The 992,123-nt window shown below is 42.2% G+C and overlaps 2 protein-coding genes, 1 non-coding gene and 1 pseudogene across 5 annotated transcripts; 3 read left to right on the forward strand and 1 right to left on the reverse strand.

Moving 5' to 3' along the window:
* The first annotated feature begins 366,420 nt into the window (after window positions 1–366,420).
* On the forward strand, window positions 366,421–851,596 carry LOC135550802 (cell adhesion molecule 1-like). Its single transcript, XM_064981924.1, has 11 exons — window positions 366,421–366,499; window positions 704,379–704,396; window positions 729,066–729,212; window positions 736,082–736,234; window positions 740,282–740,419; window positions 754,904–755,062; window positions 769,017–769,113; window positions 773,784–773,956; window positions 798,247–798,330; window positions 848,811–848,939; window positions 851,253–851,596. Exons 1-11 carry the CDS (start codon window positions 366,427–366,429, stop codon window positions 851,369–851,371), a joined length of 1,290 nt encoding a protein of 429 aa, XP_064837996.1. The 5' UTR covers window positions 366,421–366,426; the 3' UTR covers window positions 851,372–851,596.
* LOC135551165 (U7 small nuclear RNA) lies at window positions 518,968–519,025 on the forward strand (annotated as a pseudogene).
* Window positions 577,215–577,288, forward strand: trnaa-ugc (transfer RNA alanine (anticodon UGC)). The gene has a single exon. It is a non-coding gene; the product is annotated as a tRNA-Ala (tRNA).
* LOC135549221 (uncharacterized) lies at window positions 691,396–700,663 on the reverse strand. Of its 3 annotated transcripts, XM_064979248.1 has the most exons (5): window positions 700,503–700,663; window positions 700,380–700,419; window positions 692,832–693,100; window positions 692,196–692,478; window positions 691,396–692,076 (listed from the first exon to the last, which is right to left on the reverse strand). In XM_064979248.1, exons 3-5 carry the CDS (start codon window positions 693,043–693,045, stop codon window positions 691,848–691,850), a joined length of 726 nt encoding a protein of 241 aa, XP_064835320.1. In that variant the 5' UTR covers window positions 693,046–693,100; window positions 700,380–700,419; window positions 700,503–700,663; the 3' UTR covers window positions 691,396–691,847. The 3 variants fall into 3 exon arrangements, 2 of the variants coding, with proteins under 2 accessions (XP_064835320.1, XP_064835321.1); XM_064979249.1 differs by lacking the exon at window positions 700,380–700,419; XR_010456965.1 differs by lacking the exons at window positions 691,396–692,076; window positions 692,196–692,478 and adding an exon at window positions 692,540–692,733 and having other exon boundaries at window positions 700,380–700,663.
* Window positions 851,597–992,123: the final 140,527 nt, after the last annotated feature.

A 992,123-nucleotide genomic window follows, 5' to 3' on the forward strand; every position in this document is an offset into this window, starting at 1 on the left:
GTCATGAATTAAATTTTTGAGAATGGATGACACTTTTTTTAAATTCACAATGTACAATTCTGGAGACTGTTGTACTGGGGGGTATAGGAAATCAGAAAAGCTATTTTCTCTCTGTTGGTGAAGCAAGCTGCCCAGTGTATGATTTGTTTGTATAATGTCTTGAAGATAGTAGTGACATGTATTGAGCATACTCCACATACACCCACACGATACCCCAAAACACCCACAGGCGTATTATTGTGGAGTATCGAAGAGTGAAAGCCTTGTTGATTGTTCAAAGGGATTTCATAAATCCACTCAAAGGTTTTGATAACTGAAACTGATAACCATGTAAGAGTATTATAATTGACTGATTTCAGTGCATCGTCTTAACAGCTAATTAAGAACACATTTACCATAGCCAGCATTTCAATGGCACATGAAAAGAGGCATTTATAACAAAGGCAAAAGGCAGCAAAGACTTAAATCTCTGGAGTTTCTTCCCAACTTAATGACAGTTCTGACGTATTCCATGTGTCTTTGTTCTTTTGATTTCCATTAATGCACTCTAAGTCATTATGTCTAATTGGTGGTGAAAGGTAGCCTTGAGGGGAACAATAGGAGCTTGGATGTGGTCCCAATTAATATGGCATCGGCAGATTTGTTAGAATAAGTGCACGAGGCACATCAATTTGGTTATTGATTAGTTTTTTTGTGGGGCAAAAAAAACTTTGCCAGCGTCATACGGGACTTTTCCTTGTGCTATGCTGTTATCGGGAGGACCAATGGACCATACTCAATCAAAAGCGGACTAGTAAGAGATTAAGAAATTATGCATTTTTAGACAACTACCCCTAAGCATGTTTGAATTTATCTCATAGTGCAGTAATGACAATAACTTGGTGACTACTTGGGTAGTTTACTGCAACTTATGTAAGCTCTTAGACATAAATGTAGCTATATCCTTTATGAAATTGAATAATACCTTGAGACCAGAGAGTGGAATATATTTTGGCTCCAGAACCAACTATTTCCGTTGGGGGCTATTGATCTCAAACATTCAGGAATCCATTGTGTGTGACTTTCAGACACCTGAAAGAAGTTTCTAACTTCCCACTACTACACTCTTAGGTTCTAGATAGAAAAATAATTGCTATCTTCTGCTGTCCCCATAGGATAATCCTCTGAAGAACCCTTTCTGGTTGGATAGAACCCTTTTGGATAGAACCCAAAAGGGCTCTACCTGGAACCAAAAATAGTTATTCTATGGGGGCAACCGAAGAACCCTTTTGGAACTATTATTTTCTAGGACTGTCGGTGTGATTTTCTCACTAATTCAAGGTGGGAAAAACTCCTAAATCACAGTAAGTATTTTCCAGGTGTGATCACTGTGCTATAACAGCGGAGCTGGAAACGACTTGGGGAAAATTCTTCTTCCCTGCACATGGACCTGGTCTAACGCCATCATAGTCCCATTAATCTGCTAGAGCTATCCAGACTGACGATTTAAAGTGCACTGGGCTGATTACTAAAACATTTCCCCTCAAACACTCATAGGTCAAGCATGAGTCACTATCAGCAACAAATAATACATCTCATTCAATTAGACGTCCGAAACCTCTGATTCATTCATTCATATGCAGATATGAATGACAGGGCTTTCTGTAAGTTTTTGGCCTTCTGCTCCTTGGAATATTCAAGAATGGACCTACAACTTTCTTCCTGTCATTATAAATGAAATGTAAATTATAAACGGCTATGATCTGATAAGGTAAAGGCAACTTATAAATAATTTAGAAATTCCTGGCATTTCTCGCTATAAAATATGTGTATCTATGGTGGAATGAAAAGGAAAAGGGATTTGAACACAGTTCTGTTTTTGGCCAGCACCAGAGAGTGTGTTGGTTTGTTTGTATGTGCCAAATTGTCACTATTAACTCCAAAATTATGATAAGCTCTGAATGACCATCGTTGATGAGGGGAGAACACAATCTGTCTCTCATTTCACAATAAATTATGCTCAACCAAGGACAAACAGCACTGGCTGGAGTGTAATGGCAGTTTGCACACAAGGCAAAGACTATCATTAGCACTAAAACGGCAAACTGCATTTGCTTTTAAAACAGACAGCTCCAAAATGTGGTCTCAGCAGTCATGTTTGATGCAAAAATGCCCAAACCTCATTTGGGAAGTCTGTTTTTGTGGGAAGAAGAAACTCTCCTTATGAAGCACACATTCTAACCAGTTTATGTGCAGTCCAAAATGAGTGGTGTTTAGAAATGAGCACATTCAAATCCTTATACACTCAGTGAGTTATCACAAAGCAACCTTGACAGTTATGCAATCCACAAACCACCTTTGATTTGAGCCCTGTCCATCTCAAACTCAAACACCCCTTAAAACTGCACAGCAATGACAAAAGTATATTTACTTGTACATAGTTGTGAGTTTTATGTGAATAGTGAGGGTGTGTGTGATCGACATGACTCACTTCTACTGACAAGAAGTTGTTGGAATGGGGAATAGATCTAATTAAGGACATATAATGTTTGAATGGGGCGTAATGTATGACATGCCGCTTATCGATAAAGCTAACTGACACCAGCCCTTCTGGCTAACACATCTCAGCCCTGGTATTTATTTTACCAAAGTAAATGACTGAGACGAGCCCAAACGCTGAGCCATGGGTTACTAAAAGGCAGCTCAACACTAGCTGCTCTACCTGTTACCCCAGGAAATATTAAGTCTTATTACATACAGCCGGGAGGAACTATTGTATATAAGAGCAATGTCAATTTACCAACATTACGACAAGGAATACGACTTTCCTGAAATGGATCCTCTGTTTGGTCCACCACCCAGGACTATGGATCGGATCCCAGCAGGCGACCCAAAACAACGGAGCCGCAGATGGGGCAGACGGAGCGGTCTTCTGGTCTGGCTCCATAGATGGGCACATCGCCCACCGATCCCAAGTATACTACTAGCCAATGTTCGGTCTCTTGACAACAAGGTAAACAAAATCTGAGCAAGGGCTGCCTTCCAGAGAGACATCAGAGCTTGTAACATTCTGTTTCACTCGGGATACTTTATCAGTTGGTACAGCCACCTGGTTTCTTCACACATCGCGCCGACAGAAAAAACATCTCTCTGGTAAGAAGGGCGAGGGTGTATATGCCTTATGATTAACGAGTCGTGGTGTGATCATAACAACATACAGGAACTGAAGTCCTTTTGTTCACCTGACCTAGAATGCCGAATGCATTACCAAGAGAATTCTCTTTGATTATAATCACAGTCGTGTACATCGCCCCCCCCTCCCCCCCCCCCAAGCAGACACCTCGACAGCCCTGAAAGAACTTCATTGGACTCTATGTAAATTGGAAACCACATTTCCTGAGGCTGCATTTATTGTAGCTGGGGATCTTAACAAGGCTAATCTGAAAACAAGGCTCCCTAAATTCTATCAGCATATCGAATGTGTGAACCGGGCTGGAAAAAAAACTGGATCATTGTTACTCTAACTTTCGCAACACACACAAAGCCCTTCTTCGCCCTCCTTTTGGCAAATCTGACCACGACTCAATTTTGTTGCTCCCAGCCTATAAACAGAAACTGAAACAGAAAACGCCCATGCTCAGGTCTGTTCAACGCTGGTCCGACAAATCTGATTCCACGCTTCAAGATTGCTTCGATCACGTGGACTGGGATATGTTCCGGATAGCGTCGAACAACAACATTGATGTATACTCTGATTCGGTGAGTGAGTTTATTAGCAAATGCATCGGTGATGTTGTACCCACGGCGACAATTAAAACCTTCCCAACCAGAAACAGTGGATTGATGGCTGCATTCGTGCAAAACTGAAAGTGCGAACCACTGTTTTAATCAGGGCTAGGCAACCGGAAACATGACAAAATACAAACAGTGGAGCTATTCCCTCCGCAAGGCAATCAAACAAGCTAGGGGTCAGTATAGAGACATAGTAGAGTCGCAATTCAACGGCTCAGACACGAGGCATGTGGCAGGGTCTACAGTCAATCACGGACTACAAAAAGAGAAATCAAGAACCGTCGCAGACCCCGATGTCGTGCTCCCAGACAAACTCACTTTGAGAACAATACAGTGCCACCGACACGGCCCACTACCAACACCTGCAGACTCTCCTTTCACCGCAGCCAACGTGAGTAAAACATCTTTGTGTGTCAACCCTCACAAGGCTGCCGGCCCAGACGGCATCCCCAGCCGCGTCCTCAGAGCATGCACAGACCAGCTGGCTGGTGTGTTTACGGACATATTCAATCAATCCCTATCCCAGTCTGCTGTTCCCACATGCTTCAAGAGGGCCACCATTGTTCCTGTTCCCAAGAAAGTTAAGGTAACTGAGCTAAACGACTATTACCCCATAGCACTCTTCCGTCATGAAGTGTTTTGCGAGACTAGTCAAGGATCATATCACCTCCACCCTACCTGATACCCTAGACCCACTGCAATTTGCTTACCACCCCAATAGGTCCACAGACGACGCAATCGCACTGCACACTGCCCTAACCCATCTGGACAAGAGGAATACCTATGTAAAAATACTGTTCATCGACTACAGCTCAGCATTTAACGCCATAGTACCCACCAAACTTGTCATTAAGCTTGAGACCCTGGGTCTCGATCTGCCCTGTGCATGGGGTCCTGATGTGCCGCCCCCAGGTGGTGAGGGTAGGAAACATCCCCACCCTGCTGATCCTCAACACTGGGGCCTCACAAGGGTGCATTCTCAGCCCTCTCCTGTACTCCCTGTTCAAGTTTGCAGATGACACTACAGTGGTAGGCTTGATTACCAACAACGACGAGATGGCCTACAGGGAGGAGGAGAGTGCACTCGGAGTGTGGTGTCAGGAAAATAACCTCACACTCAACGTCAACAAAACAAAGGAGATGATCGTGGACTTCAGGAAACAGCAGAGGGAGCACCCCACTATGCACTTCGACGGGACAGTAGTGGAGAGGGTGGAAAGTTTTAAGTTCCTCGGCTTACAAGTCACGGACCTCAGGAGGCTGAAGAAATTTAGCTTGGCACCAAAAACACGCACAAACTTTTACAGATGCACAATCGAGAGCATCCTGTATCAACGCCTTGTACGGCAACTGCTCCGCCCACTCCCGCAAGGCTCTCTAGAGGGTGGTGAGGTCTTCAAGGACAACAGCCACCCGAGCCACTGCCTGTTCACCCTGCAGTCATCCAGAAGGCAAGGTTAGTACGGGTGCATCAAAGCAGGGGCCGAGAGACTGAAAAACAGCTTCTATCTCAAGGCCTTCAGACTGTTAAACAGCCATCACTAACATTGAATGGTTGCTGCCAACATATTGACTCAAATCTCTAGCCAATTTAAAAATAAATGTATCACTAGTCACTTTAAACAATGCCGCTTTGTATACTGTTTACATACCCTACATTACTCATCTCATATGTATATAACGTACCTTATACCATCTACTGCATCTTGCCTATGCCATTTGGCCATCGCTCATCCATATATTTATATGTACATATTCGTATTCATTCCTTTACACTTGTGTGTATAAGGTAGTTGTTGTGAAATTGTTAGATTACTTGTTAGATATCACTACATGGCCGGAACTAGAAGCACAAGCATTTCGCTACACTCACATTAACATCTGCTTACCATGTGTATGTGACCAATAAAATTTGATTTGATTTGGTAAATCATGTATTGTGTCATTTTGGTCACTTTTATTGTCAATAAACAAACCATATGATTTTGAAACCTTTATACATTAATATGAATGCTACAATGATTGGATAATCATGAATGAATCGTGAATAATGAGTGAGAATGTTACAGATGCAGAAAGGTCATGCCTCCAAAACATCCTAATCTCTCATAACCTCCCCTGTCATTGGTAATTATCATATTTATATCTCTAACTTTCACATTCAGCAGTATTCATATTATTTTCTGGTTTACAATTAAAATGACTCCAAAATTACACAATACATTATCTACCATTCATTTCAATTGGACACAACATTTTTCTGAAACACAACCAAAACAAACTTCAAATGCATCTAACAAGAGCTAGGAATATGGGACAAAATATTAAACTCCTGACTAAATTGAATATACTGTTGCAGGTGGCAGGGAGAGGTAAGGGGAGTGGTGATTGAAGGGAGATATCTTGCAGCCCGCTGGCTCCACCCCGAGCCTTATATGAACTTTCTACACCAACAATGCAAGCCTGTGGATCATTAGGCCATGAAGTGCTAGGTAACAAAAGAGGAAGTGGGTTGCACAAACAGGAAGAAGACAGAGGGAAATAAGTGTGAGAAGAGTGTGAGAGAGAATTAGCTGTGTGATTACCCTTTGTGACCCGGACTATCTGATTACCCCTACTGTGTACCGAACCAGTTTGGCTAAGGACCTGAGTTTTAGGATTACCCTTGCAGAACGGAACGGACAGCGAGAACGGATTGTGGACTGTGAACTGGTTGCTGAATTCCCCCCTTTCCCACCGTTTGCAAATCTCCCTAATAAATAACCTATTTGTATTCTAGTTGTGGTTCGTGTGCGTGTTTGGTTATTGAACTTGGTGACGTGGAAACCCCACCCCTTGAGCCTGCTACAAGACTATAAGTGAATACCTATGACACCTTAAAATGGGTGGACTAGATACATTAAGGGATTTCATTTCTAAATGGCGAAACAGATATGTATCAAAATACCCTCAAATAAAAGGTGATATTCTGCACTATGCCCTCATAAAACATTTTTATCTCAAATCTAAAATGCTGGAGTATAGAGCCAAATTAAACATGTGAGCTTCCCTGTCCAAATAAAGATGTAGGGGAGTGTATAAATACAAGGGTTATGTCACTATTTTTTACATATTCTAAAGATACCATATTGAGGGTGGATAACTTAACCAGTACAGCTCAGTTAAGCTCAGTAGTGTGACAGAAGTATAAGTGGTGTCAGGGTTTTGGCACACACCGCAGGCATCACCTGCTGGGCTCTTTTCAACCAAAGCGGAAGGCAGGTAGAGGATGGAAGACTGTACTGCTGAGTGGTGAATTATACTCTTTAGGAGCCTTTCAACTCAAGAAAGACATGAAAAAACAGATGAGAGCAGGACTGACTGAGAAAAGGGATTTGAAAAGTGAGAGATAATGGACTTATTCACGAACAAATTCAATATCACTTTGATTTGATCGTGCACTAGGGCTAGCTCTTCTTACTTCCTGCCATTCCCTCCCCCGACCCCATGCTTTCAAAATGACTCCAAAGCCAAGAATTTAGTTTCACTCTCTACCAATGGCTTTTGTTCCTGCCATGTAGTTTTTCACCGTTTGCACAGCAAGGCCAGTGCTCCAGTCCAAACTGTTCACTTTTTGAGTCTGAGGTGATGCCTCAGAGCCCACAGAAGAACAATGAAACACATTCATATGCGATAGCTATAGAATGCATTCTCAAGTGTAACATTAACGTTTAAGTGCTCAATCCTTTATAAATCTTTTTAAGGGTTCAGACAGCATTCACGAACGCTTATAGTGTCAATGAAAGTGTTTTTACATTCTATTACAATAACTGTTATTACAGTTATTACATTCAAAGCCAAGAGAGAGATGTGTGGGTTTGTTTTGATATTTCATATCCTTGTGAGGCATGTTCTCTCCAGGTAGCGCCACAGTGGTCATTCAATGCCTTCTCTTACATGTGTATTGCATTAGAATAAGGTTTCGGGATGTTTACCAAATGTATTATCGTCGCAACCTGGTGATAGGGTGGACTACTATGGGCACTGTTTCTAGAATCTCTGGTTAAATTGTGCATGAGCATTTTTTACTTTCTAAATGGTGAAACTAGTCAGAAATAAATGTGATTATTGTAAACATCTGTGAGTTTGCCTCATTTACTATCATCCTAAATTAAAATCAATAATTATTTTGCTATATTTAATCATGTATATGATGCTACTTTCCTTGCAGTGAACAGTATGTGTAACTGCATTTCACAAGATGACATTTTGACCACATCGAATTGGGGGCAATTACACAGCAGATTGATGATTTTTGTACAAAAGTTTGTCAGCACGATGACACCATATCATTTGGTTTTGTACTGTTGATTTTGTCATATGCACTGGGGTCGCAGAACTCTGCAATCATTTTCTAACTCAAATGGTACAGAGAATTTGGGGCGCTCTCTCTATCAAAGTCACTGGCCTCACACCAATATACTGATTCAAACTATTACTCCAATAACATCTAACCCTTGTCAGTGTTGATATTCTATGTCTGGTCGTGATAAAGCAACTGATTTGTTTCTTCCCAGAATCTCCATCTGACAAAATGTAGACAACTGTCTTAAGCAAATCCTCTTCTAGCCAGTGATATAAAACATTTGATCAGATTCAGTGTGGCCTTTGAATACTGTTAGTTTAAACAATGCATACAACCCAAACATTTGATCAGATTGAGTGTGGCCTTTGAATACCGTTAGTTTAAACAATGCATACAACCCAAACATTTGCCCCCGTTCTACTGATTTCAACATGACAATGATATCAGTGATTAACAAAATTGTGTTGCGTTTACTTTTGTGCGTTGGTGACCTAGTTGAAACAAAATGCAACAATCCAAAATGAAGCTGGCTCTCTTCTAAAAGTTATCCTCTTACCAATGATATACATATTATTCCCAGATTCTGTGTTTTTTTCAGTAGAGTTTGTTTGAACAGCATGTGTAACCTGACCCTCTTGTTCTATTGATTTCAACGTGATATCGATATGAGTGATTGACAAATAAGTGTTGCGTTTCTCTTTTGGTGACCCCCCCCTCTCTAAATCAAAATGGATCACTCCAAAATGTAACCGACTATTTTGAGCAGATTGTCCTTTAACCAGTGATGTAAACAATATTTCCAGTTCATGTGAGGTTTCTTAGTTGTGTCCTAATCAATATGAGTGATTCATTGTCACTTGTCAAACCAACAGTGTTTTTGGGACATATTCATATGCAGTTTTATAGGGTGCTTGTAAATAAAAATACAAGAAATATAAATATGATGAAAAGCCAATCAAAACAAACCTATTTCAGTCTGAGAGGGAGGAAAATCACAACAATAACTTGTATACGTTGTTGGCACAGAGTGGCTTCGATCACATCCAAGTCTCTTGGTTATTGTTAATCATAGACATTTTGTATGCATGGCAGGGGCCTAGTCGATGAGAGTTGGCCGATGTGCGGCGTACATATTTAAAGTTCCGAGCTAAAGAAGCGAAAAATAAGCAAGGCTATCACTATGAATATGCATTAAAACACTAGCGCTAACCCACCCAATGCTTTCTCTCCCTTTACTTTAGAAGGAACGCTTCCCAAATAATGCAATGCAACAAAGGTGAACTGGACTTGGACCCTACTCTTGCTGGGAGGCTGGGAGCGTGTGGATACAGATGGGGGTTATGCTGTACTGATCTCAGCTTTGGAGGATATTGCTGAGCTGAGTTGCAGTAAGCCTGGCATATCAAACATAGGATTCTGTTTACCGGAAAGCTCTGAATGCTGCCTGCCATATGCACGGTGCCCAGGGGCATGGAAATAACACTGACAGATCCAAATGCTCAGCCCTCTCATACTCTTTGCCTCATCATACAGAGAGATGCTGCTGTACATCATATGTTATATATATCACATTTAGGCCTGGGCTGCTGAAGAATAATTGAGCATATTAAGTTAAGCCAAGTCTGGAGCTAAACTCTTCTTATTTGGTGCTCTGTGTATGCGCTGCAGTCTGAGAATTCAAAAGCCAATTTTGAGTTATTTCACCTACAGTGAGTGAAAAAAGTATTTGATCCCCTGCTGATTTTGTATGTTTGCCCTGTAACGACGTTCTTCTTTTGTCGAAAGAGAGTCGGACCGAAATGCAGGGTGTAGGTTACTCATGTTTAATAGTGAAACAAACAAAACGAACTATACATGAATAACAAATAAATACAAAACAACAAACGGAACGTGAAACCTATTACAGCCTGACTGGTGAAACTAACACAGAGACAGGAACAATCACCCACGAAATGTAAAGCGAAACCCAGGCTACCTAAATACGGTTCCCAATCAGAGGCAACGAGAATCACCTGACTCTGATTGAGAACCGCCTCAGGCAGCCAAACCTATTAAACACACACACCCCTAATCAGCTACAATCCCAACTACTTCAAACCCCAATATGAAACTACAATACATAATAACCCCATGTCACACCCTGGTCTGACTAACTAATAAACTAAAACACAAAATACTAAGACCAAGGCGTGACAGAACCCCCCCCCCCTAAGGTGCGGACTCCCGAACGCACCTCAAAAACCATAGGGAGGGGCCGGGTGGGCGTCTGTCCATGGTGGCGGTTCCGGCTCCGGACGTGGACCCCACTTCATAAATGTCATTATTCCTCCCCTTCGCGTCCTGGGATAATTCACCCTCACCGCCGACCATGGCCGAATAGTCCTCACCCAGAACCCTACATAACAGAGGAGCAGCTCGTGACTGAGGGGCAGCTCGGGACTGAGGCAGCTCGGGACTGAGGGGCAACTCGGGACTGAGGGACAGCTCGGGACTGAGGGGCAGCTCGGGACTGAGGGGCAGCTCGGGACTGAGAAGAAGCCCAGTACTGAGAAGAAGCCCAGTACTGAGAAGAAGCCCAGTACTGAGATGAAGACCAGCCAGGCAGTTGAATCCGGCAGATCCTGGCTGACTGGCAGATCCTGGCCGACTGGCGGATCCTGGCTGACTAGCAGATCTGGCAGATCCTGGCTGACTGTCGGATCCTGGCTGACTAACAGATCTGGCAGATCCTGGCTGACTGGCGGATCTTGGCTGACTGGCAGATCCTGGCCGACTGGCGGATCCTGGCTGACTAGCAGATCTGGCAGATCCTGGCTGACTGGCGGATCTTGGCTGACTGGCAGATCCTGGCTGACTAGCAGATCTGGAAGAGTCTGGTTGACTGGCAGATCTGGAAGAGTCTGGTTGACTGGCAGATCTGGAAGAGTCTGGCTGACCGGCAGATCCGGAAGAGTCTGGCCGACCGGCAGATCTGGAAGAGTCTGGCTGACTGGCAGATCTGGAAGAGCCTGGCTGACTGGCAGATCTGGAAGAGCCTGGCTGACTGGCAGATCTGGAAGAGTCTGGTTGACTGGCAGATCTGGAAGAGTCTGGTTGGCTGGCAGATCTGGAAGAGTCTGGTTGACTGGCAGATCTGGAAGAGTCTGGCTGTCTGGCGGATCTGGAAGAGTCTGGCTGACTGGCAGATCTGGAAGAGTCTGCCTGACTGGCAGATCTGGAAGAGTCTGGTTGACTGGCAGATCTGGAAGAGTCTGGCTGTCTGGCGGATCTGGAAGAGTCTGGCTGACTGGCAGATCTGGAAGAGTCTGGCTGACTGGCGGCTCTGGCTGCTCCATACTGACTGGCGGCTCTGGCTGCTCCATGCTGACTGGCGGCTCTGGCTGCTCCATGCAGATTGACAGCTCTGGCGGCTCCTTGCAGACTGGCAGCTCCTTGCAGACTGGCAGCTCCTTGCAGACTGGCAACTCCTTGCAGACTGGCAGCTCCTTGCAGACTGGCAACTCCATGCAGACTGGCAACTCCATGCAGACTGGCAACTCCTTGCAGACTGGCAGCTCTGGCTGCTTCATGCAGACTGACAGCTCTGGCTGCTCTATACAGACAGGCAGCTCCTTGCAGACTGGCAGCTCCATGCAGACTGGCAACTCCATGTAGACTGACAACTCCATGCAGACTGGCAACTCCATGCAGACTGGCAACTCCATGCAGACTGGCAACTCCTTGCAGACTGGCAGCTCTGGCTGCTTCATGCAGACTGGCAGCTCTGGCTGCTCCATGCAGACTAGCTGCTCCATGCAGACTGGCAGCTCTGGCTGCTCTATGCAGACTGACAGCTCTGGCTGCTCCATGTAGACTGGCAGCTCAGGCTGCTCTATACAGGCAGGAGGCTCCGGCAGCGCTGTAGAGGAGGAAGGCTCTAGAACCGCTGAACAGGCGGGAGACTCCGACAGCGCAGGAGAGGGAGAAAGCGCTGGCTGCGCTGAACAGGTGAGGCGCACTGAAGGCCTGATGCGTGGTGCTGGCACTGGTGGTATTTGGCCGAGGACACGCACAGGAAGCCTAGTGCGGGGAGCTGCTACTGGAGGGCTGGGGTGTGGAGGTGGTACTGGATAAATGACAGGCACAGGAAGCCTGGTGCGGGAAGCTACTACCGGAGGACTGGTGTGTGAAGGTGGCACAGGATGGACTGGACCGTGAAGGTGTACTGGAGAACCTGAGTGCATGACTGGCACAGGACGTACAAGGCTAGGTAGGTACACAGGAGGCTTAGTGCGTGAGGCTGGCACACTTTTCACCAGCCGACTAACACGCACCTCAGGACTAGTATGGAGTGCTGACCCAGGTGCCATTAAATCCCCGACACGCTCCGTCTGACGAATATTGTACCTAAAGCACCAAACTAGCAACTCCCCATTAAACTCTCCTCCAATTTCCCCATTAACTCCTTCACAGTCTCTGCTTCGCTCACCTCCAACACTGGTTCTGGCCTCCTCCTTGGCTCTTCACAATAAACAGGGAGAGTTGGCTCAGGTCTGTCTCCTGACTCAGCCACTCCCCCTGATAGCCCCCCCCCCAATACATTTTTGGAGCTGCTTTTCGGGTTTCGCTCTGCGCCGCCGTGTCTTTCTTTTCAACTCCATTCTTCTATAGCCCTCTTCGCACTGTTCCAGCGAATCCCAGGCGGGCTCCGGCACTCTCTCTGGGTCGGCCGCCCACCTGTCTATTTCTTCCCACGTCGTTATATCCATACTGTACTCCATTCTGGGCTGCTCCTGTTTCCATCCACGTCGCCGTGCTGCCTCCTCATACCAGCGCCTCTCCGCTTCAGCCGCTTCTAATTCCTCCTTAGGGCAGCGATATTCACCAGGCTGAGCCCGGGGTCCCTTTCCTTCCAGCTCCTGTTTCCTCTTCGCCTGCTGCACCTTTGGGCGGCTACACTCCTTTGGTTTAGCCCAGGGTCCTCTTCCGTCAAGGATTTCCTCCCATGTCCAGAAATCCTTAATACGCGGCTCCTCTTTGGGCTGCACCTGCCTGTTGACACGCTGCTCGGTCCGTGTGTGGTGGGTGATTCTGTAACGAAGTTCTTCTTTTGTCGAAAGAGAGTCGGACCGAAATGCAGCGTGTAGGTTACTCATGTTTAATAGTGAAACAAACAAAACGAACTATACTTCAATAACAAATAAATACAAAACAACAAACGGAACATGAAACCTATTACAGCCTGACTGGTGAAACTAACACAGAGACAGGAACAATCACCCACGAAATGTAATGCGAAACCCAGGCTACCTAAATACGGTTCCCAATCAGAGACAACGAGAATCACCTGACTCTGATTGAGAACCGCCTCAGGCAGCCAAACCTATTAAACACACACACCCCTAATCAGCTACAATCCCAACTACTACAAACCCCAATATGAAACTACAATACATAATAACCCCATGTCACACCCTGGTCTGACTAACTAATAAACTAAAACACAAAATACTAAGACCAAGGCGTGACATGCCCACTGACAAAGAAATGATCCGTCTATAATTTTAATGGTAGGTTTATTTGAACAGTGAGAGACAGAATAACAACAAGAAAATCCAGAAAAACGCATGTCAAAAATGTTATAAATTGATTTGCATTTTAATGAGGGAAATAAGTATTTGATCCCTCTGCAAAACATGACTTAGTACTTGGTGGCAAAACCCTTGTTGGCAATCACAGAGGTCAGACGTTTCTCATAGTTGGCCACCAGGTTTGCACACAGATCAGGAGGGATTTTGCCCCACTCCTCTTTGCAGATCTTCAAGTCATTAAGGTTTCGAGGCTGACGTTTGGCAACTCGAACCTTCAGCTCCCTCCACAGATTTTCTATGGGATTAAAGTCTGGAGACTGGCTAGGCCACTCCAGGACCTTAATGTGCTTCTTCTTGAGCCACTCCTTTGTTTTCTTGGCCGTGTTTTGGGTCATTGTCATGCTGGAATACCCATCCACAACCCATTTTCAATGCCCTGGCTGAGGGAAGGAGGTACATGGCCCCGTCCATTGTCCTTTTGATGCAGTGAAGTTGTCCTGTCCCCTTAGCAGAAGAACACCCCCAAAGCATAATGTTTCCACCTCCATGTTTGACGGTAGGGATGGTGTTCTTTGGGTCATAGGCAGCATTCCTCCTCCTCCAAACCCGGCGAGTTGAGTTAATGCCAAAGAGCTCCATTTTGGTCTCATCTGACCACAACACTTTCACCCAGTTGTCCTCTGAATCATTCAGATGTTCATTGGCAAACTTCAGACGGGCAGGTATATGTGCTTTCTTGAGCAGGGGAACCTTGCGGGCACTGCAGGATTTCAGTCCTTCACGGCGCAGTGTGTTACTAATTGTTTTCTTGGTGACTATGGTCCCAGCTGCTTTGAAATCATTGACAAGATCCTCCCGTGTAGTACTGGGCTGATTCCTCACCGTTCTCATGATCATTGCAACTCCACGAGGTGAGATCTTGCATGGAGCCCCAGGGCGAGGGAGATTAACAGTTATTTTGTGTTTCTTCCATTTGCGAATAATCGCACCAACTGTTGTCACCTTCTCACCAAGCTGCTTGGCGATGGTCTTGTAGCCCATTCCAGCCTTGTGTAGGTCTACAATCTTGTCCCTGACATTCTTGGAGAGATATTTGGTCTTGGCCATGGTGGAGAGTTTAGAATCTGATTGATTGCTTCTGTGGACAGGTGTCTTTTATACAGGTAACAAACTGAGATTAGGAGCACTCCCTTTAAGAGTGTGCTCCAAATCGACGGTTTGTTACCTGTATAAAAGACACCTGGGGGCCAGAGATCATTCTGATTGAGAGGGGGTCAAATTCTTATTTCCCTCATTAAAATGCAAATCAATTTATAACATTTTTGACATGTTTTTTTCTGGATTTTTTTGTTGTTCTGTCTCTCACTGTTCAAATAAACCTACCATTAAAATTATAGACTGATCATTTCTTTGTCAGTGGGCAAACGTACAAGATCAGCAGGCGATCAAATCCTTTATTCCCTCACTGTTTAACTTGAAGAAGAACAGTTGGCAAGATACTAGAGACGATACCCTGCTTTCTGTAATATACACTATCAACTGTACTGACCCTTCATTTCCCTTTCTGACCATTGACCCTGCCTTCAGTCCAGTTTCCCTCCAGCACTTGTTTATGTTTTTGTTGACAATGTGTTTATTTACTGCCGTTTCCTACTGACATTCCACTCTGAGCATTTTCCCCCAATGAGACGACTTAAAGTGAAAGCTCGTATTTCATGGTCAATGGTTTAACGATATAATTACAGTTAGGGCCAAGTAAGTACACTCATGTCCTAGGTTTTGGCCTTCCAGTCTCGTGGTATTTTGGTTGATTGTACAGTGAATCAGCCACGGATAGTCTGGTGTATCTCCCTTCTCAGGCTACCAATTTGAAGGAGTATTTTTCCATTCTAACCCTGGCTAAGTATGTTGACAGATTTTTTTTTAGCTGTTCCTGCACCATTATCAATCATGTTAACTATGTGACTACCTACCTTCTGTTATGGGAAACAACATCACAAATATAGTCTATCCACTGGGGTCACTGCCAAAATACCATTACAAAATAAGACAACCGGGCTCTGCATGGACATACTTTATAGTTCATCACGCTCCCTCTGTTTTCAATCAGAGTTAAAGGAGAGAGTGGGCAGCTCCTTATACTGAGTTCTCTTTTTTCTCCCGTCCTCTCTGTCAGAGCACGTCAGCACAAATCCCAAAAAATGTACGTCTTTCTTGTTCCACTAATCAAGGCTAATGTGTTTACCATAATTCATATTACTGTGGTGTCCCAGCGAGAAAAGCAAGCGGTTCTGCTGAGCATTTTCATAATGCATTAGATATCATATCAATTTAAAAACTATCAGTGGCGGTACATGCTGTGTCGGCTGTAGAAGCCACAGGCTCAGCACACAACCCCTCCTGAGGGGAATGGCTTCACATCCAGTTAGTTCACTCTCTGCCTTGTACTCCTGCCCCCTTCCTTCTCCTCTCCTCTTCCTAGCTCCGAGCTATCCGGGGATGTGATGAGACTTGAGGCCTATATTCTGTCTGTCACCATATTTACTGCACAGTCCCTGCAGACTCAGCCGGTTAAAGTTCGGCAAGCCGCAGTAAACAACCTGTTCACTCGCTGAAGCTCTGAGGCAGGGAGGGACGGCGGGAGGGAGGGGTGATGAAACACACAGAGATGAAGGTTGGGAAGTGTGTAAGTGTGTGTCTTCATGTGACTGGTGTGATAGGGAATAGTGTGTGAGGCCGAGGGGAAGTGTGTCAGAAATTGTATCGCATTATGGTGTGTGCATGTGTGTGTGTGCGCATACATGTGTGTGTGTCTGTTAGTGTGATGTTGTTACAGTAGGTGTGAGAGATACAGCAGGGTATACAGACAGAAGAGTATGTCGCAGTATACAGTATGTGACAAATAATAAGGGTGACATGGAATAAACAAGGTGCTAGCTGCTGTGCAGCAGTCAGAAGCGCGAGGAGGATGGGGGTTGGGAGGGAGTCATTGCTAGTAGAGAGGGTTGGCTGTAACAGTGAGCCCCTGGATTGTGGTGTAAAGTTGGGATTAAGGGGAGGTGATTGGAGTGCAGCCGCAGCTCACACCATTACACAGAAGGGCCTTAGCCAAAAAAGACAAGGGAGAGGATGAGAGAAAGAAATCAGGAGAGAGAGACAGAGAGGGGGAGGAGGGGAAATAAAGCAAGAGAGAGAGGAAAGACAGGTACTCTGTCAATCTGAGGAAAGCCAGGTCCATTGATATCTTGAAGAGGCTCATTGTGTCAGCAACTCTCACCTTCCGCCTGTCACTTATAGAGCTTGGAAACAGTCGGGCAAGTTTGCATACAGGGAAAAGGTCAAATACAGGTTCCTCAAAATCAATGGCCAGATGCTGGACTGAAAGCAATGTGTGTGGCGCACTGGAATGACAATCATTGCGATCTCTCAGAGCTCCCTGGTACATTAAGCGAATTGTGAATTATTGCACCACACTTTAGTGATCAACCAGTAATTTGACAGTATTTGTGAACTGGGAAAAAAGTGAGATTTATTCTGTTTGGGTCCATTGTTGTTGACGTTGTCGCATTGCTAAATGACTTGGGGTCTTATAATCTGCTCCACCTGCTATTAGTTTCGTTGAATAGGGCTGGCAGGCTGAATAGAGCTGCTGTAATTTCCCATAAATGTTCCCAAGTTAGACATATTCTGAATGAAATCCGTTACCATTCACTGTCTGTGGCTCTCTTTGGGGATTCAACATAAGCGGGCCTTTTAAGCCGGCATCCAAATCCAATCTGTTCTCAATGCAGATATGGCTTTTGAGATTTTTTGGGGGGATATGTTATTCTCCATGATCTAGTGTCTCGTTCCATTGAGAGGATGCTGTTTTCTTCTTCTCCAGCATTGACTGCTGAATATTTGAACTGATATAATGACACCACAGTGGGCTCACGAGTAGAAATTCCTTCTTTCCCCTGAACCATTATTTTATATTATTATTTTTTACTTCCTGACGTTCTGTATCAGTAATTCTGAAGTCACATTATAAAAGTCTTCCGTCTTTATTCACTTTGGAAATTACATATGAACTGAACTCAAAGTTCATGGAAATTAAGCTACAGAATGTGCTGATTGAAGTAATAGCATGTGACTCATTGTTTGTTTAATATTACCTTTTTTAAATAATTAAAGTGAGGGAGCGATGGAGGTTATGTTGAAATTGAAAAGTGTTATTAAATGTAAATGTAATTTCATGACTTTGTACTGTAAAATTTTTAATTTTAATTATGTTACGGGGGTTAAGACCAAACAAGAAATGTATATTTGACAGCCAGCCGTTTTAGTGTTGGAAGTTGGAGAGGGACTGAATGAGAAGTAGATGAGGAAGAGAGCGATTCATTAATCCAAGCTGTGAAACTTCGCAACGTTGGCTCCAAAAGTGCACTCAACTCTTTTTTTCCCCTCCAAGTCCATCTTAGGACTTTAAAGACCAACATTTTACATCTGTAAACCATTAAGTATATCGGACCATGCCTTCCATTACAGAGGATCTCTCAGCCTAAGCAATTTATTACTGCACCTAATAACCTGAGTATTCATTTCACAGGAACGGGAAGTACGCTAGCTGAGATAAATCTCAGGGACATAGTAAGTGTTGTCTGTTAAAAATCCATCTGGAGCAGAGGTAGGGCTGACGGTATCACAGTAGCATATATCATTAATATGGGTTTAGGAGCCTAAAAGTGCCCCTATGTTTTGAAAGGTGATCCCCAGAGAAAGGCAATACTGATGAATAATGGTCAGGCGTAACCCCAAGTTTGTATCTTTTAGATGACACTTTGAATAACGGTATGCTACTTTAATTGACTCAAGTGATTGGTGGCTGATCTTTTTATTGACTGAGGTATCTCCACAAGCACCAAGTGTATTTAGCATACACTTATTAACTCTATTAAAGTGTTGCATCATGTTTTATCTGAGACAACTGGGAAAAAAACAGTAATGGAAACATTGATTCCCAGTGTCAGGCATGTGAAGACCCGTGGTTAATAGTAAATCAATGATATACAATATGGCCTTGGAGTATGCTCTCTCCTGCCCTTTTCTAATCATTGTCTCTGGTGACTCTCTGTAGCATGTGGCCTATGAACCATTACAGCATCCAGGACGGTATATCGTCCTAGAGTTTGACAGGAACCTCCCCAAGCCCTCCTGGGGTGCTTTGTGCTAGGGGCTATCCCACTCGGCACAAACTGGTTCAATCAATGTTTCAAAGTAATTTGTCAATTTATTGTTATGTGTAATCAATGTGGAAAATACATTAGATTTCAAAAAGTTTATTTTTTCATCTACTTTCAACCAGCATTGTAAACATTTAAAATGGGGTGAAACAAACTTAAATACATTGACTTAACCTAACTAATTTCAGTATAATCAACTATGATCAACTAATGCTTTCGGAAAGTATTCAGACCCCTTGATTTTATCAACATTTTGATCCGTTAAAGTCTTATCCTAAAATTGATTAAATTGTTTTTCCCCCTCATCGATCTACACACAATAAGCCATAATGACAAAGTCAAAACAGTTTTTTAGTCACCTTAGCTAATTAAAAAAAAAAAAACTGATATCACATTTACATAAGTATTCAGACCTTTACTCAGTACTTTATACATATTCTTATTCATTCTTTTACACTTGTGTGTAAAGGTAGTTGTTGTAAAATTGTTAGATTACTTGTTGGATATTACTGCATGGTCAGAACTCGAAGCACAAGCATTTCGCTACACTCGCATTAACATCTGCTAACCATGTGTATGTGACCAATACATTTTGATTTGATTTGTTGACACACCTTTGGCAGCGATTACAGCCTTGAGTCTTTTTGGGTATAACGCTACAAGCTTGCCACACCTGTATTTGGGGAGTTTCTCCCATTCTTCTCTGCAGATCCACTCAAGCATTGTTAGGTTGGATGGGGAGCATCACTGCACAGTTATTTTCAGGTCTCCTCAGAGATGTTCGATCGGGTCCAAGTCTGGACTCTGGCAGACCATTCAAGGACATTCAGAGACGTGTCCTCCGTTGTCTTGGCTGTGTGCTTGGAGTTGTTGTCCTGTTGGAAGGTGAACATTCTTCCCAGTCTGAGGTCCTGAGCACTCTGGAGCAGGGTTTCATCAATGATCTCTCTGTACTTTGCTCCATTCATCTTTCCCTTGAATCTGACTAGTCTCCCAGTCCCGGCTGCTGAAAAACATCCACATAGCATGATCCTGCCACCCCCATGTTTCGCCGTAGGATGGTGCAAGGTTTCCTCCAGACGTGACGCTTGGCATTCAGGCCAAGGAGTCCAAGAATCTTGTTTGTCATGGTCTGAGAGTCCTTTTGGTGCCTTTTGGCAAACTCCATGCGGCTGCTCAAACTCCATGCGGCTGCTCAAACTCCATGAGGCTGCTCAAACTCCATGCGGCTGCTCAAACTCCATGCGGCTGCTCAAACTCCATGAGGCTGCTCAAACTCCATGCGGCTGCTCAAACTCCATGAGGCTGCTCAAACTCCATGCGGCTGCTCAAACTCCATGAGGCTGCTCAAACTCCATGAGGCTGCTCAAACTCCATGAGGCTGCTCAAACTCCATGAGGCTGCTCAAACTCCATGAGGCTGCTCAAACTCCATGAGGCTGCTCAAACTCCATGAGGCTGCTCAAACTCCATGCGGCTGCTCAAACTCCATGAGGCTGCTCAAACTCCATGCGGCTGCTCAAACTCCATGCGGCTGCTCAAACTCCATGCGGCTGCTCAAACTCCGGGCGGCTAGCTCTAGGAAGAGTCTTGGTGGTTCAAAACGTATTCAATTTAAGAATGATGGAGGCCACTGTGTTCTTGGGGACCTTCAATGCTGCAGAAATGTTTTGATTACCTTCCCCAAATCTGTGCCTCGACACAATCCTGTCTCGGAACTCTACAGACAATTCCTTTGACCTCATTGCTTGTATTTGCTCTGACATGCACTGTTAACTGTGGGACCTTATATAGACAGGTGTGTGCCTTTCCAAATCATGTCCCAATCAATTTAATCAAGTTATAGAAACATCTCAAGGATGATCAATGGAAAAAGGATGCACCTGAGCACAATTTCGAGTCCTGATGACATGTTGCAATGCCAAGAGTGTGGGTTCAATTCCCGCTGGGGTCACTGCACGTATGACTCAAAGTCACTTTGGATTAAAGCATCAGCTAAATGGCGCATCTTCCTAATGAACACCTTCCTAATATTGAGTTGCACCCCCCCTTTTGCCCTCAGAATAGCCTCAATTTGTCGGGGCATGGACTACAAGGTGTTAAAAGCGTTCAACAGGGATGCTGGCTCATGTTGACGCCAATGCTTCCCACAGTTGTGTCAACTTGGCTGATGGACCATTCTTGATACACACGGGAAACTGTTGAGCGTGAAAAACACAGCAGTGTGCAGTTCTTGAAACAAACCGGTACGCCAGGCACCCACTACCATACTCCGTTCAAAGGGCTAAGATTTTCTCACATTTGAGATATTACCTCGCATGCTGCTCACAAGCAGGAGCTACTATTCTGAAATCAATTTAATCACTTTACAAACAAACACTTAAGATTTTTGATAACAAACCAAACAGTTACCACCATTGTCATATAATTTACAAACATAATTTAGCTTTAAGGAGTGTGTAGATGCAAGCCTTGTCTTTAAGATCCTGCATGGTATTTTCCCCTCCACCTCATGCTCAAGGAAGGCACCTCCAGGATAACAAGGGCAGTAACTAGAGGGGATTGCGGCCCTTTTTGACATAGTATAATCGGCCAAGAGGGCCTTCTCTGTTAGAGCTATAATATACTGGAATGCAATGCCCATGGACTTGAGAAGCTGCACTGATTATTGTACTTTTAAATTTGAATTGAAAACATGACTAAAATCTATCCAAACCTGTGCACATGAGTTATTTGTGGTTCCGCATATGTAAGACGAGAGTTTATGACAGTGTTGTTGTTGTTGATATATTATTGGATGTAATGTAAATGAGCTTTCGGCTAACCCCGGCACATTTACATGGATGTTGCATTATTGTTATATTGATGTTGATTAATGTGCCTTGTCCCCTATAAATAAATAAAGGCACTTAATTATTTTATCTTGCCCATTCACCTTCTGAATGGCAGACATACACAATCCATGTCTCAATTGTCTCAAAGCTTAACAATCCTTCTTTAACCCGTCTCCCCCCCTTCATCTACACTGATTGAAGTGGATTTAAGAAGTGACATCAATAAAGGATCATAGCTTTCACCTGGATTCATCTGGTCAGTCTGTCATGGAAAGATGTTTTGTACACTCAGTGTATGTACTGTATATATGTAGTATATTATCATGAACTGTCGAAACAACAAGAAAATAAAACTTGTATAGCCCCCTATAGGCTACACAGTGCTGGATCTCTGTGTTATGAATATCAGGACAACTTGTGACAGACACCGTAGGGGGATGAGTAGTTTCAAGTGCCACTGTGGAATAAATTGCAACCTCCCTAATGAGCTCCTCTGGAACAAAACAACAACCACATCAGACATATTGTGTGATTCAGTGACAGAGATAGACACCAAAGCACTTGGCAAATATCTTACAAATACTATACTTCTGGGATGGGGAAAGCAAATAATAATATAGAAAAAATATGTTGTACTGTGCAATCAAGGTATTATAACCATGGCTTGTGTGCAGACCACAATCAATTTACCCTGTGCCTCGATGTCTGGAGGCAAAACACTAAGGTTTGTTTGAAGTGCGGCTGTTCAGCGACCACAAACTACATGTACAGAATAGGTCGTTTAGAAACTATTTTATCCGTGCATAATTTTCACAGCTAAATCCCATAAAGCACAAGGTGAAAAGGTAGAATATGAAAACAGTGGACCCTGTGGTGGAAATCATAATTTTAATGCCAGCAAAGTGGGATCTATCTTTAATTCATATCAATTGATTAACTCGATCAGAGAGTAGCCACTGTGGGCATGTTTATGATTCACAGCTCATCATTTCCCAAAAAATTCAATTAAGTCAATTACAATACACCTCAGATTCCTACTAATGGGAGTTTAATTTCATAACTATATAATGTAGCCTATTGACATTTCCTTAAATAGGAGATGTGAGTCTTCTCTAATTAGTTGGTACAGTATGCCTTGTTATTCACCATCTCATTTTCTCACTCTTCTGACCAGCAATCCGCACACTCAGTTTTATTTGTAATAATTGGATGTTACTGCATAGTACTTTTAGATTTTACATGACGTTTTATGGTTGTCATTAATGTAACATTTCAAGTAGTGATGTCAACAGTGGATAGTAAGAAGCAAGGCTTCCTATTGGTTGACATAGCATGCCATGATACATTTGAATATGTACTGTGCAATCAAATTACTTCAACTTATGCCATGTTCTAATTGTTTGTATTTTGTCGTCTGAAGTAATTCCCTCATGCAGGGCTTTAATCTGAGTTTCAAATCTTCTAGTATAACGAAATACTGAAAGTGTAGTACGTTTATTTTTGAAGCACAATATTAATAAGTATTACAGTTCATCATCATAAACAGCCCGGGAGACTTCCTATTCACAATAAAATAATTCCAAACTTACTGCCACTATTGGCTCTTCCTAATGTGGACATGCCTCAAGGAAGGGCACAAATACACATGGAAAGTAAATGGAAGGTGCGTCACAATATCTTATTAAACAACTGGAGACACCTTGTTATTATGGGAGACAGGTGTTTGGCACAACAGTGCCATGATACATTTTGTTGTTATTATTATTAAGAAAGCTATGGCACCCTATATCAGCTTTAGTATTGCAAATAGATTGTTACTTCAATCAATGCAATTGTCTGCATCATTTCCAATCCCCAAAATATTTTTGGTGTTAAATATACATATTATTTCATATATATGTGTTTGTGTGTGTGTGTGTGTGTGTGTGTGTGTATATACACTGCTCAAAAAAATAAAGGGAACACTTAAACAACACAATGTAACTCCAAGTCAATCACACTTCTGTGAAATCAAACTGTCCACTAAGGAAGCAACACTGATTGACAATAAATGTCACATGCTGTTGTGCAAATGGAATAGACAACAGGTGGAAATTATAGGCAATTAGCAAGACACCCCAAATAAAGGAGTGGTTCTGCAGGTGGGGACCACAGATCACTTCTCAGTTCCTATGCTTCCTGGCTGAATGCTGGCGGTGCTTTCACTCTAGTGGTAGCATGAGACGGAGTCTAATACCCACACATGTGGCTCTGGTAGTGCAGCTCATCCAGGATGGCACATCAATGCGAGCTGTGGCAAGAAGGTTTGCTGTGTCTGTCAGTGTAGTGTTCAGAGCATGGAGGCGCTACCAGGAGACAGGCCAATACATCAGGAGACGTGGAGGAGGCAGTAGGAGGGCAACAACCCTGCAGCAGTACCGCTACCTCCGACCTTTGTGCAAGGAGGAGCAGGAGGCGCACTGCCAGAGCCCTGCAAAATGACCTCCAGCAGGCCACAAATGTGCATGTGTCTGCTCAAACGGTCAGAAACAGACTCCATGGGGGTGGTATGACAGCCCAACACCATGCAGGACGTTTGGCATTTGCCAGAGAACACCAAGATCGGCAAATTCACCACTAGCGCCCTGTGCTCTTCACCGATGAAAGCAAGTTCACACTGAGCACATATATTTATTTATTTATTTATTTAACCTTTATTTAACCAGGTAGGCAAGTTTAGAACAAGTTCTCATTTACAATTGCTACCTGGCCAGGATAAAGCAAAGCAGTTTGACACATACAACGACACAGAGTTACACATGGAGTAAAACAAACATACAGTCAATAATGCAGTATAAACAAGACTATATTCGATGTGAGCAAATGAGGTGAGATAAGGGAGGTAAAGGCAAAAAAGGCCATGGTGGCAAAGTAAATACAGTATAGCAAGTAAAACACTGGAATGGTAGATTTGCAATGGAAGAATGTGCAAAGTAGAAATAAAAATAATGGGGTGCAAAGGAGCAAAATAAATAAATAAATAAAATACAGTAGGGAAAGAGGTAGTTGTTTGGGCAAAAATATAGGTGGGCTATGTACAGGTGCAGTAATCTGTGAGCTGCTCTGACAGTTGCTTAAAGCTAGTGAGGGAGATAGGTGTTTCCAGTTTCAGAGATTTTTGTGGTTCGTTCCAGTCATTGGCAGCAGAGAACTGGAAGGAGAGGCGGCCAAAGAAAGAATTGGTTTTGGGGGTGACTAGAGAGATATACCTGCTGGAGCGTGTGCTACAGGTGGGAGATGCTATGGTGACCAGCGAGCTGAGATAAGGGGGGACTTTACCTAGCAGGGTCTTGTAGATGACATGGAGCAAGTGGGTTTGGCGACGAGTATGAAGCGAGGGCCAGCCAACGAGAGCGTACAGGTCGCAATGGTGGGTAGTATATGGGGCTTTGGTGACAAAACGGATTGCACTGTGATAGACGGCATCCAATTTGTTGAGTAGGGTATTGGAGTCTATTTTGTAAATGACATCGCCAAAGTCGAGGATTGGTAGGATGGTCAGTTTTACAAGGGTATGTTTGGCAGCATGAGTGAAGGATGCTTTGTTGTCTCTGGTAAATAGGAAGCCAATTCTAGATTTAACTTTGGATTGGAGATATTTGATATGGGTCTGGAAGGAGAGTTTACAGTCTAACCAGACACCTAAGTATTTGTAGTTGTCCACGTATTCTAAGTCAGAGCCGTCCAGAGTAGTGATGTTGGACAGGCGAGCAGGTGCGGGTAGCAATCGGTTGAAGAGCATGCATTTAGTTTAACTTGTATTTAAGAGCAATTGGAGGCCACGGAAGGAGAGTTGTATGGCATTGAAGCTTGCCTGGAGAGTTGTTAACACAGTGTCCAAAGAAGGGCCAGAAGTATACAGAATGGTGTCGTCTGCGTAGAGGTGGATCAGAGACCAGCAGCAAGAGCGACCTCATTGATGTATACAGAGAAGAGAGTCGGTCCAATAATTGAACCCTGTGGCACCCCCATTGAGACTGCCAGAGGTCCGGACAGCAGACCCTCCGATTTGACACACTGAACTCTATCAGAGAAGTAGTTGGTGAACCAGGCGAGGCAATCATTTGAGAAACCAAGGCTGTCGAGTCTGCCGATGAGGATGTGGTGAATGACAGAGTCGAAAGCCTTGGCCAGATCAATGAACACGGCTGCACAGTAATGTTTCTTATCGATGGTGGTTAAGATATCATTTAGGACCTTGAGCGTGACTGAGGTGCACCCATGATCAGCTCTGAAACCAGATTGCATAGCAGAGAAGGTATCGTGAGATTCGAAATGGTCGGTAATCTGTTTGTTGACTTGGCTTTCGAAGACCTTAGAAAGGCATGGTAGGATAGATATAGGTCTGTAGCAGTTTGAGTCAAGAGTGTCCCCCCCTTTGAAGAGGGGGATGACCGCAGCTGCTTTCCAATCTTTGGGAATCTCAGACGACACGAAAGAGAGGTTGAACAGGCTAGTAATAGGGGTGGCAACAATTTCGGCAGATAATTTTAGAAAGAAAGGGTCCAGATTGTCTTGCCCGGCTGATTTGTAGGGGTCCAGATTTTGCAGCTCTTTGAGAACATCAGCTGAACGGATTTGGGAGAAGGAGACATGGGGAAGGCTTGGGCGAGTTGCTGTGGGGGGTGCAGTGCTGTTGACCAGGGTAGGAGTAGCCATGTGGAAAACATGGCCAGCCGTAGAAAAATGCTTCTTGAAATTCTCAATTATGGTGGATTTATCAGTGGTGACAGTGTTTCCTATCTTCAGTGCAGTGGGCAGCTGGGAGGAGGTGTTCTTATTCTCCGTGGACTTTACAGTGTCCCAGAACTTTTTTGAGTTAGTGTTGCAGGAGGCAAATTTCTGCTTGAAAAAGCTAGCCTTGGCTTTTCTAACTGCCTGTGTATAATGGTTTCTAGCTTCCCTGAACAGCTGCATATCACGGGGACTGTTCGATGCTAATGCAGAACGCCATAGGATGTTTTTGTGTTGGTTAAGGGCAGTCAGGTCTGGGGAGAACCAAGGGCTATATCTGTTCCTGGTTCTAAATTTCTTGAATGGGGCATGTTTATTTAAGATGGTTCCGGAAGGCATTTAAAAAAAATTATCCAGGCATTCAGTCTACTGACGGGATGAGATCAATATCCTTCCAGGATACCCCGGTCAGGTCGATTAGAAAGGCCTGCTCGCTGAAGTGTTTCAGGGAGCGTTTTACAGTGATGAGTGGAGGTCGTTTGACCGCTGACCCATTACGGATGCAGGCAATGAGGCAGTGATCGCTGAGATCTTGGTTGAAGACAGCAGAGGTGTATTTAGAGGGCAAGTTGGTTAGGATGATATCTATGAGGGTGCCCGTGTTTAAGGCTTTGGGGAGGTACCTGGTAGGTTCATTGATAATTTGTGTGAGATTGAGGGCATCAAGTTTAGATTGTAGGATGGCTGGGGAGTTAAGCATGTTCCAGTTTAGGTCGCCTAGCAGCAAAAGCTCTGAAGATAGATGGGGAGCAATCAGTTCACATATGGTGTCCAGAGCACAGCTGGGGGCAGAGGGTGGTCTATAGTAGGCGGCAACGGTGAGAGACTTGTTTTTAGAGAGGTGGATTTTTAAAAGTAGAAGTTCAAATTGTTTGGGTACAGACCTGGATAGTAGCCTGCAGAGTTCTGTCCTATCTTTGCAGTAGATTGCAACACTGCCCCCTTTGGCAGTTCTATCTTGTCTGAAAATGTTGTAGTTTGGAATTAAAATGTCAGAATTTTTGGTAGTCTTCCTAAGCCAGGATTCAGACACAGCTTGAACATACGGGTTGGCAGAGTGTGCTAAAGCAGTGAATAGAAGAAACTTAGGGAGGAGGCTTCTAATGTTTACATGCATGAAACCAAGGCTATTACGGTTACAGAAGTCGTCAAAAGAGAGGGCCTGGGGAATAGGAGTGGAGCTAGGCACTGTAGGGCCTGGATTCACCTCTACATCGCCAGAGGAACAGAGGAAGAGTAGAATAAGGGTGCGGCTAAAAGCAATAAGAATTTGTCGTCTAGAACGTCTGGAACATCTGGAATAGGTACTTCCGGCGCCAACAGAGATGGCCGCCTCGCTTTGCGTTCCTAGGAAACTATGCAGTTTTTTGTTTTTTTACGTGTTATTTCTTACATTAGTACCCCAGGTCATCTTAGGTTTCATTACATACAGCCGAGAAGAACTACTGAATATAAGATCAGCGTCAACTCACCATCAGTACGACCAAGAATATGACTTTCGCAGCAGGATCCTGTGTTCTGCCTTTCAACCAGGACAATGGAATGGATCCCAGCCAGCGAAAAAACGCCGTAAAAGAGGGAAACGAGGCGGTCTTCTGGTCAGACTACGTGAGACGGGCACATCGTGCCCCACTTCCTAGCATTCTTCTCGCCAATGTCCAGTCTCTTGACAACAAGGTTGATGAAATCCGAGCAAGGGTAGCATTCCAGAGGGACATCAGAGACTGTAACGTTCTTTGCTTCACGGAAACATGGCTCACTGGAGAGACGCTCTCGGTGGCGGTGCAGCCATCGCGCCATGCAGTGAAGGATGACAGAAACAAACACCTTTCTGGTAAGAAGAGGGTCTGGGGGCGTATGCCTTATGGCTAACGAGACGTGGTGTGATCACAGAAACATACAGGAACTCAAATCCTTCTGTTCACTTGATTTAGAATTCCTCACAATCAAATGCAGACCGCATTATCTACCAAGAGAATTCTCTTCGATTATAATCACAGCCGTATATATTCCCCCCAAGCAGACACATCGATGGCTCTGAACGAAGTCTTTATTTGACTCTTTGCAAACTGGAATCCATACATCCTGAGGCTGCATTCATTGTAGCTGGGGATTTTAACAAGGCTAATCTGAAAACAAGACTCCCTAAAATGTATCAGCATATCGATTGCGCCACCAGGGCTGGCAAAACCTTGGATCACTGTTATTCTAACTTCCGCGACGCATATAAGGCCCTGCCCCGTCCCCCTTTCGGAAAAGCTGACCACAACTCCATTTTGCTGATCCTTGCCTACAGACAGAAACTGAAACAAGAAGCTCCCACGCTGAGGTCTGTCCAACAGTGGTCCGACCAAGCTGATTCCACACTCCAAGACTGCTTCCATCACGTGGACTGGGACATGTTTTGTATTGCATCAGGCAACAACATTGACGAATACGCTGATTCGGTGTGCGAGTTCATTAGAACGTGCGTTGAAGATGTCGTTCCCATAGCAATGATTAAAACATTCCCTAAACAGAGACCGTGGATTGATGGCAGCATTCGCGTGAAACTGAAAGCGCGAACCACTGCTTTTAATCAGGGCAAGGTGACTGGTAATATGACTGAATACAAACAGTGCAGCTATTCCCTCCGTAAGGCTATCAAACAAGCTAAGTGTCAGTATAGAGACAAAGTAGAATCTCAATTCAATGGCTTAGACACAAGAGGTATGTGGCAGTGTCTACAGTCAATCACGGACTATAAGAATAAATCCAGCTCAGTCACAGACCAGGATGTCTTGCTCCCAGGCAGACTAAATAACTTTTTTGCCCGCTTTGAGGACAATACAGTGCCACTGACACGGCCTGCAACGGAAACATGCGGTCTCTCCTTCACTGCAGCCGAGGTGAGTAAAACATTTAAACGTGTTAACCCTCGCAAGGCTGCAGGCCCAGACGGCATCCCCAGCCGTGCCCTCAGAGCATGCGCAGACCAGCTGGCTGGTGTGTTTACGGACATATTCAATCAATCCCTATACCAGTCTGCTGTTCCCACATGCTTCAAGAGGGCCACCATTGTTCCTGTTCCCAAGAAAGCTAAGGTAACTGAGCTAAACGACTACCGCCCCGTAGCACTCACTTCCGTCATCATGAAGTGCTTTGAGAGACTAGTCAAGGACCATATCACCTCCACCCTACCTGACACCCTAGACCCACTCCAATTTGCTTACTGCCCAAATAGGTCCACAGACGACGCAATCTCAACCATACTGCACACTGCCCTAACCCATCTGGACAAGAGGAATACCTATGTGAGAATGCTGTTCATCGACTACAGCTCGGCATTTAACACCATAGTACCCTCCAAGCTCGTCATCAAGCTCGAGACCCTGGGTCTAGACCCTGCCCTGTGCAACTGGGTACTGGACTTCCTGACGGACCGCCCCCAGGTGGTGAGGGTAGGCAACAATATCTCCACCCCGCTGATCCTCAACACTGGGGCCCCACAAGGGTGCGTTCTGAGCCCTCTCCTGTACTCCCTGTTCACCCACGACTGCGCGGCAACGCACGCCTCCAACTCAATCATCAAGTTTGCGGACGACACAACAGTGGTAGGCTTGATTACCAACAACGACGAGACGGCCTACAGGGAGGAGGTGAGGGCCCTGGAGTGTGGTGTCAGGACAATAACCTCACACTCAACGTCAACAAAACTAAGGAGATGATTGTGGACTTCAGCAAACAGCAGAGGGAACACCCCCTATCCACATCGATGGAACAGAAGTGTAGAGGGTAGAACGTTTTAAGTTCCTCGGCATACACATCACAGACAAACTGAATTGGTCCACTCACACAGACAGCATCGTGAAGAAGGCGCAGCAGCGCCTCTTCATCCTCAGGAGGCTGAAGAAATTCGGCTTGTCACCAAAAGCACTCACAAACTTCTACAGATGCACAATCGAGAGCATCCTGGCGGGCTGTATCACTGCCTGGTACGGCAACTGCTCCGCCCTCAACCGTAAGGCTCTCCAGAGGGTAGTGAGGTCTGCACAACGTATCACCGGGGGCAAACTACTTGCCCTCCAGGACACCTACACCATCCGATGTTACAGGAAGGCCACAAAGATCATCAAGGACAACACCCACCCGAGCCACTGCCTGTTCACCCCGCTATCATCCAGAAGGCGAGGTCAGTACAGGTGCATCAAAGCTAGGACCGAGAGACTGAAAAACAGCTTCTATCTCAAGGCCATCAGACTGTTAAACAGCAACCACTAACATTGAGTGGCTGCTGCCAACACACTGACTCAACTCCAGCCACTTCAATAATGGGAATTGATGGGAAAGGATGTAAAATATATCACTAGCCACTTTAAACAATGCTACCTAATATAATGTTTACATACCCTACATTATTCATCTCATATGTATATGTATATACTGTACTCTATCATCTACTGCATCCTTATGTAATACATATATCACTAGCCACTTTAACTATGCCACTTTGTTTACATACTCATCTCATATGTATATACTGTACTCGATACCATCTACTGTATCTTGCCTATGCTGCTCTGCACCATCACTCATTCATATCTTTATGTACATATTCTTTATCCCCTACACTGTGTATAAGAAATTAGTTTTGGAATTGTTAGTTAGATTACTTGTTGGTTATTACTGCATTGTCGGAACTGGAAGCACAAGCATTTCGCTACACTCACATTAACATCTACTAACCATGTGTATGTGACAAATAAAATTTGATTTGATTTGAACAGAGAGTAAAATGAGGTTTCTGGGGGCGATAAAATAGCATCAAGGTATAATGTACAGACAAAGGTATGGTAGGATGTGAATACAGTGGAGGTAAACCTAGGTATTGAGTGATGAAGAGAGAGATATTGTCTCTAGAAACATCATTGAAACCAGGAGATGTCATTGCATGTGTGGGTGGTGGAACTAACAGGTTGGATAAGGTATAGTGAGCAGGACTAGAGGCTCTACACTGAAATAAGCCAATAAACACTAACCAGGACAGCAATGGACAAGGCATATTGACATTAAGGAGAGGCATGCTTAGTCGAGTGATCAAAAGGGTCCAGTGAGTGGAGAGGTTGATTGGGGGTCACGGTGATTTAGACAGCTAGCCAGGCCATCGGTAGCAAGCTAGCATAGGATGGAGGTCTGTTATTAGCCACCTCTTGCGTTCCGTCAGTAGATTAGTGGGGTTCCGTGTGGTAGAGGGGATTAATCCAAATCACACAACAACAACAAAAATAAAAACAATAGATATAGTTTGAGGCCCAAGAAAAAAATAAAATAAATAATAATAATAATAAAAATAAATTGTCCGATTGTCTATTCAGATAGCAGCCGATAAGACAGCTAACGGTTAGCAGGCCGCAGATGGGCGTTCAGGTAACGTCGCGACGGAGTAGCCAGCCGGATAACTCCTTCGGGTAGATAACGTTGGCGTTCCAGTTGTGAAGGCCCGGTGTGGCTCCGCGAAGGCAGTAAAACGGGTCCGGATAGGTGACTGCAGCCCAGGAATGATTGATGAAACTCTTCAGCTGGCTAGCTCCGGAATAATTGATGTTTGCTCCGGAATCGACAAAAGCTTTAACTAGCTTCTGACCTAGCTTCTGATTAGCTTCTGGATTAGCTTCTGGCTAGCTCCTGGCTAGCTCCCGGCTAGCTTCTGGCTAGCTTCTGACCTAGCTTCTGATTAGCTTCTGGATTAGCTTCTGGCTAGCTCCTGGCTAGCTCCTGGCTAGCTTCTGGCTAGCTTCTTGGAGTTTCTGGCTAGCTTCTTGGAGGATTACAGATTTGAGGTAAATAATACTTTTTTATAAATATAAATTGGTGAGGCGGGTTGCAGGAGAGTGTTTTGAAGATGAGTTTATGGAAAATGGAAAAAAAATGTATGAAAAAAGTTGTAAATATATATATATATACGGGACACGACAAGACGAGGACAAAAGACGTCTGAACTGCTATGCCATCTTGGGGGCCGCACAGCCCTCCATGTGCTCGCCAGAGGTAGCCTGACTGCCATTAGGTACCGAGATGAGATCCTCAGACCCCTTGTGAGACCATATGCTGGTGCGGTTTGCTCTGGGTTCCTCCTAATGCAAGACAATGCTAGACCTCATGTGGCTGGAGTGTCAGCATTGATGCTATGGACTGGCCCGCCCGTTACCCAGACCTGAATCCAATTGAGCACATCTGGGATATCATGTCTCACTCCATCCACCAACGCCACATTGCACCACAGACTGTCGAGGAGTTGGCAGATGCTTTAGTCCAGGTCTGGGAGGAGATCCCTCAGGAGACCATCCGCCACCTCATCAGTAGCATGCCCAGGCGTTGTAGGGAGGTCATACAGGCACGTGGAGGCCACACACAGTACTGAGCCTCATTTTGACTTGTTTTAAGGACACTACATCAATGTTGGATCAGCCTGTAGGAGTGGTTTTCCACTTTAATTTTGAGTGTGACTCCAAATCCAGACCTCCATGGGTTGATAAATTTGATTTCCATTGATCATTTTTGTGTGATTTTGTTGTCAGCACATTCAACTATGTAAAGAAAAAAGTATTTAATAAGAATATTTCATTCATTCAGATCTAGGATGTGTTATTTTAGTGTTCCCTTTATTTTTTTGAGAAGTGTGTATATATATTAGTTTATTCCAATTAGGGCAGTGGTGGTCGGGTTATGGGAAAATGATAAAGGTGGGGAACTTTTTAAATAAATATATATATAATAAAATCCCCCCCCTTATTTTTTTCCCATAACCCGACCACCACTGCTCTAATTGGAATAGACTAATGGACAACAACACTTAAGCTTCTACTTCCAGCTTATACATATACTTTATACATTTTACGGACACAGTATATTTTACATTAGTTATCTTTTGTTTGTGTTTAGTCCCATACTTCAGCTACCCTCAACCCCTCCCATCTATCTCTGAACACCATCTACTTTTGATTTCTAAATTTTTCAACTGTGCTGTGATGTTAAACAAAAGTTCTGAGCCTTTTTATACTCCTAGTTCGAAATTGTAAATTAAATATAAAAAACATTTGCAGAGAGTTTTACTATATTATTGACCAATTGGCTGACTTTTCAGATCAACAAGGAGTGCTATTTGGAGAGTGAACTCCAGGTAAATGTCACAATTCTTCAAGAATTCCTGAACATGCGTCTCAAAAACAAGCTACATATGGACAGCACCAAAGCAAATGATCTAATGATTCTGTCTCTTCGCAGCAAAATCTGCAGAGCTTGTATCCCCCATATATATATATATATATATATATATATATATATATATATATATATATATATATATATTAAAAATGTTATAATAATTTCAATTGAAAAACTCTTAAGTTTTGAATCTGGCGTCGTTTTGCGTATCATTTCATAAACCATGTGCCATGGAATCGGTACATCGCAAATCTCTTTACAACTATTTTGCAATCTGTATGGCACAGATGTCAATTTTTTGTCCTTAAATGAAACTGGTCTACTTTTTTATTTATTACAAAAAAAAAATTCTTTAACCAATTTTGGTCTTCAATGCAGGGCCAACTGACAAGTTCCTTACTTTCTCACCCTTCGACATTCCTCTTCCATTTTTGCGGTAATGCTGAAATTAGCTGGTTCTATTTTTGTTAGCTGCATGTGTGACAACTCCACCAGTCATATTTATGATATCATTTACAAAGGTTATACCATTATATTATTGTATTTTAGTTGAACAATAATATTTGTTGTAATGTGTGTTCTGTCTTTTCTGGTGAATTAATCTGAAATTGCAACCAACTTTCTATGGCTTGTTTAAAAAAAGTGATATTTTGGAGATTATTTCATTTTCAAATAACGAAAGTGAGAGGTTGTAATCTGAATAAAGGGAAAAGGCCATTGTTGAACACGGGGTGAGCCATTCTTGCTAATCTGCTAGAGAACCAGTTTGGATTGAAGTATAGCTTTTGTGTGAAGTCTTTAGTGAGAGTGTTGCGATAGCTAGCAAAAGACTGTATGAGCGATTTGCTAACTACACTTCGAGATATGTACTGTATTTGGACATTGAAGCTACATGTTTTATTTGTCTCTATACTCCATCATGTTGTATTTGAGCTCAAATGTTTCATATAAGGCAACAGCACATAATGTCCCCTTTTTTAGGGTACTTTCATACATATCTGTTTTACTGTTTAGAAATGAAAGCACTTCAAATAATGTAAGTCATTTTATTTCTGAATACTTCGAAATTAATCCTGAAAATGTAAGCAAAAAGTTAAAGAAAAATCAGAAAGGAATTATGAATAATGATGTTGTTACAGGGACTACATCAAATCTGCAAACTCTCACCATTACCGAGGTTAGGATTTTTGGGATTGTTTAACCTTGGTAACACTTTGCTTGACACCCAGTGTCATTTAAGTGATAATGCCCAAGTGGCTGGTGTGTAGGCATGGGTGTTGTTCGGCCCTTGACAAAGTCGAGGGTCGACAAACCGTGCCAATATATCCTCCAAACACCGGCTTCGATGGCATTATCACTAAAATTACACTGGGTGTCATGCAAAGTGTTCGCAAGATTTTTCTGAGAAGTCTCATTTCACTGCAAAGTGGCAAATACTGGTAGCCTAGTCAAATTAACATCCAATCACAAAAACCGTTACTGTCACACCCTGACCTTAGTTATCTTTGTTTTCTTTTGTTATTTTGGTTAGGTCAGGGTGTGATGAGGGTGGTATGTGTGTTTTTGTCTTGTCTAGTGGTTTTCGTAATTCTATGGGGTTTTGGTATGTCTAGGTCTATGGTGGCCTGATACCCACAAATAAAAGCTATTTGTCACCTAATGTAAAATTTTTCTTAAATGCTGGAGTATTATCACATTTTAAGGTTTTGCCCAGATGCAGACAGTGTTGAAGAAACAAACGACAGGCCAAGGCAGGCAGGGGTCACTAACCCAGAGAGGGTGTAAGAAGGTACAGGACAGCAAGTGGGCTCAGGGTCAGGTCAGGCAGAGGTTGGTTAACCAGAGTAGTGGGGAAAAGATACAGGATGATAGGCAGGCTTAGGGTCAGTGCAGGCTGAACGGTCAGAACCGGGAAACTATAAAACAGGAGCAGGGAAACAAAACGCTGGTAGGGTGTATGAACAAAATAAACTGGTTACAGACAAACAGAGAACACAGGTATAAATACACAGGGGAGAATGGGGAAGATGGGCGACACCTGGAGGGGGGTGGAGACAAAGACAGGTGAAACAGATCAGGGCATGACAAGTATAGAGCCACGTTTTATGTTAGCTTCACTGTCCAAATAGATATGGAGGGGAGTGTATATTTAAACAACCTTTTATAGATAGCATAGATAGCTAACCATCTTGGCTAACTGAGAGGCAAAAAAATCTAGCTATTTACCATTAATTAGCTGCTCACCACTCTTTGCTAGCAAGCAAAGTCTATCTCCTAAACAGACAAAGTTTTGTTTACATTATTGTGGTTTGTGACATCTTCACATTCCAAATGTATTGCAAATTTTTTGGGGGGCAGATTTAAATTATGTTATTCATGTCTGTGAGCAGGAAGTCACCCTGCTGTCTATGATGATGTCATATTGCTAATGCTGTCATATCTACCTTCAAAAGTGGCCAACCTACAACAAATGATGTGGAATGATAATTGTCAACCCAGCATAACTTGAGTCAGGGAAAATGATTTGCCCCTTAGGGCTATCATACCGAGCCATGCAAATGAAACAAATAAAACTCTTCATCTCTTGCAGACTACCTTTGATTCTCTTTGAGATCCTCAAGTTTTACAATCAATCATCATGTAGTAACCTTTGGATTGCCTATCCCATTTTTAGTTAGCTGATATCTTAATAGATGTATGCAAGGAGTGGGTAATTTGTAGTTTCTTAATTAACTAGGATGACTCATCTTGAGGTAGGACTGGCATGAACCTGTTTAATTTCATTCTGAGGGAATAACATTCCACTAACCTTCACAATAACAGATGCTTAGTTGAAAGGTGAAATTGTGAGGAACCACATACAGTCTTCAAACCTCAATAAAAGGACAGGTCACCCAAATTACAAAATTACATTGGTTTCTTTACCCTGTAAGCAGTAAACCAGCATAAGGAAAACCAGCACACTGGAAATTGTTGCTTGTTTGTTGACACATTGTACAGTCTTTTGGCAGCTGTTATGATACCATTTATGTTAAATCGTTTGTAAATGAGAGATAAGCAGTCGCCGGAGGAACCGGACCGTGGATCGTCGATGGAGGAACCGGACCGTGGATCGTCGATGGAGGAACCGGACCGTGGATTGTCGCCGGAGGCTCCGGACTGGGAACCCTCACAGGAGGCTCCGGACTGGGAACCCTCGCTGGAGGCTCCAGACTGGGAACCCTCGCTGGAGGCTTCGGACTGGGAACCCTCGCTGGAGGCTACGGACTGGGAACCCTCGCTGGAGGCTCCGGACTGGGAACCCTCGCTGGAGGCTCCGGACTGGGAACCCTCGCTGGAGGCTCCGTACTGGGAACCCTCGCTGGAGGCTCTACGCTGCAGACCGTCGCTGGAGACTCTGGACTGCAGACCGTCGCTGGAGACTGGACTGCAGACTGTCGCTGGAGGCCATGGATCATCACTGGAGGCTCCGGGCCATGGATCACACTGGAGGCTCCGGGCCATGGATCATCACTGGAGGCTTCGGGCCATGGATCATCACTGGAGGCTTCGTGCCACGGATCATCACTGGAGGCTTTGTGTCAAGGATCATCACTGGAGGCTTCGGGCCATGGATCAACACTGGAGGCTTTGTGCGTGGAGCAGGCACAGGACGTACAGGGCTGGAGACACGCACTGGAGGCCGGGTGCATGGAGCTGGCACAGTATATACTGGACCGTGGAGGCGCACTGGAGGTCTGGAGCGTAGAGCTGGCACAACGCGTCCTGGCTGGATGCTCACTTTAGCCAGGCAAGTGCGGGACGCTGGCACAGGACGCACTGGGCTGCGAAGGCGCACTGGCGACACAGTGCGTAGAGCCGATGCAGGATATCCTGGACCGAGGAGGCGCACTGGAGGTCTGGAGCGTAGAGCTGGCACAACGTGTCCTGGCTGGATACTCACTTTCGCCCGGCAAGTGCGGGGCGCTGGCACAGGACGCACTGAGCTGTGAAGGTGCACTGGCGACACAGTGCGTATCATCGCATAACATGCCTGAAGGGTCACACGCTCCTTTAAGCGATTGCGGAGAGTAGGCTCTGGCTCCTCCAACCACCCCGTGTGCCTCTCGTGTTTGCGTCATGGTTGCGACCCCCGGAATCTTCGTTGATGGTCCTTCGCTGCTTCCGCCTGCTTCCCCGGGCAGGCTTTCATATCTCTCCAATTCTTCCTCCCAAGTCCAGGCTATTCTCTCCTCAACCTCCTCTATAGACCAGGATGCCATCTCCTCCCGGGCACGTTGCTTGGTCCAGTTGAGGTGGGATCTTCTGTCACGATCATTGAAAGATGGATTGGACCAAGGTGCAGCATGGTAGGCGTACATCATACATTTATTCAATGAACACCCAAAAACAAGAAAGATAAACGACATGTAAAGTTTTGTAGCGCTAACACAGCAACTATACAAAAACAAGATCCCACAAACTAAAGGTGGAAAAAAGGCTGCCTAAGTATGATCCCCAATCAGAGACAACGATAGATAGCTGCTTCTGATTGGGGACCATACCCGGCCAACAAAGAAATAGAAAAACTAGAATGCCCACCCAAATCACACCCCGACCTAACCAAATAGAAAAGTAAATAGGCTCTCTAAGGTCAGGGTGTGACACAAACAACTTGGATTTCAGTTGAGATTACATTAAAAGTACATGGTGCAAGTGATCAATGCTGTTCGAGATTATTACAGCAATTGTGAAGATCTCCACAGACCTGCGACGACCTGCGACGACCTATCTTGAACATGCATGCCTATAATTACATAAAAATACATGGATGTGTTACTCCTTTTAAGGTTGAATGTGACATTAGTTTGTAAGATAGCCTTGTGGATATTTCTTGTATTACAAAAGTAATATTGAATTGTGTTTGGTTGACAATGCAACCAAATATTAACATTTTAAAGGATATTTTACATTTACATTTGAGTAATTTAGCAGCCACATGTAGCAGTCATAGTAAGTAAAATTTTCCTCAAGCTAGTAAGTGTGAGTAAAGTGAGGGGCCAGTGTTAGTTCATGAAAAGATTTTGGGGTGAGGAGGCTGTGGGATTATTTAACATACTCTTTGAAGAGGTAGGATTTCAGATGTTTTCAGAAGATGGGCAGGGACTCTGCTGTCCTAGCTTCAGGGGGAAGAGGGTTCCACTATTGGAGTGCCAGGACAGAGAAGAGCTTGTACTGGGCTGAGTGGGAGCTGCCCTCCCATAGGAGTGGGAGGGCCAATAGACCAGAAGTGGCAGAACGGTGTGCTCGGGTTGGGGTGTAGGGTTTGAGCATTGCCTGAAGGTAGGAAGGGGCAGTTCCTCTTGCTGCTCCGTAGGCAAGCACCAAGGTCTTGTACTGAATGTCAGCTTCTACTGCAAGCCAGTGTAGTGTGCGGAGGAGCGGTGTGACATGGAAGAACTTGGGAAAGTTGAACACCATGTATCTACTGCTTGGATAGTTCCATTTGAGAAACTGGCTTATGTCCATTCTTTTACTTTTGGTTGAGTTGGAGACGTGAATATGACAAGTTAATAAGCTATTTATTGTATTCCAAAGGTGATATTGAGTTATATTGTGTTTGGTTGTCATCGCATCCAAATATCAACATTTGAAGGAGATTTATCTTCCGCTTGCCACTGTCTGGCTTTAATTCCAGTTTGTCTACAAATTCAAAATCAATATGCTGGGTTCACGTATCAAAATAAAAAAATGTGACTAAATCAAATCAATATTTGTTATTTAGCCCTTTTCTTTAACTTAGAATTCTGGTTGAGATGGAGACATGAATCCAACATATAAATGATTAATTTGTCTACAAACTGGACTTAAAGCCAAACTAAGTCAGTGGCACAGATGGAACTATCCAAGCAGAAGATACATCTCCTTCAAATGTTGATATTTGGTTGTGTTGACAACCAAACACAATTCAATATGACTAAATATTGTTACATTTTAAATCAACCAGAGCTTAAAACCCTAGGACTATGTGAATCCTGGGTTGAATTGATCAACAGCTGATGATTACTTTGCAAATGGCTATATAGTCCTAAATAGCATCATTGATAATATATAAATGATAGAGTATGGTTACATTTCATTTGCTCGGTTAAACCTACCCTTTGGAATTACATCAATAGCAACAGTAAAAAAATTGTACTTTTTAATGATAGCACATCTCACGATAGCACGTTGGTAATAGTCAGTAACATATATCATAGCTGTGCAGGGATGGGCTTGGTTAAAATACTGGATGGGAGACCAAATGGTATCTGTAGATAGATCAATTCTCCAGTGGTATGTGCTGCCCAGCCAAAATATTTCTTATAGAAGATATAATAACAGTTAACATTGATAACTATTTTAAATGTAGATTCCACATCACAATATGTGGACAAATTATGTTGAAACAACGTTGACTCAACCATATTTGTGCCGAGTGGGGTCCCTCTTAATGTGATATATGCTTCGGTCAATTGTGTATCATACATACATTTCCAAACCATTTGCTACAGCGTTCTCCACTGAACATAAACAGAATGCTGATGGAAGTTGACGCCTTAAAAAAGGGTCACATGTTTTCATCCAACCTATTTGTCATACTAAACTGTCCCAGTGGGATTTGACCCGAGTCATTGTACCACTCCACATCAGCATCTGTTTTATCGCTCCTATATTGCACCGCATTCATTATTTTAACTCGCTCTGAACTGATGACACCCAAAACTGACACTACCATTTGAAATATGTACCTCTAGTGCCTTTCTCAAGTGCTTATTTACAATCTATCACATGTGAATTGTGTGTGCACTGTGCAGGCAGCTATGTAGGCCTACCATCCATCTCTCAACAGATTCAGCTGCTATTGTGCAAGAACATTGGATGAGCTATTCAAGTTCCAGAATTTTCTTTCTAGCAATTTACAAAATATTTACACGTTATTGAATAATAGTGTAAGCAAGAAAACAAGCTTAATCCCTCCACAATTAATATTCTTTTTAGTCTTTTTGCTGGATGAAACAAACAATTAATTTAGTGCATGCACTAGGGACACTGACACATCAATAATTGTATTTGGGGAGTTTCTCCCATTCTTCTCTGCAGATCCCCTCAACCTCTGTCAGGTCTGTGGAGAGATGTTCGATCGGGTTCAAGTCTGGGCTCTAGCTGGGCCCCTCAAAGACATTCAGAGACTTGTCCCACAGCCACTCCTGCGCTGTTTTGGCTGTGTGCTTTCGGTCGTTGTCCTGTTGGAAGGTGAACCTTTACCCCAGTCTGAGGTCCTGAGCGCTCTGGAGCAGGTTCATCAAGGACCTCTCTGTACTTTGCTCTGTTCATCTTTCCATCGATCCTGACTAGTCCCCCAGTCCGCGCCACTAAAAAAAAACAATCCCACAGCATGATGCTGCCACCATTTCAGTGTAGGAAAGGATGAAACAGCGTCTGTGCCACCAGTAAGTACAGATAGTAACGTTAGTATAAATCCCCTCGCACGGTCCCCGCAGCTGGACAACTTTCTCACTGTTTCTGGAAGGAAATGCTGTAGGAATGCTCAACCGGTGTCACTCATTCAGCTGACAGAAACTTTCAACCGGTTTTCCCCATTAAGCAGCGAGTCGTGTCAGAGGCCGAGCCTTCTCTTGTCTCTACTCCTCCCGTTACGGGGTCTGAGGCGCCGAAGCTTCCCACCATTAGCTCTGACAAATTGAAAACTCTAGTCATTACCCGCAGTATTAGACTTAAAACGAATCATCCAGCGATCATACACTGTTTACCAGGGGGCAGGGCTACCGACGTTAAGGCTAATCTGAAGATGGTGCTGGCTAAAGCTAAAACTGGCGAGTGTAGAGAGTATAGAGATATTGTTATCCACGTCGGCACCAACGATGTTAGGATGAAACAATCAGAGGTCACCAAGCGCAACATAGCTTCAGCGTGTAAATCAGCTAGAAAGATGTGTCGGCATCGAGTAATTGTCTCTGGCCCCCTCCCAGTTAGGGTGAGTGATGAGCTCTACAGCAGAGTCTCACAACTCAATCGCTGGTTGAAAACTGTTTTCTGCCCCTCCCAAAAGATAGAATTTGTAGATAATTGGCCCTCTTTCTGGGACTCACCCACAAACAGGACCAAGCCTGACCTGCTGAGGAGAGACAGACTCCATCCTAGCTGGAGGGGTGCTCTCATCTTATCTACCAACATAGACAGGGCTCTAACTCCTCAAGCTCCACAATGAAATAGGGTGCAGGCCAGGCAGCAGGCTGTTAGCCAGCCTGCCAGCATAGTGGAGTCTGCCACTTGCACAGTCAGTGTAGTCAGCTCAGCTATCCCCATTGAGACCGTGTCTGTGCCTCGACCTAAGCAAAACTAAACATGGCGGTGTTCGCCTTAGCAATCTCACTAGGATAAAGACCTCCTCCATTCCTGTCATTATTGAAAGAGATCATGATACCTCACATCTCAAAATAGGGCTACTTAATGTTAGATCCCTTACTTCAAAGGCAATTATAGTCAATGAACTAATCACTGATCATAATCTTGATGTGATTGGCCTGACTGAAACACGGCTTAAGCCTGATGAATTTACTGTGTTAAATGAGGCCTCACCTCCTGGCTACACTAATGACCATATCCCCCGTGCATCCCGCAAAGGCGGAGGTGTTGCTAACATTTACGATAGCAGATTTCAATTTACAAAAAAAAATACATTTTCGTCTTTTCAGCTTCTAGTCATGAAATCTATGCAGCCTACTCAATCACTTTTTATAGCTACTGTTTACAGGCCTCTTGGGCCATATACAGCATTCCACATTGAGTTCCCTGAATTCCTATCGGACCTTGTAGTCATATCAGATAATATTCTAATCTTTGGTGACTTTAATATTCACATGGAAAAGTCCACCGACCCACTCCAAAAGGCTTTCGGAGCCATCATCGACTCAGTGGGTTTTGTCCAACATGTCTCTGGACCCACTCACAGTCACAGTCATACTCTGGGCCTAGTTTTGTCCCATGGAATAAATGTTGTGGATCTTAATGTTTTTCCTCATAATCCTGGACTATCGGACCACCATTTTATTACGTTTGCAATTGCAACAAATAATCTGCTCAGACCCCAACCAAGGAACATCAAAAGTCGTGCTATAAATTCACAGACAACACAAAGAGTCCTTGATGTCCTTCCAGATTCCCTCTGTCTACTCAAGGACGCCAGAGGACAAAAATGAGTTAACCACCTAACTGAGGAACTCAATTTAATCTTGCGCAATACCCTAGATGCAATTGTACCCCTAAAAACTAAAAACATTTCTCATGAGAAACTACCTCCCTGGTACACAGAAAATATCCGAGCTCTGAAGCAAGCTTCCAGAAAATTGGGACGGAAATGGCGCCACAACAAACTGGAAGTCTTCCGACTAGCTTGGAAAGACAGTACCGTGGAGTACCGAAGAGCCCTCACTGCTGCTCGATCATCCTATTTTTTACAACTTAATTGAGGAAAATAAGTACAATCCGAAATTCCTTTTTGATACTGTTGCAAAGCTAACGAAAAAGCATCATTCCCCAAGAGAGGATGGCTTTCTCTTCAGCAGTGATAAATTCATGAACTTCTTTGAGGAAAAGATCATGATTATTAGAAAGCAAATTACGGACACCTCTTTAAATCTGCGTATTCCTTCAAAGCTCAGTTGTCCTGAGTCTGCTCAACTCTGCCAGGACCTAGAATCAAGAGAGACGCTCAAGTGTTTTAGTACTATATCTCTTGACACAATGATGAAAATAATCATGGCCTCTAAACCTTCAAGCTGCATACTGGACCCTATTCCAACTAAACTACTGAAAGAGCTGCTTCCTGTGCTTGGCCCTCCTATGTTGAAAATAATAAACGGCTCTCTAGCCACCGGATGTGTACCAAACTCACTAAAAGTGGCAGTAATAAAGCCTCTCTTGACCCAGAAAATATAAAAAACTATCGGCCTATATCGAATCTTCCATTCCTCTCAAAATTTTTAGAAAAGGCTGTTGCGCAGCAACTCACTGCCTTCCTGAAGACAAACAATGTACACAAAATGCTTCAATCTGGTTTTAGACCCCATCATAGCACTGAGACTGCACTTGTGAAGGTGGTAAATGACCTTTTAATGGCATCAGACCGAGGCATTCATCGATCACCACATTCTTTTGGAGAGATTGGAAACCCAAATTGGTCTACATGGACAAGTTCTGGCCTGGTTTAGATCTTATCTGTCAGAAGGATATCAGTTTGTCTCTGTGAATGGTTTGTCCTCTGATAAATAAACTTGTAAATTCCGGTGTTCCTCAAGTTTCTGTTTTAGGACCACTATTGTTTTCACTATATATTTACCTCTTGGGGATGTCATTCGAAAACATAATGTTAACTTTCACTGCTATGTGGATGACACACAGCTGTACATTTCAATGAAACATGGTGAAGCCCCAAAATTGCCCTCGCTAGAAGCATGTGTTTCAGACATAAGGAAGTGGATGGCTGCAAACTTTCTACTTTTAAACTCGGACAAAACAGAGATGCTTGTTCTCGGTCCCAAGAAACAAAGAGATCTTCTGTTGAATCTGACAATTAATCTTAATGGTTGTACAGTCGTCTCAAATAAAACTGTGAAGGACCTCGTCGTTACTCTGGACCCTGATCTCTCTTTTGAAGAACATATCAAGAACATTTCAAGGACAGCTTTTTTCCATCTACGTAACATTGCAAAAATCAGAAACTTTCTGTCCAAAAATGTATCCATGCTTTTGTCACTTCTAGGTTAGACTACTGCAATACTCTACTTTCTGGCTACCCGGATAAACTTCAGTTAGTGCCAAATACGGCTGCTAGAATCCTGACTAGAACCCAAAAATTTGATCATATTACTCCAGTGTTTGCCTCCCTACACTGGCTTCCTGTCAAGGCAAGGGCTGGTTTCAAGGTTTTACTGCTAACCTACAAAGCATTACATGGGCTTGCTCCTACCTATCTCTCTGATTTGGTCCTGCCGTACATACCTACACGTACGCTACGGTCACAAGACGCAGGCCTCCTAATTGTCTCTAGAATTTCTAAGCAAATAGCTGGAGACAGGGCTTTCTCCTATAGAGCTCCATTTTTATACCCATGTAAGAGACGCAAACTCGGTCTCAACCTTTAAGTCTTTACTGAAGACTCATCTCTTCAGTGGGTCATATGATTGAGTGTAGTCTGGCCCAGGAGTGGGAAGGTGAATGGAAAGGCTCTGGAGCAATGAACCGCCCTTGCTGTCTCTGCCTGGCCGGTTCTCCTCTTTCCACTGGGATTCTCTGCCTCTAACCCTATTACAGGGGCTGAGTCACTGGCTTACTGGGGCTCTTTCATACCGTCCCTAGGAGGGGTGCGTCACCTGAGTGGGTTGAGTCACTGATGTGATCTTCCTGTCTGGGTTGGCGCCCCCCCTTGGGTTGTGCCGTGCCGATCTTTGTGGGCTATACTCGGCCTTGTCTCAGGATGGTAAGTTGGTGGTTGAAGATATCCCTCTAGTGGTGTGGGGGCTGTGCTTTGGCAAAGTGGGTGGGGTTATATCCTTCCTGTTTGGCCCTGTCTGGGGTGTCCTCGGATGGGGCCACAGTGTCTCCTGACCCCTCCTGTCTCAGCCTTCAGTATTTATGCTGCAGTAGTTTATGTCGGGGGCTCGGGTCAGTTTGTTATATCTGGAGTACTTCTCCTGTCCTATCCGGTGTCCGGTGTGAATTTAAGTGTGCCCTCTCTAATTCTCTCTTTCTCTCTTTCTTTCTCTCTGTCGGAGGACCTGAGCTCTAGGACCATGCCTCAGGACTACCTGACATGATGACTCCTTGCTGTCCCCAGTCCACCTGGCCATGCTGCTGCTCCAGTTTCAACTGTTCTGCCTGTGATTTTTATTATTTGACCATGCTGGTCATTTATGAACATTTGAACATCTTGGCCATGTTCTGTTATAATCTCCACCCGGCACAGCCAGAAGAGGACTGGCCACCTCATATAGCCTGGTTCCTCTCTCGGTTTCTTCCTAGGTTTTGGCCTTTCTAGGGAGTTTTTCATAGCCACCGTGCTTCTACACCTGCATTGCTTGCTGTTTGGGGTTTTAGGATGGGTTTCTGTACAGCACTTTGAGATATCAGCTGATGTACGAAGGGCTATATAAATACATTTGATTTGATTTGATTTTGATTTGACCACCATTCTTCACCGTAGGGATGGTGCCATGTTTCCTCCTGACATGACACTTGGCTTTCAGGACAAAGAGTTCAATCTTTGTTTCATCAGACCAGAGAATCTTGCTTCTCATGGTCTGACAGTCCTTTGGCAAACTTTAAGTGGGTTGTCATGTGCTTTTTACTGATCAGTGGCTTCTGTCTGGCCACTCCACCATAAAGGCCTGATTGGTGGAGTGCGGCAGAGATAGTTGTCCATCTGGAATGTTCCCCCATCTCCACACATCTCCACATAGCTCTGTCAGACTGACCATTGGGTTCTTGGTCCCCCCCCCAAGAGAGGTACTGTATGTCCTAGTTGCTGTGATACCGTATGCAGGGAAAGATGAACCCAGCCTTCAGAGTCTTGGTCAATTCAACACTTAATGAAATCCTCATAAAAAATAAAGGCCCATTGAATTTTAATTGACCCCCCAACCCGGTGCACAAGTATGAGGACCTTATGAACAGGACATTTCAATTTTTGGAATCAAGGCTATAACTTGCACTGTCTGCTTGGATTTCATGCAAAGTTAAAAGGATTACAGTGATAAACTTTTCAGATTTAATTGGCATGTAGGCTACTCTGAAAGTCCCTAGCAATTGTGCCACTCAACATTTTTGAGGTGAACATCAGTTCTATTTACACTTGAATGCCATGCAGAAATTATTTGGAATTGGCTCACATACTGGATACAAGGCAAACCTGGTATAGAAAAGCTGACAGTTCAGCAAGAGGGTTAAATGGAGCAGACTGCCTTATTTTTGTTCAAAACATATTGAATATGACTCTAAGGAGACTCACCCCTCTAAGGAAAATCTCATGGTTTCACATCTCTGACTGCAATTTAGAAAAAACATCTGACCCTCTCAAAGACCTTGACCTCACAACCTACTTAACCATGGTAACATTATACTGCAGGATATTGTACCCTCACAGCTGGAGGTCATATAGGGTTATCGTCATTAATGTCTGAGATTTATCGGTCATGAACTCATCATGGCCCTGGCCTCTTCCCGAAACCTGCCACTATAATGGGTGGGCCATGGCAGGGTTTCACATTCTTCAGTGAAGTAATTTACCATACGTAATACAGTGAAGACCCACCTTACGTTACCAGTGAATTGCTACGGTTGGGAATGATATACGGCCTAAACCTCTGTGGACGTTCAGACGGTTCAGAGCTAAAACCTGCTACAGGGCTCGTGATGAGAGCGAGAGAATTAACATCATCTTAATTCTCATTATCTCAAAACCTTATGGCTGCCAAGATAATAATCGAGCCACCAACTGTTGTTGGACAGACCTGTTTACTGTGTGACTGGTGGTAGGGCTCCAGGGGATAACACAATGATAACAGCGAAAGCACAGCATGGACATATCCCAAAGCAGAATTTGAAATGCAGGTTGTGTGCCAGTCATCACAGTGAATACTGATTTAATAAAAAAATCCTGACAGACACACATCTATCGCTTTTTTGGCTTCCCATTGGTAAAAACCAGTAGCTGTTTACCCTCCCATTATTGTTTGAATATTTAATTTAAGAGATTTATTTGCCTCCAGCTGAGGTAGAATATTGTGAATCTTGGAGACAATATTTAGCTTTGTGTCCTTTTAAATCTCTGAGATGTCTCAAATAACTGACCTCATTTCACCAGCTAAATACACTTCCCTTTCCAAATGGTTTATTTATTTATTTTTACCCCTTTTTCTCCTCAATTTCGTAGTATCCAATTGGTAGTTTACAGTCTTATCCCATCGCTGCAACTCCCATGTGGACTCGGGAGAGGCAAAGGTCAATTGTGCGCCACTCCATGGATCTCCCGGTCGCGGCCGGCTGCGACAGAGCCTGGACTCAAACCCAGATACTCTAGTGGCACATGTACTCGGGAGAAATTTATAAAAACTGATAATGTTGAAGAAGGGGCAAACTAAGGGAGAAAATCACCCATTTGTTTCAAAGACTGTCTCGCTAAAGTAGTTCACTACTATCTTCTAAAACCGTAGTGAAACCTATTGTTCGAGAGTTTGATAGAGAGTCAGCGTGAGTCCACTAGTGCTCCAATCCCAGTATCATATTGTTGAGCCAAAGAGTCTAGACTGGACCTAAATATACGACAGGTGGCAAACTGATTTTTTTTTGTAGTTGAAGATTTAAGTCTCAGATTTTGTTACCTCTCTACAAGAAATCTTCGCTCAGTAATTATATCCCCAACTCCCTGGGCATTTGAGCCTTTGTTATTCTCAAATTACAGTTACAATGGCAAACATCCTCATTGAAATATCTATCTGTTATTGCAAGTTTATTCGTCAGTGGCATAATGGATTATTTGTAATGACCCCCTCAGCTGTGATGTGGATCTTGGAGGCAATAAAACCTTGAATAGGCTGTGAAACGCAGAAGAATAAAATACGCATTTGATCACTGTGGAATTTATGACGGACCCTCTGATCAGACAGCAAAAATGAGTGCCTCAAGGTGACATCTGACTTGGAATCGAGTGTATTTGGTCTTTCTCTAACATTTTATTTAGTGTGCTTGCGAAATGCCATAAGAAAGTAGCACATTGCTCAAATATTGAAATGAGCTACAAACTAAGTTACACCCCCTCGGGGTATTGATTGGACAAAACAGCCCAACCCCATCGCCGAAGAGTCAAAGGTTAAAATCTTCATTCAATTGAAACCAGTCCCCCAATTAACCCTCTATGCATTGGTGGTGCTGATCCCACTTCTGACACATGTTTCAGGGGTGGCAGGTAGCCTAGTGGTTAGAGTGTAGGGCCAGTAACCAAAAGGCTGCTGGATCAAATCCCCAAACTGAATCTATCATTCTGTCCCTGAACAAGGCAGTTAACCCACTGTTCCCACGTAGGCTGTCATTGTAAATAAGTTTTTGTTCTTAACTGACTTGCCTAGTTAAATAAAGTTTAAATACAATGTTTTATTGCAGCCACTGATGTTTGCTGTATTGTTATTATGGGCCACATTGCGGGATGTCCACTTCAATTTAAGATGTCTGATAAGCAGGGGCTGGAACCTAAATGATTTTCCAATCAGTTCATTTTGAACAGAACCATTATTTTATTTTGCTGTTCCAACCAGCAAAATAAAGTTCTGAACCGATTCAAACCTACAAAATGTTAGGGTTTATAACGTTCCTTTCTGTTCCTTTTTAAACCTCTGAAATCCTTTAAAAAAATATATTTAGCGCAACATTAAATTACTTCATAGAGCAGCTTGATCTTGCTATGGAGCGGGCAAGCTATAGTTGTTTAGCCTACATGAATTGGACAGACAAGTGTAGGGCGTGAGATGCTACTGAAATTTTGCAGGAGGGGAGAGAGAGCGAGAGAGGGTAGGGGAGGAGGCTTGGCTTGAAGCACTGGGTAACTTCTTATGACATGCATTATCTGAATTTGGCTCACAGAATTATACCTACGGAGGAGCGGCTTCTATGATGGAACTTTGAGTGTATTTAAACTTCAGAGAGTGGGCTGAACGTTGGACCAGCTAGCGAACAAGCTTGCATGTGCAGAGTGGCACCAGAATAAAAATAAATACAGGTTTTATCTGTTTGTAGTTAATAAATCCAATGTGAAATGTAATAACTATAGTATCCTTAACTAACATTGAAAAAGTGAATCCATTGTTCTCTAATTAAAAATCTCTCCCTAATTTCTGAATCATGCTTCGGAGGGGGAGGTGCAGGTAGCCTACACATGCACACTGTAAAAGATTTTCAGCTAGCAGGCAGACACTGGAATAAGTTTGACAGAGTAAGGGCTTTGCATTGGTGCTTTATTGCGTTTTTTTGTGGGACTGGGGAAAAAATGTCAGGAATGTAGAAGAACATTATTAACTGGTTCTCATGCTTTAAAAATAACGGTTCTGTTCCACAACAGTATACATGTAGATCACTTTAGTTCTCAGTTCTGATTCTGATTCTGTTCCTCAAAAAATTGTGATATTGTCCAGTTTTCGGTTCTGTTCCCTGAACTGGTTCAACCTCTGCTGATAAGTGATGCTTCCATGGAAATCAAGGGACCTGCTGAAAATGCTATATATCCTCCTCACTCTCAGATAAAGAGTTTTGCAAAAAAAAACATTAATTCACATCTAAACTCTGTGAATTAAAAATCTGAAAACAGTCATATTTTACACACACACGAAGGCACTCATAATCAATAATTTCTGATGAAAAAAAAAATATGTGAAAAATTGGTGGATCTAGCATTTTGGAAATAAACTCTTGAAACACATTTAAATGTAGGTATATAATTATGTTCACATGTTGAACAACTTCTAATGATAAAGAAAAAAGGCACTCATAAGGTTATACAGTTGTCACAGAAACATATTAGACATTTATTTCCTTTAAAAAGAAAAGCCAGTCATGAGGGCAGATTGTTTTCAGTAAAAGCTGTGTTGGGGACCTCAGAAATGTCAGTTGCTCAATACAACACATTGTCTCATTAAGAGACCTTTCCTAAACCATTTGCCTCTAAAAGAGTAGTCAGATGTGGGCAAAGAAAATGCCAGAATTATATATTTTTTCTCTCAAAGCGTATTTTACAAAAACAAACTATTAATTGTTTCAGATATCGCTTAGTGGTGGAATAAGGAATTCTAACATGCATATTTTAAACATGGTAAACAGAATGTAAGTTGTGAGTCTGCATAAGTTCTCACAGTGGTTGATGGAGCAGAGCTGACAGGCAATGCATCTAATCATCCGTGGGAGCATCGACTGGAAATACATTAAAGTGAGATAGTAGATGACTCAAAGACAGTGTGATAAAGCTGAAACCTGTCAAACGCTAGGAGGTTTGGAGAAAATGCAATGCTGGAAAGGGTTAGGAAAGGGAAATTGCTGCCAATTGGGCACAAACGGGTTAGATCAACGTTGTTTCAACGTAATCTGTGAAAAATTCATTGGATTTAAAAAAAAGTAATCAACTCTTGTTTTGAGGGTTAAAATTTAAACCACAGGATGTCATAATGGTAACCAATTTTATAACATAGATAAACCTTGTGTAAAATGTTGAATTTGTACCTTTAAAACAATGTCAGATCTTCAATTTATTAGACTCAGTGGCAGATGGACCTATCCAAGCAAAAGATACTCCTTCAAACATTGATATTTGGTTGCGTTGACAACCAAACTGTCACGTCTGCTCCCTCTCTTCCCCCCGCGCTCGAGTGCGCGATTCCTGCCATCTATTATGCACACCTGCCTTCCCTCGTCACGCGCATTAGCGATATTCGACTCACCTGGACTCACTCATCACCTGTTAATTACCTCCCCTATATTTGTCACTTCCCTTGCTCTGTTCTCCACTGCATTAATTGTTTTTTTTGTCTGTATTACTCGTTTGCTGACGCTGTTCCTGTCTCGTTCTATACTAAATGTTTGACTCCCCAGCGTCATCCATGTGACACAAACACAATTAAGTATCAGTTTTGCAATATGGTAAGTAGCCTAATGTTAAAGTTATCTTACAAACTAAAGGCATCCGCATGTTTCCCAGCCGAAAGAGTTTGCGCATACAGTACCAGTCAAAAGTTTGGACACACCTACTAATTCAAGGGTTTTTCTTTATTTCTTTTACTATTTTCTACTGTGACTTGTGCTCACTCTCCGGCCTCTAGGTCACCAGGCTGATCGTTAGGCGTGCAACTGTCACCATCGTTATGCACACACACATACACACGCGTTGTCAGACTCACCTGGACTCCATCACCTCCTTGATTACCTTCCCTATGTATGTCACTCCCGTTGGTTCCTTCCCCAGGCGTCATTGTTTCTGTGTCATGTCTGTGTGCTGTTCGTGGTTTCTTGTTTTGTATTATGTTACATTTATTTATTAAAACACTCACTCCCCAAACTTGCTTCCCGACTCTCGCACTTGTTACATCTACATTGTAGAATAATAGTGAAGACATCAAAACTATGAAATAACCGGTGGCAATCCGTCATTCAGGGCAGGTGGGGCTGAGACACATTTTTAGCAAATAAAACATATATATACACTACGGTTCAAGAGTTTGGGATCACTTAGACATTTCCTTGTTCTTCAAAGAAAAGCACATTTTTTTCCCATTAAAATAACATAAAATTGATCCGAAACGTTGTGTTAGCTAATCCAAGTTAATCATTTTAAAATGCTAATTGATCATTAGAAAACCTTTTTGCTATTATGTTAGCACAGCTGAAAACGGTTGTTTTGATTAAATAAGCATAAAACTGTCCTTCTTTAGACTAGTTGAGTATCTGGAACATCAGCATTTGTGGGTTCAATTCCAGGCTCAAAATGTCCATGAACAAATAACTTTCTTCTGAAACTCATCAGTCTATTCTTGTTCTGAGAAATGAAGGCTATTCCATGCAAGAAATTGCCAAGAAACTGAATACTACTGTGTACTAGTCCCTTCATATAACAGTGCAAAGTGGCTCTAACCAGAATAGAAAGAGGAGTGGGAGGCCCCAGTGCACAACTGAGCAAGAGGACAAGTACATTAGTGTCAAGTTTGAGAAACATACGTCTCACAAGTCCTCAACTGGCAGCTTCATTAAATATTAAATAGCGTCCTTTAGTAGTAGTTTCTTTTAAGCAATTTGACCATGGCAGCTTCATTAAATGGTACCCACAAAACACCAGTCTCAACGTCAACAGTGAAGAGGCGACTCCAGGATGCTGGCCTTCTAGGCAGAATTCCTCTGTCCAGTGTCTGTGTTCTTTTGCCCATCTTAATCTTTTCTTCTTATTGGCCAGTCTGAGATAAGATATGGCTTTTTCTTTGCAACTCTGCCTAGAGTCACATCCAAGACCACATTTTGAGTTTACTGTAACAATAAATGTCTTCTTATGTAATCATAGAAAGTGTGCATGTTCAGGGCCGCAGGTCTGTGGAAATCTTCACTATTTCTATAATCAGCTGCACAGGTAATTTGGTTGTGCTATTAGATTAAGCACAGTGATAACACATTAAGTTGTCGTATAAAGAAACAAAATATCTGACATTGTATTCCCAATTTAACTTTTGTGTGCTTTTAAATGGATGAAAGCTCAGTGATAAATCCTTTAGGTGACAACTACACCAAAAATAAAACATTGGTTTTCCATTGGGATTTGGCTGTGCTTTTAGATGGTTGAAAGACTAGTGATAATAACAAACTATTGTCTGTGTTTTTGAACGGGTGAAAAAAGGTTCTCATTGATCAACATATCTACCAAATATTACTCAATTCTCCACATTACATGGTGTGCCCAGTGGGTGTCTACTGGCAAGTAATTTGTTTTAGATTGCCGGGACACAAGCACACACTTCTCCTGCAGAGAAAAAAGATTCAAGCTCACACCTGCTGGCTACCTGAAAGACCAGTGGTGCATTCAAAACTAGCCAGCGGTATGTAGATTGGTTGTGGGGAATTCCATCGTAATGACAACTTAATTCACACTCAAAATCAAGTATTAAATAGGATGCCATTAAGTAACGGACAAATCAGAGAAAATCCTGATACTACTCTTTGTTAATGAATATCCCTTGCTGGTTTTCAGTATATCCATCAAAAAAGGATTAGCCATTTCATGACAGATTGCATTCAATCTAGGGAAAAGTGGCTAAAGGCTGTATTTACAGAAATATTACCCAAGGGGACTGTTTTTGTTTATTTGGATATTTATATTTTATATATGGGTGTCACAACTTCGGCCCCTCTCCTTGTTCGGGCGGCGTTCGGCGTCACTGGCTTTCTAGCCATCGCCGCTCCATTTTTATATTTTCATTGGTTTTGTCTTGCTCCATACACACCTGGTTTTCATTCCCTATCACACTGAATGTATTTAGTCCTCTGTTCCCCTACATGTCTTTGTGTGAAATTGTTTTATGGTATGTGGGTACTGTCACGCACCAGACTTTTGTTCATGTTTTGTGTTTTGGGCACGTTTATGTACTTATGTGCTTCTGTTTGGACCGGGATAAAAAGTGCACCTGTTAACTACTGTCGTGTCTTTGGCTATGCCGGATTAAGTGATATGACATGCTATTCTATAAAATCCTTTCTCTGTAATTAATATTACCTGATTGAGCTAATCATATAAATGTAATTAACTAGAAAGTCGGGGCACCACAAAATAATATTTATAGAGCTGTTATCTTCCGAATAAACTCTTAAAGACCTGGTAATATTTTACATCAATAGCAGTCAATATTAATCGTCACTTTATTTCAGTCTCATCTGAATTCTTGGTTATCTTCACGGACCCTGGCTAACAAGTTGAATCAGCAATACAAAATTGGGTTTAATTATTTATTTACTAAATACCTAACTAATCACACAGAATGAATCATACCTTGATTACAAATTATGTCATAAAGGAAAATGTCCCTAGCAGACGGAACAGATATGACAGCTGGTTACACAAAGACAAGGGGGCTGGGTTTGAGTGAAAGAGTGGGAAAACTGAAGAACAAAGGGAGAAGTGATGTCTCTATCGGGCCGTAGGCAGCTACTCTATTGTAAAAACAATATCCTATGCATTCTAAATTACCACCCATTTGGAAAAGGAAAATGCAATAAATATTTACTCTGAGCTGCGCTTCAATAGGTGGGTGGTAGATGGATGGCCGTGTTGCCCAACAGAGTCCTTTGTCCTTTGAAGAGTGTCTCTGGTGGTGAACAGGAAACGTTGTAGTGTCGTCATTGGGTGGTAGATGGGATACTCTGTCTGTCCTCTCCTAGCCCACGTTTACAGAGGCTGCTGCTAACTCAACGGCTAGGAGGAATCACTTCTGTAGCGAATAAGAGTTCAAAGTTCATACCATTCGCAACCAAAGCTCACACAGAGGTTGGCTTTGTTCTGTTCTGTAGTTATTATCTGAATCATTCTGACATCGGGCCGTCATCCTAATGTACCCAGAACAGGAGGTTACATTTTTGTCAAGGGCTTTTATATAGTGGAGGGAGAAGGGTGTGTTTCATAGTTTATAGCCCATGTCTCTTCACAGGGGCAGGCCACTGATTGAGCAAAGCCAAATCTCTCATTTGGAAGCTAAAATTACATTTAATCTTTCCACCAATAATTGTATATATAAACATTTGAATTGCACAACAATTCCATGTGAATCTGATATATATAATGTGTAGACTTTCCCAGATACAGTTTAGGTCGTCCTGTCATCAGTCATAATGTCTCAGATGACAACCGAACTGACATCATATTCATGAAGTACCAACGCATATTTTCAACTGGTTCTATCACCGAAATATCGTTCCGTTCCCTCCACTTGTTTGATATTCCCAGACTCTCTGTTTAACAAAGGCTATTCAAGAGTCCCTCTGTAGAGTCAAGAGAGAGGGAAGCGAGAAAGGTATTTATGGGGAGGGGGCATAAACCTTACCCACAGGCCAACGTCATGACACTACACTCTGCTCTCCTGCACCTGACTTCGCCTCCAGTACACACCCGTAACAATGGGCCAAGATGAAGAAAACTGGTGACACCTAGAATATATAAACTCAGCAAAAAAAGTAACGTCCTCTCACTGTCAATTGTGTTTATTTTCAGCAAACTTAACATGTGTAAATATTTGTATGAACATAACAAGATTCAACAACTGAGACATAAACTGAACAAGTTCCACAGACATGCGACTAACAGAAATTGAATAATGTGTCCCTGAACAAAGGGACAAAATCAAAAGTAAGAGTCAGTATCTGGTGTGGCCACCATCTGCATTAAGTACTGCAGTGCAACTCCTCCTCATGGACTGCACCAGAATGGCCAGTTCTTGCTGTGAGATGTTATCCTACTCTTCCACCAAGGCACCTGGAAGTTCCCGGACATTTCTGAGGGGAGCACCTGGAAGTACCAGGACATTTCTACAGATCTTGGGAATGGACTATCACCCCTGATAAGACAAAAAGCCATCAGTCACAGGCCTCCAGTGATCCAACAGGGCCCAGTCCACAGTGCTGAACAATGGGATTCGGGCAGTTGTTGTTGATCCTGGGCTCTTGCTGATCCTGCAGGGCCATGGCAGAATCACTGACATTCCTGTCTTGCAGGAAATCACGCACAGAACGAGCAGAATAGCTGGTGGCATTGTCATGCTGGAGGGTCATGACAGCACTTTTAGTCTATTCACTTTAAAGAGTGGGTACAGCACTTTTAGTCTATTCACTTTAAAGAGTGTGGTACAGCACTTTTAGTCTATTCACTTTAAAGAGTGGGTACAGCAGGTACTATTATTTTTAAAATCTTGTTTTCTTTGTATTGTGGCTAAACCAACTAGGCTCGTATTGAACAGTTTTTAACAAACTATTCACTTTAAAGAGTGGTGAGCACTAATCTGCTAGGAGAACCAGTTTGAGTCTATTCACTTTTTAAAGAGTGGGTACAGCACTTTTTTAGTCTATTCACTTTAAAGAGTGGGTACAGCACTTTTAGTCTATTCACTTTAAAGATGGGTCACAGCACTTTGAGTCTATTCACTTTAAAGAGTGGGTACAGCACTTTGCCTCTTCCAGTCTATTCACTTTAAAGAGTGGGTACAGCACTTTTAGTCTATTCACTTTAAAGAGTGGGTACAGCACTTTTAGTCTATTCACTTTAAAGAGTGGGTACAGCACTTTGAGTCTATTCACTTTAAAGAGTGGGTACAGCACTTTTAGTCTATTCACTTTAAAGAAATCACTTTATATAAAGTGGGTACAGCACTTTTAGTCTATTCACTTTAAAGAGTGGGTACAGCACTTTTAGTCTATTCACTTTAAAGAGTGGGTACAGCACTTTGAGTCTATTCACTTTAAAGAGTGGGTACAGCACTTTTAGTCTATTCACTTTAAAGAGTGGGTACAGCACTTTTAGTCTATTCACTTTAAAGAGTGGGTACAGCACTTTTAGTCTATTCACTTTAAAGAGTGGGTACACCCCCACTTTAAAGAGTGGGTACAGCACTTTTAGTCTAAAGATGGGTACAGCACTTTGACTTTAAAGAGTGGGTATTCACTTTAAAGAGTGGGTACAGCTTGAGTCTATTCACTTTAAAGAGTGGGTACAGCACTTTGAGTCTATTCACTTTAAAGAGTGGGTACAGCACTTTTAGTCTATTCACTTTAAAGAGTGGGTACAGCACTTTTAGTCTATTCACTTTAAAGAGTGGGTACAGCACTTTTAGTCTATTCACTTTAAAGAGTGGGTACAGCACTATTAAAGAGTGGGTTTTAGTCTATTCACTTTAAAGAGTGGGTACAGCACTTTTAGTCTATTCACTTTAAAGAGTGGGTACAGCACTTTTAGTCTATTCACTTTAAAGAGTGGGTACAGCACTTTGAGTCTATTCACTTTAAAGAGTGGGTACAGCACTTTTAGTCTATTCACTTTAAAGAGTGGGTACAGCACTTTTAGTCTATTCACTTTAAGGAGTGGGTCCAGCACTTTGAGTCTATTCACTTTAAAGAGTGGGTACAGCACTTTGAGTCTATTCACTTTAAAGAGTGGGTACAGCACTTTGAGTCTATTCACTTTAAAGAGTGGGTACAGCACTTTTAGTCTATTCAGTCTATTCACTTTAAAGAGTGGGTCTATTCACAGCACTTTGAGTCTATTCACTTTAAAGAGTGGGTACAGCACTTTTAGTCTATTCACTTTAAAGAGTGGGTACAGCACTTTTAGTCTATTCACTTTAAAGAGTGGGTACAGCACTTTTAGTCTATTCACTTTAAAGAGTGGGTACAGCACTTTTAGTCTATTCACTTTAAAGAGTGGGTACAGCACTTTGCGCCGTTCTGGATCTTCACCCTCATTCTCTTTAATACCAGTACGTCCCAGATTTTAGTTTATATAGATCTAGTCTGTATTTCAAGTAAGGCTTCTCTCAGAAACATGTTCTCTTTTTTAAGTTCTTTCAACATCCGTTTCTATAGTAATTACTGTAGCTTTCAGCTTGTTTGTTTCTTTCTCCATTGTGGCAGCTTTTTGTCATTCATCTCGAGGCTCGCCTTCAACTCCTTAATAGCTTTACCGATTAGTTCAAGTATTCCCAATTGATAATTTATCGACTTTAGCAAGTCGGTTTCTACACTTACCATACCAGGTGGTGAAAAGCACCGTCCGTGTCAGGCGAGGAGTCTCATTTTCATTTTGGGATTGGTTCTCCATGCTTACTCTCAAACATGTTTTGGTGTTGACTGTGTTGGTAATATTGGTAGATACATTTCTCTAGCCTCATAATTTGTTTTGTGTTGTTATCCAGTATCCAGTTATCGAGTATGTGTAGTGCAGTGTTAATATTTAGTCAGATTTATAGATATTGAATATACATTTTTTGTCTTGAGTCATTCTGCACCGCTGTCTTCAGACCGCCATCGTCCAAGAAGAACTTGCCATAAACCGAGCGAGTGAGATGTAGGGCATCCGAGCCAAGGGCTGGAGTGAAGTCAAGACGGAGAAATGTTTAGCCCTGCCATTTTGATTTGCAGATGTGATTATTTTCTCCAGTGGCGGATTTAGTTATAGGCAACATGGGCAGCCGCCCAGGGCGGCATCTTGTCGGCGGCGGCACGGGGTGTCCGCACAAACAATTTGTAATAGTGACATTTGCGCAATTAGTTTTCTATCGCTCATTTGCACATCAACATCAATATGATATCATGTTCTCCCCACTGGAAGCCCGAGGTAGGGGGAGTGGGGAATCTATCAAATAGCGCACCTCTAACTTTATACAGTACTAATGAAATTAGTCAAATCAGTCACACTACAAAATGCTACCAAATAAACCAGAATTCATTCATAAAACTGTGAATATATAGTTTCACAGACATATTGTTGCATTTTTTTCTGGTTTGTGCGAAATCGTTCAGAATAATATAAAACCAGTCTGCACACCACCAAGGTGAATTGGTTTGGTCTTGACTCTTGGTTGACAGTGTTGGGGGATGGGTAATGAATTGATGCTTGAGTGTCAAATCAACATTTGTCTTTGTTACTTTTTTTTGATATTTACAAGTATTATTTTTGTATATATTTGATATTTATATAGTTTTACAGGTTATGATTATTTATTTGGGTGGGGGCTGAAGGTGGGGTTCGCCCAGGGAGGCTGAAGGTGGGGTTCGCCCAGGGAGGCTGAAGGTGGGGTTCGCCCAGAGAGATTGAAGATGGGGTTCGCCCAGGGAGGCTGAAGGTGGGGTTCGCCCAGGGAGGCTGAAGGTGGGGTTCGCCCAAGGAGACTGAAGATGGGGTTTGCCCAGGGAGGCTGAAGGTGGGGTTCGCCCAGGGAGGCTGAAGGTGGGGTTCGCCCAGGGAGGCTGAAGGTGGGGTTCGCCCAGGGAGGCTGAAGGTGGGGTTCGCCCAGGGAGGCTGAAGGTGGGGTTCGCCCAGGGAGGCTGAAGGTGGGGTTCGCCCAGGGAGGCTGAAGGTGGGGTTCGCCCAGGGAGGCTGAAGGTGGGGTTCGCCCAGGGGGGCTGGAGGTGGGGTTCGCCCAGGGGGGCTGAAGGTGGGCTTCGCCCAGGGGGGCTGAAGGTGGGCTTCGCCCAGGGAGGCTGAAGGTGGGGTTCGCCCAGGGGGGCTGAAGGTGGGCTTCGCCCAGGGAGGCTGAAGGTGGGGTTCGCCCAGGGAGCCATACAAGCTGGAACCGCCACTGATTTGATCTATTTATGTAGTTCTTACCTCTCACCTCTCAATAAACACAATGCATTTCATGACATAAGAAAAGAACACTTGATACTTATTTGGTATTATTTCAAACAGGAATAAAACACCAAAAAGCCCCTTTCTAATCTGTATAAACTGAAAGTAACAAAACTTTCACCCCACTATCTTGACAGGCTTCCTGTCTTCCGACTTCCAGAAGAAGGAACACGCATGCTGAGGATGGTAGAAATATAGCAGGCCCATATGAAGTTATTTTTCAAAAAAGAGACACCCAAGGGTTAGGGTTCACTTCATCATCCACTTATTCACAGTCCACACACAAGTTCAAACCCTGAAACCTGAGTCCCCCATGCCAAAAGACCTAGCTAGTGGAAATAATCAGTGGCTTTCGGTGAACCTTGGTAGAAACATATAATGAGGATGGTTGAAAGAGAAAAAGGCCAGATACAAAAAAAATGATGAGAACCCAGACAGAGATTAAGAGGAACCAGACACTATAAAATGCATAACCAAACCTCGCCAGTGTGCCAGACATGTAATTTTCAGCAGGTTGTTTCCAATTTAAAGGCAAAACTGTCAGCACAAATCTAAATAAAGTAACCTTGAATTAAAAGTGATATCTAGTGAAAAAGCCACAATCACCTCATTCTGACTCGACGAGAAATAATCCTAATAAGAGGTCAAATGATGAGACACACATAATGACAAATGTCCGTGGCATTTATTTGTCAAAAAATACAATTTCCATACAGATGTATTTTTAAAAAAAACACACAATGTGAAGGGATTGAAGAAGACTGAAATCCTGGATGTCCTTGAGCAATATGTTATTAAAATAGTTTGGTGCAAATACCTTAGACATTTCAGCTACCATAGGAGGCTGCTGAGGGGAGGATGGCTCATAATAATGGCTGGAATGTAGCAAATGGAATGCATCAAACACATGGAAACCATATCTTTGATGTATTTCATACTATTCCACTCCAGCGATTACCATGGGCCTGTCCTCCCCAATTAAGGTTCCACAAACCTTCTGTTTCAGCTACATGGTAGAGCCAGTATCCCAGAACCCAACCAACATGAAATGTAACCTCAAAGTCAATGGCACTGTGAATCAAAAATGGTCAATTTGGGAGGTAGCTTTTGAGGGGATGAATTGTGGGTCTGTAGTTCTCTGAGAGAGAAAACGACATCCAGATGGATAGAGGCAAAGGCTTTGCATACTTCAAAACCAGCATAACTGGACATCAGACTGGAATATATGCCAGAAAAGTGTTTTGCATATCTTGAGGTGTAATTCCTTTCAAGCATTTTTCAGAACACAGTTTTATATTTCAGAAACTGTCCAGTAGTTGTAAGTAAACATATTTCAAGGAAATGTCCCGACATAAGGGCTGGAGTGGGGTTGGGTGGTGGGCTACGAAAGGGACCACTGACCATTGTATTGTCAAAAGAGTACAACTGCAAAAATAACTTTTTCAGTTACACATAATGATATCTGAGGAAAGATACCGCTCATGTGTATTCATGATAATGACCACATATTCAACACTTATTTTGTTAGGGGAACATCTGAGCACTTCACAGGGGCTCAGACATACACTGAGTGTACAAAACATTAGGAACACCTGCTCTTTCCATGACATAGACTGACCAGGTGAATCCAGGTGTAGCCTATGATCCCTTATTGATGTCACTTGTTAAATCCACGTCAATCAGTGTAGATGAAGAGGAGACAGGTTAAAGAAGGATTGTTAAGCCTTGAGACAATTGAGTCATGGATTGTGTATGTGTGCCATTCAGAGGGTGAATGGGCAAGACAACATATTTAAGTGCCTTTGAACGGGATATGGTAGTAGGTGCCAGGTGCACTGGTTAGAGTGTGTCAAGAACTACACTGCTGTTTTTCACGATCAGCAGTTTCCCACGTGTATCAAAAATGATCCACCACCCGAAGGACATCCAGCCAACTTGACACAACTGTGGGAAGCATTTGAGTCAACATGTGCCAGCATCCCTGTGGAACGCTTTTGACACCTTGTAGAGTACATGCCCCAATGAATTGAGGCTGTTCTGAGGGCAAAAGGCGGTGCAAATCAATACTAGGAAGTTGTTCTTAATGTTTTGTACACTCAGTGTATACATCACCCTGTGAGATAAGGCCTAAGCTCTTTGCTGAGTAAATGTTTTAATCACTGTGTTGATTGAATTGTTTCACAGATTGTCCCCAGTGTTTCCTCCTCACCAGTTTTCCCACACACAAGTCTTTTCTTGTACCTTCTATTTTTGAAAGTTCACATCAAATGTGTCCTTAACTTGAGAAATATGACTGCTTGGATATTCTTGTTAGCAAGTTCAATTAGATGCATGATATTTCAATTACTGTTATTATTGATGCTTACTCTTTGAAATTACTTGAAACCCCTTTGTGGATGAAAAATAATGTCTTCCCTATGATGAGGATAGCCATTTTTTGACATTTGAAAACAAGGATGGGAAAGAGAACGAACAAAAAACCTTTGAGGGGCAGTGATTAACAATATAAAAAGATTATCATAAGCTACCTGCCACAAACCAACTAGACTAGCTACTACTCTATGCCGTAAACAAGTATGTGAGGATATAATTATTGTCAGAATAATCTTTGAAATGGATTGCATGGCTCAAACTCTGAAACTTTAGATATGATTGAAGCATATTACTATTATTATTATTAGTTTTTTTTAACCAGATAGGCTAGTTGAGAACATGTTCTCATTTGCAACTGTGACCTGGCCAAGATAAAGCAAAGCAGTGTGACAGAGACAACAACACAGAGTTACACATGGAGTAAACAATAAACAAGCCAATAACACAAACACGTCAATGACACAGAAGAAAAAAAGAAAGTCTATATACAGTGTGTGCAAAAGGCATGAGGAGGTAGGCAATAAACAGGCCGTAAGAGCGAATAATTACAATTTAGCAGATTAACACTGGAGGGATAACCGAGCAGATGATGATGTGCAAATAGAGATACTGGTGTGCAAAAGAGCAGAAAAGTAAATAAAATAAAAACAGTATGGGGATGAGGTAGGTAGATTGGGTGGGCTATTTACAGATGGACTATGTACAGCTGCAGTGATCGGTAAGCTGCTCAGATAGTTGATGCTTAAAGTTATCATGACCAGTGAACTGAGATAAGGCGGAGCTTTACCTAGCATAGACTTATAGATGACCTGGAGCCAGTGGGTCTGGCGACGAATATGTAGCGAGGGCCAGCCGACAAGAGCATACAGGTCGCAGTGGTGGGTGGTATAAGGTGATTTGGAAACAAAACGGATGGCACTGTGATAGACTGCATCCAGTTTGCTGAGTAGAGTGTTGGAGACTATTTTGTAGATGACATCGCTGAAGTCGAGGATCGGTAGGATAGTCAGTTTTAATAGGGTAAGTTTGGCGAGTGAGTGAAGGAGGCTTTGTTGCAAAATAGAAAGCCGATTCTAGATTTGATATCGGATTGGAGATGTTCTTTTAATTTGACCTTTTATTTAACTAGGCAAGTCAGTTAAGAAGAAATTCTTATTTTCAATGACGGCCTAGGAACAGTGGGGTAACTGCCTGTTCAGGGGCAGAACTACAGCTTTGTACCTTGTCAGCTCGGGGATATGAACTTGCAACCTTTTGGTTACTAGTCCAACTCTCTAACCACTAGGCTACCCTGCCACCCCATGTTTAATATAAGTCTGGAAGGAGAGTTTACAGTCTAGCCAGACACCTCGGTATTTATAGTTGTCCACATATTCTAGGTCGGAACCGTCCAGGGTGGTGATGCTAGTTGGGCAGGCGGGTGTGGGCAGTGAACGGTTGAAAAGCAAGCATTTGGTTTTACTGGCGTTTAAGAGCAGTTGGAGGCCAATGAAGGAGTGTTGTATGGCATTGAAGCTCGTTTGGAGGTTAGTTAGCACAGTGTCCAAGGAAGGGCCAGAAGTATACAGAAATTAATTACTTAAAAAGTGCTGCGGGTGATTCCCTGATCCACCTCTACGCAGACGACACCAGATTGTCTAGCCCAGCTGGTTTGTACTGGTCCAGGTTTTGCAGCTCTTTCAGAACATCTGCTGTCCGGATATGGGTGAAGGAGAAGCTGGAGAGGCTTGGGTGAGTAGCTGTTGGCGGGGTTGGAGTAGCCAGGAGTAAGGCATGACCAGCCGTTGAGAAGTGCTTATTGAAATGTTCAATTATCATGGATGTATCATTGGTGGCTGTGTTACCTAGCCTCAGTGCAGTGGGCAGCTGGTAGGAGGTGCTCTTGTTCTCCATGGACTTTACAGTGTCCCAAAACTTTTTGGAGTTAGAGCTACAGGCGAATTTCTGCTTGAAAAAGCTAGCCTTTGCGTGTATTGGTTCCTGACTTCCCTGAACAGTTGCATATCGTGGGGACTATTCGATGCTCGTGCAGTCCGCCACAGGATGTTTTTGTGCTGGTCAAGGGCAGTCAGGTCTGGAGTGAACCAAGGGCTATATTTGTTCTTAGTTCTGTATTTTTTGAACGGGGCATGCTTATCTAAGATGGTGAGGAAATTACTTTTAAAGAATTACCAGCCATCCTCGACTGATTGGATGAGGTCAATATCCTTCCAGGATACCCGGGCCAGGTCAAATAGAAAGGCCTGCTCACAGAAGTGTTTTAGGAAGCATTTGACAGTGATGAGGGGTGATCGTTTGACCGTGGACCCATAGCGGATACAGGCAATGAGGCAGTGATCGCTGAGATCCTGATTAAAAACAGCAGATGTGTATTTGGAGGGCAAGTTGGTCAGGATAATGTCTATGAGGGTGCCCATGTTTATGGATTTATGGTTGTACCTGGTGGGTTCCTTGATGATTTGTGTGAGATTGAGGGAATTTTGCTTAGATTGTAGGACTGCCGGGGTGTTAAGCATATCCCAGTTCAGGTCACCGAACAGAACGAACTCTGAAGCTAGATGGGGGGCGCTTAATTCACAAATGGTGTTCAGGGCACAGCTGGGAGAGGAGGGGGGTCGATAGCGGGCAGCAACAGTGAGAGACTTATTTCTGGAGAGGTTAATTTTTAAAATTAGAAGTTCAAACTGTTTGGGTATAGACCTGGAAAGTTTTACAGAACTTTGCAGGCTATCTCTGCAGTAGATTGCAACTCCTCCCCCTTTGGCAGTTCTATCTTGACGGAAAATGTTGTAGCTGGGTTCGGAAATCTCAGAATTGTTGGTGGCCTTCCTAAGCCAGGATTCAGACATAGCAAGGACATCTGGGTTGGCGGAGTGTGCTAAAGCAGTGAGTAAAACAAACTTAGGGAGGAGGCTTCTGACATTGACATGCATGAAAACCAAGGTTTTTTCAATCACAGCAGTCAACAAATGAGGGTGCCTGGAGACACGCGGGGCCTGGGTTTACCTCCACATCACCCGAGGAACAGAGGAGGAGTAGGATGAGGGTACAGCTAAAGGCTATCAAAACTAGTCGCCTAGAGCGTACAATTAATAAAAGGAGCGGATTTCTGGGCGTGGTAGAATAGATTCAGGGCATAATGTGCAGACAGGGGTATGGTGGGGTGCGGACAATGAATAAAAGGAGCGGATTTCTGGGCGTGGTAGAATAGATTCAGGGCATAATGTGCAGACAGGGGTATGGTGGGGTGCGGGTACAGCGGGGGTAAGCCCAGTCACTGAGCAATGATAAGAGAGGTTGTATCTCTGGACAAGCTGGTTATACTGGGAGCGGTCACTGCATGTGTGGGAGGTGGGACAAAGGAGGCGTCAGAGATATAATGAGTGGAACTAGGGGCTCCATTGTAAACTAAAACAATGATAACTAACCTAAACAACAGTATACAAGGCATATTGACATATGAGAGAGACATACAGCGAGGCATAAAGTAATCACAGGTGTTGATTTGGAGAGCTCGCTAAGACAACAACAGCTAATCAGCTAAAACAACAACAGGTAAAATGGAGATGAATGGGCAGAGGGTTGGTTAACTACACACAGAGCCTGAGTTCGCAGCTGGGGCCGGCAGATAAAAAAATTAAAAAATAAATAAATAAAACAGAATGGAGTACCGTGATTAATGGACAGTCCAGCGGGCATCAACTATGTAGCCAAGTGATCATAGGGTCCATGGGGGCAGCAATAGATGGAACAGGGAGGCCGCGGAGTAGTCGTTACTACGCGAGCAACGTGGGCGACACAGCGTTAACTATAACTTGGGGACCTTGAGTTACATGTGTTTTTAGTATTAGCAGTTGGTGGCAGTGGCTAATTTAAGAAAACAAAAGTGTGGATTATACTCTCTCCCTGTCCATAAACTGCTTTCAAGGTAAATAAACAAATATATCAATTTGTAATTTAGCTGAACTTACCCTGTAATTTACTCTGTTGTCAATGCTGAACAGGCCTTTGATATAACTCATTTGGTTTATGGTGATTTTGTCTGTATAATATGCATGCTGAAAAATGAATTGCTTCATTGAGGACATGAAAGGTTTCTTTTCCAAATTTTTTTTTTAAATACAGTACCTTAATAGTATCAGTATTGACCACCATAGCCAAGAAAATATCTATTAGCACTATCGGCCTAGAAATTTCACATCAGTGCCTCCCTGACAGTTAATGAGGAACTGAAACAGATTTAACACCAATAAATATTATCAATCACCCTCAGGCAGGATATGACAAAACAATGTTTTATTTTTTACAATAATATTTGGAAATGACATTGAGTTGGGTATTTGCTAAAATGCTATCGTAATATGAATCGGAAGGCATATGTTCGTTCGGGCAATTGATAGACACTGCAGTAAATAAAACAATTACATAAACTTGGTTCCCAATTGTCCCCATGTTGGGAAATAAGAGATTTAGATGTATCTTAGTCCTAGTTGGCAGTCAAAATTGCATTGATGCCATGGGGAACATTTGCCTGCTTCTGTCATCATTACTCACATTTGTCTTTACAACTGAATGGGATTTACCAGCTTGCTTGCTTGCCCATTTGATCGTTGCCAAATAGATTTTATTGACAACAAAGAGATATGTGCTAATTGTGGATAACAGTCATTCAAGGTCAGCATATCTAGCTAAATGAGTCTTATTTCTTGTTAGTTAACCAAATCACATATGCAACTTGTTGCCACTGAATCTGCATAAAATGTTTTGGAGAAAAAAGTCTGTCACTCACCAACTCATCCAAGCTTGTATTACATGACATCCCATCCCGCAACTAGCTAGCAACAAGGCTCTGTGTTTTTAGCTTGCTAAATAAATACATAAATAGATGTTAGCATATTAGCCATGACGTCATCGCACTTAACTTTTATCCGTTTTTGTCCAAAATATTGAGTAAGGGAAACTCAAACAGTTCATCACCCGATCGGCTGCAGGCAGCAAACAATGTACAAGCTGTGATTTACAACCTGATAGCAATGTTTATTGGAATTTCAAGAAATGTATTGGTGAATTGTATGTTGATTGTTTCCATCTAGTCTGCCAACAATGCCTGACTACATACTAGAAGTTTGAGTCAAATAGAACCTACTGTATTTTTAAAGCCTCTTATAAAGTTGGTTTTGTAGCATAAACTGTGAATTTTATATTTTGACTGATATTATCATTGTCTGTTTGTTTCATATCTACAAAGTAGTTAAAATGTTGTCAGTTCCACTTTAAGTGACAATGCATTATTCATACATTCACATAATATTTAGCAGGAAGACATTGCTAACTCATGGGGTATTACTAGGCCAAACAGTAAGAGATACCCAAACAGCGTGCAATGAAGTCAAGCATAAACTCCAATGAAGCTCCATAAATGCCAATCAAACTTTATATGCAAAATCATTACCTATAAAGCAGGGTTGATTACTGTGGAAATGTAGCTCAATCTATCACTAACCTGCTATTCAGAAATGTTTTAATTCACTACAGTACCTGATTACGCTCTGATTTAAAAAAACAAACAAAAACTTCTGAGATAGCTCTTTCAATCAATAATAAGACTGTAGGAATCCATACATTGAAGAACTGTACATGTGTGCGGGCATAAATTGGGGACATGAGTGTCATTTTACCATCTGAAGCTTAAGTTGACACCCTCAAATGACTCGCTATGAAAATAATATTTCACAGATAGTAAGTTGTCTTTTCCAAATGACTTACAGTGGGGCAAAAAAAGTATTTAGTCAGCCACCAATTGCGCAAGTTCTCCCACTTAAAAAGATGAGAGAGGCCTGTAATTTTCATCATAGGTACACTTCAACTATGACAGACAAAATGAGAAAGAAAATCCAGAAAATCACATTGTCGGATTCTTTATGAATTTATTTGCAAATTATGGTGGAAAATAAGTATTTGGTCACCTACAAACAAGCAAGATTTCTGGCTCTCACAGACCTGTAACTTCTTCTTTAAGAGGCTCCTCTGTCCTCCACTCGTTACTTGTATTAATGGCACCTGTTTGAACTTGTTATCAGTATAAAAGACACCTGTCCACAACCTCAAACAGTCACACTCCAAACTCCACTATGGCCAAGACCAAAGAGCTGTCAAAGGACACCAGAAACCAACATTGTAGACCTGCACCAGGCTGGGAAGACTGAATCTGCAATAGGTAAGCAGCTTGGTTTGAAGAAATCAACTGTGGGAGCATTTATTAGGAAATAAAAGACATACAATACCACTGATAATATCCCTCGATCTGGGACTCCACGCAAGATCTCACCCCGTGGGGTCAAAATGATCACAAGAACGGTGAGCAAAATTCCCAGAACCACACGGGGGGACCTAGTGAATGACCTGCGGAGAGCTGGGACCAAAGTAACAAAGCCTACCATCAGTAACACACTACGCCGCCAGGGACTCAAATCCTGCAGTGCCAGACGTGTCCCCCTGCCCCCTGCTTAAGCCAGTACATGTCCAGGCCCGTCTGAAGTTTGCTAGAGAGCATTTGGATGATACAGAAGAAGATTGGGAGAATGTCATATGGTCAGATGAAACCAAAATATAACTTTTTGGTAAAAACTCAACTCGTCTTGTTTGGAGGACAAAGAATGCTGAGTTGCATCCAAAGAACACCATACCAACTGTGAAGCATGGGGGTGGAAACATCATGCTTTGGGGCTGTTTTTCTGCAAAGGGACCAGGACGACTGAACCGTGTAAAGGAAAGAATGAATGGGGCCATGTATTGTGAGATTTTGAGTGAAAACCTCCTTCCATCAGCAAGGGCATTGAAGATGCCGCCCGGGCATCGAAGGAGTGGCTTCGTAATAAGCATTTCAAGGTCCTGGAGTGGCCTAGCCAGTCTCCAGATCTCAACCCCATGGACAATCTTTGGAGGGAGTTGAAAGTCCGTGTTGCCCAGCAACAGCCCCAAAACATCACTGCTCTAGAGGAGATCTGCATGGAGAAATGGGCCAAAATACCAGCAACAGTGTGTGAAAACCTTGTCAAGACTTAAGGGTAAAGTATTGAGATAAACTTTTGTTATTTAACAAATACTTATTTTCCACCATAATTTGCAAATAAATTCATTAAAAATCCTACAATGTGATTTTCTGGATTTTTTTCTCTCATTTTGTCTGTCATAGTTGAAGTGTAACTATGATGAAAATTACAGGCCTCTCTCATCTTTTTAAGTGGGAGAACTTGCACAATTGGTGGCTGACTAAATACTTTTTTTGCCCACTGTATTTGTGTCTGCATCAAATGCAAATGGCCTCCTCTGTAAGTTAGAAATGATTTATTAAACATTTTATTCCCTTTCATGCATCAATTGTACCTACAATTTCCAGACCTTCCTCTTACATGTATTTACTGGTGTCCCACCACTTCTGTTCACATACACTGTATCCCACACAAAAACGCTTGGCTCCACCCTGCTTCTACCAGCCTATAAGCAGAAATAAAAGCAGGAAGCACCTTAATCTCTGTGGCCGACGTGACTAAGACCTTCAAGCCTTTAAATACTCACTAAGCAGCCGGCCCAGATGGTATCCCCGGACGCCAGTGGTGGTCGGTGACGTTCAAGACGAGGGGGGGGTGATTTTATTTTTTATGAGCATGGCCTTATTTCTATTACAGCATATTGGATGACTGTCATTCATATTTCATTCACTCAGCTCAAATAAAATAAAATAAAACGTTATTGGTCACATACACATATTTAGCAGATGTTATTGCGGGTGTAGCGCAATATGTTTGTGTTCCGAGCTCCAACAGTGCAGTAGAATCTAACAATTCACAACAATACACACACATCTAAAAGTAAAATAATGGAATTAAGAAATATATAAATATTAGGATGGCAATGTGGTGGCATTGACTAAAATACAGTAGAATAGAATCCAGTATACATAAGAAATGAGTAAAGCAGTATGTAAACGTTTTTTTAAAGTGACAAGTGTTTATTCCATGTCTATGGGCAGGGTTGAGTAACTGGGTGGTAGCCGGCTAGTGATTGAGATAGATGCTGCCTTGAGATAGATACTGTTTTTCAGTCTCTCAGTCCCAGCATTGATGCACCTGTACTGAACTCGCCTTCTGGATGATAGAGGGGTGGACAGGCCGTGGCTCGGGTGGTTGATGTCCTTGGTTATCTTTTTGGCCTTTCTGTGACATTGGGTGCTGTAGGTGTCCTGGAGGGCAGGCAGTGTGCCCTCGGTAATGTGTTGGGCAGACCTCACTACCCTCTGGAAAGCCCTGCTGTTGCGGATGGTGCAGTTTCCAGACCAGGCAATGATACAGCCCGACAGGATGGTCTCAATTGTGCATGTGTAAAAGTTTGTGAGGGTCTTAGGGGCCAGGCCTAATTTCTTCAGCCTCCTGAGGTTGAAGAGGTGCTGTTCCGCCTTCTTCACCACACTGTCTGTGTGGGTGGACCATTTCAAATTGTCAGTGATGTGTACGCCGAGGAACTTGAAGCTTTTCACCTTCGCCACTGCAGTCCAGTCAATGTCTCCAAAAGTCCACAATCAGCTCCTTTGTTTTGTTGAGAGGGATGTAACATCGATAGGTTTATGCTACTACTGTATGTGATCTCTACTACTGTACATGATATCACGAGGTTGCTACAACATACCCTATGAATGACAGTTTACAATGTAGGTGCACAGGTCGAGATAAACATTTAATCAAGGTGATAGACAGTGATACATTCAATACCAATTTGCACACTCTTGCCAGCATCGAGCTGGTCTAGGGTGTAATCACTAGTCCAACAGTTGCAAACGAGAATTTCTATTGGACAAATTCAGGTATGTTTATCCCCGTTTCGTTACATTTCCTTCCATTTAACTTCTTATAGGACGGTAAGCGTTCCACCTGGCCAACATCCGGTGAAATTGCAGAGCTCGAAATTCAAACTACAGAATTATAAATATTTAACTTTCATAAAATCACAAGTGTAATACATTAAAATAAAGCTTAAATTCTTGTTAATCCAGCCGCTTTGTCAGATTTCAAAAAGGCTTTACGGCGAAAGCACACCATGCAAGGACAGCTCCCCGCATTCAAAAGCAAGGAAAACATATTTCAACCAGGCAGGTGCACCACGAGAGTCAGAAATAGCGATATAATAATTGCCTTACCTTTGATGATCTTCTTCTGTTGGCACTCCAAAAGGTCCCAAATACATCACAAATGGTCCTTTTGTTTGATAATGTCCTTCTTTATATCCATAAAACTCAGTTTAGCTGGCGCACTTCAGTCAATAATCCACACAATTTCCCTCCATTAAAAAGCATACAAAATGATTCCCAAACACTACTAATAAACTTTTCCAAACAAGTCAAACGATGTTTATAATCAAACCTTAGGTATCCTAATACATAAATAAATGATACAATTTAAGACGGAGAATTGTTATTGTCTTTACAGGAGAAAAATATCTACGTGCTCTATTCCACACGCTTGGAAACACCACAGCCAAAATGGGAGCCACCTCGACAAACTACCATTTCTGGCTCATTTTTCCAAAAATCAGCATGAATCTCTTTCTAAAGACATCTAGTGGAAGCCCTAGGAACTGCAATCTGGGAGGATTGCACCTTATAATAAAAGTGACAGCCATTGAAAACAGTGGTAGGCTGAAAAATGTTTCTTTTTGGGATGGTTTGTCCTCAGGGTTTTGCCTGCCATATCAGTTCTGTTATACTCACAGACATTATTTTAACAGTTTTAGAAACTTTAGAGTGTTGTCTATCCAAATCTAACAATTATCTGCTGATCCTAGCTTCTGGGCCTGAGTAACACACAGTTTACTTTGGGCACGCTTTTCATCCGGACGTGGAAATACTGCCCCCCTACCCAAGAGAGGTTAAGAAACGTTTTTCAACCGAATCTGCGGAATGTATACACCCCTGATTACACGCAAACACAGTTCACTTTCATAGCAGCCAAACAAACAAACAGCATGTAAATTTGGCTTGTTTTAGAACTCGCATCTACGCGCTCTCCTCCTCTCACCTTTTCCCTTCACTTGTGGGCTTCAGTGCACAACACACCAGCTGTCTGTGACCAGGTGAAAAAACCTTTCCAAGTCAAACCTTCATATCATAACTGCTACACACAGCCTACATTGTTGTCACCATATTATCTAACGTCATGCACTACAGTGTACAGTTAGCAAGCAGTTAAGCAGTTACACTGGCGTGCCCCGGTGGCAATAATTTAATAAAACCAAAAGCTTACCTTGACTTGGAAGAGTTCCAGTATTGGATAGCTATAACAAACTAGCTAACATAGTATCCCTCTCTATTTCAGCCGGATGTTTGAGTAGGCTTCACTAGCTAAGTAAAAGTGATTTAAAAAAATGATATTTTTTTCTGTTGCTTCTCCATGTTTAAATAAATGTATTTGCTCAAAACTGTTCAACTATTGGCTTTCACTCTCTTTGAGCCAACTACTCACCGCATTTCATGCACTGCAGTGCTAGCTAACTGTAGGTTATGCTTTCAGTAGTAGATTCATTCTCTGATCCTTTGATTGGGTGGACAACATGTCAGTTCATGCTGCAAGAGCTCTGATAGGTTGGAGGACGTCATCTGGAAGCTGTCATAATTACTGTGTAAGTTTATGGAAGGGGGTGAGAACCACGAACCTCCTAAGTTTTGACTTGAAGTCAATGTACCCAGAGGAGGACGGAAACTATCTGTCCTCCGGCTCCACCATGGTGCTATTCTACAGAGTGCTGTTGAGGCTACTGTAGGTTTTCATTGCAAATCAGTGTGCTTTAATCAATTATTTAGTGATATGTGAATATATTTTGTATAGTTTTATCTAAAAAGGACAATTGTTTCAATATGACATTTTTACTGAGGAGCATGGTCCTCACCTTCCTCATCTGCGGAGTCTCCACTGCTTGACACGTCCTCAGAGCATGCACAGACCAGCTGGCTGGAATGTTCATGGGCATATTCAACCTTTCCCTGTCCCAGTCTGTGATCTCCACATGCTTTTTTTATTTAACTCGGCAAGTCAGTTAAAAACAAATTCCTATTTACAATGACGGCCAAACCCGGACGATGTTGGGCCAATTGTGGACTGCCCTATGGGACTCCAAATCACGGCTGGATGTGATATAGCTTCCATCATTGCTCCTGTACCCAAGCAATTTAAGGTAACTGGTAATAACTGATAATCATCTTGTAGCTCTCACTTCTGTCATCATGTCGTGCTTCGAGAGGACCAGATCAGCTTCACCTTACCTGACACTATGGACCCATTTACAACATGCATACGACCCAACAAGTACATGGGTGATGCAATCGCCATTGCTCTACACACTGCCCACCTGGACAAGTGGAACACTTATGTGAGAATACTGTTCATCGATTACAGCTCAGTGTTCAACACCGTAGTCCCCTCCACACTAAGCCTACAGGGAGGAGGTTAGAGCCCTGGCAGAGTGGTGCCAGGCAAACAGCCTCTCCGATAAAGTCAGCAAAACCGAGGAGCCAAAGCCGTGGGACGTCAGGGTGTTGAGGGTGCTGCAGCACCCCCTTAAAAAATAAAATAAAGGGTAACACTTAATTTTAAGGGGTCCTTATTACAGTGTAGTTACATGTATAGTCACGCTGTGATTTTTTTATTTTTATAACTTGTAAATGGTGGTAATTGCAGTCTGTAACTACAGACGTGTAACAATTCATGCTTGTTTCAAATGGGCAAGTTTCCACTGAATTTACCAATTTAGTTTTTCATTTCTTCTCACCTGCAGCCAATTCAGTAATAACTATCACAAGGTTGTAACCTCTTGTGGACAGATGCGCTGGATTTCCCGAGATTTCATAGGCTCTAATTACCTACCTGTGAATGCACACAACTCAATGTTGTCGCTAGCATGCCAAAACGTGCACCATCTGGGTTAACTTGGTTGAGTTTACAAAACCAGATAAGATGTAGGTCAAATTCACTGACTGGGGTCTACCATACAGGTGTCATCCTCAAGTGATTATCAACCTCAAGTTGGAGGATAAACACACACGTAGACCACAGAGTACATCTAAAATCTGCATAAGTACAATGTAATTACTAATTAATTAATGTGTACTTATAAGTATATTACCCATCTTGACAACCTGACCCTAATTGCAAAGCTTCTGAAAGCACCACTCAAGTAAGAAAACACACTAGTACACCCACAGGGTGCATGTGATATCTGCATAAGTACAATTTAATTACTAGCTGTTATACAGGATTAAGCTAGTCAAAATTAAGTGTATTTTGAGGGGTACTTAATTATTATTATGTAATTAGAAAGTATTTGACCCACTCTGACAAGCTAATCATCAGCTTCTGAAAGCGCCATCCAAGTGAGAAAATAAACATACGAATACACCACAGAGTACATATCTGTAATATCTGAATAAGTTCAAGGTCATAGCTAGTTGTAAACACAGGATTTAGCCATTTAAGTGTGACTTTAAAGTTACCTATATAATGACTTACTACACATTACCAAATGAAAATACCTACAAACAAAAGATGAGCTTCTCCTTTAGTTAACTATATTGCAACATGTAAAAATATGTTATATATCTTAGAAAATTACAAAAAAATGTATTGTTAGATTAATTAGATGAAACAAAGATTTAGGCCTAACTCAATAAGTGGTGAGTAGTAGTATAGATAGCTAATTTAGAAAAACTGGATTGTCTTTTTCTTCCCTTTTTAACATTACAATTAACAACGAGTCTGAGACCTTGTGGGAATCTGTGTTAGAGAAGAAAAATGCAGCTGTGACATTTTACATTACTCTTAACTAGTTATTATCATCATGATTTCTATAGTTTAGACCTGCTACCAAGCTAGTTGCTGCATTATCCACCTAGCAATAATAGTGCTTGCTAACACTAAGCTGTTTAGCTACATTGAAAATAACACTAAGCTGTTTAGCTACATTGAAAATAATTAACATTACTCATATTGTGTTGACACAAGTGACTAGTTAGCTAGCTAACCTGCATGGAAAGTCTATTCTGTAGATGGCTAGCTAGCTAGTTGGTAGGCTTAACAAAAACACCAGTGAAGCTAGCTAGTCAACACTGCTGTACAATGCTAGCTAGCTGGTAAATGCTAGCTAGTTAACTACCTATGCTAAATCATCAAGCAGAATACATGTATACAAAAAGCTGAATAAATTGCTTGGAAAATGTACTTTCTATCTCCTGTGTTGCATGTTGCGCAGATGGGTAGATGAGATTAAAAGTATCCCTTAATTTCTGGGATAAATAAATAATTGCACCACAGCATCCCATCCAAACTGAGAATGTTCCTCAACAGTGAACCCCTTGCAAGGTTACATGACCGAATATTAGTTTGTCTTATCAACATTTTAAGTGCCCCACCACGTGTCATCGACAGTGCTGCAGTGGAGAGGACCCGACATGGACCAATCACACCACCACTTTGGAGAAGAGGTCGCAACAGCACCTCTTCAACCTCAGGCGACAAAATAAATATGGCATGGGGCCCTCGGATCCTCAGGAAGTTCTACAACATTTTGACCAGCTGCATCACTGCCGAGTACGGCAATTTCACTGCCCTCAACCGGAAGGCTCTACAGAGGGTGGCGTGGACGACCCAATACATCACATCTACGCCAGGCAGTGTTTGAGGAAGGCCCAGAAGATCATCAAGGAATCCAGTCACCCGAGCCCCGGACTGTTCATACTGTTACTATCTGGCAAGTGGTATCAGAGCATCACGTCACGGACCAACAGACTCTGAGACAGCTTCTACCATCAGGCCATAAGACTGTTGAACAGCTAACCCTAGCTGTCTACCAGCATAGACCGGCACCCTAGAGACTATTTGCACCTTAGATACTAACTGCACCGTAGAGATTATTTGCACTGACTCTCTAAACAGCCAACCCTAACACACATATGTACACACACAAGCAAACACACAAACTCAGACATACAAACACGCGGTCAGCGTTACTGTTCTATTACTGTATATACTATTTATTCTACTGTACAGCCACTTTACTCTTTTATTGTTACTATATAGTATATTGGTTCATGTAGTGATGAATGCACTGAATTATTGAGGGAACTAGCATACAAGCATTTCACTGCACCTTTTATACTTGCTGTAAATTGTGTATGTGACAAATATTAGATTTTTACTGCAGAAACCATGCACTCTTTCACAGGAATTGTTACAAAATCATCAGGAAAACTAGTAAATCTGTATGTTAAATGCTGGTGGTGCTTTGGTGTGCCTTCTACAGTATTATAGGAAATTATTTTATAGGAAACATGACTTGTTACTTGTTGCTGCCTTAAATCTTAGCTTCAAAGATTAGCTTTGTATCACCCTGTAAACATTGCATAATTAACCAAATGATTAAAAACACTGGTTTGCCGGCATTTAATTATGCGCAGGATGGGTTGAATTCTGGCTTTAGTGTGTCTCTTTCCCATTCACTATGGTTCAGTCATGTATGTATCAAAGCAAAGCTATTACCCCACATGCAATAATCACTTTCTGTGAATTGTCTATTGGAATAATTTAACTGTGGCTGCTCCTTTGACACTGAGGAAATGGGACTTGATATTGAAATGATGAAGCGCCAATGACAGAACATATCCACTGGAGATTTTGCCTGACTTTTGTTCCTCATTGTCAACACTTCATCATCATCATAATGATGCCAACATGTGAAGGAACTAATGTAAATGTCATGTGCACGGTTAGCCACTGGTAGTTCCCTTGCGCTTTGCATCAACGAGCTTTCAATAGGCTAACATTTGATGATTGATAGCACATGGAAAACCTCCAAATGTCATATCCTTACTTCTTACACATGAATGATTATCAAATAATTTTCAGCACTGTACAATTTATGGAATAGCGGTGTACAGGTATGTTGTATTATGTAACAATATTTGATTTACCCTGATTATAAGGAGAGGCTATTAAACATACAGCCTATGGGATATTCAGAATCATAGGTATTTTTTGTTTCAACATCTCCAGTGGGTCAGGCACGCATACTAAATGTGTTTCACGACTTTACACGCATGCCTGTAATAGTCAATACCTTGGAATAATGAGCAAACCACTGTAGCTAACTTCTTTCATTTCCATCCTGACAACCACTTCACTTGGCTCTTTGTGAGTGCCCCCCTCTCTGCGCTGTATGATTTGAGGTCTATTACCCTTGAAGGCGAGTAGAGCTTTATAAAGTTTGTGTGTGTGCAGTGCACTCGTTATGCTGGGTGCAACTGCAGTGTGCCTCTCCTTTGTTTTTGTCATAAATCAAAGCAGAGAGTTTGGTGGCGAGATCAATATGACAAATCATGCCGCTACATTAGGTTCTGTAATACAAGACTTCGACCAGTAATGTTTGAGCTGTGCAGGTTGAATCATGAGAATTAATTATCTGGTTTATGGCTAAATATTAAGTTTGGAGTTTTTGCGCTCGGCTTGGAACTATGTAGCAATATTTGCACTTGGGGCAAAGGTGCAATCGCCTGACAAATGATATGGATTGCTCTCTCTTTTGATGTCTCCATATTATACCTTGTACCTTATACAAATGCATTTGGTTTACAACGCAATGTAGTGCTTTTTAATATTGCAGATAGAAATGGAATAAATGCATAGAGGAGATTTCATATTCAAGATTCACCAGACTGTCACGCCCTGGTCTATATTTATTATGTTTATCTTCATTTATTGGGTCAAGCGAGGGTGTGACATGGGTTTATTTGTGGTGTGTTTCGTCTTGGGGTTGTGTGGGGTCTATAGCATAGTCATTGGCTGCCTGAGGCGGTTCTCAATCAGAGTCAGGTGATTATCGTTGTCTCTGATTGGGAACCATATTTAGGTAGCCATATTCTTTGTGTGTTTTGTGGGTGATTGTCCTTAGTGTCCTTGTTCCTGTCTCTCTGTTAGTTTACACTACTATAGGCTGTTTCGGTGTTCGTTACGTTCTTTTTGTTTTGTAGTATTTGTATTGATTCGTGTTTAACGTTTTCATTAAACATGGATCGCAATCTACACGCTGCATTTTGGTCCGACTCTCCTTCGCCTACAGAAAACCGCTACACAGACTCTATATTCACTTTATAAACATTGTGTAATGCTGCACCTAATGCAATTTGTTATGATCCAAAACAGAGATGTACAGTACTTAAAGGACCACTTCAATATATAATCACTTGTTCAAGCCATCAAGTAAAACTATTCTAATAGAAAAAAAATAGATGGAACACTGTAAACCAATGAAACCTTTTCAAATAAACATTAAAAAAACCTGTCACTTGCATCATCTGACAGCTTTTACATGCTAGGGGAAGCCTATAAGCACATACCATTAATTAGAGAACATGTGTGCATGGCTTGTACAACAGTGTTTGGAATATGCTCTGAGCTGTAAGGGTCAGGGGAAGTAATGGGTGTGTATTCTGTGGCTAAAGCTTTTCTCCCCCTCTCACAATTCCCTTTGAGCATCCAATACGCTTACAGTTCACTGTGTCAAGCCACGAACCTGCAGCCAAGCTATCCGTTCAGTTTATCGATGACTACAGTGGGTAATCTGGGTGCAGTGTGGGGGGGGGCATTGGTGTGAGGCCAATATCCACCCCCCACAGTATCGTTTATTACAGCCAAGACGTGCCACATTGATCTCTGCATTGCAAATAAATTCTGTTGATTATTCCCTGCTGATGATGTGGAATGGAGTGAACCATGCTTTCTCAGGAGCCAGGGGATGAGGGGTTCTGTGATAGGCTACAGCCCAATGCTATGTAACAGTGGATCATAGAAAAAGGTGCTGATTAGAACATAAAAGGGTTCTTCAGCTGTCCCCATAGGAATAACCTTTGTTGGTTCCAGGTAGAACCATTTTGGTTCCAAGTTGAAATATTCTACTGTAAAAGTGGTTAAATGATATATATCGTAGACCACCCCTAACCTAAAAAAGTGTAAAAAAGAATAATCCCTGGCTATTTTAAGCTCTGATATTGCTAAAATGTTGAATACAAGTAGGCAATTGGTTACCCTACATAAACAAAAAAACATAATTACGATATCTTAATGCATCTTGGAAATATAGACCTGTAAACACAGTACTTTTTGGTAGCTGGTTAATAGACAACTTTCCAAGTCAAATGTACTCTCTTTCAGTGTTGTATGGTCCTGCCTAACAAAAATACATTAAGTTACATGGTTTTTGATGTTATGGCTATTATAATCTAATCAGCTCTAAGGACACAAGTGGGCTGAGTGAAAATAGTGATTTATTTCAGTCAAATGTTCCTCTGTGGATTTTATATGTTCACCCTACGGACATTTATTTGTTCAGCCCCATATATTTGGAGATTTGACTCCAAATACATTATGTATGAGTTATGAGTTGTTTTCTGTTTTGTGTCTTTCTGCACCAGACAGAACTGTTTTGGTTTCGTTCGTTCTCTTTGTTTTTTTTGTTAATCAGTGTTCAGTTCAAATAATAAAGATGAACACGTACCACGCTGCACCTTGGTGCTCCCCTCCTTCCAACAGCTGTTACAGCTGGTCCATCGATCAACTCTCCCAGCTTCGGCACACGCCTTATATACAGTTTTCATCCTTACATCACATACATGGTTACTCCTCTTTATGTTAATGATCAACTCTTTTTGGTTTCACACCACTATTGTTTTCCCACCCCAAGTTCTTCTTTGAGGCGGGCTTTTTCCCGAATCTACAAATCATTTAACACTACAAATTACTGGACCGATTATATTTGTGGCACAACTGTGACAGTTAGGGGCCTCTACCAGGCTGCAGTCACAAGTGCATTCATTATATAGATTATATCAGCACCCACCAGACTATAGTTACAAGTACATTCATTATATTGATTAAGACATTTCTTATCTATGCATGCATCTGGATTACAATGTGTGTCTATTTTTTATTTTGTTTTTTCCTATGCTTTTCAGGTGTCGTTAAAGCTTTTAATGATTCTGTTTCATTGCATTATTACTTCACAATATGCTACTGAAAAATCCCCATAGTGGATGGAACCAAGCACACAAGCGCATAAGGCAAGTGTCCACAACAATACACCAACACAACCTGAAACTCATTGACAAGAAATGCTATCAACTTAGTTGGCCTTAACACGTCATAGGAATTGTGTCTATCCGATGTCAATGCCATCTTGAATCTGCCGTGGAGTTGCCATATAGGTTGACTTGGTGACATTATGGTGTATGGGGAGGATGCAACCACATATGATAACAAGCTCATAAGACAGGTGTTCACTACATTGAACCAACCTCTCCACTTTCAATGCAATCCTGAATCTCAGAGGAACTGTCCTCGATAGGCCCACTCCACCATCAGTCCACCTCTGACTGTTAATAAAGACAGAGACGCCATGTAACTGGACTGCCACATGCCAGGAGGCCATTCAACAGCCAAAATGCCATCTGGAAAGTGCTGGTGTGCATTGCCCTCATATGTACCTATTTTGCTACCACCCATGGCTTTCCAGCCCATCTGACACCTGAGATGGACTCGTATGTGAAAATGAGCTCTCATGCAGTGGTGATTCATGCATTAGTTTGGGAAACTGTTCAGTAATCCCATAAGGACATCCCTATAAGGACATAATGTCATCAATGTCAAAGAAGGGGCCCCTTAGGATAGTCAAACTTAAACACAGATGCTGTATGTGATCGTGTATGGTGGCTGGGGACTGACTGAGATATTTAGTATTTTAGTATTTAGTATTTATTGGGATCCCCATTAGCTGCTGCCAAGATAGTGGTCTTTGCGCACCATGCTTGATCAGTTCTACCACCTCTGCAACCCCTTTACTTTCCTCAAAGCCCAGGGATCATCTTAAAATATATATATATAGATATGCGTGGAGCTGTGCTACTTCCCTCATAACCAACAATTCCTAGTTGGAGTCTATGACCTACACTCTAAGCAATCCCTAGGTAACCTGAGGTCACTCTCACAACTTCTGTCACTCTCCCAGTGGCGGTTCACTCTCCTTGTTGCCCCTGTGACAACAATTTTGGACCCCCTTGTGGCCCCCCTAAATGTGGAGTATGAAATAATTTTTACATAAGTAATTTTTGCTATCGTTCTTTTTTTACATCCGTTATTAGACAGTGGCAACGATGATGATTATGAACATGGTCTTTTGCCTGCTAATGCCTGCTAATGCCTGCAATGCAGTGAAGAAAACGATGACAACAATAACGTCTAATTTAACTGGCCTGTCTAACAGTACAACTGGCCCCAGCTTGCCCCCCCCCAGTTGAAATGGTCTAGAACCGCCACTGCACTCACCTCATCTCCTGCTGGACCTGCCCCAAACCATAATCAAAAGCAACTACCCACAGTAAATATCTGCCAAATATTCCTCCGACCCGACTTCCAAATATTTCCAATATGCATTAACATACCTAATATTGTTTGTTTGTGTATGTACATCAGATAACTGACAACTTGTATTCCACAATTTAGCAATTTCAGAGCTTGCAATATTGCGCTACAAGACTTTATATGGCCCATTCCCCCTCCAGCGAGGCATTATTCTGCACTTTCAGGTTTAGGGGGGGTGTCTCAATGTCTATAAATGTAACCGCTTTTGCAGTCAAATATTCTTACACAACCTTCCATTTCATAAATGAAAATGCGAAAAGAGAAAAAATTATAAAGATCAAAGGAAATCTGGATACACAGCCAGCGAACACGATGCACTCGTCACCTGAAATGGGTCTTTCTTTTGCTCCACAGTTCATATAGATTAATAATATAAGGTAATAATGGTACTAAAAGTCAAAAGTAGATGTCACAATACATTATGTCAAACATTGTTTGTTCAGCCTGTGCACCCGCATGAATATAAAACTTATTTGAACTAAGATTGCGTGCTTAGTGCTGTATTTTTTTATTATTATTAGCTATTCTATTAACCTTGCTGTAACCAGTCACTCAAATGGGAGGAAATAAGTCACTATGCTGTGAACATGGTTTTCCTCACTTCTTCCAACCAGTAAACGTCTTCACCTTAGTACCAAATCAACGGAAGTGCATGCTCTCGCCTTTCGCATGTACTTAATACAGTTTACCTTAATTCAGTTTACCATCACTTTCAAGAAACAAAAGAGGTAAAGTGCGTTAAGTAAGTGATCCTGGTTGATTCGATGTGCTAATTTCCAACGTTATGACATACAGTAAGGCAGCCTCGGATGCCAAACACAGTGAATTCCTACTAAACACTTAGTTGTACTCTCAGCAAGGTTTTCCTTTTTCTTGAAAATCCATCTGCGGGTAGGGGGAGGAGAGAGCGAGACAGACACTCCAACCCCTGTCTTAACAATCAGTATTGACAGGGCTTGACCTTGGACATGAGACAGCATCGGCTTGTCTCCCTCCAGTGATCAAATAAATCTTGTCAGAAAATCAGTTATACTGGAGGCACCGAGAACCGGCCAAAAGCCTAAGGAAGCTGATTCTGACTGAAAATACAGTCCCTTCTGTCAAGCTTTTTTATATGCTGGATTAGAAATTCCATACATTATGCAATAAACAGACAAGGCCATACTCTCCTGAGTAGAGTGATGCTTTTGACAAAAAGGCAGAGGAAAAAAACTGCCATTGCTATTCATGATATGCATCTACTGCACAGAGAAACAGTACTGCAAGCTTAAAATGCAATATTAAGAATGGGATTTCTTTTCAATGACCCTTAGAGATAGATGGTGCATACAAAAGGAGTATGAAACTTAGGGCTGGGAATTAACAAGGACATCACGATACAATATTAGCACGGTACTTATGCTAGGTGCCGATACAATATGTATTGTGATTCTACACTGAGTGTACAAAACTTTAGGAACACCTTCCTAATATGAAGTTGCACCACCCCCCCCCCCCCCTTGCCCTCAGAACAGCCTCAATTTGTCTTGGCATGAACTCTACAAGGTGTCGGAAGCGTTCCACAGAGCTGCTGGCCCATGTTGACACCAATGCTTCCCACATTTGTGTCAAGTTGGATGGATGTCCTTTAGGCACTGGAACATTACTGATACACACATGGAACCTCCTTGCCACCGTGCTTCTACACCTGCATTGCTTGCTGTTTGGGGTTTTAGGCTGGGTTTCTGTACAACACTTTGAGATATCAGCTGATGTACAAAGGGCTATATAAATAAATATGATTTGATTTGAGCGTGAAAAACCCAGCAGCGCTGCAGTTCTTGACGCTCAAACCGGTGCACCTGGCACCTACTACCATACCCCTTTCAAAGGCACATAAATATTCTGTTGTGCCTATTCACCCTCAATGGCACAAATACACAATCCATGTGTCAATCATCTCAAGGCTTAAACATCCTTCTTTAACCTGTCTCGTCCCCTTCATCTCCACTGATTGAAGTATATTTAACAGATGACATCAGTAAGGGATCATAGCTTACACTTACGTATCACGATTCTATATGTATTAACATTCAATACTGCGATTTTATTGTGATTTGATGTTCCAAACAATATGCTCACTATTTGTCTGCTGCAGTGACAAGAGAAAGACAGTCATGGATATGAAAGTGCTGGAAACATGTCGACTCACCATTTTAAAAGATATAGGACCATTTAAAAAGCTATAGGATGAGAAATACCAGAGTTTTGGCGCAGGTACAGCTGACTAGCTAACTACCGAGTCAGAATATCTATATAATATCGTCAAAGAGAATATCGCTATACTCAACTGTATCAATTTTTCACCCATCACTAATTAAACTGATCAACAATCTGGCCTTAATGGCAATGTACTCTTACCTCCACATGGCACAGCCAGAAGAGGACTGGCCACCCCAGTTCCTGCCTTTCTAGGGAGTTTTTCCTAGCCACCATGCTTCTACATCTTTGGGGTTTTCGGCTCGGTTTCTGTATAAGCACTTTTGTGACAACAGTTGATGTAAAAAGGGCTTTATAAATGTATTTGATTGCTAATGATCAATCAATCTTAGAAAAGTATTTACAAACATTAAGGACGTGTGTGAGGAATAATGTACAGTATTTGGTGTTCTACAGTGCCTTTAGAAAGTATTCACACCCCTTGACTTTTTTCAAATTTTGTTGAATTTAAAATTAGATTTTGAGTCACTGGCCTTCACACAATAGCCCATAATGTCTAAGTATTCAACCCCTTTGTTATGGCAAGCCTGAATAAGTGAAAATTTGCTTAACAAGTCAAGACTCCTGCCACCCCAGTCATAGAATGTTCTCTCTGCAACCACACTGCAAGTGGTACCGGAGTGCCAAGTCTAGGTCCAAGAGGCTTCTAACCAGCTTCTACCCCCAAGCCATAAGACTCCTGAACATCTCGTCAAATGGCTACCCAGACTATTTGCATTGCCCCCCCCCTCCCCACACCACTGCCACTCTATGTTGTCATCTATGCATAGTCACTTTAATAACTCTACCTACACGTACATACTACCTCAACTAAGCGGTGCCCCCGCACATTGTACCGGCATCCCCCTGTATATATTGTTATTTTTTACTGCTGCTCTTTAATTACTTGTTACTTTTATGTCTTATTCTTATCTGTTGGTTAGGGGCTCGTAGGTAAGCATTTCACTGATTACCACCTGCTGTATTCGGCGCATGTGACTAACAACATTTGATTTGATTTTTGATTTGATTTGACATAATACGTTGAATGGCCTTACTCTGTGTGTAATAATAGTGTTTAACATGACTACCTCACCTCTGTACCCTACACATGCAATTATCTGTAAGGTCCCTCAGTCGAGCAGTGAATTTCAAACACAGATTCAACCACAAAGACCAGGGAGGTTTTCTATTGCAAAGAAGGGCGCTTATGGGTACAAATAAAAAAAGCAGACATTGAATATCCCTTTGAGCATTGTGAAGTTATTAATTACACTTTGGATGGTGTATCAATACACCCAGTCACTACAAAGAGACAGGCGTCCTTCCTAACTCAGTTGCCTGAGAGGAACACTCAGGGATTTCACCATGAGGCCAATGGTTACTTTAAAACTGTTAAGAGTTTAAAGGGAAACTCCAGGATTTTGGGAATGAGGCCCTTTACATACTTCCCCAGAGGCATGCTAGCAGATACCCATAGACCTCCAGCCATTATGCTAACTACCTCTGACTTTCTTCATACTGGACACAGAGACATTAAATAGGTATTCATGAGTTCATCTGATATTGAAGAACTAGACAAAAGGCCTCATAGCCAAAATCCTGAAGTATCCCTTTAATGGCTGTGATATGAAAAAACTGAGGAGAGATCAACAACATTGTAGTTACTCCACAATATTAACCTAAATGACTAAGTGAAAGGTGAAAAGTGAATTCCAAGAAAGAAGCATGTTCAGAATTTTTTTAAATCAAAATAATGCATCCTGTTTGGAAAGGGGGGTACCTAGTCAGTTGTCCAACTGAAATGTGTCTTCCGCATTTAACCTAACCCCTCTGAGTCAGAGAGGTGCGGGGGATGCCTTAATCTTCGGTGCCCGGGGAACAGTGCGTTAACTGCCTTGCTCAGGGGCTGGACAACAGATTTTTACCTTGTCAGCTTGGGATTCAATCCAGCAAACTTCTGGTTACTGGTCGAACGCTCTAAGCATTAGGCTACTTGCAATAAGGCAATAAAGTAGAAATGTGGCAAAGAAATTTACTTTATGTCCTGAATAAAAAGTGTTATGTTTGGGACAAATCCAACACAACACATCACTGATTACCACTCTTCATATTTTCAAGCATGGTGGTGTCTGCATCATGTTATGGGTATGCATGTCATCGGCAAGGACTAGAGAGTATTTTAAGATAAAAATAAACTGAATAAAACTAAACAAAGGCATAATCCTAGAGGAAAACCTGGTTAATTCTACTTTCCTTTCCTTTCAGCAGGACAATAACCTAAAGGCCAAATATACACATAAGTTGCTTCCGAAGACGACATTGACTGTTCCCGAGTGGATTAGTTACAGGGCCACTGGTTTGTGTCAAGAACTGCACGCTGCTGGGTTTTTCACCCTCAACAGTTTCCCATGTGTAACAAGAATGGTCTACCACCAAAAGGACACCCAGCCAACTTGATACAATTGTTGGAAGCATTGGAGTCAACATGGGCCAGCATCACCTTGGAATGCTTTCGACACCTTGTAGAGTCGATGTCATAACTTAATCAATTTGTAAGTCGCTCTGGATAAGAGCGTCTGCTAAATGACGTAAATGTAAATGTAATCTGATTACTTTCACTTACAGTTGAAGACAGAAGTTTACATACACCTTAGCAAATACATTTAAACTCAGTTTTTCACAATTCCTAACATTAAATCCCAGTAAAAAATGCCCTGTCCTAGGTCAGTTAGGACCACCACTTTATTTTAAGAATGTGAAATGTCAGAATAATAGTAGAGAGAATGATTTATTTCAGCTTTTATTTTTTTCATCACATTCCCAGTGGGGCAGATGTTTACATACACTCAATTAGTATTTGTTAGCATTGCCTTTAAATTGTTTAACTTGGGTCAAATGTTTTGGGTAGCCTTCCACAAGCTTCCCACAATAAGTTGGGTGAATTTTGGCACATTCCTTCTGACAGAGCTGGTGTAACTGAGTCAGGTGTGTAGGCCTCCTTGCTCGCACACGCTTATTCAGTTCTACCCACAAATTTTCTATGGGATTGAGGTCAGGGCTTTGTGATGGCCACTCCAGGGCTTTGTGATGGCCACTTTGTTGTCCTAAAGCCAATTTTCCACAACTATGGAAGTATGCTTGGGGTCATTGTCCCTTGAAGACTAATTTGCGACCAAGCTTTAACTTCCTGATTGATGTCTTGAGATGTTGCTTCAATATATCCACATAATTTTCCTACCTCATGATGCCATCCATTTTGTGAAGTGCACCAGTCTCTCTTGCAGCAAAGCACCCCCACAACATGATGCTGCCACCCCCGTGCTTCACGGTTGGGATGGTGTTCTTCGGCTTGCAAGCCTCCCCTTTTTCCTCAAAAACACAACGATGGTCATCATAACAGTTCTATTTTAGTTTCATCAGACCAGAGGACATTTCTCCAAAAATACGATCCTTGTCCCCATGTGCAGTTGCAAACTGTAGTCTGGCTTTTTTACGGCAATTTTTGAGCAGTGTCTTCTTCCTTGCTGAACGGCATTTCATAACGCGTCTCCTTCCTGAGCGGTATGACGGCTGCGTGGTCCCATGGTGTTTATACAGATGAAGGTGGTACCTTCAGGCGTTTGGAAATTGCTACCAAGGATGAACCAGATTTGTGGAGGGCTACAATTTTTTTGGAGGTCTTGGCTGATTTGTTTGGATTTTCCTTGATGTCAAGCAATGAGGCACTGAGTTTGAAAGTAGGCCTTGAAATACATCCACAGATATACCTCCAATTGACTCAAATGATGTCAATTAGCCTATCAGAAGCTTCTAAAGCATGACATAATTTTCTGGAATTTTCCAAACCTTTTAAAGGCACAGTCAATGTAATGTTTGTAAACTCTTCTCCCACTGGAATTGTGATACAGTGAATTATAAGTGAAATAATCTGTCTGTAAACAATTGTTGGAAAGATTACTTGTGTCATGCACAAAGTAAGTGTCCTAACCGACTTGCCAAAACTATAGTTTGTTAACAAGAAATTTGTGAAGTGGTTGAAAAACAAGTTTTAATGACTCCAACCTAAGTGTATGTAAACTTCTGACTTCAACTGGACCTTGCCTCGCTGGCTTGCTAGGTAATCAATCCTCTGATGACATCTGTAATGTTGTAGGCAATAACCATTTAACTACGTGTTTGTTAACTTGCACGAGCTGTATTTGAAGTTGCATGTGATCGTATCCACTGCTAGGTTAACAAAGAGTTTTCTGATTCCAAACGGCATGCCCAACTTTTCATAACATCTCCCGGAAATGGGTCTATATGCCATGTGAATTTGACAATAATCTCCTCTCTTACAGTGACATGATCTTGGCCACACTTGAGACAAACATAAGCTACCAAAAAGACACCTTGTAAAGTTAATCATATTTCGCTTTAGAGTATTTTAACACATGTTTTGTGTCATTTATTATCTTATGACACTGTATGGAGAAGTTCTATTCATCAGGTCTAAGAAAAGTATTGATCTTTCAAATGGGAGGGATGTCCCACAGTACCTTATAAAAGCACACAGCTAAAATATTTAAACCTTCTACCTTTGTCAGCCTGCTGTTCTGTGGCCCAAAAATGAAACAGTACCATAGGCACAGTGGGTGACTACACCACATTATAACATGCTACAGCTGCACCCTTCTTAATCACCCCCATAATTCTTCATCAAGTGCCTTTTGAGGTGTTGTAATAACTGGCAACAGCATTGCTGTCACCACATCTGAGTGGGTGATGCTGCTGCCAGCGGTACGGTATCTAGTGCTGCCTTGGACAGAGGCCACCATTTTCTCAGACAGGGAGTGTTTAGAGTCTGGGGAGGTCGTAAATCAATCATAGTAACTGAGTCGCTGTACAAGGCTGCTGAGTGGCGATGGAGGTCACAAACCCCTGGGCCCTGTGTCTCCATAGAAATGAAGGCCATGGCTGTGACACTGACATGTGCATGGACTGTGCCCATCTCTGGCTGCCTCTGTGTAGACCATCAGTATCATTCATAAGAAGAAAATATCTGTGTAAGATGGTTCAACTTTGTCAAAGATGCGGTAACATGCTTTTCTCCCCATGTGCATAGACCACTGAGGAAATTGTATAATATGACCAATAAAGTAAACATAAGAGATGGGAGGATATAAAAGGTATAAACTGGAAATACATTTTTATCTCACAACCACTATTTAGGTGTATAAATGTTGATGTATTAATAATACATATTCAAAGAATGACTCTTTCTAAGATTTTTGAGCATTAGAGACAGACAAAATGAACAGGTGGATCATGCCTCCTCCTCCTCCCTTCTAGAACCCTGTCCTTGAGTCCTTCTTTACCTTAAGGGTCACCGTGCTAACAGGCTTCTGTGCCAGTACCTAACTGAACCATTGAGTTCCATTAACATTCAATTAGCAACACTTTATCCACTCTCTCCAGTACCTCAGGATTTAACAATTTACAGGGCACTAGTGAACATGCTGCTGGGTAATGGCCCTCAAGTGTCTAAATCGAGTAGTATGTGCCATCTCCACACTCAATTCATAGGCTACAGTGAAAGCTATGCAGTGAAAGCTATGTAAAAACTTTAAGAGGATTTGTCTGAACTAATAGGATGTGACAGTGTGATAGGTCAATAGGTGGCATGTTCAATAGCGCAATGCTTCCTGGCAGGCAAATGGGCTCTCAACATTATTGCAAAGCAGCAAATCTACGTATCTTTCCTGACTACCTTATCTACACTACAATCCGCCTCAACGTGGCGAATATTTCAAACAAGGTCCTTTCAGGAAGAGAGATTTCTCTGAAGATATTCCAATTTGTGATCAGGCGATATTCCTCTAGATAACTTCAGGACACAAAAATACATTTTGCAGTGAATTTTTGCCAAGCCAAGAGCTGATATCTGGGTGTAGAAACGCCATCTGACTAACGACTTGATTCCACCAGAGTTTGACAGGACTGCTGTCTCACAGGAGCTGCATGCCAAGCGTTTTACACTGTCCCTCACATACAGCGTAAAGTTCCAGCAGATCATCCTGGCCATCAGAACTGATCCACTTGGCCATGATGACATATAAATGACTGGTGACTGGGACAACGACTCATCACATTACATAATATACCATATGATATCCCTCAACACAGCATGATTTCCACACTTCCTTGACAACTCTACAGTTTAATTATTATATTGTTCAGTACAGTGCAAGGCTAGTGAGACAAACAATAGCTTTGGGAAATTATCACTCTGTTGTTTAGTCTAAAACTTCCGTTCAGCATCCAAAGCTGTAAAAAGCTGAGTCAGATGTTGGTGTAAATCATTAAATGGGGAAATGAAATAAGGGGCATTAACAAAATGTATTCACTTCACAGGTTGATATAAGATATGGGAGCGTCAGCAGTTATCAAATCAAAATCAAATTTATTTGTATAGCCCTTCGTACATCAGCTGATATCTCAAAGTGCTGTACAGAAACCCAGCCTAAAACCCCAAACAGCAAGCAATGCAGGTGTAGAAGCACGGTGGCTAGGAAAAACTCCCTAGAAAGGCCAAAACCTAGGAAGAAACCTAGAGAGGAACCAGGCTATGTGGGGTGGCCAGTCCTCTTCTGGCTGTGCCGGGTGGAGATTATAACAGAACATGGCCAAGATGTTCAAATGTTCATAAATGACCAGCATGGTCCAATAATAATAAGGCAGAACAGTTGAAACTGGAGCAGCAGCACGGCCAGGTGGACTGGGGACAGCAAGGAGTCATCATGTCAGGTAGTCCTGAGGCATGGTCCAAGAGCTCAGGTCCTCCGAGAGAGAGAAAGAAAGAAAGAATTAGAGAGAGCACACTTAAATTCACACATAACACCAAATAGGACAGGAGAAGTACTCCAGATATAACAAACTGACCCTAGCCCCCCGACACATAAACTACTGCAGCATAAATACTGGAGGCTGAGATAGGAGGGGTCAGGAGACACTGTGGCCCCATCCGAGGACATCCCCGGACAGGGCCAAACAGGAAGGATATAACCTATAAGTTATGACAGCATTGCTAAATCACAATAAATGTTAGTCACAAAACATTGGTCCAGCCATGTTCTCGTATATTTGGATGATGGCACATACAATTTTACCACTTAAAGATTCATCTCAATCAATCTATTCGTCTTGACTTCTTTCTTATGTTATTCTCGTTGGCACCAAAAGTGAAAAAAGTGTTGATAGGGGAACAAAATGTGATCAGACCATCAGATAATTGGCATACACATTACTCTTGGGTGAGGTCGAGGATATTGTAAATTTAATCAAAGCCTATTTGATGATAACTTGTTTTTAACTAGGACAAAGGACTATATAACTGAAATTTTCCGACATAACATACAGTAAGTACAGCAAATCCACTTATTGTATGGACATTTTTTATGTGCCTTTAGAGGCCATGCAATTCAGTACTCAACTTTTTTTAAAGCAATTTAGGAGTCCATACTAACAAAGGAAATAGAAGATCTAACAGAACAGATAGAATAATGGAGGCACAGAATAAGTTAGAGGGAAAACAAAATGAAAAGGGGGAACTTATTCAACAAAGATAAAGTGTAATATATTACTATAATAAAGCAAACTGGATGGAATATGGGGAAAAATGCACCAAATTATGTTTTAATCTTCAACATAGAAATGTTACCAAAATTAATTTAGTGAAACTTCTTACAAATGACGGAGTCACCTATGATTCACAAAGTTATATTTTGAAAGGCCACTTACACTTCAGTGTTGTGATGCAAAATTCTAGAAAAATGTATAGCGCATAGAATTTAAAAGGTATTGCCGAACATTATTAATTCTAATCAGACAGGTTTTTTACATGGCCGATATATTTGAGATAATACAAGGCAAGTACTGGAAACAATAGAACACTATTCATAGAGTTTAAATATTAATGCCTGGAACATTTCAATTTTGGAGAATCTCTTATAATGGCTACTTCTCAGAAAATGTAACTGCCAAGAGGAGTAAAACAAGGTTGTCCAATATAAAATATTCCATTTTATTTGGAACGGCAAGCCAGACAAAATTAAACGGGCCTATTTATATCATGAATTCGGAGGGCAGAAACGATTAAATATTAAGGCATTAGACCTCTCACTGAAGGCTTCAATCATACAAAAGTTATACTTAAATCTGAATTAGCTAATTAGTAAGAATATCTCACCCTACAGTATGTTCAAGAAAGGACTTTTTCCCTTTATGTAGATTACAACCTCTCACTTTCAGTTATTTGAAAAGGAAATCATCTCCCAAATATCACTATTCTTAAAACAAGCCATAGAAAGATGGTTGCAATTTCAATTTAATTCACCAAAAATACAGAACAAATAATACAACAAATATTGTGGTTCAATTCAAATATACTAATTGATAAAAAATGACAAAATTACAAAGGGGATTATCTTCATTAATGATATCATAAATTACAACCAACTAATTGCAGCAGTATTGCAAAAATGGAAGAGGGAGGTGGAATGGGGTAAAAAGAAAGGAGCTTGTCTGTCAGCCCTGCATTAAAGACCATAATTGTTTAAAGAAAAGTGTGATACATAAAAAAGTATACCAGTTTCATTTAAAGACCAAAGAATTTACAGCCATGCCATATAGATTGAAAAATAGAGATTTTCGATGTACCGATTCCATGGCATATGGTTAATGAACTGATACGCAAAACAACGCCGGATTCAAAACATTGAATTTTTCAATCTAAATTAATATACTGAATTCTTGCATACAACATAATGTTATTTATATGGGGCATACAACTTCCCAGCTCTGCAGATTTTGCTGTGAAGAGGCAGAATCATTAAACTTCCTAACCCTGCAGATTGCACTACTGGGCGATCTGAAAAGTCATAGTCAATCAATCAATAATATAATAATATTTATATATAAAAATGTATTTACAAACTGTTGAAACCATGAGAATAGAAACGTTCAGACCTTTTGTGAAACATGACATCTATTTGCCATATTGAAAAATATATGGCAAATAGATATCCAATATGGATTGTGTTAAGAGATAGACAGGAGGGGTTGAATGGTGCTGAAGTTTGGGACTAATAACAACAAGATAACCTATGTATGCTTTACATTAGTTAAGAACCAAGTTGATCATTAGAAAACCCTTTTACAATTATGTTAGCACAGCTGAAAACTGTTGTCCTGATTAAAGAAGCAATAAAACTGGCCTTCTTTAGACTAGTTGAGTATCTGGAGCATCAGCTTTTGTGGGTTCGATTACAGGCTCAACACCAGTCTCAACGTCAACAGTGAAGAGGCAACTCTGTGATGCTGGCCTTCTAGTGTCTGTGTTCTTTTGCCCCTCTTAATCTTGTCTTCTTTTTGGCCAGTCTGAGATATGGCTTTTTTCTTTGCAACTCTGCCTAGAAGGCCAGCATCCTGAAGTAGCCTCTTCACTGTTGACTTTGAGACTGGTGCTCCATACCAACAGTGCTCCATAACAACAGCGTCACCTTCATAATTATCACGATGCTTCCATAAGCACATTAATACACAACATTTTTCACATAACCTAGAGAAGGCTGGAGTATACAATTGCTAGCCCAAGAAGAATTCACAATTGTCAGACAATTTTCTATCCATACTCCTTATGGAGGCATTTTGCTAATAAAGACAGCCATTATACAGCACCCTTTCAACAAAAGTGCTATTCAGTCAAAATACTGCCCCATACATTTCAGGGCCAATTTAAATAGTGTTTGTTATTTTGGCGAAGACCGTGATTGAGGCTGGGTGAGATTGGCCCTTAGGGGCACCTCTGAAGGTAGCCTGAGAAGAGATAAGCTGAACTGATGAGCCACACTGTTTCATATCGCACTAATCCCTGTTTTCTCCGCTCAACCTTTGAAACAGAAATATATATTTAAGCTGCAAATCCCAGTGTTAAACAGCGCACAGGGAGACCTTGCGAAATCAGGGTCTTGTAGAGAACAATAACATTTGTAAAAGGATGTCTGCTGAGATAACCTGGGGTTAACATCGCAGAACAACCACACGTATTACAGAGAGTGCTTACATCACAGCCTATGTAGTTCTGCACAATGGAGGAACAAAAACACTATTTCCTTTTGTGCTCCACTAACTAAAGAGAATGAGAGTCCTCTCTTAATGACTGACGTACTGTACATTTTCGCTGTCTCCGATTGTCGAAAGGGAATGAGAAAAACCTAAATACGTATCAGTCAAAAGTATGGGCACACCTACTCATTCAAAGGTTTTTCTTGATTTTTACTATTTTCTACACTGTAGAATAATAGTGATGTCACGCCTTGGTCTTAGTATTTTGTGTTTTAGTTAATTAGTTGGTCAGGCCAGGGTGTGACATGGGTTTATTGTTTGTTTTATTTAGTAGGGTTTTTTAGTTATTGGGATTGTAGCTGATTAGGGGTGTGTGTTTCATAGGTTTGGCTGCCTGAGGCGGTTCTCAATCAGAGTCAGGTGATTCTCGTTGTCTCTGATTGGGAACCGTATTTAGGTAGCCTGGGTTTCGCTTTGTATTTCGTGGCTGATTGTTCCTGTCTCTGTGTTAGTTTCACCAGTCAGGCTGTAATAGGTTTCACGTTCCGTTTTGTTGTTTTGTATTTATTCGTTATTTCATGTATAGTTTCGTTATTTGTTTTCACTAATAAACATGAGTAACAAACACGCTGCATTTCGGTCCGACTCTCTTTCGACCAACGAAGAACGTCGTTACAAGTGAAGACATCAACACTATTAAATAACACATAAGGAATGTAACCAAAAAAGTTTTAAACAAATCAAAATATATTTTAGATTTTTTTAAAGTAGCCACCCTTTGCCTTGATGACAGCTTTGCACACTCTTGGCATTGTCTCAACCAGCTTCACCAGAAATGATTTTCCAACAGTCTTGAAGGAGTTCCCACATCTGCTGAGAACTTGTTGGATGCTTTTCCTTCACTCTGCGGTCCAACTCATCCCAAACCATCTCAATTGGGTTGAGGTCGGGTGATTGTGGAGGCCAGGTCATCCGATGAAGCACACCATCACTCTCCTTATTGGTCAAATATCCATTTTCACAGCCTGGAGTTGTGTTGGATCATTGTCCTGTTTAAAAACAAATAATAGTCCCACTAAATGCAAACCAGATGGGATGGCGTACCGCTGCAGAATGCTGTGGTAGTGTCGTGGAAATTATAATCAAGTAAGGGAGAAGAGACTTTCAATTTCTTCAAACAATCACCTATATTTAATATTGATTCATCATTGCAATAATACCAGAAAAACTGAGGTATTTTAACTTTTTATGGCTGCTGTCCCTGTACAGGGATCAACATCAGGGGAAATTTCAGAGTGACAAGTAATAGTACTAGATAAAACTCAAACTTTCATTAAAACACACATGCAGGGTACTTAATTAAAGCTACACTCGTTGTGAATCTCGCCAACATGTCAGATTTTTAAAATGCTTTTCGGCGAAAGCATGAGAAGCTATTATCTGATAGCATGCAACCCCCGAAATACACGAAGGGGACGTAAACAAAATAATTTGCGTAGCCGGCGCTACACAAAACGCAGAAATAAAATATTAAACATTCATTACCTTTGACGAGCTTCTTTGTTGGCACTCCTAAATGTCCCATAAACATCACAATTGGGTCTTTTTTTCGATTAAATCGGACAATGTATACCCAAAATGTCCATTTATGAAGACCGTCTGATCCAGGAAAAAACACCGTTTCAAAACGCAACGTCATTTAAAAAAAGAAGTTGCCTATAAACTTTGACAAAACACTTCAAACTAGTTTTGTAATCTAACTTTAGGTATTAGTAAATGTTAATAATCGATCAAATTGATCACGGAGCGATCTGTATTCAATAGCAGCAAGTCTTGAAATCGTGGTCCACATTTTCTCTTCCATAACTTCCTCCGGTGTACTCGATGACAGGAAGTGCCTATTTCTCATTTCACCAAGGATTAACTTCAACCCAATTCCCAACACTGGTGATTGTCCTCATGAGAGCCAGTTTCATCATAGGGCTTGATGGTTTTTGCAAGTGCATGAAGAAAGTTCTTGAAATTTTCCGCATTGACTGACCTTCATGTCTCTTATTTGAGCTGTTCTTGCTATAATATGGACTTGGTCTTTTACCAAATAGAGCTATCTTCTGTATACCACCCCTACCTTGTCACAACACAACTGATTGGCTCAAACATTAAGGAAAGAGATTCCACAAATGAACTTTTATCAAAGCACAACTGCTAATTTAAACGCATTCCAGGAGACTACCTCATAAATCTGGTTGAAAGAATGCCAAGAGTGTGCAAAGCTGTCATCAAGGTAATGGATGGCTACTTTGAAGCATCTCAAATATAAAACATGTTAAATGAGTAGATGTACTGTGTATATATACACTACCGTTCAAAAGATTGGGGGTCACATAGAAATGTCCTTGTTTATAAAATAACATCAAATTGGTCATAAATACTGTGTAGACATTGTTAATGTTGTAAATGACTATTGTAGCTGGAAGCAGCGGATTTTTTGAATTAATATCTACATAGGTGTACGGAGGCCCATTGTCAGCAACCATCACTCCTGTGTTCCAATGACACGTTGTGTTAGCTAATCCAAGTTTATAATTTTAAAAGGCAAATCGATCATTAGAAAACCATTTTGCAATTATCTTATCACAGCTGAAAACTGTTGTCCTGCTTAAAACCTCTTACAGCTACCCCCCTACTTTTTTCAATTTCCGCCTGAAGACATACCCGAATCTAACTGCCTGTAGCTCAGAACCAAGGATATTCATATTCTTCATTTAATTTGAAAGAAAACACTCTGAGGTTTGTGTAAATGTGAATTGAATGTAGGAGAATATAACACAATAGATCTGGTTCAGAAAATACAATGAAAAAACATAATTTTTTTTCATTTTATTGTTGTATCATCTTAAAAATGAACAAGACAAAACAAACATTCAGATAGGATGATGGGGACAATTTCAGTGAAAAACAAGAGGGCAACAGTACTTGTGCAAAGTTTCAGAATGACAACTTCCAAATTGAGTGTGCTTCATGACATTTATTTTATCTCCATTTAACTATGCAAGTCAGTTAAGAACAAATTCTTATTTTCAATGACAGCCTAGGAACAGTGGGTCAACTGCCTGTTCAGGGGCAGAACAACAGACTTGTACCTTGTCAGCTCGGGAATTTGAACTTGCAACCTTCCGGTTACAGTCCAACGCTCTAACCACTAGGCTTCCCTGCCGACCTATGAAGTCACCCAGGTGTCCCACACAAGTAGCCCAAATGTACCCATGTGGCCAAATTGGTGAAGTTATACATTTGGAATGGAATAATTATATACAAAATACCAAAATGGTATACTAACACCCCCCCCCCCCAAAAAATGGAGAAAAAACATGAGATTTTTTTTTATACACTTACAAAATAACACTTTCAACATTTGGAAGACCCTCAGTCCTCTACAATTTGCAAATAAATTCATTAAAAATCCTACAATGTGATTATCTGGAGAAAGAAAATCTCATAGTTGAAGTGTACCTATGATGAAAATTACAGGCCTCTCATCTTTTTAAGGGAAAGAACTTGCACAGTTGGTGGCTGACTAAATACTTTTATGCCCCACTGTATATAGAGTACAGGGAACATAAGGTTGAATATGTTATTATAGACCTGCTAGATCTACTGTCTTATTTATATTATGACTGACCAGCTAGATCTGTCTATTTTATATTATGACAGACCAGCTAGATCTACTGTCTCTATTATATTATGACAGACCAGCTGTATCTACTGTCTCCATTTCACTTCAAATAGGCTATTTCATGTGGGGTGGGATGGGGCGGCAGACACATGCATCTCACATTTCATTACATTACATTTTTAAATATTGCTACTAAAATTGAAAAAAAAATCAAATAATATTTTATATTATTAATTTCAAACAACAGCATTAGCATGAGAAGAACTTACCAGTCCAAAACAATGTCCTCTCCGTTCAAAAAATATTCCTCCATTTGGGAATCGCTAAATTAATCGTCCTCCAACAATCTCTGTATCACTTTCCCGATCAATTTCCTCTAAAATTGTGTGTACATCTGTATATTTAGACTTAGATTTAGCTTTCCCTGACTTAGTCACCATACTGATTGATGTATAAAGTGCTGAATCTGCGCCTTTACCAAAACAATGCTGTGCTTAATATGCGTTGCTCCTTCCGGTATGAAACTTCAATAGTGAATTACTCTCTTTATGCTGGAGTTTACTACATGGGTTGGTCTTCCAACACATAAACATTACATATTGCCGTTTACCTCAGCTCATTGGCTATCAACCAAGCTAGATTTCAAGACGATCCGTGGTCATTGGGTTAAAATACAGTCAATCAACGAAACAGCGGTCATATCATTGGTGCACAATGATGTCATTACTTGTTGTCTTCAAATCGGTTTCTTTCAGTCAATACGTCCTGCGAAATGACCCATCACATTTGGTTGTGTTAAAAACAAACCAGTTGATTGCAATGAAACCAAACATGACTAGAAAAGTCCCGTTTAGTGTGTGTATTTACATTGAATGTGTCATCGAAAATGGAATGAGACGGAATTCAAGACACAGGCGGTTCATAAAATGTTTCGTGTTAGGCTATAAAAATGGATTTTATCAAACAAAAAAACATTCATTGTGTAACAATGAGCATTGGGATTGCAAACAGAGGAAGATCGTCAAAGGTAAACAATTTACTTTATTGCAGTTTGTGCCGTTTGAAATAGATGTTTTTTATGGGGCTCTATCCTCGGATAATCGCATCGTATTCTTTTGCAGTAAATCCTTTTTTAAATCTGACAACGCAGTTGGATTAGCAAGATTCTAGGCTTTTGAAACATGTGAGACACTTGTATTTTCATGAATGTTTAATATGACTATTTATGTAGCGATCACCGTATGTTGTCGAATTTCATCACGGGTTTGGTGCGCAGAGGTTAAAAAGTATTTTGACGAGGTCTGCCACAATTCAGCCAATGACACCCATTGGCTTGGTCTGAATTTATTTCCTGTGTCACAGGAGCACACTGAATTCTCTGCATGGCTGTTCTCTATCCATCAAACTAAGTAACTGATGAATTCAGTCCTTTTAATGAGTCAATGTGGCTTGCACAGAATGGTTGAAACAACATTAGGCCGGGTCCCTGGGAAGTGGCTGTGTGAGCGTCTGTCTGAGTGGGTGGGGACGGGAACAAAGTGGGGACCGCCATTCCAAATGGACACTGATAGAAAGTGATTAAGCAGCCAGCATAGACTAACAGAACATTTCAGCGTAATTAGGGAAAATGAAATATGCATTAGCTCCACAGAACAGAGGTCTGTGTGGCTCAGTCGGTAGAGCATGGCGCTTGCAACGCCAAGCGTCGTGGGTTCGATTCCCACTGGGACCACCCATATGTAAAAGTAGTGGCCCCAGCCGACTTGTAAGTCGCTTTGGACAAAAGCGTCTGCTAAATGGGATATATTATTATTATATTAGGTCTCTTTTTGCATGACTGTTTGGAGCCATACATTACTGAGCGTGGGCCTCCAAACCCCAATCAGACAAACCCTCTTCCAGCTGTTCTTAAACAGTTCACATTCGTTCGAACAATTGGCCATGTCGCTCCTTTTCAATTTTCTGAGCCCACCAGACAAAACGGCAACATGGTGGGGAATTCATCATTGTGCAAGTTTCGGTCTTAATATGGTAACACTGAATAGGACTGAGGAACAAATATGCTATAAACTATTATTTTTTAGATGAGGGGTTATAAGAAATGAAACTGTGATGGACTGATGTGGGGAAGCCCAGAAGCAAAGCCATTCCAGCTTACCACCCCAGAGGGATTTATTTGTCGGAAGCCTAAGATGTAAGATATTTTGATTGGGATAATTAAAGTGATAATTAAGCATTTAATTGAAACAGACAATGGGGATAATAATTACAAATATATATTTTAATTGAATTAAACAGTGCATGCTTATTTGTTCTCTTGCAATATTTTAAAACCAAGTAAATGTGTTCACTTCTTTTGTTCTAATCCATTTTTCACTGCACTAAAATAACCCTTCAATCACATGATGATGAGCACAAGCATTCAGTGCAGAGGAGAAATGTTGTCCTAATTTACTCTAGCAGCCTTTTAGAGACCTCATACACTCCACCACAACAGGTGTCAGTGCTACAGTGCTTTCAGTAGACGAGAGCAGGAGATTTTGCTATTCAAATTTAATTATGCTTTCTTATTGAAATACAATAAAGCCATTTCTGCTGGAGCTAACCCCAAACTGTGTATTAAAAGGAGTCCACCGTGCTGTTGTTAGAAATCAATAAACCCCTGCCTCTAAGCAATTACAATTCATTCCTTCTCCTAGCCAAAATATGAATCCACATAATGAACTAGAAATAAATACAAAATGCACACAGTGCCAAACGTAATACTCAAGGGTGCATTTGTATGACTCTACACATTAATTAATAGTACGAAGGTGCTTCAAAACATTGAAAAGTCTCCTAAAGTTCAACAATAACAACTACAAGTAATGCACCCTCTTTTTAAACAGTGGCTTATTCATATTTGCTTCATTTGTTTCTTTAACCTGTTGACATTTAAGTCCTTTGTCAGACATAGTCATATTCAATATTAATGAGTAATCTGTATTCCTCAGCATAGGTGAGCAAAGATGTGTTTTTCTGTTTCATTGAAGACGCCAAGGTCATCTACTTCAAAACACCAACAAGCTGACAAACTCATAAGAGATCCATGCCACCATTTATGTGATGTACGACACCCTCAAATGTGAGTAGTCTGTGTTATAGGATACAAGAAAGCAACTGCTGCTTTCAGGTTGCTGTCGCTGTATTGACGCAGATTATTTGTAGGGCTGTACAGAGAGAGGAATGAGAAGTATCATTGCTGCGAGTACACAGTGTTGCTGAAACCCACCAGGTTGGTGACACAACCTGTTTCTTTGTTGTTGAGCACCCTGTGTCCAAGCCACTGGGCATGACGTACAGCTTGTCCAAGGCTAGACAACCCACAGTCCTCCAAAAATCACTAAGCAGTGGGGACTAACCATATTTCAGATTGGCTGTATGTCTTTATTGTATCGAGGTGTATGTATCACAAGCACTATGCTTTTCTGTCATCACCATGATCATCATCATTACGCACCACCTCAGCCGTACTTCATCATCTCCATCGTCATCAATATTATCATGTTCAGCAATGTTGTCATTATCATCCCCATCTTCAGCACGTTTCTGAACAACAACTTCCAATCATTACATGCTGAATAGGGAGATCACTCTGAGCATCATGGCTTGTGTGATACTCCTGACAGGGCTTGATTAATATGTCTGACCTTCAGGGAAACTGTCTCATCTCAGGGGGAGGGGCCTACTAAGATTCAAACTCAACCAAACCAAAGAGTATACTGACAAGATATATGCTGCAATGCGGAATAAATATCTGCAATGGCAGAAGGCAGGCAAGAGAAGGCGTGATCAGGTGAGAACATTCTAGCCAGAATTTTTCTCACAGTTACCCGAATGCCACTAGTCCACTTATAACAGTATGGTCGTAACACCCTAAACATTCTGAAACTTTTATTCAATCAAAAAGACAGGGAGTGGGAGATTCAGAAATATGGACACTAGGTGCAAGACTCTGGACCATTACTTGGGCTTTTGCAAGTTTCATGCTTTCTGTTGCTTTCTCCTTCTTCGTATGATAGACTCCACTTTGAGTACATTGCAAATGCTGAGGACATCCAGCCCCCCATCTCATTGTTTTAGGCTATCTGGAAAACAACGTTTTTAAGTTAAATTTTCAATGTTGTATATTATAAATACATTTTGAATTTGAATTGAGGACTTGACATGGAAATACAATTTTATAAATACCATGTAGGCCGTCATTGTAAATAAGAATTTGTTCTTAACTAACTTGCCTAGTTAAATAAAGGTTAAATCAACTTTAAAAATAAGTCTCACGTAGCAAATTAGCAATTTGAATGTTATGTTGACCACATTCGACGTTTTCTCATTGACCTCCATACAAAAATATAAACTTTCACTGGTTAATGTCTTTTTGCGCAGACAGATGTGGGGGCAGAGTCAAACCTCTCACTTCACCTCTTCTTCTCTGACCAAGCCCACCAATTCTCATTGATCTTTAAAAGCATTGTATGGCATAGGCATAATAACACACACAACAATTCTTAATAACTGCCCCATATTGAGCTATGCATGTGTTTGAATGTGCTGAAAGTTGCAAAAGGATAAGTTTGTGAGCTAACATAGTAACGTCATGATGGATTCATATTATAAATGCTGAAATTATCCATACGCATGAGATTCTGTCATTAAACATTTTATATGATACAAAATAGCAACATTAAGTACATAATAGTTCAGGAAACTAGGAATGTTTAACACAAGTCCAAGTGCAATTAGCAGTAATACCCACATATTAGGACGAGATCTGCTGCTTTTCTAAGTCATTAAAAATCCCCCAAAACATCAGGTAATTTGTTCAATTCAAATTAAGAGTGGCAAGCTTCCTTGGCTCCAATCTACCCATATGGCAAGATGAGAATGACTTTTTCAACATGGGGTCTTCAAACTTTTCTTGCAGAGGGATCCCCGCCCAGGATCCCTAACATTCTTGTGCTCTTTTAACAAACTGAACACAATGGTAAATCTAAACGCTGGTGGTAGAGCTATAGTTCTGGGGGTGTGTCAGAAATATTTTGTCTTTTTTTCACAGCCAGAATAAGAAAGACACCAGATGCACTGATAAGCGTTCGTTAAAGTAGGGTAAGGATAGCCTACTAAGGGCTTGTTTTTTAATCAGATGAAATGGAAAACAAGCAATTGTTACAGGAAAATAACTAAAATGTTTCTAAATTATCTCATCTCTCTTTCCATGATGGGCATATAGAGACATGGAGGGGTTTTACGCACATACCATATAACAGGAGCTGGATATATTAATGTACAATAGCCTACAGTAATAAAAAGGAGATGACTGCTCACTGTTTTGCTGCTCCCAAACATGATGTTTGAATAAAGCATTGGTGATTAAGATTTATTTCCAAGTGGTCTCACGAGACAAACCCTTCATCGATAGTCTTGACTACTTGACTAATGCATTGGGCAGGACAAAAAAACTGCCTTCATTGAGAGGAGGGAGGCTATGTTTTTTATCAAATGGGAAAAAACTATAGTTATGGGTACTAAAATCTCTTGTTCCATGTGCATATGGGCACTGTGTGTCACGGCTGGTTAGGCTGTGCTACCGGTGTCAAAGTCCATGCCTTAACCAACCACGTTACCTCGAAGACCAGCTTTTGGTTGGTCTGAAATATCCCCACTAGTGCATACTAAAATTGGCACTTTGGCACATGTTTTTTCAAGGACACACATCAGATATTGCCACATTTCCCACATTCAGCACAAGCGAGCACATATAAAACAGATAAATTACCAATCCTGGCGTCATGGTTTGAAAATAGAATAGTGGCGGCTTTAACAGGTTGAAATTGCAAACCAGTGTGCGTTTGACAATTGCGTTGGCTTAACGCCAGCCGAAAATAGAGCCCCTTGTCTTGAAAATGGACAAGAGAAGTAATCAACATTTTAATGAGTAGATTTGTTGGATAGTTTTTCATTATTTTGACCTTCCTAAAGTTTCACCACTAACATAGCCTATTAGCTGTAACGTCAAACACATTTTTGCTAGTAGCAGCTGTTTAGCTGGTAAACAAAGGTTAGCCATGTGCTGGCAAAAATGTAAGTCCATGTCAAGAAAGCTTATTGCTGGTGCTTTTTCAAAGTCTACAGTAATTCGCTCCATATTAAGAGTTCACATAATTAGAAATAAGATATTCTGCTCTTTTCTACCGTACGTCATTAAAAATGTGCTTATTCTGTTGTTGCTTTTGATATTCATAAAACTATTGAAATCCCAAAAATAAATCCACTTTTTCTTTAAATGAAACAATTTGTGGACCCCTGAAGTGGACAGACCCATTGCACTCAAAAAACACTGTTTACTCAGTCCCTGATCTCAACTCTCTTAAAGAGCATGACCAGGAAATTGCTTTCACCAAAATGATGTGTATTGATTATTTTATTTAACCTTTATTTATCTTCTTGATGCACCCATCCCGTCAAATCGCTTACCTTTGATGATCTTCGGATGTTTGCACTCACGAGACTCCCAGTTACACAATAAATGTTCCTTTTGTTCCATAAAGATTATTTTTTATCCAAAATACCTCCATTTGTTTGGCGCGTTATGTTCAGAAATCCACAGGCACGAGTGGTCACGACATCGGCAGACGATGTTTGTTTTCTAATCAATCCTTAGGTTGTTTTTTCAATATATAATCGATAATATATCAACCGGGACTTTAGCTTCATCAATAGGAGAGAGAGACACGATGGCTGCTCCAAACTGTTGTGCAAGCAAAATTCTGGAGACACCCAGCTATACACTGACGAGATGTGATCTTTCTCGCTCATTTTTCAAAATAAAAGCCTGAATCTATGTTTAAATACTGTTCACAACATGGGGAAGCCATAGGAAAATGAATCTGGTTGATATCCCTTTAAATGGAGGGAAGGCATTCAATGGAACATGGAGCTTTCAAAATAGAGACCACTTCCTGGTTGAATTTTCTTCAGGTTTTTGCCTGCAATATCAGTTCTGTTATACTCACAGACAATATTTTGACAGTTTTGGAAACTTTAGAGTCTTTCCTATCCTGATCTGACAATTATATGCATATTCTAGATTCTAGGCCTGAGAAATAGGCAGTTAAATCTGGGTACGTTTTTCATCCAAAAATCAAAATACTGCCCCCTACACTCAACAGGTTAACAGTTAAGAACCAATTCTTATTTAAAATGACGGCCTACCCCGGCAAAATCCTAACCCCAGACGACGCTGGGCCAATTGTGCGCTGCCCTATGGGACTCCCAATCACGTATAGTTGTGATACAGCCTGGTATCAAACCAGGTCTGTAGTGACACCTCTAGCACTGAGATGCAGTGCCTTAGACCGCTGCACCACTCAGGAGCCCATTTGAGCCTATTACTGTGTCATTTGCTGCCTGCAAAATGTGATCATTCCACTCCAGCTTCCAGCTCCCTCTTCACAGCCACAGGGCGTGACAGTTTTGAAAGAGACATCGGACTAAATAATATGGATTACCAATTAATTTCATGTTGATGGCAGTGTAGGTGAAATAAATGACCTTGTTAGCTACAGTGTTTAGTCTTCCAGTCAGGTTAAAGTGCATGCATGATCAAGTCATATTTAAGTGAGTTAATATTAAAATCAATCGTCGACTAGAAAATTAATACATTTACAGTGCAAGTATCAGGCTGAGGGATATTACAAGCTTTCCAGCATTTTCGAGTTTCATGTCCTTTTCATTACATTCTCCTCTGGCCTTTAAGCACTGACATCAACCTGCAATGAGGTTCATAACATGTAGCATAAGAACGTCTTCATCCAGTCATCCCAGTATCCTCTGAACTTTTGATTTGTCCTGGGCTGTCTCGTCGTTGCTGATGATCAGGCCTACTACTGTCATATCGTCAGTGAACTTGATCATGGAGTTGGAACTGTGTGAGGCCACACAGTCATGGGTATACAGAGAATACAGGAGGGGACTGAGGACACACCGTTGTGGGGCCCCTGTGTTGAGGATCAGAGTGGAGGAGGTAATGTTACCTACTTTCACCACCTGGGGGCAGCCCGTCAGGAAGTCCAGGACACAGTTGCATAATGAGGAGTTCAGACCCAGGGCTGTGAGCTTTGTAATGACCTTATAGGGCACTATGGTATTGAAGGCCAAGCTGTAGATGAACAGCACATATGCATATCCTCACATATGCATTCCTTTTGTCCAGGTGGATAAGGGCAGTGTGCAGTGCAATGGTGATTGCGTCGCTTGTGGATCTGTAAGGGCGGAAGGCGAATTGGAAAGGGTTCGAGTGTGACGGGGAGGGAGAAGATGATTTGGTCTTTGACTAGCCTCTCAAAGCACTTCATGATGATGAAAGTGAGTGCTACTGGTCGGGAGTCATTTAGTTCAGTTACTTTCTCTTTCTTGGGCACAGGGATGATAGTGGACATCTTGAAGCAGATGGGTATAGAGGCCTGAGCTAGGGAGTGATTGAAAATGTTAGAGAACACAACAGCCAGCTGATCTGTACATGTTCTGATAGCACGGCTTTTTGTTATCTGGGCCAGTAGCCTTGCGAGGGTTAACACGTTTGAATGACTTACATACATCCTCAGTGGAGACTGTGTGTGTAGCCCACGTTGTCATCGGGGGCTCTCCTCAGCAGCTCAGTCATTGTGCTCGAATCTTTAGAAAAAGGTGTACAGTGTCTGACCTTGTTTCACCATTTCCCACAGATGCACGCCGCAGTGGCTCTGTTGGTAAAACCACAGCTTGACACTTTAATTGTGAATCTCACAGACACTTTTTGAAATGAATGTACCCTTGTGCTCCTGCGTCACAGTCTGCCATGTGTGAAAGTGTGAGGCGCCACCATTAAAAGGAGCCCGAGATGGAATGAATCGTATTAGCAAGACAATTAATTTGTGATTAATACTCTTTTATTCAAAGGCCCAAAGGGATTAGGGGAAATTATACCATTATGCTGGGGGAAAATGTCTCAATTTTAACAAATGGGCAGATAGGAGATTTCCCTTCCAGCAACACTCAGGACAGTCGGCTGCAGGCAACATGGGGGATTCACCACAGGTTCTCACATTTTTCCTGGAGGTCCTGGTTTATTGTTGTTAATGGAAAGCCAAAGTAATGATACATGTTTGTGTTTATTGTCAGCTGGCTCATATAAAAAAATGTGCTACACAGTAAAACTATGGTAGTTATTACTGGAGTGAGGGACAATGCATGAGCAAGCAAGGGGGGTGCAGCAACATGGTGCTTGTGGACTGCTAAAATATGAGAGGGAACTTTGTGTTAATATTTTTATTTGTAATTATCAGTGGATTAAGTGTGTTAAATAGCAGCCCAATCGGCTACCTTCACTTTTACTAAACTGCACAGGTGTCCAGTTCAGAAGGACATTATGAGAAGGGGTGAAGTAGAGAGATTCTACATTACATAATTTAGCAGACACTCTTATCCAGAGCGGCTTACAGGAGCAATTAGGGTTAAGTGTCTTGCTGAAGGGCACATAAAAAAAATGTCACCTCGGGGATTCGAACCAGCAACCTTTTCAATTACTGGCACAATGTTTTTAAGCGTTACCTCAAGACTTACCTTTCCATTTCCTATATAAGCTGTATTACCCAAGTGTACAGTATTTCCACTTAAGATTAATTCTCAAAAACAAAATCAGTTTATTCAAACAAATGGCTATGGTTTCATGTGCCGTTCACATGCTCCGTCGCTCCATTAAGCAAATTAAATAAAGGTCATCTCTCTATTCACTGAGCGATGATTGAATGCTCGATAAAAATTATATTAGGTCGGCATAAATTGTGAAGGTTCTTAAGTAAGTAGGGAAGCATTCACACTGCCATTAATAAAGGTCAGTTAATTTGATGGAAAGTACTAATGTCACCCTAACTCTCAGCGTGGAGTCATGGCTCTGCGTTTGCTAGGCCTAAGTGTCTGTGCCCACTCAGATGTAGATCTACTGAGAATTTCAAATGCTGTTTTGGTGCGCATTAAGATAAGAAGTCAGAGATCGAGAACGAATGTGATGTTTCAAATGTTAAGAATTGGCTACAATGGAGACTATCAGGGTTAATGTGCACCTGAGCAACAGCAGGTGGTGAAATGTATACTGTACAAAAATATAAAATGCAACATGCAACAATTTCAACAATTTAACTGAGTTATAATTAATGTAAGGAAATCAGTCAATTGAAATAAATTCATTAGACCCTAATCTATGGAAGTGGAGGGCCTGGGATGGCGTAGTCATATGTGGTCTGCGGTTGTGAGGCCGGTTGGACATACTGCCAAGTTCTCGAAAACAATTTTGGGGGACGGTTTATGGTAGAGAAAATAACATTCAATTCTCTGGCAGTTCTGGTGGACATTCCTGCAATCAGCATGCCAATTGCATCTGTCACATTGTTCTGTGTGACAAAACTGCACATTTTAGAGTGGCCTTTTATTGTCCCCAGCACAAGGTGCACCTGTGTAATGATCATGCTGTGTAAATCAGCTTAATCAGGTTTCAGGTAAGACCCAAGTGCAGACTGTTGAAGTAACAATGTTTAGTGCAACAACAGGGGCAGGCAAACGACAGGTCAAGGCAGGCAGGAGTTGATCATCCAGAGTAGCGGCAAAGGTACAGGACGGCAGGCAGGCTCAGGTCAGGCAGAGGTTGGTAATCCGGAGGTGGAGCAAAGGTACAGGACGGCAGGCAGGCTCAGGTCAGGCAGAGGTTGGTAATCCGGAGGTGGAGCAAAGGTACAGGACGGCAGGCAGGCTCAGGTCAGGCAGAGGTTGGTAATCCGGAGGTGAAGCAAAGGTACAGGACGGCAGGCAGGCTCAGGTCAGGCAGAGGTTGGTAATCCGGAGGTGGAGCAAAGGTACAGGACGGCAGGCAGGCTCAGGTCAGGCAGAGGTTGGTAATCCGGAAGTGGAGCAAAGGTACAGGACGGCAGGCAGGCTCAGGTCAGGCAGAGGTTGGTAATCCAGAGGTGGAGCAAAGGTACAGGACGGCAGGCAGGCTCAGGTCAGGCAGAGGTTGGTAATCCGGAGGTGGAGCAAAGGTACAGGACGGCAGGCAGGCTCAGGTCAGGCAGAGGTTGGTAATCCGGAGGTGGAGCAAAGGTACAGGACGGCAGGTAGGTTCAGAGACAGGCAGTGGTCAGGCGGGCGGGTACAGGGTCAGGACAGGTACATGTCAAAAACCAGGAGGATGAGGAAAAAGAGCGACTAGGGAAACCCAGGCGCTGAGACAAACTGCTGGTAAACTTGAACAAACCAGAAAACACAGGTATACATACCCAGGGGATAATGGGGAGGATGGGTGACACCTGGAGGGGGTGGAGACAAGCACAAGACAGGGGAAACAGATCATGGCGTGACAAGCTTCTTGATATGCCACACCGGTCAGGTGGATGGATTATCTTCGCAAAAAAGAAATGCTCACTAACAGGGATGTAAACAAATTTGTGAATTTTAGAGAAATAAGCTTTTTGTGTGAATGGAACATTTTTGGGATCTTTTATTTCAGATCATGAAACCTGGGACAAACACTTTACATGTTGCGTTTATATTTTGGTTTAGTGTATAATTGGCAGTGCTTGTCAGGACCCGGTTACGAACCTGGGTCTCCGGAGTGAGAAACAGTCACTTAACCAACTGAGCCACAAATAGTCAGCAGAACCCAGAAGATGAGGCAGACACAGCAGTACTTAAGACGGTGTATTTAATAAAGTAAAAAGGAGAAGTCCTTAAATACAAAAATGGCAAATCCAAAAGGTGGTAGGAATAGCACAAAAAAGCCTCAAGAGACACTCAAAAACAAAAACAGAATTCCACAAGAGCATCCACCGGAATCGACAGGAAAACACAGAACACTAGGGCTGGGTGCTAACATACAAACACAGAGCACAGAACTGAGGGAAACTAAGGGTTTAAATACAATCAGGGGAAACGAGGTACAGGTGCAAATAATAATGGGGAACAAGGGAAAAAACATAAGGTCAAAAAGCACAATGGGGGCATCTAGTGACCAAAACCCGGAACAACCCTGGCCAAATCCTGACAGTGCTCTTCGAGGGTCATGTGGTGAAACCACTCAAGTGGTTAATACCACAGGTAAATATTTTTTATGAACTGAAGAAGAAAAAACGTTCCTTACCAATGTTTTCAGGGCAAATGAGTGTGTTAGGAAATTGTAAAGTTCTACATTTAAAAGCAGCAGTGGAGAAATTATAGTTAGAAGTTTTAGACCAATTCAAAATACTCTGTTGAAACTGGGAACTCGGTTGACCGTTCATGGATAAGATCTCGAGACATTTTTGGAGATTAATCTTTCCTCAATCTCTTTCGAGATGCATGTTTCATATCGCTGGGTCTACCTTTAACCCGCACATAGTCTGTGGTAATAGTTCAGTCAAAAGGAAATTCAGAAAGACCTTGGATTATTTCTAAACAGACGCCTCACAGGTCCTCAACCGTCAGCTTCATTAAATAATACCCACAAAACACCAGTATCAACGTCAACAGTGAAGAGGCAACTCCGGGATGCTGGCCTTCTAGGCAGAGTTCCTCTGTCCAGTGTCTGTGTTCTTTTGCCATCTTAATCTTTTCTTTTTATTTGCAACTCACTCTAGAAGGCCAGCATCCCGGAGTCGCCTCTTCACCGTTGATGTGGAGACTGGTTTTTTGTGGGTACTATTTAAGGAAGCTGCCAGTTGAGGACTTGTGAGGCATCTTTTTCTCAAACTAGACAATGTAATGTACTTGTCCTCTTGCTCAGTTGTGCACCGGGGCCTCCCACTTCTCTTTCTATTCTGGTTAGAGCCAGTTTGCGCTGTTCTGTTAAGGAACTAGTACGAGATCTTCAGTTTCTTGGCAATTTCTCGCATTGAATAGCCTGACGATTTTCAGAAGAAAGTCCTTTGTTTCTGGCCATGTCGAGCCTGTAATCGAACCCACAAATGCAGATGCTCCAGATACTCAACAAGTCTAAAGAAGAACAGTTTTATTGCTCCTATAACTAAGCGTGCTGTGCTCAACAATACACTGCTCTCCTCTGATACACAGAATGTAAACCACAAGTTTCTCTATAAAACTACCACCCATCACTGCCAATTCAATTTGATTATATTTTAAAGAGCCTACCCACACTATGTAATTATGAAAAAAAGACACAACAGATCCACATTCTCTCCCTGTGAGAAATAACATTTCATGCTGTTGCTCTCTTTTGCAAAATTATGTTTAAGCCAACCAACGTTCAAACAAAGGCCCTGAAACCACAAATTGAACAACAGCAGACTGAGTACACCCATGTAGTAACCAAAAAAGTGTTAAACAAATGAAAATATATTTTAGATTTGACATTCTTCAAAGTAGCCACCCTTTGCCTTGATGACAGCTTTGCACACTCTTGGCATTCTCTCAACCAGTTTCACCTGGAATGCTTTTCCAACAGTCTTGATATATGCTGAGCACTTGTTGGCTGCTTTTTCTTCGCTCTACGGTCCAACTCATGCCAAACCATCTCAATTGGATTGAGGTAGGGTGATTGTGGAGGCCAGGTCATCTGACGCAGCACTCCATTTCTCTCCTTCTTGGTCAAATAGCCCTTACAAAGCCTGGAGGTGTGTTGGGTCATTGTCCTGTTGAAAAACAAATGATAGTCCCACTAAGTGCAAACCAGATGGGACGGCCTATCGCTGTAGAATGCTGTGGTAGCTATGCTGGTTAAGTGTGCCTTGAATTCTAAGTAAATCATTGACAGTGTCACCAGCAAAGCATCCCCACATGATCACACCTCCTCCTCCATGTTTCACGGTGGGAACCACACATGTAGAGATCATCCGTTCACCTGCGCTGCGTCTCACAAAGACACAGCGGTTGGAACCCAAAATCTCAGATTTGGACTCAGACTAAAAGGACAGATTACCACTGGTCTAATGCCCACTGCTCGTGGTTCTTGGCCCAAGCAAGTCTCTTATTATTGCTCTCCTTTAGTAGTGGTTTCTTTGAGGAAATTTGGCCATTAAGGCCTGATTCACGCAGTCTCCTCTGAACAGTGGATGTTGAGATGTTTTTGTTACTTGAACTCTGTGAAGCATTTATTTAGGCTGCAATCTGAGATGCAATTAACTCTAATGAACGTGTCCTCTGCAGCAGAGGTAACTCTGGGTATTCCTTTCCTGTGACGGTCCTCATGAGATCCAGTTTCATCATAGCGCTTGATGGTTTTTGCAGCTGCACTTTAAGAAACGTTCAAAGTTCTTTCAATTTTCCGGAATGACTGACCTTCATGTCTTACTGTCATTTCTCTTTGCATATTTGAGATGTCTTTTAACAAATTAACTTTTAACAAGGCACATCTGTTAATTGAAATGCATTGCAGGTGACTACCTCATGAAGCTGGTTGAGAGAATGCCAAGAGTTTGCAAATCTGCCATCAAGGCAAAGGGTTGCTACTTTGCTACTACATGATTCCATATGGGTTATTTCATAGTTTTGATGTCTTCACTATTATTGTACAATGTAGAAAATAGTAAAAATAAAGAAAAACCCTTGAATGAGCAGGTGCAACCAAACTTTTGACTGGTACATAAATATGAAATTCGGTGTGCAGGATAATTGTCACGTAAACACATTTACGTGAGACAATCGAGAGCTGGGGAACCCAAACAATTTTGCTAAATGTAATTTATTTCACGCAAAATTGGGTATTTTCCGTCTTTCTGTGGCTTGACGAGAATTTTGGTATTTTTTAGATAATGAAAATGTTCACTTTCCACCTATAGTAAGCTTAGAAGGTCCCATTTTAAAGGTCTCTAAAAGGCACATGGCCAGTAAACTAATACGGGCAATGTAATAGGATTATTACACCGTTATGCAGCCGCACGTGGAAGGAAAGAGGAGGAAAGATAATCACCTGTTAGCAAAGTGGTTTCCTCCCCTCTAAATTAAATAATTGGATTTGTTTGGAGAGCTCAATATCAGTCAGAGGACCTTGCCCACCTTGAACACGGCTATCAAGAAATAATATGAAAATGAAATGGCTCAAAACTTTCCTAATAGCCAAATGATATTGTAATTGGGCTGTACAAAGACATCTCATACATCAGATTCATTATATTTTCATTTTTCATTGTTTTTGTAGCACAACTCAGTTCCTGGTGCATATGGTATGCACATATTATTATCTATACAGTTGAAGTCGGAAGTTTACATACACTTAGGTTGGAGTCATTCAAACTCGTTTTTCAACCACTTCACAAATTTCTTGTTAACAAACTATAGTTTTGGCAAGTCAGTTAGGATACCTTCTTTGTGCATGACACAAGTTATTTTTCCAACAATTGTTTACAGGCAGATTATTTCACTGATACGTCACTGTGTGACAATTTCAGTGGGCCAGAAGTTTACATACACTAAGTTGACTGTGCCTTTCAACAGCTTGGAAAATTCCAGAAAATGTCATGGCTTTAGAAGCTTCTGATAGGCGAATTGACATCATTTTTTCTGTGGAAGCCAGGAGGCTGGTATCAGCTACATTTATACCTTTACTAGACTTTGGGGATATTTTATATATGAATGCTTCTGCTCAGTGGTTGAGATCAATTGACTCCCTTTACCATGGCACTTTGAGATTTATTTTGAACTGCAAAACCCTTACGCACCGCACCACTGCACTTTGTATACCAGGGTTGGCTGGCCTTCTAGTCATTTATAGGCTCAGTCACTGGTATACTTTTATTTACAAAGCCATTTTGGGTTTACTACCTTTTTATTTGGGCATTTTATTGTTCAGAAATGTGGTGGGTACTCTCTTCGTTCGCTGGAATTTATCCTGCTAACTGTTCCAAATGTCTGAACTGAATTTGGTAAAAGGCCTTTCATGTACTCTGCGCCATTGTCTTGGAACGCCTAACAAAATACTTTTAAACTGGAAGAACTTGTCCCGATTGGTATTGTCCCGATTGGTATGAATGATCTTGAGACTGATTCACTGACCTGTCAATGTTTTTCATTTGCTGTTTTTGATTTTGTTTTACTCTTGTGAATTCTATGGTTTTTAGTAGATTACTTGTAGTTTTTCTTGTTGTTTGTCTGTAATTTTTGTAATGACTTGGTGCTGCCTATCTTGGTCAGGAAGCTCTTGAAAAAGAGATTTTAAATCTCAATGAGCCCTTCCTGGTTAAACAAAGGTTTAAGATTTTTTTTTTTTGAGTCAATTGGAGGTGTACCTGTGTATGTATTTCAAGGCCTACCTTCAAACTTAGTGCCTCTTTGCTTGACATCATGGGAAAATCAGCCAAGAAATTGGAGATCTCCACAAGTCTGGTTCAACATTGTGAGCAATTTCAAAATGCCTAAAGAAACCACGTTCATCTGTACAAACAATAGTATGCAAGTATAAACACCATGGGACCATGAAGCCGTCATACCGCTCATGAAGAAGACACGTTCTGTCTCCTAGAGATGAACGTACTTTGGTGCGAAAAGTACAAATCAATCCCAGAACAACAGCTAAGGACCTTGTGACGATGCTGGAGGAAACAGGTACGAAAATATCTATATCCACAGTAAAACAAGTCGTATATCGACATAAATGGCATCATGAGGAGGGGAAATTATGTGTATATATTGAAGCAACATCTCAAGTCATCAGTTAGGAAGTTAAAGCTTGGTTGCAAATGGGTCTTCCAAATGGACAATGAACGCAAGCGTACTTCCAAAGTTGTGGCAAAATGGCTTTTGGACAACTGAGTCAAGGTATTGGAGTGACCATCACAAGGCCCTGACCTCAATCCCATAGAAAATGTGTGGGCAGAACTGAAAAAGCGTGTGTGAGCAAGGAGGCCTACAATCCTGACCCAGTTACACCAGCTCTGTCAGAAGGAATGGCCCAAAATTCACCCAATTTATTGTGGGAAGCTTGTGGAAGGCTACCCAAATCTTTGACCCAAGTTAAACAATTTAAAGACAATGCTACCAAATACTAATTGAGTGTATGTTTTATTTTATTTATTTTTTATTTCACCTTTATTTAACCAGGTAGGCTAGTTGAGAACAAGTTCTCATTTGCAACTGCGACCTGGCCAAGATAAAGCTTAGCAGTGTGAACAGACAACACAGAGTTACACATGGAGTAAACAATTAACAAGTCAATAACACAGTACAAAAAAAGGGGAGTCTATATACATTGTGTGCAAAAGGCATGAGGAGGTAGGCGAATAATTACAATTTTGCAGATTAGCACTGGAGTGATAAATGATCAGATGGTCATGTACAGGTAGAGATACTGGTGTGCAAAAGAGCAGAAAAGTAAATAAATAAAAACAGTGTGGGGATGAGGTAGGTGAAAATGGGTGGGCTATTTACCAATAGACTATGTACAGCTGCAGCGATCGGTTAGCTGCTCAGAGTTGGTGAGGGAGATAAAAGTCTCCAACTTCAGGGATTTTTGCAATTCGTTCCAGTCACAGGCAGCAGAGTACTGGAACGAAAGGCGGCCAAATGGGGTGTTGGCTTTAGGGATGAGAAGTGAGATACACCTGCTGGAGCGCGTGCTACGGATGGGTGTTGCCATCGTGACCAGTGAACTGAGATAAGGCGGAGCTTTACCTAGCATGGACTTGTAGATGACCTGGAGCCAGTGGGTCTGGCGACGAATATGTAGCGAGGGCCAGCCGACTAGAGCATACAAGTCGCAGTGGTGGGTGGTATAAGGTGCTTTAGTGACAAAACGGATGGCACTGTGATAAACTGCATCCAGTTTGCTGAGTAGAGTGTTGGAGGCAATTTTGTAGATGACATCGCCGATGACATCGCCGAAACTTCTGACCCACTGGGAATTTGATGAAATAAATAAAAGCTAAAATAAATCATTCTCTACTCTTATTCTGGCATTTCACATTCTTAAAATATCCTGTGATATTGTGATCCTAACTGACCTAAGACAGAGAATTATTCCTCTGATAAAATGTCAGGAATTGTGAATAACAGAGTTTAAATGTATTTGGCTAAGGTGTATGTAAATGTTCAACTGTATATATGTTTTTATCTTAATGCAACTAGGCAAGTCAGTTTAGAACAAATTCTTATTTACAATGACAGCCTAGGAACAGTGGGTTAACTGCCTTGCTCAGGGGCAGAATGACAGATTTTTATCTTGTCAGCTCAGGGACTTAATCTAGCAAACCTTTCAGTTACTGGCCCAACGCTCTAACCACTAGGCTACCTGCTGCATAGGAGACTGCATGAATTATTTTACTGGGTGACATTCACTTTTAATTTAGTCATTTTCAATTAAGGTATCTTTACTCTTAATTAAGTGCGGCAATTGGGTACTTTTTCCACCACTGCTCACCACCATATTGCAAATCTAAGGATTTGGTGCATCACAATGGGAGAATGTCCACTGTGAAACAGAACAGACACACTGGGGGTTTCCTTCAAGTTAGCTAGGTTGTACCGTATCCCTTCGATCTGGTAGGCTTGAAGGTAAGACCCAGGTGCAGACAATGTCAAAGTAACAAAAGTTTAATAATTCAAACATGGACAGGCAAAGGTACAGGACGGCAGGCAGGCTCGTGGTCAGGTCAGGCAGTGGTCGTTAATCCAGAGTAGTGGGACAAAGGTACAGGATTGTAGGCAGGCTAGAGTCAGGGCACGCAGAAAAGTTAAAACCGGGAAAACAGGCACTATAAACAGGACAGGAGCAAGGGGAAAACGGTGGTAGGTCTGAATGAATAAAACAAACAGACAAACTGAGAACACAGGTATAACTACACAGGGGAAGATGGGTGACACCTGTAGGGGGGTGGAGACAATCACAAAGACAGGTGAAACAAGATCAGTCATCAGATATGCTATAATGTTCACATAGCTGTTACGGTGCATTTAGTGAGACAAGGAATTGTGGCAGACGAATCCAGTTGGATCATTACTTTGCCCAGACCAGACTGCCTCGCTCATGGATCAAGTTCCTTTAAATTGAAAGGTTGAAGTGCACTGCCAGGGAATCTATCACTAAACATTAGTCTCAATCGGCACTTCACTTTTTACTTATAAAATGCGGTTAAATGCAGTATATGTAGTAGCTGACTACTTGTCCATGCATGGTTTGAGAATTGGCAAAGACACATTAACACTACATGAGTGACTGGTTTACAGTAGCTATTCTTCAGATTCAATTCTCTTGGATGTCGGTGGGTGTGCCCGAGTCAGTCAATTAAACTGCTAACGGAACAGACAAGACATCTCTGAAAGTGATGATGGTACATGGAAACACTGAAAGGATCCACTTCAGTGAAGGAAAAACAGTATGTTCCACAATGTTACAGTACAGAGGGAAGACTGCTCCCTACTGGCCACAAACACACACAGCATCTGGTTGGAGAATTTTCCTGTTTCCAACCTTCTCCATCTCTGCTTATCAATGTACAGGAGGAGAAATACAGTACAACGTGGCATAGCAGTAAGGGGATGCAAATGGCTGAAGGAGTGAGCGTATACGTTGGTATCATGCCGTTTCCATGACTTGGTTATCCATCCATGGAAAGATGGAGTCACAGCTCTATGTGTCTGTCTGAAGTGTTTCGACATAGTATGACACTGCTGGGGGATTCTTCGACACATTCCTATCACGCGCTTCTGACATATGTCTCATACGCACATTAGGAAGTATTTAGAAGGCTCTCCACTGAGGCATGTTACCCCAGGAGTTTATACTTTCCAGATGTCGCAATAGAAGACTGGAGGCACGTTGCGGTATTACTGTACACTCTGGAAAATAGAGTTGAATGCCAGATTTTGGTTTTAAATAACTCATACATATACGTCACATACCCGTTTAGTCAGTTTTAATTTATTCACAAATGCCTTTGTTTAAGAGTGCGTCTTCTTACTTAAAAAGTGAAAATGCTAACTTTGAAGTTAAGATATAATTTCCTGAAAAAGCTAAACTCAACAGCAACATCCAGGGAACAGTGTTTGTGTGGTACTTTAGCCTTATCGAAATACGGAGTTAATAAAATGTCTCAAGTATAGTACATTTTCTCCTTGAGAGTGAAGGGTATATTTGACCTTTTTGCTCTCAGGGAAAAGCTCAAAGGGATACTTCTTCACCTTTGCAGAGTGTAAACACAGCGCCGTGCTCCCTGGCTGTCATCTTGTCTACAGACAGTGTGCTTTCCCCTAACTGAATTCAGATCCTGTTGTGCATGGCTGCCTGATGAAATACTGATGCTCTCTTCTCTTTCCAATACCCTGCAGTGTCAGGTACAGGATGGCTGGGGCTGGAGGTGTAGAATACACTGTTTTTGAAATTCAGAGCAGTGTGGTGTCTTCATATATGTTGTGTCTGCCTCAAAGGCCAGGTTTAAAGAATAACCTAGTTCCACAGAGAAACCTTGCCACATACTATTACAGTATTATCAGCCCAGTTTCCTCTCCAACCCCATATTCACCAGTCTATGACCTTCATTGTCCTCCACAAAAGACAAATGCATTACATCAGTGGTGTTATTTCAGGTTAACTACAGGAGAATTACTTATGTAATCACCATGTACCTGTTATAAAAGCACACGACCACTGGCAGTTCTAATATCTTTGCCAAATATGTGCGGTATTCAGAAGCTAATAGAAAATATACTTCTCTCTTGATCTTCTCTGACAAGTTTAGCGCCCAATCCATTGTTAGGGGGCGTGGCCATATGATGAGAGTGACAGATCGAAGTCCCAGCTCGCCGACACTTCAGAAGTGTATCACAGTATGACAAGATCCTATTGTCTCTGTGCTAATTGAAGGTACACTATGTCCTTTGACAATGAACAGTTGAGAGAGACGTTAATGATAACATGTTTCATAGTATTGCATATCACTGTTATAGCATCAAGTGCCCCATACTGTACCTATTGTGAACTGACAACATCAAGATGATTCTTATAAACATTTAGGCATTATGTTTTTTTCCCAATAACTTCTGTTATTAGTTTGTATGCAAAGATGTTCCAAGTTTTTCTTCTGCTTCTGAAATAATTAATTGTTCCCTATAGTTCCATTATGTGTAAATTAATATAATTGAATTCATTAATTACTATCTATGCATGCGGATAGACCAAAGCAGCTATGGAAGAGAACGCCGCTGTTTGTTGTTAGGGGTTGTGTAATGGTTGTCGTCGGGAGAAAGAGGGGACCAAGGTGCAGCGTGGTAAGAGTTTTCTTTGGACAAAATTTAACTAAGTACTAAGGATATTCAATTGTCAATATCAAAATCGTACATGCGTGACTGGACAGATGAATGAAACTGGCATTAATGGCACAGTCAACCACTGAAATTTCAAACAGGGAGTGGGGAAAAACGGCCTCTTATGCATTTAAGACCATAACACAGTATGGGAGGTTGGGAACCTTTTGAGCTACTGTGGTGAATTTAGGAGGATAACTGGGAAAAGGGCTCAAACCACTTACAGTTCAAGTCACACACCCCTTGTAGGACAAATCCACTTAGTATGTAAGCTATAGCATATCACAAGATCACTACTTCACAACTTGTTATCGTTCACAGATACTGGGGTGCTTTAGTTTCAAGTTCAATAGCTTTACATCCTACCGTCTCATCTACAAATAGAGCACCACGAATCAATTCCAAATGGCTGGCTGCATATCAGCAAATGTAGCGCTAACTAAATAAAATTTTGTGAAATGTCTTCACATCGTGGAAGTGCTAATTTAAGCAAATAATCCCACTATGTAATTTATAGAGGCTCGATCTGAAATAATGCAATCACATATAGTTTGAAGACATTTGAAATGCAATGCTTGGCGCAATGATTAGCACACAGTGCTTCTGCAATGGGACTGTTCATACCCTCTCCCTGGTTTCATCACTAGGTTTGATATGCTGTCACTTTAAGACTGCACATGTCTCACTGACAAATTGATATTTTGGGGGGAGCAAGCAACAGTGAGATGGGCTGGCCAGCAGTAGATGTGACCGAGCAATAAGAGGTAATTTGGCAGTGCACAAAGGGTCTGAGAACCTTGTCAGCAAATCGAATGCAATGGATCATTTTCAGTAATATAGCCATCAAGAGCCGGCCAGGTGGAACCTTGTCTTGGCTGAGTTATTTTCCAGTTGAGGACAATTCTGGCGAGGAGCTCAAGATACTGTACGTAGTTGGAAACGCCTCTCTTTACGTATCTAGGTTACAAAAGCCATGCAGACTGATGGAATTTCCAACTTTGGTATCCAGCCATTTCAGTGTTGTCATAAGAATGACAATTGGTAATCTTCAATTTCTAGTTCACATGATTTAAAATAGTATCCTGCACAGATCCATGCAATCATCTAACCAATAGAAACCCATAACATTCTCCAGTCTTTCAAAAATGTGGAACACTTATTGAAAATTCATTATTTAAGAGAGATAAATCTGTTAACTATGGAGCAGATCTCTTTGGCAGTGAAGCACGATCCCAACCATGAAGCACTGTGGTGGCTGCATCATGTTGTGGGGGCAGGAGGGACTGGTGCACTTCACAAAATAGATGGCATCATGAGGTAGGAAAATTATGTGTATATATTGAAGCAGCATCTCAAGACATCAGTCAGCAAGTTAAAGCTTGGTCGCAAATGGGTCTTCCAAATGGACAATGACCACAAGAATACTATCCAAGTTGTGGCAAAATGGCTTAAGGACAACAAAGGTATTGGAGTGGCCATCACAAAGCCCTGATCTCAATCCTATAGAAAATGTGTGGGCAGAACTGAAAAACTGTGCGAACAAGGAGGCCTACAAACCTGACCCAGTCACACCAGCTCTGTCAGGAGGAATGGGCCAGAATTCTTATTGTGGGAAACTTGTGGAAGGCTACCTCAAACTTTTGACCCAAGTTAAACAATTTAAAGGCAATGCTACCAAATACTAATTGAGTGTATGTAAACTTCGGACCCACTGGGAATGTGTTGAAAAAAAAGAAGTTGAAATGTATCATTCTCTTTACTATTATTCTGACATTTCACATTCTCAAAATAAAGTGGTGATCCTAATTTACCTAAAACGGGGAATTTTTACTAGGATTAAATGTCAGAAATTGTGAAAAACTGAGTTTAAATGTATTTGCTAAGGTGTATGTAAACTTCCGTCTTCAACTGTAATTGAAAGTAATCAGATTAAGTTACTGAGTTTTTGTAATCCAAAATTACGTTACTGAATTTGTAAAGATAACTAGTAAATGTAATGGAATACATTTAGAAAGTAACCTACCCAACCCTGTTGGTTATGACATATGAATAGTGACACCAAACTGTATTCCCTTTGTCTGAAATATATAAAGAAAAAAGCACAAAGACAGGGCTTAATCTACCACCTATTTCCCACAATAATTCAAATGTATTGTTAAATTAAAAGACGCATAGCATTTATTAGACTATGAATATGATCTTAGACCTCCATTATCAATTTCAAATACATTCTTCATTTCCAATTAAATATCATACCCATACCCATATCATACCCACCTCACACTCAAACACAATCCTCTCCAGTTTCTCACAGCAGGAAAATTATCTTGCAGAAACAGGAAATGTGAACTATTATAATTCATGGACATGAACCAACTGAAGCCATTTGCCTTTGGTTTTAGTCCTACTCATGTTTACATCATCTTAATGTGGATTACCAGTCAGTCCTTGTTTTTATTTTGTGTTGTGATAACTATTGGCACCCAACTAAAATCTCTGAAAATGTACAAATATGTTGCTTGTCCCTTGAAAATGAATCATGTGCATATATTGTGCTTATTTTATCACAAGGAACACATTCTAATGAAGCAGCAAACAGCCTGCTCTTCCCTGAGTCAGTACAGTATCGAGTCTACTGCTGCGCTGTGCATTTAGCTGACCCAACGTAACAATGTAGCGATTGGTGCTTTGGAAACATGCTGAAGTACAGCAAGCTAAATCAGCTGATTGAATCACTGGCGACCAATATATTTGCTCAAGATTTGTGCAGGAGTAGAGAGATGTCTTTTTGTTTTTACAACTTTCTCACTGTCTATCGGAGTATACAGTACCAGTCAAAAGTCAAGATGACTACCTCATGAAGCTGGTTGAGAGAATGCCAAGAGTGTGCAAAACTGTCATCAAGGCAAAGGGTGGCTACATTGAAGAATATAAAATCAAAAACATATTTTGATTTGTTTTACTACATGATTCCATTTGTGTTATTTCATAGTTTTGATGTCTTCACTATTATTGTACAATGTAGAAAATAGTAAAAATAAAGAAAAACCCTGGAATGAGTAGGTGTGTCCAAACTTTTTACTCGTACTGTAGTGTCTGTTAGTGTCTGCCTGAGTGCCGGTGTTTCATAGAGAGTCATGCTACAAGACAGGTCTTGAGAGGGAGGCAATGCTTGCAAATTCATTTTGAATTTTGGAATATTGACAAATGGCAGTTGGGACGTCGAGTGCACATCATCTCAATTCTTATTTTGCCTAAAACAGATTGAGTGATCAATATTAAACACATAAGCAAATGGCAACTAGATACAAGGCTTAGGGGACAAATGTTCGGTTTGAGATTTAGCCATGAATTCAAAACCCAGAGTTCAGGTGAGTTCGTGAGAGGCTTTGCTGGCAGCTCCTATTAATGTGAGACCGTGGGCTGCAGTTGTGCCATCCTTTAATATGGAGCATTGGAGAAACCAATGCAGTCTTTATCTGGCTCAAGCTGGTGCCCCGAAAAGTCCATTGAAATGCATAGACTGAGGAAATATGGCATTGCATTGCATTCTGTATGCGCTGCGAGAGCATCACTATCGCATTAATGCACAGGACAATGTGAGAATTCAATTGGTATTTCACTGGGTCCAATCTTGAGTACATACATACAGTAGATAAGGCAGATACTGTAATTCTATCCCTTTTCCAGGCCAACTTAATTTCCTGAGTGTTACCGCTGGCACCACATGCAGATATAGCCCAAAGTCGGCGTTCATTGTATGATATCGATGGTTAATTACAGAGGAGAATAATGTGAATCCAAATGTCTGGGCTTTGCAGCATATTTGAATATGTGTTGAATTATTCATTTTTTTTGTTATTGTTGCTATGTTCATCCTTGCTCCTGAAAATGTTGATAATTGAATCAATGATGATTGCAAGGTCAATTTTCCCGAAATGCCAGATTTCCAGTCTGCCCTTGGCCAGAGGGCGGATTGCATTATTTTCTTCCATACAAAAGCTACTTCAAATTGAGCAAGACACAAGACGCAAGACGTCTAATTGGTTACTTCAGAGCTAAAAGCAAAACAGAATACACCCTTGTAGGTTGGAGAAAGTTTCATGGTATGTTTGAACTGTCACTGATATGGATGTCTGATACTGTATTTTGATATCCCTGACCAAAAATGTATACATAACTAAATTATACTATAGCACCACCCTCACAGCCTGAGCTGTGTGCTCTTGCCCTAGGTTTGGGATTTCTGAGACTGAGATAATGGAACCTGCCAGTATCCTTTTGATCTCAAATGATGATCTATTGTGCTCTCTCCATAGTAATCATATTGAAATGTATAATAATGTACAGTGCATTCGGAAAGTATTCTGACCCCTTGACTTTTTTCACATTTTGTAACGTTACAGCCTTACTCTTGCCACGTTCTGACCTTAGTTCTTTTACTATGTCTTTGTTTGAGTATGGTCAGGGCGTGAGTTGGGTGGGTTGTCTATTTTCCTTTTTCTATGTTTTGGGATTTCTGTGTTTGGCCTGATATGGTCCTCAATCAGAGGCAGCTGTTTATCGTTGTCCCTGATTGAGAACCATATTTAGGTAGCCTGGTTTCACTTTTGAGTTGTGTGTGATTATTTTCTGTGTTAGTGTTTGTTACCACACGGGACTGTTTCGTTTGTTTCACTTTGTTACTTTGTATTTTTGTAGTGTTCAGTATGTCTTATTAAAATGGACACTTACCACGCTGCAAATTGGCCACCAAAGGACCAAGCACCACCAAAGGACCAAGCAGTGTGGTAACGGGCAGCAGCAGCAGCAGCAGCAGCGATCTCAGGACTCCTGGACATGGGAGGAGATCCTGGACGGCAAAGGACCCTGGGCACAGGCTGGGGAATATCGCCGGCCCAAGGCAGAGCTAGAGGCAGCGAAAGCTGAGAGGCGGCGGTATGAGGAGGCAGAACGGCAGCGCAGCTGGAAGCCCGAGAGACAGCCCCCCAAAAATGATTGGCGGGGGCACACGGGGAGTGTGGCAAAGTCAGGTAGGAGACCTGCGCCAAGTCCCCGTACTTACCGTGGAGAGAGAGTGCTTACTGTGGAGAGAGAGTGACCGGGCAGGCACCGGGTTATGCCGTGAAGCGCACGGTGTCCCCGGTGCGCAGGCATAGCCCGGTGCGATACATAGCAGCGCGTGCGTCTCCTTGGACCGGGGTAAATGGCACCAGCCTTACGCATGGGGTCCCCGGTTCGCCGCACTGGCCTGGTATTCAACCAGGTTAGGTTGGACAGGCTTGGTGCTCGAGAGCTCCAGTGCGCCTTCACGGTCCGGTCTATCCGGTGCCACCTCCACGCACCAGCCCTCCGGTGGCAGCCACCTGCACCAGGCTGTCTCTCCGTCTCCTTCCTACAGGTGCTCCCGACCTGCTCAGCGCTGTCAGTCTTCCTCCTGCCCAGCGCTGCCAGAGTCGCCCGTCTGTCCTGAGCTGCCAGAGTCGCCCGTCTGTCCTGAGCTGCCAGAGTCGCCCGTCTGTCCTGAGCTGCCAGAGTCGCCCGTCTGTCCTGAGCTGCCAGAGTCGCCCGTCTGTCCTGAGCTGCCAGAGTCGCCCGTCTGTCCTGAGATGCCAGAGTCGCCCGTCTGTCCTGAGCTGCCAGAGTCGCCCGTCTGTCCTGAGCTGCCAGAGTCGCCCGTCTGTCCTGAGATGCCAGAGTCGCCCGTCTGTCCTGAGATGCCAGAGTCGCCCGTCTGTCCTGAGATGCCAGAGTCGCCCGTCTGTCCTCAACTGCCAGAATCGCCCGTCTGTCCTGAGCTGCCAGAGTCGCCCGTCTGTCCTGAGCTGACAGAGTCGCCCGTCTGTCCTGAGCTGCCAGAGCTGCCAGAGCCGCCAGTCAGCTTGGATATGACTCTACAAGCTTGGCACACCTGTATTTGGGGAGTTTCTACCATTCTTTTCAAGCTCTGTCAGGTTGGATGGGGAGCGTCACTGCACAGCTACAGTGACTTCGGAAAGTATGATGTTTTCCACAATTTGTCAAGTGACAGCCTGATTCTAAAATGGATTAAATTAATACAAATCCTCAGCAATCTACACACAATACCAGATAATGGGTTTAGAATTTAGAATTTGTTTTAAATGTATTACAAATAAAAAACAGAAATAACTTATTTACATAAGTATTCAGACCGTTTGCAATGTGACTCGGAATTGAATTCAGGTGCCTCCTGTTTCCATTGATCTTCCTTGAGATGTTTCTACAACTTGATTGGAGTCCTCCTGTGGTAAATTCAATTGATTGGACATGATTTGGAAAGGCACACACCGTCTATATAAGGTCCCACAGTTCACAGCGCATGTCTGAGCGAAAACCAAGCCATGTTGAAGGAATTGTCCTTAGATTCTGTCGAGAAACAGACCTGGGGAATGGTACCAAAATATTTCTGCAGCATTGAAGGTCCCCAAGAACACAGTGCCAGGGCCTCCCAGGTGGCGCTGTGCCATCAGAGACTCTGGGTTCGCGCCCAGGCTCTTTCGTAACCGGCCGCGACCGGGAGGTCTGGTATGGTATAGAAATGTAATCAAGGTTTAAAATGATTATGTTTTATTCAAACAATATATCTGTTTGGGTTTCTTGCGGTCAATTTACATTCGGCAAATTATTTGTAATTATGTTCCCTGCCCTGCGACCATCCGCTCCAGAAAAATGTTGGCCCGCCACTGAATCTAATTGATGACCCCTGCTGTGTAGGCTATGTCAGATTTGTCGTATCATAATAATTCTAATGAAAAAATATATTTAGGCTTCGAGGCGAAATTAAAGATTTTCAAAGACCTTCAGAATACATTCAACTGTTGAAGAGCCACATTTGAACAACATTTGAGCAATGACAATGAAAGCTGTGTTAACTTTACAACAACATAAACCTTTTTAGTCCGTATAAAAGTTAGTTGTATTTGTTGCATCAGAGTAATACCCACTCTAATAGACGATTTAGTGGGTATTTATTCAACCTCGCAGCCAACAGACCCTCATGAGAGCAATTTATATGCATATATTCATTGGAGGCAACATAATTATATTACAGAGTGGGATAATGATATTTTCTGCACATCAGCCAGTAGGAGAGTTGATTCAGTCTTCCCAGGGCTGTCAAATGCAATGACCACATGTTCTCTTTTTCAGCCATCCTTGTCATTATTTCCTGTCTTTCCCAGACTCCCTTTGTTTGATCTGATAAATAAGGACCTCTATCACTTCTTAACATGCTCACATGGGGCAAGCACTCAACTTTCCCCCGTGGCTCGGCTTGTCGCACATCTTAAGCCTGGGCCGTGTTTGAAAACTCTTTATAGGCAGGCAACAGTGAAAGACTCCTCTGCTGCCTTGCTGCCTTACCCCCGTGTTTGGATTCTGGTCATATATCCCATTAGTGGCAGGGACCTCTGTGGGAGACCTGTGAAATAGCACCTGCTGCACTTGGACAGGCAGACTGTGGCACCACCATAGCCAGAGGATATGGAGACGGGCAGCATTTTAATAGCAGCACCTGCTCTATACTCTTCACTCTGTGGCCCTGACTGCCAGAGAACATGCAAGCTCTGGTTAGCACAAGTGCTGTGTGATGTAACACAAGTGCCTGTGCTGCGTAAAAGGCCATGTAAAATTCCATCCACTCACCAAACATGTATGTAGATTAGGGAGAGTACCCAACTTCAGCATGCATTCATTCTTTTAACAGTGCATTTATTTTTTAACCTTTATTTAACTAGGCAAGTCAGTTATGAACAAATTCTGATTTAAAATGACGGCCTAGGAACAGTGGGTTAAGATGCATTGTTCAGGGGCAGAACGACAGATTTTTAAATGTCAGCTCGGGGATTTGACCTAGCAACCTTTCTGAGTACTGGCCCAATGCTCTCACCACTCGACTTTTCTCCAACCCCCTCTTAAAAAAAATCACAAAAATGTTGGGAGTGTCCCATTCATGTCTTTACTAAGTGAGTAATCATGCTGATCACCAACGACAATTAGACAGCCTATTGGGAGGAGGTCAGAGACCTGGCAGTGTGGTATCAGGACAACAACCTCTTCTTCAACGCGGGCAAGAGAAAGGAGGTTATTGTGAACTACAGGAAATGGAGGGCTGTAGTGGAACGGCTCGAGAGTTTCAAGTTCCTCGGTGTCCAGATCGCTAAGGACCTATCATGGTCCAAACCACCAACATAGTCATGAGGAGGGCATGACAATGCCTCTTCCCCCTCAGGAGGCTGAAAAGACATAGAATGGGTCCTCAGATCCTCACAAAGTTATACAGCTGCACCATTGAGAGCATCTTGACTGGTTGCATCAACGCTTGGTATGGCAACTGCTCGGCATCCGACCGCAAGGCACTACACAGGGTAGTTCTTACTGTAGCATCCCCAGCTGAATGAATGATCAACTCAAACTGATGGTTCATGAAAGTTTCATGTGGTACCATTTCCATAAACACACCGTAAGAGCTGATGGAGAAACAAACAAAAATGCTCTTACAAGATGAACAATGCATTCCACAAACAATACACTTTTACACAACTTTACATTAGTGTGCTTGATACATCAAAAGCATGAGAATTTCTACCAGAATAGTTGATTACATGCTAATAGCTTGCTAATGTGGCCCAAGATGAACTAATATTAGCCAGCACAAACAGTGGAGCTAGGTTACAGCTAATAACGTCAAATTGATTGGAGACTTTAGAACATCAATTACAACACAATATCCATTCAGTACACTTTAAAAATAATTAGAAAGATTTCTGAAACAAGACCAATATTGAAAGGCAGTAAATACCTTGTTCTCTTTTCAGGTAAGTGCTCAGTTTGATGCTGTTTCTTGGGTGCTTGAACAACCTTAACAACCTCAACCTTAACCTTTCTAGCGTGGAACCCCTCGACAACATTCCGCTGAAAAGGCAGTGCAAGATATTCAAAAATATTTTTAGAAATATGTAACTTTCACACATGAACAAGTCCAATACAGCAAATGAAAGATAAACATCTTGTTAATCGACCCATTGTGTCCGATTTAAAAAATGCTTTACAGCACAACATATAGGTATGTTAGGTCAGAGCCAAGTCATAAAAACACACAGCCATTTTTCCAGCCAAAGATAGGAGTCACAAAAAGCAGAAATATAGATAAAATTAATCACTAACCTTTTATGATCTTCATCAGATGACACTCATAGGACTTCATGTTACACAATACATGTATGTTTTGTTTGATAAAGTTTACAGTGGCGCGTTCCATTCACTAGTTCCAAAAACATCCAGTGATTTTGCATAGCCACATCGATTCAACAGAAATACTCATCATAAATGTAGATGATAATACGAATAAGTTATATACCTGTCCTTAATGCAACCGCTGCGTCAGATTTTTTTTTTAATTTACGGAAAAAGCAAACCATACAATAATCTGAGATGGTGCTCCGAACAATCAAGTCAAATTAGCCGTCATGTTGTAATCAACATAAACCATAAATGACATACTAAATATTCCCTTACCTTTGATGATCTTCATCGGAATGCACTCCCAGGAATCCCAGGTCCACAATAAATGCTTGATTTGTTCGATAATGTCCGTTATGTCCAATTAGCTACTTTTGTTAGCGCATTTGGTTTACATATCCAAACGCTCGTTCTGGTCAGCGTTACGTCGGACAAAAACTTCAAAAAGTTATATTACAGGTTGAAGAACCATTTCAAACTAAGTACAGAATCAATCATTAGGATTTTTTTATCATTAATCTTCAATAAAGTTCCAACCGGAGTATTCCTTTGTGTCTTGAGGAGCCATGGAACGCAGGTCGCAATCATGTGAAATGCGCATGACCAGGAAATGGCTGACTGCCAGACACCTGATTCATTCTTCTGTCATTCATTCCCACAACACAGTAGAAGCCTCAATTAAAATTTCTATAGACGGTTGACATCTAGTGGAAGCCCTAGGAAGTGCAACTTCATTAATATCTCAAGGGGATTTCAATGGGAACTGTGTTGAATACATACCAACCTCAGATTTCTCACTTCCGGTTTTGATTTCTCCTCAGGTTTTTGCCTGCCATATGAGTTCTGTTATACTCACAGACATCATTCAAACAGTTTTAGAAACATTAGAGTGTTTTCTATCCAATACTAAAAATAATATGCATATATTAGCAACTGAGACTGAGGAGCAGGCCATTTACTTTGGGCACCTTATTCATCCAAGCTACTCAATACTGCCCCCCAGCCATAAGAAGTTTTAACTAAATATGCAGGTTTAAAAATATATACTTCTGTGTACTGATTTTAAGAAAGGCATTGATGCATTGATGTTCCATATATGAAATAACATATATGGAACCCGTAATGGATCGCATGCAGCGACCCAAAAAAACAACTCCGAAAAAGAGGGAAACGAGGCGGTCTTCTGGTCAGACTACGGAGACGGGCACATCGAGCCCCACTTCCTAGCATTCTTCTTGCCAATGTCCAGTCTCTTGACAACAAGGTTGATGAAATCCGAGCAAGGGTAGCATTCCAGAGTGACATCAGAGACTGTAACGTTCTGTGCTTCACGGAAACATGGCTCACTGGAGAGACGCTATCCGAAGCGGTGCAGCCAACGGGTTTCTCCACGCATCGCGCCGACAGAAACAAACACCTTTCTGGTAAGAAGAGGGGTGGGGGCGTATGCCTTATGGCTAACGAGGCATGGTGCGATGAAAGAAACATACAGGAACTCAAATCCTTCTGTTCACCTGATTTAGAATTCCTCACAATCAAATGTAGACTGCATTATCTACCAAGAGAATTCTCTTCGATTATAATCACAGCCCAAGCAGACACATAGGTAGGTAACAACATCTCCTCCCCGCTCCTCCCCGCTCAACACTGGGGCCCCACAAGGGTGCGTTCTGAGCCCTCTCCTGTACTCCCTGTTCACCCACGACTGCGTGGCCACGCACGCCTCCAACTCAATCATCAAGTTTGCGGACGACACAACAGTGGTAGGCTTGATTACCAACAACGACGAGACGGCCTACAGGGAGGAGGTGAGAGCCCTCGGAGTGTGGTGTCAGGAAAATAACCTCACACTCAACGTCAACAAAACTAAGGAGATGATTGTGGACTTCAGGAAACAGCAGAGGGAACACCCCCCTATCCACATCGATGGAACAGCAGTGGAGAGAGTAGCAAGTTTTAAGTTCCTCGGCATACACATCACAGACAAACTGAATTGGTCCACTCACACAGACAGCATCATGAAATAGGCGCAGCAGCGCCTCTTCAACCTCAGGAGGCTGAAGAAATTCGGCTTGTCACCAAAAGCACTCACAAACTTCTACAGATGCACAATCGAGAGCATCCTGGCGGGCTGTATCACCGCCTGGTACGGCAACTGCTCCGCCCTCAACCGTAAGGCTCTCCAAAGGGTAGTGAGGTCTGCACAACGCATCACCGGGGGCAAACTACCTGCCCTCCAGGACACCTACACCACCCGATGTTACAGGAAGGCCATAAAGATCATCAAGGACAACAACCACCCGAGCCACTGCCTGTTCACCCCGCTATCATCCAGAAGGCGAGGTCAGTACAGGTGCATCAAAGCTGGGACCGAGAGACTGAAAAACAGCTTCTATCTCAAGGCCATCAGACTGTTAAACAGCCACCACTAACATTGGGTGGCTGCTGCCAACACACTGACACTGACTCAACTCCAGCCACTTTAATAATGGGAATTGATGGGAAATGATGTAAATATATCACTAGCCACTTTAAACAATGCTACCTTATATAATGTTACTTACCCTACATTATTCATCTCATATGCATATGTATATACTGTACTCTATATCATTGACTGCATCCTTATGTAATACATGTATCACTAGCCACTTTAACTATGCCACTTTGTTTACATACTCATCTCATATGTATATACTGTACTCGATACCATCTACTGTATCTTGCCTATGCTGCTCTGTACCATCACTCATTCATATATCCTTATGTACATATTCTTTATCCCCTTACACTGTGTATAAGACAGTAGTTTAGGAATTGTTAGTTAGATTACTTGTTGGTTATTACTGCATTGTCGGAACTAGAAGCACAAGCATTTCGCTACACTCGCATTAACATCTGCTAACCATGTGTATGTGACAAATAAAATTTGATTTGATTTGATTTTAGTAACATTTGTAAAACAAATGAAAATATATTTTGCCTTGATGACAGCTTTGCACACTCTCAACCAGCTTCATGAGGTAGTCACCTGGAATGCATTTCAATTAACAGGTGTGCCTGGTTCAAAGTTAGTTTGTGGAATTTCTTTCATTCTTAATGCGTTTGACAAGGTAGGTGAGGTATAAAGAAGATAGACCTATTTGGTAGAAGACCAAGTCCATATTATGACAAGAACGGCTCAAATAAGCAAAGAGAAACGACAGCTCATGATTAATTTAAGACCTGAAGGTCAGTCCATTTGGAACTTTGAAAGTTTCTTCAAGTGCAGTCACAAAAACCATGAAGCGCTATGAGGACCGACACAGGGAAAGAAGACCCAGAGTTACCTCTTCTGCAGAGGATAAGTTCATTAGAGTTAACTGCATCTCAGATTGCAGCCCAAATAAATGTATGTCAACATGTCAACATCAACTGTTCAGAGGAGACTGCATGAATCAGGCCTTCATGGTCGAATTGCTGCAAAGAAACCACTACTAAAGGACACCAATAATAAGAAGAGACTTGATTGGGCCAAGAAACACGAGCAATGGATATTAGACCAGTGGAAATCTGTCCTTTGGTCTGATGAGTCCAAATTTGAGATTTGTGGTTCCAACTGCCGTGTCTTTGTGAGACGCAGACTAGGTGAACGGATGATCTCCGCATGTGTGTTTACCACCGTGAACCATGGAGGAGGATGTGTGATTGTGTGGGGGTGCTTTGCTGGTGACTTATTTAGAATTCAAAGCACACTTAACTAGCATGACTACCACAGCATTCTGCAGTGATATGCCATCCCGTCAGGTTGGCGCTAAGTGGGACTATCATTTGTTTTTCAACTTGACAATGACTTAACACACCTCCAGGTTGTGTAAGGGCTATTTGACCAAGAAGGGGAGTGATGGAGTGCTGCATGGTTGAGAGAACGCCAAGAGTGTGCAAAGCTGTCATCAAGGCAAAGGGTGGCTACTTCGAAGAATCTAAATTCTAAAATATATTTTTTTGGTTACTACATGATTCCATATGTGTTATTTCATAGTTTTGATGTCTTCACTATTATTCAACGATGTAGAAAATAGTCAAATTAAAGAAAAACCTTGGAATGAGTACGTGTGTACAAACTTTTGACTGGTACTGTAAATTGTAGACATCCTTCCTGTCTCATACTCTTGGTCAGTCACTATTTCACAATAAGAAATTGTTTTCCTCAACTTCTGGCTTTAGTGAAATTGGGTGGCACGTTGGCCACAAATTGGGTGACACATTCGACACACACACACTTCCACACTCATCACATATGCTGCTACAGTCTATTATCTATCCTGTTGCCTAGTCACTTTACCCCTACCTATATGTACATACTGTATCTACAGTACTTACATTTCACATGGACTCTGTTGTGGTACTCCATGTATATAGCCAAGCTGTCATTGCTCATTGTGTATTTATTCCTTGTTTTACACATTATATTATATTTTTTATTGTATTCTGTATTGTTGGGAAGGGCCAGTAAGTAAGCATTATACAGGTTGAATGAAAAACCACATTGACATGGTCTATAATCAGCAAAGTTACAATACCAGAGCTAGTGTTATGTAAACAGTACTGCGAGGAGCAAGTTTTTCTTTACATGCAGGTTAGGGAAATGTGAAATGTATAGTGCCACTTTAAATTAATATAATGTGGTTGTTTGTCATTTTCTTGCCTTTTAATCATTATGCTATTTGTTTTTACCACTGAGGACCACTTTGTAAACAAGTGTTTTAATTAATACTTTTAAGTGCTATTCTGTATCCACATTGTGCATTTTGTTGTATTTCTTTTACCCAAATACATTCATTTCAATAATATTTCCACATTAAATCAGATATTATTTGTCACACACTTCGGAAACAACAGGTGTAGACTAACAGTGAAATGCTTAAACCACAGAGGCTAAATACATCTGATCTGAGTCATATGTCAAAACCATCTCTGCATTGAGCTTTGCTCCTTGAATGCCAATTGCTGAGAGAGCCCACTAGTCCTGTATTTGTGTGGTGGACCAGTGTGGTGGACCAACCATGCTCTGCATTGCTAGTGGGGAATGTCAAGTAAATTGCTTGCTAATTACAAACTCTCCAATGCATGTGGAGAGAATTCTATACCTACCCCTCTTTTAGGATGTGAAAGCCTACTCTGAAATACCTTAGGTTACAACTTCTGTTGTTTTCAAAATCCTTTGAATTATCATTCATTCTGACTCCATTAGTCGAGTTCTTTGACAACAAGGCTTGTAATTATTGTCCAGATGGGTTGAATAATAGATGGTCACACATGTCTATCACTGCCTCCATTTGGTAGCAATTGGTATTGAATGATTCAGTGGATGTCTGAAAATGCTGTGGTTTTGTAGACATTCGTCCTGACTCATGCTCTTGCTCAGTAATACTCAGTTAATACATTGTATTAACCAATGCAACATAAATATGTTATAGGATACGACATTATCTCATACAGTCCACGATAGTTAGAGAGGAAGGAAGCATATACATCTAAGCACTAAATAAAATACATTTTGAATATCCTATTTTGATGGTCCACATGTTGACGTGCATACAGAGATCACAGGAGAAGGAAGGTGTTGTATTTCCAGGAGGAAGGAGGAAATGATTTCTGATTTGCACAGGGAGATGATAATGCAGACGGACATTTTAATATTTCTGCAGAGAGCCATGATCTCTGTATTCATATGGGCATCAGTTACAGTCATGTAACCACATAATAAATGTATCCAGCACACAGCTCTGTATCAAAGGTAGTGGTACATAAAACATATGAATCAAGACATTTGTTGAATATTTTCACCTTCACATGGCTACTCAAAAGTAGAAATATGTGCAGGAATACATCCAAAGGCACAATCTAATTAAATTAATCTTTCTAACTTTTGGAGCAGGCATATCCTTGGAATTGATGTGATTTGCATGCCTTGGACATAATGCTGAGATTATTGTGGATTCTATTTGAAGTTTGTTGTTGTTGTTTTCTTTTCAGCAGTGATTTCTGAGAAGTCCACATTTAAGGTGTACTGGACATTGGCTAACTTATGTGACATAATAAATATGTATACTGCCATAACAGCACAACTGTTATAGGATACTACATTATCCAACAGCTACTCTACATATTCCAATATTTTAGTTGTAATGAATGTCGAGTTACTTTGCACTAACTTTTCATATTTCATATCAGCCAGCCACGACCAACATGTTTTTAGAACGTAATCATCTTGCCTGGGACATAACGAGGACAATTAACAGGGATAAAAAAAAATGCAGATGTGCTTCACCTGCATTGACTCCGCATTTGTCAGTGACAAAGTCACTATATTACAATTTCATAAAAACATCAATTTGCTCTATATGGGGAGGTGGGCTCAAAATAGATTCCATTAGAAACAGTGTTTGTGAGGCTTCAACCAGCCGCATTGAGGGCTGCATAATGAAAAATGAGTGATATGTCGATCAAATCCTCACACTGCAAAATGAGCCGAGGAAAAGTTCACCGTCTTTACTCATCACACTAAGGCATCATCTGCGCCCTACTCCAAGGCATAATGGCAGTTTGAAAAATGAAAAGCAATTTATTGATGCTACACAATGTGATTGGATTCAATGTCTCCATTACTAGCGACAAAGTGTGTTGCAGGTAACATATTTATCATGTCATAAATGCAGGGGGAGGGGAGTTTACAGAATTGTCAGGCACTAAGGGCAAAGTAGAACTGGTGGGAAGAGCCCTTGCATATGGGTGGTACATCTCCATTTATTATTTCACAGGTCTTATGTACAGTACAGTGGTTATCATAAGTATTCACCCCCTTGGATTTTGTCAAATGTTTTTGCGTTAGAAAGTGGGATTGAAATGGATTGAATTGATCTACACAAAGTACTCAATAATGTCAAAGTGAAATGAAATTTCTACAAATGTTTACAAATTTAATAAAATAAAAGTACTAAAATATAGTTGTTGCGTAAATATTCAACACCTTTGTTTAGGGAAGCCTAAATTAGTTCAGGAGTAAAATGTAATGTAAATGTAAAATGTAACAAAGCACATGCTGAAGGCTACTTGGGCTCACTGTGTGAAATAATAGGGATTGACATTATTTTTGAAAGACTACCGTTAACTCTGTCCCCCATACATAAACATTTGTAAGGTCCCTCAGTCAAAAACTGAATTTCAAGCAAAGATTCAACTACAAAGAACAGGGAGCTTTTCGAAAGTCTCATAAAGGGCAGAGTAGTAGATTTGTAACAATAACAAATTAGACATTGAATATCTCTTTATGCATGGTAAAAGTAAAAAAAAATGATGCTGTGGATGATGTATTAAACCACCCAGACACAACAAAGATACAGTTGTCTTTCTGAACTGAGCTGCAGGACAGGAAGGAAACTGCTCAGGTACAGTATGTTGCCATGAGGCCAATGGTGATTTTAAAACAGCTACAGAATTAAATGGCTGTGATGCGAGAAAACTGAGGTTGGAACAACAACATTGTAGTTACTCCACAATAATGACATACATTACAATAAAATATACAGAATAAAATTATTCCAAAACATGCATCCTGTATGCAACAAGGCACTGCAAGAAAACACAACAAAGGAATACACTTTTTGGCCTAAATGCAAAGCACTATATTTGGGCCAATCCAACACAACACATCACTGAGTAAACTGCTTCCTTATTTTCAAGCATGGTGGTGGCTACATCATGGTTTGAGTAAATACTGGGGAGTTTTTCCAGGATAGAAATAAACGGAATGGAGCTACAGTAAGCATAGGAAACAACCTAGAAGAAAACCTTCCTCAGTCTGCTTTCCACCAGACACAGAGAGGAATTCACCTTTCAGCAGGACAATAACCTGCAACAAAAGGCCAAATCTACATTGTTGATTACAAAGAAGAGAGTGAATATTCCTGAATGGCCAAGTTAAAGTTCTGACATACATTTTCTTGAAAATCTATGGCAAGACTTGATAATTGCTTTCTAGCCCCCAAACACCTTAATTAACAGGGCTTGAATAAAAACAAACATTTTTTAAGGTAAATATTGCACAATCCAGGTGTGTAAAACTCTTAGAGATTTACCCAAGAAGACTCACAGTTACGGTTGGTTCCAAATGTGAAGAAATCCAAGTGTGTGTATGTCTGCACATTTGCCATTCTTTGTTTAAGATCGGAATAGAAAAGGCCATGTGCAGGTGGACCGTAAACACATTTCTATTTACTGACCAACAAATCAGAACCTGTGATAAACTGTGTAAATTAATTCCATTTGACTTATCCTTACATACCTACACTTTCAAATAAGTCAATAGAGGTATATTATTTACACATGTAAAACCATAGCTACAAAAACCACAGCACCCCACAAATAATAATGACCATTTCATGACCTGAACTTAATTTCCATTCCTTTCGCCTACTTCTTTGTTTTATTTCACGTATGCTTAATTATGATGTTCCCTCTGCTCGCCTGGGAATCTCAATCTCTTTCCCGTCTGGATATGATTGTCTTCAAACAAGTTTAACACAAATGAACAAGTCACTTCTGCATTCATGATCATTACATTCCTCATTGCATGATGCGTTGACAATCGTAATGTGGTCCATAGCCATGGTGGAGTAAGTCTAATATGTCAGTGAAACCCCAGAAGTTAATGATAGTTTAGAATAACGAGGACTACAGTATACTAAACAGGCCCAAGCAGGAAAAAGAGAGCAGAATTGTAGCTTTCCTTTGCGGCCACTGGTGGACATAATATACCCTTGCGGTATTGATATATTTGGGTTATCAGGCACCACCAGAAAACATGCAAAGCTGCAATACTCAACTTTAGAATTCCTTTGACTGTTGGTGTTGAATACTTATCCTGACCTTTGCTTCTCTGGGATGAATTGTCGTAAACTACGGTGCCAAGCTGGAGGAGAGAAGACAATGCACTCAATCTTCAACAGACACTGTTAAATCCTTCATTATGCTTTCTCTGGGCTTTTCTATTATCAAGTCCTTGTTTCAAGAATAAAGCCTGCCTACTAAGCCTTTGCCAGAGGCATTGTGTCTCAAACCCTGCCATATTCGGGTTTGAAATAAGTACGGAAGTATGTCCTTCACAAGTTGTTGCAAATTTTCTTCTCAACCATTTATCAATGTAGTGAATTAATTTGCATATTGTTGGAGCAGAATGTCACATTTCACCACAGTGCATAATTTGCATATCAATTGTACACAAGCTATGTAAGCTACAAAATCAAACAGGAAGCAACAAGCAACAAAAACAAACAGGATCCAATAGTGTTTTGAGGCCAATGTAAGAAAAGAACAAAGTAAAATGCAGACCAATGTTTGCTGAGGTCAAGGTAAATTACACCTGAAAAATTATATACAGTATTTCAGTTCATGTATTCAATATATGTCCAAATTTGCATATCACCATTTTAAGTTGGAGTTCCTCTAAAAGGGTAACAGCAACTTACATCTCAGAGAATGGGAATCATATCTATGTGTATGGATGGAGGAAATGGCCCTTGAAAGGCAAGAGAAATGCTGCTAATTTACTAGAGCCCAACAAATCCTTTCATGCTCAAGTAAGTCCAAACCAAGGCGATGAAACTGCACCATCCTGATAGGGTAGCCTGCATTTTATGCAAGTTACACATGTCATTACCATTTAATGGTTTACTGACATTTATAGAGATGTGTATTTTATTGGGATAGTGGCGTCATGTTGAAATTCTGGTAAGCAATTTGTAAGGAAATCTATTTTGTGTTGTAAAAAACAAACACAAGCTAATTAGGGAACATAATGGAGCGATAACTACCAGACTGTGAAAACAACAAAGAATTCTCAGGAATAATTGCCATCTCTGATACTGTCAAATCTATACACAGCACTGCTCCAATCACTGCAACATTACTATTACAAAAAAGCATTGAATCGGGGGGCAAGTTTCCTGGAAGCGACATTCAAGGGCAAGTCCTTCGACGAGTGCCATACCCTTTGGCCTGGAGTGTAGACTGGAGCTGAGGAACAGCGATTGGGTCCTGGGATTGGGTCCTGGCGGAGGCACAGTGAAGGGCAGCCCGGGCCCTCCTCCAGGTGCGATGACAACAGCGCATGTGGTCATGGACTGAGGGCACTGCTACCTCAACCTCTTGGGCAGGGAACAAGGGGGGTTGGTAGCCCAGAGCACACTCAAAGGGTGACATACCTGATGAGGCGTTGATGAGGGTGTTGTGGGCATATTCCATCCAGGGTAGCTGAGCACACCAGGAGGAAGGGTTAGCCAAAGTCACACAGCGTAGGGCAGTCTCCAGCTCCTGGTTGGCCCGTTTTGTCTGGGGGTGATATCCAGATGAAAGACTAACATTAATACCAAGAGCTGAACAGAGGATCTCCATACCTGGGATGTAAACTAGGGTCCCGCCGGAAACGATGTCAGTGCGAATGCCATGCAGTCGAAACACATGGGATACCAGCAGGTCCGCAGTCTCCCTGGAGGATGGAAGCTTGGAGAGGGGAATGAAGTGAGCCGCTTTGGAAAATCTGTCGATAATGGTGAGGATGAGTGAGTTACCATTAGATGGGGGAAGGCCATTGACGAAGTCCAGAGCTGTGTGTGACCAGGGACGACTGGGTATGGGAAGAGGGCGAAGCAGACCGGAAGAGGGTTTGATTGAGGTTTTGTTCCGGGCAAAGACCGAGCAGACTGAGACAAACTCCCGGACGTCTCTCTCCATGGTGGGCCACCAAAAGCGCTGATGCAGGAAGGCGACAGTCCGGTTCATGCCAGGGTGACAGGTGAGGTGAGTAGAATGGGCCCACTGAAGAACTTCAGAGCAAACTGAATCTGGAACAAACAGAGCCTTTCTATGACTTACCTGGGTCAAGCTGGTTCTGCTGAGCCTGGCGAATACGGGACTCGATCTCCCAGGAGACAGTGGCAACGATGCAGGTGGATGGCATAATGGTCTCTGGCTCGGAACCTGTGTTGTCGGTGGTGAACTGATGGGAGATGGTGTCAAATCAAATTACATTTTATTTGGTCACATACACATGGTAAGCAGATGTTAATGCGAGTGTAGCGAAATGCTTGTGCTTCTAGTTCCGACAATGCAGTAATAACCAACGAGTAATCTAACCTACAATTCCACAACTACTAGCTTATACACACAAGTGTAAAGGGATAAGAATATGTACATAAAGATATATGAATGAGTGATGGTACAGAATGACATAGGCAAGATGCAGTAGATGGTATCGAGTACAGTATATACATATAGGATGAGTAATGTAGGGTATGTAAACATTATATTAAGTGGCATTGTTTAAAGTGGCTAGTGATACATTTTTTACATCAATTCCCATTATTAAAGTGGCTGGAGTTGAGTCCGTATGTTGGCAGCAGCCACTCAATGTCAGGCTCGATGTTCTTAGATCCGGTGCGATAAGTGAGTGTGAAGTTGAATCTTGCAAAGAACAATGCCCACCTGGCCTACCGGGAGTTCAGACATTTGGCGGTCTGGATGTAGGACAGGTTTTTGTGGTCCGTCCACACAATTAAGGGAATGACCTGACCCTCTAACCAGTGACAGTGACGCCACAGTTCCTGGTTACCCATGTGGAAATTTCTTTCTGCAGGTGAGAGCTTGCGTGACAAGAAAACACATGGGTGGAGCTTCTGATCAGAGGGGGAACATTGAGACAGAACAGCACCTACCCCGGTGTCGGAGGCATCCACCGTGACGATGAACTGGAGTTCTGGGTATGGCTAAGTGAGGATCAGAGCAGAAGTGAAGCGGCGCTTGAGTTCAGTTCAGTTCCTCAGGGGACCAGTGGAACGGGGTAGGGGTGGAGGTGAGAGGGGCTGCCAAATGGCTGTAGTCATGGATGAAACGTCTGTAAAAATTGGCAAACCCCAGGCAACGCCCTAGCTGCTTCAGATTTGAGGGCACAGGCCACTCTGTGACTGCTCTGACATTGGCAGGGTCCATCCATAACTGTCCTTTTGCAATGATGTAACCCAGGAAGGACACAGAGGAAGCATGAAACTCATGCCTTAACAAAAATCTTATTCTCCAACAGCCATTGGCGAACTTGTTGCTGGTGAGCCTCAGGGTCCTTAGAAAAAAATAGAATGTCATCCACATAGACAAAAACTAAGCATCTAATTACATCCTTCAGAACGTCATCAACCAGGCTCTGGAAAACAGCAGAAGCGTTAGTGAGACCAAACAGCATGACCAAATACTCAGTGTCCAAGTGGTGTGTTGAACACCGTTTTCCACTCGTCCCCCTCTCTGATGCAGACAAGGTGGTAAGCATTCCAGAGGTCCTGCAGCCAGGGAATCCTGGATGTACCCCTCCATAACCTCTTGCTCAGGGAGTGAGAGGTCATACAACCAGCTACAGGGGAGAGGAGCTCCAGGCTGGAGGCCAATAGGGCAGTTGTACGGCCGATGAGGCGGCAGAGACAGGGTGTGGTGCTTACTGAACACAGGAGCTAGATCGTGATACTCTGGAGGAACTGATGACAGGTCCGGGGGTTCTGGAATGGACTGGGCACAGACAAGGCAGGAGGAAGGGCAGAATGTGGACAATTACAGTGACAAAATGTACTCCAAGTGGTGAACCTTCCAGCGGTTCAGTTTATCTGTGGGTTGTGCAGCTTTAGCCAAGGATGGCCAAGAACCAGGGGAGAGCGAGGGCAGTCGATTATGTGGAAACTGATCCTTTCCTGGTGATACCCAGAGAGATGCAGGATGACCGACACAGAAGGTGGCATTGAGGTGTGAATCGAGTGGAACAGTGTCCAGACCCAATTGGGTAACAACACCTCGGTCCAGGAAACTCTCGCCGGCACCCGAGTCGATGAGGGCAGGTAGAGAAAAATCCTGGCTTTGCTATACAAGAGTGCCATCTAGCAAGGGTCTGGGGGAAGATGGTCCAGCGCTTCGACTCAACAGTATATCCCCCACATCTAATCATCTAAGCTTAGTCTAATACAGTGATTACTAAATGATACCAAAAACGATTTAGTACAATCAAAGTAAGTTAATATGATGTGGCTGTCCATGGTACTGATTTATGTGGGTGTGTAAAACATACATGTTCACTCATCCTATTTGTAGAGAAACACCAATACCACCATCATCATTCATGTTGCCTAAACAGTCTGACTCTGTCATACAGTACACGCTTTTAGTTTTTGTTGTCCTATGCTACCTGGCTAAAATGTTTGCTAACTAGCCTAACATCATGGGCAACGATGGGCCAGGCCAGCTAGTTAACATTAGCCTACTACATGTAGCTACATGTTGAACTTCCATCCTCTTAGGACAGGGGAACAATGTACAGTGCATTTGGAAAGTATTCAGACACCTTCACTTTGTCCACATTTTGTTACGTTACAGCCTTATTCTAAAATCAATTCAATAGTTTTTTCCCTTCATCAATCTACACACAATGACAAAGCAAAACAGGTTTTTAGAAATTTTATATAATTATTCAGACCCTTTACTCAGTACTTTGTTGAAGCACCTTTGGCAGCAATTACAGCCCTTCTTCTTTGGTGTGAGGCTACAAGCTTGGCACACCTGTATTTGAGTTGTTTCTCCCATTATTCTCTGTAGATCATCTCAAGCTCTGTCAGGTTGGATGGGGAGCATTGCTGCACAGCTATTTTCAGATCTCTCCAGAGATGTTCGATCAGGTTCAAGTCTGGGCTCTGGCTGGGCCACACAAGTACATTCAGAGACTTGTCCCAAAGCCAATTTTGCATTCTCTTGGCTGTATTTAGGGTCGTTGTCCTGTTGGACGGAGAATCTTCACCCAATCTGAGTTCCTGATCCCTCTGACGAATCATCAAACAGGCAAAGCATCATTACAGGACTAAGATTGAATCATACGACACTGGCTCCGATGCTCATCAGATGTGGCAGTGTTTGCAAACGATTATAGACTACAAAGGGAAGCACAGCCATGAACTGCCCAGTGACACGAGCCAACCGGCGAGCTAAATTACTCCTATACTCGCTTTGAGGCAAGTAACACTGAAACATGTATGAGAGCATCAGATGTACCAAACGACTGTGTGATCACGCTCTCCGTAGGAGATGTGAGTAAGACCTTTAAACAGATCAACATTCACAAGGCCACAGGGCCAAGCGGATTACCAGAGTACTGTGAGCTCACGGAGTACTGTGAGCATGCGCTGACCAACTGGCAAGTGTCTTCACTGACATTTTCAACCTCTCCCAGTCCGATTCTGTAATACCAACATTTAAGCAGACCACCATAGTGCCTGTGCCCAAGAACACTAAGGTAACCTCCCTAAACGACTACCGACCAGTAGCACTCACGTCTGTAGCCATGAAGTGCTTTGAAAGGCTGGTCATGGCTCACATCAACACCATTATCCCAGAAACCTGAGACCCACTGGTACAGCAACTGCTCCGCCCACAACCGTAAGGCTCTCCAGAGGGTATTGAGGTCTGCACAACGCATCACTGGGGGCAAACTACCTGCCCTCCAGGACACCTACACTACCAATGTCACAGGAAGACCAAAAAGATTATCAAGGACAACAACCACCCGAGCCACTGCCTGTTCACCCCACTATCATCCAGAAGGCGAGGTCAGTACAGGTGCATCAAAGCTGGGACCGAGAGACTGAAAAACAGCTTCTATCTCAAGGCCATCAGACTGTTAAACAGCCATCACTGAGTGGCTGCTGCCAACATATTGAATAAAATCTCTAGCCACTTTAACAATTAACAATTGGATGTAATAAATGTATCACTAGTCACTTTAAAAAATGCTACTTTATATAATATTTACATACCCTACCCTACCATCTACTGCATCTTGCCTATGCCGTTCGTCCATCGCTCACCCATATATTTATATGTACATATTCTTATTAATTCCTTTACACTTGTATGTATAAGGTTGTTGTTGTGAAATTGTTAGATTACTTGTTAGATATTACTGCATGGCTGGAACTAGAAGCACAAGCATTTCACTACACTTGCATTAACATCTGCTAACCATGTGTATGTGACCAATACAATTTGATTTGAATTTGCATAGGTCCCCAACAGATGATGCAATCTCTATTGCACTCCCCACTGCCCTTTCCCACCTGGACAAAATAAACACCTATGTGAGGATGCTATTCATTGACTACAACTCAGCATTCAACACAATAGTGCCCTCAAAGCTCATCTATAAGTTAAAGAACCTGGGACTAAACACCTCCCTCTGCAACTGGATCCTGGACTTCCTGACGGGCCGCCCCCAGGTGGTAAGGGTAGGTAATAATACATCCGCCACGCAAATCCTCAACACAGGGGCCCCCTCGGGGGTGCGTGCTCAGTCCCCTCCTGTACACTCATGACTGCAAGGTAAGGCACGACTCCAACACCGATGACACAACAGTGGTAGGCCTGATCACAGACAACGACGAGACAGCCTATAGGGAGGAGGTCAGAGACCTGATGCCAGGACAACAACCTCTCCCTCAACGTGATGAAGACAAAGGAGATGATTGTGGACTACAGGAAAAAGAGGACCAAGCACGCCCCCATTCTCATCAACGGGGCTGCAGTGGAGAGCTTCAAGTTCCTCGGGGTCCACATCCTCAACATGGTCCATGCACACCAAGACAGTCGCGAAGAAGGCACGACAATACCTATTCCCCCTCAGAAGACTGAAAAGATTTGGCATGGGTCCTCAGATCCTCAAAAGGTTTTATAGCTGCACCATCGAAAGCATCCTGACTGGTTGCATCACTGCCTGATATGGCCACTGCTCAGCCTCCGACCACAAGTCACCACAGAGGGTAGTGCAAGCGGCCCAGTACATCACTGGGGCCAAGCTTCCTGCCATCCAGGAACTCTATATCAGGCTGTGTCAGAGGAAGGCCCTCCTGTATATAGTCTCGCTATTGTTTTTTTACTGCTGCTCTTTAATTACTTGTTACTTTTATTTCTTATTCTTAGCTGTATTTTTTAAAACTGCATTGTTGGTTAGAGACTCATAAGTATTCGGCGAGTGTAACTAATACAATTTGATTTGATTAGTGTGAAGCCAAATACAACATTTTTTTCCTTGAAACCTTCTTTGGTGCACCAGGACAATTCACAGCTAAGCTCATTCAGTTTAACTCAATACTGATTGGCGGTTGGCACAACGATTTCACATTATTTTTGATCAGACTCCGTCAGACAGATGGGCAACACATACTGAGACAGAGGGGCACTGTTTTGTTTGCTCGGATGCTTTCTCGGATGCTCACTAGGTAGCCTAGTGGTTAGAGTGTTGGGCCAATAACTGAAAGGTGGCTGGTTTGAATCCTTGACCTGACAAAGTAAAAATCTGTTGTTCAAACCCCTGAATATGGTAGTTAACCCACTGTTCCCTGGTAGGCTGTCATTGTAAATAAGAATTTGTTCTTAACTGACTTGCCTAGTTAAAGAACCTTTTGAAGGACATTTATTGAACACAAAGAGACGAAAGCTAAATTAGTTGGTATGTTTTTCTCATTTTTTTGGTACATTTTTGGGGGAAGCCTGGCTTCCCTTGGCATCTATGAATACACATCACTGCTCTTTAGCCCTATAGAGAACATTGGATTTTGTCCTCCGTGGGATACAGTGGCAAAACTCATATACCTTGAAGATGTAATCCTGGGTAGAACGTGTGGTCCCGAGTTCAATTCCCAAGGGGGATCAGTAAGAAATGTATGCACTCACTACTGTAATCTAATTGTCAAATGTACAGTGCCTTCAGAAAGTATTCATATCCCTTGAGTTATTCCACATTTTGTTTTGTTACAGCCTGAATTCAGAATTGACTAAATATATGTTTTTCTCAGTCATTTACACACAATACCCTATAATGACAGTGAAAACATGTTCTTTGAAATTGTATCGAATGTATTGAAAATGAAATACAGAAATATCTAATTTACATAAGTCTTAGGTCGCACTCTGAAGCAGGTTCTCATCAAGGATTTTCTTGTATTTGACTTATTCATTGTTCCCTCTATCCTTACCAGTCTCCCATTCCCTGCCGCTGAAAATCATCCCCATAACATGATGCTGCCACCACCATGCTTCACGGTAGAGATGTTGTTAGATGGGTGATGAGCTGTGCTTGATTTTCTCCAGGCATAGCGCTTTGCATTCAGGCCAACGAGTTCAATGTTTCTTATCAGACCACAGAATCCTTTGCCTTATGCTCTCAGAGTCTTTCACGTGCCTTTTTGCAAACTCCGGGCTTCCGTCTGGCCACTCTCTCATAAAGCCCAATTGGTGAAGTGCTGTAGAGAGTGTTGTCCTTCTGGCAGTTTCTCCCATCTCATCCAAGGAACTCTGTAATTCTATCAGAGTGGTCATTGGGTTCTTGGTCACCTCCCTGAACAAGGTCCTTCTTGCCCGGTTGCTTAGTTTGGTCGGATGGCCAGCTCTAGGCAGTCTAGGCAGTTCCATATTTTTTCAATTTCCCAATGATAGATACCCCTGTGCTCTTGGACACGTTCAACACTTTAGAAGTAGTTTTATCCCCTTCCCCAGATATATGCCTCATTACAATTCTATCTCAGTGATCTACGGACAGTTCCTTGGACTTCATGGTATAGTGTCTACTCTGAGATGCAGTTGAATTGGCCACAGGTACACTCCCATCAAGTTGTAGTGACATCTCAATGATGATCAAAGGAAATTGGATGCACCTGAAATTGGATGCACCTGAGCTCAAGGGGTGTGAATACTTATTTAAACCAGTTATTTCTGTATGTCATTTTCAAAAAAACATTTCGAAAAACATGTTTACACTTTGTCAATATGCGGTATTCTGAGTAGATGGGTGATAAAAAATGTTTAATCCATTTTGAATTCAGGCTGTAACACAACAAAATGTTGAATAAGTCAAGGGGTATGAAGACTTTCTGAAGGAACTGTAAGTGGAAATAGGATACAGCTCACAGTAGGGCTGGGTGGTATATCATATTTGACTATATATGGGTATTGTTCCACGCACCATGTGGATTTGTACTGTACCTTATTTAATGGTATTTTAATGTTTGATTTGTTACATTTTATAAATGAGTAATGACTCAAAAAGATTATGGCAACCATCTGTTTTTATAGACAATTGCTAGCTAACTTGCTACCACAACAAGTCAAAACTTTGGGAGTGCGAGTTTGTCATAAATCAATCAGTGTTGAAAGTTAGAACAACAATTGAACTCCAAAATACATGGTCACTGAGGAAAATTGATTTTTGGGACAAAATAGATGCATACTAAGACAAAAGAAATGTGATGTAGTGTGTGAACGATAACAAATTAGTTCAGGAAATGTAGACATTTATGAAAAAGCTGGAAATTAAGGAATAGAGATAAATGTTGGAATTGAACAAATACAGTGGTCATCTTAAATATTCACCCCCTTAGATTTCTTCACATTGTATTGTGTTACAAAGTGGGATTAAAGGTTAGTGTTAGGACATAGACACACACATTATCCAGGATACACTTCCACATTCCATTCCCCCAGGCGGGGAGCCTGGCTAATAAGCACATCAGCTGCTGCCAATTGAGGTGATCGTCAGTCAGTGTTCCAACTTGCAAGCTGCTGGTTGGTTTGATGGCCATTAGGCCTTTCGCTTGGTTTAAGATCTTTACTTTGGGCATACCTGTTTGTAGTTTCCTTTTTGTATGCATTTATTTTTGTCATCATCTGAACAAATAATAATTCGCTTGGACTGGATGACCAAAAGAGACAGAGTTGGCCCTGGACCAAGTTAAGATTACTGTCTCCCTAGGCAAATGTGCATCCAACACAGTCCACAAACACTGATTTCTCACAAATGCACACATTCATTCAGATTACAGACCATGTAACTAGGCCTAGAACCTCTAGACAAAGCGAGTGCAACAATGTCCATAGGCTAGTTATTGGGTTCGTTACAATCCTCAGTTTTCTCCCATCACAGCCATTTCCATTTAACTCCGCAGCTGTTTTAAAATCACCAATGGCCTCATAGTGACAACCCTGAGCAATGTCCTTTTTGTACTGCAGTTCAGTTCAGAAGGGCAACTGTATCTTTATTGTGTCTTGGTGGTTTAATACAAAAAGCCAGGAGTATGTTGAATTCCCAATGTGTTATCACTATGCTTTCAACCATCTAAAAGCACAACCAAAATTCCAAACAATGTCAGATTTTTGGTTTAGTTGTCATCTAAATGTGTTATCACTACACTTTTAACCATTCAAAAGCACAAGATGGGAATACAATGTCATATGTTGTCTTTATACAACACCTTAGTTTAAGGTTAAATAAATACTCTTTTTTATTTATTTTTTTATAAATACTCTTACATTTGTTTGTAAGAGCCTTAACACTAGGCTATTTACAAAAGTAATATTGAATTGTTTGGTTGACAACACAACCAAATATCAACATTTAAATGACATGTAGGCCTATCTAACGCTTGGATAGTTTAATCTTAGCCACTGGCTTGGTCCTATTCTTTAACTTTTTTTTTGGTTTAGTTGGAGACATGAATCTAACATATAATTTGATAACTTGTCGACAAGTTAAAAGGCTATTTACTGCATTGCAAACGGGATACTGAGTTGTGTTTGGTTGTCAACGAAACCAAATATCAACATTTGAAGGAGATGTATCTTCTGCTTGGACAGTTCCATCAATGCCACTAACTTAGTTTGAATTTAACTCCAGTTTGTCTACAAATTAATCATTTATATGTTGGATTCATGTCTCCGTCTCAACCAAAAATCTAGGTTAAAGAAAAGGACTAAAGTAAATCAAACTTTAAATGCACTTTAAATAAAGTTTGATTTGATTTAGTCCTACTGTTTAACTTAGATTTTTGGTTGAGACACAGTATGAATTATTAACAGACTACATTTGAAATCAACCAAAGCTTGAAACCATAGGTCCAAATGTATTGTCTATTTAAGTGATAACGCCCTCGAATCCGGTGTTTGGAGGATATTGGCACAGGTGTTGTTAGGCCTGAGACAAAGACAATTTTGGCATGGACAAACCGTGCCAATATCCTCAACACCGGCTTCAAGGATATTATCACTTTTATACAACAGGTTACCAAATAAGGATTTACATATTTTGGAGTTATAATGGATTATGGTCGGCTACTATAGCAGGTTAGAGTGAGTACTATATAATCATAAGCCAAATAATGTTTTTTAATGTCACGCCCTGACCATAGAGAGCTGTTTATTCTCTGTTGGTTGGGGTGTGATGGTGACTAGAGTGGGTCATCTAGGTGATTAGTGATTTATGTTGGCCTGGTATGGTTCCCAATCAGAGACAACTGTTTATCGTTGTCTCTGATTGGGGATCATATTTAGGTAGACATTTCCCCATTGTGATTTGTGTGTAGTTTCTTTCTGCACTGCATGTAGCTTCACGTTTCGTTGATTCGCTTTATTGTTTTTGTGCTTTAGGTTTCTCTTCTAAATAAAAGGATGGAAACATACCACACTGCATCTTGGTCCACTCATTATGATGAACATGACATTTAAGCTCTCAGAATGTTTTAATTTGAACATTATAAGTTTTGTGGCTGTGATTTTGCGTTACATCAAATAAGTTCATAAAAATCCTACAATGTGATTTTCTGGATTTTTTTTCTCATTTTGTCTGACATAGTTGAAGTGTACCTATGATGAAAATTACAGGCTTTTCTCATCTTTTTAAGTGGGAGACCTTGCACAATTGGTGGCTGACTAAATACTTTTTTGCCCCACTGTATATAGTTGTACTGTATAAAAAGTAGAAATAGTGTCAAATTCTTTTTTTCTCAAGCAACAGTACCAATGACAGTAAGTAGTTTGTATGGTTTAGTTTTGGAGTTGGTAGCTTTAACAGTTCAAGAGCAGTGGTGAATCAAAATGCTTCTAAAGCTTTTATGAACATTTAAAACGGTTACAGCTCAAAGTATAAATGGTATCAAAAAGCTGTATACAAGCAACCTATTCCACACCGGTCTGCACATTTTAAAGTTTGGATGGTGTTCCCTGCTTAAACAGTAGAATTTAATTTATTTTGGGCTAGTTACGACCAGAATCTTCCCTATTTGAGTCTATGGCCATTGAAATGCATTGTGATTTGTGTAAATATGGTTGCAGTGTTAAAAGTATTAGTAATGCAAAAAAAATCCAAGCACACTGTGGACGGTCAGCATGCACAATTTAAACCTGTTTTGGTGTCCATAGTTTTTACGGTTCTGTCCCTACAGTTGGCAGCATAAGAATAAATGTAGCATAAGTAGCATGCTTTGCTTTCAGCAAACACACCTGAAAAAGGTTTTCCCCATTCAGTTTCACACTTGCAACCCCCCGAAAACCTTCTCACTGAGCAGGCTCACCTGACCTGTGTTGATTGACAGTTTGCTGGTCCAATGAGAGGGCAGAGTGTGATACTGTCTCTGGCTGCATGGAGAGTAATCCACAGAGACTGTGCCACAAAATGAGTGACAAAACATTACAAAACCTGGCTAGATAATTTAGTAGTCATCAGTCTCAATTCAAGTTTTTTATGAAGTCGAGTCTGAAGTCTTCAAAAGTCATGTGACTCGAGTCCATTCCTCTGTTATTACCCATCTACCAATCAATACCTTTCTTTATGAGGCTTCAAAAAGCTACCTGGTCTTTGTCGTTGAGTCTCTGTTTGAAATTCTATATTTGACTGAGAGATCTTACATGTGTTGTATGTAAGGGGGACAGAGGAATGGGTAGTTATTAAAAAATCATGTCAATCATTTTTATACTGAACAAAAATATAAACACAACATGTAAAGAAATAAAAGATCCCAGATGCCATACGCACAAAAAGCATATTTCTCTGTTTTGAGAGAATTGCTCCCTGTTAATGAGCATTTCTCCTTTGCCAAGATAATCCATCCATATCAAGAAGATGATTAAACAGCATGATCATTACACAGGTGCACCTTGTGCTGAGGACAATAAAAAGCCATTCTAAAATGTGCAATTTTGTCACACAACACAACGCCACAGATGTCTCAAGTTTTGATGGAGTGTGGAATTGGCATGCTGACTGGAGGAATATCCACCAAAGCAGTTTCCAGATAATTTAATGTTAATTGTCCCTACCATAAGCCGCCTCCAGCGGTGTTTTAGATAATTTGGCATTACTTCCAACCTGCCTTACAACCGCAGACCACGTGTAACCACGCCAGCCCAGGACCTCCACATCCGGCTTCTTCACATGCTGGATCGTCTGAGACCAGCCACCCGGACAGCTGATGAAGCTGTGGGTTTGGAAACCAAAGAATTTCTGACTGCAGTTTGGCGTCATAACCAACTTCAGTGGGCAAATGCTCACCTTCCATGGCCATTGGCATGCTGGATAAATGTGCTCTTCATGGATGAGTCCCAGTTTCAACTGTACTGGCAGATGGCAGACAATGTGTATAGTGTCGTGTGGGTGAGCAATTAGCTGATGTCAACGTTGTGGCAGTAGGGTTATGGTAAGGGCAGGTATAAGCTACGGACAATGACAATTTGAATACCGTGACAAGATCCTGAGGCCCATTTGTCATGCCATTCATCCATCACCTCATCTGTCAGCATGATAATGCACAGCCCCATGTCGCAAGGATATGTACACAATTCCTGGGTGTCCCAGTTCTTCCATGGCCTCCACACTCACCAGACATGTCACCCATTGAGCATATTTGGGATTCTCTGTGTACGACAGCGTGTTTCAGTTCCCACCAATATCCAGCAACTTCGCACAGCCATTGAAGAGGAGTGGGACAACATTTAACAGCCTGATCTGAAGTTGATGTGTCGTGCTGCATGAGGCAAATGGTGATCACACCAAATACAGATACCTTTTTTTAAGGTACCTGAGGTCAATAGATACTTTATTCATAGTCGTGAAATCCATAGATTATGCTCTAATGAATATCTTTACTGTCTGATTTCCTTATGAACTATGACTTATTAAAATCTTTGAAATTGTTGTGTTTATATTTTCACACAGTGAATCCATGTAACTTATAGTGTGATTTGTTAAGTCAAATTTTACTCGTCAACTAAGTTAGGCTTGCCTAAACGAAGGGGGTGAATACTTATGCAACGACTATATTGTAGTTATAAAATTAGTATTAATTTGTAAACATTTGTGTAATTTTCTTTTCACTTTGACATTATGAAGTATTTTGTGTCGACCAACGACAGATCAATTAAATCCACTTCAATCTCACTTTGTAACAACAAAATATGAAACTCCAAGGGGGTGAATACATGAGGAATTAGATTCCTATGAAATGTTTTACAACTACTTCTGTCAGTTTTGTCCTACTATTATGTTGGGTTGAACAGTATACAAATATCAGAATGGAGAAAGACCATTAAATACACTTACAATTCATTTGTTGCCCTCCTGGTCATGCACTAACCATAAAGCATATTATGAACTTTTATCATTGAGAAACATAAATTACCGTTATTTTTGATGCTATTTGAAAAATACTGTGATATTATATTTTGAAACCCTCCAAGTATCAACTAATAAAGGAATAGATGCCACTGCTTGGGCTTGTTATGAGTGGAAATGACAGTGGATGGACACACTCGGCCTACATTGCAGAGATATTATTATACAGTACAGACAGTGTTACAACGGAAAGACAGTCTGACAGAGTCTCTCTTGGGAATGAATCCTTCAGGAACACCTGCTTATAAGAATAAGCAAACATTTTTTTGAAAGGCATCCAGAATATAGCAACCTAAAGCATTTTAAAGCAGTCTGAGTCGATATTGAATAATTGGAGCTTGCCAGCTTATTAGCTTCACTCTGGAAACTTCACTCTTATCAAGCTTTAATTATCCGACTCAAGGACAAATCCTGCACTTTACCAGGTGTTCAAAAATGCACACCTTAACCACTAATATGACTTTAAAAGGAAAAACCTGACTGCATGTAAGGCTTGACCTGCAAGGCCATCTCATTTTCACGTAGAAGTGGACCATAAACATCAGTGCTCACATTTGTATGAAAAAAATTGCCCCAATGGCTGTTACAATCTAGCTGTAGTTATGATGTGAGGTAAAACAAAATATATATGAAATGACATTTTATTTAAACTTTGTAGCAAACCTAAACTGAAGGGAATAATTGTCTGTGGAACGTCCAGGGAGCACATATTGTTCACCCATGTCAACCAATTTAGTATGTCAGGTGTACCAACATACAGTATATCAACCAGGATGAACCAGCTGCTCAGTATTCACAGTGGCTGTAGGTCCAGTGTGTACCCCTGTCTGGCTTGGTCAGGACTACAGTACCACTGGGATATGAGTATGAATTCTAATAAAGACAGCCCCGGCAGCCATTCTACCCCTCCCTCCTTCCTTCTCCCGGGTTGTAATTAGCTGTCCCTACAGAGCCATTTGTACCTTATTACCAGACAGGTAGGTGGGCATGACACATCCATACAAAACATTAGATAGTGGAGAGCCTGCACAGAATGTGCTTTGGGGGCACTTTCACAAGCAAATAGAGAAAAACATTGGGCCTACCTTGGTGATTCAGGCTTGTGGCATCATTCTGAAAGGTTTAAAACATTCCCCTGTGGAGACTTTCAAAGTGCAGTAATGAACTATTCTTGTCCATGGTGTGGGATTCAATGTTCTGTGCCATGGGCTTATACACCAATAATTGCAGATGGTTATCTTTTCAAGTCCTGATAGAGTATCCTGCAAGTTGTGATACCAATATCCATTGCTGTGTTCCAGAGCACGTCATCCAGTAATCCACGGGTCCTTCAGGTCTGACAGCACACCTACAGTAGAGGAAAGAAATTATCAAGATTTCATAAATTGGGCAGAAATGTACAAAAAACATTTTCATCTCTATGTGCCCCAAGAGTTTGGTGGAAATGCTGGTCAACATGAAATAGTAGAAACTTAAAAAACCTATTTCCCATAATGAAAGAAAATGGAACAGTGGTGTAGGTAAATCTTGTGTATATAGTATGAAGTGGCTCTCCTTTTCTCCTTGAATTCATTCATTTGCACTGACGGGAAAGAAATTGGACAGGTGTACGGAATTCCAGGTAGGGATTGAACATGTTTTCATCTGCCCTGAAGATGGAGGGGAAGAGATTAAGTCACTTCATAGCCTAGGCTTAGTGCCTGAGATGTAGGCTTAGTGCCTGAGATTTAGGCTTAGTGCCTGAGATGTAGGCCTAGTGCCCTACTATTTAGATGTAGGCTTAGTGCCCTACTATTGAGATGTAGGCCTAGTGCCTGAGATGTAGGCATAGTGCCCTACTATTGAGATGTAGGCCTAGTGCCCTACTATTGAGATTTAGGCCTAGTGCCCTACTATTGAGATGTAGGCTTAGTGCCTGAGATGTAGGCCTAGTGCCCTACTATTTAGATGTAGGCTTAGTGCCCTACTATTGAGATGTAGGCCTAGTGCCTGAGATGTAGGCATAGTGCCCTACTATTGAGATGTAGGCTTAGTGCCTGAGATGTAGGCCTAGTGCCCTACTATTGAGATGTAGGCCTAGTGCCCTACTATTGAGACGTAGGCCTAGTGCCCTACTATTGAGATGTAGGCCTAGTGCCTGAGATGTAGGCCTAGTGCCCTACTATTGAGATGTAGGCTTAGTGCCTGAGATGTAGGCCTAGTGCCCTGCTATTGAGATGTAGGCTTAGTGCCTGAGATGTAGGCCTAGCGCCCTACTATTGAGATGTAGGCCTAGTGCCCTACTATTGAGATGTAGGCCTAGTGCCCTACTATTGAGATGTAGGCCTAGTGCCCTACTTTTGAGATGTAGGCCTAGTGCCCTACTATTGAGATGTAGGCCTAGTGCCCTACTATTGAGATGTAGGCCTAGTGCCCTACTATTGAGATGTAGGCCTAGTGCCTGAGATGTAGGCCTAGTGCCCTACTATTGAGATGTAGGCTTAGTGCCTGAGATGTAGGCCTAGTGCCCTACTATTGAGATGTAGGCCTAGTGCCCTACTATTGAGACGTAGGCCTAGTGCCCTACTATTGAGATGTAGGCCTAGTGCCTGAGATGTAGGCCTAGTGCCCTACTATTGAGATGTAGGCTTAGTGCCTGAGATGTAGGCCTAGTGCCCTGCTATTGAGATGTAGGCTTAGTGCCTGAGATGTAGGCCTAGCGCCCTACTATTGAGATGTAGGCCTAGTGCCCTACTATTGAGATGTAGGCCTAGTGCCCTACTATTGAGATGTAGGCCTAGTGCCCTACTATTGAGATGTAGGCCTAGTGCCCTACTATTGAGATGTAGGTCTAGTGCCCTACTATTGAGATGTAGCCCTAGTGCCCTACTTTTGAGATGTAGGCCTAGTGCCCTACTATTGAGATGTAGGCCTAGTGCCCTACTTTTGAGATGTAGGCCTAGTGCCCTACTATTGAGATGTAGGCCTAGTGCCCTACTATTGAAATGTAGACCTAGTTCCAAAACCAAAAGGTAAAATTACTAAACAACTTGTTTAACAGGAATCCCACGGCCATATTTCCATGTTACATCAACGCAAGAAACATTTCACAACTAAATAATACTGTTAGCTGCAGCTGTTGTAATACAGAGAGTATATTTAGCATTTGAACAACTATTTTTGATGTGATATGTAAGTATGTTTCTAGAACCGTATCACAATTGAGAATCGATTCATGTTTAGATGGAGTATAAGGCTGTTTTGGCTGCCAGAGCCAACATACCCCTGAATGCAATATATAGGCTAAGGCCCCTTGATTGTACTGGCAATAGCAACTAACAAATTCTTTCCTCTGTTCGCAAATGCCACCACCAATAAAATTATGAAATGGATCAATTCCATGAACACATGGTCAGAATGAATGTGCATAACACTCAAAATTGATTTAGTAACCTGCAGGATGTGGCAGACCGATGCTCAAGTATATTTCAATCCATTATTGTTTTCTCCTCATTTGGCAGCCAAACATGTTTGCCAGTGTTTGTTACGTTGATAGCGATTTCAAGCACATTCCGCTAGACATGACCCACATTTTAAAGGTGATTAGAGTAGACAAGTAACCATTATTTATTGGAGATTTTTTATGTTTAACTTTGTACTCACCTCCGCAGATTGTTTGTGGACTGATCAGTGCCCGAAAACTGCACAATTGTGTACTGCGTCATTCATTTCGTACAATATGTTGCAAAATTATAAGTGCTTAAGATCCCGGACTGCATCTTTAATCTTTATTTGTTGTTTATTGAAATCCATATTGTATTGGTCGTTCAGAACAGCACCATTTCCATTGAATCAAACATTGCACACCGTTCTATGCTCCAAGTTCTCAATATCGGGACATTTGAGTGTGCCTCGAATTCCAAATGATTGTGTGCTATTGCCTTCACAATGTATAATTTTTATATTTTCATTGCACTGAATTACTGCTTTATACATGGTGGATTCATGTAATTTTGCCTTGACTTTTTGTTTGAAAAATATTCATGTGTATTTTAACCTCCTGCTGATATTCAAACAGTTTCACATCCAAATAAAATTGTACTTTTTAATATTATTGCAGGAGTTGGTGCTCACAGAGGCCAGGTCATCTCCCTGGGCTTTCCGATGAACTGTAGTCACAGATCTGGCTTCAATACACATACTGGGATGATCAGATTCCAGGAATAGCTGCACTCTGGGTAAGTAAGAACTGTCATTTTGCAGTCAGTAAAAGCTGGACAGTTGACAACTTCACTTGGCAGCACACTCATGTAAAGTGTGCCCTGAAATGAGATACTGAATCCATACACTTGGAACTGATATGCATCTTGTGTCATACTCTCTATTGCCACAAAAAATGTCTCGCCGCTTTGTCCTTGTTTACTCCCACTCACAGATCTGACACTATACATGATAGGTATAGGAAAAACTCCATGTTGAGTTTCAGCAGCCATTTGTCTCACAAATGTAGTACTATCACATCCACGAAGGGAAGTGAACAAGGGCATGTGGATGGAGCAACACTGACCAGGTATGGTGCACAAAGATACATTTAGATGTAAGCATGATGGGGTAAAATTAGGATAAGCTTTAAGCACGACATAAAAGCAAAGATTATTTTATTGTCCTATTGTTCGTTTATGGGTTGTTTGAAAATGTCATACAGTATTTAGGTTTTGGTGTCACATCATTGGTTCTCATCCCTAAGGGAATTGGAAAATAGTATTGACATAAGTTGTTTTTGAATCAACTCTATATTGCCGAGTGTTAGCCCATGCATGGCTTGATTGTGCTTTCCTAATTGAAATATTAGAGATGACCAATGGTAAATAACATCATACAATAAATCAGCATGAATGCTTCAGTCAGGCACCCATCTCAGATGTTGGTATTGCTTTCCAAAATATGAATAGATAGAATGAGAGAGATGATTGTGTCCCGGTTTAAAAACTTTGCTCGCACTCGCTTCCACCCAGCCAGCATGTTTTGAATTTGACTTAAACATTTTTAAATGGAAACAGTAGAGAGAGACAGTGGGGTAGCCAACTGTGAAATTACTTGAATATCTCCATTTTACTTGTCGGCATTACTTATTTGTCTCTTGCTGTTGCTATGAAGCATTTTTACCGAGTATACCAGACATTTCAATCATGCCCATTTTACTATTTTTCAAAGCAATAAACGTGGGCATCATTTTTGGAGAGCTTTTTCTGTATTGGTGGAAGAATGCCAATTGAAGTCTCATTCACGTTCACATCTTTATTCTCTATTTGACAAATCCACACACTTGTGTGGTATTTATCTTTCTCACCTGCCTTAATTTGGTCCATTTAATTTCTTCATAGTGTTGTGGTGATGGATTGTGTTTGTACATGTTTTTTTCGGGGAATATGGACCAATTCAGGGTTGAATGACTTCACAAAAGGCCTTTTCACACGACTTACCTGAATTCAACCAGGTTGTTCTGAGATGGCCTCGTTACACGTCCTCCAAAGTTGCTGGAATGTGCTGAAATAAACATTTCCGGACCAGCATAGTTAGGTTTGTGTTGCCATGATAGTACATATGTCTCTAGCGAGGACCAAGTTAAAGCTGTCACTGAGAGCATGCTGTAATACTTTTGTGCAGTGTGAATTTCATGCTACATTACATATGCAGATACACATCCCACTGGTATGACATATTTGATAAGGAACAGGAAAAACAAAGGTGTTTATTTAGTCAGGATAACGGCGAGCAGGACGGTTCTGAGACGAAACCAAATATAACATTGACAGTTCTGTATGTTATTGAATGATATATTTTGTTTGAATATAACACTGACAAATTTGAGTGATACAGTAAATAACTGTATCCTACTTTGGTATACAGTAGTCTATTTAATGATATTTCAGCTCTTCTTTGAAAACTAGGTGGAGAACAGTTAAGTTCTCATTGCTTTATTTGACTCTATGACAACTGTGTCCCAGTTGACTCAGCATACCTCCCTCTCCCCCTGACTCGCTTCCAGACAGTGAGATATAACGAGGAGGGGGTAACAAATTCAACATGGCATTCGATTTGCTTCCGGCAGCCAGGTTTGTCACATGCTTTCCAGTCCCCTGCCTCCTGTATTCATTCACCCAATCATGTTGGAATGTTGTGTGCACCTTGTCTGGGATCGGCCAAGTGCTGATAAAACTGTGGCAGATTGATTTGGAGAAATGTCAGAGGCTGTCTCACATACACAATTGCTGGAATGCCAACCCTCTTAAAATGCAGATACTGTAGGATGTGTCACTCACCACGGGTCTCCATATACAGTACCAGTCAAAAGTTTGGACACACCTACTCATGGGTTTTTCTTTATTTTTACTACTTTTTACATTGTATAATAATAGTGAAGACATCAAAACTATGAAGTAACACATGGAATCATGTAGAAACCAAAAAAGTGTTAAACATATCAAAATATATTTTAAGATTCTTCAAAGCAGCCACCCTTTGCGTTGATGACAGCTATGCACACTCTTGTCATTCTCTCAACCAGCTCCACCTGGAATGCTTTTCCAACAGTATTGATGGAGTTCCCACATGCTGAGCACTTGTTGGCTGCTTTTCCTTCATTCTGCAGTCCAACTCATCCAAAACCATCTCAATTGGGTTGAGGTCGGGTGATTGTGGAGTCCAGGTCATCTGATGCAGCCCTCCATCACACTCCTTCTTGGTCAAATAGCCCTTAGGGTTAGGGTGTGTTGGGTCCTTGTCCTGTTATATTCCCACTAAGCGCAAACCAGATGGGATGGTGTATCGCTGCATAATTCTGTGGTAGCCATGCTGGTTGTGTGCCTTAAATTCTAAGTAAATCACTGACAGTGTCACCAGCAAATTACACCCACACCATCACAACACCTCCTCCATGCTTCATTGTGGGAACCACACATGCGGAGATCATCCATTCACTTACTGTGCATCTCACAAAGACACTGCGGTTGGAACTAAATATAAAACAAATTGACTCATCAGACCAAAAGGACAGATTTCCACTGGTCTAATGTCCATTGCTCGTGTTTGCTGGCCCAAGCGAGTCTCTTATTATTATTGGTGTCTTTTAGTAGTGGTTTCTTTGCAGCATTTTGACCATGAAGGCCTGATTCATGCAGTCTCCTCTGAACAGTTGATGTTGATGTGTCTGTTTCTTGAACTCCGTGAAGCATAAATTTGGGCTGCAATTTCTGAGGCTTGTTACTTAAATTAACTTATCCTCTGTAGCAGAGGTAACTCTGGGTCTTCCTTTCCTGTGGTGGTCCTCATGAGCCAGTTTGATGATAGCGCTTCATGGTTTTTGGGACTGCACTTAAAGAAAAGTTTGAAGTTCTTGAATTTTTCGCATTCACTGAATTTCATGTCTTAAATGATGGACTGTTTCTCTTTGCTCATTTGAGCTGTTCTTGCCATAATATGGACGTGGTCTTTTACCAAATACGTTTATCTTCTTTATACAACCTCTACCTTGTCACAACACAACTGATTGGCTCAAACACTTTAAGAAGGAAAGACATTCCAAATTAACTTAACAAGACACACCTGTTAATTTAAATGCATTCCAGGTGACTACCTCATGAAGCTGGTTGAGAGAATGCAAAGTGTGTGTGCAAAGCCGTTAAGGCAAAGGGTAGCTACTTTGAAGAATCTCAAATATAACATATTTTGACTTAACACTTTGTTTTCTACATGATTCCATGTTTTATTTCATAGTTTTGATGGCTTCACTATTATTCTGCAATGTAGAAAATAGTACAAATAAAACCCCTTGAATGTGTAGCTGTGGCCAAACTTTTGACTGGTTCTGTAGTACCATGTGTTCAATGTTTGAAACCCCAACCCCGTGCATTTCCAGTTGGTATTCATACTGTGGGTCTGAAGCAGCAGCAGGCTGGAGTGGATGAGAGATTTTGGAGATGCTCCCTTGTATGATTCATTAGAAACAAGACCAGGGGTACAATTCAATCAAACATGCAGTGCAGTATTTATGAAGTAAACCTTTTTTCCATGGGGTAAAACACAATTGAAGAAAAGTTGTGTTCTGACTCCAGTCAAGGGACAAGTAGACAGCGTCCTTATTTCAAGAACACTGCGTGTAAAGTGCTATATCAGGGTTGATTAAAGTCCTACATTAGAGGGGAACTGGTGACCAATGCACTCCTAGACTGCTATGACAATACAATTTTTGCCAAACAAATGACACAAAATACTGCATCTGACAGCCTATTTGTATTATGCACATAGGCCTACTTTCATCAGACTTATACATTAACTTGATTGGCCAAGGCAGGCATCATATCCTAGTTTAGTGTATCAACTCTGGCATGCATTATTGTTATAGCACCTCCAGAATGGTGCATTCTCTGCTGCCTTCTTATCCAGTAAGGTAACCTTTACATTGAATACGTTAACTCCAGTGAGCACAGCAAATGTAGATTGTAAACACTGCTTATAGATTTTCCAAGACTTCTGAAAACGAATACTTCTGATGTACAGTAAGGCTTGTTTCCCGAACACCAATTAAGCCTAGTCCCTGACCAAATAGCACTTAATGGAGATTATTTCTAGGAAACTTGGCCTGTAATATTTTAGTATCCACAGTCTAATAGTGTGCTCCAAGAGGTCCTATGCTAACATTAGTATTTTACCCAAAATTATCAAGGAACAAGTCGAGACCCAGATGCAGACACAGGAGGCAGATGGTTGGAGTCTTACCATGTTTAATAATCCAAAGGGGTAGGCAAGAGAATGGTCGTGGACAGGCAAAAAGGTCCAAACCAGATCAGAGGCCAGGAGGTACAGAGTGGCAGATAGGCACGTGGTCAAAAGGAGTATGGAGAAAAACACGATGGTTGACTGGACTAAACATACAAGACGAACTGGCACAGGGAGACGGGAAACACAGGAATAAATACACTGGGGAAAATAAGCCACACCTTGGGGGGTGGAGACAGTCACAGCAACAGGTCAAACAGATCAGGGCATGTTTACAAAATGTTGTATTTGAAAGATAGTCTATCAGCTAAATGGCTGAATATGGACTAATCTATGACTAATTATGACTGAAGGGGGATATCTCGTCAAGCATGATAAATACTGTAACAATTCCCTGTAGCGAAATGTTGTTCCTACCCATACACTGACTGCATAGGGCCGGCCTGTGCACTTAAATTAGTCAAAGTGCAGGTATTGGCATTTCCTATTGTATGCCTGCGCTGACATAAAGTATGCTCATCAAATGCATTCATCACATGCCATTCTTCAGTTCTCACTCCATCTTTTCTCCATTTCAGGTCATACAGTAGACGCAAAATGGAAATCGACTATTGGAGTAAAAGAAATGGACTTGCTGCCATCTAGTGATCATTTGTATGCAGTTAATTCTCCTCACGGAAAATGACCATGACACATTCATTGTTGAAATTCAGTCACAGTTCTATTATTGATGCTGCTATTGACTCAATGGTACCTTTGAAAACACAACTTGCTTTCCTGGTTAACCACGAACCTATTTATTTTGCTGATACATTATTGCAGTGACCGACACAAGCAATCTTGTGGGTTTGGTGGTTTAGTTTCCACCCTCTAGTGGTGTACAGTGGAATCTCACACATGAAAGAAGCATTGTCACATCATCAAATAATTGCCCCAAATGTATTTGATGTATGTATATGAGCAGAGCATAAGAGGAAAAGTAATTGAGCTCCTATGCGTGCAACCTCATTATCTGTATATCACATGGGATACACAGATACATGTCTATTGTAACTTTAAAACTGACATTGCCATAGATGGAGTTGGACATGACTGCAGGATCACCATTAATGCAAATGATATACAGATGAATACGATTAGTCTTAAAGACACAATCCTGAGTATGTGTTTACAAAAACTCAAACTATTAACAATGGAGTAATACACCCCTATAGTCAGGGTTGGGGAGTAACGAATTACATGTAATCCATTACAGTAACTGTAATCTGTTATATTACTAGCAAAAATATTGTAATCAGATTACATATACTTTTGAAAAACTAGGTGATTACTTCAAAGATTACTTTTATATTCAGAAAGGATGCTTGTGAAAAAACATCTGACACTTCTCTGTTTTCTCAATTTTAAGCTGCCTATCATTCATTGTTTTTGAAACCAGTGTACAGCCAGTGAAAAATGTGTTCTTGCAACAGCTGCACAGTGCAGATCCTATTGAATAAAAGTGAGGCTTTTATTGTTCAATCTAATTCATGCTGATAAAAAAAAATCTATAGGCCTATTGGACACATGCTCAAACTCGCACACTTTTGATAAACTTAAAGGGTAAGTCAGTAGTTGCTACATCATTTTTTGCATTATAAATTATATACACTACCAGTGAAAAGTTTGGATGAAACTACTCCAGATTTTTAATTTTTTTGTATTATTTTCTACATTGTAGAATAATAGTGAAGACATCAAAACCATGAAATAACACATGGAATCATGTAGTAACCAAAAAAGTGTTAAACAAATCAAAATATATTTTAGATTCTTCATAGTTGCCACCCTTTGCCTTGATGACAGCTTTGCACACTCTTGGCATTCTCTCAACCAGCTTCACCTGGAATGCTTTTTCAACATTCTTGAAGGAGTTCCCACATATGCTGAACTTGTTGGCTGCGTTTCCTTCACTCTGCGATCCAACTCATCCCAAACCATCTCAATTGGGTTGAGGTCGGGTGATTGTGGAGTCCAGGTCATCTGATGCATCACTCCATCACTCTCCTTCTTGGTCAAATAGCCCTTACACAGCCTGGAGGTGTTTTGGTTCATTGTCCTGTTGGAAAACAAATTATATTCCCACTAAGCGCAAACCAGATGGGATGGCGTATCACTGTAGAATGCTGTGGTAGCAATGCTGGTTAAGTGTGCCTTGAATTTTCAATAAATCACTGACAGTGTCACCAGCAAAGCACACCCACACCATCATACTGCCTCCTCCCTGCTTCACGGTGTGAACTACGCATGCAGAGATCATCCATTCACCTACTCTGCATCTCACAAAGACATGGCGGTAGGAACCAAAAATCTCAAATTTGGACTCATCCGACTAAATGACAGATTTCCACTGGTCTAATGTCCATTGCAAGTGTCTTCTTATTGGTGTCCTTTAATAGAGGTTTCTTTGCAGCAATTCGACCATGAAGGCCTGATTCACAAAGTCTCCTCTGAACAGTTGATGTTGAGATGTCTTTTACTTGAACTCTGAAGAGTTTATTTAGGCTGCAATTTCTGAGGCTGGTAACTCTAATGAACTTATCCTCTACAGCAGAGGTAACTCTATGTCTTCCTTTCCTGTAGCGGTCCTCATGAGAGCCAGTTTCATCATAGCGCTTTATGGTTTTTGCGACTGAAATTATCCGGATTGACTGACATGTTTTAAAGTAATTATACACTGTCGTTTTTCTTTGATTCTTTGAGCTTTTCTTTCCATAATATGGACTTGATATTTTACCAAATACGGCTATCTTCTGTATACCACCCCTACCTTGTCACAACACAACGTATTGGCTCAAACGCATTAAAAAGGAAAGAAATTCCACAAATTAACTTTTAACAAGGCACACCTGTTCATTGAAATGCATTCCAAGTGACTACCTCATGAAGCTGGTAGAGAGAATGCAAAGAGTGTGCAAAGCTGCCATCAAGGCAATGGGTGGCTACTTTGAAGAATCTCAAATATAAAATACATTTGGATTTGTTTAACACTTCTGCTCACTACATGATTCCATATGTGTTATTTCATAGTTTTGATGGCTTCGTTATTATTTACAATGTAGAATATAGTTAACTTTTGACAGGTACTGTACCTTTTTGTTGTCTTATGCCTCTTAAGGGGAAAATAATCTAAAAGTAACTGAATGTAATCAGATTACGTTACTGAGTTTGGGTAATCAAAAAGTTACGTTACTGATTACAATTTTGGACAGGTAACTGTAACGGATTACATTTAGAAAGTAACCTGACTATAGTTGGGGTTATGATGGGGCAAGGCAGTGCTCTAGACTTGCCTAGTTAGAAAAAGGTCATATAAAAAATATGTACAGCTCTGTACTAAGATAATGGGGCATTTAAATTCCATTTAAAAAGCAGAAAAACAGAAAGAAATACAAAAGAATGCGAAGTTACTGTGACATTTCTATGAGCAGTTTTTCATATCTTTGTGGTCAACCTTGGCAGGTCTGTATCATTTGCATGGAAACAAACATTTCACAAAAGGTTTTAAACCATTAGGATTAAGATGAAATCAAAAGGAAACAGGGACTCAGAAAAATAAAATTAAACTCAGATAAGCAATGTCACTACTCCTCAAAAGATGGCAGCAATGCACAAGCATCGAAAAACAGCTGAAGCCTATTTATCTGATCTGGAAATGGCACACAATGGACACATGGATACTGTACACATCGAATCAAAGTTTATCTGTTGCATAAACAAATGCTTGTCTTACTAGCTCCTAACATTGCAGAAAAATGTCAAACAAGTACACCATTTTTGTTTAGTAGAAACAAATGTCAGAACGCATCCAACAACCCCAATAACACTATCAGTAATCTAAAAGCAATCTATGCGTCTATATAAAGAAAAATATATACTAAGAATATGTACAGCAGTAGATGCAGTACCATTCAAAAGTTTGAACACACCTACTCATTCAAGGGTTTCTTTATTTTTATTATTTCCTACATTGTAGAATAATAGTGAAGACATCAAAACTATGAAATAAATCATATGGAATCATGTAGTAACCAAAAAAGTGTTAAACAAATGTAAATATTTGAGATCCTCCAAAGTAGCCACCCTTTGCCTTGATGACAGCTTTGCTGCGATGTTGTCCCTGTGATGTCTGGTGAGGACCTACCTTCCAACAGGCCTACAAGCCCTCAGTTCAGCCCCTCAGCCTATTGTGGACAGTCTGAGCACTGATGGAGGGATTGTGCTTCCTGGTGTAACTCGGGCATTTGTTGTTGCCATCCTGTACCTGTCCTGCAGGTGTGATATTCGGATTTACCGATCCCGTGCAGGTGTTACACGTGGTCTGCCACCACGAGGACGATCAGCTGTCAGTCCTGTCTCCCTGTAGCGCTGTATTAGGTGTCTCACAGTACAGATATTGCAATGTATTGCCCTGGCCAATTTATTGCCATTTGGCTAAGGTGTATGTGACCCTGGGCATCTTTCTTTTTGGTGTTTTTCAGAGTCAGTAGAAAGTCCTCTTTAGTGTCCTAAGTTTTCATAACTGTGTAATTGCCTACCGTCTGTAAGCTGTTAGTGTCTTAACAACCGTTCCACAGGTGCATGTTCATTAATTGTTTACTGTTCATTGAACAAGCATGGGAAACAGTGTTTAAACCCTTTACAATGAAGACAGATTATTTGACTTATAATTCACAATGGGGCGGCAGAGTAGCCTAGTGGTTAGAGAGTTGGACTTGTAACCAGAAGGTTGCAAGTTCAAACCCCCGAGCTGACAAGGTACAAACCTATCGTTCTGCCCCTGAACAGGCAGTTAACCCACTGTTCCTAGGCCATCATTGAAAATAAGAATTCGTTCTTAACTGACTTACCTAGTTAAATAAAGGTAAAAAAATAAAAATTCCAGTGAGTCAGAAGTTTGCGTACACTAAGTTAACTGTGCGAGGACTGTTGTGGGGGTGCTTTGCTGCAGGAGGGTCTGATGCACTTCACAAAATAGATGGCATAATGAGGGAGGAAAATTATGTGGCTATATTGAAGCAACATGGGTCTTCCAAATGGACAACGACCCCAAAACAACTTCCAAAGTTGTGGCAAAACAGTTGGACCAAGTCAAGGTATTGGAGTGGCCATCACAAAGCCCTGACCTCAATCTCATAGAAAATTTGTGGGCAGAACTGAAAATGCATGTGCGAGCAAGGAGGCCTACAAACCTGACTTAGTTACACCAGCTCTGTCAGGAGGAATGGGCCTAAATTCACCCAACTTATTGTGGGAAGCTTGTGGAAAGGTCCTTCAAACGTTTGACCCAAGTTAAACAATTTAAAGGCAGTGCTACCAAATACTAATTGGGTGTATGTAGACTTCTGACCCACTGGGAATGTGTTGAAAGAAATACAAGCTGAAATAAGTCATTTGTTCTACTATTATTCTGGTATTTCACATTCTTAAAATAATGGTGATGCTAACCGAACTAAGACAGGGAATTTTTACTCTGATTAAATGTCAGGAATTGTGAAAATCTGAGTTTAAATGTATTTGGCTAAGGTGTATGTAAACTTCTGACTATAACTGCATATATCAGTGGCTGTCAGTGCTGTATAAGATGAGGGAGGACAATTATTTTTTTCATGTGTCTGGCCATTTCTGTTACAGCATATTGGATGACTGTCATTCATATATTGAGGTGACAGACAGTGACACATTCAATACACTATTGCCTGCATCTAGCTGATCTATGGTGTTATTAATCCAACAGTTACACCGGTGAGCCCCAGTGGCAATAAATTAGTAAAAGCTTACTTGACTTGGAAGAGTCCCAGTGTTGTTGGATAGTCATAGCCAGTTTGTTAACGTAGCATCCCTCTGAGCAGGGTGTTTGAGTAGGCTAAACTAACTAGCTGCATTTGCTAGCTAAGAATGTGAAATTGAAAGAAAATGACACTCTCTCTAACTCTCCTGCTTCTCTTTCATTTTAGAAAAAATGTATTTGTTAACTGTTCAACTATTCTTTCTCTCTCTTTGAATCAACTACACACCCATATTTTATATATTTTACTGCAGTACTAGCCAGCCATATCTTATGTTTTCAATACTAGTTTCATTATCTGATCCTTTGATTGGGTAGACAACATGTCAGTTCATAATGCAAGAGCTCTGATAGGTTGGAGGACGTCCTCTGGAAGTTGTCATAATTACTGTGTAAGTCTATGGAAGGGGGTGAGAACCATGAGCTTCCTCGGTTTTGTATTGAAGTCAATGTACCCAGAGGAGAATGGAAGCTAGCTGTCCTCCAGCTACCCTACCCTAGTGCTGTTGAGGCTACTGTAGACCTTCATTGCAAAACGGTGTGTTTTAATAAATTATCTGGTGACGTGAATACATTTAGTATAGTTTTCTCTAAAAATAATAACATTTTTAGAGAAAACTATATATATATATATATATATATACAGTGCCTTCTGAAAATATTCACACCCCTTGACTTAATGACAAAGCGAAAAAAGGGTTTTAGAAATATTTGCTAATTCATTCAAATGAAATATATTTTTTACATAGGTATTCAGACCTTTTGCTGTGAGACTTGAAATTGAGCTCAGCTGCATCCTGTTTCCATTGACCATCCTTTAGATGTTTCCACAACTTGATTGGACATGATTTGGAAAGGCATATAACTGTCTATATATAAGGTCGCACAGTTGACAGAGCAAAAACCAAACCATGAGGTCAAAACAATTGTCCATAGAGGTTCGAGACAGAATTGTGTCTGGAGCTCCTGGATCCACTAAGACTCTTCCTAGAGCTTTCCGCCAGGCCAAACTGAGCAATCAGGGGAGAAGAGCCTTCGTCTGGGAGGTGACCAAGAACCCAATGGTCACTCTGACAGAGCTCTAGAGTTTCATTGTGGAGATGGAAGAACCACCATCACTACAGTCCTCCACCTATCATGCCTTTATGGTAGAGTGGCCAGACGGAAGCCACTCCTCAGTAAAAGGTACACAACAGCAAACAAGGAGTTTGCCAAAAGGCACCTTACCTCACCTAAGACCAAGCAAGATTCTCTGGTTTGATGAAACCAATATTGAACTCTTTTGTCTGAATGCCATGTGTCACGTCTGGAGGAAACCTGACACCATCACTGCTGTGAATCATGGTGGTGGCAGCATCATGCTGTCGGGATGTTTTTCAGCGGCAGGGACTGGGAGACTGGTCAGGATTGAGGGAAAGATGAACAGAGCTGTCCTGTGAAGATCTGAAGGATCAGGTTACAGTTGGTCCACTCAGTTGTCAGGTTTACATCCAAATGTGGATCTTATAGAATTAAATATGAAACTATTTGTGAGAAGATGAAATGTGATGTTATCCTTCTAAATGAGAACGTTTTTTTCGTGTAAAGTTTATCCAGTCAGTAACCACACCCATGTGAGCACAGACATTATGCCAAATTTAATGGAACACTCTTTTCCCCCAAGTATTTAAAATTACCCGCTGAAGAACTCTCTATAGACCAGCTCGAGCTGAATACATTACAAATGGTTAAGTAATTTAAATCTCTAGAGACCAGTACATTGCCGGGATGCTATGGGCGTGTAAAATGGTTCTAGCTCTACATTAGACCAGCGGGACTGACTGTGTGAGCTGAAAGGTATGACATGGTTAGAAACTCAAACTCTCTCTTGAAGATGTAGAAGACTACGCAGGAACATTCAGTCTGCAGCTATTGAAGTACTTTAGTCTAGTAAACTTGACCCGAGAACCACCAGGTGGTATGTTGAAAGATCCATTCTCATGAACACTTCCTCTGGAAGATCCGTTCTCAGACACTCTGAAACCAAGAAGCTATGTATACAAAAGACATGGTGATCTCTGGTGGACAACCAGAGACTTATACAACCAGAGACTTTCTGTCAAATTACTTCCCGTAGATGGATCAAGTGTTTTCAACAGAGAGAGCACAAAGACATGCACACGTAAATATGTACATTGCAATTCTTTCGAATGAGCGGCGGTTCATGTGCAAAGTATTCACATTTCCATGAGCACAGTTATCAGCTGTATGTGTGATAGTGGAAGTCCTTTGTCTCTCCCATTCTCTCTTTTGAATCCGCCATTTTGTGTAACAAGCCATCATATTGGTTTAGTCCACTTTTCCACTTTTTAGTCCACTTTTTTTAAGGACATTTCATTGCATTGTATAGTAATCAATGTGTAACCTATCCTGTTTGTGTGTTTATGGAATTCTGTGTGGTTACTTAGTAAATAAATAATTAATCCAATTTGAATATTGAATATTGATTCATAATTCAGGCTAGGGTTCATGCAGATATCCAAGAGTGAGACTGAAGGCAAATAAATATTAATGAATTGACTGTGACTGATGTAAGATATTTATATCTTTAGAGTTTAGTCGGGAGATAGTAACTCGTCAAATAACTTTCCTGTGGTGTCCAGATTACTACAATCACGTAATTATTTTATAAAATAACAGTCAAACATATTTATGATAAACAAGACAGCAGGGAAAGTACAAAGAATCCTTGATGAAAACCTGCTCGAGAGCACTCAGGACCTCAGACTGGGGTGAAGGTTCACCTTCCAATGAGACAACAACCCTAAGCACACTGTCACATCTGCTCCTGCTACGCCCTCTTGTGTTCTTCCTGTGTCTTCTTGACCTGCAGTTACTCCCACAGTACACATTCTCCCTCTCCCTTTGTGTGATTGTGTGGTTGGAGAAAGGTGTGCTGGTGTCAGAGCAGATCCCTACCAGCTGCAAATCCCAAATCCTTACCAGCTGTAATCTCTGCTCATTTACCGCTCTATCTCTGGCTCCTGTCTCCTATCTCCCGTTCCACATCCCACCACCCTACTACCCTGTTCTGGATTTGGCTCACCACCACTACCTTTTATTCCCCTCCGGATCTGTTTACCTGGTTCTACCCAAGTCACTCCAACCTCAGTCTCCACATCTGGTTTTCTGCAACTCATCCGAGCTTTCCCGGATCGGCACTCCATATCTCCCTGTGTTTCCTCGTCTGAGTCTGCTCTTGGGTTCCCCTGTGTTGCTCTGCCTAACACACACAGCCAAGACAACAGAGGAATGTCTTCAGGACAAGTCTCCGTGAGTGGCCTAGCCAGAGCCCATACTTGAGAGACCTGAAAATAGCTGTGCAGCAACACTCCTCATCCAACCTGACAGAACCTGAGAGGATCTCCAGAGAAGAATGGGAAAACTCCCCAATTACAGGTGTGCCAAGCTTGTAGCGTTATACTCACGAAGATTTCAAGGTGGTAATCTCTGCCAAAGGTGCTTCAACAAAGTACTGAGTGAAGGTCTGAATACTTATGTAAATGTAATGTTAGGTTCTAATTCGCAGAGTAAAAACTCAACAGACATTTATGAAATCTTAGCCAAGTTTATTCTGTCCAGAGGGTCAATACAGCTGTATCTGACCACACGTCTTTCCACCACAAGTATATCTACTCAAATTTAGACACTTCACCTTCTCTACAATCCATACGTATTTTATGGTCTGACAGGAAGACGAAGTGATAGGATAAAACAACCATTGTTTCTTCTTTAAGGGAATCTGACCTGACCTCAACCCCCTTGAGGCCTAATCCTCCACCTGTCTCCACCAACACATTCCACAGCCATCTGGCTCCTACAGATAACCATTAACTTCTGATGTAAAAAAAGACTCTTTCACTCTTTATATAGTATACTTCTGAGTATAACAATGTTCCAAGTTTAACCCAGAATCTAACAGTAATATTTCAGTTTTTATTTTTAATACATTTGCAACAATTTCAAAAAACCTGTTTTTGCTTTGTCTTTATGGGTTATTGTGTAGATTGATGAGAAAGATAAAAGTATAAGGCTGTAACGTAACAAAATGTGTGTGTATATACACCTCTGAGTTCCTGAGCGCTCTGGAGCAGGTTTTCATCAAGGATCTCTTTGTACATTGCTCCATTCATCTTTCCCTCGATCCTGAGTAGTCTCTCAGTTCCTGCCGCTGAAAAACATCCCCACAGCATGATACTGCCAACACCATGCTTTGCCATGAGGTCAAGGGAATTGTCCATAGAGGTTATAAAGTGCCTGGCTGGGCTGACGAGGTTGCGCAGTCTGATGGAACAGAGTATATTTAGTTGGTGTTAACTTGTGGAATAGACACCGGAATGCGATCTTAACCAATCAACATTCAGGATTAGACCCACCCGTTGTATAAATTTGTTTAATTGCAACATACATTCCACTAAAACATAGTCTCAACATCCAAGGAAGATAATTAAAATATTCAGAACTTTGTTACTTGATTTAGCAGTTAGAGCGAGTAATTAACAGTTGTGAAATCATATTTTTTTATTTTACTAGGCAAGTCAGTTAAGAACAAATTCTTATTTTCAATGATGGCCTAGGCACAGTGGGTTAACCTGTTGCGTCGCGCAATCCCGGATCCGGGATTCTATTTATAGCCTCAAGCTCATTAGCATAACGCAACGTTAACTATTCATGAAAATCGCAAATGAAATGAAATAAATATATTTGCTCTCAAGCTTAGACTTTTGTTAACAACACTGTCATCTCAGATTTTCAAAATATGCTTTTCAACCATAGCTAAACAAGCATTTGTGTAAGAGTATTGATTGCTAACATAGCTATAAGCCTAGAATTCAGCCAGCAACATTTTCACAAAAACAAGAAAATAATTCAAATAAAATCATTTACCTTTGAAGAACTTCAGATGTTTTCAATGAGGAGACTCTCAGTTAGATAGCGAATGTTCAGTTTTTCAAAAAAATATTATTTGTGTAGTACAAATCGCTCCGTTTTGTACATCACATTTGGCTACCGAAACGAACCGAAAATTCAGTCACCAACAACATCAAACTTTTTCCGAATTAACTCCATAATATCGACCGAAACATGGCAAACGTTGTTTGGAATCAATCCTCAAGGTGTTTTTTCACATATCTCTTCATTGATATGCAGTTCGTGGAAGCCTGCTTTCTTCTCTGAATTCCATGGAAAAATACTTGCAGCTGAGGTTTGCGCACCAACTTCGGTGCAGGATACCGGGCGGACACCTGGTAAATGTGTTCTCTTATGGTCAATCTTCCAATGATATGCCTACAAATACGTCACAATGCTGCAGACACCTTGGGGAAACGACAGAAAGGGCAGACTCATTCCTCTCGCATTCACAGCCATATAAGGAGACAATGGAAAACGGAGCCTCAAAAATCCTGCTCATTTCCTGGATGCCGTTTCTTCTTGGTTTTGCCTGTAGCTCACGTTCTAGGGCACGCACAGAAAATATCTTTGCAGTTCTGGAAACGTCAGAGTGTTTTATTTCCAAAGCTACCAATTATATGCATAGTCGAGCATCTTTTTGTGACAAAATATTGCGCTTAAAACGGGCACGTCTTTTTATCCAAAAATGATATAGCGCCCCTAGAGTTTCAAGAGGTTAACTGCCTGTTCAGGGGCAGAACAACAGATTTGTACCTTGTCAGCCCGGGGATTCGAACTTGCAACCTTGCGGTTACTAGTCCAACACTCTAACCACTAGGATACACTGCCGCCCCCTATAACTCGCTGTTGGATGCATTCACATGTTTTGAACTCATTGAGAAATGCCAATTGGCTAATGGCCGACAAGCTGTGTCAACCATAAACTAAAAGTACAGCAATCATGTAAACAAATGATAGTGTTTAAAAAATAATAATTCTAGTTTGACTTAAGAGGTCAGTGAGTGGGAGAAGTTGGAGCTCAGGAATGATAGAAAAGTTTCCCACTAGTAATTACCAGTTAGAAGGGCATTCAAGTGGATTTTTTCCAGTCATAGGTGGCAAATACCACCAACCCACTTGGTTATGAACACAGCATAACATCCATGGGGGTATGTTGTACGTTGTGGGTGGCATGAAATCAAAATGACTGTGGCACAGCAGAATATTTTAGCTTAAATTTGGTTGGTTGAATTGATCAGGCCAAATTGTTGTATTAACGTTTGAATTATTAACCAAAGTAATACATTCTGATTTCCTTGGGTAAACTCCACATGCCCTTAACTCTAAAAGCTGAGGTCACCTGTAAGTGAAATCCTCACAACTCAAATTGCTCACAACTGGTGAACGGAAATATAAATAAGACTTCCACTAACATTTTCTACTTCTGCAGAAAGGTCATCTTTCATGTCCCTAAGTTGATTGATTGCTCCAATAATGTCTGTACCAGAAAGTAGAAATATATCATATGAATGTGAAATGCTATTATTCCACTTTATCATAATATGTACTTTTGGCCTACCATAATTCATGCTCAGGGCCCTTCTCACTGCAGCCTGGAATAGAACTGCTGACAACTTTTTTTCCTGATGATAAATGTAGGATAAGCCATAGGATGTTCCCCTCCAGTAAGGCAAAAAAGTGTTCTGCAGGGCATCAGAGGGATAGGTTAGTGTTGAGAGGATAAAAAAAATAAAAAAAACTTTACCCATTTTCCTCCCCAATTGGTAGTTAGTCTTGTCCCATTGCTGCAACTCCCCTATGGACTCAGGAGAGGTGAAGGTCAAGAGCCATGCGACCTCCGAAACACAACCAAGCCACACTGCTTCTTGACACACTATTCGCTTAACCCAGAAGCCAGACAGCACCAATGTGTCGGAGGAAATACCATCCAGCTGGTGACCGAAATCAGCTTACAGGCACTGCCACAAGGAGTTTCTAAAGCGCGATGGGACAAAGAAGTCCCAGCTGGCCAAACCCTCCCCTGACCCAGACGATGCTGGGCCAATTATGTGCCACCTTATGAGTCTCCTGGTCACGGCAGGCTGTGACACAGCCTGGGATTGAACCCGAGTGCTTAGACCGCTGAGCCACTCAGGAGGACCTGTGAGGATTTTTAAGGTCTGTGTTTACTGTTCAGTTATTTGAATGCTTTAAAACGTTTTGCAATGGTATGTAAATGAGCGATTCTCCCAAAATTGGTGCACACCGTTTTCAACGTTTTTGGAGTAATCTTCTGTTTGGTGGTTGTGGTGGCAGTTCTATTACCTGTGGCAGATCCTTTGGTAATCAGTGTATTGGGGTGCTTCTGCTGTCCACATAGGAGAACCCTTTGAATAACAGTTGTTGATTGCAGTTAGAACCTTTTTGGCTCTAGGTAGAACCCTTCTGGGTTCCATGTAGAACCCTTTATACAGAGGGTTCTACATTGGAACCAAAAACAGTTCTCCTATGGGGACAGCCAAAGAACCCTTTTGGAAACCTTTTTTTCTATGAGTGTGGTTGACATGCTTCTGAGTAGCACATTTAATGCATATGCCTATAGTACTGCACATGCCTTATAATGCCTTTGTGAGTTGGCCAGTCAAGCACATACTTGAGTAAAAAAAACACATTTGGTTGGCAGCATGTCGGGTACCCTTACCATTTATCAATGCATAGTGTTGGAATAGGGTGACACTCCTCAGTCTGCACTGTCAACCTAACCCATTTTAAGGTCCATTTAGTGTGCACTCTCTGCCCCTTTCTTCCTGAAATTGAAATGTTGAGAAATGCGATGTATCCACTCTCCAGGCATACAGCTCATCTGTGTCGACGCCTGTTACCTGTGGAAAAAAACACACCCCTGAGTGTGACCAAGCATACACACCAAGCATTGCACATTTTGTATTACTCCTATGGACATACACATAATTCACTCGCACACTAATGTTTTTGATTGCACAGTGAAATTGCATTAGAGATAGCACTAAGCCTAAGGCATGATAATTACGAGTTTATAAAGCAATATGGAGAGGGGAAAAGGTTCTTTAATTATATTAGAGAGATGTAAATTATGGCTCCACGATCACCTTCACAAAACAGGATATTGGTATTGATTGACCTGTGGTCCCTGATAAAGGGTCCATGTTAAAAGGCAGAAATGAATTAATAGCATATTATAATCAAGTGACAGGGGTTTAACAGATGAACAGGCTTTAATAAGATGGACTCCTTTTTCATAAAGGTCAGGCTGCTGTATGACTGTCCATCATAAGAGGAAGGTTGGCGAGGCAAACAAATCATGCCTTTTTGCGGTTTAACCCTCATACTAGCGACTGGGGTCATTCTGACCCCAGGGACATTATTTTTTTATCATAGCCCAAAGGTGGTTCTTCAAATTTCAGTTCTTCAAATGTTTTATTTGAGAGAGAGGATCTTTACTTGAATCTTGATTTTTCTGAAGACATAATGACAATGTATCCATACCACCAGAGGTTGGTGGGTGACCTGTATCAATGATTTTGACCAGATGGACAGATCCTCTGCCGAGACATAGCACCCCATGTAATCGACTAAGATTGTACTTCTCAATACCACGTATCGTGTGACTGTGTACAAAAACCAAATAACAAAAAAAATTGTATACAAAGTCTACCTATGGTATAAATACTTAGAACTGAACTGCAATACAGAGCTCAGATACATTCTGAATCTAAATAGAGAGCTGTGTTGGTGTGTATTCTAGGGCAAATGTAAAACATGTATTTATTTCAATCCAGGTTTCTCTAGAGACTTGATATTAAGTTATATACAGTACCAGGCAAAAGTCTGGACACACCTACTCATTCAAGGGTTTTTCTTGAATTGTACTATTTTCTACATTGTAGAATAATAGTGAAGACATTAAAACTATGAAATAACACACATGGAATCATGTAGTAACCAAAAAAAAAAAAAAGTGTTAAACAAATCAAAATAGATTTTAGATTTGGCTACTACATGATTCCATATGTGTTATTTCATAGTTTTAGTGTCTTCACTATTATTCTACAATGTAGAAAATAATACAAATAAAGAAAAACCCTTGAATGAGTAGGTGTGCCCAAACTTTTGACTGGTACTATATATTCTCAGAGGGTGGAGGGGGACCTCTATTAGTGATTTTTACCAGATCACTTGCAAAGATGGAGCGCCTTATGTACTCGCCTATGGTTATAACTAGGTACTGTATAACCATGTTCAAAATGACATGCATATGCAAAAAACTATAAAATATTTTTTTTTCCTTGTCATTATGGGGCATTGTGTGTAGATTGATGAGGAAAAAATACAATTTAATACATTTTAGAAGAAGGCTGATTTATTGGGGTCAAAATTATTGGGGTCAAAATTACCCCAGATGGCCATGTATGTAAAATATGTTGGTATTTTGAGGGTTAAAAATACACTTTAAATAAAATCTTAAAGGATCACTGCGCTTTTATTCCCAATTATTGTTTTGGACGACTGAGGGGGATTTGCAAGTGAAAAATGTAAGAATAGCAATAGACGCAGTGACTGATCAAACATTTGTTGGTATGTGTTTTGTTTCAGCCCTGATTGTGTATATACTTTGTTGTTCACTCATAAGGGAGAGATAACTGTCGTGTACAAATAAGTGTTAGCCATATTAGCGTCAAACCTAGCTAGTCTAAGAATAAAAGTGTGCATACTATCACTACATTTTAAACGCTGCTTTGCCCTTTAGGGCCAATGTATATCTTGTTATAACCAAAGATTGGCCGTGTGGGAAGCACACAACAATGTCATTGGTATCTTAACCTTTCAAGTTAAGTCCTCCAATGAGATTTCATCGGTCTCTGCACCTTGGGACTTCTCAAAAGAAGCTGTAAAGTCATTTGTGCACCTCTGTTTTCAGTAAACTAAAGGTCAGGATCTTAATTGTGATTAAAGAAGGATAATTGCATCCTGTGCCAGTGGGGGAACAATAAGAAGCTGAGAATCACAGAGTAAATTCACCGTGATTAACTTTTAAAAGGGTCAGTGGAAAAGACCAACATTTATGTGTGCTCATGTTGAAGAAGCGAGGGAAATTTGGCCTGTCTCTCTTTCAAATGCAATGACATGGTTCGAGGCTTTGGGCACTTAACAGCCATTCATAATTGCTTGTTTTCTATCCATCTGTGCAAAATTCCATGCTTTTCAGTAACAATTGATATCCATATCTGAGACTGAGTGGGGGGGAAGCACTTGGTTCAGATGTTTTGTTTTCCATTAGTCCCGTAGATGATTGCCAAATATCTCTGAGCATTTTTGTTTGTACTGATATAATAATATATTTCAACAATTGGTTAAGCCACTTTTTCTCTGTGAATTCAGGTGTATTTTGTAAGACACATCCTTGTGTGCAGAGATGCTGAATTAGCATGCAATGTGCACCAGTTGCGCCATCCATAGCTCTGTTAACATTTTTTTCATCAGTTATATTGACCATAAAGGCACTGTGTGTCATCTCTCGAAGCCTATGCTATAAAATACAGTACACCGCATATTATTGTTCTAGGAATCTAATATGACCAGTTTATTCATAAGGATCAGACTCAGATTAATGTTAAGGTACAGGTTACCGGAGTGAGCAAAAACCTGACGTAAAAACTCAAATGCCAAATACTGTATATTAAAACAGAAGACAGGAGGAGGATATTCAGCAACTCTTGGAGGAAAATTGAAGTATCTTCGTCCCCATGACCTTACCTTTCATTTCTCCCCAATTGGTAGTTAGTCTTGTCCCATCGCTGCAACTCCCCTACGGACTCAGGAGAGGATGCTGTTAAAAAAACAAGTTCCCAGTTCCAATGAGCATTTCGGGCCACATTCCTGTCCTGCCTCACTCAAAGTTGTTAAGTGTTTTCACCAAGACTAAGTTGGTAATTAAGGTTGAGCATAGTGTAATTATATCGAAGGAATGTGCACAAGTTAATTGTCATCAAATATATTTTTTATGGGCTTTTGGAATCGAGAGGTGGACAAAGTTGAAAAGTGGCATCATCATTTTCAAAATGTCACGGTATATACAGTGCCTTGCGAAAGTATTCGGCCACCTTGAACTTTGTGACCTTTTGCCACATTTCAGGCTTCAAACATAAAGATATAAAACTGTATTTTTTTGTGAAGAATCAACAACAAGTGGGACACAATCATGAAGTGGAACGACATTTATTGGATATTTCAAACTTTTTAACAAATCAAAAACTGAAAAATTGGGCGTGCAAAATTATTCAGCCCCTTTACTTTCAGTGCAGCAAACTCTCTCCAGAAGTTCAGTGAGGATCTCTGAATGATCCAATGTTGACCTAAATGACTAATGATGATAAATACAATCCACCTGTGTGTAATCAAGTCTCCGTATAAATGCACCTGCACTGTGATAGTCTCAGAGGTCCGTTAAAAGCGCAGAGAGCATCATGAAGAACAAGGAACACACCAGGCAGGTCCGAGATAATGTTGTGAAGAAGTTTAAAGCTGGATTTGGGTACAAAAAGATTTCAGTAATATATCAGTAATATATTGCACAAATCTGGCCTTTATGGAAGAGTGGCAAGAAGAAAGCCATTTCTTAAAGATATCCATAAAAAGTGTAGTTTAAAGTTTGCCACAAGCCACCTGGGAGACACACCAAACATGTGGAAGAAGGTGCTCTGGTCAGATGAAACCAAAATTGAACTTTTGGCAACAATGCAAAACGTTATGTTTGGCGTAAAAGCAACACAGCTCATCACCCTGAATATACCATACCCACTGTCAAACATGGTGGTGGCAGCATCATGGTTTGGGCCTGCTTTTCTTCAGCAGGGACAGGGAAGATGGTTCAAATTGATGGGAAGATGGATGGAGCCAAATACAGGACCATTCTGGAAGAAAACCTGATGGAGTCTGCAAAAGACCTGAGACTGGGATGGAGATTTGTCTTCCAACAAGACAATGAGCCAAAACATAAAGCAAAATCTACAATGGAATGGTTCAAAAATAAACATATCCAGGTGTTAGAATGGCCAAGTCAAAGTCCAGACGTGAATCCAATCGAGAATCTGTGGAAAGAACTGAAAACTGCTGTTCACAAATGCTCTCCATCCAACCTCACTGAGCTCGAGCTGTTTTGCAAGGAGGAATGGGAAAAAATGTCAGTCTCTCGATGTGCAAAACTGATAGAGACAAACCCCAAGCGACTTACAGCTGTAATCGCAGCAAAAGGTGGCGCTACAAAGTATTAACTTTGGGGCTGAATAATTTTGCACGCCCAATTTTTCAGTTTTTGATTTGTTAAAAAAGTTTGAAATATCCTATAAATGTCGTTCCACTTCATGATTGTGTCCCACTTGTTGTTGATTCTTCACAAAAAAATACAGTTTTATATCTTTATGTTTGAAGCCTGAAATGTGGCAAAAGGTCGCAAAGTTCAAGGGGGCCGAATACTTTCGCAAGGCACTGTACATATGTATATATTTATAAATTGGGTGGTTCGAGCCCTAAATGATGATTGGCTGACAGCCGTGGTATATCAGACCGTATACTACGGGTATAACAAACCATGTATTTTTACTGCTGTAACTACGTTGGTAACCAGGCACGCCATGTTGCGTCATGCATAAGAAAAGCCCTTAGCCATGGTATATTGACCATATGCGTGTACCTCATCCCCTCATGCCTTACTGCTTATAAATATATATATATATAATATATATAGAGATATACAGTGCATTCTGAAAGTATTCAGACCATTCCACATTTTGTTACGTTACAGCCTTATTCTAAAATGGATTTTACATTTTTTTTTCCTGTCAATCTACACACAGCATCCCATAATGACCAAGTGAAAACAGGTTTTTAGAAGTGTTTGCAAATGTATTTCAAATAAACATACCTTATTTACATAAATATTCAGACCCTTTACTATGAGATTCAAAATTGAGCTCAGTTGCATACTGTTCCATTGATCATACTTAAGATATTTCAACTACTTAATTGGAGTCCACCAGTGGACAATTCAATTGATTGGACATTATTTGGAAAGGCACACACCTATCTACAGTTGACAGTGCATGTCAGAGCAAAAACCAAGGCATGAGGTCGAAGAAATTGTACATAGAGATCAGACAGTATTGTGGGAAGGATACCAAAACATTTCTGCAGCATTGAATGTCGCCAAGAACACAGTGGCCTCCATCCTTCTTAAATGGAAGAAGTTTGGAACCATCAAGACTCTTCTTAGAGCTGGCCGCCCGGCCAAACTGAGCAATCAGAGAAGGGCCTTGGTCAGGGAGGTGACCAAGAACCCGATGGCCACTCCGAGAGCTCCAGAGTTCCTCAGTGGAGCTGGGAGAACCTTCCAGAAGGACAACCGTCTCTGCAGCACTCCACCAATCAGGCATTTATGGTAGAGTGGCAGAAGAAAGTAACTCCTCAGTAAGAGGCACATGACAGCCTGCTTGGAGTTTGCCAAAAGGCACCTAAAGGACTATCAGACCATGAGAAACAAGATTATCTGGTCTGATGAAACCAAGACTGAATGCCAAGTGTCACGTCTGGAGGAAACCTGGCACCATCCCTGAACGGAGCAAAGTTGAGAGATTCTTGATGACAAAGACCAAGATTGGAGGACCTGCCACTGGTGACGAAATGCTTACTGTTTGTTTTGAGTTTTGGATGTCAGGAACGCTGCCGAAACGTGATAGTTAACCGGTTTAACACTTCACTTGGACTGGTGGTGTGTGTTTTATGTATAATGTAAACCCTGCCTTACAAAGATCTTGGCGCCGAAACCGCTACAATATAGAGTACCAGTCAAAAGTTGACACACCTACACGTTCAAGTTTTTTTTGTTTATTTGGACTATTTCCTACATTATAGAAAAGTAGTGAGCCAATTACTTGTGTTGTGACAAGGTAGGGGTGGTATACAGAAGGTAGCCCTATTAGGTAAAAGACCAAGTCCATATTATGGCAAGAACAGCTCAAATAAGCAAAGAGAAACGACAGTCCATCATTACTTTAAGACATGAAGGTCAGTCAATGCGGAAAATTTCAATAACTTTGATCTTTTCTTCAAGTGCAGTCGCAAAAACTATCAAGCACTATGATGAAACTGGCTCTCGTGAGGACCGTCACAGGAAGGGAAGACCCAGAGTTACCTCTGCTGCAGAGGATACGTTCATTAGAGTTACCAGCCTCAGAAATTCAAGTAACAGACACCTCTCAATATCAACTGTTCAGAGGAGACTTTGTGAATCATGCCTTCATCCCAGAACAATCCCAGAACAACAGCAAAGGACCTTGTGAAGATGCTGGGGGAAACGGGTACAAAAGTATCTATATTCGCAGTAAAACGAGTCCTATATCGACATAACCTGAAAGGCCGCTCAGCAAGGAAGAAGCCACTGCTCCAGAACCGCGATAAAAAAGCCAGACTACGGTTTGCAACTCCATATGGGGACAAAGATTGCACTTTTTGGAGAAATGTCCTCTGGTCTGATGAAACAAAAATAGAACTGTTTGGCCATAATGACCATCATTATGCTTGGAGGCAAAAGGGGGAGGATTGCAAGCCAAAGAACACCATTCCAACCATGAAGCACGGGGGTGGCAGCATCATGTGGGAGTGCCTTTGCTGCAGGAGGGTCTGGTGCACTTCACAAAATAGAGGGCATCGTGAGGGAGGAAAATTATGAGATGTTGCTTCAATATATCCACAAGACATTTGTCAGGAAGTTAAAACTTGGTCGCAAATGGGTCTTCCAAATGAACAATTACCCCAAGCATACTTCCAAAGTTGTGGCAAAAAGGCTTAAGGACAGCAAAGTCAAGGAATTGGAGTGACCGTCACAAAGCAATGACCTCAATCCTATAGAAAATTTGTGGGCAGAACTGAAAAAGTGTGTGCGAGCAAGGAGGCCTACAACCTGACTCAGTTACACCAGCTCTGTCAGGAGGAATGGCCCTAAATTCACCCAACTTATTGTGGGAAGCTTGACGAAGGCTACCCAAAACGTTTGACCCAACAATTTAAAGGCAGTGCTACCAAATACTAATTGAGTGTATGTAAACTTCTGACCCACTGGGAATGCGTTGAAAGAAACAAAAGCTGAAATAAATTGTTCTCTCTACTATTATTACATTTTACGTTCTTAAAATAAAGTGATCCTAACTGACCTAAGACGGGGAATTTTTACTAGGATTTAATGTCAGGAATTGTGAAAATCTGGGTTTAAATGTATTTGGCTTAGGTGTATGTAAACTTCTGACTTCAACTGTGAGTATGTGTGTAACTTCTGAGAATCAGTTATATTCTTCAAGAATCAATGGGTGTACTGTATATCATTAATTAAAAAAAATGCTAATAGAAATCACAGATTACTTTAACTATTAAACTTAACTACCGATATTAATGAGTAGCTTTATTGGTAGCCAACCATGCATAATTGTCAATATTAATTTAATTTAACATACTGTATTTTTGTTGTGCAAAATAGCCTTTTGCAAATATACATATGCCAACAAAACACCACAGTAAATGGATATGCAATTTAATATCCATTTTTCCAAGTTAGCTGATATCAAAATGGACATAGAATAAAGATAGACATTATGATTTCAAAGCAAATGCGATTTAAATAATTCCCTACCTGTCAATTTCTTGCATCCAATTATGCCATAGTTTGCTGAAATTATTTTCTGCTCTACAAGGGGTATTTATTGTTAACAATTTATCATTCCAGTGATTAAAAATCGAACAAAGATTGGCAGGAGGTTTTGGTCTTGGCAAAGGTCTTAGACTCCCTCCACTCCTGCCCCATCCTCCTCAATCATCTGGGGCTTTGCAGGGAGCATGGTGCCCTCCCTCACCTCCTGGAGAGGCAGCCCTGGCACTGATCATGCCTTACACAAACCCCAGATAAAACCCACTGTTTACTTGGAACAAGCTCCAATTCTGCAATCAAGTCTGATACATTCTAAACCCACCCCTGCTATGCTTTTAAAGGGCTGCTGTTCACATTCACAGCAACAGGCTGGCTTTCAGAAATATATGAAAATAGTGCTGCCATCTAAGGTAAACGGTAGGTTTCAGTGTAAAAGGCAAAAAATAAAAACTTTTACTACTTTACACACAAGTGACACAACACACTTTAAACCAAAAGATGAAGATATTTTTCGAGGAGCTGTTAATTAACAATGGAAATGCTAATGATTTTTACCTGCATAAAAACAGAGAGCCATTCTCACAGCCCCGTTACCTGTTTTTTTGGTTAGAGGTTCTGTGAAAATACAGGTTTAATGACTAGGTCTTGAGGTGGGTTTTATTCATGTTCCATGTTTGTTTGTTTTTACCCCTACGCATTTCAGACAGAAACAAAAGCTGCATTAAATAAGATGGTATGGGGGGAAAAAGTGTTATTGTTGTCTGTATATAAAAGGGGTAATGTAATTATAGACGTGGCGTTGCCAGATAAAAGACAGATATCCTTCTAAGGCAACAGCACCAAAAACGGTTGAGCCAGCAGCATATATAGGATGTATATGTAAATCCCTGTAAACCATACTGGGCTTGCCATTTAAAATATTGGAACGGCTTCCTTCAACATAACTTTGGCAGATTTAAGTGATTGAGCTTGTGCCTTGCCTTCACTCCACTACTTAGTATTCTAGTCTGTACATAGGGATCATAAAACCCTAAACAAGCTTAAACCTCTTGCAATTGTAAAAATGGGCCTGGATGACAAGCCACAGGTAGATGGGGTGCTGGGTTGTCATGGCGACTACCTCTGATTTCTGAAGCGTTCCTGTTCAGGAAACATATTGATTCTTTATTGGAGATGACATCTCATGGCATTCCCCCACCATGTAACATCCTATCAATTTACCACTGGAAGCGAAAAGAAGGCCACATGCTGTTTTGTGACATATTTGAAAGGGTGGCTAGTCAAAATGGGATCACTGTTAAGCTTGGCTCGCTGTTTTCCAATATTTTGTACAAGGTATATTTAATATGCAATGCAGCATCCAGTTTCCTGTGCAATTGAGGAGACCTGGAAAAAGAACACTATTGCAACAGGCAAACATAATTTACACTTCCATCATTCCATCAACGTGGTCTATTTCATGTGTATATGGTTCACCTTTGAGCCCCAGAAGTGTCCAATATGAACACATATAATCAAATTTGATTAGTTATTGGTCAGCGCATGCTCGCAGTAACGTCTTGGTAATCCGTCTGGCCCTGAGACCTTGTGAATGTTGACCTGTTTAAAGGTCTTACTCATATCGGAGAGGATGATCACACAGTCTTCCAGAACAGCTGGTGCTCTCATGCATGTTTCAGTGTTATTTGCCTCGAAGCAAGCATATAAGTAGGTTAGCTCATCTGGTAGGCTCATGTCACTGGGCAGCTCTCGGCTGTGCTTCCCTTTGTAGTCTGTAATGGTTTGCAAGCCCTGCCACATCAGACGAGCGTCAAAACTGGTGTTGTATGATTCAATCTTAGTCCTGTATTGACGCTTTGCCTGCTTGATGGTTCGTCGTTGGGCATAGCGGGATTTCTTATAAGCTTCCGGGTTAGAGTCCCGCTCCTTGAAAGTGGCAGGTGTATTCGTGGCTGAACGACGACACTATCAACATACAGCTGGCTGGTTATACATTGTACCGGCAGGATAAGACAGGAAGTGGAGAAAAAAGGGGCCTAGCCCTAAGAAGCTACTGCTCGCTTGAGGTAGAGTTTCTCATGATGAGCTGTAGACCACACTATCTACCTAGAGTGATTTAATCTGTATTTTTCATAGCGGTTTACACACCACCACAGACTGAGGCGGGCACTAAGACAGCATCCACTGAGCTGTATTACGCCATCAGCAAACAAGATAACGCTCACCAAGAGGAGGCGCTCCTCGTAGCCGGGGCTCCTCGTAGCCGGGGACTTTAATGCAGGGAAACTTAATTTTGGTAAAACGGATTTATGTCAGCATGTTAAAACCTCTAGTGACTCCCCACCCCGCATGCGGGAGCGTAATCATCGACTGACACTAATTAGCATAACGCAACGGACATAAATATTCCTAGAAAATATTCCTATTCATGAAAATCACAAGTGAAATATATTGAGATACAGCTTAGCCTTTTGTTAATCACCCTGTCATCTCAGATTTTCAAAATATGCTTTACAGCCAAAGCTAGACAAGCATTTGCGTAAGTTTATCGATAGCCTAGCATAGCATTTTGTCCAGCTAGCAGCAGGTAACTTGGTCACGGAAATCAGAAAAGCAATCAAATTAAATCGTTTACCTTTGATGAGCTTCGGATGTTTTCACTCACGAGACTCCCAGTTAGATAGCCAATGTTCCTTTTTTCCAAAAATATTATTTTTGTAGGCGAAATAGCTCCGTTTGTTCTTCACGTTTGGCTGAGAAATCACCCGGAAATTGTAGTCACGAAAATGCCGAATAATATTCCAAATTAGCTCCATAATATCGACAGAAACATGGCAGACGTTGTTTATAATCAAACCTCAAGGTGTTTTTCAAATATCTATTCGATAATATATCCACCGGGACAATTGGTTTTTCAGTAGGACCGATTGGAATAATGGCTACCTCTGTATTTTACGCGAGAATCACTCTGGGAGCCATCAGGTGACCAGTTGCGCAATGTAGCCGCTTACGGGTATTCTTCAACATAAATGCGTAAAACTATGTCACAATGCTGTAGACACCTTGGGGAATACGGAGAAAAAGTAATCTGGTTGATAGCCCATTCACTGCTCAATATGGATGCATTGTAACGCAGAGCTTTCAAAAGAGCAGTTACTTCCGGATTGGATTTTTCTCAGGCTTTCTCCTGCAATATCAGTTCTGTTATACTCACAGACAATATTTTTACAGTTTTGGAAACTTTAGAGTGTTTCCTATCTTAAGCTGTCAATTATATGCATATTCTAGCATCTTGTCCTGACAAAAATATCCCATTTACTACGGGAACGTTATTTTTCCAAAAATGAAAATACTGCCTCCTAATCACAAAAGGTTAAATGTACAACCAGAGGAAAAAAACAAACCTCTTCTTGGCCACTTGGCAAATCTGACCATAATTCTATCCTCCTGATACCTGCTGACAAACAAAAATTAAAGCAGGAAGCACCAGTGACTAGATCAATAAAAAATTGGTCAGATGAAGCAGATGCTAAGCTACAGGAATGTTTTTCTAGCACGGACTGGAATATGTTCTGGGATTCCTCCTCCAGCCTCAGTCTGTGGTGGTGTGTAAACCACTCTGAAAAATACTCTAGGTAGATAGTGTGGTCTACAGCTCATCATGAGAAACTCTACCTCAGGCGAGCAATAGCTTGAGACTTCCTTAGATATCGTGCACCAGCTGTTATTTACAAAAATACATAGTCCACGCCCCTTGTCTTACCAGACGCCGCTCTTCTATCCTGCCGGTACAGCGTATAACTTCTTAGGACTAGGCCCCTTTTTTGACCACTTCCTGTCTTATCCTGACGGTACAGTGTGTAACCAGCCAGCTGTATGTTGATAGTGTCGTCCTTCAGCCCGACTCCGTGAAGCATAAGATATTACAGTTTTGAATGTCCCGTTGGCAGTTTATTCTTCCGCGTAGGTCATTAATTTTATTCTCCAAGATTGCACGTTTGCTAGCAGAATAGAAGGAAGTGGGGTTTATCCGATCACCTACGAATTCTCCGAAGGCAGCCCGCCCTCTGGCCCCTTTTTCTCTACTTCCTCTTCACAGGGATCTGGGCCTGTTCCCGAAAAAGTCCGTGCCAGTCTGTGGTGAGTAATCACAGTCCGGATGTCCAGAAGTTATTTTCGGTCATAAGAGATGGTAGCAGCAAAATTATGTACAAAATAAGTTTTAAAAAGCAGTTACAAACAACGCAAGTAAATAAACAAAAAAAACACAATCGGTTGGGGACACATAGAATGTCAGTGTTACGGCTCTCGTTTGTGGAATGACTGGACCAAGGTGCAGCGTGGTTCGCGTACATCGTTCCTTTTATCGATGACACCAAAAGCAAAATAACGACAAAAACGAAAGTGCACAGTTCTGTAAGGCAAAATAAACTATACAGAAAACAAGATCCCACAAAACCCAAAAGGAAAATGACAACTTATATATGATCCCAAATCAGAGACAACGATAGACAGCTGCCTCTGATTGTGAACCACACTCAGCCAAAAACACAAAGAAATAGAAAACAGATTTTCCCACCCGAGTCACACCCTGACCTAACCAAACAGAGAATAATAAGGATCTCTAAGGTCAGGGCGTGACAGTCAGCCTTATTCTCCGCTGCCATTTTACAAGAGTACTGAATAATGTATGATGCTGAGGAAGCTACACATCTGAATATATTATGTGATTTATCAGCCAAACAATAGTATTGTGGAAACTATAAAATATATATTTTTTAATTATGTAATGAAATTGTGCTACATACTTCCATCCATATTTACATTGAGGAATAGACTGAGGCATAATAAGGGATTGATGTACAAATTGTTTAATATTCTAAACATGACTAGTCATGCAAAATCTATTAATCATTTAACAGTCGCTGTCATTTTTAAGGTACTTATTTTTTGACACACAATTTATTAGGGACATAATGTGATTTATTCTCAACCAAGACAAACCCAAATCCTATTGAGAGCATTTTTACTATTCCATTTACATGATGTTAAAGGACTAAAACAAATTGTGGCTAGACATGTTTCATCTCTGTTCGTAACAAGAAATTGTGTTGCCTGTCACAGCTGACATGCTATGTTTCGGAGTGAAATAATGTTTTTTTTTTCAGAATGCATTTCTTTAGGTTCACAGCAGTAAAGAGCCATTATGTTTTGAAATGTGTTGTCTGCACCCAATGACTACATCGTCATACAAAGGTTTCTTTGGAATAAGTGAGCACTAACTGCAGTTACTTTACTTGTGTGCCCACATGTCTCTGCTTACTGTACATTCAGATTGTATAATACTTGCACTTTCAACCTCAGCCCCCATTTTGTATGTATTGTGTGATATGTAAATTGACCTGTAGATGATTAAATCATCCACCCAGTCAGTGTGTTCATCAACGTCACACCGAGTTAATGACCCAACAGGATAGACGCAAATTAGCTCCTGAAGGAAATCCAACATGGCAACAACTTCTTCTTTGATTGCACTGTAATGCTTTAGTAGTGCAGCACTATCTGATCTTCAAAACTACAACATGATTAAGTCCAAGACACCCATGGCTCTAATTTAGCTGGACATGGAAGTCAGTGGAGATATTATGTAAATCGGGCGAGATTAGTTGCGATATATTTCCATGCAGTAAAGTATATTTTGGTTGGAAATTTCTCTGATACTGTAGGTTGGCCTTTAAACCTGCTGAACATTTTTCAATTGAGAGTTTAAGTTTGCTTGAGAGCTCAACAAATTCAACTAATGTAGTGTTCCACAAACACAATAGACCTTGAGCTGGAAACTAGGAATTATACATATTTAGTTATAGAATACTTTGGATGGTATTTGTTGATATGTTGCTATATGTTGAATTAGTCATGTTGCTTGCAAAGCATTTTATGGACAGTAAGCTGCTTGGATCCTCAATTCTCATGCAGGGGATTGCAGACAATCGGTTTGGAGAAGACCCCCAGTAGGTAACAGAAGGTTTCTACTCTGGCATTCCTTGGCCACAGAACAGATCTCCACCTTGACTGTGGTGGTGAATGTCTTAGTTGCTTTTTGCTTGTGCGGTTTGGATTGGAACGTTGATTGTAGCCCTCAATCTCAGAGTGGAACCCCAGACAGAACACACAGGTCATTGGCTGCTGCTGAAAGTGGGTATTGATTATTTAGAGGCAAGTCGAGACACTCCAGAGAGGCTAGATTTGTTATGTGTGACCTTGGGCCCCTCGGCACAAACTGTATACTCTGCTTAGAAGTGGCACGTGACTCAGGAGTATTGTCGGGGTGACAGTAGGGTGGTTACTTACTGTCAACATTGTCTTAAAATGCCCTTTATATGGTATTGTCTTCATATTGATAACATGCCATCCATGATGGGTAATTGTCATACAATATTTTCACAGTTTCAATATAGTAAATTTAACATGTCTCTGCTTTTAACAAAGCAGAGGTACCATTTTGTTACTGCTGTTACTTGATGTATCCATAAGAGCAACAGAGAGGAGGACTGAGGCAACGCATGACTCACCCAGTGTGTTCAATGCATTTGCCTGGAGTGATGACTATGATTAAGATAGTATTAACTTGTCATGGGGGCTATGGTGTTTTCTCTGCAAAGCAATTGGGAAAAGGTTTAAAGTTTTCATTGTCGGGACATAGCTGAGCAAACAGCCTTACAGGTAGGTGGATCATTTATGGTAGTGCTCTTAGCAGATCCAATTCACAGACAACACTAAGGACACTATCATGCTGTGTAGGGTTTTGATGGATTACCTGGCTCAAATGTTTGGTTCAGTTTGTTTGGAGGTATTCATGGGTTGCATGTTTCGTCCCAATATTGTTTTGAAATTATATTTTGGACTGAAGCCCAATTGAACATTCTACTCAAGGCATCAACAATGAGCGCTGATGAAGATTTCATCAAAAGTGCATTACAGTGGCTTGGAAATACAATGCCATTCAAAAGGAGGCAAATAATTAGTAGGAAAACCTTTATTAACTACACCTGTCCAGCGGCGCAATTTACCCCATACTCAGTGGTAAGTTGTGAAGAGACCACTTTATTTAGACAAGCTCGGTTTTCAAAACTAACGCTTGCATGAATTTTGATTATTTCCTGGGATACAGCACCCTGATATATATGTAGATATCTTTGTTAGAAAGAATACTATATTTCCCTTGACAGTGATGCTGAATGTAAAAAAATATTCTCCTTCTCCCCCTTATAGTAGAAAGCAGCAGGTATAGTCCAGGGTCAGATGTGAGGGAGCAGCTGCTAGTGTAGCAGTGACAGGCTTGGATGCAGGGTCATTTTTTTGGCAGTTGAGAGGACGACAAGGTGGAGAAAGAGTCACTGAGAGGGTTGCAAGAGCACACCTGAAAAGCTAAGTAAAGAAAAACAAAGTTAATTCCTTCTTTATCTCACTCTCTGGTAAATGTGTCTTTTACTTCAACTGCACTCCAAGCAGAATAAGGTGTTACTATGGTAAACATAAAAAGCCTAATGTGCAAAGAATGTAAAGGTGTATGTCGGCCGTTAAAAGAAGAGGAGCGTTGTGAGCGTACATTTTCTCTTTATTGTTTTGTTCAGTGTAATTTTTCCAAATATAAAGACTACAAAAACAAACCTTGAAGCTAAAGGCTATGTGCCCTAAACAAAGTCAACTTCGCATAAAGACAGGTGGAAAAAAAAGGGCTACCCAAGTATGGTTCTCAATCAGAGACAACGATAGACAGCTGTCCCTGATTGAGAACCCTACCCGGCCAAAACATAGAAATACAAATAATAGAGTATAGAATATGCCCCCCCACCCCCCCAACGCACACCCTGACCAAACCAAAATAGAGACATAAACAGGATATCTAAGGTCAGGGTGTGACAGTGTGTGCATATGTGCAGTGTTTATTGGTTTATCCCAAATCTGTGCTTTTAGATATATTTTCTCTTTTTACATCCTGCATTACCTTTAAAATGAAAGCTACTAGCTGCTGAATTTCTAGATGCAGAACAGATACTAGCTGCTGAACAGTATGGGATGGTTTATTGGACACAAATTAAGCCTATTCCAGGACTGAAAAGCCTAGTCAATGGCGAATCTCCATTGCAGTAGATTTATAGTCCAGGATTTGCCTTAATCTGTGTCTGGGAAACCACCTGTATGAGAACCAATCCAAAGAGGTGGATGTGTTCAATATCTTTCATATGATCAACAATTGACAGGTTTTACTTACAAAATAGTTTTCACATGTTGAGCTTAAATTTTACTTTCACATGTGGCATTGCATGTTCACATGTGGGGGTGAAATAGTATTATTTTCATCACATGTGAAAATGTGGTGTTAACATGTTGCAGTGGTAATTTTTCCACATATGGAATTGCTCATTCTCTAATGCCATTCTGTTAAAGGTAACAGCTGTTACATGTTTTGGTTTTTCCAATTGTGCTTTGAGGTTGGCATGTATATCTCGTTAGCACGTATGGCAACACCGATTTGTGTCACCTCGTTAGTCAGTATGTGTTACACATATGCTGGTTGCCATCTCGTTAGTGAGAAGGTGTTTCACCTGTGCTGGTCCAGGTGCTATGTAAGAATGGCTGGCCCAGTGTCCCTGTTGGATTGAGAAATGTTAACACCTTTAGTTGGCTCTCCCGATTTGATTTCTAAAAATCAATTTTCCCCATGCTTTCATTTTGCTCCACAATTTTGGTTTGCTTCTGTCTTTAAGTTTGTGTGTTTTTATTTAAACTTTTTGGGGTAGATCTGCTTTAATATTGTAGAAAGATTGTGGCTTCTATCAGCGTAATTGTATGCATCATTTCCAATCAACCATATATACACACTGCCTTCAGAAAGTAATCAGACCCCTTGATTGAACACATTTTGTTACATTAATTCTATTCTAAAATTGATTAAATAAAAACAACCCCTCAGCAATCTACACACAATGCCATAATGAAAAAATGTTTTTAGAAAATGTTGCAAATGTATGGTAAATGGAAACATTAATTGCATACATATTCAGACCCTTTGCTATGACATTTGAAATTGAGCTCAGATGCATCCTGTTTACATTGATCATCCTTGATGCTTCTATAACTTGATTGGACGTGATTTGGAAAGGCACACACCTGTCTATATAAGGTTCCACAGTTGACAATACATGTCAGAATAAAAACCAAGCCATGAGGCTGAAGGAATTGTCCGTAGAGCTCCAAGACAGGATTGTGTCGGCACAGATCTGGGGTGTACCAAAGTGTACCAAAACATTTCTGAAGCATTGAAGGTCCCCCAAAACACAGTGCCCCCCATTGTTCTTAAATCAAAGAAGTTTGGAACCAGCAAGACATCTTCTAGAGCTGGCCGCCCGGACAAACTGAGCAATCAGTAGAGAAGTCCTTGGTCAAGTAGGCCAAAAGGCACATGACAACCCACTTAGAGTTTGCCAAAGGACTCTCAGATCATAAGAAGCAAGATTCTCTGGACTGATGAAACCAAGATTGAACTATTTGGCCTGAAAGCTAAGCGTCATGTCTGGAAGAAACCTGGCACCATCCCTACAGTGAAGCATAATGGTGGCAGCATCATGCTGTGGGGATGTTTTTCAGCGGCAGGGACAGGGAGACTAGTCAGGATCCAGGGAAAGACGAACGGAGCAAAGAACGGAGAGATCCTTGATGAAAACCTGCTCAGGACCTCAGACTGGGGTGAAGGTTCAACTTCCAACAGGACAACGACCCTAAGCACACAGCCAAGACAACGCAGGAGTGGCTTAGGACAAGTCTCTGGATGTCATTGAGTGGCCCAGCCAGAGCCCGGACATGAACCTGATAGAACATTTCTGGAGAGCCCAGAAAATGGCTGTCCAGCAACACTCCCCATCCAACCTGACAGAGCTTGGGAGGATCTGCAGAGAAGAATGGGAGAAATTCCCCAAATACAGGTATACAAAGCTTGCAATGTCATACCCAAGAAGACTCTAGGTTGTAATGGCTGCCGAAGGTGATTCAACAAAGTATTTTATTTAACTAGGCACGTCAGTACTCCGTAAAGGGTCTGACTACTAATACAAATGTGATGTTTCCCCCAAAAAAATTCTTATACATTTCCAAACATTTTGAAAAACAATTTTGTTTAGATTGAATGGAAAAAAGCAATTGAATCAATTTTAGATGACGGTTTTAACATGACAAAATGTGGAAAAAATCAAGGTCTGAATATTTTTCAAACGCACTGTCAATAATTTATTGTATGACAAGTCATGTTGTGTAATTTAAAGCATTTCTTTAATTATACCTTTATTTAACCAGGTAGGCCAGTTGAGAACAAGTACTCATTTACAACTGCGACCTGGCCAAGATAAAGCAAAGCAACAAAAAACAACAGAGTTATACGTAGGATAAAACAAAAGTACAGTCAATAACGCAATAGAAAAATCTATATACGGTGTGTGCAAATGGAGTAAGGAGGAAACGCATTAAATAGGCCAAAGTAGCGAAGTAATTACAATTTAGCAAATTAACTCTGGAGTGATAGTTGTGCAGATGATGTGCAAGTATATATACTGGTGTGCAAAAGAGCCACAAAAAAAGTAAATAAAAACAATATAGCAATAAGGTATGTAGTTGGATGGGCTATTTACAGATTTACAGATGTGCATAGCTTTTGGGATGACCAGTGAAATATACCTGCTGGAGCGCGTGCTACGGGTGGGTGTTGCTATGGTGACCAATGAGCTGAGATAAGGCGGAGCCTTACCTAGCAAAGACTGGAGCCAGTGGGTTTGGCGACAAATATGTAGCGAGGGCCAGCCGAAGAGAGCATACAGGTCGCAGCGGTGGGTGGTGTATGGCCTTTGGCGACAAAACGGATGGCACTGTGATAGACTGCATCCAGTTTGCTGAGTAGTGTTGGAGGCTATTTTGTAAATGACATCACCGAAGTTAAGGATCAGTAGAATAGTTAGTTTTACGAGGGTATGTTTGGCAGCGTGAGTGAAGGAGGCTTTGTTGTGAAATAGGAAGCATATTCTAGATTTAATTGGATTTAACTGGATTGGAGATGCTTAATATGAGTCTGGAAGGAGAGTTCAGTCAAACCAGACACCAAGGTATTTGTAGTTGTCCACATAAGAGAGCAGTTGGAGGCCACAGAGGGAGTGTTGTATGGCATTGAAGCTCGTTTGGAGGTTTGTTTACACAGTGAAAGAAGAAGGGCCAGATGTTTACAGAAGGGTGTCGTCTGCCTAGAGGTCGATCAAGGAATCACCAGCAGCAAGAGCGACATCATTGACAGACGGACGGACGGACGGACGGAAGGTGTCGGCCCGAGAGTTGAAACCTGTGGCACCCACATAGAGACTGCCAGAGGTCCGGACAACAGGCCCCCCGATTTGACACACTGAACTCTATCTGAGAAGTAGTTGATGAGACAGTCATTTGAGAAACCAAGGCTGTTGAGTCTGTCGATAAGAATACGGTGATTAACAGAGTCAAAAATCTTGGCCAGGTAAATGAAGACGGCTGCACAGTACTGTCTTTTTTATCGATGGTGGTTATGATATCGTGTAGTACCTTGAAGTGGCTGAGTTGCACCCGTGACCAGCTCGGAAACCAGATTGCACAGTGGAGAAGGTACGGTGGGACTCAAAATGGTCAGTGATCTGTTTATGAACTTGGCTTTCAAAGACTTTAAATCAAATCAAATGTATTTATATAGCCCTTCGTACATCAGCTGATATCTCAAAGTGCTGTACAGAAACCCAGCCTAAAGCACCAAACAGTAAGCAATGCAGGTGTAGAAGCACGGTGGCTAGGAAAAACTCCCTAGAAAGGCCAAAACCTAGGAAGAAACCTAGAGAGGAACCAGGCTATGTGGGGTGGCCAGTCCTCTTCTGGCTGTGCCGGGTGGAGATTATAACAGAACATGGCCAAGATGTTCAAATGTTCATAAATGACCAGCATGGTCCAATAATAATAAGGCAGAACAGTTTAAACTGGAGCAGCAGCACGGCCAGGTGGACTGGGGAGAGCAAGGAGTCATCATGTCAGGTAGTCCTGAGGCATGGTCCTAGGGCTCAGGTCCTCCGAGAGAGAGAAAGAAAGAGAGAATTAGAGAGAGCACACTTAATTTCACACAGGACACCGAATAGGACATGAGAAGTACTCCAGATATAACAAACTGACCCTAGCCCCCCGACACAAACTACTGCAGCATAAATACTGGAGTCTGAGACAGGAGGGGTCAGGAGACACTGTGGCCCCATCCGAGGACACCCCCGGACAGGGCCAAACAGGAAGGATATAACCCCACCTACTTTGCCAAAGCACAGCCCCCACACCACTAGAGGGATATCTTCAACCACCAACTTACCATCCTTAGACAAGGCTGAGTATAGCCCACAAAGATCTCCGCCACGGCACAACCCAAGGGGGGGGGCACCAACCCAACTTTAGAGAGGCAGGGCAGGATGGATATAGGTATGTAACAGTCTGGGTCTCGAGTGTCACCCCCTTTGAAGAAGGGGATGACCGCGGCAGCTTTCCAATCTTTAGGAATCTCAGACAATACAATAGAGAAGTTGAACAGACTAGTAATAGGTGTTGCAACAATGGCGGCGGATAATTTTAGAAACAGAGGTCCAGATTATCAAGCCCAGCTGTTTTGTATGGCTCCAGGTTTTGCACCTCTTTCAGAACATCAGATATCTGGATTTGGGTGAAGAAGAAGCTGGAGAGGCTTGGGCAAGTAGCTGCGGGGGTGCGGAGCTGATGGCCGGGGTTGGGGTAGCCAGGAGGAAAGCATGGCCGCTGTAGAGAAATGCATATTGAAATTCTTGATTATTGTGGATTTATCGGTGGTGACAGTGTTTCCTAGCCTCAGAGCAGTGGGCAAATGGGAAGAGGTGCTCTTATTCTCCATGGACTTTAGTGTCCCAAAACTTTTTGGAGTTAGAGCTACAGGATGCAAATTTCTGTTTGAAAAAGCTAGCCTTTGTTTTCCTAACTGACTGTGTGTATTGGTTCATGACTTCCCTGAAAAGTTGCATATCACAGGGACTATTTGATGCTAGTGCAGTACGCCACAGGATGTTTTTGTGCTGGTCTGGGGTGAACCAAGGGTTATATCTGTTATTAGTATTACATTTTTTGAAAGGGGCATGCTTATTTAAATTGGTGAGGAAATTACTTTTAAAGAACAACCACGCATCCTCAGCTGACGGGATGAGGTCAATATCCTTCCAGGTCGATTAAAAAGGCCTGCTCGCAGAAGTGTTTTAGGGAGCGTTTGACAGTGATGAGGGGTGGTCGTTTGACCGCAGACCCATAACAGATGCAGGCAATGAAGCAGTGATTGTTGCGATCCTGATTGAAAACAGCAGAGGTGTATTTAGAGGGTAAGTTGGTCAGGGTAATATCTATGAGGGTGCCCGTGGTTATGGATTTAGAGTTTTACCTAGTGGGTTCCTTGATCATTTGTGTGAGATTGAGGGCATCTAGCTTAGACTGTAGGATGGCCGGGGTATTAAGCATATCCCAATTTAGGTCACATAACAGAACACAATCTGAAGATAGACGGGGGCAATTCAATGAGGGGGTCTATAACAGGCAGAATGGGTTGACCTGGTGGGTTCCTTGATAATTTGTGTGAGATTGAGGGCATCTATCTTAGATTATAGGATGGCTGGGGTGTTAAGAATATCCCAATTTAGGTCACCTAACAGAACAAACTCTGATGATTGATGGGGGGCTGTCACTTCACATATGGTGTCCAGGGCACAGCTAGGAGCTGATGGGGGTCTATAACAGGCAGAAGGGGTTGTACCTGGTGGGTTCCTTGATAATTTGTGTGAGATTGAGGGCATCTATCTTAGATTATAGGATGGCTGGGGTGTTAAGAATATCCCAATTTAGGTCACCTAACAGAACAAACTCTGATGATTGATGGGGGGCTGTCACTTCACATATGGTGTCCAGGACACAGCTGGGAGCTGAGGAGGTATATAACAGGCAGAATCAGTGAGAGATTTATTTCTGGAGAGACATTTTTTAAATTATAAACTCAATGTTTGGGCATAGACCTGGAGAGTATGAAAGAACTCTGCAGGCTATCTTTGCAGTAGATTGCAACTCCTCCCCCTTTGGCAGTTCTATCTTGATGGAAAATGTTGTAATTGGGGATGGAAATTTCAGAATTTTTGGTGGCCTTCCTAAGTCAGGATTCAGACATGGCTAGAACATCAGGGTTGGCGGAGTGTGCTAAAGCAGTGAATAAAACACATTTAGGGAGGAGGCTTCTGATGTTAACATGCATGAAACCAAGGCTTTTCCGGTTACAGAAGTCAACAAATTAGAGCACCTGGGGACACACAGGGCCTGGATTAACCTCTACATCACCTGAGAAACAGGATGCGGCTAAAGGCTATCAGAACTGGTTGTCTAGTGCGTTGGGAACAGAATAAAAGGAGCAGATTTCTGGGTGTGGTAGGATAGATTTGGGGCATAATGTACAGACGGGTAGGGTAGGGTGTGGATACAGTGGCGCTGAACCTAGGCATTGAGTTATAAGAGAGGTTGCAACTCTGGAGGCACTAGTTATGCTAGGTGAGATTACCGCATGGGTGGGAGGTGGGACAAAAGAGCTATCTGAGGCATGTTGAGTGGGACTAGGGGCTCCGCAGTAAAATAAAACAAGTATACAAAGTATTGGTTAGAGTGTTGGACTAGTAACCGGAAGGTTGCATGTTCAAATCCCCGAGCTGACAAGGTACAAATCTGTCATTCTGTCCCTGAACGGGCAGTTAACCCACTGTTCCTAGGCCGTCATTGAAAATAAGAATTTGTTCTTAACTGACTTGCCTAGTTAAATAAAGTTAAAAAATATATATATTAAAAAAAAATATTGACATTAGAGAGACATAAAGCGAGGCATAAAACAATTGCAGGTGTTGATTGGGAGAGCTAGCTAAGACAACGCGTAAGACAATAACAGCTAATCAGCTAAGACGACAACAACAGGTAAAATGGCGATGAATGGGCATAGAGGGTCAGTTAAGAGGCTGGCGCTGACAGATAAACAAAATGTTAGGCCAATTGGCAAAAGAGGTATTGTAGCTGGAGTAATTTAGTTTGCTAGCCAGGAGATGTGCCTGGCTCGATGCTAACTGGTGGTAGCTTCGGGACAAGGGCATTAGCCACTCAGTAGCAGCTAGCTGCGATGATCCGGTGCGGAGGTACAGAGCTTACGGCAGGAATCCGGTGATGTAGTGGCTTCTTGTCGTGTTAGTGAAGAGTCCGGTAAGAGTCCAGGAGGCATCAGCTGTGTAGCCGAGTGATCATGGCCGGGAGATGGGACTGGCTCAAGGCTAGTTTCAGGGCTGGGCCACTCGGTAGCAGCTAGCTGTGATGATCCGGTGTAGGTCCAGAGCTAATGGCAGGAATCCGGTGATGTAGTGGAGAAAAGCAGTCCAATATGCTCAGGGTTGATATCGTGCTGTGCAGACTGGCAGGTATTATGCAGTCTAAAAGCGGCTGGTGTGTGAGCAAAAGGTAAAGGCCCCTAGCAGTGGATAACAATGACTAAATAGCTAGTAGCTCAATTGCTGGCTAGCTTCTGATGAAGGTTCCAGCTATAAGGTCGAAAAGTAGCAGATCCATTTCACATTGGGTGAGGTGGGTTGCCGGAAGGTATATTTAATTTAAAAATGTAAAAAGAGATTGAAATGTATACAAAAAAAGACTAAAAAAAAACATAACATTTACACGTTACAACAACAAACATGTCCGCACTGCTACGCCATCTTGGCTCCAAGGTATTCATTAAAAAAAATATTGGTGTATGCTTTTAACATAACGTGTATTGCTACTTATATTTAGCTCTACCAGGTATAGACTACAAATGTTTTCAGTCATTTCCTTGTGTTTTCCATTTCCAAGGATATTATGTTTTCACACACATTTTGTGATATGTTTGGCTTTCATCAAACACTGGGCAATTAATCAGCATTTAGAAATAATGTGTGTGCAGATGTTACATGCACTACAACACATTTTTAATTGATATTGAGTCGTTTCACTCAAGCAACCTTAATGGTCTCATCTTGAGATTGTTTGTCAGAATTTGTCCTTGACAGATATATTAAACATCCCACGGGATGGTAATATTTTGAATATTTGTGTTTATCATCAAAAGCAGGGAGTAAAATCCAACTTTCTTAGGCACTTTCACCTTGCATACATTTTAGTAGCACTTCAGACAACACTTTAACCTCTACAATAAGGCCACACCTGGGTTCAAATATTATTTTAACAAATTTTTACACTACCACTTTAACTCTTTACAGACTTTGGTAGTTTAATCCTCTCCTTATCCTTTATATGATAGCACTTGAATGAGTAGGTGCTATGAAGCCAGACTAATTTTATGCATATGCTTCTTTGGCCACCACAGGTGTGTTTGGCCAAAGATACATTTTCATTTCATCTGACCATAGCACCGCCTGGAGTTTGCTAAATGGCGTTGTCACTTGGATTGGAACCCGGTTGCTGTGGTGGGTGTGGCATCGAAAAATGGAAGCATATGCAGAATAGTACCTCATACCCACTGAAAAATATGGTGGTGGAGAACACAATGGTAACCTGCCTAAATTACTATCGCCCCGTAGCACTCATATCCATAGCCATGAAATGCTTTGAAAGGCTTGTCATGGCTCACATCTACACCATCAGCCCACACACCCTGGACCCACTCCAATTTGCATACCGCCCCAACAAATCCACAGATGGTGCAATCTCTATTGCACTCCACACTGCCCTTTCCCACCTGGACAAAAATAATACACATGTAAGAATGCTGTTCAAATCCAATTGTTTTTGTCACATGCACCGAATACAACAGGCTGTTACTGGTGCAGAGTAAATGTGCGGGGGCACAGGTTAGTCGAGGTAATTGAGGTAATATGTACATGTAGGTAGAGGTGACTATGCATAGTGTGAAGGTGAATGGAAAGGCTCTGGAGCAACGCACCGCCCTTGCTGTCTCTGCCTGGCCGGTTCCCCTCTCTCCACTGGGATTCTCTGCCTCTAACCCTATTACAGGGGCTGAGTCACTAGCTTACTGGTGCTCTTCCATGCCATCCCTAGGAGGGGTGCGTCACTTGAGTGGGTTGAGTGGTGATCTTCCTGTCTGGGTTGGCGCACCCCCCCCACCCCCCCCCTTGGGTTGTGCCTTGGTGGAGATCTTTGTAGGCTATACTCGGCCTTGTCTCAGGATGGTAAGTGTGTTGATGATATCCCTCTAGTGGTGTGGGGGCTGTGCTTTGGCAAAGTGGGTGGGGTTATATCCTGCCTGTTAGGCCCTGTCCGGGGGTATCATCGGATGGGGCCACAGTGTCTCCTGACCCCTCCTGTCTCAGCCTCCAGTATTTATGCTGCAGTAGTTTGTGTCATGGGGCTAGGGTCAGTCTGTGTTATATCTGGAGTACTTCTCCTGTCTTATCCGGTGTCCTGTGTGAATTTAAGCATGCTCTCTCTAATTCTCTCTTTCTCTCTTGCTTTCTCTCTCAAAGCAAATCAGGGGGAGGAAAATAGGTGTATTCAAAGAGAACAAATCATTTGGGGAGGTAGATGTTCATTCTCCCCTGTCCTCAGTGATTCTCTCTTCAGTGACTCTCTCCACAGAACAAGTTTTATAACCCAGCCCTAGTCTGTGGTTGACCAGTTAGAAGTCCTTGCAATAAAAATGGGCAGATGGCCAAATAACAAGTATCCTATTTCAGGTTCAATGTGTAAACAAGTTGGAAGAATGAGAACTTGCCATGTAGCTATGAGTCCCAGACTGAAATTCCTCCCATGTCTCTGATCCATTGATCATTAACTTCTTATGGCTGGGGGGCAGTATTGAGTAGCTTGGATGAATAAGGTGCCCAGAATAAACTGCCTGCTACTCAGGACCAGAAGCTAAGATATGCATATCATTAGAAGATTAGGATGGAAAACACTCAGAAGTTTCTAAAACTGTTTGAATGATGTCTGTGAGTATAACAGAACTCATATGGCAGGCAAAAACCTGAGAAAAAATCCAACCAGGAAGTGTAAAATTTGGTCTGATTGCACTTCCTAAGGCTTTCACTATATCTCAACAGTTTTAGAACCTTGTTTCAGGCTTCTCCTGTGAAGGGGGGGGCGAATGAAAGCTGTTTGACTAAGAGGTCTGGCAGAATGCCATGAGCTAAGTCATGCGCGTGGCCGTGAGAGTGAGCTGTGTTCCTTTTCATTTCTAAAGACAAAGGAATTGTCCGGTTGGAATAAGATTTATGATAAAAACATCCTAAAGATTGATACTATACATTGTTTGACATGTTTCTACGAACTGTAATGGACTTTTTGACTCTTTGTCTGGACTAAGTGCCTGCGCCTCGTGAATTTGGATTTGTGAACTAAACACACAAACAAAAAGGAGGTAGTTGGACATAAATTATGGACTTTATCGAACAAAACAAACATTTATTGTTGAACTGGGATTCCTGGGAGTGCATTCCGATGAAGATCATCCAAGGTAAGTGAATATTTATTATGCTATTTCTGACTTCTGTTGACTCCACAACATGGCGGGTATCTGTATGGCTTGTTTTGGTGCCTGAGCACTGTACTCAGATTATTGCATGGTGTGCTTTTTCCGTAAAGCACACCATGCATTTTCCGGAGAGCGTGATCACACAGTCATCTGGAACAGCTGATGCTCTCATGCATAATTCAGTGTTGCTTGCCTCAAAGTGAGCATAGAAGTAATTTAGCCCGTTTGGTAGGCTCGTGTCACTGGATCGTTCGCGCAACTCCAACACCAAGTTTGCTTACAACCTTGACTGTGGTAGGCCTGATCACCGACAACGATGAGACGGCCTATAGAGAGGAGATCAGAGAGCTGGCAGTGTGGTGCCAAAACAACAAAACAAAACAAAAGAGCTGATCGAGGACTACAGGAAACCGAGGCAAGCAGGCCCCCATCCACATCGATGGAGCTGGAGTGGAGCGGATCAAAAGCGTAAAATTCCTCGGTGTCCACATCACTAAGGCTCTATCATGGTACAAACAGAACACAGTTGAGAAGAGGGCACGACAACACATTTTCCCCCCCAGGAGGCTGAAAAGATTTGGCATGGGCCTTCAGCTCCTCAAACATTTCTACTGCTGTACAATTGAGAGCATCTTGACTGGCTGCATCACCACTTGGTACGGCAACTGCAAGGCGCTATAGAGGGTGATGAGTACAGTACATCATTCTACGTGTCACTATTTCTATTTTTTATCTTTAACTTTGCATTGTTGGAAAAGGCCCTGTTGTAAGCGTTTCACTGTTTTTTTGCACCTGTTTTTTTTTAACAAAGTACGTGACAAATAACCTTTTTATTTGATTTGGATCTTTGCTGTTATGGGGATCTTTTGCTTCCACTGGTCCTGGGGCCCTTAAGGTCAACAGTACCAAGACATTTTAAAGAAAAACCTGCTTGCCTCTTCCAGGAGGCTGAAACTTGACTGCAAATGGATCTTCCAGCAAGACAATATCCCCAAGCACACATCAAAATCCACAAAGAAATTGTTAATTGAGAACAACATTTTGCAATGGCCATTTCAGTCTCTGAAATGTAGCCCCATTGAAAACCTATGATTTGAAGTGAAAGGGCAGTCCACAAGCACAGATTAAGGATATCAAGGATCTGGAAGATTATGTATGGAGAAATTGTTTAATAACTCCCCATCCCGGATCCGGGATCGTGACTAAAGCCTCAGGCTCATTAGCATAACGCAGCGTTAACGATTTCTGAAAATCGCAAATAAAATGAAAATAATGCGTCTGCTCTCAAGCTTAGCCTTTTCTTAACAACACTGTCATCTCAGATTTTCAAAATATGCTTTTGAACCATAGAAATTGACTAATTTGTGTAAGAGTATGCAAAGCTAGCATAGCATTTTGAGTAGCATTTAGCACGCAACATTTTCACAAAAACCAGATAACCAAATAAATAAAATCATTTACCTTTGAAGAGCTTCTGATGTTTTCAATGAGGAGACTCTCAGTTACATACCAAATGCGCAGTTTTTCCTGAAAGCGTCTGTGTGTAGGAGAAATCGTTCCGTTTTCTACATTGCGTCTGGCTACCGAAACGACCCGAAAATTAGTCACCTACAACGTAAAACTTTTTCCGGATTAACTACATAATATCGACCGAAACATGGCAAACGTTGTTTGGAATCAATCCTCAAGGTGTTTTTTCACATATCTCTTCATTGATATGCAGTTCGTGGAAGCTTGCTTTCCTCTCTGTATCCCATGGAAAAATACTGGCAGCTGAGTTTTGCGCACCAATTTCGGCGCAGGACACCGGGCGGACACCTGGTAAATGGGGTCTCTTATGGTCAATCTTTCAATGATCTGCCTACAAATACGTCACAATGCTGCAGACACCTTGGGGAAACGACAGAAAGGGCAGGCTCATTCCTCTCGCATTCACAGCCATATAAGGAGACAATGGAAAACAGAGCCTCAAAAATCCTGCTCATTTCCTGGATGCCGTCTCATCTTGGTTTTGCCTGAAGCTCACGTTCTAGGGCACGCACAGAAAATATCTTGGTAGTTCTGGACACGTCAGAGTGTTTTCTTTCGAAAGCTATCAATTATATGCATAGTCGAGCATCTTTTTGTGACAAAATATCTTGTTTAAAACGGGAACGTTTTTCATCCAAAAATGAAATAGCGCCCCCAGAGCATCAACAGGTTAAGATTCCTCCCAATGTGTTCTCCAATCTCATTAAATATTTTAGAAAAGTGCTTAGTGTCATTATCCTCGCAAGGGGAAGGTGCTGGAGTATTGAAAACCGGATCCAATCATTTTCACCGTTATCTTTTTATTACAAAATATATTTGAGTGATTGTATTAGTATAAAATAAATTATTTTTTTAAATGTTGAGCATACAATATAGCTCAGTATTTTATACATTTTTTTAATGCTAATCTTTATCAAGGAGTACAATAATTCCGGACCCCACTGTTGTAACGAGTGCGCAGAGAGTCAGGAAGCACGTACAGGGAGTCAGTGTTATAATAAATAAACACGAACCACAAACAACGAACCAACATGAAACAGAATCAATAACACCTGAGGAAAGAACCGAGGGGAGTGACAGATATAGGGAAGCTAATCAAGGAGGTGATGGAGTCCAGGTGAGTGTCATGAGGCGCTGGTGCGCTTGACGATGGTGACAGGTGTGCGGGCTAATCAGCAGCCTGATGACCTAGAGGCTGGAGAGGGAGTATACGTGACAACTATATGGCCATTATAGTCTAGATTTAAAGGAAACAGCACGGAAATGGGATGCACACGGTGTTATTGCGAGTTGCAGTAATATGAACTTGATTGAGATTAGCTGTCACATCTCACCTACTTACTTTTCCCACTAGCTATACTTCAGTTTTGTCCCAGCATTCAATCAATGGTTGTATTACACTGTACCTTAAATTTTACTTGTAGGACGTACCATTGATGTCATGCTGTTTCACAAACCTGTTGAAGCAATTTTATGGTACTGAATCATTCCTTTCCAAGCCACATCATTCAACAAGCTTACATTCAATTATACACTACCCAATAAAGTTAATTCATTCTGAGTCGAGCAATTCTAAGCATTAGCTTATTAATTTTCTTAACTAAAATATAAATAAAAATGTCATTATATGACAGCTATGAACTGAATTGCACTGCATCCAGGGTGACTGCAATAGAGGATAATGAGCAAATTACAAGAGCGACCATTGTGGAATGTGACTGGATAGTTTTTGTTCCTAATCTGGGATCCATTACCAAAATGGTAATGAAAGTGAGGCTGGTTAGTGACAAGCCAAGTCCCTAATTAACTAATTAACGAGGCGGGATTGTCAACACCGGGAGAAGACCGCAGACGCTAACACATATGAACAGCTCATTTCAGTAAGAGGAACTAACATATGGCACCATGGGATTTAGCACGAAGAGGAACTTAAAAATGTTATTGAACAAGCTCTTTTACATGATCTTTATTTTAGTGACCTTGATTGTATCTCAGCTATCCCTGAACCTGATTTAGCGTAAATGTCTTCAATACTATTCTAAACAATCATGCCCCCTTCAAAACTCAGAGTTAAAGGTAGAATAATGCTTGGTTCGCTCCTGAATTACCCAAAGTCATTCATAAGAGAAATGTTGCCTTGGTCAAGGCCAGTAACACAAGTTTAGGCCCGGATTGGCAATCTTTTAGGCAACTGAGACTGCTTCTGATTATTATGTAACCACTCTTCCTGATAGTAAGGAGAAATTCTGGAAAACTGTCAAATCTCTGAAGGGTTGCACTTTCTCCTCTCTGCCCCAACAAATTAATTTAGACTCTGGCCCCATTAAGGACAAAAATGCCATCACTAACCACGTTTCAATCAAACCTTTTTATGTGAGTAAATTACATGACAAATGTCATGACCAGCCTGATGGAAACATGCTTTTTTACAACAAAATAAGCTAGACAGGGTGGGACCTTTTTTGTGTTGGTAAAATTCATTAATTGAGAAATGTCGGAAATTCTTTTATGCGCAAATATTGATATAATAACCATCATATCGAAGTAAACTTGGCGTCACGTGATGACATGTTATGTGGTCCTCCCATCTTGACTCGGGAAGGCATGCAGTTTATTAGGCTACAGATTAAATAAATTATGATGAACTTCACAAGGTGTTGAAAGTGCAAGTTGATGAGCTTGATGCTCCTTTCCAATAAATATTGAGGGTCTTATTCTGGTGACATGACAATGGATGCTTGGCTGCCGTTTGACAATTACAAATATTCCTGCTCTTTTTTCCATAATAATCTCATCATGTAGGCTACGCGTGTGCTCTAGCCAACAGGGCACCTGCACGCCAATCCCAGAGTGGGCACACTCACTATATAATGCAACATTGTTTGTGACAAAATCATCAGTAGAGTTGAAAATGCGAATTTGCATGAAAATCTGACATCAATTGGATGGAAATCTAGCCTGGGGAAATATGCATTAGCTATCTTTATGAAAGAGCTTGTCACCCTAGAGTAGGATAAATGCTGATTCAAGAATTTTGAAGATTGACTCAGAAAATTGTAGTCAAGTTTTTGTATTTCGGGAATTCACAGAAGGAAAAAAGTCCTTGATACAGTACCTTACTTGCTATAGATACTGATAAATCCATAAGGGCTGACCAATTGTGCTCCCCCATCATTGCTTGCTCAGTAACCCATATCTTAAATCTAACATTGGTCTCAGGAAATATTCCAAAATATGGAAGACAGTTTATGCACTGCCACTCCATAAGGGCGGGGATAGTAGTGCTCTGGATCCTTATCGTCCAATCTCCAGGCTTCCATGTCTAGCTAAGATTCTTGAAGCTTTGGTAAATAAGCAACGTCGCTCTTTTTTTTATCTGAGCGTGGTATTTTGAATATAAATCAATCTGGGTTAAGGCCAGGGTACAGCACTATCACAGCAACCACATTAGTTGTGAATGACATAGTCAATGCTTTAGATGCTAAAATGAATTGTGCTGCCTTTGTGGACCTGTCAAAAGCGTTTGATACTGTTGATAATGCTATTTTATTGAACAAAGTTGTTTTGGATTGGCCTGGGCTCTGATGCCTGCTCTGATGCCTTCTCAGGCCATCATGATTGATGGGGTACAGTCCACCTTTCTTGAAGTACATGAATGTGTCCGAAGGGGTCGATACTAGGACCTGTTCTTTCCAATATTTATATAAATGCTATTGGTCAATCTGTTAATTCAAACTTCAGCTATATGTGAGTGATAATATTATGTACCTAATTGCCCCGACTGCTGACCTGGCTGTGAAGAGGCTACAGTCCAATTTGACTGATTTTAAAATGTGCTTATTACAGGCAAAACTAAATGCATGTTTTTTTCAAGTTCTTGTAAGATTGCCTCAGATGGATAATATCTTCACTCTTCAGATGGTTCTATAATCAATCTAGTCCCTGCTTACAAATGCTTTGGCAATCATTTGACAATATAATGTTTAAACATACGAATGAACTTATTAAGCTAAGATTTAAAGTGTGTTTTTTCTACAGAAACAAATATTGCCTCGAGTCAGCAGGAAGCCGATTGTGCAGTCATCCTTTCTACCTGTTCTTGTTTATGGTGATACTATTTATCAAAGTGCAGCTGCCACTATTCTTAAACCCCTGGATGCCATTTATCATGGCGCACTTTGTTTTATCACAAGAGAGTTTTATTACTCATCCCTGCATTCTTTAGAGGTCCAGCCAACATTTTGGTAAAGTCATGTAGATCACATCATTACGCTTTTTTTGTTTACAAAGCCCTGTTCCACAAGCGTCCGACTTACCTAACATCACTGTTAAGATTGCGAGTTATCAAACCTGTTCACAGGGTTGGTTAACTCTAGATACTCATTCTGTGTCTACAGAGTTATGCAAATCAGCCTTTCAGTTCCTTGCACCCTATGTTTGGAATAATCTCCAAAATATGTTTCGGTTGGATACTTCGGTGTCCCTAGGGCAATTCAGACAATTAACAGAGGATTTTTATATTGAAGAATGTTTATCTTCATGTGTATTCAATGTGTTTATTGTGTATATTTATGTTTATCAATACTTGCCGCCTATTTTTGTATTGTGCAGGGCTCATTTGTAAAAGAGACTTTATTCTCAATATGACTTCCCTGTTGAAATAAATGGAAATACGACTTGGTAAATCTGTCTAATGACTAAGTCTAATGACTTTAACCCTTGTTTATGCCGTGTAAAACATGACACTAATCCGTATATGTCAGTGGTCTGCTGGCTTCTTTTCCATAGCCATAGGCTACTCATCTCAGAATATCTGGATGGAGCGGTGAAACTGAATGCAAAAACAGAGCAGAGGGTGAGAACTGTAACTTGATCTATAATCCTGTCTTCAGTCGACAGTTTGACTTGGTGCCACCTACCGCAAATGGGAAGAATGACTGTGCCAGCCAACTCTCAAAGGGAAGGATGACATGCTCCTCAGCTCTTATGACTCCATCATTTCAAAGCCTGGAGGTGTAGCATTCCATCTTGAAATATATGCAGAGTTGAGAAAAATTATTCTTTAGTAATACATTTTTCTGCGGGATGTCAAAAGATCATAGAGTAAATTTTCTCAATTCCCTCTTGGTTTCTACCTGGAACACTGCTGGCTCTACTGTAGCTTGGGGTGGAGTGCTCACATTTTGAAAAATAACAACGGCCATAAGGAGTGAAAAAACACGTGCTCGTGTTGACTAATTTCATAGTTATCTTATGATTATGTAGTGTAGCCAATATGATTGCACAGTATACACTGGAAGAAGCATTTATATTGATAACTAGCCATATAGTTATTCATAATCAATTCAGGTGTCATGTTTAACCTATGTCTAGGAATGTCTCGGGGGCATGCCAGAGGCAATGTTGATTCTGTTCTCAACAGTTCACTGAGCTAATTTCACTGAGGGCTGTGTTTTTAATTCCTATTTAATTACTTTACAGAGGAACACATTGATTCGGCCTGATATAGTGGGTTATAATAATAATGAATACAACATAAAGGACAAATACAGGAGCCTTCTGAATGGAGTAAATCATAGGGGTGAATCCTAACTTGACTTTTCACTAAGGCATGCATTGATGTTAAGTGATACGATTAGCCCCTTAGTGAGTAGAGATGAGATGAACGAGTCTTACAAACAAGCCAACATGATTGCTTGTGAAACAGAGGACAGAAAGGGTCAAATGGTAAGTACAACAGAGTTGCATATGATGTGAGTCTTTGGTCTCCATTTTTGTGCCACCAATGAATGACAAAAACATCTGCTGGGTGTTTCAACTGATGTTGTAATTTCCTGGACACTTTTTCAGATCAGTGGTTTTCTGTATTTCACCCCAGGTAGGGGAAATTCATACATATTGTATGTCATATCAGAATTCTGTTCTCTCAGTTGGGAAACTAGGAGTTTATCTGCACAAAGCACACAAAAAAATAACTAAATATTTGTGCATTCAGCTGGTCATTTTGTTATTGTTCCTTGCCGCATGTTGTTGATAACAATGCTATATAAATTATTCAGATATGTATGGGGGAGTAGACGAACATGTGTTGTGGGAAAAACACATTTTACAGTATCGTAAACCAGAGGCCCTGCAGCTATTTTTCAGACTGAAAACATTCTGCACAATGCTACTAGATTAAGCGTGTTATATTTTACATGATTATTTAGAGCAACATCATGTGGCCTGTTTGTGACTCCAAATGATTTGTGTTGTGGATACCAAATTTGGTATATTGCTATGTGATACACTTTTTGAAGCGATACCGAAAAATAAGACCATTGTAACATCATAATAATGGGTCAACCACACGGCTATTATAAACCTTGGGGGTTGACATAAATACAATGATTAAATCAATAAGAGGTGAACCAGACCAGAAAATCAAACATGCATTGAGTTTCAGTGAATTTGTCTGTGAACTCCTGTAAAACAGAATCCTATTGAGTGAACCCGCATGCTGTTGTCCTTTATTCTGCAATTCATTTAATTGGGGCATGAAAGTGAGTGGTCAAAAGCTTAACTAGGTCTTCTCACCCTGTCGGCCTTGTTACGTTGGTTGTGGTCTTGTTAGTTTCATTCTGTAAAATAAATAATGCACACAATTTTGTGAGGTGCTGACTAATGAAGATATTTTTACTTCTGAAAAATAAAAATGGTTATTTGGTTGTCATGCCAAGGAACGGAAAACACAGGAAATACAATTGATTGTGCTCTTTTAAACTTGAACTTAAATTCTATGCGTAATTAACATTTCAGAACATTCATTGAATAGCAACTATGAATAAAAGTGAAAACTAGTCATATTTGTTCATGATTTGTACCTTCATTCTTCACATGTTTGTTTATTCTTCACGTCCTTCTGAGATAATGAATTCTTACTTGTCCAGTAAAAATAATTTTGTTTTCATTTCCACTTTTGTCTGTATAATTAGTCAACAAACCACAGTTTCACTCAATGATAACAAACAATGTCCTGAAACCTTGACTTCTCAAATCTCGAAGAATTCCTATAAAACTCAAAGAATGGCTTGTTGTGCTGATTAGTAACGGCAGTTCCAAATGCTCCGCAAACGCATATGTGTTGCATTCGTGCAACAGCTTATGTTCCTTTTTATATCAAATCCATTAAATCTAGTAATGTACACTATAGCATTGGAACATATGTTGTTATATTTAAATGTTATTGAAAGCAGCAGCTCTAGCCTTTAGCTCAGTGCACACGTTGCCTGTAATTCATGGCTTCTGGTTGGAATATGTACACTACTGTTCAAACGTTTGGGGTCACTTAGAAATGTTCTTGTTTTTGAAAGAAAAGCACATTTTTTGTCCATTTAAAATAACATCAAATTGATCAGAAATAGTGTACATTGTTAATTTTGTAATGACTATACCTGGAAATGGCAGATAATATATGGAATATATACATAGGTGGACAGAGGCCCATTGTCAACCATCACTCCTGTGTTCCAATGGGACGTTGTATTAGCTAATCCAAGTTTATCATTTTAGAAGGCTAATTGATCATGAGAAACCCTTTTGCAATTGTTAGCACAGCTGAAAACTGTTGTACTGATTTTAAAGAAGCAATAAAACTTGCCGCCTTTAGACTAGTTGAGTATCTGGAGCATCAACATTTTCTGGGTTCGATTCCAGGCTCAAAATGGCCAGAAACAAAGACCTTACTTCTGAAACTCGTCATTCTATTCTTGTTCTGAGAAATCAAGCCCATTCCATGCGAGAAATTGCCAAGAAACTGAAGATCTCGTACAACGCTGTGTACTACTCCCTTCACAGAACAGAGCAAACTGGCCCTAACCAGAATAGAAAGAGTGGGAGGCCCCAGTGCACAACTGAGCAAGAGGACAAGTACATTAGTGTGTCTAGTTTGAGAAACAGACGCCTCACAAGTCCTCAACTGACAGCTTCACTAAATAGTACCCGCAAAACACCAGTCTCCACATCAACAGTGAAGAGGTGTCTCCGGGATGCTGGCCTTCTAGACATAGTTCCTCTGTCCAGTGTCTGCGTTCTTTTGCCCATCTTAATCTTTTATTTTTATTGGCCAGTCTGAGATGTATTTTTCTTTCCAACTCTGCCTAGAAGGCCAGCATGTCAGTGCGTTGTTCGTGTTCTTTGTTTTCTGTTCTGTTTATTTATTAAACACTCACTCCCTGTACTTGCTTCCCAACTCTCAGTGCATTCGTTACAGAATAACACCTCAGTAAAGGGAAGCATCAGGGAGTGTTTTTGTATTGGTGACATTGGGTCTGGTTTCTGCTGCCAGAGCAATCGAGGATGCCTCAGGTAGCTTGTCAGGCTTTCGTACCTTAGCTAGCTCATCAGGTTCTCAAGACCGGGTGGGCTCGGCAGGCTCCCATGCCACAGCAGGCTCGCCAGGCTCCGGCACTTCAGACATCTCGTCAGGTTCCTGTGCCTCGGCAGAGGCGACTGGTCCGCTCCTGAACCCCGGGATCTTCCCTTTGGTCGGCGTCCTACGGCTGGAGTCGCGCTTCGGAGAGGGGGAACTCTTTCATCTGCTCCTCCTTTGGTGCTCTAGGTTGCCGGAATCCCACGCACCAGCAGGCTCGACAGGTTCCTGCGCTTCAGCAGAGGTGACGGTCTGCTCCTGATCCGCGTCAGGGAGGGAGTACTGTCACGTATACGCCCTCTCCGGCCTCTAAGTCACCAGGCTGCTGATTATTACGCACACTTGTCACCATCGGCACGCACACCAGTACCTCATGACACTCACCTGGACTCCATCACCTCCTTCATTACCTTCCCTATATTTGTCATTCCCCTTGTTTCTTTCCTCAGGTGTTATTGTTTGTGTTCCTTGTTTTCTGTTCCATTTATTTATAAAAACATTCACTCGCCGGAACATACTTCCCGACTCTCAGCACATTCGTTAGATACTTTCTGTTGAATCTTGCATCAATGCATGCTTATATGTACAAACGGAGTAGGCATTCAAGACGTGATCGCCGTGCTCCATTTCACATACTTTGATTTGGACTCACACTCCGAACCTCCCAGAGCACGGTAGTATGCATTTTGAGAAACACCCATTACATACAAAAAAAGATCAGCGCCAAAGAACAATCAAAATAGCAGAATTGGTCAGGAGCCCGTAAAATGGCAGCTATCCATTGCAGCACCATTCTAGCAATGTGTTAATGTGAGAATACTAATTACACAACGGAAAGAATCAGAGGCACACAGCTCTCCTCTTCCCTGTAGTTCTTTCTTCCATTCTTCCAGGGTTGAGATCAGGGTTCAGACTCAGGCCTCCCACCCTGCTCCCCTGAGGTTAATTTAGTTCACTTTACCAACTAGGACTTCCTCGCACTAAAGCTCAGAAAGCAATGCAATACTACCAGCAATGGCTACTCCAACACAGTTCATACATGATATATCACAGGCAAGGCCATTAATTAAAATGACTGACTGCACCCTGGAAGTCAACCAGCAGCTCGCCCGGGTCTGGGGCATGTTAAATGTTAAATCTGGGGAATACGCTCAGACTCCTCTTTTTGTTTTGGGTGCTTACTTAGCAAAGTCTGTAGAAAAACCTTCAGTCTATAGTTTGCCCCTCCATTCATAGCACTTATCCTTCTCGAAGTGTGGCATCCCCTGGGGATTGAGATTTCGTAAGCAATATGCTTCTTGATTAGTGCTTGAAGACACAACATGAGCCGCAATAACTAATCTCACTGTTCTTTACGGAAAGTTTGTTAAGAGCTCCCCCTCCCTCTCTGCTGACTGCATAAGTTATGGTCTGTGCAAAACGAAAGGTATGTTTTGGTTTTAATATGCCCTTGCAATGCTGTATTTTATCAATATTTTAAAGTCAACGGGGATTTTGTGATTTAATAGGATCTGAGGCAATAGCAAAGGTAAAATTAAACTTTGATCAGTCAGGAAAGTAGTTTCTCACTGATATAAGTTGGATTGTGCTGCATTAATGGCACCTGAAATGGTGTAAGTCACCTGTACAATATACTATATAATTGACCCACAACATCACCAGGCACTGGGCATTGGATGCCGTTGGATGCCGTTGCCATAGTGGGCATTGGATGCCGTTGCCAAAGAGTCCTACATGACTGTCATGGTAGTGCTATGACAGAGCACTTTAAAAGTTACCCCTTTTGGGTATGTATTCTCATCACTGGATATGGATCACAGTATGGATGGGTGGCTCATCACTGAAGCCCAGATAAGGAGAGAAGACACAATACAGAGAAACAACAATACAATACAAACAATTGTGTTTTCCATTTTCCTCTAGAGTCAGGCACCAGCTGGACAATGTTTATCCCAATTCCTGCTCTCTTTGCCTGGGAAACTCAATTACCTGCACATACAGTATGTGCCGCTCGGAGAGAAGTAAACCCATTATTGAAAACGCACATATGCAATTTAATACGGGAGATTACAAAAAACAAATTGCCTAAGAGGACTAGTTACTGTCACCCTATTTGCCTGGAAATTGTCAACGAGAAGATTCCATTCCATTTTTACATACATTTAAAGCTGAGTGGCATCTGCAATGCAAGAGTCTGTTCTCTTCCTTAGGAAAATGTTCCCTACAGTACAGGGGATACCTAGTCAGTTACACAACTGAATGCATTAAACAATTCCCTTTGAATCAGAGGTGCAGGGGGCTGCCTTAATCGACAGCTGGGGAGCAGTTGTTGGGGATTACCAGGCCCTTATCAAGATCAGAACGGCAGATTTTTCCACCTTGTTGGCTTGGGGATTTGAGCCAGTGATCTTTGGTTACTGGCCCAATGCTCTTAACCATTAGGCTACCCGATGCCCTCAGGGAAAGGTTGTTTTCCTCACATAATAATACTATATATTATAAGTTATAAGATGCTTACTATTAAATGCAGCCATGAAAGAGAATCCTCCAGCACCTGATGAAGGTGGTGTAAAATAACAACTGTTTCAAAAGCCTTTAAGTCAATTCACCCACAATGGCTGATAATGGGTTTCAGATTACACTGCATGCTTCTCCATGTTTTTTGTGAAGTATCTTTCTTGCCAATTATACTGATTTTTAATTACCTTCCATTATAATTAGCTACAATTACTATGCAGGCTTATTTATAGCTCTGCACCTATACTCTCATGTTCTATTCCCATGTTTGCACATATGGTTTCTGATGGAAGCCTTGACAACCCACTGGCAATATCCAGTCAGACAATAGAACATAGAAGACGTTTTGTTCGGGTGAAAATAATTGACATGACTTCTCCAAACACTGACAATTCAGAGCTGAGACATGTCCCAAACAAAATACAATATACAATACATAAAAGATCACAGAGATCCCACCTAAACATTTTTTGTTGTTGCAGTTTTGAGAATATGCCAATATAATACTTAGCCTCACCGCCAAATGTCATAGACATGTATCAATTGTGGCACAATGACAATTTGCCAGTTGCGAGGTTCATAGGACAAAAACTGTTAATTTATGATCCGCTTTTGAAAGATGGATTGCCACCAGATGGCGCAACTATGTGGAACTGCAACTGTCTGAAGAAAATGGCATCTCGTGTGTGTGTTCACCTCATTGCACAGCACAGATAGACCTCCAGGTCAATGGTTATCGAATGGCATTTGCTTTCTTTGAGACGTAATGACACGTTGGTGTGCGGCTGAAAATGATTGAGATTGGGATGGCTGAAACCACTTTTCGTGGACTGCAGCGAGTCAAGAACAAATGGCCCGTTCCCCTTCATCAAGCACCTGTATTTATTCTCCCACATCACAATAGCTAGTCATTGTTTGTTTAACCACGACAGTGATGGAGTATTATGTGTTATTAGTTTGACACTCCACAAAACATCACTCACATTGGTATGAATAGAGATTAGGAATCGATATCCAGCACGATTTACTATTACCCCTGTTTTTCACATAGAGACCTTAAAGCCCCCATGCGGTATTTTTTTTTTTCTATCATCACTGTATGTCTAAGAAATCACTACGTTTTAATTTGATGACAATGATTAAATATTTTGTTTATTTTCCTAAGCCTCCTTTTGACATTGAAATGCTCTGTCTGATTGTGTGGGCAAGTTTATACAAATATAAATATATTTACGTAAACAGCCCTGATTGGCGGAAAGAACCGTCTAGATTCTTGATCCTATCCCACTTACCTCTTCAAAGTATGAGGATAGATGTGCAAATAAAAGATGACTGGTCATTGGTCAGAATAATCAGATTGTGATGTCATGATCTGGGCGGACAACATCCCACCTGAACAGGCTCATACCCAAAAATGGCATTATATTTTTCACATTTTGAGTGTTATTTCGACCTCAGTGTGGAAAAAATCTAATTTTTGACTGAACTGCCTCTAACGAAACACAAACAATAAGGCCACTTGTCAGCGCAAATACCATATTGTTTTCTTTGAGTGCTGTTGACTTAAAACAACGAATCCAAAACACTATTCGATGTCCTTAGGATATTTTCAAATGGTGACATCAAAACCATAGTAAGAGCATAACTTGGCTAATTTATTTATTTATTTCACCTTTATTTAACCAGGTAATCTAGTTGAGAACAAGTTCTCATTTGCAACTGCGACCTGGCCAAGATAAAGCAAAGCAGTTCGACACATACAACAACACAGAGTTACACATGGAATAAACAAACACAGTCAATAATACAGTCGAAAAAGTCTATAAACAGCATGTGCAAATGAGGTAGGATAAGGGGGGAAAGGCAATAAATAGGCCATGGTGGCGAAGTAATTACAATATAGCAATTAAACACTGGAATGGTAGGATGTGCAGAAGATGAATGTGCAGGTAAGAGATACTGGGGTGCAAAGGAGCAAGATAAATAAATACAGTAAGGGGATGAGGTAGTTGGATGGGCTATGTACAGGTGCAGTGATTTGTAAACTGCTCTGGAGGTGGTGCTTAAAGCTAGTGAGGGAGATATGAGTCTCCAGCTTCAGTGATTTTTGCAGTTCGTTCCAGTAATTGGCAGCAGAGAACTGGAAGGAAAGGTTGCCAAAGTAAGAATAGGCTTTGGGGCTGACCAGTGAGATATACCTGCTGGAGGCTGTGCTATGGGTGGGTGCTGCTATGGTGACCAGTGAGCTGGGATAAGGCGGGACTTTACCTAGCAGAGACTTGTAGATGACCTGGAGCCAGTGGGTTTGGCGAGGAGTATGAAGCGAGGGCCAGCCAACGAGAGCGTACAGGTCGCAGTGGTGGGTAGTATATGGGGCTTATATGGCACTGTGATAGACTGCTTCCAATTTGTTGAGTAGAGTGTGGGAGGCTACTTTGTAAATGACATCGCTGAAGTCAATGACATCGGTTAAGTCATCGGTAGGATGGTCAGTTTTACGAGGATATGTTTGGCAGCATGAGTGAAGGATTCTTTGTTGCAAAATAGGAAGCTGATTCTAGATGTAATTTTGGATTGGAGATGCTTCATATTAGTCTGGAAGGAGAGTTTACAGTCTAACCATACACCTAGGTATTTGTAGTTGTCCTCATATTCTAAGTCAGAACCGTCCGGAGTAGGGATGCTGGACGGGCGGGCAGGTGCGGGCAGCGATCAGTTGAAGAGCATGCATTTAGTTTTACTTGAATTTAAGATCAGTTGGAGGCACGGAAGGAGAGTTGTATGGCATTGAAGCTCGTCTGGAGGTTAGTTAACACCGTGTCCAAAGAAGGGCCAGATGTATACAGAATGGTGTCGTCTGCGTAGAGGTGGATCAGAGAATCACCAGCAGCAAGAGCGACATCATTGATATATAGAGAGAAGAGATTTGGCCCGAGAATTGACCTCTATGGCACCCCCAAAGAGACTGCCAGAGGTCCGGACAACAGGCCCCCCGATTTGACACACTGAACTCTATCAGAGAAGTAGTGGGTGAACCAGACGAGGCAATCATTTGAGAAACCAAGACTGTTTAGTCTGCTGATAAGAATGTGGTGATTGACAGAGTCGAAAGCCTTGGCCAGGTCAATGAAGACGTCTGCACAGCAATGTCTCTTATCGATGGAGGTTATGATATCGTTTAGGACCTTGAGCATGGCTGAGGTGCACCCATGACCAGCTCTGAAACCAGATTGCATAGCGGAGAAGGTACGGTGTGATTCTTAATGGTCGGTAATCTGTTTGTTAACTTGGCTTTCGAAGACCTTAGAAAGGCAGGGTAGGATAGATATAGGTCTGTAGCAGTTTGGGTCTGGAGTGTCTCCCCCTTTGAAGAGGGGGATGACCATGGCAGCTTTCCAATCTATGGGAATCTCAGAAGATACGAAAGAGAGGTTGAACAGGCTAGTAATAGTTGCAACAATTTCGGCGGATAATTTTAGAATGATGGTCCAGATTGTCTAGCCCGGCTGATTTGCAGTGGTCCAGATTTTGCAGGTCTTTCAGAACATCAGCGATCTTGATTTGGGTGAAGGAAAAATGGGGTGGCTTGTGCGACTTGCTCTGGGGGCCGGAGGGCTGTTGATTGGGGTAGGGATAGCCAGGTGGAAAGCATGGCCAGCTGTAGAATTTAAAAAAAAAAATGAAATTCTCAATTATAGTGGATTTATTGGTGGTTACTGTGTTTCCTAGTCTCAGTGCAGTGGGCAGCTGGGAGGAAGTTCTCTTATTCTCGATGGACTTTACAGTGTCCCAGAACTTTTTTGAGTTTGTGCTACAGGAAGAAAAATTCTGCTTGAAAAAGCTATCCGTAGCTTTCCTATATTGGTTCCTAACTTCCCCAAAAAGTTGCATTTCACGGGGGATATTCAATGCTAATGCAGAACGCCACAGGAAGTTTTTGTGCAGTTCAAGGGCAGTCAGGTCTGGAGAGAACCAAGGGCTATATCTGTTCCTGGTTCTACATTTTTTGAATGGGGCATGCTTATTTAAGATGGTCAGGAAGGCACTTTTAAAGAACAACCAGGCATCTTCTACTGACGGGATGAGGTCAATATCCTTCCAGGATACCCGGGCCAGGTCGATTAGAAAGGCCTGCTCACTGAAGTGTTTTGGGGAGCGTTTGACAGTGATGAGGGGTTGTCGTTTGACCGCAGACCCATTACGGATGCAGGCAATGAGGCAGTGATCGCTGAGATCATGGTTGAAAACAGCAGAGGTGTATTTGGAGGGCAAGTTGGTTCGGATGCAATCTATGTCGGTGCCCGTGTTTATGGATTTGGGGTTGTACCTGGTGGATTCATTGATAATTTGTGTGAGATATAGGGCATCCATCTTAAATTGTAGGATGGCCAGGGTGTTAAGCATGTTCCAGTTTAGGTCACCTAGCAGCACAAGCTCGAAAGATAGATGGGGGGCAATCAATTCACATGATGTCCAGGGCACAGCTGGGGGCAGAGGGTGGTCTATAGCAAGCGGCAACAGTGCGAGACTTATTTCTGTAAAGGTGCATCTTTAAAAGTAGAAGCTCAAATTGTTTGGGTACAGACCTGGATAGTTAAGACAGAACTCTGCAGGCTATCTCTGCAGTGGATTGCAACACCGCCTTCTTTGGCAGTTCTATCTTTTTGGAAAATGTTATAGGGATGGAAATATCAGGGTTTTTGGTGGTCTTCCTAAACCAGGATTCCGACACGGCTAGGACATCCGGGTTGGCAGAGTGAATAAAACAAACTTAGGGTGGAGGCTTCTCATGTTAACATGCATGAAACCAAGGCTTTTACGGTTACAGAAGTCAACAAATGAGAGCACCTGGGAGTAGAAGTGGAGCTAGGCACTGCAGGGCCTGGATTAACCTCTACATCACCAGAGGAAAAGAGGAGTAGTAGGGTAAGGGTACGTCTAAAGGCTATCAGAACTGGTTTCCTGGTGCATTCAGAACAGAGAGTAAAAGGAGCAGGTTTCTGGGCACAATAGAATATATTCAAGGCATGTACAGACAAAGGTATGGTAGAATGTGAGTACATTGGAGGTAAACCTAGCCATTGAGTAATGATGAGAGAGATATCGTCTCTAGAGACGTTTAAACCAGGTGATATCACCGCATATGTGGGAAGTGGAACTAAATAGTTGGTTAAGGCATATTGAGCAGGGCTAGAAGCTCTACAGTGAATGCACAAGCATTTCGCTACACTCGCATTAACATCTGCTAACCATGTGTATGTGACAAATAAAATTTGATTTGATTTGAAATAAGTGCAGTGATGTCGATAGACCAGTCGTGATGGATTAGTAGGGTTCCGAGTAGCAGAGGGGTCCAAGTCCAATTGGCAAAATAGGTATAGTGGCATAAGAAAATGGTCAATGGGTCTATACAGCTAGCGGGCTGTGGATAGCAGCTAGCGGGCCGCGGCTAGCAGATGGGCATTTAGGGGACGTCGCAATGTAGGGGCCTGTTGAGTAACCCCTCAAGCAGATTACGTCATAGTCCATTCGTGAGGGATCAGCGGGGTTCTGTGCCCCGTACCGGCAGTAGAAGGGGTCCGGGTATTGTAGCCCAGGAGTGGCTGATGGGCCTCTTTAGCTAACCAGAAGAAAGGGCATAGCATTTGATAGCTCCAGGCTAATTGGTGCTTGCTTCGGGACCGAAGCAGCTAGCTAGCAGCTAGCTAGCTGCGATGATCCAGGTGAAAAGGTCCAGAGCATGCGGTAAGAGTCCAGGGATATGGAATAAAATAGTAGGTTCGGTATGCTCTGGTTTGAGTCGCGTTGTACAAACTGGCGGGAGCTTTCCGAGCTAAAGGTTTGCTGATGACCGCTAGCAGTGGTTAGCTGACTACTAGCTAGTCGCTAGTGAGCTGGCTAGCTTCTGTTGGGGTATTCAGGTTCTGAGGTAAATAAAAAATACTTTAGAAAAACAAATCCACACCACATTGGGTGAGGTGGGTTGCAGGAGAGTATTTTGAAGTTGAGGTTTAGAAAAATATATAAAATATATATACATGGGACACGGCATGAGGAAGGACAAAGACGCCATCTTGGTTAGAAAAAAGCCCAATAGTATTTTTGTTTCTGAGACGTTTGTTGCAATCATTTGTCATGGGCCCCTTGCTTTTCAAACAACCTCAAAATAGAATGTTGCTGTTTCTAGTCTTCTTGGCTGGGTGTGGAATAAAACGAAGTGCTCAATCTAAATAGCTTGAATTGATAATAGCTAGAGTGAAGTTTTACTGTATTATGTCCTGTATCACACTAAGCATATCCTTGATGTTTGTAGCTCAATCAGAGATTAAAAAGGTGAAGACATTGACATTCTGAGAACATATATCATGGTGTCTTTCTCAAAACACACAAACGAGAGGCTGCTTGGATCTTTAATTTAAAGACCCTTGCGCCCTTCGATCTCAACGTAGACTTTGATCTGATGCCATTCTTTTGATTATTGTGACTTTGCCATTGTAATTGTTTGTAAGCTTGTGTAGTCAAATTAATCTATGATTGTATGTTATCCATTTGTTTGTATGCTGTTCTTTGTATGACATTTTAATATGATTATTAACCAATGATATTAGGCCACTCTTGGCCATGATTACAGACACCATATAAACAAGTCATCCCGCAGTGTTTGTGATTATACCCTGATGAAGACAGCTTGGCTGTCGAAACGTTGGTAATTAAATTATTGCATATGAACTCCTAGAGTGTGCGGCTCTCTTTTATTTTATTTTCAAGTTTTCTACTCCGTGAGCCAGCACCTCGTCTTAATAGGTGTGCGTTTCTTTTTCTTCTAGGTCTTTCTCAAACACAACCTGCCATAAAGTATTCATGGCCTTAATAAAATAGCATGTTGCCAATGTCCTTGAATTCATTGACCACAGTCTCTCTGTGCTTCTGACGAAAATCTTACCAATTAATCTTTGAACGAGCTGAGGTGCTTGTGATTTTACATTAGGGTTGTGAAGCCTAAGACATATTAGCCACTGTGAGACTAAAGACGTTTGTACAGTATGTGTGCAGACTTTGAATAGTTGATTAAAATTATTCGTATTTATGTTCATATGCTACAAGTAAAAATGCACTTCCTCCATAAAATAGCCTGACCTTGGGAACCTATCAAAAACATGACCTTGTGCTGCATCCCTTGTAGTCATAAGCTAGGAAGAACTGGATGCATTGAACATGGACAGTGGTGGAGAAGTTTTCTTATCAAAAGTTGCTATGTGACCAAAAATCCCCAGTCAGAGCATGTCGGAAAGCAGCCCTGCAATACTACGATTTTTAGCCAAACACAGCAAAATAAGCTGTTTTTATTATGTTTGACCAAAGATACATACAGTAGATAGTTGGATGGAGGACAACTTCTGTGCAGCCGTCTTCATCGACCTGGCCAAGGCTTTCGACTCTGTCAATCACCGCATTATCGGCAGACTCCATAGCCTTGGCTTCTCAAATGACTGACTCGCCTGGTTCACCAACTTCTTCTCAGATAGAGTTCAGTGTGTCAAATCTGAGTGCCTGTTGTCCAGACCTCTAGCAGTCTCTATGGGGGTGCCACAGGGTTCAATTCTCGGCCGACTCTTTTCTCTGAAAATATCAACGATGTCGCTCTTGCTGCTGGTGATTTTCTGATCCATCTCTATGCAGACAACACCAGTCTGTATACCTCTGGTTGTAATCATTAAAACTCGCTTTTAACCACTCCACAAATTTCTTGTTAACAAAAGATAGTTTTGGCAGATCGGTTAGAACATGTACTTTGTGCATGACACAATTAATTTTTCCAACAATTGTTTACAGACAGATTGTATCACAATTCCAGTGGGCCAGAAGGTTACATACACTAAGTTGACTGTGCCTTTAAACAGCTTGGAAAATTCCAGAAAATGGTGTCATGGCTTTAGAAGCTTCTGATAGGCTAATTGAAAGTGTACGTGTGGATGTATTCCAAGGCCTAACTTCACACTCAGTACCTCTTTGCTTGACATCATGGGAAAATCAAAAGAAATCAGCCAAGACCTCAGAAAAAAATTGTAGACTTCCACAAGTCTGGTACATCCTTGGGAGCAATTTCCAAATGCCTGAAGTTACCACGTTCATCTGTACAAACAATAGTATGAAAGTATAAACACCATGGGACCACGCAGTCATAATGCTCAGGAAGGAGACGCATTCTGTCTCTTAGATATACTTTGGTGCGACTTGTGCGAAAAGTGGAAATCAATCCCAGAACAACAGCAAAGGACCTTGTGAAGATGCTGGAGGAAACAGGTACAAAAGTATCTATATCCACAGTAAAACGAGTCCTATATAGTCATAACCTGAAAGGCCGCTCAGCAAGGAAGAAGCCACTGCTCCAAAACCGCCATAAAACCATGCTTCTACACCTGCATTGCTTGCAGGTGTAGAATATCGTACATGTTAGAGAAATGTCCTCTGGTCTGATGAAAAAGAATAGAACTGTTTGGCCGTAATGACCATCGTTATGTTTGGAGGAAAAAGGGTTGTCTGGTTAGACTGTAAACTCAAATCAAATCAAATTTATTTATATAGCCCTTCGTACATCAGCTGATATCTCAAAGTGCTGTACAGAAACCCAGCCTAAAACCCCAAACAGCAAGCAATGCAGGTGTAGAAGCATGGTGGTTAGGAAAAACTCCCTAGAAAGGCCAAAACCTAGGAAGAAACCTAGAGAGGAACCAGGCTATGTGGGGTGGCCAGTCCTCTTCTGGCTGTGTCGGGTAGAGATTATAACAGAACATGGCCAAGATGTTCAAATGTTCATAAATGACTAGCATGGTCGAATAATAATAAGGCAGAACAGTTGAAACTGGAGCAGCAGCACGGCCAGGTGGACTGGGGACAGCAAGGAGTCATCATGTCAGGTAGTCCTGGGGCATGGTCCTAGGGCTCACGTCCTCTGAGAGAGAGAAGGAGAGAATTAGAGAACGCACACTTAGATTCACACAGGACACCGAATTGGACAGGAGAAGTACTCCAGATATAACAAACCCCAGCCCCCCGACACATAAACTACTGCAGCATAAATACTGGAGGCTGAGACAGGAGGGGTCAGGAGACACTGTGGCCCCATCCGAGGACACCCCCGGACAGGGCCAAACAGGAAGGATATAACCCCACCCACTTTGCCAAAGCACAGCCCCCACACCACTAGAGGGATATCTTCAACCACCAACTTACCATCCTGAGACAAAGCTGAGTATAGCCCGCAAAGATCTCCGCCATGGCACAACCCAATGGGGGGTGCCAACCCAGACAGGATGACCACATCAGTGAATCAACCCACTCAGTTGACGCACCCCTTCCAGGGACGGCATGAGAGAGCCCCAGTAAGCCAGTGACTCAGCCCCTGTAATAGGGTTAGAGGCAGAGAATCCCAGTGGAAAGAGGGGAACCAGCCAGGCAGAGACAGCAAGGGTGGTTCGTTGCTCCAGAGCCTTTCCGTTCACCTTCCCACTCCTGGGCCAGACTACACTCACTCATATGACCCACTGAAGAGATGAGTCTCCTTCCAGACTCACATTAAGCATCTCCAATCAAAATTAAATGTAGAATCGGCTTCCTATTTCGCAACAAAGCATCCTTCACTCATGCTGCCAAACTTACCCTCGTAAAACGGACTATTCTACTGATTCTTGACTTCGGCGATGTCATTTACAAAATAGCCTCCACTCTACTCAGCAAATTGGATGCAAATTGGATGTAGTCTGTCACCAAAGCCCCATATACTACCCACGACTGCAACGTGTATTCTCTCGTTGGCTGGCCATCGCTAATTATTTGTTGCCATACCCACTGGCTCCAGGTCATCTATAAGTCTCTACTAGGTAAAGCCCCGCCTTATCTCAGCTCACTGGTCACCATAGCAGCACGCACTCCAGCAGGTATATTTCACTGGTCATCCCCAAAGCCAATTCTTCCTTTGGCCGCCTTTCCTTCCAGTTCTCTGCTGCCAATGACTGGAACGAAGTGCAAATATCACTGAAGCTGGAGTCCTACACTGCTCAAAAAAATAAAGGGAACACTAAAATAACACATCCTAGATCTGACTGAATGAAATATTCTTATTAATACTTTTTTCTTTACATAGTTGAATGTGCTGACAACAAAATCACACAAAAATTATCAATGGAAATCAAATTTATCAACCCATGGAGGTCTGGATTTGGAGTCAATCTCAAAATTAAAGTGGAAAACCACACTACAGGCTGATCCAACTTTGTTGTAATGTCCTTAAAACAAGTCAAAATGAAGCTCAGTAGTGTGTGTGGCCTCCACGTGCCTGTATGACCTCCCTACAATGCCTGGTCATGCTCCTGATGAGGTGGTGAATGGTCTCCTGAGGGATTTCCTCCCAGACCTGGACTAAAGCATCCGCCAACTCCTGGACAGTCTGTGGTGCAACGTGGCGTTGGTGGATGTAGCGAGACATGATGTCCCAGATGTGCTCAATTAGATTCAGGTCTGGGGAACGGGCTGGCCAGTCCATAGCATCAATGCCTTCTGCTGACACACTCCAGCCACATGAGGTCTAGCATTGTCTTGCATTAGGAGGAACCCAGGGCCAACCGCACCAGAATATGGTCTCACAAGGGGTCGGAGGATCTCATCTCGGTACCTAATGGCAGTCAGGATACCTCTGGCGAGCACATGGAGGGCTGTGCGGCTCCCCAAAGAAATGCCACCCCACACAATGACTGACCCACCGCCAAACTGGTCATGCTTGAGGATGTTGCAGGCAGCAGAACATTCTCCACAGCGTCTCCAGACTCTGTCACATCTGTCACATGTGCTCAGTTTGAACCTGCTTTCATCTGTGAAGAGCACAGGGCGCCAGTGGCGAATTTCCAAATCTTGATGTTCTCTGGCAAATGTCAAACGTCCTGTACGGTGTTGGGCTGTAAGCACAACCCCCACCTGTGGACGTCGGGCCCTCATACCACCCTCATGGAGTCTGTTTCTGACCGTTTGAGCAGACACATGTACATTTGTGGCCTGCTGGAGGTCATTTTGCAGGGCTCTGGCAGTGCTCCTCCTGCTCCTCCTTGCTCAAAGGCGGAGGTAGCGGTCCTGCTGCTGGGTTGTTGCCCTCCTACGGCCTCCTCCACATCTCCTGATGTACTGGCCTGTCTCCTGGTAGCGCCTCCATGCTCTGGACACTAAGCTGACAGACACAGCAAACCTTCTTGCCACAGCTCGCATTGATGTGCCATCCTGGATGAGCTGCACTACCTGAGCCACTTGTGTGGGTTGTAGACTCCATCTCATGCTACCACTAGAGTGAAAGCACCGCCAGCATTCAAAAGTGACCAAAACATCAGCCAGGAAGCATAGGAACTGAGAAGTGGTCTGTGGTACCACCTGCAGAACCACTCCTTTATTGGGGTGTCTTGCTAATTGCCTATAATTTCCACCTGTTGTCTATTGCACAATCGAGAGCATCCTAGCGGGCTGTATCACCGGCTGGTACGGCAACTGCTCCGCCCTCAACCGTAAGGCTCTCCAGAGGGTAGTGAGGTCTGCACAACGCATCATCGGGGGCAAACTACCTGCCCTCCAGGACACCTACACGACCCGATGTTACAGGAAGGCCATAAAGATCATCAAGGACATCAACCACCCGACCCACTGCCTGTTCACCCCGCTATCATCCAGAAGGCGAAGTCAGTACAGGTGCATCAAAGCTGGGACCGAGAGACTGAAAAACAGCTTCTATCTCAAGGCCATCAGACTGTTAAACAGCCACCACTAACATTGAGTGGCTGCTGCCAACATACTGACACTGACTCAACTCCAGCCACTTTAATAATGGGAATTGATGGGAAATGATGTAAATATATCACTAGCCACTTTAAACAATGCTACCTTATATAATGTTACTTACCCTACATTATTCATCTCATATGCATACGTATATACTGTACTCTGTTATGTACTTGAGTGAAGACCCAAAAGCGGTTTTAACAGAAAACAGAGTTCTTTAATGAAAAACAGGAATGGCATAAATCCTCTTCCAACGTAGTCAATGGAACAAAAAGAACGTTAGTATAATGCAGGATGCACCTGCCAGGCAGACTCCGACAGGATAGGACAAGGTGGAAGCAAACGAGACGACAGCTTGCTTCTGGCATCAAAAACACAAACAAGAATCAGACACTGAAAGTAGCAGGAACAGAGAGAGAAATAGAGACCTAATCAGAGGGGGAAGAGAGAACAGGTGGGAAAGAGTGAATGAGCTAGTTAGGGGAGATGTAGAACAGCTGAAGAATGAGAGACAGAGAAGGTAACCTAAAAAGACCAGCAGAGAGAGACAGAGTGAAGAGAAAGGACAGGAACAGACATAACAAGACATGACAGTACCCCCCCACTCACCGAGCGCCTCCTGGCGCACTCGAGGAGGAAACCTGGCGGCAACGGAGGAAATCATCGATCAGCGAACGGTCCAGCACGTCCCGAGAGGGAACCCAACTCCTCTCCTCAGGACCGTACCCCTCCCAATCCACTAGGTACTGATGACCACGGCCCCGAGGGCGCATGTCCAAAATCTTACGAACCCTGTAGATGGGTGCGCCCTCGACAAGGATGGGGGGGGGAGGGACGAGCGGGGCGCGAAGAACGGGCTTAACACAGGAGACATGGAAGACCGGGTGAACGCGACGAAGATAGCTGGAGAAGAAGTCGACCACTGCGACAGGATTAATGACCTGAGAAATACGGAACGGACCAATGAACCGCGGGGCCAACTTGCGAGAAGCTGTCTTAAGGGGAAGGTTCTGAGTGGAGAGCCATACTCTCTGACCGCAACAATATCTAGGACTCTTGGTCCTACGCTTATTAGCGGCCCTCACAGTCTGCGCCCTATTACGGCAAAGTGCCGACCTGACCCCCTTCCAGGTGCGCTCGCAACGCTGGACAAAAGCCTGAGCGGAGGGGACGCAGGACTCGGCGAGCTGAGATGAGAACAGCGTAGGCTGGTACCCGAGGCTACTCTGAAAAGGAGATAGACCGGTAGCAGACGAGGGAAGCGAGTTGTGGGCGTACTCTGCCCAGGGGAGCTGTTCAGACCAAGACGCAGGGTTACGAAAAGAAAGACTGCGTAAAATGCGACCAACAGTCTGATTGGCCCGTTCGGCTTGACCGTTAGACTGGGGATGAAAGCCAGACGAGAGACTGACGGAAGCCCCAATCAAACGGCAAAACTCCCTCCAAAATTGAGACGTGAACTGCGGACCTCTGTCGGAAACGACGTCAGACGGAAGGCCATGAATTCGAAAAACATTCTCCGCCTTAGAGCCGCCTTAGAGAATCTATCGACAACCGTAAGAATAACTGTCTTCCCCGCTGATGAAGGCAGTCCGGTGATAAAATCTAAAGCGATGTGAGACCACGGTCGAGAGGGAATGGGAAGCGGTCTGAGACGGCCGGCAGGAGGAGAGTTCCCAGATTTAGTCTGCGCGCAGACCGAACAAGCGGCGACAAATCGACGCGCGTCACGTTCCCGAGTGGGCCACCAGAAACGCTGGCGAATGGAAGCGGCGTACCCCGAACGCCGGGGTGGCCGGCTAACTTGGCAGAGTGGGCCCACTGAAGAACGGCCGGACGAGTAGGAACGGGAACGAACAGAAGGTTCCTAGGACAAGCTCGCGGCGACGGAGTGTGAGCGAGCGCTTGCTTTACCTGCCTCTCAATTCCCCAGACAGTCAACCCGACAACACGCCCCTCAGGGAGAATCCCCTCGGGGTCGGAGGAGACCTCAGAAGAACTGAAGAGACGAGATAAAGCATCAGGCTTGGTGTTTTTGAGCCCGGACGATAAGAAATAACAAACTCGAAACGAGCGAAAAACAGAGCCCAACGAGCCTGACGCGCATTAAGTCGTTTGGCTGAACGGATGTACTCAAGGTTCCTATGGTCAGTCCAAACGACAAAAGGAACGGTCGCCCCCTCCAACCACTGTCGCCATTCGCCTAGGGCTAAGCGGATGGCGAGCAGTTCGCGATTACCAACATCATAGTTACGTTCTGATGGCGATAAGCGATGAGAGAAAAACGCGCAAGGATGGACCTTGCCGTCAGAGAGAGAGCGCTGAGAAAGAATGGCTCCCACGCCCACCTCTGACGCGTCAACCTCAACAACAAACTGTCTAGAGATGTCAGGTGTAACAAGAATAGGAGCGGATGTAAAACGATTCTTAAGAAGATCAAAAGCTCCCTGGGCGGAAACGGACCACTTAAAGCACGTCTTAACAGAAGTAAGGGCTGTGAGGGGAGCTGCCACCTGACCGAAATTACGGATGAAACGACGATAGAAATTAGCGAAGCCCAGAAAGCGCTGCAGCTCGACGCGTGACTTAGGAACGGGCCAATCAATGACAGCCTGGACCTTAGCGGGATCCATCTTAATGCCCTCAGCGGAAATAACGGAACCGAGAAAAGGGACAGAGGCGGCATGAAAAGTGCACTTCTCAGCCTTCACATAAAGACAGTTCTCCAAAAGGCGCTGGAGGACGCGTCGCACGTGCTGAACATGAATCGAGAGAGACGGTGAAAAAATCAGGATATCGTCCATGTAAACGAAAACAAAAATGTTCAGCATGTCTCTCAGGACGTCGTTAACTAGTGCCTGAAAGACAGCTGGAGCGTTAACGAGGCCGAAAGGAAGAACCCGGTATTCAAAGTGACCTAACGGAGTGTTAAACGCCGTCTTCCACTCGTCCCCCTCACTGATGCGCACGAGATGGTAGGCGTTACGAAGGTCCAATTTGGTGAAAAACCTGGCTCCCTGCAGGATCTCGAAGGCCGAAGACATAAGAGGAAGCGGATAACGATTCTTAACTGTTATGTCATTCAGCCCTCGATAATCCACGCATGGGCGCAGGGACCCGTCCTTCTTCTGAACAAAAAAAAACCCCGCTCCGGCGGGAGAGGAGGAGGAGACTATGGTACCGGCGTCGAGAGAAACCGACAAATAATCCTCGAGAGCCTTACGTTCGGGAGCCGACAGAGAGTATAATCTACCCCGGGGGGGAGTAGTTCCCGGAAGGAGATCAATACTACAGTCATACGACCGGTGTGGAGGGAGAGAAGTGGCCTTGGAACGACTGAACACCGTGCGCAGATCGTGATACTCCTCCGGCACCCCTGTCAAATCGCCAGGCTCCTCCTGTGAAGAAGAGACAGAGGAAACAGGAGGGATAGCAGACATTAAACAGGTTACATGACAAGAAACATTCCAGGATAGGATAGTATTACTAGACCAATTAATAGAAGGGTTATGGCGCACTAGCCAGGGATGACCCAAAACAACAGGTGTAAAAGGTGAACGAAAAATTAAAAAAGAAATGGTTTCGCTATGATTACCAGAGACAGTGAGGGTTAAAGGCAGCGTCTCACGCTGAATCTTGGGGAGAGAACTACCATCTAAAGCGAACAAGGCCGTGGGCTCCCTAACTGTCTGAGAGGAATGTCATGTTCCCGAGCCCAGGTCTCGTCCATAAAACAGCCCTCCGCCCCAGAGTCTATCAAGGCACTGCAGGAAGCAGATGAACCGGGCCAGCGGAGATGGACCGGAAAGGTAGTGCGTGATCCAGAAGGAGAGGCCTGAGTAGTTGCGCTCACCAGTAGCCCTCCTCTTACTGATGAGCTCTGGCTTTTACTGGACATGAGGTGACAAAATGACCAGCGGAGCCGCAGTAGAGACAGAGGCGATTGGTGATTCTCCGTTCCTTCTCCTTGGCCGAGATGCGGATACCCCCAGCTGCATAGGCTCAGCATCCGAGCCGGCGGAGGAGGGTGGCAGTGATGCGGCAGGTGGCAGTGATGTGGAGAGGGGAGCAACGGAGAACGCGAGCTCCTTTCCACGAGCTCGGCGACGAAGATCAAACCGTCGCTCTATGCGAATAGCGAGAGCTATTAAGGAGTCCAGACTGGAAGGAACCTCCCGGGAGAGGATCTCATCCTTAACCTCGACGAGGAGACCCTCCCTAAAACGAGCGAGCAAAGCCGGCTCGTTCCAGTCACTAGAGGCAGCGAGAGTGCGAAACTCAATAGAATAATCCGTTATCGATCGATTCCCCTGACATAGGGAAGACAGGGCCCTGGAAGCCTCCTCCCCAAAAACAGAACGGTCAAAAACCCGTATCATCTCCTCCTTAAAGTCCTGATACTGGTTAATACACTCAGCCCTCGCCTCCCAGATTGCCGTGCCCCACTCACGCGCCCGTCCGGTAAGGAGAGAAATGACGAGGCGATGCGGGCTGCGCTCCTGGAGTAAGTGTTGGGCTGGAGAGAGAACACCACATCACACTGAGTGAGGAATGATCAGTGGGCTCCCCAGAGTAACACGGCGGGTTGTTGATCCTGGGCTCCGGAGACTCGGAAACCCTGGAAGTGGGCGGTGGATCGAGGTGGAGTTGGTGAACCTGTCTTGTGAGGTCGGAGACTTGGACGGCCAGGGTCTCAACGGCATGTCGAGCAGCAGACAATTCCTCCTCGTGTCTGCCTAGCATCGCTCCCTGGATCTCGACGGCGGAGTGAAAAGGGTCCGGAGCCGCTGGGTCCATTCTTGGTCTGATTCTTCTGTTATGTACTTGAGTGAAGACCCAAAAGCGGTTTTAACAGAAAACAGAGTTCTTTAATGAAAAACAGGAATGGCATAAATCCTCTTCCAACGTAGTCAATGGAACAAAAAGAACGTTAGTATAATGCAGGATGCACCTGCCAGGCAGACTCCGACAGGATAGGACAAGGTGGAAGCAAACGAGACGACAGCTTGCTTCTGGCATCAAAAACACAAACAAGAATCAGACACTGAAAGTAGCAGGAACAGAGAGAGAAATAGAGACCTAATCAGAGGGGGAAGAGAGAACAGGTGGGAAAGAGTGAATGAGCTAGTTAGGGAAGATGTAGAACAGCTGAAGAATGAGAGACAGAGAAGGTAACCTAAAAAGACCAGCAGAGAGAGACAGAGTGAAGAGAAAGGACAGGAACAGACATAACAAGACATGACAGTACTCTATATCATCGACTGCATCCTTATGTAATACATGTACCACTAGCCACTTTAACTATGCCATTTTGTTTACATACTCATCTCATATGTATATACTGTACTCGATACCATCTACTGTATCTTGCCTATGCTGCTCTGTACCATCACTCATTCATATATCCTTATGTACATATTCTTTATCCCCTTACACTGTGTATAAGACAGTAGTTTAGGAATTGTTAGTTAGATTACTTGTTGGTTATTACTGCATTGTCGGAACTAGAAGCACAAGCATTTCGCTACACTCGCATTAACATCTGCTAACCATGTGTATTTGACTTATAAAATTTGATTTGATTTGATTTGCACAACAGCATGTGAAATGTATTGTCAATCAGTGTTGCTTCCTAAGTGGACAGTTTGATTTCACAGAAGTGTGAATGACTTGGAGTTACATTGTGTTGTTTAAGTGTTCCCTTTATTTTTTTGAGCAGTGTATATCTCCCTCTAACTTTAAGCATCAGCTGTCAGAGCAGCTTGCCAATCTGTAAATAGCACACCCATCTACCTCATCCCCATATTGTTATTTATCCTCTTGCTCTTTTGCACACCAGTATCTCTACTTGCACATCATCATCTGCACGTCTATCACTCCAGTGTTAATGCCAAATTGTAATTACTTTGGCCTATTTATTGACTTACCTCCGTACTCTTCTACATTTGCACATACATTTTTTCCTATTCTATTGTGTTGTTGACTACACGTTTGTTCATGTGTAACTCTGTTGTTTTTGTCACACTGCTTTGCTTTATCTTGGCCAGGTCACAGTTGTAAATGAGAACTTGTTCTCAACTGGCCTACCTGGTTAAAACGGTGAAATGAAAAAAAAATATATATATATATAATCAATTCCAGGAGCCCTACAAAATGGAAATTGAGAGCATGATAAATCCCAACTGCTTAATTATTCACAGAACTTCTCGCCAATTTTAATATTCAAAATGGAAAGTTGCTCACTCGTCTCATAATTACATAATCACCTTCTTGTTGTGAATAAGTAAATCCCAAATGTTTGTTGTAGTCAAGGTAAAATATGAAACAGTGATTACTGTCTGAGAAAGAGGGTCTCTGCGGTTTCCCAACAGTTCATTCAGATATGTTCATGGGCTTGGATGTATGTTTGAAACAACAATGTTTTAATCCACAAATCAGCTCAGTTTACTCAAGGCCTCACTCTGTTAGGAATTGCTTTCAAGCTAATCGTGTGCTCCAGTCAAATTAATACGGAGTGAAAGGAGGCTCCATTGGAGCCAATTAGTTTTAGGTCTCTATTCAACGATTAACACTACAATAACATATTTCAATGTTACGCTAACGATTGACACTGTGAAAAACAGAGGCTCCTGTTTTGAATCAGAGAAAAGAAAGACTTTCAAAGCAGTGCTGAGAATGAGGCCCAATGTTTCCTGAAGCAACAAAGATGAGAGTTCACTGACTGTTATTAGAGTCAAGAGGTATTTGGATTATAGAACTGTAATTGAAAGAGATGTGTTGGAGGGTCAAGGCCTCTAGTTTTTAATCCTTTACTTCGATCGGAAAACAGCCTTTGTTGGATTTTAGAGATAGGTACGAGTGTTACGTTATATCTCTTGTAACATGTATTTAAAAGCTTTGAGGGTAAATCCACTGATATACATGTTGTCTATTTCCATGACAATGGGTCTAGCATCACATAAATATAATCCTTCTAAACTGTTTTTACTGGCCATTTTAAAAGCAATGGGACCTTAAGAAAGTGGTTAGGCATGAAATGGTGTTAGCCATTATAAGGGCACAATAAGAGACCCAAATGCAGACACAGGAGGCAGATGGTTGAACTCTGATATTTATTATACCAAAAGGGGTAGGCAAAAGACAGGCGAGAGCTCATAAACCAGGTCAGAGTCTAAACAGTACCAGGGGATAGGCAGGCTCGAGGTCAGAACAGGCAGAGTGGTCAGGTCGGCGGATTCGGCGTCAGGACAGGCAAGGGTCACAACCAGGAGGGCTGAGAAAACTAGGAGCTTGGAGAAACGCTGGTTGTAATGGCAAAACAAGACAAACTGGCACAGAGAGACAGGAAACACAGGGATGAATACATCAGAGACTAATGGGGAAAACAGGAGACACCTGGAGGTGGGTGGAGACAATCACAAAGACAGGTGAAACAGATCAGGGCATGACAGTCATAACAGCTGGGTGAAATGAATGGTTACCCTATTCACAAATGTATTGCCCTCTAGATGGCAATCTCTCTCATAACTTCACTTAAAGGAGCAATCTTTGAGAAACCCATTTAATTCTGTCGTCCATAAAAACTCAGTTTGAGTTCACAAAGTATTCTCTTCAATGGTCCTCTTTGTATTCTATACAGCCCAGCATGATTATGATTATGAACGTAGTTCTATACAGGTTTAACAGGAGTTAGCTGTGTTATGAATGTACATGTATGTTTGGTTTTAATCTATAGTACAGAAATATTGGTGAATGTTCAATTATTATTCTGCATCAATCCAACCAGACTTCGTCTTATAAACACACCAAAAAAAGAAACGTCCTCTCACTGTCAACTGCGTTTCTTTTCAGCAAATTTAATGTGTAAATATTTGTATGAACATAAGATTCAACAACTGAGACACAAACTGAAGAAGTTCCACAGGCGTGTGACTAACAGAAATTGAATTATGTGTCCTTGAACAAAGGGGGGAATCAAAATAAAAAATAACAGTCAGTATCTGGTGTGGCCACCAGCTGCAATAAGTACTGCAGTGCATCTCCTCCTCATAGACTACACCAGATTTCCCAGTTCTTGATGTAAGATGTTACCCCACTCTTCCACCAAGCACCTGCAAATTCCCGGTCATTTCTGGGGGGAATGGCCCTTGCCCTCACCCTCCGATTCAACAGGTCCCAGACATGCTCAGTGGGATTGAGTTCCGGGCTCTTCGCTGGCCATGGCAGAAAACTGACATTCTTGCAGGAAATCATGCACAGAACGAGCAGTATGGCTGGTGGCATTGTCATGCTGGAGGGTCATGTCAGGATGAGCCTGCAAGAAGGGTACCACATGAGGGAGGAGGATGTCTTCCCTGTAACGCACAGCGTTGAGATTGCCTGCAATGACAACAAGCTCAGTCCGATGATGCTGTGACTCACCGCCCCAGACCATGACGGACCCTCCACCTCCAAATCGATCCCGCTCCAGAGTACAGGCCTTGGTGTAACGCTCATTCCTTCGACAATAAACGCAAATCCGACCATCACCCCTGGTGAGACAAAACCACGCCTCGTCAGTGAAGAGCACTTTTTGCCTGTCCTGTCTGGTCCAGCGAGGGTGGGTTTGTGCCCATTGGCGAAGATGTCTGGTGAGGACCTGCCTTACAACAGGCCTACAAGCCCTCAGTCCAGCCTCTCTCAGCCTACTACGGGCAGTCTGAGCACTGATGGAGGGATTGTGCTTTCCTGGTGTAACTCGGCAGTTGTTGTTGCCATCCTGTACCTGTCCCGCAGGTGTGATGTTCAGATGTACCAATCCTGTGAAGGTGTTACACGTGGTCTGCCACTGCGAGGACGATCAGCTGTCTGTCCCGTCTCCCTGTAGCACTGTCTTAGGCGTCTCACAGAATGGACATGGTAATGTATTGCCCTGGCCACATCTGTAGTCCTCATGCCTCCTTGCAGCATTCCTAAGGCATGTTCACGCAGATGAGCAGGGACCCTGGGCATCTTTATTTGTGTTTTTCAGAGTCAGTAGAAAGGCCACTTTAGTGTCCTAAGTTTTCATAACTGTGACCTTAATTGCCTACCGTCTGTAAGCTGTTATTGTCTTAACGGCCATTCCACAGGTGCATATTCATTAATTGTTTATGGTTCATTGAACAAGCATGGGAAACAGTGTTTAAACCCTTTACAATGAAGATCTGTGAAGTTATTTGGATTTTTACGAATTATCTTTGAAAGACAGGGTCCTGAAAATTGGACGTTTCTTTTTTTGCTGAGTTTAGTTAATTTTTCCCTGTGTTCCTTTATATCTTTGAGGTACTTTGTATAGTTTAGGCCTGTGTAACGTACTTTATCAGTCATTACTCCTCACAAACTCATAATTTAATTTTTGATGTGTAATCGTACGTAAAGACAACATGGTGCCAGCATGTATTCTCCATGTCTTTTTTTCCTAGTCATAGACAAAAAAAGTGTGTATCAATACTGCATACTGTACATACTCATTTGGGATATGACCATGCAGTTGACTTTGGTTGGCTTATCATGTGCATAATTCTTCATCATCTTTGCTCGGTGGCCTGATTAATTTGCAGCAGGACTCCATGTTGACCCAAAGAGTAAACAGTCTGGTAGTATCTGATTAAGGCATCTGAATTTTACTGGGTAATAGAGATCTGGGATTTGTCCAAATCACGACGTCTTAGGGCACTTGTGAGGTCAATGCGACCAGATAATGCAAATTTAATGAGTTCCCTTTCCTTGGCTTGTTGCTTACTCTACATGAACATCTAGGGAATATATATATATATATATAGCTCTCATGGAGTCCATTGCCTTATTTTGATGCTGTATCAGCAAATCGTTTGACTATGTATGGTTCCGGCTTTGCTTTTCATTTGTCCTCTATTTCCAAAAATATTTTCATTGTATAATTGGACATAATTGGCACGTTCCATATGTTACAGAGTTCAGTGCCATTGGTTGAACTAGTCTTAGCTAGACATAAGACAGTGTTCAATGAAACACCCCAGGTTATTGGATCGCCTGCTAATTAGGGATATATGCATTTCTAGACTCAGAGAATACCTACCATACTAAGAGCTTTGCAAAGGTCAGTCACATGTGTCGAGGCTGGTTATTCGAAGTGAAATATCATTCCATGTTTGAGCAAATTTTCCCTCAGAATCAATCAGAATTTACAGTAAATATGTACTGAAATAATTAAATATATACCTTTGTGCCATACATTTGTTTAACATGATACTTTCCCAAATTACTTAGGGATACAGAGCTGTAACAATTGTCTTCCTAGCCTGTACGAAGGCTGCAATCCATTCTCATACAATATCTAAATAAGATTACTCAACCATGGACAATACCTTTGCCACTCTGCCAGATTACAGTAACTGTTTGAATGTACTGTATGTGGTCATATATTTAAAGATGTCGACTGCTATGGATGTAGACCTATGATATAGACAAATTGAGCATAACGGTAGTCTTACTGTTGGTGCACACTAGATAAACATCCATTTATATCAACTTACCAAATGTGAGCCTGCTCCTGCGGTTGCTAACTTGGAGTTGGTTTGTTTGGTTTCTCGTTAGCCAATGTTAGCTTAGCATATTTTTATAGCTACTAGCTACTTATGTGGGGGCGGCAGGGTAGCCTAGTGGTTAGAGCGTTGGACTAGTAACCGAAAGGTTGCAAATTCAAATCCCCGAGCTGACAAGGTACAAATCTGTTGTTCTGCCCCTGAACAGTCTCTAGGCCATCATTGAAAATAAGAATTTGTTCTTAACTGACTTGCCTAGTAAAATCAAGGTAAAAATGTAGATGTTGAAATGTCTAATCTCAGGTTTGTCCATAACAAATAGCTGGAAATCATAATAAAAGTACATTGATGACAGGTAGCCTAGCTAGGTCGGGTAACTTTCCTATTTGACATAGGAAAGAGCAACCATGGGGAACATGTCAAATAGCTATCTGAATCCTACTTTTAAGTTGGCTCAGACTTACCTAGGCAGTATGAAAACAAATTAAAGACCCACACAGCCATAGTTGTCCATCGGGTGGGGATGCAGGAAGGAAATGAGAAGGAGCCGTTCTGCACTCTGTGCTTACTGCGATTGGCAGGTCGTGTGAGGAAAAAGCCTGTTTTGAAAGCTCTCTGGGGTATGAATTGGAACTGGTAACGTCCAAATTGCCTGAAGAGTGCAGTTCCGCGTTATGAGCTGTGAAGCTAATGTTCATCTGCCAACCAGGCACAGTCAGCAGTGTCTAATGAGCCATGCCACATTAAACGAGGGCCAGTCAAGAGTGGATATCTCCTCATTTAATACTGAAAGAAAACATACTACCTTAAACCTCTTTTCCCTCTTATTTTAATCCACTGCTAAAAACACAAACATTTGAAAAATGGACTTCAAATGTCCAAAAAAGTGTGGTTGTAGAAGCTCCACTCCTTACCTCTGTCTCTACAGATTATTGCAATAACCCACTCGAATACATTCTGCAGCATTTGTTAACGATCACTTGCTCAGTATGATCTAAACTGGCTTGTGTTTGTCTTAGAGTTCCTCACTGTTATAGGTGCATTGAGTCTGAGTGTTAGTACAATCACAAAAATACTAGTGACTGTGATCAAATTAAAATAGACCTGGAGATGCTTTCTTCTTTCACTTCTTCCCTTCTTTCTCAGGATTTAGTTACATGCTTCTATAGACACCTTCCAGACCTCTCAATGTGTCGGCTAAGGACAATACGTCAAAACAAATTTGAGCAAGGTCTTATATAAAAGGTCATATTTATATTGGTAAACTTTATTAAAATAATATGGTACACTTTCCAACCACAATAGGTAAGTGTGGGCAAACTACTTTCTTCAGTTTAAAAGAAAATCATAACACTATACAACACCTGGCCTTGGGATACAAACAAACCACTTTTGTTGAGCAAAGATTATAAAACTAACTTCTCAGCCTTGTTTCCTCTCAGAATAGCCCACTGGGCACACACAGGTTGAGTCGACGTGGAATAGACTTGGAATTGACGTCTGTGCCTAGTGGGAGGTTGCCTGAGAGGTCAAAGACAGTACAAAGCATGTGAGTGAATTTTGGGCTCAAAGTCTATAATTGTGTTCAGGCAAGATATTGAGATTCAATTTACATTTTGTTTTAGGGAACTGGTTCAGAGAGGTTTCCTCCCTCTGACTCAATAGTTTTATTTTTAAAGTGTTGCCGAAGCGAACTTCCTGTAACCATTGACCTGTACCTTCACTCTCTGACCTGTACATTCACTCTCACCCACTGGCAATTTTAGCATGTAAATATTGGTGGGGCAAACATTTTTTTTGATGCATGCCAGCAAAACACAACATAACACTAAACAACCCATTAATTGCACTATGACACATATTAATGCTGAAATAATAGGCAAATATATACAGTACCAGTCAAAAGACATACCTACTTATTCTTTATTTTTATTATTTTCTACATTGTAGAATAATAGTGAAGACATCAAACCTATGAAATAACACATATGGAATCATGTAATAACCAAAAAAAGTGTGAAACAAATCAAAATATATATTTTTTAGATTCTTAAAATTAACCACCCATTGTCTTGATGATAGCTTTGCACACTCTCGGTATTCTCTCAACCAGCTTCATGAAGAATGCTTTTCCAACAGTCTTCAGACATGTGCTGAGCACTTGTTGGCTGCTTTTCCTTCACTCTCAAGTCCAACTCATCCCAAACCATCTCAATTGGGTTGAGGTTGGGTGATTGTGGAGGCCAGATCATCTGATGCAGCACTCCAATACCCTCCTTGGTCAAATAGACCTTACACAGCTTGAAGTTGTGTTTTGGGTCATTATCCTGTTGAAAAACCAATGATTGTCCCACTAAGTGCAAACCAGATGGGATGGTGTATTGCTGCAGAATGCTGTGGTAGCCACGCTGGTTAATTTCGCCTTGAATTCTAAATCAATCCCACACAGTATCATCAGCAAAGCACCCCCACCCCATCACCCCTCCAAGCTTCACGGTGGAAACCACACATGCAGAGATCACCCGTTAACCTACTCTGCGTCTCACAAAGACATGCCAGTTGGAACCAAAAATCTCTCATTTGGACTCTGCAGACCTGTCACGCCCTGACCTTAGAGATCATTTTATCCTCTATTTGGTTAGGTCAGGGTGTGACTAGGGTGGGCAATCTATGTTGTCTATTTCTTTGTTGGCCGGGTATGGTTTCCAATCAGAGGCAGCTGTCTATCGTTGTCTCTGATTGGGGATCATACTTAGGCAGCCTTTTTCCACCTTAGTTTGTGGGATCTTGTTTTTGTGTAGTTGCTGTGTTAGCGCTACAAAACTTTACATGTTGTTTATCTTTCCTATTTTTTGGTGTTCATATAACCTCTCTAGGGTAGGGGGCAGCATTCTGAATTTTGGATGAAAAGCATGCCCAAATTAAACGGCCTGCTACTCGGGCCCAGACGATATGATATGCATATAACTGGTAGATTTGGATAGAAAACACTAAAGTTTCCAAAACTGTTAAAATAGTGTCTGTGAGTATAACAGAACTGATTTAGCAGGCGAAAACCTGAAGAAAAATCCATTCAGGAAGTAGTTTTGTATTCAATGCCACTACAGTATCCATTGACTTAGGACTCCATTTGCAGTTCCTATGCCTTCCACTAGATGTCAACAGTAGAAATCATTTCAAGCTTGTATTCTTATAAATGAGGGCGTAAGACCAGTCTGAACGAGTGTGCAAAGCTGTCAAGCCAAAGGGTGGCTACTTTGAAGAATCTAAACTATATGTCACGCCCTGCCAGTCTGCAAGGAGCTGCCAGTCTGCAAGGAGCTGCCAGAGCTACCAGTCTGCATGGAGCTGCCAGAGCTGCCAGTCTGCAAGAAGCCGCCAGAGCTGCCAGTCTGCAAGAAGCCGCCAGAGCTGCCAGTCTGCATGGAGCAGCCAGAGCCTTCAGTCAGTATGGAGCAGCCAGAGCCGCCAGTCAGCATGGAGCAGCCAGAGCCGCCAGTCAGCATGGAGCAGCCAGATCCGTCAGTCTGCCAGGATTTGCCAGTCAGCCAGACTCTTCCAGATCCGCCAGTCAGCCAGACTCTTCCAGATCCGCCAGTCAGCCAGGATCCGCCAGTCAGCCAGACTCTTCCAGATCTGACAGGCAGCCAGACCCGCCAGTCAGCCAGACTCTTCCAGATCCGCCAGTCAGCCAGACTCTTCCAGGTCCGCCAGTTAGCCAGCCTCTTCCAGATCCGCCAGTCAGCCAGGATCTGCCAGAACCGCCAGCCAGCCAGGATCTGCCAGATCCAACTACCTGCCTGAGCTTCCTCTCAGTGCTGAGCTTCCTCTCAGTGCTGAGCTTCCTCTCAGTGCTGAGCTTTCTCTCAGTCCCGAGCTACCCCTCAGTCCCGAGCTACCCCTCAGTCCTGAGCTGCCTCAGTCCCGAGCTGCCCCTCAGTCCCGAGCTGCCCCTCAGTCCAGTGGGGTTCTGGGTGAGGACTACTAGGCCATGGTCGGCGGCAAGGGTGGACTAACCAAGGACGCGAGGAGGAGGGACTAAGACTTTGATAGAGTGGGGTCCACGTCCCGCGCCGGAGCCGGACAGACGCCCACCCGGACCCTCCCCTATGGTTTTTGGTGTGCGTTCGGGAGTCCACGCCTTGGGGGGGGGTTCTGTCACGCCCTGGTCGAAGTATATTGTGTTTGTCTTCGTTTATTTGGTCAGGCCAGGGTTGTGGCATGGGTTTTTGTATGTGGTGTGTTTGTATTGGGATTGTAGCTTAGTGGGGTGTTCTAGATAAGTCTATGTTTGTCTGAAGTGGTTCTCAATCAGAGGCAGGTGTTTATCGTTGTCTCTGATTGGGAACCATATTTAGGCAGGCATATTCTTTGAGTGTTTCGTGGGTGATTGTCCTTCGTGTCCTTGTTCTGTGTTAGTTTACACAAGTATAGGCTGTTTCGGTTTTCGTTAAGTTTATTATTTTGTAGTGTTTGTGTTTAGTGTGTTTTGTCATTAAACTTGAATTGTAATCTACACGCCGCATTTTGGCATTTTGACTCTCCTCCCCATACAGAAAACTGTAACACTATATTTGATTTGTTTAACAATTATTACATGTTTCCATTTCTATTGTTTCCTAATTTTGAGTTCTTACTACTAGTCTACAATGTAGAAACTAGTAAAAATAAAATGAAACCCTTGATTGAGTTGGTGTCCAAACGTTAGACTGGTACTGTGTGTATATATATACATATATACACACACACACACACACACATACATACATACATACATACATACATACATACATACATGTACAGTTGAAGTCGGAAGTTTGCATACACCTTAGCCAACTACATTTAAACTCAATTCCTGACATTTAATCCTAGTAAAAATTCCCTGATTTAGTATGCTTGGGGTTATTGTCATTGTCCATTTGGAAGACCCATTGGCGACCAAGCTTTAATGTGTGAAAGTTACATATTTCTAAAAAATATTTTAGAATTTCGCTCGCTGCCTTTTCAGCGGAATGTTGTCGAGGGGTTCCGCAGGCGGAAAATAAGAACAAGGGATGCAGCCATAACTTCCTGCAATTTTTTCCTACCTCATGTTGCCATCTATTTTGTGAAGTGCACCAGTCCCTCCTGCAGCAAAGCACCCCCACATGATGCTGCCACCCCCGTGCTTCGCGGTTGGGATGATGCTCTTTCGCTTGCAAGCCTCCCCCTTTTTCCTCCTAACGTAATGATGGTCATTATGGCCAAACAGTTCTATTTTTCTTTCATCAGACCAGAGGACATTTCTCCAAAAAGTGCAATCGTTGTCCCCGTGTGCAGTTGAAAACTGTAGTCTGGGTTTTTCATGACAGTTCTGGAGCAGTGGCTTCTTCCGTGCTGATCAGCCTTTCAGGTTATGTCGAAGTAGGACTCGTTTTATTGTGGATAAAGATACTTTTGTACCTGTTTCCTCCAGCATCTTCACAAGGTCCTTTGCTGTTGTTCTGGGATTGATTTGCACTTTTCACACCAGAGTACGTTAATCTCTAGGAGACAGAATGCGTCTCCTTCCTGAGCAGTATGACAGCTGCGTAGTCCCATAGTGTTTAAACTTGCCTACTATTGTTTGTACAGATGAAGGTGGTACCTTCAGGCTTTTGGAAATTGCTCCCAAGGATGAACCAGACTGAATCAGAACCATCTAAAGCCATGACATAATTTCTGGAATTGTCCAAAGGGTTTAAAAGCACAGTCAACTTAGTGTATGTAAACTTCTGACCCACTGGAATTCTGATACAGTGAATTCTAAGTGAAATAATCTGTCTAAACAATTGTTGGAAAAAGTCCTTGTGTCATGCACAAAGTAGACATCCTAACCAACTTGCCAAAACTATAGTTTTTTAACAAGACATTTGTGGAGTGGTTGAAAAACCGAATTTTAATGACTCCAACCTAAGTGTATGTAAACTTCCAACTTCAACTATATATATATATATATATATATATATATATATATATATATATATATATATATATATATATATATATATATATATTTTTTTTTTTTTTTTTTTTGCTAAACAGATGGGGCTCATAACAAGTGGGACTCTGCCCCACCTTCCCTGAATGACGGGTCGCCACTGCTCTCACCCAAAAGCATTGTGCCAGGTAAGCAGTCCTTACCCTACGAGGCTATTCAATATGAAAGCAACATAATAATACTCAATTAAATTTGGTGACTAACAACATATTGATATATCATGCAGCGCTTTCTGCTCATCAAAGCACTGGTACCCCAATTATCCCTACAGTAAAATTTGAACACTAACGATATCCCTGGACATGTCTCAAGAGAATTACTGGTGTCTTAGGAAATTCCAGTTCTCTGAAATCACAGAAAAACGTTGGTAAAATAGTTACTTAATTGACTAGTGGAGTCGACACAGGGTCTTAATTAAAAAGAGAAGGAACATCGTTAAAGGGCATAAACTTGTCAAAGTTAATAATAAAGCAGCATTTGGAAATTGTATAACTTCTGTCTAATTATTTGATGTTTATTAAGACATTCTCTCAGTTGTAGCTTTCCCAGGTTTCCATAATTTATTTGTCATTCAACTCAGACTATGGTCTGCCGAGAGATGGTCCTCAAGATAAATTTAACTAAAGCAAGTGATGTCCGTTCATGTTGTTATTACTAAATTGCCTGTTCTCTAATCACGTCATTAAAATGTCCCTTATTTCAGTACATAGGAATTGTTCTATTTGAAGAGGCAATGTTCCTTAGCTCAAATTCAAGCACTGTAGACTGAAAAGGTCTAATAGGCAAGATACATTTGTAAACTGACAGCGGCATTTGGTACGCTTTTAAAAAGTGAACACTTAAAAAGTTATTTCCATCGCCAAAATTCTACCTATATCTTGGCATCAGAGACTGCCAAAACAAATAAACCAGTCATCTCTACATAACGATTGATTGGAATCAAAATCAAGAATATGTTTCATTGACTGAGTCAATTTTCTATTCGTCCCAAATGTTTAGTGGCAAGTTAGGCATGGCTTTGGGGAAATGTCCTCCTTGATTAAGCGCGCTATGTCAGGAGGATGTGTTGTTAATCGCTCAAGTATACTTCGTTTTGGATCGATGCAAGTGTAGTCGACAGATCTCTCCAGACGGCCAGCCTTTCCTTTTAATCTGGCTTGCAGGATAAACAAGGTGAAACTGGAAGCTCAGAGGAATTCTACTTAATCATCACTGCTCTTGCTGCAGGTAGGGGAGAGACACTCACTTTCATTTGTGTTTTCTTTTTTTTCTTGCTTTAAGGAACTATGTATTTGAAGTGCACTTTAATGCCTTTATGATGCTGTCACAAGGATGACAAACTGTTGCAGCATGTTATGAATGGCTTTGACAACTGACAGTCATGCCACTTTAACATGTAATGTTCTCTGTTGAATGAATTATTAAAGTGACACATAAGGTGTCATCAGTGAGAGCTGTTTTGTCATTAAAAATGTGATGTCAGATGGCATCATTGATGTTGTTTCGACAAGGTGTTTCCACATTAACTGTCCAGACAGAAGGTATGCCATTGATGTTACCATGACAGCATTATGAAGGCAGTGTAAAAGTGCACCTCAAGTGAAGTTGAACAGACCTATTTTGATTGACATTTCAAAACATCAAAGTTAGACAAATGTACATTAAATATGCAGAATGTCTCACAGAATATGGTGACAGAAGAACAGTGAATTGAGGCAATATTCTGGGACACTGTAAACAAAAAAGCCATAGTAATTTCAGGTGCCATTCAGACATGGCCTTGATTTTACGTGGCACAAAACTGTTAAGGAGGATCAAGAGGACAACAATCAAGATCTTTATGAAGGATTTAAAAATCATAATCTGTTTGTTGTACTGCATTTCTTACAGCAGACAAAACCAAAAACTTACAACATAGGCCTACTCAGTCTGGAAGACTTAGGAAGTATAGCCTCTCATTGAGTGATGTCATCAACTCAAAATCAACAAGTGATTTTAGTAGCATTAAGTATTTTTAGAATCAGTCAAATACTGTACAGTAAATCAACAAGTCTGGATGTGTCATGCCATATTCGTCGAAAAATGAAATATTGTAATATATTTCCTTCATTTTTTAGGAGAATCAAGTTGTTATAGGACCAATTTCCAATATTTTTAACTTGAGGAGTCGATAATTATTTTCGAAAAAAGTGAGTATTTATTTTCCAGGAGTGTTCCTCTTGTTTTTACCACCACCACCAAATCAAATATTTACATGTTTCTCTAGGGTTATTATACATTTCCTATATTTAAACTTTCCTCTTCTATTAAACCACATTTTTACTGCTCTCAAGCACTAAGTGTTTAAAAAGAAGTATACCTTTAAAATTACATACAGTATTTATCATAGCATCTGTTCACATCATCAATTAGTTCAAGTTGGTCATAAATATCCCAACTGCATAGTTGGCAGTGGTTGGTACACTACAGTCAGTTATGTACTGTATGTGGTGGAGTTCCTTTGTCTGGCTTTCAAAATGTCACTTTATTTGTGTATATACAGTACATTCAGTTGAGAATAAAGCTTTAGCGTTAAAGGAAAGAAAATAGAGAAGATTAAAGGACTAACTTATGTCAGAGTAATGGTTGTACAGGAGGAATGGGAAGCGTAGAGGGACCTTCTTTTAAAAGAACTCTGCATCCCAAATGCTACCCTATTCCCTTTATGGTGCACTAATTTTGACCAAAAACAGTGCACTATATAGGGAATAGGGTGCCATTTGAGATGCAGATATAATATCTGCAACTGCAATGACACAGATAGCAGATGCAGAGCAGTAAAAGCAACATGTTGCATATTTCAAATCAAAATCAAATTTATTTATATAGCCCTTCGTACATCAGCTGATATCTCAAAGTGCTAAAACCCCAAACAGCAAGCAATGCAGGTGTAGAAGCACGGTGGTTAGGAAAAACTCCCTAGAAAGGCCAAAACCTAGGAAGAAACCTAGAGAGGAACCAGGCTATGTGGGGTGGCCAGTCCTCTTCTGGCTGTGCCGGGTGGAGATTAGAACAGAACATGGCCAAGATGTTCAAATGTTCATAAATGACCAGCATGGTCGAATAATAATAAGGCAGAACAGTTGAAACTGGAGCAGCAGCACGGCCAGGTGGACTGGGGACAGCAAGGAGTCATCATGTCAGGTAATCCTGGGGCATGGTCCTAGGGCTCAGGTCCTCCGAGAGAGAGAAAAAAAGAGAATTAGAGAGAGCATATGTGGGGTGGCCAGTCCACTTCTGGCTGTGCCGGATGGAGATTATAACAGAACATGGCCAAGATGTTCAAATGTTCATAAATGACCAGCATGGTCGAATAATAATAAGGCAAAACAGTTGAAACTGGAGCAGCAGCACGGCCAGGTGGACTGGGGACAGCAAGGAGTCATCATGTCAGGTAGTCCTGGGGCATGGTCCTAGGGCTCAGGTTCTCCGAGAGAGAGAAAGAGAGAGAGAAGGAGAGAATTAGAGAACGTACACTTAGATTCACACAGGACACCGAATTGGACAGGAGAAGTACTCCAGATATAACAAACTGACCCAGCCCCCCGACATCTAAACTACTGCAGCATAAATACTGGAGGCTGAGACAGGAGGGGTCAGGAGACACTGTGGCCCCATCCGAGGACACCCCCGGACAGGGCCAAACAGGAAGGATATAACCCCACCCACTTTGCCAAAGTACAGCCCCCACACCACTAGAGGGATATCTTCAACCACCAACTTACCATCCTGAGACAAGGCTGAGTATAGCCCACAAAGATCTCCGCCATGGCACAACCCAAGGGGGGGCGCCAACCCAGACAGGATGACCACATCAGTGAATCAACCCACTCAGGTAGGTGAATCAACCCACTCCCCTAAATATATTAAGCAGGTGCATTCCAATGACTGACATTTTTCATTTAGCCTATGGTGACTCAAAGAAGGTGCTGCTTTAGAACAAGTGTTTTTGGCAGTAGCGTGCCGTGGTTCTGGGGCCTGGGCCTTCAGTGAAGTCCTACACAGTCCCACCCGAATTAATCCACCTCTTATTACCATCGTTATGATGCCATGGCTCTAGACACTATACATTTAGACAGAAACGCAGTATAACCAGGCATTGCGTCACCTTGAAATTAACATTTTTATTCAGAGAATCGCAGGGGAAGAGTACAATACCTTTTCATTGTGCAGCTTCGTTACCCTGCGCGCTTGTTCGTTGAGCTGTAGATCCACTCGGGTGTCCCCAAAAGTTTTCAAAAGCACCATTGTTTGTAAGTGCCCAGCTGTACTTTGGTGTCTCGTTGCTGCCTTGGTTAGACAACTCAGGTTTGCAAAGCCAGTGTGGCTCCAAACACCAAATCGATCACTTGCAAATAATAGGCATTCCCAGCAGTACAGTTTGCAGTGCTTCTCGGAGCCTGTCTTTGTAGCGTCGGCTTTGTAGTTTCGGCGTCTACCTCTCCTGACAATGTCTAACTTTTCTTGAAAAGTTTGTCTTGAGAATGGCGTTATAATTATATCCTCGACCAAATCGATATCTTCTCCTTCCGCCATTGTGGGTTGAAAAGTACGCAAATTAATTCGTTGATCAATTTCAGTTTCCTAGTTCTGAGACCTGCCCATATAGGACCTGCCTCTCAATATTGGTAATCCAATCAAAAGACGTGCAGGCACTACGCCTGCTAGCTGGCTCCTGTGTAACACTGGAGCCAGCCAGCAGGCGTACAATAGCCAACTCTAAAGCTGATTGGTTGACACTAAATTTTAATTTCCATTCACTTTAAGCTACAAGCGCCCGCACTGTTGATTCTGAAGGCCTGAGGGCAGATTTTAGACCCCTGGCAACACATGATGTGTCACGCCCTGGTCGAAATATATTATGTTTGTCTTCATTTATTTGGTCAGGCCAGGGTGTGACATGGGTTATTGTGGTGTGTTTTTGTCTTGGGGTTTTGTGGGGTGTATAGCATAGTCTATGGCTGCCTGAGGCAGTTCTCAATCAGAGTCAGGTGTTTATCGTTGTCTCTGATTGGGAACCATATTTAGACAGCCATATTCTTTGAGTATTTCGTGGGTGATTGTTCCTGTCTCTGTGTTTGTATTCACCAGATAGGCTGTATAGGTTTTCACGTTCCGTTTGTTGTTTTGTATAGTTAGTTTTTTCATGTCTCGTTCATTTACATTGAAGAACACGAGTAACCACCACGCTGCAATTTGGTCCGCTTCTCCTTCAACAGACGAACGGCGTTACAGAATCACCCACCACAACAGGACCAAGCGGCGTGGTAACAGGCAGGAGCAACAAAGAGAGGAATGGACATGGGAGGATGAATTGTTTGGAGGAAGGACCCTGGGATCAGCCTGGAGAATATCGCCGCCGAACTGGAGGCGGTGAGAGCTGAGAGGCGCTGGTATGAGGAGAAGCAACAGCGGCAGCAGGAGCAACAATATCGGGACTACAATACTTGGGAAGAAATAGACAGGTGGGCGGTCGACCCAGGGAGAGTGCCGGAGCCCGCCTGGGATTCGCTGGAGCAGTGCGAAGAGGGTTATAGGAGAATGGAGTTGGAGAGACAAGCACGGCGGCGCGGAAGGAAGCCTGAGAGTCAGCCCCAAAAATGTCTTGGGGGGGAGCTCACAGGGAGTACGGCTACGCCAGGTAGGAGACCTGCGCAAACTTCCTGTGCTTACCGGGGGGCTAAAGAGACCGGGCAGGCACCGTGTTATGCTGTGGAGCGCACAGTGTCTCCAGTGCGGGTGCATAGCCCGGTGCGGTACATACCAGCTCTTCGTATTGGCCGGGCTAGAGTGGGCATCGAGCCAGGTAAGGTTGGGCAGGCTCGGTGCTCAAGAGCTCCAGTGCACCTGCACGGTCCAGTCTATCCAGTGCCACCTCCACACACCAGTCCTCCGGTGGCAGCTCCCCGCACCAGGCTTCCTGTGTGTGTCCTCGGCCCAGTACCACCAGTGCCAGCACCACGCATCAGGCCTACAGTGCGCCTCGCCTCTCCAGCGCTGCCGGAGCCTTTCTCCTCTCCTGCGCTGCCGGAGTCTCCCGCCTGTTCAGCGCTGCCGGAGCCTTTCTCCTCTCCTGCGCTGCCAGTCTCCCGCCTGTTCAGCGCAGCCAGAGCCTTCCTCCTCTACAGCGCTGCTGGAGTCTCCTGCCTGTTCAGCGCAGCCAGAGCTTACAGTCTGCATGGAGCAGCCAGAGCCACCAGTCAGCATGGAGCAGCCAGATCTGTCTGTCTGCCAGGATCTGCCAGTCAGCCAGACTCTTCCAGACCTGCCAGTCAGCCAGACTCTTCCAGACCTGCCAGTTAGCCAGACTCTTCCAGATCTGCCAGTCAGCCAGACTCTTCCAGATCTGCCAGTCAGCCAGACTCTTCCAGATCTGCCAGACTCTTCCAGATCTGCCAGTCAGCCAGACTCTTCCAGATCTGCCAGTTAGCCAGACTCTTCCAGATCTGCCAGTCAACCAGACTCTTCCAGATCCGCCATGCTGCCAGGATCTGCCAGATCCAACTAGCTGCCTGAGCATCCTATCAGTGCTGGGCTTCCTATCAGTGCTGGGCTTCCTCTCAGTGCCGAGCTTCCCCTCAGTGCCGAGCTTCCCCTCAGTGCCGAGCTTCCCCTCAGTGCCGAGCTTCCCCTCAGTGCCGAGCTGCCCCTCAGTCCCGAGCTGCCCCTCAGTCCCGAGCTGCCCCTCAGTCCAGTGCTGCCCCTCAGTCCAGTGCTGCCCCTCAGTCCAGTGCTGCCCCTCAGTTCTGAGCTGCCCCTCAGTCCAGTGGGGTTCTGGGTGAGGACTACTAGGCCATGGTCGGCGGCGAGGGTGGACTATCCTAGGACGCGAGGTGGAGGAACTAAGACATTGATAGAGTGGGGTCCACGTCCCGCGCCGGAGCCACCACCATGGACAGACGCCCACCCGGACCCTCCCTTTTGTTTTGATGTGCGTCCGGGAGTCCGCACCTTGGGGGGGGGGGGGGTTCTGTCACGCCCTGGTCAAAATATATTATGGTTGTCTTCATTTATTTGGTCAGGTCAGGGTGTGACATGGATTATTGTGGTGTGTTTTTGTCTTGGGGTTTTGTGGTGTGTATAGCATAGTCTATGGCTGCCTGAGGCAGTTCTCAATCAGAGTCAGGTGATTATCGTTGTCTCTGATTGGGAACCATATTTAGACAGCCATATTCTTTGAGTATTTCGTGGGTGATTGTTCCTGTCTCTGTGTTTGTATTCACCAGATAGGCTGTATAGGTTTTCACGTTCCGTTTGTTGTTTTGTATAGTAAGTTTTTTCATGTCTCGTTCATTTACATTGAAGAACATGAGTAACCACCACGCTGCATTTTGGTCCGCTTCTCCTTCAACAGACGAACGCCGTTACATGATGGCTGAATATGATAAAATATCTAACATAAAGACCAGCCCTCCAAATCTCAACCTGGGGCTGGAAGCAGTGCAACCAAGAGGAACGCTATGAAATGAAGAGTGTAACTCTTACTCTGGGGAATAATTTAATACATATTTGTGGGAAAATATATTTAAAAAAAATATATATTCTGATGATGTTTAGGGCAGCAGAGAAGGCCTTGCTGGCCCTGACGGCCAACCACTGGTTTTTGGAAATGTAATAATCCATTCATGAGCAGTCAGGCCTCATGCTGTTGCTATGGAAACTCATTTCTAAAAACCATTTTTCTAATACATTCACATGCATGATGATCCATACCGTGGACGTGGATCTCTCAACCTCTATGAAATGACCAATGTGCCATTTCTAAATGAATTACTCAAATCTGTGATTATGTGATGCTAAATGATAAACAGCCTGCATGTGCTCAATGAAAATCTAATGAACCTCTGAGTGGTAGCTACTGTAAAACATTTGCAGGCTGTCACTTGGATGAAAGCTTAGCACACACATCTTAATTAAATAGACTGTTGGTTAAGGGCTTGTAAAGTAAGCATTTCCCGGTAAGGTCTACACTTGTTGTATTCGGCGCATGTGACAAATAAAGTTTGATTTGACACCTGATAGAAAATGGTGCTCTGGTCTGAGTCTGTTATAGCCCTAGGATGTCTGTCTCACAGTACCAGTAAGTGTCTCTATGTGAAAGTGTCAGGGAGTTCCAGAGAGTACTCTTTATTATACATCGTGGCAATCCGTGCAAAGCGAACGTTGATGTTAAAAAAGGGTGGTAAGAATGAGTTTGTCTTGCATATTCACCCTTTACAGTAATCTGTCTGCAAATACATTTGTCAATTAATTGAGAACTATAAAAGCTCTGTTTTCGTTCAAGGCAAAAGCAGACATTCAGGTGAATGTATTTTGGCTTCACCTACAAAGCAACAGCAAAATTGTCCTTGGGGATGAAATCTATCCCCACCTCTGGTATGGATTACATTCATTTAAAAAAATAAACTTGAGAGGTAGAGCAGCCTACAGATGTAGGATCTTAATTGGATCACAATTTTGTCATTGAATTATGCAGATGAGCTTTAATTTACGTAAATTCATTGAAAACCGATCACATGGTTAAATTAACAGTATTGCACTTTCATGGAGTTTACTTTTGCCCAACTAATAGCATAAACATCAACCAAGCAACACTATGGACTAAACGTTCAAATCAAATCCAAGTTTATTTGACACGTGCGCCGAATACAACAGGTGTAGACCTTACAGTGAAATGCTTACTTACAGGCACTAACCAATAGTGCATAAAATGTGTTAGGTGAACAATAGGTAAGTAAAGAAATAAACAACAGTAAAAAGACAAGCTATATACAGTTGCGAGGCTACATATAGACACCGGTTAGTCAGGCTGATTGAGGTAGTATGTACATGTAGATATGGTTAAAGTGACAATGCATATATGATGAACAGAGAGTAGCAGTAGCATAAAAGAGGGGTTGGCGGGTGGTGGGACACAATGCAGATAGCCCGGTTTGCCAATGTGCGGGAGCACTGGTTGGTCGGCCCAATTGAGGTAGTATGTACATGAATGTATAGTTAAAGTGACTATGCATATATGATAAACGGCGTAGCAGCAGCGTAAAAAGAGGGTTTGGGGAGGCACACAATGCAAATAGTCCAGGTAGCCATTTGATTTCCTGTTCAGGTGTCTTATGGCTTGGGGGTAAAAACTGTTGAAGCCTTTTTGTCCTAGACTTGGCACTCTGGTACCGCTTACCACGCGGTAGTAGAGAGAACAGTCTGACTAGGGTGGTTGGGGTCTTTGACCATTTTTAGGGCAATCCAATGACACCGCCTGGTGTAGAGGTCCTGGATGGCAGGAAGCTTAGCCCCAGTGCTGTCCTGGGCCGTACGCACTACACTCTGTAGTGCCTTGGGGTCAGAGGACGAGCAATTGTTGTACCAGGCAGTGATGCAACCAGATGCTCTCGATGTTGCAGCTATAAAACCTTTTGAGGATCTCAGGACCCATGCCAAATCTTTTTAGTTTCCTGAGGGGGAATAGGCTTTGTCGTGCCCTCTTCATGACGGTCTTGGTGTGTATGGACCTGTTGCTGCATGATTCTTTTGCTGTGGCAATATACTGTACACTACATTACCAAAATTATATGGACACCTGCTCGTCAAACATCTAATTCTAAAATTATCGGAAATTAAATGTCCTCCGCTTTGCTGCTATAACAGCCTCCACTCTTCTGGGAAGATGTTCCATTAGATGTTGTAACATTGCTGCGGGGACTTACTTGCTTCCATTTAGCCACAAGAGCATTAGTGAGGTCGGGCAGTGATGTTGAGTGATTAGGCCTGGCTTGCAGTCGGCGTTCCAATTCATCCCAAAGGTGTTTGATGGGGTTGAAGTCAGGGCTCTGTGAACGCCAGTCAAGTTCTTCCACACCGATCTCTACAAATCTTTTTTATATGGCCGTTGCTTAGTGCACGGGGGCATTGTCATGCTGAAACAGAAAAGGGCCTTCCCCAAACTGTTGGCACAAAGTTGGAAGCACATGTTAATGTTATTGCATGCTGTAGCGTTAAGATTTCCCTTCACTGGAACTAAGGGGCCGAGCCTGAACCATGTAAAACAGCCCCAGACCATTATTCCTCCACCAAACTTTGCAGGTGGAACAATGCAGTCGGGCAGGTAGCATTCTCCGGGCAGGTAGCGTTCTCCTGGCAGCCACCAAACCCAGATTTGTATGTTGGACTGCCAGATGGTGAAGCGTAATTCATCACTCCAGAGAGTGCATTTCCACTGCTCCAGAGTCCAATGGAGTTGAGCTTTACACCAATCCAGCTGACGCTTGGATTTGCGCATGGTGATCTTAGGCTTGTGTGTGTCTGCTCAGCCATTGAAACCCATTTCATGAAGCAAATGAACTGAATCCCAAAAACATTTCCACTGCATTTCAGCCCTGCCACAAAGGGACCAGCTGACATCATGTCAGGGATTCTCTCGTTAACACAGGTGTGAGTGTTGACGAGGACAAGGCTGGAGATCACTCTGTCATGCTGATTGAGTTTGAATAACAGACTGTAAGCTTCAAAAGGAGGGTGGTGCTTGGAATCATTGTTCTTCCTCTGTCAGCCATGGTTACCTGCAAAGAAACACGTACCGTCATCCTTGCTTTGCACAAAAAGGGCTTCACAGGCAAGGATATTGCTGCCAGTAAGATTGCACCTAAATCAACCATCAAGAACTTCAAGGAGAGTTTCAATTGTTGTGAAGGCGGCTTCAGGGTGCCCAAGAAAGTCCAGCAAGCGCCAGGACCGTCTCCTAAAGTTGATTCAGCTGCGGGATCCGGGCACAGAGCTTGCTCAGGAATGGCAGCAGGCAGGTGTGAGTGCATCTGCATGCACAGTGAGGCGAAAGACCTTTGGAGGATGGCCTGGTGTCCAGAATGGCAGCAAAGAAACCACTTCTCTTCAGGAAAAACATCAGGAACAGACTGATATTCTGCAAAAGGTACAGGGATTGGACTGCTAAGGACTGGGGTGAAGTCATTTTCTCTGATGAATCACCTTTCCGATTGTTTGGGGCATCTGGAAAAAAGCTTGTCCGGAGAAGACAAGGTGAGCGCTACCATCAGTCATGTGTCATGCCAACAGGAAAGCATCCTGAGACCATTCATGTGTGGGGTTGCTTCTCAGCCAAAGGAGTGGGCTCACTCACAATTTTGACTAAGAACACAACCATGAATAAAGAATAGTTCCAACACATCCTCCGAGAGCAACTTCTCCCAACCATCCAGGAACAGTTTGGGGGCGGACAATGACTTTTCCAGCATGATGGAGCACCTGGCCATAAACTAAGTGGATCGGGGAACAAACCATTGATATTTTGAGTCCATGGCCAGGAAACTCCCCAGACCTTAATCCCATTGAGAACTTTTTCGAAGTTTTTGTATATATATATATATTTCAATTTATTTTCGATATTTAATTCGATTATACCTTCCGGTAACCTGCCGCAACCAATGTGATATGGAATTGCTATTATTTTCAATTTTAGAACACATTCAGGAACCTCTAGAAGCTAACCAGCTAATTAGCTACAAGCTATTTAGTCATTGTTAGCGCCTTTTACCTTCTGTGCAGATACCAGCCCTGTTTTTAGCCTGGATAATACTTGCTAGTCTACCAGTATCGGACTGTCTCTCCACAACAACGCCGGATTCCTGACGTAATCCCTGGACCACTACTTCTGATCTTCACAGCTAGCTTGCTAGCTCACAGCGAGCTTGCACTCACCATGGCACTCAGTACCGAAGCTATCCCTGAGGCCCACCTCCCGGCCTACTCAGCTGTTCACCCGAACCCCACTCATACACGGTTAGAGCCCAAAACTCCACCGGATCCTTGCTGTAAACTCTGGACCTTGGCAACGGATCACCGCTGCTACCGATTGGAAATAGTGGCTAACGCCACTGCCACGAAGCCAGCACCAGTTAGTCGTGAGCCAGGCACATCTCCCGGCTAGCAAACTATATTTCAGAATACCTGTTTTCGTCATCTGGCTTGGATTCTCTGTCGACACGGCGCCCCGCCGCACCACCACGAATGGTCTGCCGATGAATACTCCATCCGCTGTGCCTTCATCCGGCTTCCGTCGGAGCAGACGCTCCTACTAGCCCAGGGCTACTAACTTTAAACACTGTGTTGCTAGCATAGTGGCGGCTCCCCTGTTCCATCTACTGCTGCCCCCTGGACACTATGATCACTAGGCTACATAGCTGATACCTGCTGGACTGTCCATTAATCACGGTACTCCATTCTGTTTATTTAAAAATATATATATCTGTCGGCCCCAGCCGCAAACTCAGGCTCTGTGTGTAGTTAATCCGACCCTCTCTGCCTAGTCATCGTCATTTTTCCTGCTGTTGTTGTGTTAGCTGATTAGCTGTTGTTGTCTCACCTGTTTTTTTAGCTTGCTCTCCCAATAAACACCTGCGACTACTTTATGCCTCGCTGTATGTCTCTCCCAAATGTCAATATGCCTTGTATACTGTTGTTCAGGTTAGTTATCGTTGTTTTAGTTTACAATGGAGCCCCTAGTTCCACTGTTCATATCTCTGATACCTCCTTTGTCCCATCTCCCACACATGCGGTGACCTCACCCATTACAACCAGCATGTCCAGAGATACAACCTCTCTTATCATCACCCAGTGCCTGGGCTTACCTCCGCTGTACCCGCAACCCACCATACCTGTCTGCGCATCATGCCCTGAATATATTCACCACGCCCAGAAATCTGCTCCTTTTATTCTTTGTCCCCAACGCTCGAGACGACCAGTTTTGATAGCCTTTAGCCGCACCCTCATCCTACTCTGTTTCGCGGGTGATGTGGAGGTAAACCCAGGCCCTGCATATCCCCAGGCACCCTCATTTGTTGACTTTGTGATCGAAAAAGTATTGGTTTCATGCATGTCAACATTAGAAGCCTCCTCCCTAAATTTGTTCTACTCACTGCTTTAGCACTCTCTGCCAACCCTGATGTCCTTGCTGTGTCTGAATCCTGGCTTAGGAAGGCCACCAAAAATTCTGAGATTTCCATACCCAACTATAACATTTTCCGTCAAAATAGAACTGCCAAACAGCCAAATAGAACTGCTACCGACCACCCTCAGCTCCCAGCTGTGCCCTGGACACCATTGGTGAATTGATCGCTCCCCATCTAGCTTCAGAGTTTGTTCTGTTAGGTGACCTAAAGTGGGATATGCTTAACACCCTGGCAGTCCTACAATCTAAGCTAGATACCCACAATCTCACACAATTCATCAAGGAACCCACCAGGTACAACCCTAAATCTGTAAACACGGGCACCCTCAGACGCTATCCTGACCAACTGGCCCTCCAAATACACCTCCGCTGCCTTCAATCAGGATCTCAGCGATCACTGCCTCATTGCCTGTATCCACTACTGGTCCGCAGTCAAACAACCACCCCTAATCACTGTCAAACGCTCCCAAAAATACTTCTGCGAGCAGGCCTTTCTAATCGACCTGGCCCGGGTATCATGGAAGGATATTGACCTCATCCCGTCAGTTGAGGATGTCTGGTCATTCTTTAAAAGTAACTTCCTCACCATCTTAGATAAGCAAGCAAACTAAGAACAGATATAGCCCCTGGTTCACTCCAGACCTGACTGCCCTCGACCAGCACAAAAACATTCTGTGGCGGACTGCAATAGCATCGAATAGTCCCCGCGATATACAACTGTTCAGGGAAGACAGGAACCAACACGCGCAGTCAGTCAGGAAAGAAAAGGCCAACTTTTTCAAGCAGAAATTTGTATCCTGTAGCTCTAACTCCAAAAAGTTCTGGGACGCTGTAAAGTCCATGGAGAAGAAGAGCACTTCCCCCAGCTGCCCACTGCACTGAGGATAGGTAACACGGTCACCACAGATAAATCCATGATAATCGAAAACTTCAACAAGCATTTCTCAACGGCTGGCCATGCCTTCCTCCTGGCTACTCCAACCTCAGCCAACAGCTCCACCCCCCCCCCCACCCGCAGCTACTCGCCCAAGCCTCCCCAGCTTCTCTTTTACCCAAATCCAGATAGCAGATGTTCTGAAAGAGCTGCAAAACCTGGACCCGTACAAATCAGCTGGGCTTGGCAATCAGGACCCTTTATTTCTGAAACTATCCGCTGCCATTGTCGCAACCCCTATTACCAGCCTGTTCAACCGCTCTTTCATATCGTCTGAGATCCCCTAGGGCTGGAAAGCTGCCGCGGTCATCCCCCTCTTCAAAGGGGGAGACACCCTGGATCCAAACTGTTACAGACCTATATTCATCCTGCCCTGCCTATCTAAGGTCTTCGAAAGCCAAGTCAACAAACCGATCACTGACCATCTCGAATTCCACCGTACCTTCTCCGCTGAGCAATCTGGTTTCCGAGCCGGTCAAGGTGTACCTCAGCCACGCTCAAGGTACTAATCGATATCATAACCACCATCGATAAAAGACAGTACTGTGCAGCCATCTTCATCGACCTGGCCAAGGCTTTCGACTCTGTCAATCACCATATTCACCTGCATGCCTGACTAGCATCACCACCCTGGATGGTTCTGACCTAGAATATGTGGACATCTATAAGTACCTAGGTGTCTGGCTAGACTGTAAACTCTCCTTCCAGACTCATATCAAACATCTCCAATCCAAAATCAAATCTAGAATCGGCTTTCTATTTCACAACAAAGCCTCCTTCACTCACGTTGCCAAACTTACCCTAGTAAAACTGACTATCCTACCGATCCTCGACTGTCATCTACAAAATAGCTTCCAATACTCTACTCAGCAAACTGGATGCAGTTTATCACAGTGCCATCCGTGTTGTTACTAAAGCACCTTATACCACCCACCACTGCGACCTGTATGCTCTCGTCGGCTGGCCCTCGCTACATATTCGTCGCCAGACCCACTGGCTGCAGGTCATCTACAAGTCCATGCTCCGCCTTATCTCAGTTCACTGGTCACGATGGCAACACCCACCCTCCTCATGCCTTTTGCACACAATGTTGTCACAGGCTGGCTCATAGCCTGTCGCAAAAAATGAGAGGATGCGAACAGGTATAGGTCAATTTAAAAAAAAAAATCTTTATTGTAAACAAAACTATTAACTTTAAACTAAGAAAAAGGAATGAGGTGTGGAAGTATCATAATGTAAGGTGTATGTAAAGTGCATGATGCGTGAATCTGTGTGTGTGAATGACTAAATGAAAACTATGCAAAACTACAAAAGAACAAACAAAACAGGTTCATACCTGGAGGAGTAGAGAGAGAGAGAGGTGATTAGTGACAGTTTAAATACTCTGATCCCAGGTGACTCCAATCACTAACGACCCTCCTCTGCCTGCAGAAGGAACCGCCCCTGCAATGCAGAGGAGGAGCCGTGTCACCCCCCTCCTTAAAATGAGAGTCCCACCCTCAACCAAACTTCCTCCACCATATTCAAAACAATTCAAATTTCCCCAAAAACAAAAAAAAAGATACCAGTCCCGGCTCCTAGTAATGGCCCCGTGTCCCCCAACTGACTGTCCGCCCCTCAAACTCGGCAGCCCTGGTACCTGGGGAGCAATTTAAGAGGAAAGAGGCTCAGACAGCCCGTAGGGGTCAGCAGGGAGAAGGTACAAACTAGGTTAAAGGGACAGAGCAGAAAAACAAGTGGGTTGTGGTCAGTGAACACAGTTAAAGGGGTCAAACCAGAACCAACACAGACCTCGAATTGCTGTAAAGCCCAAATGACCTAAAGCCTCCTTTTCAATTACAGAATAGTTTTTTTGATACTTATTACATTTCCGGGAGAAGAAACTGACTGGACACTCAACATTGTTATCATTCTCCTGGAGAAGCACAGCCCCAGGACCGATTTGACTGGCGTCTACCTGCAATTTGAAAGGTTTCCCAAGATTTGGTGCTGCCTATGCAGGTGCCAAACACAAAAGAGCCTTAACTGCATCAAATGCCTCTTGACACTGGGTGGACCAGATAAATTCAGCCTTGGCCTTCAACAGATTGGTCGGGGGGGGACACTACTACTGAAAAGTTTTTAAAGAAAGCACGGTAGTACCCCGCCATTCCCAGGAAGCGCATCAGTTCTTTCTTTGTGGACGGCTGTGGGAACTGCTTCACAACCTGGACCTTGGCTTCCACGGGACAGACAAAACCCTGACCAACAACCTTGCCTAGGTATGTGACTGTAGCTTTTCCAACCAAATTTAAATTGCTAACCAAATGTAGCTACCAAGCTAACTGAACCAAAACACATGGCTCTCAATGCTCTCTCCAATATTGGCCCAACCAAAACATCCCCTCAAAAAAAAATATGGCAATCTGAACTACACTAACCCAAGTTAACTACAAAACAATAAACAAATAAGTCAAATTACAAATAAACAAACGTATCAATAATAACACAGACAATCTAGACAAAACCTTAACCAACTATAACAAAATGTTAAAGTTAACTAAAATACTAAAGTAAGACTAAAGTACAATTAACTTTAACTTACGTATGAGCCCCCACTTGTCACAGGCCGGCTCATAGCCTGTGGCAAAAATGAGGGGACACGAACAACAGGTATAGGCCAATTAAAAAATGTTCTTTATTGTAAACAAAACTATTAACTTTAAACTAAGAAAAAGGAATGAGGTGTGGAAGTATGTTAATGTAAGGTGTATGTAAAGTGCATGGATGCGTGAATCTGTGTGTGTGAATAACTGCATGAAAACTATGCAAAACTACAAAATAACAAACAAACAGGTTCATACCTGGAGGAGCAGAGAGAGAGAGAGGTGATTAGTGACAGTTTAAATACTCTGATCCCAGGTGACTCCAATCACTAACGACCCTCCTCTGCCTGCAGGAGGAACCACCCTGCATTGCAGAGGAGGAGCTGTGACAATGTATATAGACTCTTTTTTTCCATCTTTTTTTTCTATTGTGTTATTGACTTGTTTATTGTTTACTCCATATGTAACTCTGTGTTGTTGTCTGTTCACACTGCTATGCTTTATCTTGGCCAGGTCGCAGTTGTAAATGAGAACTTGTTCGCAACTAGCCTACCTGGTTAAATAAAGGTGAAATCAATTTTAAAAAATTAAAAATTAAAAAAGAAGACCTTTCATCTCTACATGCTTTGAGAAACAAACAGTTTTTGAAATAATTCAGCATTTTCCTTGTGGCTAGTATTTAATGTACAGTTGATAATTTGATTTATGTTTAATTCCCAGAAAGGTCAAATACATAGCATTTTAATTGATTACTTGCATGCCGTCAAAGTGAATGACAGATACCGACATTCTGTAATATAGAGTTATGAATCGCAACATCTGAGCATGCTAATTCAGCTCTCCTCAAATGCACCATAACATCATTCATTTATTTCACTGGGGACGAAGTAAAAATTTTACAGTCTGTTGAATGACATTATGCTGGTTGGTTATGCAATAATATCCACAGCACTACTAAGCAAATGCTGTGTTTTTCCAACAGTTTGTTCCTTTGACCCTTTCAGGCACCTTGCTCTGACAACCTGCTCCCTAGGATATCAAATTGTATTGTCACTTATACAGTCTATTGCAGGTATAAAAGGTGCAGTGAAATGCTTATGCGCCATCTCCCTCAACATTGCAGTACAGTAACTATAACAGGTAATAAGGTAAAAAGGTAGTATGCAGAGTAATCTGATTTGTCCACAATAGGATATCTTGTTTGGGATAGGGGGCAGCATTTTACTTTTGGATGAATAGCGTGCCCAGAGTGAACTGCCTCCTACTCAGTCCCAGATGCTAATATATGCATATTATTAGTATTGGATTGTCACGAATATTACCGATGTTGGCTCCCCTTCTGGTTCGGGTGGCGCTCGGCAGTCGTCGTCGCCAGTCTACTAGCTGCCGCCGATCCTTTGTTCTGTGTTCGTTGGTTTTTGTCTAATTGGTTTCACCTGTTCCTTGTTTGGTTGTTAGGGTAGGGTTATTTAAGTTTGTTTAGCCTGCTTCTTTTTGTGCGGGCGTGTTCTACTGTAATTGTGAGAGGTGTTAGTATTTGTGTTGGGTTTTTTCGCTGTCCTAGTAGTTTACCAAAAGGGTACTATTTGTTTTATAGTTACGCCTGTGTTGGGTATATACTATTTTGATCTTTTGATTTTGGACATTAAAGCGTGTTTTTTTCCTGCATCCTTTGCTTTCTGCGCCTGACTCCACACACGCTCACTCATTGAGCGTTACATGGATAGAAAATACTGAAGTTTCTAAAACTATTTGAATGATGTCTGTGAGTAGCAAAGACCTGAGAAAGAATCCAAACAGGAAGTGGGAAATCTGAGGTTTGTAGTTTTTGAACTCACCCCTATCGAATACACAGTGGGTCTTCTACATTTTGATATATTACAGCCTTATTCTAAAATGTTTTTTTATGTCCTCAGCAATCTACACAATTTTTGCACATTTTTTTAACTAAAAAAAGCATACCTTATTTATACAAGTATTCAGACCCTTTTCTATGCGACTCAAAATTGAGCTCAGGTGCATCCTTTCCATTGATCATCATTGAGATATTTCTACAACTTGATTGGAGTCCACCTGTGGAAATTCAATTTATTGTACATGATTTCAAAAGGCACACACCTGTCTATAGAAAGGTCCCACAGTTGACAGTGCATGTCAGAGCAAAGACCAAGCCCTCAGGTGAAAGGAATTGTCCTGTAAAGCTCCAAGACAGGATTGTGTAGATGAACAGATCTGGGGAAAGGTACCAAAAATGGCTGCAGCTTTGAAGGTCCCCAAGAACACAGTGGCCTCCCATCACTTTTTGTGTTATTACATAAAGTCATAAAAATAACTTTGGGATATCAGAGTGGCGGTAACTCACAAGCATTACGACCAGGACAATTACTTTCCCGAATTGGATCCTTTGTTAGTACCACCCAAGGCAATTTAACTGATTCCAGAAGCTGATCCAAAACACCGCAGGCAGAGAAGAGGTATTAGGAGTGGACTTATAGTTCACTCAGAAGAAGTCAACACCATCCACCACTTCCGAGTATATTACTTGCTAATGTTCAGTCTCTTGATCATAAAGTAGACAAGCTCAAGGCTAGAATCTCCTTCCAGAGAGACATCAGGGATTGTAACATACTGTTTCACGAAAACAATGCTCTCTAGTGATATACTGTCTTTGTCCATACAGCAACCCATACTGGGTTCTCAGTGTATTGCGCAGACAGGAATAAAGAACTCTCCGGGAAGAAGAAAGGTGGGGGTGTTTCATGAACTTCTTAGGACTAGGGGGCAGTATCCTGAATTTCTGCCTGTCTGATGTGCCCAAAGTAAACTGTCTGTTACTCAGGCCCAGAAGCCAGTATAGGCATATATAGAATTGAAAACACTCTGACGTTTCTGAAACTGTTAAAATAATGTCTGTGGTTATAACAGAACTGATATGGCAGGCAAGAATAAGAAGAAAATCCAACCAGAATTTTTTGTTATAAACCTATTGGAAATGTCCATCACCCATATTGCAATTCCTATAGCTTACTCTAGATGTCAACAGTCTTCATTCAAGGTTTCAGGCCTATATTTGGAGTTTCTGTTGGGAGAGCACCTGGACCAAATCAGTCTTTCGAGGTGCGCTTACGAATTTTCCTTTCCTATTGAACATAGTGCTTTCCGTCTGAAATATTTTATTTACATTTTAGACTACCTGAGGATTATATAGAAACATTGTTTGACTTGTTTGGATGAAGTTTACTGGTAGCTTTTTGGACTCCTTTGTCTGAATGTTGAACGAGTGGATTCCTGAAATCAATGGCACCAACTAAACAGACTTTTTGGGTTATAAAAAAGGATTTTATTGAACAAAATGACCATGTTGTAGCTGGGATTGCAAACAGAGGAAGATCTTCAAAAAAGTAAGTGATTTATTTAATCGCTAATTGTGATTTTGTGAAGCCTATGCTGGTTGAAAAAATATGTTGATGTGGGGCGCTGTCCTCAGATAATCGCATGGTAAGCTTTCGCCGTAAATCCTTTTTGAAATCTGACAACGCAGTTGGATTAACAAGAGGTTAAGCTTTTACATGATATAAGACACGTGTATGTTCATGAATGTTTAATATTACGATTTCTTAATTTGAATTTGGTGCTCTCCAATTTCACTGGATGTTGTCAGCTTTATCCCGATAGCGGGACACCGAGCCCCAAGAGGTGTTTAACCACTCATGGTGTGATAGCATACAGTAACTCAAGTCCTTTTGTTCACCCGACCTACAATACCTCACAATCAAATGCTGACCTTATTACCTCCCAAGAGAAGTATCTTAGGTTATAGTCACAGCCATGTATATTCCCCTCAAGCCAATACCACGAAGGCCCTCAAAGAACTTCCCTGGACTTTATGCAAACTGGAAACCACATATCCTGAGGCTGCATTTATTGTAGCTGGGGATTTTAACCAGGCGAATTTGAGGAAAAGGCTACCGAAGTTCTATCAACACTGACTGTAGTACTCGCACTACTAAAACACTCGACCACTGCTACTCCAACATTTGGGATGCCTAAAAGGCTCGAATCTTAAGCGTGTTAAGCCTCGCAAGGCTGCCATAAAGACGTCATCATTAGCCGCACCCTCAGAGCATATACAGACCAGCTAGCTGGCGTGTTTACGGATATATTCAATCTCTCCCTATCCCTGTCTACTTTCCCCACTTGCTTCAAGATGTCCATCATTGTTCCTGAACCCAAGAAAGCAAAGGTAACTAAACAAAATTAAAATTGCCCCGTAACACTCACTTCGGTCATCATGAAGTGCTTTGAGAGGCTAGTTAAGGATCATATCACCTCCACCTTACCGGACACCCTACACCCACTTCAATTTGCTTAACGCTCAAATACATCCACAGATGATGGCATCGCACTGCACACTGCCCTATCCCATCTGGACAAGAGGAGTACCAATGTAAGAATGCTGTTCATTGACTAAAGCTCACCGTTCAACACCATAGTACCCTCCAAACTCATTAAGCTCAGGGCCCTGGGTCTGAACCCCACCCTGTGCAACTGGGACCTGGACTTCCTGACGGGACACCCCCAGGTGGTAAAGATAGGCAACAACACCTCCACTTTGATGATCCGCAACACAGGGGCCCCACAAGGGTACATACTCTGCTCCCTCCTGTATTTCCTGTTCACCCATGACTGGGTGGCCGCACACACCTCCAATTAAATCAAGTTTGCAGACGACCCAACAGTAGTAGGCCTGATTACCAACAATGACGAGACACCTCCTCCCTGTAGGCTGAGGACCCTGGTAGTGTGGTGCCAGAAATATAACCTTTCACTCAATATCCACAAAACAAAGGAGCGGATTGTGGACTTCAGGAAACACACGCTATCCATGTCAATGGAACCGCAGTGGAGAAGTTGGAGGCTTCAAGTTCCTCGACATACACATCACTGACAATCTGAAATGGTCCACCCACACAGACAGTGTGGTAGAGAAGGAGCAACAGCAGCTCTTCAACCTCAAGAAGCTGATGAAATGTGTCTTGGCACCTAAAACTCTCACAAACTTTTACAGATGCACAATTGAGAGCATCCTGTCTGGCTGTATCATCGCCTGCTACTGCAACTGCATCGCCCGAAAGCACAGGGCTCTCCAGAGGGAGCTGCGGTCTGCCCAACTTATCACTGGGGGCAAACTACCTGCCCTCCAGGACACCAACAGCACCAGATGTCACAAGAAGGCCAAGAAGATCATCAAGGACAAGAACCACCCGAGCTGCTGCCTGTTCACCCTGCTATCATCCAGAAGGTTGCCAGTCTGAGATATGGCTTTTCTTTGCAACTCTGCCTAGAAGGCCAGCATCCCGGAGTCGGATGTTTTGTGCTATTTAATAATGAAGCTGCCAGTTTAGAACTTGAGGCGTCTGTTTCTCAAACTAGACACTAATGTACTTGTCCTCTTGCTCATTTGTGCATCAGGGCCTCCCACTCCTCTTTCTTTTCTGGTTAGATTTAGTTTGCACTTTTCTTGAAGGGAGTAGTACACAGCGTTGTGCAAGATCTTCAGTTTCTTTTCAAATTCTTCCATGGAATAGCCTACATTTCTCGGAACAAGAATAGACTGATGAGTTTCAGAAGAAAGTTGTTTGTTTCTAGCCATTTTGAGACTGTAATCGAACCCTCAAATGCTGATGCTCCAGATACTGAAATAGTCTAAAGAACGCCAGTTCTATTGCTTCTTTAATCAGGACAACAGTTTTCAGCTGTGCAAACATAATTGAAAAAATGTTTTCAAATGATCAATTAGCCTTTTAAAATGATAAACTTGAATTAGCTAGCACAACATGCCATTGGAACACAGGAGTGATGGTTGCTTAGATTGGGCCTCTGTAAGCCTATGTAGATATTCCATTAAAAATCAGCCGTTTCCAGCTACAATAGTCATTTACATCATTAACAATGTCTACACTGTATTTCTGATCAATTTGATGTTATTTTAATGGACAAGGACATTTCCAAGTGACCCCAACCTTTTCAACGGTAGTGTGTGTATATATAAATATAGGACTAAACACACATTTCGCACACACTATATATAGATTTTTCTATTGTGTTACTGAGTGTACTGTTGTTTATCCCACGTGTAAGTCTGTTGTTTTTTGTCGCACTACTTTGCTTTATCTTGGCCAGGTCGCAGTTGAAAATGAGAACTTGTTCTCAACTGGCCTACCTGGTTAAATAATGTTGAAATAAAAGATACACGACAAGAGAGACAACACTACATAAAGAGACCTAAGACAACAACATAGCAAGGCAGCAACACATGACAACACAGCATGGTAGCAACATGACAACAACATGGTAGCAACACAACATGGTAGCAGCACAAAACATGGTACAAACATTTTTGGCGCAGGCAACAGCACAAAGGGCAAGAAGGTAGAGACAACAATACATCATGCAAAGCAGCCACAACCGTCAGTAAGAGTGTCCTGTTCATTGACAACAGCTTAGCGTTCAACATCATAGTCCCCTCCAAGCTCGTCACCAAACTTAGACTTTCTGACAGGCTGCCCCCAGGTGGTAAGGGTAGGCAGCAACACCTCAGCCACACTGACCCTCATCACGAGGGCCAACCAGGAGTGTGATTAGTCTCATCCTATACTCCCTGTTCACCCATGACTGCTTGACCATGCATGACTCCAACACCATCATTAAGTTTGCTGATGACACGACGGTGGTAGACCTGATCACCGACAGGGATGAGACAGCCTACAGGGAGGAGGTCAAAGACCTGGCAGTGTGGTGACACCGCCTAGAATGACAACTGCACCGCCCTCAACCACAAGACTGTACCCAAGCCATGGATTGTTCTCTGTGCTACCATCAGGCAAGTGTTACTGGAGCATCAGGTCTCAACAGGCTCCGAGACAGCTTTATTTGCCAATCAATTAGACTGTTGAATAGCTAACCAATGACACACACTATGTATACAAAAGTATGTGGACAACCCTTCAAATGAGTGGATTTGGCTATTTCTGCCACACCTGTTGCTGACAATCTCCATAGACAAACATTGGCAGTAGAATGGCCTTACTGAACAGCTCAGTGACTTAACGTGGCAGCATCATAAGGTGCCACCTATCCAACAAGTAGTTTGTCAAATTTCTGCCCTGCAAGAGCTGCCCAGATCAACTGTATGTGCTGTTATTGTATATTGAAGTAGAAATGTCTTCGAGCAAACAAAGGCTCAACTGTGAAGTGGTAGGTCACACAAGCTCACAGAACGAGACCGCTGAAATGCGTAACGCGTAAAAAAATAATTTATCCTTGGTTGCAACACTTACTACCGAGTTCCAAACTGCCTCTGGAAGCAACATCAGCACAATAACTGTTTGTCGGGAGCCTCATGAAATGGGTTTCCATGGCCGGCTGCACACAAGCCTAAGATCTTCATGCGCAATGCCAAGCTTCGGCTGGAGTGGTGTTAATCTCACGACCACTGGAGCAGTCGAAACACTTTCTCTGGAGTGATGAATGACGCTTTACCGTCTGGCAGGCCGACGGCCAAATCCTGGTTTGGCAGATGCCAGGATAACGCCGCCTGCACTAATGAATACAGCCAACTGCAAAGTTTGGTGGAGGAGGAATAATAGATTGGGACTGTTTTTCATGGTTCGGGCTAGACAATTCTGTGCTTCCAACTTTGTGGCAACAGTTTGGGGAAGGCCCTTTCCTGTTTCAGCGTAACGATGCCCCCATGCATAAAGCAAGGTCCATACAGAAATGGTTTGTTGAGATCGGTGTGGAAGAACTTGACTGGCCTGCACAGAGCCCTGACTTCAACCCCATCGGATTTTAATGCCGACTACGAGCCCGACCTCACTAATGGTCTTCTGGCTGAATGGAAGTCCCCACAGCAATGTTCCAACATCTAGTGGAAAGCTTTCCCAGAAGATTGGAGGCTGTTATAGCAGCAAAGTCAGGACCAACTCCATAGTAATGCCCATGATTTTGGAATGAGATGGTCGGCCAGCAGGTGTCGACATACTTTTGGTCATGTAGTGTATCTACTTAAATTACTACATACAGTCGCCTTAAATTGACACCCTTGATAAAGATGAGCAAAAAAAGACTAAAATAAATCATCCAAATACCGAGCTACTGTATGTATATTGTTTAATATTTTACACATACAATTTCTCAGAGATTTTGTTGAACAAGTTTAACAAAACTAATTCTAAACAAAGTGTGTGTCACACCCTGGCCATAGTTTACTTTGTATGTTTCTATGTTTTGGTTGGTCAGGGTGTGATCTGAGCGGGCATTCTATGTTGGATGTCTTGTTTGTCCATTTCTATGTCTGGCCTGATATGGTTCTCAATCAGAGGCAGGTGTTAGTCATTGTCTCTGATTGGGAACCATATTTAGATAGCCTGGGTTTCACTGTGTGTTTGTGGGTGATTTGTTCCTGTCTCTGTGTTTTGCACCAGATAGGGCTGTTTTAGGTTTTCGCATGTTTGTTATTTTGTTAGTTTGTGTAGTTTCTTTATTAAAATAAAATGAATAACAACCATGCTGCATTTTGGTCCGCTCCTCCTTCTACAGATGAAAGCCGTGACAGAATCACCCACCACAACAGGACCAAGCGGCATGGTAACAGGCAAAAGCAACAGTAGGAGCAACAAAAAAAGGAATGGACATGGGAGGACGAATTAGACGGAGAAGGACCCTGGGCTCAGCCTGGAAAATATCGCCGCCCCAAGGAAGAAAGTGGAGAGGCGCCGGTATGAGGAGGCAGCACGGCGACGCAGATGGAAGCCCGAGAGTCAGCCCCAAAAATGTCTTGGGGGGGGGGGGACTCAGGGAGAGTGTGGCAGAGTCAGGAGTCAGACCTGAGCCAACTCTCCCTGTTTATCCCGAGGAGCCAAGGAGGAGACCAGAACCAGAGCCGGTGTTGGAGGTGAGCGAAACAGAGACTGTGAAGGAGTTAATGGGGAAATTGGAGGAGAGAGTAATGAGGGAGTTGCTGTGTTGGTGCTTTAAGTATGGAATTCGCCCGACGGAGCGTGTCAGGGATTTGATGGCACCTGGGTCAGCACTCCATACTCGTCCTGAGGTGTGTGTTAGTCAGCTGGTGAAGTTGGTGCCAGCCTCACGCACCAGGCCTCCTGTGCACCTCCCTAGCCTTGCATGTCATGTGCCAGCACTGCTCTCAAGATCTCCAGTACGCCTTCACGGTCTAGCCCATCCTGTGCCACCTCCACACACCAGCCCTCCGATGGCAGCTCCCTGCAACAGGCTTCCTGTGCGTGTCCTCGGCCCAGTACCACCAGTGCCAGCACCACGCATCAGGCCTACAGTGCACCTCGCCTCTCCAGCGCTGCCGGAGCCTTCCTCTCCTGCGCTGCCGGAGTCTCCCGCCTGTTCAGCGCAGCCAGAGCCTTCCTCCTCTCCTGTGCTGCTGGAGTCTCCTGCCTGCTTGGAGCAGCCAGAGCTGTCAGCCTGCTTGGAGCAGCCAGAGCTGTCAGCCTGCATGGAGCAGCCAGAGCTGTCAGCCTGCATGGCGCAGCCAGAGCTGTCAGCCTGCATGGAGCAGCCAGAGCTGACAGTCTGCATGGAGCAGCCAGTCTGGAAGGAGATGCCAGTCTGCAAGGAGCTGCCAGTCTTCAAGGAGCAGCCAGAGCTGCCAGTCTGCAAGAAGCCGCCAGAGCTGCCAATCTGCAAGGAGCAGCCAGAGCCGCCAGTCAGCATGGAGCAGCCAGAGCCGCCAGTCAGCATGAAGCAGCCAGAGCCGTCAGTCTGCCAGGATCTGCCAGTCAGCCAGACTCTTCCAGATCTGCCAGTTTTTTTTTTTACCTTTATTTTACTAGGCAAGTCAGTTAAGAACAAATTCTTATTTTCAATGATGGCCTTGGAACAGTGGGTTAACTGCCTGTTCATCGGCAGAACAACAGATTTGTACCTAGTCAGCTCGGGGATTTGAACTTGCAACCTTTTGGTTACTAGTCCAACACTCTAACCACTAGGCTACCCAGATCTGCCAGTCTGTCAGACTCTTCCAGATCAGCCAGACTCTTCGAGATCTGCCAGTCAGCCAGACTCTTCCTGATCCGCCAGTCTGCCAGAGCCTTCCTCCTCTCCTGTGCCGCCGGAGTCTCCCGCCTGTCCGGCGCTGCCGCCGGAGTCTCCCGCCTGTCCGGCGCTGCCGCCGGAGTCTCCCGCCTGTCCGGCGCTGCCGCCGGAGTCTCCCGCCTGTCCCACGCTGCCCCTTTGTCCCGTGTTATTAAGTAGGTTGCCGTGGCTGTTTTAGGGCTGTTTTAGGTTTTCGCACGTTTGTTATTTTGTTAGTTTATTCGTGTATAGTTTCTTTATTAAAATAAAATGAATAACAACCACGCTGCATTTTGGTCCGCTCCTCCTTCTACAGACGAAAGCCGTGACAGTGTGAAAATGATTTCAGTACTAGATTCATTCTCTGATCCTTTGATTGGGTGGATAATATGTCAGTTCGTGTTGCAAGAGCCCTGATAGGTTGGAGGACATCCTCTGGAAGTTGTCATAATTACTGTGTAAGTCTATGGAAGGGGGTGAGAACCATGAACCTCCAGAAAAAGATGTGCCTGCGCAGAGAAGTACAAGATTCACCTTTGAGTTTTCCCCTTTAGTTAATAACGCTGTCAACATTCCGCTCTACTGTGGGAATTGTGATCAAATCAAAGCAATGTTAGCCAATTTCTATGTAACATACCGACACAAAACAAACTATGCAAGACTTATTATGCAAAACTAATTGTGCAAGAGATTTTTTTGAAGGCAGAGTGCATTGGAGTACGATTCTATTGCATTGACACAGACTGGTGCACCATAACCAATTAGAGCTGCAGTGGGCCTATATGCAAATAGCCATTGCCATTCACTTTGAACTGGACTCTGTTTTGGCTACAGCATGAGCAGTCACGTTTCTTTTGAGATAAAAGCGAGATCTACATGTAGCCACCTGTGCACATTTGTTCATATTCTTTGCTAGTTAATGAGTTATTAGTGCAGTTTTAGAAAATGTCTAGTGAACAGTGGAGGAGTGGTTGCTTCCTACAAGAGCCCAAAATGTGTCCATTTCTTAAAATGCCACACATTGGTTGCTAGTGTAAGCTTAATGATAGAACAGTTATTCCCTTAAAATGTTACGGGATGCATTTTTCTAAATTGTTTGATAGTAGGCCCGACATATTATGATCAAATAGCCACAGTAGCCTACTTGGCCAGTGTTAAAACTGTAAAAAGCTGAAAACAGCCTCAGTGTTCACAATAAATGAGCGCCAGAAGTTGCACAGAAATTTGCTCAGTGCAAAACACGTTGAGGGAACATTGGTCATCCCCTTTTTCCTCCGAGGAGCCTCCACTGTTCTCCAGTCATGAACACCACTGAAAACATGTGGTTTGAATTGAAGAGGGCAGTCCAGAAGCGCAAACTGAAGGATGTCAAGGATCTGAAAAGATTCTGTATGGAGGAGTGATCTATAATCTCATAAAACATTATAGAAAAAGGCTAAGTGCACAAAGTGAAGGGTGTACAACGTTTTATGAAAACGGGTCCCAATGATTTTGTAGAAAATATAATATCCCCATTTGTTTTTTGCATACAGGTAACTGCCAAAATAAAGGAAAAACTTGAGGGATGCAAAGTATATTGTTAATTAACATCCCATCATGCTAATGCTCATGTACAGTATAAAAATGCTGGGCAGGCCGTTATTTTGGCTACCATAGCTATTCCCCCATAGAATGACAATGTCCCCATCCACAGGGCACTAAATGTTTTGATGAGCATGAAAACGATGTAAACCATATTGCATGGTATTTGTGTTCATTTGAAAGTCTTGGATTTGGTATTGGTGGTACTTGTATATAGCTTCATTCTTGAGTGTGTATTTCTCATATTTTTTTCTTCAAAACTGCATCGTTGGGAAAAATCTTGTAAGAAAGCTATGTACAGCTGTTGAATTTGGCAAGTAAAATTGTATTTGATTTTGAACAGTCCATGGCTCGGGAGACTGGAGGCCTTGACAATCTTCCAGGCCTTCCTCAAACGCCTGGTGTAAATGTCATGGAGGGCAGGGAGCTTGCCCCTTGTGATGAATTGGGCTGCCCGCACCACCCTCTGTAGAGCCTTGTGGTTAAAGAGCGGTGCAGTTGCCATACCAGGCGGTGATACTGCCGGTCAAGGCACCTTCAATGGTGCAGCTGTAGAACTTCTTGAGGATCTGAGGGTCCATGCCAAAATTCTTCAGTTGCCTGAGGTTGAAGAGGCGCTGTTCCACATTCTTCTTCAACACAGTGTCGGGATCGGTATGATTGGTCCATTGAAGAAACCCAGGGTTTCCTTACACACACACACACACACACACACACACACTCCCCGCTTCCCTCCCAAGCCAAACAGATGGTGCAACAGGGTTTCCGCCACTGCTTGAGGACGACCAAAGCAGACCAGACCCATTGCCTCTTTATCCCACTCATCCCTTTGACAAACAATGCTGGCCCTGTCAATGAGGTTAACAGCAACATTCACATATTGCTGAAACAGGTGCTCAGCTCCCAGCTGATAATGCTGCACAACTTTCTCCTATTAGCATGATAGCACATTTGGAAGGGATCTTGGGCCTGTGTTGTGATGCTACATACAGAACCACACAAATCACAGGAGGTTATAATTGGGGAGAACGGGCTCGTGGTAATGGCTGGAGTGGAATGGTACCAAATACTTGGTTTCCATGTGTTTGATGCCATTCCATTTGCTCCTCTCCAGCCATAATTATGAGCCGTCCACCCCTCAGCAGCCTCCTAACAAACATTGCAGTGTATTAGAAGAATGCAATGCTTAACTGACTTGATCAGTGTCAAGTAGCCATCTGTTGTTTTAAATCTTATAAACTCAGCAAAAAAATAAATGTCCCTTTTTCAGGACCCTGTCTTTCAAAGATAATTCATAAAAATCCAAATAACTTCACAGATCTTAATTACAGCTCCCCCCCTACTTTGTGCAATTTCCGCCTGAAGACATACCCAAATCTAACAGCCTGTAGCTCAGGCACAGAACTAAGGATATGCATATTCTTGGTACCATTTGAAAGAAAACTCTGAAGTTTGTGAACATGTGAATTGAATGTAGGAGAATATAACACAATAGATCTGGTTTAGATAAAACAATGAAAAAAAAAACACATTTTTTACTTTTGTATCATCTTTAAAATGAACAAGATAAAAACAGACATTCAGATAGGATGATGGGAACAATTTCAGTGAAAAATATAAGAGTGCAACGGTACTTGTGCAAAGTTTCAGAACTTCCAAAATGAGTGTGCTACATCACATTTATCATGAAGTCACCCAGGTGTCCCACACAAGTAGTCCAAATGGCCAAATTAGTGAAGGTATACATTTTGAAACAAATAACTATATACAAAATACCAAAACTGTATTCTAACACACCCCCCCAAAAAATGTATAAAAAAATGGATTTTAAGTAAGTAAATCCTTTTTTAAATCTGACAACGCAGTTGGATTAGCAAGATTCTAGGCTTTCGATACGTGTGAGACACTTGTATTTTCATTAATGTTTAATATGACTATTTATGTAGCGATCACCGTATGTTGTGGAATTTCAGCCCGCTAGCGGGTTCCGTGCGCAGAGAGGTTAATTGTAAAGGGTTTTAACACTGTTTCCCATGCTTGTTCAATGAACCATAAACAATTAATGAACATGCACCTGTGGAGTGGTCATTAAGACACTATCAGCTTACAGATGTTAGGCAATTAAGGTCACAGTAATGAAAACTTAGGACACTAAAGAGGCCTTTCTACTGACTCTGAAAAACACCAAAAGAAAGATGCCCAGGGTCTCTGCTTATCTGTGTGATCATGCTTTAGGCATGAGGACTGCAGATGTGGCCAGGGCAAAAAATGGCAATATCCGTACTGTGAGACACCCATGACAGCGCTACAGGGAGACAGGCCCGACAGCCCTCGCAGTGGCAGACCACGTGTAACAACACCTGCACAGGATCAGTACATCTGAACATCACACCTGCAGGACGGGTACAGGATGGCAACAACAACTGCCCGAGTTACACCAGGAACGTACAATCCCTCCATCAGTGCTCAGACTGGCTAAGAGAGGCTGGACTGAGGGCTTGTAGACCTGTTGTATGGCAGGTCCTCACCAGACATCTCTGGCAACGACGTCACCGATGGGCACAAACCCACCGTCGCTGGACCAGACAGGACTGGCAAAAAGTGCTCTTCACTGAGGGGTGATGGTCGGATGGATTTGCATTTATTGTTGAAGGAATGAGTGTGCTATATACTCTGGAGCGGCATCAATTTGGAGGTGGAGGGTCTGAAAAGGGAATTTATATGTTTAAAGTAATGACTAAAGTATTCCACCCTGAAACGTATGACTATATTCTAATAATCCATGTGTGGGACAAGTTAAGAGGGAGAAATATGTGGAGAAAAGAGGCTGATAAGACTACACATGATAACTCTGAAAAAGCTGAGAACAGGAGGGCCCTTCCAAGGCCTCTCTAATCTAGGGAGGAGAGGAGAGAAACTGCCACGGCTGGTAGAAAAGTGATAAATCTGTGTGTGTGTGTGTGTGTGTGTGCGTAGAGGGGGTTATAAAGACTGTTCAAATTTTGGTTGACTTTAGAGCTCTCATGAATAAACTACAACGAACCTTTGCAGAATCTGAGTCTTTGCCTAATTCTTATTAACCCTAGCTTTACAACCTAGGGGGAATTGGTCAAAGATATAGTGATTGTTATCATCATTGGGATTGAAAATTCTCGTGACAGGGTCCGTCATGGTCTGGGGCGGTGTGTCACAGCATCTTTGGACTGAGCTTGTTGTCATTACAGGCAATCTCAACACTGTGCGTTACAGGAAAGACATCCTCCTCCCTCATGTGGTACCCTTCCTGCAGGCTCATCCTGACATGACCCTCCAGCATGACAATGCCACCAGAAATACTGCTCGTTCTGTGCGTGATTTCCTGCAAGACGGGAATGTCAGTGTTCTGCCTTGGCCAGCGAAGAGCACAGATCTCAAACCCATTGAGCACGTCTGGGACCTGTTGGATCAGAGGGTGAGGGCTAGGGCCATTTCCCCCAGAAATGTCCGGGAACTTGCAATTGCCTTGTTGGAAGAGCGGGGTAACATCTCACAGCAAGAACTGGCAAATCTGGTGCAGTCCATGAGCAGAAGATGCACTGCAGTACTTAATGCAGCTGTTAGCAACACCAGATACTGACTGTTACTTTTGATTTTCAAAAATCATTGTCATATGCCAATTTGCTGTACTGGTAAACAATGTGTGTACGCGACCAATAAAATATTATTTGATTTTGTTGTGCCATTTGAGTACTTCTGAAGTATTTATAAGTAGAATAAACAAAAACATACCTTAGCCGACACACACAAACCTCATTGAATGTGCAACCATGTCTGTGAACGTTTGAGTCATTTCCCTCTATGCAGGAGAAGATTGAATCTATCTAAACTGACTACAGTATATTCCAATGAGTGTTAGTCTACAGGTTACGCTGTTTTGAAGGCAATGCAAGAGATCCTGGGCATGATTGAAGAGGATGATATCCATTTTACCTGGGCTAGCGGTGGGAATATTGTAAAAGCTGCGACATATCCTCAGAGGTTATTATGGTAGCTGGAACAAGGTTATGCAATAATTTGAAAGTCAGAAGCAGAGCTTTATATTGAGTGTGGAGATTTATTAGCAGGCCCATAGGAGGCTGAGGCTCTAAGGTCCGGATGCTGTGGCCCCAGAGTTAGTTAGTGATATGCAGTTAACTGCCAAAATAGTGGAAACCCTTGAGTAAATGAGGGATACAAAGTACACTACTCAAAAAAATAAAGGGAACACTAAAATAACACATCCTAGATCTGAATGAATTAAATATTCTTAGTAAATACTTTTTTCTTTACATAGTTGAATGTGCTGACAACAAAATCACACAAAAATGATTAATGGAAATCAAATTTATCAACCCATTGAGGTCTGGATTTGGAGTGGAAAACCACCCTACAGGCTGATCCAACTTTGATGTAATGTCCTTAAAACAAGTCAAAATGAGGCTCAGTAGTGTGTGGCCTCCACGTGCCTGTATGACCTCCCTACAACGCCTGTGCATGCTCCTGATGAAGTGGCGGATGGTCTCCTGAGGGATCTCCTCCCAGACCTGGACTAAAGCATCCGCCAACTCCTGGACAGTCTGTGGTGCAACGTGACGTTGTTGGATGGAGCGAGACATGATGTCCTAGATGTGCTCAATTGGATTCAGGTCTGGGGAACGGGCGGGCCAGTCCATAGCATCAATGCCTTCCTCTTGCAGGAACTGCTGATCACTCCAGCCACATGAGGTCTGGCATTGTCTTGCATTAGGAGGAACACAGGGCCAACCGCACCAGCATATGGTCTCACAGGGGGTCTGAGGATCTCATCTCGGTACCTAATGGCAGTCAGGCTACCTCTGGCGAGCACATGGAGGGCTGTGCGGCCCCCCAAAGAAATGCCACCCCACACCATGACTGACCCACCGCCAAACCGGTCATGCTGGAGGATGTTGCAGGCAGCAGAACGTTCTCCACGGCGACTCCAGACTGTCACGTCTGTCACGTGCTCAGTGTGAACCTGCTTTCATCTGTGAAGAGCACAGGGCGCCAGTGGCGAATTTGCCAAACTTGGTGTTCTCTGGCAAATGCCAAACGTCCTGCATGGTGTTGGGCTGTAAGCACAACCCCCAACTGTGGACGTCGGGCCCTCATACCACCCTCATGGAGTCCGTTTCTGACCATTTGAGCAGACACATGCACATTTGTGGCCTGCTGGAGGTCATTTTGCAGGGCTCTGGCAGTGCTCCTCCTGCTCCTCCTTGCACAAAGGCGGAGGTAGCGGTCCTGTTACTGGGTTGTTGCCCTCCTACGTCCTCCTCCACGTCTCCTGATGTACTGGCCTGTCTCCTGGTAGCGCCTCCATGCTCTGGACACTACGCTGACAGACACAGCAAACCTTCTTGCCACAGCTCGCATTGATGTGCCATCCTGGATGAGCTGCACTACCTGAGCCACTTGTGTGGGTTGTAGACTCCGTCTCATGCTACCACTAGAGTGAAAGCACCGCCAGCATTCAAAAGTGACCAAAGCATCAGCCAGGAAGCATAGGAACTGAGAAGTGGTCTGTGGTACCACCTGCAGAACCACTCCTTTATTGGGGGTGTCTTGCTAATTGCCTATAATTTCCACCTGTTGTCTATTCCATTTGCACAACAGCATGTGAAATTTATTGTCAATCAGTGTTGCTTCCTAAGTGGACCGTTTGATTTCACAGAAGTGTGATTGACTTGGAGTTACATTGTGTTGTTTAAGTGTTCCCTTATTTTTTTGAGCAGTGTATATTGAAAGCAGATGCTTCCACAGAGGTGTGGTTGCTGAGCATGTATAAAAATGCTGGGCAGGCCATTATTTTGGCTACCATGGCTATGCCCAATAGGATGACTTCGCCCCCATCCACATGGCACAAGTGGTCTGAATGGTTTGATGAGCATAAAAATGATGTAAACCATTTACCATGGCCATCTCAGTCCCCAGATCTCAACCCAATTGAACACTTGATTCTGGGGCGGCGCCTATGTCTTCATTTTCCTCCACCATCAACAAAACACCAAATGATGGAATTTCTTGTCGAAGAATGGTGTTGCATCCCTCCAATAGCATTCCAGAGAGTTTCAGAATCTATGCCAAGGTGAATTAAAAGTGTTCTGGCTCGTGGTGGCTCAACTCCCTACTAAGACACTTTATGTTGGTGTTTCCTTTATTTTGGCAGTTACCTGTATGTTTCTCATCCTATACTCCTGGAATTCCTCAAACTCCAGTGCCCCAGTGATTTCAAACAGTTACAGTGCTGTCTCTTCTAAGAGTGTGCAAAACAATCATCAGAACTGCATCTTTCTGGACACCTGAGTGGTGCAGTGTTCTAAGGCACTACATTGCAGTGCTAGAGGCATCACTACAGACCCAGGTTGGATCCCAGGCTGAATCACAACCTGCTGTGATCGGAAGTCCCTAGGATGGCGCGCAATTGTCTGGGTTAGGGAGGGTTTGGCTGAGGGTGCATTACTTGGCTTGTTGCACTCTAACGACTCCTTATGGCGTGCCGGAGGCATACAGGCGGACTTTGGTCGTCAGTTGAACAGCGTTTCCTCCCACAAATTGTTGCGGTTGGGTGTTAAGAAGCTTGGTTTGGCAAGTCATGTTTCAGAGGACGCATGATTCGATCATAGCCTCCCGAGCCAGTTGGAGTTGCAGCGATGAGACAAGATCGAAATTGGGGAGAAAAATGGGGTAGAAAATTTAAAAAAAACTGCATCTTTCTGAGTACTGTAAAACATTGTAAATGAGGACAAACATGAATTCACGTACATAAAATCAGACACTGGACCGACACGTTCTCCTAACTTGAGCCTGTACTGATTCCAAGGCAGTCGGTTTCCTAATTATTTTTTAGTAAAGCCAACTTATTTGCTTTTACAGGATCCTTAATAGAAGCTGAGAGGATTTAATCAGAGAATTTGCAATAACCACAAAAGTAGTCCAGCCAAAATTTAATTTTAGGCTAATTACAGATCCATTTGCCCCCCGAATCATGGTGAATTAGCAACTCAAATTCTAAGGAACTATTAGGACAGTATTTTTCAAAAGGGTCTGCTGAATGGGGATAAGGTGCTTTCCGTGTTGCCCCATGGCGAACATTAGCTTTTTTTCCTCCCATGTCTTTTACATAATTGACATCTGTAGCCAAAATATTTTTACTGCATCTGCTTGTTTGGTCAGTGCCAAGTAGTCCATTTACTGCAGTGTGACTTTATAGGTTTCTGGTAGGATGTTGAGATGATGGGTAAGGGAAGGAGGGGCTTACTGGTGAAGACAGCTTGCAGATATAAAATAAAACATACAATACATGCATGATTGCATACACCCACAAATAATGCATATAGAGTTGAGACATTGTCATTCAATAACCCAAAATAGTTCCGTAGTTCCTGGTCTGATTCTCTACCATTCTCCCTGAAGAGTACACTTGTTCACTTGACCCTTTTGGATTTCAAATATCTGGATTTGGATTGGTGTAATCACATGTTGGAGTTTTTTCACTGCTTTTAAATACATGGAGGGGAGTGAACGAGTATTCACTTTGGTGGTAAGGGTAGAGAGAATCAGACACCCAGCCCAGGATTTAAATGCATTGGTTTTTAGTCTACAGAGAAAGGCAGGCAATTGATCAACTCCTTTTCTATTCCAGATCTGCACGTGACTCTACTATTCTAACAGCGCTGGGAATCTGGTTCTACCACTGGTGAACATAGATTATCCCAGTCATGCCTATGTTCCCACAGAGGAGGGAATGTCAGATATCTAGAGGCTACAGAACTGAATGGTCTGGCAGGTGTTAATGGTTTGATAGCCTGCAGGTAAAGGAATGAGCAATTCCTTTGGTTGCCCCCCAAGGCAAGCAACCAAGGGGCTTGGTTCTAACAAAAAATGCTTTGAAACATCTTATCTGGGGTTACTGGCTGAGCTCTATTTTTGGAAAAGAGATTAACTTCATTATGCCTTGTTGGGCATTTTAGACATACATATTTGATTCTTTTAGGTATTTGTTTGTCAAAATGACTATAGGAAAAGTGACTCTGAACACAAAACCAACTGTCCTTTTTTGTTGAATTTTTACTCCCCTTTTCTCCCCAATTTCGTGGTATCCAATTGTTAGAAGCTACTATCTTGTCTCATCGCTACAACTCCCGGACGGGCTCGGGAGAGACGAAAGTCGAAAGTCATGCGTCCTCCGATACACAACCACACTGCTTCTTAACACAGCGAGCATCCAACCAGCCGCACCAATGTGTTGGAGGAAACACCGTGCACCTGGCGACCTTGGTTAGCGCGCACTGCGCCGGCCCGCACAGGAGTCCGGGCACCACAGGAGCCCCCACAGGAGTCGCTGGTGCGCGATGAGACAAGGATATCCCTACCGGCCAAACCCTCCCTAACCCGGACGACGCTAGGCCAATTGTGCGTCGCCCCATGGACCTCCCGGTCGCGGCCAGTTGCGACAGAGCCTGGGCACGACCAACTGTCCTTGTTAACAAGCATCATATCATAAGCCAAGATGGGCAAATACACAGATGGATCATCTCAGATCTTTACTCAAGCTTGTAGACGCAATACTTTATAACATCTTGTGCAGCTATTCATGATGTTAATAACTGCCTTTGATGGATGTTAAAATGTGTTGTAGCTGTTATGTAGCCAAATGTAGTCTTATGTACAGTAGCTGCATACAAAAGGTGACAACAGTAAATTGTTACCCATTATATCTACAGACTGCAATTCGACTAATGTCGCTCAATGCATCTACAACAGCACATTGGCGTTTGAGAGCAAATCCTAAAAGCCCTTTATCAATTCTCCATTATACCATGCATCAATAAACAAGGCAACCATTTCAGTTGCGTTACAATGCACAACTCTGATATACATTTTTTAGATAAAGAGCTCCGCACAGTTGGCAGCAGCTGAAAGGTGATGTTATTGACTTTAACAACCAAAATAAAGCATAGAGACAGAGGCCTCGTCCCTCTTTGCACCAGAACACAGGTTGTCCAGCAGCTTGGACGCTATTGACTCCATGAAGCAATTGCAGCTTTTTAAGTGTATTGATCTAGGGCAGGGGTGGGCAATTCCAGTCCTTGAGGGCCTGATTGGTGTCACAGTTTTGCCATATCCCCAGCTAACACACCTGACTCCAATAATCACCTAATCATGAGCTTCAGTTTAGAATGTAATTTGATTAATCAGCTGTGTTTGCTAGGGATGGAGAAAAAGTGTGCCACCAATCAGGCCCTCGAGGAATGAAGTTGCCCACCCATGATCTAGGGGATGATTGCCTTTAGGGAAAAAAAATATTATATCATTATGGCAATGGTGCATCTGTATAATTGTAATGGTGTGAATGTCTGCCATAACTGTATTAACCTGTCATAACCTATAAATCCCATGTTAACTGTATGCTACGTCAACCTGAGCAAGACTATGAAGAGGAGTATGACTCCCTTCTGACACATCAAGCATATGGCGCATGAATCAATTAAGAATGAAGAGCTACTTAACACATGTAGACCTAAAACCTCCGCTGTTGAATCCAATGTCCCGGTGAAGTATAGCAGGTGTGTGCTTATGATTAGATCCTCTTTAATTATGATTTTAATTAAATGTCCTATCTCATATCAGATTCCATAAATCCTCAAGAGTGGCTGGAGGATTAAAGAGATAATAAGGGACAGACAGTGAGTGTGGGAGTTGGGGAGAGAAAGAAGCTGAGAAAAATGGTGGGGAAGAATAACAAAGCTTTGCAACAATGGCTGTGGTTTGGAGACAAAGCAGCACATTTCATGGCTAATGTCCAACAACTTCAAATGCCTCTGGTGTTAGTGGGAAACAAAACTCCTTTGCAATAACTCAACATGGAATAGCTACCCTCCCACATAAGATTGAAGTTGCCTTTTGTATGAAACCACACTTCCCTAGGCACTCATTGAAATGCACTTTGTTTGTGTAGGATTTGTCCCCTGCTTCTCTATACATAGTTGGATCTGTGCACACACACACATCAACTGTGCACACACACATCAACTGTGCACACACAAATCAACTTGAACTCAGGGGCAGACGTAACATAGCAAATGTAAATCCAGGACACTAGAATTAATATGATATGTTAAGCTTCGGATGGCATGTATTAATTTGTGGATGTCCATCATCCATTTCGTATGCTATGTTATGAATTCCAAGTTGTTGTCGCTAATGTTAGCTAGGTGGCTAATGTTAGGATACGTGTTAACATGTTACATAGGATGTTAACTGAAAAGTAGTAAGTTGCTAATTGGCAAAAATGCTAAAGGTGTCCGTGATGAGATTCGAATATGCAAACCTAGTCCTGCCCTCCCTGGTCCTGCCCTCCCTGACAACGTTTGACAGGGATCTCTTCACACTTTTCATTTGAGCCCAGAAGCAGTGTTATTCACAACAATGAGTTTAGTCTATGCACACCAATGTCCAAATAGAAATCTAATGCTAGAGGTAAAGACAATTAAGACCAAGGGCAGTGGTACCCAGGGCGGCAAGTAGCCTAGTGGTTAGAATGTTGCTGGTTCAAATACCTGAGCCGAGTTTGACAAATCTGTTGATGTGCCCTTGAGCAAGGCACTGAACCCTAATTTGTTCTACCACTATGACTGACCTTGAAAAGAACGTCTCTGCACCTATGTGATAACAAAAAAAATGTGGTCAATAGGCCACACTGTAGCAAATAGAAAACAAAAGTCTATGTATACTTATTGGACAAGATCTGGTAATACCTGAATAAAGGTTTTCCCCCTACACAACCAGGAGACAGCATACTTACCAAGGTCCAATACAAGCTCTAGGGACAGTCACACATCGTCCCCTAATCCATATGCACTTGTGGAGATGTGAGAGGATTTGATTGGTATGAGCAATATGGAAAACTTCCATCTAGAGGGCAAGGTGGAGCTATTACAAGTTTGGTTAATTGTCAATTCCTCTCAGATGTGCATAGGGCACATGGCTTAAGGGATGGTTTAGGATTTAGCCCTATTCTGAGTCCTGAGTCGGCCGGCCCAAGCAGGTTCCATTTGTTCATATGGTTACATACACACACAAGAAAGAGTTGAGGCTACTCAATACACCTCTCACTCACCAATTACCCTCAATCATCCACAGTTGTGAGCAATTACTAATTTGTCAAGCCTACCTGCCTGGTGTATTGCATTATTGGAAATGCATGCTGTTCTGCAGGCAGTCCTGTACAGCAGAAGTGACTTTTCATAGCAGGTTATCAAGGCTGGCCCTAGCGTTTTGGGGGACCTCAGTGAGAATTGTCTTCGCAGGCAATTGTTTTTACTGGCCCCCCTCTTGGTGTCGGAGAGAAACATTTGTTCAAGTTAATGTACTGCAATTCTACACATTTTGCCATGGGGTGTTGAGAAAATGTTGCAGTTTTAAGACTAATTTCATGTGATTATACACATTTTGCCATGGGGTGTTGAGCTTTCAAACCCCAACATTTTCTAATTTCCTGAAATTTTACACATGGTGCAATAGGGTTGAGATTTTTGGGCAGTTTTAAAGCTACTTTCCTTCAGTTCTACACATTCTGCCATGGAGGTCAGGGCCCCGGGGCACGTGCCTTGCCTGCCCGGTCAGTAATTCAGCCATGATTACCACAAGGTTTAAATAGCGGTCTAGATTCTAGACTAATTTATCTAGCAGTCTATAAAATGTTGGCTGTCATGGGCTAATTGAATGACTGTCAGTAACTGACATAACAAGAAAACTGACGATGCACTACCTAATTACAAAATTGCACGTTGTTTATTCTACTATCCTAACTCACAACAATAAGTTAAGACCATTAACTGACTTCCCAAAAAGCATATGTATTATTATTTTGGGCCGGTTATGTAACTTAGTGACTTGCTTATTTAACTTAGTGGCTTGAGCCAGCACTGCAGGTTAGGATCATTAACGTAACCTTATTCTCCTAACCTGTTAAGGTGAGTTCTCAGTGATAACCTCCAGGGGTGATTACCGACCAGCTTCATTACTGCAGTAATTAAATAATAAAGTTTGATTGTTTAAGTCTCTTTTGATTACAACAATTCCACCACAACTATGGGCACTGATTGCTAACGAGCAGCAATAGTTCCAGTGCTTTGGTTTTTTAGCACTGGTTATCTGGACAAATCATGATTTCACAAACGTGGGGGAACATTTGGCCCATAGAATTGGAGTTCCTCAGTCTAGCATCTCTTTATTAGAGCATCTGACCAATTACGTGAGACTTTAGTTCTGGGTTAACCAAGATTACCTGTGCCCTAAGCACAAAACTGTCTCCATTCCGAATGGTACAAAAGCCTGTCCATGTAACAAGTGCGCTGAGAGTCGGGAAGCAAGTTCAGGGAGTGAGTGTTTTTTATTAAATAAAAGGAACACAAACAATGCACCGACATGAAACAAAGTCAATAACACCTGAGGAAAGATCCAAGGGGAGTGACAGATATAGGGAAGATAATCACGGAGGTGATGGAGTCCAGGTGAGTGTCATGAGGTGCAGGTGTGCGAGACGATGGTGACAGGTGTGTGGGATAATCAGCAGCCTGATGACCTAGAGGCCGGAGAGGGAGGAGACATGACTGTCCATTTGCGGACAGCCTGCATTGTAATAGAAAAACAAACATACCTGTACATCTAAACTTTGCATGAGGTTCTCAGTCAAAACAATACACAAAAATAGTTTTCGACAAAGGAAACACCCAAGTCCATAACTTTGGTCTCTTCACTAGTCTATTTCCATGGGCCAGGAAGAAAGTAGACAAAAATACCCCAAATAAATTGTTGCACTAGGCTGCTTTACGACAATCTACATAGATCATGTTGGTTGCCCTTCAAATCAAATCTTATTTGTGATGTACACAGTTTACAGCAGGTATGAAAGGTACAGTAAAATAAAATTGGACTTTTCCACATTGTGTTGTACTTCACCCTGAATTCAAAATGATTTAATAGACTTTTTTCCCACCCATCTTTTTCTTTTTACATTTGCATTTTAGCAGACACTCTTACAGTAGTGTGTGCATACATTTTAACACTTTTTTTCATACTGGTCCCCCATCAGAATCGAATCCACAACCCTGGCATTGCAAGCAGAAAGCTCTACCAACTGAGCTACATGGGATCTTCACGCAATACCTCATAATGACAAAGTGAAAGCATGTTATAGAAATGTTTGCAAATGTATTGATAATGAAATAAAGAAATATATAATTTACATACTGTAAATATTCACACCCCTGAGTCAGCTGAGATTACAGCTGGGAGTCTTTCTGGGTAAGTCTCTAAGCGCTTTCCACACCTGGATTGTGCAACATTTTTCAAAATGATTCTAGCTCTGGCATATTGGATGTTGATCTTTGCCAGACAGCAATTTTCAGGTCTTTCCATAGATTTTCAAGTAGATTTAAGACAAAACTGTAACACGGCCACTCAGAGACATGCACTGTCTTCTTGGTAAGCAACTACAGTGTAGGTTTGGCCTTGTGTTTTAGGTTATTGTCCTGCTGAATTAATTTCCCAGTGTCTGGTGGAAAGCAGACTGAACCAGGTTTTCCTAGGATTTTGGCTGTGCTTAGGTTCAGTCAGGGTTTTGTATCCTGAAAAACTCCCCAGACCTTAAAAATTACAAGCATACCCATAACAGGATGCAGCTACCACTATGCTTGAACATATGGAGGTTGGAACTCAGTAATGTTAATTGCTTTGCCACATTTTCATCAGTATTACTTTATTGCCTTGTTGCAAACAGGATGCATGTTTTGGAGAAAAAAAATGATCACATGCGTCCTTCTCTTCCTGCTGTCAATTAGATAAGTATTAAGGAATAATTACAATGTCACAGCCATTATACTCAAACTGTTTTAAAGTCACCATGTTTTCCTTCCTCTCCAGCATCTGAGTTAGGAAGGACGCCTGTATCTTTAATGACTGGGTCTGTTGATACACCATCCAATGTGTAATTAATCATTTCACCATGCTCAAAAGGATATTCAAGGTCAGATTTTTTTTTACCCATCTACCAATAGATGCCCTTCTTTGTGAGGTGTTGGAAAATCTCCCTGGTCTTTGTAGTTGAATCCGGGTTCTGAAAATCACTGCTCAACTGCAGGACCTTACATATAATTGTATGTGCGGGGTACAGATATGAGGTAGTTATTAAAAAATGTTATTCACTACTATTGCACACAGAGTGATTCCATGCAACTTATGTGACTTGTTCAGCACATACTTCCTATTTATTAAGGCTTGCCATAACAAAGGGGTTGAATGCTTATTAATTCATTTGTAAACATTTAGAAAAACAGGATTGCACATTGATATTATGGGGTATTGTGTATAGGCCAGTGACAAAAAATAAAATAAATTGAATCCATTTTAAATTCATGCTGTACCACAACAAAATGTGGAAAAGGTCAAGGGTGTGACTATTTTCTGAAGGCACTGTATGTGCTAGCTCCATCGACATTGCAGAACCAGGACAAGAACTGAGGACCCCAGTCGGAGACCATGTCCACCGAGAGTCCATGGATCCGGAATGCATGCTGCCTCATGAGCTGGGCTGTCTCTTTGGCAGAGGACAGCTTGGGGAGAGGAATGAAATGGGCGGCCTTGGAAAACCGTTCTACTACTGTAAGGATGACGGTGTTGCCATCAGACCGGGGGAGACCAGTGACGAAGACCAGGGATGTGTGAGACCAGGGACGGTGAGGGACAGGAAGTGGTTGAAGGAGACCAGCCGGAGCTTGCCGAGGAGTCTTATTCTGCGCACAGATCCGTGAAGGCGGCGACGAACGCGGAGACGTCAGGGACCATGGTAGACCACCAAAATAGTTGTCACACAAAGGCCAGGGTCCGACGGGAGCCAGGATGGAAGGCAAGCCTAGAGGGGTGGGCCCACTCCAGGACTGAGTGGCGGACAGCGTCAGGAACAAACATCTGGTTATCTCGCCCCCCACCCCCGGGGTCCGGCTGGGAACACTGCGTCTCACGGACCTGATTCTCTATTCCCAAGCTGAGTGCCGCCGCCAAACACGAGGTGGGAAGGATGATCTGAGGGTCTGAGGGAATAGCTATAGCAGCGTGAAAGCGCATCTTGGATCCCAGGCAGTAGGAGGGGGAGAAGTTAATCCGGGTGAAAAACAGGGCCCACCAAGCTTGCCTGGAATTGAGATGCTTGGCGGTGTGGAGATATTCCTGGTTCTTGTGATCCGTCCACACAATGAAAGGATGTTCCGCCCCGTCCAACCAGTGCCTCCACTCCTCCAATGCCATTTACACCCCGAGAAGCTCACGATTCCCCACGTCGTAATTCCTCTCGGTGGCATTAAGACGATGGGAGAAGAAGGTGCAGGGGTGCAACTTGATGTCCAGGACAGAACGCTGGGACAGGACAGGCCCCACTCCGACATCTGAAGCATCAGCCTCCACCACGAACTGACGGGACGAGTCAGGATGAACTAAAATGGGAGTTGTAGTGAAGTGGTACTCTAGTTCCTGGAACACTCGGTCTGGGGACCACCTGAACGGAACCTTGGGAGAGGTGAGTGCAAACAGGGGGGAAGCCAGGGTGCTGTAACCCCCTTAGAAAGCAGTGATAAAAATGGCCAAATCCAAGGAAGCGTTGCAGCTGCATTCTGGACGTAGGTTGGGGCCAATCCACTACCTCTCTCACCTTTCCGGGATCTGTCTGTATATTCCCAGCAGCGATGATGTAACTGAGGAAGGGGATGATGGAGCACGGTCAAGACATCAGAGCTTAATAACATATATACATATCTCAAAACACTTCTATCTCAAGGCCATCAGACTGTTAAATAGCCATCACCAGCTGGCCTCCACACAGTACCCTGCCCTGAACTTAGTCACTGTCACTAGCCCGCTACCACCCGGTTACTCAACCCTGCACCTTAGTGGCTGCTGCCATTCCATTTGTACATAGACATGGAACACTGGTCACTTTAATGATGATTACATACATACTAATTTCATGTATATACTGTATTCTAGTCAATGCCACTCTGACGTTGCTCATCCTAATATTTATATATTTCTTAATTCCATTCTTTTACTTTGAGATTTGTGTGTATTGTTGTGAATGGTTAGATACTACTGCACTGTTGGAGATAGGAACACAAGCATTTTCCTACACTGGTAATAACATCTGCTAAATATGTGTATGTTACCAATAAAATATGATTTGATTTGATTCATAACCAAAGGCAAAAGGCTGCAAGAGGATTCAAGAAAACTGCAGTTTTTCTCACAGTTTCAGTCATTTGCCTCATCTCAATTTCCAGCCCATAACTTCTGTTTTATAACCCCACAAAGTTCCAGTTGAGGCATCAAGCTATCGAAAGTATATGGAGCAACTGAAGCCTACCAACAAGTCATGTATGAGAATGGTTGTTTCGCTGCTTGTTCTTACTCACCCCTATCCCCTGCCTAGCACAGCATCATCCTAATAGAACGTCAATGATACTACACATGGGACTGGTGGGGGGGATATCATATTTTAATCATCAGGAACCACTGCCTTTAGAAATCCTATTTTTCAAGCATTTTATCCACAGCCTGGGTATAAATAATGAATGTCATTGCTGTATGTGAAAATGTATGTTAACAGCTGCCTGAAGCAATGCAAAACTCCCCCATTGCTGGTAGAGGTGAGATAATGAAATGTAACTCTGTAATTCTTTGAGAAAATACTGCAGTATATTAATAAAGTACTGCTCTGGTATAAAGACCTGTGAAGGTGTGGAATTGTTAAGAACCACACATCACTTCTCTGTTTTGTACCATAATAAATACCCTTTATATTTGACTGTCAATGTGTCTGCATATGTAGTGGAGGTGGTTGTGAGAACCAGGTTTCTGTGATCAGTAACCTTGCCTCAAACCAGAAGACTTGTCATTACTCCCTTAGCTAATGCCTGGGCTTTAGTTTGAAGGACTAACACAACATTAGGGTGCACAGACAACCCGGGATTCAAACCCATTTGGTCACACAAAGAAGCTAGCACGAGCATTTTCTATCTCATTTTAACTACCCCGTAGAAGAGCAAAGAGATGGACAAGAACAGGTTGGACTAATCCCAATACCCGAATCAACCAAAATAATGAATTGTGCCTAATTTGCAGCTGTCTAAACAGAGATTGGATTCCTTTAATGTTAAACAGTCTAGTTCGGGAAATAAACACGTTCATAATTTAAAACCTCCCCAAAGTGTTTCTCTCCAGAAGTAATATATGTAAATGAGAACATTTAGGCATCATCCCTTGCCTTCAGAGTAAATGGTGAGAATTCCCTTGGAGAGTTGTAGTCTTGTGTGCTGGTGTCGTCAAAACTCTGCTTCGCCTACTTTCTGCCCTCATGGTGGGCTTGCAAATGGCAGAAAAAAATATGCATGAACTCTGTCATGAAAAGAGTAAGATGTGCTCCTCTCATGGCTTCTTCAATCTTGACTAAAGGCAGAAATAATGGGTGTTACTTGTCATTGGTCTATGTCCAGTAAGAATTTAAAAGGCTCCCTAAAGTCTACATTATAGTAATTACATTTTTTTTCCTGAAAAAACAGTATGGCGATATCTCAAACCCTGGCTGTCCATGTTCCATAATTGTTTCTGTTTCTGTTTGTTGTTGTCAAATGCTCCACATTCCAAGGATCTGCGGTTGTTATTTGATACTCAATTCTGACATTGCAAAAAAGCAGACTGAACTTTGTCAGTTTGTGTGCCATCAAAGTCTAGATCCAAAGTGCTCCAGATGACTGGCAATTTGAAATACAGTTTTTCTCAATTGCTGAAACACTAAATCCCATTGGCTGAACAAAGTTCTCAGTTGCCTGGACTCATTTAGCTAATTATGCAGTTTGTTGTCAATACTTTAAACAATTTCACATGGGAAAACACAATTTGCAGATCTCACTTTTCAGCAAAACTCTAAAACACATTCTGCACTCTAATGCACATCATCCATACTGGTAAACACAAGTGGCAACGATCAAATACAAATAGAGAACATATGTCATCGATTGAACACAACCACTCAAAATTGATTTAACCTGTTTCAAATGATGCGACACAAAAAATATAAGCCAGTTCAGAGACCAAACAGGTTGTTGAAGGTGGGAAGGAGAAAGTCTGAGAATGGATACTGTAGTACAGTGCATTGTAAGCTGTATACTGTACAATGGACAAATTGTATGGCCCTGAACATTGTGCTTTCCATTTATTACAGTTTTTCTCAATTGCTAAAACACCATTTCTGAAACCTTGCTCCATTTCCTGAAAACATTAAACACAAAACCTCATCTTCAAGCACTATTTACATAACCTCTGACTCCTCTTGCAAAATGAAACATTTGCCTCAAAATGTTGCCTTTACCTGTGTTCAAAATCAAACACTGCTCTCAAATCATAAACACAGTGATCAAAATGATATACACTCTCAAGCAGTCAGTAAACAAAAATAGAAAACACACCGAAAAATAGAAAACACATTGTTCAAAACATACAATTCTCAAGGAGAAGTACATTTTTAATCGAAAGAAAATATTCATATTTTTCCCTCATTGTCTTTTGATGAACAAAAACATTTTCTATCATAGTAGCTCAAAATTGATCAGAAATTACTACTCTGCTTTGCTCTTTGCAATTTAGTTTTTTGTTCTTCCTCCTTCTGACCCACTGGAATGTGATGAAATACATAAAAGCTGAAACAAATCATTCTCTACTATTATTCTGACATTTCACATTCTTAAAATAAAGTGGTGATCCTAACTGACCTAAAACAGGGAATTTTTACTTGGATTAAATTTCAGGAATTGTGAAAAACTGAGTTTAAATGTATTTGGCTAAGGTGTATGTAAACTTTCGACTTCAACTGTAGTATCCTTAAGTATATGCAGCATTAACATTCAGGGTTTGTGCAGACCCAGACTTTATTGATACTCTATGTAGTTCAGGCATTATTATTCTTCTAGGGTCCTTGAGTCGAGGAGACATTTACATTACATTTAAGTCATTTAGCAGACGCTCTTATCCAGAGCGACTTACAAATTGGACTTATAAGCATCTTATAAAAATTGGACTTATAAGCATCTTCTCCAAAAATCTTCATCTTCTCCAATTTATAAGCATCTTCTCCAAAAAAATTACACGTGTAAAATGTCAGATGTCAGTGTCAGATATTTAGGAGGGATTATAATCTGGTTTAAAGTAGATCTTCAAATTATATCACAGCGGAGAAAAAAGGAAAAACAAGAATTTGGCTAAAGATTTTTAGAAAAGATGAGAAATGGTCAACTTAATCAAAACATTTACATGTGTGCAATGTACAGTATATGCCCCCATCTGACTCTACATATTTTAACCAATATTGTTTTCAAACTCTCTATTCTGATATAAATTATTTTCAGTCAGTAGGCAAAGTTCTGTTAATTCTGGGATCTAAATGCTGGAACTGGTAAAGATACATACGACATAGATTTAGAGGGAAACACCCATGTACATGATACTGCATCCGTGTATGAATCAATACTGACTACACAGAGAGAGCTATGACAGTATTGTCAACAAAAATGGGAAACAAGTGCTCCAGCTCTGTAAAAGCCTGGGTCTGTACATTGTTAATGGCAAGACAAAGGGTGACTCTGGGTAGGTTTACTTATCGCACTGCCCGCTAGGAAACAGTGTAGTTGACTATGCCATAACATATATAGAGCAAGACAAAATCAATGCCTTTATGGTCATACCACAACTCCCCTTCTCAGACCACTGCCACATTAGAATTCATCTGAAAAAAACAAAAATACAGATAAACCACCCCTAAATTTAAAACCCAACCATAACTCTACCCTCTCCCACCCACATACAAGTGGACAAAAATGAACCATGAATATGAGGTAGTCTATGAGGCAGAATGAAATAACATTGAAAACTTGATTTACAGTTTTCTTACCAAATGTAAAGAAAACAAAGATGGCACTAATTTAGCCACTGATAAATTTATTGACATATGAATCTAAAAAAGGTGAAAAATGTAACATCAAAAAATACAAAACTAGCAAAGGAAAAATGGTTTGACAAAGAATGTTCAACTGCAAGAAAAGGACAGACTATTGTGTCAAACCAGAAACACGTCTCATATAAACCAGGAGACACATCTCATATACTAACAAGCCCTAAGCCAATATAAGACATTATGAAGGGAAAATCCCTCTATATGATCAATTAGCTTGATAAAATAGAGGAGGAAATCAATCAAAATTAATTTAGGGAATTATGGAGGAAATTAGATACCATTGTTAAAAAGAAAGACCTGTCAATCAAGTATGGGAATACCTGAAAACAGCATTTTTAAATAACTTAACTCCACCCAAACATCAGTAATGGAACAATTAAAATAACTACAATTAACAGTAAAATACTAACAAAACCAAATGGTTTTGTCTGAGCTAAATGATCAAATAAAACCCCTAAAACACTGTAAATACTGTGTGCCAGACAGCATTCGAGCAGAGATGCTGACACACAGCAGCCCTAAGCTGGAAGAGGCTATTCTCAAACTGTTTAACCTAGTGTTGAGGGTAGGCTACTTTCTTGAGATCTGGAACCAAGGCTTTATCAAACCTATACTAAAATAAATGGACAAATGAACAACTATAGAGGCATCTCTGTTAGTAGTAACTTCGGAAATGTTTTCTGTAGCATAACGAATGCCAGAATTCAGGCCATTCTAAGTGAACACATGTAAAAGTCCAATTGGATTCCTCCCTAAACACCAAACAGTAGATCACATACAGTGTATGCGGGAAAGTATTCAGACCCCTTCACTTTTTCCACATTTTGTTATGTTACAGACTTATTCTTAAAATGTATTAAATAAAAATGTTCCTCATCAATCTACACACAATACCCAATAATGACCAATGCAAAACAGGTCTTTCATTTTTGGGGTAAATTTTTTGGGGTATAAAAACTACAGGAATACCTTATTTATGTAAGAATTCAAACCCTTTGCTATGAGACTTGAAATAGAGCTGAGGTGCATCCTGTTTCTATTGATCATCCTTGAGATGTTTCTACAAACAGTGTCCGATTAACCCCTGGATGCACAGTTAATAGCGGAACATAAAGTCTGTTAGTGGGACCCCCGCCGGAGTCAGGTTCTCGTGTCTGGGCTTGTCGGGCAGTGGTCTGAATACTCACAAGGTCCACAATGTGGAAGCTGGGGATGATGGGCTCAGAGTCCCTCTCCTCATTAGAGACATTGTGTTGGTGGGACAGGATGGTTGCCTACATCGTAGTTCTGTTCCGCTGGCGAGAACCGTTTGGAGAGAAAGGCATATATATGGGTGCAGTTTTTTGTCCCCCTCGTTCCGCTGTGGAAGGACCGCCCCTGCTCCGGTGTCTGAGGCTTGCACCTCTACCATGAAGGAACGGGTAGGATCAGGATGGATGAGGATGGGTCTGGAGGTGAAACGTCCCTTGAGATCCACAAATTCACTCTCAGCCTTGGTCCAGCAAAAATGGTTCTGGGACTTGCAGGTTAGGGCCATGAGAGGTGTTGCCACTGCACCAAAGTTGCGTATAAAATGCCTGTAAAAATTGTCACACGTGAGGAACCGCTGGACTTTTTTGAGTGAGGCGGGATGGGGCCAGTCGTTGACCGCTTCACCTTTACAGGGTACATTTCGATGTCAAGAAACTTGGGCTACATGGAACTCACCCTTCTCTATCTTGACTTATAGTTGACTCTGCAGGAGGCGTCTCAGGACTTGGTGGATGTGCAGGATGTGTTCCGGAAGGGTCTTGGAGAAGATCAGGATGTCGCCGAGGTAAACAAAGCCAAACCGATTCAATACATCCCTAAGCGCATCCCAAGTGACGCAGTTGTCTAAGGCACTGCTTCACTGTGCTAGCTGTGCCACTAGAGATCCGGGTTCGAGTACATGCTCTGTCGCAGCCATGAGGCTGCGCACAATTGGCCCAGCGTCGTCCGGATTAGGGGAGGGTTTGGCCGGCGGGGATGATCTTGTCACATCGTGCTCTAGCGACTCCTGTGGCGGGCAGGGTACAATGTACGCAGGTAACCATGCCGAGCGGCAAACCACAAGGTTCATACAAACCTGTGCTGTTGCAAACTAAATGCTAGCTAGAAGAAAGAGGAAATCATTTGTTTCATAAAAGCAGACACTCTTAGATTAACATTTTTAAAAAGGGTAGTATATAGGAAGTCAAAAGTTTGGACACACCTTCTCATTCAAGGATTATTTATTTTTTTAGTGAAGACATCAAAACTATTAAATAACACAATATCAAAAAAGTGTAAAACAAATCAACATTTATTTTATTTTTTAGATTCTTCAAAGTAGCCATTCTCTCAGCCAGCTTCACCTGGAATGCTTTTCCAACACAACTTAAAGGAGTTCCAACACATGATGAGCACTTGTTGGCTGCTTTTCCTTCACTTTCCAGTCCAACTCATCCCAAACCATCTCAATTGGGTTGAGGTCGGGTGATTGGGGAGGCCAGGTCATCTGATGCAACACTCCATCACTCTCCTTCTTGGTCAAATAGCCCTTACACAGCCTGGAGGTGTGTTGGATCATTGTCCTTGAAAGATTAGTGGAATCTGTGTGGGTAGCTAGACAGGTAGGATGACTGACAGTGAATGTGAACAGGTGGTCACGTGTCAGGTGACAGAGAAATGGATGAGACTGAGGCAGGAATTCCTTTAACCATAAAGTGGTATATTTACAGAGTAGTCTGTGCTGCACCACAAAGGAAACAAATAACAAGTATCCAATCAAATTCATAACCAAAGATCAAATCATATCATTCATTATTAACATAATTTATGGAGTTCAACAGTCCAGTTCATTAAGAAGTCAATAGTAATCATCCGTGAGTCATTTAGGCTCGTAACTATTTATCATAAATCATGAAAGAATACAAACAGTGAATGGTTATTCAATCTATAATCCCCATTATCAAAGTCGATCAGTTAGCAAACAATGACGTTTCTCATTTCACTCTTTCAATTGTCTTCATGTGTACATATAATTAATTTCAATACATATGAACCATATCGATTGCATAATTGGCCTATGAGGATCCGTAGGGCCGTGATCATTGACAATTCATATTACACAATATGTTTGAAGCATGCGCTCCAACCCGCGCTCCGCGGTAATAACTATAAACAGTAACTGAATGGCCCACTCTCCCGATCGCCACAAATAATTCAGATGAAAGGTAACAGAGTCGATGGACTTACGTGGATTCATGGACGCACAGAACTTCTGGATCAGATGGAGTTAAGGAAGAGAAAGCAGCGAGATCAGGCGATGGCAATTTCCTTCTTTTATGGAGTTGAGATCTGTCGGACATTTCCACCTGACCTAATTAAAGGGCCCCTGGCCCAGGTGAGTAAATGGCAATGAATTAAAGGATTATTCCACCAACTCCATGGGCCTTTTCTACAGTCCTGTTTAAAAGCAAGTGATAGTCCCACTACGTGCAAACCAGATGGGATGGCATATCGTATCACTGCAGAATGCTGTGGTAGCCATGCTGGTTAAGTGTGCCTTGAATTCTAAATAAATCACAGACAGTGTCACCAGCAAAGCACCATCACACCTCCTCCATGCTTCACGGTGGGAAACACACATGCAAGATCATCCATTCACCTACTCTGCGTCTCACAAAGACACAGCGGTTGGAACCAAAAATCTCAAATTTGGACCAAAGGACAGATTTCCACCGGTCTAATGCCCATTGCTCGTGTTTCTTGGCCCAAGCAAGTCTCTTCTTATTATTGGTGTCCTTTAGTAGTTGTTTCTTTGCAGCAATTCGACCATGAAAGCCTGATCACGCAGTCTCCTCTGAACAGTTGATGTTAAGATGTGTCTGTTACTTGAACTCTGTGGAGCATTTATTTGGGCTGCAATTTCTGAGGCTAGTAACTATAATGAACTTATCCTCTACAGCAGAAGTAAATCTAGGTCTTCCTTTCCTGTGGCGGTCCTCATTAGAGCCAGTTTCATCATAGCACTTGATGGTTTTTGCGACTCCACTTGACGAAACTTTCAAAGTTCTTGAAGTGTTCAGTATTGACTGACCTTCATGTCTTTAAGTAATGATGGACTGTCATTTCTCTTTTCTTATTTGAGCTGTTCTTGCCATAATATAGACTTGGTCTTTACCAAATATGTCTATCTTCTGTATACCACCCCTACCTTGACACAACTGATTAGCTCAAAGCATTGAGAAGGAAAGAAATTCCACAGATTCACATTTAACAAGGTACACATGTTATTAATTGAAATACATTCCAAGTGACTACCTCATGAAGCTGGTTGAGAGAATGCCAAAAATGTGCAAAGCTGTCATCAAGGCAAAGGGTGGCTATTTTAAAGAATCTCAAATGTGAAATATAGTTTGATATGTTTAACACTTTTTTTGGTAACAACATGATTCCATATGTGTTATTTCATAGTTTTGATGTCATCACCATTATTCTACAATATGGAAAAACCCTGGAATGAAGCCGTTAGAATACTGTTGCTGACTGGTATGTATAAATGATTTATAATAAATTATGCATAATAAGTCTTCATGATTCGATAGCCTAGTTAATCATTACATTACTTTTAACCTCTACGGTATCGGTGTCCCTATACCGAGATGGTTGAGTTAACGTGCCCTAATGTGATTAGCATAACGTTGTAAGTAACCGTAAACTTTCCAGTACATAGACATGCCTGATATGGGCAGAAAGCTAAAATTCTAACTGCACTGTCCAATTTACAGTAGATTTAACAGCTATTACAGCTGTTGTTTGAGGAGAGTGCACAACAACAAAAAACTTTTATCACGGCATGATGGCGCTGGCAGTATTTTGTTTTTATGTATTATTTCTTACATTTTTAGCCCAGAAAATCTTAAGTGTTATTACATACAGCCGGGAAGAACTATTGGATATCAACTTGCCAGCACTATGACCAAGAATGCGACTTTCCTGAAGCGAGTCCTTTGTCCGAACATCCAGGGAATTTGAACTGATTCCAGAGGCTGACCCAAAACAACGTCGCCGCAGAAGAGGTAGACAGAGCGGCCTTCTGGTCAGACTTCGGAGGCGCACACACCACCCACCGCTTCCGAGTATATTACTCGCTAATGTCCAGTCTCTAGATAACAAGGTAGACAAAATAAGGGCAAGGGTTGCTTTTCAGAGAGACATAAGGGATTGAAAAATGGCTGTAAGAGGATATGCTGTCAGAGTCGGATTGGCCACCGGGATTCTTTGTGCGTCGCGCCGACAGAAATAACATCGCTCCTGGGAGAAGAAGGGCGTGGGTGTATGTTTCATGATTAACGACTCATGGTGTAATTGTACCAACATACAGGAATTCAAGTCCTTTTGTTCAACTGACCTAAAATTCCTCACAATCAAATCCCGACCTATATTATGTCCAAAGAGAATTCTCATCGGTTATTGTCACAGCCGTGAATATCACTGGACTTTATGCAAACTGAAAACCATATCTTGAGGATGCATTTACTGTAGCTGGGGATTTGAACAAAGCAAATTTGAGAACAAGGCTACCAAAATTCTATCAGCATATTGATTGTAGCACATTGTAGTCATCCAGGCAAAACGCTGGATGACTACTACTCTAACTTCCACGATGCATACACGGCCCTCCTCCGCCCTCCCTTTGGCAAATCTGACCACGACTCCATTTTGCTCCTCCCTTCCGATAGGCAGAAACTTAATCAGGATGTACCCTTGACAAGGACTATACAATTCTGGTGCGACCAAACAGAATACACGCCTCAAGATTGTTTTTATCACGCGGACTGGGATGTTCCGGGTAGCCTCAGAGAATAATATTGATTTATACGCTGATTCAGTGAGTGAGTTTATAAGGAAGTGCATAGGAAATCTTGTACCCACTGTGTCTATTAAAACCTATCCTAACCAGAAACCGTGGATAGATGGCGGCATTCATGCAAAACTGAAAGCGTGAATCATCACATTTAACCATGGAAAGCTGACTAGTAATATGGCTGAATACAAACAGTGTAGTTATTCCCTCCACAAGGCAATCAAACAAGCAAAATGTCAGTATAGAGATAAAGTGGAGTCACAATTCAACAGCTCAGACACGAGATGTATGTGGACAATCACGGACTACAAAAAGAAAACCGGCCACGTCACAGACAACGACGTCTTGCTTCCAGACAAACTAAACACCTTCTTTGCCCACTTTGAGGATAATACAGTGTCACCGACGCGCCCCGCTATCAAGGACGATGGGTTCTCCTTCTCCGGGGCCAGCATGAGTAAGACATTTAAACGTGTTAACCCTCGCAAGGCTGCCAGCCCAGACGGCATCCCTAGCCGCTTCCTCAGAGCATGCACAGACCAGCTGGCTGGTGTGTTTACGGACATATTCAATCTCTCCCTATACCAGTCTGCTGTCACCACATGCTTCAAGATGGCCACCATTGTTCCTTTATCCAAGAAGGCAAAGGTACTAACTAAATAACTATGAGTAGCACTCACTTCTGTCATCATGAAGTGCTTTGAGAGACTAGTCAAGGATCATATCACCTCCACCTTACTTGTCACCCTAAACCCACTTTAATTTGCATACTGCCCCGATAGGGTCACAGACGATGCAATCTCAATTACACTGCACAATGTCCTATCCCATCTGGACAAGAGGAATGCCTATGTAAGAATGCTGTTCATTGACTACAGCTCAGCATTCAACACCATAGTACCCTAAAAGCTCATCATTAAGCTTGAGGCCCTGGGTCTCAACCCCGTCCTGTGCAATTGGGTACCGGACTTCCTGACGGGCCGCCCCCAGGTGGTGAAGGTAGGAAACAACATCTCCACTTCGCTGATTCTCAACACTGGGGCCCCACAAAGGTGTGTACTCAGCCCACCCCTGTATTCCCTGTTCATCCATGACTGCATGGCCATGCACACCTCCATCTCAATCATCAAGTTTGCAGACAACATAACAGTAGTAGGCTTGATTACCAACAACAACGAGACAGCCTATAGGGAGGATGCGAGGGCACTCGGAGTGTGATGTCAGGAACACAACCTCTCACTCAATGTCAACAAACAAAGGAGATGATTGTGGACTTCAGGAAACAGCAGAGGGAGCACCCCCCTACCCACATCGAAGGGACAGCAGTGGAGAAGGTGGGAAGTTTTAAGTTCCTCTACGTACACATCACAAACTAAATGAAATGGTCCACCCACACAGATAGTGGGATGAAGAAGGTGGAACAGCGCCTCTTGAACTTCAGGAGGCTGAAGGAATTTGGCTTGTCACCTAAAACCCTCACAAACTCTTACAGATGCACAATTGAGAGCATCCTGTCGGGCTGCATCACAGCCTGGTACGGCAACTGCCCCGCCCATAACCGCAGGGCTCTCCAGAGGGTGGTGGAGTCTGTACAATGCATCACCAGGGGAAAACTACCTGCCCTCCAGGATACCTACAGCACCTGATGTCACAGGAAGGCCAGATCATCAAGGACAACAACCACCCGAGCAACTGCCTGTTTACCCCGCTACCATCCAGAAGGTGAGGTCAGTACAGGTGCATCAAATCTGGGAGCCTCACTAACACAGTGAGGCTACTGCCTACATACAGCCTTGAAATCATTGGCCACTTTAATAAATTGATCACTAGTCACTTTAATAATGGCACTTTAATAATGTTTACATATCTTGCATTACTCATCTCATATGTATATACTGTATTTTGCGGCCCACTTTTTGGAAGAAAACCACTCGATTTCGTCTCTACGTTATATTGGCATCGAACATGTCACCCTCCCTAGGAGAGGGGTTGACCTCGACAATTTATTGTTAAAACGAGAGGCTGCCTGGACTTTTAATTTAAAGACCTTTGCTCCCTTTGGTCTTAACGTAGACATTGATCTGAAGCCATTCTTGTGATTATTGTGATTTTTGCTATTGTAAATGTGTGTAGGCTTATGTAGCCAAATTGTATCTATGATCGTACGCTATCCATTTCTGTTTTTTGTATGCTATTTTAATATATGAGAATTAACCAATGATATCAGGCCACACCCAGTCATGACTACAGACACCTGTGTCTTTTGACACTATATAAATGAGTCATCCCGCAGTGCTTGTCATTATACCATGTCGAAACGTTGGACATAAATATTTTTGCATTTGAGCTCCTAGAGTGTGCGGCTCGACTTTTATTTTTTAAGTGTTCCACCCCCCTAGCCAGAACCTCGCCTAAATAGGTGTGTGTTTCATTCGCCTCTAGAATATACTGGATTTTATACCATCTATTGCATCTTGCCTATGCCGCTCGGTCATTGCTCATCCATATATGTATATATTCGTATTCCATTCCTTTACTTAGATTTGTGTGTATTAGGTAGTTGTTGTGGAATTGTTAGATTAATTATTAGATATTGGTGCAGAATAAGAGCACCTCCTCCCAGCTGCCCACTACACTGAGGCTAGGAAACACGGTCACCACCGGTAAATCCACTATAATTGAGAATTTGAATAAGCATTTTTCTACTGCTGGCTATGCTTTCCACCTGGTTACCCCAACCCCGGTCAACAGCCCTGCACCCCCAACAGCAACTCGTCCAAGCCTCCCCATTTCTCCTTCACCCATATCCAGAAAGCTGATGTTCTGAAAGAGCTGCAAAATCTGGACCCCTACAAATCAGCCGGGCTAGATAATCTGGACCCTCCCTTTCTAAAATGATCTGCCAAAATTCTTGCAACCCCTATTACTAGCCTGTTCAACCCCTCTTTCTTATCGTCTGAGATTCCCAAAGATTGGAAAGCTGCCACGGTCATCCCCCTCTTCAAAGCGGAAGACACTCTAGACCCAAACTGCAACAGACCTATATCTATCCTACCCTGCCATTCTGAGATCTTCGAAAGCCAAGTTAACAAACAGATTCCCTACCATTTCGAATCCCACCGTACCTTCTCCGCTATGCAATCTGGTTCCAGAGCTAGTCATGGGTGCACCTCAGTCGCGCTCAAGGTCCTAAACGATATCATAACCACCATCGATAAGAGACATTACTGTGCAGCCGCATTTATAGACCTGGCCAAGGCTTTCAACTCTGTCAATCACCACATTCTTATCGCAGACTCAACAGCCTTGATTTCTCAAATGATTGCCTCGCCTGGTTCACCAACTACTTCTCTGATAGAGTTCAGTGTGTCAAATCGGAGGGCCTGTTGTCCGGACCTCTGGCAGTCTCTATGGGGGTGCCACGGGGTTAAATTCTTAGGCCGACTCTCTTCACATCAGTGATGTCGGTCTTGCTGGTGGTGATTCTCTGATCCACCTCTACGCAGATGACACCATTCTGAATAGCTCTGGCCCTTCTTAACTAACCTCCAGATAAGCTTCAATGCCATACAACTCTCCTTCAGTGGCCTCCAACTGCTCTTAAATGCAAATAAAACTAAATGCATGCTCTTCAACCGATCGTTGCCCACACCTGCCCACATATTCTGTCAGAACCGTCCAGAGTAGTGATGCTGGACGGTTCTGACTTCGAATATGTGGACAACTACAAATACCTAGGTGTCTGGTTAGACTGTAAACTCTCCTTCCAGACTCACATTATGCATCTCCAATCCAAAATTAAATCTAGAATCGGCTTCCTATTTCGCAACAAAGACTCATTCACTCATGCTGCCAAACATACCCTCGTAAAACTGACCATCCCACCTATCCTCGACTTCGGAGATGTCATTTACAAAATAGCCTCCAACACTCTACTCAACAAATTGGATGCAGTCTATCACAGTGCCATCCGTTTTGTCTCCACAGCCCCATATACTACCCACCACTGCGACCTGTATGCTCTCGTTGGCTGGCCCTCGCTTCATACTTGTTGCCAAACCCACTGGCTACAGGTCATCTACAAGTCTCTGCTAGGTAAAGCCCCGCCTTATCTCAGCTCACTGGTCTACATAGCAATACCCATCTGTAGCACGCGCTCCAGCAGGTATATCTCACTGGTCACCCCCAAAGCCAATTCTTCCTTTGGCCACCTTTCATTCCAGTTCTCTGCTGCCAATGACTGGAAGGAATTGCAAAAATCACTGAAGCTGGAGACTCATATCTCCCTCAACAGCTTTAAGCACCAGCTGTCAGAGCAGCTCACAGATCACTGCACCTGTACATAGCCCGTCTGTAAATAGCCCATCCAACTACCTCATCGCCATACTGTATTTATTTATTTATTTATTTATTTATTTATCTTGCTCCTTTGCACCCCAGTATCTCTACTTGCACATTCACCTTCTGCACATCTACCATTCCAGTGTTGAATTGCTATATTGTAATTACTTCGCCACCGTGGCCTATTTATTGCCTTACCTCCCTTATCCTACCTCATTTGCACACACTATATATAGACTTTTTGTACTGCATTGGACTGTACGCTTGTTTATTCCATGTGTAACTCTGTGTTGGTGTATGTGTCGAACTGCTTTGCTTTATCTTGGCCAGGTCGCAGTTGTAAATGTGAACTTGTTCTCAATTAGCCGTCCTGGTTAAATAAAATAAAAAATAAAAAATGTACTTGAAAATGTATCAATTTACCAATTTGGCACATTTGGGCAGACTTGATACAAAATATTGTCCAGTATTGCAATGCTTCACTGGATCAATCTGAAATTGTGTGCACACACTGTTCCCATCTGGCCCAAAAATCTAAATTTAAAGTATTTTACCAGATCTAATGTGTTATATTCTCCTACATTAATTCCACATTTCCACAAACTTCAACAACTGCATGTAAGTTATTCTTCTACATGATAATAATTGTCTGCATAGCATTTTGTCTTCATTTTGGAAGATTAACTCATGCTTATTTCTGAAGATGAACTCATCTCATGTTTTTGTTCCTTTTTTCTTTTTCTCTGTAAGCAGTCAAGCAGATAGCCCAGCAGCTAAGGAGTTGGACCTGTGGCTGAAAGGTGGCCAGTTCAAATCCCAGGCCAAAATCAAACCATTCCCCTACTAATGGGCCCTTGATCAAGGCCCTTAACCCCACAACATGCTCTCCTTCCAGGGAAGCTGCTTGAACCTGTGCTTATCTCAACTGAGTGTGTGAGTTTTGAGGGGGTTGAGAACGGAGTAGAAGACACGTTTATGCTGCTCACTATAACTAATGGACAAAGTATATTGTATTGTATTACACTGCGCGAAAAGGGACAATATCAAGGGATATCTTTATCTATATATTTCCCGATATCTGACATTTTATATGATATAAGGAGTAGACATGCTCCAGATACACATGTCATTAATTTCATATATGGAGCTAGGATATTCTCCGTAAAGGCACAGTTTCTACATGCATCCAATCTGAACCTCAGATATCTCCATGGACTCAAACGGTAGCAGGGAGATTTCTGAGGTTTAGATTGGAGATTCCCTCAAGGCACCTGATGCGTGTGCACCTGCTTACATACTTGTAGAATATTTTTACTCCAGAAAGGGTATGTGTCAAAATGCTGACAAATCAAAGCCTTTATAATTAGGCATGAACGAATCCATGTATTTTCAGAAATGTATCATATTTGTCATTACCTGATCATTTATGGATCCATATTTTTTTTAAATGCATAATTTCAACAGATATTGCTACATGATATGTAATATTCATCCTCATATGTCTGATCAAAAATGGGCTAAATCCAAATCAGGATCAATGTCCAGCAGGCAAATTATTTTACGTTCAGCCGCCGAAATCATTGTGCTTCTTCACATGAAGGTGACATATCTGAGGAAACGGGGAGTTTGCACCATATTCAGTAGTAGGATACAAGGCATGGAAAGGCAAACATCATATTTAATCCAAAGTACTACTCTGCTATTTCTGTTTTAAAAAATCAAGAGCTCCAATCACAACACATGTTTCCTGTAAAGATGCAAAAATATATTTATTTCATTTATTTAACAGGAAAGTAAAGTTGCACACCCTCAATACACCTACCTGCCTGTTCCGTTTGTTATGGATGAAATGGGTGCAGATTGGTTAGTCAGCGGCGCAGGCGGTTCCTCACAGTTCAGACCCAATGTGGTGGTAGTGTTGGTCTGTGATCCACTACAAATTGTCAATACATAAATAATGAATAAATATGGTGTTGATATTGCAAGAAAATATTGTAATTTCACAGAACCATACAACAAGGTACCAACTCTACCAACTCATTCATGTTCAGAAATATAGCTAACTGGAACAAGGTAGGTATCTAACTACCTTATGTTAACCAGTAATACATTTGCCTAAGCGTTTTAAAACGTTAGCTGTCACCTTGAGGCTTGATAGGGGGTAAACGACCTTATCCGTTAGCTAGCTAGGCTACTCGTTAGCTTTAACCCCCCCTCTCCCCATCAAATCCAATCACATTTTAATTGTCACATGTGCCAAATACAACAAGCCTAGCTAGTGGCTGCTGACCAAATTATCTAACGTTCTTGAATCTAGTTACTAAGATAAATAAAACATCAAATTATCTACTCACCTCAGCATTAACTTCTTTGAGGTATTTTCTGAACAGCTCCTCAATTCTTTGTTTCTCCACTTGTCAGTTCGACCACACATCAATTACAAACTAATTTGTGACACCCGAATAAATAAATGACAGTTGGAACTCCACAGCAGAAAATAAATGATTCTAATTTCTAGGCTACCAGTTGGTGTTTTTAGCTTGAGGTTTGCACACATAATTCTTCCAACAATTGTTTACAGACAGATTATTTCACTTATAATTCACTGTTTCACAATTCCAGTGGGTCAGAAGTTTACATACACTAAGTTGACTGTGCCTTTAAACAGCTTGGTAAATTCCAGAAAATGATGTCATGGCTTTAGAAGCTTCTGATAGGCTAATTGACATAATTTAAGTACATTGGAGGTGTACTTGTGGATGTATTACAAGGCCTACCTTCATACTCAGTGCCTCTTTGCTTGACTTCATGGAAAAATCAAAAGAAATCAGCCAAGACCTCCAAAAAATTGTAGACCTCCACAAGTCTGGTTCATCCTTGGGAGCAATTTCCAAACACCCGAAGGTACCACGTTCATCTGTACAAATAATAGTACGCAGGTATAAACACCACAGGACCACTCAGCCATCATACCACTCAGGAAGGAGACGCGTTCTGTCTCCTAGAGATGAACATACTTTGGTGCGAAAAGTGCAAATTAATCTCAGAACAACAGCAAAGGACCTTGTGAAGATGCTGGAGGAAACAGGTACAAAAGTATCTGTATCCACAGTAAAACAAGTAATTTGTCGACATAACCTGAAAGGCCGTTTAGCAAGGAAGAAGCTACTGCTCCAAAACTGCCATAAAAAAGCCAGACTACGGTTTGCAACTGCACATGGGGACAAAGATTGTACTTTTTGGAGAAACGTCCTCTGGTCTGATGAAACAAATTAGAACTGTTTGGCCATAATGACCATCAATATGTTTGGAGGAAAAAGGGGGAGGCTTGCAAGCCGAAGAACACCATCCCAACCGTGAAGCACGGGGGTGGCAGCATCATGTTGTGGGGGTGCTTTTCTGCAGGAGGGACTGGTGCCCTTCACAAAACAGATGGCATCATGAGGGAGGGAAATTATGTGGATATATTGAAGCAACATCTCAAGACATATGTCAGGAAATTAAAGCTTGGTCGCAAATGGGTCTTCCAAATGGACAGTGACCCCAAGCAAACTTCCAAAGTTGTGGCAAAATGGCTTAAGGACAACAACGTCAAGCTATTGGAGTGGCCATCACAAAGCCCTGACCTCAATCCTATAGAAAATGTGTGGGCAGAACTGAAAAAGAGTGTGCGAGCAAGGAGGCCTACAATCCTGATTCAGTTACACCAGCTCTGTCAGGAGTAATGGCCCAAAATGTACCCAACTTATTGTGGGAAGCTGGTGGAAGGCTACCTGAAACGTTTGACCCAAGTTAAACTATTTAAAGGCAAAGCAACCAAATACTAATTGAGTGTATGTAAACTTCTGACCCACTGGGAATGTGATGAAAGAAATACAAGCTGAAATAAATAATTATCTCTACTATTATTCTTGCATTTCATATTCTTAAAATAATGGTGATCCTAACTGACCTAAAACAGGGAATTTTTACTAGGATTAAATGTCAGGAATTGTGAAAAACTGAGTTTAAATGTATTTGGCTAAATTGTATGTAAACTTCTGACTTCAACTGTAAAGTTTAACTAGTGTCTGAAAGAATTTTTGGATTTAATATTTGTCAAATTATTGAGCATGTCCTCAAAACTAAAATAATCATCAGAAATGGTCCTTATTTAGCATATCAAAAGCATATCAAGATCCAGGTATGGACCTCAGTCAAGAGCATATGCATTGTATTTGCTGAGAAAATATACTATGTAGGCCTACTGTCAGTATTTGTCATCATAGAGAAAATAAGATGTCCACATAGGCCTATCTCAGGATATCTAATGAGTCAATATCCGGCCATACCATGTGTGATATAAGGAGAGAATCGCAAAATTATTTGTGACTGAAAGAAAAATATGGATTTCATATTTTGTCAAAATATTGAGCATGTGCTTAAAAGTTGGAAATGCATCAGAAATTGTCCTTATTTTCAGTATATAAAAGGCATATCACGAACTGGATATGGACCTCAGCCAAGAAAAGCTTATCTTTTCAATATAGCTTAATTGTCACGTTCTGACCTTAGTTCTGTTATTATATCTTTGTTTTAGTATGGTCAGGGCGTGAGTTGGGTGGGTTGTCTATGTTCGTTTTTCTATAATTTGGGATTTCTGTGTTCGGCCTAGTATGGTTCTCAATCAGTGGCAGCTGTCAATCGTTTATTTTCCGTGTTTGTGTTTGTGCCACACGGGACTGGTTTGTTTGTTTCACGTTGATTGTTTTGTATTTTGTAGTGTTCAGTTTTTCTTATTAAATTATGGACACTTACCACGCTGCAAATTGGTCCAATCTATCTTACTCCTCATCAGAGGAAGACGACGAACATTACAGAAACACCCACCAACCAAGGACCAAGCAGAGTGTTAACAGGCAGCAGCAGCAGTGGCTAAAAACACAGGACTCCTGAACATGGGAGGAGATTCTGGATGGCAAGGGACCATGGAAACAGGCTGTAGAATATCGCCGCCCCAAGGCTGAGCTGGATGCAGCGGAAGCGGAGAGGCGGCGGTATGAAGAGGCAGCACGGCAGCGCGGCTGGAAGCCCGAGAGGCAGCCCCAAAGATTTCTTGGGGGGGCACACGGGGAGTGTAGCTAAGTCAGGTAGGAGACACCCCGTGCTTACCGGAGAGCGAGATGGAGAGCGACATCATTGATGTATACAGAGAAGAGAGTCGGTCCAAGAATTGAACCCTGTGGCACCCCCATAGAGACTGCCAGAGTTCCGGACAACAAACCCTCCGATTTGACACACTGAACTCTCTATCAGAGAAGTAACTACTTCTCTGATAGAGTTCATTGTGTCAAATCGGAGGGTCTGTTGTCCGGACCTCTGGCAGTGAACCAGGCGAGGCAATCATTTGAGAAACCAAGGCTGTCGAGTCTGCCGATGAGGATGTGGTGATTGACAGAGTCGAAAGTCTTGGCCAGATCACTGAATACGGCTGCACAGTGATGTTTCTTATCGATGACGGTTAAGATATCGTTTAGGACCTTGAGCGTGGCTGAGGTGCACCCATGACCAGCTCTGAAAGCAGGTTGCATAGCAGACAGGGTATGGTGAGATTCGAAATGATCGGTAATCTGTTTGTTGACTTGGCTTTCGAAGACCTTAGAAAGGCAGGGTAGGATAGATATAGGTCTGTAGCAGTTTGGGTCAATCTTTTTTTCCAATCTTTGGGAATCTCAGACGACACGAAAGAGAGGTTGAACAGGCTAGTATAGGTGTGGCAACAATTTTGGCAGATAATTTTAGAAAGAAAGGGTCCAGATTGTCTAGCCCGGCTGATTTGTAGGGGTCCAGATTTTGCAGCTCTTTCAGAACATCAGCTGACTGGATTTGGGAGAAGGAGAAATGGGGAAGGCTTGGGCGAGTTGCTGTTGGGGTTGCAGTGCTGTTGACCGGGGTAGGGGTAGCCAGGTGGAAAACATGTCCAGCCGTAGAAAAATGCTTATTGAAATTCTCAATTATAGTAGATTTATCAGTGGTGACAGTATTTCCTATTTTCAGTGCAGTGGGCAGCTGGGAAGAGGTGTTCCTATGCTCCATGGACCTTACAGTGTCCCAGAACTTTTTTGAGTTAGTGTTGCAGGAAGCAAATTTCTGCTTGAAAAAGCTCGCCTTGGCTTTTCTAACTGCCTGTGTATAATGGTTTCTAGCTTTCCTGAAAAGCTGCATATCACGGGGGCTGTTTGATGCTAATGCAGAATGCCATAGGATGTTTTTGTGTTGGTTAAGGGCAGTCAGGTCTGGGGAGAACCAAGAGCTATATCTGTGCCTGGTTCTAAATTTCTTGAATGGGGCATGCTTATTTAAGATGGTTAGGAAGGCTTTTTTTTATTACCAGGCATCCTCTACTGATGGGATGAGATCAATATCCTTCCAGGAAACCCCGGCCAGGTCAATTAGAAAGGCCTGCTCGCTGAAGTGTTTCAGGGAGCGTTTGACAGTGAGGAGTGGAGGTAGTTTGACCGCTGACCCATTACGGATGCAGGCAATGAGGCAGTGATCGCTGAGATCTTGGTTGAAGACAGCAGAGGTGTATTTATAGGGCAAATTGGTTAGGATGATATCTATATCTATGATATGCTTAACACCCCGGCAGTCCTACAATCTAAGCTAGATGCCCTCAATCTCACACAAATCATCAAGGAACCCACCAGGTACAACCCTAACTCTGTAAACAAAGGGCACCCTCATAGACGTCATCCTGACCAACTGGCCCTCCAAATACACCTCCGCTGTCTTCAACCAGGATCTCAGCGATCACTGCCTCATTGCCTGTATCCGCTACGGAGCCGCAGTCAAACGACCACCCCTCATCACTGTCAAACGCTCCCTAAAACACTTCTGTGAACAGGCCTTCCTAATCGACCTGGTCCGGGTATCCTGGAAGGACATTGACCTCATCCCGTCAGTTGAGGATGCCTGGTCATTCTTTAAAAGTAACTTCCTCACCATTTTAGATAAGCATGCTCTGTTCAAAAAATGCAGAACTAAGAACAGATACAGCCCTTGGTTCACTCCAGACCTGACTGCCCTCGACCAGCACAAAAACATCCTGTCAGGAACCAATACACGCAGTCAGTCAGGAAAGCTAAGGCCAGCTTCTTCAGGCAGAAGGTTGCATCCTGTAGCTCCAACTCCAAAAAGTTCTGGGACACTGTGAAGTCCATGGAGAACAAGAGCACCTCCTCCCAGCTGCCCACTGCACTGAGGCTAAGTAACACGGTCACCACCGATAAATCCATGATCATCGAAAACTTCAACAAGCATTTCTCAACGGCTGGCCATGCCTTCCGCCTGGCTACTCCAACCTCAGCCAACAGCTCCGCCCCCACCGCAGCTTCTCGCCCAAGCCCTTCCAGGTTCTCCTTTACCCAAATCCAGATAGCAGATGTTCTGAAAGAGCTGCAAAACCTGGACCCATACAAATCAGCTGGGCTTGACAATCTGGACCCTCTATTACTGAAACTATCCGCCGCCATTGTCGCAACCCCTATTACCAGCCTGTTCAACCTCTCTTTCATATCGTCTGAGATCCCCAAGGATTGGAAAGCTGCCGCAGTCATCCCCCTCTTCAAAGGGGGAGACACCCTGGACCCAAACTGTTACAGACCTATATCCATCCTGCCCTGCCTATCTAAGGTCTTCGAAAGCCAAGTCAACAAACAGGTCACTGACCATCTCGAATCCCACCGTACCTTCTCCGCTGTGCAATCTGGTTTCCGAGCCGGTCACGGGTGCACTTCAGCCACACTCAAGGTACTAAACGATATCATAACCGCCATCGATAAAAGACAGTACTGTGCAGCCGTCTTCATCGACCTTGCCAAGGCTTTCGACTCTGTCAATCACCATATTCTTATCGGCAGACTCAGTAGCCTCGGTTTTTCGGATGACTGCCTTGCCTGGTTCACCAATTACTTTGCAGACAGAGTTCAGTGTGTCAAATCGGAGGGCATGCTGTCCGGTCCTCTGGCAGTCTCTATGGGGGTGCCACAGGGTTCAATTCTCGGGCCGACTCTTTTCTCTGTATATATCAATGATGTTGCTCTTGCTGCGGGCGATTCCCTGATCCACCTCTACGCAGACGACACCATTCTATATACTTCCGGCCCGTCCTTGGACACTGTGCTATCTAACCTCCAAACGAGCTTCAATGCCATACAACACTCCTTCCGTGGCCTCCAACTGCTCTTAAACGCCAGTAAAACCAAATGCATGCTTCTCAACCGATCGCTGCCTGCACCCGCATGCCCGACGAGCATCACCACCCTGGATGGTTCCGACCTTGAATATGTGGACACCTATAAGTACCTAGGTGTCTGGCTAGACTGTAAACTCTCCTTCCAGACTCATATCAAACATCTCCAATCGAAAATCAAATCAAGAGTCGGCTTTCTATTCCGCAACAAAGCCTCCTTCACTCACGCTGCCAAACTTACCCTAGTAAAACTGACTATCCTACCGATCCTCGACTTCGGCGATGTCATCTACAAAATTGCCTCCAACACTCTTCTCAGCAAACTGGATGCAGTTTATCACAGTGCCATCCGTTTTGTCACTAAAGCACCTTATACCACCCACCACTGCGACTTGTATGCTCTAGTCGGCTGGCCCTCGCTACATATTCGTCGCCAGATCCACTGGCTCCAGGTCATCTACAAGTCCATGCTAGGTAAAGCTCCGCCTTATCTCAGTTCACTGGTCACGATGGCAACACCCATCCGTAGCACGCGCTCCAGCAGGTGTATCTCACTGATCATCCCTAAAGCCAACACCTCATTTGGCCGCCTTTCATTCCAGTACTCTGCTGCCTGTGACTGGAACGAATTGCAAAAATCCCTGAAGTTGGAGACTTTTATCTCCCTCACCAACTTCAAACATGTGCTATCTGAGCAGCTAACCGATCGCTGCATCTGTACATAGTCTATTGGTAAATAGCCCACCCATTTTCACCTACCTCATCCCCATACTGTTTTTATTTATTTACTTTTCTGCTCTTTTGCACACCAATATCTCTACCTGTACATGACCATCTGATCATTTATCACTTCAGTGCTAATCTGCAAAATTGTAATTATTCGCCTACCTCCTCATGCCTTTTGCACAGAATGTATATAGACTCCCCTTTTTTTGTACTGTGTTATTGACTTGTTAATTGTTTACTCCATGTGTAACTCTGTGTTGTCTGTTCACACTGCTAAGCTTTATCTTGGCCAGGTCGCAGTTGCAAATGAGAACTTGTTCTCAACTAGCCTACCTGGTTAAATAAAGGTGAAATAAAAAAATAAAAAAATGAGGGTACCCGTGTTTACGGCTTTGGGGAGGTACCTGGTAGGTTCATTGATCATTTGTGTGAGATTGAGGGTATCAAGCTTAGATTGTAGGATGGCTGGGGTGTTAAGCATGTTCCAGTTTAGGTCGCCAAGCAGCACGAGCTCTGAAGATAGATGAGGGGCAATCAGTTCACATATGGTGTCCAGTGCTCAGCTGGGGGCAGAGGGTGGTCTATAGCAGGCGGCAACGGTGAGAGACTTGTTTTTAGAGATGTGGATTTTTAAAAGTAGAAGTTCAAATTATTTGGGTACAGACCTGGATAGTAGGACAGAACTCTGCAGGCTATCTTTGCAGTAGATTGCAACACCGCACCGTTTGGTAGTTCTGTCTTGTCTGAAAATGTTGTAGTTACGAATTAAAATTTCAGAATTTTTGGTGGTCTTCCTAAGCCAGGATTCAGACACAGCTAGCACATCCGGGTTGGTAGAGTGTGCTAAAGCAGTGAATGAAACAAACTTAGGGAGTACAGCCTGCGCAAAAAAACAAAGCAGAACTCATGCCTTTCAAGCAACTTTTTTCAAATAATCATAAGAGTCGCAGCATACAATGTATTAAAATAAAAACATATAGCCCAACGTTTGTAGAACAACTAAAGTTACATTAAGAACTCTAAATGTAGCATATTTCTTTGTGAACCCCTCAACACAGAATAGCCGCATGTGCGCACTCCCTCAAATCGTTTGGAGAAAGTATACTTTCTATTTTATTAAGTTTTGTTCAATTCTATTCTTTATACTATAAAATAATATAAAATAATGCCACGGGATTCTTTCCTAATCTTGTCTGCTAAATGAACTAGTGTAGCCTTCAGCCATATGGCATAGCCAGACCAGGACCTAACATTAGGACAACTCAGAGTATGCTATTCTGTTCTTCTGAATGTGTGGAAGCCAGAAGATGCTAAATGTGTTTATGTTAATTAACAGTCAATTACCTTGAGACTGACAGTTCTTAGCTTGACCGGCTGACAAGATTTTGTGACTGCCACAGCTCTAGTCACAGATAACTTATTTTTTAATGTAGGGGCGTGGATCTGAAAACCAGTCCGTGTCTGGTGTGACCACCATTTGACTCATGCAGCGCCACACATCTGTGAAATGTTGTCCCATTCCTCCTCAATGGCTGTGCAAAGTTGCTGGATAGTGGGCAGGAGCTGGAACACGCTGCCGTACACATCCATCAAGAGCATCCCAGACATGCTCAATGGGTGACATGTCTGGTGAGTATGCAGGCCATAGAATAACTGGGACATTTTCAGCCTCAAGGAATTATGTACAGATTATTGTGACATGGGGCCATGCATTATCATGCTGAAACATGAGGTGATGAATGGCACGACAATGGGTCTCAGGATCTTGTCACAGTATCTCTGTGCATTCAAATTGCCATAGATAAAATGTAATTGTGTTAATTTCCCTTAGCTTATGCCTGCCCATACCATAACCCCACCGCCACCATGGGGCACTCTGTTCACAATGTTGATATCAGCAAACCGCTCGCCTACACGACACCATAGTCTGCCATCTTACCCGGAACAGTTGAAACAGGGATTAATCCGTGAAGAACACACTCACCAGCGTGCCAGTTGCCATCAAGGGTGAGCATCTGCCCACTGCAGTCAGGTCAAGACCCTGGTGAGGACGACAAGCATGCAGATGAGCTTCCCTGAGACGGATTCTGACCATTTGTGCAGAAAATTCTTAGGTTGAAGCATTAGAAGAGACAAAAATTAACAATTGAACGACATCCATAGCAAGATAAATACATGTTACAGTTTACATAGTTTACATCGGTTGGTTATGTAGACTTCTTCTAACCCATTATTTTTCTACTACAGATAATACAATTAGGCTATATTAATACAATAAAAATCAAAGTTTGTCAGATTTCCAGTCATTCTAGTTAATTTAATACCCCTTGATCTTCAAGAATAGGACATGGAAACACAATACATTCAGAAAGTATTCAGACTTTTTCCAGATTTTGTTAAATTACAGGATTAAATCATTTTTTCCTCATCACTCTACACACAATAGCCCAAAGCAAAATCAGGTTTTTAGATATTTTTAGAACATTTTTTTTAAATATCACATTTACATAAGTATTCAGACCCTTTACTCAGTACTTGTTGAAGTAGCTTTGGAAGGAATTACAGCCTCAAGACTTATTGGGTATGACTCTACAAGCTTGGCATACGTGTATTTGGGGAGTTTCTCCCATTCTTCTCTGCAGATCCTCTCAAGCTCTGTTAGGTTGGATAGATAGTTTTGCTGAACAGCTATTTTCAGGTCTCTCCAGAGATGTTCAATCGAGATCAAGTCCGGGCTCTGGCTGGGCCATTCAAGGACATTCAGAGACTTGTCCCGAAGCCACTCCTGCATTGTCTTGGCTGTGTGCTTAGGGTTGCTGTCCTGTTGGAAGATGAACCTTCGCCCAATCTTAGCGCTCTGGAGCAGATTTTCGTCAAGGATCTCTCTGTACTTTGCTCCGTTCATCTTTGCCTTGATCCTGACTAGTCTCCCAGTCCCTGACGCTGAAAAACTTCCCACAGCATGATGCTGCCACCCCCATGCCTCACCCTAAGGATGGTGCCAGGTTTCCTCCCGACATGACGCTTGGCATTCAGGCCAAAGGGTTCAATCTTGGTTTCATCAGACCAGAGAATCCTGTTTCTAATGGTCTGAGAGTCCTTTAGGTGCCTTTTGGCAGACGTCATGTGCCTTTTACTGAGGATCGGCTTCCGTCTGGCCACTCTACCATAAAGGCCTGATTGGTGGCATGCTGCAGAGATAGTTGTCCTTCTAGAAGATTCTCCCATCTCCACAGAGGAACTGGAGCTCTGACAGAGCGACAATCAGGTTCTTGGTCACCTGCCTGACCAAAGCCCTTCTCCACTGATTGCTCAGTTTGTTCAGAATGTATTAAAAAAGAAAGTTCTCTTTCTGCTCACGGAAGAGTATTGGTGGTTCCAAACTTCTTCTATTTAAGAATGATGGAGGCCAATGTGTTCTTGGGGACCTTCAATGCAGCAGAAATGTTTTGGTACCCTTCCCCTACGGACAATTCCTTCGACCTGTTCGGTTGGTTTTTGCGCTGACATGCACTGTCAACTGTGGGACCTTATATTGCCAAATCATGTCCAATCAACTGAATTGACCAGAGGTGGACTCCAATCAAGTTATAGAAACATCTCAAGGATGATCAATGGAAACAGGATGTACCTGAGCTCAATTTCGAGTCTCATAGCAAAGGGTCTGAATACTTATGGAAATTAGGTATTTCTGTTTGTTTTTTTCTACAAACCCTTTGCTATATCATTATAGAGTATTGTGTGTAGATTGCTGAGGATTTTTATTTATTTAATCCATTTTAAAATGAGGCTGTAACGTAACAGAATGTGGATAAAGGGGTCTGAATACTTTCCCAGTGCACTGTATATATTAGCCAAATTGTCTTACCTGAGCATAACCCAAAACCTGCACATGGTGGAAGTAAAACATGTGGTTGTGCATAAGCAGTTTTTCTTTAGTTTAGCCAGGTACTTGCTAGCCAGCTATCTAAACTTGTTGTAATGATAGTCAAATACCAACCGGGCATGCAGGGCACGTGCCCAAGAAATCCCGCTATGCCCTCAGACGAACCATCAAACAAGCAAAGCATCAATACAGGATTATGATCGAATCCTACACCGGCTCTGACGATCGTCAGATGTGGCAGGGCGAGAAAACTATTACGGACTACAAAGGGAAACCCAGTACCGAGCTGCCAAGTGACACGTGCCTACCAGACGAGCAAAATGCCTTTTATACTCGCAAGCAACACTGAAACATGAGAGCACCAGCTGTTCTGGATGACTGTGTGATAATGCTCTCGGTAGCCGATGTGAGCAAGACCTTTAAACAGTCAACATTTACAAAGCCGCAGGGCCAGATGCATTACCAGGACGTGTACTCAATGTATGCACGGACCAACTTGCAAGTGTCTTCACTGACACGGCAATAATTACCAGGGCGTTAAGTCTAGGACCAAAAGGCTCCTTAACAACTTCTACCCCCAAGCCATAAGATTGCTGAACAACTAATCAAATCGAATATTACACTGACCCCCCCCCCATCCATTTGTTTTGTACACTGCTTCTACTTGCTGTTTATTATATATGCACAGTCCCTTCACCCCTACCTACATGTAGAAATTACCTCAACTAACCGCACACTGACTCGGTACTGGAACCCCCTGTATATAATGGTAACATTTTGTCTACGCCACATGCCAAAATGTGTAGGATTGCAGGAAATTAACTTTAAAATGTACATTTTTCTCTCCACAATTGTAAGGTTCTGCTTTTCTTTTCTTAGTCAACATTGTGTTATTTTTCTTTGTGTTCTGGAACGTAGCCCTGCCTTTCATTTTTGTTCATTGATTCATTGATTCATTGTTTCTCACCTGGTCTCATCAGCTCCCTATTTAGTTCAGTTCTTTCGGTTTGTATGGTTGTGAGGTATTGTGTGTTTTTGACTGCCTACCTGTGTTTGACTATTGCCTGTGACCACGATTCCTGAATTCTGTGAAGGCTGTATAAACATATGCAGCGCTCTGCGTGTGAATCTACACCTTTTTCTCCCTGAGTATTCTTTACAGACGTCAATGGGGGGGCCCCCCAAAAAAATCCCACTTTTTTCCCACTTTTCCCACTTGATGCATGTGAAAAATGTATGCCGTATGCTGCATTTACTATAGGGCTATTGTTTATGGATTTGTTGGTGACACTTTGATATCTCAGTAATTTGCAGCTGTTTTTAATTTGATTTATTTAACCTTTATTTAATTAAATCAAATCAAATGTATTTATATAGCCCTTCGTACATCAGCTGATATCTCAAAGTGCTGTACTGAAACCCGGCCTAAAACCCCAAACAGCAAGCAATGCAGGTGTAGGCAAGTCAATTAAGAACAAATTCTTATTTACAATGATGGCCTACACCGGCCAAGCGCTGACGATGCTGGCCAATCGCCCTATGGTTCTCCCAATCACTGCCGGTTGTGATACAGCCTGGATTTGTCTGTGGTGACTTCTTTAGCACTGAGCTGCAGTGCCTTAGACCGCTGCGCCACTAAATTAAACTTGTTTTTGACAGTATGGGGCGCAATACCACTGAGGAGTACCACTTTTATTCCATAGGCTGGGATCTGCGCAATCCAGCTGTTGGAAAAGCACATTTTTCACTAGCTTTCGACTGGTCACAAAACACAATGATTGATAGGCAGCTTAAACTTCTTCAATTCAACCATTATTAGGTTAAAATACACATACATTTGTGAATACTCATCCACAACAACCACAATCCGTAAGTTGTAAATAGCTAAATGAGAGCTCATTAGTGTGATTCACATCAATGCTCGATGTCAATATAAATAATACAGTAAGTGATATCCGTATCACCGTAGGCTATACCACTGCTGTCGTCCTTACCTCCAAACGTCTATTAACGTTAAATTATCTTTGGATGCCGACAGCAGTCGCTCCATTGGAAGACATAGCTTGAACTGTAGCCTACAAAAGCCATTGAATGCATTTGTGGTCTCTGACTTGTAGTCAGACTTGCAATGCTGACTTGAATGTCATTGAGATAACAGAAAGGTGTCAAATAATTAGTTTCATTATTTATTTGTATTTTTTTCATAAACATCCTTTCTGAGTTAAAAAAGAATCCTACAAGTTATCATCTTGTTTTTTCAAAATGTATATGTAAACTGATAGTAATATAACGGATTACAGTAATTGTTTTTTGCAATGTAGCCTCCCAAACCTGTGTGTGTGTGTGTGTGTGTGTGTGTGTGTGTGTGTGTGTGTGTGTGTGTGTGTGTGTGTGTGTGTGTGTGTGTGTGTGTGTGTGTGTGTGTGTGTGTGTGTGTGTGTGTGTGTGTGTGTGTGCTAATAGTGTTACTGTGTGTGGAGCTTGTTAGAGGGTTGTTTGTCTTGATTTCCAACCACTTCCAACCCCCCCCATCCCCTCAGCACCTAGAATTGCAGCAGGCACTCCTGGGCAGATTGTGTATGGAGGCTGGTTATACGGGAGCCTTATGGCTTTGTCATAATTGCCCCCTCATAAACTCGCCACCACTGTTATTTTGCACGCTGAACCCTATTAGCAGATGAATACGCTTCCATGCTGCCTTCTTTTAGTCCAGGCATTGAATGCTAGCGTTAATTAGCTTCGTTTACCATCGCTTTTCCTGGGGTAATTTCTAAGTGCTGCTTTGGGTGTCTCTTTGGAATCAAGCCTCATTATTTCATTTGTTTGCCCATGCATGATTTTTTTTGTTATTAATCGGTGAGGTCACACAATTCCAACATTTTTAATTTTGTTTAGTAATTTTCAGATTAGTTCCAAAGGAGGTGGCTCAACCCCCACAACATAGACACTGCACTCTGCCTCATCAAATCAGAAAAGTGACTTCTTAGTTCAAGACCTGTGCTACTGCAGGGCTACCTTATATTACTCAGAAGACCACGGAGAGACATCAACGGTCACATGATTAGCGCACCCCCAACTGGAAAGATCCCACAGTAACATCCACAATCAAGTCCCTGAGGACGTTGGTTAAATGCAGAGAAAATGGGAACACAGCAGCATAAATTTGACTAATAGGGGAAAGGTTGCCTGCTTATTCTAATCTGAACCTGTAAACATTGTGCAGTGCTGCCTGTTAGCGTCACTGAGGGCTGTACAAGGTCTCCTGGGAAGGTGTATGCTCCTTTGGCGTGCTGTACAGTTCTTTGCTGACGAGTTGATGTACCAGGCCCATTGATCATAAGTACGAGAGAGAGCAGTGATCTGGTTGGTTGGTTACCACTCAGACCCTGCTTGGCTGTATGAGCCTATCCCAGTCCAGCTCTGACACATATGCTCCGGCACATATGCTGTCATTAAACGCACTGGGAGTTTGAGTTGCAGCGACAGCTGTAGCTCAGGGGAATCACTCTCCATATTCAGTCTGATCCCAGTCCAGCAGTCTGCCTCAGGGACGTAGGCACCTTAGGACACCTCCTAGGGGTTTCCCCCTCCTCAGGCAACCAATAAGATTGCAACCGTTTGCTTCTTCCCCCTCACCAAGGGAAAGGTCACCTGAGTGTGGCGTGCTCTGTGGGACTATTGTACTGCAGTGCTGCTGGATCCACAAAGGATTTTTTTCTAACAATGTAATTAATTGCCACCAAACTGGATTAAAATTACTAGATTATACCTGGGCATATTGGATGAACAACAGTGCAAAACACATACTGTATCATCAGACATGTTCTATTTATCTGCTGAATGATCTGACAATCCATGAAGTTACTTCGGATGATAATGTCACCTTGAGGACATTCCAATTTTGTCGATCTCAGTACCGTAGCAGACTGACAATGAAGTTGTTGTGTTTGCATCATAAATAGAGTTTGTGTGAGGAATTGAGAAGACATGTCGACAGCAGGTGGCCCAGTATGTGGGAAACAGTGAGAGTGTAAAGTGAGAAGACAGAATATGGTGAGAACTGTCCTGCTATATTCCATCTGCTTTATGTATTGAAATAATTTTAGTTATTTCTAAGCAAATATGCCACAATACACAATACACAATACTTAAGATTCCAAAACTGAGATCAGACTATATTCAAATCAGTTGTGCGCTCTGAAATTTAGAAAAATGCAATTCAATACACGCGGGAACTCCAAACTGTATTATGATGCGTGGGCTCCATTCTGGTCTTACTTTAAACAGTCCACCCTCTGATGGCATTCTTATTAAAATAAATCTGTATTTGGCACCTCTGTGATTTACTGGTTGGAGGAGCATTTCTTTGTGTTTTTGGGGGGAGGACAATGAGGTGATGTGCCTATTGATTCTTATTGAATGTGACTTGTGGATGCCTTATTCCTCTTTCCCTGTCGGAACCTAAAATGTGAGCTGTTTTGCCCTGGGTTTTTTCGTTTACACTTACATAACATTTTTTTTTTCAGTATTGTAAACTTTAATTTAGAACTTTATGAGGATCTGAGGACCCATGACAAATCTTTTCAGTCTCCTGAGGGGGAATAGGTTTTGTAATGTCCTCTTCAAAACTGTCTTGGTGTGCTTGGACCATGATAGTTTGTTGGTGATGCGGACAACAAGGAACTTGAAGCTCTCAACCCGCTCCAATACAGCACCGTCGATGAGAATGGGGATGTGCTTGGGAGGAGGCACACGGGGGGTGTTGCTAAGTCAGGTAGGAGATGTGCGCCAACTCCCCGTGCTTACCGTGGAGAGAGGTGGACCGGGCAGGCACCTTGTTATGCCTTTAGGCACACAGTGTCCCCAGTGCGCAGGCATAGCCCGGTGCGTTACAGCGCAGCACCTCATATCGGCCGGGCTAGAGTGGGCATCGAGCCAGGTGCCATGAAGCCAGCTCGGCGCATCTGGACTCCAGTGCGTCTCCTCAGCCGATGTACATGGCACCAGCCCTACGCATGGTGTCCCCAGATCACCAGCACAGCCAAGTGCGGTCTTTTCCACCTCGCCGCACTGGCCTGGCTACGGGGAGTATCCAACCAGGTAGGGTTGTGCAGGCTCGGTGCTCGAGACCTCCAGTGCTCCTCCACGGTCCGGTTTATCCGGTGCCTCCTCCACACACCAGCCCTCCGGTGGCAGCCCCCCGCACCAGGCTGTCTCTCGTCTCCTCCCTACAGGTGCTCCCGCCTGTCCAGCGCTGCCAGAGTCTCCCTCCTGTCCAGCGCTGCCAGAGTCTCCCTCCTGTCCAGAGCTGCCAGAGTCTCCCGTCTGTCCTGAGCTGCCGGAATCTCCTGTCCATTCGGGACCCGTTGCTAGTGGCGAGGGTCGCCACTCCTATGGTGCCACATAAGTGGGCCGAGACTATGGTGGAGTGGGGTCCACCTCCCGCTCCAGAGCCGCCACCGCGGTAAATGCCCACCCAGACCCTCCCCTATAGGTTCAGGTTTTGCGGCCGGAGTCCGCACCTTTGGGGAGGGGGTACTGTCACGTTCTGACCTTAGTTCCTTTTTTATGTCTTTATTTTAGTTGGTCAGGGCGTGAGTTTGGGTGGGCATTCTATGTTGTTTTTCTATGTTTTGTTCTGTTGTTATATTTCTATGTGTTTGGCCTAGTATGGTTCTCAATCAGAGGCAGGTGTCAGTCGTTGGGAGCCATTGGGAGCCATATTTAGGTAGCCTGTTTTCTATTATGTTTTGTGGGTGGTTGTATCCTGTGTTAGTGTTTTCACCATACGGGACTGTTTCGGTAGTTTGGTTGTACTTTTGTTATTTTGTTCAGTGTTCTGTTGATTTATTAAATATATCATTATGGACACTTACCACGCTGCACATTGGTCTGATCCTTGCTACTCCTCCTCTGAAGAAGAGGAATTCCGTTACATCATCAGTGCTTCAGAAGTCAAAGATGCTGCATGAAAACAAGCTCTTTTCAGTACTTCACCGCACAAAAAAACTTTCCCTACGAGAGACATTTGTTTTGGCAAGCTGAACAAGCGCAGGGGGAATCAGTGGACACGTTTGTGAGCAGACTGAAACAGTTTGCTGCTTAATGTGATTATGGAGATTTCAAAGACAATTTCATAAGGGACCAAGTGATTGACAAGTGTCACTTAAATGTGTTGCGCAAATGGCTTCTGTGCAAGAGGGACCTCACTCTCACCGGTCTAATGGATATGAACTCAGCAAAAGAAGAAACGTCCTCTCACTGTCAACTGCATTTATTTTCAGCAAACTTAACATGTGTAAATATTTGTATGAACATAACAAGATTCAACAACAGACATAAACTGAACAAATTCCACAGACATGTCCAAACAAAGGGGGGGGGGAATCAAAAGTAACAGTCAGTATCTGGTGTGGCATTAAGTACTGCAGTGCATCTCCTCCTCATGGACTGCACCAGATTTGCCAGTTCTTGCTGTGAGATGTTACACCACTCTTCCACCAAAGCACCTGCATGTTCCCTGACATTTCTGGGGGGAATGGCCCTAGCCCTCACCCTCCGATCCAACAGGTCCCAGATGTGCTCAATGGGATTGAGATCCGGGCTCTTTGCTGGTCAAGGCAGAATACTGACATTGCTGTCTGCAGGAAATCACGCACAGAATGAAAAAGTGGGAATATCATCAGATCGAACTGAAACCTGAGTCTCGTTCCCTGACCACATCTGTGACTCACAAAGGTTTATGGCACGACAAGAGACTAATGTTCGGTGTCATATCAGCACATCATCCGCCAAGTCCTACAAGGCATCGAGGGGGTCCACAACATCTCAGGTGATATCATTGTGTTTGGGAAGAACACACAAGAACACAACAAACAACAACACCAAGTTTTGAGACGCTGCAGGAGAGTGGGTTCACCCTCAACAGTGACAAATGTGAATTCTGTCTGACGGAGAGGGAGTTCATGGACCATGTTTTCTCCAAGAATGGAATCGTAGCATCACAGTCAAAGGTGGAAGCGGTGCAGAACACACTCAGACCAACAAATGCTGCTGAAGTGAGGATTTTTTTAGGGCTAGTAAACTACTGTTGTAGATTTAACCCTAATCTGGCAACCACATCCAAACCACACAAAACCATCATGCAAATGGACATGGGGAGATGAACTAGAATCACTGGCCAGTTCACACAACACTGGCCTACTTCAATCAAGATGCAGAGACACATGATTGTGGATGCTATTCCAGTGGGGCTAGGGGCAATCTTGAGTCAGAAGCAAAAAGATGGTTCACACAGGCCAGTGTACTTCGCTGTAGAGCGATGTTATTCTCAGACTGAAAGAGAGGCACTCGCCATAGTCTGGGCATGCAAGAAGTTTTATGTTTCTCTATGGCAAAGACTTTGTAATGGTAACTGACCACAATCCTTTAGAGACTCTCCAAAATCCAAACCACCAGCAAGTATCAAGAGATGAGCACTGAGAATACAGCCTTACAGATTCAAGATTGTATAAAAGCCTGGGCCTCAGAATGCAGCCGACTCACTGTCACGGATTACTCTGAACCCTCCAGCATCTCTACACTACAGGGACGACCACATCTACTACGTAGCCAAACACGCAGTGCGATGTGCATTCACCACACGAGAGCTGGAAGAAATGTCAACAAATGACCCAGTTTTAGCTACTCTACAAACAAGTATCAGACAGGGTGATTGGAGCACATGCGACACTGCGACACCAAAAAGCCTTGGTTTCATGCATGTCAACATCAGAAGCCTTCTCCCTAAGTTTGTTTTACTCACTGCTTTAGCACACTCTGCTAACCCTGATGTCCTTGCCGTGTCTGAATCCTGGCTCAGGAAGGCCACCAAAAATTCAGAGATTTCCATACCCAACTATAACATCTTCCGTCAAGATAGAACTGCCAAAGGGGGAAGAGTTGCAGTCTACTGCAGAGATGGCCTGCAAAGTAATGTCATACATTCCAGGTCCATACCCAAACAGTTCGAAGTACTAATTCTGAAAATTACTCTCGCCAGAAATAAGTCGCTCACTGTTGCCGACTGCTACCGACCCCCCTCAGCTCCCAGCTGTGCCCTGGACACCATTTGTGAATTGATTGCCCCCCATCTAGCTTCAGAGTTTGTTCTGTTAGGTGTCCTAAACTGGGATATGCTTAACACCCCGGCAGTCCTACAATCTAAGCTAGATGCCCTCAATCTCACACAAATCATCAAGGAACCCACCAGGTACAACCCTAACTCTGTAAGCAAGGGCACCCTCATAGACGTCATCCTGACCAACTGGCCCTCCAAATACACCTCCGCTGTCTTCAATCAGGATCTCAGCGACCACTGACTCATTGCCTGTATCCGCTACGGTGCCGCAGTCAAACGACCACCCCTCATCACTGTCAAACGCTCCCTAAAACACTTCTGTGAGCAGGCCTTTCTAACCGACCTGGCCCGGGTACCCTGGAAGGACATTGACCTCATCCCGTCAGTTGAGGATGCCTGGTCATTCTTTAAGAGTAACTTCCTCACCATTTTAGATAAGCATGCTCCGTTCAAAAAATGCAGAACTAAGAACAGATACAGCCCTTGGTTCACTCCAGACCTGACTCCCCTCGACCAGCACAAAAACATCCTGTGGCGGACTGCAATAGCATCGAACAGTCCCCGCGATATGCAACTGTTCATGGAAGTCAGGAACCAATACACGCAGTCAGTCAGGAAAGCTAAGGCCAGCTTCTTCAGGCAGAAGTTTGCATCCTGTAGCTCCAACTCCAAAAAGTTCTGGGACACTGTGAAGTCCATGGAGAACAAGAGCACCTCCTCCCAGCTGCCCACTGCACTGAGGCTAGGGAACACGGTCACCACCGACAAATCCATGATTATTGAAAACTTCAACAAGCATTTCTCAAGGGCTGGCCATGCCTTCCGCCTGGCTACTCCAACCTCGACCAACAGCTCCGGCCCCCCCGCAGCTCCTCGCCCAAGCCTCTCCAGGTTCTCCTTTACCCAAATCCAGATAGCAGATGTTCTGAAAGAGCTGCAAAACCTGGACCCGTATAAATCAGCTGGGCTTGACAATCTGGACCCTCTATTTCTGAAACTATCCGCCGCCATTATCGCAACCCCTATTACCAGCCTGTTCAATCTCTCTTTCATATCGTCTGAGATCCCCAAGGATTGGAAAGCTGCCACAGTCATCCCCCTCTTCAAAGGGGGAGACACCCTGGACCCAAACTGTTACAGACCTATATCCATTCTGCCTTGCCTATCTAAGGTCTTCGAAAGCCAAGTCAACAAACAGGTCACTGACCATCTCGAATCCCACCGTACCTTCTCCGCTATGCAATCTGGTTTCCGAGCCGGTCACGGGTGCACCTCAGCCACACTCAAGGTACTAAACGACATCATAACCGCCATCGATAAAAGACAGTACTGTGCAGCCGTCTTCATCGACCTTGCCAAGGCTTTCGACTCTGTCAATCACCATATTCTTATCGGCAGACTCAGTAGCCTCGGTTTTTCGGATGACTGCCTTGCCTGGTTCACCAATTACTTTGCAGACAGAGTTCAGTGTGTCAAATCGGAGGGCATGCTGTCCGGTCCTCTGGCAGTCTCTATGGGGGTGCCACAGGGTTCAATTCTCGGGCCGACTCTTTTCTCTGTATATATCAATGATGTTGCTCTTGCTGCGGGCGATTCCCTGATCCACCTCTACGCAGACGACACCATTCTATATACTTTCGGCCCGTCATTGGACACCGTGCTATCTAACCTCCAAACGAGCTTCAATGCCATACAACACTCCTTCCGTGGCCTCCAACTGCTCTTAAACGCTAGTAAAACCAAATGCATGCTTTTCAACTGATCGCTGCCTGCACCCGCATGCCCGACTAGCATCACCACACTGGATGGTTCCGACCTTGAATATGTGGACACCTATAAGTACCTAGGTGTCTGGCTAGACTGTAAACTCTCCTTCCAGACCCATATCAAACATCTCCAATCGAAAATCAAATCAAGAGTCGGCTTTCTATTCCGTAACAAAGCCCCCTTCACTCACGCTGCCAAGCTTACCCTAGTAAAACTGACTATCCTACCGATCCTCGACTTCGGCGATGTCATCTACAAAATTGCCTCCAACACTCTTCTCAGCAAACTGGATGCAGTTTATCACAGTGCCATCCGTTTTGTCACTAAAGCACCTTATACCACCCACCACTGCGACTTGTATGCTCTAGTCGGCTGGCCCTCGCTACATATTCGTCGCCAGATCCACTGGCTCCAGGTCATCTACAAGTCCATGCTAGGTAAAGCTCCGCCTTATCTCAGTTCACTGGTCACGATGGCAACACCCATCCGTAGCACGCGCTCCAGCAGGTGTATCTCACTGATCATCCCTAAAGCCAACACCTCATTTGGCCGCCTTTCGTTCCAGTACTCTGCTGCCTGTGACTGGAACGAATTGCAAAAATCCCTGAAGTTGGAGACTTTTATCTCCCTCACCAACTTCAAACATGTGCTATCTGAGCAGCTAACCGATCGCTGCAGCTGTACATAGTCTATTGGTAAATAGCCCACCCATTTTCACCTACCTCATCCCCACAGTTTTTATTTATCTACTCTTCTGCTCTTTTGCACACCAATATCTCTACCTGTACATGATCATTTATCAATCCAGTGTTAATCTGCAATATTGTAATTATTCGCCTACCTCCTCATGCCTTTTGCACACATTGTATATAGACTCCCCTTTTTTTCTACTGTGTTATTGACTTGTTAATTGTTTACTCCATGTGTAACTCTGTGTTGTCTGTTCACACTGCTATGCTTTATCTTGGTCAGGTCGCAGTTGTAAATGAGAACTTGTTCTCAACTAGCCTACCTGGTTAAATAAAGGTGAAATAAAAATAAAAATAAAAAGTGTGCATACCGATGTGTTCAAGAAGAACTCTCTATTGTTGGACAGATAGTTCTGAGGCAACCACTTTATTATGCCACAAGCAGCTAAGAAACAGACTTTAATGTTAGCACAGGAAGGGCATCGGGGGATAGTAAAAACAGAGACTGAGAAACTGAGACTGAGAGACTAAACAGAGACTGAGCACAAAAGTGTGTTGGCCAAACACTGATAAAGAGGTTGAACTGCTCATGTCCAGCATGTCAAGTCAATGGCACACCACCAAATCAGGTCCACACAGTCAGAACAGAGCTACCAGCTAAACCATGGTAGATCCTAGCCATTGACATGTTTGGGCCGTTTCCAACAGGAGAACACCTCCTCGTAACAGACTACTACTCAACATGGGTTGATGTGAGTATCCTAAACTGCATCACCACTGCCAATATAATCAAAAGCCGAAGGCTGACGTTCTCAGTCCAGGGGTATCCTGAGTCTATTGTGACGGACAATGGCCTCTCTTGCACATCTACCATTCCAGTGTTTAATTGCCATATTGTAATTACTTCGCCACCGTGACCTATTTATTGCCTTAACTCCCTTATTTGACCTTATTTGCATTTACTATATATATACTTTGTTTTCTTCTGTATTATTGACTGTATATTTTGTTAATTCCATGTGTAACTCTGTGTTGTTGTATGTGTCGAACTGATATGCTTTATCTTGGCCAGGTCGCAGTTGCAAATGAGAACTTGTTCTCAACTAGCTTACCTGGTTGAATAAAGGTTAAATAAAATAAGCTAGTCTATCACAGTGCCATCCGTTTTGTCACCAAAGCACCATATACTACCCACCACTGTGACCTGTATGCTCTCGTTGGCGGCTCAATGTCATCTATAAGTCTATGCTAGGTGAAGCCCCGCCTTATCTCAGCTCACTCGTCACCCTAGTAACACCCACCCGTAGCATGCACTCCAGCAGGTATATTTCACTGGTCATCCCCAAAACCAACACTTAATTTGGCCGCCTTTCCTTCCAGTTCTCTGCTGCCAATGACTGGAACGAATTGCAAAAATCACTGAAGCTGGTGTCCTATATCTCCCTCAATAACTTTAAGCATCAGCTGTCAGAGCAGCTCACCGATCACTGTACCTGTATACAGCCAATCTGCAAATAGCACACCCAACTACCTCATCCCCATATTGTTACTTATCCTCTTGCTCTTTTGCACCCCAGTATCTCTACTTGCACATCATCATCTGCACATCTATCACTCCAGTCTTAATGCAAAAATTGTATTATTTCGGCTCTATGGCCTATTTATTGCCTTATACCGCCCTACTCTTCTACATTTGCACACACTGTACATATATTTTTCTATTGTGTTATTGACTGTACGTTTGTTTATGTGTAACTCTGTGTTTTTGTTTTTGTCGCATTGCTTTGCTTTATCTTGGCCAGATCGCAGTTGTAAATGAGAACTTGTTCTCAACTGGCCAACCTGGTTAAATAAAGGTGAAATTAAAATAAATACACTTTTTTTAATGTAGATGTTCCAAAGGTAGCGGTTTGTCTGTGTGGAGGCCACCATGGCCTATTTATTGCGTTACCTCCCTTATCTTAACTTATTTGCACACACTGTATATAGACTCCTTTTTTCTATTGTTTTATTGACTGTACGCTTGTCTGTGTTGTTGTTTGTGTCACACTGTTTTGCTTTATCTTGGCCAGGTCGCAGTTGTAAATGAGAACTTGTTCTCAACTAGCCTACCTGGTAAAATAAAGGTGAAATAAAACATTTTAAAATATATATTTGTTAGACCTGGGTTAATGCCTACACTCTTAGAAAAAAAGGTTCCAAAAGGGTTCTTGTGTTTCTCTACACCCTCAATAAAATCTGTAAAATATGTGTAAGCGACCAATAACATCTGATTTGATTTGACAATAAAGTGTTAGCCTGCAGAGCTAAAGCCTGAAGAGTTCTACATGGAACCCAAAAGGGTTCTACCTGGAACCAAAAGAATTCTACTGGCAACCAAAAGGGTATTTCTATGGGATCATCCGAAGAAACATTTTAGGTTCTAGATTGCACCTTTTTTATAAGAGTATAGGCTTTTGAAGTCGCCCAACTCTTTACCAAATTGAGGGAGAGCACTCAAACTGCAAACTGAGGGAAGTGTGAACAAAACCCCCAAAAACAAAACCAATTACAATAATTGTTGACAATAAAATTTTATACCCAATTGTCATTGTTCAGTATTTTTGTGTGTTCAAATCTCAGTACACTGAAAGCCTCCCCGATTTTATACTGCAAGCAGACAGATTTCAAACTTCAAAATCGAGTTTATCTGAAGGTCCCAGGTAAGAAACTTCAGGCCATATAGCCTTGTTTGGGAAATTGACTTTAACTTCACCTGAAGCATTGACCAACAATAGTATACCTTCAGCAAATGTAAACATACCTCACAGTACAATGTATAAAACAGCACAGCCTTTGTCAGAGGTGTTCGATAATCATTTGATAAGTGCTATCAAAATCATTATACTATGATAGCCTACAGTACAAATGTGGAATGGCAGAATTGAACTGCACACGGTAAGCTGTTTGCCCATCAAAGGTAGACAGTTGCCCTGAACGTGGTTCCCACTGACAGGGGCAGTCAGACTGTGATCCACACTATTCAAAAGGCAGTAGACTGTGATCCGCACTATTCAAAGGACAGTAGAATGTGATCCCCACTATACAAAGTGCAGTTAGACTGTGATCCCCACTATTTGAAAGCAAAAATACTTTTCATGTCTAGGAACTCATAGCTCCTACCAACAGCAACAGGACATTGGGTCAGTCAGGGACATGACATCAAATCAAATCAAATATAAAACCTTTAAATGTTGACACATGTACTATGTATTACCTACAACACACAACCACCTTTACTGTAAATGTAGCATTGAATACTGCATAGCGGATGGAATCACAGTTTTCCTTCTTGCCTCAAGGGATAGGCCTAAGGTTTATCAATCCAACTTGACAGGGATCTATTCCTCAGACTGACCACTGTGTACACTGACTCTTCAATTACAAATAGGTCAACCAGAACCTTCCCTTCAGACCAATGGCACATTGATTTGTCAATGCAGCTGTAAAAATGAATTGCTGCCTTTTTTTTGTTCCCCAATTTAGGCACTGTTTAAACTCTGCTCTGTTGTTGCAGAGAGAAAGGCTTAACACAACTCCATTTGTTACTTCAGAAGGGAGTACATCAACTCCCGTGTCGCCATTCATTTGTTAGGTGTAATACTTTCGAAACAATTTCCTCCAAGGACCCATGCTGTTTCCCCATAAGAGAGATAATGGATGCAAGGAAAGCGGCAGAAACGTTTCATTCCTGTCACAGATAGCTGTGGCGCTCCACACAGAAACTAGCCCTCCCTGTGGTAGCTAGCGACCGAACCGACCGGCATCATTTCCTCCTAGCTGATTGCCACATCAGAGAGATGAAGCACTAAGCTTAATCCCTCCCTGGAGGCTAGGGTGGAAGGCTCTCTACTTTGACTTCAGCCATCAGGGAGAATTAATACTGAAAAGACCCATAAATTGTCTCCATTGGATGCCCGGACATTTCCAATTTGTCTCTTCACCTTAGGGTGGACAGTAAAGCACAGTGAATGGCTGTCTCGCCGTCACTGTAATTATCCTTCAGAGACTGACAACTTGAAGCGTGAGACAACGGATCAGTGTCCAGTTATTTATTGTTTTCCTCCGCTCCGTAACAGCAACAGGCCTCCATTAATGTGTAGGTAATTGTTTAAAGTCGGTAAAACTATGAATGTGCTGTGGCACGTAATATATGGTTTAGTGAGGGGATGTTTTCAAGTTCATGCTTGGAAATGAGGAGTGAGCTGGGGAATGTTCCAGTAGGTGGGTTACATTTTCAGTTTTGCACTGGATTGTCTCATACATATGCAATGTTCTCATGATTGCCAACTATTTTTCCGTTTTTGCCAGAAAACAACTAATAGTTGTCATTTCCAGACACACATGAAATCAATAAATAAAACGTGTCAAGAAACCCAGCCATGCCAGTCAGCTTTTCAACCGCAGCAGCAGGGCTGGCTCTAACCTTTTGGGGGCCCTAGAAGCACAACTTTTTAGTGGCCCCCCTCTTGATGGTGGACAGAAAAAATGTATGGGGTTCCCTTGGAGGTCAAGGCCCCTGGGCATGTGCCCTGAGTGCCAGTGTAACACATGTCCCATGAAGACAAGAAGACTGGTCTCAGTCCAGTGTAACAAATGTGATTGTACTTCGTAACTCTCTTGCGTTATGTTTTTAAAGAAAGGACTGTCCAGCCAACATTCCCAGTTAATATTGTTTATTCTGACGATAGAGACAAGAAAGCACATTAGATGTGAAGAACAACAATATGTTGATGACTGTAGATTTGTGATTCTTCGCTTGCATATCAATATCAGTCTGGGAAGAATTTACATTTGAGATCTCCCCCTATCTGCAAGCGTAGCCAATGGCATTACACCTTATTGATATCCAATTTGAACCAACAAATTAGAATACATAAACATTTAATTGACATTTACACCTGGTAAATGGTGTAAATTGTTAATCCTGTTACACCTGGTCATAATTCAGCCAGGATTAATACAAATTTAGATAACTGGCTAGACTAACTAACAATCTAAAAAAAGTTAGCTGACATGGCTAATTGAGTGACTGTCATAACAGTAGAAAATCTGCCTATGCACAGCCAATTTTCAAAATTGTATACTACTATTCCTACATTCAATGGTAAGTTGAGCCCTGACTGAGTTCCTAAAAAAAGATGTTGCTTATGCCTGGAACTGGCCCGGACAGCAATGTGCTTTAAGGGAACACATGGTGATGATACCCTTTAAGCTCAAGAGCTAGCCTTGTGTCACCTCCACCTCTTCATTATAAACCCTGGGGGATGCTACATCGTCACTTAGAGAGATAATTTGACAGCACAGTATAAACAGGCGGATAAACAAAGCCTTAACTTCAAACACACATTCTCTCCCAAGTGAAGCTAAGCGAGAGGGAGAGAGAGTTATAGTGAGAGGGATATGGATAGATAGATAGATAGATAGATAGATAGATAGATAGATAGATAGATGGATAGATAGATAGATAGATAGATAGATAGATAGATAGATAGATAGAGGGAGGGAGGGAGGGAGGGAGGGAGGGAGGGGAGGGAGGGAGGGAGGGAGGGGGAGGGAGGGAGGGGGAGGGAGGGAGGGAGGGAGGGGGAGGGAGGGAGGGAGGGAGGGAGGGAGGGAGGGGGGAGGGCTCAGTATTGCCAGTTTATCTGCCAAATTTCTTCTACCAATGTTCTTCCAGATCAATGGCCATGAATTAGAGACTGATATGAAGTTTCCCATGACAACAGCATCAATAGCGAAACAAAAAATCATCCAATAAATGGAAAATTTCAATGTTATGAGTAATGCTTTAATAAACAAGCTAAGAAAACAATAGGCAACCATATCATGGCAAAGCCCCAGTGAGTGTTGTGCATCTCGAAAATCATAACCCTAATACTAAATCAGGCCAGATAATTCTAAAACTGTAATAATTGGTGTGTTCACTGATTAAGCTAATTGATGCAGTCTTATTAATGTATCTGTTCGTGTAGCTGTTACTGTTATGGCTACAGAGATATTCATTGTTGGTTTCAATTTCTTTCCTCAGCGTCAAAGGCATGTTCAGTGAAGGCTTTCCCCAGTTTTAAAGACCTTGCATTTAATCTGTGACTAGCTTAAAGCCTCTGTGCCTGCTGCCAAGGAGGTTTCAGGATAATTCATGAGAACATATCCTCAAGGAAATGAGCGGGCGGAATGGCGCAATGAGGAAATATGACATACTGTATAAACCACACTGGTCATGAAATCCCTCTAATGTAAATGTACATTCTTTCTCTGCAAAATCATTGTCATTCACTGCAAAGTTTTTTTGTGTTTTTTTTTATATATATCCAGTTGTACAACCGTCCATTTGATTTATGAATCTGGTTTATCTGCCAGTGCCAGTTGCAAATAGCAACCACTCTGGAGTCACACACATATGATTTAATGTATTGAAGCACGAGGCTGAGTCAATAGAATGGCTGGGAAAATAAGAGTTGTCTTAGACAAATGGGATTTGGATTCGAAATGAATTTTTAACATGTTTTACTGACAGGTTCCAACGGCGTTAGGAGGAGACTTGGGCTCCGCACTGCCACAGTTTATTATTAAAACATCCATTCAGCACTATCTCAGCATACCATAAAGAAACACTGGCCAGACCTTCCACTGTTTGTTTACTGTAATCCTGAACTTTGATGAGTGAGGATGAGTAGAAAATTCCTATCTATTGTTGCCCTTAGAATAAATGGGTTATTTCAGTGGGAGATTAGGACAATATTGACAACTACAAATTCCAGTTATGCTTGGTATTATTCATGATAATAAACATACTTGTCAAGGGACAATCAATTGTATGTGGTCTACTACTAATTGAGTGAGGAATGAGTAAAGAATGATGACTTTAAAAAGTATGATTTGCGAAGAATCAAAAGGAAAGTCTACTGTCACACGAGCAAAGCCACACGATCAGAAAGGAAATGTTACTCAAATTTGGATTGAAAGGGAAATAAAGTGTCCCCTTAAAGGTAATTCAACATATTGAATATTCAGTATTCCACTGAGGTTCAATTCCCTGATTTGTATCGCAGTTAAAAACTGATGGGGGAAAACAATTGGATACACTACATGGCCAAAGGTATGTGGACAACTGCTGGAACATCTCATTCCAAAATCATGGGCATTAATATGGAGTTGGTCCTCTCTAGACGTTTCCACTTCTCAATAATAGCACTTAGTTGACTGGGGCAGCTCTACCAGGGCAAAAATTTGACAAACTGACTTGTTGGAAAGAGGATATCCTATGACAGTGCCACGTTAAAAGTCACTGAACTATCCAGTGTCTTGGATGGTTGACATTTCCCATTGCTACTCCCTTAACTGGATAGAGTATAACATAAATGTAACAAAGATGTGGTTGATATGGCAGCAATTTGACAAACTGGCAGCCCATTGCTTTTAAAATATCCTATCTATCATTAAAAAATGATGTGAATCTATAAAATCAAGATGGATGAACACGTGTATGACATTATCTCTGAATGTATGGCATTGTCTTTCAGAGGTGCTCTTACAATGTTCCGGGGTAAGACCTCTCAATAGACTAAAAGCTCTTTACTGACCCTCCCCTGGTCATTTATAAATGGCCTTTATATGATGTCAAAGCCCCAATATTTCCTAGCAGGCAAGAGGGAGACGAAGAGGATTTAGTTAATGTGACTGTTAAATACACGCCGAAATAAACGATTCCATGAAGAAATAAACAAAGTCATAAAGCAACTAAGTCATGAACCGCAATATGTTTCAGCATTCATCATTTTGGAGTAATGATATTACTAACGCCACGGAATGAAAACATATGTGATTTTATATACACTTGATATACAGCAGAAAATGTTAATGCCCAGAGCCAAACAGTAGAATGAATGAAACGACAAATATCAGTGGATTCTGTATTACAAAAAATGTATTATATTTGATTAAGAATGTGCAATTTGATATCAAAAATTGAAAATAGTATCTTCTGTCCCTGCCTGTTTTGTACACCATACATATTGAGTATAGTAACAAATTAACTTCAGGTTGGTTATGTTTAAGGTGATAGGCAAAAATCTCCAAATTTCAACCAGTCTGTAATTACATTATTTCAAACAGTTTTCAACCTGTCTGTAATTATGTTATTTTAACCAGGTTGTTATACCATGTGGTCATGCTCCACTTAGAGTTATATTAAGGATACAGCCTTTACTCTGACCAAAATATTACTTCATATCATAATATGATGTATTTAGCTGTTGCAAATCGTTTGAAAAAAAACAGGGACGTCTTTGCTTATCACCTTTAATTGAACCCTTCATTCAATTTGTTGGGGTTGTAATGGGTTTACAAGCAACAACTTGCCTGTAGAAATATCTCATATTACACCCACTTACACCGGAGGAAAGACAAAGTCAAATATAAACATGTGGGTTGTATTCTTATGTTGAGTTAGGGTTGCACAATTCAAAACTTGCCCAAAATTACCAGGTTTTCCAGAAATCTCAGTTGGTAGATTTCCCAGATCTCCTGCATATTCCCTCCTGATTCCAGAAATCTTCCATTCAGGATTTTTGGAAAACGTGGTAATTTTGGTCAAGTTTGTGTAATTTTGCAACCCTATGTTGAACAAAGTTACTCCGCTTTTTACTTGTTGATAACTTACTGTGTTCAAATGCATTTTCTGTGTGGTTACTATCGAGATCAATCGCAAGCTGAAAGGCAAATCTAATGCACTGTTCCCTCTGATCTCATTTGTCCCAAAGTTGTAAAATAAATAAAACAAACATTGTGCTTTGTAAGTGATTTATGCTTTAGTCTCAAAGTAAATATGCATATTTTATTTCCACACCATTATTTTCCAAAAATGCGGTCAAAATACTTGTGAGATCGAACTTTTCATTAATGTCACGTTCAACTCCCAGCAAAAGAAGCCTAATGTTTGTCCGTCCCCTTTGGTCGCGGAGCAATCCCATTCAATGAGTACACATGGACCGTGTTTGATCGCTTGACTTGAACATCTTCAATGAAAGGGTGAGCACTAAAAAGAGGTGTGGCACAGCTTAGGAAGTGCATGAGGAAGCCAGCTGAAGAGATCAGCCATTTCAACATGAGGAGTAGGCCTATCGACTGCATTTCATAGTCTGTAAAACATTCAGGATTCTGTGTCATCTGTGCTGGAAAGCCTTCGTTCCAGCCTCACAATCCTTCCCCCCGAGCAAGCCCATATCTTAAACACTACCCACACCAGTTCTATTTGCGATTAAAAAATAAAATAGTAATAGTAATTACAGTATAGCACAGCTGTCAACAATAGTATCATCATATACACTACATGACCAAAAGTATGTGGACACATGCTCATCGAACATTTCAATTCAAAATCATGGACATTAACATGGAGTTAGTCCTACCTTTGTTGCTATAACAGCCACCACTCTTCTGGGAAGGCTTTCCACTAGAACATTGCTGCAGGGACTTCCTTCCATTCAACCACAAGCATTAGTGAGGTCAGGCAATGATGTTGAGCAATTAGGCCTGGCTCGCAGTCGGCGTTCCAATAATCCCAAGGTGTTCGATAGAGTTGAGGTCAGGGCACTGTGCAGCCCAGTCAAGTTCTTCGACTAACCATTTCTATAGTGTAAAAGCAGTGGTATGTCATGAATACCGAAACAGCTATCGAGCTGTTATCGTAGCAGTGGTAGTAGCGGTAGCAGCAACAACAATAGTATTAGTAGTATTAAAAGTGGAAATATTAGAACTAGTAGTAGTACTAGTAGTACAACTAGTTTTAATTACTCCTGTAGCAGCAGTAGTTAAAGTAGTAACAGTGCTAGTTGTAGAGGTGGTAGCAACAGCAGCATAGAAAGTACTAAGTCTGTAATAGCAGCAGTAAAATTGTCATAAATAGTCCTTGACAGAACGCGTGACACCTCAGTGAAAAGTTTTCACTAAAGCAAGTTCGAGGGCCCCACATGCTATTTAAAAGTAGTTGTCAAGATGACTGGCAATTTCCCAAAGCAGAGAACTGTGAACGTTATATGCATTAGCATTCAGTTCACAAAGAGAGTGGGAAGGAGAGTAAGCTTAGAGATTTAGCAATCAATTCAACTGAAAAAGAGAACAGTCAAACCAAATGGATAACAACGCTACAGTCTTTTGTACCATATCCAATTGGGCAGAAATAGTTTTGAGATAACCTCAATTGGTCCATGAATTCAATTGCATCAGCACATCACAGTGAATCTCAACATTATCAAGGCTGCATACAGAGGTTTGTAGCTTGCCTATTGTTAACTCCTTTGTGTATGAAGTATAGTAACATAATACTATAATTGGTGCAAATTGCTGTTGACAGTCCAAGGTCATCAATGGAGACAGGAGATGATTGTTTACTGTGAACAAAGAAAGTGTTAAAGTCATGGACATTAAAATGTTTGAGTGGATGCCGTGGTTAACATATACCATTTGGCCACACAGAGCGCATTTTAATGGCACCACATAACAAGGTCAGTAAGAACTATAGTTTGATTTGTTAGACATTTCTACCCCATGCACAGGATGATGGGGAACATGGCAAAAATATTGCCTGTTGTGATTGTATGAATTGTGATAAGCATTCACAGTCCCATTTAATATGTCCTCATAGTAATCCTCAGGTAAACCTTTACCTGTGTTGTATGGTACAGTGAAGTAAAATGACAAAAATGTCATATTTAAAGTGTTAAGAAAACACGACTAGAATACCTGTTTTGAAATGATAATACTTTCTAAAGGTTATGTTTTTCAATTTTGCTTTTGGACTGCTGTTGTGGGGGCTCATTTCTGCATTGCAACTTGTGTGTGATATAGTAGACAAAATTGAATTCAAAAGTTTGTTGTTTAGTTCTAATTTACAGTGACACAGGATGTAAAATATTCCATGCCTCTTATCTGTTCTACAACTGTCCAATAATATGGAAATAGAAAGCTTGGGAAAAAAGCATAGCTCTGTGGCATGCGATTTAACCGTGCACACACTAGGGGGTAAAATAATGTGTGTGCATTTTCCTGATGCTGGTGGTGGATAGCCTAGCTACTACAGGAATGTGGGCGGAGGCAGAGATAGGATGGGCAGTGAAGCCCAAGGATAAATCATCTCCAGCCTGTGCAGTAACCCAATGCCTTACTTGTCTGACACTGTCAAACTCGGCTGCAGAAACACTGCAGATGGCGAACAGATATCATCTGCAAGTATTGATGAGGCCTGCTGCCCATCTCATCGGAAAGGTCTTTGGATTCTCTGTCATTTCATTATTTCTTGCTCCCTGCCGAAGGGTTGACATCCACAGCAGCACCGGCGGCACGGCAGTATGTGTGTACTGTACGTCAAGCATAAGTGGGGCTCGTTTAAATTCAGAATTTCTGACTGTTGATGTTTGTGCGACAGTATGATTCCTGCGGATATGGCTGAAATGCAAACAACATTCAAGTGCTGCGTAGCGCAGTTTCATGGGCCCCCTGCAAGGTGCGAGCAAGCAGTTTTATACATAGAGATCCTATTAAATCATTATTATAATTATATTGTTTTTTATCTAATCTAATGCAATATTACACCCTTTACCTTGAGGCTGAGAGAAAATGTTGCAGTCTTTAAGCTAATTTCCTGCCATTCAAATCATGGCTTATGACGTATTCATATGCTATCTGGGGGGCCCAACCTCCGGGGGGACCCAAAGCTCGTGGGCCCCCCTGCCTTGTGCGGGGATTGCTGGTCCTGCAAATACAGAGGACATTAGAAAAATTAGACAGTGCCTTTTGAGGTTTACTGAATGAACAGAATGTTGTTTATTTTGTTAATTGTAAGAGACATGATCCGGTGACATTGTTTAAACATTTAAAATCCCCCAAAATCCTGGATTTGTGTGTGTGTAACAGTATAGCTTCCGTCGCTCTCCTTGCCGCGAACCAGGGACCCTCTGCACACAACGACAACTACCTCCCACGAAGCATCGTTACCCATCGCTCCACAAAAGCCGCGGCCCTTGCTGAGCAAGGGAAACAACTACTTCAAGGTCTCAGAGCGAGTGATGTCACCAATTGAAACGCTATTATCTCGCACCCCGCTAACTAGCTAGTCATTTCATGTCGGTCACACTCACCCCCTTTGGACCTCCTCGTTTTCCGCAGCAACCAGTGATCCGGGTCAACAGAATCAATGTAACAGTTTAGCTTCCGTCCCTCTCCTCACCCCGACCTGGGCTCAGTGGAGCCGATGTGAAATGACTAGCTAGTTAGTGGGGTGCTCGCTAATAGCGTTTCAATCGGTGACGTCACTCGCTCTGAGACCTTGAAGTAGTTGTTCCCGCGGCTTTTGTGGAGCGATGGGTAAAGATGTTTTGAGGGTGGCTGTTGTCAATGTGTGCAGAGGGTCCCTGGTTTGAGCCAAGGTAGGGGAGAGGAGAGGGAGGGCCGGAAACTAACTGTGTGTGTGTGTGTGTGTGTGTGTGTGTGTGTGTGTGTGTGTGTGTGTGTGTGTGTGTGTGTGTGTGTGTGTGTGTGTGTGTGTGTGTGTGTGTGTGTGTGTGTGTGTGTGTGTTTAAAAGAGAGAGAACGAGACACTCATGCTGCTGTTGCTATGTGTTGGCCGATTAGCGGAATACTAATTACTGTAAACACGTAAACAAAATAACAGAGAATAAGGTTATGAAAATGGAATTCCTCAATTTGTTTGCCAGTATCCAATGCATGGGGTATGCAAACTAGAATACAAGCTATTAGGACAATGGTCAGTAATGTGACCTGCAAAATTCATGACAATGGCCTCATTGTTGGTGCACTGAAAAATCCACTGCATGTAGCTAGGGACAGGATTTGATTGCATTCATCAGTAATGGCTCACCTCAGAAACAAACAGATTTCTGCTCCGATTACCAAAAACAGCCTTGATGCATCAGGGAAGAGGGGTTGTCCTGGGTAAAGGTAGTTGTAGGTATACACAGAAAAGATTAGGGAAGTTGAGACTTGGTCTCAAAATGAATAATATTGCACTCACAACAAACTTGCTTGACCACAAATCTGAGAAATAATCAGAGAAATAAACAAAGAGAGTATAAGAAAGCAATATGTCAGAATAATGGAAAACACAGGATGAGGACATTGATGACAGTATGTTTATTGTTCACATTGATATTTAGATTTTTTTTTTAGATGGTGTAAAATACTGATGAAAAAGATGGTGAGAAGTAAACAAGAAGAGTTTTGTTTAACTTTCAAAGCCTATCCAGAAGTCCATCTCAAATGTTACATCAATGTCACAGTCAGAGGAAAACTTGGACATGCTATCTAGCTATTTCGCCACAGTCTTTGAAAGCAGTGTCAAAATCATTACCCGCCCATCAAGCCAAACCTTTGATAAAGATGATAGATGCCGAGTAGGAAACGTACAATAACACTCCGGCTGTGTCCAGCTCACCACATATTCCAACTTGATTGGAAATGCTCTGATTTTGTCCTCGTCAATTTTGTCCTATGATGGCTGAACGCGTGCTCGGTGATGACAGATTGAGGTTGTTAAGGCTGTCAAAGATATCGACAAGGACGGTCAGAGGCCAGTCACAGCTGAAGAATGTCTTGTGCGGCTTCTCTTCCTCTTTTCACAGCAAAATATGAACCTATTTCCTGATGGACGTATGTGTGTTTCATCCTTTCCCTTGATGCATTAAGGGTTGTTCAGTGGGGAAAACCACAGCTTCACCGTCGACTCAACTGTTTCAGACTGCTAGATGTGCTGTTAGGAGGACGATATTCACATTTGCTAAGACATTTGAATGTTTAAAACTAGTTTAATGAACTACTTCTATGAAAGTGAGTATGATTCTTGTACAATATAGTTTATTTACATTACATTTGAATAATTTAGAAGATGCTCTTATCCAGAGCAACTTACAGGAGCAATTAGGGTTACGTGCCTTGCTCAAGGGCACATCGGCAGATTTTTCCCCAAGTCGGCTGGGAGATTCAAACCAGTGACGTTTCCGCTAGGCCACCTGCCGCCCAATTAGAACATTTGTTCCAATTAGTAGCTGTAACGTTAGCCATTTTTGTAGTTGCCAGTAGGGGGAACTGTAATTAAATGGCCATATATTGCAATTAATAGCTGGCCACCACAACTTGATACACAGACATCTGCATATCTGTTCAGTGTGCATATCCAGTCCTACTGTATGTCTCAATAATCTCACCTAATTTTACCTTGTCGATGCACAATGGCCACAGTGAAGACCTGTTGGCTCCAATGGAAAATAAATGAATGCTTACAGATTACACTACAACTAGAACTCACCCCACTGGAACTCACAACAGCAACTAAAATGCTTGACACATCCACAGAAGTGCTTCATTTCATGCTCAGGTGGCACAAACAGTAAACCAAAGACCTTAAAAAAGGTTTACCCTGTTAACACTGGATCCAGGGCCTACATTTATATAAAGACAGTTTGTGTGATCAAGAAGCACGTAATATGTTAATGAAATGTGAATCAAAATCACAATGATCAAGATATCCCTGGCAGATTCTGGGGCTGCCTCCTTAATGCTCAAATGTTTATTCATTACTGCGTAGTTACATCAGTCCATTCAGAATCAGATTACTGCACCCATAGCAGTCCTTTGTTGGGGTTAATGCTCCAATTCTACTGCATTATTAAGCTAACAGATGTGTATTTAACACTCATCTCAGCCAATTATACTCTTTTTGCCCTGGCAAAATGTTGAATTATACAATGGATTTACTCCTCCAGAATAGCAATATCTTCCTCTGCGCACAATATCAATACATATTTATAGGTGGCTGTACACTAGTAGTCAACACAGAGGCCTATGTGAGTTGAACTTCCAACTCCTCAATCTACACTGAACAAAAATATCAATGCAACAATCAAAGTGTTGGTCCCATGTTTCAAGAGCTGAAATTAAAGATCCCAGAAATGTTCCTTCGCAATAAAAGGTTATTTCTCTCAAATGTTGTTTACATCCCTGTTAGAGAGCATTTCTCCTTTGCCAAGGTAATCCATCCACCTGACAGGTGTGCCATATCAAGTAGCTGATTAAACAGCATGATCATTACACGGGTGCACCTTGTGCTGGGGACAATAAAAGGACACTCTAAAATGTGCAGTTTTGTCACACAACACAATTTCACAGATGTGTGAAGTTGAGGGAGTATCAAATCAAATCAAATGTTATTGGTCACATACACATAGTTAGCAGATGTTAATGCAAGTGTAGCAAAATGCTTGTGCTTCTAGTTCCGACAGTGCAGTAATATCTAAAGAGTGATCTAACAATTCCCCAACAACTACCAAATACACACAAATCTAAAGGGGTGAATGAGAATATGTACATATACAGTTGAAGTCAGAAGTTTACATACAGTGGGGAGAACAAGTATTTGACACACTGTCGATTTTGCAGGTTTTCCCACTTACAAAGCATATAGAGACCTGTCATTTTTATCATAGGTACACTTCAACTGTGAGAGACGGAATCTAAAACAAAAATCCAGAAGATCACATTGTATGATTTTTAAGTAATTCATTTTCATTTTATTGCATGACATAAGTATTTGATCACCTACCAACCAGTAAGAATTCTGGTTCTCACAGACCTGTTAGTTGTTCTTGAAGAAGCCCTCCTGTTTTCCACTCAATACCTGTATTGACTGCACCTTTTTGAACTCGTTACCTGTATAAAAGACAGCTGTCCACACACTCAATCAAACATACTCCAACCTCTCCACAATGGCCAAGACCAGAGAACTGTGTAAGGACATCAGGGATGAAATTGTAGATCTGCACAAGGCTGGGATGGGCTACAGGACAATAGGCAAGCAGCTTGGTGAGAAGGCAACAACTGTTGGCACAATTATTAGAAAATGGAAGAAGTTCAAGATGACGGTCAATCACCCTTGGTCTGGGGCTCCATGCAAGATCTCACCTCGTGGGGCATCAATGATGATGAGGAAGGTGAGGAATCAGCCCAGAACTACACGGCAGGACCTGGTCAATGACCTGAAGAGAGCTGGGACCACAGTCTCAAAGAAAACCATTAGTAACACACTACGCCGTCATGGATTAAAATCCTGCAGCGCACGCAAGGTCCTCCTGCTCAAGCCAGCGCATGTCCAGGCCCGTCTCTGAAGTTTGCCAATAACCATCTGAATGATCCAGAGGAGGAATGGGAGAAGGTCATGTGGTCTGATGAGACAAAAATAGAGCTTTTTGGTCAAAACTCCACTCGCCGTGTTTGGAGGAAGAAGAAGGATGAGTACAACCCCAAGAACACCATCCCAACCGTGAAGCATGGAGGTTGAAACATCATTCTTTGGGTAGGCTTTTCTGCAAAGGGGACAGGACGACTGCACTGTATTGAGGGGAGGATGGATGGGGCCATGTATCGTGAGATCTTGGCCAACAACCTCCTTCCCTCAGTAAGAGCATTGAAGATGGGTCGTGGCTGGGTCTTCCAGCATGACAACGACCCGAAACACACTTACGGAGTGGCTCCGTAAGAAGCATCTCAAGGTCCTGGAGTGGCCTAGCCAGTCTCCAGACCTGAACCCAATAGAACATCTTTGGAGGTAGCTGAATGTCCGTATTGCCCAGCGACAGCCCCGAAACCTGAAGGATCTGGAGAAGGTCTGTATGGAGGAGTGGGCCAAAATCCCTGCTGCAGTGTGTGCAAACCTGGTCAAGAACTACAGGAAACGTATGACCTCTGTAATTGCAAACAAAGGTTTCTGTACCAAATATAAAGTTCTGCTTTTCTGATGTATCAAATACTTATGTAATGCAATAAAATGCAAATTAATTACTTAAAAATCATACAATGTGATTTTTTATTTTTTTTATTTTAGATTCCGTCTCTCACAGTTGAAGTGTACCTATGATAAAAATGACAGACCTCTACATGCTTTGTAAGTAGGAAAACCTGCAAAATCGGCAGTGTATCAAATACTTGTTCTCCCCACTGTACACTTAGGTTGGAGCCATTACATTACATGGAGCCATTTTTCAACCACTCTACAAATTTCTTGTTAACAAACTATAGTTTTAGCAAGTCGGTTAGGACATCTACTTTGTCCATGACACAAGTAATCTTTCCAACAATTCTTTAGAGACAGATTATTTCACTTATAATTGTAATGGCTCTCGTCGGTGGAAGGAAGAGTGGACCAAAGCGCAGCGTGGAAAGTGTTCATGATATTTATTTTCAAGAAACACTCAAACCAAAATAACATATCCAAAAAAATGAAAGCGAACAGTTCCATCAGGCACAGACACTAAACAGAAAATAACACCTCACAAAACCCAAACGGAAAATCACAACTTATATATGATCCCCCAATCAGAGGCAACGGTAGACAGCTGCCTCTGATTGGGAACCACACTCGGCAAAACAACAAAGAAATAGAAAACATAGATCTTCCCACCCGAGTCACACCCTGACCTAACCAAACATTCGTGTCACCAAGATGGCATAGCAGTCAGACGTCCTTTGTCCTCGTTTTGTCGTGTCCTGTTTATATATATATATATATATATATTTACAACTTTCTTCGCATACCTTTTTACATATACAGTGCCTTGCGAAAGTATTCGGCCCCCTTGAACTTTGCAACCTTTTGCCACATTTCAGGCTTCAAACATAAAGATATAAAACTATATTTTTTTGGGAAGAATCAACAACAAGTGGGACACAATCATGAAGTGGAACGACATTATTGGATATTTCAAACTTTTTTAACAAATCAAAAACTGAAAAATTGGGCGTGCAAAATTATTCAGCCCCTTTACTTTCAGTGCAGCAAACTCTCTCCAGAAGTTCAGTGAGGATCTCTGAATGATCCAATGTTGACCTAAATGACTAATGATGATAAATACAATCCACCTGTGTGTAATCAAGTCTCCGTATAAATGCACCTGCACTGTGATAGTCTCAGAGGTCCGTTAAAAGCGTAGAGAGCATCATGAAGAACATGATCCGCCTCATCAATTTATAAAAAAAGAAAGTATTATTTACCTCAAATCTGTAATCCTCCATAGAAGCTAACCAGAAGCTAACCTGAAGCTAACCAGAAGCTAGCCAGAAACTAGTTAGCTTCTTTACTGGCTAATCGTTTAGTATTCAGCTAACTACGGTTTGTGGTCATCTGCTATCCTTTAGCTCGAAAATCTATCGCCAGTTTTGTGTGGCGCGGCTCGTACCGGAACATATCGGACCAATTTTTTCTCTCCATGTCCCCGGATTTCAACCGCAAGCTCTGGAAATTTATACCTGGATCTCGCAGCTAGCTAGCTGCTATCGTGTGACTATCGGCTTACGTCGATTCCGGAGAAAACATAAATTATTCCAGAGCTGGCCTGCTGAAGAGTTCCATCAGCCACTCCTGGGCTACAATCACCTATCCGGACCCATTTTACTGCCAACGCGGAGCCCCACCGGGCCTTCACAACTGGACTTCCGACATTATCTGCCTGAGGGAGTTATCCAGCTGGCTCCTCCGTCGCAACGTTACTTGAACGCCAGTCTGCGTCCCGCTAATCGTTAGCTGGCTTATCGGCTGCTATCTGAATAGATCTATCAGACTATTTATTTTAATTTTTTCTTGAGTGTCTATAACTATATCTATTTTTTTTTTTAAATTGGATTGATCCCCTCTACCACACTGAACCGCACTAATCCTACCGACGGAAACGCACGAGGTGGCTAAAAACAGACCTCCATCCTATGGTAGCTTGCTACCGATGGCCCAGCTAGCTGTCTGAATCGCCGTGACCCCAACCAACCTCACTACTCACTGGACCCTTTTGATCACTCAACTTAATGTCAATATGCCTTGTCCATTGCTGTTCTGGTTAGTGTTTATTGGCTTATTTCTCTGTAGAGCCTCTAGTCCTGCTCACTATACCTTATCTAGCCTATTAGTTCCACCACCCAGACATGCAATGACAACTCCTGGTTTCAATGATGTTTCTAGAGACAATATCTCTCTGATCATCACTCAATACCTAGGTTTACCTCCACTGTATTCACATCCTTTGTCTGTCCATTATACCTTGAAGCTATTTCAACGCCCCCAAAAACCTCCTTTTACTCTCTGTTCCAGACGTTTGAGATGACCAATTCTCATTGCTTTTAGCCGAACCCTTATCCTACTCTTATCCTACCCTACTCTTTTCCTCTGGTGATGTAGAGATGAATGCAGTGCCTAGCTCCACTCATATTCCCCAGGCGCTCTCTTTCGATGACTTCTGTAACCGTAATAGCTTTGGTTTCATGCATGTTAACATTAGAAGCCTCCTCCCTAAGTTTGTTTTATTCACTGCTTTAGCACACTCTGCCAACCCGGATGTTCTAGCTGTGTCTGAATCCTGGCTGAGGAAGACCACCAAAAATTCTGACATTTTCATTCCTAACTGCCAAAGGGTGCGGTGTTGCAATCTACTGCAAAGAGAGCCTGCAGAGGTCTGTCCTACTATCCAGGTCTGTACCCAAACAATTTGAACTTCTACTTTAAAAAATCCACCTCTCTAAAAACAAGTCTCTCACTGTTGCCGCCTGCTATAGACCACTCTCTGCCCCCAGCTGTGCTCTGGACACCATATGTGATACCTGATTGCCCCCCATCTATCTTCAGAGCTCATGCTGCTAGGTGACCTAAACTGGAACATGCTTAACACCCCAGCCATCCTACAATCTAAGCTTGATGCCCTCAATTTCACACAAATGATCAATGAACCTACCAGGTACCTCCCCAAAGCCGTAAACACGGGCACCCTCATAGATATCATCCTAACCAACTTGCCCTATAAATACACCTCTGCTGTCTTCAACCAAATTCTCAGCGATCACTGCCTCATTGCCTGCATCCGTAATGGGTCAGGGGTCAAACGACCTCCACTCATCACTGTCAAACGCTCCCTGAAACACTTCTGCGAGCAGGCCTTTCTAATCGACCTGGCCGGGGTATCCTGGAAGGATATTGATCATCCCGTCAGTAGAGGATGCCTGGTCATTTTTTTTAAATGCCTTCCTAACCATCTTAAATAAGCATGCCCCATTCAAGAAATTTAGAACCAGGAACAGATATAGCCCTCGGTTCTCCCCAGACCTGTCTGCCCTTAACCAACACAAAAACATCCTATGATGTTCTGCATTAGCATCGAACAGCCCCCGATATATGCAGCTTTTCAGGGAAGCTAGAAACCAATATACACAGGCAGTTAGAAAAGCCAAGGCTAGCTTTTTCAAGCAGAAATGTGCTTCCTGCAACACTAACCCAAAAAGTTCAGAGACACTGTAAAATCCATGGAGAATAAGAACACCTCCTCCCAGTTGCCCAATGCACTGAAGATAGGAAACGCTGTCACCACTGATAAATCCACTATAATTGAGAATTTCAATAAGCATTTTTCTATGGCTGGCCATGCTTTCCACCTGGCTACCCCTACCCCGGTCAACAGCATTGCACCCCCCACAGCAACTCGCCCAACCTTCCCCATTTTTGCTTCTCCCAAATCCAGTCAGCTGATGTTCTGAAAGAGCTGCAAAATCTGGACCCCTACAAAGCAGCCGGACTGGACAATCTGGACCCTTTCTTTCTAAAAATATCTTCCGAAATTGTTGCCACCCCTATTACTAGCCTATCCTACCCTGCCTTTCTATTACAACCACTCGTGTCGTCTGAGATTCCCAAAGATTGGAAAGCAGCTGCGGTCATCCCCCTCTTCAAAGGGCGGGACACCAAACTGCTACAGACCTATATCTATCCTACCCTGCCTTTCTCAGGTCTTCAAAAGCAGAGTCAACAAACAGATTACCGACCATTTCAAATCTCACCATACCCTCTCTGCTATGCAATCTGGTTTCAGAGCTGGTCCTGGGTGCACCTCAGCCACGTTCAAGGTCCTAAACGATATATTAACCACCATTGATAAAAAACAATAATGTGCAGCCGTATTCATTGATCTGGCCAAGGCTTTCGACTCTGTCAATCACCACATCCTCATCGGGAGACGCGACAGCCTTGGTTTCTCAAATGATTGCCTCGCCTGGTTCACCAACTACTTCTCTGATAGAGTTCAGTGTATCAAATCGGAGGGTCTGTTGTCCGAACCTCTGGCAGTCTCTATGGGGGTGCCACAGGGTTCAATTCTTGGATGACTCTCTTCTCTGTATACATCAATGATGTTGCTCTTGCTGCTGGTGAGTCTCTGATCCACCTCTACGCAGACAACACCATTCTGTATACTTCTGGCCCGTCTTTGGATACTGTGTTAACAACCCTCCAGGCAAGCTTCAATGCCATACAACACTCCTTCCGTGGCCTCCAATTGCTCTTAAATACAAGTAAAACTAAATGCATGCTCTTCAACCGATCGCTGCCTGCACCTGCCCGCCTGTCCAACATCACTACTCTGGACGGCTCTGGCTTAGAATACATGGACAACTACAAATACCTAGGTGTCTGGTTAGACTGTAAACTCTCCTTCCAGACCCACATCAAACATCTCCAATCCAAAGTTAAATCTAGAATTGGCTTCCTATTTTGCAACAAAGCATCCTTCACTCATGCTGCCAAACACACCCTTGTAAAACTGACCATCCTACCAATCCTCGACTTCGGCGATGTCATTTACAAAATAGCCTCCAATACCCTACTCAACAAATTGGATGCAGTGTATCACAGTGCCATTAGTTTTGTCACCAAAGCCCCATATATTACCCACCATTGCGACCTGTACGCTCTCGTTGGCTGGCCCTCGCTTCATACTCGTCGCCAAACCCACTGGCTCCATGTCATATACAAGACCCTGCTAGGTAAAGTCCCCCCTTATCTCAGCTCGCTGGTCACCATAGCATCACCCACCTGTAGCACGCGCTCCAGCAGGTATATCTCTCTGGTCACCACCAAAACCAATTCTTTCTTTGGCCGCCTCTCCTTCCAGTTCTCTGCTGCCAATGACTGGAACGAACTACAAAAATCTCTGAAACACTTACTGTCAGGACCCGGTTACGACCCTGGGTCTCCGGAGTGAGAAACAGTCACTTAACCAACTGATCCACGAATAGTCAGCAGAACCCAGAAGATGAGGCAGACACAGCAGTACTTAAGACGGTGTATTTAATAAAGTAAAAAGGAGAAGTCCTTCAATACAAAAATGGTAAATCCAAAAGGTGGTAGGAATAGCACAAAAAAGCCTTAAGAGATACTCAAAAACAAAAACAGAATTCCACAAGAGCATCCACCGGAATCGACAAGAATACACAGAACACTAGGGCTGGGTGCTAACATACAAACACAGAGCACAGAACTGAGGGAAACTAAGGGTTTAAATACAATCAGGGAAAACGAGGCACAGGTGCAAATAATAATGGGGAACAAGGGAAAAAACATAAGGTCAAAAAGCACAATGGGGGCATCTAGTGACCAAAACCCGGAACAACCCTGGCCAAATCCTGACACTTACCTCACTAGCTTGAAGCATCAGCTGTCAGAGCAGCTCACAGATTACTGCACCTGTACATAGCTCATCTATAATTTAGCCCAAACAACTACCTCTTTCCCTACTGTATTTATTTTATCTTATTTATTTATTTATTTATTTTGCTCCTTTGCAGCCCATTATTTCTACTTTGCACATTCTTCCACTGCAAATCTACCATTCCAGTGTTTTACTTGCTATATTGTATATACTTTACCTCCCTTATCTCACCTCATTTGCTCACATCGTATATAGACTTGTTTCTACTGTATTATTGACTGTATGTTTGTTTTACTCCATGTGTAACTCTGTGTTGTTGAATGTGTTGAACTGCTTTGCTTTATCTTGGCCAGGTTGCAATTGTAAATGAGAACTTGTTTTCATCTTGCCTACCTGGTTAAATAAAGGTTAAATAAAAACATTGAGAATTAATACGGATCTCTAAGGTCAGCATGACAATAATTCACTGTATCAAAATTCCAGTGGGTCAGAAGTTTACATACACTAAGTTGACTTTTAAGTTGAAATTCCAGAAAATTATGTCATGGCTTTTGAAGCTTCTTATAGACTAATTGACATAATTTGAGTCAATTGAAGGTGTACCTGTGGATGTATTTCAAGTCCTACCTTCAAACTCAGTGCCTCTTTGCTTGACTTCATGGGAAAATCAAAATAAATCAGCCAAGACCTCAGAAAAAGAATTGTAGACCTCCACAAGTCTGGTTCATCCTTGGGAATTTCCAAACACCTGAAGGTACCAAGTTCATCTGTACAAACAATTGTACACAAGTATAAATACCATGTGACCACGCAGCCATCCTCCCGCTCAGGAAGGAGACGCGTTCTGTGACCTAGAGATGAATGTACTTTGGTAAAAAAAGTGCAAATAAATTCCAGAACAACAGCAAAGGACCTTGTGAAGATGCTGGAGGAAAAAATTACAAAAGTAACTATATCCACAGTAAAACGAGTCCTACATCGACACAACCTGAAAGGTCGCTCAGCAAGGAAGAAGCCACTGCTCCAAATAAGCCAGACTACGGTTTGCAACTGCACATGGGGACAAAGATTGTACTTTTTGGAGAAATGTCCTCTGGTCTGATGAAACAAAAAATAGAATTGTTTGCCCATAATGACCATCGTTATGTTTGGAGGGAAAAGGGGGAGGCTCGTAAGCCTAAGAACACCATCCCAACCGTGAAGCACGGGTGTGGCAGCATCATATTGTGGGGGTGCTTTGCTGCAGGAGGGACTGGTGCACTTCACAAAACAGATGGCATCATGAGGCAGGAAAATTATGTGGATATATTGAAACAACATCTCAAGACATCAGTCAGGAAGTTAAAGCTTGGTCGCAAATGGGTCTTCCAAATGCACAATGACCTCAAGCATACTTCTAAAGTTGTGGCAAAATGGCATAAGGACAACAAAGTCAAGGTATTGGAGTGGCCATCTCAAAACCTCAATCCTATTGAAATTTTGTGGGCAGACCTGAAAAAGCGTGTGCGAGCAAGGAGGCCTAGAAACCTGACTCAGTTACACCAGCTCTGTCAGGAGGAATGGGCCAAAATTCACCCACCTTATTGTGGGAAGTTTGTGGAAGGCTACCTGAAACGTTTGACCCAAGTTAAACAATTTAATAGCAATGTTAACAAATACTAATTGAGTGTGTTAACTTCTGACCCACTGGGAATGTGATGAAATAAATAAAAGCTGAAATAAATCATTCTCTCTACGATTATTCTGACATTTCACATTCTCAGGAATTGTGAGAACCTGAGTTTAAATGTATTTGGCTAAGGTGTATATAAACCGACTTTAACTGTAAGTATATGGATGAGCGATGGCCGAGCGGCATAGGCAAGGTGCAGTAGATGGTATAAAATACAGTATATACATGTGATATGAGTAATGTAAGATATGCAAACATTATTAAAGTGGCATTATTTAAAGTGTAATTGTTTAAAGTGACTAGTGATACATTTATTAGTGTCCAGTGATTGGGTCTCAATGTAGGCAGCAGCCTCTCTGAATTTGTGATTGCTGTTAAGCAGTCTGATGGCCTTGAGATAGAAGCTGTTTTTCAATCTCTTGTCCCATCTTTGATGCACCTGTACTGACCATGCCTTCTGGATGACCTCGGTGTGAATAGGCAGTGGCTCGGGTGGTTATTGTCCTTGATTATCTTTTTGGCCTTCCTGTGACATCGGGTGCTGTAGGTGTCATGAAGAGCAGGTAGTTTGCCCCCGGTGATGATTTGTGCAGGCCGCACCGCCCTCTGGAGAGCCTTGTGGTTCAGGGCGGTGCAGTTGCAGTACCAGGCTGTGATACAGCCCGACAGGATGCTCTCAATTGTGCATCTGTAAAAGTTTGTCAGGGTTTTGTGTATCAAGACAAATTTCTTCAGCCTCCGGAGGTTGAAGAGGCACTGTTGCGACTTCTTCACCGCACTGTCGGTGTGGGTGGACCATTTCAGTTTGTCTGTGATGTGTACGCAGACGAACTTAAAACTTTACACCTTCTCCACTGCTGTCCCTTCGATGTGGATAGGGGGTGCTCCCTCTGCTGTTTCCTGAAGTCCACAATCTCCTTTGTTTTGTTGACGTTGAGTGAGAGGTTGTTTTCCTGGCACCACACTCCGAGTGCCCTCACCTCCTCGCTCGTCATTGTTGGTGATCAGGCCCACTACTGTTGTGTCGTCTGCAAACTCGATGATTGAGTTGGAGGCGTGCTTGGCTATGAACAGCATTCTTACATAGGTATTATTTTTGTCCAGATGGGATAGGGCAGTGTGCAGTGTGCAGTGTGATTGCGATTGCATCATCTGTGGAGCTGTTGGGGCGGTATGCAAACTGAAGTGGGTCTAGGGTGGCTGGTAAGGTTGCGGTGATATGATCCTTGACTAGCCTCTCAAAGCACTTCATGATGACAGAAGTAAGTGCTACGGGGCGATAGTCATTTAGGTCCATTATCTTTGCCTTCTTTCGTACAGGATCGATGGTAGCCATCTTGATGCATGTGGGGACAACAGACTGGGATAGGGAGCAATTGAATATATCCTTAAACACAGCAATTGGCATGCTAACTGCAGGGGTGTCCACCAGAGATGCTGCCAGAGAATTGAATGTGAATTTCTCTACCATAAGCCGCCTCGAGAACCGGCCTCACAACTGCAATCCAGGACCTCCACATCTGGTGTCTTCATCTGGTGGAGCCACCCAGAAAGCTGATGAAAATATGGGTTTGCACAACCTGAAGAATCTCTGCACAAACTGTCAGAAACCATCTCAGGAAAGCTTAATTGCGTGCTCGTCTTCCTCAACAGACCCCTGACTGCAGTTCGGCTTCGTAACCAACTCCAGGGGCAAATGCTCACCTTTAATGGCCACAGGCACACTGGAGAAGTGTGCTCTTCATGGATGAATCATGGATTTCAACATTTCCGAGCAGATGGCAGACAGTGTGTATGGCGTTGTGTGGGCGAGCGGTTTGCTAATGTCCATGTTGTGAACAGAGTGACCCATGGTGGCAGTGAGGTTATAGTATGGGCAAGCATAAGCTACGGACAGTGAATACATAAGCATTTTATCGATGGCAATTTGAATGCACAGAGATACCATGACGAGATACTGAGGCCCATTGATGTGCCATTCATACGCTGCCATCACCTCATGTTTCAGCATGATAATGCATATCGCAATGATCTGTACACCATTCCTAGAAGCTGAACATTTTCTAGTTTTTCCATGGCCTGCATACTCACCAGACATGTCATCAATTGAGCATGTTTGGGATGCTCTGGGTTAACATGTACGACAAAGAGTTCCCGCCAATATTCAGCAACTTCACACAGTCATTGAAGAGGAGTGGGACAACATTCTACACGCCATATCAACTCTATGTGAAGGAAATTGCATGAGGCGAATGGTGGTCACACCAGATACTGACTGGTTTTCTGATACACACCCCCACTTATCTGTGACTAACAGATGCATATATAGTGCATTCTGAAAGTATTCAGACACCTCCCCTTTTTCCGCATTGTGTTGTAGTCTTATTCAAAAATGTATTCAATTATTTTCCCTCATCAATCTACACACAATACCCCATAATGACAAAGTGAACACAGGTTTTTAGTTTTTTTCCACATTTATTACAAATGTCTTACTTATTTACAAAAGTAAGACCCTTTGCCATGAGACTCAAAATTGAGCTCAGGTGCATCCTGTTTCCATTGATCATCCTTGAGATGTTTCTACAACTTGATTGAATTCAATTTAAAAATTAAAAATTAAAAAAATTAAGCATTTGTTTTAGAAAAGGCTGTTGCGCAGCAACTCACTGCCTTCCTGAAGACAAACAATGTACACAAAATGCTTCAGTCTGGTTTTAGACCCCATAATAGCACTGAGACGGCACTTGTGAAGGTGGTAAATGACATTTTAATGGCATCGGACCGAGGCTCTGCATCTGTCCTCGTGCTCCTAGACCTTAGTGCTGCTTTTGATACCATCGATCACCACATTCTTTTGGAGAGATTGGAAACCCAAATTGGTCTACACGGACAAGTTCTGGCCTGGTTTAAATCTTATCTGTCGGAAAGATATCAGTTTGTCTCTGTGAAGGGTTTGTCCTCTGACAAATCAACTGTAAATTTCGGTGTTCCTCAAGGTTCCGTTTTAGGACCACTATTGTTTTCACTATATATTTTACCTCTTGGGAATGTTATTCGAAAACATAATGTTAACTTTCACTGCTATGCAGATGACACACAGCTGTACATTTCAATGAAACATGGTGAAGCCCCAAAATTGCCCTTGCTAGAAGCATGTGTTTCAGACATAAGGAAGTGGATGGCTGCAAACTTTCTACTTTTAAACTCGGACAAAACAGAGATGCTTGTTCTAGGTCCCAAGAAACAAAGAGATCTTCTGTTGAATCTGACAATTAATCTTAATGGTTGTACAGTCATCTCACATGAAACTGTGAAGGACCTCGGCGTTACTCTGGACCCTGATCTCTCTTTTGAAGAACATATCAAGACCATTTCAAAGACAGCATTTTTCCATCTATGTAACATTGCAAAAATCAGAAACTTTCTGTCCAAAAATGATGCAGAAAAATTAATCCATGCTTTGTCACTTCTAGGTTAGACTACTGCAATGCTCTACTTTCCGGCTACCCGGATAAAGCACTAAATAAACTTCAGTTAGTGCTAAATACGGCTGCTAGAATCCTGACTAGAACCAAAAAATTTGAGCATATTACTCCAGTGCTAGCCTCCGTACACTGGCTTCCTGTCAAAGCAAGGGCTGATTTCAAGGTTTTACTGCTAACCTACAAAGCATTACATGGGCTTGCTCCTACCTATCTCTCTGATTTGGTCCTGCCGTACATACCTACACGTACGCTGCGGTCACAAGACGCAGGCCTCCTAATTGTCCCTAGAATTTCTAAGCAAACAGCTGGAGGCAGGGCTTTCTCTTATAGAGCTCCATTTTTATGGAACGGTCTGCCTACCCATGTCAGAGACGCAAACTCGGTCTCAACCTTTAAGTCTTTACTGAAGACTCATCTCTTCAGTGGGTCATATGATTGAGTGTAGTCTGGCCCAGGAGTGGGAAGGTGAACGGAAAGGCTCTGGAGCAACGAACCGCCCTTGCTGTCTCTGCCTGGCCGGTTCCCCTCTCTCCACTGGGATTCTCTGCCTCTAACCCTATTACAGGGGCTGAGTCACTGGCTTACTGGGGCTCTCTCATGCCGTCCCTGGAAGGGGTGTGTCACCTGAGTGGGTTGATTCACTGATGTGGTCATCCTGTCTGGGTTGGCGCCCCCCTTGGGTTGTGCCATGGCGGAGATCTTTGTGGGCTATACTCAGCTTTGTCTCAGGATGGTAAGTTGGTGGTTGAATATATCCCTCTAGTGGTGTGGGGGCTGTGCTTTGGCAAAGTGGGTGGGGTTATATCCTTCCTGTTTGGCCCTGTCCGGGGGTGTACTCGGATGGGGCCACAGTGTCTCCTGACCCCTCCTGTCTCAGCCTCCAGTATTTATGCTGCAGTAGTTTATGTGTCGGGGGGCTGGGGTCAGTTTGTTATATCTGGAGTACTTCTCCTGTCCAATTCGGTGTCCTGTGTGAATCTAAGTGTGCGTTCTCTAATTCTCTCCTTCTCTCTCTCTTTCTCTCTCTCGGAGGACCTGAGCCCTAGGACCATGCCCCAGGACTACCTGACATGATGACTCCTTGTTGTCCCCAGTCCACCTTGCCGTGCTGCTGCTCCAGTTTCAACTGTTCTGCCTTATTATTATTCGACCATGCTGGTCATTTATGAACATTTGACCATCTTGGCCATGTTCTGTTATAATCTCCACCCGGCACAGCCGGAGAGGACTGGCCACAACACATATACTCTCTCTAATTCTCTTTCTTTCTCTCCCTCGGGGGACCTGAGCCCTAGGACCATGCCCCAGGACTACCTGACATGATGACTCCTTGCTATCCCCAGTCCACCTGGCCGTGCTGCTGCTCCAGTTTCAACTGTTCTGCCTTATTATTATTCGACCGTGCTGGTCATTTATAAACATTTGAACATCTTGTCCATGTTCTGTTATAATCTCTACCCGGCACAGCCAGAAGAGGACTGGCCACCCCACATAGCCTGGTTCCTCTCTATGTTTCTTCCTATGTTTTCGCCTTTCTAGGGAGTTTTTCCTAACCACCGTGCTTCTACACCTGCATTGCTTGCTGTTTGGGGTTTTAGGCTGGGTTTCTGTACAGCACTTTGAGATATCAGCTGATGTACGAAGGGCTATATAAATTTTTCGGATTTGATTTGAATTGAATGTACACGATTTAACCAAGATTGAACTCTTTGGCCTGAATGCCAAGCACCACGTCTGGAGGAAACCTGGCACCATCCCTATGATGAAGCATGGTGGGGGCAGCATCATGCTGTGGAGATGTTTTTCAGCAGCAGGGACTGTGAGACTAGTCAGGATCGAGGGAAAGATGAACAGAGCAAAGTACAGCGAGATCCTTGATGAAAACCTGCTCCAAAGTGCTCAGGGCCTCAGACAGGGGTGAAAGTTCACCTTCCAATAGAACAATGACCCTAAGCACACAGCCAAGACAACGCAGGAGTTGCTTCAGGATAAGTCTCTGAATGTCCTTGAGTGGTCCAGCCAGTGCCAGGACTCCCCATTAAACATCTCTGGAGAGACCTGAAAATAGCTGTGCAGCGACACTCCTCAACCCTCCAACCTGACAGAGTTTGAGCAAATCTGCAGAGAAGAATGGGAAAAACTACAGTACACAAATACAGGTGTGCCAAGTTTGCAGCATCATACCCAAGAGTACTTGAGGCTGTATTCGCTGCCTCAAGTACTCTTGCTTCAGGTGCTTCAACAAAGTACTGAATAAAGGGTCTGATTACTTATGTACATGTGATATTTCCATTTTTTATTTTGTTTTTAATTTTGTTGTTCTGTTTTTCTTTGTCATTATAGGTTATTGTGTGTAGCTTGATGAGGGGGGAAAATTATTTGATACATTTTAGAATAAGGCCGTAACACAATAAAATGTGGAAAAAGTCAAGGGGTCTCAATACGTTCCGAATGTGAAGTCCATAGACTAGGGCCTAATGAATTTACTTCAATTGACTGATTTCCTTAACTCAGTAAAATTGTTGCATGTTGTATTTATATTTTTGTTCAATGTGGTAACTGTAATGAATTACATTTAGAAAGTAACCTACCCAACCCTGCACACACACACACACACACACACACACACACACACACACACACACACACACACACACACACACACACACACGCACACACGCACACACGCACACACGCACACACGCACACACACACATAAACACATACAGTACACTATTCACACACACACAGACTTAATTGCCATACAATTCATGAATACTTTGTTTCCATACTGACTTGCATACAGGTAAAAAACACAAACCTAAGAAGCACAGACATGGCAATCACCAAAAACAAGGGGTCCTACTGAGTCCCTAAAGACTAGAGCAAGCACCTCCTGTGGGCAAACTAGGGATCTGACTGATCAAACTGTTGTCGACAAAGCTCCATAGACTCACCAACACCAACTAATTAATGAAGAGCTAGAGAAAATTACCAACTATGTCACCTTTTAATAGGATTTAATGATAATTACTTCACTAATGATTATCATTATCTTTACAGATGAACATCTCTCATTGCATTCTGTATTGAGGAGGGATAGTCTATCCGACAGAAAAAATGCTATCCTATCCAGTTGGAAGGTTGTGGTATGTGTGAGTTCTTTGGACATTGTCTCTGAATATTGCGCTTTTCATACCACATTCTTTTGCGGAAGAAGCTGAAATCAATGGGAAAATGGACACACAGCCTTTAATCTCATCCTCCAGTTAAAGGCAGTCCATTGCTTACCGCTTTCTAACCTTATTCCACCCCACACCCAACCTCGTTACTATTACCGTCAGACAGCCAGTTTGGGTGACATGCAAACTGTGAATGGGAAACGTTCAACCAGATAACGAGTTTTAAAAACTATGGGCTGTTTTAAAGGACAGCTGCCAGTTGACAGCTTGTACAGGTCTCCAACGGCTTTGAGAGAGGATGAAAGGGAAAGGAAATGGATGCGCTCGCATGGATAATGAGATCAAACCTGAGTTTCCTGCTTGAATTTCAATTCTCCGGGAAGTATGTTGATAACAATAGATTTGTGGAAAATAGACTGTACCAAAATATTGGTCTTCTGTCTGTATGCTGTCAGATGCAGTCACATGCAACATGCAAGCGTGCATGTAAACACACATGCACGTGTTCTCACATACTCTCGCACACACACAAGCACACATACATACACACACACACACACACACACACACACACACACACACACACACACACACACACACACACACACACACACACACACACACACACACACACACACACACACACACACACACACACACACACACACACACACTTTAGTACTGCAGGACTCCAAAGATATTTTTTGTTGATTAAAATGTTCACTTTGTGGGTTAGTTATTTTCACATTTGTCATTGGTTATTTCCACCTGTCAGTGTTTAGGATGTTACAAAAAGGAGATGACAGTTATAGAACATAATATCAATATAGTGCATAGTATAGTGTTTATCTTTGAAATGGGAAAAAACCCAGTTAATATGATTTTTGCTTTTGTCTTTCTTGTGCTTAATCTCATGACAGGTGGGCATAGCCTCTTGTCATATATTCTTTATTAAGCAATCACATGACACTCAACAGTCAGACACATCACGTAGCTAGTATTCAATGTTGAGATTCCATCTGCAATCAATTAGATGATACAATGGACAGCCAAAAGATAGTGTGCTTGGGTAAGCTCCAATGAACAACATGCACAGCAGAGGTCTTGAGCCACTCACGTGACGTGATCAATACAAAAAATGTAAGATTCCATCTTATACCAGCAATTATAAAGCACTACACATTTGTTCACTGAAGAGGGGAAAATCATATTCTGTGCATTTGTGCTGAACATTAGCCTGCATTGTGCCCACTTTACAGATAAAAGCCTACGCTTATGGATAAATCACTTCAGATGTTAGCAAATATGATTTCCATTTTGAGTTCTTATTAATCAGATTCGTGTGCTGTTGGAAACCTGCACTTTAAACAAATAATTACATGGAAGCAGACCTGGGTTCAAAAACATGTGTATTTGAGTATTTGTTATTTCAAATTCTGTGTTCTTGAGTATATTCAAATATACAGCCAAAAACAATTACTTTTATTTGAATGGTTATATGTAAAAACCAAATAGTCTACTAAATTGTATTTGAGATACCCTCAAATAATCTGCTATAAAATTTGGGTAAAAAGGCAAATGTTTATATACAATTCTATGAATACATGGTTGCTGCCTTCCTCTCAAAAGAGGTTACTGATGATGAAGCTGATGTCACACCCTGATCTATTTCACCTGTCTTTGTGATTGTCTCCACCCCCCTCCAGGTGTCACCCATCTTCCCCATTATCCCCTGTATATTTATACCTGTGTTCTCTGTTTGTCAAGTCAACCAGCGTTTTTGTGTCTCAGCTCCTGATTTTCCCAGTCTCGCTTTTTCTTGCCCTCCTGGTTTTGAACCTTGCCTGTCCTGACTCTGAGCCTGTCTGCCTGACCACTCTGCCTGCCCCTGACCCTGAGCCTGCCTGCCAACCTGTACCTTTTCCCCACCTCTGGATTATTGACCTCTGCGTACCCTGAGCCTGCCTGCCATCCGGTACCTCTGGTTTACTGACCCCTGCCTTGCCCTGTCTATTGCCTGCCCCTGTTGTATTATTAAACCCTTGTTAATTCGACATTGTCTGCATCTGGGTTTTACCTTCACATCTGATAGATGAGGAAGGTCTATAACCGGTAAATTCCACTAACCTTGATGAAGTTCACTTTCCACAGCATGAAAAATGCTTTGCTCACACACTAGAGCTCACCATAAAAGATGGCATTAAATCTGCAGATAACCTCAACAAAGCCATTTTCAAAGCCTCCAAACATTGTCTCCCACGACCGCAAGTCAACGTTTGCACAGGATCTCCTTGAAGGGGAGAATCGTCTGCAACCAGGCACTGTCACAAGGTGTAACTCTCAACTTGAACGCTCAGTTCTCAATGCGGATTAAGGAAAGCTTGACACACTGCCTGTCACCAAGCTTTCCAAGCACGTTGATGCTGTGGATATCCAAACCCCATTTGAGGTTGCCACAGATTTTGTGTGCAAGGATCTGACATTGTCACAGCTAGCTACATCATTCCATGCATCAGAGAGGACTGACTAAACATCTCACTTATAGCTCTACCAGGTACAATCGAAATCTTGGCAAAAACCTGAAAGAAGCAGTTGACAAGCACCTGACTGTTTATGAGTATTAGAAGCCAGACCAGATTGCCTCAGTCTTGGATTCACGCTTGGCATGGTGCAAATACAATCCAATATTCAACTACTTTTTTCAAATAAAGTTTATATATATTTTTTAAATGTACTGAAAAGTAATTGAAATACTTTAAATAGTATTTGAACCCAGATCTGCAGGGGAGGACAATCAAGGTACTGTGGGACAGAAGTGCACTGTAGCGTTTGGTCCAAATCAAATAACTTCTATTTGCAGACAAGAACAAAGAGCTTGAAGCTAATCAATAAATAACAGGACGATTTCATTAACTGAAGAGCCCTTATGGTGACTTTCCAGAAGAAAAGTGTTGATCCAACAAGCTACCAAAAGCTTGTAGTCTATTACGGCAGGATCTCAAAACATGAACAGTGGGTTCAAAGGTTACATTGTATTCCTGCTGTGGCCTCCTGTTAGGAGTTGCTTTAATCTGGGAGCAGCTGTGGATTTATTTTTAACTGAATGCATTTAGTTATATTTATTTTATCTTAATGCCTTGGGCAGATTTGTTAATCATATTAGTTACAATGGTCTGTTCATCTTATGTGGGCATGCATTTGACTGTATGTTGTTGATTAAATAAGTCTCTGAAATATTCATATACTGTACGTTACAAACAGACTTATTTGCCTAGAATTAGAATACCTTATGAGAGAGCAACTAACAGTGACATACTGTCTCACCATGTGGTAATCTGTGCTGCTTACTGCTCAGAAAAGGTTTACCATATAGTCTTAAAGTGCAGGGACCTGTTTATACAGGAAAGGGGTAGCTTGTAGATGCAGACCAAGTGCACTAGTTGTATGCCATGAAAGATGATTTGTCAACCAAAGTACAGTATCAGGGTGTCCCAAAGTCACACAAAGTAGGAAAAAAACATTCTGTATCCACTTTATTGGAGGGAGAAAAAAAAACTGCATTTAACTGTAGCTATTCCAGAAAGAACACTGCCAGAAGGAGACAATTGCCTCCACCCCTGATAAGTGCAGAATGGATTTGGCTGAGAGTTGTCTTTCCAGTTGTATAGGCATGGAGGGTTATCATTGAAATGTGATTCATGTATAAACATTACCTTAATTCCTCTTAATTTCCAGAAAATCAAAGCACTTACCCTGTGAGCCATCGCATAACATTTGCATAATGCACCATCAAGGGTAGGAGCTACCTGGATTACATTATCAATTTGCAACCCTTGCTCCAACTGCAAGTACGTTTGAGAAAGCAACCAATGAATTTACATTATAAAGCCAACATATTGTTGATGAGTCCTAATTCTTGGAGGGTGAGGTAAGGTTTGGACTGGGCATGAAATCTCCCTTAATCTGGTCTCTAAAATGTTTGTGTCCAGATCATTTTTGGCTTCAGTGGTCAGATTTGTTGTCGTTGGATTACGCTCAAATTATATTTTTTGAGTTAATATCCTACAAAAACTGCTGGATGTGCAATCATTAGGTGTCTGAGCATTCCACCTTGGTGTTGGTTGGCTTAAGCAGTTGTTTGACACTGCATACTAGTGAAAATGTCAATTGTGTGTCTTCTACTATTTCTGGTGGGTGGAAAAAAGTAGATGAATCAGGGTTGTCAGATTGCAAAATTGACAGGCTCTCGACAGACCAAAGCTATGGACCGTTTACAAACAGAATTTTTAACGCTTGCCATCATCAAAGGCATGATTTGGACCTCTCTGAAAATTATAATTAACTTCACAGAATGTCAATAAAGTGCATAATGAAAGTGTGACAACCATGGGATACCAGTAGAGAAAAAACCTGCATTGATAATGTATAGAATACTAGAACAGTAAAGTAATAGCTTAATATTGTAACAAAGACGCAGGGAGTCAGGGTGCAGATGGTGAGTTTAATAACGAAAATGGAGATAAACAAAACAAAACAAGCATCTGGGCATTAAAACAGAACCAATGCTGCCTTAAGAGTGATGCTAGGGAGTGCTAGATAAAGGTTAGGAGATCTGGAGAGACCAGGTCAGTCAAATCAAACAAAGTTTATTTGTCACGTGCACCGAAAACATCAGTTGTAGACCTTACAGTGAAATGCTTACTTACAGGCTCTAACCAATAGTGCAAAAAAGGTGCTAGGTGAACAATAGGTAAGTAAAGAAATAAAACAATAGTAAAGAGACAGCCTATATACAGTAGCGAGGCTATAAAAGTAGCAAGGCTACATACAGACACCGGTTAGTCAGGCTGATTGAGGTAGAATGTACATGTAGATATGGTTAAAGTGACTATGCATATTGGATGAACAGAGAGTAGCAGTAGCGTAAGAGGGGTTGGTGGGTGGTGGGTGGCGGGACACAATACAGATAGCCCAGTTAGCCAATGTGTGGGAGCACTGGTTGGTTGGCCCAATTGAGGCAGTATGTACATGAATGTATAGTTAAGGTGACTATGCATATGATAAACAGAGAGTAGCAGCAGCGTAAAAACAAGGGGTTGGGGGAGGCACACAATGCAAATAGTCCGGAGAGCCATTTGATTACCTGTTCAGGAGTCTTATGGCTTGGTGGTAAAAACGGAAGCCTTTTTGTCCTAGACTTGGCACGCCGGTACCGCTTGTCATGCGGTAGTAGAGAGAACAGTCTATGACTGGGGTGGCTGGGTTCTTTGACATTTTTTAGGGCCTTCCTCTGACACCGCCTGGTATAGAGGTCCTGAATGGCAGGCAGCTTAGCCCCAGTGATGTACTGGGCCGTACGCACTACCCTCTGTAGTGCCTTGCGGTCAGAGGACGAACAATTGCCGTACCAGGCAGTGATGCAACCAGCTCTCGATGTTGCAGCTGTAGAACCTTTTGAGGATCTCAGGACCCATGCCAAATTGTTTTAGTTTCCTGAGGGGGAATAGGCTTTGTTGTGCCCTCTTCACAACTGTCTTGTTGTTGATGTGGACACCAAGCTCACAACCTGCTCCACTACAGCCATGTCGATGAGAATGGGGGCGTGCTTGGTCCTCCTTTTCCTGTAGTCCACAATCATCCCCTTAGTCTTGGTTACGTTGAGGGATAGGTTGTTATTCGGGCACCACCCGGCCTGGTCTCTGACCTCCTCCCTATAGGCTGTCTTGTCAGTGATTAGGTCTACCACTGTTGTGTCGTCTGCAAACTTAATGATGGTGTTGGAGTCGTGCCTGGCCATGCAGTCGAGGGTGAACAGGGAGTACAGGAGGGGCCTGAGCACGCACCCTTGTTGCTCCAGTGTTAAAGAACATTGTGGCAGATGTGTTGCTACCTACCCTCACCACCTGGGGGCAGACGTCAGGAAGTCCAGGATCCAGTTGCAGAAGGAGATGTTTAGTCCCAGGATCCTTAGGATTCAATTACTAATACACTAATACTCTTAGGAAAAGTATTTATCTTCAACTCGCAATCTGTGGATTCTATTCAATAAGATAGATTGAAATTTTACGTTAAACATAAGAGCATAGAAAACCGAAGTCGGTGGCCAGCAGAGATAGATGGGATGGGCTGAGGGTTGGTATGTGGAATTGGAGAGAAGTGGGAGTGGAGTTGCTGTGTGGGAGAATGACGGTCAAAGACAAAAGTTTTAAAAATTAATTAAAAAATAAAAAGTCCAAATAAAACATAATAAAAGTACATTTGAATGACACTAAGGGGCAGTGTTTTTACAACTAATGCCGGTTTCCCGGAGGCTGATGCCATGCAGGTGTTTGTACCCATGCACACTCTCATTCAAATAAACACATACAAGAACACACATATGCATGTAATAGTGCCAGACATGCACACAAACATATACAGTTGGCATTGCTGTTATGATTTTAGTTGTCCTTAATGTCCTTTGTTTTAAATGTATTATTTTGTTTTGTCATTTTTTTGCATTGTTGATTGCTATTTTCTTTTGTCTTTTCCTTTTTTGGAATATTTGTATTTCTGTACAGGCTTCCTTCTTATCACTCTGTCATTTATGTTAGTGTTGTGGAGTATCTACAATGTAGTCATATTACAACCATTAAACTCTAGGCTTCATGGTATAGGCCTCATGGTGACACCCCTGAGCAGTTTCCTTCCTTTCTGGCAACTGAGTTAGGTAGGATGCCTGTATCTTTTTAGTGACTGGGTGTATTGATACACCATCCAAAGCCTAATTAATAACTCCACCAAGCTGATTAATAACTTCACCAAGCCGAAAGGAATATTCAGTATCTGCTTTTAAAATGTATTTTTTACAACAATCGGTGCCAATCTTTGCGAGGCAATGTGAACTTCCCTGGTCTTTGTGGTTGAATCTGTGCTTCAAATGCTCTACTTGATTGAGGAAACTTACAATTATCTGTATGTGTGGTGTACAGATGGGGTCGTTATTCAAAAAATTGTGTTAAACACTATTATTGAACACCAAATGAGTCCATGCAGCTTATTATGCGATTTGTTAAAAACATTTTAAAATTATTTAGGTTTGCCATAACAAAGGGGTTGAATACGTATTAACTCAAGACATTTCAGCTTAAATGTTTTTTAAAATTAATTTCTAGAAACAAAATTCCACTTTGATCTTACTGGGTATTGTATGTGAATCAGTAATCCATTTTAAATTCAGGCTGTAACACAATAAAATGTGGAAAAAGCAAATAGTTATTAATAATTTCAGAAGGCACTGTAAATGTCAAAAAGAAGGGACAACAAAGACAAGAGCATGATTCATATATGTAGGTAATGTGTCAATAGAGACCCTATAAGTTTGAAATAACAGGTGCAAACCTATCCCAACGACACATAAAATATGGCAAGACATCCTCATGTCTGCAATGATGAGGACTTTTTCTGTAACCTTCAAATATAGGCGAGGAAATATAAAACTTGAAAATCATGCGCTTCCAAAAAATAATGGTTGATTGGCCTAATCTCTGATTAGAGTTCTGAATGGGTGTAATTACAAATATAAATCAAACTAAAAAGTTCTCATTCACATTCCTCTCAAAGCTATCTGTCACATGTCATGGCCAGACAGACCCGTTGTTCCATTCTTTCTAGGCTCTTGTGTCTGCCATAATGGGAGGCTGTGTAATAAAATAAATGTTCACCCCCAAAATAATTGGAGGTTATGTAGCTTTTGGGCATTCATTAGCCTAGATAAGAAGGGTCTTTCTTAATGTGGAACTAATTGCATACATTGATTTAAAACCATAAACAACGCTTATCAGTATTACCTTTTAAATCTTTAAAAATATCTGCACTATCCCAACTACTTTTCTCTCGGACCAGTTATTTTCTGTTATACCATGCAATTAACAATTTGGTCATTAGTATCAGCACTAACCAATTAAGCAGTGGATGCATAACTTATGTATAACTAATTATTTAACCCTCCCATTGTCCCCCAACAATGCTTTAATTTAAATTATAACTGGGTGGTTCCAGCCCTGAATGCTGATTGTCTGACAGCCGTAGTATATCAGACCATATATCACGAGTATGACAACATTTATTTCTACTGCTCTAATTACATTGGTAACCAGTTTATAATAGCAATAAAGCACCTCGGGGGTTTGTGGTATATGGCCGTGTTGTGTCGTGCCAAAGAACAGCTCTTAGCCATGGTAAATTGTCCATATACCACACCCCCACGTGTCTTATTGCCTAATTAACCTTTCATGCTGAACATTTGAGTTCAGAACTATCATTCATATGTTGATTATTCTATAATTTTTTGGGGGGGAGGCTTAAAGCCAGTTTAAGTGACACAAAGTAACACATCAATGCAACATGTCGCTATACTTTAAGCGGATGAGCACAAGTACCTCAGCTTCTGAACTTAGGCTCCCGAGTGGCGCAGCGGTCTAAGGTGCTGCATCTCAGTGCAAGAGGTGTAACTACAGTCACTTGTTTGATTCCAGGCTGTATCACATCTGGCCGTGATTGGGAGTCCCATAAGGCGGCGCACAATTGGCCCAGCATCGTCCGCGTTTGGCAAGGGTAGGCCGTCATTGTAAATAAGAATTTGTTTTGACTTGCCTAGTTAAAAATGAATAACTTTAAAACGAGAGACTGTTGTTTGCAATGGGAAAAATGTGCCATAGTGGGCAGAACATGCAAGGACGGGGGCAGAGCCAAGCATTGACTTGTCTAGCTAAAGGTTCAATTTGTACAGTGGCTTGCGAAACTATTCAACCCCCTTGGCATTTTTCCTATTTTGTTGCCTTACAACCTGGAATTAAAATCTAATTTTTTTGGGGGGGGTTGTATCATTTGATTTACACAACATGCCTACCACTTTGAAGATACAAAATATGTTTTATTGTGAAACAAACAAGAAATAAGACAATACTTTCTAGAGCAACCTTTTGCAGCAATTACAGCTGCAAGTCTCTTAGTGTATGTCTCTATAAGCTTGGCATATCTAGACACTGGGATTTTTTCCCATTCTTCAAGGCAAAACTGCTCCAGCTCCTTCAAGTTGGATGGTTTCCGCTGGTATACAGCAATCTTTAAGTCATACCACAGATTCTCAATTGGATTGAGGTCTGGGCTTTGACTGGGCCATTCCAAGACATTTAAACGTTTCCCCTTAAACCACTCAAGTGTTGGTTTAGCAGTATGCTTAGGGTCATTGTCCTGCTGGAAGGTGAACCTCCGTCCCAGTCTCAAATCTCTGGAAGACAAACAGGTTTCCCTCAAGAATTTCCCTGTATTTAGCACCATCCATCATTCTTTCAATTCTGACCAGTTTCCCAGTCCCTGCTGATGAAAAACATCCACACAGCATGATGCTGCCACCCCCATGCTTCACTGTGGGGATAGTGTTCTCGGGGTGATGAGAGGTGTTGGGTTTGTGCCAGACATAGCGTTTTCCTTGATGGCCAAAAAGCTACATTTTTGTCTCATCTGACCAGAGTACCAGCTTCCATATGTTCGGGGAGTCTCCTACATGTCTTTTGGTGAACACCAAACGTGTTTGCTTATTTTTTGCTTTAAGCAATGGCTTTTTTTCTGGCCGCTCTTCCATAAAGCCCAGCTCTGTGGAGTGTGCAGCTTAAAGTGGTCTTATGGATAGATACTCAAATCTCCGCTGTGGAGCTTTGCAGCTCCTTCAGGGTTCTTTGGTCTCTTTGTTGCTTCTGATTAATGCCCTCCTTGCCTGGGTTTTGGTAGGCGGCCCACTCTTGGCACGTTTGTGGTGCCATATTCTTTCCATTTTTGAATAATGGATTTAATGGTGCTCCGTGGGATGTTCAAAGTTTCTGATATTTTTTTATAACCCAACCCTGATCTGTACTTCTCCACAACGTTGTCCCTTACTTGTTTGGAGAGCTCTTGGTCTTCATGGTGCCGCTTGCTTGGTGGTGCCCCTTCCTTAGTGGTTTTGACGACTATGGGGCCTTTCGGAACTAGTGTGTGTGTATATATACTGAGATCATGTGACACTTAGATTGCACACAGGTGGACTTTATTTAACTAATTATGGGACTTCTGAAGGTAATTGGTTGCACCAGATCCTATTTAGGGGCTTCATAGCAAAGGGGGTGAATACATATGCACGCACCACTTTTCTGTTTTCATTTTTTTATATTTTTTAAACAATATATATTTTTTTCACTTCACCAATTTGGACTATTTTGTGTATGTCCATTACATGAAATCCCCCCCCCCCCCAAACTATTTAAATGACAGGTTGTAATGCAAAAAAAATGAAAAATGCCAAGGGGGTGAAAACTTTTGCAAGGCACTGTATGTGTGTGGTTATTAAGACCAGGCACCACACCCTAATATGGCATTATTTTTTTTTACCAGTTCAATGTGGACACAAATATAATACTTTTTTTGTAAAATAAACATTTGACAACATAAAAACAATTTCCTATGTCTAAGTCTGGAGAAACGTCTAAGGATAACCACACAATATGTGGTGTATGTAGATGTTTCTGAGGGTGAGAAAAAGGATTTGGCGTGTGGGAAGAGTCTGACTCGTGAAAGTGCAGTTAAAGGCAAATACAATGAATTTAGACTTCCAAAGACCTATTTAGACCCAATCACCATCTCTTCAAAGTAAGTTACTACATATAGTCCAGTTTGTAACATGCTATATGAAATGGGATTTTAAATGGTGTGTGATTCAATGTACTGAGCGAAATTATGGATGTATGTCCATTTAAGTGGTTTAAGTGATGCCGGTAATATGATAAACGAACAAAAATAACATTTTCATAAACTTTTTGACATTTTCAAATACCAATATTAATGGACCAAAATACCAAACAATCTCTAAATTGATAAGCAGATGCAAAAAATGTAATTTTAGCCTGTGGTGCCTGACCTTAATTAGATAACGTCACAGGATGAGACCGGGCCTCAACTGGCCTCCAACACACAGGCGTGACTACATCAAACACAGCCGCAATACTTTAGTTCCACTCTCAGTGTGTGTCAATCTCTGCAGGGTACAGCTCAAATCAGAAAGGTATTATGCCATTCATCTGGTCCTGATTCACTGTGAAGATCATTCCTGAGCTTTCTTCGACTCAACCTTAAAATCCAATCCCAAACTTTTGTAAATCACAAGGAATGTTAAGACCCGGCAGGTACATTGCAATCTGATATTGAGGGAGAACAGAGAGGTCTGGTCATTTTTTGGTATGACATGACATAGAAGAATCCTTACGATTTCAGAGTGATGATTGCATTTGGGATTGCTTGTGTTTTACTACGAATTGGTATATTTTCAAGACAGTTAATATGTCATTGTGGCCTTCCCACTGGGACATTTCTAATCAGTACATGTCATTTATGCTATAGCCTCAAGATCATCTTTTTTCCTGCAAGAGATTCTGATAAAAAAAGATGTAACTTGGTACCACCACTAGAGGCACCACTCTGTAAGCTTCTTTTGTCAGAGAGCAGTCATTCTAATGAGCCCTCATTATATCAATGTCGTGTGGACATATAGGCTACTGCACTATCTTGCTGTACTGTGTTAAATAAAAAAAATATAACGGTGAAAATGATGTTCAACAAGATTCTCTATATTGAAAATGCAGTACGGACTGTATGCTTGTTTTTGAATTTTAGTTGCATGATGCCCAAAGTGGATGTAGCCTATTTACTTATCGGTGTTACTTGAATGTGTGTGCAGGCCATTTTTCTTCGCAAATGAACATGCCAGTGATGCAAAACATATTGTCATGTACAGCATCTTTGATAGCACATAAGGAATATATGGATGAAAAAGCTGCCACCTATATGATACTTCCCAGTTCATGTGACGAGCCATCTATGAGTAATCTAAGCACTGTTTGTCACAAAACAAATAATTAGGGAAGTTTTGAAAATTCACTGGATGTTTTGCCTTGAACCCTTCACACAAAAATGATTCAATGTTCTGGAATGGTTGAAAATAAAATAAACGATTTTCCCTCAGTTGTGCATTATTCAATAAGAACCCACCGTAACACTTGTATAACCTTTCTTAGTTGTTTCACCATCTTTAAAAAAAATGAATTTGAATTGTTCCCTCCCCACCATGCATATCATTAAAGTGATTCGCGTTGTCGCTCGGTGAAGTAGCTAGCTACTACTCGCGCAGCCAGATTGAAGCAGGTGTACAACATGGCGATCACAGGCAACGGATCTCTCGCTACACTTCTATTTTTGTTCGTGATTCCAGCAGCTCTTCACAAAGGTAGGATTTCGACGAAAAACTAAACAAACCTACGTCTTTTTAATGATTTTATATGGACATGGAGGAGTGGGCAAAAATGAGTCTGCATTCAGAGCGAGCTTTTTTCTGGATGTGCCCGTATAATTTTGAGTGATAGTTTATTAGTTAAGCATTGAGTGTAGCCTAACTGTTCTTCAAGTTGGAATACGATACTCCATGTGCCTAAAGAAGACTCAAATATTTGTTACATTCTTTAAATATTTAAATTTCACTCATAGCCGTTACAGATGTTTCTGTCTTCCATACCAACCCCTCAACACAAATCACTTTGGCTAGTTTTCCCTTAGTCTTGAGCCCTGTGCCACTGTAATACTCACAAAGCTGCAGCTGGGAGTTTAAATGAGCGAAATTGGATTTGAAAATAGTTTATTTTCCAAAGTATAAAGACCATAAAATCAACTTCAATGTACAAGTTTAATATTGTTAGTTATAATTAACCAGTCAGATGTTCTGAACACTTTTGTGTTGCGAATGTCCAGATTCTGTTGAACGCCGTAGCCTACAATGAATACTGAATATTTGTAGCGGGAGCTATTCTGAGCGCGTTACCATGCTGAAGTTTAGGCTAATTTACATTGCATCACTTTACCGAAAAAATGCCCAGCTTTATTACATGTATGTAGACATTTGATTTAGTTTGCTCAAACTATGATCCATAGGCTTACTGGTGATTGAATAGTCACTTTGTGTGTCGCATGTGAGACCTGGCAGACTGATACAGCTAGGTATATATGTTGCTAGGTAGGCTACTCTGAAGCTATACCTTACAGTTGAATGCCCAGTGAACGGTGTCAGTGGTGTACAGTACACCGATGGAGACATAAGTTGTTAGTGGTGCTGTTTTGATTTTGCTTGCTTCCTAAACACCTTTTAAAAGTCAAATCAGTGGCTTAAAATATAATATGAGTGTGTGCTGTTATAGACTAGTCAACTGGATAGGCTATTACACATTGTCAGCTGATTCAGTATTGCAAATACTGTTTAATGCCAGGAGCTCTAGCAAGAGATGCGTTGGGAATACAATTCATGATGAATGAAAATATGGCAATTCAGATGTGGCTAGCTGAACTCGATTGAATCTCTGCAATTTGTGTCATATATACTGTAATTCATGTTTGTTAAAAATTCAATGTGAACAAAGTTATTTATTGAATTATCATAGCCTAGTCTTGTGGAAACGAATCAATGTTTCTCTGAAAAACCTGGCATGCGGTTTTTCAGAGAACACACTTGTTTTTCGATGCACCCATCTCTTTTCTACAACGTGTTGATTTACAATGTTGGGTAAACTCTATCAATTATGCAAAATAATATGCCAGGCTACTCAGTCAATAGGGAGTTTAGTTTACTGTAATCATCAACAGGTTCATCCTAATTAAGCTACCAAGTACCAACACCTACTGTATATTCTATGACATAGCTGTCCACAATATGTGCACACAGCTTGGGTAGCCTTTATCTAGACAAAGCACTCACACTGCTAGGCTGAATATTTCATAGACATTAAAACCAGTAGATGGTGATAGTGCTGACTTCATCCACGTATTCCAATGGAAAACTCCCAATGGCGCATGAAGCCGGAAGTATTTGAATTTGAAGCATGCCATCAAAGATTTGCTCAAGTGGCACAGTGGTCTAAGGTACAGCATCTGTGCAAGAGGGGCCACTACAGTCCCTGGTTCGAATCCAGGCTGTATCACATCCAGCAGTGATTCGGAGTCCCTTAGGGCGGCGCACAATTGGTCCAGCGTCGTCCGGGTTTGGCCGGGGTAGGCCGTCATTGTAAATAAGTATTTGTTCTTACCCGACTTGCCTATTTAAATAAAGGAAAAAAAAATACAATTAAAACGAGAGACCATAGCCTATCGTTTCCAATGGGAAAACATGTGCCATAGTGGGCAGAACATGCAAGGACGGGGGCAGAGCCAAGCATGAGCAAGTGAGATCCTATTGGTGCGTTCTAGTATCATGCATATTTCCATTAGGGAATACCTACTCTGAAGTGCGCTTGTGCATCAACAATTTTCCCCTTTGCACTCCTTTGAAACAATGCAATTTTTTTTTTTTTTTGCAAAGGGTAAAGTCTACAAATCATCCACTTTGTTCATAACAGATTCTAGTTTTGGGAACAGAACTGTATTGAGGTCAAATTTTTCAGCAATGAGAAATCCATCTTCTCCCACTGCCCGCCAGTGGGCTTCCTCTCATAACCATATTTGATAGTGATTAGAAACGTCAAGTGTATTCTTCACATTTATACAGTTGAAGTCGGAAGTCTACAGTTTAAGTTGGAGTCATTAAAACTTGTTTTACAACCACTCCACAGATTTCTTGTTAACAAACTATAGTTTTGGCAAGTCAGGTAGGATGACACAAGTCACTTGTGCATGACACAAGTAATTTTTATAACAATTGTTTACAGACAGATTATTTCACGTATAATTCACTGTATCACAATTCCAGTAGGTCAGAAGTTTACATATACTAAGTTGACTGCGCCTTTAAACAGCTTGAAAAATTATGTCATGGATTTCGAAGCTTTTGATAGGCTAATTGACATCATTTGAGTCAATTGGAGGCGTACCTATGGATGTATTACAAGGCTTACCTTCAAACAATGCCCGACAGACGGGGGCGAAGGATACTGTCTACCATTGTGCACTAGTTAAAGCTAGCTACCGTTGTCGCCCCTGCCTCTTCTGTGGGATTTATCGGCGGTTGGCATCCAACATTATGGTGCATTATGGTGCGCCCAAGCCTCCCACCTACAGTTGAATTCGGAAGTTTACATACACTTAGGTTGGAGTCACTAGTTTTTAAACCACTCCACAAATTTCTTGTTAACGAACTATAGTTTTGGCAGGTCGGTTATGACATCTACTTTGTGCATGACACAAGTAATTTTCCCAACAATTCTTCAGACAGATACCTTCAAACTCAAACTGTGCTTTGCTTGACATCATGGGAAAATCAAAAGAAATCAGCGAAGACCTCAGAAAAAAATGTGTCTGGTTCATCCTTGGGAGCAATTTCCAAACGCCTTAATGTACCACGTTCATCTGTACAAACAATCGTACGCAAGTATAAACACCATGGGACCACGCAGCCGTCATACCACTCAGGAAGGAGACCTGTTTTGTCTCCTAGAGATGAACGTACTTTGGTGCGAAAAGTGCAAATGCATATTTATATAGAAAAATCTCATTTTACATTGGCTCGTTACGTTCAGTAGTTCCAAAACATCCAGTGATTTTTGCAGAGAGCCACATCAATTTACAGAAATACTTATAATAAACATTAATAAAATGGAATTATAGATACACTTCTCCTTAATGCAACAGCTGTGTCAGATTTTAAAAAAACTTTACGGAAAAAGCACACCATGCTAGAATCTGAGTACGGCGCTCAGAGACCAAAACAACCCAAACAGATATCCGCCATGTTGTGTAGTCACAGAAGTCAGAAATAGCATTATAAATATTCACTTACCTTCATCAGAATGCACTCCCAGGAATCCCAGTTCCACAATAAATGTTTGTTTTGTTTGATAATGTCAATAATTTATGTCCAAATACATCCTTTTTGTTAGCGCGTTCAGCCCAGTTACCCAAATTCAAGACGTGCGCTCACCAGGCGCAGACAAAGTCAAAAAGTTCCGTTACAGTCCGTAGAAACATGTCAAACGATGTATCAAATCAATCTTTAGGATGTTTTTAACATAAATCTTCAACCATGTTCCAACCGGAGAATTCCTTTATTTGTAGAAATGCAATGGAACTCAAGCTACCTCGCACGTGAACGCGCGTGTCCAGCTTGTGGCTCTCTGGCAGACCTCTGACTCAGTCCCCTCTCATTCTCACCCACTTCAAAGAAGAAGCCTCAAGCAAGGTTCTAAATACTGTTGACATTTAGTGGAAGCCTTAGGAAGTGCAATTTGACTCCATAGACAGTGTATTTGATAGGCCAAGAGTTGGAAAAACTACAAACCTCAGATTTCCCACTTCCTGGTTGGATTTTTTTCTCAGGTTTTTGCCTGCCATATGAGTTCTGTAATACTCAGACATCATGTTTTCTATCCAAATCTACTAATAATATGCATATATTAGCAACTGGGCCTGAGTAGCAGACGGTTTACTCTGGGCACCGTATTCATCCAAGCTTCTCAATACTGCCCCCAGCCCAAAGAATTTAAGGACAACAAAGTCAAGGTACTGGAGTGGCCATCACAAAGCCTTGACCTCAATCCTATAGAACATTTCTGGGCAGAACTGAAAAAGCGTGTGCGAGCAAGGAGGCCTACAAACCTGACTCAGTTATAGCAGCCCTGTCAGGGGGAATGGGCCAAAATTCACCCACCTTATTGTGGGAAGCTTGTGGAAGGCTACCCGAAACGTATGACCCAGGTTAACCTCTTGAAACTCCCCATCCCGGATTCGGGATCGTGACTAAAGCCTCAGGCTCATTAGCATAACGCAACGTTAACGATTTCTGAAAATCGCAAATAAAATGAAAATAATGCGCCTACTCTCAAGCTTAGCCTTTTCTTAACAACACTGTCATCTCAGATTTTCAAAATATGCTTTTGAACCATAGCAATTCACTAATTTGTGTAAGAGTATGCTAAGCTAGCTTAGCATTTTGAGTAGCATTTAGCACGCAACATTTTCACAAAAACCAGATAACCAAATAAATAAAATCATTTACCTTTGAAGAGCTTCGGATGTTTTCAATGAGGAGACTCTCAGTTACATAGCAAATGTGCAGTTTTTCCTGAAAGCGTCTTTGTGTAGGAGAAATCGCTCCGTTTTGTACATCACATTTGGCTACCGAAACGAACCGAACATTCAGTCACCTACAACGTCAAACTTTTTCCGAATTAACTCCATAATATCGACCGAAACATGGCAAACGTTGTTTGGAATCAATCCTCAAGGTGTTTTTTCACATATCTCTTCATTGATATATCGTTCGTGGAAGCCTGCTTTCTTCTCTGAATTACATGGAAAAATACTTGCAGCTGACTTTTGCGCACCAATTTCGGCGCAGGACACCGGGCGGACACCTGGTAAATGTGGTCTCTTATGGTCAATCTTCCAATGATATGCCTACAAATACGTCACAATGCTGCAGACACCTTGGGGAAACGACAGAAAGGGCAGACTCACTCCTCTCGCATTCACAGCCATATAAGGAGACAATGGAAAACGGAGCCTCAAAAATCCAAATTTCCTGGATGCCGTCTCATCTTGGTTTTGCCTGTAGCTCACGTTCTAGGGCACGCACAGAGAATATCTTTGCAGTTCTGGACACGTCAGAGTGTTTTCTTTCCAAAGCTACCAATTATATGCATAGTCGAGCATCTTTTTGTGACAAAATATTGCGCTTAAAACGGGCACGTCTTTTTATCCAAAAATGATATAGCGCCCCCAGAGTTTCAACAGGTTAAACAATTTAAAGGCAATGGTACCAAATAATAATTGAGTGTATGTAACTTTTAACCCACTGGGAATGTGAAGAAAGAAATAAAAGCTGAAATAAATCACTCTACTATTATTCTGACATTTCATTCTTAAAATAAAGTGGTGATCCTAACTGACCTAAGAACAGAATTTTTACTAGGATTAAATGTATTTGGCTGAGGTGTATGTGAACTTCCTACTTCAACTGTTCATGTGAGTTTTCGTGAGATTCAACTTTTCATAGATAGCTTTTAATCGTTTGTAGCTCTAACCATTCGGACTCCACAGATGTTTCTGTAAAAAGACTCGGCCCGGGCCCCTTCGGGATCTGCCCTTGTCTCACAAACGCCTCTCTAGCTCAGCCCCCGTTAATCACATAGACTAAAATTATGAGGAAGAAATAGACAAATCCAATGATGCAACCCAGAAGTCTGTTGCTCTGACACACTATTTAAAAGGGGTTCGAAGTCTAAAAGGTGGTGGCATTGCAGTGGGTTAACGCAATAGCAGTTGTTCCATTTGATTTTGCCCCTTGCCATTGTTTCCCAGCTAAACAGAATAACCATACAGTTTTCTTTATAGCGGGCTGGTTTCACAATCCCAACAGATTACTCCAAACATCAGAGGTCGACCGATTATGATTTTTCAACGCCGATACCGATTATTGGAGGACCAAAAAAAGCCTATACCTAATTTTATTTTATTATTTTTTAAATTATTTTACCCCTTTCTCCCCAATTCTGTGGTATCCAATTGGTTGTAGTTACGGTCTTGTCCCATCACTGCAACTCCCATACGGACTCGGGAGATGCGAAGGTTGAGAGCCGTGCGTCCTCCGAAACCCAACCAAGCCGCACTGCTTCTTGACACAATGCACATCCAACACGGAAGCCAGCTGCAACAATGTGTCAGAGGAAACACCGTACACCTGGCGATCCTGGTCAGCGTACACTGCACCCGGCCAAACACAGGAGTCGCTAGGGCGCGATGAGACAAGGATATCCCTGCCGGCCAAACCCTCCCCAACCTGGACGACGATGGGCCAATTGTGCTCCGCCCCACAGGCCTCCCGGTCACGGCCGGCTGGGACAGAGCCTGGGCTCAAACCCAGAATCTTTGGTGGCACAGCTAGCACTGCGATGCAGTGCCTTAGACCACTGCGCCATCCGGGAGGCCCTATACAGAGTAGAAAGTAAAAGTGCAATATTTGCCATGTAAAGAAGCAAACGTTTAAGTTCCTTGCTCAGAACATGAGATCATGTGAAAGCTGGTGGTCCCTTTAAACATGAGTCTTCAATATTCCCAGGTAAGAGGTTTTAGGTTGTAGTTATTATAGGACTATTTCTCTCTATACCATTTGTATTTCATATACCTTTTGACTATTGGATGTTCTAATAGGTACTTTAGTATTACCAGCCTAATCTCGGGAGTTGACATGCTTGAAGTCATACACAGCGCAAAGCTTGAAGCATTGCGAAGAGCTGCTGGCAAATGCAGGACAGTGCTGTTTGAATGAATGCTTACGAGCCCGCTGCTGCCTACCACCACTCAGTCAGACTGCTCTATCAAATCATAGACTTAATTATAATATAGTAACACACAGAAATACTAGCCGTAGGTCATTAATATGGTCAAATCCGGAAACTATAATTTTGAAAACAAAACGTTTATTCATTCAGTGAAATACGGGACCGTTCCGTATTTTATCTAACGGGTGGCATCCATGAGTCTAAATATTGCTTTTGCATTGCACTACCTTCAACGTTATGTCATAATTACGTAAAATTCTGGTAAATTAGTTCGCAACGTGCCAGGCGGACCAAACTGTTGCATATACCCTGACTCTGCGTGCAATGAGCGCTTGTTAATAACCTCTCTAGGGTATGTGGGACGCTAGCGTCCCACATGGCCAACATCCAGTGAGATTGCAGAGCACCAAATTCAAATACAGAAATACTCATTATAAAAATTCTGAAAACAAAACATATTTTACATAGGTTTAAAGATTAACTTCTTGTGAATCCAACCACTGTGTCAGATTTCAAAAATGCTTTATGGCGAAAGCATACCTTACGATTATTTGAGAACATAGCCCAGCAGACATCATTACAAACAGTAACCAGCCAAGTAGAAGAGTTACACAAGTCAGAAATAGAGAGAAAATGAATCCTTTACCTTTGATGATCTTCATATGGTGGCACTCAGAAGACATTCATTTACTCAATAAATGTTCCTTTTGTTTCGATAAAGTCTCTTTATATCCGAAAACAAAACGGAGGTTTTCTTCAGTAATCAACAGGCTCAAAGGTAGTCAAAACAGGCAGACAAAAAAATCCAAATTGTGTCCATAAAGTTCATAGAAACATGTTAAACAATGTTTATATTCAATCCTCAGGTGGTTTTTAGCCTAAATGATCTATAATAGTTCAACCGGACAATAACGTCGTCAATATCAAAGCTAAACAAGAAAGGCACTCTCTCGGGTTTGCGCATGAAAAAGCTCTGTGACACGACAAGAGTCCACTCATTCAGACAGGTCTTACTCCCTCATTTATCAGAATACAAGCCTGAAACAATTTCTAAAGCCTGTTGACATCTAGTGGAATGCATAGGAACTGCAAATGAGTCCTAAGTCAATGGATACTGTAATGGCATTGAATAGAAAACCTACGAAAAATCCATTCAGGAAGTAGGTTTTTGCCTGTCAGTTCTGTTATACTCAGACACTATTTTAACAGTTTCGGAAACATTAGTGTTTTCTATCCAAATCTACTAGTTATATGCACTTCATATCTTCTGGGCCTGAGTAGCAGGCTGTTTAATTTGGGCATGCTTTTCATCCAAAATTCCAAATGCTGCCCCCTGCCCTAGAGAAGTTAAATCACCCGTTTGGTGAAGTAGGCTGTGATTCAACGATAAATTAACAGGAACCGCATCGATTATATGCAACTCAGGACAAGCTAGATAAACTAGTAATATCATCAACCATGTGTAGTTAACTAGTGATTATGTTAAGATTGATTGTTTTTTTACAAGATAAGTTTAATGCTAGCTAGTACCTTACAGCGTCTTGCTGTTTCGCATAACAGGTAGTCAGCCTGCTGCGCAGTCTCCTCGTGGGGTGCAATGTAATCGGCCATGATCGGTGTCCAAAAATGCTGATTACCGATTGTTATGAAAACTTGAAATTGGCCATTCCGATTAATCAGTCGACCTCTAGTTTGGAGTATGGATATCCTTTTTAGTGAGATTGAATCCGTTAACCTCTTTAACTCTGTTTAGGTCATTTGAGCTCTCATTTCCTAACATAATTTGAATGCTTCCCTTCCTGTATCCTATATTGAGTTTGTCTAGTTGTCAAGACAGCAGCTCAGTGATTTGAAAGCTGGTGTGATGCACCGATATTACGATTTTGGCCAATATCCAATATTTTCCTTGCCAAAAATAACGATGCCGATATGAACCATTTTAGCTGCCTTTTAACTATTTAACTGCACTAGAATGCTCAAGCAGTGAAGTTTCTGCTCTGTCTGTTCGTTGCCTCTCACCCTCGGTGCGCACTGTCACTGTGTCCGTTTCCATCTTGTCCTGCTGTCTATGTAACATAAACCCTGTTTCTTGTCTGCATTGAAGTAGCGAAAGCGAAAATCACCCACGACAGAGAACGGTTGCTTGTCAAGGGCAATGAATTCCATTATCTTGGCGTTAATGATTTAACGCTGAAATGTTCTTACTCTTTCAAATGACTGCTCGACTTGTTGACTGCTCGATCCACACAGCATACATTGTGGGCTAGGGTAGGAATGCTCTGTTGTGGAGGTCGACCGATTAATCGGAATGGCCGATTTCAAGTTTTCATAACAATCGGAAATTGGTATATTTGGGTGCTGATTTTTATTTTATTTTTATTTTAATATTTTTTTTTTTTTTTACTAGGCAAGTCGGTTAAGAACACATTCTTATTTTCAATGATGGCCTAGGAATGGTGGGTTAATTAACTGCCTTGTTCAGGGGCAGAACGACAGATTTTCACCATGTAAGCTCGAGGGATCCTATCTTGCAATTTTACAGTTAAGTAGTACAACTCAATAACGACCTGCCTCTCTCGTTGCACTCCACAAGGAGACTGCCTGTTACGCGAATGCAGTAAGCCAAGGTAAGTTGCTAGCTAGCATTAAACTTATCTTATAAAAAACAATCATAATCACTAGTTAACAACACATGGTTGATATTACTAGATATTATCTAGCGTGTCCTGTGTTGCATATAATCTGACTGAGCATACAAGTATCTAGGTATCTGTCTGAGCGGTGGTAGGCAGAAGCAGGCGCGTAAACATTCATTCAAACAGCACTTTCGTACGTTTTGCCAGCAGCTCTTCGTTGTGCGTCAAGCATTGTGCTGTTTATGACTTCAAGCCTATCAACTCCCGAGATGAGGCTCGTGTAACCGAAGTGAAATGGCTAGCTAGTTAGCGTGCGCTAATTGTCGTTGTGTTGCTGGTACGAGCCCAGGGAGGAGCGATGAGAGGGACGGAAGCTATACTCTTACATTGGCAATACTAAAGTGCCTATAAGAACATCCAATAGTCAAAGGTTAATGAAATACAAATGGTAAAGAGGGAAATAGTACAATAATTACTATAATATCTACAACCTAAAACTTCTTACCTGGGAATATTGAAGACTCATGTTAAAAGGAACCACCAGCTTTCAAATGTTCCCATGTTCTGAGCAAGGAACTGAAACGTTAGCTTTCTTACATAGCACATATTGCAATTTTACTTTCTTCTCCAACACTTTTGTTTTTGCATTATTTAAACCAAATTGAACATGTTTCATTATTTATTTGAGGCTAAATTGATTTTATTGATCTATTATATTAAGTTAAAATAACTGTTCATTCAGTATTGTTGTAAATGTCATTATTACAAATACATGTTAAAAAAATTGTCTGATTAATCGGTATCGGCTTTTTTGGTCCTCCAATAATTCGGTATCGGCGTTAAAATCATAATCCGTCGACCTCTACTCTGTTGCATGTGTAGCGCAAAGTTTTACGTGTCGTCATTACATGTTATATAGGTATGCACGTCCAGCTTTGACATCGGTTTTGCACATCAGGGTTAAACTGTTTGCATTTTTAGCTAATATCGGCTGATTCCGATATATCGTGCATCCCTAGTGAAAATTGACCTTTATATTTGCTGCTGCTCTGTTTTTCTCTGCTGCCCTGAGAAGTAATGAAGAACAATGGCTTTATTGTGGGGGGAGGTGGGTTGCTGCTGTACCCCTCTGTCAACAGATGACTGGGCTTGGTCACATCTGGTGATGGTGCTCTTAGCCTTCTGTGTCTTTTTGATTATACTTAGTCTTTACTGAGGTGCCAACTGATTGAACAAGTAAAGCTACCAACACAATCCCTGATGAGGGATGTTGGATTAAAATCAGACATTTTGAAACTACTGCACATTATGCCACTGCATTGTGGGAAAAAAATAATATTCGACTTAGAAGATGTCGTCATAACAACGGTCCTAAGACTAGCCCACTGCTCTGAAAAGATTTGTACCAAAACAAATATTTTGATTAGGGCTAGATCTCCCCCCAGAGTTGTTAGGCCCCTAATAAGCTTGTTATAGCAAGCTGTCATTAAATCAGACTAGAATAGCTGCTGAATTATATAAGTGGGCAATTTTTTTTGCATTCATCCATGTAATGCTGGGTCCAACAATGAATTAAAAACATGTATGGAAGCATAAATAATATGCATGCATACCCCTGAACAAACAAATACTACTTCATCATTGTAAGGGAAATGCATCCTTTTAAAATACAGTACAGGTATCTATCAACTGGGCTTATTGGACTTGAGTGATCTGCATTCTCTTGTCTGACATTAGCATAACACTTGCTACTTTTCAGTGAATTTGGCTCTGACGAGACCCCCACTGTCTCCCACAGAATTGGATCCCTTGTAATCATTGTATTCAGATCCTGTCCATTTGTTTTCTACCTATTGCTGCAGTGTCTTGTCTGATGATAGCTTCTCGGCTGTTTTGTCTGCACAAATGCCAGATGCTACAGGATTATACAGTCTAAGGGCTCTATTCAATCTGCATTGCGGAAGGTCAGCTTTACAGTATGATTGAAATTTTAAAGGGAATGTTCCTGATTTTGCAGATACTGCAATCACGGTAGATGCTACATATGTCAATTCAATCTGAAATGACCTTTTACATTAATGTTGAGGAATCTGTAATGGTTCAGCTTTACAGATTGAATAGAACCCCAATTTTCTCTGTCAGAGCTGGGTAATGCAAGGGAAGTCTTGTGTGAAAATGCACACTAGGCCCTCCCTTGTGGTAAATCGTTTGAAGTAGGTAGTGTCCCTAAATAGCACTTATCTAATAACATTGTGTAGAGTTAGAGAATAAAATAAATATATACACACACTGTAATCTACTCTAGCGTGAATACCTTTTATTAGCAATCTATCAACGGGGGCAGCAGTAGGCACAGCCTAGGCCTAGCCTATGTTTTATCCTGAAAATAAAGATGAAAGGAAATGTTTGAACCACGTTGCTTTTCTTAGACAGTTTGCTGCTGCTTTGAAGTGTGTAGTATTGGATGGGCTCCACTTGGCTGTCAGACTAATACCTTCTAGACTGAAAATGAAATGGGTGAGGGAGAAACTAATCCGCATAATAATATTTTTGAGGATTATGGCTGGAGACTAGCAAACTGCCTTCCTATTGATTGGTCGCTTGGCCCTGCAGAAATGACAGAGCGAGACAAGATCCCTCTTAATTCTTACTTAGTTTGGACACTTAGACAGATTTCCTGCCTTATTCCTGATGCCTTCTGTCCTACAATATTGATTAATAATAATAGCAGCAACAGCAGCAGCCACAACAATAACAACTTAAGGGTTATAACAATGATGGCTCTGGGCATACTGAACTAAATGCTCACGGAAGGTAGGTGTTAACTTTTTAAAATCATTTTCAAAAAGCAGTGTTGATGGCATTCATACATAATTAACATTAATTCAGCAACTGATACAGATAAAAGTAGAAATCATCAATAGGCTAGTGGATAGAATAGTGTTTATGCAAAGGTTGAAGTTCATACATTATCACAAGCGGGGATTTGCTAATAGACAGAGTCCATGTGACTGTGTCCCCTCTTAGGTGCTATTACCTCGACTCCTCACTCATCTGAAAGGACAAGACAGGTTCAAGCAATATGGCGGATACTAACATGCTGCGTAGATGGAGTTGCTCTCAAAAGGCCACTTAACGCTGCGCTGATATTGCGCTGATGTCCACTTGACTACTGATGTTAAGCTCAATGTAGGCATAGCTTATTTTTACTAAATCTATTATGTAACATATTTTTCTTCATTTTTATGCAGCCTCTGTGAAATACATGACACTGTCATCAATCATAGGCCTTTGGTGGTTGATTTATGACGGTGCTACTCACATTCCTTCCAACATTTTCTCTCATGGGAAGAATGGATAGTCTTTCTCTTTGTTTTATTGGCACCATGTGCTATACAATATAGTGCCTCGTTCAACTTTGAAATTCTTGCCAGTGGTTGAAAATTCATATAGGTCAATGCCATTTGACAAAAGCTCTTATTCAAACCAATCATGTACATGATTACCCGAGTTTAAATGAATAATGCGCTCTTCTTGGGTATGACTCAAAACAGGCTTTTATGTCTTGACTGAAATTCTGTCATACCCCCCCCCCCCCACTTAAATTTCTATCAACAAAAGACCCTCTACCAAAATGTATGCTGACTAGCATCAGAATATTTTTTTGTAATTCTTTCAAAACTCCTCTTTGTTCAAATTAAAAGGAGGAAAACAGAGCTTTATTCAACACAGCCATTTAAGCTGAAGTGGTCTGATTTGTGTGCTGAATTTATGGAAGTTGTCTGTCCAAGGTTTTCCAACATTTTTGATATTATAGTTTTGTTTTTATTTCTATTCGTTTTTATATTTTCATTGAAATTCAGTTTTAGTTTCAGTTAATTTTCAGATGCACTTTACACGTTTTTATTTAGTTAAGTTTTTAAAATAACTTTTCTATTGTGTTTTATTTTAACAGTGGCAGGCTATACAGCACATACAGTGGGGCAAAAAAGTATTTAGTCAGCCACCAATTGTGCAAGTTCTCTCACTTAAAAAGATGAGAGGCCTGCAATTTTCATCATTCATCGTACACTTCAACTATGACAGACAAATAACCAGAAAATCACATTGTAGGATTTTTAATGAATTTATTTGCAAATTATGGTGGAAAATAAACTTTTGTTATTGACCAAAATACTTCTCAATACTTTGTTATATACCCTTTGTTGGCAATGACAGAGGTCAAACGTTTTCTGTAAGTCTTCACAAGGTTTTCACACACTGTTGCTGGTATTTTGGCCCATTCCTCCATGCAGATCTCCTATTGAGCAGTGATGTTTTGGGGATGTTGCTGGGCAACACAGACTTTCAACTCCCTCCAAAGATTTTCTATGGGGTTGAGATCTGGAGAGGACCTTAAAATGCTTCTTACGAAGCCACTCCTTTGTTGCCCGGGCGGTGTGTTTGGGATCATTGCCATGCTGAAAGACCCAGCCACGTTTCATCTTCAATGCCCTTGCTGATGGAAGGAGGTTTTCACTCAAAATCTCACGATACATGGCCTCATTCACTCTTTCCTTTACACCGATCAGTCGTCCTGGTCCCTTTGCAGAAAAACAGCCCCAAAGCATGATCTTTGCACCCCCATGCTTCACAGTAGGTATGGTGTTCTTTGGATGCAACTCAGCATTCTTTGTCCTCCAAACACGACAAGTTGAGTTTTTACCAAAAAGTTCTATTTTGGTTTCATCTGACCATATGACATTCTCCCAATCTTCTTCTGGATCATCCAAATGCTCTCTAGCAAACTTCAGACGGGCCTGTACATGTATTGGCTTAAGCAGGGGGACACGTCTGGCACTGCAGGATTTGAGTCCATAGTGGAGTTTGGAGTGTGACTGTTTGATGTTGTGGACAGGTGTCTTTTATAGTGATAACAAGTTCAAACAGGTGCCATTAATACAGGTAACGAGTGGAGGACAGAGGAGCCTCTTAAAGAAGAAGTTACAAGTCTGTGAGAGCCAGAAATCTTGCTTGTTTGTAGGTGACCAAATACTTATTTTCCACCATAATTTGCAAATAAATTCATAACAAATCCTACAATGTGATTTTCTGGATTTTTTTTCTTCTCATTTTGTCTGTCATAGTTGAAGTGTACCTATGATGAAAATTACAGGCCTCATCTTTTTAAGTGGGAGAACTTGCACAATTGGTGGCTGACTAAATACCTTTTTTGCCCCACTGTATGTGTTGTATAGTTTTTTGGGGATGACACCTTTTTGCCAGTATGGGGCAGTAATGCATGAGGTGATGTGTGTGTGTGTGTGTGTGTGTGTGTGTGTGTGGCCTCACACACACACTACTGAGCGGTATGACCTCCCTACAACGCCTGGGCATGCTCCTGATGAGGTGGCGGATGGTCTCCTGAGGGATCTCCCCCCAGACCTGGACTAAAGCATCCGCCAACTCCTGGACAGTGTGGTGCAACGTGGTGTTGGTGGATGGAGCGAGAAATGATGTCCCAGGTGTGCTCAATTGGCTTCAGGTCTGGGGAACGGGCGGGCCAGTCCACAGCATCAATGCCTTCCTCTTGCAGGAACTGCTGACACACTCTAGCCACATGAGGTCTAGCATTGTCTTGCATTAGGAGGAACCCAGGGCCAACTGCACCAGTATATGGTCTCACAAGGGTTCTGAGGATCTCGTCTTGGTACCTAATGGCAGTCAGGCTACCTCTGGCGAGCACATGGAGGGCTGTGCGGCCCCCCAAATAATGCCACCCCACACCATGACTGACCCACTGCCAAACCTGTCATGCTGGAGGATGTTGCAGGCAGCAGAACGTTCTCCACGGCGTCTCCAGACTCTGTCACGTCTGTCACATGTGCTCAGTGTGAACCTGCTTTCATCTGTGAAGAGCACAGGGCGCCAGTGGCAATTTTGCCAATCTTGGTGTTCTCTGGCAAATGCCAAACGTACTGCACGGTATTGGGCTGTAAGCGCAACCCCCACCTGTGGACGTCGGGCCCTCATACCACCCTCATGGAGTCTGTTTCTGACCGTTTGAGCAGACACATGCACATTTTTGGCCTGCTGGAGGTCATTTTGCAGGGCTCTTGCAGTGCTCCTCCTGCTCCTCCTTGCACAAAGGCGCAGGTAGCGGTCCTGCTGCTGGGTTGTTGCCCTCCTGCGGCCTCCTCCACGTCTCCTGATGTACTGGCCTGTCTCCTGGTAGCGCCTCCATGCTCTGGTCACTACGCTGACAGACACAGCAAACCTTCTTGCCACAGCTCGCATTGATGTGCCATCCTGGATGAGCTGCACGACCTGAGCCACTTGTGTGGGTTGTAGACTCCGTCTCATGCTACCACTAGAGTGAAAGCACCGCCAGCATTCAAAAGTGACAAACATCAGCCAGGAAGCATAGGAACTGAGAAGTGGTCTGTGGTCACCCCCTGCAGAACCACTCATTTTATTGGGGGTGTCTTGCTAATTGCCTATAATTTCCACTTGTTGTCTATTCCATTTGCACAACAGCATGTGAAATTTATTGTCAATCAGTGTTGCTTCCTTAGTGGACAGTTTGATTTCACAGAAGTGTGATTGACTTGGAGTTACATTGTTGTTTAAGTGTTAACTTAATTTTTTTGAGCAGTGTAGTTTGTCTTGGTCATTTACTCTCTGAATGGCACACATTCACAATAAATGTCTAAATGGCCTCAAGGCTTAAATCCTTCTTTAATCTCTCTGGGATATGCGGGACGCTTGCATCCCACTTGGCCAATAGCCTGGGAAAATGCAGAGCGCCAAATTCAAATAAATGACTATAAAAATCAAACTTTCATTAAATCACACATGTAAGATACCAAATTAAAGCTACACTCGTTGTGAATCCAGCCAACATGTCAGATTTCAAAAAGGCTTTTCTCCGAAAGCGTAAGATGCTATTATCTGATGATAGCACAACCGTAAACAAAGATACAGTAGCATATTTAAACCCTGCAGGCACGACACAAGACGCAGAAATAAAATATAAATCATGCCTTACCTTTGAGGAGCTTCTTTTGTTGGCACTCCAATATGTCCCATAAACATCACAAATGGTCCTTTTTTGTTCGATTAATTCCGTCTATACATTCAAAATATCTGTTTATTTGGCGTGCTTGATTCAGGAAAAGCAAAGTTTCCAATTTGCAAAAAAAAAGAGAATTGCTCAAAACATTTCAAACTACTTTTGTCATAAAACTTTAGGTATTTTTAAACGTTAATAATCAATCAAATTGAAGACGGGGACTGTGTTCAATACTGGAAGACCACAAACTGACGCTACTTTTCGAGTCGTGCGCCTCTCTCTCAAGATGTACACTTCAAATGACACTCATTCAAGATGGCCGAACTTCTTCATTACACAAAGGAATAACCTCAACCAATTTCGAAAGACTGGTGACATCCAGTGGAAGCGGTAGGAACTGCAAACAAGTCCCTTAAATCTGGTTTCCCAATGAAAAACTCATTGAATAGACAAAAATAAAAAAAATCTGAATAGTTTCTCCTCGGGGTTTTGCCTGCTACATAAGTTCTGTTATACTCAGACATGATTGAAACAGTTTTAGAAACTTCAGTGTTTCAGAGTGAATCATGGCTTTCAACTAGATTCACATGGTCAGTCTGTCATGGAAAGAGCAGATGACCTTAAATTTTTTGTACTCTCTGTGTATACAAATAAATGTGATATTTGAGGCTCTCTCACCAAGTGATTGTACAGTGTACACAGATAATATCATGATATCAGTTTGTTTCGACCATTATAAAGACAAACTTAAAAAAAAATAAACAATGGCATCACTGCCATGTATAGCCTATAATGTGTTTTTGTCTATGTGTATCTTTTATCATTTTATTTTAGTAAATAAATATTCAACTAAGATTGGTGTGGTATGAACATATTGGTGAGACCCGGGTCCGTGCAGATTCAGACTATACGACGTTCAGAACGAGATGGTAGAGGTAACTGGTTAATTAGCGGTTAATTTGGGAAATAGAAACTCAAAAACTATTTTTCCCATGGTGCCCCAGGTTAATGAGTTAATAATTGCTTGATTCAGTTCATCACGCAATTAGAAACTTTAATCATTCGATGAGCAACAGTCGTCACATTAACTAATACAACGTCACGACACCGGTTAGCCAATGTGCGGGAGCACTGGTTGGTCGGGCCAATTGAGGTAGTATGTACATGAATGTATAGTTAAAGTGACTATGCATATATGATAAACAAGTGGTTGAACCAGTGGTTGATATGCACAATACGACCACGAAGCATGTTTTTTGGTAAACATTAGGCGTACATTAAATCTCATTGATATCAATCAATCTTTAATATCATTAAGGGTTGCATCACGTCTACCACCGTGCCATAGCGTTGCGAATATGGCTATTTTGAACATTTAACATAAATTCTAATTATCCTGCACTAAAAATGAAAGTCATTTACACATCACCTATTTACAAGTTAACATTAACAGAATGTACCTTGGCGCTGGCAGGAAATTTGAACCGTCTTGTTAACGAATGGTTTGAATCTATTCAGCAGGTATTTAATGAGCGGTGGAATTGAATTCTGAGATGCATTCCCCCTCCTGCAATCCCATCCCTCCACCTTCCCACCTCAGCCATCCCTACCACCTGACTTGTGTGAAGCCATTGCAGCGGAAGAAACTGCTACCCCATACATCATATTGCCTCCTACACAAGAAATATCTCCCATTAAGTGTAGCTTATGAAGATCCATTAGCACTACTTTAAAACCCATACAACATCCTCATGTCTCATGTTTGAGGGCAATCACGCCATTTTTCAGAGTAAAGGTTTTCTTTTATTGAGACAAAAAATCCCTCTTGTGCTAATTCTACTCTGGAGGTGCTATCTACTGAGACCATAACCACTTAATCTATTCAGCGGGTGTGTGTGTGTGCTCTTATCACATGATTTGGTTTTTGTGTAATGTTTCGCAGTTATTTTCCATCGATTTATCTATGAGTGGTTGTACAACAAGAACATCCACAGTTGCTGCAAAGCCTCCGTCTTGGTTGGTTGCAAGAATTATGATAAGTTCTTATTGAAATTCATCAGTGTGAAATCAGGTTAACTACCACTGCAACCTCACACCACATAGTCATGGGTATATAGTCTAGCTCCACATTATGTTTAAAAACTGTAAGAGCAGCATTTTAGTTTAATCAGCACTAAAGCATTTTCAAAAGACATTTCCAATTAGAAAATACTAGTCTTTGTTATATAGCACCCTGCCATAGACAATTTTTTTCTGGATAAACCTCTGGACACTTTGATCAAGAGGCCCAACTTTGGTATGCTACAGGTTTTTGACCCTCAGTCAGTGTGCAGTTCGTATTGACTGGATGTTACCTGCTTTTGGAGTGAACTCATGCTGGATGGATTTCGGAAGTTCAATGACTTGGACGTTTTAGGCTCTCTTTGGATGACAATCCTTCCTTTGATGGCTTACATTGTTCAGTTTTGATTTGTTCCCAGTTACTTTTGTGGCTGAAGCCAAAGTTTCCTTGTAGACAGAAAAATATAATTGTGCATGTAGTCTTCGGTAGTTTGAGTTGATTCCTTAAAGATTGCTCAAGTGCCGTGTGAGCCTATTTTGGCTTTTTTCATTTGGTCGCGTTCTGATATTGATTCATTGAGTGCATTCTAATTTGTTTCCATTCCCCTGTTGCATTTCTGTTGTGGGTTTCTGTGTGCCAGAAAATAACACTTGTTGGTTTTGCTGCCCTCATATTATTTAGCCTAATTTTATAATGCCTTGTCCCTGTTGAAGTGCAAGCGCTGGAGAAATCGTATTTTTCGAGAGGAGAACAGTGGGTGACCATTTAGCGACAGTGTATGTGTCAAAGTTAGTGCAAAAAGGGTCAATGCAGATAGTTAACCAAATAACTACCTGGACTAACTATTTAGCAGTTTTATGGCTTGGGGGTAGAAGCTGTTCAGGGTTCTGTTGGTTCCAGACTTAGTGCATTGGTGTACCTCTTGCCTTGCGGTACATATTAAGTTGGTGATGCAGCCAGTCAAGATGCTCTTGATGGTGCTGCTGTATAGCTTTTTTAGAATCTTAGGGCCCAGGCCAAATCTTTTAAGCCTTCTGAGAGGGAAGTGGTGTTGTCGTGCCCTCTTCATGACTGTTTTGGTGTGTTTGAACTAGAGGTCGACCAATTGTGATTTTTTTTCAACGCCGATACCGATTTATTGGAGGACAAACAAAGCCGAAACCGTTTATTCGGACAATTTTTTTTAAATGTATTTGTAATAAGGACAATTACAACAATACTGAATGAACACTTATTTTAACATAATATAATACATCAATAAAATCAATTTAGCCTCAAATAAATAATGAAACATGTTCAATTTGGTTTAAATAATGCAAAAACAAAGTGTTGGAGGAGTAAAAGTGCATTTTTTCACCTCTAGTTGCATAGCTCACATGCTAGTAGAAATTAGGCATAAGACGTATTTCAGTTTTCCTGCATTAAAATCACCAGCCACTCTAGCAGCGCTGCTTCTGTATGAGCATTTTCTTGATTAATCATTTTTAGAATAAGGTTGTAATGAAACAAAATGTGGAAAAAATTAAGGTCTGAATACTTTCCGAATGCACTGTAGTTGAGTAGCTATATGGAGAGCTGTGATTGGGCTCAGATTGTAATCATGGCCAAGGAGCGCAAGCATTGACAGTATTCTCCAATTAACCAAAACTGTTCAGTCATTGTTCTCCTTTGAATACCTGATCCTGAGATTCAGTAATATTGTCATTCAGAGCAGATTACTGAACAAGCAGCAGTTAAAGATAGTAAGACTATTTTCATGTTTCTGTCATCAGCTGACACTGGAGTAATGTCAGACTTATGTCTGTGCAAGGGACTTATTGTCACAGCAACAAGTCCTATCCCTCTAGTCCAGGCCTGGGCAATGGCCGGCCCGGGGGAAGTAAGCGCCCCCCGAACTGATTCAATACGGCCCACGGAATCATGCTCAGATCACATAAAGAATTTGCGATCGTAAAGTTTTGAAAAACGTATTTGTTATTCAAATTAAAAGCCCAATGAATATTCTCCTTTGTGTAATGATTTAATTCCCACCGCTTGTGGGACATTTTTTTTGAAGACTTGTATAAATAACTGCACGAGGACAGACATTGACTGGCACGTTGAAAAATACGTCACAGTTACAAAATAGTAGGTAGCTTGAAATTGCTTAAATTCGTTTTTCAAAGAAAATGAATGTAGGCTGTTCCAGCAAGAGTGGACATCAAAGTAATTCTTTATTGAGGTATCAGGGAAAGCTGTGTGCAAAGAGAGCATCACTGTCTTGAAAGACTGGAACTTGTCCCGACACTTCCAGACAAAGCATGCAGAGAAATGTAGGAATTTGTCTTCTGAACAGAGGGCAAGTGCATTGAAAGAGTTGCTTTCTCAGTTTCAAAAGCAGCAAGGACTTTTCACAAAACCGTATTCAGGAAATTACAGAATTGCGAGCGCTAGCTATGTACTGTCCCACAAAATTGCTAAACATAGCAACCCGTTCGTTCACTGAGGGCAAATTCATTTAAATAATGTATAATTGACTCTGCAGTAATACTTTGCCCCGACAAGAAAGAGCTGATTAAAAATGTTTCCCTATCAAGACAAACAAGTGATATGGTGTGTTGAGGACATCGCAGAGAATATGGAACAACAGTTTGAAAGACAAGGTAAAGGATTTCACCGATTTCTCCGTGGCCCTGGATGAGAACAGTGATGCACGTAACACGGCACAGTTGTTGATATTCTTATGAGGCATAACCCCAGACGGAGGAGCTTGCTTCAGTCCAGTCAATGAAGAGCACAACCATAGGTAAATATTTATTGGAGGTTAATAAGTGTTATCCAGTGTGACCACAGATGGTGCCCAAACTTGACAGAAAAAAAGTTTGGCCCTTTGAAAAGGATACAAGATCAAGTAGTTGAGCTGAACCCAGATCAGAAAATTATTTTCCAGCATTGCATTATTAATCAGGAGGTGCGCTGTAAATGTGTTCTGAAAATGAGCCATGTTGTGGATACAATCACTAAAGTGGTAAACTTCATAAGAGCAAAATCTTTAAACCACAGGCAGTTTGTCTCACTGTTGTAAGAGTCGAATCGGGTCATGCAGATCTTCCATCCCACTCAAACGTGAGATGGCTGAGTTTGGGGAAGGTGCCTAAAAGGGTGTGGGACCTGAAGTCGGAGGTTGCTGAGTTCTTGCAAATGAAAGGAAAATATGTTAATTTCTCTCAGCTGCAAGATAAAGAATGTTTGGCTGATTTTTGCCTTCACCGTGGACACGATGGCCCTCATGAATTAACTGAATTCAAAACTACAAGGAAAGGGCTTTTTTGCACATCAGATATCAAAGCCTTCAAGGGAAATTACTCCTCCTGACCCGCCAAGTAGAAGCCAACAATCTCACCCACCTTCTGACACTTCTAGCCTGTTGCCTATAAGATGACCAGCAGGAGAAGTATACATCGCTGCTGCATGCTTTGAACAGTGAGTTTTTTTAAAGGATTTCGTCATTTTGAGGATAAACTGACGAGGTTCTATGCATCTCTCGATAAACAGAACTTTCCAAAGATTAGGAGTCATGCACAGAAGATGTTTGGGTCAACATATGGATGTAAACAGACATTTATACGGACTCTCAGCAATCCTGCGCATAGCGACGTCAACCTAAATCTGACTTCACTGCACTAGTCAATGCCTGTCAGACTTCACTCCTCACACTGAGTAGTTTAAGTGTAATGTTGAGCTCTCGTGTTTTTGTGCATACCCGTTAAGAATTCTCTCCGTGGTGCTAAATGCAGTGTACTTTTCCCTCAGTGTAGTTCATTGCATGGTTAATAATGAAAATACAGATGTGTTTTTGTTTCTGTGAATGTTAAAGTTAAATAAGTAGCATATCTGGATGTGATTGACTGTAGATATATCTGTCAACACAGTCAGACACATGTATAATCCTGTAATATGATTCTGACATGCGATGGCAAACATATATTCTAATGTGGCCCTCTTAGGAAAATAATTGGCCAGGCCTGTTATAGACAGAAGCGTGCTACATGGCAAACCAATCCGAACATTTTACGGAAAAACATTTTAACGTTCAAATGCCTCTCCTGTGAAGGAGTGATGCACGACATATGCCTAGTTTCCTGAAACTAGTCACAAATGTCACAGGACATCCTAAACAGATGTCCAGTATGCAGAATGTAGATGAACATATTTTAGTAATACTAGTTTTACAAGTCTTTGTTTCTAGCCGTGTTCAGATACTTAAAGGGCTTCATTGCCAAAATCCCTTTATCTACTTTTTCAGAGTCTGATGAATTTGTGGATACCATTTTTGTGTGTCTGCATGCAGTTGCTAACTAGGAAGTTGCTAACTACCATTAGTGCAGTGACGAAGTCGATGTTAACTGCTAGCATGCTAGTAGATATCATAGACTTTATCGCTGCGCTTATGCTAGTTAGAGGTAGTTTTGCAAGACAACACTAACATCCTTCATACTGGATGCAGAGACATAAAATGGTATCCATGACTTAATCTGTAGATAAAGAGCTTCATTGCCAAAATCCGGAAGTATCCCTTTAAGCAACAAACCAATGAATTATGAACACCAGCCATAATGGAATGTGGTAATATATTATGGATTGGGCAAAACCCTTTATGGCATATAAACACATGTTATGGTTGCTGTTTTCCAGAGGACTTCAGTGGCCTATTTTTATGCTTTGCCGCAGATTTTATTCAGAGCAGAGATGAATAGGAACGGTGAGTTGTAGAAGATGGAGAGAAAAAATAAACAAAAATAATGACATGCAGTAGCTAGACATTGCTAGGATATTATCATGGGCAAACTATATTTACCGATCTCGGTTGTGCTCCAGTCCGACCACCTTAACCTAAGAGAACCCTTTGTCTACCAAGACCGCCTTAGCAATTATCTCCCTGTTTTTCAGTGGCAGATCTTCTTGCTCAACCTCCAAGTTCCTTGATAATATCCATTGCTAAGTGCGTCCAACTTTAAGACCATTAGTAGCTTCGGAGATTCTTAAGCGGGAGCAGAAGTTCTCAAATCTGCTCAATCTGGATTTCCTAATCCCTTTATCATGGGGGTTTCTGCCTGCTCTTCACCACCTACTATGCTCAGACCAGACATGTTTGGGCTTCAGACACGTGCACAGATGCAGTGGCCATCTGGATGTGCTTTTTTTTTTTTAGGTCATAGGGATTTACCCTTGCATGGTAACAAGACAGAAGGCACAGATAGGATGGCTCCCCCATTCTGGGTCAAGAGAAGAGGAAATTGCTGTAGTTTGAGAAGATTACAGTACAGGACATGGTATGAGAGCGCCATGCAGAATGAACATTAATAGTAGGCTCTCCTATTCCCGCTCCCAAAATGTCTGCTTGCTCAGTAATGAGGTCTGGTCAATTTTGTAACATCAAAGGAATAAGTACTTTTAAATGAAAGATAATTTTATCATTCCACCAGGTCAAGAGAAAGGTCATTAAGAGTACATTCTGTCCCAAAATGTGTAGTCCTAGGCTATGTTATGAGTTGTTTGTATACAGGACGAAGAGACATCCTAACCTTTTCTAAACTGTCTTCAAGTTAATCCAATGAGTCTACCTATCACACAGAGCATGCTAAAGGGGACCCACTCCTGGGTCAGCCCAGTTTGAGCTAATATACAGTGCTGTTAAAAAGTATTTGAAGCCTTCTTTTTACACTGCATGTTATATCTTCAACCAAAACCTAATATTAGAGGGATCCTGAGTGAACAAATAACACAAATATTCAATACTTATTTAGTTTATTTGATAAACAATGCAACATACAATGACTCTGTGATAAAGTATTTCACCCTTTACACTCTAACTGGTTTTGACATATTAAGCTGCAATGACTGTAACATCTCTAACATCACTGTGGAGGAATTTTGGCCCACTCTTCCATGCAGAACTGCTGCATGACCCATCTGCGCTTCATCTTACAGATGGCCTGACATTCTCCAGTAAAATGTTCTGATACAAAACAGAAATCATGGTTCCTTCAGTGATGGATGGCAAGTCGTCTAGATCCTGAGGCAGCAAAGCATCCTCAAACCATCACAATATCACCACCACCATGCTTGACCGTTGGTATGGGGTTCTTACTATGAATGCACAGGACCCAGTTTCTTCCAGGGGCATTTTGGCAAACTTTTTGGACGACGTGGGTCCTGTTGTGTAAAAACAAAACACAGCATCTCACAGTAAAAACTTCATACCGACGGTCAAGCATAGTGGTGGCAATGTGATGGGTTTTGGATGCTTTGCTGCCTTAGGATCTGAACAACTTGCCATCATTGAAGCAACCATTAATTCTGCTCTGTATCAGAGAATTCTACAGGAAAATGTAAGGCCATCGGTCCATGAGCTGAAGCGCTGTTGGGTCATGCAGCAAGACAATGATCCAAAACGCACACGCAAGTCTACATCAGAATGGCTACAAAGCAACACACGTACGGTTTTTGGAATGGATTAATCAAAGTCCAGACCTAAACCCGATTTGAGATGTTGTAGCAGGACCTGAAACGAGCAGTTCATGCTCGAAAACCCACATTCCGTTAAAGCAGTTCTGCATGGAAGAGTGGGCTAAAATTCCTCCACAATGATGTGAGCGACGGCTCAACAACTACAGGAATCATTTGGTTGCAGTCATTGCAGCTAAAGGTGGCACAACCGGTTATTGAAAGTGAGGGGCAATTACTTTTTCATAAAGGGGCATTGGGTGTTGCATAACTTTGTTTATTATATATAATCTCAGCAAAAAAAGAAACGTCCTCTCACTGTCAACTTAACTTGTAAATATTTGTATGAACATAAGATTCAAACACTGAGACATAAACTGAACAAGTTCCACAGACATGTAACCTAACAGAAATGGAATAATGTGTCCCTGAACAAAACGGGGGTCAAAAGTAAGTCCCAGCTGCATTAAGTACTGCAGTAGATCTCTTCCTCCTCATGGACTGCACCTGATTTGCCAGTTCTTGCTGTGATATGTTACCCCACTCTTCCACCAAGGCACCTGCAAGTTCCCGGACATTTCTGGAGGGAATGGCCCTAGCCCTCACCCTCAGACCATTGCTGAATCTTTTAACCATACCACGTTGTTAAACTCTTAGACTATCGATACCAACAGAATAAAAACAAGTCTTTGATATTAATTACTAGTCTGCAGCTAGGAATTCGGTATCATTGAATGCGAAGAACGACAACCGCCGAAACATCCATTCTATAACGATACTAATGAATGTCACTCTGAAGTATCCACTATAAACACGACAGAGAGGGAGAGAGATGGACAATTCTACAAAAGAAACCAACTTTTCACCAGCGATCAAGACGACACACTGAGCGTAAGTGTGTGTGTGTGTATGTATGTATGTATGTATGTATATATATATGTGTATGTATGTGTGTGTATGTGTATATGTATATATATATGTATGTATGTATATATATATATACATACACACACACACACACACAGTGCCTTGCAAAAGTATTCGGCCCCCTTGAACATTGCGACCTTTTGCCACTATTCAGGCTTCAAACATAAAGATATAAAACTGTATTTTTTTGTGAAGAATCAACAACAAGTGGGACACAATCATGAAGTGGAACGACATTTATTGGATATTTTAAACTTTTTTAACAAATCAAAAACTGAAAAATTGGGCGTGCAAAATTATTCAGCCCCTTTACTTTCAGTGCAGCAAACTCTCTCCAGAAGTTCAGTGAGGATCTCTGAATGATCCAATGTTGACCTAAATGACTAATGATGATAAATACAATCCACCTGTGTGTAATCAAGTCTCCGTATAAATGCACCTGCACTGTGATAGTCTCAGAGGTCCGTTAAAAGCGCAGAGAGCATCATGAAGAACAAGGAACACACCAGGCAGGTCCGAGATACTGTTGTGAAGAAGTTTAAAGCCGTATTTGGATACAAAAAGATTTCCCAAGCTTTAAACATCCCAAGGAGCACTGTGCAAGCGATAATATTGAAATGGAAGGAGTATCAGACCACTGCAAATCTACCAAGACCTGGCCGTCCCTCTAAACTTTCAGCTCATACAAGGAGAAGACTGATCAGAGATGCAGCCAAGAGGCCCATGATCACTCTGGATGAACTGCAGAGATCTACAGCTGAGGTGGGAGACTCTGTCCATAGGACAACAATCAGTCGTATATTGCACAAATCTGGCCTTTATGGAAGAGTGGCAAGAAGAAAGCCATTTCTTAAAGATATCCATAAAAAGCCACCTGGGAGACACACCAAACATGTGGAAGAAGGTGCTCTGGTCAGATGAAACCAAAATTGAACTTTTTGGCAACAATGCAAAACGTTATGTTTGGCGTAAAAGCAACACAGCTCATCAACCTGAACACACCATCCCCACTGTCAAACATGGTGGTGGCAGCATCATGGTTTGGGCCGGCCTGCTTTTCTTCAGCAGGGGCAGGGAAGATGGTTAAAATTGATGGGAAGATGGATGGAGCCAAATACAGGACCATTCTGGAAGAAAACCTGATGGAGTCTGCAAAAGACCTGAGACTGGGACAGAGATTTGTCTTCCAACAAAACATAAAGCAAAATCTACAATGGAATGGTTCATCAATAAACATATCCAGGTGTTAGAATGGCCAAGTCAAAGTCCAGACCTGAATCCAATCGAGAATCTGTGGAAAGAACTGAAAACTGCTGTTCACAAATGCTCTCCATCCAACCTCACTGAGCTCGAGCTGTTTTGCAAGGAGGAATGGGAAAAAATTTCAGTCTCTCTATGTGCATAACTGATAGACATACCCCAAGCGACTTACAGCTGTAATCGCAGCATAAAGTGGCGCTACAAAGTATTAATTTAAGGGGGCTGAATAATTTTGCACGCCCAATTTGTCAGTTTTTGATTTGTTAAAAAACGTTGAAATATCCAATAAATGTCGTTCCACTTCATGATTGTGTCCCACTTGTTGTTGATTCTTCACAAAAAAATACAGTTTTATATCTTTATGTTTGAACTCTGAAATGTGGCAAAAGGTCGCAAAGTTCAAGGGGGCCGAATACTTTCGCAAGGCACTGTGTGTGTGTGTATGTATGTATATATAGATATATATAGATATAGATATAATATATAGATATATATATTGGTTGCAATTATTCCTGAATGAGTGACAACAGGCCCTCCGATTTGACACGCTGAACTCTGAGAAGTGGTTGAACCAGGCGAGGCAGTCATTTGAGACAAAATGCTATTAAGAATGCCGTGACTAAGAGTCAATACCCTTGGCCAGGTTGATGAAGACGGCTGCACAGTACTGTCTTTTATCGATGAGGTTTATGATATTGTTTAAGACCTTGAGCGTGGCTGATGTGCACCTATGACCAGCTCGGAAACCAGATTGCATAGTGGAGAAGGTATGGTGGGACTCAATGGTCAGTGATCTGTTTATGAACTTGACTTTAGAAGATTTTAGAAATGCAGGGCAGGATCGATACAGGTCTGTAGTAGTTTGGGTCTAGAGTGTCTCCCTCTTTGAAGAGGGGGATGGCCGCAGCACCTTTCCAATCTTTGGGTATCTCAGACGATACGAAGGAGGTTGAACAGACTAGTAATGGGGTTTGCAAACATTTGGTGGATAATTTTAGAGCGAGAGGGTCCAGATTGTCTAGCCCAACTGATTTGTAGATTTCCAGATTTTGCAGCGGTTTCAGAAAATCAGCGGTCTTTGTTTGGGTGAAGGAGAGTGTGGGGGCTTTGGGCAAGTTGCTGCAAGGTGTGTGGAGCTGTTGGTAGGGGTAGCCAGGTGGAAAGCATGGCTAGCCGTATTAAAATGTTTATTGAAATTATCGTAGATTTATCGGTGGTGAGTGTTTCCTAGCTTCAGTGCAGTGGGCAGCTGGGAGGAGGTGCTCTTATTCTCCGTGGACTTTATAGTGTCCCATTTTTTTTTGGGGGGGGGGGGGGTGAATTAGTGCTACAGGATGCAAGTTTCTGTTAGCTTTCCTAAGGCTTGCTATTCAAACTGACTGTATATTGGACTGATTACGGGGGCCATTCGATGCTTATGCAGAACGCCACAGCATGTTTTTGTGCTGTTCAAGGGCAGTCAAGTCTGGTGTGAACCAAGGGCTATATCTGTTTTTAGTTCTACATTTTATGAATGGGGCATCCTTATGTAGATGGTGAGGAAAGCACTTTTAACCTCTGGGATATGTGGGACCTTAGCGTCCCAACCCGCCAACATCCAGTGAAAGTGCAGGGTGCCAAATTCAAAACAAAAATCTCATATTTAAAATTCCTCAAGCATACAAGTATTTTCCACCATTTTAAAGATTAAAAGTCTTGTTAATCCAGCCACAGTGTCTGATTTCAAAAAGGCTTTACAGCGAAAGCACCACAAACAATTGTTTGGTCACCACCAAGTCACAGAAAAACAGCCATTTTTCCAGCCAAAGAGAGGAGTCACAAAAAGCACAAATAGAGAGAAAATTAATCACTAACCTTTGATATTCATAGGACTTCATGTTGCACAATACATGTATGTTTTGTTCGATGAAGTGCATATTTATATCAAAAAATCAAATTTCACAGTGGCACGTTACGTTCAGTCGTTCTAAAACATACGGTGATCTTGCAGAGAGCCACATAAAAAAATACAAGTGTTATACATGGAATTAGAGAGATACTTCTCCTTAATGCAACCGCTGTGTCAGATTACAAAAAAAAACTTTACGGAAAAAGCAAACCATACAATAATCTGAGTAGAGCGTTCAGACAACAAAGCAGCCAAAAAGATATCCGCCATATTGGGTAGTCAGAAATAGCATTATAAATATTCACTTACCTTTGATGATCTTCATCAGAATGCACTCCCAGAAATCCCAGTTCCACCATAAATGTTTGATTTGTTCGAGTTATTAGAGTTAACGATTTATGTCCAAATAGCATCTTTTGTTAGGGCGTTTGGTAAACGCATCCAAAAGCACGTTCAGGTCCAGCCGAACGTCGGACAAAAAGTTAAAAAAGTTATGTAACAGGTCATAGAAACATGTCAAACTAAGTATAGAATCAATATTTAGGATGTTTTTTATCATAAATCTTTAATGTTCCAACCGGAGAATTCTTATGTCTGTAGAAAAGCAATGGAACGAGAGCTGGCTCTCTCGTGACCGCTCGTCACGAGCCTGTGGCGCTCTGCCAGACACCTGGCTCAATCCCCTCTCATTCTCTCCCCCTTCATAGTAGAAGCCTCAAACAAAGTTCTAAAGACTGTTGACATCTAGTGGAAGCCTTAGGAAGTGCAACAACCAATATCCCACCCTATCTACAATAGGGGCTGATTTGAAAAACTACAAGCCTCAGGTTTTCGCCTGCCATATGAGTTCTGTTATACTCACAGACATCATTCAAACCGTTTTAGAAAATTCAGCGTGTTTTCTACCCAAATCTACTCATAATATGCATATATTAGCAACTGTGCCTGAGTAGCAGACAGTTTACTCTGGGCACCTTATTCATCTAAGGTACTCAATACTGCCCCCCCTGTTACCAAGAAGTCAAAGAGCAACCAGGCATCCTCTACTGACAGGATGAGGTCAATATCCGTCCAGGATATCCTGGCCAGGTCAATTAGAAAGGCCTGCTCGCTGAAGTGTTTTAGGGAGCGTTTGACAGTGATGGGGCGGCACGGTAGCCTAGTGGTTATAGCATTGGACTAGTAACCCCAAGGTTGCAAGTTCAAACCCCGAGCTGACAAGGTACAAATCTGTCGTTCTGCCCCTGACCAGGCAGTTAACCCACTGTTCCCAGGCCGTCATTGAAAATAAGAATTTGTTCTTAACTGACTTGCCTGGTTAAATAAAGGTAAAAAAAAACGAGGGGTTGTCATTTGACCACAGACGACCCATTACGGATGCAAGCAATAAGGCAGTGATCGCTGAGATCTTTGTTGAAGACAGCAGGCAGAGGTGTATTTGGAGGGCAAGTTGGTCAGGATATCTATGAGAGTGCCTGTGGTTATGGATTTAGGGCTGTGTCTTGTAGGTTCCTTGATCATTTGTGAGATTTTGCTTGCTTAGATTGGAGGATGGCTGGGTTGTTAAGCGTATCCCAGTTTCGGTCACCTAGCAGTACGTACTCTGCCCTCATCGATCTTCAATCTATTCACATATGGTGTCCAGGGCACAGCTGGGGGTAGGGGGTCTATATCAAGCGGTAACAGGGAGAGACTTGTTTCTGGAAAGGTGGATTTTTAAAAGTAGAAGGTCGAATTGTTAGGGCACAGACCTGGATAGTATGACAGAACTCCGCCCCCTTTGGCAGTTCCCACTCATCGGAAAATGTTGTAGTTGGGGATGGAAATTTAAGGATTTTTTTTGGCCTTCCTAAGCCAGGATACAGACACGGCTAGGACATCAGGGTTGGCGGAGCAGTGAATAAAACAAACTTTGGGAGGAGGCGTCTGATGTTAACATGCATGAAACCAAGGCTTTTACAGTTACATAAATCAACTAATGAGAGTGCCTGGGGAATGGGAGTGGTGCTGGGGGCTGCAGGGCCTGGGTTTACCACTTCATCACCAGAGGAACAGAGGAGGAGTAGGATAAGGGTACGTCTAAAGGCTATAAAAACTGGTCGTCTAGTGCGTTCGGAACAGAGTAAAAGGAGCAGATTTCTGGGCTTGGAAGAATAGATTCAAGGCATAATGTACAGACGAGTGTGGTTGGATGTGAGTACAGTGGAGGAAAACTTAGGCATTGAGTGACGATGAGAGAGGTTTTGTTTCTAGAGGCACCAGTTAAGCCAGCGGAGGTCACTGCATGTGTAGGGAGCCGATTCAGTAGTCTACTACTCTAAGCGAGCTGGAGACATGGCGATTCAGACAGCTCGCGGGCCGGGCATAGCAGATGGGCCTTCGCATCATCTCAATGGACAGGACTGCTGAAACCACTTCGGACGATTACGTCGCCAGACCAGTTGTGATGGATTGGGGGGGGTTCCGCGTCAGCAGTAAAGGGTCTAGATCGAGGCTATCTGGTGCCTGCTTCGGGACAGAGACATTAGCCAGGAGTAGCCACTCGGTTTGCAGCTAGCTAGCTGAGATGATCTGGTGTAAAGGTTCAGCACTTGAGGTAGGAATCTGGAGATGTGGTATAGGAAAAGCAGTCCAATATGCTCTTGGTTGATATCGCACTGTGCAGACTGGCTGGTATTGACCGGGCTGATGCTGGCTGGTGTCCGAGTTGACGGTAAAGGCCGCTAGTAGTGGCTACCTGACTACCAGCTAGTAGCTAGTTAGCTGCTGATGGGGGTTCTGATTCTAAAGTATAAAAATAGCAGATCTGTACCACATTTGGTGAGGCGGGTTGCAGGAGAGTATGTTCAGTCCGTAGATGAAAATTGAGATTAAAATATACTAAATGTATAAGGACAAAAACGAGGAAAACTATACTGACACGGGACTAGACAAAACACACGTCTGACTGCTACGCCATCTTGGATAATTTTGGCTGACCTTCATGTCTTAAAGTAATGATGGTCTGTCGTTTCTCTTTGCTTATTTAAGATGTTTTTGCCATAATATGGACTTAGCCCCATTTGGTAAAATACCATCTTCTGTATACCACCCCTACCTTGTCACAACACAACTGATTGGCTCAAACGCATTAAGAAGGAAAGAAATTCCACAAATTACCTTTTTTTAACAAGTATGCCAAGCTGTCATCGTGGCAAAGGGTGGCTACTTTGAAGACTCTCAAATATAAAATATATTTTGATTTGTTTTAACACTTTTTTTGGTTACGACATAATTTCATGTGTGTTATTTCGTAGTTTTGATGTCTTCAATACTATTCTACAATGAAGATAGTAGTGAAAATAATGAAAAACCCTTTGAGTCAGCCTTGATTGGCCGTCTCATCCTTATGTCCAATAGAGCCTCTCTATTTTCTCTCAGACATAGGTGGAGTGTACACAGGCTAGCAGGTCAGAAAACATCCCTTGACTACTAATGCAGGGTGTTTTTCTGTATTTTCTAAAACAGAATAAAAAATGGTTTTGTATCTATTACATTTTAATGGGCATGTATCAGCACAGTTGACCTGTGTATGAGTGTATTTAGTGCCGGCCAGCATGCATGCACCTGATGCAATGTGTGTAATGTTACGCATTCTAATCCAGCTCATGGTGAATTATGGATCATTTACAAAATGTGGAGTTTTGGGGCTGGGGACAGAAGCCCTTTACTCATTATGCATTCATTTTCCACCAGAATTATTTGATAACGTTTCACTGGTATGTCTGTTTTCAATGTCAAAAGAGGACCTGTGCTTGAATATCAAGCAGCCCCATAGATAATGCATGTTTAATTTCCCCTAACCCACAATCCCTAGAGCCTAGGCACCTAACCTCGCCAGTTTCTTTTGAAGTTTGTGTTATCAAAGTTCCTGGACGGCGGTAAAATCCTCCCCTGTTGGAAACAAGGGGACTACAGTGCGCCTGGGCTACTCTTTGAGAATAATCAGTCAAGCCTATGGAGAGGTAGGCCTGTGATCTTCCCTCCAAACACAGCCAACAATATGGAATCAACATGGTCGTCGTGCTCAACGGAACACAAGTGCTGTATTGGTCCACCCAGCTTACAGACCCCCACTGTTTTCAGTTGGCCTATATCCGTTTGTGTGTATGCATAGCCCACAGCCATCAGTGACGATAAGAGAAGCATGTTGCCCAAAGCAATAATATTCTTTGAGAAAATGGCCCAATTTCCCACCCATTTCTGAAGCAGCTATGCTATTACGGTAATAAGGTCTAAGTGTCATTCCATATTTAGGTGGCTTGAGCCTGTATCATAGCCTCAAGTTAGATATAATTGGACTAATTAAATAAACTGACTTGCTCTATAGTGTCACATTATATAAGCAGAAAACTAAGGCAAGCCATTTAGTGTTGTCGCCATAAAATTGATGAAAAAGAAAGGTAATAAAAGGTAGAATTAGGACATGCTATGTTTGCCTCAGCCTTGCATATCTCTAAAGCTGTTTACAATGTATTGTTGTTGTAGTGTGTGGGAAGTGGGTGTCTGATAAATGATGATCGTTCCTACAGAACAGTTCCTATTTCTACAGAACCAAATGGCTTACCAGCCACCATTTAAAATTGATGACTTGGCATGCGCTGATATCAAAATTTTCAGGTCATCAGGACAAGTCATCTCATATTTTCCTATCAGGGTTCTCACACACAGTAAATCACTGCTGTGAGATGAATGCATGTATAGCCTATTTGGAAACATCATGACCAAGCATGTGTGCTTAACTTACATTACACATGTTTTGTGTTTGTATAGCCTACATATACTGTACATGTTTTGCTGCCTGTAAATTGCATAACATCACATTTCAAGACCTCTGCACTAGAGGTCGACCGATTAATCAGAATGGCCGATTTAATTAGGGCCGATTTCAAGTTCATAACAATCGGAAATCTGTATTTTTGGACACCGATTTGGCCGTATTTAAAAAAACAACACCTTTATTTAACTAGGCAAGTCAGTTAACACATCCTTTTTTTCAATGAAGGCCTAGGAATGGTGGGTTAACTGACTTGTTCAGGTCAGGGGCAGAACGACAGATTTGTACCTTGTCAGCTTGGGGATTTGTTTTTGCAACCTTCCGGTTTCTCATCCATCGCTCCAACCACTTGCCTTACATTGCACTCCATGAGGAGCCTGCATGGCAGTCTAACTACCTGTTACGCGAGGGCAGCAAGAAGCCCAGGTAAGTTGCTAGCTAGCATTAAACTTATCTTATAAAAAACAATCAATCTTAACATAATCACTAGTTAACTACACATTGTGGATATTACTAGTTTATCTAGCATGTCCTGCGTTGCATATAATCAATGCAGTGCCTGTTAATTTCTCATCAATTCACAGCCTATTTCAACAAAAGGGTGATAATTTAGCACTGTTGTTGCACCAAACCTAACCATAAACATCAATGCATTTCTTTAAAATCAATACACAAGTATATATTTTTTTAAACCTGCATATTTAGTTAATATTGCCTGCTAACATCAATTTCTTATAATTAGGGAAATTGTGTCGCTTCTCTTGCATTCCGTGCAAGCAGTCAGGGTATACAGTGCCTTGCGATAGTATTCGGCCCCCTTGAACTTTGCGACCTTTTGCCACATTTCAGGCTTCAAACATAAAGATATAAAACTGTATTTCAGCTGTAATCGCAGCAAAAGGTGGCGCTACAAAGTATTAACTTAAGGGGGCTGAATAATTTTGCACGCCCAATTTTTCAGTTTTTGATTTGTTAAAAAAGTTTGAAATATCCAATAAATGTCGTTCCACTTCATGGTTGTGTCCCACTTGTTGTTGATTCTTCACAAAAAATACAGTTTTATATCTTTATGTTTGAAGCCTGAAATGTGGTAAAAGGTTGCAAAGTTCAAGGGGGCCGAATACTTTCGCAAGGCACTGTATGCAGCAGTTTGGGCCGCCTGGCTCGTTGCGAACTGTGTAAAGTCCATTTATTCCTAACAAAGACTAATTAATTTGCCAGAATTGTACGTAATTATGACATAACATTGAAGGTTGTACAATGTAACAGCAATATTTAGACATAGGGATGCCACCCATTTGATAAATAACGGAACGGTTCAGTATTTCACTGAAAGAATAAACGTTTTGTTTTCGAAATGATAGTTTCCGGATTCGACCATATCATTGACCAAAGGCTCGTATTTCTGTGTGTTATTATGTTAGATGCTTCAAGCATTGAACTGTTTATGACTTCATGCCTATGACTTCATGCCTATCACCTCCTGAGATTAGGCTGGTGTAACCGATGTGAAATGGCTAGCTAGTTAGCGGGGTGCGCACTAATAGCGTTTCAATTGGTGACGTCACTCGCTCTGAGACTTGGAGTAGTTGTTCCCCGTGCTCGGCAAGGGCCGCGGCTTTTGTGGAGTGATGGGTAACGATGCTTCGAGGGTGGTTGTTGTCGTTGTGTTCCTGGTTCGAGCCCAGGGAGGAGCAAGGAGAGGTACACTGGCAATACTAAAGTGCCTATAAGAACATCCAATAGTCAACGGTATATGAAATACAAATGGTATAGAGAGAGAGTTCCTATAATATATAGTTCCATATAATAACCTAAAACTTCTTACCTGGGAATATTGAAGACTCATGTTAAAAGGAACCACCAGCTTTCATATGTTCTCATGTTCTGAGCAAGGAACTCTTAAACGTTAGCTTTTTTTACATGGCACATATTGCACTTTTACTTCTCTAACACTTTGTTTTTGCATTATTTAAACCAAATTGAATATGTTTCATTATTTATTTGAGGCTAAATTGATTTTATTGATGTATTATATTAAGGTAAAAGAACTGTTAATTCGGTATTGTTGTAATTGTCATTATCAGTATAATCAGTATTTTTTTTGGTCCTACAATCGGTATCGGCTTTTTTTGGTCCCCCAATCGGTATCGGCTTTGAAAAATCATAATCGGTCGACCTCTACTCTGCACTATTGAAAATGGGCAGACCTTTTCATTCTATAGTTTGATATTTATTAGGCTCCCTACTGTTGCCAACTAATAAACTATTTTAAAGCCATTTGGGTTGTTTGCTAAATGATTGCAACAGTGATATACATCTCTTGTAAAATGTAATTTATAGATCATTAAATTCACACCCACATTTTAATTCCAAAATAATGCACAGCCTGGCATAATCCCTCATATTTTAACAAATGGTTGCAGGCCAGAAAAAACTAGGCTACTGGTTTTTATTTTAATTTTATTTCAGCTTTATTTAACCAGGTAGGCAAGTTGAGAACAAGTTCTCATTTATAATTGCGACCTGGCCAAGATAAAGCAAAGCAGTTCGACACATACAACGACACAGAGTTACACATGGAGCAAAACAAACATACAGTCAATAATACAGTATAAACAAGTCTATATACGATGTGAGCAAATGAGGTGAGATAAGGGAGGTAAAGGCAAAAAAAGGCCATGGTGGCAAAGTAAATACAATATAGCAAGTAAAACACTGGAATGGTAGATTTGCAATGGAAGAATGTGCAAAGTAGAAATAAAAATAATGGGGTGCAAAGGAGCAAAAATAAATAAATAAATTAAATACAGTAGGGAAAGAGGTAGTTGTTTGGGCTAAAATATAGGTGGGCTATGTACCGGTGCAGTAATCTGTGAGCTGCTCTGACAGTTGGTGCTTAAAGCTAGTGAGGGAGATAAGTGTTTCCAGTTTCAGTGCTTTTTGTAGTTCGTTCCAGTCATTGGCAGCAGAGAACTGGAAGGAGAGGCGGCCAAAGAAAGAATTTGGTTGCATTGGGTAAAAAAAAAGATTTGGCTAATGCTTGGACTCAATCAGATATTTTCTGAAGGTGAATGTAAAATATACACTACATCGACAAAAGTATGTGGACACCTGCTCGTCGAACATCTCATCCTGTCCTGCTAAGCATTCAAAATGTAATGAGTACTTTTGGGTGTCAAGGAAAATGTTTGGAGTAAAAAGTACAATATTTTCTTAAGGAATGCAGTGAAGTACAAGTAGTCAAAAATTAAAGTAAAGTAATCCCAAAAGCTACTTAAGTAGTTCTTTAAAGTATTTTTACTTATGTATTTTACACCAATGCTCCAAAGTCCAATGGCGGCGAGCTTTACTCCACTGCAGCCGACGCTTGGCATTGCACATGGTGATATTAGGCTTGTCTGCGGCTGCTCGGCCAAGGAAACCCATTTCATGAAGCTCCCGATGAACAGTTATTGTGCTGACCTTGCTTACAGAGGCAGTTTGGAACTCGATAGTGAGTGTTGCAACCGAGGACAGATCATTTTTACGCATTACGCGCTTCAGTGGTTTTGTTCTGTTAGCTTGTGTGGCCTACCACTTCGCTAGACATTTCCACTTCACAATCATTTGAAGGGGTGTCCCCATACTTTTGGCTGTGTAGTGTATGTGGTGTGAATTTAATGCTAGTCTGTAATACAAATGCACAAGAAATTATAATCCTGTTTCCCATTAACACTATGACCACTTCTGCCAGAACAGATTACTTTTCCTTCAAAATACAAAATGGTCTTTCCTCATCTCACAAGCAAGCACAATAAATGCCATATTCTGAATATGTTCTCTGCATGTGCAATAATTTGGATGACAGAAATATGACCTAAACTCAGCTGTTTAGCAATTGCTTTTTTTATTTTTTATATTCACCGCAAATGAAATGGCCTTGTTGGTTCTCTCAATGCTTGTGTCATCCCGTCAGTCGAGGATGCCTGGTCGTTCTTTAAAAGTAATTTTCTCATCTTACATAAGCATGCCCCTTTAAAAAAATATGGAACTAAGAACAGATGTAGCCCTTGGTTCACTCCAGACCTGACTGCCCTTGACCAGCATAAAAACATCATGTGGCGGACTGCAATAGCATCGGACTGCAATAGCTGCCAAACACACCCTCGTAAAACTGACTATCCTACCGATCCTAGACTTCGGCAATGTAATTTACAAAATAGCCTCCAACACTCTACTCTGCAAACTGGATGCAGTCTATCACAGTGCCATCCATTTTGTCACCAAAGCACCATACACCACCCATCACTGCGACCGATATGCTATCGTCGGCTTGCCCTCGCTACATATTTGTCGCCAGACCCACTGGTTCCAGGTCATCTATAAGTCTTTGTTAGGTAAAGCTCTGCCTTATCTCAGCTCACTGGTCACGATAACAACACCCACCTGTAGCACGCTCTCCAGCAGGTATATCTCACAAAAGCCATCAACTCGTTTGGCCGCGTTTCCTTCCAGTTCTATGCTGCCAGTGACTGGAACATATTGCAAAAATCGCTGAAGCTGGAGACTTTCATTTCCCTCACTAACTTTAAACATCAGCTATCTGATCAGCTAACCAATTGCTGCAGCTGTACATAGTCCATCTGTAAATAGCCCATCCAATCTACCTACCTCATCCCCATATTGTTTTTATTTACTTTTCTGCTCTTTTGCACACCAGTATTTCTACTTGCACATCTATCACTCCAGTGTTAATTTGCTAAATTGTAATTACTTCGCTACTATGGCCTATTTATTGCCTTAAAACCTCATGACATTTTGCACACACTGTATATATATACTCCTTTTTTCCATTGTTTTATTGACTGTATGCTTGCTTATTCCATGTGTAACTCTGTTGTTTGTGTCGCACAGCTTTGCTTTATCTTGGCCAGGTTGCAGTTGTAAATGAGACCTTGTTCTCAACTGGCCTACCTTGTAAAATAAAGGTGAAATAAAAATACATTTAAGAGCCTATTATTATAGGACATCTTCATCCAGTTATTTCATGGAAATAATAATAAATGTCCCCCCTCTTTGCAATCGAAGAGCGTGTTAAAAAAATGTAACCCACATGTTTTCCCACCTAAAAGACTGGCAAAACATACTTTTTATTCGATACACTGAACTAGAATTATAATAAAGCAAGGATGTTACTTAACATGTTAACCTTTCTGGCGCAGGCGTTCCACTAGCGACCCACCTCGACAACATCCGGTGAAATTACAGAGTGCCAAATTCAAAATACAGAAATAATCATAAACATTCATAAAAAATACAAGTGTTATACATCGGCTTAAAGATTCATTTGTTGTTAATCCAGCCGCTTTGTCAGATTTCAAAAAGGCTTTCCGGCGATTATCTGAGGACAGCGCCCTGCTTACAAAAGCGCACAAACATTTTACAACCAAGTAAAGGAATTACGAAAGTCAGAAATAGCGATTAAAATTAATCACTTACCTTTGAAGGTCTTCATATGGTTGCAGTCACAAGAGTCCCAGCTACACAATCAATGTTAGTTTTGTTCGATAAAGTCCCTCTTTATGTCCCAAAAACTCAGTTTTGTTCAGTAATCCACTGGCTCCAAGGCGGTCAAAACATGCAGAAGAATACACCCTAATAGTACTGGTAAAGTTCGTCAAAACATGTCAAACGATGTTTATAATTAATCCTCAGGATTTCAATTATCTAAATAATCATTAATATTTAAACTGGACAATAGCGTATTCTGGGCCTGAGTAACAGGCAGTTTACTTTGGGCACGATAGTCATCCGAAATTCCGAATACTGCCCCCTTTCCATTAAAAAAAAATTAAAAAAAATCATTTTTTGCTAAATAGTTTCTCAAGCAAGAATTTGGGTAAGACTGTCTGGGAGTGGTCTGAATTGGGAGGGGGAACTGAAGACTAGCCTATTGGCAGATTTACTGCATGGTGATGTCACCATGGAAAGCTGAAACTTCCACCCAAACACACCTGATTAGAAGGCCCTGTGTAGGAACTAGCAATGCTATGAACTGTTAACTCAAAATGACACAACAAGGTTCCAGTTTGCTGAAACCGTATTAGCACAATACATGGTTGCCATTTTCACTCCACTCAGGCCAGGTTAATCTCCGAGACTCCTGCGCAGGGGCACTAATAACAGACTGATAGCACCGTAATAGCAGAAATATAGGGATACTTAATGAACCGCTAACACTTGACAAAAAAAACAATCTTGTATAAAGGCCACATACGCTTTAGTACGTGCTCCATTGATACTACCAATCCCTTGACTCCCACAATGATGTTCAACATTTGAAAATTGACCTGCCAGGCACGAGCTCTCCATGTTCGCTTGTTAGCAAGGCTATTTGATCAGTTATGATGGTAACCAGTAGTCTCTGTACCTCTTGCTTAGAGAAAGGCCATGAGAACAGGGGCTGAATACTGAGTAGCTGATATTTTCCCATACATTCTACCATTAGCCCCTGTCAGCCCCCCCAAGAGCCGAGGCAGGTGTTAATCAGCATCCTAATTGTAATATTGTGTTAATGCCTGATCTGCGAAATGGAAGGGGAGGGCGCTTTTACCCAAAAGAGTATGGAGAGTATATGCATTTAACTGTCTGTATTTGGTGTGTATATACTGTATGCAAGTGTGTCTAAATAAGGATATTGTCCTGGGTGATGCTCCAGCCCCATCTTGATTATGATGCTCGTCATTCTGAGTTCAGTTATTACAGCAATTACTTCCTTCAACTCTGAACTTTTAATAAGGTACATACGAAGGTCACTGTAGCACAATATGATACACTAGTCCTCCTCCACCCTGCTTTCCCTATAGATGGGTTAGTTGACAATGTCACAAAAAATGACATGTGCGCCTCCATGGGGGAGAATGTTCTTGATACCATGTATTGTTTTGATTGATTTCATGTCAATGCTAATATGGCTAAAATATGCTAGCTAGCTAACCAACAACTGTAACGATGTATTTGAGACAAAAAGTGCTCATTGTGCAAATGTATTTGTTTTCAATAAACATTTGAGACTAAATATAGCTTACATGTTGTCGACAATCTATGCCAACCCCGTCTGTTTTGCACCATAGTTGTGCACAAGTCGGTTTTGTTGCTTAACAACCAATCCGTCTATTGCAATGAGCTATGAAGAGGTTTTGCCCAGCTAGATGAAACACTGTTTGGTGGTTACTATAGTCAATGTGCCACTAGTGGCCATTTTGAATTGAATAGTAAATGAAAGGGCCACGGCACATTGGTCTAATATTACTGCAACAGAAGTAGGCAGTCTAAATGGAGCGTAGAAAAGCAATGGCTCTCACTGGGATTGGCTCCACCATGCTTAGATTTCCACACTCATCAGTCTACAAAAGAAACAATGCAGTGATGCATTTTTTTCTTCCACTTTTTGCCTTGTCTTTACAGCCCCATTTAGGATCTGTTTCATGTGTGACTCTGTGCCAGAGGTACTCATGTAGTTATTTCCCTGGCAACCTCAAGCACGCGGTGAGGTAGAGGGAGTTATTAAGTCGACCTGTTCCACACATGCTTACCTAGTTCCAGGGAATATCACACTTCCCATATGTACCCGTTCAGCTCTTGATACATTAGTATTTGTAGCATATTGTCTTTCCTCTCACTGCTCTCTACTAATAACCTCCGTCTTATTGGATGCCTTTTTCTGGAGGGTAATCTTACAAAGGTTGAGCAACATTTAATTGCCATCCCCGCTCTTCCTTTATCTTCCATAGGAAGGAAGTGTTTAAAATCACAGCAGAGGAAATTAATGTTCTGTCATGTGGGAATTTGTTGAATAGTATAGCTGCTGTCCTATTAATTACGCCTAACAATGGTAGCAGGCTTATTGTGAAATTAACCCAAAGGCTTGACATAATCTGGGGCATGGACATATGATTGAGACAGCCTGATATTTTTGGTTGTTAGGTAGTCCTGTTAGGATTGGGCAATTAATTCACTTTTTATTACTTTAACAATGAAAAAGCTTTGCCAAAATTAAATGATTTGTTACATAGGATAGGCCTACACCCTGCTATTTGAAATTGTTGCTTAATTTTTTTATTTAAAGATTTTCCCTTTCATGTTGTTTTACATGAAAATACATTTTACTATCATAGTGTATTTAGCCCTCCAGCCAGCACTGACAACAGTAACCAGTAACCATACATGCTTTCACCTAATTGAGATTCCACAGAGCTGATTCCAATTAAAAATATACATCATGGTGAACATCAGTCTTCTCCTTCACTGTATCAGAACCAAGGTAAGGCCCAGATGCAGACTGTCGAAGTAAAAATGTTTATTGTAGCAACGTGCAGGCAAAGACCTGTCAAGGCAGGCAGGGGTCAATAATCCAGAGTATGGGGGCAAAGGTACAGGATGCAGGCAGAGGTCAGTAATCCAGAGGGGGGCAGAGGTACAGCTCAGCAGGCAGGCTCAGGGACAGGCAGAGTGGTCAGGCAGGTGGGCGCAGTCAGGACAGGCAAGTGTAAAAATCGTGAGGAAAAGAGACTGGGGAAAAAAGCAGGAGCAAAGACCACAACCCGTTGGTTGACTCGAACAAACAAGACGAACTGGCACAGACAGACAGAAAACACAGGTATAAATGCATGGGAAGATGGGCAACACCTGGAGTGGGATGGAGACAATCACAAGGACAGGTGAAACTGATCAGGGCGTGACACACTCTTGCTGTTAGCCAAAAAACTACAGGAGAAGGGCAACCTGTCTGCTGTTTTGGCACCACTGCCCTCAGCATTTGATTTGGTCAAGAGTCAATCTATTTAGGATTTCTATTATCCAGATATTGAAAAAATATCAATTTTATATCATTTGAATATTGAAATTATTTCAAATGCCCATCCCTATTAGCTAGGTATTCACCTAGTACAAGCTTTGAAACTTGCCTTAGAATTGTGGCATTGAATATTGGCCTTCTTCATTGGCACTACCCTTTATGTTCTCAGTTAATTTCATTGAATGAACTCGACTCAATAGCTTCCTTCATATGGCCCACTTCTATACGGTTAACAGGGCCTTCAAAGTTTGAGTTCTAGTCTTGTACTGATCTCGTGCTAATGAGTGAAGAAGAATGGAGAACATTTCAGTTTTTGAGGTGGAACACAGGGACGAGTCAAAGGTCGGGTTTGAGTTTGATTGGTTTGAGCGTTTTAATTCAGCATGGCAAATCGGACCTCATCCAGCAGCTTTGAGGGCGCAAAGGCTTTGAGTGGGTGCTTTTTTTTATTATCCCCAGCCTTTTGTCAAAGTTGTTCATTTCAGCCCATTCAGATGGTCTCCATTGTGCTATCTGCTCATGCATTTAATTGGTTGGGCTTTTGTCTTGACTCCTCATTAGGGCTGGGCAATATGTCAAAAATATTATATTACAATATTTGTAATGAATATTTATTTAATTATGACTGTATATGTTTTATAATAATAAAAGTTCTAAATATGCTCTAAACATGATCCTAGGGTGGCAACACACAAATTGTGATTTCAATGGTGCTTTCGCCGTTCTGATTGCACAAATGCTGTATCATGTAGGGCTGCATGACATGAATCTAGGCCTAATTAATTGAACTGTTGAAATCATGGAAATAAACTCAGCAAAAAAAGAAACGTCCTCACTGTCAACTGCGTTTATTTTCAGCAAACTTAACGTGTAAATATTTGTATGAACATAAAATTCAACAACTGAGACATAAACTGAACAAGTTCCACAGACATGTGACTAACACACATGGAATAATGTGTCCCTGAACAAAGGGAGGGTCCAAATCAAAAGTAACAGTCAGTATCTGGTGTGGCCACCAGCTGCCTTAAGTACTGCAGTGCATCTCCTTGTCATGGACTGCACCAGATTTGCCAGTTCTTGCTGTGAGATGTTACCCCACTCTTCCACCAAGGCACCTGCAAGTTCCCAGACATTTCTGAGGGGAATGGCCCTAGCCCTAACCCTCCGATCCAACAGGTCCCAGACATGCTCAATGGGATTGAGATCCGGGCTCTTCGCTGGCCATGGCAGAACACTGACATTCCTGTCTTGCAGGATATCAGGCACAGAACGAGCGGTATGGCTGGTGGCATTGTCATGCTGGAGGGTCATGTCAGGATGAGCCTGCAGGAAAGGTACCACATGAGGGAGGAGGATGTCGTCCCTGTAACGCACAGTGTTGAGATTGCCTGCAATGACGACAAGCTCAGTTCGATGATGCTGTGACACACCGCCCCAGACCACGACAGACCCTCCACCTCCAAATCGATCCCGCTCCAGAGTACAGGCCTCGGTGTAGTGCCCATTCCATCAACGATAAACGCGAATCCAACCATCACCCCCGGTGAGACGAAACTGCGACTTGTCAGTGAAGAGCTCTTTTTGCCAGTCCTGTCTGGCCCGGTGACGTCAGTGACGATGTTGCCGGTGATGTCTGGTGAGGACCTGCCTTACAACAGGCCTACAAGCCCTCAGTCCAGCCTCTCTGTCTATTGTGGACAGTTTGCGCACTGTTGGCGGGATTGTGGGTTCCTGGTGTAACTAGGGCAGTTGTTGTTGCCATCCTGTACAGGTGTTATACGTGGTCTGCCACTGCAAGGACGATCAGCTGTCTGTCCTGTCTCCCTGTAGCGCTGTCTTAGGCGTCTCACAGTACGGACATTGCAGTTTATTGCCCTGGCCACATCTACAGTCCTCATGCCTCCTTGCAGCATGTCTAAGACACGTTCACGCAGATGAGCAGGGACCTTGGTCATCTTTCTTTTGGTGTTTTTGCACAGTCGGTAGATTGGCCTCTTTAATGTCGTCAGTTTTCATAACTGTGACCTTAATTGCCTACCGTCTGTAAGCTGTTAGTGTCTTAACAACAGTTCCACAGGTGCATGTTTATGGTTCATTGAACAAGCATTGGAAACAGTGTTTTAAACCCTTTACAATCTGTGAAGATCTGTGAAGTTCATTCATAAAATTCAAATATATTTGAAAGACCTGAATAAGAGCCTTTTCTTTTTTTGCTGAGTTTATAATGATTATACTAAATCTGTGCAGTATTTTCACGTCCGGATAAAATGCATGCCCAAATTCAACTGCCTGCTACTCATCCCCAAGTAGATAAGATATGCATATTATTAGAAATTTGAATAGAAAACACTTTTTGAATCATGTCTGTGAGTAGACCAGAACTTATTTAGCAGGCGAAACCCCGAGGACAAACCATTCAGATTTTTTTTTAGGTCCCTCTTTTCAATAGAAATCTAGATTCCCAATGAAAACCTAAGGGACCTCCTTGCAGTTCCTATCGCTTCCACTCGATGTCACCAGTCTTTAGTAATTGGTTGAGGTTATTCCTTTGTGTAATGAAGAAGTACGGCCATCTTGAACGAGGGTCACTTGAAGTGTACTGCTAGAGGCGCGTGACCTGAAAGCATGCTTCAGTTGAGCAAGTTGGAACCGGTGTTTTTCTGGATCAAATGCGCCAAATAAATGGACATTTTGTATATATATTGACGGAATTAATCGAACAAAAGGACCATTTTGTGACGTTTATGGGACATATTGGAGTGCCAACAAAAGAACCTTGTCAAAGGTAAGGCATGAATTATATTTTTATTTCTGCCTTTTGTGAAACCCCGAGGACAAACCCTGCAGGGTTGAAACATGGTTTCTCTCTTTGTTTACGGAGGTGCTGTCCTCAGATAATAGCATCGTTTACTTTCGACTGAAAAGCCTTTTTGAAATCTGACATGTTGGCTGGATTCACAACAAGTGTAGCTTTAATTTGCTATCTTGCATGTGTGATTTAACAAAAGTTAGATTTTTATAGTAATTCATTTGAATTTGGCACTCTGCATTTCCCTGGCCCAGAGAGGTTAAATAGCGAAATTGTTGCAGAAATCAGCTTTGTTTGCATGGCAATGATGAAAAGGAGATCATTTAGGCTGTAATGAACAAAAAATCTGATCATTAGGCCATCACACCGCTGATATAGCAACGGACGCTAATAGTTTATCGAATCCCATTGTGACGTAGAGGGGAACACTATTTGGCTGGGGGACATTATTTGGTATGACAGGCTGATTGTTCATTGCCGACACCATTTAGTGTCTGCTGCTCAGTTAATTAATGTCCTTCAAGTGAAAGTCTTAAATAGAAGTGGCGGAGCCCTCTGTGGTCGGCGTGGTGTAGACAGCAAGCATGAACCTTAACCCCTATACCTGGTAGCCAAGCAAGGAGCGGATGGAAGGGAGGAAAATGAGAGCTCATGCTTGAATTAGTGAAGGTCCCATTCACCCTTGAGAGCGCCGGAGCCACGGATGCGCTGCAGAGATAGGGTTACGGCCAAGCAAGTTTAAGCGGGTCCATTTAAATGCAGAAACACACGCACACAAAGACATGTGCTCAGTACAATAGAGAGCCACACACTCACAGGCACACACTATTATGTACATAGACAAACTAAAGAAGCAGGACACACACACACCAAAAGAAGCATGAACAGACACACATCAGCTCTTTGCTCCCTTTACCCTGCGCTTTCTCCCCTCTCCAAAATGAAGAAAAAATGTTATGCAACTCCAGCTGTTTCCCCCAATCAGTTAATACTGTGTCAGAGAGAGAGAGAGTGAAGCTAGGCCAGGGGCAAATCTCCCCACACATAACCAAGGACCCTTTGAAAAAAAACAACAACAAAAAATGTCGCCTTCATGCATATTCCAAGGCTGTTGGATGGTAAGGATTTATGTTCTCTCTGCTAGTAGACAGTGGTTTCTTAAGAGAGATTTCCTGTATGGACAAAAGGCATATGTGATTCTGTGACAACACAGACTCGTTAGGGTGTTCACAAATCATAGCTTCCACGTTTCTGGTGTTGTATCCTCTCTGCCACTAAAAGAAAAGTCGGATAACAAAGTAAGGGTAGAGTGCCTTTTCATTTGTTGTTAAAACAGCATCATGAATCTTCCAAATTAGTGATTTAATTGACCTTCTAAAACAAAATAAAGTGGATGATCATCTAGAATCGATCAGAGTGGCCCGACGGTCTCAAGTGGCATTTCCTCTGCCGATTGTTTCATCTTTCATCGCCTTTCATTGTTTTCCTGTTCTGTTTTCAGGCCTACAGCTGAGTAAGAGCATGGATGAGGCTAACAGGGCCATGCTAATGCAACCCTTCATCTTCTAACCAAAGCCTTGTTTTTGTGTCAGCAAATTTTCCTTGCAAATGGAAAAAGGCACAGAATGAGAACTGGAGCCTGCCGACAAAGCCCAGGCCCTGGAAGCCAAGTGCTTGGTACTTTGCAGATTAGGAGATCAGTCATCCCCCTCCCCCCTCTGGACTGAGCAAAAGGGAGCCATGAAGAGGACCTTCTAGTCGGGAAGCAATTCCTGCAGTGTTTTCTATACCAGAGCAGCAGATTTCTAACCTTGTCCCAAGTTTGATTAATAAATAAGTGTTTTTCAGCTTCGGAATATTTTGTTTTTCAGGGGTGGATCACAGTAGGAAAGGGAAGACTGTTTACTATTTTCTACATTGTAGAATAATCGTGTAGACATCAAAACTATGCAATAACACATACTGAATCATATATTAACCAAAACAGTTAAACAAACCAAAATATCTTCAATAATTTTCATTCTTCAAAGTAGCAACCCTTTACCTTGACAGCTTTGCACAATCTTGGCATTCTCTCAACCAGCTTCACCTGGAAAGCTTTTCCAACAGTCTTGAAGGAGTTCCCACATATGCTGAGCACCTGTTGGCTGCTTTTCCTTCATCTCAAATTGGGTTGAGGTTGAGTGATTGTGGATGCCAGGTCAAATCAAATCAAAGTTTATTTGTCACGTGCGCCGAATACAACAGGTGTAGACCTTAGTGAAATGCTTACTTCCAGGCTCTAATCAATAGTGCAAAAAAGGTGTTAGGTGAACAATGGGTAAGTAAAGAAATAAAACAGGAGCAAGGCTATTAAAGTAGTGAGGCTACATAGACACCGGTTAGTCAGGCTGATTTGAGGTAGTATGTACATGTAGATATGGTTAAAGTGACAATGCATATATGATGAACAGAGAGTAGCAGAAGCATAAAAGAGGGGGTGGTGGGACTCAATGCAGATAGTGAATATAATGAATATAGTCCGGGTAGCCATTTGATTACCTGATCAGGAGTCTTATGGCTTGGGGGTAAAAACTGTTGAGAAGCCTTTGTCCTAGGGGCTTCTCAACAGTTTTTAACCCCAAGTCATAAGACTGCTGAACAGGTAATCAAATGGCTACCCGGACTATTTTCATTGTGTGACCCCACCCCCCAACCGCCACAGGAACGGTGCCGCACACCATCACCATCCTTCTTGGTCAAATAGCCCTTACACAGCCTGGAGGTGTGTTTTGGGTCATTGTCCTGTTGAACAATAAATTATAACCTCATGGCTACCACAGCATTGTGGGATTAAGTGTGTCTTGAATTCTAAATAATTCACTGACACCAGCAAAGCACCCATACACCATCACACCTCCTCCATGCTTGACCGTTGGAACCACACATGCGTAGATCTGTTCACCTACTCTGCGTCTCACAAAGACACAGCGGTTAGAACCAAACATCTCATATTTGGACTCTAGACCAAAGGACAGATTTCCACTGGTCTAATGTCCATTGCTCGTGTTTTTTGGCCCAAGCAAGTCTCTTCTTCTTATTGGTGTCCCTTAGTCGTGGTCTCTTTACAGAAATTCGACCATGAAGACCTGATTCACGCAGTCTCCTCTTAACCTCTCTGGGATATGTTATATTTTTTCCCAGAGAGGCCAGGGAAAATGCAGAGCGCCAAATTCAAATAAATGACTATAAAAATCAAACTTTCATTAAATCACACATGCAAGATAGCAAATTAAAGCTACACTTGTTGTGAATCCAGCCAACATGTCCGATTTCAAAAAGGCTTTTCGGCGAAAGCATAAGATGCTATTATATGAGGATAGCACCTCCGTCAACAAAGAGAGAAACCACATTTCAACCCTGCAGGCGTGACACAAAATGCAGAAATAAAAATGTAATTCATGCCTTACCTTTGACAAGGTTCTTTTGTTGGCACTCCAATATGTCCCATAAACATCACAAATGGTCCTTTTGTTCGATTTAATTACGTCTAGATATATCCAAAATGTCCATTTTGTGGCGCGTTTGATCCAGAAAAACACCGGTTCCAACTTGCTCAACATGACTACAAAATATCTCAAAAGTTACCTGTAAACTTTGCCAAAACATTTCAAACTACTTTTGTAATACAACTTTAGGTATTTTTTTATGTAAATCGATAAAATTGAAGACTGGATGATCTGCGTTCAATACCGGAGGAAAACAAACTGTAGCTAGCTTGCTGGTCACGCGCCTCTATCTAACAGTACACTACAAGTGACCCTTGTTCAGGGCTACTTCTTCATTACACAATGGAAAAACCTCAAACAATTTCTAAAGACTGGTGACATCCAGTGGAAGCGGTAGGAACTGCAAGAAGGTCCCTTAGGAATCTGGATTCCCAATGAAAACCCATTGAAAAGAGTGACCCTAAAAAAAAATCTGAATGGTTTGTCCTCGAGGTTTCGCCTACTAAATAAGTTCTGTTATACTCACAGATATGATTCAAAAAGTTTTAGAATCTTCTGAGTGTTTTCTATCCAAAAATACTAATAATATGCACATCTTATCTTCTGGGGATGAGTAGCAGGCAGTTGAATTTGGGCATACATTTCATCCAGACGTGAAAATACTGCCCCCTGTCACAAAATTTAAACAAGTTTTGTTTTGCTAGTAAAATGAAAACATTATTTCAAACGACTTTTGGGGACCTTTTGTTAAGATTGGAAACATGAAATCCATATTTTTGTCTATTGTGCTTCACTGAAGTGTAGGGCGTCAGTGCTTCCAGTGGTCGACCGTCCAACTGCTCCAACTGTAGAAGATTGTTGGCTTCTACCGAGGTAACCCTAGGAAGACAGAAAAATATCAGTGTTAGGGAAACTAAAACTAGCTTCACATTATTTTTGGTCCAAATGCTAATCGTTATTATCTGAGATTTTTATATTCACTTTAACAGATGGTGACCACAGCTAGGAGCAAAAGAGCAGCGAGGTTTCCCAGGTCTCGCCTTCCTTTCGTCCTTCTTCCAAACCAAGTAATTTGCTTGGATGTCATAGCACATGGTCCTTTTCTTGATTCTGCTCCGGTAGCTCTCCTTCTGTTTCTCCTGCGCCTTGTCCATGTTCTGTCTCGCCTTGATTTTGTTAACAGGAATAAATACAATTATATTACAAATACATTTCTTACATATCCTCTTGGAGGGACAGAAAATAACAGCGGACAATCATTTTTATCTGATCAAAAACCTCCACATCCTTCTCAGTCTGTGCCTGGAGGTCTGTGCCTGGAGGTCTGTGCCTGGAGGTCTGTGCCTGAAGGTCTGTGCCTGAAGGTCTGTGCCTGGAGGTCTGTGCCTGGAGGTCTGTGCCTGGAGGTCTGTGCCTGGAGGTCTGTGCCTGGAGGTCTGTGCCTGGAGGTCTGTGCCTGGAGGTCTGTGCCTGAAGGTCTGTGCCTGAAGGTCTGTGCCTGAAGGTCTGTGCCTGAAGACGTTCTTATCTGGTTCGACAACTTCCACCACATCAGGTGGGGTTTCAGTGACTTGAAAGTACGTTATACAAAAATAGCAATAGACAAACACTAAGTCCATCAATTTTGAAAGACGACAGTATATACAATTCCATTGTTTACCTCAGTCAACAGCTGCGGCTCCCTGTCCATACTCAGCCTGGATGCTGCTGTTGTGTACGAAGATAATTATTATTAGGTTGTTCTCCCACCCTTCCTGGCAGTCTTGAGGGTCTGGTTGGTCCATTCACCAATAGGAAAGAGATATCTATTGAAATATGTCTGATTATGTACTATGGAAAAACAAATTGTAAAAAATAAATATAACAAATCATTGTTGACAGAATATAACCTGTAACATACGTACCTTGTTCCAGCATTCATGAGCTTGGTCACTCAAGATGACCTCAGGAGAACCGTGGCTGTTGAAGATGTCCACCATCGCCTTTGAAGTGGCCTTGTTAGTCTTGTCCCTGATGGGTATCATACTTAACAAAATTACATTTTTGGTTCCAAGCACTCTTTTTAATGGGTTACAGAGGGGGATTTAGAGTTAAGCACGTACTCTTCCTGTACTGACCTTAATGGGTATTGCCTCCACCCACTTGGTAATGTGATCGGTCGCAGTCAGACACCAGCTTTGCCATTCCTGCCATTTTTTGAATGGTCCAATGAGGTCCACCCCTAACATTTATAGTGTTTGTGAGAAGATTACTTTATTCTTATCTGTGTCATACAGTATGCAGATTTTCATATTTGTGAGGATACTGACACACACACACTCATATTGAACTCTGCTGTGGTCAAATAAAGAAACCATTACAGAACAACTTATCAGGGCAAATGTGCCATGGTGAAACAACTTTGATGGGCTTTAACTCCGGCGCCACAGTCTTCGCCCTCTCAAACTTCTGGCAGACTAGACATGGTACTGACCTTTACGCAAAAAGTGACACATTTAGATGTTGTGTGCTCTCTGATATAACATTAATTGAAATCATAATATCTTCACATATAATTGAATGTGATTGATAAACAAAATATTATTTCACTTGCCCAGCTGTCCACCTCCTTGACACTTCCCCGTCAGAAGAGGTGTGCGTTGATTTTGGCAATCATGCGCTTCACTCCGAAATTGCCAGCATGCATCTCGGTCAGCACGGCCTCCTTTTCTTCAGTAAAATCACCCTCCCGTGTGGTTGGCCATCCTTCCCCCTTAGGTAGATGTGATTGCCTAAAAGTTGGAAGAGAAGTTGTTCAAATACTCAAGTGTATGTACATTTCTACTGCTGTCTTTCACTCTTTCTCTCACTCTCTCCCTCTGTCCTCCCACTCTCTGTCTAGCGAAGACACCTAATTAAGGCCATTTGGAATTACCATAATTGCTTACACATATCCATTTTATTGATCAGGTTTAACTTATAGCTAGACACCTCAATATGACAGATGTATAACTATATCCGTGGAGGCTGCTGAGGGGAGGACTGCTCATTGTAATGGCTGGAATGGAGTCAATTGAATGGTATCAACCACATGGAATCCACGTATTATATTCCATTTACTCCATTCCAGACAATATGAGCCATCCTCCTCTCAGCAGCCTCTACTGAACTATATGTATAGCTAGCAACTGGCTAACATTAGATGGAAAATGGTTGAGACGTTACATATCTAAATCTGTCCGTTAACTGCTTAACTGTTGAAACTCCCCATCCCGGATCCGGGATCGTGACTAAAGCCTCAGGCTCATTAGCATAACGCAACGTTAACGATTTCTGAAAATCGCAAATAAAATGAAAATAATGCGTCTGCTCTCAAGCTTAGCCTTTTCTTAACAACACTGTCATCTCAGATTTTCAAAAAATGCTTTTGAACCATAGAAATTGACTAATTTGTGTAAGAGTATGCTAAGCTAGCTTAGCATTTTGAGTAGCATTTAGCACGCAACATTTTCACAAAAACCAGATAACCAAATAAATAAAATCATTTACCTTTGAAGAGCTTCGGATGTTTTCAATGAGGAGACTCTCAGTTACATACCAAATGCGCAGTTTTTCCTGAAAGCGTCTGTGTGTAGGAGAAATCGTTCCGTTTTGTACATCGCATTTGGCTACCGAAACGAACCGAAAATTCAGTCACCTACAACGTCAAACTTTTTCCGAATTAACTCCATAATATCGACCGAAACATGGCAAACGTTGTTTGGAATCAATCCTCAAGGTGTTTTTTCACATATCTCTTCATTGATATATCGTTCGTGGAAGCTTGCATTCTTCTCTAAATTCCATGGAAAAATACTTGCAGCTGACTTTTGCTCACCAATTTCGGCGCAGGACACCGGGCGGACACCTGGTAAATGTGGTCTCTTATGGTCAATCTTCCAATGATATGCCTACAAATACGTCACAATGCTGCAGACACCTTGGGGAAACGACAGAAAGGGCAGACTTACTCCTCTCGCAACAGAGCCTCAAAAATCCTGCTCATTTCCTGGATGCCGTCTCATCTTGGTTTTGCCTGAAGCTCACGTTCTAGGGCACGCACAGAAAATATCTTGGTAGTTCTGGACACGTCAGAGTGTTTTCTTTCGAAAGCTATCAATTATATGCATAGTCGAGCATCTTTTTGTGACAAAATATCTTGTTTAAAACGGGAACGTTTTTCATCCAAAAATGAAATAGCGCCCCCAGAGCATCAAGAGGTTAATGTTACCCTGAATTGTGATTTCCTTTGAATGTTGCGGCTCTTGTCGAGTTCAGTGGTGTCTTCATAGTACTTTGCCTGGTTGGAAAGATAAATCTCCTCGAGGGATGCCGTTGAAGTGCACACTACATACAAACAGAACTGCAATAACAGTTACAGTAGCTAGCTAGCGTTAGCTAAATAAAACTTTCTGACTGGTTAGCTGGTTAGCTGTCTAGCTAACGTAAACTCACCCCATTCCGTACTAATGTGTGCAACTGCAACATTCAAACGAGGCTACAAAGAAAACTAATGGGACTGTAGCGACTTCAAAATCCAGGGTGTGAACTAGGTTTCTATTCAAGTGTTGATCGACATGGTAATGTCTCTATAGTATTGGAAAAAAAAAAAAAAACTGACCCTCCGTTACATCTTGACGTGTCATGTCGTAACGTACAGCACGCATAAAGTAACTGTTTCTGTCTTACAATCTCTCCACCAGGTGTAGCACTTCTATCATCCTTTAAAAACAAGAAATTAACAGTGACGGGGGTAAGGGGGGAGACCTAGTCATTTTTTGCGTCATCGTTGCATGTGATCATCATTCTCAAAGCCGCTTTTTACTTCTAAGATCACTTTAGCACCGCCCTTAAAACCCAATTAAAAAATTAGACACAAACCTTCAAATCGGTATGACACATTATATAAACTCTTTATAGTGTTTTATTTACATTTTCGAGGCAATAAGGTGATAAGTTGGACAGATCGAGTGAAAAAAAGCCATTTTCCCAGACATCTCTCCTTCTCACTATCACGCATTAGTTTCGCTTCCACACCCGCCATTTTTAAAAAGACAGGGCGGGGCTCATTGCCTGCTTGAATTATGCAGAAACGGGCAGCATTTAGGTCATGTAATTGATTCTGTTGGAAAGGGGCGAAGTTGTGCTTTAAAGAAATTGACATTACAGTTGATCTGGAAGTATTACGTTTTTGGGGCGCTAAAATAAGGGCAATTGTACAGACCAAGGCGATGTACAAGTTTACGTTACTGTAGCTGGCTAGGCATGCTGAGGTATATAAGTAAAGTAGCTAGCAACATCAATCTAAAAACAGCTTAATGATTTATTTATTTTTAACTATGTACTTATATAAAAGACAAGTACATCGTAAAGAAAGTGTTCTCTTTCCAGTCTTTTCGGTCCTCTGAAGCAGTAGGTAGTCAGCAGGTTGTCACCGTCAACACTGTCCTTGGAGAGGAATTCTTAGGTAATAGAACTAAAACTGCCCACATCCTTCTTCCTTCGCATCTGCTAAGAGGTAACATAGAGCCAAGCAACCAGCATAGCAGTGGACGCTTTGGTTCATTATGTAATCATGTCAGAATGTTGCAAGTTAAAGCAACTTCCCTAGCAACAGAAGCTAGAACTCATTGAATCAAATTGTAATTTCCAGCTGTAGTCTAGAGGTCATGTACACAGTGTTTTTATTACATTTACTCTGCAATGAAACGTAGTGACAGTCTTTGCTTTGCCTCTTGTCTACGGCGTCTGGAAGTGTGTGGGTGTTCATTCTGATTTTTCGTTCAGACCTGGAGTTGGGGACTGGATTTAATGACTCTGTCTTACCACTGAGATGAATCGACATCCTCCAGCTTACGCCATGACAATGAAGGAAAGAACGGCGTGATGTACCAAGGGTCAAAAAATTTGCCGCAGTACGCAGCCTCAGCTGGCAAACAAGGTGTTGTGTTGGAGGCACTTTAGTTTCCGAGACCTCTGTAGGGACCTTGCTCATTCACTCTGCGATGAAAGACTTACCTTTGCATTGTTCAAGCCCACTCTTTATTTCGCAAAAGTACAACTTCAATAGCCCGCACACAATTTAGTTGGGAATTCAGTTCGCAATAGTATAGCGGGTCAAGGTCTCAGATACACCCATGAAGGGACCTGTCTTTTCTAACAACCTGTTTCTTTAAAGCAAAATGAGAGAGATGGGGTTGTAAGACGCGCCCCCGGAATGTCTGACTGTGACGGTAATAAAAATGACGAAGGAGAGCACTCTCTGTAGACAAAAAACACAGACAAGGCCTGGTAGAAGGTTGAGGTAAGTGAGCAATTATTAGCGGGCGAGGGATGGTGAAACTGCCACCCTCAACAGACTGACATAATGGTCTCCATTCATGCCAGGTCAGTGCTAATGAGAGAGATATGCGGGAGATAGCTTGGGAGAGAGGGAGATGAATGGGGGACTATGACATTGTTTCCCACCATGCCCAAGTTTTTTTTTTCTGGAACACTGTTCATTGTCTGAATTGCAGCATGGTAGGATGACGTCAGGCTTTGGGCGCGGCAGCCAGAGGGTGGGAACACAAGGGTCAGACAATTCTCGCAGCCAGTACTGTACCCCATTCGGAAAAGTCTACCCATTCTATGAGCGTCAAGTCTAATTTGTGCCTGTCACTTAATGGATGAATGCAGAAGGTCTGTCTCTTCAAGTAGCAACCATACAATAGTATCCTATTTTATACAGTAGAAATATCTAGCAATATCTTTCAATAAAAGCCATTTTGAAATGTTTCAATATTTTTGGTGCTTTTCTGCCACTACGATAACTGGCCTACATTCCTGCGGAGACTTGGTTCGCCGTGTCTTTAACCTGATTTGTAACTGTCAAAGATTTTTTGCTCAATTCCCTCACTTGTTGCTCCTCTTTCCTTTATAGATTATACATTAATCTGCCAAGGGAGCAGAGAAGTGGATTGCCAAGCAGCAGGCAATTTGCACATTTTTAAACTTGAAATGGTGTTTTTTACATTGGATAAATGTAGAGACTCGGCTACAAAATGGTTAATCATCAGTTGTGGAAAAGTACACATTTGTCATGCTTGAGTAAAAGTGAAGATACCTTAATAGAAAATGACTTGAGTAAAACTGAAAATCACCCAGTAAAATACATCTTGAGTAAGTCTAAAAGTATTTGTTTTTAAATATACTTAAGTATCAAAAGTAAATGACATTGCTAAAATGTACTTACAGTGGGGCAACAAAGTATTTAGTCAGCCACCAATTGTGCAAGTTCTCCCACTTAAAAAGATGAGGCCTGTAATTTTCATCATAGGTACACTTCAACTATGACAGACAAAAAAAGAAAAAAAATCCTGAAAATCACATTGTAGGATTTTTTAATGAATTTATTTGCAAAAGAAGTATTTGGTCAAGAACAAAAGTTTATCTCAATACTGTTATATACCCTTTGTTGGCAATGACAGAGGTCAAATGTTTTCTGTAAGTCATCACGAGGCTTTCACACACTGTTGCTTGTATTTTGGCCTGCTCCATGCAGATCTCCTCTAGAGCAGTGATGTTTTGGGGCTGTTGCTGGGCAACACGGACTTTCAACTCCCTCCAAAGATTTTCTATGGGGTTGAGATCTGGAGACTGGCTAGGCCACTCCAGGACCTTGAAATGCTTCTTACGAAGCCACTCCTTCATTGCCCGGGCGGTGTGTTTGGGATCATTGTCATGCTGGAAGACCCAGCCACGTTTCATCTTCAATGCCCTTGCTGATGGAAGGCTTTGTTACTTTGAAACTACACCTAAACTGTACCGAAACAAATTTCACATAATAAAAGCTAGCCTGGACACTATTAAATTGACACTAGTCTGAGTGACAGTATTATCAGTTGTCAAATTGTACAAGAGATTGGTGCGTCTTATAATCGTCAGATGCAGAGAAAGGAGCATCACTTGATCAACTCATCCTTCAGTCACATGCAGGTAAAACGTTTTTATTTCAGTGCCTTCAAAAAGTATTCAACCCCTTGACTTATTCCACATTTTGTTAAGTTACAGCATTATTCTAAAATTGATTAAATAAAACAATTCTTAGCAATCTACACACAATACCTCATGGATTGGTTTTTGATCTGACATACACTGTCAACTGTCAGACCTTGTATAGACAGGTGTGTATCTTTCCAAATCATGTCCAATCAATTTAATTTATGTAAAATTGTAAAAACATCACAGATAATCAAGGATGATCAATGGAAACAGGATGCACCTGAGCTCAAAGTCTCATAGCAAAGGGTGTGAATATTTATGTAATTAAGGTATTTCTGTTTGTCTTTTATAAATTGGCTAAATTTCCAAAAACCTGTTTTCACTTTCATTATGGGGTAGTGTCCAGATTGCTGTGTTTCAAAAAAACGTAACATATGTGGAAACAAAATGTGGAAACAAAATGTGGAAGTCAAGGGGTCTGAATACTTTCCCGACGGCACGGTCTCACTTAAATATGCTTGGGAATACTTTTTTTGGGGGGGGGGCAACTAATATCAACCCCGTAGTCTTGAGTGGGTTTGTTTGCCCGCAATTGCTAATAACCCATCCTCAACCACCCAACTATAAGTGATAAAGTGAAAACTTGGTTGGTAACTGTTTGTAATGATTTGTCTGTCAGATAATCGCATGGTATGCTTTCGCCGTAAAATCTGACACGGTGGTTGGATTAACAAGAAGTTCATCTTTTAAACCGATGTTTAACACTTGTATGTTTTAAGAATTTTTATAATGAGTATTTCTGTTTTTGAATTTTGCGCCCTGCAATTTCACTGGATGTTGGCCAGGTGGGATGCTAGCGTCCCACGTACCCTAGTGAGGTTAAACATATCAAAATATATTTTAGATGATCAAAGTAGCCACCCTTTGCCTTGATGACAGCTTTGCACACTCTTGGCATTCTCTCAACCAGCTTAATGAGGTAGTCACCTGGAATACGTTTTAATTAACAGGTGTGCCTTGTTAAATGTGAATTTGTAGAATTGATTTCCTTCTTAATGCATTTGAGCCAATCAGTTGTGTTGTGACAAAGTAGGGGTGGTATACAGAACATGGCCCTATTTGGTAAAAGACCAAGCCCACATTATGTCAAGAACAGCTCAAATACGCAAAGAGAAGCGAAAGTCCATTACTTTGACTGACCTTCATGTCTTAATCTGGAAAAGTTCAAGAACTTTTTAAAAGTTTCTTCAAGTGCAGTCGCATGAACCTATGATGAAACTGGCTCTCATGAGGACTGACACAGGAAGGGAAGACCCATAGTTACCTCTGCTGCAGAGGATAAGTTTATTAGTTATCTGCACCTCAGATTGCAGCCCAAATAAATGCTTCAGGGTTCAAGTAACAGACATCTCAACATCAACTGTTCAGAGGAGACTACGTGAATCAGGCCTTCATGGTCAAATTGCTGCAAAGAAACCACTACTGAAGGACACCAATAAAAATAAGAGTATTGCTTGGGTCAAGAAACACAAGCAATGGACATTAGACCAGTGGAAATCTTTTGGTCTGATGAGTCCAAATCTGACATTTTTGGTTCTAACCGCTTTGTCTTTGTGAGACCGAGTAGGTGAACGGATGATCTCCGAAGGTGTGGTTCCCACCGTGAAGCATGGAGGAGGTGGTGTGATGTGTGGGAGTGCTTTGCTGGTGACACTTTCTGTGAGTTATTTAGAATTCTGCAGCGATACGCCATCCCATCTGTTTTGTGCTTAGTCCCACGATAATTTGTTTTCAACAGGACCCAACACACCTCCAAGCTGTTTAAGGGCTATTTGACCTAGAAGGAGAGTGATGGAGTGTTGCATCAGATGACCTTGCCTCCACAATCACCTGACCTCAACCCATTTGAGATGGTTTGGGATGAGTTTGACCGCCGAGTGAAGGAAAAGCAGCCAACAAGTGCTCAGCATATGTGGGAACTCATTCAAGACTGTTGAAAAGCATTCCTCATGACGCTGTATGATAGTGTGCAAAGCTGTCATCAAGGCGAAGGCTGGCTACTAGAATGTTTGTTTAACATGTTTTTGGTTACCACATGATTCCATATGTTATTTCATAGTTTTGATGTCTTTACTATTATTCCTCAATGTAGAAAATAGTATGAATAAAGAGAAACCCTTGAATGAGTAGGTGTGTCAACTTTTGACTGGTACGGTACGTATTCACTGAACTTGTCTGATGCTGTAAGCACAGTGTTTGGTTAAATAATTAAAACACACAAATTACTCAGAGCTTGAAAAAATGACAGCGTAGTGCCTGTGTGACTGGCGCACGTATTTTCACTCCTCCCTACTGCATTGAAAAGGCATCACGAGGTGTGACTTTTGCAACATAGTTTCATTTATTTATCTGTTACTGAAATCCATATGTTGATGTATTTTTCTTTTATTCCCTCAATTCCTGCTCTCTCTATGTGAAACATATAAGCATCGCATGCATGTGACCAATTGGGCCTGACCTACAGCCTGTGATAATCACATCAATAAATCGGGTATAATAAAATCCTAACACAGTAACACGTGACTGCAAAATGGATGCGGACGACTTGCAAAGGATTCTCAAAACGGGTGAATGTTTAGCTGGTTGCTCAGGAGGGAAAGGGGAAGTTGGATCTGTGGAAGACATTTGACTTGTCGAAACTACTGGAGATAAAGAACATTGATTGTATAGGAGCATGCGTGTATATTATGTGCGTGTATATTATGTGCCAAACTGTTGCTGTTAGATTACAATATTTATGTATTTTTTTCTGACCATTTGGAACAGTGTAAACAAAGTGTTCTAACGAAAAACAATTGTAAAGCCTTTAATACAGCATAGCAAATATTAAAAACAGCCGAATCTGTGAAATTGCTTTATCCAACATGTTTGATCCTTTTCATGAGGCTTCGCTCTCACGGAATCAGTAGGCTAGTAAACAAACACCCAAACAGAAGCAAAAGCTGTCTTATTTCTGTAGATATATATGGATGATTTACGGAGTATGTACCTGTACAGGAACCAAATCAGCGGAAATTCCAGAGCGCCAACTATTGTACTCGATACAACTCAAACTTTCATTAAAACTCACATGCAAGGTACTCAATTAAAGCCACACTCGTTGTGAATATAGCCAACATGTCAGATTTGTAAAATGCTTTTCGGCGAAAGCATGAGAAGCTATTATCTGATAGCATGCAGCCCCCAGAAACACACAAAGGGGACGTAAACAAAGAAATTAGCGTAGCTTGCGCTACCCAAAACGCAGAAATAAAATATAAAACATTCATTACCTTTGACAAGCTTCTTTGTTGGCACTCCTATATGTCCCATAAACATCACAATTGGGTCTTTTTTTCAATTAAATCGGTCCATATATACCCAAAATGAACATTATGAACACCGAGAAATCCATGGAAAAAGTCACGTTTCCGAACGCGATGTCATTTTATAAAATTCATAAAGTTCATAAACTTTGACAAAACACTTCAACCTACTTCTGTAATCCAAGTTTAGGTATTAGTAAACGTTAATAAACGACCAAATTGATCAAGGAGAGATCTGTATTCAATAGCTAGCAGTTTTCAAAACGAAGTCCATTTCCTAACGGACATTTTTTTTCAGTTGCGCACCTGAAGACAGGATGTGCCATTGACTAATCTGACCAAGGATAAATGGCCCTGGTAATCACAACACTGGCGACATCGTGTGGAAGCTGTAGGAATTGCAAGCACTATGGCAAGCCATAGACAATACAAAGACTGGCGGATGGATTTTTTCTTTGTTGATTTTGTGATCAGGTTTCCTTGTGATTTTGACTACGGAACTTGTTCTGTTTATAGTCACAGACACCATTGAACCAGTTCTAGAAACTTCAGAGTGTTTTCTATGCACACATACTAATCATATGCATATACTATATTCCTGGCATGAGTAGCAGGACGTTGAAATGTTGCGCGATTTTTAACAGAATGTTGAAAAAAGTAGCTTGATCTCCAACAGGTTACCTCTCTGAACCACCCATCCCGGATCTTATATAATTGTCATCAGCAACGCTGAATAGCATAGTCAAATAATATTACTAGAAAATATTCATATTCATGAAATCACAAGTGCAATATTGCAAAACACAGCTTAACCTTTTGTTAACCCACTTGTCTCAGATTTTGAAAAAATGCTCTACAGCGAAAGCAATACAATTGTTTGTAAGTTTATCGATCGCTCAACAAAACAATAAGTACACTTAGCATCAGGTAACTTGGTCACTAAAATCAGAAAAGCAATTGTTTACCTCAGATGATTTCACTCATGAGACTCCCAGTTAGACAACAAATGTTCCTTTTTGTTCCATAAAGATATTTCTTATATCCAAATACCTCCGTTAGTTTGGTGTGTTATGCCCAGGAATCCACCGGAAAGAGCGGTCACGACAACGCAGACAGAAATTCACAGAAAAATGTCAAATGGTTTTTATAATCAATCCTCAGGGTATTTTGGTTCTATGGCGGTTCTACGTGGGCCTATGGCGTTTGATTTTGTAAATGAAACCAATAAAATAGTATTTTATAGGGCTGACCCCATTTAGTAAACTGGTCGATAAGCTGTTGTTCGAGATTTCTTTAGTCGAGCAATCTATTTCACGGTGAAAAACACCTGTCTGATTTGCGCCTGTCTCAGTGGATTAATCCATTGCCACGGGGATAGCACAGTCCATCACTAAGACATGTGATACTAAATTGTATATGGTTATATTGTGTACAAATAATGGTGCAACACTAATAAATCAAATTCTATAACAAATGCACTTTCTCCGGCGTTGGATACGGCCACTGTCCGCGGTTCTGAAACAATCTTCAGTGCACCATAGAATTGGCGCTTTTCCCTATGTTTCTATGTGCACAGTAACAAAGTTAACCAGCATATTGAGAACAATGCGGAGGCAGCAGCGACGAGGAAACAGCCCTTGCCTTAGCCTTATTGTCTAAGAAAATTGAGGCGAGAGGAAATCCCAACTTAATTAGGTCCATAATCAATAGCATAACTGTTAAAGGACTTTTAAGCTTTGAGACAATTGCGACATGGATTGTGTATGTGCGCCATTCAGAGGGTGAATGGGCAAGACAAAATATTTAAGTGGCTTTGAATCGGGAATGGTAGTAGGTGCCAGGCGCACTTGTTTGAGTGCCAAGAACTGCAACGCTGCTGGGTTTTTCACGCTTAACTGTTTCCCATGTGCATCAAGAATGGTCCACCACCCAAAGGACATCCAGCCAACTTAACACAACTGTGGAAAGCATTGGAGTCAACCTGGGCCAGCATCCCTGTGGAACGCTTTTGACGCCTTGTAAAGTCCATGTCCCGACAAATATTAACCCAATATTAGGAAGGTGTCCTTAATATTTTGTATACTTGTTAATTTGCTAAAATTATGATCTAGGAACTGTTTGTTGGAGCTTTCACATATTTCCCTCACGATTTTCATTTACTAGAATACCTAAATATTAAATCTCTTGTGTTTTACATGTTAGTGCTATACGTATTCCACACATCAGAAATTACTGACTGAAGCCAAAGCTGAGTTTAGGGTCTGTGACTCCAATGGGGTTTATTCTATATTTTCCAGTACATTTAGTTCAGTTATAATTGACATTTATGAGTTTGGGGGTCTACAGACCATGAAAATTACCCTTACTTGTAATTATGCATTTATTTTCAAATGTAGCAGAAGGATTGGGAAAAATAAATTGAATTAGTGATGTAACAGTGGATTTGTATTTGCGGGGGCCTATGCTGTGTACTGCCGGGTTTTCTACTAGACGTCCTGTCAGTAAGTACAAAAGCCTGATCATTATAATTCCGGTATGCTTATATTTAGATTTCATTGCTTCAGCCAAAAGGAAAGGTAGTTGTTCCTGCAGGTTGTTCAAATTTCTGAGTCCGCTCTGTTTTATGTTTGCACCCCTGACGGGTGTCCTATGAAGCAGGTTTGAGGAGATAGCGAGGTAACTTTTGTCAACTCGGGATAACAAAAAACAAAGTGGGTCACCTTTTAGCCAGAAATTTATTTGGCAAACAAATCCTTCAGAACTAACTTGCAATGGGGCAGGTTAACTCACGGCTAACTCCACCTACTCTGAATGAAATGACTGAGCCATGAATTGAGGACCAATGAAAATTAAAAACAATGACAGGTTATGGAATCGGCCTCAAAATCCTTAATAATTTAAATACACCAATCGGTACAAGTTCTTCCAGTTTAAAACTATTTTGTAAGGCGTTCCAATTAGAGATCGACCGACTCTGATTTTTCAACGCCGAAACCGATTATTGGAGGACCAAAAAAAGCCAATACAGATTAATCGGCCGATTTCTATACATTTTGTAATAATGACAATTACAACAATACCGAATGAATAATTAACACTTTTATTTTAACTTGATATGATACATCAATAAAATCTATTTATTGTCAAACTATTAAACATGTTCAATTTGGTTTAAATAAGGCAAAAACACATTGTTGGAGATGAAAGTAAAAGTGCAATATGTGCCATGTAAAAAAGCTAAGGTTTAAGTTCCTTGCTCAGAACATATGAAAGCTGGTGGTTCCTTTTAAAATGAGTCTTCCATATTCCCAGTTAAAAAGTTTTAAGTTGCAGTTATTTTAGGAATTATGACACGTTGACTATTTCTCTCTTTGTATTTCATATACCTTTTGACTATTGGATTTTCTTATAGGCACAAGTATTGCCAGCCTAATCTCGGGAGTTGATATGCTTGAAGTCATAAACAGCGCTGTGCTTCAAGCATTGCTAAGAGCTGCTGGCATATGCAGTAAATTGCTGTTTGAATGAATGCTTACGAGCCTGCTGCTGCCTACCACCGCTCAGACTGCTCTATCAAATATCAAATCAAAGACTTAATTATAGTATAATAACACACAGATACGAGCCTTTGGTCATTAATATGGTCAAATCCGGAAACTATCATTTCGAAACCAAAACGTTTATTCTTTCAGTGAAATACGGAACCATTCCGTATTTTATCGAACGGGTGGCAACCCTAAGTTGCTGTTACATTGCACAACCTTCAATGTTATGTCATAATTATGTAAAATTCTGGCAAATTAATTCCGGTCTTTGTTAGGAAGAAATGGTCTTCCCTCAGTTCACTACGAGCCAGGCGGCCCAGACGGCTGCATATACCCTGACTCTGCTTGCACTGAACGCAATTTCCCTAGTTCATATTGCCTACTAGCATGCATTTATTTTAACTAAATATGCAGGTTTAAAAATATATACTTCTGTGTATTGATTTTAAGAAAGGCATTGATGTTTATGGTTAGGTTAATTTTTTGCGAATGTGCTTTTGTTAAATCATCACCCGTTTGGCGAAGTTGAACTAGGCTGTGATTCGATAAATGAACAGGCACCGCTTTGTTTATATGCAGGACAAGCTAGTTAACTACATATGGTTGATGATATTACTAGGTTAACTAGTGATTATGTGAAGATTGTTTTTTTTATACAATAAGTTTAATGCTAGCTAGCAACTTATCTTGGCTCCTTGCAGCCACAAGATCCTTTTGATGCCACTGAAATAAGATAAAGACGGGACTTCTAAAGCCTATTTCACACTACAGCCTGCTGAATTTACAAGAAGTTGTATTTCTTATGATTTTGGCACAAATTAAAATGTGGCACTGACTTGTCCATGCATTGATGTTTCAGCATTACCTCAATGAAGAGTTTGGTGTTTGAATAGCCATGTGCAACATGCACGCACAGTTACAAGCCTGCCAGAGTTGGCAGCAGGCGGAAAAGCAATATCCACCGTTGTATTATGGATGAATCCTGACCTGGAATGTAAAGCTAACTGAAGCTGGTCTTTACTGTTATTTTTGTAGTTCTAGCAAGATGGATGTCTCCATGAGCCTTGTTTGCCAGGATCTGTGCAATGACAGCTGCAGTGCAGGTTGCATTTACTGCATGGCTTTGCGTGTGGGTGAGTGGCTGGGAGAGAGACAGTTCAAAACTTTCGATTAACAAGCCAGTAGAACAGACTGAGGGCTGGGGGTGTGGAGTTAAATCATGCTCTGAGCCAACTTGCATTTTTTAGGTGTGTCAGTTAACCTGAGGAGAGGAGTTGATGCTGATTGGGAATCTTGTGAAGCTAGCGCAGAACGACAGATGTTGATGTGCAAGCTTTTCTGAAGAGTAGCACCTCCCCTTTATGAGCCACCATCTGTAAGCCTACTGAAGGTGTGCATGTGTCTTTCTCCTCTCACTGTCCTCCCACATCCGCACCAAGGTAATGAGTTAATCTGCTGTGAAGAGTTGCACTGGGTCTGTTATAATGCACGTATGAACATCTATGGAAGTAAACAAATAGTGGCAGTTTCTCTGGTGTTTGAATAGCAACTCATCAGGGTATATATACAAAAGTATGTGGACACCCCATCAAATTAGTGGGTAAGGCTATTTCAGCCACACCCGTTGCTGACAGGTGAAGAACATTGAGCACGCCGTCATGCAATCTCCATAGACAAACATTGGTAGTATAATGGCCTTACTGAAGAGCTCAGTGACTTTCAACGTGGCACCGTCATAGGATGCCACCTTTCCAACTAGTCAGTTTGTCAAATTTCTGCCCTGCAAGAGCTGCCCTGGTCAACTGTAAGTGCTGTTATTGTGAAGTGGAAACGTCTAGGAGCAACAACGGCTCTGCCATGAAGTGGTAGACCACACAAGCTCACAGAATGGCGCCGCTGAAGTGCGTAGCGTGTAAAAGTTGTTTGTCCTCAGTTGCAACACTCACTATCGAGTTCCAAACTGACTCTGAAAGCAAGGGCAGCACAATAACTGTTCATCGAGAGCTTCATGAAATGGGTTTCCAATGCAGAGTAGCCAGACACAATCCTAAGATCACCATGCCCAATGCCAAGCGTCGCCTGAAGTGATGTAAAGCTCACCGCAATTGGACTCTGGAGCAGTAGAAATGCATTCTCTGGAATGATGAATTATGCTTCACCATTTGGCAGTCTGATGAATGAATCTGGGTTTGGCGGATGCCAGGAAGAACGCTACCTGCCTCAATGCATAGTGACAACTGTTGGGTGTACGAGGAATTAATGGTCCGGGGCTGTTTTTCCTGGTTCGGGCTAGGCCCTTAGTTCCAGTGAAGGGAAATCTTAATGCAACAGCGTACAATGACATTCTAGACGATTCTGTGCTTCCAACTTTGTGGCAACAGTTTGGGGGAAGGCCCTTTCCTGTTTCTGCATGACAATGCCCCCATGCATAAATCGAAGTCCATACAGAAATTGTTTTGTCGATCGGTGTGGAAGATCTTGACTGGCGTGCACAGAGCCCTGACATTAACCCATCGAACGCCTTTGAGATAATTTGGAACGCCGACTGGGAGCCAGGCCTCATCGCCCAACATCCGTGCCCGACCTCACTAATGCTCTTGTGGCTGTCCCCGCAGCAATGTTCTAGTGGAAAGCCTTCCCAGAAGATTGGAGGCTGTCATAGCAGCCAAAGGGGGACCAACTCCATATTAATGCCTGTGATTTCGAAAAGCAGGTGTCTACATACTTTTGGTCATGTAGTGTAAGATTGGAGTTGCATATTTTTCAACCACACTGAATGGCATTGGAATGTTATGATAGTTGTGTTATTTATACTCTCTATATAAACTCACCAATAAAAGAAACGTCCTCTCACTGTCAAGTTTGCTGAAAATAAACGTGTAAATATTTGTATGAACATAACAAGATTCAACAACTGAGACAAACTGAACAAGTTCCACAGACATGTGACTAACAGTAATGGAATAATGTGTCCCTGAACAAAGGGTGGGTCAAATCAAAAGTAACAGTCAGTATCTGGTGTGTCTCCTTGTCATGGACTGCACCATATTTTCCAGTTCTTGCTGTGAGACGTTAACCCACTCTTCCACCAAGGCACCTGCAAGTTCCTGGACATTTCTGGGGGGAATGGCCCGAGCCCTCACCCTCCGATCCAACAGTTTCCAGATGTGCAACATGGAATTGAGATCCGGGGTCTTCGCTGGCCATGGCAGAACACTGACATTCCTGACTTGCAGGAAATCACACACAGAACGAGCAGTATGGCTGGTGGCATTGTCATTCTGGAGGGCCATGTCAGGATGAGCCTACAGGAAGGGTACCACATGAGGGAGGAGGATGTTTTCCCTGTAACGCACAGCGTTGAGATTGCCTGCAATGACAATAAGCTCAGTACAAAGATGCTGTGACACACCGCCCCCAGACCACGATGAACCCTCCACATCGATCCTGCTCCTGAGTACAGGCCTCAGTGTAACGCTCATTCCTTCGACCTTAAACGCGAATACGACCATCACCCCCGATGAGACAGTGAGTGAAGAGCACTTTTTTTTCAAGTTCTGTTTGGTGTTTTTCAGAGTCAGTAGAAAGGCTTCTTTAGTGTCCCAAGTTTTCATAACCTCTTACATCTATGGGGGCGCTATTTCATTATTGGATGAAAAACGTTCCCGTTTTAAACAAGATATTTTGTCGCAAAAAGATGCTCGACTATGCATATAATTGATACCATTCGAAAGAAAACACTCTGACGTGTCCAGAAATACCAAGATATTCTCTGTGCGTGCCCTAGAACGTGAGCTTCAGGCAAAACCAAGATGAGATGGCATCCAGCAAAATGACAAGGATTTTTGAGGCTCTGTTTTCCATTGTCTCCTTATATGGCTGTGAATGCGAGAGGAGTGAGTCAACCCTTTCTGTCGTTTCCCCAAGGTGTCTGCAGCATTGTGACGTATTTGTGGGCAGATCATTGGAAGATTGACCATAAGAGACCACATTTACCAGGTGTCCGCCCGGTGTCCTGCGCCGAAATTGGTGCGCAAAAGTCACCTGCCAGTATTTTTCCATGCGATACAGAGAGGAAAGCAAGCTTCCACAAACTGCATATCAATGAAGAGATATGTGAAAAAACACCTTGAGGATTGATTCCAAACAACGTTTGCCATGTTTCAGTCGATATTATGTAGTTAATCCGGAAAAAGTTTTACGTTGTAGGTGACTGAATTTTCGGTTCGTTTCGGTAGCCAGACGCAATGTAGAAAACGGAACGATTTCTCCTACACACAGACGCTTTCAGGAAAAACTGCGCATTTGGTATGTAACTGAGAGTCTCCTCATTGAAAACATCAGAAGCTCTTCAAAGGTAAATGATTTTATTTATTTGGTTATCTGGTTTTTGTGAAAATGTTGCGTGCTAAATGCTACTCAAAATGCTATGCTAGCTTTGCATACTCTTACACAAATTAGTCAATTTCTATGGTTCAAAAGCATATTTTGAAAATCTGAGATGACAGTGTTGTTAAGAAAAGGCTAAGCTTGAGAGCAGACGCATTATTTTCATTTTATTTGCGATTTTCAGAAATCGTTAACGTTGCGTTATGCTAATGAGCCTGAGGCTTTAGTCACAAACCCGGATCCGGGATGGGGAGTTTCAAGAAGATAACTGACCTTAATTGCCTACACCTAAGCTGTTAGTGTCTTAACGACCGTTCCACAGGTGCATGTTTATGGTTCATTGAACAAGCATGGGAAACAGTGTTTAAACCCGTAACAATGAAGATCTGTGAAGTTTAGATTAGGGACAATGCACTCCGAGCTCTTACCCACAGAATTAATATTTCATGTGGAGCCATCACTAGCGTATCGGGAATAGTGCAGCCCTGAAATGAATGCAAGGGAAAAGGTGGGTCTCTTGAGGCCTTGTGATCGTATTGAAAGCTCCTAATCCGACCATTTTAAAACTTGAGGCTACTTTTGGGAACATGGGAAGTTCCAGGCAAATAAGAAGCTTTATTTAGCTCACTTGTTGTGTGTTTTCCCCAGTCAGTAATCTACTGGCTATTCATACAGACTGACTGTGGCACCCTTAGGAACACCATATTGAAAATGTACCACTAAGTGCATGTACCTCTCCCTCATTATTTTAATGACATTGACATAAGTAGGGTGCCATGAATATTCCCATTTCAATATAATTTCTACACCATATTGAAAATGTACCACTAAGTGCATGTACCTCTCCCTCATTATTTTAATGACATTGACATAAGTAGGGTGCCATGAATATTCCCATTTCAATATAATTTCTGCACCTTCTATTCTGTTTGTCAGTAATTGTTTTCTAGCAATGTATACCGTGCTAAAGTACAGGCCAAATGCTCAGAATGACATGGTTTTGTTATTCAGTTATTTTTGGATAACAGAAAGCAGTGTTTTTGGAAGGCATAGTGCCTTTACTTAATTTGAGATAAATGTGATGCTAGCAGGCAGTAGAGCTGTAACTCACCTCTTAAACTGTAATTCTTCTGTCTGTAGTGGCACAGTCTTCCAACTGTCCTTTCCGCTCCCCTACTGCTTTTGTGAAATGTCTTCTCCTATGGCCACTTTGTTTTTATCAATGTCCTACCGTTTTATGTGTAGCCTTCAATCTCTGTGAGACGATGGTATTTTGATGTCAATGAATTGTGACAAGTGTGTTGGCTATGCGTGGCGCACATCTGTGGAATCCTGAAGGAGCACTTTTCTCATATCGAGTTGCCATCTTTTCTCCACTTGAGAATTATTCTTCTCATATGAGCGGGGGTCTATTATTTATTAAGTCTTTTTCCAGGAGTGGATTTTTCTTGTTCTTAGCACTTTCCCATTTTGAAAGAATTTGCATGATATTGGCGATGCTGTTGCAAGTCGTGCTCCCTTAATATCTCTTAGCGCTGAGATGGTTACAGTTCCTCAGTGTTATCATGTATGTAATGCCCTGTTGCATTGTCTCTCTCAACATACTATAAATCAGAATTAGGTTTTTGAATTAGTGGAACTTGCAGCACTGTATTAAGCAAGAATATTTTCATGCAAGGACAGACTTTTCATCAAATTGAGGGATTAGTGTACGTGCTTCGATCACCTACTCTTTGCCAGGATAAATGTTCCCTGTTGTGCAAAAGATTTCGCTCTCTGAGATGCTGCTGGGGCTTCTACCAAGTAATTACCGCAATGATGTTGAAAGTTATGCAGAGAGAGAATAGACTAGCCTTCATAAGAGAACTGTGTAAGCCTACAGGACGAAGCAAGTTTATTCCAGGTCATTTGCTTGGGCTGTTTAACATACGAGTCGTTACTTTGGCTTACTTTAACAATCTTAATTGCCCTGCCACTGAACCCCCCCCAACCCCCAAATGTTATCTTCAGCAGAGTCTGCAGAGTGCAACCCAAGCAATAATACCACTTCACCCAAACCAGTAGCCTATCGATCGGTGTCCATGGTAAGGGACATCTCAGTGAATGTAATGGGGTGATAAAGCTGCATTGTAAAGGGAAGGCACCTAATCCTTTTTTCTCATCCACTGCTCTTTTATATTTCCCAGCTAATGTTAATCGAAGGCAAAGGTTCCTGCTGCACACTCTTAATTGCCCTCATGTTGGGACTTGAATGGGCCAAGAGCAGCAATTTATTGGACAAAACAGCGACAGGAAAAAAGGGCCAAGGACTGCCAAGCCGCTGAGGCCCTCTGACTGGGAGCCTCGTACTTAGTCAATACTTCTGATGACACGACATTCATGCCCTCTCAATGGGGACGTTATGCAAAAAACCTATCTGATGTGACTACCAGCTGACATTGTCACACAGATGTTGCCTGCTTGTTGGACTTTTATATATATATTTTAAATATGTCTGTGCAGATGAGAGGCCAGGACTGATGTGTGTTTTGTGTATCCTGAAAAATGACATACAGTATGTTAAATCGAGGCTATAGAGAATGCTTGGTTTTGGTCACTTAGTCTTTAGGGATGGAGCAAGTACATTGAGGCACCAGTTGAGTTTAGAGGCCTTCTCTCTTGTTAACATGATCACTGCCACAGATCAATAGCAATTTGGTTGTTGTAGGTCAGACGTTCAATGTCAGTTATGTGTGTGTGTATATATACTGAGTGTACAACACATTATGAACACCTGCTCTTTCCATGACAGACTGACCAGATGAATCCAGGTGAAAGCCATGATCCCTTACTGATGTCACTTGTTAAATCCACTTCAATCAGTGTAGATGATGGGGAGGAGACAGTTTAAAACATGATTTTAAGCCTTGATACAATTGAGACATGGATTGTGTATGTGTGCCATTCAGAGGGTGAATGGGCAAGACAAAATATTTAAGTGCCTTTGAGGGGTATGATAGGTGTCAGGCACAGCGGTTTGAGTGTGTCAAGTGCAACACTGCTGGGTTTTTCACACTCAATAGTTTCCCATGTGTATCAAGAGTGGTCCACCAGCCAACTTGACACAACTGTGGGAAGCATTTAAATCAACATGGGCCAGCATCCCTGTGGAACGCTTTCGACACATTGTGGAGTCCTTGCCTCGACAAATTGATGCTGTTCTGAGGGCAAAATAGGTGCAACTCTTATTTGCAAGGTGTTCTTAATGTTTTGTACACAGAGTATGTATGATTCCCCTTATTGTACTGAACCTTAAATGGAAAAAAGTGTCCATGAATATCAGATGGAAGCTGGTTTCAATGTTGTTGCAAGGTATTATCTTGGTTGACCGTCATCACACCTCAACCTCAAGGGCCATGTGCTCAAATTGTTTCATAGTGCCTATGTGGAAATTGGACATTTCTTTTCTCTTGCCATGGTCTAGTCTAGGCGCTCATACATTTTTTTAGGCCTATGCCTACAGCATATTTACTCTTTACCATTTTCACAGTTACAGTATGCCTACTTGTGTTTATCAGGGACTGCATTGAGTGTGAAATAAATGTACCATTCCTAATTGTACAGTTATGCAAGAAATGTGAATGTGCTTTTTTTGTCAGCAAAAGAGGACATAGAATGTTGACATAATTGAAACCACCAAGTAAGAGGTCATCCATTTCGGCACCTTTCGTCGTTCAGCACTAGCAAACACGTACAGGGTCATGACTTATCAGCACTAGTCTGAGCTCAAGCCATGATTTGTATTTTCAGGCGTCATTAAAACTCCGTTAGCTTAAAGAAATTTAATTGGAAAATGTGTTTTTTTTTAAAATACTAATTTGCCCATGTGCTTCTATAATTGAAAATGCAGGCTGTATATTGTATGAGAAGCACATTAGAATATAGTAATATGAAATTAAACTGTTCATTGAAACTGCACAGCGTCATTTGGCTTTCGATCTCCCTGAAACATTCTATTCACCCCCCCCCCCCACCCCACTACTTCTACTCGCTGAGGAGAGGCTGGCATACTGAAGAAAACACGATCACGTTAGTATTTTGGTGAGCAAGGTCAGTTGCCAGCCTGGGAGAGACAGAAGCATGCTGGTGTGTCTGGAAAGCGTTATAATTGATCATGTGGGAGTCGCTCCTCCTCGTTATTCCCGGCAGCCCCCTGCAAAGTACAGAAGCTGCTGACCAATCTGGAAAAATATGGCATTGACAGCAATCCTTTCAACCTGGTGAGTGTTCCCTAAGGACCAACATTTCTCTGCTGCCATTAGATTTTCTGTTGTATTTTCGAGATCTTGTTGTCCAAATTGAACAGGTCTGTAAAATCTGCCTTAACGATTTTTCTTGCAGGATAGGTGGAAACTTGAACTGAACTGGAGAAAGTTTTGTAAAGAAAAATACATAAGCCTTCATCAGGTCATGAAACCAACACCTGGTGTTGAAGCATTTAATCTGTTTACGGCCGTGTAGCATGACGCTGAAAAACTGAGTTTGGCAGCATTGGTTTTTGCATAGCAGTGCCCTCCTGGGTCCAGGAAACTTCACTATCAATTATCAACCTGGTGTAGAGCATTCCTTTCCTTCCATTCATAACATACCTTGTCTGCAAACCTGACAAACTACAAATTAAGCTTAAGCACTTAATGCTACAGAGACGTGTTCATTTAGTGATCGACTTGCAGAGTTGACAACCTCAGAGGTAAGGTTGTAGTGTATCAAATTTTATTTGTCACATGCGCCGAATACAACATCCAGTGAAATGCTTACTTACAAGCCCCTAACCAACATTGCAGTATAAAAAATAGGAATAAGAACTAAACGTAACAAGTAATTAAAGAGCAGCAGTAAAATAACAATAGCAAGACTATATGCATGGGGTACTGGTACAGAGCCATAGTTGTAGTTATTAAAGTGGCTATGCATAGATAATAGAGTAGCAGCGGTGTAAGGGGGGCATTTGATTAGATGTTCAGGAGTCTTATGACTTGGGGGTAGAAGCTGTTCCGAAGCCTCATGGAGCTAGACTTAATGTTCTGGTACCGCTTGCCGTGCGGTAGCAGAGAGAACAGTCTGTGACTAGGGTGGCTGGGGTCTTTGACAATTGTTAGGGCTTTCATCTGACACCGCCTGTTAGAGGTCCTGGATGGCAGGAAGCTTGGCCCCAGTGATGTACGGGGCCATACGCATTACCCTCAGAGGCCGAGCAGTGGCCATACCAGGCAGGGATGCAACCCATCAGGATGCTCTCGATGGTGTAGCTGTAAAACCTTTTGAGGATCTGAAAACCCATGCCAAATCCTTTCAGTCTCCTTTGGAGGATGAGGTTTGTCGTGCCCTCTTCACGACTATCTTGGTGTGATTGGACCGTGATAGTTTGTTGGTAATGTGGCCACCAAGGAACTTGAAGCTCTCAATCTGCTCCACTCCAGCCCCGTCGATGAGAGCGTGCTTGGTCCTCCTTTTCCTGTAGTCCAATCATCTCCTTTTGTCTTGATCACGTTGAGGGAGAGGTTGTCCTGGCACCACACGGCCAGGTCACTGACCTCCTCCCTATATAGGCGGTCTCGTCGTTGTAGGTGATCAGGCCTACCACTGGTGTGTCATCGGCAAAGTTCACATTGGTGTTGGAGTCATGCCTGGCCGTGGAGTCATGAGTGAACTGGGAGTACAGGAAGGGACTGAGCAAGCACCCCTGAGGGGCTCCTGTGTTGAGGATCAGTGTAGCGGAGGTGTTATCTGTCCTTACCACACAGGGGGCGGGATGCAGTTGCAGATGGAGGTGTTTAGTCCCAGGGTCCTTAGCTTATTGATAAGCTTTGAGGGCAGCAGTCGCCTCTTCACTGTTGACGTTGAGATCAGTGTTTTGCGGGTAATATTTAATGAAGCTGCCAGCTGAGGACTTGTGATGTCTGTTTCTCAAACTAGACACACTAATGTACTTGTCCTCTTGCTCAGTTGTGCACCGGTGCCTCCCACTCTTTCTATTCTGGTTCGAGCCAGTTTGCTCTGTTCTGTGAAAATAGCAGTACACAACGTTGTATGAGATCTTCAGTTTCTTGGCAATTTCTCGCAAGGAATAGCCTTCATTTCTTGGAACAAGAATAGATTGACGAGTTTCAGAAGAAAGGTCTTTGTTTCTAGCCATTTTGAGCCTGTACCCGAAACAAACAATGCTGATGCTCCAGATACTCAACTAGTCTAAAGAAGGCCAGTTTTATTGCTTCTTTAATCAGAACAACCGTTTTCAGCTGTGTTAACATAATTGCAAAAGGGTTTTCTAATGATCAATTAGCCTTTTTAAAATGATACACTTGGATTAGCCAACACAACGTGCCATTGGAACACAGGAGTGATGGTTGCTGATAATGGGCCTCTACGCCTATGTAGATGTTTGAGTTTATTTTTACAGGGACAGTGCACATTAATAAACTTTTCAGTAAAAGATCAGGTTTTAGTCAGCCATCTAATTTTCAATCGCAGTTCCTGGGTAGGTTATTAACAACAATTACAATACCAATACAGACATTCAATGAGCAGTGAGCACACTCAGAGCAACATAGGACAAGAAAGTTGTAGCATGCAGACAGAGCAATATAGCACAAAAAGCAACAAGACAAAATCCATAAAAGCAACAGTGTTTCCACACCTCACAAGCTACAGACAACATGGAAAGCGGCAATACACAACTAGGGATTATGTTCACAAGTCTGATTGGCCTTTAGACATTTCTTCATGTTTTTTTGTGAAAGTGTGATAGGTGGTGCAGGTGTGTGTGTGTGTGTGTGTGTGTGTGTGTGTGTCTGATGGCAGTGTTTACAAACATGGGAAACTCTCACAGAGAAAGCAGATTGACTAAAGGTGCTTTTCCTTAACCTGTTTGGGGTAGGGGGCAGCATTTTCACTTTTGGATAAATTGCGTGCCCAAACGGAACTGCCTCCTACTCTGTCCCAGATCCTAATATATGCATATTATTATTAGTAATGGATAGAAAACACTCTGAAGTTTCTATACCGTGAGTATAACAGAACTTATTTAGCAGGCAAAACCCCGAGGACAAACCATTCAGATTTTGTTTTTGAGGTCACTGTCTTTTTCAATAGGTTTTCATGGGGAATCCAGAGTTCTCATCGACTTTCCTGCAGTTCCTACCGCTTCCACTGGATGTCACCAGTTTGTAGAAATTGGTTGAGGTTTTTCCTTTGTGTAATGAAGAAGTACCATAGCTCAGAACGAACGTCTCTTCATGTGTACCTTTTGATAGAGGCGCGTAACCAGAAAAGAAGCGTCAGTTTGTTTTGCTCCTGTATTGAACAGAGATCGTCCCATCTTCAATTTGATTGATTATATACGTTTAGAAATACCTAAAGTTGTATTACAAAAGTAGTTTGAAATGTTTTGGCAAAGTTTACAGGTAACTTTTGAGATATTTTGTAGCGACGTTGCGTAAGTTGGAAGCGGTGTTTGTCTGGATCAAACGCGCCAAATAAATGGACATTTTGGATATATATCGACATAATTAATCGAACAAAAGGACCATTTGTGATGTTTATGGGACATATTGGAGTGCCAACAACAGAAGCTCATCAAAGGTGTAAGGCATGATTTATATTTTATTTATGTATTTTGTGTCGCGCCTGCAGAGTTGAAATATGCTACTCTCTCATTGTTTACTGTTGTGCTATCATAACTTTATAGCATCTTATGCTTTCGCCGAAAAGCCTTTTTGAAATCTGACACGTTGGCTGAATTCACAACGAGTGTATCTTTAATTTGCTATCTTGGATGTGTAATTTAATGAAAGTTTGATTTTTATAGAAATGAGTTTGAATTTGGCGCACTGCATTTCCCCTGGCTATTGGCCATGTGGGACGCAAGCGTCCCGCCTACTCCAGAGAGGTTAAGGGAACTATACAGTCACCTCTCATGGCAGACCTTGTGGATCTGCTGCCATATGTTTGGGTTTTCTGTTTAACAAAAGTACTGAGTGGAGGGGGAGCCAGGCCATTTATGTTCTGGAATACAAGACGTGTCGTTGTAATGCACAAGATTTTTCCAACTCAGGAGCTCATGCTTTCTGAGGATGTAACAGTGATGATGGCTATTGGGCTTCCTATCAAGCACTTTGAGAGCCTGTTTGTATGTAGACAGACTGAATGGTTTTTAATGTTGTACAGCAAGCTTGGGCCCAACTAGTCAAGCAGTATGTTAAGTGGGGGAGTATCATAGATTTGAAGTACAGTTTTGCTACCTCTAGTCAAACAACTTCGTATAAATCTGAAATTATGTAGGTTGAATTTGGTTATTTGAGTTACCTTATTCACCTGCTTTTTAAAAGAGAGGTTGGAATCAAGTGTAATGCCAATGTACTTTAAAATCAGATACCACAAGCTTCTCCCCTGACACACAGACATCTGGCTCAGTAGCATGTTGCCCTCTTTGTGAAGTTTTTTCACATTGAGACTCAAACATGAGTCACTGAGCCACTTTGTAACCTGGACCATTACAGTAGTGAGTTCTTGTGCAGCTTGTTGTTTGCCCTTTGCATGCATATATCACTGTATCATCTGCATACATTTTAACTTCAGACCCAGTACAGACAGAAGGCAGATCATTAATGTACAGGCGTAACAGGAGGGGCCCCAGTATTGACCCATTATAACTAAGAGTGGGCGACGGCTCATCGCTCATTCTGACACACTGAGTTCTGCTTTCAAGCAGACAAGTTGGCCGTTTCTGTGGAGGGTTTTGCTCTGAAGCCAAACTGCATGTGTGTAATGTAAAGGGGCTGCCGTTGAGGTTTGCATTCATTTGTTCTGCTCCTCACTTTTCAACAATCTTCCACAACACATGGAGTATACTAATGGGCCTGTAGTTACTCATGTCAGCAGGGTCACCCGATTTAAAGATGGCCGTTATTATGGCTAACTTCCAGACCCTTGGAAACACTACCGGACCAATAGATGTGTTGGTGACCTGAGTAATGGGGCCAATGAGTGACTCTGGTAGTTTTTAAGAAAGGTAGAGTCCAGCCCAAACACATCTTTGGCTTTAGAGTTCTTTAGTGAGCGAATCACCTTCACCTCTGACTCGGAAACCTCCCTTGTGATGAAGACGGGTTGAGTGTCATTCTCTACTGAGCCAAAGAAACCAGTGGAGGGGTTCTGTGTCAGTACCCTGAAAGAGTCAACAAAGTGAAAATTGAAGGCTACTGCTATTTCGACGACATTTTGTGTTAGATTGTCATTCACCATGATTTCTAGTCTTTTTGCAGTGTTACTATGGTCTTCCCCTGTAACTTGTTTTAGATTCTCCTAGATCAACTTAGAATTTCCATTTGCTTCACCAATTATGTTAATTAAAAAGTTTGCCTTGGCCTGTCTGATTTCTTTCATCACATTATTTCTCAACATGGTAAACCTGTGTCTGTCATGCTCTAATTTGGACTTTAGGGATGTTTTTAGAGCATGATCTCGTTCTTTCATCAGTTTCCAGATGTATCCATTTAGCCAAGGAAGAGTGCTCCTTTGGCCAGGTTTGGATTTCATTTTCTTTAGGAATCCATTTATTGTAGTCTGGATTGTGGATCAAAAAACATATCAGCTTCCACGTCTGTATAGGACTATAGATAATTCCAGATAATTCCCTTAATTGCGTTTTCAAAATAATTTAATTCACTTAGAAAGCCTGATCAACTCAGAATACCTAACAGTAGAGGTTAAACCTGTTCTTAGAAAGCTTTCTGGCAATAAGTGTACGATAGTCCAGTAACCATATTGAATGACTTAGTCACTCTGGTTTATTACTCAACAGCAGATCAACCTGTGTTTAGAGCAAGAAGTTACCCTGGTTGGCCCTTTAACTAGCTGTGTAAGTTCAAAGGTATTATTGATCCGTTTGAGGAATTTCCTGCAAGACTTGTCTTCATAATTAATGTTAAAATTTCCCGTTAAGGTGACCTCTTTCCCAGGATCACATTCCCTAAGCATGTTATTAAACTGATCAAAAAACGATGGTATATATGTTCCAATAAGGGTGAAAGATATTTAGGGAGACAGTGTAACGTTTAGGCTAATACATTCTTGTTCATTATCACATGACCACTCAATTTGTTTACATCGGATATGTTCTTTAATGTAAATCATCAGACCCCCTCCTCTTCCTTCAATCCTGTCTCTCCTGAAGACATTGTAGCCAGGCACAATAAAAGCAGCATGTGGAGAGTTTTTATGGAGCCATGTCTCTGAGAGGCAGAGGAAGTCAAGGTTGGAGTCTGAGAAGATGTTGAATTTGATCACTTTTTGGAATGATGCTGCGAATGTTCAAGTGCCCCCCTGGTAGTCCCTCGGGCTTAGCTCGTGGGTCCCAGATAACTTGAGAGTGATGACTCGAGAGAAACCGGGTGACCATGGGGCCATAGCACTCACCCACTTCCGCAGCGGCGATGATCTGTGGAAAAGGCCATCCACTGCTTTCCACTCCGGTGAGTATCGCTGGCTCAGTGATTTAGGCCCAGGGTTGAGTAGTACATCCCCGGAGAGCAGGAGGGTAGTGAACAGGTAGTTTAACAGTTTCCGATAAATGTTGGACTAGTGTTTTTTACTCTTAAGCGGTTCAGTGGAATAGGGAGTGAGGTAGACCATTATTCAGAACATTATGGTATGCTCCGGTCCCGTAAAACAGTGAACCAATGTGTTTGGTGTTGGTATTCTCCAGCAGTAGATTGATTGTCATCCCAGCAAGGATGCACAGATTATCAGTAGAGCAGCTACATAACTGACAATTGTGGCAATGTACTGTAAAATAAGAACCATAATTGCGCTTTAAATCTTTGCATGACTTAGCTGGGGTCGGCGTACACCTGATGTTTGAGATAAAATAACAGCATCTGTAGAAGTGGCACCTGCTGGACCATCCTCCCTTCCGTCTGCCATCTTCCACATCATTCCATTAAAAATCAGCCATTTCCAGCAACAATAGTCATTTACAACATTAACAATGTCTACACTGTATTTCTGAACAATTTGATGTTATTTGTCTTTCAAAAACAAGGACATTTATAAGTGACTCCAAACTTTTGAACCAGGGAAATGTACGAGAGCATGTTGCCCATGGTGACATGTTTCCAGTGCTTCTTCTCCCCTTCCGTGCTGCTTCTTGTCTACATACTTGTTGGTATTGGAAACTAGTGTCCCCAGCACAGAGGGTGGTGAAGTAGAGCTGAAACAGCTGGAAGGGGGTATATGTTTGTGTACTCTCCAACTGTGGGCCTACAGGTCATTTGGGTCTGAACATAATCTCCACAATCTTCAATGATTGTATGCTATCTGTTTTGGGGTGGCAGGAAGCCAAGTGGTTAGAGCGTTGGGCCAGTAACAGAAAGGTTGCTAGATCGAATCCCAGAGGTGACAAGGTAAAAATCTGTCAGTCTACCCCTGAACAAGGCATTTTTTTATATTTTTTTTATTTCACCTTGATTTTACCAGGTAAGCTAGTTGAGAACACATTCTCTTTTACAGGCCAAGATAAAGCAAAGCAGTGCGACACAAACAACAACACAGAGTTACACATGGAATCCGTGTCACATTGAGTGAGGCGGGTTACCGGAAGTTCTATTTAATTTAAGAATAGAAAATAAATTGAAATGTATAAAAAAAAAGATGAAAATTACAAAAAGTAAGCGAGAGGACGACTAATCACGTCTGCATCTCTGCGTAGGAGTGCTGATCGAGAAGCAGTTTTACTTTTTAGATCATAATGAATAAGATTAATTGGACACTGTCTGGAGAGTGTCTCACATAGAGGTGTGAAACACGCACCAACTCACAATGCAAACAGTGGAACACATAAGAGACAAAGGAGCAATGGCCACGAGTTTGATAGCCTCCCAGTAGGGGGGCAGGCAGAAGTTCGTTGGTGGGCGGGTCTGCAGAAATATGTATGGCCCAATGGGGAGGGGGGTTGTTCAGTATTTTTGTAGTAATAATGGTTTGTTTTTGTTCAATCTGATGCCTACACGCCTGCCAGTGGAAAACTAATTTCAAATATGGCATAAACGGGACACAGTTACATAGGCCTGTACTGGCTGTAAGCTATACATACAGTCCAAAACACAAAAAAAGCTGACCACCTATAACATAATTACATTATGGTAATGTTAAAGTAATATACTAGCCTATACAATGCAAACAGTGGGATGCAGTTTAACATTGGCCATGATGATTTGTTGGCCTCTCGAAGGTTACACAGAATATATGCAACTTTTACCAGCAAACTAATGTGAAATATATGTAATGTGTAACTACTTTAGAATGATAGACAGGATATAACCTACACACACACACACAAAATTCTCCACCCAAGTCATCTTGGTCCAGGACGCTCCCATTATCTGTCTGACTCACTAAGAATTTTTTCCAAATACTCTTCCTCTGTATACCTGGCTTGATGTCTTTAGACTCCCCGTTGGGTACTTTGCTTGGTCTTTCGCTTTCTTTTTACATCCATAATAAGCCATTTTTATGCCAAAGCGATGAAAGAATCTGTTCAGAATACCATGATGCGTTCTGAGAGTCCTTTCACAATGCTGGTAGCAATGGGCCATATTACTCAAAAGACATACTCAAGTTCTACATGATCCCACCCAGGCCATCGGATATGACTGTAAAACTTAATGTGTATTGGCGACACGGCTGTCCATCTTTAACTTTACCCACTCCCCAGTCTAACGCTATACCACAGATCGAAAGATAACACCCCACTTTTTGTACACAAAGATGTCGTCATTGGGTGTACATTTTGATGTTCTAATTCAGCCATGTATTATCGGAGAACATTGACAATAGGTTCTTTCAAACAACAGTAGTCTATCAATCATTTATCTCTAGCTCAAACACAGACCAAATCAAAGCTTACCTTGTAAGATGTTTGTTGTTTCGTGAAAATTAAGTATAACATGAACAGGTCACAGGCCAACCAATAACATATCATTATTATCTATATACAGTGCCTTGCGAAAGTATTCGGCCCCCTTGAACTTTGCGACCTTTTTCCACATTTCAGGCTTCAAACATGAAGATATAAAACTGTATTTTTTTGTGAAGAATCAACAACAAGTGGGACACAATCATGAAGTGGAACGACATTTATTGGATATTTCAAACTTTTTTAACAAATCAAAAACTGAAAAATTGGGCGTGCAAAATTATTCAGCCCCTTTACTTTCAGTGCAGCAAACTCTCTCCAAAAGTTCAGTGAGGATCTCTGAATGATCCGATGTTGACCTAAATGACTAATGATGATAAATACAATCCACCTGTGTGTAATCAAGTCTCCGTATAAATGCACCTGCACTGTGATAGTCTCAGAGGTCCGTTAAAAGCGCAGAGAGCATCATGAAGAACAAGGAACACACCAGGCAGATCCGAGATACTGTTGTGAAGAAGTTTAAAGCCGGATTTGGATACAAAAAGATTTCCAAAGCATTAAACATCCCAAGGAGCACTGTGGAAGCGATAATATTGAAATGGAAGGAGTATAAGACCACAGCCAATCTACCAAGACCTGGCCGTCCCTCTAAACTTTCAGCTCATACAAGGAGAAGACTGATCAGAGATGCAGCCAAGAGGCCCATGATCACTCTGGATGAACTGCAGAGATCTACAGCTGAGGTGGGAGACTCTGTCCATAGGACAACAATCAGTCGTATATTGCACAAATCTGGCCTTTATGGAAGAGTGGCAAGAAGAAAGCCATTTCTTGAAGATATCCATAAAAAGTGTCGTTTAAAGTTTGCCACAAGCCACCTGGGAGACACACCAAACATGTGGAAGAAGGTGCTCTGGTCAGATGAAACCAAAATTGAACTTTTTGGCAACAATGCAAAACGTTATGTTTGGCGTAAAAGCAACACAGCTCATCACCATGAACACACCATCCCCACTGTCAAACATGGTGGTGGCAGCATCATGGTTTGGGCCTGCTTTTCTTCAGCGGGGACAGGGAAGATGGTTAAAATTGATGGGAAGATGGATGGAGCCAAATACAGGACCATTCTGGAAGAAAACCTGATGGAGTCTGCAAAAGACCTGAGACTGGGACGGAGATTTGTCTTCCAACAAGACAATGATCCAAAACATAAAGCAAAATCTACAATGGAATGGTTCAAAAATAAACATATCCAGGTGTTAGAATGGCCAAGTCAAAGTCCAGACCTGAATCCAATCGAGAATCTGTGGAAAGAACTGAAAACTGCTGTTCACAAATGCTCTCCATCCAACCTCACTGAGCTCGAGCTGTTTTGCAAGGAGGAATGGGAAAAAATTTCAGTCTCTCGATGTGCAAAACTGATAGACATACCCCAAGCGACTTACAGCTGTAATCGCAGCAAAAGGTGGCGATACAAAGGGGGCTGAATCATTTTGCACGCCCAATTTTTCAGTTTTGGATTATTTAAAAAAGTTTGAAATATCCAATAAATGTCGTTCCACTTCATGATTGTGTCCCACTTGTTGTTGATTCTTCACAAAAAAATAGTTTTATATCGTTATGTTTGAAGCCTGAAATGTGGCAAAAGGTCGCAAAGTTCAAGGGGGCCGAATACTTTCGCAAGGCACTGTAGTCTTCCCTTTCACCACATATCAATGTTGTTCAAGATTGCTATAGTTTTAGCTTCTCCACACTAACGGACTGTGAGTCATAGCCATCTTGAAATGGGCTCATGGGTGTGACCATATATGGTACTAAGTTACGCCAAAGATTGTATGGTACGGCTGGAAAGCCAAGGTCCCCAGCTTTCAGGAGACACTATTCACGGATAGGGGCTATCGTTATCATTTTAGACGACATTGAATAAAAAATTGATTGAAGGTCCCCTATCTTCAATTTAAGACATTGGCTCGAATCTAGCTTGTACCTTTTTAGATTTCAAGAACACTTCACTTCTCTCATTGACTTCTCAATCCCAAACACCTGCCTGGTGTTTCTCAAGCTTTCTTGCAAGTCTCGCGATGTTGTGCCTTTGGATTTAGAAACTTTGTGACCAGAGTAGCAATTAAAGCCTACTGTCGAATGGCTATGTGAGGATAGCTAGGCTACACTGCAGAAACCTCTCATTCGCTTGTGTAATGTATGCCATCAATTCACCTGTCTAGAGCAATTGCAGGGTAATACATTTTGTATTTGATGTGGTCATTCAATTAGCCTTTTCCACTTTACATAGCCAGTGATGCTTGGACCTGTGATGTATTAAAGCAGACATTCATGGGCAAAACCTGCATCATGATGCCCAAGAATTAGGTTGAAATGGGTTCTGTATTAAAGCAGTTGTTCTGCTCAATGGAATAGCCTGAACTTGTTTCACATTTGAAACTAACATTCTTTAGACCTAGGCTATATGATCATATGTACATTTGTGGTCTGTTATTCTGACTGACATACATACATCCCTCCCTCTTTGTGACTCATGTCAGGAAACTAAGCGCAAGTCGCGCATCACTACTTCAAAGGAGAGCCATTTGAATGTAAACATTTTTATTATATAAATGCGTTTTTTGGCAGAAATGCCTTCTGGAACATGTGAACTTTCATGTGCCTTAATAACAAACTTGTATGCCATCTGTAAATTCAATTGTTAAGTTACGAGTCTAATTGGTTTAGCCACAGAAAAAGTCAAGAACCTTCCCGCTATCCATGATTGGCTGAGATAATGAGTGAGCTGGACATGTTGAGCGATTAGTTCGGATTGGTCTGCCATATAGATCTATAACATGAGCTGTTCAGTATGTGTCGGTAATCCTTTCTAACGCAGCTTTAAAAAAAAAGCTATCACGAAGTAGAATTTCAAAGGTGTTGCTCTCCACTTTCTGGAGGACCGAGTTTTGAATTCAGTGCAATTAGAGTATGATAGCTAAGGAGATGGAGAAAATGTTGGCGTTTGATTGCAAATATGCAGAGGGAGTTGAAAAGAGAACACACAGAAGGCTGTTGTAATCCGGATACAGGCGTTTTATACATCTTCAAAACTAAGGGCAACCATGGCATCCGTGACAGAGGGAGAAGCTAGTTACATTTTCAGATATTACACGTTTCTAATTTTGTCACAGTTGTTTCCATTTCAAGTTTAAGTGTACTGCTAGCTAACGTTACATGTATGAGCTGTGTAGTATTATTATTAGTATCTCAGAGCCATTTGCATTTCTAGTTATAGCTTAATGTTAGCTAGCTAGCTAACTACCAACCTGGTTGGTTAGCTACCTGCATATTCATGCAGAATAGTAACGCTATGGATTGCGATTATAGTTAATTGTTTAGCTAGCTAGTTACATGTCTAAACAAGACTCCACTATGCAAGTAACCATTTTAATAGAATGTTCATGATGTCACTGCGACAACAGTCACCAACGCTCTGGATAGCATAAAATGGTCAGAGTTCCCTAATTTGTGTCTGGGAGTAGCTAGCAAGCTAGCCAACGTTAGCTTGGGTGCCTGACTGCTGCTGTTTGATCAGAACACTTGGATAAACCCTTCTCCCCGGCCAGAGCATCAAGTGTGCGCCCTGAACGCTCCGAGAGTTTACCAACGCCAAGAGTGCACACTCTGGCAATCCAGATTGAATTTACGAACATACCTGTAGTATAAACCATCCTTTAGTCTTGAAATCTTTGGTTGTTTTAGTACATGTTCTCGCATGTGAATCCTTAGAAGAAGAGCTCTCCAGTAGGTCTACCAAAACATTGAAGGTCCATTTTCTCAAAAGTGAGGTTACAAGTTTATCAACTTTCAAAGCAGAGTTACTTTCCCATTGTTCCTCAACTGTAGTGTATGATATTCCATTTTCTAACTGTGAGTCTCTGCTTTTATCCAATGTAAAAAAAACAACAATTTAATATGTTGCTACATAAGACTGAATTGAGCCAGGTGGTCACATTTATTGTCCCTGTACTCATTCAATTCTAGCTCACTGCATGGCAGATGCTTTTAGTCTCTGTCACTTGTGGCTCCAGCAGGCCTTTTTGCATTTGAACTGTATCACCACTTTCTCAACATTGATGTCATTTGCCTGGTTCCATTACCCTTTGTTTGCCAGTGCTGATGTCTGAATTCATATCTTGTTCTCCCATTGTTGTCGCTCAGTGTTGCCAAATGAGTATGCCTCGCTGTTTCACAATGCGCAGCATTATTCTTACCATTATGCGCATTCAGTCTTCTCAATTAAAGTATAACGCAGCTCTTGCCACTTGCATGCTGACTCTTAGTGCAGCAGTCTTCCCATTGTCTCCCAGTCACTGTGTGCTGTATCTATCCATCAACAATCACCAGAACCCTCCTCTGCAAAGCACATAAAAATATGATAAATAAGGTGTTGAGAAAATAAGAACACTCCTACTGGCTTTTTCGGTATTGAAATTTGCGACAGGCAAAAAGGATAGGCCTATCCAAGACTGATGTTAATTTTGCTGCTTTCACATGTATAGCATAACACATTCCTTCTGTTCTGTGATTACAATGTTATGACTCGAGTGTTCCAGACCTGAATAACACAGGTTCTCACAAATTCCTGTTACATCTTGGCTACACACTGCACTGGCTTTTAAAGGCAAATGCACTTCTTTCAAATCACTGTGTTTTTCCAGAAAACTCACATTTCATTCTTGACATGGTGATCCATTACGGAAGCTCACAAATCATACTGTACGTTTTGTTTTCTGTTTCACAGTATACAAAAAAAAAAAAAAAGATTTAAATCAACGGTCCAATGGTTTATGATAGTAACAGCAGTTACATTCCCCTGATTGTGGCCTACCAGTTCTATTATCATGGCAGTGTGTCAAGTTGATTTTTATCCCCGGGTAGCCTAGCGGTAAGAGTGGCGAGTCAGCAACCAGAGGGTTGCCGGTTTGAATATCGTGTCCAACAGGAAAAATCGGACGGGAAGTGAGCTGGAAACCCGAGGGTTGCTTGTATAAAAACCCAGATGCCTTTGCCTGCCATTGTGCCCTTGAGCAAGGCACTTAACCCCCCGCAACAACAGGTCCTCGGGTGCCCAGTGTGGCAGCCCCCTGCACCTCTCCAAAACCTGTATATGTATGCATGTGTCTCTTTTTGGAGCGGTTGGTGACCACTTAATTATGTGGTCAGCACTGGCTGACATTTGTGGTGGCTTTAGAATAAAGAAATTCATGGCTGGTAAAGGCACATGGCAGCCTCCTTACGATGATGGTAGCAGAAAAAGTAGACTTGCATTCTTCTGCATTGTCTTAGACATTATCATTCCAGTTACAAGTCTTCTTTAATGCGACATGAGAACCTACTCATTTGAATTCAGTGATATGCAGTGGAATCTGCTTCTTAAAATACAATGTTATTGTTTCTATAGAGTGAAGCATTAATGTTAATTAAGCCCATAAATTAAGCTGTTTAAGTGGTCTTTGACAGAGGAAGAAAACACACACACCAGTGTTTCCCCGATATTCAGGTAGCAACGGCGAGTTCCACTCCCAAAAATCTGGTAAAAATCTAAATTGTTATGGTTAAACATTTTCAGTGTATATATAAAAGATAATGGCGCTATTTATTTTTTTGAAAGATTGTCTTTGAGAACTGAGAACCACAAGAAGGAAAAACTAAACCTTCATAGAGAATCTAAAATTCCCATTCATTTTGCTAATGTTTGAGTCACTCAGACAACATAAGAATATGGCATAAGCCATTGCAAAATGTTGCTTTAAAAGTTTTCTTTTTTCCCCCCTTTATTTAACTAGGCAAGTCAGTTAAGAACAAATTCTTATTTTCAATGACGGCCTAGGAACAGCGGGTTAACTACCTGTTCAGGGGCAGAACGACAGATTTGTACCTTGTCAGCTTAAAGTAACCTTTCGGTTACTAGTCCAACACTCTAACCACGAGGCTACCCTGCCGCCCCTCTCAGCCCCATGACAAAATGTGTTAGAATTGCACGGAATTAAGCAACATTTTGTCTGTGCGGCCAAGTGGAAGGCCTCAAATGTTTGGTCAGAGACCAAGCCTCCCTCCATACTCGAACTTTCCTACCGCTGCTGAAAAAACTCCTAGGGGCAACACTACACACACAAACAAAGCAGCAGCTTCTCTTCCATACTTATTTATTTCACCGTGCCTCTTTGGAGGCCGTCCAATTATGGCAGTTTAGCATAACGGCGCTAGACAAACGGACAAGATGGATGAGTTTACATATCTGGCAAGGTAAATTTATCTACAACTGTTTGGCTAAGAGCCCGCAAGGCCCTCAGAGTCCTCAGGTCTGTTTAACCTTGAGCAGGGTGCTGGACCGATACAGTAAGCTGCAGGAATCTCACTGAAGGCCAGCCACTTATAAACAAAACCACACACAATAGCCACAGAGCAAGGTTTCAGCTTTCACTGGCTATGCTACAATAAGTGGTCATTTTTGTGACTGAATAGTTTTTTAAAAAGGGAAGCATGCAGTGTGCACGTTATGTATTGGTGGAGCGTGTAGAAGTGCAGAATCTGCAACCGGGACGGACGGATAGACAGACACGTGGCCATGAACGCATGTGCGCACACTTTTATATTATGAGCAATATCTAATATTGTATTGCTTATCTTCAAATTCTCTATTAACCCGATTTAATGTAAAGTTTGCATTCTATCTTGGCTCCTTCATTGCAGTTAATTTCTTGCCAGGGCTGCCGTGTGTAATGTATTTTCCCAATCTTGTAACATCCCACTGGGCACATACGTCAATTCAACGTCTATTCCACGTCGGTTCAATGTAATTTCATAGAAATTATGTGAAAACAACGTTGATTCAACCAGTGTGTGCCCAGTGGGATATTTGCAGAGACACCATAAATAGTTTACCCTGGCATCAGGGGAGTACTTTGTGCTCAAACATTTGGTTGGTTAGCCATCTCTAACAGTGAGTTAATTGAAATAGAAACATTGGCTTACGTGCTTGAGATGCTCTTTATTGGAAAGCATGTGTAGACTATATTGATGGATTCTGTCAAAATATAACATGTTTCAAGTTCAACTGTAGTTTGTTTGTATCCTGTTTAGTGAATGATTACTGTGAGTATTAATGGAGTTTAGGCTAATTAGAAAGGTTGACCTAATCAGATGAGAGGAAATTACCTAGGATCAGAGAGCAGTGTCAGGTCCAGGACAATGAAGATGGACGGGTTGTGATTCTGACATCTGGCTAAACAAAGAGAGGAGCATGGACATTCCACAGGGGAAAGGAGGGAAACTGGGGTCATAAAATGTATAGCTGGGGAGGTGACACCTATAAGAGGGAAGGGACCAAAAGGAGGGAAGAGTATAAGATGTTTTGTGATCTTTCTAAATGTATTCTATGAACATTTGAACATCTTGGCCATGTTCTGTTATAATCTCCACCCGGCACAGCCAGAAGAGGACTGGCCACCCCACATAGCCTGGTTCCTCTCTAGGTATCTTCCTAGGTTTTGGCCTTTCTAGGGAGTTTTTCCTAGCCACCGTGCTTCTACAACTGCATTGCTTACTGTTTGGGGTTTTAGGCTGGGTTTCTGTACAGCACTTTGAGATATCAGCTGATGTACGAAGGGCTATATAAATAAATTTGATTTGATATTCACTCTGTATCCTTGGTATTAAACACTTGAAACTTCTCTTGAGCGTTTGGGCTCAAGTCCTTATTGCAAAGAGGTTGCAATAGCATTTTTCTTTTTAACAATATTAAAGTTGAAATCAATTGGGATTACTCCAGTGAACTTCCTTTTTGTCACCAAGGAGAAATAAAAGCTTGACGAAAGCTGGGATGAGGCAAATCACATCTCGATTAAGATGAAGTTGTCAACTTTCTAGCTGGATTTTACTCTTTAGTGTGATCTACTAATCTAGAGTGAATGTCATTAAATGTATCCTCACCGTTATGTGTTTATGGCCTCCAGCCTTGTTCTGGTAGAGACAGAAAATGTCCCCCAAACAAAGCATAAATCACAAAGTTAGTGGAAGTGAAGCAGGAGGAATAAATCAAAGCTCTTCGCTCGCAGCCCCAAGTTTGGCACGACAACAAGACCTAGTCATCGTCATAGCAGTGTGACTTATAGCCCTGAGGCAGAGGGATGACATTTATCACTTAAAGATAGAGAGAAAAATGCAAATGAATTGCTGGATGAGAAATGTCACTTATATTTTTAAAGCATGGTCTGTCTGTGGAGAGTGTGGCATGTTTGGGTGCATAGAAAGAAGGCATTTATTTTGTGTGTGTTGGGGGAGAGGCTGCTGAAAGTCACTTAGGATGACTTTTGACTTCCCAGAGGCCTGGTGAAAAAGGCTGAGCTACAACACAATGGCCGCTTCTTCCTGCCTGGAAAAAGAAGGGGGTTATCTTCGTCATGGTAATTGGTTTGCCGGCGTGGAAGTGGGATAATTTGTAAAAGTTTATTCAGTCTCAACTGCCTTGCATTTATCTGTCTGGAAGAACAGGGGGCTGGGGAGAGGTGGAAGAGGGAGAAATGAGAAGCATTTCCATAAAAAGGCTGAGAAGGTGAAGGAGTGTGTCTGAGGGCTCAATCTGATGGCAGCCAGAATGAAGGATCCCTTTGGCAATCCGATGCATTTAACTCACATTTTAACCCATACAAGCACCTCTCCTGAACTGCCTTTTAACCAATGCAAGCGCTTCTCCTGAACTCCTATCTCCAGAGAAAGCGATCCCTTTTAGGACCAATGCAGCAAATATAATATGTTTTGTGAGTATGTGGTAGATGGAGAGGGTTACCAGTGCAGAGGCACAGAGGTGGGGTGGTAGTAGTATCATCAAATAATTTCACAATTGTCAGTTTATATTAATGACATTGGTAATTGCGTCCCCTTCTCCGACTACGATCATCTGGCTGGGCCGTGCTTGAAACTAAATACAAGGTTTCTCGCATAGCTCCATAATACATAGGCCTATTTACAGATTATCATAACAAACCTGAGAGAGTTACGAGCGGGAGCTTCATGGTGCTCCTGTCCTCAACGCCGCTCTACCTACCCCAGCACTACAGGCCCAAGTTTAATCAAATGGAACTGCAATTGACTGGCAATTGCTTACGTGGATGATGGAAACGTCTTGACTTGTTTAGATGCACCTCCACTGCTTGCAGACTAATTTAATCAGGCAAATGTGCAGGCTGCCTGCTTCAGAGCATCTTGACTGATCACTTTTCCAGGTGATCAGAGGTGTTCAACCATCCCTTCCTTCTCTAAGGTCTCTTTCATACTCCTCCCTATCTATCTTTCTCTCCCTGTCGGTCTCACTTTCTCTCTCTCTATCTGTTCTGTTACCCTCCATCTTCCCTCTCCCTCAAATATCTTCACTCTGCCTCAATCTCTATTCCCTTCCTGTTTGACATTGATTTGTTTCAGGGGACATAGGTTGTGAACAGGGGCCCTACCCCTGGCAAAGTGTGTCTTACCCCTGGCAAAATTGAGGTGGTGGGGTGCTGGTGGGAGGGGAAAAGTGTCTCTGGTTGTCTCAGTGCTGTTGCTAGGGTAACGCCTAGCCTCCCACAGTGATGTATCACTCAGCCTAAAGGCAGAATCATTGAGAGGAGGAGGAGAGGGAAAGAGAGGCCTTGATCAACTGGTAGTCAACACTGTTGTGGCAGCTCTGCAGCACGCACACACGCTGCTTCCTAGCCCAATTCATCCACATTTCTTGAACTCTCCTGTTATTGTTAGTAGCTATGCTGTTTTTAACGGGGGCTTGGAGACAAACGATGCCTAGGCTTATCTCGAGCCTACATATAGCCATTTCTCAGACCAGTACCATTTGATCTGGCGAGATGTCAGATATGCAGAGTTGTTTGTGCTGAAATATAGGCCTAGCTGTTTTCTCTTGTATGCCAGCCCTTATAAATAGCTTTCCACGTGATTTCCAACAGACCGTGGATGAGACATAATTTATAGATCGGCATGTAAGGGTGCTCTCGAGCGGCTAGATGGTCTTTACCATTCTGCCATCAGATTTGCCACCAATGCTCCTTATTGGAAACATCACTGCACTCTATAGTCCTCTGTAAACTGGTCATCTGGTTGCTTATTTATAAAACCTTCTTAGGCCTCACTCCCCCCTATCTGAGATATCTGGGGCGGCAGGGTAGCCTAGTGGTTAGAGCGTTGGACTAGTAACCGAAAGGTTGCAAGTTTGAATCCCCGAGCTGACAAGGTACAGATATGTCGTTCTGCCCCTGAACAGGCAGTTAACCCACTGTTCCTAGGCTGTCATTGAAAATAAGAATTTGTTCTTAACTGACTTGCCTAGTAAAATAAAGGTAAAAATGTAAAAAATAATCTACTGCAGCCCTCGTCCTCCACATACAACAACCATTCTGCCAGTCACATTCTGTTAAAGGTCCCCAAAGCACACACATCCCTGGGTCACTCCTCTTTTCAGTTCGCTGCAGCTAGCGAAGGATCGAGCTGCAACAAACACTCAAACTGGACAGTTTTATCTCAATCTCTTCATTAAAAGACTCAATCATGGACACACTTACTGACAGTTGTGGCTGCTTTGTGTGATGTATTGTTGTGTCTACCTTCTTGCCCTTTGTGCTGTTGACTGTGACCAATAATGTTTGTACCATGTTTTTTGTTGCTACCATGCTGTGTTGTCATGTGTTGCTGCCTTGCTATGTTGTGTTAGATCTCTCTTTATGTGGTGTTGTCCCTCTTGTTGTGATGTGTATTTTGTCCTATATTTATATTGTATTTATTTTAAATCCCAGGCCCCCGTCCCCGCAGGAGCCCTTTTGCCTTTTGGTAGTCCGTCATTGTAAATAAGAATTTGTTCTTAAATAAAGGTTAAATAAAAAATGTGATATTTCATCTTCCTATTGGATATTGTCTGTCCTGTCAATCCAAGTTACCAACATAATTGGGTTTAGTAATTTTGTTAACTTGGGGCGGCAGGGTAATCTAGTGGTTAGAGCGTTGGACTAGTAACTGGAAGGTTGCAAGTTCAAATCCCCAAGTTGACAAGCTACAAATCTGTTGTTCTGCCCCTGAACAGGCAGTTAACCCGCTGTTTCTAGGCCGTCATTGAAAATAAGAATTTGTTCTTAACTGACTTGCCTAGTTAAATAAAGGTAAAAACTAAAATTAAAATAAAAACTAGAAGGTCAGAAAGTATCTCCAGGGTTGATAGTTTGTACAAAAATCCCACAGTTCTCAGCTGTATTGGCTTGTAGAAGTCTCTTTAAAGTTGGAAAGGGGTGGAGTTGTCGAGGCATACAGTACGAGAGGCAAAAGCCAGTCACCTTAGTGTTAGCCTATGGATACTGTAAAGTCTGTATCGCCACCAAACAACGCAGGACAATGAATCATATCAGGGGCTATTGTATGCCGTACACTACACCCTGAGCCACATCGAATGTGCATTGCGTATCACAAATATACCAGCACACAATTTGCTGTGTCAGCAACACTGGCCGCCCGGTTCCTCACTCTCTGTCCATCACCACAGTTATTCATAGAACACATCAATGATTTATTGAATAACAAATCATGAATAATGGGACCCCAATCCATCATCCTCCCTCCCTAACCCTCACAGCTATAAGACGCTTCCTTTGATTTATTTCATTTGCTTGGATTTCAAAATTAAATTTCGCAATTGCCAATGGTTTAATTTGATTTTAGGAAATGAAATTGGGGTGGAGGGAGAAGAAGGAAAAAACAAGACAGACACCCTTGTGGAAATCAGGATCTTATTTCATTTAGTCTTTCTATTGCATTGAACATGGACACCTGTTTTTATTTTATTTATTTTATGGCCACCATATCATTAGCATAACTGGCTGATTTTTCACTGTAATTACAGCGGGTTGTCAGGCTGGTGGAAAGCACTTAACATCCTGGCCTGTTTAGACATGGCGTCCCTTACAACAGTGGTGTAAAGTACTTAAGTAAAAATAATTCAAAGAAATCGAGTCGTTTTTTGCGTATCTGTACTTTAGTACTCTATTTATATTTTTTCCAACGTTTACTTCACTACATTCCCAAACAAAATAATGTACTTTTTACTACTTACATTTTCCCTGACACCCTTAAGTACTCTTACTTTTTGACTGGAAAATGGTCCAATTCACACACTTATCAGGAGAATATCTCTGGTCATCCCTACTACCTCTGATCTGGCGGACTCACAAAACACATTCTTCTTTTGTAAATTATGTCTGAGTGTTGGAGTGTGCCCCTGGCTAGCCGTCCCCAAAAATTGAGTTTGCTTAATATAAGGATTTTGAAATTATTTATGCTTTTACTTTTGATACTTAGGTATATTTTAGCAATCCCATTTACTTTTGATACATAAGTATGTTTAAAACCAAATACTTTTAGACTTTTACTCAAGTAGTATTTTACTGGGTGACTTTCACTTGAGTCATTTGCCATTAAGGTATCTTTTACTTTTACTCAGGTATGACAATTGAGTAATTTTCCCACTGCCTTACAGTTCCTATTGGCAGGGGCTGTCTGAGAGAAACCTTATGTTTGAATAAGGAATGCTGATTTAAGCCTTTTATTACTCCGCATTCTTAGATCAACCTTATCAGTCCCGAGACCCCAGCAAAAATCGTCTTTTCATTTAACTGCATGTTCAGGCTTTATATTTAACCTAACAATGGAGTGTTTTACCATTTTCTTTACAGGACAAACAGGGCGACAAGTAGAACACAAAACAATGACAAACAGTTGCATTCATGAGTTTTATTGACAAATGTCTGCCAAAGCCAAAACCTGATAAAAATGAATATATATGATTTCTGTAAGTACAGAAATTCTTTGCTCACTGTGAAATTAATATCAAACTATTCAGTGACAGCAACTATGTGAGCTTATTACAGTATTTTAGGCACTTTGTCCCGGATTTCCTATGTTCTATGTAGATGAACAGAGCAAAACGTGCGTGTTTGTTTCAGATTTTCATAGATAGCTTTTAATAGTTTGTAGGTCAAACTAGGGATGCACCGATATGACAGTTTTGGCCAAAACGATATCCAATGTTATCCTTGACAAAACAAACAATACCGATAACCGATATTTAAAATTTTAACGGCCTTTTAAGCAGTCTAATACAGTTAATAGTTAACACACACACATGGACGCAACGGTCTAAGGCACTGCATCGCCATGCAAGAGGCATCACTACAGTCCCTGGTTCGAATCCAGGCTGTATCACGTCCGGCCGTGATTGGAAGTCCCATAGAGTGGCGCACAATTGACCCAGCATCGTCCGGGCTGGGCCGGGGTAGGCCGTCATTGTAAATAAGAATTTGTTATTCACTGACTTGCCTCGTTTAAATTGAGGTTACACACACAATGACCAAAAAGTTATTTTGTTGGCTTTTACATATGTCCCCATTGCCAGTATAATCTAATAATAATAATAATAATAATAATAATAATAATAATGATGATCAAAACCTATTTCACTTACTTGCTGTGCTGTTTTGTTGTTCAGTCATTTCATTCTCAACCAGGATTTCTATGGAATGCCGTTTTGGTCTTTGTGTGTCAAAAAAGATGTGTCAAATAAGCTTGTTGACCAATCATGACCTGAATATGACTGCACATCACACAATTTAACGCATTCATAATTTTTTATGTAGTTATTACACATTGATTGCACTATCTCTCGTGTTTCATGTTACAACGATTCATCGATACGTATGCTATGCTGCTGGTAAAGTTGTCTCGCGCACCTACAGTGCTGGTCATAAAAAAACTCTGAAACAACTGTGAATTGAGCCACATTTGTTGTCAACCTATGTGTATTGAACACTATTCCCAATGAAAAAACAATACTGTGTGGATGTTTTGGAGTCTGATAACTCCGAGGAGGATGTTGAGTGAAAATATCTTGGGTATTGTCTAGACTGATACCCCATTTAATTGATCCCCAATCCTTAGGTAAAGCTGTACAGTGCAATATGAATGTCAAAACACGCAATAGGCTGATGGGATTTCACATGGTCACAGTCCCGCGATAAGAGCTACAACGCTAATATTTGCATAAACTCTTCACAGTTGTGTTCTGTGGGTGTGATACCCCATTTCATTGCTTCACATTCCAACCTTGTTTAACATTATCTAGTCTAAATATGGCATGATTCCCCTTCTGCATCACTTTCAAATAGGTACTTTTATTTTGAAGGGAAACCGCAAATACCTAATCCTTATTTTGGCTATCTTCATAACACAGTCCGGTTCAGCCACATTAGCCAGATGAAGCTAGCTGGCTGCTTATAACGTTAGCTTTGAGCAACAGGGTTAAGTGGCTAGCTAGCTATTTATTTTCATGCACTGAAGTTTAATTTCATTAGGCGAACAACAAGTGGCTACCTAGCTAATACTTCCACTCAAGGATTCCTAAATCATTGCTAAGAATAATGAAAATGACTGTAGTTTCTATTGGTCACTGTTTTCAGGCTGGTTGTATTGGTGCTAGCTAGCTACCCCAGAAGTTGCAGTCAAACAAATAATGCATTATTACAAACACGGTATTGTAAACACATCGTTCGTGGCCGGTGTTTGCTTGTTTGCAGACTTTTTGTACAGCCTTGACAGTGCTACTGATAGTAGTGGTGGCGCTTGGCTTGCACGTGCAAATTCAGAACACAGAACATTCTATAATAGAACTGTGTTATTTGACATGTCAAATTGAAAGCTTATTTAACTTATCTTTTTTGACATGCGAAGACCCAAACTGCGTTCCATAGTATGTGAAGCTAATAGCAGTGATGCTATTACTGTGTAACTCCGGTAGGTTCAACATCTGAAAAATAGCGCACTTGGTAATGTGTACCGGTGCTCAACCAGTTGCGAAAGCCAACATCACCCACGACAGAGAACGGTTGATTGTCAAGGGCAATGAATTCCATTATCTTGGCGTTAATGGATTTTGCCTTTGAGATGTCTCGCTGAAATGTTCTTGCTCTTTAAAATGACTGATTGACTTGTTGATTGCTCGATCCACACAGCAGACATTGTGTGCTAGGTTAGGAATGCTGTGTTGCACGTGTAGCGCAACATTTTACGTGGCGTCGTGTACCTACATTATAGGTATGCACGTCAGCTTTGACATCGGGCCGACACCACTTTTAGCTATTATCGTCCAATTCTGTATGTTCACCGATATATCTTGCATCCTTAGTTAAAACTATTCGGACATTTTTGTACAGAAGACCTGGCGCTGGGCCCCATCTGGACACCTCTCTAGCTCATGCTCACGTTAATCAAATAGACTAATGATTGGTATCTACGGATGCAGAAGAAATAAACAAATCCAATAGTACAACCCAGAAGGCTGTAGCGCAAACACACTCATTGGGTTAATCCCTAAAACCTGTGCAATTTGGCAAACCAAGGCCTGAAACAAGGGACTATGGATGATTAATATGTCCGTAAACATAATTTTAATGGGTCCCCGAGGGCATTTGAAAGGAAAAGAGACAAGTCTGACTCGGTAGGTATCTGAGTTATGTAAATTATAGAACAGAATTCAAGGACTTAATTTAAAAGTGCTAAACATGAAGCCTTGCTTAATATGAGACCGCAGACCAGTACAATTCATTTTAGTGGATGAATTTGTGTAGGATAACAGGCCTTGCGCCACCAAATTTCAACATTAGTCACGCACTCCAATACAGTCACAAAGATAAACACTTAAGCAGATGTTGTTCGAGCAAGGATGAGTGGAGGTAGAATCTGAGATGGTCCACATTTGGGGGAAGTCCTTCCCGGATTCATTATCAGTTTTTTTGTTGTTGGTTGGAAGAGGTCATCCAGCCGATCCCAAGTTGGTGTGCAACGAATTGTGATTTCTTTTCCATGCTTAGGGGTTACCCAGGTGTGGGTAACACGTTGATATGCAAATTGCCTCCGCATCACTAACCTCCACTTGAAATGACTGACTGTGTGCTGGATGTGCCGATTTGTTTACATTTCGGCATCGACCTAAGTGCATTTAACCTCTTGAAGCAAGGGGACAGTATTTTGATGTTTGGATAAAAAACGTTCTTGCCTATTTCTCAAGCCCAGAATCTAGAATATGCATATAATTGTCAGATTAGGATAGAAAACAAAGACGGGCAGACAAATTCCAAATAGTAACCGTAAAGTTCATAGAAACATGTCAAACGTTTTTTATAATCAATCCTCCGGTTGTTTTTACAATAAATAATCAATAATATTTCAACCGGACGGTAGCCTTTTCAATAGGAGACAGAGAGAAAAGGTGCTCGTGCATGCACAAATCTGGGGACACCTAGCTATCCACTGACGCGATGTGATCATTCTGGGGACACCTAGCTGTCCACTGACGCGATGTGATCATTCTCGCTCATTTTTCTGAATAAAAGCCTGAAACTATGTCTAAAGACTGTTCACACCCTGTGGAAGCCTTTGGGAATCTGGTTGATATTCCTTTAAATGGAGGATAGGCTTGCAATGGAACAGAGTAGTTTCAGAAAAACAGCACTTCCTGGTTTGATTTTCTTCAGGGTTTCGCCTGCAATATCAGTTCTGTTATACTCACAGACAATATTTTGACAGCTTTGGAAACTTTAGAGTTTTCTATCCAATACTAATAATATGCATATATTAGCAACTGAGACTGAGGAGCTAGCCGTTTACAATGGGCACCTTTTCATCCAAGCTACTCAATACTGCCCCTGCAGCCATAAGAAGTTAACTGACTTGCCTGGTTAAATAAAAAATTAAAAATTGTCACGCTATCTGCCGTCATCAGCTCATGTTTCAGCATGACAATGCACCGCCCCATGATGCAAGATCTGTACCCAATTCCTGGAAGCTGAAAATGTTCCAGGTCTTCCATGGCCTACATACTCACTAGACATATCACCCATTGAGCGGGTTTGGAATGCTCTGGATTAGAGGTCGACCAATTATGATTTTTCAACGCCGATACCGATTATTGGAGGACCCCAAAAAAAGCAGATACCGATTAAATCGGCCGATTTTAAAATATAAAATAAAAAAACAAGAAAAACATATATTTTTTATTTTTAATAATGACAATTACAACAATACTGAATTAACACTTATTTTAACTTAGTATAATACATCAATAACATCAATTTAGCCTCAAGTAGATTTAAACCAAGAATTTGGTTTAAATAATGCAAAAACAAAGTGTGTATGTAAGAAAGCTAACGTTTCAGTTCCTTGCTCAGAACATGAGAAGATATTAAAGCTGGTGGTTGCTTTTAACATGACTCTTCAATATTCCCAGGTAAGAAGTTTTAGGTTGTAGTTATTATAGGACTATTTCCCTCTATACCATTTGTATTTCATTAACCTTTGACTATTGGATGTTCTTATAGCCACTTTAGTATTGCCAGTGTAACAGTATAGCCTCCGTCCCTCTCCTCGCTTCTCCCTGGGCTCGAACCAGCAACACAACGACAACAGCCACCACATCGAAGCAGCATTACCCATGCAGAGCAAGAGAAACAACCACCCCAAGGCTCAGAGTGAGTGAAGAGTGAAGCCAGCCATTTCACTTCGGTCACACCAGCCTCATCTTGGGAGTTGATAGGTTTGAAGTCATAAACAGTGCAATGCTTGACGCACAACGAAGAGCTGCTGGCAAAACGCACGAAAGTGCTGTTTGAATGAATGTTTACGCGCCTGCTTCTGCCTACCACCGCTTAGACAGATACCTAGATACTTGTATGCTTGTATGCTCAGTCAGATTATATCCAACACAGGACACGCTAGATAATATCTAGTAATATCATCAACCATGTGTAGTTAACTAGTGATTATGATTGTTTTTTATAAGATAAGTTTAATGCTAGCTAGCAACTTACCTTGGCTTACTGCATTTGCGTAACACTTCTTGTGGAGTGCAACGAGAGAGAGGCAGTTTGTTATTGCATTGGACTAGTTAACTGTAAGGCTGCAAGATTGTATCCCCCGAGCTGACAAGGTGAAAATCTGTCTTTCTGCCCCTGAACGAGGCAGTTTACCCTCTGTTCCTAGGCCGTCATTGAAAATAAGAATGTGTTCTTAACTGACTTGCCTAGTTAAGTAAAGATTAAATTAAGGTGTAAAAAAAAAATATATTTTTTTTTAAATCTGCACCCAAAAATATCTTCCTTGGTCCTAGGTCCTGGCAGAGTTGTGCAGACTCAGGATTGAGTTTTGGAGGAATACGCAGGTTTAAATATTTGCTTTCAAATGATCATGATCTTTTCCACAAAGAAGTTCATGAATTTATCACTGCTAAAGTGAAAGCCATCCTCTCTTGGGGAATGCTGCTTTTTAGTTAGCTTTGCGACAGTATCAAAGATACATTTCGGATTGTTCTTATTTTCCTCAATTAAGTTGGAAAAATAGGATGATCGAGCAGCAGTGAGGGCTCTTCGATACTGCACGGTACTGTCTTTCCAAGCTAGCCGGAAGACCTTCGGTTTGGTCTGGCGCCATTTCCGTTCCAATTTTCTGGAAGCTTGCTTCAGAGCGCGGGTATTTTCTGTATACCAGGGAGCTAGTTTCTTATGAGAAATGTTTTTAGGGGTGTGACTGCATCTAGGATATTGCGCAAGGTTAAATTGAGTTCCTCAGTTAGGTGGTTAACTGATTTTTGTACTCTGACATCCTTGGGTAGGCGGAGGGAGTCTGGAAGGGCATCTAGGAATCTTTGGGTTGTCCGAGAGTTTATGGCACGACTTTTGATAATCCTTGGTTGGCTTCTGAGCAGATTATTTGATGTGATTGCAAACGTAATAAAATGGTGGTCCGATAGTCCAGGACTATGAGGAAAAACATTAAGATCCACTACATTTATTCCACGGGACCAAACTAGGTCCAGAGTATGACTGTGGCAGTGAGTAGGTCCAGAGACATGTTTGAGTCGATGATGGCTCCGAAGGTCTTTTGAAGTGGGTCTGTGGTCTTTTCCATGTGAATATTAGTCACCAAAAATGAGAATATTATCTGCCATGACTACAAGGTCCGATTAGGAACTCAGTGAGGAACGCTGTATATGGCCCAGGAGGCCTGTGAACAGTAGCTATAAAAAGTGATTGAGTAGGCTGCATAGATTTTATGACTAGAAGCTCAAAAGACGAAAACGTCGTCGTTTTTGTAAATTGAAATTTGCTATCATAAATGTTAGCAATGCTTCCAAATCCTTCTTTAACCTGTCTCCTCCACTTCATCTACATTGATTTTGAAGTGGATTTAACAAGTGACATCAATAAGGTATCATAGCTTTCACCTTGTAAGTCTATTTAATGAAAAGAGCAGGTGTTCTTAATGATTTGTGTACTCAGTGTATATTCAGATTTGCCTGCCAAGTTGTAAATATTTTTTGTAGGCCTAGCATTTACATGCAACATCCAAGCAAGTGTTAAACTTTAGAATGCTGGATCTTATTAATTTATCAACAGTTACACCAAGCCACATTGGCTAGTCCTGAGAGTGCATTTGGGTCAGCGATTCACTGCTGCTCTTTGCGACAAGGGGAAATTTATGATTTACGGTACAATAATTCCCCAAGATACATACGTACTTCGTCACACTATTTTAGGATGTTTCAAGGATACTCTAGGGTGTGTCTTAGAGAAAGGGGGACAACAGGCACTGCCAAACCGATTCCTAGTAATTTATCTGATGGACAGAACAAACAAATCACACATGAAAGGGAGAGGATTTTTGCTGTTATTTTTAACTCCTATTTGCCCTTCAGTGACTCAATGCAGATTACTGCCTCATGCTGATACCTGTTTTGTGACTGTACTGTACTATGTCACAGGGCTCTACGCTGAAAAATTTAGGAGCACAATAAAAGTTTGAAGGGTTGTTTTTATAATAAGAAATTACTGAAAGTTCATGAATAAAATATTTTTGTAGTGTTCCATGCACAATTAAGTACAATGTACCCTCAAATATTTGGGTCACTTAGGTGAGACAATGTTCACCTGTCCCTCTAAGGGTCGGTCTATTACCATGGTAACGGTGGGACCCATGTCTGTCTGTGAGAGATGAGATTCTCTGACATGTCACTTCACTAGCAGTTGCGCAAGCTCAAACTAACATTGAAAACAACTTAGTGTGTTAACAAAACAATGAATAACTAGAAACGTGAGAACAAAGATACTTTAATTCCCTTTCGGGTAAATTCAACCAACTTCTATGCCTGTGGGCTTCTAATACTGAATCTTTCAGCACTTTACACAGTGTGCACAGCTCCACAGTGTTGCGGCGTGAGGTGGGATAGCTATATACAGTGCTTTGCGAAAGTATTCGGCCCCCTTGAACTTTGCAACCTTTTGCCACATTTCAGGCTTCAAACATAAAGATATAAAACTGTATTTTTTTTGTGAAGAATCAACAACAAGTGGGACACAATCATGAAGTGGAACGACATTTATTGGATATTTCAAACTTTTTTAACAAATCAAAAACTGAAAAATTGGGCGTGCAAAATTATTCAGCCCCTTTACTTTCAGTGCAGCAAACACTCTCCAGAAGTTCAGTGAGGATCTCTGAATGATCCAATGTTGACCTAAATGACTAATGATGATAAATACAATCCACCTGTGTGTAATCAAGTCTCCGTATAAATGCACCTGCACTGTGATAGTCTCAGAGGTCCGTTAAAAGCGCAGAGAGCATCATGAAGAACAAGGAACACACCAGGCAGGTCCGAGATACTGTTGTGAAGAAGTTTAAAGCCGGATTTGGATACAAAAAGATTTCCCAAGCTTTAAACATCCCAAGGAGCACTGTGCAAGCGATTAATATTGAAATGGAAGGAGTATCAGACCACTGCAAATCTACCAAGACCTGGCCGTCCCTCTAAACATTCAGCTCATACAAGGAGAAGACTGATCAGAGATGCAGCCAAGAGGCCCATGATCACTCTGGATGAACTGCAGAGATCTAAAGCTGAGGTGGGAGACTCTGTCCATAGGACAACAATCAGTCGTATATTGCACAAATCTGGCCTTTATGGAAGAGTGGCAAGAAGAAAGCCATTTCTTAAAGATATCCATAAAAAGTGTTGTTTAAAGTTTGCCACAAGCCACCTGGGAGACGCACCAAACATGTGGAAGAAGGTGCTCTGGTCAGATGATACCAAAATTGAACTTTTTGGCAACAATGCAAAATGTTATGTTTGACGTAAAAGCAACACAGCTCATCACCCTGAACACACCATACCCACTGTCAAGCATGGTGGTGGCAGCATCATGGTTTGGGCCTGCTTTTCTTCAGCAGGGACATTGAAGATGGTTAAAATTGATGGGAAGATGGATGGAGCCAAATACAGGACCATTCTGGAAGAAAACCTGATGGAGTCTGCAAAAGACCTGAGACTGGGACGGAGATTTGTCTTCCAACAAGACAATGATCCAAAACATAAAGCAAAATCTACAATGGAATGGTTCAAAAATAAACATATCCAGGTGTTAGAATGGCCAAGTCAAAGTCCAGACCTGAATTCAATCAAAAATCTGTGGAAAGAACTGAAAACTGCTGTTCACAAATGCTCTCCATCCAACCTCACTGAGCTCGAGCTGTTTTGCAAGGACGAATGGGAAAAATGTTCAGTCTCTCGATGTGCAAAACTGATAGAGACATACCCCAAGCGACTTACAGCTGTAATCGCAGCAAAAGGTGGCGCTACAAAGTATTAACTTAAGGGGGCTGAATAATTTTGCACGCCCAATTTTTCAGTTTTTGATTTGTTAAAAAAGTTTGAAATATCCAATAAATGTCGTTCCACTTCATGATTGTGTCCCACTTGTTGTTGATTCTTCACAAAAAATACAGTTTTATATCTTTATGTTTGAAGCCTGAAATGTGGCAAAAGGTCGCAAAGTTCAAGGGGGCTGAATACTTTCGCAAGGCACTGTAGGATTCGTAGTTCTTTGTGTGATTTAACTACGAGCTATGGAACAAAACTGCAGAAATACTTTAAAAATAGTTACGGCAGATTTTGTTTTGCTCTAAATCACAACTCCCCATATGTTCTCATACTTGACTTTTTCTGTTCGCAAATCTATTTTTAGGTGCATATTCGAGTAACATGGTCATTGAGTTGAGAAGGATACATTGAAGATTAGTTTTTTAACTGATTGGTGGCTCCATTAGCATTGAGTGAAAATGAGAAAGTATTTTTAAGGATATTTTCATCTGCTTTGGAGCTGTAGTGGGAGGAGCAGGCAAATTAAATGTATAATCCACTAACTAACTCAGTCTTTAGAGACTCATTTGCTCTAACCACATGTGGCGATCACTGGACTTTGCCATAAACACAATCGGACGACAAGCGCAAGCTTATTTGGCCCTTGATTCGTATTTAATTAATGTTTTTTTTCTCCCCAAAAATGATCAGGTAATAAGAAACAGCCTCTGGCTATTTTTTCCACGGTCTATTGCCTGGCACCATTAGGTGTTTGATATGGTGCACACCTGCCACATTTACAATTCTCCGACCACGTGCGTGCTCAGGCAGATATTGACGGCTTAAAATACACACTCATCTGGAGCCTTGTAATTAAATCATTTGAGAGGGTAAGCAGTGAGCTGTGATAGCGTGCCAGATGCTGTTTTGTTTAGAATGATGCTAATATTGGGCGTACGGAGGACACAAGATATTTTCCTCCATTCTGCTGGCATATGGGGTAGAGAATCAGAATTCCGCCCACTTGAAATGGAAGAGGAGAGTCTGCGCTCAAAAAAACGGCTTCACAGAATTTCTGCAGCTTGGATAGTTTAACTTTTAGAGGAGTTTGATTCGTTTGTTTGGTTGTTTAGCAAATGTGCACTGTAGTAGGGCAGGGATGAGGGTTGGTTAAGATTTCTGTGCATTTGCTCTTCAAATATATGCGTAATAGCTAGTGATAATTCATTTTCTGGCATCATTTTGACATATTTCAGTCCATGTGCTTGCTTTGTCTCGCAATTTGAAACATTTTATTTTCCAGTCAAAGTTCTGAAGCTCTTTAGCTTCTTGTGAATAGTCTATAGGCTTCATGAACACAAACAATAACTCTCATCCAGACAGAGTATGAATCAATAGCAACACTCAATCCAACCATTGCTGCCATATAGCCTAGATGCCAGGATGCATACCCTAATGCAGTCAACCCATCCATCCAATTTCCTTCTCCATCTCAACTCCCCATCCTCCCATATCCCTTGGGCATGCACAAACCTGGGCCCTTTGAAAGGGGAAAATCCCATACTGAATGAGATCACATCACAGTGAAGCCAGAAGAAACGTGATCATTCCTCAGAGTCCCTCGGAGTACAGAGATTTTAGTGGGAGCAAGGCGAGTGAACGAACTGAGAACTCTGAAAGCCATGTTGCCTGTTAGACAGTATTTATAGAACGTCCCCCAGGCTGCCATGTCCTGGTTCTGTGAAAGCACAATATAATATTTATATTGTGAGGCACAAATAACTGGGAGTTTGACTTTGTGTGCACATCTCGACAGTTTGTCTATAAATCAGAAAGGGCAGTTGTGTTATTTTATCCTCACTCCTGGGTGTAGATTCATTCAACAAAGGCATTATTACCCAAACACACAACAAGGGGGTGACATGGAGGCAGGACTTGCCAAAAACACCTCTTAAATCACACTCGCCAAATGCCATAAAAACAAATATCCCTCAGTATCATTTTCCATGCAGCCATGTATTTAGCAAAACATATCCACAGTGCTGCAACGTGTGCATAGCCCTGCATTTTGCCTCTGCTGGCCTATTAATCTGCAGTTAAATCACTTCCATTAGATTTCAGGGAAAAAAGCATTTAGCAGTGGGGATTTGCTGAGGCATTGCTTACACAGAGGGAGCGGGGGAGAGGAGCTGGTGATAAGCTGTTGGGGATAAATGAGCAAGCCACCACAACCTGTAAGAATGATGAATGAGGAAAAATACTCATCCGGGGCTGACTGTTTTCATCATGGAACATTTCTTTGGAGACACATTCACCTGATAGAAAGGCCCCATTTGGAAGCACAGTAATGGGCATTATTCCTAAGCACAGAGGTGCAGCTGGGTTGGGATAATTAGTGAGGGGTGCTGGGCGAACAGCGACGGGGTGGGGGTGGCTGCACTTTCACTGATTGGTGCAGATTGTGCTGAATGGCTCTGCTGTAATTCCTGGTGAAAGTAAATGGATCACCCCCTCCTTCATGTGGACGCAATTTTCCTTGAGCGCTCAGCCAGACACCTTCACCTGTAGCATCGGCTCTGTAGCACTTACTCCCCTTCCATCGAGGTTTGCGCTAGCTAATGCTTACAGATGTCATTCAACCCTGTGTTGTGTTGTATTCACAGGGGTTACAGTGGTGGTATGCATTTAAGTTCAGAGGTCTCATTAGCACGATTTTTGGGATGTTTTAGGGACCAGACAGTCAATTGTTTTATCGATTACATGTCATGCTGAAGCAGGGTTCCTCCAACGCCGGAGATGCTAGCTGCTTCTACCTCTGTTCGGCTTGTCAAGCCTGTCTCTGCCTCTTCTCTCACGGTGTCGGCGGGTCAGCACACCAGAGCCACTGGCACCAAAGCAATTGGTCATAGAGGCCCATCTGGGCTGGGAGTCAGAGACAATCTGGCCTCACACTGCTATAAACCCTGGAGCTCTCTCTCTCGCCTAAAGAGAGGGGCTTAAGTCTTATTAAAGAGGGTATTACAGCCAAACACAGCCATTTAATAGGACAACACTATCAGGGGAACAAAATGGAAATTACGTTTGTATTAGAGAATCCTCCCTTTGTATTGTAGGTTAGAGGCTGGTAACAATCTGGAATTGATGACCCATATGGTACCCACTGTACTGAACACACAGTTCTGGAGAGCATCCCCCTATAGTATTTAGTAGCCAGACACTGCAATTGAAATGGATAGCTAGATGATAATTCACCTGACAAATTCTCTTCATAACGTAGCAGCATAGCAACGATGCTTGGGCACTCACCGAGTGACATTTAATCAGTTCTGGCATACAGGATGGCTCACTCAGAAAGAGCGAGGTGAACAGATCTCGTCCGCCGGTAACAGGTTGGCGTCAAGCGCCACCGCGCCACTCACTGTTTTTGATTTCCTGCACCGTGCCTCTCCATGCTGGTGGTACCCTCTCTTCCAGAAGGGTGTAATGAGAGCTGAATGCATTAACCTGGTTTTTCATTTACTCCCCATAGACACGGCACACAGGGCTAACTGAACAGGAGCTTTCTGCTTCTTCCCTCTTTTGTCGCAACACTTTGTCATCCCTGGCACTTTCTGCAAAGTCTGGTGACCTTTTGGTGACCTTGCAGCACAAATCCTAGGGGAGTATCCTCGAGGTGACATTGGCCTTTGTTTGCAGAGAAATTCACACTACTCTCCATGCCTCAGGGCACGCCTGTTCACAGCTCAAAGCACCACCCCCGTCCCACAACATCACCTGCCAATGTGAGGTTTGATGCGTTTTAATAATAAATGGCTTCAGTCAAAGCATGTGCTAACTGATAGACGCATCAAAGAGTTTGTTTTCACTGGCTTGGGGAATGTATCCAATATAGATAGTGGGAAGGCTCTCTTCTTGGCTTTGCTTACATCTGTTTTTTTGTCAAAGACCAGGTAAAAAATCAAAAATTCATCCCTTAGAGCAGTGTTTCCCAAACTCAGTCCTGAGGCCCCCCTGCCTTAGAGGGATGTTGAAGTCATAAAAAAAATGTATTTAGTTTCTGGTACAAATTCATTATTTAAGTCAAAACTCATACAGAACATATTGTGCATATATTTTCTCTATCATGGCAAATAAGTGATTCCTGGAAAATTGTAATCTGACACTGGGAATAATTTTTTACTGAGCACATAATCATTATCATGATTTGCTTGCACATTTGACTTGATGTTGACTTTCACATATACTCTCAATGTGACGAGTTCACTGCAGTCTCTGGTGCTGATAGACCGGAGGACAGCTTCACTAACTACACACTTACACATTCGGCTGCCGGGATAATGACATTTCATGTATATCTACACAGGTTCAAGCTGTGTAAGTTCAAGAAATGATTCTTGGAGATAATTGAGTCCATGAAATGTTATATATATTACCATTCATGCCTAAATAATTTCTAACAGTAAAACCCCCACCAGTTGGAGTTACGATGGCTGGGCAGAGGCCTCTCTTCATATCCCGTATCGTCGGGTTGCGTTGGTATGATTTCAAATGTTAACTAGCAAGAGGAGGAGGGGTTTATGACGTAGCCTATAGGTTATTGCCTGTGTTTTCTGTGGAATTGTTCCCCAGATGTTTGACCCAACTTCCGGGGGGCCTCTCCTCTGCTTATCCCAGAAACGACTACTGTATAAGAGTGAACAGGGGTTAGACATGCAGCTGGTGCTCTTGAGCCCAATCTGGATTTTAATGTGCACCTGTTATTAATCAGCAGCTTTAACGGTGTAATAGGACTGTGGGCTGCCCCAAGTGAGTCTTTCCCCCTCCATAATATTTGCTTCTTGTCAATCTCTTAACACTGCAGCAAAGCACACTGATGAAGCCCCAGAGTGGATCTGGATCAGATTTGATAGCTTCAGCACCCCTGAGTGAATTCACAGGTCTGTGATACATCTGACTGGAGGCTAGATGCGCACTGGAGGCTAGATGCGCACTGGAGGCTAGATGCGCACTGGAGGCTAGATGCGCACTGGAGGCTAGATGCGCACTGGAGGCTAGATGCGCACTGGAGGCTAGATGCGCACTGGAGGCTAGATGCGCACTGGAGGCCAGATGCGCACTGGAGGCCAGATGCCTTGGAGGCCAGATGCCTTGGAGGCCAGATGCCTTGGAGGCCAGATGCCTTGGAGGCCAAGATGCCTTGGAGGCCAGATGCCTTGGAGGCCAGATGCCTTGGAGGCCAGATGCCTTGGAGGCCAGATGCGTGAAACTGGTGATGATGCGTGAAACTGGTGATGATGCGTGAAACTGGTGATGATGCGTGAAACCGGTGATGATGCGCTCTGGAGGCCAGATGGCACCGGACTGGTGTCACGCTCTTCAGTACGCCTGTACGGCAGCATTCTCATCGCTACCACCACTCTCCGGAATCTTTCATCAAATTCCTCCTCCAACTCCCAAAAAGACTCTGGCACTCTCCGCTGCTCGACCGCCAGCTCCATGTGCTACCCCCCCCTCCCCCCCAAAAAAAACTCTTGGGGTTTCTTTGGCCGTGGTCCCCGGCTTCCATGCTCCTTGGCGACTCCCGCCAAGGAAGGGTCTCGTGTCCTCTCATTTCCGTCCAAAACGTCCTTACCTCATTTTCACGCTGCTTGGTCCTTGGTTGGTGTGATATTCTGTCACGTTTGTCGTAAGAAAGGGAACAAGGCGCAGCGGATGTTGAGTTCCACATATTTATTGCAATGTGAAACTTAAAGAAAAAAACAATAAATCAATAAACGAACAACTAAACTACGTGGTGCACAAACACACAACAATATCCCACAAACACAGGTGGGAGAAATATCTACTATCTATCTAATATGATCCCCAATTAGAGACAACGATTACCAGCTGCCTCTAATTGGGAATCATACAAAACACTAACATAGAAATTATAAACTAGAATACCCCCTAGTCACGCCCTGACCTACTTCACCATAGAGAAACAAGGACTCTCTATGGTCAGGGCGTGACACACTATCTATATGGTTTGTTGTGCACCACTGTTAAACCGCGATACTATGGCAAGAGTTACAGCTTGCCTGTAGCCAGCGTTTGAAATTCAAACTAGTCTTACACACTTCGCAGTAACTAATACTGAGATATGTTATTGTTTCACCCGCACTAACTTGCTCACAATGAGCTGCTCGGCACTCCTATTTGTCATGTGGAGAGGTCGACAGCTGGAGAGCTGATATATTACCTCATTAAGTGAATGAATTCTGCTAGACCTGTGTTGTTCTGTTACCATATTGTACAATTGTGGACAGGTTTGTGACTGCGACAGCAGCCTAGGGGAAAAGAGCTACAGAGCTTAAAGGCAAGCAGGTTATATCCATAGAACCCTTAATACAACAGAGGCTGGCAGCAAAAAGTGGCCCGCGCCAATCTGTCACTGCTTTTGTCGCCTGAGCCAGTGATTTGTCCCGTGTCCATTAGAGACTAACCCTTCATGACCCATACAAGGGGTTACCAGACGGGCTTTACCTCGGGGAACCGGAAGAGGTCAAGGGAGCATCACTCCAAATGCACACGGCCACTGTTACAAGGGCCCATTATCCATCTGTTCAGTAACACAGCCACTATCCCGTGATGGAAATGTCCAACTGACTAGGCAGTAGGGCATTGGTGTTGGGGGTGGGGAGAGACAGGAGCGGTCGCTCCCTGCCAGCAGATGCATCCCTAGCTCCCCTCTGCGAAAGCTGTTTGGAAATCCTCTCCCCCTCCCAGCTCTCCATCCGATGGATTATTTATGCTATCCCTCTGCCCGTCATCACTTATTTATGGCATATTTGCATACGCAGAGCGTCTCTCCTTTGACAGCTCCTCAAGCGGCACTCACGGTGTAGCCTAATGTTTACAGATTGAACACAATAAGTAGGTGATGTCACCCGGGCTCCAAAATGAAACACTTCATTCTCAGCATAATGGCTGGCAAGGCAGCACTGATTGGGCGGAACTGAAAACCACACAAGCAGTCTACCACAGGTTGTCAAAAGACACAAGGTGGAAAAAAGTAAAGGATGAGCCCTTGTTCCCAAGAGCTTTTAAAACCTTCTCTCGTTCTTTGAAAGACCCTCCCCCTCTGTAACAGAATAAGTTGCAGCAACCGAGCCAAAAGGCAGGCGTGTGTATTGGAATTTCACTTGTTCAGTGTTATTCCAGACTTGTACACACAGTGGTGTGTGCTAACGAGCGAAGCGATAAGCAAATTCTTGTGCTTGCGACGAATTGACTATAGCTGGTTACTGTAGCAGTGACATGTTTAGTTTTCATTGACCCACTTCTACTTGCCCTTGCCTGAGTCTAGCTCCTAAGAGGAACAGCAGTTTGCAGGTCAGAGTCAGTGAAACGCTGAATATTATTTGAGGCTTGGCCCAATGAGTGGGCGGATGTTCTTCCGTGTGCAAGCCGGAGTCTGTCTGTGTACGCCACTCTACAGGGCTGTACCCAAGAAAAAACACTTGTGGACATGACAGGGCGAAAGTGTGATGAAGTGAGATTTACTGTGAGACATTCACAGCCCAATACAGAGGTCTACTAAATCAGCTGTATATACCTGCTTCCCTAAAATAACCAAAGCTACTCTTGTAACTCCCCTGAAGTTGCAGGGGTACTGGTAAGTAGGCTTCAGGCACTGTCTGTTGTCCCCCCCTCTTAATTTGGCCACATGCCCTGGAATATAATTTCATTATTACTATTAAAAAATCAGCGTTAGCATGACATTTTATGTTGCTGTAAGCAAGTTGAGAGGAACTGAGCAAATTAATTGGGTCTGACACTATGAATACTGGCGGGCATGTTATGTTTGAATATCATACTTCCTTTGCAAAATGTATTTTGGTTTGAACATGACAATTCAACATTGGCTTTAGAGTATGTAATTGAATTGCCCTTTAGAGCCAGAGTGGAATCTTCAAAGATTCCTGTGTTGCCTTAGTCTCAGTGATTTATGGGCAATAATTTTGACCTCGAGCTACAAAAGAGGGAAACAGCTGGTTTTGGGATAATATTTCCAGTGCCTTTAGGCCAGAGACAACATATGTTGTCATGTTACATTATCAGTAAGGTGTAAAAACGAAATTTCTTTAAACTCATGTCTGAGTTTAAACTATGATGGTTTTGTTGCACATTCGGCTAACAGAGCTAAATCGCTGGTTGTTCTTACTATGTGCAAGCCATATTAATGTACATGCAAGCCACTCTTGCCTTTGGTATTAGGCTCGCCTATTTCAGGGAATACAATTAAGTAAAGACACAGAATGTGGCACCTCAGGGAGCTGAAAGTTACTTCTGACAGGTTTAATGTGCTTCTTAGAGCATGGTAATGGGAAATGGAGATTTGGAATGTTAAAAGGATAGTCCATTTATTTATTTATTTCACCTTTTATTTAACCATGTAGGCCAGTTGAGAAAAAGTTCTCATTTACAACTGCGACCTGGCCAAGATAAAGCAAAGCAGTGTGACAAAAACAACAACACAGAGTTACACATGGAATAAACAAACGTACAGTCAATAACACAATAGAAATATCAATATACAGTGTGTGCAAATGTAGTAAGATTAGGGAGGTACGGCAATAAATAGGCCATAGAGGCAAAATAATTACTATTTTGTAATTAAACACTGGAGTGATAGATGTTCAGATGTACAGTGGGGCAAAAAAGTATTTAGTCAGCCACCAATTGTGCAAGTTCTCCCACTTAAAAAGATGAGAGAGGCCTGTAATTGTCATCATAGGTACACTTCAACTATGACAGACAAAATGAGAAAAGAAATCCAGAAAATCACATTGTAGGATTTTTAATGAATTTATTTGCAAATTATGGTGGAAAATAAGTATTTGGTCAATAACAAAAGTTTCTCAATACTTTGTTACATACCCTTTGTTGGCAATGACAGAGGTCAAACGTTTTATGTAAGTCTTCACAAGGTTTTCACACACTGTTGCTGGTATTTTGGCCCATTCCTCCATGCAGATCTCCTCTAGAGCAGTGATGTTTTGGGGCTGTTGCTAGGCAACGATGACTTCCAACTCCCTCCAAAGATTTTCTATGGGGTTGAGATCTGGAGACTCCAGAACCTTGAAATGCTTCTTAGGAAGCCACTCCTTTGTTGCCCGGGCGGTGTGTTTGGGATCATTGTCATGCTGAAAGACCCAGCCACGTTTCATCTTCAATGCCCTTGCTGATGGAAGGAGGTTTTCACTCAAAATCTCACAATACATGGCCCCATTCATTCTTTCCTTTACACAGATCAGTCGTCCTGGTCCCTTTGCAGAAAAACAGCCCCAAAGCATGATGTTTCCACCCCCATGCTTCACAATTACAGGCCTCTCTCATCTTTTTAAGTGGGAGAACTTGCACAATTGGTGGCTGACAATACTTTTTTGCCCCACTGTATGTGGAAGTAGAGATACTGGGGTGCAAAGGAGCAAAAAATAAATACCATGGGGATCAGGTGTGCTATTTACAGATGGGCTGTTTACAGTTCCAATGATCGGTAAGCTGCTCTGACAGCTAATGATTAAAGTTAGAGAGAGAGATATAGGACTCCAGCTTCAGAGCTGACAAGGTACAAATCTATCGTTCTGCCCCTGAACAGGCAGTTAACCCACTATTCCTAGGCCGTCATTGAAATAAGAATTTGTTCTTAACTGACTTGCCTGGTTAAATAAAGGTAAAATAAAAAATAATCTAAGTCAGAACCATCCAGAGTAGTGATACTGGTGAGGCGGGCGGGTGCTGGCAGCAATCGGTTGAAGAGAATGCATTTAGTTTTACTAGCATTTAAAAGCAGTTGGAGGCCGCAGAAGGAGTGTTGTATGGCATTGAAGCTCGTTTGGAGGTTTGTTAACAGTTTCCAAAGAAGAGTCAGATGTTTTCAGAATGGTGTCGTCTGCGTGGATCAGAGAATCACCAGCAGCAAGAGCGACATTGTTGATATATTTAAAAAAAAGTCGGCCCAAGAATTGAACCCTGTGGCACCCCCATAGAGACTGCCATAGGTCCAGACAAGAGACCCTCTGATTTGACACACTGAACTTTGTCTGAGAAGTAGTTGGTTAACCAGGCTAGGCAGCCATTTGAGAAACCAAGGCTATTGAGGCTGTTGATCAAATCAAATCAAATTGTATTTGTCACATACACATGGTTAGCAGATGTTAATGCGAGTGTAGCGAAATGCTTGTGCTTCCAGTTCCGACAATGCAGTAATAACCAACAAGTAATGTAACTAACAATTCCAAAACTAATTTCTTATACACAGTGTAAGGGGATAAAGAATATGTACATAAAGATATGAATGAGTGATGGTGCAGAGCAGCATAGGCAAGATACAGTAGATGGTATAGAGTACAATATATACATATGAGATGAGTATGTAAACAAAGTGGCATAGTTAAAGTGGCTAGTGATGCATGTATTACATAAGGATGCAGTAGATGATAGAGTACAGTATATACGTATACATATGAGATGAATAATGTAGGGTATGTAAACATTATATTAGGTAGCATTGTTTAAAGTGGCTAGTGATATATTTTACATCCTTTCCCATCAATTCCCATTATTGAAGTGGCTGGAGTTGAGTCAGTGTGTTGGCAGCAGCCACTCAATGTTAGTGGTTGCTGTTTAAGTCTGATGATAAGAATGCAGTGATGGACAGAGTCAAAAGCCTTGGCCAATTCGATGAAGGCCAGGTCTTTTATCGATGGCGGCTATGATATCGTTTAGGACCTTGAGTGTTGCTGAGGTCATCTGGGTAGATGGAGTTAGTCTTTTCAAACAAATGAAATGGCACACCAGTATCACCAATAGTACATTTTTTGTTAATTACCATCATTTCTAATCTACAATATATTTTTGGGGTTACAGTAATTTCTGTTGACACATTCAATTTATTATTATTGTTATTATTATTATTGCAGTCTTACTGTTGTCATTGTAGGAGATGACACATTGTTTGCAGAGCACCCAACCTAGGCCACACTTGTGAGAACATTTTTGGTTTATTGCATTCCATTTACAAGTCAATTTATTCATGGTCTTTTACTTGGAGCGCTCCTGTCAATGTTGAGTAAGGACACACACTTGATTACACATAGAAGTTGGCCTAGGCTAGCGGGCCTGCTTGTAAATGTAGGCTTATAAATGTTACTCTTTCTGATTGATTGTCTTACCTCACCATTAGGGAAAGGGGGATACCTAGTTAGTTGTACAACTGAATGCCTGAATGCCACATTTAACCCAACCCCTCTTTTTACCTTTTCAGCTTGGGGATTTAATCTCGCAACCTTTCGGTTACTGGCCCAACGCTGTAACCACTAGGCTACCTGTCACCCCATTACTGTGGAGCTTCTCAAAAGTAATTTTTTCTTAGCCTCAAACAGCAAGTAAACTAAATCTGTTTTTACGTCCACTGAACATGATAATAGTTCCACAATGTAGCCTATTTAAGAAATCTTTCCATCCTTTCCTTTTCGATAACCACTCATCAACAAAGCGGGATAAAATGTCATGCTCTGATCTGGAGGAAACATCGTAAAAAAGGCCTACTTGATTTGCTTCTTATCCCTTGCGCAAATAGCCTACAGTTGTGTCTGTCCGGAGCTTACTGGCATGGGAAACTCTGAGGACCCAGAATATGTTATACAATGCTGCAAGTTTGCTAGTATGAGCCTAGGTTGATAGCTGATAAAATGTTTCAATTTCATTGCAGACAGGCTCATGCGTAGCCAATCTGATTTGTAGGATATTTATTTTTATCGGGATATTTTCTACCTGCGGACTGCAAGGTTTTTATTTGTTGGCTTTATATAGGCTATTTTTACATAATGGCGATACAAGTTACTTTTAGATAGAATTTTCATTAACCACATGACATCAATTTTGATTCATGAAGAATTTATTCTAAATGAAATGAAACTGTTCCACAAATGTGCATATGAAAATCATCTGTTGATGAATCATCAGCACGCAGACCAGTAGAAATGGTACGATAACAAAAAAGTGTTCAACAAATCAAAATTGATTTGAGATTCTTCAAAGTTGCCACCCTTTGGCTTGATGACAGCTTTGCACACTTTGTATTCTCTAAACCTTCTTCACCTGGAATGCTTTTCCAACAATCTTGAAGGAGTTCCCACATATGCTGACCACTTTAGGGGCTGCTTTTACTTCACTCTGCGGTCTACCTCATCCCAATCCATTTCAATTGGGTTGAGGTCAGGTGATTGTGTAGGCCAGGTCATCTGATGCAGCACTCCATTACTAGCCCTTACACAAATATAGTCCCACTAAGTGCAAACCAGACGGGATGGCGTATTGCTGCAGAATGCTGTGGCAACCATGCTGGTTAAGTGTGCCTTGAATTCTAAATGACTCACCGACTGTGTCGCCAGCAAAGCACCATCACACATCCTCATCCATGCTTCACGGTGAGAATCACACATGCGGAGATCGTCCGTTCACCTACTCTGCTTCTCACAAAGACACGGCGGTTGGAACCAAAAATCTCAAATTTGGACTCATCAGACCAAAGGGCAGATTTTCAACCATTCTAATATCCATTGCTCGTGTTTCTTGGCCCAAAGCAAGTCTCTTCTTCTTATTGGTGTCCTTTAGTAGTGGATTCTTTGCAGCATTTGGACCATGAAGGCCTGATTCGCGTAGTCTCTGAACAGTTGATTTTGAGATGTGTCTGTTACTTGTACTCTGAAGCGTTTATTTAGGCTGCAATTTCTGAGGCTGATAACTCTGATGAATTAATCCTCTGCGGCAGAGGTAACTCTGGGTCTTCCTTTCTTGTGGCGGTCCTCATGCGAGCCAGTTTCATCATAGCGCTTGATGGTTTTTGCGACTGCATTTTCCGGATTGACTGACCTAATGATGGACTGTCATTTCTCTTTGCTTATTTGAGCTGTTCCTGCCATAATATGGACTTGGTCTTTTACCAAATTGGGCTATCTTCTGTGTACCACCCCTACCTTGTCACAACACAACTTACCGGCTCAAACGCATTAAGAAGGAAAGAAATTCCACTAATTAATTTTTAACAAGGCACACCTGTTAATTGAAATGGGGGACAGTCGGGCACACTCCTATAATGGGAACACACTAAATCAATTGCACTTACAGCCAACTGACACTACCTGCACTACGAGCCATAAAGAAAAGGACATGTTTTTAACAGTACTACTTTACTAGGTGTGGTAGTCGATGTGGTTTTGCAGACAATAGAAGTGGGAAAGGTTAGCCTAATTGGAGTTTGTCTGATTGCAAGAAAAATAGTGCCTCGTAGCCTATTTTAATGTTAGATAATGACAAGTTATCACCTTGCTGAAGAACTCTCAGATACACATATGTTGTTCTTCCCACTGAACTGTATCTCTCCCATTCTCCCTCACTCTGCTCACACCTCAAATCTTCGGTGGTAGACTGCTGATATCGGGTAACCCGATATTCAGATCTTAACTTGACTTGGGGCTTAAGTACACATTGGAATTTCTGTTATAAGGTGATCGTATTCTGTGATTCAGTTGCACCGGCCAATTACTTTCAGTTAACATAGTTCAATATGCCTGAGTGAATATTGTGTAGCTGAGGAATCATTGGGAGCTGTTGTTGTCTTACCCTCAGTAGCAGATGAACTCTTCCTTGTCTTCTGTCATTTACCCTGGCTACACACACACACACACACACACACACACACACACACACACACACACACACACACACACACACACACACACACACACACACACACACACACTCACTCGATTGTTTGCTTAGTCTGGCAACAATGCCAAAAAACATTCTGTCTCACTTGGGGATGTGACAATGCCTCCTGTCTGTTTACCCGGCCGCTCCAGCCCAGATGTCGCTCCAGGTTGCTAATGGCCCCTGACCATTTTGGCGAGGGACACAAGCATACATTTTTTTATTTAACAGAGCCACTCAAATATGTGTTCGCCTCTTAAGCGTGAACAACTATTTTATTACCTGAGATGTTTAACCAAGCTGTCCCTGTATACCAGGTAGCATATGGCAGCCATATGTAACTCACTGGAAGGCATACATCCTGATTTACATGACTTTTTTTCTCTCCATTTCCTCTAGGTAAGTGATGTTTGGCTTTTCATCTCCGTCATCCTAACTGTGCATCCCCACCCCCTTGGAGGACGTACCTCAGAGATACAGGCGCCTACAGTAGGTGATTCATCGGCGAGAAGGGAGCAGAATGATAATAAATGCTCTTCCTTTCACCTCACCATGCCACATCAGAGGAAATAAACCCTGCTCAACTCATGTCCAAACAGGAAATCTAGAGGGGCTGTGAGCTCATATGGATCATTGTAATGTTCCCTTTAACTCCTGAAACACATGAAATATTTATCGTGCAGTCTAAAACCGAAGAATGGCCCGTGACATAGAGGTTTAGGAGATTGATGGACCCCTTTTTAGGACGTTGAGCTGACAAAAGATGGGGAATATCTGTGTGGGGTGGGAGTTTAGAGCCACAAGGCTGCAGTTGTTCATGCCCATAAGTAGCTTACTGCTTGATTCATGCCCATAGCTCACTGATTTGGCCTTAAGAGGTCATGGATGAGCATTAGATACCTTAGATGTCTGAGAAAATAAAGTTTACAAACTGCATTACGCCTAGAAAATCAACACAGCCATTTGGTAGGCCGATGAAACAATTAAATATAGGTCTAACATGTTTTATTCGAGCATGAAGAATCATGACCTTGAAAGTGGGCGATACACAATTATCAACAGAATGTGTCTGAAGCACAATTTGGCTTCACCACGCGAGAAGTATCACCTCGTGTTCTTCCCACTGATGCAGCCATAAAGTATTTTATCACACACCTCCAGGAGGAACAGATTAATCCATTTAACTGTTTTTCAGCTAAGACAGTGTTACTAAATCGAGAGGTGGGGGCAGCTCCTACTGTGGGGGTCTCCAACATTACAAAGTCACTCTTCTTTTTAAAAGAGGGAGAAACATGTTTATGCCACCAAGATCAATCACTTGGCAAAACATTGGTTTGAAGTGCTTGTTTGCTTTGTGGATGACGAATTCCTGAGCAACGCTGTTTCGGCTTGGCTCCCATCTGATGCAACCGGGGTGCAACAGCAATTGTTTTCTCGGTTCTGAACTTTGTTTCTCTGAACGGTGGAAAAGCTGCCGCGTTGACAGCCGTTCCTCTCAAGTGCGGGTGGAAGCGCGAGGGGTTTTCTCTGGCCATCGGGAGAGGGCGATGGATGGCATTTATCTGAGGTCTATGAAGGTTAACTGATGCCAGGGATCTCCGGCTCTTTGCCAATTTTTTCACACCTCCAAGGAAACACTCATCACGACAAGGGACAACACAACACTACATAGAGAGACCTAAGACAACATAGCAAGGCAGCAATACATGACAACAGCATGGTAGCAACACAACATGGTAGAAGCACAATACATGGTACAAACATTATTGGGCACAGAACAGCACAAAGGGCAAGAAGGTAAAGACAACAATACATCACGCAAAGCAGCCACAACTGTCAGCAAGAGTGTTCATGATTGAGTCTTTGAATGAAGAGATTGTGATAAAACTGTCCAGTTTGAGTGTTTGTTGCAGCTCGTTCCAGTCGCTTGCTGCAGCGAACTGAAAAGAGGAGTGACCCAGGGATGTGTGTGCTTAGTGGACCTTTAACAGAATGTGACTGGCAGAATGGGTGTTGTATGTGGAAGATGAGGGTTGCAGTAGATATCTCAGATAGGAGGGAGTGAGGCCTAAGATGTTTTTATAAATAAGCATCAACCATTGGGTCTTGCAACATGTATACAGAGATGACCAGATAAGCGAGTGATTGACGAAAAACCACTTACAATGGAATGAATGTGGAAGCTCTGTATAATTCATGAGAGTGAATTAACAAGTCCTTATGGGACTGGTGACCTTCTGCTGGTTCTGCTATAGAGTAGGTTGGCGCAAACCTTTTCCCATGGTAGCACTGGTGCCACTAACATTTTCATTTGGTGGCACCAGCCCATGATTTGGTCGCACCAACATTTTGTAGCGGCCTCACACAATAGATACAATTTGTAGTGAACTTAAGTCATTCACAGTGCTACCGAGATGGTATGATTGAAGAAATAAAGTTAAATAAATATAAAATAATTGTTTCATCTTACATGTCCAAGCTGCTGGAACACCTAATTCAAGATATTATTTTATGTGAAACCTAAACAAGTGATAATGTTTTTGTGTTTACAATTAGGCTTTTGTGTCTATATTTTACTCTCAAAATAGGGTTCCAGAACTTCAGATTTATTTTGTTCAATAGATATACACTGCTCAAAAAAATATAGGGAACACTTAAACAATACAATGTAACGCCAAGTCAATCACACTTCTGTGAAATCAAACTGTCCACTTAGGAAGCAACACTGATTGACAATAAATTTCACATGCTGTTGTGCAAATGGAATAGACAACAGGTGGCAATTGTAGGCAATTAGCAAGACACCCACCAATAAACGAGTGGTTCTGCAGGTGGTGACCACAGACCACTTCTCAGTTCCTATGCTTCCTGGCTGATGTTTTGGTCACTTTTGAATGCTGACGGTGCTTTCACTCTAGTGGTAGCATGAGACGGAGTCTACAACCCACACAAGTTGCTCAGGTCGTGCAGCTCATCCAGGATGGCACATCAATGCGAGCTGTGGCAAGAAGGTTTGCTGTGTCTGTTCACGTAGTGTCCAGAGCATGGAGGCGCTATCAGGAGACGTGGAGGAGGCCGTAGGAGGGCAACAACCCAGCAGCAGGACCGCTACCTCCGCCTTTGTGCAGGGAGGAGCAGGAGGAGCACTGCCAGAGCCCTGCAAAATGACCTCCAGCAGGCCACAAATGTGCATGTGTCTGCTCAAACGGTCAGAAACAGACTCCATGAGGGTGATATGAGGGCCCGACGTCCACAGGTGGGGGTTGTGCTTACAGCCCAACACAGTGCAGGACATTTGGGATTTGCCAGAGAACACCAAGATTGGCAAATTCGCCACTGGTGCTCTGTGCTCTTCACAGATGAAAGCAGGTTCACACTGAGCACGTGACAGACGTGACAGAGTCTGGAGACGCCGTGGAGAACGTTCTGCTGCCTGCAACATCCTCCAGCACAACCTTTTTGGCGGTGGGTCAGTCATGGTGTGGGGTGGCATTTCTTTGGGGGGCCGCACAGCCCTCCATCTGCTCGCCAGAGGTAGCCTGACTGCCATTCGGTACCGAGATGAGATCCTCAGACCCCTTGTGAGACCATATGCTGGTGCGGTTGGCCATGGGTTTCTCCTAATGCAAGACAATGCTAGATCTCATGTGGCTGGAGTGTGTCAGCAGTTCCTGCAAGAGGAAGGCATTGATGCTATGGACTGGCCCGCCCGTTCCCAGACCTGAATCCAATTGAGCACATCTGGGACATCATGTATCGCTCCATCCACCACAGACTGTCCAGGAGTTGGCGGATGCTTTAGTCCAGGTCTGGGAGGAGATCCCTCAGAGGACCATCCGCCACCTCATCAGCAGCATGCCCAGGCGTTGTAGGGAGGTCATACAGGCACGTGGAGGCCACACACACTACTGAGTCTCATTTTGACTTGTTTTAAGCATATTACATCAAAGTTGGATCAGCCTGTAGTGTGGTTTTCCAGCTTTAATTTTGAGTGCGACTCCAAATCCAGACCTCCATGGGTTGATAAATTTGATTTCCATTGATAATTTTTGTGTGATTTTGTTGTCAGGAAATTCAACTATGTAAAGAAAAAAGTATTTAATAAGAATATTTCATTCATTCAGATCTAGGATGTTATTTTAGTATTCCTTTTATTTTTGTTGAGCAGTGTACATTTTTGTATCTATTGTGTTCTAATATCACAGTGAGAAACGTAAAACCCGTTAGTTATATCACTAAATAGAATGTGCTGCTAGTTAGCTGTGTAATGGATTAATCTAACAATGTAATGTTCTAAAAAATAACTTTGCAGCATACTAGGCCTACCCAATGATATCTAAATAGGCCTATGCAATCACTGCAAATGGGGCGATGCACGCTTCCTGCACTCCGCATCTCAAAGCCACCAGTTGGTTTACTTTGGTCGTAAAACGGTGCTAAAACACTCAATATTAATACCTACAACTTGCACAACTGGAGTTGTTTTCAGCACTTTTCCTCCCACTTATTTTTTTCCCGCAATTGCATTTGAAATGAGAATGCATTTTTTCTCTCTACATGGGAGTGCACAGGAGGGAGGGAGTGTGGCTCTCTCATCACAGATACTCTACCTAAATCCTTCCCCACAGTGAAACAGCTACAGGGGCAGACACTTTGATGGCACGAATCAGGATAGGCCTAATGCACTTTTATTTTTATTTTTTACTGTTTGACCCCAAAAAATAAATGCCCCCAAAACACCTTAAAAAAAGACTGCTTTTTTTTGAGTATCTGAACAGTTTGTTCAAATTAACTGAATTCGCCCTGGTTATTGGGACAGAGATGAAGGCCATTAAGATGCCAATAAGACCAACTACAATCCACATGCAACCAAGGCTCTCTAACATATACTCTCTGATTACAACCTCATTGATTCCTGGCGAGCACATAATCCTAAAGCAAAAGAGTACACTTTCTACTCAAACAGACATAAAATATGATCCTGAATCGATTTTATATTATTATTTATACCATTTTTTTTTCTAAAATTAAGGAAATAGAAATTTGACGTGACCTGTTTCAGGAAGCATGGCGTATGACGCACGTCACTACTTCAAAGGAGGCGTTTGAACGTACATATAACTTGTATACCATCTGTAAATACTTATACCGTTTTTATGATTCGCTGAGATAATGGATGGGCTGGATATGCTGAGATGAGTTTGGATTGGTCTGCCATGTAGCATACTATAACATTAGCTGCTCAGTATGTGTAGATAATCCTCGCTATCATGGCTTTTTTGAAAGATATAACGTTAGTCATGGAGACCTGCAAAAGTATTGCTACTGCCATCAACAATATTGCTGCCCTGATTGTTGCCTGCCTTTTATCAGGCGTTAATGACTAAGATGGGAAAAAGTTGTGATGAACTACTTTCTGCAAACGGTCAGTGTGAACCGGAGTGACTTAACACAGCGTGGGCCAAACAAGCTGTACAAACAAACGGAGTTAAAGTATTGGACAATGCCCCCAACCACAGGGCAGAAGTGGTCACTGAATGGTTTGATGAGCATGAAAACGATGTAAACCATATCTCATTCACCAGGTCTCAACCCAATTGAAGACTTGAGTGGAGCCTGAGACGGCGTTTTCCGCCACCATCACCAAAACACAAATTTAAATGGAATTTAATTTCCAGGTGCATTGAAGCAGTTCTGGCTCATGGTGGCCCAACACCATATTAAGACACTTTATAGTGGTGTTTCCTTTATTTTGGCAGTTACCTGTAGTTGGTGACCTTCACTTTGGCACCCACTCAACAAGGGAATTTAAGCATTTGGCAGCAAACCATTAGATCTATTTGAGTTATTTATGAAGTACCTAATACAGCATTACCCAGAACACTACTCATTATTACGACTCGGAGTAAACTATTATTTTGCCGGCAGATGGGCCACGACTTCAAGGTAATTTTATGGGAATAATTGCTTTGAAAATGGCATCCATTTCTCCCCTTGTCAGGTACTGTAGCAATTCAATGTTTTTAGCCTGTGTAGATGTGTCATGCCTATGAACATGGTGTACCGCCCCTTTGTGTCCTTCTGCCTGGCGTCACGGCCCTGTGCCGTGTGATGGTGGGGAACAGAATGGCGAAGGGTGGAGGGCTGTCTGCATTCTTCCCTGTGGAAGGCTCAGCCACCTGGCCGCTCGGGGGAGGGGCCCAGCGGGGAAGGAGAGTCTCCTCTTCTATTTCTTTGTCCAGAGTTCTACCCCGCCTTGGCTCATCTGTCTTTTCTCTCTCTCACTCTGTCCTACTATTTTTTTCTCCATCTCTCTCCCTCTTCCCCTCTCTAACTCTGTCTTACTTTCTTTCTTGTACTTGTTTTTCATATGTCTTTCCTCTCTTAACCATGCGGGCATTAACCACGTTCAACTGAGAAACATCTGAGAAAGACAATAATGTGCTTCAGGCTAGCGTCAGCCAGCCTGCATTTGTCTACATACATACACAATCTTTGCTGCAGTGACTGGAGCTGTGTGTGTGTGTGTGTGTGTGTGTGTGTGTGTGTGTGTGTGTGTGTGTGTGTGTGCGCGCGCATCTCATCATTATCACACATTTCAGCAGCGAGCAGGCCTTTTTGGAGTCCCTGCATTGCTTTGCATCTTAAGATGCATAACATATCCTCTTCTGAATACACTTTTTCCTCTCTTTCTCAAACAGCCCATTTGAGTTTTTGCCCCTTAATTATTTTCAGGCTCTTCTGGAGGGGTCGACACATGGCACAGAGGTCAAACTGTGAGGCCAGGTGAAAATAAACTGGCCATATTGCACTCGCCCCTGTCTCCTCCCTCTCTCCTCAGGTCCTCTGGGCTGGTAATGGAGATTTTGGGAACCCCCACTGCTCGAGCCACCTGTGACATTATCTCCCGGATCCTCAGTCAAGGTGTGCCGTGGCATCTTTCCCTTAGCGGCTCTCTGCAAAGATACATTTGACTTAGCCTTGGATCCTTTGAGTAGTGAAACTATGAGGCTATTGGAGGTGGTTTGCAATAAGACGTCAAACTTGACATGCCACATACAGAAGTGAAAAACGCAGAGGCACAGGTGTCGGATATCAAAAGCTACCTTTGAAGGTTGCCTGTAGTTCCTATGCCAGTCGAACACAGCGCCGATGGCCTGTCTTTCATTACAGTTCACTGCTTTGGTCTATGTTGTGGTTAAAATTGTTAGAATGCATCTGGGAAAGAACAAATCATGTGCCAGCAATCTATTTCTACGTGTCTACTTACAGCCCTGCGGTGCTTTAAAAAAAAAACATTTAAAAAATGCCCTTAATCATTTATAGACATGTACCTAGCTACCTATTGCATAATTGTTTTAAAGAAATCTCAAATGATTCACAAAGCTATTAATATGTCCATATTCTCCCAGTTTGATGCTTGAATTTGTTTCTTCTCTTATGCTGGAAAATTTGCTGGTGAGGTGTACGTACCAGGGACCTTGTGGCTCTTAAAATCCCAAGTCCCGTGTTTTACTTTATTACCTCATAAGATGACCTGACGGACGTTAATTAATCAACAGAATTTTAAACCTTACCTACCTTAAATATTTTTGACATTGACTCATTTGGGACTTCAGTGGAACCTCAAACAGGCCATCCCCTAGTCTTCTTCATGTGGCTATCAGTTAGAGACTGGGTAGGCACAGCACAACCATATGGGTACCGTGAGTGATTTTATAGCAACCCCCTAGTGCACCACTTAAGTAGCTCTCATCATTAACAGATGCCATGACTCCGGAGGAATTCTTAAATGTCATGTTTGTCATTTTGGTCACATCTAGACAGATGCATGTTTAAATGTTATGTAATGATCTGGTTTGTTCATGAACAATATCAAAATGTCCCGCTTAAAAGGTCTGATGGTGCTTATGCCATGATTTTCTAGTTAGGCTTCAATGTACAAACCACTTCTCATACAGTTAACTGATAGTTCGTGTTAATGCCTCCAGCGTTGTGTATTAAAGGGTTTAGAAGACTGCAACACTTTGTCCTGGTAAATAGCCTCTGCTTTTATGGTGGTGGCAGACATCTTTTAGACTAATTAGCCACTGTCCCAGAATAAGGCTGTGACTGGGGACTACTTAACAAGTGAGATGAAATGTGTGAACATCCTTCATCATGCTAAGCTCAGCCACGTTTACTCACGTCCCCCAGCTCATTCTGAAATGGTTGTATAAATAACAGATTTTTCTTATTTTGTGGTGCTGACACCATCCACCATGGTGTCATGTGTAACTGTAATCCCATAATGCACAGGATGTCTCCTCTGTAACCTTTCTCAATAACACCCTGCAGCCTCTGGCGTGGTGTTGTGAAAGTGTCTGACCTCACAATTTCTGACCTGTTTTCTTCTCCTGGTGCATTTATTTCCTAGAAACCTATCTTTGTCACCCAGTGTGGGAGTTACCCCTTAGGCCAGACACTTTACCATCCCAAGAGGCATTTGTCTCACAGAATTCACATTTATAGGACACAGATGGCAAGTTTAACTATTCAATGCATTTCATACACCCTTGGTGACAATATTGACAGTCTAAAATTAGGGGTTTAGGATAAATTTCACAGGAGACCTAACTGTCACATTTCACAACTCATATAGGGCCTAACAGATTATCTGACAAACGACAATTCCCCACAGCCTTGGTTTTAATTCCATATTGTGCTACTGAAGCAAACTTAGAATATATATATTTTTCTTATTCTTAAGGTCATGAATGGAACCACAATTAATCACAATTGGAGGTATTTCTGGCGTTATCAACTATCTTCCTTCTTTCACTTGTTTCTCTTCTGTATTGTTGAATTCTATTTTAAAAAATGTCCACATAAATGTCCAGAAGCCCAGGGCTCCCCTTTGCCTCTCCTGTGGGTCCGCAAAGATGGGGAACATACTTTAATTCAAATCAAATCAAATTGTATTGGTCACATACACATGTTAGCAGATGTTAATGTGAGTGTAGCGAAATGCTTGTGCTTCTAGTTCTGACAGTGCAGTAATATCTAACAAGTAATCTAAAAATTTCACGACTACCTTATACACATAAATGTAAAGGGATGAATAAGAATATGTACATCTAAATATATGGATGAGCGATGGCTGTGCGGCATAGGCAAGATGGTATAGGTACAGTATATACATATGAGATGAGTAATGTAGGATATGTAGACATTATTAAAGTTGCGTTAATAAAAGTGACTAGTGATACCTTTTATTAAATGTATTAAAGTGGCAAGAGATTTGAGTCTGTATGTTGGCAGCAGCCACTTTGTTAGTGATGGCTGTTTTTAAGTTTGATGGCCTTGAGATAGAAGCTGTCTTTTAGTCTCTCGGTCCCTGCTTTGATGCACCTGTACTGACCTCGCCTTCTGGATGATAGCGGGGTGAACAGGCACTGGCTCGGGTGGCTGCTGTCCTTGATTATCTTTTTGGCTCTTCCTGTGACATCGGGTGCTGTATGTGTCCTGGAGGGCAGGTAGTTTGCCCTTAATGATGCATTGTGCAGACCTCACTACCCTCTGGAGAGTCTTGCTGTTGAGGGCGGAGCAGTTGCCGTACCAAGCGTTGATGCAGCCCGACAGGATGCTCTTGATTGTGCATCTGTAAAAGTTTGTGTGTTTTAGGTGACAAGCCATTTCTTCAGCCTCCTTAGGGTAAAGAGGCACTTGTTGCACCTTCTTCACCACACTGTCTGTTTGGGTGGACCGTTTCAGTTTGTCTGTGATGTATACACAAAGGAACTTACAAACTTGATGATTAAGTTGGCGGCGTACATGGCCACGCAGTCATGGGTGAACAGGGAGTACAGGAGAGTGCTGAGCATGTACCTTTGTGGGACCCCAGTGTTGAGGATCAGCGGGGTGGAGATGCTGTTTCCTACCCTCACCACCTGGGGGTGTCAAAGTCAAAGTCCAAGACCCAGTTGCACAGGGTGGTGGTCGAGATTCAGGGTCTCGAGCTTAATGACAAGTTTGGAGGGTACTATGGTGTTAAATGTTGAGCTGTATTCGATGAACAGCATTCTTACATAGGTATTCCTCTTGTCCAGATGGGATAGGGCAGTGTTATGGCGATTACTTAGTCTGTGGACCTATTGGGTAGGTGGAGGTAATATGATGACAGAAGTGAGTGCTATGGGGCAATAGTCATTTAGTTCAGTTACCTTAGCTTTCTTGGGAACAGAAACAATGGTGGCCATCTTGAAGCATGCTGTCACAGCAGATTGGGATAGGGATTGATTGAATATGTCCATAAACGAGCAAAGAAGTTGTTTAATTTGTATGGGAGCCAGACGTCGATGTCCGCGATGGGGCATCTTTTTGTAATCAATGATTGACTTTAGACCCTGCCACATACATTTTGTGTTTGAGCCGTTGAATTGCGGCTATACTTTGTCTCTATACTGCCACTTTCCTTGTTTGATTGCCTTGCGGAGGGAATAGCTTCACTGGTTCGTGTTTTCACTTTGCGCGAATGCTGCCATCCATCCACGGTTTCTGGGTAGGGAAGGTTTTAATAGTTACAGTGGGTACAACATCACCAATGCACATGCTAGTAAACTCTTTCTCAGAGTCAGCGAATATATATATATATCCCATTTAGCAGACGCTTTTGTCCAAAGCGACTTACAAGTCGGCTGGGGCCACTACTTTTACATATGGGTGGCCCCAGCGGGAATCGAACCCACGACGCTTGGCGTTGCAAGCGCCATGCTCTACCGACTGAGCCACACAGGACCCTATCAATGTTATTGTCTTAGGCTACCCGGAACATATCCCAGTCCACATGATCAAAGAAATCTAGAAGCGCGGAATCCGATTGGTCTGACCAGCATTGGATAGACCTGAGCACGGATGTTTCCTGTTTTTAGTTTCTGTCTATAAGCTGGGAACAACAAAGGAGGGCTTTGTATGCATTGCGGAAGTTAGAGTAGCAATGGTCCAGATGCGGTCGGAATATGATTGTAAGGCATTCTAGGTCAGGTGAATAAAAGGACTTTAAGTTCCTGTATGTTGTTATGATCACACCATGCGTTGTTAATCATAAGGCATACACCCCCGCCCTTCTTCTTACCAGAGAGTTATTTGTTTCCATCGGTGCTATGCGTGAAGAATCCAGGTGGCTGTTCCGACTCTGACAACATATCTTGAGTGAGCCATGTTTCTGTGAAACAGAGAATGTTCGTCTCTGTAAGGCAACTCGTGCCCTAATTTCGTCCACCTTGTTGTCTAGAGATTCAACATTCGCGAGTAATATGCTCGGAAGGGGCGCATGGTGTGCTCGCCTTCTAAGTCTGACCAGTAGGTTGCTCCTTCTGCCTCTCCTGCGGTAACCGCATTGTTTTGGGTCGGCCTCTGAGATAAGATACGTACAGGGTGGAGGTCCGGACAAAGGATCCGCTTCAGGAAAGTTGTATTCCTGATTGTAATGTTGGTAAGTTGACGTTGCTTTTATATCCAATAGTTCTTCCCGGCTGTATGTAATAACACTTGAGATTTTCTGGGCTAACAATGTAAGAAACAATACATAAAAAAAATGAATTACTGCATAATCTCCTAAGGACCTGAACGAGGCGTATACTTGAGTATAACAGAACTTATGTAGCAGGCGAAACCCCGAGGACAAACCATTCAAATTTTATTTTTTTGAGGTCACTCTTTTTTCAATGGGTTTTTCATTGGGAATCCAGATTTCGTGGGGACCTTCTTGAGATTCCTACCACTTCCACTGGATCTCACCAGTCTTTAGAAATTGGAGGTTTTTCCTTTGTGTAATGAAGAAGTAGCCCTGTTCAAAACGAGGGTCACTTCAAGTGTACTGTTAGATAAAGGCGCGTGACCAGAAAGGTAGTGTCAGTTTGTTTTCTTCCTGTATTGAACACGGATCATTCCGTCTTCAATTTGATACATTATTTACTTTAAAAAATACCTAAAGTTGTATTACAAAAGTAGTTTGAAATGTTTTGGCGAAGTTTACAGGTAACTTTTGAGATATTTTGTAGTCACGTTGCGCAAGATGGAACCGGTGTTTTTCTGGATCTAACGCGCCAAATAAATTGACATTTTGGATATATATCGACGGAATTAATCAAACAAAAGGACCATTTGTGATGTTTATGGGACATATTGGAGTGCCAAAAAAGAAGCTCGTAAAAGGTAAGGCAAGATTTATATTTTTATTTCTGCGTTTTGTGTCGCGCCTACAGGGTTGAAATATGCTTTTTCTCTTTGTTTACGGAGGTGCTATCCTCAGATAATAGCATAGTTTGCTTTCGCCGAAAAGCCTTTTTGAAATCTGACATGTTGGCTGGATTCTCAACAAGTGTAGCTTTAATTTGGTATCTTACATGTGTGATTTCATGAAAGTTTATACAAAAAAATCAGTCATTTATTTGAATTTGGCGCTCTGCATTTTCACTGGCTTTTGGCCAGGTGGGTATCTGATGTGCACCGAATGAGACTGCTTGAGGAAAAACAGTGCCAACGCAATTTTTATATAAACACCAACAATGGCACAGTTTGCTTTGTAAAAAAGGCAACTGTAAAGCTGAATCTGGTTAGTTAGTGTGACAATTTATCTTCACACTGTCAGTTCAGGCTCAGGGCCGCGGTATTTGACTTTTTAATGTCAGTCCCCACTCCCACTGACACATCCTCCAATAATTTTTTTTATCTCCCACTGTAGTCACTGACAACTTTGTTTTGCCATATTTTTTTAAAACAGAATCTTGAAATTATAGTCTGTCAGATTCATTTTGCATCCCTTCTGAAACATAACATGAGGTGTCAATCATCTCTAATTATTCAGTCCTGACAGTGCATTTGGGAAAACAAGACATCCGCAATACCTTCATGGATTTTTTTGTTGTTATTGTTTTTGGTGGGGGTAAGCCGGTAGCAGAGAATCTTGGTCAGAGCCAGGGGGACCTGTTGGATGTGAGATGAAGACTGACCTGTCGCTTTTCTTTCCAACCACACGTCTGGTTGTATTGACAGTGCCGCACCCTCTAGCATTTTCCTGTCTGCGTCAGGTGCAATATAGCTGAGGTTAAAGCGAGCATGTGATGGCAACTAAGGCCGCACCCGGGGCCCTCTGTCGAGCGCTTAATAGAGTGCTGTCAAGCACAAGGGCCATTAAAGAGGGATACCGGGGGCATAAATTCCATCCCCCGGATGACAGCCTGCCTTGCGTTGACAAGGCACTGGCCCTTCTGTTTGCGGAGCCATTAGCATGGAAAACAGCAACAGGAGAGGGAACTCGGTCACCGATGACACCGTTACACGACCTACCCAACAGCCAGTGGAGTTTCTCCCTATGGCTGCTCCGTGCAGCTTCATTGCCTCTCACAGATGGAGCCCGAGCACTCCCCGACGCACAACAGTCTGCTTCAATTGGGCTGTTTTTAAGAGTGTGGGCGCTCATGCTAATCACACTCTCTGCCATGTCTGGCAATGCTGATGTTCAGAGACTGTGGCTAGAATGCTACTGTAACTGTCAGGCCCCACCTGCAAGTTTAGCCGGATCTGTCACTTCCTGTGTGCGAGCTGATATTAGTTTTGGTTAGAACTACCATTTCATGCCATGAGTTAGCCTAAATGTTGTCTTTGATTACCAGGAATATTTTACATTATAATTTTAACACTCATTAAATATTGCCAAAAGTTACAAAATATTCTTAAACATTTGAACCCAACCTACAGTGTTTCTCCTACGATTATGTGACCCTGCTATGTTCTTCACTCTGAAGATGGCAGCAGGTAGCCTAGTGGTTAGAGTGTTAGTCTTGGACTTGTAACCGAAAGGTTGTAAGATCAAATCCCCGAGCTGACAAGGTAAAAAAAATACATTTTTCTGTTTGTTTTGCCCTGAACAAGGAAGTTAACCAATTTTTCCTAGGCCGTCATTGAAAATAAGAATTTGTTCTTAACTGACTTGCCTAGTTAAATAAGGGTAAAATAACATCTGTTTGACCTTTTATACATACAGGAGTCTTAGAAGCATTGAGGTATGATGGTGCTGTTTTTCCACTTTGATCTCCCCACAGTTCACCACTCTGTCCAGATTGTGCGAGTCACTGTACTGGTTACCTGCCTCCTATCGCCAGAAGAGTGTCAACTGGTCTTGCAAAGACCAGCACAACATACTTGCTTTCCCTCGCTTACATTACCATCCACCACACTGCAATTTTTTATTCATTTTACCTTTATTTAACCAGGCAAGTCAGTTAAAGAACAAATTCTTATTTTCAATGACGGCCTAGGAACAGTGGGTTAACTGCCTGTTCAAGGGCAGAACAACAGATTTGTACAATAACAACCACATTGTAGCACAAAGGGAGCATTGCACTGGGTATACACCCCATACCCTTAAAATACTTTGACTTGCTGTATTGTGCTGTCATCCCTTTGATATCCCCCAGGTCTTTCAAAGTTAATATCTGTCAGTCAGTCTATTAGGCCTCCCCTAGCCCAATAATGACTCCCAGTGTTTTGGGATGCAGGCTCGACGATGGCAGGGGCTGATAGTTGCAGCGTTTCGTCTCAATAGGGCACAAAAGGCATTTGACTTCCATTGTGCTCATCACAGTCTCCTCTGTCTCAACTGTGGTAACAAAGAGCAACTCGCATGCTGATTTGTCGCAGAAAGTGTGATTGCTTTCATTCGGGGAGGAGATGGGCGGCAAAAGGAGACGTATTACCCATGTACAGTGGAGCACAGTGGCATGTTTCAAAGAGCTGTTGATGAAATGGGGAGGCCATAAGTGTTTGTGCTTTTGACTGAGCTTTTTTTGGTGGCAGCGGTGTCAGTGCGTGCAACTGTTCGCTCATAGGGTCCATTTGAAAAGAGCCTGACATGTCGAGTACAGTTTGGTAGTAGAGGCTAGTTTTAGACAGATTTTTCCCAGAGAGATATTCTGCTATCATCACATGTAATGTACCTGTCACGAGGGCTTTATCTTTATTAGAAGCTTCAATGTTTCAAGGCACTTTTTAGTGCTGCGTTCTCCATTTACCTTGATCTACAGCCCGAACAGACAACACAAACAACAGTACATTGCTTTATTGGTGCTTTCTGTCATACCGTTCCATTAGGCATCAGAAAATGATGGGAACACAACAATATCCCCCTGGAAAACCAAAGAGCTTTGAAGAAACACCTTTTTGAAGAGTTCTAAGAAAGCGATTGCAAAAGAGAAGGTGCCAAGAGGTACACCAAAAATGACAGCGAAAAGCTCCATCCAAAAGGGAAAGTGCCAGAGTGAAAGAGGGAAGGGTGTGTTCCCTCAGACGCCTGGCTTGTTTTATTATTGATAGGATTATGAGTCAGTAACTAGGGGCTATAGGCCCATTAGCGCTAGCACCAGGACTCTGGAGCTTGCTGTACTCTGCACAGCAGGTGGAGTGATTGACTTGGAAACACATTCGACTCCTAGCTGCAGCTAATGCATGCCATTTATTAATTAGCATGACTAAAAGGGTCAATCATCGATGAACCATTTTGCCGCTCTGACTTTCGGCCTATGGTTGCAGGTGTCATATTACAACGCGGTAACATGATCAAAAGAGAAAAAAAAGCATTTAGCTGTAAACCTGTGGTTAGTTGGTTTGTTTAATTTGCTTTTAGTGAATGAAAGGTATTTCGGTAACAAACGTTTTAAAGACAACATGCTTTGTGACACCAACCAGCGTGTGGGTGTTGTTTTTGTCGTGACCAACTCATTAAGAGATTTTATATCAATATTATTTTCTTGCACACGAGCATGGCTTGAATTTACTCGTTAAGTTACTGCTTTTGAAGGTTGTGAATAAGTATGTATTTTTTTCTTTCCTTGCTCACAACATCTTGTTCTAAATTGTTCCAGTGAGTCAGACAGATGGAGTTTCCACGTTCAGCTCTGTATCAAAGTGTCGGCTCAACAGGCAACTTCACTGCCATCTTCTCCAAGCCTCAAAGATCTTGTGCTCAATAACACGTCATGTTAAACAGCAGAACTATGCTAAAACATATTTTTGACAGCAACCATTTTAAATAAAGCTTTTGGTGCAACCAATAACCCCATTTTCAGCTTGACACCCACTGGGGATTTGTTTTTACATTTCCAGTTCTTTCACATCAGTGTACTTTGAATAAATGGATATTGCCTGTAGATGGGTGAGAATTAAATATATTTAATCCATTGTGAATTCAGGCTGTAACACCAAAATGTGGAATAAGTCAAGGGGTATGAATACATTCTGAAGGCACTGTAACTTGTGTAACAAAATTGTTAATGTAGCACAGCTTTCTAATTAGGCTACATAATTTAAGGAAAATACAAATATTAGGCATATGCTTTTCCTCTAACCATTTAAAAAATGTCTGACTCTTCTAAAGTTGAATTTTACAATATCCCACTTCGAGACCACTCTCTTGCTGTTTTTTTCAATCAATGTCATGAGCAGTGCTATTGTAGAAGCTTCAAGCTTTTCATGGTCACCATGTAAACTCAAGCTTCCTGGGTAGAAGGCAAAGAGAAGTTTAAAATACGGTACAGCAGATTTTTTTCTCGAGGCATTCACAATTCTGGGCTGTCAATAACAGAATTTTATTCCTCATAGAAAATCTGTCTGAAAGTGCCTACATTTCATCTCCATATTTTTGATAAAATGAAAAATGTCCACAAAGGGAATGTGTGCTTCCCGAATTAGAGTTGCCATCTGGTTGTAGTCATACAGTGGTCCCATTTGGGAGTTTTCTAATGGTCCACAATTGGCATAGAATCATGATGATGTTATTTGGACCAAAGTAGAAAGTCTGCCCAGAATGGAAAAACATGTTAATCCTATAACCTTTTGACACCAACTAGGCCTAGCTTTTAACAGTCAGTTGGTCACAGGATGTAACAAGTTACACATGTGAATGTGAATGTTAAACATTTTTATATATAGGCTATAGTATATTTAGGGCTGGGTGAAAAATTAAATTAATTTGGTTAAGGGAGTGAATGTTATTTATAGTATGGGTTACATGGGGCGGCAGGCAGCTTAGTGGTTAGAGCATTGGGCCAGTAACCGAAAGGTTGCTAGATTGAATCCCTGAGCTGACAAGGTAAAAATCTGTAATTCTGCCCCTGAACAAGGCAGTTAACCCACTGATCCTAGGCAGTCATTGTAAATAAGAATTTGTTCTTAACTGACTTGACGAGTTAAATTTAAAAAATAATTACACGGACAAAATCGGACCTCTCTGAAATTCAAATGGATGGCCCCTTCAGCCAAGAATATTTTGCCTAAACCCTACCTGAACACTTGAAAAACGTGAAAAAACAAGTGACCCTCCCATATACCCAAAATAATAATTAAAACAAAGTGGATAGTAGAGAATATTTACCTTCACTTCCTGGACTGACCAGAGCCTTAGATATGTCATTGTAGAAACTGTTCTTCATCCTTTAAGCATTACATGGCAACGCAGGAATTTTAATAGCGCACAGGGCTGGGGGCCGGAAGCTTTTGGGTTTGCAGACCACCATGGACAAGAGTAGGAGTGGAAAGATCTCCTTTATAGTAAAAGCATTGCATGAATCTCATATTTGCAGGTCAGAGAAAATATAGCCTTTTGTAAAAATGTCATGCAATTCTACATAATTTCATATATTAGCAGAATATTTGTAATACCACACAAATTACAGAAATTACAGGCTTAGAATGGACAGAGTGATAGGCCTTTTGTTGATCTTAACATATTTCTCAAATGGCAAATCAGTGTCTTGGTTGCAACGAAACTGTTCCGGTTTGCAATAATTAAATCTGAGACGTCATTATGAATCTGACTGAGCATGGTACATTCAAAATATAGGCCTACCTTTCCACCCCAGACAGAGTAGTCCGACCAACTCAGAAAAAATGTAAGCTTTAACTGCTGGCTACTCTTCTTCCATGGCTTAACCCACTGAGAGAAGGTCACAAGTGTTTCCCTAAAAGCTGTCTGGGTTTAAACATCTCCTATGGTAGAAAAAGTGAATAGTTTTATCAATTGATTGTGACAGAATTAGATTACTTCCCGAGCAAAGTACATTTTTTTGTCTCCGGTTGTAGCCCATCCGCTGAATGTCCCAATATACATCGTAGTCAAGTCTTTCCTGGGAATTTTACAGCTTGTTTCTAGCATAAAGCATCGCGGACCAAGTGCTGTTAAAGATCACTTTATATAATGGGATTGGTTTATTTTTTTTCTAAAGGGGTAGGCCCTCTCATACCCCCTCAATACTAGCTTTGGTTTTCACCTAACCTCTCTGGGATATGTGGGACGGTAGCATCCCACCTCGCCAACAGCCAGTGAAAGTGCAGGGCGCCAAATTCAAAACAAAAATCTCATAATTAAAATTCCTCAAGTGTTTTACACCATTTTAAAGATAAAAGTCTCGTTAATCCAGCCACAGTGTCTGATTTCAAAACAGCTTTACAGCGAAAGCACCACAAACGATTATGTTAGGTCACCACCAAGTCACAGAAAAACAGCCAAAGAGAGAGTCACAAAAAGCACAAATAAGAGATAAAATGAATCACTAACCTTTGATCTTCATCAGATGACACTCATAGGACTTCATGTTACACAATACACATGTTTTGTTTGATAAAGTGCATATTTATATAAAAAAATCTAATTTTACATTGGCGTGTTACGTTCAGTAGTTCTAAAATATGCAGTGATTTTGCAGAGCCACATCAATTTACAGAAATACTCATCATAAATGTTGATGAAAATACAAGTGTTATACATGGAATTAGAGATATACTTCTCCTTTGCAACCGCTGTGTCAGATTTAAAAATAACTTGATGGAAAAAGCACACCATGCAATAATCTGAGTACAGCGTTCAGACAACAAAGCAGCCAAAACATATCTGCCATATTGTGTAGTCAACATTAGTCAGAAATAGCATTATAAATATTCACTTACCTATATATTCACATATTCACTTAATATTCATCAGATTGCACTCCCAGGAATCGCAGTTTCACAATAAATGATTTGTTCGATAAAGTACATCATTTATGTCCAAATAGGTTATTTTGTTAGGGCGTTTGGTAAACAAATCCAAACGCGCGTTCAGGCCCAGCCGAATGTTGGACAAAAAGTTCAAAAAGTTATATAACAGGTCGTAGAAACATGTCAAACTAAGTATAGAATCAATATTTAGGATGTTTTTATCATAAATGTTCAATAATGTTCCAACTGGAGAATTCCTATTTCTGTAGAAAAGCAATGGAACGAGAGCTAACTCTCTCATGACCGCGCGTCACGAGCCTGTGGCACTCTGCCAGACACCTGGCTCAATCCCCTCTCATTCTCTCCCCCTTCATAGTAGAAGCTTCAAGCAAAGTTCTAAAGACTGTTGACATCTAGTGGAAGCCTTAGGAATTGCAATATGACACCATTTACACTGTATATTGGAATGGCAAAGAGTTGAAAAAATACAAACCTCAGATTTCACACTTCCTGGTTGGATTTTTCTCAGGTTTTCACCTGCCATATGAGTTCTGTTAAACTCACAGACATTATTTAAAGAGTTTTACAAACTTCAGAGTGTTTTCTATCCAATACTACTAATAATATGCATATATTTGCATCTGCATCTGGATATATCAGCCTATAGGCCTACCTGTTTGACAGACAAAACTACTCTCTTTTTTCTTAAATAGGAAGAAATATGCTCCAACACAAAGCCTTCTTGTTTTTAGTAAAGTCTAATTAAAATTAATATGGTTGAAATTAATTTGCCTACTTTCAGCAACATGAGTTGTCAATTTCCGATTGATGGTGCAGTGACTGCTGCTTCAAGTTTGGGCACCCCAATGCAAGTTACTTGAAATCTGCCTTATTGTGAGGTCAATAACTCTGATTATAAATACATCATGAGCAAGAAACAAATTGTTTTTAATCAAATCAATTACGCTAGAAGCAAGCTATCAAAGTTGACCTTAGATCAAACTGAACAGAACACAGGCTATAGTCTAGTCCGCGCGTAAGAGAGTGCATTTTTTCAGAAGAAGAAGCCTTTGACATTCCTCATGAACTGCCACGGTAGGCCTAAACAGCACAGCTAATGGTTAGGCAGCACACAAACAAGTTTTTGATCAGCAAGAGTAGAGCAGGCCGGGACTCAGGGTTGTAATATCCAGTGCAGTGTGTAATACAGTCTTGTTTAATTTACACCATCCCTACAGCTGTCTTAGAAATACACATTTGTGATGTGCTTCTCCTGGCATGCACTTCGTAGCCTACAGTGCATTCGGGAAGTATTCAGATCCCTTCACTTTTTCCACATTTTGTTACTTTAAAGCCTTATTCGAAAATGGATTAAATAAAAACAATTCCTCATCAATCTACACACACTACTCCATAATGACAAAGCAAAAATAGTTGCAAATGTACAGTACCAGTCAAAAGTTTGGACACTTACTCATTCAAGGGTTTTTCTATATTTGTACTATTTTCTACATTGTAGAATAATATTGAATAAGTCAAAACTATGAAATAACAAATATGGAATCATGTAGTAACCAAAAAGGGTTAAACAAATCTTCAAGGTAGCCTTGATGACAGCTTTGCACACTCTAGGCATTCTCTCAACCAGCTTCTATAGGAATGCTTTTCCAACAGTCTTGAAGGAGTTCCCACATATCCTGAGCACTTGGCTGCTTTTTCTTCACTCTGTGGTCCAACTTATCCCGAACCATCTCAATCGGGTGATTGTGGAGGCCAGGTCATCTGATGCAGCACTCCATCACTCTCCTTCTTTGTCAAATAGCCCTTACACTGCCTGGAGGTATGTTTGGGTCATTGTCCTGTTGAAAAACAAATGTTAGTCCCACTAAGACCAAACCAGATGGGATGGCATATCGCTGCAGAATGCTATGGTAATCATGCTGGTTAAGTGTTCCTTGAATTTTAAATAATTCACTGACAGTCACCAGCAAAGCACCATCACACCACCTCCTCCATGCTTCACAGTGGGAACCACACATGCGGAGATCATCGGTCCACCTACTCTGCGTCTCACAAAGACCCTGCTGTTGGAACCAAAAATCTCAAATTTGGACTCATTAGACCAAAGGACACATTTCCACCAGTCTAATGTCCATTGCTCATGTTTCTTGGCCCAAGCAAGTCCTCTTCTTATTGGTGTCCTTAAGTCGTGGTTTCTTTGCAACAATTTGACCAGTATGGCCTGATTTACGCAGTGTCCTCTGAACAGTTGATGTTGAGATGTCTGTTACTTTAACTCAGTGAAGCATTTATTTGGGCTGCAATCTGAGGTGCAGTTAACTCTAATGAACTGATCCTCTGCAGCAGAGGTAACTCGGGGTCTTCCGTTCCTGTGGCGGTCCTCATGAAAGCCAGTTTCATCATAGCGCTTGATGGTTTTTCAACTGCACTTGAAGAAATGTGTCAAGGCAAAGGGTGGCAACTTTGAAGAATCTCAACTATAAAATATATTTTAATTTAACACTTTTTTTGGTAAATACATGATTCCTTATGTTATTTCATTGTTTCAATGTCTTCACTATTATTGTACAATGTAGAAACAAGTCCAAATAAAGAAAAACCCTGGAATGAGTGTCAACTCTTGACTGGTACTTTATAAAAATAAATACCTTTTCTTTTTACATAAGTATTCAGACCCTTTGCTATGAGACTCGAAATTGAGCTCAGGTGCATCTAGTTTCCATTGATCATCCTTGAGATGTTTCTACAACTTATTTGGAGTCCATCTGTGGTAAATTCAATTGATTGGACATGATTTGGAAAGGCACATACATGTCTATATAAGGTCCCACAGTTGACGGTGTACGTCAGAGCAAAAACCAAGCCATGAGGTCGAAGGATTTGTCCGTAGAGCTCCGAGACAAGATTGTGTCGAGGCACAGATCTGAAGGTTTCCAAGGACACAGTGGCCTCCTACCATTCTTAAAGGGAAGAAGTTTGGAACCACCAAGATTCTTCCGAGAGCTGGCCGCCCGGCCAAACTGAGCAATCAGGGGAGAAGGGCCTTGGTCAGGGAGATGACCAATATACCGATGGTCACTCTGACAGCGCTCCAGAGTTCCTTTGTGGAGATGGTAGAAGCTTCCAGAAGGACAACCATCTCTGCAGCACTCCACCAATTAGGCCTTTATGGTAGACTGGCCAGATGGATGCCACTCCTCAGTAAAAGGCACATGACAGCCCGCTTGGTGTTTGCCAATTAAAGATTGAACACTTTGTCTTGAATGCAAAGGGTCACGTCTGAAAGAAACCTGGCACCATCCCTATGGTGAAGCATCGTGGTGACAGCATCATGCTGTGGGGATGTTTTTCAGCAGCAGGGACTGGGAGACTCGTCAGGATCGAGGAAAAGATGAACGGAGCAAAGTACAGAGATATCTTTGATGAAAACCTGCTCCTGAGCGTTCAGGACCTCAGACTGGGGTAAAGGTTCACCTTCCAACAGGACAACAACCCTAAGCACATAGCCAAGACAATGCAGGAGTGGCTTCAGGACAAGTCTCTGAATGTCATTGAGTGGCCCAGCCAGAGCCCGGACTTCATTCATTAAAAATCCTACAATGTGATTTTCTGGATTTTATTTCTCATTTTGTCTGTCATAGTTGAAGTGTACCTATGATGAAAATTACAGGCCTCTCTCATCTTTTTAAGTAGGTGAACTTGCACAATTGGTGGCTGACTAAATACTCTTTTGCCCCACTGTATCTGGAGAGACCTGAAAATAGCTGTGCATTGACGCTCCCCATTCAACCTGACAGCTTGAGAGGATCTGCAGAGAAGAATGGGAGAAACTCCCCAAATACAGGTGTGCCAAACTTGTAGCGTCATACCCAAGAAGACTAGGCTGTAATTGCTGCCAAAGGTGCTTCAACAAAGTGAAATGTCATTATGGGGTATTGTGTGTAGATTGGAGAAATTGTGAAAGTGTTCTGAATACTTTTTTAATGCACTCTATAGCTACAGGCTATGGATCATTTGATTGAGACCACACTAAACACTTGATATTTCGTGTCCAGCGAGAATCAGAGATGAGGGGCGGCATCGATCATGCTTGTACTGTATCACGCCTAATAAAGCAACTCATTCTAAAACACTGAAAAATGTAGAAATTTTATCAATTTCAATTTACATGGCCCTCTCCTGGACTAGATTTAAAAATACTAATCCCTCCCCTTCACTGAAATTGAAAAAGCATGATCCTCCTCCATTTTCCTCCAGATAATTATTCTGTACATGTTTATCCATCCCTAATTCAAATGCCTGTATCGCAAGATTTGCTGTGGCTGTGCACTTTTTCATTTACACACAGACAACAAGCTTCTCCCCCTGCCACTCAGAACAACAAACATGAAAGATCACTTCTTCCTCTTTGACAAGAAGTGTTTTCAACTCGCTCTTTGCTTTTGAGGTTTGGTCCAACAGAATGGGTCATATGGACACTGAAACACATTGAGACATTATTTTACTGTAATAGAGGAGAAGAACCTTTCGAACAATACCCTTTTCCTGTCTCAACTCCTCACATTTTGGGAAGAGCAGACACTACTGAAACAGGAGTATCAATATAGATTCTGGAAAATGAATGCTCAGATTCTGTCGCGTGCTCCATTGCCGTACCATTTACCGTTAACAGCATTTTAGCCTCAGACTGTTATACTAGCTGTCTAATCTGTATATGAGTATACAAAGCAATTATATAGAAGTAAGAGAGGCCACTTGATTTCAATATCTGAAGAAAGCGGACAGGCCATCATTCTGTTCTTTTGGAAACTGACAGAAGGGTGTGTTCATAACAATTCAACTGTTCTACCTTGGTAACTTGGATCTATTTGCTAGCTTTCTAGATTTTAAATATACTCAACTAAAATTTAAACGCAACATGTAAAGTGTTGGTCCCATTTTTCATGAGCTGAAATAAAATATCCTAGAAATGTTCCATATGCACAAAAAGCTTTCTCTCAAATTTTGTGCACAAATTTGTTTACATCCCTGCTAGTCAGCATTTGTCCTTCGCCAAGATAATTTAGATTTGACATTTTAGTCATTTAGCAGATGCTCTTATCCAGAGCAATTTACAGTTAGTGCATTCATCTTAAGATTGCTAGGTGAGAACCACATATCACAGGCATAGAAAGAAAGTGTTTCCTCAATAAAGTAGCTATCCGTAAAGTCAGAGCTAGAAGGGAGAGTGGGGTGGAGGGGGGTCAAGTTTAAGTGCTGGTTAAAGGGGGGGGGGGGTCGAGGTGAGGAGGAAGATTATTTACGATACTGTTTGAACAGTTAGGGAAGATTTTTGAAGATGTGCAGGGACTCATCTGTCCTAGCATCAGGGGGAAGTTGGTTCCACCATTGGGGTGGGTGGGTGGGTGCTGAGGAGAATTTCTATCTGTAATAACGCTCTTTGTTGAGGAAAAACTCATTCTCATTGACTGGGCGTGGCTCCCCAGTGGGTGGACCTGGCTCTCAAGAGGTTGGGCCCATGCCCACCCATGGCTGCGCCCGTGCCCACTCATGTGATATCCATAGATTAGGGCCTGATAACCTTCTATGAACTGTAACACAGTAAAATATTTTAAATTGTTGCATTTTATATTTTTGTTCAGTGTATATAAAAATTAGCTGGCTACTCCCCAACACTTGAGTTGGTGCTTGAGATATTGTTCATGTTCTGGAATGCCTGCTACAAGAAGTAGGTCATTATGGTTAATTTTCCATAACGCCTGCTACAAGAAGTAGGTCATTATGGTTAATTTTCCATAACGCCTGCTACAAGAAGTAGGTCATTATGGTTAATTTTCCATAACGCCTGCTACAAGAAGTAGGTCATTATGGTTAATTTTCCATAACGCCTGCTACAAGAAGTAGGTCATTATGGTTAATTTTCCATAACGCCTGCTACAAGAAGTAGGTCATTATGGTTAATTTTCTATAATGCCTGCTACAAGAAGTAGGTCATTATTGTTAATTTTCTATAATGCCTGCTACAAGAAGTAGGTCATTATGGTTAATTTTCCATAACGCCTGCTACAAGAAGTAGGTCATTATTGTTAATTTTCTATAATGCCTGCTACAAGAAGTAGGTCATTATGGTTAATTTTCCATAATGCCTGCTACAAGAAGAAGGTCAATATTAGTGATTTGTGCATTTTGCATGGTTCTGGTTAAATGTGTGAATGTTAACAAACTAAAAAATATTTATTTTTATAAAATAATTGCATCATTATTGTGTCTTGTGATTGTGGAAGGCTTATATTTAGCCTAGGTATAATTTCACAAGCCCTGAATTAGATTATTCCTGACTGTTTGAAATGTTGTGTATTTGACCTTTAACTGTAGAACACAGCGTATTTAGAGAACATGTAGATTTTCTCTCTTTCCAAACTCATTAAGCAACTCCAATCCAAGTTAAATCTAGAATCGGCTTCCTATTTCGCAACAAAGCCTCCTTCACTCATGCTGCCAAACTTACCCCCGTAAAACTGACTATCCTACCAATCCTTGACTTCGGTGATGTTATTTACAAAATAGCCTCCAACACTCTACTCAGCAAATTGGATGCAGTCTATCACAGTGCAATCCGTTTCGTCACCAAAGCCCCATATACCACCACTGCGACCTGTATGCTCTCGTTGGCTGGGCCTCGCTACATATTCATTGCCAAACCCACTGGCTCCAGGTCATCTATAAGTCTTTGCTAGGTATAGATTTGTCTTATCTCAGTACACTGGTCACCATAGCAACACCCACCAGAAGCATGAGCGCCAGCAAGTATATTTCACTGGTCATCCCCAAAGCCAACACCTCTTTGGCTGCCTTTCATTCCAGTTCTCTGTTGCCAATGACTGGAACGAATTGCAAAAATTACTATAGTTGGAGGCTTATATCTCCTTCACTAACTTTAAGCATCAGTTGTCAGAGCAGCTTACCGATCACTGCAGCTGTACACAGCCCATCTTTAAATAGCCCATCCATCCAACTACCTACATTTACATTTACATTTAAGTCATTTAGCAGACGCTCTTATCCAGAGCGACTTACAAATTACCTACCCTACCTACCCCATCCCCATATTGTTTTTGTTTTTCTGCTCTTTTGTACACCATTATTTCTACTTGCACATCCTCATCTGCACATATCACTCCAGTGTAAATTGCTCAATTGTAATTACTTTGCAACTATTGGCCTATTTATTGCCTTACCTCCTTACTTCATTTGCACACACTGTATACAGTCAATTGTGTGATTGACTGTATGCTTGTTTATCCCATGTGTAACTCTGTTGTTTTTTGTCGCACTGTTTTGCTTTATCTTGGCCAGGTCGCAGTTCTAAATGAGAACTTGTTCTCAACAGGCCTACCTGGTTAAATAAAGGTGAAAAAATATATATATATATATATACTTTTTTATAAAGATGTGAATCACCCATACTTAAGAAAAAGGATTGATGATTTTTAGGCCATATTGCCGAGCCCTAAGTTATCTTCTAGCTCGCTTGCTTGTTAGATATATTGAACCTTCTGTACTTCCCAAAGAAAGGTTGGCCAATTGTGTGTTAAGTCCTCTAGTATATTCATCCTTTTCTTCACAGCCCTGTTTACTGTGTGAAAGTTGGCTGAAGGAGATAGAATGAGAAACAATGTACTCTTTTTTTTCCCCATGAGGTAATGTCGCCTTTTGCTCTGCTCATTTTTCGCCAACATTTATTTCAGCTCCAAATGGCTCCTGGCTCCGAGATGTTTCTGGAACATAAATTCTAATAGGCGAGAGACAGAGCAAGAGGGAGAGAGAGGGAGAGAAAAAAGTGAGGGGGGCAACCATGCCATGGTGCATGTTGCCAGCTCTGTTTATCATGCAATAGTCCTCTGTTCCATCTTTACATGCAATCGAGCCACTGGTGCATGTTAGCCCTGGTTACCTACACTTGTCTCTGAAAGGCACCATTAGCCTGATTGATCCTCCCGAGTTTGGCAACATGTACAGTACTTGTGCATGGCAGCCATCCTGCAGTGTTTTTGCCTACGTGTTTTTACCCCAAATCATGAATTTGTAGTTAGTGAGTCTCATCTTCGACTGTCTTCCAGGTATAATGAATCTTCTCAGCACAGCATAAAGATGATTGATAGGTGAGGCACTTAGACAAGCCATGGTGCTGGGATAAAGAGGGAGAGGAGAAATCAGACAAGCAGCGATAATGGGAGGATTGTGCCATAATCATTGCATTGACTGTTGATGTGCTGCACGTTGAAGAGGCAGGCGTATCAGAGAGTATGCACTTTGGTCTTAATTTCACCTTTGGGCACCTTTCAGCAAGGATGTATAGACCCAGGCCTACATTTCATTAGATATCAGGTAAGGTTGGTACATGTTTAGCCTACCAGTCGCCAACTGAGTTAATCTAGATAAGGTGTCTATAAGGGGTTAAGGAGGCCGCTCAATTTACTTTTTTTCTCTTCTACGGTGTAACTGCAATAATAAAATTGTTACTCACTCAAGGGTTTTTTGTACTATTTTCTACATTGTAGAATAATAGTGAAGACATCAAAACTATGAAATTATACATGGAATCATGTAGTAAGCAAAAAAGTGTTGAATAAATCAACATTTTCTTTTATATTTGAGATTTTTCAAATAGCCACCCTTTGCCTTGATGACCGCTTTGCACACTCTTGGCATTCTCTCAACCAGCTTCATGAGGTAGTCACTTGGAATGCATTTCAATTAACTTTTGTGCCTTGTTAAAATTGAATTTGTGGAATTTATCAAATCAAATTTAATTTGTCACATACACATGGTTAGCAGATGTTAAATGCGAGTGTAGCGAAATGCTTGTGCTTCTAGTGCAGTAATATCTAACAAGTAATCTAACAATTCCCCAACAACTACCTAATACACACAAATATAAGGGGGGAATGACAATATGTACATGTAAGTATATGGATGAGCGATGGCCCGAGTGGCAATAGATGGAATAAAATACAGTATATACATGTGATATGAGTATGTAAGATATGTAAACATTATTAAAGTGGCATTATTTAGAGTGACATTGTATAAAGTAACTAGTAATCCATTTATTAGTGTCCAGTGATTGGGTCTCAATGTAGGCAGCAGCCTCTCTGAGTTAGGGATCGCTGTTTAGCAGTCTGATGGCCTTGAGATAGAAGCTGTTTTTCAGTCACTCGGTCCCAGCTTTGATGCACCTGTACTGACCCCGCTTTCTGGATGGTTGCGGAGTGAACAGGCAGTGGCTCGGATGGTTGATGTCCTTAATGATCTTTTTGTCCGTCCTGTGACATAGGGTACTGTGGATGTCATGGAGGGCAGGCAGTTTTCCCCCGGTGATGCGTTGTGCAGACCGCACCACCCTCTGGAGAGACTTGCGGTTAAGGGTGGTGCAGTTGCCAAAGCAGGCTGTGACACAGGATCCTCCCGATTGTGCATCTGTAAAAGTTTATCAGGGTTTTAGGTGACAAGCCAAATTTCTTCAGCCTCCTGAGGTTGAAGAGGCGCTGTTGCGCCTTCTTCACCACACTGTGTGCTGGTGGACCATTTCAGTTTGTCTGTGATGTGTACGCCGAGGAACTTAACTTTCCACCTCCACTGCTGTCCCTTCGATGTGCATAGGGGGGTGCTCCCTCTGCTGTTTCCTAAAGTCCACAATCATCTCTTTTGTTTAGCTGACTTTGAATGAGAGCTTGTTTTCCTGACACCACACACCGAGTGCCCTCACCTCCTCCCTGTAGGCTGTCTTGTTGTTGTTGGTAATCAAGCCTACAACTGTTGTCATCTGCAAACTTGATGCATGAGTTGTAGGCGTGCATGGTCACGCAATCGTGGGTGAACAGTGAGTACAGGAGGGGGCTGAGCATGCACCCTTGTGTTGAGGATCAGCGAAGTGGAGATGTTGTTCCATACCTTCACCACCTGGGGGTGGCCGTCAGATTAATTTGTAAGTCGCTCTGGATAAGAGCGTCTGCTAAATGACTTAAATGTAAATGTAGAATGCAGGACCCAATTGCACAGGGTGGCGTTGGGACCTAGCACCCCCAGCTTGATGATGAGCTTGGAGGGTACAATGGTGTTGAATGCTGAGCCTTGTCAATAAACAGCATTCTTACATAGGTATTATTTTTGTCCAGATGGGATAGGGCAGTGTGATGGCGATTGCGTCGTCTGTGGACCTGTTGGGGCGGTTTGCAAACTGAAGTGCGTCTAGGGTGGCCGGTAAGGTGGAGGTGATTATGATCCTTGACTAGTCTTTCAAAGCGCTTAATGATGACAGAAGTAGTCATTTACTTCAGTTATCTTTGCCGCCTTGGGTACAGGAACAATGGTAGCCATTTTGAAGCATGTGGGGACAGCAGACTGGGATAGGGAGTGATTGAATATGTCCATAAACACACCAGCCAGTTGGTCTGCGCATGCTTTGAGGAGGTGGCAATGGATGCCGTCTGGGCCAGCAGCCCTGCAAAGGTTAACACGTTTAAATGTTTTACTCACATCACCCACGGAGAAGGAGGACGGGGGCACAGCCCTTGTTAGCGGGCTGCGACGGTGGCACTGTATTATCCTTAAAGCGGGCAAAGAAGGTGTTTAGTTTGTCTGGAAGTGTGACGTCCGTGACGTGGCTGGTTTTCTTTTTGTCATCCGTGATTTCGTGTAGACCCTGCCACATACTTCTCGTGTCTGAGCCGTTGAATTGCGACTCCACCTTATCCGTGTACTGCCATTTCGCTTGTTTGATTGCCTTGTGGAGGGAATAACTACACTGTTTGTATTCAGCCATATTTCCAGACCTCTTTCCATGGTTAAATGCGGTGGATCATGCTTTCAGTTTTGCACAAATGCCACCATCCATCGACGGTTTCTAGTTGGGATAGGTTTTAATTGTCACAGTGGGTACAACATCTCCAGTGTTGAATGGTTCTCGCCACTGGTACATCCTGTTTGAGTTCTGCCTATAAGACGGTAGGAGCAAGATGGCGTCGTGGTCGAATTTGCCAAATGGAGGGCGGGGGAGGGCCGTGTATGCATCGTGGAAGTTAGAGTAGCAGTGGTCGAGGGTGTTGCCCAAGAGCCATATGCTGGTAGAATTTAGGTAGCCTTGTTTTTAAATTTTCTTTGTTAAAATCCCCAGCTACAATAAATGCAGCCTCCGGATGAATGGTTTCCAGTTTGCATATATTCCAGTGAAGTTCCTTGATGGCTGTCTTGGTGTCTGCTTGAGGGGGAATGTACACAGCTGTGACTATAACTGACAATAATTCTCCTGGTAGGTAAAATGGACAGTATTGGATTGTAAGGAATTCTAGGTCGGATGAGCAGAAGGGCTTGAGTTCCTGTATGTTATGATTACACCATCAGTCGATAATCATGAAGAATACACCCGCACTCGTCCTCTTCCCAGAGAGGTGTTGATCTCTGTCGGTGCGATGCATGGAGAAGCTCAGTGGCTGAACCAATTCCGACAGCATATCCCAAGTGAGCCATGTTTCCATGAAACAGAAAATGTTACAATCTCTGATGTCTCTCTGGAAGGCAACCCTTGCTCAAATATCATCTACCTTGTTGTCAAGAGACTGAACATTGTCTATTCATATACTTGGGAGCGGTGGGTGACGTGCACGTCTATGGAGCCTGATCAGCTGACCTGTTCCTCTGCCCCTTCTGCGGTGCCGTTGTTTTGGGTTGACTACTGGAATTAGATCCATTGTCCTGGCTGGTGGAACAGAGGATCCACTTCTGGAAAGTCGTATTCCTGGTCCTAATGTTGGTAAGTTGACGTTGCTCTTATATCCAACAGTTCTTCCCAGCTGTATGTAATAGGACTTAAGACTTCCTGGGGTAATAATGTAAGAAATAATACATGAAAAACAAAGTACTGCATAGTTTCCTATAAACTCGAAACGAGGTGAACATCTCTGTCGACGCCATCATACAGCTTTCCTTCTTAATGCGTTTGAGGCAATCGGTTGTGTTACAAAGTAGGGGTGGTATACAGAAGATAGCCCTATGGCAAGAACAGCTCAAATAAGCAAAGAGAAACAACAGTCCATCATTACTTTAAGACATGAATGTCAGTTAATAAGAAAAGAACTTTGAACATTTCTTCAAGTGCACACAAAAACGATCAAGCGCTAGGACGAAACTGGCTCTCGTGTGGACCGCCACAGGAATAGAAGACCCAGTGTTACTTCTGCTGCAGAGGATAAGTTCATCAGAGTTACCAGCCTCAGAAATTGCAGCCCAAATAAATGCTTCACAGAGTTCAAGTAACAGACACATCTCAACATCAACTGTTCAGAGGAGACTGCGTGAATCAGGCCTTCATGGTCGAATTGCTGCAAGGAAACCATTACTAAATGAAACCATAAGAAGAAGTGACTTGCTTGGGCCAAGAAACGTGAGCAATGGACATTAGACCGGTGGAAAATTAGTCCTTTGGTCTGGAGTCCAAATGTGAGATTTTTTGGTTCCAACCACTTTGTGAGATGCCGTGTTACGGTGTGGGGGTGCTTTACTGGTGACACTGTCTGATTTATTTAGAATTCAATGCACACTTAACCAGCATGGCTACCACAGAATTCTTCATCCTATTTGGTTTGGGTTTAGTGGGACTATCAATTGTTTTTTAACAGGACAATGACCCAACACACCTCCAGGCTGTGTAAGGGCTATTTTACCTAGAAGAAGAGTGATGGGAGTGCTGCATCAGATGACCTGGCCTCTACAATCCCCCGACCTCAACCAATTTGAGACGGTTTGGGATGAGTTGGACCGCGGAGTGAAGAAAAAGCAGCCAACAAGTGCTCAGCATATGTGGGACATCCTTCAAGACTGTTGGAAAAGCATTCCAGGTGAAGCTGGTTGAGAGAATTCCAGGCTTGTGCAAAGCTGTCATCAAGACAATGGGTGGCTACTTTAAAGAATCTCAAATTTCAAATATATTTTGATTTAACACTTTTTTGGTTACTTCATGATTCTGTATGTGTTATTTCATAGTTTTGATGTCTTCAATATTATTCTACAATGTAGAAAATAGTAAAAATACAGAAAACCCCTTGAATAAGTGTCCAAACTTTTGACTGGTACTGCATGTCTTTTTCAAGTTGTGTGTGTGCTTGTTTTTGAAATGGTCAAATGAATTGATAAACTAATCATGATACTTGGTCAATTGAGCGGGCTCTATGATAACCTATTCTGAGAGGTTTATTTAAACTCATTTATTTGAAAGTAGTGTAAAATTTCTTCTATTTGAGATTTGATTTAATATAGTTTATCAAACATTTAATCGGCCATAACACATCTGATAGCATGATTCATTATGTGCCATCGACAGCAGAACTCTGATTTGGTTAGTTAACTCTGGCAATTATTTAGCTGGGCCCACTCCAAATTAGAACACTGATATGCTTCTGGTCTCCATAGCAACTTCCTGTACTTTTTTCCCAAAGTCTTGTTTGTAATTTTTCATGTATTATTTTTTGTTTGCTGTCAAGTCGTACGAAAATGAGTTAATTACAGCTGCGGACGGGTGGTATACTGCGCGAGATGACAGGAGGTCTCTGATGATGCCTGATGGATTAGCATGGCTGTTTATTTTAGCACCCAAAGTGTTTATTTTATTTTAATTCCTAAGGCATTGATGCTTGCTGTAATTATTTAATGACTGTGCTGTACCACGCTGTGTCAGTAAACACATTTCCCATCCGTTTTTTAAATCTTTTGAGCATTTGGGTAAACAATCATAGTAGCTACCTGGACTACAAATACCCCCCCCCCTTTTTTTCTTCTTCCTGATTGGCATTGACTGCTAATGATGTGTGAGGGTTGGGAAGTCCATGACACAGGAGCAGAGAGCATGCTATGGCTATTGCTAATGAGATTCTTAATTGCCAATTCCCTTCAACCCTTTGAGTTCCAAATCAGGAATCTATGAATCCATCTTTGACAAATGTCCATTGGAGGCCTAATGCTAATAGTTAGCGCTTGATAAAAAGGAAACAATGAGTTTGTTATACAGTATGAGTCAAAAGTTTGGACACACCGACTCATTCAAGGGTTTTTCTTTATTTTTACTATATTCTACATTTTAGAATATTAGTGAAGACATCACAACTATGAAATAACACATTTGGAATGATGCAGTAACCAAAAAAGTGTTAAACAAATCAAAATATATTTCATGTTTGAGATTCTTTAAAGTAGCCACCCTTTGCCTTGAAGACAGCTTTGCACACTCTTGGTATTCTCTCAACCAGCTTCACAAGGAATGCTATTCCAACAGTCGTGAAAGAGTTCCCACGTATGCTGAGCACTTGTTGGCTGCTTTTCCCTCACTCTGTGGTCCAACTCTTCCCACACCATCTCAATTTAGGACTCAAGAGTGGCGCAGCAGTCAAAGGCACTGCATCTCAGTGCGAGAGGCGTCACTACAGACATCCAGGGATCGAACCAGGGTATCACAACTGGCCGTGATCGAGGGCGACCCAAAGGGTGGCGCACAATTGTCACTGTAAAATAAGAATATGATCTTAACTGACTTGCCTAGTTAAATAATAAAAAAAAAAAAAAAATTGGGTTGAAGTTGGGAGATGGGAGATTGCAAAGCAGATGGGATGGGGTATCGCTGCAGAATGCTGTTGTAGCAATGCTGGTTAGGCTTGCCTCGAATTCTAAATGAATCACTGACATTGTCACTATCAAAGCGTCCCCACACCATCACACCACCTCCTCCATGCTTCAGTGTGGGAACCACACATGCAGAGATCATCCATTCACCTACTCTGCGTCTCACAAAGACTCATCAGACTAAAGGACAGATTTCCACCAGTCTAATGTTCATTGCTCGTGCTTCTTGGCCCAAGCAAGTCTCTCTTTATAATTGGTGTCCTTTAGTAGTGGTTTCTTTGCAGCAATTAGACCAAGAAGGCCTGAATTTCTCTTCTGAACAGTTGAGGATGTGAACTTGAACTCTGAAGCATTTATTTGGGCTACAATCTGAGGTGCAGTTAACTCTAATGATCTTATCCTCTGCAGCTGAGTTAACTTTGGGTCTTCCTTTCCTGTGGCGGTCCTCATGAGAGCCAGTTTCATCATAGCGCTTGACTGCGTTTTCCGGATTGACTGATCTTCATGTCTTAATTGTAATGCATTCAAGTTGGCTACCTCACGAAGCTGGTTGAGAGAATGCCAAGCGTGTGCAAAGCTGTCAAGGCAAAGGGTGGCTACTTTGAAGAATCACAAATATAAAATATTTTTGATTTGTTTAACACTTTTTTGGTTAATACATGATTCCATGTGTTATTTCATAGTTTTGATTTCTTCACTATTATTCTACAATGTAGATAATAATACAAAGATAGAAAATCCCTGGAATGAGTAGATATCCAAGTCTTTTGACCATTTACTGTATATGTCTTCGAGGTGTTTTCTGGTCTTATCGGTGGCTCGGTTTTGTGTTCAGCAAGCCAGCTGTTTCATCACCAGCTCATTCACTTCAGCTTTACAGTGGGATTGTCACTTTAATCTAATAAACATAGAGTTAAGTAATCGTCTGGGCTTCTGTCAAGCCTTTGAGGGGCTGATGCCAGGCTTTGATAGGCTTCGTCATTGAGGGAATGTGCTAAATGGCCCGCTGAACCATGTTTTTTTTCGATGAGGGACACATTTTTCTGGAGCGAGTCTTGTATACCTTTCATGGTGTTAATTTATTTGGGGCTAATTTAGCATTCTCGGCTAGTGCGACTGGGTGCGGAAAAGGTCTGCAGCCTTTGTTCAAATCCACCCGACACAGGAGTTGTTTACCTTGAATTTCTAAGCAGTTAAGCTTGTTTTCCCTTTTTCTTGTTCTGTCCCATACTTTTCTTTGTGTTGAAGGGAGAGTGAGGAGACAAGGAAACGAAAGGTTGAGTGGAGTTTGACTTATAAGCTGACTGCAAGTCCGCCTTCTGGGAGGCTGGGTGGCAGCTCAAAACTTTGCCAAACTTCTCTCTCTCGCTGTATCTCTCTCTCTCTGGTTTTCTCTCTCTGGTTCGCACTCTGGTTCTTTCTCTGTCCATCTCTCTTTATCTCTCTCTGTTCTCTCCTAACATCATTTTTTTGCCGTCTCTCAACCCTTGCTTAGCTGAGAATGTAGATATCTTCAGTTGAGTTATGACCTGTAAAGAGATCCATGATTCCACCAAGCAGTTGGGCAATGAATGCTTGTCTTTTTAATATAGCATCAAAAAGAAAGTTGTGTGGTGGTTTTTCTCAGATATTGCAATGAAGGCTGCCTCATTACCGACATAAGAGGGACTCCCACACGAGCATCAGGTGTCTTCCAAGTTGAAAAACTAGCTCTCTTAGTATTTGTCAAGTAGGGTTCTTCAATTGAAGAAGCTCCCATTTTTATGGGGGCAGGTAGTCTAGGTCTTAGAGCGTTAGGCCAGTAACCGTAAGGTCGCTGGTTCGATTGCCCGAGCAGACAAGGTGAAAAATCTGTCCATGTGCCTTTCAGCAAGGCACTTAACCCACATTTACTTGAGGGGCACTGTACTACTCTGGCTGACCCTGTGAAACAACACCTTTCACTGCACCTATCTCTGGTGTATGTTACACTAAAAATGATTTATTTTATTATATTCTCTGATTGGCCTGCCTGCAATCTCATACTGTATACCCACTCTACCTGTCCTATTCTCCTCACATAAATTTTAAGAGTTGGACAGATGAAAGAAGGTTACTCAGTAGGCCTAGTACTTGGGTGAGTTGTTTTCATATCAGTGCAGAAGAAGGAAAGTAAACAAAGAGAGGAAGCCACTTTAGATTGGGGAGCACGTCTTCTCTACCCTCGTTTGCCTTCTCATAAACCCCAGTTTTTTTCTGGACAGCCACTATATCCGCTGTGGCCTCTTCTCACTATGCGATAATGGAAAGTCTTCGGACAGTTTATGAAGTGAGAAATAAGGAGAGGGGGAGTGCGAAGGGAAAAAAACGAGAGAGCTATCCATCAACGGCACAATCGGAGGCTGGGATCCTTCGTTCAGATAAGGACTGTTTAGAAAGATGGACGGCCATTGTCAGCGCACAGCATCATCCAAAAAGGCTTAAATGAAATCTAAAGATTCTCAGCGGTGGCTTGAATTACCTCTGTAATAACTGCAATAAGGCCCAGGCTAAACCTAGTTCAAGGATGATTATAGTGGCAGGTCCCAGCGTTATTATTACAGATTGTAAACATTAGCCTGCCCTAACCTTTTCAGCTCAGGGCCTGCCGGGAGAGGGAGAGTTGTGGTGGGGGGTTGAGGAGAATACCATAGGTCAGGGATCACCAACCAAATTTAGCCGTGGGCCGATTTTTTTTTTCTTGAGCGGATGGTCGGGGGGCATAATTACAAATAATTAGTAGACAGCAAATTGACCTCATGAAGCACTAACCTTGCTTACATTTGTATACGATCACGTGTCTCTCTATTATGCATGGAATACTTGGGAATAGATTTCTTAAATTAAAATCACTTGTCCAACAATGAAAATAAACAAATAAATTAAAAAATCTCAGAAAACTTGGCTGGCCAAATAAAACCACCAGCCGCCAGTTGGGGAACCCTGCCATAGATAGTAGAGGAGGGATGTGGCTGTGTTCTTGAGGTTCAGTTCTCAGGGCTTCATGTCCATTGGCAATTGGGCTCCTGAATGGCACAGCGGTCTAAGGCACTGCATCTCAGTGCAAGAGGCGTCACTACAGTCCCTGTCACTACAGTCCCTGGTTTGAATCCAGCCTGTATCACATCCGGCCGTGATTGGGAGTCCCATAAGGCGGCATGCAATTGGCCCAGCGTCGTCTGGGTTTGGCTGGGGTAGGCCATCATTGTAATTAAGAATTTGTTCTTAACTGACTTGGTGTCCATGTCCTTTCCAAATACTTCCCATGGTTATTTTCACCAGTCAGAAATGGGGTTAATAGCAGTCTTTTCTACCATATTTGAATTGCAATGACACATTGTTGCCACGTAAGTTAGGCTATGCTGCTTAGGCGTACACCCCCTTACCAAGTTAGAGACATTGCTCCTGGTGGTTTTCTATGGGGCATAACGTATCTTCATAAAGGTATTCCAAGTTGCGTTGAGATCTGCTCTTTGCATGAATAATCTTTACTGTAATTGGCTTCCTCAGGTTAAAACAATGTTTCTAAGGAATACCACAGTCTGATGTAATATTACAGGTCAATATTACCGACAGGGAATCAATGGCTGAAGTTGTCCAGATAGCTGCATCAATCTAATCACGTCATTAGTGATACGGTCGTATGGAAACTCAAGCTTGGATTGGATGCGAATAAAGCTGCCATACAACACATACATTTGTTGTGGTTAAGATAATAACGACAAGAAAAAGTTAGTCTCTTTCTGATTTGCAGTTCTCTCTCTAATATAAAGACATGGAAATCTAGCCTGCGATGGAATAAAAGGGCTTTTATTCTGACCTCTCATATTGACAGTCTTTTTATGTCTCCGGCAGAACTCATTTCACCCTTAGTTTCCTGCTGAGAATAAATGAAGCTTCTGGAGGACCCTCGCTGTGTCTCTGGAACTAGCCTGAGTATTCTGTTCTTAAGTGCAGAAATTGGCAACAGTTCCCCCTCGCTAAGTACACCACACATTCAGTGAGACTTCCTTCTGCCAGCCGAGTCAATTTGGTCAATAGATGCTTTTAATTCCTTTTCCAGCATGCTTTGACAGGAGGGCCCAATGAGGCGGACCTGGCGAATTGTGAAGCCTGAAGGGACTCTCAGTGCTGATGTCATCGTCCATGTTAACCGTGTGTGGCCCAAATGACCCATGTTGACGCCACTGGTCTTACCTCTGGTTTCAACACTTCAAACTGATTTGAGCTTTGAGTGAGCTCAGCCTCTTAGATCATATAGCCTACAGTACTATAATGTTTTCAAAAGCCTAGTCCTGCCAATGACCTTGGGCATAGCTGTCATATCTCCTGTCACATCGTGTCACAGTCCAGGTCATCTATTTTAGGCTTTGCGTAGTTGGTAGGACACTTCATAATTTCAAGTCAGGTAAGCCTACATCAAGAGGTTTCTTAATGTTGTTCTATCCCTTCATCATTAGGTCCTTACTTGCTCCAAACAAACTGATCAGCTGGACAGGAATCATAAAGGGCAGGTTGTTTTGCTGGATGGATTATAGCTAGCCAGGAACTTTGCTCAAATACCAACCCACTGGACGAATGCCCTGAGCATAACAGCACAGCCAATTTGGACTGTTCTGGGGCGAAAATGAGGAATGTTGGTAGGCCTATATTCCTCCTCACTACAGCCGACAGTACCTGTCAGCCCACGCCCGTCAAGAGCTGCCTGGCGATGTCGAGCCGGGTTTTATTTCAAAATGAGAATCGATGGTTGTTCTGACGGCCGCAATTAGTGTCGTCTCCGTGTCAAGGTCTGAGCCTGTCCCTCCAACAGAACAGCCTAATTACTCATTAGCAGCACATTTTTACCTTTTATAATCTCACGTCATAAAGGCTCTACCTTTTCATCTCGTTCAGGGGGAGGGCTGTCTGTCGGTGATTGTTAGCGTCAGCTGCCCCGCTCCGAAGCTCTATTACCTTTATGCCAATGATGAATTTATGAAATAACGCAGCCCAAGTGCACCGTCTCTCAATATCATGGGGTCAAAAGCCTCCCCCCAGCCCATTTCTTTGTCTCCTTATTTAATTTCCTGGCCGGCTAGGGCCTTGATTAATGCTTTGCAATGCCAGAGTTGGTCATCTGCTTTCTTTTTTTCTATTTTTCTCAAGATTCGTAGTGTGCCACCTGCTCCTCTGTTTTTCGAAGGGGAATGTTTTGATTGTAATGATGGTTTTTATTGCATGCTTTTCATTTTCATTCTGGTTTATGATGTGAAGTTTAATATATGAGTTTGAGTGATGGTTATAACCTTGGAGCTCTCATAACGTGCGGAATTGACACCCCCAGCACCTGTTGAATATAGGCTGAATGATGGTTATAGCCTCGAAGCTCTCATAACGTGGGGGATTGATACCCCAGCGCCTGTTGAATATACCCTGAGTGATGGTTATAGCCTCGGAGCTTTCATAACGTGGGGCATTGACACGGGACATTGTTCAGTTCTGGATGAATAAATGCCAGCAGGAGCCTATTGTTTAGTAAACTATACTCAAAATTCTCCCATCACGGTATCCAAAACCCCATGGCTCATAGGTAATGACAAGGCTGCTTTTTCATTTCTTTTACCAGTTACACAATTTTTAAAGAAGAAGACCTACTGTTGCTTGGCATTTTGTTGAAATTGAATAGTGGAGAGATGTTTTTTTTTACCCCCCCCCCGGGGTACGCTCAAAGCTGTCGGGGGTAGGCCAAATAAAAATGTGATTCACATTTAAAACATAATACAAAAATTACAGTTCTTCACATTTTCAAACAGTACATTTATATTTTCCATCTGAGCTTGGAAAATTTGGGTGAGTTTTTTTCTCTCACCTGACAAGCCTCGTTTCTCTTCCCAAAATAAAATTAAACCATCTAGTGTTCAGCGAAATAACAACACAATGTCAAATACAGGAAACCTTCACGCAGACATTTGGAAACGAAACATGACAATTTGAAAAATAAGCCACAGGAGTTTTTTGAGCGAGAATAAAGACAACTTTCAAGTAGTAAGACAAGTAAACTCAGCAAAAAAAAGAAACGTCCCTTTTTCAGGACCCTGTCTTTCAAAGATAATTCATTAAAATCCAAATAACTTCACATATCTAAATTGTAAAGGGTTTAAACACTGTTTCCCATGCTTGTAGAATGAACCATAAACAATTAATGAACATGCACCAGTGGAACGGTCGTTAAGACACTAACAGCTTACAGACGATAGGCAATTAAGGTCAGTTATGAAAACCTGGGACACTAAAGAGGCCTTTCTACTGACTCTGGAAAAACACCAAAAGGAAGATGCCCAGGGTCCCTGCTCATCTGTGTGAATGTGCCTTAGGCATGCTGCAAGGAGGCATGAGGACTGCAGATGTGGCCAGGGCAATACCTGCGGGACAGGTACAGGATGGCAACAACAACTGCCCAAGTTACACCAGGAACGCACAATCCCTCCATCAGTGCTCAGACTGTCCGCAATAGGCTGAGAGAGGCTGGACTGAGGGCTTGTAGGCCTGTTGTATGGCAGGTCCTCTTCAGACACCACTGACAACAACGTTGCCTATGGGCACAAACCCACCGTTGCTGGACCAAACAGGACTGGCAAAAAGTGCTCTTCACTGACGAGTTGCGGTTTTGTCTCACCAGTGGTGATGGTTGGATTCGTGTTTATCGTCAAAGGAATGAGCGTTACTCCGAGGCCTGTACTCTGGAGTGGGATCAATTTGTTTGTAGGTGGAGGGTCCGTCATGGTCTAGGGAGGTGTGTTATAGTATCATTGGACTGAGCTTGTCATTGCAGGCAATCTCAACGCTGTGTATTACAAGGAAGACATCCTCCTCCCTCATGTGGTACCCTTCCTGCAGGCTCATCCTGACATGACCCACCAGCATGACAATGCCACCAGCGATACTGCACATTATGTGATTTCCTGCAGGACAGGAATATCAGTGTTCTGCCATGGCCAGTGAAGAGCTGTACTGTACTGATGGCACAAAAGCCATGACAGGGAGACATAGTGGAGTGGTAACGCATGTGTAAAGCAGTTGCTCCCGATGCCACTTGGGTACACTGCAGCATCCACCGAGAGGCTCTTGCTGCCAAGGGTATGCCTGACAGCTTCAAAGACGTTGACCCTGGTGCTAGAGGGGGTACACAGTTGGAGGTTGAATGTTTGAAGGGGTAAAGGACTATAAAAAGTTGGGAACCACTGCTAAACGAATGGTATCCTTTCAGTTAAGCGTACTAGTGCTTCACTGGTCTACTGGATGTTGATGCTGTTGCTATGCAACCTCTTGCTAGCTTGTTAGCATAACAGATTACTAGCTAGACATTTAGATTTCGTGTGTAGTCTTAAATTCAATCTGGAGTGCCAGAGTGCCCCCTGGGCGTTCATATATTGAGTGTTGTCAGATTGTCCGTTTGTAAATTCAGTGCATTTAGCTCCTCGGAGTGTTCCGAGCGCACACCGGATGCTCTGGTCGAAGAGTAGGCTTGATTTGAGAGTTCTGACCTTACAACGGCAGTCAGGCATCCAAGCTAACTGGCTAACGTTGGCTAGCTTGCTAGCTACTTCCAGACACACATAAGAGAACACCTCACTTTGACCATTTTACTTACCCTAGCAGCGATGGTTAGGCAGTTTTCATGTTATCCAGAGCGTTGGTGACAAACTGTGCTGCTGTCAACAATTTAATTATGCTTTTTGCAGAAGTTTACGTACACCGGTTATATTCCATGGTTGTTGAGCGTTCGTAAATTCGTCACTTTTTCTGCGCTCTTGTACACTCAGACGAGAGTGCTCTGAAATCAGAGTAGATAGCCAGAGCGAATTTACGAAAGCACCTAAATGTCCATTGACAACACCACTTAGCTAAGCTAAGTATGACTGTAATAAGATAAACATTGGTTAGTAGCCAACTAACGTTAGGTAGCTTAGCTAACATACCGGTACATACTGCTGTAATAATATGCTAGGTGGTTTGTAAGGAACAAATTGTCAGCCAACATAACATGTAAGCTAATTTATTCGAAAAGTCATTGCTCAACGTTGCTGTCATAATTATTTAAAGCTATGAATTGTTGGACTTTGGCTGCATATTTTCTGCCATTTTCTTCAAATCTGAAAATGATATAAAGCCACACCATTTTTTGAAGAATTGCATTATGGGCCCTAAAAGCACGGAAATAGTGTCCACTGCTTGTATATTTTGTATTTTGGCTAATGTAGTACGACATCCGGAACTTTTTTTGTACTAACTATATCCATACTATGACCAATAAGCATACTATATACTTAATTTACATCACAAATAGTATGATAAGTGCGGTTAGTATGAGTATTCAAACACAGCTCATGTCTTTTTGTTTCTACCCCAATGGTGGAGAGGAGAGTGAGATGCTTCCTTGCCTGGGAAGGTATCCGTATAATTTTTTGGAAGCGAAGCATTATAAATATAAAATTACTTGAGTTGTTAGCAGGATAAGAGGCTGACATTCAGCACATGGGGTGGATTAATACACTCCATGTTTCTCCTGACAGCTCTCTTTCTTCCTGCCTTGTGGGGAAATAGGCCAAATCCTTAGATGTCATTAATTTCTCTCTCCGGGGTCAGACGCTGAATATCTTGACTTCAGAGGGGTGGTCACAAATGGCAAAATGAAGGTCTCCCTCACTTTCCTTCTATAAAACACCCAAACCGGAGGAGAGAGCCAGCCAGGGAACTTTTAATAGATCCAATAAACAGAAACACGTTGGTTACAAGCGACCCAAGCCCTTGAGCTGGCCCTTCCATCGGCTTTAAAGCCCATGTCAAGGATAAAGACATCCCTTAATGGGATGGTTATTAAGCTGCCATGAGCTAAAGGCCATACAGCTAAGCTAAGTGGACCACCAGGGCACCCCTGTGCTGGTGCGGCAACTAATCCCAGAGAGAGGCACGCTACTGTGGCCACGGCACCAGGCTTCGTCTGCCTCTCCTGGCTGTCACAGCTCTGCTGATTTCTAATTAAATGACCCGAAGCCGCATTGTAATATTCAATGCAAATGTGGGTGGGGGGGGGGGTCTGTGAGCCACCTTCTGGCGGTAAACCTAGATATCCCACAACGCACACACCACCAGATTCGTTCTTCTTGACCTCCTTCCATACAGTCACCCACCAAAGAGCTTACAGGTGTGTTCAGGGCTAAGAGAAGCAATTTAGATTTGAATTGTTTCAAGACTCATTCAAGTGATGGGAGGGAGACTGAAAAAAAGACGGAGTCCCTTATGTGAAGTAGTAGCTGTCATTTGGATTAGGTGAAATAATCCCTTTCCTCCTCAATGGCTCCCACCTCTGTCCTCCCTCCTCCCCTCAGGCTCTCTTCTTCCTCACCCCTGCCAAGCCCACTGGGATCATAGCTCCAGTGTAAAAACTCAGGCCAGGTGCTGATGGAACTTTCCCTTTTTCTCTCTCTCTCATTCCCTCTCTACTTCCATCTCAACTATGGCAGTAAACTAACGCAGCCCAACCACAGAATAGGGGGAAGATTAGCACGCCCCCACCCTCTTTCGCTTCTTCCTTTTTTTTGTTGCTTACTGCCGTCGGGCTGCTCCACACGTAGCGGCCCCACCGAGAGATGGAGAGATGGAGAGAGGGAGAGGGAACACTGAGGGCAAAACCCCATGGGTGCTGAGGATTTAGTGGAGGACTGAGGAGAAGCAGCCAGTCAGTGAGGCTTGATCAGGAACAATCTGAGAAGAGGACAGAATGGCAGCTGTTGGTTTGATATGGCAAACGGTATGCGCCTGACACACACACATGCTACAAACTGAGGTATAAACATACCTGTGTGCCCCCACAAAAGAAAGGAAACTATCTGAATGAGCAAATGAATAATGGAGCTCGGCAATGATTAGGGTTGCTGCATCCGCTCTCGTTGAGCTGTTTTTGAGACGACCTTAGCAGAATAATAGATATTGCACATGCCATAGATGGAGCATGGATCAGATGACACTGCATGCATGTTGATGTTATCGGGTTAGTGTCCACCATCCGCCTGCCCACCATATATGATTGGCTTTGAGAGAAACATATTGACTCACTTTCTGAAGGAGGTGAAGTGAGGTTTTACCAATATTCTCTGCTTATGTCTCCGTGGAGCTAATTCTAATGTAAATGTCAAATGGACCACGGTCAGGTGGAGAGAAGCCTGTCAAGGCCCTGAAGTTATTTACCGTGAGTTACAGTGCCTCTCGAAATCATTCATACCCCTGGACGTATTCCACATTTTGCTGTGTTACAGCCTGAATTCAAGATTGAATTATATTTTGTATCACCTATCTACACACAATACCCCATAATGGACAGTGAAAACATTTTTAAATGTTTTATTTGCTAATTTATTGACAATGAAATACAGAAATATCTAATTTACATAAGTATTCACACCCCAGTCAATACTTTGTGGAAACACCTGTGGCAGCGTCTTTCTGGGTAGGTTTCTAAAGCTTTCCACACTTGGATTGTGCAATATTAGCCCATTTATTATTTAAAAATTCTTAAAGCTCTGCCAAATTCGTTGTTGATCATTGCTAGACAAACATTTTCAGGTCTTGCTATACATTTTAAAGTAGATTTAAGTCAAAACTGTGACCTGGTCACTCAGGAACTTTCACTGTCTTCTGGGTAAGCAACTCCTGTGTAGATTTGGCCTTGTGTTTTAGGTTATTATCCTGCTGAAAGGTGAATTGATCTCTGTGTCTGGTGGAAAACAGACTGATCCAGGATGTCCTCTCTGACTTTTCCTCTGCTTAGCTCCATTATGTTTCTTTTTCGTCCTGAAAAACTCCAGTCTTTAACGATTACAGGCATACTCGTATAGGGCTGTGGCGTTCACCAAATTTTGTCAGTCGTTGATTGTCAAGCAAATAACTGTCGCTCTCACAGTAATTGACCGTTAATTAACACATTTAGCACCTCCTGGCTTCCACACATCAGTGGCCTACAAGCCGACACACTATATAGCCTACACCTTCATAATAAATCCATAATTTATTTTAGACGGGTTTAAAGAAACATGATATGAAGAAAATGTAGTCTATTTCAGAAGAACAGAATAGCATACTCTGAGTTGTCCTTATGTTAGGTCCTGATCTGGCTATGCCATATGGCTGTGGGCTACACTAGTTCATTTAGCAGACAAGATTTGCTTAGAATTCCGTGGCATTTTTTTATAGTATGAAGAATACAATTGAACAAAGCTGAGTAAAATACACTGCTCAAAAAAATAAAGGGAACACTAAAATAACACATCCTAGATCTGAATGAATGAAATATTCTTAGTAAGTACTTTTTTCTTTACATAGTTGAATTTCCTGACAACAAAATCACACAAAAATTATCAATGGAAATCAAATGTATAAACCCATGGAGGTCTGGATTTGGAGTCACAATCAAAATTAAAGTGGAAAACCACACTACAAGCTGATCCAAATTTGATGTAATGTCCTTAAAACAAGTCTAAATGAGCCTCAATAGTGTGTGTGGCCTCCACGTGCCTGTATGACCTCCCTACAATGCCTGTGCATGCTCCTGATGAGGTGGTGGATGGTCTCCTGAGGGATCTCCTCCCAGACCTGAACTAAAGCATCCGCCAACTCCTGGACTGTCTGTGGTGCAACGTGGCATTGGTGGATGGAGTGAGACATGATGTCCCAGATGTGCTCAATTGGATTCAGGTCTGGGGAACGGGCGGGCCAGTCCACAGCATCAATGCCTTCCTCTTGCAGGAACTGCTGACACAATCCAGCCACATGAGGTCTAGCATGGTCTTGCATTAGGAGGAACCCATGGCCAACCGCACCAGCATATGGTCTCACAAGGGGTCTGAGGATCTCATCTCGGTACCTAATGGCAGTCAGGCTACCTCTGGCGAGCACATGGAGGGCTGTGCGGCTCCCCCAAAGAAATGCCACCCTACACCATGACTGACCCACCGCCAAACTGATCATGCTGGAGGATGTTGCAGGCAGCAGAACGTTCTCCACGGCGTCTCCAGACTCTGTCACATCTGTCACATGTGCTCAGTGTGAACCTGCTTTCATCTATGAAGAGCACGGGGCGCCAGTGGCGAATTAGCCAATCTTGGTGTTCTCTAGCAAATTCCAAACGTCCTGCACGGTGTTGAGCTGTAAGCACAACTCCACCTGTGGATGTCGGGCCCTCATACCACCCTCATGGAGTCTGTTTCTGACCGTTTGAGCAGACACATGCACATTTGGCCTGCTGGAGGTCATTTTTCAGGGCTCTGGCAGTGCTCCTCCTTGCACAAAGGCGGAGGTAGCGGTCCTGCTGCTGGGTTGTTGCCCTCCTACGTCCTCCTCCACGTCTCCTGGTGTACTGGCCTGTCTCCTGGTAGCGCCTCCATGCTTTAGACACTACGCTGACAGACACAACAAACCTTCTTGCCACAGCTCGCATTGATGTTCCATCCTGGATGAGCTGGACTACCTGAGCCACTTGTGTGGGTTGTAGACTCAGTCTCATGCTACCACTAGAGTGAAAGCACCGCCAGCATTCAAAAGTGACCAAAACATCAGTCAGGAAGCATAGGAACTGAGAAGTGGTCTGAGGTCACCACCTGCACAACCAATCCTTTATTGGGGGTGTCTTGCTAATTGCCTGTAATTTCCACCTGTTGTCTATTCCATTTGCACAACAGCATGTGAAATTTATTGTCAATCAGTGTTGCTTCCTAAGTGGACAGTTTGATTTCACAGAAGTGTGAGTGACTTGGAGTTACATTGTGTTGTTTAAGTGTTCCCTTTATTTTTTTGAGCAGTGTATAAATTATATTTTCTCCAAACAATTTGAAGGAGTGTGCACATGCAGCTATTCTGTGTTGAGCTGTTAACAAAGAAATAGATACACTTATATGCTTAATTTAGAGTTATTAATGTATCTTGTTCAACAAACGTTGGGCTATATATGTTTTGATTTTTAATATATTGTAAGGCTGTGTGATGTGACTGTAACGATCATTTGAAAAAGTCACTTGAAAGGCATGAGCTATACTTTGTTTTTTGCACAGGCTTTACACACTTCATCAGTCTTTCATTCAATGTTTGAAAAGCACTTGATAATGACTCAGAATTTCCCGGCGGCATCCATTTTGTGAGGCCATAATGCACCTTAAAATCTCCCTGACTGCTACCTGCTCTGATGTACCTCTTCCTCACACGGCTCTCTATCACGTGATCTAGTTTTTCTCATAGGCTACAAGTGAAGACGGACACATCGAGGACGCAACTGCGCACGTCCTTATCCAATTCCGAGGTGATTATTGAAGATATCGGAAGAACTGTCCACATTTACTTTCAGTCAGTTAGAAAGATGAGTAGGCCTAACGGACAGCTAAATCACAAGCCTATGTCAGTCTACTATCCCCGTAGTACAAAGGTTGACCTATTCTGTGTGAGAAATAAATATTCCAAACTTAGCCTGGGAGAGTTGTGGGATGCGATAGATGGCAAATTAATACATCCAAATGAATACACAACAGATCAGAACGCTTAGCTCTAAATGTTGATAAACTATTAGGTTATTTTTTCACATGATAAGCGCAGCAATGCGCACACGGCAGTAGGCTAAAAGCGTGAATGTTCCATTATCAAAAGTGACCACATATCCGATTAGGCATGTAACACTTTTATTATGAGGGTGCATTTTTATGTTGAAAATGATCTAATCAAACTTTAAACTCATGCACTGCTTATTTCTTAATTTTAATAAGTTATTTGGCCACTAGTTCTGATACAAACCTTATCAAAACATAAAGGTCTAGGGACTAGGCTACATGAGGTGTGTGACTATGATTAGAAAAAGTCACACAAAAAAGGCAATGCTTTTGTGTAATAATATATCATTCTTAAGTGATAGGCTAATATTGTGACCCATCAGACCATTCTTGATTTAATCGTGTCTTTACATATACCTAATAATATATGTGTGAAATTAGTTTTGTTTTAGAATGGCCATTATCATGCACCTGTATCAAAACAGGGACAGGGGAAAAGTACAGAGATGACAAACAGCTCTTTGGTCTTGGCCATAGTGGAGTTTGGAGTGTGACTGTTTGAGGTTGTGGACAGGTGTCTTTTATACTAATAACAAGTTCAAACAGGTGCCATTTAATACAGGTAACGAGTGGAGGACAGAGGAGCCTCTTAAAGAAGACGTTACAGGTCTGTGAGAGCTAGAAATCTTGCTTGTTTGTAGGTGACCAAATACTTATTTTCCACCATAATTTGCAAATAAATTCATTAAAAATCCTACAATGTGATTTTCTGGATTTTTTCCCCCTCATTTTGTCTGTCATAGTTGAAGTGTACCTATGATGAAAATTAATAGCCTCATCTTTTTAAGTGGGGAACTTGCACAATTGGTGGCTGACTAAATACTTTTTTGCCCCACTATATATAGGGCAGCAGCTTCTAAGGTGCAGGGTTGAGTAGCCGGGTGGTAGCCGGTTAGTGATGGCTATTTAACAGTCTTATGGCCTTGATATAGAAGCTGTTTTTCAGTCTCTCGGACCCAGCTTTGATGCACCTGTACTGACCTCGCCCTCTGGATCATAGCGGGGTGAACAGGCCATGGCCAGGTTAGTTGTTGTCCTTGATGATCTTTTTGGCCTTTCTGTGTGTACCCCCGGGATGCGTAGGGCAGACCGTAATACCCTCTGGAGAGCCTTGCGGTTGCGGGCGATGCAGTTGCCATACCAGGCAGTGATATAGCCCGACAGGATGCTCCCAGTTGTGCATCTGTAAAGGTTTTGAGGCTCTTAGGGGCCAAGCCACATTTCTTCAGCCTCCACCCCACTGTCTGTGTGGGTGGACCAATTCAGATGTTCAGTAATGTGTACGCTGTAGAACTTGAAACTTTCCACCTTCTACATTGTGGTCCAGTCGATGTGAATAGGGGCGTGCTCCCTCTGCTGTTTCCTAAAGTCCACGAGCAGCTCCTTCGTTTTGCTGATGTTGAGGGATAGGTTATTTTCTGGCACCACTCCGCCAGGGCCCTCACCTCCTCCTCGTCATTTTTGGTAAACAGGCTTACTACTTTTTCATCTGCAAACTTGATGATTGAGTTGGAGGCGTGCATGGCCATGCAGTCATGGGTGAATAGGAAGTACAGGAGAGGGCTGAGCACGCACCCTTGTGGGGCCCCTGTGTTGGGGTTCAGTGAAGTGGTGTTGTTTCTTACCTTCACCACCTGGGGGTGGCTAATCAGGAAGTCCAGAACCTAGTTGCACAGGGTGGGGTTCAGACCCAGGGCCTGAGCTTAATGATGAGCTTGGAGGGTACTCTGGTGTTGAAGGCTACACTATAGTCAATGAATAGCATTCTGACGTAGGTATTCCTCCTCCAGATGGGGTAGGGCAGTGTGCAGTACGATTGCGATTGCATCGTCTGTGGATCTATTGGGGTAGTAAGCAAGTTGGAGTGGGTCTAGGGTGTCAGGTAAGGTAGAGGTGATATGATCCTTGACTAGTCTCTCAAAGCACTTCATGATGACAGAGGTGAGTGCTATGGGGCGATGGTAATTTAGCTCAGTTACCTTTGCTTTCTGGGTACAGGAACAATGCTGGACATCTTGAAGCAAGTGTGGATAGCAAACTGGGATGGCAGCCTTGCGAGGGTTAACATGATTAAATGTCTTACTCACGTCAGCCACGGAGAACGAGAACCCACAGTTCTTGGGAGTAGGTCGTGTTAGTGGCACTGTGTTATCCTGTTTATCTTGTCTGGGAGCAAGACGTCGATGTCCGCGATGTTGAATTGAGACTCCACTTTGTCTCTGTACTCACATTTTGCCTGTTTGATTGCCTTATGGAGTGAATTATTCAACCATATTCCCAGTCACCTTATCATGGTTAAAAGCGGTGGATCACGCTTTCAGGTTTGCACGAATGCTGCCGTCTATCCACGGTTTCTGGTTTAGGTAGGTTTTAATAGTATTTACAAATACCCCTGTATACTGCCCAACCCTAGCCTCATGGTTAAATCCCTAAGCTGTTTCCTACCTCTCCAGCAACTGAGTTAGGAGGATACCTTTATCTTTGTAGTGACTGTGTGTATTGATACGACATCCAAAGTGTAGTTAATAACTTCACAAGGCTTTTTACCCATCTACATCTAACAATTAGACACCCCTGGTGTTTGTGGTTGAATCTTTGCCTGAAATTCACTGCTCGACTGAGGGTCCTAACAGATAATTAAATGTGTGGGGTACAGAGAGGAGGTAGTCATTAAAAAATCTGGTTAAACACTATTATTGCACCCAGTGAGTCCATGCACTCATTATGTGACTTGTTAAGCACATTTTTGCTTCTGAACTTATTTAGGCTTGTCATCGGTTTGAATACCTATTGACTCAAGACATTGCAGCTTTTCATTTTTTATTAATTTGTGAAAATGTCCAACATAATTCCTCTTTTACATACGAGATATTGTGTCTGGGCTAGGGCTGGGCCATATTGCCTAAAAATCATCTCGATAAAAAAATAAAACGTATGGGTGATTCACTACTATTATTATTACTTTTCTCTAAACTAGCTTGGTTGTACAATTAAAGGTCAGTACACTGCATTTTGAACAGTCAGGAATTATCAAATGAATTCAAGGCTTGTAAAACTAATATAAATATAAGCCTTCAACTATAAGATCCACTATAATCTAATTATCAAAATAGTATAACCTGCTTTTTTGCTCTAATTAATGATCTGGCTTTCAAGTCTATGAAAATCCCCTTTTGTTACACATGTAACCAGAACCATGCACATTCACTAATATTCTAGAAAATTAACAGTTCATAAAAACCTCTCTCAAGCACAAGTCCACTGCTATTGAGTAACCAATTACCATTTATTTTTTAAGTCTAGCCAACATGGCTCTATTTGTTTGACAATAAGGTAGAACAGTTGAACTTTTCTGAATACACTCACCTGTTCTCTGTTCTACATTTTTGGAGTTGAGACATAATAAGGGTATCGTTACCAAGGTTAATTTCTCCTCTATTAAAGTAAAGCGAGTTGAAACTGCTTGTCAGGGTGGAAGAAGTTATCTTTCATCTCTTTGTTGTTGTGAGTGGCAGGGGGAGGGTTAAGGTGTCTGTCTGAGTTGCAACACAACACACAGCACAGAAGGAGTGAAGGAGACGAGACCAAAAAGACAAACACTCATAAAAATAGAAGAGACGAAAAACTAACCTAGGTTCTTGCGATACAGGCATTTAGAACATCGCTTCAACGTAAATTTGACTTAATCAAATTAGTTCGATATCGCTCAGCTCTAGTGTACAGTGGTTCTTCCTTTAAAGGTTGTAGCACAACTTGCGGGTTGCCACAGAAATCTATGGCACATTATTTAATTGTCAGCCATTGTTACCATTAATGCTAGTTAGTGCTAGTTTGACCACCAGAGGGCATCTTTGAGAAGCATTTGAAAACCTTCAACATTGGCTGTACTAGAGAATTTAAAACCTTTTTTGTAAGAACATAGTATACGGGATTGATTTGAAGAAATGTATCTTAATTCATTAAATTTATATTATGGTATTTCGATTCCAAGAAAAACGAAAAACCCTCTGGGCTGTTCAACGTGACGGTTGGGAGTAGGCTACAGTACTAAGAGCGTAACATTTCCACACCCTAAGTGTAGTCTAACCAATACCCAAAAGGAGATTCAGTCAAAATAAAAATCTCATTAATTTATCAAGACCAGTCCCCATGCTTGTCTCAGAGCAGTGCTAAACAGTGCTGAAATTGTTGTAGGCTAACGCTTCAAATCCTATTGCTTCTAACTTCAATATGCTTTTTAAACAAATAAGCCCTACACCACTTAACAGCACATTACTCAACACTAGTGTAGCTCATATCGCCTACGGTAGACCTACAGTATATTGAAAAATATTTGTTTCAATTAAGTTACTCTCAGCCGATAATTAGATTTAGAGGATTGGAGGATTCTACAGTAATATCTAAGGGGCATTATTCGTTTGGGCAAATCTGATCTGTGAGAATATCTAAGGGGCTTTTATATAATTCTAAATTAATTAATAATAATCATCATCATAATTGCTTTGTTTTAAAAATTAATGATATTCTGGAGATTTAGTTTTCAAGTAACCTAAAGTGAGGGAGAAAAAGGACATTCTTGAACATGCGGTGAGACATCGTTACTAATTTGTAAATAAAGACAGTTTGTAGGCCAGTGACAACAAATCTCAATTTAATACATTTCAAATTCAGGGTGTAACACAACAAAATGTGGAAAAAGTCAAGGGGTGTGAATACTTTCTGAAGGCACTGTATGGTCACCTCTGTGAAGGCTTTTGCTCTTGTGGCTTTTCTTCTCAGTACCATTTTAAAATAATTGTTTAGCTCCTTTAACAAGACAGACAACACTTTTTGAAGGGCATGGGATCGTTGGGTGTATGTACACCTATATGCCTTATAAAACTATGGAGGTATATTGAAATTCAAAAAATAGTTGGAGAAGTTATAGATAGGGTTTTGGGAAATCCTCTCAAACAAACTTTGAATCAGAGGCCTTCTCATGGCATTTTCCTGAAAATCTTAGGACACCAGTCTCAGACAAATAGGGTTTCTTAAAGGAGCCTTTGAGACTGGGAGTGTTGAATTGAATTTCTCACCTTTTAACAAAACTCTCATGACCCACAGTCAACTATGGTCGCCACACAGGCTTACCAATATCCCTCTTGATCCTTTTTTTCAGGCCATTTTATCTTCTTTTATCTTTATAGTTGATCGTACTGTAGATTTAGGCCTGCAAATCTACAGTCTTTCCCACCTGTTGACATATCTGTTTACACTCATACATCCAATAGTGACATTTCATCACACAACACATCATAGAAATGTCTGTGTTTAATAAGAGGATGTTAATTGCAGGTGCTTCCAGCTGACCAGATTCTGGGACATCTGCACTTCTCTGTCCGACAGTGTTATTTACATATGCCAAACAGAGTTTGTTTGAGCGGTATTGGCTCCTCTGAACTTGGTATGAGTTTTCGTTCTCCCATTTTTGTGCCAACATTTTTGGTGAATTTGTTGGATTTGTGCTTGCTAAATGTTTTGTTTTTCTCCACAGTTTTTTATGGCGGCCTACCTATACATATTAAATGGCTGGTGTATTAAGTGCCTCTTTGTGTGCTGGATCGTGACAAATGGACAATTACCTGGGGAGAAATCAAATCAAATTGTTATAGTCACATGCGCAGAAAGTGAAAGGCTTACTTACAAGCCCTTAACCAACAATGCAGTTTTAAGAATAACAAATAATTAGAGCAGCAGTAAATAACAATAGCGGGGCTATATACAGAGGGTACCAGTACAGAGTCAAAGTCACGGGGGGGGGACGTTGCTCTTATATTCAGTTGTTCCTCCCGACTGTATGTAATGAAACCTACGATTACCTGGGGTACCAATGTAAGAAATAACACATAAAAAAACGAAATACTGCATAGTTTCCTAGGAACGCGAAGCGAGGCGGCCATCTCTGTGGGGCGCCGGAAGTAGCGAATCTGCATTGGCTCCTGAGTGGCGCACAATGGGATTGCCTTGCAGTTCTCCAGCTGTATCCACTGAAAGCACTCAAGGTTCAAGGCCAAGGGCAGGGGACACGGAATGGGCCGCGGAGCGCACATAAGACGGACCTAGCCCATGGGGAAGGGAGGAGGAGGAAGCGGGGAGTAGCACAGAGCAACACTTTAAGGGGCATTGCAGTAATAATGGAGCTGACTAGGGAAACGTTCCCACTGTTCTAGCAGGTAGCTGGACTAGACTTGCCTAGGTGGAGGGTAGGGGGAAATTCTGTCGTCAAATGTATTTCTAAGTTAGGTATTATTATAATTATGTATCACAGCCGACCGTGATTGGGAGTCCCATAGGATGGCGCACATTTGGCCCAGCGTTTCTCTCCCTCTAATAACAGAAATAAATGTTTTGGCCTTTACAAGTCATATAGCCGGAACCTACATAAAGCTGAATGACTCACTCATTCATGGCTTTGGATCAAAATAAATAAGTACCAACATTATTTCTGATGGTCTTAAAGAAATGTATCTGTGACCAACCGATGCATATCTGTATGCCCAGTCATGTGCAATCCATAGATGAGGGCCTAATGAATTTATTTCAATTGACTGATTTAATTATATAAACTGTAACTCAGTTAAATCTTTGAAATTGTTATATGTTGGGTTTATTTTTGTTCAGTGTATGTCCAGAGCATTGACGGAGAACTGACTTTAATTTGCATTTTTTGCATATTCTGATTGCATTTCTTTCTCTATCGTTTAATTATTCTTCATTTTTTATATATAATTTTGACATGACTGTTGCGGGATATAAAGGGAGTTATACAAGGATAATTATTCATTCACAACTCATACAAAAGTATGTGTACACCCCATCAATTTAGTGGATTCGGCAAGTCCAGCCACACCCGTTGCTGACAGGTGTATAAAATAGAGCACACAGCCATACAATCTCCATAGACAAATATTGGCAGTAGAATGGCCTTACTGAAGAGCTCTGTGACTTTCAACGTGGCACCTTCACAGGATTCCACTTTTCCAACAGGTCAATTTGTAAAATGTCTGCTCGGCTAGAGCTGCCCCGGTCAACTAAGTGCTGTTATTGTGAAGTGGAAACGTCTAGCAGCAACAGCGACGTGGTAGGCCACACAAGCTCACAGAATGGGACCGATGAGTGCTGTAGCTCGTAGAAATGGTCTGTTTCCTGTTGCAATCACGCTTCACCATCTGGCAGTCTGACTGATGAATCTGAGTTTGGTGGATGCCAGGAGAACGCTACCTGCCCAAATGAATAATGGTCTGGGGCTGTTTTTCATGGTTTGGGCTATGCCCCTTAGTACCAGTGAAGGGAGATCTTAACGCTTACAGCTTACATTCTAGATGATTCTGTGCTTAGTTTGGGGAAGGGCCTTTCCTGTTTCAGCATGACAATACCCTCGGTCCATCCAGAAATGGTTTGTCGAGATCGGTGTGGAATAACTTGACTGGCCTGCTCAGAGCCCTGACCTCAACCCCATCGAACACCTTTGGGATGAATTGGAACGCCGACTGCGACCCAGGCCTAATCGCCCAACATCAGTGCTCACGACCTCACTAATGCTCTTGTGGCTGAATAGAAGCAAGTCGCCGCAGCAATGTTCCAACATCTAGTGGAAAGCCTTCCCAGAAGAGTTCTGTTATAGCAGAAAAGGGGGGACCAACTTCATATTAATGACCATGATTTAGGAATGGGATGTTCGACTAGCAGGTGTCCACACTTTTGGTCATGTAGTGTACATCCTCTCCCAAGGTGAAAGGTACCTTATAAATGTGAAATTGCACTTAAGTTTTCAGGGATTTTTTTCATGATAATGTAATTAAATAAAAAGCCTCGCTTTCCGTCAATTTGCCCTGTCGTTTGTTTATGTTTAATTCTTGCCTTCGCTTTTGCTGCCTTATTTCCATTTGCAAGTTTTGTGCACATTCATTCCAGCAGAAAAAAAACCCTGGATGTGACCAGATGTAGGTGGAAGTTATGAAAAATAATGTGAAGAATTAACATTAAAAAAAACATCTTCAGGAAAAAACAACTTCACACTGTGTCTGACTCTAGTGATTTAAAAAATGTATTAGAATTATGTGATTTGTTTGCATTTGTGTTCACACGTGTCCGAAAACCACGTGCATTTTTCAGGTTGGTTTTTAGTTAGGGAAGTGTATGTTTGTGGGGAGAGTCAAGCCCATGTTTCTGTACAGTCTGAATCGTTTTCTTAAGCCAACTGATGTCTGCTTTTTGAAGGGAGTCTTCTTGATTCTGGGTGGTTGGTGGAAAGCTTTCAAGCCCTTTCACTTTAAACATCAAACCAGTTGTCCTATGATTTGCTCTAGGTGAGAATTGAAAAGCAGAGAGAGAGTGCCTCAGACAGTGGGAGCACACGGCGAGGTGTCAGGTGTGTGATCTTAAACTTCTCTTGAGGGCGGAATTGGAGGAGCAGAAGCAGCGGATAAGGCCAATCTTAAAATGCCATGGCAGCTCCGAGACGGAAATGAAATTTGACTCGGAAAGGACAACTCTGACATGGCCAATTAATAATTCAAGTAGTTTTGGCTTTAATGAGCTGTTCAATTACCGAGTAGTCCCTTGAGAAGATGGTTTATGGTGTTGCGGCGTGGTCATGTTCTCTCCATGGCTGCCCTGCGCCATCATTCTGAGGAGGCTACGCCACGAATGAGCCGGAGAAATCCCCATTAACCTTGTCCCCACATCGCCACTGAATAATGGGCATGCTCTGGGAATGGGCTTCTCTTCTTAAAGACCACTTTCCGAGTCAACAGAATGATTGCGGCGCAACAAACGTCTCCAGTGCTTTACGGTTGTTCAGAAAGCGGCGGTGGGCAAACCCCCTCAAAGTTCAGAGGCTTCGGCCATTAATCAATCAAGTCAGGGAATTCAATACCAAGCCAAGTGTCCCTTTTCAAGTGTACTCTCTTATGAAAAGGAGTGAGATGACCTTTTGAGTGCTATGCAAATTAAAACTTATACTAACTGCCCTCCTACTCCATCAGCGGTGCTAATCAGCACAAGTACAGATGGAACAAAGTGACGGAATATGCCCTTTACAGCGATTTGTTTTGACAGACACTTCCTTCTTTGCAGATGTTCATACAAAGACCCCATGCTGTAAAGCCACACGCTCCCCAGCATTCTTGAGACTCGACGCAGCCTTATCAAAAGCACTGACATGAATGTGTCGTTTGATGGGTTCAACCCGTAATAATGAAGTGATCGAGGCAATCAGACATTACAGCACCCCTCCTGTTATTGACATCTGTCATCTTGGGCACTTTTGTCTTCTCATGTATTGGTAATCAGTCAGAGGAAAAGCGCAGGGAGCCACTCTTTTTGTGTACTCCATATAAAAAACTGGAAGGACAGCGTCGAAAGCACTGTCAGCTGAATGTAACATAACGCTGACAGTGAGTACGTTTACATGCACACTAATAATTCAATATGAAACTGATTAGCCTATGGCAGTAGGCTGAGTATTGCAATAGTCATGTAAAAGCTTTACTCTGATTATCTTAATCGGTGTAAGGTCATAATGGAAGTAAGCATACGCTGAATAAAACACCTGGTTTCCTGAACAATCTTTTGAATTATTAGGACATGTGAACAGCTTGATTGGCGTTCCAGCTGTTTATTTGATGTGCGCATGTGCCAGCACCAGTAATGCAAGCCTCCCTGTTATGAACGAGTGAAGTGAGTTTGGAAAAACTTAAAGTATGCATCTTAGAAATAATTTTCACATACAAACTTTGTCAGAACTCAATCAAACAGGCATTGCAAAAATTACAGAACGTTTATTTGGATAGTTGATTTTCCATGTAAACAGGATTATTTGGGAAACCGTTATTTATATTTATATTTACCCTTATTTTACTAGGTAAGTTGACTGAACACATTCTCATTTACAGCAATGACCTGGGGAATAGTTACAGGGGAGATGAATGAGATAATTGTAAACTTGGGATGATTAGGTGACTGCGATGGTATGAGGGCCAGATTGGAAATTTAGCCAGGACACCGGAGTTAACACCCCTACTCTTAAGATAAGTGCAATGGGATCTTTAGGGACCACAGAGAGTCAGGATACCCGTTTAACGTCCCATCCAAAATACTGCACCCTACACAGGGCAATGTCCCCAATCACTGCCTTGGGGCATTGGAATATTTTTTTTAGACCAGAGGAAAGGGTGCCTCCTCCTGGCCCCCCAACACCACCAGGACCAACCCTGCTTAGCATCAGAAGCAAGCCAGCAGTGGGGTGCAGGGTGGTATGCCGCAGGCAAAAAAACTATCTTGCAAAGCATGTAAACGTTTCAAATAAACTATTATATTCATCTGACTATCCACAGTAATCATATTATTGTGGGCATGTAACTGTACTCAGTGTTGTGACTGTCAAGTTTTGCCAAACAATTGGGAAGACTGAAAAATGTCACATTTTCATGCTGCTTAAATTGATTTAAAAATATTTTTGGATTTCCAACAGTGAACCACAAATGTTTACAATGTCCATTGGTTCCAAGTCTTAATACTTCTCACACCCCCAAGCCAAATTCAGTCCAATGGTGATGGCCATCTGCTCAGAGCAGATCGGAATATGTCTAACAGCACACTCCGGTTGAGTGTCAACGCTGCCTGTACTGTTCTACATACAGTATGCACAGTCATACTCTGTTTTGTTTACATTCCTGTCCACAAATGAAACTATAGGATAGGAAGAATCTCTGGGGCATGCTGTTCTGAGGGGGGCTTTGAAGCTGGCAATCCTCCGGGCCCTGAGTGGAAGCCAAGAGCCCCTTCTGTGGCAGCTGTGGTGGGATTCTCCTTTGTGGGTCAGATGGAGGAGCATATCTCAATTGATATGTAATGCTCCCCTGTGGAAACTAGTGAATTGGGCTATGAATTTGTTGACCAACTTTTTATTTAGTTTTTCTTATTTTTCGGGTGTGTTACCGGTACAAAAAAACAATGATAGAAATGCACAAGAAGAAAACCCCACCTTCTACCTATCCATCCCGAGCCCCCCCTCTTGGTGTTCTCTGGCAAATGCCAAACGTACTGCACGGTGTTGGGATGTCAGCACAACCCCCACCTGTGGACGTCGGGCCCTCATACCACCCTGTTTCTGACCGTTTGAGCAGACATGCACATTTGTGGCCTGCTGGAGGACATTTTGCAGGGCTCTGGCAGTGCTCCTCCTGCTCCTCCTTGCACAAAGGCGGAGGTAGCGGTCCTGCTGCTGGGTTGTGTTGTCTTCCTACGGCCTCCTCCACGTCTCCTGATGTACTGGCCTGTCTCCTGGTAGCACCTCCATGCTCTGGACACTATGCTGACAGACACAGCAAACCTTCTTGCCACAGCTCGCATTGATGTGCCATCCTGGATGAGCTGAACTACCTGAGCCACTTGTGTGGGTTGTAGACTCCGTCTCATGCTACGACTAGAGTGAAAGCACCGCCAGCATTCAAAAGTGACCAAAACATCAGCCAGGAAGCATAGGAACTGAGAAGTGGTCTGTGGTTATCACCTGCAGAACCACTCCTTTATTGGGGGTGTCTTGCTAATTGCCTGTAATTTCCACCTGTTCTCTATTCCATTTGCACAACAGCATGTGAAATTTATTGTCAATCAGTGTTGCTTCCTAAGTGGACAGTTTGATTTCACAGAAGTGTGATTGACTTGGAGTTGCATTGTGTTGTTTAAGTGCTCCCTTAATTTTTTTAAGCAGTGTATATTGAAAATATTGAGTCCTGACCTCAACCCGATTGAGATGCTGTGCCATGACCCCGAGAGCAGTTCACACCAGACACCCCAAGAATATTGCTGAATTGAAACAGTTTTGTAAAGAGGAATGGTCCAAAATCCCTCCTGACCATTGTGCAGGTCTGATCCACAACTACAGAAACCATTTGGTTGAGGTTACTGCTGCCAAAGAAGGGTCAACCAGTTATTAAATCCAAGGGTTTGCATACTTTTCCCACCCTGCACTGTGAATGTTTACACGGTTTGGACATGAAAACATGGTTTGTTTAAGCAGACTGTGTTTGTCTATTGTTGTGACTTAGATGAAGATCATATCACATTTGATGACCAATTTATGCAGAAGTCCAGGTAATTCCAAAAGGTTCACGTACTTTTTCTTGCCACTGTATATATATTTAATATTTTAAATTGAAACACTCTAACTGTTGAATCAAATGTAGGTTTTTGTACCAGTTCATAAACCATATGCCATGGAATTGGTACATCGAAATCTCTTCACGTTTTATTTTGCAACTTGTTTGGCGCAGCTGTCAACAATTTTGTCCTCAAATGAAACTGGTATATTTTTCTATTTATGCCAGTTCCTTTCAGCCACTTTGCATCTATTAATATATGGCAGGCAAACAAGTTCCCTACCTTCTCCCTTTTCCACTTGCCTCCTCCATTTTTGAGGTAGTGCTGCAATCAGTTGGATGTAAATTTGGATTGAGCAGATATTCCCATATATTTTCGATAACTGCACTGGTGACAGCTCTTATTCATAATATAGTTAATAAATATAATACCATAAAAATGAATCCATAAAGATTTTTTTTATTAATCAGTATTTTTGGATTAAACCATAACATTGCAGTCTTAATGTTGGAAACAAGCAGCCTCATGTCACCCAGAATGTGTTTATTTTCCAAGCTATAGCTCACACTATTTTACATACTGTAGGTTTTTAATGGACCAAAGAGTTCAGGCTGCTTTTTGTTTTCCTTTTTGCCATGGAAAATCAGGTATTGTAGTACCGCGATACTGGCATCGTGACAGCCCTACAAAGACGTATGAATGCCACCAGGGGAAGACAGACACACAAAAGCCAAAGAGAAATATGCTGCTGAAATGAACAAGAAGGTAGTAAGTTCAAAGACGGATTACTGTAATTTATACCATGCATTGAATTGAATTTTAATAAGGTTGAAGCACAAACTAACAATGTAATATTCCTCAATAAAATTCAAGGAGATAGGACTGTAAATGTGTGTCCTAATTCTGTGGTCAATGAAGATCCCATGGCACTTATTGCAAGAATATGTAATAATGAGTACCATTTTACGTGTATTGTGTATATCAAACTGTATTCCAATTATGTAATACTTTGTATACAGTTACATGTATGTAAAGGGTATGAATAATGTATATATCTGTAAAAAACAAACAAATGTAAAACAAAGTTACTTTTGTCCTCCAAAGCGGTGGATGGATGGGCCAATAAAATAAAGTATAAGTGGAGGTAGGGTGGAGTTTAGTATCCCCTATACAGTGCATTCAAAAAGTATTCAGACCCCTTGACTTTTGTCACATTTGAGCCTTTAATTTTTTTTTTTTACCTTTATTTAACTAGGCAAGTCAGTTAAGAACTAATTCTTATTTTCAATGACGGCCTAGGAACAGTGGGTTAACTGCCTGTTCAAGGGCAGAACGACAGATTTGTACCTTGTCAGCTCGGGGATTTGAACTTGCAACCTTTCGGTTACTAGTCCAACACTCTAACCACCCTGCTGCCCCAATCCATTCTAAAGTTGATTAAATTTAGTTTTTTTCTCATCAATCTACAGACAATACCCCATAGTGACAAAGCAAAAACAGATTTTTAGTTTTTTTAAAAAATGGAATATCACATTTATACAAGTATTAAGATCCTTTTACTCAGTACTTTGTTGAAGCACCTTTGGCAGCGATTACAGGCTCGAGTCTACTTGGGTATGACGCTACCATTTTGGCACACCTGTATTTGGGGGAGTTTCTACATATCTTCTCAAGCTCTTTCAGGTTGGATGGGAAGCGTCGCTGCACATCTATTTTCAGGTCTCTCCAGAGATGTTTGTTGGGGTTCAAGTCCGGGCACTGGCTGGGCCACTCAAGGACATTGAGATTTATCCCGAAGCCACTCCTGCATTGTCTGTGTGCTTAGTGTCATTGGCCTGTTAGAAGGTGAACCTTCGCCTCAGTCTGAGGTCCTGAGCACTCTGGAACATGTTTTCATCAAGGATCTCAGGGTAGCCTAGTGGCTAGAGCGTTGGCCTAGTAACCAGAAGGTTGCGAGTTCAAACCCCCGAGCTGACAAGGTACAAATCTGTTGTTCTGCCCCTGAACAGGCAGTTAACCCACTGTTCCCAGGCCGTCATTGAAAATAAGAATTTGTTCTTAACTGACTTGCCTGGTTAAATAAAGGTAAAATTAAAAAATTAAAAAATTCAGCTTTCCCTCAATCCTGACTAGTTTCTCAGTCCCTGTTGCTGAAAACCCTCCCCCAAAAGCATAATGCTGCCACCACCATTCTTCACTATAGGGATGGTGCCAGGTTTCCTTCAGACGTGATGCTTAGCATTCAGGCCAAAGAGTTCAATCTTGGTTTCATCAGACCAGAGAATCTTGTTTCTCATGGTCTGAGAGTCCTTTAGGTGCCGTTTGGCAAACTCCAAGCGGGCTGTCATGTGCCTTTCAAATCAGTCCTTTATGGCCACTCTGCCATAAAGGCCTGATTGGTGGGGTACTGCAGAGATGGTGGTCCTTCTGGAAGGTTCTCCTTTCTCCACAGAGGAACTCTGGAGCTCTGTCTTAGTGACCATCAGGTTTTTGGTCATCTCCCTGACCAAGGCCCTTCTCCCTCGATTGCTCAGTTTGGCCGGGCGCCCAGCTCTAGTCTTGGGGGTTCCAAATTTCTTCCATTTAAGAATGATGGAGGCCACTGTATTCTTGGTGACCTTCAGTACTGCAGACATTTTTTTGGTACCCTTCCCCAGATCTGTGCCTCGACACAATCTTGTCTTGGAGCTCTACGGGCAATGCCTTCGACCTCATGGCTTTGTTTTTGCTCTGACATGCACTGTCAACTGTGGGACCTTACGTAGACCGTCCGTGCATCAGAACTGGTCGTAAATTTGGAGTCCCATAGGGCGGGGGACATTTGGCCCAGCAGCGTCCGGGTTTGGCCGATGAAGGCCGTTATTGTAAATAAGAATTTGTTCTTAACTGACTTGCCTAGTTAAATAAAGGTTACATAACCAGGTATGTACCTTTCCAAATCATGCCCAATTAATTGAATTTACCACAGGTGGACTCTAATACAGTCTTAAAAACATCTGAAGGATGATCAGGTTGCACCTGAGCTCAATTTCAACTCTCATAGCAAAGGGTCTGAATACTTATGTAAATAAGCTATTACTGTTTAATAATTTTTTATAAATGTGTAATTTTTCTCTTCTTTTCTTCTAAAAACGTGTTTTCGATTTGTTGTAATGTGGTATATTGTGTGTAGATTGATGAGGATTAGAAAAAAGTCAAATTAATTTTGGAATAAGGCTGTAATGTAACAGTTGAAAAAAGTCAAGGGGTCTGAATACTTTGCGAATGCACTGAAAGAGCTTTGGGTGTCTCAGTGCCATTTGTTCAATCCATTACTATTATTAAATGTTTTGCCATCTTCCATAGCTTGAACACCATGCCTTTGTACAGAGATGGAAACTCGTTCAAAATACCAAAAAGTTGGACTGCAAGGCTATGCAAGTTAAATAAATAAATGTTTATAGTAAGTGCCTTGGTGCCAAATAAAGTAACCGGGTTGAAGTTTTCATCTTACATCAGCCAATTTTTAAAAATCTGAAACTGAACCTTTTACTTGTGGATTACTTGTTGATTTGGAAAATACATATCTAAAATTAAGATGGCAATTTGTTTGTCTACATGCAGGTAGTGGAGTAAACTTATTTTGGTTTAAGATGATCAACTATTTGTATTATGGATCCCCTTTTTGTTGCTGCTAAGGCAGCAGCTACTCTTCCGGGAGTCTAGCAAAATTAAGGCAGATATACAATTTAAAAACATCATGTAACATTGCAATACATTCACAACATATTTCACAACACATTAAGTGTGTGCCCTCAGACCGCATTTCTGAACATAACACGCCAAACAAACAGAGGTATTTTGGATATAAAAATAATCTTTATGGCACAAAAGGAACATTTATGGTGTAACTGGGAGTCTCGTGAGTGAAAACATCCGAAGATCATCAAAGGTAAACGATTAATTTGATTGGTTTTCTGATTTTTGTAACCAAGCTACTTGATGCTAGGTGTTCATAATGTTTTGTCGGGCGATCGATAAACTTACACAAACGCTTGGATTGCTTTCGCTGTAAAGCATATTTACAAAATCTGACACGACAGGTGGATTAGCAATAGGCTAAGCTGTGTTTTGCTATATTACACTTGTGAATTCATGAATATAAATATTTTTAGCAATATTATTTGAATGTGGCGCTATGCAATTCAGCGGTTGTTGATGAAAATTATCCCTTTAAAGGGATGGCAGCCATAAGAAGTTTAGAAGGCAGACCACTCCCCATTTTAGCTACTGTTGTATCAATATGCTTTGACCATGACAGTTTACAATCCAGGGTTACTCCAAGCAGTTAAGTCTCCTCAACTTGCTCAATTTCCACATTATTCATTACAAGATTCAGTTGAGGTTTAGGGTTTAGTGAATGATTTGTCCCAAATACAACACTTTTAGTTTTTGAAGTATTAAAGACTGACTTATTCCTTGCCACCCATTCGGATATTAACTGCAACTCTTTAAGTGTTGCAGTCATTTCAGTAGCTGTAGTAGCTGATGTGTATAGTGTTGAGTCATCTGCATACATAGACACATTGGCATGTCGTTAATAAAGATTGAAAAAAGAAAGGGGCCGCGGCAGCTGCCCTGGGGAATGACTGATCCTACCTGGATTATGTTGGAGAGGTTTCTATTAAAGAACACCCTCTGTGTTATGATAGACAGGTTACTCCTCATCCACAATATAGCAGGGGGTTTAAAGCCATAACACACCATTTTTCCAGGTGCACACTATAATCTATAATGTCAAAAGCCACAATGAAGTCAAACAAAACAGCCCCCACAATCTTTTTATCATCAATTTCTCTCCCCCAATCATCAGTCATTTGTGTAAGTGCTGTGGTTATTGAATGTCCTTCCCTATAAGCATGCTAAAAGTTTTGTCAATTTGTTTACTGTAAAATAGCTTGGTATCTGGTCAAACACAATATTTTTTCAAAAGTTTTCCAAGGGTTGCTAACAGGCAGATTGGTTGGCTATTTGAGTCAGTAAAGGGGGCTTTATTATTCTAGTGGAATGGCTTTTGTTTCCCTCCAGGCCTGAGGGCACACACTTTCGAGTAGGCTTAAATTGAAGATACTGCAAATATGAGTGGCATTATCGTCCGCTATTATCCTCAGTAATTTTCCATACAAGTTGTCAGAATCCGGTGGCTTGTCATTGTGATGGACAAACATTTTTTCACCTCTTCCACACTCACTTTACGGAATTCAAAATGACAAAGCTTGTCTTTATTAATTTGGTCATATATACTTGGATGTGTAGAGTCAGCGTTTGTTGCTGTCATGTCATGCCTAAATTTGCTAATCTTGCCAATGAAAAAACTGAGTAAGGGCAAACATTATGATAAGCTTTCAAGCTGAGTTTGAATAAGACATCCGATTACCACTTTGCATTTTGAACGGTTGGTTTCATTATAGCTAATAAATAACAAAATCATTGATGGAGAACTAGATAAAATAAATGCATGTCGGGTATGCCCCTCTAAGCCGGTCAGCATATGCATCATCACACTCCCTCATCTGATTGGTTGAGTCAGAGGGCCTTCTGTGGTAACCAGAGTCGATAACTATATACACTGCTCAAAAAAATAAAGGGAACACTAAAATAACACATCCTAGATCTGAATGAATGAAATACATTTTTCTTTACATAGTTGAATGTGCTGACAACAAAATCACACAAAAATGATCAATGGAAATCAAATTTATCAACCCATGGAGGTCTGGATTTGGAGTCACACTCAAAATTAAAGTGGAAAACCACACTACAGGCTGATCCAACTTTGATGTAATGCCCTTAAAACAAGTCAAAATGAGGCTCAGTAGTGTGTGTGGCCTCCACGTGCCTGTATGACCTCCCTACAACGCCTGGGCATGCTCCTGATGAGGTGGCGGATGGTCTCCTACGGGATCTCCTCCCAGACCTGGACTAAAGCATCCGCCAACTCCTGGACTGTCTGTGGTGCAACGTGGCGTTGATGGATGGAGCGAGACATGATGTCCCAGATGTGCTCAATTGGATTCAGGTCTGGGGAACGGGCGGGCCAGTCCATAGCATCAATGCCTTCCTCTTGCAGGAACTGCTGACACACTCCAGCCACATGAGGTCTAGCATTGTCTTGCATTAGGAGGAACCCAGGGCCAACCGCACCAGCATATGGTCTCACAAGGGGTTTGAGGATCTCATCTCGGTACCTAATGGCAGTCAGACTACCTCTGGCGAGCACATGGAGGGCTGTGCGGCCCTCCAAAGAAATGCCACCCCACATCATGACTGACCCACCGCCAAACCGGTCATGCTGGAGGATGTTGCAGGCAGTAGAACGTTCTCCACGGCGACGTTCTCACGCCTGTCACATGTGCTCAGTGTGAACCTGCTTCCATCTGTGAAGAGCACAGGGCGCCAGTGGCGGATTTGCCAATCTTGGTGTTCTCTGGCAAATGAAAAACGTCCTGCACGGTGTTGGGCTGTAAGCACAACCCCCACCTGTGGACGTCGGGCCCTCATACCACCCTCATAGAGTCTGTTTCTGACCGTTTGAGCAGACACATGCACATTTGTGGCCTGCTGGAGGACATTTTGCAGGGCTCTGGCAGTGCTCCTCCTGCTCCTCCTTGCACAAAGGCGGAGGTAGCGGTCCTGCTGCTGGGTTGTTGCCCTCCTACGGCCTCCTCCACGTCTCCTGATGTACTGGCCTGACTCCTGGTAGCGCCTCCATGCTCTGGACACTACGGTGACAGACACAGCAAACCTTCTTGCCACAGCTCGCATTGATGTGCCATCCTGGATGAGCTGCACTACCTGAGACACTTGTGTGGGTTGTAGACTCCGTCTCATGCTACCACTAGAGTGAAAGCACCGTCAGCATTCAAAAGTGACCAAAACATCAGGCAGGAAGCATAAAAACTGAAAAGTGTTCTGGTCACCACCTGCAGAACCACTCCTTTATTGGGGGTGTCTTGCTAATTGCCTAGAATTTCCACCTGTTGTCTATGATTTATAGTGACTTGGAGTTACACACACACACACACACACACACACACACACACACACACACACACACACACACACACACACACAGTGGGGCAAAAAAGTATTTAGTCAGCCACCAATTGTCTATGTTCTCCCAGTTAGAAACATGTCATTTTCATCATAGGTACACTTCAACTATGACAGACAAAATTATTTTTAAAAATCCAGAAAATCACATTGTTGGATTTTCAATGAATTTATTTGCAAATTATGTTGGAAAATAAGTATTTGGTCAATAACCAAAGTTTATCTCAATACTTTGTTATATACCCTTTGTTGGCAATGACAGAGGTCAAACGTTTTCTGTAAGTCTTCACAAGGTTTTCACACACTGTTGCTGGTATTTTGGCCCATTCCTCCATGCAGATCTCCTCTAGAGCAGTGATGTTTTGTGGCTGTTGCTGGGCAACATGGACGTTCAACTCCCTCCAAAGATTTTATATGGGGTTGAGATCTGGAGACTGGCTAGGCCACTCCAGGACCTTAAAATGCTTCTTACGAAGCCACTCCTTCATTGCCTGGGCAGTGTGTTTGGGATCATTGTCATGCTGAAAGACCTGCCACGTTTCATCTTCAATGCCCTTGCTGATGGAAGGAGGTTTTCACTCAAAATCTCACGATACATGGCCCCATTCTTTCTTTCCTTTTTCATGGATCAGTCGTCCTGGTCCATTTGCAGAAAAACAACCCCAAAGCATGATGTTTCCACCCCCATGCTTCACAGTAGGTATGCTGTTCTTTGGATGCAACTCAGCATTCTTTGTCCTCCAAACACGACGAGTTTTTACCAAAAAGTTATATTTTGGTTTCATCTGACCATATGACATTCTCCCAATCATCTTCTGGATCATCCAAATGCTCTCTAGCAAACTTCAGACGGGCCTGGACATGTACTGGCTTAAGCAGGGGGACACATCTGGCACTGCAGGATTTGAGTCCCTGGCAGCGTTGTGTGTTACTGATGGTAGGCTTTGTTACTTTGGTCCCAGCTCTCTGCAGGTCATTCACTAGGTCCCCCCGTGTGGTTCTGGGATTTTTGCTCACTGTTCTTGTGATCATTTTGACCCCACGGGGTGAGATCTTGCGTGGAGACCCAGATCGAGGGAGATTATCAGTGGTCTTATATGTCTTCCAATTCCTAATAATTGCTCCCACAGTTGATTTCTTCAAACCAAGCTGCTTACCTATTGCAGATTCAGTCTTCCCAGCCTGGTGCAGGTCTACAATTTTGTTTCTGGTGTCCTTTTACAGCTCTTTGGTCTTGGCCATAGTGGAGTTTGGAGTGTGACTGTTTGAGGTTGTGGACTGGTGTCTTTTATACTGATAACAAGTTCAAACAGGTGCCATTAATACAGGTAACGAGTGGAGGACCGAGGAGCCTCTTAAAGAAGAAGTTACAGGTCTGTGAGAGCCAGAAAACTTGCTTGTTTGTAGGTGACCAAATACTTATTTTTCCACCATAATTTGCAAATAAATTCATAAAAAATCCTAGAATGTGATTTCTGGATTTTTTTTCTTCTAATTTTGTCTGTCATAGTTGAAGTGTACCTATGATGAAAATTACAGGCCTCTCATCTTTTTAAGAGGGAGAACTTGCACAATTGGTGGCTGACTAAATACTTTTTTCCCCACTGTGTGTGTGTGTGTGTGTGTATATATGTATATAATATTGGACACATACTCATTCAATGTTATTTTCTTTGTTTTTCTATTGTTCTAACTTGTAGAATAATAGTGAAGGCGTCAACTGTGAACTAACACATATGGAATCATGTAGTAACAAATCAAAATATATTTTAGATTTTAGATTCTTCAAAGTATCCAACCTTTGAGGGATGTGCTTTTGATGACAGCTTTGCATACTCTTGGCATTCTCTCAACTGTCTTCATGAGGAATGCTTTTCCAACAGTCTTGAAGGAGTTCCCACATATGCTGAGCACTTGTTGGCTGCTTTTCCTTCACTCTGCTGTCCAACTCATCCAAAACCTTCTCAAATGGGTTGAGGTTGGGTGATTGTGGATGCCAGATGTGTGATGTGACTGCACTTGAAGGACCTTCATGTTTTAAGTAATGATGGACTGTATTTTCTCTTTGCTTATTTGAGCTGTTCTTGCCATAATATGGACTTGGTCTTTTACCAAATAGGGTTATCTTCTGTATCTTCCACCCTACCTTGTCACAATACATCTGATTGGCTCAAATGCATTAAGAAGGAAATACATTCCACCAATGTGACTCACCAGCTGGATTTGGTCTTGTGTAGCAAAATTTGAAATTGTGTTTTTTACATTGGATAAAAGGAGATACTCAGAGCTACAAAATTGTACATAATACACTGCCTTTTTGAGGAACAATGGGAAAGTAATTCCGTTTTTAAAGTTGATAAACTTATAAACTCTTGAGAAAAGGTCATTTTGAATGTTTTGGTATCTAGTGAAGAGCTCTTCTTTGTCTACACCCATTCACCATCATTCACACCCTCTTTAGCTTTAGCCCCACCCATCTCCTTGTGTTCAGAACGCACACTTGACGTTCTGGCTGATGATTTGTTTACCTCTGAATAACATGAAAGCAGTCTAACCAGCTCTGCTGTCAGCAATTTCATGACGCTTTTTTTGCCGACTAACACTGGCCATATTCAACGGGTGTTGTACACTTCAGCTTAATTGCAGCCATAACAGGTTGACACAAACAGCTTACAGACGGTAGGCAATTAAGGTCACAGTTATGACACTAAAGAGGGCTTTCTACTGACTCTGAAAAACACCATGAGAAAGATGCCCAGGGTCCCTGCTCATCTGCGTGAACTTGCAGATGTGGCCAGGGCAATAAATTACAATGTCCATACTGTGAGATGCCTAAGACAGGACGGACAGCTGATCGTCCTAGCAGTGGCAGACCACGTGTAATAACATCTGCACAGGATCGGTACATCTTGTTATGTTCATCCAAATATTTACACGTTAAGTTTGCTAAAAATAAATGCAGTTGACAGTGAGAGGACGTTTCTTTATTTGCTGAGTTTAGATATTCCATTAAAAATCAGTCATTTCCAGCTACAATTGTAATTTGCAACATTAACAATGTCTACACGGTATTCCTGATCAATTTGATGTATTTTAATGGACATAAAAATTAGTTTTTCTTTAAAAAACAGGGACATTTCTAAGTGGTCCCAAACTTTGGAACAGTAGTGTTTAAATTGATGGTTCGGGTTACAGACAGGATGTCAATGTCAGATTTTTTTTCTGTTTCTGATTTTTTTTCTGTTCCAATTAAAGGGTTGTTCAGTTTCAGTTAGCTCTGTGTACCATATTTGTTTAATGGCCAGCTCAGAATGTTATTTCCTAAAGTTTTTTAAATATATTATATAGAGCAGTCCTTTCGAGAGCCCAGATCATTTATTTATTAATCCCATCATTGGATGTTGCCTGGTAATGTACTATATGTATCTTTCAAATCTTTGAATGTTCTCAAAACATTACAGTCCATGATATTGGTAAGGATAATGATTCCACATTTGTACTGTGGGGGGATGCAAAAGACTGCCCTCCAGATCGCAAGGCATTATTGTGAAATATTTGAGTATGGACATACCATTTTTTGATTCCCAGTTACATTGTTTTTACATTTTGCGTCAAATATAGAAATTGTGTGAGCAATAATAGAACCAAAGCATAATTTCCATTGTTTAAGAGATATATCAGTGAAGACCACCCTCTTCCAGGGCAATAGGAGACACCATCTTTCTCTCTATACTCAGCCAGGAGGTAGAATAATCATGTGGTGAAATGCTACTGACTGGAAATACAATTGAATGTTTGATACGGAGAGTTCTCCTGCCTCTTTCCCTCTTTGTAAATGCATTCAGGTGGAATTTATTTCAGCGTTCTGTTCAAATTCTAAAAACCTGTTTTTGCTTTGTCGGTATGGGGTAGATTGAGGAAAGAAAACAATTTAATCCGTTTTAGAATAAGGCTGTAACATAACAAAATGTGGAAAAAGAGAAGGGGCTGAATACTTTCAGGATGCACTGTATTTACTTTAAAAGTAACTACAAATATTCAAATGTAAAAAATATAAAATATATAAAAAAATATCTTGATGGTATTGAAAAACCACCCGTGGCTTTATCCAAATACCCTGGTATATGGTACATATGGTATACCGCACATTGAGTTTACGGGAAATATTTTTGAGTGATTTTGTCATATCTTGGAGGAGATGGATTTTCTGTTTCCAGGTCATGGAGTTGCTCCTCTGTCACATTGGCCACTGTCTCCAAACTTCCCTTCCCACTTTAGTTGAGTAGGTATTCACTTTAGAAGTGAGCAGTGCAAAATGTGTGGGTTTTAATTGCAAGTTGGATAGTAGTGGCCAACTCTGGTGTTGGGAGCTGCCATGTTTCCACAGGTTAATTGTGAAAAGACAGAATATGCAAGTTGCTGGAGTGAAATAGACCTGGTATTGTTCCTTGTAATACAGTGAACGTCCCACACCTCAATTCTTATGGTCAGGTGGGGCAGTAGCTTCCCACCTGGCCAACATCCGGTGAAATTGCTGAGCGCGAAATTCAAACAGAATTATAAATATTTGACTTTCATAAAATCACAAGTGAAATACATCAAAATAAAGCTAAACTTCTTGTTAATCCGGCCGCTGTGTCATATTTCAAAAAGGCTTTACGGTGAAAGCACACCATGCGATTATCTGAGGACAGCACCCTGCCTACAAAACCATGAAAACATATTTCAACCAGGCAGGTGCGACACGAAAGTCAGAAATAGCGATATAATAAATGCTTTGATAATGTCCTTTTTTATATCCATAAAACTCAGTTTCGCTGCCGGGCTTCAGTCAATAATCCACCCAGTTTCCCTCCATCATAATGCATACAAAATTAATCCTAAACATTACTAATAAACTTTTCCAAACAAGTCAAACAACGTTTATAATCAAACCTTAGGTACCCTGATACGTAAATAAACAATAACATTTAAGACAGAGATTTTGTTATTGTCTTTACCGGGGAAAAATACCACGGAACGCGCTCTCATTCACAAGCTTGGAAACACTACAGCCAAAATGGGAGCCATCTAGAAAAACTATAAGTTCTGGCAAATTTTTCCAAAAAACAGCCTTTTTTGGGATGGTTTGTCGTCGGGGTTTCACCTGCCATATCAGTTCTGTTATACTCAGACATTATTTTAACAGTTTTAGAAACTTTAGAATATTTTCTATCCAAATCTACAAATTATATACATATCCTAGCTTCTGGGCCTGAGTAACAGGCAGTTTACTTTGGGCATGCTTTTCATCCTGACGTGAAAATACTGCCCCCTACCCAAGAGAAGTGATGTTATATGTTGACAATTCTTAGAAAATAAGCCTGTTAATTCATAGTCATTTAGCAAAAGAAAGCCATGCGTTTCAGTGCATGCCACTGGAACACTCAGGCTATGAATAATTCTTGAGACAATAAAGGCCATGCGTTTGGTGCTCTTATTTACATGCTCCTGTGAAATGTCTGAATGGGTTTACGAATGGTATGAGCAAATGTCATAGTTTGTTTCTGATCGTGGGCTTTCGTGTGTGTTTGTGAAAATGTAAAGTGTGTGAGTGTGCTTCAATCCGGGTGTTCCTTTGTTTAGGCCTGTGTGCGTGTTGCTTGTAGGCCTACATGCTTGAAAGTCAGAGTTTCTGTGTGTGCTCATAGAGCTTGAGTGGTCCAGTGTGTCTGTGTGGACATTTCACACCAAGCCCCATTGTGTGCTCAGTGTAACTGCACAGTATGTTTGGAGTCATTGGCTCGCCTCGGTGTGTGAAAGTGGCACCACTTTGTGTGCCCAGTGAATGAAAGTGGTATCACCAGTCAATAGTATGAATTATGTATGGCAGGAGTAGGTGAAGGCCTTATTTTGCATCATCTGCAGCTTGTTCAGCAAATTAGCATTTGGAGAGAGGTCTGCCTTTGTCTGGGGTTTGAGCTCTTCTTTATGACTTTAATATGGAAATAGAGGGAGCAAGGGAGGGTTCTTGGATGCCTTTTTCATCATTTGTTTCACACGGTTCCTTTTCCTAATTGGTCAGCTTTGAGGGAACAATACTGTTAGGTGTGGACTGGGCAGATGGGGGTGATCATTGATTGGCTAGATCCCCGTTGGGCTCTGCTTGAACTGGTGGATGGTCATCAAAGCCTGCCCAGGATTAACAGGGAAACGACAAAGCTGAAAGATGCCTGTGCTACAAACTGAATGAACTTGAGTTGCCAATGGACAGACTTTTCTCTTGACTGTCAATATGATTTTAATTAATTTCACTTTAGTGCAGCATCTAGGCTATCTATGAGCTATTCCCTATTTCTTCCCTCTCTTCAGCTCTCCTCTCTTCACTCTCCTCAGCTCTTCTCTCTCCCTTTCATCACCTTTCTTCACCTCTTCACTCACCTCTCCTTCCTTCACTCACCTCACCTCTCCTCCCTTCACTCACCTCACCTCTCCTCTCTTCACTCCCCTCACCTCCTCTCTTCACTCAACTCACCTCTCCTCTCTTCACTCCCCTCACCTCCTCTCTCCCTCATCTCACCTCAGCTCTCCTCTTCGCTCACCTCTCCTCATCTCTTCACTCTCCTCACCTCTCATTTCTTCACTCTCCTCACCTCTCATTTCTTCACTCTCCTCACCTCTCATTTCTTCACTCTCCTCACCTCTCCTCTCATCTCTTCTTCTCTCATCTCTTCTCTTTCCCTCTCATCTCTTTCACCTCTCCCCTCATCTCTTTACTCTCCTCACCTCTCTTTTCACTCTCCTCACCTCTCATCTCTCACTCTCCTCACCTCTCATCTCTCACTCTCCTCTCTCATCTCTTCACTCTCCTCACCTCTCATCTCTTCACTCACCTCTCCTCCCTCTCTCCTCTCATCTCTTCACTCACCTCTCCCCTCATCTCTTTACTCTCCTCACCTCTCCTCTTTTCACTCTCCTCACCTCTCATCTCTTCACTCTCCTCACCTCTCATCTCTTCACTCACTTCACTCTCCTCCCTCTCCTCTCTTCACTCTCCTCACCTCTCATCTCTCTCACCTCTCATCTCTCACTCATCTCCCTCTCCTCACTCTCCTCTCTCATCTCTCCTCTCATCTCTTCTCTTCACTCTCCTCTTCACTCTCCTCACCTCTCATCTCTTCACTCTCACCTCTCATCTCTCCTCTCATCTCTTCACTCCTCACCTCTCATCTCTTCACTCTCTCTCTCTCTCACCTCTCTTCCCCTCTCAGCCTCTCATCTCTACCTCTCCTCATCTCTTCACTCACTCTCACCTCTCCTCTCTCTTCACTCACCTCACCTCTCATCTCTTCATCTCTCATCTCACCTCTCATCCTCTTTTCACTCACCTCTCATCTCTCCTCTCCTCACTCTCATCTCTTCCTCACCTCTCCTCTCTTCACACTCCTCACCTCTCCTCTCATCTCTTCACTCTCTTCACCTCTCCTCTATCCTTATCTCTTCACTCTCTTTCACCTCTCCTCTCCTTCACTCATCTCTCACCTCTCCTCTCTTCACTCACCTCTCTCATCTCATCTCTTCTCTCTCACCTCTCCCCTCATCTCATCTTTCACTCTCCTCACCTCTCCTCTTTTCACTCTCCTCACCTCTCATCTCTTCACTCTCCTCACCTCTCATCTCTTCACTCACTCTCTCTCTCTTCACTCTCCTCACCTCTCCTCTCTTCACTCTCCTCCTCTCATCTCTTCACTCACCTCTCATCTCTTCTTCACTCTCTCTCTCACTCTCCTCTCCTCTCATCTCTTCACTCTCTTCACTCTCTCACCTCTCTCTCTCACCTCTCATCTCTTCACTCACCTCTCATCTCTTCACTCTCCTCACCTCTCATCTCTTCACTCACTACTCATCTCTTCACTCACCTCTCCTCACTCACCTCTCCTCTCATCTCTTCACTCTCCTCACCTCTCATCTCTTCACTCTTCTCACCTCTCCCCTCATCTCTTCACTCTCCTCACCTCTTCTCTCTCCACCTCTCCCCCTCTCTCTTCGTCACTCTCCTCACCTCTCTCACCTCTCCTCTTTTCACCTCTCCTCTCTCATCACCTCTCATCTCTTCACTCTCCTCACCTGTCATCTCTTCACTCACCTCTCATCTCTTCACTCTCCTCACCTCTCATCTCTTCACTCACCTCTCCTCTCTTCACTCTCCTCACCTCTCCTCTTTTCACTCTCATCACCTCTCATCTCTTCACTCTCCTCACCTCTCATCTCTTCACTCACCTCTCATCTCTTCACTCTCCTCACCTCTCATCTCTTCACTCACCTCTCCTCTCTTCACACTCCTCACCTCTCCTCTCTTCACACTCCTCTCCTCTCATCTCTTCACTCTCTTCACCTCTCCTCTATTTACATCTCCTCTCTTTACCTCTCCTCTCTTCACTCACCTCTCCTCTCATCTCTTCACTCACCTCTCCTCATCTCTTCACTCACCTCTCCTCACCTCCTCTCTTCACTCATCTCTCCTCTCATCTCTTCACTCTCCTCACCTCTATTCACTCTCCTCACCTCTCCTTTATTCACTCTCCTCGCCAAGTAACAAAGCCGAGGTTTGGGGAAAGTCAAACATAAAATCACAGTGTCATTGTTGCCCATACTGCCCTTAATACATGTACTTATCACATCAAACCAATCCCTGCTCTGTTACAAGGCTAATTCATTGTGTGCACTGCACCTTTTCCCCCTCTTATTTGAAACTTTGGAATTAAAGGAGAAAGAAAAGGCTGCATTTTTTGGAGTCAATGGTCCTTGCAAATAGCTAGGACCATTGAGTTGGTACAAGAGGGGCACTTTGTTTTCAGACAAACAAGGTAGTTGCGTTTTACTGTTGCCATTGCTGCTATTTTTCTATGGTCAATGTCTGTGATTCTCTTTCTCTGCCTTGGCTGCTCTGTAGGCTGAGCTCAACGAAGCTGCAATCAGTCTCAATTCGGGCTGAGGCTGGAGCCAAATAATGCAATCTCTCCATCCACCGACTCGAACATCCTGCCCCTCCGCTCTGTGCATTAGTACCTCTTCCTCTTGGGCAATTTTAGCTGCCACTCTTGATCACCCTTGCCTGCTTGGAAGCTCGCAATGTTTTTCATGTGGAATTGTAGTCTTAGGCTTGTTAGCATCTTAGCGAAAAATGAGATGAAAATGAAATAGCCACAGGCAAAACATTTCAGCCAAGGTCACTTGCATTAAAATGGGTTGTTTTTTTCAGTGCTTTACGGCGCTGTAGCTCTATTTCATCTTAACCGGGGAGTTAACCTGTGTAGTCTTTCTAAAGGTGGTCTGCAAGACTATGATAAATGGCAGTTGTGGAGGGGGATGTTGAAAGTCACTAACCACAGACGTATTGACAATCAAACTACTAATGCAAAACCCACCAAAGCACTCCGAGCTGTGGCAGAAGCAGGTGCTCTGTCTACGTAGGTTTTGTTTTTATTTGCTTTATTACTAATGGTTGTCCTATAATGTTGTAATTATCACATTGGTGGGGAACAAATCTGGAAATCTATGTTGATCATTCACAGTCCTAATAGGATGCCCTCATTCACTTCTCCCTAGGAAAGCTATGGGTGGAGAGGGGTATGGGTGGATCATCTTGAATGAGCTCATAGACCTACTGAGTGTAATTTAACATTGCTGCTTGAATAATCCTCTTCCCCCCCATCTAGGTAAGCTTTTTATTTGGCCCCTGGTAGTAATAATGATGATGGGGGAGGGTTTGAGTGAGAGCACCTCATGTTGCCGGCAACTCCTGATGGTTCCCCCCACTGTGAGGGGGGCCGATTTAAGGTGACGCACCGCACCAGTGAGCTCAGGGCTCAGAGAGATGTCTGTAGCCCTGGCTCATCCAACTAACACACACTGGACTGATGTCATGTCCCCATCCCATCTCCGACCATTGAATCTCAGACCCCATAACTAGACAGAGGAGAGAGGTTAAAGAAAGGAATTAACTACCTTTTGATCTGACCCTCCTTAATGTTAGGGCTACTGCGATGCACAAACTGTCCAAACACATCATTCTTAAATCCATCCAGATGTTGAATGTGAGATTTGATCATCAACATGTTGCCAGAATTTGAACTCCAACCTTAACTGGCCTTTGATTTATGTCATCAAGCTCTCTATTTTTGGCCAAAATCGACAGTGCCAGGCCTATTTTGGTCCTGTAAAACAGATGGTAGTGGACGAGGGAGGTAAATTCTCTCTCCTACCTACCTTTCCCATCGCCATCTCAGTCTGTAACTCACTGCCCACTCACCATACAAACAACTGAAACAGTTTGGTTGGAAAGCTGACAATTTGTCTAAGTGCATTCATTCCACTTCGAGCATCAAAATGGCTTTTCTTTTTGTAATAGCCAGGCTATATGCGACAAGTGTAAGGACATAATTTCTGTTCCCTCTTATTGAAACAAACGTTCGTCAGACAAGCCTTTCATATCTGGGAAGTGGGAACAATAAATCCCTGAATATCCCACAGCTGTGGCTCGGCCTGTGCACGGATATTGACAAGCACGGGGCAGAAATAGCCCCATTTGGATGCAAAGGCGGATTGGGGATCAGCTACAGTGTAAATAGCACGGACCTGCCAATAGTGTTTCCATCTGTGGCCATTTTCTCTCTTTGATGGGAGGAGAGATGGGCAAAACAGTAGAGAGTGAGAGAATGTAAAAGCAGAGGGCCTAGCCAAGGTTGTCTACTTATCCCCTCAATTTGATTTGTCAGTACAAGGTTTTGGGCCGGCTAACAGCAACAGTGAATCCCTGATCCATGCCTAAGGAGGACCGACGGGCCCCTCTTGTCCAAGGCTTTAGGTGAACAGGGAAATAGGCCAAATCAAGAGTCGCTCTCACTCTCACTCTCTCTCTCACTCTCTCTCTCACTCTCTTGCTCTCGCTCTCTCTCTCGCTCTGTCTCTCGCTCTGTCTCTCGCTCTGTCTCTCGCTCTGTCTCTCGCTCTCTCTCTCGCTCTCTCTCTCGCTCTCTCTCTCGCTCTCTCTCTCGCTCTCTCTCTCGCTCTCTCGCTCTCTCTCTCTCTCTCGCTCTCTCGCTCTCTTCTCGCTCTCTCTCTCTCTCTCTCGCTCTCTCTCTCGCTCTCTCGCTCACTCTCTCTCGCTCACTCTTGCTCTCTCATTCTCTCTCTGCTCTCTCAGTTCAGTTTACATCCCAATGGGAGGTCCAAAATAAAAGCAAGCAAGTTCAACTTGCCGGTTCTGTGAAGGCCAAGGTCTAAAGAGGCCCTGGCTACTGTTTGACAAACAAAATCAGGCAGTTCTGGAAGACATGTGGGACGTGACTGCAGTGCACCTCAGTAGCTCTTCTACCTTTGAGAAAAGTGGAGCTGAAGTATAGGGTTAGGGATAAGATGTGTTTCTACCAGTTTACAACCTCTTCACACTTACTACTCTTTTCGTAAAAATACCTTTGGCAACACATATTACTGAAATGTTAACAGTTTTTTGTTTTTTAAAACATTGTTTTAGCCTTTATTTAACTTGGCAAGTCAGTTAAGAACCATTTTTTAATTAATAATAATAAACCCAGACGATGCTGGGCCAATTGTGCGCCGCTCTATGGGACTCCCAATCACGGCCGGATGTGATACAGCCTGGATTTGAACCAGGTACTGTACTGATGCCTCTTGCACTGAGATGCAGTGCCTTAGACTGCTGCCCCCCTTGAAGCAGGGCAGGGTGAACAGAATTGTATCGTTGAGCCAACACTCCTACAGTATCAATGGTAATAGCGGAGGATTTAAATGTATGGTCATTTTCCTAATATTTGATACTTGTTTTATTGAATTTCTACCTGAAATTGTAGTAGCAGCCTGTTACATTCTGAAATTGTTGCAGTTGCTGCTGTCTATACTGAGCAGAGTCACGTAAAACTATGGAAGCCCATCCCCACCACCAAAAACCTGTCAAATGTAGATCATACAAATAGGATATGTTTTTAAATTTGTAACATTCTGTGGTGATTTGTTGGCACCACAGAGGGGAAATTGTTTTCCAGGGGCCCAGAGTTTTTCCTGATTTGATAGTAGGCTAACCATATTCATCGAACTGGCTAAGGCTTTCGACTCTGTCAATCACCACATTCTTATTGGCAGACTCGACAGCCTTGGTTTCTCAAATGATTACTTCGCCTGAGCGAGAGAGAGAGCGAGAGAGAGAGCGAGAGCAAGAGAGTGAGAGAGAGTGAGAGAGAGTGAGAGAGAGAGTGAGAGCGAGAGAGAGAGTGAGAGCGACTCTTGATTTACCAACTACTTCACTGATAGAGTCCAGTGTGTCAAATCAGAGGGCCTGTTGTCCAGACCTCTGGCTGTCTCTATGGGGGTGCCACAGGGGTCAATCCTCGGGCCGACTCTCGGCTCTGACTTAGAATATGTGGACAACTACAAATACCTAGGTGTCTGGTTAGACTGTAAACTCTTTTTCCAGACTCACATTTAGCATCTCCAATCCAAAATTAAATCTAGAATTGGCTTCCTATATCGCAACAAAGCATCCTTCACTCATGCTGCCAAACATACCCTCGTAGAATTCACCATCCTACCGATCCTTGACTTCGGTGATGTCATCTATAAAATAGCCTCCAACACTCTACTCAACATAATGGATGCAGTCTATCACAGTGCCATCCGTTTTATCACCAAAGCCCCATACAGTACCCACCATTGCGACCTGTACGCTCTCGTTGGTTGGCCCTCGCTTCATACGCGTCACCAAACCCACTGGCTACATGTTATCTACAAGTCTCTGCTAGGTAATGCCCCACCTTATCTCAGCTCACTGGTCACCATAGCAGCACCTACCCGTAGCAGCGCTCCAGCAGGTATATCTAACTGGTCACCCCCAAAGCCAATTCCTCCTTTGGTCGTCTTTCCTTCCAGTTCTCTGCTGCCAATGACTGGAACAAACTGCAAAAATCTCTGAAGCTGGAGACTTATATCTCCCTCACTAGTTTTAAGCACCCGCTGTCAGAGCAGCTCACAGATCACTGCACCTGTACATAGCCCATCTATCTACCTTCCTCACCCCCATACAGTATGTATTTATTTATCTTGCTCCTTTGCACCCCAGTATCTCTACTTGCACATTCATCTTCTGCACATCTACCATTCCAGTGTTTAATTGCTATATCGTAATTACATCGCCACCTGCTCCTTTGCACCCCAGTATCTCTACTTGCACATTCATCCTCTGCACATCTACCATTCCAGTGTTTAATTGCTATACTGTAATTAGTTCGCCACCATGGCCTATTTATTGCCTTAACTCCCTTACCTTTCCTTATTTGCACTCACTGTATATAGACTTTTTGTTTTATTTTTTCCTACTGTATTATTGATTATGTTTTGTGTATTCCATGTGTAACTCTGTGTTGTTGTATGTGTCAAACTGCTTTGCTTTATCTTGGTCAGGTCGCAGTTGCAAATGAGAACTTGTTCTCAACTAGCCTACCTGGTTAAATAAAGGTGAAATAAAAAAAATAAAACTCTGGACCCTAGTTGTAGCATGTGACATGGGGCAGTAGGGTAGCCTAGTGGTTAGATCGTTGGACTCGTAACTGGAAGGTTGCAAGTTCAAATCCCCGAGCTGACAAGGTAGAAATCTGTCATGGGGTGGAACAGGCAGGGCCGGAGCAGTTCCTAGGCCGTCATTGAAAATAAGAATTTGTTCTTAACTGACTTGCCTAGTTAAATAAAATAAATAAATCAGCTGTAAAAAAAAGTTTTTATGGGCTATGATGGGACCTGATTTTTTTCTAATCATGTAATATTTGTATTTTTTTACTCCTGGAAAAACTTCTGGACCAGGGAGAATGAAAACATTAAAACCAGTTACAGAAGCTAGGTTTCATACAAATATGTAAATATCCACATAAATATGGTGTTTAAAAATCCACATAAATATATATATTTTTTTTTACATTGGATAAAAGCAGATTCTCAGTGATTATCCACTACAGTTGAGGAACAATGGGAAAGTAATTCTGCTTTGAAAGTTGATACATTTGTAATCTCACTTTTGAGAAACGGCTTTGAATGTTTTGGGAGACCTACTGAGAGCTCCTCTTTGTCTACACCCATTCAGCATCGTTCACACCCTCTTAAGCCTTATACTACAGGTGTGTACGTAAATTCAATCTGGAGAGCCAGTGTGTGCTCAGTGCGCACTCTGTAAACCTAGAGTGTTGTCAGATTGTCTGTTCGTAAATTCAGAGTTTTTTTCTCAGAGCTCACACTGGACGAGGAGTAGATTGATCCAAGCATTCTGACGTAACAGCAGTCAAGCACCCAAGCTAACTGGCTAACATTGGCTTGCTTGCTAGCTTCTTCCAGACTCAAATGAGAGAATAGCCCACGTTCGTAAATTTGTCAGTTATTCTGCTCTCTGATGATGTGATATCTTTCAAAAAAGCTGCGTAGAAAGGATTACCTACACATACTGACCAGCTCATGTTATAGACAGAAGCGGGCTACATGGCAGACCAATCCGAACTCATCTCTCTGCATGTCTAGCCAAGTCATTATATCAGCCAATCATGGCTAATGGGAAGAATCTGTGGAAAGAACTGAAAACTGCTGTTCACAAATGCTCTCCATCCAACCTCACTGAGCTCGAGCTGTTTTGCAAGGAGGAATGGGAAAAAATGTCAGTCTCTCGATGTGCAAAACTGATAGAGACATACCCCAAGTGACTTACAGCTGTAATTGCAGCAAAAGGTGGCGCTACAAAGTATTAACTTAAGGGGGCTGAATAATTTTGCACGCCCAATTTTTCAGTTTTTGATTTGTTAAAAAAGTTTGAAATATCCAATAAATGTCGTTCCACTTCATGATTGTGTCCCACTCGTTGTTGATTCGTCACAAAAAAATACAGTTTTATATCTTTATGTTTGAAGCCTGAAATGTGGCAAAAGGTCGCAAAGTTCAAGGGGGCCGAATACTTTCGCAAGGCACTGTATATGAACGAGTGATGGTACAGAACGGCATAGGCAAGATGCAGTAGATGGTATCGAGTACAGTATATACATGTGAGATGAGTAATGTAGGGTATGTAAACAGTGGCATAATTTAAAGTGGCTAGTGATAAATGTATTACATAAAAATGCAGTAGATGATATAGAGTACAGTATATACATATGAGATGAGTAATGTAGGGTATGTAAACATTATATTAAGTAGCATTTTTTAAAGTTGTTAGTGATACATTTTTTACATCAATTTCCATCCATTTCCATTATTAAAGTGGCTTGAGTTGAGTCAGTGTGTTGGCAGCAGCCACTCAATGTTAGTGGTGGCTGTTTAACAGTCTGATGGCCTTTGAGATAGAAGATCCCACCTTATTTTCTTTTGTCGACATTTTGAAAGTTCACTGACAATTTTGCACTTTCCATCAGGCCTGTCGTGAAATGTTTTACCCACATGTACTTTACTCTCATTAAAAGGTTGGATGGAAACTTAGTTACAGATAGAGACAAAAACTGTGATTAGACAAAAACTAATAGGGCTGAGCTCTCTGTAAGCAGGGCTGCATCGTGTAGGCCTTTTCATCTGTAATAAAAAATATACTCATACAGTATGTCATCACAAGGTATCCACCTGACATGTCAATATAAACCAAATTTGATCACATTTACATTATGCCCATTTATTTGTGTTCTGGGGTGTTTTAGGCTGTAAATGCATAGCTTCGTCTATAAAAACATGATATTACATGTCTCCTGGCCAGGCCCAGATGGGATCAGAGCGCATAGGCTTCTCTAGGCTACAGTTGATCAGACTGAAGCACAGGCTAATTGTGCACGTTGACAAATCATGAGACATTACATTATTTTTATCCAACATTTTATGAAAGAAAATGTTGGATAAAAAGATTCACGACAGGCCTGATGGAAATGGCTAAAATGTCAGTAAACTTTCAAAATGTCGACAAAAGGAAGTAAGTGAGACAAGGTGGGATCTTTTTGTGCCTGTAAAAATGGTGATGGGGATGGTCTTCCATATAAAACAGGTTGTCACGGTGAATTCCCTTACAGTATACCCACATTGTCAGTCGCAATTTGCTTTCACCACATGTAATGATTTGCATGATATTGATAAAAGTGAAGCATGGTGTGTTGTAAGGTAGGCCTACTGTAGTCTTATATTCTTGAGAGGGGGTTAATCGTTCATTTTTGATAGGCTAGCCTTACTTGATGAAGACATGCTGTTATAGCAACTCTGTGCTTTTGTCTTGAAGCTAAAATGTATAGCCTACAGACGAGTAAATAAACCCTTTAATTGTCTGCACATAAATGCTTGTGAATTGTTGCATTATTCAAGAGTGTAATATAGTTTGGTTGCATTATTCAATAGTGTCATAGGCTATAGAATGAAAGTTTGTCATTGTTGAATAGTTTGTGCTCACTGGCTTGTGGCTTCTGTGATATTTACGGTCAATCTGAGCTGCGGACCAAGAATGTTGCGTTGCCAGCCACAACGAAAGGTAAGGCAAAGGCAAAGATGGAATGTGAATTGAAAAGTAGAATTCTCTTTCTCCACCCCGCTCCTCAGACTGTCTTTCATATCTCATTGTGGGAAATAGGGCCTTAGACACACAGCAACATTTTCACAAGATTACCTGCCTCAAATAGGTGTGGCACAATACACAAGCTGACATTTCATCTCTTAAGATAATGAATTCAGCAATGACTGAATGTGCCCATGTCCTTGATTTAAAAAAAAAAAGCTATATTTTCCTCATTTAAATTGAAGCCCTATTCATTTATATCTCAGTTGAACAGCTAATTGGATTTGTGGCTCCTCTTGCTAATGCCTGAAGCTTAACCACTCTGCAAGGCACAACCTTTAGTTTTATCACAAACAAATTGTACCTATATGCTCCCAAAGACCACCATTCATTTTTCCCTTATTGTCAATTTTTCAACTCACAGTATTATTATCTATTCAGAAGCCCATCTTTATGTTATGTTATGTATTGTTGCATAGAGTATATCTCTGTATGGTGCTTCATTAGGGGTTTAGAGAGAACAGCTGCAAAAGATAATGAGATTCTTTGGACCAGAAATGTGTTCTTGGAAATCATGGCTACATTACGGGATTAGATGTGTGTATTTATGTTCTGCTGAGCGTTACTGTAAGTGGCGTTTCCCATTTGGGATAGAGAAGTTTCCTGACGTTTCCTGAATAAATCTTTTTTTATATATATTAAAGGGATAGTTCACCCAAATTACAAAATTACATTGCTTAAAGATTAAGGAAACAAATATATGGAAAGGGTTTGACAGCAATCCATGCTTTGGTTTAGTTTGCCTGGCATTGTTTCCAAATGCTAACGTTTTAGGATTTGTGGCACAAATCCTGTCCAAGTCCTAGTACTGATATTTGTATTTTTCACGCATCATGTCCAAATCATTTAAAAAATATCTAAAATTGATTGTGAAGCTCAACACTGTCACTTATAGATAATTTGAACATGTGTGAAAAATGCTAATATCCTACCATGACTTGAATAAGATTGGTGCCAGAAATGCCACAAATTCATGGTACTGATATTAGCGTTTTACACGCATAGGCCTCTATCTGCAGTTCCGTAAACTGCAAGATGATCAGAGCAATACAGGGGACCACTGTATTTTTCTAATACAATGCAAGTTTATATGAATGGCAACTTTATATGGTATGTTTCATGTTATCGATGTGATCTTTTTTAAGTCTTGAGTGGCTTCATAACAAGGTGTTGTTCTTAAGGCTTTCACACATCGTACCGAATGTGTATCTAGCATTCCTCTGCCAACCGTTCAGCATGTTGGGTTTTCATTTTTGTGACATGATTCTACATTTAAAATCGTTGCACACTCAGTTCGCAAATTACGTGGAGGTGCTAAGTACTCTCGGTCAGCAGTCGCTGTTGGTGTGTCTGAACCCTAAGACTATGCAAGCCAATGGACAAGCAGCCTTTCAACGGTACACAGTGTCCTGTCAGCGTGCCGTCCAGGGTACCTTTGACAAGTAATCAACAGAGTCGAAGTTGCCATAGGAGCAAAGTATCTGTCTGAGCTCTGGTTACATTTTAATTTACTTCTCGTCGAGGACTCTGCCTCTGAGCAAATTATAGAGTTAAACCACTTAGCAGGTTTCTTTCTCACTGTCTCTCAGGAAAGGAGGGAGAGAAAGAGAGAAGGCGTTGAGGAAAGCAAAGGACCCCTCCTCGTTTTCTAATAACATCCGAAACGGGGGAGTACAGCAATTAGTATTTTGGTTCCGACGCAGTTCCACAACCTCCAGGCCCTTTTCCAAGCTCAGGTTCCCTTTGCTGTGGAAAAGGCAGACTGCCGCAGAATATTCATTTTAAAAGTCTGAACAAGCAATTATAAATTACCCTTATGGGGCCTTTGCAGCTTTTGTTTGTGGACACACACACAGAACCATAAAGATACATCTTTCGTGGAAATTGTCACGTTGCAGAGAGTGGGCTATGGTAACTGTAGATGACTACAGGGTGAATGTGTCAGTAGTGTTAAAGTTGAAAAGTGTGTGTGTGTGTTTGTGCGCATGCAGACTGCGAACATCTGTGTTTTTGTCCGTGTGTGTTTCTCGTGAATCTGTGTCCACCGTCTATGGTGTAAATGTGAATGAACGAGGTCATGAGTAAACTTGTATGGCTGTAAGCGTTGTCTGTCTGCAAATTTACCAGTGTGGGTGTGTCTTCTCTGGCTGCTTATTGCAGACCAGTGTTGTCTGTATCTCGATCTGTATGGATCTCTGCTCCCCCTTCAATGACGTCTTAGATCTGTATGTGACTTCACACTCAGTGGAGTCCATTCTGTGGCGCTCTCTGAACCCCCAAGTCCCTCTCTCAAACACACACAGAGACAGACATACACACTATTACCCCTGTGTCAGCCCGATCAGCAGTGACGCTCTGTTCTTTTCAATCAATGCCCTGTGGAGGGAGGCAGTAAATCAGGGATTAAGGTGCGGCGTGGCACTCTATTCCCTCAAGCCTGTGTCTTTTCATCTCATCAAGGTGCAAACAGAGGAACGTGGCCATGATGGTACCCCTACACTTTAATCATTGCCGGTGACCTCACTCATCAATAATAGATTAAAAAACAATCGCCGCCTCGTCTCGTCCGTAACTGCACTCCTCTCCGCCTCTCCTCCAAGTTAGTTTATTTATTTTCTCTGTGTGGGCAAATCAAAGAAGTCCATCAAGAATATGCCGTCCATGTAGGATAGGGTCTTGTGTTTGTTGTGTGGCCGATGAGTGGGAATGTTTAACACTAGAAAAGTTACCCCCCTTCAGGCCAATGAGTAGTCCTTTGACTCAACATTCTAACAGTCTAATAAATACATTTCATATATGCTATCGGAAAAATAATACTTTGGTTGTGTTTATGAAGGTATTGGGTAACATTAGAATACACTCTTTTTTTAAGAACCTAAGAAAAACTTGCTGGTGCTCACATGGAACAGTGGTTAGTTTTGGAAAAGGGAATATTTTGAAATAGAGCTCATCTTATTTTTTGGGCTTATTTGGCAATGGCGTTTTGGAAACCTCAGAATCTGCTCTTTCTGATACTATATAGCGTTCTACATGTCTTACCTGCATGTAACTATATAGGAGGATTTTTAAAAGTAACTTTTTTGCTCTTTGTGGAAAAACAACTCTTCTTAAAACTGTTTGTGAAATCAAAATTCTAATAACATACTTTTAAATAGACATAAAAATGGCAGAGATATTTCCATTTTAAATTCATATTGTGTCAAAATGATCCCCTTGGCCTTTTCTTGTGTTAACCAGAGTGAAGGCTTCGAGAGGCAGTCAAAAAGAGTGCACTGCTATGGTACCATTCCAGTGAGGCTAGTTTATTGTATCGGTGTTTTCGGCATCGACCGATTTTTGTATTCAACAGGTCTCAAGAGTCTCACGACAAATCAATAGATGGCTTGACGGAAAGACAAAGTATATAATGTAATGGTTTCTAGACAATTTTATCATGTTGCCCTTGACATATTGGGAATTGGCTGTAGTCATTTGGTTGTGGGAATCTCATAGAAAAAAAAAAGACCCCAAGGATTCTCAGAAAAATCTGTGGGATTGTTTTTCCAATGCCTCTGATCAGGCGCAATCATAATTTTCTTGAAGAATACAGTCACATGCTTAAGCACATATCTCAACCAGTGATATACAGTGTATATAGACCTCAGACCGACAGCGGTCAGTCAATATTCTCTTTTCCAGAGTTCCTTCGCTCTCATTAAAATCAACTTTGGTCATACTAAGAATTTCACCGGAGAGCAGCCATCGGCACCCTGAACAGAGCAGATTGGTGAGGCCACCCAGAGTTTCACCTCCCTTATCAGGCAGGACCGATTAGACCTGGTAAAAAGGTAATCTGGGTTTGTTTTAACCCAAGGTTCCACACTGTAATCTCTTGGGAGATCAGTTTACTGCCACCCTTGATGATACAAAAAATAAAGAAAACTAAGTTCAGACTAGAGCTGTCCCCGACCCCCAAAAAATCTTGGTCGACCAAGAGTCGTCTCTTCTTTCAAAATTTGAAAACTTGTATTTTTCCATATATAGACACCCTATGTGTTTTAGTAAAATCAACAATATGTAGGGCACTGAGCTTGTCTGATGCTTTAAGCACACTGTTTGATTTGAATAATTAAGACACACAAATGATTCAAGGGGAAGCCAGAGATCAAGATAGCCTAACCCAACATATTTTTACAGTACCAGTCAAACGTTTCACCTACTCATTCCAGGATCTTTATTTTTACTATTTTCTACATTGTAGACATCAAAACTATGAAATAACACACATGGAATCATGTCGTAACCAAAAAGGTTATTCAAAATATCCACCCTTGATGACAGCTTTGCATTCTCTTAACCAGTTTCATGAGATAGTCACCTGGAATGCATTTCAATTAACAGGTGTGCCTTGTTCAAAGTTAATTTATGGAATTTCTTTCGTTAATGCATTTGAGCCAATCAGTTGTGTGGCGACAAGGTAGGGGTGGTATACAGAGAGAGCCCTATTTGGTAAAATACCAAGTCCATATTATGGCAAGAAAAGCCAAATATGCAAAGAAACGACAGTCCATCATTACTTTAAGACACGAAGGTCAGTCAATGAGGAAAATTTCAAGAACTTTGAAAGTTTCTTCAAGTGCAGTCGCAAAAACCATCGAGCACTATGATTAAACTTGCTCTCATGAGGACCACCACAGGAAAGGAAGACCCAGAGGTACCTCTGCTGCAGAGGATCTGCAGAGGATAAGTTCATTAGAGTTACCAGCCTCGTAAATTGCAGCCCAAGTAAATGCTTCACAGTTCAAATAACAAATAACAGTTCAACTGTTCAGAGGAGACTGCGTGAATCAGAGGCCTTCATGGTCAAATTGCTGCAAAGAAACCACTACTAAAGGACACCAATAATAAGAAGAGACTTGCTTGGGCCAAGAAACACGAGCAATGGACATTAGACCGGTGGAAATCTGTCCTTTGGTCTGAGTCCAAATTTGAGATTTCTGTTTCCAACTGCCGTGTCTTTGTGAGACGCAGAGTAGGTGAACGGATAATCTCCGCATGTGTGACTCCCCCTGTGAAGCATGGAGGAGGAGATGTGATGGTGTGGTGGTGCTTTGCTGGTGAAGTTGTCAGTGATTTATTTAGAATTCTAGGCACACTTAACCAGCATGGCTACCACGCCATTATGCAGTGATACGCCATCCCATCTGGTTTGCACTTACTGGAACTATCATTTGTTTTTCAACAGTACAATGACCCAAAACACACCTCGGATGTGTAATGACTATTTGACCAAGGAGAGTGATGGAGTGCTGAATTAGATGACCTGGCCTCCACAATCACCCGACCTCAACCCAATTGAGATGTTTTGGGATGAGTTGGACCGCAGAGTGAAGGAAAATAAGCCAACAAGTGCTCAGCATATGTGGGATCTCCTTCTAGACTGTTGGAAAAGCATTCTTCGTGAAGCTGGATGAGAGAATGCCAAGAGTGTGCAAAATTGTCAAGGACGAAGGGTGGCTATTTGAAAAATCTAAAATATATTTTCATTTGTCTAACACTTTTTTGGTTACTCCATGATTCCATGTGTTATTTAATAGTTTTGATGTCTTCACTATTTTTCTACAATGTAAAAAATAGAAGAAAAAAAAAAAGGTGTGTCCAAACTTTTGACTGTTACTGTACATTTAAGGACATGGATGTTTTTACGTTGGAAATGCTTTCTATCTTGTTCCCTGGGTACCCAAAGTGCTGCACATTCTCTCTCCCCCGGAACCTCCCTAACCCCAATGAAAGGTTTGATGGGTATACAGACAGGAAGGGTAACAGATTCTTAGCAGAACCAAGAAGCTCAACTTCGAGGTATACAGACCGGAAGGGGAACAGATTCTTAGCAGGGCCAAGCCATCCACACATAATGGAGGCAAATCAAATCTAAAATATCTAATAAAAAGGCAGCAGGATCAGTAAGGCAGACAATTTACAAGTCAAAAGGAGGTTCTGGCCCTTGTACAAGGGTCCCCACGTGGAATGAGAAACATACGTCTTCCCTTTTTCATGCATAACGTGTTTTTTCTAGTTTTAAAATGTGAATCAAATCGTGCAGTCATCGACTGTGCAATGGAGGGTGGATGTTTTTCCACTCAAGAACTACACTTCTCTTGGCGAGGATAGTAGAAAAAGCAAGTGCATCCTGATCTGGTCTGGACACCATTAAGCCAGTAGGTGGTAGTCCAATAAGGTCCACCAGAGGGCACAGTTCTACACTGACTCTAAAAAGTACAGACATTGTTGCCAAAACACTTGACCAAAATGTAACGATCTTGGGATAGGACCAAAACACATGAGTAGGATCTGCAGAAGCCTCTACTTCTGCAACCCAGAGTTTGTAAGATTCTGGTTGAATGAAACAGACGATTCCCAGCTTACAATAGTCAACATGTTTATTCATGGGAACGTTCTCCTGTCCATTATACAAAAACATCAATTTTATACTTGCTCCTTACTTACGCACATACTTTCACACGAACAGTAGATATCCTATGCACATACATACACACAAACAGTAGGTGAGTTTTATCCTTCTCCATAGTTCTCACCACTGTGTATCACTACCCAGCCGACAGTTCCATTTCCCCGAGGTTAGTGAAACCTTGAAGTACTCCCTGTCATAAGTTTCTCAGAGTTCTAGCCAGGTCTGTTCAAACACAGTTTAAGTGTTCTCTGTATTTTCTGAGGCACACACATACACACACATTTTTCTCCCCCCCCAATCCAACCTAGTTTAATTATTCCTTATACATGCTACAATTATTCCTTATACATGCTACAATTATTCCTTATACATGCTACATAAACTATAACCCCTAATGGTTAATTGTCAGGGTAGAATTATTTAGTCATTATCTCTAAACATATAAATTATTTGATCAATATGTGAATTTGCTTGCGACCCTTTTGAACGGAAGTGTAGCCGAACTGGTGGATCCATAATGCGGGTGAATACAAAACATTTCACCATTCAGTTTATACCCAGATATTTTTCCAAAGTTTTTAAAGGATTCAAAACGATTGGTGCAGATAACATTGGATCATAGATGAATAAAAGTATATCATCAGCATAAAGTCAGATGTTGTGTTTGAGACCTCTTATCACCCCTTTCACTACCTCACTGCAATGTACAGTAGATCGATGGGTAGTGGCTCTATGGGTATAGAAAAAAGGAGTGGAGACATCAAACAACCCTGCCTAGTTGAGGCCGGTAGGAGGCACACTCCAGGGGATTATCTTTATTTATAATGATTGATATAGTGGCTTGGTAAAACGTCTGGGGTAGAGATTTCCTATCAAAGGAGTGGGAGAAGGCTGAGGCTAAAAGCAGTAGGAGCTGTTTATCAAATTCAGCTGAGAACCCATCTGGTACCGGTGCTTTGCCATTCTTTAAGGACTTCATTACTTGTAAAATTTCTGAAGTGGTAAGTGGTTTATCAAGATCCATTCTCACTTTGTTATTTAGCTTTGGTATTTGTAAACTTGAGAGGAAAGTGTCTGTCAAAGAGGAATCTCCAGAGGCTTTAGTGTGATATAAATCAAAGTACAAGTTTTTAAACTGATTATTGTTATGGCACCAGCCTTTGTGATGGCTTTTTCTACCAGGGACTGTAAACTGGATGACAAGTGGAGCATGGTAAGATCGTACAATGTTGCAAAAGTTGACATCAGTTTGTCAACAAACCAATAGTCAATACATGAAAAGGTATGGTGAACATGGGGGGTAAAAAGAGTATTGCCTTGTAGGATTTAGTGCCTGCCAAACATCAAACTGTTCTAAAAATGGCAATATAATTTGTGAGAGAGAGATGTTTATTTCACTTTTGTATATTATCTACCTCACTTGCTTTGGCAATGTTAACAAGTTTCCCATGCCATTAAAGCCCCTTGAATAGAGAGAGAGGCCTTTTTATTAGAAGAGTGGTCCAAAAATGGATCCAGCACAGTTAAAGTCTCCGCCTAGGATCAGTTGATGGGTGTTTATATCAGGCAGTATAGACACCACATTTTCCATGACGTTTATATCGTCCATATTAGGGGCATACATATTTGCCTGAACCACCAGAATATTATGCAGCATCCCTGAGACCACAATATATTGACCATTAAAGTCTGACATAACCTGGGAAGGTGCAAATTGTGCATTATGATTGATCAGAATAGCTGTTTCATGTGATCTGCTCTGATAGCTTGAGCTAAAAACTTGCCCAACCCAGGATTTTCTCAAGCATGAATGGTCATCTGAGTTTTTCTTCTTTCACAAGTATTTGCAAAAGCAAACATCGGGGAGCCATTAATGATGCCCCTGGTTTGACTTTGTGTGCAGCAGCTATTCCAGAAGGTTCCACAGGAGCCCGACAATGACCCTTGAGCGATTCTCCGTTTGTCTTTCAATGGCTCTCCTGACAATATCCTCTCTCATCTTTTATTCCTCTTTCTCTCTCTTATTTAACACACACACACACACACACACACGATAAGAAATTCCAAGTGACAAAGACGGTTGCCAGGAAGAACTCTGGAAAGAACTCACGCCTAGGGATCGGGTATATCCAGTCTACTATGGCACAGAGCACGTAACCCCTTTGGCTCTAAAAGCATCCGTCTTTTCCCTTCATCTCCCAACACTCTCAAATAGAACAGAGATACTGAAAGAAAAGAATACCAAACCTCGGTACCGTTGCTATACTTAAACTTCAATTCCAACTAGATCTACACCAAAACAAAGTGTGCTCAAGTTTAATTTCCATTTCCACTAGGCCTACACCAACACAACCTGAAGAATTTCAGTAAAAAAACAGAAAACAACGGTATGAGTTAGAGCTGACCCCATTTAGTCGACTGGTCGATTGCTTGGTTGATAGGCTGTTGTTTGACCAATATTTCTTTAGTCGAGCAGTCACAAAAAATGTCATGCCTGTCTCAGTGGACTACTCCATTGCGGAGGCCTCTGGGATGGCACGGTACGAGAAGGAGTGTGGCTAAGATGCTTAAGGCACGTTTCTCTCCAGAATGCACTCTCTCCCGCCATTTTGTGCAATTTTTTCATTACTTCATTGTGTATTAGGCCTACAGTATGTTTTGTATTAAGCCTACAGTATGTTTTGTATTAAGCCTACAGTATGTTTGTATTAAGCCTACAGTATGTTTGTATTAAGCCTACAGTATGTTTGTGTTAAGCCTACAGTATGTTTGTGTTAAGCCTACAGTATGTTTTGTGTTAAGCCTACAGTATGTTTTGTGTTAAGCCTACAGTATGTTTGTATTAAGCCTACAGTATGTTTGTATTAAGCCTACAGTATGTTTGTATTAAGCCTACAGTATGTTTTGTATTAAGCCTACAGTATGTTTGTATTAAGCCTACAGTATGTTTGAAGATAATGTTTATTGGGTATAATTGTAAATGTTGAGTCAAGAAGAAAGGGAGTGTGGCTAAGATGCACAAGGCGCGTATCTCTCCAGAATGCACTCGCCAATTCATGCACTTTCATTGTTTCATATCTTCATTGTGTGAAATGTTTGCGTTTGGTTGTTAGTGTCTATCAATTCCCCATTACATATATCACCAGTAGTACATTTACCATTAATCCCCATAATTTCTAATCTACAAAGTTTGTTTGGATTCTGTTCATGCATTCAATATAGTATTATTATTAGTCATTTACCGTTGTCATTGTTGGAGTGGGCACATTGTTTGCAGAGCTCACAACCTATGCTACACTTGTGAAACACGTTTTGGTTTATTTCATTCCATATGAGTTTTGTCAATTTATTCATGATTTTTTTTGTTTGCAGTGCATCTGTCAATATTGAGTAATGACTCGCACCTGATTAATGCATATAGAAGTAGACGTAGGATACCTGCGTGCAAATGTAGGGGATTTTGGGGATGTCTGATAGCATTTCTGATTTCTTAACTCACCACCACTAATGAGCTGTGGAACTTTGCAAAGTAATTCTCAAACAGCATGTAAAAAAGAATCCATTGAGAATGACAATGGTTCCTCAATGTATTTGAAAAACATTTTCAGCTCGCTCCCTTTCAATAACCACTCGGCATGAAAGTGAAAAATGTAATGCTCTGATCCAGTGGAAATGTCACAAAATACCTGATTACCCTTGAACAAATAGCCTACAGCTGCATCTGTCCCGAGCTCACTGGCATAAACTCTGAGGGCCCAGAATATTTTATACAATGTTGCAAGTTTGCTAGTGCGAATTTCAGGCCGGACCCACTTGGAGAATTTTGATTAACCACATGACATTGATTTTGAGATATGAAGACTTTATTATAAATTAAATCAAACCGTTCCAAGAAAATGCGCAAATGAAAATTATAACTGGCATGCAGATCAGTAGAAATGGTGAGATAAATTGGCACCCCAAATGGAAAAGGTTGCCGACCCCTGGTGTAGCTTATTACCTGGGCTGTGTGGCTCAGTCGGTAGAGCATGGCGCTTGCAACGCCAAGCGTCGTGGGTTCGATTCCCGCTAGGGCCACCCATATGTAAAAGTAGTGGCCCCAGCCGACTTGTAAGTCGCTTTGGACAAAAGCGTCTGCTAAATGGGATTAATATAATATATATATAACCCAGGAGCATAACAGCAGAATCTGCCAAGGCAAGCAGCAGCGGGATGAGGAGGGCATACACAGTACCAGTCAAAGGTTTGGACACACCTACTAATTCCAGGGTTTTTCTTTATTTTGACTATTTTCTACATTTTAGAATATTAGTGAAGACATCACAACTATGAAATAACACATATAGTGGGGCAAAAAAAAGTATTTAGTCAGCCACCAATGCTGCAAGTTCTCCCACTTAAAAAGATGAGGCCTGCAATTTTCATCATAGGTACACTTCAACTACGGCAGACAAAATGAGAAAAAAAATCCAGAAAATCACATTGTAGGATGTTTATTGAATTTATTTGCAAATTATGGTGGAAAATAATTATTTGGTCAACTACAAACAAGCAAGATTTCTGGCTCTCACAGACCTGTAACTTCTTTAAGAGGCTCCTCTGTCCTACACTCGTTACCTGTATTAATGGCACATGTTTGAACTTGTTATCAGTATAAAAGACACCTGTCCACAACCTCAAACAGTCACACTCCAAACTCCACTATGGCCAAGACCAAAGAGCTGTCAAAAGACACCAGAAACAGAATTGTAGACCTGCACCAGGCTGGGAAGACTGAATCTGCAATAGGTAAGCAGCTTGGTTTGAAGAAATCAACTGTGGGAGCAATAATTAGGAAATGGAAGACATATAAGACCACTGATAATCTCCCTCGATCTGGGGCTCCACGCAAGATCTCACCCCGTGGGGTCAAAGTGATCACAAGAACGGTGAGCAAAAATCCCAGAACCACACGGGGGGAGCTAGTGAATGACCTGCAGAGAGCTGGGACCAAAGTATCAAAGCCTACCATCAGTAACACACTACGCCGCCAGGGACTCAAATCCTGCAGTGCCAGACGTGTCCCCCTGCTTAAGCCAGTACATGTCCAGGCCCGTCTGAAGTTCGCTAAAGAGCATTTGGATGATCCAGAAGAATATTGGGAGAATGTCATATGGTCAGATGAAACCAAAATATAATTTTTTTGTAAAAACTCAACTCATCGTGTTTGGAGGACAAAGATTGCTGAGTTGCATCCAAAGAAAACCAAACCTACTGTGAAGCATGGGGGTGGAAACATGCTTTGGGGCTGTTTTTCTGCAAAGGGACCAGGACGATTTGATCCGTGTAAAGGAAAGAATGAATGGGGCCATGTATCGTGAGATTTTGAGTGAACACCTCCTTCCATCAGCAAGGGCATTGAAGATGAAACGTGGCTGGGTCTTTCAGCATGACAATGATCCCAAAAACACCGCCCGGGCAACGAAGGAGTGGCTTCGTAAGAAGCATTTCAAGGTCCTGGAGTGGCCTAGCCAGTCTCCAGATCTCAACCCCATAGAAAATCTTTGGAGGGAGTTGAAAGTCCGTGTTGCCCAGCAACAGCCCCAAAACATCACTGCTCTAGAGGAAATCTGCATGGAGGAATGGGCCAAAATACCAGCTACAGTGTGTGAAAACCTTGTGAAGACTTACAGAAAATGTTTGACCTCTGTCTTTGCCAACAAAGGGTATATAACAAAGTATTGAGAAACTTTTGTTATTGACCAAATACTTATTTTCCACCATAATTTGCAAATAAATTCATTAAAAACCCTACAATGTGATTTTCTGTTTTTTTTTCTTCTCATTTTGTCTGTCATAGTTGAAGTGTACCTATGATGAAAATTACAGGCCTCTCTCATCTTTTTAAGTGGGAGAACTTGCACAATTGGTGGCTGACTAAATACTTTTTTGCCCCACTGTAGTTACCCATGTTATTTTGTAAATGTCTATATTTTTTCCCCAATATTTTTTCTCCATTTTTTGGGTGTGTGTGTTAGAATACCATTTTGGTATTTTGTATATAGTTATTTGTTTCCAGATGTACTACTTGTGTGGGACACCTGGGTGACTTCATGAAAAATGTCATGTAGCACACTCATTTTGGAAGTTATCATTCTGAAACTTTGCACAAGTACTGTTGCCCTCTAATGTGTTTCACTGAAAATGTCCCCATCATCCTATCTGAATATTTGTTTTATCTTGTTCATTTTAAAGATGGTGATACAAAAATAAAAAACGTATGTTTTTTTTTCATTGTATTATCTAAACCAGATCTATTGTGTTATATTCACCTACATTCAATTCACATTTACACAAACTTCAGAGTGATTTCTTTCAAATGGTACCAAGAATATGCATAGATTTGGGTATGTCTTCGGGTGGAAATTGAGGGGGTAGTTCTAAGAGGATTTATTAACTGAGAGGTTAATAAAGGTTGAGTTAAAAAATATATGATGTTACTGCTCTAGGGATATAATTATTGTTTGGATAACATTATCTACTCTTATGTATTGATTTTTACCTTTTTAATTTTTACACTTTTCTTGCGAAGCGCATTGCAGAGAACACTGAAATAATTATCGCTGAATTACCAAAGTGAATTATAGTAATGCTTATTTCAATTAATCCCATAAGGAATGGTTTGCCAATTGGCGATTTGACACAAAAATAAAATGTAATTCATTCATGAGCCGTTCCCCCTCAGCAGCCTCCACTGCTCTGCAATGCTGCGTGAGATATCCGAAATTGGTGATTGGTGTTGATGGGCTGGGTTGGTTTCCCTCTGTATTGCTGTCATTATATTAACTGGATGATAGAAAAAAATCATGAAGATAAGAGCGGTTCAATCCATAGCAGAAGATAATTGATTTAAATTGCATTAGGGGGGCAGCGGATATCACAGCACTCTATTGCTGCTCGTCTGTTGGAAGTACAGGGGGGCGGTAAAGCGGGAGATAGACGGAGTAGGGGTTCCTAGTGGGTGTTTTTCCAGCTACAGAGGATCTCGAACTTCAGAAGTTAAGTCTCTAGGGGGTTATTCCACTTACCCCCAAGGGGTTCCACATCCAGAAGCAGTCCAAAGTAAAGCTTGAGTGGCCCATAGAGAAGAATGGCCTAACGCTGACCTACCCCCTTCAATGGACTGTATTACAGTAATGGTTTTCACCCATTTCCCTTTCCTCCTTTCCTTTCCCATTGTCTGAGCACAGATAATGGGGCCAAGGCCCAGTTCACTATCAGCCCACAGGGATTGTGGGAGAATGAGGGATTCAAGGTGGAGGTGAGGAGGGTGTGTTACGTTTGTCTCAGGTGGAATATCAGAGTTAGCTCTCAGCTTTACCTTAGTTATATCAATGGTCATCGTCAGTTCTAGTCAATGCATTCGGGAGCACCTCTTTGATTTAGCTGTTTTTCAAGATTAAAAGAGTATATCCAGAGTTTAACCGCATTGAATACTCTTGACATGAGGCATATTCAATGAATCCTCATCGCCACAATGAAATCAGAATCTGCTGACGCTAAACATTTTTGTGATCCATCTCCATTGACATCTCAATCGGAGCCACCCGCATCTGTGTTCAGCGTGTGTAAAGGCATCATGTTGCTATTACGCTGATCAGGATTTCCTATGGCATCCCACTTCCTGGCTCACTGGGTTGCAATGGATGGATCAGGGGGCATAGTGCGCATGGGCAAAATTAAGCACATCATGCTAGAGATAATTAACCTCACTAGGACTTGACACACTCTATAAACGCTTGGTATGTGTGAAGTAAGAAGTGGAGGTGTGGGGACCTTACCCTAGTTGGAAGGCTCTGTCCCATACCCCATATCTCTGACATTAGGCTACGCTTTTTTTAAGCACTGCGGCTTCCAGTCTTTTGTGGCTTGATTTCTATTCCCCGCTTTGATTTGGACATATAAGATGGAGTTGATTTTTCAATCTGGTGTTGCATTATTCTTCGTGAATGGGCTCTCTCTCTTTGTGGCCTGCTAGCCAAACGTCTATCAATGTAGTCACTCACCATTTGCCTTTGACCTAGTAGTATTATGGGAGTGTAAACTGGGGGAGCTACACAGTTGGATCTTGGCAGCGCTATGTCCTCGTACAGTGCCTTGCGAAAGTATTCGGCCCCCATGAACTTTGCGACATTTTGCCAGATTTCAGGCTTCAAACATAAATATATAAAACTGTATTTTTTTGTGAAGAATCAACAACAAGTGGGACACAATCATGAAGTGGAACGACATTTATTGGATATTTCAAACTTTTTTTAACAAATCAAAAACTGAAAAATTGGGCGTGCAAAATTATTCAGCCCCCTTAAGTTAATACTTTGTAGCGCCACCTTTTGCTGTGATTACAGTTGTAAGTCGCTTGGGGTATGTCTCTATCAGTTTTGCACATCGAGAGACTGAAATGTTTTCCCATTCCTCCTTGCAAAACAGCTCAAGCTCAGTGAGGTTGGATGGAGAGCATTTGTGAACAGCAGTTTTCAGTTCTTTCCACAGATTCTCGATTGGATTCAGGTCTGGACTTTGACTTGGCCATTGGCTTTCTTCTTGCCACTCTTCCATAAAGGCCAGATTTATGCAATATACGACTGATTGTTGTCCTATGGACAGAGTCTCCCACCTCAGCTGTAGATCTCTGCAGTTCATCCAGAGTGATCATGGGCCTTTTGGCTGCATCTCTGATCAGTCTTCTCCTTGTATGAGCTGAAAGTTTAGAGGGACGGCCAGGTCTTGGTAGATTTGCAGTTGTCTGATACTCCTTCCATTTCAATATTATCGCTTGCACAGTGCTCCTTGGGATGTTTAAAGCTTGGGAAATCTTTTTGTATCCAAATCCGGCTTTAAACTTCTTCCCAGCAGTATCTCGGACCTGCCTGGTGTGTTCCTTGTTCTTCATGATGCTCTCTGCATTTTAACGGATTGATACGGAGACTTTACTATACACAGGTGGATTGTATTTATCATCATTAGTCATTTTGGTCAACATTGGATCATTCAGAGATCCTCACTGAACTTCTGGAGAGAGTTTGCTGCACTGAAAGTAAAGGGGCTGAATAATTTTGCACGCCCAATTTTTCAGTTTTTGATTTGTTAAAAAAGTTTGAAATATCCAATAAATGTCGTTCCACTTCATGATTGTGTCCCACTTGTTGTTGATTCTTCACAAAAAAATACAGTTTTATATCTTTATGTTTGAAGCCTGAAATGTGGCAAAAGTTCGCAAAGTTCAAGCGGGCCGAATACTTTCGCAAGGCACTGTATGTCAATCCACTGTGGGTGCTTGTTCTGGAATGTAGGGCACCCTTCTTTAGAAAGGTCTTTCAAGGGCCAAATGAACACCCAATTTAACTTTTAAATTCAGAATATTGAAGTATATTGCTGCAATGACTGTGTGTGGGCTTTAGCAATACTTCTGTCAATTGGTCATCATTTCCTATTTTGATAACCCTTTGACAATAGTTGGATTAGTTGGCTTTACTTTCTTTCTTGTTGTAGCAGCCTATCACTATCCCAGAATTATAATAAGCACTTGGCTAAATGGGTTTTAACCGACATTCATTTATTCATTCATTCACACGTATACACTCCCTAGGTGTCTCAAGTATTAGCTGGCTAAATAACTGTTTTACACAGCAACTGACAAAGCAGTTTTATAAAAACAAAATGGCAGTATTCTCATGCCAGGAATGCTTTGTTGCCATCAATTTGTGGTCATTTCGGCTAAATTCATTGCCAATGCCGCCTTACTAAATAAAAGCCATTGAGACATAGTATACCATCCTAAGCAGTTTTCGGTCGACATTTAAATTGCCTACAGACTATATTTATAAGGCACTCACGCCGTAGAATAGTCATGATTTTGAAAGCCGTGGTTCATGTTCTGCCATATTTACAAGGGCCAATGTCTACGGCCTTTCTCTGTCGGCTGTGGTGAGTCATTTTACTGCCGTTTCATGCAGGTTTCTTTGGTCGACAAAGAAATTCATCAGGAAATAGCCGCTGCATTACACATCCATTAAAGTAATCAAAAGTAGAAACATTCCACTGTCATATCGACACAGTAAAACCAACACAGAGCGAGTATGACTCAAATGCTTTATATTTGAACTAGGCCTATGTATCTGTGCTTTCAGTTGAGACCGACCAATTTATTTTGATGCGGGAATGTGTTTTAACCTCTCGCTTTCAGTGGGCTGATGTGCATACCAGTGACAGTAATGTATGCTCACACATGCCTGTTTGCAAAAACTCTCCTACATGAATATGTATAATACTTCATTTGTTTTAGAGAAGGCAGCATGTGGACAGGGGAAATGGATTGGTAATACGGTTGAAATCCTTGTTAGGGATACTGTTTCCATTTCCCTCATGCATACTAAAGAAAGTAGATAAATGAGCATGCTCCTTCAGGACAATGTAGACTTTTATAGCTGCTTATCATTGTAAAAATAAATGATTATTTTCCTTGCGTGGTTTGTTTGTTTAATTTCCTTGTGGTTAGGACAGAATGACCTAAACTATTTTGAATTTCCCCTATCCCAGGCCAGTACTGTATATGTACAGTAATGTTACAGTAATGTGGTTTCTCTTTGGGATGCAGTGGATGTGATGTTCAGTGGGTAAGTGTTAAGCCTTTCATAGTGTGCTTTTCAAGGACATGTTGATGGTAGAGATAAAGCCAATACTGTAGCCATTCTTCACTAGGAAGTAAAACAAAAGTGCATGTCACAGTTTAACAGAAGCTCATGGACCCCGTTAGAGGGAGCAGGAGTGACAGGCAATGCGTGTTCACGTTTGATACTGTGGCCACCCCTGGCTGAATTTGTATCACTCAAACTGAGTACATTTTGTAATTGCAATCCCATCCTGGCCTTGTGCTTAAAACCCCACAATTCAACCATCACCAGAAGTGAAACGTGGCCATGCAAAGGTAATATCTCTGTAAACTTGTTTTTCCACCACAGAACAGACTCCCACACATAATCCCCTTTGCTTCCCTATCAGTGCGCCACAATGGATTAAATACTAATTGAACAATGGGATCAAGTTTGACAATGTTGGAAGCGATGTTGAAATGTTAGAAGACTGATATTACACAAAGCAACTGGTTAACAGTCCTAAGTATATTTCTTCCCTCTGATACAGTTTTCCATGCTACGTCAAGCCTATATAACAAACGAGGTGAAAACATAGTTCTAAACTTTTCAATTCTTTCCAAGTTGTCCTTCTTAACAGTTTGTTACACAAGAACAACAACAGCCATGAGAGTGGGCAATTACAAACAAAAGCATCCAACACATTTCCATCAAAGGGCGTATAGCAAAATTATTTTTGGGATAAACCACCTCAAGATCTCTCATTGGATGTCTCCTGATGGCAAGATTACAGCATTAAGATGTCACACATCCCTCCCACACACCATCATCCCACTGCTATGCAGAAATGCATCATTCCAGAAGACTTTAATCTGAATGGAGAAGGGGTTTGAGTCAATTCCCTGACCTAGATTTAGTTGACTTCTGTCTCATCCTACTCCAAGCGGCACTCTGTTGTGGCTTGCATCATTTATGAGTTCAATAGGTTAACACGTGCTAAAGGTGAGAATGTCACTCAAGTCACAGGCTGTGGGCTGTGGGCGACACGTTGCATAAGCAAACAAGAACATTGTCTGAATGCGAGTGGCTATGTTTACTCACCTCTTGTTTTGGCTTATTCTTCCCTTTCACCAGGAAAACACCTGGCCAATGGTTGCCAAACCGCCTCTGTAACCCTCAGGACCACAGTCACCTACCTAATAATGTCTACCAGATGCCTCTGTGAACTTCAGGACCACAAAGTAATCTATCTAATAATGTCTACCAGCTCCCCCTGTAAACCTCAGGACAAAAATGTGTATGCTGACATCGTCGCTTTTGCCAAAGGTATACTATAGGTCTACTCAACACATCATGAAGGAACTTTCCGGGCTTTTAGTCCATATACTGAACAAAAATATAAACGCTACATGCGACAATTTCAATGATTTTACTGAGTTACAGTTCATATAAGGAAATCAATCAATAGAAATACATGAAGTATGCTCTCATCTTATTGATTTCACATGACTGGGCAGGGAAGCAGCCATGTGTGGGCCTGGCATCGGACAGGCCCACCCACTGGGGAGCCAGGCTCAGCCAATCAGAATAGGTCTTTCCCCACAAAAGGGCTTTATTACAGACAGAAATACTCTTCAGTTTCAATAACTGTCCTGGTGGCTGGTCTCAGACGATCCCACAGGTAAAGAAGCTGGTGTAGAGGTCATGGGCTGCCGTGGTTACATGTGGTCTGCGGTTGGACGTACTGCCAAATTCCCTAAAATTACGTTGGAGGTGTCTTATGGTAGAGAAAATAACATTAAATTCTCTGGCAACAGCTCTGGTGGACCTTCCTATAATCAACATGCTAGTTGCACGCTCCCTCAACTTGAGACATCTGTAGCATTGTGTTGTGTGACAAACTGCACATTTAGTGGCCTTTTACTGTCCTCAGCACAAGGTGCACCTGTGTAATGATCATGCTGTTTAACCATCTTTTTGATATGCCACACCTGTCAGGTGGATGGATTATCTTGGTAAATGAGAAATACTCAATAACAGGTAAGTAAACAAATGTGTGCACAACAAAATAAATAAGCTTTTTGTGCATATGGAACATTTCTGGGATTTTCCATTCTATTTCAGCTCATGAAACATGGGACCAACACTTTACATGTTGCTTTGTATTTTTCTTCAGTATAAATCATCACACCGAAGAACTGGATTTTAAAACACAGGCCTACATGCAAAGTCTGCCATTATGCAATGTCTCTCCAAGTCCCCCTATTGCTGCCTTGCGTACCCTTGGGGCTTCACCTACCTACTCCACTTTGAGAAATACTGATTTCGCTAACAATCTCCTCGTACAGTCTCGTCATCTTTTTGTTCCGGAGAACTTCTTTCTACTTAAACACCCTCTTTGTTATTAGCACAGACTTGGTTGTGCTACCATAGGGTCTGTGAACACACTTCAATGGGACACCCTCGTCCCTCTTTATCTTGTTGCTTTATCACTGTCAAGGGGTTGGGAAGTAGAGCAGGTCTGATTTATTTAACAGTTTAATTTAGCACACTCATATACACACACACAGATCCCTCTCTCCTTTTGAGACATGCTTCCTCTTTAAGGGGTTTTCCAATGCGGTGTAGGTCTGCTTATTTAAATCCGCTCCGGTTAAGACGGACGGAGCAGGTATAGGTTGGAGTCAGCGATATGCTAATAGTGGCCCGTGGGCCGTGGTGAAGTGGAAGGCCTCGCCGCTCATCACTGCCATCCTGGCTGGAGAACAAAAGACAAGAGGGGAGGCACCGCCCTGAGAGAGAGCGAGACAGGAAGCAGTTCTGAAATGTTTTGCTTTATTATGCATTTTAAGTATTGTCAAAGATTTGTGTCTTCAATTTTGTTACTTGACTTCTTTGGTATGCAAGCTGTCAGGCCTCTCTAGATAGGCTAGTTGTTGTAAACACAACCTTGTATTAATTGCAAATATTTTAGCACAATAATATATCAGCATTCAGAGAAATAAATACATTATTTCCCTATGAAAAAGGCTCTTCTATGAAATCAGTAGACCTCACTAATAAGCCAGTCCAAGTCTCAGATTCTTTTGACATGGAGAGTCTTGCCATTGCACGCACGGCACCCCTCACTTCAACAGGTCTGACTGCTGATCTATCAGAATAGCTCCATGCAGCCAGGCCCCCAGTGACTCTCTGCTGTCGAGCCAAATCCTGCACCTCCACCATACAGTGCCAATGGGAATATAAAAGCTTAAGGCTCAACAGCCTAATTACCAGTGAAACTTTGCTGGATTTTCTGCTCTCAGACCACAGGAGGGACACGCCCAGGCTGGCCGGTGCTACGGACAGACTTTGGAATTCTCCCATCCACTGACGTGGAGAACAGTCGTTTTGAATGTGCTCTGATTATTTTAGAGCAAGTCATAGGTAAAGAGGTGTCATCGTTGTTGCATGGTGATAATTCACCAAAGCCCCATACATCTCAGAGTACAGAAACCGCACTGTTCCATGTTTACTAACATCACATATTGACTGCAAAGTCATTGGATTGCAGGGCAATTCTTTGCCCTCTTGTCAAACGGTGCCATTTTGTCTGGAGAGAAATCACCTGTCTACCCACTGTTTGTGGGATATTGGTGCCTTGGTTGCCAACACAGCTGGTTCTTCTACTAATGACATTGACACACACAGTTCTCCCAAGACATGCACAGTGCCTTCAGGAAGTATTCACACCCTTTCACTTTTTTGTTGTCTTACAGCCTGAAATTAAACTGAGTTGTTTTGGTCACTGACCTACACACAATACCCCATAATATCAATGTGGAATTATGTTATTTTTATTTTACAAATTAATTAAAAATGAAAATAAGTATTCAACCACTTCTTTATGGCGAGCCTAAATCAGTTCAGGAGTAAAAATGTGCTTAACAAGTCACCTAATAAGTTGTATGGACTCACTCTGTGTGCAATAATAGTGTATAACATGATTTGTCTTAATGACTACCTCATCTCTGTACCCAACACATACAATTATCTGTATGTTAAGCAGTGAATTTCAAACACAGATTCAACCACAAAGACCAGGAATGTTTTCCAATGCCTCGCAAAGAAGGGCACCTATTGGTAGATGGGTAAAAAAAAAGCAGACATGGAATATCCCTTTGATCATGGTGAAGTTATTAATTACACTTTGGATGGTGTATCGATACACCCAGTCACTACAAAGATAAAGTGGTCCTTACCAACTCAGTTGCCGGAGAGGAAGGAAACCGCTCAGGTAAATGGTGACTTTAAAACACTTACAGTTTAATGGCTGTGATGGGAGAAAACTGAGTATGGATCAACAAGATGGTCCTTACTCCACAATACTAACCTTATTGATAGAGTGAAAAGATGGAAGCCTGTACAGAATACAACTATTCCAAAACATGCACCCTATTCCAAAACGGCACAAATTTGGCAAAGCAATTAATTTTTTGTCCTGAATTCAAAGTGTTATGTTTGGGGCAAATCCAATACAACACATTCCTGAGTACCACTCTCCATATTTTCAAGCATAATGGTAGCTGCATCATGTCATGGGTAAAACATTATTCTAATCATTAAGGACTAGGAGTTTTTCAGGATAGAAAATCAACGGAATGGAGCTAAGCAATGGCAAAATCGGGAAAACCTTGTCTGCTTTTCACCAGACCCTGGGATATGAATTTACCTTTCAGCAGGACAATAACCAAACAGTGGTTCCCAACTTTTTTTGTTACTGTACCACCTACTGCATTTTGCTCTGGCCAGAGGACCCCTGAAGTACCTCCTTGTGTGCATTTTACCAGTAGGCCCATGGTCTCATGAGATTCATGTGGATAGGCCAAGTACCCGAGGGGTTCTAGTACATCTAGTTGGGAACCACTGACTTAAAACACAAGGCCAAATCTACACTGGAGTTGCTTACCAAGAATATATTGAGTGTTCCTGTTTTTTAAGTTTTGACTTAAATCTGTTTGAAAATCTATGGCAAGACTTGAAGATGGTTCTCTAGCAATGATCACAAGCATTTTGACAGGGCTCAAAGAATTTAGAAAACAATGGGCAAATATTGAGCAATCCAGGTGTGCAAAGGTCTTAGAGACTTTCTCAGAAAGACTCGGAGCTGTAATCACTGCCAAAGGTGATTCTAACATGTATTGACTTATGGATGTGAATACTTATGTAAATTAGATTTCTGTATTTAATTTTCAATACATTTGTGAACATTTCCAAAAACATGTTTTTACTTTGTTATAATGGGGTATTGTGTGTAGATGGATGAGAGGGAAAAAGAAAATGTAATACATTTTGATTTCAGGCTGTAATATAACATGTGGAATAAGTCAAGAGGTATTAATACTAATACTAATATTAATACTTTCTGAAGGGACTGAAAATACTACTGATCTCTTGTGTGAGACAGAAACAGCAAGACACTGTCTATTTAGAACCCAGGGTTGATTATACACTGAACAAAAATAAATGCAACATGCAACAATTTCAAAGGTTTTACTGAATTAAAGTTCATAAGGAAATCAGTCAATTTTATTAAATTCATTAGCCCTAATCTATGGATTACACAGACTGGGAATACAGATATACATCTGTATAGGGTTGCACATTTTGGGGATTATTCAGAGGTGGAAACATTCTGTGAGAATTAAAGGGGAATATATGGGAATTAACAGGACTATATGGGAATTAATGGGAATATATGCAAATTAATATTAATACCATTTAAATGTAGATGGTTTTTGCTTTTGATATATTTACCATATCATATGGAGACAGAAACATATACCTTTTACCTTATCATAAGTAGACATAATTGCAAATAATTAAATCCTTCCAAAAGAAATAAAAATAACAATTTAGCTATGAATTGAACTTTAATTAAATGAGTTGACTTTTCACATGGGATGATTTCACTGAACAACAAAAGAAAGGGAATATTGAATGAACCCTATGATCCATCACATCTCCCAGAAATGTTTTCAACATACATCTGTAAAATGATAACCAAAGCTTTAGTTTCTAGACTGTCTTCCTCTCAGGCTTCCATGTCTTGTCCACCTCTTGAACATCAGACTCTGGGGCCTCATCGTCACTGTCACTTTCCAACCTTGGTGAGGATGTCTCGTCAGGCTGAAAAAGCCTCACATTTGCCCGGATGGCCACCAATTTTTCAACCCTTGTATTGGTCAGCCTGTTGCGTGCTTTGGTGTGTGTGTTCCCAAACAAGGACCAGTTGCACTTTGAGGCGGCTGCTGTTGGTGGGATTTGGAGGATGATGGAGGCAACAGTGGAAATAACCTCAGATCCATAAAGTCCCTTCCATGTGGCTGATGAGATATGTTGGCACGACTCCCAAAGCCCTTAATCTGAAGTGTTACTTCAAGAACCTTGCCCGACTGCCAAACACCTTGACCTCATCCCGGCAAGGTGGTGAGACACGGTAGTGATGACACCATAGGCTTTGTTGATCTGTGCACCAGATAGGATGCTCTTGCCAGCATACTTGGGGTCCAACATGTACACTGCGGCGTGTATGGGCTTCAGGCAGAAGTCATCACGCTTTTGATGTATTTCAGAACTGCAGTTTCCTCTGCTTGGAGCAACAGTGAAGTGGGCAGGGCAGTACAGATTTCTTATCTTACATCTGCAAGCAGAGTCTGAACATCAGACAGTATGTCATTGTCTCCCTCAATCCGTGCAATGACTACTGCTATAGGTTTCAGGCTGCTTACCACTCTCTCCCAAAATAGAGAGTGGGCAGCTTCAATGTGGGCAGCTTTAATGTGGTGCTCTAATTCTTAGAGTAGATTACTGCTGTAACTTGATGACCCTTCACATACCTAACCATTTCCTTGGCTCTCTTGTAGAGTGTATCCATTGTTTTCAGTGCCAGGATGTCCTTGAGGAGCAGATTCAATGCATGAGCAGCACAGCCAATAGGTGTGATGTGAGGGTAGGACTCGTCCACTTTAGAATAAGCAGCCTTCATGTTCGCAGCATTGTTTGTCACCAGTGCAAATACCTTCTATGGTCCAAGGTCATTGATGACTGCCTTCAGCTCATCTGCAATGTAGAGACCGGTGTGTCTGTTGTCCCTTGTGTCTGTGGTCTTGTAGAATAATGGTTGAGGAGTGGAGATGATGTAGTTAATTATTCCTTGCCCATGAACATTTGACCACCCATCAGAGATGATTGCAATACAGTCTGCTTTCTCTGTGATTTGCTTGATCTTCACTTAAACTCTGTTGAACTCTGCATCCAGCAAATTAGTAGATAAAGCATGTCTGGTTGGAGGGGTGTATGCTGGGCGAAGAACATTCATAAATCTCTTCCAATACACATTGCCTGTGAGCATCAGAGGTGAACCAGTTGCATACACAGCTTGAACAAGACATTCATCAGCATTTCTCTGACTACGTTCCTCCATTGAGTCTAAAACACTTCTCATTCCAGGAGGACCAAGAGCTGTTGCTATCAATAAGGTGTCTGATTCATAATTTTCACCTCGATTAGATGTAGAGGGACTTTGTCAGAGGTTGCTTGTTGTGAGCGCTGAGGGAACTTTATGCACTTGGCCAGATAATGCTGCATCTTTGTTGCATTCTTCACATATGATTTTGCACAGTATTTGCAAATGTACACAGCTTTTTCTTTTACATTAGCTGCTGTGAAATGTCTCCACACATCAGAGTGCCTGAGGCATTTTCCTGTAAAGATTAGAAGAAAATCAGTTTAAAAAAATACAATTCCATGTACAGATAAATAGTTAAGCAGTTAGATTAAGCAACTCCTTTGTAATATAAATGTTTTAAAAGTAAACGTATTGAAACAGGTGAATGAACACTCCTCAGTTAGCAGGCTCAAGCAAGCTAAAACCCACATGGTAGTAAAAACTAATGAGCAGAAATTGTTAACAAGTTAAAAATGATTTAAATCAAATCAAATGTATTTATATAGCCCTTCTTACATCAGCGGATATGTCAAAGTGGTGTACAGAAACCCAGCCTAAAACCAAACAGCAAGCAATGCAGGTGTAGAAGCACAGTGGCTAGGGAAAACTCCCTAGAAAGGCCAAAACCTAGGAAAAAACCTAGAGAGGAACCAGGCTATGAGGGGTGGCCAGTCCTCTTCTGGCTGTGCCGGGTGGAGATTATAACAGAACATGGCCAAGATATTCAAATGTTCATAAATGACCAGCATGGTCAAATAATAATAATCACAGTAGTTGTCAAGGGTGCAACAAGTCAGCACATCAGGCGTAAATGTCAGTTGGCTTTTCATAGCCGATCATTAAGAGTATCTCTACCGCTCCTGCTGTCTCTAGAGAGTTGAAAACAGCAGGTCTGGGATACGGCCAGGTGGTAGCACAGGTAGTCCATGGTGGACAGGCCCTCTGAGAGAAAGAAAGAAAGAAAGAAAGAAAGAGAGGGCATATTTAAATTCCATAGGACACCCGAAAAGACAGAAGCCAGATATAACAAAGGCAGAACAATTGCATAAAACTGCTGAGCAGCAGACACTGTGGCCCCAGGTGGACTGGGGACAGCAAGGAGTCATCATGCCAGGTAGTCCTGCCAGTGGCTGTAATAGGGTTGGTCCTAGGGCTAACAAAAAAGGCCCAGTATTGTAATCTGAGAGAAAGAAAGAAAGCAAAAAGAATCAAATGTGATAGAGAATTAGATGGAAGAGCATATTTAAATTCACATAGGACACCCAATTAAATTGGGGATTGTTTAACCAAAAAAGACAGAAGTACTCCAGATATAACAAACTGACCCCAGCCCCCCGACACATAAACTACTACAGCATAAATACTGGAGGCTGAGACAGGACGGGTCAGGAGACACTGTGGCCCCATCCGATGATACCCCCGGACAGGGCCCAACAGGAGGGGCACTAGAGGGATGAGGTCGGGCAATGTGGGGCTGCCATTGATGTTCCAATTCATTCTAATGGTTCTTATGGTAGAGAAATGATGGGGTTGAGATAGGGCTCTGCGCAGGTCAGTCAAGCTGTTCCACACTGATCTCAACAAACCATTTCTGTTTGGACCTCGCTTTGTGGCATGGGGCATTTTCATGCTGAATTGTTGCCACAAATGTGGAAGCATAGAACCATCTAGTATGTCATTGTATGCACTAGTGTTAAGTTGCCCCTTCACTGGAACTAAGGGGCCTAGCCTGAACACAGAAAAACATCCATTATTCCTCCCCCACCAAACTTTACAGTTGGAACTATGCATTGAGGAGGTAGCATTCTCCTGGCATCCGCTAAACACAGATTTGTCCGTCGGACTGACAGATGGTGAAGTGTGATTCATCACTCCAGAGAACGCGTTTCCACTGCTCCAGAATCCAGCGGCGAGCTTTGCACCACTTCAGCCGGCGCTTGGCATTGCGCATGGGGATCTTTGGCTTGTGTGCTGCTGCTCGGCAATGGAAACCCATTTCATGAAGCTCCCAACAAACAGTTATTGTGCTGACTTTGCTTCCATAGGCAGTTTGGAACTCTGTGGTGAGTGTTGCAACCGAGTACAGATGATTTTTACATGCTACACGCTTCAGCACAGTCTTCTTCTTTTGTGTGGTCTACCACTTTGTGGCTGAGCGAAGTGTGGCCTTTCAACTTCAAGATAACAGCACTTACAGTTGACCGGGGAAGGTCTAGCAGGTCCAGAAATATGACAGACTGACTTGGAAAGGTGGCATCCTATGACGGTGCCACATTTTAAAGTCACTGAGCCCTTCGGTAAGGCCATTCTTCTGCCAATGTTTGTCTATGGAGATTGCATGGCTATGTACTCAATTGTATACATCTGTCAACAACAGGTGTGGCTGAAATAACCAAATCTACTAGTTTGAAGGGGTGTCCACATACTTTCGTATATATAGTGTTTGCACCTGTAAGGTAGATGGATTATCTTGGCAAAAGAGAAATGCTCACTAACAGGGATGAAACAAATTTGTGCACCACATTTATAAGACATAAGCATTTTGTCCATATGGAAAATTTCTGCCATCTTTTATTTCAGGTCGTGAAACATTGGACCAACACTTTACATGTTGCTTTTCTATATTTGTTCAGTGTATAATCCCAACATAATTAGCAGCCACCCCAAAGCCTTTGTTTCAGAAACACACACCAACACAGTCGCAAGTGTGTGATTATAGGAACTCTAAATAAGTTTGCGCAGGCACTACACAGTCATCCTATTCTACAGTGGTGCTTCTGAAATCTTCACAATAGTAGGAATTGCATTATAACTGGGCATTTTCACCTATGTGACTAAGGAACCAGACCAAATTATTATCTCTTAAATTTGAAGATCTTTATAATAAGGCAGAGTGATTCACACGTTACAACCTTAATCTAAAATGTATTAAATATGTTTGAGTAAAAAAACAAACTACTTACAATACCCAATGATGACAAAGCAAAAACTTTTTTTACGTGAAATATCATACCCTTTACTCTGTACTTTTTTGAAGCACCTTTAGCAGCAGTTACAGGCTCGTCTTCTTGGGTATGACGCTACAATTTTGGCACCACTGTATTTTGGGATTTTCTCCCATTCTTTTCTGCATATCCTCTCAATTTCTGTCAGGTTTGATGGGGAGTGTTGTTGCACACTATTTTCAGGTCTCTCCAAAAGTGTTCAAGTTTATACCTGGGCCATTCAAGGACTAGAGCAGATTTTCATCAAGGATCTCTCTGTACTTTGCTCCGTTCATCTTTCCCTCGATCCTGACTAGTCTCCCAGTCTCTGCCGCTGAAATACATCCCCACAGCATGATGCTGCCACCACAATGCTTCACCGTAGGGATGGTGCCAGGTTTCCTTCAGATGTGATGCTTGGCATTTAGGCCAAAGAGTTCAATCTTGGTTTCATCAGACAAAGAATATTATTTCTCATTGTCGGAGCGTTCTTTATTTGCGATTTGGCAAACTGCGCGGGCTGTCATGTGCCTTTTACTGAGCAGTGGCTTCCGTCTGGCCAAACTACTATGAAGGCCTGATTGGTGGAGTGCTGCAGATGTGGTTGTCCTTGTGGAATGTTCTCCCATATCGCCACAGAACTCTGGAGCTCTGTCAGAGTGAACATCAGGTTTTTGGTCACCTCCCTGACCAAGACCCTTCTCCCCCGATTGTTCAGTTTGGCCAGGCTGCCAGCTCTAGGAAGTGTCGTGGTGGTTCCAAACTTCTTCCATTTAAGAATGATTGAGGCCACTGTGTTCTTGGGGACTTTCGATGCTGCAGAAATGTTTTGTTTAGGTTCCCTTCCACCGATCTGTGACACAACACAATCCTGACTCGGAGCTCTACGGACAATTCCTTCGACCTCATGGCTTGGTTTTTGCTCTGACATGCACTGACAACTGTGGGACCTTTATATAGACAGGTGTGTGCCTTTCCAAATCATGTCCAATGAAATGAATTTACCACAGGTGGACTCCAATCAAGTTTTAGAAACATCAAAAGGATGATTAATGTTTTAATCTAAATACCTGTTTTTTTCATTATGTGTGTATTGTGTGTAGATTGAGGAAACTATTGATTTAATACATTTTAGAATAAGGCTGTAATGTAACTAAATGTGGAAACATGGAAGGGGCCTGAATACATTCCGAATGCGCTGTATAATGAAGAGAGACAATGAAGAGAGACAAATGTTCGGTGTAGGCTATGTCTTTTCAGCTACTACTACCTTTCCAGATTTTGACCAGTGGAGTATCTCATTAGCCGGGCCCTCGCCTTTGTCCTAGAATTGCCACCACGTCTCCTACCCTGCATAATGACTAGTGCTCTCTGAACCACAGGCAGTCACAGAACCACAGTTAGGCAATGATAGCATTACTGCTCTGACTTATTTAAGGTGGTCTTAACTGGGGGCCCTGTTTAATGAACAGCTTGTGCCAAGCAATAATCTTTGAGTTGACACACACAAATCACTCAGCAGAGCACTAAAAGAGATTCACCTGCCGCACAATATGTTTGCGGGTGTGGTTTGCTAACGTGAGATGGAGGGAAGAGGTTGAGGGAAGTAAATGGACCGCAGGGAGAGTCTACACAACAGAAGAGGAGCACTTAATCACTCACTTTGTTTCTGGAAATACCTTCACCAGCGAGGCATTGTATGCGGGCCCTCTGTTCCTAGTCAACTGCCGATGGAGTGCGCCAAAAAAGTTATGTTCTTGAAGTAGCATCCATTTGACAATTCTCACTATTTAGGTAAGAAGGTTAAGGTAATACTCAATTTAATGGTACAATTTTTATTTTTTAGCACAACTGTCATAATCTGCTGGGAAGTTTTTAAAAGTAGCTGTGGGGAGTGTGGATAATGAGTGCTGCTGCGTTGCATCCCTTGGCTCAGTCAGATGCTGAGAGAGCTCTCCTCAGATTCTTTCCAATTTTGCTACACTTCTCTGGAAATGCACCATGAAAAGCCTCCAAATCCAGGTTTTACGTTTCCTGTTTAAAAAAAAAAGTACAAAAAAGAGGAAACTTATGCTTGGTAGTTCTAGCGTTTAAGTGAAGTAAGCCTCAGATCTCACACAGCACTGTACCGAAATGGACCTGGGGCTTTCCCACTCGGACCCGATATGCATACATATATTTTTTTCAATATAGAGACCCATTCCAAATGGACCCAAAGGCATATAGACCCGGTCGGGTTCAGGTCCGATCCGAGTGAGGGAAGCAGCAGAAAAGCCCATTTTTATTAGCTAGTTAGATTATTAACTTTTAATTCTGTAATTTTTATTCCATCTTCCATTAATCTCCTGACCTGCTTCCAACACACGGAAGCTCTATGACTGTAATGCCGCTTCGATTACTTGTGATTGGCTGACCCAAAAAAAACAACTACACGTGCCACTCTCATTTAAAGCCTGAGCAGCAGCATAAATTATATAATTTTATCTCTTTCTCTCTCGCAGCAGTTGCGTTCGGGTCTTTGCGGATTCTTTCAAACAAGCCAGTTCTAATTACACCTACCCGAGAACCGTGACAATCAAATCAGTTACCACGACCCGTGAGATAATTTCGAAATTCTGCACCCGGACCCACCCGGGTTCTGGACTGGGTCTTGGGTAATCAGGTACAGGTGGACCTGTGAAGACTTCTACTGTAGATCTTCTTTAAATGTTTGCAAGTGAAATGGTTCTTTAAAATGCAACAACACTTATAAGGTCAAGAGTTGCCTTGACACAAACACAAGACTATGGAAAGATGGTGAGCATACAGGTGTTAGTTTGTGTTTGCACGCCTGTTAATAGTTATATTAGCGGGTTTTCCAACCTTAAAAAGACAGTCTTTGCATAGGTGTATTCAAATGTCTTGCCCTTTTCAACAGCCAGGACAGCTATTTGTCATGGTGAGTTGGTTAAACAAGCTGAAAACTATTGATTCACTTTTGCCCAAGACAAATGTAATTTGAATAGCATTGTTAAGGAACGTCAACTTAAGGAACGTCAAATTTAATCCTGATATCCCTCTATTTATAGATGGCTGTGTAATCGCACAACCATATAATCCATCACAATGAATTACCCCTTAAGATAATACATATTTTACATCAACATTTTACCTTGATATTTCTCAAAATATGGGTGGTCAGTCAAGCCGATCCTGTGCAATGCATTTCCCGCTTCAAATGTTTTGCATCATTTATCCACATAAGCTCCTCTTGTCTTATTTTTTTGAGGGAAATCAATACCTCTCTTACTAGTTTTCAGGAAAATAATAAAATAATGAGAAGGTGTCTCGCAAGGAAAAACAAATTGCATGCGGACATTATTTAGAATAAGTATGCTACTGCAGTCTCTGTAGAGCACAATATCATCTTAGTTCAGGTAGTCTAAATATAGTTGGCATAACTGCTTTGGAAGAACGTTCCTTTATGTGAAGACCTAATGTTATAATGAGGATGCGCTCTGGCTTCAGCTCCTCATATGGTGAACTTTGAAATTTTTTTTTTTCATTTTGAAGGCAGACTTTCTTCCGCTGCAATAGATACTGCATTGGAATTCACATGGTAGTCATTCTACAAGCTCAGTTTGTACACAGACGTTGTTTTATATTGTCGACCAGTCATAGATAGTAAATGTGTTCAAACTTCTCCTTAGTGTCTTCTGAATCAGGGCAGGTGGCTCGTGGCTAACTCTGAGTGTCGACTAGAGTGCTGTCGCGGCTATTCTGGGCTCCATTCGCTCTCTCTATGGGAGTTTCATGTTCAGTGTCAGGCTCAGGTCCCAATCTTTCTCAATGGTCCTTGTACTCCCAAGATTGATTCTTTATACAGGGTGCTCATTTCTAATTATGGTTTCAATTGACTGTATAATTACAGTAACATTTCACCATTAAATAGCAACAAGTGTGGGAGATCAGCCAATGGATATCAATCTGCCAAGTGGGTCACTAGTTCACCATTTAAAAAAACATAACTATATTTTGTGAATATTTTTTCGATACACCCGACATACATTTGCCGATGCAGCTTTTTTTATGTCTTTGCACAGCGTGGTTCTAATCTAAAAATGAAATTTCCCTCCAACAGTCTCATCTGTCCCCAATGTTGTGCATCAACAGTCTCGTCCTCACTCCAAATTAAATTATTTTCTCACGCCCATTAATATCAATAATCTAGCATACTAAATTGTAAAAGAGAAAAATTGTTAAAGTACCATCTTTGCAGGCGTTTGAGAATGAATGGGAAAGGAATACAAGCTCTCTCTGCCAGTTCCGATTTGAAGTAGATCTTGTGTAATACCGGCCTGGCTTGGCCAATTGTCTTTTTCATAGAGCTTCGTTTTTCTGACACGTGCTTTGTCTCTAGTTGTAATCCATGGCACATCTGGTCTTTCCCTTTGTGTTTTAAAGTCTCTTTCATGTGAGCTTACATGTTTAGGGTCATGGACCTTGTGTTGATTGCTCTTGTCCAGGGTTCCCCAACTTTGGCCCTCCTAAGTTTTCTGAGCCCCAAAAAATTGACATCAAACTAAAAACACTAGCACGTCAGCTCCAAGTGATTAGAATTGTTTTAATCTGTTCCAAAGTATTCCCACACATAATAGAGAGATGTGTGATCATAAGCAAGGTTTGACATGATTATGTTTTAGTCATAGTCTACAGTCTTAAATATTTTCATTATGTTCCGGTCCCCTGACCATCCGCTCAAGAAAGTTTGTCCTGCAGCTGAATCTAGTTGATAATCCCTGCTCTACTCCATGCATCAGACCTCTAGTGTAGTGTTGTTGGTCTGTAGTTACTGTTGATGTATGAGCTGTGTCGACTGGTTATGCATGAAAAAGTTGGCCTACATAAAATACGATATATCCCAGATATATAACCTTGTTTGTTTTCTGACAGTTAAGCAAATATTCCTCCACGAGGCCACATCTCACCGACAGACTTTGTTTGGCTCCCATTAGCGAGCATCCTGAAACAATGAACGGATGGAAGGAATACCAATGAAGACCAATTTCCCAGTATGGCCTGAAATAAGACTATTTATCTTAAGATAATAACACAAGGGCACTTAGGAACATGAATCTCATTGATTATGGCGGGAGTGCACTTTCCTAGCAAGCCAGAGGGCCTTGACTCCTGGCCACCTGGCGTTGGTTGGTTAAAAAGACAAGACCATATTTCTTACCCCGCAGAATGATTAATCCAATAGAGAGAAACAAATGCACATGATACGCTCCGCTATTTCCCCCCCTCAGTGCCGCTCAATGAACTCCTAGGCACCCATCTCATATCAATGGCCCGCAGATAGATTACTATGGCTTCATTGGGGCAGATGGAAGAGAAGAAAGAAGTGAGGTGTGTACAGTATGTTGGCCTATCTTGCCATCTCTCTAACCCAAACATACAATGATAGAATGTCAAAGGACAAAAAGCAGGAGTTCATGTACTCAACTGAAAGAAATATGATTGGTATTATAAGATGGATTGTATCATTCATAGAAAGTGTTTACTGTATGTTTACACTACAATAAACTGGAAATGATCTGTGTGTTGCCTAGAGGCATGCAAAGACAAGTGTATTAGTGGTAGTGGTAAAAAAAAGGCAGATGGTAATAGTACATGTAGTCTCAGAGAGGACATGCCTGTTTGCTGTACACGCTCCTGAAAGGACACGTCCAAGCGCTGACGTCCCCTTTCTGTGATATTCTCCAAAGTGAACAACGTAGCAGGTAGAAGTGTGTGTGTGTGTGTGTGTGTGTGTGAGAGGGAGCGTGTGAGAGGGAGCGACTGTCCCCCTCTCTGGACGTGACTTGGATAGCAGTAATAACCCAATGGCTAAGGATGCTACTTCTTAATGCCAAATATAACCTACTAGTGTTACATTCTATGGTTGCTAAATGGGAAAGTTTCTACCACTACACATCTTACATGCTATAGATGCTTAATGCCAACAAGGCACGTGGCACCATGACAAGGCTGAGCCAGCCAAGCCATGTCAGCCTAAGGGAGCAGGGTAATGAGAGAGGAAGAAAGAGAGATGGATAGAGAGCGATGACCACACACTACGGTATCCTCAACACATGACAGGCTACACCTTCTACTCTTTGTTTTTCTATTGTGTTGCTTGATGCCCGTTTGTGCTTACTGTGACTAACCCTGGTATCCCTTCTGCATTCCCTCAGGAAACTGTGCTATGTTTCATTGGCAACACGGAGGGACTATCTGGAAATTGTAATCTCTGTAAATTAAAGCCTGAGAGAGGCTTTAGAAGCCGGGAAGCCAAGCCTAAGCACTGCCCCTGATTGTCATTTGGCTCGGAGCCATCTGACGAGAGAGAAATGCAAAATCACTCATTTGGCGGCCTGCTAATACCCCCCTGTGTGCTCAGAGGGTGAGGGTATGTTTGTGCGTCTGTCTGCTCGACAGCATAAAGAGCATGCCTGTACAGAGAATGTCTGATACACTAAAGAAGTGGGCTGCAAAATTCATCCCCCATCCCCTCATTTACATTTAGAGCAGAAATCATAGAGAGTCATGACTTGTTAAAGAAAGAGAAGTGGCGACGTATAGTTTGAAAGGCCAGGCGACAACAACGTGGACTGGTCGGACCATCTGCATAATGAAGTAAAAAGGGCCGTGATTAAAATGGCTGGACAGTGAATGACTAGATCTGGTGTATCAAAGGAAGGTCATTTGCCATAGTGGAACATTGACAGTGGCCAAAATGCACATTACTCTCGCAATCAGGCTTGCTTAGGCAGTGATTTAATCTACCCCGATGAAAGGTTGGGGTTGTGTGCAGCATGCAATCGCAGGCATATCATGACACACACACACACACCTGATACAGATGCATGATTTGTCAGAAAGATGTGAATGCCCCTGAACTTACTCGGAGTAAGGTTATATTCAGAATCTGTGGCTTTGGTCCCTCATAGTTAATTCCCACTTTGTGTTGAGGGATGGGGACAGCATCACTCCCCAGGCTATGTCTTTAGAAAACTCTTTTAAATCTTAAGTGTACCAGATTAAATTGTTGTTAAGGATTCTTCTTGGTTGTCTTATTACTTGCTTGGAATATGAAGGCTGTAGAGCCGTATTGTAGACCAGACGACTGAGGTCAACATGCGTCATAGCTAGCTGGGGCAGCAGGGTAGCCTGGGGCGGCAGGGTAGCCTAGTGGTTAGAGCGTTGGACTAGTAACTGAAAGGTTGCAAGTTCAAATCCCCAAGTTGACAAGGTACAAATCTGTTGTTTTGCCCTCTAGTCCCACCCCCGTACAACATCAGGCACACCCGTCCGACATCGTCTACACTTTGTCCCTAAAGACGACATTTCAATAAAAATCAAATCACCGCGTGTTATTCTCATCACAGGTAAAGTATTAGCTCAAACTAATGTTGTCCTGATGGTGGTGCCATTTTCCCTCGGCTGCATCGATGTGATAAAGGAAAGGGCGGGGGCTCAGCTGTGAACATGCTTAGGCAGGTCAGGGGTATTTTTAGTGCTGTTGACTGAAAGCTCGGCCAGTGTGTTATATTCCCCTAGGGGGCTGTGGCTCATGCTCTCCTAGGCAGCTGTCACACACACAACCCACCAACCAACCATAGAGGAGAACCAGCTGTGTGTGGTGGGAGGGAACGACAGGCCCCGGGTCTGGGGACAGTAGTGTTCCCGTCAAGGCCATCCAATTATCACACGCCATTCGACCGGCAAGAAGTCTAAGAAAAAAACTGTGCAAGTTAGCTTCAGAAGAGGGCTGCAAACAGGAGGAGTCGCCTGTCAATTAGTGATACTATAAAAGCTGGCAAGGACAAGAGTGTGGGGCATTCCATTCCCTCTTGCAAGGGTCAGGGATGTTTTGTCTCCTGCAACATCCCCCAACCTCTAACCCTGGTTACTCTGTATTTCTCTCCTCCTTTTTTCAACTCTCTCGATCTTTCCCTCTTTCGATGTCTCGTCGAGATTTAATGTCATCCCCCTCCACTGCTAAGTTGCGTCTCTTTCTCCTTCCACCCCCTACTCACTTGCTCCGTCATGCTGCCTCCTTCCTTCTGCCTTCCCTCTCCTCCTACTTATGGATTTGGTGTCTCACTCCTGCTCTCCATCCTTTCCTCCCTCTGTCACTATCCTGGCACCTCTCCTGCCCTCTCTCTCTCCCTTCCCTCCCTCTCACCCCCTTCCCTCCCTCCCCCTCTCTCCTCCCATCCCCTGTCTCAGCATGGAGCGGCTAACTCACACTGTGCTGGGCTTCACGTCCGCCTGGGTGTCTTTCACTTTGCTAATGAGATTTAATTATTGGCCCAAAAATGAGAGATCACACTGGTAACATCATTTGGTGTCCCTCTATCCCCCCTTCTTTTCTCTCCCCCTCGCTCTTTTTTTTACTCCCTCAGCTTTTTCCATACGCTCTGACACTATTCATCCACTGCAGTCGCTGTGTGTGCTGCTGTTTGACTACGGAGTCCTCTGATCAAACACCTACAGTGCAGGGTGCCCACAATGTTCCATCCTCTGCCTACTCCTTTTTTCCTGCCATCCCGCTATCGAGTCTCTTAACTGAATGGATCAAATGTTTTGGGCCATTTGCACGTCCTTGGAAAAAGAAAAATAGTTGCTTTGTGCTTGCTATTGCTATGTGACTGCATGGGAGTAGCACAGAGGCATTTCCGGATTACCAATTCAGTGGCAGGAGGCTTGTCTATGTGTTTGTCGTGCATAATCAATAACCATACAAATTACACCCTTGCAGTTTCAGACCATGTCAAACACCCTATTAGAGCACAGGAAGCAGATTTTAAGTTTTGATTTGACTTCTCTGGCTCCCTGGTAGGGGACACCCTGAGGATTCCTCTCTCATTAATGCAATGTATGTCAGAGACCGAGCTGAGTTGTCAAAGAGCGCTGCTGCACCTTTAGCCGAGCCGCAGTGGACGCCCTCGCTGCTTTAGCCTCTAACGGGCTGATGGCAAACTTTCACCATATTCTGACAGTGTAGTGTGGGGGTTGGGAGGGCTGGGGTGGGGTGGGGTGGGGTGGGGGAGGAAAGTCCCAGCTTGCCCGATTAATCACTTAAGAAAACTCCCTTCTTGGTGAAGAAGTATTTACATTGAGCATACTGACCTACATGATCCCGGCTCAAGGCATTAGTCACAATGCTCCCACTGTTAATTTAGCTCTCTCTTGACAATCCAGTACCGACTTTGGAGTGAATCGGCTAATGAGGACTTCCTAAAGGTTAAGTAAACACGAAGCAAGGCCATAAGCTCTATCGCAATTGGAGAATAAAGAGCACTGCAGGGAACAGGCTTCTCAGCAGATCTTAGCTGATGCATGTTGGTGAGACTAGGTTTGTGGTTAGATTTAATCGGAAGACCTACATTTCCTACTCTGATTGAAGCTGATCCTGGTAAATAAGTTAATTCAGAGAATGCTAAGCGTTAGTTGTATTTATTTATTCTCTTGGAAGTCACGTTCACAGAACTGCCGGGCCTTGTCTTGAGCGCAGACAAAACAATTATGCAGGCTAATTAGTTTGAATTAGAGCACCATTAGAAAACGAGAAACGTTTGCAGTTAAAACGATACTCTTTGGGCCTTGAGAAGTAGGAGTGAATGAAATGATTCAACCTTTATTAAGCGGGCCACTGCCTACCTTCTCATGAATAATGCTCATAAAAGCACAACACAAAGTAGATGAAGACGTCAAGTGCATTATCATTTTGTTAGCCCCTCCAAATATGTGGTGATTGGAATTGAAAAAGTAATTGTCTGGAGAAAATGAAAGTTATTATGTCATGTGGAATACGCAGCAAGACATTTGGATTCAAGTGATGGACATTATGGTGCATTGTAACAATTTCCCCAATGTAATTGGTGCTGAATAGCATTTTTAAGATGTAGTCGGCTACTGTTTTGAATCAATAATTTTGTGTGGGCATTTGACCACTGCTGTATTGGAAGGACCGAGCTACTATTGATTGTTCTGTTTTACACCTTGGAGAGTGAAGTCAAATATGAGAATACCAAGGCGCTCTTCAAAGCACCCACTTGGTTGCCAAGTTATTTTCTAAATGCGCAGCCGATGTTATGTCAACTTTTATGCATCTGCTACATGATCAATAAATGTTGAACCGGTAATCAAACTGGTAGAAACAAATCTGTTTGATAAACCATACTGTCATGTGGTTGCCTTTTGAAATAACCATTTGTTTATCTAGTGTGGTTGAGGTTGGCTGCCTCACAGTGTACAAATACTTCCCCCATTGCTCCCCAAGATCCAAGGGTGAGGAGTAGTAGCCCTCTCTCTTGGCCTGGTACCCAGCCGCGTTGCAGTGGAATGCCTAGGCCCCACCATGTCTGCTTTGGGCGTTTCTTCTCTGGGAGGATTGTGCCCGCCTACTACTCCACCATAATCCTAATAGATTTTTGTCACTTAAAGAACACAAAGGCTGAAATCTTGTGGCGCCTGACATTTTACCTCCCACTCACAAAATAAGAAGAAACTGCCTTCAGAGGCTCAAATTCTGTATTTTTTTGGACACTGCTGGGCCACTGATGGGCAATACTTCTGGGGGTTTCAACAACAAATGTCCACCAGGTGTGTGAGTATTATTTGAACAGTTCCAGGGCTTATTCTTGTCTCTTTGAATTAATTTGCACGACTGGCATGGCCCGAGTACAGAGATGATACACAACACCACCAATCTCCTTCAACAGACCAAGATAAAACCCTGTTTTTTGAATCCTGCTTAGTAAGCCTATTTATTTGTTAATGATGACAAAGCATTTCCACAGCAGAAGCTTTGTTGTTTGTTGTGACATACAAAGACAAGTAGGCTACTGTCTGCATTGTAATGTAATATACAGTACTAGTCAAAAGATTGGACACACCTACTCTTTCAAGGGTGTTTCTTTATTTTGACTATTTTCTAGATTGTAGAATAATAATGACGACATCAAAACTAAGAAATAACACATGAAATCATGTAGTAACCAAAAAAGTGTTAAACAAATCAAAATATATTTTATAGTTGAGATTCTTCAAAGTCGTCACCCTTTGCCTTGATGACAGCTTTGCACACTCTTGGCATTCTCTCAAAAGTTGCCTATAAACTTTGCCTAAATATTTAAAACTACTTTTGTAATACAACTTTAGGTATTTTTAAACGTTAATAATGAATCAAATTGAAGACGGGTCTATCTGTGTTCAATACAGGAAGACAACAAACTCTCAACAGTGTTACGCAGTTTCTAGTGGGCCCTACTTCTTCATTGCACAAATGAATAACCTCAACCAAATTCCAAAAACTGGTGACATCCAGTGGAAGCGGTGGGAACTGAAAACAAGTTACTAAGAGATATCGTTTGCCAATGAGAACACAGAGAACAGACGGAGACCTCAAAGAAAAAAAATCTGAATGGTTAGTCCTCTGTGTTTTGCCTGCAACATAAGTTCTGTTATACTCACAGACATGATTCAAACAGTTTTAGAAACGGCAGTGTTTTCTATCAAAATCTACTAATAATATGCATATCTTGGCATGAGTAGCAGGAAGTTGAAATTGGGCACGCTATTTATCCAAAAGTGAAAATACTGCCCCCTATACCTTAAGAAGTTAATAACAAACGTGTATGCCATCTGTAAATACGAATAAATTGTTAAATTATGATCCTGAGATAATGAGTGGGCTGGACATGCTGAGAGAGTAGTTCAGAAGCCTCTAAATAAGATCTGGTGCAACCAATTTCCTTCAGAAGTTACATAATTAATTCCACCTTTGTGCAATCTAAGTGTCACATGATCTGTTACATGATCTCAGTATATATACACCTGTTCTGAGAGTCCCCAGAGTCTGCAACACCACTAAGCAAGTGGCACCATGAAGACCAAGGAGTTCTCCAAACAAGTCAGGGACAAAGTTGGGGAGAAGTACAGATCAGGATTGGGTTATAAAAAATGATCAGAAACTTTGAACATCCCACGGAGCGCCATTAAATCCATTATTAAAAAATGGAAAGAATATGGCACCACAGCAAACCTGCCAAGAGCGGGCCGCCCACCAAAACTCACGGACCAGGCAAGGGGGGCATTAATCAGAGAGGCAACAAAGAGACCAAATATAACCCTGAAGGAGCTGCAAAGCTCCACAGCAGAGATTGGAGTATCTGTCCATAGGACCACTTTAAGCCGTACACTCCACAGAGCTGGGCTGTACGGAAGGGTGGCCAGAAAAAAAGCCATTGCTTAATCTTGATACTCCCCATCCCGGATCCGGGATCGTGAATAAAGCCTCAGGCTCATTAGCATAACGCAACGTTAACGATTTCTGAAAATCGCAAATAAAATGAAAATAATGCGCCTGCTCTCAAGCTTAGCCTTTTCTTAACAACACTGTCATCTCAGATTTTCAAAATATGCTTTTGAACCATAGAAATTGACTAATTTGTGTAAGAGTATGCAAAGCTAGCATAGCATTTTGAGTAGCATTTAGCACGCAACATTTTCACAAAAACCAGATAACCAAATAAATAAAATCATTTACCTTTGAAGAGCTTCTGATGTTTTCAATGAGGAGACTCTCAGTTACATACCAAATGCGCAGTTTTTCCTGCAAGAATCTTTGTGTAGGAGAAATCGCTCCGTTTTGTACATCACATTTGGCTACCGAAACGAGTTAGCCAGCTAACATTGAACATGTTTGGTTAGCTGCCAGCAGATTCATGCAGGTTGTAACAGCATGATTTGGCACTATGTTCATTGTTGTTTAAGTAGCTATGATATGTGTTGCGATTCTCATGATTTATATGTATTGCAATTCGATACTGTGATTTGATATTCCAAACAAATTGCTTGCTTGCTAGCTAAAGTTATTTGACTTGTTTGATCTTACACATTGTTTACCTAGCTAGGTAAATAGTATCTCAAAACTCAGTTTGCTGCACCCACAATCAAATATTAGACAGCATGGATCTTAATCCAGGAGGGGATTCTCTGCTGCTGTTACCACAAAGCTTGACCTTGAAAATCATACCATGGGTATTTTCAAATACCCCGATATACTGTATGGTATACCGCCCAAGCCTAGTGTGTATGTGTGTGTGAGTTGATGGATCAAGGTATGCTTATTCGGAACTGCCTGACTCTATCCTCTGCCAAAGCAACCCCTGATCCATCCCCCTATCCCCACCTCCTCTCTTGGCTCAACAAATAGCCGTTGTTCTCCGGCCACAGGAAGAGTCACCTTTCCCCAATTGAAGCTAATAAGATATAGCGGAACTGAGACATTAATTAGGCTCCCCCTAAGATTGCCATAATGTATTATTTTAATCAAACATTTGACTACCTTTTTAAAGGGGTTATAGACAGGTTGGAGTTTAGTTATAGTGAAGAAATATTGATATCAAGCGTAGCGGTTAGAGCCACAGTGTGGCATATGTGGATAGATGGTTTGTTAATTGTGGCATGGACGCACTGGACTGCCCATTCTGGACATATAAAGGGGTCCTTTCCTGGGAGAGGTTGGCCTTTGTGGTGCCTTCTTCAATATGCAGCTTTTTGGACAGTATGGTTAGAATGGCCGCAGGGCATTTTTCTTGAAGAGAGGTACTGTTTTTTTCAAAAGCCCGGTAGAATATAGAGAAGAATAAGTGTCTTTGTTGTTTTTTCTTTGTTATTTATTTTCCCGACTTAATGATGACTTTCTAAGAGTTCCACCTACACACAAACCCACAGTGGAGGTTTTGCTGGAGGTGCTGCACCATTCTATTGTATTCATGAGAATCCGTGGCACACAAACAGTGTTTTATTCCTGGAAATGAAGTTTTTGCCAAAGTTTCTAGACAAATCTTTCTCTCACACTCACATGCATACACACACACGCATACACTTCATCCTATGCTTTGAGAGTGTTTTAGAAGAGAGACATGTCTGTAGAAGAGAGAGAGAGAGTGAAAGAGGAGAGAAGGGAGGCTGAGAGGCAGTGGGCCATATCCCCCATGTACATCTCTGCACGCCTGGGTGACTCTGCTAAGTGTAGTCAAGTGCATTAAAGCCTGAGACAGGCTGGAGCTCCCTCCATTCGCACCTACCTTCCCTTCCCCATACTCTTCCAATTCCCAGCTGGTCCCACAAATCACCCATCCCACCATCTCCATCCCCATATACCCTCCACTATCTATCTGAGCATGCCAAAGTGCCTCCAAATGCACCAACCAACCATGTCACCGAGTTGCGCAAGCTCACGAAGTCTTTAAACCTCATGTGTCACAATTCATTTGCCTCGTTGTTGGAGCTTGCGAGCCAGCTTGTGTATGTGTGTGCACTCCCATGAACCACACAGTAGGAGTGCACCTCTATAACCCCTGTCATGTGTGAGGGGGCGGAAAGCTTTGTTGCTATGCAAAAACAAACATTGTCCCCAAATGCTAATGAGCGATCGAGGGAACACGAGCTAGTTCACCACGATGGAGATGTAATGTACATCAACTCCTCTACCGATGAATATCCTGGGATGCGAAATGCAGGCTTTACCTGAGCTTAACTTCAGCAAACCCCTGCTGTTCTAATTTAGCAGTGCTGGCAACCACTCTGTGAGCCCAGACTGTAACTGTACATGCTCTTTGTATTTTTTCTCTCGGAGTAAATGTCTTTCAGCTGAGAGTCGACAGTGGCAGCAGCCGTTCCCACCAGCTTTGTGGAGCTACTGTAGCAGCGCAATGACAACCGACATATTGCCGTGTTTTGGCGCCGTCTCAGAATAGCAGCCGGATGCGAGATCGCCTCTGTATCAAAGAGAAGACGCTACCAGCTGTTTCACACTAGTTGACTCTGTTACCGTCTCTCTCCCCCCTCTCTCTCACTGTCTTACACTTCTTCTCTCCACCACTATCTCTCTGTCTCCCTCTCTGATTCCGTCTTTTACCTGAGGGTGTGCTTAAAAACTTGAATTAGTACATGCTAATCGGGCGGATGCATTATTGAATGTAATTGACAGAAAATACCATTTGCAAACCAACTGTTTTCTTCTCGAAGGGATTTCCACAGTTTATCCAAGTTGTTGCTAGATGCCTGAGTTTAGCAACTCTCATGTGTCTCTCTCTCTCACCCATGGCTTTGTGTACATCCTATCTCTGATCACGTGTGTTTGTGATACTTCTCAACACCAAGCAGGCAAAAAAAACTGTCAGAATGAATTGCTCTCCCAATTAAGAAACTGGCAGAGTTGCCAGACATCGGTGTTGCCCAGTCTCAATCATTTCAATGATTTATTGGTATACTTACTCAGTGTTACCATTCAGCTTTGGTTGAAAAGACCCATTGTCAGCTGACAAGGCAAGTTGCTAATCTGATGGTGTTTATTGAGAAACGTGGGCTGCAAGGAATACAGATGGTGTTACATTTCTTGTCTTTGTTGTGGAAAGTGGGGACGGGTTGTACGCAGTGAAAAGGTAGTTTCGCAGTACATGATTAATATTGGCACATATGTTAGTGTATGCACACAAAGGCTTTAGGGTATTTGATACGTTGGCCTTTATTCAATCAATTTGAAATTCTGTCATAACGGTGCCTTAAGGTGGCGAAAATAAAATATGTCGTGTGAAACAAATGTAAATCAGGCTATATTTTACTGTCGGCTGTGTTTTAGGCAGGGCTTGCGGCGTACAAAAGCCGTCAAGTAGGTTTTTATGTCGCACAGTTCAAAGCCAGTAGAATACCCTCCCCACACCATGTTCTGACTTGATCAAATGTAAGCTGAATGTCTAGGGGCTTGTGCCAAGGCCACCTAATCCCCTCCATGGTATGGTGTTGCTGGTGACATACGGGAAAGCATGAGCTTTAGCCAGAAGAGATTCCTCGAGTAGGCTAGGTGAAGTATGTGGGTTGTCCTGGCTATGAAGTGCAATCCCCCAAGGTTTAAGTACTTTCTGTTTACAACATATATATTTACAGCTTTGTGTCATTTTTACTATGTAAGTAATGGAGTGTATTTCTATTGTGTACAGTTTTGCATTTCAGCGGTGCAATTTATAATTTTGTATTTTTAAACTAGACTGGATACTGTTGCTTACCTGGTTCCAATGTTTTTTATACTGAATAGCAATACTGAATAGTAATACTGAATTCAATGTTGTGAAAGGCTCCAATCGTAGCTCAGAGTTCACTATTCATTACTTAATTTAATGACAAAGGAATGCGTAACAATAAGACTATTCTAGTCTAGGCTTCTTTGAAATCATGAAAGTTGCAATCCAATTAGTCCAACTTTTGTAGTTCATTGACCTTTTAAGCTATGGAGGACAGTCACGAGACATATGAACATGGAGCTAAAGCCAGTCTCTCTTTAATTCTGCAGGTGTGAAATTGACCCCCACCATGAATTCGGGGAGATAGATCTACAGTTATCTGTCTCCGTCCTTCCATTATTCACACGTGATATCTCAGACAGCACTTGCCCCATTTTGACGACACTTGGGTGAATGATGCGTCTTGCCATAGGGATCCAGCAATTTACAAAAGTACACTGATTGGACCTAGGGGGACGTTGCATCATTTGTGGAGGACTACATGTTTACTGTTGTTTCCAAATGGAGCTGGCCTCATACTTTGTGCTTGTTTACTTTTAGAGCTTTGTGTTCCGATACAGTACATGCACTAATTGAGGCATTATTGTAAGAGATCAAGCGAAGTGGCAAGTCAAGTAGCCTATACTGCAGCATATGTACAGTGATGTATGATCAGAAGTGATATCCGGCCTTCTGCTCTGTGTCTGTAACCAGCGCTGAGATCTGGTCATATCTTGATATAGAAGCACTGCAGCAAAGGAAGTCGCAGTACCCACCTGCCGGCTAAATGAGAGAGGGAGACCTTATTGTTCGATATGCATGGATTTGTGCTCTGAAACATTCAGCCGAGGACAACAGAAGCACTTTGGCAACTCCAAGGCCGAGCTCAGAGCACAAAGAAGTTAGACATATACATTTTTTGACAGATAAGTCCTTTATGGTGCGTTACCATTGTGTTAAATAACATTACATATTTGTTTTGTGGCTCGCACAAGGACTGTGGCTTTGTCATTTTACACAGTGTGGGTGGGAAGGGGGGAAGCCGTAGATTTTCCACTAACTGTAGTGCTTGATTTTTACAAGATGACGGCAGTGTTTTTTCCCTTATATTTCATATCAAGGGGGAGGGGAGTTGCCATTCTGTTGTCATTTTATCTGACAGAGCATAGACATCTCGGCCTGAATAGGTTACATGAGACTCGAAATGTGCCATCCACTTTGTAAAGACAATTAATATGGAAGATGATCCCTTTCTCTTTCCTTCTCTCTGTTGTGACTGTTACTCTTTCATGAGTGTAGTGCTCAATTAGTGTTGTGCCATCTCGGTGGTCATTGCGTATGTGACTCTCATTGACTACTGTCATACAGTGCAGTGTAGCCACTACAGAGATGACAACCTGGTTTGTTTGATCTGATGCACAGTTGAAGTCGGAAGTTTACATACACCTTAGCCAAATACATTTAAACTCAGTTTTTCACAATTCCTGACATTTAATCCTAGTAAAAATTCCCTGTTTTAGGTAAGTTAGGATCACCACTTTATTTTGGTTTATTTGGTTGCATTGCCTTTAAATTGTTTAACCTGGGTCATACGTTTCGGGTAACCTTCCACAAGCTTCCCACAATAAGTTGGGTGAATTTTGGCCCATTCCTCCTGACAGAGCTGGAGTAACTGAGTCAGGTTTGTAGGCCTCCTTGCTCGCACAATGAGGCCTGCAGTGTATGACACACTGCACTGTATGACACCTATGTTTTTCAGTTCTGCCCACAAATATTATATGGGTTTGAGGTCAGGGCTTTGTGATGGCCACTCCAATACCTTGACTTTGTTGTCCTTAAGCCCTATTGCCACAACTTTGGAAGTATGCTTGGGTTCATTGTCCATATGGAAGACTCATTTACGACCAAGCTTTAACTTCCTGACTGATGTCTTGAGATGTTGCTTCAATATATCCACATAATTTTCCTACCTCATGATGCCATCTATTTTGTGAAGTGCACCAGTCCCTCCTGCAGCAAAGCACCCCATAACATGATGCTGCCACCCCCGTGCTTCATGGTTGAGATGGTGTTCTTCGACTTGTAAGCCTCCCCCTTTTTCCTCCAAACATATCGATGGTCATTATGGCCAAACAGTTCTATTTTTGTTTCATCAGACCAGAGGACATTTCTCCAAAAAGTACGATCGTTGCCCCCATGTGCAGTTGCAAACTGTAGTCTGGCTTTTTTATGGAGGTTTTGGAGCAGTGACTTCTTTCTTGCTGAGCGGCCTTTCAGGTTATGTCGATATAGGAGTCATTTTACAGTGAATATAGATACTTTTGTACCGGTTTCCTCCAGCATCTTCACAACATCCTTTTCTGTTGTTCTGGGATTGATTTGCACTTTTTGCACCAAAGTTAGTTTATCTCTACAAGACGGAACGCATCTCCTTCTCGAGCGGTATGACGGCTGTGTGGTCCCATGGTGTTTATACTTGTGTACTATTGTCTGTACAGATGAAAGTGGTACCTTCAGGCGTTTGGAAATTGCTCCCAAGGATGAACCAGACTTGTGGAGGTCTCCCAATTTTTTTCTAAGGTCTTGGCTGATTTATTTTGTTTTTCCCATGATGTCAAGCAAAGAGGAGCTGAGTTTGAAGATCGCCTTGAAGTACATCCACAGGTACACCTCCAATTGACTCAAATGATGTCAATTAGCCTATCAGAAGCTTTTAAAGCCATGACACAATTTCTGGAATTTTCCAAGCTGTTTAAAGGCCCAGTCAACTTAGTGTATGTAAACTTCTGACCCACTGGAATTGTGATACAGTGAATTATAAGTGAAATAATCTGTCTGTAAACAATTGTTGGAAAAATGACTTGTGTCATGCACAAAGTAGATGTCCTAACCGACTTGCCAAAACTATAGTTTGTTAACAAGAAATTTGTGGAGTGGTTGAAAAACAAGTTTTAATGACTCCAACCTAAGTGTATGTAAACTACTGACTTCCACTGTACATCTTATACAATGACAAGTGTGTGGGGAAGAAAGTTCAGCTCAGTCCCTTCAGGTTTCTTACCTACCTCTCTCCGGTAAAACGTAGAAGTGCCTTAACTTTGTTGGTTTGGATGAGAAACTTCTTAGTCGGGATGAAGAGAACTTGCCATGGGGTAGGTTCTGAACATTTCCCACATCGTTTACTTGCACTAGGAAATCTAGCTAGAGGCCTTCACTTTAGCTTATCCCTTACTCACATCTTCATCCTTCTCCCCAAAATTCAAATGCTACCTTTGTGGAGGGTATCCTTTGAGTCAACAGTGGGCAGCAGCCGAGAAGCAGCCTGGGAAGTCTAATCGATAGCCACAGAGAGCAGCCTCACGTTGATCACTCTGTAAATCCTGGAGCTGATCAGAGTTGTTGTTCAGCACAAGCAGCGCTGGTTCAGACGATTAAATCTGCCTCGCCTCCTGTCTCCTCCTCCTCCTCTCTCCTCTCCTTTTCTCCCCTCTTCCCAGACTGACAGGGAGATTGGCTGGGGTACGGAGGGAGAGAGAGATGGAGGGTTTGAGGGCAGGAAGGTGGGGGGGGGCGTAGATGAATACAGAGAGATTGATTGTGAATTCAGCTGAGAGCACAACCCCCAAGTGTGTGTCATGCAACATCTTACAGATATGATTATCATCAAAAGAGAGAAAACCTCTCTGCGTTATGTGAAAGAAGATGTAAGACGGAGTCTTTTCTCAGACTCGGGCCTTAATTGAACAATATTTACAGGCTCCTGTTTTTCTTTTATCCCCGCTACTGGCTTAAGAAATATTAATAATTAAATCAGAGAATATCAGTTCAGCGTATTTTATATTGTGGGGAGATGAGGGGCTCACTAATGCAGTGAAATAGTGAATTTATTTATCACTGCGAGTGAGAAGCAAGGAGACGGTGCATCAATCAAGGTTGGCAATTTAGCGTGGCGGCATTGAATGGTGTGGATTAGCCACCCACTATGGGGCATTGGATTTCAGCGTCAGTTGTTATTGTGAAGGGCCACATGGAGAGGCTGCATTACTTCTCTCTCTCTTTTCTCCACTGTGTCTGCATTGATCAAATTAATTGACTGTCATCTCTCTGATGGCACATCATTTTTCACACTCCCATTTACATTTTAACCACTATCTTACAATGTAAGGTGGGTCACTCAATGAGAATGTTTTGGGCGTGGGAACCCTAAGTGTAATTTTATTTGGTAACACAATGTGGAAATATGAAAGCGTGGAAAAAAGCACAGTCATCTCACTTGGACATCCTCATTGAAGATGAACTGCCTCGAAAAGAGTCCTCCATCTTGATAAATCAACATTTAATTGAACCGTGCCCTCTGGCCATCTTCTCTGACAGTTCTTTCTACTGACAAGTAGTCCCCTGATTGACCGATTTAACTTCATTTTCACTAAAAAGGAAAGTGGACGCGGGCAGAATCTCGACTCAGAGACGGTGTCTCGTCTCCTCAGCTCGCTCACCACTGCCTTCTCCTCTCAGGCGGCAGAACCTGGCTGGCTGAGATAAGTTTCCTCAGTGGTGATGTGCTTCCGCGGCTGTCAATCTGAGTCCGTCTTGCATCCATCGCTGTCGATGTGAGACAGACCTCAGGCAGAACGGACTGTTTGGTTAGAGGAGTGGAGTGCCATGCTCAGGACAGGCCAATGGGTTGCCCATTGGACATCTAAAGTGCCCAACATCATCTTGCATTGACTCGGCACCCAGAGATACAGTTGAAGTCAGACGTTTACATACACCTTAGTCAAATGCATTTAAACTAAGTTTTTCACAATTCCTGACATTTAATCCTAGTAAAAAATTCCCGTCTTAGGTCATTTTGGATCACTACTTTATTTTAAGAATGTAAAACGTCAGAATAATTGTCAATAATAAATTATTTATTTGAGCTTTTATTTCTTTCATCACATTCCCAGTGGTTCAGAAGTTTACATACACTCAATTAGCATTTGGTAGCATTGCCTTTAAATAGTTTATCTTGGATCAAACGTTTTGGGTAGCCTTCCACAAGCTTCCCTCAATAAGTTGTGTGAATTTTGGCCCATTCCTCCTTACAGAGCTGGAGTAACTGAGTCAGTTTTGTTGGCCTCCTTGCCCGCACAGTCTTTTTCAGTTCTGCCCACAAATGTTCTATAGGATTGAGGTCAGGGCTTTGTGATGGGTACTCCAAAACCTTGACTTTGTTGTCCTTAAGCCATTTTTGCCACAACTTATGGTCATTGTCCATTTGGAAGACCCATTTGCTCCAAGCTTTAACTTCCTGACTGATGTCTTGAGATGTTGCTTCAATATATCCGCATCATTTTCCTCCCCCATGATGCCATCTATTTTGTGAAGTGCACCAGTCCCTCCTGTAGCAAAGCACCCCCACAACATGATGCTGCCATCCCCGTGCTTCACGGTTGGGATGGTGTTCTTCGGCTTGCAAGCCTCCCCCTTTTTCCTCCAAACGTAATGATGGTCATTATGGCCAAACAGTTCTATTACTGTTTCATCATACCAGAGGACATTGTTCCAAAAAGTATGATCTTTGCAGTTGCAAACCGTAGTCTGGCTTTTTTATGGCGGTTTTGGAGCAGTGGCTTCTTCCTTGCTGAGCGGCCTTCCAGGTTGTGTCGATATAGGACTCGTTTTACTGTGGATATAGATGCTTTTGTACCTGTTTCCTCCAGCATCTTGCCAAGGTACTTTGCTGTTGTTCTGGGATTGATTTGCACTTTTCACACCAAATTATGTTAATCTCTACGAGACAGAACGTGTCTCTTTCCTGAGCGGTATGACGGCTGTGTGGTCCCATGGTGTTTATACCTGCGTACTGTTGTTTGTACAGATGAACGTGGTACCTTCAGGCGTTTGGAAATTGCTCCCAAGGATGAACCATCATTTCTTTTCAGAGGTTTTGGCTGATTTCTTTTGATTTTCCCATGATGTCAAGCAAGAGGCGCTGAATTTGAAGGTAGGTCTTGAAATACATCCACAGGTACATCTCCAATTGACTCAAATGATGTCATTTAGCCTATCAGAAGCTTCTAAAGCCATGACATCATTTTCTGGAAATTTCCCAGCTGTTTGAAGGCACAGTCAACTTAGTGTATGTAAACTTCTGACCCACTGGAATTGTGATACAGTGAATTATATAATAATTAATAATCTGTCTGTAAACAATTGTTGGAAAAAAAAAATTCATGCATAAAGTAGATGTCCTAACTGACTTGCCAAAACTATAGTTTGTAATCATGAAATTTGTGGAGTGTTTGAAAAATGAGTTTTAATGACTCCAAATGTAAATATGCAATGTAATGAAGATCCAGGCCATTCTGTCGGGGTAGGTTTCTCTGCTGCAAACATTTTCATTGCCCGACCTTGTCTGACCTTGTGTCTTCTATTCCAACTATGCCCCCTTTTAATGTAGCCTGGTGTATCACAAGCTAATTGTGTTAAACAATAATTAACATTTGAATAAGAGACATCTGTCTTATTTGAATTCTGCGCCCGACAGGTTGTGACACACTTAACCTCACAGCCAGCATCAGAGAACAGTCTCTGTGATCGTTGCTGACAGCCCTGTGTTATGTCATACTTGACCCTCAAGACAAACCTGTCTGCCAAGTCAAGGACTCGTCCTTTTATAAGGTTGACACGTTTGTAAGCTATCACTGTGAATGAATGTGTGTTATTATAACCAGGAGCAGAATCTGGGGGTCTCCCAGAGATAAGGTAGGGGCAATTGTGTTATGAACTGTCAGTGAGACTTCCCGTGAGGAAGGATTGAGAATAAGCGCGACAGCAGCTTCACCCACTTTCCCTAGCATCCAGGCTAGTAACTCCCTGCAGGCAACGTGTTGCCTTGAGCGCAACGCAGGGGCTCTAGCTAGCTGAAGGAGTCTTTCCATCCCTCCCTCTCTGGCCCCCACACCACTACTCCCACCCCCTATTCTCCCAAGCCTGGGCGCTTTCTCTCCACTGAAACTAGCCTGTGTTTGGGGGTCCTTGCCTCCAGACAGTTGATGCTAGCTGCAGCAATCCACATGAAGGTCAATCATAGAGATATACTGCCCAAGGCTGGGGTGTCAAACATATGGCCCTCAAGGAGGTTTAATCCGGGCCATGTATACTTTAAAATGGCTAAGACCAAATTGAAACGGTGTAAAAATGGTAATGGGCCTACATTCATACAGTTTCACTAATAGTCACTGAAATTAAAGCTAGACAGTCAGGGAGTATCAAATTCCCAAAACGATGGATTAAGCACTATTTTTTGCACATTTTGACGGCAAGGAAATCTAACACATTTTTTGTGCCGACCTCCGGACCTTGTTGAAGACCGAATGCAGGCCCCCAATAGATATTTTTTTAACACCTCTGGCCTAAGGGAAGGAGGGATGGAGAAAATGGGGGGGGGGGTCAGTGGGGCTCGTATGGAAGTCGGGGATTTAAAGTGAAAGCAGAGTCTTAGCACACTGAATGTCCCCTGTGACATTATACAAACCTGTGCACTCCCCTCTCTACAGCGATTATTTTCAACATCTAGTCAATTTGAACCCAGCTTTAAGCACGGAGGAAGGCTAAAGTTCATCGTGAGAGAACAAGATCCTGAAAGGCGTTGTGAGAAGAACAAGCAGAGTTGCTACAGTACAAACGACGATGTTATCATCACCCCACTTTGTTAGAAGAAGGATAGGACAGAAACCTGGCACTCTTAAGATGTTACAACGACACACAGAGTGCCGAGATGACAGTCACATAACTGTACAAGGAACCTTTAATAAGTATTACACTTTGAGTGAATGTAAGTACCTACCCTCATTTTAATACATTGGGTTTCCTAACTTTTTGGGCACACAATTTCTGGGGCTATGGCAGTCAATTGAAAAGAATTGTAACAATATTTCAGATTGTCTTCTCAACTCACCTTCATATACTTTTAAGATGGGGCTATGACAGTCAATTGCAGATTTTTTATGGAATATCTACATTAGGCATACAGAGGCCCATTATCAGCAACCATCACTCCTGTATTCCACTGGCACGTTGTGTTAACTAATCCAAGTTTATAATTTTAAAAGGCTAATTGATCATTAGAAAACTCTTTTGTAATTATGTTAGCACAGCTAAAAACTGTTGTCCTGATTATAGAAGCAATTAAACTGGCCTTCTTTAGACTAGTTGAGTATTTGGAGCATCAGCATTTGTGGGTTTGATTACCAAAATGGTCAGAAACAAGTAACTTTCTTCTGAAACTCGTCAGTTTATTCTTGTTCTGAAAAATGAAGGCTATTCCATGTGAGAAATTGCCAAGAAACTGAAGATCTCTTACAACGCTGTGTACTACTCACAGAACAGAGCAAACGGGCTCTAACCAGAATAGAATGGAATGGGAGACCCCGGTTCACAACTGAGCAAGAGGACAAGTACATTAGAGTGTCCAGTTTGAGAAACAGATGCCTCACAAGTCCTCAATTGGCAGCTTCATTAAATAGTACCCGCAAAACACCAGTCTCAACATCAACAGTGAAGGGGATGCTGGCCTTCTAAGCAGTGTTGCAAATAAAAAGCCATATCTCTGTCCAGAGTCTGTGTTCCTTTGCCCATCTTAATAATTTATTTTTATTGGCCAGTCTGAGATATGACTCTGCTAGGGTGAGTAAAATGGTCAGAGTGGGGTGTTCTCTCATTATGTGTCTGGAAGTAGCTAGTCAATGTTAGCCAGTTAGCTTGGGTGCTTGACTGTCGTTGTGAGGTCAGAGCTTTCAGAACAACTACTTATTGGCCAGAGCGTCCAGTGTGTGCTCTGAACGCTAAACACTCCTAATTTACGAACAGACAATCTAACAGCACAGTTGCAGTCACCAAACGCTCTGGATAACATAGCAGCGTAACCAGCTCTGCTAGGGCGAGTAATGTTCAGTGAGCTGTTATCTCACTCTCTTAGATGTCTGGAAGTAGCTGTCAAGTTAGTACAGAATGCTCGGATCAAACCTTAAAGAGATGGGTGGAGCTAATGCTTAAGAGGGTGTGAACAATCCTGAATGGGTGTAGACAAAGAAGGGCTCTCCAATAGTAGTACCAAAACATTGAAAGACGGTTTTCTTATAAGTGAGTTTAGAAGTTGATCAACTTTCATTGCAGAATTACTTTCTCATTTTTTCCTCAAATGCAGTGTATGATATACAATTTTGTAGCTCTGAGTCTCTACTTTTATCCAATGTAAAAAACAGAAATTCAAATGTTGCTACATAAAACCGAATCCAGGTTGTGAGTCACAAATGCTTTTGTGATAGGTTAAATCTTCCCTTTAGTTCTTCAAACATCTAGCCCTTTTTAATTATATCAATCAATTTTTAACAATACCTTGTTTATTCTTTAAACTCCAAGTCATTTTTACCAGGTGTGATATTGTCATTGTCCCAAATTGGTGTAAAACTGGATAATACAGGGGATTCACCCAGATATTGCTGTACTTCGTGCCATATAGTTAGGGTGTTTTTAACAAAGAGATTATTATTATTATTATTTAGCTCCTGAAAGGGAGCAGCGTACACACATCCATCCAAAGTTAATCCTTTTGTGAACAGCATTTCAGTCTGCAGCAAGGGTAAGTATGGTTTCTTGGAGAACCAAAACCTAAATTGTGTAGCCCAGTAATACCACTGTAGGTTTGGAAGTTGCAACCCCCTTCTGTTATAGGGCAAATAAAGAAGAAAACGTATACGCCTGTTGCTCCAGATAATATTTTAGAATATCTTTCTGAGCTTTGGGAAAAGTAAAGGTGATGGAGCCAGAGGAATTGATTGAAATAAAGACATTTGTGCAGGATATTAATCTTAATGATATTTATTCTACCAATATTAGATATAGGCAATGATGTCCATCTGTTGATGAATTCTGTTACACTCTTTACCATGGGTTCATATTTTATTGAACTCAAGGAGCTAATTGCTGGTGTGATTTTAATACCAAGATATGTGACACCTTATTCTGTATTCACAAATGGATGCTGTACAACTGGATTCAGTCTCTTGCTTGTTGAGGAAAAAGGATAGAATATATGGATTCATTCACTTTAAACCCAGAAAACTGACCAAAGTTATTCATTATATTGGAGAGGGAAGAGAGAGAATTCTTAAGATCTGTTAGGATTAAGAGCGTATCATCGGCATACAGGGCCACTCGATGTTCAAAATTCTATGTTTAATTCCACTAATTGACAGGTGGACCTTACTGCAATGGCAAAGGGTTCTATAGCTAAAAGAAAGAGTCCTCGACTGGCCGCACATCCTTGTCTTGTTCCCCGAAAAAGCTTAAAAGGTTGTGAAATCAATTTCTTAGTGGCAACTGCTGCAATGGGGTCGGTATATAATATCTCAATCCATTTAGAGAAGTAGTTCCCAAACCCAAATCTCTTAATTAAGTACTTGAACTTAATAAGACCTCTCAACTCTATTGAATGCTTTCTCTGCATCAAGTGAGAGTATGGCAGTATCAGCGACCCTTCACACATGTGCACTATGTTTAGTACTCTCCTCACATTGTGAAAACCTTGGCGGTTTTTCACGAAGCCATTTTGTATTAGATGTGGGAGGACTCTATCCAATCTCCTGGCTAAAGCTTTAGCAACAATTTTTGAGTCGGAGTTCAGATGAGAAATAGGTCTAACTTTCACATTTTGTTGGAGATTTGTCAGGATTCAGAATAAGAGTGATTAAAGCACCCCTTGGAGAGGGACAGAAATGACCTTGCTGAAAGGATTCAGCATACGTATCCAAAAGTGGACCTAGACGTGTGTCCTTAAACATCTATTGGGGGCCCATCTGGACCTGCCGCTTTACCTCCCTCTAACATCAGATATTTCAACACCATCAAATTCCTTTTCCAGATCCAATTGTTTTGTCTTCTGAAATAGAGGGAAAATCAAGAACATCCAAAAATGTCTAATTAGTTAAGTTCTCAGGAGATTCAGTTGTAAAGTGTGTTGTAGTAGGAAGCAAATGTTTGGTTTATTTCTACAGGATCCATTGAAAATTGTCTTTGTAAATTATTAATTGCATTAATGGCTCTGTCTGTAAATGTCGATGAGTAACATGAATACTCCCTTTTACTCGGGTTCTGAGTTCTCCAAGGTTCACATAGATTTACGTCCTTAATGAAATGCTGTAATTTCTGGGAAATTACAGCATGAGAAGTGTCTAAACCAGAGGAGCGATCTAGATAACGACCAAGAGTGCAATTAAACGCCCCTGCCGTTAGGACTCTACCAGGAAGGGAGGTTATCAATAGAAATACATTCTCAAAGAATTTGGGATTATCATCATTAGGACCATAAACATTAGCCATATTAATACGATCATTCAAAAGAGTTCCCTGTATCAAAAATGTATCTACCAGCTGTATCAGTTAAAATATTATCAACTTGAAACAGAACAGATTTGTGAATTAAAACCATAACACCACGAGAATGAGAGGAGGAACAGGATGCTATTACTTGTCCTTGTCATCTCCTGCATACTGTAAGTAGCTTTTCCTTCAACAAATTAGTTTCTTGTAGGAACACAATAGATTAATGAAGTTGTTTAAGCATAGCAATAACCTGTAAGCTTGGATAGTTTACAAACTCCTCGGACATTCCACAAAGTAAATTTCACTTTTACATTTGAAGTAATTTAACCAAAGATCTAAGGATGCTTGAATAAGGTCCAGATGTGTCCGTTGACATGGAGCTAAAAATCTTCGCCAGCATTTTAATGTTTTATGTAATCCAATGGAAGAGAATGATCAAGTGGTGGTAAACTTCACAGCGGCAACATGACTAGGAAGAAGATTCACGTTGTGTGCCACGGATAAACGTGCTTGACCCCATCGTAGGCTTTTCTTTTTCGGTGTAGGTCCGCAGATAGGTCAGGGAAGAACATAACTTTGTGGTCCCCATACATCACCTTGGCCATAGCCCTTGTTTTCCGTATCACTCAGACTTTGTCTTGAAAGTTGAGAAACTTCATGATAAGGACTCGAGAGGAGTGTGGTGGTTTCTCGGGCCTGTAGGAGCCGGAAGCCGATGGGCTCTTTCAATGCGCAGGGGGTCCAGAACGTTGTCCGGCCCCAATGCCTCGGGAAGCCATCTCCAGAGAAATGCAAATGATTTAACATTTTCCACTTTTTCGGCTAGATTAACCAGTCTCAAATTAGACCTGTGGTGGTTCTCGAGAGAGTTTAGCTTTGAAGTAAGGTCCGCCACCTGTTTTTCCAACTTTTCAGTCGTTGTTTTGACAGCAGTATCTTCCACCATGCTAATGCATTCCTCTGCTTCATCCAAGCGTGGGGAGTAGGCTTGAAGGTCACGTTTAACCTCACTAATTCCTCTTAGGACACCTTTGAGTTTGGTGGAAAAGTCCACCCTCATGGCAGAGATTGCTTACGAAACCCATTGGATCTGGTTTAGGTCATCTACATCATTGATTGTCATGTCGGACTTGTGGTGTGAGGAGCTTGCAGGGCTAACTGGGTTAGTAGAGCTGGCTGAATTAGCAGGGCTAACTGGCCTAGCCTGGACCACATTGTTGATGTGAGATGTTCTTCTTGTTTTAGGAGGACTATGTTTAAGTTGAATCATAATGGATGTAGAAGAGCCTGAAATTGTCCAAGAAAATTGCTGTTCGTGTTAGAATATATATAACAGACTGATCTTAGCCCCCCGACACAAACTATTGCAGCATAAATACTGGGGGCTGAGACAGGAAGGGTCGGGAGACACTGTGGCCCCGTCCGACGATACCCCCTGACAGGGCCAAACAGGAAGGATATAACCCCACCCACTTTGCCAAAGCACAGCCCCCACACCACTAGAGGGTTATCTTCAAACAACAAACTTACTACCCTGAGACGAGGCCGAGTATAGCCCACAAAGATCTCCCCCACGGCACAAACCCGAGGGGGGCGCCAACCCTGACAGGAAGATCACGTCAGTGACTCAAACCACTCAAGTGACACACCCCTCCTAGGGACGGCATGGAAGAGCACCTGTAAACCAGTGACTCAGCCCCTGTAATAGGATTAGAGGCAGAGAATCCCAGTGGGGAGAGGGGAACCGGTCTGGCAGAGACCGCAAGGGCGGTTCGTCGCTCCAGTGCTTCTCCATTCCCTTTAACACCCCTGGTTCAGACTACACTCAATCATGGGACCTACTGAAGAGATGAGTCTTCAATAAAGACTTAAAGGTTGAGACTGAGTCTGCGACTCTCACATGGATAGGCAGACCATTCCATAAAAATTAAGCTTTATAGGAGAAAGCCCTGCCTTCAGCTGTTTGCTTAGAAATTCTAGGGACAATAAGGAGACCTGTGTCTTGTGACCGTAGCATACGTGTAGGTATGTACAGCAGGACCAAATCGGAGAAGATAGGTAGGAGCAAGCCATGTATTGCTTTCTTGGTTAGCAGTAAAACCTTGAAATCAGCCAATGCCTTAACAGGAAGCCAGTGTAGAGAGGCTAGCACTGGAGTAATATGATCACATTTGTGGGTTCTAGTCAAGATTCTAGCAGCCGCGTTTAGCACTAACTGAAGTTTATTTAGTGCTTTATCTGGGTAGCCGTTTTTGGAAAGAAAGTTTCAGATTTTTTGCAATGTTACGTAGAAGGAAAAAAGTTGTCCTTGAAACAGTCTTTAAATGTTCGTCAAAAGAGAGATCAGGGTCCAGAGTAACGTCGAGGTCCTTCACAGTTTTATTTGAGACAACTGTTTCTTGGGACCTAGAACTAGCATCTCTGTTTTGTCCGAGTTTAAAAGTGAAACATTTGCTGCCATCCATTTCCTTTTGTCTGAAACACAGGCTTCCAGGGACTTCACCATGTTTCATCGAAATGTACAGCTGTGTATCGTCTGCATACCTGTGAAAGTTAACATTATGTTTCCAAATGACATCACCAAGAGGTAAAATATACAGTTAAAACAATAGCATTCCTAAAACGGAACCTTGAGGAACACCGAAATGTACAGTTGATTTGTCAGAGAACAAACCATCCACAGAGACAAACTGATATCTTTCCGACGCCCAATTTTTCAGTTTTTGATTTGTTAAAAAAGTTTGAAATATCCAATAAATGTCGTTCCACTTCATGATTGTGTCCCACTTGTTGTTGATTCTTCACAAAAAAATATAGTTTTATATCTTTATGTTTGAAGCCTGAAATGTGGCAAAAGGTCGCAAAGTTCAAGGGGGCCGAATACTTTCGCAAGGCACTGTAGCTCGTCTTGTAGGCTCGTGTCACTGGGCAGCTCACGGCTGTGCTTCCCTTTGTAGTACATAATAGTTTGCAAGTCCTGCCACATCCGACGAGTACAATCCAATCTTAGTCCTGTATTGATGCTTTGCCTGTTTGATGGTTCCTCGGAGGGCATAGCAGGATTTCTTACAAGTGTCCGGTTTAGTGTCCCGCTCCTTCAAAGTGGCAGCTCTACCCTTTAGCTCAGTGGGAATGTTGCCTGTAATCCATTGCTTCTGGTTGGGGTATGTACGTACGATCACTGTGGGGACGACATCATTTATTGATGAAGCCAGTGACTGAGATGGTGTACTCCTCAATGCCATCGGAAGAATCCTGGAACATATTCCAGTCTGTGCTAGCAAAACATTCCTGTAGCTTAGCATCTGTGTCATCTGACCACTTCCTGCTTTCGTTTTATGCTTGTAAGCCGGAATCAGGAAGATGGAGTTATGGTCAGATTTGCCAAATGCAGGGTGAGGGAGAGCTTTGTACACATCTCTGTGTGTGGAGTAAAGGTGGTATAGTTTTATTTCCTCTGGTTGCACATTTAACATGCTGGTAGAAATGAGGTAAACCGTAATTTGTAATTTTCCCTGCATTAAAGTCCCTGGCCACTAGGCGCGCCACCTCTGGGTGATAATTTTCTTCTTTGCTATTGGTCTTATACAGCTCGTTAGGGGGTGTGGTCGACAGTGTGCACCTCATCTCATCTAACCTGGATCGATATTTGGTTTTAATGCAGACGAGCACTGAATCCAGCCTTACACAGATATGAGCTGGCGGATGATAGCATGACTTTTATGGTGCTTTCAAGACAACTGGGAACTATGAGGTAAAATCAAGACATTTGTGATCTTCAGATCGGAAAGTCAGAGCTCTCGAAAGAGGCCATTGCTCCCGAGTTGGAATTCCAAGTTGCATTACCGTTCAAAATTATTTTTCACAGTCGAAGCAAATGTTTTGGCAACTTCCCAGTTGTCTTCCCAGTTGTTTTGAACGCTGAATTAATGCCCAGAGGCTGACAGCATTTTATTCCCTTTGAGTCTGGAATTAAAACTCCTCCGTAGTGACCTGTGAATGTATTCAGTCACATGACGGCACATGACGGTTCGATCGGCTGTATACCGGTCGGGAGTAGGCTACAGTACTAATAGCAAAATAATCCTAACATCTCCATACCCTAATTGTAGTCTAACCAACACCTAAACGGAGATTCAGTGAAAATAAAAATCTCATTGGTTTATCAAGACCAGTCCCCATGCTTGTCTCAGAGCAGTGCGAATTCATATTCACCTTCATCAGATTAACCGCAACATGTCAGCTAAAGCGATTTAATTTACGAATGTATAAAGTCATATGCATGCAATATTGTTCGAAATTCAGTCACATTCTTCATCTTCATCATTCAGTTCATTGCAATTCAATTTGAAGTTGTGCACAATTATCAGTCTCTATTTGGTTTATATCACCCATTCATTGTCAGGTAGAGACACATTAGGCCTTGGGACGCAAAAGCATAATCAGTTCTCTAGCTCCCCCTTGTGGTGGTCTGGATCAATGAAGCAGTGACGCAGGGTACTGTACTAAACCACAAATTACTTTTAAATCCCGTGGCATAAACTCAAAACCTTTAATTGAGGAAGCACTGTACATAGTCAAGGAGACACATTTCCTTTTCATTACACAGAAAGTCAACCAAGTCAGTTTTTTTACATCCATTATTGTGTATGACAACAGTTCCCCTTTCAATGCATTCCAACACTAAAATCTTTCCAACACTCCCCCTTGATAACCACCAAGCCTCGGTATGAAATAGAACATTGTCATGCTCTGATCCCATATCTCCACCTAGTTTTGCAAACAGGCATGCACGCTGTGGATATGGTTTGATGTAGTTTTCAATCGGAGTTACCTCCTGCAGTACATCTCAGAGTTCTGTGCTCTGCTCTTTTGCTGCCAGTTGCTCTCGGTGTATCATACAATGTGTCCATAGAGGGAGACACATTCATAACTAGAGTGCCTGCTGTCCCGCCATAGATGGAACCCCATCTGTGCAAAAACCCACCCACCATTCGATCCTATGGAATCTGTTTTTTTGTCAATGTTGCCACACAGCACATTGAACATCCCCTGCGCCCTTTCATGCTTGGGAATTGTGAGACAGAACAATATGTCCTTGAGAATAGCATCCCCCGAAATGCGAACAAAAGTAAATACATTGGCATCTCGGCCCTCACGGCTAACGTCCATTTGGAGAGCATAAGCTGGGGAGTTTTTGACTCGTTCAGTCAGTTTCCTCTTGATTGGTAGCAAAAACATAAATTCTTTGTTTAACAGTGTTATCTGAAGAAGGTATTGATGTGAGTTTCTGTGCCTCTCTCCCCATGCATTGTTTTCACCATATCAATTGCAGCCGGTAATATCAAAGTCTCTACAATAGTGGTTTCATAGCATAACGGGCCTAGCCATTCACTGTAGGAATAATTCAAGTGCAACGGTCAAGTGTGGCCTTTTCCCATGATCGAAGTTTGAATTTTATCTTTCAGATTTGAATTATTTAAATTTACATTTTTAAAGTTTGTGAAATGCTTGTGTTTCTAGTTCCGACAATACAGTAATAACCAACGAGTAATCTAACCTAACAATTCCACAACAACTACCTTATACACACAAGTGTAAAGGGATGAAGAATATGTACATAAAAAATATATGAATGAGTGACGGTACAGAACGGCATAGGCAAGATGCAGTAGATGGTATCGAGTACAGTATATACATATGAGATGAGTAATGTAGGGTATATAATCATAAATGTGGCACTTTTAATTTGCAAATAAATTCTTTAAAAATCCTACAATGTGATTTTCTGGATTTTTTTTCTCATTTTGTCTGTCATAGTTGAAGTGTACCTATGATGACAATTACAGGCCTCTCATCTTTTTAAGTGGGAGAACTTGCACAATTGGTGGCTGACTAAATACTTTTTTGCCCCACTGTATATATATATCATTTTGATTTAATATTATTTATTTTTTCCCCAGGATTTTCAGGAATTTTTGAGCGACCCCATTTTCATATCAGGCGCAGCCTAGTTTGGGAACGCTAATTATTTAACTGCCTCTCCTTTTGTTAGTCGCCAGACACATTTATTGATGCCATGTATAATTGAAATCTTGTTGTTCCTGATGTCGTGTCTTTGGCATCATTAAAGTTGAAAACTGTTATTTTATCAAATCAATTCTCTGTAATTATTATTACGTGATTAAACAAATCATGTACATTTAATTAACTAGGAAGTCGGGCCACCACGGAAAATCTTCAGACTAAAGTTACACATTTCTGATTATAACTCTTCAGATATTTTAATATTTTAATGAATTATTCTTTACCTCACGTCAGTCTCATCTGAACGTCGTAAATTATCTGCACAAACCCAGACTTTACTATAAATCATCCATACACCAATTGTCTTAATCATTTATTTACTAACTAAATAATCACAGAAATGCATAAATAAACAGTAAATAGTGGTTACCAACAAAGATAGGGAAGATTCCCTAGTGGGCTAAGCCGATATGAAGGCTTGGTGGACAAAGGGAAGGGGGTGTGGACTGAGAGAATGTGGGAAAGACTAAAGGGATCACTACAGACAGTTGATAATGATATGAATTGAAATGCTAATCCTTTGCACATGAACGCCTACTCATTTGGGAACAATTGCAATCAATATATTTACGCCCATCGGTCGTTGATCTTCTCTGTTGAAATTGTCAGTCCGTCTGCTGGAGAGTCAGTTCATCAGAGAGTGGTTGTAAGTCTCGGCGGCCCCTGATAGTGTCTGTTGTAATGCATACGTCAGGCGTCCATTGTTCTTAGAATAGATGTTTTGGCGGTTGTCGTTATTCACATCCCAGATTTACATCATTCTAGCTACAGACTAGTAATTAGTATCTAATATTTGCTCTTATTCTGTAGAGATCGATAGTCTCAGAGTTGAACCTTTTCCAGATGTGTAGCCAATGCTCCAAGTGGTATGGTTTTCTAGTCTTGGTACTCAAACCTGTGCCACCTCAGCTTACACCGAGGTATGCGTGGTCTGAAGAGGATTTCCTCAGGAGGGGTTTTATTCATAACTATAGAAAAGGCGGTTCCATGACACCAGATCTGTGCTCACGGGGGTGTGGCTGCTGACTAGTTAAATTTTACAAGGAATACAATTCTCACAAAATTAAAGGCTAAGATCACATTACATCATTTCACAAATAGTTTCATCTTTACTCATTCATTTTATACCATAATTACATGCAAACACCATAATTAAGAAATGTACACATTCGGAAATATAGGTATGTGTGTTTCCTGTCCTTCGTGAGGTCACCAAATGATACACACTCAACATAACTGTCCCTTATGTGTCCACGGACACTTCCCACATTCTCACAAGTGGACATTTTGTGGATTTAGGAGTTTGGCCACGTGAAATCCTTTGTTCACTCTGTGGTCTCTCTCTCTGCATGAAAAGGGGAAGAGAGTCTCCGCCAGGAATTTACGACCTGAGATAACAGAACCTGGGTGAGTGAGAGAGGGGAAGCCACAATCTACACCCAGAAAGTGCCACTTCATGACACTGACATTGTTGGACGAATATGAAATCTGGGTTACATTGTGTGACATTCGTCTTTGGTACTGGGCCTAGACAAGTCGTTTCTCTGTACTCTCTCTGTGTAGCCTAAATCGTTTCTTCACAGAGAGGTTTGACTGAACGAAAGGCAAGTTGCCATGCTGTTCTCCATACCTTTTGTGTGTTTTAGATCTTGGCAAACTTTTGTCAGCTCTAATGGCCCTATTCAATCAAAACTAGTATCCAGGTGTTTCTGGTTTCCGAGTCAGACAGTACTAAGTGCTGGAACTATTTTGTCTTACACAAGTAACTCTTGCGTTGCTGGTGTTGATAACATTTTCACCAAGTCCTTTAATTGGACTTGAAATTCATCAGAGCATCTTCACCTGACCTGGAGCAAATTTAGCTCATATTTCAAAATCCACGCTGAAAGACATCAACCCCCCTTTCTTTCATACGAAACAAATTGGTCCTAATATGTTGCTAACATGTATTTAATGTTTTAATTTGAAAATGGCCATGACAGCACATTAATATTTAAAAGTTTAATCTCATGATGGCTCATTAATATCTTCATTAGTATGCAAACTGACTGCTCATACGAATGGAATATCTATGACACATTCCATTTGAGACTTTTTGAAGTCCTACCGCGCTTCCCAAGGAATTGGAATTGGAACCTGGATGGCATTAGTCAGAGTTGAGTCCATGTATCACAGCTCGGGATGGTGAATAGGAACGTATCTTATTTAGCCGCAAAGATAATTCGTTGGGTGGAGCTTCAGTCTATACCCTGCATACAAAAGAAGTGTCATCAGTTTATCACACAGTGAACTCCCTGTACTCCCCGTACACCCACGACTGCGTGGCCATGTACGCCTCCAACGCAATCATCAAGTTTGCGGACGACACTACAGTGGTAGGCTTGATTACCAACAACGACGAGACGGCCTACAGGGAGGAGGTGAGGGCCCTCGGAGTGTGGTGTCAGGAAAATAACCTCACACTCAACGTCAATAAAACAAAGGAGATGATTGTGGACTTCAGGAAACAGCAGAGGGAGCACCCCCCTATCCACATCGAGGGTAGTAAGTTTCATGTTCCTCGGCGTACACATCACGGACAAACTGAATTGGTCCACCCACACAGATAGCGTTGTGAAGAAGGAGCAGCAGCGCCTCTTCAACCTCAGGAGGCAGAAGAAATTTGTAACGTATTGTTGTAACACACAAATTAACCAAATAAAAGCTGCTTGGAAGGACATCTTGGCTTGTTTATGTCGATTATAGGCTTCCATGTCATGTCCACAGATTGTAATCAATTAGTATCAATTAGACGTGAGTCATCAAGGGCTTCAGGTTTTTTCCCCATCTCTATTGTCGACCCACATTTGAAAATGTAATCCCTCTTAGCAAAACAACTAGTCATTCTGTAGCAAGGCCATACACGTCCATACCCTAATTAGCCAATTTATTTTGGGGGTGCTCTCAATACGCTTTACCCCTGTGTCCAGCTATGTGGTAATGGCTGCTCTTGCCAAGACAGGGGAAGTTTAAAGTAAGCTTAGCTCTGTCGCCCTAACTGTGCAAGCTCTCAGCTAGCAAACACGGCAAGTCACAAACAAGCTGTCAGCTGGAGTGTTCACTAGTGATCCCACCCTGTCACCCTGGTGTCACATCACAAAGAGAAGCTACTAGCCCCTTTCTTCCTCCCTCTCTCTCTTCCTCCCTATCTTCCGTGTATAAGTAAGACACTGCCAGAGCGGAAGGGGCCCAGAGATGGCAATGCTGGTGGTGCAGTCATGAGAGGGTTTCCAAAGAGCCTTGAGCTGTCAGCAAGCAACACTGGCAGGGGCTCTGAGATCCCCCTCTCTGATTGAATTAAGGAAACTGGAAAGGATGGCCATTGAAGTGGAGAGTAACAGGTTGGAGAGGACTTGTGTTGCACACTGCACGAAGTCCCCAATGTGCGTTTCGCTCAGCTGGATCATCTATGGGCTGTTTTCTTTGATAGTGTGTGATGGGAACCATGCGACAGCTATATGGCGCCAATCAAATCCGTTTGCGGCGCAAAACAATGCGACCGGGATTGTTTCCTGATGTGTCTCATTAACTATCAGGAGGAATTAACTCACTGGCATTTGAGGCAGTGCTGGATTGGTCTTGAATACACTCAGATCCCAGGGATGCACTTATGTGTATCATGTTTAGTAATGTGATATGTTTGTATGCGTCAAAATGAGGAGATACGTGAGCTCTTTTATTATTTGACACCACCACCTCTCGGTGTTACCAGACTCGGCTGTCACACACACTGCATTTCAAAGCCATTATTCCAAAGATTTCACACTCGGAGGAAGAACCTTTGACTTGAATGAGCTGCCCTTTTTTCAATCTCCAACCCAGATGTCAGATAGACTGACAGCGTTTGAAAAATAAAGTCTTATGGCTGAAATGTCACTCTACTCCAAAGGAGCGCTGGGTTCGTCACAAAATAAATGTCACATCATACAGTATCTATATAATTTTTTGAGCGGCACCATTTTTTAAGACCGTCGGGGGGAGGGGGGGGGGACGATCAACCAGCCCTGGTTCCTGATGAGAGGAATATAAATGTCTTCGCCTCTCTGAAAATCTTTTTCTTTACAAAGTTCTCCATCTCTACTTTCTGACTTCTTTGAGGTTCCTTCCTCTCCCCCTCGATGTACTTGCCTGTCAAGAGCACTTTCATTGTGACACATTATGCAGGAAAACCCGGATGAAAGTGCAAGCAAACACAGGGAAGTGAAAAATCCGGCCTGTTTTATGTTTCTGACGAACAGAATGATTGTCACCTTGATTAAAAAGCTACTCCCCACATCATACCCCCCTCATTCGGCTATAACCCAATCACAGGGCTGATGCGTCACCCGCATAATGCGCAGCGCTCAGTCATTACTGTTACATCCACCTAATAAAGGTGATAGCCAGATTATTATGGGAGTTCGTAATTGCCATCCCAGGGTGCCTGAGTTATTAAATGCCAGCCTCTTCTCTTCCCCTCCGTCCTTCAAGACCTGCCGTCGTTTTCCCTGCAAGGCAGCTTCATGAAAGCCTTTAATTTTCCCCTGTAATTTTTGTGATAAATTATTAATCAGGTGCAGTCTAATGGTATGCGGAAAATAAAATGTTTGGTGTCTTATTACAATTTTGTACACGGTTCAGAAGTTCCCACTTAATTATGCCTTGCAGTCAAGATTGTTAGCTATGTGAAAATGGCCTAGGGAGTAATTCCCTCTAAAGCAGAAGGGTGTAGAGAGTCGGAGTTCAGAGAGTCAGGGAAGAGGGCTGGGTCTCAATAGTTTTACTCCTCTTCCTTTCCTCTACCACCACTGATGTGGATATTGCTGAAACTAAAAAGGGCTTACTTTCACCAATCAAGGGGAAGCAATTTAATTGTGTTGAGACACTGTCCCCTCCATGTCCGTTAGATCCTCTCCTCCTTATGCTTTAACTTTGTGTGTGTAAACCTTGAATTGTTTGTCTTCCTGTTTTTCTTAATGAGACTTCTAGTGTTGTTTCGCAACTGTTTAACCTGTGTTTCTCTCTCTCTCTCTCTCTCTCTCTCTCTCTCTCTTTCTCTTTCTCTTTCTTTCTCTCTCTTTCTCTCTCTCTCTCTCTCTCTCTCTCTCTCTAGGTAAGTACCATCGTAACAGTGTGTGGATTATTCCCGAATGCTTCCCAACTCCTGCAGGGTAATAGCTTTACGCCACTTTGGTCAAGTGTCCAACTCTACTGCAAGGTTTGAAGAGACTGTCCAATTTCTATGCGTCTGCTATTGGTGAATTAAGTCCCCCTTGAGAAAAAAAGCACACTTTGTTGACTGTAACGGTGTGTTGGTTGAGACATTTGTGAAGATGTTCCATTCTTGTATGATTGTTTAGTGGTTGTCAAAGGTGTTCCGATTGAAACATTGAGCTGAGTTACACTGGGTATGGCATTAACATAAGACAGTAGAGCATTTATGCATCCCTCCTTGTACTTGTCTTAATACTGAGTAGTAGCACTGTAGTATTCGTTCAAAACCTTGCTTACAGCTATCTGAAAGTGTGTCTTTAAAACTCTCTGTCTTGAGTGCATCTCATGGGATTGACTCATTTAGTTTTTTTGCCATACTCTCCGCAACATATCATATACGATCCGAGGCATAAATCTTGAATCCCTGTAGAAGAACATCTGTATCTTTATTTCTCTCAATTAGCATCAATGACACATTTTTATCCTGTTTGCATGTTTACGTCGTCGACTTCTCATACTACCCAACGTTTGATAATGCATCTCAGAGATTTGGCCACGCGTTGAACTGAAGAATACACACAGTTGACCTAATGCTTACATAATGGTGCCTTCTCGAGACCTCTTTCTTTTCTCTATCCCTTTGCCCAGCTGTGTGTTCAGATTGTCTCCCTTGAAGGATGCATGGGAACAATGGTCGGGGCGCCACCCATCCACCCACCCCTGTATGTCGTTAAAAACCGAGTCACGGGCATATCCCCGGCAATGGGCACTGAGGCCATTATCCGCCTCAGTCTCCTACCCGGGCACTTTGGCATGGATCTGAGCAATTAGGCCAGATCAGTGGCAACCTTCTTTGCCCTCACCCCATTATCAAGATCACTAATTACCTCCAATGTTCAGAAGACTCAGTCCTCTCTGCTCTCCTCTGCTGTCTCTGTCTTGAGGACTGTGCCATATAATCTGCTGCATGGTAACATGAGAAAGAAGGATGGGCCGGTTGATAGAGAGAGAGGGAATGGGGGATGTAAAGGAGTAAGGTGAGGGAAATTAAGAGTTTGTGAATTGTTTTGTTTCGGGGTGCTACTGAGGACTTTTTGACACTGTGTGCGTACATGCTTGTGTGTACTGGAGGAGCCCCTAGGGAGTGGAGGCTAAATGGAAGCCTTTTTAAAAGTGTCAGGCAGCGGGTTGAAGCCATGTGGTGTATGTAGGTGTCTGTCTCAGGGCGGGAGCTGTTGGTGTAGCTGTATTTGTGTTTGGAGGATGTCTGTCATCTTGTCTACTTGGAGAACTGAGCCATGGGATTGAGTGGGTTAAGGGAGACTGACTAAGCACAGTGTGTGCAAGCCAGGTAGATGTGCGTGAGTACTATTGACTGGCTCTTTTTTAGGGATATTAGTTTGAGTAATTGACTCGTCCGGGCCTTGATCTAACCGCTTTCCCCCTCTTCCTCCACAGCTAATACACACACTCTCCTTTACACACACCATACATCTTCTATTTCCTTTAAAAACTGAAGGTTAGTAAAGGTCTCCTGGAGTTATGGTGGAAAAAAGAGAGACCTCACAAAGACCTCCAGAGAGCAGAGATATCATACCAGACCTTATCTACTGCGAACACGCCAAAGGTCAGATATCACAGACAACTTTTAAAGCAATAGTTACACGTTGTGACATATCTGGGAGAGGAGAAGATAAAAGTGGAGGGGTGCTCATCTGGGGAGATGCAAGTGTGGGTAGAGAATTCTCTTGAGGGGTTTGGTGGTATGAGTAAGGCCAGGGGCTGGGAGGGGTTTGGTGGTGTGAGTCAGACTTCATTGGAAGGCAGGCTCAGACATCTCTCATTCTCTCTCCATGTCTCCCCCCTCTCTGCCCCCCTCTCTCTCTCTCTCTGATTAATTTCCCCAATTGGATAAGGGGATAGTCCTCCTCTCCTCTCCCAATCAGAAGCAGTTGGAAAGCAGAGGGAGACAGAGAGGGGGGGATGGAGAGAGGAAGGGATAGAGAAGGAGTAATCTAGAAGGGTATTGTTCTGTCACAGTCAAGTCTTTGGAAAGTAGGAGTGAAAGGAGAGAGCGAGAGAAGTACACCACATTACCAAAAGTATGTGGACACCTGCTCATTGAACATCTCATTCCAAAATGATGGACATTAATACGGAATTGGTTCGTCTTTGCTGCAATAACAGCCTCCACTCTTCTGGGAATACTTTCCACTAGATGTTGGAACATTGCTGCGGCGACTTGCTTCCATTCAGCCACAAGAGCATTAGTGACGTCAGGCACTGATTTTGGGCAATTAGGCCTGGCTCGCAGTCGGTGTTCCACTGCTCCAGAGTCCAATGGCAGCGAGCTTTACACCACTCCAGCTGATGCTTGGCATTACGCATGGTGATCTTAGGCTTGTGTATGGTTGCTCGGCCGTTGAAAACCATTTTATGGAGCTCCAGACAAACAGTTGTTGTGCGGACATTGCTTCCAGAGGAGGTTTGGAACTCGGTAGTGAGTGTTGCAACCAAGGACAGGCATTTTTTTTTACGTGCTACGCGTTTCAGCGCTCGGCGTCTCGTTTGGTGAGCTTGTGTGGCCTACCACTTCGCGGTTGAGCCGTTGTTGCTCCTAGACGTTTACATGTCACAATAACAGCACTTACAGTTGACCGGGGCAGCTCTAGCAGGGCAGAAACTTTCCAAATTTGTTGGAAATGTGACATCCAATTACATTGCCATGTTGAAAGTAAATGAGCTCTTCAGCAAGGCCATTCAACTGCCAATGTTTGTCTATGGAGATTGCATGGCGGTGTGCTCAATTTTTTTTTTTACACCTGTCTGCAACGGATGTGGCTGAAAAAGCCTGAATCCACTAATTTGAATGCGTGTCCACATACTTCTTTATATATAGTGTACTTTCTAGTTTCTTTGGATAACCAAGTAGCCTATAGGAGCATAGTAAACACGACTTTTATTATTAGGAGCAGATTTATGTTTACGTATTTCACCACATTGGTATCATAGCCAAATCTCTTCTGCTGCTCTTGATTTGTTTTACTCTACAATTGTAGCACCTAGGCCTTTGATGAGTAGATCAAGATCCATTTCAAATTGATGAATAATTTGGAAAAGTTCAAGAACATTTCCATTAATCAGTTAAATCATGTGGTCTTGAGTTGTACCCACTGATGCTGTAATATGTCATCTGGAAACTGAATAACCCCTTTGACCATAACCATTAGAGAGAAATTAACGGTCAACGGTTTGTATTTCCCCATTGCCTTTGCCAGAGCCCCATTTTATTATACAATAAAAGGGTTTTAATTGATTTTGAGGAATTATCTGAGTCTGAATAAATCTAAATAACTGTTTATGAACTTCAAAGTCAAAACGTAAAAGCCATTTAATGTAAAAATGACCTTGTGGAGGGCCACGATGCAAGCATTAATCTACAGAGCCACCGAGTAGATGTTTACGAAGCCGGCCGAGTTGATTTTAATAATTGACCATAGAAAAGTGCCTCAGCCGAAGTTTGCTGATAAGCAAGAAGAATAGGTTGTAGTGTTTGAGTCACAAAAGTCGTATCGATCCCCCTCGAAATAATGGAGGCTTTGTCTCAGGGATCATTTATTGATTGCTTTTGACCTCACGAGCTTCCCCTTGCGTTTTCCTCACTCTCCTCCACGACTTCCCTGTGAAGTCGGCTGCCAAGCTCCTTTTGGTGTAGTGATAAATCAGCAGGGACTCAGCAGGTTTCCTCCCACCGTTACTCAGTTGCTTAGCTTCGGAGCCTGTGGTCAAAAGGTAAAATGCTTTATCATCTTTTCTTGTCCATACTTGTGCAACACATGCCATGTTTCATACCTCCACCCATTATTTGGCAGCATGGATGTGTGGACAGGAGACTGAGCTGAGCAAATTCCTGATCAGTGTATACATGAAAACATGAGAGACCCCACTAGAGCTGAAGATACAATATGTGGCGTGGCCCTTTTCTATCATTTATGTCAGCAGTTTTTTTGTCCTTCCTTTTTTCTTAAACTCCTACTGAATTCCGCCTATATTTCATGCACACCTGTGAATGTACTTTATGTCCGTTGATTGTGTTTGTCACTTTGATTTATATGTTCACATTCACAAATGCAGCATGTATTATATCATGTATAGGGAAGCAAACGTAATGCAGAGTGAATCGCCCTCGTTCCAAAGGGAATCGCATCGTTGTCTCTCGTCTGAATGAACTGGAGTCTGGATATGCTGTTGGGCACTCAGTTCTGCAGTGTTGCAGTATGCCAGCCAATGAGGCACAAAATGGACATGGTGATATGCACTATATGGTTATTACCATCATTCCAGCAGCCTTTCTGCACTACATGCTGTATGGTCCATCAGGTTCATGCTGTAGTAGCAGGGCCGTGCATGTGCCTTTCAGGCATCCCCCTCTCCCCCCAACCCCTTCAAACAAATGGCATAATGATTCCATAACATAATGACTTTTTGAGAATAGGCCTATTTATTTCTGCAACAACAGTCATCGTAAATTGTATGCAAGCTAGTTAGTGCCTGAAAAGACGGTCATTAATGTTGATGATTGATCTGCTAGTTGGTTAGCTCAATATATATTTTTTACTGATTGTAATTTATCTTCAATGCTCTTAAATAAGTACATGGAGGTTAGCTACCTATGTTGCTGCTGCCCTGACACACGTGCAACTCTTGACTGAAGAAGAGATGGTTAGGTCAAAGGGTCATAGCCTACGAGCAGCATCTATCAGCTAACCAGACCGAATATTGATCATGTAAATCAAGTGTTATCGGGTGTTAATCAAATGTTATGCTGCTGTAGGAGTACCCTTGATATTTAAATTAGGTAGCTTGCATTACATTTACATTTACATTTAAGTCATTTAGCAGACGCTCTTATCCAGAGCAACTTACAAATTGGTGAATTCACCTTCTGACATCAGTGGAACAGCCACTTTACAATAGTGCATCTAAATCATTTAAGGGGGGGGGGTGAGAAGGATTTCTTTATCCTATCCTAGGTATTCCTTGAAGAGGTGGGGTTTCAGGTGTCTCCGGAAGGTGGTGATTGACTCCGCTGTCCTGGCGTCGTGAGGGAGTTTGTTCCACCATTGGGGGGCCAGAGCAGCGAACAGTTTTGACTGGGCTGAGCGGGAACTGTACTTCCTCAGTGGTAGGGAGGCGAGCAGGCCAGAGGTGGATGAACGCAGTGCCCTTGTTTGGGTGTAGGGCCTGATCAGAGCCTGGAGGTACTGCGGTGCCGTTCCCCTCACAGCTCCGTAGGCAAGCACCATGGTCTTGTAGCGGATGCGAGCTTCAACTGGAAGCCAGTGGAGAGAGCGGAGGAGTGGGGTGACGTGAGAGAACTTGGGAAGGTTGAACATCAGACGGGCTGCGGCGTTCTGGATGAGTTGTAGGGGTTTAATGGCACAGGCAGGGAGCCCAGCCAACAGCGAGTTGCAGTAATCCAGACGGGAGATGACAAGTGCCTGGATTAGGACCTGCGCCGCTTCCTGTGTGAGGCAGGGGCGTACTCTGCGGATGTTGTAGAGCATGAACCTACAGGAACGGGCCACCGCCTTGATGTTAGTTGAGAACGACAGGGTGTTGTCCAGGATCACGCCAAGGTTCTTAGCGCTCTGGGAGGAGGAAACAATGGAGTTGTCAACCGTGATGGCGAGATCATGGAACGGGCAGTCCTTCCCCGGGAGGAAGAGCAGCTCCGTCTTGCCGAGGTTCAGCTTGAGGTGGTGATCCGTCATCCACACTGATATGTCTGCCAGACATGCAGAGATGCGATTCGCCACCTGGTCATCAGAAGGGGGAAAGGAGAAAATTAATTGTGTGTCGTCTGCATAGCAATGATAGGAGAGACCATGTGAGGTTATGACAGAGCCAAGTGACTTGGTGTATAGCGAGAATAGGAGAGGGCCTAGAACAGAGCCCTGGGGGACACCAGTGGTGAGAGCGCGTGGCGAGGAGACAGATTCTCGCCACGCCACCTGGTAGGAGCGACCTGTCAGGTAGGACGCAATGCACGCTTGCACCATGCATATTGGGATACCGGACATGCGCAAACTCCATACAGGGCAGACCAACAGGCGCAACCAACGGGCGGGTGGGGGGTAGGCGAACTTGACCACATCATGATGACTTGCAGCAGTGGGTTCAGAACAACAACTACAAAAACTGTATACATTTTTTTTTTAAATATTATACCACTGATAGGCCTACTGTACCTCTCCAAACCAACAGCGGACAGTTTTCTGCATCCGTATCTGTATTGTGGTATAAGGAGCGTTAATCACACTTTTGTAACCTTACTGTACAATGCAATAATGCTGTTTTGTGCCCACATACACCTGGCCGACTTGCAATAACGGAATGTGTTTATAGTTTTGAATATGTGTACTGCTGTACTTCACTATGCGAAAGCAATGAATTGTACTATCATACTGAAAATGTTAACTGGCTCAAACTAAGAACATCAATCAGGTTCAATTAGGTTTTGCCTGTATAGATGAATTACTTTCACAGAAAGTAGTTTCAAAATAACTCTGTGGTATAATTCTTAAATCTCATTTGAGCAGTGGTCCAAGATAAGATCACAAGCCCAAATTGCTGGTCTCACTTTGGTTTTTAGCTTGGAGCAAAAAGTCTGTGAGATCTGTATGTTCTCCTCCTCTTGAACTTTTTAACAAACCTCACTGAGCCAATTTATAATTAAAGAGCAGGGCCGGGGAACACCTGAAACCAAACTGGGGGGGAAACACATTAACCCACAAGTTAAAAAAATACAATGTTTACATTCCTAATTCACCATTTCAACTTTACAGGCATTGGATATAATTGTATTTCTCAACAACGTCCTTCACCGATGGATTACAAAATAACCCTTTTTTTCTCACTCCTTTTACCTTCCTTTTAGTCGCAGGTGCTATCTGCTATCAGTGCACATGGCCTTTTGGCGGGGCGCATTAGGTATTCAAAGTACAGCTCTGTTTACTGGCAAGACACAGCAACTTTGCTGCGCGATGCTGAAAGGTGCTCAGCTCTGACAATTACTCCACTCAAAGTGACAGAGAACAACAATGACTAAGATTAAGAGGGAAAAATAACCTTCAGTAGGAACTGCTAAAACAACAGCAAACAAACTTCCATACTAAGAAGCTGTCATTTAGCAAACTATTGCCTTTTTGTGCCTCTTCAGGCATTGATCTGCTGATTTGTTTCTTTGTATTAAAGTGTAGGCCTACCTGTTACCTCATTAGAAGTAGGTAGGGTTCTCACTCCTGATTTTGCTAAGATAAGGTGATTATTTCATAGCTTTGTCATACCACAAATAAAGTGCCTTTTGGGTGGTGTAATTTTGTCTAAATAACTATTTATTTCACAACATTTTTACATTCTGTCATAAAAATCTCATGTTTAACTTCATAACAAACAAGTTTTTCCATATCGTTTTGGGTGTGTTGAAGGGTTGAGTCCATGAGCCGAGTGTCATTGGTGGATTTTTGCCTGGAAACGCATCTGCCACCATTGGCACATTGAGTGGTGTTAAATCGGCATCTAAATGCAATCATGACTGAATCCATATTTCCAGTTCTTTGTCAATGTAGCAGTTCACCACCACTTGACTCGCAGATCATTGGCTCGAGTGGATTGTTTACGCTGGGTCTGCATTAACACGTTACTCCAAGATTAGTCTGTCGCGCTCCTTCCTCTTTCATGTAAAAGCTCCCAGGGAGGCCCAGGTGAACCGGCACACATGTTAAATTCATTGATCTGAAATCTCTGGGCCAAGAATCATGTGTTTTGTTTGGGACAAATAACATGTAATTGAATTATGGATTGCCACACTATACAATGCACTGCAAGTGTAGAAAAAAAAGTCAAAAAGGCCAAAAGAAAGGTACTACCTCTTCAATAACTCTCAACCTCTCTTTCGTGTTGTCTGAGATTCCCAAAGATTGGAAAGCAGCTGCGGTCAGGTGCAGTTAATACAGGTAATGAGTGGAGAACAGGGGGGCTTCTTAAAGAAAAACTAACAGGTCTGTGAGAGCCGGAATTCTTACTGGTTGGTAGGTGATCAAATACTTATGTCATGCAATAAAATGCAAATTAATTACTTAGAAATCATGTGATTTTCCTGATTTTTGTTTTAGATTCCGTCTCTCACAGTTGAAGTGTACCTATGATAAAAATGACAGACCTCTACATGCTTTGTAAGTAGGAAAACCTGCAAAATCGGCAGTGTATCAAATACTTGTTCTCCCCACTGTATGTGTCGAACTGCTTTGCTTTATCTTGGCCAGGTCGCAATTGTAAATGAGAACTTGTTCTCAACTTGAATATCTGGGTAAATAAAGGTGAAAGAAATAAAGAAATATAAATAAACAAATAACATTTTAAAAAATACACATCATACTGTATGTATTGCATGTGCGAACACATTGTAGACTCTACCAGAGCTGTTCATTAATTGCTTTCTGACAGTGTATTTTAATTTAGCTACACTGGTTCTAATTTAAACAGAGAGCCGCAGGTTACCATTTAGCGACATGAAACCGAGAAAATGGCTCCAAAAACTCCAAACAATCAAAAACAGACGACTCCATTTGTAACGCCGACAACTTACTCTGCTTAGTCTGTCCACCACAAGCTTCCCATCTACAAGACAAGCACCTCTCACTCGCGCTTCAGCCATTCAGGCCGTTAGTTGCCATCTCTAAATAACTTTATTATTTGAATATTGATATTTCCTGTCAGTGCGCCTCAGTGCTCGCCGCTAGCGCCGCTAGGCTAGGTATAAGTCATTATATAGCAACATTATCATGCGGCGTGTGGCGATTACCTGTCCTGTGAGCTGGGCTCGAGGTGTATTAATATGCCCAGTCTCTCATTCCATCCATCTGAAGCTGTCAGGGCCAGGAAACACGGTGTCCGTGGCACTGCACCGTGATTTATTGCACTGTTTTGGAGGTGTGTGATTTATTGCAGTATTTTGGAGGTGTGCACGAGGTGCCCACATGGAGATTCATCACCACACGTGCACAGGCACATGTGCACACTCACACTCAAACACACACACTCTAGTGTAGCTATACTGGCACTCCTGCAAACTCACAGATGTGCGCGCACACACACATACTAGCACCCACTCAGTTCAGCTACATTATATGTTGCCCACATTGCTTTGGTTGGAATTAGCCCAGATTAGATGGGATCTAGTGTTAAAAAAAAGTACAAATCATTTAATTGAAATGCAACTCGATAATGATCTTCAGGGTGGTTATTTTTAGTTTGAATAAGCACCACATTGGGCTCCTCACTTCCACCACTGCAAATCTAAGATAGTGGACTTATTGTCTCAAAAACTACTGTTGTCAAGCCTTTGATTACTATTTCCAGATATATTGAGTTGGTTTGCGTAATCAAACCTTTGAGCCTCATACTGTATTATCAAAAGGTGCGGGTACGGAAATGCAGTAACTATCCACCGCCTCCGAAAAAAATAATGCAAATGTTGGGAGATAAATGAGACTGTTTGTTGCCATGGCAACTCTTTGGGTCACAAGCCAGTGAGGAGATGAGGCCGGGGCTGGAGCTGTGAAGGTGATTAGGCTTTTGTGTCTGTCATGCTTAATTCAGCATCTGGTGGGGACGCACAACACATATACACACACATCTCATTCTAACACACACACACCTGCCATAAACACAAAAACACAAATGTACATCATAGACACCCTAAATGCATACTACACACACACACACACACACACACACACACACACACACACACACACACACACACACACACACACTATACACTGCAGAGAAATGGCTAAAATTGTCCACACATCACATCCTACTGACAGACATCTCTTGTTTTAGCACAAATTAAAGATGGGGGAAACATTGGCGGGGTGATAATGAACATCACTTTATCTGGTACAGGATGCAGCTGATGGCATTGTTTACATAGATCTAATATTGACAAAATGTACAACACTTGGACTAGCTGCAACACAACAGGTGGAATTAAATAAAGGGCTTTAGAAACGTGTTGTTTTTCTCCTCGGCAACCAAGAGTTCCCCGGAGATGACACATGGGCCTTATTATAGTATGCTCATGTGTGACTTCATTTTTACATCCCTTAATGGCTGTTAGGGGCAATATTATTGTGATATGTGTGTTTGAGGTGTATTTTATGTGGATTGCTGTAGCCTCACTCAAACCTTGCTCTCAGACCCTCGAAGGTGCCAATGTTTTCTTCAAAACACACAGGAAAAAAACACACAAACACACACCAATTCCCTAGCTGTGCTCAGTGGCTCATGGTTGATGTGACATACCCTCAAGCCTCCAGTTAAGCTCAAAGGACACCACGGTCCAGTGTGTGAGTGAGGGGGTGCATCAGCTCTGTCCAAGCCCTTCCTCACACACACACACACACACACACACACACACACACACACACACACACACACACACACACACACACACACACACACACACACACACACACACACACACACACATACATACACTCTTGCAGGCAGACAGGATACATCTGGACACACACTTGAACACGCTCACAGGCATGTGTGACCCACTCCTTGCAGTCTTCAGCCATGGTCACTGGCTCTTGGGTGATGTGAGACAACCCCTATCCCCATCTCTCGTTCTCTCTTGCTCTCTCTTCCTCCACATTGGCTGCATAATGAAGTGCCACTGTCTCTCCTCCCTCTTCGGGTCTGGCAGCCCTACGCTCCAGCTTACTGTTGTTTCTCTGTTGGGAGCCCAGTGGCTTTGCATCTCTCTATAAATATATTTAGGCCAGTGGCGGTCGGTGCCGTTTAAGATGAGTGAGTATGATAAACAAAATGTTTTAAACTGAGTGTGGCCTTATTTCTATTACAGTATATTAGATAACTGTCATTCATATTCCATTCACCCAGCTCAACGTAATATATAAAGGTTTTGATTACTACACGATACAAACATTTTCCCTCTACCCATCATGAGGTTGCTACAAACCTAGCCTATGATGGACCGTTTACAACGTAGGTGCACAGGTGGGGAGAGGTGACAGACGTTGACACATTCAATACCGCCTTGCACAATCTTGCCTGCATCTAGTTGATCTAGGGTGTAATCATTAGTCCCAACAGTTGTAAACGAGAGTTTCTATTGGACAAATTCAGGTATGTTTATCCGTGTTTGCTTCCTTTAAGAAATCAGCGGAATGAATACACCCCTCATCACACTCAAACACAGTTCACTTTCATGGCAGCCACATACAAACAGCGTGATCCCTTTGATCGTTGTATTCCTTCTCACATCTACCCGCTCTCCTTCTCTCACCTTTTCCCTGTGAACTTCAGTGCGCAACTCATCAGCTGTCTGTAACCAGACTAAAAAACTTTCCAAGGCAAATATTCATATCAATACCGCTTACCGCTACACACAGGCTACATCATTGTCGCCATTAGCGAACGTCAACTCAACATAGCTACTAGAACTAATGCGTTAGTAAACCCGCTACAATCATGCAGTGCAGTGTACAGTCAGCAAGCAGTTTAGAAGTTACATCGGCGGTCCTCTTGGTAATAAATACATAAAAACCAAAAGCTTACCTTCACTTGAAAGAGTTCTAGTGTTGGATAGCCATAGCCAGCTGGGTAACATAGCATCTCTCTCTGTTTGAGCCAGGTGTTTCAGTAAGCTAAACTAGGTAGCTGCATTGGCTAGCTAAGTAAGTGAGAGTGGAAAAAAATATGTAATATAGATAGCTCTCTCTCACACTCTCTCTCTTTGGCTACACCTTCATTTTTTAAGAAATAAATTTGTTCAAAACTGTTAAACTATTTTCTTTCTCTCTCTGAGTCAACTACTCACCACATGTTATGCACTGCAGTGCTAGCTAGCTGTACCTTATGCTTTCAGTACTAGATTCATTCTCTGATCCTTTGATTGGGTGGACATCATAATTGTCATAATTACTGTGTAAGTCTATGGAAGGGGGTGAGAACCACGAGCCACCCAGGTTTTGTATTGAAGTCAATGTACCCAGAGGAGGACGGAATCTCGCTTTCCTCCGGCTACACCATGGTGCTACCCTACAGAGTGCTGTTGAGGCTACTGTAGACCTTCATTGCAAAACAGTGTGTTTTAATAAATTATATGGTGACATGAATAGTATAGTTTTATCTAAAAAGGATAACTTTTTTAAATGTTTCACTATTTAGATTTTTCTGAAATTCACTGAGGAGGAATGTATGTTTCTCTCTCTCAATTGATCTTCTCTGTTTTTGTTTTGTTGTCCATCGCTCCCTCTCTAATCCCCTGACCTGCCAAGTACTGTGCCATTACAGTCCCCCCTGTGTCACATTACATAGCGCTTCAACCACCACCACTCAGTGTCTGCCAAATACTGCACTACTATTAGTCACCCTTTTAATGTATTATGGCTTCACCATTACCACACCTGTTGTTGCCGAATACTGCACCATTACAGTTCCCTCTTTTGTCACATCATAAAACCTCCCAGAGTCTTTCAAACGAAGTCATACCTCAGCCATACTACTCCCAAGCACAACATCCTTCCTAGCTGTGGTTGTAAATAACCAGGATCCAATAACTCTCCAATAACTCTGCTTGAGATCCAGGCACTTGATTAACATGACTAACTCCTATTCACCTGTTGGCTGGTCAGAACAGGTGGAGGAGGGGGGCCAGTCCCAGGAAGTTTGCCCATGAAAGTATATCAATTGCATGGGCTGCGTGGCCTGCCTTAGCCTGCGGGGCTTAGCTAGTCTCAACTTCCTCCAGCTCTTCTCCCCCAGACACAGTTAATTCCCTGCAATCTGGTACCATAGACGGGGGGGGGGGGGCATGAGAAATGGAGAAAGAGAGACAAAATGAGACGAGAGAGACAAAATGTGAAAAAGAGAGCATGTGATGCCTTTTCCCTGTCATCAAGATGGGCTCTTTTGTGACCACAGCAATATTGCTTCCTGGACGGCACCCCACAGGGGCCATAATTGCACCAGGGCCATAATTGCACCGGGCATGCAGATGGAAGGACCGGGGATAAGCTAATGTTTTTACCGAAGCAATAGTTCCCAGAGATTCACATTCATTATTCAATCCCACCCAGTACCAGCTAGCGAAGCAATAGTTCCCAGAGATTCACATTCACTATTCAATCCCCCCCAGTATCAGCTAGCTAACTGTCATCTTGCTACATTAGAGCACAACATACAACATATTGAAGTCGGAAGTTTACATACACTTAGGTTGGAGTCATTAAACTTGTTTTTCAACCACTCCACAAATTATTGTTAACAAACTATAATTTTGGCAAGTCGGTTAGAACATCTACTGTGTGCATGACAAGTAATATTTCCAACAATTGTTTACAGACCGATTATTTCACTTATAATTCACTGTATCACAATTCCAGTGGGTCAGAAGTTTACATACACTAAGTTGACTGTGCCTTTAAACAGCTTGGAAAATTCCAGAAAAGTATGTGATGGCTTTAGAAGCTTCTGATAGGCTAATTGACATAATTTGAGATGATTGGTGGTGTACCTGTGGATGTATTTCAAGGCCTACCTTCATACTCAGTGCTTCTTTGCTTACATCATGGGGAAATCTAAAGACTACAGCCAAGACCTCAGAAAAAGAATTGTAGACCTCCCCAAGTCTGGTTCATCCTTGGGAGCAATTTCCAAATGCCTGAAGGTACCATATTCATCTGTACAAGCGATAGTACGCAAGTATAAACACCATGGGACCATGCAGCCGTCACACTGCTCAGGAAGGAGACGTGTTCTGTCTCCTGGAGGTGAATGTACTTTGGTGTGAAAAATGCAAATCAATACCAGAACAACAGCAAAGGACCTTGTGAAGATGCTGGAGGAAACAGGTACAAATGTATCTATATCCACAGTAAAACGAGTCCTATATCAACATAACCTGGAAGGTCGTTTAGCAAGGAAAAAGCCACTGCTCCAAAACCGCCATACAAAAGGCCGACTACGTTTTGCAACTGCACATCGTACTTTTTGGAGAAATGTCCTCTGGTTTGATATAACAGTAATATAACTGTTTGGACATAATGACCATCGTTATGTTTGGAGGGAAAAGGGGGAGGCTTGCAAGCCGGAGTACACCATCCCAATCCTATAGAAGATTTGTGGGCAGAACTGAAAAAGTGTGTGCGAGCAAGGAGGCCTACAAACCTGACTTAGTTACACCAGCTCTGTTAGGAGGAATGGGCCAAAATTCACCCAACTTATTGTGGGAAGCTTCTGGATGGCTACCTGAAACGTTTGACACAAGTTAAACAATTTAAAGACAATGCTACCAGGTACTAATTGAGTGTATGTAAACTTCTGATGATGAAAGAAATAAAAGCTGAAATAAATGGTTCTCTCTACTATTCTGACATTTCACATTCTTAAAATTGACCAAACTGACCTAAGACAGGGAATTTATACTAGGATTAAATGTCAGGAATTGTGAAAAACTGAGTTTGAATGTATTTGGCTAAGGTGTATGTAAACTTCAGACTTCACCGGGCTGCGGGCCCGCTAACCACATAACGACCACATTTTCACTTTTACTACTGTCTACCATTTTTGGGGGGGCGGGGGAGGTTGGTGAGGAAAATAAAGTTTGATTCTATTTTTAATCCACCCGACAACAAACATTTTTGGCCAATGATCCACTGCTTAGGCCCATTTGCCGTAAAATGCTGTAGGAGCCTCCGTCCCCAGTGCGAGTATAATTCAAGGTCTGCAATGATGTGGCTGTAATGAACAGTTTGTAATCATGATGAGACCAAAAGAGAAGGGGCAAGGGTAGGAGAGTCCAAATGTATAATGAAAGAAAAATACGCAGAAAAGAGAGATGATTCTCTTTTTGTCACTCGGTGAGGTAAGCGTCAGTCAGTAAGATGAGTGAGACAGGTGACACAATGTATGTGTGTATACTAATAGTACATTTATGCTTGCTCTGGCAATGAAATCCTGAGGCTCCAGCAATGCAATCCTGAGGCTCCGGCAATGTAATCCGGAGGCTCCATACGGAGGTGTGACGCAATTGCGGAGTCTACGGGGGCTTGTGGTGGCCAAATCGAGCTCTGTAACACATCGTTGTGTGCCTTACAATTTTTGTAACAATACAGAGGGCTCAGTTTAGCTCCGCTGGTTGACGGTAGGTGAGGGCGCATTGTTCTGTATAAAAACAAACTCACTTGCTTGACAACAGCTCTGCTCCACGAAGTGCATGAAGTATAAATGCCCTGACTTATGCTGCGGCCGTATCACAGTAAATGTACGGCCACTGCAGCTGTCAGATTGACCATGCAGAGCCTTTAAGCCTATACTGTGCCTGACAGTGTGTGTGTATGACTACATCTTCCTTTAGTATCACATAACCCTATGGTGCCAGTCAGCTTACCATATATTCCTCATTTCAGCAGAAGACAGGTACGTAGGCGCATAGCACACTCTCATGTACACACACAAACAGTGCACGCCGACTCAGTGTCACCACCAGAAAGCATGAGTCATAACAAACACAGGCAGACTATGACATCATCAAGACCTCGTGGTGAAAATGTTTAGTGTACATACTCCGCTGTTCTATCATGTGTGCAATGATTTTTGAGGTAACGTCTTTGTTGTAGTATCGCAAACGGACGTGGCATTTTCACCGCTATAGAGTCCAACTTTAAGGTGTGAACAATTCTAGAGTCACTGCTATTAACTCAATGTGATTCAGTCATTTAGGCTGTCCTATTGTGTGTTTTGCTGTTGGCTTATCAAAATTATATATTCCTTAAATCATATGAGACATGCAACATGTTAGCCTATTGCGGTAGTATGACTACATGCCACCTACTGTGGTAATATGGCTACATGCCACCTACTGTGGTAGTATGGCTACATGCCACCTAGTGTGGTAGTATGGCTACATGCCACCTACTGTGGTAGTATGGCTACATGCCACCTAGTGTGGTAGTATGACTACATGCCACCAACTGTGGTAGTATGACTATATTTCACCTACTGTGGTAGTATGACTACATGCCACCTACTGTGGTAGTATGACTATATTTCACCTACTGTGGTTGTATGACTACATTCCACCTACTGTGGTTGTGTGACTACATTCCACCTACTGTGGTTGTATGACTACATTCCACCTACTGTGGTTGTATTACTACATTCCACCTACTGTGGTTGTATTACTACATTCCACCTACTGTGGTTGTGTGACTACATTCCACCAACTGTGGTTGTGTGACTACATTCCACCTACTGTGGTTGTATGACTACATTCCACCTACTGTGGTTGTATTACTACATTCCACCTACTGTGGTTGTATTACTACATTCCACCTACTGTGGTTGTGTGACTACATTCCACCTACTGTGGTTGTATGACTACATTCCACCTACTGTGGTTGTATGACTACATTCCACCTACTGTGGTTGTATGACTACATTCCACCTACTGTGGTAGTATGGCTACATGCCACCTAGTGTGGTAGTATGGCTACATGCCACCTAGTGTGGTAGTATGGCTACATGCCACCTACTGTGGTAGTATGACTACATGCCTGTGGTAGTATGACGGCTGCATGGTCCCATGGTGTTTATTTTAGCCAAAATATAATTTGGAGTAGTGAACCTCAGCTTTATCATTTGGGGTTGTAGCTTTTAGTAAATGTGGAATAGGAGACCAGTGTGATAGTTTCCATTGGCACCTATTTTGCTATTATAAGACGTGTGAACAATTGTTCTTGCTTTTTCTGAGATGATTATCTTTTGAAACAGCACAGTCCTTATTCCTGAGGACAAGATTCAGTTTTCACCTCTAAATGTCTTCTGCACCCAGGAACGCACACACAACCCCCCCTGCCCAAAAAAACACACACGCCCCCTTCTTCACCCCCCACTCACTCCTAGTGTGACTAAGCATGTAGTGTTTTACCTCAGTAGCTCCTCTCTGTGTGCCATCGGGACAGCAGCAGTATTTACCGAAGTGGTGTCTGTGTGGGCTGATGCAAGCTTTATACCTGACATCAGGTCAAGCACTCCAAGCTTTGCATCACAGTGTGGATCCTCATCCCTATAGGCAAGGCAATTGTGCTGTATCTTAGCCTACATGCTGGAATAAAGAAAGAAATGGTTGGATGCCCACAGACAATAGTTGGTACAACAAAACATCACAGCCCTAACCCTGCAGTATAGAAAAAAACAAAGACGAGGCTTCCATTCATAGGAAACTTGCTTTTCAATTGCCAGTGTTCCGATTATCAAGCAGTAAAATGTTGCAGTATTGCATTAAGCGTCAAACTAATACACAAAAGTCTGTGACAGACCTCACTTTTAGTCTTAATCACATTGTCATCCATTTCATTGTTAGAATCTGTTTCTCTTAAAACCGCTTAAGGACATACGCAAATCTGACTGCCTGTTGCTCAGTCCCTGAAGCAAGGATATGCATTTTCTTGCTACCATCTGAAAGGAAACACTTTGAAGTTTGTGGAAATGTGAAAGGAATGTAGGAGAATATAACACATTCGATCTGTTAAAAGATGATACAAAGAAAAGAAAAACGTTTTGTTTTGTATTTTTTTTGTACCGTCTTAGAAATGCAAGAGATAGGCCATAATGTATTATTCTAGTACAGGTGGAATTTAGATTTTGGCCACTAGATGGCAGCAGTGTATGTGTGTAATTTTAGACTGATACAATGAACCATTGTATTTCTGTTAATTTCTGTTGTATCAAGACTGCCCAAATGTATGTGCCTAATTTGTTTATTAATAAATTTGTATTTTCAAAACTGTGCACTCCTCAAACAGTAGCATGGTATTATTTAACTGTAATAGCTACTGTAAATTGGACAGTGCAGTTAGATTAACAGGCATTTAAGCTTTCTGCCAATATCAGATATATCTATGTCCTGGGAAATGTTCTTGTTACTTACAACCTCATGCTGATTGCATTAGGCTACGTTAGCTCAACAGTCCCGCAGGGGACCCACCAATCCTGAAGAAACACTTTTTAACATCATTCTCATTATCTCCAGCACCATACCAGGGTCAATAATGTTAAAAGGTTTTGACGTACCCCTTTAAAGAAACCCTTTCAGTGCTGATCAACTGGCATTAACCCTCCCCTCCCCCTATTGTCAGAGGAGCTTCCCTACTTCCCAAGTTCCTTAATTGACCTCACTCCCCTCATCATCACCTTACCCTACCCAGCAGCCTGGTTGATTTAGCCCCCTCATGGTTGCCAGTCTATTCCCACTCTCACCCCTTCATAATTCTATGCCTTTATAATAAGGTACAGATCACGACCAGGGCTGTGTCTCCAATAGCACCCTATTCCCTATGTAGTGCACTACTTTTGACCAGGGCCCAAAGTGACATTTGGGACACAGCTTAGGTCCCATGGTTGGTGGTTTTCTCCTCACCCCTATAGGGTCTCTCTATCTCCCACCTGTCTAGCGTCCCGCTAGCGGGTCACCTATCGACATCATCCGGTGAAATTGGAGGGTGCGCAATTCAAATAAATAATTAGAATTTTAAACATTTATGAACTTATATCGTTTAAAAGCATAAATTCTTGTTAATCTAACTGCATTGTCAAATTTACAATAGGCTTTACAGCGAAAGCATACCATGCGATTGTTTGAGGACGGTGCCCCACATCAACATATTTTTTAGCTAAAAAATAAATCACTTACCTTTTGAAAATCTTCCTCTGTTTGCAATCCCAAGGATCCCAGCTACAACATGAATGGTCGTTTTGTTAGATAAAATCCTTCGTTATATCCCAAAAAAGTCAGTTTAGTTGGCGCCATCGATTTCAGTAATCCACTCGTTCAACATGCAGACAAAGGAGTCCAAAAAGCTACCTCTCTTTTGAACTTTTTTCAAACAAGTCAAACTACATTTCTATTTAATCCTCAGGTATTCTAAAATGTAAATAAACTATAATATTTTATATGGAAAGTAGTATGTTCAATAGAAAAGTAAAATTAGTAAGTGCGCGTCCTCTCTGTCGCGCACCAACAGACTGAATTGTGTTATAGTCTCATACATTATTTTAACATTTCTACAAACTTCAAAGTGTTTTCTATCCAATGCTACCAATTATATGCATATCCTGGATTCTGGGCCTGAGAAGTTTACTTTGGGCACGTCAGTCAGGCGGAAATTGAGAAAAATAGACACTATCCCTAACAAGTTTTAAGACGATGTAATGGTTGGGTCCCCGTAGAGGCCCAGAGAGAGACTGGCAAACCCTCTAATGATCAAAGGTAACCCCCCATCATCCCTCTGTTTTGCCCCTGGTGGTGTTGTTCTGCCTCGCAGCTGTCACCCGCGTCTTTTAATGGGCTCGTTCCATGGGCGGCAGATCACAGGCAGTCAGTCCTCCATCATCGTAGCTCCAATTTGGGGTGCGTCTGATTATCCTTCTTCCCCTCACACACGCACGGGTACACATGAACAGGAACACACACACACACGTTGGCTCCCATGAGTGTCCATCTCTAAGGCAGGCGATGGCTCCCTCATTTCTGTTTCTCTTTCTATCACTGCTACCCCTCTCTCCTATGTCCCCTTGTTTTTTCCTCTTTCCTTATTTCGCTCCCTACCTTGCTCCCCTTAATCCATCTTTCTTTCTCATCCCCTCCTTCTTTCCCTTTATCACTTACTATCCTCCCCACTTTCATGTCATCTCACCCTCACACTCTGCGTCCCTGCTTCCAACCCACTTTCCCTCCATATACCACTCTCTTCTCCTTTCCCCCTCAGTCTCTCTCACTCCTTCTTTCCCTCCAACTCTTTCCCTCCCTATCCCACTCTCCTCTCCCTCCCTAACTCCCTCCATCCCTTTCCCCAGTGGGGATGTGTCCAGTTCTCCTCCCCCCTCAGCTGGGGACTTGCTAAGGTTGGGTGTCTCAGTTGGTGTCATGAAACTTACTACCACCCTATGCCCCCCTCTCTACCCACACACATACCTATACCCCCCCACTCAGGTCCTTTTCTCTGGACCAACCATCTCCCCCACCCCCATCCCAGCCATTGCAAAGAAACCATTACCCCCCACCCCATTTATTTGTTATCATCTCCCTAGATTAAAGACTTGGCGGCTCCAGTACTTGCCAGCCTATTGATAGGTTGGACGCGTGCCAAAGCCATGATCTATCCAAGAAGCTCCCTTTGAAGAGAGCTGGGACACGTGCGCATGCTTGCAGGTTGCATACACACACAGGTACACACACACCACTCACGGAACACACTCACACAAACTGATCCAACTTCCCAGCTCTCCAGAATAAACAGCCCTAGCCTGGCCCTTTCTCCCTGGGCTAATTGTGAGAGAGGTAGCAGAGACTGCTCCATCGCTCCAGAGCTCCATGTTCATAGCTCCATACATCCAGGGTACAGTGATACATTCGCCTATGCAGTGCTCCTCTCTTCCTCCTCCCTATAGTTTGCATTAATGAATTTGGCTAATAAGGGGAACATGGATCCTGGAAATGAAGAACTAACTCGGGGAATACATTTAGCCGCTGCCCTGTGTAATAGCAGCACACCATAAATTACTGAGTTAATCATATTTCTCAATGAGCAGAGTTCAACTACTTCAGGGACAGTAGTAAAATGGAGGGAGTGAGGGGAAAGGAGTACAGACGTAAGGAAGAATGAAGAGAGATGGAAATGTATGGTCCTCACTACTATCTTGTGTATGAATAGAGTAATGTGATTAAAGATAAAGTACTAATACTACACTGAGTGTGTTTGAATAGCCAACGTTTTCACAGATATGGTCAGGATGTCTGTCGCGTTTTAGCAAAAGGCCAAGTTAGAAGAGGATCATTGATTCCCAGTCTGCTGCCCCCCCATGCTTCAAGATGGCCACCATTGTTCCTGTACCCAAGAAGGCAAAGGTAACTGACCTGAATTTCTGTCGCCCCGTAGCACTCACTTGTCATCATGAGGTGCTTTGACAGACTAGTCAAGAATCATATCACCTCTACCTTACCTGTCACTCAGGATCCACTGCAATTAGCATACCGCCCCAATAGGTCCACAGACAGTGCAATTACCCTCACACTGCCCTATCCCATCTGGACAAGAGGAAAACCTATGTAAGAATGCTGTTCATTGACTACAGCTCAGCATTCAACACCATAGTACCCTCCAAGATCATCATTAAGCTTGAGGCCCTGTGCAATTGGGTCCTGGACATCCTGACGGGCTGCCCCCAGGTGGTAATCCTCAACACTGGGGCCCCACAAGGGTTCTAGCTCAGCCCCTCCTGTACTCCCTGTTCACCCATGACTGCTTGGCCATGCACGCCTCCAACTCGATCATAAAGTTTGCAGATGACACAACAGTAGTAGGCTTGATCACCAACAACAACGAGACAGCCTATAGGGAGGAGGTGAGGGCACTCGAAGTGTGGTGTCAGGAAAATAACCTCTTACTCAACGTCAACAAAACAAAGGAGATTGTGGACTTCAGGAAACAGCAGAGGGAGCACCCCCCTATCCACATCGACGGGACAGCAGTGGAGAGTTCCTCTGCGTACACATCACGGACAAACTGAAATGGTCCACCCACACAGAGTGTGTTGAAGAAGGCGCAACAATGCCTCTTCAACCTCAGGAGGCTGAAGAAATTTGGCTTGTCACCTAAAACCCTCACAAACTTTTACAGATGCACAATTGAGAGCATCCTGTTGTGCTGTATCACCGCCTGGTGCGCCAACTGCACCGTTCACAACTGCAGGGCTCTCCAGAGGATGGTGTGGTCTGCACAGCACATCACCAGGGGCAAACTACCTGCCCTCCAGGTCACCTACAGCACCCAATGTCACAGGAAGTCCAAAAATATAATTAAGGACAACAACCACCCGAGCCACTGCCTGTTCACCCCACTACCACACAGAGAGGCTGATGCCTACATACAGACATTAAATCATTGGCCACTCTAACAAATGGATCACTAATAACTTTATTAATGCCACTTTAATAATGATGTTTACATATCTTGCATTACTCATCCCATATAAACTATTTTATACCATCGATTGCATCTTGCCTATGCCTCTCGGTCATTGCTCATCCATATATTTATATGTACACATTCTTATTCCATCCCTTTACTGATATTTGTGTGTATTAGGTAGTTGTTGTGGAATTGTTAGATTACTTGCTAGATATTGCTGCACTGTCGGAACCAGATGCACAAGCATTTCGCTACACTCGCAATAACATCTGCTAACCATTTGTATGTGACCAATAACATCTGCTAACCATTTGTATGTGACCAATAACATCTGCTAACCATTTGTATGTGACCAATAACATCTGCTAACCATTTGTATGTGACCAATAACATCTGCTAACCATTTGTATGTGTATGTGGGTCTAAATGCAGGAAGCAAAATGTCAAGCAAAATGTCAAGTCTGTCAAGTCAATTCAGAAACAATGTACAGTATGATGGGTGTTTTCTTACTCCTGGATACCTTGATTGACTCAACTCTTTCCTCAACATGAATTTACATGTAGGTCGAATGTATCCCAATTCAGGTAAAGCAATGCATTGAATTTGACAGAATTTAATTATTTATTTATAATGTCATTACATTTCAGTGGACCGAGATTTAAATAAATGTGACCTTCATTCCGGTTAATATCCGCCTTCGTATGTACTCTTCAGAGTCATATGATGTTCAAATTCTTCCTTCAGAACGCTTTGAAAAACTTCAGGTGGGTGACATTTTAAGGTAGGAAGGCTGGCGCGGGCACAGACATTCATCACATCATTACCAAGTGATAATTTGTTTGCAAGGTGTGTCAGGTTAAACTTGGGATTCATTTTAAAATGCATGAGGTGTGTTGTTTCAAATGTCCCCTTCAGGGGCAACACACATGAAGTGCGGCGCAGGTCTGTTCATTTGGCACCTGCTGTGGATTGGAGACACAATGGATTATCTACTGTCTGTATCCTGTGGCATAGGGTTTAGCGTGCGACACGGCTTATGTGTCAGGATGTGTAGGAAGTCAAGCTGGGGTTAGGCCCTGGGCGAGACACCTTGACCTGTTAGTGTCCTACTTAGCCTTTGATACGCTGGTTTCAAAGGACTTCTAGAGGAGTAAACCAGGGCATCATTTTGTGGATTTTGAGAGGGGAATTCATTATTTCCTGTCCCTTTACTGATGTGTGATATCAAGTGCTTTATATTATATTTTTTCCCTCTCTATTTTTAAATATATCCAAATTCTAAATATAATATATCCAACATTCATAGACTATACGTCGGGGGATTTGATATTCTATCAGAAATGAGGAACTGTAGGATGTTTCAAATGTTTTGCTGAAATGTTTGTCCTGTCCTCATTTTATTGAAGCTGTATCTGTAATTTGTTGATCTATGGTGTAATCCTAGTGGTTCAGGAAACGCTAATACAACATTAGTACAACATTACCCGATGTTTCCAATCCTGTCATTACTGGAAATCCGTAACAAGGGTCCGCCAGTAGGCTACAACCTGTCTTTCCCTCGAGAAACACTAACACACCTGATTTAACAAAGCATGCGAATTAGATGATAAGCTGAATTATGTGTGTTGGTGCTGGTCTGAACAAAAGCCTTCACAACCTGTTGGTTCCCATGACCAGGCTTGAACAACACTGCCCTAGGCACTGTTAAATGTTCTGCTCCCTACAACTAGAGAACGACTGGTAATTGGGCCGATATTAGCCTTTCCTAGTTTATCGGCCATTAAATCTAGTTAAGGAGGAATTTGATTCCTTTGCAGCCTGAATGGGGAATGTTTTATGCAAGAACCGGTCCATGGGGGATACGAGTGTATAACCGGCTGCATACATTCCCTTTGGACAGTAAGATGAAATGACATCTACCAGTCTTTGGGCATTGGTTAACCTCGCTAACTAGGTTTTTTTTTATACCTAGCTAACTAGGTAAACAACAACATTCAGCATTACCAGAGACAACTTTGCTAGCTATGAAGGTAATGTCAATTCCACCCTAGAACTTTATTTGTGATAGCTAATATGTTCATTTCAAAGCTGATTTCAAAGCTGAAATGCCAGGGTTGTGGGTTCAATTCTCATGTGGGACCAGTACAAAAATGTCTGCACCCCTGTGAATCGCTCTGGATAAGTGGATCTGCTAAATGACTAAAATCTAAATGTCCATTTGTTAATGCATACATGGCTGTCTCTGGGAACATTTCCCATCAACATGTTCAGATTTAATTATATTTATTATCGGCATAAAATATTGGCCATCGGCCTCGTTTACTCACAATAATTGGTATTGGCATCAGCCCCTTAAAAAACGATATTGGTCGTTCTCTACATCGTCTCTTCTGTTAGGTTCCACAGCTATGTAGGTTATGAGGGGTATAGGATTACATTGTGTGTGTGTGTGTGTGATTGCACTTTGACAGGCAAGCATGTTTAAGAATACCAGACACCTACACATGTAGCCCCCTGCTCTCTCCTCACTTTCATTCATTCATGTTTGGCAATGACAGAGCACCACACACACTCACTCAGGTAGCTAGCCAGCGAAATGGTGCATTCAATGGAGCACATGTTGAATACTGCATGTAATACAGTGGGTTGCAGTTCAGCTGAGACCCATCATTCAGAATTCAGCATGGGATTCCATTGAATGCCCGAACAACTTTATACCACAGTGTATTTGGAATAGAAACACAGTTTCTAAGCACAGGAGAGCATCTTACTTTTAGTCAGAACTAACAAATGCCCCATGCAGTCCGACCACCAACATCACCATGAATGTTATTCTATCTTTAATCAGTCCTCCTCATGGATTGATGCCAATATAAAGCATAATCACCCACAGACACCCTGTTTCCAACTCAACCACTTCTTCTCCTCCCCCTTTCCTCCTTCCATCCATCCATCCCTCTCTCCCCCTCAACACACACTCAACCACCTCTTCTCTAATTTCCCTTTGCCATCCATCCATGCATCCATATCCATCCCTCTTTCCCCCCTCCATCCTTCTCTCCCCAACAACACAGACACCATGTTTCTAACTCAACCTCCCTATATCAAATCAAATTTTATTGGTCACTTACACATGGTTAGCAGATGTTATTGTGAGTGTAGCAAAATGCTTGTGCTTCAAGTTCTGACAGTGTAGCAATATCAAACAAGTAATATCTAACAATTCCACAACTACCTAATACACAAATCTAAGTAAAGGAATGGAATAAGAATATATAAATGTAAATATATGGATGAAGCGGCATAGGCTAAGATAGATAGTATAGAATACAGTATGTACATATGAGATGAGTAATGCAAGATATGTAAACATTATTAAAGTGACTAGTTTTCCATTTATTAAAGTGGCCAATGATTTCAAGTCTGTATGTCGGCAGCAGCCTCTTTGTGCTAGTGATGGCTCTTTAACAGTCTGATGGCCTTGAGATAAAAGCTGTTTTTCAGTCTCTCGGTCCCAGTTTTGATGCATCGGTACTGACCTCGCCTAGCGGGGTGAACAGGCAGTGGCTCGGGTCTTTTTGGACTTTCTGTGACATCGGGTGCTGTAGGTGTCCTGGAGGGCAGGTAGTTTGCTACCAGTGATGCATTGTGCAGACTGCACCACCCTCTGGAGAGCCCTACGGTTGTGGCCGGTGCAGTTGCCGAACCAGGCGGTGATATGGTCTGACAGGATGCTCTCAATTGTGCACCAGTAAAAGTTTGTGAGGGTTTTGGATGACAAGCCAAATTTCTTCTGCCTCCTGAGGTTGAAGAGGTGTTGTTGGGTGGACCATTTCAGTTTCAGTCATATGTACGCCGAGGAACTTAAAACTTTCCCCCTTCTCCACTGCTGTCCTGTCGATGTGGATAGCGGGTGCTCCCTCTGCTAATTCCCGAAGTCCACGACCATCTCCTTTGTTTTGTTGACACCACACTCCGAGAGCCCTAACCTCCTCCCTGTAGGCTGTCTCGTCATTGTCATTATTGGTAATCAAGCCTATTACTGTTGTGTTATGTTGTGGCCACACAGTCATGGGTGAACAGGAGTACAGGAGGGGGCTGAGCACGCACCCTTGTGGGGCCCCCGTGTTGAGGATCAGTGAAGTGAAGATGTTGTTTCCTACCTTCACCACCTGGGGGTGGACCGTCAGGATGTCCAGGACCCAATTGCACAGGGCGGGGTTGAGACCCAGGGCCTCAAGCTTAATGATGAGCTTGGAGGGTACTATGATGTTGAATGCTGAGCTATAGTCAATGAACAGCATTCTTACATAGCTCCTACATCCATCACTTTCTCTCTCCCTTCTTTCCCATCCCAACCACTCTCTTCTCCCCCATCCATCCCTCTCTCATCCTGTTTCTGCTACTTCTCCCTCTCCCACCATCCCTCTACTCTCCTCTCCTGTTTATCATGTACCAAAATCACCATCTGCAATGACATTTAAAGGTTGCTAGATGAGGTGCCGGCCATCCAGGGAGCTATCTTTCTGGTCACACCTGTCAGAGTTGGGAATTTCACCTCCCGTTTGGGATGAGTAAACCCGGAGGGCTGATTCCACAGCCTGATGGATGGTTCCGGTGCAAGGTTTAAGCTGATCCACTTGTCATGCCGCTTCTCCTGCTTCTCTTATCTTTTTTGTCTTCTTTCTCTGGCTTAGTTACAGTACACATTGACAGAGGTGTTGTGTGGTAGTTGGATAGGCAGCGAGATGGTGGAGTCTGTGGGGTGGGGGGGGGGGGCGGTGAAATGGTGACAGAGTATTATCTGGTTGCACCATATCCAGTTGTATTACATCATGTTTTTTTTTCTTTCTCATGTTGTGTGAGACTGTGTGCCAGAGTTGTCTACCAATTAGTCAGAGAGCTGAAAGATCAGTCGCTTGTGCAGTTTCCATTAAAAACACACAAAAAAATTAAACAAAGCAAACTGTCTGGGCAGTGTCAACTCTCAACCCCAGTGCAGCATGTGTGAATAATCTTTGCATGGCCAAGGGACCTATTTTCTCACATTGCAGCTTTGTCTCACGATCCAACGAGGAACAAAAGCAGAAACACAAGTAGTGGAGGGAAAAAAAGGTTTGAGACACCTAATTACATGAGCTGTGGCATTTGAGCAAGAGAGAGAAAGTGCTGTATATTGCCTTGAATTCACTGTAGAGCAGTCTACGGGCAAGGACCACCACAGAGAGAAAATGGCACCAAATCAATGGTTCCCTACACATTATCCTATAGCCTCAAATGTTAAGTAAGCACTTTGGGACTGGCGGGCGGATGAATAGGCAGTTGGGGGGTGTCCTTTCTCTGAACGGAGTTGTCATATCAGACCGCACAGGGTGGACCGATCTGCCGTGGCACATTTCCGTGACATTTACTTTAAAGAGCACCCACACCTTTATCCTGGAGAGTACTGCCAGGGGGCTCAGAGGTGAGGCAGCTCTGACATGAGGGGAATAAAAGAGAAATGGCAGACTTCGTGTGTGTGTGTGTGTGTGTGTGTGTGTGTGTGTGTGTGTGTGTGTGTGTGTGTGTGTGTGTGTGTGTGTGTGTGTGTGTGTGGGATGCACATGTTGGTACATTTTGCTCCTGACTAACCAACCCTCAAACAAACAGTAAGACTATGCATCCATACAAGTAACAGACATGTTTCATTAAGAGCTTAACATGCAACAATAGCAAACCTATTGTCTTACAGTCCAAATGCTATGGCTTTCTATTTAACTCCTGTAATGAAGCAGCTAATAAAATGTAATTTTCAAACATTTGCCAATATGGCGGGAAAACACCATTCTAAATAGCGCACCTAATTGTGAGTGGTTCCATATGTGACAGAGATTAAAATCTCCATTAGAAAGTAAGAAAGAGGGGGAATCTAATAGAAACGACTAGGATGGCTTGCTAATATGGCGAGGATTGTGTCTTTGGCTTAAGGACAACAAAAGGAAGTTGATATGAAAACCAAAAGAACAGGAGAGAAATGCTGGTTAATGGTATGAGGAAGTGTTTATAAAATAATTGCATGCAGATAGCCTGCCTACTGTTGTCGATAGCCTATGCAGTCGAGTGGTGAATGGGAGGTGTGCTTTAATTACGAGTTGAGATGAGAAATAAAAATATATAATACCTATTTTTATTGTGGCCATCAAAACAGTTTTTAACACACGATTGGGGAGGAATTGCAATCTACTGTAGAGAGAGTCTGCAGAGTTCTGTCATACTATCCAGGTCTATGCCCAAACAGTTCGAGCGAGCTTCTACTTTTAAAGATCCATCTCTCCAGAAATAAGTCCCTCACCGCTGTCGCTTGTTATAGACCCCCCTCAGCTCCCAGCTGTGCCCTGGACAACATATGTGAATTGATTGCCCCCCATCTATCGTCAGAGTTCGTACTGCTTGGTGACCTAAATTGGGATATGCTTAACACCCCGTCCGTCCTACAATCTCAGCTAGATGCCCTCAATCTCACACAAATTATCAAGGAACCTACCAGGTACAACCCCAAATCCGTAGACATGGACACCCTCATAGATATCATCCTGACCAACTTGCCCTCTAAATACACCTCTGCTGTTTTCAACCAAGATCTCAACGATCACTGCCTCATTGCCTGCGTCCGTAATGGATCCGTGGTCAAATGACCACCCCTCATCGCTGTCAAACACTCCCTAAAACACTTCAGCGAGCAGGCCTTTTTAATCGACCTGGCACGGGTATCCTGGAAGGATATTGACTTCATCCCGTCAGTAGAGGATGCCTGGTTGTTCTTTAAAAGTGCTTTCCTCACCATCTTAAATAAGCATGCCTCTTTCAAAAAATAATAAACTAAGAACAGACATAGCCCTTGGTTCACTCCAGACTTGACTGCCCTTGACCAGCACAAAAACATCCTGTGGAGTACTGCACTAGCATTAAATAGTCTCCGCGATATGCAACTTTTCAGGGAAGTCAGGAACCAATACACACAGTCAGTTAGGAGAGCAAAGGCTAGCTTTTTGAAACAGAACTTTGCATCCTGCAGCACTAATTCCAAAAAGTTATGAGGACACTGTAAAGTCCATGGAGAATAAGAGCACCTCCTCCCAGCTTCCCACTGCACTGACACTAGGAAACACTGTCACCACTGATAAATCCACGATAATCGAGAATTTCATTAACCTGTCTGGGAACGGGGTTAATGCAGCCACAGTGTCTGATTTAAAAAATGCTTTACAGTGGAAAATCCACAAACGAATATGTTAGGTCACTACCAAGTCACAGGAAAAACCCAGCAATTTTTCCAGCCAAAGAGATGAGTCATAAAAAGCAGAAATAGAGATAAAATGAATCACTAACCTTTGATAATCTTCATCAGATGACACTCATAGGACTTCATGTTACACAATACATTTATATTTTGTTCGGTAAAGAGCATATTTATATCAAAAAATCTCATTTTACATTGGCGTGTTATGTTCAGTAGTTCCAAAACATGCAGTGATTTTGCAGAGAGCCACATCAATTTACATAAATACTCATTATAAATGTAGATGAAAATACATATGTTATACATGGAAATATAGATAAACTTATCCTTAACCTCTCTGGCCCACCCGGGACGCAACCGCACCCCCTGCCAACAATAAATGCAAATGAGCTAAGCCAAATGCTAATAGCACTCGTTAAAACTCAAACGTTCATTAAAATTCACATGCAGGGTACTCAATTCAAGCTACACTCGTTGTGAATCTAGCCAACGAGTCAGATTTGTAAAATGCTTTTCGGCGAAAGCATGAGAAACTATTATCTGATAGCAGGCAACACCCCGAAATACCAGAAGGGGACGTAAACAAAGGAGTTAGCGTAGCCGGCGCTACACAAAACGCAGAAATAAAATATAAAACATTCATTACCTTTGACGAGATTCTTTGTTGGCACTCCTATATGTCCCATAAACATCACAATTGGGTCTTTTTTTTCGATTAAATCGGTCCTTGTGTACCCAAAATGTCCATTTATGAAGACCGTCAGATCCAGGAAAAACACATTTTTTAAACGCAACGTTATTTTTTTAAATTAAAAAAGTTGCCTATAAACTTTGACAAAACTCTTCAAACTACTTCTGTAATCCAACTTTAGGTATTACTAAACTTTAATAAACGATCAAATTGATCACGGAGCGATCTGTATTCAATAGGCACAAGTTTGGGAAACGTAGCCAACTTTTCCGGTTCCATTGTTTACAGTTGTGGACTTGACAACCGGATGTGGCTATTACTCAGATGACCAACGATTTAGTTGAATCGAAATCACAACACTGGCGACATCGTGTGGAAGCCATAGGAACTGTATTCTCAGCCTTAAGTATTTTTCCTTCCAATAGACAATACATGGACTGGCGGATTGATTTTTTCTCCGTCGATTTAGTGACCAGGTTTTCTGCCGATTTTGACCACGGAACTCGTTCTGTTATAGTCACAGACACCATTGAATCAGTACTAGAAACCTCAGAGTGTTTTCTATGCACACATACTAATCATATGCATATACTATATTCCTGGCATGAGTAGCAGGACGTTGAAATGTTGCACGATTTTTAACAGAATGTTGAAAAAAGTAGCCCGATCTCTAAGAGGATTTATGCAACCGCTGTGTCAGATTTCAAAAAAACGTTATGGAAAAAGCATAATCTGAGTACAGCGCTCAGAGCCCAAAACAGCCAAAATAAATATCCGCCATGTTGCGCAGTCAAAATTAGTCAGAAATAGCATTGTAAATATTCACTTACCTTTGATGATCTTCATCATAATTCTCTCCCAGGAATCCCAGTTCGACAATAAATGTTTGATTTGTTCCATAAAGTCCATAATTTATGCCCAAATAGATTCTTCAACAAATCCAAACGCGCGTTCAAGTCCAGCCGAATGTCGGACAAAAAGTTATATTACAGGTCATAGAAACTAAGTATAGAATCAATCTTTAGGATGTTTTTATCATACATTTTCAATAATGTTCCAACCGGAGAATTCCATTGTCTGTGAAAAAGCAATGGAACGAGAGCTACCTCTCATGTGAAATGCGCGTGACTGAGATCGAGGCTGTTGCCAGACCTCTGACTCAATCAGCTCTCATTCGGGCCTCCTTCACAGGTGAAGCCTGAAAAAACGTTCTAAAGACGGTTGGCATCTAGTGGAAGCCTTAGGAAGTGCAAAATGACCCATATCCCACTGTTTATTCGATTGGGACTTCCAAAGCTAAAAACCTCAGATTTCCCACTTCCTGTTTGGATTTTGTTCTCAGGTTTTTGCCTGCCATATGAGTTCTGTTATACTCACAGACATCATTCAAACAGTTTTAGAAACTTCAGAGTGTTTTCTATCCAATACTACTAATAATATGCATATATTCTGGGCATGCTTTTCATCCAAAAGTGAAAATGCTGCCCCCTATCCCAAAGAGGTTTTAATTAAGCATTTCTTTATGGCTTGCCATTCTTTCCACCTGGCTACCCCAACCCCGGCCAACAGCTCTGCAACCCCTGCAGCAACTGGCCCAAGCCCCCCCATGCTTCTCCTTCACAAAAATCCAGACAGCTGATGTTCTGAAAGAGCTGCAAAATCTGGATCCAACAAATCAGCTGGGCTCGACAATCTGGACCCTCTCTTCCCCTATTACTAGTCTGTTCAACCTCTCTTTCGTATCGTATGAAGTTCCTAAAGATTGAAAAGCTGCCGCGGTCATCCCCCTCTTCAAAGTGGGAGACAATCTAGACCCAAACTGTTACAGACCTATATCTATAGGTCTATCCTGCCCTGCCTTTCTAAAGTCTTCGAAAGCCAAGTTAACCAACAGATCACTGAACATTTTGAATCCCACCGTACCTTCTCCGCTATGCAATCTGGTTTCCGAGCTGGTCACGCGTGCACTTCATCGACATTCAATGTCCACAACGATATCATAACCGCCATCGATAAAAGACAGTACTGTGCAGCCGTCTTCATCGACCTGGCCAAGGCTTTCGACTCTGTCAATCACTGTATTCTTATCGGCAGACTCAACAGCCTTGGTTTCTCTAATGACTGCCTTGCCTGGTTCACTAACTACTTCTCAGATAGAGTTCAGTGTGTCAAATCGGAGGGCCTGTTGTCCGGACCTCTGGCAGTCTCTATGGGGGTGCCACAGGGTTCAATTCTCAGGTTGACTCTTTTCTCTGTATATATCAATGATGTCGCTCTTGCTGTGGGTGACACTTTGATCCATCTCTATGCAGACGGCACCATTCTGTATACATCTGGCCCTTCTTTGAACGCTGTGTTAACAAACCACCAAACGATCTTCAACGCCATACAACACTCCTTCCATGGCCTCCAACTGCTCTTAAATGCTAGTAAAACTAAATGCATGTTCTTCAACCGATCGCTGCCCACACCCGCCCGCCCGACTAGCATTACTAATCTGGACAGTTCTGACTTAGAATATGTGGACAACTATAGATACCTATGGGTCTGGTTAGACTGTAAACTGTCCTTCCAGACTCACATTAAGCATCTCCAATCCTAAATTAAATCTAAAATCAGTTCCTATTTCGTAACAAAACGTCCTTCACTCATGCTATCAAACATACCCACGTAAAACTGACTATCCTACCGATCCTTGACTTCGGCGATGTTATTTACAAAATAGCCTCAAACACTCCACTCAGCAAATTGGATGCAGTCTATTACAGTGCCATCTGTTTTGTCACCAAAGGCCCATGTACTACCCACCACTGCGACGTGTATGCTGTCGTTGGCTGGTCCTCGATACATATTCGTCGCCAAACCCACTGGCTCCAGGTCATCAATAAGTCTCTGCTAGGTATAGCTCCGCCTTATCTCAGCTCACTGGTCACCATAGCAACACCCACCCATAGCAAACGTTCGGAGGTTTACAGACACTTAGGTTGGAGTCATGGAAACTTGTTTTTCAACCACTCCATACATTTCTTGTTAACAAACTATAGTTTTGAAAATCGGTTAGGACATCTACTTTGTGCATGACACAAGTATTTTTCCAACAATTGTATACAGACAGATTATTTCACTTATAATTCACTGTATCACAATTCCAGTGGGTCAGAAGTTTACATACACTAAGTTGACCGTGCCTTCAAACAGCTTGTAAAATTCCAGAATATTATGTCATGGCTTTAGAAGCTTCTGATAGGCTCATTGACATAATTTGAGTCAATTAGAGGTGTATCTGTGGATGTATTTCAAGGCCTACCTTCAAACTCCGTGCCTCTTTGCTTGACATCGTGGGAAAATCAAAAGAAATCAGCCAAGACCTCAGAAAGAAATTGTGGACCTCCACAAGTCTGGTTCATCCTTGGGAAAAATTTCCAAACGCCTGAAGGTACCATGTTCATCTGTACAAACAATAGTATGCAAGTATAAACACTATGGAACCACACAGCCGTCATACCGCTCAGGAAGGAGATGCGTTCTGTCTCCTAGAGATGAACGTACTTTGGTGCGAAAAGTGCAAATCAATCCCAGAACTACAGCAAAGGACCTTATGAAGATGCTGGAGGAAACAGGTACAAAAGTATCTTTATTCACAGTAAAACGAGTCCTGTATCGACATAACCTGAAAGGCCGCTCAACAAGGAAGAAGCCACTGCTTCAAAACCGCCATAAAAAAGCCAGACTACGGTTTGCAACTGCACATGGGGACAAAGGTCATACTTTTTGGAATATTTCTGGTCTGATGAAACAAAAATAGAACTGTTTGGCCATAATGACTATTGTTATGTTTGGAGGAAAAGGGGGGAAGCTTGCAAGCCAAAGAACACAATTTCAACCGTGAAGCACGGGGGTGGCATCATCATGTTGTGGGGGTGCTTTGCTGCAGGAGGAACTGGTGCACTTCACAAAATAGATGGGATCATGAGGGAGGAAAATTATGTGGATATATTGAAGCAAGACATCATTCAGGAAGTTAAAGCTTAGTCGCAAATGGGTCTTCCAAATGTGCAAGACCCCAAGCATACTTCCAAAGTTGTGGCAAAATTGCTTAAGGACAAGAGAGTCAAGGTATTGGAGTGGCCATTACAAAGCCCTGACCTCAATCCTATAGTAAATGTGTGGGCAGAACTGAAAAAGGTTGTGCTAGCAAGGAGGCCTACCTGACTCAGTTACACCAGCTGTCAGGAGGAATGGGCCAAAATCCACCCAACTTATTGTGGAAAGCTTGTGGAAGGCTACCTGAAATGTTTGAATCAATGTTATATTGTTATATTGTTTAAGGCAATGCTACCAAATACTAATTGAGTGTATGTAAAGTTCTGACACACAAATGTATTTTCAGAGGGTAACTGATTAATGGTGAACATGCCTTGTGTGTGTACACACTTGTGTGTGTTTTGTCATGTGAAGTGCATTGTGTAACAGTGCACTTCATTCTGAAAATAATAGAAAATAGGTGTGCGTGGAGAGGCCATTTTGTTGGATTTTTGCAAAATTTGAGGGTAGTAGTGTGAAAATATCATGGCATCAGATTTGATTTGGCACAGATTACAGTACATGCACCCTGAGAGTAAATGCTTTACATCTATTTGCCGTCATATGGCCTTCTTTCTCAGTGTAGAGACCCAACAAGTCAATGAAAGAAGCATTTTCACCCGAAAAATAGAGAATCACATTGTGTAGATTCATCTAGTCTCATTGACTTTATCCTCTGTGTTTCTGGAGAGAGAGAGAATTGAAAATCATTCATAACAGCTGCTCGGCGAGCCCAATGTGCAAAACAAATAGAACAATTATTTAAATCTGTTGCAACGTTCTAGGTGTCACAGGCAATTCAGATCATAGGAGAACACAGGGCAGGCTCGGGAGGTAGACCGGACAAGCAGCATTGTTTTCCATTGTAAATGAAACGCGATCAACGAGTGGCCTCTTCCCGCGAAGATCTGGCTCCTATGGCTCTTTTCCAACGAGCTCTCGTCAACACACACTTCTGCTAAGAAAACAATGTATTTTAAATACAAATACAGTTTGAGATCCTGTTCGGCTGCACAATCCGATTCCACAAACAACAAAAGATCAGGAGCCAACCACTGCTCTGGAATTCCTTTGTAGCAGGAGAATCAGTGACTATTGCTCTGGCCTAGAGTGACTTTCCCTTTGAAACGGAAATTTCATCCTCGAGCTTCAAAAATCACAGCGAAAGGATGAAAGTGCTTCCACCTTCTTACTAGTGATGGGGGGGGGGTGATAGTTACATATCGGGATATTATTTTTGATGATATATCGTTTCGTATTGGTTTGACAATATCGTAATATTATTTGTGAGCTAGTTGGCTGTACCTGCACCAAAACTCCAGTATTTTTCCTTAATAGTTTGTTCTCCATCTTCTTTTTAAATAGGCAGCCAAATTTGTTTTCAGCACTTTTATTTCCATAACTCATTTCATCATGGCTTTCTCTTGTCCTTCTGCTCCAGACATATGGTGAGCAATATGTTTGGAACATCAAATCACAATAAATGTACATTATCAAATCACAATACGTGAGAATCACAATACATCGTATCGGCATATACAGTGGGGCAAAAAAAGTATTTAGTCAGCCACCAATTGTGCAAGTTCTCCCAATTAAAAAGATGAGAGAGGCCTGTAATTTTCATCATAGGTACACTTCCACTATGACAGACAAAATGAGGGACAAAAATCCAGAAAATCACATTGTAGGATTTTTTATGAATTTATTTGCAAATTATGGTGGAAAGTAAGTATTTGTTGTGTTTTGTAAACGCAGATCTAAAATGCTTCTTAATGTAAATGCTGCTCGCCTTCAGTCAGCGTTCACTCCAATTCATGGATGAAAAATATCTAATATGCCCTCCGAGTGGCGCAGGGGTCTAATACACTGCATCGCAGTGTTGCGCGTTTAATCCCTGGATGTCACAACCTGCTGTGACCGGGAGTCCCATAGGGTGGAGCACAGTTGGCCCAGCGTCGTCTGGGTGAGGGGAGGGTTTGGCTGGGGGGGCTTTACTTGGCTCATCGTGCTCTAGCAACTGCTTGTGACAGGCCGGGCACCTGTAGGCTGACTTGGGCCATCAGTTGAACGGTATTTCCTCCGACACATTGGTGCAGCTGGCTTCCGGGTTAAGCGAACGGGTATTAAGAAGCGTGGCTGTGGGTCATGTTTCGGAGGACACATGACCCGACCTTTGCCTCTCCTGAGCCTTTTGGGGAGTTGCAGCGATTAGACAAGATCGTAACCACAAAATTGGAGAGAAAAAAAATCCAAATTAATTTGCTGTGCTTCAGTTGCTCTTCTCCACTCAGATAAAGTATCTTTGTCCTCATCTTCACCAATCAAATTCCACTATTCACGAATTGGCATTGGATCACCAGACAGTACTCCGACTGATGTGAAGACTACTTTTTCTCCAGTACGTTTCTCCCATGTTGTTTTTCTCCAGTAGCAAGTTACAATGCCAGATTAAATTCAAGCAAACCATTAGGAAATAGCTGTCTATATTATTTCTATAATAAACATTAGAATTATGATGGCCATGCATGGTTTTAGCAAAAAATAACTTGGTTTTTCATAGAATTTAATTGACTTGTATGTATGTTTGCTGTAGTCAAGTGGCGTCATTATCATGGCTGGACTACCTCCTCTGTTGTCTTTCACAGAAGCAAACGAAGAATTTATAAAGCGTATAGTTGCAGCCTAGCGACCAACCGTCCTTCATTATCCTCTGTTGAATGGAGCGCAGCAGTGCCTCAACTCGCTGTCTTCCCAGTTGGGCTTTGGCGTGCACCATAGCTGTACATCTATTTAAAGGACACTGTGTACTACAAGGACTGTGTCAGGACTGACCGTCATCGTCAGAAAGACTGTTCATAAAGAAATGTTTAACATGGCCGTTTCTTGACAAATTATGTCCAACACAAAAACACAAACACTGAGAGCGAGTAGACAAAGAGAATTGGCCTTTCATATGGATAAATGTAGAAGATGCATCAAATGATCCTCCAAGACAGTGGATTGATTAAATGCATTATTGTATAAATATTGAAAACATTTGGGCTACAGAGAAAAACGAAATATACTTAAGAAAAATATAAACTCAACATGTAAAGTGATGTTTCCATGCTTCATGAGCTGAAATCAAATATCCCAGAAATGTTCTAAGAGCACAAAACGCTTATTTCTCTAAAATGTTGTGCACAAATTTGTTTACATTCCAGTTATTGAACATTTCTCCTTTGCCAAGATAATCCATCCACAGCATGACCATTACACAGGTGCACCTTGTGCTGGGGACCATAAAAGACCACTCTAAAATGTGCAGTTTGTCACACAACACAATGCCACAGATGTTTCAAGTTTTGAGGGAGTGTGCAATTGGCATGTTGACTGCAGTAATGTTAATTTCTCTACCGTAAGCCGCCTCCAACTATGTTTTAGAGAATTTGGCAGTGCGTCCAACCGGCCTCATAACCGCAGTCCACGTGTAACCACGCCAGCCCAGGACCTCCACATCCGGCTTCACCTGTGGGATTGCCTGAGACCAGCCACCTGGACAGCTGATGAAACTGTGGGTTTGCACAACCAAAGAATTTCTGCACAGTCTCAATCTCAGGAAAGCTCATCTGCATGCTTGTCATCCTCACCAGGGTCAGACAGAGTGTATGACGTTGTTTGGTCGAGCGGTTTGCTGATTTCAATGTTGTAAACAGAGTGCCCCATTGTGGCAGTAGGGTTATGGTATGGGCAAGCATAAGCTACAGACAACGGACACAGTTGCATTTTATCGATGGCAATTTGAATGCACCGTGACGAGATCCTGAGGCCAATTGTCGTGCCATTCATCCGCCACCATCACCTCATGTTTCAGCATGATAATGAAGGCCCCCATGTCGCAGGGATCTGTACACAATTCCTGAAAGCTGAAATTGTACCAGTTCCTCCATGGCCTGCATACTCACCAGACATGTCACCCGTTGAGCATGTTTGGGATGCTCTGGATCAACGTGTACAATAGCATGTTCCAGTTTGAGCCAATATTCAGCCAACAATGATGGAGCCCACTGTGTTCTTGGGGACCTTCAATGCTGCGGATTTTTTTGGTACCCTCCCCCAGATCTGTGCCTCGACACAATACTGTCCCTGAGCTCTACCGTCAATTCCTTTGACCTCATGGCTTTGTTTTTGCTCTGACTGCACTGTCAACTGTGGGACCTTATATAGACAGGTGTGTGCCTTTCTAAATCATGTCCAATCAATTAAATGTACCACAGGTGGACTCCAATCAAGTTGTAGATACATCAAGGATGATCAATGGAAACAGGATCCAAATGAGCTCAATTTCAAGTCTCATAGCAAAGGGTCTGCATAATTATGTATATAAGGTATTGTTGGGGGGGGGGGTTTCTTCATACATTTGCAAACATTTCTAAAAACCTGTTTACTCTTTGTCATTGTGGGGTATTATGTGTAGATTGATGAGGGGGGAAAGTAAATTTAACAAAATGTGGAGAAAGTTGGGGGGCTTGAATACTTTCCGAATGCACTGTATGTCTTGAATCACCAATGAAATTGAAAAAATCTAGATATGATTTAATCCATATATGAGTAGAAATATAGGTCTTGCCATTTGAAACACTAATAAGCCAATTACACAAATCACAAATCCACAGTGGTTTGGCTGGTGGAGAATGCAGACACACATTTCTTTCTTCCCCACCTTATCCCCTATCCACATCAAAAAGCTTCTTCCCTCGCTCCTTTTACCTTTCCAGCAGCAGCGCCATGGGCCTGTTTGGTTTAATAAGTCTGTTTGTGGCGGCTGCAGCTGCTCTCTGCACAAGTAGCTAGGCCTTCTCTCCTCCCGTTAGTGGTCGTGCACAGTGGACGTGAAAGAGAATACTGCAGGCTGTATTCCCCTAATTAGGTTGGCTATAACCTGATGGGTGTTTGAGCATCTCACTCTGACACACTGCTGAACTTTTCATTCGGTGCAGTTGGAGAGCAGCCAATGGAATATTCCCTTTCACTTCTTTAGTATAGGTGCTTCATGGCGATCAGACGAGGTCCTCTTCTTTCGCATGTGTTGACACTTTTCCATTTCATTTGGTCTCATCAGAGGGATTTGTTTTTTGTCACCTGTGGGCTTGGTGTCATGCTTGAACAATCACAGGCCCTTCGTTTCTTCCTTTGCTTGAGAATATTCACTGTAAAAACAAATGGAATTCAAACGAGGGCTGGTTGTCAAGGGCAGTTCAAGATACTGTTATGATGTCTGGCTAGGAAGCTCATGACTGGGGTTGCAAAGGATCAGAAACTTTCTGGTAAATTTCCTAAAGTTTTACATGGGAAGTTAAGCCTGGGAATTTTGGGACTTTTGCTTAGATTCATCAAAAAAAGTTAGCTTATAACAGTTAACCTTTTTTGCGGGATACACATAAGGCAATTATAGCTCTTGTGGCATATTTTGGTTAAACTATCCCCAATTCAATGGAATTGCAACCCTCTGCATGCACAGTGCATTCTTCCATCACATGTACAGTGCAGTATCCCATCACATGAATAGCTGATTCTTAAGATCTTGCACACTAATGAGATGCTATTAAGCCCACACTCCTACACTGTCTGACTCAAGGACTACATGCTTTCTGGTAGGTTTTGATTACAATTCTCGGTGGGGTGAACATATTTTATTTGACATACATGATTTTTCGTTAACTAGTAAATAGTAGCCTAAAGCAAAGTGGGTTTAAATCATTTCTAACTTCTAACTACTGCTCGTTTGTTTTTGCTGCCATGTGGGTTTTAGCTTTTTTGAGCCTGCTAACTGAGGAGTGTTAATTCACCTGTTTCCATACATATTTAATTTTAAAACATTTATCTTACAAATGAGTTGTTTAATCTAACTGCTTAACTATTTATCTGTACATAGAATTGTATTTGTTGTTTTTTTACTATTTATTTTCTAATCTTTACAGGAAAATGCCACGGGTAGTATCTGATATGTGGAGACATTTTCACTGCAGCTAATGTAGAAGGAAAATATGGGTACATTGGCAAATACTGTGCCAAATCATATGTGAAGAATGCAACAAAGATGCAGAATTATCTGGCCAAGTGCATAAAGTTCCCTCATCGCTCACAACAAGCAACCTCTGACAAAGTCCCTCTACTTCTATTCGAGGTGAAAATGATGAATCAGACACCTTATTGATAGCAACAGCTGTTGGTCCTCCTGGAAAGAGAAGTGTTTTTGACTCAACGGAGGAACGTAGTCAGAAAAATGCTGATGAATGTCTTGCTCGAGCTGTGCATGCAACTGGTTCACAGGCAATGTGATGCTCACATGCAATATGTATTGTAAGACATTTCTGTATGTTCTTTGACCAGCATACACCCCTCCAACCAGACATGCTTCATCTGCTAATTGTCTGGATGCAGAGTTCAACAGAGTTCAAGTGAAGGTTAAGCAAATCATAGAGAAAGCCAACTCTGATGGGTGGTCGAATGTTCATGGGCAAGGAATAAGTAACTACATCATCTTCACCCCTTAACCAGTATTTTACAAGAGCACAGACACAAGGGACAACAGACACACCGGTCTCTACATTGCAGATGAGCTGAAGGCAGTCATCAATGACCTTGGACCACAGAATGTATTTGCACTGGTGACAAACAATGTTGCGAACATGAAGGCTGCTTGGTCTGAAGTGGAGGAGTCCTACCCTCATATCACACCTATTGGCTGTGCTGCTCATGCATTGAATCTGCTCCTCAAGGACATCATGGCACTGAAAACAATGGATACACTCTACAAGAGAGCCAAGGAAATGGTTAGGCATGTGAAGGGTATCAGGTTATAGCAGCAGTCTACCTCACCAAGCAAAGTGAGAGGAATAAGAGCACCACATTGAAGCTGCATGGCAACACCCATTGGGGAGTTGTTGTCATCATGTTTGACAGTCTCCTGGGAGGGGAAGGAGTCTCTCCAAGAAATGGCCATATCACAGTCTGCCGATATGGACAGCCCCATCAAGAGGATCCTCCTGGATTATGTATTTTGGGAGAGAGTGGTAAGCAGCCTGAAACCTATAGCAGTAGCCATTGCACGGATTGAGGGAGACAATGCCATCCTGTCTGATGTTCAGACTCTGCTTGCAGATGTAAGAGAAGAAATCCGTATTGCCCTGCCCACTTCACTGTTGCTCCAAGCAGAGGAAACTGCAGTTCTGAAATACATCAAAAAGCATGAAGACTTCTGCCTGAAGCCCATACACGCCGCAGTGTACATGTTGGACCCCAAGTATGCTGGCAAGAGCATCCTGTCTGGTGCAGAGATCAACAAAGCCTATGGTGTCATCACTACCGAGTCTTGCCCCCTTGGCCTGGATGAGGACAAGGTTCTTGGCAGTCTGGCGAAGTACACTTCCAAGCAAGGGCTTTGGGAAGGAGATGCAATATGGCAGTCGTGCCAACATATCTCATCAGCCACCTGGTGGAAGGGACTTTGTGGATCTGAGTTTCTTTCCCCTGTTGCCTCCATCATCCTCCAAATCCCAGCAACATCAGCCACCTCAAAGCGCAACTAGTCCTTGTTTGGGAGCACACACACCAAAGCATGCAACAGGCTGACCACATACAAGGGTTGAAAAATTGGTTGCCATCTGGGCAAATGTGAGTCTTTTTGAGCCTGACAATGAGCCATCCTCAACAAGGTTGGAAAGTGACAGTGAAGAAGAGGCCCCAGAGTCTGGTGTTCAAGAGGTGGACATTGAGGAGGTCCATGGATCATTGGGGATCATTCAATATTCCCTTTCTTTTGTTGTTCACTGATATAATACCATGTGAAGAGTCTACTCATTTAATTGAAGTTCAATTCGTAACGAAATCGTTTTTAAAATTTCTATTGGAAACTCTATTGGAAACTACTTATGATAAGGTAAAATGTTTGTTTCTGTCTCCATATGATATGGTAAATATATCCAATGCAAAAAAACATCTATATTTAAATGGTATTAATATTCATTTGCATATATTTCCATTAATTCCCATATATTCCCGTTAATTTTCATATATTCCCATTAATTCCCACGGAAAGTTTCCACCTCTGAATATTCCCCAAAATGTGCAACCCTACTCATGACTGTTATATACTGGCTATTATATTTTCAGTGTTCCTTCAGATTTTTCGTCATTTAGACTACTTACATCCCTAAGCCACAATTAGTCATTTTTCCTTACCCACAGTTGATTTTGTCTTGGGTCCAGACAGTAAAGTGTGTTCAATTTATCGCACAAAGGGTGTATAAGTGCATCATTACTGTTTTATTCAAGCAGGCTGTTTAAGCCAGCCAGTTGCCTTTGGTTGAATGTGATCAATAGGCATCAGAAGAGACTGCCTGTGTACAGGATGTAACAGATCCAAGCCTATTTGTGTTTGCCGAGTTTAGTATTGACGCTGCCCGTAGGGTTGCTGCTGCTACATTGTACTATTGTCTATTGTGTGCTCTCTCACTCACTCTCTCACCATTTCTCAGCAAAGACCCCCTCGACCAACGAAGTGCAAACACAAAATTAAGTTTAACTGGCTTCCCGATTCGTGCGATATCCTGCTGATCAATTCTTCCTTTCTCCAGGCTCAGGAAGCTTAAAAGCTTCCATATACCACCTTGCCCATCAGTGAGAGCCAACAACACGGGCCCTACCAGGCCTGTCACACTGAGTATCTGATATTATTAGAGAGGAGACTTGTTATTTTCCGTGATTCACAAACCCGGCTCTCAGACACCTCTTGGCGTAGTAGACACAGGGTTTTGGAAAAAAACGTTGGCGTGTCTGTCTGTTGCCGTCATGTTGCCGTCGCTCTCCCGTCACATTACAGACAGCATTCTCAGATGACCGGACAGGAGCTGTGTGTGTGTGGTGTTCTTTTGTTTTGACTCGGTTTCAAGGACAGAGCCTAGGCGAGAGACGGTAGCTAGCAGGGGAGAGCGCTACAGTACAGAGTACAGAGGCTTCTGACAGCTTTCTGTGGGGAAGGTATGAGACTCAGCAAAATAAGCACCTGCATAGAGAAGGAGGGGAGTGTCGAAGTCATATTTGACAACACCCCAGCTGAAATGTCATCACCCACCCTGGCCACATGGGTTTTTAGCTGTCCACAACAAGGGTTGAGGGAAAGAGATGTGGGGTGAGAAGAGAAAGCTAGGCTATTGCACGAGACTCCTAGAAAAGTATTTTGTCATCATTATTTTGTCCAAGTAGCCTCGGATGGTCGATTCAGCTGTCATGAGACACGTAGGCTGACATATTAGCCAGACCGAGGTGTTTTATCAACATCAGAGTTGGATGTTAATTCTTAAGTCTAAGCCATTGCTGGGGGAGGGTCTAAGCTAACATATGGAATTGTTTTAAGATGGTCATAATATGGATAATATTTTATTTGTTAATAAATGTGCAAATGTCTAAAAATCGATTATCTTTTTCGTTATGGGTTATTGTGTGTAGATTGAGGATTTGTTTTTATTTAATTCATTTTAGAAAAAGGCTGTAACATAACAAAATGTGTAAAATGCTTTCTGAATGCACTAGGGATGCACGATATATCGGTGAACATATCGGAATCAGACTTTATTAGCTAAAAATGCCAGCATCGGTATCGGCCGGTGTCTAGTTTAACTCCAATGTGCAAAACCAATGTCAAAGCTGACGTGCATACCTATATAATGTACATGACGTAATGACGCCACGTAAAATTTTGCACTGCACGTGCAACACAGCATTCCTAACCTAGCCCACCATGTCTACTGTGTGGAACGAGCAGTCAACAAGTCAAACAGTCATTTGAAAGAGTAAGAAAAAATTTCAGCGAGACAACTCAAAGGCGAAATCCATTAAAGCCAAGATAATGGAATTCATTGCCCTTGACAATCAACTGTTCTCTGTCGTTGGTGATGTTGGCTTTCCCCGACTGGTCGAGCACCGGTACACACTACCAAGTGCTCTATTTTTCAGATGTTGCCCTACTGTAGATACACAGTAATAGCGTCACTGCTATTAGCTTCACAACATAGCTGTCAAAGCTGTACAAAAAAGTCTGCAAACAAGCAAACACCGGCCACGAACGATGAAGTCATTATCTTTATTCTTAGCAATGATTTAGGAATCCTTATGAGTAAGTATTAGCTAGGTTGACACTTGTTCTTAGCCTATTGAAATTGAACTTCAGTTCATGAAAATAAATAGCTAGCCATATACTTAAACCTGTTTCCCAAAGCCAACGTTATAAGCAGCCAGCTATCTGGCATTTGAGGCTCGACTGGACCGGGTTATGTGTTGTGAAACTCGTCACAATAAGGATAAGGCACAACAGTGGAATTTGTGGTTTGCCTTCAAAATAAAAGTATGTCATTGACAGTTATGCAAATTAATATAAATAGTATAATTATGCCATACTTTTATTTTGAAGGCAGGCCGCAAAGTCCACTATTGTGGCTAATCCTTTTTGGGGCTAGCTTCAAATAGATGGGTCCGACCACCATTAATCAAATAAGAACTGCTTATGAATTATAGTTATTTTAGATGATGTCACCTAGCTGCTGAAACATACAGTGCCTTGCGAAAGTATTCGGCCCCCTTGAACTTTGCGACCTTTTGCCACATTTCAGGCTTCAAACATGAAGATATAAAACTGTATTTTTTTGTGAAGAATCAACAACAAGTGGGACACAATCATGAAGTGGAACGACATTTATTGGATATTTCAAACTTTTTTAACAAATCAAAAACTGAAAAATTGGGCGTGCAAAATTATTCAGCCCCCTTAAGTTAATCCTTTGTAGCGCCACCTTTTGCTGCGATTACAGCTGTAAGTCGCTTGGGGTATGTCTCTATCAGTTTTGCACATCAAGAGACTGAAATTTTTTCACATTCCTCCTTGCAAAAAAGCTCGAGCTCAGTGAGGTTGGATGGAGAGCATTTGTGAACAGCAGTTTTCAGTTCTTTCCACAGATTCTCGATTGGATTCAGGTCTGGACTTTGACTTGGCCATTCTAACACCTGGATATGTTTATTTTTGAACCATTCCATTGTAGATTTTGCTTTATGTTTTGGATCATTGTCTTGTTGGAAGACACATCTCCGTCCCAGTCTCAGGTCTTTTGCAGACTCCATCAGGTTTTCTTCCAGAATGGTCCTGTATTTGTCTCCATCCATCTTCCCGTCAATTTTAACCATCTTCCCTGTCCCTGCTGAAGAAAAGCAGGCCCAAACCATGATGCTGCCTCCACCATGTTTGACAGTGGGTATGGTGTGTTCAGGATGATGGGCTGTGTTGCTTTTACGCCAAACATAACGTTTTGCATTGTTGCCAAAAAGTCAAATTTTGGTTTCATCTGACCAGAGCACCTTCTTCCACATGTTTGGTGTGTCTCCCAGGTGGCTTGTGGCAAACTTTAAACGACACTTTTTATGGATATCTTTAAGAAATGGCTTTCTTCTTGCCACTCTTCCATAAAGGCCAGATTTGTGCAATATATGACTGATTGTTGTCCTATGGACAGAGTCTCCCACCTCAGCTGTAGATCTCTGCAGTTCATCCAGAGTGATCATGGGCCTCTTGGCTGCATCTCTGATCAGTCTTCTCCTTGTATGAGCTGAAAGTTTAGAGGTCTTGGTAGATTTGGTCTTGGTAGATTTGCAGTGGTCTGATACTCCTTCCATTTCAATATTATCGCTTGCACAGTGCTCCTTGGGATGTTTAAAGCTTGGGAAATCTTTTTGTATCCAAATCCGGCTTTAAACTTCTTCGCAACAGTATCTCGGACCTGCCTGGTGTGTTCCTTGTTCTTCATGCGCTTTTAACGGACCTCTGAGACTATCACAGTGCAGGTGCATTTATACAGAGACTTGATTACACACAGGTGGATTGTATTTATCATCATTAGTCAGTTAGGTCAACATTGGATCATTCAGAGATCCTCACTGAACTTCTGGAGAGAGTTTGCTGCACTGAAAGTAAAGGGGCTGAATAATTTTGCACGCCCAATTTTTTAGTTTTTGGTTTGTTAAAAAAGTTTGAAATATCCAATAAATGTCGTTCCACTTCATGATTGTGTCCCACTTGTTGTTGACTCTTCACAAAGAAATACAATTTTATATCTTTATGTTTGAAGCCTGAAATGTGGCAAAAGGTCGCAGAGTTCAAGGGGGCCGAATACTTTCGCAAGGCACTGTATCATGTCCTTTTGCTATGTTTTTGGGGAAGAACATTGTTTGCATCCATGAGCTAGCTAGCTGTTTTTGCATGACCAGCACTGTTGGTGAGCGAGACCACTTTACCAGCATCATAGCATACGCATCGATGAATCGTTGTGACATATGAAATACGAGTGATAGTGTAATCAATGTGTAATAACTACATTAAAAAAATTATGAACGTGTTAAATTATTATGTGACGTTCAATCATATTCAGCTCCTGATTGGTCAGCAAGCTTATTTGACACGTCAAATAGTGTTATTTGACATGTATCTTTTTTGACACACAAAGACCCAAACGGCCAAACCCGGATGACGCTGGGCCAATTGTACACCCTATGGGACTCCCAATCACAGCTGGTTGTGATACAGCCTGGATTCGAACCAGGAACTGTGGTGACGCCTCTTGCACTGAGATCTAGTGCCTTAGACTGCTGCTTCCATGTGTGTGTGTGTGTTTGTTTTGTGTGTGTGTGTGTGTGTGTGTGTTAACCATTTAACTGTACTAGAATGCTTAATAACCTCTCTGGGATATGTGGGACGCTAGCGTCCAACCTGGCCAAAAGCCAGAGAAAATTTAGAGCGCCAAATTCAAATAAATTACTATAAAAATCCAACTTTCATGAAATCACACATGTAAGATACCAAATTAAAGCTACACGTGTTGTGAATCCAGCCAACATGTCAGATTTCAAAAAGACTTTTCGGCGAAAGTCTGAGGATAGCACCTCCGTAAACAAAGAGAAGCATATTTCAACCCTGCAGGCGCGACACAGAAATAAAAATATAAATCATGCCTTACCTTTGATGAGCTTCCTCTGTTGGCACTCCAATATGTCCCATAAACATCACAAAAGGTCCTTTTGCTCGATTAATTCTGTCGATATATATCCAAAATGTCCATTTATTTGGTGCGTTTGATCCAGAAAAACACCGGTTCCAACTTGCGCAACGTGACTACAAAATATCTCAAAAGTTACCTGTAAACTTTGCCAAAACATTACAAACTACTTTTGTAATACAACTTTAGGTATTTTTTAAAGTAAATGATCGATAAAATTGAAGACGGGATGATTTGTGTTCAATACAGGAAGAAAACAAACTGACGCTACCTTTTTGGTCATGCGCCTCTAACACACAGTGCACTTGAAGTGACCCTCGTTTTGAACAGGGCTTCTTCATTACACAAAGGAAAAACCTCAACCAATTTCTAAAGACTGGTGACATCCAGTGGAAGCGGTAGGAACTGCAAGAAGGTCCCTTAGAAATCTGGATTCCCAATGAAAACCCATTGAAAAGAGAGTGCTACATAAGTTCTGTAATACTCACAGACATGATTCAAACAGTTTTAGAAACTTCAGGGTGTTTTCTATCCAAATATACTAATAATATGCATATCTTATCTTCTGAGGATGAGTAGCAGGCAGTTGAATTTGTGAATGCATTTCATCCGGAGGTGAAAATACTGTCCCTTGTCACCAAGAAATTAAAAGGTCGCGAAAATATTAAATATTGGTTATCGTATCGTTTTGTATTTTTTGCAAGGAAAATATCGGATATTGGTATCGGCCAAAAATGTAATATCGGTGCATCACTAGAATGCATTGTAGGTCATTCATATTGAAACCAAATAAGGCTTTTTTTGCATCGAGCATGCTACCAGCCCATACAGACTTGTCATGTGTTTGAAATGGAAGGCTTCTACTCCCCTGTTCTCCATGCGCCACATATTTTTCCTGGGATGCCTCTCTTTCTCTAGCCTCAAGCCATGGCTGATTGATATCTGTGATATCCATGGAAAGTGATTGCTGTGTGTGTGTGTGTGTGTGTGTGTGTGTGTGTGTGTGTGTGTGTGTGTGTGTGTGTGTGTGTGTGTGTGTGTGTGTGTGTGTGTGTGTGTGTGTGTGGGCGGAAGAGGGTTGTGCGTGTACCCATGTTTATGTGTGTGTCTTCGTGTGCATCATGTCTGATTCATAAGAAGTGGAGGGAAGGAAGTGAACGGATAAAAATAGTGGGTAAAGATTAGAAATTGAGCGCCCGATTATAAACCTCTGTTCCTTTTTACACACTCGGGAGAGTAGGACGCAGGTGTTTGTGACAGGTGTCTGAATGAGCTTCGCAGAAAACATTAAAATGGCACCCAAATTGAAGGAAGATGTTTTTGCAGTGCTTTTCTGTAAATTGTGTCAAGCTTGATGGATGATACTACCCAGGGAGACTGTCTTTCGAATTGGGGAAACACAGGTGTCATCAGAGGGTCAGAAAATGGAAGTACACAGAAAGAACCATAAAAATAAACCCCTCAGAGGTCTTTGTGAACGGGAGACCGGGGCCATAGGCTGTCTCAATAGCAGAATGGGGTTTGTGTCCAACTAAGTGACTAACTAAGGGGAATACTCTAGGGGAATACTCAAAAGGCAATACGTGTGTGTGTGATGTTGACACTATTGGTTTGTGGAATGATTTCTTTACCCATTCACAGTGAACAATGACCCGTTATGTGAAGGAGTCTCTACTGCATCTTTGTGGTGAATCACAATGAAAGATTAATTTATTTGGGATCCATTTGCTGTCAATGACCAAAGGCTCTAGTGCCCCGAGTTTGATAGTAATCAAAGTCATTGATTGCCTTGTCTGAGCACTGATTTCCACTGTTAAGCCTGTCCTAGTCACACTGGATCAGTGTGGATAAGCAAATTACTTGATTTAAAAGTAGGTTTATAACCTGTCATTGAGCATTTGCTTTTCTACCCAATGCAAGGAAGCACCTTAAACCGTTTAATTCCATATTGGACGCATAGACTAGAAACAAGTGCAGGGTAAGAGAAAGACAGAAAGAGAGCAAACAGAGGAAATCACTTTTCAGAGGGGTTCATAGGCTCTTAGGTCAAACACCAAACACTCCTCGTTCTCGTCCGTCAACTGGCTAGATTGTACGACTCCCAAAGCTTCCTTCAGAAATCCAAAGAACTCTGTTGCTTCTTAACATGGATGAGAGGGGGAAAGAAAGAAAAATCCATACAGCTCATTGCATTGGCCACCGAAATCCTCCAAAGTCCCTCTTCTGATGTCGGCAGATATAACTGATGTCGGGGCATAGAAACCCTTTCTACAAGTCTTCATAATGCTTGTAGAACCCCCCACCCGTTCATTGAAAAAATAAATGTTTACAGCAGATTGTCTGGAATTCTACACATTTTGCCATAGGGTGGATGCAAATGTTTGTAGGTTTTAAGTGATGATCACTGGGCCCCACACTGGTCGGTAATTCAACCATGCTTACTACACATTTAGATAGCTGGCCTCTGGACTAACTTGCCAATAAATAAATAAAAATGCTGGCACGGGCTAATTAAGTGACTGCTGATGCACAAACAAATGTTATTATTCTAACTCTCAACAGTAAGTTGAGACCCCTACTGAGTTTTTTTATTTTTTATTGCTCCGCGGGTTGTCCATCTCTGGTCTAGGGTTTCCCGAGAGTGGCGCGACAAACAAAAAACATCCAGTCAGCGGCAGTCCTTTGGGTGAAAGTAGCTGATTGATAAGAGAGGTCGAAGGAGAATAGCAAGAATCTTGCAAGCTAACATGTGGACCAGAAACAGGCAAATAATGGCGCAGTACAACAGTGGTGTGCAGAATGGAATCTCAGAACTAGTCTGTCTTTGTCAAAGATGGGCTATTGCAGCAGACGACCACACCGGGTTCCACTCCTATCACAAACACTGGACAATTGAGTGGAAAACCATTGCCTGGTCCGATGACTCCTGGATCCTGTTGCGTCACGCTGATGGCAGAGTCAGGATTTGGTGTAAGCAGCATGAGTCCATGGCCCCCATCCTGCCTGGTGTTAATGGTACAGGCTGGTGGCGGTGGTGTGATGGTGTGGGGGAATGTTTTCCTGGCACACATTAGGTCCCTTCACACCAATTGAGCATAATTTGAACACCACACCTTAGAGAATCCATGCCCCAAAGAGGCTGTTCTGGAGGCAAGGGGGGTCCGACCCAGTAATAGATGGGTGGACCTAATAAACTGGCCACTGAGTGTATCATCGTAATGCTATGTATTTGTTTTCTTCCGTTTTTGGTCTTTATTTTCCCTTGTGCCTTTATTTACTCTCACCCCTCCCTACCTCACATCTTCCACCCCTCCCTACCTCACATCTTCCACCCCTCCCTACCTCACATCTTCCACCCCTCCCTACCTCACATATTCCACCCCTCCCTACCTCACATCTTCCACCCCTCCCTGCCTCGCGTCTCCCACCCCTCCCTACCTCACATCTTCCACCCCTCCCTACCTCACATCTTCCACCCCTCCCAACCTCGCGCCTCCCACCCCTCCCTACCTCACATCTTCCACCCCTCCCTACCTCACATCTTCCACCCCTCCCTACCTCGCGTCTCCCACCCCTCCCTACCTCGCGTCTCCCACCCCTCCCTACCTCACATCTTCCACCCCTCCCAACCTCGCGCCTCCCACCCCTCCCTACCTCGCGTCTCTCACCCCTCCCTACCTCACATCTTCCACTCCTCCCTACCTCACATCTTCCACCCCTCCCTACCTCGCGTCTCCCACCCCTACCTACCTCACATCTTCCACCCCTCCCTGCCTCGCGTCTCCCACCCCTCCCTACCTCACATCTTCCACGCCTAACTACCTCGCGTCTCCCACCCCTCCCAACCTCACGCCTCCCACCCCTCCCTACCTCGCGTCTCTCACCCCTCCCTACCTCGCGTCTCTCACCCCTCCCTACCTCGCATCTCCCACCCCTCCCTACCTCACATCTTCCACCCCTCCCTACCTCACGGCTCCCACCCCTCCCTACCTCACATCTTCCACCCCTCCCTACCTCGCGTCTCCCACCCCTCCCTACCTCACATCTCCCACCCCTCCCTACCTCACATCTTCCACCACTTCCTGCCTCGCGTCTCCCATCCCTCCCTACCTCACATCTTCCACCCCTCCCTACCTCGCGTCTTCCCCCCCTCTTTACCTCGCGCCTGACACCCCTCCCTACCTCACATCTTCCACCCCTCCCTACCTCACATCTTCCACCCCTTCCTGCCTTGCGTCTCCCATCCCTCCCTACCTCACATCTTCCACCCCTCCCTACCTCGCGTCTCCCACCCCTCCCTGCCTCACGTCTCCCACACATCCCTGCCTCGCGTCTCTCACCCCTCCCTGCCTCGCGTCTTCCCTCCATCTTTACCTCGCGGCTCCCACCCCTCCCTACCTCGCGGCTCCCACCCCTCCCTACCTCGCGGCTCCCATCCCTTGACACCAATTGAGCATAATTTGAACACCACACCTTAGAGAATCCATGCCCCAAAGAGACTGTTCTGGAGGGAAGGGGGGTCCGACCCAGTAATAGATGGGTGGACCTAATAAACTGGCCACTGAGTGTATCATCGTAATGCTATGTATTTGTTTTCTTCTGTTTTTGGTCTTTATTTTCCCTTGTGCCTTTATTTACTCTCACCCCTCCCTACCTCACATCTTCCACCCCTCCCTGCCTCGCGGCTCCCACCCCTCCCTACCTCATATCTTCCACCCCTCCCTGCCTCGCGGCTCCCACCCCTCCCTACCTCGCGGCTCCCACCCCTCCCTACCTCTCGGATCCCACCCCTCCCAACCTCGCGGCTCCCACCCCTCCTGACCTCGCGGCTCCCACCCCTCCCTACCTCGCGGCTCCCACCAGCCATTCCGATTTTTAAAGTCAGTGCCTTCTGCTGGCGGAAGTCTGACAGCAGCTGAAAATGGAATTGAGTGGTAAATTGAATTACGCCAGAATTACGCCATTATATATACCACAATGGCAGGTGTACAGTGGTGTTTGTGTGGACAGCCTTGATTGGTGGCAGCTGTGAAAGTTTTTCTTGTCTTATGGCCGATGTCTAAATGGAGTAGCAACGGTCTGTGATATTGTGTTGGTGAACAAGAGCCACATTTGGCCAAGAAACGGGATGCATCCTCACAACATTCTGTAGCTTGGCATCTAGGGTTCTGCATCATCTTCCAGAGCCGTCGTTGTGAATACACCTTCTCTTATTTGCACTAGCCTATGTTTGGGAGCTCCACTGCCAAGTCAGCAGCTACTCTTCCTGGGGTCCAAACACATTAAGACACTTATATTACACATAAAACAAAAGACAAAACAGTACATCATATAACACTTGAAAATATAATTATAACATTGGCCATGATGCTCGAGTTGTTCTCCTCAAGCTTTAAAGCCAACCTTATTTTGTTGGTTCAGCAAGTTTTGTGGACTCAGTTTTGCAGTAGTAATGCGTGACCAAGTCATTTGTAGCGATGGCATTGGTCATATTCAGCCTGGGCAATTCCTAGGGACTGTACTTCCTTCAAACTCTCTCTGACTACCGTTTTCTCACCTAGTTACGTTATACATCAAGCTCAGTGGTTCAAAATATACTGCTATTTTTACTTGCTGTAGGAAGGGCAACAAAATCTCAACACTGAGGATGAATAATTAAGGAGACTGTAACGGCTGATTTCATCCTCTTCCTCTGAAGAGGTGTAGCAAGGATCGGACCAAGATGCGGCGTGGTAAGTGTCCATGTCTTAATAAGAAAAACTCAACATGAACACAAAATACAAAAACAATAAATGTGAACAAACCGAAACAGTCCCGTGTGGCACAAACACAGACACAGGAAACAAACACCCACAAACCAACAGTGAAATCCAGGCTACCTAAGTATGATTCTCAATCAGAGACAACTAACGACACCTGCTTTATGATTGAGAACCATACCAGTCCGAAACAGAAACTAAACATAGAAACATAAAACATGGACTGCCCACCCCAACTCACGCCCTGACCATACTAATTAAAGACAAAACAAAGGAAATAAAGGTCAGAACGTGACAGAGACACAACTGTGACCCATCGTCAAGGAGCCACTTCTGTCTCAAGAGCAATATTTGGGGTCTAGAGAATTGCGCTTGTTGCCTCTTCTGCATCCTCTCCCAGTTGCCCGTCAACCATTGTCATGCCGTTCTGCTTCCCCATGCCCGTTTGAGAATGAGTGCACCCTAAGAGTTTAATTTAGGGTCCGAATGTCCTGGGGTTTGTTTTGGTTCTTCAGAAAGAATCTGCACTCCGTAATGGCAAGTGGGGAAGGACTTAGGCCGGCCTAGCAGTCTGCAGAAAATCAGCCGTTGTGCCAGTAATGGCACAGACACGCACATGCACACATGCACTCGCTTCATCGTAGTGTAGCTACAATTGCTAAGGGCTGTTTGTTCACACCTCTGCTTCTGAGAGTCTGGATAGTGTGCAATGTCCCACTTGTCCCACTTATTTTATTGTCCCACACTTCTAATAAGCTGCTAGGTTATATCTGCACAGTACCACTGATTCACTGCTCATTGGGTGAAGAGATTTAGAATTTATATTTAAGGGCGTAGTACTGCAATATCTGCAATAGTCCGGGTAACCTTTTCGCCGTAATCGCCACTTTGTAGCTGAATGTCAGTAGCTTAATTTAAATGGAGGGGCGCTTAAAATAACAGCAGACCATTCATTTGTTTGCTCCACTCTCTGTTCCTCTCAACGTCTGTGTCATGACAGTACAGTGCTGCCATCATAGTAATATAATTTATATAATTGTAGTTCTGTGCCTGTCACAACCCCAAGCTACTACACTATAAGTTTTTGCCCTGAGAGTTTGCAGCAGTTGAAAGGGAAGCGTTTGAGGATTGCTTCTGCGGAACTTGGGACGGTTGTTGTTGTTGGGAGAATTACTGCCACCTCCAAGTGCAGCCAATCCTCTGAGGTAAATGTGTTTAGCCCTGTGTGCCGCGATGTGGGGGGATATGAAGACAGCCAGGGTGTGTGATGAATGATGACTCCAACAGCAACTGCCCAATTTTCAGCCCGACGACGACCTGAACTGCAGCAACCCTCTGCCACCTTATTCTCTTTCTGTTATCCAACTGGCAAGGAAGGACTTTTGAGATGGAAAAGAACGAGTGAGACAGAGAGAGGGCGAGGGCGAGAGAAACTCAAAGCCTGCGGGAGGAATTTGTGTAGTCCCCTCAGACGTCTTCAAGGATAGACACGTTACTGATGCAAATCTTCTGGGGTTTACTCAAAGGACGTTGGGGCTTTCATCCCTGACATGAAGGTGGAAGGGACGTTATTGGGCCTGTGACATCACAGCTCCTTCTTTAGAGAGTGTCCTAAAAAGGAAGTATCTTCTCCCCCTACCCTTTGAATAAGGAGTTCTGTAATTGGTTGAAACGGCTGCTCTTTTCCGTTTCTGTGAGTAATTGGTGTTTATGAAGTATTTATGGGCACTCTTTGCCAATGTCAGCTTAATGGAGTAAGATATTCCCTCTGTTTCACATTTATTTATTTATTTTTTACTTTTTATTCCTTGAATACGAGTGCCTTTTTATTGTTTACTCTGGCTTATGCATTCATGAATTCAGCAGTGTCATGAATTGTTGTAATTATATAAGTGTTAGAGGCAACCAGAGATGGTTATTTTGGTGCAATAGATGCAGTTTGCTGTTTGCCGTCCCATCTGCGACAGTGACTTGATGAATGGAAGGGATGCCCCTTACTGCTCCCTGCTAAGAAGCAGGTTTTATCTGTCAATTAAACTAAAGTTTGTCAAAAATATAGGCACGATTGTTTACAGATCAATCAAGCGAGGATCCCCGAGTTCGCCTGTGAAGCAAGCTTTTCTTCCATCGTCATATAAATGAAAAAGCAATTCAAAAGGGAATGGGTAAATACATGATGGGGCTATCAACATGGGCTTGACACCAGACATTCAAGGATATTATTTTTGTACCACAACTCAATGTAGGCAGAATGGGAGCCTTAGGGGGGGAAACAACAGTCGGTGCATTGGAAAATGAGTGTACCCTGTCTTTGTCAGAGTGCAGTGGGAAAAGCGTCAGCTGTGTTTCTCTTTTGCCTTGTCAGATACAGTGCAAAATCATTCTCCCCCTCCTCTTTCATTATTTGACTATCCTACTGTACAGGAATGCACACTTTCTAGCTGACTGCATCACTTGTTCCTGCTCATGCATTATCTGCAGATTCAATTATACGCTGCTCTGGACACAATGAACAAATATGAGAAAGAGAGGGAGGTACAGACAGAGAAAGGGTTGGACTGAAATAAAGTAAGGGAGAGAGAGATGGATAGAGAGTGTGTTGAGGGACCGAGAGAAGCATACTAGAAGGAACGAGGGAGGCTGATGCAGAGCAGTACCTGAAGTCACGTATTTGTTGGGGGGAAATCGGTGATGCTGGAGTGGATGCTGTAATGGCACCCTAATGTATAATGATTAGCAGAAACCTCCTAAATGAGAGTATTAGTCCAAGGGCCCCAGCTGTGCAGAAATAATGGACCCCTAGTGTCCAACCTACGCTTGACAAAACAAATGTATAATAAATTGAGGATCCCACCACTGACACCAACACACACTCATGGTCACTGTAGTATGTTGTTGTCATATATTATACAAGGCCCCCTGCTCTCCTGTTAGATAGTGACCGCCGGACAGACAGCCGAGATCTAGGGGCCCCATTTATGGGTTGTGTGTGTCACAAGACTTATCACCAACATGACAATGGTCCATTCTCACGGCTCCATTGCACAGACACTGACCCCTGTTAGACCACCAGATAAGATGAGGTGCAGAAAACAGATGCTCACTAATACTGACATTCTTGGTCTTTTGATAGGGACCTGTTGATGAATGACCTGGAGGTTCAATGACAAATACTATATTTTCTATTGCCCCCACTATAATACATATACAGTATATTACCTTGGTCAGTGGTCATATAATCAATGTGCTGACAATGACCAGCACAGTTGGAGTGAACCTCCATGAACAAAAATAGTGACCATCTAAACATGTAGCCTAGTGTATGTGAAGAGTTGTTTACTGCTATCTGTTGTCTGGGATGAGAGTGCCTTTGAAGAGTAATGAAGTGGTGGTTGTAATTTCTGTCAGGCAGTGTCAGTGCAGCCTCCAGGTTTGAACACGGGGCTTAGAAGCGAATATGTGGCTAATAGCTGACTGCGGGCAATGCTCTCTTTTGTGTACTCTGATCCGGGTGGATTAAAGCATCAATCTTTCTGCCTCTCCTTGTAATGGTAATAGCTGGCTAGAAAGGGATATGTTTTATTATTCTGTTAGAGATTGAACGGGATCTTAAGTAATTTATTGTACGAATTGTAGATATCGTACGAATTGGAATTCGAAGCATAACATATAGAAATGGGGGTGGAGGGGGTTTGCAGGGCGTAACATAAGAAATGGATGACGTTGTACACAATTGTACACAATTTTCGGGTACCTGTTTTGGCCCGTGACTGGCACTTTCAAAACTACTGGCTGAAATTATACAAAACCTTTACAGTGAGGGGGGAAAAGTATTTGATCCCCTGCTGATTTTGTACGTTTGCCCACTGACAAAGAAATGATCTGTCTGTAATTTTAATGGTAGGTTTATTTGAACAGTGAGAGACAGATTAACAACAACAAAAATCCAGAAAAATGCATGTCAAAAATGTTATAAATTGATTTGCATTTTAATGACGGAAATAAGTATTTGACCCCCTCTCAATCAGAAAGATTTCTGGCCCCCAGGTGTCTTTTATACAGGTAACGAGCCGTCGATTTGGAGCACACTCTTAAAGGGAGTGCTCCAAATCTCAGTTTGTTACCTGTATAAAAGACACCTGTCCACAGAAGCAATCAATCAATCAGATTCTAAACTCTCCACCATGGCCAAGACGGAAGAGCTCTCCAAGGATGTCAGGGACAAGATTGTAGACCTACACAAGGCTGGAATGGGCTACAAGACCATCGCCAAGCAGCTTAGTGAGAAGGTGACAACAGTTGGTGCGATTATTCGCAAATGGAAGAAACACAAAAGAACTGTCTCCCTCGGCCTGAGTCTCCATGCAAGATCTCACCTCGTGGAGTTGCAATGATCATGAGAACGGTGAGGAATCAGCCCAGAACTACTCGGGAGGATCTTGTCAATGATTTCAAGGTAGCTGGGAACATAGTCACCAAGAAAACAATTGGTAACACACTGCGCCGTGAAGGACTGTCTCTCACTGTTCAAATAAACCTACCATTAAAATTATAGACTGGTCATTTCTTTGTCAGTGGGCAAACATACAAAATCAGCAGGGGATCAAATACTTTTTTTCCTCATTGTATAACCCATCTCTAAAAAATATTAGATAAGTGGACAGGACCAAGCTGATTCAATTGGGACCTACAGGCTCAAATCGGTCTTATGTGGCAAAATTTGAAATTGTGTTTTTTAAATTGGATAAAAGTAGAGACTACAGAATGGTACGTCATACACTGTATTGGAGGAAAGTAATTCTGCTTTGAAAGTTGATAAACTTGTAAACTCACTTTCGAGAAAATTGCCTTTAAATATTTTGGTACCTACTGGAGAGCTCTTTTGTCTTTACCCATTCAGCATTGTTCGCACCCTCTTAAGCCAGCACCACCCATCTCTTTAAGGATTCACATGTAAGGTCATGTGATAAACATTGAGTAGTGTAGTAAAGATTAAGAATAAAAGTAGCCTACAATAAGGAAAAATTCCTGGTTAACAGAAAGGGTCCAGATAAAAATATTTTATAAATATTAGATGACATTTACACAGACACACTTGTCTAAATTGATGGGTCATGTGGAATAAATGTTATAACCCCCAGCCACATATTATTGCCAAATGGATGGGTCTCTACAGAAGGTGTAAACGGTACAGCCAAATGGTTACTTGCATAGTAGCAATATCAGAAATAGATAGTGTCAAATAAATTAAATAATATACAGTATGTACAAGAACAATATCAGTAATAGATGAGGTAGTTATATGCATACAAGGGGTAAAGTGGCTGAGCAGCAGGATGCATTTTATTTTAAATAGTAGCAGCAACATATGGTGTTGTAACGTTTGTCTTCGTCCTCCTCTGACGAGGAGTAAGACATGTCAGACCAATGCGCAGCGGGGTAAGGTGTTCATCCTTTTAATAAACTGAACTGAACACTAAATACAAAGTAACAAAAGAGAACAAACGAAACAGCTCCGTCAGGTGCAACACACTAAACAGAAAATAATCACCCACGAAACACAATCAAATCATAGAAAAACTAACATAGACAACCAACCCAACTCACGCCCTGACCATACTAAAACAAAGACATAACAAAAGAACTAAGGTCAGAACGTGACAGGTGTGTGTGTTAGGAGAGAATCATTTGGATAGAGGCACTGCAGATGGGGCTGATGTCTGGTCCATCTGAACCACACATGAACAAGGGAATCTATATTCAGAGAGCCTGTTTTTGTCCTGCCTATGACTTTGGTGCAGGGCATGTGATGTCCATAGCCTCTTTGTCACAAAACTCCCTGAACTTCTCAAAAACACAAGTTTGTCTAGCTGTGTCCAGTCCAGGTGGTGCTTGTACAGGCAGACCATATATGGGAGGGAGGATGTCAGGGTTGCACAGCAGCTGAAACCTGGTCCCGACTGAGTCCAAACACTCCTTTGCTACAACACCATCAGTTTCCAGAGTATTGAAGCTGTAAAACAGGAAATAACAACAATAAATAAGACATTACAATATTGCACAACATCAATTCACCTCCCAAGTTTAGATTAAAAGAATAACCTCATACAATGCAATGAAAATTATATTTACCTGAAGTGCTGGTACTGCTTGAACTGTGGCAGCAGCCTGAAGTACGGAGTCAGGTGTTGTTGCCAGCCATAGCTTTCCTCCAGCACCAGTCCAACCAGCTGTGGGATGTTGACCCCTGTCACAGTGCTGTTCTTGACAACACCAGCGATCTCAGACAAAGTGTTCATTCTGGTCTTTCTGAGGCGCAGCTTTATGAGGCCAAAGCACCAGTCGGGGGAAAACTTGGTGTGGCATGTGATCATGAAGTGAAGGTCCAGACTGATGGAGCTTGTGCATGGTCCTCCTGGCACAATACCAGAAATAGGTTAATGAAAAGAAAATGTAACGTAATATCATTTTTTAGTCCCCCTGCTCTCCTGTTAGATAGTGACCGCTGGACAGACAGCAGAGATCTAGGGAACCCGTTCATGGGGCCCCTGTGTGTGTCACAAGGCTTATCACCAGCATGACAATGGTCCACAGCACTGCATACTGAAACATCATCTTGGAAACTGGAAGTTAAAATGAAAACACACAGGCTGACTGCACGTACATATATCTGGAAAATACAGAAATAATGTGAAATCAATCAAAGTAGTGCCAATCATGTTGGAGGTCAATTAAATAATCTAAATGTATTGTTTATACTTTACATACCAAGTGTTGTCATCGATTCCTTGTAATGATTCCTTGCTGCTTTTGTCACATGGGATGGCAGCAGCGTTCCACCAAAGTGTTTGTGTCCTGGGTGTAGTCCTGGAAATACTATTGCATTATCCTCTGCGTAGTTGTTGATGAAGTTCACCACTCGCTGCAAGTCTTCATCCTTCAGGAGCTTGCTTGGGCCAGCTCTCTTTTTGATGGGAGGCATTAGAACATTCTCCTTGTGTGACTGGTGGAGGAGAGTCAGGCTTGTTCTACTGATGCTGAAAGACGAATTCCAGATACAAATATTTTGGCATTATTATACAATAGATAGCCGTAATCACCGTCAGACACACCTGGCTAACTTGATGGGTCATGTAACCATCTGGCGAAGTGGTCTTTTGTTTAGACATGCTAGCTAAACAATGAACCATAATCCTAATCCATAGAGTACTCGCAATACAAACCGATTGTCATAGCTAGCTAAAGTTAACCAAATAGGTTCAATGTTAGCTAGTTAGCTAGCTAACATTAGGCTATAACTAGCAATGCGAAATGGCATTCTGACATAACATTACTACACACAGATCATAAACATAATGTTAGCTAGCGATCCAGTAGTGAATTTTAATTTGGGGTCTTTTGTTTATACATGTAGCTAGCTAGCAGCAAACGGTGACTAACCCCATTCCGTACAAATTTGTGCAACCGTGGCATTCAAACGAGGCTGTAATGAAAACGAATGGGACTGTAGCGACTGTGTTGGCATCAAAATCCGGGACGTGAACTGCGTTTCTATTCAAGTGTTGATTGACATGGTAATGGCCAATAGTATTGGAGAAAAGTAAAAAAAAAGAGACCCCTTTGACTCTGGACGTTAAATTTGGACGGGTCATGACGTTATGCAACTCATTCTGTGTCATACAAATCAAATCAAATTTCAAATCAAATTTATTTATATAGCCCTTCGTACATCAGCTGATATCTCCAAGTGCTGTACAGAAACCCAGCCTAAAACCCCAAACAGCAAGCAATGCAGGTGTAGAAGCACGGTGGTTAGGAAAAACTCCCTAGAAAGGCCAAAACCTAGGAAGAAACCTCGAGAGGAACCAGGCTATGTGGGGTGGCCAGTCCTCTTCTGGCTGTGCCGGGTAGAGATTATAACAGAACATGGCCAAGATGTTCAAATGTTCATAAATGACCAGCATGGTCGAATAATAATAAGGCAGAACAGTTGAAACTGGAGCAGCAGCACGGCCAGGTGGACTGGGGACAGCAAGGAGTCATTATGTCAGGTAGTCCTGGGGCATGGTCCTAGGGCTCAGGTCCTCTGAGAGAGAGGAGGAGAGAATTAGAGAACGCACACTTAGATTCACACAGGACACCGAATTGGACAGGAGAAGTACTCCAGATATAACAAACTGACCCCAGCCCCCCGACACATAAACTACTGCAGCATAAATACTGGAGGCTGAGACAGGAGGGGTCAGGAGACACTGTGGCCCCATCCAAGGACACCCCCGGACAGGGCCAAGCAGGAAGGATATAACCCCACCCACTTTGCCAAAGCATAGCCCCCACACCACTAGAGGGAAATCTTCAACCACCAACTTACCATCCTGAGACAAAGCTGAGTATAGTCCGCAAAGATCTCCGCCATGGCACAACCCAGGGGGGGGGGGCGCCAACCCAGACAGGATGACCACATCAGTGAATCAACCCACTCAGGTGACGCACCCCTTCCAGGGACGGCATGAGAGAGCCCCAGTAAGCCAGTGACTCAGCCCCTTAGAGGCAGAGAATCCCAGTGGAAAGAGGGGAACCGGCCAGGCAGAGACAGCAAGGGTGGTTCGTTGCTCCAGAACCTTTCCGTTCACCTTCCCACTCCCGGGCCAGACTACACTCAATCATATGACCCACTGAAGAGATGAGTCTTCAGTAAAGACTTAAAGGTTGAGACCGAGTTTGCATCTCTGACATCGGTAGGCAGACCGTTCCATAAAAATGGAGCTCTATAGGAGAAAGCCCTGCCTCCAGCTGTTTGCTTAGAAATTCTAGGGACAATTAGGAGGCCTGCGTCTTGTGACCGTAGCGTACGTGTAGGTATGTACGGCAGGACCAAATCAGAGAGATAGGTAGGAGCAAGCCCATGTAATGCTTTGTAGGTTAGCAGTAAAACCTTGAAATCATCCCTTGCTTTGACAGGAAGCCAGTGTAGGGAGGCTAGCACTGGAGTAATATGATCAAATTGTTCTCGTCAGGATTCTAGCAGCCGTATTTAGCACTAACTGAAGTTTATTTAGTGATTTATCCGGGTAGCCGGAAAGTAGAGCATTGCAGTAGTCTAACCTAGAAGTGACAAAAAAAATGGATACATTTTTCTGCATCATTTTTGGACAGAAAGTTTCTGATTTTTGCAATGTTACGTAGATGGAAAAAAGCTGTCCTTGAAATGGTCTTGATATGTTCTTCAAAAGAGAGATCAGGGTCCAGAGTAACGCCGAGGTCCTTCACAGTTTTATTTGAGATGACTGTACAATCATTAAGATTAATTGTCAGATTCAACAGAAGATCTCTTTGTTTCTTGGGACCTAGAACAAGCATCAATGTTTTGTCCGAGTTTAAAAGTAGAACGTTTGCAGCCATCCACTTCCTTATGTCTGAAACACATGCTTCTAGCAAGAGCAATTTTGGGGCTTCACCGTGTTTCATTGAAATGTACAGCTGTGTGTCATCCGCATAGCAGTGAAAGTTAACATTATGTTTTCGAATAACATCCCCAAGAGGTAAAATATATAGTGAAAACAATAGTGGTCCTAAAACGGAACCTTGAGAACACCGAAATTTACAGTTGATTTGTCAGAGGACAAACCATTCACAGAGACAAACTGATATCTTTCCGACAGATAAGATCTAAACCAGGCCAGAACTTGTCCGTGTAGACCAATTTGGGTTTCCGATCTCTCCAAAAGAATGTGGTGATCGATGGTATCAAAAGCAGCACTAAGGTCTAGGAGCACGAGGACAGATGCAGAGCCTCGGTCCGATGCCATTAAAATGTAATTTACCACCTTCACAAGTGCCGTCTCAGTGCTATGATGGGGTCTAAAACCAGACTGAAGCATTCCGTATACATTTTTTGTCTTCAGGAAGGCAGTGAGTTGCTGCGCAACAGCCTTTTCTAAGATTTTTGAGAGGAATGGAAGATTCAATATAGGCCGATAGTTTTTTATATTTTCTGGGTCAAGGTTTGGCTTTTTCAAGAGGCTTTATTACTGCCACTTTTAGTGAGTTTGGTACACATCCGGTGGATAGAGAGCCATTTATTATGTTCAACATAGGAGGGCCAAGCACAGGAAGCAGTCTGTAAGCAGTCTGAGTCTGTAATTTGCTTTCTAATAATCATAATTACAGCCTCTTTCCACCAGGTGTAGCGCTTCTCTCGCAGATTAAAAACAAGAAAGGAACAGGGTAAGGGGGATACCTAGTCAATTGTTGTTGATTCTTCACAAAACAATACAGTTGTATATCTTTATGTTTGAAGCCTGAAATGTGGCAAAAGGTCGCAAAGTTCAAGGGGGCCGAATACTTTCGCAAGGCACTGTATATACCCGTTGTTGGCAATGACAGAGGTCAAACGTTTTCTGTAAGTTTTCACACACTGTTGCTGGTATTTTGGCCCATTCCTCCATGCAGATCTCCTCTAGAGCAGTGATGTTTTGGGGCTGTTGCTGGGTAACACGGACTTTCAACTCCCTCCAAAGATGTTCTATGGGGTTGAGAAATTGTGCTTTACAATGGCATTCATATTACAGTTGACGTGGAAGTATTACGTTTTTTTGGGGCGCTAAAGTAAGATAAACTGTACGGAATAGCGCAATGTACAAAAGTGTGTTAGTTACCTTTAGCTAAACAATGAACCATTATCCCAATCAATAGAATACTAGCAATACAAACTGGTTGTCATAGCTAGCTTAAGTTAACCAAATAGGTTCAATGTTAGCTAGCTAACATTAGGCTATAACTAGCCATGCTTAATGGCATTCTGAGATAATATTACTACACACATCATACACGTAATGTTAGCTAGCGGGCCAGCCATCTAACGGCAGCTTGCTAGGTAGCTAACAGTAAGCTTTAACTTGCAATGAAAACAACTTTGACAAAATTAGAAACGTATAATATCTGAAACTGTAGCTAGACTCTTACCCCTATACATGAATGAATGCTTCACGGCAGATTGCAACCCCTTTCATTAAATTAGACGTCCCTGTGTTGTTTCTGTTTTGTTTGTAAAGCTTGCTTTGCATCAAGTCACTCTGGTACACACTGACCGTGTGCAATGCCATAAGAATAATCTTAAACTCTAACCCCCAGCCAAACTCTGGCCATTTTGCTCTCCTTAGCAGAACTGGTTAGGCTTTTCTCATGTTTTCCAGAGCATTGGTGACTGTAACTGTGCTCCTCAGACGAGAGTGCTCTGAAACAGTTGTTCCGGTGATGTTCTACTGAAATGGATACTTGCATAGTTTAGTCTTTTGTTACATTTTACTACACAATACATTTTTTTAAAGCCACGTTAGACAGGATTACCTACACAAACTGATCAGATCAAATAGACAGAAGCATGCTACATGGCAGACCAATCCGAACTCATCTCTCGGCATTGTCCAGCCAACTCATCTCAGCCAATCATGGGTAGCGGAAAGGTTGCTGACTTTTTTGTGGCTTAACCAACTCAGCTCGTAATTTAACAATTTTATTTGTATTTACAGATGGCATACAAGTTTGTTATTAAGGCACATGAAAGGTCACATGTTCAAGAAGGCATTTCTGCCCCAAAAATATGGTTATGTTCAAACACCTCTCCTGTGAAGTAGTGACCCGAGACATATGCCTAGAGAGCCAAAACCAGGGCAGAGAGAGGAAATGGAAAAGCAGTGCATTGTGGTCCCAGCAGCAGCATGACTCAAGGTGAAGGGTTTGGAGAAAATCTTTGTATTGGAGCACACTTTAGCCTACCTCTAAAACAAATTTTTACCAGAATGGGAGATATGTTGAATATGTGGCATGTAAACTACATTGTGAAGGTTTATAGAAAAATATTATTGGGGGGTGACAAGTAGGTTACCAAATGTTTTCTGCATGTCAACATAAATCTTATGGGCCTAATCTTATTGCTAATCAGTCACCACCAAAGTGAAAGTAAGATCGTCAATACATTTTTCTCTCAACATAACCTAAAGAAAACTGACCAGATTTAAAATAACTGAAATAAGAATAAAACCTGGCTTATGTGTTGCCCTTGGCATGCTTCATAAATGTCACTTTTTTCTCCCATTTGTTATTGCGTAGTAATTAAATTCCTTTTATAATATTCCTTGCATTGTTTACAATAATAAAATCTCTGTTCTGTCCAGTGTTGTACAGTAATGTCTGTCCTTGGTCTCTGGAAAATGTATTATTCATGTTTGTGGGGCCGTGGTTCCATATGTTGGTCATTGTTCGGAATCAGTGAAATATTGAACCACGTAAGCTTTGAATGTTGAATGTTTTACATGTTTTTATGCTAACAGAATGACTTCTTAAACACTCCCTGTAAAAAGTCGTTTGAGAGTTTTAAACACATAGTTTTTTTTAACCTTCACTAGGCCTATATGCCACACAATAGACAGTTTGGTAACACTTTCTACGATTCACTAATGTAGAGGCTAATGTTCAATGAATGCATTTCAGATGCATAAAAATTGGTTTTCCCAACATTGGGCATTGTGTTGTCAAACACAAAAATAATTATGCTGTGTCATGACAGCTCACAGACCCTTGTATGTGCCTTTTAAAAGTCTATAGCCTAAATGGACTCATTTAGGTAGCCTAGTGGTAGCCTAGTGGTTAGAGCGTTGAGCTAGTAACCAAAAGGTTGCTGGATCAAATCCCCAAGCTGACAAGGTAAAAATATGTCTTTCTGCCCCTGAACAAGGCAGTTAACCCACTGTTCCTAGGCCATCATTGTAAATAAGAATTTCTTCTTAACTGACTTGCCTAGTTAAATAAAGGTTAAATAAATTTCAAAAATCATAAGTATAACTTTGCACAAGTAGTCTATTATTGATCCTAATAAGTGCAGTAGGGCATCCATAATGTAGAAAGTGATACTGAAAACAAAACTCATCAAATGGATTTGTTTGTTTATTGTCCTCAAAGGTGGGGGTGGTGGTGGCAGACCAATAAATCAACCTAAGGGCCTCTTCTAACTATTGCCTAGAGATTTAGAGAAAATACCCTCAGACCTTTTACTATAATGTGAACTTGCAAACTTGCCAGGACTTGACCGCTACCACCGGAGGTCACGCACGACACTTGCCAGACAGTTGCCCTCCCCCTCCAAGCAGGGCAGTGTAAATAGAATTGTCTCGTGGAGCTCAACAATTCTACAGTAAAAAATGGTAATAGCAATACAGAGCCCTGCGTGGAATAGCCCAGCGTGCCCCAAAACAGAACATCTGTGACCAGTGATAAGATAAAGTTTCTGGCTAAATCACAGTACAACATATGGTGGAGGGAGGCTGACTGTCAGTGCTACAATAAAATATGAGTTGAGATGTTATTGTGCCCTGATTTTGGTGTAGGGCTGTAGGTACTACACAAGTGATAGTATCAAGGCCACACTTAACATGGGCAATGGCCTTTTATAAACTGGGTGGTTTGAGCTATGAATGCTGATTGGCTGAAAGTCGTGGTATATAAGACCTTATACAAAAGGTATGACACAAAAAAAAGTTTTACTGTTTTAATTACATTGGTAACCAGTGTTAATAGCAATAAGGCACTTCAGGGGGTTGTGGTAGAAGGCCAACATACCACGGCTAATGGCTGTATCCAGGCACTCCGCTTTGTGTCTTGCCTAAGAACAGCCCTTAGCTGTGGTATATTGGCCATATACCACACACACCCCCTCGTGCCTTTTTGCTTAAATATAACACAGCAACTACTAAAGGAATAATTATATAACCTCAAAACAGATGAGTTACTTTGCAGATATGTTCAGTCGCATCTACCACTTTTGCGTACATGTTTTTGTCTACATGAACAACATTTTCGCTGCAGTAGTGAGTAGTTGGCCCAATATAACCATGTGTGCCCTGGAATAATGTCTTGTAATGGAAAGTGTTCCATTTATAGTTATATAAATTCACATGTAAATAACAAAGTTCACATAGTGTTTATGGTCCTTACATTACTTATGTAGCCAGTATGTATGCTATATATACCCTATACGTGGCCAATTTTATCCTAGATAATGCAGAATGAGTTGGCTTAGTGGAGAGAGGTACACTCAGAAATGAGATCGGGACTTTATGTTTGTGGTTAGGAGTATGATGAGGGTCATTGTTTTACATGACTCTCTGCCACTTATGGTATTTCAGTGCATATTAACCTTTGATCAATAAAGAGATGTCACACACGATCAGCACAGTGCATCACAATGCCAAGTAACAACAGACCTTATCTGTGCCTTCGAAAACTCACACAAAATATATAAACATCGATAACTCTTACTCTGTGTCTGCTCTGCAGTGCGTAGAGTGTTTTGTCCCTCCTGAAACACTAAGAAACCTACATTAGTTCAAGGTTTTATATTTTTTCCCATTTGTTGACGCCACCCATGATTGTGGTGCTGACCTCGCCTTTGTCTCCCAGGTCACACTGGGACACGGTGGGGGAATTTTCCCATCAACAGCAGCTTATCGTTGTGACAGCGTGAGCGTCTAATCGTGGTGCCGCAGACAGCTCCGTCCCTCTCCTTACTGACTGAACCTCCGAGTATGGATGAGCCAGCCAAGCCTTCCAGTGGAGGGGAAGGGAGAGAGAGCTGAAGAAAGACAAAGAAAATGTCTGGTTCATAGATTTCATAGAGCTCCACTGTGTCACAGTTCAACGGCAGCTGTCGTCTCATTCCCCCACCCCCTTGGTGTTTGTGTGAGTAAGTGATGATTCAGACATCTAGATCTCTTTCTTGCGGTTTGTGTCACTCGCATACACACAATCACAGTGACACACACACAATACAGTATGGTCTCAATCGCAAGAGGAAGGCTCTCATGGTAATGTAGTCACAATTGGGTCACTGGGGCTTTGAAAACAAAACACATTGTCACATTGTTGTCTGGAATAAGTTCAAATCCATTTTCATTCAGGCTTTGATTCACTGCGGCGGCTTGTAAGGGAGACAATGGGAGAGTGGTATTGATAATTACTTTTTAATGTGGCACACTCATCATGTCCAATTTCATGGCCCTCTAGCTGCATATTTCCGATTTAATCACGGCATAATGCAGTTATACTGCACCTTTTGAAATGGGTGGAGGAGGCCACAGCCACCTTTCCCTTAACAAAATGTCTTATCTGTGTCATTCAGACCTGGGTGAAAATAGTTTGGCTATTGTTTTCTTTCAAATATGTTGTGTGCACTTGATTTGGGGCTTGCACTTTTGGGACTACTACATGGAAGGTTGACAAGGTTAGAGGTTTGGTTGTATGGTTCCTCTGATAAGGCCTTAGATCAGTGGAGGAAAGGGTTTTAAGAAATAATGTTAATGTAGAGAGTTCAGCAGAGGGTTAATGCTGTCAGAAGATCCTTGACTTGATAGGATGTTGCTGACCGTAGCAGATTGCTATATATAGATTATTAACCAGGGTCTCCATATTTCACATGCAGTAAGGTCTGTATTTTATATTGAGGCTTTGAATATGAAAGTTGTAATTTTTGCTACTGCAATATAGTTTAAAAATAGTTTATTTAACTAGGCAAGTCAGTTAAGAACAATTTCTAATTTACAATGACTGCCTACCAAAAGGCAAAATGCCTCTTGCGGAGCTGGGGGCCAGGGATTTAAAAAAAAAAAATATTAAAAAAATTATACAATATAAATATAGGACAAACACACATCACAACAAGAGAGAGACAACACTACATAAAGAGAGACCTAAGACAACAACATAACAGCAAAACATGACAACACAGCATGGTAGCAACACAACAACATGGTAGCAAGGTTTTTCTTTTGCAGGTCTCTCACTCACAGAAATGTGTGTTGTTGTATGTGTCTTGCATGGGAATGTGCATGGGCATGCATGTGCGAGATGGAAGGCCAGCCTGTCTTTGAGCTGGTTTTCGTAGCCCTTTTGTGAAGTGAATTGTTCTTAAGGGCTGTAGAGGTGAATCTAAAGAGAGGCATCAGTCCTTCATTAATGCAGCCCAGGCTGGCTGACCCCTGGTTAATGTTGCTATCATTTCTAGAGGAGAGAGCAGCTACCTTTCATTTGAAATGACTCATGTTTAATGCATCTCTCTGGTATAGCATTTAACCTCACCTCTGGGATTGGATGGTTGCATACTGGTGACACGGCCATGCCGGGCACGAGGGGAAGTGGGGTTGGCAGTTATGTGGGTTAGCCAAGCAGGCCCCTCAGGACCGGTGGGGTTGAAATGGCCATGCAGAGTTATTCTGACCAGTCTGGCATTTACTTAACATGGCGAGCCCCTTCCCCCTGACCTGTCACCAGGGTGGCCCAGGTCCCCCTTGGCTCTCTGAACCACTTAGTGGCCGTGGTCTGGCCCATGACTGGAATCTTTAAGCAGGAGAGACTCGGTGGTGCTAGGGTTTTGGATGCACTCTGTGTGTAAAGGTGCGTACGTGCGTGCGCGCATTGATGGCTTTTAGCTTACTAACCAGTGATGGAAAAGTAGCCAATCGTCATACTTGAGTAAAAGTAAAGATACCTTAATAGAAAATGACTCAAGTAAAAGTTGAAAGTCACCCAGTGAAATTCTACTTGAGTAGAAGTCTAGAAGTATTTGATTTTATAGTATAAGTATCAAAAGTAAAAGTATGAATCATTTAAAATTCCTAGTTAACAAACAAAGCACGTGTGCTATGAGTCAATAGGGTTGACCAGGGACGTTCCCTTGATAAGTGCGTGAATGTGACCATTTGCCTGTCCTGTTAACCATTCAAAATGTAAAGAGTACTTTTGGGTGCCAGAGAAAATGTATGGAGTAAAATGTACATTATTTTCTTTAGGAATGTAGTGAAGTAAAAGTTGTCAAAATTATAAATAGTAAAGTACAGATACCCCAAAAAAATGACTTAAGTAGTACTTTAAAGTATTTTTACTTAAGTAATGTACACCACTGCTACTAACAGCAAAGTGAGTAAGAAACATTTATGGGTGATTCATGTCTATGTATCAATGTTGATGCATGAATCGATTACTGCACTCTTGGAGGTATAGTCAACCTGCTGATGATCTCAACACTCTTCATTTCTATGTGTATAATCAGGCTACGTTTGCTGAGTACTACGCTACACTCTTAGGAAAAACTTGCTATCTAGAGCCTAAAGGGTTATTTGGCTGTCCCCATAGGAGAACCCTTTGAAGAACCATTTTTGGTTCTAGGTAGAACCCTTTTGGTTTCAGGAAGAACTTTTTGGGGTTCCATGTAGAACCTTTTCCACAGAAAGGGTTATCCTATGGTACAGGCGAAGAACCCTTTGGAACCCCTTTTAAGTGTACCACTTATGTTATTCCATGTTGTTTGATTTTTGGGAAATGTTTGTCAAATGGGACATATTTGTCAAAGAAACTGCTTGAGACGATGTCATCCGATGACTCAATTCAGGCCATGTCAGACATCCATTAGATGCATTGGCACCAAAAATAAGAGTTGAAATGTCTCTCAGGATAGAAAAGAAAACCAAATAGGAAATATTTTCTTTTCAGTCTCCACACTAACATTTTCAACTGATTTCTCTGGTGCTAGGACGAATCAACAAAATCCCACCCGTCTCTTGGAGAATTGCATTAGTATGTCACCGTGATGGAAATTTGGCAAATGTTGAAGGAATATGGGTTGTCTAATCAGAACTAGCCTCAGAGCAGAATCCTGACACTCGGTTGGCATAGAGTGGTTTTTAAGGATTTAACTGGTGCCAGATGAATTGCATTATGGGTTCATTATGGGTGAAGACGGTCATTTTCAGAGAGATAGCGATGGCAGACACCGCAGATGGACAATCTGGGACCTAAGATCTTTGAAATGGTGTCATTTGCTTTTGCTGTCATATAAAAACTGAATTGAACCACCAATAAGCTTGTGCTTGCTATTTAGACCAATTCTGACATGTTCAATATGTTTATTATGCTGTGATTATGTCACTGGCTATGTTGGTACTGAATATAACTTATAACTGAACTGTCAAATCCTTTGCTGATGACTTGTCTGAATTGAAAATGCCCGGTGTGATACTGAATCTATGAAACCATTCACTCTTTTCCCTGAGCAGAAATTGAGTACCCTAGAAATCATATTTCCCTGCCTTCTTAAAATCAAATCAAATATAAGTGTATTAGTCACGTACACAGATAAGCAGGTGCAGCAAAATGTTAGCTTCATGCTATGCTAGTGACTTTTCAAAGTTGTTAATCTGTGGTGAATGGAGCTAATCGCTAATACAAATGTTTTTCTCTTGTTCTCCCTCCCTTCCCCTGACACAGGAGCTGCTCAGTACCCAGGTAAACCCCCTACCTCCTCCTCTCTTCTCATGTACTTCTCTTACTTGTCTAGTACCCTTCTCTTCTTCGTTTTTACTGAATGGTCGCGTCTCTGTGTGCTGCATATTAACTAACACTGGTTTCGCCATATCAATTTTATTTTCTCTGACTTATTTTTTCTCTTTCTTTGGCTCTGCTTCCGTATGTCTTGTGCCACCACTGCATAACTGCTGATAGACTGTGGCTTCTGTACCTACTTTTTTTTCTTCTTGACTTATTTTCTTCCTCATCCCTCTCTTGTTCTGGATACCTTTTGCTCACTATAGCTGGTCTAGGGTCAGTATTGTTGAGCACTGCATAATGGATGATGGAAAACTTTGGGTCAGGGAGAGCTGATCTGAAACCAGATGATATGAGCAGAAGGTAACTAGACTCTAGAGCTTCAGCTTGTCACGTTCTCTTTTTCTTCTCAATGTTTTGTGTTAGTGTTTTAGATGTCGATGGTCTGTGGTTTGTGAAATTGTTTGCATTGTCGATAAAATATATTTTGATACTCCTTAGCAAAACCTCAGAGCTTATTTTAAGAATGCCACTTCATTCATACTTAGACTCTGTGAAATGGATGGCATGTCTGGACATGCCTGATTTTAAAATAACAGCTTTATCACATTTGCCTGCTAACAAGGGCTGTTTTAATCTAAGCCGTCACCAATTATCACCCGAATTGGCCACTCAAACACTTAAGTTTGCATTGCTCCATGGCACCATGGCAAACTGGGCTGAATTCATGGGTTGGAACTAAAATAAGTGACACAAGCTACAAAGTAAGGTGTCTTTTTTTGTCTTCAACTTTGATTGTCTTTCATTCAGTCAGCCACAATTAAATTGTGCTTTCGCAGATAGCATACAGTCACGACTCTCTCACCAACTATAGCACAACTCCAATCCTGGAGTGTGTACATCTTTATTCCATCCCAGCTCTAAATTGAATGCCTAGTTAATTTGCTGAATCAGGTTTGTTGGTGCTGGAGTGGAACCAAAGCCTGCACACTCTGTGGCTCTTATCCGAACCAGACCATTAGCTTTTAGCCCATTAGCCAAACGTACTGTAGACCAGGTTGCGGACAGTCAGACGTTGAAACTTGACTGCTTGTCAACAGTCCTCACTGCGGCACAGGCGACACTCGTGCAGGGGTCTGGATCTAGCATACCCCCTGGCGAAGGGAGTTTTGAGCCTCGGCTCAGCAAACTGTCTGTGCCCTTCCTCTCTGTGTCTCCTTCTCCAATGTTTATCCCTTGATCTCACATCCAACTGTCCTGTCTAAAAGAATCAATGAAATATGAAAGAAGTTCGGGACTCCGAAATAATTAAAAAGAAAAAGGACAGCATTCAACCCAGGATGTTCTCATACGAGGTATCTACCTCTGAGCCATTTCAGGAGCTAGCTAACAAAAAAGAGCAACAAGTTATTTGATAGGATGACAGGATGAATCACAATAATAAATAATAATTACTTAATGCCAATCCTGGTTATAGGTAACAATCCTTTGTGTGAACTGCCAACATTATTATGCATATTATTTGTTAATTGTGGGAAAAAATTAAGATATGCTAGATTTTTTTAATATACACTACAGTTCAAGAGTTTGTGGTCACTTAGAAATGTCCTTGTTTTTGAAAGAAAAGCATTTTTTTTGTCCATTAAAATAACATCAAATTGATCAGAAATACAGTGTATACATTGTTGATGTTGTAAATGACTGTTGTAGCTGGAAACGGCTGATTTTTAAAATGGATTATCTACATAGGTGTACAGAGGCCCATTATCATCGACCATCACTCCTGTGTTCCAATGGCACGTTGTGTTAGCTAATCCAAGTTTATAATTTTAAAAGGCCTATTGATCATTAGAAAACCCTTTTGCAATTATGTTTGCACAGCTGAGAACTGTTGTTCTTATAAAAGAAGCAATAAAACTGGCCTTTAGGCGAGTTGAGTATCTGGAGCATCAACATTTGTGGGTTCGTTTACAGGCACAAAATGTCCATAAATAAAGGCCACGTCAGTTTATTCTTGTTTTGAGAAATGAAGGCTATTTCATGCGAGAAATTGCCAAGAAACTCCAGATCTCATACAACGCTGTGTACTATTCCCTTAACAGAACAGCACAAAGTGGCTCTAACCAGAATAGAAAGAGTGGGAGGCCCCGGTGCAGAACTGCGCAAGAGGACAAGTACATTAGTGTGTCTAGTTTGAGAAACAGACAAATATCATGGATATAATGGAACTAGTGGATATATGGAGGCTTAAATATCCTGACCTAGTGAGACATAAACAAAAAAAGAAATGTCCTCTCACTATCAACTGCATTTATTTTCAGCAAACTTAACGTGTAAATATGTGTATGAACATAAGATTCAACAACTGAGACATAACTGAACAAGTTCCACAGAGAGGTGACTAACAGAAATGGAATAATGTGTCCCTGAACAAAAGGGGGTCAAAATCAAAAGTAACAGTCAGTATCTGGTGTGTACGCTAACCATGGTCTCCAGGTGGCATTAAGTACTGCAGTGCATCTCCTCTTCATGGACTGCACCAGATTTGCCAATTCTTGCTGTGAGATGTTACTCCGCTCTTCCACGAAGGCACCTGCAAATTCCCAGACATTTCTGGGGGGAATGGCCCTAGCCCTCTCCCTCTGATCCAACAGGTCCCAGACATGCTCGATGGGATTGACATCCGGGCTCTTCACTGGCCATGACAGAACACTGACATTCCTGTCTTGCAGGAAATCACGCACAGAACGAGCAGTATGTCTGGTGGCATTGTCATGCTGGAGGGTCATGTCAGGATGAGCCTGCAGGACGGGTACCACATGAGGGAGGAGGATGTCTTCCCTGTAATGCACAGTGTTGAGATTGCCTGCAATGACAACAAACTCAGTCCGATGATGCTGTGACACACCGCCCCAGATCATGACGGACCTTCCACCTCAATCCCGCACCAGAGGACAGTCCTGGGTGTAATGCTCATTCCTTTGACGATAAACGTGAATCCGACCATCACCCCTGATGAGACAAAACCGCGACTTGTCAGTGTAAAGCACTTTTTTTATAAAAAAAATGTTATTTCAATTTTACACCCTTTTTCTCCCCAATTTCATAGTATCCAATTATTAGTAGTTAATATCTTGTCTCATCGCTACAACTCCCGTACGGGCTCGGGAGAGACGAAGGTCGAAAGTCATGCGTCCTCCAAAACACAACCCAACCAAGCCGCACTGCTTCTTAACACAGCGCACATCCAACCCGGAAGCCAGCCACACCAATGTGTCGGAGAAAACACTGCACCTGGCAACCGTGGTTAGCGTGCACTGCGCCCGGCCCGCCACAGGAGTCGCTGGTGCGCGACGAGACAAGGATATCCCTACCGGCCAAACCCTCCTTAACCCGGACGACGCTAGACCAATTGTGCGTCACCCCACGGACCTCCCAGTCTAGGCTGGCTGCGAAAGAACCTGGGCACGAACTCAGAGTCTCTGGTGGCACAGCTAGCGCTGCGATGCAGTGCCCTAGACCACTGCGACACCTGGGAGGCCTGAAGAGCACCTTTTGCCAGTCCTGTCTGATCCAGCAATGGTGGGTTTGTGCCCTTAGGCGACGTTGTTGCCGGTGATGTCTGGTGAGGACATGTCTTACAAGAGGCTTGCAAGCCTTCAATCCAGCCTCTCTCAGCTTATTGCAGACAGTCTGAGGGATTGATAGAGGGATTGTGCGTTCATAGTGTAACTCGGGCAGTTGTTGTTGCCATCCTGTACCTGTCCCGCAGGTGTGATGTTTGGATGTACCGATCCTGTGCAAGTGTTGTGACACGCAGTCTTCCACTGAGAGGACGATCTGCTGTCCGTCCTCCCTGTAGTGCTGTCCTAGGCGTCTCACATTATGGACATTGCAATTTATTGCCCTGGCCACATCTGCAGTCCTCATGCCTTCTTGCAACATGCCTAAGGCATGTTCATGCAGATGAGCAGGGACCCTGGGCATCTTTCTTTTGGTGTTTTTCAGAGTCCCTAGAAAGGCCTCTTTAGTGTCCTAAGTTTTCATAACTGTGACCTTAATTGTCTACCGTCTGTAAGCTGTTAGTGTCTTAACGACCGTTCCACAGGTGCATGTTCATTAATTGTTTATGGTTAATTGAAACAGTGTTTAAACCCTTTATATTGGAGATCTGTGAAATTATTTTGATTTTTATGAATTATCTTTGAAAGGCAGGGTCCTGAAAAGGGGTGTTTCATTTTTTTGCTGAATTTATATGGTGGAGGCTCAATCAAACTAGTGGTCTTGACAACTTTCTTATGTCATTCTTGCTCGCACCAAAAGTTTAAAAAGTGTTGATAGGGGACAGATTTTTATTTATTTATGATTATTTAACCTTTATTTAACTAGGCAAGTCAGTTAAGAACAAATTCTTATTCACAATGACAGCTTGCCATCAAATAATTGGCATATACATTACTCTTACAGAATTTCCACATGGGTGAGGATATTGGACATTTTATAAAAAATCATAGGATAACAACTTGTTTTTCACCAGGACAGAATAATGTATAACTGACTTTATCCTACATAACATTGATACAGCAGATCCCCTTACTGTATGGGACACTTTTTTAAATGTGTCTTTAGAGGCCATGCAATTCAATACTCATCTTTAAAACAAAAGCAATTTAACTCAAAGAATCCATATTAAAGGATATAGAGACTAACAGTACAGATAGATATCAATCAAAACAGTACCTTAGAGGCACATAATATGTTAGAGGAAAAACAAAAGAAATGGAAGAACTTATTCAAGAAAGATCAAGCGTAATATATTATAAAAAAATAAAGCAAACAGGATGGGATATGGGGAAAAATACACCAATTTCTTTTCAATCTTCAATATAAAACTGCTACCAAAAATAATTTACTGTAATTTGTTACAAATGACGGGGTCACCCATGATTCACCAAACAATATTTTGAAAGAGGATTACTGTGTAGTTTACCAATAAGATGGTCTGGTAGTGAAGTGGACATACTTGGTATTCATATCCCGAAAGAAAGAAATTACAACCAACTAATTGCAGCATTAACAAAAAAATGGAAGAGGCAAGTGGAAGGGGGAGAAAGTAAGGAACTTGAGTCGCCCCTGTATTAAAGACCAAAATTGGCTAAAGGAAATTGTGATAAATAAAAAAGTTTACCAGTTTCATTTAAGGACCAAAAAACTGACAGCTGTGCCATATAGATAGTTGGGAAGAGATTTTCGATGTACCGATTCCATGGCACATGTTTTATGAACTGATACAAAATATTGCTGGATTCAAAAGGTTATAATTTTTTCATTTTAGTTATTATAAAACATTTTTGCAACCAATAGAATGTTATATATATTATATGGGGGATAGAACCATCCCAGCTCTGCATATTTTGCTGCGAAGAGACAGAATCATTAGATCATTTGTTTTGGTTACTGTCCATATGTAGCTTATTTCTGGTCGCAGGTTCAGGAATGGCTGACAACATTTACCTGGAACTAACTCTGCAAATTGCACTGCTGGGTGATTTAAAAAGTCATAGTCAATCAATTAATAATATAATAATACTCTTAGCAAAAAGTTTTATCTTTAATTTACAATATGTAGAATGTATGAGAATAGAAAGGTTCAGAACTTTTGTGAAACATCACGGCACAGTTGAAAAATATATGGCAAATATAAATCAAAACCTGGATGGTGTTCAGAGATATAGAGGAGGGGTTGAGTGAAGCTAACTGTTGTAAACTATACTGTTTCTGTAAAATGTATATAGGGAAAGGGAAAGGGGGATACCTAGTCGGTTGTACAACTGAATGCCTTCAACTGAAATATGTCTTCCGCATTTAACCCAACCCCTCTGAATCAGAGAGGTGCAGGGGGCTGCCTTAATCGACATCCACGTCCTAAAGTTGTTGTCCAATACTTTACTCCAATTAGGATAGGGATGGTAGGGTTAGGGGAAAAGAATAAAAGGAAAATATCTTAAATATACAGTACCAGTCAAAAGTTTGGACACACCTACTCGTTCCAGGGTTATTCTTTATTTTTACTATTTTCTGCATTGTAGAATAATAGTGAAGACATCAAAACTATGACATAACACATATAGTACTGAGCAGCAGGTTTCCGAATACTTTATTTTGTATTCATGTACAAGGTAGCTGTGGAGAGACAGCCAGGTGCTAGAGCCACATAGTACATACACTTAAGTGTGCACTCTCTCACACACACACACACTAACACACACCGCTAACCAAAAGGAGAAACGGTGAGTGTGGAGGAGAGGAGGGGGGTAGAGGGATGCTGATAGCCTGTGTTCTGCTGCAGTGCCCTCTACCTCCCCACCTCTCTCTTTCTTTCTAAGTCTGTATCTCCCTCTTGTTCTCTTTCACCATCTCTCTTTCTCCTCCTTCAGACTGTCTGCAGGGTCTCAACCAGTTTTTGTTTATCTGGCTGGTAGTGGAGGAGATGAGCCCACTCTATCGCTCCTATCTCTCTCCTTCCCTGCCTCTCTCCCTCTCTCCTTCCCTCTCTCCTGCCTCACTCCCTCTCTCTCCCTCCCTGCCTCTCTCTCCCTCCCTGCTTCTCTCCCTCTCTCCTCCCTGAAAGAGATTTCCAAATGAGTGAGCATAATGGCAGGCCCTCTAGTTATAGCACCACTGCCTCTGATGCATTAATCTCTGGGATGCCACCCCTCCCCTCCCACACACACACACACACACACACACACACACACACACACACACACACACACACACACACAAAGTAGTACAGATAGACACTCACGCCATGCTGGTGCACATACACAAATCCCTTCACAGAGAGTCACAGTAAATGCACACATAATCATGCATTAATCACATGCATGATCATCAACATTAATCACATGCATGATCATCAACATAAATCACATGCATGCAAGCAGCTACACACACACACACACACACACACACACACACACACACACACACACACTTAATGACACTAAAAGCACACACACACATCGTCCCATCACGCTACTGATTTGGACGCTTTTCTGCTCTCCTTCTCTCCATCCATCCATCCATGGACAGCTCCCACGTGACCTCCATTTTACTGGTCATTAGCACCACACAGGCCTCCCCCTCCTTCTTTACTTCTCTTCTCCCTCCTTTATTGAAAGGCACTGCAAATGTCTCCCCACTGTCTCCTCTCAGAGTGGAAAGGGGGATGATGTCGAGGGAGAAAGGGAATAATAGCACAGAAATGCTTTTGAAGGATTTTCTCCGTTTTTTTCTCCTCCAAAGTGTTGATGCAGAGGTCAGTTTATAAACACTGTCTCCTAATCTGCATAAAAACGCCATGCTATTGTTGCTAATTAGCCACTACAAAAGCTTCTTCAAACTTTTCTTTGGGACGAGTAATCACAACTTAAGCTTTAGGCCCTTTTTGTATTGGAATAGGCTTTATGAATATCGGTGGCATTGGTTCACTATTAACATAACAAGTAGTACAGAATTGTTCAGAAGTGTTTTTTTGCGTGTTTTTTTACAGTTATTTTTATTCATATACCTCTGGAGACATAAAAAAAACAATACCACTTAGTGAAATTACAAGGGGAAGCATAGAACGAGTCAAAGACGATGTGGGATCATTCCAATTCATTCCCTTTGAATGAGGTAGCTATCTCAAATACTAAAACATCCTCAGTATTTAAGAAACCATGAACGTTTCTGAGGAAAATTAAACCACTTGACGTCGTTCAATGATTCAACATCATCCCTATCAAACCTTTGATCTTATTACTGTGCGATAAAATATCTCTAAAACGTCCTTTTTACTCCCTTTAATAAGATTTGTTTAATCTTAAAAGCAGGCCATTTCTAAAAGGCTTAAATCAGGCTTAATGTATTTTATATTCTTGAGCAGCAGGGTACTTTTAGCCTGGTCCCAGATCTGTGTGTGCTGTAGAATCAACTATGGTTTGGCATGACAATGGCCGTAGAAGTTGGCATGACAGCCCAAACACATTGGTACATGGGTAGGGTTATTTGCATTAAGGCAGTGTACTGTATGGGAATTTGATGCTTTTTTACAATACAGTGTCTAGTTGGTTAGGGATTTTGGCAGGGCTGCATCACTGTGCATTTCGGGTTGAGAACTGGGTCTCCTACTCACAGATAGAGTGGTCAATGGCCACCCAAACTTATCCAGTCCACAGCAGAATTGGGTTGTGAAAAATCAAAGGGAGATAAAAGAAGTGCCTCTTGTTTTTTGAGAGAACACCAGGGAAACTCACACACACACTGAATTAGAGGTCGACCGATTAATCGGAATGGCCGATTAATTAGGGCCGATTTCAAGTTTTCATAACAATCGGAAATCTGTATTTTTGGGCTCCGATTTTATTTTGTTATTTTTTACACCTTTATTTAATATTTATTTAACAAGACAAGTCAGTTAAGAACACATTCTTATTTTCAATGACGGCCTAGGAACAGTGGGTTAACTGCCTTGTTCAGGGGCAGAGAATGACAGATTTTCACCTTGTCAGCTCGGGGGAACCAATCTTGCAACTTAACTAGTCCAACGCAATAACGACCTGCCTCTCTCTCGTTGCACTCCACAAGGAGTTACGCGAATGCAGTAAGCCAAGATAAGTTGCTAGCTAGCATTAAACTTATCTTATAAAAAACGATCATAATTACTAGTTAACTACACATGGTTGATGATATTACTAGATATTATCTAGCGTGTCCTGCGTTGCATATAATCTGACTGAGCAAACAAGCATACAAATATATAAGTATCTGACTGAGCGGTGGTAGGCAGAAGCAGGCGTGTAAACATTCATTCAAACAGCATTTCGTGCGTTTTGCCAGCAGCTTTTTGTTGTGCGTCAAGCATTGCGCTGTTTATGACTTCAAGCCTATCAACTCCCGAGATGAGGCTCGTGAAACCGAAGTGAAATGGCTAGCTAGTTAGCGTGTGCTAATTGTCGTTATGTTTCTGGTTCAAGCCCAGGGAGGAGCGAGGAGAGGGACGGAAGCTATACTGTTACACTGGCAATACTAAAGTGCCTATAAGAACGTCCAATAGTCAAAGGTTAATGAAATACAAATGGTATAGAGGGAAATAGTCCTATAATAACTACTTCCTAAAAATATTGAAGACTCATGTTGAAAGGAATCACCAGCTTTCATATGTTCTCATGTTCTGAGCAAAGAACTGAAACGTTAGCTTTCTTACATGGCACATATTTTACATGGAACATATTGCACTTTTACTTTCTTCTCCAACACTTTGTTCTTGCATTATTTAAACCAAATTGAACATGTTTCATTATTTACTTGAGGCTAAATTGATGTTATTGATGTATTATATTAAGTTGAAATAAATGTTCATTCAGTATTGTTGTAATTGTCATTATTACAAATAAATGTTTTAAAAAATCAGCCGATTAATCGGTATCGGCTTTTATGGTCCTCCAATAATCGGTATCGGTATCGGCGTTAAAAAATCATAGTCGGTCGACCTCTACACTGAATGCTAGCGGATGAGAGTCATATCATCTGGGGTGCTTAGATACACCCTGTCAAACACGTTCTCAGTGAGATATGACTATTTGACCTCCAAATTCACCATGTCAAAATACAGCATTGTTTGTTTGTTGTAAATTGTCTCCTTAGCTGTAGTGTGATACATAAGATAAGCGTAAGCAGAAGCTACAGTCCTAGTTAATTGCTGGGACAATAGACCCTTCAAAACTAATCTGACATAACTGGATAAGTGTAACGAATACAGTGACAACCTTGCTTTCACCCAATTAGATCAGTGATCCGGCGCCGACAGAGATGGCCACCTCGCTTCGCGTTCCTAGGAAACTATGCAGTTTTTTTTTTACGTGTTATTTCTTACATTAGTACCCCAGGTCATCTTAGGTTTCATTACATACAGTCGAGAAGAACTACTGAATATAAGAGCAGCGTCAACTCACCATCAGTACGACCAAGAATATGACTTTCGCGAAGCGGATCCTGTGTTCTGCCTTTCACCCAGGACAACGGAATGGATCCCAGCCGGCGACCCCAAAAAAACGACTTCGTAAAAGAGGGAAACGAAGCATGTCTTCTGGTCGGACTCCGGAGACGGGTACATCGTGCACCACTCCCCAGTATACTTCTCGCCAATGTCCAGTCTCTTGACAACAAGGTTGATGAAATCCGAGCAAGGTTAGCATTCCAGAGGGACATCAGAGACTGTAACGTTATTTGCTTCATGGTAACATGGCTCACTGGAGAGACGCTATCGGAGTCGGTGCAGCCAGCTGGTTTCTCCACGCATCGCGCCGACAGAAACAAACATCTCTCTGGTAAGAAGAGGGGCGGGGGCGAATGCCTTATGGCTAACGAGACGTGGTGTGGTCACAAAAGCATACAGGAACTCAAGTCCTTCTGTTCACCTGATTTAGAATTCCTCACAATCAAATGTCGACCGCATTATCTACCAAGGTAATTATCTTCGATTATAATCACAGCCGTATTTATTCCCCCCCAAGCAGACACATCGATGGCTCTGAACAAACTTTATTTGACTCTTTGCAAACTGGAATCCATACATCCTGAGGCTGCATTCATTGTAGCTGGGGATTTTAACAAGGCTAATCTGAAAACAAGACTCCCTAAATTGTCCCGCCCTCCTTTCGGAAAAGCTGACCACGACTCCATTTTGTTGATCCCTGCCTACAGACAAAAACTAAAACAAGAAGCTCCCACGCTGAGGTCTGTCCAACGCTGGTCCGACCAATCTGATTCCACACTCCAAGACTGCTTCCATCACGTGGACTGGGATATGTTTCGTATTGCGTCAGACAACAACATTGACGAATACGCTGATTCGGTGTGCGAGTTCATTAGAACGTGCGTTGAAGATGTCGTTCCCATAGCAACGCTTAAAACATTCCCAAACCAGAAACCGTGGATTAATGGCAGCATTCGCGTGAAACTGAAAGCGCAAACCACTGCTTTTAATCAGGGCAAGGTGACCGGAAACATGACCGAATACACATAGTGTAGCTATTCCCTCCGCAAGGCAATCAAACAAGCTAAGCGTCAGTATAGAGATAAAGTAGAATCTCAATTCAATGGTTCAGACACGAGGTATGTGGCAGGGTCTACAGTCAATCACGGATTACAAAAAGTAAACCATCCTCGTCACGGACCAGGATGTCTTGCTCCCAGGCAGACTAAATAACTTTTTTGCCCGCTTTGAGGACAATACAGTGCCACTGACACAGCCTGCAACCAAAACTTGCGGCCTCTCCTTCACTGCAGCCGAGGTGAGTAAAACATTTAAACGTGTAAACCCTCGCAAGGCTGCAGGCCCAGACGGCATCCCCAGCCGCGCCCTCAGAGCATGCGCAGACCAGCTGGTGTGTTTACGGACATATTCAATCAATCCCTATCCCAGTCTGCTGTTCCCACATGCTTCAAGAGGGCCACCATTGTTCATGTTCCCAAGAAAGCTAAGGTAACTGAGCTAAACGACTACCGCCCCGTAGCACTCACTTCCGTCATCATGAAGTGCTTTGAGAGACTAGTCAAGGACCATATCACCTCCACCCTACCTGACACCCGAGACACACTACAATTTGCTTACCGCCCAAATAGGTCCACAGACAATGCAATCTCAACCACACTGCACACTGCCCTAACCCATCTTGACAAGAGGAATACCTATGTGAGAATGCTGTTCATCGACTACTGCTCGGCATTTAACACCATAGTACCCTCCAAGCTCGTCATCAAGCTCGAGACCCTGGGTCTCAACCCCGCCCTGTGCAACTGGGTATTGGACTTCCTGACGGGCCGCCCCCAGGTGGTGAGGGTAGGCAACAACATCTCCACCCCGCTGATCCTCAACACTGGGGCCCCACAAGGTTGCATTCTGAGCCCTCTCCTGTACTCCCTGTTCACCCACGACTGCGTGGCCACGCACGCCTCCATCTCAATCATCAAGTTTGCGGACGACATAACAGTGGTAGGCTTGATTACCAACAATGACATGATGGCCTACAGGGAGGAGGTGAGGGCCCTCGGAATGTGGTGTCAGGAAAATAACCTCACACTCAACGTCGACAAAACTAAGGAGATGATTGTGGACTTCAGGAAACAGCAGAGGGAACACCCCCCTATCCACATCGATGGAACAGTAGTGGAGAGGGTAGTAAGTTTAAAGTTCCTCGGCATACACATCACAGACAAACTGAATTGGTCCACCCACACAGACAGCATCGTGAAGAAGGCGCAGCAGCGCGTCTTCAACCTCAGGAGGCTGAAGAAATTCGGCTTGCACAATCGAGAGCATCCTAGCGGGCTGTATCACCGCCTGGTACGGCAACTGCTCCGCCCACAACCGTAAGGCTCTCCAGATGGTAGTGAGGTCTGCACAACGCATCGCCGGGGGCAAACTACCTTCCTTCCAGGACACCTACACCACCCGATGTTACAGGAAGGCCATAAAGATCATCAAGGACAACAACCACCCGAGCCACTGCCTGTTCACCCCGCTATCATCCAGAAGGCGAGGTCAGTACAGGTGCATCAAAGCTGGGACCGAGAGACTGAAAAACAGCTTCTAACTCAAGGCCATCAGACTGTTAAACAGCCACCACTAACATTGAGTGCCTGCTGCCAACACAATGACTCAACTCCAGCTACTTTAATAATGGGAATTGATGGGAAATGATGTAAAATATATCACTAGCCACTTTAAACAGTGCTACCTAATATAATGTTTACATACCCTACATTATTCATCTCATATGTATATGTATATACTGTACTCTATATCATCTACTGCATCTTTATGTAATACATGTATCACTAGCCACTTTAACTATGCCACTTTGTTTACATACTCATCTCATATGTATATACTGTACTCGATACCATCTACTGTATCTTGCCTATGCCGCTCTGTACCATCACTCATTCATATATCTTTATGTACATATTCTTTATCCCCCTACACTTGTGTGTATTAAGACAGTAGTTTTGGAATTGTTAGTTAGATTACTTGTTGGTTATTACTGCATTGTCGGAACTAGAAGCACAAGCATTTCGCTACACTCGCAATAACATCTGCTAACCATGTGTATGTGACAAATAAAATTTGATTTGATTTGATTTTGATTTGATCTCAAGGTAGAACCTGCCTTGTGCATATCAACAGGGTCAAGTGCTCTACAAACAGTCCAATAACATTCCAATAACAGTCTAGCTACATTACCTAGTTATTGCTGGTTAGCTTTCGCAGGGTACAGCTCACCAAGGGGTGTAGCACAGTAAGAGCCTATCACTGCTCACTGCCTGTTTTAATAGCCTGCTGTGTGCTAGCTAGCTCAAGAGCCCCTTCCATATGCAAACACACTGGTCAATGGTTAATGCTAATTTGACACGGGTGCTATTTTCACTGACTGAACGTGCTGAGCGTGTACTGGGGGTCTACCGGGCCCTGGCTGCCGGACCCTCTACGCTCCCCTCTAAATAGAGGACAGGGCCAGTGAGGGCCCGGTGACCTTTCCAACCCAGCGGTGCGCTGCAGCCTTCAGCCAGCTGTCTATGACATGCTGCGCAGGTGGTCTTCTCCCAACTGCTGGTGCTCTCTCTCTCTGTCAGAGTGAACGGCGAAATATACCACACACACTGGCGCATACACACGCGGGTCTCTCTCTTTCTCACACACACACATATACACATACACATACACACCTACTCAAATGTGTGCTCCACACTCAGACAAGTGCAGTAGACCTTACACACACAGGGTAGGCTAGTACAGATCATCCTCATCTGACAAGTTTAATCTAGGCCAGAATGATCAATGCTCTGTGCGAGCGCTTTTGAATTCCACTAATTAAATACAAAGATAATGTAACAGATCTGTTTGAACAAGTTATGCAAATGCTACAATAGTCTTTGGCTACATGACAGCATTCACAGAAAGCAAATGCACATCAAAGTGGGCCTACAGCAAAGCTAAAGTATGTTGCACATGCAAATGTTGCACATTTGCTTAGAATTAATGTATTTTATTGTTCAATCAATTCATTGAAGCATAGATACAATAGCCATCCTCCAATTACTATACACATGTCCCTATTCCCATTATGGATCTATTAGACCAGGGTTTCCCAAACTCGGTAGTGCCCCCCTCCCTCCTAAATGCACGTGTTGTTTTTTTGACCTAGCACTACACAACTGATTCAAATGACTAACTCATCATCAAGCTTTGATTATTTGAATCAGCTGTGTAGGTGCTAGGGTCGAAAACCAAAATGCTCACTCAGTGGCGGACCCCAGGACCGAGTTTGGGAAACCCTGTATTAGACCATATCTATCTTGTTGTTTTACTTTCTGGTCAGCTGCATGCAGTGTTGAGCTTTCCCCAAATCACTCTTGATGAGTACTGCTGTATTGCTAGGTTTTTGCTAAAGGTTCATCCAATATGCACACACATCTCTCCCATTGAATTTGACACGGTGGCTCCCCCTTGTGGCTCAGACACATGCACATCTATACATGTACAGTGCATTTGGAAAGTATTCAGACCCCTTGAATATTTCCACATTTTGTTACGTTACAACCTTATTCTAAAATAAGTAAAATAAAATCCCTCAGCAATCTACACACAATACCCCAATAATGACCAAGTGAAAACAGGTTGAAAAATGTTTGCTTATTCATAAAAACTAAAAACAAATGCCTTATTTACATAAGTATTCAGACCTTTTTCTATGAGACTCGAAATTGAGCTCAGGTGCATCCTGTTTCCATTGATCATCCTTGATGTTTCTACAACTTGATTGGAGTCCACCTGTGGTAAATTCAATTGATTGGACATGATTTGGAAAGACACACACCTGTCTATCTATGTCAGGTCCCACAGTTGAGAGTGCATGTCAGCGCAAAAACCAAGCCATGAGGTCGAAGGAATTGTCCGTAGAGCTCTGAGACAGGTTTGTGTCAAGCCACAGATCTGGGGAAGGGTACCAAAAAATGTCTGCAGCATTGAAGGTCCCCAAGAAAACAGTGGCCTCCATCTGTACACCCGCACATTGACTCGGTACTGGTACCCTCTGTATATAGCTTTGTTATTGTTATTTTATTGTTGCTCTTTTATTTTTTACTTTAGTTTATTTAGTAAATATTTTTCTTAACTGTATTGTTGGTTAAGGCCTTGTAAGTAAGCATTTCACGGTAAGGTCTATACCTGTTGTATTCTGAGCATGTGACAAATAAGATTTGATTTGATCATTTTTAAATTGAAGGAGTTAGGAACCACCAAGACTGTTCCTAGAGCTGGCTGCCCGGCCAAACTGAGCAATCGGGGGAGAAAGGCCTTGGTCAGGATGGTCACCAAGAACCTGATGGCCACTCTAACAGAGCTCTAGAGTTCCTCTGTGGAGATGGGAGAACCTTCCAGAAGGATAACCATCTCTGCAGCACTCCACCAATCAGGCCTTTATGGTAGTGTTGCAGACGGAAGCCACTCCTCAGTAAAAGGCACATGACAGCCCGCTTGGAGTTTGCCAAAAGGCACCTAAAGTCTCTCAGACCATGAGAAACATGATTCTCATTTGGAGGAAACCTGGCACCATCCCTACGGTGAAGTATGGTGCTGGCAGCATCCTACTGTGGGGATGTTTTTCAACGACAGGGACTGGGAAACTAGTCAGGATCGAGGCTAAGATGAACAGAGCAAAGTACAGAGATCCTTGATGAAAACCTGGTCCAGGGTGCTCAGGACCTCAGACTGGGGCAAAGGTTCACCTTCCAACAGGACAACGACCCTAAGCACACAGTCAAGACAACGCAGGAGTGGCTTCAGGACAAGTCTCTGAATGTCCTTGAGTGGCCCAGCCAGAGCCCGGACTTGAACCCGATTGAACATTTCTGGAAAGACCTGAACATAGCTGTGCAGCAACGCTCCCAGTCCAACATGACAGAGCTTGAGAGGATCTGCAGAGAAGAATGGGATGAAGTCTCCAAATACAGCTGTGCTAAGCCAAGAAAACTCTAAGCTGTAATCAATGTCAAAGGTGTTTCAACAAAGTACTGAGTAAAGGGTCTGAATATTTATGTAAATGTCATATCCAAAAACAGTTTTTGCTTTGTCATAATGGGGTATTGCGTGTAGATTGAGGGGGGGAAAATATTGAATCCATTTTAGAATAATTTTTACTATGTTCTACATTGTAGAATAATAGTGAAGACCTCAAAACCATGAAATAACACATATGGAATCTTGTAGTAACCAGAAAAGTGTTGAACAAATCTAAATATATTTCAAAGTCACCACCCTTTGCCTTAATGACAGCTTTGCACACTCTTGGCATTCTCACAACTAGCTTCATGAGGTAGTCACCTGGAATGCATTTCAATTAACAGGTGTGCCTTGTTAAGTTAATTTCTGGAATTTCTTTCCTTAATGAGTTTGAGCCAATCAGTTTTGTTGTGACATGGTAGGATTGGTATACAGAAGACAGCCCTTTTTGGTAAAATACCAAGTCCATATTATGTCATAAACAGCTGAAATAAGCAAAGAGAAATGACAATCCACCAGTACTTTAAGACATGAAAGTCAGTCAATCTGGAAAATTACAAGAACTTTCTTACAAGAAGTTTCTTGAAATGCAGTCGCAAAAACCATCAAGCGCAATGATGAGACCCAGAGTTACATATAATACAGAGGATAAGTTCATTATTTATTTATTTTTTATTTCACCTTTATTTAACCAGGTAGGCAAGTTGAAAACAAGTTCTCATTTATAATTGCGACCTGGCCAAGATAAAGCAAAGCAGTTCGACACATACAACGATACAGAGTTACACATGGAGTAAAACAAACATACAGTCAATAATACAGTATAAACAAGTCTATATACGATGTGAGCAAATGAGGTGAGATAAGGGAGGTAAAGGCAAAAAAAGGCCATGGTGGCAAAGTAAATACAATATAGCAAGTAAAACACTGGAATGGTAGATTTGCAGTGGAAGAATATGCAAATTAGAAATAAAAATAATGGGTTGCAAAGGAGCAAAATAAATAAATAAATACAGTAGGGAAAGAGGTAGTTGTTTGGTCTAAATTATAGGTGGGCTCTGTACAGGTGCAGTGATCTGTGAGCTGCTCTGACAGCTGGTGCTTAAAGCTAGTGAGGGAGATAAGTGTTTCCAGTTTCAGAGATTTTTGTAGTTCGTTCCAGTCATTGGCAGCAGAGAACTGGAAGGAGAGGCGGCCAAAGAAAGAATTGGTTTTGGGGGTGACCAGAGAGATATACCTGCTGGTATATATATGGTAATACTTTCGCAAGGCACTGTATTTGTAGTTGTCCACGTATTCTAAGTCAGAGCCGTCCAGAGTAGTGATGTTGGACAGGCGGCCAGGTGCAGGCAGCGATCGATTGAAGAGCATGCATTTAGTTTTACTTGTTTTTAAGAGCAATTGGAGGCCACTGAAGGAGAGTTGTATGGCATTGAAGCTTGCCTGGAGGGTTGTTAACACAGTGTCCAAAGAAGGGCCAGAAGTGTACAGAATGGTGTCGTCTGCGTAGAGGTGGATCAGAGACTCACCAGCAGCAAGAGCGACATCATTGATGTATACAGAGAAGAGAGTCGGTCCAAGAATTGAACCCTGTGGCACCCCCATAGAGACTGCCAGAGGTCCGGACAGCAGACCCTCCGATTTGACACACTGAACTCTATCAGAGAAGTAGTTGGTGAACCAGACGAGGCAATCATTTGAGAAACCAAGGCTGTCGAGTCTGCCTATGACGATGTGGTGATTGACAGAGTCTAAAGTCTTGGCCAGATCAATGAATACGGCTGCACAGTAATGTTTCTTATCGATGGCGGTTAAGATATCGTTTCGGACCTTGAGCGTGGCTGAGGTGCACCCATGACCAGCTCTGAAACCAGATTGCATAGCAGAGAAGGTATGGTGAGATTCGAAATGGTTGGTAATCTGTTTGTTGACTTGGCTTTTGAAGACCTTAGAAAGGCAGGGTAGGATAGATATAGGTCTGTAGCAATTTGGGTCAAGAGTGTCCTCCCCTTTGAAGAGGGGGATGACCGCAGCTGCTTTCCAATCTTTGGGAATCTCAGACGACATGAAAGAGAGGTTGAACAGGTTAGTATTCGGGGTGGCATCAATTTCGGCAAATAATTTTAGAAAGAAAGGTTCCAGATTGTCTAGCCCGGCTGATTGGTAGGGGTCCAGATTTTGCAGCTCTTTCAGAACATCAGCTGACTGAATTTGGGAGAAGGAGAAATGGGGAAGGCTTGGGCGAGTTGCTGTGGGGGGTGCAGTGCTGTTGACCGGGGTAGGAGTAGCCAGGTGGAAAGCATGGCCAGCCGTAGAAAAATGCTTATTGAAATTCTCAATTATAGTGGATTTATCAGTGGTGACAGTGTTTCCTATCTTCAGTGCAGTGGGCAGCTGGGAGGAGGTGCTCTTATTCTCCATGGACTTTACAGTGTCACAGAACATTTTTGAGTTAGTGTTGCAGGAAGCAAATTTCTGCTTGAAAAAGCTAGCCTTGGCTTTTCTAACTGCCTGTGTATAATGGTTTCTAGCTTCCCTGAACAGCTGCATATCACGGGGGCTGTTCGATGCTAATGCAGAACGCCATAGGATGTGTTGGTTAAGGTCAGTCAGGTCTGGGGAGAACCAAGGGCTATATCTGTTCCTGGTTCTAAATTTCATGAATTGGGCATGCTTATTTAAGATGGTTAGGAAGGTATTTAAAAAAAATAACCAGGCATCCTCTACTGATAGGATGAGATCAATATCATTCCAGGATACCCCGGCCAGGTCGATTAGAAAGGCCTGCTCGCTGAAGTGTTTCAGGGAGCATTTGACAATGATGAGTGGAGGTTGTTTCACCGCTGACCCATTACGGATGCAGGCAATGAGGCAGTGATCGCTGAGATCTTGGTTGAAGACAGCCGAGGTGTATTTAGAGGGCAAGTTGGTTAGGATGATATCTATGAGGGTGCCCGTGTTTAAGGCTTTGGGGAGGTACCTGGTCGGTTCATTGATAATTTGTGTGAGATTGAGGGCATCAAGCTTAGATTGTAGGATGGCTGGGGTGTTAAGAATGTTCCAGTTTAGGTCGCCTAGCAACACAAGTTCTGAAGATAATGGGGGGCAATCAGTTCACATAAGGTGTCCAGAGCACAGCTGGGGGCAGAGGGTGGTCTATAGCAGGCGGCAACGGTGAGAGACTTGTTTTTAGAGAGGTTGATTTTTAAAAGTAGAAGTTCAAATTGTTTGGGTACAGACCTGGATAATAGGCCAGAACTCTGCAGGCTATCTTTGCAGTAGATTACAATACCGCCCCCTTTGGCAGTTCTATCTTGTCTGAAAATGTTGTAGTCTGGGATGAAAATTTCAGGATTCGATAAAATAGCTTCAAGGTATAATGTACAGACAAAGGTATGGTAGGATGTGAATACAGTGGAGGTAAACCTAGGTATTGAGTGATGATGAGAGATATATTGCCTCTAGAAACATCATTGAAACCAGGAGATGTCATCGCATGTGTGGGTGGTGGAACTAATAGGTTGGATAAGGTATAGTGAGCAGGACTAGAGGCTCTACAGTGAAATAAGCCAATAAACACTAACCAGAACACCAGTGGACAAGGCATATTGACATTAAGGAGAGACATGCTTAGTCGAGTGATCAAAAGGGTCCAGTGAGTAGTGAGGTTGGTTGGGGTCACGGCGATTCAGACAGCTAGCCGGGCCATCGGTAGCAAACTAGCATAGGATGGAGGTCTGTTTTTAGCCACCTCGTGCATTTCCATCGGTAGGATTAGTGGGGTTCCATGTGGTAGAGGGGATCAATCCAATTCACAAAATAAAACAATTGATATAGTTATAGAGGCCCAAGGGGAGAAAAAAAAATTGTCTGATAGGTCTATTCAGATAGCAGCCGTTAAGACAGCTAACGATTAGCGGACCGCAGATGGGCTTTCAGGTAACATCGCAACGGAGGAGCCAGCCGGATAACTCCCTCGGGTAGATAACGTCGGTTGTCCAGTTGTGAAGGCCCGGTGGGGCTCCGCGTTGGCAGTAAAACGGGTCCGGATAGGTGATTGTAGCCCAGGAGTGACTGATGGAACTCTTCAGCTGGCTAGCTCCAGAATAATTGATGTTTGCTCCTGAATCGACGTAAGCCGATAGTCACACGGATAGCAGCTAGCTAGCTGCAAGATCCAGGTATAAATGTCCAGAGTTAGCGGTTGAAATCTGGGGACATGGAGAGAAAAATAGGTGCGGTGTATTCCGGTCCAAGCCGCGCCATACAAAACTGGCGATAGATTTTCGAGTTAAAGGATTGCTGCTGACCACAAACCGTGGTTAGCTGAATAACAACGATTAGCCAGTAAAGAAGCTAACTAGCTTCTGGTTAGCTTCAGGCAAGCTTCTGGCGAGCTTCGCGTTAGCTTCTATGGAGGATTACAGATTTGAGGTAAATAATACTTACTTTTTTTAAATATAAATTGGTGAGGTGGGTTGCAGGAGAGTGTTTTGAAGATGAGTTTATGGAAAATAAAAAATATATATAAAAAGGTATGCGAAGAAAGTTGTAAATATATATATTTAGAATTTATATATATATATTTACAACTTTCTTCGCATACCTTTTTATATATATTTTTTATCCTCGACAAGACGAGGACAAAAGACGTGTGACTGCTATGCCATCTTGGAGCCATTACATTAGAGTTACCAGCTTCAGAAATCGGCAATTAACTGCACCTCAGATTGCACCTGACAGAGTTCAAATAACAGACTCATCTCAACAGCAACTGTTTAGAGGAGACTGTGTGAATCAGGCCTTCATTGTCGAATTGCTGCAAAGAAACCACTACTAATGGACACCAATATGATGAAGAGACTTGCTTGGGCCAAGCAATGGACATTAGACCGGTGGCAATCTGTCCAAATTTGAGATTTTTGGTTCCAACCGCCGTGTCTTTGTGAGATGCAGAGTAGGTGAACGGAATGTGTGGTTCCCACCGCGATGAGGTGTTATGGTGCTTTGCTGTTGATACTGTCTGTGATTTCAAGGCAAACTTAACCAGCATGGCTACCACAGCATTCTTCAGCTGTAAGCCATCCCATCTTATTGAATTTAGTGGGACTATCATTGGTTTTGCTACAGGACAATGACCCAATAAACCTCCAGGCTGTATAAGGACTATTTGACCAGGAAGGAGAGTGATGGAGTGCTGCATCAGATGACCTGGCCTCCACAATCACCCAGCCTCAACCCAATTGAGATGGTTTGGGATGAGTTTGACCGCAGAGTGAAGGAAAAGCAGCCAAGTTGAGAGAATGCCAAGAGTGTGCAAAGCTGTCATCAAGGCAAAGGGTGGCAACTTTGAATAATCTAAAATATGTTTTAAAAAAGTAGGTTACTACATTATTCCATATGTGTCATTTCATAGTTTTGATATCTTTACTATTATTCTACAATGTAGAAAATAGTAAAAGTAAAGAAAAACCTTCGGTGTGTCCAAACTTTTGACTGGTACTGTATGTTGAGCTGTATCTCGGTCCCAGCTGTAGGCAAGGCTATTGGATTTATCTAACTCTCTCTACTAGATTGGTTTGTTGTTGTGCCAAACATGTGTTAGTAGATGCACACAAGGATAGTTAGAGGAGTTGCCAAGGCACGTGCAGATCGAGACTATTTGATATTTTGAGAATGATTGATCAAAAAATCTGGGCACTTATTAAGGCATGTTACATGGTTTTCTGAGTTGTAGTTATTGAATGCAGTTTCTGACATGAGATATTTAGTTTTATCATAACTATTTGTGTTGCAGTGTCATCTCTGATATTCTCATTTGACTTACTTATTTAATTTGATCTAATTACATTTCCTAAATAAGGAACCATTGCTACTATGATTTTCTCAACATTATACCAGATTAGGTAATGTAACTGTTGGTAGTGACTCGATAAGATTGACATTTTCTGGATGACATCTTTGCACGTTTGATGTCGTTAATGAGCGCCTTCCCTCGTAAGTATTCCCCCCTTACAATTCGTGTTTTATTGTTTGTTTACCAGTGGAAGAACAATTAACCAAATTAACACTACCCAGGTTTTAAACTCCTAGCCCAACATAGAAGAGACTACATTTAGCAGCATCACCATGGCGATACCCACTGTACTAGATATCCACTGTACTAGTTTAGCATATTAGCATATCGTATAAGCCTATTAGCATATCATATGCGCCTAACATATAGCATATAACATAGCATTTATGAGCCTAGCATATTAGCATATCATTCGAGCTAAGTATATTAGCATATTGGCCAAGTATGTTAGCATAGCATATTAGCATATATCCAATAACTGCCCTCCTTATTGAAAAGTAGGCTGAATTCACTTCTTACAAGTGGGGAGTGTGGCTTGTTCTCATATGGTTCATTTGTTTTCAGGGCTGTTTGGGGTATTGTTTGGCAGGCTTATTTTAAATCCTGTTTGTTAAGCTGTCTGTCCTTATCTGTCGACATTTGAGGAGGCGATTGCGTTCTTCCCCATCCTCTTTAAATAACAGGGATGTTTAGGGGTGCATGTCAACTGAGGCATGGACATTTGCAGGTTGCCCCACCGCGCAAGTTACAGTCTATGCTCCTCCTATTAACTCCTCGGCTAGGGAACAATACATATACAGTTGAAGTCGGAAGTTTACATACACCTTAGCCAAATACATTTAGACTGTTTTTCACAATTCCTGACATTTAATCCTAGTCAAAAGTCCCTGTCTTAGGTCGGTTAGGATCACTACTTTATTTTAATAATGTGAAATGTCAGAATAATAGTAGAGATTATTATTTATTTAAGCTTTTATTTCTTTGGTTGGGATGGTGTTCTTCAGCTTGCAAGCATTCCCCTTTTTTTCCCCAAACATAACAATGGTCATTATGGCCAAAGAGTTCTATTATTGTTTCATCAGACCAGAGAACATTTCTCCAAAATGTACGATCTTTGTCCCCATGTGCGGATGCAAACCGTAGTCTGGCTTTTTTATGACAGTTTTGGAGCAGTGGCTTCTTCCTTGCTGAGCGGCTTTTCAAGTTATGTCGATATAGGACTCGTTTTACTGTGGATATAGATGCTTTTGGGTACCCGTTTCCTCCAGTATCTTCACACGGTCCTTTGCTGTTGTTCTGGGATTGATTCCTTCCTGAGCGGTATGATGGCTGCTTGGTCCCATGGTGTTTATACCTGCGTACTGTTGTTTGTACAGATTAACATGGTATCTTCAGGCGTTTGGAAATTGCTCCCAAGGATGAACCATAATTCTTTTTCAGAGTTCTTGGCTGATTTCTTTTGATTTTCCCATGATGTCAAGCAAGAGGCACTGAGTTTGAAGGTAGGCCTTGAAATGCATCCACAGGTACACCTCCAATTGACTCGAATTATGTCAATTAGCCCATCAGAAGCTTCTAAAGCCATGACATCATTTTCTGGAATTTTCCAAGCTGTTTAAAGACACAGTCAACTTAGTGTATGTAAACTTCTGACCCACTGGAATTGTGATGCAGTGAGTTATAAGTGAAATAATCTGTCTAAACAATTGTTGGAAAAATAACTTGTGTCATGCACAAAGGTGTCCTAACCGACTTGCCAAAATTAGTTTGTGAACAAGAAATGTGTGGAGTGGTTGAAAAACGAGTTTTAATGACTCCAACCTAAGTGTACGTAAACTTCAACTGTATAATATTTTTTTATTTAAGCTACGCATCAAGGAGGCAAGAGATTAATCTTGGAGAAGATGAAAATCAAAAATCTTTCTCCTGACTTTAATGAAGTAGCTAAAATCCATGTATGAAGTCTTCCATTGCCCTGTGATAGGGTCTGCCGTCACCCACAAGGTGAGGCATCAGGAGCAACCTTCACCAGCTCGCTCATAAAGCACATCTTCACACACACAGTCCTGTACAGCTAACCTTGTGGGGACACACAATTCAGTCCGATTCGAAGTCCTATTTTCCCTAACCCTTAAAACTAACCTGTACTCTTACCCTAACCTTAACCATAACCCTAAAACCTAACCTTGGTTCCTAACTTTAACCCTAAAACTAACCCTAGCTCCTAACCCTGAACTCAATTCTAACACTAATTCTAACCGTAACCCTAAACCCTCTACAAATAGCATTTGACCTTGTGGGTCCCAACACAATTTCCCCAGTTGGTAAAAAAAAGAAAATATCCCCACTCTTCCTTGCGGTTGTTATGGACTGAAGGGCTTATTTTGAATTATAACTTGGGATACATATCATGTTGGCATTGATCTCTTACAAGTATTGGCAAATGGTAGTACCACCGGAATTCATCCCATACTTGGGATCACATGTTTGCAAACCAAATTGTGCTCGCTCAGATATGATATTTTCATACCATTTCAGCACAGTTACTGCACCTATGGTGGAGTACAGCTTGGCTTGGCTCGGTTCAGCTCAGTGGTGTGAAAAACTATACTGCACACAGCCTGGCAGTTGTAATGGCTACTGTGTGTCTGTCTGTGCCTTCCAGTCCAGAGTCAGAACCTGGTGACAGACAATGTGGAGGTGATGGAGGGTGACGTGGCCGTCATCAGCTGCAGGGTGAAGAACAACGACGATTCTGTCATCCAGCTCCTCAACCCCAACAGACAGACCATCTACTTCAGAGACGTCCGACGTGAGTACCACACACACACACACACACACACACACACACACACACACACACACTCAGAGAGAGGCTGGCATACACACGGACACAAACTTATACATACACACACCTTAAAAATAGATTGGCCTACTAGTTCTACACAGACGGACCTACACATACTTTCACATCAACTCTACAATAATAATTTGGTCCACTTTATAGACTTACAGATGTTATTAGTACTTTCCACTGGTTGGAAAATACTAAATATGCCCACACACACAAACATAAAGTATAGCCCTAATGGTCGCACACTTTTGCAGTAAGTCCTCAAGTCCTCCTTCTGTCCTCCTTCTTCAGAGATGAGGCGTGAGCACGCACACACATACACACACCACACACACACAGAGAAGCAGCCACATAAGAAGTTCTCCCATCTGTCTTTGATGGATACAACGTTCTGTCCCTCCCTCCCATCCTACCACCACAAACTCTTCCTCACTCACCCACACTCTCTTTCACACACATATACACAGCCACACAGCCAGGTCCTCAGGATCCCCCTGGCATACATAAATCGTGCCTCGTGTTTTTCTGTTTCGCTGGGGCACCAAATACCAAGCCCACAGCTGGCTGTCAAGGGCATCTCTTCTTCCGACGGGGCGCCTTGATCTCTTGTGATCTTTTCCAGAGAACATTCGGGCATTTCACTGCAGCTGCACTTCTTAATTATAGCTTGGCTCTTCTACCAGCCTCCCTGAATATCATATTGGGCCGCTCCAACTGAAATCCATATTGGGGAAAAAAGGAGGGAGATAGAGGAGAGAGCTTTGACATTGACATCCTAGTTGCGGAAAAGCTCAGCGGTAGCATGTTTCTCCATCGCATCTGAAATTAATGTGACCCCACTTCAAGGGAGCGGTTGGAGCCTGGTGTGGATGAGGGCTCCTCCCCTGCGTGGCCCTCTGCACACAAAGTGAGCACGCACACATGTTTTCATGCTCCTTCATACACACACACACACATATACTGTAGGCACACTCGGCGAGTTAAGAGGCACACACACACTTTTGCACTGGCACTCAGAGTGAAGAGGCAGACACTTGAAACCTGTGTAGTGGGTGGACGCCAGTCCTTTTGAAGACCAGAGACCACGTGTGTAAGGATTCCGCTGGGCCCCGGACGGTACCTGTCTGAAAGTAGCCTGTGCATTACCAAAGGACACCTTTACCACCACCAGCTCGCAATCTCTTAATGAGGACATCACCTCCATATCCTCTGTGTTTTCAAAGCACTGACCTCGTCATTAACAGGTCCACAGCCGCTGAGCCAAAAAGGTCACCCTCTAATCTCTCCGCCGCTCTCCTTATCATTAAAAGGTGTCTCTCTCCGGCAACGTTTAAAAGTGAGATGACGAAAACAGCATAGAGCCAGCTAAAGGGCAAGAAGATGGTTGGGCGCCACAAATCCCTTTTCCATGTGTGTGTGTGTATCGTGTGTGCATGTGTTTGGTGGGTGTCTGTGTGAAGAGCCAAATTACCCTCACCCACCTACCCTTTCCCTCTCTCACTCTTTAATAAAACTTTGATGGCTCCTCTCAAAAAGTAGCCAGACCTGCTAATCAGAATTGATTGCCGCCACTTAAGAAGAAGCCAGAAGCTCATCTCAATGAAACCAGGGAGAAACAACACAACTGAGATATGGAGAGGGAGAAAGATGGAAGAAAGAATAACCCATTGCAGCCATAAAAGTTTTGTTTATCTCATCTTTATTTTTTCACTCTGCTCTGAATTGCAGTTTATTTCCCCCCCTTTTGTGTTTAAAGTCAGCTTCATTTCAATGCAGAGATTGCCAGGACTCAATGGATATGGTCGTGTGTGTTTGTGCAGTCTTTTGTCCCCCATCACCCGTTTCCTCGATGGTGCCGAACGGACCTTTGGCTATTTGCGATAACACGAAAATAAGCAATGTATATTCAACACCACTTTAGGCGACTGTCCACCCCTCAAATGGAGTTGAGTGGAGAAAAAAAAATTCCATTGTCCACTTTGATCTGACTCAGGAAAATTAATTAGAAATCTTGAAAATAAAGTTTTATCCGTTTTATTATTTCATATTATTTTAAACATAAGTAAGATCACTTGATTTGTGAGATAACTTGGGGCATTCTGATACGATATTATTAACAAACATAGCTGTATTGAGGTATGTTTTTTTAATACTATAGCTTGCTATGTGAATCTGTGAATAAGATTTAAAGAAAGCCTTTATTTTCATAGAAAGGCTGTTTGTTTGGTTGTAGAGAGGCTGTATGAAGAAGATGGACTTTAGTTTTCACAATCTAATTCAAGACCATCATGGAAATGAAACATATACATCCCGGAAATTAAATGGATGAAGTACAAATATTTATCAAATTCTCTGCCTTGTGTGGCTGTTAAAACAAATAAATTAGCTCGTTTTGAAACCCCTATAGCTACTATATTAAAGTATAAATCAGCAGAAATAGGATACTGCTGTGTTTTGAGACGTGCATGGCGCTCCTCCCTTCTTTTTCTTCTTTGTGGCTGTTTTTGTCCCTGCTCCTAGCCACTGTGAATCTTATTCCCACGTTTTGTTTAAGTGTTTGTTGCATCAGAGGTCTCTCCATGGTCACTGCATTTTCTTGCCCAATTTTGTCTTTCCTTGTGTTTGTACCTTCCAAAAAAGACATTACCTGCATAGGAGGTTTGTGGCACCTTAATTGGGAGGACAGGCACGTGGTAATGGCTGGAGGGGAATCAGTGGAATGGTATCAAATACATCAAACAATATGTTTGATGCCATTCAATTTGCTCCATTCCAGTCACTATTATGATCCAAACTCCCCTCAGGAGGCTCCACTGATTACCTGAGAAACGCTATGCCAAACTAAAGGAATTGAAAGAACAAAATCAACATCGAAAGACATATTCAGTTTGTTTTCTTGAGTGGAATTGCTTTCTACTACTAGTGCCTTTGTTTTCCCTGAAACTCACCCCATTGGACATCACTGCTGCGTGTCCAATCCCGGGCTCCCCCACAGTGAGCTGGATGCTGCGAGCGGGCGCCGTTGTTGTGTCGTCATGGGGGACAACCTCCTGGGGCATGGCGGGCCGCTGTTGAGTCCTCACATGGCCACGCTTGTGTCTAGGACCAGCACCACTGCGCTAAAGCAGGGCCATGTTCCTTGTTGGACACAGAGCTGATGTCGTCAAGCCCTAATGCTGTTTTTCACTCCCCAAAATGGATCAGTATTCAGTTTCTCACCACCTCCAATTCTGTCTGTTTTTTTTTTACCCAAAACCACATTTGTGTTGTTGATATACACTATTTATACAAAGGTATGTGGACACCCCTTCAAATTAGTGGATTCGGCTATTTCAGCTACACTTGTTGCTAACAGGTGTATAAAATCGAGCATACAGCCATGCAATCTCCATAGACAAACACTGGCATTAGAATGGCCTAACTGAAGACCTCTGTGACTTTCAACGTGAAACCGTCATAGGATATCACGTATCTATCAAGTCAGTTTGTCAAATTTCTTCCCTGCTAAAGCTGCCCCGGTCAACTGTAAGTGATGCTATTGTGAAGTGAAACATCTAGGAGCAACAACGGCTCAGCCGCGAGGTGGTAGGCCACACAAGCTCACAGAACGGGACCGGCGAGTGTTGACGCATAGCGCCCTAAAAATCATCTGCCCTCGGTTGCAACACTCACTATCAAGTTCCAAACTGCCCCTGGAAGCAATATCAGCACAATAACTGTTCGGCGGAAACTTCATGAAATGGGTTTCCATGGCCGAGCAGCCGCACACAAGCCTAACATCACCATGCACAATGCCAAGTGTTGGCTGGAGTGGTGTAAAGCTCGGCGCCATTGGATTCTGGAGCAGTGGAAATGCATACTCTGGAGTGATGTATCACCATCTGGAAGTCCAAAGGACAAATCTGGATTTGGCGGATGCCAGAAGAACGCTACCTGCCGAATGCATTGTGCCAACTGTAAAGTTTGGTGGAGGAAGAATAATGGTCTGAGGCTGTTTTTCATGGTTCAGGCTAGATGCCTTAGTGCCAGTGGAGGGAAATCTTACGCTACAGCATGTAATGACATTCTAGACGATTCTGTGCTTCCAACTTTGTGGCAAAAGTTTGAGGAAGGACCTTTCCTGTTTCAGCATGACAATGCCCTGTGCAAAAAGCGAGGTCCATACAGAAATGGTTTGTCGAGATCGGTGTGGAAGAACTGGACTTGCCTGCACAGAGCCCTGACCTCAACCCCATTGAACGCCTTTGGGGTGAATTGTTAATGCCGACTGCGAGCCAGGCCTAATCCCCCAAAATCAGTGCCCAACCTCACTTATGCTCTTCTGGCTGAATGGAAGCAACTCCCCGCAGCAATGTTTCAAAATCTGGTGGAAAGCCTTCCCCAGAAGAGTGGAGGCTGTTATAGCAGCAAAAGGGGGACAAACTCCATATTAATGCCCATGATTTTGGAATTAGATGTTTAACGAGCAGGTGCCCACATACTTTTGGTCATGTAGTGGAGATATACACTTACAGTATATTAACACAACAACAAGATATAGCATGTTAAAGGAGGCAATGTATGCAAGGTATGTATTGAGCATACAGTATACCACAATGGACTGGAGGCCATTTTTCAAATACCCACAGTACACCAGACTTTAGTGCCATTATGAACATTATCGGTGTTGACATAATGCTTTAATCATTCCTATTGGTGTCCACCTAGCGCCGAGTCTCACAACAGATTACCAGCAGTTTAGCCCGTGATGCCTCGCATTGGAGTGTTTTAATCCCAGCACATTCTTCAAATCAATACATTTAATTTAATCATTAGTGTCAGGCTGCCCCTTGCACTGACAGGCCTAACCCTGCTTTCAAGTCAGCCACATTAATTAGTCACACATGATCTGTGTGTAACGTTAGCCTCTGTTGTGTTCATCCACTGCTAACAGAGGAGCCAAGCATAATGACTACTGGCACCAAAGTTAGCGGTTAGCTTTGAAAAGTAGCATAGGTAAGTAACTTAATAATTAAAGTAATTGAGTTAAGAAGTTGGGACACCAGAATAGCTTTGCAAAATGGAGTTGAATGTTGAGGAGTTATATTTTGATTGGACTTCAATCTTGGGCCCACATGCTAAAAATAGAGCTCTCCTTTGAACATTTGTCACTTACTCATTTGTGACTAACTCTGGATTCACACACTTGTTAGCTATTCTGTTCGTTGTTCTCTTCTGATATTCCAAGACCTCAACCCTGGCAGCAGGACCAAAGACATTAGCGATGAGTTGGCACGGCAACATGTTTAACCCCTTCTCCTTTTGCACCATGTCTTTGTGGGAGTAAGGGGAGACGAGTGGAATCCAGATGGGGTCTTCTGATGAGGGGGCACGTGGCTACTTCGAGGGGGGTCGGGAAGGTCGAGAGGATTAACTCAAGGAAGAAGGGCGGATGGCAGCGGAGATGGAGCCACGCTCTGTGTTTCTTTGCTTCTCCACTGCCTCCACAGCAGCAGAACCAGAGAGAAGGCTGACAGCCTTGCTTTCTCTCTTCCTCTTTTCCCCCCTCACTCGCTCTCTTTCTTTCTCTCTTCCTCTTTTCCCCCCTCACTCGCTCTCTTTCTTTCTCTCTTCCTCTTTTCCCCCCTCACACGCTCTCTTGCTTTCTCTCTTCCTCTTTTCCCCCCTCACTCGCTCTCTTGCTTTCTCTCTTTTTGCATAAAAGTGAAAGAGCGCGGCTAACCAGCTGGAACCCAGAACAATACGCTTCACCCCCCCCATCACTATCACAATCCTGGCTTTCATGTGCTCGCCGCCACAAACTGTAATAATCCCAGAAGATTTCTTCATTTAGTTATTTGTTTCCGTCTATGTAGTTATGTTTTAATGCTACCTCTTTTTTCTTGTTGCTTTTGCTCCTTTGAACTGGGCTGCTGCGGGTGAGAAAAAGAAGACACAGAGAGCAGTAAATGGCTGCTGTCGATCTGTCAGAGGTGGTGGGGAGGCTTTCATCTGAACCAGACATTGGGATTCTCCATTGCGTTTGCCAGACAAAACAACTCCCTAATGGATTGCTCATTATTCTGCGTGTGTGTGTCACCACATATTCCTGTTTTAATTAGAAACAAAAAAAAAGTTTTAAGTGAGAAAAGAAAGGAAATTCACATGAGCCCCACAATGCCTACTTCACCCATGCTCTACCAAGGTTTTCCAGCACACAGCTTTGACCTACTATAATAGCTTTATTGGGCTATTGTACTTCAAGAAATATGTAGGGAAGTTGCTTAGGATTCAAATGTTCTCAAAGATCAGATGAATTTCAACAAAGAAAGGAAATGATGATAAATAGCGCGAGACTGTTTTAGGGTTCATTAAACAAAGCTCACCTGGCATCAATATGAGTTTTTCCCAGCTGTATTCAGCACAGTTTAAAGTCACAATCTATGATGGTGCTCCAAAGTGTCAAAGCATACACATGACCTCAGAATGTCAACCATACCAGTATTCTTTAGTTCTGCGCATGTTACCAAGAATACTTAAGATTCACCTGAGGAGATTCGTTGTGTTCTTTAAGTTTGCAAAACTCAAGAGAACATTTTAAGGTATGTGCAATACTCCCAGATAGAGCACCCAGCTCACTCTTCCAAAGCAAATGAAAAATATACTCAGGTGAGTTTGTGAGGGACAACAACAAAAATGTGTACTGTTGGGGGTACTCAATGACTGGAGTTGGGAAACACTGCCATAGTCAATGCATGGACATTGACAATGGTATCCTCTTTTCACCCCCCCCCCCCCCTTATCTCCCTTACTCTTTCTCTCCCTATCTCTCTTTCTTTGATCCCCAGCCCTGAAAGATGCTCGCTTCCAGCTGGTCAACTTCTCGGACAATGAGCTGCGGGTATCTCTATCCAATGTGAGCCTGTCAGATGAGGGGAGATACGTGTGCCAGCTCTACACGGACCCCCCACAGGAGGCCTATGCAGACATCACTGTGCTGAGTATGACTACACACAATGTTTGTTGAGGGGGAAAATGTCTTAGACCATCTACGTTGACATTCATTATGAGAGTATGATTGAAAACACACACACACACTAGTGATACACGAGTTTACCCATAACCGGCAATCCCTGAGGATATATCCACGGTACGGGTGGGTTTAGGGTCTAGAAATATTGTTTGGATGAAGGGCGGGCGGATTGAATAAAAAGAAAACAATGTATTAAAAATCCATAAATGTATCAGTCTTGTGCAATTCATATCTATATGCTACATTTAGGTTTGCGGGTGAACAAACAGCTGACCCACACATCACTAACACACACACAGCTATCACTGGCACGTCATTGACCGATGGAGTGGTTGATACCATAGCTGTATCTAACTCACTTTTGCACTCAGAGACAAACTTACTACAAAATAATAAACATTCACCAAGGTGTAGAGCCACAGTGCAAAGCATGAATTGAATTATAATAATATCCTTGATAAAAATGTAACGGGAGTAAAAGTGACGTGAAGACTGAAAGTCTGTCTCACTTTTAGGGATTATGCCATTTCACTGAAAGTTAAATATATTTTAAATCTGGTCCTCAACGTCATTTTAAATGTCATAACCTCGCACAGGGCTCTAAAATGTGACCATTTTGGTCATATATATGTTCCTAAATATTTAGCTGAGCAACTTTTTCTTCTTCCTGTGGTGAATTGGCAAGCCACATTTTACATTCATAGACCATGTCGCATGCCATTCTAAAACTACTCACGGGCCTTTTGTTTAAACCTTGTTCAGCCATGTACCTTCTTAGCTAGCTTGCTAACAACCTAGTAACTTTACTAGGTTAATGTCCTAACATTTGGGAGCCCAGAAATAAAGGAAAAGTGATTGCTTCTCCAGGAAATCAATAATCACAGCAATAAATGAATGAGAAGCTCTCAATTGCATACTCCTCGCATTCTATCTGCTCATCTTCTTTTCAAAACCAATTGGAGAAGAAGGTCAGAGGGAAGGGACCTCTGGCACTCTCATCCAATGTGTTTTGAGAAGGAGACGAGGAGAGGGGATGTGAGGAGTATGCAATTGAGACCTTCCAAATGATTGATCTGTTGCATGTTATCACTAACGAACTTGATGTTCTTAAAGAGACAGTGTACAATTTTTGATGTAATGCATCTCCATATTGTGCTTTTGCACAATGTGGAAACCTAATGTTCCACAAATTACTTTGTAATTTCAATGACAGGTATTTTTATAATAAACCATTGTATTTACAGGGTTACAAATTAGTTTCTAGGACACAAAATGTGCTAAAATACATATAGTCTACTTACTGTCTACTTACTTCAGTCTACTTACTTCAAAGTAAAGTATTCACACCCCTTGACTTTTTGTGTCACTGTCCTGCACGCAATACCCCATAATGTCCAAGTGGAATTATGGAATTATGGTGGAATTATATTTTTAGAAATTAATTACAAATTAAAAGCTGAAATGTGTCAATAAATATTCAACCCCTTTGTTATAGCAAGCCTAAATAAATGCAGGTGTAAAAGTTGCATGGACTTCAACACAGTGGAAGATAATTATGTTTCACCTGACTACCTCACCTCTGTACTCTACACATACAATTATCTGTAAGGTCCCTCAGTCGAGAGAATTGCAAACACATATTCAAACACAAAGACCAGGGAGGTTTTCCAATGCCACTCAAAGACCGGCACCTATTGGTAGATGGGCAACATTTTTTTTAAAGCTGACGTTGAATATCCCTTTGAGCATGGTGAAGTTATTAATTACACTTTGGATAGTGTGTCAATACACCCAGTCACTACAAAGATTCAGGTGTCCTTACTAACTTATTTGATGGAAAGGAAGGAAACCACTCAGGGATTTCACCATGAGGCCAATGGTGACTTTAAAACAGTTACAGAGTTTAATGGCTGTGATAGGAGAAAACTTAGGATGGATCAACAACATTATAGTTACTCCACATTACTAACCTAAATGACAGAGTGAAAAGAAGGACATCTGTACTTAATATAAATATTCAAAAACATGCATCCTATTTGCGATAATGTACTAAAGTAAAATTACCAAAACAATGATACAAAGCGTTATGTTTGGGCCAAACACATCACTGAGTACCACTGAGTACCACTCTCCATATTTTCAAAAATAGTGCTGGCTGCATCATGTTATGGGTACGCTTGTAATTGTTAAGGACTGAGGAGTTTTTCAGGATAAAAATTAAACGTAATGGAGCTAAGAACAGGCAAAATCCTAGAGGAAAACCTGGTTCAGTCTGCTTTCCAGCAGACACTGGGAAACCAGTTCACCTTTCAGCATGACAATAACCTATAACAGAAGGCCAGATATACACTGGAGTTGCTTACCAAAACAACATAGAATATTCCTGAGTGGCCTAGTTACAGTGTTGACTTAAATATGTTAGAAAATCTATGGCAACACTTGAAAATGGCTGTCTAGTAATGATCTACAACCAACTTGTCAGAGATCAAATAATTTTGAAAAGAATATTGTACAATGCAGGTTGGCAAAGCTCTTAGAGACTTATCCAGAATGTCTCACAGCTTTAATCACTGCCTAAGGTGATTCTAACGTGTATTGGCTCAGGGGGGTGTATACGTATGTAATCAAGATATATTTGCTTTATTTTTCTGAAATTCTTTACAAATGTTAGAATTTTTCTTCCACTTTGACATTAGAGTGTTTTGTGTAGATCGTTAATAAAAAAAATCAAATAAATACATTTTAATCCCACCTTGTAACACAACAAAATGTGTCATGAATCTTGCCCTGGAGGGAGCTCCGCAGAGTGGTCACTAGCCGGCACAGTCAAAAAGTCATAAAATCTGATTATAAACCTAACCCTACAGTTAACGCTAACCTTAATTGCACTGCTAACCCAGCTGGCCCATCTAGCAGAAATTGCTCAGTTCTGCCTCCAGGGCAGGATTCATCACCACAAACGTCAGTCACCCTGCATATCTCAATCAATAAAAAAAAAAAATATTTTCTGGTGCTCCTAAATTTTGTTTGTGCTCCTAACTTTTATAAATTGGGAGCACCAGTATCTGACGTCAATACCGAAACACCAAGATCCACGCCAATCAAAACCCAGTGTCCAGCCAGTTTTCTGTTGTGCATCCGAGCAGGATTTAAGGGAAATTACATTGTGTGCGTATTAGACGTTACTACATACAGAGCGTGCTTGAAGCAAGAGTAAGTACTTAGACATAATGATGGCGTTTTGGCAATGAAGTTTGACAGCGGGTTGTGGGGAGTGTTTGTGATTTGGAAATGTTCGCAAGGAAGGAGATGGGGAGACTGGCACAGGCATGAATCTGCGTGTCTGGGCCAAGGCAGGAGTAGATCAGTGCAAATGGCATCAAGCTGTTTTGAGTGGCAGTAGGTAGCAAGCGAGAGCTGGAAGTATGTAATCCAAAATCGGTGAGTGGTCTCAGCTCGCACGTTTATGGGAAGAGTCTAGTTGAGAGAAGATTGGAAAAGCATCCTCAAACACCTGAAATGTACTGCATATGTATGGGCTTTATTATAAAGTGGATGATAAAACATTTTTTAAGTGTAAGGCCTTTCGCCAAAGCTGATAGCGGCTGATTCTGACTTGAGATACACGCACTTAAATATAACTTAGTCCTTTTTCACGCACATTCTTCTCTGCGCACATTCTGACTTTTTTGTTCACAAGAAAATGACTGTACTGTAGTCAATTTAATTTATTTCAAAGTATTTCCATAAACCTCTCACAGATAGAGTACTATTGCAACAAAATTCAGTTATTTTATTTGGTATGTGTAGGGACCAACAGGTATAAATGACACCCATGACAATAGATGCATCACACCATGCTACCTCAACACCACATTGCTGATGAAACGCCCTTCCACTACACAGGGACAGTTTAGACATCTAAGAGGGAGGACTGACCCGACACCTCCTGGTTGTTAGGGTGATTTATGCCCCACATTCCCTAAACACGGTGTCTATTTGTCCCCCCTGCCAGTCCCTCCAGGCAACCCAATCATCGAGTCCCGGGAGGGGCAGGTGATTGAGGGCAACGAGACAGAGATGACCTGCACCGCTATGGGCAGCAAGCCCGCCGCCACAATCAGATGGATGAAGGGAGACAAAGAGCTCCAAGGTAGGTCAACACCCGTCAACACCGTCATGTCCAAAACACTTTAGCTCTCTATTATAACTCAGTTGGACTCTGAAAGACTGAATATTCTTTAAAACAAGATTTTTCAGATGAAGAGTGATAAAAAGGGCGAGGGTTAAGGTAATTGTAGGGAATTACTCAGTATGAATTGTAGAGTTGTCTATTAATGTTCATGCATAACTTTCCATTCCCTACAAGATTTCCATTCCCTACGAGTCTACCCAATGATTTAGTCATACATTCATGACCATAGCTTTATTCAATAATAAAACCCCTCACATCGTCTTCATAGATGTTTTCTTTAACCCATCTCTTGGTGCCTCTACACTCTCTTTCTAACTTTCTTCTTCCTTCCTTCACTCGTCTCTTTATAATTCGCCCCACGTCAACGACACCTCAGCCTAATTAGGTCACTCCCATGGCTCTGAATGACTTCCATTAGAGTGATGGGCTGGCTCAGTGGTCACCTAGCCTTTTGGCAGAGTGACAGCTTTCAAGCCTCTCTTCAAAGGGAGCTGCGCGATTAGGGGGCCCATAGATTGGGCCAATGGAATGACCCCGGGCTGTTCCAACTCTTACTCAGCAGAGCCCAAAGCCCGTCACTCACGTCATAACCACAACCTCATACCAGCCACGAATGGTGCAAAGCCCTAATGTGGAGTAAAGGCCTTGGTTTCATCTACTCAATAAACACTTTTACCCAGAAGAGGGTAGGCTGACTCTGGTCCTGGATGACTGTGCAGGCTTAAGTTCCAGCCAAGCGCTAATGCACCTGTTTCACATAATCAACTAATTGTGGTCATTAATTAATATAGACCAGGTTTAGGTGAATTGGGTGTTTTAGTCCTAGGCAGGAACAAAAGCCTTCACACACTGCGGCACTTCACTGCCCCTTCCCTGCATTAGCGTAACTACTACAGTGTTGTTAAATTGCACTGGCTAGGCCTAAATGTGTGGATGATAGCATTCCTTACTCTCTCTGTTGACAAGAAAAGTTACTTGACAACAAACAGAGGGTGAAGGAGAGTTCACAGATCTGAGCTTAACTGCTAGCCGTGTAAAACATTTTGTCCATTGCCTATTTTTATTGTAATGTGGTCTATTCATTTGGTAATTAAAAGGGGTTTCTATTGCCAACCACCACTGAAAGTAGTATTGCGTCATCTTGAACGATGTGGAGTGGAGTCCATGTTTCCCCCGTTAATTGCCACATCAACGTGATGAATATGGCACGCCGCATTGTTCAGTGGGAGTTTGACTGACTGACTGAATGGACAGAATGTGGAGGTTGAGAAGCAGGAAACGTGAGAACAAAAGAGACAGGGGCTCTTTGTCAAGCCATATTTCCTGGTTTCTTTGCATCCTCTCTCCCTGTCTCCTCTGAGGGGAGGGACCTTGGACCTCTAATACGGTTCAGAAGGAGGCAAGGAGATACGAATGACGAATTGTGGAATCATGGAATGAGGAATTGTGAGAGGTCACCAAAGGGAAAGAGCGCGTCACCCCAGTCCACGCCACTCGCCGGCTGCTCCAAATTGCTTTCGGCGTCGGCCGGCTCCTCGCCTTGCAGATTTATTTCTAATTAAACCTAATTACCTTAAGGGATAATCGGGCATGTTTTAAATATCATTTAAAGGTTACACACCCACCCTGCTCGCTCGCGAATGTAAACCAAGATTTTGGCCCCCAAAAGCAAAGTCCCAGTTATCCTACTATCATTATATCCCTTCTCTTGCCCTCTCTGTGTGTCTCTCTCCCCCCTCTCTTTCTCTCCTCACCCCTGCACTCTCTCTCCCTTCCCCCACTCTGCCTCTTTATTGTCCTCTCTCTTGTCCTGCTAGTTTTGTGTTGTGGTTAATATTTCCCCCTCTTTTATATCCTGTCTTTCACAGATATCTCCAGCACTTAAGTGTGCGAGTGAAATGAAAGTCAAGGAACAATGGGAGTTCCAACAGCACAGGTTATTCTGTCTGTACAAGACGAGATGAGAGGGAGAGAGACTGGGGGGGGGGGGGGGGGCAGTGACGGACGGGGCCGAGCACAGCCATTAGCCTTAAGTCTTCTAAAGAAAATTACTGGGGTGATTTCAATTACCCTGCCACACTCTGCCAGAATGACTGGCAAATTTATAAAATAATATTTGAACTTGCTGAAGGCAAGTAGTCAAAGAATGTCTATGGCACTTTGATACATCCGAGTCCACTCTCCCCAAACGCAGGCCCCCCACGTCCCCCCGTGCTCTTAAATTGTGCTGAAATTACAATTAACAATTATTTTCAAATGTAAAATAGAGGGGACTGTTAATGGCTCTGCATCTGAAGGAATAGCTAAGTGCAGCCATTAACAGTGAATCAACTCTCTCTGCTTTGATTTTGAACCCCGAGCTTCACTATTCGACGACAAAAGCAATTAGCTTTTCATTAACATTAATATGTTCACTAGCACTCCAAAAATAATGTTGGAGTAATTTCGAGCGCCACATCTGAGACTGCGGCTATCAAACAGAGATGCTATCGCCGTGGGAAGATGATATCTTCATAAGTAAATAAGATTCAGTACGCATCATCCAATTCAAAGGTATTTGCATATCTCTCTTCCATTGAGCAAGTGCTCAACATGTCTGTTATTGCATAATGTTGACATTGCAGTGATATTCATCATGTTGGTAATTAGCTACTGTGCTGTAATAATAAAATAAAATGTATGGATAATCAAATTAAATCCTTAGGTCAAGATACACCAGTGTCTGCTGCCTGTCTTTTCCTCCTGGTAGTAAATTGATCACTTTATCATTTGTCAGACGTTCACCTTAGCTGATTTCTCAGGTCTAACTTAGCTGGTTATTTAAAACGCTTGGCTTTTAAATAAAACTACAGCGCTTGGCTTGTCAAATGGGGTAACACACCTGTTTATCACAAAGACACGTTTTCCCATCAGCCTCAGAGACAGCTGTCTCTGCGGTGACGGGGCGGGATGTGAAGCGGCAACTCAATATCCATCAGATACCTGTAGCTGAGGAACAACAGCACACAAGGCTGTTCGCCATTTCATCCTCATAATACAAAGCTACAGTGCTTTCAGAAAGTATTTACACCCCTTACCTTTTTCTACATTTTGATGTGTTACAAAGTGGGATTAACATTTATTTGTCATTTTTTTGTCAACGATCTACACAAAATAATCTGTCATGTCAAAGTGGAAGAAAAATGTGAACATTTTTTTTTTTTAAACAACGTTAAAAAAATATATATATACAGTGGGGCAAACAAGTATTTAGTCAGCCACCAATTGTGCAAGTTCTCCCACTTAAAAAGATGAGAGGCCTGTAATTTACATCATAGGTACACCTCAACTACGACAAACAAAATGAGAGAAAAAAATCCAGAAAATCACATTGTAAGATTTTTAATGAATTTATTTGCAAATTATGGTGGAAAATAAGTATTTGGTCACCTACAAACAAGCAAGATTTCTGGCTTTCACAGACCTGTAACTTCTTCTTTAAGAGTCTCTTCTGTCCTCCACTCGTTTCCTGTATTAATGGCACCTGGTTGAACTTGTTATCAGTATAAAAGACACCTGTCCACAACCTCAAACAGTCACACTCCAAACTCCACTATGGCCAAGACCAAAGAGCTGTCAAAGGACACCAGAAACAAAATTGTAGACCTGCACCAGGCTGGGAAGACTGAATCTGCAATAGGTAAGCAGCTTGGTTTGAAGAAATCAACTGTGGGAGCAAAAATCCCAGAACCACACGGGGGGACCTAGTGAATGACCTGCAAAGAGATGGGACCAAAGTAACAAAGCCTACCATCAGTAACACACTACGCCGCCAGGGACTCAAATCCTGCAGTGCCATGTCCAGTAAAGCCAGTACATGTCCAGTCCCGTCTGAAGTTTGCACGAGAAGATTTGGATGATCCAGAAGAAGATTGGGAGAATGTCATATGGTCAGATGAAACCAAAATATAACTTTTTGGTAAAAACTCAACTCGTCGTGTTTGGAGGACAAAGAATGCTGAGTTGCATCCAAAGAACACCAAACCTACTGTGAAGCATGGGGGGTGGAAACATCATGCTTTGGGGCTGTTTTTCTGCAAAGGGACCAGAACGACTGATCCGTGTAAAGGAAAGAATGAATGGGGCCATGTATCGTGAGATTTTGAGTGAAAACCTCCTTCCATCAGCAAGGGCATTGAAGATGAAACGTGGCTGGGTATTTCAGCATGACAATGATCCCAAACACACCGCCCGGGCAACGAAGGAGTGGCTTCGTAAGAAGCATTTCAAGGTCCTGGAGTGGCCTAGCCAGTCTCCAGATCTCAACCCCATAGAAAATCTTTGGAGGGAGTTGAAAGTCCGTGTAGCCCAGCAACAGCCCCAAAACATCACTGCTCTAGAGGAGATTTGTATGGAGGAATGGGCCAAAATACCTTGTGAAGACTTACAGAAAACGTTTGACCTCTGTCATTGCCAACAAAGGGTATATAACAAAGTATTTAGATAAACTTTTTTATTGACCAAATACTTATTTTCCACCATAATTTGCAAATAAATTCATTAAATATCCTACAGTGTGATTTTCTGGATTTTTTTTCTATTTTTTAATTTTGTCTGTCATAGTTGAAGTGTACCTATGATGAAAATGACAGGCCTCTCTCATCTTTTTAAGTGGGAGAACTTGCACAATTGGTGGATGACTAAATACTTTTTTGCCCCACTATATTTAAAACATTATTACACAGTATCTTGATTAGACAAGTATTCAACCCCCGTGAGAATATCTGTTAGAATTGACAGTGACTACAGACTACAGTCTTTCTGGGTAAGTCTCTAAGAGCTTTCCACACCTAGATTGTGCAACATTTGCCCATTATTCTTTAAAATATTCTTCAAGCTCTGTCAAATTGGTTGTTGATCATTGCTAGGCAACCATTTTCAGGTCTTGCAATAGATTTTCAAGCAGATTATAGTGATAACTGTAACTTGACCGCTCAGGAACATTCACTATCTTCTTGGTGACAACTCCAGTGTACATTTGGCCATGTGTTTTAGGTTGTTGTCCTGATGATAGGTGAATTCATCTCACAGTGTCTGGTGGAAAGCTGACTGAACCAGGTTTTCCTCTAGGATTTTGCCTGTGCTTAGCTCCATTCTGTTTCATTTTCATCCTGAAAAACTCCCCAGTCCTTGACAAGCGTGCCTGTAACATGATGCAGCCACTACTATGTTTGAAAATATGGAGCGTGGTACTCGGTCATAGTTGTAGTGTTTGTGGCAAATCCAAAACACTGTATTCATTCAGGACAAAGGTGAATTGCTTTGCCACATTTCTTTTGCAGTATTACTTCGTTGCAAACAGGATGCATGTTTTGGAATATTTGTATTCTGTGCAGCAGTGGTCACCAACCTTTTTTGAGTCAAGATCACTTTCTGAGTACGATTTTTCTTAAGCAGGACTAAAAGGTAAGCCTATGTGTCACGCCCTGGCCATAGTTTACTTTGTATGTTTCTATGTTTTGGTTGGTCAGGGTGTGATCTGAGTGGGCATTCTATGTTGGATGTCTTGTTTGTCTATTTCTGTGTTTGGCCTGATATGGTTCTCAATCAGGGGCAGGTGTTAGTTATTGTCTCTGATTGGGAACCATATTTAGGTAGCCTGGGTTTCACTGTGTGTTTGTGGGTGATTGTTCCTGTCTCTGTGTTTTGCACCAGATAGGGCTGGTTTCGGTTTTCGTACGTTTGTTATTTTGTTAGTTTAATCGTGTATAGTTTCCTTATCAAATAAAATTAATCACAACTACGCTGCATTTTGGTCCGCTCCTCCTTCCCACAACGAAAGCCGTGACAGAATCACCCACCACAACAGGACCAAGCGGTGTGGTAACAGGCAAAAGCAACAGCAGGAGCAACAAAAAAAGGAATGGACATGGGAGGGCGAATTAGACGGAGAAGGACCCTTGGCTCAGCCTGGAGAATATCGCCGCCCCAAGGAAGAACTGGAGTTGGCGAAAGCGGAGAGGCGCCGGTATGAGGAGGCAGCACGGCGAAACGGGTGGAAGCCCGAGAGTCAGCCCCAAAAATTTCTTGGGGGTGGCTCAGGGAGAGTGTGGCAGAGTCAGGAGTCAGACCAGAGCCCACTCTCCCTGTTTATCGTGAGGAGCCAAGGAGGAGACCAGAACCAGAGCCGGTGTTGGAGGTGAGCGAAACAGAGACTGTGAAGGAGTTATTGGGGAAATTGGAGGAGAGAGTAATGAGGGAGTTGCTATGTTGGTGCTTTAAGTATGGAATTCGCCCGACGGAGCGTGTCGGGATTTGATGGCACCTGGGTCAGCGCTCCATACTCGTCCTGAGGTGCGTGTTAGTCGGCTGGTGAAGTTGGTGCCAGCCTCACGCACCAGGCCTCCTGTGCACCTCCCTAGCCTTGCATGTCCTGTGCCAGCACTGCTCTCAAGATCTCCAGTACGCCTTCACGGTCTAGCCCATCCTGTGCCACCTCCACACACCAGCCCTCCGATGGCAGCTCCCCGCACCAGGCTTCCTGTGCGTGTCCTCGGCCCAGTACCACCAGTGCAAGCACCACGCATCAGGCCTACAGTGCGCCTCGCCTCTCCAGCCCTGCCGGAGCCTTCCTCCGCTACAGCTCTGACAGTCTCCCGCCTGGTCAGCGCAGCCAGAGCCTTCCCCTTCTACAGCGCTGACAGAGTCTCCCGCCTGTTTAGCGCAGCCAGAGCCTTCCTCCTCTCCTGCGCTGCTGGAGTCTCCCGCCTGTTTAGCGCTGCCAGAGCCTTCCGCCTCTACAGCGTTGCCGGAGTCTCCTGCCTGTTTAGCGCAGCCAGAGCTGTCAGTCTTCATGGAACAGCCAGAGCTGTCAGTCTGCATGGAGCAGCCGGAGCTGCCAGTCTGCATGGAGCTGCCAGTCTGCATGGAGCTGCCAGTCTGCAAGGAGCTGCCAGAGCTGTCAGTCTGCATGGAGCAGCCAGAGCTGCCAGTCTGCAAGAAGCCGCCAGAGCCGCCAATCTGCATGGAGCAGCCAGAGCCGCCAATCTGCATGGAGCAGCCAGAGCCGCCAGTCAGCATGGAGCAGCCAAAGCCGCCAGTCAGCATGAAGCAGCCAGAGCCGCCAGTCAGCATGGAGCAGCCAGATCCGTCAGTCTGCCAGGATCTGCCAGTCAGCCAGACTCCTCCAGATCTGCCAATCTGCCAGACTCTTCCAGATCTGCCAGTCAGCCAGACTCTTCCAGATCCGGCAGTCAGCCAGACTCTTCCAGATCTGCCGGTCAACCAGACTCTTCCAGATCTGCCAGTCAACCAGACTCTTCCAGATCTGCCAGTCAGCCAGACTCTTCCAGATCTGCCAGTCAGCCAGACTCTTCCAGATCTGCCAGTCAGCCAGACTCTTCCAAATCTGCCAGTCAACCAGACTCTTCCAGATCCGCCAGTCAGCCAGATCCTTCCAGATCCGCCAGTCAGCCAGGATCTGCCAGAGCCTTCCTCCTCTCCAGTGCTGCCGGAGTCTCCCGCCTGTCCGGCGCTGCTGCCGGGGTCTCCCGCCTGTCCGGCGCTGCTGCCGGGGTCTCCCGCCTGTCCGACGCTGCTGCCGGGATCTCACGCCTGTCCGGCCCTGCTGCCGGAGTCTCCCGCCTGTCCGGCGCTGCTGCCGGAGTCTCCCGCCTGTCCGGCGCTGCTGCCGGAGTCTGAAGAGCCTCTCTGTCCCGAGCTGCCCCTCTGTCCCGAGCTGTTAAGTAGGGTTGCCGTGGCTGGGAGGTCACGGAAGCGGACAAGGTGGGGGAAGACTGCGGTGAAGTGGGGGCCACGTCCAGCACCAGAGCAGCCACCGCGGACAGATGCCCACCCAGACCCTCCCCGATAGGTTCAGGTTATGCGGCCGGAGTCAGCACCTTGGGGGGGGTACTGTCACGCCCTGGCCATAGTTTACTTTGTATGTTTCTATGTTTTGGTTGGTCAGGGTGTGATCTGAGTGGGCATTCTATGTTGGATGTCTTGTTTGTCTATTTCTGTGTTTGGCCTGATATGGTTCTCAATCAGGGGCAGGTGTTAGTCATTGTCTCTGATTGGGAACCATATTTAGGTAGCCTGGGTTTCACTGTGTGTTTGTGGGTGATTGTTCCTGTCTCTGTTTTTGCACCAGATAGGGCTGTTTTCGGTTTTCGTACGTCTGTTATTTTGTTAGTTTAATCGTGTATAGTTCCCTTATCAAATAAAATTAATCAGAACTACGCTGCATTTTGGTCCGCTCCTCCTTCCCACAACGAAAGCCGTGACACTATGCAACATTTTCCAATTAAAAACAGTTCCATAGCAATGAGGTTTGTGCAGCAGGCTATAGGACCAACACATTTCATTGCATATTTCTATGCCTGAATTGCACTACCAATGTTGTTCTTCTCAGACCATTTTGAAATTATATTTCAAATGTGGTATATGATCACATTGGTGATATATAATTTGTTGTATTACTTGAGGCACAGCTGAGTGAGCATAATAGTTAGCTTTTCTTTTTTTACTGGGCTGATGGCCTGCATCTAATGGTCAGTCTGAGGGGGGGAGAGAGCAGCTGTGAGGCTGCCTCTAACCCGACTCAGCGTCCCTCCTCTCTCCCTCCCTCCATTGAGAAACGGGGACAGTCTTCCAGCTGATGGCGAAACTCAAGTCGCACTGCATTATTTCTGCCTCATGCACCAAATTATGTTGTTACTTCTATGACCTGAGAAAGTGAAATATTCCCAGATATTAAAAAGACACAAGACTCTTATAAGAACGCAAGCTTATCGGAACACTTTGCTGTACTCCTTCAATGCAGCTGCAGTGCTGGTTGTAGTGTAAGTGTAAGGAGGGAGGACACACATTTTATGGCTTCGTGTTGACAGTGCTGAATATCAACTTAAACATGAGCTTACTCATTAAAACAGCAGCTCTTTACTGTATTCATCAAATCTCTCTAGTCATGGTTTGACATTTTTTTAAATCTCACAGTATCAACTTCTCAGCTTCTTTTTACAATCTATGGCTCAAGGAAACTGTGCAGACACAGTCATCTGAGCTATCTGATTGGCCAGTGGTAAGCCTAAAGGTGCACTTGATTTGCCCTGGGCCTGCCAGGTAGGTTGAGTTCTACCTTCAGACACATGAAATTGTTAAAAAATGGGAACACTTTGCTTTCCCAGTGCTAGGGTTGCTGAATCAAATGCACCTACCACCAACAGTGCGGGATTTTTAAAAATAATAATAGGAACACAAGGCTATTTACAGAAATGTTTGTTGATCACTAGGAATGCCTTGGAGATCAACCAGTTGATCGCGATTGACTGGTTGGTGACTGCTGTACAGGCTTCCTTATTTTCACTGTCAATTAGGTTAGTATTGTGGAGTAACTACCATGTTGTTGATCCATCCTCAGTTTTTTCCTACCACAGCCATTAAACTCTGTAACTGTTTTAAAGTCACCATTGGCCTCATGGTGAAATCCCTGAGTGGTTTCCTTCCTCTCCGGCGACTGAGTTAGGAGGGACGCCTTTATTTTTGTAGTGACTGGGTGTATTAATACACCATCCAATGAGTAATTTATAACTTCACCATGCTCAAAGGGATATTCAATATCTGCTTTTTTAAACTTCTACCCATCTACCAATAGGTGCCCTTCTTTGCGTGGCATTGGAAAACCTCTCTGGTCTTTGGTTGAATCTGTGTTTGAAATTCAATGCTTGACTGAGGGGACCGTACAGATAATTGTATGTGTAGGGTACAGAGATGAGGTAGCCATTCAAAAAATAATGTGAAACACTGTTATTGCACACACAGTGAGTCCATGCAACTTAATTACTCCTGAACTCATGTAGGCTTGTCATAACAAAGGGGTTGAGTACTTATTGACACGAGACATTTAATTATTTTAATTGTTTTAATCAAAAAACATAATTCCACTACATTATGGAGTATTGTGTGTAGGCCAGTGATGAAAATCTAAATGTAATCCATTTTAAATTTAGACTGTAAAACACAACATGTGGAAAAATTCAAGGGGTGTGAATACTTTTTGAAGGCACTGTATATGAAAATAAATCCTCTGTCAGGTGCATTATCCCTCACCCCCCTCTCCCTCTGCCTGTCTGTCTCTACCTCTCCCTTTCTCTTCCCCTCTACTCCCCTCCCCTTGTTCTTTCTCTCTCCCTCTCCCGCTCTTTCTCCCTGATCAACCTCCCCGTCTCAATCCAACGAAATTCTATTTGCCTTATTGACATGACACTCTTGATAACAAATATTATTACAAAATGGGACAATGGGGAAAGGAAGTTGGCCTATTCAGCATGTGGAGAGTGTGTTGTCTGTGTTGTGTAGTAACACCCCAGTTATCAGAACAAAGTACGTGTATAGGCTTACTTCACACCTTGCTGTGTACTGTTGGCAGGGGTTACTTTGGATCAAAATCCCTTCATAAAACACAAATAAACTGTCCCATCAACAACTACCCCAGCAGCCATTGAGTGACTCAGGAGTACAACAGCCCTTGACAGTGAGAAAATTCCAGCTGATTCACCTTCTATTGACCATTTTCTAGGATGTTCCGTTCTCTCTCCCCTACTTGTACTGTACAAGGTCACTCACAGAGCCACTCCTTTCAGAGACACACAATGGCCACCTCTCTCCCTTATGCTGAGTTATTACTACTCTTCCCCCGTAGCCTTGAGCACAACAGTAGCCCTTTGTCACAATTTCGTTACAAAAAAAACTTATTCCACTCCCAATTCAATGTGGGAACACATAGTTACACAACACCAGCTTTTTATAGGAGCTTATTGGTTTTCAGTTATTTATATTTCAGGTGTACTGAATTCCACGAAAAGTACCAAAGACCATTTTATGTACAGGACAGTTACATGAATGACTTGCGGTCTAAAGTGAAGAATGCTTTACAATAGGTTCCTACGGTCTTGTGTTGAAACATGGCTGTTTTTCTTCCCTATAGGAAAACATGATACACACACACACACACACACAATGTCTTTGAGCAGGTACCGGATATTGTTCAGTAAACAATACAAATAAATTCTACACACTGCAATCTGTGTTACATGTGGTTTATTGGTGACAATTGAGACAACGTTTCAACCACTCAGTTCTTCATCAGGTTCGTACAATAGGTACTGAAGTCTTTAGTAAAGACCAACTTCCCAAAACAACAAAACGATAATACATTTTTTTAAAGGCTGTAAATATCAGGGACTTTTAACGCCGTTGAGTCGATATCCACGGCCTCGCAAAAGTCTAATTAGCATAATACAAAATCCCCATCAAAATCTGTCAATTTAAATTTTAGATTTCTTTTGCATGGGCTGTGTCTCAGTTCACTGCATCTGCCAATGTCGCCCTTCCGCATCTGCACTAAAAGGTGGCAGAGCTAGAGCGGTGTTTGTCAGACCATGGGACATCCCGAAAACGTATGTAATGTCCAAACTGTTTGGCCCACAAACTATTATGACCCCTATATGGAAAGATGAGCCTGTCATGAACACAACCCCCACAAGCGTCACGTGTCTCGTCTGAAGTCAGAACAGCCGATCTGCCAACTTCTGTCTGTAGTGTCCGAACAGTTTGGACTACACACTAATATGACCCCTCCATGGAAGGTTAGTCTCTCACAAACACGTACATTTAGGATGCCCACAAGCCTTACAAGACTAGTCTAAAGGTAGCCGGGTAGTACAGTGCATTCGTAAAGTATTCAGAACCATTGACTTTTTCCACATTTTGTTGCGTTACAGCCTTATTGTAAAATAGATTAAATTGTTTTTTCCCCCTCATCAATCTAGACACAATACCCCATAATGATAAAAGCAAAAAGTTTTTTTTGAATGTTGCTAATTTATTACAAATTTAAAAAACTGAAATATATCAAATTTACATAAATATTCAGACCCTTTACTCAGTGTTGAAGCACCTTTGGCAGCGATTACAGCATCAAGTCTTCTTGGGTATGACGCTACAAGCTTGGCACACCTGTATTTGTGGAGTTTCTCCCATTCTTCTCTTCAGAGCCTCTAAAGCTCTGTCAGGTTGGATGGGGAGCGTTGTTGCATAGCTATTTTCAGGTCTCTCCAGAGATGTTCGATCGGGTTCAAGTCAGGGCTCTGGCTGGGCCACTCAAGGACATTCAGAGACTTGTCCCGAAGCCACTCATGTGTTGTCTTGGCGGTGTGCTTAGGGTCATTGTCCGTTTGGAAGATGAACCTTTGACCCAGTCTGAGGTCCTGAGTGCTCTGGAGCAGGTTTTCATCAAGGATTTCACTGTACTCCGTTCATCTTTGCCTCGATCCTGACTAGTTTCCCAGTACCAGTCAAAAGTTTGGACACACCTACTAATTTCAGAGTTTTTCTACATTGTAGAATAATATTAAAGAGATCAAAACTATGAAATAACACATATGGAATCATGTAGTAACCAAAAAAGTGTTAACCTCTAGCGTCGAGCAATCCCGGATCCGGGAGCATAATCATAGCCTCAAGCTCATTAGCATAACGCAACGTTAACTATTCATGAAAATCGCAAATGAAATGAAATAAATATATTGGCTCACAAGCTTAGCCTTTTGTTAACAACACTGTCATCTCAGATTTTCAAAATATGCTTTTCAACCATAGCTACACAAGCATTTGTGTAAGAGTATTGATAGCTAGCATAGCATTAAGCCTAGCATTCAGCAGGCAACATTTTCACAAAAACCAGAAAAGCATTCAAATAAAATCATTTACCTTTGAAGAACTTCGGATGTTTTCAATGAGGGGACTCTCAGTTAGATAGCAAATGTTCAGTTTTTCCAAAAAGATTATATGAGTAGGAGAAATCGCTCCGTTTTGTTCATCACGTTTGGCTAAGAAAAAAACCCGGAAATTCAGTCATTACAACGCCAAACTTTTTTACAAATTAACTCCATAATATCGACAGAAACATGGCAAACGTTGTTTAGAATCAATCCTCAAGGTGTTTTTCACATATCTATTCGACGATAAATCATTTGTGGCAGTTGCCGTTCTCCTCTGAACCAAATGGAAAAGTGCACGCAGCTGGAGATTGCGCAATAATTTCGACATTGGAACACAGCGCATTCAATCTGGGGCACTTCCTGTATGAAATTTCATCTTGTTTTTGCCTGTAGCATTAGTTCTGTGGCACTCACAGACAATATCTTTGCAGTTTTGGAAACGTCAGAGTGTTTTCTTTCCAAAGCTGTCAATTATATGCATAGGCGAGCATCTTTTCGTGACAAAATATCTTGTTTAAAACAGGAATGTTTTTTTATCCAAAAATTAAAAGAGCGCCCCCTATATCGAAGAAGTTAAACAGATCAAAATATATTTTATATTTGAGATTCTTCAAAGTAGCCACCCTTTGCATTGATGACAGCTTTGCACATTCTTGGCATTCGCTCAACCAGATTCATGAGGTAGTCACCTGGAATGCATTTAAATTAACAGGTGTGCCTTGTTAAAAGTTCATTTGTAGAATTTCTTTCCTTAATGAGTTTGAGCCAATCGATTGTGTTGTGACAAGGTAGGGGTGGTATACAGAAGATAGCCCTATTTGGTAAAATACCTTGTCCATATTATGGCAAGAACGGCACAAATAAGCAAAGAGAAACAACAGTCCATTATTACTTTAAGACTTTCTTCAAGTGCAGTCGCAAAACAAAACACAAAAGCGTGCAGTCACAAAAATGCAAAAAAGGCTCTCATGAGGACCACCACAGGAAAGGAAGACCCAGAGTTACCTCTGCTGCAGAGGATAAGTTCATTAGAATTACCAGCCTTAGAATTTGCAGCTCAAATAAATGCTTCAGAGAGTTCAAGTAACAGACACATCTCAATGTCAACTGTTCAGAAGAGACTGTGAATCAGGCCTTCATGGTCAAATTGCTGCAAAGAAACCACTACTAAAGGACACCAATAATAAGAAGAGACTTGCTTGGGCCAAGAAACACGAGCAATGGACATTAGACCGGTGGAAATCTGTCATTTGGATTGATGAGTCCAAATTGAGATTTTTGGTCCCAACCTCCGTGTCTTTGTGAGACGCAGAGTAGGTGAACGTTAGCTACATTTCAGAAAAATAAACAACTTCTATTAACCCCAAGAGTCGATGTATGTGGCCCCGAGGAAATCTAATTAACATAATACAAAAATCTGCATCAAAATCCGTCAGTTTAAGCTAGAGATATCAACCTGGAATCGAACCCGGGTCTGTAGTGACACCTCTAGCACTGCGATGCCTTAGACCGCTGTGCCACTCGGGAGGCGAAATGATCATGTTTTATTATCTCTCCCCTGACCATACCCTCAACAAAAAATCGTCCCGCGGCTGAATCTAGTTGATGATTCCTGGCTTTAGTAGAACCCCCCCAGAACCTTGAGGGTTTTAAACGTGGCTGTTTTTGTCATCCCTCCCAGGCATATCCAAGGTGGAGGAGACATATGACCACATGTTTACTGTGACCAGCCAGCTGAGGTTCATCGTTACTAAGGAGGACGACGGCGTGCCTGTGGTGTGCATCGTGGACCACCCAGCCGTCAAAGACTTCCAAGCCCTGACGTACCTGGTGGTGCATTGTGAGTATGGGCAAACACTTGAGAGAAATAATACTTCCAAATGTCTTTGTCCACTAATAATGTCTTTCCTGAGGGACTCAAACCTAGAAAATAAGATTAAATGCCATCTTGTCTATTTTCACAGTAATGTGCCTTGCAAACTATATATGAATTACTTATGCAGGGCAAGGGGCTGTACATGTGAGATACACTTATTCTACTGAGTGAGGGACATCGTTTAGATTTTGTTCTTCAAATGTTGACTTTAAGTCTATCCATCATTTTTTACACACAAGTTTGCCCCTTTTTCCGTGAACAAAGATCCCAGAGGCCTTTGTCCATACTCAGACAACAGACCAAGGTCTTCAGCCTGCATTTGAGCTGCCTCTGCATTAGGAGCTAAAATACACCATTTTTATATTTGCCCTATGTTTAATATGCAGTAGTGGTATTATGATACAATGGGTAAGGCCCTGAAGTGCTTGACTTGGCCTTTTGGCTGAAGACCTAGGCTTCAGATCCCATTATCTATGCAAAAGGGTAAGGATATTTCCTCAAAACGTTGCCTTTCCTTTCAAACCTTGACATATGGCTCATTGGTAGTGTGTTGCTGTAGCATGGTTAACCTAAGCCGTGCTTGTAGTCACTCTTGGAGCTTTGTCCGTTCTGTAAAAAGCTTCCGTCCAGGAATTAAAAAAGGATGCTCCATCTGACCTTTCCAAATCTGCCTAGACATGACATTTAGTCACTCTCCCATGACAGTAGCAGATAGGGCTCAAGGTTGGTTGTGCTTCGCCTCCAATTGGTTGAGCAGAGCCTGGTTAGGCTGCCTATCCAATTGCTTTTTTCACATTGCACTGAATACACATGGAAGAGGCAGAGCGGATACGATTAGACATGTCCACAATTTCACATGGACCCCAATATGGCAGCAATTGACCCTTCGCTAAGCCCGCCTCCTTGGTTAAAACCTATTTCTAGGCAAGTCAGTTAAGAACAAATTCTTATTTTCAATGACGGCCTTGTTCAGGGGCAGAACGGCAGATTTTTACCTCAGCTCAGGGATTCTATCTTGCAACCTTTCAGTTACTAGTCCAATGCTCTAACCACTAGGCTACATGCCACCCCATATACACCCTGGATTGCAGATGCTATGTATTGGACATTGAGAGGCTTTAAAGCCACCGGTCGGCCATATTGGCACAGTCCTCCATCCAGTTGGAGTAGTCGTCCATAGGAATTAATGGAATTCTACAGTATTTAAATGAAATGTTTCAAGGACAAAATTACATGTATTTAACAATGTTTTCTTTTTGTAGTGGGAACAGTATCCTTAGTACTTTTAATGTTTTGATATATTTTTGTCATTTTTATGTTTGGCTCACATCATATAATTTAAATGTATGCATTAAGGCATCTGTAATAGAATAAATGTGTCATAAACTAATGCAGACATTAATAAATGCATTTCTATAGCTTCCAAAATAATTTTTATAATGGAGGAGTACCACAAAGATGGCTGTGCGGTGGCTTCAATACAGCACCCCCTGTCAGTCATCCAGGGTTTATATACTGTATATACACTGCTCAAAAAAATGAAGGAAACACTCAAATAACACATCCTAGATCTGAATGAATGAAATATTCTTATTAAATACTTTTTTCTTTACATAGTTCAGTAGTGTGTGGCCTCCACGTGCCTGTATGACCTCCCTACAATGCCTGGGCATGCTCCTGATGAGGTGGCGGATGGTCTCCTGAGGGATCTCCTCCCAGACCTGGACTAAAGCATCCGCCAACTCCTGGACAGTCTGTGGTGCAACGTGGTGTTGGTGGATGGAGCAAGACATGATGTCCCAGATGTACTATATTGGATTCAGGTCTGGAGAACGGGCGGGCCAGTCCATAGCATCAATGCCTTCCTCTTGCAGGAACTGCTGACACACTCCAGCCACATGAGGTCTAGCATTGTCTTGCATTAGGAGGAACCCAGGGCCAACCGCACCAGCATATGGTCTCACAAGGGGTCTGAGGATCTCATCTCGGTACTTAATGGCAGTCAGGCTACCTCTGGTGAGCACATGGAGGGCTGTGCGGCCCCTCAAAGAAATGCCACCCCACACCATGACTGACCCACCGCCAAACCGGTCATGCTGGAGGATGTTGCAGGCAGCAGAACGTTCTCCACGGCGTCTCCAGACTCTGTCACGTCTGTCACATGTGCTCCGTGTGAACCTGCTTTCATCTGTGAAGAGCACAGGGCGCCAGTGGCGAATTTGCCAATCTTGGTGTTCTCTGTGAATGCCAAACGTCCTGCACGGTGTTGGGCTGTAAGCGCAACCCCCACCTGTGGACGTCGGGCCCTCATACCACCCTCATGGAGTCTGTTTCTGACCTTTTGAGCAGACACATGCACATTTGTTGACAGTTTGATTTCACAAAAGTGTGATTGTTTAAGTGTTCCCTTTATTTTTTTGAGCAGTGTATCATAGGTTGCAACCTCAGACAACATTTTCCCAGGAAGCTCAATTCCTCCTTCTAACCACTGGTGAAATTCCCTCACAATGATTTCAAACCGTGTTTTTAATACACATTCAAATTAACTCAGGATAGTCTTGGAGTATGTGGTGGACTGTCATTACAATGAATTACTTCACGGGAACCTGGTAAAATGAAGGTTGTAGTGAGGCTAGTTATACTGGATGGCTCAGCATGCAGTTTAAGTTAATAACCACTTTTGGAGCTAACTAGGTTTCAAATCGTATCCAGATGTCGACAGCAGATGCGACTTGTATTCATAACATAGCTAACTTAGCTAGCTAACAAACATTTCAAAAAATAAACAAGTTATATCAACCCCCTTAGTCAATGTATGCGGCCCCAAGGAAATCTAATTAGCAACTCTCGTTTAAGATAGAGATATCTTTTTTTTTTTTGCATTGGCTCAACCGGCCGCATCCTCTAATAGGAAAAGTCAAGGGGTCTGAATACTTTCCAAATGCACTGTATCTCTCAGATATAGGACCGAAACTTCCTTTACATTTTTTTGTGGGTGAACTACATGTATCTGTTTATCCAAATTCAAGGTTTCATCAAATAATTTTGGAATATTTTTTTATACGTTACGGGGTCCTACAATTCTAAATCAAATAGCTAAATGATCCTTGGTATGACCTTCTTAAAACCATTCCATACGTTAGCTTATGGGGCTTAGTGAAGGGTCAATTGGATTTGACATTTTCGCAAATACTAAAAAATAATGTGATAATGAACTATCAATCTTGAAATTCTTCTCCAAGGTGAGCCAGCCAACAGACCAAATTATAACCGTTCTCATTCCATGGTCTGCCTCACATGCTCTCATCAGACACATCGCTTCTCCATGCCTCGCCATGCTGCCGGGGCAGGCAAAAGCAATCGATGTTAAAATCATTGAGTGCACAGGCTGTCCTAATAGACTTCATTCTGCCATAGGAAAAAAAAGAAAAAACATGTCCAGGGATATTAAATAAGCTCAGTAATAATATAGATGGCTGGCTGGGCAAGGCAAAGACATTTTCCCTACTGCGCTATTGCTTCTTCCCCCCTTGGGCAGATGGAGGGCCGAGGTTTAAGAGCTGCTGGAGGACACCAATAATAAAGCTAAGCAAATAATTATGTTAGCATAATGATAATGGCCGTCTCCCTCGTACGATACAGCTGCTCTTAATTTCCCCAAGTGGCAATATCAGGAAGTCACCAGAATGTTTAGTGTTTGTGTCTAAGGAGTCTAAGACAGTACGACTCTGAGACAGACGATGGTACTGTAGCATTCAAAACACTAAACCTCTAGTTTCATGATAGCATTATCAAGATGACAATGACAGGAGATACTACACTGCAGTGGGAGGAATATAAGGGATGTACTGTAGTGTCTTTTGTCAGTACCAACCCTCTGCACTCCATGTAACGGTTTAATTTGAATCCACCAACCACAAGTTCTGGGCAAAGTGGATACAATAACCTTTGGAATAGTGCAGTTGAGAAACTAATACTGCCCAACCCCGAAACAAAGTTCTCACTCGTCAAAACGGTACATGCCCACCCAACGAACGAGGCGCCACGCCCAGCCCTGTCCATCACTCAGACAAAGCAACACAGCTTCTGCCAGGTCTGTAATTTGGACGGATGGACGGCCTACAGATTGCTGTGTGTTGACCGGAAAGGTCGTACAGCAGAGCGGCTGGGGTGAGCTACGCTGTTGACATATTTAGTGATCTTCAAAGTTTAGGTTGAGAATGAAAGGGGACAGGGCATTTACCATTAGGGGCTCCTAGACTTTGCAGTGGTCTGCCAGAGGAGATGAGGCTAGCGGATTCAGTGCCTTTTTTATATCCCTGCTAAAGACACACTACCGTTCAAAAGCTTGGGGTCACTTAGAAATGTCCTTGTTTTTGAAAGAAAAGCACATTTTTTTTGTACGTTAAAATAACATCAAATTGATCAGAAATAGTGTAGACATTTTTAGTGTTGTAAATGGCAGATTTTTTGATGGAATATCTACAGTTGAAGTCTTAAGTTTACATACACTTAGGTTGGAGTCATTAAAACTCGTTTTTCAACCACTCAACAAATTTCTTGTTAACAAACTATAGTTTTGGGAAGTCGGTTAGGACATGTACTTTGTGCATGACACAAGTAATTTTTCCAACAATTGTTGACAGACAGATTATTTCACTTCTAACTCACTGTATCACAATTCCAGTGGGTCAGAAGTTTACATACGCTAAAATGACTGTGTCTTTAAACAGCTCGGAAAATTCCAGAAAATTATGTCATGGCTTTAGAATCTTCTGAAATATTTGACATCATTTTAGTCAATTGGAGGTGTACCTGTGGATGTATTTCAAGGCCTACCTTCAAACTCAGTGCCTCTTTGCTTGACATCATGGTCAAATCGAAAGAAACCAGCCAAGACCTAAGAAAATAAATTGTAGACCTCCACAAGTCTGGTTCATCCTTGGGAGCAATTGCCAAATGCCTGAAGGTACCACGTTCATCTGTACAAACAATAGTACGCAAGTATAAACACCATGGGACCACACAGCCATCATATCGCTCAGGAAGGAGACGTGTTCTGTCTCCTAGAGATGAGCATTTTCTTTGGTACGAAATTCTATAACAACAGCAAAGGACCTTGTGATGATGCTGGAGGAAACCGGTACAGAATTATCTATATCCACAGTAAAACGAGTCCTATATCGACATAACCTGAAAAGCCACTCAGCAAGGAAGAAGCCACTGCTCCAAAACCGCCATAAAAAAGCCAGACTCTGGTTTGCAACTGCACATGGGGACAAAGATCCTGCTTTTTGGAGAAATGTCCTCTGTACTGATGAAACAAGAATAGAACTGTTTGGCCATAATGACCATCGTTATGTTTGGAAGAAAAAGGGGGGTGCTTGCAAGCCGAAGAACACCATCCCAACCATGAAGCACGGGGGTGGCAGCATCATGTTGTGGGGGTGCTTTGCTGCAGTGGGACTGGTGCACTTTACAAAATAGGTGGCATCATGAAGGAGGAAATGTACGTCAAAATATTGTAGCGACATCTCAAGACATCAGTCAGGAAGTTAAAGCTTGATCGCAAATGGGTCTTCCAAATTAACAATGACCCCAAGTATATTTCCAAAGTTGTGGCAAAATGGCTTAAGGACAACAAAGTAAAGGAATTGGAGTGGCCATCACAAAGCCCTGACCTCAATCCTATAGAAATAAATTGGTAATCCTAACTGACCTAAGACAGGGAATTTTTACTAGGAATAAATGACAAGAAATGTGAAAAACTGAGTTTAAATGTATTTGGCCAGTACGACTTCAACTGTACATAGGCGTACAGAGGCCCATTATCAGCAGCCATCACTCCTGTGTTAGCTAATCCATTATTTTAAAAGGCTAATTGATCATTAGAAAACCCTTTTGCAATTATGTTAGCGCAGCTAAAAATTGTTGTGCTGATTAAAGATGCAATAAAACTGACCGTCTTTAGACAAGTTGAGTATCTGGAGCATCAGCATTTGTGGTTTCGATTACATGCTCAAAATGGCCAGAAACAAAAACTTTCTTCTGAAACTCATCAGTCTATTCTTGTTCTGAGAAATTAAGGCTATTCCATGTGAGAAATTTCCAAGAATCTGAAGATCTCGTACAATGCTGTGTACTACTCCCTTCACAGAACAGAGCAAACTGTCTCTCTCCAGAATTGAAAGGAGTGGGAGGCCCCGGTGCACAACTGAGAAAGAGGACAAGTACTTTAGAGTGTCTAGTTTGAGAAACAGACTCGTCACAAGTCCTCAACTGGCAGCTTCAGTAAATAGTACCCACAAAACACCAGTCTCAATGTCAACAGTGATGAGGTGAGTCCTGGATGCTGGCCTTCCAGGCAGAGTTGCAAAGATCAAGCCATATCTCAGACTGGCCAATGTAAAGAACATATTAAGATGGGCACAAGAACACAGACACTGGACAGAGAAACTCTGCCTCGAAGGCCAGTATCCCGATGCCTCCCGAATCTCTGTTTGAGTATTGGTTAGACTAAAATCATGGTGTAGAAATGTTATGCTCTTAGTGTAATTGAACCCTGTTCTCCCGTGTGCCAAGGGCACAACATGGGGATTCGTCAGCTAAATAGCCCACTACTGTGTATCCTACTCCCGACCGTCACATTGTACAGCGCCATATTTATGTTCCATTAAGTGTTCATTTCTAAATCAAAACAGAGTTACAGTATTTTTTCATCAACATCTTTATGCTTTCGTTCATAAAATAACTTGAAAAAGACATTCAAAATGCAGATAGTTATTTCAGCTACATTTTAGTTGCACTTCCACCTTGCTCCACGACCATGGGTAAAACCTTGCTGAGATGATCAATGTATTTGTTCCATTGTAGTATCGTCTATTTCTCTAGCCAAAATGTTTTTATGGCTTCAAAAGTTTGTACACACCTACTCATTCCAGGGTTTTTCTTTATTTTTACTATTTTCTACTTTGTAGAATAATAGTGAATACATCACAACTATGAAATATCACATACGGAATCAGTTAAGAACAAATTCTTATTTACAAGAACACCCTACTCCTTCCTCCCCGTCGGGGAATTGATCCCCGGTCTCCCTCGTGCCTGCACGGTACGGGGATTATTTAGCTTAATAGCCCAAGACTGTAGCTTACTCTCGACCGTCACGTTGTACAGCTCCAACCTTTTTGCCCGCTTTGAGGGCAATACAGTGCCACTGACACGGCCTGCAATGAAAATATGCGGTCTCTCCTTCACTGCAGCCGAGGTGAGTAAAACATTTAAACGTGTTAACCCTCGCAAGGCTGCAGGCCCAGACGGCATCCCCAGCCGCGCCCTCAGAGCATGCGCAGACCAGCTGGCTGGTGTGTTTACGGACATATTCAATCAATCCCTATACCAGTCTGCTGTTCCCACATGCTTCAAGAGGGCCACCATTGTTCCTGTTCCCAAGAAAGCTAAGGTAACTGAGCTAAACGACTACCGCCCCGTAGCACTCACTTCCGTCATCATGAAGTGCTTTGAGAGACTAGTCAACAACATCTCCACCCCGCTGATCCTCAACACTGGGGCCCCACAAGGGTGCGTTCTGAGCCCTCTCCTGTACTCCCTGTTCACCCACGACTGCGCGGCCACGCACGCCTCCAACTCAATCATCAAGTTTGCGGACGACACAACAGTGGTAGGCTTGATTACCAACAACGACGAGACGGCCTACAGGGAGGAGGTGAGGGCCCTCGGAGTGTGGTGTCAGGAAAATAACCTCACACTCAACGTCAACAAAACTAAGGAGATGTTTGTGGACTTCAGGAAACAGCTGAGGGAACACCCCCCTATCCATATCGATGGAACAGTAGTGGAGAGGGTAGTAAGTTTACACATCACAGACAAACTGAATTGGTCCACTCACACAGACAGCATCGTGAAGAAGGCGCAGCAGCGCCTCTTCAACCTCAGGAGGCTGAAGAAATTCGGCTTGTCACCAAAAGCACTCACAAACTTCTACAGATGCACAATCGAGAGCATCCTGGCGGGCTGTATCACCGCCTGGTATGGCAACTGCTCCGCCCACAACCGTAAGGCTCTCCAGAGGGTAGTGAGGTCTGCACAACGCATCACCGGGGCAAACTACCTGCCCTCCAGGACAACTACACCACCCGATGTTACAGGAAGGCCATAAAGATCATTAAGGACAACACCCACCCGAGCCACTGCCTGTTCACCCCGCTATCATCCAGAAGGCGAGGTCAGTACAGGTGCATCAAAGCTGGGACCGAGAGACTGAAAAACAGCTTCTATCTCAAGGCCATCAGACTGTTAAACAGCCACCACTAACATTGAGTGGCTGCTGCCAACACACTGACTCAACTCCAGCCACTTTAATAATGGGAATTGATGGGAAAGGATGTAAAATATATCACTAGCCACTTTAATCAATGCTACCTAATATAATGTTTACATACCCTACATTATTCATCTCATACGTATACGTATATATTGTACTCTATCATCTACTGCATCCTTATGTAATACATGTATCACTAGCCACTTTAACTATCCCACTTTGTTTACATACTCATCTCATATGTATATACTGTACTCGATACCATCTACTGTATCTTGCCTATGCTGCTCTGTACCATCACTCATTCATATATCTTTATGTACATATTATTTATCCCCTTACACTGTGTATAAGAAATTAGTTTTGGAATTGTTAGTTAGATTACTTGTTGGTTATTACTGCATTGTCGGAACTCGAAGCACAAGCATTTCGCTACACTCGCATTAACATCTGCTAACCATGTGTATGTGACAAATAAAATTTGATTTGATTTGATTTGAGTTTCCATTCCATCCTAATGGAAACCCAAAGGGTTTTTCTTTTTTCTTGGAATAGAAAAACCATAATATTAATCAAATTAAGCAACATGTCTTAAAATCAGTCCCATATACTATGTTTTCACGAGAGAAAAAAATTCAATTCTCTAGTAGAGCCACTATTGAAAGCTATCAAATGCTTCACAAAGATGCCCTCTGGTGGTCAAACTAGCACCAACTAGCATTAATGGTACCAGTGGTTGGCGTTAAATAACGTGCCAAAGAATTCTGTGGCGCCACACAAGCTGTGCTGCAGTATGCTGCAACTTTTAAAGGATGAGCACTGCAATCTCCATCACAGGGAGAATATTCGATTTGGAAAAGCTATTCGGCCTAAATACGAAGGCAAGATGCATATTTCTCCAAGGGATCCTAAAGGACATGTTTTACAATGTGGTGCCTCTTAGTGCATTTTACAAGGTCGTAGTTTATCATGTTATATTCTGTCTTGTACTGCTTTTTTTACCATGCCTCAACTAGCTAACTCTGCTACTTCAACTTACACTGCTGCTGCTGTTGATAAAAGCAATAACATTAAAATGGTGGTGGTGATGATTATGATGATGACGGTGATGATCCTGGTGGTCATATTAGCACAACATCCAGCAGTAGTGCAGTAGCCATACTGTGTGTTTATTTTCATGGTCCACGCCAGCTGTTGTTGCCAGGGAACTGTTCATAAAGGAAGGTAATGGTGTGCTTTCTTTGACATTCTCTCTCTCTCGCTTCTTTCTCTCTCACTCTCGTACCTTCACTCTCTCTCAAATTAAATTGCTCCCTTTTCCTCTCTATCTTGTCCCCTCTTTCTTTCTCTTGCCCTTTCTCTTCCCTTTCTGTCTCTCTTTCTTACATTTCTCTCTTTCTCTCCCCTCTCTGCATCTCTCTGTCTCTCTCTCTCTCTTTCCCCATCTGTCTGTCTCTTTCTTCTCTCCCTTTCTTCTCCCCTTGCTCTCATTAGCACTGCACATAATACAGAGGCTGATCTTTCTTCTGAACACCAAAGGGAGCTAAGGGGGGCCTTATTAGTGTTTACTTACTGTAAGGTAACATTCAAAGGTGGCCCGGGCTGATGTACCCACTTTTATAATCCTGTTTCTGTCTTAACTGTTGTTGAGAAGGACCTTTTACATAAAGCGTCCAGAGCGTCTTTGACGTCGACAGTCTAGTTAGCGGGGCAGATTTTTTTCTTATTTGATCTTGGTTCCCTTCCCGGATACTACAAGGACAGCAGACGGTGTTGGAAGTTCATAAACATTACAAGGACTGTCGTTAGTCTTGAAGGGACATACAGTGCCTTGCGAAAGTATTCGGCCCCCTTGAACTTTGCGACCTTTTGCCACATTTCAGGCTTCAAACATAAAGATATAAAATTGTATTTTTTTGTGAAGAGTCAACAACAAGTGGGACACAATCATGAAGTGGAAAGACATTTATTGGATATTTCAAACTTTTTTAACAAATCAAAAACTGAAAAATTGGGCGTGCAAAATTATTCAGCCCCTTTACTTTCAGTGCAGCAAACTCTCTCCAGAAGTTCAGTGAGGATCTCTGAATGATCCAATGTTGACCTAAATGACTAATGATGATAAATACAATCCACCTGTGTGTAATCAAGTCTCCGTATAAATGCACCTGCACTGTGATAGTCTCAGAGGTCCGTTAAAAGCGCAGAGCATCATGAAGAACAAGGAACACACCAGGCAGGTCCGAGATACTGTTGTGAAGAAGTTTAAAGCCGGATTTGGATACAAAAAGATTTCCCAAGCTTTAAACATCCCAAGGAGCACTGTGCAAGCGATAATATTGAAATGGAAGGAGTATCAGAACACTGCAAATCTACCAAGACCTGGCCGTCCCTCTAAACTTTCAGCTCATACAAGGAGAAGACTGATCAGAGTTGCAGCCAAGAGGCCCATGATCACTCTGGATGAACTGCAGAGATCTACAGCTGAGGTGGGAGACTCTGTCCATAGGACAACCATCAGTAGTATATAGCACAAATCTGGCCTTTATGGAAGAGTGGCAAGAAGAAAGCCATTTCTTACAGATATCCATAAAAAGTGTTGTTTAAAGTTTGCCACAAGCCACCTGGGAGACACACCAAACATGTGGAAGAAGGTGCTCTGGTCAGATGAAACCAAAATTGAACTTTTTGGCAACAATGCAAAACGTTATGTTTGGCGTAAAAGCAACACAGCTCATCACAATGAACACACCATCCCCACTGTCAAACATGGTGGTGGCAGCATCATGGTTTGGGCCTGCTTTTCTTCAGCAGGGACAGGGAAGATGGTTAAAATTGATGGGAAGATGGATGGAGCCAAATACAGGACCATTCTGGAAGAAAACCTGATGGAGTCTGCAAAAGACCTGAGACTGGGACGGAGATTTGTCTTCCAACAAGACAATGATCCAAAACATAAAGCAAAATCTACAATGGAATGGTTCAAAAATAAACATATCCAGGTGTTAGAATGGCCAAGTCAAAGTCCAGACCTGAATCCAATCAAGAATCTGTGGAAAGAACTGAAAACTGCTGTTCACAAATGCTCTCCATCCAACCTCACTGAGCTCGAGCTATTTTGCAAGGAGGAATGGGAAAAGAATTCAGTCTCTCGATGTGCAAAACTGATAGAGACATACCCCAAGCGACTTACAGCTGTAATCGCAGCAAAAGGTGGCGCTACAAAGTATTAACTTAAGGGGGCTGAATAATTTTGCACGCCCAATTTTTCAGTTTTTGATTTGTTAAAAATCAAATGTCCCAAAAATGTCCCACTTGTTGTTGATTCTTCACAAAAAAATACAGTTTTATATCTTTATGTTTGAAGCCTGAAATGTGGCAAAAGGTCGCAAAGTTCAAGGGGGCCGAATACTTTCGCAAGGCATTGTATTTTATTTTGACTAATTGCACCCTGCAAAGGGTAACCTTTAGATAACCAATCGATATCGATATAACAACTATTCCTCTATAAACAACAATTAAAAAGAAACATACGTTTGATCTGGGGCACTCCTTCACACACTCCAACAACCTTAAAGCCAGAATCTCTGAAATTATTTTATTTTTGGTTAAGCTGTCTTGTACACGTTTGCAGCTGAATTGCAGTATATAGACAAAAAAGAAACAAGAATAAAAGGTGTTAACAGCTAGTTAGCTGAAGAAAAATAAATGGAGAGCAGCTAAGTCTAGCTTCAGAGAGTCCTTGTAATTGCATCTATTCTGCTGGCAGCTGAGTTGGATGGTAGGGACAGGACTGATGATGGTAATGGAGCTGGAGTTGTCCTTTCTTCAGACGTTGTTCTTGTCAATCCTCAGCTTTCTCTTTAGCCACTGGGTGACTCCTCCACTATGCTTTCCCTGCTGCCGGCACACCACACACCAGTCCAGAGCATAATGTCTTCCTCGCCTTGAGGGAGCCTCCTGCCGTCACCACACTGCAGTTCACTCACAGCCACTTGTGGGTGAAGAAGGCAGGATGCATCTTTTGAAAGCTAACAGTCAGCTAAGATAGCTAGCCAAGCAATCATTAAGGTTCTGCATAATAATGACACCCAAACCATACTGAAACCCCCCCACCCCATGTCTTAAGCCTGTTTCATTTCACACAAATGTTGTAAACAGTGTAAGCAGCTACTGTATGGATAACACATGGATCAAGCCATCCCTTTAGAGCCTGGCAACTAACAGCCATTCTTCACTACCTGCTATCTATCACTGGGTGTTGGTGGTGGTGATAGAGAGTAGAACCTGACCGGTCTGCATGTGGCTGCTAGTCAGGCCAGTCATGTTAATGGATGAGCCAAAGATTGTTACTGATGGACCAGAAGAAATATATATATATATAATATATATATATATATCACAAAGATTTACCAAACTACAATACAAACGTCCCAGAGTTTGAAGAGTTGAGCGAGTTTGGCCAACTTCAGAGCTGGATGTCATGTTTCTAAGCATTCCTGGCCTGGATTCCACCTATAATGCCAGGTCCACATTTTAAGCTGGTTCTTAAAAATTCTGCCAATATTGCCCACCAGGCACAAACATGACTGAGGTGGAATTATGGGGTTAAGGTTGGCAGTAGAAGAGAGAAAACCTCTGTGGGTCTATAGCAGCATCTACATTGGGGACTACAGCAGTCGTGTCTAGTTTTCGCAAAGGTCATATTCAATTCACACAAACCATGCACCATTTGAGCACTACTATTAAACTAAGTTCCCAGTATTAAATGTTAAATTCTGCTCCAAGGCAGTGTTCCGAGGAACATGAATGATTTTATGAAGTGCTGTATTGGCATCGTTATTTTCTAATATTTTTGGAACTCTTTTGAGAGTATCTCTGGTCATACATATTGTTTTGTGTTTTCTATCATGCTGCTTGACCCTGGAAAACAAGTATTTGGTCTTTCACTTCAAACTTAAAAAATGAAGTTTAATGTGAATGACCACAGTGACAGTTGGTAGGGAGAGACCTTCCAGTTAATCCAGTGTTCCTTTCAGAAAGTACCTAAAGAACAGGTCTGACTACATTTCCTCTCCCAAATCTGATCCATACCAGCAGCAGCAGCCTGGTTTTCCCAAGTGGTCCCCCATCCACGTATCAATCAGGTTTAGTCCTTGGGAAACAGCAGGATGGTATCTCACCCATTATTGCTATAAAATAAAACCAAAGCATTCCCTGCACTAGCATCCAGGTAAACCGTCTAGAATATGATAGAGTGTGCTCTTCCAATGGTCTCTAGTTAAGGGTTGTGAAAGGATACAAACAACTCTCAATTATACACAACCACCCTCAATTTTGTACAGGGATTTGAAGTCCGATTTTGTCCTCAGACAAGTCCTCCGGAACACTTGTTTTGTGAACTTCCCAATCACACGTCTGTACATTTCACATCACGTAGCCTGCATCAACTTGGAATGAAGAAACATTAAGCAGACTGAAGCCGAGCTACTTTATAATCTTGTAACATAACTAATGACTTGCATGTCATATTGACGCACTCACTCCCCTCCCTCCCTCCCTCCTTCTCCACAGATAAACCGGAGGTGAAGATCATAGTGGAGTTTCCTGATGGGCTGCCAAGGGAGGGACAGAACATGGAGCTGTCATGCCAGGCCAAAGGCAAACCCCAGTAAGACACACCACACACACACAAACACCACACAACCCACACATGTAACTTTAAATGATGATTTAGCCAAAAGGCGGGAATGCAGCGAACAGAGCTCACACACAAGTGCACATCAGTAACAGTGAATTAATCAAATCTCTTGGGAACCCCCCCCCAAAAAATACCATATTACAACCTATTTGTTGTGATAATTGTGTTGCTCTATAACCTGTTTGTTCATATGCCTTGCGACTGTGGTATATAGGCCTAAAGGCCAAGACAATAAGAAGACACAGTGGCAGAATAAATTCAAGCACACCTTTGTTTCATCACAAAACAGGAGAACAACTCTGTCCGGTGAAGTCCACAAAGTATATTGCATATAACGAACAGTTGCATGACCTACAGCCTGGTCAAGCAAGTTAATGTTACTGACATTTTCTGACCACTAAACAACTATTGATTTAGAACCACAGAGTTACCGCAAGTCGCAAAGAAAACAGGAGCTGCCTCCACTATTCCAGCACCATTTCAACTTCAACATGTCAACATAATCTAATAACCTATACTTAGTCTAATACAGTGACAACAAAAAGATAACAAAAACAATTTAGTCCAGTCAACGTATGTTAAATATGATGTGGCTGTCCATGGTTTTGACTTCTGTGTGTGTGATTGTGTGCGTGCGCATTCGTGCAATGACCGTTTGGGACACAAACGTCATTACATGATGCCGTCAGCCGTGCGATACCCGCGAAGACCTTACATCATTACCCAGCCTCCTGTCCCGAGGCTCATTAATTGTGAACACTACGTGTCAGATGTGTACACACACACACCACACAGGCCCCTCCCTCTCCCATTCAAGTTTTGCACTCAGCAGGGAGAGACAAGGTGGATCTCACCCGTATTAATTTAATAAAGATGAAAATACAATCAATACAGTGGGCCAGAGAATTGGAAGTCATTTTCATTAGAGCTTGTGAGAGTTCTCTGAACTCATTACTAAGCTGAGATAGTGACAGGCTCTGGCCATGTGTCCATTTGTATTCTATCTACTTTCCTCTCTTCCCCCACTGCCTCCCTCCCTCTCTCTCTCTCTATCCCCCTCTCTCTATCTCTCATGTGTCACCCCACCCCCCCAGTAAATCTCTTTTTCTGGGTCATTACTCCATTTTTAGGCCCGCACTGTGTGTGTATATTTAACCTCTGATTCCGGTTCCCTAAGATTCTTGCCCCGACGAGGGATTCCAATTTGCTCTCTCGAGCCGCCTGCCGCCACAGCCATCAAATGTTTTTTCACCCCGCCACAAAGGCGAGAGTTCAACTGTTACTGAGCTCAAACTGCTCTTTTGTTTCAAGGCTTAGCCCTTTCTTCCTCCCTTTTTTCTCTCCCTCCCTCCCTTGCTCTCTCCAAACCAAGTGTTTTCAAATGGAAGGAAACAAGTTTAACAGCAACACAAACACAGAACAACAAGAGAGTCCTCGGCACCCACTCAAGGGACATAACGGCGTGTTAGCTAGCTAGCAGCCACCCATTGAAAGTTGCGAGAGCAAAACAGTTAAGAGGTGCTTTGCTTTTCCCCCCTCGGTACATAGCTCATCAAAGAAATGGGATCCAGATCCAGCACTTCCTGTAAGCTTCCTGCCAAGGTAGTGAGGGAACAAAGATGGCTGGGTAATGTAGTTAGGCCAGTAGGCCACTAGGCCAGGAACATAAAATGCTCCCCACCTAAATAGCACACACATATACACACACAAATAGTTTGGCAATCAAAGGTGAAAGAATCTCATTGGGAGTGTTGATGTTTACCCTATCGGATGCGCCCATCGGAGCCTTAAAAGGGGCAACAAACAAGTACTTAAAAAAAACATCTCTGTATATATATATATATATATATATATACACACACACACACACACACAGAGTATCAAAATTTGGGTACCCCCTCACATTTTTGTAGATATGAGTATATCTTTTCATGTGACAACACTGAAGAAATTACACTTTGCTACAATGTAAAGTAGTGTGTGTACAGCTTGTATTACAGTGTAAATTTGCTGTCCCCTCAAAATAACTCAACACACAGCCATTAATGTCTAAACCGCTGGCTACAAAAGTGAGTACTACAAGGTCTCAGGTGTGAATGGGGAGCAGGTGTCTTAAATTTGGTGTCATCGCTCTCACACTCCCTCATACTGACTGGTCACTGGAAGTTCAACATGGCACCTCATGGCAACAAACTCTCTGAGGATCTGAAAAAAATGATTGCTACTCTACATAAAGATGGCCTGGGCTATAAGAAGATTGCCAAGACCCTGAAACTGAGCTGCAGCACGGTGGCCAAGACCATACAGCGGTTTAACTGGACAGGTTCCACTCAGAACAGGCCTCGCCATGGTCGACCAAAGAAGTTGAGTGCACGTGCTCAGCGTCATATCCAGAGGTTGTCTTTGGGAAATAGACGTATGAGTGCTGCCAGCATTGCTGCAGAGGTTGAAGGGGTGGGGGTCAACTTGTCAGTGCTCAGACCATACGCCTTACACTGCATCAAATTGGTTTGCATGGCTGTTGTCCCAGAAGGGCGCCTCTTTTCTAAAGATGATGCACAAGAAAGCCCGCAAACAGTTTGCTGAAGACAAGCAGACGAAGGACATGGATTACTGGAACCATGTCCTGTGGTCTGATGAGACCAAGAAACTTATTTGTTTCAGATGGTGTCAAGCGTATGTGGCGGCAACCAGGTGAGGAGTACAAAGACAAGTGTGTCTTGCCAACAGTCAAGCATGTTGGTGGGAGTGTCATGGTCTGGGGCTGTATGAGTGCTGCCGGCACTGGGGAGCTACGGTTCATTGAGGGAACCATGCATGCCAACATGTACTGTGACATACTGAAGCAGAGCATGATCCCCTCCCTTCGGAGACTGGGCCGCAGGGCAGTATTCCAACATGATAACGACCCCAAACACACCTCCCTGACGACCACTGCCTTGCTAAAGAAGCTTAGGGTAAAGGTGATGGGCTGGCCAAGCATGTCTCCAGACCTAAACACTATTGAGCATCTGTGGGGCATCCTCAAACGGAAGGTAGAGGAGTGCAAGGTCTCTAACATCCACCAGCTCCGTGATGTCGTCATGGAGGAGTGGAAGAGGACTCCAGTGGCAATCTGTGAAGCTCTTGTGAACTCCATGGTTAAGGCAGTGCTGGAAAATGGTGGTGGCCACACAAAATGTTGACACTTTGGGCCCAATTTGGACATTTTCATTTAGGGGTGTACTCACTTTTGTAGCCAGCGGTTTAGACATTAATGGCTGTGTGTTGAGTTATTTTGAGGGGACAGCAAATTTACACTGTAATACAAGCTGTACACTCACTACTTTACATTGTAGCAAAGTGTAATTTCTTCAGTGTTATCACATGAAAAGATATACTCAAATATTTACAAAAATGTGAGGGGTGTACTCACTTTTGTGATATACTGTGTGTGTGTGTGTGTGTGTGTGTGTGTGTGTGTGTGTGTGTGTGTGTGTGTGTGTGTGTGTGTATATATATACACACACAGTGGGGCAAAAAAGTATTTAGTCAGCCACCAATTGTACAAGTTCTCCCACTTAAAAAGATGAGAGGCCTGTAATTTTCATCATAGGTACACTTCAACTATGACGGACAAAATAAGTTTAAAAAAACAGAAAATCACATTGTAGGATTTTTTATGAATTTATTTGCAAATAATGGTGGAAAATAAGTATTTGGTCACCTACCCGTGGGGTCAAAATGATCACAAGAACGGTGAGCAAAAATCCCAGAACCACACGGGGGGACTTAGTGAATGACCTGCAGAGAGCTGGGACCAAAGTAACAAAGCTTACCATCAGCAAGGGCATTATAGATGAAACGTGGCTGGGTCTTTCAGCATGACAATGATCCCAAACACACTGCCCGGGCAACGAAGGAGTGGCTTCGTAAGAAGCATTTCAAGGTCCTGGAGTGGCCTAGCCAGTCTCCAGATCTCAACCCCATAGAAAATCTTTGGAGGGAGTTGAAAGTCTGTGTTGCCCAGCAACAGCCCCAAAACATCACTGCTCTAGAGGAGATATGCATGGAGGAATGGGCAAAAAATACCAGCAACAGTGTGTGAAAACCTTGTGAAGACTTACAGAAAACGTTTGACCTCTGTCATTGCCAACAAAGGGTATATAACAAAGTATTGAGATAAACTTTTGTTATTGACCAAATACTTATTTTCCACCATAATTTGCAAATAAATTCATTTAAAAATCCTACAATGTGATTTTCTGGATTTTTTTCTAATTTTGTCTGTCATAGTTGAAGTGTACCTATGATGAAAATTACAGGCCTCTCTCATATTTCTAAGTGGGAGAACTTGCACAATTGGTGGCTGACTAAATACTTTTTTGCCCCACTGTATATATATATATACTTGTGGTGGTGATTGATTTAGCTCGCCAGGTACAAAGGAACCAATTGAATATAGTCCAAAAAAGGTAACCTGTCTTTATTTGAAATTATTTGGCATAACATGTATTCAAGGTCTAGGGGAAACAATGTGTGTGACCAGTGAAATTACTGTCCCCTCGCTCTCCTATGGAGCCAATAGATAAAAAGTGCAAATACTGCTTATTTGATCACTGAGTGACATTGCTGTCCCCTCTCTCTCTCTCTCTCTGTAGTCCCCAGCAGATCAACTGGGTGAAGGTGGACGATGACCTTCCCTCACACGCCCTCATCACCGGCCCGGACCTGTACATCGAGAACCTCAACAAGACCTACAACGGCACCTACCGCTGCTTCGCTGCCAACTCAGTGGGCGAGTCGTATGACGACTACATCCTCTACGTCTATGGTACGTACCTCTCGATTCAATACGGTCTCTCCCTCTTTATCTTTCAATCCTCCCCCTCTGACTATAGTACCAGTCAAAAGTTTGGACACACCTACTCATTCAAGGGTTTTTCTTTATTTTTACAGTAGAATAATAGTGAAGACATCAAAACTATGAAATAACACATATGGAATCATGTTGTAACCAAAAAAGTGTTAAACAAATAAAAATAAATTTTGTATTTGAGATTCTTCAAAGTAGCCACCCTTTGCCTTGATGACCTCTTTGCATACTCTTGGCATTCACCTGGAATGCTTTTACAACCATCTTGAAGGGTTTGCACATATGCTGAGCACTTGTTGGCTGCTTTTCCTTCACTCTGCAGTCCAACTCATCCCAAACCATCTCAATTGGGTTGAGGTCGGGTGATTGTGGAGGCCAGGTCATCTGATGCAGCTCTCCATTCTTCTTCTTGGTCGAATAGCCCTTACACAGCCTGCAGGTGTATTGGGTCATTGCCCTGTTGAAAAACAAATGATAGTCCCACGAAGCACAAACCAGATGGGATGGCGTATTGCTGCAGAATGCTGTGGTAGCCATGCTGGTTAAGTGTGCCTTGAATTCTAAATAATTCAACGACTGTGTCACCAGCAAAGCACCCCCACACCATCACACCTCGTCCTTCATGCTTCACCTTGGGAACCACACATGCAGAGATCATCCACCCACCTTCTCTGCATCACACAGACACAGCGGTTAGAACCAAAAATCTAAAACCTGGACTCAGACCAAAGGACAGATTTCCACTGGTTTAATGTCCATTGCTCGTGTTTCTTGGCCCAAACAAGTCTCTTCTTCTTATTGGTGTCCTTTGGTAGCGGTTTCTTGGCAGAAATTCTACCATGAAGGCCTGATTCACGCAGTCTCCTCTGAACAGTTGATGTTGAGATGTGTCTGTTACTTGAACTCTGATGCCTTTATTTGGGCAGCAATTTCTGAGGCTGGTAACTCTAATGAACTTATCCTCTGCAGCAGAAGTAACTCTGGGTCTTCCTTTCCTGTGGTGGTCCTCATGAGAGCTTGATGGTTTTTGCGACTGTACTTGAAGAAACGTTCAAAGTTCTTGAAATTATCCGCTTTGACTGACATGTCTTAAAGTGATGGACTGTCATATCTCTTTGCTTATTTGAGCTGTTCTTGCCATAATATGGACTTAGCCCTATTTGGTAAAAGACCATATTTTGTATACCCCCGACCTTGTCACAACATAACTGATTGGCTCAAACGCATTAAGAAGGAAAGAAATTCCACAAATTAACTTTTAACAAGGCACACCTGTTGAAATGGGCAATAGGGATTGTTACGAATCCCTTTTGGCCCGACAGTCTAGGGGGGATGGTAATGAGACCCGTAACATAACTCATGCAAATTATTATTGTGACAAAATAAAAGTGTGAACGAAATAACCACGACAACAGAAATCTACCGTCAAACTCCAGGTTTATTTATAAACACACGGTAATGGGGGGAGCAGGAAAAGGGGCTGAGCTGGACCCAAGGAAAGAAACAATAAGTATTCAAAAACACCCCTAAGCTGGACTAGCCTACTTTAACAACAGCTAACTAACTAACCAAAAATACAGTGGGTGGTCCGCCCAGTTCTAACTAGTGTATTTAACAAAGTTCACCTACGGGTAGTGTATGCCCATGGGCGACTTGTCTTGGTTTCCCCCTTTTCCCACCAGCAACAAACAAACACCATAACCAAAAACAATACTCACAGGTGATGACAAAGTGCTATGAGGTGCTTAAACAAAAGAGAGGTTAAGACACAAAGCGAGAGTGAAACACAGAGACCTACAGACATGGCATTTACAGAGAGATTGAGCTCTAGAACAAACAAATGATGGGGTTTTTAAACCATGGGGAAGGAACTGTGATAGGTCAGGAAATAGGAGGAGGTGTGTCTTCTGATTGATGATTGATTGTTGACTGATTGGGGAGTGATGATTTTCACCTGTGAGGGGAGAAGGAGAGAAAAGAAACACACACACAGGATACACACACACACAGGATAACTGTATCCGTAACAGGGATGCATAACAGAGAGGTTTCAAAAACAGGGGCACTTCCTGATTGGATTTTTCTCAGGTTTTAGCCTGCAATTTCAGTTCTGTTTAACTCACAGACAAAATGTTGACAGTTTTGGAAACTTTAGACTATTTTCTATCCTAATCTGTCAATTATATGCATATTCTAGCATCTGGTCCTGAGAAATAGGCCGTTCACGTTGGAAACGTTATTTTTACTTATTTTCCACCATAATTTGCAAATAAATTCATTAAAAATCCTACAATGTGATTTTCTGGATTTTTTTTTCTCATTTTGTCTGTCATAGTTGAAGTGTACCTGTGATGAAAATTACAGGCCTCTCTCATATTTTTAAGTGGGAGAACTTGCACAATTGGTGGCTGACTAAATACTTTTTTGCCCCACTGTATTTGAAAAACACCCTGAGGATTGATTCTAAAAAACGTTTGACATTTTTCTGTGGACATTATGGACATAATTTGGACTTTTTGTCTGCGTTGTCGTGTCCGCTCTTTCCGGTGGATTCCTGGGCATAACGCACCAAACTAACGGAGGTGTTTGGATATAAAAAATATCTTTATGGAACAAAAGGAACATTTGTTGTCTAACTGGGAGTCTTATGAGTGAAAACATCCGACGATCATCAAAGTTAAACGATTAATTTGATTGATTTTCAGATTTTCGTGACCACGTTACCTGAGTGTACTTATTGTTTTGTCGAGCGATCAATATACTTACACAAACGCTTTTATTGCTTTCGCTGTAAAGCATAATTTCAAGATCTGAGACGACAGGTGAATTAACAAAAGGCTAAGCTGTGTTTTGCAATATTGCACTTGTGATTTCATGAATATGAATATTTTCTAGTAATATTATTTGACTGTGGCGCTATGCTATTCAGCGTTGCTGATGACAATTATACTGCATCCGGGATGGGTGGTTCAGAGAGGTTAATTGAAATGCATTCCAGGTGACTACCTCATGAAGCTGCTTGTGAGAATGCCAAGACTGTGCAAAGCAAAGGGTGGCTACTTTGAAGAACATAAAATAAGTTTAACACTTTTTTGGTTTTACTACATGATTCCATATGTGTTATTTCATAGTTCTGATGTCTTCACTATTATTCTACATTGTAGAAAATAGTAAAAAATGTAAGCAAAGTAGGTGTGTCCAAACTTTTGACTGGTAAGTCACTCTGCGTGTACCTTCCACCACCCTCTCTCTGTCTATCTCTTTTTATCCCCCATCCCCTATCTCTCTCTCTTCCCTCTGATATTCTATATTCATGGTACGTATCTCTTTATCCCCCATCCCCTATCTCTCTCTCTTCCCTCTGATATTCTATATTCATGGTACGTATCTCTTTATCCCCCATCCCCTATCTCTCTCTCTTCCCTCTGATATTCTATATTCATGGTACGTATCTCTTTATCCCCCATTCCCTCTCTCTCTATCCCCCATTCTATATTCATCCCTCTCTCTCTTTATCTCCCATCCCCTCTCTCTCTCTCATCCCCCATTCCCTCTCTATTCTATATTCATTCCCTCTCTCTCTCTCTCTTCCCCATTCCCTCTTCTCTCTCTTTCCCATTCCCTCTCTCTCTATCCCCCATTCCCCTCTCTCTCTTCTCTCTATTCTATATTCCCTCTCTTTATCCCCCATTCCCTCTCTCTCTATCCCCCATTCCCCTCTCTCTCTCTCTCATTCCTCATTCTCTCTCTCTCTATCTCTCTCATCTCTCTCTCTTTCCCTCTCTCTCTCTCTCTCATTCCCTCTCTCTCTATCCCCCATTCCCTCTCTCTCTCATTCCCTCTCTCTCTCATTCCCTCTCTCTCTCATTCCCTCTCTCTCTCTTCCCCTCTCTCTCTCCCCACAGCGTTATCTGAACACAGTTCAATACCATTGATTCCAATGACATTTCCTTCCCTGCAGGACATTACCATCTAATCTGGCCATTTTCCCTCCGCAAAATGTACTCGGCTGATATAGCTTACTAAGCCTGCGGGAGAAATAATTTGGTTGCTATTTTCAGAGGGCATTAATGGACTGAGAATAACCTTTTTGAAAAAGGGCTTGTTGCCTGACAGATGAATGGGTTGCTGAATAATGGAAGAGCAGGAGGTAGTGTTAATGACCAATGTGGTAAAACAACGAGGCTCGTGAAAGACTGAAGCGTTTTTTCCAACTTTTTTTTGCCCTTGTTAAATGTGTTTATGGACGGAGCCGTTTGGATTGATAGATGAAGCTAGGGAATGTGTGTCTGTATGTTAAGTGTTAGACAAAGATAGAGAGATGGGCAGTGAGTGAGTTGTATTCATAAACATTCAGTGTATGTGAACACAGTCACTCTGCCATCACAGACAATATATGACAATCAGCGAGTCCCGGTTCCTTCTCCCACTTCTCACTGCTTGTGTTCCAAAAGTTAGCCTCAGCTCAAGGTTTAACTGCTGTGGTTGGTAATTGCACCAGGGTTTTTTCCACATCTCTCCAGCAGCTTTGAACCTCCGCTCTGGGCATGTGAGAGCCCTCTCCTTTTCCCTCCTCTCCTACTGTGAGGAACAAACACAGGCAACACGTGGACTGCAGAAAAGAGATAAAGATAGAGGCTGATGTTAATGGGAAGAGAGCTATGATAATAGAGGCTCTGTCTGCTCTTTGATGACTTTGGTTTCTGCACCCCCGCTCTAACATTTAGGTAGTGCCCGTAATGGCATCATATTCCCTACATAGTCCACCACATTTGATCTAAGCCCTGTGGGCCCAGGTCAAAAGTAGTGCACTATATCGGGAATAGGGTGCCGTTAACCACTCAGCCCTACTGTAATTCAGTCGTGCATCAGGTCCTACATTAAACTTGATAATGAAGGGATGTACAGGACAATGCAGGGTCCGGACTGTCTGCGCCTAATCTTGCGCCATGTTCCTCTAACACACACATGCAAGTGAGCACAAAATTCAAGATGTTAGCGAAGCGAACGCACTGACACTGTAATATCCTCCCCTCTCTCCAGCTCTCAACTCAAAGACAGACAGTGATGGCATCTGTGTGTAGCTGCACACATTCCCCTTCAAATTAACAGACAGACATCTTCTTATTACAAACACAGCAGCCCGACGTATCGGAGATGGCAAGCGAGTCACTCACTCTGACATACAAACAGAGATGCACACACATGTAATACAAATGTTGTCTGAGCCATTATGAAAATGTACCTCAGGGTTCTGCTAAAATACATAATTTAAAAAATCAAACAAATCTGCAAAAATGAGTAATGTGTGTGTGAGATTCAGAGATTTTTGTAGTTTAGTGTTTATTTCAGGTATTACTAGCTACACTGGTACTACATGTTTTCACTATAATGCACTTTCCTGTTGGTTAAGTTGTGGGAAATTACAATAGGAAATCCATTTGAGTTATTACTGTCCCAGTATGCTCAGTGGGGGGCTCAATATCCTCTAGGTTGGAGTGGTCTGGAAATGTAATATGTTATAGGCTTTCCCCCCCCTTCCATCATTTACCATTCACTCCTGAACCAATCAAAGCCACGTACAGTAAGTCAAGAAGCCTCCCTATCCCTCCCCATCCTGCCTCCTTTCAGCCACCAGGCAGAACAGATGTAGCACTGGCCCCCATACCTCTAATACGTTTGTTTCCACGACTATTGTGAAACTAAGTGATGGAGAGCACCGGGAGTGCAGCTGACACTAACCTGGTTACCGGGAGAAAGAATGCATTCCCCGGTACCCATTTCTTCAAGTGGCCTGTGGATGAAGGAAAATCGGTGGGGCCCTGCAGTCGAATGAGATCTAGCACCCAGGACTTTAACCAGTTTACAGAGCCAGCGTTAACCTAATTAACAGGACCTCTGCCTTTTAGTCCTCCGTGCTCTGCGGCTTGTCGCTCTCCTCTCGGCTCCCTAAGACTTCCACCTCCTCCTCCTTCCAGGGGTTTTCTCCTCCCAGCCCCTGGCATCGGCGCTGAAGAACCATTGCTGCTGTTGGCTATACACTCTACAAAACTGGTCTGGAGTGGAGCTTTGTTTATCCCAACCACCAACACCCGACCTGAGTCAAGTGTCGCAAACAGTTTGTGGAAATGGAAGTTGTATTATTGTGTGGCCGGTACAGTATTAATGCCCCCTGTAAGGAGACACACAGCCAAAGCTGAAAAAATGTATCAGACCCTTTACAGTAACCTTGTTAGCCTTCATCCTACAGCTGTATCTACAATCTGGCTTGGAAAATGAAAAACATAATGAAAAACATTGTCGCAAATAAAGAGCCACTGGTTCCTAATACGCACCCTAACCTAGTATAGGGGAACATATTTTGTCATCAGATGTGACTCACAATCAGGCAGCCTAACTGGAGAAAATCTTCAGGACACCAGCTGCAGGGAAACAACATGTGCAGTCCTGCCACAGCCGGACCCACTCCCATCAGCCAGCCATTATAATGAAGTCGTAAATTCTCTCCTCTTTGACAACCTCCTCCAACGCCCATTCTTAACCAGGGTCTTGTGCTCGTTCATTGCTCCTGGTTAGGGCTCGGGCTGGCACTTCAATTTGCAAGGCAGCCTGAGATCAATGGTAGACTATGAGATCATGTCAGACATGGCTAGTGACTACTGTGCCACGCATAACATGCAAATGTATAGAATCAGATCAAATCATATTTTATTTGCAGCATACACATATTTAGCAGATGTTATTGCGGGTGTAGCGAAATGCTTGTGTTCCTAGCTCCAACAGTGCAGTAGTATCGAACAATACAGAAATATATACTGTGCCTTCAGAAAGTATTCAGACCCCTTGACGTTTTCCACATTTTGTTACGTTACAGCCTTATTCTAAAATGGGTTTAATAAAAATAAATCCTCAACAATCTACACACAAATACCCCATGATGACATAGCAAAACAGGTTTTCTGAATTCTTTGCACATGTATTAAAAATTTAAAACAGATACCTTATTTACATAAGTATTTTGACCCTTTGCTATGAGATTTGAAATTGAGCTCAGGTGCATCCTGTTTTCATTGATTATGCTTGAGATGTTTCTACAACTTGATTGGAGTCCACCTGTGATACATTTACACTTATTTGACTGATTTGGAAAGGCACACACCTGTCAAAAGTTTGGACACCCCTAATCATTCAAGGGATTTTATTTAATTGTACTATTTTTTACATTGTAGAATAATAGTGAAGACATCAAAACTATTAAATAGCACATGGAATCGTAGTAACTCAAAAAGTGTTAAACTAATAGAAATATATTTTATATTTGAGATTCTTCAAAGTAGCCACCCTTTGCCTTGATGACAGCTTTGCACACTCTTGGCATTCTCTCAACCAGCTTCATGAGGTAGTCACCTGGAATGCATTTCAATTATCATGTGTGCCTTCTTAATCCAGCTTCACTTGGAATGCTTTTCCAACCATCTTGAAGGAGTTCCCGCATATGTTGAGCACTTGTTGGCTACTTTTCCTTCACGCTGCGGTCCAACTCATCCCAAACCATCACAATTGGGTTGAGGTCAGGTGATTGTGGAGGCCAGGTCATCTGATGCAGCACTCCATCACTCTCCTTCTTGGTCAAATAACCCTTATACAGCCTGGTGTGTTGGGTCATTGTCCTGTTGAAAAACAAATGATAGTCCCATTAAACGCAAACCAGATGGGATGGTGTATTGCTGCAGAATGCTGTGGTAGCCATGCTGGTTAAGTGTGCCTTGAAGTCTAAATAAATCACAGACAGGGTCACCAGCAAAGCACCCCCACACCATCACACCTCGTCCTCCATGCTTCACGGTGGGAACCACACATGCGGAGATCATCTGTTTACCTACTCTGTTTTAATGGCCCAAAGGACAAATTTCCACTGGTTGAATGTCCATTACTCGTGTTTCTTGGCCCATGCAAGTCTCTTCTTCCTGTTGGTGTCCTTTACTAGTGGTTTCTTTGCAGCAATTCGACCATGAAAGCCTGATTCACACAGTCTCCCCTGAACAGTTTATGTTGAGATGTCTGTTTCTTGAACTCTGTGAAGCATTTATTTGGGCAGCAATTTCTGAGGCTGGTAACTCTAATGAACTTATCCTCTGCAGCAGAGGTAACTCTGGGTCTTCCTTTCCTGTGACGGTCCTCTTGAGAGCCAGTTTCATCCATAGCGCTTGATGGTTTTTGCGACTGCACTTGAAGAAACGTTCAAAGTTCTTGAAATTCTTCGAATTAACTAACATTCATGTCTTAAAGTAATGATGGACTGTCATTTCCCTTTGCTTATTTGAGCTGTTCTTGCCATAATATGGACTTGGCCTTTTACCAAATAAGTCTCGATCTTCTGTATACCACCCCTACCTAATGAAAGATATTCCACAAATTAACCTTTACTGGATCAGTGTCCCAATATTGCTGCTCAATATATGCGATATTTGACTAGAACGGCGTTGTATACAAAAGCCAACTTTTAGGGACATAGACATGTCTCATATGGTCAGAAAGCTTAAATTATTGTTAATCTAACTGCAGTCCAATTTTCCGTAGCAATTATGGCGAAAAAATAACATGCTATAGTTTGAGGATAGTGCACAACAACAAAACACTTATCAAGGCAACTGGTTTGATTCATTCACCTCTGACTGTATATAATGTACTTACATTTGGTAGTTTTGTTTGATAAAATACATTTTTATACCCTAACACGATCCAAGTCTTTCTACTTGCAAAAAAACTATCTATGAAATCTCACTGGCTAAACCTTGTTTCACCTAGTCAAGTTCGGTTTCTGTGCAATCCTTAGACACTCTAGAAAACAACCAAACTTTGTTTCGTCATTCTACACTACGTATTGGCTTTTCAACACGTCAAGGACAGCCATCATTACGCACCAAAAAGACGGGAGGTTTTCACTTGATTTGACAGTCTCTCAGTCCAAAACCTATCGTTTTGAAATATAGAAACATTTCAGATCTTCAACCAAAACCTAATATTGGATAAAAGGAACTTGAGTTTACAAATAACAAAAAATATATATACTTATTTTATTTATTTAATTAACAAAATTATGCAATGCCCAGCTTTAAAAAAAAAGTTAAATCAGTTTGATGTGTTTTGTGCCTATTCAATATACCTTACGATGCAACTGCAATGATGACATAGATGTTCTTCTTCTTTGTTTTGGTTTTATTATCTCGCTGTCAACTGTGTGCAACGGTGTTGATCTTGCCGAGCCATCGTGTCTCAAGAGGACCACAATGGAAATAAGTCCCAGACTTTGTGTGTTATCCTCAAGAATTTTACTAATGTGCATGTATGACTTTTCAAGTTTTATGTGTGCTTGTTTTTTTTTAACGGTCAAGTTAATAAACTAAACAAAAAGAACACATTTAGCTGCCATAACTGCAACCAAATGTTTCCTGTAGTTGTTGATTAGACTCTCACATTGCTGTGGAGGAATTTTAGCTCACTCTTGCATGCAGAACTACTTTAACTCAGTGACATTTATCGGTTTTCAAGCATGAACTGCTCGTTTCAAGTCCTGCCACATCTCAATTGGGATTAGGTCTGAACTTTCACTAGGCCATTCCAAAAAGTCAAATGTGTTGCTTTTTAACCATTTTCATGTAGACTTGATTGTGTATTTTGGATCATTGTCTTGCTGCATGACCCAGTTGCGCTTTATTTTCAGCTCACAGACAGATGACCTGAGTTTTTCCTGTAGAATTCTCTGATACAGTGCAGAACTCATGTTTCCTTCTAGTAAGGCAAGTTGTCCAGGTCCTGAGGCAGCAAAGCATCCCCAAACCATCACACTACCACCACCATGCTTGACTGTTGGTATGAAGGTCTTACTGTGGAATACAGTGTTTGGTTTTCGTAGACACAATGGGACCCATCTCGTCCAAAAGGTTGACTCATTTTTGCCAAAAAGCACCTGGAAGCACTTGGATGATCATCAAGACTCTTGGAAGAATGACAGATGAGTCAAAAGTATAACTTTTTGGGTGACATGAGTCCCATGTAAATTTGGGCCTCACAATGGGGCTCAGGATCTCGTCACAGTATTTCTGTGCATTCAAATTCAGTTTGTTGTCCGTAGCTTATGCCTGCCCTTACCATAACCCCACCGCCACCATGGGGTATTTCGTTGACATCAGCAAACCGCTCGCCCACACAACACCATACACGTCTGTGGACGAATTGACAAATTCTCTAAAATGACGTTGGGGGCGGCTTATGGAATAGAAATTAATATTAGATTATCTGACAACAGCTCCGGTGGACATTTCTGCAGTCAGCAATCCAAATGCACGCTCCCTCAAAACATGAGACATCTGTGGTAATGTGTTGTGTGACAAAACATCACATTTTAGAGTGGCCTTTTATTGTCCCCAGCACAAGGTGCACCTTTGTAATGATCATGCTGTCTCATCAGATTCTTGCTATGCAACACTTGTCAGGTGGATGGTTTATCTTGGCAAAGGATAAATGCTCACTAACAGGGATGTAACCATATTTGTGCACCAAATTTTAGAGAATTAAGCTTTTTCTGTGCGTATGGAACATTTCTGGGATCTTTATTTTAGCTCATGAAACATGGGACCAACACTTTTATTTTTGTTCAGTGTAGTATTGATTTTGACTAGAAAACAGTATATACAGCCTCCCGAGTGACACTGTGGTCTAAGGCACTGCATCGCAGTGCTTGAGTCGTCACTACAGACCCGGGTTCGATCCAAGGCTATGTCATAACCGGCCATGCCCGGGATTCCCATAGGGCGACGCACAATTGGCCCAGCGTCGTTCGGGTTAGGGGAGGGTTTGACTGGGGGGGCTTTACGTGCGGGCTCTAGCGACTGCTTGTGGCGGGCCGGGTGCCTGCATGCTGTCCTCGGTCATCAGGCGAACGGTGTTTCCTCGGACACATTGGTGCAGGTTAGCTGGCGGGTGTTAAGAAGCGTGGTTAGGCGGGTCATGTTTCGGAGGACGCATGACTTGAGCCCATTGGGGAGTTGCAGCAATGAGACTGGATCACAATTGGATATCATGAAATTGGGGAGAAAACGGGGGTAAAAGGGGGCCTTCCTCTGACACCGCCTAGTATATTCAGTGGGGCAAAAAAGTATTTAGTCAGCCACCAAATGTGCAAGTTCTCCCACTTAAAAAGATGAGAGAGGCCTGTAATTTTCATCATAGGTACACTTCAACTATGGACAGACAAAACGAGAAAAAAAATCCAGAAAATCACATTGTAGGATTTTTAATGAATTTATTTGCAAATTATGGTGGAAAATAAGTATACGTTGACCTGTTTAAAGGTCTTGCTCACATCGTGATTACACAGTTGTCCGGAACAGCTGGTGCTCTCATGCATGCTTCAGTGTTGCTTGCCTCAAAGCAAGCGTAAAAGGCATTAAGCTCGTCTGGTAGACTCGTGTCACTGGGCAGCTTGTGGCTGGGTTTCCAATTTGTGGTCCGTAATATTTTTCGAGCCCTGCCACATCAAATCTAATTTATTTATAAAGCCCTTCTTACATCAGCTGATATTTCAGCTGCAGCAAGCAATGCAGGTGTAGAAGCACGGTGGCTTGGAAAAACTCCCTAGAAAGGCCAGAAACTAGGAAGAAACCTAGAGAGGAACCAGGCTATGAGGGGTGGCCAGTCCTCTTCTGGCTGTGCTCGGTGGAGATCATGACAGAACATGGCCAAGATGTTCAAATGTTCATAGATGACCAGCAGGGTCAAATAATAATAATCACAGTGGTTGTTGAGGGTGCAACAGGTCAGCACCTTAGGAGTAAATGTCAGTTGGCTTTTCATAGCCAATCATTCAGAGTATCTCTACCGCTCCTGCTGTCTCCAGAGAGTTGAAAACAGCAGGTCTGGGACAGGTAGCACGTCCAGTGAACAGGACAGGGTTCCACAGCTGCAGGCAGAGAACAGCTGAAACCGGAGCAGCAGCACGGCCAGGTGGACTGGGTACAGCAAGGAGTCATCAGGCCAGACAGTCCTGAGGCATGGTCCTAGAGCTCAGGTCCTCCTCCGATGAGAAAGAGAGACGTAGCTCCTCTGTCCTGCCGATGCACGGAGAATCAAATCAAATCAAATGTATTTATATAGCCCTTCGTACATCAGCTGATATCTCAAAGTGCTGTACAGAAACCCAGCCTAAAACCCCAAACAACAAGCAATGCAGGTGTAGAAGCATGGGTGGCTAGAAAAAAATCCCTAGAAAGGCCAAAACCTAGGAAGAAACCTAGAGAGGAACCAGGCTATGTGGGGTGGCCAGTCCTCTTCTGGCTGTGCCGGGTGGAGATTATAACAGAACATGGCCAAGATGTTCAAATGTTCATAAATGACCAGCATGGTCCAATAATAATAAGGCAGAACAGTTTAAACTGGAGCAGCAGCACGGCCAGGTGGACTGGGGACAGCAAGGAGTCATCATGTCAGGTAGTCCTGAGGCATGGTCCTAGGGCTCAGGTCCCCCGAGAGAGAGAAAGAAAGAGAGAATTAGAGAGAGCACACTTAAATTCACACAGGACACCGAATAGGACAGGAGAAGTACTCCAGATATAACAAACTGACCCTAGCACCCCGACACATAAACTACTGCAGCATAAATACTGGAGGCTGAGACAGGAGAAGACAGCCAGGTCTTTATTATCCTTGTTGTCATTCAGCCACGTCTCAGTGACACATAAGATATTAGTTTGTAATGTCCCGTCGGTAGGATAGTCTTAATCGCAGATCGTCCAGTTTGTTTTCCAATGACTGCACAATGGCCAATAATACGGAGGGAAGTGGTGGTTTACCTACTCGTCGGCAAATTCTTACAATGCTCCCCTCCCCCCTTTTTGTCTTCACGCTGATGACAGGGATTTGGTCCTTGTCTTGACAAGGCAGTATATCCTTTTTGTCTGACTTTTATTTGACATTTTTTAACCCTTATTTTACCAGGGAAGTTGACTGAGAACACATTCTCATTTACAGCAATGACCTGGAGAATAGTTACAGCGGAGAGGAGGAGGGATGAATGAGCCAATTGTGAGCTGGGGAGGATTAGGTGGCCATGATGGTATGAGGGACAGCTTGGGGATTTGGTCAGGACACCGGGGTTAACATCCCTACTCTTAAGATAAGTGCCATGGGATCTTTAGTGACCAAAGAGAGTCAGGACACCCGTTTAACGTCCCATCTGAAAGATGGCACCCTACACAGGGCAATGTCCCCAATCACTGCCCTGGGGCATTGGGATAATTTTTTAGACCAAAGGGAAGGATGCCTCCTACTACTGGCCCTCCAACCCCACTCCCAGCAGCATCTGTTCTCCCATCCAGGGACTGACCAGGACCAAACTCATTAATGAAAAATCAATTTGTCCAGTTTGAGGTGAGTAAACACTTCTGATGTCCAGAAGCTCTTTTCGGTCCTAAGAGACTGTAGCAGCAACATTATGTACAAAATGAGTTTCAAACAATGTGAAAAAACAAACAAAATAGCACAGTTGGTTAGGAGCTCGTAAAACTGCAGCCATCCTCTCCGGCGCCATTATCCCTGCTGTCTCCTGAAGTCCATGAACACCTCCATTGTTTTGTTGACGTTGAGGGAGAGGTTATTTTTCCGGCACCACTGTTCCAGGGCCCTCACCTCCTCCCTTTAAGCTGTCTAGTCATCGTTGGTAATCAGGACTAACACTGTTGTGTCGATATCAGCCTTCAATATGGAAGAGATAGCTTCTCTCCATCTTTATGGTTGAATAACATACAATTGCATAATTAGGAAATTGTACTGCTTCCCACGTTGCAAGATGGCATTGATTTACCCCAGTGAAGATGGGCTACAGTAATTTGCAGAGGGGTCTCCGTGCTATTCACTCCCTCTAATGAAAATGAACACAATTAGGTTAACATACAAACAGATGCCATTCAAAACACATGAGTGGGCCCGACAAGGGACATTTCCCCTCGCAACCCCACACAGCGTTTATTTATGCGTAATTGTCCGCCCCTTGATTGCGTGAGACAAGCATTCGCTGCAGGTGTGCCGTTGGCTTCCAATGGCCATTGTTAGCTTGGTGCCGTTGCCAGAGACTGTAATTGTTTTCCTTACCTCTTCTTTTCATCCTCTCCTCCTCCTAAGAGAGCCCCCCCCATCAATATAATTTCTCATATCATGCAGCTGGCAGATTTGGGAGAGGTAGGGGGGTTTCTAATTCTTTGCGCGGCAAGTGCCGGGCACCATCCCATTGCTGTGCGGGTGACAGGGATGCCCAGCCCCTCGCTAAGAGTCGCCTACTATCTGCCAGGGTGATTAATGGGGGGGGGGGGTCACTCCTCTGTGCTGTTCATTAGCTTTTAATTGGAGTCAACCACCCCCAGTGCTCTTTTGGCAGTGGGAGAAGTGTGTGCTTCAGTTATTGTTATTGTGCTGTAGTGTCACATCATTCACCCATCTCCACACTTATTTCATTTATCTCTGGGATGATTGAGTAAGAGGGATTTTAATCAGAACGAAAGTTCTACCTGTATTTTGACCTCTAGTTTTTATTGACATACCGCCTTGCACTACGGGGCCTAGTCCTAAGAGGTGCGGATATTTAGTTTATCAACCTCAAACTGTTTTTAGCCTTTGGATATGCAAAACTTAAGGGGATGCACTATTATTGAGTTTCGAAGGGCTCAGGATGAGATTTGACCGGATTACTTTCCACTCCTCTCCAATATATAAAGCTGTGGTTGGTAGGGAAATCCACAGCCCAAAGTACAGTATACTTTAAGAGCTCTATTAGCCAGATTGTTCTGTTTTCCTCATTGACTTGAGTGAGGTTCTTATACTACATCCCACGTGCCAGTATGCCACTCCCACACCTCTCTTTTGGTTAAAGGATTAATTGGCCTGTTGCCTGCCTGCCTCTCCCCTCCGTATGTCTGTGTATGTCTGCTGTATCATATCCAACTGAGCAAATTTTCAGAGGTGTGTTTATACTCCGCTGTCTAAGGGGATAAAAACGAGACACCGGAAGTGAAATAGGTATTTTAATGCAGCCTCCGCTCCAAGAACTCTGGGACTATTCTTAATCTGCCCCGGTATACAAACCACAGTGACTCAACAGGGAAACTCACTCAGCTTCCCATATTTGAAGTCAATAAGCTTCCACTGCGTTTGATACAACATCACTGGAATAGCAGGTAGTGTGGAGTGCTGCTTTTTGTAAGGAAACCTTGCTTAATATTTGCTCCAGTTGAGCATGTTTGGAGGGTGGCAAGCAGGGGAAGTATAGATCTTATTATCGCTGCCAAGTTTTTAATGAGCTATTGACACCGATGAACCCAAACATCTGCTGGGCCCTCGCAGTTCATTATGGGATAAATCCAATTAAGTAGCACCACCACCGAGCTCGAGTTTGTCAGCTCCCGACGTGTGTGAAACTCATCAGTGGCACAAGCCCAGTTAGTAAGGCTCCCGCCGCAAGATAGTCCCCCCTATTTGTCTGTTCAGCCATTATTTTTTCAAGCCTCTGTTTATAGGAATGGAATATGTTCTTTGTTAGAAATAATACAAAAAAAATCATCTAAGATTAACGGAGTGTGTACAAATGCAGACCGCCTCAAGGCCGGGTTGGTTTGATTCTGAAATTGTTCCAGGCTGGATTCTCAAAGCAATGCGGGTCGTTCCACAAAATGAGTCCCTTTTTTGTGTTCATGAAGAACACATGTTCAACTTAATAAAAAACATGTTTTCCCAATTCAAGAGGTTAAATAAAAAATATATATTATAGTGAATTATAGTGAATATTATAGTAAGTTCCCAAAAAAGTAACAGGGTTGACCGAAACAGGGTTGACGATTTAATTTAAATCAGCCATAAATCCCCTTGTGACAGAGGTACTGAAGCGTTTTGTGTGTAGCAGGGGTGGGCAATTGAATGCAAGCTTAAAAATAAAATAAAAAATTAAATTGTTAAAATAATTAAAATTCTGTGTATGGGTAACAGGTTTGACATGTTTGATTTTTTTCTTTTTAAGGAATGGTTTCACCAACGAGTAATTCAGTCCACATAAAAGGGTTGACCATAAAATGAGGGACAAAAAAAAATCAATAATCACATGAAAAAATGTATGATCTTCAAAAATGACTGTCAAAGCAACAAAATAACTAGGGCTTTACGATGATGGTGGGTTAAAATCTTCCTAGAAGTCACAGAGACTACTCAGAGGGACATGTCAAAATGCTGAAATTGGCAATTTAAGTCTTTATTCATATATAAAATCTGACATGTTGAATTTTCCATGTGGTCTATATTAAAGGGCACTTCATTTAATATAACAGGCTTTTAAAATGCAATATTGGTGCACGATTTCTACTTAAAATATCAAAGGGACGCAAAAGGGAACCATTTTGTGAACATGAACGCTCTCTAATAATGAATTACTTTCTTCTCCACACGTGTACCTATTTAATAAGGTGAAAAAGCCTCCTGGAGTCTAACAGAATACATTACAACAAAATATACTGAACAAAAAAATAAATGCGACATGCAACAATTTCAAAAATGTACTGAGTTACAGTTCATATCAGGAAATCAGTCATTTGAAATAAATTAATTAGGCCTTAATCTATGGATTTCACATGACTGGGAATACAGATATGCATCTGTTGGTCACAGATACCATTAAAACAAAATGGGCCTCATCATCTTGTCACGGTATCTCTGTGCATTCCAATTGATAAAATACAATTGTGTTCATTGTCCGGAGCTTAAGCCTGCCCATACCATAACGCTACCGCCACCACTCTGTTCACAACGTTGACATCAGAAAACCGCTCACGCAGACGATGCCATACACGTGGTCTGCAGTTGTGAGGCAGGTTGGAGGTATTGCCAAATTCTCTAAAATGACTTTTGGTAGATAAATTAACATTAATTTACCTGGCAACAGCTCTGGTGGGCACTCCTGCAGTCAGCATACCAATTGCACTCTCCCTCAAAACTTGACACGTCTGTGGTATTGTGGTGTTTGACAAAACTGTACATTTTAAAGTGTCCTTTTATTGTCCCCGGCACAAGGTGCACCTGTGTAATGATCATGCTGTTTAATCAGCTTCTTGATATGCCAGATCTGTCAGGTGGATGGATTATCTTGGCAAGGAGAAATCCTCACTAATGTGGATGTAAATACATTTGTGCACATTTGAGAGAAATAAGCTTTTGTGCATATGGAACATTTCTGGGATCTTTTATTTCAGCTCATGAAACATGGGACCAACACTTTACATGTTGCTTTTATATTTTTGTTCGGTGTACACTACCAGTCAAAAGTTTAAGGATCCCGACTCATTCAAGGGTTTTTCTTTATTTTTACAATTTTCTAGAATAAAAGTGAAGACATCAAATCTATGAAATAACACACATGGAATCATGCAGTAACCAAAAAAAGTGTTAAACAAATCAAAACGTATTTTATATTTGAGATTCTTCAAAGTAGCCACCCTTTGCCTTGATGACAGCTTTGCACACTCTTGGCATTCTCTCAACCAGCTTCATGAGGTAGTCACCTGGAATGCATTTCAATTGACATGTGTGCCTTAAAAGTTCATTTGTGGAATTTCTTTCCTTAATGCATTTGAGCCAATCAGTTGTGTTGTGACAAGGTACGGGGGTAAACAGAAGATAGTATTTTACCAAGTCCATGTTATAGTAAGAACAGCTCAAATAAGCAAAGAGAAATGACAGTTCATCATTACTTCATTAAGAGATGAAGGTCAGTCAATCCCGAAAATTTCTAACCTGAAATGTTCTTCAAGTGCAGTCGCAAAAACCATCAAGTGCTATGATGAAACTGGAGCTCATGAGGACCACCAAAGGAATGGAATACCCAGAGTTACCTCTGCTGCAGAGGATAGGTTCTTTAGAGTTACCAGCCTCAGAAATTGCAGCCAAAATAAATGCTTCACAGAGTTCAAGTAACAGACACATCTCAACATCAACTGTTCAGCGGAGGCTGCGTGAATCAGGCCTTCATGGTCTAATTTCTGCAAAGAAACCACTGCTAAAGGACACCAATAAGAAGAAGAGACTTGCTTGGGCCAAGAAACACGAGCAATGGACATTCGACCGGTGGAAATTTGTCTGTTGATCTGGACTCCAAATTGGAGATTTTTGGTTCAAACCGCCATGTCTTTGTGAGACGCGGTGTGGGTGAACGGATGATCTCTGCATGTGTATTTCCCAACGTAAAGCAGGGAGGAGGAGGTGTGGGGGCGCTTTGATGATGACACTGTCTGTGATTTATTTAGACTTCAAGGCACATCTAACCAGCACCGGGTTTAGTGGGACTATCATTTGTTTTTCAACAGGACAATGACCAATACACGTCCAGGCTGTGTAAGGGCTATTTGACCAAGAAGGTGAGTGATGGAGTGCTGCATCAGATGACCTCGCCTCCACAACCCTCCGACCTCAACCCAATTGAGATGGTTTGGGATGAGTGAATGAAAAGCAGCCAACAAGTGCTTAGCATATGTGGAAACAGCATTCCAGTTGAAGCTTGTTGAAAGAATGCCAAGAGTGTGCAAAGCTGTCATCAAGGCAAACGGTGGCTACTTTGAAGAAACTCAAATATAAATATATTTGTTAAACACTTCTTTGGTTACTACATGATTCCACATGTGTTATTTTATAGTTTTGATGTCTTCACTATTATTCTATAATGTAGAAAATAGTTGTTGTTTTTACTTTAAAGTAGGTGTTCTAAAATATTTGACCGGTAGTGTATATTACAACTGTTCCTCTTTGTCTAATGTACTGAAGTAAAGTACAGTTTAAATATATCCCTTTACATGGACAAGATGATCAACTATAGGCACTTCATCAATCTTCTTTCTTCTTCTTAACGCCAAGCTGACTCAGTGTAGAGTCAGTCAGTGTAGAAACGCATCATGCCACTACTCCCCAAGCTCCCTCCTGTCTCACCTTTGGCAAAGATAATCAACATGGGTGCACTGTTCCGAAAAATGACATGAAAGCAACTGCCCTGTCAAAGCACGCCTTATGAATCACAGGGAGTTTGGGACAGGTAACAACTAAGCTCTGACATCCCATGATCCATGAATGTACTTTATTGACAAGCCAAACATACAAATCTCTTTAAGTACCTCTCCCTTGGAGAAATATGCTGGCAAACTCGTCCACTTGTCCCCCCCCCCGGGGAGATGGAAAGTGCTACAGATATACCGTCGGTATTCTGGATGGGCTCCAGTAGAGGGAAGGTGACCCTTGTACACACCACAAGATGGCCGCCGACTTTGAGTGTTGTTGACGTGAAGAAACATTTGGAAAGATGTATTGCTGCCCATTGTGATTTGATCCTCGTAGTAAAATTAAAGAATGTGTGTTTCAGTCCGGAAAAACTAAAGGGATATGGCACCAGTGAACCCAATTGGTTATGGTTAGGGTTAGGGTTAGAGTTATGGGTTGGCATGCTAGTCACATCTGGAAGTCACACCTGTTTTATTTACCCCAGCTTCTACCTCTGGAAGGGCAATTGAAAATGTTCAATAGCCTTGGTTACATCCCAAATGAAACCCTCTTTTTTTCTGTGTGAACTACTTACTGGTCAAAATAGTGCACTATACTGGGAATAGGATGCCATTTGAGACACAGCCCTAGTCAACACCAAGTATGCTTAAAATTGAGGTGAAGTCATAGCAGAGGTCCTTAGATTTCCCTCTAATCTCTTTTGACATCATTCATAAGCTATGAAAACAGCCCACTGGCATATGCTCATTTCAGACACACAAGTTGCAGCTAATATTACAAACTGTCAGTCAGAACCAAAAGCAATGAAAGTGATGGAGATATTGAACCCTCCATTTCAGTAGATACAAGCACCATTTTTTCATTTCTTTACCTTCAAGCTTGAATCAAATGTATTTTGACAACAGGTGTAGACTTCCCAACAATGCAGAGAGAAAGAAAATAGAGAAACGGATAAGTATAACAAATAATAATAAAAGTAATAATAAATAAACAATGAACAACAATAACTTGGCTATATACACGGGGTACCAGTACAGAGTTGATGGGTACTAGGTAACTGAGGTAGATACTGTATGTACATATAACTAGGAATAAGTTGACAGATAATGAATAGTAGCAGCAGCGTATGTGATTAGTAAAAAAAGTTAGTGCGAAAAGGGTCAATACAGGTAGTCCGGGTAGCTATTTGGTTAACTAATTAACTATTTATCAGTCTTATGGCTTGGAGTAGAAGCTGTTCAGGGTCCTGTTGGTTTCAGACTTGGTGAATCGGTACTGCTTGACATGCGGTAGCAGAGAGAACAGTCTATGACTTGGCTGGGGTCTTTTACGATTTTTAGGGCCTTCCTCTGACAACGCCTGATATAGTTGTGGGTGAACAGGGGAATACAGGAGGGGACTAAGCACGCACCCCTTAGGGGCCCCCGTGTTGAAGGTCAGCATGGTGGATGTGTTGTTGCCTACTCTCATCACCTGGGGCAAACCATCAGGATGTCCAGGATCCAGTTGCAGAAGGAGGTATTCATTTCATTTTTGAGCTTTGAGGGCACTATGGTGTTGAACGCTGAGCTTTAGTCAATGAACAGCCTTATCACATCTGTGTTCCTCTTGTTCAGGTGGGAAAGGGCAGTGTGGAGTGAAATAGAGATTACGTCTTCTGTGGTTCTATTGGGGCGCTATGCAAATTGGAGTGGGTCCAAGGTGTCTGGGATGATGGTGTTTATGTGAGCCATGACCAGTCTTCCAAAGCATTTCATGGCTACAGATGTGGGTGCTACAGGGCAATAATCATTTAGACAGGTTACCTTGGCGTTCTTGGGCACAAGGACAATGGTGGTCTGCTGGAAACATGTAGTTATTACAGACTGGGTCAGGGAGAGGTTTAAAATGTCAGTGAAGATACTTGCAAGCTGGTCAACACATGCTCTGAGTAAGCGTCCTGGAAGTCTGTCTGGCCATGCGGCCTTTTGAATGTTAACTTGTTTAAAGCTATTACTCGCATCGGCTACAGAGAGCGTGATCACACAGTTGTCCAGAACAGCTGATGCTCTCATGCATGGTTCAGTGTTTCTTGCCTTGAAGCAAGCATAGAAGGCATTTAGCTCGCTTGGTAAGGCTTGCGTCACTAAGATGCTTACGGCTGTGTCTCCCTTTGTAATCTGTGATTACTGCAGGGATGGGCAGCATTCATTTCATTTTATTGCCATGCATTATTGGCATTATTGGTGGCAGATAGCCTAGTGGTTAGAGTGTTGGACCAATAACCGAAAGGTTGCTAGAACGGTAAAAATTGGTTGTTCTGCCCCTGAACAAGGCAGTTTACCCACTGTTCCTAGGCCGTAATTTTAAATAAGAATTTGTTCTTAACTGACTTGCCCAGTTAAATAAAGGTTAAAAAAAAATAAAAAATGCGTCATTTCAAATATTATTTGCTTATCCTGTCAGTGATATTAAAAGGCTTGGTAAACACAGCATGTTTGAAGACAACGTTTAAGCTGTCACTGCCCACGCACGTCCGTCTCTCTGATGCGTCCCTCCCTGCCTGCCTGTCTTCCACATCTCATCATTAGTCTGTTGGAAAGTGTCTCTGGGCCCTCCTGCCGTGATGTTCTGATGGAACACAGACAACAAACAAAGCAGGAAGGGAGGTAGAATGGGAGACTGTCTGCAAATTTCCCCCCACCTACACAGATGTTAACACAGTGGTACCTGTCTGGCTAGATGGGGACAGACCGGCAAACAGTTGTGGCGGCGGGCGCAAGTCACTGCTCACGACTTTCAGCACAACAGAAAATTCTCTCTCTCTCCCTCTCTCTCTCGCTCCATTTCTATTTCGCTCTCTCTCTTTCTATTTCGCTCTCACTCTCTCTCCATCCCCCTCCCTCTATGCCCCTCTTTCTCTCTCTCCCCCCTCATTTCATTAACCTGTTTGGTTGTTGTCTCTCTCATCGCTGGAAAAAGCTGCCCCAATCACTCGCTCTTTGCACTCCTTTAACACTTCCCACTGTTTTTTGGTACACTCTCAGGCAATCTGAGCAGCATGCCGAGTGTTCGAGCCTCTCTCCTGACTGAAAGCCTCAGCCCCAGGTTCTTATTAATGCAGCACCACCACTCCGACTGAGAGAATGTCACTTTTGATGTCCCCCTACAGTTATTGGTGGGGGGTGAGCCGACTAATGAAGTAAAAGTAAAATGCAACTGGGGGGGTTGCCTTGAGCTGAAAGTCTGTGTGTTGAACGTCCCTCCCTCCATCCCTTGGACATCACGTTGTGCCACTGTGTTTGTTTGTTTGTTTGTTGATGTCATGGGCGTTGGACATTGCATTTTCATCACTAATCATGTCCATCATGTTTTTTTAAAGGATCGAGTTTGGAATTTCTAGTTTTTTTCTGTTTGAACTTGTGATGGAGCTTTTTACTGATATAATGCCAACAGTATATCCGTAGGAGATTCATTGACACATTTGGATGCCGCAGCCCAATCTCCAGAGGATTATGCACTAGCCAAGCATTTTTCAAGAATGGTGAATTTAAGTTATGCTGTACGTATTTATTACAGTGCCAGCCAAACGTTTGGACTCACCTACTCATTCAAAGGTTTTTCTTTATTTTGACTATTTTCTATGTTGTAGAATAATAGTGAAGACATTAAAACTATGAAATAACACATGTGGTAAGCAAAAAAATATTAAACGAATCCAAATATATTTTATATTGAGATTCTTCAAAGTAACCTCCCTTTGCCTTGACAGCTTTGCACACCCTTGGCATTCTTTCAACAACCTTCACCTGAAATGCTTTTCCAACAGTCTTGGAGTTCCCACATGTGCTGAGCACTTGTTGGCTAAGTTTCCTTCACTCTGCGGTCCAACTCATCCCAAACCGTCTCAATTGGGTTGAGGGCGGGTGATTGTGGAGGCCAGGTCATCTGATGCAGCACTCCATCACTCTCCTTCTTGGTCAAATAGCCCTTACACAGCCTGGAGGTGTGTTGTGTCATTGTCCTGTTGAAAAACAAATGATAGTGTCCATTACTTGAACTCTGTGAAGCATTTATTTGGGCTGTAATTTCTGAGGCTGGTATTTCTAATGAACTGCAGCAGTGTTAACTCTGGGGCTTCCTTTCCAGTGGTGGTCCTCATGAGAGCCAGTTCCATCATAGTGCTTGATGGTTTTTGCGACTGACCTTAATGTCTTAAAGTAATGATGGACTGTCGTTTCACTTCGCTTATTTGAGCTGTTCTTGCCCAAATATGGACTTGGTATTTTACCAAATAGGGTTAGGGTTATCTTCTGTATACCACCCCTACCTTGTCACAACACAACTGATTGTTTCAAACTCATTAAAAGGAAAGAAAGCCCACAAATTAACTTTTAACAATGCACACCTGTTAATTTAAATGCATTCCAGGTGACTATCTCATGAAGCTGGTTGAGAGAATGCCAAGAGTGTGCAAAGCTGTCATCAAGTCAAAGGGTGGCTACTTTAAAGAATCTCAAATATAAAATATATTTAGATTTGTTCAGCACTTTTTTGGTTACTACATGATTCCATATGTGTTATTTAATTGTTTTGATGTCTTCACTATTATTCTACAATGTTGAAAATTGTAAAAAATAACAAATAAATAAAAAAACAACACTTGAATGTGTCGGTGTGACCAAACTTTTGACTGGTATTATACATGGCAATTACTTGTGCAATAAGGGGCAATGCGATTGCCTGTTAACATACTGTAGCCTCGCAACGAGGAAGGGCTAAACCGTGAGTTACGGCTTCTTAACTACTTTGAATGAATACCTAAACTTAATAAATGTTTTATATAACTTAGTTTATGACAGGCTTAGAGGCACACACATACACTATCACCGGTATCAATAATGTCCTCATCACAATTGCCTTATTTCACTGCAAATCCAGGTCCAAATACGATTTTAAATCATTTCTAATACTTTATCTGTTCTTGATTAAGCTGGCCTGACTTCATTCCAATACAACAGTCTCAAAGCTCAACCCTGACAATCTGGCACTCTAGGCGGCCAAGCACAAACGCTCAAAGTATTTGAAAGATTTCAAGTGGTATTTTAACCCAGGTCTGTTTCGTTGTGTATTTTGTTTTCATGGTTTACTCATTAGTTTCTGTCTGTCATGTATTTGTTTTCTTCATCCAGATGCCCCCACCACTACCCCTATACCCACTACAGCTACCACCACAATTCCACCCACCACCATCTCTCTCCCTGAAGCCACTGCAGGTACAGTATAACCTCCCACCACCTCCCTGTGTTTGTGTGTGCGTGTGCTGGTTGTGCGTGCATTGTTTGTGTGCATATGCGTTACCCACCACACCACAAACACCACCACTTACAACATCCACACTGTGAGTGTGTGCGTATGTAAGCATGTTTATTCTACAGGTACCATTACCACCACCCTCTACCCATGGTAATGTATGACCTGACAACCCCCTAGTGTGTGAGGAAAATATAAATATTTGCTGTCTGCCAGTCCTGATAAGATTGAGATATATTGTTATGTTTTTATTGTTGATCTCTGGAAGTTTGCAACCAAATCCTGGACTGGTAGATACCATGCAATCTCTACCAAGTCTGATTAAAAAATAGAGCATGTCTTGGTCTGGTACATAATCATGTCAGAAGTCTAACCCCGAAAATGAACATGATTTAGGAAATATGACAAATGCAGACATAATGGTGTTATCAGAATCGCAGGCCTTAGGCACAGACAGACGCTCCTGGCTCAGCACGTCCCAACATTCCAAACAGGTGTCAGTCTTGCATAAACCAAGGCAAAAACAGGCCTAATCAGTCAGGATTCTTTTTCTAAACAATTTACATAAAATTGAGACTGAGATCGAAAAAATAATAGTGGACATACAGTTGAAGTCGGAAGTTTACATACACCTTAGCTAAATACATTTAAGCAGTTTTTCACAATTCCTGACATTTAATCCTGGTAAAAAATTCCCTGTCTTGGGTCAGTTTGGATCACTTTATTTTAAGAATGTGAAATGTCAGAATAATAGTAGAGAGAATGATTTATTTCAGCTTTTATTTCTTTCATCACATTCCCAGTGGGTCAGAAGTTTACATACACTCAATTAGTATTTGGTAGCATTTCCTTTAAATTGTTTAACTTGGGTCAAACGTTTCAGGAAGCCTTCCACAAGCTTCCCACAATAAGTTGGGTGAATTTTGGCCCATTCCTCCTGACAGAGCTGGTGTAACTGAGTCAGGTTTGTAGGCCTCCTTGCTCGCACGCTCTTTTTTCAGTTCTGCCCATACATTTTCTATAGGATAGGTCAGGGCTTTGTGATTGAGGTCAGGGCTTTGTGATGGCCACTCCAATACCTGGACTTTGTTGTCCTGAAGCCATTTTGCCACAACTTTGTAAGTATGCTTGGGGTCATTGTCCATTTGGAAGACCCATTTGCGACCAAGCTTTAACTTCCTGACTGATGTCTTGAGATGTTGCTTCAATATATCCACATAATTTTCCTACCTCATGATGCCATCTATTTTGTGAAGTGCACTAGTCCCTCCTGCAGCAAAGCACCCCCACAACATGATGCTGCCACCCCGTGATTCACGGTTAGGATGGTGCTCTTCGGCTTTTAAGCTTCCCCCATTTTCCTCCAAACATAACGGTGGTCATTATGGCCAAACAATTATATTTTTGTTTCATCAGACCAGAGGACATTTCTCCAAAAAGTATGACGTTTGTCCCCGTGTGCAGTTGCAAACTGTAGTCTGTCTTTTTTATGTTAGTTTTGAAGCAGTGGCTTCTTCCTTGCTGAGCGGCCTTTCAGGTTATGTCCATATAGGACTCGTTTTATTGTGGATATATAGGACTCGTTTTATTGTTTCCTCCAGCATCTTCACAAGGTCCTTTGCTGTTGTTCTGGGATTGATTTGCACTTTTCGCACCAAAGTACATTCATCTCTAGGAGACAGAATGTGTCTCCTTCCTGAGTGGTATGACGGCTGCGTGGTCCCATGGTGTTTATACTTGTGTACTATTGTTTGTACAGATGAACGTGGTACCTTCAGACGTTTGGAAATTGCTCCCAAGGATGAACCAGACTTGTGGAGGTCTACAAATATGGAGGTCTTGGCTGATTTCTTTTGATTTTCGCATGATGTCAAGTAAAGAGGCACTGAGTTTGTAGGTTGGCCTTGAAATGCATCCACAGGTATACCTCTAATTGACTCAAATGATGTCAATTAGCCTATCAGAAGCTTCTAAAGCCATGACATCATTTTCTGGAATTTTCCAATCTGTTTAAAGGCACAGTCAACTTAGTGTATGTAAACTTCTGACCCATTGTGATACATAAGTGAAATAATCTGTATGTAAACAATTGTTGGAAAAATTACTTCTGTCATGCACATAGTAGATAACCGACTTGCCAAAACTATAAAGAAATATACAGTGCCTTGCGAAAGTATTCGGCCCCCTTGAACTTTGCGACCTTTTGCCACATTTCAGGCTTCAAACATAAAGATATAAAACTGTTTTAACAAATCAAAAACTGAAAAATTGGGCGTGCAAAATTATTCAGCCCCCTTAAGTTAATACTTTGTAGCGTCACCTTTTGCTGCGATTACAGCTGTAAGTCGCTTGGTGTATGTCTCTATCAGTTTTGCACATCGAGAGACTGACATTTTTTCCCATTCCTCCTTGCAAAACAGCTTGAGCTCAGTGAGGTTGGATGGAGAGCATTTGTGAACAGCAGTTTTCAGTTCTTTCCACAGATTCTCGATTGGATTCAGGTCTGGACTTTGACTTGGCCATTCTAACACCTGGATATGTTTATTTTTGAACCATTCCATTGTAGATTTTGCTTTATGTTTTGGATCATTGTCTTGTTGGAAGACAAATCTCCGTCCCAGTCTCAGGTCTTTTGCAGACTCCATCAGGTTTTCTTCCAGAATGGTCCTGTATTTGGCTCCATCCATCTTCCCATCAATTTTAACCATCTTCCCTGTCCCTGCTGAAGAAAAGCAGGCCCAAACCATGATGCTACCACCACCATGTTTGACAGTGGAGATGGTGTGTTCAGGGTGATGAGCTGTGTTGCTTTTACGCCAAACATAACGTTTTGCATTGTTGCCAAAAAGTTCAATTTTGGTTTCATCTGACCAGAGCACCTTCTTCCACATGTTTGGTGTGTCTCCCAGGTGGCTTGTGGCAAACTTTAAACGACAATTTTTATGGATATCTTTAAGAAATGGCTTTCTTCTTGCCACTCTTCCATAAAGGCCAGATTTGTGCAATATACGACTGATTGTTGTCCTATGGACAGAGTCTCCCACCTCAGCTGTAGATGTCTGCAGTTCATCCAGAGTGATCGTGGGCCTCTTGGCTGCATCTCTGATCAGTCTTCTCCTTGTATGAGCTGAAAGTTTAGAGGGACGGCCAGGTAGATTTGCAGTGGTCTGATACTCCTTCCATTTCAATATTATCGCTTGCACAGTGCTCCTTGGGATGTTTAAACCTTGGGAAATCTTTTTGTATCCAAATCCGGCTTTAAACTTCTTCACAACAGTATCTCGGACCTGCCTGGTGTGTTCCTTGTTCTTCATGATGCTCTCTGCGCTTTTAACGGACCTCTGAGACTATCACAGTGCAGGTGCATTTATACGGAGACTTGATTACACACAGGTGGATTGTATTTATCATCATTAGTCATTTAGGTCAACATTGGATCATTCAGAGATCCTCACTGAACTTCTGGAGAGAGTTTGCTGCACCGAAAGTAAAGGGGCTGAATAATTTTGCACGCCCAATTTTTCAGTTTTTGATTTGTTAAAAAAGTTTGAAATATCCAATAAATGTCGTTCCACTTCATGATTGTGTCCCACTTGTTGTTGATTCTTCACAAAAAAATACAGTTTTATATCTTTATGTTTGAAGCCTGAAATGTGGCAAAAGGTCGCAAAGTTCAAGGGGGCCGAATACTTTCGCAAGGCACTGTATAAAGAAATTTGTGGAGTGGTTGAAAAACGAGTTTTAATGACTCCAACCTAAGTGTACAGTATGTCAACTTCCGACTTCAACTGTATATAGCATCCACATTTACAAGTGACAGGATCAGGGTAATTAACACTAGAAAAGCCTGGCTTCTTGGGACCCCCCTTCAAGCCCAAACAAGTATTTTTGACTCCAATATTCTAACAGTCTAATAATTTATTTTATTTTTAATTTCACCTTTATTTAACCAGGTAGGCTAGTTGAGAACAAGTTCTCATTTGCAACTGCAACCTGGCCAAGGTAAAGCAAAGCAGTTCGACACATACAACAACACAGAGTTACACATGGAATAAACAAACATACAATCAATAATACAGTACGAAATCTATATACAGCATGTGCAAATGAGGTAGGATAAGAGAGGTAAGGCAATAAATAGGCCATGGTGGCAAAGTAATTACAATATAGCAATTAAACACTGGAGTGGTAGGATATGCAGAGGATGAATGTGCAAGTTGAGATACTGGGGGGCAAAGGAGCAAGATAAATAAATACAGTATGGGGATGAGGTAGATTGGAAGGGCTATTTACAGATGTGCTATGTACAGGTGCCGTGATCTGTGATCTGCTCTGACAGCTGGTGCTTAAAGCTAGTGAGAGAGGTAAGAGTCTCCAGCTTCAGAGATGAATAAATAATAAACACATTTCCTATACAGTGTGCTATCGTAAAACAAATATTATGGTTGTGTTTATGAAGGTCTTGAGTAACATTAGAATACAAAAACAATTCAAAGAACACAATAGCATTTTAATTTGTTTCATGTTAATATAGGCTATCTGTTTCCATGTGCTCAAGTGTGGAGCGCAAGGAACAGTGGTTTTTCTTGGAAAAAGTTACAATTTGAAATAGAGCTCATCTCTTCAATTTGGTAGTATTTTAATTGTTTTGGAAACCTCAGACTGCTCTTTCTGATACTATACTGTATATAAATTAAAATGTCTTACCCTCATGTGACTTAAACAAGTAACTTCTTGAAAATTGTCCTCTTAACTTCTTATCAAATTCTAAAAGCATACTTGTGTTAAATATACTTATTTTGGAAAATTCAAGGACAGAAGGTGGCATGACTTTAAAAATGGCAGAGATATTTACATTTGTAATTCATATTAGCAAATAGTGTTAAAACACAAACTCAGATCTCGACGATAATACATACAAACGAACACTGTCTGGATTATATTTTTGGATTATATTATATTTGGATTATATTTTTGTGTTCCTACTAGAGGGGCCAGGCTCATGGTCCCTCCCACTGCAACTCGAGGCTGTCAATGGCACTCCTCAGAGTTGCCCGCTTGCTCCCATCACAATTCTCTCTAAAATGTTCACCGCTTTCTCTCTCCCTCTCTCTTTCTCCCTTTCTCTCCCACTCACCATCTCTCTTCTCCCCCTCTCTCCCTCTCTCTTTCTCCCTTTCTCTCCCTCTCACCATCTCCCTCTCCCTTCTCCCCTTTCTCTCTCCCTCTCTCTTTCTCCCTTTCTCTCCCTCTCTCTTTCTCACTTTCTCTCCCTCTCACCATCTTCTTCTCCCCCCTCTCTCTCCCTCTCTCTTTCTCCCTTTCTCTCCCTCTCTCTTTCTCCGTTTCTCTCCCTCTCCCTTCTCCCCCTTTGTCTCTCCCTCTCTCTTTCTCCCTTTCTCTCCCTCTCACCATCTCCCTCTCCCTTCTCCCCCTTTCTTTCTCTTTCTCCCTTTCTCTCCCTCTCACCATCTCCCTCTCCCTTCTCCCCCTTTCTCTCTTTCTCCCTTTCTCTCCCTCTCACCATCTCCCTCTCCCTTCTCCCCCTTTCTCCCTCCCTCTCTCTTTCTCAATTTCTCTCCCTCTCTCTTTCTCCCTTTCTCTCCCTCTCCATTCTCCCCCTTTCTCTCTCCCTCTGTCTTTCTCCCTTTCTCTCCCTCTCTTTCTCCCTTTCTCTCCCTCTCACCATCTCCCTCTCCCTTCTCCCCCTTTCTCCCTTTCTCTCCCTCACACCATATCCCTCTCCCTTCTCCCCCTTTCTCTCTCCCTCTCTCTTTCTCCATTTCTCTCCGTCTCTCTTTCTCCCTTTCTCTCCCTCTCTATTCTCCCCCTTTCTCTCTCCCTCTCTCTTTCTCCCTTTCTCTCCCTCTCTCTTTCTCCCTTTCTCTCCCACTCACCATCTCCCTCTCCCTTCTCTCCCTCTCTCTTTCTCCCTTTCTCTCCCACTCACCATCCCCCTCTCCCTTCTCTCCCTCTCTCTTTCTCCCTTTCTCTCCCGCTCTCTTTCTCCCTTTCTCTCCCTCTCCCTTCTCCCCCTTTCTCTCTCCCTCTCTCTTTCTCCCTTTCTCTCCCTTCTCCCCCTTTCTCTCTCCCTCTCTCTTTCTCCCTTTCTCTCTCCCTCTCTCTTTATCCCTTTCTCTCCCTCTCACCATCTTCCTCTCCCTTTTCTCCCTCTCTCTTTATCCCTTTCTCTCCCTCTCACCATCTTCCTCTCCCTTCTTCCCCTTTCTCTCTCCCTCTCTCCCTCTCTCTTTATCCCTTTCTCTTCCTTTCACCATCTTCCTCTCCCTTCTCCCCCTCTCTCCTCTCTCTCTCATTGCTCCCACAATCTTATCACGATCTGGGGCTGTATCCCGTCCTGTCTGACTCTTTTGTGTTTCCTATTTTCAAACGCTCAGACAAGAAAACTGGGACTGGGACAGGCGGACGACTCCCTTCTCTTCCATTCACATTCATATATTGTAGAGCCGTAGACTCTTATTTCCTCTAGTGAGGTGTGTCTCACTTCGTCCAGAAAAGTTCAGGTCCCTTGCCACTCCTCAAAATATATTTGCCTTATGCAAAAGCAATATGCGAAAAATTAAATGTCCCCTTGCGCTGTCGCGAGAATGCATTCACAATGACCGCAGTTAGCGGTAAAGTGATATGTTAAAGTTCAGATCGGTGCTCGACTAAACTTTTGTTAGCCTTTGGAGCCGGCGTTGTAAATGCTGAGCACTGATGTTATCATTGCATGGAGTCACTCGTTTGATCCTATTTCCTGTTATGGCTATTATACAGAAAGGAGGTACATGGATATATTTAGCTCTGATCTCTCCCCTGCCTTTCTTGTATCATGTTGTACCTGATGCAATGAACAGGCAATAGATTTTATTTTTCTGTTGCAATTCCTGCTACCTTAGCTCACCAGTTACTGCAGATTCAATGTTTCTCCTTACTACTGCTTAGGCTTACTTTTAAGCCCCCCAAACAAAACAGACTTTAATTGTTTTTTGTCTTGGAGAAACACTGACAAGATACCAATGAGTCCTCTAGATCTGGGACCACATGTACTGACTGTCTCAGAGTAAGAGTGCTGATCTATGATTAGTTTTGCATTTGAGGTAAAAATGAATAAGACTACATGGACAGGGAGGGAGACCTGATCCTAGATCAGCACTTCTACTCTGAGACACTTTTTGACAAAGAGCCCTAGTATTTGCAGGCTGCCAGTTGATCTATAATTTATGTTGAAACATTCTGTTAAGTGAGTAATGGACATGGATGTGACCTGTCACTATCGCCAACTGTATTTACTTTCTCAGTCCAATCGCTAATATGTGCATGACAAGACGATGATGTCACAAATCATTAGTCAACTCTATTATGACATCTCGGTTGCCATACTATTGTGGACTAACTATAACCATTTGATTGTATTAGATGTTCAACTTAGTGCCACATAAAGCCATTTGCAACGGTTAGTAAATGCACGAGTGTCTCTCTTTGTTCATAATGACACTCATTGTCAGAAACAGTTGCTAAAGGCCATTTTTGGCATTGCAATTTCAAATCTCCTGATTGTGCATAAACAAAACAACACTTTACAACTGGTGTTTGAGCAGAGCAGCCATGAACTAGAAATACAATCAAAGTCTCAGAACAAACCTAGACCTGGAAAAAACAGGCATTGTGCTCGATTATGCTATCTGATTCTGCTTTGTCAGACTCATGTAATCTAGTATCGCAATAACATAATATGAGGTATTTTATTGTTCAAACGGTGGATACTTTGACAAATCTAAAATCTGAAATATATTTAGCTTTGTTTAACACTGTTTTGGTTACTAGATGATTCCATATGTGTTATTTTGTAGTTTTGATGTCTTCACTATTATTCTACAATGTAGAAAATAGTACAAATAAAGAAAAACCCTTAAATGAGTAGGCGTATCCAAACTTTTGACTGATACTGTATGTCACTAGTAGTAAACGTATATAATGGGGAATTGATAAAAAGAGTAGTTCAAGACATATCGAAAGGGAGGATGAATGCAATTGAAAGAACCTGAATTTATCTAATTTTCTACTGTTTTTATTTGTCTGCTTTATGTATACTGAACAAAAATATAAACACAACATGAAAAGTGTTGGTCCCATGTTTCATGAGCTGAAATAAAATATCCCTGAAATGTTCCATACACAAAAAGCTTGTTTCGCTCAAATGTTATGCACAAATTTGTTTACACCCCAGTTAGTGAGCATTTCTCCTCTGTCAAGATAATCCATCCACCCGACAGGTGTGGCATATCAAGAAGCTGATTAAACAGCATGATCATTACACAGATGCACCTTGTGCTGAGGACAATAAAAGGCCACTTTGAAATGTGCAGTTTTGTCACGCAATACATTGCCACAGATGTCTTAAGTTTTGAGGAAGCTTGCAATTGGCATGCTGACTGCAGGAATGTCCACCAGAGCTGTTTCCAGAGAATTGAATGTTAATTTCTCTACCATATGCCGCCTCCAACGTTGTTTTAGAGAATTTGGCAGTACGCCCACCCGACCTCACAACCACAGACCACGTGTAACCACGCCAGCCCAGGATCTTCACATCCAGCTTCATCACCTGCAGGATTGTCTGAGATCAGCCATCCGGACAGAGGATGAAACTGAGGGGTATTTCTGTCTGTAATAAAGCCCTTTTGAGGGAAAAACTCATACCGATTGGCTGGGCCTGGCTCCCAAGTGGGTGGGCCCAAGCCCAACAATGGCTTTGTTTTTCTGCCCAATTCATGTGAAATCCATAGATTAGGGCCTTATTCATTTATTTCAATTGACTGATTTCGTTAGAGGAACTGTAACTGGAAATTGTTGAAATTGTTGCAAGCTGCGATTTTTTTTCAGTGTAAGTTTCTAACGGGGATGTTCATTTCTGTCACATATGGAACCACAGTCATCAGGTGCGCTGTTTAGAATAGAGTTTTCCCGTGAATGACATTTTGGCAATTGTTTGAAAATGAGGAGTTACATATTCTGATTAATTACCATAATCTAAACGTGATTTCTGTCATTCTGAGCACAGTGGATGGACGCCCTAATGGATTATGCACCCAAAAGATGTTTATTAAATGGCCAGTGAATTCAAATCTTCCTGGTCCTGTTGTCCGGTGACACACCCCAATGAGTTGGAAGCAATGGGTCAGCCGCAGTGCAGCATTCCTGCACGATTATAGACGTTAATGCACTGAACACTTACTGAGAATAAAGTTTACTTATGCAGGAACGCAGTGACAAACTTAACTTGCACATGCTGTAGACATACTGCACTGTAAATAATGATGACACATTGTTCCTATGTTGTTGCACTTAATAAAGTGGACCTCAACATGGCCGACTCATCATAATTAGAAAGATAAACCCCATTTACTGGTATCTTTCCCAGGTCGTCTTTTTGCTTTGAACTTTTAACATTATTCCTGTGTATTTAGATGTGAAGGAACAGTCTCTTATGGACGTTATGTGCTCTGCCGGCTGATTATATTTCTCCACAAGCGCAGATGCGTATAGATCAGAGGCAGTAGCGGCAAGCAAATCTATCAAAGCCCCCGTGGGGTAGATGCCACTTAGAAATGTAATACATTTTTGATAAACTGGCTATAAGGAGACTGGAATGGGGGTATACTGCACTTTTATAGAAAATCTATCATAGCCTCAACTCAAGACTAAGGTGCTCAGCGGCTTCAGGAGGTGACATTTAGATATTACCAATTTGCCATTTACACAGCAAATAAATGGCTATATGGAAAGACCTTGCTCACTACCATCCGCACGAGGGACAGATGTCATTAATAAATAAATAAAAATGCCCTCTAAACACAGCTCCGAAATTTATGTTTATCGATATTTTGCCATTATTTTTTATTTATTTTTGCTTTTAAAAGCTTTTGAAAATGTGATTAAAGGTCAAAGCTCGCTCTCGTTCTATCTGTACGTCTACATTTTTACCCTTTCCCATCTACTTTATCCCTCCCTTTATCGTGCGTTATTTTTGCTTCTATTCCCAAAGCATTCTTCCTACCAAATTTTTCTTTCAGCTTCCCTTATTCTTGCCCTCCCTCTTTGTATTGTTTCCCTCCATTTCTTCTGTTCCCTTATTCGTTCCCTCCATCTCCTTCTCTATCTTTATGTCAGTCAGAAAGACAAAGCAAGAGCTTTTCCGCTTGACATGCAGCGTTTTGTGCTGGCCCTGTCCTAAGGGCAGGCCGTTGTCCTTTTGGTAGTCAGGGGCAACGGTAGTTATTGTCATCTCTAATGTGGACCCACTCCTGTTTGGAAAAGTCCACAGATACCAAGACACTCAGTCATCTAGAATACTCCCTACCTTTATCTTTCCTGCTCTCTCTTCATACAACTCTCTAGCATTCTCTCTGGCTCCCTCTCTCTCCTACTCTCCCCTCTCTTTCTCCATCCCTTGCTCTCCTTCCCTCCCTCCCCTTACTTCTTCGCCCCTTTCTCTCTCAGCTTAAATACAGTATATGACTAATGATATACCAAAACGAGATGTCAGAGAATTACAGTCAGCTCAACCCAGCAACGTAAATAGACACTCGTAAAGCAGCGTTTGGGAGACAGAAAAAGCCATTAATAAAATGTACCCCCGCTAATAAAACGGAAATGAATTAGGAGACCGAGGTGCCACCGCCTGTTAATTGATGAAAAGCTATAAACAGAGACGGCAACCAATTCATTTCACCCCTCTCCAAACATAAAAACGACAACAACAAAAACGCTTTTGTCAATACTTAAATTGCATAAACACCATCTGGTAAACTGATTTTGGGATTGAACAAATGAATTGCCCTTGCCTGCACAAGCACTTGCAAGATAGAGTTGTCAATTTCTCTTGATTCTTTCCAGCAGCATAAAGCAGGGACAGAGAGGGATGGCTCGCCGGCAGAGGATGGGCTAATTCACTAAAGGTCAATTGCATTACAATGGGGGGAAACAACAACTGCAGTTGTGTGATACACCGCTCATTGAGCGCATCCCGCTGAATTTATTAGGCTTAGCAACATGCAAACACAGAAATGCACCCAATACGTCTTTTTTATGTAGAGGTATATTGTTATTTGAGGCAATGTTTGCGCTCCATGATGGCTCCAAGGAGATGGAACTCATAAAGCAGGCTGGGGAAGGTAATCAGCTTGCTAGGCCTGAATTACCTACGTCCTACAACAATGAAGCTTGGTGTGTGTGTGCGCATCAACAGAAGGATTGATTCTTACATTTTTGTTGTATTTACACCTTGATTTGAATGGACATTCTCTGATAATTGATGTCAATTAAGCAAGATCATTGATGTCAAGTTAATTTAAATATAGAATGTTGGGAAGTTTATGATTAATATAATCTGTGGCCAAAGCAATGTCATTCTGTAGTGATTGCTGTAACCACCCACTAACAGAATAAGAATGGGCTATACAGTGCTGTCGGAAAGTATTCAGACCCCTTGACTTTTTCTACATTTTGTTATGTTACAGCCTTATTCTAAAATATTTTTTTCTTCTCAGCAATCTACACACAACACCCCATAATGACAAAGCGAAAACCAGTTTTTAAAATGTTTTGCACATGTATTAAAACTAAAAAACAGAAATATCTTATTTACATTCACACTGACAGAGCATAATAGTTCCTCTGTGGAGATGGGAGAACTTCCATAAGGACAACCATCTCTGTAGCACTCCACCAATCAGGCCTTTATGGTAGAGTGGCCAGACGGAAGCCACTCCCAAGTAAAAGTCTCATGACATTCCGCTTGGAGTTTGCGAAAAGGCCCCTAAAGACTGACCATGAGAAACAAGATTCTCTGGTCTGATGAAACCAAGATTGAACTCTTTGGCCTGAATGCCAAGCGTCACTTTTACATCGAGGTAGAACTGATACAGAAGTGCACCGAGAAAGCTCTGAACATAAAAAAATATTAGCTTGAACGAATTGGAGGGGCATGGCCTTCCAAATCTCAGTTCTTCCTTGCAGCTGACCATGTCTGTATCTTTCCTCAGATAATGTACTCCACTAAAGATTTTTATTTTTACCAGTTATGTAGTTTTAAAAAATAGTTTAAACGCTGATCACCATTCGCAGTGAGTAAAGTAATGCTTTCAATAATTGTTTTCGCAAAAGGTGGGTAAACACTTTGCAAAAACATTTTACGCCTAATGTACTCTCTTAAATTTCAGACTTGATTTACCCTAACGAAAAATGGAACAGCCCCTACAAAAATGTCAGATAATTATAATCCACATAATAATTCACGTTTCCTGTTGCTGCAGGATTATTTGCAATCTTAATGTGTGTTTACCCTCCACTATACCACTGATTTTGACTCTTATCAAACCCATATCAAGCCTCCTTGACTAAAAAGCATGATATAACTGTGGGTATTTTACTTCTACAGTGCACACACTGGTTCCAGTGAGGATTCTCTCATATGTACTGTCAACCAGAATAGGCTTTGCAGAGGTTGTGGTGCAGTGGTATTATCAGTAGCGCATTGTCACGTCTGCTGATGTTAGCTGCTGATGTCAGCAAGGACGCTAGTGCCTCAGGTGACCTGCGACACAAGGCAAGAGAAAGAAAGGGAGGAGGAGGTCCGAACCATGGGCTGGCGATAGCTCATCAGTAGACATATTGACCGGCTGGTGCAGCAGTCACAGCCAAGTAATGGGGTTAGCAGACATCCAGGGGCCACCAATGATTGAGGGTTGCAGAGACAGATGCTTTATTGTATTGCTTGATTTGAATGAGCAGCGATATATTACTACCGCATAGCAGGCTAGTGTAGCACACATAACCAGGACACATCCCTAGCGGAGCCCTTTGAGAAGCCCCTCCAGCTGTTTTAAGAGGACTGCTTAGAGCCCGTCTTTCCCGAAAAGATTTTACTAGACCTCAAACAGAGGCTGTGATGTGGTACTACGTCTTAAAATGTAGAACCATTTGACTGTGCCAGACGTTTGATTCTCTTTTCTTCATGCCTACTTGTTTCAGGACACTGTCATTGAACCGCTCCGTCTTTCTCTTCCCTCCGTCCTGAGGACACGCAGTCTGCTCCTCTTTGATAACTCATTCTACTTTCAAGCGAACCAGAGGTGATCTGGCCTACAATCAGCCCAATAAAGGAAGCGCTAGGAGCGGTCCGTGTAGGAGTAGCCGCTGCAAAGAAGCTAGTAAAAAGCCGAGCAGTGAAGTGGCCCCTTTTTAAAAGGTCAGAATAGGAGGTGAAACAGTGGCAGTGTCCGAAATCTTGCTTGCCTACTACTTACTTAAACTGCATATTGTCTACTAATCGTACTACAGACTATTAAACAACACATATCAGCATACTAGGCTCATCCTACTAAGAATGCGTAGTCTAACGCTCAATTGCGTTGATTGCCGTCATTCGTTAATTTTGGTGCAGCTCGTCCCCTCTGCTGATTATCAGCTGTTGGCAAACACACGTCTCAAAAGACGATTCTTATCCTCAATAGTGTGCAGCGAATTCTACTAGATGAAAAGCTGAAATTAGTATGACATCCTGGCATTTGAAGCATACTCAAAATTTCACATAATATCATTTTTTGCATACCCAAAATGCCTACTATTTAGAATGCAAGTACGGGTATTCGGACACAGCCAGTGGCTTCGCTGAGAAGCTCCTCAAGTGATTATGCTAAAGAGCTGTCATCCTAACTGGAGGCCTGTGGTATTACTTAACACATACTACAATGTGTTTCTTCTGGAGGGCCATAAGAATAGTCTCTGATAGGGACTTTATCTGGTCTTGCCTTCTGAGATCTCTCCCCGTTCCCTGTTCCTTTGGCAATAAATACGAGGGAGGCGAAGCGTTAACTCTCGTGTCCCTGACGGTTTGATATGTAGAAGTGTAGAGAAGCCTGCACTCCTTGGCACAGCACAATGATGCAACATGAGAGGTAGTGAGAAGAGTGGTATGGAAAGTGAGAACACCTCCCTCCACTCACTCTTCTGTCTACAGTAGATAAGAAAGGGAAACGGAGTCAACATGGGTGGTCTGTTTACATATACCTCTGGAAATGCATCCAGACCCGACTTAACCATGACTGAGATGGTGTCAAACCTGTCCGAATTAGATATGTTTGATACATATATTGTTGTTATGTTACCAATATTGACACATTGAACTCGTTCACTTGATTTATGGTGCGCTAGATAGTATCTGTGTTTGTTGACAGGTTTCTCAACAACAAATCTAACATTGGTTGGGTACAGGCCTGCTTTGATAAACAGTGAGAAACCATGTTACCTGACAGGCTGCTTTGATTGGCAAGCAGACATCTCCATGCATTTCTAAAAGCAGCCGAGTCCTCCGTGTTTCATCCCAGGATGTCCCAAATAGCCCTATTTCCACTATATAATTCACTACTGCAGTGCCTTCAGAAATGTAAAATTGATTGAATTGAGATTTTGTGCCACTGATCTACACACAATAGCCCACAATGTCAAAGCGGATTTTTTTGTGAGAATTTTTTACAAATTAAAAATTAAAAGCTGAAATGTCTTTACTCAATAAGTATTCAACCCCTTCGTTATGTCAAGCCTAAATTAGTTCAGGAGTAAACATTTGCTTAGCAAGTCACATAATACATTGCATGGACTCACTCTGTGTGCAATAGTGGGTAACATTATTATTTTTTGTCATTTCCCCCATCTCTGTACCCCACACATGCAATTATCTGTAAGGTACCTTAATTAATGCATTTTAAGCACAAGACTAAAGATGTTTCCAATGCCTCGCAAAGAAGGACACCTATTGGTAGATGGGTAAAAATAAACAGACACAAAGATACAGGCGTCCTTCCTAACTCAGTTGCCGGAGAGAAAGGAAACCGCTCAGGGATTTCACCATGAGGCCAATGGTGACTTTAAAACAGTTACAGAGTTTAATGGCTGTGATAGGAGAAAACTGAGGCTGGATCAACAACATTGTAGTACTCCACAATACTAACCTAAATGACAGAGTGAAAAGAAGGAAGTTTTACAGAATAAAAATATTCCAAAACATGCATTCTGTTTGCAATAAGGCAATAAAGTAATACTGCAAAACATTTGGAAAGAAATGATCTTTTTGTCCTGAATACAAAGCATTATGTTTGGGGAAAATCCAACACAACACATCACTGAGTACCACTCTTCATATTTTCAAGCATGGTGGTGGCTGCATCGTGTTATGGATATGCTCGTCATCAGCAACGCCGAGGGAGTTTTTTTTAGGCTAAAAATAAATGGAATAGAGCTAAGCACAGGCAAAATCCTAGAGGAAAACCTATTTCAGTCTGCTTTCCAACAGACGCTGGGAGACTAATTTAAAAAATATATAATATATATATAAGGTCAAATATACACTGGAGTTGCTTACCAAGACAACTTTGAATGTTCCTATTTAAAGTGACTTAAGTCGTCTTGAAAATAAATCTCTGGCAAGACTTGGAAATGGTCTAGCAATGATCAACAACCAACTTGACAAAGCTTGAAAAATAATATCTATTTTTTTAAAGGCAAATATTGAACTTTCCAGGTGTGCAAAGCTCTTACCCAAAAAGACTCAGCTGTAATCACTTCCAAAGGTGATTTTAACATGTATTGACGCAGGGGGTTAAATATTTATCTAACTAAGATACACTGCATGGCTAAAAGTATGTGGACACCTGATCATTGAACATCTCAAAATCATGGGCATTAATATAGAGTTGGTTCCCCTTTAGCTGCTATTACAGCCTCCACTCTTCTGGGAATGCTTTCCACTAGATGTTGAAACATTGCTGCGGGGACTTGCTTCCATTCAGCCACAAGAGCATTAGTGAGGTCAGAAACTGAAGTTGCCGTTCCAATTCATCACGAAGGTGTTCGATGGGGTTGAGGTCAGGGCTTTGTGCAGGCCAGTCAAGTTCTTCCACACCGATCTCGCCAAACCATTTCTGTATGGACCTTGTTTTGTGCACAGGGGCATTGTCATGCTGAAACAGGAAAGTGTTGCCACAAAGTTGGAATCACAAAATCATCTAGAATGTAATTGTAAGCTGGAGCATTAAGATTTCCCTTCACTGGAACTAAGGGGCCTAGCCCGAACCATGGAAAACAGCCCCAGACCATTATTTATCCTCCACCAAACTTTACAGTTGGCAGTATGCTTTTGGGCAGGTAGCGTTCTCCTGGCATCCGACGAACCCAGATTCATCCATCAGACTGCCAGATGGTGAAGCTTGATTCAACACTCCAGAGTCCAATGGCAGCGGTCTTTACACCACTCCAGCCGACGCTAGGCATAGTGCATGGTGATCTTAGGCTTGTGTGCGTGCGGGTGCTCGACCATGAAAACCCATTTCATTAAGCTCCCGACGAGCAGTTATTGTGCTGACGTTGTTTCCAGAGGCAGTTTGGAACTTGGTAGTGAGTGTTGCAACCGAAGACAGATCATTTTTATACGTTATGCGCTTCAGCACTCTGCATTCCCGTTCTGTGAGCTTGTGTGGCCTACCACTTCGCGGCTGATCAATTGTTGCTTATAGATGTTTGCACTTCACAATAAAAGCACTTACAGTTGACCGGGTCAGCTCTAGCAGTGCAGAAATTGAATGAACTGACTTGTTGAAAAGGTGGCATCCCATATTGGGTGCCACGTTGAAAGTCAACAGATCTTCAGTATGGGACATTCTACTGCCAATGTTTGTTTATGGAGATTGCATGGCTGTGTGCTCGATTGTATACACCTGTCAGCGACGAGTGTGGCTGAAATTGCTGAATCCACAAATTTGAAGGGGTGTCCACATACTTTTGGCCATGTAGTGCATATTAGTGTTTTTTCATTTATTTTTCCTTGATAAATAAAAATCTTCCACTTTGACAAAATATTGTGTAGATAAAGAAATACTATTAAATCCAGTTTAATTCAAATTTGCATCAAAAAAGCATTGGGAAAAAGTTGAGGGGTATGAATACTCAATCGCAGTCAGTCCCCCTGTTCCCATCTCCCCCTATACCGATACGGTGTATCTCCTTTGTTTCGTAACATTTTGATAAACACAGAGGAAACTGGTAAAACTGTAGCCAAAATCATCAAAAGACCACAATCGGATTACAACTAGATGTTGGTTTAATCTCCCTGGAGAGGGAGCGGAATATGGAGTTACACCACACTCTTGCAGCGATTGACATTGCATAACAAGCTTTACAGTTTCCTGCACCTTGAGGTCTGATGAAGTAAAAGTTTGGTAAAGGGAAAACAACCTTGGCTTGTGTCCCCACAACTGCACCGCATGTGGACAATGACAAAGATCTTCCATGCATTAGACTCATTTGCGATAGTACATTGTGAATTTAAATGTGTACAGGCAACGGCAAAACTAATGGCTTGTTTATATTGATCCATCATGGATATTTATAGTTGAAAGGATAAATTAAATAAACAGCAAATTCCGATTTATTGGCTGCAGAGATAGAACAGTTCTTGTTTTATCACCTAATGTCCTCTGCAAATTCATTGGAATACTCTTGGAATGATCAAGAAAATATCATAGTTGTCACTGAAATATAAAAACAGATGAAGGTTTTCATATGCAGTGCTTTAGACTGCGAAAAATTGATATTTTCTCTCCTCTAAGGAACCAAAACATTTTTTATTTCCTAACTCAAAGGTCCAATTAGTAGTATTCATGCCCTGTAACATTGCAGTTTGTCACATCAAGGTTAGTATGATTGCTTTTGACAAAGGTTGTTTCAGCTGTTGTAATTTATTGAGATTCCCAAAGTCATGTCATATCGATCGAAATATGCACAGCCATTCCGAAATATGTGAAATGTTTTCCCCCAACGCCCCAGAATCACATATGTCCACACTGGCCTCCAACATAATGCAGGAGTGTGTGTGTGCAGTTGTATTCTATTGATGAGCTGTCTGTGTACCACGCAAACGCTTTGGCGTTCCCCTCACGGTGTGACGTACAATGTGTTTGTGTTGTGCTTTATCTTTGTGCTACCTTGATTCTCTTTGATTTCCCTCAAGCCTCATGTCTTAGTCCTTGTCGTGTACTGGTCTCTAAATGCTTGCTTATGGGTTCCATTTGTTTTCTCCCTCCCTCCCGCCCCCATTTCTCCTTTTTTTGCATGCCACCTGTTCCCTTCCTCCCTCCACCACCACCACTGCTCCTCCGCTTCGCTCCTCTCCTTCGTCCTCGTGTGCTCAGATACTACGCCCAGCGCTGAACCCGCAGCTCACGGTTGGTTTCTCTTCCCTCTTTTTCTTCTGCCCACCACAGCATGGCACCTGATTACCAGCGCTGTTTTAATGTCTTGCTCTCCTTTGATTACTCTACTGTACTCTCTGCCACTACATGAAAAGATGACTTGCTATGGTTTCATTCGTTTGTCTCTGCTTGTTTGTCTATATATATTTCTCTGTCTGTTTTTACATCTATTGCTCAATCCCAAAACATCACCTAGCCCCTACACACAGATCTGAAAGAATCAGAAAGATATAGCCAATATGGTATTAGCTCCATCTTGCCCTTTGATAGGCTAGGTAGAATTTTGACAGCATTGCTGATACATATTATGTCGGCCCAATTCCGCTATAAGAGAGGAGTTAGGGGTCAATTTGGGGTTGGGCATTTGTATGACAAGCCTGCTGGTCCGCTTAGCCAGTTTGTGCTTTTAGATAACTCCTCTATGTGTTCGTAGCTTGCAATGCCAAACCTGTATGCCATGACAACGAGAGAAGAGTTAGCTGCAGCACATACAGAATGGGACCAGGCTATCGTATGACTATCCATCCTTTTTTCTGCCTGTCTTCCTGTCCTTCCGTCTATCTTTCTGGCCATCAGTGTTAGAAACCCTTGCTGGTTCACCTTAAATCCAAAATCACCCCATTTGGGTTTCTTTAATCAAAATGCCCACTCAAAATCTCCATGAGGGTGCATTCTTCCTTGTTGAAGTATGCCTTAAGTGTCCTCATTTTGCACCCAAAAGGAATAAATAATAACCCGCCTCAAATAATTTTTTCATTAATTTAAATGATGTCTAAATGGCTGGTTTCTTAAGGTGATACATCACAAACCTTTAGCTACCACTCAGGTACTCAGACAGCGTAGTTCAGTTTGCCAATTACCACTTTGTTTCCATTAACATAAGGCATAAGCAGCAAACTATTCACAGAGCTCAGATGGCAAGACAATTTTGTATTTGGCAAAACATACACTTAATACTGGTGTTTTTTGGAAGAAAACTACCCTTATAACCCTCGGAGCGCATATGAATTATACATAGGGATGTACAACTTCAAGTTCATGTATTTTTAGGCAACTGTGTTGATACATCTCTCTTGTGATTATGTAGGCTAATATCTACGTAGGGTAATATGTTAATTAAACCCTTGGCCTTCATCACATTCTATCAGCTAATCCCCATTGGCTCAGAACACGAGCTGTTGCTGCAGAGTTCTGACAAACTAACCAATATTAATGGACACCAGCTAAATTTCTGTGGTCTGAAGGGATAGGTCCATTCTCTGAATTGTATTTATATTTTTTATTTATGTTACCTTGATTTAACTAGGCAAGTCAGTTAAAAACAAATTCTTATTTTCAATGATGGCCTAGGAACAGTGGGCTAACTACCTGTTCAGGGGCAGAACGACAGATTTGTACCTTGTCAGCTTGGGGATTTGAACTTGCAACCTTTTGGTAACTTGTCCAAAGCTCTAACCACTAGGCTACCCTGCCACCCCAAAGGGATGTACAACCACAAGTTCAATATGATTGAAATGACACCCACACTATATTCAAGATTATGCTCAGGTTATGTAAATTAGGGTTTAATCATATGTGAAAGTGAACATTTTTAGATAATTTATATCAAATTCAACCGTTAAAAGTATTTACTAAAATAAACTGAAGTAAAATATATATTTAAAAAATTAACAACAAATAATTAAGGAGCAACAATAAAATAACAGTAGCGAGGCTATATACAGGGGGTACCGGTTCGACAAGGTAATTGAGGTAATATACACGTAATGTTAGCTAGCTACCCAGACATCTAACGTCAGCTAACATTAGCTAGCTAACAGCGAGCTTTAACTTGGGGTCTTTTGTTTAGACATGCCACTTTAACGTTAGCTAGCTAGCTAAAGAATGAACTGTTCTGCCTGCGGCTATGGAACCCTGACCTGTTCACCGGACGTGCTACCTGACCCAGACCTGCTGTTTTCAACTCTCTAGAGACAGCAGGAGCGGTAGAGATACTCTTAATGATTGGCTATGAAAAGCCAACTGACATTTACTCCTGAGGTGCTGACTTGTTGCACCCTCGATAACTACTGTGATTATTATTATTTGACCCTGCTGGTCATTTATGAACATTTGAACATATTGGCCATGTTCTGTTATAATATCCACCCGGCACAGCCAGAAGAGGACTGGCCACCCCTCATAGCCTGGTTCCTCTCTAGGTTTCTTCCTAGGTTTTGGCCTTTCTAAGGAGTTTTTCCTAGCCACCGTGCTTCTACACCTGCATTGCTTGCTGTTTGGGGTTGAGGCTTTGTTTCTATACAGCCCTTTGAGATATCAGCTGATGTAAGAAGGGCTATATAAATAAATTTGATTTGATTTGAACTATAATCCCAATCCATAGAGTACTAGCAATACAAACCAATTGTCATTGCTAGCTAGGTTCAACGTTAGCTAGCAAGCCATTCATCGAACTTCAGCTAGCTAGCTAACAGCAAGCTTAAATTTGCAATGAAAACAACTTCCTGACAAAATTAGAAACGTATAATATCTGAAACTGTAGCTGGCTTCATGGCAGACTGCAACCCCTTTCATTAAATATGACGTCCTGTGTCATTTCCGTTTAGTTTGCACAGAAATTCCACTGATTTCAAAACTCGGTCAACTTCTTCCGTGACAACAACACTGTTGATCGCCGTTTCTTCCCCATCACTGTCATCAGAAGACTACAATGTCTTCTTCTTCAAAAATATATTTTTTAACCTAAATCGGTAACTTCCTCAACGTCTGATTAATTTTCAGAGTCGGAGAGAGTCAGCATGGCACGATCGTCCTCCAGAAAGTAGTCCATCACAACTGATAATATTTGCAGTTCTCCATGGCTAACGTTATATCTTTTGAAAAAACTGCAGTAGAATGGATTATTTACTTAAAACGAGCAGCTCATTTTATAGACACGAAGCTACACCGCAGAACAACCTGAAACTCATAATCTCTACATGTCCAGCCCACTCATTATCTCAGTTAATCATGGTTAGCGGGAAAACCAACTAGGCTCGTAATTTAACAACTTTATTCGTTTTTGCAGATGGCATAAAAGTTTGTTATTAAGGCACATGAAGGTTCACTTGTTCGAGAAGGCATTTCTGACAAACAATGCATTTTGATTTTTTTTAATTGTTTACGTCCAAATGGCTCTCCTGTGAAGTCATGACTTGCGACATTACGCCTAGTTTCCTGAAACGGGTCGCAAATGATAGTCCCACAAAGCGCAAACCAGATTAAATGGTGTATCGCTGCAGAATGCTGGAGTAGCCATGCTGGTTAAGTGTGCCTTGAATTCTAAATAAATCATGGCAGTGTCACCAGCAAAGCACCCCCACACTATCATACCACCTCCTCCATGCTTTACGGTGGGAACCATCCATTCCCCTACTCTGCGTCTCACAAAGACACAGTGGTTGGAACCAAAAATCGCAAGTTTGGACTCATCAGACCAAAGGACAGATTTCCACCGGTCTAATGTTCTTTGCTTGTGTTTCTTGACCCAAGCAAGTCTCTTCTTATTGGTGTCCTTTTAGTAGTGGTTTCTTTGCAGCAGTTTGACCATGAAGACCTGATTCACACAGTCTCCTCTGAATAGTTGATGTTGAGATGTCTATTACTTGAACTCTGTGAAGCATTTATTTTGCCTGCAATCTGAGGTGCAGTTTGTTAACTTCATGTTTAAAGTATCCCTATATTTCTGTTATTACGGTGCTATCACTCTGTTATTAGTATCCCTGCGCGGTAGTCTCACTGTTGATGGACCTGGCCTGAGTGCAATGGCAACCATGTACTGTGGAAATACGGTTTAGTAAACGCTGTTATACTGGAACCTAGTCGTTGTGTCATGTTAAGTTAACACAATTAACTCTAATGAACTTATCCTCTACAGCAGAGGTAATTCTGGGTCTTCATTTCCTGTGGCGGTCCTCAGGAGAGCCAGTTTCATCATAGCGCTTGATGGTTTTTGCGACTGCACTTGAAGAAACTTTCAAAGTTCTTGAAATGTTCCACATTAACTGACCTTCATGTCTTAAGGTAATGATGGACTGTCGTTTCTCTTTGCTCATTTGAGCTGTTCTTGCCATAATAGACTTGGTCTTTTACCAAATAGGGCTATCTTCAGTATACCACTTTTGACTGGTACTGTATGTGTACATGTAAAGCTAATCTGGGAAAGTAGAGGGGGGGGGTGTATGGTATGTATACACACACAATTAATCTAATTTCTTCAAATTCTTAAAATAATGCCAAGTTTGGTGTGAAATGTGTTTTAATGTAAAATGTCAAGCAGATTTATTTCACTCCGACTGCTAAATCAATGTTTGTGACCTGTAAGACCCATGCATCTCTCTCTTGGTTCTGAGAATAGTATTATGGCTTTTCTTTATCGGCGAGATAGAAAATATTGATTAACCTGTGTTTTTGCAACTCTGCTCAGAAACCTGTTCAGAAAATTCTCTCAGTGGTCTAAAAAAAGATTTTAGTCACAAAGACGCCAACAAAATACAAAGACGCCAACCTAACACGTTTCACACAGGTCACTGAAATATTAGTCTGTCGCAGAAGTATTGCAAAATGTGTTCTTCTTGTTGTTTTGGTGCCCTTTCACAGTTTTGTAGATGTTTCTCCTCTCTAATAACAGTGTATTTTTTGCCTATAGCAGCAAGCTGTTACAAAAATAAGAAATATATTGCAGTGAACCAGGAAGTCAGTGAAGATTAACCAGTACATTACCACCAAAGAAAAGCAGTTCCATTTGTGTATTTATGCTACATTGTTGCATCATCCCCTTTGACAGAAGTTCTTCACTCTAGCTGACACTCTATTTAATTGCTTTGGAGAGAGATATTACAAGGCCGTGTTACTCCTTTGCGGTGTGGAGCTGAGGTGGGGTTACCTCAGGAATATGAATCGCAGAGCAGGGCCAGAAGAAGCATTGCTCTTCGGGTCAGATAGATCAAACCCTTATCAGCATGTCAGCCTCACTGTCAGACAGCACTTCTATCGCCACACACTGGTACCAAGGGTATTAATGGCATTTCCTTTACCTGACCCACCTGTATTTAATGTCATACTGTGCCTGGAGCCACCCGGACTTTTTAAAATGTATGATTTATCAATAGCGTGTCAACTTGTGTGTTTTATTGGTAACACTGTACTTGAAACCTAGTGTCATAACCATGTCATAATGTCATAACAGCTGACATAACTTGTCATAACATGTCATAAAATGGTCATAACACTGTCATGACACATATTTATATGTGTTACATATATATATTATATTGGACTTGGAGAAACTTATATATATATTATATATATTGTTATTTTATGGCTGGTTATGACACCTACATAGGAATGTCAAACCTACCACACAAGGCAAAAAACAAACAGTATTTTTTTCATGTAACATTTTCTGAAATTGACCATATTGAATTATAATTGTAATTGCGCACAGATTGATGTCAGACATGCACCTACCCCAATTATCTGTTTTTGATGACTGGGATGGATGCAGGAGCAGATTTCAGGGGCAGGCCAAGACACCCTCTTTTTGACTGGTGACTGACCTAAGGGAATGTACGTGATAGGCCTATCTGGTTTATATGATTTTACATTTTGATGGTCATAATGCTTCTTGACAGTATCATAAAGTGTATTTTCTTAGTCCAAGTGACACAGGATGGTCATAATACTTCTTGACAGTGTCATAAAGTGTAAAAACACTACTTCAAATAATTAATTTCAACAACAACATGGATTTAAGAAACAAACGTTCAATCGAAAGGAAACTTCTTGGCAGGGAAAAAAACAACATTTGAATACATGTGGGTTTTGACACTTCTGTAGCTGTCATAAAAAAAACATAAAAAAACACAGGTGTAAATATATGGGTAATGGCAGTGTTATGACCATATTACGACAGGTTATGACAAGTTATGTCATCTGTTATGACATATTATGACATGGTTATAACGCTAGATGTCCAGTAAAGTGTTACCATTTTATTTTATGATAAATTCCGTTGGCATTTTCCCCCAATTCAAAAAGTGCATCCGCTCTCTTCCACTGTTAGAATGGAGAAGTCTGGTGACTTTTTATTCTAAGAATCCCATTCATTTGGTCTGCTGCCCCTTGTGTTTTCTCTCTCTCTTTCTCTCCCTCGCTCCCTCTGTGGATGCATTCAGGCATGGTCCCTCGTTCTCTCTGTTCATTTCCAAAGAGGATGATTGAACACACTTCACTTCATTCTGTCATTTCATCATCCCATGTTCGGGGTGGCAAAGCCAACACATTTTGCTCCGGCTTCGGCAACCATGAGCCTAGCGTGTCCAGGCCAGTTGGTTAATGATGTGCCTTAAGTAGTTGGATTGCAAAAAATATAGATCTACAAGAAGCCAGCCAGCGCCGGTGTTCAGATCACTACACAGATTAAGGCAGAAGGAGGGTTGGTGGCAGGGCAATAATGTTTCACCTCATTGTCAAAGTAATGAAATTGAATTTCAAGGACCACTTGTTTTTTGGTGGGTAGTTGTGTGTGTCAATTTCATGCATGATATTTAGGAGTACATGATTTTGGTTGTTGTTCTACCTTGTTCTTCATGCTTAAATTACCTCAAGGCCAGTAAATACCTCGTCACCATTGCCCAATGTGTAGCTGAGGGCCCTGTGCTTTTCTGAATGCTACTCAGAATGAATTCCATTCATATTCCTGAAGCTGTCGCTAAGTCACCCCCAACAATAAAACTCCTGAAGAAAACTTCCTGCTATCCTCAAAAAAAATGACATTTGCATCTTGGGAACATTAAGCAACAGCTTATTTGCATCTCTCCCTCTCTCTTTCCCCCTTCTCTCTCTCTGTCTCCCCTCGTAAAGTAACCTAAGCCTCTGTTTGACATGAGCTGAGCCTCCGCTGATGCGCGCCTGTTTTACATGCCGAGAGTGCCAGTGCTAGCTAACTACCTCACGCCTCATCCTCTTTCCCCCAAAAGCTGTTGCCATGGTGATGCCCCTGCTTGTTGTGGTAGATAGAAACTGGCGTTATTGAACATCTTGTTTCAAGAACCCCTCCACCACACACACACACACACACACCTTCCAATTGGAATGTTTCTCCAAAATGTGAGGGTGAAGTAGAAGAAATGATGGACACATCCCAAAAAATAAGGGCAACAGAGAGATGACTTGCTGAGTCATTGTTTTAGCCCGTTTCATCCCTATGAATAGCCTAGCTTAGCCCAGGTGTGTGAGGAGAGAGAGATGGGATTAGACTTGCCCCGATTTTTTGTCTCTAATGAGCGCACCACACCAGAGATTGACAGTGCAGACATGGTGACTGATTTCCCCATGCATAGAGATGAATATGACTGCAGTGCTGTTGTTGCTGTCCTCCCCACAGTAGCCCACTTTGCATAAGGGGGCTCGAAAGCACACAGAAATGTCAGAGAAAATAACAGAATGTAAAGCATTCTATAGCATGTACGGCTGGCCTATGGACTACCTTAGTCATCTTCAGTGTAACCTGTTGTAGCACTATAAAATGTATTACATAAGCATTTCATACATCACGCTCTGCTTAGTGCTACCCTTGAGAGCCCCTGTTTGGGTTGGCGTGGGGCTACATCTCTACAGAATCTTCTGCTCTTATCAACATTGTATTTTTGGAAAGGGCATAGTCGGACGTCTGTTCCATTAGTTGATGGCGAGCTCTGCCCTCTATGTGGAGAGGTGAGCGCGCTCGAAAGGACACCCCTGCCAACGTGCCTGTGAGGGCGGCGTGTGAGAGGAGGAGGGGATAATTGAGGTAGGCCCAGGAAGCCCCTGGCAGAGCAATGGCAGAGCAGGAAGACGGCAGGATAATGGCCATTTTGCTCCCAGCTGGAACTGTGGCAGGTGAAGCGGAAGACTTATCTTTTCCCTTTAATACGGAACAGAGTTTGCCACATTTGGATGCCATAAAAAATCAGATCTGGTCATTAAATGACGGGAACACAAGTCGTTGCGAGACATGCTGCTTTGGATTTTTTTCCCCCTGTTGTGTTTATTCTTTTGGTCTCTCGGAGTTGTCAGGGTTTTCATTGACTCTTTGATTACTGCCTCCACTGACTTTGGAAGTCATGCTTACTGGCAGGGAAAGAGGTGGGAGAGACTGTGTGTGAACACGGCATGCTTGTAAATGGCATGTATGTCTGAGAGCTGTTTCGCTTTATGTGTGTTCTGTGTGGACGTTGATAGTATATGAATGTTTGGGTTTAGTGTGAGGTGCATTTGTGTTAATGATTTTTGGTGTGTGTTTGTAGCACGTGGTGTGTCTGTGAGCCTGCCACTCCATTCCTGGAAGCCCACCTGTGGGGCTCTCTCAGGTTAGGCACATATGCTGCAGTAATTAGCCAGGAGACTTAAAAACCATTAAGGCAGACAACCAAAAGGGGACCCTCTCCCACTCTAACTCATCCTCGGTTGACAGTTAAGTGGACCCCCAAGGGGCCGTCTGGGGCTTGGACTCCCTGCTGTTTGGCGGGAAGTGAGAATCAATGGTGGTGGTTGCTGGCAACAGGGCAAGCTCTGGCCCTTCCGTTGAGCCATTTTCTTCAATTATTCTTCCATTTTTCTTTCTGTGACCCAGTTTAGAAATTTTGTTACAATTTGTATTTCTCTGGCGAGGATTCTTAGCCAGAAGTTTTTTTTTCTTCAGTTCTCTGCAGGGTGTGAAGATTTGATTTGGCCCCTCAAAGGAAATGTATTTCCAAATCTGCCTTAATTTGTTTTGTTTGATTTTACGATTTATATTGCAAAGAAATTATGCACATCCTGATTACCGTAAGCCTTTTAAAGCACCGGTACAATGACTGACTGAAAAATGAGCCGATCTGTGGAATAGCAGATATGAGAGCAGAGACCCCTTTGAGATGAGGTTTTGGATTAGAGATCACCTCTTCTGAACACTGTACTCAGTCTGCTATAAAGGGTTCCATTATCACTGCGTGCTTTGTGAACAATGGCCTCAACCAGATAGCTCTGCAAGATTGTGCCGTGTGTCCTCAAACAGGGACAGCAAATCACCCCAAAACCTGACAATGTCAGCTCACGATGGCCTACAGCTAGGAAGTGAAACACTGCTTGGCCAACATTCATTCATTAACACATTTTATTCTCTCCACCTGTTTTCCTTGCTTTTTGTGGAGGTTTCATTGTCCAACTCAAAGCCATCAACCAGCTGTACATCGGCCACCACCACGCTGAGGCAAAGGTGACGGCTGTCAAATCGAGTCCCTGTATGCTCGTCAGTGAGGGTCGACTGCTTCCCTGGCAGCCAGGGACAAGAATGAGCCCTTATCCCTCTGCTCTTGAGAAATGGGCCCTGCTCACCCGAGGCTTTGCACCATTCCCTGGAACAGACATCTTATCCCTGGATTAGCCCTTACAATCCTCACTTCCCCTGGCTCTTGCACAATGGGCAAACTCTGGTCCCCAGTGTTGTCTTGTGGTGTTAACACATATTTACATATGCAACACAGTGGGATGGGGGGGGCATCTATATGTTGACCCACTAAGAAAATAAGCAACATCCAATTTCAACTGAGCCCTGCCACAACATCCATCCCTAATTCTTCACATGCCACAGGATATTCTGCCTTTCCTTATTTATTTATTTTTACAACTACATTGACGTGGCAGGAATTTAATGGGGTGGTTTGTTTGTCTGATACAAGGAGTCCTCAGGCACCCTCTGTCAAGCTAAAAATATATTTGGTTTAACCGGCTTGTAAAGGTTGCCCTCCTCTCCCTCCCCTGCCTCCGCGCCACACCGGTGGCCCACTCCTGTCCGCCCCTCGCTACTGTAAATATAAATCTTGGGGAGTTTGTAGGCCGGCACGGTAATGACAAGGCTCCAGGCAGCTTGGTGACAGCGAGGAGGGGGGGAAATTGGAGAGGGGATGATAAACAGACGGGAGAGGAGTAGAAAGGGCAAACGGCAAAGCGAAAGCAGTTATTGCTCCGCTGTTCTGTTCTTTTTTTCTGCCTCCTATGAACTTGGCTAGTGGTGTGTCTATGAGACGAGCTGCGGAGTCTCTGGACCTGGCGAGTCCCCTGAACATTTTGACAAACTCAGGAGGCCGCTGGGATAAATTAGGATGTGGTTATGGAGAGAACCATTTAAAAAAAAAATGTTTTACCTTTATTTAACCAGGCAAGTCAGTTAATAACAAATTCTTATTTTCAATGACACCCTGGGAACAGTGGGTTAACTGCCTGTTCAGGGGCAGAACAACAGATTTGTACCTTGTCAGCTCAGGGGTTTGAACTCGCAACCTTCCGGTTGCTAGTCCAGCGCTCTAACCACTAGGCTACCCTGCCACTACCATGATCTAGTTCTAACTCAAACTTCCTGAGTTTGTAGCTCATACACTTCAATGTCAGTTATGTTTGGTCTATTTTTCAAAGTCCATGATTATATCAAAGTCTCAATGAGGTTTCAAAATGGTTGCCAAGATACCATAGAGAGCTCCATTTAAAACATCCAAATGTATGTAGGTCTTTCCTAAGACGTCCAACTCAGAAAATCTGGTTTAATACCGCATGAGTGGAATACTTTTTCTTTCATTAAAATCTTAACCCCAAACTCAGTGAATGGAGAGGGGACTTCATGGAGTAGCATGGAACCCAACTTCTCATTCATTATGTGCATAATGGCTGTACAGGCAGTGGAAAAACAACAAAAGACTTGGTATTAATTTACATTATTTTCACCTTTCCCCACTGTCCCCATATCTAATAATACTCTTCCATGGATTGAAAAGGCTTTTGGAAAGATGTCATGCCTTCCACCTATCAGTCTACCGTTACCATGGCACCCAGATTAAATGTATTAACTATACATTCAATATCCAAATGGCAGAGCTATCCCAGATCATGATTTGGAAATTAAATTATGACTTTGAGGTTGTTGTTTTTTTCTCTATTCAAACTGACCAAAGCTGTGTTTTTGAAGTAATTAGATTGTTAACATGTTAACACTGAAAATGCTTTCAAAACAATGCCAGAGGTTCTCTGCTGAGGAAATTTAGTGGAAATGGAATTGAATAGAGCCGGGTTGTTGTCTTCAATAGGCCACGCCTCAGTGTAATCGGTAATTAGAATCATTGTTTGTCTTTTTCTAAAAGGAGACACTCCTCTATCTGGAACACACATCTCAAATAGGTAGTTGTTAACAAAAATAAACACTATATTTATACACTTTCCTTGATGCTTTCTCTTCTGTGAAGGTAAAAACAGGACTGTTTTACCTCTCTTAAAATTGTGTTTCCCAGTGTTTAAAGAAATTCACTCTAAAGAATCAAACCATCCAACCAATTCAGTCTTGGCACACAATCATCTGACTGTCTGTCAACTTGTACAGGTTCTTTGTTACAAGTTAAACAAGCAGTTACCAAAGTCTAGTCACACACATTCTGTCTCAAAAGGCTTCTTGACTTGCATTAAGCTGAGGTACTTTATTTACAAGCAAACTAACGCATTATCCATGAGGCAAAATATTAAATTGACATCATTAAATTGGCTCGATGGACTTTTTAATTACGCATACTGACTGCAGGGCCTGTGCAGTAGGGATGCAGGTATAACTATTGAGGCTATGCAATAACATATGTAGTATATGTAGTTAGGAATGTAGTTTTGTATGGCACCCACCTACTGGATGCTTCTGTTTTTTGATTTTCTTCCTATCTGCAGGCAGCACAGCCGCACCACTGCAATCACTGCAATCATGCTTAATTACCAGATTAGAAGATCCAATTAGCAGATCTCCTGTCTTTCAGATCAGGCCGCTGCCAACACATCCTTTGAAATTAGATACTTTTGGTGCCCCCCAGGGGTTGGCATTGCTCCGCTTCAAATTGATCGCACTCCTGAAATGGCAATGTGCTTGTTTGGCGTGTGGACAACTTGTTTCCGTATGCTCTTGGAGGTTTTGATTTATATTTCAGAGAATGTGGAAGGAGACGCATGGTTTGGATAAATGTGTCTTGGGCAAGTTGCACACAGGTTTAATTCACTATTCTTTCTTGAACCGCCTTTGACTTTACTGTACACATACTAAAATGGTGGTACTTAAAGGAGATGCATGTGAAACAAAGCCCCCTTGTGGAAACTAGGTGAATTGCCTATAACACCTGAATTCAAACAACTTTACATCCTCCTCCCCTCACCCTCAACCTCCTTAAGTTTAGCTTTTGAGTCTTTTACTTTCAGTTTTGTCCACCAGCTTCAAGCTGCTGAAAATACAAAATTGTTTGTTATTTTAAATTCAGGGATAATTGAATTCCTTTGTTAGGTACATTTCAATAATTCAATTCCCAATTCAATATTACTCCCAACAATTCTACAAATTTGAAATCAAATTCAATTCCCTCAGGCTTTCAGGCTGATCAAGTCATTGTTCAGGCACTGGAAATACAAGTTTAAATTATCTAAAACAAATCCTGCAGTAAATGATTGATACTGAGCGCATTCATTCCATTTACTGAGAAATTTACAAATATAAAATTCCAAAGAATAAATGTTTTTCCAGTTCAAACAGTCTAATTCCAATTTCATAACTTGGAGATTATTGACATTTTAATTGAATTCAATGTAAATTCTTCACTTCATGAGTGAATTCAAGAATTCAATTGGATTTGACCCCAACCTTGCCTTATAAGACCTGCTTAAGTATAAGACAATGAGAAGGATAGCACCATAGGAGCACATGCATATCAACATGCTGCTGTGTGTGATATACAAGATTGGCGCAGCATATTGCAGAGCTACAGTGGTTCCTCCTTTAAAACTTTAGAGCTTACACAAGCAAATGTATGTAGTTGTAACGTCATAACGAGTCAAGCAAAAAATGTACAATTGAGAGGAATATGTTTGTTAATGTAGAGACAAACGATTGAGCATATTTTTTGTCATAAAGTTAATTTACAAAAATCGCTATTTAGCAAGTTTTTTTCAGCCATATCCATTACCAGGTGTATCAAACTCATTCTTTATAGCAGGGAGCAGGTTTCGAATCCTCAACATTCTAGCCCGAAGTCCAGCACACTATCGACTGTGCCCAAATGTATTCGTTGGGGTTGGGGCCGATTGTGGTTAAAAACATTTCTCTATTGGAATCTTTAACATTTGGAAAGGGGAAAAAGTATTATAATTCGTTTTTCACAAGCATAACAGGATGGGCTATTATCTGAACAATAGACTATTCAAACTTTACTAAAGACTTGTCTAATAGCCTTCCCAAGGTTTCAAAGAAGATAATATCCTCCACAATGTATGGATGAAGCTCTTCATTTAGCATTGCTGAAAACACGACATGAAACGGATAGAAAAAAGACCTGTTCAAGCTAAAGAACACCCTGTAATGTTCACAACTACATATACTTTGAACTCGCAAAAAGTAGAAGATGCGGTCAAGAAACACTGGCATGATTTATTTATGCGATAAAATGGTCCATGCCAACTGCCAGCCACAAAAGAAAATCAGCCCGAATGTTTTTGGATTATCACCCTCCAGACATTATTTCCTAAAGGTCTTAGTGATAAAATGGCTATGTATGTTATGTTGTAAATTTGAACATGAATTTGCTCCTATTTCAGATTACTCTGCCGTTTTTCTTACACTGTACCGAATGTTTTATGAAAACTTGCTTGGTAGGTCGAGGTCCTCATTGTGGTTATACAGACATGTTTAATATGTTTCATGTACACACTTTAATTGAATATTTATGAAATGCATATTGTTATATTTGGTAGCACTTTGTTTTTCCTTCGCCTCCAACCCTTTTCGATATGTGGAACGTATGTGGGTGTGGCTAGGTCTAGATAAGGGAGCTAATTTAAAAAACTCACAAAAGCTTTGACGAAGTCCATGAGGCCGATAGATAAAGCTTATTAAAGATCAATGATACGATCAAGAGCAGTGTGCGCGTTCCCTCTTTTTCCTCATCTTATCCGTCTCTTGCCATGCACCTGCAAAAAACATAGTTCAGATGTGCGAGTGCCTTTTTCATTTTTAATTTGACTTTACACACAAGAGGGCTTAATTGGCATCTATATCTTCAGAGCCTAGACCTACATAAGTTATTTTAACTGGCTGAGGTAGGCTATGAGGCTTAACAGCCTCATAGAAGTAGGAATTTTTTATTATGCCTACTTACAATTGCAACTGGTCAAAAATGTAGCATCCTACATGAAACAATAATTTAAAGAATAAAAGTCTGCACATTCGAACTAAAACAATGTAACTAAAAAGAAAGCGCACATGTGTAATTCCCAAACTCTAAACGTAATTTGAAAGGTAGATACAAATTATGTGTGACATTGTGGTTACAATAAAGAATGTAGCCCATCATGCATAGACTTTTTATAGCCCGGCTACTGTTGTGGAAATCCCTCAACTTGCAATGTATTCGATGCTTAAAAACCTCTTTGGGATCGGTGTCCTGCTAGCGTGCCACTATGACAACATCCGATGAAATTGCAGAGCACGAAATTCAAAATACAAAAATCGTAATATTAAACATTCATGAAAATACAAGTGTCTTACATCGTTTTAAAGCTTAACTTCTTGCTAATCCAACCGCGTTGTCAGGTTTCAGAAAGGCTTTACGACAAAAGCATACCCTGCGATTATCTGAGGACAGCGCCCCACATCAAAATACTTTTTCGAACCAGCACAGGCGTCACAAAATCACAAATAGCGATAAAATAAATCACTTACCTTTGGAAAATTCCAGAAAATTATGTCATGGCTTTAGAAGCTTCTGATAGGCTAATTGACATCATTTGAGTCAATTTGAGGTGTATTACAGAGTAATTTGGGGCGGCAGGGTAGCCTGGTGGTTAGAGCATTGGACTAGTAACCAAAAGGTTGCAAGTTCAAATCCCAGAGCTGACAAGGTACAAAATCTGTCGTTCTGCCCCTGAACAGGCAGTTAACCCACTGTTCCTAGGCCGTCATTGAAAATAAGAATTTGTTCTTAACTGACTTGCCTAGTAAAATAAAGGTTAAAAACATGTATTTCAAGGCCTACCTTCAAACTCAGTGCCTCTTTGCTTGACATCATGGGAAATCAAAAGAAATCAGGACCTCCACAAGTCTGGTTCATCCTTGAGAGCAATTTCCAAACAACTGAAGGTACCACATTCATCTGTACAAACAATAGTATGCAAGTATAAACACCATGGGACCAGGCAGCCATCATGCTGCTCAGGAAGGAGACGTGTTCTGTCTCCTAGAGATGAACATACTTTTGTGCAAAAGTGCAAATCTATCTCAGAACAACAGCAAAGGACCTTGTGATGAGGAAACAGGTACAAAAGTATCTATATCCACAGTAAAACGAGTCCTATATCAACATAACCTGAATGGCTGCTCAGCAAGGAAGAAGCCACTACTCCAATACCGCCATAAAAAAGCCAGACTACTGTTTGCAACTGCACATGGGGACAAAGATCGTACTTTTTGGAGAATTGTCCTCTGGTCTGATGAAACAAAAATAGAACTGTTTGGCCATAATGACCATCGTATTGTTTGGAGGAAAATGGGGGAGGCTTGCAAGTCAAACCTGACTCAGTTACACCAGCTCTGTCAGGAGGAATGGGCGAAAATTTACACAACTTATTGTTGGAAGCTTGTGGAATGCTACCCGAAATGTTTGACTCAAGTTAAACAATTTAAAGGCAATGCTACCAACTTCTGCTACTGAACTTCTGACCCACTGGGAATGTGGTGAAAGAAAAAAAAGCTGAAATAAATAATTCTCGCTACTATTACTCTGACATTTCACATTCTTAAAATAAAGTGGTGATCCTAACTGACCTAAAACAGGGAATTTTTACTAGGATTAAATGTCAGGAATTGTGAACAACTGAGTTTAAATGTATTTGGCTGAGGTGTATGTAAACTTCTGACTTCAACTGTATGTATAAATAAAACATTTCTTACCGAGCCGTGATGCCCACAGATTGCCTTTGCCGATCGTTCATCAACTTCATTCATCAGTGAGTCAATGGCTTGAATAGTCATTGACTCACTCACGCGTTGAATAGGAATGAGATTGCGTCACAATCCATGCTAGGCACACCTGTGAGCTCGGTAACTCCACCTCCGACAGGCAAAGTCAACATACAGTACGTGGTGGGTTGGTCAGGTTTTCGGTTCACCCTGATATTTCCATTTATCTTCTGAAAACAGAACTTGAACAACTGCTCACCAGTCACAGTAAGGGCCGCCCGGACCGTTAGGCTGTTCTGCTATTCCAAGGATGTGTAACCGAAGAGCGATACCAGAGTGGGCACAGAGTACATAGCCTTCCCGCTGTGGCCATCTATTTCTGCACTGTTTCGCACTGCTCTGAGACAAGCATGGAGAAACTAAAATGTTCAAATATTCCATGATATTCTTAAGATATGTGTTGACTGAATATAAGCAAGTGATGTCTGCTAAAAAAAATCAAGTTAGATTTCTCCAGAAGTAAATCATTCAAAGTAACTGGTTTTATTTACAAATTAGTGAGAATGTCTCACCCCATGTTCAAGAATTGCCTTTTTCTCGTTCACTCTAGGTTAAATGAAAACGAAATCTCCAAAATGTTACTTTTTAAACAAAGCTATTATTAATTAATTTAAAATTATATAAAAGCCCCTTAGATATTCTCAAGATATTCTCAAAGATCCTAATGGAAAATGCCCCTTAGATATTATTATAGAGTCCTCCAATCCTCTAAATGTAATTATTGGCGGAGAGTGACATCATTGAAAAAAATATTTTGAGATATACTGTTAAAAATGGTGTAGGTCTTATTTATTTAAAGAGCATATTGAAGTTAGAAGCAAAAGCCTACAACTATTTTAGCACTGTTTCGCTCTGCTCTGAGACAAGCACAACACATGGATTCTTTAGCTAAATAGCCCAGCACTGTACTGCCGGACATCACATTGTACAGTGCCATATTTTCTGTTCCATCCTAAACGAAACCCAGATGTTTTTTTGTTTTTCATGGAATAGGAACACCATAATATTAATCAAATGAATTAAGCAAGTACCAGTCAAAAGTTTGGACACACCTATTCATTCAAGGATTTTTCTATATTTTTACTATTTTTTACATTGTCGAATAATAGTGAAGACATCACCTGTAGCAGGTGTAGCCCATCATGCAAATGTTTCCTATTAGCAGGACAATATACTTTTTTGTAACCAGGCTACTGTTGTGAAAATCCCTCAACTTGCAATGTATTCAATACTAAAGTACTCTAAAGTGTTACATTTCTAACTAATATTGTTCCAATATTTCTGTAAATCAGTGATATTTATTCCCGTGGTAATTCGTTATGGATCCATAACTAAATCAACATCTTTTTTTATCATTATTTTATTGACTAAATGTTTTTATTTGTTTATTAGGCTACTGTGTAGTCTACAATACATACTGTAGTTAACACTCTTTCAAAATGCAGATGTTGCTTTAGTTATGGATCCATAACCAATTAATTTGGGAGTAAATATCACTGATTTACAGAAATATTGGAACAAAGTTGTCTAATGAAGGCAAACAATTTAGAATCATCCAATCCATTAGCCTACTCCCAACCGTCATGTTGTACATCGCCATATTTTCCATTCCATCCTAACGGAAACCCTGAGGGTTTTTTTTTAATTTTTCTCTGAATAGAAACACCATAATATTAATCAAATGAATTACGCCAAATTTCTCAAAATAAAACCCATATACTATGTTATTACAAAAAAGGTTTTAAATTATTTGGTAATGCCAATACGGAATACAATCAAATGCTTCTCAAAGATGCCCTCTGATAGTCAAACTAGCAATAACATGCAGTAACAGAAAAAATGGCTGAGAATTAAATGACGTGCCACAAAATGCTGCGGTAGCATGCAAAGTATGTCGCAACTTTTAAAGGAGGAACCACTGTATGATTTAGTAGTCCCTCTGACATACACACACGTGTACACGTCTTGCCCTGTGAACACTAGCCATGCTTTGCCTCCTTGTGCTGCCGTCTAATTATCTCTAATCATGAGATATTAAAGCTGAAAATGGCTTAGTCTCCTCATTCCTTATCATAATACACATGGACCTCAGCAGGGGACAGGCCAGAGCTACAGATCTACACACCACCATGAGCGGGCACCCAGTGTGTTCACAGAACCCAACACATTCAATCACATATTTACAGACTTGGACACACACACACAAACACACTCACTCACAGTCATGTTTGTTTGCAGTTTTGTATACAGTACCTATGGCATGTGGACAAAGCATCTCTAGGCTAGCCTCTGTAGGATAGTTCACAGATCGGGATTTATTTACATTGCCACAGCTGACCAATTGGAGTGGGAGGGCCGTTCCTGGAATTGGCTAGGTAATTCACAAATTTTGCTTATTGAAACAGAGAAGATATTTTCAAAAACACCCTGAAACGTATCCTTGGTTTCAGTGAGCGATGCTCATGAATTGGCTCGACTAAATGTATTAGAAATGCGTATTGGAGATTTACAAAAATAATGTTGTGCATATTGGTTTGTGTGTGAGTGCATCCTAAATGTCGAAAGCAACAAAACAAGGAGAGATGGCTATAGGCCAGACTGAATACCATTTTAATTGTCCACCAGAGGATAGCATCTATTGCTATCCTGTGCTTCCTTTGAGAAAGTTATTAGAACTTGACAATGAGCACCCCGATCCAGGGGGCTACAAAACAGCAGCCATATCCCGAGGAAGCAAAGTAATTGACTCTGAGAGCAAGATCAAGTGTGGCTACAGGCTCCACTCACGAGATGGGGAGAAGTTGGGGGGGGGGGATTGGAGGGGGGGAGGATATGGGGTGGAAGAGGGAGAACAACACATTTCCACTCTCTCTCCACCTGAACAGCAAACAACCGGGAGAGGGATGGAAACACTCTCACCCTCTCTATCCTCTGGCGACACTTAACAAAACAATCATGGAGAGAAAGAGAGAACGAGTATGGAAAGGAGTGAAGGGAGGACAGAGTCAGGTGTCTGTGGGGCTTTAGTATATAGCTTGGGCGTTTGTCATTTAGGTCATTTGGGGGTAAATTGGAGTGTGTTGTTCTAAATCAAAACCCAGAACCACAGGGAGGTATGGATGACTGGGGACAATACATTTTCAGCAAGAACTATAGACACGGATCTTTTCTACTTTCCCACTGACAATATATACTGAACAAAAATATAAACGCAACATGTAAAGTGTTGTTCCCATGTTTCATGAGCTGAAATAAAATATAATAGAAATGTTCCATACTCACAAAAAGCTAATTTCTCTCTGATTTTGTGGACAATTTTGTTTACATCCCTGTTAGTGAGCATTTCTCCTTTGGCAAGATAATCCATCCACCTGACAGGCATGGCATATCAAGAAGCTGATTAAACAGCATGATCATTACACAGGTGAACCTTGTGCTGGGGACAATGAAAGGCCACTCTAAATTGTGCAGTTTTGTCACACAACTTGAGGGAGCGTACACATGGCATGCTGACTGCAGGAACGTCCACTAGAGCTGTTACCACATAATTTAATGTTAATTTCTCTACTATAAGCCACCTTTACCCTCATTTTAGTGGGAAAATACTCACCTTCGATGGCCACTGGCACGCTGAAGAAGTGTGCTCTTCACGGATGAATCACGGTTTTAATTGTACCAGGCAGATGGCAGACGGCGTGTATGGTGTCGTGCGAGAGACACAGATGTCAGCAGAGTGCCCCATGGTGGCGGTAGGGTTATGGTATGGGCAGACATAAGCGACGGACAACAAACACAATTGCATTTTATCAATGGCAATGTGAATGCACAGAGATACCGTGACTACATCCTGAATCCCATTGTCATGCCGTTCATCCTCCGCCATCACCTCATTTTTCAGCATGATAATGCACAGCCCCATGTTGCAAGAAGGATGTTTACATAATTCCTGGAAGCTGAAAATGTCCCAGTTCTTCCATGGCCTGCATACTGACAAGACATATCACCCATTGAGCATGTTTGGGATGCTCTGGATCGACATGTACGACAGCGTGTACCAGTTCCCACCAATATCCAGCAACTTCACACGGCCATTAAAGAGTGGGACAGCATTCCACAGGATACAATCAACAGCCTGATCAAATCTATGTGAAGGAGATGTGTCGCACTACATGAGGCAAATAGTGGTCACACCAGATACGGACTGGTTTTCTGATCCACTCCCCTACCTTTTTTTTAAAGGTATCTGTGACCAACATGCATATCTGTATTCCCAGTCCAATCCATATATTAGGGCCTAATGAATTACCTTGAATGAACTGTAACTCAGTAAAATCTTTGAAATTGTTGCATATTGTGTTTATATTTTGTTCAGTAGAGAGAGAGACTGAGAAATATTACCCCAAGGTGTCCCGTTTGAAAAAGCAAGAGGGGACACATTTTAAAAGAATGCTCCTTCTTTGGTGATGTCTTTGGTCCAAAGGAATTCAGGTTGATGTTCCCCAAAGGAAGGTGCTGCTACTCACATGACACATCGCCACATCACAGCAGCAATATGCCGAAGACTCCATCATGCCTGTGTTTTCTTCTCTGGTTGTCGGAGAATGTGTCTCGGGTTATAAAAGGTGTGGGCAGCAGAGTGCATCGACCCTATCAAGCCAGCCATCCCTCGGCGAGTGTTATCGTGACTCCATTGTCCGTGGATGACTTCCTATAAGGGCCGGTCACCAACTCTATCAGGGAAGCGTGTTTGAGGGTAACCCAACATGACATCACTCCCAATGTGGTCTGCAGATGGACACCCCCTGAGAGTCATCCTTTAATTCCCTTCATCGCGACTGTGTTCACACTGGTATTTCACTTCAACCCCAAGTTCCTGCATCCACACGGTTTTGTTGGGACCTATTCTTCTTTCTCTTTTGGTCCTTGTCTTGAAGTTGTTCTTTGAAAACCCAGAAATGTCACTTGGGTGTTTGTTTCAGTTGTTGTCTGATTGAGGACTGCCTAGAGACTGGTTCTGTCTGCCATTTTCTCCATACAAAGAAGATGACTCTCTGACTTCAATACATCAACTTACCTTGGGTTGAATGTTGTGTATTGGCAGTTGAAAATACTCAGTCTTTAGATTTACGTAGATTTGCTGAAAGGAAAAGTTTAGATTTAACTCAATGAACTTGAAAAATATATTTTCATCCATTACTTTCACAAATGTTGGTTCCATTTGTTCAAATGAATTTGAAGTCTAAATATTTCTATATACAGTTCACAATTCAATTTCACTTTTGTGAACATAAGCAGAATGTAAGCAGAATTCATTGAAGGCTCTCAGATTTTATGGCTTGCATTTTGCCTTGCACCTGTGAGAACCAGTAACTTACCGAAATACAGTGCATTTGGAAAGTTTTCATACCCCTTGACTTTTTCCACATTTTGCCTTATTCCAAAATGGAGTAAATCATTTTTTCCCCTCATCAGTCGACACACAATACCCATGATGACAAAGCGAAAAACAGGTTTTTACACTTAAAAAAAACTGCAATATTACTTTTAAATAAGTATTCAGGCCCTTTACTCAGTACTTTGTTGAAAAGCCTTTTGCAGAGATTATAGCCTTGAGTGTTCTTGGGTATGATGCTACAATCTTGGCACACCAGAATTTGGGGAGTTTCTCCCATCCTTCTCTGCAGATTCTCTCAAGCTCTGTCAGGTTGGATGAGGAGTGTCACTGCACGGCTATTTTCAGGTCTCTACAGAGATGTTCAATCAGGTTCAAGTCCAGGCTCTGGCTGGGCCACTCAAGGACATTGAGACTTGTCCCCACTCCTGCGTTGTCTTGTGTGTGCTTAGGGTCGCTGTCCTGTTGGAACGTGAACCTTCGCCCTAGTCTGAGGTCCTGAGCACTCTGGAGCAGGTTTTCATCAAGGATCTCTCTTGTACTCCGTACATTTTTCTCTCGATCCTGACTAGTCTCCCAGTCCCTGCCGCTGAAAAACATCCACACAGCTTGGATGCTGCCACCACCATGCTTCACTGTAGGGATGGTGCCAGTTTCCTCCAGATGTGATGCTTGGCATTCAGGCCAAAGAGTTTATTCTTGGTTTCATCAGACCAGAGAATCTTGTTTCTCATGGTTTGAGATTCCTTTCGGTGCCTTTTGGCAAACTCCAAGCGGGCTGTCATGTGCCTTTTACTGAGGAGTGGCTGCTTTCTGAGGAGTGGCTTCCTCTATCTTAGTGACCATCGGGTTCTTGGTCAACTCCCCGACCAAGGCCCTTCTCCCCTGATTGCCCAGTTTGGCTGTTTGGCCAGTTCTAGGAAGAGTGTTGGTGGTTCCAAACTTCTTCCATTTAAGAATGATGGAGGCCACTGTGTTCTTGGGGATCTTCAATGCTGCAGACATTTTTTTGGTACCCTTCCCCAGATCTGTGCCTCAAGAAATAAAATAAAATGTATTTGTCACATACACATGGTTAGCAGATGTTAATGCGAGTGTAGCGAAATGCTTGTGCTTCTAGTTCCGATAATGCAGTAGTAGCCAACGAGTAATCTAACCTAACAATTCCACAACTACTACCTTATACACACAAGTGTAAAGGGATAAAGAATATGTACATAAAGATATATGAATGAGTGATGGTACAGAACGGCATAGGCAAGATGCAGTAGATGGTATCGAGTAGAGTATATACATATGAGATGAGTAATGTAGGGTATGTGAACATTATATTAAGTGGCATTGTTTAAAGTGGCTCGTGATGCATTTTTTTACATCAATTTCCATTATTAAAGTGGCTGGAGTTGAGTCGGTATGTTGGCAGCAACCACTCAATGTTAGTGGTGGCTGTTTAACAGTCTGATGGCCTTGAGATAGAAGCTGTTTTTCAGTCTCTCGGTCCCTGCTTTGATGCACCTGTACAGACCTCGCCTTCTGGATGATAGCGGGGTGAACAGGCAGTGGCTCGAGTGGCTGTTGTCCTTGATGATCTTTATGGCCTTCCTGTGACATCGGGTGGTGTAGGTGTCCTGGAGGGCAGGTAGTTTGCCCCCGGTGATGCGTTGTGCAGACCTCACTAACCTCTGGAGAGCCTTACGGTTGTGGGCGGAGCAGTTGCCGTACCAGGCGGTGATACAGCCCGACAGGATGCTCTCGATTGTGCATCTGTAAAAGTTTGTAAGTGCTTTTGGTGACAAGCCGAATTTCTTCAGTCTCCTGAGGTTGAAGAGGCGCTGCTGCTCCTTCTTCACAACGCTGTCTGTGTGGGTGGACCAATTCAGTTTGTCCATGATGTGTACGCCGAGGAACATAAAACTTACTACCCTCTCCACTACTGTCCCGTCGATGTGGATAGGGGGGTGCTCCCTCTGCATTTCCTGAAGTTCACGATCATCTCCTTTGTGCTGTAATGTTGGGTTATTTTCCTGACACCACACTCCGAGGGCCCTCACCTCCTCCTAGGTCGTCTCGTCGTTGTTGGTAATCAAGCCTACCACTGTAGTGTCGTCCGCAAACTTAATGATTGAGTTGGAGGCGTGCATGGCCACACCTTCGTGGGTGACCAGGGAGTACATTCAAGTCTGAGCTCTACGGACAATTCCTTCGACCTCATGGCTAAGTGTTTGCTCTGACAACTGTGGAACCTTATATAGACAGGTGTGTGCCTTTCCAAATCATGTTCAATCAACTGAATTTACCACAGGTGGATTCCAATCAAGTTGTAGACACATCTGATCAATGGAAGCTCAATTTCGAGTCTCCTAGCAAAGGGTCTGAATACTTATGTAAATAAGGTATTTCTATTTATAAAAAAAATATAAATTTGCAAAAATTTAGAAATAATTGCTTTGGCCTTATGGGGTATTGTGTGTAGATTGATGAGGATTTTTTTTTTAAATCTATTTTAGAATAAGGCTGTAACGTACATTATTTGGGGAAAAGTAAGGGTCTTAATACATTCCGAATGTACTATAGAACGTAGTTCTAACTTTCCACGTCATACACTTTCTCTTCTCATGACCTTAGTTGACCTTGAGACAGGCCTGATGCCTCACAAAGAAGGGTTGCCCACTGTACCCTATTAACACCAGGCTGGTCCATAGTATTGTGCCTTGGGGGGCTCCAGCCTCTGGGTAATAATCTGGGTAACACCCCAGACAGGCCCAGGGATGAAGGAAAACATCCAGCCCTGATTTCCTGGCATCTTGTAGCACTGTGCCATCTCTCCATGTCTGTAGCAATCTCCCTCTCCATGGGGGGGGGGTGCAGCTGTGGAGGGAGAAAGATGAGTGATGGAGGATAGAGAGAACTGGGTGCCTGTCCTCGCTGGGTCCTGGCACTTTGTTTTCAAAGGCATTTGGTTACACAGAGGCTTGCATTCTGGGCCCTGTTCAGACAAAACATTAACCAGGCCTGTCTAGGTTAGACATAACAACACTTTGTTGTGCTGTGAGAATGCACAATTGGATTAATTTTAAACCAAGTGTACTGTGTGAGATAAAAAATAAACCGGATATAATTTACAACATGTAACACAAGGAGAATTGTTGTGTTGCCTCACCCGAAAGCGACTATATACCTGTTTTAATTGACTATGGCCTTGATCTTAATCCACATGGTGAAGGGAGACGGAGGGTTAATGTGCCTTAAGGATTTTGTTTCAATCAGTTGAAAACATACACCATGTTATCTCCTTATTAACCTCCATAACTGTTTGACGTATAGAAAGGCAGGAACGCTCCAGTCCTCCAGTCTTATATGAGTAAATCTTCAGTGTTTAAGAAGGATTGCTGTTGGTGGAAATGATTTCTCTATAAGCACCGTGCAATATGTATAATTAAGTGTCACATTTCAATCAATTTGGATGGACAGACATTTCAGGGGTTTTCATTACCATGCCAATTCCCTGTGATTTACTGAATATTACTGGGGAAGAATGGGCTGGATGAGATCAAACCAAATCAAATCAAACCTTATTTGCCACATGAGCATAATAAAACAAGTGTAGACTTTACCGTGAAATGCTTACTTACAAACCCTTAACCAACAGTGCAGCTCAAGAAGAAGAAAATATTTACCAAGTAGGCTAAAATAAAAGTAATAATAAAAAGTAACACAATAAGAATAACGATAACGAGGCTATATACAGGGGACATCGGGACCAAGTCAGTGTGCAGGGGTACAGGCTAGTTGAGGTAATCTGTACATGTACAGTCGAAATCGGAAGTTTACCTACACCATAGCCAAATACATTAAAACTCAGTTTTTCACAATTCCTGACATTTAATCCTTGTAAAAATGCCTAGTTTTTGGTCAGTTAGGACCATCACTTTATTTTAAGAATGTGAAATGTCAGAATAATAGTAGAGAGAATGTTTTATTTCAGATTTTATTTATTTCATCGCATTCCCAGTGGTTCAGAACTTTACAAATCAAATGTATTTATATAGCCCTTCGTACATCAGCTGATATCTCAAAGTGCTGTACAGACACCCAGCCTGAAACCCCAACAGCAAGCAATGCAGGTGTTGAAGCACATACATACACTCAATTAGTATTTGATAGCATTGCCTTTAAATTGTTTAACTGAGATCAAACGTTTCGGGTAGCCTTCCACAAGCTTCCCACAATAAGTTGGGTGAATTTTGGCCCATTCCTCCTGACAGAGTTGGTGTAACTGAGTCAGGTTTGTAGGCCTCCTTGCTCACACATGCTTTTTCAGTTCTGCCCACACATTTTTTTATAGGATTGAGGTCAGGGCTTTTTGATGGCCCTCCAATACCTTGACTTTGTTGTCCTTAAGCCATTTTGTAACAAATTTGGAAGTATGCTTGGGATCATTGTCCTTTTGGAAGACCCATTTGAGACCAAGCTTTAACTTCCTGACTGATGTCTTGAGATGTTGCTTCAATATATCTACATAGTTCCCTTCCTCATGATGCCATCTATTTTGTGAAGTGCACCAGTCCCTCCTGCAGCACAGCACCCCCACAACATGATTCTGCCACCCCCGTGCTTCACGGTTGGGATAGTGTTCTTCGGCTTGCAAGCCTCCCCCTTTTTCCTCCAAACAATACGATGGTCATTATGGCCAAACAGTTCTATTTTTGTTTCATCAGACCAGAGCACATTTCTCAAAAAAATATGATCTTTGTCCCCATGTGCAGTTGCAAACTGTAGTCTGGCTTTTTTTATGTCAGTTTTGAAGCAGTGGCTTCTTCCTTGCTGAGCAGCCTTTAAGGTTATGTCGATATAGGACTCGTTTTACTGTGGATATAGATACTTTTGTACCTGTTTCCTCCAGCATCTTCATAAGGTCCTTTGCTGTTTTTGTGGGATTGATTTGCACTTTTTGCACCAAAGTACGTTCATCTCTAGGAGACAGAACGTGTCTCCTTCCTGAGTGGTATGATGGCTGAGTGGTCCCATGGTGTTTATTCTTGTGTACTATTGTTTGTACAGATGAACGTGGTTACCTTCAGGCGTTTGGAAATTGCTCCCAAGGATGAAACAGACTTGTGGAGGTCTACAACTTGGCTGATTTCTTTTGAATTCCCATGATGTCAAGAAAAGAGGCACTGAGTTTGAAGGTAGGCCTTAAAATACACCCACAGGTGCACCTCCAATTGACTAAATTAATGTCAATTCACCTATCAGAAGCTTCTAAAGCCAAGACATTTTCTGGAATTTTCCAAGCTGTTTAAATTTTCCAACTTAGTGTATGTATACCTCTGACCCACTGGAATTGTGATACAGTGAATTATAAGTGAAATAATCTGTCTGTAAACAATTGTTGGAAAAATTAAAAATTACTATGGTGTTGAACGCTGAGCTGTCGTCAATGAACAGCATTCTCACATAGGTGTTCCTTTTGTCCGGGTGAGAAAGGGCAGTGTGGAGTGCTGTGGATCTGTTGGGGCAGTATGCAAATTGGAGTGGGTCTAGGGTGTCTGGGAGGATACTGTTGATGTGAGCCATGACCAGCCTTTCAAAGCACTTCATGGCTAATGAAGTGAATGCCATGGGGCGGTAATAATTTATACAGGTTACCTTTGCTTCCTTGGGTACAGGGACTATGGTGGTCTGCTTGAAACATGTAGGTATTACAGTCTCGGTCAGGGAGAGGTTGAAAATGTCAGTGAAGACACTTGACAGTTGGGCCGCACATGCTTTGAGTACACATCCTGGTAATCCGTCTGGCCCAACGGCTTTGTGAATGTTGACCTGTTTAAAGGTTTTGTTCACATCAGCTACCGAGAGCGTTATCACACAGTCATCCAGAACAGTTGGTGCTCTTGTGCATGCTTCAGTGTTGCTTGCCCCGAAGCAAGCATAAAAGGCATTTAGCTCGTCTGGTAGGCTCAGGTTACTTGGCAGCTCGCCATTGAATGAATCCCGGAACATATTCCAGTCTGCTTGCAAAACAGTCCTGTTGTGTTGCAGGAATCTGACCACTTCTTTATTAAGTGAGTCACTGGTACTTCCTGCTTTAGTTTTTGCTTGTAAGCAGGAATCAGGAGGATATAATTATGGTCATAAGGAGGGCGGGGGAGAGCTTTGTGTGCATTTCTGTGTATGGAGTAATGGTGGTCTACCTCAAGAGAGCAATACCTCAAGACTTCTTCAATATTAGACATCGTGCACCAGCTGTTATTGACAAAAAGACACATAACCCCACCCCTCGTCTTACCAGAGGGAGCGTCTCTGTTCTGCCGGTGCATGGAAAATCCCGCCAGCTCTATATTGTCCGTTTCTTCGTTCAGCCACGTCTCGGTGAAACGTTTGTGTGCGTTTGTTGGTTTGTGTGAGAGAGTGAAGCAACTCATTTCCAAACCATCTGCCCTCTCTGAAATTACACAATGCAACAATGTTGGTATACAGTGGACTTTTGTAAAATTACAATTTATCCTCTTCTGATTGTGTTAGAGTACAGTGGCGTTCTGTATTACCTGAGCAACGCCCCTTACTGCGAGTCATCATAAACGCCAATCTACAGCCTGATTGTTGTTGACTGCAGTCCCCGGCCCCATGTCATACGGCTGCTCCACAGAGGCTGGCAGGGCAGGGGAGGGCGGGGCGGGGCGGGGCAAGGGAGGAAGGGAGGGGTTAGGGGTGGACGTCAAGTGGGAGCCAGATCACTCCCGAGGAGGGATGGGAAGCCGGCTCCCCAAGCCCAGCCCATTTGTCAGTTTATGTGAATTAGTGTCAAGTACAAGTGCAGTCAGAGCGAATGAACTGAGTTGGACGTCAAACCCACCGTGGACACAGTGCCTCTTCTCCTTCCTCCCTCCCTCATCCAACCATCCCTCATTCAGTACAGAATTTACTGAAAAAGGACGTGTTTTATCCAGGGGAGAGGGCAGAGCGAAATTCCCTGATATTTCCATAGGCTTCTGTTTATCCCCCAGCCCCGACGGACTGGTGCAGCCCAAGATCCACTTTAACATCTTAATAGGAAAGTGTGTTAACGCACGTCTTTACCTCCCTCTTTGACAAGAGCGAATTAGGTGTCAAAAGGATTTCTGCTGACTTTAATTGAATCTGCCCAGCGCGGAAAAGGAAATCTGAATTTAAAATAACCTATTAGGCTTATCAAGTAATGTTTGGTTGAGTTTGGCAGGTAGCACTGTGACTGTGGCGTTCTCTTCCACCATTCCCTCCCCCACCAGTAAGTTGTTTATGAGGTGAGTTGGGTGAGGAGGAGGGGCGCGTGTTCCACAACAGCATGGGCTTCTCTCACTCTTCGTTATCCTATAATAAGTTGTGGCCTGCCAGTTTAGTTTTTTGAGCTCCCACAGGAAAAGCCTTGAGCTGGGATTTAGGCTAGAGATGAGTGCGAGAGATTGCAGTGTGTACCTATGAGGGATGGGCTGATGGATTCCACGCGAGTCGATTGCAAAGAGGATGGTTGTTCATTTTTCCCTCCTTTTCTCCATTCCCTCTAGCCTTCCTATCTTTCCGAGATAGCTCTTTGGAGGAGATGCACCTGTTAACATAAATAAGTCTGGAGTTAAACACCCGGAATTACAAAATGGAACCTGTGAGTCTTTTGATATACAATATATGGGAATATAGCTGTGATATGTAGCATAGGCAATGGTGGAAAAAATACACTATTCTCATATTACTTGAGTAAAAGTCTAAAAGTATTTGGTTTGAAATATACTTAAGTATCAAAAATAAAGGTAGCTGCTAAAATATACCTAAGTGTCAAAAGTAAAAGTAAGAATAATTCCTTATATTAAGCAAACCAGATGGCACTATTTGTATTTACGGATAGCCAGGGTCACACTCCAACAATCAGACATCATTTAAAAACAAAGCTTTTGTGTTTAGTGAGTCCGCCAGATCAGAGGCAGTAGGGATGACCAGGGATGTTGTCTTTATAAGTGTGTGAATTGGACCATTTTCTGTCCTGCTAAGCATTCAAAATGTACTTTTGGGTGTCAGTGAAAATGTATGAGGTAAAAAGTACATACTTTTCTTTAGGAATCTAGTGAAGTAAAAGTAAAAGTTGTCAAATATAAATAGGTAAGTACAGATACCCCAAAACACTACTTAAGTAGGACTAAAGTATTTTTACTTCAGTACTTTACACCACTGACCATAGGCTATTATCAAAGGACAACTAGTTTCTCACTTTTACAAATGTATAACCCCTCAATGAATCTGAAACTTTTCCCTCTCACTGACGTTAGGCCTTGTCAAAGCACCCGGCCTCCTATCTATTCTCTCCCCCAAACTTTATCATTTCCTAGCAGAGTGTGAGCTATTGATGAAAGATTTTGCTCCTCCTTTGCACTGTGAAGAACCAATCAAGTCCACAAACCGCCATTAACTTTTGGTTGTCATGGATCCCTACACTTGATCAATAACCTTCACATATCATTACAGCTTGGAGCTTCTAAGGCAAGCTCCTTGTTCTTCAGGCCAAGCTGGTGTAAATCTTTCTTAGAAATTGCCTGGGATCCGCACTTTTTAGTCATTGTAGGCGCTAAATGTATTGCTCTGACTCGAGACAAGGCAGGGGCCAGATTTATTTGAACAGTGGTGCTTGCTCTGGTATATTGAAGTTGAGAACCGCCTGTATCACTTCATAAATCATGTTTAAATGCTCTACTATCTTCTTCTGTTCAGTTAAATGGCCAACCACAGTAGAGTTATGCATCCCCTCACTGTAAATTGGATAACATACTATGTGTTATGCACATTGACTCTATTTTTTTACTGCTCCTCTTTAATTACTTCTTACTTTTATCTTTTATTCTGATCCGTATATTTTGAAACTGCACTGTCGATTAGGAGCTTGTGAGTAAGCATTTCACTGTAACCTGTTGTATTCGCGCATGTGACTAATATGATTTGATTTGAAATGCGGTTTGTATAGTGATTCTCTGAAGACAGTCATTTTGCCTAACAAATCAAACTCAAGCCACATTCTGGCCATTTTATACGATTCAGTCAATTTGATATTTAGTTTCATTACAGTGGAAGCTGCAATATAAAATGTAAATTTAACTTGAATCACATTGTGTTTTAGAAAGATCATCATGGCATTTATTTGTTTAATTTCATAAATGTTTTGATAATTCTCATTTTGGGGAGGGGTGTAATGGTACACGTATTTGTACCGAATATTTGTACCGAACCGTTCGGTACATGAACCTCGGTTCGGTCCGCACTGTGTACCCAAATTAATACATAAAAAAAGATATATACAAAATTAAAACACTAGGTCTATAGGCAATGCCTTTACTGCTTTGTAGGCCTCTTGATTAAATATAAACTCAATTTATTTTTTAAATTTCAGGCCATTCGGTAGAGCCTGTACACTAGAGCCTGTACACATTGTAATCAAAATTAAAATCTTAATTGGAGCATTTCAAACTGTCCTTTAGTGAGGCACAGCTGGGAACTAGTTCTGTACGATGGTGAGTGGTGGGGTTGATAAACCAGAATTGGAGGATCTTCCATCATCGTTTAAATCTCCCGTTTGGGAACATTTGTCTTCCCAGTAGATTACAACGGCGATGGACAGAGAGAGCCACTGCTCAACGAGAATAGCCAATGCAAATGTTGACACATTTACGCTGACATCACCCCAATATTCCTACCACCGGAGCAAGACTGAAACGCAAAAAGACAACAAAACAACTTAATCTCCCCTCTGCATCCAAGCAGCCCTTTTGCAGCTTATTTTGACTGGGTTGAATAAATGAAAGAGTGATGGGTATGTTTATAGCCAAGGATATGCGCCCGTTCTCGGTGGTTGAGAAGAATACGGGGTTTCAGCATCTCATGAAATGTACTTGAGCCACGTTACGAACTTTGCCCTCTCGCACCCTTCTCAGCAAACCGATGGTACCCACTCTTTATAAGCAAGATAAAGCCGAAGTTGTCAATTAATTGGCCAATGTACCCTGTATTGCGCTTACTACAGATGGCTGGACCTCCAGGGCTATAGAGAGCTACTTAACACTGACAGCCCATCAGTACCGTGCTATACAACCCTTTATGGGAGTCACAGAAGTGTGGATATTTTTGTCTTTGTAAGAAAACATTATAGCATAGTCCTATACAATGTCTGAGCCATGTTTAGATTGCAATTTATTTTAGTGTTGTTGTTGAGTAATCATGGGTTTTCATTTAAGAAAATACGAAGTGTTGGTATTCATGATTGTGCTCTCATCAGGTATTATATGACTCATGATCATATATGGAATCATGATGTACTAACACTTTGTATTTTCTTAAATAAATACCAATGAACTACAGTGACTGTTGGCATTTAAATCTCCTCTGTACCGAAACCAAACCGTGATCCCAATACCGCAATACGTACCGAACCGTGGGCTTGGTGAACCGTTACACCCCTACATCCAACTTGTAATATCGGCCCTTATTCTCCAATTCCAAAGGCTGGAGTAGCTGACAATGTACTATAGGTGATGAATGTAATCATGACTTTTCTCTTATCCACCAAAGTTGACGTGATGTCTTCCCTTTGGCATGCACTGTTAGTGGATTCTGTAAAAGGTGTTTCTGCTACTGTGCTTACAGATTCTAGAGCTGGAGAGGGAGCACCGAGAGCGGTCGACCATGCGGTCATTGGAGGAGTGGTGGCTGTGGTTGTCTTTGCCATGCTCTGTCTACTCATCATTTTGGGACGGTACTTTGCAAGACACAAAGGTATGTGACAAAGCCTTTTGTTTTCTATCTAGAAGCACCTCTGTGTAATCTCAAGGTTAAACATTTTAAAAGAGCACAGACACACTATCATTTTATGATTTATTTTACTCAGTGTCATACTAGTATTGTCCTGGGCAATCAGAAAACCACTTCCCTCTCCCCCCAAACTCTGTTTTAGAAATTCTACCATACCTCCTGAGCCCCATCTTATTTTCTCTCTGTTATGGCTACTGTACATTTGAAGGGGTTTTCTTTGGAGTGCAGCCAATGGTTTGGTTTTGATTCCAAATTACTCCTTGCCCTTCTCCATTCAGTCTGGGCTATCACCTTTATTATCAGTCCCAAAACTGTTGGGATGTGAATAATCCCTGTCGGAAATTAAGTTTGAAGTGAATTGCTCATTCACACGCATTCGTTGAACTTGACAAGGTTCATTTGGAGGCATGAGCTGAGCTGAAGCTGAATCTTGAGCATCTTGAGCATAGATTTTCATGTGTAAATCTTGAATGCCAACTGAGGGGTTTGCAGTGGCAAATAAAGAATTTACCTACCAGAATTAAAAACCTAGTACCTGATGTATAATTTTGAAGCTACAGTTTCCATTAGAGTTTGTGTAAACGTGCCAAAGGCATACATTTTATGAGATTATACAGTCGTGGCCAAAAGTTTTGAGAATGACACAAATATTAATTTCCACAAAGTTTGCTGCTTCAGTGTCTTTAGATATTTTTGTCAGATGTTACTATGGAATACTGAAGTATAATTACAAGCATTTCATAAGTATCAAAGGGTTTTATTGACAATTACATAAAGTTGATGCAAAAGAGTCAATATTTGCAGTGTTGAGCCTTCTTTTTCAAGAACTCTGCAATCCGCCCTGGCATGCTGTCAGACCTTCTTGCATAATCAATGCTTGGAGTTTGTCAGAATTTGTGTGTTTTTGTTTGTCCACCCGCCTCTTGAGGATTGACCACAAGTTCTCAATGGGATTAAGGTGGTCTGGGGAGTTTCCTGGCCATGGACCCAAAATATCAATGTTTTGTTCCCCGAGCCACTTAGTTATCACTCATGCCTTATGGTAATGTGCTCCATCATGCTGGAAAAGGCATTGTTCGCCACCAAACTGTTCCTGGATGGTTGGGAGAAGTTGCTCTCGGAGGATGTGTTGGTACCATTCTTTATTCATGGCTGTGTTCTTAGGCAAAATTGTGAGTGAGCCCACTCCCTTGGCTGAGAAGCAACCCCACACATGAATGGTCTCAAGATGCTTTACTGTTGGCATGACACAGTGCTCACCTTGTCTTCTCCAGACAAGCTTTTTTCCGGATGCCCCAAACAATCGGAAAGGGGATTCATCAGAGAAAATGACTTTACCCCAGTCCTCAGCAGTCCAATCCCTGTATCTTTTGCAGAATATCAGTCTATCCCTGATGTTTTTCTTGGAGAGAAGTGGCTTCTTTGCTGTCCTTCTTGACACCAGGCCATCCTCCAAATGTGTTCGCCTCACTGTGCGTGCAGATGCACTCACACCTGCCTTCTGCCATTCCTGAGCAAGCTCTGTACTGGGGGTGCCCCAATCCCGCAGCTGAATCAACTTTAGGAGACGGTCCTGGCGCTTGCGGGAGTTTCTTGGGTGCCCCGAAGCCTTATTCACAACAATTGAACCGCTCACCTTGAAGTTCTTGACGATCAAATAAATGGTAGAGTTAGGTGCAATCTTACTGGCAGCAATATCCTTGCCTGTGAAGCCCTTTTTGTGCAAAGCAATGATGACGGCACGTGTTTCCTTGCAGGTAACCATGGTTGACAGAGGAAGAACAATGATTCCAAGCACCACCCTCCTTTTGAAGCTTCCAGTCTGTTATTCGGACTCAATCAGCATGACAGAGTGATCTCCAGCCATGTTCTCATCAACACTCACACCTGTGTTAACAAGCGAATCCCTGACATGATGTCAGCTGGTCCTTTTGTGGCAGGGCTGAAATGCATTGGAAATGTTTTTGGAGGATTCAGTTCATTTGCATGGCAAAGAGGGACCTTGCAATTCATCTGATCACTCTTCATAACATTCTGGAGTATATGCAAATTGCCATCATACAAACTGAGGCAGCAGACTTTGTGAAAATTAATATTTGAGTCATTCTCAAAACTTTTGGCCACAACTGTATATTTTACAGTTAACCTGATGGGTCGTTTTGGTTCAATGATTTGCTTGTTAATGTCAAGGAAACGTATGAGTAGGCATTCATGAGCTTAGGAATGAAGTGTCCATTTTGATCAATTTGTTAATTCCTTATCTTTTCCCCCCTTCAGGTACCTACTTCACGCATGAAGCTAAAGGAGCCGACGATGCAGCAGATGCAGACACAGCCATTATCAACGCAGAAGGGGGCCACAACAATTCGGACGAGAAAAAGGAGTACTACATATAGAAATCACAGGGCCCCAATACAGTCCCCTGTAGGACACCATACTGTCTTTGGGTGAGGGGTGCTTGGGGTTTTAAGTATGGTTGGGTAGGGGGTAGGATGGGTTGGTTTTAGTAGTGATTGCCAGGGATTGAACAATGTATAGTCCAGTCTGTGCAGCTGAAGAGGAACAGTTTTGTGTGTATAAGGTGGAAAGATAGGGAAGGGAGAGTAGGTTTTGGTTAAGGGTAGGTGGGTAAGTAGGTAGGTAGGTAGGTAGGGAGGGAGGGGGGTTTGGGGGTTGCCAGAAATCACTGTAGAGCTTCACCATTCGACACCTCCCAAAACTGCTGGTACGAATTTTGTTTAGTTCAACCATTTGCAGAAAATTCTGTGCCTTGTTCTGAATTTCTTTTCTATTCATTCTTCTTTTTCTTCCCTGTCAACATGCCGTTGCTCCTCACCGTCCCCTCTTTCACTCTCTCCATTATGAATTGTGATGTTGGCTTTCCTATGAGTGTTGAATTACACAGTGGCTCTGTTCATCTCTCCCACTGTGTTCACACACACGTTCTCTTCTGCATACCAAAACCTCAAAAGAACTCTATTTCCACTATACTGTGAGCAGGCCTAGTCTCAAGCCACTACCTTTCTTTTTTCCAACCTTTTGATAACTCCAAAACACATCCAACGCTTTACGTATCATCTTCGAAAAATGTATGAGGAAAATATCATTACACATAAATAACATTACCCCCCTCTTTAAAACACACACACACAAATATAATCTAAAGGAAGACAGTGGAGGACAGTTGGTCTCAAACGGTCCTTGTTTTCATTTTATCTGAGCCAATTCCTATTCACTGTGGATGACTTGTATTCTTTCCTCTCTCTTCAATTTGTTTTTCTTATTAGATATGCCAGCACATTTAAAACATTGGTACTATTTGGAATAAGCAAAGTAGAAGGCACATTATTTCACCCTCGCTATGCTGAACTTAAAAGCATTTTCAATTCACTATTTTTACCTTTTATTCTCTGTACAATGATGTTTTTGTTCTGTTCCAATGAATGGAACTGCAATTCCCCTGCAGGCATTTCATGTTTTATGATGACATTTTGGGGTTTTACATCGTCTCTCTCATTCAGAAATATTTTTGACAAACAACAAAACATTTAAAAAATAATTTATTTTTAATGGTTTCTTTGGTGGTGTATACTCACCCTTTGTCTTTCAATCAAGCTGCCTCACTTTAGCCAAGCTGAAATAAAGCTGGTATAACAAAAAAGTTAACACTGATAGGATTAATTTCAATAAGAAATGACCGGAAGACCAAACTAATAAATGAATGTTGACTGTCAAAGGTGAATATCCTCATTATAATACATATATAAATCTACTGTAGGTTGTGAGGTACTAAATGCAATCAACATGTATAAAGCGATACTACCTTCATATTGTTACATGCTGAACAGTCAAATGTCACATGTAGAGTGGTTGTATTTTTCCAGCCTTGTGTATAAATTAGAACTAAGGAGTAAAAAGGGTTATAGGATTTTAAAGGAGATGGTGATACATAGGCGATACATAGCTTCTGTATGAGCAACGGACCTACAATCATTGTGTCTAAGGCATTTTTTCAAAGGATATGATTTCAATACAAAACAGTATCTCAAAACAATTCAGACGCACCAGAACGAATAGTTCCAACAATATACAAACTATGACCAGACATTATATTCACACCAATGTATTATACACAAATATTTTTTACAACCTAGTGGAATTTCATGACAGAATACTTCTGTGTTTTTTCTGATTATCACAAGCTGTTTGTTGTGAGTTTTGTCGCTCCATATTGTAAAACACTCATGACAGTTGAGGAGCATGTGTCACTCGGAATTACCACGGGAGACAGGGCCTTATTTCCCCTACTATCACACCCCAGCCTCTGGACTGTACATGGTCTTGTCATGATGCAACAATTTTCAGTTGCCCAAACAGTCAGCCAACACAACACTGCATGTATGTGAGTGTGAACCTCTAAAACAACATAATACAGTCTCCTATTTTTCTTTCTTTACAATTCACCTGCCTAAGCTTAAAGATGATACAATGTGGAAAGAGCCCGTTAGGGAGAGTACTTTTTGGGGAAATGTTACTTTTCATGTATACATCACTACAGTAAACATTGCTGTTGAATTTAGTTACTGTCCTGCTGAGGTTGTTGACCTGACAATTAGGTTGAAAAGATGTTGTTGCTTACGTGTTTGATTTGATGTTTATTCCGAATATAATATCTTGAAGAAGAAGCTACCACTGATTTAATACTGTTTGACGACAATGCTGGTTGTTTATCAGGACAGTGGTGGCTTTCTGGCTCCGTTTAAATGCTCCATTTTAGACTGTGTGACTTCATGTGAAACATTTTGGATCCCCTCTGTTGTTTCAATGGATCAAACAACAGAGAGAATGTAACCGTCTTTTAGATTGAGGTTGTGTGAATTGTATTTAACAGTGAGCATTATTTTGCTTTGGTCAAAAATGTGGTGGCTTCCTTTCAAAACTGGACCTTAAAAAGTCTGTTCTTACCAAGTGAACACATCTATTCACTCGTTCTGTAGGTGGACATTTTAATACATGTACTCACAGCTGTGTGGACTGGGTCGATGTACAGTACCAGTCAAAGGTTTGGGCACACCTACTCATTCAAGGGTTTTTCTTTATTTGTACTATTTTCTACATTGTAGAATAATAGTGAAGACATCAAAACTATTAAATAACACATATTGAATCATGTAGTAAGCATTCTTCAAAGTAGCCACCCATTGCCTTGATGACAGCTTTACACACTCTTGTCATTCTTTCAACCAGCTTCAGGAGGTAGTCACCTGGAATGCATTTCAATTAACAGGTGCGCCTTGTTAAAAGCGAATTTGTGGAATTTATTTCCTTAATACGTTTGAGCCAATCAGTTGTGTTATGACAAGGTAGAGGTGGTATATAGAAGATAGCCCTATTTGGTAAAAAAAGATATATATATTTTGGCAAGACCAGCTCAAATAAGCAAAGAGAAATGACAATCCATCATTACTTTAAGACATGAAGGTCAGTCTATCCAAAAAAGTTAAAGAACTTTGAACGTTTCTTTAGGTGCAGTCGCAAAAACCATCAAGCGTTATGTTGAAACTGGCTCTCATGAGGACTGCCACAGGAAAGGAAGACCCAGAGTTACATCTGCAGCAGAGGATGAGTTCATTAGAGTTACCAGCCTCAGAAACTGCAGCCCAAATAAATGCTTCAGAGTTCAAGTAACAGACACATCTCAACATCAACTGTTCAGAGGAGACTGTGTGAATCAGGCCTTCATGGTCGAAATTCTGTAAAGAAACCACTACTGAAGGACACCAATAAGAAGAAGAGACTTGCTTGGGCCAAGAAATACGATGGAGTGATGGAGTGCTGCATCAGATGACCTGGCCTCCACAATCACCCAACCTCAAAGCAATTGAGATGGTTTGGGATGAGTTGGACCGTAGAGTGAAGAAAAAGCAGCCAACAAGTGCTCAGCATATGTGGGAACTCCTTCAAGACTGTTGGAAAAGCATTCCAGGTGAAGCTGGTTGAGAGAATGCCAGGAGTGTGCAAAGCTGTCAAGGCAAAGCGTGGCTACTTTGAAGAATCTAAAATATATTCTGATTGAAAACGTTTTTGTTTACTACATGATTCCATATGTGTTATTTCATAGTTTTGATGTCTTCACTATTATTCTACAATGTAGAAATAGTAAAAAATAAAGCAAAAACCATTGAATGAGTAGGTGTGTTCAAACTTTTGACTGGTACTGTATATGTTTCTGCTTAACCTTTTACTGGTGTGTGTTGTGGTTTGTAATGGTTGACCACTGTCAGAACCAATAGGAAACAGGAGTGTATTGGGGAAAGTATATGCAACTCGGGCGTAGTTGACATAAAACAAATGTTAATTTCTATGATCACCAACTTAAAGGGAAACTCCACCCAAAAACGATATTTTGGTATTTGTTTCATTAGTCCATTGTTGATATAGTCTGTATAACTGTCAAAATATACAAAATACATAAATATAGCTGTGTTTTGAGTCATATGATGCGAAATGGATCATATTGGCTCGATATATGTATTTTGAAAGCTTTGGGGTGGAATTTTCCTTTAACCTGGTGATATGAACAGCAAATCAAATACAATTCGATGATGGACAACAATTTGGGCGGGTGTAACAAGTCCAGATATGTGTGGAATGAGTTTGATATTTGAGTATAGAATGTAATTTTTGTCATTTCTGTTTCTGTGTGTTATCAGTTTTTTCTTCTTCATGAAATGTCCCCTTTGTTACTCAAGCTACAGTTAATTTGGTAGTCTACGTGTTGAGGATTTATTTTATCAAATTACTTTTTACATTTCTTTGTTAATGCCCTGTCTCAGGTTCATGTGCATTGAATGGTGTGATTGCATCTCAGGTAGAATGCAAAGTCTAAGGCCCACCACACATTGATGAAGTATATATATAAAAAAGTACACCAATCATTTTAGATCAAGAGACAACTGGTGATTTGTTTTGCATTTAAGCTGTACATGTTTTATGAATTTTCTTAAATATTCGGTGCACTGTATAAGATGTTTAAGTATTTTTTTGTATAGACATAGTTCACAATGAAAGAGTACTCCGTTTGTTAAAATGATGCAGGAACAGAACACACTCAGCTGTGGCTGTGCAACTATCAATTTAAACATGTCTCGGACGTTTAGTTTTCCTTCCAGGACGTTTGGTCGTTTATCACTTCATTGTTTTTAGGTTGATTATTTTTGTTTTTCTGCTGTACTAGGGCAAGGTTAATGTGTATTAATGAAGAAAAAATATATCCACATTCCCATACACATTTTGTATTGGTTCATAAATAGACATTTTTACAAAAAATGAAGAGTTCTTGTCTTAATAAAAAAGAAAAAGATATTAATGTTCAAAGTAACTGGTGTATGTGTTGTTTTTAATTTCCCTTTCATTCTTTTCATGTATGAAGAGACCTGTATAAGGAGACATAAAATGTGGTGCTTATTGTTGGATGGATGGCCTCACACGTTTTCAGAGCCGTTACATAGTTACATCAGAGCCGTTACATAGTTACATCAGAGCCGTTACATAGTCCGTTAACCCCTTTTTGTGGTTTGAGGAGCATATTAAGAGCAAGCTCATCCTCCAAACCTATACAGTTCTGCTACAAATATCATAACATCTTCATCACACACATAGACCAACATGGACATGTAGAAAAAATACTCCTAATTAATAGAAATATGATACTCTGAGGAGCGCCAAGAGAGAGAAAATACATTTTAGAAGGTTTGTGCTCTGCCAGAAAATCAATTTGTGGTCTCCCATTGGGAAGTGCAGTACTACCCATTGAGCTACATCTTCAATAAGAGGAGATACTATTTTCATGAAAACAGATAGCAGTAAGTGTGGGAATCTAACGGTAACTGTAGAATCTGTGGAAATGGACATCTTTGAGAAAATACACATTTACATTTTTGAAGAGCAATATATGGATGGCGAGTATGTATTAGAAAGGCCAAAGAGCCGCTACTATTTGTGGACACTCAAACATCATAGCAGCAATGTACAGTGTCATGGGCCAAGGATGATGCTCTCATAATATAAATAACATTTTGTATGCATCCATAATCGGGCCAGTGCAATTCAGCTGCCACCTTTGGCCTACATGTTATGTAATAAAAAACTACTACTGTTATGGGCAGGGAGCAGAATATCTTCCATTCCCTCCCAACAGACCAAAAGCACAACTAAAAGCAGGTGGAGGTGGGCAACAGCAGCAGCAAAGTTGCACAACAATTCTGTTTGCTGGACTGGTCAATGTACGTAGAGTGCCATTATGTAGGAGAGTTTGTCAATATCTGGTAGCGTTCTGCGCACTGGTTGTCAACTGAGGTAAAGACTGACTGGAGTTTCCTGACAGAACCTTGCTTCACTCTGTTGAGCTTTGATACCTTATGAAGGCCCATTTCAGGTCAGCAACCTGAACAACATGGATGAAATGTTGAAAATACAGTGCATTCAGATTATTATTATTTTTAACAGAAACCTACATTTACATAAGTATTCAGACCCTTTACGCAGTACTTTGTTGAAGCACATTTGGCAGCAATTACAGTCTACAAGCTTGGCACACCTGTATTTGGGGAGTTTTTCCCATTCTTCTCTACAGATCCACTGAAGCCCTGTCAGGTTGGATGGGGAGCGTCGCTGCACCGCTATTCTCAGGTCTCTCCAGAGATTTTTGATCAGGTTCAAGTCCAGGCTATGGCTGGGCCACTCAAGGACATTCAGAGACTTGTCCCCAAGCCACTCCTGCATTGTCTTGGCTGTGTGCTTAGGGTTGTTGTCCTGTTGGAAGGTGAACATTCATCCCAGTCTGAGGTCCTGAGCACTCTGGAGCAGGTTATCATCAAGGATCTCTCTGTACTTTACGCCATTCATCTTTCCCTCGATCCAGAGTAATCTCCGAGTCCCTACCACTGAAAGACATCTCCACAGCATGATTCTGCCACCACGTGCTTCACTGTAGGGATGGTGCCAAGTTTCATCCAGACGTGACGCTTGGCATTCAGGCTAGAGTTCAATCTTAGTTTCATCAGACCAGAGAATCTTGTTTCTCTATGTGCTCTGGGAGTGTTCTGAGCGGGGAGGGAAAATTGATAAGTAGGCGTTATTGGCACAGAGGTTTAGAACTTTCTTATTGGTCTGCTAACAGATTTGGCGATGTCACCAGGCAGGCCAAAACTCCATCCACTTTTCAAACAGCTCTTACACTAAAAGTGCATTATCATCATTCTCACAATTTCACAGTGTTGTTCCAACCTCATAGTGTAAATATACTGAACAAAAATACAGTATTAACGCAACATTGTCAAAGAGTTTACAAAGAGTTTATCAGTCAAATGAATTAATTAGGCCCTTATCTATGGATTTCACATGACTGGGATACACAATATGTAGAGTTGAATTCGGAAGTTTACATACGCTTAGGTTGGAGTATTAAAACTAGTTTTTAACCACTCCACAAATTACAAACTATAGTTTTGGCAAGTCGGTTAGGACATCTTCTTTGTGAATGACACAAGTCATTTTTCCAAAAATTGTTTACAGACAGATTATTTTGCTTATAATTCACTGTATCACAATTCCAGTGGGTCAGAAGTTTACATACACTAAGTTGACTGTGCCTTTAAACAGCTTGGAAAATTCCATAAAATGAAGTCATGGTTTTAGAAGCTTCTGATAAGCTAATTGACATCATTTGAGTCAATTGGAGGTGAACCTGTGGATGTATTTCAAGGCCTACCTTCAAACTCAGTGCCTCTTCGCTTGACGTCATGGGAAATCAAAGGAAACCAGCAAAGTCCTCAGAAAAAAACAATTGTAGACCTCCACAAGTCTGGTTCATCCTTGGGAGCAATTTCCAAGCACCTGAAGATACCACATTCATCTGTACAAACAATAGTACGCAAGTATAAACACCATGGGACCACACAGCCATCATACCGCTCAGGAAGGAGACGTGTTCTGTCTCCAAGAGATGAACGTACTTTGGTGCGAAAGTGCAAATCAATCCCAGAACAACAACAAAGGACATTGTGATAAGGAAACAGGTACAAAATTATCTATCCACAGTAAAACAAGTCCTATATCGACATAACCTGAAGCAAGGAAGAAGCCACTGCTCCAAAACTGACATAAAAAAGCCAGACTACGGTTTGCAACTGCACATGGGGACAAAAATGTTACTTTTTGGAGAAATGTCCTCCGGTCTGATGAAACAAAAATAGAACTGTTTGGCCATAATGACCATCGTCATGTTTGGAGGAAAAAGGGGGAGGCTTACAAGCCGAAGAACACCATCCCAACCGTGAAGCACGGGGGTGGCAGCATCATGTTGTGGGGGTGCTTTGCTGCAGGAGGGACTTGTGCACTTCACAAAATAGGTGACATCATGTGGTAGGAAAATTACGTGGATATATTGAAGCAACATCTCAAGACATCAGTCAGGAAGTTAAAGCTTGGTCGCAAATGGGTCTTCCAAATGGACAATGACCCCAAGCATACTTCCAAAGTTGTGGCAAAATGGCTTAAGGACAACAAAGTCAAGGTATTGGAGTGGCCATCACAAAGCCCTGACCTATCCTATAGAAAATTTGTGGGCAGAACTGAAAAAGAGCATGCGAGCAAGGAGGCCTACAAACCTGACTCAGTTACACCAGCTCTGTCGGGAGGAATGGGTCAAAAAAATTGTGGGAAGCTGGTGTAAGGCTACCTGAAACGTTTGACCTAAGTTAAACAATTTAAAGGCAATGCTACCAAATACTTATTGAGTGTATGTAAACTTCTAACCCACTGGGAATGTGATGAAAGAAATACAATCTGAAATAAATCATTTTCTCTGCTATTATTCTGACATTTCACATTCTTAAAGTAAGGTGGTGATCCTAACTGAACAAAGACAGGGTTTACTAGGATTAAATGTCAGTTATTGTGAAAATCTGAGTTTAAATGTATTTGCCTATGGTGTACAGTCTTGGCCAAAAGTTTTGAGAATTACACAAATGTTAATTTCCACAAAGTTTGCTGCTTCAGTGTCTTTAGATATTTTTGTCAGATGTTACTATGGAATACTGAAGTATAATAACAAGCATTTCATAAGTATCAAAGGTTTTTATTGACAATTACATGAAGTTGATGCAAAGAGTCAATATTTGCAATGTTGAGCCTTATTTTTCAAGAACTCTGCAATCAGCCCTGGCATGCTGTCAGACCATTATTGCATAATCAATGCTTGGAGTTTGTCAGAGTTTGTGGGTTTTTGTTTGTCCGCCCTCATCTTGAGGATTGACCACAAGTTCTCAATGGGATTAAGGTGGTCTGGGGAGTTTCCTGGCCATGGACCCAAAATATCAATGTTATTCCCCGAGCCACTTAGTTATCACTCTTGCATTATGGCAAGGTGCTCCATCATGCTGGAAAAGGCATTGTTCATCACCAAACTGTTCCTGGATGGTTGGGAGAAGTTGCTCTCGGGGGATGTGTTGGTACCATGCTTTATTCATGGCTGTGTTCTGAGGCAAAATTGTGAGAAGGCTGAGAAGCAACCCCACACATGAGTGGTCTCGGGATGCTTTACTGTTGGCATGACACAGCGCTCACCTTGTCTTCTTCGGACAAGCTTTTTTCCGGATGCCCCAAACAATCGGAAAGGGGATTCATCAGAGAAAATGACTTTACCCCAGTCCTCAGCAGTCCAATCCCTGTATCTTTTGCAGAATATCAGTCTATCTCTGATGTTTTTCTTGGAGAGAAGTGTCTTCTTTGCCCTTGTTACGAATCCCTTTTGGCCCGACAGTCTAGGGGGGATGGTAATGAGACTCGTAACATAACTCATGCAAATTATTATTGTGACAAAGTAAAAGTGTAAACGAAATAACCACGGCAACAGAAATCTACCGTCAAACTCTAGGTTTATTTATAAACACACGGTAATGGGGGGAGCAGGAAAGGGGGCTGAGCTGGACCCAAGGAAAGAAACAATAAGTATTCAAAAACACCCCTAAGCTAGACTAGCCTACTTTAACAACAGCTAACTAACTAACCAAAAATACAGTGTGTGGTCCGCCCAGTTCTAACTAGTGTATTTAACAAAGTTCACCTACGGGTAGTGTATGCCCATGGGCGACTTGTCTTGGTTTCCCCCTTTTCCCACCAGCAACAAAAACACAAACACCATAACCAAAAACAATACTCACAGGCGATGACAAAGTTCTATGAGGTGCTAAAACAAAAGAGAGGTTAAGACACAAAGCGAGAGTGAAACACAGAGACCTACAGACATGACATATACAGAGAGATTGAGCTGAGCTGAGCTCTAGAACAAACAAATGATGGGGTTTTTAAACCATGGGGAAGGAACTGTGATAGGTTTAGGAAATATGAGGAGGTGTGTCTTCTGATTGATGATTGATTGTTGACTGATTGGGGAGTGATGATTTTCACCTGTGAGGGGAGAAGGAGAGAAAAGAAACACACACAGGATACACACACACACACAGGATAACTGTATCCGTAACACTCCCACCCTTAAAAGAGCAACCCTAGGGGTTGCGACTACAGTATTTCAATGAATACTCCCAACAAAGCAACAACCTTGCAAAACATGCAGAAATCATATTCACACACGAGACAAAGCATCTGCCAACACATTATCAGAACCCTTTTTGTGGCGGATCTCCAAATTATAATTTTGTACAATCAGCGCCCAACGCATAAGGCGCTGGTTCTGGTTGTACATTCGGTGGAGAAAAACTAAGGGGTTATGGTCAGTATATACAATCACGGGTAGGGCACTGGAACCAATATATACTTCAAAGTATTGCAGAGCCAACAACAAAGCAAGAGCTTCTTGTTCTATTGTCGCATAGTTTGTTTGACATTTATTAAATTTACGTGAAAAATAACGGGATGATCCACTCCACTCTTGTCCTGCTGCAGTAGAACAGCACCAGCACCTCTGGCACTAGCATCTACCTCAAGTTTGAACGGTTGTTCAAAATCAGGAGCAGCAAGTACAGGTGTACTACATAAGAGTGCTTTCGCTGATTCAAAAGCTCTCTTACAATCAGGGGACCACACAAATGATCTAGCCGGACTAAGCAAATCGGTCAATGGAGCAACTACCGCAGAGAAATTTTTACAGAAGCTACGGTAGTTGCCAACCATCCCTAAAAAGCGGCGTAGCTCTCGTCTGGTGGTAGGTGCAGGGAATGCAGTTATAGCCAAGACCTTGGCATTAACAGGGCGCACCTGTCCATGGCCAACCTCTTTGAACAGAACAGTGTTCGACAAATCTCTCTCATCACCCTCTTGTCGTGCCTGAGCACGAGTGACAGCACAAGCGGGGAACACATGTGGAGAATTCTGTGCCAGCTCATTTGAGAGAGAGTGGTCACTTTTATCCAATACTTCCAATACGGGTACTACCTTTCCTCCGGCAATATCGTTACCCATTATGAAGGTCACACCTTTCACTGGCAACATAGGGCATACCCCCACTCTGAATATTCCACTGATTAACTCAGAGTGTACTTTCACAAAGTGCAATGGCACAAAACCCATTTCAATACCCTGCACTAACACACTGGAACCACAGTATGTATCGTCAGACAAGGGCAACACATCAGACAATATAAACGACTGCGCCGCACCAGTATCTCTAAGGATTTTAACCGGTCGTTGAGACGCTTCGTCATTCGTTAGGGACACAAACCCCTCGAAAATGAATGGTTCATAACTGCGGTCGGGGACTGAGACTTTCAAACTACAGTTACCCTGAGGCACCTGTTTTGTTGCAGACCTCACAACCGTACGAATTAGAGCAACACCTGTTGGTGGCTTGGCACGAAGAGGCATCCCTTGTTTGCGTTTAAGCAGGAAGCAATCATTAATCATATGTCCTACTTTATGACAATAGAAACATGGACGCTCATTCTTCTGGCGTGCTTGACATACTACTGCTGGCCGACTAGGACTAAAGGTAGGAAACTCAGTGGCTCTACTCTCAGTTTGAGCCGAAAACACACTCTTGTGCGTCAACACAAACTCGTCTGCCAACACAGACGCTTCTGCCAGGGAGGATACTTTCTGTTCGTTTAGGTAAACTACAATGCGTTCGGGTAAGCAATTTTTAAACTCTTCCAACAAGATTAACTCCCGGAGAGAGTTGAAATCAGTTACCTTACTAGCAGCATGCCATTTATCAAACAGATTTCCCTTGTCTCTAGCAAATTCCACATAAGTCTTACTAGAAGACATTCTATGAGACCTAAATCTCTGTCGGTATGCCTCAGGCACAAGCTCATAGGCACGAAGAACAGTAGCTTTGACCACTTCATAATTCAAACTGTCCTCCAGAGGTAGCGCTGACAAAACCTCTTGGGCTTTACCAGTTAATTTACACTGAAGTAATAGGCACCAAACCTCTTCAGGCCATTTCAATGCTACGGCTATACGCTCAAATACACAAAAATAGGAGTCAACCTCTGACTCTCTGAACAAAGGTACTAAGGCAATCTGCCTACTAATGTCAAACGTGTTTGAGGACACAGCAGGTGAGGACGGCTCACAAACAGGCACAGTAGGACCGGAGGCTAGCCTCGCTGTCTCTGCCTCAAGTTCCATCTGGCGCATTTTGAACTCCAACTGCCTTTGTTCTCTGTCTGCCTCAATTTTACACATCTCCAAATGCCGTTGTTATCGTTCTTTTTCTGCCTCTATTTTACACATCTCCAACTGGAGAGTCTCTCGCCTAATTTGGGCTCTCTCTTCCACCTCCAGTTGGAACTGTGCTAAACGGACATCCCTCCTGGCATCACCATTTGACAGTGGGGAGAGTGGATCAAAACGGGACAATGTGGCTGGTGTTTTAGCCTCTCCCTCATTATCAGACACCAATGGTCTTACAGGAGCAGCAACATCCGCTACAGGGGTAGTAGGCTCAGGCAGCGGTAACACAAGCACCTGCTCTTCCAACAATACATTTAATACTATCCGTTTCACCTCCGCCTTAACTAAACTCTGCGGAATCGATACTGAATAATGGTCAGCCAAGGTCATTAAATCAACTCTACGACATTTGTCAAAAACCTCCCACGAAGGGTTATCCAAAAAAGATTTCAAATCAAAAGTAGTCATTTTTACACTACTTCACAAGTGCCAAAGGAAATAGCAAACACTAATGCTACTTCAGCTATGACGCTCAACACTGAACTATACCACTACAACAACCTACATGAGCGGCATGGGTGTCAGTTATGACAGATCCCGGACGAGGCTCCACTTATGTTGGCCCGACAGTCTTCTGGCCCGACAGTCTAGGGGGGATGGTAATGAGACTCGTAACATAACTCATGCAAATTATTATTGTGACAAAGTAAAAGTGTAAACGAAATAACCACGACAACAGAAATCTACCGTCAAACTCTAGGTTTATTTATAAACACACGGTAATGGGGGGAGCAGGAAAAGGGGCTGAGCTGGACCCAAGGAAAGAAACAATAAGTATTCAAAAACACCCCTAAGCTAGACTAGCCTACTTTAACAACAGCTAACTAACTAACCAAAAATACAGTGTGTGGTCCGCCCAGTTCTAACTAGTGTATTTAACAAAGTTCACCTACGGGTAGTGTATGCCCATGGGCGACTTGTCTTGGTTTCCCCCTTTTCCCACCAGCAACAAAAACACAAACACCATAACCAAAAACAATACTCACAGGTGATGACAAAGTTCTATGAGGTGCTTAAACAAAAGAGAGGTTAAGACACAAAGCGAGAGTGAAACACAGAGACCTACAGACATGACATATACAGAGAGATTGAGCTGAGCTGAGCTCTAGAACAAACAAATGATGGGGTTTTTAAACCATGGGGAAGGAACTGTGATAGGTTTAGGAAATATGAGGAGGTGTGTCTTCTGATTGATGATTGATTGTTGACTGATTGGGGAGTGATGATTTTCACCTGTGAGGCGAGAAGGAGAGAAAAGAAACACACACGGGATACACACACACACAGGATAACTGTATCCGTAACAGCCCTCCTTCTTGACACCAGGCCATCCTCAAAAAGTGTTTGCCTCAATGTGCGTGCAGATGCACTCACACCTGCCTGCTGCCATTCCTGAGCAAGCTTTGTAATGGTGGTGCTCCGATCCCGCAGCTGAATCAACTTAAGGAGACGGTCCTGGCGCTTGCTGGACTTTCTTGGTCACCCTGAAGCCTTCACAACAATTGAACCGCTCTCCTTGAAGTTCTTGATGATCCAATTAATGGTGGATTTAGGGGCAATCTTACTGGCAGCATCCTTGCCTGTGAAGCCCTTTTTGTGCAAAGCAATGATGACGGCACATGTTTCCTTGCAGGTAACCATGGTTGACAGATGAAGAACAATGATTCCAAACACCACCCTCCTTTTGAGTGATGTGATTGCTGGCACCGTCTCATTCCTCAATCGTAGCAACTACCTCCGTTTTCATTTCAACTATCTCAGAGCGTAGCAGTTTGATGGCCTCGAGAATGTTTATTTCAGCGCCGTCAGGCCAAGTCGCACCCCCGGGTAAAGTGTGATTCCCGGGACCTCAGACTAAGGAGAGGGCGGTGATGAGAGTGGGTCTTGTAGGCCGGGCTTTCTCAAAGTCATGTTTTTGGCCTTATGTTTCGTCTACATGCTGACATTCGAAAGCAAAGTAGTCTTGGTTTTTACGAAAAGGGATCAACAAACTAATATTTGAAAATAAATAAGGTTCTGCCGCAAAATTCACAAACTTTAAGATTTTTTTTTTTTAATTGCAATTTATCTGATCACTCTTCATAACATTCTGGAGTATATGCAAATTGCCATCATACAAACTGAGGCAGCAGACATTGTGAAAATTAATATTTGTGTCATTCTCAAAACTTTTGGCCAACTTGTTTCCTGGCCCAAGCAAGTATTTTCTTCTTATTGGTGTCCTTTAGTAGTGGTTCTTACAAGAAGCACATCTTACAGCCAGTGAATACAAGAAATTAAAGAGGGTATGGGTAGGACAAGTTTTTGCATCCTCTTTCAACTCAAAATCAAAAGGAACTGCACTTTTGATAAGTAGACACATTCCCCTTTTGTGTCAGCAACATGAGATTACAATTTTTGTTTAGATACAGTTCTTGATAGGTCCTCTCCTCTCCTCTTACCAAAGCCGCCAAGCTCACAATGTCATTCATGAAGGATCTCAATTTACTAGAAGTCTGGAGACGGATGCACCCACAGGATAGGGACTACTGATTTTATTCACACCATCACAACACACACACACACACGAATAGATAACTTTCTGCTGACAACCCAAGAGTTTCATAGAGTGTTAGATACCAATTATCTCCCCAGATTGTTTAGTGACCATTCTCCTCTGGTGTTATCAATCTCCATTCCTACCAAGGTAAATGGAGCATATAGATGGAGACTAAATTCTACACTCCTGAAGCAACCTGACTTTTGTGTATTCATCAAAGACAAGATCAATATTTTCACTTTGACAAACAAACCCTCTGCTCCTGACAGTTTCATTCTTTGGGACGCATTGAAAGCCTATATGAGGGGACAGATCATTGCCTATACTAAAGGGTTGAAGAGAAAACACGGTGCCGAACTGAATGTCCTTGAATCTGAAAAGAGGCCAGACTAAAGACCTATACAGGCTTTTGGTAAATAAAAAACAGAAATATAATACTCTGAACACGTATCAAGCTGAGAGGACCATCACTAAATCAAAACAGCATTACTACGAACTTGGAGAGAAAGCACACAAAGTGTTGGCATGGTAACTGAAATCAGAGGAAAGTAAGAGGACAAATAATGCTATAGAAACTCTTACTAATGAGATATTTTGACCCTACTGAAATGAGTTATACTTTTAAGAAATACTACGAGGACATCTATACTTCCCAATCAAGCGATGATCTATCAGAGATGGACTATTTTCTCTCCTCTCTCAACCTCCCATGCCTGTCAGAGAAAAACAGAGAACGCCTGAGTGAACAGTTCTCAGTCCCTGAATTGTTGGAGGCCATTAAATCTTTATCTTCTAATAAATCTCCTGGGGAGGATGGCTTCCCTTCAGAGTTCTATAAAGAATTTAAGGAGCTGTTGATACCCTACCTTATGGAGGTACTTAAAAGAAGATGGGGAGGACAACTGCTTTCCAGACTCTTTCTCTCAAACTGTGATTACAGTCATTCACAAGAAAGGGAAACACCTGCTAAAGTGCGCCTTCTATAGACCAATCTCTCTCCTTAATATAGATTGTTAACTGATCACCAAGATGCGATCATAGAGACTAGAGTTATTGCTCCCTCTGCTGGCCAACCCAGATCAGACTGGCTTCATAATTAATAGATTGACCTCCAAAAATCTCAGAAGGTTCTTTGATATAATTCACCTTGCTAACAAAAACAAAATACCTAGTGTAGCAGTCTTCCTCGATGCCAAAAAGGCCTTTGATAGGGTCAAATGGCCATATCTCTTTTACGTTTTGGAAAGGTAGGTTTAGGCACCGTGTTTGTAAACTTGATTAAATCACTGTCCTAAAGCTAGGATTGCTACCAATGGGATTATTTCCTTGTTCCCTCTCTATAAGGGGAACAGACAGGGTTGCCCTATTAGCCCCCACCTCTTCGCCCTCCTTATCAAACCTTATCAAAACATATATAGGCCTATGGGCTAAGCTACATAAGCTACATGAGATATCAGTGTGATGATTTGAAAAAGCCACACAAAAAAGGTGTGCTATTTCTCACCTTACTACACAAGCTGTGCACAAGTGATAAGCTATTGTCACTCCTTAGACTTCTTAATTTAATGTTGTCTTTACATATACTAAATAATATTTGTGTGAAATTAGTTTGGATTTAGAATGGACCATTATTATGCACCTGCTCGGAACAGGGGCTGGCGTTTATGCACTTAAATAGCGAATGGAGGACGCTTTCCCATGGTTCATTTTCATGCCAAACAGGTAGGCTATACTCCTGTTGTAAAGTGAAGCAATGTGCTTAATATTAGGGAAGTTGATAAATAAATATAGTAGGCCTAGTCTATAGAAAGCTGATGGGATCCTCTTTTTAATAGAGGCCATCAAAACTCTGTTTTTTTACGCAATTACATAGCCGATATAAATATTGCACAACATGGGCTTGAGTGTTTGATTTGATTTTCGAAAACATTTGCATTGATGTCAGAGTGATTAGAGCGACAATTTAGTGCTGAGTACCAGACAGTTATCAAGTTTGGTAGGCTACTAATGACCATCAGCAGCATCAGAGCTTGGAGAAGCCTAGTTACCATGACTGGTGGTCAGGTGGAATTTGACTGAGGTCATGACTCAGGCGGTAATATAGTCACTGTAACAGCCCTAGTTGGACGTAATGCCAATTCTGGGGGGGATGTAAAGAAATTTGTGCACAACATATGAGAGTAAAAAGAGTTGTGTGCGTATGGAAAATTTCTGGAACCTTTTATTTCAGCTCATGAAACATGGGACCAACACTACATTTTTGTTCAGTATATGTAAAACACAGGTTATCACGTTTTTGACTGCACTGGGCCTTTAACATTAGGTTGTGCTTATGACGAACCTTTTATTAATGTGATAATACAGACATTTTAGTCTATATCCAGTGCTTAAATGTTACATCTTATTATCATGAATCACTTCCTAACAAATAGTTCCTCTCCTCTGAAAGGTAGAATTAAAAGTTCACCAAAATTAAGTTCAAGTAGCAGCACATTAAAACATGGATATTGGAATGAATTAAGTAAATTATAAAAAGATTGGTAGAGCCTCTTAAAATTAAGACTCAATTAATGTGACAACTTCTGAAAAGGTCAGAAAAGCTCAGATTCTATGGGTTTAATAGTAAATTCAGTATAGTATAATGTTAATATATTTCCATATTGCTTAGTCACAGATTCAGCAAAACATTTTAGAAGGATGTCATACAGAATTAATTGTGAATATGGAAATTGTTTTCCACATCGAAATAAGACGTGATGCATCCTCAGTTTGACACAGTTCAGACACACACACACACACACACTCCTGATGACATTTCCTGATTATAGTTTATCATCTAACATTTTGAATTCTCTTTGAACAGAGCCCATGGTGGAAGTCTTTAGAAGTCCAGGCAGCAACACACTTTCTGTACCTGCTCAACCATGGCCATGCCTATAGATTGCCCATGCTTGTGTCAAGAACACAATTTTGGCACACAATGGAGCTATTTACCCTCTCTGAGTGTTCCTAAACAAAGTGTGTCCACTCAATCATACGGACTGGTGTAAAAATATTATATAAAAGCAATACAAACGTCAAGATCTAGAACTATTGTGCTTCATTCAAACTATAATTGCAATGCCATGTTGATTCTCCAAATTGAACCCGAGCCATTCCGGTAGAATTGGCATTCCTACGCTCTTGGATACTTTACATTTTGTTGTTATTCTTCCTTTGCCAAGACATTTTGACATTTCCCACTGTTGGACAATACTGCAAGAGATTCAAGGTAAGTCTATATCTCTCCAAACTACACAGCAGCTCTCACCACTGCTGCCCCCACAATCAAGGTGTCTTGTGGTGAAGTTTCACCCCTACTCTCAGCGGCAATCTCTCGCGACAGCCTACTGCAGATGTTGACTTTGGGTTGTTGTCTGTATGAAGCCCTGGCTTTTGATTGCCTGAGCAAGGGCACTGGAACGGCTTGTCATGCTGCCAGGGCTCAAAGTCACCTTGTACCACTGATAGAAGCCTATCTGCTAGCGGGCTGCTAAAGCCCAGCACAGATGTCATGTGGCATCATCTGCTGTCCTGAGACATAAAGACACTTGTGGTTGCGGAGGAGGAGAAGGGGAGGGGGACGTGTTAAACTTGGAGCCCCCTGTCAGGAGGATTCCATAATGATCCACATGTGTTGGTCGGAGATTTCATTTCAAGGCATGAGCACCAGTTCCCCTGGCTTTTACTTCGCCTGGAAGAACAGAAGCACTGCATGAGCAAAGTGTTATTTTTCACTCACATTTCTGACTGTGATTTTACTCTATAGTTTTGACACACAATTACTATTTCCATGTTTGCACTTACTGCTGGCACACAGATATATGAAAAACTACCAAAATGGATGGAATGTTTAACATTGCGACAGGTAAAACAGTACACAATAGTGCCTTCAGAAAGTATTCATACCCCTTTGACTCTTTTTACATTTTGTGTTACAGCCTGAATTTAAAATTGCTTAAATTGAGATTTTGTGCCACTGGCATACACACAATATCCCATAATGTCAAAGTGGAATTATGTTTTAGAAAGCTGTACAAAATTAATAAATTTGAAAAGATAAGTATTCAATCCCCTAACTTCGGGAGTAAAAATGTGCTTAACAAGTCACATAATACGTTGAATAGCCTCACTCTGTGTGCAATAATACAGATTTAACATGATTTTTCAATGAATACCTCATCTCTGTTTCCCACAGATACAATTATGTATGGTCACTCAGTCGAGCAGTGAATTTCAAACACGAATTCAACCACAAAGACCAGGGAGGTTTTCCAATGCCTCACAAAGAAGGGCACCTATTGGTAGACGGGTTAAAAAAAAAGCAGACATTGAATATCTATTTGAGCATGTTGAAGTTATCAATTACACTTTGAGGTGACTGGGTGTATTGATACACTATCCAAAGTTGCTGGCATCCTTCCTAACTCCGGAGAGGAAGGAAACCGCTCAGGGTTTTCACCATGAGGCCATTGGTGACTTTAAAACTGAGGATGGATCCACAACATTGTAGTTACTCCACAATACTAACTTAACTGACAAAGTTAAAAGAAGAAATACAAGTATTACAAAACATGCATTCTGTTTGCAACAAGGCACTAAAGTAATACTGCATTAAATGGGGCAAAGCAATTCACTTTTTGTCCTGAATACTAAGTGTTATGTTTAGGGAAAATCCAATACATCACATTACTGAGTACCACTCTCCATATTTTCAATCATAGTGGTGGCTGCATCATGTTATGGGAATACTTGTAATAGTTAAGAAACGGAATGAGCTAAGCACACGCAAAACCCTAGAGGAAAACCTGGTTCAGTCTGCTTTTCACCAGACACTGGGGGATGAACGCACCTTTCAGCAGGACAGTAACCTAAAAGACAAGGCCAAATATATACTGGAGTTGCTTACCAAGATAACATTGAATGTTCCTGAGTGGCCTAGTTACAGTTTTGACTTAAATCAGCTTGATAATGTATGGCAAGACTTGAAAATGGCTGTCTAGCAATGATCAACAACCAACTTGACAAATCTTGAATAATATTTGAAAGAATAATGTGCACATATTGTACAATCTAGGGGTGCAAAGCTCTTAAACTTACCCAGAAAGACTCACAGCTGTAATCACTGCTAAAGGTGATTCTCACATGAATTGACTCAGGGGTGTGACCATTGTAAATGAGAGATTTCTGTACTTAATTTTCAACATGTCTGCAAACATTTCTAAAAACATGATTTCACTTTGTCATTATTGGGTATTTATTGTATGTTGATGGGTGAGAAATGTATATTTTTTAATCCATTTTGAATTCAGGCTGTAAAATGTTTTGGAATAAATCAAGGGGTATGAATACTTTCTAAAGGCACATTTTATTATGGCCATAAATGGAGCTATAATTTTCCTCTTTAGATCTAAATGGAACCACTGATGCTCTATGTGAGGGAGGAAGAATTTCACCTGCGAAAAGTGTAACTTAAATAGCATCAATATACATGTACTTCTCACTATGACCAGGTTCAAGAGGTGGAACGATTATCAAAATTGAGAGGAAATAAGGTAGGTGGAATTCTCTATTGAACTCAACAAAAGTGTTTGTGCGGCTCAACTGGCAGGAAAAGGTACATGCTAGCCTTTAATAATCAGTCTATTTCAAATATTTTCTCCTGCCTCACCATTGTTGAAATTATACAGCAGGGTTATCTTTTATAAGTTGTCATAATTTAGCTAAACATATTCTGTTTTTGTTGCTTTGTTACAATTCAATACAATGTGTAATTGAAGCTTTGTAACTGGGAGAAATATTGTCGTTTCTACCTCATTATTTTGTGCAATCCACTTACCTAGCAGTTAATACAGCACACAGGAATTTGTTGGTTTACCTCCACCTGAAAATTGTTCTGCAGTTTGGCTCACTGTTGTTTTGTTTTTGTTTTTGCACTGTCATACCAAACACGCTCGGTGAAACTCTGTCCATCGTTTTCTTTGGGTACCATGGTGCCGCGTGGGGGAATCTGAGCAACAGAGCATCCCACTGGGCACAGATGGCAGTTCAATGTGAATTCACCATATCATTCAATTTAGGTTAAAAGTTAAGTGAAAAAAATACTAAATTCCCGTGTGCTGATAACTTTTTGCAAATCCAATCGGTTTTAAACATAGATTCAACATCATCACATAAAATGTTCTCGTTGAAATGAAATAGAAACAACATTGATTCAACCAGTTTTTGTCCATTGGGATGTTCTTTACATTATATGCAGTATCTGTGATCCATGACAGATCCAGGGACCACACAATCTGTCGCGGGCATCTGCACTTACTATCTGCACTGACTCTATGCACACTCCAGGTTTCTAACTATAACCACATATTCACACACACTTACACTGACACTCTCGCACACACACACCTTTTGTTCTTCTATCCTCGTGGGGACCTAAAATTGATTTCCATTCAATATCTTATTTTCCCTAACCCTAACCTTAACCCTAACACAAACACAAACCCAACTCCTAACCTTATCCCATACCCTACCTCCTAACCCTATCCTCTTACTCTAACCCTAATTTTAACCCAAACCCTAAACCTAACCCAGAAGCTTAAAATAGCCTTTGTCCTCATGGGGACATGGGATAATTTCCCTTGTTTGTCTGTCCTTGTAGGGACTTTGGGGATTTTAGGGTCCCCACAAGGCTAGATGAACCAACACACGCACATACTCACACACACATACTCACACCGAGACCCACTCCAATTTGCTTACCGCCCAAATAGGTCCACAGACGATGCAATCTCAACCACAATGCACACTGCACTAACCCATCTGGACAAGAGGAATACCTATGTGAGAATGCTGTTCATCGACTACAGCTCTGCATTTAACCCCATAGTACCCTCCAAGCTCAAAATCAAGCTCGAGACCCTGGGTCTCGACCCCGCCCTGTGCAACTGGGTACTGGACTTCCTGACGGGCCGCCCCCAGGTGGTGAGGGTAGGCAACAACATCTCCACCCCGCTGATCCTCAACACTGGGGCCCCACAAGGGTGCGTTCTGAGCCCTCTCCTGTACTCCATGTTCACCCACGACTGCGCGGCAACGCACGCCTCCAACTCAATCATCAAGTTTGCGGACGACACAACACCCCCCTATCCACATCGATGGAACAGTAGTGGAGAGGGTAGTAAGTTTTAAGTTCCTCGGCATACACATCACAGACAAACTGAATTGGTCCACTCACACAGACAGCATCGTGAAGAAGGCGCAGCAGCGCCTCTTCAACCTCAGGAGGCTGAAGAAATTTGGCCTGTCACCAAAAGCACTCACAAACCTCTACAGATGCACAATCGAGAGCATCCTGGCGGGCTGTATCACCGCCTGGTACGGCAACTGCTCCGCCCACAACCATAAGGCTCTCCAGAGGGTAGTGAGGTCTGCACAACGTATCACCGGGGGCAAACTACCTGCCCTCCAGGACACCTACACCACCCGATGTTACAGGAAGGCCATAAAGATCATCAAGGACAACAGCCACCCGAGCCACTGCCTGTTCACCCCGCTATCATCCAGAAGGCGAGGTCAGTACAGGTGCATCAAAGCTGGGACCGAGAGACTGAAAAACAGCTTCTATCTCAAGGCCATCAGACTGTTAAACAGCAACCACTAACATTGAGTGGCTGCTGCCAACACACTGACTCAACTTCAATAGCCACTTCAATAATGGGAATTGATGGGAAAGGATGTAAAATATATCACTAGCCACTTTAAACAATGCTACCTAATATAATGTTTACATACCCTACATTATCCATCTCATGTATACGTATATACTGTACTCTATCATCTACTGCATCCTTATGTAATACATGTATCACTAGCCACTTTAACAATGCCACTTTGTTTACATACTCATCTCATATGTATATACTGTACTCAATACCATCTACTGTATCTTGCCTATGCTGCTCTGCACCATCACTCATTCATATCTTTATGTACATATTCTTTATCCCCTTACACTGTGTATAAGAAATTAGTTTTGGAATTGTTAGTTAGATTACTTGTTGGTTATTACTGCATTGTCGGAACTGGAAGCACAAGCATTTCGCTACACTCGCATTAACATCTGCTAACCATGTGTATGTGACAAATAAAATTTGATTTGATTTGATTTGACACACACAGGACAAATATAAGCACGCCCCATTTTACCTTTGACACGCACCTACACCCACACATCTTGACGCCCACACAAGTATGAACACACACACAACACACTCACCATATACGCTGCTGCTACTATTTACATGATAATTTATCCTGCTGACAGTCACTTTTACTCTGCTTACATTTACAGTACCAGTCAAAGGTTAGGACACATCTACTTATTAAATTGTTATTTATTTTTTTTACAACTTTCTACGTTGTAGAATAATAGCGAAGACATCAAAACTATGAGATAACACATATGGAATCATGTTGTAACCAAAAAAAGTGTTAAACAAGTATATTTATACTTGAGATTCTTCAAAGTAGCCACCCTTTGCCTTGATGACAGCTTTGCACACTCTTGGCATTCTCACATCCAGCTTCACCTGGAATGCTTTTCCAAAAGTCTAGAAGTAGTTCCCAAACATGCTGAGCACTTGTTGGCTGCTTTTCCTTCACTCTGTGGTTCAACTCATCCAAAACCATCTCAATTGGGTTGAGGTCGGGTGATTGTGGAGTCCAGGTCATCTGATGCAGCACTGGAGGTGTGTTGAAAACAAATTATAGTCCCACTAAGTGCAAACCAGATGGGATGGCATATCGTTGCAGAATGCTGTGATAGCCATGCTGGTTTAGTGTGCCGTGAATTCAAAATAAATCAATGACAGTGTCACCAGCAAAGCACCCCCACACCATCACACCTCCTCCTCCATGCTTCATGGTGTGAGCCACACATGTGGAGATCATCTGTTCACCTACTCTGCGTCTCACAAAGACACAGCGGTTGGAATCAAAATCACAATTTTGGACTGATCAGACCGATCTAAGAAGAAAGCCCATCTCCCAACAGGTGTGATTACTAACTCTGGGGGCTTAGAGCTTGAAGTTGTCACCTCATACAAGTACTTGGGTGTATGTCTAGACGGTATACTGTCCTTCTCTCAGCACATATCCAAGCTGCAGGCTAAAGTTATATCTAGACTTTGTTTCCTCTATCGTAATCGCTCCTGTTTCACCCCAGCTGCCAAACTAACCCTGATTCAGATCACCATCCTACCAATGCTAGATTACGGAGACATAATTTATAGATTGGCAGGTAAGGGGGCTCTCGAGCGGCTAGATGTTCTTTACCATTCTGCCATCAGATTTGCCACCAATGCTCCTTATAGGACACATCACTGCACTCTATACTCCTGTGTTAAAAGGTCATCTCTGTATACCCGTCGCAAGACCCACTGGTTGATGCTTATTTATAAAACCCTCATAGGCCTCACTCCCCCTATCTGAGATTTCTACTGCAGCCCTCATCCTCTACATACAACACCCGTTCTGCCAGTCACATTCTGTTAAAGGTCCCCAAAGCACACACGTCCCTTGTCTTTTCAGTTCGCTGCAGCTAGCGACTGGAACGAGCTGCAACAAACACTCAAACTGGACAGTTTTATCTCAATCTCTTCATTCAAAGACTCAATTATGTACATGCTTACTGACAGTTGTGGCTGCTTTGCGTGATGGTTTGTTGTCTCTACCTTCTTGCCCTTTGTGCTGTTGTCTGTGCCCAATAATGTTTGTACCATGTTTTGTGCTTCTACCATGTTGTGTTGCTACCATGCTTTTGTCATGTATTGCTGCCTTGCTATGTTGTCTTAGGTCTCTATTTCTGTAGTGTTGTCTCTCTTGTCGCGATGTGTGTTTTGTCCTATATATATATATATATCAGCCCTCGTCCCCACAGGAGGCCTTTTGACTTTTGGTAGGCCCGCATTGTAAATAAGAATGTGTTCTTAAATTAATTGCCTAGTTAAATAAAAGTTCAAAACCATTGCTAATGTTTCTTGGCCCAAACAAGTCTCTTCTTATTATTGATGTCCTTTAGTCATGATTTCTTTTCAGCAATTCGACCATGAAGGCCTTGCACAGTTGATGTTGAGATGAGTCTTTTTCTCGAACTCCGTGAAGCATTCATTTGGGCTGCAATATCTGAGGCTGGATTTCAGAATGAACCTGGAAGAATCCATTGAAGGGTTTAGGTAAACTGTCTGGGAGTTATGAGTATTTGTAGATGAAAGTGTATAATTGGCTTACATTAATGTCGTAAATAGACAAGATATTGAGTTTCTTAAACAAATGTGCAGATTGAGCCAGGTAATTAGAGGAGGTGGCTAGTCTTGCAAATTTGTTTCGTTTGATGAGTAATTTGTGTTGGTAGGAGGCATATGTACTGGCCCAGACAATATTAAAGTAAATGAGATATGGGTAAATGAAGCTGCATGTATAGTATAGAGTTAGGAAGCAAGCCTGATGAACCAGACGACTAATTTGCTTAATGAGAACTCCCTTCAGTCCAGCGTCCCACATAGTCCTTGACTTGATTTCTCATGTGAATTATTGGATTTCTCTCTAGAGAAACGGCAGGTTGGGCTCACAAAAAATATAACTAAATGGAACTCAAGTAATTGAACCAACATCGGTCTATTAGTTTAAAACCGGAAGAAGAAGAAATGTTAATCGCTCATCATCTATAAGACACGAATGAAACTTCCATAGACTTGGGAATAACACTCTGATACAATCATTGCAAGCATGTCATCACAACTGGACATGTTTTGTGTTTTAGGAACCTACACTCTAAAAATGAGGGGTTTCTTCTAAAAACAAGGTTTCTTCTCAGATCCTCAAAATTCTTTGAATAATCTTAGGGTTCTTGGCACTGAGAATTGCCCCCAAACGAAAAGCGTCTGTGTGTAGCTGGTGAGATGAGTCAAGCGCAGGACAGCAGATAATAGTAATGAAAGCAATTTTACTCAATATTATCACAATACACGTTGTATAAATAAAGGCCACAAATAAGGGCCGCAATACAATAAACAATTACTCACAAACAAACATGGGGGAACAGAGGGTTAAATAATGAACAAGTAATTGGGGAATTGAAACCAGGTGTGTAAGACAAAGACAAAACAAATGGAAAATGAAAAGTGGATCGGCGATGGCTAGGAAGCCGGTGACGTTGACCACCGAACGCTGCCCGAACAAGGAGAGCGACTGACTTTGGCGGAAGTCGTGACACCAAAAAGTTTTTTCAAGAACCCCATAGGAGGTGGGGTTCATAGAGGAACCTCCTCAGTTGGTGAGGATTCTTGCTGGAACCTAACTACCCAACTGAAACATTTAGATTTGAAAGGAAAGTAGGTGCAGGCACTAAAATGAAAAAAAATGTAAAGATCTCCTCAATTTAAGTTAAGGTTTGTCCCTTATATGATCTAAATTGATATTGTTTTAGGAAACCATCTCTCTTTTCATATTTGTGCAAATCATTTTAAAACAGAAAATGGGCACAATTCAATGGATATCAATCATCAAAGAGGTAAGAATATGTAGGCTACAAGAATATGTCGAAGGCTAGCTGTATTGGGTGCAGATGAATGAACTGCTCACTTTTGTGTCTGTGTTTGTAGGTACAGTATGTGTATGAAAACCATTATCAAACTGTTTTTTTCATTCACATTTAACACAAAAACCAAGGTGTGAATACTGTTGTGTGCATGTTTTGTTAAATGACTATTTTTGGGATTCACAGACTTCTCCCTCCCTACACCTCTGATGACTATAACAGCAAACCTGTTCAATCATCATGCACCGCAAAATAATTCTGGCTATGGATATGGAGAACATCAGCACAATAACATCAACACGCCAGAGGATATATCCATTGGACTTGGGGATCTGCTGGGACTTTACCTCATATTTGGATATTTCTATTCTCCTTTGCCACTAAAATCATAATAAACACAGACAACAAAAATATTGTGTTATTGTTATGCATAATAATAATACTATGGGAGTGGGGGTCGTTCAAAAATTAACCCGTAAAGGTTATTCAAAAGGTTCTTTGAAAATCCATTAAAACATGGTTGTTTGAAGAACCCTTAAAGTGTTATTCTAAGAACTTTTAGGGGTTCCCCCACAGTTTCAATTTGAAGAACCCCTAAAGGATACTCCAGGAACCTTTTATTTTTAGAGTGTATATATTGTAACGTCCCCACACTGTTCTCACAACATAATGACATGTTTTAGGAACTTTAAAAGAACATCAACATATGTTATATTAACATTCTTGCAATATCAGAGGAATGTTTTGCCACCCTAATACCAACATTGTAGAATCATCAAACAGGTTTGGGGTAAGTTATTTTTCAATTCCAGTCAATTCAGGAAGTACACTGAAATTGACCCCAACCCAATACAACTGGACATCATTTGTGTTATTAGAACTTTTGGGGGAATGCTCTTACAGCTTTCCCACAACTTAATGAACATTCACAGAACCAGTTTTGGTTTGCTGGGTAGCCAGTAATTCTGACATTTACATATGGGTGTAAGAAAAATGAAGAGGGGACAAAACAAAGTCAGATATTGAGTTGTACTTCTGCAGGTTTGTCGTTGGACACAAATTGCTGAGATAAAGCATCCCACCTAATTTGTAATTACCTCTGCTGAATCACTGCTGTGCTAATAATTGCACATTGAAAATAATGGGTGTTTGGTGGTTAGTGCAGGCATTAGAGAAGCTTGCTTTGAAAGGTTATTTACCGAATTAAACAATTTAGGGACAAAATGTTCTGTTGGTGCCATCGGAACTGGAGTATTCAAGGCTGCCTGCCTCACTGTCTAATCATAACCTGTTACCAGAAATAGATCTCTCCTTTTCAATGCTAGGAGTGGACAGAAAGGTTGTTCACCTACCCTGCCATTAAAACAGACTACTCTCTATGAAGACTTTGGCATGCAAGTAAACACAGTTGCCTATCCATTAATTTTCCTCAACCACTGTAACATAGCCCCATTGCTTCCCCATCGGGGGCCTGCTTTCACTTCTTTAGTTGATAGCGAGCGCCACGGTGGAAATTGTGGCTTTGTAATGGCCTGAGTCACCCTGCTCCACCATTTACAGCCCCCAACGTTCTTCAAATGGAGCTCCCATTTCAATGGACCATTCACAGCTGCTCTGGGAGCCATTTAATTGCAATGTGTGTTGTAGCTGATGTCCCTCTGTCAACACTGCACCAATATCAATTGAGGAAAAAGGCAGCGGCACGCACTCCTCTGTATCCAGGATTTTATAAGGTCATATCATACTCCTGTCCTCATAATAAAACATTTGTATTATTATTGTTTTGTTATTTATATTAATGTTACACAGACAGAAGGTTCCAGCAGGGGAGATAATAAAATCAATTAATCTCTTCACCCGTCCGCCAAAAATGTATCTTACTCTGAAGTGAAAGCATTTGGGATATAAATTATATCTGCTGTCTTGTTTTTCTTCTTGTGATATGACTGCCAATATTCTGGTCAGAGGCGATATTGTGGCCAAATCAAATTGTTTTTGTCACATGCGCCAAATACAGTGAAATGCTTTTACTTACAAGCACTTAACCAACAATGCAGTTTTAAGAAAAAAGTGTTGAAGTATATACTAAAAATAAATATAAAATATAAAAACAAAAAATAACAACTAACAAAAAAATTAAAATAACAATAAAATAACAGCAGAGAGGCTATATACCTGGGCTACCAGTACAGAGTCAATGTGCGGGGGTACCGGTTAGTCCAGGTAATTGAGGTAATATGTACATGTAGGTAGAGGTAAAGTGACTATGCATGGCTAATAAACAGAGAGCAGCAGCAGCATTAGAATGTGTGAGTGTGTGTGTGTGGGGGGGGGGGGGGGGGCAAAGCAAATAGTCCAGGAAGCCATATTATTACCTGTTCAGGAGTCTTATGGCTTGGGGTTAGAAGCTGTTGAGGAGCCTTTTGGACCTAGACTTGGCGCTTCAGTACTGCTTGCCGTGCGGTAGCAGAGAGAACAGTCTATGACTAGGGTGGCTGGAGTCTTTGGCAATTGTTTGAGCCTTCCTCTGATACCACCTGGTATATAGGTCCTGGGTGGCAGGAAGCTTGGCCCCAGTGATGTACTGGGCCGTACGCACTACCCTCTGTAGTGCCTTGAGGTCAGAGGCCAAGCAGTTGCCATACCAGGTGGTGATGCATACTAGGTGGTTGCTCTCGATGGTGCAGTTGTAGAACTTTTTGAGGATCTCAGGACCCATACCAAATCTTTTCGGTGTCCTGAGGGGGAATAGGTGTTGCTGTGCCCTCTTCACGACTGTCTTGGTGTGTTTGGACCATGATAGTTTGTTGGTGATGTAGACACCAAGGATCTTGAATATCTCAACCTGCTCCACTACAGCCCAGTCAATGAGAATGGGGGTGTGCTCGCTCCTTCTCTTTCTGTAGTCCACAATCATCTCCTTTTTCTTGATCACGTTGAGGGAGAGGTTGTTATTTTGGCACCACACTGCCAGGTCTCTGACCTCCTCCCTAATGGCTGTCTCATCGTTGTCAGTGTTGTGTCATCGGCAAACTTAATGATGGTGTTGGAGACGTGCTTGCCCATGCAGTCATGGGTAAACAGGGAATACATGCCCATGCACCTACCGTCCCACCTGCCCAACATCCGGTGAAATTGCAGAGCGCAAAATTCAAACTACAGAATTATCAATGTTTAACTTGATAAAACTTGATAAAATCACAAGTGTAATACATCAAAATAAAGCTAAACTTCTTGATAATCCGGCTGCTGTGTCATATTTCAAAAAGGCTTTACGGCATGAGCCACCTAGAAAAACTACAATTTCTGGCTAATATTTCCAAATACCAGTCTTAAACTCTTTCAACAGACTGTTTACATCTAGTGGAAGCCCTAGGAACTGCTATCTGGGAGGACATCGCCTTATAATAAAAGTGACAGCCATTGAAAATAGTGGTAGGCTGAAATCTTTGGGGGGGGGATAGTTTGTGCTCGGGGTTTCGCCTGCCATATCAGTTCTGTTATACTCACAGACATTATTTTAACAGTTTTAGAAACTTTACAGTGCTTTCTATCCAAATCGACCAATTATATGCATATCCTAGCTTCTGGGCCTGAGTAACAGGCAGTTTACTTTGGGCATGCTTTTTATCTGGACGTGAAAATACTGCCCCCTACCCAAGAGAGGTTAACATGTTGAATTGCCACCAGTTGTCGCCAACGAGCACACCCAGCCACCTGCTGGTTTTAGCTGTTCATCTTCACAGTGTCTCTTACATTTCCAAACGGTTAAATTAAAATATCATTTTCTGAGTATTAAAGCACTGTGAGTTAAATGTGTTAAACATTAAGAGGATTCAATATGCATGGCATTTAAGGGCTCTATTCAATCTGCATAGGGGAAATTCAGCTTTACATGGTGATTGAAATGTAAAAGGCAACATGTTTCCGTTTTAGCAGAGACTGCATTCACGGTAAACACTGCATATTACCTTCACATATCTATTGCGGAATCTGTAATGCTTCAGTTTTACAGATTGAATAGAGTCCTAAGTGTTCTGTTTTTGCATGGCCATTATCATTGCAGCTTTTTGCTTATTTGTTTGATTTACATTATTTGAATGTAATTAAAGTATGCTGTAAGTGTCTGGCTGGAGGGACAATTTGTAATTTGTTCTCCATGGAAACCAAACTTTTCCAATTACTGGAGAACAGTAAGTGTACCTTTCGCTCACGGCAGCTGAATTAGGATAGACTCAGCTTCATTTCTCCACTCTCCTCATTTAACAATAAGTGCATTGTAAGAAAAAGAGATCCATAAAAACAATAACAACTGAACTAAAGCTAGGTAAATCCGGGTTAAATTCCCAATTAAAGTTTGTCAATGCATGTACAATGAGGGCATCCAATGAAATTTGTTAAAATTATTCAATTTTGAATTCAACGCCACTTCAGGTTAAACTGGTAAGTGTTTAATGGTTAATTTACAGGACCACTAGCGATGTTCCACGTAAATGTACACTCAAAAACATCTCTAAAAGAAAATGGAAGATGTTTAACTGTAAGAAAATGTAGACTTCAAATGTGAAACTTGTTTTACAAGTCTACACAACTAAATGCTCAGTCATCCAAAAGACATTCAATGAGCAATACCTTTGCAGTCAGTTGTAGCAGGTCTGAGTCAGTCACAGATTTAATTTTTGATCAAAATTATTTTTCTGCTTAATGAAGTGAAATATGGATGAGCGTGTTATATTTGTTTGTTTGTTTACTATCTTGTGCCAAGTAGGTGTAGGCAAGGACACAAACTACCCAAGCAAATAAAATTCTTTATTGTTAAGTGTGCTGGGCTTTGTTAAGTGCCAAAATCATGTTGTGAAATCATTGTTGATTCCCAGCTGGACGATACTAGCATGGAGCATTCTAATATTTTATAAAGGTGATATGCTTACATAAAACATAAATGGGGTGATAACAATTCCACATAGAGTTCAGTTTAAACTACACAGCTGTTTTCTTGTTTATGCAAAACTACCCCCTAACGCTAATATGCTAACGGAGGTATGGCCAACCAAAGAAACCCAGGAACAACAAAAAACCATCATCGTTGTCTCACCTTCTTTAATCAGAGTGATAAAACAACAGCTCCTCACACGACTCACCAATGAGTGTGACTGACTCGGGAATCGGAGGTGTGCCCCCTCACAGTGTCCCAGAGGGCCCCATGCAAAAGCGTACTGCTCCGAATCCACAGGATGTGAGAGGACGTTTTTTTCTGATCGCTCCTCGCGCAGATAAAGGTAATGAGCTGACATGAAGGGACGTCAGGGAGCGATAGGAATAGGAAGTATTTGCCCTCCAACGCTAGTGCTCAGGCAGAGTGAGAGTGCTGTGTGCTCGCTCATCGTGTGGAAAAACCCCTCTGCACGATCATTGCACCAACAGTTATGTACTACCTGCATAGGAAGTATTTGCCATCAAACAATGCCCTCAAAAATGATACCTTATATTATCCCGAGCTCATCAGATCACAGAATTGTTACTGGGCATTGAGGACAAACTACCACACCTGACTCATATACAGATATCACATGCTGTTGGTATCACATCGAGTGTAAACATTTGTGTCACTGATGTTGATGTACTGTATATCACACTGGGATCTACATTGAAAACATGGCAATTTTCTTCTGTTAGCCTTACTGCATCAGATGTACTGTAATCATGAATGTCTAACACATAAAGCGTACATGCTTACATGTTCACTTACAAGGTGTGTACATGTGTGTGTGGAGGTAGGGTGCGTGCCTTGTGGAAATGTGTACTCAATTGCCTTCATTCAATACATTGAGATTATCACTGCTTTCCAATTATCAGAGATAGTCCAGGACAGGCAATGGTGTATGTATGCAATGAAACCGTCTACATCAGAGACATGTGGTAGATAATGCACTGCAAACACTGGAGATTAAGGTTTCAGGTTTTTTTCATAAACACACTAACTCATACCTCTGTCTACTTCAATCCCTCTGAACATCACAGGGAGAGATCTCAGGCACCAGAGCTCCTTCTAGTGGCCAACCTGGGTACAGACAGCAACATCCGCCTCTATCCCTGCACATCCCCATTTGGAAGCCTTCTCCACTATTTCCTCCTATATATAGTGTTTTATTGTGAATAACATATTGGGGAGTGAACATTTATGTAAAAAGGTCCTTACTGAAAAGCCTTATTCAAAACAAAATCTGATACTACTTAAATTATATCCTGAATTATTGTCTTATGTCTCTCCTACATTTATGGGAGGTTAAAATGAATGGCATTGACTAAACTAGTTATTATGACTTATTAGTGCTGCATCGGTTTGATTGGCAATGTAATTGATTACTCATTGGTATCTCTGAATGATCGTAAAGGTCACAAAGGCATCCTGTTTTTTCCAACAGGAAGAAATTATCTTGTCTCAATGTCTGCCAACCATTGTATTGATATTTAGTACAATACATGGGAGTCCTGCAGATCGACTTAATGGATCTTACTATTAGGCATGTCCTCCAAGAACAATATTAATTAATCAGTGTTTCTATCTTTTCTCCCTCCCTCTCCATGTGTCCCTTCTTGATGAATGATTGGAACCATATCCTCCAACACAACAGTAAATTAAGAGGGATTGAAGAGAAAAAGAGAAATAACAAGGTCCATTCATCCCAATGGAGCTCTTACTGGTTGAAAACATTCAAAGGGGCTTTATTTGTAATGTCTATCTGTAGCAGACATGCTGTTAAATCCTTTCCAATTTTTCCTGAAATATGTAATTCTCCTGAAGTGCAACATCTGATGCCAACAGTCCTCGATGAATGGGAGCAATAATGATATCAAAAATCCCCAAAATCTCTTTATGTCTGTTAGTCTCTATTAGCTAGGAACTGTAGTAGTGTGTGGATTTGTACGCGCGCGCACACACACAGACACACACACACACACACACACACACTGACCCTTCTTCCTCCTGTCCTTTCCCCTACCTCCACCTATATCCAATCTTCACTGCCTTGATCAGGTGTTCTCCCACCCTGCAGCAGGTTGTGGATGCTGCCCCAGCAGGACTCACTCTGGTCCACCCACCCCCACTGCTTCTCATCAGAGAGGGGCTCAGCTGCACGCAGTGTGTGTGTGTCAATGTGTTTGTGTAAGGGTGTGTGTGTTTGCCTGTGCATTTGAGCATTTGTGTGCCTACCTCTTTGTTTCTGTCTCTCTCTGTGTGTGTGTGTGTGTGTGTGTGTGTGTGTGTGTGTGTGTGTGTGTGTGTGTGTGTGTGTGTGTGTGTGTGTGTGTGTGTGTGTGTGTGTGTGTGTGTGTGTGTGTGTGTGTGTGTGTGTGTGTGTGTACACAACTGTTTGTGTTTGTGCCTGTGCTGAATGTAGAAGGACCCAACCAGGCCCTGGCCATCAAGCATTATTTTTTAATTATTCCCACAGCCTTTGGCAGGATCCACAAAGGTGCCAGACACATGCAGCCATGTTGCTGGACATCTGGTTAAGTGGCTGGCACCAAGATGAAATGAAGGGGACATGACTCCAGGTCCCTGACTTCACTCAAATACGAGGCTTCATTTCTGCATTTAGAGATTTTGTTTGCATTCTTCTTCCGGGGCACCATTTGTTTGGATGGTGTGTTGTTGTTGTTTTCTGTTTCCCAATCAAATGGCAGTGATGGGGATATGATACTAAGACACACTTGACATTTGTAGTCAGAAACCAAAGGATTTGGACGCCTGTTCTTATTTGGACTTTGAATCCAATACGTACTCCAAAAATAACTTGTGTTCAGAAAGACTTAAACCCAAACATGTGTGCTGGCAAATAGGCACGCAAGTGTGTACAAACGCTGACAGCATATTCACAGTCAGTCAAGTACATCAGTATCTGTCAACAAACTGGTGAATATCAAAGGATTCAGTTTGTCAATCCTGTTGTCTGTTTTGTTTTCTTATTCATGTTGAGTGAGAGCTATAATGTTGCCTTGATGTATTTACAGACAGCTCTGTTCGCAGTCATCCTCATTATTGAACTTCAAAGTGTTTTGATACCTCAACAGCAACTCCAGCTCCAGAGGTCAGATGCTTTGAGTTACGATTCTCCCCTATGAGAGCGTATTTCTCTGTCTACTAAGTACTTCTGTAACTGCCTTTGCTCAATGCACTCTTCTGTAACTGCCTTTGCTCAATGCACTCTTCTGTAACTGCCTTTGCTCAATGCACTCTTCTGTAACTGCCTTTGCTCAATGTGCTCAATGTGCTCTTGGGATGACACCTTCGATCGATGTCCAGAAAGGCACAGGTAGATCACGATTCCTATTCAGGTGTGTTGGATTCTACATACAGTGTGATATGCTGCGATATCAGCCTTTATGTCAGGAGTGACCATGACAATTTGCTGTCGGTGACACTCTGTTAGTGCAGTTTGACATGATTTGGTGTGGGTGGTTGTGTTTGGGGGGGAAGAGGGAGCTGTTCTATTTTTATGTTATTTACATTCATATACATGCAGCAGCCTATGCCCTTCATATGTTTCTCATTAAGTATTTTATTTTATTTTAAATATGAAATGGTTTTTTTAAAGATGTTTGGGTTAAACTCAGATTGGGAGAGTTGAAATTAAATATAATGTACTTAAATGTATTTATTGTCTTTATGCATCTGGGTCAACTCATATGTATCAATATAACTGTTGTTATTTGTGTCAACTACAACCAAGACAATAAGTCTGTAAGGAGCGGTTATACAGATTGTAGTAAATATATTTAACGAGAGCTAAATTGTTTTCCCCTCTAAACTAAGTGAAAAGCGTAACTGGCTTTCACATTCACAATGTTTGGCAATTTATTTTTATTCGAAAGACTTGACCTTTTGTTGTCTGGTTGGTCTAACAAGTGTGGGCTAAAAGGAGATAAGTAGCAATTGATTTAAGCGTCTTTGTTCCGCAAAACTCCTTTGTTTATCAAGTCAAGAGTGCTCAGACTTCAGAAGGCTAAGGTTGCCCTGACCCTCAAATACCAATGCCCCTAAAGACACCACTTGTAATACTCAGTAGGTGTTGGATGTTAAGTCATCAACACACATTAAAGGGCAGTGCTTGATTAAAATGCCTAAACTTCTGGTCTTGTACCTGATCTCAATCTCAAGAGCTCAACTCTAATTAGCATAAACATTTTTGGCGGTAAAAAACGAGTGGACTGCACCTCAAAACAAAAATAAGTAGGCCCTATTTATCCACCAACAGCTCCCAATGAAGACTACTGTGGACTAGTCTGCAGTTCTTAATCATCAGTACAATTAATAGACTCACCAATTGAGTCATTTACACTTTTCTCCGCATGAGATAAGAGATTTGGAGAGGAAAAATACTCAGCAAACACAATTTTAGGATCTTTAATGCTCCCAAAGTGTCCAAGCTGAGATGTTTGAATAAGAATACTGAGAAATGTACTTAATTAGAAGGATGCATTTTGTGTATTTTGTCTAGTGGAGGTTGACAGTTTTTATTCTGGGTTTAGCTCCAAGGGTCTCGGGGTTTCACAGAGGGAAGGGAGAGGGTGGGGTGAGGGGAGAAGACAGGGGAGGTAAGAGTATCAAGTGAGGGGTGAGGATGGGAGAGGGGAGAGTATGGGGAGAGAATGGAAAGGTATTGTTGAATTTCCTTCAATTTAAGCTTTCTGAAGCAGTGGTCCAGGAACTTGTCAGATTAAAGCTTTGACAGTGTATGAGACTCATGCAGAGAGGGAAGGAAAGTGAGAGAGAGGTAGAAGAGAGAACTGTGTCATCAGAGATGTGCTATTTACACACACACACACACACACACACACACACACACACACACACACACACACACACACACCTACTTACCAAATTTTTCCTAAAAAATAATACACCCCCTTGTCACCTCCCTACTCAAGCTGGTGAGACAGTTACAATTTGATAATGGTATGGAGTATACCCACCTGTAGGAGGGGGTTGAGGCAGCCTGCAACAGAGTGATCAAATGAAGATCCTACATTAAACGTCTCTATATAACCCTGTCACATCAAAGTATTGTTAGTTCATTCATATATCTGTGAAACATGAACGGTACCATGAACACCAGTGAGGTAACTTGTGTCAGAGTTACCCTTTCAAAATGAGGTGGCTCAGTCCCAAGGGGCATTCAAAACTGCTAAGCATACACAGGCCAGATGGACGTTTGCAAACAGTTGGGAGGAGTTTGATACAGTAGTTCCCAGCAAATAATAGTCCCTTTGGGACATGGCAGCCATGGCAATACATGTATTTTTATGTATAATGAATTGCCAAAGAATATTGAGTAAATATTTGACATATCCTTGACATATTTGTACACATCCTTGACTGTATTATTTTTGTATTGTGCCATTTCCCCTTTAGAGAAACATCTGAGCAGAGCAAATGGGTGGAGATGACCCAGGTCTAAGGAGTTAGATAAAGACTGCAGAAAACAGCCATGAAAGACTATGTTCAGGAACCATGAAACAGCATCTCCGTAAGTCAGTCTCATTCTGGAAATGACCTATTGGCATCCATATCACTCAGCTCAGATGGGAATAACTCATATATTTGAACTGCAATTAAAAGTACACAGCCTACAATCCGGCAGACACAATTTATAGTTCTCCAAGTCTCAGTCAAATATGTACAGTGCATTCGGAAAGTATTCAGACAGTCTTATTCTAAAATTGATTAAGTAACTTTTATTCATCATCAATCTACACACAATACCCCATAATGACAAAGCCAAAACAGGTTCTGAATTTTTGCAAATGTATTAAAAATTAAAAACAGAAATGCCTTATTTACATAAGTATTCAGACCCTTTGCTATGAGACTCGAAACTGAGCTCAGATGCATCCTGTTTCCATTGATCATCCTTGAGATGTTTCTACAATTTGATTGGAGTCCACCTGTGGTAAAGGCAATTGATTGCACATGATTTGGAAAGGCACACTCCTGTCTATATAAGGTCCCACAGTTGACAGTGCATGTCAGAGCAAAATCCAAGCAATGAGATCATAGGAATTGTCCGTAGTGCCCCGAGACAGGATTGTGTTGTGAGGCACCGATCTGGGGAAAGGTACCAAAAATATCTGCAGCACTGAAGGTCCCCAAGAAGACAGTGGCCTCCATCATTCTTAAATGGAAGAAGTTTGGAACCACCAAGACTCTTCCTATAGCTGGCTGTCCTGGGGAGAAGGGCCTTGATCAGGAAGGTGACCAAGAACCCGATGGCCATTCTGACAGAGCTCCAGAGATCCTCTGTGGAGATGGGAGAACCTTCCAGAAGGACAACCATCACTGCAGCACTCCACCAATCAGGCTTTTATGGTAGCATGGCCAGATAGAAACCACTCCTCAGTAAAAGACACATGACAGCTTGCTTGGAGTTTACCAAAAGGCACCTAAAGGACTCTCAGATTATCTGGTCTGATAAAACCAAGATTGAACTTGTTTGCCTGAATGCCAAGCGTCACATCTGCAGGAAACCTGGCACCACCCCTACGGTGAAGCATTGTGCAGCATCATGCTGTGGGGATGTTTTTTGGGGGGGCAGGGACTGGGAGACTAGTCAGGATCGAGGGAAAGATGTACGGAGCAAAGTACAGAGAGATCCTTAATGAAAATCTGCTCCAGAGCGCTTGGGACCTCAAACTGGGGCAGAGGTTCACATTCCAACAGGCACACAGCCAAGACAACGCAGGAGTGGCTTTGGGACAAGTCTCTGAATGTCCTTGACTGGCCCAGCCAGAGCCCGGACATGAAACCAGGTCGCTTTTGGAAAAGCAAACCATATAGAAAAACCTGTGTTTATTGGAAAGCTTCAGAGAAGTGGAACAAGGGGAATTGTTTCTTTACAAGGCATTAACACCAACAACTGTGACAGGAGTGCTTTGACAAAATGATGATCTGTCAGTGTTCCCTGCCACCAATCACGCAAACCAGGTAGATACCGCGGACAAGCGGGGCAGGCAACCAGTAAGAGGAGGTTAACAGGGGGAAGGACAAGGAGGGAACACAAGGAATTTATCTCCCCCTCCGTGTGGGTACCACCATTTTTCTGTGTCAAGAAAGCGTTTAAGCGCCATCTCCGATTTTATGTGCCCAATACCCTTGACGTTATTTACTGTTTGGCCATTTTGTTGTTGTGAATTTTACCTTTCCGGCATTAGTGACGCGCCCATATCGGTAATATCAAGATTGCATGTAAGGATGTTTGTTCCCATAGATTCCATAGATTGTGTACTGCAGGTCATTGCTGCAGTACACAATTTCAAAATGGAGTATGATTTCTTCTTCCTACCGAAATAGTCCTTTCGTTGATTGTCTTGTGGAAAAATTGTCTTTGGCAGACTTTCTTTACCTTGTTAATTCTCAGAGATAATGTGTCTTGACAGAGACTCCCCGAAGCTGACTCGCTCTGCATCCCTGCAGAGAACCCTGTCTGCCTTTGCCCTTTTGAAGACGTTATTGCTTTCATGTACAAGGGAACAGATAACCCAGTACGTGGAGGGAGGAGTAATTGCGCCGAGGCTTCGGGGGGACAGTATTTAGCCCACACAATGACTCCAGTCTCTGTGTATCGCTATCTGTTTCTCACTCTTTCTCAGCCTAATAGACGATGCATCATATGGTATGGCGACGGAGGCACTGGGGCATGACGGGTGAAATCATTCTCTCAGTATCCACAGTCCACAGACAGACAGCAGAGAGATGGAGAGCAGGATGTTGAATAGATAGACCACAGAGTGCTGTTTTTATTTTTGCTATGAAATCAAGATTGTATTATGGTCATGAGATGTGATAACATTAAATGATGTGTGACCATGGAGGTGGTCAGATTGACATCTCCGTGTTTACTAAACACCAAATAAACACTTGGTTTATATCAGTGTTTCATTCATGAAAAATACATTTCTAACTCAAAAGTTTCATTGTAAAGGGTGCCTAGAGGAAGTCAGAGAAACTATAATTCTATGGAACTATAAAGCAACACTGTGCCACTGTGTGGATTTGACCAGACAGTGGGAATAGCATAGGGCTCTAGCTTCTAGAGGGAATCGAGATCTAGTTGTTAGAGCCCACTACCTGAAGTACTTCTCCTTACCCTACCTGAACCGTGTCCACCCAGCACTTTACTCTCCACCTCAGCAAACTCATCAGGTAGGCTACCCACACTGGAGGTTAACAACATCATTTCACAGTGGACTGAATCGTGGAAAGGTTAGCCTAGTGCAAACCCATCAGTTTGTAGCCTGATAGACCTCAAATTTTGATTGGTAAATTCTCCTCAGATGTAAACTCAAACCTAGTAAAATGAACCTCTACATGTGTTTGTTACTGCAGACTTGTTGTGAGTTGCAGGTATGAAATACTTCTTTCCTGTAAGATTTCAAATGACTACAGTTTAACACTAATATGTCCTAAATGTTCGGTCATATAGCCAAACCTCTACTGTGATAATGACTTGGCTAACCACATTTCTGGGAGCATGATGTTGCTTTAAACTGTGCAAAAGTTAAACCAAGTGTAGAAAAAAAGCAACAACAGGATGCATTGCATTCTATCCCAGTCATTCAAGGTAAGCAAGCATTAGAAGTAATTTCATCACCTGGTAATAGGAAAATCAAAGGGAATCATTAAAAGGGGAGCTCAAACCTGCAACTGGATGTAAAATATTACTGTGAATGTTTTTGAAGATGTGGGCGAGCAAGGACAAATACCTTTCATCCTCATAGTATATGGCTAACGCAACAGGACAAAAATAAATGATATTACAATACATTCACAATGTCTGCAATTGTGTTTAGACTCTCGCATAATGTATAACATCCCTGCCTAGCACTAGCCTCAGGCGCTATGTTTGTGTTGCTTACAGCATTAAAAGCTCAATTTTGATAACATGTCAGCATACAGAATCTTATGTGAATTGTATACTTTTTCAAGTAGGATCAGTTGTGACTTGTTGCCTTACTGAGTCTTTGTGTTTTGTAAGTAGCGCATACCTGATCAATAGGCCTTCACTCTAAAAGAGGCCTCACAGACAAATTGGAACTATAACAAATTTGATTGACATGACTTCAAAATCAGGGGTCACAAATATTCCCTCCATATTTTCCAAATCAGCCCTGGGATTTGAACCAGCATCTCTACCTCTCTAATCTAATCGAATCTAATCGAATCTAATCTAATCTAATCGAATCTAATCTAATCTAATCTAATCAACCTATCAAATCAATGCCTGTAGCAAGACTTTGTAGTGAGTACATGCATTATTTATTAGATTTTACTTTTGCATTAAAGATTGTTGCTATGGTAGGGATTCAATCCATATTGCTTAAGTTCAGCACTCTAGCACGATTGAAATGTAAAGCTAATTTCCGATTGAGCCGACATATGCAATGCGGGAACATTGCCTTTCTATTGCACTGTAGCGCAGCTCTTCAGTATATACTTTCAAACTTGTTGGATGTGTTTGCAGTTTAGGAGAGGACTCGGAGAGGTGAAGGTCGAGAGCCGTGCGTCCTCCTAAACACAACCCAGCCAACATTTTCAAAGAAAAATTGCATACAATAATATAGCTCAGTATTTGAATTATTTACTTTATATAGTCATTACTGCTCATCTTTATCAAGGGTATCAATAATTTCAGACCCCACTGTATATTGGTATTCGATTTGTACATCATTAAAAATAAAAACCTGTCGGGATCACGCAACTAAACCATAAATCAAAGTAAAAAGGAATCAAGCCGAGGCTCAGGGATATGTAGTATCAAAGAGATAAGCGCATCTCACATTACCTCCCAAAACGTGCAAACGACTACATGTTTAACTTCATTGCATCTAATTTAGCATCTGGCCTATGCCGAGATAATGAAACTGATTGGCTGGAAGTACATTTCAGTGGACAATTAGCTCTGCCCTTTTTCCGTACCAATTAACTGCACGGCAGTGATTGATTGCATTCCAAAGCTAATGAAGGCTAGTCTTTCTTGTTACTTTTGACTAATTAGCTGAAGAGCAAAGTGGGGAAGGGATATACTCTAGCAGACTAATTTAAGGTCATGCATTCTGAGGAGTCCTCGAGGGGGCTTGGCAAGAATATACAGCTTCTGACAGGTACAATTGTTTGACCTCTCTTGGGCCTGTCTCCTGGTCGCATCTATTACTTTGTCTCCTGTTTCATCATTCAGAGACGCAAGCACTACTACTGGGTAGAGCGAGCTATTGCTGAGTTGTTGAGTGAGTTTGTGACAGAGTGCTGTCACTTTGGCCATTTGTCAAACTGGATTGCCCACTGAAGCCCCTTGCAGACCAGGGCCTTAAATTGCCAGAGCATAAACTGTGGGACTACTAGCTTAAATTACTTTGGGACCCTTGAGGTGATATCCAAAGAAGCTACTACTAATACTGTCAACCAACAGACAGCAAATGTTTTAAGTGTGTCACGCCCTGGTCAAAATATATTATGTTTATTCTTCATTTATTCGGTCAGGCCAGGGTGTGACATGGGTTATTGTGGTGTGTTTTTGTCTTGGGGTTTTGTGGGATGTCTAGCGTTAGTCTATGGCTGCCTGAGGCGGTTCTCAATCAGAGTCAGGTGATTATCATTGTCTCTGATTGAGAACCATATTTAGGCAGCCATATTCTTTGTGTGTTTCGTGGGTGATTGTCCTTAGTGTCCTTGTTCCTGTATCTGTGTTAGTTTACACTAGTATAGGCTGTTTCGGTTTTCGTTACGTTCTTTGTTTTGTAGTGTTTGTATTTAGATTAGTGTTACATTTTGTTTATTAAACATGAATCGTAATCTACAGGCTGCATTTTGGTCCGACTCTCTTTCACCGCATGAAAACCGTTACAAAGTGTCTCCTATCCTCACTCGCACTGGCTAATGATATATTTTTCATACTAGGTGTTATATGATTCTACATACAGTACCAGTCAAACATTTGGACACCTACTAATTCAAGGGTTTTTCTTTATTTTTACTATTCTCTACATTGTAAAATGGTGAAGACATCAAAACTATGAAATAACACATGGAAGCATGTAGTAACCAAAGAAGTGTTATAACATCAAAATATGTTATACTTGAGATTCTTCAAATAGCCATCCTTTGCCGTAATGACAGCTTTTCACACTCTTGGCATTCTCTCAACAAGCTTCATGAGGTAGTCACCTGGAACGCATTTCAATTAACAGGTGTGCCTTGTCAAGTTAATTTGTGTAATTTTTTCCTTCTTAATGCGTTTGAGTCAGTCAGTCAGCTGTGCCAGTTCGTCTTGTATGTTTCCACGTCAACCAGCATTTTTCTCGTTCTCCTGCTTTTTGCATTCTCATTTTTCTAGTCTTCCCGTCGACCCTTGCCTGTTTCTGGACTTTGTACCCGCCTGCCTGACCATTCTGCCTGCCTTGACCATAAGCCCGTCTGCCACTCTGTACCTCCTGGACTCTGATCTGGTTTGACCTTTTTGCCTGTCCACGACCATTCTCTTGGCTACCCCTTTGGATGAATAAACATTGTAAGACTCCAAACATCTGCCTCCTGTGTCTACATTTGGGTCTCGCCTTGATAGTACCAACTGACTTGGACCAGCTCCGCCAAGCTGCCTCCTTGCAGGAAGCCACCACCGGGAGACATCGGGAGTTGGTACGGGGCCTTTTGGAATGGCTCAGTTCCTTGTTGGAACGCCACGACCATGGGTTAAAGGCTATAATGGAGCAAATCAGGGAGTTTGCTGTCTGACTGTCTGCCACCTCTGAAAAACCCCAATCACCCATTAATATTTTCCCTATCTGTTGTGAGTTTGTACAGCCTATCCCAACTCCCCGTGAACCCCGCTTACCACCTCCAGAGCGATATTCGGGGAATCTTGGTACCTACCGGGGTTTTCTTTCTCAGTGCTCGCTTATTTTTGAGCTCCAGCTGTCTTAGTTTTCTTCAGACCGATTAAAGATGGCGTATATAATTATGCTAATGTTGGGAAGGGCGCTCTCCTGGGCTATGGCAGTTTGGGAACAACAATCTGCCATTTGCGGTCATTTGGAGGAATTCATGGCAGAGGTGAGAAAAGTCTCCGGTATCTGGTAGAAAGGCGGTCAGCAAAATGCTTGACTTGTGTCAAAATTCCCTTAAGGTAGCAGACTACGCAGTGGACTTTCGCACAATGGCCACCGAGAATGTCTGGAATCCAGTGTCTTTTTGATACTTTTCTGCACGGATTATCTGAGGAGGTAAAGGATGAGCTAGCTGCTTGGGAAATGCCGGTGGACCTCGAATCTCTTATCACCTTAACCGTTAAAATTGATGGACGCCTAAGGGAACGCAAGAGTGAGAGGAGATCTGCTCTCGGGCACCCGATATGGCACGTTCACCTCCTATGGAATCCGGAAGTTTCTGAAGGCAGCTCTTCTGAGAGGAGTCAAAGCCACCTGAGCTCTCTCGTAAACCTATGACGGGTGAGTTGGATACTCCTGAGCCTATGCAGTTGGGAAGACCTAGGCTATCAGTTTGGGAGCGCTCACAGAGGATGAATAATAACTGTTGTCTGTACTGTGGAGGGGCAGGACATTTTATAGCTACCTGCCCTATTAAGAAACCCTTGTCTCTAGTGGGTACCAGTACTATGGTGAGTCAGACTTGGAGTTCCCTAATTCTCATCACCCACATCCTTTTTGCTCTTGTGCTGTGGGGAGACCAATCTACGTCTCTCCGAGTGCTCATTGATGAGAGTTTAATGGATGCCACTATTGCTTCAGAGCTTGGTATTCCCACTCAGCCTCTCTCTGTGCCCATGGATGCTCGGGCATTGGACGGCTGCTCTATAGGGGAAGTCACCCATAGTACTGTGCCCGTTCAATTACGGGTTTCTGGTAACCACAGTGAGACCATACAGTTCTTCCTCATTGCCTCTCCCCATGTTCTGGTTGTGTTGGGATTTTCCTGGCTACAAAAACACAATCCTGTGATTGACCGGACCACAATCTCCATCCTGGGTTGGAGTCATTTTTGTCGTTCCGACTGCCTTTAAGCAGCACAGCCTTCCAAGTCATCCTTTTCAGGATGTTAGCAAGATAGGGGATGTCTCTGCTATTCCTACTGAATACCATGACCTCCTGGAAATGTTCAGTAAGGCACGTGCTACTTCCCTTCCCCCGCACCATCCTTATGATTGTGCCATTGACCTTCTCACCGGCACTACACCACCTCGGGGTCGGTTGTATTCTCTGTCTGAACCAGAGACCAAAGCTATGGAGGAGTACATAGAGGAGTCTCTTGCCACTGGGGCCGTCCATCCTTCTGTATCTCCTGCCGGTGCAGGGTTTTTCTTTGTGGAGAAGGACAAGACCCTGTGCATTGACTACTGTGGACTTAACGATATCACTGTCAAAAATTGGTACACACTTCCTCTCCTCAGCGTTTGAACCTCTCCAAGGGGCTACCATGTTTTCCAAGTTGGACCTTCGGAATGCCTACCACCTGGTTCAGATACGCGAGGGGGATGAGTGGAAGACAGCCTTCAACACAGCCAGTGGACATTATGAGTAAGGCAGGCAATACGCAGGCAATACGCTCAACCTCATCTTTACTAGATGCTGTTCTTCCACTAACCTCATTGCAACTCCCCTCCAAGTCTCCGACCACTACCTTGTATCCTTTTCCCTCTCGCTCTCATCCAACACTTCCCACACTGCCCCTACTCGGATGGTATCGCGCCGTCCCAACCTTCGCTCTCTCTCCCCCGCTACTCTCTCCTCTTCCATCCTATCATCTCTTCCCTCTGCTCATACCTTCTCCAACCTATCTCCTGATTCTGCCTCCTCAACCCTCCTCTCTTCCCTTTCTGCATCCTTTGACTCTCTATGTCCCCTATCCTCCAGGCCGGCTCGGTCCTCCCCTCCCGCTCCGTGGCTCGACGACTCATTGCGAGCTCACAGAACAGTGCTCCGGGCAGCCGAGCGGAAATGGAGGAAAACTCGCCTCCCTGCGGACCTGGCATCCTTTCACTCCCTCCTCTCTACATTTTCCTCCTCTGTCTCTGCTGCTAAAGCCACTTTCTTCCACTCTAAATTCCAAGCATCTGCCTCTAACCCTAGGAAGCTCTTTGCCACCTTCTCCTCCCTTCTGAATCCTCCTCCCCCCCCCCCTCCTCCCTCTCTGCAGATGACTTCGTCAACCATTTTGAAAAGAAGGTCGACGACATCCGATCCTCGTTTGCTAAGTCAAACGACACCGCTGGTTCTGCTCACACTGCCCTACCCTGTGCTCTGACCTCTTTCTCCCTCTCTCTCCAGATGAAATCTCGCTTCTTGTGACGGCCGGCCGCCCAACAACCTGCCCGCTTGACCCTATCCCCTCCTCTCTTCTCCAGACCATTTCCGGAGACCTTCTCCCTTACCTCACCTCGCTCATCAACTCATCCCTGACCGCTGGCTACGTCCCTTCCGTCTTCAAGAGAGCGAGAGTTGCACCCCTTCTGAAAAAACCTACACTCGATCCCTCCGATGTCAACAACTACAGACCAGTATCCCTTCTTTCTTTTCTCTCCAAAACTCTTGAACGTGCCGTCCTTGGCCAGCTCTCCCGCTATCTCTCTCAGAATGACCTTCTTGATCCAAATCAGTCAGGTTTCAAGACTAGTCATTCAACTGAGACTGCTCTTCTCTGTATCACGGAGGCGCTCCGCACTGCTAAAGCTAACTCTCTCTCCTCTGCTCTCATCCTTCTAGACCTATCGGCTGCCTTCGACACTGTGAACCATCAGATCCTCCTCTCCACCCTCTCCGAGTTGGGCATCTCCGGTGCGGCCCACGCCTGGATTGCGTCCTACCTGACAGGTCGCTCCTACCAGGTGGCGTGGCGAGAATCTGTCTCCTCGCCACGCGCTCTCACCACTGGTGTCCCCCAGGGCTCTGTTCTAGGCCCTCTCCTATTCTCGCTATACACCAAGTCACTTGGCTCTGTCATAACCTCACATGGTCTCTCCTATCATTGCTATGCAGACGACACACAATTAATCTTCTCCTTTCCCCCTTCTGATGACCAGGTGGCGAATCGCATCTGCATGTCTGGCAGACATATCAGTGTGGATGACGGATCACCACCTCAAGCTGAACCTCGGCAAGACGGAGCTGCTCTTCCTCCCGGGGAAGGACTGCCCGTTCCATGATCTCGCCATCACGGTTGACAACTCCATTGTTTCCTCCTCCCAGAGCGCTAAGAACCTTGGCGTGATCCTGGACAACACCCTGTCGTTCTCAACTAACATCAAGGCGGTGGCCCGTTCCTGTAGGTTCATGCTCTACAACATCCGCAGAGTACGCCCCTGCCTCACACAGGAAGCGGCGCAGGTCCTAATCCAGGCACTTGTCATCTCCCGTCTGGATTACTGCAACTCGCTGTTGGCTGGGCTCCCTGCCTGTGCCATTAAACCCCTACAACTCATCCAGAACGCCGCAGCCCGTCTGGTGTTCAACCTTCCCAAGTTCTCTCACGTCACCCCGCTCCTCCGCTCTCTCCACTGGCTTCCAGTTGAAGCTCGCATCCGCTACAAGACCATGGTGCTTGCCTACGGAGCTGTGAGGGGAACGGCACCGCAGTACCTCCAGGCTCTGATCAGGCCCTACACCCAAACAAGGGCACTGCGTTCATCCACCTCTGGCCTGCTCACCTCCCTACCACTGAGGAAGTACAGTTCCCGCTCAGCCCAGTCAAAACTGTTCGCTGCTCTGGCCCCCCAATGGTGGAACAAACTCCCTCACGACGCCAGGACAGCGGAGTCAATCACCACCTTCCGGAGACACCTGAAACCCCACCTCTTCAAGGAATACCTAGGATAGGATAAAGCAATCCTTCCCACCCCCCCTTAAATGATTTAGATGCACTATTGTAAAGTGGCTGTTCCACTGATGTCAGAAGGTGAATTCACCAATTTGTAAGTTGCTCTGGATAAGAGCGTCTGCTAAATGACTTAAATGTAAATGTAAATGTAATGAGTACCAGGTCATGCCATTCGGACTCACCTTCGCCCCCGCTGTCTTCCAGGCTTTGGTCAATGATGTGCTTCGGGACATGCTAAACCAGTTTGTTCATCTATCTGGATGACATCCTGTTTTTTTCCCAATCTGCCCAAGAACATGTACTCTATGTCAAATAGGTCATTCAGCACCTCCGGGAAAACCAATTGTTCGTGAAAGCTGAGAAGTGTGAGTTCCACCACTCTACTTTCACCTTTCTGGGATATGTCATTGCTGAGGACAATGTTCAGATGGATCCTGGAAAGGTGAAAGCAGTGGTGGATTGGCCTGAACCAATGTCCAGGGTACAGTTGCAACAATTTCTTTCTTCTTCTACCGCTGTTTCATTCTGGACTAAAGCACCCTGGTGGCCCCCCTCTCGGCACTCACCTCTCCCAAGGTACAGTTCAAATGTCTCCAGCTGTCGACAAAGCCTTTGTGGACCTGAAGCATCGGTTCAAATCAAATCAACGTTTATTTGTCACGTGCGCCAAATACAACAGGTATTACAGTGAAATGCTTACTAACAGGCTTTAACCAAGAGTGCAAAAAAGGTATTAGGTGAACAATAGGTAGGTAAAGAAATAAAACAACAGTAAAAACACAGGCAATAAAAGTAGCGAGGCGACATACAGGCACCGGTTAGTCAGGCTGATTGAGGTAGTATGTACATGTAGATATGGTTAAAGTGACTATGCATATATGATGAACAGAGAGGAGCAGTAGCGTAAAAGAGGGGTTGGCGGATGGTGGGTGGGACACAATGCAGATAGCCCGGTTAGCCAATGTGTGGGAGCACTGGTTGGTCGGCCCAATTGAGGTAGTATGTACATTAATTTATATTTAAAGTGACTATCTCAGTTCTCGTCTCAGTTCTGGAAGGCATTCTGCACCCTTATTGGGTTGTCGGCCAGCCTGTCATCCGGAATCCATCCCCAAACTAATGGTCAGTCGGAGCAAGCCAACCAAGACCTGGAGACCACCTTAATGTGCTTGGTCTCAACTAACCCCACTACCTGGAGCTGTCAACTGGTCTGGATGGAGTATGCCCGGAACACTCTTCCCAGTTCTGCCACGGGACTCTCCCCTTTCAAGTGCTCCATGGGGTATCAGCCGCTACTCTTCCCTGAACAAGAGCAGGAGGTAAGCATACCCTCGGCCCAGATGTTTGTCCGCCGCTGTTGATGTACCTGGAGAAGAGCCAGGGCGGATATTCTCAAGACCAACACTAGGTATCGTAGACAAATGGACCATCGCCAAAACCCAGCTCCCCGCTACCGCATTGGGCAGAGGGTATGTCTTTCCACTCGAGATCTGCCCCTTCGGGTAGAGTCCCGCAAGCTGTCTCCCCGATTCATTGGTCCTTTTTTATTCTCCAGAGTCCTGAGTTCCACTACTGTCCATCTTGTGTTACTCCGTACCCTCCGTATTCACCCTACCTTCCATGTGTCTAGGATTAAGCCCGTGTCTCAGTGTCCTTTGTCTTCTGTCTCCAGGCCCATCCCTCCCCCCGAGTTATCGGTGGCCAGCCGGGGTTTCCAGGTTATGGCCTGGAGGAGAGGTGCTGGGTTCCTGCAAAGGACAACTTGGACCTAGCTCTCATCGCCGATTTACACCACCGACATCCGGGTCAGCCAGGTATGCGCCCAGGTAGGCGTCCCTAGAGGGGGGGGTGGTACTATCACACCCTGGTCAGTGTCACATGTCCTCGTTATTGTCTCCACCCCCTCCAGGTGTTACTTGTTTCCCCCAGTGAATTTATCCCTGTTTCCAGTCTCTCTGTGCCAGTTTGTCTTGTATGTTTCCAAATCAACCAGCGTTTTTCCCGTTCTCCTTTTTTTCTAGTCCTCCTGGTTTTGACCCTTGCCTGTTTCTGGACTTTGTACCCACCTGCCTGACCATTCTGCCTGCCTTGACCACAAGCCCGTCTGCCACTCTGTACCTCCTGGACTCTGATCTGGTTTGACCTTTTTGCCTGTCCATGACCATTCTCTTGCCTACCCCTTTGGATTAATAAACATTGTAAGACTCCAACTATCTGCATTTGAGTCTCACCTTGTGCCTTGATACTGTGTCTTTGTGAGACGCAGAGTAGGTGAAGGGATGATCTCTGCATGTGTGGTTCCCACCGTGATGCATGGAGGAGGAGATGTAATGGTGGAGGGTGCTTTGATGGTGACACTGTCAGTGATTTTATTTAGAATTCAAGGCACACTTAACCAGAATGTCTACCGCAGCATTCTTCAGCGGACTTAGTGGGAATATAATTTGTTTTCCAACAGGACAATGACCCAAAACACATCTCCAGGCTGTTTAAGGGCTATTTGACCAATAGATGGAGTGGAGTGCTGCATGGAGTGCTGCATCAGATGACCTGGCCTCCACAATCACCCGACCTCAACCCAATTGAGATGGGATGACTTGTACCACAGAGTGAAGGAAACGAAGCCAACAAATGAACAGAATATGTGGGAACTCCTTCAAGGCTATTGGAAAGCGTTCCTCATGAAGCTGTCATGAAGGCAAAGGGTCAGTACCTTGAAGAATCTCAAATATAAAATATGTTTAACACTTTTTTTTGGTCACGATATGATTCCATATGTGCTCGTTCATAGTTTTGATGTCTTCACTATTATTCTACAATGTAGAAAATAGTAAAAAAGAAAGAAAACCTTGAATGAGTAGGTGTGTCCCAAAATTTTGACTGGTACTGTATCTATTTGAATTTCTAAATGCTTTGGAAGTGGAGATGTCGCAAACATCAAATTGTAAACATTAGTGAAGATACCAGTTTGTTAGTAAAGAGTGGAGCAGCGCTTAACTGGCTGTAAATGTGTTTATTTTGCCCAACATGTGCCAAGTTATTTAGCTAGCTAGTTAGCAACTGCCCCTACCCAATTTTGCTAGCTATAGTAACACTCGTGTCAATAACAGATCTCCAAAAATGACAAGGTATCTCCAGTTGTGTCTACATTTTATAGAATTTCACACAATCCACTTTCCAAGAATATTGGCACACTCTATTATCTCAGGAATGTCATTGGCACAGCATGTAACATACTGTAGCAATAACAGAGATTGCGTATGTGGTTCTATATATCTATGCTCATTGTAAAATGCAGCCCAGAATAACTTTAACTGAACAAAAATCTAAATGCAACATGCAACAACATCAACGTTTTTACTGAGTTACAGTTCATATAAGGAAATCAGCCAATTAAATAAATAAATAAATTAGGCCCTAATCTATTGATTTCACATGACTGAGAATACAGATATGAATCTGTTGTTCACATACCTTTATAAAAAAGGTAGGGGAGTGGATCAGAAAACCAGTCAGTATCTGATGTGACCATGCAGTGCAACATATTTCCTTCGCATAGAGTTGATCAGGCTGTTGATTGTGGAATGTTGACCCACTGCTCTTCAATGGCCTTGCGACGTTGCTGGATATTGACGGGAACTAGAACATGCTGTCGTACACATCAATCCAGAGCATCCAAGACATGCTCAATGGGTGACATGTCTGGTGAGTATGCAGGCCATGGAAGAACTGGGACATTTTCAGCTTCCAGATCCTTGCAAAATGGGGTGTTGCATTATCATGCTGAAACATGAATTGCACCTCAGGATCTCGTCACGTTATCTCTGTGCATTCAAATTGCCATTGATAAAATGCAATTGTGTTCGTTGTCCGTAACTTATGCCTGCCCATACCATAACCCCACCTCCACCATGGGACACTCCGTTCACAATGTTGACATTAGCACGCCGCTCGCCCACACGACACCAAACACTTAGTATACGGTTGTGAGGCCAATTAGACGTATTGCCAAATTATCTGAAACGATGTTGGAGGAGGCTTATGGTTGAAAAATGAACATACAGTTCTCTGGCAACAGCTCTGGTGGACATTCCTGCAGTCAGCATGCCAATTGCACGCTCCCTCAACTTAAGACATTTGTGGCATTGTGTTGTGTGACAAAACGGCACATTTTAGAGTGACCTTTTATTGTCCCCAGCACAAGGTGCACCTGTGTACTGATCATGCTGTTCAGCTTCTTGATATGCCACACCTGTCAGGTGGCTGGATTATCTTGGCAAAGGAGAAAATGCTCACTGACAGGGATATAAAAAAATATATACAAAATATACAAAAAAACAGAAATAAGCTTTTTGTGAATATGGAACATTTCTCTGATCTATTATTTCAGCTCATGAAACATGGGCCCAACACTTTACATGTTGCATTTTATATTTTTCTTCAGTGTAGTTAAACTATACTTTAACCATATGGAGTTTCAACTTATCTGTGAAGCGTTTGAAGTTGATTCATATATACTTCGGAATGCCAAAAAGACAGTCACAGACAGACACAATCACATCCCTCACATTCATCTCTTTATACAGTACTCCTCTTTTTATGTGGAGTGATTTAGCAAAGTCTGAGGATGAAATAGACTAATTTCCCTTTCATTAGAGCATTTCTAAATTTTGGGAGTTTTGAAGAGCCTTCTTGGTTAAATCTGTAATCATTCTCCAATCTGCCTCGAGGAGAAAGAGAAATCTAATTTGATAAGGAGGTAATGAAGCCTCACAGCCATTATCCTAGATAACCTATTTGTGGGACTGGTTGAGCAGTGATGGAAATTCTATTTAACGAAACTGGCTGATTTATCTATTTTGATCAGTGGCGAAAACCCAGAGATGGTCCTTTTCTTTGCCCTTGCCAATTTACTTTGAACTTTCCAAGTTGCCAGGGATCATTACATTGTGGAGCTTCATACACTTGCCTGTTATTTAATGATTGAAAGCCAGAGAAAGTCTAATATTGTGGTGATAACCTGTGCACATGCTATGCACACAAGTGCAGGAAACAGTTGTCCTCGAACAATAGTCTACTCACTGGACAGCTTTACAGAGTATGCTCTAGGTTTTTGGTAATGAGATCAAATTATATCCAATTCTATATGCCTGACATTGACCAAGCATAATATACAACATGTTATAATACGTATTCATGCCAACAGAGACCTCCATAAGCACTGAAAATCACTTTCTAAGTCTATTAGCCTTCTGCACTGTTAACTGGACCTACATCACTTAATGTGCTTGGCAGCTTGCACCCTCAATATGGGTTAAAAAAATATATGCCTATGCAATCTGGCTGTATGGCACCACAATAGTCAGGTTGAAACAGTAAGAAATCTATATCACAACCATCTTCACATTTTTTGATAGATGAGATGACATTTGTAACTATATCACAATGCAGAACATCCACAACAATTCAATAACACACAAAGCACTAATACAACCAGAAACCAAGAGTATGGGCTCTGTCAAAACATGCAGTAGGCCTCTGGAGGAACATTGTTACCTTTATTGCTAACAATACTGCTCCATTTTCCCTTGTTAAATGAATAGGACTGGTTATTAAAAGTGACAAGATTAATTAAATGGACATAAATTAAAGCATTAGTAATCCATCCAATAAAAGCCATATTGTATAATTAACTAGAGGACTTGGATTGCATTCTGTGTCACTGCGCTTTGTTAACAAGGAGACAGTAGGTGAGCAGACAGTAGCTCCTACATTTCTGTTAGAGAGCTTATGGTTCTAGAATGCCTCGGGCAGTACCTATAGCTCCTCACTCTGTCTTGAATTCATGTACCCAAGTAACAAATATTACACAAAAAGTTATAGGAAGCAAATTAAAATAATTTTGTGCTTTTGTTAAGTTTATTATATCTGACACCCAATACAACAAATACCATGACACTAAAAATCACGTGATAACACTAGGAAGAAAATAAACAAATACTTTTAGCAAATCTGTTCTTGGAAAATGAAAAGCGCTGGACATAAAAATGTGTTCAGTATATCATTAATTGAGTATACTGTATAGAAAGTACTAAGCCGTTCGATATATGAGCAGAATGTTTGGATAATAAAAGCAACATTTTTCAGCATGTGCTATCTTGTCAATATTTATTTTCTTCAGCATCCTAGACCTCAACAAACCCAGACTGCATCCTGCAGCTCGTAAATCAATTATGTGCACAGCTAAATGATGAAAAGAACAACTCCTGAACATGGCCCAACTCCACATGTCTTTGGCCAGTACAGACGAGAGGTACAGTGGTATAGAGTGCAATGCCACTGCCATCTCTATTGTGCACGTTGTGCTGTCCTGAACTCTCCCACCGCCACATTCACTCAGCATCTGTTTTTAATGAACTGCTTTGCTGGAGTATCTACCCCATCTGCTCCTCCCCGCTCTCCTCTCCTGTGGTCTGGCGTGCTACACCAGAGGCATCCCACCAGAGGCATCCCACTGGGCAAAACCTGGTTGAACTGCATTGTTTCCCCATCCATTTAAAAAATATATTCATTCAATGTGATGACGTTGAATCAACGTGGAAAACTGATTGGATTTGAAAAAAGTAATCAACGTGAGGGAATATCTTATTTTCACCCTACTTTCAACCTAAATCTAATTACATGGTGAAATGTTTTGTTGAATTCATGTTAGTTGACAACTCAACCAAATGTAAACCAAAACTAGATGTTGAAATTACTTCTGTGCCCATTGGGTTGCTCAAACCCATTCAGTCAACATTACTTCTATCAGGGAGCAGCTAGCCATGCGCACACTCTGTGCAAAGAGAGAAATATTGACAAAGTGTCTGGCAGCCATTTTATTATCTTGCCAGTTGGCATTGAATAGCATTGTGCCTGCCTGGTGGTGGCTTGAGAGAAGCTTTGCACGGTGCCCATGTTTGTAGAGCTAACAAATCTGGAAGCACTGTTGGTAAAAGAAGCGGTGAATGTCTGCTATGTCCATCACATTAGTGTGGCTGGCTCTGATAGCGTGCAGGGCTAGAGTGAGTGGGACAAGATCACTGATTTCACTCTGTCCCACTAGCAAAGCTAGGAGCTCCCTCCTGCACAACCACTGCCAAGGCCCACATTCATAAGGCCAAAATGGAAAGACCAAATCATGTTTTTCAATTTGTTTGTTAATCACACAAAAAATACCAACATACATTTTGCACCAGAAAAATCTATGCCAGATATCCTTTTATACTGTAAGTACTGTTTATCTCCAAGACCTGATTTAAAAATGATTATGGAACTAAGTACTTTGTATGAGGTAAGTGCATCAAACAATAATGTCACAGCTCAGACAGACTGAAGAGTTCAGCTTGGGTTCAGGCCACAAACCTCCCACCATAAGGATACACTTCACTGATAGCACCAGGACCATGACAATTACAATAGGCATGATACAGAAAGATGCTTTACATTTTAGCCATCATCTCTCTAACCATAGCTAATAGTGGAATGTCTGCAAATACTCACTAATGCAATAAAAGAGCATTCTTGGAAATCTGTTGAAGTAGAGATTATCATGTTTTTAAATGATAATGTTCAAATCAAAGTTTATTGGATGTGTACACAGTTTAGGAGATGTTATAGCGTGTGCAGCGAAATGCTTATATTGCTAGCTCCTAACAATGCAGTAAAATGTCAAATAATCAACAACAAAACAGTTCTGTGTATGTTTAATACAAACAGAAATAAAAGCAACCAGGTAACTGCTGGAATGTGACAATCTCAATTCAACGGCTCAGACACAAGAGGTATGTGGCAGGGTCTACAGTCAATCACGGACTACAAAAAGAAAACCAGCCCAGTCACGGACCAGGATGTCTTGCTCCCAGGCAGACTAAATAACTTTTTTTGCCCGCTTTGAGGACAATACAGTGCCACTGACACGGCCTGCAATGAAAACATGCGGACTCTACTTCACTGCAGCCGAGGTGAGTAAAACATTTAAACGTGTTAACCCTCGCAAGGCTGCAGGCCCAGACGGCATCCCCAGCCGCGCCCTCAGAGCATGCGCAGACCAGCTGGCTGGTGTGTTTACGGACATATTCAATCAATCCCTATACCAGTCTGCTGTTCCCACATGCTTCAAGAGGGCCATCATTGTTCCTGTTCCCAAGAAAGCTAAAGTAACTGAGCTAAACGACTACCGCCCCGTAGCACCCACTTCCGTCATCATGAAGTGCTTTGAGAGACTAGTCAAGGACCATATCACCTCCACCCTACCTGACACCCGAGACCCACTCCAATATGCTTACCGCCCAAATAGGTCTACAGACGATGCAATCTCAACCACACTGCACACTGCCCTAACCCATATGAACAAGAGGAATACCTATGTGAGAATGCTGTTCATCGACTACAGCTCGGCTTTTAACACCATAGTACCCTCCAAGCTCGTCATCAAGCTCGAGACCCTGGGTCTCGACCCCGCCCTGTGCAACTGGGTACTGGATTTCCTGACGGGCCGCCCCCAGGTGGTGAGTGTAGGCAACAACATCTCCACCCCGCTGATCCTCAACACTGGGGCCCCACAAGGGTGCGTTCTGAGCCCTCTCCTGTACTCCCTGTTCACCCACGACTGCGTGGCCACTCACGCCTCCAACTCAATCATCAAGTTTGCGGACGACACAACAGTGGTAGGCTTGATTACCAACAACGACGAGACGGCCTACAGGGAGGAGGTGAGGGCCCTCGGAGTGTGGTGTCAGGAAAATAACCTCACACTTAACGTCAACAAAACTAAGGAGATGATTGTGGACTTCAGGAAACAGCAGAGGGAACACCCCCCTATCCACATCGATGGAACAGTAGTGGAGAGGGTAGTAAGTTTTAAGTTCCTCGGCATACACATCACAGACAAACTGAATTGGTCCACCCACACAGACAGCATTGTGAAGAAGGCGCAACAGCGCCTCTTCAACCTCAGGAGGCTGAAGAAATTCGGCTTGTCACCAAAAGCACTCACAAACTTCTACAGATGTACAATCGAGAGCATCCTGGTGGGCTGTATCACCGCCTGGTATGGCAACTGCTCCGCCCACAACCGTAAGGCTCTCCAGAGGGTAGTGAGGTCTGCACAACACATCACCGGGGGCAAACTACCTGCCCTCCAGGACACCTACACCACCCGATGTTACAGAAAGGCCATAAAGATCATCAAGGACAACACCCACCCGAGCCACTGCCTGTTCACCCCGCTATCATCCAGAAGGCGAGGTCAGTACAGGTGCATCAAAGCTGGGACCGAGAGACTGAAAAACAGCTTCTATCTCAAGGCCATCAGACTGTTAAACAGCAACCACTAACATTGAGTGGCTGCTGACAACACACTGACTCAACTCCAGCCACTTTAATAATTGGAATTGATGGGAAATTATGTAAAATATATCACTAGCCACTTTAAACAATGCTACCTAATATAATGTTTACATACCCTACATTATCCATCTCATATGTATACGTATATACTGTACTCTATATCATCTACTGCATCCTTATGTAATACATGTATCACTAGCCACTTTAACTATGCCACTTTGTTTACATACTCATCTCATATGTATATACTGTACTCGATACCATCTACGGTATCTTGCCTATGCTGCTCCGTACCATCACTCATTCATATATCTTTATGGACATATTCTTTATCCCCTTACACTGTGTATAAGACAGTAGTTTTGGAATTGTTAGTTAGATTACTTGTTGATTATTACTGCATTGTCGGAACTAGAAGCACAAGCATTTCGCTACACTCGCATTAACATCTGCTAACCTTGTGTATGTGACAAATAAAATTTGATTTGATTTGGATTTGATTTGATGTAATCTAAAGGCTCTCTTTTGAAGGTGTATTTTATATTTTTTTCACAGTGAAAGTGCTTTGTCCCATTTACATTGAACTGTTAAATGCGTCTGAGTGTCTGTGCGTACAAGGCGGAGTGACAATGTGTATAGTAAATATGTGTTTGAAGACGGTAGACACCATTGAAAAGAAAAGCAGATCATCCTATTCACTGTCACCTAATTGTTATTCATCCTAGCTGGCAGTCAGTATGACAAAGCAATTGGAGAGAGAACAAGTATCAGTCTTTTTTGTGGATGGCTGTGACAGAGTTATTTGGTACTGACAACTTCAAAAGAGATCAAAGTGTATTCATTTTGGAGAGGCAACTCCCCAGTTGCAGCACTTGGTAATTGAACTGAGAACAGAGTCACAAATGGAGAGTGAGCACTCATACATGATAAGGATAGATGGGGCTAGTTTGCAACATTATCATAATGTTTTGTTTATTAATTTGTGTTTTAATATAGAAACGTATTGTTGTCGCAGTATTGTGATCGTTTCATGAATGAGACTGAAAGAATTAAGAGATGAATGGACTGCAATGATTGGAGGAGTTGATGCATACGACACCATTGGGACTTACCAGGTGTGTTACAACTGTCTACGCCATCTGCTAAGTAAAATCCAACATCTTTTGTATTGGTGATGCTTTTCACAATGACTTTGAGTTCTAAGTTTTGAAATTGCCATATACACTTACTATTATCATAACAAGCAGGCTAAAGGAAGAATCACCAATCTCCATTTCAGATGACATAAGATGATTTTCACACAGTGCCTTCAGAAAGTATTCACACCCCTTGACTTTTTCCAAATGTTGTTGTGTTACAGCCTGAATTTCAAATGGATTACATTTAGATGTTTTAGTCACTGGCCTACAGACATTAACTCATTATGTCAAATAAGAATTAGATTTTTAGAAATGTTTACAAATAGATTAACAATGAAAATTGTGCTTAACAAGTTTTTATTTACTTATTTTTATTTCACCTTTATTTAACCAGGTAGGCCAGTTGAGAACACCTTTATTTAACCAGGTAGGCCAGTTGAGAACACCTTTATTTAACCAGGTAGGCCAGTTGAGAACACCTTTATTTAACCAGGTAGGCCAGTTGAGAACACCTTTATTTAACCAGGTAGGCCAGTTGAGAACACCTTTATTTAACCAGTTAGGCCAGTTGAGAACACCTTTATTTAACCAGGTAGGCCAGTTGAGAACACCTTTATTTAACCAGGTAGGCCAGTTGAAAACAAGTTCTCATTTACAACTGTGACCTGGCCAAGGTAAAGCAAAACAGTGCGACAAAAACAACACAGTTACACATAAACAAACATACAGTCAGTAACACAACAGAAAAATATATGTACAGTGTTTGCAAATGTAGAAGAGTAGGGAGGTAAGGCAATAAATAGGCCATAGAGGTGAAATAATTACAATCTAGCATCAACACTGGAGTGATAGTTGTGCAGATGATGATGTGCAAGAAGATAAAAAACTATATGGGGATGAGGTAGGTGTGCTATTTCCAAATTGGCTGTGTACAGGTACAGTGATCGGTAAGCTGCTCTGACAGCTGATGCTTAAAGTTAGAGAGGGAGATATAAGTCTTCAGCTTCAGTAATTTTTGCAATTCGTTCCAGTTAATGGCAGCAGAGAACTGGAAGGAAAGGCGGCCAAAGTAAGTGTTGGCTTTGGGGATGACCAGTGCAATATGCCTGCTGGAGCGTGTGCTACGGGTGGATGTTGCAATGGTGACCAGTAAGCTGAGATAAGGCGGGGCTTTACCTAGCAAAAACTTATGGATGACCTGGAGACAGTGGGTTTGGCGACGGATATGTAGTGAGGGCCAGCCAACAAGAGCATACAGGTCACGCTGGTGGGTAGTATATGGGGCTTTGGGGACAAAACGGATGGCACTGTGGTAGACTACATCCAATTTGCTGAGTAGAGTGTTGGAGGCTATTTTGTAAATGACATCGCCAAAGTCAAGGATCGGTAGGATAGTCATATTTACGAGGGTATGTTTGGCAGCATGAGTGAAGGAGGCTTTGTTGTGAAATAGGAAATCAATTCTAGATTTAATTTGGGATTAGAGATGCTTAATGTGAGTCTGGAAGGAGAGTTTACAGTCTAACCAGACACCTAGAATATGTGGACAACTACAAATACCTAAGTCAGAACCGTCCAGAGTAGTGATGCTAGTCGGGCGGGCGGGTGGAAAATTATATTTACATGTGACACAACAAAACACACGTCCGACTGCTACGCCATCTTGGAACTTGCATCAAGTTACATAACAAGTTACGTAATAAGTTGAATGGACTCACACTGTGTGCAATAATAGTATTTAACATGATTTTTTAATGACTACTTCATCTCTGTACCCCATACATGCCATTATCTGTAAGGTCCCTTAGTTGAGCACTGAATTTCAAAGCCAAATTCAACCACAAAGACCAGCGAAGTTCTCCAATGCCTCGCAAAGAAGGGCACCTATTGGTAGATGGGTAAAAATAAAAACAGACATTGAATATCCCTTTGATCATGGTGAAGTTATTAATTACACTTTGGTTGGTGTGTCAATACACCCAGTCACTACAAATATACAAGTGTCCTTCCTAACTCAGTTGACGGAGAGGAGGGAAACCGCTCAGGGATATCAACATGAGGCCAATGGTGACTTTAAAACAGTTACAGAGTTTAATGGCTGTGATAGGAGGAAACTGAGGATGGATCAACAACATTGTGGTTACTCCACAATACTAACCTAAATTGATAGACTGACAAGAAGGAAGCTTAAAAACATTCCAAAACATGCATCCTGTTTGCAACAAGGCACTAAAGTAATACTGCTAAAACAAATTGACAAAGCAATACACTTTTTGTACGGAATACAAAGTGTTATGTTTGGGGAAAGTCCAAAACAACACATTACTGAGTAACACTCTCCATCATTTTCAAGCAAAGTGGTGGCTGCATCTGGTTAATAAGCTTGTAATCGTTAAGGAATTGGGAGTTTTTCTGAATAAAAAAATCTATGGAATGGACCTAAGCACAGGTAAAATCCTAAAGGAAAACCTGGTTCAGTCTGCTTTCCACCAGACACTGGGAGATTAATTCACCTTTCAGTAGGACAATCACCTACAACACAAGGCCAAATATACTTTGGAGTTGCTTACCAAGAAGACAGCGGCCAAGTTACAGTTTTAACCTAAGTCTACTTGAAATCTATGGCAAAACCTGAAAATGGTTGTCTAGCAATGATCAACAACCAGTTTGACACAGCCTAAAGAATTTAGAAAATAATAATGGGCAAATGTTGCACAATCCAGGTGTGGAAAGCTATTAGAGATTTACCCAGAAAGACTCACAGCTGTAATCACTGCCGAAGGTGCTTCTACAAAGTATTGATTTAGGGCAGGGGTGTGAACACTTATGTAAATTAGGTATTTATGTATTTCATTTTCAAAACATTTTCAAAAATGTCTAAAAACATGTTTTCTCTTTGTCATTATGGGGTATTGTGTGTAGATGGGTGAGAAAAAAATATTGAATCCATTTTGAATTCAGACTGTAATGCAACAAAATGTGGAATAAGTAAGTACGAACGATTTCTGAAGGAACAATATGTTCAAGTTTTGCAATTAGCATACTTACTGTTATCATAACAGTAAATAACCACTATAGAATTAAACTATGCCCTTTGTATTCCCAGAAACTGAATATAGATCAAAAGCCTGAACATGAAAACACAGAATATTCTGTTGCTGGGGTAGGCTGGCTGTTTATGAAATGTGTCTGAACCTCTTGACTAGACGGGCAATATTTCCGCATGCCACTTCAAAGGCCATCTCTTTTTGGGTAACTGACAAGGATGACTCCAATTGAAACCAAATTACAGTAGGGCCCGACTTTTGTCTTGACTCCACATCTGGAGGAGGAGGGACTGTGATCATTCGGTTAAACACATTTGGAGGAAGAGAGAAATAAAAAAAGAGAGAAAGAAACAACTCACATGGTAGCTGTTAACGTTACTGGAGATTTCCTCTGAGAAGATGTAAGCAAGACCACTACTCGTTTAATTTCAAGTGAAGGAGAGCCAGGTGTATGGATCATTGAATTCCCGCTATTACCACATCTTGTCATGCTTGATTTCAACGTCAGCAGGTGACTCAATAACAGGCAAAATATATATATGCTGTTATCCGACTCAGTGGAGTGAGGCGGAAATACGAATGGGGGCTAAATAAAGAGGGGGGCTGTCAAGTCAACTTGTTGGATTTGGGTAAGCTTCATTACTTGGCACCAGATAGATGACTTGTTTCCAATAGAGATAATTTTGGTCTTATCAGTTTGTGTGTGGTGATAGCAAACACTGTAGGTTTAAGTTCTGGAAATTAAGATGATCTCTATTGAATTGAATTAATGAAGTTGTGAGATACTGAAACAATACCATCTACTGAACATCTATACTACCATTACACTACACTACAGTTTTTAGACACCCGGGTAAATGTGGACATGTAGTTTGCTTTCAAGCAATACTGTGTCCCTAATCATCCACTCTTTGTATGCTATCACATGATACTAAACGTCTAACTTCACTATCTAGCAAAAATGTTTTTTGTATTGTTTTCAGAATGTTCCTGCCATATTCATCAACTCATTAAGCTTCACCAACTTAGTGGGGAAAGGGGGGAGTAAGATTCACAAAACAATTATTTGGCATCAATGTCTCTTGGAAGGCAAATAAGTTAATTGGTGGTTTTTGTGGATCTGACCTTGAAAACCACATTTTAATGACTCAAGCAAGGTGTGCAGTACTGATGAACATCACCCGAAGAGGTCGGATGCAGCCAGCTAAGTGGAGAGGACAGCTGTGCAAGCTTCTTCTAGACATGGCAACATTCCTTTGATATTTCAGAAAGTTTACATCCGTTTCTATGAAAGCAAACTTCAGGTCTTTCCCGCTTGGCTAGCTGGGGAAAAACCATCTACACTAAGTCTTGTGATAGATGAAGGGAAGGATATCTTTTTTAGCTTGTTAGTTAGAGTTGGGTTGTGCACAACTTCTTCCATCAACCTTTTGTGAAGTTTTTGGAGAGCAAAATGTATTTTGTTTATTTTGTTTATTTCACCTTTATTTAACCAGGTAGGCCTGTTGAGAACAAGTTCTCATTTACAACTGTGACCTGGCCAAGGTAAAGCAAAGCAGTGCGACAAAAACAACAACAGAGTTACACATGGGATAAGCAAACGTACAGTCAGTAACAAAACAGAAATATCTACATACAGTATTTGAAAATGTAGTAAGATTAGGGAGGTAAAGCAATACATAGGCCATAGTGGCAAAATAATTACAATTAAGCATTAACACTGTAGTGATAGATGTGCAGATGATAATGTGCAAGTAGAGATACTAGGGTGCAAAAGAACAAAAATAAATAACAATATGGGGATGAGGTAGTTGGGTGGGCTATTTACAGATGGGCTGTGTACAGGTGCAGTGATCGGTAAGCTGCTCTGACAGCTGATGCTTATTAAGGATAACTAAGAAGAGCTGCGCATCAAAATCTTGAAACGGCCTGTATGGCGCCAATGGTATACACTGAGTGTACAAAACATTGGGAATACCTGCTCTTTCCATGACATAGACTGACTAGGTGAAAGCTACGATCCCTTATTGATGTCACTTGTTAAATACACTTCAATCTGTGTAGATGAAGGGGAGGAGACAGGTTAAATAAGGATTTTTAAGCCTTGACAACTGAGACATGGATTGGTGAGTGGGTAGGACAAAATATTTAACTGCCTTTGAACGGGGTATGCTAGTAGGTGCCAGGCGCACAAGTTTGAGTGTGTCAAGAACTGCAACACTGCTGGATTTTTTCACACTCAACAGTTTCCTGTGTGTATCAAGAATGGTCCAGCACCCAAAGGACATCTAGCCAACTTGACACAACTGTGGGAAGCATTGAAGTCGACATGGGCCAGCATCCCTGTGGAACGCGACACCTTGTAGAGTCCATGTGCCAATGAATTGAGGCTGTTCTTCGAGCAAAAGGGGGAGCAACTCAATATTAGGAAGGTGTTCCTAATGTTTTATACTCTCAGTGTATAACGCTACATCATGAAACGCTCCCATTCCAGTCAATCTTCAGCTAATCTATACATTTTAGGATACTAGAGGGGAAGTACTCCAACATGACATTAGAATCACATATCAAGGTTTGCTTGAGATTTTGAGGACTTCAGGAAATGATTCATTCAGAAATGAAATGCATTCTGATGGAAGTGAAATATCCTCAAAAAAATATTTCCCATTTCGCTGTCGCATTGTGCGACCATGCCATGTGGGACAGTTTGGCTCTCGGAGCGCTATGTCAATGCACCACCATGAGTAACACACTCTTTCACAAGAGCTGTGTGGACCACTTGAAGAGACTATGAGTGACGGTCTTCTTCGCTCCTCGAGGAATGACAGAGTGGTGGCGTCTCAGCAGGTGAATGCAAATTTAGCCAGATGCCTGACTGACTGGTTGTATGCTTGTTGGCTTGTATGCCTGCCATTGGAGTTTTCACTGTTGTTTTGGGGAGAAGCGGTTGCCTGATTCCCTGGTTTTGTCATGTATAAAAGGGACTGAGAACATCTTTGTCTCTTCATTCTGACACAAATGAACAGCTGGCATCAATTTTGATTATTTAAGTCCTCGTTTATTTAGTTCTACCTGGATACGCATTATGGGATTTGGATGTTTGAAGTCTTCGGTTTGTTTATAAGCCACAACCAAAATAATGCATAACTTACATCTCTGAAATAACAAGTTAGACAGACAGTGTTTGGAAGCTGTTAACAACAGGATGTCTTCATGATGTCTTGCTACTACTGAACTGGTATTATTTATCCTAAAAATAGTAAACTCATTAGATAGGTAACAACACCAAGGCCCAAGAGAACCAAGTGTGACAGGAGTTGGTGCTGGTATTGCATCATCAAAACACTGCCAATGTCACTGTCAGTCAGAGAAGCAGAAGGCTTTAACTTTCTCTACAAAATCCCAAAACTTGACAATGTCTTTTTCCCCCAAGACAGCTCTTCTATGTCCCCCCTAGCTACTGCACTTTTTGACACTAATAAACGTAGGGCCATTTCGTGACATCTCCTTGTTCCTAACCCAAATTGACAACAAGGCGTATTTTCCCTGTCAGAGAAGTGCAGAAGGGAAAATGAAGCAAGGATTCCCAAGAATCAAATCAGTGGGAAGGCTCTTTGGACTTCTGAGTTCCCTGGCATAGTTTGGTTTAAGTATCTGCGATTTCCCAGCCATCAATCATCTGTCTTTTTCACTCAACGCACCTGGCACCTCAAATGTATCACATCAGCAAATGAAAGTAACTGTATTTGAACCCTTTTACTTTACTATATACTTTTACTTAATATCCCACCTCGCCTTTTCATGCTATGTTGAAATCACATCACCTAAAGTAGTGTGCTGGTCGAGGAGCATCTAGTCTAAAAAGTAGTGAGCCAACAAGTAGCAACACTCTCACCTTACTCTCCCCATAAATACCATGTCTGCCAGAGGGGCTGTGCCCTCCGAAGCAGACTTCTTCCTGTTTCATGTCGTCTATAAAGAAAAGGGGGAGTCTATTTGAGGTAAGGATTCGGCAGTCGGCACCTTGCCTTTGAAAGCGTGTTGCTGTGCACTGTTCCAGAGCTAGGCCTTGCATCTGCACTGCTGCTGCTGAATCATTACTGAGCAAGGGCCTCTGAGCTTTCTGTCTGCAGGATGAAATTATGTAGAATCACCTTCTCTTGCCTTGTTAGTAGTTGTTATCACTGTAGGATTGGAAGGGTTGCCTCTCGCACAGGTTGCCAGGTTTGAAGAGTTTGGACGGGTGAAAGATTGTTGATGCCCTGCATGCATATTCATTGGGGGATTGGATCATCTTCACAGAATATCATATGCAAAAGAAGACTGTCGTATCAAATGTAATACTTGTACCATCAAAACTGTGTTGGCTCTCAAAACTGCTGCACAGATTGTTTTCCACATATACGCTACAGATTAAAGAGAGTGATCTCTAGGTGAGCAAGACTGCGCATTATAATTTAAATGTAATATTATTATTTTTATTAAGACTCCACAAGATGACCTCCCATACAGTTAGAAGTGGAAGCTCATTGAAAGGCATCCATTGTTCTATTACTGTTCTGCATATCTTCATATCACTGTTGGTACCAAACAAACCCCCCTGAATAATATCCAGATCTACCTAGTCAATCACTGTCCATGGGTTGTCTGGGCACAGCCAGTCATTTGGTCATCCTTACCCTATGAGTCATCACCTATCATTTTCAGCTGATTGCTATCAATGTACTGTTGTACCCTGATCTGTTGCCAACTATATAAGTCGTTATTGTACAGAGTGAATTGTTACTCCTATGCTTTTCCTGACAGTATGGAATGACCACAAGGGTGGGATGTTGTCCAATAGCTTGATATATTCAGTGGTGCAGCAAATAATTTATGCTGAAAGCATCATCATCATCTACAAAATCCTCCATCGGAGACCTGCAATCCAAATTCTCATGCCTTAGTCATGCTATTGTTTATTAAGTCTCAGGTGGTAATCAATAATTCATGAATATTAAACTATTGAACTACAAGAGCACTGAAGGAGCTGTCTCACTCCAACCACTCTCTACCTATACAATGAGTAATCAGTGAGGAAAAGAGTGTTGATTTGCTCCACTATGTCTGTATCAGTACCAGTCAGACCCTAAAAACTCTGGGCTTTATTAGAGCACGGCTCATAGCAAGGCTGAGGGGCGATAAACAAAACAACGGATACACGTTCTGTAGCGTACACACGCAAACAACAGAGAAAGAAACAAGGGGATGAGTGAGAGCAAAGAGCACAAAACTAAATAAACAGGGTGGGAGAGAGAGTCGGGGGGGGCAGGAGCCTCAAGTGCAACAGATTCTAGGTGAATCTCAGTAGGCACAACATGCTCAGTGAGATAGACAAAATAGGACTCTCTCCCTTTTCCCCTCTCACTCTCTTCCACTCCCTCACAGTATTTCACTCACAAACTCCCATAGGTCACAGAAGCACAACAGAGCGAGCCTGAGGACACTTATGTTAACAAAGGCTGACGTCTACCCTGTCGCAGAGGCAATGAGACGTACCAGAGATGGTGTTTGATGCCTGCGCTTCTGCCTTCATTTTCTGCTCTGGATATTTATCGCAGGCTTCTTCTATTCATGCATTTTGTTTTTGAGGGCCAAATTAAAATAAAATAAGATACTTCACAAATCGTGTCTCTGGTCTCGTATTTTTCTTGCAGCTTAACCAAGTCCAAATTGCAAAGTTGATATTCAAATAACATTGTGACCATGGCTTGAGCTCATATCTGGTAAAGTATTTTAAATAGGAGTTCATAGTAGTCCATGAGCCAGAGGTGTTGTCTCATCGTGATTTTTTTGAAGGTCTATTACCTTTGAAATTATATATAATATAACCAACTTTGAAATTACCAGATGTAACTATTGTTTCAAAATTGACCATATTATTATTATTATTGACCATATTATGCCATTGAATGTTGAAAGCTTAGCCATAGAATTCCATGTAGTAGAGTCACCAAATTGCACCTGTATGAAATATGATTGTAGTGTGCCCAAAAATATCTTCACATGTTCCTAGTGATGTAGAATACACAACCGCATGAGCCAGGTGTGCCAGATATATAAAGATGTTACATTATTCACAGAAAAGTGGCAACAATGTTCCTGAAAAGCAGTATGAATCGCTGATTTCTGAAGATGTTATAATTTATAATTGCAATATTTAATCTTCAACCAATGGATATGTATAGTTCATGTGAATAGTCATGGCTGTAACCGGATTAAAATGATATACGATGTTATCATATTAGCTGTTTTCATTATGAGGACAATACAACATCAACAGACTGCTTAACTCCCCTAGCGGCACCAGGGAATCAAGACGCAGGGAGTTCTACAGGTTATTCCAGAAATGGGGGATATTAAAACTGAAGGTGGATTTACCTAATTCGGAGGAGACCCAAGGAACCTCAAGAGTTAACCAACCATGTGAACGGGTTTGGTAACTCATGTTTTTATACTTCCACAACGAAGTTATGTAAGTTGGAAGGTTGTATAGTAGAGCTTTGTACACAAAAAGTGAATAGTGAAGTGATCTATGGGACTTTAATGAGGACCAGCCAACCTTTTGATACAGGATGCAGTGATTCATATTGAAATTGTCACCTGGGATAAAGCGAAGCGCTCTATGGTAAACGGAATCCAAAAGTTTAAGAGTAGTGGTTGCTGCATTCTGGTAAATGGTGTCACCATAGTCAAGAACTGGAAGGTAAGTTGACTGTACAATCTGCTTCCTGCTGTTTAGAGAGGATAGATATATTTCTAAAAAATAAGTCCACCTTAAATCTTAGCTTTTTAACTACAATAACTCATCAGAATGTTTTTTTAAACATTACATCCTTATCAATCCAAATTCCCAGATATTTATAGGCGGGAACCCAATCGATGGGAATAAATATGTACTCCATTTGAAAAAAAGGAGAACTTGAGAACCACATATGTTTAATCTTGCCCACATTAAGTACATGTTTTAAACCAACCAGGGTTTTTTGTAAAACAACAAAGTCAGATTGCAGCTCTAACAATGCCTGGTCTACAGTTGGGGCAATGGCATACATAACATTATCGTCTATATACAGAAGAATATAACACGTTTTAACAGATAGACCAATATTATTTATATAAATAGTAAAGATAACAGGTCCCAAAACCGACCCCTGCGGTACACCTTTCGACATATCCATGAAACTAGATTTAACACCATCAGAAATCACACATTGTATCCTGTCTGAGAGATCATTCTCAAACCACATACAAGGAGCCTGATCCAGGCCTATTTCAGTCAATTCGAATTAGAATGAGATGATCAAGTGTCAAAAGGCCTTGAAAAGGTCTATAAATAAGGCAACACAATGATTTGTACGTGGCAAGTTTCTTGTCCTCTGAATTATTAAAATATTTTAATAGGATAACACTGTATATCATTAAAATCAGCTCATATCCAGGACTATTCACATGTGCATATCCATTTGAAACGCTTGAAGAAATATTGGAAATAGTGATTATAATATCTTCAGAATTCAGCGATTCAGACAGCTTTTTGGGCATATTGTTAAGACAATTCTGTGAATAATTTAATATCGTTATATCTGGCACACCTGGCTCATGGGTCTATGAACATTAAGATATTTATGGGCATATTATATACTACAATTATATTACAAAAAGGTATGGTCCAGCAAGACCCCATTGAGTTGTTTGGAGACAATATTGGGAAAAGGCTCTGTGGGGTTCATGTGTAAATTCTGGGATGGCAATATATCTATAAATCTTTTTAAAACCCTGTTCTAGCTGTTGGTGTGCAATTTCGTGCCTACATTTTATTCGTAAAGTATTCAGACCCCTTGACGTTTTCCACATTTTGTTACATTACAGCCTTAAATCACAATTACAGATTAAATACATTTCCCCTGTCAATCTACACACAATGCACCATAATGACAAAGAAAAAACAGAGTTTTAGAAATATTTACAAATGTATTCAAAATAAAAAACAGAAATACCTTATTTACATAAGTATTCAGACCCTTTGCTATGAGACTCAAAAATGAGCTCAGGTGCATCCTGTTTCCATTCATCATCCTTGAGATGTTATTACGACTTGATTGGAGTCCACCTATGGTAATTGATTGGACATGATTTGGAAAGGCACACACCTGTCTATATAAGGTCAACAGTTGACAGTGCATGTTACAGCAAAAGCCAAGCCATGAGGTCGAAGGAATTGTCCATAGAGCTCAGAGACAGGATTGTGTTGAGACACAGATCTGGGGAAGGGCACCAAAAAATATCTGCAGCATTGAAGATCCCCAAGAATACAGTGGCCTCCATCATTCTTAAATGGAAGAAGTTTGGAACCTCCAAGACTCTTCCTAGAGCCTGCCGCCTGGCCAAACTGAACAATCGGGGGAGAAGGGCCTTGGTCGGGGAGGTGGCCAAGAACCCAATGGTCACTCTGACAGAGCTGCAGAGTTCCTCTGTGGAGATGGGAGAACCTTCCAGATGGACAACCATCTCTGCAGCACTCCACCAATCAGGCATTTACGGTAGAGCAGCCAGACGAAAGCCACTCCTCAGTAAAAGGGATAGCTCGCTTGGAGTTTGCCAAAAGGTCCCGAAAGGACTCAGACCATGAGAAACAAGATTTTCTGGTCTGATGAAACCAAGATTTAACTCTTTGGCCTGAATGCCAAGCGTCATGTCTGGTGGAAACCTAGAACCATCCCTACGTGAAGCATGGTGGTGGCAAAAGCAGGGACTGGGAGACCAGTCTGGATCGATGGAAAGATGAAAGGAGCAAAGTACAGAGGTATATCATTCATAAAAATCTGCTCCAGAGCAGCCAGGACCTCAGATTGGTGCAAAGGTTCACCTTCCAACAGGACAACGACACTAAGAATACAGCCAAGACAACGTAGGAGTGGCGAGTCTCTGTCCTTGAGTGGCCCAGCCAGAGGCCGGACTTGAACCCGAATGAACATAGACCTAAAAATAGCTGTGCAGCGACGCTCCACATTCAACCTGACTAAGGTTGCAGTGAAGAATGGGAGAAACTCCAAAAATACAGGTGTTTCAAGCTTGTAGCATCATACCCAAGAAGACTCAAGGCTGTAATCGCTGCCAAAGGTGCTTCAACAAAGTACTGAGTAAAGGGTCTGAATACTTATGTAAATGTTATATTTCATTATTTTTTATATATATTTTTTTGCTTTGTCATTGTGGGGTATTGTTAGTGGCGACCCATCATTCAGGGCAGGTGGGGTAGAGCTGGCCTGTTTTGCATGTTATTTTGGCATTAATACGTGTCACATATCAGTTTGCCATCAATGTCAATAAAATATACACTACCGTTCAAAAGTTTGGGGTAACTTAGAAATGTCCTTGTTTTTGAAAGAAATCATTGTCCATTAAAATAGCATCTAATTGATCAGAAATACAATGATGACATAGTTAATGTTGTAAATGACTATTGTAGCTGGAAATGGCAGATTTTTTTGTGGAATATCTACATAGGTGTACAGAGGCCCATTATCAGCAACCATCACTCCTGTGTTCCAATGGCAAGTTGTGTTAGCTAATCCAATGTTGTGTCTTTACTATCCTTACACTGAAGACTTCGTTTTTAGTTACTCGATTAAACTGAATAATGGCGTAACTGTAATTAACAAGGAAGTTGGGGCACCAAGGAAAATATTCAGATTACAAAGTTATAATTTTCCAATATAACCTTTCAGATATTTTCATATCTGATCAATAGTCTTCTGATTAATGATTTATTTACTTTACCTCACGTTAGTCTCATTCCAAACATCGTAAATTTTTGGTTATCTGCACGAACCAATCTTCACTATGAGTCAGCCATACACCAATTGTCTTAAATCATTTACTTATTACTAACTAAGTAATTCACAGAAATGCATAAACAAACAGTAAATATGGTTACATGAAATGATAGAATGTGCCCTAGTGGGCTAAACCGGCATGGCATGCAATATTGATTGCAATTGTTCACGAATGAGTGAGCGTTCATGTGCAAAGGATTAGCATTTCAATTGTTTTAATTATCCCTCTGTAGTGACTTCTTAGTCGACCCCCACTTCCCCTTTTGTCTAACAAGCCACCATGCCGGTTCAGCCCACTAGGGCACATTCTCCTATCATTTCTTGTAACCACCTTTACCTTGTTTGTTTGTTTGTTTATGCATTCCTGTGAATTACTTAGTTACTAATAAATAAATGATTTAAGACAATTGATGTATGGATGACTAATAGTGAAGACTGGGTTTGTGCAGATAACCAACAATTTACGACGTTTGGAATGAGACTAACGTGTGGTAAAGTAAATAATTCATTAATTCGAAGACTAATTGATCAGATAAAATATCTGAAAAGTTATTTTAGGAAATGATAACTTTGTAATCCAAATATTTTTCCTTGGTCCCCCAACTTCCTAGTTAATTACAGTTACATGATTAATCAGTTGATCGCGTAATACTAATTACAGAGAATCTTTGATAAAAACTATAAGTCTTCAACTTAATGATAGTAAAGACACGACACAGACACTGGACAGAGGAACTCTGCCAAGAAGGCCAGCATCTACACTGTATTTCTGATCAATTTGATATTATTTTAATGGACAACAAATTTGCTTTTCTTTCAAAACAAGGACATTTCTAAGTGACCCCCCACTTTTGAATGGTAGTATATATCATTGGGTTAATAAATCTGCATAGAAACATGGTCTCTTTTATGTTTTCTTGAGTAAGTCAGCTCCAAAATGCAGGTGTTTCAACCTAGTTGAGTGCTTTCTGTGGTGGTGGAGGGGCAAGTCAGCAGAAAATATGGAGCGTTGCACCGTGATTGGCTTAGTGCTCTGTCACTCATGGGGACACTACGTCACTGCCAAGTTTAAGGGTAGAGCTAGAAAATTCTAGCCCCTTGGGTGCTGCCATAGAGTTACATTAAAAGTGCCCATCCAAGAAGGCTCAAGGTCATTGGCCAATATAAAATGATGTCAAATCACATTATATGTACAGTAACTTTGGTTGAACTGATCATGTTGACATCATACTTTCAAAATCTTAGGTAGCAGTCATCATCATGAATCAAGTCGACAATCTACTGGCAAATCCTTTTTAATCCTTGTCATTTGAAGAGAAATAATGAAGAGAAATGATAGATAAAACGTATCAGTGTTCATCGGCCATTGGACATAAACATTACACAACAAGTTGGAAATTTCAAATTTAACAATGAGTGGTTTGGAAGGAATCAGTGACAGTGGCTAACTGCAAGCACTGCAAAGCCATCACTAGCCTGCTATTCAGTTTAGTGGCTGTGTGGTCCCAAATATGGGATTAAGGAGCACTTTTCCAAGTTTAAAATGATAAACATTCAACATTGGTCATGCTGTCAATGAAGCGCGATTTGTGCCGTGCTCAAAACAACTGTTAACTCAGAACTGCAAAAACTTGACTTCAGTGAGTTCAAGACAACTGGAAAGTCGAGAATAAACAAGCTCCGACTGGGAAAATACGTTTTGAATGGTCATCCAACACGGAATTGTAAATCCGGCCTCTTTCTAGAGCTACAACCTGAAGATCAATGATGTCATCATGATTCAGCCTGTTTTTTTCCTGAGTTCCCAGTTGTTTTGAAAGCACCATAAATTCAGAGAATGCCAGACTTTGATGACAAAATTTGCCCACAAAGGACCGCCGCGCCACCTTCCTGTTCAAGTGAGCACAGCACAACAAGTTGAGTACAAAAATGTATTGTATCCTGTTGCATAAATTATGTAATATGCCAGGGAGAAATGTATACTGTAGCTAAGAAAGTAATACTAAGTGTATGTTGTGTAGTAAGATGTTAGTAGGTCATGTGCCTCACCCAAATAATTTGGTCAATTTACCCTACTTAATTTTGCGTACTGTGCTGACATGTAGCCTATAACCTGTTTTAGAGAAATGTAATAATGAAATATTGTAAGAGGTTTAATTGTCTGCTTATATGCCCCCTTTATTTGTCCTAAGGTTCTGACTTGGTGTACAGGGAGAACACTGTAAGAAAGGCCCATGTTCTAAATTCTGTAGATGTACATTTCAAAAGTGCTAAACAAATAGTTATAACGTCCGTTCTCGCTCGCTCGTTAATGTCTCAATCGAAATTACGGATTGCCTCTTATGCCATAGTTCCTACATCTCATTGTCATTTGAAACCACATTTGTTTAAGCAACTCATCCATATCAGCTATGTTTTTTTAAGGCAGTATATGAGGCTGAATAAACTGTTTCACTGCCAGACAAGGCTCCACTGATAGCCAGGTGTAGCAGTGGTAAGATGTTGGGACTTACGCTGGGACAGTTTTATGTAGGCCCTAACAGTTTGTGGGTACCGTTTGTCACCGTTATAGTGCAATTCATGTATTGTTTAGTGTTGTGTTGTGTAGTGGTTTTGCTGGCATGCATCACACAATGTTTTTTTTGCCCTACCAAGATTTACTGTCACATAGCTAGGAGTGGTGGGTGCGGAGTCAGGAGCAGAGAGCAGAGGGTTCATTGGGTTTGCCGCATTTATTCTGGTAAGAATAAGGTCACGCCAACAACAACAGGCAAAAATAATGACATCCCCAAAACAGGACACCAAACAGTCCAAAAACATAACCAAACACAACCATCCACAAACAGAACAGAAAACAAGCCCGCACAAAAGCAGGCAGGCATAGAAGGCTTAAATAGCCCTGAACAAACGAGAAACAGGTGAAACCAATACAGGCATAACCAACAGAAAATTAAAAGGGAATCGATGGCAGCTAGTAGACCGGTGACGACGACCGCCGAGCGCCGCCCAAACAGGAAGAGGAGCCAAGTCGTGACATTTCCATGCTAACATATCTGTAGATTGATGAGGAAAAATGTTTTTTCATCAATTTTAGAATAAGGCTGTGACGTAACAAAATGTGGAAAAAGACAAGGGGTCTGAATACTTTCTGAATCCACTGTATATCACCAAAGTTAGAACCCATAAACATAGCTGCCCTATTAAATTGAATTCTATAGCTTAGCTTCCAATATGGGCTATTTTTAAACAATATTTGTAGCTGGTGTTTTCAAAGTTGGTTATATTATAGATAATTTGAAAGGTCATTTTAAGACCTTTCTGAATCAATTGTCAAATAAAGTTTAAAATGCATCAGGCTTATGGACTATAACCTAATGCAATTCAAAAACAAGCAATTTTGGTTATCATAATTAAGCAATAAGGCACACGGGGGTGTGATATATGGCCAACATACCACAGCTAAGGGATGTTCTTATGCACGACACAATGCAGAGTGCCTGGATACAGCCCTTAGCTGGGGTATATTGGCCATATTTTGTCATACCTGTGGTATATGGTCTGATATACCATGGCTGTCAGCCAATCAGCATTCAGGGCTCGAACCACCCAGTTTAGTGAATAGACAATAGTAATAGTGAAACACAATAATTCAAATGTTGTGCTACAACAGCGAGTCAGAGGTTTTATAGGCAGCAGGCGAAGGTTTGGAGCCTGGTGTAACATCTCATCTAAAGCAAGACCAGTCTGTGTAGGAGCAGGAGTGAAATCTGTTGCATGGAAGAGAGGGAGAGTCTGGCAGAGATATTTCAGGGAGGTTGGATATGCTTGAAGGAGTCAGTTAGGAAAAGATCAAATGAGGCATCAGAGGAACTGTGGCCAACATACTCTGATTCCAGTTTTTGTGTGTGTGTGTGTGTGTGTGTGTGTGTGTGTGTGTGTGTGTGTGTGTGTGTGTGTGTGTGTGTGTGTGTGTGTGTGTGTGTGTGTGTGTGTGTGTGTGTGTGTGTGAGAGAGATGGCCTGCCAACTCCTGGAATAACTCATAATCTGCAGGGGGAAGAGGGTTCCAGGCAACACATCTATATGAACCCTCTGTGGCCAACCTGGAAACCACAAGCAGAATGGCCTGAGGACCAATGGACAACATGGAGAGACAACAAAGGGAAAACACAGACATCCCTACATGGATAATGTCCCCCATATTTCTCAGAGTGGATGTGACAACCTGGCCCAGCCAAGACAGAATTTCCATTACATAGTGGCAGAAGTGTAACTAGAGAGATGCCTGTTGAGTGATGGACACCATGTGGAGTACTCTAAGCTTGTCTTCTCTGTCAAGATTACTAAACATATAAAACACTTTGGCACATTGTATTTTCTAAAAATCTTCCTACATCTAATGTCTCAATTTTGATTGAACTAATGACAAGACCTTTATTCAAAATGTGTAGTCCCTTCACTTTTTGCACAGAAGATAAAAGACCACTGCCTTAGACCACTACGCCACTCAGGAGGCCCAAAATGAGATATAAAAATGTGTCACTGGCCTACACACAACACTCCATAATGCCAAAGTGGAATTATATTTTTATAACGTTTTACAAGTTAATTAAAAATAAAAAGCTAAAATGTCCTGTCAATAAGTGTTCAACCACTTTGTTATGTCAAGTTATGGAATAAAAGTGTGCTTAACAAATCACATAAGTTGCATGGACTCACTCACACTGCAATAGTATTTAACATAATTGTTTAATGACTACTTTATCTTTGTACACCACACATAACATTATCCAGGTCCCTCAGTCGAGCAGTGAATGTCAAATCAGAGTCAACCACACAGACCAGGGAGGTTTTCTAATGCCTCACAAAGAAGGGCAACTATTGGTAGAGGGTAAAAGCAGACATTGAATATCCCTTTAAACTTCTTCGGGATCGGTGTCCCTTCCACGGGACGGTTGAGCTAATAGAATACATTAAGGAGTTCCACTCTGTCAGACTGGTATAAAGGATTTGGAGGCAGGTGCAGGAATAAACAACAGCAGTTTTTAATATACCCAAAACAAACACGTATACAAAAACACTGGGCTGTACCCCAAAAAAAGATTGAGGGTATACCTCGTTGAACGTCATGGGACAATACCCGTAATACACAATATATAATATACAACTGCACCAACGCATAGGTACTCACATAACAAACAATATGGGAACAATAACCGACAAAGACAGATGGAACAGAGGGCACAAATATAACATACTAATCAGGAGAAATGGGAACCAGGTGTGAGTAATCAGACAAGACAGTCCGAGGTTGATGATAACAAATCCCGTTCAGTGAAGCCTAGAAAGCCTGTGAAGTAGACCTCCGGAACTGGTGAACAGAATAAGCAGCAGTACCGGGGGGTCTGTGACACTAAATATTTTCAAGCAAAGGTGAGGCTACATCATGTTATGGTTATGCTTGTCATCATTAATTACAGGGGAGTTTTTCAGGATAAAAAAGGAAACAGAATGGAGCAAAGCAGAGGCAAAATCCTAGAGAAAAACCTGGTTCAGTCTGCTTTCCACCATACACTGGGAGGTGAATTCACCTTTCAGCAGGACAATAACCTTAAACACAAGGCCAAATATACAGTGCCTTCGGAAAGTATTTAAACCCCTTGACTTTTTACACATTTTGTTACATTATAGCCTTATTCTAAAATTTATTAAATAAAAAAAAATTCTCAGCAATCTACACACAATACCAAACTGAGCATTCGGGGAGAAAGGCCTTGGTCAGGGAGATGAGTTCCTCTGTAGAGATGGGAGACTTTTCCAGAAAGACTAACATCTCTGCAGCGCTCCACCAATCAGGCTTTTATAGTAGAGTGGCCAGACAGAAGCCACTTCTCAGTAAAAGGCACATGACAGCCCGCATGGAGTTTGCCAAAAGGTCTCTAAAGACTCTCACACCATGAGAAACAAGATTCTCTAGTCTGATGAAACCAAAATTGAACACTTTGGCCTGAATGCCAAGCGTCACGTCTGGGGGAAACCTGGTACCATCCCTATGGTGAAGAGTAGTGGTGGCAGCATAATTCTGTGGGGACATTTTTTAGCGGCAGGAACTGGGAGACTTTTCAGGATCGAGGCAAAGATGAACGGCGCAAAGTACAGAGAGATCCTTGATGAAAACCTGCTCTAGAGTGCTCAGGACCTCAGACAGGCACCAAAGTTCAACTTCCAACAGGACAACGACCCTAAGCACACAGCCAAGACAATGCAGGAGTGGCTTCGAGACAAGTCTCTGAATTTTATTGAGTGGCCCAGCCAGAGCCCGGACTTGAGAAACCTGAAAATAGATGTGCAGCGACGCTCTCCATCCAACCTGACAGAGCTTGAAAGGATCAGCAGAGAAGAATGGGAGAAACTCTCCAAATACAGGTGTTCCAAGCTTGTAGCGTCACACCCAAGAGGACTCGAGCCTGTAGTCACTGCCAAAGGTGCTTCCACAAAGTACTGAGTAAATGGTCTTAATACTTATATAAATGTTATATTTTAGTTTTTTTTATAAATTAGAAAACATTTCAAAAAACTGATTTTGCTTTGTCATTATGAGATAGTGTGTGTAGATTGATGAGGGGAAAAAAATATTTAATCAAATTTAGAATAAGGCTGTAACGTAAAAGGTGGACAAAGTCAAGGGGTCTGAATACTTTCCGAAGAGTTGCTTATCAAGAAGACAGTACCAAGAAGACATTCCCAGTGGGTCAGAAGTTTACATACACTCAATCAGTATTTGGTAGCATTGCATTTAAATTGGTTAACATTAAATTGCCCATTCCTCCTGACAGAGCTGGTGTAACTGATTCAGGCTTGTAGGCCTCCTTGCTCGCACACACTTTTTCAGTTCTGCTCACAAATTTTATATAGGATTGGGGTCAGGGCTCTGTGATGGCCACTCCAATACCTTGACTTTGTTGTCCTTAAGCCATTTTGCCACAACTTTGAGAATATGCTTGGGGTCATTGTTAATTTGGAAGACCAAGCTTTAACTTCCTGACTCATGTCTTGAGATGTTGCTTCAATATATCCGCATATTTTTCCATCCTCGTGATGCCATCTATTTTGTAAAGTGCACTAGTCCCTCTTGCAGCAAAGCACCCCCACAACATGATGCTGCCACCCCCATGCGGTTGGGATGGTGTTCTTCGCCTTGCAAGCCTCCCCATTTTTCCTCCAAACAATACGATGGTCATTATGGCCAAACGGTTCTATTTTTGTTTCATCAGACCAGAGGTAATTTCTCCAAAAATCTTGATCTTTGTCCCCATGTGCAGTTGCAAACCGTAATCTGGCTTTTTTTATGGCGGTTTTGGAGCAGTGGCATCTTCCTTGCTAAGCGGCCTTTCAGGTTATGTCGATATAGGACTCGTTTTACTGTGGATATAGATACTTTTGTACCGGTTTCCTCCAGCATCTTCACAAGGTTCTTTGCTGTTGTTCTGGGATTGATTTGCACTTTTTGCACCAAAGTATACTCATCTCTACGAGACAGAACACATCTCCTTCCTGAGCAGGATGACGGCTGCGTGGTCCCATGGTGTTTATACTTGCGTACTATTGTTTGTACAGATGAACGTGGTACCATCAGGCATTTGGAAAATGCTCCCAAGGATGAACCAGACTTGTGGTGGTCTGCAATAGTTTTTTTTGATGTCGAGCTGATTTCTTTTGATGTCAAGCAAAGAGGCACTGATTTCGAAGGTCGGCCTTGAAATACATCCACAGGTACACCTCCAATTGACTCAAATGATGTCAATTAGCCTATCAGAAACTTCTAAAGCCATGACATCATTTTCTGGAATTTTCCAAGCTGTTTAAAGGCATTTAGTGTATGTAAACGTCTGACCCACTGGAATTGTGATAGAGTGAATTATAAGTGAAATAATCTGTCTGTAAACAATTGTTGGAAAAATTACTTGTGTCATGCACAAAGTAGATGTCCTAACCAACTTGCCAAAACTATAGTTTGTTAACAAGACATTTGTGGAGTGGTTGAATAATGAGTTTTGATGACTCCAACCTAAATGTATTTCATCTTCCGACTTCAGCTGTATATGGTATACCGGTATGAACATCTTGATACAGCCCCACCCTAGTAGGAGTGTGGCTTTTAAACAGATCTTTTTTTGGCTTCCTGTTGGAGTAAATGTAATTTCTGTTCATCTGTTCTATTATATTGTCATCACATGTTAAGGTCGAACAATGACAGTTTTATAGCTTCAATGAGGCTAACAGAGGTGTATGAGTTCCTCAAGAGCCTATGGAAATCCCGAAGTTGGACTAGTTACCACTTTATTAATATATGTAATCAGCAATGTTAATATTATATTCGAATATACATTTTTTTTTAATTTGCAGTGTACAAACTTAACATGATGAACAGGAATGTCTTTTGCACTAACAGGTGGTCAAAAATAACTATCAGAAAAACCATGCCACTAATCCGATAGGCTGCCATCTGTACAATATATTATTAAAAAGGTTCAACATTGAACCTCTCCCATCACAGAAAGTTTCCGATTTGAACTTTTACACAGCGGTTCTTCGAAGACCCATTTCAGAGCGATTCCTCTGAACCTTTTTGAACTCGAAAGGTTCCGCCGGTGTGGCAACCCAAAAGGTTCTTCCAGATACCTTTACTTCTAAGAGTGTAGAATACAATATGTTTAAAGAGGGATATCATTATGAAGCATTTGTAATGCAATTGTCATGTTTTGAGAAGCACATCAGGATAACATCAGGACAACATCAGCATATAGGGACAATGTCAGGACAACATCAGCATATAGGGACATCATCAGTATAATGGGACATCAGGATAAAGGGACAACATCAGTATAATGGGACATCAGGATAAAGGGACAACATCAGGATAACGGGACAATGTCAGGACAACATCAGCATATAGGGACAACATCAGTATAATGGGACATCAGGATAAAGGGACAACATCAGTATAATGAGGCAATGTCAGGACAACATCAAGATAACGAGACAATGACAGGACAACTATTTGGTCCTTAAGGCACTTTTTTGTAGCACCCAACACATATCAATAGTAGTTTGTCTTATTGCCATTTTCAAAATCAATTATTAATTAATGGATATTAGAGCAAGGAAAAATCTTTGTTAATCAAAATAGGGCTGACGAGATGTGTCATCCATGCAGGGACACTTAGTCTTTTACCACTTTTTGAAAGAGGAGAATGCATATTACCCACAAGGCCTTTTAATCCTCTTTAAAAGTCTATATTCAGAAAGAGTTCAGATTTATATTGACATTGTGTTATAAAGTCCCTTGACAATCAGCTTTTCTTCTGCTAGGACAATGCATGACTACCTCTGTGGAAACGGCTTTTTATGTTTGGAGTGCAAGGACCGGAATGGAGTTAGGCAGAGCAATCAAGCAAAGCACCAATTAAATTAGGCAACTGTTGAAAACCAAAACACAGGTCACCAAGGCAACAGTCATTTGAACCTGCTGACACGGTAAGTACCTGATCGAGCAATCATCTTTCAGTGGCTTTGTACAGCATTGTACACACTTAAATGTATTTATGCATTTAAATCATTTTTCTTGACTCTGAGGTTGATCTGCTTAGAGTCATTGCCCCGTCGCACAGTGATTGACCTAGCCTTACTTGCTACTTTGGTTCGAATAATTAATTAAGCACAGCTGAAAGAGGAATAACGGCTCATTTAGATTTTTTGCTATTATTAATTAATACACGTTTATTTTAGGTACTCATGGCACCATTGAAAATGAGACCCTGGGCACACCTTGGGAAACTCATTTATCCATTTTGTTAAACTGCCCGAGTGGCACCAGGGAATCCAAATGTAATACATTTGATAAGTCATTCCAAAAACGTGGAGCATTAAAACTAGAAAAGCGGATTTACTTATTTCGGGGGAGACCCGAGGCATCTCAAGAGTTATCTGTGAATGGGTTTGATATATCGTGTTTTCATACTTAAACAACGAAGTTGGGTAAGTCGCAAGCTTGTATAGGAGAGCTTTGTAAACTAAAAGGGAGTAAGTAAGTGATCTACTGGACTTCAATGAGGACCAGCCAACCCTTTGATACAGGATGCAGTGATGTTTATTAAAAGTATCACCTGTGATAGAGTGAAGGGTGCTATGCTGGACGGGCTTCCAAAGGTTTAGCAGAAGTGGCTGTTGCATTCTGATAAATGGCATCACCGTAGTCATGAACTGGCAGTAAAGTTGACTGTACAATCTTCCTCCCGCTGTTCAGGGAGAGGCATGATATATTTCTATGAAAGAAGCCTACTTTAAATCTCAGGTTTTTAACTTGCTCCTTCATATATGTTTTTAAAAGTCAATCCAAATAATTATCAATCCAAAAGCCCAGATACATGCAGAGACCTCACCTGGCTTAATTGATGCCTCCAGAGATGCAATCTCTCTCATAGTCACTCAACGCCTACCCTTGTCTGTATATTATGCCCTGAATCTATTCTACCACGCCCAGAAATCTGCTCCTTTTATTCTCTGTTCTCAGCGCACTTGACGACCAGTTCATATAGCCTTTAGCCGTGCCCTTATCCTACTCCTCCTCTGTTCCTCTTGTGATGTAGAGGTTAACCCAGGCCCTGTAGCCCCCAGTACCACATCTATTCCCCAGGCGCTCTCATTTGTTGTCTTCTGTAACCGTAAAAGCCTTGGTTTGTTAACATCAGAAGCCTCCTCCCTAAGTTTGTCTTATTCACTGCTTAGCACACTCCACCAACCCTGATCTCCTAGCCATGTCTGAATCCTGGCATAGGAAGGCCACCAAAAAGTTGTATATTTCCATCCCCAACTACAACATTTTCCACCAAGATAGAACTGCCAAAGGGGGAGGAGTTGCAATCTACAGCAGATGTAACTGATGTGAAATGACTAGCTAGTTAGCGGTGGTGCACGCTAATAGCGTTTCAATCGGTGACGTCACTCGCTCTGAGACCTTGTAGTGGTTTCCCTTGCTCTGCAAGGGCCGTGGCTTTTTGGAGCGATGAGTAACGATGCTTCGTGGGTGTCAGTTGTCTGTGTGTACAGAGGGTCCCTGGTTCGAGACCGGGTAGGGGCAAGGAGAGGGACGGAGGCTATACTGTTATACAGAGAAAGCCTGCAATATTCTGTCATTCTATCCAGGTCTGTGCCCAAACAATTCAAGCTTCTACTTTTAAAAATCCATCTTTCCAGAATAAATCTCTCACTGTTGCTGCTTGTTATAGACCCCCCTCAGCCCCCAGCTGTGCCCTGGACACCATACTGTATGTGAATTGATTGCCCCCTATTTAACTTCAGAGTTTGTACTGTTAGGTGACCTAGACTGGGATATGCTTAACACCCCAGCCATCCTACAATCTAAGCTAGATGCCCTCAATCTCCCACAAATTATCAAGGAACCTACCAGGTACAACCCTAAATCCGTAAACATGGACACCCTCATAGATATCGTCCTGACGAACTTTCCCTCTGAATACACCTCTGCTGTCTTCAACCAGGATCTCAGTGATCACTGCCTCATTGCCTGCGTCTGTAATGGGTCCGCGGTCAAACAACCACCCCTCATCACCGTCAAACGCTCCCTAAAACATTTCAGCGAGCAGGCCTTTGTAATCGACCTGGCCCAGGTATCCTGGAAGGATATTGACCTCATCCCGTCAGTAGAGGATGCCTGGTCATTCTTTAAAAGTGCTTTCCTCACCATCTGAAATAAGCATGCCTCATTCAAAAAATGTAGAACTAAGAACAGATATGTCCCTCGGTTCCCCTCAGACTTGACTGCCCTTAACCAGCACAAAAACATACTGTGGCGTATTGCATTAGCATCGAATATCCCCAGCGATATGCAACTTTTCAGGGAAGTTAGGAACCAACATACACATTCAAATAGGAAAGCAAAGGCTGTCTTTTTCCAAAGAGAAATGTGCATCCTGTAGCACTAATTCCAAAACGTTTTGGGACACTGTAAAGTCCATGGAGAATAACAGCACCTCCTTCCAGCTGCCAACTGCACTGAGGCTAGGAAACACTGTCACCACCGATAAATCTACGATAATCAAGAATTTCAATAAGGATTTTTCTACGGCTGGCCATGCTTTCCAACTGGCTACCCCTACTTCGGCCAACAGCTCTGCACCCACCGCAGCAAATTGCCCAAGCCTCCCCCTCTTCTCCTTCACCCAAATCGAGATAGTTGATGTTCTGTAACAACTGCAAAATCTGGACCCCTACAAATCAGCTGGGTTAGACAATCTGGGCCCTCTATTTCTAAAAATTATCCACCGCAATTGTTGCAACCCCTATTACTAGCCTGTTCAACCTCTCGTATCGTCTGAGATCCCTAAAATTGTAAAGCTGCCACGGTCATTCCCCTCTTCAAAGGGGGAGATACTCCAGACCCAAAATGTTACAGACCGATATCTATCCTGCCCTGCCTTTCTAAAGTCTTCGAAAGCAAAGTTAACAAACAGATCACAGACCATTTAGAATCCCACCGTACCTTCTCCGCTATGCAATCTGGTTTCTGAGCTGGTCATGTGTACACCAAAGCCATGCTCAAGGTCCAAAACAATATCGTAACTACCATTGATAAAACTGTGCAGCCATCTTCATTGACCTGGCCAAGGCTTTCGACTCTGTGAATCACCGCATTCTTACCGGCAAACTCAACAGCATTGGTTTCTCAAATGACTGACTCGCCTGGTTCACTAACTACTTCTCAGATAGAGTTCAGTGTGTCAAATAGAAGGGCCTGTTGTCAGGACCTCTGGCAGTCTCTATGGGGGTAACCACAGGGTTCAATTCTCGGACATAATCTTCTCTCTATATATCAATGACGACGCTCTTGCTGCTAGTGATTGTCTGATCCACCTATACGCAGAAGACACCATTCTGTATACTTCTGGCCCTTCTTTGGACACTGTGTTAACAAACCACCAAACGAGCTTCAATGCCATACAACACCCCTTCCGCGGCCTCCAACTGCTATTAAATGTTAGTAAAACTACAGTTGAAGTTGGAAGTTTACATACCCCTTAGCCAAATACATTTAAACTCAGTTTTTCACAATTTCTGACATTTAATCCTAGTTAAAATTCGCTGTCTTAGGTCAGTTAAGATCACCACTTTATTTTAGGAATGTGAAATGTCAGAATAATGGTAGATAGAATAATTTATTTCAGCTTTTATTTCTTTCAGATGATTACACACTCTCAATTAGCATTGGTAGCATTGACTTTAATTTGTTTAAATTGGGTCAAATGTTTCAGGTAGCCTTCCACAAGCTTCCCACAATAAGTTGGGTTACTTTTGTCCCATTCCTCCTGAAAGAGCTGGTGTAACTGAGTCAGGTTTGTAGGCCTCATTGCTCGCACACACTTTTTCAGTTCTGCTCACAAATATTCTATAGGATTGAGGTCAGGGCTCTGTGATGGCCACTCCAATACCTTGACTTTGCTGTCCTTAAGCCATTTTGCCACAACATCGGAAGTATGCTTTGGGTCATTGTCCATTTGCAAGACCCATTTGCGACCAAGCTTTAACTTCCTGACCGATGTCTTGAGATGTTGCTTCAATATATCCACATAATTTTCCTACCTCATGATGCCATCTAGTTTGTGAAGTGTACCAGACCCTCCTGCAGCAAAGCACCTCCACAACATGATGCTGCCACCCCAGTGCTTCATGGTTGGGATGGTGTTCTTCGGCTTGCAAGCCTCCCTCTTTTTCTTCCAAACATAACGATTATCATTATGGCCAACAGTTCTATTTTTGTTTCATCAGACCAGAGGACATTTCTCCAAAAAGTATGATCTTTGTCCCCATGTGCAGTTTTTATGGCGGTTTTGGAGCAGTGGCTTCTTTCTTGCTGAGCAGCATTTCTGGTTGTGTCAATATAGGACTCGTTTTACTGTGGATATAGATACTTTTGTACCTGTATCCTCCAGCATCTTCACAAGGTCCTTTGCTGTTGTTCTGGGATTGATTTGAACTTTTGCTCCAAAGTACATTCATCTATAGGAGACAGAACACGTCGCCTTCCTGAGTGGGATGACGGCTGCGTGATCCTATGGTGTTTATGCTTGTGTACTATTGTTTGTACAGATGAACGTGGTACCGCCAGACATTTGGAAATTGCTCCCAAGGATGAACCAGACTTGTGCAGGTCTACAATTGTTTTTTTCTGAGGTCTTGGCTGATTTCTTTTGATTTTCCCATGATGTCAAGCAAAGAGGCACTGAGTTTGAAGGTAGGCCTTGAAATACATCCACAGGTACACCTCCAATTGACTCAAATTATGTCAATTAGCCTATCAGAAACTACTAAAGCCATGACATTTCCTGGAATATTCCAAGCTGTTTAAAGGCACAGACAACTTAGTGTATGTAAACTTCTGACCCACTGGAATTGTGATACAGTGAATTATTGTCACGCCATTACCTTAGAGATCCTTTAAATTCTCTATTTGGTAGGTAAGTGTGTGACTAGGGTGGGAAATCTGTGTTTATATTTCTTTGTTGGCCGAGTATGGTTCCCAATCAGAGGCAGCTGTCTATCGTTGTCTCTGATCGGGGATCATACTTAGGCAGCCCTTTTTTCCACCTTCTGTTGTGGGATCTTGTCTTTGGTTGTTGCATGTGTTGGCACTCCTAGCTTTAGGTTCGTTGAGTTGTTCCACCAAAAAATATAAACATTTAATATTAAAAGAAAATGCACGCCTACCAAGCTGCACCTTGGTCTTCATTTAACGGCGGACGTAACAATTTTAAGTGAAATAATCTGTCTGTAAACAATTGTTGGAAAAATGACTTGTGTCATGCAAAAAGTATGTCCTAACCGACTTGCCAAAACTATAGTGTGTTAACAAGAAATGTGTGTAGTGGTTGAAAAACAAGTTTTAATGACTCCAACCTATGTGTATGTAAACTTCCGACTTTTACATTTACATTACATTTAAGTCATTTAGCAGACGCTCTTATCCAGAGCGACTTACAAATTGGTGAATTCACCTTCTGACATCCAGTGGAACAGCCACTTTACAATAGTGCATCTAAATCATTAAGGGGGAGTGGGGGGTGAGAAGGATTACTTATCCTATCCTAGGTATTCCTTGAAGAGGTGGGGTTTCAGGTGTCTCCGGAAGGTGGTGATTGACTCCGCTGTCCTGGCGTCGTGAGGGAGTTTGTTCCACCATTGGGGGGCCAGAGCAGCGAACAGTTTTGACTGGGCAGCACATGTTACTAATAATTTGTTGGGGGAAATTCTCAAATACTCCAGCCACCCTTGTCATAGACTGTCCTCTCTGCTACCGCACGGCAAGTGGTACCGGAGCGCCAAGTCCAGGTCCAAAAGGCTTCTTAACAGCTTCTACCTCCTGAACAGCTACCCAGAACCCTCTTTTACGCTGCTGCTACTCTCTGTTTATAATCTATACATAGCCACTTAAACTCGACCTAAATGTACATATTACCGCAATTACCTCAACTAACCGGTGCCCCTGCACATTGACTCTGTACAGGTACTGCCTGTATATAGCCTCGCTTGTTATTTTGCTGCAGCTGTTGAATTATTTGTTACTTTTATTTTCTATGTTCAACTTAAAGCATTATTGGTTAAGAGCTTGTAAGTGAACATTTCATTGTAAGGACTACACCTGTTGTATTCGGCGCATGTGACAAATAACATTTTGATTTGACGGTTCTAAAATGGTTATTCTACAGGAACAAGGGTTCTACAAGGTTCTAAAAGGGGGAAAGGTTCTACCTGCTACCAAAAAGGGGTACAGGGACACGGTGAAGAACCCTTGGAAGAATCATTTTAAATGGTTTAGAGTGGTTTAGTACCGTGGTCCACATGTCAATGTTGTCTTTGGCTCTAAACACATAACTATCACCCAACTGAGGACAAATGTATACCCAATCATCTTAGTTGAATCTGTGGAACACAGGACATACATGTACTACACAAGAACGATACCAGTCTCTGCAAATCTATTTTGCTATTGGGTCATAATGAATTCACTTGTCTCTCGTAGTGCAAACACTGCTGACATTTCCTTCTCATTGTAAATACCATGACATTTTAACAGCCTGTAAGAAAGACCCCAATGAGAACACACGTCAAATGATCTATCAATACATACTCAACATGGGTTCCTATTCACAAACCATTATGTATACACTGGTTTAGCCTCCTAAAATATGTATGTTTGAGAGGTATTCATTTTGAGTACAGTGCTAGGTCTTCTTTGCCTCGTTCTGACAATAGAACATGTTTTATCTTCTTTTCATGACACAAGCATTCTTTTTCGCCTTTTCTCTTCTGAGGGGCAGAGGTTTAGAGGTTAAGGGACAGTCTAGCAATGGCTCCCATTCAAACAAAATATACTTAACAAAAATATAAAACGCAACATGCAACAATTTCAACGATTTTGCTGAGTTACAGTTCATATAAGGAAATCAGTCAATTGAAATAAATTCATTAGGGCCTAATGTGTGGATTTCACATGACTGGGCAGGGGCGCAGCCAGGAGGGGGTCTGGGAGAGCGTAGGCCCACCCACTTGGGAGCCAGGCCAAGCCAATCAGAATGAGTTTTTCCCAACAAAAGGGCTTTATTACAGATAGAAATACTCCTCCACTCCACCACCCCCTCCTCCCTCAGACGATCCCGCAGGTGAAGAAGCTGGATGTGGAGGTCCTGGGCTGGCGTGGTTACATGTAGTCTCCGGTTGTGAGGCTGGTTGGACGTTCTGCCAAATTCTCTAAAACGACGTTGGAGGTGGCTTATGGTAGAGAAATTAACATTAAATTCTTTGGCAACAGCTCTGATGGATATTCCTGCAGTCAGCACGACAATTGAGACATCTGTGGCATTGTGTTGTGTGACAAAACTGCATATTTTAGAGTGGCCTTTCATTGTCCCCAGCATAAGGTGCACCTGTGTAACGATCATGCTGTTTAATCAGCTTCTTTATATGCCACACCTGTCAGGTGGATGGATTATCTTGACAAAGGAAAAGTTGTTACTTTTATCTCTTATTCTTATCTGTATTTTTTTAAACTGCATTGTTGGTTAGGGGTTCGCAACAGGGATGTAAACAAATTTCCTAACATCTCTTTTATTTAATCTCATGAAACATGGGACCAGCACTTATATGTTGCCTTTATATTTTTGTTCAGTGTAGAAGATGACCTACAGAAACAAATTGTCTGAGACCAAGCGTCCATGCCTGCTGTGGGACGCAGACAGACCGGGACAGTAGGAAACTAGTTGATGTGTGCAGGGAAACAAAATAGCAGCCCTGAACAAGCAGCACTGTATCCTGCAGCATGAGCATTATTTCTTTTAAAGAGCCCCTCTGGAACTAAAGTTATTCAAAGAGTACAGAGCTGCCTTTTTCTGACTGCTACAGTAGGCATTCCAAGCCATAGTGCCACAGTTATCAAAATAATGTAGTGTTGGTGTAGCAATGATTGGTAATGATTCAAAATATTGTGTGGTGACGATACTTTCCTTGACTCAGAAAGTTAGCAGTCACCCTCACTTAATTAGCCAATTAAGTTTAGTTGTTAGAACTGCTGACATTGGAGATTGGGGTACTGGAAGAAGCAGCAGATCTAATCAAGGGTCAACTTGAACAACATTACATTACAAAAGGGTGTTCCTTTTTCATACACAGTTCCAGCTTTCAACAACACAAACACCTATTCACTTAACATGCATGTTTAATTACATTCGTCTTTGTTTAAGGTTCTTGGATATGGAGTGCCAGGTATCTTAATTTGAGTCTGGTAATGAATCTATCAGCCAGAAAAGATGCTGAGCATTCATTCAGAAAGCATGACTATTGGTTAAAAAACATGACCTAACTCCAAGACATCTTCTCCAATATGTAGTAATTATCACAGTCTCCCTTGTTTCTTCTCAGATCAAATATTTATGACTGAGTAGAATGGAAGATTCTCTTCGGAACACTAATTCGTCTCTTATGTAAAAGTATAAATCTGTCGAAATAAAAACATTCTCTTTTGCTGCAACAAAGAAAATGGGAATTTGCATCACATCATTACTTTACGCGAGCCGTTCTGAAAGAATTTCTATATGAAATTGCATTTTAATTACTCCATTGATCATCAAAGCTAGATGTCATCTCTCTGTCACCAGCAATATGAATTCAGACACTTTCAAAGGAAACAGTTTCTCATCTATCCTAAGTTGTGGTGGCGAGGCCCACTCTAAACAGAACATGTTGGAAATGCACACCAAGCACACTACTTTATGCATTTGCCTGTTATAAGTTTCAATTTGAGAAAATTAGGTATGTTTGAGATTAACTAATATTGGGCGGCAGGGTAGCCTGGGGTGGCAGGATAGCCTATTGGTTAGAGCGTTGGACTAGTAACCAAAAGGTTACAAGTTCATATCCCTGAGCTGACAAGGTACAAATCTGTTGTTCTGCCCCTGAACAGGCAGTTAACTCACTGTTCCTAAGCCATCATTGAAAATAAGAATTTGTTCTTAACTGACTTGCCTAGTAAAATAAATAAAACCCACTATAAAACATTGTTCAATCTCATCAAAGTAACCATCATTGAATATCTTGTATTCCTTTTCATAAGACAAAACTAAAATGCAAGATAATTAATTAGATCTTAATTGTAGGGATCCCGAAATAAAACAATTCAAATTATTTTTTTAACCTTCATTTAACTAGGCAAGCCAGTTAATAACAAATTCTTTATTTCAATGATGGCCTAGGCACAGTGAGTTAATTGCCTTGTTCAGAGGCAGAACAACAGATTATCAGTGGGAGGGATTTGATCTTCCAACCTTTCGGTTGCAAGTCCAACACTCTAACCACTAGGCTACCTGCCACCCCAACATGAATAGACCATAAGCCTTACATAATCAATGTCTTCCACATATCCCTGTGGAGATTCAACATCATTTAGACAGAGGCAAGGTCAGAGTGTTTAGAATTTACTAGGCCACTATTTGCAGATGGACTAACCTGGGGTTCTCAATGCACCTTTTTATTATTGCATGATTTTTTTTACCAAATACAAATACACTTACGAAAAATAACTTACAGGCATAGACAAACTAAGACGACATCTCATCTACCCAGACCCACCTGCTCACACCCCCATCAGTTGGAGATGCTCTCTGCAAGGTTTTGTATATCTTACATATTGTATGAACATCCTTTTCTGACTCAAATAAGATTCTCAAGGTTACTCTGATTTCCAAAATATTTCAAATAGACATTTCGTGACAATACATTTTTAAGTTGCATTATTTGAAAATATCTACATTGGTCAGTTCAAAATTGCTTTTTAAATCAGTCATAGAAACATATTTATGGTTTCAATGCCTTTAGTTTTCCATGTGGACCAATTTATTGTTGATTTCTGAAAAGCTATACAATGATTGCTCCATAGGGTTGTGTTTTGTGGGAATTATATTGGTTCTTGTAAAATACATTTAATTTTCTTCCATATTGTTTTCGTGTTCTTAACTATGAAGTTGTTCATGTCTTAGCTTTATCCTTTGGAAATAAACACGTAAAAAGACTCTGGGGGTGAACATGCGCTTCTTCAATATGTACCCATTGGCCATTGTTCCTATTTAGTGCATTTAACTATACAGTACCGAAGATTGGAAACACCTACTCATTCAAGGGTTTTTCATTATTTTTTTAAACTATTTTATACATTGTAGAATAATAGTGAAGACATCAAACGATGAAATAACCCACTTGGAATCATGTAGTAAACCAAAAAAGTGTTTAACAAATCTAAATGTATTGTACATTTGAGATTCTTCAAAGTTGCCACCCTTTGCCTTGATGACAGCTTTGCATACTCTTGGCATTATCTCAACCAGCTTCATGGGGTAGTCACCTGGAATGCATTTCATATAACAGGTGTACCTTGTTAAAAGTTCATTTGTGGAATTTCTTTCCTTCTTATTGCGTTTGAGACAATCAGTTGTGTTGTGACTAGGTAGGGGTGGTATACAAAAGATAGCCCTATTTGGCAAAATACCAAGTCCAGAGTTACCTCTTCTGCAGAGGATAAGTTCATTGGAGTTAACTTCACCTCAGATTGCAGCACAAATAAATGCTTCAGAGTTCAAGTAACAGACACATCTCAACATCAACTGTTCAGAGGAGACTGCGTGAATCAGGCCTTCCTGGTTGAATTTCTACAAAGAAACCACTACTAAAAGACACCAATAATAAGAAGAGGCTTGCTTGGGCCAAGAACCATGAGTAATGGACATGAGTCCAAATTTGAGATTTTTGGTTACAACCGGCGTGTCTTTGTGAGACGCAGAGTAGATGAGCGGATGATCTCCGCATGTGTGGTTCCCAACATGAAGCATGGAGGAGGTGGTATGATGGTGACTTACTGGTGATACTGTAAGTGATGTATTTAGAATACAAGGCGCACTTAACCAGCATGGCTAACACAGCATTCTGCAGCAATACGCCATACTATCTTAGTGGAACTATCATTGGTTTCTCAACAGGTCAATGACCCAACACAGCTCCAGGCGGTGTAAGGGTTATTTGACCAAGAAGGAGAGTGATGGAGTGCTGCATGAATAGGTGTGTCCAAACTTTTGACTGGTACTGTATAAACATACTGTGTACACAAACACAAATACATACAGTTGAAGTCAGAAGTTTACATACACCTTAGCCAAACACCTTTAAACTCAGTTTTTCACAATTCCTGAAATGTAATCCTAGTATGCTTTGTCCATTTGGAAGCCCAAGCTTTAACTTCCTGACTGATGTCTTGAGATGTTGCTTCAATATATCCACATAATTTTCCTACCTCATGATGCCATCAATTTTGTGAAGTGCACCAGTCCCTACAGCAGAAAAGAAACCCCCACAACATGATGCTGCCACCCCCGTGCTTCACGGTTGGGATGGTGTTCTTCGGCTTGCAAGCCTCCCTCTTTTCCCTCCAAACAATACGATGGTCATTATGGCCAAACAGTTCGATTTTTGTTTCATCAGACCAGAGGACATTTCTCCAAAAAGTATGATCTTTGTCCCCATGTGCAGTTGCAAACCGTAGTCTTGCTTTTTTATGGCGGCTTTGGAGCAGTGGCTTCTTCCTTGCTGAGCGGCCTTTCAGGTTATGTCGATATAAGACTCGTTTTACTGTGGATATAGATACTTTTGTACCTGTTGCCTCCAGGACCTTCACAAGGTCCTTTGCTGTTATTCTGGGATTGATTTGAACTTTTCGCACCAAAGTACGTTCATCTCCAGAACGCAGAACGCGTCTCCTTCCTGAGCGCGTCTCCTTCCTGTGCGGGATGACGGCTGTGTGGTCCTATGGTGTTTATACTTGCGTACTATTGTTTGTACAGATGAACGTGGTACCTTCGGGCATTTGAAAATTGTTCCCAAGGATGAGCCAGACTTGTGGAGGTCTCCAATTATTTTTCTGAGGTCTTGGCTGATTTCTTTTGATTTTCCCATGATGTCAAGCAAAGAGGCACTGGGTTTGAAGGTAGGCCTTGATATACATTCACAGGTAGCCTCAGATAGGTGAATTGACATCAATTGAGTCAATCAGAAGCTTCTAAAGCCATGACATACATTTCTGGAATATTCCAAGCTGTTTAAAGGCACAATTAACTTAGTGTATGTAAACTTCAGACCCACTGGAACTGTGATACAGTGAATTATAAATTAAATAATCTGTCTGTAAACAATTGTTGGAAAAATTACTTGCGTCTTGCACAAAGTAGATGTCCTAACCGACTTGCCAAAACTATAGTTTGTTAACAAGAAATTTGTGTAGTGGTTGAAAAACAATTTTTAATGACTCCAACCTAAGTGTATGTAAACTTCTGACTTCAACTGTATATTTATACAGCACCATTTACATTGTAGAATAGTAGTGAAAACATCAAAACTATGAAATAACACATATGGAATCATGTAGTTACCAAAAAAGTGTTAAACAAATCCAAATGTATTTAAGATTCTTCAAAGTAGCCACCCTTTGCTTTGATGACAACTTTGCACACCCTTGGCATTCTCTCAACCAGCTTCACATGGAATGCTTTTCCAACAGTCTTGAAGGAGTTCCCACATGTTGGCTGCTTTTCCTTCTCTCTGCGGTCCAACTCATCAATTCCGGAGCAAACATAAATTGTTCCGGAGCTAGACAGCTGAAGAGTTCCATCAGTCACTCCTGGGCTACAATCACCTATCCGGACCCGTTTTACTGCCAACGCGGAGCCCCACCGATCCTTCACAACTGGACTACCGATGTTATCTGCCAGAGTGAGTTATCCAGCTGGCTCTTCCATTGCGATGTTACCTGAACACCCATCTAGGGTCCGCTAATCGTTAGTTGTCTTATCGGCTGCTATCTGAATAGACCTATAGGACCATTTTTTTTCTTTTTTCTTGGGCCTCTATAACTATATCTATTTTTTTTTGGCGAATTGGATTGATCCCCTCTACCACACGGAACCCCACTAATCCGACCGACGGAAACGCACGAAGTGGCTAAAAACAGACCTCCATCCTATGCTAGCTTCCTACCGATGGCCTGGCTAGCTGTCTGAATCGCCGTGACCCCAACCAACCTCACTACTCACTGGACCCTTTTGCTCACTCGATTAAGCATGCCTCTCCTTAATGTCAATATGCCTTGTCCATTGCTGTTCTGGTTAGTGTTTATTGGCTTATTTCACTGTAGAGCCTCTAGTCCTGCTCACTATACCTTATCCAAGCTATTAGTTCCACCATCCACACATGCGATGACATCTCCTGGTTTCAATTATGTTTCAAGAGACAATATCTCTCTCATCATCACTCAATACCTAGGTTTACCTCCACTGTATTCACATCCTACCATACCTTTGTCTGTACATTATAACTTGAAGCTGTTTTATCGCCCCAGAAACCTCCTTTTACTCTCTGTTCCAGACTGGAAAGATCTACAAACATTTCTGAAACTGGAAACACTTATCTCCCTCACTAGCTTGAAGCACCAGCTGTCAGAGCAGCTCACAGATTACTGCACCTGTATATAGCCCACCTATAATTTAGACCAAACAACTACCTCTTTCCCTACTGTATTTATTTAATTTTATTTATTTATTTATTTTGCTCCTTTGCACCCCATTATTTTTATTTCTACTTTGCACATTCTTCCACTGCATATCTACCATTCTAGTGTTTTACTTGCTATATTGTATTTACTTTGCCACCATGGCCTTTTTTGCCTTTACCTCCCTTACCTCACCTCATTTGCTCACATCGTATATTGTCTTGTTTCTACTGTATGTTTGTTTTACTCCATGTGTAACTCTGTCATTGTATGTGTCAAAATGCTTTGCTTTATCTTGGCCAGGTCGCAATTGTAAATGAGAACTTGTTCTCAACTTGCCTACCTGGTTAAATAAATAAATAAAAAATGCCAAACCATCTCAATTTGTCACGCCTGCTCCCGCTCTCCCTCTCTGTCGCTCGAGGGTGCCAGGCTGTCCTTCATTATTTATTTTATTTTTTATTTATCCTATATTTAACTAGGCAAGTCAGTTAAGAACACATTTTTATTTACAATGACGGCCTAGGAATAGTGGGTTAACTGCCTTGTTCAAGGGCAGAACGACAGATTTTTACCTTGTCAGCTCGGGGATTCAATCTAGAAACCTTTCAGTTACTGGCCCAACGCTTTAACCACTAGGCTACTAAAGCACACCTGTCACCATCATTACCCACAGCAGTGCTCAATTTGACTCACCTGGACTCCTTCACTTTGTTGATAGCTCCGTCTATAACTGTTTGCTCCCTATGTCAGCATTGATGTCATTATTTTCTCCCGTCCAGACCCTGTCCTGTCCTGTTCCATGTTCTTTGCTCATTAAATGCTCCCGCTGTACCTGCTTCTCGTCTACCAGTGTCAATCTTCACAGAATGCTGACATCACTAAAAGAAACATCAGGGAGTATTGTTTTTTGTCTTGGTTGAAAGAAAGTGTGCAAAACTGTCATCAAGGCAAAGGATGGCTATATTGAAGAATCTCAAATATAAAATATATTTAGATTTAGATTTGTTTAACACTTTTTTGGTTACTACATGAATCCATATGTGTTATTTCATAGTTTTGATGTATTCACTATTATTCTACAATGTACAAAATAGTAAAAAAAATAAAGAAATTCTCTTGAATGAGTAGGTGCTTCCAAACTTTTGACTGGTACTGTATATATTCCAGATTTAACATTGCTCGTTCTGATGTTTCTTCATGTCTTTATTTTGGGGATTTGTGTGTATTGTTTTGCATTATAAGGTATTACTGCACTGTTGGAGACATAAAACATCAGTTCTCGCTGCACTTGCGATATCTGCTAAATATGTGTACGCGATCAATTTTACTTGAAGTCGGGCCGCCAACCTTCCCATCTTGGGTTCAAATAGTATTTTGGAATCTTTCAAATACTTTTACAGATGGGAAGGGATAACAATTTTGTGATTCTTCTATTGGTTCCATTGTTCCAGCCAAGCTCAATCAAGCCCAACATAAGTATTTGAAATGAGTTAACATACTGGTCTGCAACCTTGAGACACTGTGGGTGTCCTTGGGAAGCATTGCCTCGTTACCATCACTGACACAGTGCAGGGGGAGAACAGCTGTTAGGTACATAATGAGATCATTTAGAAGGCACGCTGTGACATTTTTGTCTCAATCACTAACACTGGGTCAGGGCATGAATGTGTCTTCCAAGAGGAAATATAGTCCCAAACAGTCAGGCAATCTCCCCTCGTGCCAAACTTGGCATCCTATCGCCCCATTTCTAGGTCTTACTTGGCAGACCGAAACACTGGGCCAAGTGTTTCTAAGGGGAATATTTGGTGTGGAAGTTAATCTGCAGTCTGCCATGAAGACTTATAACCAAGAAGCAATTTTCCATCATGCTCCATATAGTATGATAGAAAATGCCCACAAATTAGACTACACAAAGTCTGATCTGTAGAGTTAGTCTTTACGCTAGGATTATGATGCCACTACTGCAGGTAGATGAATGCTGACAGATTGGTCCACTCTTTTGTGGACCATAATCCGTTCTCTTTAAAGGCCCAGTGAAGTCAAAAACGTGATTTTCTGCATTTTAAATACATTTCCACACTATGAGGTTGTAATAATACTGTGAAATTGTGAAAATGCCCTTAACATATTCAAAGTACACAACAAAATTCTGTAAGGACAGCACATCATTCCTTCCTCGACTTCCATGATTTGTTAATATGAATTACCATAATCTAAATGTGATTTCTGTCATTCTGAGCACCATGGGTGAACACCCTGATCAGGTTACGTACCCAATACACATGGGACCGGCAGATTTCACAAATGTCCAGTGCCCCATTGTCCTAACGAAAACCCTGGGTTGGAATAATACTGTGAAATTGTGAAAATAATGATAATGCCCTTTTAGTGTAAGAGTTGTTTGAAAAGACCACCTGAAATTTCAGCCTGTTTCTGGTGTGATGGGGTTTTTGTCAATTTGATAATATTAGTAAGAGAGTTCCAAACCTCTCTGCCAATAACAGGGAAGTGCTGTAGCATGGCTGTCCTCAATGTGGCGGCCACCTCTATACGGCTCCTTCCCGAGTATTTCTAAACAGTTAAGTTAACTTTTAAATAATGTGTTACGTCACCTCCGCGAGCTGCCAGGAGTCACACAGCACCCCACGCACATCTACAGTATAATAAATCCTTTTCACCCAGCAGGAAATAAAATATAATTTTCAAGTTCAGTGATTGGATTCATAAACACTGCCTCTCTGAGTTTCAAACAAACACACATGCATGTGCACCTATACACACACACACACACACACACACACACACACACACACACACACACACACACACACACACACACACACACACACACACACACACACACACACTGAAAAGCAGTATATAAAAAATGTATACAGGTGATTCTGCAACTACGGGCACTTCCATGTCCCCGGGTCAATTTTGGGGACAATACAAATATTAGTTTTATGTTAAGTTCACACTGGAATCACCCCATACTTTTTGAAACACTTCTCTATCAATTTCACTATTTTGCCCTTGTCCCTGACCCAGACTTTTAAGCTTCTACTATGTTTTTCTATGACAAAACATGAATAATTACACATTATATAATGGTATTTACTACAGAAATAGTCAATTAAATAACATCTATATCAATATTTATTGTGAGTATGCTGTTTATATTGTTTTTTTACACAATATATAACTGTCCTTTGCGAGTGGTGTCATTTCCACCACTGAGGACAAATTCCTCATTGATAAAGTTTTTCAAGAGAATGTTCATTTAGTTACCATGGAAACATATTGTAACACTGAAGCACATGGCTGCAGTAGACAGTTGCTCCAAATGTGATGTCCAGAAGTTGAAGAAATATCGAGGTAAATATTGCTTGTGTAGAAAATATTTACATTGTCAGTCATTTCCAAGCAGGCTATAATTTCTTTAATTTGTGATAGAACTTTAGAATTTAAAACATATTTTATGTATTTGGTGTAAACGTTATGATAGCTGCAATACTAATCAAAGCATGCTAAGCTGTCTGTCAATTTTCTCCAAAAACTGTAGAAATGTCATTTCCATCACAGTCATTTCCATCACAAAACTTAAGTGTGGTGGAAATGACACAAATCCATCATCTTATTTTTAGTTTTTTTTGTTTTTTTACTTTGGGGTTATTTAATCATGTTTTAAATTAATTGAATCTATAAAATGCCCCAAGGTGTCCACAAGTTGAAAACGAAGTAGTATTTGTCATTATTTTTTAGAAGATGCCACATAAAACAGCAGAGAGGACACAGACATAGAAACAAAATAAAAAAATGATTGTCTACGATACCAGGAACATCTGCAAAAAGACAGGGAGAGATACTGGAAGAAAAAAAGAGAAAAAAGAGAAGGGAGAGGTTAAATCTATCTCTGAGCTTACAAAGCGAGAACAAAGAAACAAGAGATGGCAATGGAAATGTAACCAACGGAATAGAAGACATACTTTAAAGAGAGCAGTTGCAATGGAGACCTACCTATCAGGCACCACACCACCTCAGTCACCAGATGACTTGCAGCCAGAACATAAGGCTAACATACCTGCCCTAACTTGCCTGCCCCTGATGCACATCCTGGTACCCCTTCCTCATCGTCTGCAACAGGAATGAGAAGTTGAATACTTGCTGGAAGGAAAAAGTTTGGAAGACGTCGCTCAAAAGCCATCAAGTCTTCAATACTCCAGGAAAAATCAGTGTAAGAGAATTAGCACTGCCACAGAAGATAAAATCACTAGATTCTATGAACGTGATGACAACAGCAGAGCAACAACAGGGAAAAAGGACCTTTATCAGAAGTTAAGAGGGAATATTCAGAAATTCAAATTTCTTACTGTGAATTCTGCAAAATTCGTCCTTTTTGGGTTGTCAAGCCAACAGTCCAGGATAGGGACACGTCTCTGCAAAACCTACACCAACCTCCAGTTCATGGCGGACAAACTACAGCATCACAAAGTGATCAGCTGCAGCAACATTGAGAAACTTATTGAGTCTGTGATGTGAGAACTTGAAGAAAGAGTGCATGTATAGAGAGTGCTGCCATTGTCAAGCAAAAGAGCTTAAAACATCGGACTTTGATGCTGGTGAGCAGACATGGTGGTTTGAGTGGAAAAACAAAGCTGAAGAGAGAGAGTGGAAAAACAAAGCTGAAGAGAGAGAGTGGAAAAACAAAGCTGAAGAGAGAGAGGAAAAACAAAGAGGGAAACATGGAGAAGTTCACGGTACATTTGACAGTAAACTAAAAGGTATGTGGCACACTGCAGATTCTATTGAAGGACTTCTCCAAAGGATTGAAAGAGGATGCGGAAACACGTGTACAACATTCGACAACAATACTCCAAACTGAGAGAATTAAGAGAATCTGGGGAAAGAGGAGATCATTGTGCGTATTGACTTTGCAGAGAACTACCTGTGTAAATACACCAGTGAAATCCAGGCAGATCACTTTGGTGATTCTCACAAGCAGGTGACCCTTCACACCTGTGTGGATATACCACAAAAGATACAGTTTCACTTTACTCACTGAGCTCTTCTATGCGGCATGACCCCTCTGCTATCTGGGCTCATCTCTCAAAAACACTGGCCTACTTCCTAGAGCTCTGCCCATCAGCTACTGCTGTACACCTTGTGAGTGATGGGCCTACAACTCAGTATAGGTCTGAAATGTTTAACAATGGTTGTTGTTGAAAATGTTTGCAATAAAATATTAGTTTCATATATATTTTTTTATTTTTTTACATAGATTTAATTTCTACCACACCTTGTCATTTCCATCACAACCCATATTTTGAGGTAAATGAGTATATTATGTATAATTTACATACATTTATTTGTTTTAGATATGGAAGTCAATCAATTGTATTATATTTCAATTTCAACTAAAAATGGATGTTTAATGACGTGATGGAAATGACATTTGTGTAAGGCTGTCTGGGGAAAATGACAAAAATATATAAAATCCTGAATAGTACGATCTCTGCCATTATCAGATATATTTTCTCGAGAAATCAAAGACAAGTACAATACTGGTAAAATGGTGTGTTACGCATCGGATGATAAATGACCAGACGAAGGTACAGCGTGGTAGGCGTACATTTAGAATTTCTTAAATGAACACCAAAAAACAAGAAAGATAAACGACACGTAAAGTAAATGTAGCGCTAAACCAGCAACTAACAAAAACAAGATCCCACAACAGAAAGTGGGAAAAAGGGCTACCTAAGTATTATCCCCAATCAGTGACAACGATAGACAGCTGCCTCTGATTGGGACTCGGCCATACTCGGCCAAAAACAAAGAAATAGACAACATAGAATGCCCACCCCAAATCACACCCTGACCTAACCAAATAGAGAAATAATACGGCTCTCTAAGGTCAGGGCATGACATGGTGTTTGAATACGTTTTCATTTCTGAAAGTTTGCACGGCCAAAGTGCCCGAAGTTGCATAATCACCCATACATTGAATCATTGAATTTCTATACAATTATATATATATTAATCCATTAATCCGTGTAGCACTCTGACGTTTGGATGATAGTGAGAGTTCAAATAATTCTTCCTCTGTTCAATAATTTCCTACTTTTTCATGGTTATTCTGCAAATAATACAATACCTTCAGAAAGTATTCAGACCCCTTGATATGATCAACAATCCTCAGCAATCTACACACAATACCCCATACTGACAAGGTGAAAACAGGTTTCTAGAATTGTAAGCAAATTTATTTAAAAAAAAATCAAAACGGAAATACTTTAAGGAAATTCGATTGATTTGACATGATTTGGAAAGGCACACACCTATCTATATAAGGTCCCACAGTTGACAGTGCATGTCAGAGTAAAAACCAAGCAGAGGTCGAAGGAATTGTCCGAGACAGGATTGTGTAGAGACACAAATAAGGGGAAGGGTACAAAAACATTTCTGCAGCATTGAAGGTCCCCAAGAACACCCTGGCCTTCATTTTTCTTAAATGGAAAAAGTTTGGACCCACCAAGCAGCTTCCTAGAGCTGGTTGCTGTGCAATCGGTGGAGAAGGGCCTCAGTCAGGTAGGTGAGCAAGAACCCAATGGTCACTCTGACAGAGCTCCTCTGTGGAGATGGGAGAACCTTCCAGAAAGACAACCATCTCTGCAGTACTCTGCCACTCAGGCCTTTATGATAGAGGGCCAGACGGAAGGCACTCCTCAAGAAAAGGCTTATGACAGCTGCTTGGAGATGCCGAAAGTCATCTAAAGACTCTCAGGCCATGATAAACAAGAATCTCTGGTCTGATGAAACCAAGATTGAAATATTTGGCCTGAAAGCCAAGCATCACGTCTGGCGTAAACCTTGCACCATCCCTACGGTGAAGCATGATGGTGGCAGCATCAGGCTGTGGGGATGTTGTCAGCGGCAGGGACTGGGAGACCAGTCAGGATTGAGGCAAAGATGAACGGAACAAAGTACAGTGGGATCCTTGATGAAAACCTACACCAGAGCGCTCAGGACCTCAAACTGGGGCAAAATATCACCTTCCAACACACAGCCAAGACAATGCCGGAATGGTTTTGGACAAGTCTCTGAATGTCCTTGAGTGGCCCAGCCAGAGCCCGGACTTGAACCTAACATCTCTGGAGAGACCTGAAAATAACTGTGCAGCTCTTCATCCAACCTGACAGAGCTTGAGAGGGTCTGCAGAGAAGAATGGGAGAAACTCCAAATACAGGTGTGCCAAGCTTGTAGCGTCATATCCAATAAAACTCTACACTGTAATCACTGCCAAAAGGTGCTTCAACAAAGTACTGAGTAAAGAGTCTGAAAACTTACAGTACCAGTCAAAGGTTTGGACACACCTACTCTGGAGAATAATAGTGAATACATCAAAACTATGAAATAACACATATGGAATCATGTAGTAACCAAACAAAGTGTTAAACAAATCAAAATATATGTTATACTTGAGAGTCTTCAAAGTAGAAAACCTTTGCTTTGAAGGCAGCTTTGCCCACTCTTGGCATTCTGTCAACCAGCTTCATGAGGTAGTCACCTGGACTGTATTTCAATTAACAGGTGTGCCTTGTTAAAAGTTCATTTGTGGAATTTCTTTCATTCTTAATGCATTTGAGCCAAATATTTGGTAAAAGACCAAGTCCATATTATGGCAAGAACAGCTGAAATAAGCAAAGAGAACTGACAGTCCATCATTACTTAAAGACATGAAGGTAAGTCAATGTGGAATATTTCAAGAACTTTGAAAGTGTCTTCAAGTGCAGTCGCAAAAACCATCAAGTTCTATGATGAAACTAAGCTCTGAGGACCGCCACAGCAAAGGAAGATCCAGAGATACCTCTGCTGCAGAGGACAAGTTCATTAGAGTTAACTGCACCTCAGATTGCATTCCAAATAAATGCTTCACAGAGTTCAAGTAACAGACACATCTCAATATCAACTGTTCAGAGGAGACTGCGTGAAATCAGGCCTTCATGGTTGAATTGTTGCAAAGATACCACTACTAAAGGACACCAAAATGAAGAAGAGACTTGCCTGGTCCAAGAAACATGAGCAATAAGTCCTGTGGAAATCTGTCCTTTAGTCTGATGAGTCCAAATTTGAGATTTTTGGTTCCAGCGGCCGTGTCTTTGTGAGACGCAGAGTAGGTGAACGGATGATCCCTGCATGTGTGGTTCCCACCATGAAGCATGGAGGTGGAGGTGTGATGTTGTGGGGGTGCTTTGCTGGTGACACTGTGTGTATTATTTAGAATTCAAGGCACACTTAACCAGCATGGATACAACAGCATTCTGCAGCGATACACCATCCCACCTGGTTTGCCCTTTGTGAGACTATCATTTGTTTTTCAACAGGACAATGACCCAACACACCTCCAGGCTGTGTAAGAGCAATTTGACCAAGAAGGAGAGTGATGGAGAGCTAAATCAGATGACCTGGCCTCTGCAACCACCTGACCTTAACCCAATTGAGATGGTTTGGTATGAGTTGGACAGCAGAGTGAAGGAAAAGCATTCCAAGTGAAACTGGTTGAGAGAATGCCAAGTGTGCAAAGCTGTCATCAAGTCAAAGGGTTGCTACTTTGAAGAATCTCAAATATAAAATATATTTTGATTTAACACGTTTTTGGTTACAGCATGATTCAATGTCTTTTATTTCACAGTTTTGATGTCTTCACTATTATTCTAGAATGTAGGAAAATGTAAAAACAAAGAAAACCCTTGAATGAGTTGATGTGTCCAATTTTCAAATCAAATGTTGTTTGTTACAATGCGTGGAATACAACAGGTGTAGACCTGACAGTGAAATGCTTACTTACAAGACCTTAATTAACCAACAATGCCGTTTTAAGAAAAACGTTTTGAGGATTTGAGGACCCATGCCAAATATTTCAGGTTCTTGAGAGGGAACAGGCTTTGTCGTGCCCTCTTCACGACTGTCTTGGTGTGTTTGGACCATGATAGATTGTTGGTGATGTGGACACCAAGGAACTTGAAACTCTCAACCTGCTTCACTACAGCCCCATCGATGAGAATGAGAGCATGCTTGGTCATCCTTTTCCTGTAGTCCACAATCAGCTCCTTTGCCTTGATCACGTTGAGGGAGAGGTTGTTGTCCTAGCACCATACAGTCAGGTTTCTGACCTCCTCCCTATAGGCTGTCTTATCGTTGTCTGTGATCAGGCTGAGGATCCAGTTGCAGATGGAGGTGTTTAGTCCCAGGGTCCTTAGCTTAGTGATGAGCTTTGAGGGCACTCTACTGTTGAACGCTGAGCTGTAGTCAATGAATAGCATTCCCACATAGGTGTTCCTTTTGTCCAGGTGGGAAAGGGCAGTGTGCAGTGCAATAGAGATTGCATAATCTGCGGATCTGTTGGGGTGGTATGCAAATTGGAGTGGGTCTAGGGTTTTTGGGATAATGGTATTGATGCGAGTCATGACCAGCCTTTCAAAGCACTCAATGGCTACAGGCGTGAGTGCTACGGGTCGGTAGTCATTTTTCATTTATTTTATTTTATTATTTCACCTTTATTTAACCAGGTAGGCCAGTTGAGAACAAGTTCTCATTTACAACTGTGACCTGGCCAAGATAAAGAAAAGCAGTGCGACACAAACAACACAAATGGAATACACAACCGTACAGTCAATAACACAATAGAAAAGTCTACATACAGTGTGTGCAAATGAGGTAAGATTAGGGAGATAAGGTAATAAATAGGCCATAGTGGCAAAATAATTACAATTTAGCAATTAAACACTGGAGTGATAGATGTGCAGATGATGATGTGCAAGTAGAGATACTGGGGTGCAAAGGAGCACAAAATAAGTAATAATATGGGGATGAGGTACTTGGGTGGGCTATTTACAGACGGGCTATGTACAGGTGCAATGATCTGTAACCTGCTCTGACAGCTGATGCTTAAAGTTAGTGAGGGAGATATGAGTCTCCAGCTTCAGTGATTTTTGCAAAGCGTTCCAGTTATTGGCAGCAGAGTACTGGAAGGAAAGGCATCCAGAGGAGGAGTTGGCTTTGGGGGCTGACCAGTGAAATATACCTGCTGGAGGGTGTGCTACAGGTGGGTGCTGCTATGGTGACAAGTGAGCTGAGATAAGGCGGGGCTTTACCTATCAAAGACTTAGATGACCTGGAGCCAGTGGATTTGGCGACGAATATGGAGCGAGGGCCAGCCGACGAGAGCATACAGGTCGCAGTGGTGGGTAGTATATGGGGCTTTGGTGACAAAACGGATGGCATTGTGATAGACTACATCCAATTTGCTGAGTAGACTGTTGGAGGCTATTTTGTAAATGACATCTCCGAAGTCAAGGATCGGTAGGATAATCAGTTTTACAAGGGTATGTTTGGCAGCATGAGTGAAGGATGCCTTGTTGCGAAATAGGAAGCTGATTCTAGATTTATTTTTGGATTGGAGATGCTTAATGTGAGTCTGGAAGGAGAGTTTACAGTCTCACCAGACACCTAGGTATTTGTAGTTGTCCACATATTCTAAGTCAGAACCATCCATAGTACTGATGCTAGACGGGCGGGCAGGTATGGGCAGCAATTGGTTGAAGAGCATGCATTTAGTTTTACTTGCATTTAACAGCAGTTGGAGGCCACAGAAGGAGAGTTTAGGCAGGTTACCTTAGTGTTCATGGGTAGGGGACTATGGTGGTCTGCTCAAAACATGTTGGTATTACAGACTCAGTCAGGGAGAGGTTGAAAATGTCAGTGAAGACACTTGCCAGTTGGTCAGCGCATGCTCGGCGTACACGTCCTGTTAATCCATCTGGCCCTGCGGCCTTGTGAATATTGACCTGTTTAAAGGTCTTACTTACATCGGCTATTGAGAGCTTGATCACACAGTCTTCCGGAATAGCTGACGCACTCGTGCATGCTTCAGTGTTGCTTGCCTCGAAGCGAGTATCAAAATAATTTAGCTCATATGGTAGGCTCGTGTCACTGGGCAGTTCGTGGCTGTGCTTCCCTTCGTAGTCTGTAATAGTTTGCAAGCCTTGCCACATCCGACGAGTTTCGGAGTAGGTGTAGTACGATTCAATCTTAGTCCTGTATTGACGCTTTGCCTGTTTGATGGTTTGTCGGAGGGTATAGCAGGATTTCTTATAAACATCCAGGTTAGAGTCCCGCTCAGTGCAGATGTTGCCTGTAATCCATGGCTTCTGGTTGGGGTATGTACTGTGTGTATGGTCACTGTGGGGACGATGTCATCAATGATGATGATGCCAATGACTGATGTGGTGTACTCTTCAATGCCATCGGAGGAATCCCAGAACATATTCCAGTCTGTGCTAGTAAAACAGTCCTGTAGTTTAGCATCTGACCACTTCTTTTTGGTGCTTCCTGCTTAAGTTTTTGCTTGTAAGCAGGAATCAGGAGGATAAAAATCTGGTCAGATTTGCCAAGTGGAGGGTGAGGGAGAGCTTTGTAAACGTCTCTGTGTGTGGAGTAAAGGTGGTCTAGAATTATCCACTGGTTCTACATGCTGGTAGAAATGAGGTAAAGTTAAGTTTCCCTGCATTAAAGTCCCATGCCACTAGGATGAGCGTTTTCTTGTTTTCTTATTGCCGTATACAGCTGAGTGCAGTCTTAGTGCCAGCATTGGTTTGTGGTGGTAAATAGACAGTTACAAAGAATATAGATTAAAACTATTGGTAAATAGTGTGGTCTACAGCTTATAATGAGATATTTTAATTTTACTTTACTAGGCAAGTCAGTTAAGAACAAATTCTTATTTTCAATGACGACCTAGGAACAGTGGGTTAACTGCCTGTTCAGGGGCAGAACGACAGATTTGTACCTTGTCAGTTCGGGGATTCAAACTTGCAACCTTTCGGTTACTAGTCCAACGCTCTAACCACTAGGCTACCCTGCCGATACTCTACCTCAGGTGATCAAAACCTCGAGACTTCCTTACTATTAGATTTTGTGCACCAGCGGTTGTTTACAAATATACACAGACCGCCACCCCTTGTCTTACCGGAGGCAGCTGTTCTATCTTACCGATAGTGTAAAACCCGCCAGCTGTTATTTGTGTCGTCGTTCAGCCACAACTCAGTAAAACATAACAGTTTTTAATGTCCCGTTGGTAGGATATTTGTGATCGTAGTTAGTCTATTATGTTATCCAATGATTAAAAGTTGGTAGATGCAGATTACCCACTCGCCGTCGGATCCTTACAAGGCACCCCAACCTACGTCCCCGATATTTCCGTCTCTTTCTCATGCGGATCACAGGGATTTGAGGCTGAAGTAAATCCTTTGCGTCAAACTTGTTAAAGAAATGATTCTTCCAGTACTAGGTGAGTAATTGCTGTCCTGATATCTAGAAGCTCTTTTCGGTCATAAAAGACGGTGGCAGAAACATTATGTGCGAAATAAGTAAAAATAGCATGAAAAAACACACAACAGCACAATTTCTTTAGAGACCGTAAAAAGGCAGGCGCAATTATTCCCAAACTGCTACTGTATGTAACTGATTTTTTTTTTTTAATAAATACGCAAAATGTTTTTGCTTTGTCATTATGGGGTATTGTGTGTAGATTGATGAGAGAAAAAAACGATGTAATACATTTTAGAATAAGGCTGTCACATAAAAAAATGTGGAAAAGGTCAAGGGGTCCAAATACTTTTTGATTGCACTGTATTTGCTGTTGCTATGTGGACAAGTAACAAATAAAAAAGGGAAATATAGGAAAATGTAGATATTACTTAGATGTAAAAAAGAAAAGAAAAACAGGGATTTCCACATCCAATATTCTACATTTAAATTTGATGTATTCCCAATGGCAGTAACACTGCATTCTAGAGCCAAAAGCTAACCCAATGATCATAACTTTGATAATCTCAGTTAACCCAGAACAAAAAGTGTAATTTGGTCAATTGTTTTATTAAGTTCTGGGTCTATACGTGTTAGAAATTGAGAGTTCCGGTCTGATCAATCAGAATCCACGCTCCAAGACGGAATCAGAATCCACTCTTCGGACTGTTTTGATCACGTTCTGGGTCTCCTCAGGGGATAATATCATGAATACGCCAACTCAGTCACCGGATTCATAAAACAAATGCTTAAGTGTTGAATCAAAAACCCTGGATTGATGGCAACCTCGTCGGGAAACTGAAGGAGAGTCATGCTGCTTAAAAACACGGTTTACCAGGGACAATTGCGTGGTTAAACAGTATAAATACGACCTAAACAGATCGATCAAGATGGAGAGACACAAATGTAGGGACAAGGTGGAGGAGCAAAGTGAAAAGAGGAATATGTGACAGGGGCTTCTAATGATCACGGATTACAAAAAGAAAGCCATTAAAATCGTGGATATCAACACCGCCCTACAGGACGAGCTAAACACCTTTGGCTCTGGCTTCAAGCATAACAACGCTGAGCTGCCGAGGAGAGCCCCCGAGGATAACGAGGGCTAAGTGCTTACGTTTTTTTATGTAGGACGTATGCAAGTCATTCAAACGTGTTAATCCTCGTAAGGCTGCCGGCCCAGACAGCATTCCTAGCAGCGCCCTCAGAGCATGTGCAGATCAGGAAGCTGATGAGTTTTCTGACATTTTCAATCGCTCTCTAGCTCAGGCCATTATCCACTCCTGCTTCAATCAATCAAAAGTATTTATAAGCAGATGTCACAAAGTGCTTATAGAGAAACAGTCTAAAACCCCAAAGAGCAAGCTATGCAGATGTAGAAGCACGGTGGCTAGGAAAAACTCCCTAGAAAGTCAGGAACCTAGGAAGAAACCTAGAGAGGAACCAGGCTCTCAGGAGTGGGCAGTCCTCTTCTGGCTGTGCCTAGTGGATATTATAAGAGTACATGACCATCAAACGTTCATAGATGACCAGCAGGGTCAAATAATAATCACGGTGGTTATAGAGTGTGCAACAGGTCAGCACTTCAGCAGTAAATGTCAGTTGGCTTATCATAGCGGAGCATTCATATGTTGAGACAGCAGGAGAGAGCGACTCAAGATGTCGACTATCATCCCGTGCCCAAAAAAGGGAAAGTAACTGAACGACTACCAACCCGTAGTACTCACTTCCATCATCATGAAGTGCTTCAAGAGGCCAGTCAAAGACCACATCAACTCCTCCCTCCACGACGCACTCGACCATCACCATTTGCCTACTGCCAAACAGAACCATGGATGACGCAATCGCCATTGCACTGCACACTGCCCTCACCCTCCTGGAAAAAATGAATACATTTGTGAGGATGCTGTTCGTCGACCACAGCTCGGCATTCAATACCATAGTGCCCTCTAAGCTCACAACAAAGCTCACATAGTTCCAACTCCATCATCAAGTTTGCTGACGACACGACAGTAGTAGGCCTGATTACCAACAATGACGAAACGGCCTACGGAGAGGAGGTAGGCACTCTGACGGCGTGGTGCCAGATAAAAAACCTCTCCCTCAACGTCAGCAAAATGAAGGAGCCAATTGTGGACTTCAGGAAGAACTAGGCTGGGCACAACCCTATCCTCATCAACGGTGCCATGGTCAAAAACGTCAAGTTCCTCGGCATACACATCTCCAATGTGCTGAAATGGTCAAACCACACAGACACCGTGGTGAAGAATGCATGACAGCAACTCTTCAACCTTAGGAGGCTGAAGAAATGTGGCCTAACCCAGAGGGCCCTCACAGTGTTCTACAGGAGCACCATTGAGAGCATACTGTCGAGCTGCATCACAGCCTGGTACGGAAACTCTACCACCACTGACCGCAGGGCTCTACAGAGGGTGGTAAGCTTAGCCGAACGCACACTGGCTGCTCTCCAGAACACCTACAACAGAAGGTGTCAAAGGAAGGCCGAGAAGGACCTCAGCTACCCAAGCCACATCTTGTTCTCCCCGCTTCCATCACTCAGGTGTGGGAAGTACAGGAGCATCATGGCAAAAACTGTCAGACAGGTCAATAGCTTCTCCACCCAGACCATAGCCACCACTAGTCAGCTACCTACCCCCCGTCCCCCCGTCCCCCTCTTGCCCCCCAGACTTCCAAACATCCCCGGACATTTTAACCGCTCTCAATGGACATGTACCCTGCCCCCAATGGACATTTATCATGGTTCCATCTGTAAATATGTATATATTATTATTGTTTTATTATTTGTTATTGTTTCACTCACTCTCTTTGACCTGCACTGTCACTGTAATCACATCTGCAACCCTGTGCATGTGACTAATGAACTATCTGCAGATGGTTTCTGGACACAGATTAAGCCTAGTCCGAGACTAAAAAGCGTTTTGAATGGAGAATCCCCATTGAACATGCATTTCAGTCCAGGACTAGGCTTCATCTGGGCCTGGGGAAAGGCTGTAATGTTTAAAGGGATACTTTGAGATTTTGGCAATCAAGACCTTTTCTACTTAAAGTCAGATGAACTGATATATACAATTTTGTCTCTGCATCCAGTATGAAGGAAGTTAGAGGTAGTTTTGCGAGCCAATGCTAACTAGTGTTAGGGCAATCAATTGAAGTGTATGGTATTTACTAAGATGCTAGCAGTTACGATAGACTTTCAGTCATTGCACTAATGCTAGTTAGCGACTTCCTTCAAACTGCACGCAGAGACATAAAAATGGTATCCACAAGTTCACGAAAATGTACTACAGAAGGTGGCTTTGAAACCGACCAGGCTACAAATCTACGAGGTCAGGACCTGTGGAGCTCAGCACTGGCAAAACTAAGGACTTGAAATAAATTCAGCTTGAATCTGAATCGCTCTCTGTTTCCAGAATGATGTAAGACCAATGTGTAATCTTCAAGAGGCTTTCTTAGTCTGCCCATTTGTTCAAGCTCAAAAGGCAAGACTGATCAAGCAGGGAGGACAATAACGTTTAAGCGCTGACTGCCGTCTCAACACAAAGAGGACTAGAGTAACAAAGATGTTTTATCTCCAGCACCCAGAACGAAAAGGAAGAGAGCACGATGAATGTAAAGAGTGAAGTAGGAGACCTCTATGGTCACGTGTCAAACGCAAATACTGTACTGAAGAGACATCCTCTTTTCACTAATTTCAAAAGGTGTATTTTCCATCAACTCCATCAAACACCTTTGGGATGAATTGGAACGCCCAATATCAGTGCCCGACCTCGCAAATGCTCGTGGTTGAACAGAACCAAGTCCCGACAGCAATGTGGAGGCTGTTAAAGCAGCAAAGCAGCAAACTCTATATTAATGCCCATGATTTTGGAATGAGGTGTTCGATGAGCAGGTGTCAATATACTTTTGGTCATGTAGTGTATTTATCTTTTAATGCAGTCATATCAGTTTTCATTTGAAGCATCTTTCTACCCTTTGCTTGTTTATAACATGACAATGCCAACTTTGTATAGTAGTCAACTTCGATCTGAAGGGATCGGCTGTCACAGACAGATAAAAATCTTGATTCTATGTTTAGCGGAGATCTTCTGTGTATAAAGTGATGCAAAAGGGAAGAAAAGCATCGAACGGCCCATTTAGCTGTTCTACAAGTGGTCTGAGGCAGTTGGTAAATAAGTGTTTTCAAGTGCAACTTTAGTAACAATGGTTTTGGGAAACACCTCAAAGTTAACAATGCGCCTACAAAGGTTCTAAAGATGAGCTTAGCCTTAAAATGCTTTTTGGAAACCGGGTTTTGGACAATAAATAATGAGACAAAACACATCTCACCCAGCCTGAATTAGTCAGGGCATGGCATCTAAAAGGTGTTTGAGTGTTTTTCACACTCAAACCGGTGTACCTGCCACGTACTAGCATACCCCAGGTGACATTAATAAGGGATCTTAGCTGTCACCTGGATAGTCTATGTCATGGAAAGAGCAGGTGTTCCTAACACTCAGTGTCTACACAGTGCTTTTGGAAAGTATTCAGACCCCTTGACTTTTTCCACTGTGATACGTTACAGCTTTATTCTAAAATTGATTATAATGTTTTTTTTCCCTCTCATCAATCTACACACAGTACCCCATAATGACAAAGCAAAGCCAAGTTATGTGTTTGCTAATATTACATAAGTATTCAGGGCCTTACTCAGTACTTTGTTGAAGAACCTTTGGCAGCAATTTCAGCCTCGATTCTTCTTGGGTATGACGCTACAAGCTTGGCACACCTGTATTTGGGAAGTTGCTCTCATTCTTCTCTGCAGATCCTCTCAAGCTCTGTCAGATTGGATGTGGAGCATTGCTGCAAAGGTTGCGCCCCGGTACCGCTTGCTGTGCAGTAGCAGAAAGAACAGTCTAGGACTTGGGTGACTGGAGTCTTAGACAATATTTTGGGCCTTCCACTGACAGCGCCTAGTATATAGGTCCTGGATGGCAGGAAGCTTGGCCACAGTATGTACTGTGCCGTAATCACTACCCACTATAACGCCTTACGGTCAGATCCGCCAGGTCTCTAACCTCCTCCCTATAGGCTGTTGATCATGTCCAATCAATTGAATATACCACAGGTTGACTCAAATCAAGTTGTAGAAACATCAAGGATGATCAATGGTAACAGGATGCCCCTGAGCTCAATTTCGTGTGTCATGGCAAAGTGTCTGAATACTCATCTAAATAAGGGTTTTCTTTTGTCTTTTTATAAATTTGAAAACATTTCTAAAACATTTCTAAAAACCTGTTTTTGTCATTATGGGATATTGTCTGTAGATTGCTAAGGGTTTTTTACTTTTTAAATCCATTTTAGAATAAAGCTGTCCCACAACGGACAAGTTCTGGCCTGGTTTAGATCCTATCTGTCGGAAAGATATCAGTTTGTCTCTGTGAATGGTTTGTCTTCTGACAAATCAACTGTACATTTCAGTGTTTTCACTATATATTTTACCTCTTGGGGATGTCATTCGAAAACATAATGTTAACTTTCACTGCTATGCGGATGACACACAGCTGTACATTTCAAATAAACATGAAGCCCCAAAATTGCCCTCGCTAGAAGCCTGTGTTTCAGACAAAAGGAAGTGGATGGCTGCAAACGTTCTACTTTTAAACTCGGACAAAACAGAGATGCTTGTTCTAGGTCCCAAGAAACAAAGAGATATTCTGTTGAATCTGACAATTAATCTTAATGATTGTACAGTCGTCTCAAATAAAACTATGAAGGATCTCTTTTGACGAACATATCAAGACTGTTTTAAGGACAGCTTTTTTCCATCTACGTAGCATTGCAAAAATCAGAAACCTTCTATCCAAAAATGATGCAGAAAAATGTATCCATGCTTTTATTACTTCTAGGTTAGACTACTGCAATGCTCTACTTGATTGCTACCCAGATAAGTGGATGGGTAACTATTGTCTAGAAATGTACACATGTTCATGATATACAGATGTGACCAAAAGTTTTGAGAATGACAAAAATATTAATTTTACAAAGTCTGCTGCCTCAGTTTGTATGATTGCAATTTGCATATACTCCAGAACGTTATGAAGAGTGATCAGATGAATTGCAATTCATTGCAAAGTCCCTCTTTGCTATGCAAATTAACTAAATCCCCCAAAACATTTCCACTGCATTTCAGCCCTGCCACAAAAGGACCAGCTGACATCATGTCAGTGATTCTCTCGTTAGCACAGGTGTCGACGAGGACAAGGCTGGATTTCACTCTGTCATGCTGATTGAGTTCGAATAACAGACTGGAAGCTTCAAAAGGAGCGTGGTGCTTGGAATCATTGTTCTTCCTCTGTCAAACATGGTTACCTGCAAGGAAACATGTGCCGTCATCATTGCTTTGCACAAAAAGGGTTTCACAGGCAAGGATATTGCTACCAGTAAGATTGCACCTAAATCAACCATTAATCTAATTATCAAGAACTTCAGGGAGAGTGGTTCAATTGTTGTGAAGAAGGCTTCAGGGCGCCCAAGAAAGTTCAGCAAGCGCCAGGACCATCTCCTAAAGGTGATTCAGCTGCGGGATCGGGGCACCACCAGTACAGAGCTTGCTCAGGAATGGCAGCAGGCAGGTGTGAGTGCATCTGCACGCAGTGAGGCAAACACTTTTGGAGGATGGCCTGGTGTCAAGAAGGGCAGCAAAGAAGCCACTTCTCTCCAGGAAAAACATCAAGGACAGACTGATATTCTACAAAAGTACAGGGATTGGACTGCTGAGGACTGGGGTAAAGTAATTTTCTCTGATGAATCCCCTTTCCGATTGTTTCGGGCATCCGGAAAAAAGCTTGTCCAGAGAAGACAAGATGAGCGCTACCATAAGACCTGTGGCATGCCAACAGTAAAGCATCCTGAGACCATTCATGTCTGGGGTTGCTTCTCAGCCAAGAGAGTGGGCTCACTCACAATTTCTGTGATAGGAGGGACGCAAATGTCCCACCTGGCCAATTGCCAGGGAAAATGCAGAGCGCCAAATTCAAATAAAATGCTAGAAAATTCTAACTTTCATTAAATCACACATGTAAGATACCATTAAAGCTACACTAGTTGTGAATCCAGTCAACATATCAGATTTCAAAAAGGCTTTTCGGTGAAAGCATAAGAAGCTATTATCTGATGATAGCACAACAGTAAACAAAGAGAGAAAGAATATTTCAACCCTGCATGCGCAACACAAAACGCAGAAATAAAATATAAATCATGCCTTACCTTTGACGAGCTTCTTTTGTTGGCACTCCAATATGTCCCATAAACATCACAAATGGTCCTTTTGTCCAATTTAATTCCATCCATATATATCCAAAATGTCAATTTATTTGGCGCGTTTGATCCAGAAAAAAACAGCTTCCAATTTGCGCAACGTCACTCCAAAATCTCTCAAAGGTTACCTGAAAACTTTGCCAAAACATTTCAAACTACTTTAGTAATACAACATTAGGTGTTTTTAAAAGTTAATAATCGATAAAATTGAAGACGGGTCTATCTGTTTTCAATACAGGACAACAACAAACTAACACTACTTTTCTAGTCTTGCCCAACTCCCAACAGTGTTACACTGTTTCAAGATGGCCGTACTTCTTCATTTCACAAAGGAATAACCTAAACCATTTTCATAAGTCTGGTGACATCCAGTGGAAGCGGTAGGAACTGCAAACAAGTGCCTTAGAAATCTAGTTCCCCAATGAAACCTCATTGAATAGACAGTGACCTCAATTTTTTTTCTGAATAGTTAGTCCTCAGGGTTTTGCCTGCTACATAACTTCTGTTATACTCACAGACATGATTCCAACAGTTTTAGAAACTTCGGAGTGTTTTCTATCCAAATCTACTAATAATATGCATATCTTATATTCTTGGCATGAGTAGCAGGAAGGTGAAATTGGGCACACAATTGTCAGGAGAATTCTATACTCCTGTTCATTTACCAATTCAATTAAGTTACCCGTAGTCTGTTTTATCAGGATTTGTAAGATACTGATAGAAAAGGAAACAGACAGAGGCCCAGTCTACCAAAGTTAAATGTTTATTGACGGGAACATTCTGAAGGGGAAGAGTACAGGACCGTCAATTTATAGCGACACGCATACTTCCACACCAACCATCAAATCCGCCCGCCAATAGAGCCTAGGGGAGTATGTGAGAATAGTGTCTTCCTACCCTCCCCTAAGATAGGGAGAGACCTGGGCCTGGGAAATTCTCAGTTTCCCAGCCAAGGTCTCCCCGGATCTGGCTCAGACAGATAGTCTGTTCTCAAAACACTAGACACATTGTTCCTAAACGTTGATTCTGACTAAAACCACACACAATATTATAATATAATCATAGAATGAGTCTAACACTTACACACATGTATTATAATAATCTAATGATTCAAATTAATTTCATACAATCACATGGTATCAGACCTATGGTTTTAGGACTGTAACATTCTAATCAGAGTTTGTTCTGTTAGGTGACCTAAACTGGGATATGCTTAACACCCCGGCAGTCCTACAATCTAAGCTAGATGCCCTCAATCTCACACAAATCATCAAGGAACCCACCAGGTACAACCCTAAATCTGTAAACAAGGGCACCCTCATAGACGTCATCCTGACCAACTGGCCCTCCAAATACACCTCCGCTGTCTTCAACCAGGATCTCACCGATCACTGCCTCATTGCCTGTAACCGCTACGGACCCGCAGTCATCACTGTCCAACGCTCCCTAAAACACTTCTGTGAGCAGGCCTTTCTAATCGACCTGGCCCGGGTATCCTGGAAGGACATTGACCTCATCCCATCAGTTGAGGATGCCTGGTCATTCTTTAAAAGTAACTTCCTCACCATTTTAGATAAGCATGCTCCGTTCAGAAAATGCAGAACTAAGAACAGATATAGCCCTTAGTTCACTCCATACCTGACTGCCCTCAACCAGCACAAAAATATCCTGTGGCGGACTGCAATAGCATCGAATAGTCCCCGCGATATGCAACTGTTCAGTGAGGTCAGGAACCAATACACGCAGTCAGTCAGGAAAGCAAAGGCCAGCTTCTTCAGGCAGAAATTTGCATTCTGGAGCTCTAACTCCAAAAGGTTCTGGGACACTGAAGTCCATGGAGAACAAGAGCACCTCCTCCCAGCTGCCCACTGCATTGAGGCTAGATAACACGGTCACCACCAATAAATCCATGATTATCGAAAACTTCAACAAGCATTTCTCAACGGCTGGCCATGCCTTCCGCCTGGCTACTCCAACATCGGCCAACAGCTCCGCCCCCACCGCAGCTTCTCGCCCAAGCCCTTCCAGGTTCTCATTTACCCAAATCCAGATAGCAGATGTTCTGAAAGAGCTGCAAAACCTGGACCCGTACAAATCAGCTGGGCTTGACAATCTGGACCCTCTATTTCTGAAACTATCCGCCGCCATTGTCGCAACCCCTATTACCAGCCTGTTCAACCTCTCTCTCATATCGTCTGAGATCCCCAAGGATTGGAAAGCTGCCGCAGTCATCCCCCTCTTCAAAGGGGGAGACACCCTGGACCCAAACTGTTACAGACCTATATCCATCCTGCCCTGCCTATCTAAGGTCTTCGAAAGCCAAGTCAACAAACAGGTCACTGACCATCTCGAATCCCACCGTACCTTCTCAGCTGTGCAATCTGGTTTCCGAGCCGGTCACGGGTGCACCTCAGCCACACTCAAGGTACTAAACGATATCATAACCGCCATCGATAAAAGACAGTACTGTGCAGCTGTCTTCATCGACCTTGCCAAGGCTTTCGACTCTGTCAATCACCATATTCTTATCGGCTGACTCAGTAGCCTCGGTTTTTTGGATGACTGCCTTGCCTGGTTCACCAATTACTTTGCAGACAGAGTTCAGTGTGTCAAATCGGAGGGCATGCTGTCCGGTCCTCTGGCAGTCTCTATGGGGGTGCCACAGGGTTCAATTCTCGGGCCGACTCTTTTCTCTGTATATATCAATGATGTTGCTCTTGCTGCGGGCGATTCCCTGATCCACCTCTACGCAGACGACACCATTCTATATACATCCGGCCCGTCCTTGGACACTGTGCTATCTAACCTCCAAATGAGCTTCAATGCCATACAACACTCCTTCCGTGGCCTCCAACTGCTCTTAAACCCTAGTAAAACCAAATGCATGCTTTTCAACCGTTCGTTGCCTGCACCCGCATGCATGCCCGACGAGCATCACCACCCTGGATGGTTCCGACCTTGAATATGTGGACACCTATAAGTACCTAGGTGTCTGGCTAGACTGTAAACTCTCCTTCCAGACTCATATCAAACATCTCCAATCGAAAATCAAATCAAGAGATTTTGCTTTCTATTCCGCAACAAAGCCTCCTTCACTCACGCCACCAAACTTACCAAAGTAAAACTGACTATCCTACCGATCCTCGACTTCGGCGACGTCATCTACAAAATTGCCTCCAACACTCTACTCAGCAAACTGGATGCAGTTTATCACAGTGCCATCCATTTTGTCACTAAAGCACCTTATACCACCCACCACTGCGACTTGTATGCTCTAGTCGGCTGGCCCTCGCTACATATTCGTCGCCAGACCCACTGGCTCCAGGTCATCTACAAATCCATGCTAGGTAAAGCTCCGCCTTATCTCAGTTCACTGGTCACGATGGCAACACCCATCCGTAGCACGCGCTCCAGCAGGTGTATCTCACTGATCATCCCTAAAGCCAACACCTCATTTGGCCGCCTTTCGTTCCAGTACTCTGCTGCCTGTGACTGGAACGAATTGCAAAAATCCCTGAAGTTGGAGACTTTTATCTCCCTCACCAACTTCAAACATGTGCTATCTGAGCAGCTAACCGATCGCTGCAGCTGTACATAGTCTATTGGTAAATAACCCACCCATTTTCACCTACCTCATCCCCACACTGTTTTTATTTATTTACTTTTCTGCTCTTTTGCACACCAGTATCTCTACCTGTACATGACCATCTGATCATTTATCACTCCAGTGCTAATCTGCAAAATTGTAATTATTCGCCTACCTCCTCATGCCTTTTGCACACAATGTATATAGACTCGCCTTTTTTGTACTGTGTTATTGACTTGTTAATTGTTTACTCCATGTGTAACTCTGTGTTGTCTGTTCACACTGCTAAGCTTTATCTTGGCCAGGTCGCAGTTGCAAATGAGAACTTGTTCTCAACTAGCCTACCTGGTTAAATAAAGGTGAAATAAAAAAATAAAAAATTATGCAACTAGAGATACATTTTTGCAGGTAGTAGGACTGCCTTCAAATGTGGATGGTTCTTAAATGTTATTTTGAAGCCAGAGGTAAATACAATGACAATTACACAAACTGATGTAAATACAGCATCAAACAGCCAATACCGTCTCGCGTTACAGTTCAATTCCATGAGTTTACTGTCCATACAGACTATTCATTTCGGGAATTTGTGGGCTACATGTTTTGCGTCTACGTTGTAACAATTGATGTAAGAGAAAGGGATCCTAACGAAAACACAATGGAGTGATGTTTTGCTGTGTTGACCTGATGTTTCATAAATTGAAAAGATAAGACACTGAAAAGAAATCCTAGGGAAATTGACATAATTTGGGTAATGCAATAGCTCCCTCTGCTGTATTTAGTCAGAAATAACACCAAGAGTGCTGCGGCATGCAAGAAAACATGTCTTGGGAGTAGGGAATATTCCACCATTATTACTTTTGAGACAACACAAAGAAGAATATGTAATGAAACTATTTGGATTAATAGAAGGCTTCTCAGATATTGATATAATTGTAGCCTCTAACAGTTTCAAATGGGAGACTGCACAGTACTTTAATAAGATTAAGCTCCATGTGACAGACGTCTTTATATACTGTATTTGTTTCTAGGTTTGAGAAACTACGACAAGTCACTGTTTTGAAACCTATCCCTTCCAGACATAATTGCAGTCAATTATTTAATTCAATAGTATTCCACATGCATTACTGTACACATTGCCTCGTCCAATAGTGTGTGTTGTGGCCAAACTATTTTTCATGGTTAAGCAATAAAAGAGTTCGCCACAAAACAGCCTATGGGATGAGTTTACCATACATTATTCGATGTGTCCATATACAATAGGATTCACCTTGTTTGCTGCTTGTAAACCCCAAATCATTTTTCAAAAGTCAAAATGAATGCATGTCCAACTTCTGAATGGGAAGCTACTTTTTATTTTGGGATATTTTTGCCCCAGATTGTTTTGTGTTTTAAAGCAGACCTTTCAGATACAAATACACAATCACACCCACTTAGATTCATCATAGACTTTACTTTTATCCTGCACCCTTCTGTATGATTCTGTAAGTCCCAAACGGTTTAAAACTGGGTATGAGCATGACCAAATCTGACTGGTAACCTAGTACATAGGGGGTGAAGGAACATCATGCATTTATTTGCTTGCATTAAATCCTATTTCATTGCCCCCTGGCTCAGACAGTCCTGTGTTGTCACAATAAAATACATCCAATTAGACACAATCAATGGCATATTCATTGAGTGCACGCGAAAACAAGCAATTATTTCTCAAGGCAACAATTGTGAGTTCCAGGAAATGGTGAGTGGCCTGCTATGTTTGTATAGCCTATGACTATGAGAATAGCGTGGTGATTTTGCCTCCCTGCTAAAGTTATCCAAATGAAAAATAGTCACTGGTTTAGAAATTGCAATAGACTATTAACAAATAGTTCCCAACCTCTGCCAATAACAGCTCGATTCCCCCTCCCCACTCAGACAGTCCTAACAGAATTCTTGCCTGAGAAATTTCTCTTCGCTAAGAAGCTATTGGTTTTATTTTTGCCATTTTAATTGAATAGTCACAGTAAGGTACTTAATTGTTATCCATAAATGATTTGACACGGAGAAAACAGCTGCAATGGACCTATAAGTATTTGTTTGGCAAATACATTTTCTTTGTACACCTGTATATTCAGCATAGTGCTTTTAAGTGAAATGTCTTTAAGGAAAGGTTGCCTTGTCCCTTTCCCTAGCATTGAAACAGGAAAAAGTAATTCAAGGGACAAGGGACAAAGGTAAACAAATTTTCATGGGAATGAATGAAAAGGACCAATGTGTTGACCAGCCCTTCTTTGGACACGGTTAACAAACCTCCAGACGAGCTTCAATGCCATGCAACACTCCTTCCGTGGCCTCCAACTGCTCTTAAATGCAAGTCAAACTAAATGCAAGTCAAACTAAATGCATGCTCTTCAACTGATTGCTGCCCGCACCCGCCTGCCCGTCTAGCATCACTAATCTGGATGGTTCTGACTTAGAATATGTGGACAACTACAAATACCTAGGTGTTTGGTTAGACTGTAAACTAATCTCCAATCCTAAATTAAATCTAAAATCGTCTTCCTGTTTCGCAACAAAGCATCCTTCACTAATGCTGCCAAACATACCGTTGTTAAACTGACTATCCTACCGTCCTTGACTTCGGCAATGTCACTTACAAAATAGCCTCCAACACCCTACTCAGAAAAATGGATGCAGTCTATCACAGTGACATCCGTTTTGTCACCAAAGCCCCATATACTACCCACCACTGCGACCTGCGTGCTCTCGTTGACTGGCCCTCGCTTCATATTCGTTGCCAAACCCACTGGCTCCAGGTCATCTAAACTCAACAAAAAAAAGAAACAGACCTTTTTTCAGGACCCTGTCTTTCAAAGATAATTCGTAAAAATCCAAATAACTTGACAGATCTACATTGTAAAGGGTTTAAACACTGTTTCCCATGCTTGTTCAATAAACCATAAACAATTAATGAACATCCACCTGTGTAACAGTCGTTAAGACAGTAACCGCTTACAGACGGTAGGCAATTAAGCTTACAGTTATGAAAACTGAGGACACTAAAAAGAGGCCTTTCCACTGACTCTGAAAAACACCTAAAGAAAGATGCCCAGGGTCCCTGCTCATCTGCGTGAAGGGGCCTTGGGCATGCTGAAGGGAGGCATGAGGACTGCAGATGTGGCCAGAGCAATAAATTGCAATGTCCGTACTGTGAGACGCATAAGACAGCGCTACATGGAGACAGGACGGACAGCTGATCATCCTTGCAGTGGCAGACCACGTGTAACACCTGCACAGGATTGGTACGTCCGACCATCACACCTGCGGGACAGGTACAGGATGGCAACAACAACTGCCTGAGTTACACCAGGATGGCACAATTCTTTCATCATTGCTCAGACTGTCTGCAATAGGCTGAGCGAGGCTGCTGTAGGCCAGTTGTAAGGCAGGTCCTCACCAGATATCACCGGCAACCACGTCGCCTAAGGGCACAAACCCACCGTCGCTGGACCAGAAAGGACTGGCAAAAAGTGCTCTTCACTGACGAGTCGCAGTTTTCTCTCACCAGGGGTGATGGTCGGATTCGCGTTTAACGCCGAAGGAATGAGTGCATCGAGGCCTGTACTCTGGAGTGGGATCGATTTGGAGGTGAAGGGTCTGTCATGGTCTGGGGTGGTGTGTCAGCATCATCGGACTGAGCTTGTTGTCACTGCAGGCAATCTCAACACTATGTGTTACAGGGAAGACATCCTCCTCCCTTATGGGGTACCCTTTTTGCAGGCTCATCCTGACATGACCCTAGCATGACAAAGCCACCAGCCATACTGCTCATTCTGTGCGTGATTTCCTGCAAGACAGGAATGTCAGTGTTCTGCCATCGCCAGCGAATAGCCCAGATCTCAATCCCATTGAGCACGTCTGGGACTTGTTGGATCGCAGGGGTGAGGGCTAGGGCCATTTGCCCCAGAAATGTCTGGGAACTTGCAGGTGCCTTGGTGGAAATGTGGGGTAACATCTCATAGCAAGAACTGGCAAATCTGGTGCAGTCCATGAGGAGGAGATACACTGCAGTACTTAATGCAGCTGGTGGCCACACCAGATACTGACTGTTCCTTTTGACCACCCCCCCCCTCCCTTTGTTCAGGGACACATTATTCCATTTCTGTTTGTCACATGTCTGTGGAACTTGTTCAGTTTATGTCTCAATTGTTGAATCTCATGTTCATACAAACGTTTATAAATGTTAAGTTTGCTGAAAATAAACGCAGTTGACAGTGAGGGGGCGTTTCTTTTTTTGCTGTTTATAAGTCTTTGCTAGGTAAAGACCCACCGTATCTCAGCTCACTGGTCACCATAGCAGCATCCACCAGTAGCACGTGCTCCAGCAGGTATATTCCGCTGGTCACCCCAAAAACCAACTCCTCATTTGGCCACCTTTCCTTCCAGTTCTCTGCTGCCAATGACTGGAACGAATTTGCAAAAATCACTGAAGCTGGAGACATATCTTTCTCACTAAATTTAAGCATCAGTTGTCAGAGCAGCTTACTGATCATTGCACCTGTAAATAGCCCCGATCAACCTAATTGAACACTTATGGGAAATTCTAGAGCAGCACCTGCGATAGCATTTTTCACCACCATCAACAAGTTATGGAATTTCTCTCAGAAGAATGTGTCATATCACTCCAATAGAGTTCCAGAATCTATGCCGAGGTGCATTGAAGCCATTCTGGCTCGTGGTGTTCCAAATCCTATTACGACACTATGTTTGGGTTTCCTTTATTTTGGCAGTTATCTGTACCCAGTACCACATTTCCATAGGTAACAAGACTTTATAATCATCACCTTGTAAATACGCTTGTGGTGGAGAACCCGATGAATCCAATAGATGCACCCGTCTGAATAACAGGAAGGAAATCATGCTGAGAAGCACAGAGGGTCAACCTGAAACAACTAAACCACCATTAGTATCATAACAACTATGAATATTTTAAACATTACAGTCTGAGCGTCGGTGAACACAGTGTTGTCTTACCCATGGGAGCGTCTTCAACATTGTCAGAGCTTGCCTCAAGGAAAAATGCCACGGTGGGTATACTGACTATAGGTAGCGAGGTCATGGCATATTTGATCTCCCAGAGTACCTGGTTCTGAGGTCCAACAATGATCTGAGATCAGTACATTTGAGAAAATACTTGGGAAGAATAGTAACCAAGAAACAAAATGCCAACTCCGGTAGTAACCTTAAAGTATGACAAGAAACCTTCCTGGGTGCTCTTCATAAACTGTTTGTTGTAGTTCTATTGCATAAAACTAGATTGTATCCTGGTCCCAGATCGGTTTATGCTCTTGAAGTCCTACAGGTGTGAAGTCTAATAAGATCTGGGACCAGGCTACAAGTATAATAATAAAGAAAGTTTCCTGAGGTTGTGGTCAAATATGAAGTGGTGGTAGCTTAGCCATCCCAGGCCCAGGTAGAGGACCATGGCCCCCAGGTTTGTAACTAACAATAGTCTGATTATCTTTCCTCGGGCCATGGTGATGGGTACACGTAGGGGGTGAAGAAAGTGGTCAACGGCATTCAGCACGAGATCCATGTTTGAATCTGTCAGGTTGATAAGAAATAGCTTTGAGCGGAGCCTTCTAGAAGACTCTTCTCAAGAAGTCCATCCTACCAACAAATCATGAGTGACAAACAATTCTGCCATATCTGCAAATATAATTCCCAAAGCCAGAGAGAACGCTCAGTCAGTCAAGGCAGTTAACCCACTGTTCCTAGGCTGTCATTGAAAATAAGAATTTGTTCTTAACTGACTTGCCTAGTAAAATAAAGGTAAAATAAAAATAAAAAATTCTCTACCAACTGAGCCACAAAACTGTGAATATTCAAACATTTAGGGTGCACCCACTAACACCAAACAAGCAGTTTGTAAAAAAATATGTATCTTTTTTTAAATGCTCAAAAACCTTAATGCGTCAATCAGGTACAAGGGAGGAGTGAAAACCCTCCGTGGATTAACGAGTTTGACACTGAATTAGAAGAGATTTGCCAACCAACACAATTTGCAATTCTCACCTGACTACAGGGAAGACTGAACAGGCTGGATGATGGAACGATCTTTCCAAAGGGTTGCGCCAGTGACCTTGCTTCAGGATGTCACACAGACTGTCTTGCTTCAGAATGTCACAGAGCTGGCCATGGGCCTATGGATTAGGGTAGAATACATCCAATGTAGATTCTTGGAGCCTTGTATGACAGATCACTGGATAAAAAAAAAAAAGAAATATGGGTACGCTACCCTTTTTTGGATAACAATGCATTCACCATAAGTTGGCGTTCCATGCCTGCTGCAGCCTGGACATGTTCTGGAGACATGCTCCGTGTGGCTCCCAAGGGACAGTCTCTACATACCGATGGATTATTGCAGAGGTTCCTCTGACATCCCTCGATGGCAGTATATCTTTCTTTATATACAGTAGTTGCCACGTTCATCGGAGGAATATGAAGGGGTTAAACCAAGGTCATACATTTTAAAGGGTTAATAAATTGTAAGGTCTCCTCTTCTAGGAGACCTCTGTGTATTAACAGCTGTTGAGTGTTGTGGCCTTCAGACACTATCAGAAGGCGGAACCTGCCTACGTTCATGCATACTCCTCCTGTCTAGGCCCCACCTGGCTATCTGAGGTTCTGAGAATACAAGGCTGCCACAAGCCTGATGAAGACAGTCACCTGTCAGAAGATGCTTGGACTCGTTCACCTTGTTATGACCCTATGCTTGTGATGGTCAAACTCACTTCTGAGCTTTTAATTGCTGACAAGATGATTGCTGCTGTCAGGGGGAAGTTATATTTATTAAAATGTTGTTGCCATGGAAACTCACACCAGGAAAGGTTACAGGAGTTACAGGATGTCTTAGAAATTTTGCAGAACCTGGGGAGAGCTATCATACACTGTACTCTGTACTCTGTATCAACTTCTGCCTACAATTGTATTACTAAAGGAGAATTTTAATACTTAAACAAAGAGTTTCCTTTCCATTACTGATGTATGTTTGATTATTATTATGTAGACATGATCCTCTGTTGAAGAATTTGACCAACAAATGTCAGAGGTAGCCTCTCTGCAATAATCCACTGGTATGCAGAGACTGAAGTTGGATGTGAAAACCAGAAGACAAAGTAGTACCTTTAGGGCTTCAAACAGTCTTGTTATTCACAATGCTACAACGGAAGGAGAAAATGCAAAAATGTTACACCTGACAAAGCCAAACTGTTTTTAATTGCTAATGAGCAGCGTTACAATTCCCACCAAGTGAGTTAACCCTGTTAGTGCGGTGTGTTAGCTCACTTGCCTTTTACACATGCGACCTGTGTTTGCAGTCATGTTCCTTCTGACGCTATAATGTAGAAGCCACACCCTAAAGTATCTATTAGCCATTGAGATGTTGGCCATATTAGGAAAGTATATTCTACCAAAATGACATGAGAAATGTTTTCATAATGGCTTCACTACTAAAATGAGAATTTGTTAATGCTTACAATTCTGAAATATAACTACTTTGAAGCTCATTTAAATGATCAACTAAAAACCCCCAATGTAATGAAAGACCTGAAGGATGTTAAACCATGCTCACAGAGAAGGTCTTCACTCCTGCTGGTGTCACAAACGTCGTAACGATTAGACCAAGGCACAGCGTGCGTAGAGTTCCGCATATTTTTTATACATCTAAAACATCAAAAACAAACAAACAAACAAACAAACAAACAGTGACACTACTGGTGTACACAAAGGCAACTAACTGTAGACAAGATCCCACAAACACAATGGGAAAAATGGCTACCTAAATATGATCCCCAATCAGAGTCAACAATACAAAGCTGCCTCTGATTGGGAACCATATCAGGCCAACATATATATACAAATTACCTAGATGACCCACGCTAGTCACACCCCGACCAAACCAACATAGAGAATAATAGGCTCTCTATGGTCAGGGCATGACAGCTGGTGTCCATGTCTTCAGGTAAACTCAGGGCCAAGGGAACACAAAAGTTAGGCCTAATTTTAACACAGGACATTTGTCAATAACAAAAATGTCAGTTATACTCACAGCAAGGTCTCTACTACTGGGATCCTATGAAAAACCCATAGCCAGTGATATGGACCTGAAGGACAACAAAATAAATTGAATTCACATTACAGCAACTCCATATCATGAACATACTATTTTAATTGGAGATTTGGTAAGTCAAATTTGTATGTGTCCATTGATCTTTTATTACATGGGATCGGCATAATTTGGTAATAAAAATATTCACTCCTGGGGTCCTCGACTGTTTGACTGGCCTTCTCCCAGGTTGGGCTTCCAATCGTTTCCCTATTTACATCCCATATGTATAAATATAGGGGATGACAAGTCTACAGTGAGTCTGACTGTTTCCAGTATGGGATTGTGAAGGAGAATGAACGGGCACAAGGTGGAGAGACTGCCAGTGAATGACCTGCCTGAACGGTTTCCCCCAGGTGGAAAGGCAGGCAAGTAAATGCAAGTAATCAGAGTCATTGATCGTGTAGTTCCAATCATTCCCAACTAGGTAAAATTGAATACAAAGTGAAACCGTTCAGTAGTTAAAGCCAGTCAGTGGCACTTCAAATCAAATTTATTTATAAAGCCCTTCTTCATCAGCTGATATCTCAAAGTGCTGTACAGAAACCCAGTCTAAAACACCAAACAGCAAGCAATGCAGGTGTAGAAGCACTTCATTTGCACACTTAAAACATGGTCTCCAGTTCAACTGCACCAGACATATTTTGCTGTCAGTTATTGAACACAGAACAGTATAGGCTTTGAATGAGTGATGTTTTAACCCCCCCAATACATGTCAAGGATGATCCATATTCAATGCCCCTGAACAGGCAGTTAACCCACTGTTACATTACATTATGGCCTCTCTTGCATTTCAAAGTAATGTTTTTTTTATGTAAACGCATGTTTGTTTTTTGCATCATCTTTTACCAGAGTAAATGTGCTATATTCTCCTACATTAATTTCACATTTTCACAAACTTCAGTGTTTGCTTTCAAATTTAATAAAGAATATTCATATCCTTGCTTCGGGTCTTGAGCTTCAGGCAGTTATATTTGGGCACGTCATTTTAAGGATCTGACCCTTTTTTCTATTTTCCCTTAAGCAGTAAAAAAAAAGGCAAGCTCACGTGGGAGGGGGAAAACAGTTAAGACATGTAATGCACCCAACAGTATCAACCTAACGCCCAAATGAACTTACTCCTTCACAATCCATAACAGCAGTAGGCCGTATCTGATATGTTGATGTGGGGCGCCGTCCTCAGACAATCGCATGGTATGCTTTCACCGTAAAGCCTCTTGTAAATCGAATAACGCTGTTAGATTAACAAGAATTTAAGCTTTTAAATTATATGAGATACTTGTATGTTCATGAATGTTTAATATTAAGATTATTTATTTAAATTGTGCGCCCTCCAATTTCACTGGATGTTGTCTGCTGGTGGCCCACTAGCGGGACGCCTATCCCTATTAACCCAGCTTCCTGTACTTTCTTCACTGCCTCAGCATACATCAACTTCTGCACTTCTGCAACCCTGGAAACCTCAACTTGCCTCTCTCACACCGGACATTTCTGATCCCCAGTTCCATGGACACCCCTACAATTAACACAACGCTTATTTCCCCAATGCAACACATTTATTTGTCTCATGCCCTTCTGCACATTTCGCACACCTAGGAACCTCCCACCTACACACTGCTGACACATGCCCATAAGCTTGACACCTGTACAAAGGTTTCTATGGCCTTGTGAGTGGCGCAGTGGTTCTAGAGATTAGAGATTCTGAGATGAGAGATTCTGGGTTCGAGTCCAGACTCAGTCGCGACTGTGAGGCCCATAATGCGGCGCACAATTGGCCAAGCTTAATCTGGGTTAGGGGAAGGTTTAGCCAGCAAGGATGTCTTTGTCCTATCGCGCATTAGCGACTCCTGTGGCTGGCCAGGTGCGTGGTGTTTCCTCCGACACATTGGTGCAGCTGGCTTCCAGTTTAAGTGGGCATTGTGTCATGAAGCAGTGCGGCTTTGTTGGGTTACGTTTCAGAGGATGCACGTCCTTCACCTCTCTCGAGTCTGTACGGGAGTTGCAGCGATGAGACAAAACTAACTACCAATTTGATACCAGGAAATTGGGGAGACAACAGGGTAAAATAAATGTTTAAAAAAGCTTGTATGGGATATCCTAACATCACTATAAGGCAAAGACTCAAAAGAACACACTTGGTTTCACCACTCACACCACCCTGTCTGTCGCGACAAGCATCACAAACACCAGCAATCTTCCCCTTCGGTTGGTCAACTTTAACATTTACCCATACCCCAGTAATCACTCCTCTCAATGGCATCCTTTCCTTCAGTGCAAAGCAATTCACCTCTGTTGTCACCATTCTGTAACCGCCTGCTCCCTCTGACCAGCAGAAACAAACAATTCTCCGATTCCACAGCACCCGATTCTGGTTTCACCCACCCTGAAACACAAATGGATCAGCCAAAAAGGCAAGGGTCCACGTTTTCCAAAAATGGCACTCCTACTGGCTTTGAATGAGTGATGTTTTAACCCCCCCAATACATGTCAAGGATGATCCATATTCAATGCCCCTGAACAGGCAGTTAACCCACTGTTCATAGGCCGTCATTGAAAATAAGAATTTGTTCTTAACTGACTTGCCTAGTAAAATAAAGGTCAAATTAAAATTCACCTCTGTTGTCACCATTCTGTAACCGCCTGCTCCCTCTGACCAGCAGAAACAAACAATTCTCCGATTCCACAGCACCCGATTCTGGTTTCACCCACCCTGAAACACAAATGGATCAGCCAAAAAGGCAAGGGTCCACGTTTTCCAAAAATGGCACTCCTACTGTCAGACTCATCTTTATCTTGAGCCTCAGTGCAAGCCACAGGCTCCGAGAACTCCACACCTACCACCGCCAATACTTTGCCCTCATTTACTTCCATTTCTCCTCCTGTCTTCAATCCAGTGTACACTTCCTACCATTCTTCTTTACTAAATCTCCCTTTTTTCCTAAATGTTTAACCAACTCAAGCTCACCCTCTGCCTCTTTTTCCCCTCCATATTCCAAGTATATGCCTCCTTATAATATTGCACTTCCCCTGACATACATCTGATTCTTGCCCTCTCAAGGGATGCCATTTAACCGGCTGTCACAATCTTCGTACAATCAGCACAAACCCCTCGGGATGCAGCGCTCAGAAGTGCATTCCACTTGTAAAGCAGCTGTTTCATCTTGATGTTCTTTGTCAGTAGCTACAGAGAAGCTTTTGAATTTCAAACAAGCGAACCCTTCCAACCACCATCAAAACTCCAACAAGCTCTTCTGGCGCACAACATGCTTAGCAAGAAACAGGGTTTAGAATAAGCCTGGATGTGCAACTAACATCTTCCTAACATGCCAATTGCCAAAGACAGACTTTTCTGCTCTTCTACCTGGGCTAATCAGCCACCTGTACCGACCATTCAGCCACCTGTACCGACCATCTCATTGACCATTTTATGTATATAAATACACTGAAGGAACTTGCTAATACACAAACACTGCTAAATTTGCTACATTTCTTGTATTTAATTCAATTGCGACAACCGTTCAATGATTTGAATGTAGTTCTAATCCAGAGATCCTATTAAATTACTCTAATTCCATGCTCTAATCCCCCTCCCTCCAGAATAGGACATCAAAATACTGAATCGCAGGATTTTTTGCAGGGCTGCTTTGGTGATGTCGGCGAGTTACGATGCAGCAATGGAGGATATGGAGAAGTAACAGCTGGACCTGAATGGTCTGTAGTGGAAGGTAATAGGAAAAAGAAACAATGCTATGGAAAGCAGTGGTGCAGGACCTGAAGCAAGTATATGCATTTTCTTGATACCAGTTGAAAAGGAAACATTGAAGTTTGTGGAAATGTGAAATGAATGTAGGAGAATATAATATTAGGTCTGGTAAATCCCCCCCCCCCCAATCATCATCTTTGAAATCCAAGAGAAAGACCAATATGATTTAGGAATCTAGGTGCAACTTAGATCTTGGCCACTAGCTGGCATCAGTGTATGTGCAAATTTTCAGACTGATCCACTGAAACATTGTATTTCTGTTCAAAATGTTGTTTCAAGACTGCCCAAATATGCCTAATTGGTTTATTAATACATTTTCAAGTTCTTATCTGTGCACTCTCCTCAACAATAGGATGGTATTATTTCACTGCAAAAGCTACTAAATTGTACAGTGCAGTCTTGATAATCTTTCTGCCAATATCAGATATAATACATTTGTTAGGTAATGTACTGTTGATATATATATATATATATATATATATGCATATATATATATATAAATATATATATGCACATACATACATACATACATACATACATACATACACACACACACACACACACACACACACACACACACACACACACACACACACACACACACACACACACACACACACACACACACACACACATACATACATACATACATACATACATACATACATACATACAGTGGGGATAACAAGTATTAGATACACTGCCGATTTTGCAGGTTTTCCTACTTAAAAAGCATGTAGAGCATGTAGTCATCCTGTCTGGGTTGGTGCCCCCCCTTGGGTTGTGCCATGGCGGAGATCTTTGTGGGCTATACTCAGCCTTGTCTCAGGATGGTAAGTTGGTGGTTGAAGATATCCCTCTAGAGTGGTGTGGGGGCTGTGCTTTGGCAAAGTGGGTGGAGTTATATCCTTCCCTGGGGGGCTAGGGTCAGTTTGTTATATCTGGAGTACTTCTCCTGTCCAATTCGGTGTCCTGTGTGAATCTAAGTGTGCGTTCTCTAATTCTCTCCTTCTCTCTCTCTTTCTCTCTCTCGGAGGACCTGAGCCCTAGGACCATGCCCCAGGACTACCTGACATGATGACTCCTTGCTGTCCCCAGTCCACCTGGCCGTGCTGCTGCTCCAGTTTCAACTGTTCTGCCTTATTATTATTCGACCATGCTGGTCATTTATGAACATTTGAACATCTTGGCCATGTTCTGGTATAATCTCTACCCGGCACAGCCAGAAGAGGACTGGCCACCCCACATATGCTCTCTCTAATTCTCTTTCTTTCTCTCTCTCGGAGGACCTGAGCCCTAGGACCATGCCCCAGGACTACCTGACATGATGACTCCTTGCTGTCCCCAGTCCACCTAGCTGTGCTGCTGCTCCAGTTTCAACTGTTCTGCCTTATTATTATTCGACCATGCTGGTCATTTATGAATATTTGAACATCTTGGCCATGTTCTGTTATAATCTCCACACGGAACAGCCAGAAGAGGTCTGGCCACCCCACATAGCCTGGCTCCTCTCTAGGTTTCTTCCTAGGTTTTGGCCTTTCTAGGGAGTTTTTCCTAGCCACCGTGCTTCTACACCTGCATTGCTTGCTGTTTGGGGTTTTAGGCTGGGTTTCTGTACAGCACTTTGAGATATCAGCTGATGTACGAAGGGCTATATAAATACATTTGATTTGATTTGATTTAGAGGTCTGTAATTGTTAGAGCCGATTTGGACATATTTGTGTAAAAGACTGAACATATGGAGCTCCATGTATATTTGTGTAAATATATTAAATATTAATGTAAATGATGAAATATTAGGTACGTACCATTATGATTTATATTTACCTGATTTGAGATATATTCATTTGTTGTTTGTGTAACTCAGTTTTTGTCCCCCCCTCTTGCCTATTCCTTGTATTGTGGTAAGTGTGTTAGGATAAAGGCAGGAAGTTGGGCGTTCGGGAGAGAGAGTCCTTGCTAGATGCGGGAGCGGTATAGTTTTTTGACCATACAGACCTGTCATAATATGTATTTTCCATATCAAGTATTCTCTGCTTTAAGTTGATTGGAGAATAATTTATTTGTTAGATATAAGAATAATAAACATTTTTGTTGCACCATATCCCTGGATGTCATCGAATGTTTGGCCGTTTGGGAAACCTTGAGTGTGGACTGTATGCGTACCAAACAACCCCGCTTCAGGCTTGGGCAGTGGCTATGGTAAAGAGGAAAGGAAGCCACTACAGTAATTTTTATCATAGATACACTTCAACTGTGAGAAATCCAGAAATCCAGAAAATCACATTTGCATGACTTTAATTTGCATTTTATTGCATGACATAAGTATTTGATCACCTACCAACCAGTAAGAATTTCGGCTCTCACAGACCTGTTCGTTTTTCTTTAAGGATCCCTCCTGTTCTCCACTCATTACCTGTATAAAAGAGACCTGTCCACACACTCAATCAAACAGACTCCATTTTGGTTTTGGATCTCGTCTACAAAGGCTTGGAAAACTGATGGCGCATTCATCAACCTGTACGGCATGACGAGGTACTCATAGTGCCCTGAGGTGGTACTGAAAGCCGTCTTCCACTTGTCTCCCTCCTGGACTGGGTCCTGTCGCCGGACGCTCCGGACTGGGTCCTGTCACCGGACACTCCGGACTGGGTCCTGTCGCCGGACGCTCCGGACTGTGTCCTGTCGCTGGACGCTCTGGACTGCCGAGGCGCACTTTAGGCCTGGTGCGTGGTGCCGGCACTGGTGGTACCGGGTTGGGGACACGCACCTCAGGTCGAGTGCGAGGAGCAGGAACAGTGCGTACTGGACTGCCGAAGCGCACTGTAGGCCTGGTGAGTGGTGCCGGCACTGGTGGTACTGGGCTGGTGACATGCACCTCAGGGCGAGTGCGGGGAGGAGGAACAGGGCGTACTGGACCCAGGAGGCGCACTGGAGTTCTGATGCGTGTTGCCGGTACTAGTGGTACCGGGCTGGTGACACGCACCTCTGGGCGAGTGTGGGGAGGAGGAACAGGATGTACTGGACTGTGGAGGCGCACTGGAGGTCTGGAGTGTAGAGCTGACACAACCCGTCCTGGCTGGATGTTTATTTTTGCCCTGCAAAGGCGCTGGCACAGGATGCACTGGGCTGTGCAGACTCACCGGAGACACAGTACGCCTCCAAAAAGGAATACTGGAGACCAGGAGCGCTGAGCCGGCACCCTCCTTCCTGGCTAGCCCGGCCTATGCGAGGAGCTGGAATAGAGCGCACCGGGCTAGAATAGCGCACTGTGGAGACACCATGCCCTCTACCTCATAACACGGTGCCTGACCAGTAACACGCTCCCCACAGTAAGCACGAGGAGTTGGCTCAGGTCTCCTACCTGACTCATGCAATCTCCTTGTGTGACCACCAATTTTTTTTATTGGGGCTGCCTCTTGGGCTTCTGTGCTAGCCGTGTACCCTCATATCTTCGCCGTTCCTCTATACTCCGGTATTTCTCCTCGTAGTATCGCCGTTCCGCTTTCGCTGCCTCTATCTCTTCCTTAGGACGGCGATACTCCCCCGGCTGCATCCAGGGTCCTGCTCCATCTAATATCTCCTCCCAGGTCCATTTCCCCATTAAACGCTGCACCTCCTTTTCACACTGCTTGGTCCTGTTTTGGTGGGTTATTCTGTCACGTTCGTCGTATTGATGAGACCAAGGCGCTGCGTGATAAGCATACATTCTTCTTTTAATGAAGGAAAAACAACACTAAACTAACAAAGAAACAAATTGAACGTGACGCTATATAACACGAGTGCTGACAGGCAACTACACATAGACAATTACCCACCAAACCAAAATGGAAAATGCCTAAATAGGATCCCCAATCAGAGACTGATAAACAGCTGCCTCTGATTGGGAACTAATTCGGGCCACAATAAACCTACATTACCTAGACATACAAAAACCCCATAGATATACAAAAACCATAGACAGGAAAAATCACACATACCCACCCTCGTCACACCCTGACCTGACCAAAATAATACAGGTTGTAAGCGCTCCTGAGATCTAGTTTGGTGAAGAAGCACGCCCTGTGCATTGACTCGCTGTGGTTATGAGCGGTAGCGGGTAACGATACCTCACAGTGATCTGGTTCAGACATCATAGTCAATATACGGGCGCAGACCTCCCTACTTCTTCACAAAAAAGAAACTCGAGGAGACGGGTGAAGTGGAGGACCGAATGTACCCCTGACGCAGGGATTCGGAGACATATGTTTCCATAGCCACAGTCTCCGCCTGTGAAAGGGGATACACGTGACTCCAGGGAAGTGCAGCGCCTCTGCGGCAATGAGAGATGTCTCTGTAGCACTGTGATCCACGGTAACCTGACCCAAACAGGCCAGTTATGACCGTGTGAAGAGGGTTATTGCACACGCGCACTTCAGAGTAGGCGTTCCCTAACGGAAAAATGCAAGTACTTGCTAGAACGTGCCAATAGGAACTCGCTAGCTAGTGCTTGGCTCTGCCCACCTCCTTGCTTGTTCTAACAACTGAATAATTTGCTCCCATTGGAAACTACAGGCTGTGGTCTGTCTTGGGTTAAATGTTAGTTGTAAAAAATCTTTGTAGGTAGGAAAGAGTAATGATGTGTCTGAGTGGAAAATTGTGAAGGTGTTTTATGTTACCACAGGGCAGCATCTGCACCCTATCTCATTAACAAATGACAGGCGAAGTAAAACTAGCCTGTTAATAGGAAACGGTAGACTGCTAATATTCTATGCTAGCCATGCTCAGCAGGGGAAAATTCTTCCCTGGAGCTTATGCTAAATTCATGGGAGTCATTTCTTGGGTCCCATAGATGTCCATAGATGAGATGAAAGAAAATGTAAAAGGAGGCATAGTGATTGAGGCCAAAAGGTTGATCAGTAGGAAAGAGGGTCAAATAAATAAAAGCTTACTGTGTGCTACTGAGGTTTGAAAAGGGGTTTCTCTAAGGTTTCTCTGCCAAATATTTTGCAGTTTTACTTTAGTGCCTTATTGCAGACAGGATGCATGTTTTAGAATATTTTTAATCTGTGCATACTTCCTTTTTTCACTCTGTTATTTAGGTTAGTATCGTGGAGTAACTACAATGTTGTTACAAAGTCATCCTCACTTTTCTACTACAGCCATTAAACTTTGTTATAAAATCACAATTGGCCTCATGCTGAAATCCCTACCATGGTAAAATCCCAGTTGTCATCTGCCAATAGGTGCCCTTCTTTGAGAGCCATTGTAAAACCTCCCTGGTGTTTGTGGTTGAATCTGTTCTTGAAATTCACTACTCAACTAAGATAATTATATGTGTGGGGTACAGAGATGGGATAACTATTCAAAAATCATGTTAACCACTATTATTGCACAAAGTGAGCCCATAATTATTTTTTTTACTCCTGAACGCATTTAGGCTTGACATAACAAAGGGATGAAATACTTGAGTCATGACATTAAAGCTTCACATTTTTTGTAAATGTATTTGTCACGCCCTGGTCGTATTATATTGTTTGTCTTCATTTATTTGGTCAGGCCAGGGTGTGACATGGGTTTATTGTGGTGTGTTTTGTCTTGGGGTTTTGTTGGGTGTGTGGCTTAGTGGGGTTATCTAGCAAAGTCTATGGCTGTCTGGAGTGGTTCTCAATCAGAGGCAGGTGTTTATCGTTGTCTCTGATTGGGAACCATATTTAGGCAGCCATATTCTTTGAGTATTTCGTGGGTGATTGTTCCTGTCTCTGTGTTCACCAGATAGGCTGTATAGGTTTTCACGGTCGTTCTTTATTTTGTTTAGTTATTTCATGTCGAGTCATTTATTAAAGAACATGAATAACCACCACGCTGCATTTTGGTCCGCTTCTCCTTCGACAGACGAGAACCGTTACAGTATTAACTCCACATCGACATTGTGTCCAGATTAGTGGTCCAAAATCTCAATTTAATCCATTTAAAATCAGGCTGTAACACAACAAAATGTGAAAAAAAGTCAAGGGGTGTGAATACATTCTGAAGGCATTGTAGAATCAATTGTCTCAATCAAATTGTATTTGTCACATGCGCAGAATACAACAGGTGTAGACTTTACCGTGAAATGCTTACATACAAACCCTTTCCCAATGGAGTTAAAAAAAACTAAAATTTGCACAAATTAAGGAAATAGTAACACAATAGAATGACACTATATACAAGGAGTACCGGTACAAGGTAGTGGAAGTAATGTGTACAGTGTCTTCAGAAAGTATTCATACCCCTTGACTTATTGCACATTTTGTTGTGTTACAGCCTGAATTCAAAATCGATTTAAATCTGTTTTTCCTCAATCTACACACAATACACCATAACGACAAAGCGAAAACATTGGGAATTTTTTGCAAATGTATTGAAAAAAATAAAATAAATCTGAGATCTCATTTACATAAGTATTCACACTCCAGAGCCAATACTTTGTAAACATACATTTGGCAGCGATTACAGCTGCTTCTTGACATTGCTCGCTTAACCCGGAAGCCAGCCACACCAATGTGTCAGAGGAAACACCGTCCGGCTCACCACAGGAGTAGCTATAGCGCGACGGGACAAGGACATCCCGGCCGGCCAAACCCTCCCCTAACCCAGATGATGCTGGGTCAATTGTGCGCCGCCTCATGGATCTCCCAGTCGCGGCCGGCTGCGACACAGCTCAAGATCAAACCCGGATCTGTAGTGACACCTATAGCACTGCGATGCAGTTCCTGAGGTCGCTGCGCCACTCGGGAGGTCCTTGGCTTGGTTTTTGCTCGGACATGCACTGTCAACGGTGGGCCCTTAAATAGACAGGTGTGTGCCTTTCCAAATCATGTCCAATCAATTTAATTTACCAACAGGTGGACTCCAAGTTGTAGACCCATCAAGGACGATCAATGGAAAGAGGATGCACCTGAGCTCAATTTTGAGTCTGAAGGGTCTGAAAACTTATGTAAATAAAGTATCTGTTGTTTATTTATTTATTACCTTTTAAAACATTTCTAAAAACCTGTTTTTTTTCGCTGTCATTATGGGGTATTGTTCGTAGATTGCTGAGGATTTTTTAAAAATTTAATGCATTTTAAAATTAGGCTGTAAAGTAACAACATGGAAAAAGTCAAGGGATCTGAATACTTTCTGAAGGCTCTATAGGTGTAGGGTTAGTTGGTGGTGGAATTTGTTTTTCCTTTTAGAAACCGGAATAATTAATAAAATGTAATGTAAGTCAGCTGTGACTGGCCTCATACTTTAATACAGTAGGTGGCGATGTATGCACCTTTACATTGGATGCGATCCGCCAACATAATCCCAAGACCAATCACTGACGAAGGATTGAGTGGTTTTGTTGGAGTCGGAGACAGCTCGGGAAAATACAGTTCCTTGAGAGGGCAAGAACGACATGTACACTGCTCAAAAAAATAAAGGAAACACTAAAATAACACATCCTGGATCTGAATGAATGAAATATTCTTATTAAATACTTTTTTCTTTACATAGTTGAATGTGCTGACAACAAAATCACACAAAAATTATCAATGGAAATAAAATGTATCAACCTATGGAGGTCTGGATTTGGAGTGACACTCAAAATTAAAGTGGAAAACCACACTACAGGCTGATCCAAAATGAGCTTCAGTAGTGTGTGTGGCCTCCACGTGCCTGTATGACCTCCCTACAATGCCTGGGCATGCTCCTGATGAGGTGGCGGATGGTCTCCTGTGGGATCTCCTCCCAGACCTGGACTAAAGTATCTGCCAACTCCTGGACAGTCTGTGGTGCAACGTGGCGTTGGTGGATGGAGCGAGACATGATGTTCCAGATGTGCTCAATTGGATTCAGGTCTGGGGAACGGGCGGGCCAGTCCATAGCATCAATGCCTTCCTCTTGCAGGAACTGCTGACACACTCCAGCCACATGAGGTCTAGCATTGTCTTGCATTAGGAGGAACCCAGGGCCAACCGCACCAGCATATGGTCTCACAAGGGGTCTGAGGATCTCATCTGGGTACCTAATGGCAGTCAGGCTACCTCTGGCGAGCACATGGAGGGCTGTGCAGCCCCCCCCAAAGAAATGCCACCGCACACCATGACTGACCCACCGCCAAACCGGTCATGCTGGAGGATGTTGCAGGCAGCAGAACGTTCTCCACGGCGTCTCCAGACTCTGTTAGGTCTGTCACATGTGCTCAGTGTGAACCTGCTTTCATCTGTGAAGAGCACAGAGCACCAGTGGAGAATTTGCCAATCTTGGTGTTCTCTGGCAAATGCCAAACGTCCTGCATGGTGTTGGGCTGTCGGGCCCTCATACCACCCTCATGGAGTCTGTTTCTGACCGTTTGAGCAGACACATGCACATTTGTGGCCTGTTGGAGGTCATTTTGCAGGGCTCTGGCAGTACTCCTCCTGCTCCTCCTTGCACAAAGGTGGAGGTAGCAGTCCTGCTGCTGGGTTGTTGCCCTCCTACGGTCTCCTCCACGTCTCCCGATGTATTGGCCTGTCTCCTGGTAGCGCCTCCATGCTCTGAACACTACACTGACAGACACAGCAAACCTTCTTGCCACAGCTCGCATTGATGTGCCATCCTGGATGAGCTGCACTACCTGAGCCACTTGTGTGGGTTGTAGACTCCATCTCATGCTACCACTAGAGTGAAAGCACCGCCAGCATTCAAAAGTGACCAAAACATCAGCCAGGAAGCATAGGAACTGAGAAGTGGTCTGTGGTACCACCTGCAGAACCACTCCTTTATTGGGGGTGTCTTGCTAATTGCCTATAATTTCCACCTGTTGTTTATTCCATTTGCACAACAGCATTTGAAATGTATTGTCAATCAGTGTTGCTTCCTAAGTGGACAGTTTGATTTCACAAAAGTGTGATTGACTTGGAGTTACATTGTGTTGTTTAAGTGTTCCCTTTATTTTTTTGAGCAGTATATGTTAGAAGTGCAATATTATCATAAGGAGACATATACTTAGAATATGGAGGGGAACAAGAGGCAGAGGAGGTCGCAGAGAGAGGGAGGAAGAGGGGGAGCTTGAATCCATTAAAAAAAATGTCTGGAAAAAAGTGAGATGGTTTGTCGAAGAAGAATTTGTAAGCAGAGTGAGCCGTACACCGAATTGAGGTCTGGAGGAGAAATGGAAGTGAATGAGGGTGGATTATTGGAGGTGGTAGGTGTGAAGTTCTCTGAGCTCAAGGCTTGCACCGATGGTCAGGATAAAGATGAGTCTGACAGTAGGAGTGACATTTTTGGAGGAAGTGGACACCTATTTTTTGGCTGATCCACTTGTGGTTTCAGGTTGGGTGAAAACAGAGTCGGGTGCTGTGGAATCAGAGAAGGTAATCAGAAGTGGTCTTGTGATAATTGTTTGTTTCTGCTGGTCAGATGTAGCAGGCACTTCAAAGAAAATGAATGGGGACAAGAGATGTGACTGGTTTTGCTCTCAAGAAATGGGCGCTATTGAAAGGACTGATTACTGGGGTAGCGGTAAATATGGACCAACTGTAGCGAACGATTCTCCGTTTGTGATGCTCGCTGTTTGGTGCAATGCATACAGGGTGGCGTGAGTGGTGAAACCAAAGTCATTGTCTGTTCTTTTGAGTTTTGATATTGAGTCTTTGCCCGACTATTGAGTCTTTGCCCGACAAAGTGATGTCAAGATATTACATTTTTTTTGCAGAATAAATTAAGTTGTTACAAGTTTAAAGGCATGTGGCAGCCGTGTGTGGGACGGAGGTTCCTAGGTGTGAGAAGTGTGCAGAAGGGCATGAGACAAAGGAATGCATAGCATTGGGGAAAGAAGTATTGTGTGTTAATTTTAGGGGTGCCCATGGGGCTGGGGATCAGAAATGTCTGGTGCCAGAGAGGCAGGTTGAGGTTTCCAGGGTTAGAGTAGTGCTGAAGGTGTCGTATGCTGAGGCAGTGAAGAAAGTAGAGGAAGATCGGTCAAGCGGGAGGGATCCTGAGAAGATTTGTGTGAGTAGTAGATGTTCCAGTACAGAGGAATAAACCAACAAGTGATATATGTTTCAGTAAGATTTACTATTAATGCTAAAAAGCCATGTTATCAACTGTACTGCAGGGAGGGAACGTAAGTCACAGAACACATATAGCCCCAGTGAAAGGTTTGGACACACCATCCCACGGAGCACCTACTCATTCCAGGGTTTTTCTTTATTTATTATTTTCTACATTGCAGATTAATAGTGAAGACATCAAAACTATGAAATAACATATGGAATCATGTAGTAACCAAAAGTGTAAAATTAAAATATATTTATATGAGTTTCTTCAAAGTAGCCACCCTTTCCCTTGATGACAGCTTTGCTCACTCTTGGCATTCTCTCAACCAGATTCATGAGGCGCATCTGGAATTCATTTCAATTAACAGGTGTGCCATGTTAAAAGTTCATTTGTGGAATTTCTTTCCTTCTTAATGTGTTTGAGCCAATCAGTTGTTGTGACAAGGTAGGGGTGGTATACAGAAGGTCTTCAAACAAATAGGGCTAAATCATATTATGGTATGAACAGCTCAAATAAGCAAAGAGAAACAACAGTCCATCATTACTTTAAGACATGAAGGTCAATGAATATAGAAAATGTCAAGAACTTTGAATGTTTCTTCAAATGCAGTCACAAAAACCATCAAGCGCTATGATGAAACTGGCTCTTATGAGGACCGCCACAAGAAATGAAGACCCAGAGTTACCTCTGCGGCAGTTCATTAGAGTTACCAGCCTCAGAAATTGCAGCCCAAATAAATGCTTCAGAGTTCAAATAACAGACACATCTCAACATCAACTGTTGAGTGTGGACTGCGTGAATCAGGCTTTCATGGTCGAATTGCTGCAAAGAAACCACTACTAAAGGACACCAATAATCAGAAGAGACTTGCTTGTGCCAAGAAACACGAGCATTGGACATTAGACTGGTGGAAATCTGCCCTTTGGTCTGATGAGTCCAAATTTCGGATTTTTGGCTCCTGCCATGGAGCGGGACTGGACGCCGTGCCTGGACTGGGCACAGGCTCAGAGGAAGGCTCCTGCCATGGAGCTGGACTGGACGCCGTGCCTGGACTGGGCACAGGCTCAGAGGAAGGCTCCTGCCATGGAGCTGGACTGGACGCCGTGCCTGGACTGGGCACAGGCTCAGAGGAAGGCTCCTGCCATGGAGCTGGACTGGATGCCGTGCCTGGACTGGGCACAGGCTCAGAGGAAGGCTCATGCCATGGAGCTGGACTGGACGCCTTTCCTGGAAGCTCCGGACCAGGGACTGTCGCCGGAAGCTCCGGACCGTCGCTGGAAGCCCCGGACCGGGAACCGTCGCCGGAAGCTCTGGACTGTGAATTCGCACTGGAGGCCTAGTGCGTGGAGCCGGTACAGGTGGCACCGGACTGTTGACACGCACTTCCGGGTGAGTGCTGGGAGAAGGCACAGGAGGCGCACTGGAGTCCAGATGTGTGGAGCCGGTACAGATTTCACCAGACTGCTAACTGGATCCTCTGGTCGAATGTTGATCAGAACACACTTGCACAACATTTCT

The sequence above is a fragment of the Oncorhynchus masou genome, chromosome 12 (assembly GCF_036934945.1).
Source record: "Oncorhynchus masou masou isolate Uvic2021 chromosome 12, UVic_Omas_1.1, whole genome shotgun sequence".
In the NCBI taxonomy this organism is placed as follows: domain Eukaryota; kingdom Metazoa; phylum Chordata; class Actinopteri; order Salmoniformes; family Salmonidae; genus Oncorhynchus; species Oncorhynchus masou.

Bases quoted from the DNA above. Each gene is read 5' to 3' on its own strand.
- LOC135549221 (XM_064979249.1), bottom strand. From the start codon at position 693,045: ATGCCTCCCATCAAAAAGAGAGCTGGCCCAAGCAAGCTCCTGAAGGAT. The intron at 692,479-692,831 runs GTATGTAAAGTA...GTATTGTGCCAG, and splicing joins GGAATCGATGACAACACTTG to GAGGACCATGCACAAGCTCC. The intron at 692,077-692,195 runs GTAAATATAATT...CCTGTTTTACAG, and splicing joins AAGCAGTACCAGCACTTCAG to CTTCAATACTCTGGAAACTG.
- LOC135550802 (XM_064981924.1), top strand. From the start codon at position 366,427: ATGGCGATCACAGGCAACGGATCTCTCGCTACACTTCTATTTTTGTTC. The intron at 736,235-740,281 runs GTATGACTACAC...CCCCCCTGCCAG, and splicing joins TGCAGACATCACTGTGCTGA to TCCCTCCAGGCAACCCAATC. The intron at 773,957-798,246 runs GTACGTACCTCT...TTCTTCATCCAG, and splicing joins CTACATCCTCTACGTCTATG to ATGCCCCCACCACTACCCCT.